The following is a 1,153,433-nucleotide window of genomic DNA, read 5'->3' as shown; positions in this document are numbered from 1 at the left end:
GCAAGATCTCCAGCCTGTATGATCGCCACCAAGGTGACAGGGAGCTCGATCCCCCACCGGGCAGCCCATCCAGCTCATTGGAGCGAGTGTCCTTTTCATAAGGTCCCTCCCAGCCTCATGAGCCTCTGGGAAAAATGATAGGCAAGGGAGAAGAAAGGAGAGTGGGATCTGGCAGAAGGGAAGAGGGGGAGACAGAGGAAAATGCCTGGGCTCAGGGGGGGAAGGCAGGTGGCACTAGGGCGAGAAGTGGCCAGCTCTGGCTCCCTCCCCCGTGCAGTCGCCCTGGGTTATTAAAGGGAAGAAGAATGAGCCTCTGTATCGCAGCGGAGCAGGGCAATAGTCATCGGCAGCCGTTATTAGTTATTAAAATCTTTTCCTCACCAGTGAAAGACACTTATCATTCTTCATCACCAACGCGCTCTCTTTCTGAAAAGGAAAATCAACTTAACAGGTGGGGACTGACCTTTCACTCCTCCTGTGAAAGAGTCCAAGGCTGCCCCCTGGCAGCTTCAAAACTGGTGCGGGGCTCACAGAGCACCCCCAGAATGGCAGGAGAGCGACTTTGGAGCTCAGTGTCTTGGTGCTGTGTTCACAAAGAGGACCTGTCCCCTGCTGCAGGGAACACAGTGTGGGTGGCAGTGGCGGCAGCACCTGGATGCTCTGGGTGCCAGGGATGACACACTGCTGCAGAGGGGCCCTGGATCCCTAAACAAGAAACTGTTTGGGAGGAGCCCCGCTGCATGGCCGCGGGGGCGGGGCGGATCCCAGCCGCAGCCGCCTCATGGGCGTCCTTGCCCCTGCTCTCACCCCCCTCCTCCAGTCCTCCACCCCACAGAGCCGTCTCCTGAGCACGTCACTCCCTTGCTGACAAATGTTCAGAAACAGCCCACTGTGGCAGGAATCCAGCTACACGTCTTAGCCCAGGCCCTTGGCTGAAGGCTCTTCCCAGACTGACCCCAAATGACCCTCCAGCCCTCTACCCATCTCCCCTGCTGGGCTGCAGGCTAGCTGCACTAGTCACTGCTCCCCAATCCCATGCTGCTTTTGCTGCTTCCTTGCTTTTTGCTCAAGGCGGCTGCTCTGCCTGTAGTGCCTTTCTCCTTCTCTGCTAGGTGATCCGCTTAACAACCCAGCTCAAACGTCCCCTCCTCTGGGAAGTCCTCCCTGACCTGTCCAGGCAGAACTAATGATTTCCTCCTCCAGGCTCCCGTAGCAGGCACGCTACTCTTTTAACAATGACCCCACTATATTCTAGTTGGTTGTAATCCTTTGTTTATATCTGTCTCTCCTCATTACGGGGAGCTCTAGTAAGAAGAGGAGGAGGGCTGTATCTTGCTCCTTTTTGTACCTCCCACGGAACTAGGCGTAGTTCTTAATGAAAACATGCACTAGCTAGCATGTACTGAGGGCTTATTCAGCACTCTGAAGGTCCTTCATGTACATTATTTCATGTGATCCTCCAAATTATTAAACCTGTTTCGCAGATGAAGAAACTGAGGCTTGGAGATGTGAAGTGACCTGTCCAAGGACACATGGCTAGCTTGTGGCAGAGCAGGAAGTAGAAACCAGGACGGCTTGAGCTCAGTAAATTTTGCTGACGGGCTGAATGACCCCCTCCCCCTGGCTTTGGTGCCAGCAGCCCCTTAGGTAGGCTGGCAGAGGGACCTGCGGTGGTGTCTAGCTCCTGAGCCAGATCCCATCCATCCATGCCCTTCCACATCTCTGTGAGCTCAGGCTTTCTCTGCCTCCAGGGCATCATACTACTTGCTCTGAAGTCTTTTATCCATTTCCCCCTGGACAAGGTAAGGCTCTGGAGAAAGTTCTCTGTCACCTCCCCAGAATGAGCCCCCATCACGCCACCCCTCTCACTCTCCCCAGTCAGCAGCCCCTCTGGCCATCCCTCTCTGTGCCCTCCCCATCCTCAGCTCCTTGAGCAGTATTTCAGCTTCTCTCTCCTGCATCCCACGCCCCAGTGCTCCTCCGGCTTCAGGCTAAGCCCTGGAAAACCTGCACAGGCTGGTGTTCTGGTTTCTGCCCCAGGTTTCAGGTAATTCTGGAGGGGACAGAGCCCAGCTGTCTCACAGCTTCTTCCTTTACTGGGGGATTCAGGAGGAATGCCTCTCTTCTTTAGCCCCAGTTTTCAAGACCAACTCTGATTTTACAACTTGTAAGCTTTCTGAGAACAGCAGCTGAGTTTCTTTCATCTCTGCAGGCACCACCATCCTTAGTCCAGAGCTGTGCATCCAGGTGATGCCCGGTAAATGGTGAATGAATGACTCCACGGAAAACCCCAAGAACACTCCATGAATATACTCTTCATCGTGAAATAGCCTATCCTTGCATCAATCTTCTTGTCACTCCCTCTGGTTCTAGAAAGGATGGTGTCTCCTCTCCTCTCCAGCTGAGCCCTTCCTCGTTATTGTCCCACTTCCTGGGGCAGCAACTCTCTAGCTGCTGCAGGGCAGGTCAGCAGCCCTGAGGACCTGCCCTCCCCGTGCTTCCGGGGCTCTAGCATACCGAATGGACCCCGCTCTAAAAGACCAACAGGATTCATCTCATTTCTGTGTTCATTTAACAAAAGGTAACTGAACACCAATCATAAACTAGGACCTGCAATCAAGAGGAAATGTGGGTCAGGGCTACCCTGTGGGGTGCAATCGCCAGTAGGGCAAATCTCATTGTTTTGTTCACTGCTGGTTCCCTACTGCCTAAAACAGTGCCTAGTACATAATTAGAGCGCAATAAATATTTGTTGGGTGGGTAAATGAATGAATGGCCATTGTGTTTCTTGTACTTTTCTGTTCATTCCAGACAAGTTTCTCTAATATCACCATCCTTCTACCTTGCTTACTCCAGGGACCTCTCTCCACCCGCCCCCCTCTGCAACCACACTCAGTTCTCACCTTCTCATCACCCCATGACCCCAAGTTCTGTGACACCCCTCTGAGGACCCCCAAAGCTCCCACTCATCCACTTCCATCAGCACGACTTTTCAGCCCCTGGGATCTTCAGTTTCTCCCCTCCTCCCAATTTCCTGAATAGCCCCATGTGTCCTGTCTTTGCTCGCGTCGCTACAAAGCCTGCCCCACAATGAACCATTTCAGCAAAGAACTTAGTCATCTCTTGGTGACCCCCTGCCTTCCTGACCCACCACTTTATCAGTCTTTGGCTCTGAATGCCCCCCACTTTCATTTTCCCTGCGAAAGGAGATTGCCTGAGAGCCCTGCAGATCAGCTTCACTGCAAAGGCATGCTGACTAGCTTCAGCTGCTCGGCACCTCTTTAAAAAATGTGTATTTAAACAATTTTCTAAAGGAGAAAAAAATCTCTTTGCCTCCTCACACCAACTGTTTATGTAATTCAGTGACCTTTTGTGAACCATCATTGTATAAGCATCATTTTCCAGGGTAGAAATCAACTTATCCATCCCATTTCATACTCTACCTTGTTCACCTAACATTTTTCTGTATACACTTTCTCATGTATTGAGAACTCATATTTATCATTTGAAATGGTTATATAATATTCTATCATATGAATGTCCCATAGTTTGCTTAACCATTCCCCAGTTGTGGAGCATTTGGGCAATTTCCAGGGTTTTCCAATAATGAACAGGGCAACAATAAACATCTTCTTGCAAATAGTGTCTATTTGCTTTTCAGTTATTTTCATGGTGTATATTCCTAGAAGGAGGATTATTGGTTCAAAGGCTAGGAACACTTTTATGACTTTTGTTGCAAGGTGCCAGGCTGCTCTCCAGAAAGACTGTACTAATTTGCAATTCTCCAGTCTTTTTATTCTTGTTTTGTAGCCTCCTATTGTATTCCTCTAAGGGTTGTTCCAAATCTTCTGGGCCTGCCTGGGGTGTTCAGCTACCCTCACCCTCCAGAGGTGGTTTTACTGAGAAAGTTATAGACATGTGTCCCCGAGTTTCCTCAGCTTCCTTCCAAGGCAACCTTTCTATTTTCACCCTAGCTCCCCTCCTGGGCTGATCTGCAAGGGAGAGGTGTCCAATTTCCTCTCCAAACAAACCTCCTTCCTGCATATCTGACCTCATTTCCTCCTGTCTCTTCAAAACCATGCTGCATTAGTTATTCTCCTCTTCTCACATCATCTAGCTCACCCTCTTCTCCTGCTCTTTCCCCACAGCCTGCAAATATCCTTTCCCTAAAAGCAATAAGCTTTCCTTTCTCCCCCTGAACTACCATCCATCTTGGTATGGTAGGCATGACCATCCCTAGTCCAGCGCTGTGGACTTTTCTTCCATCACCATCCATCTTGCTGAAAGAATAGTCTACATGTCACCTTCTCATCTTCCAGTTCCTTCTCAGCCCTTTGCTCTCTTTAGCTGATGCCCAACACGCAACCCAAGCGGCCAACTCAAGGCCACCAGTCATTTTCTTAATCACCCAAACAAATGACCTTTTATCAGTCATCATCCCCACCACCTTGTTGGCTATTGTGTCCTCGTTGAGACTTTCTCTGGTCTGGGGTTCCATGGCAGAGCAATTTCCTTAGAGCTCCTTCCATCCTACCAGTGTTGTACCTCCAGAGGAATCTGGTCTGGGACCTTTTAGTGAACTCTAAATTATCCCTACCTCCCATTGTACAGCTGCCAGGAGAACTGGATGGAATTGATTTCATTCCCAGCTCTCATGGTGAGCTTATGACTGATCTAAGCCCTTTAGTATAAACCCATTCCTCTTCCCGCAGTGATGGTTCAGGGAAAAGAAGACCAAAGCAATCAACATGTGACATTTACATGTGACCTATGGTGATTCAACTAGAACAAAGCTCAAGACTTTAGTTTTATAGTTGAGGAAAGCCAGTTCTTTCTCTCCTCTTGGTATAAATGATAAAGCATTAAATCTAATTGCTGCTGGCCACCAGCTTACAACCTTGAGAGAATCTAGTGTAAAGGTGAAGCCAAAACACGGAATAGAGAAGGGTTTAGAAAACTGAAGCATAATGGATCCAGATTCCTGATTGAACCATGCCTGAAGCCCACTTTACTGGATTTTTACAGTTACAGAAGTCAATAGATTCCTTGTATTATTTATTTATTTATAATTTATTATTATTATTATTATTATTTTGAGCAGAGAAAGGTTTATCACAGGGCCAAACAAGGAGAACAGGTGCCTTATGCTCAAAAAAACCGGAACTCCCTGATGGTTTTGGGGGAGAAGTTTTTAATAGGCAAAATTTAGGGTGAGGGCTACAGAGTGGGTTACTTTCTTCTGATTGGTTGGTGGTGAGGTAACAGGGCAGTGCTCCAGGGATCCTGTGCTCAGCCTGAAGTTCCTTGTATTATTTAAATCATAATGCATAGAACTTTCTGTTATTTGCAGTTGAAACATATAACCATTATAGCCCTCTTCACTATTCTCCCTTTATAATTTATATCTCATTGTTCTCACCCATTCCAGTAGCTTCCATGATCACATCTATGTGGATGATTCCTCTACACTCCTACCTAACACCTGTCTCCTCACCTCCAACTCCAGCACTACTAGCTTTTTGCTAGGTAGCTGTATGTGGTCTATGAAGCTTTAATCTTAACATGTTAACACCAAGATTTTCGCCACCACCACCCAAGCCAGATCAACCTCACTTCCCTATTTCCCTATATCTGATTATTCCTTTGACCAAGTTTGAAACTTTAGAGTCATCCATATCATTCTCTCTTTTATACCCCACAGCCAGCCGGCTGCCATGAGCTTGCACTTTCGCCTCTGGCTGCTTCTTGACCTTTAGTACCTCTCTCTCAAACTGACTCTCTTCCCAGTTGGCCTTCTTGCCTCCTGGATACCCTAGCTTCTGATCACCCTACACACCTTTATCAAAAACATCTTCCTAAAACTTCAAAGCAGTCAAATATTTTCAATGATTTCTCAATATGTTTCAGATTTAGTCCAGATTTTTCAAGCAAAATCTAATTCTTCCACGACAGGGTCTTTCCATTATCTTCCCCATCTTATAATCTCTTTACTCTCTCGTTGGTGCCCAAGTTACAGCCAAAATGGGCTGTTTTCTATTTCTTCCACATGTTGCTGCCAATGAGATGAATCCCAGCTGGACCACCTTCCCTTCATATTTCATCTATTGACATCCTACTCAGCCTTTAAGATTCCTTTCAAAAGAAATCTAGATAAAGTGTACTCTGATTTCTCTGAATAGATACTTCTTTTTTTGAACACACCTCCAACCTGTCTCTCTTGTGTCACACATAAGAACAGAAAAACTGACTTTTATTTTTGTTTTCCCAAAGCACAGGGCCTTGAAAATAGTAGGTGCTCAATAAATACTCATTAAATTAGCTTGAATCAAGGGCAACCTTATGGGAACGATATGCCACAAGAGGATGCTTGAAAAGATTCACTAGAATCTCTTTTTTCTTTTTTATATTCCAGCTAGGGATTTATCAAGTCAACAAATATATATTCAGTGCTTACTACGTGCAAGTTAACACTGGGATCTAGGAGAAGCTAGCTTTGAAATCTGGTACCCTGAGATGACTCAGAGCTGTGGTTCACAGAGTATGGTCCATATGGATGTTCCTGGCAACTGAGGTCTGATCTACCCTCCTACAGTATCAATATTTAGGGCAAATTCTGAGCTGGCGAGCAATTACGGCTAATGGGAAAAAAGCAATGGACTAAGAGTCCATAGACCTGATCTGGGCCTGGATCTTTCACTAATTAGATGTGTGACCTCGCACAAGTCTTTTAACCTCTTTGGGGCTCTATTACTTCTTTACCTGTGAAACAATAGGGTTAAACTGCAATGTTTCTCAAAATGTGGTCCTCAGAACACTTGCATCAGATTCACCTGAGTGGCTTCTAAAAATACAAATTCCCTGGACTCAAACCAGTGCTGTGGAAAACAAATCTTTGCGGATAGGGTCTAAGGGTCTGCATTAGAGCAGGCTGCCCAGGTGATTCTTGTTCCATTCAAGTTAAATACCTTTAGAATTTTGGAATTACAAGGTTCCTCCTGTTCTAAAATGTAAGGGTTACTGGATTAAGTAACAATTTGAGTTATTTTGCAGAGATCAGTAGAATGGCTGAGTGAGTAACTGAGAAGACATCTTGCCCTAACCGTGTCTATGAAAGGAAGCTTAGAGAACCCCTGTTCCGTGTCCTGCTACCCAGGCTACAGACCCAGGACTACGCTGCAGCTGATGCCTGTCTGCCCACTTGCCTCCTTTCTTATCCCTCCCTCCCTCTGTCCCTTTCTTTTTTCCTTTTTCATTCTTTTCTTTCTTCCCTGTCCTTCTCTCCTCGCTCCTCTATCTTCCCTCCCTCCATTCCTTCCTTCTTTCCTTCTTTTCTTTTCCAGTCCTTCCAAAATCCCATCAGCACTTGAGTATACACATCCTAAGCAATACATTTATTTGCACTTACCTAATGTACTTTTTTTTGATGAAGTCTTTCCGGCTCCCTCAATCAGGTATGAGCATTTCCTGCTCAGAACACTCACAGCACTTTGAACCAATCTTATGCCATTAATCATACTTTGCCATGCAATATTTCTAGGTCTACTCTATTGCATGCCCCTGAGGAAAAATGCTGTTTTATTCACAAACACACACACCCCTTCTATAGTGCCCAGCCTAGTGCCTTGCACATGTTGATGATATTTTACATTTATGTGGTGTACACTAGTTTAATAAGTATTGTCACAGACATTAGTGAATAGCAAACACTGGACGAGTATTTACTGAATGGACCAATGAACAAATTCCTCTGCTTTCCTTATCCTTTTCTTGAGATCGTCTTATCTCCTGTCCAAGTGGCAGGTTTGCACAGTGGCAAGGCCACTGACCTTGGAGTCAGAAGCTTGAGTTTGAAAACTTGTTCTACCTCTTTAATAACTGGGTAGTCTTGGGCAAATTGTTTACCCTCTCTGAACCATATTTTATCTGTAAAGTAGAATAATACCTTATTTTTAGGGTTGGTGATGATGAACCGCAATTATCTGTGAAATAAGTATGTACCACATTTATGGCACGTAGAAGATAATTTTAAAAAGCTAGTTAAATGAAATCCTTCCCTTCCCCCAACCCTTCATGTCCATTAGAATGTCCCTTAGGACAAACACTGGCTTTTCTAATTCTTTCTCTCTGGGTTTGTATGCTGTGTCTTGGTGCACTGCATACAAAGATGTGCAGAATACATTCTGTGGACTCTTAAAAATAGTCAATGTCATAAGGTGAAACACATATGGAAAACACTCAAACTGAAATGAAAGGGCTATATTTGTCAAGATTCCTTGTTGCAAGGTCCATAAACCCAATTCAAACAATCTTAAGGAAAAAAAAATTTTAATTGACTCCCATAATTGGGAAGTTCTGGAGGGCATCTGGCTTTAAGCACAGCTGCACCCAGGGGTTAAAATACTGAAGTCAGGATTCTGTCTCTTTTTCTCCAGCTTTGGGCCCTGCTTCAATGGCTTCATCCTCAGGCAGGATCTCTCCAGTTTGTGGGAAGGATGGCTACTGGCTTGCAAGCTGAAAGGAAGAGAGGCCCTTTTTATCTTCGTGTTGCATGCAAATCTCATGGAAGGATTCTCACTGACTCTGGTTGGGTCCTGTGCCCACATCAGGACCAGTCAGTGGGTCTAAAGGATGAAGTACGATAGTTGGCTCAGCCTGGGTCACATGCCCACTCCTGTGGCCCATGGAGAAGGACACAGTGGTTGACAGTCCTTCAGACCACAGGAATGAGGGAGAGGTAGTTCCTCCAAAAGAAGGGGTGTCAGCAGACAAGACCAACTTGTTCAGCACACAAGTAGAAAATACACCATTTCCCATAAGATGTCCTATGTTTAAGACTGCCTACTTTGTGTCATTTAAAGGGCGCAGCTTCATTTACTTATTAATTTATTCATTCACTGTTACTGGGGAAAATAAAATCATTTTGAGAGTGTCCTAAGCCCCAGGCCCAGTGCCAAGGGTTGGGGTAAAGCGGTGATGAAGACAAACATGGGTTTCCTCTGGTGGAGCTCAAAACCTCTCCCTGCATGAGCTGCCACAGTTCCTAAGGTCTCTCCACTAACTGTGACCCTTGGCTTCCAGTAATGATTTCCAGAAGAATCAATGTTACAGTGTTTTAACTGGGAGAAGCATCACTTTATCCCGTTATCACCCACTTAGCACAATCCGTTTGCTGGCTGAACTGGCAGAGATCAGAGAATCAGAGGCTGTGGGATGAAAGGACTTGTAAGGCCAGCTCCCTTAGAGCATGTGCTCGGTTCTGGAGAAGATCAGGCTTGTTTGTTTGTTTGTTTTGTTTCTGTTTGTTTTTGTAATTAAAAAATTTTTTAATGTGGTAAAATGCATAAACATAAAATTTATCCTTTTAGCTATTTTTAAGCATATAGTTCAGTTGTGTTAAGTACATTCACATTCTTGTGAAACCAATCTCTGGAACTTTTTTGTCTTGCAAAACTGAAAGTCTGTACCTATTAAACAACAACTCTCCATTCTCTCTTCCCCCAGCCCCTGGCAGCCACCATTCTACTTTGTCTTTATGAATTTAACTACTCTAGGTTCCTCATATAAGTGGAATCATACAGTTTTTGTCCTTCTGGCTTATTTCACTTAGCACTATGTCTTCAAGGTTCCCCCACGTTGTAGTGTGTGTCAGATTTTCCTTCCTTTTTAAGGCTGAATAATATTCCATTGTATGTCTATACCATGTTTGGTTTATCCCTTCATCCATAGAGGGACACTTGGATTGCTTCCACCTTTTGGCTACTGTGAATAACGCTGCTACAAACCTGGTAGGGAAGATCAGTTCTGATGGCAGGAACCCAAGTGTTCTGGAGCTTGGCAGAATTCACATGAGGTAGGGCCCAAGTAGAACCCTAAATGGACAAGCCCTGCATTTGAAGGGGCAGCATGAGCGTTCAGAGTGCCCTCTTCTGGGGTGGGCTGGGGTTAGTGGAAGGGATGGTTTCCTGGGCCTGAGGAAGTGTGTCCATGTTTGCAGGAGAGGGTCCAGAAGGAAGGGAAATGCCAGACTTTATCTTCCTCACAATTTGCCCAGCCCTGGCCCTGATTTCACACTTCGTTTATCAATCTTTAGAACTCTTGTCAGATCACTGGAGGTGACTTCCAAACTACAACAGTGTACTAAATGCTTTAGGAGGGATCTTTACTCATTCTTCAGGACTCACCGCCCTCCTCTGCTGAGTCTTCTCTCAAGGCACACCCAGCAAGCCCACGCCATGCCCCAGCAGAGCTCGGCTCCCCTCCTCTGCTTTCACCTAGCCCCAACTTCACTTTCCTTTGCCAGTATTGTCTATAGCAGACTTGGTAATTTGTCTGTTTTTCAGTTGTCTACACCGGACTGAGATTTGGAGCCAGCCTTATGCCAAGTGCCCAGCACTGTTCCTGGCACCTAAGAGGTAGGCGTTCAATGTGGCTTTGTTTGAAGGTCAAAAAGGAGGGTCATAAGTAAGCGGGGGCTGCTCAGTGATGCCCAGCATCAGTAGATTGTTAGCTGGAGGCTAAGCCAAATAGAAGTAGAGTGTCTAGGGGACTTTGAAATGGCCGCTGAAGACAAGGGAATTGCTTGTTGGAACTAGGCGACCCAAGAGCAGTTTTCACAGCCCAATAGATCAATACCGTTCCTTCTAAGGAAGCAAACAGGATCGATGCTGGCTGCCCCAGGTCACTGAGCAGATCTGAAAGCCACGGGGCCCATGGGTGGAGGCTCCATGTTGCTCTTGCAGAATACAACAACAGGTACCCATTTGGGAGACTGAACGACACGTTATTGAATTTCATACCTGCAATGTTACCCGAGCCACCAAGAGCCCAGTATACAAGGCTACAGCAACAGAGGAACACACATTTGAAACATTGAAAGTGTCTTTCAATGTCGGGGCTGGCATTCTTGCTGCTGTTCCCTACTCCTCTACCCACAGCAGACATTGCCCATTGGCATCCACACATTTGTTTGCCAAGCAGAGATGCAGCCTCAAAATGTTCTCACCAGGGTTTCAGGCAGCCACTGCCAAGCAGTGTTCATGGCTGAGACTTAATGTGAATGCTTTTTGCCTTTTCTGATCTAATCCAGTCTAACATCATTTCAGTAGGACTACTTTCCATGGCTTTCTAGAGGTCTGCTCTAGAAGCTTTGTGAGCCTATTTAGTTGTTGGACTCCAATCCAATTAAAACACGTTGTGTTCCTACCACAGGAAAGGCCTGGGGCTGGGTGTTGAGAGGGTGTTAAGCAGGACAGAAATCTGCCTCCTTTTAATTACATCCCTTTGGTCCTATACCTGCCTTCTGGATGACACACAGTAAGGCTCTCCCTATGTCCTATGACATTCCTTTCACTACTTGAAGAGGGCTGTCATGCCTTCCATCCCACCGCCCCCATTCCACCTTAGTCTTTCTTTTTTCTAGAGGAAATCGTCTAAGTGCTTCTAGCCATTTCTTATAGTATTTGGTTTTTCAGACCCCTCAGTCTCTGGTTAGTCTCCCATGGTCATGCCCCAATTTGTCTGCATTCCCCTTAAACTGTGGTGCCCAGAACACACACAGTACTTCATCTGTCATCTTACTAAATCAGAGCACAAGCCAACACAAAAGGACATTTAGTTGAGTCTTGATGGGTGAAAAGGAGTTGGCCAAGTTGACAAGACTCATCAAGGTGTCTCTAGGCAGGGAGAATGAGAACGTCTATGAAAGTGTGACCATGACTTGTTTGGGGTGGATCACGCAAACTCTCGTATGGACCAGACCATTTTATTTTTCATGACTTAACCAGTATTGTTAGAATTACAAAACCTCAGAGTTCCAAAGATCTTTAAAAGGCACGATCACCCACTGGAAGATGTAGTCGCCAGGCTACCACATTCCCTGCAAAAGATTGGAGGTCTTGAGTATCTTCTCTAATAGGGAACTTTGTTATTTTTGAAGGCAGAGCATTCCATTTTTTGACTTCTGTGTTCAAAAGTTCCTCCTTTTCAGTTGAAACCTGCCTGATTGTAATGTTAGTCATTTTGGGGGGTTATCGAGCATTTTATTCGCTCAGCACTGTCCTAGGCATTGTGTGTACATGGCCACATGTGTGCCGGGCAACATGAGCGCTCCACAGGGGTAACTGAGGTGGAAGGCAATACAAGGACAAATAAACTCATATTTTTTTTTTAAATTATTTATTTATTTATTTTGGCTGTGTTGGGTCTTCGTTTCTGTGCGAGGGCTTTCTCTAGTTGTGGCAAGCGGGGGCCACTCTTCATCACGGTGCGCGGGCCTCTCACTATCGCGTCCTCTCTTGTTGCGGAGCACAGGCTCCAGACGCGCAGGCTCAGCAATTGTGGCTCACGGGCCCAGTTGCTCCGCGGCATGTGGGATCTTCCCAGACCAGGGCTCGAACCCGTGTCCCCTGCATTGGCAGGCAGACTCTCAACCACTGCGCCACCAGGGAAGCCCTAAACTCATATTTTTGTCTCCCAGGAAATTACAGTCCAGCGGGGAGACACACAAAAGAGTAAAACAAATACTATCATCAAGACATGGGCTAAATGGTGTGCAAATACAGAGGAAAAGGTAGTTACTTCCAATGAAGAGAGTAGAGATGGTTTGTTCTTGTGTCTACACAGCAGCCAGAGTTCTCTCTTTAAAAACAAAATCACATCACATTACTTTCCTGCTCAAAACCCTCCAAGGTTCCCATCACACACAGAAATGGACCCGAGGTCTTTACTGTGGCCTGTAGGATCTTGTGTGGCCTGGCACTGGCCACCTCTCTTTGCCCACATGAACGTGCACTTTTCCACTCTGATCACACAGACCTTCTTTTTTTAAAATTAATTAATTTATTATTTATTTTTGGCTGTGTTTGGGTTTTCGTTGCTGCACATGGGCTTTCTCTAGTTGCAGAGAGCGGGGGCTACTCTTCGTTGCAGTGTGCAGACTTCTCATTGCGGTGGCTTCTCTTGTTGCGGAGCATGGGCTCTAGGCGCTCAGGCTTCAGTAGTTGTGGCTCGCGGGCTCAGTAGTTGTGGCACACGGGCTCAGTAGTTGTGGCTCGCGGGCTCTAGAGTGCAGGCTCAGTAGTTGTGGCTCATGGGCTTAGTTGCTCCGCGGCATGTGGGATCTTCCCGGACCAGGGCTCGAACCCGTGTCCCCTGCATTGGCAGGCGAATTCTTAACCACTGCACCACCAGGGAAGTCCCCACACAGACTTTCTTGCCTCGAACCCGCTAGTTGCTATCTTAGGACTTCTACACTGGGTGTTCCATCTCAGGAACCCCTTCCCTTGGTCCTCCCCATGGCTTGATCCGTCACTTCACCCAATCTCTGTCCCATTGCCACTGTGCAGAGAGATGTCATCATCCTCTTATCCTGCCTTATTTACTTAATGACATTTATAACTACCTGCAATTATCTTTATATTTATTAACTGACAGTCTCCTAGTAGAATGTAAGCTTACAAAAGCATGGATTTTATCTGTTTTGTTCCTGTTATACCCCCAGTGCCAAGAATAAGGCCTGACACATAACAGGTACCAAATAAATATTTGTGGAGTGAACAAATGAGTTAATCTCCTCGAAAACCTGTTCTAGTAGCCATTCCCAGTGCCATCCAGTGTTCTTGCCTACAGTTTCTCAGAATAAGTCCAATCTTTTTGAAAAGGAGCCCAAACAGTTTCTCATTTGAAATCCTGTGGCATTTCCTAATTTTTATGATTTCTCAGAGATTTTGATGGTGGCTCTGAGATCTGCAAATTCTTTCAGCTGTCTGGGAGATTTTCCTCCTAGGCTTAGGGACCTAGACAAATTGCAGGCACAAAGGTGCACATCTAGCATGAAGGTTACATTCTCAAGTCAGCATAGAAAGCTAAAAAGTGACATATTGGAATTTTCCTTGAATATCCTCAGCACCACAACAAATCACTGATTCTGTAGTTCTGCACCCAAGGAATTGGTTTGTTTGCATTAGGAACCCAGCAGTATGAAAAATATGGATCTCTGACTACCTGAATCACTCTCAGCCCCTTAGATGCTTTTCCTATAGGAAGTGTTTGGGAACCAAGTCTAGTGAGTGCTGGAGCCAGACTGTCTAATTTTGAATCCTGGTTCCACCACTTGCTATGTGACTATAGGCAAGTTACTCAACCACTCTACGCATCCATTTCTTCGTCTGTAAAGTGGGATAATAACAGTACATACCTGTCTCATAGGGTTATATTGAGGACCAAATTCATTAACGTCTATGAGGTCCTTAGACTAGCACCTGGCACATAGTATTTCAATTAATGTTAGCGATTATTTTATTATCTCCCATTTCATGTTCATACTGGGGCATATGCTCAGTGGGTGGAAAGGCAAGCAGAATGTGCTAGACTATTTAAATTGTACTTGCTTGCTCGCTCTCTCTTGCTCTCTTTGTCTGTCTTTCTCTCTTTCCCCAAATGCCAGTAGTTGAATTTGTATGATGTACCCTCACTGTAAATCGCTTAGGCGCTTTCCTCCTGCTGGAATTCTGTGCATTCTTATATTGATTACCATACCATTTCTAGTTTGAACACCTTTGTAAAGACTGGAGAAGGTGAGAAAAAACAAACATGGACTAGTTTGACCTCCTTGTCTCTGTCACCCACATAGTCCCACACTTTCTGCCAACAGTGGCTTAGCCTTTTCTTAATGTTCTCCTGCAAACATGGGTATTGAGTCCCTTTGACTGCTTTTTAGCTTTTCCTGGAGCACTGACTCCTTCTCTGGCTTTAGCTTTTTGGACAGTATTCTTACATATTCATGTTTCTCCCTTTCTTTTAGCACTGAGGAAGTAAAAACGTCAGGAAGAAAGGCAACACTGCAGAAAATTCATAAAAAATAGCCAGCCAGTTTTTTTTTTTTTTTCTTTTAATGTGAAGAGCAGGAAAGAGAGAGGAGGCCTGAGGAGCTGGCATGAGGAGAAAGGAGCATTTGCTGTTATATATGCAGAAGCTGCTGTTCTACAGCATGTGCTGAACTCCCTGGGGCCAGAGTTGCAGGAAGCATGCAGGGCGCTTGGGGGCACTCCCACCAGGTGTGCAAGCAAGTTTTGACCACATCTGGAAGGTTCAGTTATTACAGGTATTTGCTTTCCTTCCAAGCCCTGGGACAGGATCCCTTACTGGACTCGTTCATTCATTCAGCAAATACTTACTGAGTACTTATGTACTAGGCATGATGCAAAACATTGAGGGTAAAAAAGATGAAGTAGACACAGTCTCTTCCCTTAGGTTGCTTATGTCTGGTGAGAAAGAAAAGCACAAACAGATAATGTTCCTACAGCAGGGTAAGTACAGTGTGTTAAGTCGGGTGCCCCAGAAGCTGTCCCAGGTGGCAATCCGAGAAGGACCAGTAGGGGAGCTGAAGCTGAAATGGGGAAGTAAAGAAAACCAATACCGGGTGTGTTAATGAACATGTTACTGCTGAGGGCAAAGGGGGCTCAGTCCCACTGGGGTTGTCTCACAGCTAGTGTGGAAGCTATCTCAGTGTTGCCCCATCTGAGGCTGAGAATCTGGGGTATTTGCCCATTGACTCCCACCCTCTAGTCTGCCCTGACCTCTGGCTATGCACATGCATGGCCCTAAGCAATAGAAAGCCATGGGTGTGTAGAAATGATGGTGTCGATAGGATGTGAGCAGAGCACTGACAGTATCTGCTGCACGCACTTATAGGAACAATTACAGAGCACTACAGAAGCTGTAAAGAGGAGCTTTCCACTCAACCTGGTTAGATCTAAGAAGTCTTCCTGGAAGAGGTGACAGTTGAGCAGGGTCCTAAAGGATGCCTTACTCCAGAGTTGTTCAGCAATGTCTGGGGCAGAGTCTTTGCTCTCTGGTCACACTACAGATTTTGCACTGAGAGTTCTGGCTAAGATTAAAAAAAAATCTGTTTCTCACTCTACACGTGGGGTTTGGGAGGCTGAGAGCACGGCAAGAATTCACAGGGTTGACGTCCTCACAGTGCTGTCCCCTCCAGAATTGAGTCATGAAAGAGAGAACAGCAAGCAGTGAGCTTGTGTTTGCTCTTTGTAAAGAAAGCCTGAGGACATTTCTGGGTTTGCCCAAAACCTACCCTGGATTTCTGTCGATTTGTGGATTAGGTGCTTCCTCAGAACATCCTTCCTTCCAGAGCGGTCACCCTGCAGTGGAGCCCAGCCCCCAGATGCTCTCTGCATTCACTTCTTCATCAGTACCACCTCCCAGTTAGGCTGAGGATGTGGCAATCGGGCTGCCCAGAATTGCTCTCCCCACCTTCAGCTGCCCTGAGCAGAGTTCAGATTGCACATTTCCCGACACTCAGAGAGACCCATTAATATTTAGCATGTTACATTTCCAAAGCACTTTGCTAACACAGATTGATCTTTTCGGCACCCCCTTGTGAGGCAGTTCAGTACTGTTAGCCCTACTGGGGACATCAGGCTTTGGGAAGATAAGCCACTTAGGCAAGGGCCATGGCTGGGGAGTGATGGATCCAGATAAGAATCAAAGGTCGATGAGACCAGTTGTCTGAGCCTCCAGGTGGAACTCCAGAGTGGCCCCAGCGCCCCCTCTCTGCCCAGGATGTCTTGGAACAAATCCAGCCTTCTGAAGTTTTAAATAGAATGGGCTTGTCATGTCTAAGATTGGAGTGTTACAAACCAGCTATTGTTTAGGGAGTGCTTATTATGTGCCAAGAGCTGGGTGCTTTACATAGAATGTACCGTTTAGTTCTCACAACACTTGCCCACCTCTGTGATGTCACTACTATCATTATTTTATGCATCAGAAAACTGAGGCACAGAAAGATTAAGTAACTTGCTTAAAGTTGCCCAGTAATTGGTAGAGCCAGGATTTAAACCCAAGCTATTCTTCTTCAGAGACCTTTAACCAATATGAACCAGGCTAAGGGTGGGTAGAGGGACCGAGTAAAGTGGAATTACTCTTGCTGAAGTTCTGCCTACTCCCAGGCAATTCATCATATGCTTTGCAAGATTATTTCTGGAGGTAAAGGAATTAGGTGGGGGTGAGGGGCTGTCTGCGAAAGTGTTCTTGAGGAAGGAGAGTGTAAACGAAAGTTGCTGGTTGCTTGATCTCCTTTGATTTTACCCTTGGCTCCGCATTCCCAGCCCTGCCTAAAAGGACAGAGAGAGGACTAGTTCATCCAATAAGCAAGGGCGGGGCCCATGTGCCATGCATTGTACTTAGTTATGACACTCGCGCTGGTGGGGTAGAGACACACGTAAATCATCATGATTGGGTCGGGAGCACTACGACCAAGCAGTATGAGAGCTCATGGGACAGAGGAGGCAGAAGTGACTTGTTAGCCTAGGGAAGTTGGGGAAGTTTTGTGGCGGTGACACGAATTAGATCCTGGTGGAGATGGAGGAAGGAGAGAAACGGCATTCCAGGCACAGGGGAGAACATGTACAAAAGAAGGGAGATGTGAAATAGCATGGCAGTTTGGAGTGCAACAAGTTCTGTTTATGTGGAAATGGGCTTCTTGCTTTCTTGATTTGAGTAAGCCGATTTGGGGTCCCACTGCCTTAGATGAGGGGCCAGGTTACCAGCTCTAGGTTATCCCTGAGAATGTAACTCTTTGTGACTTGTCTAGCCAAATTCTTGGTGTTCTACTGCTGAGTAGAAAAGATGATTGTTTAGCTAATATTTAGCAAATTCTACTGTATGCAAGGCTCTGTGCTGGGTGTTGTGGATAAGGGATCACGACTCTGAGTGCCATGGGGCCGTGGGAAAGAGTCTGGGGCCGAGGGACTTTATGCCGGGAAGGAAATTTTGTAAAAGGGTCACTCTGCCCCTACTACTCTGCTAAGGGAAAAAAGAATTAGTGTTGCAATTTAAAAAATCTCTTTGTTCCCTACTCACCCCTGTCCCTTATGAGCAAAACTTTGTGTAATGTGTATGTCCCTTTTCCTTGTTGCCTCTCTAGAGTTTACCAAACCATTTCCCATCCATTATATGACTTAATCCTCATGATAACCCAGTGATGTAGGTGGCCTTGGTTGGTCTCCATTTTATAGATGAGGAAACTGAGGTTTAGTGACTATCCAAGGTTACATGCTTTATAGCAGTGGAAAGTTTCCCCATCCTGATCTCATGTTTGTTCTATTACACACACTGCCTTGCCTTCTAAGTCAGCAGTCAGCATAGCCTCTGTGCTGTGCATGCCAGGGGTTCCCAATGGCACCCTGGGGTGGGAGGTGTCTTGCTGTACATCCTGAGGTAGGTACTGAGAATGTTAAAATCAAGGCACAGATGGTGCTGTATTGGAACCTAAAGCCCAGCTGTAAATATCTGGCTCAGTTGGAGCTGAGCCAGGAAATTCTAAGTGGCAGAAGTTATTCGACTATTTTCTCAATTATAGCTCCAAGGAGTCAAGTTGCCCTCAGATCAGGATGAATATGGACATAATATCACCTAGCCCTTCCCTCCAAGTGACATTGTGGTTTTGGATAGTTTAGCCGGACAAGCCTTGAGGTCAAGAGGCGGGTAGAATAGGCTTGGTGCAGGAAAGCTAATTGTGTGTGCATGTGTGTGTTGTGTGTGTGTGTGTGTGTGTGTTGGAGGTACTGGCACAGCTTGCTGTTGGATTAGAGCATCAGATGTGTGACCTCACAGCCCAGACAGTCAACCAAAAAAAAAAAATAGTTGCTGCCATGCCCTTTTTTTTTATAAAGGTATTTATTTTTATTTATTTATTTTTGGCTGCGTTGGGTCTTCATTGCTGAGTGCAGGTTTTCTCTAGTTGCGGTGAGCGGGGGCTACTCTTCGTTGCGGTGTGCAGGCTTCTCATTGCGCTGGCTTCTCTTGTTGTGGAGCATGGGCTCTAGGCGCATGGGCTTCAGTAGTTGTGGCTCGTGGGCTTCAGTAGTTGTGGTGCACGGGCTCTAGAGTGCAGGCTCAGTAGTTGTGGCACACGGGCTTAATTGCTCCGCAGCATGAGGGATCTTCCCAGACCAGGGCTCGAACCCGTGTCGCCTACATTGGCAGGCAGATTCTTAACCACTGCCATACCCTTTTAAAGGTGGTTTCAATTAGAGTCGGGAGATTTTTCTGGGCTCCTAACTAAGGCTTGGGGTCTGAAGTCATTGTTGCTCATCAGAGTCCTCTATCATGTTTTCCTCATGAATTAAATGGGAGCTGTCTGGTTGATACTCTGCCCTCCTATTGTCCTAAAAAGTCTTATTTTTCCTCCAGTTGATACCCAACACTGATACAGTTCTAGATAGTAGCACTTACTGATGCTAGTCATGAGGGAAGGAATCAAGTACCCAAAAGCCCAATAAAATTTGGATCCTTCTGCATTTATTGGCTGCAGGTCACTAAAGGAAAGAATTCTCAAGTTAGGAGGGACCAATAGGGCTCACATTTCCAAGGGGCAGGCTCATTTAGTCCCTCTTTCCTAATAACAATTTCTCCTCCACCGTCCATGCCATCTGGGTAATTATGGAATTATATTAGGAGGATATTGAAACTCCAAGGAGACTGTGAAATGTCCCCAGCAGAGTTCTTCTCTCATATATGCCTTGTTCAAATTGTCCATTTTGAAGCTAGGCTGTAGATGACCAAGCCCTAATAATTGAACAGACAGGCAACATGGAATCTCCAAGAGTCCGAGGACCAGATATCCTCTATTAGTTCCTCAAGGACTCCGAAGGGTCACACTACTTAAAGAGGGGATCTGGCATCAGGAGAATATGAATGAGAGGTGATGTAATTTAGTGGTTGAGAGCTCAGACTCTAGAGCCAGATTGTCTTGGTTCAAATCTCAGTTTTGTCAGTTATTAGCTGCACAGTCTTGGCTCTCAGCTGCCTCCACTCTAAAATGATGGTAATAATAGATGCTACCTTGTAGGGTTGTGTGAGGATTGACTCAGATCAGGCATATAAAGGGCTTAGCACAGCTCCTGCACACATTAAGTGTTAAACGCTATTATTTATTAAAGGGAGAATTCTTTTCCTGCTCTAGGGTGTTTCTCTTCCTTATGTCCATAACCCCCCATCCCCCTAGTTTATATTTCTGAAGACAGCTGCTCCAATATCCCCTCCTCTTCTGGTCAGGGATGCAAAGAAAAAACAGCTTGCACGTGGGCATATTTTCTTCTGTATTGCTTACAGCATCACCTTAAACCAATATACCACAGTTCATTTTAATCCAAGAGCTAAGGGCCCTTTAAACCAGCCATTCCTTATTTATTCTGTTAAAAAAAAAATCAAGGTCCTTTTGTTTCACATTCCTTTATTGTATTTTGTAAGGCACCGAGCACATATTGGATGCTATGTAAATGTGAAATACTCTAACAATAGTAACTGAGACAGATGAGAAACTCAAGGAAGCAAAGTTACCATTTTGAGTTTAGCTCTTTATTGATGGGCTGAGTGATTTGGGAGAGACAGAGTGGCTCCAAAGCTAAAGAGCCCACAGGGATTAAGAGGGCAAAGGTTTGAATCTCAGTCACAGCAGCAGCTCTGGTGACCCCAGGCAGGCAGCTTCCTTTCCCTGGACCTCAAATTCTCCCCATGAATACTAGGATTAATTCCACAAAACCATCTCCCAGGGATGTTAAGCCAGGGCTGCCATATGTGGTTTTACAGACTATGCAGTGCACAAGGGTGCCAACTGAGGGGGTAAGTGGGGGCTGAAATGTAGCCCACACTCTGCTCATCAATCTGTGCACCCTGGTGATGGACAGGGTCCACCTGGAGAAAGGGACACTTTTTTCTAATTTGCATAAAGTAGTATATGGGCTTGTAGAGGCCCTGTGTGAAGCAAGGTGATAGTGATAGGGCACAGAGCTCAGCTCATAGAATGGATGCATTTATTCAACACCCAGTTTTTGAACACCTACTATGTGCCAGGCCCTAATCTAGGGGCTGAGGATATGGAGATGAATGTAAACAATTTCTGCCCTTGGGTCCTCTTTCCTTCACTAGACCATCCTCCCCTAACGTTCAATCATCAGCAAGTCTTGTAGACTCAAACTGCAAAATACATGTCAAGTCCACTCACCTTTTTTCTTTTTTTTAAAAGTCTTTTAAAAAACTTTTTTAAACTTAAAAAAAATTTTATTTATTTTTATTTTTTGGCTGCGTTGGGTCTTCGTTGCTGTGCGCAGGCTTTCTCTAGTTGCGGCAAGCGGGGGCTGCTCTTCGTTGTGGTGCGCAGGCTTCTCACTGTGGCGGCTTCTCTTGTTGCGGAGCACAGGCCCTAGAGCGCGCGGGTTTCAGTAGTTGCGGCATGTGGGCTCAGTAGCTGCAGCACGCAGGCCCTAAGGCCCGCGGGCTTCAGTAGTTGTGGCTCTCTGGCTCTAGAGCACAGGCTTGGTAGTTGTGGCACATGGGCTTAGTTGCTCCGCAGCATGTGGGATCTTCCCAGACCATGGATCGAACCCATGTCCCCTGCATTGGCAGGCGGATTCTTAGCCACTGTGCCACCAGGGAAGTCTACCACCCACCTTTTTTCACTGCCAGCACTTCATTCTATAATTTCTTACCTAGACTACTGCAGCAAATGGGCTTCTACTTCTACTCTGGTCCTCTGAACAAAAGCAAGAGTGACTGTATAAAAATGTCAATCAGATAACATTACCCCCTTGTTTAAACTTTTTGTTGGCTATAATTTAGTCCAGGGTCCTCATCATGTCCTCAAGGCTGTGCACATCTGGTCCTAATTACCTTGTCATGTCATCTGGATCACTCAACCCACACTCTTGCCATCTGTATGAGTCAGGGGTTCTTCACAGAAATAGGAACCAATAGGATATATATGTATCTCCTATATATGTGTATATAAATAGGATAAATATATATCTCCTATATAGCTGTATATATGTATGTGTGTGTATATATGCATATATAAAAGGAGATTTATTGTGAGGAATTGGCTCATGTGATCTTATTGAGGCTGAGAAGTCCCATAATTTGCTGTCTGCAAGTTGAAGACCCCGGAAAGCCAGTGGTGTAATTCCAGTCCAAGTCCGAAGGCCTGAGAACCAGGGGAGCCAATGGTGTAAATCCCAGTTTGAGGGCAGAAGAAGACCAACAGACTGATGTCCCAGCTCAAGCAGGCAGGCAAGAAGGGAAGGATTCCTCCCTTTCCCCATTTTTTATTCTATTCACACCCTCAGCAGATTGGGTGATGCCCACCCACATTAGGGAGGGCAAATAAGCTACTTATCTGAGTCCACCCACTCAAATGCTAATCTCATCTGGAAACATCCTCACAGACACACCCAGAAATAATGTTTGATCTGGTCACTCAGTGGCCCAGTCAAGTTGACACATAAAATTACCTTTCATACCATTCCACAAAACTGACCATACTGTCCTTCAAACAGCCTAGCTCATTCTTTGTGTGGTCTCATTCCTTTGGCTGGAACACTGATTCCCTGGTTCTCCCCTTGATCATCTCTTTCTCATCCTTCAGTGCTCACTGGAAATGTCACCTCCTCAGAGAAGCCTTCCTGGACCACCTTGTTAAAGTAGCATAGTATTCTATGTCAACCGCCACTCATTGCCAGTATGTTCTACAACAAAGCAGCCCAGCTCAATTTGTAAGCACACAGTTCTTTGTTTACATTCTGTCATATCTGCTAGATTGTAAGCTCCATAACTGTTTGTTCGTTCTTCGCTGTAAATCCCTTCAGCATTTTGCTAGTCTCAGGTGCACAGTGATAAATATCAATAAATATTTGCTAAATGAAGTCGTTACAAAGAATTTGTCTCTCATATCGGAGTAATCACTACAATACAGTGTAGAGATGCATTTTGAGACACAGGCAGTGATATGCTGGTAAACTGATGCTCAAAAACAAACAAACAAACAAAACCCCCCTGATTTGTCATTTGCTGATTTCCATGGTGGTGTAAATACTCCCATCACAGCTGATTTCAAGTTACCAATGGTTTAAAAACTGACATGTAATATTCCTGAATATTAAACAGTTAGCTTTTCAAAGCTGGAATGAGCTGGCTCTAGCCTATCACTGAAAGAGAGGTCAGCATGGGTGCAATGAGAACCCAGGAAAGAACAATTAGTTCATCCTGGGGGAGCTCAGCAAAGCCTTCCTGGAGGAGGTGACACTTGATTTGTGTTTTGAAGGTTGGGTATGTTGGCCGAGGCCCTTTGCCTCCAAAGCGGCTAACACAGCCCTGCTGCCAGTAGCCCATGTTCAACTGTGCCTGGCTCCTCTACTCAGCTAGCTCATCTCTGCTTGCCTGGGAGTTATCACCTGACGTAGTCCAATCCTCAGAAAATCCTTCCATGTGCCTGGTATTCTACTGGTTTGCTTCGAATGCAGCAGATTAAGACAGAAATTAGTCAAGGGAGAAAGGGAAGGGTTTTCCAAACAGAGGAACAATTTATGCAGTTCAGCATTTTGGTAAATCTAGAAGTATATAGGAGACAGTGGGAGGAGATTAGCTCCTGACAGACTTTGTTTGATAGGCTGAGGAGTGTATGCTGATTCACACCATAGGGTGGGTGGCAGAGGGAAAGGGAAAGGAATTGATTACTTTTCCTGCATAGTAATTCCTGCATAATTCACAGCTGGTAATTGTGGGGTTTTGTTTTTGTTGGTTTCATTTTTTTGGTATGGAATCATTTGATTAATATCTATCTCTTCCAAGAGACCATCAGCTCCACAAGGGCAGGGACTGTCTTGTTCACTATTATTTTCTCAGTACTCAGCACAAAGCCTGGTATATAGCAGTCAACCAAATACATCTTGTTGAATGACTGAATCATCTGGGGAATGTTTAAAACATGCCAATGTCCACCTACCCTGAAATAAGATCTGCTGTAAATCTCTCTTCTCTGAACCTCCGAACCACAACATGTGTAAGGATGGAGAGTAAGTAGTGGGGCTGGTGTCCATATTTTGTTAAAAACCACTTAGGAGATTCACGTCCATTTCTCTTCCCAAAGCCAATCAAGTGGATCCTTTAAATGCTTTAACCAAAAGTGTGATATGATTAAATTTTGCTGGCTGCATAAATAGGCCTGATGGCAGTAGGGAGGACTCAGAGGCGCTGAAGTGCTGGGACCAGTAAGGAAGCCCACGCTGTGATCAGGTAAGAAATGAGGCAGGTCTGATTTAAATCTCTGGCAGTGGTGTGAAGAGGGAGCAGATTCAAGAGATACTCAGGACATAGAATCTACACAATTTGGTGCCCATTTGGACATAAGTGGATGAAGAAGTGAGACAGAGGGAGGAATCTAGGTTGAAGGTTGGAGTGAATATTAGTGAATAGGGAGGAGGGAAGAGTCATTTTGAAATTGCTACATTTGAGATGCCTGTGGGACACGAAGGGACACTTAAATATTAGTGTTCTCCAAGAATTCTGGTGAACACTAATATTTAAGAAGCAGGTTAGAAAAAGAATTGTTGAAGGAGACTGAGAAGAATGACCGGAGAGGAAGAAGGAAAAGCTGAATAGTGTCATAAAATAAGTGATAATGTCCAACAGCGTCAAATGGTGCCTAAAGCTTAAGTTAGATGACATGAGTGATGGCAACAAGACCACTTTTTGTGGGGGCAGAAGCTGCCGGGTAGAGGACGAAGGAAGCGGAGACAGCGAGTTTAGACTAACTTTTTCAAGAAACTTGTCTGTGAAAAGAAGAGGAGGGATGGTATGATTGAGCTGTATGTGAGGAGATTTGAGCCCGTTTACAGCTAAGAGGCAGGAGACGGGTTGAGCAGACAAGAGCGCAAACATCTGCCCTCTCGCGCCATTTTGACTGCCGCCTCCTCCTCCCACGTGACCGGGAGGCGGCCCGCGGAGGCCGGCCTCGCGGAAACTACAGCCCCCAGAAGGCCCCGCGGCGCTGGGGGGGCGGAGCCGAGGCCTGGCGCGCGCCCCGACGGTGCGAGCGGAAGAGCTGGAACTTTGAGGAGGCGGCGGATGTGGAGAGTGACTCTGCCGCCGGTAATGATCCGCTCCGTGTCCTTGTCTATCCCTCTCTCTGCACCCCAGGCTGGGGCTCGTCGCTTCCACTTCTCTCTCCACACTTGGCACAAGCTTTCTTTCCCCTTTGTTTGTTACCGGTGTTTTTCTCACTTGAGGCGTGGGGCCGGCCCCCTCCTGGGGCGGAGGTTACTGGGAAGCTCCCGCCCTTCGACCCCTGCGGGCCCTGGGTTGCTGGTGACCCTCTCAAGGCCCTTTTTCCTTCCCAGGGCTGCGGGCTCGCTAGGGGCCCTCTCCCCAGTTACTGTCTGCGGAGGGGCCGTTCCTTTCCTGGTTTCAACAGGTACTGAGCGGGGACGTGGCGACCCCTTTCTCCCCCCAGGGGTACGGGGCTGTGGACGGCGGGGGCCGCCCGAGACGACCCCGGGGCTGCGGGCGATTTCTCTGGAGCGAGTCTGCCGCGCTGCCAGGGAGCCCCGGGCTGTCGGCTGGGAGTGAGCAGTCTAGTAGAGAGGGTGTACTTCCTGGTTTTCTTGGGCCGCCCTCGGAAAACTCCAGGTCCGATTTTTAAAGTTTTCTTTATCAATAAAGCCTCCTCTCAGGGTTGAGTAGGGAAGAAGCACGGGATTTGGAATCTGATGTCCTGGGAGGAGTTTCGGGTATGCCACTTGCTAGACCTGTGATCCTTTGTAGCACATTTACCGCAGCCTCGTTTTCCCAGTCCGAAAAATGGGGGTAATCGTCTTTGGCCTGCCTGCCTTCCGGTGTTATGGGGTTCAGCAGAAGTGACATGTGGAAGAAAGCACGTTTCAAATACAGCAAGCTCACTATCTTTCTGTCTACACACACTCTCTCTCGCTCCCCTCTTGCTCTGTTATAGCCGTCCTTTCTTCAGTGCTACACGGGTATGAGTATCCCAGAAAGCGCTTAATGTTCCTCACATGTGCTAAGCTGATGCCTGTCTCCAGCTGGTCTGGTGTCTCTTCCCCGTTTTCAGTTACTGCTAGTGCTAAACCTAGCTCTGATTCTAATACGGTACCACTATCCTGTGTATACTAGCTGAAACAAGAAATATTGGAGTTATTTTCACCTACCCTAGGTATATGTGTTAGGAGTCTGTGTTACCTTATAGTTAGAATTCAGAATATAAACAGCCAATATTCCAGTCTAGTTTTTATTCTGGCATTTCAGCTCTGAGACTCCAAACAGGTGGCTTTTTCTGTTATTTTTCCCCTTGTAGAGAGAGAGGATTTTACAGACAACTTTTTGTGGGTTTGGAGGTATAGTAATGAGGTAATCTTGTATTTATTCTGCAGTCATTGGTTGAAGAATACCTGAATGTGGTTCTAAAAACAAAGAGGATGGCAGTACAGTGACTTAGTTGAATGTACAAAGTTGAACAAATTTGAGTTCAAATCCCGGTGCTGTGACTTCTAGTTTATGACTCTTGGCAAATTATTTCTCCTCTCTAAGCCTATCTACTAATTTCTAAAATGGAGATGATAGCATTTACCTCACAAGGTGTCTATAAGGATTAAATGAGATGTGAACATAAAGTAGTGCTGGAGTGAGTACGTGCTCATTATTTTGTTGCTGTTGTAATTGATGACTATGATGATGGTAAAAAATGATGGTGATAATTTTAGGTAAAGTATTTTCTTGAGATTCCAGTTCTTTTTTGTTGTTTGTAAAATGAGGATAGTTATCCTTAACTCATAAACTTAAAAAAAAAAGCTGTAAATAGACGTGCTCAGATTGCAGGGTTTTTTTAAAAATTTTTTTAAGGAATTGCATTTTATCTAAAGATTATATTAGGCTATTTTTTACTTTTAGAGGTTTCCAAAATGCTCTTGTTGTTGGGGTGTGGTGTTGGACTGGTGCTTCGTTTATAACCCATAGTAAGAATGAAGTTTTCTTTCTGCACATTGGAGCTTCTGGCAGAACAATTATCTGTGTTTATGACTTAGATATTGACTATTTACTAGGACAGAGTTTTTTGGGTTATTTGACATGTTTATTGGAGTATAATTGCTTTACAATGTTGTGTTTCTGCTGTACAACAAAGTGAATCAGCTATATGTATACATATATCGCCATATCTCCTCCCTCTTGAGCCTCCCTCCCACCCTCCCTATCCCACCCCTCTAGGTGGTCACAAAGCACCGAGCTGATCTCCCTGTGCTATGCAGCTGCTTCCCACTAGCTATCTATTTTACATTTGGTAGTGTATATATGTCCATGCCACTCTCTCACTTCGTCCTAGCTCCCCCCCCCAACCCCGTCCTCAAGTCTGTTCTCTACATCTGCATCTTTTTTTTTTTTTTTTTAAGGATTTTCTTTTTAATTAATTAATTTATTTATTTTTGTCTGTATTGGGTCTTCGGTTCGTGCGAGGGCTTTCTCCAGTTGCGGCAAGCGGGGGCCACTCTTCATCGCGGTGCGGGGACCGCTCTTCATCGCGGTGCGCGGGCCTTTCTCCATCGCGGCCCCTCCCGTTGCGGGGCACAGGCTCCAGACGCGCAGGCTCAGCAATTGTGGCTCACGGGCCCAGCTGCTCCGCGGCATGTGGGATCTTCCCAGACCAGGGCTCGAACCCGTGTCCCCTGCATTAGCAGGCAGATTCTCAACCACTGCGCCACCAGGGAAGCCCCATCTGCATCTTTATTCCTGCCCTGCCCCTAGGTTCATCAGTACCGTTTTTTTAGATTCCATATATATGCGTTAGCATACGATATTTGTTTTTCTCTTTCTGACTTACTTCACTTTGTATGACAGACTCTAGGTCCATCCACCTCACTACAAATAACTCAGTTTTGTTTCTTTTTATGGCTGATTAATATTTCATTGTATATATGTGCCACACCTTCTTTATCCATTCCTCTGTTGATGGACACTTAAGTTGCTTCCATGCCCTGGCTATTGTAAATAGTGCTGCAATGAACATTGTGGTACATGTCTCTTTTTGAATTATGGTTTTCTCTGGGTATGTGCCCAGTAGTGGGATTGCTGGGTCATATGGTAGTTCTATTTTTAATTGTTTAAGGAACCTCCATACTGTTCTCCATAGTGGCTGTATCAATTTACATTCCCACCAACAGTGCAGGAGAGTTCCCTTTTCTCCACACCCTCTCCAGCATTTATTGTTTGTAGATTTTTTGATGATGGCCATTCTCACTGGTGTGAGGTGATACCTCATTGTAGTTTTGATTTGCATTTATCTAATGATTAGTGACGTTGAGCATCTTTTCATGTGTTTGCTAGCAACCTGTGTGTCTTTGGAGAAATGTCTATTTAGGTCTTCCGCCCATTTTTGGATTGGGTTGTTTGTTTTTTTGATATTGAGCTGCATGAGCTGCTTGTATATTTTGGAGATTAATCCTTTGTCAGTTGCTTCATTTGCAAATATTTTCTCCCATTCTGAGGGTTGTCTTTGTCTTGTTTATGGTTTCCTTTGCTGTGCAAAAGTTTCATTAGATCCCATTTGTTTATTTTTGTTTTTATTTCCATTACTCTAGGAGGTGGATCAAAAAGATCTTGCTGTGATTTATGTAGGACAGAGTTTTATAGAGCATTTTTTGTTGGTTCCGCAGCCTCCCCACCTTTCTTTTTTTTAAAGCCAGAGTATTTGACTGTAAAAGTTCAATCTAGTGGGTAGTGTCCAGAAGATTTGGTGACCCTCATTTTTGAAAGTGGAAACACTTAGTGACAGGTGCTGATGGTGGCACTGGTGTGCGTGTATCTGCAAGGAGTGAGAGTTCAGAGAAACCAAGGAGGAATGCCTAATAGAGAAAACTGATGTGTTGGTCAAAGCAAAGTCTAGAGTTAAGAATTGAAATGTTTACTTTTCATTCCTTCAGATGCTGTGTTGACTACAAGATGTCTGCAGATGCAAATGTTTCCTTTACTTTTTTGATGTGGTTTTCCCTGGCTCCACTTTGCCAGTTTCATCCTGACATATAATTAAGAATCAGCAAGATAACTATTTTGTTTTACTACAGACTTGTGTATAAACTATGACAGTAGAGAGTCATTTCCATTAAAATCTACTTTGTGTGCTATAATGTGTTATTTTTTCCTTTATGTTTCCTAAATGTTTTTTTTTTTTTTTTTAATTTTATAGCTACTTTATTTATTTATTTCTTTATTTTTGGCTGTGTTGGGTCTTCAGTTCGTGCGAGGGCTTTCTCTAGTTACGGCAAGTGGGGGCCACTCTTCATCACGGTGCAGGGACCGCTCTTCATCGCGGTGCGCGGGCCTCTCACTATCGCGGCCCCTCCCGTTGCGGGGCACAGGCTCCAGACGCGCAGGCTCAGTAGTTGTGGCTCACGGGCCCAGCTGCTCCGTGGCATGTGGGATCTTCCCAGACCAGGGCTCGAACCCGTGTCCCCTGCAGTAGCAGGCAGATTCTCAACCACTGCGCCACCAGGGAAGCCCTCCTAAATGTTTTAAACATTTTTGTTCTTGATTGGTTTTTACTTGAGTTTTTGGAAGGTAGACCCATTTTCAGGCTTAGTGAAAGATGGTATTATTATTATTACTATATTTAATTTTATTATTATATTTTTTCTTATAGTCATGAATTTTGGTGATACATATGTATTCATTCCCAAAATGCTTCACATGATCACTGTATTTTTTTGTTAGTCAAGGTTAAGTTTGTTGACTGTGACCATTGAACCCTGAAAAACAACAAAATTAATTGGCTAATATTTTTGAATCTGTGACCCTGTCCTCATTAGCTCCATAAGCTCAGTGTTCACAAAATATCTCACCAGAATGAATGGTAAGACTGGTATATTGTTGATTTGGCGCTTGTGCACTCATTAGACATAATAGAAGTAAATGAACTAGTGCCAGAAGTAAAAGTATAGATTTTTAATTATAAACCTGTAATACAAGACTAGCCCTCACACTGTGTATAAAACTGGTGACCTGTAGGATGATCTTTGACAATCACTAACCTGAACTATAATTTAGACGTTTCTTTTAGTTGTTGAATTGTATTAGTTGCAGGCTTCCCACCCACAGGAGAAGTGAGAAGAAATGGAACTAGGCTGTTCATGTCTTGAAAGAGAACCCTACTTCTACTATTGCCACCCACCAGAAAATGTGCTCTTACCTAGTGGGGAAAAAAAACATTTAGAGTTTTCTGTTAATGAGCCCAGTAGGATGGATGAAGCCCGGGTAACTCCTAAGAGCTTATTGAATTACAGAGAAATTCCAGTTGTCAGAGGTTTAGATAGGAGAGAAGTTATAGGGTATTGCTTTGCAGCGGTAAGCCTGCATTTGAAGAGGATTTTCTCCTCTCAGTAAAACATGGACCAGTTGCTCCCAGTTTGTGGTGTGTATTTTTCACGATCTCATGCTAGCCTTCTGTCTAGTTTTTCATTCTTCATATTTGCTCTTCAGTTTCATTACTATCTGTTGTCCCTCTTGTATTTTTTTTTTTTTTTAATGCCAAACATGGCTGGTTTTGGACTAGGGATAAAAACAGAGAAGCACTGTTGGAAACAGCAGGTTCTGGTGTCTAGTATTCTGAGGTTCCCAAATAACACGGGTTAACCTGTGCATATGATGATAATGGATTTCTGGAATGGGCAAGTGGCTGACAGTTCATGACTGTTAAACCTGGTGCAGAGGCAAAAATATGGGCAAATGGTGTGTGGTGCTCCTTAATATCAGGTTTGCCTCTTAGGAAAAAATATGTGTAGTGTTAATACTGGCTTGCTTCTATGCTGTTTCAAGTTCTTTGCCGTGGAATACCAGAAGAGCATTAAAGAAAGAAGGGAAGCACTTGGATTTAAATCTTCACCTCTCAAATTGATACCAATAATCCTGTTTGTTTTTTCTTATCATCTGTAAAATAGAGTTAATAATACCAAGCCTGCTTATTAGATTAGAGGGAAGAGTTAACAAGAATTTCTTGGAAATGGGGTAACTGTAGGGGAGAGACTTATAGAAAGGCAGTGTCTGAGAGGGGAAAACACACACACTGGGGTGGGTCACTTAGGGAGAGATAGAAAGAGGAATACACACACACCAAAGGCAGAGAGTGAGGGTCAGTCAGAGATAGAGAGGGGACATTGGAAACACTGAGAGGGACAGTCAGACTGAGACATTTAGAGTTAGAAAGAAGGGTAATCAGAGATGTAGAGAGAAGGGCTGACTTAGAAATGACTGGTGGATGCAGGGAGGGAGCTGGAGAAAGAGAGACTGTGAGGGGGAACAACCAGGAGAGCATGACCAAGAGATGGGAGCTTATTGAGTTACTTTTTGTCTGTTATTTGGGGAGATGTTGTAGACATTTGTAATTAGCCAGGAAAGGGAAGAAATGCAGATATTAATAGTAAATCAAGTAACATGTTTATGCAGTTTTTATTACACTAAAATTTTCCCTTAAACACTAACTTTATTTTGCATATTAAACACATAAACACCAAGCCAACTTTTGTTACAGGCTTGTTGACTACTTACTTGACCCCTTCATAGTATAGTTTAAACACATTTTAAAAAATGAAATAAAATGATATTTTCTTTTTCAGAAATATTTTTTCTTAAAAAAATCTAATATATGCTTACTGTAGAAAACTTGGGAGATACAGAAAAATTTAAAGAACAAAACTCATAATCTCGCAATCTAAGCAACACATAATGAGGCCTGCATTTTTCATGTTTTCTTAGTCTTTTTTTTTTAGGTATTTATTAAAGCTCTTCTTCTTTCCTAACAGAACCAAAAAGCTGTTTATAAGTCCAAAATCATTTTTTAAAAATTAATTAATTAATTAATTTTTGGCTTCGTTGGGTCTTCATTGCTGCATGTGGGCTTTCTCTAGTTGTGGCGAGCAGGGGCTACTCTTTGTTGCGGGCTCCTCATTGTGGTGGCTTCTCGTTACAGAGCACGGGCTCTAGGCGCACGGGCTTCAGTAGATGTGGCACACGGGCTCAGTAGTTGTGGCTGGCGGGCTCAGTAGTTGTGGCACACAGGCTTAGTTGCTCCGTGGCATGTGGTATCTTCCCGGACCAGGGCTTGAACCCGTGCTCCCTGCATTGGCAGGTGGATTCTTAACCACTGTGCCACCAGGGAAGTCCCCAAAATCATTTTTAAATTAACTATTTGTGGTGGAGTTAACTTTATATTCCTATTTTGGCACTTAGGTACTTCCATAAACTATAGTATTTGTGTACCTATTTTTATTTCCTACCTCCCTAGGTTAGATTAATAACTAGACTATCTGTTATTCTTATTTGTGTTTTAGACTAACAAAGTGTCTTACATATAGTAAGTACTCAGAATATATTTGAGATGAATTGTTAAGTTCTCTAATTAGAAACTTTCTTATTTAAATAGTCTGTCCAATTTCTCATCGGCAGACTGGTCTTCCTTAATGTTGAGAAAAGCTTGATTTTAGGCTGTGTGTGTGTGTGTGTGTGTGTGTGTTTAATATGAAGTTACTGAACTAGGAAAGGGGTGCTTTTTCTGGCTAGCTTTTGTCATGCAGCAAGCCACTCTGAAACTTAGTGAATGTATCAATAAAACAGCATTTTATTACACTATGGATTCTGCCAGAATTCAGACAGAGCAGTGTGGAGATGGCTTGAACCTTAGCTAGAAAGGCTTGAAAGCTGGTGGTAATTTTGTGGCTGGAAACTAGAATCTGGAGGCTTCTCCACTCATGTGCCTCATGACTGAAGTTGACTGTCCCCTGGAACACCTACATATGGTTTCTCCACATAGACTAATCGGGCTTCTTCACAGCATGGTGGTGGCTGTTTTCTAAGAGTAAGCATCCCAAGAGAACCAAGTGGAAGCTGTGTTGCCTTTTGTTACCTGGACTTGGAAGTCATGTAGTGACACAAGCTTGCCATATTCAAGGAGGCAGCAGTGGTTACACTGAACCCACTTCTCACAGGAGGAGTGTCAGAGTCAACCTTGTAAGAAAAACATTGGAGGTAATGGAAGTGGGGGATAGGTGCCAACTTTGGGAAAGACGGTTGGTCACAAGCAGTTACTGGACTGGGAAATAGTAAGTTAAAAAATGAGTTAATAAAACATCACTTTCTGAATGTTAGTGAGTAAGTATCCTGCTGCATATTAGTAATGTTAATTGTGTTTAGTTTAAAAACTTACACTAAACTTTTAAAGGCTTTTAAACTCAAAGCTATTTCAAGTTACTTCCTTGACTTTTAGACTCTGAACAAAATCTTCTTTCTTTCTTTAACCCAGCTTGCAAGTTGGTGAGTTTCTATACTTTGTTCTATCCCCTTTTAAAATGCAATGGAGTCTTATTTTGTAAATAATCAGTTACATGTAAATAATATGATACTGTAGAAAATTTGGAAAATCAGGAAAGAAACAAACTTATAATCTCACCTTTCAGATGTAATCAATTAGAAGTACATAATTTCTTATCCATGGTTCCTAAATTCAAACTGTTGTGAAGATGGAAAGTTTTTAAGGAGTTTGTAGCAACCTCAGTTGGCAGCAAAAGCCAGTCTGCACTGATATAAGGCTATTTGTAGTCTTTATTTATCATATGTAGTATAGTGATTTACACATTTTTCCACAAAAATTTCAACTTGTTTAATTACAGAGTGTTGCCCCAGACGCTGGTTAGAATATTTTGTAACACATAGAATATGTACCATGTTAACCTTTCTAAAAACCTGAAAAATTTTTCTGAATTCTGAAGCCTGTCTGACCCCCAGGAGTTTTGGATAGGGGATTTTTGGACTGGAATTAAAAACCTAGTGCTAGGAAAAGATAAATTTATTAACCTCCTTTAGTGGTTCTAAACTTTTTTATCATATGAATCTTCTCAGAACTTTTCTGCTTTCATTTCACATTTTTATTTTAGGAGAAGACCCAGAAGAAAAAGAAATAGTCTTGATTTGTTTATATGATCGGTAGTTCTCTGCATCCATCCCAGATAACTGTTTCAAACTCAGTGTGACCATCTTTCAATACATTCAGAATTTCCAGGCCTCTTGACTCTTCTGGTGTAAGAGCCAGTGATGTAGTAAATACTGGAGTTTGACGAGCCCAGGGAGCCATGTAGGTCTTGGTTTTTGCCACCAATGTTGTTAATGTGACATTGCTATTCTTTCCTTTTTTGCCATAGTGTTTTGTTTTGTTTTTTGTACTGTGCTTCTTGTTTGTTTCCTTGAGTAGTCTGAAACTTTTCTTTGCCTCTGACACTTGAGTTCAAGGTTGAGGAATTTATCTTTAACTCCATAATGTCAGATAGTTTTAATTTTTAAAGTATTTTCTTACTACTATTATCACAAGTTCAGTATGTGCTCATTATCAAGGATTTGGAAAATATAGCCATATTTTCACCACTTGGAAGTAACTGTTAACATTGAGGTTTATTTCCTTCCACTCTATTTTCTGTGTATGTATATTAATGTAACACACACACAGACATATTGGAATCTCTTGCTATTGTACATAAATTTTGTATTCTGCTTTTCAGAAAACATAACATGTTTATTAATAGTGTCTAGGTCTGTTTCTGGAGTGAGCATGAATTATATTACTGGACAGTGACCTTTAAATTTGTATTCATTTTGTGCAGGAACCTAGGCGACAGGTTCAAATTCTGGCATTGCCACTGCCACACTGAAAACTGGGGCAGGTTATAGGATATCTCTGGGCTTCCATTGTGTCAGCTGTCAAATGAACTTTTCAAGGTATTTGATGCAACAATCTGATGAAAGTTAACCCACTCCTTGGAAAATCACTCATACAGAAGAAGTCTTTGGTCAAATTTTTTTTAATTGCAGTATAATTGACTAACAATATTATGTTAGTTTCAGGTGTACAACATAGTGACTTGACAGTTTTATACATTACAAAATGATCATGATAATAAGTCTAGCTACAATCTGTTCATACAAAGTTATTACAGTATTATTGACTGTATGCCCTATGCTGTATATTACATCCATGTGACATTTATTTTATAATTAGAATTTTGTATCTTAATCCCCTTCACCTATTTGACCCGTCACTCCCCACCACTCTCCCTTTTGGCAACCACCATTTTGTTCTCTATATTTTTGAGCCTGTTTCTATTTTGTTATGTTTGTTCATTTGTTTTGTTTGTTCATTTGTTTTGTTTTTTAGATTCCACATATAAGTGAAATCATACAGTATTTGTCTTTCTCAGTCTGACTTATTTTACTTAGCATAATACTCTTTATGTCCATCCATGTTGTCACAAATGGCAAGATTTCATTCTTTTTTTAATGGCTGAATAATATTTAATTGTAAAAATGCCACAAGTTCTTTATCCATTCATCTATTGATGGACATTTAGGTTGTTTCCATGTCTTGGCTATTGTAAATAAGGTTGCAGTGAACATTGTAGTACATATACCTTTTTGAATTAGTATTTTTGTTTTCCTTGGATAAATACCCAGAAGTGGAATTACTGTATCATATGGTAGTTCTATTTTTAATTTTTTGTGGAACCTCCATAGTGGTTGTACCAATTTACATTCCCACCAACAGTGCACGAGGTTTCCCTTTTCTCCACATCCTCGCAACACTTGTTATTTCTTGTCTTTTTGATTATGGCTATTCTGACAGGTGTGAGGTAGTATCTCATTGTGGTTTTGATTTGCATTTCCCTGATGGTTAGTGGTGTTGAACATCTTTTCATGTGCCTGTTGGCCAACTGTATGTCTTTGGAAGAATGTCAGTTTAGGTCCTCTGCCCATTTTTAAATTTTTGACATTGAGTTGTATGTACGAGTTCTTCATATATTTTAGATATTAACTCCTTATCGAACATATCATTTGCAAATATCTTCTCCCATTCAATAGGTTGCCTTTTCATTTTGCTGATGCTTTGCAAAAGCTTTGCAAAAGCTTTTGAGTTTGATGTAGTCCCATTTGTTTATTTTTGGTTTTGTTGCCCTTGCCCAAGGAAACAGATCCAAAAAAATATTGCTAAGACTGATGTCAGAGAGCATGCTGCCTGTGTTTTCTTCTAGCAGTTTTATGGTTTCACGTCTTACATTTAAGACTTTAATCCATTTTGAGTTTATTTTTGTATTTGGTGTAAGAAAGAGGTCAGGTTATATTCTTTTGCATGTGGGTGTCCAGTTTTCCCAACATCGTTTATTGAAGAGACTATATTTTCCCCATTGTGTATTCTTGCCTCCGGTGTCATAGACTAATTGACCATATAAGTGTGGGTTTATTTCTGGGCTCTCTATTTTGTTACATAGTCCGGTCAATCTTTGCAATTCTTCCCATTCTACTAGATGAACTATATGTTGAGGAATGCAAAATATAGCAGTATCTATTTGAGGTTATCAGGGCTTCATGGAAGAGGAGGATCTTGAAGGAAGTGATAGAATGACAAATTGACTTTAGAGGGATAGAATGACAAATTGACTTGAGAGGACAGAAGAAAATTCCACATAGGGTGATGAGACGTTAGAAGCAAAAAGGTACAATATATGTGAACTGAATGAGACAAAAAGGGTATTTTAACAATATTGCACAAATGGAAGGTTTGATTTTACTGATGATGGTGAGTAGTAAAGAGATGTGATTTGTTAGGTTTACATGTCTATGGGGATAATGAAGAATTAATGGAAAGCTTTGAAGGCTAGGCTGAAAAACTTAGATTTGATCCTATAGATGATGGTATTTTTGTTGAAAGTCATATGATGAAAACAGTATTTGAGAAAGGTTGTCCTGGTAGCTTTGTGGGATAACCTCAAGTAGGGAGTGGCTCTAGGGTATCTCAATAGGACAATCATGGAATAATATGGAAATAGAAAACATGATAGCTCTTGTGGAGGAAGAGCAATAAGAACGGGGTTAGAAAAGCTGAAAGAGTCGGAATACCTCAAAGTTTTGAGCCTGACAAATCAAGTGTATTGTGGTGTCTTTTTTTTTTTAAGATTTTTTTGATGTGGACCATTTTTAAAGTCTTTATTGAATTCGTTACAGTATTGCTTCTGTTTTTTATTTTATTTTATTTATTTATTTATTTATTTATTTATTTATGGCTGTGTTGGGTCTCTGTTTCTGTGCGAGGGCTTTCTCTAGTTGCAGCAAGTGGGGGCCACTCTTCATCGCAGTGCGTGGGCCTCTCACTATCGCGGCCTCTCTTGTTGCGGAGCACAGGCTCCAGACGCGCAGGCTCAGTAACTGTGGCTCACGGGCCTAGTTGCTCCGCGGCATGTGGGATCTTCCCAGACCAGGTCTCGAACCCATGTCCCCTGCATTGGCAGGCAGATTCTCAACCACTGCGCCACCAGGGAAGCCCCGCTTCTGTTTTTTAATGTTTGGTTTTTTGGCCTCGAGGCATGCGGGATCCTAGCTCCCCAACCAGGGATTGAACATGCACCCCCTGCATTGGAAGGCGAAGTCCCAACCACTGGACCACCAGGGAAGTCCCTATTGTGGGGTCTTGATAATGACATTATCTGAGAAAGGATCTCAGACAGGTCTAGGGAGAAAGATAATGAGTTCAACTTCTAATACAAGTTTTAGGTATTAGATAATTTGAGTGGTAGTTGAAAAAATCTGGTGCTTTAAAAATAAAGAACTTAATAATATAAATGAATGCTGTCCCTTTGAAAGTAATCCATTTTTAAGACCATGCATTTATTCTAGCAAATAAATATTCTTTGGAATTTGTCTTTTGGAACTGCTTTCAGAACCAATAGAACCATATAAGAAAACTAGTCTCATTACTTTATGGTCATATCTTTTGTGCCCAAGAGTATTATCTTGCTTGATCACTCATCTTATTTACCATTTTTATTTCTAAGTGATATTTGACAGTTCCTAAAAGTTAATCTGCAGAGACATGAAATTTATTACCATGGTAGATATTTAAATAACTATCATCGTTGCTGAGGACAACCTTAAAAAGCTGTGATAGCATCCTTAGAAAAGGTGCTAGTGCACGCTGGTTAAGAGGGTGGGTTCTGGAAGCCTAGATTTGAATGATCTCTTTAGTACATTAGTCTTGTGTATTGAGTAAGTTACTTAACTTGTCTGGGTCTCAGTTTCCTCATTTTTAAAATGAGGATGGTGATAATATGCCCTACTTCATAGGATTATTGTGAGGGTTAGCTCTTAGAACAATGCCTGGCAAATATTAAAAGCTCAGTAAATATTAGCTGTTTATTACCATCACAACAACTACCACTACTGCTACCACCACCACTTTGGCTATTTATCTTTTTTGTTTTAAAAATCACTTGTGTTCCTGTTTAATTATGTCTTGTACAAATGGAATGATAGACAGCTGGAGATAAAAGTAGAGCTCAAGATAAATGATCAGACATATAATGATGAGGTTTTTTAGAATGTTTGATCTAGAACTTAGTGGGAGAAGAGCAGAAAAGACCAAGGATGGAATATTGGGGAATATTCATAGTAAGGGAGTGGGAGGCAGAAAACGAGCCAGCAGAAGGGCAGTGGAAGATTGTTTAGAGAACGAAAGAAAACAAGGAGTGTACATTAGTATAGAGGTTATATTAATTAGGATTAGATTTGGTTGCAACCAAATAACAGAGACTTAAGCATGATAGATTTCATTTCTCTCGATGTCACAAATTCCAGAAGTAGTCTAGGACTGTTGTGGTTTATCATGGTGTCATGTTGTTGCTCCGCTGTGCATGGATTCACTTGATGGTCTAAGATGGCTATTGGAGTTACAGCCTTTTCATTCACGTTCGAACCAGCAGAAAGGAGGAAGAGAAGAACATATCTCCCTCCCTTTAAGGATACTTCCTGAAAGTTATATGTACCACTTTTGCTCATATTCCATTGGTCACATAGCCACATCTTCCTGCAGGAGAGGTTGGGAAATGTAAGCTATTTTGAATGGTCAGTGCCTGGGAAGAAAAAACAGGAACAATAAGGATAATCCAAGGGTAGCTAGATGAGGATTATCGGGTAGATAACAGAGTTAATTGTCTTTAGGATAGTTTAATTCAATATTGGTAATCCTTGAAAAGAGTTACAGTACTTGGCAAAACTATGAGTATGAAACTACTCTTATCAAATTGCATCAACAGTACTTTGTTTTTAGGGTGTACTCCCTTCATGAATCCCTGCTTAATTAGGATTATCAGTCTCTTATAACGAAAAAGATTATGGGTATGTATATATATGTATGCACATGTGACATATACATATATATTATACGTATAATATAATATCTTCTCACTTAACATTAGTGTTTGCCAGAATTTCTTCATATGGCAACAGCATGCAGTAAAATTGATGATAATTAAGCCTCTGATATCTTTCTTTAGTTGTTTTAAGCTTCTAATTTTACCTAGCCTTCTCTCCACTCTCCAATTTGGTTGTTTTGGGCCACTGTTTTTAATCTGTCTCTGTCCTTTTGTATTACCACTCTCTCTCACTGCTGTTAATACTTCCCAAAATAGATAAATGAGCATATTTAATTAAATGTGTTATTTGCACTCTCCTGATCATTAATGAATTTGTAAGTAAGGTCAGACCTACAGTCTTCCTAGTATTACCATGACTGAATTCTCTCTATCCACTAAATTGGTAATTATTTGCTTTAGAGTTTTTTTTTTAGTTTTAAAGCTTCCATATTTTGTATGTTTATGTTCTTTTAGTGTTGGAAATATGAAGGTCTTCTAACAAAAAGGGGGATATGTTTTCCGTAGGATTTTTGTCCCTTTCAATTGAAAATGTTTTATTTATATATTTTTGAATGATGAACAATATATTTAAGATGAGAAGTTCATATGTTGCTATTTATATTTTGTCAACAGACATATAGTTTAAAATAGATGTAGTTTAAAAAGGGTTTATAACAAAATATAGTGAATAGTTACTGTGTCATTCCTGCCCACTCTCTCTAGTCCTCTCCCTAAAGGTAACCACTTTCAATTCCTTAAGCTGTTCCTTCTTGCATTTACATATCTCCATATTTTAAAATAATATGTGTGTAATGCTGTCTTTTGATTCACCAATTTATTCATTATATGTTATGTTTCTATTATGATAGAGAAAGTTTTATTGTTCTTATAAATTTATTTATTTATTTATTTATGGCTGCATTGGGTCTTTGTTGCTGCGTGCGGGCTTTCTTTAGTTGGAGCGAGCGGGGGTTACTCTTCGTTGCGGTGCGGTGACTTCTCTTGTTGCGGAGCATGGGCTCTAGGCGCGTGGGCTTCAGTAGTTGTGGCATGCAGGCTCAGTAGTTGTGGCTCACGGGCTCTAGAGCGCAGATAAAGGAGTTGTGACGCATGGGCTTAGTTCCTCTGTGACAGGTTGGGTTCTTCCCAGACCAGGGCTTGAGCCCGTGTCCCCTGCCTTGGCAGGCAGATTCTTAATCACTGTGCCACCAGGGAAGCCCAGTTTTATTGTTCTTAAACCACAATCACCACTGCTACTCCTCCCCTGGCCTCCCAGTTTCTGTTACAATATTTGGTTAAATCAAATAGTTAATGTTGTGTTTACATTATTATGTCTGTGCAAATTTTATTTGCTTATAGTGTCTTAAATAGTGGCCTCTAAGTGCAGTTTTCCACAAGGTCAGTGACAGTAATCTGTCATTTCAAATTTTCTTTCTTTTTTAAAAAAATTCTTGGAAATTTCTCTTCTGGAGACTTTCTTTGTCCTCCTGTCTGAGTCTACTATTTGGGCCTGCTGCACAGCTCTTTTCCTGGGATGATTTTCCTTTGTTGTCGTCCTTAGACTTTTCTCTGTTTTGGGTATGATTCCCAATATTGTTGGAACTCTTGTATCTTTTTCATTTACCCTCTTGCTTGAGTGGAGCACATCCTCTAGTAGTTGTGTTGTATTAAAAATATGGTATTATGTCAGAGAGCCTGGGGATGACTGCCTTCAACATGCCTGTCTCTGTCACAGAGCTTTCATCTGAAATGGTTGCGTTCTACTTCTAGCTCACAGTTAGCATCCTGGAATTCCCATTCACCAGTATTCCTTCACTTCTCTCTTGTGTTGGATATCCTGTTTTCCATATCCCGTGTCTTCTTTGTTTTGATTTATGTACTTGATTTATGTGCCAGGTACTGTGCTAACATCTTTTTTCTGTTTAATTTATGTTGACATTATTTCACACTACAGAAAATTACAAGAATGTACAAAAAATGTACCCAGATACCCCAAATGTTGACACTTGACTGTATTTCCTTTCTCCCTCTCTTTCCCCCAACCTGCAATATTTGTTTCTTGAACTGTTTGAGAGTAAGGTACAGACCTATTCCCCGGTATACTTAAATACTTCAGAGTGCATTTTCTAAAAACAAGGACATTCTTGTATGAATGCACAGTGCAGTTGTCAAAATCAGGAAATTAACATTGATTTAATATTATTATGTAGTCCACAGACTTTTTCACATTTCACTCATTGTCCCAATAATGTACTGTTTTATAGCAGAAGAAAATTCTGGCTCATGAAGTGTATTCAGTTGTCATGTCTCTTTAGTTTCCTTTAATCTGGAGCATTTCCTCGGTCTTTGTTTTTGCATGAGATTGACATTTTTGAAGAGTACAGGCCAGTTATTTTGTAAAATGCTTGTAATTTGGGTATATCTGCTGTTTTCTCATGACTGGATTCAGGTTATCCGTTTCTGGCAGGAGTACCACAGAAGTAATGTTATGCTTCTCAGGGCATCATGTCAGGAGGCACAGGATGTTGAAATATTAGTAATGTGATCTTGGATCACTTCATTAAGGTAGTACCTGCCAGGTTTTCCACTATTTTTCCTTTTATAATTTTTCTTGGTGGTAAAATATACATAACATAAAATTTTATCACTTTAACCATTTTTAAGTGTACAGTTCAGTGGGATTAAGTGCATTGACATTTTGTTTGTAATTTTGAGGCATCTTTGCAAAAATACTTCAAGATTTTATAAATATCCTGTTACTCCTTGAACTTTTGCTCACTAACTTTAGTATCCGGTGGTGATTTCTGCCTGAATCATTTTCATGATGGTTCCTAAATGGTGATTTTCTAATTCCATCATGTCTTCTACACTTATTTATAATACTTTATTTCATTATTTATTTTGACGCTGATTTGGTCAGTGGGAGCCCCATTCAAGCTGATTCCTGTCTCCTTTTGCCTTCCCCTTGTCATTCTTGGAGCACTTCCTCACTTTTTACCACAAGATGTTCTAGGCTTATCTTGCACTCTCCCAGCCTGAGTCCTATAATAAGTTATTTCCTCAAAGAGCTCTGGTTTGTTTTAGTAGAGAATGGCTCTATAAGCCAGGATCTGGACTCTAGATGTCCATTGGCAGTGCTGCTGGGTGTCAGTATCATTGCTTTTAGGCCCTTTCAGTAGGCATCTAGGAAATAGAAATATGTGATATGTGTGTGTGTCCACACACGCTCATATACATCTTTATCTGTCTCCTGAAAGCAATGAGTGTATATTGATACCTCTGATTCCAGTCCAACACTACAGGGTTTATTCATTCTGTATTTATAACTCCCTCTTCCAAAAGTGAGAAACCTGCCCCCATTATTCATGTTTTTACTTATTGGCCTAATCCTGGAATACTAGAAAATAGTTTAAGAATTGCTAACTCATACCACTACTTAAAAGACACCTAGTAAGTAGAGTTCAATATTTGTTCATAGTTTTTTCCTGTAGCCTATGGGCATATAGTCTAAATCTCCACTGGCCAATAAAGTAGCCACTAACCACATGAATTGAGATGTGTTGTGAGTGTGAACTGTACACAGTTTGTAAACTTAGTATGAAATAAGAAATGTGAAATACCTCATTAATATTTAAATAATATGGTTGTTATATGTTGAAATATTTTAGATAGGTAAAATAAATTAATAAAATTAATTTTACCTATTTTTATTTTAATGTGGCTACTAGAAAATATTAAATTTCATATGTGGCATCCATTGTCTTTCTATTGGACATCACTGAGCAAGAAACCATGTTCAGGGCTTTCCTGGTGGTGCAGTGGTTGAGCATCTGCCTGCCAATGCAGGGGACACGGGTTGGAGCCCTGGTCTGGGAAGATCTCACATGCCGCGGAGCGACTAGGCCCGTGAGCCACAGTTGCTGAGCCTGCGCGTCTGGAGCCTGTGCTCCGCAACAAGAGAGGCCGCGATGGTGAGAGGCCCGCGCACCGCGATGAAGAGTGGCCCCCGCTTGCGGCAACTGGAGAAAGCCCTCGCACAGAAACGAAGACCCAACACAGGCAGGCAGGCAGGCAGGCAGGCATGCATGCATGCAGGCAGGCATGCATAAATAAATAAATAAATAAATAAATAAATAAATAAATAAATCCATCCATCCATCCATCCATCCATCCATCCATCCCAGCTCCACAAAAAAAAAAAAAAAAGAAACCATGTTCAAAAGTTGCTTGGATTAGTTTTCTCTCCCCAACATTCTTCCTATAACGTGGTTATGTAGTTATTTGAAATACAGTTCATTTCTATTGTATTCTAAGTTTTTCTCCCTATCCTAAATGATCTTATTTATTTTTGAGCATGTGAAACATTAATATGGTTCCAAAAGTCAGAATTGTATTAAAAAAGTATATATATACTCAAAGCATTGTCACCCATTTCTTCTTCCTTTTCACCCTGTTTCCACCCACCCTCTATAGGTAACCAATCTTATCATTCTCTGAATTATCCTTCTTGTGTGTTTTTCCCCCAGGAATGAGGAGATACACGTTTATTTTCTTATTTCTTAACTTTTTACACAAAATTTAGCATACTATAGATAGTCTTTTGTACTTTGCTTTTTTAATTTAACATTTCACTTAAATATATTTTGGTATCCATTCCATATCAATTTGTAGAAAAATTTGTAGAGCTCGCCCTCCCTCCCTCCCTCCCTCCCTCCCTTTGTCTTTTCCTCCCTCCTGCGGTTGCATAGTACTCTATTGTGAGGATGTTAACCATTCTCTTATGGCCGTTTCCAGTATTTTGAATTTATAAACATTGCTGCAGTACTAACCTTGTTTATATATATTTTTGTACGTTGGAAATATATGTTTGGGTAAATCCCTAAAATAGGAGAGTTGGGTCAAAAGTTTAAAAGCAAATATAGTTTTCTTAAGTATTGCTAAATCCCTTTCTGTGGGGGTTGTACGAATTTGAATTCCCACCAGCAATGCATGAGTTTTCCCACAACCTCATCAGAGGTCAGAGTATGTTGGTATGCTTTTAAATTTTTGCTAACCTATTTATAGTTAGATAGTATCTCGATATAGTTTTAATATTCACTTAGTAGTAGTTAATGATCTTTTCATAGAATATATAAAGGCCATTTTAATATCTTTTTGTGTGAATTGTCTTGTATTTTTAAATTCATTTTTCTATCAGGTTTTTGATTTTTCTCCCTCAATTTTTAAGGGTCTTTTAAAAATATATATATAAATATATATATATATATATATATATATATTAGGTATATTAGCTGTTTATAGTGATATACGTTACACATATTTTCTCCCAGTTTGTCAGTTATCTTTTACTGTGTGTGTGTGTCTGTGTGTCTGTGTGTCTGTGCGTGTGTGCATGTGTTTGAGCTTTTATGTGGTCCAATTTTTCAGTCTTTTGTTGCATCTGAATTTTGGGTTATAATTAGAAAACCTTTCCCTTTACCCAGGGTAAAGAGGAATTCACACACGTTTTCTTATAGTACTTGTATGGTTTTAGTTGTTACATTTGGATCCCTGATTCATTTGGAATTACTTTAATGCATAATGTATGAGTTAATAATATTTTTCTAGATGCTAATTAGTTGTTTCAACATATTTTCTTTAAAAAGTACAATCTTGCCCAATATCTTGAGATGCCACCTTTATCCTATATTAAGTTTCCATTGAGTTTACTTCTGGACTTCTGTTCTTTTACACCAGTTTGTCTATTCCTGCATCATTATCACACTGTTTTAATTATAGAGGCTTGATAGTATATCAAGGGCTAACTTTAAAATTTTTTAATGTTTTATTGGCTATTCTTACAAGTTTATTTTTCTGTTGAATTTTAGTATCAGCTGTCTGTCTCTGTAAAAAAGCTTGTTCATATTGAGATTTTTATTGGGATTACATTAAATTTATAAATTAGGAAGAACTGACATCTTTATGATGTTGAGTTTTCCATCCAAGAATGAGGAATATCTTTCCATTTGTTCAAATCTACTTTTTGTCTTTCAGGAATGTTTTAAAGTTTTCTTTATATTGTTTTTGAACACTTCTTGTTAAATTCTCCATTTCTGGGCTTCCCTGGTGGCGCAGTGGTTGAGAATCTGCCTGCTAATGCAGGGGACACGGGTTCGAGCCCTGGTCTGGGAAGATCCCACATGCCACGGAGCAGCTGGGCCCGTGAGCCACAACTACTGAGCCTGCGCGTCTGGAGCCTGTGCCCCGCAACGGGAGGGGCCGCGATAGTGAAAGGCCCGCGCACCGCGATGAAGAGCGGTCCCCGCACCGCGATGAAGAGTGGCCCCCACTTGCCGTAACCAGAGAAAGCCCTCGCACGAACCGAAGACCCAACACAGCCATAAATAAATAAATAAATAAATAAAGTAGCTATAAAATTAAAAAAAAAAAAATTAAAAAAAAATTCTCCATTTCTTAAAAACTTATTAATATGGTTTGTAGATTTTTATGCCAATATTTGTAGAACTACATTATTCTTTTTTTTATAATAAATTTATTTTATTTTTGGCTGTGTTGGGTCTTCGTTGCTGCACGCAGGCTTTTCTCTGGTTGCGGTGAGTGGGGGCTACTCTTCATTGTGGTGCGCAGGCTTCTCATTGTGGTGGCTTCTCTTGTTGGGAGCACAGGCTCTAGGCGTGCGGGTTTCAATAGTTGTGGCACACGGGCTCAGTAGTTGTGGCACACAGGCTTAGTTGTTCTGCAGCGTGTGAGATCTTCCCGGACCATGGCTTGAACCCGTGTCTCCTGCATTGGCAGGCGGATTCTTAACCACTGCTTCACCAGGGAAGCCCCACATTATTCTTTTTAATGTCTGTATTGTTTTACATAGTATAAATGTACCATAATTTAACCTGGCCCATATAGATGGACATTAAAGTTATTTATAATTTTTCACTATTATAAATAGTTCTGGAATAAGTATCCTGTAGAAATCCAGTTATTTCCTTATGATAAATTCTTTGAAGGAGAATTGTCTGGTCCAAAGGTCTTTTGATATATAAAAGAGTTTGAAATATTGTTAAAATGCTTTCTACATTAATAAAATGTGTACCTCCATGAACAGTGTGGAGTCCTATTCAGTCTGTACTTACCAAAACAGGACCTTATTGCTCTTTTTTTCATCTTTGCCAGTTTGATGGGTAAAAAAATATATTTATTTTGGATTTCTTTGCTAACTGATGTGATTTATTTTTTCTTTGCTAACTGATAAGGTTTATTTTTTATTCATCCAGCCAGCCATCCTCTCAGCATATTCTTTTGAACATCCACCATGTGCCATCCTAAAAGTTAGAACTATAGTAATGACTAGAAGTTGAACATCTTTTTGTGTTTTGATCATTTGTATTATTTTCTTATCTCTCTCTCTCTTTTTTTTTGATGGCAGTTAGTAGATGTTTTGTCCCCCTCAGACTAGTTCTCAGAGGGCTGAGAATGAGAGAAGATGACATTTCCTTTTTCTGTTTTGTTGTTGAGCTTCTAAAAAGTGTGTGTGTTTATTTTCATTGCACATTCTATGGTAAATCATTGTGTTAAACTGTTAGTATTCCTGAAATGAGATCCTGAAAGTTCAATGCACAGACAGGTGTCAAAGAAGTGATAACTACATATTTTTATAAAAATAACTTTTATTACTATTATTTTCCAGGTGAGGCTGCTATCTGTCAGAAGGGAACTTTTTGTACCATTTGCCTCAGACACAGTCTATCTGCACGTTCTAGAGTTTTATTATTCAAAAGATAAATGTCACTTATTTGGTAAGTCAGTTAACTATACTTATGCATATTTTAGAAATATTGTTTATTTACTCTATTTGTTTGTTTTTTAAGTGTCATTTTATTTTGTAACTCTCATGTAAAACAAGTTTGAAAGTGGCAATATCCTAAAAGACGTTCAGGGTCTTTTGAAGATTTTCTTGTTTCTATTCACTGTCTTTCTTAAATTTTGGTTTTGTTGTAGAGAGAACAGGGGCTGGTTAAATATTGGAATTGGTTCTCAAAGTTGAATTACTATCTTTGCTCTTTTCAGTCTCTTTCTACTGTAAGAACTGGGAATTAACATCCATCCTGTCCAGCTGTAGCTTCCCTGTAGTTCAGATAGGGAGCAGCAAAGATGCAGTTTTATTGTAGGGGTTTGATGAACTGATTTGGGAAGACTAGATGGGCAATTAAATCCTCAGTAAAGCATAATAAAGCAGAATGAGTAATGCTATCAAAGAACTTAGAAATGAAAACTAATTAGATAACTAGTGAAACTGATTTTAATTTTTAAAATATTACTCTGTAGGTGTTTATTTTTAATTAATTCTTTTTTCTAAGAAGACTTAAGTTGATATGACCTGCTGTTTTGTGAGAGGTTTTTCTTCCCCACATCCTCTGATGATCTTTTCAGTCTGTTCCAGCTTCTGACTCTCATGTGTAGCCAGTGGCAACCGGGAAGCTGATATATAAGATGAAGGATTTTTCAGAGGGTCAGTCACAGCAACTGTCAGAAGATGACTGTACTTGTGTGCTGCTGAAGCACGTGGCAAAGAATTGGATGGAAACTATAATGAAACAATACTGGTGATTTCCAGAATTTCCTTTTAAATGGTTTTGCACAGCAAAACATAGTGAGAGGTAAATGTTGATATTGAGAGCTGAGCTTAAAACAAAGTACTGTCAAATAAAATTTAAGGATGAGGAGCCATAGGCACAGAAAAAAGGGGAAGGAAGATTCTCCTTTGATATGTTTTTTGGTAGCCTCTTTGCTTCTGTTAGCATCGGAAAGCTGACTTTAGATGTTCCTAGATGATGTGCGTGGCTCATGTGAGTAGAGGCATGGGATTTTATTGTACCTGACTCTGAAACGGCCCAGATCTCAGAGCAAACCAAGTGAGTTTTAATCTTGGTTATTTAAAATCTCCTTGTACCTGTCTTATTGGGAGTATTATTTTTTTTAAGAAGAACCTAATTTGCAACTGGCTATAAAGAGCGACATTGTGTCCGGGCAAATGCTGTCTTAACACACTGCGCTGTCCCACAGGGGTAATTCTCAAGTCCCCAAACACAGTACTGACAATCTGTAGCAGCCTGTGAATTGTTGGGCAGCAGTTGGGGAGGATGGACAGCAGAGTGAGGTGGTCGTGGGCAAGTTACAGAGGAGATGGGAAGGGGGAGAAATGAGAGAAGAGCAGAGCAACTCAGGTTCTGTGGGCAATTAGAATGTTAGCTATTCTCCTTGTTAGCTCTGCTGATACAACTGTGAAACGAACAGCTGGAGTTGGTTTTGGTGGGGTAGAAGTAGTGTGTTTCACTTTTCCTTTCAAGCTGTTACCGTTTCATTCTGTCTTCAAAACTGTAAGGTTAGATGTTCTATTGATGAGAGTAGGGATTGGATAGATTGAAAAGTTTTGAAGAGACTAGAAATATCACTTCATGCTAGAAAATGAAACTATAAAAATCAGGGTAATGGGGATGGGTCTTATCTTTTCTAGGAACTGTTGCAGTGGTAGTAAGGCCAGTTACCATATCTAGATCCAAAATGACTGGGCTTTTATCTCAGACAAATGTATATCCTGTTACTTATTTGTTTATTGGATTTTATATACATATACATATATCACCAGCTATTTGTTTCAGAAACACTTGGCCAACTATAGGGGTCTTCATCAGGTATCAAGGCATGAGTTTCTGGGTATTATTTGGATTGTGCAGTAGAATATAATGTGGGGCAAGCTTTGGTTCAATTCTTTCTCTGATTGTGAGAATGGTTATACAAAATAAGTGTATTTGATTGCTCCCCTAGATGTAATGTTTGTTACTGAGTATGGGATTAGACTTGGGGCACATTGTTTTGGAGCCCATCCCTCCTCTTGATCCTGTTTCTGGGTTTTGGTTAAATGTTACACTTGCTCATCGATACCATCGGGTTAAGCAAGCATAAGAGAGATGTCAGTGTTAACATTGTGTGCTATCTTACCGCCTTTACCTGATGGTACCTATTAAAAAAGATGACAGGGTAAATGAATGGGCAGATGGTGTAAGGGAAGGTATGGAGAACTAGAGACACAGTAATAGTATCATTTCTCAGGAATTGTCTGTAGGGTCTAGACTTGACTCTCCATTGCTTGGGGTATTGAAGGTCTAAACCTAGTGTTGAAGGCCCTCCAGGCTGAAAACAATCTTTCTGGCAGAATATTCCACAGTTTCCTATATTGAACCTTTGGCTCTAGTAGTTTCTATAGCTGTCTCCAAAATAATGCTTTTTCAAAATTTATGTATTTTATTTATTTATGTTTGGCTGTGTTGGGTCTTCGTTGCTGCACGTAGGCTTTCTCTAGTTGCCGCGAGCAGGGGCTACTCTTTGTTGTAGTGCGCGGGCTTCTCATTGCAGTGCCTTCTCTTGTTGTGGAGCATGGGCTCTAGGAGTGTGGGCTTCAGTAGTTGTGGCACACAGGCTCAGTAGTTGTGGCTTGCGGGCTCTAGAACGCAGGCTCAGTAGTTGTGGTGCATGGGCTTAGTTACTCCGCAGCATGTGGGATCTTCCCAGACCAGGGCTCGAACCCGTGTGCCCTGCATTGGCAGGTGGATTCTTAACCACTGCGCTACCAGGGAAGTCCCAAAATAATGCTTTTTAACTTACTGCCTCTTCAAATTGTTCAGGCTATTCCTTTTACTTGGAATATCTCCCTTCAATTCTCAGTCTACATACCAGCTTCCAGTTCCTCTTACCTTACGACATCTTCTTCAGCTATTCCAGGCCCTAAGTGATAGCTCTCTTTTTATCATTTACAACTTTTCTCTTTGTTTGGCAGTTATATACTACCTTAAAACAACTTTTTTTGTTTTTTTTAAATTTCTTATCTTCCCAATTAGGTAGAGATAACTTAAAGAGGAGGCTACATTATTCATGGGGTTCAAACCATGTTCTTACCTGTGGTCTAACTTTACAGTTTCCACTGTCCCAGCATAGGTCTCAGTACAGTATGTGCACTTAATAAATATTTGTTTGCTGCAAGAAAATACCATCACCTATTGTTAGCTTTTATCAACCTTTAACATTTATCTTGCTTTTTGTATCATAAAAATAATAGATTAGAATACGGTTTAGTACCCGAGCCATGTTTGTTCAGTAGATTATTCTACTTTGAAGGCCTTTTGTAGCACTCTGTACAGTCTTCCTGATCCTTAAAGGGGCAGTTCTCTGAAGATATCACTGTATTCTAAGATAATTGTTTGTTATTCTTGAAACTCTAATTAGTAAACTTTTAATCTGCGTATAAGAGAAGCTTTTATTAATTATCTGATGTTTTCTTTGCCTGCTTTAAAATGAAGCTTGCTTCTTTTGGTGTCTGTTTCTTAGCCACATTTGGCCTTCACACTTGGTACTGTAGCTACAAAGAGGAAGGAGACATAGAGTTGTTGTAACTATATCGCTAACATAAGTACTCCATCTCCTTTACAATTATTCTCTTTTGTTATTATTGCACTTTGGTATTTCTATTTTTTAAAACTATGCTATGCTTTGTTTTACCCCATTTTTTAGAAGGCATGTATTCTAGTCTACTGTAGTAGTTAAGTGCAGGGACTTCGAAATCCTAACCAACACTTGGAAGCTGTGTGATCTTAAGTAAGTTTCAGATTTCTCATCTGTAAAATTGAGAAAATAATAGCTACCTTAGTATGTACTTGGGGTCAAATGAGATAACATATATAAGACACTTAGCACAGATTAAGCCTAGTAGTCTCTACTTTCAAAATTTACTTAGTGGTTTATTAGCTTTAGTTTGTGAATCCTAAAGGGGAAAAAAATCAAGCTTAATGTATGTCAGGTTTGAGGCACAGCCCTGAAAGCCTTATTCGTTTCAACTCTTTTATTGTCAAGTATAGGATATCAATGCAACCCAGGATAGACCCAGGAGAGGAACTAATTTCAAATAAGTCTAGAAACACAGACCAACCTCCAGATGTATAGTGAGGAAAAGAAATTTTAGGAGGGAGTTTTCCTCTCTCCTCCCTACCACCAGGTATATATACAGAGCAGGTAGCAGACTTTTCTCTCTACCTTTCTGTTACATATTATATTGCTGTTGTTCAGTTATATTAAAGCTTTGATCTGACTACCTTTTGAGGTGGTCAATAGTAGGTGCAAACATTAAATTTGGAACAGTTAAGTTGGTGAACCATGGGGTTACCACATCAGTGGAGTGTGAAAGAGACTAAGCTGCGGACTGTTTCCCAGCCTGTAAAGCATGAAATCAGTTGGTGCCGATGCATGGTGACTGTGGCCAGTGGAGCATGAATTGTGTTATGTTGTAAGAAAAACCTTTTCATGCCATAGTTTGTTTACATATTTTGGGGCCCTCAAGATCCCATTGAAATTATCTATCCAGTGTCTTTCATTGTCTTGATACTCAGATTTTTTGTGAAATGTTTCTTCCAGTTATGCAAGCTATATTCTTTGTTCAACTGCATGCACAGAGGCGAAGGCTGTAAATGTCTGAAGCAGACTAATATTAAAATACTGTAACTTATATTCTGTTTAAGATGACATCTGAAAATACCTTCTGCAGCAGGTATTTTATGTACAAGTTTCTTTTCTCTTTAGATTCAGATTTGAAAGTGCACTCTATATTCTGCTTTGAAGGTTCCTGCAGTCTAGGAACTGTGTTATCAGTTTCACTGGTCATTGTTCCCGTGTTCCCATGTGCCTCTGGAGAAAGGGAAGCATGTAGAGAAGGGTAATGTTTTCAGATGGTCAGGGGAGTTGGCAGAAAGAAGTATAGAGATTATTCTTACGGGGAATAGAAGAGAGGGAGTTCCTCTCCTGACACCTGGTGAGTTTCTTCACCATATGGCTTTGAGGATGAGGCAAGGTGAATGAGGAAGTTTCAGAGATAGTAGTAGATTATTATTGTCAGCACTTTTAAGTCTGGAAGGTTATTGGGAATAGTCATGCCATGAAAGCATTAATCTTTCATTCTTATCCTAGTTGATTTTCCTGTTTTACTGCAGCAGTCTTTGAGCTCTCTTTGGCTGCTATGCCTTTATACAGATTCTAAGCAAATTGTTAATATTTATGAAATTAATAGATGATTGTAAGAGATCATCTTGCTGAATATCAGGCAGTCTAGTGTAGTAGTTAAATGCAGGGACTTTGAAATCCTAACCAACACTTAGAAGCTGTGTGATCTTGAGTTATTTAAGCTTCAGATTTCTCATTTGTAAAATTGAGGTAATAATATTTACCTCATAGTATTATAGTTGGAATCAAATGAGAAAGTAGATATATGAAATATGTAGCACGGTCCCTGTCCCATCTAAGTCCTCATTGAATGGTGGGTAGCTGTTTAATTTTTCTTTCTCTTCCTCTGCTACTACTATTGGTACTACTCTGCCACTACTTCACTTTCGCTTATAGAGCCTAAACCTTAATGGAACAGAAAACGTAATTAGATGTGATTCACAGCAGCAGATTTTGAAAAATATGTCACTGTTCTCTTGCTTAATCTATTGCTTAATAGATCTTTCTTAACCAAATAGAAACTCTATAAAAAGACTTTTTAGTGAAAGGAAAGGATCTTTGTGTTGGCTTGAGATAGCCTTGTAAAACAATTGATTATTCTAAAGTGTATTTGGTTAATGCAAATAAAACAGCTTTTCTATGAACTTAGGGAGTATATAGAAATAAAATAAGAGTTTAAAGAATTGTCATTCCTTATTATTCACCTAGCACCAGTTATTTTTTCTGAGGAGGTGCCTTTTTTTGAATTCCTAGGAGAAATGTTTTGTCTGGTCCTAAGAATAGTTGTAGTAGAGTTCTTGTCCAATGTTTGAGGACATTTTTGTGGGAATGGGAGGGGAAAGTCATCCTGATCATTTACATTAATGAAGGTGTGCATTAGTGTGGATAATATATTTGGTTTTGATGTGTATTATGTGATTATTTTTGCAGCACAATTGACTTCCTGATTAAACTTTGCTCAGCTAGTATATCCTGAGTATATATACTAGGTGGAAAACTGGTTAAGGCAGCTATGATGGTGATAAAACTACTTAGTTTAGTTGATGGGAGATCTGGATTCTGGTCTCACTTACCACTCAGATAGCTACAAGTCTTAAGTAAATTCCTCAAACAGTTTCCTCATCTTTAAAATGAGGAGGTTATACAACATGATTTTCCAAGGTCTTTTTCAGCTAGCTGTAAGGTATAAAGATCTGTATGGAGGTAGCTTGACAATCAGAAAATGCAGCAGTGACACATTTTGACCAACAGAGGGTGAAGTCCAATCAGTCAGCTTGTGCTCTGTATTTGACCAGTATGTGACATCCTTGGAAATGAAGAGGACACATTGCTCCTCTATCCATTTAATTTAAGTTATGGAGCCTCTTGCTGTTCTGATTCTACTTGAATTAGACATCTTTCTGCTTTTTTTCTTTTCAACCTTCTAGATAAAGAAGGGAGAAGAGAAAGGTAGCGGTTTCTAGTTGTCAGGGATTCATCTAATTTTGTTCTCTAAGGTAGAGAGTGACTCTCAGATGACCCACTGGCAACTTTGATGGGAAGCACAATAGTATGAGCGGCTAAATTTAAATTACTTGTGGACACCTTCCTCCCCACAAACACACAGGCACACATACAAATGACATTCAATCCTTATTACTCTCACTCCCTCTGAAATCCCAAGGATGAAAGTGGGATGTCTGAGAAATATAATAAAATAAGCACAATACTTTTAATTGAAATCTAGGTTCCAGTCTTGATTTGCTACTTAGTATCTATCTAACCATGCACATTACAAGCTCAGATCCTCAATTTCCTTATTTGAATTCTGACCTATACAATCTTTTTCAATAATGTAATTTAAGATTCTGTAAAAATTCTTTAATGTTTATGTGAAGGACAGTGCTATTCTTGATAAGACATTATAATTAAGCAATATCTTATAAAAATAGCACATGATTTTTTTTTCTTTTTCTTTTTGCTAGGAATAGAACTATAGGTGTTGTTAAGGCACAAATATTAAAGTATTAAAGTAAACTACCATTATGGCAAGAAGAACAACAATTGCCACTCCACTGAGACATTTTTCTAACCCCCAAAACAAATACAAACAAATTCTCTGAACATTGGCTCAGAGTGACAGCGAGTCAGTCAAGAAGGGCAGGACCAGGAGCCAAGCCAAGCTGATTTGGGGTATAGTTGGTAGTGAAGCATTTAGAGAAGTCATCTGGGGATGCGTGAGCTTAGAAAGAGAGGGCATGTGGGGTCTAGGAATCTATATCACAAAGCTGGATTCAGAGTCCATTTCTTTAACCACATGAATGGAAGTAACTTTGATATAGAGTCCAGTTGTATGAGTCTGAGGACACAGGATAACATGGAAGGAACAAAGAGGGCATGTAGTCCAAATAAACAAGCTAAGTGTCTAGAAGGTGACAGACAAGTGGATGCAGAAGTGTACTTGTGAAAACAGGCAAGGATTAGTACTTATGATTTGATATGTACACAAGAGAGTAGAAGCCAGCCAGGCGAACTAGATAGAAACAGCGTTTTAGGATTATGTGCAAAAGACAAAATTTTAATCTATCCTGGTTTTAATCACCCTCCTTGATGTTGGTAGTCATGCCTACTTGGTATATCCAGGGCGCCACACATTTGAGGCTAGTGATTATATATCACTGACAAACTCTGCATGGTTTGTATGCTTCTAATAGCTTCACACTCCACTGGATACGCATAGTCACAGATCCTGCTCGCTACAACTGCAGAATTCATTTCACAGAACTGGCTAGTAAAAAATTTGGCAGGCAAGTTAGCTTTTCAAGTGCTCCTATGAATGGAGCCCAGCTCTTCCCTTTGGGCCTTGAGCTGTTGGAATTCATTGGGTTAGCATCTAGAAAGAACGGACTGTAACATTTTCAGCCTAGTTCCTGACAGCAAAGCAGAGGTGTTAGAATTTCTGTTCTAAAGGTTTACACTGCAAGTAACTTAACCTGATTGCGTGTCTTAATATTACTGGGCTTCTGACCGTTGAAATACGGCTTGGATCGATGGTGGTTTGGAGAAAGTAGAAAGAGGGCTATCCATCATTCAGAGGCTCCGTAGAAGCTGCTTGATAATGCTGCTTTCACCAAGCAGCCATCTGTCCATCCATCCATCAGCAGGATGAAATGAGATTTAGTGGAACAGGCAGCTGTAACTCTGAGACACTTTCTAACCAACGCTTGCAGCCCTGGCCTTAGTCTGACCACAGAGCACTGCGCTGGGGTTTGGCGGGATGTGACAGCAAGTGCAGTCTCATTCCCACCACTGCCAGCCTAGAGTGTGTTCAATACGAGGCTGAAGCACAGCTGAATCTCCCACACAAAATTTGACTAAACTTTGGGTGACAAGCAAACAGTAATTCTCTTTCAGGTCTATTCTGTTTTACAAGTTGAGCAGACTCTTTTGATGGAGAATGTTTTGTTTGACTTGGAGAAGAAATAGAATTAAGAGCTGATTTAATTTCTCTGGAATCCTACCACACAGTTTAGCCTTTAACCCATGTCGTATATTGGCAGGCGGCTTTGTAAATGCTAATGAATCAGGACGACCACCTTTTTCTCAATTGTAAACACTATGGGTACTTCTGCTGGCAATTCCCAGTTCGTCATGGTAATGAGGGATGAGGCTAAATTAAATTCAAGGATAATTCAATGATTTTATTTTGTACAGATCCTTTTTCCTCTAAAATTGAAATTTTTACCTAGGTTGTTAGAGAGCAGAAATTGCTTATTTCTCTCTACTCTGTATTAGTGGTGCCAATATGAAAGAAAAGAAAATGTGGACAGGAAAAAGGGTAAAAGATTAGAAGCAAGAAGCTGGATTACCCCTAAAATGGATAATCAGGCTCTGAGTATTGAATGTTAACTGTTATCTTCCTGCTTTTCCAGTGCACTGAGACTTCTGAGAGCCTCTTGGTCAGTATAGCTCTGTGCCCTTGTTACCTGTCCTGGTGACTTCCCTAGCCATGGCCAGGTTCCTTGACTGTTTTCTTGCAGTGGTCACTTTAGACCTCAGCTCTTGCTCTTTGTTCTGAAGCCTTGCTTTTCATTTTAGATTGGGGGAGGGGTCGAGGGAGCCTAATGTACCGGAGATGCCTCGGAAATGAGAGCCTTGGATGAATTCCTGGGCCTATTGATCCACCGGCAGTTTATGCATCCTGACATTCATAATCTCAGTAGGCTGCTGATGTTCCTGATTAATGGGCCCAGGGGCTGTCCATCCGTCACTTCACATTAATTACCGAAGAGGTGTTTTTACAGTGATTTACCTGACAGCGGGCTGTGATAAATACCCCTAAGCAGAGTGGGCAGTGATTTATCACAGGGCCACCCCCACCCCCCCACCCCCACTTACGCTTCCGCCTAACCACAGGCCAGCATTGGGACCTGACCAAAGAGTGCCCCCTCTGCATAAGCTATCTATCTCCATAATTGCTTGTGGATGCATATTTATTGGGGCATGGGACCTGGCAGATAGCATTCTAGAATTTGTGCTAAAGATGATGAAAAATAAATCTTCCTAGTAAGAAGAGTAGTAACTGGTGTGTTTTTTCATGGGGCAGAGAAGTATATATAAGCTGCCTTTCTGTTACTTTTAAGAAATCTGATGGAAATATTGCCTGCCTACTGTGCATGTCCTGTGATAATTGCTCTGTGAGCTTTAAAGAGGGGAGAAAGCACGGTTCTGTCTTTTTGATGTTTGTAGTCTGTTCAGGGAGAATCTGAAGAAATATGAGAAATTAGAGAACATTTCAAAGCACTAATATAGTCTTGGGAGGATTGGGATAGAACTCCAGGGTTCCATTTCCTACTTTGTGGCCTTAGAAAGTGAAATTTAGTTAAATATTTAAATATTTGAGCGTTTTTCACGTGTCAGACATTGTATTCAACTCTGGAAATACGAAGATGAATGTGATATAGCAGCAGATCTCAGGGAGCAAAGTCTAGTGCCCCTAGCTTTAGTTTCTCAAGCTATAAAGTAAGCTTTTCCAGAACGTTGTGTAAGTATTTTAAATTAATTTAAAATTAATCTGAAATTAAAGGGATTTAAAATTAATTTATAATTAGCTTCCACATTAATTTTTTTCTCTAAATATTTGTTGAGTACCTTTTGTGTTCCTGAGGATACAGGAAGCATTTGAGAAACAGTATCTGCCCTCAAGAAACTGATAGAGTATGAGAATGACATTCATAAGTAAAACAGGAATATAAGGTTGTTTATAATGACAAATGAATACCATAGGTAATGAATGTACATGAATTCACAGAAGGGTAAAATCAATGTGTCTTCAAATAAAGATATAAGTCTTTTGAATGAATAGTAACTAGGAGTGTTTAAGCTGAGATAATTCACAGAGAATATTTCAGAATTTGGAATGAACAGATCATGAGGCCATTTGGTACAGAATGGAGGATTTGTGTCTGAGAGTGGTAGAAATATGATTGGAACAGCAGATTGACACCAAATCATGGAGAACCTTGAATGCCGGCTAAGTTTAGTGACTGTAGTGAGTCACTAAGGTTTTTGAGCAAGGAATTATGAAAAAAGGTGTTTTAGAAAAAATTATTATATATTCATGTGCCAATGTCATTTGGTTTGCCAGAGTATCTTAGAATACTCCTTTCTTTTCTAAGGTTGTTCAGAATCAGAATATCCAGATTTATATATCTCCCTGAATGCAATGCATAGAATTGTGTTTTGGTTATATATGGAGTAAATAATAGAGTTGACAGTCAAAGGAGACCAAGTTTTATAGTCTTTACTCATGCAAAGTTGAGAAGACAATGGAAGTTTTAAGTAATGAGTGCACAATTAAATTAGGAAAGACTATAGCCTGAAATTCTAAGAGAGAAATTGATCTTTAGTCATGCTAATATAACATCATTGAGGCTGCACTGCTTACTCACTGTATAAAATAGGTATATTTTAAAGGCAAGAATCAGAAATTAAAGAGTCAGTGGGGTCAGCTATGATTTGGTAGGAATTTCTAGAGAATGTGATTATTTTTCATTTAAAAATTAAGATATAATTTATATAAAGTTCACTTTTCTTAGAGTACAGTCTGTGAATTTTGACAAAAGCATAGTCATATAACTCCCACACAGTTAAGATACAGAACAGTTCATCGATCCAAAAAATTCCCTTGTGCCCCTTTGTAGTCAACCCCTTACTTGAACCTGAGCTTCTGGCAACTACAGATACATTTTCTGTCCTTAAAGTTTTGCCTTTTGCAGAAGTCATATAAATGGAATTGTATTTCCCTACTGATATATGATGTTGAGCATTTTTTGGTCTTTATATGTTCTTTGGTGAAGTATTGTTCAAATTGTTTGTTTTCGGATATCAGGTTTTAAGAGTTCAGTATGTATTCTGGATAAAAGTTCTTTATCGGATATGCAGTTTGCAAATATTTTCTCTCCATTTGTGGTTTGTCTTTTCATTCTCTTTTAACAGTGTCTTTGAAGAGCAGAAGGTCTTAATTTCGTTGAAGTCCAGTTTATTAATTAATTTTTTTAAATGTTATGAATCATGCTTGTTGTGTTGTATTTAAGAAATCTTTGCTGAACCCAGAGTCACAGAGATTTTTTCTCCTATATTTTCTTCTAGTAGTGTTGTAGTTTTAGGTTTTATATTTAGGTCTATAATTCATTTTGAGCTAGTTATTGTATATGGTGTGCCGTATGGATAAAATTTATCCTTTTGTTTTTGCTGCATATGAATTTGTAATTATCTCAGCACCATTTATTGGAAAGACTATCCTTTTTCCATTGAATTGCCTCTGTACCTTTGTTGAAAATCAATTGATCATATATGTTTGCGTCTATTTCTGGACTCTTCTCCTGCCCCCACCCATTCTATTGATCTATGTTTCTACCCTTTCTCCAGTACTACATTGGCTTGATTACTGTACTTCACAGTAGGTTTGAAACCAGGTAGTAGGAATTTTCTAGCCTTGTTCTTTTTTTCAAAATTGTTTTGGCTATTCTAATTCCGTTGCCTCTCTATATCCATTTTAGAATCAGCTTGTTAATTTATCTGATGAGTTCAGAAAAATATGCGATTTTGCACATTGTCCACGTTTTATTTTGTTTGTTTTAAGGGTGGGAAGGACATTCTCCAGCTTTCTACATCCTAGGCAGAATCCAGAAGTCCCACTTACTTACTTGAGGATGTGATTTTGATGATTTTGATATGGTATTTTTGTTGATAAGAATACCATTTAAATTTGTCCCTTTCAGTTTCTATCCCCAAATTATTTTTGTTCATGTGTTCATTCATTCATTCAGAAAAAAATGAGTCTATGCTATGTGCCCAGTGTTGGGTTACAGTGATAAGCATGAAGATACAATCCCTCCTCTAATGAGCATATAGTTCAGTGGGGGAAGACCAGATAATTAAAGAAGTAATTATAATTAAATATAAGAGCTGAAATAGAAGAAGTATATGGCAGAGGCACCCACTTTAATCTAGAGTGATTAGGTAACGCTCTCAAAGAAAGGGCTATGATGGAGACTTACAGGTTGTATTGAAATTAGTTAGGTGAAGGTGATTAGGAGGCTGTAAGGGAGTAGACTAGGCAGAGGAAAGAGACTCTGTAGGAGCTAAGATGAAAAAAAAATCCACAAAAGAAACAACATGGAGAATTCAAGAATCTGAGAGAAGTTTGATGTGATCTTATAGCATATAAGGACAAAAGTGACAAAAGATAAGAGAAATTGATTGGAGCTAGGTTAGAAAGAGTTGTGAAATTGGTTGGAGCTAGGTTAGAAAGAGTCTTGTTAGCCATGTTTAAAAAGTTGATTTTCTCATAAGAATAATGGGAAGGTAGTGAAAGGTTTTAGGGAGGGGGATGTCTGAGTGGCTAATTGTTTTAAAAGAGTCATTCTAGATGCAAGGTGAGGAATGAGCGGACAGGAAGCTAAACAGAGAGACCAGTTTTAATACTATCTAGGCATTTGTGTGTGTTGGTTTACCCTGGGGTAGCATTAGGATAGGGAAAACTAGACAGATTAAAGAGATAATCAGGTATGAAGATCAATGGAATTTGTCGATTGAATGTGGAGGGTGAGGGCAAGGGAAGACTTGAAGTGTATCCAGTAAGTCTTGATATGTTTCTGCAGAACCTCCAAATCTTCCTCTTTTGAGACGGAGAGTAGAAGAAAAAATCCTTGGTTTGCTTTAATAAATACCACCATTCATGGCCCATGCATGATTCCACATTCATTGAGATTTTGGGTGAAAGTAAGTCAGAAAAGGGGAAAAGGAAACAATATCTAAATAATATCTAAGTCATGACAAATAAAATTCTCTTCCCTGGTCGTTTTTGAGTGTTGAGAAAAACAGAAGCAGTTTGATACCTTCAGTTTTGATGCTTAGCCTGTTGGCATATAAACAAATAAAATCTGCAAACTGGCTTTCTTGTTCTTCTGGAACAAAAATAGCATACAATTGATCTTCTCGAAGAGCTGGTCCATGCAGAGAGAAACTTACTGTATTTAATCACATAATTTCCTTGTTTTTCCCAGACGTTTTTACTCAGCATTTATAGTGGTGGATATTTTAGAAACTGTGTTAGAGAGTTCAAGTCTTCTAAGACTCCAGAGTTATCTGAGGTAGTGACCAGCACCACTAATAGCTGTGGCAAGTTTTATACAGAACAGTGTGGTGGGTGCCAACAGTGTTTTCCTGGTATAGGAGGGGCAAAGTCTAATTTTCAGAGAAGGGAAAGTTAGTGATAAACAGCCCCCCTATGATTCAACATTTCACTGGTTAAGGTGGGATGGTATGTGTGGAGCTCATAAAGGTAAACAATTTTACTTCTCAAAGTGATGAAGTTAACAATAACCATGGTATGTTAGCACAGTGTTAAAGTTAGGCATCTATGATTCAGAAAATTCAGAGTTGTTCTGTTGAGGATACATTATGGGAGGCATACTTGTAAGCAGTCAAAACTTGGTTTCACTTATGGCTCCTACACTTATTAGCTAGTTGTGTGACCTAGAGGTTTAGTTACCTTATCTGTAAAATGATAATAATAACTATACATACCTCAAGGAGTTGTTATGCTGGTTAAATGAGATAATATATGAGCACTTGGCACAGTGCTTCCACTCATTGACTTCTTTAGTGCAGGACAAATACTCTGTAGTTTTTTAAATCCAATATACTATAAGATTTTTTATAATCTCAGAAATATTCATAGTCTTAGTGCTTTCCAGTATTTCTTGTGATTGGGATATGTCTCTGTATCTACCTGTAAAAATGGGTAATACTTAAAAATGTAGAGCATCATTTCTTTAATGGTGGCAGGACATTGTGGTTTTCAAGAATGAACCAGGTACAGGGGACAGACCTTTAATCTGGCTATAGTTTGATTTTGCTCTCACCATTAGTTTGCACATAAGGCCTCTTTCTGTAAATATATTTATATCATGTGTCACATATACAAGTTAAGAAGGGTCTATATTAGTAGGAAAATAGCTAATGGGTTGAAATAAAAAAAAATACACAACGGTAAAGAATTCTTAACTTTGATCAAGAATACACATACCTTTCATCTATTCACAGTCTCAAGTTAAGGAGAAATATCTGAGTTGATATTACTTTGTGTTAGGAACATTTGTTTTTATCCTCATTTTTTTACCAAACATTTATTGAATGACATCCATGTGCCAGGAATGGCGTTGTGCATTGAGGATTTAAAAATGATAAGGCATTTCTTACTTTCAAGGAGTTCAAGGTATAATTGGAGTCAGACAAGCTAACAGTTTGGTATGGCAGTAGGGAGTTGAAATTACCTAACCCATATTTTCTCAAAGAATATTTATTGAAATATACAACATGTAGCAGGCATTCAGAGATCATTTAGGGCTGTATCTCAAAAGGAACAGTCCAAAACCATCCTAGGCAAGTAGGTCTTCAAATGGCAATGGGCAGTATTGGGTTTGGATTCACTATAGGACAGGCACAGTGTAATCCTAGACAAGGTTAGACCCCTGAAAACTTTCTGATCAGTTTTGTTGACCCACTGGTGTTCCTCTGACTTTTCACTTCCATGGTTCCATTTTGTCTTTTGGGGCAGCTTTTGAGGAGAAAGGAGGGTGGTTAAGGTTTCTCATTTCTGAGACATCAACTAATTGATGCAGTTATCCTTAATATTTTTCTTTCCCAGAGCACTGTAAGATATTAAAGTGGAGGGCATTAAACACTGTTGTATTCATATTGCCGTAAGGCAGTTATGAGCACAAACGCTGGAGTTATATTATCTAGATTAGAATCAGGCACTTTCTAGGTCCTTGGCCTTTGACGTATATTTAACATCCTATGCCTCATTTTCTCATCTGTAGAATTGGACTGGTAATAATCTCACTTTGTAGGGTTGTTGGGAGGCTTCAGTGAGGGTGTTAACTATTTCGAATGTCATCAAGTAAGCTACATAAGATTTGGTAAGTGGCCAAAATAAGTATCATAAAGTTCATATATTAAAGTTCATAAACTTTGCTCAAATAAGAAGCATCTCAGATCCTTACTGAGAAGCCTTTTTATTCTTATTTTGTATATCATTTGAACACACTGGAATTTACAGTACCCGTTAGATTCAAAGAAATAAAAATGCTTAGAGTGGCAAGAAGTGACAGGTGGTGAAGAGACAGAGACAATAAAAATCCTGTACTCTGCTAAAAAATAGTAAACTGAGGTCGTAATATAGTTGTGTTGTCTGTGAGGTGAGAACACATTCTTTCACAATGAATAAGGCCTTGATGTGTCACTCAACAAGTGGCCAGTTTAGCAATTTGAATAGGGCTGTTTGACTCCTCATTTGCTTCCCATTAGTGAATCTGTTTACCTTTGAGTAAGGGCCTCTAAATGAATGTCTACCTGGTTTAAAACTTTTTTTCTCTTCAGTCCCAGATATGTTATTAAAGAGAAGGCCTCGATTCACTAATGTCACACATTATTGTCTTTATTCTGTTAATTTAAATCACAGCATATATTTTATAAACCTGGTTTAAATGGAAGTAAGAATAAACCTCCAAGTGGATGTAGAAATTATTTTGTGTTTTCAAGTGCGAAATATGTCATTGTATTAACTAGTGCAAGTGCATTTATGGAAGGATGCATTAAGAAAACTACAGCAGAATCAATTGTGGTTCATTTACAGATTTTATAGTTTTTAAAATATGAAACCATTTCTTTGCTGTCCAAGTATAATTTATCATGTTATTATATCACACACAAGTGTCTCTTTGTTGTGTTTGGATCAGGTTTTGTTTTTTGTATTTTAAGTGAAGCCCTTTTTCAAAGGGAGGACATTTCTTGGTTTCTTGTTTGTAGAAATGTGCTTGACACTGGGAGTGCAGGAACTTGAAAGTGTGGAAAGATTGGGTATATCCCTCATTTTATTATTTTACTAAAGACTTCTGGTCAGGTGATATAATCGGCTAATTTTTTACTCATGTTTTACTTTTTTTTTATCTTGCTCCACAACCAGAATTGCAAATCAGTTGAAATAGAGCATGTTTTCTATCCCTGCTGTGAAAATTTCTGACATTGAATATGCTGTTTTAGAATAGTTTTTCAATCAAGTGAAACAACTTAGTGAATAAATTGATTTTAAGTTATAAGAATCTAAATTTTTTTAAATTAAAAAAGTGAAATGGAATAGATTTTAAAAAATAAGAGCAGTGCGGGAACAGTCATCAACAGGAAGACACTGGAACTCACCAAAAAAGATACCCCACATGCAAAGACAAAGGAGAAGCCTCAGTGAGACGGTAGGAGGGGCACTATCACAATAAAATCAAATCCCATAACTGCTGGGTGGGTGACTTACAAACTGGAGAACACTTATACCACAGAAGTCCACCCACTGGAGTGAAGGTTCTGAGCCACACGTCAGGCTTCCTAAACTGGGGGTCTGGCAATGGGAGGAGGAATTCCTAGAGAATCAGACTTTGAAGGCTAGCGGGATTTGATTGCAGGACTTCAGCAGAACTAGGGGAAACAGACTCCACTCTTGGAGGGCACACACAAAGTAGTAGTCTCCTATTGGGACACAGGGGAAGGAGCAGTGACCCCATAGGAGACTGAACCAGACCTACTTGCTAGTGTTGGAGGGTCTCCTGCAGAGGCGGGGGGCAGCTGTTTCTCACCAAGGGACAAGGACACTAACAGCAGAAGTTCTGGGAAGTACTCCTTGGCGTGAGCCCTCCCAGAGTCTGCCATTAGCCCCACCAAAGAGCCCAGGTAGGCTCCAGTGTTGGGTCACCTCAGGCCAAATGACCAACAGGGAGGGAACCCAGCCCCACCCATCAGCAGACAAGCGGATTAAAGTTTTACTGAGCTCTGCCCACCAGAGCAACAGCCAGCTCTACCCACCACCAGTCCCTGCCATCAGGAAACTTGCACAAGCCTCTTAGATAGCCTCATCCACCAGAGGGCAGACAGCAGAAGCAAGAAGAACTACAATCCTGGAGCCTATGGAACAGAAACCACATTCACAGAAAGATAGACAAGATGAAAAGGTAGAGGGCTATGTACCAGATGAAGGAACAAGACAAAACCCCAGAAAAACAACTAAATATAATGGAGATAGGCAACCTTCCAGAAAAAGAATTCAGAATAATGATAGTGAAGATGATCCAGGACCTCGGAATAAGAATGGAGGCAAAGATCAAGAAGATGCAAGAAATGTTTAACAAAGACCTAGAAGAATTAAAGAACAAACAAACAGAGATGAACAATACAAGAACTGAAATGAAAACTACACTAGAAGGAATCAATAGCAGAATAACTGAGGCAGAAGAATGGATAAGTGACCTGGAAGACAGAATGGTGGAATTCACTGCTGTGGAACAGAATAAAGAAAAAAGAATGAAAAGAAATGAAGACAGCCTAAGAGACCTCTGGGACAACATTAAATGCAACAACATTCGCATTATAGGGGTCCCAGAAAGAGAAGAGAGAGAGAAAGGACCCAAGAAAATATTCGAAGAGATTATAGTCGAAAACTTCCCTAACATGGAAAAGGAAATAGCCACCCAAGTCCAGGAAGTGCAGAGAGTCCCATACAGGATAAACCCAAGGAGAAACATGCCAAGACACATAGTAGTCAAATTGGCAAAAATTAAGGACAAAGAAAAATTATTGAAAGCAGCAAGGGAAAAACGACAAATAACATACAAGGGAACTCCCATAAGGTTAACAGCTGATTTCTCAGCAGAAACTCTACAAGCCAGAACGGAGTGGCATGATATACTTAAAGTGATGAAAGGGAAGAACCTACAACCAAGATTACTCTACCCAGCAAGGATCTTATTCAGATTCGATGGAGAAATCAAAAGCTTTACAGACAAACAAAAGCTAAGAGAATTCAGCACCACCAAACCAGCTCTACAACAAATGCTTAAGGAACTTCTCTAAGTGGGAAACACAAGAGAAAAAAAGGACCTACAAAAACAAATGCAAAACAATTAAGAAAATGGTCATAGGAACATACATATTGATAATTACCTTAAACCTGAATGGATTAAATGCTCCAACCAAAAGACACAGGCTCACTGAATGGATACAAAAAGAAGACCCATATATATGCTGTCTACAAGAGACCCACTTCAGACCTAGGGACACATACAGACTGAAAGTGAGAGAATGGGAAAAGATATTCCATGCAAATGGAAATCAAAAGAAAGCTGGAGTAGCAATACTCATATCGATAAAATAGACTTTAAAATAAAGAATGTTACAAGAGACAAGGAAGGACACTATGTAATGATCAAGGGATAAATCCAAGAAGAAGGTATAGCAATTATAAATACATATACACCCAACATAGGAGCACCTCAATACATAAGGCAACTGCTAACAGCTCTAAAAGAGAAAATCGACAGTAACACAGTAATAGTGGGGGACTTTAACAGCTCACTTACACCAATGGACAGATCATCCAAACAGAAAATTAATAAGGAAATACAAGCTGTAAATGACACAATAGACCAGATAGATCTAACTGATATTTATAGGCCATTCCATCCAAAAACAGGAGATTACACTTTCTTCTCAAGTGTGCACAGAACATTCTCCAGGATGGATCACATCTTGGGTCACAAATCAAGCCTCAGTAAATTTAAGAAAATTGAAATCATATCAAGCATCTTTTCTGACCACAATGCTATGAGATTAGAAATGAATTACAGGGAAAAAAGCGTACAAAACACAAACACACGGAGGCTAAACAATACATTACTAAATAACCAAGAGATCACTGAAGAAATCAAAGAGGAAATCAAAAAATACCTAGAGACAAATGACAATGAAAGCACGATGACCCAAAACCTATGGGATGCAGCAAAAGCAGTTCTAAGAGGGAAGTTTATAGCTCTACAAGCCTACCTCAAGAAACAAGAAAAATCTCAAACAATCTAACCTTACACCTAAAGGAACTAGAGAAAGAAGAACAAACAAAACCCAAAGTTAGCAGAAGGAAAGAAATCATAAAGATCAGAGCAGGAAAATGAAATAGAAACAAAGAAACAGTAGCAAAGATTAATAAAACTAAAAGCTGGTTCTTTGAGAAGATAAACAAAATTGATAAACCATTAGCCAGACTCATCAAGAAAAAGAGGGAGAGGGCTCAAATCAATAAAATTAGAAATGAAAAAGGAGAAGTTACAACAGACACCGCAGAAATACAAAGCATCCTAAGAGACTACTACAGGCAACTCTGTGCCAATAAAATGGACAACCTGGAAGAAATGGACAAATTCTTAGAAAGGTATAACCTTCCAAGACTGAACCAGGAAGAAATAGAAAATATGAACAGACCAATCACAAGTAATGAAATTGAAACTGTGATTAAAAATATTCCAACAAACAAAAGTCCAGGACCAGATGGTTGACAGGTGAATTCTATCAAACATTTAGAGAAGAGGTAACACCCATCCTTCACAAACTCTTACAAAAAATTGCAGAGGAAGGAACACTCCCAAACTCATTCTACGAGGCCACCATCACCCTGATACCAAAACCAGACAAAGATACTACAAACAAAGAAAATTACAGACCAGTATCACTGATGAATGTAGATGCAAAAATCCTCAACAGAATACTAGCAAACAGAATCCAACAACACAGTAAAAGGATCATACACCACGATCAAGTGGGGTTCATCCCAGGAGTGCAAGGATTCTTCAATATACGCAAATCAATCAATGTGATACACCATATTAACAAATTGAAGAATGAAAACCATATGATCATCTCAGTAGGTGCAGAAAAAGCTTTTGGTAAAATTCAACACCCATTTATGATAAAAACTCTCCAGAAAGTGGGCATAGAGGGAACCTACCTCAACATAGTAAAGGCCATATACGACAAACCCACAGCAAACATCATTCTCAATGGTGAAAAACTGAAAGCATTTCCTCTGAGATCAGAAACAAGACAAGGATGTCCACTCTCACCACTAGTATTCAACATAGTTTTGGAAGTCCTAACCATGGCAATCAGGGAAGAAAAAGAAATAAAAGGAATACAAATTGGAAAAGAAGAAGTAAAACTGTCACTGTTTGCCCATGACATGATACTATACATAGAGAATCCTAAAGAGGCCACCAGAAAACTACTAGAGTCAATCAATTAATTTGGTTAACTTGCAGGATACAAAATTAATGCACAGAAATCTCTTGCATTCCTATACACTAATGATGAAAAATCTGAAAGAGAAATTAAGGAAACACTCCCATTTACCACTGCAACAAAAAGAATGAAATACCTAGGAATAAACCTACCTAGGGAGACAAAAGACCTGTATGCAGAAAAGTATAAGACACTGATGAAAGTAATTAAAGATGATACCAACAGATGGAGAGATATACCATGTTCTTGGATTGGAAGAATCAATATTGTGAAAATGACTCTACTACCCAAAGCAATCTACTGAATCAGTGCAATCCCTATCAAATTACCAATGCTATTTTTTACAGAACTAGAACAAAAAAATTTTTAAATTTGTATGGAGACACAAAAGACCCCGAATAGCCAAAGCAGTCTTGAGGGAAAAAAACGGAGCTGGAGGAATCAGACTCCCTGACTTCAGACTATACTACAAAGCTACAGTAATCAAGACAATATGGTACTGGCACAAAAACAGAAATATAGATCAATGGAACAGGATAGAAAGCCCAGAGATAAACCCACGCACCTATGGTCAACTAATATATGACAAAGGAGGCAAGGATATACAATGGAGAAAAGACAGTCTCTTCAATAAGTGGTGCTGGGAAAACTGGACAGCTACATGTAAAAGAATGAAATTAGAGCACTCCCTAATACCATACACAAAAATAAACTCAGAATGGATTAGAGACCTAAATGTAAGACTGGGCACTATAAAACTCTTAGAGAAAAACATAGGAAGGACACTCTTTGACATAAATCACAGCAAGATCTTTTTGATCCACCTCCTAGAGTAATGGAAATAAAAACAAAGATAAGCAAATGGGACCTAATAAAACTTCAAAGCTTTTGCACAGCAAAGGAAACCATAAACACGACGAAAAGACAACCCTCAGAATGGGAGAAAATATTTGCAAATGAAGCAACTGACAAAGGATTAATCTCCAAGATTTACAAGCAGCTCATGCAGCTCAAAAACAAAAAAACAAACAACCCAATCAAAAAATGGGCAGAAGACCTAAATAGACATTTCTCCAAAGAAGACATTTCTCCAATAAGGCATCCAGATGGCCAAGAAGCACATGAAAATCTGCTCAACATCACTAATAGAGAAATGCAAATCAAAACTACAATGAGGTATCACCTCACACCAGTTAGAATGGGCATCATCAGAAAATCTACAAACAACAAATGCTGGAGAGGGTGTGGAGGAAAGGGAACCCTCTTGCACTGTTGGTGGGAATGTAAATTGATACAGCCACTATGGAGAACAGTCTGGAGGTTCCTTAAAGAACTGAAAATAGAATTACCATATGACCCAGTAATCCCACTACTGGGCATATACCCAGAGAAAACAATAATTCAAAAGGACACATGCACCCCAATGTTCATTGCAGCACTGTTTACAATAGCCAGGTCATGGAAGCAACCTAAATGCCCATCAACAGATGAATGGCTAAAGAAGATGTGGTACATATATACAATGGAATATTACTCAGCCATAAAAAGGAACGAAATTGGGTCATTTGTAGAGACGTGGATGCGTCTAGAGAGTATCATACAGAGTGAAGTTAAGTCAGAAAGAGAAAAACAAATATCGTATATTAATGCATATATGTGGAACCTAGGAAATGGTACAGATGAACCGGTTTGCAGAGCAGAAATTGAGACACAGATGTAGAGAACAAACATATGGACACCCAGGGGGGAAAGCGGCAGGGGGTAGGGGTTGTGGTGTGCTGAATTGGGCGATTGGGATTGACATGTATACCCTGATGTGTATAAAATGGATGACTAATAAGAAAACAAATAAATAAACATTAAAAAAAAATAAGAGCAGTACGAATAGTAAGGGTAAATATGTATTTTATGAAACTTTTTTCAGTCACATATAAGTACGTGAATCTGTGTGTACTGTGTCATGATGTGAAATGTTTTTAACTGGAGTGCAGATAAAAGTTTTAAAAAACTGGCTTAGAAAGTCTTTCTATACAGGAATCTGTGCTCATAGCCGATCAGTTTCATTCACAAAGCTTTTTAAAAAATATAAAAAGATCCAGAAGCATATATAGCAAGATGTTTATAGTGCTTATCTCTGTAAAGTGAGAACACAGATTTTTAAAAATTTATTTTTAGGTTTATTGCATGATGCTTTTGTATTAAGGGAAAAAAATCACTTTTTTTGGTTAGCTTTACACTTCATTAAATTTTTTCTTAAAACTAGATTTCCCCTCTTTTATAGACCTTTGAGCCATCTATTATCCTTTAAGAAAGGGTGGCCTGTTTAAAGAAATGCCATTTTTTCCTACCTGGAGACTTCAGGCCATAGTGGCCAAGTAAAAGAACTTTGTAATCTAGTTTTGTCAGCAGAACACTGAACACTCTCTAAAAGTTTGTAAATGAATATTTACTGCTACATTCACAAGATTACCCATACTCCAAAAACGTATGTATGTGTATAGTGGCCATTGCTAAAGAAGCAGAATTCATTTGTTTGTGTTTCTTAGACTGAATTCAAATGACTGAAGGACTGATTTTCAATAGGCTTTAATAAATCCTGAAATTTGCTAAGGCAAAAATAACTTTAAAGAAAGATGTTGAGTGTGTAAGCTTAATTTATATATGAAATACTGAGGCTCAAGGTACCTTAACTGTCCTGAGGTGAATATTTGAGCAATTCAGAGTATCATATTCTATTTAATACTCCCCTTGTGTTTAAAAACTATTGTAAATATGCCTTTATTACAGTTAAACTCCCCATCTCCTATTTTCATCATCATTTTCTCCCTTCCTATTGGATCATTCTTCCTCACCTCATTCCAGTGAGGTATTTATCTCCCCAACTCCACTGAAACTATTCCAATGTCACCAACAACCTCTATCCTGTCAAATCCAGTAGAAAATTCTCAGTTCTTACTACTTGACTTTTCAACATTTAATGCAAATGATTACTCTTGCCTTTTAAAGAAATTTCCTTCATTTGGTCTCTGGGATACTACATGCTTCTGTTTTCTTCCTATTTTCTTCCTCCATCTCCTGTGCTTGGCTGCATCTCCTCTTCCTGACCTCTAGAGTTGTAGTTCCCCCATGACTCAGTTCCCCCGGCCTTTTCTCTCTCTGTCACTCCCTGGGTAGTTTTATTTCTGTTCTTGGTTTGAATCTTTATGGTGATGACTTCCAAATTTTTATCTCCAATTCTTACACCTCCCCTGAGCTTCAGATTTATATTTCCAGTTGCTTCCTTAACAACCGTACAATGTCCAACGGGCATTCAAATTTAAAGTGTCTAAATCACAACTCTTGATTCCTCTTTTCTTATTTCCTTCCCCAGTCTTCCCTATCTTAGTAAATTTAACCGTCATCACCCAGGTTGATCAGACCAAAACTCTCAAAGTGACTCCTCTCTTCCCGTTACATCCCATAGAACCATACCATCAAGTTTTTGTTAGCTTTGCCTTCAGAACATATCATTAATCCAACCTTTTCTTGTGACCTCCTCTGTTACTACTCTGGACTTGCTGCATGTCTATTGTTAGACTTCCAGATTTTCCTCCTCAGTTCTTATCTGTTATTGTCAATTCCTCACATTTTTGCTAGAATGATCTTTAGCAAAGTTTAAGTGAGATCATGTCATTCTCTTGGTGAAACCTTCCAGTGATTTCCCCACACATTCAAAATAAAATCCAAAGACCTTGTCTTGGCCTGCAGGTCCCTATTTGTTCTGGCCCTTAGCTGTCTTACCAACTTTGGTGCCCCTTTTTACTCTGTTACCACACTTGTTTCCTGTTATTCCTGGAACATTTCAAGCTTGGCCTGCCTCATAGCTTTTGTACTTGCTCTTCTTTTTTTCCTGGAATTCTCTTTTCCAGATAATTTCTGTGACTCACTGATTCAACTCAAGTATAAACTCAGGTATTAAATCCTCAGAGTGGTCTTCCCCACTTTTCCATATAGTCTTCCCTTCTAGAATAGCCACACACCCCATCACTCTGTATTCTTGTCCCTCCTTCATTTTACTCCATCACATTTACCACTGTCAAACATTATAATATATATTTAAATGTTTATTTTTTATCTCCACCATTACAGTGTAAGCTCCATGAGGCCAGACTTTATTTTGTTCATTGCTGTGTTCCCAGTGTCTAAGAGGGGACTTAGCACATACTAGGTATTCAATAAATGTTTGTGGAATGAATGGGACCCCAAATCTCAAGTGGGGTTGGGAGAGCATCACCTACTGAGAAGTCTCACTTGCCATGTATTAACAGATAGTATTTATTTAGTGCCAAATGCAGTGCTATGAGACAAAAAGACACTAACCCTACACTGAAGGAACTTACTGTTTAGAAGAGAGCCAGACATGCAAACACATACCTGTAAAACAATATGATAATTGTTTTAATGAAGGTATTTGTAATGATACGTAGTGGGAACTTATGGGTAGGACCGTAGTATATCAGGGAGTCAGTGATGAAATTAGAGGAGGTAACCTTTAAGGCGAGATTTGAAGGGCAGGTAGGAGAGTATCAGGCAGACATCTGACTGAGAAAATAACGTGTCTTAAATCACAGAGGTGTGAGAAGGCAGCTGGGCATGTTTCTAGTACTATCAGGGTTGGAATCGATGGACTCTAAAGTCTGATATTAGGAGCGGCTGGAGATGAGACTGGGCAGCTAGGCAGTTTTAGGGTGGCAATGGAGCTAGATCATGTAGGGCCAAATCTGCTATGTGAGATACTTTATGTACGTGATAAAGAGCCACTGAAGAGTTTTGAGCAAGGAAATGACCAAATCTGACTTGTATTTTAGAAAAGCACGGGAAGCAGTATAGAAGTAGAATGAACAGGGCTTGTTAATTGATTGAAATGTCATAGATAATGACTTCCAGGTTTCTGGCTTGAACTACTGGGTTGATAGTGATACCATTCACCAGACTATGAAATTAGGGGGGGAAGGACAGTGAATCTTTCTGAAGGGATGCCTGAAGTTAAAAGTGTATAATTATATTTTAGTGCTCAGAAATCTATTGGTTTACTTATGTCACTTAATATATTTTGTATATTACGTTTAATTATAAACGTACTAAATCTGCTTTTAGGATACTTTTATTCCTTTACAGATGCACATATACACTACTGAACTGAAGGATGTTGGCATTTCTTAGTTTTGCCCACTTCTAAGTAGACCAGTGAGAATAAGAATGCTCTTGATAGTCTAGTAAAACAAAGGCAGTTGTTAAATGATTCTAAATCTAAGGCCCTGCACAGTTTTAAACATATATGAAAAAATGCTCCTAAATTTGTTGAGGGTAGATTTCACCACATGGGAATGTCGTCCAATCAGTCTTATTTTCTGATTTATGAAGTATAAGTAGACTTTACTTCTTTTGATGCTTTATTTTTTGTATCATTATGAAATTTGGGAAAATTAAATTGTTTGTGCCGAGATAAGCTTATCTATGCATTCATGTTTTAGTTGATTCCTTGGTTTGGTACATTCCCTTTTTGCTGAAAGTGAAAAAATCTGAAACAGGCAAGACACAAGAGGAAAAGCCAGACTGTGTTCTTGTGGCATTAAGGACATGGCAAGATCTTAGACTAGTGCTGTTCCGTTAGAAATATAACACAGGCCACAAATATGAGCCACGTATGTAATTTTAAATTCTCTAGTAGCCATATTAAAAATATAAAAATAAACAGATGGAATTACTTTTAATGTGTTTTATTTAATCCATTATATCCAAAATAGTATTATTAAACATATAATCAATTTAAGAATATTAATGAGGCATTTTACTTTTTATTTTCTATACCAAGTCGTTGAAATCCAGACATATTTTACAAGCACAGCACATCTTAATTTAGACTGGCCACTTTTCAAGTGCTCAGTAACTGCATGTGGATAGTGGCTAGTGTATTGGACAATGTAGTTCTAGATTATTCTTAGACCAAAAAGTAGAGGTTGCTCGGCATTCTGCAACATTTGTGAGATTATCTTTCCAACGTCAAGTAATTTCTGTGCTGTTTGTTTTATTAGCCTATGAAGTATATTAAAGAGTTGCCCTTTTCTCCATTCATCATTTTCCTGCTTATAGTAATTTTGTCCAATAAAGATCTGTTTGTCAGTTTTCTTTGCCTTTGCTTTCTCCTACACCAATTTATGGTAATGGCCTCTTATACTAAAGCAATAACATATCTTTAAATTTTAGTGATTTTGTTTTTAATTACAAAAATAACTACATTTATTGTAACAAATTCAAACAAACTGAGGTAAATGTATAAAAAGATAGTAATTCTTAATTCTTTTCCCTCTCTCATTTTCTGCTCTCCCAGATGTAACCACTGTTAACAGTTTAGATGATAGCCTTTCTCCCCTTAGGAATATATATTTATGAGAAAACTTAGTTAAATGAGAAAATTGGTACTTCGAAAATATGTCTTAAAGTGGACCTATTTAAAATGGAGACTAAAGTTTCATAGTTATTAATGAAAAAAAACCTGTTAGAGACAATTTTCTGACATGAAAATGTTTATTTTACCACATATTTAATAAAATTTAGGTTGTAATTACAGTTGTGCTAATTCTTAGAATTAACAAAGAATGATATACGTACTTTCTTGGTATAATTTTTTTTCACTAAAATTGTGTGATAGTCTGATAGCATCCTTTACTTTGATTTTCTTAGTATTTATCATATAGATTAGACAAGAGCTTCAGTTTTACCAAAACTGTTGAGAGCTTTAACAGTTTCTCAAGAGATTTTTCTTTAGCGCTTGACATTTCCTTTCTTGATTCCTGTCCTGTCATCATCCTTGTTAGATTTTCCCTTCTTCAGTTGTTCACTGGTTTGATTCTGCCAGATCTTCATTCCCCAAGGGTTTTGCTCTGAGATGAGTACTTCCTTCAGTATTTTTATAGACTTCATGAAATCCTGCATTCTTTTCAATATTTGTATTTTCACTTTACAGTTGAATTGCATTGTGTTTACTTTGTATTATTGGATGCTTACAACATTAGACTATTAGTGAGAGACTGATGGGCAAAGCCAGGATACATAGTTGCAGTAGATGTTAGTGTCAAGTAGAAATGGATTTTATATGTGATCAAGGCACATTTTGAATATTATTGTATTATAAGGACTTTTGATTCCTTGTGTAAACTTGTAACTTAAGGAACTCAACTGCCTATTTAAATAATAGCTAACTTTTATTGAGACTTTTAACATGACTGGCAAGTTTCTATGTATGCATCGTTTAATTAATCTGTTCAATGTGTCTATGAAATAGGTCTCATTTTATACTTTGAGTAAACTAAGGCTTAAAGTGGTAACTTTTGCCACAATGAAATTAAGTAATTTGTCTGATATAAGGGCTAGTCAAACGTTGGGCTGGGAACCATAGCCTATACTTGATTGTACACTTCTGTGCAAAAAAAAACCAAACAAAAAAAATGAATTGGATTGCAATTTTCTTGTTTCAGTTAGTATTATGTTTTGGATATCAACCCATTATGTGGATGGGCTGTAATTTTAAGAAAGTTCCCCTATTTCGATTTTCTTTACAGTTTTTATTTATTTTTTATTTTACTAATGTTGACGTTCTTGGTAACTAAGTGGCTTGGATTTTAATAGCCCTGTGGGAAATAAGAGTGGAGGCATTGGGCCTGAGAGAGATGAGTTGGAACTGAGTTCACCACTTAAAGCCTTAAATCTCAAAGTGTTATACCCTCACTCAAAGAGTAGACTAGGGAAAAAAAAATTATTCAGAGTTACAGAAAGAAAATAAGGATGCTTGTCTGTTTTCACCTGGGTTCTGAGTGAGGGGGGAACGTTTCCTGAGATTGTATAGCTACTGTTTTACTCTCATCTGGGTTTGTGTTTCATATTTATATTTACTGCATCCTTCAGAAAACTTCAAACTTAAAAATTCACATTAATGAAGAATTACTGTATAGAGGAATACTTATAGTCTGGCTGTATGGAATTCCCACTGATAAAGGCGCACAGATGTTGAACTCACTACCCAAAGTTACAGCACCGCCACCACCAACAAAAGAAGACAGTGCTTTAAGTAAAAGTCAGAGACAAAAGAGACAGCAGAGTTAAATCCTCAGGAACTTCACAAAGTAGAACTATTGAATAATAAATATTTAATATTAAATAATTAAAACTAATTATAAAACTAATTTAAAAGTAAATGCCACATTTATAATAATGAACATTAAATAATAAAATAGAAATGTTAAACATGATTAAAGATAAAAGAAGAAAACAAATAGAAGAAGAATGACAAAACTGTTAAAAACATAAGGCCAGGGAGATCAGAAGCAGGGTGGAGGATAAATAGGACTTCTATAATAAAACTTCAGTCGCTATAATAAAACTTCAGTCGTTAAAATAAAAAAAAAACTGATTGGATAGGATAGAATGCAAAATAGACAAATGTGAAGAGAAAACTAGTGATTTAGAAGATGGATCTGAAGATACTGCCCTGAATAAATAGAACTGGTAAAATTCAAAAGCATAGTTATCCCAGTAGAAAAATAATACTAAACACAAACTAAAACACATAGTAGACACCTGAGAACACCAAACACAGAATATCTTGAGAATCATCAGAGAGGAAAGAGAGATCACTTACAAATCAGTGACAAACTGACAACAGATTTCTTAACAGTAACAGTAGAAGTCAAAATCCATTAAAGAATGGGAGCAATGTAAAGATATTTTCAGACAAAAACTAAGAGTATGTATGAAGGGATTGTAAAATAAAATCATTGTACAGTTGTCTAGGAGACAGATACAAATAATGATCAACTTGAGATATTTAGACAAGTACTCAAGTTAATTGATAAAATGATAAAGAACAGACTAGGAATATAGTATAGAGCTTTCTGAGCAGTAGAAGAAGAACTCCATCAACCTGGAAGAAAGCAGGAAAAGAAGAAAACTACAAAGAGTAGGATAAATGGAAAGGAAGCACAAAATAAAAAGGTAGAAATACTTCCAGATGTATCTATAATCACAATAATGTTAATTGACTAAATTTGACAGTTTGACATTGACAGAATGTCAAATTTGATTGACAATTTGGCAGACATTAAAGAACTCATAATTCGATTGTATACTGTTTGCAAGAGACACCTGAAACATGATGACACAGAAAGTCTGAAAGTAAAAGGATAAGAAGAGATACCTAACTAAGTAATATAGTTGCTATAGCTATATTACTTTCAGACAAAATAGACTTTTGGTTCGTCCCCCCCTTCCCCCACCAATAGAAGGGATCCCCTTTAGGGTCACCAGTAGAAGAGATCACTTCATAATGGCAAAAGTAACAATTTACCAGGAAGATAGAACAATCCTAAATATAAATATCTGATAACATTACTTTGACAAATTATATAGAAATTAATATACAAACTTAGAGAAATCAATAAATCCACAAACACAGTGGGTATTTTATCCATACTTCTCAGTGATTAAGCACAGATAGTAAGTAGTATGATTTGAACAATACTTTAATAAACTTGATTTTATGAATACACATACACAGAACCCCAAAATTTAGCTCTTATACATTATTTTTAGGCACAGATGAAACAGTTACCAAAATTGACCATTTACTAGACCATGAAACAAAATCAACACATTTTGAAGACTTGATCTCATTTATACCACAGTGTAATTAAGTTGGAAATCAATTTAAAAGTAATTTAAAAAAATATATATATACATTTGGCAGACACTTCTAAATAACTTATGAGATGAAAAAAGCATGGAAATATGTATTTTCATTATCATTTCATTGCAAAAATCAATGTGAGATTGACTATGAGATCTGAAAAGGCTTAGACACAGTGACTAACCAAGAAGCAGTGAATTCCTATAGTGCCCGTGTTAAAATACTATTTTTCACTAAAGTGAACTAGGGCTTCTTGAAAAAAGCGGCTGATTCCAGCTCTGGTCTAGTATGACAAGCTGTCATACTACAAAGCAAGGAACTATCAAGGATAACTTGGGCTTGTGTAAAAAGGACCTTGAAGGGGCTGCCATTGGCCAAAGATAGTTTGAGCTTCAAGAAGAATAATTATTGCACTGGATTGAAACAAAATAAGTGAAAATCTGTGAGGTTTTTTGTTTTGTTAAAATCAACAACAACAAAAAAATGTTGGTCATGGAACCAATTCATTCAGAAACTGGTAAATAAATAATCAAATATTCTGTCTTATCTATATAAAATGTGCCTCAGAATCACAGAATAGTTGATGAGGGAAAGTTCACTGTAAAAGAATTCCAGCTAACAAATGCACAATGAATGCCAGAATTAGAATGTCATCATTTTGCAAACCCTGATGAAATAGTATATCTTGGCAGTATTCCTCTAAAGCTACTAAAACCATTGGGTAAAAGACTGAGAGGGAACTTTATAGTGGACGGTTCAGGCTGATGGACAGTACCTGAACCCACTGATCAATGTGTATTATTACAAAAAGGAGATAATCAGACATTATTGCTATCTGATGTGATGCAGTAGGAAGTTCATAGCACCATATATGACATATTCTTGCTATAAAAAAATTAAACCCCAATTCTATCAAGACTCTAGATCAACCACTACTTTTTAGGAAGCACAGAGATTATATATAAAAACTTATTAATGCTAAAGAGTACAATGAGCAAACTCGAGAATGTGGGAAATTCTAAAGGACATATAACCCAGTTTCTTTAACAAATGAATGGCAGGATAGGAAAACAAAAACAAAGCCAGTGTGACAGGCACCTATGAAAGACCAATGCAGTGTGTAGATCTTTTTGGATACTGATTTTAACAAAACAGCCGGTGGTGGTGTATTGGAGCATCTTCTACTGGTGTAAGAGCTAACTGTTTAGGAATTTTTCAAACTGATTATTAAACATATCCATTATTAAAAATTAAATTATAGCTCATTATTAAATAAGTGACATTTATAAAAAGTTAATAAATATTTAAAATTCATCACTTCCTAATTATTTCATTTTACTGTGATCTGTGCTCTTGAAGTTATTTATGTATAGTGTACCTTTATGGTTGAAATACTGTGTCATGGTGGGCTACTGTGTGTCCTTTTCCCAACTCCAGGTTCATTGATAACACCACGTTGGTAGCTTGAAATTAGCCACGGTAGGAATATTTACATCACAGAGATCAGCAAATGCCATAAATCAGGGTTTGATTGATTGCTTATTGATTTTCTAGACTTAAAGTGATGGAGAAATGCTAATAATGCTGACTTACAAAAGTGCTATGTCTTTAGCTATTTATTGTGCATAGCTCAAAAAATTGAGAATATATTCTTTCATTCAAAAATGATTATCCACTTCCACAAAGAAGTCACATCACTCACATTGGTGACATCATTGATGTAAATGAAAATAATACTCCAAACTACACTTGGAAAGCCAGGTGCTAAACATTTACCAGCACAGTGCTGGACAGGGTATAATTGAATTCAGTACTTTGGTAAGAAATAGATAATATTATAAATTTATTATACTGTTATTCAGCTTTTGAAATAACCATGATGATGTGTAGACATTAACTAAAAAAAAAAGAAGGTTGAGTTTTAAAAGCCATTTGCTGTAGCACAAAGTAATTTTAAATTTGAAGCCTTTGATATATGTCTGTTGTGTATGACAAATAGAATCATAATTTAGAGTTTGAAGAACACTTAAAATTAATCCAGACCAATCTGCCTTACAGATAGGAATTCTTTCTCTAGTATTAGTCCATCGTCTAGATTGTATTTAAATTATTCTAGAGACAGAATACCTGATAATGGCGTTGGAGAACTCTAAAAGTAGAGTTCTTTTTTATATTGAGGTAAACTTTGTTTTCTTTTAATTTCTACCAGTTGGTTCTAGTAACTGACTTCTGAAGAAATATGGAAGCAACCAATCCTGTAGAGCAACCAATCTTCAGGTATAAAGGTAGCTGGGGGCTTCCCTGGTGGCACAGTGGTTGAGAGTCTGCCTGCCAATGCAGGGGACACAGGTTCGAGCCCTGGTCTGGGAAGATCCCACATACTGCAGAGCAACTGGGCCCGTGAGCCACAATTACTGAGCCTGTGTGTCTGGAGCCTGTGCTCCGCAACAAGAGAGGCCGCGATAGTGAGAGGCCTGCGCACTGCGATGAAGAGTGGCCCCCGCTTGCCACAACTAGAGAAGGCCCTTGCACAGAAACAAAGACCCAACACAGCCATAAATAAATAAATTAATTAATTAATTTTAAAAAAATGTTAAAAAAAAAAAAAGGTAGCTGGGATGTTTCCATTTAGACCTTTTTGGGCAAGGAGTATACCTTTAGTTCCTTTAACCATACCTTGTGTTGTATATTTTCTAGACTTTGTAATCTAAGACTGTTGCCTTTCTAAATATCCACATCACTATCTTTTGGCTTTTATTGACTTTGTAGATGAAGTAAAAGCCTTCAGATCTTTTTTTTTTTTTTCTGTGCAAATTATACATTTTATTCTGTGTTGCTTGATTCTTTTTTTTTTTTTATTAACCCAAAGCAGGTCTTTGTATTTATTCATTCTTAGTCTTCATATTGCTTTCAGCACAGCATTTCAGATTATAGAAATGATATTAAATTGTAATTTTATCATTTTTGTTGTTTATTAATCCTGTCGATTTTGTGTCGGTTCACATTTGATAAATACTCAGTGTTCATTGTTTGCATCCAAATTATTGTTTAAAATGTTGAATTTTAAAGGTCAATGGGGACATAGTTCTCCGTTACATAACGCTCTCTAAATTTGCTTCTACCCATTATCATTACTTTTTATTGTGAGTCCACCTACCAGTTCTTAGTAGCCCATATTTTACCATCTTAACAGTTCATCATGATATATTTTGTCAGATGTTTTGCTACCTGAGATCAAGATACACTGTGTCTATGGCATCCTCTCCAATGAAAAATATACTTTAGTACTTCTATTTTTGAAAAATAGATGTTTTAAAAAGATTTGGCGTGGCTAAATGTTGAAGTCATATTCTTCCACAAATGGAAAGATAGAAAATCCATGCAGAATGATGAGCTAGATAATAATTAAGACATCAAAAGAGAAAAGGGACAGGTGGGTCACTGGAGACACCTGATGATCAGGGCCATGGTATATCCCTGGGCTGAAAAGAAAATAGCCTGGCCATGAAAGTGGAGCTTCTTCACTGAGGAAGTATTCTGATCAGGTGAAATTTTAGGGATCTGTAATAGAGTGGACAGGATTTGTTAGCCTTTCCCTCTTACTGTCTTTTTCCTTTGAAAGGTATGTGGTGAAATATTAACAGTGGGTGCTTCTGAGTGTATATGGGTGTTTCTTTGCTATGTGTAGGACCTTCTTATTCTCTTTGCTCTGGGCAAACTAGTATATACTTCACAGTATTATTTTGAAGATGAAAAGAATAACTCAGTATGAAATTGTCTAGTACATTTCCTTGTATTTTATAGATAGTAAATAAAGTTTTATTTAACCTTTGTTAAATTTTTTCTCCTTGTGAAATTCCATCGACCAACCACGGTAGAGGTTGTCAGGGAGTCACCGGTGGGTTGTCCCCTCACATTCCTTGGCCTCCATCCTCCTTTATCCTACCCAGACCCATTTTATTGCTACTAGAAGGAAGAAAAATTTATAGTAGGTCACTTGATTAAATAGTGTTAATAGAATGATGACTTTCTCTTTCCCACTACCTGTTTCTTTCCTAAAAATCATAGTTCACAAGCAGCATCTTCTAGAAAGCAGTCCATGATTAGTTGTCTCATTTTCTAGCCCACATTCAAGTTACTCTCATTCATATGTTACTCTTAAAATCATATTTATGTATATATATTTATGTTGAACAAATGTGCTTTTAGGGGTTCTCCTTGAATGTATTCTTCAGTGTAAATTTTGAGCTCCTAAGATGGTTGTGTTTTATGAGTACCTGATAGCCTGTAATCACTTTTCTCATCTGTTTTAATTCAGCTGAAGACAAGGCTACTTGTTAAAAAAAAAAGTAGAGAGGACTTGGAAGGTAGAGGAAAGAGGCTATATGGATAAAATTCATGGGCTCATGAGTTATTTTGGAATTTACTCTCCTTAGTTGCTTACCTGATTGCATTAATTATTTTATGGCAGGCTTTACTTTTTTTTTAACTTGAGGGTTTCTATAGGATGGATTAGTAGGCCCTCTACCTAGTCTTTAAAAATCTCTCGGCTCCATACATTGTAATCAGGTTTTGGTAATTGAATCATTCTCTCTTTTTTCTTGCAGATTGGGGTGGTGCCATGCAGCAAGAAGCAGAGAGATGCAGAGCTCGAGTCAGGAGGCCTGACATGGCGCTTTATGTACCCAAAGCTCGAAGGGGTATAGTAGTGCACAGATCAGGTGATGAGGGAGAAAGCTGTGGTCCACCTAACTCCATGGTGAAAGAAGAACAAAAGGAAGATTCTTTCTCTCAAAAGGAGATCATTAGAGAGAAGCCTGAGGCTCAAAGACTAAGTATTAATCCTGATAAAAAGGAGCACAATCGTAGGGAAGGAAAGAAAGCTTCAACAAAATTTAATAAAGATGCGTGGCTTCAAGAAAGGAATAAAGATAATGTTTGTACTAAGAGGGCAACCACAGAATCCAAAAAAGTATTATCCCAAGGACATCAGCAAAGAGTCCCAAATCCTGGGATTATACCTATCCTACCTTTACAAAGACATTTTAAACCAAAGAAGATAGAGTGTTTGGAGGTTGAAACCAGAGATGTGACAGAACAGGATGGGTTGCTTCAATCTCAGTCTTGTTCAGAAATCAGTAAGGCTCAGGTTCCAAACAAACCATTCCAGAATGTGGAGTTCTGTGATTTCAATAGGCATGAACTAAATGGGGAAACATTTGAAGATAGAAATTTGGAAAGCAGAATGGAAACTGATGCCAGGGTTGCAGACATACTATCCCAATTTCCTGGAGATTTTAGTTCTGTGGTGAAACCTGAGAGTATGATTGCACCAGTAAAACCAAGCTCTGATTCTGGAATTGTACAGCAAGGCAAGCAGACATCGGGTGGAATGCTGAAGCGCAGCAACGGGGGCATCACCACTGATTCTGTTCCTGGAAGTCCAGTTGGTACCATTGATCAGACTTGCATAGACTTGGATGCTGAGAATGTTGGTGATACAGCGAACAGTACAGATTTCATCTTGGGTCAGAAAGGTGTAGATTCCATTCCTGAGACTATGGGTCACATCTCTCATCAGATGACTATAGTCAGCAAATTAGAGAGCACAAATGACATTTTTGATCCAACAATGATTAGAGAGTGTGAGGAGAATGACAGCACTGCTGATGAGTTATGTGTAAAGCGTGAATCTTCTGATACAGCTGTCCTTGCTCATGAAACATATACAAATAATGGGTCTAAGAATGTAGGTGACATTACCAATAAGACATGTATGATGGACATTACAGATACCATATCTGATCAGATAACTGTAGCTGCTGTTAGAGTAGCTCATGAGGCCTGTAGCAACACAAGTAGTTTCTCAGACTATTTAGAAATGACTGCAGATACAGCCCCTCTTCATGTAGCTAAAAGGGGGAATGACACTGAACATTTCAGCAACCTGACTGCTTGCTCAGATATTTATGCTGAGAGTATTTCATCTAGTTTCACAGAGTCAACAGGAAAGTTGATAGACAGCTTGTCAGATTGTGCTTCCTCCTTACCTATAAAGAAGATTGCTGGTAGTAATTGTAACACTTTTTTGGACTCTGAACTCAGTATGTTAAATGGGACAAAAGTATTTTCAGACGGTGCCTTGGGCAGTGATCAAGATTGTACTGGTGATATAACAGAAGCATTGCATGAACTTAAAACTGCTGAAGAGTTCAAAACAAAAGAAGATGGTTCAGAGACTATAGAATTTGGTGTAACCTTTCCTGATATAGAATCAGTATCTGTGGAAACATCCATGGAATTGAAAGCAAGTGATGCGTCTCACACAGAAGCGAGTGCTGCTACTGAGGAGACCTGGGAGTCTATGTTTAATGATGACGGTGACTGCCTGGACCCACGTCTTCTACAAGAGGTATGTTTTAGTGGAAATTGCTTGGCTCTTAGGTAGTTCATCAATTCATAGGACCTAGGATTTTGGGGGTAATTTTGATAGACATATTTGTACATTCACACATATTACATCCAATGTAACAGTTCTGCAACGAACTGTTGGGTTGGCCAAAAAGTTCGTTCGGGTCTTTCCATAACATCTTACGGAAAAACCTGAACGAACTTTTTGGCCAACCCAGTAATAGGATTGTAGATTGAGAAAAGAATATCTGCTAGATCTTTAAGAAACACAGCATACAGTGTTGAACTATATCTATTATAGCCAAATCCTGAGAGATCTTACTGAATAGGTTAAAGATGAATTTAATGGATTCTGGCTAACTGTTGAGAAAATACAGAGGGAAACTTCTTCCAAAGGGCTTTTCTGTGTTGACAAGATGTATTTTACACTGGCCTATTTGAGGGGAGAAGAATAATTTATTATTCATATTTATTTTATTTTTCCAGCAGATGTTGGAATGATGTTAGACACTATAGAGGGAAGGGAAGGGTGTAATAAAGGAAGGTATGATTGTTTTTTTAAGGAGTTTGTGCTGAGTTGAAGAGTAAATGATTGTTGAATATGCTGGCTAGGTAGAGTTCATAAATACAAAATGTTGGATTTGAAGGCATCTTAGAAATTATTTAGTTCAATTTTTTCATTTTCTTAGTTTAGACATTCCCTCCTCCAGCATTTAAATTCCTTACCATAAATAAGAATCATTGGTTTTGAATAGTAGAATCATTCCCCCTTTTATTCCTTATACCTTTGCCCAGAAGGGGAAAAAATGATTTTCCCTATAAAATCTCCAGTTTTGTAAATGGAGAAATTGAAGGTTAATGGTTGTATCTTTAAGAAAAGCAGAATCAGGATTTCAATCTACTTCTGTCTTAATCCAGTATTTATGTTCTTTCTACCAGACCACTTCCTCCCCTATAAAATAGTTTTGTTTGAGTGACTCCATAGAGCCTTTTAAATACTAAGTGATGAGTCTTTTGATTCTGAGAGTTGAACCAGAAGTACGGAAAAATGTTCACAAGCATGTATAAAAGAGACACGTGAGACTGAAGAGGGCAGCCCATTGGACAGAATTGACTTTCCAGTACCAAGCACTTCCTCCTTATTCTTAGGAGGTGTTTGCATGCTCATTTGTACCACAGTTAGTACTTCCTATGGTCAAGTCAGGAGACAGCAGGTCTTAAACATTTCTTAAAAGAATATAGAGCAGAAGGCACCTACAAATTAACGTTCATGAATCCTTTGAAATTGCATGCACACTTTTATATGTAAGTGCAGTCTTTCATAACTTTTATCAGATTCTCAAAGGTGATAGTTCCCCAAAGTATGGTCCCTGGACCAGCAGCGTAAGCAGCACCTGGGGACTTGTTGGAAATGCGGACTCTTCAGCCAAGCTGTCTTTATGTTTACGAGACTTTCAAGTGATTCTGATGCACATAAAGTGAGAATCACTGCTGAAAGACAACATACAAACTTATATTATATCAAGATGTGAGTGTGGTAACCAGAAGTGGCTGTCAGCTCATAATTAGAAAGCAAAACACTGTTCAGCAGAGGTTATAGACCCAAATCAGGCTAAGATGTACTAATAATATGGTAAGTTAGGTGAATATAGAGAAGTTATTAAGGATACGAGCATTGGGAGAAGGCCTTAGTCTGGGGGAGGAAGCAGTGTTCTTAGGAGTTGGCAAAGGGACTGCTTAAGGGGGTAGGAGAGCACAGGTGTACATGGGAGAGAAGAAACAGCTTCCTACAAAAGAAGGGCATGGGACACAGGGCCTTTTGTACATGGTAGACCTAGTAAATATTTACTGAATGGATGTAGGCAGTAGGGTAGAGTTGCTTTCTGCCTTTTTAGGTTAGCCTCCAGGAGCTTTCAAAACATCATTGCTGCTGGAACTTGGATTCTGTGTGGTAGCTTAGGGATATGGCTTCTGTATTGGCGGGAGGGAGGTTTAGGTGTGCAACTCTGTTGTTCAGCTCTTAACACTGTTTAGGTGCAAAAGAATTTAGGCAACTGAGTCTTTTGAGGAGCATAGTAATATAGCCAAAGAGGACACTAGCCTGACCTAAACCTGGGAATGGCAGGAAAACGGAGCAGGTAGTGTTTTAAGCTGAAGACAGCCAGTGCCTGGGTATTGCATTTGGATATCTTCTGAGGTGTTTGGTAGGGATTGGGGTCTGTGTTGAGGCATGAAGATAGATGAGAGCAAGAAAGAAGTTGGATTGAGAATGCAAGTAGTGGATCCAACTCCAAGCTATTGCCTCCTGTGCTCTGGGTTTTAGAAGATGTAATAATAATAATGTTATTAAAAGATGTCACAAATCCAAGAACATTAATAGCCCTTTGGTGACTATTACTCCTAATTTATTATTTATACTGTTCCAAATGTACATTATTAAAGGCTAAACCAGAGTGTCTGCCTACCTTGAAAACTTTCCAACCAAAGATTTTTGGCTCCTTTCCCAGCTGGCCTATTTCTTTGTTGACAATGGCTAGCCATAGAGGTATACCTAGTACTTCTAATAGGCAGAGAAGTATGCTCTAGAGCAGGGTGTGGTAGCCATTGGCATGTGAAGCAGTTTTCTATGACATTTGAACTTCTAAAACTGCCTGAAGGGGTTAGGTCATTGTTGAGCTCCCAGAACTGCAACTCTTGATGAGTCTCCAAAGATTACACATCTCCTAAAACCGTGGTATGGGATGCCCAGAAATTGAAGTTGATAACTGATAAAGAAAAGGATGTTGGCATGACTTCTTTTAACCCCTTGAGATCTTGGTACCAGCACACAGGAATTATTGTTGTCTAGATAAAACTTCCTCTGATGCCTCCTGTACTGATCAGCAAACCTATTGGTAGGAGGGTTAGTAAGATACCAGCAGCATAACATTGATGTTGATAGACACTGACATCTGGTCCCTTCATTGGCCATTTCTGGTCCTGATGTGTGTTTTTAGGTAGCGGTAAATATTTAGGTAGGAGTTTCCTTTTGTTATAGAAGGTTGCTAACAATGTATGACCATGGAAAAGAGAAAAAGGAACACCATTCATTCCCAAACCATCTTCCTTCTGTGTGTGCCTACTCACGTTCATACTTCATCAGTGGTATCTTTCCATCTAGTCTTCCCAGTCATGCTGGGAAGATGAGGAAATCCAGATATGTCTCCCCGGCTTTCTCAGTCTCCCTCTTGACTAAAATTTAATCGACTACAGTGTTTTCACTGTTTAGTCTGCATAGCATCTTCCCAAGAATGCCAGCATCAGTTTGCCATATTAACCTTTCTGTACTGTCTAAATAGGAGCCAGGTCCAAGTTGGTTCAGGATATTCACTTGGTCCCTGCCCATATATTCATGTACCATACGTTACTATTCATTAGAGGAAACTAGAGCTCTCAAATGTGTCCTCTGGCACTGGGGTCAGTAAGTGATCATCTGACATGCTTCATTATTGTAGCTTTCTTTTTTCTTATTTCCTTTTGTTTTCCTTTTCTGTATTCGTATTCACTTTTGCCCTTTCTTTTCTTTTACTATGCCTTAATCCAAAGCTATGGCCATGGATTTCTCTCACTGATGATAATCAGTGATATTGAGATGTTGCTGATACCTATTCTAGAGAAATCTTTTTTAAAGATTTATTTATTATTTATTTATTTAATTTATCTTTGGCTGCATCAGGTCTTAGTTACAGCACATGAGATATTCACTGAGGCATGTGGGATCTTTCCTTGTGGTGCGTGGGCTCTTTGTTGCAGGGCGTGGGCTTCTCTCTAGTTGTGGCATGTGGGTTTTCTCTTCTCTAGTTGTGGCACGCAGGCTCCAGGGTGCATGTGCTCTGTAGTTTGTGGCACGCAGATTCCAGAGCGAGTGGGCTGTGAACTTTGCAGCATGTGGGCTCTAGTTGAGGCGCGCGAGCTCAGTAGTTGTGGCACGCGGGCTTAGTAGTTGTGGCACGCGGGCTTAGTAGTTGTGGCACGCGGGCTTAGTTGCCCGGCAGCATGTGGGATCTTAGTTCCCTGACCAGGGATTGAATCCGCATTGAACCTGCATTATAAGGCAGATTCTTTACCACTGGACCACCAGGGAAGTCCCTAGAGAAATCTTTAGATGGCACCTTGAATGGCATTCTACTCATTCTGTGTTAATAAATTTTATGAAGTCAAAGTTTGCATTTCTGGCCTTGGTTTCTTGATAAGGTCAGTGGAGGCATAGCCTAGATATATTAGATAATTTCATTTGCAGATAGGGAACACCACTGAAGACATTATCTACTCTTATATTTAATATATAAAATGTTATGTAAAGCAACTATACTCCAATAAAAATTAATTTTAAAAAAAGTTAGAGTTTAAAAGTCTGAATTTATCCTTCTGCTGTTATAAAGGATTTATGCCCAAAGCAGTATAGAAAAGGGATGGAAGCCATAACTTATGCTGTATATTATACACTGTAGTTTTATTATCTTTTAAGGGAACTCTTTTTGGATGTGTTTGAACTTAGGTCATGAAAAATTTGAAAAGGCTTGAAATACTTTAAAAAAAAATAGTGTTATTTCCCTATTTGCCAAAGATAGGAAGTTAAATGGGTAAAACATTTTAATTCTAGCTTTTGATTTATTCACATTACCATGGACAAACATGAAAAATTTATTTTCTTCAGTATCTACTGAAGAGTAGAAACTGAGTTAGTAAGCAGTTAAGTAGCTACAGGGTAACAGTGGAAGAGAAAATAGAAACAAAAGGTTTGAATAACCTAACCTACATAATTGAGAATTAGCTATATGGGTTAATTCTGTAAGTAATTATGTAAATAGACATGGTGATATTTGAAGCAACCGCAGTAATGTTATACCATTAACTCCTGGTCAAGTCTCTTGTCCATGTCCCTGTAACCTCCTGATATCCCCAATATTTAAATTTGTTATAGCCACAACTATAGTTTAAAGTGGTTTATTACGTTTAATTTAAAGTACCTACGGGGCTTCCCTGGTGGCGCAGTGGTTAAGAATCCGCCTGCCAATGCAGGGGACACGGGTTCGAGCCCTGGTCTGGGAAGATCCCACATGCTGCGGAGCAACTAAGCCCGTGAGCCACAACTACTGAGCCTGCGCGTCTGGAGCCTGTGCTCCGCAATTAAGAGAGGCCGCGATAGTGAAGAGGCCCGCGCACCGCGATGAAGAGTGGCCCCCACTCGCCGCAACTAGAGAAAGCCCTCGCACAGAAATGAAGACCCAACACAGCCATAAATAAAAATTAAAAAAAAAAAAAAAAAAAAAGTACCTACGGAAGTATTCTTATTCCTGCCTTCCAAGATCAGAGGCAGGATTATAACACAGGCCTTGAACAATAAGGACTAGGACTTGGAACTTTAACCTAAGAGAGAAAACTGTACATCTTTTTTAAAAAAGTGGAATGTTAGCATTGAAAGGGACCTGTAACATAATGTTTTATGTTTACCTCTTGCCTTATAGATAAGGCAAATAAGGCCCAGAAAGGTTGTTACTGACCTAGCTAAGTGCCAGAGTTGGCACTAGAATCCCAGTCTCCTGGGATTCTAGGTTTCTAACCCTGGGCTCTTTCCATGACAGTAAGCCTTTGCCTCTACCTAAAGCTCTCAGCCAATCAACAGACATTGTACAGCTATACTGTGCCCAGATCTGATATTGGTGATATGAGGGATAAAAGAGAAGGATAAGAATGTTTAAGGAGTTTATAGTCTTGTGGAGCTGATGAAACTTATTCTCAGAAATGTCTAGAAAAAAATAAAGAAGTATTCTATCTCACTGAATTGAAAATGCTGTTGATTGTGAAATATATCATTATTTTATGTATCACTAAGAAAGAAATTAAACTTTTACACAATGCTTACCCTTTAGAATTTTTATTTTATACATACTGAAAGAGCTCTTAATTAGACATAAATTTTTTATCACATATCATTTCTTACATAAAGAAAATGTGAAAGAAATTGGTTCTCGTTTCCTAAAACTTTGTGTTTATAGTCCAACTCTTTCTAATGATTTCTTTTTTTCTTTTTGAATTAGAACCCAAGTGTTCCTTTTTTTTAAAATTTAATTTTATTTATTTGTTTTTTTGGCTGCGTCGGGTGTTAGTTGCAGCACGTGGGATCTCCATTTGAGGCATGTGGGATCTTTCATTGTGGAGCACAGGCTTCTCTTTAGTTGTGATGCGCAGGCTCCAGGGCACATGGGCTCTGTAGTTTGTGGCACCTGGGCTCTCTAGTTGAGGCATGCGAACTCAGTAGTTGTGGCGCGCGGGCTTAGCTGCCCCATGGCAGGTGGGAACCTAGTTCCCCGACCAGGGATCGAATCCGTGTCCCCTGCATTGGAAGGTGGATTCTTTACCACTGGAACACCAGGGAAGTCCTAATAATTTTTTGACTCAGTCATTGATACTGATGTCGTTCCATCCTGTTACCATCTTCTGTGCCATCAAGAACTTTGATGATACAGCATTTCTTAAAAGAATACATAAAAGAAGCAAAAATCATTGTTGCTCGATTCTTAAGCCATCTTTGCACTTATATAGGGCTATTCTTATATTCAGATTTTCTTCCACCCTGCTGACCACCCTTTCTGCAAATTTTAGTACTGGTGCTTGTGGTGCTCATTCATATGCAGACAAGCAGTGACAATATGCATGATTAAGATGCATACTGATGTTGGAGATGTTAAAATGTGCATCTTAGAATTGATGAAATACGGTATATATCCAACTGCCAAGGGTTATGATATGGTAGTATAGGGAATGGAGAAACCATCAAAATGGAGTCAATAGGGAACACTTCAAGAGGTGATAAAGATTGAAGCTGGGTCTTAAAAGAGAAGGATCAGGAGCAGACAAGGCATTCCAGGCTGTGAGAGCTTGTAAAAAATATGGAATATTCCCAGGTTTAGGTCCTGAATTTGTCACTATCAGAAGTTTAGATGATCTATTTTGAAATTTTGTTTTTGTTGTTGTTGTTTTCCTTTTATAATTTATTAAATTGGATTTTCTGCATGATTTATATAACCAGAACAATTAAAGTTTATTGGCAAAGGGAAATTAAAAAAGTGTCATTTTCCCCCCCAAATTTCAGAATGCCATCCAGAACCATTTAAAAAATATATGTTGCATAAATCAAATTCTTATTGATGGAGGCTCTATGTAGAATCAGTCTGGATAAGCATGCATTTGGACAAAGTAATTAACTTGGGGCCTGTGCATTTTATTCATTCCACAAGTATTTTTTGAATGCCTAGTTTGTGCAAGATAGTGTGTGCAGGGGGGGAATATAGGGATAAATATGACATGTCCCTTGTAGTTGAATTATAGAATCAGAATATTGATGAGGAGACTGAAACTCCAGCCTTTCTTTCCAGCCTTACTCCCTGTATTAGTTTGCTAAGGCTGCCAGAGCATAGTACCCTAGACTGACTATGGCAAAGTACCACATAAATTTGTTTTCTCACAATTCTGGAGGCTAGAAGTCCAAGATCAAGGTGGCAGCAAGGATTAGATTCTTTTGAGGTCTCTCTCCTTGGTTTGTAGATGGCCATCTTCTCCCTGTGTCTTTACATGGTCTTCCCTCTGTGTCTGTGTCCAAATTTCCTCTTTTTATAAAGATACCACTCAGATTAGGGTCTACCCTATTTTAACTTAATACCTGTTTAAAGGCATTATCTCTAAATACAGTCATATTCTAAGGTACTGGGGTTTATGGCTTTAACTCATGAATTTTGAGAGGACACAATTAAGCCCAAAGCACTCCCCCAAGCCCTCACATTATTTAGTGTAACCACACTGAACTCTTTAATGAATACCACACTCCTTGCATGCCTTTGCACACTTCTGCCTATGGTACTTTTCTCTGTATAATTTCTTTACTTGGGCAGTGAAGGAAACAAAGTTCATTCCCCTCTACCCACTGGTAATACCTTCTTCATTCTTATAACTTTATTACATATTAAAATTCTTTGTTCAAGTTCTTTCTCTAATGTTATGTTCAACATACATTAAATGTTTGTTGGTTAGGTGGTCAGGTTGAGGTTGGAGGAAGAGACAGGTCTTATTAATATAGGGTGTTATACAGTGAGTACTGTAAAAGTAGTGCAGATGAGGTCATTGCTGTAGAAGTCTAGAGGAAGAATCAGATTATACATGTGACCAAAAATAATGTGATCAAAGCAAAAGGCAGGAAGAAGCAAGATGTGTTTAGGCATAGTATTACTCTTTGGTTGGAATGTAGCATATTTTAAGGGATGACATGACATAAAGCTAGAAAGGTAGTATATATTTTAGTACACTGTTAATGAGGTAATAAACTACCACAAACTACTGTCTTAAAACAACACAAATTTATTGTCTTTTACAGTTCTGGAGGTCAGAAGTCCAAAAGGGGTCTCACTGGACTAAAATTAGGGTATTGGCAGGATTGTGATCCTTTCTGAAGACTGTAGGGGAGAACCCATTTTCTTACCTTTTTCAGCTTCTCTTACATGCTGCCCACATTCCTTGGCTCATGGCCCCCTTCCGTTTTCAAAGCCAGCAGTGGCCAGCCAAGTCTTTCTCATGTTGCCTCACTCTGACACACTGACTCTTCTGTCTCTGAAACAATTCTGCTTTTAAGGACCCTTGTGATTATATTGGACCCACCTAGATAATCTGGCATTATCTCTCTATTTTAAAGTCATCTGATTAGCATCTTTAATTCCACCTGCTACCTTAATTCTCCTTTGCCATGTATCATGTTCATAAGTTGAGGGAATTAGGACATGGACATCTTTGAGAGGCTGTCATTCTGCCAACCACAGGTAGGTTGTTGGGTCCAGGTTATGAGCTTTAAATACAGCCATTGAAGATTTTTAATCAAAGGAATGACATGATCAAAACAGTATTTTGGGAAGTGTAATCTATAAGCTATATGGTATCTCGAATATAGGACTGGAAAGAAATCAGCACCCCTGAGTTCTTTTCAGCTTTGCCATTGATCCTCCCTCCCTCCCTCTTTTCCTCCTAGAACTGCGTGTATCCATAAATCCTTAATCAGAGGGAATTAGTTGTCCTGAACATTGATATAGCCACCGTTTCTGATTCTGTTCACTGTAAGGCCATTTCATCATGTTACGGAAGGAATACTAGACTAGCGGTCAGGAGACCTGAGCTGTGATTCAAACTTTATCAGTAATTTGATTTGTAACCTTAGGGGTGTCCTTTAATCTCTCTGTGATGCAATTTTCCATCCTTATAATAGGGATAACAATAACAGCTGATCCAACATGCCCATCTGACAGATATAAATATAACTTTATCCCAAAATAATGTAGCATATATTTATTTTTTGTTTGCAGAGAGTAACTTGTGACTTAAGAACTTTTTGTTTTTCCTTTTGTATCTTGAAGAACCTAGGATCAAACAAAAAATAAAAAGCTCAGTGATCCATACCTAGTTGACCTTCTACTCTCTGCACCCTTTTTGTCCCCCTCTACAAATAGGAATCAGGCAATTATGTCATAGCAAGTCAGGTACTATTTTTTTTTAACATCTTTTTTGGAGTATAATTGCTTTACAATGGTGTGTTAGTTTCTGCTGTATCACAAAGTGAATCAGCTATACGTATACATATATCCCCATATCCCCTCCCTCTTGTGTCTCCCTCCCACCCTCCCTATCCCACCCCTCTAGGTGGTCACAAAGCACCGAGCTGATCTCCCTGTGCTATGCGGCTGCTTCCCACTAGCTATCTATTTTACATTTGGTAGTGTATATATGTCCATGCTACTCTCTCACTTCGTCTCAGCTTACCTTTCCCCCTCCCCATGTCCTCAAGTCCATTCCCTACGTCTGCATCTTTATTCCTCTACTGCCCCTAGGTTCATGAGAACCATTTGTTTTTTGGTTTTTTTTTTTTAGATTCCATATGTATGTGTTAGCATACGGTATTTGTTTTTCTCTTTCTGACTTACTTCACTCTGTATGACAGTCTCTAGGTCCATCCACCTCAGTACAAATAACTCAATTTTGTTTCTTTTTATGGCTGAGTAATATTCCATTGTATATATGTGCCACATCTTCTCTATCCATTCATCTGTCAATGGACACTTAGGTTGCTTCCATGTCCTGGCTATTGTAAATAGTGCTGCAATGAATGTTGTGGTACACGTATCTTTTTGAATTATGGTTTTCTCAGGGTATATATGCCCAGTAGTGGGATTGCTGGGTCATATGGTAGTTCTATTTTTAGTTTTTTAAAAGGAACCTCCATACTGTTCTCCATAGTGGCTGTATCAATTTACATTCCTACCAACAGTGCAGGAGGGTTCCCTTTTCTCCACACCCTCTCCAGCATTTATGGTTTGTAGATTTTTTGACGCTGGCCATTCTCACTGGTGTGAGGTGATACCTCATTGTGGTTTTGATGTGCATTTCTCTAATTCCTCCTGTGTGTGTTTGGAGAAATGTCTATTTAGGTCTTCCGCCCATTATTTGATTGGGTTGTTTGTTTTTTTGATATTGAGCTGCATGAGCTGCTTGTATATTTTGGAGATTAATCCTTTGTCAGTTGCTTCGTTTGCAAATATTTTCTCCCATTCTTTTTTTTGATAAATTTATTTATTTTATTTTATTTATTGCTGTGTTGGGTCTTCGTTGCTGCACGCGGGCTTTCTCTAGTTGCGGCGAGCAGGGGCTACTCTTCGTTGTGGTATGCAGGCTTCTCATTGTGGTGGCTTCTCTTGTTGAGAGCATGGGCTCTAGGCGCGCGGGCTTCAGTAGTTGTGGTGCAGGGGTTTAGTTGCTCCGCAGCATGTGGGATCTTCCCAGACCAAGGCTCGAACCCGTGCCCCCTGCATTAGCAGGTGGATTCTTAACCACTGCGCCACCAGGGAAGCCCCTTTTCTCCCATTCTGAGGGTTGTCTTTTCATCTTGTTTATGGTTTCCTTTGCTATGCAAAAGCTTTTAAGTTTCATTAGGTCCCATTTGTTTATTTTTGTTTTTATTTCCCTTTCTCTAGGAGGTGGGTCAAAAAAGATCTTGCTGTGATTTATGTCATAGAGTCTTCTATGTTTTCCTCTAAGAGTTTTATAGTGTCTGGCCTTACGTTTAGGTCTTTAATCCATTTTGAGTTTCTTTTTGTGTATGTTTTTAGGGAGTGTTCTAATTTCATTCTTTTACGTGTAGCTGTCCAGTTTTCCCAGCACCACTTATTGAAGAGACTCTCTTTTCTCCATTGTATATTCTTGCCTCCTTTATCAAAGGTAAGGTGACCGTATGAGTCTGGGTTTATCTCTGGGCTTTCTGTCCTGTTCCATTGATCTGTATTTCTGGTTTTGTGCCAGTACCATACTGTCTTGATTACTGTAGCTTTGTAGTATAGTCTGAAGTCAGGGAGCCTGATTCCTCCAGCTCTGTTTTTCTTTCTCAAGATTGCTTTGGCTATTCGGGGTCTTTTGTGTTTCCATACAAATTGTGAAATTTTTTGTTCTAGTTCTGTGAAAAATGCCAGTGGTGGTTTGATAGGGATTGCATTGAATCTGTAGATTGCTTTGGGTAGTATAGTCATTTTCACAACGTTGATTCTTCCAATCCAAGAACATGGTATATCTCTCCATCTGTTGGTATCATCTTTAATTTCTTTCATCAGTGTCTTATAGTTTTCTGCATACAGGTCTTTTGTCTCCTTAGGTAGGTTTATTCCTAGGTATTTTATTCTTTTTGTTGCAATGGTAAATGGGAGTGTTTCAGATTTTTCATCTATTCCTATTCATTAGTGTATAGGAATGCAAGAGATTTCTCTGCATTAATTTTGTATCCTGCTACTTTACCAAATTCATTGATTAGCTCTAGTAGTTTTCTGGTAGCATCTTTAGGATTCTCTATGTATAGTATCTTGTCATCTGAAAACAGTGACAGTTTTACTTCTTCTTTTCCGATTTGGATTCCTTTTATTTCTTTTTCTTCTGTGATTACAGTGGCTAAAACTTCCAAAACTATGTTGAATAATAGTGGTGAGAGTGGGCAACCTTGCCTTGTTCCCGATCTTACTGGAAATGGTTTCAGTTTTTCACCATTGAGAACGATGTTGGCTTTGGGTTTGTCATATGTGGCCTTTATTATGTTGAGGTAAGTTCCCTCTGTGCCTACTTTCTGGAGGGTTTTTGTCATAAATGGGTGTTGAATTTTTTTGAAAGCTTTTTCTGCATCTATTGAGATGATCATATGGTTTTTCTCCTTCAATTTGTTAATATGGTGTATCACATTGATTGATTTGCGTATATTGAAGAATCCTTGCACTCCTGGGATAAACCCCACTTGATCGTGGTGTATGATCCTTTTAATGTGCTGCTGGATTCTGTTTGCTAGTATTTTGTTGAGGATTTTTTGCATCTATGTTCATCAGTGATATTGGCCTGTAGTTTTCTTTTTTTGTGACATCTTTGTCTGCTTTTGGTATCAGGGTGGTGGTGGCCCTGCAGAATGAGTTTGGGAGTGTTCCTCTCTCTGCTATATTTTGGAAGAGCTTGAGAAGGATAGGTGTTAGCTCTTCTCTAAACATTTGATAGAATTTGCCTGTGAAGCCATCTGGTCCCGGGCTTTTGTTTGTTGGAAGATGTTTAATCACAGTTTCAATTTCAGTGCTTGTGATTGATCTGTTCATATTTTCTGTTTCTTTCTGGTTCAGTCTCGGAAGTTGTGCATTTCTAAGAATTTGTCCATTTCTTCCAGGTTGTCCATTTTATTGGCATAGAGTTGCTTGTAGTAGTCTCTCCTGACCCTTTGTATTTCTGCAGTGTCAGTTGTGACTTCTCCTTTTTCATTCTAATTCTGTTAATTTGAGTCTTCTCCCTTTTTTTCTTGATAAGTCTGGCTAATGGTTTATCAGTTTTGTTTATCTTCTCAAAGAACCAGCTTTTAGTTTTATTGATCTTTGCTATCGTTTCCTTCATTTCTTTTTCATTTATTTCTGATCTGATCTTTATGATTTCTTTCCTTCTGCTAACTTTGGGGGTTTTTTTGTTCTTCTTTCTCTAATTGTTTTAGGTGTAAGGTTAGGTTGTTTATTTGAGATTTTTCTTCCTTCTTGAGGTAGGATCGTATTGCTGTAAATTTCCCTCTTAGAACTGCTTTTGCTGCATCCCATAGGTTTTGGGTCATCGTGTTTTCATTGTCATTTGTTTCTAGGTATTTTTTGGTTTCCTCTGATTTCTGCAGTGATCTCTTGGTTATTTAGTAGCGTATTGTTTAGCCTCCATGTGTTTGTATTTTTTATAGTTTTTTTTCTGTAATTGATATCTAGTCTTATAGCGTTGTGGTCCGAAAAGATACTTGATACAATTTCAATTTTCTTAAATTTACCAAGGCTTGATTTGTGACCCAAGATATGATCTATCCTGAAGAATGTTCCATGAGCACTTGAGAAGAAAGTGTATTCTGTTGTTTTTGGATGGAATGTGCTATAAATATCAATTAAGTCCATCTTGTTTAATGTGTCATTTAAAGCTTGTGTTTCCTTTTTTATTTTCATTTTGGATGATCTGTCCATTGGTGAAAGTGGGGTGTTAAAGCCCCCTACTATGATTGTGTTACTGTCGATTTCCCCTTTTATGGCTGTTAGCATTTGCCTTACGTATTGAGGTGCTCCTGTGTTGGGTGCATAAATATTTACAATTGTTATATCTTCTTCTTGGATTGATCCCTTGATGATTAGGTAGTGTCCTTCTTTGTCTCCTGTAATAGTCTTTATTTTAAAGTCTATTTTGTCTGATATGAGAATTGCTACTCCAGCTTTCTTTGGATTTCCATTTTCATGGAATATCTTTTTCCATCCCCTCACTTTCAGTCTGTATGTGTTCCTAACTCTGAATAAGTACTATTTTTTAGACTTGTTTTCAAAAGCAGATTACGAGGCTTATAAGAGTCTTAAAACCCTCACTTTGGGAAGATAATTTAATTTAGTTGAATGGTTTTGTGGAAGCTGGTTCTACATATGAAGGAATACTCAGATTTCACTTATGCTTTATAAATAGCAAGACAGGCCACTGGTAAAAATCATAAAATATTTTTGATTCATAACTGAAAATTATTTGCTGAGTTGTTTGCAAACTTTCCTTTCCCGTGGACTGTAATAGATTAGAATGAATCAAATTGTAAACCTTTCCCCTCTATTGTTGCTCTATCAAACATTTATTAGCCATATGAAAGAAAAATATATGAAGGTTGGTCATAAAATATGAAGGTTTCACATTGACAGTTGTGACAAGTATTGCCTCAATACATGTGACTCTTAACAGTAAATGTTTCAGTTGTCTACAGTAAAAATATGATGCAAACTACAAATGTGAGCCATGTGTATAATTTAAAATTTCTATGAGCCACATTTAAAAAAGTAAAAATAAACAGGTAAAGTCAAGAACGTATTTTTAATATATCCAAAATATCATTTCAACATGTAATCAATATAAGAAATTATTAGTGAGATCTTTTATTTTTTGTATTAAGTCTTTGAAATTCGATGTGTATTTTATACATAAAACACATCTCAATTCAGACTAGCCATGTTTCTAGTACTCAGTAGCCACATGTGGCTGGCAGCTGCTGTGTTGGACAGTACAGGTCTACTGCAAAAAAGTCATTGCATCAAATCTTAGGGCCTTTCCTGAAATACATCTGTATTACTGTGTCTAACCCCTGTCTGATAGTGGTTTCTACCCTGCCCGCCCCCACTCCCCTCTCACAATCATGCTCTGATCCTCACTTTATACCATATTGTCTTCTCTTAGACATTTCCCCCTTCTGTGCCACATATTCCTTTCTCCTTTACCCTGTCAAGGCCCCCTTGAATGTTTTGTTGAAATTCTCAGGAGAAAACACCATTAATAGTATGGCCTGCTACCTATCAGCCTACCTCCCCCAAAAATGTGTTGCCAGTAGACATGTAAGCTGATTCTAACAATATCAGTACCATGGGAGTATGAAACAAAGTTCTTCTCCTCTTAAGAAAAGTTAGGAGTCCCTGGTAACAGTGGAGTCTTGAGTGTTATAGGAAAAACTAGTCAGGAGTATGTTACTTGTAGGCGTTATATCTATTTTCCCATGAAATGTAGAGTAGGAATTGTGTGTTTTGCTATTATTTACACTTTGCATTTAATCAGTGCCAGAAGCTGAAATGCTTAATAGTTACCTCAAAAATGGGGTGTAAGTATACAAGTTCAAATTTGCTGACCAGATTAGAGCAAAGGGCCATAATCAAATTTCCTTGCCAGACTATCCTGCCTCTCTTTTTTCTTCCTCGTTATAATCAGTTCTTATAGTTACAAGGTATTTGTAGTTAGGCGTTGTTTACCTCTCACAATGCATAATTTAGCCCCAAGTTATAAATGCATGGACATGCAGTGGTTTGTTTGGTTTGGTTTTTGCAAAGTAACTCAAAAAGTCCACGCCAGAAATTCAAAAATGAAATGAAGAAAATAGTTCCAGTGACAGTAGCATAAAAAAGTTAGAAATAAATTTAACAAAAGAAGTATAAAACTTGTACTCTGAAAACTACAAAACATTTTTGGAAGAAATTAAAGAAGACCTAAATAAACATCCCATGTTTATCTTCTTTAATATTGTTAAGATACTACCCAAAGTGATTAACACATCCAGCTCAATCCCAGCTGTCCTGTATTTTTTGCAGAAATTGACAAAATGATCCTCTAATTCATATGGAAATGCAAGGGACTCAGAATAGCCAAAATGATTTTGAAAAAGAAGAACATAATAGGAAGACTCAAACTTCCTGATTTCAAAACTTATAAAACAACAGTAATCAAGAAAGTGTGGCACTGGCATAAGGATGGACTTGCAAGTAATTGCAGATTACCCTCCTTTCTGGGGCTCTGAGTTATTCTAAACTGATACACCAGTCCACTCTAGGCTTTTAAGAATTTGTTAAACATTTAGCTGATATCTACTTGCCCACTCATGTGGTGGCCACTTCTTCCCATGATCTGCCAGAGGCAAAACAGTTTATATATTCTGTTTCTCTTTGGAGGGACACGTCATCCTGTGGATTTCAATTTCCTTGTGTACTCTGTGTTGCATACTCAGCTGTATGGTAAACTCAAGAAAAGTTATGATTTTATAGGTCAGTTGGTTTTTTCTCATTGTTACGGTGTGAGGAATATTCTCTTCCTGATTTCTACATCCTAAGCAGGGTGGAAATAACATGGTGCTTGGCCTATAATAGATTTAGCACCTAGTTAAAATATAATTAAATTGGGTTGAAATTGAATTCTTACTTAGGTGCCACGTAGTGTGCTAGCACTTACTGCATCATCTCATTTAATCTGCACACCTATCTATAAAGTGTTGGTACTGTTATTATTCCCATTTTTTAAGATGTAAAACTGAAGCTTAGTGGAGAAAAGGAACTAGAGACCCAGCAATAAATAAACATTTTTGTCGATTTTACCTAAATCGCCTTCCTCCCTCACTCCCTCCCAAATAAAATTCTTAAATCCATTTTTCACTTCTCCAAGGAAAGGAGATACATCCTTGACATTGCAAATTCTCATTTTCTCATTTGATGGGAAAAGAGGCACAGTATGAAAGAGAGAAAGTTTGAAGGGCTCTAGTTGGACTTTTGATTAACAGAGAGAACACACTTTTGAGTCTGAAGGCTCTGGGTGGTCAGTACTAGGCTCTAGGTGAATGACAAAATGACTGTCATGGCTTTGCTGCCACTTTCCATTTTTCCTTTTCCATTCTCCTGCATCTCGTGTGACATAGTTATTAGCCTTCAGTTTTTTCATAGAATAGTAGAATTTTAAGTATTCTTCATTACTATTAATTCCTGTATTAACCTGTTGTGTGGAAATTCCTTTAGGTAGCTCTAATGCTAGGGAACTTAAATATAATTACTTGTGCCACTTACATTTGTTATAACAAATTTCTTTGTAAGCTACTGTCAACGAAATGTAGACTAACAAAGTGTTTTTATTCTTAAAAATTTTGTTTTTGTTCACTTTCAGAAACGAAACTATGGGTCTGATCAATAAGCTCAAATAAAACAAATGTTATTAATTCATCTCTTCAGCTGTTTTCTGAAATTCATTTTCTAAGATGTGTTGTTTATAATTCACCACATTAATCAAAGTATTCCACATGTATAATATAAGCTGGGTGATAGAGCCCAGTCATTATTGTGTTCATGAACAGAGACAAATGATAAAGGTTAAGGAATAGTAACATGGAGACAAAGAGGATTGTTTATATATGGGAGGATATTTTACAATGCTCTGGCATGATGTAACAGTCACATATATGCTTCCTCCTCTCTAGTTATCAGGGAATATGAAGAATAGAGAAAGCATCCAAGAACCTATATTTGATTATTACAACCATGAAGTTCCTGATATTGACCTCAGTGATTGTGAATTCCCACATGTCATTGAAATTTATGACTTCCCCCAAGAATTTCGTACTGAAGATCTCCTACGGATTTTCTGCACTTATCAGTAAGTACTTGCAAATGATTGGGAATGTTAGGGAAGGTGGAATGAAGTTTTCTTAAAATGTCTTTTGAAAGATCATCTTTTTTGTTTTTCTATTCCCGTTTCTATTCGGCATTTACTTTAGCATCAAGTTTGTTTATTGTCTTTTCCAAGTCCATTAGAAATCCGTATCAAACCACTCTTCTTCTCGGTTCCTTTAAAAAATGCTAAATAATCTTTCTAGACCCCATTTTAGCATTTAAGAAGAATGTCATCAATAATGACTCTGGAATCTGTCTTCATGGTGCATTTAGTCCATTTATATTTATTGTAATTATTGATATATTTGGATGTATGCCTGCCATCTTTTTTTGTGTGTTTACTTGTCCCATCTTGTTCTCTTTTCTCTTGCCTTCTTTTGGATTGATGAGGCATTTTTTTCTCCTTCCATATTTTGGGGAAATGATCCTGTTTCTATTATTTGGTGGTTACTTTAGAAATTATAAAATGCCTGCTTAATTTATCAGTGGCTAAAGTTAATATTTTTACACTCTTTCCAAACATTCTAAGGGTTTTAAACTCCATTCCCCAATTCCATTCCAATGTCTCCCCAACCTCCAACTAATATGCTATTGTGATTTAGTATTTTGAATCTTTTTTTCTTTTTAAACTCCATTTGATGTTACATTATTGTTTTATATTATCAGCATTCAGATTCATCCACTTTCTGTATTCTTCATTTATACCTTCTTGCATCTTATATCTTTCATCTGAAATCTTTTTCCTCCTGCATGAAACATGTTCTTTAGCATTTAATTTAGTAACAGTCTGCTGGTAACACACTCAGTTGGGTTTTGTTGTCGTCGTCGTCGTTGTTGTTTCTTAATGGCTTTATTTCAACTTCATTCTTTTTTTTTTTTAACATCTTTATTGGAGTATAATTGCTTTACAATGGTGTGTTAGTTTCTGCTTTATAACAAAGTGAATCAGTTATACATATACATATGTTCCCATATCTCTTCTCTCTTGCATCTCCCTCCCTCCCACCCTCCCTATCCCACCCCCTAGGTGGTCACAAAGCACCGAGCTGATCTCCCTGTGCTGTGCAGCTGCTTCCCACTAGCTATCTATTTTACATTTGGTAGTGTATATATATCCATGCCACTCTCTCACCCTGTCACATCTCACCCCTCCCCCTCCCCATATCCTCAAGTCCATTCTTTAGTAGGTCTGTGTCTTTATTCCCGTCTTGCCCCTAGGTTCTTCATGACCTTTTTTTTCCCCTTAGATTTCATATATATGTGTTAGCATACGGTATTTGTTTTTCTCTTTCTGACTTACTTCACTCTGTATGACAGACTCTAACTCCATCCACCTCACTACAAATAACTCCATTTCGTTTCTTTTTATGGCTGAGTAATATTCCATTGTATGTATGTGCCACATCTTCTTTATCCATTCATCCGATGATGGACACTTAGGTTGCTTCCATGTCCTGGCTATTGTAAATAGAGCTGCAATGAACATTTTGGTACATGACTCTTTTTGGATTATGGTTTTCTCAGGGTATATGCCCAGTAGTGGGATTGCTGGGTCGTATGGTAGTTCTATTTGTAGTTTTTTAAGGAACCTCCATACTGTTCTCCATAGTGGCTGTATCAATTTACATTCCCACCAACAGTGCAAGAGTGTTCCCTTTTCTCCACACCCTCTCCAGCATTTATTGTTTCTAGATTTTTTGATGATGGCCATTTTGACCGGTGTGAGATGATATCTCATTGTAGTTTTGATTTGCATTTCTCTAATGATTAATGATGTTGAGCATTCTTTCATGTGTTTGTTGGCAATCTGTATATCTTCTTTGGAGAAATGTCTATTTAGGTCTTCTGCCCATTTTTGGATTGGGTTGTTTGTTTTTTTGTTATTGAGCTGCATGAGCTGCTTGTAAATCTTGGAGATTAATCCTTTGTCAGTTGCTTCATTTGCAAATATTTTCTCCCATTCTGAGGGTTGTCTTTTGGTCTTGTTTATGGTTTCCTTTGCTGTGCAAAAGCTTTTAAGTTTCATTAGGTCCCATTTGTTTATTTGTGTTTTTATTTCCATTTCTCTAGGAGCTGGGTCAAAAAGGATCTTGCTGTGATTTATGTCATAGAGTGTTCTGCCTATGTTTTCCTCTAAGAGTTTGATAGTGTCTGGCCTTACATTTAGGTCTTTAATCCATTTTGATCAACTTCATTCTTGAAAGACATTTTTGCTTGGTAGAGAATCCTAGGTTGGTAGTTGTTTTTCTCAGAAACTTGAAGATTTTATTCTGCTTTCTCCTGGCTTTCTTAGTGTAGGATGAGAAGCCAGCTGAAAGTCTTAACTATTGCTTCTGAGAGTAATCTCTCTTTTCTCTTTGGGTGCTCTTAATGTTTTCTCTTTGTCTTTGGTATTGTGCATTTTCAGTATGATGCGTCTTTGTGTTTCTTTTGTTATTATTATTATTGAGCTAGTATTTTTCACTGGTTTTGGAGAACACTAGACATTCTCTCTTCAAATATTGCCTCTGTACTAGTCTCTTTTATATTCTCTAAGATGCCAGTTAAAAGTAGATTAAACCTTCTCACTTAATCCTCATGTTATCTCTTTCATATTTTCCATTTCTTTGTCTTCATTACATGGTGAGTAATTTTTTTAGCTCTAATTTCCACTTTCTGATTTCTTCAGCTTTGTTTAATTTGCTGTTAAATCTGTCCATTGAATTTTTAAATTTCATTTTATGTTTCTCATTTTTCAGAGTTCTCTATTTTTCAAATCTGCATGGTCATTAGTTTCTTTTTTTTCTCCAAATATTTCCAAGAAGTATACTGAACATAGACCTTCTATAGTCTATGTCTGGTAATTTCTTTACCTGAAGTCCTTTTAATTCTCTTTCTGCAAATTCTCACTCATAGTGCCTTGCTTCTTTTTTGGAGGTTTAGTTACTTTTTTAAAAATCTGTACAGCTGACCATTGCCTTTGGAATTTTACTTATGGGAATTGAGGCTTACAGTAAAAGAAGAGGATATCTCCTGAGAGGATATGTGTTTTCTTCTGCCAGGCACCAAGGGCCCTAACAGTCCAAAAGAGCTGTAAATTAAATTATTGATTTGAGGTTATTCTGACCACCGAGATGGAAATAGTCAAGTAGAGAATGATAAAAAATGATTGTTATATGTCTCAACCAGTTTATTTTAACAGTACATATAAATGTCCATTTACTTGCCAGTCTTTGATGTGGCGCCAAGGCCTTTTTTTTTTTTAAGTAACTAGTATGTTGATGGCAGACTATCTTCTATTGAGTTCTTATATGTCACCCTGATATCACCTGTGACTTCCAGCAAGAACTTTAATGTCCCTTCAGAGTCACCTGAGTGCAAATTCCTTATAGGTTAAAATGTTTTCTCTCTCTCTCTCTCTTTTTAAAATTTTTGTTGGCTGCACCGCGTGGCTTCCAGGGTCTTAGTTCCCTGACCAGGGATTGAACCCAGGCCACAGCAGTGAAAGTGCCAAGTCCTAACCACTGGACCACCAGGGAATTCCCTCTCTCTCTCTCTCTCTCTTTTTTTTTTTTTAAGCTCTTTTGCCCAAACATAATTAATAATAGCTGTTTGGGTTTTTTTAGTGACTTTATCTTTCTCTAGTCTTCCAAACCATAGACACAACTTTTCTTTTTCACACTCATATTTCATCATTTTAATTTTATTTAATAAATTAAATTATGTAGTGAAAATATAAATTAAAACTGATATAAGTGCGTTTGAGAATAATTGCACTACCTCTTATATATATATATAATTCATACATATGTATGAGAAGGTAAAAGAGTCAGAAGTATACCTCTGTATCTTTAGCTTACAAGAAAAAATAAGCTTCAGGAATAAAGAAATAATCCTGAAAATAAGTTATTAAGAAAAAGATTTTCAGGGTCTGGAAGAAAGTCATTACCAAGAAGGGATTATACTTTAATGCTCCAATCCTGACATTAACAATGAACCAGGTCTAACAATGAACCAGGTCTATTGTCTGACATACAAATTTAAACTTAAAATTCAATTCATGTACATCTTGAATTAGGGTATAGCTCCCAACTTTTCCTTAAGGGTTAGATAGTAATTATTTTAGGCAGCTCTGCCATCGTTGCACAAAAGTAGCCATAGACAATAGGTGTGGCTACAGACAATGAGTGTGGCTGTATTCATTGAAACTTTATGTACAAAAACAAGCACCCTGTTTTTCTGTAAAGCTCTAGAACAGGCAAAACTAGCAGCCAGGTATCTCACTTAAATTTTGTTGGTTGAGGGGACAGGGGCAGCACTTATCAGTTAAGTAACTAAAAGAGAGGATGAGTGACTAGATCATGGAGGACAGTTAACACTCTCTGCCATAGATCTTACACTAAACATATACTGTAGATCAGTCAGTCTAATTCATTACAGTTATGTTAAGACCCGGTATCAGGGTCTGTTCCAGATAAAGTGCATAATAGATTTTAAAAAGCAGTCAATGAGATTAAATCCAAAATTAGAACTACCTTAGGTTGTCACTAATAATGATGATTTTTAAGACCAAGGATTGATTTTGTTAATGTCTGGAATTTCCTGTAGATCAGTTATTTCTTAAGAATTATTAACTTCCCTTGCTTTGTTTCTTCCTAATCTTACCTGCAGATCATTTTTCTATGAAACAGGAAAACATTCTCAAAAGGGGGAAGCATTTTAAAGGGTTATGAAATTCTGATGTCTAAAAGAGCCCATCTAAGTTTTTCTCTATCTTTTGTCAACTGTCTTATAATATAGACTTCCACTGTTGAACTTTCTCATAGTCTTCAACCCCTGTGGTCATTTTATGCCATGGTCAAACTGACCCTTACATTCAGGAAATTGTCTAACTAACCTTCAAAGCCTCTTTATTCCTTTTTCCTTCAAAGGAAATTTTTTCTTGACTAGTTCTTAAAGAGGGAAGATATTTTAGCAGTTGCCTTTTTTTTTTTTCTTTATAGTGCTTTATAAAAAAAAAGAAAAGGTCATGGTGCAAAAGCGTATAATAATAATGCCTATTGAGTCAAACACCAGAGTCAACTTCATATTTTAATCACATCTTCATCAATATTAATCATCTTCCTGATGAATATTGCTATTAATAATAAAAAATAATGGGCACCATTCATTTATTAGATGTCCACTAAGTGCTCAACACCGTGCCCTTTGCCTTGTCATGGATGATCTCACTTCCGTTTTCGCAGCAACTCTGTTATGAAGGAACTGTACCCATTTCTACAGATGAGCAGACCTAGCTTACAGAGAGATTAAACCTGCCCATGGTCTGAAGGTGGCAGATCCTGAGTTTCCCTTTCTTATTACTTCACTTCTACAACTGGAAAGAAAGAATAGGTCAGCCTCTCTGATTAGAGTTGTCCCTTTTCTCCCTTATTTGATTGATTGATTGATTTTGCTTTGAATGACCTGTCTCCCTCTTCCTCTCTGTCTCTTGTCTCTGTCCTTGAACCTACATTTGCATTAAATCCAGGTGACCTTCCCTGCCTACCTCCTCCTCTAATAATCTTCTGCCCCTCCCATGCTTCCTGGTTCCACCTCTTCTAGTTCCAGTCCCCTAAAAACATCCCTTGTAAAAAGTGTGATAAATACTTTACCTCCCCAGGGAACATGTGAGGATTAATTAGTTGATGTCTATAAACTGGCTGACAATGTAAAATGCTCCCAGGTAGTTCTTTATGATGGTATTATTGCTTTTAAAACTCAGTGGCTTCTTCTGTACCCCAAGCCGTTTTGTGTGTCATTATCCCCATTCCACCTGTGTGCTTGTTGAGTGTTTCTATCTCATCATGAAATGCTTTATGAGACTCTATTTGAAAGATGTTTTGGAAAAGTAAATTTTATTTTAAGGAATAAAATTCTGTTCTTTTGTTGCAGAAAGAAAGGATTTGATATTAAATGGGTGGATGATACACACGCCCTAGGAGTATTCTCCAGTCCGATTACAGGTATTCACCCAATGGATTTCAGTGTGCTTGTTGTCCGTTTCCTCCTACTACTTGTCCTTATTTGCTTTCTGTTCCAGCCACCTGACATTTTATTCAGTCAGTACAGATAATTGGCAGGTAGAGGTTTTTGAGGCGTGTTACTTTGGTACCCATTTGCTCCCCCTCTCCCTTTTTATCCTAATCCAGTGGTATTTGGAGAGATAGCTCCTTCCAAGGTTATTTGCTGCATAGCTGTCAGTTATGATAGTGCATAAACAGATTATAGGTAAAGATTTAAGAAGCCAGTATGACTAAATCTTAAAATATTTTTGATTCTACCCCCCTCCCCGACAAATGAATTTGCAGTAGCCCTTTAACCTGTCCAGTGAGCATTTGTAATACCTACTTTCTGAATATATGATTTGGCCTTTTCATTTATATCATTGGCCTCATGATAGATCTGATGCAGAGGCATTCAAAGAAATTAGAGATGTTGATTCCTGCCTGAATCACCTAAAATAGGGGTCTGCAAACTTATTCTGTAAAGAGCCAGATAGTAGATATTTTAGGGTATAAGGTTTCTGTCACTACTTAACTCTTGTGTTGTAGCCAGAAAGCATCCCTAGACAGTATGCAAATGAATGAGCATGGCTCTGTTTCAGTAAAATTTTACAGAAACAGGTGGTTGGCTGGATTTGGTCACAAAGCTATAGTTTACTGATCCCTGTTCCAAAATAATCACTGCCATTTTGTTCCTTACGGATTTTCTAGAGCTTACCATTTCTTTTGCTCATGATGAAAAATAAAGCATAACATCTAGGAAATACTTTCTAAGAACTAGCCTTAAATTTTTGCATCACTCTTCTTCATGTCTTCTGCTTCTTTATATTTATTCTCTTTACAGCTCGTGATGCTCTGGGTAGTAAACATACCATGGTGAAGATCCGGCCCTTGTCGCAGGCCACGAGAGCAGCCAAGGCCAAAGCTAGAGCTTATGCTGGTAAGCCTATATAATCTCAGGAGCTTTTTCTTGTTGATAGTGGTGATATTGTTTTTTCCAGCACTTGTATAGCATCCAGGGTTCTAAGGACATATCATTTTTATTTTTAGTGTTAAAGGAACTATTATTTTAAGGAAAAAAGAAAATAGAAAAGGCTGTGTTGGAAATATAGCACTGGAGTAGCCACTTGGAGAGTGGGAGATACTAACTGCAAGCAATGCAGCAACCATTTTCTGATGACATCCTTATCTAGTTTACCTCTTCTGTGTTTAGCTGTTTGATAGAGTCACTGTAAGAAATTGTGTTAATACAGATAATGAAGGCAGGGTTGTTTGTGCTTTGCCATGTTAATTTCCTCTGCTCTTCATCTATCAGGCTTGTATTAATTACTGCTGATGCAGCCCTTGTTAGTCTATTTGGTATGTTAATTACTGAGTTAAATCACTTGGAGCTAGAGTGCTTTCTCTTCCTTACTCCCTCCTACTCCCTCCCTTTCTCCCATTCAGAGTTTCTCCAGCCAGCAAAGGAGCGTCCTGAGACTTCAGCAGCCCTAGCCAGAAGGTTAGTCATCAGTGCCCTTGGGGTTCGAAGTAAGCAGAGCAAAACCGAACGGGAAGCAGAACTTAAGAAACTGCAAGAAGCCCGTGGTGAGTTGAAGTTGATGGTGTTCTTCTTTAGTCCCTTTAGAGCTCACTATAAGGCATGTGTTAAAAAAAAAAAAAAGAATGAAGCCCATTCCATTTTGGCATTTCCATTTCCTAGAAGCCTCCTACATATATTGAAATTGTTTTCATGCCTTATATTTAGGAGGAAGACATTTTAGAATTTGTCTGCCTGTTCCACACACCAAGGCATCCTAATCCGTGTTCCTACTGTTGTTTTCCAAGAGATAGGTTCAGTCCTTTAAGCTTATCCATGGCTAATTCTATAGTTCTTGCTCCCGACTCTCAGAAAAATATTCCTATGAAGACATAATAGTCTCCCAGGCAGAAAACATTATTTGCTGTGGTTTTACTGGGCCATGATTGCCATGATATTATCAAATGGTTTAGATCTTAGACAGAAGACAAATTAAGGAAAAGCCCGCGTCTGACATTGATGATAATAACTGTAGAAGGTAATTTTTTCTTTAAAGACAGTCCTGAGTGGCTCCATTAGAGCACATCTAGGTTAGCCTAATCTTCTGATTATGTTCCAGTACTTAAGAGTCCTCAGAATATTTCACCTGATCCACAAGCAGGGTTTTTCTTTCCCTGTAGTTTGTAGTTGAGGTTAAATGTCTCTCTCCCCTTTATAGGCTGTTGACTTGTACGTAAAGGCTTGGGACTCTGGTTAGCACTTAAGTGCTTTTTATCAACCTTCAGGCTTTAGACAGTCTGATTGCCTTAGCCCTCGATCTGTGGAATCTGTGAAGGCAATTTATTCTGAAAATTCCACTTACCGAAAAGTAACTTCATTTTTCCATTAAACGAATGGAAGTTTCAAACTCCTTGTTTATTGCCGGTCTAACAAGGCCATTAATACTTCCTGTCCACTCTGCTTTGGTGATAGCAGGCAGCTTGCAGACTCTCAGCTGCACTGGCCAGATAACCAGTGACAGAGTGTGTCATGGCAGGTGCTAGAGTTTCAGAGTTGAACCCAACTAATTTTTGAAACCTTAATGATTATAATGAGGCAGTTTTGATTTTTTCCATGCATTCTTGACTCAAAGGCTTCCTACAGACTATAGAAACAGGGGAGGATTCCTCTGGTTTTTATATATGGCACTGTCAGAGCTAGATTAAAGTAGAATGTGCAGTGTCCTTAACCCTTTATTAATTGGTTATCTCTGAGGAAGATGATTTCTCTGTGATAACCACAGTTATCTCAGAAAATCAATAGAGGGTAATAACAATGGTATCTATAAAAGGAGATGTGATTCTTTTTGCAATGTATCCTGCTTCCCTATGCGTGTAATATCACCCGTATTTCTACAGGTACTGCGATAATAGTTTTGTATGGCTGTCACCTGAGTATCCCCCTCTGTAGGCACATCAGCATACTGTTCCACTTGAATTTGTTTTAAATGCTCAGCTATACAAAGGACATTTCAGTGATGAAATTAAAATGAGGCTGTTGGCTAAGTGGGTACCCTGTTACTTACTTTTTTAAAGAAGGCGTTTAGTTGTGAATAGAGACCCACGGTGGTTAAGTTTCTCCTATCCATTGGTCCTGAATCTATACAGGTTATAGAGGACTCTTCCTTTATTATGTCTCAGAACTCTCCCATTCTTTATATCTGAGAAAATGCGTATGGAAAATTCCTGATATAGCTTTCTGGCTTCTTTATGCATTGAGCATATATATACTCTTGTAATTGCCTGCATGGAGCCCAAGACTTCTCACTTAAAGATTTTTTTCTGTGGAAATTAAAAGTACTGTTTAGGTATTAAACAGAACAGATACTTCTGTTCCAGTTCTTCTTCCACTGGAGGGAAAGGGGTCAGTACAGCATATGAAATAACATTATAAACTCTGGAATCAGACTGCCTGGGTCTACATCTAAGCTCTGCCATTTACTGGCTATGTCACCTTAAGCAAATTACTTACTCTCTGGAGGCCTCTGTTTCCTCATCCATAAAATGGAAATCAAGTGAGATAACCCACAAAAGATACTTAGTCATCTTTAAAACCCATGGGAGCACTCTCCCTCCTGTTTCTCTAGGCCTGTAGTGAGTGTGTGGTACATAGGAGCTGCTGCCGTTTTAGTAGTAGTAGCAGTATCATCTTATGGTGAGTCCAGCACAGATGCCAGTGCATACTTTTTTCTTGTCATTACTCTTTTTATTTTCAATTGCCTGTGATACACTATCAACTACATTTGGAATTCACTGTGTACCTACCCTGTGCAAGGCATTGTGCTCCCTAATTAGGAAAGTTAGAGAAATGGCAAGATGTTGTTCCTCTCCTTAAGACTTGCAGTCTGGTGGGGATATCTGCCTTGAGTAAGAAAGAAAATATGAACCTGATATTTTTTTTTTTTTTTAGAACAATGTGACTTTTAATTTTTATTTATTTATTTATTTATTTATGGCTGTGTTGGGTCTTCATTTCTGTGTGAGGGCTTTCTCTAGTTGCGGCAAGCGGGGCCGCTCTTCATCGCGGTGCGCAGGCCTCTCACTATCGCGGCCTCTCTTGTTGCGGAGCACAGGCTCCAGTCGCGCAGGCTCAGTAGTTGTGGCTCACGGGCCCAGTTGCTCCGCGGCATGTGGGATCTTCCCAGACCAGGGCTCGAACCCGTGTTCCCTGCATCAGCAGGCAGATCCTCAACCACTGCGCCACCAGGGAAGCCCCGAACCTGATATTTTAAGCAGTTGTTTCTCCTCTCTCTTCAGTTCTGAAGATTTTAAGATTAAAAGCCACATAAAGGTTTTTGCAATTAAAAGGATTGGAAGGAAATTCCTGGCAATATAACATGTTACGATAACTCTGGATGGGGATGGTATTATCTCCAGTTTAGAGCTGGCCCAGAGAGGTGAAGTAGCTGGCCTAAGGTCACCCAGCTGGTAAATTGAAAGGAGACATTTGAACCTAGGCCTCTCTAATTAAAACCCATGTTCCTTTTATAATACTGTAATCCCATTTGAAGGAGTTTTGGGGTAATTAACATTTTTTTCCAAAAGAAAAAAATTTTAAGGTCTTCAGAAAATAAAATATGACAGGCTTCTTTTTAGTTATCTGTTCCAATGGTTAGAGCTTTTACTGTCAGAAAATTCTTCCATAGGTCTAACTTAAATCTGTACAATAGTTTAAAACAGTTTCCTCTTCTTTTTTATTTAGTAGAAATCAGGAACATCTGGATACCGTTCTGTTCTAACAGCCTTTAACTGTAAAGATCAGGGCAGATCATTTAGGAGTGAGAGGATCTGGGCTATAATAGGGTTTTTGCCATTAACTAGCTATATGGCCATGGGCAAGTTTCTTATACCTCTCTGTGCCCCAGTTTCCAGCAAAGTGAAAGCAATGTCTGACTTACCTAACCATGGAGAATTTTTTGAGCAACATAAGTTAACATGTATAAAAATGTTTAGAAAGGTGCTTTATGTATTTAGAATACTATTATCTATGTGACTTTTGGGAAATTAGTATTCATTATAATAATATAAGCCAGTAATGACAAATGTGTACTATGTACTGTTGCTCCCCATTCATTATCCATGACAGACTGTGCTAATCAGTCATGACACTCTTTCTTGGTGAGTTTTGACTTGACCATAGCCAATAGATCAGAATTAGCATAGAAATAGAAATCAAAATCTTTGTGCCATCCTGATATAGCTGCTTTTATTAATAATACTATAGAATAATTTCCTAGCCTTTCTTTTTCCCACTTCAAGAGTTCTGCTGTCTGGCACAGTGCCTAGTTCATAAAGAGATACTCAGTGTGCATATTCATTGACTGAATACATGAATGACATTTGTTACTTTAATTTTTCTTCATAAGTCTTATTTCACTCATGATTCTACTCTGAACCCTTTCAAGTCCTCCATGATTTTCTTTATAAAATCCAGAGTTGAACATTGCATATGGAACCCTTCTAATTAATGAATTTGGAGTTTGGGATTTTGAGGTATAAATACTTTCCTGATAACTTCCTTTAGCCTACTTTGGTCTTCTTACCCTTTTATTGAGAAGTCTTTGTCTTAATCCTTAAAAAGGAGATTAAGAAACTAAAGTTACTCTGGGGAGAATCAAGAAAAAGGAAGTACTCAAACCATTTTAAGCAAATCATATTTTATATATCTGGATGATAAGAGCTTTAGTCACAAGTCTCTGAGTGTGAGGAACAGATAGATCTTTTAGTCTAGCAGAACGCATGACAGATTAGAACTATACTAAGAGTGGGAAATGAAAACATAGATCGTCCTTGAGTACTTTGTATTTGACTTAATCACGTTTTAAACCAAGGATTCACACTAAATGATAAAACCACATTTTAAAGACCAAACTCAGGAATACGTGTAAAATTTCCCCATGTTCCACTTATCAGAACATTTGATTCCCACCTAAAGTTGGAATCAAAGTTTTCAGAATAAGCTACTCTCATTATCAAAGCCTGCCATAATTTTATTTCATAACTTTGTTCCATTTTATTCTTGGGGGGTATATGATTAATTGGCTGGTTCTAAAAGGCCATCTTTTGGGTCATAGGCCTGAGAGGCAGAGTTAAGTAAACAATAATTTGATCCCTTAGTTTGATTAATGAAATCACTGAGAACTTAAAAGTAAAATCATCTCTATAGGATACTTAGTCAACTGTAATAAAAATTTAATCACAGTCAGCTGCCTTCTGAAATCCTTTTTAGGAATTCCATTATTCTGCCTTCAAGAACAGTGCTGCCAATCATAGTAGGGGACTTTAACACCCCACTTTCACCAATGGACAGATCATCCAAAATGAAAATAAATAAGGAAACACAAGCTTTAAATGATACATTAAACAAGATGGACTTAATTGATATTTATAGGACATTCCACCCAAAAACAACAGAATACACATTTTTCTCAAGTGCTCATGGAACATTCTCCAGGATAGATCATATCTTGGGTCACAAATCAAGCCTTGGTAAATTTAAGAAAATTGAAATCGTATCGAGTATCTTTTCTGACCACAACGCTATGAGACTAGATATCAATTACAGGAAAAGATCTGTAAAAAATACAAACACATGGAGGCTACACAATACACTACTTAATAACGAAGTGATCACTGAAGAAATCAAAGGGGAAATCAAAAAATACCTAGAAACAAATGACAATGGAGATACGACCACCCAAAACCTATGGGATGCAGCAAAAGCAGTGCTAAGAGGGAAGTTTATAGCAATACAAGCCTACATCAAGAAACAGGAAACAGCTCGAATAAACAACCTAACCTTGCACCTAAAGCAATTAGAGAAAGAAGAACAAAAAAACCCCAAAGCCAGCAGAAGGAAAGAAATTATAAAGATCAGGTCAGAAATAAATGAAAAAGAAATGAAGGAAACAATAGCAAAAATCAATGAAACTAAAAGCTGGTTCTTTGAGAAGATAAACAAAATTGATAAACCATTAGCCAGACTCATCAAGAGAAAAAGGGAGAAGACTCAAATCAATAGAATTAGAAATGAAAAAGGAGAAGTAACCACTGACACTGCAGAAATACAAAAGATCATGAGAGATTACTACAAGCAACTCTATGCCAATAAAATGGACAACCTGGAAGAAATGGACAGATTCTTAGAAATGCACAAACTGCCAAGACTGAACCAGGAAGAAATAGAAAATATGAACAGACCAATCACAAGCACTGAAATTGAAACTGTGATAAAAAATCTTCCAACAAACAAAAGCCCAGGACCAGATGGCTTCACAGGTGAATTCTATCAAACATTTAGAGAAGAACTAACACCTATCCTTCTCAAACTCTTCCAAAATATTGCAGAGGGAGGAACACTCCCAAACTCATTCTACGAGGCCACCATCACCCTGATACCAAAACCAGACAAAGATGTCACAAAGAAAGAAAACTACAGGCCAATATCACTGATGAACATAGATGCAAAAATCCTCAACAAAATACTAGCAAACAGAATCCAGTAGCACATTAAAAGGATCATACACCATGATCAAGTGGGGTTTATCCCAGGAGTGCAAGGATTCTTCAATATACGCAAATCAATCAATGTGATACACCATATTAACAAATTGAAGGAGAAAAACCATATGATCATCTCAATAGATGCAGAGAAAGCTTTCGACAAAATTCAACACCCATTTATGATAAAAGCCCTGCAGAAAGTAGGCATAGAGGGAACTTTCCTCAACATAATAAAGGCCATATATGACAAACCCACAGCCAACATTGTCCTCAATGGTGAAAAACTGAAACCATTTCCACTAAGATCAGGAACAAGACAAGGTTGCCCACTCTCACCACTATTATTCAACATAGTTTTGGAAGTGTTAACCACAGCAATCAGAGAAGACAAAGAAATAAAAGGAATCCAAATCGGAAAAGAAGAAGTAAAGCTGTCACTATTTGCAGATGACATGATACTATACATAGAGAATCCTAAAGATGCTACCAGAAAACTCCTAGAGCTAATCAATGAATTTGGTAAAGTAGCAGGATACAAAATTAATGCACAGAAATCTCTTGCATTTCTATACACTAATGACGAAAAATCTGAAAGTGAAATTAAGAAAACACTCCCGTTTACCATTGCAACAAAAAGAATAAAATATCTAGGAATAAACCTACCTAAGGAGACAAAAGACCTGTATGCAGAAAATTATAAGACACTGATGAAAGAAATTAAAGATGATACAAATAGATGGAGAGATATACCATGTTCCTGGATTGGAAGAATTAACATTGTGAAAATGACTCTACCACCCAAAGCAATCTACAGATTCAATGCAATCCCTATCAAACTACCACTGGCATTTTTCACAGAACTAGAACAAAAAATTTCACAATTTGTATGGAAACACAAAAGACCCCGAATAGCCAAAGCAATCTTGAGAACGAAAAATGGAGCTGGGGGAATCAGGCTCCCTGACTTCAGACTATATTACAAAGCTACAGTAATCAAGACAGTTTGGTACTGGCACAAAAACAGAAATATAGATCAATGGAACAGGATAGAAAGCCCAGAGATAAACCCACGCACATATGGTCACCTTATCTTTGATAAAGGAGGCAAGCATATACAGTGGAGAAAAGACAGCCTCTTCAATAAGTGGTGCTGGGAAAATTGGACAGATACATGTAAAAGTATGAAATTAGAACACTCCCTGACACCATGCACAAAAATAAACTCAAAATGGATTAAAGACCTAAGTGTAAGGCCAGACACTATCAAACTCTTAGAAGAAAACATAGGCAGAACACTCTATGACATACATCACAGCAAGATTCTTTTTGACCCAGCTCCCAGAGAAATGGAAATAAGAACACAAATAAACAAATGGGACCTAATGAGACTTAAAAGCTTTTGCACAGCAATGGAAACCATAAACAAGACCAAAAGACAACCCTCAGAATGGGAGAAGATATTTGCAAATGAAGCAACTGACAAAGGATTAATCTCCAAGATTTACAAGCAGCTCATGCAGCTCAATAACAAAAAAATGAACAACCCAATCCAAAAATGGGCAGAAGACCTAAATAGACATTTCTCCAAAGAAGATATACAGATTGCCAACAGACACATGAAAGAATGCTCAACATCATTAATCATTAGAGAAATGCAAATCAAAACTACAATGAGATATCATCTCACACTGGTCAGAATGGCCATCATCAAAAAATCTAGAAACAATAAATGCTGGAGAGGGTGTGGAGGAAAGGGAACACTCTTGCACTGTTGGTGGGAATGTAAATTGATACAGCCACTATGGAGAACAGTATGGAGGTTCCTTAAAAAACTACAAATAGAACTACCATACGACCCAGCAATCCCACTACTGGGCATATACCCTGAGAAAACCATAGTTCAAAAAGAGTCATGTACCAAAATGTTCATTGCAGCTCTATTTACAATAGCCAGGACATGGAAGCAACCTAAATGTCCATCGACAGATGAATGGATAAAGAAGATGTGGCACATATATACAATGGAATATTACTCAGCCATAAAAAGAAATGAAATGGAGGTATTTGTAATGAGGTGGATGGAGTTAGAGTCTGTCATACAGAGTGAAGTAAGTCAGAAAGAGAAAAACAAATACAGTATGCTAACACATATATACGGAATCTAAGGAAAAAAAAAAAAAGCCATGAAGAACCTAGTGGCAAGACGGGAATAAAGACACAGACCTACTAGAGAATGGACTTGAGGGTATGGGGAGGGGGTGGGGTGAGATGTGACAGGGTAAGAGAGTGTCATGGACATATATATATACACTACCTAATGTAAAATAGATAGCTAGTGGGAAGCAGCCACATAGCACAGGGAGATCAGCTCGGTGCTTTGTGACCACCTAGAGGGGTGGGATGGGGAGGGTGGGAGGGAGGGAGATGCAAGAGGGAAGAGATATGGGAACATATTGTATGTGTATAACTGATTCACTTTGTTATAAAGCAGAAGCTAACACACCATTGTAAGGCAATTATACTTCAATAAAGATGTTTAAAAAAAAAAAAAAAAAGAACAGTGCTGCGTTGCTGACTCATAATCTAGGTCTTACGGCATTTTCTTGGTGTCTTTTCTCCCTGGACGTGAAGTTCCCTTCGTTTCTAACCACATTTCCTTTCATTTTAATCTGACCTTTTTCTGTGGGTTGCAGTATTTATCCATATTTTTGGTGTCACCTGCTGTTTAGTAAACTTACATCTCTGGCCTAGATCAGAGATGAAAATGTTTATGGACTGACTGACCATTTCACCAATTATTGCTAAGTAAATAACACGTGTTATACTTAATACAGTGATAATCATTTCACCCTCTAGAGTTAAATGCTCCCTTAACACTTATGTGAGCTAGACTCTATTTTTTCCCAGTATATTAATGATTAATACATACTTGTTAAGCCTGAAATCTAAAACTTGCTAAAATGAAGAGGTTATTTATGTTACCTCTCCTTGATCTACCAGGTCTGTCAATCCATAAAAGAAGGCAATTAGATTAGTTTGACCAGACTTGTACTTCAAGTCTTCAGGTTGATTATTACTCTGTAGGTGGCTACAAGTGGATTTTGTGATGATTTTTCTTCATTATTTTCTTAGGTGTAGAAGTAAATTTTGAAGGTTTTAATTTCCATCCCTTTTCTTTATTTTTTTAAACATGACACCAAACTGGCCCCTTTTTCATCTTTAGCACTTTCTGTTCCCTCAGTGAGAAGTCAACTCATTTAATGTAATCATTTCTGCCAATTTATTTATTATACTGAGAAATAAAAGTCTTCAGGGCCAGCTTATGTTAGTGCTTTAGGTTAATCATTTCATGCTAACACTATATTCTTCTTTAGTTCCTTGCCCTCATGGCTGCTGTTGGGCTTTCTCTTAGTTTACTTTTTTTAATTGGTGGAGTTAAAGTTAATAGGAGCTTTTTTAATACAGTCTATCAGCTATTACCTACTTTCTTTTCTCTTTGATAAAGGGGCAACATGTTTATTCTTTATCTTTCGCAGAATACATTTTTTTTCCCCACATTTGTTCCTTTTCTGTGTAAATATTTTCAGATCCTCTCTTCAGAGGTCAGGACAGTAGAAAAGTATGCTGATTTAAGAATTAAGGACCTGGGTTCCAGCTTCAGGTTTTCACTGATTATGTAATCTTAGGCAAGTTACTTAACACCTCCAAGCTTCCATTTTTTTCTTTAAAATGAAGAAAATATTTTTAGGTCTCATCCTAACCTGTATTTCTGTATTCTGTTCATGTTCTATATTTATAAAGTTAAGCCTCACATTTTCACTATTTCTTTGTGCTTCTCAGTTTGTCTCCCTATTCTTGCTGACTTTATCATATGGTTTACCACCAGAATTTCCTCTTATATTTGGTAATACAGATCTACAGTCTTTCGTTGGAAAGCATTAGGGTAGGAGATGTTTCAGAATTCTAAACTTTTCCAATTTTAGAAAGATAATATGCTAATACATGTTTCGTAACACCAAAATCGAACACATTAGCATTAATATTTCTGTGGCCTTATGTCCTTTCAGGTTATATTTACCACCAAAGGAGCTTTGACCCCAGACTTTTTAAAAACCAAAAGACTTTTTTTTCAGTGCTACTTCGATTTTGAAATCATGGGTTATGGACCAGTCATTCTGTTTTTCTACTGCTCCTGGATTTCTTTTCCTAAAGCTTTCCAAATTGCCTTTCTGGTTTAAGTTTCTGAGTTTATTGAAAAATCTGAGTTCTAATAATTCACTTTTCTAGTTTCTTCACTTTTTCTTGGAACCCAGAACCACTTTTTGATTGTTTTCATCCAAGGTTGCCTTTGCCTTTAGATTCTCTCCTAACTTTTCTCTGTTTGTGAGAATCAGAACCACAGTCAGCCTTCCTAAGAAATCCCAGAATCCTTTAGACAAGCCAGTTATCCTTTGTGCTATCTCCCTGGAGAATCCCAACCCAATTTAAGCCTGCCTTAAAGCTGAGTCACATGACACTGAGCCTTCAGTTTGGAATTTACTGACCCCCATTTTTTGCCTCTTGTAACTTTGCTGCTATTTTCAGATAATGCCACAAGATGGTGCCCAAATAGCAGCAAATTTCTCTTTCTCACATTTCCAAGTGCCAGTTAGCTTCCTTATCAAGTTCTTTGCCCTTAAAGTTGAGTCAAATATAGTACAGGAATTTCATAAGGGATTCTGCTGATTTGGAAAGATATGTCAGAATAGCAAGAATTAACTCTAAACTCACCTTGATTTCTGTAATCCCCCTGGTTCATGACTTGCAAAATCTTTTAGTCTGAAATAATTGCCCTTGGAAAGAAGCACTTAGGCTTAATCATCTACATTTTATGGTGTCAAGATCAATGACTGACTAGCCATGAAATTAGAACTGGTATTGTGGCACCTAGTGAAGTACTTGGGTCACCAAACCGTGTATGGTCTTTATTGTCTCACGTATTGGTGAAAGTGTTAAATGGAAACTAAGCTTCTGTGTTAAAATTTGAAGATGGATTGCCCAGATTTGTGCATTTTTTGTTTTTAGAAATAGTGCTTAGTTTCCCTCCATTATATGTGGTCATTTTTCCATGTTGGAATTGGTATTCCAGAAGATTTCTGACTCCTGAGAGTGCTCTGAAAACATTGAAATTTGATTTTTCTGTGAAATTTTTTTTTGCTTTTTTTTTTTGTAGAATTGTAGTAGAGAGATATGACTAAAGCCCAGTGGCTACTATTTCCATTTGAGCACGAAAGTAGAAGAAAAATATTGAAACATATTCTTGATGCCTATTGAAATATTTATATAGATCAGTAGACTGGGAATAATGGGCAATTTTACTGAAGCACTAACACAGTTTAGAAAGAGAATTAAAATAAATATATTATCAGCAAGACAAAAATCTGGATCCTGCTCGGTTCTGACTTATTCCATATGCTTTTTATTTCTATTAGCCACAGATCTTTCTCTTTTTATTATATAGTAATAGAAACGTTCCCACTTACAAAACACTTGGAAAGTTAAAAATATTAACTCTTGGAATCAGGTAAGAGAAAACCAGGGAATTCACCTGTCTCATGATTAAAGTTTGCCTTGTAATTCAGATTAAGGGAAAGTCACTGGTTATGTGAAGTTATACTACCATCTTAACACTGACCTTATTTACAGAGAGAAAACAATTGGAAGCCAAGCAACGGGAAGACATCTGGGAAGGCAGAGACCAGTCTGCAGTTTGAACATCACTTGATGACAGGGATAATTCCAGGAATTGAGAAAATATTTCCAGTCTTCAGAGGATTTTTCCAGAGCTCTGTGTACATGCAGACGTGCATGTTAATGAAAGAAAGAGATAAGCAATCAAGACAAGGGCTGACTAGGTATAGGAGGAAGATAGACTCCTGTTTGTCTTCGCTCCTAAATGCAGTTCTTTGGAACTGCCTTAACTGTGTTGGACGTGGAAGGAAGCCATCAGCTAGGAAGAAACTTGGAAGATGTGACTTCCAAGAGTCCTCTGGACAGGGCAAGTCACACTTCCAAGATGTTTTAAGCAAATGCAAAACAGAGGATTCAAACCTGTGATGATGGGAGATTAAGGCACCGCAAAGGCAGGGTGTTCCTTAGTACCTCACAAAGCTGAGAACAGCAATATTGCAGGGAGCGGGTGAAGTGGGCGGTCAGAGGGGAGGGAGCTGTTAGTACAAGGAGCTGGAACGGTATCTGGTGTACTTGGTATTCACAGAATCTACACTGCTGGTTCCAGAACCCCAAAGTTGGTGAACTGCAGCAGGTGTAGGTATTGGGACTCCAGAGCTTGTACTAAGCTGAGTGCCCGGGGCTGCTCCAGCTGCATGGCAGCCAGGGGCGTGCCCGCTTCATTCCTTATAGGAAGCCGGTGTTGGGAGCTGTGTGCCAGTTCCAGTTTAAGCAGTACTATCATGTTGTAAGAGAAAGACATTAAAGCCCAGTTTATGACATACATCACTCTGCTGTTTGTCAGTTTTGTCATTCCCCTAAAGGAACTGGAGAGCAGTTCTCCCCGTATCTTCAACCCTGTAATGCTGTGCGTGGGTTCGGGGGATCTGCTGGTGTTATCGGATCCCGCTGAGTAGACTGCTGATCATCTCTGCGCCCCAGAGTATACTACAGAAATACTCTCCTGGGATTGGTGTGTGGTGGCTCCTCTCCCCTTCTTGTCCTCTTTGCACATCCCCACCCCACCCTCTTGCCTTTTGCCATTTTTGTCCAGTGTGACATCCTGCAGAAAGCATCTGGCACACAGCATGTTCTCGGTATGATCTTCTCTGCCTTTGCCAGAGGCATTTGGCAAGCCACACCAGATCGTCCATTATAGTGAAGAGCAGCCAGAGTCAAACACACACCTCTGGGCAGTAAGAGAATTCCTAAAAGACACGGACAAGTCAGAGCAGTCAGCTCAGGCTTTATCCTTCTCATATCTGCATTCTCAGTGTTTCTGAAGCAATCGTAGTGGTAGACCTCCAGATGCTGAGAGAGCAAGAAATGGTGTCTCATTGTGCTTTCAGTGAGGGCAGCAGCCTCATTTCTGTATGATTTAGTGCCCATGACAATGATGGATTATTAGCATTGCCTAGAAGATGGTGTAGTGGGGCTCCGTCCAAACGTTCCTCAAATGACACTGGCCTTGGGTGTTGATCCCTGCCGCTGTTCCGGTCTTAGAGCCCTCTTACAGTTCCTCAGCATTGTTTTTCTCATCCTTTGTCTGTTCTGAAACTGTCCCTTGTTCATGTTCAATACCTCCATTCCAAGTTTGGAGGGGTCATTAAGTCCTCTTGACCCTCTGCCCCAGTACTACTTAGGGCAGGGCCCCTCTCTTTGGCTCTGGCTGTACAGCTTGTGCTGTCATCATAGAACAGAGGGAAGTCTGTTTGAACAGTATGGCTGCACTTGAAAGGAAATGCAGGAAACTAGCCAGGTTTCATACTGAACAGTATACCTCTGAGGTAGACCTTTGCTCTGTTTTGATTCTTCAAGGCTGAGAATGGCCTTGGGCGGTAAAAAAAAAAAAGTGATTGTTCCTATCACTTGACTTTGAGGGTGCTTCCCTTTCTGGCAGCATTTTGGCTTCTAAGGGCATTGTTAATGGTAACATGTAGTCCCGTGTTTATTACCCAGTTTTCTTGTAGTACTCATAATTTCAAGAAGTTACTTTTGTCCTCATTCTAATGCTGTGTACTTGGTGGCTAGTAACTTACACTTTTTGTCGGATAACAGTCAGCCAGATTTATCCTTATAAGTAGATCCAGAGAAAGGATTTTTTTTAGCCAAAACTGAAAGCTATGGAGTGCTCCTGCTTCGGCCCTTAGTAGAGAATGTGCTTTTTAGTTGTATTTTTCCAGTAGCTGGAATTGATGTATACTGGCTGGAGGTAAGAAAGAGGACCTGCCCTGACCTAGCACGGACTACTTGAGCTTGTCCAGACGGGAACCAGATCCTTGGTCATATCTACACCGTGCCTTTGCACACTGAGCTGACTGGAGAGCACCCTGTAGCTGCCACTGGCTCCTTTGGTAGATACTTGAGAAGACAGCTAATGCACTCTGTGTGTTGTATGTTGCTTCCTGTATGTTGAACTTCTGAATCCCAGTATCACCTGGAATTTATAGTAAATACATTCCCCTTGAGTTCCAGTGTATTCCTCACGGAGTGGAAGTCTTTGTGGAATAGAAATGAATTAGGCATCTGAATGGTAAGCTGAGGTTCCTAGTACTTCAGTTTCTCTGAGGCAAGAATGCCAAGGTGAAAATCATCAGACATTTTTGGTTCTGTCTGGAATTTGGTGGTTGGTATTCTGTTAACATTCCTCATCTAGTTACAAGTCATGCCAGCCGCATCTTCCCATATCCTTCCCTTTCAAGTCAGAGGTGTAACAGCACAACCCTTGTATAGCTTTTTCCAAGAATTAGAACTGGCTGCACCTATCAAATGTGTGATGTGGGCAGCAAGACTGAGACCATAGCCGGTGGCTGGCTGCCTGGCCTGCTTTTTCTGGGCTTCTTGGAAACTTGGATCCAGCCAGAAGCTGTGGGTAACCTCCCTGCCTGAATCTAGTCATCAGTCACCACACGCTCCCCCGCCAGCTACACATTCTTTCACAGACCATTGGGTGCATGTGCGAGTATAATGTTGTTACTGTTTGGGAGATGTTTGCTGGATCCAACAGGAAATCAGTCCTTCCCTTGTTTACCTAAACTGCCATGCCAAAGTATAGTGCTCCCTCTGCCCTAATGAAGGAGGTGAGGGAGTTGAGAAGAGGGATGGTAGAGGAGAAGAAGGAAAAGCGCACTTCTTTGTATTCACAGAGGATATCCCAGAGCGGGTCCCTTTTTACTGGCAAAGGAAGGGCAGCTCTCATGTGTGAGGACGGGAGGACTATTGTAATTTTGCCCCATCTGCCACCATTCACTCTGGCCTTGCAGCCTCGGTTGTAAAAAGTTTACCATCTTTGGACTTTTCCTTCTTTCCTCCTACTTTTCATCCCTTAACCTTTCCAACCCACGTTTCACCACGGAGCCTAGGGAGGGAATTGTGAAGCAGACTGTAGGCTGATGTCAGAGAAGTGCAGTGGGGCTGTTGTGAGTAATATGTGGGCTCCACACATCTTAGTAACCAGGTCACCAGGAGTGAAAAGGGGTAGAACTGCCAAGAATCACAGCCAGTCTTGTCTTTGTAGCAGTCCATAGTGAGCAACCTTTATTGGCATTAGGGCATCAGACCTGTAAGGATCATCTCTCAAGTGTGTCTTAGTGGAGACAGGATTAAGAATCATGTCCGGGAAGACCATGGGATTTTATACCACCTGAGCAAGGGCATACCACAGCCACGTCAAGCAGGGATGGTGGCCTTTCCTAGGTTTAGCCCTTAACTAAATTAGATGTTCCCCCTTCTGACCTCTCCGTAGTCTCCTGTCCTCCACTGTACCAGACCTGTCTTCTTTTTCCTGCAGAGATGAGCGGCCTGTTTGACCCATGTTCTTTCCACTGCAAAACTTTATTCAATGCAAAATTCACTCCAGAAGCCTGGGGGACCCGACCTTTAGGCCATTCCTGAGGCGCACAGTGACCTTGCCTGCCGGGGTTAGGGCAAGTGTTCTTCCCTTGGCAGAGGGCCTGGCAGCAGCTGGGGTCCACAGCGCCCCGGGACTCTCTCTGTTCGGCCTCCTCTTGCTCCTCTGTGGGAAGGCCATATCTGGCCACTCCTGTGAATCTTGCCCTGTCTCAAGCACTCAGTAACTGGTGGTTTGGGCCCGTCAGGAGATAAGGGGATGCTTGAGGCCTAAGCTTCTAGGGATATTAGAAACACCCATATGTGCAGTAGGATAAAGGTAAGGGCACTAAAGAACAGACTCTTAAGAGAGTATGGTAGCTGAATTCTAAATGGGGACATATCAAGCAAGGGACTGAATTCACCAGCTTCTTTGCCAGTTGTGACTTTGATACAAGTTGTGTTGCACAGAGCTCCTAGCAGAGAGCTGACCTCTCCTCCTGTGTATTTTGGTCCTCCTCCAAGACATTGGCAAAGCACCATTTAGATGGGGGCTGGGCCATAGTCCATTCCTAAGGAACTGATAGCTCCTGAACCAGGAACTCTGGGGCAAGATCCGGAAAAGACTGGGTCTCCTATGGGAGAGGAGCTCAGCTGAACAAAGCCTGAAGGCCATAGTCCAGAGACCAAAGGCCCTCAGGGGACAGACCCAGAGCCATCCTGAGGGAGCAGTGCCGTCCTGGTTTGGTGAGCTTGCCATCAAGAGGCTTCCTGAGCAGGTTCTTGGTGCCCCTTGGCACTGGCCCCTTACCCTCTGAGTTAGGGCTCTGTGGAGGGCATGGCTCCAGTAAGCTGAGGTATCTGGTGTGTGGGCAGCAGCTGGGAGTGCGCAGGGGGGCTTCAGATGAGGTTGTTCCTGAGACGCTCCTGCTCCAGGGAGAGCTCTGTGTTAGCGCGGTATGAGTCCCCTGTGGACCAAAGGAGAACAGGTAAGTAGTCCACCCGACCAGAGTCTCATCCCCTCCCTGACAACTTCACAAACACCAAGACACCCTGCCCAGCTCAGCCTTTCCATCACGTTAGTCGTGGGCACAAACAATCCATTTTATGGAAATAGATGCCAACAGATGCGTAGTTGCAGGGACATCGGGAAGATAGGCTGTTGAGTGGATAGGTTGTGCTGGTTACTCTCCCTTGCCCCCTCCCCAGGTTCCTTCTCTACCCTTCTTGTTCTCTCATGCCCTGGAGACCTGACCCCTAGAGATTGTCTCACCCTGGCTCCCTCATCTTCTGATTTCTGACTGATGTAGGTCACTGGGAAGAAACGGCACGAGATTAGAGGATGGAAGGAGAGAGGCCGGGGCACTTCTTCCCCTGTTTGTGCAGTGATGGTCTCCCGCCTGTTGCTCCCTCCTCCTCAGTGCTAGCGCTCACCTGGCTCCAGGACACACTTTGCCCCTTCAGGCCCAAAGTGATAACAACATTCCACTCTTGCTTATCCCTGGATGCCTTAACACTCCTCATCTCCTTAGTCCTACTCACACCTCAGTATAGTCCTCTCGTTAAGTAACCTCCTAGTCTCACCTGAGTGTGCCGTGTGTTTCCTGCAAGGACCCTGGAGGGGTCAGAGCTGCGTAGTGTTCTTTCCTTCCTTGCTGCCCTGGACCCCTTGCAGCCTGCCAGCAGCATCACGGAGGCTGCGCCTCCACGCCGGCAGCCTTAGGTTCCAACGCCTGATCGCTCTCACGCTCCTGTCTCACTGAATGGCAGCAGAATCTACTCAGTCTCACGATTTTCAAATCCTTATTCCTCTTCTCACTGTCTTCCATCTGTTGCCAGAGTTATCTTTTGAAAACATAAATCTGATCTTCCTGCCTCCTTGGCTGAAATTTGCTAGTGGTTCCCAGAAGCCCACGGGATCAAGTCCATTCTCTCGGCAGGAACCACCGTAACCCTCCCTGCAAAGAGCTCTAGTGGGTGTGACTACGTAGCCCTATTTTACAAAAGAGAAGACGTCTGAGGAGGAGATCTCCTCACTGTCTTAAAGCCAGAAGGTGGTGGGACTGGATTTGGTGCCCAGTGAAGCCCTCTGAAGCCAAATCCTACGCTCCTTCTCCTCGTCCCCTCTCTGACTTGTGCCTCTCCTTTGCAACCAGCTCAGATGTCCCTTCCTCTGGGAAGCCTCGGCTGGCCTCCAGGTGGTTGCTCAGAGAGCGCTCTGCTTGCTCAGCAGTAGTTCACAGCGGGCTGGGGTACCCAGTAGGGTTGGGGTTATCCATTTGCATGTCTGCTTACCCTACCTGACGCTCAGCTCTGCATTTTACTCCTATTTATGTTCCTAGTGCCTGGCAGTGTTCAGCACAGAGGTAGGTCTTAATAAATGTTTGCTGACTAAACGAACAAGCCTGCTCCACCCTCTGTGTGCAAGGCGCGGGTGTGACTGCACACACCCCACAGCAAATACAAGCACTTTGAACTCTTTAGAGGAACTGCTACCTTTCTGTACAGGCAAGTGAGGCAATCGCCTCCTTACTCTGCTCCCCACTGGATTGTTGCTTCTTTGCCTGAAACTACCAATCCTGCAAGTGTCCTGAGCCCTGTTCTCCATGGTCCGCGTCCTGTAAGCAGTGATCAGGGCTGGCGGTAGCAACACGGATCTGGGGGACTTCTACGTTTGCCTGTGAGGCAGTCAGCCTGGGATGGAGGCAACTAAGAAAGACCCTATGAAAGGAAGGGGAAAAATAACAGACTGGAAAGGGGAAATCCTGACATGGCCTGAAGTAACAGAAAAGATTCCAGGACAGATGGGAGACTGAAATTACAATCCAAACAACCTTAAGGACAAAGAGGGATATAGAAATAGTTATTGGGTGGGGCTGATGCAGCTCGTTCCAGAAATCTATGCACTTCTATGAAGTTGTCAAAGGCAATTCATCTCTGTCCTCTCCCCAGCCTTGTACACACACACAGGGACACAGGGTCTTCCAGCTCCCCGAGCTCGTACGGCGCTGGTCTCACAGTGGCCCGCAGTCACCTGTGTGGCAGTCGTGCAGCCAGACCCGTTGCCCGTCATATTTGCAGCGGCACCGCATCACGTTGTTCGAGAAATCGGACTCTGCCACCTCGAGCTTGGGGTTCACGACCACCTGGAGTGAGAGATGGGCCAGCTGAAAACAGGTGACTTGGCTTCTGAGTTGACAGTGGCTGTGGTATCCTTTACATTTCATGTAGTCTTGCAAACTGTGTTCCTGTTCTTCATTAATCCTTACAGTCACCCCAGGAAGTAGGCATTAAGGTCCTTATTTTATAGATGGGGACTGAGTTGTGACAGTGCCCCTTGTTCACTGAATCAGGACTCAAACCTAGGTCCTGGATTCTGATCCCTTCCCCTATGGTGTAGCTCCTTCAACAGCCAGACCTGTCAGAGATCCTATTTATGAAGCTCTCTTTCTTCACTTGACCTCAGGGAGCTTTTGGAACATCTGGAAGAAATGGAGCTCCTGTGGGGAATCCCTAAGCCCACTTACCTGGAAGATATAATCCCCAGGGCCCACGTCTGTGATATCCACCCACTGGCAATCAATGTCATGTCGGTAGGTGTCCCAGCAGCCAACGGTCACGCCCTGTTCCCCAAAGTTGGCACATGCGTAGCGCCTCTGCATTCCTGTAATGGAGGGTGCTGACAGTTATTGAGGCCCTGAATCGGTGCTCGGCACCAAGCACCTGCTAGATCTTTCACATCCTTTACCATTTAATCCTCACACCAGCCTTGCCAATTAAATGCAATCAGACTAGGGGCCTGAGCTTCAGCTAAATATCTTGCCTGTCGGAGCCAGAGTTCCTACTACGCATGAATCCAGCACCATAGCAAAGCCCATCTGTGACAGAGATGATTTCTTTGGATGCACTAGTGGAAATTCCTGTTGGCCTAGGAAATGTGATTAGAAGATTCCAGCCCTACTCTGCTAATTCATTTGCCCATCCAACCGTGAGAAGAGCCAGTGTTTTACCATGCCATTTCTAAGGGCTAGGAACTGTGGGTGTGCGAATAGGAATCAGACAGTCCATGCTAAGTCCCAAAGGACTTAGCAGAAGTGAAACAGGTCTGCAACTATTATCCAAAAGAGAAAGCGTTAAGCATTTCAAAAGTGGTACACGGTATGTTGGGAATGCAGAGGAAGTATCGAGGGTAAGAAATTTCTCTTTTTGAATCGCCTTGAGTGCTGACTGTTGCCAGGCCAGAGTCTCCAGCTGCCTGAGGCTGTTACGCAGGGCAGAGGGGATCCTGAGCCCAAAGGGGCCGAGGACTATAACAGAGGAGGATATTCTGACAGGAAACCACATACCTTTAGGGCAATTTGTGTCCTCTAGACAGAAGCTGGCCTTGTGCCCCTCAGCCACCTTGGAGCCATTGAGAGTGAGTAGGTCATAGTGGGTGAAGACCTCAATGCTGTGGTAGTGCCTGCAGAAGGGGCAGAGCTGTCAGCCTGGCAGCAACAGGAGAGGGTCCTCACAGAGGAGCTGGTAGGGAAGACTGAGGCACTAGGCCCCATCATTACCCAGAGAGGAACGTTACAATAGCAGGGCAGTGCACCCAAGATGAGTGTGACCCATGCATGGCCTACTTTCCTGGCACCCCTGCCAGGCAGCAAGACATAGCTGCCCTCGTCACCTGGGGTCCCACCGGGTGAGGAGAGGTAAAAGCTCCAGGAGACTGCCTGGCCACAAGGCCTGAGGCCTGCAGGTGGAAAGAAGAGACATGTGCAAGGAGCAGCCCAGGAGCAGGGTTGCTGAGTGAGGAGGGAAGCTTCCTCTGCTCCCTGCCAGCCTGGGCCCAAATTGCTACCATTGTTTCCAATCCAGTTCTAATGACAGCTCTTCATGCTGCAGGGAGAGGTACTTATTATCTCAGCAAGGCCAAGTCCCAAAGTCACTGCCTGTTCCTCTCAGCTTTCCCCAGCCACGGCTGTGTCCTGAAGGAAAAAAACACCCTTCTCCGTTCTGCCTTTGTCACAGACATCATCTCTCCTTCTGTCTGGGCTGGAAGCTCCAGATAGGAAAGAACACTCATTGTCTCCTGGCAGCGCCAGCAGCTCTTCCTTGCGGGCCTCGCTTTGCTGCTGCAGAAACCAGCAAGCTTTTTCTGCACAGCCAGCATCCTGGATGGGATGGCTATTTTGGGTCTCCAGGTTTCTAGGAGTCCCCACTTCGCCTGGCTTTTAAAGACAAGGCCTCAGGGCCAACAGAAAAATTGTCCAATATCATTCTAACAGAGGCCAGCTCTGCTGGCAAGGACTGCTCTGTTGGACACTGGTGGAGATGGACATGTGGGTACCTTCTGGGCAGGCGAGGGAGTGATGGAGAGGGCAGGTTGATGCTCCTGGGATTCCTCACTGCCGCCCAGAGGCAAGGCCAGGGAGGCGTCGAGGAAGGAAGGCTCTTTCCCAGAGCGCACGCCCCTCCCAGGAAGGCTTGCCCGGAAGAGATCAGACCGGTTTGCTCCCTGGACCCTGGTTTTGTCCCCCTAGAGCCGAGGCCTGAGCAGGCACTAACCTGTGGCACTGGTGCCAAATCCAGCTGTGGCGTCCTGTCTTGGGACGGAAGTCGGCCCGGCCCAGGTTGTGGATCTGTGAGGAGAAGCGCAAGAGGCGCCGGTGTCCGTAGGGCCAGTCCATGCGGTCAGCTGACTGGGAGAGGCAGTTCTCTTCATGGGCACAGTACAGCTGGCTGAGCGGGCGGTCCTCCAGGTAGGCTGTCTCCTGCACTAGCTGGGCGTTCAGCACGAGGTCTGCAGCACCTGGGCGCGGTGGAGACCCAGAGGCTAGGAAGGCAGCCGGTTTGGCTCCCTGGCCTAAGGGGACAGCCTTGCCTCCAGACTAAGCTCTTTTGGAGGCGCCGGAAGAGTAGGGCAGTTCAGGAGTCAGGAAATGTGAGTTCTAATAACAGGAAAGATCTATCCCCTTAGCCTAAGCTTGCTGGCTTTGGGGCCAGACTGCCTGGGTTCCTCTCTTGGCTTGATTTTTAGTTACACCATTAACTAGCTCTGTGACTTGCTCAACCTTTCGTCTTTCATTTTCATCATCTGGATGATGGGGAGAAGAAGAAGACGAATATTAGTGTGATAGTACCTGTAACGTGCTTAGATCATGGTTGGCCCACGGTAAGCATGCGGTTGATGTAAGCTAGTATTTCTTTTGTAGGATGCGTCTCAGCCCATAAGTGCCTCTGTAGCCTAGCTCCTATAACCCCTCAGTAAGCTCTGCTGACCCCTAGCTTGTTAGCTCAGCTCACTCTTTCTCTGGGCCGCAGTTCCCACAATGCGAGGGGCAGAGGGAGAGGGCTGGAGAGCTGGAAGAGTTAAGCTCTGAGCCTGCCCCTGGGTTCTGCCGTTCTGGTGCATTCTGCTGCAGTTCCTAAGCCTGTGCTTCTTCCAAGGTTCCTGTTCTGCCCTGGTTGCTATCAGGGGTGTTCAGACCAGGGCGTCCTGTGCATTCTTCTCTGAGGCATCGTGGGCATTCTGGTGGGTGAGAATCCAACATGCTAGAGCCCGTGTCTCCATAAGCTGCTCAGCGCCTCTCCCGTTCCCTTCCTGTCACAGGGGCTCTTACCCTCCTCAGAAGCCAGCGTGTTGTCCCTCACTATGTCAGTACAGAAATGAGGAGATCCACAGCTTTTGCCATGTACCGTCAAGAGAGAAATTTGCCAATTCTCAATGTTTGTTCATGCAAAAACTGGGTTACACTTTAGATTTGGGGCAGAGCTATCATATGGGTGAGCCTTGCACTGACGATGGTGAGATGGGAACCCAGGTTTATTTCAGGGGACAGGTGTCGAGGGTGGGAGCTGGTTTGCTGGATGGTGTCTGTACTACCACTAAATGCTCTTGGAATTCCTGAGGCAAATTTTGGAGAGAGCTAAGGGTATGCCCACTGACAAACCCCAGAATTCCTGAGGGAAAAGAGTGCTTTCAGAGAGAAGAAGGGAGGGTAAAAGCAAGAAAGAAATGAGAAAAATTACAGAGGAGAAATGGGGATGACCACAGAGATGGCAGGTCGGCTGTCTGTGCTCAGCTGTTGTGAAGCATCAAATGCATTCAGGAGAAGAGCTGCCACTCCAGGCAGTAGAACAGAGGGGAACAGGTTCCTGGGAGGGGAGAGACGGGGAAGCAGGCCCCAGTGTGCTGGGAGCCTTGATTCTGGAGGCCCAATGGGAAGCCCCATCACCCTGCAGGGGAGGGTGTGCTGTAAGGGCTGGCACTCTTCCAGTTTGCGCTGGACAGAGAGGAAGCCCTAGAGCTCGCTGACAAGAGTTAAGGATGTCTTGGCATTGAAGCCTGGCTGGGAGGAAGGTCAAGTGGCCACTCAGGTTGGTGGCAGCCTGCAGCCTTTGGACTGGATACGGTAATCCTGGCCCAGACCCAGTTGGCAGATGTCAAACAGATACTTCTACCCCAAGAATCTGGGGGTGTGGGGCAGACCGTTGCCTCAAAATGGTCTTGACCTAAAGTCTTTTGGGTAAATCCCACAGCTCACCATAGGCCCCATGTGTCCTCACATTTCCATACCCTCTACAACAGTTTTCAAACTCTTTTCTTACTACAGACTGTAGTAAGAAATATATTTAATGTTGTGACACACATAAATAATTCCAAGAGAAAAATATTACCCTTACTAAATGTATCACATCATTGTTTTCTATCCCGTTTTTTTAAACTATTGGTCGTGACGCAAAAATTGGAAAACACTGTTGTGTATCCTTACATGTTCACGTATTCTCTGTTTTAATTCTCACAGTAACTCCATGAGATGGGCAGGGCAGGGTTTGTATCCCCGTGTGGCAGGTGATTTGGCCACACACGTGGTAAATGGCGGAGCTGGTGTTCTGCATCCAGCCCTCCTTCCACTCCCCAACCCTGTTGGCCTTGGAGCTGGGACCAGCACTCAGGGCCCTCCCTGAGGACAGGAGGTGTGGGCTTGCAAAATTCGGGGAGCCTGGGCCGGCCTGTCCCACCGGCCCCTCCCGTTACTCACTGTCTGTGCAGGAGACTCCAGCTGAGAAGTGCCCTGCACCGTGGGAGCAGTGCACCGGCCCGTGCCTCTGACACTGCTGCAAGGCCAGCTCTGTGCCTGAGCAGTGCACCCCGCTCATCACCACTTCTCCGGCCCCCGGCGTCCCCTGCCAGTACCAGGTGTCCTAAGAAAACAGCCAGCATCGCCCAGTCAGGGCTGAGACGTGCTCTTAGAGTCACCTGACTCCCATCTGAGGCTTGGACCCCATCAGACCACCCACACCGGCTGTGCCCAGCCTTGGCCTGAAATCTTTAGTGATGCTACTTTGGACCCCTCTGGTATTAGAAACGTCTTCCATGTATTGAGGCAAAAATCCACTGCTATGGCTTCCACCGCTGGCCCTGTTCCCATCACTCTCCCCAACCGCGGCCCTCAGCTGTTTGAAGAGGATGGTCCTGTTCCCTTCCTGTTCACTCAGGCCTGTCCCATGTCCCCAGCTGTTCTTCATACAACCCTAGATGGTCGGTTGTGCTCGGGGTTGAGCCCAGTTCTCCCGGGTGAAGTATGCTCAGTATTGCCTGGCGGGCCAGTGTGGGCGAAGTTGAAGAGGTTTCTCCATGGCAGCCATGCCCCCAGGCCTCTTGATTTTGTTTCCTTGATATCTTTTGAATCTATCCACTTGTTTCCCCCGGTCCAAGCCAGCACCATTCTCAGCTGGGCTACTGCAATAGTGTGTTTCTCTGTATTCATGTTAATCTCCACCCCAACTGTTTGCAGAACAGCAAGGAAGAAATCTTTTAAAAATCGGGCTTTGAATGGTCTGACCCGTCTCCTCCTTCACCCTCGCACATCACACCACTCCCTCTTGATAGCCGCACTCCACCCTGGCCCCTGATTTCCTCAACAGAGTCAGGCGTTCTCCGGCCACAAGGTCTTTGCGTGGGCTCTTTATTCCTCCCCCACCTCGTCTGGCTCACTTCTACTCATTTTTCCTACAGACACAATTATGTGCCTGTTGTGTGAACGTTTTATGAATGACTGCATCCCTCACTTGACTGTATGTGGCGATGGACTGCCCCGTTAGGCAGGAACTGTGTCCTGTTCACCACAGTATCCCAGCACCCAGCATTATATTGGCGCATAGTTTCACTCATAATTAACTGTTGAGTGAATGAATGAAGGGTCAGCAGCTTTAGCACAGGAAGTTTGGGAGCACAGCAAGGACCTACCTTGACGGCATGGTTGGCAAAGCCCAGGCCAAGCTGTCGGCAGGCCACCATGGCTTCGTTGAGGCCCCAGTGGTCGCTGCACACGGCCCCCCAGCGCTGGACCCCGTTCACGTCCACCTGCACCTCCACCACCCCTTCTTCGGGGCTGCGTCCGCCGGCCAAGCGCACCTGCAATGGTCAGGGGTGTGTGAGGGGCGGGGCCGCCTTAGGAGGGGAGAGCTGAGGGCTGCCGGCCTGGAAACCTGCGGCCCTGGACATGACACTCCCCTTCTCTGGCTTAGTCTGCTCTGTAAAGCGAGGCCATTTTATCAGATAGTCCCTAATGTCCCTGCCTGCTCGAGAAATCTGACTGAGTGCCTGCACCCGGGGCTCCCACTCTGGTACTTGCCCTCCTGCTACCTGAAATCCTACCACTGATGACAATGTGCCTATTGCCAAGGGCTTTCGTATCTATCGTCCTGTTCACAATGACCCTATGGGACAGCTGACCCCATTTTACAGAAGAGAACCAAGGTCTGAGGCGAGAGACTTGTCCACAGTCCATGTTAGCGTGACCCTTGAACTCTGACCACCCCGCTCAGCCTCCCAGTGCCCCACTCCCCGGTGCTGACATCCTGTGGCCCTCTGCCCTAGGCGCCTTCTCTCTCAACTTCACAGGGGACCTGAGAGGGTGGGCCGGGAGAGCCCATGCATCTGAAGATGCATGATATTCTGAAGATGCATGATATTCATGATATTCCCATTGATATTCTGACATCTCTGAAGGCTAGAACCTGGCCCTGAGGGGAAGTAGGCCAGGCCAAGGGAGACTCACAGAGGAGAGGGCCTTCCAGGCTGGCTCCAGGCAGGCTCTGGGGCCCAGAGCACTAGCTGCCTCTCATGAACCGCTCCCCACTGGCTCCAAGCAGTGTCCCAGGCTGGCTCGGGGCTCACCTGATCCTGGAAGCCCAAGTTAGGGATGTTGCATCTCACGGCAGCATCGTTGTCATGCTGGCAACCATTCTGGGAGCCTTCCAGGGAGGAGCAGTCACTGAGGGTGCGCTCATGTCCCCCGCAGCGCACCTCACTCAGGTGGATGGGCCCCAGCGCTGCAGAAGGGAGGGAGAGAGGCCATGGGAGGCTCCAGCTCTGCAGCCCCGCACCTGCAGCTCCCCCTCCACAGAAGGGGAGAACCGGCCTGGGCCCTGGCACCCCAGCACCACCAGGGGGCGGACCGGTGGCACATCCAGGCTCTCCCACCCCACCCCAGGCCTCCTCGCTCACCTTGGCCCAGCTGGGCCCCAAAGAGGGCCTCCCGAGCAGAGCCGAAGCCGAGCTGGCGACACACGACGCTGGCGGAGATGAGGTTCCACCCGTGGTCGCAGACCGTGCCCCACTGGCGGTTCATGAGCACCTCCACCCGGCCCTCGCCCACCTGGGCCCCCGAGCGGAGGCGCACCCTCGTCTCCTGCTGGGAGAAAACCCGGCCTCAGGGAGGGCCAGGGAGGCAGGGGTAGGGGCTACACCCCCGAGAGGGCCCCTTCAGGACAGGCAGAGCCAAGGCCTGGAGTTCTGACTTCTGTAACTGTTGCCCTGAATAAGCTGTCTTTCTCCACCTCCCCCTTCCTCGGTGACAAAGAGCGGCCACAGTAATCACAGGAATAACAAATTCCAGCCCTAACAACAGAGCCTTAGGAGTTGGGGTCCCTGGGCTTCACAACCTGCCCCCTGCTCACTGGGCAAGTCCCTTCCTCTTGCCCAGCCTCACTGCTGCTTTGTCCTTTGGGGCTGAATCCAGAGCAACACTTCCCCAGCAGATCTGTGATTTTAGAGACCCGTGGGGACGTGTGTCAATGAAACGCACAGTGGGCAAGTCATTTCCGTTTTAATGCCCTCCCGCCCACTCCGATTTCATCGAGGGGACCATCTCACGTGGTGCTGCCCTGCCCCAGTGCCTCACCAGCACTTGCTCATTGCTTTTTATAACGAAAGGCCAGGCTCGGGCTCCATACCTTCGGCCCTCAACGGGATGTAGCTACAATGTAATTACAGTTTTTATGGTTACCTTCTATTCGTGGCCAGTGATGTCAGCTTTCCATTTATGGTAGGGTTATAAATGTCCCTTTTAAGTAAATCCCAAAGTTCTACGTTCTGTGAGCTGCTCTCCTCCTCCTGGTCTGAACGATGCCCCCTTGATAGGGGTGGTTCGCCACTCCTCCCCTGCCTCCCCGTCAGTGCCTCCCCGTGGGACAGAGTCCTGTGAGTGGGGCCTGTGCCTCCAGGCCTGCACGGGACCCACCTCTGCCCAGGACTCCTTGTGCCCGGGCTTCGCCTTCAGAGGGCGGAAGCGGGGCCCTGCCACACAGCTGACCACAGCGTGCATGCCCCCTGGGCAGGCCGGCCGCAGCTTGCCCTGGGCTGGTGCCACCTGCACCTGGCAGTTGGCCATGTGGGGCTCTGTTCCCAGGCAGCTGACCCGGTGGATCCAGAAGGAATTCTTCTTTGTCAGGCTCTTCAGTCTGGAAGACAAGGGAGACTGAGGGCAGGGGAGGGGTTGAGGGTTGTGCTCAGGACTCAGGGAGGCCAAGGCACTGGGGAGGGGAGAGGGGACTGGAGGGGAGGAGAAGGGAGGGGGAAGCAGGCCCTTCATGCCACACCCCTTCGCATCCTCCCCTGAGGGGGCTGCTCCTTACCTAGACTTGGGATCCTTCATCTTCGAATTCCAGACTTTCCTGGATGGGAGCAAACAGGTGGGGAGTCGAGTGGGTGCAGAAGCCCTACCCGCTGTCACCCTGGCTCCTTATAGCTGTCCTTGAGTTTGTACTAGACTCACAGTTTGTAAACTTGTTCATTAACCTTATTTCAATGCTGAGCTTCACCACAGTCCTGAGAGGGTGGCCACCCCACAGATAACGATGATCTCCATTTTACAGGGAAGGAAAGCAGGGCGAGCAAGTTCCCTTGACTAAGCCCAAAGTGGGTGTCTCTTCTGCACCGGGCTGCCCTGGGGCGGGCAGCTCCAAGCTCGCCCTTCCCCCAGTCCAGAGGAAGAGCAGCCTTCAGGGAGCAACTGGAGAAAAGGGGCCCTGGGGAAAGTCCTCTGGGGACAGGTGGAAGTTGAAGGCCTTTCTGGTGGGGGCTGCCCCAGCAGAGATACTGAGGCTATAATCAGGGCTGCCCTCCTCAGGGGAGGTAGGCGAGCCAGCCAGGCCCAGATGTGCAATTACCGGGCAGCAGAGAGTCAGCGACCCAGATCCCAGTCATCCTCAAGGATGGGGCCACGTGGCTGGGCTTGGAAACCAGGGTCATCTAAGTCAGAGACACAGGACAGAACAACTAAAAGTGATTGGGGATGGGCAAGGGTAGATGACTCAGATGCTTTGTGGGAGGTTTATCCCTTGATGAGAAACATACGACGTTTTCACTGACAGAGCTGGTAGAACTATGACTCGTCATCATTTACGGGCTGATGCAATCTTGGGACAGTTCTGTCACGTTTCTGACAATATTTTTATGTTTCCTCTCCCAAATGCCACCCCACCCCACGCCTGGCTTGGACGCAACCCAGTCAGAGCCTGGCTTGGATCACAGTTGAGGAAATTCACTGAGACAAAGTTCAGACAGTTCCCTGCGGATTGGATAATTGAGGCCCAGATGCCCTACCAAGGCCCACAGCTCGTTGTTGGCAAAGCTGAGACCAGAACCCAGGCCATCTGGACTTGTGGGCAGCACTGTATCTTTACTTTACTAGTTAGGTCTAATTTTTTAATCAGGGACACAATTTTACATTTATTTACATTTCATTTGGGGAGTATTCTGTACTATAGTCAATTCTTTTTATCTGATTGGCCAGGACGATGTTTATTTTCTGATTGTTTCTAGAAATTTCTCGGGGTCTCCAAGTTCATCCTCACTCTTGTCTTAATTACTGAGGGATCCATAACCCAGGAAACCCAGGCACATTGCTCCACTGGGCCTGTTTCCCTCCCAATCCCAACACCCACTGAATGTCCTCCCACAGACACTACTCCTGCCAATCTCACTGCAGTCTGCAAGGTCCCACGTCACACACAGACACGTGCATGCGCACGCGCACACACACACTCAGCCGCTTCCACGACCCCGCCTTCCGCGCGGCCCTCCAGCCAGCCGTCCTCCTACCTGTAGTAGTGGCTGACGACAGGCGCCTCGCTGGGGAAGCCCAGCATCCCGCACACCACCCTGCTGTTGTTCCTGGTCCAGCCCTGGTCACACACCTGCCGCCAGTGGCCCTCGTACTTCACCTCCACAGCTCCCTCGGTCACCAGGCTCTGCCTCTTGGCGCTGGCAAGGATGGGCTTGAGCCGCACCTCCTCCAGCCGCCGGCCCTGTGGGATGCGTGGTCACCGTGGGCCCCAGGATTCCTGCCCCTGCTGAGCCCGCTGCAGGTCTTCACGTGGGAAAGCTGGGGCTCGGAGCACTTAGAGATCACCCCACCCAGCGCCCTCATTGGACGGGCCAGGAAACGGAGGCCACGTGGCTCCGTTCTTGGGGATGATGGGGAGGCATTTGCCGAAGGCCACACAGTGAGTAGGAGGCAGAAGCTCGGTTTGTTTAGGGTCCTTTTTCCTCAACTCCAGAGACAACCAAGCAGATCCACGCTCTCCTGGGATCAGGATGGGAGCCCTTGGAGTCTGGGAGGCTTCCACCAGGCACAAGGGGGCCTTCTTCACGCCACCCTGGGGAGGGCAGAGGATGGGCACAGACCAGCTGCCTGAGACCACCAGCAGGATCCTTTGGCCCATGAGACCCGCTCCCTAATCCTGGATGACTTAGACCAGTGCGAAGCCCCCTGTCATGGCCCGCCACATTCAGTGGGCCATGGCCAGCTGTCCTCAGGCTGAGGCTGTCTGGCAGCGGAGGGTAGAGTCAGAGACCTGCCCTGCCTGCTCCTGCTGTTTGGCTTGGGCTGTTTTTAGCTTGGAGCTGTCTCAGCCAGGAAGAGACAGCAACTGTGGCCGGGCCTTGTGGGTGAGGCAACCCCTGCCCGCTGCTGCCTCCCTCATGGGGAGCATCTTCAGTGATTCCCGGCAGGCCCAGCCTCTGATTCCCTGCCCACCCTTTCTCAAGCTGGGGCCCTCTACCCATGCACCTGCTCCAGGCCACAAGCAGGCCTCAGGGCCCCAGGGACGCTTCTCAGCCCGCGCTCTGCTCCCCTTCCCCTCCCTCCTCCTCCAGGCTCACCACCCAGAGGCCCTCTGTCCCCAACCCCCTCCTCAGCTCAGGCCAGGGCCTGAACGGCCTCCTCACCTGGGGCCCAAGGGCATTGGAGACCCTCTCAGAAAGGTAGCCACGCTGGCGCTGCGGGTGGCACACCACCCCGACGTCCTCCGAGTGGCTGCAGTCACTGACGCCCCAGCCATTAGACCTGCACTGGTCCAGGGAGCTCTCTGTGCCCACACAGTGAACGTTGTCCAGCCAGATGGGTCCTGTGTGGGAGGGGACGAGTGATGCTCAGGGACAGGCACAGAGAGGCAAGTCACGGGCTCTACCTCCTGGATAGGACCCCACCGTTATCAACTTTCCTCTTCCAAAGCCTGAGTAGAAAATGGGGGTGGAGAGAGGAGTTGGTTCTCCTGGGAGCTTGGTATCTACATCCCTGCCTAGTGTCTCCTCTTGGCCTCAGGTCCCATAGAATCTGCTTTTGGAAAATGCCAGGTAGGTCTGTTAATTAGGTCTACCTGTTCCCTCATTCATCCATCTAGTCATTCACTCAACAGCATTTGCTGAGCACCTATTGTGTGTGATTGCTATATTCAAGGAACTGAGAGTCGAGTGGTAGTGATGGTGGCGATGGTGGTGGCCTCACTGCAAGTGAGAATGGGAGGGTAGGACAGGTCATTTGCAGCTGGAGCACTCAGGAAATGCCTCACAGAGGTGGTCATTTGAGCTGGGTATTAAAGGACTGGTGGGAACGTGATAGGTTCTGTTGGAGCCTCAGGGAGCCCAGCCCCTGAGAGAAGCCTGCTACCATCTCCTCGTCATCCTGCAGGGCAGCACCAGTCACTCACCCTCCCCTGGGCCATACTTGGCGCTGTGGGCCCAGGTCAAGGCGGCTTCAAAGCCCAGCTGGCGGCAGGCCACTGTGGCCTCCTGAAGCGCAAAGTCGTCATCACACACGGTGCCCCACTGGCCCTGGTGCAGCACCTCCAGGCGGCCCTCCTCCGGCCTGCTCCCTGGGCCCACCAGCCGTAGCTTCATGGTGCTCAGTGACTGCGGCCTGCTGGGCGGGATCTGGCCCAGCATCAGGAGCAGCAGGGGCAGGGGGAAGGCAGCTGGTAGGGACCACATAGTGGTGACTTCAAGGGCTGCTGGGGTCAAGGCACCTGGAAACGAGTAAATGTGACAATGATCACCACGTGTACCCCTGACCTCAGGTCTCTTCTGCTAGCAGAGACAAAGAGTAGCACAGGTCCCCCCGAGTGTGTGTGTGTGTGTGTATGTGGTGGCATGGATTGAGTCTGGGCTCTGAGATTAGTCGATCTGGTTCAAACTCACCATTCCTTGGCCATATGACCTGGAGGAAGTTTAAGTTTAGCCTTCCTGAGTCTCAGTCTCCTCATCTGTAAAGTGGGGGTAGTAATCCTTATCTCCCAGTGTTGCTGTGAGTGTTGAATAAAGTATGGATGTAAAGTGTCTACGTAAAGTGCTTATCACGAGCCTACCACATGGTAAGTGCTCAATGAACAGCTGTTTTTGATGTCATCTTATATGTAGAAGGTGGGGGTGCCTACACTTTGAGTCCTGGGGAGCCCCCAGGGACTAGACGGTCTGAACTGGAGGAGACAGAGGATATTTGGATCAACTTCCTGACTCTAGAAATAAGGAATTGGGATCTAGAGAGTTTAAGAGATTTGCCCAAGCCACACAGCAAGCTCCACCTCTAGGTCCACCTCCATGCATAATTTGTACATTAAGTCAACAAACATTTTTGGAATATTTGCTTCAGGCCAACTATTAGGCCAGGTGCTGGGAGGGACACAGAAGTGAACACATCAGACACTACTCTCTGCCCTCATGAAGCTCAGAGATGAGGAATCAGAGAAGGGACACTTAACCAGGGCCTTGTTGGATGAATAAGAGTTCTCTTGGGTGGGAAAGGGGAATTCCAGGTAGACAGAACAGGATGAGGAAAGAAGGAAACAGGGAAAGAGGTGAGTTTGTGCAAGAGCAGGGAGTGCCCTTTCTTAACCCTGTACTGCAGTATTGGGTGCTTGGAGGGGACTGAGGTGGAGGGACAGGCTGGGGCCAGATAATCAAGGGCCTTGTGCACCATGCAGAGGGTTTGCCCTTCATCCTGTAGGAAGTAAAGGGCCCTGGAAGGGTTTTAGGCAGTGACCATACACAGGAGAGGGCTCCCATCTCCAGGAAGCTGTCGTCATATGCTCTCTGGGTCCTTACAGGGGACGAGTTGGGGGCTGGTCCTCTCCCCCTCATACATTAGCAGCCTTGCTCCTAGAAGCAGGGTTGGGAAGAGCACAGAGGACAGTCACCCCTGGTTAGAGCTGTTAGAGTATCTGCAGCCACCAGTGCTGAAGCTCCTCCACGCCAGCTCTACTGCTGATGGGAAGCTGAGGCTGGCCCGGAAGAGTGGATGGAGAAAGTTTGGGTCCTTGGCTTCCTCTTCGGTGCTTGAGTCTTAAAAGGGCTCATTCTGGGGAGACCCCCCTTTCTCCCATGGCCACTGCTATTCTTGGGGGGATTCCTTAGCTGGTCAGTCTCAGTAGGGAGCGTCTTACAGGGCCCCCTGCCATTCCCTTCCCCACAAGCTGGTTTCTGGCTGAGAATCGGTCCTTATTCCTGGCCGCACCCAGGCCCACCCACTTCAGCTACCAATCCGCCTGCTTTGGTGAGCCCAGGGCTGGGGGCAGCAGGCTCCTAGAAGTGCACATGATGAGCTCAGGAATGAAGCTCCACGGGAACAGGGACTTTGTATTATGCCCCCAGTGCCAGGCATGTAGGTGGCACCCCGTAAATATCTGCAGATGCGTGGATGCAAGGTGGCGTAGCACTGCACTTAAACGTACAGACTGGGGGTCAGGCTGCCTGAGTTCACATCCCACCTCCACCAATTGGTTTCTGGGTGGTCTTGGGCAAGTGATTTAGTTTCTCAATCTCAAGTGATTTCGTTTTCTCATAGAGTTTATCCCCTCTATAAAATGGGGGTAAGAGTCTCGTGAAGATCAAATGAATGAATACGCGTTAAGCCCTTAGAAGAGCAAGCTCTCATCTGACAGCTATTATTAACAGCAACTGAAACAGCTACTACGGAACCATTGGTCTAGGTTGGTCCCAGCCTCTCCTTGGATAAAGAAGGAATGGAGGCCACATTCCCAACTCAACATCAAGTCCCCATTACTGCCACCCTTCTTTTCCACACTTCCTTCTCAGACTTAAGCACTGTTTTCTTCATGTCCCTCCCCACTCAGGAGCCGGTGGGGGCTCCCTGCCGGCTGTCACCACACGCAGAGTGCTCTCTGCTGCTTGGGATGTCCCCATTCCCTCCTCCCCGCACCCCTAAGGCGGAGGTGGACAGCTAGGGACTGAGCCAACCCGAAGTCACTGTGGGTAGAGACCTCCCCCAGATGACAAGAGAGGATAGAAAGATTGGGCTCAGGGCCCACCAGCTGTTAGGACCCAGGGGTCACACTGGGTCTGGGCTGAGAGATGACCCCGCTCCCTGTCAGCAGGAGTCAGGATGCTCCTCATTCTGCCACCAAATTATGTGACATGATTCAGATGCTTTCTTCTGAGACCCAGGTGCAACACCTCTAAAATGAGGGGGTGGCACTGGAGGTCCCCCATCTATGATATGCTTTGATGGGCCAGGGGGTGGGCTGGGCAGGTCAGTTGTGTAGCTGTGGCTGACATCCCCAGAGCACTGTGGCGGTCTTATTAGAGGCTGTGGACACTCCTGGGCCTACAGGCTCCCTCCCCTCCAAGGGGCCTCCGTGGGGACAGGGGTGGCCTTCTGCTGAAGGATCCTGGTGCTAGATCAGCTCCCTTCTATGAATGCCGCCCAGGAGGTGGATGGGCGGTAGCAGGAACTGAGTCACATGTAGGGAGAGCCCTCTTCCCAGGCTTCCTGCCCACTGCACGTCCCTCTGCAGCTTTCGCTCACATCACACTTGTCTTCTCACGTTCCGCAAACACATCCTTCAGTTCCCAGCCTCCAAGCATTTGCTCTCACTGTTCCTTCTACTTGGGGTACCCCTTCCCTCAATCTCAGATTGTTAAATTCCTACACATCTTTCCACACCCAGCTCAAACGCCACCCCCTGCATTAAGTCCCCCGCCCAGACCCCCACCTTCCTAGCACTTGGTGTCTTTGCTTCCTGTCTCCACAACCCAGTGGAGTGTCTCCCATAACTGTTCCCCCAGAGCTGAGCGCAGAAAAGAGGACCAGGCTGAGAAGCCTCCCTCAGAGAAGGAAACAGCCTCAAAAGTGGATCTTTTCCAAAGTGAAGGAGAAAGGGATAGAGTGAGGCTGAGGAGGAGGGCAGGTTAATAATAAGTTTATTATACATTTAAAAATATTTATTGAATACTTATGTCCACTTTATAGTTGAGGAGACGAGGTCCAGAGAAGCTAAGTAACTTGCCCAGCCAGGATTCAAGCCCAGGCAGCCTGACTCCAGCGCCAGGCTCCCAGTCAGGAGAGAGATGGACATGGGAGGAGGGGAAGAAGGAAGGCAGGCAGGGAGATGAATGAAATTCCACCCTGTTGCTGGTTGATTTATGACCCAGCCGTGGTGTGAGGGCATTGGGCTGGATGCCAGCGCTGAGTGCAACCAAGTGACAGATCTAGGATCCTGCCAGCTTGGAGGAGAGAGGCACCTGATCCAGGTGCTGCCAGGGGACTCTGGCACCTGGCTTGACCTGGCCTTGCTAGAGAGGCTGGAAGTGCCCAAGGGTATTCAGGAGAGAGCGCTGGGGTGCTGTCCTGGTGGGAACCAGGCTCGGGAATCACTGGAAGCCTCTTCTCTCTAGCTCTTTGAGGAGGGGGTGGGGTTTCCCCTCTCAGCCCTGATCGCCTCCCTGGGACCACTGATTGTGGTGACCTGACATAGTGCCGGCAAATGTCCACCTGTCCGGGCACAAGACATGTAGAGTTTGAAGGCCTCTGCCCACCCTCCATCTCTGTTCCCAGTCTCCCCCCGGCCCCCAGCATACTCAGCTTTGGTCTGTTTTTTCAGAGAGCCCGGCTCCACCCTGCCTCTTTGTCCCCTGTCACAGGAATGACGCCTGAACCCACCTGCCCCTTCCCCTGCCTCCCCCTCCCCTCCCCCGGGAGAGGCCAGAGAAATGGCTACACTACACGCAGCGTGTCCACAAACAAGACACGCAGGCACCCCGAGGCCACGACGCACCACCCTGGGCGGGCATGGGGCCAAGCTCCCCAACTCGGTCACTTCCATTGGCAGCAGGTTGGTGAGCGACTAGGGGTCTAGGCTAACTGTTCATGGGACCCCCATCCCTGCCACTCCCGGCCTTCAGGAACCCTCAGAGACTTGCTGACCCCCAGAGAGACAGAAGTCGGACAGACAGGACAGCGAGAGACAGACCTGGCCAGGGGCCAGGCAGGGGCTCACCAGCTGGAGTGCGACGTTGCGGGGCTGGGGCCGGGGCTCCGCGGCCGGGCAGCGCTAACGGGCCTCCTGGGGCACCCTGGGGCCCTTTTATCCAGCTGCGGCCCGCGGGCGTCCGCACCCCGCCCCGCCCTCCGGCCACCGAGGAGGTCGGCAGGCCCCGCCCCCGGGCGGACCTGGACTCTGCGGGCGCCCCGCCCTGTCCGCCCCTCCGAGGGCCCGGCGCCCCCGTCCCCGGCACGCGGCCCGGGGCGGCCCGGCGCCCACCCGCAGCCCGCCGGCCCAGGAAGTCCCGGGGTCGCGGCAGCTGGTTTCCGTGGAAGAAACTGGCGCGCTGCAGCAGGAGGGACTGTGTGGGAGGATCGGCGTTCCCGGGAAAGGACGGCGGCTCGGCGCCAGCGGGCTGCGTTTGCCCGAGTGCCGCTGTGGCCTCGTGAGTCCCTGTCGGAGGCGCAGCTTCCTCTTCTGCAAAGCCAGGTGGTGTGGCCACCCCCAGAGTTGTCCTGGGGATTACATTCAGTGGGTCCCTAAGGTGCGCAGCGCCCTTCACGTGGTAGCGCCTCACTGTCCCACCGGCTTGGTTACTTCGGACAACGCAGGCTCCTTTCGGCGGGGGCGGGCAGGGGGGCTAGGGGGCTCTGTTCAGATGAGGTCGGGATGGTGGGGTGTAGGTGTGCTGTCTTTGGAGTAACAGGCGGTCCTCTCCATAGCCCTGGTCCCTCGAAGTTTATTGAGTACTGCGGGGGCATGAGGCCCCTTGTACAGTTGGGAATACTGAGCCCCAAGAGACACGACTTGCTCCCCAACGTAATAAACCGTAATGGAGCAAGCTGAAATCCTCCACTACAACCCCTTACAGAGCTGAATGAGGCAGCCCTGGCCCTTGACAGGCTTGTAGGCGGAGAGTGTATGCGGAGGGTGGGGTGCGGGGAGACGGTGGAATAAGACAAAAGTAGGAGGGGCTGACAGAGGGGAGTCCCATCAGTTTTGGGGGGCACCCAGACGCCTGAATCCCAGCCTGGTTCGTCCAGATTCTTTCCCCCAGTCCTGGTTCCTCCAGATTCTTTCCCCCAGTCCTGGTTCCTCCCAGTTCCTCAGTGCCCGGGTCTGTAAAATGGTCAGAGTTCTAGCCTCCCAGCTTCCTCCCTAGGCCCAGATCAGTGCAGTCTGATTCCCCCTCTTCCCCCCACCTTGCCTGACTGTCTTCCAAAGGCTCCTTCATTCAGCGCATCTTTGATTTTCTCCTACTTGCTGGACAGGGGGCGGATGGGAGGGGCTTCCCGGTTGGTCCCAGAGGCAGACGCACATAAGCAAACATCACTATAAGGCAGAATGTGATAAGGGCTAGGGTAGCACGGTAGACCTTTTTGATTCCTGGGTGACAGCCAGGTCACACTGACCTGGCCACTGGAGGACTTGTGTTCACCCCTGGCCGCCCATGTCCCAGATGTCCCCCCAGTGCCCTGCCCCACCCCAGCTGGGCCCAAAGAGGACCCTGTGATGAATCAACAGCAAAGAATGCTTCCAGCCTTGGTCAGTGGCAGCAGTAGTGGCCCAGCCCCTCTCCCAGGGACAATGAGCCAGCTGTGGGCTGGGGTGCCAGGTATGCCTCGGCCCCCTCCCCATGCCCAGCCACCTCTCATGCTGAGCCAGGAACAACACGGGAAGCTCGAAAAACATGGGCTCCATCTGCTGCCCATCACCAGCCCAGGCCTGGCCGCCCAGAACTAAAAATACCCTGGAGGCCAGGGGCTGGCCTGGGCTAGAGCCCAGGGAATGAACGGATGCTGCCCAGAAGTCCTTTAACCTACGCGTCTCTGGGCAGAGGCTGAGGCTGGGGAGCAGTGGAAGGAGGTACTTCCCAGGGGTCACTGTGAGCCCCCTGCTTCAGAAGTGAGGGGCTCGGGTCCCAGGCCCAGCTCCATCACTTACTAGCGGTGGGATTTTCTCAGCTGAGTGGCCATCTCCTCATCCTTAAATGCTGTTGCTCTGGGGGTCAAATGGGACAATTCAGTTCATCTCAATAAGCTTTGACTTGATGGAGACTGTCCGCTTCCTCCTTCGTGCCTGACTGTGCTCACAGCCTCAGCTGCCGCCGAGACCCTCTGCTGCACTCTTGATATACAGGTCTGTGTCCACCTCGACTCTGGGGCCCCCCTTGAGCTTCTTATTTATCTCTAAACGCAGTTTCTATCACAGGGCTTAGCACCCATAGCAAGTGTTCAATAAGTGCTGATGGATTGAATAAATGGGCTGCTTTGTGCTTTTTGAGCCAGACCTGGTGGAGAAGCAGACAAGCTGGATGTGAGATCCCTGTCCTCAAGGAATTTGCAGAGTGGTGAGGGAGACAGACCCACAGTCAACGAAACAGATGAGGCATCATCGTCATCATCATAACAGCTTGCAGGTGTGGAGCCGTTGTTCTATGTATCATCTTATTTAATCTTAAAATCCCTGTGGACAATACTTTCATTACCCTCCTTTTACGAATGATGAACTTGGGGCACAGAGAGGTTAAGTGAGTTGGCCAAAGTCACACAGCTCCTATTGGCAGAGGGTAGCAAGTGGTAGATTGGAGCCTAAGCACAGGGCTGTGAGGTTACAGAGGAGGGACGTCTGAGGATTGAAGGCTTCATGGAAGAAGAGCCTTGAAGGATGGATATGATTCACTAGCTAGAGAGGTGGGAAAGTGGGGTGGTCATGAATAAAGCTTTGGAAGTCATGGAGCACTTTACAGATGTCAGGAATTTCCCATGTCCCCTCACCCCTCACCCAGTCCCGCAGGGCCCCAGGTGTAAGCATTGCCATCTGCCCGCCCCTCTGAGTGAGGAGCTGAGAGATTAAACAGTAGCTAACACGAATCCCTTCCCCATGGGGTGTTCCTCACCCCTGCCCAAAGCAGAGCCTGGCCTTTCCTCCCAAGTGGGAAGGCCCGAATCTCCTGCACAAAGCTGTGACCTCGGACGTTGCCAGCAGCCCCCGGGGAGACCCTGGCTAGAGTACCCAGTGCCATGCCCGCTGGGCAAAACTTCCTCCTCAGCAGCCTTTGGGACTCAGCCCCACCTCCTTTGAGACTCAGTATGGAGGAAATTGTACATCTTGGGAATTGGGGACCTGAATTCTAGTTCTGACTGACTGAGCCATGTGGCGTCAGGCAAGCCATTTTGCTGAGGCCAGTGTACGGCCTCCAGCATCCATTGGTCCTGCCTTTGCACTCCTGCGCTCTGACATCCCAGGGCCAAACTGCTCTCCTCTCTTCCCTGCATCTCGGCTGACCCTGACTTCAGTAAATCCTGCACAGATGGACCTTCCTAACGTGTTGTCATGCCCTAGCTCAAGAATCTTCCGTGGCTCACTGTTGCCCACAGGGTACAGTGACTCCACTGTTGCTCCTCCTGTTCCCTCTCCTCCTTTCTCCCCCGACTTCATTTTCCACCTTCTACCTGTTCTTCAGGCCCAACTCCAATTCTAACTCCTTCACAAATTCGTCCATGAAACCTTGCATAAATGGTCTCAAAATATAAGGCGCTGGCCGAGTCACGGAGCTGAACCAGACACAGTCTCTGCCCACCGCCTAGTGGGAAAGATGATTCGAAGACACAGCAGTGGTGGAGAGCAGACCGTGATAACACAAAGCAGGACAGATGGAGGAGGAGAGACCATTTCAACAGAGGACAGGTTTTCCCTTTGCTGAGAGCTGTTTATTAGGCTTGTGTTTAGAGTGGGGTTTGGGGAGTGGGAGCTGAGGCGACCTTAAGAAATCTTGGGGATGGGGGAGTGAGGAGGTGGATCTAGCCAGGCTGGAAAGGCTCACCAAGGAGATGGGCCCTGGGGAGACAGGAGCGAGGGGTCAGCTGGGTAAGGGGAGGACATGTGAGGGAAGAGCTGGTTCAGTGGAAACGTTAGCAAGGTTTGCTTTGTGCTATGTAATGTCATATTCCTCCCTGTTCCTCAGAAAACTTCCGAAAAATCTGTTACTCAATAACATTTGCAGGGCTTGGGCATTAGTCAAAGGGGGTCTCATACCGTATGTCCACGTATCTAAGAGTTAAAAATCAAACTCACTCACTGTCAAATAAAACATGGTCTGTCCTCCTGCCTTGACAAATACACCTTTGGAAAGCCCTGGAAAGGCCAGGTGTGAATCCAGAACTTTCTACTTCTCGGAGTTCTGTGTCAAACATGTCATTTCAGGGAGTATCTACCCCTGGCCCCGAGCCCCGGCATGGCCCCCCTGCCTCTGCTCTCCCACCCTCTGCTCCATCCCACACAGCAAGGGTCCTTCTGCTGTGACAGAAACATGAGCACACCAGGCCCTGTCCAGACCTCTGCAGCAGTGGCCCTTTGGCCCCCTGAGCCTGGGTGCACAGCCTGGAGGTGCAGTCTACCCTCAGGAGGAAGGGCTGGGAGCTGGCTCGGGCCTCTTGGGCAAGAATTCCCCGAGCATGGGTTTAGAAATTGGGTGTGGGCTCCAGTGGGCACATCCCCTTGGCCCTGTGAGCGCCACGTCCTCTGGGGGGCCATGATCGGCCAAGGGCCACAGTGATGCCCCCTGGAGCAGGGAGTCGTGCCCAGTCTAAGGACAGTCTTGGCGTGGGGGAGGAGGTGCCATGAGGAGGCGGGGATGTGGCTTCGAGGTGGGCTCTGGGGCTGTGGATGGGGTGTCAAGTCACTCAAGTTCTGCTTAGAAAGCCTCGGGCCGGGCTTCCCTGGTGGCACAGTGGTTAAGAATCCGCCTGCCAATGCAGGGGACACGGGTTCGAGCCCTGGTCCAGGAAGATCCCACATGCCACGGAGCAGCTAAGCCTGTGCGCCACAACTACTGAGCCCGTGAGCCACAACTACTGAGCCCACGTGCCACAACTACTGAGCCTGCGCCTCTGGAGCCTGTGCTCCACAACAAGAGAGGCCGCGACAGTGAGAGGCCTGCGCACCACGATGAAGAGTGGTCCCCGCTCGCCGCAACTAGAGAAAGCCCTCGCACAGCAACGAAGACCCAACACAGCCATAAATAAATAAATAAATAACTAAATAACTAAAAAGAAAGCCTCGGGCCATCCAGCCCCAGAGCCAGGTGTGGGCCCCCGCAGGTATGGGGCCATGGAAGCTTTCCCAGGAGGGCTGGGGTGGGTTTGATTAGAACTGGGCCATAGGAACCTTAATCTTTCCGGTACTATCTTGAGCTGGTATAACTCTTCACGGATTTGTATCTTTTGGTGGGAGGGGGTAGGGCCTGGGAAAGGCGGGGAGCTGGGGCGAGGACAGGGGAGATCTTAGTAACCAGTAAGCTGCTAAAAGGCAGAGAGCCCGACTGAGACTCCCCCGTTCCCACCTCCACCTCTGCCTCCCCAGCACAAAGGCCCTAGTTCCCACAGATGTTTGGCTGTTTATTTGATTTGATACCAATAGCTTTCCCTCATCTTTGCCCCGTAGCCTTTTTTCTGCCACCTCCCTCCCCAGGAAGATACATGCTCTCAGCTCATTACCTCGTGTCTCAGGTTTAAGTCCTAGGCTGAGGAAGGTTGTCATCCTCGTCTTCCTCCTCCTCCCCACCCATCATCATTCCCTCCTTCTCCCTCTAGACCCCTCCCCACGCCCCACTCCCCCCTTTCCTTTTCTCTCCCTGTCTCTTCCCTTTCAGCCACACACCCCTCTCTAAACTCTCCCCCAGGGAATTCCCTGGCGGTCCAGTGGTTAGGACTCCACGCTCTCATCGCCAAGGGCCCGGGATGGGTCTTCTCCAGGCCCCTTAAGAATATGCCCCCCTCCCATTCTCCTTCTTACCCCCAGTTCCACCTGCAAACCCCAGGTTTCCCTGTCTCAGCAGCTAAACATGGGCACAGTGCCTGGACGTGCTTCTACTCAGGTAAATGAAAGTCATAAGTTCTGGGGGAAATGAGATACAATGAAGACTCAGTGCCACGGTCCCGAAGCCCCCGAGGTCCCTTCAGAATCTCACGCAAGTCTACTACGCTGACCTTCTCACCCGCCAGTAATTGAACCACTTTTTCCTCAAGTGACACCAGACAAGTTAAATTAAAAACCATTTCTTATTCCGTGCTGTTTTCCTGGATCTCTTAAAATGACTAATACACTAACCTCATTGCTTCGCCAGGTTTCCTGTGACAGATGAGGTCAGCTGGCCTTAGTGGGCTAGACCGGGAACCTCGCAGTTTGCACAACACTCCCTTACCCAGGGCCTTGCCTCTTCTTGGCCCCTTTGGGAAGATCGTTGACTACTTGGGGGCTGAGCCAAACTGAACACGAAAGTATTAGGAGCCACTCACAGCCCCAGATCAACCATTTGTGAATTATCTCTGGAATTAATTGAGGCCATCAGTGAGAAATATGAATGAGTTCTGGAACAGAGCTATTGATCAGAGAGAGGTACACGCAACCTAAACACGGTTTTGTATTCTCTTGCATTTGACTCTATTGATCTAGAGCTTTGCACACGTTTTTAAGGTTCTTTGTGAAGAATTGGTTTTATCTCCCGAGCTAGAATGTAAGATCAAGGCTGGGACTGACAGACTACGATGAAGGGTTAATTTTCCATGCAACCAGCCAATGTCCAGCTTCCAGGAGCCAGGAGGGGGCAGCAAGGAGCTGTCCGGTGGGGAATTTCCCTGACCAGGCCTGCCCCAGGGCAGAGGGTGGGACCTGCCATGATAGAGGTCAAGGGAAATCCCTGGATGAAGCAGGAGCTGAGCCAAGACCGGGCCGAGAGCCAGAGGTGACACGGGCAGTCAAAGGCCAAACCAGCAAGTCTGGGGGCCTAGGGTGAGAGACAAGCCGCACCAGAAGGCAGGGCTAATCTGACGGGCCTGTTCAGACAACACCAGACGGGGCAGGAAGCAGGCTGGCAATCTCAGCTCCAGCCCAGCTGTGCTCCGAGTGTGGTCCCAGACCAGCAGCATCAGCGCCACCTGGGTACCTGTTAGAAATGCCAGTTATCAGGCCCCACCCCAGACCCACTCCATGAGGAACTCCCTGGATGCGGCCCAACATCTGTGTTTTAACAAGTCCTTCAGATAATTCTAATGCCTGCTAATATTTGAGAACCACCTCTCTAGACCACACCCTCAGAAAATGTTTGCCTGATGGAGTCTGGAGCCCTGTGGATGCCATTTTCCTAAGAGTCTCAGACCTGTCTGGTGGGTCAGCCCTCTCAGCGGCCCTCCTGCATTATGAAGGACCCCCTCCTTGTACGATGGGCTGGTTTTTGAGGATCACAGTCTTCTATATCGCAGTTATTCCCGAAGGGATTTCAATCCCTTCATGGTAGGGTGGGAGGGCCATATCGTCTGTCCTATGTAGAGTTCTACCAGAACCCCCGTGTCCCTGAGGAGCATATCATTGGCGTGGTGGTGGTGGATTCCTCGTTATTGTCCTCAGGAGGCCCTACGTGTGCTGGGCCAGGGGTGGGAGGTCAGGCCAGCATCTAGATTCTGGCAGAATCTTCCTCCATGACAGGAAGTTCAACATCTCTCTAACCGCACAAAAATCTACGCCGTGGTGAACATAGACTGAATGTCTGGAGTTGGCCAACAGGTGTCATTGACACCCATCAGCTCTGGGCAGGCAGAGGGACCCGGAGCCCCGTCCAAATGCCCTCTCCTTCCCCTTGTAGGTCTTGGCTTTCATAATGCACAGTGAATCCTGAGTTGCAGGAACAATTCTTAGTCCTGGACCATTCTGGATACACCAGTGGCTAAAGAGGAGTTAAACAGTTACAAGGTTGTTGATTTGTTCACAAAGGAAACTGCCCAGAAAGTACAACAAAAGCTTCATTTCCTAGCCATTAACTGAAAACCACTCTTCTTAGGACAGCTTGACCCCTAAAATGTTGACTGAACTATCCAGAAAAAATGTAGATAAATGATGTCTCCTTTTAGCATTGAGTGCTAGTAAACAAGGTGGGAGAGAAGGAATTCCACCAAGATGATATCAGCAGAAACTTAACTTCTTAGGGGAAATAATTTCCTCTCCTCATTACCAATTAATGAGCATATGATTCTGCCCACCAGCCCTCTTTGAATTACTGTCACTGTGGTGAGGTGGTGTGACGGGAACTTGGTGTTAACGCCTTATGCTTTGGGCAAGGATCTGTAAACCAGAGCTAATCGGTGAATGTTTCATTCAGATGGGAGCGTTATCCTGTACGAAATATTAGGCATGGATCTGTCATATTTGCACAGAGAACACATTGCTAGGTACAGGCAAGGGGCAGACACAAAGGCATAAAGACCCAGTTCCTGCCCTCAGTATAAGTCATGAATTATATTTATATCCTTATGTGAGTTATGTGAATTGCATCAGCCAGTGCAATCTGTTTGTGTGGATGAGACGGTTCATTTACTTATTTGTTCAGTGATGTTTACTGAGCACCTATTATTTATGTAGCCACTTTGGGAAATCTAGAAAAGTAAACTTAACGCAATTTCCCAGGCTCCAGGGTACTACTGGGGTCACAGTAACAGTAAAGGCCATATTTTCCAGGTTCTTCTCTCTATTATTCCGGTAACACATTCAGCACCGCCGGCCCCCCCCCCCCAACCAATCTCACTTCAGTTTACATCTAGGAGTTTTCAATGTGTGGTCAACATGCGCTCATAAAGCAGGCTGTAAGCTATACTTAGGTTGCAGCATCTTCCATAATCTTCCACCCAGCTTTACACCCTGCCCACCACCACCACTGATGTCCATTACCTAAGAAGCTTCTAGAAAAACTTTTCACATATTTGTAGCTAGTGCTCATGGGCCAAAAATGCTGATCTCCAAGCCAGAGAGGCTACTTGTTGATGCTTCTAAAGCCGCCTCCTCTCAAGGCACAGAATGGTGCTGCCTGCCCTCAGAGTGAGGCAACGCCTCTCCCGGATGGGGCTGTGCTGTGTTCCCTGTACTCTATCCTGTTTCCCTGGCCTCTGGCCTATTTTTTCACCAATATCACACTGTGTTGTCATTGCTTTAGAGTAAGTCTTACAACAGATAGTGACTCTTCCAACTTTGTTCTTTCTCAAAATTGTTTTAGTTATTCTAATTCCTTAGCCCTTCCGTATACATTTTAGCATCAGCTTGTCAATTTCTACCAAAAAAAGCCTGCCAGAATTTTGACTGGGATTGTGCTGAATTTATAAGTCGGTAAGGAGAAGCGGTATTTTAAGAAAATTGGGCCTTCTATTCCATGAACACGGTATAGGTCTCCATTTATTTTTCTCCTTTTATTTATTTAATCAGTAATTTATAGTTTCTGGCATAAAGATCCCACATATAACATACATTTGTTAGATTTATGCCTAAGTATTCCACATTTTGGTACTATTGTAAATGGCACTTAAAATTTTTTAAATTTCCGCTTGATCCTTGCTGGCGTATAAAAATACAATCAATTTTTACATATTGACCTTGTATCCTGTGAAATTGGCCCCGAATAAGATATGTCCAAGTCCTAACTCCCTGAATCTATGAAAGTGACCTTATTTGGAAAAAGAACCTTTGCAGATGCAATTCAGTTAAAAACCTAGAGATGAGATCATCCTGGATGTAGGGTGGGCCCTAAATCCAATGACTGGTGTCTTTATAAGAGAAAGGAAAGGGAGATTTGAGACACACAGACAGGGAAGAAGGCCATGTGAAAATGAAACCAAAGATTGGAGTTAGGCTGCCACAAGTCAAGGAACCGGAGCTGCCAGAAGCTGGAAGAGCCAAGGACGGATTCCTGAGAATCCTTGAGAGGGAGTGTAGCCCTGCCGACACCTTGATTTCAGACCTCTGGCCTCTCTGACTGTGAGAGAATAAATTTCTGTTGTTATAACCACCTAGTTTGTAGTAATTTGTTACAGCAGCCACGGGAAGCTAGCACACCAGCCACGGACTGAAACTTTTGCTGTGAGACGACCAAGTACCCCAAAGATGTAGCAGCTACCCCATTGCTGTGTCACCTCTGGTTGCTGGGACGCGGCCACTCTGTAGTCTGCTGGCCTCATGGACCTCATCCCTGATGTGACTCAGCTGGCCATATCTGTGGTCTTTGTACCCACTCAATATGACCTTGACCTGCAAAAATGTTCCTATAAAAGGGTTTCATCTTCAAGGAATTCATGGAAAAGACTCTGACAAGTACAGGTTTCTGGTAACTGACTCTACTGCTGAACTGAATGAATAAGCATTTTCAGAACTCTAATGGAAAACTGATGAACTCATAAAAGTGCTAACAAAAGATCAAGATGAAAAAAAAATTAATTACATGGGACTGAGTGAACTGATGAGGATGATTATAATTTTTATGACTTTCTGTTTGAATAAAAAAAAAGAAAATTCCACAAGGACTCAGAGGCAATATGGCCCTGACCTGCATGGCAACCCCACTTTCGGTAACCCTGAAGTGGCTTAGTTGCCCAGGCCCTGCCCTGACAGAGACATGGGATACAGCTTCTGATCTGTCATCCTTCTGACCTTTCAGACTATAGACACCAACTTCCGCTAACTTAAACAAGAAAGGGACTTATTGGAAAGAAGCAGGAAAAGCTAAATAACGCAGGCTGGTAAAAGGCAGGCTAACAGCTTCAGGGGACCTGGTTATTAGCAGGAACTGAAGGGCAGTTGACTCCGGTTGCTGCCCGTGGAATGGCCTCAGGTCATCTCACTCAAGTGTAGATTCAGCCCGAGAAGGTCTGATTGGGGCTGATGCTGTTCTGTGCCAGAGCTTGCTCGGGGACAAGGTGGGGGGGGTGGGGTGGGAAGGGGGCACTTTGACAGTGCTACCAAGGCATCATGGGATGGAGGGGGAGGGTAGTTTCTCAAAGGGAAACTGGAGCGCTGATGCCACAAAGGGGAAAGGGCACTAGGCAGGCAGGAACCCCAGCTGCCCAGGCAAGGGGCAAGAGCCAGCTCCCTGTTCCTCTTCCCACCCTGATTCCCTCCCCCAATCTCTACTCCTTCCTGCTCCGTTCCTCAGAAGGAGTAAGGAGAAGCCACAGACTGTTTTTTATAGCTTCAGAGGATACCTCGAGTCAGCGATGAGCAACAATTAGACTGTGATCGGTCTATTTAAGCATTTCACTTAATCAATGACAATCGCCTATGCTGCCTCCAGGTATTGATTATAGAGTCCTGCCTTCTGGAAATCTTAGAGCGTCCTCCTGGGATGCTACCACAGACACTGGGGGTCTCATAGGCGTGTGAGCACCCTGTGCTGAAGCCAACATTTCCATGCGGTTGCTTGAGATACTTTTTCATCTTAATTGTTTCTGAAGACAGGACAAAATAGCAGCTCCTCTTGCTAATCTTAATCTAAGTGGGAAGGAGCGGCCCAGTTAATGGTGCCTACAGATGTTCCCAGGTGGGAAGGATGGGGTTGGCTGTTCCAGATGCCCTCGCAGAGAAGAGACAGGACGCAGCCTAGAGATTGGCCGTGAACCCTTGTGAGGATGACAATTGAGAAGAGGTGACCCTGGACAGACACCAGGTCACCCCATCCACCCATAATCATCATGGCAGCAATGGGGGCTCAGGCCTGTCCAGGCCTGGAGATGCCACAGGTACAGGCAGTGTAGAAAGGGGAGGCAGGGCTAGGTCGAAGCAAGGAGGCAAGTTGCAGCGTTTCAACCTGGCAGCACGTTAAAAAAGACCCATGCCTCAGTCTAGCCCAGACTCACTGTATCAGAATCTCTGCAGTGGTGGGGGCAGGGGGGCATTTCAGGGCATGTGTATTTTCTAACTTCCCAGGTGACATTTTATTGAGTACCGAAGGTTAAGAATCACTGAGTTAGCATGGTCCTCAACCTGAGATCTTTGGTGGGCCTTGGGGGTATCTCTGATGTCCCCTGATGCAAAATTATCTGTATATAAGCTTTTCTAGGGAGAGGAATTTATTGCTTTCATCAGATTCTCACAGTCTTGTGACCTTGCAAAGGACACAGAGCACTGAAATAAAGGGGATAGAGGGCCTGAGCCAGGGAAGAGGAGGGGGGATTCGAGCCATGGTGATTCTGATGCCAGGAGTCCCTTGAAGCCCTCCTATCATGACCCCACGAAACTGCCCTTCCGCCCTTAGCTCAGCAGCCAGGTAGCCTGGCCACCAGCCCTGCCGGGTAACTTCTCTATCAGCTGCTTGAAACCATCTGCAAAAAGAGAAGGACAAGATTTGGAGGCAGATGTGAAGTAACTAGGGATCTGCCTCAGGCTCCTCTGACCCAAAATTAGGGCAGCAGGAACCAGTTCCAAACCCTGAAAGGCAGTGGTTCTCAAAGTGTGGTCCTCAGATCAACAGCTTCAACATCACCTGAGCACTTAGTAGAAGTGCCAATTACCAGGCCCGACCCTAGGCCTCCCGAATCAGAAACTCTGGCGAGGTCCAGCCACCTGTGTCCTAACAAATCCCCTGGACGAGCCTCATGCACGCTACAGTGGAGAACCACTGCCACGGGAGTGATCACCTCGTCGTTTGTTGATGGATTTGCTCTGGGTGAGCTGAGTGCCCTGGCAAGGCTGATGCAGTAGGCTGAGAGCCTCCTCACTCCCACTGAGACAGGCTCAGCGGAGGCTGAGAATAAAAATACTCCAGAGGCCTGTGCTGTGCTGGGAGAGAAGAGGGTTGGGCGGCCATGCTCATTTGCTGCATCAGAGACCACGGAGGCTGGGGAGTGCAGCAGGTGCTGTATCCTGTTTCAGGCACACGGAGACCTCTGTATAGATAGTTCTAGCAGCCAGCTAAGGAGTGTCGTCTTTACTTTGGGAGATGCAGGGCCGGAGATGTACTTACTCGTCAGCAAGTAGGTTTAGGTCCTGCGGGGGAAGTGGGAAGGGGTGAAGGAGCTGAGTGCAGAATCCGAGTCCTTCAGAACCCGCTCTCCGGGGCCCAGAGCATCTGCACGGTGCTGAATTAGCCCTGATGTCTGCAGCACGGGGCAATCCTGCCCTTGAGGGGCTGAGTCCAGCTGGGAAGAGGAGACCTGCACGCAGGGAGCAGCCCTGTTTGGAGGGAAGAACTTCAGTGGAGGAGGGGACATGAGTGCCTGGGGAGTGTCTGGGAAGGATGGAGGGGAGTCTTGCACTACTAGCAATCCCAGAGAGGTTCCCATGCGGATACGAACTGGGCGGGCGGGCATCGCCACAGCCTCCCACACAGGCCTGAGGACACAGAGACTCCCGGCCTGTCTGGAGCATCAGATCAGTGCAGGGGACCAAAGGGAGGTAAGGCTAGAAAGGAGGGTCCAGTGCTGGGCTGAGGGAGCAGGACAGCCCGGGTGTGGATTCGGGCCCCTGCCCCCAGCTGCAGGCTTAGTGGGGATGCAACGATCAAGTGGTGGGTCAGGAAGAGCAGTTTGGCAGCACAGGCTGGAGACTCCTGAGTGGAGAAATAGCTGGGAGGTTACCCCAGGTATGAAGTGATGAGGACCTTCAGTTAAGGCGGGGGCAAGTCAGCGAGAGAAGCTAACATCTGAGCTAATGGCCTGGTGATTATGTAAAGGTTTTTCATTGACGTGTGGGGCATCAACAGTGCAGGCTGTTGCTCCCTCCTCCTGCCCTCGGCCCAGGGCCCAGGCCTGGGAAGTGACACATTGTGAATGAACCTAAGGACCTGTGCAGAGAAACATGGTAGTTTACCAGGAAAGGAAGGAGGGAAGATGAAATAACCCATGGCTCAGCCCTGGTGTGGAATATGATGCAAGAGAAAAAGAATGAGGCCGATCTCCACGCACTGATGCAGAGTGGTTTCCCTGCGCTTCGTAGAGTGAAAAAAAGCAAGTTCCATACCAATGCCTGTGGGACGATGCCATTGGTGTACATGGTAAGAACCTCTTGTCATATGTGAGTGTGCAGATACATTTTTAAAAAGTGGTCCAGAAAGATGCATAGCCAATGAGTGCTGGGGTTACCTCCAGGGAAGGGAGGGTAGCTGCAGCACGGTGTGAGGAGGGCCCTGACGCCCCGTTTTTTTTGTAGAGCTGGGGAACAGTGGTGGCCTGCAATGCATGGCTGGGAGGGGGTGAGATGAGAACGACCCCCGTTTCAGGGATTCTTAAACCCCGCTGTGCACCAGAGTTACCAAGGGTCTGGTTTAATGCAGGTTCCTTGGCCCCAGCACAGCCATACTGAGTAGGATGTTAGAGTGAGGCCTAGACATCTGCATTTTACCCATCTTCCCATGATTCTCATGCCAATGGTCCCTCGTAACACTCCCGGGGCAACTCTGTAAAACTGCCCTCCCTCCTGTAGCTCGGGCGCTTGGCCCCCAGCCTCGCTGGGGACCTGGGCAGGGTGGCTTCCCGTTCAGAGGTGGAGAGGCCAGGGGAGTATTGTGTGGGGCAACCCTTCCTTTGGCACATACCCTCCAGTGGGATAAACACCATTCTTTTTTTTTTTAATCAGTCATCAATTTTATACACATCACTGTATACATGTCAATCCCAATCGCCCAATTCAGCACACCACCATCCCCACCCCACCGCAGTTTTCCCCCCTTGGTGTCCATACGTTTGTTCTCTACATCTGTGTCTCAACTTCTGCCCTGCAACCCGGTTCATCTGTACCATTTTTCTAGGTTCCACATACATGTGTTAATATATGATATTTGTTTTTCTCTTTCTGACTTACTTCACTCTGTATGACAGTCTCTAGATCCATCCACGTCTCAACAAATGACTCAATTTCGTTCCTTTTTATGGCTGAGTAATATTCCATTGTATATATGTACCACACCTTCTTTATCCATTCGTCTGTTGATGGGCATTTAGGTTGCTTCCATGACCTGGCTATTGTAAACAGTGCTGCAATGAACATTGGGGTGCATGTGTCTTTTTGAATTACGGTTTTCTCTGGGTATATGCCCAGTAGTGGGATTGCTGGGTCGTATGGTAGTTCTATTTTTAGTTTTTTAAGGAACCTCCATATTGTTCTCCATAGTGGCTGTATCAATTTACATTCCCACAAAGAGTGCAAGAGGGTTCCCTTTTCTCCACACCCTCTCCAGCATTTGTTGTTTGTAGATTTTCTGATGATGCCCATTCTAACTGGTGTGAGGTGATACCTCATTGTAATTTTGATTTGCATTTCTCTAATAATTAGGGATGTTGAGCATCTTTTCATGTAAACACCATTCTTTTTTTTTTTTTTAAAGTTTAATTTTTATTTATTTATTTATTTATTTATGACTGTGTTGGGTCTTCGTTTCTGTGCGAGGGCTTTCTCTAGTTGTGGCAAGTGGGGGCCACTCTTCATCGCGGTGCGCAGGCCTCTCATTATCGCGGCCTCTCTTGTTGCAGAGCACAGGCTCCAGACGCGCAGGCTCAGTAATTGTGGCTCACGGGCGTAGTTGCTCCGTGGCATGTGGGATCTTCCCAGACCAGGGCTCGAACCCGTGTCCCCTGCATTGGCAGGCAGATTCTCAACCACTGCGCCACCAGGGAAGCCCCCGTAAACACCATTCTTAACGACCAAAGTCACTCAGCTCCGAGCCGATTGCCTTGAGCTGGATGCCGCTGCCGCCTCTGGGGCCTTCATATATATTGAGGGGCAAAGGTAACCACTCAAACTTCCCTGGGCAGTTTTTAAAAGAGATCTGAGCTACCGAAATCATCCTTCCCAAATTCATTTGGAATTCAAAGCAAGTGGGGGAAAACTGGCATTAACTAAATATTTAATTGATGCCCATTAAGGCTGGAATATTGGTTTTGTTCAATAATATTAGTTTAAATAATATTAGTTCAAATTTATGACATGGTTGTATTTTTTATAGCTACACATATATTGCATATAGACCATTGGTTCCTCTCATGTAATAAAGTGTTGGGTATATTTATGCCCATTTTATAGGACTTGGAGCATAACTGAAGTACTGCAGGTGATTATGGAGACATACAGTGTTTGCTTTTATGATGCTGGTGGTGGTATAAATTTGCTGCTAAGTCATCACTGATCAGACCAGTGACCACCAATTACAACCCTGGGCCTCTGGGAAAATGTGGGCTGCTTTACTACAATCCATTTTATTATGCAGTTTTCGGGTACCTGTTGAGACAAAACGGAGTCTGTTTGTATATTTACAAGGTCGGGGGTGGTTGAATGTCCCCTCACCTCATGTGGCCGGAACAACGTCCAGAAGCAAACTTCTGTGACTTAAAACATGAGTTTGGAGGGTCACTGAGGAACGGAGTGGGTTATGAGGGATAGATGCATGTGCGGATGGGGGATGGAGGCGATAGGAACACGCAGCTCCCCTCTTGCTCTTTCGTTCAGCCTCCAGAGGCCCCTGCCCTGGGCCCCTGACCTCTCCGCAGTGACTATTTCCACCTGCGAGGAGGAGGAGGAGCTGAGGAATTCCTGGTCTTCTACAGTCCACAAAACTGATGCTGTGTCAGTTTGGGTTCAGTGGTTAAAACGGGGCCAGAACTAGCCCTTCTTCTGGAGCAGCTCTTGTTTCCAGTAAATCAATTTTGCATAACTTTAAATTTCTAGAATGGCTGAAGTAGGACCCAGTCTGTTTTAATTAACATAAGAGCTGGGAGAGAGTTTAGAGATCTGAGGTCCAGCATCCATCTCTGAAGTTTAAAAAACAACAGTAACCAAAACCAGGCAACAAACAAAACTGACCTTGTCTCATTTGACCCTCAGAACAGCCCCACAATGGAGGCACAGTTACTACCCCACTTACAACCAAGGAAATTGAGGCCAGTGAAGGTGAGTGATTTATCCGTGGTCACCCAGCCAGAGAGGGGCTCAGCATTGAATGAGGTCCCCCTGGTGCCAAGCCCAAGCTCTCAGCCTTCTGTTGTTGAGTTGGGGAGGGGCTGGAGGCTTAGATTCTTGAGATCCAGACCTAGGGAGATGGGCAAGGGCAGAGGCGTGGCACGGTCCAGAGAGGAAGTCCAGACACAACCATAGATACACTCGCCACCTGTGCCAGAATGGGTCTCCATCCTTTGCATCACATCTGTCCCCCTTAGGGTTCCCTGTCCCCTAAGTCTGAGAACAGTTTCCACAGCACCAGAGACTTCTGAGCCGTGCAGCACAGTTTTTGTGTAGCTACAAAGCAACTTTTACTCAGTATTCCAGGAGGTGTTCTTTGCCTCAGCATGGTTTGGAGGTCAGCTACTTGCGGGGCCTAAGCCTTTATTTAGACCTTCTTCTGATGCTCAGCACAAAGCCTGGCCACTTCACAATCGAAGCACCCTTATCAAACCTACAAGAGTCGATCCAGGAAACTGAGGTTCAGGGAAGCCAAGAAGCCTGACGACAGGCACACAGCCGAGTCCAGGCTGAGACCCAGGGCTCCTGTGACCAAGCCCAGTCTCTCCCCATGATGCTCACATCCACCTGCACCCGCCTGAAGCCTCAACTTGAGGTGTTTTCAGCCTTAAGCATACCTGGAATTTAGTGGAAAGTCCCAGATGGTTCACAAGCACCCCGGACCACCACGTTACTCCTTCTTAGACTTCCTTTTCATTTCCGTTTATTGGGTTCCCCTCTCCCTACCTTGACCTTGGCAGGAAGTCATTGACAGGGGATATGGCAGGGAGAGTATGATTACAAAGGGCAGAACCAATTTGGGGGAACTGGAACTGTCCTGTATCCTGATAGCAGTGAGGGTATGTGAATCTATACATGTGCTAAAGCTCATAGAACTCTATACCCAAAACAAAACAAAATGAAAATAAAAAAGAAGATCCACCACTGCTGGAACACATCCAGCTCTGACAGCAACAGGACGGGGGACTTCACGTGGAGGAGGGTCGTTCTGGGGGCATCCTCGTGGAAGCTGCCTTTCTGCTCTCCAAACCAGCAGAACGGAACCCTGCTTCCGGCTCTGACTCTGCTTTGGGCTCTGACCTCTTGGGTGGCCCTCCCCTCAGCTCTCGGAGGAGTGTCCACCTCCTTCCCCCTCATGGAGTTGGGGCGGTGTGAGGGCAGCAGGCCCCGAGGCTTTCCCTGGACTGGCCAAGAAGCTCCAAGGCCCTTTTTCCTCTGGGTGCTGAGGAGCAGCTGGGTGGCTGTGGGGACTGAGGTGTGACTGACATACTGTTGTCCCTCTGAGCCCTGCTGGGGTCCTGGAGAAAGGAAGCCAACCCTCCACCCTACTGCCTACCCCCAAATCACACGCATACACAGGGCCACCAACTCCCAGTCACTCCACCCTACTAATGGGAAAAGCCTTCCAGAATCAATTTAGCCTGGATTGGCCAACCGAGCCAGGAGCCCGGAGCACGTGGGCACGGATGACCCGAGGATGCAGGACAGGGCCCCCAGGGTGGTGACACCGACGTTGGTAGTGCCCTCTGGCCCTGTCTGAGCTGGAGCTCTTGGGGTGACCCACATATCACAGGGCCGTACTGGAAGCACGAGGAGAAAAGGCCGAGGTGGTGCTTTTAACCAGCTGTGCTTCCAAGACGGGGGCTCCGTGCGAGGCAGCTCGTGTCATGAATGAAGGCAAGGCCTTGGCACAGAGTGGGGCAACCCCAGGCGGGCCTGGGCCGCCGGCCTCTCAGCTGCCAGTACTTTTCCTCGCTTACTCATCAGTCTCAAAAACAACCCCACCCGCTGGCGGTGAACGAGGCCCTGCATTTTTCACCTTTGGGCTACAATTCTGTGGCAGAAATATCAGCCTGGGAGGAAACTTTTGGCTAAGTTCAAAGGGAAAGCCTTGGGGGATAGAAAGTCCTTTGAAACCTCACTTGGATGGTGACTGCCTGACCCAGATTCTCCCTTTTCAAAAGTACACTCAGAGCTCAAAGCCCCGGGTGTCATGTAGATACGGGCACGACAGAGTCTTGGGGAAAACACAGCAATCAGGCACAGCTGCAGCCTTGCTCAGAGAAACTTCACGCCTGAGGGTCAGGCCAGACTCCAGAGGGCAGGCTGGCTGCGGAGGGTGAGGCTTCAGTCCACCACACTGTCCCCGGCTGGCTCCTCTCCTGGGGCTGGCTTCCGTCTGGACACGAGGCCCCTCTCCTTTTTTCCCATTTTCCAGTCTCTTCATTCCCGCAGACCTGGAGGTGGTCCCAGGAAACACTGCTGCCGGAGCAGGAAGGGGGCACAGCAGGGAGGACAGGATGACCGAGCGAGTTACTACCGTGGGCATCTGGGGTTGAATTCTGCTGGGAAACAGCACAGACCGGCCGCTCAGAGTTAGCCCCTCCGGGAGCAAGGGAACTGGGGCATTTATGCTCCATCAGGCATTGGTTAGGGCGATTCCGTGTTCCAGGGCAGAGCAGGCTGCGGTGCTGGCAGCCGTGGGGGCTGGGCTGCCTGCTCGGGGGCAGCGGAGGCTGAGGGGCAGCGGCCTGGCACAGTGTGGCAGCTCCGCTGGGCTGCATCTCTGCGCCTGGCCCATGCAGGCAGCCGCTTCCCAGACTGACACTGCTACAGTGCTGCAGCCGTGAAAATGGGCCGACGCCCCCGACACGCTGCTGGCCTCTCTGTGACAAGAAAGAGAGCTCCCGTCCTCCCTCCCTCCAGTGGGCCGAGAGGCTGAGGCCCAGCAAGGGCAGCAGCTGGTGGAGGCAGAGGCGGTGCCCCTTCCCCCGAGGGGACGCTGTTCAGGGGGAGACTTTGCTGGAGCGGGGCTCGCTCCTCTCTCCCTGCGTCCGCATCGAGGCGTCAGCTGCTTCAGTTTGCTCCTCTTCCTCCACAGGAAGGAAGGAGAGGTGCTGGAAGTGAAGGCCATGAGCCTGCAAGCCGGCCTCTCCTTGGTCTCCTATCTCCAGAGTGGGGTTGTCTGGCCCTGAATTCCAGGGGCGCCGGCTAGCAGCCCATGGCCACGCCGAGCTTGAGCCTCACCCCAAACCCAGCTACTGGGGGGCCCTTGCCGTCCCACGGGCCCCCGGCAGACTGTAGCTCCGTGTTCACACCGCACTCCGGGCCTTCTTAACTCTCCCCACCTGCCGCAGACCCCACGGCTGCCAAATGTTGGCTCTCAGCCCAACCTTCCTCTTCTAGATGGGGCTTTGGGGCGCCCAGGCTGGGACCCTGCACACCAGCGGGTCCCTGGTAGGTTCTGCTGATGGGGAGGCCCGGGGAAACAAGAGGCAGGAGGAGGAGGGAGCTGGGACTTGCTCCTCCGGGACTGGATTTGCTTCTTGTTCTGGTCACCCTCACCCTAACGGTGGTTCACATCCCGGCAGCAGAAGTCGGTTCCAGTTTCCAGCTTTTCTGGCTCACTTCTAGAATCAGCCTCCTTGTGCCCACTCAGATATGCCAGGCCAGCCGGGCAGCACCTCTCCTCAGAAGCCCGGGGCCCAGCTCCTCCCCCTGAGCCCCTCTTTTTAGCTTCAGTATCCCCACACCCCCAAATCTTCCTTGTTCCTGCCCTGGGGTGGCAGCTACTCTTGCACTTATTCACTCTGTTTTCTCAATGTGTCTCCCCTCCTTTTTGTCTCCTCCTTTTCAGTCATCCAATACCTGTTTAAGCAATTCTCTAGATCAAATTCTCTCTGTTAAAATAACTGCTGTGGTTTCTGTTTTCCGGACCAGACACTGACTGATACAGACCCCACGGCTGCCAACAGACTACACGAGGAAGTTGTAATTCACTGTCATTTTTCATCCATCAAAGGTGTAGGTGTCTGGCAGCTTACCCAGTTACCACGCTGCAATGAGGCCGTTCCAGCCCAAAGCGAAAAAACCCGATGCCTTGGTCAGCCTGTGTAACCTGATCGTGAGCAGAGTGTGTGTTCCCTTCTGTCTTTAGAAGTAGTGAGGCTTTTTTGCAGGGTCCCTTGAGATCCTTGGGGTGGGGGGTTGAGTGGTGGGGGAGGAAGACGCTGATGGGAACATCGATCTGGACTCAGGTCTCCTGATTCTTGCAGACCTCTCTTTTCCCCAGATGGCGGTGACACCCCTCCAGGCTTGAGACTCCCATGGCTCCCTCCCAGGTTGCCACCTTCCGTCCTCCTACTCAGTCATTACAGGTGGTCCCCTCGGTGTGGTGGAAGGGTCCTCACAGGGCCCAGACTGGGGCTGAGGGGGGAGATTCCAGCGCACACGGCAGCCAGGGATGAGTTTTTCCCAGCTTGGCGGCAACAGTATCCACAGTCTTGGAGCTGGAAGAGAACATAGGGACCAACCGCTCCCACCCTGCTGTTCTACTGATGGGGAAACCATGACCCAGAGAGGTTAGGCAGCTTGCCCAAGGTCACACAGCTTGTTAGAGACAAGCCCATGGCTAAGGCCAAATTCTCTGTCTATGTGGGGGAGTTCCAGGGTCTTTCCATGAGCTACACTGAAATTACTTAGCCTGCAAGTCTTTGCAGGCCAACTGAGCTTAGCTTGTTTCTGCGCAGTATCCTTCTCTCCTAGACTCCCTGAGAATTAGCATTTTCTATCTAGTTCTCTCCTTCCCCTGATTTAGCCCTGAGTTTCCTCTGAGCTTCCCCGTCCCTCTAGCTTCTTCTTATTCTCTGCTTCTGGTCCAGCTCTCCTGATTCTCTGATGGTCCTAACTGCCCTCTCCCACCCAGGCCCAGGCCTCTCTGTCCCTCTTAGGGGGGCTGGGAGCTCTCTCTTTCCCATTCCCAATGAACTCTTAGCAGTTAGTCTTGGCTGCTGGGTTATGTAAACAGTGGCTCAACGCAGAGTATAACCCTATAATCACAGCAAGTCCCTGCCCCGCTGCCCCATGGGCATTGATTTAGCTGTCTTTTCCTCAAATACTGTTTTTTTCTCAAATTGCAGGCTTGTGGGTACCATTCTTCTGAAGGTTCTTGGGAAGATGGGATGACACCCTTAAGAGTACAGATGCCATCATCTTGTGGATCAGCCTGGGGTGCTCCCCAAGGCATTGTTTTCTGGCGAGCTTGCCAGGGCAGAAAAAGGAAAGCCATCATTCCCTTTGAGGAGTGAAGCAGAGGCAGTTCTTAGGAATCACATCTAAAGCTTTTACACCCGGGCATAGCACAATAAAGCCTCAACTTAATGTTTGTGCCGTGAGACTGTTTACCCTAGTTCAGGGCTGTCAAGTCTGAAGTAAATCCAAATCACTGGAGAAGCTGTTTAAAAATAAGTTTCTGTCCCCCTACCCCCTGACCCGGCACCACTGAGCTTTCAAAACAGTCCCTGGGAAGGGGAGGGGTGGGTGGTCTTAGGATCTCTATATTTTAAAGACTCTCTAAATGATTCTGATGTCCAGCCGTTGAGAAGCACTGCCTAGACAAATAACAGAGGCTGCTGCAAGGCTGTTAGGACACGTTGGTAGGAAAAAAGGATGCAGAGAAGGGTTTGAAGAACCTGGAGGATGAGGCTGTGCAGTTAGGCCCTTTCGGGCTGAACGCTTCTCCTAGAACAGGCTGTATGGGGGCAGATGCTAGATTCAGGTCTCTCTAGGCCCTTCTTGGTCAGGAACGTCTCGTTTGGGGTCACGCTGCCTCTGGAGCACTGACAGAGGTCCAGTCACTCTGACGTCCTCCCTGCCAGGGACACAGGATGACTCTGGGGTCTTCTGTGAAAGTACAAGTTTGCAGTGTTTCCCACTGCAGCCCCTACACAGTGAAAGTTATCAGACGACATTGGTAAGTCCCGCTTTGACAAGACCATTAGCTTTTTATTTTGCATGTGTCTGATGACAAGAAAAACACAAGTAAAATATATGTGACTAAAGTACCTTTGTGTCTATCACTCCTAAAGCCCTGTCTATCTATCTATCTATCTATCTATCTATCTATCTATCTATCTATCATCTATCTATCATCATCATCTATTATCTATGTATCTATGGTACAACAATTTTTTTTTTATTAGTTTTTATTGGAGTATAGTTGATTTACAATGTTGTGTTAGTTTCAGGTGTACAGTAAAGTGAATCAGTTATACATATACATATGTCCACTCTTCTTTAGATTCTTTTCCCGTATACATCCTTACAGAGTATTGAGTAGAGTTCCTTGTGCTATACAGTAGGTCCTCACTAGTTATCTATTTTATATATAGTAGTGTGTATATGTCAATCCCAATCTCCCAGTTTATGCTCCTCCTTTCCCCCTTGGTAACCGTAAGTTCGTTTTCTACATCTGTGACTCTATTTCTGTTTTGTAAATAAGTTCATTTGTATGGTACAACAATTTAACAGCTTTAATGCATCAACCAGCATCTGAAAGTGGTTTGGATTGGAAATCCAAATGATGCTACTGGATGTGCATTCACCCTGTCTCCCCTGGGAATGGCTCTCCCTGCCCAGTAGGCATCTTCCTGTTGGGTGACCTGCCCCTAGTCTGGCTTGTTTGGATCAAGGATCATTCCAAACTGGTCCGATCCGGTTTTTTCCCCCCTCTAATTAACTGGAATTGGGACTGAGAGAATGGAGCCTGTCTGGCCCAGTCTCTACTCTGGACCTACAAAGTGAATACTCATAAACAATGGAGGGCATATTCTGCCAGGTGGATGGAATAACAGAGACAACCGCCTACAGATGGAATAAGGAGAGGAGCAGAGATGGGAGATGGTGGCGCGTCCTGGTGAGGTTGGTGCATCAGGCTCTTGGCTTCCATCGGACACTACCATGTCCTTGTAATGCAACCTCGATTTTTTTTTTTCTTACATAAGCCAATGCCCATTTTCTGTTCCTTGCCACCACTGAGTCCCAACTCATGAACAGGGAAAGGGGTCACCGGTCCAGGGATTGACAGGCTGCTAAAGCAGCCTAAGCACAGCATTGAAGCTAATTGGATAATAATGTTAGGCATTTGTTATTGAGCACCTGCTGTATGCCAGACACAAGATAAGTGTTTTATATTCACCAACTTTTAAAATATTTACAACGACCCTAAAAGACAAATGTTATTATCTCATTTTACAGTAAAGGGAGCCAAGGCTCAAGGAGAAGAGATAACATTCCCAACTCACACAATGAGTGGAGAACAGATTCAAACCCATGTCTGTCTGACTTGAAAATCTAGCCTCTTTCAACTACACCTCGCAGCTTTTTCATGTGGTATGAGATTAAGGAGGATGCAGACACTGGCAAGCTGTTCATATTCGGTGTAGCTGGTATCTGGAGGGCAAAGCCAGGAAGGCAGAGGTGGTGGACCCAGCTCAAGGCCTGAGGGTCCACTAGGTCACAAAGAGTTTTAGCAGAAGCTGTCCAGGACCCTGGAGAGCTCCCAAAGACCAACAAAGCCTAACCCCTTCTGCTCGGTAGCTCAGCCTCTGTCATGAACCTCTGGATGCTGAAGGCTGTTCACTGGCATACACAGGGAGGGTTTATTCCTCAGGACCCCAGGGATTATCCTGGGTCAGCCCATGCACTCCCATACCCACCGTAAGTGTTTCTCTGCATCAGCTTTTGGGAGAGAATGATGACTTAGGCTGCCCATGTCTCCATGTGTAAAGAGTTGAAAATAACTTAATCTCTTTCAAGCTAACCCACCTTTTCATAGATGAAGTGATTGGCAAATGTGATCTGTTAATCATGCCAAGCCTTCTTTGGCAGTGTAAAACCAAACTGGCTGCTTTGTATAATAAAATTATGAGCCGTACAGGAAACAAATAAAGCTTGATCATTCAGGCTCGAAATCTGTGACTGAGCATCCTTGCACTTGCCTTTCACATTTGCTCCATCGTCACATGTCTGCCCTCAGCTAAGGCTGTTTATTTTTAATCCACGTTTTCCCAAAATAGATATTAACAATTTTCCTGCAGCTTTCTGGCAGCACCATCTGCATCAACCAAGAGCAATAATATGTCTTTGACCCTATGCATTGGGAGTTTTCTTTGACACCATGAATGGATCCTTTGCTTGGTATTTAAATTGGCTTTTTGTGGGAAGCGTTGGCCAGTTCAAACTTCCTTAATAAGTTCTCCATGACTGCATCTGCCATGACGTTAATGAAATCATTCTGAATATCAATGGGCAGATAATGAACCCAGAGGCGGTGACCAGGGTGAGGGCCCAGATGGAGGGAAGGGGAGGCGTGGGGTGAATGAGAGGAAGTGGGAGCAAAGCTGTCTTTCTGGCTCCTAAAGCAAGGGGGAAATTAACTAACCACTGCACCCCCCACCCCCGCCCGAGTCTGACTTTTCTCTTCTTCCCCCAATTTGGAGAGATTTTGGTGGAGAGTATCCAACAGTTTAGGCTATTCTTCCCCAGCCTGTGTAGGAGGATGAGACCCAGGAGTCAGCTCTCCCAGCCCTCCCCTCTCATGTTCTCCCTCTGGAGGGGAAGTTAGCTAGAGTTTTCCTTTCCCAGCTTACAGAGAGACCCTGGAGGCAGGGTCTGGATGCTTTTTGGACGCATTTGGCTTTGTGCTTCTATTTCTTTCTCTCCCACGCTGTCTTGCCTCCCTATACCTATCACCCCCAACAGCATCCTCTATCTACACTGCCAGGGGCAGCACTCAGCCTCCTGCCCAGCTCTTCTGGTTCCAAGCAGATGTTGGCCTGGGCTCCTTTCTCTGCCCTGGGGCCTCTGGCCATTTCTTTGTGCTGGGGAGGGTGGAGGAGGCACTTAGGGCCCCATCAATAGACTGTCCGAATTTATGGGGCACTGCAGGCTGTCCATCCCAGGCTGAGCCAGCTGTTCAGGGAATGGAAGGAAACAATCAAAGGTCTTGACGGGGCCAGTTTGGGAGGATCTGAGATAAGAGGCAAAGCAGAGCTATCAGCCCAGGCCACCTCACACCGCCGCGCAGGTGATGCGTCGCACAACTGTGGAGGCCCCGTTCATATCATATACATTGCAGATTTGTAAATGAATTACGACAGTTTCCTGGCAATCAGGTGTCTTGTACTAACAAAATCAATATGTTACCACAATTCTCAACAGGTCGTGGAAGGGGAAATATTTTCTACTTTGCACAAGGATGCTGTGTAGGCTGGAGTATCCTCTATTTGGAAACCCCATAAATTTTGAGGGACTTGCTGCATCATGCATAGAGAAAATCTCACTCCACCAGTTGTGCCTGGCCCTGGGAACGTGGTACTAAACTGGTTTCCAAACCCTCAATTCAGTGTAGGAAGTATGGGAGCTGTAGACCGGGCTGCTCGCTTGACTGGGCAAAACTCAGTTGATCATCTACAGATTGTGGTGGCTGTAAAGCCCACTGACCTTAACCTCCCAGGGTCGTTGGGAGGCACAGGCATGAAAATGACACGCACGTGCTTTGGAACCTGGAGTTTGGCATTGTCTAAAAACTCTGACCCTATCATACACAGAGCTGAATCAGGGGCCAGATCACTCCCCACCGCTGCAAACAGCAGTTCCATTTCATCCTTCTAGACATTCCAGAGCTGCTGGAATAACAGTCAGCTTTTCAGAAGAGCCATTCAGTAGCTGTGGCCCTGCCTGGCCCCTCTGGCTCTTCCCGTCAGAAAACAAACAGGAAGGCGATGCTGACAGTAAACAGAGTGGGACCAGGGGCCAACCATATGGCTGCAAAGGGGCGCCGGTCAAGCCAAGTGTGGAGCTGTTACTCCAGGCAACAGATGACCCGGCTGAACAGCCCAGCCAGCGAGTCCCCAGGGAGGTCACTGTAAGGACAGGAGCTGTGGCTTTGCCTCACTGAGAACGCAGAGTGCCTTCCCCTTCTGGATGTTAGTTCCCCAGGTGGTCAATGGAAGGGTTGAAAGAGATGATCTCTGTTGTCCTTGCCAACTCTAATAGGTGTGGTTCTGGGCAGCTCTCTTCCTGACACGGCCTGTAGGTGCCAGGTAAGGGGATGGCTCACATGTGGGTTTGTGCCTGTCTTGGCCCTGTCCCTGGAGCTCTGTGGCCACCCTCAGGCAGTTGGGTTGGAAGAAAATGCACTCCCCTCCCATCCAGAGCCAGGCATGCCTCAGCCCAGCTCGGTGGCCCCCGCTCCTAGACAGCTGGTCCCCCAGCCGGAGCACACAGAGGTGCCAGGGCAGCAGAACCACTCAAGCAACTGATTTTAGAGAGAAGCTTGGAGGTTATGTGTTTTTTTTTTTCCCCCCTGGAGAAGCTGTTCTCTGCAGCCAAACATCTCAGCTCAGGGGACTACAGAATAGTCTGATAAAAAAAGACTTTAGCCAGAGCATCAGAAATGGGAGGAGGGAACAGGGGCTCAGACCCTCTCCTTCCTGAAAATTCATCACAGGGCATGCGCCCCAGCCAGGGCAAGGGGACATCTGTTTCCTGGAGCAATAGTTTCCTGCCATCTCCCATCTCCTGAACCAGATATGACAGTGCATGGACCAGCATCCTCACTCAGGGAGGGACAACAGGGGGAAGAAGCTCCTGTCAGGAGGAAGGCTCCTATCGCTATTTAAGAGAATGGTTGTCAAGCAGACTACCCCTGGCCGGCAATAATAATAGTAATCATGGTAATAGTAGCAATAGTAGCTAAAATTGAGTGAGTGCTGGCTATATGCTGGGAACTGTTAAATGTATTTTTCACTTAATCTTCATAGCAAAAGTATAAGCTGTTATTATTAGCTCCATTTCCCAGACAAGAAATGGAAGCTCAAAGAGAGTAACTGTCTGCAGCCACCCAGCTGGTCCGTAGTGATGCCAGGATTCCAAGTCCTGTCTGTGCAGCCATAAAGCCCACGTGCTTAGCCACCTGGTGGTGAGGGGAGCAGACTTGCCTGTGGGGCTTGTGGATCCCAAGCTGCAAAGAGGGAAAGTTGAGCAGCCAGGGGCCATGGAGAGGAGGACAGAGTGATGACAGGTGCTGGTGGCTCAGACAGATGTCCAGCACTCGGAGGGATGTCCTGCAGGAAATAACCAGGTTACGGGGCTGGCAGATGGCCTCAGCTATCTGGAGTCTGGAGAGGCAGGGGAACCCTGGGTAGGTCGTCCATGTTTGGACGTCTAGCAGGACAGCAAACAGGTGAGCCAGCAAGCAGAGGTCAGCCCTGGGGAGGGATGCCAGGAGGGGGACCCCCACCTCACACTTAGGGATTCTTCTAAAGCTTCAAAAGCTTCTATAAACTTAGAACCCCAGGCCTGTCCAATCAGCCTCTCTGGGGAGAGGGTTCTAGAGTTGGTTTTGCACAAGCTCCTTGGGTCATTCTGATTCAGATGCTTGGTGGTGGTGGTGGGGGATGGGGGTGGCAATACTTCTGGAAACTCCAGTCCAGGAGAAGTGATGAGAGCTGGGAAGGCCCGAATCTCAGAGAAAATGGGCTTTGGGTCAAGTAAAGGCTGGAGCTGGAGCACCGGGATGCCAGACAGAGGCCGGCCACCAGGACCGTGACACTGGGCCTCCAAGAGGTGCCTCCTGCCAGGTGAGCGAGGTCCTCAGATCCCGCCACATGGGGCTGATGGGGCAAAAGTTAGGATTGGGGCTGGAAGTGTCATCTCCCCACTTAAAACTTTGTAGGGGCTCCCTATACCTACAGAATAAACTAGTCACCTTCCATGACCGTCACGACGCTGCGTGATCGAGCCCTTGGCTGTCTCTTGGGCCTCATCCCCCTTCAGGCTCCTCATCCTTGTCCTGCTGTATCCATATTGCTCTTCTTTTAGTTCCCCCGCTATATGCTCCTCCCCACCTCCGAGCCACTGAACACGCTGGTCCTTTGCCCTGATGAGCCAGTGACAGTCTCCTTCTCTCTCTCCAGTCCTGAACGAAGCTTTGGACCACCTATCTGAGGTGACTGCCTGCACTCTCTACCCCACAGCCATTTTCCGTCTCTCTCCTCGTTGCTTTCTTTCATGGCTCTCACCAGTATTTGTGAGGTCTGCCCCCGCGCACTCCCAATGGACTGTCAGCTCCGTGAGGCTGGGGGGGTGAGTCAGTCAGTCTGTATATCCTTAGCACCTCCCACTTTGCTGGCACCTGATTAGTATCCGGGGAGGTGGGGGATGTGGGGAAGCTGTGAGGCTGAGGAAAAACCTCTCTGGGAACTTTTCTGAAACATTTTCTTTCACACGAATTCAATCTTCAGTCATGGGAAAGTAGGGAAAGTTCACATCGCCTTCTGGTTTTATTGTCCGGATCAGAAAGAGATGACGTGCGGGAAAAGAGGTATGCTCTTGCTGGTCCTTAAAAGGTAGAATAATAATACAACATCCATTGACAGGCTACTCTTCTTCGAGGCTTTGTTGGAAAAGCTACCTCTCTCAGGAAGCCCTCCTTGATCACCATCTACCTTAGCCAGTCAGACATGACTGCTCGTTCCCCTGTATCTTTTTCTCACCTTTGGTATGTCTCCTGTGGTGCTTACTACATTCTGCCTGGATTGTGCTACATTTGTGTGCACGTGTCTTATGTGTTATCTGTGCATCTCTGAATTCATCAGGATGCTTTTGATAGCAAACAACAGAAACTCAATGCAAACTAACATAACCCAAGTGGAATTTATTGACTCATGTAACTAGGAATAAAGAGGAGGCGCTAGCATTGGACTTGGCTGGATGGATACAGGGCAACTATGAGGGGAGCTCTTCTCTCTCTCTCTCCTGTCTCTCTGTCTCTCTCATTCTCCTCTCCTACATCTCTCTTTTCTTCTCCACCCCTCTCCTCATTACTCCATCTCTTGGCTCTTCTCTCTGTACAGGGACCTCATTCTTCTTCACTGAAGAGTTTTCTCTATGTGGTAGGGAATATGGGAATATGACCACTGTCACTGCCAGGCTTATTGCATCATCGGTCACTGTCCATGGAGGATGAACCTCTCTCCCATTGTCCTTATATCACATCCCCCAGAGTGTCCTAATTGGCCCTTCTTGGGTCACATGCCCAGCCCTTTGACCAGTCACTGTGAATGGGGGAGGGAATTGATGAGGCCTTGGTTACACGCACATCCTTTCAGCCAGGCACAGGCCACTGTTATTGGCAGCCTCACTAGAATCACATGATCAGCGAGGAGGAGGAGAAGTTTGCCAAAGAAAGGGACATGGAAAAGGGGTGCTGGGCAGATAAAAGAAGTTTACTAAAATATCTTATAATGGCTTCTATTTCTATAGTGTCTATGTGTTAGACTTGGTGCAAGACCTTTTCCACTTGCTATTTCTAATCTTTTAATAGCCAATCAAGGTGGGTATGGTGCACCTTATTTTTAAAGATGAGGAAACTAAGTTCAGAGAAGTTAAGTAACTTATCCAGCCACGTAGCTAGTAAGTAGTTAGTCCAGGACGCAGACATAGGTGTGTTTTCCCCCAAGGCCCAAGCTTGACCCATTGCCTTGTTATTCCTAGTGATAGAGATTATCTATCACTAGGAATAAGGTGATAGGTAACGTAACATATTCCCACGTGGGAATTGTATTAGTCAGGATTGGTTTGGTTAAGATACAGTAACAAACAAGCCCAAAAATCTCAGTGGCTTAAAAGAGTTTTCTTTCTTGCTGGGTCAGCATGTCCATTACGGGTCAACAGGATGTTATGCTCATCATTCTGGCTCAGGGAGCTGGGCTGAGGCAACAGCCACCAACTCAAATGTTGCCAGTCACCATGCCAGAGGGAAAGGAGCTTTGGAAGGTATAGAACCTTCCACTCAGTCCTCATTGGCCAGAAGTAAGCACACAACCTTATTCAACCATAGGGGCCGAAAAAAATGCAACTCTCCCATGGGAACCAGGAAGAGGAAAAACATAAAGATTTAGAGAAAACACTAACGAATATTTTAAAATCATTTTGTAATTTTTCTGTGATATATAAGAGAGTGATTTTTAAATGTAATAATGTAATTTTAGTTCAGTGTATTATTAAAGGTTGTATTGTAAAGTTTATTTTAATCACTCTTTAATTATATCCATTATGTTTAAAGCTTGGGTATGTTTGGGCATTTTCCCCATTGAACCAGTGATAAATGTTGTTTAATTTACTTTAATTATGTGAAAAGGTGATTTATTGACAAATTTTAATTTGATATATTATATGTTTCATTTGGGGACCAAATATATTTTAAAATGCAGGTTGTAAATATAGTTGCAGTATAAAAAACCATTCTTACGACCTCTTATTTGGAGTTACTGAAATTTTTGTGTTTTGAAAAATCAGCTAGTTTTTTAAATGTAAAGAGTTTTCTTCCATTGGATATTGAGATGAAAGAAAAAGTTTGAAAGTGCTATTTGTAAGCGCTTTTCAAAAACACATTATAGAAGTGGATCATCTTTTTTTTTTAATTAATTATTTGTTTATTTATTTTTGGCTGTGTTGGGTCTTTGTTTCTGTGTGAGGGCTTTCTCTAGTTGCGGCAAGCGGGGGCCACTGTTCATCACGGTGCGTGGGCCTCTCACTATCGTGGCCTCTTTTGTTGCGGAGCACAGGCTCCAGACGCTCAGGCTCAGTAGTTGTGGCTCATGGGCCTAGTTGCTCCGCGGCATGTGGGATCTTCCCAGACCAGGGCTCGAACCCGTGTCCCCTGCATTAGCAGGCAGATTCTCAACTACTGTGCCACCAGGGAAGCCCCATCTTTATTCTTAATAAATAAAAAACCAAATTGACTATAATTGCCACTGTGTGTTTTCCCTTTTTAGCACTGGTTTATGGAGTCCTAGGAAAATTTTGAGAATTATTCTGTTTTTTATGTTCCTCATTAACTTGATATTGTATTTCCATCTCAGAGTTCCATATGCTTCTTGTCTTAAACCAATGGTCCATACTGGGTGTAAATTAAACTGAGTATGACTAAACATAAAAATAATTTAATACTGCATGATAGTGAAAACCACCAGGATGGTTTTCGGCAATCGGCTGAGTGATGAGCCAATGGTCTGGAGACTGAGTCATGGGCAGACTTATCTGATCTCAGTGGACTCGAGGTGGGTGCCCTCTCATGGCATGCCTTCAGAGCACTCGCACCATCCCATTTTAAAAAGTAAATATTTTATTGATTTAGAAAAGAAAGGGGGAAACTATGGTCAACTAATCTATGACAAAGGAGGTAAGGATATACAATGGAGAAAAGACAGTCTCTTCAATAAGTGGTTCTGGGAAAACTGGACCTCTACATGTAAAAGAATGAAATTAGAACACTCTCTAACACCATACACAAAAATAAACTCAAAATGGATTAAAGACCTAAATGTAAGACCGGACACTATGAAACACTTAGACGAAAACATAGGAAGAACACTCTTTGATGTAAATCACAGCATGATCTTTTTTGACCCACCTCCTAGAGTAATGGAAATAAAAACAAAAATAAACAAATGGGACCTAATAAAACTTAAAAGCTTTTGCACAACAAAGGAAACTATAAACAAGACGAAAAGACAACCCTCAGAATGGGAGAAAATATTTTCAAATGAATCAATGGACAAAGGATTAATCTCCAAAATATATAAATAGCACATGCAGCTCAATATTAAAAAAACAAACAACCCAATCAAAAAATGGGCAGAAGACCTAAATAGACATTTCTCCAAAGAAGACTTACAGATGGCCAAGAGGCACATGAAAAGCTGCTCAACATCACTAATTATTAGAGAAAAGCAAATCAAAACTACAATGAGGTATCACCTCACACCAGTTAGAATGGGCATCATCAGAAAATCTACAAACAATAAATGCTGGAGAGTGTGTGGCGAAAAGGGAACCCTCTTGTTGGTGGGAATGTCAATTGATACAGCCACTATGGAGAACAGTATGGAGGTTCCTTAAAAAACTAAAAATAGAACTACCATATGACCCAGCAATCCCACTACTGGGCATATACCTTGAGAAAACCAAAATTCAAAAAGAGTCATGTACCACAATGTTCATTGCAGCTCTGTTTACAATAGCCAGGACATGGAAGCAACCTAAGTGTCCATCAACAGATGAATGGATAAAGAAGATGTGGTACATATATACAATGGAATATTAACTCAGTCATAAAAAGAAACAAAATTGAGTTATTTGTAGTGAGGTGGATGGACCTAGAATCTGTCATACAGAGTGAAGTAAGTCAGAAAGAGAAAAACAAATACCGTATGCTAACACATATATATGGAATCTAAAAAGAAAAAAAATGGTTATGAAGAACCTAGGGGCAGGACAGGAATAAAGACACAGACGTAGAGAATGGACTTGAGGACATGGGGAGGGGGAAGGATAAGCTGGAACGAAGTGAGAGAGTGGCATGGACTTACATATACTACCAAATGTAAAACAGATAGCTAGTAGGAAGCAGCCGCATAGCACAGGGAGATCAGCTCAGTGCTTTGTGACCGCCTAGAGGGGTGGGATAAGGACGGTGGGAGGGAGATGCAAGTGGGAGGAGATATGGGGATATATGTATATATATAGCTGATTCACTTCGTTATAAAGCAGAAACTAACACACCATTGTAAAGCAATTATACTCCAATAAAGATGTTAAAAAATAAAAAATAAAAATAAAATAAAAAGGAACGAAATTGGGGGTTCCCTGGTGGTGCAGTGGTTAAGAATCCGCCTGCCAATGCAGGGGACACGGGTTCAAGCCCTGGTCCGGGAAGATCCCACATGCCGCAGAGCAACTAAGCCCGTGCGCCACAACTACTGAGCCTGCGCTCTAGAGCCCGCGAGTCACAACTACTGAGCCTGCATGCCACAACTACTGAAGCCCATACGCCTAGAGCCCGTGTTCGGCAACAAGAGAAGCCACTGCAATGAGAAGCCCATGCACCGCAACAAAGAGTAGCCCCCGCTTGCGGCAACTATAGAAAGCCTGTGCACAGCAACGAAGACCCAACGCAGCCAAAAAGAAATAAATAAAATAAATTTACTGAAAAAAAAAAAAAGGCATGCAATTGGATCATTTGTAGAGATGTGGATGGACCTAGAGACTGTCATACAGAGGGAAGTAAGTCAGAAAGAGAAAAACAAATATCGTATATTAACTCATATATGTGGAATCTAGAAAAATGGTACAGATGAACCAGTTTGCAAGGCAGAAATAGAGACACAGATGTAGAGAACAAACATGGACACCAAGGGGGGAAACCGGGGGGTGGGGTGGTGGGATGAACTGGGAGATTGAGATTGACATATATACACTAATATGTATAAAATAGATAACTAATAAGAACCTGCTGTATAAAAAATAAATAAATAAAATAAAAGTCAAATTAAAAAAAAAAGAAAAGAAAGGGGAACATAGTATCATTGCCTTTAAGCTCGTGGATCCCTTGCACTATCTTCACGAGCCCCTGGGATCACAACCAACCATTGGGAAATGCTTTGCAGCAGCTTCCATCAGACTGCAGGGCCTGGAGCACATCCCAGAGCTCAATCATCTTTGCACGTTTCACCCTTTGTGTTGCCAGCCCAGTGCATTTGCTGTAGGCTTAGATGCTGGATAGCTGTGGATTGGAGCTAGCAAAGATAAAAAGGAGGGAGAGATCAATGACCCCTCTTTGAGTATATTCTGCTTCCCAGTTTGCAAGGGGGTTGACAGCATTGCCCAGGTCTGGAGCATGTCCACACCACCAGGGAATGAGAAGTGGCAGCTGGGGCAGAAAGATGCCGGCGGGGCTGGAAAGAGAGGCAGACATTCTCCAGCAACCAATATGTGAACTCCCAGGCCCTGCCCTCCCCCATCGTGAAGAGCCTAGATAATGAAGATAGAGCAAGATCAGAGAAGGGCAGCGGAAGCAATCCAGGAGACATGACTTACGGGAGGAGAGTTTAATTGGTTTAGCCTAAAAAGCCCATTACGCTCTCTGGTAGACACGGTAATGCTATAAATATCTGCAAGGTGACAACAAGGGAGAGAGGATGGAATCTGTCTCGCTGGGCACTAATGTGAAGACTGGAGGCTTGGAGGGAGTACAGAACCTGCTGAGGGCTTGAAGGCTTTTTCTCACAGTCGGAAAGAATCCTTTGTTTAAACAAAAGCATACAGGGAATTCTAGTCCGTGAACAGATCCACAGCCGAGCCTCCTGAGTGAAGTGGAGGAGGGGCACAGGGCCCCTTTCTGCCCCCACCCCTGCAGGCACCTTCCCAGGCTCCCAGGGCTTAGTTGGCAAACCTCTAGCCCATGCTCGGGAGTGACAGTGTGCAGGCAGGAGCTGGTGGGGGAGGGGGTACGCACAAAGACAGGGGGATGGGAAGCAGCTCAAAACAGGGCCACTGGATGGAGAGGGGTTTGGGATGAGATCCTGGCGGCTGTGAAACAGTCCCAGTCAAGCCACCTGAAGAACTGAGCTCATTATGTCGTGAGTTGCAGCTCAAGGACAGCGGCAGTCTTGCGGGCAGGAACCGGGGATGGCGTGCGGGACCTCGTGTGCGTGCCCGTGCCTGTGGTGTTCGCAGGGTCTGGAGAGGAGCACAGCTTTCAGGGAGCACCTCAGGGTGTCCAGGTGGTAGGCTAGTAGAAGGAAATTGTGGGCATCCTCTGGGCTTGGGGGCTGCCCAGAGTGGGCAGGGTGGCGAAGGTGAGAGTCCTGGACCCAGAGTGTGGACGTCTGAGCTGCAAATCCCAGATCTCTGTAAATCCACTGTGTGGCCCTGGAGGGGTTGGCTCTCAGTTTCCTTATCTGAAACACACGGTTGGATAAGGACAGGGAGTGAATGGAGGGATAAGCACTGGGATCCCAGATCCGACAGCCAGGCTGTGGGAGCCAGCGGGGTGTTCCAGCAAAACCCATTACCTCCTCCATGCCTTGGCTTCTTAATCCGTGAAGTGGGACAGCAGCCTCATACAGCTTTTGTTGAGGATTAAGTAGAATGCCCCCTTTAGGGAGTTCAGCACAATGCCTGGGGCATCTAGATGTTAGCTCTGGATATTTTTAGTACATCAGTTAATTGGATTCCAAGATTCTTTGCAGCTCAGTGCTGGGATAGGGGTTTTCTATAGGACAAGGAACGTGCCGCAGAGGAGAGCAGGGAAAGGGACAGGCAACTGCACTGTCCTTGAGCATTCCAGGGTGGAGAGTAGTCCTCCAAGGCCATGGCTTCTGTTCCGTGTATCTCTCTCACCCCATGTGTACATTTGTTCATGCATCATTCAGCACCCTCTTCAGGAACATCCATCGACCACAAGCCAGGTACTGCTGTGGGTTGAGGCTGCCACAGTATTGACTTGGTCCCTGACCTTGTGGAGCTTGTGACTGAGTGGGCTGATGGGTGACTAAAACCAGAGTGGCTGGTACTTTGGCAGGGGGACAGAGGAAGCAGAAGGGCACAGGGCAGAAGCTCCTAATTGAGCCCTGGGGAGAGAGGACAGGAGGGCTTCCCAGAGCATGTGAGGTTTACGTGGAGAGGTGATGGACACCTAGGAGCTGGCTGGAGAAGGTGGGGAGGAGACGAGGAAGAGCAGGAAGGCTGGGGACGAGCATGCTGGGAAGAACAGCAGCATGTGCAAAGGTCCAGGGCCCAGAGAGAGCAAGCACTCACGAGCCTCAAGGCCTTAGGGAATGTGGACTGATGAGGCCGGAGAGGTGGGACAGACTTCAGGGGCCGGGGGTAAGCTGTGTGATTTTTATTCTGAGGGTGATGGGGAGCCACTGAGGAGTGCTAAGTAAGGGACTGACCTGATCCTATTGGTGGTTTAGGGAGACCTTCTGATATTCTTTTGAGAATCAATTGGGGAGGCCAGGCTGTGGACAGGGGATGGTTGGAGTCATCCAGACAAGAGAATGAGAGAGAGCAGGACAGAATTAAGAGATATCTAAGGGGTAAAACAGGCACGTCTGTGATGGAGAGGCTACGGGGGGCTGGGGAGAAAAGAGCCCAAACTTCTAGCCTGGGTAGACTGTGGCATTCCTAGAGATAGAGAGCTCAAGGGATAGAGGGAATTGGGGACAAGGATATTGTCCTTCTTTTAATGTCCTAGATGAGAAGCTTGGACCTCTAACAATAGCTCTGCAAGGGTAAGGGCTATGCACCCCCCTCAGAGCCTAGAAGGGAGGCTGCCCCCAAAGAATACGCCATTGTGCTTCTGATCTGCACGTGAGCACATCTGCTCCTTAAACAACTTCATAAGGCTGCCACTGTGGTTATCTTCACCACCATTTTACAGATGAGGAAACTGAGGCCCACAGAGGCAAACTAAATTGCTTAGGGTTGCAGAGTCAGTTCTAGTCCTGATCTGATTCTCAGTGTGAGGGGAGCTATCCTAGGAGCTGGTGCAGGAAATCTTGCCCAGGAGGGCTCATGAGTGGCCTTTGCAGGGGCAGGAGGGTGGGGACATCCATTAAATTCTCTAAAAATGCATGTAGAAAAGAATGGTGGCTTTTTCTGGGAAGATGTTCTATTGCTTTCGCCAGATTCTCAAAGGGGTCCATGACCCGCTGATGGTAAGGATCTAGAGAGGACCCAGGGCTGGCTGCTTCTGTTTGCATGATCTGGGGTGAGGGCAGGGGAGGAGGCCTGAGCAGCTGGTGCATCTGTGTGAGACTCAGGGAAGCTAGTGGTCCCCAGTTGTCACAAGGTAATAGGAGCATAATCCAATGACCTCTGGCCCACAAATATATATCAAGTGTGAACTGAGAGATAGACCCTCTGCTAGGGGCTGGGAACCCAAAGGAGAGTGACACAGGGTGGTCCTCACCTCCATGCCCTGGGGAAGTCAGTGAAGGGGGATCCAGTGCCCATCTCCCTAACCCTGTAGTTTTTAAGGAGCAAAGTCCTGAAGGGACAAAGTGGGGAAGGGTAGGGGTAGAGGAAGATAAGATTGGGGTCTTGATTGTTTCAGGCAACTCCCTGGAGAGGCCTCTTTCTGGGGTCTGTGCTTGGAGACCCTGTGTGTATGTGTGTGTGTGTGTGTGTGTGTGCGTGCGCGCGTGCGTTCCGTGGACTCTGAACTTATTCTGCGGAAGTGACCCATGCAGGGTTCTTAGGTCACAGGTGGGGCCCTAAGGCTGGAAGGAACCCTGGAGGGGACCTCACACCTGGTAGCACATTCCGGCAGGTTGGAGGCTAGGTTCCTAGCAGTCAGGGGGTTGGGTGGGCAAGTTGTTTCCTGGTGTTGACTGGGAAAGTGATGGGGGTGGAGAGAGAGAAAGAGGGCGAGAGGAGTGTGGTCCAGCCGCAGAGAAAGACTCTGGGGAGGCTGCAGGTGCTGGCGAGCGGCCCCCAGGGGACTTTCTTCCAGTAAAGGCGAGAGAAACTCCAGCCCTGACCACACTCAACCCTCAAGTCTATGCACACGTATGTAGGACAACCACTGCCAGTACATTAGGATTAATACAGGCTGTCCCTTGCCTTCTTTCATGTGAACACCTCCGTAACTTTGCTATTAACATCTCCCAATTTGCCAAAGAGGAAATGAGGCACAGAGAAGTCAGTTAACTCATCCAATCTCACACAGCCAGGAAGCGGTTCAGCTGGGAATCCAGCCCAGGTCTGTCTGACGTTGTCCAGTTCTTGTCGTGGCCTTTGTCCCCAGAGGGCAGTGTTAGCCTTGCTCCTCCTCCCTTCTCCCTCTCCTGCCCACACCCCACCCATACCCGGACTCCAGGCCAGCACAGGTTCCCAGGGCCTCCAGCTGCAGGCCCGGCCAGCACACCAGCAGGGGCTGCCCGCCGGCCCATTACCAGCCCTCTCCTGCCCTCTTATGGCCACCTCTGAGCCAGTCTCTGCTACAGGGCTCCCCGGGGTTCACCAATGACCTTGGCAAGGATGTCCAGGGCCCTGGCTCCTAGGAGAGACAGAGGGCTCAAATCCACCCTCAGAGAGGGGAGCTGGGAGAGCTCCTTCTCCAAGGGACCACGCTGGGGACAACCCTTGGACCCTCTTTCCACCAGGGGACAGAGACAGCTCCACGTCCCCCCAGCCCCCAACACAGCCCTCTGCTACCTGGAAATCAAAGAAAAACACCAGTGATGGGGGAGCACTTCTACACTCCAGTTCCCTCCCTCTTATTCTCCCAATTTCCCTCCTCCTACTTTGTGCTCCATTAAACCCTCCAGACTCAGCAGTCCTCAGATCTCTGCTCAGTCCCTTTACTTGCAAATGCTGGTTCCTGCCCTGAAGCACCTCCAGTCCCACCTGGGAAATCCTACTTCCTACTTCCACTGCGTGCCCCAAACAGCGGGCGCGTGTCCCCACTGACAAGACACAATTAGTTACTGTTAAAATCAGCCTGAAACCCCACTACTCACACCTAGATGTGTAACCCCTCAGTAGGAGCCAAGGTGCACCTGGCATTCTGTTCTTGATTTTTCATCATTACAGGATCATTTTCTTTGGTTGTTACCTATTCCCTGTAACAATAATGTAAGGGCGCCATGATTTCTTGTCATATAGACTGGGAGTTCTCAATCTGGGTTTAGGGGTGTCCAAGGGGTGACATCCGACCTCTCATTCGACCCCAGGGACTCTGCTTTTATCTTTTTCACAGCCTCTTTGTCGTTCTTGTTGTCATTGTAATACATTGCTCTGGGACAGATTTTATTTGGAAAAAAATTTTGTGCTTTAAAACACTTAAAAATTACAGAGGTAAATTAATGACTATATATCTAACCGAACACGTCATTTCAAAGAATGATTTTGTGCATGTAGACTTTTCTTCTTTTAAAATTATTTCCCCGGCATTTTTCTTCTGCCTTGGCATTGTGGTCCTCTGGAGAATGCATGTGCCTTGTCTCTGCCTTTGGAACGGGGCTCCTGAGAGCCAGGGGCTGGGTCCTGGTCATCCCCAAGCCTGGCCAGGCGCCTTGCACACAGTAGGTGCTCGTGTAGCACTTGTGGAATTGAATGTGAAAGGGAAGGTTGCTCCACGTGCCCAGGTTGGATGGGCGAGAAGTTCCCTTTCAGAATCACTCAGCAGGCCAGGGAAAAGCAGAGGTTCTCCGAGCGAGTCTTTGTCAGCAGGGCAGGGCCAAGACCGCCTCGGCTGAACACTATGCAGTGTGTAAAATCCTTTCATTTTGCTCTAGTTCGTTTAATCTTTGTAATAACATTTTCAGGAGGTAGATATTAAGATTCTCATTTTATAGGTGAGGAAACTGAGGCTCAAAGACATTAGCTCGTCCCAAATCACAGAGCTACTCAGTGGCTGAGTAGGGACCCTGGGCCAGGTATGCCCCCCCGCACCATCACCCTCTGCTGGCTGTGAGCTGAGACTGCACAGCATAAGCGGAAGTGCCCTGAATGGGAAGCTGAGTTTGGTGATGGGGGTTATGAATTATTTGCTAAAACCTCAGGCTAAGTACTAGGCATTCTGTGGTTTTGACAAAGTGTAAACGCCTTCCCTTGAGTAGAGGGCTTTTGTAAGCTGGGCTTCCTTGGATGGGAATCCAGGTCTGAGTTGTGGGTTCTGAGACGTGCATAACTTTGCTGTTTGTGGAGTCGAAGTTCCTAAGCTCTTCCTTGGCATCGGTAATAATTGTCCGTTAAACGTTTGCATTTTCCCCTCCGCAAGGGCCCTCCCCGGCCTTTAGGCTAAACCTGTCTCTGTAACTCAGGCCTTTGGAAGTGTGACAGGGAAGGGAATTAATATTGAGGAAGGGACTGCCATGCACCAGGTATGTCACTTCCATTTTCTCATTAAATCCTCTGCGTGAGCCTGAGACATAATCAAGCCCAGGTTTCAGATGAGAAATGGAGACTTGCCCAGGGCCTTACACCACGGAAGGGAGGAGCTGGATCTTGAACTTGTGTGGGGCTGATTGCCTTTCTCCTGCCTCTAAGGGTAAGGGTCTGGTATCCCAGAGAGGAGTTCTCAGAAACCAGTAACAGCCTGGGCAGGAATCTAAGCTGTATTTAACTGAGGCAAAAGTAGAAACTGTTCCAAGAAATCAGGGACACTTGAGAACATTAAAATCTGTGTCAAGAATTCCAAGGACAGAGTCCTTCAAAAGCTGCTGACAAACAGCTTTAGAATTAAGGGGCTTTAGAATTCTATTCAATTCAACAAACTTTTATTACTGCTACTCCTGGCAGGGTGCTGGGCCTGGTGCTTTGGGGAAGCAAAGGTGAATAAGGCAGGTCTCTGATTTTGTGGAGTTCTCCGGAGGAGGAGGGGTGGGGGGCGATTCTGGCATCACTATATTGAATGGAGTCTTCAGGTGATGGTCTTCAAACATGTTTGGGGAGCATTGCGTTCTGGACCCTTCTCTTGTAGCTCATCCACATCAGCATTTCCAAAGGCTTGAGGAGGAAGGACATTGGTTTAACTTTCTTTAGTCCAGAGGTTCCCAAACTTATTTGGCAATGGAACCCCCTCCCCCAATGCTCTCTTGACGCCGGTAAATTATTTATTAACATCCTCAGAATATTCCATGGAGCACGTTTTGGGACACAGTGGGTGGCCTGGGGCAGCTCCATGTTGGGGCTGGGAGGCTGATGAACACATTCTCATCTTTTAAAATAAACTAGAAGGTTCTACCTTTTGGGGCTATTGGTCTTTCTCACTCTTTGCTCTCTTGGGGAGAAGATGTGTCTGCAGCTGCTTGAATTTGGACTTGGCTGCTTTCTTAAAAGTGTGTCTTTTGAAATTGAGGGATTACTCAGCCTTTCTGCCTTTTAGCTAAAGGGATCTCTTGGGTTGGAAACAAGTGTTTGGGGAACATGAGTACGGTCATGGCTTTCATAACGTATGCAAGAGCACAATTTCCAACAGGGGATTGACACAGCCTGCATTTTAATAAGGAGAACATACTGGAAAACAACCGAGGAGGGGCCCTCTGCCTCCAGCTTGGGGGAGTTGGTCAACAGGGCTCTGCTCTCATCTATACTGAGGTCACCTTGTCCCTGGCCAGAATCCAGGCATTTATTTGCAGGATGAAAATAGGTGGGCAACTGTTTCCAGCATGTCAACACCCTTGGCCTTGTAACAGTGGCCCCTTCTTGGGGGTGGCACGTAGCAGAGCTGTTTACCCAGCAGAGCCAGTGCATGCAAAGAAGTGACCTAGATGCCTAGGGCTGTAACAAAATTAAATGCCTTCATGGGTGTGGTGCCGTTTTTCCTTGGTGGGAAAATACCCTGGCGCCCGTGATTAAAAGGATGCTCTTCGGTGTTATGCAGGTTTGGCCCTGCCTTGGGACTGTCATGTGACCTTTCTGAGCCTGGGGTTCTCCTGTCAAACAGGGATAATTCCTGCCTTGGCATGTCTAGCGCTTGATGAATTTGAAGGCCCCCCCCCCCCACCCGCCCCGGGTCTGCCATTATGATTGGATTGTCAAGAAGAGAATGTATGTGAGAAAGTTTCATAAACTGTAAAGAGCTGTACAGTAGAAAGGGTTATAGCTAAACTTTGCTGAGTGCTCACTATTTGCCAAGGTCTGTTCTAATTGAGTTACATGTATTATCTCATTTAAGCCTCAAAACCCTATGCAATCTCCCTTAGGAGATCCTAAGATTCTCTCCATTTTACAGATGAGGAAACTGAGACCCAGAGAGGTTATGTCACTAGCTTAAGGTTACATGTAATGGAGCTGGGATTCCCACCCAGGTGTGTCTGTGCAGAGCCCCAGACCTCAGTTTCTGAATCTTTGTTGGGGCATCTCTTTGAGGGGGGGGACAGGGATCTGAACGTTCTAGGAGGGCACAGGGTTCTAAGGGCTTCATATTGTTTCCTGAGGTTTCTTGGTCAGGTGTCCCAAGGCGAGGAGTGGGGAGGGAGGAGGGTTCTTCTCACTCTGGCCCTGCAGGTGACAGTATTTCCGATCTCCTGGTGAGGAGGAGGTGGGGGGGGTCGTAATAAAGGCACTGCCGCTTACTCTGCTGGGAGGTTACTGGTTACAGGAACGCTGATTGACCCCTTTGTCTTGTTCAGTCCTCACAACAACTGTGAGGAAGGGCAACTGACTCCTTGTTTATACATAGCTGGGAACGCTGAGGTACAGAGGAAACCTGTGCCGTCACCCAGCTAGTGAGCTGCAGAGCTGAGACCCATGCCAGGACGCCCGCTCCAGGGCCTGTGCCTCTCACCACCACTCTGCAGAATGCTGCTGCTTCACACCCACTGAAGGGCCAAAGGGGAAACACAGCCAGTTCCTAACCAGGCTTGGAGAGAACCGGGTGGGCCCTTTATATACTGACATCTTATTAATCCGCAGGATTAACGTAGGTCTTACTGTCCTGCTTTTACAGATGAGGGAGTGTAGGGGCTTGTCCAAGGCCACCCAGTGAGGAGGGGGCGCCGGGCCTGGCTGGCTCCAAAGCCCACCTCGTCCCTCTACACCTTGGTCACCCTTAGGCGCCCTCTGCTCTCTGAGGCTCTGAGTCCACGAAAGATCCAGGGGCACCGTGTCCTTCGCAGTGGGACACTCGGGGGACCAGGGCTCGGCTCACACCTACTTTCCACCTCTTTCCTCGCAGCCCAGACCCAAGGGTAGATGGTTGGGAAAAAAAGCGTAACCATGAAAGGGAGAAAAGCCCTGGTGGGATGAACCAGATCATCTGCCTTCCACCCGTGATGCCACACCCACTAGAGTGTCAGCAGAGGATTTAGGTTTCTCTTTCCTGCATCCTCTGGGCATTTCATGGGGCAGAGTCATGACCAGCCCCTCTTCTCCGGAACCGCACGCTCCCACTGGTACCTCATAGCAATACAGAAGGCACCAAGCCCCAGGTCTTTGCAGCAGAGATCAGGGACGTGGTTGGAAGCACCAGGCTGCGGCGCCCCGCTGGGCAGAGCTGACGGGCAGGACCGGGCGGTGGGGGATGCTCGTACAGGGTGAGCCTGGGCCAAGCGGGACGCCAGGAGCAGGCATTCATTCATTCACCCACTCGCTCCTCTCACCACACTGTACGGAATGCCTGCTGTGTCGCAGACACCGTGGCCGGTGCCGGGGTTAAGAGACAGAGGCTCTGGAGCACGTTGGACTGAATTCAAATTCCAGCTCCGTCCCTGAGCCAGTCATTTAACCTCACTGCGTATCAGCTTCCTCCTCTCCAAATTGAGGACAGTGGCAACGCTCAGCTCACCAAGCCGCAATGGAGGATTAGATGAGATTAGGTACATTGAACTCTTAGAACAGTGCATGGCACATAGGTAAGAGCTGAATAAATGATGGCTATCAGTGCTATTATTATCTCTGTCCTTGGGAGTTCACAGTCTGGTGAGACACAGACATGAAAAGAAACAGATAATTTCCTAATGACTCGGGCCAGGAAGTGAGGCTGAGTTTCACCAAGTAGCTGGTGTCAGAACTTCCTGCTTCCCTGCTCTCTACGAAATGCCCTGAGGTCCTATTCTGTGCTTCGCTCCGGAGGTGTATCCGTCTGCAAACACTGCCGCCACCCTGAGCCCGTGGGGTGCGTGCGGGGGATCCAGGACAGGGAGCCTCGCCCCTTTACTCCTGTTCAGTTTCACCTTCTGAAAGGAGAGAAAAAACGCGTTGGGTTTGGAAACAGTTGCAGAGGATACTTTACAATTAATTCTGCACTGCAGACAAGAGACAATGAGATGGAAAATCCAAATGGCCAAAATGAATATATAATAGCAAGAAGTTTAACAGCCTGATGACAAGCAACACATGAAATGATAATCCTCTGGCAGATGATAAGCATTTCAGAAGTGATAAAGCAGAAAGGGATTAGTGGGGTAAAGTTGGGGACCCTCACTCCCCGGCCTAGAGGAATTCCTCTGGGGATGGGGGTTGGGTCAGCCGGCTGGGCTTGGTAGGGGGCTTGTCTTTCCATTTTGCTGCACCTGGAAGAATCACCCAGAGGTGTCACTCTGTTCTCAAGTATCACCTGCTTTATTATATTCATGATCTTAAGGACAATATTTCTCCAGGGGCAGAAGAGACAAGACTTTCCAGTGGCCCCCAGAAATTCTGAGCTTTAATTAAACTTGTGAGAATCTCACTCTCTGATCCTAATTGTAGAAAATAAACAATTCTAAATTTTTTCTTTCGTATTGTCAGCCTTATACCCAAAAGATCATCCTTAGGAGCTAGCTTTAAATTTTTAATTATTAAAAAATTATCATTTGGGGATAAATCACACTCTGTGGAAAAACTACTTCCTTTTAAGAGGTCAGGTGTGCTGGTCTTAGGATGAGATGGGAATGAAGGTAAATGTAACTCTTAGGTTTGCCTGCTGGCAGGACTGTTGGTTCCCTGAAGTGGCTACTGTCGTGTCCAGGCATGATCTAGATACGACAATATGGTTTAGCCGAGACCCTGTGGGCAAGAGGAGGATGAAGACGCAGATTGGAGGAAAGGGAATCCAGGAGGAATATTTAAGTGAACTAGCATCGTGCCTGGTTTGAGATTTTCCACTAGGGTGATCTTGTCTTGGGGGGGTGTGGGTTGAATGGGCCCACCCCCTCCAAGATATGTCCACGTCTTAATCCCCAGAACCTATGAATGTGACCTTATTTGGAAAAAGAGTCTTTGCAGATGTGGTCAAATTAAGGATCATCCTGGATTTTCTGGGGGGGTCCTAAATCCTTATAAGAGCCAGAAGGCCAGATATCACAATCATGTAACCTGATTACATGTGTTCTGGAGGAACACTGGGAACCACCAGAAGCTGGAAGAGGCAAGGATTCTCCCCTAGAGCCTTTGGAGGGAGTGCAGCCCTGCTGATACCTTGATTTTGACCCAGGGATACTGATTTTGGGATTCTGGTCTCCAGAACTGTGTGAGAATACATTTCTGTTGTTTTAAGACCCCAAGTGTGTGGTAATTTGTTATGGCAGCCCTAGGAAACTGATACAGTGGGTACAGAACGAAGTGGTGGAAACATTGGTTGAAGACTGGAACCCATGAAGATCACGGCTCTCAAATACGTAGGACCTTTAGAGGCAATGGGCCCAGGCAGGGTTGTCGAGGGAAAGAAGGGACTAGAGATCAAGAGCCTCTTATCCTCTTCTTCAGGCAGCACAAGCTTAGGCCAGGGGTGAGATATCCTGTATTAAATGGACAGGGCCTCTCCTGGGTGACATGGATGGTCAGGTGGTGACTTCCATTGATTCCTGCTTCTCCATCCTTTCAGTTGTGTCTACCTGGCTTGTCATGGTCACAAGGAAGAGATTTGCCCGGGTGACTTAAGGATGCTGAGAACGTAAAGTAGCAGCAATATCAACTCAGCAGCAGCCGACTCACCCTGGAATCTAGTGCTTCAACCAGATGTGTCAGCAGCTATAGGGCTTTGGGACAGTGCTGGGGGCTGCCCAAGTCCCTGGGACACTTCTGAGATCAGAGCCCCATGTCTGGGCATCTGGAAGGGGTTTTCTGACCTTCATGGCCCAGATTCCTGCTCACCCCTGCTCAGTATTCTCATCCCAATTCTTGCTTTTTTTCTTAAAACTTTGGTACCTACTGCTCCTTGACTGCTGGGCAGCCTCAGGGGACAACAGCATGAATGGACAAGCAGCAAACAAATATGAAAGGGAAATCGCGCACACAGCCAATCTCAGCTTGGCAGCTTTTTTTTTTTTCTTCTAGGACACGTGTGTTTGTGGTTACCTATTATACTGCACACATTAATATAGTCATATTTTCTGCTGGTAAAATTGCTGCTGGCTCATATAATGGGATTAAATATGTCAGTATTTCATGGTGTTCCGCAAAGAGCCCTGTAACTTCCAGGTGCTCAGCCACAGGGACAAGTCTGAGAACAACTGATCTATAATAAAGGGTAAAATCATTGAGCACACAGTAAGCAGGATGTTTGAAAGAAGCCATTTGTCACTAATCCATCAGCATTCTGGGAGGTGGAAACTGAATACGGGTACAGGCAAACTGACAAATGTAAGTTATTGAAATTTTTCAAAGAGTATTTGATTAGACTTCATGTCTGATAGAATTGATACGAAACCCTCTCAAAGACCTCTTTTGGCCTTCAGAGCTAAGCCGGGAAATCAGTCTCCTTATTTCATGAGCCAAACATAGCCTCATGACTTCCTGGCCACACTCTGATTTGTCCGTCCCAGCCAGTCCGTGCAGATAGAGGCTGTAGGTGTAGAATCCACATCACGGGCACTAGTCCCCGGCCTCACAGCCCACACACCCCACCTCTCATCCTTGATTTAGGAAGCACCCTCCAGAGAAGGCAATCTCCTGGGATTAGGGCCATTGTCTCCTTGACCTGTATTGTATTCTGCTGAGCTATCAGATAAAACCCAGAAAAGGGACCTGGAGGCCCAGCTGTTATTGTTAAGAAGACATTCTGTAAAGGCCAAGAAGCCTGGACATTGACTGAACTCTTGCCAGAAAGTATTGCTCTCCCTCTGAACCTAGAAGTAGACTAGCCACAGGGGAGTGTGGCATGAATCTTGGTCACTGGCCACGCCCACATCAGAGTCAGTTCAAACAGGAAGTTTCTGGAAGACCAACGGGGTAGTGATTTGGACTGCGAAGGACAGAAAAATCAACAGAACAATTAGACCATGCAAATAATAAAATTCTTGTTTTATTAATATTAGATGAGGATGAGAAAGAAGAAGATGGTTTAGAAAAAGCAAGTAAGCAAGTGATACACTTTTGACTTAGAAAGGGTGACTTGAAATCAAGCGGACAAAAAATATTCCTTTGTAACCTGGAGTAGATTACAAGAAAGCATACACAGAGAACATCTTAAAAAAAAAAAATTCAGGAAAATCCCTCTTCAATGGATTCACAATTGGCTCTTACAGAAAATTATGAGTTTAGGGCATGTTGTTCATTCAGTTATAATGTATTCAGTCCCTACCATGTGTCAGGTCCTGTGCTGGGCCCTGGGGAGACAGCCGTGCAGAAGGCAGACACTGTCTGCCCTTTAAGAAATGAACTCCCTGATGGGAATCCAGGAAGAAAGGTGGTAATTACAACATCAGGTGTAATGATGGGAAGGGTCATGATGGGAAACCCAGCATCTGAACAAAGGAGGGGCATCTCCCCTAGGCAGGGGGTGGATAGGCATAGGGGTGCATGTCTCCATGGTCACTGGTACAGATGGAATCCTGCCTTACATGGCCCTTGGTGGCATTTCTCACACTGGGCCACACCATGCCCCTCGCAGAGGAGCTACCAGAAGCACAAATGGTTTTGAAAGCATTTTAATGACTGGGCCCATTCATAATGCAGCTCCAGAAGCCCCAGAAGCTCAGACAATGGGTAGCATGATGGAGTCTACTCTATTATAAATATTTGATCTTCTAAAATGGTATTACCATAAATAATAGTTGCTGCCCTGAAAAGCTTCAAGCTCACAGTTTTTTTTTTCGCATCTTTATTGGAGTATAATTGCTTTACAATGGTGTGTTAGTTTCTGCTGTGTAACAAAGTGAATCACCTATACATATACATACATCCCCATATCTCCGCCCCAGCTCACAGTTTTAATTTCCTGCACGAGGCGTCTAATGAAGAGGATTTCAAGGTGCGCTCTCCGGGGACAGGGTTTCCTGGCAGGTCCAGTCTAGGCCTTGGGGGGGAGGTTAAATTCAGATCAGGAGGTGCCTGCTCTCGGCGAGGGAGATGGGCAGGCTGGGAGTGTGAAACTGCAGGTGTAGATGTAGAAGCCCATGCTGGGGGCCCGAGGAGACAGAGACCTGTCCTGGGGGTCCCGGGAAAGCGGAGGAGGCTGCATTTCATCCAGGCTCCCAGAGAGGAGGTAAAGCATTTCAGCAGAGCCAGAGCCGCTTCTGATTCGCTGGATGGCCTCAGGCAAAATACAAGGTCGCTTCGTGAGCACAATGCAGATAATCGCCACCCTACCTTCTAGGTGAACTTGCCGGGGAAGGTGTGCCCGTAGCACAGCGTCCTGCACAGAGTAAGCGCTCAGGAGGGCCTGGCAGACAGCACTGCTTCTCCCACCTGGTGAGCCCAAGTGAGATCCCACAGGAGCAGCTGCTGCGGCTGCTAATGGACACCTGTGACCTTCAGGTTAGACCCCAGCCCCCTTGGCCTGGCCCACAAGGCCCTCTGAGAGCTGGCCCTCTCCTCTCCCATCCTGACCTCCTTCCTCACTGCTGATAAGGTCCCAGCCAGACAGCTTGCAGTTGCCCATCATGGCCACATAGGCTACACTGTCACCTGCCCTACTGCTCGGACTGGGGGGACGCTTGCCTCCAGGCGTCTCTGGCCTGGCTGGCCTCTTTGGGTCATCATGTTGTAACTGCTCCTGCCTTCTCCGTGAAGCCTCCCTGACATGCAGGCGCACTTGCTACCTTTCCTTCGGCTCCTCTAGACCCTGTGCCTGTGTGGAGCTTGTCGACTGCCTGCTTCTCCACATGGCTGTGCGCGCCTGGCTAGGATGAGACTCACTCACCTTTCTCTCTCCAGGGCCTGGCAGAGTGCTTGGTTCATGGTGCTGAGTAAAAGTGTGTTGAACAAATGAATAAATTACACAGAGATTCACAATTGCTAAAGGATTTTCATCCCTGATGCACTATTTGTTCCACCAAAGCCCCTGGGAGCATTATGGTACCTCGTAGAGGCTCAGAGAGGTTAAATGACTTGTCCAGAGTTACCTGGCAAGTTAGCAGCATGAAGCGGCCCCAGGGCAATTCTGAGTGACTATAGAGTATTCCAGAGTCGGGGTCGTCTAAGTATGGAGCAGGGCATCTCTTCTGACTCTGGCTGATTAAGAGTTAAGACTCTGGCTCCTACAGAAACCTGTCCCAGGCCTCCGGTAGTTCCAAGTCATTGCAGGGTGAGCTGGGAGTGGAGGGGCTCTTCCTGGAACTGGTAGCCACCACGAGCCCCCAGAGTCACTGGATTCTATAACAGTGTGCTTGAACCTCGAGAGGCATTCTCTTTCAAGTGCTTACAGCCCCATTTACAGAAGAGGAAATTGAGGCAGAGAGAAGTTCTGTCACCTGCTAAAGGTCACACAGCTAGTAAGTGACTGAACTTGGCGAGGAACCCAAGATCTTCACCATTGCTCATTTCCCTCTGTCTCGGACACAGAGATCATGTCAGGACCTAAAACAAATCTAGCCCCCAGGGTGGCTGGTGCTGATGATTTAAAGGGCCCAGCAGTGCTTAATCTTCCTGCCGGACTCCATCATTTTAGTAAATGTTGAGATTTAAGGGCTCATAAAACTGAGCTATAACAGTGCCCTGCCAACAGCTCTGCACGGGGCTCTCTATCCTGGGCTGCACCTGACCCAGCAGTCCCAGCCTTGTCCCAAGTCACCCTGGGAGAGTTCTGTGGCCGATGAAAGCTGCCAGGCTTCTTGAGTCCTCCAGAGACCCATCAGGTTGTTTATGTCCTCACTGAGGCTGGATTGACATGTGGCGTGGCAGGGTGCAGTGACAGGCTGAATTCGTAAATTGTTCAGGATTCTGGCAGCAGCAGCAGCAATCCTGGGCAGGCATCTGGGTTCAGCCTGGTCACAAAAGCAAATGCACATGGACGAATCAGCTGCCCAAGGACCATCTTGTTGTGGCCACCACGAGACAGAGGTTACTCATACCTGTGAAAGCAGCTCTGTGGCTACCAGTAGCCCTCCTCCTAATCTGCCTCTGTGGTGGTTTTCTTCCAAAGTCTAGGGTTCATGTCACCAACCTATACATTCTCCAGCCACGCCTCCAACACCTGGCATGGTCCTATTGTGTAGTAGGTGGATGGATGGAGGGAGGGAGGGAAGAATAGACTGAAGCAGGGAAGGAAGTGAGGACGGGATAAACTGATGATTTAAATGTCCCCAATTCTTCATACTCTTCTGTAGCCACACCTTTCACAGTGTGACTTTCAGCTCCTCACAGGAAGAGGTGGAGGTTTTTCCTCCCCCATCCCTTAAATCTGGGCTGGCCTTGTGACTGGCTTTGGCCAATGGAATGCAGTGGAAGTGATAAGCCAAGACTTCAAGACATCTTGTGCCTTTCTGCTTTTTCTCTTGGAACTCTGTTAAGCGGCTGAGCGAATAAGCATGAGCTGGCTTTCCGGGTGATGAGAGACACATGGCTCAGTCACCCCATCACCTCAGCCTACAGCCAGCCAACCACCAGCATGTGTGTGAAGAGCCTCCAGCTGACCCACCAACTGATCGCAGATGCAAGACTGAGCCCAGTCAAGGTCAGCCAAGCCTGGTTTAGATCTGCCCAGCTGACCAGTGGTCTAGTGAGCAGTAATAAATGCTTGTTGCTTTAAGCCATTTAGCCATGGAGTGGCTAGTTGTGTAGGCATAGCTGATGCAGTGTAGACACGCAGGAAATGATGCCTTTTAGGTTCAGCATAGCCCCCACCTCCCATCTTTCTTTCCCCTTTTGTTCTGTGCCCTCACCTCCTGTCACACCCTAGCCAGAAACTTCTATCCCACGTTTGGACTTCTGTGTCTGAGATGCTGGGCAAGCTCCTTCAATTCAGTTCAACCAACGGCTTTCGTGGAGTGCCCACTGTATAAAAGACGTCCTTCCAGCTACCATGGAGATGGAGAAAAACAACCTATGACTCTTGCCTTCGATAAGCTTATAGCAGCCGTAAGAATAGCAATATTCAAATAACTGATATCTGCACAGTTCCTGAGGATATTCAAAGCGCCTTCACACGCAGCACATATGTGAGCTTACACTTTGTGGGGGTGACACTGCAGGCAAGATGCCAATTCAGCTATTACTGAGTGCCTACTGTGTACACAGCGCCATGAGAGATGCTGGTGCAAGAGAAACAAATGGCCCAAGATCACTGTAAAGATTCATATTTCTCGAAGTGTTTGGTGTGGTTGAGTCCACCCCCTTTTTTCATGCATCCGGGCTTGGTTGAGGAAACGGAGATGCTGAGCCAAAGATCACAAGGAACAAATGTAAAGCCCCACTTTTACATTAAAAAAAACTCAGTGTTGCAAGCACAGGTTAGGGGAGTCTTGGCTTATCATCAAGTCCCGGAGAGGAAGCTGTGAAGAGGCTTTAGTTGTCAAAGCTACAACGGAAAAGCCAATTCAAACGCTAGATTCCAGAAGCAATCTAAATTCATGCTGGTGGGGGACAGGGAGAGCTGCTGGGCTGCTCAGACCACAGGTAGAAGAAGGCATCCCAGGCTGGGCTCTGCATTCTAAGGAGCATATTAATACACCAGGGTGTGGTTCGAGGGAAATGACCGGGATGGAGAAGAGGCAGGAAACCACGCCTGGAATGTATGAGCGAATATGGGCTATTTAGCCTGGAGAAGAGAAGGCTAAGGAAAGATGGGAGGGCAGATTCAAATGGTTGAAAAGCCTGCTGTGTTTACAAGGTCTGGTCTTTTCCAATGTTGTCCAAGAGGTACAGGATGAGGAATGGTAAAGGGACACATTTCAGTTCAACTTGAAAAATAACTGTCTAACATCTTGACCTGCCCTCCCATCAACGGAGCAGGCTCTTCCTCTGTAGATCTGCAGTCTCCATTGACCAATGGTTGCTGGAAAAGCATTCCTAGGCATGGTAGGAGTTTGGATTCAATGACCACTAAGGTTCCTTCCACCTCTGAGTTTCCATGATGGTCTCTGCAAAAGTAGAGGCTTCTAAGCCCCCAAGGTCTGCAGCGCTCTTTTGTAAAGATAGCTAAGAGGAAGGTCAACGTGGAATGATGCTTCCATCAGTACATTGGCCACTGGTGGCTGCTGAGAAAGCCTGGGCCCCTCTTTTCATTATGATGAGTGGCTCGTCGTCTCTCCCAATCAAAGGGTGCAAGAAAATATAAAGCCACCGTGTTAACCAGAGGGAGCTGGAGAGGAAGACAGACAAGGGAGGGAACTAACAAGAAACACCAAGCCAAAGGTGTGGTCAGAATAACAGTGCTGCTGCCCGGAGACAGATCAGCCGGGCGAAGGGCTGCGGAGGGTGCAGTGTTCACTGGCTGCAGGCATGCTGCTCTGGGATGATGATGTGGATGATGATAATAGTAATAATAGTTAACATTTATTGAGCACTTACTTTTTGCCAGGAACTATGCTTTACAAATATCTCATTTAAACCTCACAACAATCCAATGTAGTAGGTGCGCTTGTTATTTCTATTTTATAGAAAAGCAATTAAAGCACAGAGAGCTTAAGGAAATTCTCCAAGGTCACACAGCCAGGAAGTGGCAGAGTTTGAATTTGAACCTAGATCTTCTGACTAGAGCCTGCACTCTTCACCTCTTCCCACTCACATCTTCTCTATCTGTCTTTGTAGCGCTAGAGGAGGGCCGTCTGTCTGTCTTTCAGTCACCTGCAGTCCCCAGGGTGTGATGGGGTGGTGTCAAGAAACATTTCAAGAGCGCTGAGCAGTCCCACTACCTCAATATATTGATTCCTCCTCCGGAATGAGACAGGCATGAAAGATGAGTTCTGCCAGGTGGCATAAATTAGCTCTGTGCCCTTGGGGTTTTGTCCGCTGTGCCGCCCCCTTGCTGTGCAGCCTCCTTGCCATGCAGGTGGGGGAACTGCCTGCAGCAGAGCCGTTGCTTTAGATCGATTCATGACTAGTACATGGCAAATGCCGGGACAAGAGCTTCCACGTCGCAAGCCTGGACGAATGGCAGAGCAGAGCCAAGCAGAGGGCAATGCAATTTACAAGGAATCTTAGCAACCAGGCAACGGGAAATAAACCAGAAAATCACCGAGGAAACTCAGTGGAGCATGAGCTGAAGGAATTGCAGGATTTGTGAACCAATTTACAGCCCCCAGAGGAGAGGTGAGAGAGGCACAGGGCAGCTCTGAAAGACAGAAGACCACGAGGCTGTCCGCCCCCCCAAGACCTGTCGAAAGGCAGTGAGAACACACGCCTCTGCCGAGAGACAGCTGGGTGGTGACCTCTGGGGACTTTCCTGGGTTGATCTCGGCCTCCCTCTCTGAGAGGGACCTGGGGTAGGTCATCAGTGTGGAGGGATGGATGGGAGTGCGGGGGGTAAAGATGTGAATGGAGGGACCTTCTCTTCTCCTTGCTCCCAGGAAATCGATAAAAGATAGATGAAGCGTTCTCAACCAGAAGTAGAGCCTACCTTTGGTCTCCATTGCAAGGAGTAAGTCTCTTAGGCAGCGAACACCCCCTCTCATGGGTCAGTGGGCACTGCCAAGAAGCCCCTCTCTCCATTCCACTGCATCAGTTGCCAAGTGGGCCGGCATGGAAGTGGCGTGGCTATCATCCTTGCCGGGAAATAACCTACTGTTATATTAGTAAGAGGCCGTGTTCAGAGAGGCTTACCAGGACTTTAGTTATATAGGAAAAGGACTAAGTGACACCAGCATATAGCAATTCATTCCTAAAAAAATCCCATTCTTCTCAGTCAGGCCTAATATCTTCAACTGCATCTTATAATAGCTCTCTGGGCACAGTTGCCTTGAAATACCAGGAAGGAACTCGGAATTAATGAAAGGAATTATTAATTACTAAGGTACCTATGACTTTAAAGACATGGCCTAGGGGTCAAGATGGTCATTTATTTATTTATGATTTGTGTTGCTGCTAACCTCCAAACAAATTTGAGATGATTGACACTTAAAAATAGAGGCCCCAGGACAGTGAAATTAAAGATGAAATCTCCAAAGTCATATGGATGAAGGGAGGAAATGATTAAACCAGAAACCCAGCAGAAGATAGTTACTACAATTGTGCATTAAATTGAGCTAAAGCGAATGGGGAAATGTGATGAGTTATTGGATAAAAGGAAGCATAGCCATTTGTCAGGAGAGGCAAACTTTTCCCTGACATTCAATGTAAGCACAAATTCATCATGAGAATCTCAATATAAGGACAGTGAGGCACATAATAGACACTTCCTCCGAAGACTTGTGCAGAAGAAGCAGAAACATCCTTCAGATGGTCGTTTATTATATCGACCCTGAATAAAAGCTGAGGTCTTAGGGATGAACCCTTCTGGATTTAATATAGCCCCAGCTAATGGCTTATGGATTGTTGTAGAGGCAGGTCCAGTTAGGAGTGCTTAAAAGTCTGGCGCCAGAGGTCAGATACTTGGAGAGATGTGTGGCTTTCCTCCTGCAGGCCAGACTGAGAATGCACTCCCCTTGCCTGGGACACCACCTTGTCTGGGACACCGCTTTGCCCGTTCCCCCAAAGGCATTAGAGATAAGCAAGGCGGGGGAAGGTCATGAAAGCCCTTGGACAAAAGAAGACAAACCAGACTACAAAATGGAATATATTATTCATTTACACAAACAAAACATATATGTAAAGAAAAAAGACTGACAGGAAATCTGCCAAAATGTTCGTAGTGCTAACCTTTGGGTTGTGGACATTTGGAGGATGTTTAATGATTTTCTTTACTTTTCAAATCTTCTAGATTGACCTTGTGTAACTTTTACAATAAGAACGACAAAAGAAAAGATTTATTTTCTAAATCCTGGTTTTTGAGGTCTCTAAGTGGTGGAGAGTTATCACCAGCAACAACCCATGTTTTCTTGAGCAGATGCTTAAAGCACTCTCTTCTTTCTTTTTCTGATTCTCCACAAGCTACTAAACCTAATCCATCTTTCCAAATTGTGTAAATAAATCACATGTGTTATTTTCACAATGGGATAAAGAAAATAATGGAAGAACTCGACAGCTGTGATCTCCTGAAAATAAGAATGTGTTATTTCCTTGGTACAAGTTCTCTGGCAGGAAAGCCGACAATACATGGCAAACGTCTCAAAAATGTGCATACTGTTGTTTACCTGTGGGTACTTATTCTAAGGAAATAATCATGGCTACCCGTGAAGACTGCACTGTAAAAATATCCCTGACAGCATTACCAAAATAGTAAAATGTGGGGAACAACCTAAATATTCACCATTAGAGATTTAGTTAAATAAACTGTGGTCCTAAGGAACACAATACAACCATCACAGAGAAGAGCTTGGAAGGTTTCTTAATGGCAAGGGATGATACTTTGTAGTTCTCTGTTAAATGAAAACTGCAGGGACCATTCTATTTTTGGAAGAAGGAAAAATGTATATATCAGAAGGATTATAGATGATTTTCCTTTTTTTCCCCTCCCCCTATTTTTGACCTATCTGTATTTGTTAAAATTTCTAGTACGACTATGTATTTCTTTGGTTAGAAGAAAAAAGGGGAAGAAAGCTTTTTTTTTCAAAGCAGTACTATTTCATAGTTCTGTTTTCTGGAGGAAAACTAGAGGAACATCTCTCGTGTTGTGACGCTCTGTAAGACGCATGTTTGGAACAGGCTTGCTGGCTTCAGGACAGGAAGTTGGAGCTGAATAGAATCAGAGCATCTCTAGGCCATTTATCTCCTCTGCTTTTTCCTCTTCGTCCTCCCTTGGCTTGAAGCAATTAATGTGAGAGCCTGAAAGCCCAGCGGGTCCATCCTTCTCTCTTCCCTTCCCATCCCAACAGACATGATGGTAAAGGATTAGGTAGGAGATGATTATGAGGCTTGTCCTGAAACAGCGGCTTCTGGGTGAAGCACCCTACTGCAGTGTGTGTGAGAAATGACAGGAGGAAAGACCAAGAACAATTGCTGACCCTGACATCAGGCTGGCTTTTAAAAGATGGCATGTTCTTCTCAGGATAAACCAGCTTCTCAGAGACAAGGACTCAAAAGCAGTGCCCCTGTGTCTTGTGTATACACTCCTTGAGATTTATTTGGCTTTTTGCTATTAAGTTCAGCCCTTGGAAAAATTCATCTCAGTCCAGTTTCTTACCGTGTTTCTCCTCTTTGCAGACAGGCTAAGACAGACAAACATTTTTCCACTTGCTTTCCCTAGCTTATAAGCCATGAGGAGCAAAGGGAAATGTCTTCAAGGGAAAGAATAAATTTGGCCATGTCAGAAGTGTTGTCTGGACTTGGGGTCATGAGATGAAAAGGATGTCTGGTCGAAATAAAGACAGGCAGGAAAAATGTCATTAGGGAGAAGGCAAGAAATCACAGACTACAGGAGTCCTGGGCTTGGCAAGACACAAATGAAGCTGGCCAAGTGCCTCATTGTCTGTTGAGATGGTTCTTAAAGTATGACCCAGGGATCTGGGTGGGCCGTGAAGGTTTCCCATGTGTTTCACAGAAAACAAGGAAACAGGTATTTATTGAGGGTCCCCCAAATGCAGGATGCTTTGCATATGATATCTCATCAAGCCTCACCACAACCAGAAGAAGGAGCTGTTGTTACCCACACCCAATAGGTGCAGAGATTAAGGTTCAGAAGGGTTGAGGAACTTGCCTGAAGACACACAGCTAGAAAGCAGAGGAGTCTGAATTTGAACCCACACGGGTCTGACTCTGCCATGCAATTTCCTTCAGTGTCAATATTTATAATATGACAAAAGTAGATGAGAATATTTAGGACAGTGCTCTTGTCTTGGCACCGGTCAGCTCCAACTATCTGCCAGAAGCACTTGTTTTTTTCCGTTTTGTTTTTTGTTTTTTTGGCTGCACCTCACAGCATGTGGGATTTTAGTTCCCTGACCAGGGATCGAACCCACGCCCCCTGCAGTGGAAGTGCGGAATCTTAGCCACTGGACCACCAGGGAAGTCCCAGAAGCACTTGTTTTGAAAACTTTAAAGGCTTTCTATTTCTGCCATGGATCAGTTGTTTGCTTTTGAGATTGTAAACAAAGGGTCACTTCAGAGTGTCTTCCCAAAGCAGGACCGGTTTCCTATTTACTCTCGTGAGAGATTTTTAAATTTATTTTATTTTGCTTTGGCATTTTGCACTGGTCAGCAGAAGAGGGGGCTGGACTTGCTTCACTGGAGAGGATAATGGCTGGACCTTTTTAAGAGGCTCTGCCCATCACAGTGAAGATCTCCCTTCCCTTTATCAGGGGTTTGGGGGCCATGGATAGCAATTTCAGGGCTTGGTTATTTAAGAAACAGATTTTTGTAATTGATTTTGAAGTACGTTCAAACGAACAAGGACATTGCAAGAAGAGTACCAAGAATTCCCATCACCCCCTCACCCTGATGCTCCATTTGTTAACACGTTACTTCACTTCCTCCATTCTTTTCTCTGTGTGTGTGTGTGTGTGTGTGTGTGTGTGTGTGTGTGTGTGTATCTACCCATTATCATTATTCTTTTTCTGAAGTATTTGGGAACAAGTTGCAGATGTGATCCCTCACACCCTTAAATACTTCAGTGTGTAACTTCCCCAAATCAATGACACTATCTTAGGTAACAACCACAAATCCTCCAAATCAGGAGATGACATTGCTACAATAGGACCATCCAATTCACAGATCTCACTCAGAATTTGCCAAGTGTCCCAACACTGTTTTTTTTCTTTTCTGGTTCAAGACCAGTCCAAGAGCTCATGTTGGTTTTGGCTGTCACGTTCCTTTATTTCCATTCAATATGGATCAGTTCCTCAGTCTTTCCCTATCTTTCTTGACCTTGGCAGTTTAAAAAGAGTACAGCTCTCTCACTGGGTTTTTCCAACGCTTCTTCACGTGTAGATTCAAGCCATGCATTTTGACAGGAAAACCACAGAAACGAGGCTGAGGTCTTCTCAGTGCATCTCATCAGAGGCTCACGATGTCAACCCTTCACCTCACTGGGATAGACCCTCTGTCATCTGGTCAAGGAGGTGTCTGCCAGACTTCTCTACTGTAAGCTCACCAGTTCCCCTTTGTGGTTGACAAGTATTTTGTAGGGAGATAGTCTAAGTCTATGCCATATCTTATTCCTCATCAAACCTCTACCCAGACTTAGCATCTGTACATGCCTGTACCAACGACCTCTAAGATGGTTGCCGAACAGTGAAAATTGATTTCCATCATTCCTTCTACATTTGTTTTTTGACATCTTGTGGTAAAGAAGAGTTACGTCTTCTGGTTTACTTGTCTGTCTATTTCTGTCTATCTAACTATCCATCCATCTATCTATCTATCTATCATCTATATCTATCTATCCATCTATCTAATCATCTATCATCTATCTATCTATCTATCTAGTCAGCTATCTGTCCATCTATCTGTCTATCATCTATATCTATCCATCTATCTAATCATCTATCATCTATCTATCTAGTCATCTATCTGTCCATCTATCTATCATCTATATCTATCTATCCATCTATCTAATCATCTATCATCTATCTATCTATCTATTTATCTATCTATCTATCTATCATCTATCTAACCACAAGTTTACATCAACACTTCCAGCTACAGTCTGTCACCTCAGGATTCTTTCTAATCTTTCCCTCTTCCATATTTGTAAATTTCTTTTCCCACAGTGAAAAACTTGGCTCCAATTAGCCTCAAAATACTTACTTCTTCACTCACTCCCTTTTCTGTACCCTGCAGAGTTTCCAACCCTGTCACCACCATCTCAGCCCACGGCAAATTCCTGGGTCCAGGGCCTTGCATCACCTCTTTGGCCCTGCTGCCTAGCAGCCCCCAGCCATACTGGTACCTCCAAGGGAATGAAAGAGAAAGGAAGATGAAGAAGACGAGGAGGAGGAATTTGTGAACTTGGTTATTTTCTTCAGGATCGTTCTGTCTTGCTTCCCTCTGTACTTATTCCAGTCTGGGGCCACATTCTTTGGGAATCACCCTCACTCCTAGGCTATGCTAAAGGGATGGACCTATTTTGATACTAAAGGACTCCCACTCTTCCAGGTGACTGGATGGGAGAGAGTCAAGGCATTGGTTGGCCAACAATCGGTGAGTTGGTTGAGTCCTTTCTATCAAGGACTTGAGCCGAAGCTGGTGGACTCTAGGCAACAAAGCTGGGGCTTGTGCTGAATGACGTGGCAGCTACTACACGCAGGTGAGTGGCCAGTCTGCAGAGAGAGCCGAGGAGCACAGGCATGGGTCCAGCTTGCGTGGAGCATGGTGCTCTTACAACTTGGGGGTCCGCTTTAAGAAAAAGATTATGAATACGAGTATATAAACTTGTAGGTTTTAGATATTTCTTGCTCTTTCCATTACTGTTTTAATTAAATTAGCCCAAATGGCTTTCTGATTCTTGTACCAAGAAGCCAGAACTCCGAGTATTAAAGCATTGACAATGAGCAGACACTAGCTATTTTTTTTCTTTCGATTTTGAAGGCCAACTCAGCTCAACGTTTTTGTCCCTGAAAAAATGTTCCTCTTAACTAGACCACTGAATTGCCAGATAAGGTTTGGGATTTTGCAGCAGTAAACAAAGAAGAATCAGAAGTTATAGTTTTGGCATCACTACCCCAGATTTTTAGTCTGGTTCACGAAAATGCCCTCTAAATCAAGTGTCTGAGTGTCCTTCAGGATTACTGTTGATTCAAGATTACTGGACATGCTTTAAATCCAATTCCAAATAACTTCAGAGTTCACATCAGAAAAAGTTTGCAGGCTCGCTGGCAGGAGATAACTTTTAGAAGTAAAAATTAACTCCCCTTACAGGAGGCAGTGGGCCCCAGGTGAGCAAAAGCAGACTGCTAATTAGGGAAGCTCCCCAGGGTTAGCTGACTTGCCAACAGGGGGCAGGGGAGCGGGGATGGGGGGGGAGGGGTCCCTCCAGCCCACTCTCCTCTTCCTCCCTCCCATTCCTCTCCCATACCATCCAAGAATTGTTAGTGATTTGGGGGACCGTTTAGGAAGGATACTGCAAAGTTAACATTGCTGATGTCAAAAAGAAGAAAAACCACCCAGTGCTAGAACAGGAGGAAGCTTTCTCACTATCTAGGCAACTCCTGGCTCAAGTTCTAACTGTACTCACTCACTAACTTTCCTGAACATTGGGGTCCCTCTTCTATAAAATGGGTGTAAAATCAACACCAAAAGCTCTTTGTAAATAGCAAAGTAAACAACAATCATTCAACCCCCACTAACAGTTATGTATTATGTATGTATCAGGCTCTGTTCTGAGCGCTTACATTATTTCATTTAATCTTTACAACAATCACATGTCTAACCATATGACATACAAGTATTATTATTCCCATTTTACAAATGAGGAAACTAAGGCACAGAGAGGTTAGATGATTTGCCCAAGGTCATTTAACTGATTAGTTGTTATTTTTATTACATTCAAAGACACTGGTTCAGAAAAGACTGAAGTGACTTGCTCAAGGTCACGGCATTAGTCTGATGAAAGGATAGCTTTTTAGTTTCAAGGGGAAATTAGCAGCAGGTTCTTTTCCCAATAAAGGGGGAAAGCTGAGACTTGGAGGACACTGGAGGCTTATGAGGGGTGGGCGAAATAAGCCCAAGATCCGATAAGAGAGGAAGAAAACTTTCAAATCCTTTCTCTGGCAGGTTGGAGCACGGGGGTGTGGAGAAGGGCTGAAGGGCTCTAAGATTCTGGTACTTTCTCCTCTGGTGAGGAGAGGAGCAGCCCTTCTGTCTGTGGAGCTCAGAAGGCCAGCATCAGCAGTGTCAACCCACGGATAGCCTGCTACCTCAGCTGCCCCAGAAGCGTGCCCCTCAGGGGCTCCCACTGAGTGGCTGGGCTGCCCAGGCACAGGTAATCACCACCCTTTAAAAGCATAGCGCTGCAAGTAACATGCACTTTTACATTTCAAGCATAGTGTCTTCTACATTCATATTGCCATGTTACAAGAAATGGCATCAGCTAGTTCTTTATGTAAGACCTATAAGCTTTGACTAATTTAGAGGACAATTTGGTGACCTCTCCCCAAAAGAAAATCTTATTATAAAGAAATATTGCTTGGAGGATGTTCAAGCCCCCAAAAGGATATTTGCTGGGGACCCTCTCAACTCAGTTCCATGGCTGTTCAGTGGCAGAGCCAGGAATAAATACTTCTTTGGACTTTGGAGCTTGGCCTGTGGGATTGTTTTGATGTGGGTCCAATCCCAGGTTTATCACTCACTCACTGAGGGAATTTGAGCAAACTACTCATTGTTGCTACACCTCCCTTTCCTCCTAGGTCTTTTATGAGGATTAAATGAGATAATGCCTGTGAAGGCTTAACGTGGGCCTGGTGTGGTGTTGCAGAAGAACTGTTATTGTAGTCTAATGTTCTTCCTATGGCTCATGAATAATACTTCCAATCTCATTCTTTTGAAGTCGTCTTTTGTTTTTCCTTCAATTTTTTTGAAGTATAACTGACATACAATAATCTGCACATACTTAAAGTGTACAGTTTGATGAGTTTTGACATGTGTACATGCCCATGAAACCATCACCACAATCCAGATAATGAACATATCCATTGCACTGCAAAGTTTCCTTGTGCTCTTTTATAATCCACCCTGCTGGGGACTTCCCTGGTGGTCCAGTGGTTAAGCCTTTGCCTTCCAATGCAGGGGGCGTGGGTTCGATCCCTGGTCAGGGAGCTAAGATCCCATATGCCTCGAGGCCAAAAAACCAAAAAAAAAAACAAAAACATATAATCCACCCCGCCTCCTCCCTCCTTGTCCCCCAGCAAACACTGATCTGCTTTCTGTCACTATAGATTAGCTTGCATTTTCTAGAATTCTTATAAATGAAATCCTACTGCACGCACTTGCTTTTTTGTTTGGCTTCTTTTGCTCAGCGTAATTATTTTGAGATTCATCTATCCTATTTACTATTGACTTGTTTGTTTTTTGGGGGGGGGGGTCGTCCTTTTCTCCCTCACATGATGGACAAAGTATTTCCAAGCGAGAGATGTGGACCAGTGGAGCTCCTCCTCAAGGTCCTGGCCGCGGTTTCTAGGCGTACGCGTGCCGCTGCCTGAGGTTTCTAACACTTGCATTCTGAGCACTCCGTTGCTCCCTGTGTCCCAATAGCAGGCAAGTGCACGTGGCTCAAATGCAGCAGGACTTCAAGGGCACAAACCAGGCAGCCTTCTCACCTGACACGTGCCCAGACCCCATCCCCAGGATTCATAGGTCTGAGGGGTGGTGTGGTTGAAGACCGCTGTTCTCAAGTAATGGCACGAATTTCCAAAAGTCACCTGGGCAGTAAACATTAAAGCAAAAGGGAGGGAATTAGGGCAGCACCTGGTGGTAAGAATCACATTTCACGGACAAACATGAGATGCTCTGTAGTGTCTGAAATACATTGTAAGACATCTGTGGGGCATCATGAATGTGGTATCTACAGGTTTTATGACCACACGTGAAAAGAAATCTGCTCCCTGGGCTTACTTCAGCATTCTAAACATATGTGACCAGAGTGTCGCCGAGTGTTGCGTGGACCAGGAAATCAACAAGGGTGGTGCTATCACCTGCCTCCACACGGGATTCCAGAAAACCACACTCGAGCGGGCACGGAAATCAGTGTCGAAAATGAGACACTCAAGTCACCACAAAGAGCTATTTTTGCTTATTCCAAATTGCTCTGTTACTCTAAGCAGCTATTTTCATGGCAAAGCCAGCCTCTTCCCTAGCTATGTATAGGGACGACTCAGCAACTTAAAAACAAGTGGGAAGAGAAAAGAAATCTGCAAATAGGCTCACATGCCAGGGATAACCCTGGGGGTAATTCAAAAGGTAGCGCAAGTTGGTTATTTTCCAAAATATCCGGCCTCTTAGAATTCCACCGTTGGGTTGGAAACCATCATGAGCTAAATATACATGCACGTTGGAGGGTCACTTTCTAGTAAGCGCTCAGTGTTTATAAAAATAGGGATTTAGAAGGAAAGGTCTCCTCCATGTCTAGCGGTGGCGGTTCCCTGCGCTGCTGTTTGCTCCACTCTCCAGGGATTGGGTTTTGATGACAGATGAGGGGAAGCGCGGGTCTATTTTTAAAGATCTCTGGTTTTCTGACTGTCGCCAGGGAGAAGGTGGACAAAAGAGGAGCACAGTAAAGGAAGGTCACCTCAAACATTGGTTCAGTGAGTCAGTTAACGATTATTTACTGGTTCTACTGCCCGAAATACATTGGATCTACCCACTTGGCTCCATCTCCTTTGCTGCCATATTTATTTGTCCAGGAGGCCATGATTTTTCACCTTGTCTAAGTGGACTTCCTGTTTTCACTGGGGGCTCCTCCAGGAGTCCATTCTCCATCCTGCAGCCAGAGAGAGTTTTTCATTCCTTTTTTTTTGTTTTTTTAATAGTTTTGCTTTTTATTTATTTATTTTAAACATTTGGAGTATAGTTGCTTAGTTTCTGCTGTACAGCAAGTGGATCAGCTATACGTATACATATGTCCCCTCTTTTTTGGCTTTTCTTCCCTTTAGGTCACCACAGAGCATTGAGTAGAGTTCCCTGAGCTACACAGTAGGTTCTCATTAGGTATTTATTTATTTATTTATTTTTAAATCATTAGAGAGTGCTTGGGTTTTTTGTTTTTTTTTTAAGATAGTCATCTTTTCTTTTTAAAATTTATTTATTTATTTATTTATTTTTGGCTGTGTTGGGTCTTCGTTTCTGTGCAAGGGCTTTCTCTAGTTGCGGCGAGCGGGGGCCACTCTTCATCGCGGTGCGCGGGCCTCTCACTATCGCGGCCTCTCTTGTTGAGGAGCACAGGCTCCAGACGCACAGGCTCAGTAGTTGTGGCTCACGGGCCCAGTTGCTTCGCGGCATGTGGGATCTTCCCAGACCAGGGCTCGAACCCGTGTCCCCTGCATTGGCAGGCGGAGACTCAACCACTGCACCACCAGGGAAGCCCTAGGTATCTATTTTATACATAGTATCAATAGTGTATATATGTCAATCCCAATCTCCCAATTCATCCCGCCCCCTCCACCTTTCCCCATTGGTATCCATACGTTTGTTCTCTACGTCTGTGTCTCTATTTCTGCTTTGTAAATAAGATTGTCTAGACGATCTTATTTACAGACAGAGCTTTTCAAAAGTGGAAATTGGACCAAATCACACCCTTGATTAATAGAAATGCATAGTAAAAGATCTGGAAGCATACCTATCCTACCAAACTCTTCATAGTGGGTGTCCCCAGGGAAGGGGTGCAGGAGGACCTGAATGTTTTTACTGTGTGGTTGGAATTTTCTACAGTGAGCTGTATTGCTTTCATGATTTTGAAAGGATCTCAAATGTTTAATTTGGTCCCTACGTGCTAGGAGCACTTAATCTTGCATTAGAGTCCTAGACACTGAAAATTCGAGGAATTATGCTTGTTTGTTATGGCCTCGCAGGGCAGAAGCTGTGATCACAGAGTGGAAGTGATAGGGGATGTGAGCTTTAAGAGGGAGCTTGCATAAGCAGAGCTGCCCGAAGATTCGCTGGTTGGCCAGCATGGGTGGTGACGGCCAGGACAGGTGTCTGGGCTGAGGCTGGGTGCCTTCTGCTGGAAATGGTGTCAGGGACTTGAGTGTCACATGCCCTCAGGGTTCCTGTAGTTCTGTGATTCCACGTGATGCCCCAGAAGGCAGATTTTTTTAGCCTGACTGCTAAGGGGATATTCTCCAGGGGCCTTAGTCACTGTCTGCTTTCTTTCTTTTCTACCTCCAATTTCTATCAGTCAAATGCATTTCTAGAAGCCTTGAATTAATCTCTTAGTTTCATGTGCCAAGAAGGTTATGGATGATGATCCTTCTGCGAGGAAAAATCACACATAAGATGTACATGGATCCAAATTGGGTACTAAAAGTGGAAAGAAGAAGGGATCCTGGGAAAGTAGCTAAGGAGAAGCAAACAGCACAACATTCCCTGCTAATCTCGCCTTCAACCCTAGAAGCCACTTCACTGTAACTCCATTCCCGGTGTGTGTGCCCCGCTGCCTCTGGCCACTCACTTTCTGACCCCAGCTGCTTCCCCAGGCACAGACCACTCCCTGATGTAGCTCCTTTTATGGCTTCTGGAACGGAAGTCATAGTGCCATCCAAATGGATGACATATCCTTCGAGATGCCATTATTCCTATTCTGGAATAAATAGAGAGATTAGTCTGATTGGACAAGCACTTTGTGGAGCCCCCCTTGTTCCCTGTACCGTCCCAGACATTTACAAGTTGGTTGAACCATGTTTTTATTTTTTCCACTACTCCAAGGCCATACCATTTTTCTTTTTAATATACAGACCGTGCTTTGCACAGAGTAAGTGCTCAATAAATATTTGTTGAATTGATTTTCCCGTTCAGAGACGTGGCAGAAAGACCCTTTTGCTTTATGCGTGTCACCAGGGTAAGCCCCGGGTTCTGAGCTGAGGAGTGTCTGGATCAACAATAACAAATGTACCCCAAGGACGGGAGTGGGGGGCAAGGACAGGAATATGAGCCGTAGGCAGGAGTCAAGGTAAGAATTTGAGAGTGTGTGAGACGAAGAACAGATGAAGGCATGTACAGCCAAGGAGGGTAGTGTGAGAGGTTCAAGGGCCAGACGTTGCCCAAGGGCGGCCGAGTCAGACTCCCTGGGCTCATGTGTGTCCTGTTCTGTGATGCACATCCCTTTGGGTAACTCAGTTAATCCCACCCAGTGAGCCCCATCCTCATCAGTGAAACGAGGCGGCCCCTAGTCAGTGTGAGGATTTAATGAGGGAGCTAATATATTTGAAAACACTGTGAAATGCGATGCAGAGAAAAGGCGAATTAGCAAGATTTGAACGCATCTAGTGACCTTGCAGAATTCTTTACAAGTATTCTTCTGCCTCCACCCCTCTCCTGCAGTTTTATTCCCAGGAACCCAGTATCTCTGAGATGGAGGATCTTGGAGTTCCTCTGGCCCGTTCCCGTCCTGTTCTAGACTAGGAAATGGGCTCAAGAGATTCAGTCACAAGCGGCTAATTAAAAAACAAATCAGGACTTCCCTGGCGGCACAGTGGTTAAGAATCTGCCTGCCAATGCAGGGGACACAGGTTGGAGCCCTGGTCTGGGAAGATCCCACATGCTGTGGAGCAACTACGCCCATGCACCACAACTACTGAGCCTGCACTCTAGAGCTTGCGAGCCACAACTACTGAGCCCGCATGCCACAACTTCTGAAGCCCGCGCTCCTAGAGCCCATGCTCCACAACAAGAGAAGCCACCACAATGAGAAGCCCGCGCACCTCAACAAAGAGTAGCCCCTGCTTGCTGCAACTAGAGAAAGCCCTCACGCAGCAATGAAGACCCAACGCAGCCAAAAAAGACAAAAAACAAAAAGCAACGAATCAGATGGTATCAAACTGATCAAAGGTTGTCAGCATCGGACTCTTCTAATTTAAAGGTTTGCTTTGTTCTTTACTCCCCTAGTTTACATTTTACTTTCATCCTACATGTCATTTTAAGGACATCCTGATCGCTATAGAAGAATGGGGTCTAACTATTGAGTGTGTGACAGAGAAGCTCACTCAGCAGCCCCCAGACCTCTTGTCTTCCTAGTAATGATAATTACCGCAGCTCAGACCCCTTGACTCTCTGCTGCTCTGACCAGGCTACTTTGGAAAGGATGACCGTCTGCAGGGTCTGCATCCCACTGGTCAAGGCAGGAGGAAAAAATAAAGAGCCTCTGCTGCCCCATGTCTGCAGCATCACCGAGCTCTCTCTTGCCCAAGGGCAAGTCTCCTTCGATTCTGTCTGGTTTCCTGCCTGGACCCTGCTTCCTGCCACCCTTCCATTTTACCTGATGTCTTGACAGAGCTCAGCCCCAATTCGATGGCAAATCCACCTGAGCTTCCCTGTTTGGGCGCTGGTTCGTCTAACCGAACGGTACCGCAAACACGAGGGATTGATATGTAGCCGTGGGCGTGTATGTCATAGAGAGGTTACATAGCGAATGATTACAGAGCCGATCCGAGAATGAATAAAACATGTCCTGTGTGGGGTTTTTTTTTTTTTAAACAAAAAGACTAAAAATGAGAAACCCGAAGAAAGATGGGCACATTCTGTTTTGGTTTGTCCTTTTTCGAGCGAGCAGAAGGAGGGAGGAAGTGCTGAGTCCCAGGAAGGCAGAGCGCTGGGCGGGGGAGGGCGGGCAGTGGAGCTGGAGCGCTTTGGGCCACCTCATTCAGCAGACTTCCAAGGCAGCCACCTCCTCAGCTGCTGGGAGACGTTTCATCCTGCTCATGCCCACGGCCCCAAAAACCTGCTGGCCCAGCTCGGCTGTCCCCCTGCAGCCGTGCACCGTGACGCACCTGCCCGGGGCACCCCAGCTGCCCCTGAGTCCTGGCTATTAAACGAGTGGCCGCGTGACCTCCCCAGATGTCTCACCCTGCACTTCTTGACTCGGAAACCAGCCTTCTTGCTCTGCGGTCTCTTGATACTGGCAAACCTCTTCCTGGCTCCCCACATCGGTCCCTCCCTACAAAGGCTGATTATGACAGTAAGATGCAAGACACATTTGCCAAACCACCAAAGGCATTGCATAAATATATGAATGCATACATTTGTTAAAAACTGGTACACAATACTGCTAGTGACTGAATCAGAGCTGGCTGGGGAAACACAGATAAGCTATTAGCAAACTCGTTAATTTGTGGCACCTGGACACCATGAAGAGAGTGCTGGTGTTGGAGGGCTGTGTGTTCTCACACACTCACTGGCTGTGTTGCTGCTGGAATAAGTCTCAGTTTCCTCTTCTGCAAAATGGGCTTAAGAGTCAAAAACAATGCCCATCCTATTTACTTTATGTGGTTCTTGTGAGGATCAAAGAGCGTAAAGTTCTATGAAGCCTATAAAAAAAACTATGCTTGCATACAAGATTATTAGTTCCATAATTAGCAAAGTGCCTTGCTTAAAATAAGCGCTCACTAGACTTTAGAACTGTAGTTTGATTGTGAAAGAAAATGTTATTATTTCATGGCACTTTGTACCTGACATTCTTATCTGTTTGCCTCTTTATTACCTGTCTCCTCCATTAGACTCAAAGCTCTATGAGAGCAGGAATTCTGACCATCTTAACTCAGAGCTGTAGTCCTTATGCCTTGGGTGGTTTTGGTACATTGATAATGTCATTAAGTAGTTTTGGAGTGGAGGAATGACAGCTTTCTGGCTCAGAGGGAAGCAATGGAGGGAGTAGTTAAAATGGGCTTAATTCTTGTGAATGCATGCTTATCTAACTAGAGCTTGCTGCTGGTGTAGAAACGAAAATATACCTTAGAAAGCGACCAGATCTCTTAGAGATGGAAATATGGATGGAAATACCGAGCATGAGGAACAGGTAAGAGAATTGTGAATTTTGAGTAGAGAGAAAACATTTGTTCTAAATGTCTCCTAAAGGGCTGACTCCTTCTGGGTTGCCCCAGAAGGTAGACGGGGACCTGCAGAGAGATGGAGTTTGTTTTAGTTAAAGGTATTTGAAAATAGGTTGGCCCAGGAGGCATGAGTTTCTTGTCAGAGGAGGTATTCAAGAAAAGGCTGGATGTATTTGTGGAACTAACGTTGTAGGTGGATGAGTTACTATGTTGCTAGATGAGATATAAGATGGCATCCATGGCCCTATTTAATCCTGCCTGTAAGGCTCTGGAGGCAAAGTCCAATATAAATAAATAATATAAAATAATAGGGAAAGAGAAAGAAAGGAAAGGGGAGCAGGGAAAGGAGGGGAAGACATGGGGACCTCTGCTATTTGCTTCCTTGAAAATCTTTTTCATCCGCAATCCCAGGTCCCCCTTGGGGAACCTCAGACACCACCCACACTCAACTCAGAACAACCCGTCGTTCACATGCTCCTTCTCCAGCCAGATCTACGCCGCTCGCTGGGTCACATGGCCTGAGTCTAGCCCTCAGCTCCAGTCACCTCAATCCTTAGTCACCCCTCCCATCAGACCGTCCTAGGGGCAGCTCTCCACCTGTTCGCCTTTAGTATAAGCAAGACAGCTATTTGCTTCATAAGAGGGGCTTTTCATGTATGACCTAAAAATACTCATACCGAGTGGGATTTGGTAGCCCTCATAGATTGCATGTTTGTGTCCCGCCAAAATTCATATGTTGAAACCCTAACCCTAAATTCATATGTGGCTATATTTGGAGATGGGGCCTCTAAAAAAAGTGGTTAAAGTTAAATGAGATCATAAGGGTGGAGCCTTGATCTAATAGTATTAGTGTCCTTATGAGAAGAGACACCAAAGTGATCACTTGTGCTCTCTCTCTCTCTCTCTCTCTCCCGTGTGAGGACACCGTGAGAAGGTAGGTGTCTGCAAGGCAGGAAGAGTCCTCACCAGAAACTGAATCAGCCAAGCACCTTGATCTTGCACTTCCCACCTTCTAGAACGCTGAGAAAATAAATTTCTGTTGTTTAAGCCATTATGATATATTGTTATAGCAGACCAAGAAGATGAATACACCCTCTTAGAGGTGAAGTAACTTCAAGAAAAACGCATGATTTGAACCTCAGTTCTGCCACTTACTACCAGGGGGGCCTTGGGTACATTGTTTTTTCTCTCTGAGCCGCAGTGTACTCGTTGGTAAAATGTGGATCTCAACATTTATCATAGAGAGCTACTGCGAGGATTAAGGGAGGAGTCTTATGTAGGGTATGTGGGACACAGTAAAACTTTTACCTTAGAAAATGTTAGATTTAAAGGAAGATACCCTTGTCTTGAGGCATGAGCATCTCTTGGTGTGATCCCTTGGAAGAAAAAAACAACAGCCATGACATAAACCACCTGCCCCCATCAAAGCTGCCTCCTCTGGACATTGAACTTGAAGTTCCCACTTGTTTATCAGTTACTCTTTGGGTTGGTGGAAGAGTGTGCATCGTCTACCAACACCAGCCTCTCCTAACATCCACATCCAAGAAGTCCTTCATGTGCTCCTCTCCGTAGAATTTTGGAATCACAGCTAAGTGAATCAACCAGTCTGCCGGAACATTTACGTTCTCCTGCCCTCCTGAGCCCTGCAGACATAGGTCATAATTCCATGTGCACAATTTCCAAGTAACGATCATGGCCCCGGGACTATAATTCATTCCCTGAATCCACCCCCTGAAGGACACCTGGAGGTCCCCCACTGAGGAGCCAACCTACTCACTCAGCCCATGAGCATTGGCAGCTTGTTAGATCAAATCAGAGGCAGGGAGAGATTTATAGTTTATCTCAAAACACCCTGGACAGCAATGTCAATTCCAGACAAACGGCAGGAGAGGGTACTTGGTGCCGAATTACAGGCCTCGCTTCTGAGGAGCAGCTGCCCTGAGTGCTTGCCTTGAACACTTCTCAGCGTGCTGTCTCATCAGAGTGTGCACATCTGGACTCCCAAGTAAGAGCAAGAGCTATACATTTTTCTTGCTGTTGAAGTATGGCTCCCCGGGGACCCAGCAGGTCCGGCCAACACAGACACTTCCTGCATCCTGAACTCAAACAAGCCCACATTCTCCAGGATAACAGAGGGAAAGCTTCCAAGTCCACAAGCTGCTGTCAACCAAGAATTCAGGCATCCTTACTTCGTGCTGAGAGGAAGCTCTTAAACAGATCACTGCCTTGGCTGAGCTTAGCGGAGAAGGAAGTAGAAAATGTGATTAACATGTAACTATAAAATGTTGCAGCCATAAAAAGAGAAGGGAAAGAAGTTATGCGTAAGTAATGGCTGTGTGAATGGCCACATCAAGCCACTTCCAAAAGCTGCATCTCACCAAAGAGCAGTCATCTTGTTTGCCAAGTGGAAACTGCCTTAAGGAATCTCAAAATTAGTACCATTCTGCCAGCAGCCACACTAACTGTACGGAGATTCTGAGCACAGTCAGTTTGCTAGAGTCTCCGATGTCCTTGCAGTTGACTTTAAAAACTATGATGCATCCTGCAGGAAAAATGATGGGGGTTGGTTGGTTGGTTCTCAAACTGCATTGTCATAATCGGGTGTGACATGTTACAACTCATTTGTTTCGAAAGTAAAGAATTCATGCTGGGAAGAAAAAGAGAGAAAACATACCTGAGATTTCTCTGTACTAAACATCATCATCTCACTTACATTTTGAACTGATTTCCTGGAGGGAGAGAGAAAGAAGTTATTAAAGGGGAAACAAAGACCACAACAGTGATCAACTAAATGAGAGAAAAACCGCTTGCCTCTTGAGGGAACTCACAAAAGGGAGGAAGTTCACCAAATGGGTCTAGGATGTCTAATAATAGCCTGGGGATTTCACGTTCTAGAAAAGGGAGTTTTTCTGTGATTATGCTAATTAAGGACGGAAGCTTATAGCTTGGGTAGGGTGGAATAAATCCATAAGTCCATATGTGTAAATCCATAAGTCCATATGTGTGAATCCATAAGTCCATATGTGTGAATCCATAAGTCCATATGTGTGAATCCATATCCATATTATGAACCCATGCGTGCATACTATGAAATATATGATGAATCCATAAGTCTGTATATGATGAGTTAAAACAAATCCCACTTTTCACTGCTCAGGAGAGTCTTCCTTTAGGTCCAGTAGCAGTTTTGTCTGGTTAGACCCAGTAGGGGTGAAACATGGCATCCAGTTTTGATACCTCCAAGGCAAATGATGCTGCAGGGGGAAAGTTCTTCTGTTACAGAATAGAGTCATTGAGGCAGAAGTTGGGGCAAGTACTCCAAGAGTCTGCTCTGAGCCGCATCACTGCTGTGGCGGTAGGAGAAACATTGAGATTTGCAGGACCTTGTGTATCGATGGCCCCTGCCTGAGCACGCATTGCAGGGGCTCCAGCTCTCCCCCCCCACCCCCAGAGACTTTTGGCAATGCCCTCCCAACCCCGATGCTACATGGCTCGCCTTTCTTCTGTGATAGCCTCTGGCTCACATCTCTTCTAATGCTTGCCCTTCCTTGCTGTCCTGGAGACAACATTCTTCTTGCTCAATTTTGTTCCCTTCCAAATTCGCTCTCTTGTTTAGAGTTGATATTCCAGACTTCTCCTTAAATTGTGTAGTTCTTCCATTGTCTGCCACAAACCACTTTCCTCACTAAAGGTTTGTTAACGTGAACCAGAAGGGGGTCAGTTTCTGGTGATGGAATCAGAAACGGCAGGTGCAAGGATGATGTTCTCCTTCGTCCCTGGGTTCAGAGTGTCCAGCTCAGCTTGACACCCAACTGACTTAGACTAAAGGGGCCTCCTGACCCATGCCCGGAGGCGATACCACATGGTTGGGTATGTGATGGGGACACAGAGACCCCACTCAAGCGAGTCCTCTCTCTCTGCTGCTTGCTTGCTGTGAGACCCTGGGTGAGGAACATGACCATCTTGAGCCTCAGTCTTCTGATGTGAGAAATGGAGATAATTATTGTTCCTGTCTGGTAGGATACTACAGGAAGTAAAGGAGATCATGCTTAGCATAGTAATTGGAACATCTTTAGGACCCAGTAAAAGGGGAAGCTATATTCCTTGTAGTGATGGGGTAGTTCTGTATTTTGATTGTGGTGGTGGTTACATAAATCTACACATGTGAGGAAAAGGCATAGAGCTATAGACGCACATTGTCCCAGTGTCAATTTCCTGGTTTTGATATTGTATTATAGTTGCATAACCACTGGGGGAAACTGGGTGATGTTTTGTACTATCTTTTGAAATGAAGACCTACAAAATGAAGCTTTATACATCTTTGTACTAAATTCGAAATTTCCTCTGAATCTATAGTTATTTCAAGATAAAACAAATGCCAGACCAGAAAGGGAAAAAAGAGGTGGGGTGGGAAAAGCTGTGAATACGGTGCTTATTATTTGGAGATTTAATTTCCTTAACTGCCCTACTTTGTAACTGCAAAACTCTGTTTGCTGACCCAGCTGCCTGCTCTCCTTTGCCCATCACCATGGTCCTCAGTTTAAGATATATTACTATCTCTCAGACACACAACTTCAGCCTTCATCTTGGCTCTGCTGGAGACTGTCTTAGAGCCACGTTCCCCTGGGCTACTTCCCTGGTGTGTCACTCCCACAGGAAGTTCCTCCAGTCCTGCCCTACCTGCAACAAGACACACACCTCATGTGCTCTGACTTCTCAGGCAAGCTCCAGGACAAGAGGAAAGGTTGTACTGGGAGAATCCTGTGTCAGGGAGGAATATCTCGCTGTGTGAGCAGGGCTCTCCCCAGGTCCTGAAGGCCCGACCCCGGAGGGTAGCCTCCTCCCACAGCAGTGCAACCTCCCATAGTCTCTGAAACTCAGTTTCGCCTTCTGTGAAACAGGCATGGGGTTACTAGGAATATTACCTGGGACAGCAAACAGGCTTTGAAAATTGTAACACACCTCTCCAATGGCAGGTGGCATTGTTATTATGACATGAAGAAGCAGAGGTTTTGGAGTTTGGGGCCATTTTCCTGGGAGAAGGAAGGGGTAAAGAGGCTAGGATGGTAGGTTCTGCTCCAGATGCTGGAGTTGCTGTATAGGAGTTAAAATCGCAACAAGGAAAATAACTGAAAATACACACAGGAAGAGCTCTGGACGGAACAGGTTCAGGAGACTCAGGAAGCGACCACGAAAGCCTTCAAAGAGCAAAGAAGAAAAATGGTAAGTATGCACGTCAGGCTACAGAGATCTATGATTAAAGAAGAAATGTGAAAATGAATAACGAGAATTAAAGTTCTGCAGACAAGAAAGGGAGGGGAGGAAACAACCCCAGCCCTCCCTGCACATACATCCTTCATTACATCCTTCTTCCGCCCTGGGAAGGAGGGAGGGGCAGTGCACAGCTTTGAAGGACAAAACGGGGCAAGTCGAAACCACATGGCTGATGAGACAATGAGAGGTTAATAAGAGCAATTTCCAGATCTGTCGGAGAATGTGGGCGTGACTAAGGCTGGAACACGATTTGGGGGTCCCTTCTAAGATGTTACTGACAGAAGGGGAAGCGGGGGATTTTAGGATCAGAAACCTTGCCCTGGAGGGGAAGGACCACTTCAGGAACAGATATCAAAGAACTTTCTCCTCACAATTCTCACCTCATTGTTCAGAGAGGAAGAGGGATGAAGAGAGCAAATCCTGACCAAACCTGCAGTGGTAGGCGTGACCCCACTCAGCTCCTGGGATCAGCTTCCCTGCCAGCTCCCCTTACAGCCTGAAAGGCCAGTTCCCGGTCCATACCCTGTAACATTTGCAATAATTTGTATTTAACGCCAGCTGATGTTTGAGCCACATTACTATTAATGGTGAGAGCTGAGGGAGTGATTCTCGAGGCATATAGAAAGTTCCCTGAAGAAGCTTGGAGTCTCATCGCAAGGACCACACGTGGAAAAGAATGGTGTGACAGGGCCTGGGCTTCTAAGCAAGTCAGACCTGGCTTCTGATCCTGGGGCCCCTACCTGCTAAACTTGTCTCCTTGGAAAGGGACTTAACTACTCAGTTTACTTGCTGAGATTCAGTTTTCTCAGCTATAAGACAGGAATGACATTACGTCCCCCAGAGGATGATCAAGTAGATGACCTAAGATAACAGGTGCAGTGCCCAGGGCTACACTGCAGTACTGTGTTCAAGAAAGCGGTTCCTTTCCAGGACATTCAGGGAAACCAAGGCAAATAGAATCTTAGTTTGCAGCTGCCCAGACTGCACCTAACATTGTCATTTAGCCATTGAGGCAAGCTCAGAGAAGTCACTGTATTCTCCTTTGTCCCACTCCCATCTTTTTCAAGCCCAGGGGTGCCTTTTAAAACTCAGGAAAGGCAAACTGTTTAAAAGAAATACCAAGTTCCAGGCAAATGTCGTGGTGGGCGGGTGAGGGTCTTAGCCCCTGGGATCCACCTCTGCCCTGTATTCGCTCCTCTGGGGCCTGGTGGCTTCTTTCCTAGTTTCAGCCACTCTGTCTGCCCTGGATTAAACCTTCCCCATCCCTCTGAACTCTTCTCTAACGTCTGCTTTTGTAGTCCCAGAAGCCTTGGGTCTCAGGCTGTCTCCTGAATGTGAAAAAGTCCTCCATTTCACCTCGGCCAAGTAGATTGCACTAATTCACACTGAGGGGCGAATGAGGCTGAACTCATGAATATATTTGCAGCTCAGGAGTACAGGCGGGGTGAGGGGTGAGGGCTGCAGGAGGGAGTGTGCAGGGGTGGGTGTGTGGTCACCAGGTTTGCAGGCCAGCACACACCTTCAGGAGCAGCATGACTGCCGCTGGCCCGAGAAGACCCCTCCTCACTCACAGACACATTCTCCCCAGGCTCGGGGGAGAGGACGAAGCACTGGATGTGGGGTTCGTGTTGGCCCCCAGTCTTTGGCGGCCTCAACGTTTTAGCTGAGATTAAGGGCGGAGGCCTGCCGGCCAGGGGACCTGGCTGAGCTGCCCACATCCGCCCCCACCGCCCTGGGGCACAGACTTCTCACCTGACAAATGTGGCCAAGACCCGCTCGCAGTGAGCTCAGCGTTTTATTTCCCTGCTGTGACATGTAGTATTTGAGCTGTGAGATCCCATTAGCTCTCCCGTGTCCCTGGGGCTTTACATTTTCCATTGAATTCATTTTAACCAACATTTATTGGCTGTGTGCAAAGCTCTGGGCTCAGCACAGAAAAGCTAATGGTGAATTGGCCCCAGGGGGGAGCTCCCAGTGTAACAGGAACAAACCTGCAAACCCAGGCTTCCAGTACCGGGCGGGGCGGGTCTGGGGAATGAGCAGCCCGCCTGAGGGCAGGGCGGAGGGAGAACTCCTTCCACAGGGACTAGTGGGCAGTATGTGGCTGCTGGTTAGAGAGAACTACAGAGAAGAGACTTGAAGTGGGCTTTCTTAGGAGGTCTTCAGATAGAAGAGGCACAGAGGAGCGGGTGCAGGCAGCCTGTGGCAGGTGGGGAGAGAAGCTGGACAGGGAGTTGGGACCAGACCACAAAGAGCACTGGTTAATACTCAAACCTGACGGCCAGGGAAGGGCATCAGGAGTCTGATCTCCCATACGGTACAGAAATATCTGAGCGTACATGCATTTTTTAAGGGGAGACTATACGTTTTATCAGGGACTCAGTGAGATACCTCACTGCTGATCTAGACCACAGGGGACCCATCAGAACTTTAAAAAAATTATTTATTATAGAGATTTTCCAAGTATACCAAAAGTAATGGACCCCATATAATGGACTCAAAATGCCCTACCTTCAGTGATGACCAACTCATGGCCAGTCTTCTTTCAGCTATTCCTCCACCTCTTCCCACACTCCCAAATTAATTTGACATGAATTCCAGACATCATATTGTTTCAATTGTAAACATTCAGTATGTATCCAAAAGATAAGGATTCTTAAAAAAAAACCGGGCTTCCCTGGTGGCGCAGTGGTTGAGAGTCTGCCTGCTAATGCAGGGGACACGGGTTCGAGCCCTGGCCTGGGAAGATCCCACATGCCGCGGAGCGGCTGGGCCCGTGAGCCACAACTGCTGAGCCTGCGCGTCTGGAGCCTGTGCTCCGCGGCGAGAGAGGCCGCGGCGGTGAGAGGCCCGCGCATCGCGATGAAGAGTGGCCCCCGCTTGCCACAACTGGAGAGAGCCCTCGCACAGAAACGAAGACCCAACACAGCCAAAATCAATCAATCAATCAATCAATCAAAAAAAAAAAACATACGCATCTGATTCAAGATCCTCATTAAAAAAAAAAAAAAAACCCACAAGCTTAAGTCATCTAAAATGTTTAACAATATTTCCTTAATATCATCAACTATCCAGTCAAGTGTTCACATTCCCTTATTTTTATTATCAGTTTGTTTATTTGATTCAGGATCCATAGAAAGCTTGTAAATTGGTCTTTAAAGTCTCTTTTAATTCATAGGCTCCCCTTTCATCTCTCTCTCTCTTTTTTTTCTTCCTCTTGCAATTTTTTGTTGAAGAAACCTGGTCATTTGTCCTGCAGAGCTTTTCACAGTCTGGATTTTGCAGGTGTGCCCAGGGTGTCATTTAACATGTGCCTCTATCTGTGTCTCCTGTAAATTGGGAGTTAGAGCTAGAGATGTCATCAGATTCAGGTTTGATTGTTTTTTTTTTCCCCCGAGACTACTTCAGGAGGGTCATAATGCCTGGTCGTCTCCCTTCCTGCCATCAGCATGATTTTATGCAGGAAGAGAAATGCTGGGCATTTCAGAAAAGGCTCTCTGTAGAGTGGAGTCTGGGCAGAGTTAGGGAGACTTGGAGGCAGGCCGGCCAGTTGGGAAGCTCCTGCAGTGATCTCAGCAAGCTGCTGCCTTCCAGCCTTGCAGATGATCTCTTGTAAACAAGGGCTGCCTTCGTGTCTGCATTTCAGAAGGCCCACTGGAGCTGCGGGCAACCCTCTGAAGCGACAAGATTGTTTTTGTGACCTGGAGGGACTTGAGAGCCACCTGAGGTGCACGAAGCAACTAAATACAGCAAAAGAAATGAGCCACTTTTATGGCTATGTTTGCTTTTTTTCTGAAGCTTTGCTAGGTGAATTATATCTCCAATGTGCCGCCCCTCCCCAGAAACATAAAATCCCCAGGGGTTAGGAGGTGGGATGGAGCCGAGAACCCCCGTCTGTGTGGTTTGCTGTGTGTGTTTTAAACGAGAAAAACAGCAGCTGTTTTTTTACTAGCAAATGCTTAAACAGTGAAAAAGCCCCAGATTGCAATATCTCATCCTACTAAAAAGGTATCAGGAACTTAATGTTTGAAAATGGTTTCCAATCTCTTTTGGGACCAGAAATAGTCTTGTTGTCTGTATGCCCATCAGTTGGTCTCTGACTCTCCTTGAAATGCAGGAAAGAGAGAGAAAGAGAGAGAGAGAAGCATAGCATACCTCTTACACATAAAAGTATCCAGTAATGTAATTTCTGAATGTGTAACTCGGCTTATTTTCCGATAGTCTTGAGTCATAAAATGAGACATTAATTTTAGGAAACACTTTGATTCCAGGATGTAATAAAATCATATTGGATGTTGCGAAACATTTTAAAGTGTGCTTTTAAAGGAAAATAATACACTTTGGATGACGATTAAGGAGTTCAGCTATTCAAAATAAACTATAAAATGCAAACAGAAATGTACCTGGACTCTGCATTTTGGCACCAATACCTTAGAGCTCTGCTGCGGCAACGAGAATGGCAGCTGAACTGAGCAGACGCCACGGGGCCGAGCATCCAGCATCACCGTGGCACCCACTCCCCACATCCTGCAGCTTGATCTAATGCAAACTAACGCTGAGGGCTCCTCAGTGTCCACGTCTGAGTGTTTTGAGGAGGCTGATTTTAAGAATGAGCGGGTTGATGTGGCATGGAGAGAGCAGAGAAGTAGGCCGGGCCCAGCCCTGATGTGAACACCCAGGAGCCTTTTGGACAGCAGCTGGCGAGGGGGTAAGGAAGGACTCTGAAGTCTTTTTTTTTTTTTTTAAACTTTGTTCTTTTTTTTTTTTTTAAACATTTGTTAGTCTTTTTTTTTTTTTTTTTAGATTTATTTTATTTATTTATTTTTTATTTTTGCCTGCATTGGGTCTTCGTTGCCGCGTGCAGGCTTTCTCTAGTTGCAGCGAGCGGGGGCTACTCTGTTGCAGTGCACGGGCTTCTCATTGCAGTGGCTTCTCTTGTTGTGGAGCACGGGCTCTGGGCGCACGGGCTCCAGTAGTTGTGGCACATGGGCTCAGTGGTTGTGGCTCATGGGCTCTAGAGCGCAGGCTCAGTAGTTGTGGTGCACGGGCTTAGTTGCTCTGCAGCATGTGGGATCTTCCCGGACCAGGGCTCGAACCCGTGTCCCCTGCACTGGCAGGCGGATTCTTAACCACGGCGCCACCAGGGAAGCCCACTCTGAAGTCTTGTAAGCCAAGGTTTTAGAACTAGACTACCACTTCCTGGCTGGGTGCCCTTGGACATGTCATTTAACATCTCCTCTGTTTCCTTTATCAATAAAGGGGTATAAAAATCCCTTGTTTCTAATACCCAGTAATAGGTGGGGACTAGAAATAATGGTTAGGAAAACTGGCTATGCCAAGAACCAAGTAGTTGCCCAAGAAATGATAAATGTTATTATTACCAGGACACATAAGAAAGTAAGTCAATAATAGAGGAAGAGGTTAGCTATCATTTATAGTTGAGGGAATATTTTGTAATCTCCTTTTTGTTATTCAGTAAGGGTAATATCAAGATATTTCTCTGATTTATGAATATTGAAAGTCTGTGGTATGGTAACCAGCTGCCAAGTTGATGCCCAGGGACTCCTGGTCTTCATGACTAGAGGGGGATGTGTAGTCTCTCCATATTACATAGGATTGGCCTGTGTGGTCAATAGAATATGGCAGAAACAATGGAAAGTCACTTCTGAGATTAGGTCATAAAATACATTGTATCTGTATGCAAATGATTGAGGTTGGATCCTTATCTCACACCATATGCAAACAATTTACTCAAAATGGGTCAAAGACCTGAATGTAAGAGCTAGAACTATATAAAACTCTTAGAAGAAACCTAGGGAAATCTTTATGACCTCGGATTAGGCAATGGTTTCTTAGATATGACACCAAAAGCACAAAAGAACAAAAGAAAAAATAGATAAACTGGACACCATCAAAATTAAAATTTTTTGTGCTTCAGGACCAAAGTCTTGATCAAGAAAGTGAAAACTTTTGCAAATTATATTTGATAAAGATCCTATATTTAGAATATATAAAGAACACTTATAACTCAATAATAAAAAGACAAATAAGTGGACAAAGGGTCTGAATAGACATTTCTCCAAAGGAGATATACACATGGCCAATAAGCGCATGAAAAGATGCTCAACATCACTGGCCATGAGGGAAATGCAAATCAAAATCACAATGAAATACCACTTTACACCCATTAGGATGGCTATAATGAAAAAGGTAGACAATAACAAGTGTTGGCATGGATGTGAAGAAATTCAACCCCTTATACAGTGCTGTATACATTGGGAACGTAATACAGTGCAGCTACTTTGAGAAACAGTCTGGCAGTTTCTCAAAATGTTAAACATAGAGTTACCATATAACTGAGCAATTCCATTCCTATGTACATACCCAAGAGAAGTAAAAACACAGGTTGACACAAAAACTTGTACATGAATATTCATAGCAGTATTATTCATAACAGCCAGAAAGTGGAAACAACCCAAATGTCTATCAATTGATACATGGATAAATAAAATGTGGTCTCTCCACATAATGGAATATTATTCAGCACTAAAAAGGAATGAAGTACTGATATATGCTACCAAAATGATGACCTTTGAAAACGTTATGCTAAGTGAAAGAAGCCGATCGTGAAAGACCACATTGTATGATTGCACTTACATGAAATATCCAGAATAGGTAACTCCCTACAGAGAGAAAGTGGATTACTTGCTGTCTAGGACTGGGGGGCTTAGGGAGAAATGGGGAGAAATGGTTATGGGGTTTCTTTTGGGGGTGATGAAAATACTCCAAAATTGCTCATGGTGATGGTTGCTCAACTCTGTGAATATCCTAAAAATATTCACATACTATACACCCAAGCACTTACCAGCCAGCTTAAAAATTAGAATATTACCAAGAACATTACTCACTCCAGTGGAATTCTTTTCCTTTTCCCAAAGGAAACTCTGAATTTTATGTTAATCCTTCCTTTACTTTTCTTTCGATCTATTGTTTTCTAAGGTTTCTGGTTGTTTGTTTGTTTGCCCATGGTGGCCAGCATGTTTGCAGTGGGGAGGATTCTAGACCAGACTAACCATTTTCAGGTTTCTGGGTGAAAAATCCAGACAAGAAAAGTCTAATACCCATCTTCCCTCTCCCATGACCACCCTAAGTAACGTAGACTCTGGGTGGCATGGCTGTGTCTTGAAACAAATGCCATTAGTCATGTACCATTAAAGATCAAAGGGACTTTAAATGTCATCTAGGCTGAAGATGGTAAATTGTCGTCAGAATGCTGCCATTCCTGTGCTCATGCAGACATCATTAATCCATCAGGATGTTCTTTCATACTGACCTGTTTTGATCCCAGGGAAGAGATGGTGGCTGTAACTACCATCAATCAACCACAGGAAAGAAACTAACATTTATTAGACACCTACTATATACCAGGGACTGTGCCAAATGCTTTAACCTTTATCTTATTTAAACACCACAATTCTCTAAGCACTAGTATCTCCATTTAGGGCTGAGGAAGCATCACTCAGAGATATTGAGTCACTTGCCCATGCAATTAGCAAATGTCAGAGCTGAGATTCAAACCTGTGCAGCTGGGGAGCTGAGTGGAACCTGACCCCCGAGAGAAATACAAATTAGTCACAGTGAAAAGATGCCACAAGCCCACACAGAAGTCCATCTCAATCAAACACGTGAATGAAGCTACCAAGTAGATCCAGCTCCTCACCTAAGAAGGCACAGCCTCTCTCTGGGCAGACATTAGCCAGCAGCAATGGTATCCATGTGTGCCCAGGATTCTCTAACCCTCATTACTGGAGGTGATGAGAAAAAAGAGGGAGAAGGGAAGCAAGGTGTCCTTTGGCACCAGTGTCCCAGCGCTGACACCCCTGCAGTGAGGGGACCTGAAGGAGACCTCTTCTCTCCTGCCCTGTCCAATGTCAGGCTTGGCTCTCTGAGGAATCACTGGTCACCAAAACCTTCAGACACAGGTTTTTAACAATTTTGAAAGTTCCGGGCTATAAACTCAACTCTAGATAGGCCACGCAGAGGGCCTAGTTCAGACAGCTCTCATCTGATAGAAAATCCCAGGAGGCCTATGGATGTGACCCACCCTGTAGAGCTCATTTGGGCACAGGCGTCTGAACAGGCACTCAAATCACCTGATGGACGAGGGATCTGAGCTGAATTCTGGCTCCAAACAAAGGTGGGGCCGGTCAGGGCACCCCACTGGAACTTCTGCCGTTCCCGCAGGAGAGGCTCCTGCGTCCGGGTCTGGTGGAAGCTGCGTGGAGCTAAGTCAATGCTTAATTATCATCTAAGACCAAAAAAAATTTTTTAAAACACCCCAAAAATGCTGCTTTCAAGTTTGACGGAAGGGGACTCCAGAGTGCTGAGCACAGAGCAGGAACTGCTCCAAGCAACCAGAACAGGCGGGGCTGAAGCAAAGCAGCCTTGGGCTTTGCCTTCACATTTCAAAAGCCTGACTCAACCCGTGATGTTTTAGCCGCCTGTTGACTTCCTGAAGCCTAATTACAGCCCCCTGGGGAGGGGGGGGGACACACACACACATCCCTCTGGGTAACGCAGGGAAGCCCAGGCACAGCCCCATGACCCCTCTTTGCACACGCAGTGTGAAGTGGGAGATGATGCACGACAGGAAAGGGTCGTCACACCTTCTGAGTCGGGGCCAGCCTGATGTCGCCGGAATTTCCGACTTCGCCCTCAGCGCGCTCACCAACTCAGTGCCCTCTTTATCCCAAGTGAAAAGGGACGGTTGTCTCACTTGGTGCCCAGGGTTCCCAGAATGTTTACTCTTCTTTGTGGAGAATATTTCTGGGCCCGTCCTCTTTTTTCCCACACTATCTAGGACAAAGCTCCCCTTACAGATGGAGGGAGGACCGTGGTTGCTGCTCCGGTTCCGTGCCTTCCCCCAGGATAAACGGCTTTACCCTCAGCTTTATGAATTCCTTCCTTATTCTTACTTATCTCAGAAGCTATTTTTAATTGACCCGATGTCTCATGATCTGTTGATAAAAGCACCTCTAAAAGTGTCCCGTGTGCATGTAAACCACTGTTAATTTGATGTTAAGTCGAGGCCTTGGCATAGATTAGATGCAAACTCAGATTTTTACTTTGATGCTATGGCTCTTCCCTTTATGCTATTGTTCTTCCCCTAAGAGGGAGACAGAGGAGAAGGAGGACGTAGGGAAGAGAAGGGAGGTGGTGTTTGTCTCTAGTTGCAAGCGACAGAAACTGACATCTAGCCGAGATGGGAAAGGATTTGCTTAGAGGGGCACCAGGTGGCTTTCAGAATCCAGTGGCGAGTCCAAGAACAGGGCTTCGAAAAGGACAGGAGCCAGAGTGTACTGGGGTCCCGGCAGGAGAAACGAATTAATTAATAGCTGCCTTGGGGCTCTGTCCCTGGAACAAATTTGCTCCCACGATTTCTGTCTCACTTGGAGCAATTGTCGAAGTCCCAGGAGAGAGCCTGATTGGTTGTACTAGGACTACTTGTGTACCTTAGGCCAGGAAAGAGAAGCACCCCAAGATGGCAGACAGTGCAGGGGAGACATCTAACTCTCTACACACTGTTAGCAAATCAAGGAGAAATGGATGCTGAGTGCCCAAACGACAAATGACTACTACACCAAAACTTTCTAGGTGTTGGGGACTAAGACTCTGGCCACCCCAAACTGGATTAGGGCTGGGGCAGGGCCCTGCAGGTTGAGTCTTATTCATGACATTGGGATGGCCGCCATCATTACCACCATCTCCTTCTATCTAGGAAAGATGGGCTGGGCCCCTACATCCTCCAAACCTGGCTGCTGGGGCGGTGGGGGAGCATTTCTTCTCTCAGGAAGTAGTCCTCATCCAAAAACATAAGATCCAGCTATAAGGTGGTAGACCAATCAGCGACTTACAATCAACTGTGTAGACACACTGTCTTACAAAGACCACTCATAATGCAGTGGTCTTTATGGTCAAATGACTTGAGTTGGACATCTAGCACTACTTACCAGTTATGAGACTCTGAGAAAATACCTATGTACTCTCTGAGCCTCAGTTTGTTCTGCTGTAAAATGGGGAGATAATAACATGTACTCTGCCTCCATCTACATGTCATTCTATCAAATGAAATAAAAATTGTCAGAGTTTGTAAGCTGTGAGCTATATACAGATACAAGGAAGCATGCTATAATTTTCATTATTATCAAGTGAGGCCAGGCTGCTTGAATAAGTGGACAGAGGCAGGAAATGCAGCTGGAAACCACAGTAACTGAGGGGAAGTTTGAGGAGTAGAGGATGGGAGCTTAGAGGGCAATCATCTAGGCTTTCCGATTCTTCTCAATGTCAAGCGCTATGAATAGGTGAGGCTCCACTAGATGCCGTCACACATCCCAAGGCCAAATGGCCTGAGGGTAGAGTTATAAATTCCACCAGTAATTTTAACAGCTCTGTTTTAAGCTCTGTCTCCTTTACTGAGACCCCAACTGTGAAAGCCTTCCTGGCAATTAAGCTTCTTGAGGCTGAGCATTAACAAAGCTGGGCTGCCTCCAGACTCCCTTCCTCGCCTCTCACAGGTTGGCATCATGCAAGGATGGAAGCTGATAAAACACTCCCTCTTCCATCGCCTGCCTGTATCTCGCTGGCCGTGTTTCCTGCAGCTGTGCTCCAAGATGAACATTTCAATTGTCTCTCCTTAATAGCCTCATCTCCCCCTACTCCAGGGGGACGTGAATTCCTCTCCTCGCTTACATGCCCCACTTCAAGCCATCTGCACGCACTACAGGACACTTGCCACCTGACATCTTGATGTTCAAAACCATCCAAATCCTCTGGAATCTCAGTGCTTGTGCTATTTATGCCCTCGGAACATGAAACAGAAAGCAGCCCTCTCATCTCTTTATTCTAAATGTTTCATACAGGTTCCGTGGACCTGGCCTGTCACAAGATGGGCTTGGTCTAACATAGTCTTTTTATTAATTTCTCATTGTCTTCCATATCCTTGTCCCTTAGTGACTATTCTGGACCCTCTCTTCTTTAAAATCTTATTCCCACTCACATTTTTATTGCTTATTTACTTCCCAGAGGCTTCCTGAGTTTATGGACTCTGTTTTATTTTTGTCTGTATCCCTAACACCCAGCACATGCCCACCCCATTGTAAGTGCTCAATAAATGCAGGCCATCATGCCTGCATGGATAAGCCCTCTGACGCTGCTATAACGTGTAGTACCCCTGGTTCGAAACTAAGCATCATTAAAGCAGCATTCTGGAAAGGGTCCTGTTAACCTCGTTGTCTCACTTTGGGAGTTGGAATCTTGTTTGGTCAGTCACCTGGGGGACCCTCCATTACAGATTTATAATTATAATGATATCCAATAACGTTTTTACTGTAGGACTTCTAAAGACAGCAAAAGAATTGTTTGAGACGGTCTGAATCTTCACTCTGGAATGAGAATCTTAGAGAGCTTACTGTAAAGTAAACAAGTATAATTATATACTGTGAAGTACAGATATACAGTGGGATTCTGATATTAATTTCCACTCGCTCCTTACCAAGGATTGGTGACAATCCTTAGCCAAGTGCGGTTAAGGAAATGTGCCTGTTTCACCTGGTTTGGGTTTATTGTCAGCGTGCCACTCACAGATCCTCTTCCGCCATCTTCCAGGCTGTTCCTGCTTCACACTGCACGGTCCTGGGAGGCTCTGCTCCCTGCACCAGGATTCCCCACGTAAAGACTTGTGTCACTGCAGAGACTTCTTGTGTTCTGATTGCAATCCTACACAATCCAGATTTTAAATTAAAAAGGTGAAAGTGGAAAGATTTGGATAGAGGTTCACAGAATATCATCATTGGAAGAGACACAAAACATCACTGAGTCCAAGGATCACACAGTTTTCTTCCTCAGGTGTCTTGCCAACCAGCGCTGTGTCCAGGCTTCGCCAGAAAAAATGTAGTGACCATTCAGTGATTTGGCCACAGGCACGGGATGAGGAGTGACATATGTCACATATCTGCCTCCTTGCAGAAAGGCAGGGGAGTCATATGGGTGAAGGAAGGGCAGGATTCAAGTTGAAAATAGCCCTGGGGTTTCAGGAAAGTGGAGGCATGGTGGCAGAAACAGTATTCTTTTACTCAATATCAACTGATATTCAAAATCACTTTCATTCCAACAAGACTAGTAGCAAAGTGCAAAACAGTGGCATGAATGCCACCCGGCTGGTATGGGGCAAAACAGGCCCAAACCCAAGCTTCCGTCAAACAACCAAAGCTGCAACTCGGCTGATTTCCAGATCATGAGTGTTGGGGGGAGCACAGGGCAGTGGCAGACCAGCAAAGCCCCACCTCCCTCGGACCAGGTGCAGCCGACTTCATGGACCAGACATGTTAGGAGAATCTCAGCTCTAAAGCAATTTCTGCAAACCCTCTTTCAGCTTCAGCAGAAGGGAAGTTGCCATCCCACAGGCGAGGGCAAATCAAAGTGTATCTTGGGACACAAAATGCTGGAGACGTTTAAAAAGTTGTAATTTAAAGAAAGGGGAATAACACTTTGATGAGACATAAATAAACACATGCATATGAGCCACAGAGAGTTACGGAGTAAATTACTGCTTATTAATAAAAATAAACCAAAGGGATTAAAAGACATAATACAACCTGTAAGTTCTCTGGCGCTCTGAATTTTTGATGTTAGAAGTGAAACACAAAATTCCTAATTTTAAAATTCCAAACCTAAAATTAAAATGTCCAATTATAGGGACTAAGTAAATGAAGGTTTATACACTTAGGGGACTATTATGCACCTATTAAATCTTATTATTATTAAGAATGAAGGGTTTAGAACAACATGGGGAGATGCTTGTGATGACTTCAAGTGAAACCACAGTTTTGTAAACACGGGATAATGTGTTTCCACCTAGGAAAAAAAGTGCTTCACTGGAAAAAGCTCTCTTTATTCCTTTACAGAGTAAGAAAGGGTTAACGTTACGTATTATGTGTACTTACATCATTATAGCTCTCTGCGTGTTTTCAGCTGTCCATCAGGCATCAAAATAATAACAGCATTTGTGCTCAGGAGCTGTAACTATGGGTGGTTTTCCTTTTGTTAGTTTTATTACAACTTTCCTTCCATTAGAGATTATTGTAGCAATATTAGAAAAGTGATAAAAGTAAAATAAAAACATTCCTAATTCTACCCTGGATAGATAGCATTTGGTGTTTCCTCTCCAGGTATTTTCATATACAGATACATATGTAAGTACATTTATTTTATAAAATTAGAATCATACTCTGTGTCTGGTGAATATTTATAACCATCGACCTTGCACTGGCTGGTACCATCCTGGCCCCGGGAAGCTTCCTCTCTCCTCTGGGTGGAAGTTCACAGGCCGTCAGATCACAGAGCAGTTTGTAACCCAACCAAGTCCGTATGTTGCTTTGTAAGATGTTAAACCTGAAATCAAAATAATGTGCAACTTCTTAGTTTCCACAGAGGTAGCCCCTCCCCCGGTGAGCCATTTGCTTTTGTCCTAGAAAAATACAGAAGGGCAGGATGGCTCATCGAATCCAGTGCCCTTGCCAAATGGCGTGTGGACAGGAAAATGTCAAGGGGTCCTCCTGGAAGCACTTGACCAAGAACAGCACCCTCAGTGAGCAAGGGAGCGTGCCTGCCAGGGCCCCCCACCCTCCTGCTGCCCAGACATCATCCACCCTCTCCACGCCTGCGCTGTGTGCCCACAGGGAGGGAGACTCCAAAGCACTCTGATGCTGCTAGCACAGAGACAGGAAACACACATGAAGACACTGGTGAGGAACTGCCCCTCCCTCTTTTGTTCCCCAGATACCCAGCCCCTGGGGGCTGAGAGCCACTTAGAGGTCTTGTATGAGTTTCCTGGAGCAGCTGCGACTAAGTACCACAAACCAAGTGGCTTCAAACAACAGAAATGTATTCCCTCACCGTCCTGGAGGCTAGAAGTTGGAAATCAAAGTGTGGGCAGGGCTGCACCCCCTTTGAAGCTTCTAGGGGAGGATCCTCCCTTGCCTCTTGCTTCTGGTAGCCCCGGGTGTTCCTTGGCTTGTGGCAGCATCACTCAGATCTCTGCCTCTGTCTTCACATGGCCGTCTTCCCTCTGTGTCTGTGTCTTCACGTGGTGTTCTCCTGTGTGTGTGTCTCATTCTCCCTCTTCCCATAAGGACACCTGTCATACTGGATTAGGACCTACCCTGATGACTGCGTCTTAACTGGATTACATCTGCACAGACCCTATTTCCCAACAAGGTCACATTCACAGATACTGGGGGTTAGAACCACAACATATCTTTTTGGGGACCAACTGAATCAATCCTCTTTCACTATTTAGATGTATCTGGAGGGAGTGACTAAATAGGACAGATTAAGTATCTGAAAATCCTACAACTCTGCTCTCCAATACACCTCTATAATACTCAGAAAATCTTTTTGGAGTCTCCATGACAATCATAGCTTTGAAAAGTCATTTAACTTCCCTGGGTCTTTTAGTTTTCTCATTTATTAAATGAGTTAATGCAGTGCCTTTGAAGGCGTTGGCCATGACACTGGTGGGAACTAAGTGTTGTTTTGATGACTATTAATGACCCAGGAATGCCAGTCTTTCTCCTGGTTCCTGCAGGCGACTCACACGCTTTCCTTCTCATGTACAATTAAAGGCTGCTTGACAGTAACCCTCAAGAATTTGGTATTCATAAGCTAAAATTAGTGTTCGCAGGGTTCACCAAGGACTCAAATTTGTTATTCCAGGCTATACACAGGCGGAATTTCTCCAGTTTTTGGAAGGATGCTTTTTGGTTAGTTGTTCAGCATTCATTTGAGTTGTTGTGGTTTCCAATAGCTGTTATTCATACTTTTTATGTATAAGTCACTATTGGTTTTGTGCCCTCATTATCCATTTTAGTCTGATGAGAGATTTTGGTTTGTCCTAGAGTGGGTATTTTGGTCCTATAAAATAGTCCACCATTCAGACGTGGATATAAATGAATTGTAGTTTAGTAAGTAATCCCTTATATATCCTAGTTGCTAAAGGGGATAGACACACAATCCCTTACAGTTTGCTTGTATGGTAGAGTGAACAGCCATCCCAGTCTGGTCAGGACTGAGGGTTTTGCCAGGATGTGGAATTTTCAGTGCTAAAACTGGGAAAATCTGGGCAACCTGGCACCATTGGCCACACTCTAGGCACACTTCCTTAGTGTCTTGCTTGCCTGTGGATTTATGCTATTCTAGTAACTTGCATCTCGCAATTTAGATTCGCGTAATAAACCTAAGTAGGGTTGTTTTTGAGACCAGAGACCATTCACTCACGATGTAAAATCCAGTGCATGTCAGGCTCTTCTCTTTTAATACAAATGGGAAGTGAGTCTGATGTCACATGTTCAAGAAGTTCAGTGCAACAAATTTATTGGATTCCTCTGCGATTCTCACCTCCTTCCCTTTAATCTCATTCCCCCAATTACCAAACTCAGGAGAGGCATGGAATAAACAGGTGGGATGTTGGTGTTCTCTGGAGCTGCCCAAGTGGGTATAGTCGAAAAAGTTTAGGAACTCCTGGTTAAAGGACTCAGAAGAATGTTCCTCCCCGCTGCCTCGGGTTGCAGATCCACCTTGATTTAGCTCAAGGTTCTAGGCAAAGGCAGAGTGAGAATCACAGCCTCGTGAAGTATCCCTGAGGTCCTGACTGAGAATTACCTCAAGGGAGGGTGATTGTCACCACCTTAGGAAGATTTTGATACCGAGACAGACTCCTTGGATAGTGTCCAGTACGGATCCTCTTATTTGGGTCCATTGTTTTATGGGAAGCAGGGGTGGGGGGAAGGGAGCTGCTATTAATTGATGTGTTCACCTTCAGCATGGCAGAGCTCGGGTTAGGGGCTTTTTGCTTCTAACTTAATTTACTTTAGTCCTCGCAGCAACTCTATGAAGTCTGACTAACCCGACTTTGCAGATGAGGAACCTAGCTGGCCTGACATACCTCAAACCCTGGTCTCCCCACTGTGCCCCGTAGTCCCCAGGGTCCCAAAGACCCCAGCACTCCACTCGCCTGAGCAGAGGTTGCTCTCAAACTGTGAAAGGAGCAGAAGCCTTAAGAAGCTCAAACAAACAAACAAGAGGCTGACAATTTAAAAATAAAACCAACACATACTGAGCCTGGAATGGAAGCTCCTGATGGGTCCGTCCTTAGAACTCACTGCCCCCGATTCACCCCAAGCCCTGGGCGGCCCCTCTGCCACTGTTTCGGTTGCATTTAGGGTTCCGTTGGCTCCTGGGGCATCATGGCCACCGTAAAAGGTGGCCGAACCATGGGTGGGAGGCTGCTTTCCCCCCACATACATCTCTTCCCAACTTGCAATGTCTTTTCAAACACAAACATTTCTCTGCCTTACATTTCCAGAGGTGTCCTTAAGCGCGGGTAGGCGACAGTGTTGTGACCGGATTCCTGCTCAGCCGTTAAGGTTTTTCTGTCTTCTGGCAAGGGACAGACACTCACCCTTCCAGGCAGGGTTAGCAGTGGGACTGCTATTTATTTAACTGCTAATACCACTTATGTGAAATTAATTTACTATTATAACTCCCCTTGCTTCCTGCCCTGAAGGGCTCCTATAATTTACACCTGACTGCTTCTCTGTGCCCTGCTTCCTGGGCTGAGGGTTGAGAGCTGGTCTTGGGGTGACTCATGTTAGGAGGTTGTTTACACCGAAGAGAGGTTTTCTCATTATAGACTGAGGAGAGTTACTATAAAAGCAGTGGTGGTGTTTTTTTTCCCCTAATAACCGGTTCCCCTTTAGGTCACCCCTTTCCAAGGAAGTTTGTTTACTATTATTAAACTTCTTCCCCACTCCAAGTGCGGGCTGCCCCAGCTTATACAGTGTGCAGATGACTTTCCACCTTCTCTAGCGCAAACCCAGCCCCTGGGTTCTCACCTGTCTCCATCCTTGATGAAACGCAGGTCAGCTGCACAGTCCCAAAGCAGGCGCTCACAGCCAAGGTGTCTGGGCTGCTCTTAGAATAAAGAGCTTGTGGGGGCCGTTACTTACCAGGTTTTACAAACATCTCTAAAAAGCAGGGTCTGCTCACTAACGCTTCTACAATAAAGGTCCCCTGGCCAGGGTCTTTCACCATTCTTGTGGTAGGGGTGAGCAAGGAACCGTTGGCATTGAGGCTGCTGGTGACAGGGCTCTTCTACTGAGAACAGAAGGATCCATGCTGGCCCCCTGGGGACCCCCCCCCCATATCGAGCTCCTGGCCTGAGCAGACAGTGGGGGTGATGGTCTGAAGATCTGGTTCTAGCCTTCTGGAGACACCGCCCCATTCCTAAGTCACTTCCATCTCTGAACAGCTCATTTGGGTGCCTAGGAGAAGCCAAGAGAAGGCAGCCGCAAAGCTTGCCTTGGAGGGGCGCTGCCGACACGTGAATGTGGTCACTTAAACAAGTGAAGGGACTGGTCACCTTCCAATTTGTATACAATCGCAGGTGTCTTCTCAGATAAACCTCGTGTTGGCTGTAGAATGAAATCAGCCTTCAGCCAGGCTTAAGCCTTCTGTCCTGCCTATTTCCCATCATTGCTTTTCACAAATCCTCTTCCCAAGCGTGCTCCTGAGCTCTCTGCCCATTGCTACCTCCTTGCCTTTGTCGCATGGCAACCTGGAGGACTAGAATGCCCTCCTCATCCTTTTCAACCATCAAGTCTGGAGTGACCTCACTCTAGCTCAGGTCCCCTCTGCTGGAAGAAATACTCCCTGACCTTACCTGTCCACAGGCAGCTCTCTCTCCATCAAATTCCACTAGTGTGCTCGGTACAGGTTCATATGGCACTGGAGATGTTAATAATCCTTACATGCATGTTCTCTGCCTTCCCCCAGTACCCTGTGGATACTGTGAGACTAGGGACTATTGCTTCACATTCATGCACAGTCCTTCACATAAGTAGGCCAACAATGAGTGAGACTTGATGATGACACAACCAGTTATCTACTAGTCGGATCCAGAGTGTAGCTTCTTGCTTAGAAAGTGCTTTTGGTGTCAGAAAGACCTCACTTCTAATCTTGACTGTGTCAACTCCCAGCTTTATGACCTTAGGCAAGCTATTTAACTTCATTGGGCTTGTTTCTCATCTGTGAAAACAGACACCCAGTGGAATTGGCTCTCGGGTTTGTTGTGGATTTAAACGAAGTAACACATGTGAAATGCATGATTGGTGCATTGGCTGGCACCGAATCAGGTCTCAATAAACAGCAACCGTTATTATTATCTGATTCTTTTTTGGGCTGGTGCCCAGGTATCTCTGCTACAGCAAGACTCAGCAAATAGCAAATTAACGGAGATGTTGGTTTTCGGGGAGGCATCCTAGTGAGAATGTTGAAGTGAGGCCTGGAGATCCAATAAGGAGAGAAATCAGGGGTTAACCCAATCCTATTTCTCCCAACTTTTCAACCACCTGCAGACAGACTAGCTCTTAGCTGATTCTCCAGATATTGCAGAGTTTTTCCAGAGGCAGGTGAAGAGTGACTATGTGTGACTCTGAAGACCTGTACTTGTCACCTGACCTTGAACATAACAAACAGCCCGTGAGGAAGGTAGCTCCAATTACAGTCATGGACTTGGAAGAGCTCTTTTAAGGCAGGTTGATTTATTGGACCAGAAATTCAGCTCAACAGCCCACGCACAGAATATGCCTTTGGCAAACTGCCCTGCCTGCTTCCTTCTCTCTTGCTCTGATATATTGATCTGTATGTGTGAGTTGGTGCAGTTTATTGTAGAGGTCTGTGTGTGTGTGCTGCTGTCCCAGGATGGAAGCTCCTGGCTTGGGGGCCCTCTGTCTGAGGGATCGCCAAACCTGAAACGAGAAGGTCTCTTGCTCCATTTCTTCATGTGGTAACTTTAATTTCATTCGTCTGCTTCAGGTGGGCCCAGAATGTTCCAGACTTCCTTTCACTCTGTCTGACCTTCTGTCTCTGAGTGCAGTAACATGTCATTTTGCAAGGAAGGAAGAAACCTAGTCTTCGTTGTGTGCCTTGTGCCAGGCAAAACATCACTATCCCCACCAGTCAAAAAAAGCTGAGACTCAGAGGTGTTAAGGAACTTTCCCAAGGTCAAATGGCAGGAGAGCCAAGATCCATGCCCAGGTGTGTCTGAGTGATGACCTCAGTGATGGCAGACTCCAAGCTTAGCCCTGCTGGGGGACAAATGGCCAGCCATTACAGGAGGGACATCTAGATCACAGGGTCACCTTAAATAGGAATACTTTGAAATGTAGGGTCACAATTTCCATTCATATCATCAGACATATTTTATACCCACCATGTGCATGGCTGTTTGCCCTCCCTTGTACTATCTATTGCTGTGTAACAAATTACCACAAACTTAGCAGCTTAATACACATTTATTATCCCATAGTTTCTGCCGGTCAGGACTCCAGGTAGGTTTAGCTGAATCCTCTGCTTAGGGTCTCATAATGCTGCAATCAAGATGTTGCCCAGGGCTGCACTGGAGGCTCTCCTCTGGAGGCTCGACTGGGGATGGATCCATTTCCCTGCTCACATGCCTGTTGGCAGCATTCAGTTCCTTGAGGTTGTAGGACTGAGAGCTTGTTTTTTGCTGGTTGTTGGTTGGAGGCTGCTCTCAGGTCCTAGAGGCTGCTTTCCATGTGGGGATTCCCAGTGTGGCCACCTGTTTCCTCACAGCCAGCCCAGGAGAGATTGATTCCTGCAAGATGGGCGCTACCATCTTTTGTGACATAATCACATACATCCTATCACCTTTGTCATAGTCTGTTGGTTAGAATCAAGTCACAGGTCCTGCCCACACTCAAGGGGAGAGAGTCACACAAGGGCATGGACACAAGGAAGCAGAGATCATGGGTTGGGGGCACCTTGGGGGTCTGCCCACCATATCCTTCTTGTCCTTTCCCTGTTCTTCTTTCTTTCTCTTTTTCTTCATTTCACCATCATCCCCATCTAGACTCAGACCTAGGGCTTTGCCAGTAAGTAAGAGCTTTACAGCAATGACGTTAACAAGTAATATGACTTTGCACCAAGCTAGTTTTCTTTTTAACTTTCTCTTAAAGTATAATATACACACAGAAATCTGCAACATCCAAAGTGGAGAGTTCGATGAATTTGTTTGAGACCGAACATACCCGTGTAACCATCCCACAGATCAAACAGCAGGATATTACCAGCACCCCAAGGCCCTCCGCAAGCTCCCTTCCAGTCCCTACACCCTCAAAGGTGAATCTCTAACAGCATAGATTATCTCTTCCTGTTTCTGTACATTTTGTAAATGGCGTCCTACAGCCTGTATTATTTTGTGTCTGGCTTTCTTGGCTCAACATAGTGCTGTGGCATGCGGTTCTAGGTTGTTCGTTCTCATGGCTGAACAGGATTCCCTTGTGTGAATATACCACAATTTGCTTATCTGTTCCACTGTTGACAGGCACTGAGTTGTCGCCAGTTTGGAGGTGTTATAAATGGTGCTGCTGTGAGCAGTGTATTATGTACCTTTTGGTGAACACCTGTAAGCACTTCTGTTGGAAGTCTCCGTGGGAGTGGCATTGCTGGGTCATAGGATGTGCATATTTCCATGGGCTATGTTTCTATATAGAATCCTCACATCCCCTCTGTGAGGAAGCCATCATCATCCCCATTATGCACGACAACATTTGAGCCAGACCCGCACTTCTTCCAGAGCTCCTGAAAGATTAGACTGGAGGAAAGGCACAGTGGAGAAATTGTAGGTCTGGCTCTAATGCTTTTTCACTATCGGCAACCCTCTTTATTACTTTTTTTTAAGAGACCCATCGTTTTGGAAGAGTTCTGCACATCAAGCTACCAAGCAAATGTCGTTTGTTCACTATCATTTAATTCATCTTCCAATTCTCTTATTATTCAAAGACATATCTAACCAGCTGCAGTGTGGCTGATCCAACAACATGTATAACAGAACTGATATAATTTCAGAAAAAGACAAAGGAAGTCCTGGTTTGGGTTCACCTCTGTAGCCTCCTTACAAGAACACAGGGTTTCTGCAGGGCTGTGGAAACACTGACAGTCTGCTGTCCTTCCCCTTGTGATGTGAGGGAACTCCAGGTGATGGAGATCCCCACCCCTCCACTAAGGAAATCTAAGACCCAGACCCTGTCTGAAATCCTCTGATTTATGATCAATAAATATACATTAATGCATAAGTAATTCACAAATCATTCAGACTAGACCTAGATCATCTTTTCAAACAAAATTTCAAAGCCCCAACCATTTATTATGGGCTTATTCTTAAACTAAGATAGGTTATAAGAAGATAGTAAGGAACACTTTCCAAACTGCCACCAAGTGGCCAGAAAGACTTCAGGCTATTGCTTACATGTGGGAGTACTAGGTTCTTTCCCCTTTGTCTGTTTCTGTTCTTCATCTCTGTCTCTCTTTCTCTGTCTCTCTCTGTATGTGTATGTATGATATATATACCATACAAATCTCTCTCATATACATATATCTCCCATATATATACATATGTAATATCTACATATATATTAGAGAGACAGAAAGACATCTATCTTTATATCTCTATCTCTAGCAACAAAATTGGGATCCCACGGTATCTTACTTTTTTATTAGCATTTTTCCATGCGATTAAAAAAGTAATTTTAAAAACATGATTTAAAAAATATTGCTGTTTGATATTCCATCACATGCAGTTACCATGATTAATTTGACGAATTCTCTATTTGGGGATGTTTAAGCTGTTTCTAATATTTTGCCATTGCTAAAAACACTACATGAATATGTCTGTACCTAAATCCTTGGGGACATCCCTGATATTTTCCTTAGGCTAAATGACAAGATGTTGAATAACCTACTAAATGGGTTGGCTTTTGGATGTTGACTTTTGAGTCTCATTATTAAATTTAAATGTATGCTGCTGCCAACAGTGTACTAGAGTGTCTTTTCTGCCCACCCTGGTAATTTTCTATTATAAATAATTTTTCTCAATTTTATAGGTAAAACACGATTGTTTGACTTTGATTCCTGGTGAGGTTAAATATTTTTTCAGACTTGCTGTCCATTTGCGTTTCTCTTTATTTTGCATTTTGTGTTCCTTTCTATGCCATGTGTTTTCCCACTCCTCCACAGAATGCCACCCTGTGCTCAGGCAAGCCTCTTTCCCTGCTGCATCCCTGCCTTTACCACGGGAGTCATATTAGTGTCCCACAGAACTCAGCATGGTCAAATGCTTTGCAAACAGAACATATGTCAGAAAAATGCACATTCACAAGGCCCGCAGGTGGCTTGGCCAGCCACATCTGTCATTCCTCCCATTAGGATCCCCGAATCCCTCCCAGAGCTGTAAACCTCACATCTCACCCAGACTCTGGACCTTCACCCAGGGACCGTCAGAGCAGGAGGGGCTGGCCACGGTGCCTAATGACTTAACCGGGTGAGGTTCACGTGTGCATGATTGTGCCTCAGAGGGAGTGTTCCCTACTGCTTTGGGGAAACAGGCAACTGTAAATCAGGTAACAATATGGCACTGACTTATTTATCCTTGTAAGAGTTTTACATTCTGAAGTCAGCAGGGGACCCATCGCCCGATCCACGGCCAATTTTCAGTCGTCACTTTGGGAAAGCTCAATCCCCTTGCTCAGCTGGGTGGCATGCAGGGGGCATGCAGGAGCCGAGGCACCCCGCTGGGCCAGACCCGATCCTGTATCTCAGTTGGAACCAAATGTTATCTTCCAGAGATGCGAGACAGAGACAGGAAGTCACCAAACAGCGGGAATTTCTCCCCCTCACTGCTAACACTGTTCTTTCACACCCCCAGCCTCCTGGAGCCAAGTTCCTCCTCCTTCAGAGGGAATGTTTGCCGGAACGCAGCTGCACCCTGGTAGGTGTGAGAGTGAGTCATTTGAGTTGGAGTGGACATGACAAAAGAGAGGCTTTCCAGCTTTCGGCTGGTGCTATTTAGCAATCAAGGCCAAGACTGCACTCAATGTCCCCAAATATTGGGCTGGCCAAAAAATTCGTTCGGGTTTTTGGTAGGCGCATACAGAAAACCTGAACGAACTTTTTGGTCAGCCCAGTAAGTCATGGTATAACCCTTACAAGAGAATATTAGGCAGCCACTAAAAAGAACGTTGTCAAAGAATTTTTATGAGACTGAAAAATGCTCATGACACGAAGTAAAATGAAGGAAAGAAAGGTGTAAAACCCACCCATAGAATATAAAATATGATTCCGATTATGTTAAGACTAGCTGGAAATATTGTAAAATGGTGACTGATGATCTCTTCAGGTAAGATTAGGTTTGAGTTTAATGTTCTTGATTATTATATTTAAAAATTTTCCTACACTAAGCATTTGTAACTTTTATTTACAAAAAAAAAGTATATTTTGAAAGACCAAGTCTGACGTGATCTGCCCCAGGCCCCTGGGATTTCACAAGTTCCTATTTGTTATTTAATTCTGCTCTCCTTAAGCGAGAGTTAGGGATGGATGTGCTTGCCCTCACCCCATAGCTTTCCTTCTTCCCTCCCTCCCTCCCACCCTTCCTTCCTTCTTTCTTTCTTCCTTACATTTTCCCCCTCTTGGGCCCTGGCAAGTCTTTTGAGAAAAGCAAATCTTAGAAACCAGACCAAAACCAAATTTTCAACAAGCTCAAAAATTTAGTTGTACCAATGCTGCATGAAGCAGGGGTAGGGGACAAGATTGACAGCCTTTATTGTGGGAAGAGCTTGGTGGACCCAAAGATTGCTCTGCTCTGCCCTGGTCACACTGCTTCTAGTGGGCTGGTTTCAATCTGGTGCCTTGTTAAAAAAAGGATGTCAAAAAGACTGTTTTCTGCAGAATCCAGAAATGACAATAATATCTCCACCAACAATATTAGCAGCAAGACCACCACCGTGTACCAAATGCTTATCTTGTGCCAGATAGTGGACTAAACCATGATCTATTGTCTTATCTGATCTTTAAAACAACTCTTTTACAGATGACAAATCTGGGTTTATCGAGGTTAAGTAATAAGGCAGGTATTTGTTAGTCTGTATAAATTTGCCCAGGAAAAGGAGGGAGGTGATGCCCCAGGGAACGCTGCACCTCCTCTGCTGATGGGGGCTCTGGACCACGGCCTTGGCTGCTGGGATGGAAGAAGCTGGATTACCACGGGGACATTTGTGTGACACTTTCTGATCAAGAGTGACAACACAACTCACTTCAGAATAACATAGGTTTATGTGGAAAGATTTTAGTGATGTGACAGGTATGGCTCGCTCATGGGAAGTAAGAGGTTGAATCTCCAGAACTGGGAATGTGGGTCCCCAGATGGCCCTCAGCTACACCCACCTCGCACTCACTCTGATTCTGGCGGTTTTGACGGCCTGAGAGGCATGCACTGCTCCGGCCAAGGCCCCTGTGGGTGACTTTGTAGGGCACTGGGGAATTGTGTCCTTTCTTATACAGTTTGCCAGAAATGTGACGGCAGTAGACTGGGCCTCCCCAGGGCAGTCCTTCAATCAGCTGGTAGAGGGGGCCTAACAGTGTGGAGAGGATGCTTGTTGATCAGACGGACTGTTTGGAGCTGATGTTGTGAGATTACTGAGTATCCCAGACAAGTTTATCCCATCCGGTTATTACATATTACCTATTGTACTAATACACAGAAAAATGCAAACTATCGATATAAAACAAAACCAGTTCATTCAAGAAGCCATAGATGCAAGGTTAACTAGGACCCAATGTAACTTGTACGTGTTCTCTAGAGTAGTGGCTTGAGCCTTGAGGACTTGCCTGCCTCAAGCCATATCCTGGGAAGCTGACCCAATGGAGACTTAACATCTCAAGGGTGAATTCATCTTCCTGGGTCAGAGTTGGTTTGGGGTCACATGCTCCTGAGGTCCCTAAAGACCACGTGAGCTGCATTGCGTCCAGCGGCTCCCATGACACCTCCTCCTGGAAGGGAGTCTCCCATGAAACAAAGCTGTGCTCACCCCCCTCCCACCCCTCTGCCCCCCCACGGGACTTGCTGACGCACCAGCCACAAAGCAGAGCAGGGACGCCTAAAGGGTGATGCTGGGGCCGTGGGTATCAGAACCACCTGGGATGATTATTAAGACAGATCCTGGACTCCCCTGCATCAGTGCAGGAAGGGCCAGGTGCCTGGTCCAAGCAAGTGGCCCCCTCCCTCCGCCCCCCAAGCCTGAGAGCCAATGGGCCAGATGGCGAGACTCCCAGCACGTGAAACTAGAATGAGGGATTAAGGATTCAAGAGGAAGTCATGGAAGTGTGGACCCTGTCTGGGAGGCCAGGGCCCACATAGCTCAGAGGAAGCATCTATATGAGATGAGCTTCCGTGGGGTCAGTAGGCCTGGGAGGGGAGCAGGGAAGAATTTTCAGATTGAGAAACTGAACTTTGCCGATCCTTACTGGTCTCAAATACGGATGGGGAATTTAGAGGTGTGGGTCTTACACAACCCACCGTGGGAACTTGGAGAGATGCCTCCACTGGGACGTATCCCCAGGCCTCGTGGGGAGGGGGCGAGCTAACCCGAGGGTTGTGGCCGGAGAATTCTCAACGTGGGTGATGGCTTGTTCTCCTGGGAGTTCCCTCCCTCTCACCTCCGCTCTTGTTTACCCTGCTCCCCTGTCTGCAAGCCTCTGCCAGCCCTTGACGCCCGCACAGGGTAGTGGGACCGAGGGTCACTCACCAGGATGGGCCCCACTTCCGCAGAGATACAGGCCCCGGACAGGGCAGCGGTAGCTGGAGTGCAGGGGCACAGGGCGGGCAAAGTACAGCTGGTCCAGGGCCATGGCGCAGTGGAATATATTCTGCAGGAGGCAGGGCCACAGTCGTTAACATAGGAGTGTTACAGTCTCCACCCGTTCCCCTCCCCTGTTCTCCAAGGAAGGTTCTTCTCCTTCCAGGATGTTTTCTCGGGATCTTGTGAAGCAGAATGAGGAGGGGAAGAGAGAGAATAGGCACAAGTCCTAGGGCTGCGGGTGAAGTTTCCTAGAGGCATTTTTCAAGAAGGAAGAAGGGTAGGGAGCATCTTCAGAGGATAAGGGGACTGAATGGGAAAGAAAACGGAAATTTTAAAGATGTTGCTGTGTACTATGAATCCCCCTCACTCTGTTTGAAAAACAGAGGAAGTTAATTTATTTTGACTGCTAGCACATGTTTCTTTGGCCAAGACACCCAGCTGAGCTTGTGCCCTGGGGTTCCAAGGTCACAGTAAATGGCAGATGGATACTGGGAGCTGAGCGCGGTTCCGCCCCACTGGCCTGGGTCAGACCAGCCAAGGAGGGAGGAGGTGTGGGGGAAGGGGAAGGGCACACCTGCGGGGCAGGTCTGGACAAGAAGACCAACATCTGCTGGACATCACCGTGGGGATGGCCTTCACCTGCCCCATCAACGTGTCCCAAACTGAGCTCGTCCTCTTCCCTCGAGTCGGCTCCTGTCCCGTCTTCCCTGCCTCCGTGGATGGCGTCACCTCCCCCTCCTTGGCCTTCAGGTGGACCCTTTACGTCCCCTCCACCCGTCCTCTGCATGCACATTTATCAAGACTTCTCAATCCACCTGCCCAAGCCTTCCGCCTCCGCCCTTTCCCTTCCCTTCCCACTGCCTGGCCTCCCTCCCTCTCTATCCGGCCCAGTGCTGTCCAGTAAATATATAACGGGAGCCTCACATGTAATTTTAGATTCTCCAGTAGCCACATTAACACTTAAAAGGAAACTGGTGAAATTAATGTTAATAATATATTTAATTTAGCCCAATTAAATGATATATTTAATTTAACCCAATAGATCTAAAATATTATCATTTCAACATGTGTTTGGTATTAAAATTATTGATGAGACATACTACATTTTTCTGTACTCGGTCTTTGCAATCTGGGGTGCACTTTATACTAGAAGCACATCTCATTTTGGCCTGGCCACATTTAAGGGCTCAATAGCCACACGAAGCAAGTCACTGCTGTATTTGATCTGGCCTCCTGCCCCATCCCCCTGCCTCCAGGCTCAGTGAGTTTTTGATAACAGAAGTGTGAGCACATGCCGCCTGGGGGAGGGGAGGTCCCTCTGAAGAGAGGCAGATGGGAGGGGCTGACATGGACATCCAGGCAGAAGGGCCGCAGTCCTGGTGACCTGCTCAGTCACTCCTCCCTCACTGCCTAAATCTGACCGTGTCTCTGTCCCCTCTCTGCTGTGGTCTCTGCCTCTGTCCTCTCTTCCTGCTGAAGGCTGGGTGTGGAGGGACAAGATAAAGCCGAGTGGGCATGCCAGGGACTCGGGGTACAGGGAGAGTGTGACGAGAGACCCCAGTCCTGTACTCACCCCCCCAGGAAGCCCAAAGACTCTCTCCAAGTCAGGGGGTGTGAGGATGTCTCTGCCCACCACGGAGCGCTTGAAGCCAGGGGCATAGGCCTCAATGCAATCACACACTGGGTGCCAAACACAGGGAAACGACATGGTGTTAGGAGAAAGAAGAGGCGTTACGATTATACAGTTCGGCATATTTACTAAATTCATTAAACTCTACACCTAAAATGGATATTTCTTCATATGCAAATTATACCTCAATAAGCAAAAAAACAAAAACAGTCCACAGGCAAATAAACAATTCATTACAGAGGCCTATGGGTGTCAGGCTAGTCGAGCCTCCCACTCTTTCCCACCTTTTTACTCCAACCCTAAACACTTGTCTCCCCTTGAACATGCAAAAATTTCTTCACCTCATTGCTCTGCTCAAGTTATTTCTTTTGCTTGGAATGTACTTTGCTGCCTGGTCGACTCCTATTCATCCTTTAAAACCCAGCTCAAATGTCCCTTCCTTTGGAAAGCTCTCCTGTCTGTCTGGCTCACAGCTTCCTCCTTTGGTTCCCACAGTCCGTTGTACTGTGAGATTGGTTTGTTAGTCTCCCCAGCTGGTCTGTGAGCAACCTGAGGGCAGGAACTGTGTCTCTTTGGCTTTCTTCGCCCAGGGACTGACCCCAGCAGTTACTCACTGTGTTGATTTAGGTTTCCCTGCGTACTCCTCTCTCCTTGGCACAGAACCTGCAGGTGTTAATCCTGAACGGGGCAGTCAGGAGGCGAGGAGGCCATTCGGGATGCTCGGCCAGCTGTCACTGTGGAACCAGGGCGGTCTAGCCCTCCTCACCTCTGTCTGCGTGAGCGTTTCTCTCCTGCTCGTCCCAGGCCTTGCCTGCAGCCAGTGTGTAGGGCGTGTACTGAGTGAAGAGGGAGATGACGTGGCAGCCGGGGGGAGCCAGCGTGGGGTCCAGCGAGGAAGGGATGCAGAGCTCAATCATAGGTCTGCGTGCGACACGGGGAGGAGAGAGGGTGGGGCCTGCAGAGCGGCACCTGCCCGAGGGAAGGGGCTGGGGAGCCACTCTGAGATGACGGGACAAAATGAAGGCCTGAGATGGGAGGATGCCGGGGCCGGGCCGATGATCTCTGTAAGGTCATGGTGGTGTTTGCCTGCACGGGCTCGGTGACCACCAGGACAGTCCAGACCACCCACGGGGAGCTCCCTCATCTCCAGGCCCCTGTCCCCGGCCAGACCTGCAGGCTCCGGGCTCTCTGGTCCCTCCCAGGCCAGGGCGGTGAATGAGCAGCGGTCCCTGCCGTCCCACCACACCTCCTGTGCTCTAACCAGGGGCTCAAGTGTCTCCAGGGCCCCCACCTGTGGGAAGGCAGGCCATCCATGGCGTCTTCAAAAGCCCGATGGAGAAGGAGGGTGTCCTCACAGTTGAGGTGGATGGAGCACTGGTGATGGGGCAGCGGCTGGCCCCTGGGAGCATTGGGGGCCGCCAGGAAGTCAGGCAGCCTGTCGACAGCCACTGAGGGACCAAAGAGGAGGGTCAGGGCCCAAAGGCCTGTGTCCTCAGCCCCCCAGGGTCCTCTATCTCTACCCATCACCTGCTCACCCACATGGTGGACTGGAAAGAAAAAGTATGAAAAAGTGTTTCACCTTCAAACTGGGGGGCAGGCTGTGGGGCAGGGGATAGAGATGATGATGCAGGTCAGTCTTTCCCAGACATGGAGATTTCTCACTCAGATAACCTCAAAAGAAACAGCTCTACAATCTGGTGTGCCTCTTACCATTGATCTTGGTAACTGGCGACTGGGTGTCCAGCTGGGAGATTCTCTCCACAAACTCCTCAGGAAGCCACTCCTGAAAGAAGAAGGTTCTACCCTGGGGGTGGCCAAGGCCCTAAGGGGGCTGCTTTCCTCCTTTGCTCAGACTGGTCCCTCAACCTCTACTGCTGGAGACCCTCTCCCTCCCTCAGAGCTCGGCCAAACCACTTCCTCTGTGAAGCCCTCCTGGACCCCTCCCGCTCAGCGCTAACCACTTCTTCCTTTGCAGTCTGCCAGCGTCCTGGCTGTAAACGGCCCACACCAGCTCCTGCTACGGATATGGCCCGTAGGCTGCAGCATCTTTCTCCTCTGGTCTGTAGCTCTTGGAAGTCTTGATGATCTCAAAATTGTCTCAAGATGCTTTTGAACTGATGTTTGCTGAATTTGATTACTGGAATCACTCAGAAAAAGTGGTGCCTTGCCCCCAAGAATAATCCCCAAATCGCTGGGAGCTCCATGCTCATACACATATTATCATTTCTTTGGGGGACAGGGAAGGTGTGATCAATTGCAAAAACTGCCCCAAGTCCCCAACCCTCCTTGTATGCACACCCCTTTTTATTGCCCTCCCACTGTGACTGAGCTTGGCCATGAGACAAAGCTAATGTTAGCAAATAGGATACAAACAGAAGCACTTGCGTGATTGAGTTTGCTCAATTTTGCCTTTCGCCAGATCTGGACTACCGTGCCGGGGGGTGAGAGACACATGGGGCAGAGCTGCGTCATCCTGGACATTCTGACAGAGACCGCTGGATTAGCCACAGCCATCAGCAGGGCCCACTAGTGACCCGCAGCTGCTGGAGGATTGCATGAGTTAGCCCAGATCACTTGAACTCAGCCAAGATCAACTGATTTCTCCCGCACTGTGTGCTAAATCCGTATTTCTTGTTATACGCCCAGAAGCTGTGTGGTTGTTATGCAACATTCATGTGGCAACAGATCACTGACACAAACAGTGGAATTAGAGCTGGTTAGAGGGGAGAAATCAGGATAGTAGGAAAGCTGTAGAAGTAACTCTGGGTTGAAAGTCAGACCTGAGTTCTAGCTCTGGCTCTGCCAATTGCCAACTGCCTGGCCTCGGTCACCTCACCTCCCCGGACCTTTCCCCTCACCTGTGAGGCTTCTTTGCTCTTTGCTCCCTGCCCGTTAGGTAAGGAGAGAAGACAGATTTCCCCACATGCAGAGAGACCTGGCACTCGCATCTCCCACCCTGATGCAGCCCTGGTCCCCTTGATCCCTCCACATTCCAACCCCAGGCAGACATCTCACCTCCACTCCCAGCCTCACCTGTGGCGTCAGCTTCAGGAAGGTGATCTGTGGCGACGCGTTGGACAGCACCACTTTGCTCCTCACCTCCGAGCCGTCTTGCAGCACGACTCCTTGAACGCGCCCTCCACTGCTCACCTGCACCTTAGCCACTGTCTAAAGCCACGGGAAGGAGCCCCCAGGATCCCCGGGCAGGGAAATGCAGGTTGAGTCGTGGAGGATTTCCGCTGTCCATGTTGCTCCTAGGCACTCACGCCTCCTCAACCCCGGCCCCGATTTTCTGCAGCTCCTGGTGAGGCGTTAGCCCACCCCTCCAACGCAAAGGCTCAGCCCAAATGTGGGATAGTGGCTGCGAATTCAAAGGGGGTAGGCAGAGGAACTGGGACCTGGCTGACGGCAGTACAGGCTGCAGAGCCCGAGCTCCTCGATTCTGAGCCCAGCCTTGTCCATCAGTAAAATGAGGGACCCTCCAACTCCGAGACTTTGTTCTATTCTAAGATCCTTGCCAAAAATTGGGGTGGGGTAGAGGGGCTGTTCACCTTTTCAGTGAAGACACTTGCTCCGTGTGCGGTGGCTGAGCTTGCGATGGCGTCGGAGAGGGCACCCATGCCACCCTGGACGTAGCCCCAGGCCCCCCGCATCCCCTCCAGACCCCCCATCACGTGATGGAGTAACACATACCTGAGGACAGATCATCAGAATCAGTGGCTGGAGGTGGGGTTTAATCTCCTCAGAGCTCTAGGTGCAGAGAGTCCTTCCCGTCCTGTATCTTCAGCCCCTCCCTGCCCCCATCCAGCCCTGTCCGCCTATCCTTTAAATGAGCTCGAGACTCTTGCAAGAGCCCTTCGCTTCCCATTCTGCATCCTCTCCCCCTGTGAACGTCTGGGGGCAGAGCTTTGGTTCCAACAATGTGGCAGCGATGTCCAAACCCGCCTCTCCAGCTCTCTCCTGAGTGCCAGCCTGTATGCCCAGCTACGCACAGATATCTCCACTGGCGTGGCTTTGGGCAGGCATCTTAAACCCATCCCCTTGTCCCCACTCCCCGACCTGTTTCTCCATCAGTCTTCTCCACCCCAGTGAATGGCACCTTCAGTTTCCAACGGAAAACTGGGTGTCAGTCTTGCCTCCTACTAGGCCCTCACCACCTACATCGTCGAGTGCCTCCCAAGGAACTTCCCAAGGCCCCACTCCCTGCTGCTTCCTCCCGGGTCCAGGCCACTCTCTTCTCTTTCTTAAGTTGCTGCAGTAACGTCCTCCTAATTGGACCACCTTCTCCCACTCGTTCTTCCCTGTAGACCTTTCTCCACGTAGAACCTGGAGCCCAGTCTCAAAACTCAGCTGTGCTCCTGTCACTCAGCTCTTTTCAAGCCTTCACTGGCTTGTCGGTGCTCTGAGGGCGATGGCCAGTCTCCAAAACTGGCCTTCAGGGCTCCTGCCTGCTCGTCAGCCTCGTCCCTCCCTACACTCCCCCCACACCCCGCACTCCTATTAAGCCAAACCTCTCAGTGCCTTGAATAGATCATATAATCCACTTGCAGCTCCTACATTTGCACATGCTGTTCCGGAATCTAGAAGCCCCTTCCTCCCTCTTCTTTTATTTGGCTAATTCCTCCTGTCCTTAGAGTCTCAGATGAAACATCTCTTCTTCATTGGGAGCTTCTCTGAGCCTGGACCACGTTGCCCCACCATCACAGTGCCCACATCTCTCCATTCCACTCCTTGCTCTGTGTCTACCTCCCCCATTAGGATTTCAACCCCATTCACTACCGTGTCCCCGGACCTAGTCCCCAGGGAAGTGCTCCATCGATATTTATTGAAAGAATTAATGAAAAAACAAATGACTTAAAGGCCCATTTCACAAACTGGGCAGTAGCTAAGCCTCCTGAACACCCACAGAGAAAAGGACCAGAGGCCCCAGCTGGAAAATCTAAATTGGCTGGTTGATCTTGGCCAAGATGTTGCAACTGCTGCCAACTCCCACTTTTCCATGGCCCTGGGGAATTTGGGGCTGGCTTAGTGTGTGCTGAAAAACCACTTCCAAAGTGTGCTCTTAGCCCTTGAGAGATAAGCCACACTGACAGCTTCTAGCTGCATCTTCTGGTGGTGCACTGGAAATGGCCCAAGACTCGGCAGCATCCTCTATCCCAACACACACACACACACACACAACACACACAACACATGCACAACACACACAACACACATACAAAACACACAAACACACAACACACACACAACACACACAACACACATACAAAACACACAAACACACAACACACACACAACACGCACACACAAAACACACACACAACACATGCACAACACACACAACACACACGCACATACAACACACACACAACACACACGCACACACAACACACACAAAACACACACACAACATACACACACACACACACCCCTCCATTCCTGCTCCTATAGGGGCTCATTAAATCATACCGCAACTACACACTTCACTGTGTCTGACTGCCCCCTCTCGGATGAGGCTGTCAGCACACCCCCCGCTCACAAGGAGAAAGGCAGCTTCCCATCCATGTGAAGGTATCTGTGTGTGTGCGAGTCCTGGAAGCCAGGGAAAGGGTCTGCGGGAGAGGGACAGGCAACGGGGCTTTGTGGGAAGGGAAGAGATGATAGGTAGATAGGTAGATAGATAGATAGATAGATAGGTAGGTAGATAGGTAGATAGATAGATAGGTAGGTAGATAGGTAGATAGATAGGTAGGTAGATAGGTAGATAGATAGATGATAGATAGATAGATGATAGGGAAGAAGATACTCATGTTGAGATATCACAGGAAGCAGGACAGAGGCGTTTCTACTGAAGCAGTAGGGGGTAGTGGCTAAGAAGAAAGACTCGGGCTGGGGTTGGGGGGAGGTCAGACAACTTGGGCTGGAAATCAGCTCTGCCACTTACTCGCTGTGTGACTTTGGGAGGGATACTTCCCTTCTCTGAACCACGGCTCTCAGATGTTGCTTTGAGGCTTAAATGAATCCTGTGTGAAGTGCTTGGCTCCTGCCTGGCTCACTGGGTGAGCTCAAGGAACGATAGTTATCACTCTCCTGGGGGAATCTGCTCCACTCCTGCTGCCCCACCTCACCTGCCACACTCACCCACTCCCCGGAATGTAGGGACTTGTCATGGCTCCAATCACAGCATCCGTTGCTAGAGTAGCTTTTAGAGGCTCAGACTCAAACCACTGATCCAGCACCTGGGACAGCAAGACAGCCAGGAGAAGGGCTTACCTCGGGAGCAGAGGCCCCCTCACTGCGAGGTCCAGCCTGAGGCTGGGGAGCCCCTCACCTTGACAGCTGGAGCTGTGAGGACCTGGTAATACTGGGGCAGCTGGGCTCCCAGGATGCGACCTAAAGGAGAAGATCCATAAAATGTAAACTGAGACAGGCAAGAAGGGAACACTCTTATCCATAATGTCTCTGCACCTGTTTCTTTACCTATAAAATGGGAGTACAAAACACTCTGTACCCCTAAGAGCTATTGGGAGGATTAAACGAGGTATGTAGAGCATTTCTAAAGCATTTCCATAGGCACTTAATACATTTTACCTGTTAGAATTATTTTTGGGCAATTTTTAATTTGTATCTTATTCCCCTACTTTGAGTTCTATAAGGCCGCACCCTGGGAAGCAGGAGCTTGGCTAATCCATTCCTCTGATACTGATTCAAACTATCTCCGAGAGTAACTGGGCACTAGGACCTTGAAGGCAGAGGTCATGAACCCTAGGCATTGTAGCCCCAGTGCCCAGCTTGGTGCCTGGCACATAGCAGATGCTCAATAAATATTTACTACATGAATGTTTATTGTATGACGCTCCTTGGACTGGTAATCTGGGAGGCGATGTCTACTTTTGGCATCTTTGGTAGATTCTACTGGCTCTGATCCTTCACCCCTCCCCGTGTCCACACACTTTGCCATGTAACTCTGCACTGCTTCCCTCCCTAGCTGAGTTGACCGCCCTGCCCCTTGATTCTGGGCTCAAATGATTTGCTTGGCCAGTGGAATGTTTACTGATGTGATGCAGTCAGAGGCTTGAAACTGGCCTGCACATTGGGACTTGCCCTCTGTGCTTCTGTCATTGACATAAGAAGGCCACGCCTGGACTAACCTGTGGCTTCCAAGAAGAGGATTAGAGGCACCTGGAACAGAGCTGCCCCAGCCACAGACACATGCATGAGACCAGACCAGATCAGCTCAGCCCAGCTGGGATCAGCTGAACCATGCAGACACTTGAGAAATAAATGTTTATTTTTATATGCCACTGGAATTTTGTAGTCTGTTATGCAGCAATTTTGTGACCACAGCTAAGTGATGCAGTATTTTTCTAGAATATAGAAGCTAAACTGGTTTTTGTACCCTAGAGGAGTGGTAGAAAATAATAGCAGGTTTGGTAAAACTTCCATTCTCATACCCACGGCAGACATCACTAATTCATCACAGATATTTTTCTTGCTGAGCCCAATAACCTAGCATCCTTCTTGTATGGGGGCATCTCTTCAAACTCTCTTGGCCCCATCTCTCATTCCAGCCATGCCTATGGTGACGAGCTCCGTGCAGGCTCTGGTCAGCTTCACACAGTGCAACCTGACAGCATCCCGCCTCAGACCTGAAGATGCACCTCTTCATTTCTTCCCTGGGGCTTCTCTGGCACCACGACAGGACACCCACGGGAACCCGCTTGGCACCCATGGATGCACAACCCAGAAGTTAATGCCTCATGTGGGAGTTAATACCCCAGGGGGCAACCTCTGACCACTGGGGGACAGAACCCAATGGGTAAATGTTTCCCCTTTCTTCCTTGGGCATGTCCTCATGTGCATTTCCTAAGGCTTCTCAGAGGGAAGGACCTCTGAGAAGGACCTCATCACCCACAGTGGTGGCCAGCTCAGTAATGCACCATGGTATCGACTCTCCCTCTTTCCCGTTTCTCCTCCTTTCCTTGGGATCCCATTTCAAAATGAACTACTTGCACATAAGCCTTTGGCTCAGGCTCTATTTTTAGAGCACGGCATCCTAAAACTATGTCACTTAAAGTGCTCCAGGTGGCCCCTATTAATCGATGGCAGTTGGCAGGCTGCCTTGGAGGTCCAGGCTTACGTCCAATTGTGGAGAAAATGGGCTCAGTCACATGAAGGTGCTCATCATGCCCAGATGCCTGCCCTTGGACTTACCCGCCTGCAACAGGGGCTTGAGGGTGGAGAGCGACTTGAGCCTCTGCAGCAGGGAGCCCCGCTGGAAGGCCTCCATGTCCACCGGGGCTGCGTCCAGCAGAGGGTCAATGGCTAACGCCAAGCGATTCATGAAGGCCTCATATTTGGGAAAGGCCTGGAACAGAGCTCCGAGTCAAGGCCCCATTGCCTAGAATCCCACAAAGACACTGTCCCCATGCTTGGCCCTCCAGCTGCCCCATGTGGCCTGCTGCCCCCCAGCTGAGCCTTGATTCCTCAAGCCTCACGCCCAGCGTGGCTCAGCCTGGCTGTGCTGGGTTACTCCCAGTTCTAGGTCTGTGCGCTGATGTCAACACTAGGGGAGGTCAGAGAGAGCCTGGGTAGTAGGAGGGCCACCATGTAGTGGCACGGACAAGGGGGTTGATGCGGGCCAAGACCAGTCATCAGCCACGGAAACCTCAAGTATCCTAGGAAGTGGTCTCTGTGATAAACCAAAAACCACTTAAAAGTTTCCCTTCTCTGTCCTGTCTTTCTATATCTTACTGATAAAAGTAAGCTCTCTCTGCCTGTATTCCAGCACGCTGACTGTTCCTTCCTGGGCTGCAAGTCTCCCGCATCCTCTTGTCATCAGCAGGGACAGAAACTTGCATCCCTTCACCCCACAACCTCCCGCAACAGAATCCATTTCGACAGCCTGGTTATGACCCCCACACCCTCTTCCCTGGATGGGCAACAGGAGCAAGGATGGACACCCGGGCTACCCAAGGCCCTATCTTAATTCTCAGCCGAGAGCTTTTAATTTTTGGTTCATCTAGACTCATGGATATACCCATGGAACTTCAACAACCGTTACATAAAGAAAAGCTCTGTGTTGAAGTACATTGGAGAATCTTGATTAAAATGAAGGTAAACAGCTTTCTCTGCAGCAGGTCTTTAATGTGACAACATGCAAAGACAAAACCAGAATTCAGCTCCTTACTTTCCACAGTGGGATGTGGCCTCTGACTCCTGCTCCTGTGGTCACCAGCACACAGGGCCACGGCCACACACGGCCAAGGCCACTGCGCTATAGGCCCAGGGACCTGGCCTTGTCCTGAATCCTCTCTAGTGCATCTGAGACAAGCAGGACTTGGAAGAGAGGGTGTAGGCAGTGGACCCCAACTCACTGCACAAAAGAATCACTCGAAAAGCACTTTTTTTTGGTTGACTTGATCGTCAGCCAGTGTTTGGAAACCACTGGCTGAAGAGAGATGCTGTGTCTGTGGTTTTCTCGGTTTTACCCAATACTAGAGTAACACAACGAAAAGCAACACACATGGATTGGTTAACCCAGGTTCTTCTTATAAAAATGTTTCCACCAAGATATGAGTTAATGCTATGCCTTCAGCTTGTATCTAGGCTTGGTACAAAAAATGGCCATTCAAAGAATCTTTTTATATCTGTAAAACCAATCGCACCGGGCCCATTACATTCAACGACTCATCTAGACGAAGCTACCCAGCAAATTCCTCACAGTGCAATCCTAGGAAAAGAAATGTGCCTTCTCCATCAGATGTGTGCACTCCCTTTCACCAGACCTGCTCGCCATCATGGACACATGCTTGCCTTGGGCTGCCAGGGGATGATGCCAAAATAAATGAATATTTATTACGATGCTCTTGTCCTAAATTCCTGATTCGGTGTGTTCTATCCTTAACTGTCTCTGATCTTCCCTTCTTCTTTTTGGCCTTCATGTCTTTAATATTGATGAGCACTTGTAATTCTGTCCGAAAGCAGGAGAGGTAGAAAGCACATAGAGCAAAAGGACATATCAGCGGACTCCCTTCTGAAGTTCAGGCGGAGGCCACCTGAACAGTGGCCTCAGGCTGAACACACACAGGTTTGAGGGTCTCCAGTGCTCACTGGTCTTAACCACTGTCCTCCACCCCTTCTCTTTGCAGTGCCCAAGATCAAAGGCTGGCACAGACTGGAGCCCTCCTAGGGCGGATGAGGTGGCCTGTCCACGCCCTTGTGGCCTTTGACAACCTGCTCTAGGACAACTCCAAACAAGCCCATTTTCTTTCAAGAGCAGCCACTGGGCTGAGATGGAGATCAGTCTCTGGTCACCTTCCCTACCTGGGCATCCTTCCGTGAGAACTGGGCGATCTGCTTCTGGTTTTCTGCCATGTCTGTGCCCAGCAGAAGGGACCTGGGCACTTTGCCCGCTGTGCCCTCTTCCAGCATAGGTGTGAATGAGTGGGGGTTTCGAAGATGAAGCCTCAGCCCGTGTTTCTGCAGAACACAGACAGCACAGGTAACATTTGAAGGGATCTGCCCATGACCCTTCTCTGATTGTGTTTGTGTGACCACTTAGGTACCTGCATGCAGGTTCCCAAGGCCTGTGGTCCTGGTTCCCATTTTGATACAAGTGTATAAAAAGCCCTCTTGCGCAGGCACCCTATGGCAGACCATACCACGCCACCCCACCCAGTGCCAGGGACTGTACTAGGGTTTACAATGGTTACATCAGAACAGCTCTGTAAGTATATCATCCTCATTGTACAAATGCAACAGCAGAGGCTCAGAGAAGTGACATAACTTGTCCAAGGTCACATGGGGAGGTGGATCCTGGTTTCGAAACCACACCCCTGTGACTCCAAAGCCCTGGCTCTCAGGGCTAGTCTTTAAATGCCCCCATTTCAGAAATAAATAATTAAAACTGAGAAAGACACAAGAAAGCCACCGTCATGTGAAAATCCGTATTTACAAGGTGGATAAATCATTCACATCAGAAACAACTTATTTACTTTGCAGACTCATTTACTCCAGGGTCACTTTAAATGGAAGTTCCCTTGATGCATTGAAAATATGACTTGATTTACAAATATTTGACTAGCACACAGAACTTTCCAAGAGTACATTTACTTCTTCAAAGAAGGTGGAGATAAAACAAAAAGGGCCTGTGCTACCTCCACAAATAAGACTTACTGCTCCCGCTAGAGACTTCTTTTTTCTTAAACCACTTTATTGAGGTATAATTGACATACAAAGAGCTGTATGTATTTAATGTGTGCAACTTGACGAATTTGGCGTTTAGAGACTTCTTTCCCCAGATACTTGGTCTGCTCCCTCACCTCTTTGAGGTCTTTGCTCAAATGTCACCTGAGTAGCAAGTTCCCCATCCCCATCCCCTGCCCCCGAAATGAGATCTGTGAGCAGAAGTTTTAGGAAAACATGAGGAAACCAAAAGAGATCTTTCCAATAATTACAGCAGAAGCTTCCCCAAACCACAGGTGTTCCAGATGGCAGGATCTCCATGGTTGAGCATTCTGTGGAGGTGAGTCTGAGCGTTGGTAGGGGCAGGCTGGGAGACCCGCAGGATCCTTTCTAACACTAAGATGGGGAATGCCTTTGATTCCAAACTGGAGGAACTTCCAGCTTGGTTCTTCTTGATACAGTGAACTCTTTACTACCCAGGTGGCGTTGTTAGTTCCTCTGTGTCTCTCACCCTTGGCATCCCATCCATCACCAAGTCTCACAGCTCAGCCTCCAGACCTGGTCCACATCTCCCCGCCCTGACTCAGCCTGAGCCACCACCTCGTGAGCCACCGCCCTGCGACCACGGCTGCTTCCACCACAATCCACACCATCCAGCAGGTGCTATAACCTTTCATAAAGTCATAAATCCCATCACTCCACTTCTCGATCTAACACCTCTGCTGTCTGCCCCCTGCGCTCAGGATAAAGCACAGGCCCTTCCTTACAGCGCGCGAGGCCCTGTCTCCTCTGGCCCCTGCCCCTCTCTCACACCATCTGCTGCCTCTCCGCCGGGCACTGTCTGCTCTGGCCACATGACCTTCCTTCCCCTTGGGCCTGTCCACCTTCACTTCCCTCTGACTGCAACGCTTTCTGCTCAGATGGCCACAGGGCTGGTGACTTCTTGGCATTCGAATGCTAGCTCAAACGTCACCCCTTCAGGGAGGTTTTCCTGGTCACCAGTCCAGGCTGGACCTCCAGTTCCTCACTGTCACATTGCTTTATTTTCCTTTCTTTAGGTGGCACTTACTTCTCCCTGAAGTCCTCTCACTAAGAGCAGAAGCCTTGCCCGCTTCCCTCACCACCGTCTCCCCACACGCCTCTCCCAGGGCCTGGCACAGGGCAGGTGCTCAGAAGCATTTGCTGAATGAATGAATCAATAACCTCCGTCCACCGAAAAAGGGACCCAAGAGGATCCCAAGGGTTGTTTCAAGTCTCAATAATTGAACAGGATTAATTTATTTATCTGATTCCAGGACTTTCTCTCATAAAGGGAGCCATTGTTATTCTTGATGGTTTTGATGATGTGGTGTCAGAATAAGAAGGGGCTGTTAAACCACCGTTAGATTATCCCCGTTAGATGTGCTCAGATCACGCGGTTTCCCTCTTGTAAAAAACAAAACGCTTCTGATTTACCCATGGGATTTCTCAGCATCTACAGCCATGCTGGCTGGAAATTGCTGGAAGGGACAAGCCGTGTATTAGGGACCAGAGAAATGGGAGATTTAAGGGGTGTGGGTCTCAGAGTTGTGCTCTGGGGTCCTCCTGCTTCAGAATCATTGGCTCCTGGGCCCACCACAGTCCCACAGAATCACCCTTAGTTCCTCTGAGCAAGAACCACTTTCCCACCAGTTGCCCAGATTGTTCTGAGGGACCTGAAAATTTGAGAGCCCTGCCTTAGAGAGATTTCCGAGGAAAGCAGGAGCAAAGGGATGGGGTCGGGAGCCAGAAGGTGAGTGCAGGGCGGGAGGGAGGACAAGGGGGTGCCACTTGAATGAGGTCAAGGCTGGTCCAGGGAGAGTTGGGGAAGGCAGCTGCTGGCTGATACAGGATGAAAGACACCCCCTCCCCTCCGCCACATACACCCAGGGCAAAAGCTCTGCCCTCCATGTCTGGATCCCACGACTCACTGTGGGGCCACTGTAAAAGCAAGCTTACTATCCAGGTGGATAGAACTGGGAGATGATCTCATCGACAGCTGGGGAAACTGAGACTTGGAAAACAGGCCCAGTGAGGCCCTAAGCAGGTTGGCGGAATCATCCTCTGGCTCAAGTAGAGCTCAGTCTAATCGGGTACAGACTCACAGTGGGAAGGTCTGATAGGAAGTAGCAGCCCACAGGTCCTTCTGGAGCCTCAGTTTTCTCAACTGACAAATGGGCGTAATATTGGGTTGGCCAAAAAGTCCGCTCGGATTTTTCCGTAACATCTTACGGAAAAATCGAATGAACTTTTTGGCCAACCCAGTAATACTAGCTGACAGTTGTCAAGCACTGACCATGCCCCGGGCACTGCACTAATGATTAGCAAACACCAACCACTACAACAGCCTTATGAGGCAGGTACTATTACATCTTCATCTTACAGATGAGGAAGATGAGGCACCACCAGGCTAAGTCATACAGCTGGTAACAGCAGAGCAGGGATTCAAAACCGACCAGTTAGGTTCCGGAGTCTGCAATCTCAGTCCCGTGCTGTACCGAGGCCGGAGCTGCTGGAAGAGCTTATGCCTGTGACCTGGTCCACTGTCATCGGCAAAGTGCCTGGAGGTGCACGAGGCTGAGCTGGGTGGCTATCAAGGTGCCCACGGCAGCGGCACCTCACAGAACAAGGAGGAGGAGTCAGTTAGACCTGGCTCAAGCTCTTGGTCACTTCCTAGTGTGTGAACTTAACCCCCCTGAATCTCGGTTCCCTCATCATTAAATGGGGACACTACCTGCTCTTGTCTCACAGACGAGGACCAAGTGACAGAGCATGAAAGCTCGTAGCCCAAGATGTGACACTGGTAAAATAAATGCTCTTTCTTATTGTTTTGGAAACAGAATATTCCTAGAAAGAGGAAGAGTTGCCCTCCTATAGGTATCTTCTGAGTTGTCAACGTCCTGTTAAAATAAGGTACCCCGCACTCCAGACGGGATTAGTTCTGTGCATCATGCAGCCGGACTGCTTCCCCCCTTGATCTGAGCACCGTTCTCCTATTAATGCAGCCCAAGATCAGAGGTCAAAGGATATACTCAATTCACTTGGGAGCTGCTAGTTAAAGGAACCCTATGAGAATACCATTTTCAAATGAGTAACTTTTTTAAAAAAATAAAGAGAATAATTATGTGAAAATTTCTGTTCTGTGATCCTCAGCTTTCATAAATTAGATTTTTCAAAAGGAGGGTCTACCCCCACCCCTCCCCTCACACTTGCCACTCTGCATAATTGGTGTGTCTGAAAATTGCCTTCAGCTATCGTCTGGTTTGGACTGAAGTCCACAGACCCATTCCCAGGCCTTGGCAGGGTTTCATCCAGTCCTGGCTGGTGACAGGTGTGTGCTCTCTCTCTGTGTCTCTCTTAGGGGCTCAAAGAATAATTTCTTTAATGGGTGGCAGTGGATTAATGTCTTATTAATTTAAAATTTAGGGCGAAGTTGGTGCTGAAGTGTCATCAGCGTCATATACAGATGGCACAGGGGACCTTTTCTCCAAGTGGTGGGTGACAGAGGCACCGAGCAGGTAAAGCTAAGTGGGCTCCCGGAATGCATGACCAAGTTTGTCAAAGAGGCAGTGAGGGGGTGAAGGAATCTGAAAGAGCGGGGGGGCAAGACTGTGGACCAAGGTGAGGCTAAGAGGAGTCGACAGAGGCAGACTGTGAGTTCTCAGGATGCCCTCAAAATGGCCCAGGAGCCCAGAGAGGTGAAAGTCCCCGAGGCCGACTTCCTGCTCAAGCTGCCGAGGACGGTGACAGACTCTCATGTGTAATGATGGCAGAAATCAGCTCAGGTCCTAAGGCAGCTTCGCAAACTCAGATGCCCAAGGGTCCTAGCAGGTTTCCTATGGGGGCCGGACAGACCCCGGGAAGTGATGTGACAAAGCAGAGCTGGGACCGAATCCATGTAAAGGGCCAGCTGGTACAGCATGTAGGAACATGGGCCTGATGTTGACAAAGCTTGTTCTTCGAGAGGTTTGATTTGTGTATGAAATTTCCTGATCTTTAAGACACTGGGTGGGCCAGACAAAGCCCATTTGTGGGCAGGCACTATGGAGACCATGGGAGATAGACACATCCTCGGAGGGAAGAATAGCAACTGCCCACTTCCCCAGCCCCCAAGCCATGGAGCAGGTGGACACACACACACACACACACACACACACACACACACACACACACCCCACACGCTCTACCTTCAGCTCCAGGTCGGCGTAAATCTGCGGTCGTAGCAGGCTGAGGAGGTAGGATGCTCGGGAGAACTTAAACCCTGAAAACGAATCGGATGAAGACAGTAACCGGGGGTCACCGGTGGTCCCCACGCCCCGCACCCACCTCCATGGCTCACCTGGGATTATTTCCTCTGTGACAGCTGCACCCCCGATCACGTGGCGTCGCTCGAAGACTGCCGTGTTCACCCCCAGTCTCTGCAGGTATGCCGCCTGGGGCGGGGCACACAGGGCCCTCCCTTTACCCCTGGGGGCTGACCCGCAGTCTCAGGGTCCTCCCCACAGGGCTGGCTCAAGCTGCACCTGCCTCTGAGATGCCCTTCCCCCTGCCACCCATAAATTTTTACCCCCCCCCCCCCGATGTTCTCTAAGACCTGACATGATTGTCCCTGCCCCTCCACTTCCCAGCCCGAGGTGACCTTCCCTCCTGCAAGGTCCGGTGCCTCTGAACTCTTGCCCATCTCCTGGGGAGGTGGGGTGGCAAGCCTCGCTCTCCTCACTGGCCTGAGGCAGGCAGCACAGTGAACTTGCCTTGTGAGTGCTAAGCCAGACCGCCCAGGTTCCACTCCCCTTTCTCTTTTCTGCTGGGGCGGCATCAGTACCTAATCCATCCAGCCTCAGTTTCCTCATGTGCAAAAATGGGGCTGATGATAATAACACCCACTTTGACTGCTTCATGGGGCCGCTGTGAGAATTCTCTGAGCTGGTCCCTAGAAGGGGCTTACACGGGGTCCCTGGCACATGGGACGTGTCCAATCAATGAAGCCATGATTATAGCACAGCCTTATTTTGGGGAACAAATGATGCGGGGGGGGGGGATTAATTTTTCTCTAGCACTTAGTGGAAAATCAATAAATATTTGTTGAACCGAACTAGTCCTGAGTCTACAGACCTAAAATGCTGGTCCTCACACCAAGACAGCTACCACCCCCAAGGTGACAACAGGGATGGTGTAGCGCTGAAGGCAGACTTTTTAAAAAGTTCGCTTGGCGACTACAATGTGCCAGACACCGTGCGAGCATCATGTCATATGATCCACCCTAGAGGTCGGCACCGTGGTTCTCCCCATTTCACGGAGGAGGAAACCGAGGCTCAGTGAGGCTAATAGCTCAGGATCACGGAACTGATGAGTAGAGGTGTCAGGAACTGAACCCGGGCGGTCTGGACCCAGGATCTACACTCCTGACACATCCTAACGAGAAAGGAGAAAAGAGCAGCCCAACATGACGTTCAGAAGGTGGCCTGGCCCTCAGAGGTAAGCCCTGTTTCTCCCATTAGACGTGAACAATCTCACAATGATGACCGCAGACAGGGATAATCTAGACCACGACAAAATGGGACAGAGCAAGTCCACTTCACAATTGTGTCTAAGCACAAAAGAGACAGGGTCTACTGGGCCACCACAAACTACCAAATGCCCCGTCTCGGCCAAGGTGAGTGACGCTACGTGTGCACCGTGACTGTTCTCCTCACTCTAGTCTCCCCTCCCCGCACACACGGTTACTGAGATGCCTGCTCACAGGGTTGCCCCCACTCTGACAGTATCCAATCTAGAGCCAACCCCTACTTCCTTAGGCTCTCCCCAAATCAGCCAACCGAAGTGCACGTCCTAGAGTAAGTTCTTCCTATACCTCTTATCCTGGGACGCCCCATGGTGTCCCCATGCTCACCATTTGTGTAAGGCTCTATGAGCACATCATCTATTCCCTTCACCTCAATTCGGTGAGGGTGGGCATTTTAATTCTCATTTTACCATGGCTCAGAGAGATAAACTGACTCGCCTTAACCTTCTCAAATGGAAAGTGGCAGAGCTGGGGACAAACCCACGTTGGTATTAATACAAGATCAATGTTTTAAATTACTGATCGGTTGAGTTAAATAATGTCCCCTGTGAAATGTTCAAGTAAAACTGCTATGTCAGGGAAAGTCTTAAGATTTAACACAGGTCTCCTGGCTCTCCATGTTGCTGAGCCCCCTGCATTGATATTCTAGAGCGGCCGCTGCTTCAGGAAGATGCTCCATGTTAGGCTTGTGGCCTGAACCCCTCCAGCACACACTGTGGCCTCCTAGGGGTACATGGACTCTGGTCTGAGAAGCACAGCCTTAGGGTAACCCTGGCCTGGCTCAGCTTGGGACCCAGAAGCCACCTGTGCTGGGGCAGGACCCTGCTTCCTCTGCTAGGCCGGCTTCCTCGCTGTCTCCAGGGCACACTTTGGACCGTGTATAGCTGCTGTGTTCCCCAGGTTGGTACCTGGCCTAAACCTAGCTGGGGAACATGGGGTCTGTACACAAGGACAGCCCACCATCTGGAGTCAAAGGCCCCCCAGCCCCAGTTACCTGACCCTCCAGGCTCCAACCTGCCTCCCAGGCTATGCCCATTACACACTTTCCCAGCTATTTATCACCTCGCTTTTGAAAGGTCATGGGGGAAACCTATGAGCATTAAGGAGAGGAGAACAAGGGAGCCCCTGATATCCTCCTTAGTAACTGCAGATGTCCTTTCGAGCCAGCCGCTGGTCAGCACCAGGGCGCGAGGACCAGCCGGCCTTTCCTTCTCCCCCTCGGCCTTCATCCTGCTGGCTTTCTTACACTCCTGCTGAGGGCCACACACCCAGGGACCAATGAAGCGGGGCAGAGTGGGAGGGACTCACAGCCACCAGCCCGTTGTGTCCTGCAACGAGACGGAGGAGGGGGGAGGAAAGCGACAGTGGTCAGTGGGCAGACAGACACATTCCTGGAGGAGTGTGGCCACCCACCCCGTCCCCATGCCCATGAAGATCCTGGAGAGGTAGCAGAAGTTGGGGGACCCCCTCACCTGTACCTCGATGTTGGAACAGCATCTAGCTCAATGCTGTAAGACACCAGTCTTTGGGGAGTCAGAAAACCCTGGTTCTTGCCCTGAACTGAAAAAAGTCCTGTCACCCTGGCTTGGCCAGTGGCTCATGCTGGAGTGTGGACAGGGAGAAATCCACAGTCATTGGATGAAAACTATCCCACGAAGCCTCGCATTGCTGGACTTCTGGCACTTGGGGATGAGCGGGTGACTGTCAGAGGGAGTGTGACAGTTGACTTGCTGGGAAGAGGGGGAGGCGAGGCTGTACGGTGATGCCAGACGTCCCTGGCTGGCATGGAATCACCAGCCGTCTGGGTGAGTGCCGGTCCTGTGGACAGCTGCCGCCAGGCACGGCTTGTTGTGCCCAAGTGTGACTCACAACAGCGCCCCAGAAGGGGCGTCTCTGTCAATTCCCAGCGTTCCCCAAATAAAACAGGAAAAGCTCAGAATGAATGAAACACATACGGCTTTGACGTGCGCTAGAGGAGCTCGGCGCGCTTCAGGGGTGCCAGCTGACTGGGCAGATTTGTCTATTATAAAGTTTCTCTCCAAAAATTTTAGGCAGGCTGCCCCTGGGGTAGGAGCCCTGAAACTTGGCTTGGGATCCCATGTTCCACACCAAGCCCACTGCCAGCAAGTCCCTCTCCAGCTCTGAGAAGCTTCAGGATCACAGGAGAACTCAGGTAAACACCGATTCCCCAACCCCTTCCCAGAATCTACTCAGCAGGTTGGGGGCATGGACCAGGACGCACTTCACAGAAGCTCCCTGGTCATTCTGATGCAGGTGGTCTCAGACCCACAGGCCGAGCACATGGGGCCCTGGGGTTGGGGCCTGCCCTTTCCTTAGTCTCAGAATAAAATGCAGCAGCTGGAGAAGTCCTCGATGGGCAGAGAACAGGCCCTGGTTGCTTTCAGGGAGGGGGGGCCAGGCCTCCCCCGGGACACATGGCACATGCTTCTCTTTGGTGGTAGGAAGTCACTCTGAGTCTTCAAAGATGCCAGAAGATAACTATGTTCTCTGAGCGCCCACCTGAACCCAGCGTTGACTCTAATAAAAGGCTCAGCCATTAAATTGACAAACATCCCCAAATAGGAGGCAGCAATGACCCACATGATGGATTTCTCATGGCTGAACTGGTTTTGTTTTACACTTTCCACATAGAGACCCCCAGAATTTTCGAGGTCATTGAGCCAATTTATCATCCATTAAAGGAATCTCTGAAACGGAGTTTTTTAAACCTCTTTGACCATGATCTGAGGAAGAAATGCATTTTACTCTGTGACCTGACACCACCCCCCTCCAAATAAATGTCTTTCACAGAAACAAAAGTTTCAGGAACTAATATTAAATCATGTGATAAGCATGTGATGATCTACTTGATTATATTTCATTTAAAAATGCTGATTGATATAGTACTATTTTTAATATGTTTTTGATAATTTTCTTAAGAAAGTTTAAAAAATATGACGAAAGGGAATCATGAATGCATGGATTGCAACCTGAAATTTGGAAAGCCCTGCTCTCAAATACATATGACAAATTAAAGGCAGACTGTCCTGGGCTCATCCTGGCTTCTGCTGTCTTCCTCACGTGTAAAAACAGAGGGCCTGCCGGACCTGCAGTGTTGAAGGGAGGATAAGCAGTAATGCATGTAAAGCACCTGTCCCTTAGCAGACAATAAAACGTAGCTGCCTTTTCATCAGTGCTGATCATAAATCTTGGAAAACTAATAAAGGCTTCCAGACAACAAGGTCCAGTTCAATCATCACATGTAAGCCCACAAATGCACAAACAGACCTCAAAGGGCAAAGGTCGAGGATCCAACAGCCCAAGTTCCTCTGCCCTCCCCCACTCCCCCACCCCCAGTCCTGGCTGAGCCTTCCTGCGGCTTCTGGTGACCTCTCCTTTCCCCTTGAAGGAGTCTTTTTTTTTTTTTTTTTTTTATTAATTAATTAATTTATTTTTGGCTGTGTTGGGTTTTCGTTTCTGTGCGCGGGCTTTCTCTAGTTGCGGCGAGCGGGGGCTAATCTTCATCGCGGTGCGCAGGCTTCTCATTGTCGTGGTTTCTCTTGTTACGGAGCATAGGCTCTAGATGCGCAGGCTCAGTAGTTGTGCCTCACGGGCTTAGTTGCTCCGCGGCATGTGGGATCTTCCCAGACCAGGGCTCGAACCCGTGTCCCCTGCATTGGCAGGCAGATTCTTAACCACTGCGTCACCAGGGAAGCCCCCCTGAAGGAGTCTTAAGGGGTGGGCTCGGGCTCAGCTTATCTCCAGGCCAGACTGCAGGGTTCCTTATGCAGCAGGCACGGGGGAGCTCTGGAGAGAAGCTGTCTGAACATGGGTTCTTGAATGTGTGGGCTGCAGACACCTCCATCAGATCCATTCCAAGTGTTGGTTAGATGTGCTGACTTCCTCAGAATCCTAATCAACAGGTAGGGGGCCCAGGAACTGCATTTTAACAAGTTCCTTGGGTCATTCTTAGGCAAATTTAGTCAAATGACTAAATCAGGGTCCTCTTTAAGGGGGCTCCCAGGTTACCAGTGTGACTTCACGGAGCAGAGATAATCTTTATCTCAGAAGATGCCACTGTGTTCCTCACTCAGGCTGGAAATGCCTTCAAACCAGCAATTAGAGAAGCAATGTCAAAGAAAAACTCAGGCCTGAGACTCACACACTTGTGGCAATTCACCCAAGTATCTGGGGACCTACGATCAACCCTCTCTGCCAAGAGACAGCAGGGCTGGGCTGTCACCAAGGGCAGGAAAGGTGGGAGGCACTTCCATTTCCTGAGCCCAGTCAGTGGGGGCTGGAGCAGGAGTCCCCCAGCCCTGGAAGTTGGTGAGATAGTTGCCAAACGCAGCCCCTGGTAAAAAATTAAATTACATCAACTTACAATGAAATAATTATATTAAAAACAAAGGTAATAAACACTCAAAGCTTGTCACTTCCTAATTGTTTTACTTTGCTTTAACGGTTAGCTATGCTTTCACGGTTATTCCCCTCTATAGACCCATACAGGGGCCATGCTACATGATGATCCTTGGCTGCATCTCTCTCCCAAATTCACCTTTGGTGACATCATATTGGTAACTTTGAAAAAGGCCACAGTGGGAGTATTCACACTATGGAAATCTGCAAACATTACACACCAGGGCTTGAGTTATGCTTTTGGTTGTCAGACTTAAGAAAGTGATGGAGAACCTGCTAATAATGTAGATTAAACTTAACGGCAGTTGTGTCTGTAGCTGTTACATGGTGAGATGGTGCAAAAAATCGAGGAACTGTTCTTCCAGTGTTCGAAAAACATTATCTGATTGAGCAAAGTCATTCCTATCGTTGAGGAAGGAGTGAAGTTCAGACATAAATCTTTGTTCCACTTTCTTTCTGCTGTTTAAAGTAAATACAAATATCAAACAACATTCCTTTCAGAACTATTTTCATTTGTCAAATTGCAACCATAGGTTGGTTACTGAGTTTGGCAAAAGTCACAGGTACTTGGTAAGAATGGATTGGCTACCTGGAATTTAGGGTATTGTATTTTTTATCTGCAAAACTGCGTGCTACACTTCTTTTACTTCCATATTTATAATAGACTTATGTATGGATATATATGCACACATTTTCCCTGGAGAGGTGACTGGTAAACATTTGCCAGCACACGGCTGCTCTTTGTAGGGGTAAAAATGAAGAAATGCCCCAACAGGGACGCAGCTTTAAAGCTGTGTGACGAGCATGTCCTTCCAGGCCTGTCATGGTTGCTCTGTATAAACCCAGTTGGAAATAATGTCAGAAGCTGAAATTGGGGGCTCTGTGTGAGTGTGAGTGGAAGGCCCCGAGGAAAGGCAGCCTGGTCCTGGCCCGCAGCCTCACACACTCGCGGTGGAATCAGGTGCCCTGCAGCCTGGGGCTCAGCAAAGCATAGCAGGGTCCCTGCAGCAGGTCTCCCACGTGCCCAGGCAGGCAAGGCAACAGGGGCTGTCACCCTCTGCGCATAGGCAGGAGGAGCTCTGGGACTCATTTCTATTTTTTCCTTTATGCTCCCCTTTATGGAGCAACTGCAGTGTCCTCGGGATGGGGCAGGAGTCTCAGTGGTCAGGTGGTGGTGACCAGAACTCAGGACACTTGGGGCAGCTGGATTTCACACGTCTGTTGTCCCAGGGCTCTTTCCTTCCAAACCTTACGTACCATATGCTTTCCAAGAATATGGTGGCAACTAGCTAATTTCACAGGAGATACATGGAAACCCCTTAATTCACCTAGTCCTCCCTGGTCATTCTAGATGGTAAGACCCAAGCCCGGAGAGGGCAAGAATCTGCCCCAGGCCGCACAGTGAGTCGACAGCAAAGCCAACCCCAGAACCCCCGGCATCTGCCCGCAGACAGGTGCGCTTTCCACACCAGCACCTGCCCTCATCCCAACTCCTGGCCAGCTTGTGCCAGAGTAGAGGGACGCGAGGGGCTTGGAAGGGGCCCCTCCAGGCTTCTGAGCGGGGCTGCCCTTCGGCCCCTCAGCTCCGGCCCAGCCCACTTTACCTGCTCCTATTACCACCGCATCGTACTCCGGTTTCAGACGTCCCCTGGCGTCGGAGTGAGCTCGTCTCCAAGCCGGGCGGGGAGAGGCGCCCACGGCCCTGCAGAGCCCTCGGCCACATGCAGCCATTTCTGCCCCGGGCTAGGCCAAGAATTTGCTTGCAAGCAGCTTTTCGTGCCTCTCCAGGCAGGGGGAGGAGCAGGGAGAAAGCAGGAAGAGAGGAGGAGCTGCAGCCCAGCTGCCGTACTTGGCCCTGGGCCATGACTAAACAGGGGACGCTGAGCTGCCCACAGCCCAACCTGGCCCCGTCCACACCGGGCCGAGTCGCGGGAGGTCACCTGTTAACCAGGCAGAAGTCCTGCGTCTCCAAGCCTCCGGAGAGTAATCACCGTGCTGCTAATTCTCTAGGGCTCCTGTGTGCCAGGCCCTGTGCTGACCACGGTTGTGCAGCCCCTCGTGTAAGCCCCAGACGAGGGGCACTGAGGCTCGGAGAACATGCGTGTGTGTGTGTGCGTGCAAATGAGTGTTCCAAAGGCCCGTCTCCTCCCCTGTGCTGTCCTGCTTCTGGTTAAGGAATTAAAGGTCCGGGATGAGCTGCGGGTGGGAATCCAAGTAAAGAGAGGAACTTGGGTCAGACTCTGCTCCAGCTTCCCGTCCCTCCAGCTTGTAGGGGGGTAATTGCTCTATGTCCACAGCAGGCTCAGGGACCCGCTGCCTGAAGGCCTCTGGGGCGGGCCCTCAGCACTGTCGACACCAGGGCCTCAGCAACACTGCGGTGGGGGGGGCATCTGCCCCTGGGGCCCCCAGAGAGCCACACGTCCTTGCCCAAATGCTTAAACGCCATCCACGTCACAGGCTGGCGCACAGCTGGAAAGGTCTGGGGGCCAGTTCAGTCCTCGTGATTTTGGGGGTTCGCCTGTTTCTTTTGAAGGCCTGACCATTTCTCTTCTGTGTTTTGGTACCTTTCCCATTTTCCAAGAATCCTCAAGGATTAAAGACCGCACCTGTAAATATCTTTGGTTTAGTGCTTACTATCCTTTGGCCTGTCCTGAATTAGGAGCCCCTTTTGCTCCCTGCCCATTGGTTAGGACACTCCTCTTATAGGAAAAAGCACCCTAGGGGTTGGGAGTTTCTGTACTGCTCTGACATCTAGAAACCCATTATTAGAAGTGCATCTCAAAATTAGGAGAGTATGTTGCTTCTAGGTACGAGGGACTTCTGGGGACACTTCTACTCTCCACTCAGACACCCCTCCACACGCCACATAAAGTTTACACCGTGTGTGTCTCTGCTAAAATCCGAGTCAGCATCTTCCCTCCAGTGTTATTTATAATACTGAAAAACGAGGGGGACTGGTTAAGCTAGACGTGTCACATCACGCAGCTGCTAAAAGCGAAGGGAAAACATTAGGTGACAGGAGTGAGGATCCTAAACAGCAGTGGGCTTGTACACTTAGTCTTCCCCTTCTGCTCCTCCGTACTTTCCACGATCATGCCATAATTCCTGTCCATAAAGTCATGATATTAAGGAGCAAGGCAGTCCCAGTCACCTCGTGACTCTGTCCCTCACTGCTACCTTCTGCGGACTTTAGCCCGCGGTGTTGTTCTAGCTCCTTCGGTACCTCCGACCCGGCAAGCTGTTCACTCAACAGGAAAGATCAGTCTGCTCTCATGAATTTCAGCTCGAGACTGAAGGCACGGAAGGCCTGGCCGCTGTCTGGCGTCACACGCGCACCCACCGCCTCGCTGACCCTGTGCCTCTGGCTCCTCACTTCCCTCTGTCCTAGCTGCGGCCTCTCGGCCCCAGAGCGGTGGACGCTCCCAAGTCCCTGGGCTCTGACGGCCTCTTGTCCTTGTGTCCGTTTGGGGGGGACTTTTAGGCTGAAGGAAGGGCTGTACCCCTGGGGCAGTGCTCTCAATCCAGGGCACACCAGGACCCCCAGAGAAGCTTTGAAAAACCTTAAAGCCTGGGATCCACTGGACCGAGTGACACGAATCTCTGGGGCGAGGCTGGGGCAAGAGTCAGGAACCAAGAAGGGCACAAAGAGGCCACCGAGAAGGGCCAGGGGCTTGAACAGTCACGATAACCATAACCAGCATTTATTGAGTGACTGCCGCACAGCCGGCAGCCCCACGACCACCCTGAGAGACGGGTGCCGCCTCGCTGAATGTGGGGAGACAGGCTGAGAGGTGGGGAAACCTGCCCAGAGCCGCAGAGGGGGCGTGGCAGAGCTGGAGTTCAACCCGGCCAGGAGAGCCCCTTTCACCTGGGGAGGGAAACGGCTTCCTGGGAAGCTTTCTCTATTCTGAGAACAGCAGACACCCACAGGCAGTGGGGACTTCCTCTGTCTCCTAGGGGTAAACCGAGAGGCAGCTCCGAAAGAGGGGCTGCCCTGGGTCTAAGCTCACAGCCACTGCTGTTCTAAAGAGACGAAAGAAACCCTCTGGCCCTCCTCTCCCTTCAGAGGGAAGGATTTGGGGGTTTGCTCGTTACCCGGAATGGAGGCTGGTCTAAGTGGAGTTTCTTTAAGAAGCTCTGGGGCCGCCCTGGGGACCGTGCCATCCTTGGGAGGCTGCCGTGCACAGCAGGAGGCTCTCACCATGGGGATGTCTGCAAGCCAGGTGGGCCTGGAGAACTGGGGTGCACGGGCAGATGCACGGGGGCAGCCCACCCTGGCCTAGAGCAGGGGGACACGGGAGGCCTCGCCCAGGCGCCGGGCCAGCTCGCCGGCCTGCTGCACCAGCACGTCCGTGGGGATGACCGACAGGTGGAGGGTCAGCAGCTCGTGGCACCTGACAGCCTCAGCCGGGTGGCTCTTGCTGTAGTAGCGCAGGAGCTTCCTGGGGGAGGGAGGGGGAAGGAGGACAGGATTCAGGAGGGAGCCAGGCCAGGGGCCTTCCCGGCACTGCACAGGTAGAAGGTCACCTCACCAGGCCCCGGCACCGGGCCAGAGAGGCCTTCCCTGCCCCTCGCTGACCCAACCTTACAAGGCTCAGCCCCAGGCCGCCACGGCCCAACCCTCTGGGTTCCTGATCCTGGAATGGGGTCCACTAGATGGCAGGGCCCCATCTATGGGGCACACAGAGCCGGCAGGGAAGGTCTTCAGGAGCCCAGAAGAGATGCCGCAAATGCTGCCTCGACGTGCCAGCAGGAAGAAGGGCAAGAACCCCAACGAGCGCCCCACTCTCTTCCGCTCACTGAATGCCTGGCTGTGAGCAGCTTCTAACAAGGAGGCACAGGCTCAGGGGGACGTTCCTGAAGGACGGGCTGCACCCTCTGTGGGGACTGGCACTGATCGCCCATCACCTGTTCCCCTCTGCGCCCAGGGCCCTCTGGATCGGCGTCACCTGTAGTAGTCTCCTCCCAGCATGCCGACGGGAGCCGAGTCATCAGACAGGACAGGCACCTCGATGATCTGGAGTTTGTACCCCTGGGGAAGGAGGCAGGGCGTCTTGAGTGGGGAGGCGGTGGGTGTGGGGGGAAGAGCGTGGGCTTGAGTCAGACACACTCGGTCTGAGGCCGGGCTCAGCCCTGCTTGGCGTGTGCGTGGTGCTGGGAAAATGCACTGGCCTCTTTTTACCTTGTCTTCTCACCTGTGAAGCGGGAATAAGAATAAACTCCCAAAGAACATTAGACATGGATATAAAGTTCCGAGCGTCGTGCCCAGCACCTGGTAGCGCTCATTCCCATCAACCAGTGGACCTGGGTCAGCGACAGGCACACGTGAGGGAGGACGACCCAGGGACGTGTCATGAAGAACAAAGCGTTACCAAAGGCCAAGTCTCTCTCTGAAAGCAACGGGTATTCCCAGGGTAGGACACAGCAGGGAAGGGACTCAAGCTCTGTTGGGCTCCCACTGTGTGCCAGGCGCCCTCACGGGGCTCCTGCGGCGCTGTGCTCACCGGGCTCGGGCTCGCGGGCCCGCCCTGCGGGGGAGGAGGAGGACTTGGTGGCGGCCCAGGTGCAGCCAGACTTCACACCCGGGTCTCCCCACACCACAGCCTACTGCCCTGTGGGGCTAACCACACACACACGGAGCCCTGTCCTTCCCTAGAAGCTAAGGTGATGGTCCCGCCCACATCCTGGGCACTTCTGAGGCGGGCACAGGGCAAAGATGGGAGCCTGCGGGTCAGGAGAGCTGAGCCTGGGTTCTGACATCATCACCTAGGACCTCGGTGGCCCTGGCCATGGTGTCTGATCTCAGGGCATCAGTGTCTCCATCTGCAAAATGGGGTCAGTGACACCCGCCCCGACCATCACACGGGCTGTGCGGATGTGAGGCTGTGAGAACACAGTGAGAGACCCTGATGGCTGCACTGCGCCGTGCAGGAAGGGGGGAAGGAGGGCTCGCTGACAGGGGCAGAGAGAGGGCAGGGCAGGAGCAGGGGAGAGGACAGGACGGGGGGCCAAGGGAATGTGGGACGGAGAAGCAATGGCCCTCAGAGAGCTGGAATGATGGCCAAGGGTGACAAGTGAGCAGGAAACAAAGAGAAAAAGGAAACAAAAGCAGAGGAAAGAGGGGAGACACAGAGCGAGACAATGAGACAGAGCAACAGCGAGAGGGGGTGGGAGGACATAGATAATAAACTCCCGTGACCTGCGCTCATACTGCAGCAACAGTGAGGTTTGGCCAACACGGCCGGACGCAAGAGATCTGAGCCTTCCTGCTAGCTTTGCCCTGGGCAGGTTGGTTAACTGCTCTGAGCTTTGGTTTATCAGCCTCTACAATGGGAACAGGGAGCCGGGCTCTGTAAGTGCAGCTGATGACACTGAAGCACCACTGAGGAAGCGCGGGCTGCGCAGCCTTGCTCACGCGGGGCGCACGTCTGTTCACATGTCACCGGGATGCTGCCTTGATCAGTGGCATGAGTTTTTCAGAGACTGGGGTGGAGGGGCCTGAGCACAAATGGGACCTGAGTTCTGGGTGCCAACCAGCTGGGCTTAGCTGTCAGCTCCACCAGGGACAAGGAGAGCTGGAGACACAGACTGAACAGAATCCAGAAGAAAGGGATCCAAGAGTCACAGGGAAAGAAAGCATTTCAGGACTGCCCTGCCCCGGGCTGGCCACACCCACCATCTCGTTCTCGAACCACAGGAAGTAGGAGCAGTAGAAGTCCCCCTCGCGGGACAGCAGCGTGGTGTAGCCCTTCTGCAGGTACCTGCGCGCCAGCTGGATCAGAGACCAGACCTGGGGAGAGGAGAGAGGGCTCATCTCTGCAGCCGGTGGGGCGGCCCTCTCCCCACGGCAGGGGCCGGGCTCAGGCTCTCAAATCCCGAGGGGAGAAAAGCACTCAGAGGAGGAGCTCCTGGAAGGCCAGGGGCCTCTCCTGCTCATCTTCTTCCTTAGTGTCCGGGCCCAGCCTTGGCTCAAAGCAGGAGCTTAATAATAAATGGATGAGGGATGGATGCATGGATGGACTACCCACCCCTCCAGTTACTGCGACGACAAAATATACGTATAAACACTTTATGTGCCTTGACTATACACACAAGCCATAAAGAGTAGATGCATCTTTCAGGCCAGAACAGAGCCAGGGACCTAAGCGAAGATGAGGGGGTGGCCACCTGGAACCCTCCTGCTGTCGAGGGCCAGCCACTCACCTGGGCCCCTCAGGACTGAGGATCTCTGGCACAGGCTCTAAGCCAGAAAGTTGCTGGAAAAGTGTTTGAATGCACAGAGTACCCTGGTCCAGGAACGTCCTCTGTTCCAGGGTGAAGTCTGAACGAGGGCTCACCAAGGGCACCGATGGGAACACAGTGACCGAGGGACAACGCGCCTCAGATCCCCTCTGCGATATTCTCCTGCCTAATTCAAAGACTTCTGACGCTGCCTGTGAACTGCCCTAGGGAAGCTGGCAGCAGGGGAGGCTCTGCTCCCCCACCTCCCGGGGCCTGGAAAGGCCTGCTGCACTCTCACCAAAGAGCTTAGAAAAAGCTTAGCGGCAGGCATACAGGAGCTACTTCAAACCTGACCACAATGCAATGTCTAATGAAATCTGCAAACAAATACATGGGTTTGCTCTGTTTTTCAGGAAAGAAATTCGACAACATATATCAATAACCTTAAAAACATTCCTTCCGTTTGACTTTGTTAAGTCCATTTCTGGGATTCCATACTGAGAAAATAATCAGAGATGAGGACAAGGATGTACGCCCAGAGGTATGTGCTGCAGAATTATTTACAACCGCAAGAGCCGGGGAACAATCTAAATGTTCAACATTGGAGAAACGGCTAAGTACATGATGTTACATTCACATGATGGACTACTGTGGAGCTGATGATAATCACGTTGATAAAGAATTAATGACATGAGGAAATGCACCAGATATAAAGTGAAGTGAAAATGTGGTAAACACACTGCTTACACAGAATGATCTCAACTATAACAAACTGCACAGAAAAACAATGAAAAGAAATGTACCAAGATAACCCCAATTATCTCCAGAAGAGATGAAGATGCCGGTATGGGTGGTACCAGGAAATGCTCAACCAGCTCCAGCTGCATTCTGTGCCACATGCTGTGTTGAGTATTTTGCATGCATCACCTCACACATTTGTAATCTCTGCAGCAATTCTATGATGTCACTAGTGTTACTATCCTCTTTTACAGAGGAGAAAACTGAAACTTAGACTTCGTAATACCCCAGGCCACACAGCTAGTGAGGGGCAGAGCTGGGTCTCCAACGGGCCTTTTTTCAGGATCTTGTTTTAACCATTATGATACACCTTATTTGGATACACAATGTACATAAAAATGTATAGTTTTTTAGAAAGTGGCAGAGGTCCTCCGTTCTCCCCACCAAAAATACTAGTTTGCTATGAAGATGAATCAAAGAAAAGGACCCCTGGAGACTGTTTTCTTCATAGAAACCACCTAGTTTTACATTCTGATACTCAAGCTGATTAACCCGTGTGTCTTCTTTCTGTTTTAGTGAACTCAACCAACACTTACCGGGCACTTATTTATGCCAGGCACTGAGTGAGGCCCTGGCCATTTCCTCCCCTGAACTCGCTGCCCAGACTCCGCTGCTCCAGGCACCCTGACACACCCGGGAAGGCGGCCCTGAGTGCCGACCGGCATCCTGTGGTGACGAAGGTGGGCACTATTCCTAGGAGCCTAAAGAGCTGGGTGCAGACACCAGGAGGAGTGCCGTAAAGGGTTCTGGCGGGGGTGCTCAGAGCCCCATGGGAGCCCGAGGGCGGGGCTAGTCCTCTGGGCAGGGGTCAGCACGCCCCGTCTGATGCGCGAGGGCCCGGGCCAGGCCAAGTTACCTTGGTTCTGACGAAGGTGGCCAGGGGCCCCCTGCCCAGCTCCGATGACGTCCTTTCAGTGCTGCTGAGGGAAGGGGCCACCATCTGGCCGGTGGTGCGGTCCACGTAGATGAAATGCACCAGGCCTGGGAAGTCTTCCAGGTAGGTGAGGGTCTGAGTTAAGGCGTTCGTTAAGCCAGAACCAGGGAGGGAGCTCCTCTGTCCTCAACCTAGGCCTCCAGCGAGGCCCGCCACCCGCCCCCAGGATCCCCCTCTTTCCCAGGTCTCTCTTTACCGTCGAACCCCCAACCCTGAGAAGGTCTAAGATGCAAGTACAATGGATCCTTGGCTCTGGCACATTTAATGCAGGGAGTTCTGGTCCCAACAGGAACACGGTATGTTCATGTTTTACCATTTTCATGTGGGATGAGTTTAAATGATCCACACACTGCGGCTGGTATGGGAGCAGAGCTATAGAGCTAAAGAGTGAGGCTAGCTGGCCGCCCACCCACACGCCTCGCCGTGATCCTGTTCACCTCTACGCTTCATCTCCAGAGGCTGGAAGGTTCCCACCTGAGAGGAAGGGCAGTGGCTGGAGGCTAGCAAGGCCTTCTCACCTGCGCACTAAAGACCGAAGTCTCCGGAGACAGGAGGCCTCACCCTTTAGAGATTTTAATACAGAAAAAGCTGTTTCATATAAAGTTCCAGGGAAAATCAGTATTTGGTAAAACTAGTTCTGTAATAAAAGGGTAAGTCTTGGAGGTGGCTTTTTAAATGGGGACAAATAAACACATTTACTGCAGGCCTTCTCAGAGCCTTCACGTGCCACTGTGTACTGTGACCTCTAAGAAGGAGGACGTGGCCCCTCAAACCTACCCAACCCCAGGCCCCTGCCGCTCGTGGGAGACCCACTGCCCCTTAGCTGGCTGGACAACACTGACATAAACGATCCCCAGGGCTCTCAGAAGTAACCGTGGGAGAGCAGGAATTTCTGAAATTCCAGCTGTGGAGCATTCCTACAGACAAGGCCCCTGGGACACTACCTCCTACCATTTTTCTTCAGAGAAAGGAAGCTGAGGTGGTGAAATATCTGCTCTTTCCCCCCAAAGCCGCAGTCCTTCAAGCGAGTGGGTGGAGGAGGCAAGTAGTCCCGAAGGGCCTTCCTGGGCCTGCTCAGGGCCAGGCACCAGGATATGACACCATGGTGACATTCCTCCGGCTCTTCACCAACAGGAAGTCCTTCCAGTCTGCCAGCTTTTCTCTGCCGAGGAAGCAGGGGGAACAGGGCTGGGGCCAGGTGCGCCCCAGCTCCTGCCCTGGCCACCGAGGGGCCACACCCACACTTACTGCATGAGCGTCTGGACCTGGTCCTGCAGGTGCTGGGGCAGGTAGGGGCCTCCCCGGCCCGGAGCCGTGGCCAGGAAGCTGAGCCGGTAGATGGCGCAAAGCTGCCTCTTCACCCTCCCGCACGCCTGGAGCAGCCTGCGCACAGAGCAGGGAGCTGTCACAGCCGGCAGGGCCCTAGGAGGGCACGCCCAGGACGGTAGCCCATCCCGTGACCACCCTCCTGCTGGACTGACGTACAGCACAGCTGGCGCCCCACACCCCGGCCCTCACGGAGCCAGGAGGCAGCTCCCCAGTTCCCCCCAGGAGGCAGCTCCCCAGTTCCCCCCAGGAGGCAGCTCCCCAGTTCCCCCCAGGAGGCAGCTCCCCAGTTCCCCCCAGGAGGCAGCTCCCCAGTTCCCCCCAGGAGGCAGCTCCCCAGTTTCCCCCCAACGTGTGCTCTGAGCACTTAGAATCTCATCCAACCTCATGGTTTATTTCATGGAGAAACGAGGGGCAGTGACTCGCCCGAGGTCACACACTGAGTCCGTGCTGAAGCCGGGCCTCTGCTGGTCGTGTCGGGTCCTCAGGCCCTGCTCCTCAACCTCTGTCCTCTCTGCTCCCAGCCTCCCCTCGGCATCCGCGGGCTGGACCCGCCCTCCCAGGACCCCCTCTGCCCTCAGAAGCGCCTTCCTGAGCAACCCCTCCCTCTGGGCCTGGAGGAAACTTGCTCCTCTGTCCAAACGACTCCCTCCCTTGACCTCAGAGCCCACCACTCACTCCCAGGACGATCCGGGCTCACTTCTGGAGAAGGCCTTGGTCTTGAACTCCAGCCAGGTGCTCTGTAAGGAGGACAGGTGACAGTCAGCTTCCTGACAACATTCCCACAGCGAGGTCCAGGGGACACCCTATATTGGGCTCTGAAAGGCTCCAAAAGGCCCCCTGCCACCATGGCTTATTTAGGCCCAGCACACACCTGCCATCCACAGCCAAGCTAGGTCTCTGGCAGGTCCCCCAGCACCCTGCACCCCGCTGTCCACCAGTCGACTCATTTAGCAGGCATTTATTTAAAGAGCAGTTTCTGTGTGCCAAATACCGGGCTCACTGCCTCGCTGGCAGACACCGTAAACCAATGCTGTCAGAGTGACAGGCAGGCGCCTCAAGGGAGGGGCGGATGCAGGCAAGATCTGGGGTGCTGACCCCCCTCAGGGGAGCTCTGCATCCTAACATGCGCTCACTGGAGTGCGCTGGGCACGGAGAGATGCTGAGCGCTGCGGACTGACGGGTAGTTTGCGTCTGGGCTTCAGTTGGCTGTTCTGCCTCTTCTAATCCCTCTGCTCGTTTTCAGACGAGTGCAAACTCCGTGCACAACGAATCTCAGTTCCTCGAGCCCTGCCAGCTACACGAGCGGCCTCAGATCTCAGCCCAGTGTTCTACCCTTGAGAGCTACCCCCCAGGCTCCGGCCTGGGCTGTGCCTCGTTTCCTGCTCTGCTCGAGCACTGCCCCAGGGTCTTGGCCTCATCTCCCAACCTGGGTTCTACGCCCCCTGCGGGTGCAGCGGCCTCCCTGTGTCCTGCACGTCTGAGACCAGCCAGGTGGTGAGGGGTGTGGCGGGCAGACCACTGGCCGTCACTGAGCCCTGGAGTTGGGCTCTGGCTCCACTGCTCACCACTCCAGTAACTTTGGCCAAATCACCATCTATCTGAGCCCGGGTTTCCTCATCTGAAAAATGGGAGCTATAACTCGTCACACAAGAACGTTTTGGAAATGTCAAGTGCCACTGCTGTAAGTTTCTGTTCCTGTTTCCTAATGGGGGAAACAAGGACCACAAGCCCACGGTGGGGTGGGGCAGGGCCCAGAGCCTGGGCCCCTCACCTGGTGTGGACAGAATGGGCCCTGCCCCCTCTCCCTAAGGTGGGGTGCCCAGGGCTTGCGTCTCACCTGAAGCTCTTGCCCACCTCGATTCTTGACAAACTTGTCCATCCTCTGGCGTAGGTCCCCCATGAGGGGGTGGGACCGCAGGGCACTCCCGGCCTCCTGCCCCTCCTTCAGCTTCTTCTCCAGTAGAGAAAACCCATCCAGCAGCTGGTACAGGGCCAGGGCCAGGGCCGTACTGGGGCTCTAAGGGAAGAAGAGCAGGGCAGGGCAGACAGGGGCAGCCGTGGGGTGGGCATCTAGGCTAGGGTGTTGCCAGGGCAGGCGGGAGTGCTCGCACCTTGGTCAGGAGTACCATGTTGATGCCTGGCCACAGGGGCAGGCAGTACATGGTGTGGGGCACCATGGGGCAGTAGCTCTCTTTCACGGTAGCATCCAGGAAAATCCTTCTGGGGCTGGAGGGTCCTGGGGAGCGAGGGACCAGTGTCTGGAGGGTGTCCTCAGCCATCTGCGGAGGAAGAGGAGCCGTCAGCGGGAAGGGGTGGGCAGCCGTCTGGCCTCCTCCCCACGTCGGGTCCACCCACGGCTGCCCACTTGCCATCCTCCCTGCGAACCACGAGGCGTAAACTTTTCTAGCCCCAAGAAATCCCAGTTCCTAAATCCCTGCGCTCTGCTGCAGTTGCCCTGGCAGCTCCCGTCCTGCTGCCCCTCTCTCTCTCAACATCTTTGGGGCCCTTCTGCCGGGAGTCAGGACTGGATGCCACACAGGGGTGGCGGGTGGTAAGAAGGGACAGGAAAGGTGGGAAAAGCAGCCGGGGTGGGGTGGCATGAAGGGGAGGAGGCTCCTCTACAGCTTTATGTACACGAAGCATTTAAAGCTGATTAACACCTGTCATTTCACCACCTTCAGGACATCCTGACAGTCATTCCAGGGGGGCAAGTGAGGCATAACAGGGCTAAACAAGCAAGACTCCAGCCTTATGAGGGCTCTGAGTTAGAAAGTCTTTACAGGCAAAAGCAGAGAATTAAGGAAATCAGTAGGGGTGCCACAGAAACTTCTCTATAAGGAAGTCACTGCAGTCTTACGATAACAGCAGGAGACTCCATACAACACACTGGTTGTTCCAGGAATTTGCTAAATAAGTAATAACATACGCATGCAATGCACCCTGAACAGTCTTGTTAAAAACCACACGGCCGAGGAGTGCCTAGTTAATGGGAAAATGCTCAAAAAAAGAAAAAAAAAAGAATAATGACGTACATACATCAGGATTCAAACTTGGTAAAAGAAAAAATATATATGTCGTGTGTGTATGTGTCAACACACATATAAAGTCACAGGAAAGACTAGAAGGAAACACTCCGAAAGCTTAATAGTAGCTAACATCTGGGGCTGGGATTTGAAAGTGATTTTTTCCTTTTCCATATTTTACTTTTGTGTTTCCCAATTTTTCCACAGTGAACATATTTACTTTCTCATTTTAGAAAACATTAACAATTAAGTTGGACTTTCACTCCCAAGAACAGTGAGGGTGGGGATTTCTCAGGAGTGGAGGCCAGGTGTCTGGGGGAGGGGGAGGAGGAAGAGGGAGGCGGTCACCCTCATCCACCACTCCCCCCGCCCCTGCACTGGCCAGCCAGCCGCGAGAGGGCACGAGGAAGGCCAGCGTGGCTGGAGAGTCACCCCAGGAGAAGCCCTCCGAGTCCCCAGTGCTCACTGCAGCATCTCAGATCAGCTGGTGCCCCAGCCAACCCCCCGAGCCCCCCAGGAGAGACTCACCTGGACATGGGGAGCATCAGTGGGAGGGGTACCCCCATCCAGCCAGACTGTGCTACCTGCAGGCCATAGGTAATAACAACATAAATAATGGCAAAATGTAAGTACTGGCCCAACAGCCTGTCAGCAGGGGAGGATGGAGCAGAGATGGCCCCATGCCAACAGCAGCTCACAGCATGTTAGTGTGAGCTGGAGAGACTTCCCCTTCTCATCCTATCCCCAGCTGGCGAGTGCAGGGCGAGCTCGGAGGTACCAGAGCTAGAGCAGCCTGGGCCGGGGAAGAGAGGCTCCCTGCCGCCCCAGTGGGCTGCGGGGGGAGCTCCTGCACGTGTACCTGGCAGTGGTGGGGGGGTGTCCCTGAACCCCCTCCTCGGTCCCCAATACCCTCCTTGTTTCTGCCCTCTCTAACCCTTCAGGCCCCTCCCTGGCTATAACAGTGCCTCTTCACTGGGAGGCAGCACACACTGTCTACAGTTCCCCATTTATTTAGTCAATCAGCAAACTTTAACTGAGTATCTACTATGTGCTGGGAACTGAACTAGATTTCCTTTCCTAGGTCAGCTCACAAAAACCAGCTGAACCGACCGCATATTTGAAATATTGTAGGCTTGTAATAGCGCTCTCTCATATATTTCATTACAAATAACTATCATTTATAATCATGTTTCTCTGGGGAAGCATGTGTCTGTGCTTCAAACATCTGACTTACGAATGGATGAATGCAACTCCACCCATTTGTAAGCAGTGAGTTCCGTGCACCGTGGAACAGGCATTATTTACAGCTTTGAGGCATGAACAAACAAACTACTGAGAGAAAGGGGCCAGGAGGAGGAATGAGGGAAGGGAGCAGTGAGAAGAAAATGGAACTTCAGCCATTACCCCAAAACAGTGCTTTCTGACGTGTTTTGGGCTCGTGGGGAGCTTAGAGAATCCAGGACAGTTATGACCCTGGCCGCAGAGAAATGGACAAGCAGGGATGAATTGGCACATGGTCTCAGGGGTCCCAGGCTCCTTTTTTGTTTTGTTAATAATATTTCCAATATTTTTCGTTTCTTTTTATTGTTTACCCACATACTTTGGAAAAACAGGTAAGCTATAAACCATATAGACTGAATATTTATATTTTAAATCACTGTACTAGAAATAAAATGATTATTACTTATTTGATTACTTATTAATTACAAAAAAGAAAGAGAAGGCAGAGAGCACATATATGAGAGATGAATTTTTAAATGAAATCAACTTGTCATAAAAAATTTTAGGGATCATTTGAGTGGCCTTAACAGTCCTTGAATTCCGGCTGGAGCCCGGAGGGTACACAAAGGGTTTGCTGCAGACAGTGTCCTGGGCTCTAGGAATTTGGGTGTCTGTGCCTGGGCCCTTACAGGGCGTCGGGATCCACTGAACCCTAAGATAGATTCTCCCGGGGCTGCCGCCTCCTCCCCATCCCTGTCCCGTGCCCCTCCTCCTCTCCAGGTCTCACCTGAACTCTGCTCCCCGGGGGAAGGAGCTGGTGTGAAATACTCCTCAGGGAGGGAGAGGCTGTCTGTCTCCTGGGAGGGAGAAGGGGCAGCTGGGCTGAGGGCTCAGAGAGGCTCTCCCAGGGTGCTCGACCCTGGTTCCTGCTCTCTGGGGAGAGGCCGACCCGCCCCTCCCCTCCCCTCCCCTCCCCGCCCACTTCTCTCCCTCCCCTCCCCGGAACACAGCACATACAGTCCCTGCAGAACTCCTGGTCGGGTCTGTAGTACAAGAGCTCCAGGCCTGCTGCACGGGGATGCTCTGGCTGTGGAGGGGCCTCCGTGGGGAAGGCTGCAACAGGCCCGGGGATGCTAGTTAGAGCTGCCTGCCTGGCTCCTCTGCCTCCTGCACTTCACAGCACAGCCCTGGGGGGGGGGCGGCCCACCAGCCCCTGCGCACACTCCACTGTGCAGCCCTGGGTGTGCGCCCTCACTTTCCAGGGATGTTTCAATTTTAGAAGTTCCAGAAAGTCCAACACATTGGCACCCAAACCACTGCCAGCACTTACTGAGAGTGTTTGCTACACCCCAGGCACTGCTGGGCTCTAGGTAAACTGTCTCCTTTATTCCTCATGACAACCCTGAGAAGTAGATGCCACCGTTGTCCCATTGCACAGATAAGGGAATCGAGGTTCAGATGGGGTAAGTACTTGCACAGTAAACAGCTAAGCGGAAAGTTGGGACTATTTTTGGGACTCCAAAAATCTGCACTTTTAACCCACTAAACTACATGCATTCTAGAATTCCTGTTACATCTGAAAGCAGCTGGAAAAAAATCATGCCCAACCGCACGCCCAGGACTGTGACTTGGAAACCACAGTCTCCCCAGCAGCCTGCCCAGCACTCTCCAGACTGGTTTTCCGAGTCGCCTTCCTGAAGGCCTCCTGCTGCCCAGAGAGCTGCCCCAAGACCTGGGTGTCGCTGTCCTCCGCCGTGCTCTTGCTGGGGTAGAGGTCCTGCACCAGAAGGATGAGGGCGAGGAGGTCGGCTGGGCGCAGGGAGCCGGCGCTGTGGCTGCGGAGAGAACAGGCAGCAGGTCAGCATGTGCCCACTGCCCCCAGCCCACAGGTGGCAGTGGACAGGGGCAAGTAAGTTAAGGGAGTCTGGAGCATGATCCCTGCCCTCAAGGAGCTTACAAATGTGCCAGCTGACTCCATCCTTTCTGGAGAAAGACAAGGTATGTACAAAATTAGTTAACTCATCCATTTTAAAAATAAAACTTGGTTGTGTTGAAAAATAAAAATTACCAGTGGAAAACCACCAGGGACGAGTAACAGCATATCAGGAAACCCTAAATGAAGATTCTGAGACAGTGTTCCAGGAAGAAATAATTCAGAGAAGGAAGTGAGCTGAGAGGGGGAGAAGAACTGAAGAATCTAAGAAGGCTCCCTGGAAGAGATGGGTCTGGAAGGTTTCCCTGGCCCAGGAGGTGGTGCTTTTCAGGTAGGGGGAATAAGAAAGGGTGAAGGTGAGGGGACCCAGGGCCTCCGGGCCACCCCATGCTGGGGCCCTTGGGCTTACCTGGAGTAGAAAGCCAGCAGCTTGGAGTGCACGAGCAGGAAGGCATGTAGGGCCTCCTCGCCGGCCCGCCCAGGGCTGGAGTTGACGGCCTGGACGACGTGCCGCTCCAGCACCTCGATGCACAGCTCACACAGCTGCGGGTGGATCAGCCGCTCCACAGCCTGGGCATGTGGGCAGCGAGAGGAAGTCACATCACCCCCACCCCTCCCGCTCCAGCCCCAGGCTGGCCACCACATTCACTCAGGCCACAGTGAGCACACACCACGTGCCAGATGCTTGGGAACAGGGAGGCTCGGACCAGCACAGAGCCTGCCCTTCTGGGGCTTAGTGTGGTCACTAGACTCTAGTGGATGAGACAGACAATATGCAAAGAAAGAGATAAAATAAGTGCTAACAACTGCTGTGTAGGAAATATACAGTATTGGACTAGAGAAGAAAAGCAGAGACCTAAGTGGGTAGGGTGTTCAAAGAAAATGTCCCTGAGGAGGTGACCTTTAAACTGATATCTAGAGAACAAGAAACCCCGTCAGAGAAGGAGGGAGGGGGCGAATGCCGCAAGCCCAGGAAAGAGCACGTGCAAAGGCCTTGAGGTGGAGACAGAGTTTGGAGCAGCGCTGCCTAATTGATTATGAAGGCAACCCCTACATGTAATTTAAAATTTTCTAGTAACTACATTAAAAAATAAAAAGAAATAAGTGAAATTAATAATTGATTTTACCTAATACATCTAAAATATTATCATTTCAACATAAGGTGTAAAAGCATTATTAATGAGATAATTAATCCTATTTGACTTTTTTTTTTTTTTGGTACCACCCTTTTTTTTTTTTTTTTTTTGCATTTGACATTCCTTTTTCGTCCTAAGTCATCAATATCCAGTGTATATTTTACAGGTATAGCATAACTCAATTTGGACTAACTATACTTCAAATATTCAACAGAGACATGTAGCTAATGACTACCACACTGGACAAAGTTAAACATAGAGTGCCCCTGAAATGGGAAGAAGTCCTGGGTGGCCAGTGCATGGTGAGTAAGGACAAGAGAGGCATGAGATGAGGCTGGGGTGAGACAGGCAGTGGTGGATCACACAGGGCCTGATAGGCTTGGTAAGGACTGTGGATTTTATCTTAACTGCACTAGGTCACCTCCTACAAAAAGCCTTTTGCTGATGCTTCAGAAGGAGTTGACCATGCCAACCTTTGTGCCATGATGGATTTTGAGAAACCCAACCTGGCAACACCCAGTATACTTTACTGTTTTTAGTACATATGAATGGCTGATTTCCCCTCAAGGGCAGAGACTTTATTCATCTCTGTATTCCCAGGGCCTGGCACACCTCTTAGCGTATGGGAGGTACTGTATGTTTACTGGAAGAGTGAATGAGTGGGGTGTGAAAATGAATTCCTTCAGATCTATTTTCCAGTTCACTAATTCTCTTTCTAGCTATGTCTCATCTATTATTTAACCCATCTCTTAAGGTTTTTATTTTAACAATTATGTTTTCACTTCTAAAACATCTATATGGGGTTTTCCCCTAGCTTTTATGTCTTCAAATATTTCCTGGTTATTTTATGTTCTGTACCTAAAAATTCTAGTATATCAAGCTCCTTGGGATCTACATCTGCTGGTGATTGATTTCCCTGACTCCTACTCATGGTGGCTTATTCTCTTGTGAAACCAACTGTTAACTGTGAGCTCATATTTGTTTGCTCTTAATCTGTCCTCAAAATCAATGGCTTTCAACATGTAGTTTCCAGACCAGCATCACCTGGGAACTAGTCAGAAATGCACATTGTAGAGCCTCCCACCCTTGACCCCCACAGTGAATGAGAAAAGTGAGGCCCAGAAACCTATATCTAACAAGTCCTCCAGATGATTCTGATGCACATAGAGTGTGAGGATCACCGATTTAGAGAGAATCTGTGTTTGTCTATACAAGGAGCAAGGGGTGCTGCTGACGACCGCCTTACTCCTCAGGTCTGGGCTTAAGGAGGAGTTGCAGGCTCAGCTCTCCTGTCGCTGTTGGCCTAAGGCTTAGTTTTCTGGTTGTAGTGTTGTACCATCATCTGTACTCAGGCAATCTTGCCTTTAGTCCTGCTTATTTTTTACTACTTTCCACTCTAGTTTCAGCTCAATATAATTTTGGGGGTGATCAGAGTTGAGGGGGCTATCTTCAGAGATTTCCATAATTTACTGAGAACCCAAAAACTGCATTAAAAAGTCCGTTTTATCCAAAATCTAGCTGTGTTAACATAGGGAGGCCCATCAGAGTGCCCAGCCCACCGTGTGGCCAGAAAGAGCAACCCTCTGAAATGCATGGGCTTGAGGGGCTGCCTGTGCCCTCACTCATGGAGGGGAGGGTGGCGTCAAAACATGGTCTTAAAGCTGCCTGGCCCCTCTGACCTGACGCCCCTGTGGCCCGAGGACTCCCACGCCCAGCAGTCACCTCCACAGCGAAACACTGCTCCTGCTCCCGCAGGCGGCCGTAGGTCCACAGCAGGCTCTGGAAGTGCTCCCACACCTGCACACGCTGCTCCAGGTCTGGGGGCCGCAGCCTGGGGGCAGAGCAGGGGAGACCCATAAAAAAGCCGGCTGTCCCCAGCTTCAACCAAAGGAGCAGCCTGACATCACCGTCAGAGCCAGGCAAGCTCACGTGACATGACCAAACCCCTGCGGGAGCCCACACAGCACAGAGGGGGCGTGTCGAGCTCTGCCCTCTCTATGGAGCCAAGTGGGATGGGCACGGAGCCAAGAGGTGGGCGCCTGAGCAAATCGCCTCACTTCTCAACCTCTCTCACACACACACAAACGACAACAGCCAGCTAGAGAGACACAGGAAGAGGCCAGGGGCAGAGTGTGACAGGCAGCTTCACTGAGGCTGGGCGCACACTGCCTGGCCTTGAGAGGGGCTCAGCACAGCACCCAGGGGACTCACTCCTTTCGGATGAGCTGGCTGTCCATGGTGACCAGCCCGAAGTGCACCTCGAAAAGGTACTTGAGCACGCACAGCTTCTGCCGCAGGTCCCCCTCGCCCTCTGTGTGGTCTCCATTGATGGCGATGAACAGGCATTCTCCGAACTGCAGGCACGGCGGTCAGTGGATGTCAGCCAGCCCCAGGGGACCCCCTCACCTCCCCGATCGCTGGGGACAGCGAGGGGGGCTCAGATCCCAGGGGATTTTGTTAAGATGCAGCTTCTGCCTTCTAAAAGAGCCTGTGGTTCAAGATGAGGAAGAGGCGTGTGGACTGCCCAAGGAGCCGAGGGAAGAGGAACACGGGCCCCAGGGCCGCACACTCACCAGGTGAAGGACGTACAGGTAGTTGTCATTTTCCGTCGAGAAGCAGGTGTATGTGTCTGAGAGCTTCTCCAGCATCGTCATAGAGGAGATAATGACTGGGGCCAGGAGGGTGCTGAGCTGGTCTTCCAGGGCGGGAAGCTGCAAGAGGGGATAGAGAATAATACTGCTTAGTGTGCCAGACCCTGGGACAAAGGGATGGACAAGACACAGGCCTTGCCATCAAGGGCTCCATAGTTTTAGACCCACCTGGGAGGCCATCACTGTCCTGACAGGGAGACACTTGGGGAGTAGTTAGGAAGGCTGGGAAGGGTCAGGCAGCTAATTGTGCTGCTCAGGCTCTGATTCTAGAAGGAAATGTTAAGGAATTAGGCCACATTTCCACAGAGGAATGCTTGGGGCATTTAATAGAGAGCTGGCCAACTCTAAGTAAGTTCAGTATGTGTACCAAAGTCCATGCCCTTTGTTGCAGTTAAGTTTCCTTTGGGGAATGTATCCTAAGGACGATAATCAGAGATGAGGCAGAGATACATGCACAAAAATGTTCCCTACAGTGTAATTTATAGCAGAATCAACTGGAAAGAATGTAAATGTCCAGTACCAGGGAAAGAGTTAAATAAACAACAGTACATCTGAATGATGGGAGAATATATAGCACTTAAAATATTAGAGTGTTTCAGTGACATGAAAAATTCCTATGATACAATGTAATGTTTAACAAAATGGTTGTGAATGCTCTGTATTTTCAAATGATAAAAAAAATAAAGTATTGAAAAACCATTGAGAAATTCAACACTATTAAAGTTATTGCTTCTGAAGAGAAGGATCAGGAATGATCTCTCCCCCCAGTTTTTACATCTTTCTGTACTTTCCCTATTTCAGTAACAAGCATGCCTTTACTTTTATAATCTCTTCACTCATCCATTCTCTCTGACCTCCAAATAAGAAACAGAACAAACAGACAAAACCAAAAAGAAACTGGACAAATTTGCTGAAGGTCTGGGAATAAAAATGGGATAAAGCCAGGGGAATGGTAATAACTCAAGTTCTCAACACTGGAATGTAAAGATAGGAAGAGACAGCTGACCTTCCCCACGCTGATCTCAGGAGCCTTGGCTGAAACAGGGAGAAAGCGGAGTCCTAATTTTAACTTGTACACAAGGAGCTGAGTAAGACCTTGCCTTGAGAAGAACAGGCAAGCAGCCAGGGGTACTGTGCGGCACTTAAAATATGAGGGGCTCCGCGTCACGAGGGGTGTCATTTCCTCCCACAGACTCAACGTTCAGGAGCCCAGCGCCGTGTCCACTGCTGCGGAGGCTGTCAGTCACCTGCGACAGATCCCCGCTCAGGCAGCTCCTCTCCTGACCACCCCCAGGCCACACCACCCCAGCCTGCCCATCCCACACCCCAGTGAAATAAACCCATGGTGTTTATTTGCCATCTGGCTCATCTTCTTTAGACTCTGAATCCCAGAAGTGCAGGGTCATGTTGCTATGTTCACTGTAAATAGTCCATTCTCGATTAGTATTCGTTGAATGAATATCCCTTCACATAGGCAAACGTTGGTTGAATTATTCATGTACGACAATTTTCTTGAACCATCACGAACCAATTATATTAATAGAAATGTCACTTAAAAACCTAGATGGTATATAGCAACTCACTTTAAAAGTAGTAGCTTTTTCTGTAGGGATATAGGTGTAGCAAGAATTCTTTTGGTTGAGGGGAAATTATAATCTTTGTGTAGCTAGAATGTAAAGAGAATTCTCGTATATTACTTGGTGCGATTATAAAGTGGTACAGTATCTTTGAATGGCTTTTGAATCGATGATTCTACTTTTAGGAATTTATCCTAAGGAAATAATGAGATGTGGGATAAAATTCAAGCACAAATGTTCCCTACAGCAATAGCTATAGCAAACTAAAAGCAATATACATGTCCAGTACTGGGGAAATGGTTAAATAAATGATGCTACATTTATTCATATACTGAATATAATGTTTCCATTAAGATTTATGCTTTTGAGAATATTTAACAAAATGGAATAATGCTTTTCCTATAATGGCAAGTGAAAAAAAAAAACAGGAATAAAACGTAAGTGTGGTATGATCCCAACTATTTATAAATGATAAAGAACCAAAGAAAATATATTGAAGAGCTAATAGCTCAGGGTAGTAGTATTATGGGTCATTTAAAAACTATTTCTCTGTTATTTCCCAAATTTTCTACAACTAGTTCACATTATCTATAGGATCAGGAAAAAAAAGTGTTGGATACTTGAAAAATAAAACTTTGAAGACTTTTTTTCTTTACCTTAGTCATTTAGGAACTGAAAAGTCAGGAGTTTGTTCCTTTATGAGGTTTTTAATAAAGAGGAAGAGAAACACTATCAAATAGTTTGCCTCTTAAATTGACCAAGTTGATATAGTGGTTTAAGAACTAAAATACTTTAAAATTCTTAATTTAAAAAATTATACATATTGACTGCTAAAAAGTAAAAGAGCTTAACAGATAGACCTGTTCTTAGCTTAAATAAAACCGCTTAAATGTCTATGATCTCTGATATGTTGTATCATTCCTAAAGAGTATCAGTGATGTCGAGGTGAACTGACTTGCTGATGTGGAGTTGGTCCAGGCTCACTGGAGCAGGAAGGGCACTGAGAGGCAACCAGTCTGTGTGGCTGCAGAAGTGCAAGGACTGTCTACTGCATCCCCAATAAAAAAGTTTTTAATCCAAAATTAATCTGGAAAAAATTTCAAAATAAATGACGCCTTTAGAATGTAGAACAGAAATTATCTAAGTGAAAATGACAACTGTCTCTGAGTTGTGATATTAAAGCGTTAAAATGGATATCCATATGCAAAAAAATAAACTTTATACTTTACACCACATACCAAAATTCAAAATGGATCATTAGACAGAATATAAAACCTAAAACTATAAAACAACCAGAAGAATATTTGGGGAAAACTCTTTGTGATCTTGGGTTGGGCAAAGATTTCTTAGATATGACACCAAAAGTGTGATCCATAAAAGCAAAAAATGAATAACATGGAGTTATCAAAATTAAAAACTTCTGCTTTTTGAAAGATACTGTGAAGTAGATGCGAAGACAAGACACAGACGAAAGAAAATATTTGCACAACATAGATCTACAAAAGGACATATCCATAATGTCTAGGAAACTCTCTAAACTCAGTAGGAATAATAAGGAACAATCAACCCAATGAAAACTAGGCAAAAGATCTGAACAGACATTTCATTAAAGAAGACAAAAAGATGGCAAATAAGCACATGAGAAGATGCTCAAAATCATTAGTCATGACGGAAATGAAAATTTCTTCATAGGGTGGGGGTGGGTCACTGCCCTGGAGAGCATCAAGGGCTGACCTCTAAGGATGCGCAGGTGTGAGGGGCGCCGGACCACCCACAATGCCTTGTTCATCCCTCTGGCTGGGCCAGGACGGGTGGACAGGCTCTCCTGCCTCCTGGTAGTTCTGTGCTGTTCCCTCCCATCCGTCCCTCCTATCCTGCACTCACCCCTTCTCCCTCATTCTCGGACTGCCCAAACTTCAGCCGCAGACTCTCTTGAAACTCCTCATCCGTCCAGTAGAAGAGAACGTCCGCACCCTCTGTGGCCACCAAGACGCACTTCATCTGCCAGGGAGAAGCAAGGTCAAGGTCACCTCCCAGTCCCACATCCATAGGCTCGGCCTGAGTAATGAACAGGATCATAATCCCGCAAACACCTACTGGCCTTTAGTGTGTGCCAGGCACCACGAGGGCCTTCCTGGTGTTACTCTGCGGCACCCTCACAGCAACTGGACAAAGCAGGAATCTTCAGTTACTCCTATTTTTAAGTGACAGAAGTGGGATCCAAACCCAGGCCTGTCTAATGCCAAGGCTGGGGCTCTTTCCTGTGTTATCCGGCCTCTCTAACACAGCATCAGACCCACCACCAGCCTACTGGGACCAAAGGCAAGGAAGGACCCAGCTCTTGATCTGAACACGGGGTCAACTGTACAAGGCGGACAGGCAGTCAGGGCCTGGTCTGGAATGGAGGAAGGCTGGTGCACCTCCCTCCAGGAAGTCCAGAAAAACTGTGCTTCTCCTCAAGTCACAAATAGCTCCAGAGGACGAGCTTCAAAGCCCACAGGCAGCGGGTTCAGTATTACAGGAGTTTCATTCACAAGTTCCTCCTGCTCTGGTGGACGCAGAGGCTATGTGACCTTGGCCACGGCTCATTCTCACTCCTGCTTAGCTGCTGCTTCCTCAGCCACCTCCACCAGTATCTCCTGCCCTTCCGGACCTCCTTCCCCAGCACCCACACATGCACCCTCTGTGCCACACATTATAATGCTTGACTATATACAATGTGTTTTCATATTCACCAACTGGTAGATTCTTAATCCAGAGCTTCCCATGCTGGGCCTTGGCCCTGTGAGGTGCAGCAAGACACTGATCTGCTCAGCACTCAGGGAAGCCTGACCATGCCTGGTGAAGCCAGAGCTGTCAGGCCAGCTGCTTGCTCCAGTCAGGGGCTTCAAACCTTCTCCTATACCTCAGCATGTCACACAGATATGAGCACGTTGCCCATGTGCTAGGACGTGATAATGATGAGGAAGTTCTGTTCTAACTCTTTCATGGTGGATGCCCAGTTTCCTCAACAGGATCATGGCATCTCGAGGTCTCAGACTCAGTAACATTCTTCAGGATCCCCTACGTGACCAGCTTAGTGGTACTTACCGAATTCCTCCCAAATCTCTAGTTGGTTTATCAACTTTAACTCAGAGAACCTAGCTTGATGGTGTTTCCAGCACAGTGAAAAACAAAGAATGTATCCTATTCCCATGGAATTGCTAAACACTAGGCAGAGACTGGGAGAGCAACGGAGTGTGAAGGAAAGGTTGCTGGACGAGGGCAGGTGGGCTTGACGGGAAGGGAGTGCATGGGCTGGAGAACAGTGGGCTGTAGAATGGAGGCTGTGAACAGCAGGGAGCCCCCATAGGCTGGTGAGGGTGTGGATCATGGATGGGTGGGGTCAAGGTTACGGAGGCTATTGTCTTGGTGTGGGGTAATGTGGGTCCACTCTTTGGTGGAGGCCAGGGGAGGAAGGGGCTGATTCAAGAGGTGTAGCTTAGAGACTTGGTAGGCCATGATGACCTCCTGGATGCAAGGAAGGAAGGACAGAACAGGCAAAGGTGACATCAGGATGCAGAGCTGGGCTAGCGGATAGAGACGAGATGACTGCACAGCCCGCGAGAGCTCAGTCTACTGCCTACCTCACCCTGTCCACCTCCCGGAGCCCGAGTAGCCCCAGGGTGGGTGCTGCCTGCCTCCATCTCAGGCAGGATCATCTACCTTGGCAAGGAGCACAGCGGAGCTTCCAGACAGCCAAAGATTCAGAAAGGGCTGCGGTAGACAGACTCGGTGACCAGTTCATGGAGAGCAGCATAGCATCCCAGGTCCTGCTTAAAACAGGGAGGTCATGAGGGCAAGCAGAGGCTCTCGTTCCAGCTGCTGCCTGTTCCCAGGAGTGGACAAGCTGGAGGAGGACAGAGTGGTCAAAGGTCTCTCTCTGGCTCTAAGGCCTTCTGCTCAGAACATACTCCCCTCAGCCAGGAGGTGTCCAAGTGCCCCACATTCTGCCCAACCCTGCCCTCCCACAATGGAGAACACGAACCCGGCAAGCACAGTCCACAGCAGGTGTCCACAAACATTAATTCTCACCTGCTGTTTCCCTCTGAGCACTCTCACTTCCCCGTGGGTCACTCTGAGCCATGGTGTGGTCAGCAAACCCACCCTGAGCAGCCCCGGGAAGCCTGCTATGAGTGACTATTGGGAAACAGCATAGCACATCCCAGGGAGACAGAAAAGCAGTCCTGGGGAAGGGAGGAGGTATCCTAGGGTAATGCAATGAATGGCAGTAGAGCAATACAACAGGCAGGGGAGACCCGGTTCCAGTTTTGTCTTTGCCAACACACTTAAACCTCTCTGAGCCTCAGCCTCTGGCTCCACCTCCCTCCAGGGTTCTAGTGCAGACACACCCCTAGCAAACTTTCTTACACAGAGGTGGGGGCTCGTTATTCTTACTTCCCAGCTTCCCCTCCTCAAATAACAGGTGAACTAAACTGGTTTCAGAATCACTCATATTTTGATGATAAAAAGCAGGAACAATATAAAGCTTTAGCTTAATTAGGAAACCAAACATTGTAAACAAACAAGAGACAAGAAAGGGCTGTTAGGGGCTCAGCATCTTGCCCAACTTGAGACTCACTACATCACCGGCATGATTGACCTTAACGCCATATTCCCAGAAAAATGGAAATGCTCTTTAGTGGACGTTAGGTTCTACTTTTATTCCACAAGGTTGGTGGAAAGAGAACCTCACCGGTGTTATTTTCTGATTTCCCTGTTCTCTCTATCCTGCTCTGAGGGAACGCAGGACTCACTGGAGCCCCAGATGGCGCTGGGGCAACGCCCCCACGCCCATATTCGCCATCCTCCCAGCAAACTGCCCCTATGGCCGCCGCCCCTGCCTGCCAGCAGCCCACTCCCTCAGAGCCTCGTCCTTGCCCCTGAAGGGCTGGAGGACGCAGGAGTGAGGACCTGCAGGGAGCGCCCGCCGAATGGCAGCCTTCCAGTTTGCCCTGCACTTTACAGTTTATGCAGCAGTTTCACCCCAAGTCCCCCGAACCTCACAGATACCCTGGGAAGAGGGCCCGGCTTGTGACTACTGCCCCACTTCGTAGCTGCAGTAACTTTGGCTCCGAGAGGTTAGGCGACGGGCCTACGGCCCCACGCCGGGTGGGTGAGGCTGGAGGTGGAGACGCCCCCACTTCCGGGAGGGCAGCGCCGGGGTCCCGAAGCAAGCCCCACCGACTACCGAGGCCCTCGGACAGTGCGGGACGCCCACGTACCGCGTAGTAGCCAGACACCGGCCAGCCTGCCAGGATCCCGCGGGCGCGCTTCCGGGTGTGGCCACGTGACCGCCCACGTGACCGCCCGGGGAGGGACTGCAAGCCCGCCCCGCCCCTGCCTGGCTTACGCCTCTGCCTGTCGTTCGGTTTGCTTCCGCTCGGCGGCCGGGCCCAGCGAGCCCTGGCTCCTGCGCCTTGACTCCTGACGGGCGGTGGCCACATTCCTCCCGTCAACAAGGGGGGCACCGAGGCCCACAGTGTGGGGGACTTCGCAGGCAGCCGTCAGAGGCACCTGCTGCGTCCGGCCCTGCAACCTGCCTTAGCTCAAGCCACTCCCCACCGAGGTACTAGGAAAGTCTCCATTTACAGAAGAGGAAACTGACGCCCAGAGAGAAGAAATAACTTGCTGAGGGGCCGAGTTAGGATCAGAACGCAGGTCTCCCGGCGCCCCGCTGGGCTCTTCCCCACCCTCTGGCTTTTCTTGCTGAGCTGCAGTTCTGGGTGGGAGCTGCCCTTCTGTGACCGGTTTCCCTGAGTTCCTTGGGAGGGGACGCAACCTGCAGAAGGACGCAGTTACCCCCAGAGTACCAACGCTGGACTTTCTTTATAAGGGTTCTCAATCCATTTTGGGGATGGGGGTGCACATCAGGGTGTTTGTTTTGAACCTGTGTCTGCTAGTCTCTTAAATTGTATGTGTTTTTGTAGTGGCTGAAGGTGGGGGGAGCTGATGAAGATAATGGAAGGGATAAAATTCCCATCCAAGCCACCCCTTAGTGCCCTGGTGCCACCTGCGAGCTTTGAGCACAGCCCAGCAGGGGATGAATTTCTAGGACTGGCTGGGGTACAGCAGTTTGAGCGCCACCTGGGGCAAGGCAGGGGCCAAGAATTAATGCCTCCACCACCTGCAGACAAAGCGAATATCACTTTCCACCCCCCCCCTTCACCGCCCACCCCTCCCAGCCCACCTTAAGCCCCAGACCTTCCAGCTCCCCATCTACAGCACACAGCCCCTCTGCAGGCATCTCTGCAGCCCACAGTTGAGGTCATTCTGGCTGTGCACTCTTTACCCTGCTATTTTCACTCACCATGTTTCTCTGTGTCAAACATTTCCTGAGCATGAATTTCAGTGGTTGAATAAATTCCATCAAATGGATATGCTGCTGTTTACGTACTCACTTCTGTTACTAGTAGTTTTCATTCCTGCCAGCAACATCAACGTCCTAGTTTCCCCACATCTTCACCAACACTTGTTATTGTCTATTATAATTTAGCCATCCTAGTGGGTGTGAAGTGATAGCTCATTATGATTTTGATTTGATACTGAGACTAATGATGTTCAACATCTTTTCATGTGATTTTTGACCATTTTCTTGGGGAAATGTTTATGCAGATTCTTTGCCTGTTTTAAAATTAATTGTCTTTTTATTATCGAGTCGTGTTTGTTATATATTATGCATACAAGTCCCTTTTTAGATATAAGATTTGCAAAAATGTCCTCCCGTTATGTGGTTTGTCTTTTCACTTTCTTAATGGTATCACTTGTAGCACAAAAGTTTTCAATTTTGATGTAATTCAGTTTATCTATTTGTAATTATGTCCAGGCTTTGATGTCAACATAAATTTTTATTTCACTTAGGTAAACACCTAGGAGTGGGGTGGCTGGGCTGTATGGTAAGTGTATGTTTAAGTTTATATTATACTGCTGAACTGTTTTCTAAAGTGCATGAACGATTTTACATTCCCTCTAGCAATACTAAGAGTTTTAGCTGCTCTGTAGCCTCCTTAGCACTGGATATTGTCCTTTTCTAACTTTAGCCATTCAAGTAGGTATATAGTGGCATCTCACTGTGGTTTTAATTTCCATTTTCCTGGAAAATGGAAAATGGACTAATGATGTTGAACTTTTCATGTGCTTATATGCCATCTGTATCTCTTCTCTGGTAAAGCATTCAAATCATTTGCCCGTTTTTAAATTGCATCGTTTTTCTTCTTCTGATTTATATGGTTTCTTTATGTATTTAGATACAATTTCTTTATCAGATATCTGTTTTGCTTTATTATTATTTTATTATTTTTGCCAATCTGTGGCTTTGTCTTTTCCTTCTCTTTATGCTGACTTTTGAAGAACAGAAATCTTTGTGCTTCTTTGTGTACTGTCTATTGATAAAAAGCCTTCACCTAAGCCAGGGTCACAAAGATTTTATCTTGTGTTTTCTTCCAGAAGTTTTATAGTTTTAAGATTTGCGTTTAGGTTGGTGATCCACTTTGAGTTGATTTTTGTAGGTGGTGTGAGAGAAGGGTTCAGATTTTTTTTTTTTTTTTTTTTTTTGTATATAGATGTGCGGTTTTTCTAACACCATTTGCTGAAAAAGTATCTCTTCATCACTGAATTACTTTGACACATTTGTCTCAAATCAATTGACCATATATGTGTGGATATATTTCTGGACTCTATTCTGTTCAATAAATTTAGAGGGATTCATGTCACACCAAGGATTTTACTGATTTTCTCAAAGAAACAGCTGTTGGTTTCAACAGTTTTCATTGGTTGCCTGGTTTTTATTTCACCAATTTCTGCACTGATATTTACTCTTTCTTTTCTTCTATTTACTTTGGTTTTAATTTGCTCTTTTTTTTTTTTATAGTTCCTTGAGGTAGAAACTGACCCATTGATTTGAGACTTATCTTTTCTAACAAAGGAGTTTACTGCTATAAATTTCCCCCAAGGTACTGCTTCTCAGCACCCACAACTTTTGATGTGTTGTCTTTTCATTTTTAATTAGTTCAAAATGCTTTCTAACTTTTGTTTTGTTTTGACCCATGAGTTATTTAGAAGTGTGTTATTAATTTCCAGACATTCAGAGGATTTCCATGTATCTTTCTGTTATTGGTTTCTATTTCAATTCCATTTGGTCAGAGAATATGCTTTGTGTGATTTGAATACTTTTACATTTATTGATGGTCTAGGATATGTTCTATCTTGGCGAATGTTCCATATGTACTTGAAAAGAATATGGATTCTTCTTTTGTTGGGTTGAGGGATCTATAAATGTCAATTAAGTTAAGTTGGTTGATGGCAGTATTCAAGTTTTCTATATCCTTAATGGTTTTCTGTGAAGTTATTATATCAAATATTGAGGGAGTGGTATTGAACTCTCTAATCATAATTGTGGATTTGTCTGTTTCTCCTTGTAGTTATGTCATCTTTTGCTTCATATTATTTTGAAGATCCTATTATTTTGAAGCATAAACATTTATTATTGTTATGTTCTCTCAGTGTATTAACCCCATACCATTATGAAATTATCTTTTAATCTTTGGCAATATTTATTGCACTAAATCTACTTTGTCTGAGAATAGTATAGCTACCACAGCTTTCTTCTGATTAGTGTTAACATGGCACGTGAAGGAGTTCAGGACACGCCACCCCAAAACATGCCACTTTGGTATATTGATTATTTTGAGCTAAAGGCACTTGAAAAAACAGCAGGTGCATGCAAGAAGGGTGCTCTGACCTTCCCTTTTCTTCCTGAAAGCAGGCGTGAAACTCCCACGTGAAAGATACCCTCCTTATACCAGGAGAAAAGAAACATTCTTATTACCAGAGATGAGGAGTCCAGGCAGAGAGAAATCTGTACAAATAGACTTCGTTAAAATAATTCTTATCTTTCTTTAGTCTCCCCCAAACAGTTTACGTTTCCACAATTGCCGCAATTTGTTGAACCTAGTATATACGCACTTAGGCCCTGCCACTTCTCTGGGTCTTCATTTTTCTCGTGGGAGCTCCCATGCACATGTGAAAAATTACTAAATAAAACTTGTATGCTTTTCTCTTATTAATCTGTTTTATGTCAGTCCTAGCCAGAAATCCTAAGAGGGTTGAGGAGAAATTTTACCTCCCTTACATATGTAATTTTCCATTCTTTTATATTTAACCTACTTCTGTCTTCATATTTATAGTGCAGTTTTTGGTAGGCAGCATGTAGTTGGATCTAATTTTTTATGCGGACTGACAATCTCTGTCAGATTGTATGTTAAGACAACTTACATATAATGTGATTATGGTTTGGTTTAAGTTTATCAGTCTATTATCTTGCTATTTGTTTTCTATTTGTCCTGTCTTTTCTTTGTTCCTTCTTTCATCTTTTTAATGCCTTTTCAAGAAATGTATTGAGTATTTTTATGATTCTGTTTTCTATCCTTTGTTGGCTTCAGGACTAGGACTGGGTGAGAATGAGATATTTACCTTGAATGCAAAATTTAAAGGGATGTCAAAAAACTTAGTAATCAAGATAAATACTATATGAATTAATGTTTTTAAAATCAAAATTCCTGTAAAAATCCATGATAAATAAAATATCAAAATTTTAAATATAAACATGATCATTATTTCTGATTTTTCCTTTTGCCTCAGGTTTCAGTATAACTCAGCATGACACTATTACTGATGGTGAGTCACATATTCCTGCTTCTTTGTGAGTCTATTAATTTTTATATTTTATACTGGACATTGTAAGTGATGCACTGAAAAGACTCTGGATTCTGTTGTCTTCCACTGAAGTGCTGAGTTTTGTTTTAGGTGGCAGTTGAATTAATGGCAGTTCATTTTGATTGTGGAGGCTTGATTTTTGGCTTTGTTAGAGTGGATGTATTTCGTTTTCTTCCTTAATCCTAAGAGGGTGTGATCCTTAGTGTTAAGGTGTGGCCTTTTTGGGGTTTCAGTGGGACGTCTGAAGTGTTTACCAAGCTCCCCTAACTTGGTAGGACCTGAACTCAAACTCTCTCCCACTAGGCAGCAATTTATATCTCTGCTGCTCTCTCAGCCTTCCGGCTCTTTCTTTCTACCAGGGTTTTTGGAGTCTCACTCTGTGCATACATAGTTCAGAGGTCAGCCAAATATTTGAGGGCACTTGGTACCGGCTTTGTTGGCTTCTCCCATTATTTCTTTTTCTACCCCCTTTCATTTTCAGCTGCTCTGTCATTCCTGAAAACCAGTCTCTTACTCCACAGTCCAATACACAGCTGCTTTCTGCTTGACCTCAATCCCCTTTTTGTTGTGAACTCGGGGAATTCCTTCAGGGGAAAAGCCAGATAAATGTGGTTCTTACCCTGTTTGATTCCTGTCATTCAAGGGTCATGTCTCCTGTAGTTTCTGCCTGCTTTTAGCTGTTCAGCTGTTTGCTATTGCCTTCAAAGAGCTGTGTGTGTGTGTGTGTGTGTGTGTGTGTGTGTGTGTGTGTGTGTGTGGTTTTTTGTTTTTTTGTATCTTGTCAGCAGTTTAGAATTGCTGTTGGCAAAAGGGTCAGTCTGATAAAATAATGTTAATTACCAGAAGTTGGGAGTTCTTGCAAATTTTGATATGTAGTGTTTTTCATTGAATTTGAAATATTTTCTACTTTTTATTGTGATTTCTGATTTTTTTTTTGATACATGGATTATTTACAGGTCTGTTTCTTAATTTCCAAGCATAGGTAGATATTCCAGTTGTCTTTTTAAAAATATTTCCACCTGTATTTCACTGTTGTCAGAGAAATACTTTATATGTTATCATTCTTTGAAGTTTTTTGAAACTTTTTTTATGTCACAGCATATAGTCAAGTTTTGTAAGCATTTCCACGTGCCCTTGAAAAAAATGCTCTGTATTCATTTGTTGGCTCTGCTGGTCTATATATATATTACTTAGGTGAAATTTGTTTATTGTATTTTCTGAGAGAAGTATGTTAAAAATCTCCTATTATAATTGTGAATTTGCCTATTTCTCCTTTTATTTCTGTGAGGTTTTGCTTTACATATAGGGTACTTTATAAGGTGCATGCAAATTTAGAATTTTTACTGTTAAATTTCCTTCTTTATGAAATATCCCTTTCTATTATTAACACTGCTTTTTGTTTTACAAAAGCATTTGCTGTTTCATATCAGTGTAGCTAATTACCTTTCGTTGCATGACATAGCTTTTCCTTAATCCTTTTTACCTTCTTATATTTTAGATGTTTTTTTGAAACAGCATTTAGTTGGACTTTGTTTCTTTTTATTTCATCTGAAAATCTTTTTCTTTTAATTGGAGCATTTGTTCTATTGACAATAACACTACAAATAAATTTGTGTTTAAATTCATCATCTTACTATTTGCTTTCTATTAGTCCCACCTGTTCTTTGTTGTCTTTCTCTTCTTTCTTGCTTTCTTTTAGATCAACTTTTTTTTATTATGATTCCACCCACCCCCCACCATTCAGTTAGAAGTAATGCACTCTTTTAATATCCTTTTAGTGGTTACCCTAGAGGTTAAAACATGCATCCTTGACTTATCAAAGTTTAATATAAATTGGTACTTTTACCTCTTCCTCAGAAATGGAAGGACGTTAGAATACTTTCCATTTACCTGCTTTCAATATGTATGCTATTGCTGTAATGCATTTTAAATTCTTTCTATATATTAAATCTCATGAGACATTATTATTATTATTTTATATTTATTTAGACTTTCCTACATGTTTACCCTTTATGTTGCTCTTTGTTCTTTCCTGCATCTCCCTTAGCATTTTTGTGATTATTCATTCTTTTGCTCCCCCCATCTTTCTTTTCATTGTCCCTCCAATTTCCCATCTCCTACTGCCTGCCTCCACCTGTAATTAGTTGAATTCCAGGACATTAGGTACACACATGATAAAATTCTACTATGCTACATCAGATGCTTTTGTAGTAATCCCATGTATGTGTCTTAAGGTTTGATTTAACTAATTTCTCAAAAGTGAGGTCAATCTGTTTCTTTCAAAAACTAATAACAAGGTGAGTGTACCTTGGGGCATGCTTCATCTACATTAAATTTGCACTAAATCACTGCTTGGAAGAACTTGGATGGAAGGAGTCACGTCATTAACTCAAAGAAAAATCATGACATTATCTCTAGAAAAAAAGAAACCACCATCAAAATGTGTTGTTCGTGTTGAATTTCACATGCATGCATCCTGAAAAGCACATTGTATTCATGTAGAAATAGCACCAAAAACTTTAAGGCTAACTTTGAAACCTCTCAAAAAGATATATCTGAGTTGATTATATCTATATCTATATCTATCTATCTATCTATCTATCTATCTATCTATCTATCTATATATAAAACATACATGTTATATATGAGGAAGAAATAGGAAGACAATAGCAATAGCACCTGGAACAGGGACCATCTAACATAGATGGACAATGGGTAGTTTTAGGTGACCCTAGAGTTCACTTAATCCAAAGTCCTCATTTTACAGATGGGGATGCTTAAGTCCAGAGAGGCTGAGTGACTTGTCTGACATCTCACCGTTAGTTGGTGGAGGGCTGGGACTGGAATCAAGGTCTCTTGGTCAGAGCAGTCTCCTTCAATTACCTGCTCTCCTCGGATGGATTCAATCAGTGGGATAGTGTTTTTGTGATCTGCAGGTATGGGAACTCACCCATTTGGTCAATAGCTGAGGCCTCTATGATTCTCCAGTGAACCATTAACCCACTTTGCTATTTGAGGCTTTAAATGATATTTTTGATGTGTCTAGTAGAGGGCACAGTGTTTAGTGCTAGGTACAGCCTAACTGGATAGCAGTGGAACAACACAGAAATTATTTTCTGCTAAAAATCAGCCAAGTACTAGGAGAGGTGGGACTTAAGGAATGGGAGAGATGGAGAAGAAAGCTCCTGTAGGTCATTATGAAGTATGCTAAAAAAAAAATATCCTTTGAATTTAGATATCACCACACATAGTGTGTAACACTCACTTGATGGCAAATCAACTGGAGGGACCCAATAGCATTGGCTCATTCTCTGGTCTCCTAGCTGTCCATCGAAGATTTGTGCTTTTTCATGAATGTCTTAGTCCATTCAGGCTGCTATAACAAAAATACCATAGACTGGGTGGCTTATAAACAACAGAAATTTATTCCTCACAGTTCTGGAGGCTGGGAAGTCCAAGGTCAAGGCTCGGGCAGATTCAGTGTCTGATGAGAACATGCTTTCTGGATCATAGGATATGTCCTTTTGGAAAAGTCCTCACATGGTGGAAGGGGCAGAGGAGCCCTCTGGGGTCTCTTTTATAATCCCATTCATGAGGGCTCCACCTTCATGACCTAATCACTTCCCAGAGGCCCTACCTCCAAGTACTATCATGTTGGGGATTAGGTTTCAGCATGTGAATTTTGGGGGGACGCAGACATTCAATCTATAGGAAGGAAATATAATTGTTGTTGGGAAGTGGCTGCCCAGCCAGGGACTTCATTTCCTAGATGCCCAGCATTTGATGGGACCATGTGACTGACTTAGGGCCTAAGGAATTGAAGGGAAGGAATTTATGCCAGGTTAGGCCCCTAAAATACTCCCATATGATCTGCATACTTGCTTTCCTTGTCTGGCAACTGCATGTTGATGCCATAGCAACCTTGGAGGCCAAGTGCTGAAGATGGCAGAGAGCCTACATCAGTCTGGATCCCAAAGGACTACATAGAAGAGAAGCACTGCCTACCTTATCCATTATCACCAACTGAACTTTACATGATCTGTTAGCAAGAAATAAACTTGGATTGTGTTTAGCCATTGAGATACTAGTGTTTACCTGGTATTGCAGCTGACGGTTACTTTAACATAGTGACATCTAATTTGAATAATAAAATTGAATTTCCACTTGGAGTACTTGAAGCAACACTTGTGGGGAAGAGAGTAGAGAGAGAGCATAGCACACCGTGAAATCAAAGATCCCTAGCGTATATTAGTTCATCAGGCAATCAGTCTTCAGGTCGAGGTGTCGTGTGGACAATAGCGGCCTCCCTCTCCCCACAGAACACCCTGAGAACAGAAAGTTAGAGTATCCACATTTTATTACTTACAGAACATTACCTCAAAATATGAACTACCTCAGGGACCCAAACTCTCTGCCATCACCAGGCTCATATAAACCTTAATATAATCCATTCCCTGGAAGAAAATATTAACACCTGTTAAAATCCCCTGCACAGAGAACATTTCCCTGGGAGGTGTTCCTGCACGCATTTTGCCAATTTCCAGATGAATAAAACTAAGGTTTCTTTTTGCTTCTTCCCAAAATATAATTTATTATGTAACATTTACAACTTGAAAAAGAATCCGAGACTATTTTCATGAATAATAATTAGAAGAGTAATGTGCCTGACGTGGGCTACAAAGAAGGGCCCCCCTTTTCGCTGCTGGGCGCACAGGACAATGGGGTTTACTCTCGAGCCAGTCAGGTGGAGCTTGGTCGGCTTCCCCAGATGCTCCCAGGGCCCCTGGGGTTGCTCTGCTGTTTAGAAGGAAATGGATGTGGAAGCAGTTTGCTGTATTGTGGCTTTCTTGCTTTACAGTGATACTTGCAAATACTACCCCTAGGGCAGTAGTTAATGGATTTGTTACTTAGTCTAGGAAGGTGAAGAGAAACTTCCAAAGCTCTGGGTGGTGGGGGAGGAGGAGCAGTGCTCAGAGGCAGTGCTTGTGTGGGTGCTGATCTCTGGGACTTTGAAATACCAAGAGTCATCACCTATGGTGGGTGGTAGCGGTAGGAGTGGCCCTTTAAATTGTTCTCCAGACAAACGTAGGAGAGGAGCAGACCCGGAGGGCCCCTGGTAGGCCAAGGTGAGCCTGGATTCAAAATTCTACAGCTAAGGCTGGTCACAGCCCGACTCACTGCTCGTCAGAGCTACTAGTCAGTTCCTCCAAACCCTGAGATCACCTCTCCTGGGCGAAGGCACCACTAGGGTTCTGTGTAGACACACCCAGGACCTCACGAAAGCTAGCTGTGGGCAGCAGAGGTGACAGGAAGTTGGCCACAGCCAGTCCAGCAAGAGTGAGCCCAGTGCAATGAGAACAGAATTTGGACTCTGACAGATCTGGGTTCAAGTTCTAGTTATGCCACTCTGGTTCTTCCAAACACCCCAACTAGTCACCACCACCAGGACAGGGCATAGGAAGGCAGTTACAGAAACTGTTGGTGGAACTCAGAGGCAGTGATTCTAATGCTCTTGGGCTTTATAATAACTGTTTCTCTTTGAGTCCTCCTTACTATCTTATTTGCAATTCTGGTACATCTTAAGAAAAAGATTGTGAACTATTCTACAATCAAAACTTAATTCCCTTTCAGTACAGTGGATTTCCCTGGGCTCTGGGTTGGGGAATAGAGTGGCTGGCAGAGGTGGGGCTGTGGAACTGGAGAGAAGGTGTGGAAAAGAGCAATGGGCAGTGTTCAGGCTGGGGCAGTGGTGTTGAGGTTGGGGAGAGGGGGAAGTGTTTATGCCCCCCTTCCCTTGCCTTCTCCAAGCCATATCTTTGTTACTTTTGTTTGCTCTATTGATATTTCAAAATTTTAAAGTCCTTCTTTGTCCCAGTGTTTTTATTGTCCGAGTGACCCACCTGGTTTGCCTTGGCTTTTGCAGAGATGCAACACTTCCTGTTTTGTTTTCAGTAGTAAAGCTCTCACTGCATTTTCACAGTGAATCCTGCAGCTTGCATCCATCCCAAACGCAGGGGCCTTGAGTGCAGGCAGCAGGGCCCACCTGCAGATGCTGGGCCTGGCCTGGACCACATGGTTGCCCAGCAGTTCAGTCCTGCTGGGTCCTCCCCACCGTTGAGGGTCTCTGGTGCTGAGAGTGGTGGGGGCGGCCTCTCAGGCAGAATCTGCCCACAACCTCTGCCCTGTTGGAGGGTACAGGGCTGGGACTCATCTGCCCAGGGACTGCCCAACAGCTGGGGAGGGGCAGGGACTACGGAGGGCAAGTGGGCCTTTGTGGTTCTGGGAGTCCCCAGCCTTAGGCTCAATGTAGCCCAGGTCTGGTGTTTTCAAGCTTGTCTCCAGCTGGGGATAATGCTAATATCCCACACTTGCAGCTTTTTCAGGGCACTGGAAGATTGAGACTTTCTCTTCAAATAACAATGAGCATTTGTTCTGAGCCTTTGCGATCAGAAAGGAGAAAGAAAATCATTCCTAGAGGCAGGGAGGGCAGAAAACCATCTCAACAAAAGGCACAAACTTCTCATTATACATTAGTATGCTTTCAAAGAAGCATTTGTGCAAGCACATTCTTTGGTTTAAAATAAAGTGGCTCTTAAGTCTTAAGACTATCTTGGCCATGTCTTGTTTTGGGAGGAAAAATCTGTTGGGGGGAAGCTGGCTGATGAGCTGTTTTGTCCTGGGGCCCAGCCTGGCAAACTGCTCCCCTGACGTGCAGCGTGATGCTGAGTTTGGCCACAAGCTGTCTTTTGGGGGGAGTGTGGTAGGACAGTCCCTTATAAGGGGGGATCCCTACTGACTTAGTAATTACCCCTCACCCCTAAATGAGAAAGCCAGGACAGATGCCCTGTACTAAAGTCCTTACAGAATGTGATGTTATAGTGAGTTTCTCGGTATCCTTTGAACAATGCAAATACTTCTTCCATGAGGCAGTTGCAAAGTTAGAATTGTAGGACTCCAAAGATAAATTTCATTGATTCCCTCCTCCCTTTTTATTAATTAAAAAAGAAAAAAAAAAACAACCCAAACCCAAACCCAAAACTTAAACCTCTTAGGAGCAGTATTTAAGATATAAAGACAAAAGAAGCAGGGACTGCCTATATTCTGCAAGTCTAGAGGCTTAGTGAAGAGTCAACACTTATTCAGAGAAAGTGTGTTTGAGTGGAGCTCCGGAGGTCCTGGCTGTACTGAATTAGCAGAACCTATGAAGAGGTAAAGAGGTGAGTCTGTGAACTGGGCAGCCACTGAGCTGGGCGGTTAAATGAACAGGCTCTGGACTATTCTGATCTCAGCAACCCATTCCCCTGGATGACCCTGAGCAAGTTACAGACCCTCTCCAGGCCTCATAGGAAAAATGGAGCTAAGAATAGTAACTCCCTGAGGGGCGGCTATGTACGTAAAGCAAACTAGCCCAGGGCCAGCCTGCGGGGACCTCTGGTTACCCCCGTTATTATGAGGGGCCTGCAGCCGTACCAGTATATAGAAGAGACTTTGCTATCTGCACAAAGATTTTTAAATTGGGGGAAACAACCTCTTTGTCTCTTGTTCCTCTTTTCCCTTCTCTTCTTCACTTTCCTCTGCTGCTTCTTCCCTGCCTTTCTACCCCCAGTCTTGGCCCTTCCCTGTCTCCCAGATCTGAGCGCAGTGGGAGAGGCCTGCTTCCGGAGACGAGGCCCCCTCTGGGCAGCCTTGCGGGGATGTGTCAGGGTCTGCTGCTCTCTCTGCAGCTGCTTCCAGGCTGAGCCGCCACTGAGCGAGGCCAGCCCGGTCCTCGGTCTCCCCCTTTCCCACTCCACACCTCCTGGTGCTGTTCCTCCTCGACCTAACAAGAAGCTTAGGTCAAAACTGACTCCACTCTCTTCCTGTCGTGTGAAATGAGCCTGTTGGTTTCCCTCTCCCAAATTCCCAGTTCTGCACGCTGAGTCCCTCCCTGCTCCCGTCTGATCTTCCTTATCACTCACTCTGCAGACCTGGCCCTGCCCCTTAACTCCTCCTTAGGCAGTCTCCCTGGCCTCTGGCCTCAGCCACCTTGCCCCTCTCCTCCATTTCTAACCTTTCACATCAGCAGAAGTTGTATCTCTCTCTACTGGAACCCTGTGACATTGTTTAATATCTCCTCCTTAAAAAAAAGCATCCTTTGTGCCATTTATCCTGCAAAAGAAAATCATATCCACAGAAAAGAAAGTCACTTCAGTTGCAGCTTGTTTGCAAAGACCCACACAAACCTCTTGAATCATGCAGAGGGTCCTCATCGTGAACTTTAAACCACTCCACTCCCCCCTGCCCAACTCGGGGGCCTCCCACCTCCCATTCCACAGTTTCCCCATCAGACCTCAGTCTCCAGATCCCCTTCCCCAACGTGGCGAACTGAAAGCTTAGTTCTATGCTCAGATAAGCTGGTCTGGGAGAGCACGGACCTGGTCCTCGTTCATGAGCACATTAGATTTCTGCCTAGTACAAGCCATTGAGAGCACTCAGATACTTGGGAAGAAGCAGAAAGGTTAGATTCAGTTGTGTCTTACAGTTGTGATGACCTTTGATTTATACCTTTTTTTAAAATGGTTTTGGTCAACCAAACCATTAAGGGCTTACCCTATCAAGCCCTTAATATTCTCTCAAAATTGAGGTAGGTCTAATTATTTGCTTTGTTCAGTCGAGGGACACGTGTGTGTGTGTGTGTGTGTGTGTGTGTGTGTGTCCATGTTTGGTGGTTGGGTGTGCTTTCTCTGTACTAAAGCTCCCTCCCTCGCAGCCACATGACAGATGATGACTGCTTCCTGTGCTGCCTAATACATTGCTGTCCACTCAGTGAACACTGTCACCTGACTTCCATTCCAACCCTGGGGGAAGCTGGATTCACAGAGGAATAGAACCTTCTTAGAAAATCTGGAGTATGACTGCAATTTTACTTTTGAAGCACCCGCTTCCCAGAGGAATAGCTAGTGATTGATGCCACTGTCAGAAACCCAGATGCACACACTCATACATCAGCCAGGAAATTACATTAACAGCTTGCCCAGCAGGCCGGCACTGACTCACCCACTTGCTCCCCTCTGGGAGGAGAGGTGATATGAAACCCAGGGCGACAGCAGGGAACAGACAAAGGAAAGGAGTTAGGGGGGGTTGGGCTCTCAAATGTCCACCGGGTTGTTTTCCTTCCTCATCGTCTGCCGAGGGCAGCAGCCACAGGCTAAGGTCTGTGGTTATTTTGCTATGTGACCAGGATTGTGGGGAGCTATTTCATTTGTCCTGGAAGTGCACTGTCAGCTTGTTCTCATGGGGCATGTACAAGGGTGCATACAGCTCTACACACATACCTTCGTGCTTATGAGGTCTACATTTTCCTTTGGGGTAGAAGTGACCTACCTAGGCTAAGCTCATGCTAGGGTATTTGTCTCTTTGGAGAGCAAGTTAGTGTTGATTCCAGCAGGATGGGGCGGCAGAGACTGGTTTGTTGCTCAGAAGATGCCTGAAAAATACTGATACCATTAGGGCAGGAGAGTGGAAAGCAGTCCAGCAGGCCTGCTGGTGACTTGTGAGTGTGAGGGGGTTTATCGGTAGCGGCAGGCCAAAGCGTTGACATTCTTGACCACATAAAAGCCCATGGTGACTGGAGGGATGACCAATGTCCGGCCGGCCCGCAGGGGGCGGGGCTTCAGTTCTGGGAGGGTCCCATCGTCCACCATCACTAAGGGCTGGCCGTTCAGCTGCACTGACCTACAGTGAGGAAAAACAGCATGGGACTCGTTATTGCATTGAAAGGAAGCCATCGCAGCAAAGCCTGGGCAGCCTCAGATTGCCCCCATCTGCTGACCGTGCCCGGCTGGCTATCACTGACTGATACTTACTCTGCCCAGGCTCTCAGCTGGGTGCTTCGATAACACACTCGAACATCCCAGCAATGCTCTTGAGGAAGAAACCATCCCTGTCCCATTCTACCTAGAGTGCTTAGATGACTTGCCCAAGGCTATACAGCTTGTAGTCCTGGGAGCCAGGATTTGAACACAGGTAGTCTAGTTCCAGAGACCCATCATTTACTTTGACAAGTTAAATGTCTCTGAGGCAGAAGCTGAAAAGTGTCTCATGTCTATTTTTTTTCTTTAAATCATAATAGCAGTTCAGTTTGAGTCTTCTACCTAAAGAATTTTCTTCTACCTAAAGTGTGGAATGATGCATAGGCTTAAGGTGACTTCAGAAATTCCTATTTAACTGGCATCTTTCATTAGTTTATTTGAGAGATGAGAGAACTGACACTGTGTCACTTGTCTAGGGCAGTTCTGGAGGAGGACAGAGACTTACGTAACAACCTTCCTTTCTCTAATCTGAGCATGAGTTTCCGTATCTAATATTTAATGAATGTTTACATCTTAGAGACACAAAGAAGTAGGTGATAAAGCAGGCATTTGTGATCTCAGTTCGCTTGCTTTTATCCTTCCTGTGTAGCAGTCATTTTCAGCCCTGAGAAGGACTTAGAGAGCAAAGGGGAATGGCTCATCACCCATCCTAGGCCTGCGGTGCAGAACCCAGACAGTCTCCCAGCTGTTTCTGACGGGGGAGTGACTCGGACAGCCAAGTACCCAGACTGAAGCTCAGTTTTATGGGTCAGTAGAAAAGGCCAGAACCAGGCCACTAGCTGGAAATAAGGCTGTAAGTCACTTTGGAAAATCAGCATTACAGTGATGACTATTTCTGGGCCTTGCCCAGCCTCCAATGTGATAACATTGCAGTGGTATCATCTGAGCTGTGAAGAGAATAAACTGTTAGAAATTGATATAGAGGTCTTGGTTTAGTGTTCCTTCTGTGCTATGAATGACAGGTTTAGAGAGAGATCATTAGACCCCTTGCTCAGTAGAGCCATGAACCCCCAGAGATAAGTGCAATGTAAATTGCTCCCAGGGGAGAGCTGGGCAGAGAGACAGCTCCAGGCCCGGCCCGACGTGGATCAGTTTGGGCCAGTCCAGATCTGACAGGCCAGGGGGAAGCCCCCCTCTCTTGTTGGTATGACTGAGGAATGAATGAACAAGCAGGGGGCTCCTGGGTAGAGAGCCAGGCCTGCCTCTGGAAGATGTGGAGGTGTGAGAATTGAGATCTAAAGGTCAGTGTTGACCTCACCAAACATGCAAGAACCTTCTGCGACCCTCTCTGGTGAATACAGCATACTCATTGGAGTGAAGGGCAGGGTGAGGAGAGGGGGTTCAGGTGCAAAAAAAGCCAGGACAGGTCTTCACAGTGTATTTTTATTATTTGGTTCTAGGTGGTGTGAATATCCAACAACCAGACATATGTACTATCAAATACTAGTTCAATAATACTAATTAATCTTTCCAAAGCATACTCAAATTGCCATCACTTGAAAACCTTCAGTGGTCCCTCCTATATATGGAGTTAGGTGCAAGCCCTCCCCCTGAGGAGTTAGGCAACACCCTCTTAGATTCAGATGATCCCAGAGTATTGCCATCTCTGGGTTCTAGGAAGTCAAAACAAAGTGTGAGAAGTAAGCCTTTTCATTTCCATACTAATAACGAGTGGTTATTCTGCAACAGGCTCCATTCTGATTTCCTTATTGGTTGGTTAAAAAGCTGACTCAGGTGTGGTTGGAACCAGGGAGCATGATCGAGATTGTGGACTGATCTCTAATTCCAGGAGCTGGCCACTAACTTCCTAGATGGCTCTGGCAACTCTCTTTACCTCACTTCCCTCAGTTTTGCATCTGTGAGAATATAGGCTATATAGGATGTAGTACGAACGAAATGAAATAAAAAATGTGAAAGTGCTTGGAAAGCATAGTGAGCCACGTAAGTGGGAGATGGTGTTTTTTGTTGTTACTCTTTTCATTGTCATTCTGGGTAGGTAAGCTTCTTGGTCCTTGTACTGCGGCACTGACGAGTTTCATGGCTCCTTTCCCAGAGCCCTCTCTTCCCTTGGCTCCTGTGGTAGCATTCTCTCTCTCTCTCTCTCTGTCTCTGTCTCTGTCTCTGTCTCTCTTTCCCTCCGTTTTCCTCCTTCATTTCTGCATGTTGTTTCCTTTTTGGGGGACTGTTCCCTTATACCTGCCTCTCAGATGCTGGGGCTGCTGGTGCTTGGTCCCGGGACCTCTTTGCTTCCCACACTACATACTCCAGCTGGGTGCTGTTACCAACACCCAGGACTTTAATTACTATCTGCATGTTGATGCTTCCCAAACCTGTATCTCAAGGCTGAATCCTTCTTCTAATTTATATATCTCCACTTGGCTGTTCCACAGGAACTTCATAGTCACGTGTCCAAAGTCAAGATCTCCGCAAACTCTGTCCTTTTCTCTGCCTTTTTATCTTTGGGCTGGTACCACCATCTATAAGATTACCTAAGCCAGAAAGCTGCGGTCATCTGGATCTTCTCCCCCAGGTCCCAGGTCTGGAGTCGCTAAATCCAACCAATTCTACCTTTAAATATTGTTCAGGTCTGCTTCTTTCTCTCCCTTCGCTGCTATTATTTTAGTTCAGAGTTTGCCCTGTGATCTATCTCCTTGGCCCTGGCCTTGCCTGCCTCTCCTGTGCTGGCCGCATTGCTGACAGAGCCATCTGCTGCTGTCCCTGTTTCAAACTCTCCAACAGCGCCATCCCTTCCACCTTAATCCGGATGATGAAGCCAAGCCCCGGCCACCTCCCCGTCTCAGATGCTGCCAGTGCCCCTTACTCCAGTGCTGCCTGTGGATCACAGACCTCTGGGGGTGGGCTTGGGCTGAGTATGCAGTCATTGTAAGGACATCATCAGAATATGCATGAACAGATTGTTCCCAATGAAAAACAGTTAAATTCTGCCCATAAATGAGGTAGATCTTTCTCAAATGAAAATGTCAGAAGATCCTGTTGGGAATAAAATACACCAGTTCATTTTTTTAAAAAAGTAAATATTTTTCAAATGTTAATGCCTGTAGACACTTGGGATTAATAAGACACAGTTCCTTTAAAACTGTTATAAAATTCCTAATAGAGTTTTTTGGGAGGAAGGGGGCATCATGTGCTTTTTTCGAGCAAGAGGTTTTTAAAGGGACAATTACTGCAGTGTGGGAGGGCTGTGACATTTGTTGCCATTACAAAGGAAGCTTGGAACCTGAGGGCACCTTTGCGCCAGCGTGACCAGAGTAAATGACTTGTAGCTCCACTTTGGGCTGTTGTGTGTGGTGCTCCCTCCACCTGGAGCACAGCCAGTCCTCCTCCTCTGCGGGACTAACTGCCCTGGGTCCCTGCAGAGCCTGCTCTCGTGTTGCCCCCTCTGGGGAACCTTCTTTGACCCCTGGGTTAGGAGCCCCAACTCTGGACTCTCTTGTACCCAAAGCTTACATATAGCCACCTCACTGAATTGTAGGGACTTACCCACTCTGCCCCTCACTGGGCTGTGAGCTTGGTGAGGAAAGGTATAGTGCCTTTCATCCCTAAATACTTGGTGCCTAACCGAGTGCCATAGAATTGGGATGGAATATTTTCTGAACAAGTGAATGGACTTTCGAGGCTCTTTCACATTATTTCTTGTATTCCTGGACTGAGTTTCTCCAGCTCTAAAGAGGCTCCCTGGAGGTTTGCTGAGTGTCTTTACAGATTTCATTAATGTACCAATTACTCTTGCTCTCAGTGGCCCTGGAGATGTTAGATAAGACCTGAATTATCGCTGATTCTCACAGTCACTCACTAGATACCTTATCCCAACTGGACACGTGGCCATTGATCATTGATAGTGTTTTTTCATCCTTAAAAAAGATCTATATGACCACCTCTTAGCTAAGCCAACATGAGTTAATTTTGTGAGAACTTAAGGCCTCATACATCCTTATCTACAAAGTTCCGTCACTGTAACGATGGACAGTGTGCTTTACCACCTCCATTCTATTTTTCCTGCTTACATTTTAATTTTAATATTTATCCTATTACCCAGTTAAGTCATATCACACTAAATATTACAATTATCTTCCACTCCTATGCACTGAACAACTTGTAAGTTTGCAAACATATCATGTTAATGATAAAAATCACTGATTACTGAGCACTGTCTATGCAAAAGGCAGGATGCTGTGATTTATTCTATCACATTTAGTCCTCACAACTACCAACTGAGGCAGGTGTTAGCATCCCTACAGATGAAGACATCAAAGTTTAGAGGGGTCTAAGAGTCACCTAAGTCACATAGCTGGTAAGTGGTAGAGCCGAGATTTGCCCTGCAGCCCCTCACCATAGTCCTATTTGGCCTCCCTTGTGACTGCTACGTACCCTGTGAGGTACATAGGCAAGTATTATTATTATTATTTTTGTAACTTCACTATTGAGATGAGGTCAGAGAGGTTAGGTGGCCTGGGCAAGGTCACATAGCTAATAGGTGGCTAAGCTCTGTCTTGGATTCAGGCCTCCTGATACCTGTTTCTACTATTTCATGTTGTTCCCCAATTCCAGATGGCACTCACTAGGATCATGTTTCTTTCTTTGAAAACCTTTCTTATCATATTTTCATCACATTCTGGGACCTCCTTCCTGGCCTGTGACTTTACAAACCAAATGCTAAATGATCCAGTCTATGTTGAGCTATTTCTCTTAATTCCCTAGCTGCTGAGGGCTTTTAAATTATCCAAATATTAGGACAACTGAGTTTTTATCACCATCTGTTTTTTCAAGGTCTGAATTGCTTTGTTCCTAAACTTGTTTTCTTTGCATGCTATTTGAAATGGGATTCAGCGTCTCAATTTGGAGTCAAGCCCTCTGCTTCCCAGGTCTCTGTGGGATCCCCTTGGCTGGGTCACCCTCCTTCCCCCACCACCCGTCTACAATCTCTGGTCTTCATGGCTTATTATGGTTCTTGCTAGCCATGGATACTGAAGCAAGCTTTCAGCTGTTCTGAGGTCTCAGGGAAGCAAGTCTAGTGAGCATGCTCTTTGCCAGTCTTGAAGATGCTTTGCTGGTCTCTGGCCCGGCCCTGGCTGGACTTTTGTGGGAGCAGAGGCAAGGGAAGCCCGCGTATTATCAGGAACAGCCTGGGGAGCTAGTATCTGGTTTCTGCTGGCATATTTAGGGCCTTGAATGGGACTTAGAGATAACTAGTTCTACCTCAGCCATTTTGAGAAAGTGATTTGCCTTCTGTGAGCTTGGGTTTCCCCATCTGTATGACAGACTAGATGAACCCTAAGGTTCTTTCTGGCTCCCACATTTTTCAGGTTGGCTGCCCACAACCTAATAGCTAGCCTGAAGCAGAGTTTAATGCCAAATTCAGAGTGATCCTGTGCAGATAGAAATCTGATCATGACATTCACCTGTCTAAATGCTCAGTAGCTTCCTGCTGATCTTAGAACATTCTCCAAAGTCCTTACAGGACCCCGTGAGCGAGGCCATTTACCTCCGTCTGCAGCCCGTAGAGGCCCCTGTAGCTGCTGCCCATTGCAGCTCCCCACCACCTCCCACCTCCTTGCGTTCTGTGTTGCGCTTTCTCCAGTCACAATCTCTCTGTTTTTGTACATGTTGTCACTCTCCCTGGAACCTTCTCCATACTCCATCCTTGCTTCCAGCCTCCTTTGCCCTGCTAACTTCTACCTGTCCTTCAGGTCAGGTGCCCACAAAGCACTCCCTGTCACCCAGTACTTCTCCTGTCTCTGCACTCGTCACAGCATTGGGATCGCTGACTGCTTGTCAGCCCCTCCCCGGGTCAGGAAGACCATGTGTCCGCCCTGCTCATCTCGCGCTCTCCTGTCCACTAACCCATATATAGCAGGTGCTCAGTAAAAGAAGGATGGGATATAAATACATGGGCAGACGAACTACAATCTGGAAGGCAAAGACACTGCGGTGGGAGGACAGAGACTTGAGTTAGAGCCCACATCTGAGCATGACGTGTGCAGGCCTAGAAATGTCACAGTTGGCTCTGGTCTGGGTTTCTGGATTGTTAAATGCGAGAGAGGGAGGGAGGGAGGGAGGGAAAGCAGGAGTGGGGAGGAGAAGAGAGGGAGGAAGGAGGAGAAAAGGGAGAAGGTATAATAATCTGAGTAGTGTGGGGCGGGGAGAGATCAGCTCCCTTTGCTGCTCAATAAATAACCCGCACCACCTCCTGGCTTCGACTCTGGTGCCAGCGTGCTTCCCCGCGCGCCACTAGAGGGCCCCCTTGCTCTTCACAACGGTGCTGAGAGCCCGCGCGCCGGCTCCCCAGAAGCGGAGCTCCTGCCTCTGCGCCGCCAGCTCTCCGGTCCCGGCAAGGCCCGGAGACGTGCGCGGCCCTTGGCCTCCTGGAGCAACAAACCGCAGGATCACTCCAGTCCCGACAGAAACTTCGTTGCGGTGCACTCGGCACCCCCGCGCCCCCGCCATGTGGCTAATATTAAGGAAGCGTGCGAGGCCGGGCTGCCATTCCTGCCGGGGGTGCGGCTTCCCGGCTGGCGTGCAGGGATGGGGGGCGCAGCTGCGGGCTGGCGGCGCCGCGCGACTCGGCGCCTGGCTCTCCTGCCTGGGTCCCGGCGCCCCGCCCTCCCGCCAGCCGCACCTGTGTGCGCTTTACGGGCCCCCGAGGCCCAGCTGCCCCTGGAGGCCCCCTCGCTGAGTTAGGACGCTGGTGTGTGCAGCTGCCCTGCCCTTCTCCAGCTCAGGGGCAGGTTAGAGCCGGGAGGGAGCCCGGCCGGGTTTGAGGACGGAGGGGCCTTGCTCCATTTCCCTGCTCCGGGAGAGGCTGTGCATCTGGAGTAGCTTAGAGAGGAGGTTCCTTTGAAATGGCCGTGAGTGACGCTACCCGCTGAGGAGGGCTGCTCAGAGGTGGCCGCAGCCGGCTCGTCCCCACTTGCCCAGCTGAAGCCAAAGCTGTAGGATGATCATGACCCTCTCAGGGGAGCTCCTACTCCTGAGGGGTCATTGGGAGGACTACTTCCTCCCAAGTGTGTCCTGAAGCTTTCTCCTATGTGTTAGGGGATTGTTCTCCTGCTAGGCTAATTGTTCTCATTTCTAAATTTTCAGTGGCACGTGGTTCAGTGCCTTCTTGAGCATGATAGTAGTTCAAATTAATGCTTGTCGGGTTCCACTCAGTCAGCCTCTCCAGGGGTTCTCATGTGGTTGGTTGGACACTCCAGTCCCTTACTCTGCTGTTGTTAAAGAGAGGAGACGAAGTGAAAAATGGAGGTGAACGCTTCCTTTTCCCCTTACCCCTTGAAAAGCCCACATTATATATGAAGTTCCTGGCCACTTAGACAATTTGAGGCTGATAAGATCATTTGCCCTATATCCTGTTCTTTGAGAGCATATTGAAATAATGAGTTTCAATCTAGCTTCTGTATCACTGAACTAGGACTCCTTTATGCAAGCAGAGCCGGGGATTTTTAGGCAAGTTGTTAGGGATGTAAGCTTTTCCTGTTTGCGGTTAGGTTTGGGGGTCATGATTTGATCTGTGTTCTATCCAAGTCTGTGTAATAATGGCTTATGCCATCATGGGATCCTACCATCCGCTTCTAGTGGTTTAAAATAACAGCACACTTGGCAAACAAGGTGAGAGCCCAGCTAAGGAACCTGGATTTACACTGATATTGTTAACTTCCAACAGATGAGGCAGTCATCTGGGGGCACTCTGGGAAGACAGTTTGATTCCGTGACCATCTCAAAGCTCCATGTCATAGGCATATCACACTCAAACCACAATAGGAACCAGCTATTAAAATCATGGAGACTTTACCATGTGGTTAACTCTGTTCCCTCCCATTGTAAAGACTTGGTGCCATGATCACCGACATCCACAAATCGTATGAAAGGGGCATAATTCACAGTCCTACTGTTCTTTGTGTTGTACAAATTCAATTATAACAGATGTAGTCCTTAGCCACTATGACAGAAAACACAGAAATATGCAAATGTGTGGTCAGAGGCACTATAATTAACACATTACACAAGGGGAGAGAGAAAGAAAATCAAACTTCATGGCCTGGATTTCAAGGCCTTCTGCATTCTGGCACTAATGTATTTTTACGACCTCTCCCCTCACCTCATAAAGCATCCTCTATTCCAGTCACGTGAGACGATATGCTATGGCCCCAAACAAAATGGCCCTTGAACTTTCGTACTTCTAAACCTTTAGTAAGCTCATTCCATTGCCTGGAATCGCCTTCCCTCCAGCATTTCCTAGATGTATGGCTCATCCTTACAGCTCCTGCTCAATGGTCCTCAGCCCTGAGGACTTCCCAGATTCCCAGGTTAGAATTCATCTCTCCCTTCCTTACGCATGCATTCTCCTACATTTACCCTCTGTGGTCGGTCTTGTCTTAAAGTATCCTGTGTGGGGAGGGACCAGGTTCCCCAGTCCTAATTGTGTGGAGCTGGAAGGGGCAGTAGAGGATCAGAGGCATTCTCTTTATTACAGGCAGACTGCAGGTGAGATCAAGAGTGTCAGGTAAAAGGGCAGGCGTGTGTGTGTACAGACAGGTTTTCCATATGTGAGGGTATGAAAGAGTCCATTAGTCATGTCCAAAATGAGTTCCATTACTGTAAGGTCACGGCTTCCTGGAAACCTATTCAAATACGTTAAACCAAAGGGATAAATAGCTCAGTTTGATCAGATTTTGACAGTGTTCCCTATAACATCAGGTGCACTGGTGTACCCTCAAAAGGGAAAAATAAGATGTCCCGGTGGCACAGGTTCTGCTCCAGGGTCCACAGATGTCAGAGTACAAAGAGTGTGGTGACTCTGAGTTGTTCTAGAGAAGGTGAGTGGGGAGGAGGATAGGCTGTCAAGTGATTGCTGGTGTTTGGCAGCTGGTCCACAGTTTGGTGCTCCAACCCCTTGTCTGAATGAACCACATCCTGTTGTGGGTTCCCGATGCTTGGCAGCCAAAGAAATACTGATTCAAGGCCCTGGCCCTGCTATAGGGATGAGGTGGATTAGGACTTTTCAGTTCCCTGAGGCTTATGTTTGTCCATCACCTAAACCACAGCCTCTGGAGGATGTGGAGAAAGGAGAAGACAAGGACCATTTCTTCTCTGCCCACCAGAACTGCCTATGTATTCTGCTTCCCTGCCCCTCAGTTTAGAATCAACTGCCCAGAAACATGTTAGCTTTACTCTAAAGTGCTCATTTACCAGGATTTCATCTGGGTCATCTGGAACAGAATGGAAATCTCTGCTTGCAATGAGGGTCCCCAAGTGAGTGGAGCTGGGGTGGAGACACCACAGTATTGATGGACAGCTATGCAGAGAGATTCCAGCTGCTGGGAGTGATCTGGAAGAAAATGTATTCTGGAGCTGAGAGCAAATGAAATCTCTCAGAAAATAACAGTGAAAATGCTGGATTCCTAAACATCTTGGTTTAAGATGTCAGGTCACTGTAAAATATAAAAGCATTTTATAGTCCTCTAATCTGCACAGAGATCTGTACATTACTAATGGAGTTAAAACAAAACAAACAATAAAACCTTTGGGAACCGTACACATCTTTCCACTTAGTCATAGAGAACTCCCAGGGGCTCCTGGCATGTTCGCACCTTTGGCAAAATGGCTTAGTGCCTGAATGAAGAATAGAATCTGGGTGAAATCAAAGATGCAAATCAGCTGGAATCTTGTTCCAGCATTTTCTAGAGGGACAGTAGTTCTCAACTTTGGCCACATATTTGAATCACCTGGGGAGCTTTAAAAAATACTGGTGTCTGGGTCCCAGCCCAGAGACTTTGATGTAATTGGTCTGGGGTGCGGCTTGGGCACTGGGGTTTTTAAAGATCCCCAGGTAACTCAAAGTGCAGCCATGGTTGGTCAGTAGGAGCTGATGACGAAAGAGTGGGGATATGTTGGTAGGTGGGGCGGGGGTGGGGGGAACCAAATAGCTTTCTAACCATTACGTTCTGAATTTATTTTGAATAAACAGGTCTTCCCTTACTCTTTTGGAGTACCATGTAAGAGGCCACGTTTTTTAAACTAAAAAAAAGATGTGAGCTTTTCAACGGCAAATTTTTTGTTGAATAGTGTAGAGTGAGCACTTCTGCTATTTCTGCAGAACTGCTGCATTTAATGTTTTCCCTGTAGTGAGTACTCTGGTGAGTTGGATGAGCTCCTCAATATGTACAAGGGAAGTGTGTGTGTGGCACTTTACAGCAGGAATTCAGAACCAAATCCAATGGAGCATTTGCACAGATAAAAAACTCTGTATTTCTTTAGCACTGAGAAGAAAAAGTGTGCTTTTCTTGAAAGGCAAGGTCGCTAAAGTCATTTAGATTCCTCTCAGGTCTTGGGCTGTGTCAACAGACACAGACAAAGAGCAGTTCAAGCTCTCTTCAGGCAGAAGGCACTAAGGGGGTTAAATATATCATTCAGTATCCTCACTATATTTGCCAGGTATGTATATAATTAGTTACTTAGATAATGCTGTATGCATTGCTTATAGCTACTATCTCTTTAGGAGCCACCCAAAACCCTCAAATGAGCACAAGGGTGAAAAGAATCCAAACTCCTCTAAGTCTTGCTGAGTAAGCGTACATTGAGTAAAAATTGGAAGGCTTATTTCTCTACACTTCTACTTCTCCTTATTTTTTCTACAGACTGACTCTGAGCCTTAAGTATAAGAATTCTTATAAATACATATAGTCATATATATTTATATTTATACTTTCACAGCATCTATTTCAGACTTTCTGAACTGGAACACTAACTTGAACTTTGCTGGTTAGAAGTACCACCTTCCTGTTCGCCTTCGACCATTTCGTAAATCTCCCCAATCCCAGGCATCTCTCTTGCCTCTCCTTGCTCCCAGCCTCTGCGGCTCCTCTGTTCCTCTGAGGGGCTCTGAGCGGCCTCTCAAAAGGCCTGCAGGTGATGTGGTCGCATGTGCACCAGCAGGGCCTTTTCCTCCAGGAAAAAGAGGTCTCCATCATCTTTTTTTCTGACATTTAAAAAATGGCACCTGAAGCCCTGCAGAGGTTAACAGGTTTCCTCACACACGCTCAGCTTAAAAAGCACTATTGATGTTCCTTACCTCTTACAGAACATCAAAGCAAATTCCAAACGCATTAAAGAAATGAATATAACAAATGAAACAAAAAAGAAACTAGGAGAAAATAAAGATATGTATTTATCTGATTTCAGGAATATAAGTAGACGACCATATAAATGAAAAGAAGGAACCACAAAGCAAAAGATAGATTTAACTGTATAAAAAGGGAACACTTCTGTATGTCAAGATAATACCCTAAAAATGAAATAGTTGGAAAAACAGCAAATAAAATGCTGAGGAAAATATTTCAACACATATGATAGGTAGCAAAGGGGAAATTGCCTTATATTAGAAAAAACTTACAAATCATTAATAAAGTGGATAACAGCCCAATAGAAAAATAAACAAAGGGGATGTAGAAAACTCACAAAAACAATAAAATGCTAATAGATGCAAAAATTTCAACCTCACTAATACTTAAAGAATACAACTTAACATAATAATACTGTTATTCATTATGAGGTTGGAAAAGATTTTAAAATATTACTGTTGTGTTGCTGAGGTAAATTGTAAGAACAAAATGTTCACATTTCCTAGTCCTTCTCAGACCTCCACAACTAAGCTTGTCTGAGGTAAGAAAATTGAACAGTTAATCATATGAGATAAGTTTATGTAACTCAATGGATTCCAAGGTGAACAGACAGTGAGTGATCAGGGAACCTGCTATTTGAGGAATGGCTGAAGAAGCTGAGAGTGTTTAGCTTGGAGACTAGAACTCTAAGGGAACACATATTGGAAAATTGTTACAAGGACGGTATAGATTTACTCTGCTTAATTTTTCTAAAGCAAGGATAGAAATGGGAAGAAAACACCCTTTGGCCACAAGTAAGGAGGATCTTTCCTACAATAAGACCTGTCTAGTCCTAAAGTGGGCCAACTCATGAGATGAAGAGTCTTATCAAACAGAAGCTGACGGGCTTTTTGTCAGGGACGTTATAGAAGAAACTTCTTGATCTCTAAGAGTACTTCCAAATTTTTCCTCTATAAAGTCATCTTTTAATAACTTTAGAACTTTTATAGAGTGGTTTATTTTAAGAAGAAACTAATTTAAATGATCCCAGACAAGTGAGGATAATGGAAACCTGCAGGGAGTACATCTGGTCGACCAGAGTTCAAAAACTCCAAGTACCAACTAACATCAGCAGTATAGAACTTGAACACTTAGATGTCTTGAATCTGCTGAGATATATGGAGTAATGGCCCCTTCAGTCCCAGAAGACAGGTCTTCAGGTTTTGTTTCTGAGTGAGAATTCTTGGTATAGAATTCTTAAGGTTAAGGCTTTTCCTAAAGCTCCTTTTACCAGATCTGTCCATGTCCCAAAATAAATGTGACGCTTCCCGATATCTGTGGTGGGTCAGGTGGTAGCCAGTTCAGCCCTCAGGACTTTTCATACTAGCCAAGCTCTGAATCTGGAGATGAAGTATCATAATGTGGTCTGTTCCAACAGGGACATGAAGATATTTTTAAAGTCTTAGCACCTGGGAGTTACTTCAGTATTTTCAGAACCTCTCTGTTTGGCTAACATCAAATGACACCTCTCTAAAGGCATGCAGTTAGATGCCAATGTTTTCCTTTGATATAGGATTTAATGAGGCTGAAATCAAAGCAAAAGTTATATCCCAGAGAGATGGAAAAAACAAGCAGTACGTAGAGAAAGAAGAAAAAGATGTTCATTTCTCCACAGAACAGGCAATAAGATTCTTGGTTTATAGGAGGCTTGAAGTTCTTTCAGCTAAAATCATGGCAGCTGAAGGAGAGGCTCATGCAGATATGAAATTTAAACATTTAATATGAAACCTATTAGCCCCAAAGCAGGAATATTCTGCACCTCTCTCATGGCACCACCCGCAGTCTGCTTCCTGTTTGTTTTTTTGCTTCTAATAATAGAGATGAACTTTTTGAGGGCAGAGACCTCAGAATCCCTTTCCCCTCCAAACATGCCTATTAAATAGCTCTTGAAGGTCAGGTGATGACGTGGCCTGGCATTAGGACAATCAAGAGACATTCTGATCTGAAACATCACATTACACTTTATGTTCAGACTTTTTTCCTAATTTGTCTACTTGGGTTTCCCGAGTTCTTATTAATTATGGGACCACGATTCATTAAGAATTTAGCCAGATTAATTGCCACTGAAAGTTAGAGTGCTGAAGAGGAAGAGTTATGTCTGGCACAAAGTAGGATCTCAATCAAGTTGATGAATGGATGAAGATACATACTCTCCAGTTTCCCTGGGAATCCTCCCATGACAGCATCTTTCCCGCTGAGGGTGGGCTCCATTAGGTTTAGGGGATCTGGCAGTGTCTGTGTGCATGGTGTCAGAATATAAAATGCTGAGATTGATTTTTAGAGACCTCAAGTTAAACCAACTTACAGGCACTCCTGGTATTTAATAATCCTTTTGTTTGAGAAGAGCATAGAAGAAACAGAAGGGAATTCCCTGATTTTGCTGAGAAAAAAAAATGGTTTTCCCTAAAATTCTGTGATTGGGAAATAGAATCTTAGAAGCAGCTCAAAGAAGAACTTTTACAGAGGATCTGAAATTAGGACTTGTGAAGAAAAGTTAATGGAAAAGGGATGAGTTAGCCTAAAGAAGAGAAAACTGGTGGGTCACCTAATACTTTTCAAATATATTCATAATGTATCATGAATACATAATACATTGTATTCTTAAGCCTAAGATGAAATGAACTCAGACAGTATCATGACAGAGCTCGGCTATACATAATGTATATTTTTCAATATCATTATAATTTTACATTACTGGACTCTTAGGGTAGCACAGTGTTGAAGAAAGTGCAGTGGACTCGGGGTCAGGAGAACTGGATGCTAGGTACTTTCTAGCTCTGTCACTTAATAGTTGTGTGACTCTTGAATGAGTCACTTAGTGCCCTAAAATTCAGTTTCTTCAACTCTAAAATGCTTCATGGTGCTGTTTATTATATATAAAGTCCCAGCCACAGGCACGGTCGGCCCCAGTGTTCCTATAAAATTAAATGTTCAGACAGGATTGAAACTGTGGGCACTCCTTCCCTAGAGGTCTTTAGATATAGAGCATCTTCTGGTCCAGATGTCCTAGCCACAGACTGTCTGAGGGCAGGGGAGTGAACCAGACCTCCTCGAAGCATTATTCCACCCCAGGATGCATCAGTGCATCAGAATAGAAGAGCCAGTGTGATGAAAGTTGTTTCCTTCTTTTCCAATTTTTGGATCGTTTCCCCTCCAAATGGAATTGAATATGACACATAGGGAAGAATGCTGGGATCTGATGAGACACCTGCTTCTGGTTTGACTTTGCCCTACAAAGTGAGTCTTCCCGTTTTTTGATGTAAATTGCCTTGTTTGACCCAACTTTATGTTGCTTCTCTGTTTGCTGAAAGACATTGGAGATATTTATGTCTTGGGTAGAGATGATTCCCTAAAGGACAATGTTCATTGATTTGTGATCACATGAGGCATTGGGCAGATTCTCTTGTAGACGGTAGAGCTGCCCCAAAGGTGCTCTTAGACTTACCTAGAAGGGGAAATATTACTGTCTTAGGCGTGAATCGTTAGTGTTTCCCCCAGAAAGGTGAGAAAGCAGTGAAAATGACAGGGGAGAAACCTACAGCTGGAGATTTTTTGGAAGAGAACTAGCCTGGTATAACTACCACTTTCTCTTGTAGCACCAGTTTCTTTGTGTGGCTTTTTGGTGGCTTGAAGAAGCTACTTTTCTGGTGACCATAGAGACAATAGGCTCCAAAAGTGAAGTGGGTTTGGGGGGAGGGAAATGGAAGAGAATAATAGAATTTTAGAGTTTGATGGGAAGCAGTAATCTTTCACCTCAACCTCCCACTGAGTAAGGAATCTTAGAGCACCTCTGAGGTGGCCATGGCCACTCATTCCTTGATTAATAGTCTACCTCCTGAGAAAGCCTGTCCTGTCCTCAGTTAAGCCTTTGGAAAATGAGCTCGTTTTGTGGTGAAATCTTTCTCTTTTAAATTGTAGTCCCCGGTGTTCTGTCATTTTAGAGGATCCTGGGCCAAATCTGTTTTCTTTCACTTAGCAGCCCTTTGAATATCTGAAGAAAGTCCTCACAACTTACCTTGTTTTTCTTGTCTAAATTAAATCTCCCCATTTTCTTCAGCCATCTTTGAAGAATATATATTCCAGACACAGAATACCCTTCTCTGGTACACACTGCAGTTTTCTAAAAGTTTCCCTTCTTCTGTCCCGTAGGGTATAGGGCACCCACCTTCTGTCTGGTTCCCAGAGTGAGAACTATCTCTTACATAAAGAGTTGAGACTTGAGTGGTGGGTCTTATGACTGGTTCACTCACTGATACCAGAAACAGGAACCTTCACTGTGGACCCGGATGTCTGGACTATGCCTGATGAGTGGCCTCAAAGGTGCTTCCTGTACAATACCTAACATCCCTGAGCCCCAAGTTCACGTGCAGCTACCCTTTCAGAGATCTGAACTATTTCCAACCCTGATGGCAATTCTAAGAGAAGGAGAATTACCCCATGTTCTCTACCCATCAAAAAAGTTTGCCGGTATCTCCCTAATCTTAAAACCCCAGGCCAAAAGGCCCAACTGGTGGCTTGAATGGCACACTGATCTGCTTTATAGCCTCTTCCTGGTCCCTAAAGACAGAAGCAGTTACAGGTTCCCAGAGCTTTCCATCCTCTTCTGAACTGACATGGCTTCAGGCTACAGCAAGGAATTAGCAGGCACAGAACACAGAATCTGGTCCCAGAGGTTTATACAAGAGAGAAGGAGACACCAAAGGCTGAAATCACTTCCTAGCACTTCCTTTCATCCTTTCCTGCAGATTCTGCTGCACCACAGCCACACTCTTCCTGTGAGAGCCCCATCCCAGAACCATGGAGGGCTCCTGCTCTTGCTAGCAGTTACTGAGCGGGAGAGTGGGATGTGCCACTGAGCGCGTGCACGGCAGCCCCTGTGCGGCAGCTTACGGTCAGAGATGGCTCAGCACGTTCTCTCTAGAACCAGAGAGGTGTGGAGTCAGCAGTAGTTCACAGGAAGAGGAACAGGCTTGGAGAAGTGAGTGAAGGGCCCAGAGTTCCACAGTGAAGTACTGGCAGGAATAGGGCTGGAATCCAGTTCTGTTGACTTCTAATCCAAAACTCTCTTTAATACAATATATGTAAAATCATATGTGTGTGTCTGTATTTATACTTCTATATGTATGTGTATGCATGGATGTGTGAAATTTTCATTTGTAGAAGGCTTCATTTCACCCATATGCTCTAATTTGATTCTCACAATAACCCCACTTGACAGGTAAGGGAGCTGAGGTCACACAGGTAAATGGTAGCAGCTGGATTCATATCCAGGCTTCCAGGTTCCAGCTCCCTCCTCTTCTAATTGCATCACATTGCTATATGATTTCAGTGGGTGTTACCAAATTCCTCTTCAGGACCCCTGTGGAATGAAATTCTCTTTTTCCCTGTCCTTCTCTGACGTTGTCAACAAAGCCAGAACATAGCTCCTCACCAAGATGGTGACAAGGTTAGATGCATGAGAGCATAATTGGAAATGCAGCATATCGGTAAGCCAGTGAGAGTCACTTCAGTCACTCTAAAGAACACGTATAAGCAGGACAGGGGCCAAGGTGTGGCCAGGTTCAAACATCAGAGCTGTGATCCTGGAGGCAGGGACATAGAGTTGGGTAAATAGGGTTAGAGGCCTGTGCCCTTGGTTGATGGAGAAACAAGCTCATAAAATGGTGCCACCCTGGACCATCATTTCCTCACATTTCATGGTTTTGCATTTATGCAGTTCTTATGTCTTCTTATCATAATCTTAACAAATGTCTTATCCACACATTATCTTAAAAGTCTGAGAAGATGCCACTTTTGAAGAACATTCTTAGAGCAGTTGTTCCCCTCTTCGTCCCCAACCAGCTAGAGTTCTGAGTTGAGGAAAAGGAAGGCAATGGGCATTTACTGAGCGTTTACTATGTGTCAGGAACTTTACGTAGATGACTTCATTTACATGGTACGTGGTCTTCCTGACATTGGGCAGGCTCAGCTCCTAATATCTTGGGTTCTAGAGGACCCTGAACTGTCACAATCACTGCTGAGGAGTCAGTCCCTTTGCCAGATGTGACTTTGTGAGTCATTACTGAATGGCAGTGGGAGACTTAAAACATACGGGCCTCAGAAGATCAGACCAGGATGAGAATTTTAGAGCCGGAAGGGACCTTACCAAATATATAGCAACTCCTGAATTTTGCAGATGAGGAAACTGAGGCCTAGGGATTAGGATTAAAGGATTTGCCCAGGTTATTTAGTGAACCAGAACCGAGTCTCCTGCCTAGAATGAAGACCAGGAACTCAGCACACCAGTCATGAACTACTGGGAAATGGAGAGAGGGGATAAAATGCTCACGGGAGTTCTGCTGGGATAGATAGGATTGAGGGGAAAGAAAAGTGGTAGCAATGTACTTATAGCCAGAAAAAAAAGCCAGTATGTGAAACAAGACTGAATACAGATCTAGCGTGGGCTAAAGAGGCTCACTAAGTGACTTCCCAGATTGTGTTTTGTTCCCATTGCATACAGTTGGAAACCAAATGCAAGCCACCAAGGTTGCAGTGAAACAGCAAACAATTATAGCGCAAATAGTTGTGGGCAGCTGTGGGAACACAAGCCACCTGCTCCAAGTTTATAGCTTTGTTAAACTTGGTAAACATTAAAAATGGAATGGGAGCGCTCCCAGTTTGTACAGCATCCCATACCCTTCCTGGGAGGTCTTCCTCCAGGATGGGGTGGCTGAGAGCTGCTTTCTGTGTTGCCAAAGTCTCTAGAAGAGACTGAGGGAGGTAGAGTATCACAGAATCATACACTTACAGAGTTTGAAGAGACTACAGAGCCCCCAGAATATAATTTCTCTCCTAATGTTCAGATAAGGAAACTGAGTTCCAGAGAGGTGATGTGCCCAAAGCTATAAAGTTAGGGGCAGAACTGACTCTTTTTTTATTCTTACAGTGATTTTATTTTATTTATTTCTCCAGGGTTTTATTTACATTTATTTTTTATTAAATTAAAAATTAATCCAAATTAACCCCAAATTAAATATTTTAATTAAATCCAAATTTTTAATTCATTAGAACTGACTCCTGATCTCTGAACTTCTGATCCTTTGTCCAGCGCTCCTTCCTTTAAGCCCCACAAGGTTTGTAGATGGAGACAAACAGGGAGTTACAGCATTACAGAATGTTACAGCTGGAATGGATGTGGTTCTTAACCACCACTGTTTTTGGTTGTCACATGACTGGGGGGCTGTTAGCATTTAATGGGTAGGGACCAAGGATGCTAAATAGCTTAAACTGTGATCATCCTGCATAATGAAGAATCCTGGGGTCCAGAATCCAAGAGTGCCCTTGTTGAGATATATTTTGTCCATCGTTTGACTTCATGGTTGGGGACTCTAAGCCTAGAGACAGGGAGGGGCTTGACCAGGGTCCTAAAGGGAGTAAGCAGTCCCTGAGTGAATTAGCAGCAGCTTTGGTGCCCTCAGCAAAGTGGCACTCCAGCTCCCTCCACACCCAGCTCCTGCTGCACTCGCTCCTAAGCTATTTCCGGCTCGGCACTTACTTGGACTTCAGGCCCTCCTGTCCATAGGGCTGCAGTAGGTACTGGTGCACAAGCTTGTCCCTGAGAGTCCCGGCCAGTTTAATTTTCTTTCTTGATCGGTGCAAGTTGATGATAAAAAGTGTAATGGACCCTCGAACATAGTTGTGGCTGATATCCAGAGAGAGAGAGAGAGAGAGAGAGGGAAAGATGGAAACACAGTGGTCTGTTAGATGCTTCTAGATCATTTATAGGCTGCACGAAACAGGACTACCCCAGGAAAGGGCACTTTTTTTATGGTTCTTGGCCATCCTAGCCCTTCAAAGACAGGAAGGCCTTGTTACTGTGGTGTCCTGCAAAGAAGATACCCACTTCCCACCACACCCCTTTTGTTTTTGTTTAAATGTATTGCATTAATTTTAGAAAACAAAATATCTTTTTCTGAATATGGAAGTAAAATATGCTGATTGGAAAAAAAAGGGAAAAATATAGAGAAACACAAAGAAGAAAAAGAAAAATCCCCCATAATCCAAGTGTCTTAAGATATGATAACATTTTGGTAGACACCCTTCCAGTATTTTTTAGTTTATTAATTCAACAAATATTTACTGAGTTCTTTGACACATACGTATATATTTCTCAGTTTTTACATAATTGGGATCACATTGTTCACCCGTTTTTTTTAGTTCGTGAACATCTTAAACATGCTGCCATGTTATTGTTATTATATATTCTTCACTTATAAAAGAATATTAAGTTCTTCAATCATAGAAATTTATTTAACTAGGCTCCTCCTTTGGGGACTTATGTTGTTTTTAATTTTTTGCCATTATAAATTATGTGATGCAAGACTTCATTTATATAAACTTTTTGCACTTCATGATTATTTCTGATGGATAAAGTGCTGGAAGTTGGAAACACTAGGTCAAAGGGAATGCAGTGTATGATTCCTCACCAGATCTTCTGGTTCATACCCAGTTGGTGCCGCTCTCTGTGGGAAGATTTTTTTGTCCCTGCTCTGTTGAACTAGATCACTAGAGTGATCACACGATTGGCTTTGGTCAATGCAGTGTGGGTGGACGTGTTAAAACCTCTGGGGCAGAGGCTTTAGTAAGCAGCCCATATTTTGCCATGTCTCTTTTCCCTCTGCCAGAAGACTGACAATGTTCTTGACAGAGGCTGCTCTATTGATCTGCGTCCTGGAATGAGGACGATGTGGAGCAGAGCTACAGCTGAGCCATGACAGACAAGTAGTGAAAGAGAAATACATTTTCTTATTGAAAGCCATGGAGATTTGGAGGTCCTTCGTTATCAGAGCATAACCTCGTCTATCCTGACTAATATACACATTTTGATAATATTGATGTTATCTAGAAAGCTTGTATCAGTTTGCTCTGATCACCTATGTATGAGAGCACCCATATCCTCATACCCCTAAGAACACTGGATATTAACCTTTTACAATATCTTTCTCAACCTGAGAGGTGATAATGGGATTTCAATGTCGTATTAATTTGTATTTTTTAAAAATTCACACTGAGGCACAGTATTTTTTTTCATTTGCCTCTTTGCCATTTCATTTCTTCTTTTGTAAACTGACTGTTCATGCCCTTTGCCCATTTTTCTATTGATGTATAAAAACTATTTACTTAAGATAGTGATCCTTTGTTTGCATGTATACTGCAAAATTTTTCCCAGTTTTCTTTGACTGATTCAGTTTGTTTGCATTGTATTCTGATGTATAAAAGTTCAAAACTTCTAGGCAGTCAAATTTATTGACCTTTTTGATTTCTACTTTTGCTGCTTTACCTACCCCATGATTATATAACTATTCACTGTTTTGGAATCCTTTTAAACCAGCACAGGACGTTCAGGAGCCTGAGAGAACTACATGCCTACATGCAAGAGCCTTTTAGCATGTATCAACAAGACTATAATGATTTCCTTCTCTCCTGTAGGAAAAAAGACTTTGTTTCTAAGGGGTCCCTTAGGGCCCCATCTGGATGGGTTAACAAGAGGAAACAGAAAAAATGACCCCGTCCTGCTTTCAAAGGAGAAGTTCAGAGCAACTCTAAGTCAACTGTGCTCACAGGAAAATATCATTCTCTGCAGAAACAGCCCACCTCAGCCTCTGGGTCACTCATCTATGCCTCTAAATGTGCTAATTAAGAGTTGAGTGACCAAGGGCCAGTCATTGTGATCACTTGGATTAAAAAAAAATACAGAATACAGTTTCCAGGTCTCATCCCTTTATTTAATCCATTTGTGATTGGGGTCTGGGAATCGATATTAAAAAAAAATCTTTCCAGGATATTTGGCAGATGAGTTTGGTTTGGGAACCACTTGCCTAGAGCAATCCATTAAGGTTATGAGAAGAATTCCCAGAGTATACCCTTTCGGCTGTGTGTCCGATGAGTTTTCTTGCATCTGTAGGAGGGTACATTATTGCATTCAAGGTTTTTTGGATACCTGAATTGATATTCTGATAAATTATTAAATGACTCTTCTATTTGGTCCCTCCTCCTCTGGTCCTTCTTCTCAATCCCCTGAAGCATGTGAACTAGCTTTTGGAGCCAATGAGTTAGGTCAGAAGAGAATGCCAATTTATTTGCGCAGACTTGTGTCATCAGAGATCTGAAGAAAGATGCTGCTAGCCGATGTTAGCATTTACCAACATTAAAGAACACCAACTATATTCCATAGGTGGGCTTTAAGCTTAGCTTAGCTGTGTGCAAAACTGAGGAAGACATCATTAACTACAGGCACTGCGGGCTTCAGCGTGTGAGCAAAAGCAGGCATGCGTGAGTACCAATTTTCACAGACTGTGGTAAAGCCTTCTGCTAACTCCCATCAAACGACCTTCTCAAAGGCTAGCAGCAGAGGCGGACAGAGCTGCGTGTTTGCATTTAGGAGTTTCTCCTCTGCAGAGCTGGGGCAGAATGAGCCCTTGGAGATCGCAGAGGAGAAGGAAGGGATGTGGGGAAGTGGTGGGTGGGAGGGAGACCTGAAATCACACCATTGCTTCAGGGAAAGCTATCTTTTCAAGCTGCTTGGCGGTGGTCTGATTTCCATTTACACAGTTCCACTGGGGGAGACAAGCCAGTACTGAAAGCCAGCCCAGACACCAACTTGTAGAGGCTCTCACAAAGCTCACGGAGCCTCCTCAGGTAGGAACTGGCATTGAAGACCCCCTCAGACATCCCTTTCCCTGCTTGGCTGATGGGCAAGGACATTAAGCAGAGGCCTTTGGCTGTGAAGACACATCCTTGGCTGGGGAGTGCAGCACCAACCTGAAAGTACTATGTTGAGAATCCAGATTCCTGAAGAATGTACATTCTCTGCCGACAGAAAAATAATCTTGGAGGACTATCTGTTCCCTAAGGAAATGGGGTCTTACTGAAGGTGTGGACTGGAGGCAAGTGCCGACCTTCTGATGTCGTCAAGTCCAGGGGGCTTTTGCTTCTCGTAGTTAATGCCCCTTCTGTCTGGTAGAACATCTGTCTTGTTCCATGTCTCCCTCATGGTAAGACTTTGTCACCAGCAGAGAATGCATGTATCTGGAGTTCATCTTTCTGCTGTTCTTTTGCTGCCTGCCATCCCTGTGTTGCCATGTGGGAGGGGGAGGAAGTGAGTCAGGAGCGTGGACGGGGACTGGAGTATCATGGATAGAAGAGGTGAGGGTGTCCTATGGGGAGGGGCATCTTGACTTACAGATGAAAAACACTCCCTGTTCTAGAAATGTCTCCGGTGAAGCTGGGAGACTAGGAAGGGGAAGGGAGGGCGATGCTTTGAAATCCGTGGCCATTTCCAGTGAAAGTCTATGTGTTTGAAAACTGTGTTGGTCCATTGTCTCCAAATCTAATTCAAAGTTCTTGGGTTCGGTAAAAGTCAGGCTATGTTTTGCCAAACATCTTTTTCCCTAATTTCAAAGCCCCTGCATATTTTAAGGGAAATTTAATCCACATGTTTCTGATTCATTTACACTTAACTCATCAAAATATTGTTTTGTAACAATATTTTGGCTTGGCTTCATGTCCAAGAAGCCTCAGGAACCTTTTTATGAGTCTTTAAAAAAACTTCTTCTGAGAAACAGCAAGTTGTGCTTTGCCAATAATAAACGAACTTGAACCCCAAAAGGCTCAATTTTGCTTCAGTATCCACCAGGCTCCAGTTGGTTCTGAACTTGGCTAAGGACCTCAGCTCCTCCCAGAAACATACATTGTGTTAGCAGAATGGTTTAGAAAAAGAAGGTTTCCTAGTCAAAACTTACTAGTTCTCTGAATAAGAAGACTTAGGGTGAGAACTGCTATGCTGCCAGTGTCCTAATTTGTTGGCTCTAGAACAGAAAGCAGAAAAACACCTGCTAGTGTTGGTATGAGTATCTAACTCTTTATCCTAAATCAGTCATAAAAGACAATGCTCTACTAGGTCAGAAATGATCCACAGTGTAAGAGATGCCATGAGAGGGAGTCGGTATTCAAGTAGAGGTTCATGACTGTCAGGGAGATTGTAAAGGGCATTTCTGTGTTATATAGGACACCAGGCCAAAGATCTCTAAGGGTTCTTTCCAAACGTAAAAATCTTTACATTATTAATGCTGCTACTTGCCTATACGTGTGATACCATAGAACCTTTGGAATTTCATACGATAATACAAATGCGAATATCTGGCAAGATGCTTGGCACGTAGCAAGTGTTCAATACAGACTGGAGTGCAGGAGTTATTTTAAAAGACCCCTTCTTTGGTTTATTCTACTGGTAAACTTATACTTTTTCACCCAGTTCCCTGTTCTGACCAAGGATATATATTTTCAGAGTATTGGTCAAGACTGGACAGCGTGAACCTAATATGACCACTCTGGGACATTTCTGTGACCTTGGCCTCTTTGGCCACAAATAAACTAAGTGAACCAGGAGTGCTTCCTCGTGACTGTTGTGGAGGATGAGGGGGCACAGACAGGGCAGGTGGCTTCCCACAGAGAAGGAGCAGAGACACTTCTATCTTTGTGCCCACCTATCTAAGGCACCAGACACCCACTGACATGGAGAAGATCTGCAAACTCAGCCAGCTCAGCGTATCCACTGTGGGCTTTCTTCTCTAATAGGCACAAAAAGACCTTCACTCCAGTAATCACTAAGGTCATCTGTGGAATAGATTAGTAAAATCATTTCTTTCTTTTATGTAACAGGGAGAAAGAGGGATGGAACTGACAGAAGCACAGTGGCACCGTTTCCCCAGAGAGGTTCTGGAGTGACTTCCCATAGAAAGCAGAGGAGACCTGGTGATGGAGAGAGAATATTGAATGCAATGAATGATTTGATGCTAGTGAATGGCAGAATTCTTAACCATTCCACCACACCCCTTCCTTCTGGCCAGTGTGGTAACAGCAAAGGGAAAGAGAGCTAGAACTGTAAATCATCAGTGATGTCTTGATGCCCTATTTCTGCATTCATTCACTCGCCCATTCATCAAACATTCACTGAGACCTTCCTCAGGCCAGTCACTCTATTGGACACCAAGAATACAAAAATGCATGAGGCACTGGCCCTGAGGGCATGGTATATTCAGAATATTAGTGACAACTTCCCACAAGAATGTCAAAGAACGTCAGGATGAACACTGGGATGAAACAATGTGAGGAGACCTCTGTGAAGACCCTCAAATTCTGCTAAGCCCGTGGCTTGGCTACTGACATTTTCCCCTGTGTCCTCAGACCTGTAGTATAAAGGGCACATACTGATGTGCTTCCCAAAAGAGACAAAAGGTGCCAAGAGTAATTTTTCTCTCTTGAAGCTGGGGGTCCACCTTTTGGGTGGTTACCTCAAGGCCAGGGTGGAGACAAGGAATACAATGTTTCCTTGTGTGGTGATCAGATAACTCCAGCCAAGGCCATAAAGCAGTCACTCTCTGTCAGGTATTGGACTGAGCTTCCTGTTGAGCAAAAGGGACGTTGAAAGCCTCTGGCCTCTGCCCAAACCAGCCTCCGCTCATCCACAATAGGCACTTGTATCTACAGACAAGACAACTGGCCCCTGACCCCGCTATGCTCAGAGTGATTCTTTGAAAAATCTTATCATGATAAATTAACTGGCTTGGCTCCTCTGTCATCAAGGAAGGGGAAGGAGCGTCTGTTGTAACCTGACCACTGGAGCTCTTTGTGCCTCCACTACCCGTGATCAGCTCCTGACAGGCTCACAGGAATGAAGATCTGGCTGGAGGCACTTGCTTCCTTCTCCCTCACTCCCACTCCACACAAGGTTTCTCTGCAGGAAGAGAAAAGTTCTTACTTCCAGAGCTGCCTACTCTGTTCCTTAAATAGAAAGTGATGTAAGAAAGTCATATTTGGTCTGATGGGTTTTGCTTTAGGCTCAGTTTTAAGTTTTTACCTTATGAACCTCACGTTTTAAAATATTTTATCTGCCAAACTTTATTTATTTACTAATTATTTTTCCTATTTTTTAAAAGACAACTCTGACAACCAGAGCTTCAGATGAAAAAGAAGATAATCATACCTGTTACCGTGCTGATTGTTTAAAGTCCGGCCCCCTAAAAAAAGGAAGCCTAGATTTTATTTAACCTTTAAAATAGCTGAAAAGGTTTTCCAAATACTGAAATAGCTCTAAAGCTGGCCTGACTACTTTTGGGCACTCTCAGCTTGGGATGCACTGGTATATGGTTAGGTTTCTAGTGGTATAGCTCTCGAAAATGCATCTTAGAGATGTAGACTTATTTCCTCAAGCTTGCCTGGTGTATCTTAGGAACAGATTTTATATCTCTAGCCTTGGTTCAGGCATAGGCATACAAATAAGCCTCCTGGACATTACATCAACTGGCTGAGAGAAAATGCTCAGTAAAAATTTGTTGGATGAAGAAGTAAATGAACAAATGGCATGTATTTTTATGAACATTTTATGAATAAATCCTCTAAGTGTGAGAAAGGGGGTTTACTTGGAGAAAAAGCTGTTTATCAGAAATCATTTGAAACCTGCAAAGAGCAGGTAAAGTGAATCCAGAAGTGGTTTTCAATAAGTCTTGAAGGGGTCCCATGTATGAAATTCTCAAAGGGGCCTAAAGCTCCCCAGGGGTGGCTTTCTGTGCCCTCTCTCTGCAGACTTACTTGTGGTGGTTTGTGCAGTGAGCATAAATCCTTAGTTTGTCCCGGATCACTCGGCCTGGCCGTGGCTTCCGCTGGAGTCCAGCCACATGCACAGCCAAGACTTTGGGGCCAATCAAGCGCTTGTAAAGGAGAGAGAGCCAGTAGTCCTGAGGAGAATAGAGAGGCAGAGAGTCAGAGATAGACACACATTCGGGTGTTCTGAGTAAACATACAAACACGCAGGCCAGAATCCACTTCTTACCAGGAGTATGGTGAATCAGGACCAGCGAGACCCTAACCCTGTAAGCGTGGTCACCCCAATGAAGCGCTCATCTTCGGTTCATAATGAAGTGGGCATTATCTAAAGTGGCCTTTGCAACTGGCCAAATGAGGAAATGTCAGTGGGGCAGACCCCGAGTGGCATACAAAGCAAATGAATCAGTTTTTCACATATAAAAGACCAACCAGCTGGGCCTTGAATTTTCAACTTTCTTTTCCTATGACTTTACTTTCATACTGGTTTATGACTTCTGTTTAGTTATAGAATGGAAGATTTCCAATCTTTAGGATTGCCACCAATGTGAGAATCCAACATATTATCCTCCAAATATTGTCACTCTTAATGTGGTGGGAGGAGGATGAAGTTCCTCCAGACAGGAGACCAGAGTCCTGATTCCAGAGGCGAAAATAGAAACAGAAGAATGTCTGCAAACCATGGTGCTAATTCTTGGTCATCCTCAATAATTCTAAACTAAAAACAATGTGGTGCTTTTAAACATTCCAGCGTCCATTTGTAACTGATTAATAAATACTCAATCTGTAATCCACACAGGTGTTTGAATTTACAAATGCCTATTTACCACCACCTTAATTTCTACTGTATTTGCTATTATCATGTTTTATTTTTATATTGGATACAAAACATATTTTGTATTTGCTCTTAAATCCTATTATGGGGTAATGACTTCAGTGTTTATAACTCACCATGTAAATAGGGCCTCCTAATTTGTTTAGGAGCTTCCCCCCTCCCCCCATTTCTGGAATTCAGTGAACATACTCTCCAGTGCAGGCATGCTATTCAAGATCTTAAAGACATCAATCATGTCTTCTCAGCCTTCATCTTTTAATAATCTTTTTTTTTTTTTCCCTTTTGTGGTCATCTATAACATCAGCTGCTTAAAAATGTCTGGTGCATTGAATAAATCAGAACAAAGTCCCAGAGCTCGTTTGTCGCCAGAATAGCTCCAAATCTGCCCTGAGCACTAAGCCTTGCCCATTTATCTTAATTAACTTTAAGTGGACTTAGGATGGCTGTTAAATATGGTTTCCTTATATTTAAAATGGCAAATATTTCATTATTGTCAATCATATAGATGAAAAAAAAATTCATTGCTCTTACTTGACTACAATTTCTGTGTCTTTGATTTGAAGTAATCTTTGTGAAGAGATTATCACAGTCACAGTATTTCCAATGGGATGTCCACCTTTTTCTCATTGATTTGTAACATATCTTTTAATATTAGTGGTAAGAATCCTTTGGAATATTTATGAAACAAATATTCTGTCCAAATTTGTAGTTTGCTTTTTATCACTTTTTATGATTTTTTTGACATGAAGAATTTCAAAAAATTTTATAGAAAAATATATCAATCTTTTTCTTTTGATTTCTTCCTTTTCTTTTATTCTTAGAAAGTCCTTCCTCACACAAGGGTAAGATCAATCTTCACTGATATTTTTTCTAGTTCTTTTTATATTATCATTTAAAAATTTAAACTTTTAATTCACTGAAAAATATTTTGATGTATGGTACTAACTTTACTATTGTCTAAATTATCTACTAGTTGTTGTAGCATCATATAGTGAATAACCTATCCCTAAACCCACCTTTATCACAAACTAAAATTTATACATATGAAATATAAATGTTTATATTATATAATATTATACATTATCATGTCTGTCATTATCTAATATATAATATACTGTATATACTATATTGTATTATAATGTATATTGTATATATTATACAATATATGATATGGTATAATGTGTATATATATTATAATACATATATACTATATATACATATACAGATACATAATACATACACACATATATACAATATAATATACATTGTGATATATAATATAAATGATATATAATAATATATAACATGTATATGTGTATTACATAACATATATTTAAAATCATGTTATATATAACACATATAAACATATATAAATATATGCATATGTCATATATAATAGTTTATGATATGTATATCATGATACATATACTGATAAGAAACGTTATATATAATTCTGTGTCTGGATTTTCTATTCTCTTCCACTGAACTCTCTATTTTAAAAAAATCAGTTTCACATCATTTTCATTATTATAGTTAGCATTTAATATCTAGAGATTCAAGTTCATTTCATTATAATTTTCCTTTCTTTGTTCAAATGTTCCTTAATTAGTCATATTCATTTATTTTTCCAAATAAATTCTGAAATTATTTTTTTGCAGCAGTTGTTGCAGAGAAGTTTGAAGCTCGCATGAATTCTTTTCTATGTTTGGTTAGCCTGTTTCTTTTCTATCTTTTGTGTCCTGCGAGGATGCTTATAGGAGTCATGTTTTATCCTTGATATTTGAATTTTTATGAGGACTGTGTCAATTTGAGTTTCTGCATTAATTTGCCTGTATTTGGGGACTACTTTTAATCAGAAAGACTAAGCCCTTCCTTCAACCCGTGAGAATTTTCTTTAAATATAGCTTCAAGTTCTTATGTGTATGTTTTCCATATACAGGAGAATATATGTAACTTAATGACAGTTCTGAAGCATATGAGAACCCACCATCCATCTTAAAAGCTACCATAATACCCACACTGTTGCATTTAGTTATGTGAGTCTTCCTTTTCTCATTTTTATGTTTTTCATTCCCTTCCTTCATAGTTTAGTTTTATCCATATATATATATTTGCTCCTAAGCAATATATTATTTAATTTGTTAGCTTTATAAAAGTGGTATCATGCTGTATGTAGTTTTCTTTGACTTACCTTTTTCACTTAACATTGTGCTTCAACGATTCATCCAGGTAGTTACACGTACTTACAGTTTATTCATTTTCAATATTGTATGATACTCCATTGTGTAAAAATACTACAATTTATTTATCCATTATTTGCTGATAGATATTTGAGTTGTGTCCAGATTTTTGCTATTATGAGCAATGTGTCTTTGAACATTCTTCTTCCTGTTTCCTAAGACCCAGGTGAAGAAATCCGGAGAAGCATTACTCCAATTTTGATTGGAAACCAGCAGTGCCTCATCACCTGGTGCTTCTTAGGAATGCAAATTCACGGACTTTATCCTAGATGTACTGAATCAGAATCTCCAGGGGTGAGGCCCCCAAATTGTGTGGCTCTCTAGGTGATTCGGATGCTTGTCAAAGTTAGAGAAGCACGGTTCTATAGTACAAACTGTAGTACTGGAATTGCTGGGTTACACGCAGGAATAAAAATATTCAGGTTTACAGGATAATACCAAACTGTTTTCCAAAGTGATTCCAATTATTCCAACTTACACTTCCTCCAGCAGTGTCTGTATGAGTCCACTGTGATCCACATCCTTGCTAACACCTGTTATTTTCAGACTTCTTAATTTTTCCCAATCTAGTGGGCATAAAATATCTATTTCTTTTTGTGTTGTTTAAGAAGTCCTTCCTCACGTCTAGTTCATAAAGATATTTTATGCTTTCTTTTAAAACTTTTAGAGTTTTTTCTTTCATAGTTAAGTCTTTAATCAGAGTAGAATGTAGATTCCCCTCAGGGGAATCTAGGATTTGGGTTGGTAAGTCAGTTGACGGTAGGTTAAAGCCAAAGTGAATGTGAAATTTGCACCTTTACTTAGCTCCGTGCACCACTTTCAGACTCCTCTCTCACCCTTATTCTTTTCTCAGTTCTCTATTTAGCCTACCTCTTTTTAAAGAAACTCCACTTTCCCTCTCTCACTGTCCTTATCTCTCCCTCATGTAAACCAGCAGAATCAAATTATATTTCCTTCCTCCCTCCCTTTCTCCTTTCTTTTATTTTGCTATGAATATGTGCCATTTATATAATCACAAATAAAATTAAACAAATGGAATAATTCCTGAATATCTCTTAAGGCAATGACATGAAAATGCAGAAAAATTATCTTTATGCATAGATGAGATAGGAAAAAAATAAAGAATGCACATATATATCTAACAACATCAACAACAACAAAAAGACAGTGCATGAAAGATGCAATAGAAAGAGAACTTTTCAAACAATAACAGTCATAAAGAAGGAAAGCAAATATAATAGCTTTTCATGTCAACAATAAAAAAATCCAAAGCAAGGAATGCATTGCAATTTTCAAGGGATAAAGAGAGACCCAAACAAACATTCTTTAAGTGTATCAGACATGAGAAGAGGTTGAAGAAAAATAGAGTCCATTTATTAGTTGGAGAGGGAAAACTAATAACAGATGACACTAAAAAGACAGAGGTTTTAAATCTTTTCTTTTTCTTTAGTATTTGTCAGAAAGTCAATTGTGGTCTGAAAGCTGGAAAACGCAGTATATAGAGTAAGTTCAACCAAAATAAATGGGAAAAAAGAAAGAAACTGACAGATGGTTGCAGAATTTACTGGATTAATCACTGAACCATGTGTTCCTCAAGGTCTAAGACTACTAACTCATTCCTAAAGCCCATGCCTAGTAGAGTGCCTGGCTTATAGGAGGTGCTAGAATTCAATTATGGAATGTGTACTATGTTTAAGGCTTCATGCTAGGCATTAGGAACATAGTGGTGAATAAGACAAATACAGTTCTTGCCATCATAAAGTTTATATTCTTATCAAGAATAATAGTCCTTAAGCCAATGAGTTATGCAATTAATTTCAATAGAACTAATGGTAATGGAGAAATCTATGAGACTGTATAGTATCATACATGTGACCCAGTCTGGGCGGGGTGTATGGTCAGGGAAGGAGTCTTGTTGCCAGAACCTGCGTGGACCTCAACCTGGAGTCTGGCTTCCTGGGAGTGGACTGTAGCTTCGGAGTGTGCACCACTAGGCTGGAAAGGTGGCAAGGGGCAGCTGCTGATGGAAATGTGATCAGGGCTTGGGCTTGCGGCCTGGATGGTCCACACTGCATGACCATGAGACCCTTGGTGCTACACTACAGAACTAGGAGTGGGAAGGGGTCCTGGGTTGTGGCCTTAGGCTCTGACCACCCATGTGAGGCCTGCGAATACATCTTCCATTCTACAAGCATTTTCTGAGCACATATTAGTGGCATGCAGATATTCTGCTCAGCCCAAGTGATACTAAGATGAACAGGACATCTTCCTGTCCTCAAGGAACCTAGGGGTCAAGATACATGTAAGCAATTCTCTGTAAAACGAGGCTGACTAAAGTAAACACCACATAAGCGGGAACCACTCGTAGAACTTAGGGAATTCAGAAGACAAAACAATTATTTATGACCAAGGGATTCCAGGAAGGCTTCACAGAGAAACAAAAGTGGAGAATTAATTTGCTTAGAGTTGAAAGATATATATTCAAATCCTGGAAAGTTATTTATTATCTCTAAATCTCAGTTTCCGTGGCTTCCCTGGTGGCGCAGTGGTTGAGAATCCGCCTGCCAATACAAGGGGCACGGGTTCGAGCCCTGGTCCGGGAAGATCCCACGTGATGTGGAGCAACTAAGCCCGTGTGCTACAGCTACTGAGCCTGTGCTCTAGAGCCCATGAGCCACAACTACTGAGCCCGTGTGCCACAACTACTGAAGCCCACGCACCGAGAGCCCGTGCTCCACAACGAGAGAAGCCTGCGCTGAGAAGCCACCGCAATGAGAACACTGCAACGAAGAGTAGCCCCCACTACAAATAACTCAATTTCGTTTCTTTTTATGGCTGAGTAATATTCCATTGTATATATGTGCCACATCTTCTTTATCCATTCATCTGTTGATGGACACTGAGGTTGCTTCCATGTCCTGGCTATTGTAAATAGAGCTGCAATGAGCATTGTGGTACATGACTATATATACTACCAAATGTAAAACTGATAGCTAGTGGGAAGCAGCCGCATAGCACAGGGAGATCAGCTCGGTGCTTTGTGACCACCTAGAGGGGTGGGATAGGGAGGGTGGGAGGGAGGGAGACGCAAGAGGGAAGAGATATGGGGATGTGTGTATATGTATAGCTGATTCACTTTGTTATAAAGCAGAAACTAACACACCATTGTAAAGCAATTATACTCCAATAAAGATGTTAAAAAAAAAAAAAAGAGTAGCCTCCGCTCGCCACAACTAGAGAAAGCCCGCACGCAGCAACAAAGACCCAATGCAGCCAAAAATAAATAAATAAACTAGATACAACGTTAAAGAAATAAAAAATGTTTAAAATAAAATAAAATAAAACTCAGTTTCCTCATAGGGATTTAATGAGATAATACACCTGGAAATATCTATTAGTGCCTGATATATCAAAATATTTAATAAACGTTGCTTCTTCTTCTCTTTATTCCTTGAAAGATGTTTTTTAGCCTCATGAAAATAGTTGTATTCTAGTATGTACACAATTATGCTCTAAGTTGCCCTGAAAACATAAATATAACTCGTGTGTGTACGTGTGTGTGTGCACGTGTGCATGTGTTGGGAAGGTTAAGGATGGTTGGAAGGAAACTCCTTGAGATCAGGGCTTACTTTTGCATATCTGGTGCCTGTGAACATAGATATTGGTACTCAGTAAATATTTGATTGAATGAATGATCAAATCAAGATTCACCTCCTGAAACTGATGGGAGGTCTTTCAGGGCTGAATGGTAGTGAAATGATAACTTCGCAAGGTTCAAAGGTCATGGTTTTCCTGAGCACTGATAGGCATTGCTGCAGGTGCCTAAACTTGTTTAATCTCAATATTCTCTGTTTCTGGGAAGTGTACATGCACTGAAGTGTGACAGCCAAATGACAAATATTTTTCCATCGTGGAGCCTCTTGCTTGACTTCCAAAGTCACAAAAACATAGCTCTAGTAGGCACGAGGCTACCCCAGTAGCCACTCTTTATCTAGATAGCTGACCTTAGAGAGCCAAGAACAAGTGAAGTGGAACATCCCCATGGAGTTTTGCTCTAGATGTGGCAGTGGGCCAGAGCTCACGTGTAAGGGAAAGAACCCCGCTGCTCCAACTTCCTCCACGGAGGGGGAGCTGCAGGGCAGATCTAGAAAGTTTCCATGTGACTGAAGCATCTTTGGAAATAATACTAAAAGCTACAATTTTACCTGCTGCCCTCTCTAGAGGGAATGAAATCCCCTCCAATCCATTTTTTGACCACCTTACTTAAAACTGCCAAATGACTCCCCATTGCTTGCGGGCTAGAGACAGTGGCTAAAACCAGTGGTTCTACCATGAATTGGTCCCTTACCACCTTTCTCTACTTGGCCTTTTATCCTCAAGGACATTGATTTTTTTTATCCCTTCCCCCATGGACAGGGCCTTCCTGTTTCTCTAATTATCTCCCATTCCTATCCCGCACACCCCTCCCCAACATGTGTGGGTGCACACACACACAAAATTTGTTAACTCTTAGCTCAGATGTTAACTCTAGGGTCACTTTTCCAGGGAAGTCTTCCTGGACCACATTTCTGTTATGTGTCCTCAGAAAACAATTTCTTTCCCTTAGGACACTTGATTCAGTTTATATTTACACATTTATTAGTAGGATTTTCTGATTCATGTGTGTCTTATTTTCTAGACTATGAATTCAATGATGATAGGACTGTGTTTTCTCACAGCTGCCTAATATAGCACCTAGAACCTGAACACCTATAAGGGTGCTCAATAAACAGTTGGAACTAGAAGGGCCTGAAGGTACCCATATCCCCCAGTCTGGTCCCCTGCCCCTTGCTTCTCTTAGCCAGTCTTATCTACAACTGGACTTCAGGTAATGTGTTCTGAAACAAATTACAGAGTTTTTCTGTACTCAGCCCCATCAATCCCAGACCTGAGCAAGGGTGGGAGGAAGCACTGGCTCAGCTGGGGTTCCGTGGTGCACAGTAGTAGTAGTGAGGAATTTCTAGCCCAATCCAGTGGGGATGATGCCCAAACCAGAGAACTGAGTGGAATGGAGAATCAGGAAGCCTCCAACCTAGAAATGCAGCCCAGAACGTCATCATACAAGGGGCACCAGAAGCACTGAATATAAAATCAGAATTCTAGCCATGCTGCAAGTGAAGGAAATCACAAGCTTGCACAAAGAATTATACAGACCTGCCTTCACCTGCTCATTGAGACAAGATAGGTGATGTTGTCTGGGTTCAAAATGGCTGGGGCAAAACTGATAAGTTTGCTATAAAAATGCCAAACTACATGCTTTTAATGAGAGTTACTTTTGGCAAAAAATGCAATTGAACTATTCTTGCTTATCTTGAATAGTCCAGTCATGAAGTTTAGCATATCAGTGAAACATTTCCCAGAGTTTAGTATCAAGAATGATTTGCCAAATGGTATAGCCTCCGTGGAAAACAGTTTGACAGTTCCTCAAAGAGTTAAGCATAGAATTACCCTAACACAGAAATTCCATTCCTAGGTATACAGGTACATACCCCAAAGAATTTCAAACAGGTACTCAAACAGAAACTTGTATGTGAATGTTCATTACAACATTATTCACAAAAGCCAAAAGGTGGAAACAACCCAAGTGTTCATCAACAGAAGAATGGATAAACAAAATGTGGTATATCCATATAATGGAATATTATTTAGTCATAGAAAGGAATGAAGTTCTGATGCATGCTGCAACATGGATGAACCTTGAAAACATGCTAAGTGAAGGACCAGACATAAAAGGACAAATATTGTATGGTTCCACTTATACGAAATATCTAGAATAGGTAAATTCATGATACAGAAAGCAGAATAGAGGCTACCAGAATCTGGGGGGAAGGTGAGAATGGAGAGTTATTGCTTAATGGGTTCAGAGTGATGAAAAATTTTGGGAATAGACATGGGAGATGGTTGCATGACATTGTGACTGTACTTAATGCCACTGAATTGTATACTTCAAAATGGTTAAATCAGCAAATTTTATGTTATATATATTTTACCACAATAAAAAAAAAGAAAAAGAAAGGATGAATTGCCAGGAGTAATCCTTCTTGAGAATAACCTGGTAATATGCATCAAAAGCCTCAAATTGCTGTATACCCTTTGACCTAACAATTCCACTTCTCGTAACTTATTCCAAAGAAATAATCATAGATATGTGCAAAGATTTATCAGTAAGATGGTTGTAGTAGTTGTTGGTTTTGTGCCTTAATATCAATTCTTCCTCCTTTTGATTACAGCATCTGGATTTTCTTTTAGGATATGGTTCAGCCATGATTGTATACTGTTTATCAAGTTTCCCTGATCTTCCTTGAGGAGAGTAACTGATCATATTAGGCCAGTTGGACTTTCTTTCCAGGGAATCTGGAAACTGAATGGGATGGCCAAGCATATTAAGAGCGGCTGGACTGGATTTACTCTATGGAGTGGCAACTTGAGGGGACTGAATGTTCCTTGGTGCTGCCACCTGGATTCTTCACTGCCCTGAATCCTATCCTTTCCAAGCTGGGTGCTTCAGCTTTTCAACAACCCCATTTCTTCTCTGCTTAAGTTCCCTAGATTCCTTCTCTCCCTTTTTTTCTTATGACCAAAGAATCTTAATTGGTTCCATGATCATCACAGCATTATTTTTACTGGGGAAAAAGCTTCAAAACAATTAAATGTTCAATAAATAAATTACTGGATAAGCAAATTGTGGTGGATCCAACTATGGATAGTTTTCAGTTACTAGAAATTCTATTTTAGAAGCATATTTAATGATGTCAAAAGATGTTCATTATAGTGTGTAGAAAAAGAATAGACTCTAAAATAGGGTGATCTTATTTTTGAGGGGAAATAAGTGTCTCTGTGCAATTAAACTTGAAGGATATACACCTAAATGAAAACCGTAGTTATCTCTGAGTACTACTCCTTTCCTTCTTCCAGTTCCTTGAAAGGCCTATTCTCCCACACCTCTGGGCCTTTAGCAATACCGTTCCCTTTGTCTAGGGTACTTCTTCCGCCCATGCCCTGCCTAGCCAACTCCTTCTCATTCTTTGGGTTTCGGCCTAAGTGAAATTTCCTCTTAGAAACCTCTCTGAAGCCCCATGTCCAGGTTAGGGTTTCTCTTGTATGTGATCCTGTGAACACTGAGGTAACCCCCTCAGCAGTTTTCACAGTGTTTGTTAATTGCCTATTTACTAGTGTATTCTCCCCTAGACACTTCAGTGAGATCAGGGTCCATGTTTCTTCCAACAATGTCAACAAACATTTCTTGAGTGCTTAATATGTGCTTCACATGTATTATCTCACTGAATTCACCAATAAATCCTATGAGGAAGCACTGTTATTTTTCTTTTTACAGGTGAGGATACTGAGGCATAGACATAGATATAAAGCAATGTACTGAGGTGACAGAATTATAGCCCCAGCACCAGTGCTTAATAAATGTTTGTTGAATTAATGAATGAAAATACTATAATTATGTAGATAAATTTCACTACTGTAGTTCTCTGAATCTATGATTCAAAAGTATTTCTAGAATTAAAACTACTGGCCTGATCAAATGGGTAAGATGTCAGTACGCAGCCAAACATCTTATCTCACTGATTAGAGAATTCAGTCTGAAGCTCCCTTAAAAATTCAGAGCTAGTGCTGCCTGGAGATAAAAATCAGCCCCATCCTCTCTCCTCCTCTGAATGTTCTAAATTAGTAAAATAGAGGCCACACGTCACTGGCTGAATTAGGTACAGGCAAGCACACTCCTTGCTGAACTACCCCCTAAGATGCCCTGTACCTCTCTTTGCTGCACTTTGAAGACCTGAGCAGAGCCCGAGCAGGCCCAGAATAGGCCTGAAATGTGAGGAACTAACCTGGGACAAATGTGATAATCAATTGAGCACTGCAGGGAAGAGAAAAGGATCAGGCTGCCAGAATCTCAATTTAAGTTGGGATTCAGCAAACAGAAAAGTAAGTGATAAGAAATCTGATTTCACTAGGATTGTCAAATTTCCTAAATTCATTGGGTTCTCCTTGATTGAGAGAGTCTCTGAAGTAATGTTATACATTATTATTATCTACCCTCAGTTCCTCAGTTCTTTGACCCTGGTTCCTGACACAGAGTTCCTAAACCCCTTGAATTTCCTGGGTGATAGGAGCATCTTTTGCTCTAATGTGGCTACTCTTATTGGGCTCCTGGATGGAGGCTGGTCACCAGAAAGACCAAGCATATTTAGAAGTTCGGAACATTCAGCCCCACTCCCCCATTCTCTGGAGAGGGGAGAGGAACTAGACATTGAGTTAATAATTGATAATATCTACATGATGTAGCCTTCATAAAATCCCCAAAATATGAGGTTTGGAGAGCTTCTGGGTTGGTAAACACATCCATGTGCTGGAGGGTGGTGCACCCCAACTCCATAGGGACAGAAGCTCCTATGCACAAAACTCTTCTGGACTTCATCCTATGTATCTCTTCAACTGGCTGTTCATCTGTATCTTTATCATATAATAAACTGATAAACTTAAGTAAGTGTTTCCCTGAGTTTTGTGAGCTGATCTAGCAAATTATCAAACCTGAGGAGGAAGTCACAGGAATGCTGATTTATACCAGGTTGTCGGTCAAAAGTACCAGGGACAACCTGAGACTTGTAATTGGCATCTGAAGTGGGGGCAGTCTTGTGAGACTGAGCCATTAAGTCGTGGGATCTGACGCTAACTCCAGGTAGACAGTGTCAGAACTACATTGAATTGTAGGACACCCAGCTGGTGTCAGATAATTGGTTGGTATGAGAAAAAAATCCACACATCCGGTGTCAGAATTGCTGTGAGTATGGCAGTAGTGTGAGAGTAAAGGAAAAAACAGTGAGTTTTTCCTAAACAGATTCCTGGTTCCAGGCACAGTTATTTTTTACCCAGGATGCAGGGGGGATATGCTAGGAATAAGCCCTTCTCTACAATGCCAGGAACCTGGGAGAAAGGGAACCATTTCCCTCGTCTTAAAATGTAGAGCAGGGTCTTTCAGCCTCAGCACTCTTGGTAGCTTGGGCTTGATGATTCTCTGTTGCGGCAGGTTGTCCTGTGCATTGCAAGATATTTAGCAGCACCCCTAGCCTACAATTACTAGATGCCAGTAGCACAGCCTTCCTCTAGTTGTGATAACCAAAAATTTGTTCAGACATTGCCAAATCTCCCCTGGGGCTCCTCGTTTGGCAAAACATTGACCTAGAGTGTGGAAAGTAGAAAATATTGGTGCATCTCCCTCCCACACTTCATAGGGTATCTCATAAATACACGTGTGGACACACCCATACTTGTTTATTTATGCGGAGTGGAAGTAAATAATATCCCATTAAACCTAACATTTTATGTTCGATGGTGATATGTAAGAACGTCTAAGATCTTGTTAAGAATCATTTAAGAACTTTCCTTCCATTCACTCCAGTCAACTATTTCCAAGCATGGAAAACTTATATTATGCTCTTTGCTTTTGCAGTTGTGTTGGCTTCCTGGACTACTCTGGGTTTCCAGACACTTGTGTATGATCCTAGCAGAGGCAGAAAAGCATGAGCTTTGGAGTCAGGCACCCTGGATTGGAATTCCAGTTAAATTTCATTTATCTGTGTTCATTGTAAGTCAGTCAACTGCTTTAAGCCACAAGTTCCTCAACCATGAAAACCTTTCTTGCTTGATCATGATGAACTTTAAATAAGACGAGGTCTGGGAAAGTGCCTGGCCCAGTCCTGGAAGGTAGAACCAGTTCCTACCCATGAATGTTTTCTTTCTTTTGGTGCTTATCACTCAGGAAGTAGAGTAAGGGAAAGCTTCCATCCCAGTGTCTAGTGCCCCAGAATATTCCTTCAGCTCTTCTCAAAACACAATGAGGGCAGGTGGCAAAGTCATGCTGGGGTAATCAAGGAAGGCTCTCGAGTGTGACTTACAGCTTTCACCTGGAGTTGGTCAGAAGTTGAGAGGCAGTGAGTGAAGACTGGGCTTGAGTGGCTAGGGCTTTGTCAAGGAGAATGTCCTCACAGAGTGAGGGGGCTACTGGTACAGAGGTTTGTTTTCACTCAGGAGACCTCACTGACATCATTTTTGTGACTTATAACGTGGGTGGCAGTAACTGAAGTCAGACTTGGGTTCTAGTTCAACTTCAGCACTTCCTGGGTGTGACTACCACCTTGGGCAAGTTACTCTCCCTCTAAGCCTCAGGATTGTCATCTGTAAAATGGGATAACACTTGTGCCTACCTCTGAAGATGTTGTGAGGATTAACATAATGAATGCAAAGGCCCAGTGCCTGGTGAGTAACAGACACAGAGAAATATCAGCTGATATTACTATTAATAATCATCTTCTATAAATGCCTGTGCTTGTATGTATGTTATCTGAATATATTCTAGAAAGGATGAATGATGGGGAAAGCATGGCCCAAGGTAGATAAGACATAATTCAAACAACTAGCCAATCAAAAGAGAACAAGCAGAGGATAAAGTATATATGGAGAAAAACTCAGAAACAAGATAGAAAGAAAGAGTGGGCAAAAAAGATAAAGGTTACAAGTGAACAGTGGCACTTTTATGAAAAAGATGGGGGCAATTACTTGCGTGTACCAAAGTCTTAGAGAATCAGGCCAGGGACAAGGTCCTGCCTTCACTAGAAATGAATGAATAGGTAGTAGATATGTGTTTTTTGTCTAGATATCATCATCATCATCATCATTATCATCAGTCTACATTTGCTGAGCACCTGTGATATACCGGACAAGTAGAAATAACTAAGACACAGTTTCACACCTTGAAGAGCTTAGCTTTTACTTGGCCAAAGCCAGTAAGGTCTCTGAGTAGATTTTGAGCAAACTCTGAGGTCCCATCTCTCTCTCCTTAACTGACTCATCCTTTGGGTGTTGGTAGGCAGAGGGGCACAAGCACCTGTGACCTGGAGCAGATCTTTTCTTTCCGCAAACTTGTCCTCTTTTACACCAAACTTTTCTGTCCCCAAAGTATTTGTACAAATCAGGAAAGTTAAGTGCATGTAAGGTACTTATAGCATAGAGGCTTCATAATAACAGGCTGCCTTCTGGGCAGGCTACAGTAGCTGAGCAAGTGGAGAGATTCCTGGAAGCATGTGGAGAGCAGCTGTCTCACTCTTTTGTCCAGGGTGGCAGAATGCTAGCACCTTTCTGGCTAACAAGGAGGGAATTAAAATCCGTGAAGTCAGCCACAGACTTAACCACAGCTCCAACAGGCCAACGGCAGGGTCAACCAGCTGCAGAGGAGACATTTTCTTGACAGACACTCTGACAAGCTCAGGGGATTCAGAACCACAAAGTGAAGGTGGTCTCCACCCAGACAGGTCTAGGAAAGCCTGTGGAACACTGCATTGTCCACAAGCTATTTTGAAGCTGCTTCAATTAAAGAATTAAACTGTATCTGACTAGCAGCAACATCCACCAGAGCCAAATTGGATTTCTCCTTGGCAAAACAAGCTACAGACCATATCTTTATTGTGCAGACACTCATTAGCAAATATGTAAAAAAAACACCAGTTGGAGAAAGATGTTTTCCTGCTTTGGAGACTTTTAAAAAAGCATTTAATTCAATCTGGCACACATGGCTGAACCTGAAATGGCTACAATGTGTAACTGGTGGGAAAGCATGACCAACGCAGTTCTGTCTATCAATCCACCCTCTGCAGAACAAATACACCCCACACTCAGCTGGGGTTAGCAGAAGGGGCTAGCTCCCTTTACTTTTTCTGAACACTGGAGAAGGGTTTTCTATGCTTCAGGAATTTCTAAGGTCAAGATCTTTCCTGAGGAAAAGAAATGCTGGCTGCAGATAACTAGATTAGTCTCTCTATCTCCCCTTGCTCTTGGGCAGAAGTTAAATTGCTATGAACAGCACAACTTATAGACCCTAGGATCACCTACAGAGAGATTTAAAAACTGATTTTCAGGAAATTGTCCCAAATAACCTCACATTTTACTGTTTTAAGTATAGAATACGCTGTCTGTGTTTGTATGGGGTCCGTTAAGGTTGTCTAGAGTCCAGACCCTGCTCTACAAGGCCCATCTCAAGTGGATCCAGGCCTCCCAGTAAAGTGGACTTAAAGGTGCAAGGTAAGATCCATCCTTTAAGGCGAAACTATATATCTAATGGCTTTTAGGATATTTTCATTGATATCAAACTTTATGTGATTTTAAAAGAATAGTTAACTTTGCAATCACCAAAGTATATTTACTACCCCAAAGCCAGGGCATGTGAAAAAGATAAAGAATCAAGCTGGGGAGGGACAGAGAATCTTTGTTCCCCTTCATTTCCTGTAATAGAAGCTGGTAGGTACTTTGCTCCCTTTTTATGAAAAGCAAAGAAGCGTGTGAGGTTTTGAGGCAGTTCTGGGATGGGAGTAAGTAGGTCTTGTGGAAGAAAGCCCACCTCCATCAGGCAATCTCGAGAGGAGGAGACAGAGGCAATAGAGAGAAAAGGCAGAAGACCTGCATCTATCCTGTGCCTTGAGTCTAGTTCTCATTATGGTGACCATTTTTGTCAACATCAAGTGAAGAGAAGATCTGGTAATTAACTAGCCAACCCATATTGCCAACCTGGATCATTCCCAACAGAAAATACACTAGAAACAAGATTAACCAAAGTGGTCATTCGTATAGCAAAATTTTTCTGGATTGGGGCTGAAATTTTTTTTTTTTTGATGGGTGCTGCCCTCTGACCAGGGACAACAAGCTGTCCTCCTGGTTGGACACAGCACAGAACCATTGGAAGAGGTTTTTATTTCCAGCCATTACCTCATCCTTACTATTCAGGGAGTGATTGAGAGTTAGTGACAGGAACACTTTGAGTAGGTACTTTGCCAACATATATTATCATTCTTAGCAAGTGCAAATGGGAAGCCACAGTACCTACTCAGTAATTACTTTTGATATTTCCTCACATGTTGGAAAGCAATCATTACAAACCCAAAGAGCTTCATTTACAGGGCTTTACAGACTTTGCACAGAGAAATATTAGTTGATGGAGAAGCTGGAAACAACAGCAATCTTGGCACAGAAACCCAGTATGAAATAGAATATGGACTCTTAGAAATGTGCACAATTTTCGAAGTTCAAAAGAAAGTCCAATTCCAGGAAACTGCCAGCTGGAAAACAGCTTATTGAACCCTGAATGAAGACATTATTATAAATCTCATTACATAATTTGATAATTCTGACATTTACAAAAGCACACTGACATAGTCTTGAATTGCACAAAATCAAATTCTCCACACAAAAGAAGCCGGATGGAAAATTTTATTCTAATTTTGCTCTGATAACCATTTCTTAGTTTTAAGTGACAACAGGTCTTTTAAAAGTATAAGTGGGACACTGAAAATGCATTTAAAATTTCCCTTATAATTAGGAATTAAAGTCTGTGTCATATAGGTTCAATACCTGGTCTCTCACTTTTACCTCAGAGAAGTTTCCTTCTCAACTGGAATGCAAAAATTGGCAGAGTTCCCTCCTATCTTCTCTACTTTCTCAGCCAAAGATATAAACAAAATTTTCAGATGTTCCTGACAGAAACTGGAGCATCAAGTCCAATAGGTTAGGGGATTTTCATAATAAGACATTTCCTTTGGCAAAGTCAAGGTTCTGTTCCACCTGCTCTCCCAACTACCCAATCTTATAACCCTCTGTCTGTCCCCATTCTCAGAAGGGCCCTCTGCTCAGAAAAGCCCTGCATTTGGCTTAATGCTCTACTGTTGCTGTCTTGAAATTCTTAATAATTTTGTCTTTCAACTCCTGTTTTGTAAATGAAGTCTAATGAGACAAGGGAGCATGCGTGTGAGCAGAGGAGATGTACCCAATATGTGTGTCTATAGTTCTTTGCTATCCAGTTAATATACAGTGTTTGTGATGTACCACAGCACAGAATTCTGGTGTATCCATGACACGTGGGATTGCAAAGTGAGTGTGTGTAAGTGGGGAGCAGAGGGGCTGACAGCCTCAAAAAGCCACACTTTCTGTTCACACTAGAACTCGTTTCAAACACAGGGAGAAGGCAATAGCATTCTATGAAACAGAAAAGAATCCTATCATATCCTTTCTTACTCATATCACTTCTCTGTATTAGCCAATCACTTTTGCTGAAAATGAAAGCAGAAGTAAAGGGAAAGATAGGGTAACTCACAGTTCCTTTTCCTTTCAGTCCTTTCTTATTTATCAATAATCTGAAGGTAGGGAATATTGGTAGAATGTCCACACATCACGAAGTGAACTAAAAAACAGTTGAGTTAATTTTGTGCAGTGTTTCCATTGTTCTGGTAAGAACAAAATACATATGTACGTACAACCTATGAAATACAAATTGTATAATTTTGATAATTCACACACAACCTAAATGCTCTTATATTAGCTTTTAAGTCTCATGTGCACAATATAAAGATGAAAGGCAAAATTCATGCTAATTATTTAAAACTTTATTTCTTTACTTAGAACAACATTAAATAGCAAATAAAAAATACCATAGTCAAGAGAGAGACTGGCAGAAAGGAAAAAAGCTTTGCATTCTAGTACCTTTAATAGCACTTTTTAAAAGTTGAGGTCCCACATTTTCATTTTGCATGGGGTCCTGCAAATTACGTAGGTGGGATGACCAGTCCTCACTTTTCTTAACAACGCTACAGCATTGTAATATCTCCTTCTTCTTGTATATTTCACAGGCACATACTATAAAATAGGGTGGGAGTCCAAAAACACAAGAGAGAATGATGGACTACTTTCTGGGAAGACAGGCCTAAGGGAGATCCAAAGTGGCTTTCTGACTATAAAAGGAAAAGCCATAGAAGGAGAAGAAAAGATAGCAGCTGCTAATTAAGGGAGATAGAAGGATCTTCCTCTGGTGAAAACTGGGTTTGATGGGTGAAGCCCACAAGTTTCAGAGAAAGCGAAGCAGGCCTGTGGGCTGCTGTAGTGACCTACACCTACCTCTGTGGCCTCCAGATCTCAGAAGAACAGGAAATGAAACATTAGGAGTAGGGTGGGCTGGGGAGCATGTGAGCTCAGAAGGGAAGGACTGGTAGAAAAATCCTTCAATATTTTACTTCCATAAAAGGATCTGGGAATTTGGCAGCATGAGAGAAGTAGCATTTGGCAGCTTTTGACATCCATTATGAATGTTTCAACTTAAAATTTTTGATGTAACTCTCCTGTAAGAATACCTACCCTGTAGGTTAGATGCTCCCACGATGGTAAGGCAAAATTACATGAAGAGTTGTCTAAGAATGCATTGTCTAAAATGGAATTTTGCAACATTACATACCCCTAAGTCATGCCACAGAACTGGGATATTATAATTGCCTCAGGCAAAAACTCCACAGCCACAGAAGCTAGAGTTTCTGCTCTGTCTATCCTTCTAGTATGGTTAGAGTAGAATCAGTTATGTGTGCTACTTAAGGACCGGAGTGTAGCAGGGAGGTATAGGATAGGACTGGGTGCAGCAAGGGAAACCTCAGCCCTGTGAGTACAATGATTAGAAGTAAGGAAATTGTCTTTTACTATGAGTTTGTGTTCACGTGGGTGATAGAGATAATAATCGACAATTCTTACAAGAAAACTACAGCTTTATAGCTTTGGTGTGACTGTGAAATAGAAACGTATGTAAGTCATTTACACAAACATCATTTCTCGTAGCAATAATAACAATCACATTATTAGATGTATCAGATCAACTCTGATGTAAGTTTTATTTTGGTTACAGCACTAACTCCAATATTAAATTAAACTCCATAGTATAAAGTTTAGCACTAGTCATGGGGAACCAGTCTCATTCCAAAATCACATTTCCTTGGTTCAGATTTCAGTGTCTGTGTTCGACCAACATGGGCATCTGCTCGTGACTTCAAAAATAAATACAGAGAACATTGTTTCTAAAGGACCTGGAGGCTAAAATACAGAACATGGTCATCATTAAGTTTACAGATGACACTAATGGGAAGAAGGGTGGGTTAGGAATTCAAGTAGGAATAAATGCAGGGTAGAGACCTGGAGAGAAAACCTCAACCATAAAAGTGAATGACGGTGAAGGACTGCCTTTGTGTGATCATGACTAGATTAGGGTGAGGGCTCTCTGGGGTTGGGGGAGATGAAGCTGGTATCAATTTCTGGGGCCTCCTACTCTGGAACAGGGACCAGTGTCCAACTGTGCTAATATCAATTCAAGTCCCTTGCAAAGATTTTCAGCCAGTCTACCCTTGCTTGGGGAGGGGTGGAAACATGTTTTCAGGAGAGTTCAAACCCATGTTGGGGTTTGTACAGCACTGTTGTGATTTAGGATAATACTAGCCGGGGGTTTGCATAAAAGGAGGTAGAATGTAAAAATGGTTCTTTTCTTATCCTTACTACTTCCCATCCAGTCCAGCCACATGACCTTTCATTTCTGCCTCCTACTCCCTCTCTCATCTGTCCCCTTCTGCCCTCTTCATTGCCATTACCCTAGTCTGAGTCATCACAGTTTCCATCTGGTCTGCAAAAGCCTTCTATCTAGACTTCTCTGCTTCCGCTCTTGACTGTTTACAATCCATTCTCCACGGAGCAGCTAAAGTCATCCTCCTCAGACTTAAATCGGATCATATCAGCTCCTTGTTAAATCCCGTCAGTGGCTGCTCACTGCTCTTAGACGAAAATCCAAGCTCTTCATGGTGATCTCCATGCTCTTTACCAGCTGCTCCCGCTTCGCTCTCCAGCCCCACATCCTGTCACTCTTCTCTGCCTCACTACATCTAGCTTCCTCTTCTGTTCTGTGAATCCTCTGGACCCGCTCCCTTCTAAGGCCCCAGCACAAAAGGGATTCCTCTAGCTCTTCTTGAAACCACCTCATTCCCATCCTTTAGGTCTCTGCTTAAGTGTCCCTCTTGAGGGACCTATGTTTATCACTTTATCCAAAATAGCCACTTCACCAGATTTCCCCAAACCTTTATTGCATTTCTCACAATCTGTAGTAGTTATTTTATTTATCTGGTTACTTATTTATTATGTCTCTTCCCTAGATAGACTCTGAGCTTTTTGAGAGCAAGAGATCATGTCTGTTTCCTTCAGAGCTATATTCCCAGAAACTAGCACAGTGTTAGCACAAGGCTGGTTGGTACTCAATAAGTATGTGTTGAATAACTAAACTCATCTCCTATCACATGGCCAGTGCAGTGCCCAGCATATTTTAAAAATGGACCTCTGAATCCTATGGTCCACAGCCACAGAGTGGATGAACGTACTTGGACAGTAAAATTAACCATATTTTTAAGCCCCCAAGTTGCTTATCTGAGGACCTTCATGTGTGGGACAGGTAGGTATCACGCATGGTTGGATGATCTCTGAACCTCTGAACCTTCTATTACAGTACTGGCAGCTTTGGAGAAAACATTTTTTTTCTTTTGTGTACTTTCCACCAACATTTTCTATGCCTTGGAGAATGCCTCTAAATTTAGTGTCACCTACATTCTCATTAAGGTGACTTTAACATCTGCCTTCTAGATTGTGAATGATGATGAGAGAGATAACAATTAAATGGTTGCTCATCCCTGACAGCCTCACAGCAGGCATCCCTCTGTTCAGCCCAGAGTCACTCATCACTCTCCTGTGTTTGTCTTCCCCCAGCCAGCTTTTAGTTCACTTGACTGGCTTCAATTCAACACACTTAAGTTTTGAAAGCTGAGCTTTATGAGATATAATTCTAGACGCTTACATTCTCTGAGTCATGTCATTTTATCAAAAAACATGTGATGCGAGTTTTAGAGGGCATTTCCAGAGGCAGAGCTGGAATTAAAAAAAAAAAGTTGGAGAGCAAGAGGATGGATGGTGCTTTGATCAACGCTCATTCCCTAGGCCACGTGGTGATTCCATCAGTGGAGCTAAGTGTGTGCAAATCAAACCCTGAGAGCCAGTGGAGGACAGACACTCAATTAGTTACAATAACCTCTGACTGGTAAGTGAAAGGAGAGACCTATGAAATTGTGGATACCCAGAAAGAATTTTGGGATCAAACCACTCTGAGTTTCCGGTCTGATGTGTCAGCCGGAAGCGTAGTCCCTCTGAGAACTGTGCTGTGCATTCATTAGAACATGGGGAGCCAAGTGATTGGGAAGCAACAGCTCCAAATGAGCTTTACAGTTACTGGGAATGAAAAAGGAAGGCCATATATTTTTAAGAGAAAAAGCCATATAAATCTGACAGCTCCACCCCACTCACAGCAAATCCTAATCATATCTAGCCAAACCACTCTATTTTCTTGACATAGACATGCACAGTGGGAAGGCACTGTGAAAAATCAGTGGTAGTAACCGCAAACCACTTACAGTACACTCTGGGCTCAATCATGATGTCTTTGGGTCTGTTCAGGGCAAGGTAGGTCACCTTCCATTTTCAAACACACACACACACACACACACACACACACACACACACATACACACACATACCCCAAACCCTTACTCAACCAACAAACATGCAGCAAAAAACTCATACAGGCAAGATGAATTATGCAAGTAAATTGTTTTTCTCCTTAAATTATATTAAACATTTTTGTTTTGAAACTTCTGAGTTATTGGTCTTCATAACACTATTATCCAGTTAGTGCTTTTGTTTTTGTTGTGTTGAAAGAGACAGAGATGAAAACAGTGTTTTTGTTTTGTTTTTTAAAATTCCAGGCTTCCCTGGTGGCACAGTGGTTAAGAATCCGCCTGCCAATTCAGGGGACACGAGTTTGAGCCCTGGTCCCCAAAGATCCCACATGCCATGGAGCAACTAAGCCCATGCACTACAACCACTGAACCTGTGCTCTAGAGCCCGCGAGCCACAACTGCTGAAACCCGTGCACCTAGAGTCCGTGCTCTGCAACAAGAGAAGCCACCGCAATGAGAGGCCCGTGCACCGCAACTAAGAGTAGCCCCCGTCGCCGCAACTAGAGAAAACCTGCGCACAGCGATGAAGACCCAATGCAGCCAAAAATAAATAAAATAAAATAAAAATTTAAAAATTCCAGTTAAATCTGCAAATATATCGATTGATAGTGATATCTATCAACATTCAAAATACACCTACCCTTATTAAGTAACTTTATTTCCAGGTATTTTTACTACAGACCTACAGCAATACACAGAGACATCCTTAACCACCTGTCTTCTTCATTTTTGTACCCAAGCAGCTGAATGTAGCTGGAGAAAAGCATACAATCAGGTAGACAGGTTTCACTTTAAATATGATTCCATACCTCAGATATGTTCTTGGTGCTACCAGTAATCCTATGATGTTTCTCTAGTTTCTTTATCAAGCTCGCTTTTCTAATCTCTGAGATGACTATTTTGTACATTTCCTCTCTGTTCAAATCCTCTTCTCTACTCACTTCCCTTCCTCTCAGTCCATGACCTTGCATTATGCTTTTAAGCAATATAAGAAATCATGATTTGGGAGCTCCTTTCTTCCCATCACCCAATCTATGCATGGTTGTCTCTGTACCCTACTCTTCCTGTACAAGTCAGAAGTGCTGCTTTTCCTAAAGAAGGTTAGTCTCTATCTCTCTTGTTCTTTCTCTTGTGCGTCGTCAATCCTCATACTTTCACCTGGCTTTATAAATACACTGACAAATTTATATCTTCAGTCCAAACATCTCCTTCGCGCTCCAGACTTGTGATTAATCTGCATACTCGATGCTACATTTGGATGTCTCCCAAGCATCTCAGACTTAACATGCTCAAAATAGACCCTCAATTCAGCCTTCCCCCCAAACTGATTCTCCCCTTATCTTCCCCATGCAGTGAATTGTCCGGGTTTCTCTTCTTCAATCCGCACATCCATTCCTGTTATTCGTGTCAATTCTGCCTTTTAAATATATTTTGAATATGTCTATCTCTATTGCCACTAGCCTGGCCCAAACCATCCATCACCATCTTGCCTATACTGCTAAAACAGGTTCCTTCCTGGCTTCACCCTTGTCCCATTACAATCTGTTCTCCACAGAGTATCTGAGTAGTTTTTTATACACCTATATCTATACTTATATCTGTATCTATATCTGATCACATTACTCCCCTGAATAAAATTCTCCATTGGCTTCTCTTAACTCTTCAGATAGAACCCAAACTTCTTACCATGGCTTACAAGATATTTTACGATTGGTCTCTCCCTACCTTTCCAATGTTATTTCATGCCACTCTCTCTCATCCATCATCTTTTAGCCACATTGGCCTGTTCTCAGTTCCTTGAAAATGCTAAGTTTCTTTCCATCTAGGGCTTTGCAAATGGTGTTCCTTATGCCTGGAATGCTCTACCATCTTTGGGTCCCAATTTAAATGTTAACTTCTCAAAAAGTCCTTCCCTGGTTCTGTGTTCAGGTAAGTGTTCCTAGCTAACTCTACATTAGCACACTTCATTTCTCTCATAGCACTTCTCATAATTTGTAATTATATATTTATATCTTCACTTAGTCTATATATTTCTGCTGCTAGATTGTAAGCTCTATAAGGCAAGGAATATTATTCAGATATGTATACCTAGTCCTTCCCACAGTATGTTACACATAAAGAGACCAATAACTATTGATGAATATTTGAGTAAATGAATTAATGAACACAAGAATGTTAGTTATAGCATTGTGATAACAGCAAAAATGTAAACAACTTAAATGTCTCTTAAAAAGTGAAAAGTTATATAAATGATGGCATATCTTTATAATACTAAGAGGTGGAACTATTTGCGGAGGTAGAAAGCTGTCCAAGATAAAGTAAGTGAAAAAAGCAAACTGCAGAACATGGTATTTAAAAAGGTTTATGATACACATAAATATATTACTGCATATGCATGCAAAGTTTCTGAAACCAACATGAGAAACTGTTAACAGCTGATACTTCTGTTTGTTTAAAGGAATCATTTATGTCCTCACATACAACTTGAATTTCCTACCATAATTATGTGTTACTTTTATAATTTGAAAAACTTCTTAAAATTAAAATATAAACATATATTAATTAACAAAAACTTAGCCATGTATTGTGCACCTGCTCCAAGGGGTACTAGTCCCCATTTGCTAGAAGCTACTGGGGTAAAGGACACAGGTGTAAGAAATCACTTGCATTCATGGAGACCTGCTCTGCCTTGTTCCAAAAAATTAACTCGAGGTGGCTACAAATAACTGTGTTCTATGTGACAGTTAGAAAAGGTGGATTTGTAGCCAGATCAGGGAGGACCCTGTATGCAGAGCAAGTGGCCTGCACTTAACTGGATGGGAACTAGAGGATCACAGAAGACTCTGAGCCTTAAAAAGTTCAATCTGGGCAGCCAGGAATACTACACTACCAGAGCAAATTTAACCTCTTTATAACATTTTATGATTTAAAACCCACAAACCAGGTAACACTCCCGTTGTTCCTCTGCTGACAGTAATAACACGGAGTTACCTTTAGTTGTAAATTGCTTAGACGATTAGAATCATCCCTGATGCCTCTGGCACAGATTTTCGCGATCCTCACCAATTGCCAGGGCTTTGTCTGATTTGAAAACTTGCAGACCACATTAGTGCATACTGGCTTCTTTTGGTTTCCTTCTGGCTGCTTCATTTGTATTTATAGACAGACATAATGGAGGGGTGTATGTAGGTGGGGATGGGGCAGGGTGAGGTATGTGGTCTCTTCCACTCAAAGGTACTAAGCCCAGCCAGCTTACTTCGGTTCACTTGTGTGTTCCATCCCCCAATTGGAGGGCTTTAAATCCTCTAGTGGTTCTCAAATTTTAGGGTGCATAAAGAATCACCTGGAGGGCTTGCTAAAACCCAGATTCCTGTGCCCCATCCCCAGAGATTCTGATTCAGTAGGACTGGGGTGGGCCCAAGAAATTGCATTTCCAATAAGCTCCCAGGTGATGCTGATGTTCTGGTCCCCACCCTCAAACAGTTTATACGCCAGTGGAGGAAACAGACATCTAAGTCGTTACCACGGAAGATCAAAAGCAGCAAGTGCTAAAATGCAAATCTGTAGCAGAACAAGGAGCGCAGAAGTAGGAACAATTGCTTCTAACTGGAGAAATAAGTAAGACTTCAGAAAGAGGTTGCCATTTCAGCTGGCCACAGGAGGAGTATGGGAAGAGCAAGGAGTCTGCTTTGGGGAACAGAAGATGGGAAACAGTGTATTTCCAAGGTTTTACTTGGTGCCAACAAAAGCATCAGATCTTTCCAACTGTAGCTCTGCCCTCCAGGGGTATTTGTAAGCTTCCTAAGTTTGTAGCTGCCCCAAGATCTGTTTTACTCTGGGCCTAGCAACTTTAGAGCATATGTAGGCTAAAAATGGGCAGAGAGCCTGTGACTAATATTCATAGTTTAAAACCTCAAAGGGGGTCTTCCTAGGGAAAGATGCCCAGTTTTCCAAATGTAGAACAGCAAGATCAGTCTTATACATCTCATTTTCAAATATGTACCTACATTTCAGACATGGCCTTACTAGACACGTGGGCTTTCTTTAGACTCTGTGACATAGGAAATGGAGTAGTTATTTTTCTGAATATTTAATTGAAAATGCAACACAGAAAGCCTTCTAGTGACTTTGAACTTCCACTCTATTATCTAATTCCCAATTATGTAACCCTTAGTAAGTTGCCTTATCGCTCTGTGCAGGTTTCCTCATCCATAAATGGATATCATAATAATACCTACACTCATAGGGATGTTGTAAGAATTAAATGAATTAATAAGTGTAAGCACTCAATAACTATTAGTTGTTTTTCTTTTCTTTTTCTATGGACACTTGAGCCAAGCAAATGTATTTTTAGGTGAATTGGCCCTTCTAGGGCCAATTTCCACTTTTTTTTTTCCATATCTTTAATTCAGAACGCTATCTGGATTTCATAAGGGCCCTTCCTAGACATGCTATGTGCAATGTTTGCCTTTTCAACATGGAAGGCACCTAATTAAGTTCTATGGCTGAGCAGTTCTTCAGATATATGAGAGCTTGGGGGAAGAAAACTCTCCTCTTTCTGATATGTTGTCAGTCTCTAGTATATCTTTAATACTTCTCCCAAACTTTTTATGAGGTAGAAAGTTAGAAAAAACAGAGAAGGTACATCAGGTCCTAAGGGACAATTTACAACACAATGATGAGCACAGAAATCTTGAACTGCCTCTTTCTCCAAAGGGAGTATGGAATGGCAAGTTTACTGAGTCTTGAGTCAGCATGGGTCTGGATCCTGCCTCTGCTTTGTGATCCTGGACATGTACCTTAACCTCTCCTTGCCCAACTTTACTTATCTGAAAAAATGGAGATGATAAATGTACCTACCCTCAAGAGGTTGTCAGGAAGATTTTATATTACCAAAATAACATTTTAGGTAAAGCTTGGCACATAACAAGCACTCAATAGTATTAGGTCTTGTAGCATAATGGAAAGATTATACTGGAAGTTGAAGTAATAGATTTTTAGTCCAGGTGCACCACTAATAATCTTTATGATATTAGGCAACCTCCTGGGGCCTTAGTTTCATTTTTTAAAAAAATAAAATAAAGATAAAATACAGGATCAGGAGAGGATGATTTCAAAAGATTCTTCCCAAGTCTAATCAGCTGATTTTAGCCTATCATCTTACCTTTCAGAGGGTGGAACAATATAGCCTTCTCTCTCTCTGGTATTTAGAGAACAGACTGCAGACCCTGGAAAAGTTTCCCTTTGTTTGTCTGTTTTGACATTTATTGCTTCTAACCTTATTGATTCTCAGGGACAAGGGCTAATCTGGTTCTTTCTCTTCATGGGTCTGAGTCTGTTTCCATTTTTTCAGACGCTCTAAACTTACTCTGATCCCTTGGTATCTTGATGTTCACTGAAGACCTAGGACCAGATATGCCCCTTCTTGGAGCCTCAGTATTCTCAGTTGAAGGGACTGGATGATCTCTAAACACTTCTAATTTCAGTGTTTTATGAGTCTGCAAACCTCAGCTGGTACCCTTTTCCAGTGGGTATTTGGTTGTGACTGCCACAAAGCTAGATGCGTTCAAAGGCAGAGTGGGCAACAAAGATTTCAGCCAATGGGCTAGACTGCAAACGAAGCTGCTGTGATGTCAAGAAGCATCACTATAATTTGCAGCTCAAACAGTGTAAAGTAGAATTTTATAGAATAAGGTAGATTTTGGGAGATATTTATGGGAGTCACAATGGGACATTCTGAAGATATAAAAACACCGTAATACAAAATTTCCTGGCTTTCTTTTGAATCACTGGAACACAGTGTTTATGTTTCTTAATGTTAATCACATGCAATTCTTCTAAATCTGGGATCTAATGAATGCAAAAATTGGTCCAAATGTCAATTTTAAACATATGTTTTTTATATTGAATAGACCTGAATGGTTCCAAGCACCAGTTAACTCTTTGATGAAGTTAGGGTCTGATTTTTCAGTGGTGGTTCTGATTGGTATTCAAGATGGGGAGAACTCCTCAGATAACTCCAGCAACAGGGTCAGCAAAGGAATTGCAAAGGTACCTCCTGAAGCAAAGTATGAAGGTCTGGGATAGCTCAGTGAATATTGCTCACTCTGAGGAATGGAGGGAGTTACAAAGCTGTCCGGCAGACTTTGGTAGGTTCTGGAAATTTCAAAATTGGACAGAACAATGAAAACCAATGTGTAAACCCTTTCATGGGGACTTTAACTGCAGATGGAGAACATACTGATTCTGTTGGTCATTAATAGTCATTCTGAATTTCAAAATGACCATTTTCATTTTTTTCTAATGATGTGAAACAGTTTTACTCAGTCCTCAGAGAGCAATTAACCAGACTTTTCGTTGGTGTCCAACGACTGTGCTTGTTGTTTTGTCTAAAGAAAAGGAGGCTGTGAGATGACTTAGCTTTTCAGGACAAGAAGAAATTTATAGTTTAAAAAGTAACAGAAATAAGGGTCAGACATAAAGCTTTAAATTACAGGATATCACAATTAGAAGAACTGACAAAAACCATCATACTGAGGGATGGGTGGCATCTGCTCTGAAGATCTGAAAACTACCACCTGTTTTGTCCTACCAAGAGATTGGGGACAATCTGATTCTTACAGTTGGACACCAACTTGGTCACTTGGTGCTTCAAATAACACTGCCATGACTCACAACCATGTGGATACTTAAATTCTTTTCAGCCAGTAAAAGTCATGGAAGAAATCCACTTCATAATCATAACCTGGGAATTTTTTCACTGCAAGTGAAATTTCTCAGCTAAATTATCCACTCTAGTCATTAGTCTTGGCTCCAAATAACATTTAGCTATTTCAAAAAATCCAGCCCACCACTACAGGATAAAGATTATCCATGGATAGATACAAAAGAATGTGCTATAAACCCAGGAAGCGATTCGTAAAGAGATGTTTCAGAGATACTTTGAGCAACGGCAATATCAGTAAAAGAACTGCAGAGCCTTCTGAAGTGATCCCTTTTGAAGAGAACTCCATTTGGCTATATTAGTTCTGGCATGTTTGATAAAAAGTTAGCATACTATCTACTAAGCTTACTTCATATGCCCCTTTTCCCACCCTATTAGACATTAAGAGTACAAGCGTAATGGTTTATTGAAAGGGCTCAACTTGGTGGAATACCCACAGCAAACACCTTTATGCTTTTTTTTAACCACTGCCTTTCAAAGCCAGTTTCCTAATCCTGAATCTCATCTCAAAGCTTATTTCTTAGCTTTTGGATATTAATAAATAATTTCATTTTTCAGGTATTAAAAATACCCACCTAATCTTATATCAAAACTTTAGTTTTTCATCTAATTTGATTCACATCTTGACCAGTGTAGGCTTGACATAAATCAGAAACTATAGTGGAGGAAGGGGATACATGTTTTTGTTTGTTTGTTTGTTTTTTATTTAATCCTCTTCTCCAGTAATTCCTGAAGGAGTAGAGGTAAAGAAGAAAGGTAAAATGGGGGCAAAAATGCTTTATTGACTAGTGTTATAGTAATCTGGCTTTGGTGCACTCTCGGAGGGAGATGCCCAAGTAATGGATCCTTCCCTTTTGGGACATTTTTGTGGGTTCTTCCAATGCTTTCCTGCTGGGACCCTCCATGTTATACTGTTTTCTTATACAGGCAATAGGCTTTATGACTAACCCCTTAAAACTCCTCTAAGCTTCTACCCTGATGATATATCTCTCACAACCTCTTTCTGCTGGGGTGTGATTCTTTAAAGACAGCTGAAGCTTGGTTGCTTTCTGTGGTGTCCACTGTAGTCCAAGCTCTCTCACCTCATTCAATTGTCAAGGACATCTCCAGCCAGCCTCTTCATTAGACCTTTCCAGGGGAGGACCAGGCTCTGGACTCTGTGCCTGCCAAACTTCAGAGAACACATGTCAAGTCCTCCTAAGAATTCTCCTTTTAGTTCTTCTAGGACACATCTGGGGCCGAAGAGCCCTCTCACTTGGCTTGGGGTAGAGAGGAAGAACCTTCTTCCTGTCCCTACTTCCGAGCTGATAAAACTCTCTTCATACACAGAAATAATCTTCTCTCTCATCAACCTCCTAGCCTCTTCTTACATGTAGACAGGATATGGACAATGGATCCCTTTTGGTTTGGGTCCAGAACTCGTTTGGGGCTATCCTGTAGGAGGTCCTACATGGATGGTCTAAATAACTCTAATCTCTCTTTAAGATGTGTGGCACTTTATACCCATTGACCTCAGCTTTGGGGTCTCAGCTGAAATGGACAACAGAAAAGTCCCATTTGTTACACAAGAAGAGGCACAATGAGAATCAGAGCCAAGGCAGAATGAAAGGATATTTTCAGTTTATGAAAAGGAAAATCATTTCAGACATAACTATCTCTTTATTGCTTTATTTTGGTTTAGTAGAGAACCCAAACAAAACTGCTAAAGAAGCAGTTCTGGTAGGAAACTTTGAGGTGGTCCTAGAAAGAGAGAGTGCTTCTGATGTGAACAGCGAATATTAATGTCCTTCCTACTGAACTATTAAGGCAGAATTAAGCAGAGATGGACCTGGTTATCAGAGAGGGGGAAGAAAGGGAAAGGTCAGGGTTGGTGGTAAAACATCAAGAAGTGAGGTCAGTAGGATAAGAGGCCAGAGTCAGGTTTGCTAAACCGAGGCTAAGAAAAACAGAGATCAGGATCAGGTAGGGTAAGAGGAGCATTATTCTTCTGAATCAATAGATTAGTGCTAGTGAATTAGCCCATTATCAGAGAGGAGAACATTCTAAGGCTTTGAGTGCCTGAAAACATATTCAGTCTCTCATGCACACATACACACAAGCCACAATTGCTCCTTGGGTGCTTACTTTGTACCAGGTACTGTGGGAGGCACTGGGATTGCAGCAATGAACATGATAGAGTTTACCCAGAGATGAGAAATACAACATTCAAGGAACTAAAGGAAATTCAATTTGGCTGGAGCACAGAGGGCAAGAAAAATAATGGCAGTTGATGGGAATAGAGGTATGAGTAGAGACTACATCATGTGGGTCCCTGGGCACCATTTTAATGAATCTGAATTTTATTCCTGAGGCAATGAGTTAAAGGGTTTTAAAGAAAGTTTTAACAGACATTGTGTTTTAGATAATAGCTTTGATTGCACTATAGAAAATAGATTGAAGAGAGGCACAGCAGAAAGACAAACAAATTAAGAAGACTTGGGGAGTGAGATGAAGGGCGAAGTCAAGATTTCTAGCTCATTTCTAGCAATTGGGTGGGTGTTGGTGCCATTCCTTTAGACGTGGCACAGGAGGACATTCAAACTCACAGCACGGGAGTGGAGAGGTAGGGGAGCTGAGATGTTGAGTTTACATTTAGACATGCCTGTGAAGCATCCAATCAGATATATCCAGTAGGAAGCTCAAAGTTAGGAGAGAGAAATGGGCTAGACATATGCATTTATGAATGAGCAATGAATGGATGATAATTGGAGCTATGTAAGTGGATGAGCTTACATAGGGTATGTGTAGAATAAGAAAAGAAGTAAGAGAAGGAAAGAACCCTAAAGAATATTGATGTTTATAGGATGAATAGAGGAAGAAGAGCTTGCAAAGGGAAACGAAATATTGCCAGAGAGGTAGGCAAGAATCTAGGAAAGAATGGTGTCTCAAAGTGAAGCATCTACCATCAGCCTTCTCCTTCATGGGGCTTTCATCATCTTCCCGTGGGTCCTGACAGTCATGAAGTTTCCTGAAACTTGATTTGCCTAATATTACTAGTAGATTTGGGAATGTATTTATTACAATTTTACGTTTGCTTCTTGGGGCAGCTGGGAGCGAACAAGGCAGATTGTTTATTCTCTAGGTCTCTGTAATGTCCCCCAGTATATCTCATTAAGAAGGCCCAGGTTCTGAACCTTGGCTGTACACTAGAATCATCTGGGGAGTTAAAATAATACTGATAGGGCTTCCCTGGTGGCGCAGTGGTTGAGAATCTGCCTGCCAATGCAGGGGACACGGGTTCGAGCCCTGGTCTGGGAAGATCCCGCATGCCACGGAGCAGCTGGGCCCGTGAGCCACGGTTGCTGAGCCTGCGTGTCTGGAGCCTGTGCTCCGCAGCAGGAGAGGCCGCGATGGTGAGGGGCCCGCGCACCGCGATGAAGAGCGGTCCCCGCTTGCCGCAACTGGAGAAAGCCCTCGCACAGAAACGAAGACTCAACACAGTCATAAATAAATAAATAAATAAATAAAAGAACGTGGGGCTTCCCTGGTGGCGCAGTGGTTGAGAATCTGCCTGCTAATGCAGGAGACACGGGTTCGAGCCCTGGTCTGGGAAGATCCCACATGCCACGGAGCAGCTGGGCCCGTGAGCCACAGCTGCTGAGCCTGCGCGTCTGGAGCCTGTGCCCCGCAACGGGAGGGGCCGCGATAGTGAAAGGCCCGCGCACCGCGATGAAGAGCGGTCCCCGCACCGCGATGAAGAGTGGCCCCCACTTGCCGCAACTAGAGAAAGCCCTCGCACGAACCGAAGACCCAGCACAGCCAAAAATAAATAAATAAATAAATAAATAAATAAAATTAAAAAAAAAAAAAAAAAAAAGAACGTGAATTTCTTTAAAAAAAAAATACTGAGAAATGGGTCTTACTCGTTGCTCTCTGATTTAATTGGTCTAGAATGTTGCCTAGGAATCGGAATTTTTAAAAACTCCCCAGGTGATCCTAAATGTGTAGTCAAGACTGAGAACAATTGACCTTAATTAAGATGGCTTCTGATCTTGCATCAGTGTTTCCCAATAAAGGACATGCATTAATCTCTAGAGGACTGCTTGGTGTAGCTTAATGGAAGAAGTGAAAAGTTTGGACAGGCTTTTCAGGAATGCAAGTGAATGGAGTGAGCATACCCATTTCTGGGGATAGCGAAGACATTGGTGGGACCACAGCAGATGGTTTCTTATGAAATGCCAAGTATTTTGACATATCTTGTCTAAATTGTCCATTGTTGGGAAGCGACCTAGAGTGGCTCTCTAGTAGCAGCACCAAACAGAGAACTAGAATATTGCTCTCTAGAATTACTGACTCATTACATAGGGAAAGCAATAAGTGATTGCTTAATATTAGGCTCAGGAAATTGATGGCCCTCTCTTGTCCCACCCTTTTATCAACAAATCAACTCCACAATATTTAACAGTCTGCTAAGTGCACGGCATGGTGCTTACCCATCCTTAAAAGGCATGTTAAGAAAGATGTGTGATCCTACTTTTAACAATTTACTCATATTATTAGAAGAGTGTAGGTGGCATTCTACTTCAGCAGCGTTTCCACCTCCCTTTTTCTTGTCACCACTCTCTTTCTTTCTTTGATCCCGGCTCTGTCTGTTCCATACCTCCCTTCTTTACTCTTTCCCTCCACTTCCTTCTCTTTTCTTCTCTGTCTCCCACACATCTGCTTCTTTCAGTTTCTTGGCACTTTGCCCTAAGCTCTTTGCCTCTTCTCTCTCTTTTAACCTCCATATTCATTCCTGGTTTTACCCACTGTTAAGCACATATTTTTTAGCTCTGTCTTCCATAATTCTCCCTGGACCCTTGAAGTCTCACTACATCTTTAAGAGGAGGCTTTATGGCAGCAAAGACCTTGAGTGGAGGAGTATAAAACCTGGATTTCATCCTCCACCCTGACAGTTGTATTAACTGGAATAAGCCACTTAAACACTGATAAGCCTCAGTTTCCTCATCTGTTCTTAACCCTGACTGCATAGGGTAGAATCATCTGGAAAGCTTTTTAACAAATTCCAATGTCAGTGTCACATTCCAGATCAGTGAAATCAAAATTTGTGCTGATGAAACCATTGCCAGGTTCACTTTCCTCTGCCTAAAGAGTTATAAGGAGATTGCTCTCAGAACCTCCAAAATTCCGTCCCATCTTTTTTGCCTATATCAGTTCTGGCTCTGCTTTGGAGAAGCTTTCCAATTTCATAGTTCCAAGGTTCTAGGTTTTCAAGGCTGAGTGAGAACAAATGGGGATGAGCAAATAGCACTAAGGATGCAATTAAAAAGGAGTCTGAAAGGATCAGCTGGAAGGCACATTTACTTTAACCACATCAGTAATGACTTGTATGAAGCAAATGTCACACAGTAAAGGAGCATAGAAAAGGAGTAAGATATGCGCAGGGAAAACTTCAATGAGAAGGTAAAGCACTAATCTAAGTGCCAATCAGAAATGTTAACATGAATAAAAAGTTTAAAATGTTGAAAAAAAATCAAGAATTTCAATTTTATAGAACTACTGATACAGAGACACTAGAAGAACGGTTAGGGATCATCTAATTCAACAGATTTCAAAGGATGGTCTGCAAACCCCAAGGGATCCAAGACCCTTTCATGGGGTCTGTGAAGTCAAAACTATTTCTGCAATACTAAGACATTACTTGCCTCATTCACTATGTTGCATTTGGATTGATGGTGGAAAAGCAACAGAGGGTAGAACTACTAGAGCCTTGGCACAAATCAAGGCAGTGCCACCAAACTGTACCAGCAGTCGTATTCTTCACCACCACACACTCGCAGTGAACAACAATAACAGCAAAATCAGTTTCACTTAAGGATGTTCTTGAAGAAGCAGTAAAAAAAATTAATTCTTGACCCTTAAATGCATGTCTTTTTAAAATATCCCATGTGACAAAATAAGTACGCATAAAGTATTTCCACTGTGTACCAAAGCACAAGGAGAAGAGCTCAAGGAGAAGAGTTAATGTGATTGACTCCTAGCTAAACTAACTGCTTTTTTCATGGAACATAAATTTTCCTTGAATGAATGATTAAGAGACAAACTATGATTATTCAGACTTGGGTATTTTAACAGACATTTTCTCCAAAATGAATGAAGTGAGTCTGTCACTTCAAGGAAAATGACTGACAGCCCTTGTTGCCAAAAATAAAAATCTGAGCTTTCAAGTGAAAATCAGAATTGTAGAAAAGTTCAATCTACCTTTGTGAGTGTGACAGCTTCCCACTAATTAAAGAGTTTCCTGATGAGATTGGTAGAGATATCAACAAAATGATTTTTGGATATTGTATAATTCAATAATAAAATATTTGGACGATCCATATAGCTCAGTGAACCAATATTTTCCAAATGACCAATGAATGATGTTACAAAATCATGTATGAGTAAACGATCCATTCGAATTACAAGACAGACTAATGGATTTTAATGCAACAGAGTATTAAAAAGTTAATTGGTGAGGTGTGGATTCCACATTGCAATTAACCTTTGAAAAATCACTGCTAATTGATATAGTATCAAACAGGAATATCTGAATTACCTGAAAAGCCTATTAAATAACCCTCCCTTTTCCAACTACATGTCTGTGTAAGTACAGATTTTCTTCATATGGTTCAACCAAAACAACATATGGCAAAAAAACTGGATGCAGAAGCAGATGAAAATTCAGCTATCTTCTCTTAAACCAGACAGGAAGAGATAGGCAAAAATGTAAAACAATGCCACTCCTCTCATTAATTACTTTTTTGTTTTGGAAAATAGAGCTATTTTTCGTAAGATGTGTTATTTATATTAACATATAATGGGATTTATTATTATTATTTTTTAAATTTATATATTTTTATTTATTTATTTTTGGCTGTGTTGGGTCTTCGTTGCTGCACGCGGGCTTTTTCTAGTTGCAGCGAGCGGGGGCTACTCTTCATTGCGGTGCACAGGCTTCTCATCGCCGTGGCTCCTCTTGTTGCGGAGCACGGGCTGTACGTACACGGGCTTCAGTAGTTGTGGCACGCGGGCTCAGTAGTTGTGGCTTGCGGGCTCTAGAGCGCAGGCTCAGTAATTGTTGCGCACGGGCTTAGCTGCTCCGCGGCATGTCGGATCTTCCCGGACGAGGGCTCGAACCCGTGTCCCCTGCATTGGCAGGCGGATCCTTAACCACTGCGCCACCAGGGAAGCCCTATTATTATCTTTGAATGAATTAATACATAAATACTTAAATTTTTTTCTCAGTTTTAATTTCTGCAAGGTAAATATTGATAGATTTAACCCACATAACTTTAGGTTCTTCAATTACTTTTAAGAGTGTACAGGGAACCCGAGATCAAAAAGGTTGACACCTGTTGTCTAATACGACAAGCTACTGGAGGACAGGAAATATATCTGTTTAACTTCATGCATCACACTCAGCCTTATGGGCCTAGTACAGCATTATGTATGAGCTTTATGATAGAGTAGGAAAAAAAACAACACTGATAAACCAATCAGGCAACTCATTGGTTCTTTAATTCAATGAAATGTTTACTGTTCTAAGTACTAGGAATGTAGTAGTGAAGAAAACAGATCAAAATCCCTTTTCTGTGGAGCTTTCCTTCTGGGGGTTTGGGTTTTAGTCCTAATCCTGTCCCTAACTCATTGCATAACTTGGGTAAATAACTGGATCTTCCTAGGGCTTAGTTTCCCCATGCATGAAATAAAGAATTTGGAGAGAGTGATATCTAAGGGCCCCCTGAATTCTATGATTCTATAATTTTGACTGGGCTTTTCAAGGTGACCCTACTGATTTACCTGGAATGTTGCCCTTCTTATCACCTAGCTAACCCCTCATCCACTAGGTTTCTTTTTCAATGCCACTTCTTCAAATGGATTTCCTCTGACCCTCAGGTTGGCATCCCTTATAATAACTAGCTGTACTCTCCCCTTTTAGGACACTGATCAGACTGTAATTTCTTGTTCAATATCTGTCATACCTACTGGACTGTTAGCTCCCTGAAGGCAGGAACTGTGCCTGCCTCTTCACCAAATGCATGGAACAGAGCAGGTGTCCAAAAGATATTCGCAGATTTACCTTTCTCACTAGCACTTTCTAACCATCTTACTTACTTTCTTTAGAAATCATGTTACATGCCATATATCTTACTTAGTTATCATGTTTATTAAATACGGTGGGAGGGGGCTATAAAAATTCCATGAGGACTCGAATAGTCCCTTTTGTTCCCTGTGTATCTCCAGTAGCTAAAAGAGTACATGGAAATATAGAAAGAAGTTAATAATTTTTTGTTGAATAAATGAATAAATTTTTTGCTTGAATAGGCCATCAATGGTAGAGCACATAATTGAACCATTTTTTAAGCAGTGGGTTGGATTTGGATTTATTCATACATATGTTTTCCCCTAGTTTCTCTTCTGCCTAAAAATACACATTTGTGTGAATTTTGAACAAGGTCATGAGCAAGGGCTCTGAGCTGTAAATGGTGCGATATAAACTGGCCCATGTGGTAAAGGGCTTGTGACCTTGACCATCACTGGACCATGACGAAGACGGAGTGGGCCAAATGCAATTATGGTTGGCTTGACCATTCTCTAAAACCATTTACAAGTGTGCCTTAAACACATTTTTGAGGAAATCAAGAGCATATGAAGAAAGCAAAAGAATCTTTTTAGACTACATGAATAGAGAACAGAGTCCAAAGGATCTTGGAGCAATAAAACAATGATATAAAACATAAATTCCTTCAAAAGCACATAAATAACTTAAATAGATAATGTTTTCTCTCTGAAAATATAGTTTGCAAGATGGAACAAAAGTTAGACGGCAAGAAAATTAAGTAAACAAAAGCAACTAAAGCATAGCTCATTAAGACTTATAATCCAGTTAGGAAACAGCAAGTTTGAAATGCACAGCCATTTCAAACGCATCCACCATGATATAATTGGATTCTAGATGTAAAAAGGAAATATCAGGATAATTAAATTTAAGGTTGTATAGACTTAAGGACTGTAACATAAACTGAATCAAATTATAAAGGAGAAGCAAGAACAATGTGAAGAAGAGGAATAGCTATTCTTTTAGAAATAATCCTTATTTAGTATCAGATGACTACTTAGAGAACTTTTTATTAATTCCCTTCATATAATTTAAAAAAGTGTTTCAATGTAATAATTTAGTGTGGTATAAATGTTTAGAGTCATTACAGTTGGAAAATAGTTTTCCACTTTTCATAATTTAAAAGGCTTTAACATTAGAATATCCTTATACTGCTACAGCAGGGTTTAATTGCTAAAATTTAATTTTTCGAAGTTGAACTTTACTCCCCTGAAATATGCTGCATGTGTCAAATTCTGAACCATACAGAAGCATTATATTTACTGAAACATTGCAACTGTCTCTGCAGATTACTTAAATAATAACTAAAGTGAGGATATTGAAACTGACATGTCCATGTCCAAGAATTCATTTAAGTTCAGAATTATTTGAACCAGACATAATTTCCAAGAAGTAGGGCAAGAGGTCTTTCTCCCTTACAGTAATTCAATTTAAAGACTTATTATGCACTTATGAGAATCTAGGCACTGGAAATACAGATATGGACAACACATAGTCCCTGCCTTCCAAAGCTGATGGTCTCATAGGGGGACAAAAAATTCCCACAAAAAAGTATAATGTAATGAAAGTTATACATTCTATAAGACAAAGCATTAAGGCCACAGAGAAGAAGGATATATTACTCACATCTAATAGCTCTTATAAAACTTTTGCCATCATCTTGATTCTCTGACTTAGTGAACAGTGTCAACAAAAAATATATTGTTGACAATGGGTGGACAAATCCCTTTCCCCTCTATCTTCCTGTAGAAATTCAGAGATTCAGAGATGGATACTTACTATTTTTAACCTTCAGTTAAGGGGGTGCAAGAGCTCCTTTGCACACTGATACAGGCCTACCACTGTCAGAATCTTGTTTAGCACACTGTGAAGCTGAGACATTAGGCCCATTCCCCCACCCTTAATTCTACAATCAAGTACTTTAGCATCTGGATACATCTTGGAAGGGTCAAGAAAAATAAACACATTAATTGTCCTGTGATAATCACTTCTCTCACTATGGCAGGTAAGAAGGATATGAATCTTGTTATTCGTCTCTTGATAGCTCTCTGTTGAATTCCTTACAGTAGATTCCCAAGTTATCTCTGTTCCCACAGAGGCCCCCAACCTTACCTTCTTTCGCCCAACTGCAGCAGATGGCCTCAAGTTCTATTTTACTACATAGTTTTAGGCCATCTGACACAAGTATCCTAAACTTCCATTCTAGCAACCACAAAATCTTTATTATCTTACAGTGTGCTGGTTTAGGCTGGAGATTCTGGAATCAAGTTACTTGGAATTAAATCTTGCATATACCACTTACTGGCTTTGAGACCTCAGAAAAGTTGTTTAAAACTCTAAGCCTCAAATTTTTCATTTGTAAAATGAGGAAAATAATAGTGCTTACCTCACAGAATTTTAGATAAGATTAAACACTTATAAACTTCTTAGAATAATTCTTGATACTTAGCTGAAGTTCAAAATAATAATACTGTTATTATTATTACTCCTCCATTGCAGAGAATGAAGTGTCCTCCTTGTTAAGGATCTCCCTTTCCTCTGGCCTCCTTCAGAAGTCAACTCCTCTAATTATGTGCATCTTATATCTTGACTTATTTCCATTAAGTCAATTCCCCCACTACATCAAAATTTCATTTTAAAAACATGTTTCCTCACTCCTGCTATAGGACTGTGACTCTTCCTCACAGCATGGACAAACTTCTTGAAAAAATATCTGCAACTCCTGCTTCCTTTTAAAATCACCTACCCACTAGTTTCCATCTAATCCATCTGAAGCCAGGGCTCTTTCTCATCACCAGTGAGATTCTCATTACCTAATGTGAGGGTTTCACTTAGTCATTCTTCTCCACCTCTGCATTTAACACCGTCAGTTTAACATTGACCAACAACCTCCTCCTTCTTGAAACTCTCTTCTTTGCCTTCTGAGACCTTCTACGGTTTCAGTACTCTTCCTACCTCAGACTGAGCCTTCTCTTCTATCTCTCTTAGATGTGGAGTTTTCTCAAGTTGTCCTTAGCTTGTTTCTACCAGCAATATCATCTACTCCCACACTCCCAAATCAATACCCCTGGCCCAATATCTGCCAAAATCTACACACTAGTGTTTCCAACTGAGTAGAGGATATTTGCACCTACATTTCTTGTAGCACTTAAGAACTCAACTTGTCCAGTTTAAATATTTTCCTTCCAAGGGAAATTTTCTTATTTGACCTCCTTATCCCTGTTGATAATTGTTATGAACTGAATGTTTATGTCCCCCTCAGATTAATATGTTGAAGCTCTAAGCCCCCAATGTGATGGTATTTGGAGATGGGGCCATTGGGAGGTAATTAGATTTAGATGAAAGTCATGAGAGTGGGGCCCCATGATGGGATTAGTGTCCTTAAAAGAAGAGGAAGAGAGACCAGAGCTCTTTCTCTCTCCACCAATGTGAGGACACAGTGAGAGGGCAGCCATCTACAAGCCAAGAAGAGGGCTCTCGCCAGGAACTGATTCTGCTGGCATCTTGATATTGGACTTCTCAGGCTCCGGAACTGTGAGAAACAAATTTCTGTTGTTTAAGCCACCTAGTCTGTGGCATTTTGTTATAGCAGCCTGAACTATGACAGTGATTTTTCCTGTTATCCCCTTTTAAAACCTTCCTTCTCTCTCAGCTTCCATCCCCACTCAGCTGACAAGTATTGTAGATTTAAATCCTATGGATTTGCAATGTCTCTCATGTCCATTTTTTCTATTTCTGCCACTTACTAGCTGTATGACTTTGGGCAAGCTACTTAACTTCTATAATGGGGATAATAATAATAATTCTTATTCATAGAGTTTTTATGACACAGTATAAATGTGAATGCTGCTTGGCACATGATAGATACTACTACATGAGTGTTAAATAAATGAATGAAATAAAGTTGGATATAAGGATCTGCATTTAAGGGGAGAAATTCTGGCAGGAGATGAATATTTGTGAGTTATGATCCTATAGGGAGTGATTGAAGTCATGTGAATGATCAAAGAAAGTATGTAATATAAAAAAACAGAAGAACCCCTGCTTGGTGGGCTTTTTCTCTTATTTCAACCTGTCAGAATTCTTCAATGACCACATTTCATCAATTCTAAAGTGATTTAACATCTCCTGAAAAGGAATGCCTCTTAAAATCAATGACATGTCATAATTTAATTAATTTAATTATCAGAATTCTTTTTTTCTTAGTGGGGCATAAAATAGTGGTGTGTCTCTCAATTGACAGCATCCAGATTTGATGAGATATAAGGAGTATGATCTCTCTTCTTTGAACCTTCAAGACATACTAGATGAGCTTCCCCTATAACGTTTATTTTAGCTTTCCTATATTAGAGATGTCTGTTGACTACTAGACTGTGAGGTCCCCAAGGATCAAGAAAACCCTGATTCTCCTTTTAGTTTCTCTAAGGACACCCTAAACAGTTCTGCCTGCAGGACAACAATAAAAATACTTGAATTAAACTGGATTACAAAGCAGGATATCAATATTTTTAGAATTTCTGATATTTTGCAATTAGCCTCATCACTGTTCCCATCCCTTAATTTGACATGCATAAACGCACTTATTTGCAGATTACTAACATTGCACCTGATTCAAAGCATCTGTCACATGAATTCCACAGGTAGCTGATTATATGAACTATTTCAAGAAAACATATTCTTGTCATTCCTAGGAATTTAAAAGATAGGACCAGAAATCTTACCACAAAGTTATATTGAGAACAGAGTACAATGTTCACACAGATATTAATGATTAATTATGTAATTGTAGTAGATGCTTATTCTTTCTGAGTGACCTCAATTTGCATTGTCTGTTCTTTCTGTTAATGAAGCTTTATTCCTTTCCTTTTTGAGATGTGGGACTTTGGATGGCCCTTACCTGTGTGTTCAGTCTCCCAGGATCCCCAGGGGTCAATTACATGCTCAGACATGCATCCTTAAGTGAAGTAAAGGGCTCACCTCTCCCCCAAACCTACCCGTTGCACAGAGCAAACTTCAAGCTTTGGCAATGGCTGGGTAAATTCTCTTGGTCTGTTCCAGCTGATCTTTCTACCAGCCTTCTCTCTACCACTCCTAGCCCTGCCATCCCATTGCTCAAGCCTTGATTTCACCTCTTACCTTCTGGATCCTCAGACAGCATGAATCATTAGCCTTCCTTCTTTCCCAAGGCCTTAGGTTGCTGAAGCCTCTCTAGCGTCACAACAGAACAGAGGAACTTACTTGTCCTCACGGTGATTGCTATTTTGTTTCTCTCTGTGGCTCTTCCTGTGCTAGTTGAGGAGTTGCTTTTCAGTCCCACTGAAACTCCTTTTGTCCAGGTGGACAGCCAACTGTGTCTCTGTCTAGTCGGTCCTCTAGCCCCTGTTTCTTTTTATAGTACAATTGGGCATCATGACCTTGTTCATTAGTGCTCTGTCCTCCTCAGAACTCACCAAAGATTCAGGTACTTCAGGTACTCTTAGTGTTAAGCAAATGGGGATATAGGCATGTAATGGTCACTATGAGAATATGTGACTCCTCAGTCCCATTTACCTTGTCTCATCATCTACAGAGTAGAATTCAAATTTCTTGGCACCGCAACCAATGCCCACCAAGACTCAGACTCATCCTGTGCTTCAAGCCTTACCTCTCAGAACGTCCTACACACTGACTCCTCTACATAGGCCTCCCAAACTCACCATGTACTCAGGCATCTTGCAGACATTGTTCCTGCTCTTTACTTAAGCCTGGGATTTTCTTACTTCCTTCTTTTTTTTTCTCCAATTCTTTTCTTATTGTGGTAACATACATAGAACATAAAATTTACTATCTTAACCGTTTTCAAATGTATAATTCTGTGGTACTATGTACAATTCAAATTGTGCAATCATCACCACCATCCATCTGTAGAACACTTTGTATTCTGTAAAATGGAAACGTTATACCCATTAAACAATAACTCCCCATTTGCCTCTTCCCCCAGCCCCTGGCAACCACCATCTACTTTCTGTCTCTATGATTTTGACTTCTCAAAGTACTTCCTCATATGAGTGGATTCATACAATATTTGTCCTTTCGTGACTGGCTTATTTCACTTAGCATAATGTCCTCAATATCCATGTTGTAGCATGTGTCAGAATTTCCTTCCTTTTAAAGGCTGAATAATAGTCCATATATGCATATACCACATTTTGTTTATCCACTCATTTGTCAATGCACATTTGGGTCACCTCCACATTTTAGCTATTGTGAATAATACTGCTATGAACATGGATGGATGTACAAACATCTATTTGAGATCCTCTCCCTCCTTTTTGCCCATTGAAATCCATTCATCATGCCAAGCCTAACTTAAGTAGCACCTACTTCATGAAGTCTCTCAGTTTCCACCTGGAAGTAACTGCCTCTTCCTCTGTTCTTCTACAACTCTTTTCTTGTATTGCTGTATCTACACTTATTCTATTGTATCTTGAATAATTATTTTTACTTAACCATCTAATTCCCCATAAAATTACATTCTTTGTGGTCAGGAACCCCATCTTCCTATCTCAGTATTTCTTATATTACTCCCCGCAATGCTTTGTAATGTTTATTCAATCAATGACTACATAAAGACAGAGAGTTTGTTTATAGTTAAACAAGTATCATAAGGGTAAATAGTAGGCAGAAGGGTAAGTTGAATACTTAGCAACTCTTCCAATTTTGAATTATCTTAAATTAACTAGGAAATCTTGTCAGTTGCAAAAGAAGGCACACTGGTCTGGGAATTAAGAAACTTGAGTGTTTGTCTTGGTTCTGCCTTGTCTCTTCTCTGGCTTAGTTTCCTCACAGTTGAGATGAGGGGGTTGCTCTAGCTCAGTATTTCCCAGACCATCTTGATTTTTGCAATATCTGCACAATACCTGTGCTTTATTTGTTTATTAGTTATCTTTAAATCAACCCAGGCCTAACATTACTACCAACTTTAGCCTTATCCTAAATAAGGATATCTGTGAAATTGTGGTTTCATTGTATTAGCTATACTTTGTTTCTAACACAAATTAAAATAAATATAACTATAAAAATAAAAAAAACTGTGTACCATTAAAATAATTTCTTATGCCAGTAGTGGCACATGGACCACGCTTTACAAGGTATTGGCCTAAACTCTCCCTGAGGTCCCTCCCAGCTCTGTCTTCTCTGGGGATGTCATGCCCCTCTTGAGCCATTTAGCAAAATGCATTAAATGAATCTTTAGGAAGGATTCAGCATTAGCCCCAGGGAATGGAATGTAACTTAATAAGACTTCCAGCACCTCTAACGCCTGGGATTCCACCCTTTATGTCTCCCCTCTGAGCGATGCTGTTTGCACATTCTACCTTTTCTGCAGCTTCCCCTTTCCTGCAGGGCCTTGTCTGTGTTTGCCTGCCCAGATCTCTCCTCCGAGGGCTGTTTATGTTTGCACACCCGGCTTGTCCTGTGGACTTGTCTAACTAAACTCCCCTTTGAGGGCTGTATATTTTGGCACAGTCTAGCTCTCTAAGGGATTCTTTTGTCCATTAACACCTCTTGTCTTGCAGTTATACCAGTCTTTGCTGCTCTCGCCTCAGGCAAATAAGTCCTTATTATTCTGTTCTTAATGATTCTTCTGTGCATTTCCATTTATTTTCTATACTTTCTACAATGAGCTTCTATAAAGTTTATAATAAAAAACTATAAATTTTAGTTTTTAAAAATGTGAAGAGGGAAAAGTGAAGGGGACATCTGGTTGCAGATGATGTAATAAAGGCATTTTAACTTCATTACCCTCCTTCAAAACCCACCAACAAAAACAGAGTGAAAAGCAGCATTAAGAAAAAGGCCCGGGCTTCCCTGGTGGCGCAGTGGTTGAGAATCTGCCTGCCAATGCAGAGGACACGGGTTCGAGCCCTGGTCTGGGAAGATCCCACATGCCATGGAGCAACTAGGCCCGTGAGCCACAGCTGCTGAGCCTGCGCGTCTGGAGCCTGTGCTCCGCAACAAGAGAGGCCGTGACAGTGAGAGGCCCGCGCACCGCGATGAAGAGTGGCCCCCGCTTGCCGCAACTAGAGAAAGCCCTCGCACAGAAACGAAGACCCAACACAGCCAAAAATAAATAAATTAAAAAAAAATAAATTAAAGTAACTTTCATCTTTAAACAAAAAAAAAAAAAAAGAAAGAAAAAGGCCCATAATCAACGAAACAAGGAAACAACCACAATAATTCATCATTAGTACCATACACCATAATTAGCATCCTTACAAACGTTAGGCTGGTTTGCTTGAGGTAGAATAAAGTCACAGTCTTGCAAGTACATTCTTGTGAGCACTAAGAAATCTAAGGGCACACAGGTGGGCCACCAGAGAAGTGGAGACTGTTCCTACTAGGGACTTAGCTCCCTAACCAGAAAAGACTGAGTGAATAATAAACCATACTGACTTCTCACTTTTATTGTTTACCACATGTGCTTCTAGCCAAAAGAGACTGGTGATGATAATGGGAAGGGTGAGTTTACCAGATATTAACAGAGTCTAGATCTAAAGGAATTTACTGTGAGCTACACTGACGCCTGGGATGCAGAGAACAGAGGAAGGAGCATACTTCCAGAGCAAAGGAACTATGAACTTGGCAGAAGGAGGTATGAACAACGAATCCCAATAGGAATGGTAGATCACCCCCATAAACATACTTCTTCAGGAAAGAGATGGCCCCAATCAAAGATGAGTAACAATCAGAATAGGAGAAATAAAACTGTCATTATTTGCTGATAATATTATCGTGTATGTAGAAAATCCAAAAGAATCTACAAACTATTAGAATTAAGTGAATTTAGCAAGATCACTAGATATAAGGTCAACATACAAAAATCAATTTGATTGCTATATACTAGCAACAACTACATAGAAAAAACTTTATAAAAGATATAACTTAAACAAGTATCAAATATCTAGGAATATATCTAATGAAATATTAGGCCTCTACCCTGAAAACTGAAATTATTGAGAGGAACTAAGAAATCTAAATAAATGAAAAGATATACCATAGTAATGGAATGCAAGACACACCATTGAAAAGATGTTAATTCTCCCCAAATTAAACTACAGATATAATGCAACTTCTATCAAAACTTCAGCAGGTATAACTGAATCACTTTGCTGAGCACCTGAAACTAACACAACATTGTTAATCAACTATGGTTCAATATAAAATAAAAATTTTTAAAAATTATTGATTTTATTAAATTTCAACCCTTGCATAGATGTTATTTTAAAAAAAACCAAAAACCAAAAAAACAAAAAAAATCTTCAGGAGGTTCTTTTTGCAGAAATTAACAAGCTGGCTTTAAACTTCACATGAAAAAGACCAAATGCAAGGGGCCAAAAATATCTAAAGTAACCTTGAAGAAGAAAAACAAACCTGAAAGAGACTTACACCATTAGATATGAAGGCTTATTACAAAGCTATAGTAATTAAGACACTGAGGTTTTGGTGCAAGAATAGACAAAGTAACAAATCAAATGTAATACAGAATCCAGAAACAGACCCTCACATATATGATAACCTGATTAATGACAAAGGCAACATTGTAGAGCATTGGGAAAAGGATGATCTTTCTTAGTAAATGGTGTTGAGACAATTGGATATCCATCTGGAAAAATATTTACTGACCCTACTTTATATCATACAATAAAACAATTCCAGATGGATTGCAGAGTTAAATATGAAAGGTAAAACAATAAAGCTTTTAGAGGAAACATAGGATAACATCTTTGTGACAGTGAAGTCTGCAAATATTTCTTAAACGAGACACAAACAATTCTGAACATAAAGAGAAAATTGATAAATTGGATGATGTTAAAGTTAAGAACTTGTGTTTATCAAAAGACACTCAGGAGTGAAAAGGCAGGTGACTGAGTGGGAGAAGATACTCCGAGTACATTTGTCTCTCAAAGGATTCACATCCAGAATATAGAAAGAAAAGGATAGATAACTCAATAGAAAAATGAGAAAATAACTTGAACAGTCACCTCATAAAATAGGTTATCTAAATGGCCAGTGAACATAGGAAAAGGTTTTCAACTTCAATATTCATCAGGGTGATATAAATAAAAACCACAATGCAATACCACTACACATGCATGAGAATGGTTAAAATGAAAAAAAAATCACGGTTGACAAGGTTGTGGAGAAACTGGAACTTTCATACATTGCTGGTGAGAATGTAAATCTATACAAACACTCTGGAAGTATCTACTAAAGCTGAACATATATCTATTTTATGACTGTTACACTTCATTCCTAGGTATATACTCAGTAGAAATGTGCACATATGTTTACCAAAAGACATCTACTAGATGTTCCTAGTAGCATTGTGTGTAGTAGTTAAAACACTGAAACTAAATGTCCTTCAGCAGTAGAACAGACGTATAAGTTGTGGCACACTCACACGGTGGGATATTATACAGCTGAGAATGAGCAATCTACAACTACACCCTCAAGCATAATGTTGAATGAAAGACCTAGCCACACAAAAAATGAACTACTTCATGATTCCATTTATATAGCATATAAAACTGGCAAAATTATTCTGTGATATTGGAAGTCAAGAGACAGTAAGGATTGGAAGGGAGCATCTGAGGCATGTTTCTGATAATATTCTGATACTTGATCAGGGTACTGGTTACATGGATGTGTTTGGTTTGTGAAAATTCACTTAGGATATGTGTACATTTCTGTATCTACATATATATATATATATATATATATATATATATATATATATATATATATATATATATATATATATATATATATTATGTTCCAGTAAAAAGTTTTAAGAACTCTAATTAGTTTCTAATATTTCACAAACGGGAGATTTTACCAAAAATACGTATTTCTGGCTTCTCTTGAAAACGTTTCAAGATCTATCCATGGTGGCTCACCTGCAAGAACCCACTGTGGCTGAGCAGAGGCTGTGCCCATCACAGAAGGTTCGCATTGCTCCCCACTCGCCTCACTCACCCATGCTCCCTGTCCAGCCTCTGTAGGCATCTGAGTTTATCCCTGAGATTAAAAGCCATTCTGTCAGTTGGTTCTTTAGCTCAAGTCTGAGTCCTAGGATAGAGCTCCCTCTTTGCCCTGAATACTCCCTTCTCCTCTGCCCACTTGTGCTCTCCACCGCCAATCTCCACTCCCAGCTGACTATACCTTAGCATACCTCTTATCGTCTCACCTGAAGCCTCCTCTCCTGGTCTGCACTGGCACTTATCTGATTATGTCCAGCTTCCCATCCCCCAACTCCTTTCTTGCTCCCCTTATCCACATCTCTATTTCATTGTCATCCACCCACTGATTCAACAAACATTTATTGAATACCTATTACATGCCAGACCCTATATCAGGGACAGGTGAATTAAGAGACAGTCTTTGCCCCTGACAGGCCTACCCTCTGATGAGAAATAAAGACAACCTGTTAGTGTCATTATGCAGGAAAAGCATTATATGTATCCTGGAAAGTTTGAGATTAATTCTGTCTGGGAAGGAGGGTGTGGAGATTTTGGAGAGTACTTGTGGAAAAGATAGTTTGTGAGCTGAGCTTTGAAGAACTGGCAGTTATTTGGCTACACAGAGACTAAAGGAGATAATTCCAGACAAAGGCTAGATTCTGGTTTTATCTGGGAGAGAGTAAGTACCCTAGAGGTACTGAAGGGGAGCAATGGGAAGTAAGGTTGGAAAATAAAGCTGGGGTCAGACCTTGAAGGGTCATGGATGTCTCACTAAAGACTTCATTTTATAGGTAGTTCAGACTATTGAAAGGTTTTGAAAAATGGAATGCAGAGCTGGGGTTATAAAGAATCTGTTTCATCCATGCTCACTTCTCTCGTTTTCTCTAAATCCCTTGGCCACAGCTGAAGCTCTACCTATCATTACTCCCAATTGCATCCCTAAATCTCCTTGAAGGTCTCCTCCCCCAACCACCACAGCAGTCCTAGGTACTGGGAATGATGGTCACAACTTGCTTCTTTCTCCCTATTCCTTTGCTAGTGAGACTGCAGTCTCCTAAAGAATGAGGTCATGTGCTACCTTCTTCTCCCAGCCAGTTTTTATTGGGATAAAGAGCAGGCAGAGGAAGGGACGAAGCCACACAGGACTTGTCTCTGCCCTGAGATGCACCTCACAGGTGGTCCTGGGACCTGCCCCTTTCTTTGGGGCCTCCTGATAAGCCCTGAGCAGCCTGAGACAAAAGCCTAGTCCTGTCCCCATGTAGGGTCCACCTTCCTCTTTGCCTCTCAGGCCTTTTCTTCTCTACTGAGTGCATTTTCTTGGTCCACCTCAGGAGAACTTCACCTCCCTGAGAACACTCCAACTACAACTCCTTCACAACTGAACAGCCATTTACAGTATACTAAGCACCTGATCCCATTGGAGCCTCACAGACACCTTTCAAGAGAGCTTGGAAAGGCAGTGAGTAGATCTTTTAACTTCAAATCCATTGGTCTTTTCTTGTATATAATAGATACACACACAAAAAATTGTAATATAAACAAATTATTCAATGTATATTTCAATCTCTCTTGAGGATGAGTTTCGTATTTTTTATTCTATTTTTCTCTTTGTTATTTGATTTTATAAGAGGCTTGACATGGAACAACTAATTTTAAGATAATCTTCTGTGCTCCAACTATCATATAAGTGGTTCCGGGGGTCCTGGCTTTTTAAAAAATTAAAAGGATACATGTGTTCCTCAAAAGTTTACACATAGAGTTACCATATGACCCAGCAATTCCACTCCTACGTATATGCCTAAGAGAAACATGAAAACATATGTGCACACAAAAAACTTGTACAAAAACATTCATAATAGACAAAAAATTGGACACAAACATTCATCAACTGTTGGGTGCATAAGTAAAATGTGATACATCCATATAATGGAATATTATTTGGCAATAAAAAGAAATAAGGTACAAATACATGTTACAAATTTATGAACCTTGAAAACACTATGCTAAGTGAAAGAAGCAATTAACAAAAGGCCATATATTGTATGATCAAATCTAAATGAAATGTCCATAATAGGTACTTGTCCATAATAGGTTCCTGAGTCAGAATCTTGCTTCTGCCTCTAACTTGCTATGAGGCCTGGGCAAACTCCTTATCCTCCCTAAGCCCTAACTTTCCTTAACTGTGAAATGTAAATGTGATACCTACTTTCCATGGATGTCATGAGGATTAAACGTCAGGAGGATTAAGTACAATTTTTCTTCATTTATTCCTCAGCGAAGACCAGTCTGTTTCCCTCAGTACTATTGTCCCCACTTCATTTAAACGGAAGCGTTCTATCTGTCCGGGAAGTTTGCAGTACAGTGGTGAAGAGCATAGGCTCTGGATCCAAACTGCCTGGGACAAATTGTGACTCTGCCGTTAACTTGAGCAAGTTCCTTATCTCTCTGTGACTCAGTTTTCTTATCTGTAACTATGCTTAATAGTAGTACTAAATTCATGGGGTTTTTTGAGGATAAAATGTGTTAATATCTGTACAGTACCTGGCATGTTGTTAATTATTACAATATTCTTACCCAAGTAGTAGTCTGCGTTCTTATTTCAAATGTTTAGTTGTCCAAGAATTTGTTAATTTCCAAACCTACAGTATCTCTTTTTCCACAATCTGAGGCAGAGTGTCACTGGCTCTAAACTCATAATGGTTGCTCATTCACATCCACTAGCCCATAGCACAGAGAAATTTTTGTTTGGCAAATTGAGTAGTTAAGAATGTTGTTTACATTAATTTTACTACCTACGTACCTCCTGGGGGCAGGGCAAGGCAGTTTAGTTAAACCAAACCAAACAAAGCATTTTAGGGGTTTATAAATGAGTACTTATTTGCAGTTATTCTAAATCATCCCAGCCAGGAATGTTTTAAATATTTCCAAGGAAGAGATTTCACAAGCTCTCTTAGTAACCTGTCTTAATGCTTCTAACCTACATTGAATGTCTTTTGAAAATCTAATGTTTGGGGAGACTCAACAATTATCATCCAAACTGGGACATTTTTAAGGGTATTAATAATTACAACAGGAAAAAGTGGGGCAATTCTGGGCAAACTGCTGGGCATTCCAGTCACCCCACTAATGGCAATCCCTCCTGTTATGAGTGCTGCCCACATCATTTTACTTGATATTCAGTGGAGCAGAACAACTGGTTCTCATGGTCTACGTAACAGCCTTATATTCATAAGCCTTGCCTTTTTTGTCAATCTGTGGAATGGAAAAATAGGAAGCAGAAAACCTAAGTAGGAAAACTGGAAGAATTTTTTTCCTTGTTGTCTTCCCACTCGATGATGATGATGATAATGATACTTATAGAGCACTTTATACCAGACACTCTTGTGAGAGCTTTACATGTATTATTTTATTTAACCTTCACGAAACTTATAATATCATCATCATCATCATCATCCTTGTTTTTGCAGGTGAAGAAATGGGCCACAGAGAGAGGGAACGTCTTACCCAAGGGCATGCATCCAGGATCTGCCCCTAACAGGAGTCTAGAGGCTGGGCTTTTAACAAAGACACTCAGCTCCAGGCCTCTGCAAGACCCCGGAAGGTCAAAGATTTTTGCTTCAGTGCCCTACCCTGACTGGCTATACCAGTCCAGTGAGTGGATTCAGTTCTCTCCTTCTTGAGCCGGGACTCAGAAGGGTCTAAGCTAGAGGCTCTCCCATGGAAGCGAGGTGACTTAGTCCCTGTGGCTCCAGAGGGAAGAGGAAAACTGGGAAGAAAAGTGGGTGAGAATTATAGGAGGTCAAATTCAGCCCAATGAAAGAGATCTTTCCCCTCATTACAATTATCTTAGACTAAACTCAGCTGCCCAAGGAAGTAGTGAATTCTATTGTACATGACAAAATGCATGAAAGTGCATAGTGAATTCTATTGTACATAAAACAGGGGTAGATGGTCTGCTTCTTGTGGCCATTTCCCCATAAAGATGATTCCCAGGAATCTGCATTTTTAACAAGTTTCCTTGCTGACTCTGACACAGGTAGCCAAGCAACACTGCTGTAAAGGGGTTCCTGTCTGGAGTGTGAGAGGAGATGAGGTGGAAGGCAGGGGTGAGGGGAGAGAGTAGGGCTGATACACATCCATTCTGAGCTGAACCATATGGTTTGGGTGAACTTTACTCTTTTAGTCTCTCTAATATTAATCTTCTTTTTGGATGTTTATTCCTTGGTTTCCTGACAGAGAATGCTTGAGTGACATATGAGGTGAGAGATCTGGGGTGTAATAATACCATGTCATGGAAACACTCATAAAGCCATGACCCCATGGCACATGAATTCTCTGTGGGGTTCGCACAGGTATTAAATGTTCTGTGGTTGGCTTTTGGAAGGCTGCTCTATCCTGACACCAGGATTTCTAAGCTGGCCTGGGGGGAGGCAGGCCTGCAGCTTCCTGGTGTTTGGAGCAGATGGGGAAAGAGTCTGAAATATTCCTTGTCATCACCTCCAGCTGACAGACCACAGGCAAAGGAGGCAACAGGGAGAAGTCAGACCAGTTGATCTGGGAGAAAAGAGAAATCAGCAGTGATGCCTTGTGAATGTTTCCTTCTTTGTGTTCCTCTCCAAATGGATGGGGTGTGAGTGTGAGTGTGAGTGTGTGTGTGTATACAAGCATGCACACGTGTGTACAAAATTGTGTAGCACTTGCGTCTGGTTGGAGACAGTAATAAATCAGGGGCTACAAAAGCACCACTAGCCACCTCCTGCAGGCCCTGTCAAAGAAACAGGCCTTCACGAGCACAGCTGAACAGGCAGGATCCCCAGTACTATGGCCTCACCACATGGGATGAAAATCACACATCTGGGATCTAGCATGCCAGATGTGCAAAGGGCTAACACAGAAAAGACACGGCTGGGAAGATCACATCGCTCTCAAAAACATGAGTGAGGGGTTCAAAGATGTTTCTAACCTTAGTCACCACAGTGCTTTTATCAGTCTTGGGTAGTAGACTTTTTCTTATACCTTGGTTCTCTGTCCTGGGGAGTCAAGAGCGTTTCATAAGGACGTTGATCCCACTGAGGCAGTGACAGTAAAGACCTAGAAGCTAAATGAGTCCTGGTTGGAGTCCTGGGTTTGAAATACACTCTGGCACCTGTCAGGTATACGATTCTAAGCAAGTTACTTTAACTCTATGAGCTGCAGTTTGTTAATCTCTCAAAAAGAGGGACAGCCATCTCAATTTCATAGAACCGTTGTGAGGATTAATTACCTCTGGGAGATAACTCAGAGACGGTCCCCAGTTCAGGCCTGGCACTTAGCAGCACCAGGGCAGAAAGGTGGAGATGAGCACGCTCAAAGGCTCCAGGGAGGGGGCACAGCAACAGGGAAATAACTTCCTGTTCAGGTGAGCCCTGGAAGGTCTACGGGGCAAGAGCAGTTGCACGATTGTCCTATCAGATTCTTGTATTACCAGGGCTGCTGGGAAGTGCTGCCTTGCTCTCTGCTCCACAACCTTAACCCAAGTTGGCTTCTCCTTCCCTCGGGGCCCAACAGCTCCCTTTCTCTCCCCGGGTTCTCTTACCTGTCCCTCCTTTCTGGGCTCCAGTGCTCCAGGCCCTTTCCTCTTCATCCCTGCAGCCTGGTCACATCAGGATGTTTTTCCCTAGAGCAGCCGTGACATGGGACTCAAAGATTAATGAGAGTCATTCGAGGTATCTATCCAGCTAAGAAAGAGAGAATTCCTGGCAATCAGAACCTCCATTCTCATTGTGTTCGTGAGTTTTAAATTAAAATAGGTCCGTCTACTGCTCATGGGTATGGGGTTTCTTTTTAGGGTAATGAAAATGTTCTAAAATTAGAGAGTGGTGATGGTTGTATAACTCTGTGGATATACTAAAACCACTGAATTGTACACTTTAAAGTGAACTTTCTGTTATGTGAGTTATATCTTAATAAAGCTGTTATAAATAAAATAGTCCAGACTATCTAGCTTTCCATTCTTCTCTCTCTAGTTTTAATTGAAATATAAATTATAATCTAATTATAAAATTAAATTACAAATTTAAGTTATAAAATACGAATTTAATTAAATTATAAAGAGCCATAACATACCATGTAGCATTTTGAACCAAGATTAAAATACTACCTCTACTCTTGCAAGTATATATTCCTTCTCATTCTCTCTCTCTCCTCTTCATCAAGTACCATGTACCTGTCAAAATTCAATTCATCTTTCCAAATTTATCCCAGAAAGCCTTTCCTGGTCTCCACCAGCAAGTCTCCTCTCTCTAATCAAGTATAAAACCTGTGCGTGGTCACTCCTGTCTGGTCTGCATGGAACCAGGCTCTGGGGCGTAGAGATGAGGAGGTGAAGGAGGATATTAACAGGATCACTCTTGGAGACTCCTCCACCCAGAAGTCTCTCCCGTTCACTTCTTCCAGGAGAGCTCCAATCTCTGACTCAGACCCAGGCTGATGCCCAGAAGACTTTCCTGCTTCCTGGACTCTCCTACTCCACTGACTCCCAAAGAGCTGCTGCAAAAGAAGCTTTCTCAACCACCGCTTCCATTGACTTTCCTCTCTGAATTGAGAGCCCAACATGGTCCCAATTGCTAATTGTGTCCATCTAAGTGCTAGGAGACCTTCTCTGGACCAGCTGTTTTATATCTCACTGGTATCTACTGCCACTTCCCAATATACCCCCTTGTTGTCTCAAAGGGTTTTTCCTGGCAGGTGGAATCCTTTCTCCAAGCTGCCCCTTCTTTGACCCTCACCTCTTTCCAAAGCCAGGTCTGAACATTCCTTCTCCTTGAAGGAAGTCCTCCCCTAAGGAGCCTTATTCCACACTTACCTGATCTTTCTTTGTTCAGCTTATGGTCCATTATTTTGCCCTAGCTGCTAATGTCTATGTGGCATGGCTTCTATCACTCCAATGCCCTCACCACACAGTAAGATACACTGTCCCCAGTAGGTATTTGAATGAATGTTTGCTGACTTTTCTTCTTTAAGAAATATGTCCTGGCTGCTTCAGAGCTCTCCCTCTGGACTATGAGAAAGTTTGTTTTGCTTTTTAAAATAAACTGTTAATTAATAATTAGCTCTTAATTGTCCATGTGCTAAGAACAGGAATCCAGCAGTTAGTGGTCACCTGGTAGTTGGTTTCATTGTTTTGTCTGCTCAGCCCCCATCTACAAATTCCCTTAATTTTTTTATTAAAACAGAGCCATCTGATGGTTACTATAGAAGCAGCCCTTTGTACAATGTGACCCTGTGGTCAGAGATGAGGGGTCCAGGGGTAGACAACTAACCAGCATTGGTCAACTGGATCTTGACCAAACTGTACCTTGGATCTTCTGACTAGAAGTTTGAGGCTTGAAATAATCTATCCTGCATAATTTAATAAATACTATTCCTTCCCAGATTCTGTTTTCAGTTGTATAGTGTTAATTACTGTATGTTTAAAGTTCTTGGTACTGTATAGTATAAAATCTCAAGCGTATAAATCTAATGAAATATGCTTATTGTGGCCTCATTGAGGGCAGCAGGAATATACAACTCTCTTTTAAAAATATAATTCAGGCAAATAAAGGCATTAAGTTATCCTAGTGCAATGGAAGATTTATTATCTAAACTTGGAAAACTCAGGAAATACCAGAGGCGGACTCCAGGAGAAATATTTCTAGAAAAGAAAGTAGAAGAGACCTAATGCATGTCACTGCTTTGTCCATTTGCTGCCTGATACAATAATCCTATGGATTAAGCATGGGATCATGTTCCAGAGACTCTAGCCCTGTACCTTGCACAAAGGAGACCAATATTTAATGAATGATTGTTGAACGGGTTTCAAAGGAGTAAAATAATTTTACATTTTTAAAAGCATTTATCTTGAGGTCACTGACCAATAAAACTACATTATCTCTGTTACAAAAGGAGACATTGAGGAACAATTGAGGAGCTGACTCATGTCTCCTAACATGTCCATAGTAGACCTAGGAGTGAATTAAAGATTTACTTACTCCAGAGACCCGACTCCAGTTTTGAAGCTAAAATGTTCATGGACCGCTGACTTATTTCATGAGATGAAGAGATTACAAGCAGAATAGAGGGCATTCAAAAGTCCCTCTAAAACAAAGTTATATAAAATATCTCACACAAAATAATTGGTATGCAAGAAAGGGTCCTCAAGTCCAGCCTGATTCATTTCTGGCACTGGCAGTTAGGCCAGTCTTATTTTCAAAGCTGTCTGTCTCACAAGGACTTTTATCTATCTATTCTGAGCTCCTGAAGTTCTAATCCGGAGGAAGAAGATTCCTTTAATCCTTTTCTGTTCTTATCTGGCCTTACATCTAATTTCAAAACAAAACTACTTTCCAAATACAGTAGTATCTCCCTTCCATTGAGGCAAGACACTCTAGTGGATGATTTTTCTTTTTGTCTTGAGATAGCATCTGCGTGTTCCAGAGGTCAGTTTTATTTGTTTCTATGAACATGTAACCATATCTCAATGTGCATCATTCTCAATGTGCATCATTCTGCTTTGGCCATCCTCTAATTTTCTCTCCTTCCTTATCTGACCCACACATGCTCATGTGCATTAGGGAGGACTGGGGTTGGGCTTCTTCCTTCTGAAGGTACTGTGTTAACTCCTGTACCTATCATTTGCATCCTGCCAACTGCATCCTCCCTATCTCTCCACTTTTCTGCTTTCTTGAGAGTGAATTTACCTTCCATGACTAATGCAATCCGTAGGCAGCCTTCATGCTGATTCCACAGATTTTAATTTCCTAAGATTTCCCTTTAGACTCTTCTTAGCATCCTCTTTTTTAAAAAAAAATCCCCTTCTCAGAGTCAGTCAGAGGCTCCACCTGGCCTCCTGTGTGAACCTGATAGGGAGCTCATGCCTCAGGTAGTACATGGCCATGCTCAGACAAGGCCTGCACAGACGATGTAAGGCAGAAGGTACTAAGAGTACATTTCCACTGACATGTACCAGGAACCAACAGTGTGTGGAGCAGCCTGCGAGAGGTGGTGAATGAGACAGGGATTAATCGAGTAAGCCCTCCGACCTCGTGTTCTCAGGTCCTTAGCATGATATTCAAGGCTAAAATACACGGAAGACAGCATAATGTAGTAGAAGGGGCATAGGCTTTGGGGCAATAGATCTGCATGACTTCAGGCTAGCTACTTAACCTTATCTTCCCCAATTGTGAAAGGAGATAATACCTTTGTCATACGGTTTCTTGTGAGAATTTACTAGTGCGAGTGGTATATACTAGGCATTCAACATGTGGTGATTGATTATTTAATGTTTTCTAATATAATAGCAGTGTTTACTATTAGTGCCCAGAGTCAGCAATACAAAATATGAAACCCACTTCTATTGTAGAAAAACCTTCACAGAGAGGCCTTTAGTACAGAGGAGACAGAAATTGCTCCAGCTTCTTTGGTAAGCCTGACTGTTGAGCCTGGCATATAGAACATCTTTGTACTACTAAGGAAAGGGCCCATTTTTACCAGGAGGTATTGAAGAGCTCTTTGGGGAGCCCACTCTGGGAGGTATTGTCTATTGCTCAGGCTCACAAGGATGATGAGGAGGACATTGAGTTTGCTGCCTTCCATTTTAGACTCACAAGTGATATGGGGTGAGAGCAAGCTTCCCGCTTGACTCCTGCTCTTAGGATAGATGACGGAAAGCGCCAGGAGCTCTGCACCGCTCAGCCCCTGTCTACCCCCTCCTCACTTCTCCACAAAGGTCATAGGTCACATAGGTCGTGGCTCAAACCTAAAACACTTTAACTGCTAAAGAGACTAGGCTTATCACAGAACATGCTACCTGTATAGATGAGGAGCTGAGGTTAAAAACCAGCAGCACCAGTAGGCAGTCCTTGGAGACGGCCTCTGATTCAATCAGGCCTGAAGAAGCATGTCTAATGAGATTATTAATATATTTCTTTTTCTTTTATATAGCTTTATTGAGATATAATGCATATACCATATAATTCATCAATTAATGTGTACAATTCAATGGCTTTTAGTATATTCATAGAGTTGTGTGTCCATCAACACAATCAATTTTAGAACATTTTCATTACCCTGAAAAGAAAGCCTGTAGCCCCCAGCCATCACTTCCCAACATTGCTCTCCCTCCCACCCCCAGCCAGGAAACCACTAATCTACTTTCTGCCTCTATAGATTTGCCTATTCTGGATATTTCATATAAACAGATTCCTACAATATGTGGTCCTTTGTGACTGGTTTCTTTCATTTAGCACTAATTTATTTCTTGAAGGCAGGAGTAACGTCAAAGTTTGTCAGAAGGGAAATTGCTAAATAAAGCAGAGTGCAGCCATACTGTGGATTACTGTAGCACTTTAAAACATTAGGTAGATCTACATATATTAATAAAGGTCTCCAGTATATGCACATACATATTAAATCTGGAAGAATACACATCAAAATGATAAAAGTGGAAACCTCCAAGGAGAAAGAGATGGGAATAAGACTGGGGATGGAATACAAAGAAGGCTCTTCTTATTTGGAATATATTAATTTTTTTCAAGGATAGTTTATTCATGCATTACTTTTATAATTAAGAATTAATTAAAAAGAGAACATTAGATTTCTAGTTTCCAGTTCTACATGTAAGGAGCTTGGAAGTCGCCATCCCATCCTAACTATGAGTAAAAAGCTGAACAGGCTGAGAAATCAACAACTCTTCTTGGATCTATAAGAGAGGGGAGGACACAGTGCACACTACTGCTCCCAAGATTGGAGAGTCAGACAGGCAAATACAGGTCATTACCGCTAACTGGAGTAGAGACCTGGGAATGGAAACCATCTTGGGAACCAGTACCTGGGCAGGGAAACCTGAACTGTGATTGACTCTGAGAGTTTAAAACTCTAGGGGGTAGCACTGACATATATACACTACCAAATGTAAAACAGATAGCTAGTGGGAAGCAGCCGCATAGCACAGGAAGATCAGCTCGGTGTTTTGTGACCACCTAGAGGGGTGGGATAGGGAGGGTGGGAGCGAGGGAGACGCAAGAGGGAAGAGATATGGGGATATATGTATACATATAGCTGATTCACTTTCATATACAGCAGAAACTAACACAACATTGTGAAGCAACTATACTCCAATAAAGATGTAAAAACAAAAACAAAACTCCAGGGGGGCCCAGTCACGGCTCCCCCCTCCCCACCCCCAATATTGTGAGATTTACCACCAGGAGCTCGACCAGGTTTCCACAGTAAATAATGGAGAAAAATCTCTCATGCTTCCAGCAGGAGGAGAAAAGGAACCATACTGAAATAGAGCAGAGTACACTGTTGTTCTTTTTTTTTTTTATAGTGAATACAGAGAGATGTCAGAGGAGCTAGTTAGAGTAGCAAGTATTAAATTTATTTATTTATTTATTTATGGCTGTGTTGGGTCTTCGTTTCTGTGCGAGGGCTTTCTCTAGTTGTGGCAAGCGGGGGCCACTCTTCATCGCGGTGCGTGGGCCTCTCACTATCATGGCCTCTCTTGTTGTGGAGCACAGGCTCCAGACGCGAAGGCTCAGTAATTGTGGCTCACGGGCCCAGTTGCTCCGCGGCACGTGGGATCCTCTCAGACCAGGGCTCAAACCCGTGTCCCCTGCATTGGCAGGCAGACTCTCAACCACTGCGCCACCAGGGAAGCCCCTACACTGTTGTTCTTAACAAGGTCTACCCTCAGGGGAAACTAGTTAACCAGTGCCTATTCTACTGGGGTATTATCAGAGCCGAAATGACCTGGGGAAGGGAAATACCCAACTCCAACCCACTCTGGGCATCCTGTCCCACCTAAGGGGAGGAGAAAAAAAAATTGAGAAACATTGTGAAGTTCACAGTCCAGAAGCACACGCTCACTAAAAGACTTGAGACCTAATCGTGGCACTATAGAATTTTTCCCCTCCACCCATACCTCAACACCACATTGCTCAAGTCCTATATACAGCAGTTCCTTTTACTCAGTACATCATGTCCAGCTATCAATAAAAAATTACAAGGAGTACCAAAAAGCAAAAAACACCAGAGACTGAGTAAGCATCAGAATCAGACACAGCAGGGATGTTGGAAATTATTAGGCCAGGAATTTCAAACAACTATGATTAATGTACTGAGGGCTCTAACGGATAAAGTAGACAGCATGCAAGAATAGATAGCAATGTAAGTAGAGAGATGGAAATCCCAAAAAAGAACCAAAAAGAAATGCTAGGGATCAAAAACACTGTGACAAGAAATGAAGAATTCCGTTGATGGGCTTGCTAGTAGACTGGACCTAGCTGAGGAAAGAATCTCTGAGCTAGAGGGTATCTCAACAGAATCCTCAAAAACTGAAAAGCAAAGAGAACAAAAACTGGAAAAGAGAATGTTAGGAATGAGAGAGAGAGAAGTGGGAGCTTTCCTTGGAAAGACTCAGAATCTGGACAGGAAGTCATAGGTGCGCTGATGCATCCTGAAGAACTTGGAACCATTCTGACGTCATAGACCCATTCAATTGCCCCAATGTGCAGACAACTCCTAGGATAACATTCAGACCCAGAGCAAAGCCCAGAATGAGATGCTCCCCTTTTAGCATGGGCGTCAGGAACAAGGTCTACTTCAACCTCAGGACAATCCCAAGTTGTCCTCAGTTTTCTACTAATTTAAAGGGAAGTGGGAGACTGGGGACTGTGAGCATTGAGAGAAACCACCAAGATCCAGGAAATACAAGGGGGGCAGGAACTCAGTTCCCAGGACAATTACACAGAAACCAGGATCCAATTGCTAGAACCTTGGGAACTACCTCAACCTTAGCAGTCTCCACAGAGATTAGTGGAATAGCTCTTAAAACAAAAAGAGGAAGGGAACGTTTTTCTTTTCTTTTCTTTTCTTTTTAACTGTTTTCTGGGATAGCAGGAAAGAAAGAAGCTGGGCAGGTTAGTTCTGCAGCTAGTAATAGGGGAAAACAGGCTGAGCAGCCTTGACAAGGAAAAGACCACAGATAGGATCCTGGGTTTCAGCAGCTAATTATGTATGGATCATGAAAAGAATTTAGGTTTGTTGTCAACAGACTCTGATGTTGCTTAAGACCTAAGCATAACTGAATTTGCTTATGTAATAACCTTAGAAGGGATGTCTGCTATCTCCCTACCTGTGGACAGAATACAGGTCACCACATGATGGGTGGTCTTAGGCAGAAGAGAGCCGAATTGGAGTGTCACATAAAAACAGAGATAAGAGAACTCATCTATTGTAACAGACACACCCAGATAGGTAAAATCATTTGCCTGAAGCGAAATGGTGAATTTGTAGCAGCAGCAGTCATAGTAACATTGATGATAGATTATTAATTATATTCATAGAACACAATTTTAATATTTAAATAAAATATTAAAATATATTAAATATAATATATAATCAGTTGACCCCTGAACAATGCAGGGGTTAGGGGTGTCAACCCTCCATGCAGTCAAAAATCCATGTGTAACTCATAGCTGGCCCTCTTTATATGCACTTTGTCCATATCTGTGGTTCTGCATCCGCAGATTCAACCAACTGCGTATCGTGCGTGTACAACTGTCGTACTTACTATTGAAAAACCATGTAAAAGTGGATCCATTCAGTTCCAACCCATGTTGTTCAAAGGTCACCATATACATAAATATATAATATAAATATTATATATAATAAATTATAAATATTATACATATATAATAATACATAAGTTAATATTTATTATGTACTTACTATGTGCCAAGCACTATGCCAAGCATTTCATATTCATTATTTCAATTAATCCTCACAATAGCTCTATGATGTAGATGGTATCATTATCCCCATTTCACGGATAAAGAAATAGATTCTCAGAGCGATTAAGTAGTTTGCTAGCCAGTAAGGTCACACAGCTCGTAAGAGGCTAGACGTACACCTCATGTCTTCCAACTCCAGTCCAGGACCCCTGCTGCACCATGATGCCAATTCTTGACTTTCTTGCCCTAGGCCTCCTACAACCACTGAAATCTTTAATTCCTTAGAAGTTTTCAAATTGAATACAGGTTACTTAATCTTTTCTCATCATTTCTAACTGTATATTTGAGCTAAATTTATCTGATAAAGACAAAAGGTTATTTTAGTAAATAATTAACAGCTGGAATTTTGCTCATCCTGTGTAAACCTCCAGTTAGGATTTTCATATGCTGACACTTAAAATCTAAGTGTTTATTATCACTATTTAACTAAAACTTGAAATTGACTCCTGAGTTTCTAAGTGGAATGAAACCCCTGCTTCACTTTTTTACTGGGAAAATATATGCAAAGGTCAAAAGTAAGTTTAGAAATAATTTGAATATTATATACTAAACTACAAAGTGACCAACTTATGACCTCATAGATAAAACCTAGAGTAGGTTAAAATAATGAAAAGTGTCATAGAAGAGCACAAATCACCAGGGAAACAATAAACATTCTGGCATATGAGAAGGCAGATTACATTCACCAAAGGGAATAGTGTAGGCTGAGGGGTGGGGGAGGGGCAAGGCTTTGAAGAATAGTCACCCACAGAAGGAAGTCAACTGAAGACCACAGAGAAATAAAAAGCAACTCAATTTAGTTTGATTTTTTTTTCTCGTGAGAAACAGAAAATGTTTAACTCATCTGCTTTTTCAATTATGAACAGGAAACATAAAACTATAGTCAATAAATACACCAAAAATTGTAATAAAAACTATTCCAGGCCCATGTTACAGCCGGTGAAAGAGGAAAAGGAGAAGCAAAGAGGGAGGGAGTGCAGGGGACAGAAAAGAGGACCCTCAGCTGGGTCCCAGCCACCTTTGCATCTGTCACAAGCAGACCTCCTTCCCTCTCTGAGTGCCCTCCTCCTGACTCTCCCATTTCTTTGTTTCCTTGCTGCCTAAACTTCTCAAGCACTCCCTTTGCTTCTACTTTCTTCCCCTCCCCCATGCTCTCCCTAACACTCCCCCCTCACCACTCTGAGCAAATTTGGAGAAGATATTCAATGACCCCTTGTCTAACCAAAGCCCTTATTCTCTAGTCTTTCTACTGAACAATCAATTGCTAATTAGCCTTTCCTTCATTATTATTATTTTTTAATTACCAGAGTAATATATATTCACATAGTTAAAAAGAACAAAAGGTTCATAATGAAGAGTACTGCCTCTCCCACCAAATATACTACCATTTCTTAATTATCAATTTTGGAAATTATCCCGGATTTCCTTGTATGAAAGATAAGGGGTTTAGCTCTTTATAAATTTATTTATTTATTTAATTTTTGGCTGTGTTGGGTCTTTGTTGCTGTGAGCGGGCTTTCTCTAGTTGTGGTGAGCGGGGGCTACTCTCTGTTGCAGTGTGCGGGCTTCTCATTGCGGTGGCTTCTCTTTTTCTGGGGCATGAACTCTAGGTGCATGGCCTTCAGTAGTTGCGGCACAAGGGCTCAACAGTTATGGCTTGCGGGCTCTAGAGCGCAGGCTCAGTAGTTGTGGCGCATGGGCTTAGTTGCTCCGTGGCATGTGTGATCTTCCCGGACCAGGGCTTGAACCCGTGTCCCCTGCATTGGCAGGCGGATTCTTAACCACTGCGCCACCAGGGAAGCCCAAGGGTTTAGGTCTTTAAAAGCACCCCCACCACCATTCCTTCCTTCCTCCTATCAATAGGATTAAATTATATTTTTGCTTCCTCTTCTGTTCACCTCTGTAATTTCCAACAACACATTTAAGCGGATAATTCTTTTGTTAGCAACCACACACAGTTATCTGTTGATACCTCACTGACAAAGGAAACCAACTACTGTCTTCATCAACATGACTTTACTACTCCAGGAAGCTCTTGCCCAGGCAGATACAACTTGAAAAAAGTTTGTTTTTTCAGTAACTTTATGAAAACCCATTTAAAGGAACATCAGACTGCTCAAATTTTCAATAGTTAGTATCAAATGATTGTTAACTCTCCAAGACACTATGAAACCCTCACCTCAAAACCCTTGCTTTGCTGTATCCACCAATCCTAAACTATTATGTCATGATACCCAAACCTCAGCAAGCTCACACATCGAAAGACCTACTTTAAACCAGACTTCAAAATCTTCATAAACTTCCTGACTTTGTCCTTGCTCTTCTGAGAAGCTGCTAGACTTTGTAAAGGTATTTTCTCTCTTATCACGATAACCAATAAACTCAGTTTTGCCTTACCAACAGGTCAATTTGGTGGTATTTTGGAGTCAGCATTCAATAATTTTGACACTCCCACTGAAATCCAATTGAGGCTTCTTCATCATCAGGACCCAAGGCTCTCAATTCAAAAACAGTGTTTCCCAGACCCCCTCAGCCTCCTGCTGTGGTCTCTTTGATATTAACACTGAAGTTTATAAGTCTTGCATTTGGACTGACTCTGACTTCTTTTTATTTCATTTGTTTGAGCTCCTCAAATGTTGAGTTTATTTTGTATCCCAGGATTAAGAAATCCATTTTAAGAATCCTTTGATTACCTGATCAGATTGGCAAAACTTTTATACTTCGTGGAAATCTGCCTTATTAGTAAAAACACTACTATTTGTTTCTGAGTGTCCTTCCCATTTTTTTTTGAATTTTATTTTATTTATTTTTTTATACAGCAGGTTCTCATTAGTTATCCATTTTATACATATTAGTGTATACATGTCAATCCCAATCTCCCAATTCCTCACACCACCACCCCCGCCTTCCCCCCCACTTTCCCCACTTGGTGCCCATACATTTGTTCTCTACATCTGTGTCTCAATTTCTGTCCTGCAAACCAGTTCATCTGTACCATTTTTCTAGGTTCCACATATATGTGTTAATATACGATATCTGTTTTTCTCTTTCTGACTTACTTCACTCTGTATGACAGTCTCTAGGTCCATCCATGTCTCTACAAGTGACCCAGTTTCGCTCCTTTTTATGGCTGAGTAATATTCCATTGTATAGATGTACCACATCTTCTTTATCCATTCGTCTGTTGATGGGCATTTAGGTTGCTTCCATGTCCTGGCTATTGTAAATAGTGCTGCAATGAACACTGAGGTGCATGTGTCTTTTTAAATTATGGTTTTCTCTGAGTATATGCACAGTAGTGGGATTGCTGGGTCATATGGTAATTCTATTTTTACTTTTTTAAGGAACCTCCATACTGTTCTCCATAGTGGCTGTATCAATTTACATTCCCACCAACAGTGCAAGAGGGTTCCCTTTTCTCCACACCCTCTCCAGCATTTGTTGTTTGTAGATTTTCTGATGATGCCTGCTCTAACTGGTGTGAGGTGATACCTCATTGTAGTTTTGATTTGCATTTCTCTAATAATTAGTGATGTTGAGCAGCTTTTGATGTGTTTCTTGGCCATCTGTATATCTTCTTTGGAGAAATGTCTATTTAGGTCTTCTGCCCATTTTTGGATTGGGTTGTTTGTTTCTTTAATATTGACTGCATGAGCTGTTTATATATTTTGGAGATTAATCCTTTGTTGATTCATTTGCAAATATCTTCTCCCATTCTGAGGGTTGTCTTTTCGTCTTGTTTGTAGTGTCCTTTGCTGTGCAAAAGCTTTTAAGTTTCATTAGGTCCCATTTTTATTTTTGTTTTTATTTCCATTACTCTAGGAGGTGGATCAAAAAAGATCTTGCTGTGATTTAGGTCAAAGAGTGTTCTTCCTATGTTTTCCTCTAAGAGTTTTATAGTGTCTGGTCTTACATTTAGGTCTCTAATCTATTTTGAGTTTATTTTTGTGTATGGTGTTAGGGAGTGTTCTAATTTCATTCTTTTACATGTAGCTGTCCAGTTTTCCCAGCACCACTTATTGAAGAGACTCTCTTTTCTCCATTGTATATCCCTGCCTCCATTGTCATAGATTAGTTGACCATAGGTGGGTGGGTTTATCTCTGGACTTTCTATCCTGTTCCATTGATCTATATTTCTATTTTTGTGCCAGTACCATATTGTCTTGATTACTGTAGCTTTGTAATATAGTCTGAAGTCAGGGAGTCTGATTCCTCCAGCTCCGTTTTTTTCCCTCAAGACCGCTTTGGCTATTCGGGGTCTTTTGTGTCTCCATACAAATTTTAAGATTTTTTGTTCTAGTTCTCTAAAAAATGCCACTGGTAATTTGATAGGGATTTCATTGAATCTGTAGATTGCTTTGGGTAGTATAGTCATTTTCACAATATTGATTCTTCCAATCCAAGAACATGGTATATCTCTCCATCTGTTGGTATCATCTTTAATTTCTTTCATCAGTGTCTTATAATTTTCTGCATACAGCTCTTTTGTCTCCTTAGATAGGTTTATTCCTAGGTATTTTATTCTTTTTGTTGCAATGGTAAATGGGAGTGTTTCCTTAATTTCTCTTTCAGATTTTTCATCATTAGTGTATAGGAATGCAAGAGATTTCTGTCATTAATTTTGTATCCTGCAACTTTACCAAATTCATTGATTAGCTCTAGTAGTTTTCTGGTGGCATCTTTAGGATTCTCTATGTATAGTATCATGTCATCTGCAAACAGTGACAGTTTTACTTCTTCTTTTCCAATTTGTATTCCTTTTATTTCTTTTTCTTCTCTGATTGCCATGGCTAGGACCTCCAAAACGATGTTGAATAATAGTGGTGAGAGTGGACATCCTTGTCTCATTCCTGATCTTAGAGGAAATGTATTCAGTTTTTTACCATTGAGAATGATGTTTGCTGTGGGTTTGTCATATATGGCCTTTATTATGTTGAGGTAGGTTCCCTCTGTGCCCACTTTCTGGAGAGTTTTTTTATCATAAATGGGTGTTGAATTTTGTCAAAAGCTTTTTCTGCATCTATTGAGATGATCATATGATTTTTCTTCTTCAGTTTGTTAATACGGTGTATCACATTGATTGATTTGCATATATTGAAGAATCCTTGTACCCCTGGGATAAAGCCCACTTGATCATGGTGTATGATCCTTTTAAAGTGTTGTTGGATTCTGTTTGCTAGTATTTAGTTGAGGATTTTTGCATCTATATTCATCAGTGATATTGGTCTGTAACTTTCTTTTTTTGTAGTATCTTTGTCTGGTTTTGGTATCAGGGTGAAGGTGGCCTCATAGAATGAGTTTGGGAGTGTTCCTTCCTCTGCAATTTTTTGGAAGAGTTTGAGAAGGATGGGTGTTAGCTCTTCTCTAAATGTGTGATAGAATTCACCTGTGAAGCCATCTGGTCCTGGACTTTTGTTTGTTGGAAGATTTTTAATCACAGTTTCAATGTCATTACTTGTGATTGGTCTGTTCATATTTTCTATTTCTTCCTGGTTCAGTCTTGGAAGGTTATACCTTTCTAAGAATTTGTCCATTTCTTCCAGGTTGTCCATTTTATTGGCATAGAGTTGCTTGTAGTAGTCTCTTAGGATGCTTTGTATTTCTGCAGTGTCTGTTGTAACGTCTCCTTTTTTATTTCTAATTTTATTGATTTAAGTCCTCTCCCTCTTTTTCTTCATGAGTCTGGCTAATGGTTTATCAATTTTGTTTATCTTCTTCAAGAACCAGCTTTTAGTTTTATTGATCTTTGCTATTGTTTTCTTTGTTTCTATTTCATTTATTTCTGCTCTGATCTTTATGATTTCTTTCCTTCTACTAACTTTCGGTTTTGTTTGTTCTTCTTTCTCTAGTTCCTTTAGGTGTAATGTTAGACTGTTTATTTGAGATGTTTGCTGTTTCTTGAGGTACGATTGTATTGCTATAAACTTCCCTCTTAGAACTGCTTTTGCTGCATCCCATAGGTTTTGGGCCATTGTGTTTTCATTGTCATTTGTCTCTAGGTATTTTTTGATTTCCTCTTTGATTTCTTCAGTGAACTCTTGGTTATTTAGTAACATATTGTTTAGCCTTCATGTGTTTGTGTTTTACGTTTTTTTCCCTGTAATTGATTTCTAATCTCATAGCACTGTGGTCAGAAAAGATGCTTTATATGATTTCAATTTTCTTAAATTTACTGAGGCTTGATTTGTGACCCAAGATGTGATCTATCCTGGAGAATGTTCCATGCGCACTTGAGGAGAAAGTGTAATCTGCTGTTTTTGGATGGAATGTCCTAGAAATATCAATTAAATCTATCTGGTCTATTGTGTCATTTAAAGCTTCTGTTTCCTTATTAATATTCTGTTTGGATGATCTGTCCATTGGTGTAAGTGAGGTGTTAAAGTCCTCCACTATTACGGTGTTACTGTTGATTTCCTCTTATATAGGTGTTAGCAGGTGCCTTATGTATTGAGGTGCTCCTATGTTGGGTGCATATATATTTATAATTGTTATATCTTCTTCTTGGATTGACCCCTTGATCATTATGTAGTGTCCTTCTTTGTCTCTTGTAACATTCTTTAAAGTCTATTTTTATCTGATATGACTATTGCTACTCCAGCTTTCTTTTGATTTCCATTTGCATGGAATATTTTTTTCCATCCCCTCACTTTCAGTCTGTATGTGTCCCTAGGTCTGAAGTGGGTCTCTTGTAGACAGCATATATATGGGTCTTCTTTTTGTATCCATTCAGCAAGCTTGTGTCTTTTGGTTGGAGCATTTAATCCATTCATGCTTAAGGTAATTATTGATATGTATGTTCCTATTACCATTTTCTTAATTGTTTTGGGCTTGTTTTTATAGGTCCTTTTCTTCTCTTGTGTTTCCCAGTTAGAGAAGTTCCTTTAGCATTTGTCGTAGAGGTGGTTTGGTGGTGCTGAATTCTCGTAGCTTTTGCTTGTCTGTAAAGCTTTTGATTTCTCCATCGAATCTGAATGAGATCCTTGCCGGGTAGAGTAATCTTGGTTGTGGTTCTTCTCTTTCATCACTTTAAGTATATCGTGCCACTCCCTTCTGGCTTGTAGAGTTTCTGCTGAGAAATCAGCTGTTAACCTTATGGGAGTTCCCTTGTATGTTATTTGTGGTTTTTCCCTTGTTACTTTCAATAATTTTTATTTGTCTTTAATTTTTGTCAGTTTGATTACTATGTGTCTCGGCATGTTTCTCCATGGGTTTATCCTGCCTGGGACTCTCTGTGCTTCCTGGACTTGGGTGCTGTGCTTCCTTTCCCATGTTAAGGAAGTTTTCAACTATAATCTCTTCAAATATTTCCTCTGGTCCTTTCTCTCTCTCTTCTCTTTCTGGGACCCCTATAATGCGAATTTTGTTGCATTTAATGTTGTCCCAGAGGTCTCTTAGGCTGTCTTCATTTCTTTTCATTCTTTTTTCTTAATTCTGTTCCTCGACAGTGAATTCCACCATTCTGTCTTCCAGGTCACTTATCCGTTCTTCTGCCATAGTTTTTCTGCTATTGATTCCTTCTAGCATATTTTTCATTTCAGTTATTGTATTGTTCATCTCTGTTGGTTTGTTCTTTAATTCTTCTAGGTGTTTGTTAAACATTTCTTGCATCTTCTCGATCTTTGCCTCCATTCTTTTTCTGAGGCCCTGGATCATCTTCACTATCATTAATCTGAATTCTTTTTCTGGAAGTTTGCCTATCTCCACTTCATTTAGTTGTTTTTCTGGGGTTTTATCTTGTTCCTTCATCTGGTACATAGCCCTCTGCCTTTTCATCTCGTCTATCTTTCTGTGAATGTGGTTTTAGTTCCACAGGCTGCAGGACTGTAGTTCTTCTTGCTTCTGCTGTCTGCCTTCTGGTGGATGAGGCTATCTAAGAGGCTTGTGCAAGTTTCCTGATGGGAGGGACTGGTGGTGGGTAGAGCTGACTGTTGTTCTGGTGGGCAGAGCTCAGTAAAACTTTAATCTGCTTGTCTGCTGATGGGTGGGGCTGGGTTTCCTCCCTGTGGTTGTTTGGCCTGAGGCGGCCCAACACTGGAGCCTACCCTGGCTGTTTGGTGGGGCTAATGGCGGGCTCTGAGAGGTCTCACATCAAGGAGTACTTCCCAGAACTTCTGCTGCCAGTGTCCTTGCCCTCACGGTGAGACACAGCCACCCCCCGCCTCTGTAGGAGACCCTCCAACACTAGCTGGTAGGTCTGGTTCAGTCTTCCCTGGGGTCCCTGCTCCTTCCCCTTGGTCCTGATGCACACACTACTTTGTGTGTGCCCTCAAGAGTGGAGTCTCTGTTTCCCCCGGTCCTGTTGAAGTCCTGCAATCAAATGCTGCTAGCCTTCAAAGTCTGATTCTCTAGGCATTCCTCCTCCCGTTTCCAGACCCCCAGGTTGGGAAGCCTGACGTGGGGCTCAGAACCTTCACTCCAGTGGGTGGACTTCTGTGGTATAAGTGTTCTCCAGTTTGTGAGTCACCCACCCAGCAGTTATGGGATTTGATTTTATTGTGATTGTGCCCCTCCTACTGTCTCATTGTGGCTTCTCCTTTGTCTTTGGATGTGGGGTATCTTTTTTGGTGAGTTCCAGTGTCTTCCTGTCGATGATTTTTCAGCAGTTAGTTCTGGCCTTCCCATTTTTTATTGGGCATCTTTAAGATGAAAGTTCAGAGGGGACAGGACAAAGACTCAGAGTCTGTTCCTGAAGCTGGCCCCAAGAACTAAGAAGTTCAGGAGGTTTTGTTAGGGAGGAAAAAGTTTTCCTCAACCCTCTTAGGGTCCCTGGTTGGGTCTAAAAGTTAAATTGACAAATACAGATTAACAGGAAAAAAGCAAATGAATATATTAATGTAAGTTTTTACATGACACATGGGCCTTCATAAAGAAATGAAGACCCATGGAAACATTAAAACCTGAGTATTTTTATGTTGGGTTTGATGAAGAGTGGATAGTCATGGAGAAATGTGATCGGTCGAAGAGTATAAGTGTAGTAAAGTGGGGAAATTTAGCAAGTCCTCTTTGTTGAATTCTTCTTGGCTTCCCTGCTCCAGGAAAGAAGGAGAGAGGGAGAAAGGTCAGAGTGACCTTTATGCTTCTGTTGTGGTCTTCAACTCCTTCAGTTTAAAATATTCAACATGCCAAGGTGCCGTATTTCGAGGTAATGTGTCCTGAACCCCAGCAGTTTCTTCTTGACCACCATCCTTTGGGTAAACTATGCTTCAGGTAAGTTTTCATAACCTTATAAGAAATTTTCTCACTCTTGCTATTTTGTCTGTGAGACTCTGATTCTGGGAGAGATCTTCTCTTCAAACTTTCTGTTTGGGAACTGGAAATCCATCAAATTTTCCAATGGCAATGGCCCAGCTGCTTAGATGGGGACCTAGGTCATGAGGAGCACAGTGACACTTATAACCAACTGTTTCTAGCCTCTCATGTGTTTGTCTCAGTCTAAATCTAATGATTCAACCTTCCAGGCTATACTCCTGCTTCTTACATGTACTTATACAAAGTCCAAATTCATGAACTTACTTTGTAAATGTCATAATTTCACCATAGTTTCTTCCATTTACCTCTGTTTCTATCTCTTCTTCACCCACTCTACTTCTCTCCTTGCTGGCCAGAAACGCTCAAATCTCCTTAAAGTTAAACCCTTTTCAGAACAGGGAAAATCCCCAGCTTTTAGTTCCTGATCTCAACCTGAGGTGACAGCCATTGTAAAAAGACTTTCCAAAGTCTAGACAAGATATAGTGAAATTTGCAGAGGAATTTAGAGTAGTTTTGGTTGTGCATAATCTAGGGTTCCCAAATCCACACCCAATATTTAATTTGTTAGTGGGGACCGCAGCTGCAAACAAACAGATGGAGAAGGCAGAATGGGAAGACTCTGAGGATGACCTAAAAGATCTAGAACTGAAAAAAGGGAAAAGTAAATAACAATAAAGTGGATTTAAATTAAAAAAAAAAAAGATCTAGAACTGCATTGGAAGCTCTGATTCAGTCCTATAAGTAAAGAAAGAATGAGTCTATCTGAAACTTCAAGGATAAGCTTTTTAGCACCTTTAGACAGCATTCAGGAGTAGATCCTGAAGCAGAGGTGACTCTATCTCTCTCCTCACTTTTTGTGAATAGCCTTAAGCCAGAAAAAGGGGATTTAATACACAGCCAAAATCTAGAATGGGAAAGAGTCCTGTTGCCAGACCATCAATACCTCACTGTATATTAAAAAAGAGTTTGAGAACAAAAACAGAATAAGATTTGCTAAGGTAGTGTTCTCCATTTTCTCCATTACTGCAGTAAGCAATATACTCATCTTTGCCACATCAACAGGTCATTTGGGTGGTATCTGCAGGACACTCAACTCCACTTTGTAAGAGAATGTCATTAGTTCTCTCATCTTTCCCTCCATCTCTCCTCTCACTTTCCACTTTCCAACTTCTATCAGCCAGGCCTTTGTTTTTTACATTTTTCCAAGACCAACAATATTTACGGTCTTTTCTATAACCATGATTGTCTTTTATTATTTGTCTATTGGTGTATTCTAAACACTGAATATCAACTGCTGAAGGTCATATCAACTCGTAGTTTGCTCGTATTTGAATCATGACTTTCTCATTTGGTTCGCTCCTTTCTCCTCACTTTTCCTCTCCACCTCAGAGTTTCTAAAAGACCTTTCTTCAGTTTTTGCTAAAATCTCCAACATTCTGCCTGTTTCATCAATTTGCCATTTTCTCCCCTGAAACCATCCTCTTGGAGTCCTCCATCTTCCAATGGCTCTAATCTGGACCATCTGTTCTGTAAATTTGCTACACAGCTGGTGCTTTTTGGACTTTCATGTCTGAAAAAGCTTTTGACAAAATTCAACACCCATTTATAATAAAAACTCTCAACAAAGTGGGTATAAAAAGAACATACCTCAACATAATATAGGTCATATATGACAAACCCACTGCTAACAATACTCAACAGTGAAAAGCTGAAAGCTTTTCCTCTAAGATCAGGAACAAGACAAGGATGCCCACTCTCACCACTTCTATTCAACATAGTACTGAAAGTCCTAGCCACAGCAAGCAGACAAGAGAAAGAAATAAAAGGCATCCACATCAGATGAGAAAAAGTAAAAGTATCACTATTTCCAGATGATATGATACTATATACAGAAAGTCCTAAAGATACCACCAAAAAACTATTAGAACTAACAAGTGAATTCAATAAAGTTGCAGGATACAAAATTAATCTACAGAAATCTGTTGCATTTCTATATACTAATAAACTGTCAGAAAGAGAAATGAAGAAAATAATCACATTTACAACTGCATCAAAAAGAATAAAATACCTAGGAATAAATTTAACCAAGGAAGCAAAAGACCGATACTGGGAAAACTGTAAGACACTGATGAAAGAACATGAAAATGACACAAATAAATGCTCATGAATTGGAAAAATTAATATTGTCAAAATGTCCATACTACCCAAAGCAATCTACCGATGCAGTGCAATCCCTATTGAAATACCCATGGCATTTTCACAGAAGTAGAACAAATAATCCTAAAATTTATATGAAGTTATATACATTTTGGATTAGCAATTTGTGTTCTTTTTTCAGTAGTATAAATACTGAGACTACAAAAATGATGGGCAAATGCACTTTGACCTGCCATTTTGCAGAAAGAAACTCCCAAATATTTTGAGATCTTCTATTTTCTAAGCCCTAAATCTCCAAATATATCTAGTATAGGTTTTAAAAAAAGATCTTGAGTTCAATCTTAGTACTCAAATAGATAATTCATGTTCCTTTGGTTCTGTGACGTTTCCACTCATATAAATAAGGAATTAATTTTACAGAGCTACAAATGGCCATTTTATAAAATGACACACTATCTAGTAAATTCAAATGGTTAAAACTTTCAACTGAATAAACCATGAGAAGTTTACCTAATATAGCATTTGTGAAATAAGAACAGAAGCCTTAAGCTTCTGATCCTTAGAGCTAAGCTGGCTCTACTAAAACCTGAATGAAAGAGCACTGGAATTGGAATCAAAAGACCCAGTTCCAGAATCATCTTAGCCATGTGGCTTTAGGAAACTCGAAACCTTTCTGAGACTCAGTTTCTTCATTTGTAAAATGGGGTGGGGATAAAGATCAAATGCTTGTATGTCCGAAAGGATTTTTAAGAGAGTGAGACAAAAACTCAGTTAAAATAATTTATTTTGAAATTATTAGAGATTCTTAGGAAGCTGCAAAGATAGTACAGATTGGTCTCATGTACCCTTCACCAAGTTTTCCTTAATGGGTACATCTTAATGTAATGCTAATACAATATCAAAACAAGGAATTTGACATAAGTATTATGTGTATAGCTATATGTCATTCTATCCCATGTGTACACTAGTGCAACCACCACCACAATCAAGAGATAGAACTGTTCCACCACAAAGATCTCCCTCATGCTACCTCTGCATAGTCACACCCACCTCACAACCTCCCAGCATCTCTAGTCCCTGGCAGCCATGAATCTGTTCTCCATCTCTATAATTTTGCTATTTCAAGAATGTTATATAAATAGAATCATATATTATTTGACCTCTTGATACTGGCTTTTCTCACTCAGCATATCGCCCTTGAAATCCATTCAAGTTGTTGGATGCATCAATAGTTCATTATTTATTTATTTATTTTTATTGATGAGTAGTATTCCATTGTATGGCTGTCTCACAGTTTAACCATTCACCTATTGAGAGACATTTTGGTTGTTAACAGGTTGTTAACTATTACTAATGAAGCTGCTATGAACAACAGTATGTAAATTTTAAGTTTTCATTTCTCTGGGATAAACGCTTAAGAGTATGATTGCTGGGTTGCATGGGAAGTGTGTATTTAGTTTTCAAGAAATTGCCAAATTTTTTTCCAGAGTGGCTGTACCATTTCACAGCAAGGTGTGAGAGATCCAGTTTCTCTGCATCCTCAGCAGCAATATAAAGCAATTGAAACTGTAAAAGGTAGACAAATCTGAGGTAGGTTGTTAATATTCACAGAACTGCAGAAATGCCAATTTTCTCTCTCTTCTAAGCTTCTGAAACTTCTATGTATTGGGCCATTCTCTTAGGCTGACCAACAGGAAAAACAGAATGATAGGAGACTGTGTGGTTATGTTGAAACCGGGTGGATAATGGGACAACATATCCTGTTGAGTAGAGCCAGGAAGTGGGAGGTAGAGAAGAGTGCAATTCAAATCCTGGGCTGATAGTATGACAGGCAGGGTGACCTTAAATCATTCACATTAGATTCCATTTGCAGCTCTCAGACTCCCAGCCATGATGAAAACATTATAATCTCAGGTGGGGGCAGAATAGCTAGACTAGCTTTTTGTTTTTGTTTTTGTTTTTGTTTTTCCCCTCAGATGTGAACAGGGAAGGCATGAAGAAAATAATTTAGGTGACATTTCCCATTATAGTGTGTCCTACTTAAATTAACCCAACACAAACGTACAAGTATGTTTGTCATGGTAGATTCATACACTAGGCTATTTTAGCATACTAGGTCAAATGGATTTATAGGTTATTGGTATCAGGTTAATTTAGAAAATAAAATGTTAACAAAATAATTACAGGTACTTAGGCTGGGGACTAGAGCTATCTGGAGGCATTTTTAGTCACTTATCTGTTGACTGAGTTGGCTGTTGGCTGGGACCTCAGATGGGCCAGTGGTTGGAGCACTTCCATGTGGCTTCTCCACGTGGTTTCTCTGTTTAGGCTAGCTTGCGCTTCCTCACAGCCTGGAGTCTGGGATACAAGAGTAAGTGTTCTAAGAAGTAATCAGAGTGCCTCGTATTTTAGTGATCTAGTCTTGTTAGTCACGTGGTGTATCTTCCACTGTACTCCATCAGTGGAGGCAGTCACAGCGGTGTGCCCAGATTAAAAGAGGGAACACAGTGCCCTCTACTTTACAGGTGGAATGTCAAGGTCACAGTATAAGAAGAACATGTGGGATGGATGAAATTGTGGTAGTTTAGAAAATAGTAAGGCTCAAGCATACATCTAGGGTTTTAGTTGAGTGAATTTTCATTGACCTAAATCCATATGGGAGAAGCTCTATTTCTGAGTAGAAGCAGCTTTTTCTCGACTGTCTGATTTTGCTGTGGTTGGGAACTTCAGGGGCTGGAGAAAGTAGCCCTTAGATGGGCCTGATGGCACTTCTTCTAATAAGGCTGAGCAGGCCTCTCACCCTAAAACAGCTTTCTGAGGAAAGGAATTCTCAGGGCGAGGTGTAATGGCTTCCCTAACCCTGTTCTCAAGGGAATCAACCAGTGTAAGCAGGTTTTGTTATGGACTATTAGAATTAATAGGACCTCTTAAACCTGAAAAATGGAGATGGGGAAAAATTATAAAGTATTGCTTATCCCAAACTCACTCTTGTGTATAGAGCTGAGCAGAAAGAAAAGATTTTAGAGTAAAAATTCAAATTTGTGAAGGTCTTATTTAAGTGAGCTTGACAACCTGTTCTACAAAGTCAGTTAATGTCTTGTAAGCTGTCAATAATCCAGGAATTTCCCATTAATTGAATGTTGCCCATATGAGGTGCTCAGTAAAACACTGAGGATAAATTAGTTTTAAAACTACTTCAATATAAAATTGAGGAACATGAGAAGAAAGCAAAACAAGTCTTGAACGCTCACCGTAGAATGCCTTCCCTCTGCTCCACCACCACCTCCCACCACACATGTGTACACCACCTGGAGAACTCTTGAAGCCCTTAACACTCAGTTTGATGTCACCTCTTATAGAGTTTCTCTATGCCCATATAGGGCTAGTTAACCCTTCCTTGATGCTCCTGCAGCTCTCTGTACATTCTTATATTGCAGCACTAACCATACTGAATGATAATAAGTTGTTTGTCTGTCTGTCTTTGCCACCAGACTGAGAGAGTTTTGAGGGCAGAAATGATAACATTCATCTTTGTGATTCATGACTTAGCATAGTGCCTGGAATATAAGAGGAACTGAATGAATGAAGAATTAAAAAAATGGAAAGTAAAAAGGGCAGAAAGGCAGACAGGTAAGAAAAAGAATAGATGGATAGGTTGATGGGATATTTTAGTTCTCTAAACAAACTTTAGATCTCTAATATATGAGTAAATTATATAAGAAGTCTCTAGAAGTCTTAATGATTCAGGGTATAGGGTCAACTTGTTTTGTTTTCCGTGTATATATTTATCTTATATTTCATACACCTTTCCGTTGAAAAAGAGGTAAATACAGACAATATGTCATTACTATGTTAAATGCTCTTATACAGCATTGTTATAATTGTTTGCTTATTATTTTCTTCTTTTCATGTTCTAGCTATTTTTTATATTAAAATATTTTCAACATTTAAAAACAAAATGGGTGTCGGGTGCCCCAGTATCTCAACAGTAGTTTGTAAAAGTCAGTCTTTTCTTATACTGATGGCCAGTAGGCACATGAAAAGATGCTCAACATCACTAATTATTAGAGAAATGCAAATCAAAACTACAGTGAGGTGCCACCTCACACTGGTCAGAATGGCCATCATTAACAAGTCTACAAATAAGAAATGCTGGAGAGGGTGTGGAGAAAAGGGAACCCTCATGCACTGTTGGTGGGAATGTAAGTTTGTACAGCCACTATGGAAAACAGTATGGAGGTTCCTTAGAAAACTAAAAATAGAATTACCATATGATCCAGCAATCCCACTTCTGGGAATATACCTGGACAAAACTATAATTCAAAAAGATACACGCACCCATATGTTCATAGCAGCACTGTTCACAATAGCCAAAACATGGAAACAACCTAAATGTCCATTGACAGATGAATGGATAAAGAAGATGTACATATGTACAATGGAATACTACTCAGCCATAAAAAAGAATGAAATAATGCCATTTGCAGCAACATGGATGCAACTAGAGGTTATCATACTAAGTGAAATAAGTCAGGAAGAGAAAGACAAATACCACATGATATCACTTATATGTGGAATCTAAAATATGGCACAAATGAACCTATCTATGAAACAGAAACAGACTCACAGACATAGAGAACAGACTTGTGATTGCCAAGGGGGAGGGGGGTGGGGGAGGGAAGGACTGGGAGTTTGGGATTAGCAGATATAGGCTATTATATATAGGAGGGATAAACAACAAGGTCCTACTGTATAGCACAGGGAACTATATTCAATATCCTGTGATAAATCATAATAGAAAAGAATATTTTTAAAATGTCTATATGTGTATAACTGAGTCACTTTGCTGTGCAGCAGAGATTGGCACAGCATTGTAAATCAACTATACTTCAATAAAAAAATAAAATTAAAAAAGTCAGTCTTTTCTTCTTAATGAACAAAACCAATTTTTACCTTGGGAAATCCATTTTAACTTATTACAACTTGGTGTGGGCTTTAGAACCTCCGTGAGCTCAGAGGTTTGCTAAAAGTTAACCGTTTAATTCCAGTGCTAGGCTTATATAACAGTCTTACAGCAAATTTAGATTTAAAGGATACAATTTTTTACTCTTAGGTTTACATATTTTATTTACAGTAACTATAGTTGTTAGAATACATAAGCCATCACTAACCATGGATACAGTTACATCTACTCAGACTTACGCAAAAACATCAGTGGTGGGCTTCCCTAGTGGCGCAGTGGTTAAGAACCTGCCTGCCAATGCAGGGGACATGGGTTCGAACCCTGGTCCGGAAAGGTCCCACATGCCACGGAGCAACTAAGCCCGTTCGCCACAACTACTGAGCCTGCGCTCTAGAGCCCGTGAGCCACAACTACTGAGCCTGTGAGCCACAACTACTGAGCCCACATGCTGCAACTACTGAAGCCTGTGTGCCTAGAGCCCGTGCTCCGCAACAAGAGAAGCCACCGCAATGAGAAGCCTGTGCATCGCAACGAAGAGTAGCCCCCGCTCACCACAACTAAAGAAAGCCTGCGCACAGCAATAAAGACCCAACACACCCAAAAATAAATAAATAAATAAAATAAATTAAAAAAAAAAAAAACATCAGTGGTGTTCCAGTGTAGGATAGTGGGGGCAGTCTGCTCTGGTACAGGCATCCAGGGGCGTGCATTATTTATAGAGATTTCAAAAACAGTGATAAAACCAACTAAAAGTCAGTCTGCTTTTTATTATCACCATGTGCCAACAGTTCTAAACATTGCCATTGATAAAGTACTCTTCCCTGAAAAAGTCTTCTGTTGGCCTAACTTTGAGACAACCACAATGGTTACTGATGAATTTTAATAATGTATGTGTAAGCTTCAAATTATCACATTTTAATAATTTAACTGTCAGTAAACATTGTATTCTACATGGAAGTTATTCTGAGAGCCCTCAGTTATTCAGTGGGTTCCCTACACACATGGAGTTGGCAACACATGTTCCTTTTGAGAATCAGTTCAGAACAGTGGGAGCTGTTCGGAATTGTGCAAACTCTTTTTCAGCCAGAACTTCACATCTCCAACTCCTGTGGTACTACATATTCCTACATTTAAACTAGAGATGCTAAATAAACAGCGACTGCATGGTGATCTTAAAGATGAAAAAAACATAACTAGAGTTATTTCAATGCTGTTATTTTATGTGACCACTTGGAGATTTTTGTTTAAAATTTAAACAGTAAAACAGAATAGAAGCTGTAAGGTGTACTATTCCTGTTTGATAAATGCAAATTTTAATTTATACTAAAATCTTTTCTGAATTTGAAAAATCTTTTTAAATAGAAATATCTTTAAAATAGAAATATATTCACTCTTTTACATTGTCAACTTTTTAATACTAAAAAAAGAATCAAGAAAATAATGCTATTATTGATTATCACTACTAATAACTGTCATATTGAGGAATGAGGATTTTAAAAAATGATCCTCCTCTGAGCGCCAAAGCACATGGAGCACGCTGCTGTGTGACTTGGCTGGCCGCTCGGGCAGGTCCAGGCGGTGTTTGAACCAAGAGAGGTTGGTGGTGCCAGTTCATTAGCTCCACAGGCATTTCCTCTTTCAGGCCCTGTTCCTTCCCAGTCCCCAGCCCATTTTTCACCAAATCCAAGATTCCTTTTCTGAAATTTCACTCTCAGCACTCATGCTCTATTCTTTTACAGCATGAGTCTCTCTAAAGAATACTTACATTTTATGGGAACATTTTTTAAAAACAGCTTTATTAAAAGGTAATTCACATATTACAAAATTCACCCATTTAAAATGTACCATCCTATTCTTACTATGTTCACAGAGTTGCACAACCATCACCACAATTTTAGAACATTTTCATCACCCCAAATAGGAAACCCCATGACTATCAGTAGTCAGTCTTCATTCCTCCCAGCTCATCTTCTCCCTCCCACCTGCCAGCCCCAGGCAACCACTACTCTACTTTCTGTGTCTATAAATTTACCTATTCTGAACATTTTATATAAATGCAATAATACAATATGTGGTCTTTTGTGACTGGCTTCTTTTATTGAGCATAATGTTTTCAAGTTTCATCCATGTTGTAGCATATATAATAATTTATTCCTTTTATTGCCAAAAAATACTCCATTGCATGGACATATAACACTTTATTTATCCATTCAAATGCTGATGGGCATTTGAGTTGTTTCCACTTTTTAGCTATTGTGAATAACACTGTTATGAACATCCGTGCACAAGCTTTTGCACAGACACATGTTTTTAATTCTCTTGGATAGATTCCTAGCAGTAGATTTGTTGGGTTGTACTGTAAGTTTATGTTTATCTTTTAAAGAAACTGCAAAATGTTTTCCAAAGTCGCTGCACCATTTTTCATTTCCACGAGAAATATATGAGCATTCCAGTTGGTCCACATCTTAACAGAAGCCTTTGGAAGCAGGAAGAGGAAAGGAAGGGGGAAGGAAAGGAACATTTGCTGAGCACTGGGCTATACAAAATACATTAACTCCTAATCCTGGGCAATTTTCAGTGTGCTACCCTGATGACCAAAAAGCCTCAATGAATCTTCAGCAGTGTAAGGGCCGAAATAAGGAATTGGTAGTTGGGTGGTAAGAATTGAAACTATACCTACACAGCTTACTGTCCACAGTAACCTGACTTTACCAGTTATCAGTATAACTTTACTACACCAGGAAATTCTTGCCCAAGAATGAATGATAGAAGTTGGATATAATTTAATTGTGCATTCCAGGAACTTCCTGGAAGACCCATCAATCCTTCAACAGAAAGTAGCAAACAACAATTTATTCCCCAAGACTCCTTTGAACTCCTCACCTCAAAATCTTCACAGTCTGTCCACCAATACTGAACTATTATATCATGATTCTTACCCAGTCTTAACCAAGCTCCCACACTGAAAGACCCACCGTAAGCCAGACTTCTAAAGTCTCACACATATCCCGACTTTGCCCTTCCCACTATGACATGCTACCAAGACTCTGCTTAGGTAATGTTGTCCTTACTAGTATACCAAGATTCAGTTTAGGTAGTGTTTTCCTTACCAGCTAAAACAAACTCAGTTTTGTCTTATCAATGGGATACTTTGGAGATATTCTGGAAAGCTAGCATTCAACAGTGGATATTTGTGAAAGGAAGCCAGCAACCCTAAGTACGTATGTAGACAGTGTCTTGTCTTCCTACCTGAAAGGCCAGACCTGCCTAGGAATGAGTAGTAAAAGCCTCCTGTATTAATAAGAAGAATATTTAAAAAGTCACAAAATACTGTGACAGTAAAAAAACTGTGGTAGTAAAACGAGAAAAGCAAACACAGAAAACAAAATTTAAATCTAATACAAGTTCTGTTAGAGAGTTCCAATAATTTAATGACTTAATCACTCAAAAAACCCCCTGCAGTTTGGTCTGTTACTATACACGTGGTGGTAGTGTGACAAAGCCATGACTAGAATGCCTTAAGTAATACAGTTTGCCCTGAATCTTGGGTTAGTCGTTACATGGAACGTTATCATCAGTAAAAAAATGGTGCCAAATTATACCATAAGCATTTCTTTGCTTTAAAAGTTTCTCTTAAGTGGTGTCTTTTAAAAGGAATGATTGCCTGATGTTAATCTGAGGCTTAATGTTTTATATTAAAGAGGTATATTTTTGGTAAGCGACAATGATTAAATGAGGAGGGCAAAAGCTGCCACAACCCTGGGATAAAGACATACCTCCACCTTAAGCTTTACTTGTCCTTTTTGTCCTCACCTTCAAGGCCAGCTCAGTAATACAACACATAGGGATATTGTCATTTATGGCTTTTCTGTATTTCTCTATTCACCTCACCTAAGCCTCAATTCTCTTTCCTACCTCCCCTCTCTCAAAGATTCTCCTTCTTTTCTGTACAAGTCACAGATGAGAGAAGAAACAAAGAGAAAGAGGGAAGTTTGCTTCAGGGAGCATAATGGTCTCTCAGGCTTTGCTTTTGACATAAGAGGGTTTAACTGTAACCAAACTCCTTTTGTTTTTTTTGTCTTTCTCAGAAATTATTCAACTTATTTAGTTGGAAATGAGTATAATCTTACTTTGTGTATAAATTACCACATATTTCTTTCACTATTATTTTACTTGAAATAACTGGAGGCAGAGGATTGGAAAATGTCATGAATTTTCCTAAAGTACATTTCTTTCAAGGAGATAGGCATACCTCACTATGGGGGCATATTTTTCAAACTAAAAACAGCCTAATTCTTCCCCCACACTCCTTTCTGAGAAATTTGTGATAGGGTTTATTTGCTTAAAAGGCCTTTGTAGGGGAGAAAAAAACTTTTTCTCTACTGTCTTAGGTTCAGCATTTGGGGCCTGTGAATTAGACTGACAAACAATAGATTAACAGGAGAGAAGTCATACAAATTTTATTTAATGTTAATATTTTAATTTTTACGTGCATGGAGGTCTTCATAGAAAAGAAGTGAAAACCCAAAGAAGCAGTTAGTCTCAGAGGTTATATACCATTTTAGCAGAAAGTGAAAGATTTATGGGGAAGGAGTAAGACTAAGGAAAAGGATATTGGGCTTCTAGGAGTGGTAAACTGTGGGAGGGTAAATATATAGGGGAAACTATATGTAACAGAAGATAAGGGTTATTTTAGTAAAGGTTTGTTTGTGCTGATGTTCTGTTTTCAGTGATAATCATTGTTTTTCTTCCTCCTGGTATGGGAGATGGGACGGGGGTAGACCTTCATAATGGAAAATTTATGTCCTGCTTTTAGGCCAATAGAGGGAGGCAGATAGTTCTTTCTGCAATTTCTCTTTCTGAACTGCCTTTAGCCCAAAACAATCCTTATGCTAAAGTGGCGTATTTTGGGGTGGCATATTCTGATTCCTTTCATCTTCATCTATTACCTGCTTATATAGAATGAAGCTTTTCAAATTTTTAATCAAGGTTATGGCACCTTCTTACAAAAGAGGAAAGGAGAGTTCACAACAGACAACAAGAAAGACAAGAATGGTATTTAATATCAGTCACATCTCTACTGTGAAATTATAAAGTAAACGATTCATATGTAACAATAACATTGCCAGTTTCATGCCTCAATCTCTACCATAACATATTCTAGTTTCCCAAACTGTTCACTATTTCCAAATACATCATATTTTGATATACTCCTCATTGTATGAGTCATTAACTCTTCTTGGAGGGCTATTTTCCCTTTACCACTAGCAGCTATTTCCCACAATCATTGTTTATCTAGTGAAATCTCATTCAGTAAGATACAGTGCCTTAGTGTCCCAAATGTCACTCTGTGTGAGCGACAGGCCACTATCACATTTTCACCATCCATCTCCACTAGCACTTTCCCAATATTTTAAAAATTACTTACTTCTTAACTAAGTGTATAAAATGGAAACTTCATATCAAATTACGTAAATTTTTAAAAAGCAACATTTTCCATAATTAGAAGTTAACCATAAAAATAAGCACTATGAAAAAATGCATTATTAAATTCTAGATAGAAAGTTACCAAATGCTCTAAGCCTGAGGCTCTTTGTAAAATGAGAGGTTGGCAAGATTAAAGAGCTGGAGAGAGACCTTCAACATGGCAGAGGAGTAAGACGTGGAGATCAACTTCTTTCCCACAAATACATCAGAAATACATCTACATGTGGAACAACTCCTACAGAACATCTACTGAACACTGGCAGAAGACCTCAGACTTCCCAAAAGGCAAGAAACTGCACACGTACCTGGGTAGGGCAAAGGAAAAAAGAAAAAACAGAGACAAAAGAATAGGGATGGGACCTGCACCTCTGGGAGGGAGCTGTGAAGGAGGAAAGGTTTCCACACACTAGGAAACCCCTTCGCGGGTGGAGACTGAGGGTGGTGGAGGGGGGAAGCTTCGGAGCCATGGAGGAGAGCGCAGCAACAGGGGTGCAGAGGGCAAAGCGGAGAGATTCCCGCACAGAGGATTGGTGCCAGCCAGCACTCACCAGCTGGAGAGGCTTGTCTGCTCACCCGCTGGGGCGGGCGGGGGCTGGGAGCTGAGGCTCGGGCTTCGGTCGGATCCCAGGGAGAAGACTGGGGTTGGCTGCGTGAACACAGCCTGAAGGGGGCTAGTGCACCACGGCTAGCTGGGAGGGAGTCCGGGAAAAAGTCTGGACCTGCCTAAGAGGCAAGAGACCATTGTTTCGCGGTGCGCAAGGAGAGGGGATTCAGAGCACCGCCTAAACAAGCTCCAGAGACGGTGCGAGCCACGGCTATCAGCGCGGACACCAGAGACGGGCATGAAACGCTAAGCTGCTGCTGCAGCCACCAAGAAGCCTGTGTGCAAGCACAGGTCACTATCCACACCACCCCTCCCAGGAGCCTGTGCAGCCCGCCACTGCCAGAGTCCTGTGATCCAGGGACAACTTCCCCGGGAGAACGCATGGCGCGCCTCAGGCTGCTGCAACGTCACGCCGGCCTCTGCCGCTGCATGCTCGCCCCGCAATCCGTACCCCTCCCTCCCCCCAGCCTGAGTGAGCCAGAGCCCCCTAATCAGCTGCTCCTTTAACCCCCTCCTGTCTGGGCGAAGGACAGACATCAGAGGGCAACCTACATGCAGAGGCAGGGCCAAATCCAAAGCTGAACCCCAGGAGCTGTGCAAACAAAGAAGACAAAGGGAAATTTCTCCCAGTAGCCTCAGGAGCAGCAGATTAAATCTCCACAATCAACTTGATGTACCCTGCATCTCTGGAATACCTGAATAGACAGCAAATCATCCCAAAATTGACGCGGTAAACTTTAGGAGCAAAAGTAGACTTGGGGTATACATATTTTTTCCCTTTTCTCTTTTTGTGAGTGTGTATGTGTATGCTTCTTTGTGTGATTTTCTCTGTGTAGCTTTGCTTTTACCACTTGTCCTAGGGTTCTGTCTGTCTGTTTTTCTTTTTTTTTTAGTATAGTTTTTAGCACTTGTTATCATTGGTGGATTTGTTTTTTGGTTTGGTTGCTCTCTTCTTTCTTTCTTTTTTCTTTTCAGTACTTTTTAATTTTTTAATTTTAATAATTAAAAAAATTATTTTAATAACTATTTTAATTAATTAATTAATTATATTTTTCCTCCCTTTTCTTCAAAACCGTGTGGCTGACAGGGTCATGCTGCTCTTGCTGGGTGTCAGGCCTCAGTCTCTGAGGTGGGAGAGCCGAGTTCAGGACACTGGGCCACCAGAGACCTCCTGGCTCCACGTAATATCAAACGGCAAAAGCTCTCCCAGAGATCTCAGTCTCAACACTAAGACCCAACTCCACTCAACAACCAGCAGGCTACAGTGCTGGACACCCTATGCCAAACAACTAGCAGACATGAACACAACCCCACCCATTAGCAGAGAGGCTGCCTGAAATCATAACAAGGTCACAGACACCCCAAAACACACCACCAGATGCGGTCCTGCCCACCACAAAGACAAGATCCAGCCTCATCCACCAGACACAGGCACCAGTCCCCTCCACTGGGAGGCCTACACAATCCACCGAACCAATCCTTCCAAAGGGGGCAGACACCAAAAACAATGGGAACTACGAACCTGCAGCCTGCAAAAAGGAGACCCCAAACACAGCAAGTTCAGCAAAATGAGAAGACAGAGAAACACACAGCACGTGAAGGAGCAAGGTAAAAACCCACCAGACCAAACAAATGAAGAGGAAATAGGCAGTCTACGTGAAAAAGAATTCAGAGTAATGATAGTAAAGATGATTCAAAATCTTGGAAATAGAATGGAGAAAATACAAGAAACGCTTAACAAGGACCTAGAAGAACTAAAGAGCAAACAAACAATGATGAACAACACAAGAAATGAAATTTAAAATTCTCTAGAAGGAATCAGTAGCAGAATAATTGAGGCAGAAAAACGGATAAGTGACCTGGAAGATAAAATAGTGGAAATAGCTACCGCAGAGCAGAATAAAGAAAAAAGAATGAAAAGAATTGAGGACAGTCTCAGAGACCTCTGGGACAACATTAAACACACCAACATTCGAATTATATGGGTCCCAGAACAAGAAGAGAAAAAGAAAGGGACTGAGAAAATATCTGAAGAGATTATAGTTGAAAACTTCCCTAACGTGGGAAAAGCAATAGTCAATCAAGTGCAAAAGTGCAGAGAGTCCCATACAGGATAAATCCAAGGAGAAACATGCCAAGACACATATTAATCAAATTATCAAAAATTAAATACAAAGAAAAAATATTAAAAGCAACAAGGGAAAAACAACAAATAATATACAAGGGAATCCTAATAAGGTTAACAGCTGGTCTTTCAGCAGAAACTCTGCAAGCCAGGAGGGAGTGTCAGGACATATTTAACGTGATGAAAGGGAAAAACCTACAACCAAGATTATTCTACCCAGCAAGGATCTCATTCCGATTCGATGGAGAAATTAAAACCTTTACAGACAAGCAAAAGCTAAGAGAATTCAGCACCACCAAACCAGCTTTACAACAAATGTTAAAGGAACTTCTCTACGCAGGAAACACAAGAGAAGGAAAAGACCTACAATAACAAAACCAAAACAATTAAGAAAATGGTAATAGGAACATACATATCGATAACCACCTTAAATTTAAATGGATTAAATGCTCCAACCAGAAGACATAGACTGGCTGAATGGATACAAAAACAAGACCCATATATATGCTGTCTACAAGAGACCCACTTTACACCTAGGGACACATACAGACTGAAAGTGAGGGGATGGAAAAAGATATTCCATGCAGATGCAAATCAAAAGAAAGCTGGAGTAGCAATTCTCATATCAGACAAAATAGACTTTAAAATAAAGACTATTACAAGAGACAAAGAAGGACACTACATAATGATCAAGGGATCAATCCAAGAAGAAGTTATAACAATTGTAAATATTTATGCATCCAACATAGGAGCACCACAATACATAAGGCAAATGCTAACAGCCATAAAAGGGGAAATTGACAGTAACACAATCATAGTAGGGGACTTTAACACCCCACTTTCCCCAATGGACAGATCATCCAAAATGAAAATAAAAAAGGAAACACAAGCTTTAAATGACACATTAAACAAGATGGACTTAATTGATATTTATAGGACATTCCATCCAAAAACAACAGAATACACTTTCTTCTCAAGTGCTCATGGAACATTCTCCAGGATAGATCATGTCTTGGGTCACAAATCAAGCTTCGGTAAATTTAAGAAAATTGAAATCATATCAAGTATCTTTTCCGACCACAACACTATAGGACTAGATATCAGTTACAGGAACAAAACTGTAAAAAATACAAACACGTGGAGGCTAAACAATACACTACTAAATACCCAAGAGATCACTGAGGAAATCAAAAAATACCTAGAAACAAATGACAATGAAAACACGATGGTCCAAAACCTATGGGATGCAGCAAAAGCAGTTCTAAGAGGGAAGTTTATAGCAATACAATCCTACCTCAAGAAACAAGAAACATCTCAAATAAACAACCTAACCTTACACCTAAAGCAGTTAGAGAAGGAAGAACAAAAACACCCCCAAAGTTAGCAGAAGGAAAGAAATCATAAAGATCAGATCAGAAATAAATGAAAACAAAATGAAGGAAATGATAGCAAAGCTCAATAAAAGTAAAAGCTGGTTCTCTGAGAAGATAAACAAAATTGATAAATCATTAGGCAGACTCAACAGGAATAAAAGGGAGAAGACTCAAATCAACAGAATTAGAAATGAAAACAGAGAAGTAAAAACTGACGCTGCAGAAATACAAAGGATCATGAGAGATTACTACAAGCAACTATATGCCAATAAAATGGACAACCTGGAAGAAATGGACAAATTCTTAGAAAAGCACAACCTTCTGAGACTGAACCAGGAAGAAATAGCAAATATAAACAGACCAGTCACAAGCACTGAAATTGAAACTGTGATTAAAAATCTTCCAACAAACAAAAGCCCAGGACCAGATGGATTCACAGGTGAATTCTATCAAACATTTAGAGAAGAGCTAACACCTATCCTTCTCAAACTCTTCCAAAATATAGCAGAGGGAGGAACACTCCCAAACTCCTTCTGCGAGGCCACCATCACCCTGATACCAAAACCAAAGATGTCAAAAAAAAAGAAAACTACAGGCAAACATCACTGATGAACATAGATGCAAAAATCCTCAACAAAATACTAGCAAACAGAATCCAGTAGCACATTAAAAGGATCATACTCCATGATCAAGTGGGGTTTATCCCAGGAATGCAAGGATTCTTCAATATACGCAAATCAATCAATGTGGTACACCATATTAACACACTGAAGGAGCAAAACCATATGATCATCTCAATAGATGCAGAAAAAGCTTTTGACAAAATTCAACACCCATTTATGCTATAAACCCTCCAGAAAGTAGGCGTAGAGGGAACTTACCTCAACATAATAAAGGCCATATATGACAAACCCACAGCCAACATCATTCTCAATGGTGAAAAACTGAAACAGTTTCCTCTAAGATCAGGAACAAGACAAGGTTGTCCACTCTCACCACTATTATTCAACATAGTTTTGGAAGTTTTAGCCAGAGCAATCAGAGAAGAAAAAGAAATAAAAGGAATTGAAATTGGAAAAGAGGAAGTAAAGCTGTCACTGTTTACACATGACAGATACTATACATAGAGAATCCTAAAGATGCTACCAGAAAACTACTAGAGCCAATCAATGCATTTGGTAAAGTAGCAGGATACAAAATTAATGCACAGAAATCTCTTGCATTCATATACACTAATGATGAAAAATCTGAAAGAGAAGTTAAGGAAACTCTCCCATTTACCACTGCAACAAAAAGAACAAAATACCTAGGAATACACCTAAGGAGACAAAAGACCTGTATGCAGAAAACTATAAGACACTGATGAAAGAAATTAAACATGATACCAACAGATGGAGAGATATACCATGTTCTTGGATTGGAAGAATCAATATTGTGAAAATGATTATACTACCCAAAGAAATCTACAGATTCAATGCAATCCCTATCAAATTACCAATGGCATTTTTCACAGAACTAGAACAAAAAATTTCACAATTTGTATGGAAACACAAAAGACCCCAAATAGCCAAAGCAATCTTGAGAAAGAAAAACAGAGCTGGAGGAATCAGGCTCCCTGACTTCAGACTATACTACAAAGCTACAGTAATCAAGACAGTATGGTACTGGCAAAAAAAACAGAAATATAGATCAATGGAACAGAATAGAAAGCCCAGAGATAAACCCACACACATTTGGTCACCTTATCTTTGATAAAGGAGGCAAGAATATACAATGGAGAAAAGACGGTTTCTTCAATAAGTGGTGCTGGGAAAACTGGACAGCTACACGTAAAAGAATGAAATTAGAACACTCCCTAACACCATACACTAAAATAAACTCAGAATGGATTAAAGACCTAAACGTAAGGCCAGACACTATAAAACTCTTAGAGGAAAACATAGACAGTACACTCTATGACATAAATCACAGCAAGATACTTTTTGACCCATGTCCTAGAGAAATGGAAATAAAAATAAAAATAAAAAATGGGACCTAATGAAACTTAAAAGCTTTTGCACAGCAAAGGAAACCATAAACAAGACAAAAAGACAACCCTCAGAATGGGAGAAAATATTTGCAAATGAAGCAACTGACAAGGATTAATCTCCAAAATTTACAAGCAGCTCATGCAGCTCAATATCAAAAAAACAACCCAATCCAAAAATAGGCAGAAGACCTAAAAAGACATTTCTCCAAAGAAGATACACAGATTGCCAACAAACACATGAAAGGATGCTCAACTTCACTAATTATCAGAGGATTGCAAATCAAAATCAAAACTACAATGAGGTATCACCTCACACTGGTCAGAATGGCCATCATCAAAAAGTCTCCAAACAATCAATGCTACAGAGGGTGTGGAGAAAAGGGAACCCTCTTGCATAATTGGTGGGAATGTAAACTGATACAGGCACTAAGGAGAACAGTATGGAGGTTCCTTAAAAAACTAAAAATAGAACTACCATATGACCCAGCAATCCCACTACTGGGCATATACCCTGAGAAAACCATAATTCAAAAAGAGTTATGTAGCACAATGTTCATTGCAGCTCTATTTACAATAGCCAGGACATGGAAGTAACCTAAGTGTGCATCGACAGATGAATGGATAAAGAAGATGTGGTACATATACACAATGGAATATTACTCAACCATAAAAAGAAACAAAACTGAGTTATTTGTAATGAGGTGGATGAACCTAGAGTCTGTCATACAGAGTGAAGTAAGTCAGAAAGAGAAAAACAAATACCGTATGCTAACACATATATATGGAATCTAAAAAAAAAAAAAAAAGGTTCTGAAGAACCTAGAGGCAGGACAGGAATAAAGACGCAGACATAGAGAATGGACTTAAGGACAAGGGGAGGGGGAAGGGTAAGCTGGGATGAAGTTAGAGAGTGGCATGGACTTATAAATACTACCAAATGTAAAATAGATAGCTAATGGGAAGCAGCCGCATAGCACAGGGAGATCAGCTTGGTGCTTTGTGACCACCTAGAGGGGTGGGAAAGGTAGGGTGGAAGGGCGACGGAAGAGGGAGGAGATATGGGGATATATGTATAGGTATAGCTGATTCACTTTGTTTTAGAGCAAAAAGTAGCACACCATTGTAAAGCAATTATACTCCAATAAAGATGTTAAAAAAAAAAAAGATTAAAGAGCTGTAAGGACATATTCCATCAAATTGAAACTTCCTCCCAGACTTTAACAGAACAATGAAATGGGAATAATTCCCCCACTATGGGATTCAATGTTTTGTAATACTATGCGTTGTTTCTCCTATGCCTTGTTTCTCCTTGTTTTACAGCACACCTAGATTTATCTCCCTCATCACCACTGATGCTTGTTCCCCACTTTGGGAACATTGGTGCATTGAGAACAATGGTTGGCTTTAGGGGTAGATTGTTCTGGGTTTGAGTCTGAGCTCTGCCATTAGTAAATTTGGCTTTAGACAAGTCACTAAACCTCTGTGAGCTTACTTTCTACTTCTTATTAAGTACTGCATATAAGATCTATCTCAGTGGGTGCTACAAACTGAATGTGTCCCCCCCAGCAAAATTCATGTGTTGAAATCCTAATTCCAAAACGTGATGGTATTTGGAGGTGGGGCCTTTGGGAGGTTCCACCCTCATGAATGAATCAGGGTCCTTATAAAAGAGACCCCAGAGACATCCCTCGCCCCTTCCTCTATGGGATGACACAGAGAAAAGGCAGCCGTCTATGAACCAGAAAGCAGGCCTCATCAGATGTGGAATCTGCTGGTACCTTGATCTTGGACTTCTGACCCTCCAGAACTGTGAAAAATTAATTTATGTTGTTTGTAAGCTAGCCAATTTATGGGATTTTTGTTATAGCAGCCAAAATGAATGAAGAGAGTGGAATATTTTGAAGATTTGAGATAACGTATATATAGAGTGACTAGCACATGATTGGTCTAAATGAACAGTAGTTTACATTAATATTATTATCTTTATCATCATTATCACTACCATCCTTCAAGGTGTAAATCAAATGTCATTCGCTTGGCAAAAATGCCACTTTCTTCCTTGAAATCACAATACTCTGAATATTCTTTCATTTTGATAGAATAATTTGTTTACATCTGTCTCACTTGTTGTTTGGTGAGTTCTTGAAATGCAGGGCCTCTTTTCAGCCCAGCAAAGCAGACATTGATTGAAAGCCTACTGTGTTCAAAGCTTTTGAACCATAGCATTATCTGGAGAAATTTTGCAAATTTGGTTACTGAAAGACAGAGTACTCAGGGTGGGTTATGGTCACATCATTAGAACAGTTGCTCAGCAAACAGCCTTTTACATGCTGAAAAGAGCAACTGGTATATTTTTCCATTTTGCAAATTAAGAGACACTTAAGTCCAGAGAATTTTCCACTATGACCCTAGTGTGTCCTTGTCTCCCACAGCTGTTCCTCTCTACTCTTAATAAATTCAAATTGCCCAAGCAATGGCTGCTAACTCACAAGTGCAATTCCTCCCTCTTCTGAGAACTCTCTTGATCCAACTATTCCTGAAATTAGCTGAACTTCGGCTAGCCCCTCTTGCTAAAGCCCTGTGGAAAACTTCTGCCCTTCTTCCCTAAGTTAGCTCCTGTGGAACATTTTCTGGCCTGGCATTTTTGAAAAAAGACTTATGCTAACAGGTTGTTGGGTTGATTTTCTTTACTATAGAAGGCAGTAAAGTATAATGAGAATGATATTTTAAGATTAAACCAATGTATTTAAATTTTTTATTATAAAATATTTCTTGAAACAGAGGATACATAAAATAACCAATTTAGTTTTCATTCTTTATAACCAATTTTAGCTTTCATTCCCTATAAATCTTTATATATTGATTCAGCTCTTTATATATTGAATCAAGGATATTCAAGTTTCTTTAGAAAGTCAGAAACCACTTAAAACAACAGGGTCAGTGCTCAGCTTTGAGTTTCAAATTAGCGTAAGAAAGCTTCATGAGGCAAAGTCTTGGAAAACAGATTTTGTTAATTTCTTCCCCCCCACCTAAGTTCTTAAAGCTAGTCTTGACATAGCAAAGGTCAGAGGTCTGAACATAAAAGTTTCACCGGAGCTCTTACTGTAGAGAGGATTGAGAATATGACATATGGAAATTTTGGAGGTAAAGAGACCAGGGTTAGGAAGTTGCCTAGATCACAGAAAAGAGACCCTGTGTTCGTCCCCTAGTTCTCAGGCCAGGAAAGAGAAACTGAAAGAAGACGGTAGTGCGTTCCGCTTTTCATATGGAACTCTGGAGGGAGGCTTCACATACCAACATGGGCAGCTACAGTGGCACAGAAACAGTGGCTTAGTGAGACTCTGCAAAAAGAGAGGCTGAGTCAGTGCTTCCTGTCTGCCTTGGCTTCCATTTGGCTGCAGGAGACCCACAAGTTCCCCTGTGCTCTGCTAGGTCATGGAGAACTGCTGAGGCGACTGGTGTCTGGAAGAATCTTGGTGACAGTACAAGGAAGTCCCAAAGTATGGGGAACTTAGCATGGAGCAATGGTAATGCCCATGCTCAATGGCAAGTGCCAACATGAAGCCAATGGCAGCACCCCCTACACCTCAGTAAATACCAGGGTAGCGCGTCATGTTATCGGGGGGATGACTGGGTAACCAGATGACAGCACATGAACCATGCTGCCCCTCCCCATTACCAGAACAAAATGCCAGCATCCCTTTGTACTCTGATGGCATCTAGGAGGAAGAAAGGAAGGAGGAGTAAGAGATAGAAACTCTGAAAAGGCTGCAAAATTACCAGGAAGAAAAGACTGAGCTACCTTTAACTGGCAAGTTGATTTTTGGTTGTTGTTCTATTACTCCCAAGCAGCGGCTCAGAAGGATCAGTTAGTAAAATAAAGTTTGATTTTTAAAAATATCTGAGTTGTAGAGTATAAATTCAAGCCCTGCTGTTAAAATAATATAGTGGTTAACATAGTGGTACATGTATACAACAGAACATTACTCAGCCATAAAAAAGAATGAAATAATGCCATTTGCAGCAACATGGATGGACCTAGAGATTATTGTACTAAGTGAAGTAAGTCAGAGAAAGACAAATATATGATATCACTTATATGTGGAATCTTAAAAAATGATACAAATGAACTTATTTACAAAATAGAAACACAGACTTCAAAAACAAACTTATGATTACCAAAGGGGAAAGGCTGGGGGGAGGGATAAATTAGGAATTTGGGATTAACAAATACATACTACTGTATATAAAATAGATAATCAACAAGGACCTACTGTATAGTACAGGGAACTCTACTCAGTATTCTATAATAACCTTTATGGGAAAAGAATCTGAAAAAGAATGGATATATGTATATGTATAACTAAATCACTTTCCTGTATATCTGAAGCTAACACAACATTGTAAATAAACTATACTCCAATATAAAATAAAAATTAAATTAAAAAAAAAGATGAAGTGCTCTGGGGTCAGACTTGGGCTTCAAATCCTGGCTCATCACTTCTGGCAGGAGCTGAAATCCTTCTCTTTTTAGTTTCCACCCAGGGGTGCAGTCCTGTGCATTACAGGAAATCTATGCCTTATAGAAGAAATCTAAACTCTCTTACATGACAGCCTTTCAGATGTTGGAAGACAACCGTCACATCACCTGTGAGTTTGCCCTTCTTTCACCTTCTTTCTCCAGGACTTTCAACCCATACTCATATTATATGACTTGGAGTCCCTTCAGCATCCAGATGTCTCTGCCTAGAAGCCTTTGCAAGTCGTCTATATTCCCTTCACACTCATTCCACACTGCTGCATGTCACTGTTTGATAACACTACACTTTTAACCTCAGCCTTGATTGGAATGGTTCTTTTCATTCCCTTTGAATCCTCATCTGTGACTTAAACCTCTTATGGAATTACTGCAGAATTTATTCAGCCTGTTAGGAAAAGGCCTTCTGTCAGCTGTGAGTCAACTATCCAGATGTTCACGATTTTCCCTGCCTTGTCTCCATTAAGCTGGTAGATTTAAACAAAGAGGAGCTGAATTAGAAGGTCAGCTATTGGGTCCAAGTCCCCTGGTCACCACTTCTCTACAGAGCAAGAATAGAAAAATACGAGAGTAAGGCAAGGGGTATCTGCATGTCCCAACATCAAATCCCAAAAGCCTATTCCCCTTTCTCCTAATCAAAAAAAGAGAACTACATTCTCTCCATTCCCCATTAAGAAGGAAGAAGCAACCATCCTGCCAATGGGAATCTCTGATTATACTTCCAGGGTCATATCATTTAAATATTGTACAATTTAAATATGACTCCTTATTCTTTTTTTTTTTTAACATCTTTATTGGAGTATGATTGCTTTACAATGGTGTACTACTTTCTGCTCTTTAACAAGTGAATCAGCTATACTATACATATATCCCCATATCTCCTCCCTCTTGCCTCTCCCTCCCACACTCCCTTTCCCACCCCTGCAGGTGGTCACAAAGCACCAAGCTGAGCTCCCTGTGCTATGCGGCTGCTTCCCATTAGCTATCTATTTTACATTTGGTAGTATTTATAAGTCCATGCCACTCTCTCACTTTGTCCCAGCTTACCCTCCCCCCTCCCCTTGTCCTCAAGTCCATTCTCTATGCCTGCGTCTTTATTCCTGTCCTGCCCCTAGGTTCTTCAGAAGCTTTTTTTTTTTTTTTAGATTCCATATATATGTGTTAGCATATGGTATTTGTTTTTCTCTTTCTGACTTACTTCACTTAGTATGACAGACTCTAGGTCCATCCACCTCACTACAAATAACTCACTTTTGTTTCTTTTTATGGCTCAGTAATATTCCATTATATATAGGTACCACATCTTCTTTATCCATTCATCTGTCGATGGACACTTAGGTTGCTTCCATGTCCTGTCTATTGTAAATAGAGCTTCAGTGAACATTGTGGTACATGATTCTTTTTGAATTATGGTCTTCTCAGGGTATATGCACAGTAGTGGGATTGCTGGGTCATATGGTAGTTCTATTTTTAGTTTTTTAAGGAACCTCCATACTGTTCTCCTTAGTGGCTGTATCAGTTTACATTCGCACCAACAGTGCAAGAGGGTTCCCTTTTCTCCACACCCTCTGTAGCATTGATTTTTTGTAGACGTTTTCATGATGGCCATTCTGACCAGTGTGAGGTGATACCTCATTGTAGTTTTGATTTGCATTTCTCTAATAATTAGTGAAGTTGAGCATCCTTTCATGTGTTTGTTGGCAATCTGTGTATCTTCTTTGGAGAAATGTCTTTTTAGGTCTTCTGCCCATTTTTGGATTGGGTTGTTTGTTTTTTTCATATTGAGCTGCATGAGCTGCTTGTAAATTTTGGAGATTAATCCTTTGTTGCTTCATTTGCAAATATTTTCTCTCATTCTGAGGGTTGTCTTTTTGTCTTGTTTATGGTTTCCTTTGCTGTGCAAAAGCTTTTAAGTTTCATTAGGTCCCATTTTTTATTTTTGTTTTTATTTCCATTTCTCTAGGACGTGGGTCAAAAAGTATCTTGCTGTGATTTATGTCATAGAGTGTACTGTCTATGTTTTCCTCTAAGAGTTTTATAGTGTCCGGCCTTACGTTTAGGTCTTTAATCCATTTTGAGTTTATTTTAGTGTATGGTGTTAGGGAGTGTTCTAATTTCATTCTTTTACATGTAGCTGTCCAGTTTTCCCAGCACCACTTATTGAAGAGACTGTCTTTTCTCCATCGTATATTCTTGCCTCCTTTATCAAAGATAAGGTGACCATATGTGCATGGGTTTATCTCTGGGCTTTCTATTCTGTTCCATTGATTTATATTTCTGTTTTTGTGCCAGTACCATACTGTCTTGATTACTGTGGCTTTGTAGTATAGTCTGAAGTCAGGGAGTCTGATTCCTCCAGCTCTGTTTCTTTCTCAAGTTTGCTTTGGCTATTTGGGGTCTTTAGTGTTTCCACTCAAATTGTGAAATTCTTTGTTCTAATTCTGTGAAAAATGCCATTGGTAGTTTGATAGGGATTGCAATGAAACTGTAGATTGCTTTGGGTAGTAGAGTCAATTTCACAATGTTGATTCTTCCAATCCAAGAACATGGTATATCTCTCCATCTGTTTGTATCATCTTTAATTTCTTTCATCAGTGTCTTATAGTTTTCTGCATACAGGTCTTTTGTCTCCTTAGGTAGGTTTATTCCTGGGTATTTTATTCTTTTTGTTGCAATGGTAAATGGGAATGTTTCCTTAATTTCTCTTTCAGATTTTTCATCATTAGTGTACAGGAATGCAAGAGATTTCTGTGCATTAATTTTGTATCCTGCTGCTTTACCAAATTCATTGATTAGCTCTAGTAGTTTTCTGGTAGCATCTTTAGGATTCTCTATGTATAGTATCATGTCATGTGCAAACAGTGACAGTTTTACTTCTTCTTTTCCGATTTGGATTCCGTTTATTTCTTCTTCTTCTCTGATTGCTCTGGCTAAAACTTCCAAAACTATGTTGAATAATAGTGGTGAGAGTGGGCAACCTTGTCTTGTTCCTGATCTTAGTGGAAACTGTTGCAGTTTTTCACCACTGAGAATGATGTTGGCTATGGGTTTGTCATATATGGCCTTTATTATGTTGAGGTAAGTTCCCTCTATGCCTACTTTCTGGAGGGTTTTTATCATAAATGGGTGTTGAATTTTGTTGAAAGCTTTTTCTGTATCTATTGAGATGATCATATGGTTTTTCTCCTTCAATTTGTTAATATGGTGTATTGATTGATATGCATATATTGAAGAATCCTTGCATTCCTGGGATAAACCCCACTTGATCATGGTGTATGATCCTTTTAATGTGCTACTGGATTCTGTTTGCTAGTATTTTGTTGAGAATTTTTGCATCTATATTCATCAGTGATGTTTGCCTGTAGTTTTCTTTTTTTTTGACATCTTTGGTTTTGGTATCAGGGTGATGGTGGCCTCGCAGAAGGAGTTTGGGAGTGTTCCTCCCTCTGCTATATTTTGGAAGAGTTTGAGAAGGATAGGTGTTAGCTCTTCTCTAAATGTTTGATAGAATTCACCTGTGAATCCCTCTGGTCCTGGGCTTTTGTTTGTTGGAAGATTTTTAATCACAGTTTCAATTTCAGTGCTTGTGACTGGTCTGTTTATATTTGCTATTTCTTCCTGGTTCAGTCTCAGAAGGTTGTGCTTTTCTAAGAATTTGTCCATTTCTTCCAGGTTGTCCATTTTATTGGCATATAGTTGCTTGTAGTAATCTCTCATGATCCTTTGTATTTCTGCAGCGTCAGTTTTTACTTCTCCGTTTTCATTTCTAATTCTGTTGATTTGAGTCTTCTCCCTTTTATTCCTGATGAGTCTGCCTAATGGTTTATCAATTTTCTTTATCTTCTCAGAGAACCAGCTTTTACTTTTATTGATCTTTGCTATCATTTCCTTCATTTTGTTTTCATTTATTTCTGATCTGATCTTTATGATTTCTTTCCTTCTGCTAACTTTGGGGGTGTTTTTGTTCTTCCTTCTCTAACTGCTTTTGGTGTAAGGTTAGGTTGTTTATTTGAGATGTTTCTTGTTTCTTGAGGTAGGATTGTATTGCTATAAACTTCCCTCTTAGAACTGCTTTTGCTGCATCCCATAGGTTTTGGGCCGTCGTGTTTTCATTGTCATTTGTTTCTAGGTATTTTTTTGATTTCCTCTTTGATTTCTTCAGTTATCTCTTGGATATTTTGTAGTGTATTGTTTAGCCTCCATGTGTTTGTATTTTTTACAGTTTTGTTCCTGTAACTGATATCTCATCCTGCAGTGTTGTGGTCAGAAAAGATACTTGATATGACTTCAATTTTCTTAAATTTACCGAAGCTTGATTTGTGACCCAAGACATGATCTATCCTGGAGAATGTTCCATGAGCACTTGAGAAGAAAGTGTATCCTGTTGCTTTTGGATGGAATGTCCTATAAATATCAATTAAGTCCATCTTGTTTAATGTGTCATTTAAAGCTTGTGTTTCCTTTTCATTTTCATTTTGGATGATCTGTCCATTGGGGAAAGTGGGGTGTTAAAGTCCCCTACTATGATTGTGTTACTGTCGATTTCCCCTTTTATGGCTGTTAGTGTTTGCCTTATGTATTGTGGTGCTCCTATGTTGGATGCATAAATATTTACAATTGTTATAACTTCTTCTTGGATTGATCCCTTGATCATTATGTAGTGTCCTTCTTTGTCTCTTGTAATAGTCTTTATTTTAAAGTCTATTTTGTCTGATATGAGAATTGCTACTCCAGCTTTCTTTTGATTTGCATCTGCATGGAATATCTTTTTCCATCCCCTCACTTTCAGTCTGTATGTGTCCCTAGGTGTAAAGTGGGTCTCTTGTAGACAGCATATATATGGGTCTTGTTTTTGTATCCATTCAGCCAGTCTATGTCTTCTGGTTGGAGCATTTAATCCATTTAAATTTAAGGTGGTTATCGATATGTATGTTCCTATTACCATTTTCTCAGTTGTTTGGGGTTTCTTATTGTAGGTCTTTTCCTTTTCTTGTATTTTCTGCCTAGAGAAGTTCCTTTAGCATTTTTTGTAAAGCTTGTTTAGTGGTGCTGAATTCTCTTAGCTTTTGCTTGTCTGTACAGTTTTTAATTTCTCTGTCGAATCTGAATGAGATCCTTGCTGGGTAATCTTGGTTGTAGGTTTTTCCCTTTCATCACGTTAAATATGTCCTGCCACTCCCTTCTGGCTTGCAGAGTTTCTGCTGAGCGATCAGCTGCTAACCTTATGGGGATTCCCTTGTATGTTATTTGTTGCCTTTCCCTTGTTGCTTTTAATATTTTTCTTTGTATTTAATTTTTGATAGTTTGATTAATATGTGTCTTGGCGTGTTTCTCCTTGGATTTATCCTCTATGGGACTCTCTGCGCTTCCTGGACTTGATTGAATATTTCCTTTCCCACAGTAGGGAAGTTTTCAACTATAATCTCTTCAAATATTTTCTCAGTCCCTTTCTTTTTCTCTTCTTCTTCTGGGACCCCTATAATTCGAATGTTGGTGCATTTAATGTTGTCCCAGAGGTCTCTGAGACTGACCTCAATTCTTTTCATTCTTTTTTCTTTATTCTGCTCTGCCATAGTTATTTCCACTGTTTTATCTTCCACGTCACTTATCCATTCTTCTGCCTCAGTTATTCTGCTATTGATTCCTACCACAGAGTTTTTAATTTCATTTATTGTGTTGTTCATCATTGTTCATTTGCTCTCTATTTCCTCTAGGTCCATGTTAAACGTTTCTTCTATTTTCTCCATTCTATTTCCAAGATTTGGATCATGTTTACTCTCATTACTCTGAATTCTTTTTCAGGTAGACTGCCTATTTCCTCTTTATCTGTTTGGTCTGGTGGGTTTTTACCTTGCTCCTTCATCTGCTGTGTATTTCTCTGTCTTCTCATTTTGCTTAACTTACTGTGTTTGGGGTCTCCTTTTCAGAGGCTGCAGGTTCGTAGTTCCCCTTGTTTTTGGTGTCTGCCCCCAGTGGGTAAGTTGGTTCAGTGGGTTGTGTAGGCTTCCTGGTGGAGGGGACTGGTGCCTGTGTTCTGATGGATGAGGCTGGATCTTATCTTTCTGGTGGGCAGGATGAGGTCTGGTGGTGTGTTTTGTGGTGTCTATGAACTTATTATGATTTTAGGCATCCTCTCTGCTGATTGGTGTGGTTGTGTTCCTGTCTTGCTAGTTGTTTGGCAGGGGTGTCCAGCACTGGAGCTTGCTGGTCGTTGAGTGGAGCTGGGTCTTAGCGTTGAGAGGGAGATCTCTGGGAAAGCTCTTGCAGATTGATATTACAAGGGGCTAGGAGGTCTCTGGTGGACCAATGTCCTGAACTCGGCTCTCTCACTTCTGAGGCTCAGGCCTGACACCCTGCCAGAGCACCAAGACCAGTTTAGAATTGCCTGGTCCTCGATAAATTCTGCTGGCTGATTGATATAGAACAATTTCTGCTGAAATCGAGGAGTGCAGTCCAAATCTTCTGCAGATGTTAGCAGCAGCACCTGCTAGTGTTGGAGGGTCTCACGCAGAGATGGGGGTTGGCTGTGGCTCACCGTGGTTTCCAAACCAGTTCAGATCCTCTGGGACTTATTGTCTCAGGGACCTTTGGCTATTGCTTTGTCTCTGCCTGTTCTCTCAATGGGTTCGCACAGACACTCACTCCTTATTCTTACACTTTGGAATTCTCTTTCCACCCAGGATTTAGCAGTCACAATAGTGGCTGAGACTAGAGCTACATGTCTAGGTTGGAGTCACAGTGTGTCATCTGCTGATAGGCATGTCACATTAGCTTTTCTGCAGTACAGAACCATGCAGTTAATTGAAATCTGTACTTCAGGATTAGATACACCCAGAATAAGATGCCAACTTCTTTTTGTTATGGATTTCCCCTCACCAGGAAAAATGATATTTATGATAAAGTAGCTTCTAAATTCAGCAAAATGTAGTAAAGAGTAAGTCCTTGAGCCAGACTGCCTGGATTTGAATTCCAGCCCCTCCACTTACTAACCAGTGGGCAAGTTAATCCCTCTTTACCTGTTTCTCTATCTTTAAAATGAGGGTAATAATAAGGTCTACCTCACAGTATTGCTGTGAATATTAAATGAGTTAGTATAGTAAAATGCTTAGACCATCCAATCAATTCAATCAACAAGAGATATGAACTATGTAAAGAAACTTTCAACAAGCTATAGTAATCTTCTCTATAGAGTTATACCAATAAGCTATAAAATTATCTAGATACAGAAAGAATACTGAATTAGGACTCAGAAGAACCAGTCTTTAGTCCCTGACACTGCCACTAGCTAGCAAATTGTCATTTCTGTGCTTCAGTTTCTTACCTGTAAAAATGAAATAGTAATATTGTCTGGTGGTTACTGAGAAGATTATGGGACAATGAGTAAGAAGCACCAGGTAAATGGCAACACATTGTACAAATGTAAAAGATTATAATTATTATTGATCATTATTATTTTTCTCATACTTGATTGGGCATCCAGAGATTTTTATAAGATCAAGATATCCTGCCTCCTAGAAAGCAATAGATTATTTTCTTCAACACTCTTTTCTAGACTTGAGGAAAACATCTTTGTATTTCCTTGTCATTAGAGCATTTGGTCTTCACTTCGGTGTACCTGTATAACACTGCATGGCCCAGTTTCCAAGGTCAGAACTTGCCTATCATGACTGGACTTTAGTTTGGCCTACTCAGATGTCTGATCTCTTCAAAAAGTGTTTTCAGATTATAAGGATGGATAAACACCTCTAGGAAGGTCTCCTGTTGATGGTCCGTAATGTGTTCATGGCTTCAGACAAAGATTGTGTCCTTTCCTAGCAAAGGTATCTCATTTGAACTTGAACTTCAGTTTTCTCTTGCTTTGGATCTCAGACTCCATCTTGTCTCTGGACTCTATGCTCAGAGTACAGTTTTGACTTTGTTCATTTACTTCCTTAAGTTATCTGGAAGAGTTAGTCCAATTTTAGCAAAACCTTTCTTCTGCCAGGTAAAAAGCACAATGGCCATGCCAACTAGAAATTACCCTGAATGTCTTGTAGTCTCCATAACTTTATTGGGTTCTCCCTCAAACAAAATCTCTCTGTTTCTGATTATTTTGCCCCAGATGTACCTGGAGCATACTTTCAAGCTGAATCTCATTTTCTTATTTCCTGTCCATATTTCTACCTTCCCCAGACCCCCTGGATAATTTATCTATTGCACTAATATTCATAGTTAAAGAAGTATAGACCTGCTCTCTCTTCGTTTTTGGGCTCAGGAAATATCTCCAACCATTTTTCAATTATTTGTGGTCCACAGAGAGCCAAAACATGCCTTTTCTGTGGATATTTAATCCATGTGTTTATGATTAATTTATTCGTAAGTCATTAAATTGGTGTTTCTAAGACATTTCATTTGGCAAGCTACCTCTCTCTCACCCTTCAAATCCCCTCTCAAGTCTTATTTGAGTTGGTATGGAACCACTGCACCCAGGTTCTTTTCAGAGCTAGCAAAACACTTAGAAAAGTTGTCCTAAATGTATCTGAGATCCATTCTGTCCATATTGTAGTTGATACACAACTGCCTAAATGGTTGGCATCTTACAGTATAGAGAGCGATTTAAGAATTTATAATCAGTGTCCCTTTAGGCCACAGCTGTAATTGTTCCTCAAAATGTGGTATGGCTTCTAATGGCTTATTCACCCCAAATTCAAGCTCATTTCAATTTAATTCAGCCAATTTAATAATCTTTCCTTATGCACCTATTATGGGCTAGGCACAGTAAGTCATAATATTCTCTGCCTTAAATTTGTTCATTGTCTAAAAGGAGAGACTCACCTGTGTATTTACAACTATGATAGACAGTATTGGAGAACCAGGTGCAACATAATTAAAGTGCTACTAGAGAACCAGAGTGAGGGATTCCTATTGCGGATATTAATCTGGGAGTAACTGGTTCAAAATAGGACTAGGAAGTGAGGGCAAGTCCAGGTTACAAAAATCATTGAATGCCATGCTTAGGAGTTAAGAGCAATGGGAATCTAACAAAGGTTTTTGAAGAAGGTGAGTGACATGACTATGTCTCTGTCTAATACTGTGGAAGACATATTGGAAGTAGAAGAAACTACAGGCAGGGGAACCATGAGAAGCCCCCTGTGATGACCCAGACAAGAGCTAAAGAGGGACTAAACAATGACAGAGAGACTGGAGTAATGACAGTGGATGTCTTGACTTTGAGAAATATTGCTGAGATGGACTTCAAAGAGCTTAGATATGAGCAGGATATGAAGATTAGGTAGGCTGTGAGTGATCTCTGGGTAAATTACCTAAAGTCCTTAGGCCTCCGTTTCCTCAATAGTAGATTAAAGATAGTATTTCCAGTTCTTTGGTGGTGAGTACACTGTGTGGTACACAGAAGTAGAAATACAATAGGGTACACATGAAACTTACACAATGTTATAAACCAATGTTACCTTGATAAAAAATAAATCTAAAATTAAGAAGTAACAATTAAAGAAAAATTCCAGTTATTTTAAAGATTAAAAAACATGGTATGAAATGACCTAGTTCCTGGCATATAGCAGGCTCTCATTTCATGGTAGCTCAGAAGATGAAGATGATAATGAGATATATGAAGAAGGATTTCTAGAAAAATTCACCACCCATTCTATTGGGTCTCTGAACCTTTTGTGTATTCTCTTCACAGGTCTTTCACATGTATGGTCTCCATAAACATCTAGTTACTGGCTCATTTTAAAGGCAACCAGTCATTACAGAGATGTGTGGTAGTTAAAGTGATCATTAGCAAAAGGGCCATGTTTCCTAAAGGGAAACTGAACTGCTAACTAATAATCAGAAACACCTTTAAGACCAGATGTGGATAATTAACACATTTGTGCCACTGATTCCCGACTCTGGTTTGAGACAGCCCAAGTCAGCAGACAATTTTTGACTGTTTATTAGGTACCAACTGTGTACTAGGTGCTGGAGGAGATGCAAGAATCAGTATACCAAGTCTCTACTCTCAAGGAACTTATACTCTAGGGAGGGAAATATGACAAGTTTGCAAAAGACTATGAATATTTATAGACAACATCATACCTACTAAATGCATAAAGGGATACAGATAAAATGTTAACGAAATTTAGAAGCAGGAGAGAAAACGTTCACTTAGAAGAATTCAAGAAAAGCTCTGAATAAGAGTTGATCAGTGATATGAAGCTTGAAAGATAGCTAGACATTTTTGCTGGACGGAGATGTTAGGGAAGCCAACCATAGGCAATAGAAGAACTCCAATCATGTACTCACACACTCAGTCCCTCTCATTCAACAAACCTTCATTGAGTGCCTACTATATTTGAGGAACAGAGAGATTACTAAAATAGAGTCTCTGTACCCAAAGTTTCACAATCTCTTTCAACTCAAATGTTTCTCCTCTCCTGGGAAAGAAGAAGAAAGAAAGATGAACAGGTGAATTGTAATACAATACGGTCAGTATTTTATAAAGGTCCTTCTGATAGTAACTTTAATTAAATGCTATATGTATTAGAGTTCTCTAGAGAAACAGAACCAATAACCAATAGGATGTTATGTGTGTATATCTCTCTCTATCTATCTATATCTATCTATCTATCTATCTATCTATCTATCTATCTATCTATCTATCTACCTATCTACCTACCTACCTGAGAGATTGATTTTAAGTAATTGGCTCACATGATTGTGGAAGCTGGCAAGTCTAAAATCTGTAGGGTAGGCCAGCAGATTGAAGACCTAGGGAAGAGTTATGTTGCAATTAGAGTCGGAATTCCTTGGCAGAATTCCTTCTTGCTCAGGGGAGGTCAGTTTTGTTTCTATTAAGACCTTCAACTGATTGGATGAGGCCCACCCACATTATGGAGGACAATCTGCTTTACTTGAAGTCTACTGATTTAAATGTTAATCTCATCTTAAAAAATACCTTAACTCAAATATCTAGAATGTTTGACTAAATATTTGGGTACCATGGCCTAGCCAACTTGACACATAAAATTAACCATCATACTGTATAAGAAAAATTGAACAAATTTGGTCCCAGACTTCTGTCAGTCAGATTAACCAGAGTGACTGACAGACTGTCACACTTAGATGTAAATTTGAGCTCAGCCAAGAACATATAGGGCCAAGGGGTGGAATTTTGGGAGAGGCCACCAACCTGGTGGCCACCAGCCCTGATTGTCATGCATGTTCTTGGTGAGTGTGCCAGTCTACAAGGTTTATCTGTATTCTGATAAAGAGCAGTTTATGTAGCTACTCACATAGGCAATAAAATGGGTCAGTGACCACAGTATATAACTACCATGCATGCTTCTGGGGGGAGGAACATTGGTTTGTGTACTGCTTGCTACAATGTTTGCTGCTTGCTCAAAAAGCGCTGGGTCCTTGGTCCTGAATTCCTCAGCTGCAACTCAAACCACTGCATGGGGAGCATACACATGGGCCCACTGCACTGCCCCTGTGGGACCTGGTGGCCAGAAGAACCAGTGCCAATACGCTAATGTTCATGATGCTTGCTGTGCATGAGTACATAGTCTTTTGTTGCTGACCCAGGAGTCTTGTGTCTTCTGCCTACATCTATGAAGCAGCAAAGGCAAACATACTAGTTTGCAAGTAGGGTAAAATCTCAGGCCCTTCACAGTTCTTGACAGCTATAGTGATGAGGATGGGATGCTGACAGTGGCATGATATTATGGAAGAGGAAGGACAAGGGCTTTGCAGGCCAGGTTTAGGGACATATGAAGCCTTCCCAGAATCTGGTGGTGAACGCTTTCACCCAAATGGTGGGTGAGGTTGGGGAGTAAAGGTCCCCCAGTGTCCTGCTTATTAATGAACAAAAGTTGAATTAATATTTAGAGGCTGAGCAGTGAGAGGTAGGATTGAAACAAGCCACCAAAATTGTACCATGACTATTGTTCACTCTCCCCAGGTGGGTGAGGGAAAGGATATTATCATGACAATGGGGCAGTGAGTCCTGTAACCCCAACCTAAAGTCAATGTGGCTGAGGTTACTGAGCCAAGGGGTTCCTAAAGCTGAAATAGGTGATGTCAGTAATGATGACCTTGCCACCCAATATGGGTCTTTGGGTGGACTGAACATTGGAAGCTCATTTGGTTGAGCTATGAGCAGCTGACACAATGCTCAAAACTGAAAGTAGTTGCTAAGACAATTTTGTAACTGAAGAACATTTTCTTTATGGGACTCATACTCAATTTCAAAATTTACTACAAAGTTGCAGTAATCAAGACAGTGTGGTACTGGCATAAAGGCAGACATTTAGATTAATAGAATAGAATTAAAAGTACAGAAAAAAGCCCTTCCATTTATGGTCAATTGATTTTCAACAAGGATGCCAAGACAATTTAATGAGGAAAAAAAATAGTCTTTTCAACAGATGGTGCTGGAACAACTGTATCCACATGCAAAAGGATGAAACTGAATCCCTATCTCACATCATATACAAAAATTAACTCAAAATGGATCAGAGATCTACATGTAAGAGCCAACTATAAAACTCTTAGAAGAAAACATAGGAGTAAAATCTTCGTGGCCTTGGATTAGACACCAAAAGCACAAGTGACAAAAAGAAAAATATATAAGTTGGATTTTATCAGAATTAGAAACTTTTGTGCTTAAAAGACACTATCAAGAGAATGAAAAGACAACATACAGAATTGGAAATTTGTTTGCAAATCACATATCCAATAAAGCATTTGTATTATTAAGAACTCTTACAATCCAACAATAAAAGACAAATAGACCCTCACTTAAAGAATGGCAAAGAATTTGAATAGACATTTATCCAAAGAAGATTCATAAATGGCCAATAAGCACATGAAAAGATGCTCAACATCATTAGTCATTAGGGAAGAGCAAATCAAAACCATAATGAGATATAAGTCACACTCACTAGGATGGTTATAATCAAAAGACAGACAATAACAAGTGTTGGTGAGGAAGTGGAAAAATTAGAACCTTCATACATGGCTGGTGGGAATAAAAAATGGTGAAGTCACGTTGAAAAACTGTTTGGCAGCTCCTCAAAAAGCTAAACACACGACCTAGCAATTTCACTCCAAGGTATATACCAAAGCGAAATGAAAACATATGCCACATAAAAACTTGTACACTTATGTTTAATAGCAGGATTTTTCATAATAGCCAAAATGTAGAAATAGTTCTAATGTCTATCAACTGACGAGTAGGTAAATAGAATGTGGTATAGCCATACAACAGAATACTATTCAGCAATAGAAGGGAATGAAGTATCGATACATATTACAATACAGATGAGCCTTGAAAACATTATGCTAAGTGAAAAAAGCCAGTCACAAAGGGTCACATACTGTATGATCATATTTATATGAAATATCTAGAATAGGCAAATCTACAGAGATAGAAAGTGGATTAGTGGTTGCCAGAGGCTGGGGGAAAAGGAGAATGGGGAGTAATTGCTAATAGGCATGGGGTTTCCTTTCTGGGTGATATTCTAAAATAGATTGTGGTGATGGTTGCACAACTCTATGAATATATTAATACTAAAACAATTGAACTGTACACTTTTAGAGGGTGAATGTTCTGGTAGGTGAATTTTTACCTCAAAAAGCTGTTATTTTTAAGATGCCTAAATTAATGTAAATGCAAAGCCTTGCTTACTGGTGTGGGGCTGCTTTCTTCCTCAGCATCCCTGATCCTTCCCTTCCCCTCTATCCCGGTTCTAACTGTTTTAAGGAGGAAGATGACTAGAGGTAGAATTGAGGTCTCCCTTTCTCCATGAGGACCAAAGACCATATGCATCCATTCAAGTAAGCTGGGAAACTTCAGGGAGGAAGGAACTCAAACTCTTATGGTTCTTTTAGATACAGGTGCCCAAGTCACCATTCTACCCATTTTGTTGGGGAGGAGGCTCCTGAATTCAACTAATAAGGTTCGGGCAGGGTTTCCAGTAGGAAAAATAAATCTAAAGTGATCTTGTGGGTGAGGCCCTTTGGACCAATTCAATGTCTTGTTTTTGTGGCTTCCAATGTATATTCCCTATAGAATGTGTATTGGCACTGATGTTTTACGTGTTTGTGCTGTGAATGCTCATAATATCCAGAGGGGATTCGCCTGATCTAGAAGAGTCACATGTAGAGAAGTAATGAGACATGTATTAGGATGTTTACATGCAGTGGGAATATTCACATCTAGTGGGACATGTTAATCACTTCCCAGCCCACCTCCCTATTCTATCTCCAGGTGGTCCCAGGAGGAGAAAGGGAAATCACAGTCTTGATTAAGGTCTAAAAGGTAGCAGGGATACTAAGAGATGTAATATCTCAATACTATAGCTCTGTAGGTCCAGAGGAACAGGAACTGGAGACTTATGGTAGATTATCACCAACTGAATTAAGTTGTTACTCCTGCAGCCCCCGCTATTCCAGACATTGTAGCTGCAGCTGAATCCACTGCACAGACTGATGGCACTTGGTATGCTGTCCTGGACATTGACAACACCTTTCCTTTACTTGCCCACAAGGGCAAGGGTCCAGACCAGTTTGCATTCATGGCAAATCTTCAAATATATGTTTGCAGTACTTCTCAGGAGGTAAGGTTAATGAAGGGACATTAATTATCTTTTGTCTTTCAGAGCCACCTTGGAACTTTCCTTAGGAAAATGCCCTGCTGTGGCTCTCCCAAACAATTTAATTGACTTCTGGAACTGGATCTGCCATCCATCATCAGACGGCTAAACATCAGGGGATGGCTCAGCTCTTGCATTGGTGGAAAGGTTTTAAAGTAGCCCCACTTTCAAGGAGGTAGACATATACATAAATAATAATGAGGAAAATGATAGCTGCCGTAAGACAGGTAAACTCTTTATCTCTATAATATAGTCACTATAAGCAGTGAAACTAACCTGCTGCTGCATGAAATTGAAAATTTGTTCCTTTCTTCCTTTGTTCTTTCATTATTCAGTAAAAATGTAAATCTATAAGTCAGTCACTTAAATCCCAGGTTTTATCTCCTGAATCATTTTATTTTACTCTGAAGCCAGCTTTTTTTTTTTGCGTCCTCATTGCCATTTCTACCTGCCTTGGCCGGTAGCGGATATGGTTAACCTGAATTCTTAACTTGACAAAGCTGTGGCAGAACCAACCAGAGGGAGGAGATGAAGTAGTAATGAAGAATCACAGAACTCAGAACAACTGGCTCAGTCTTGCTGTGTCCCCTTGAATAAGTTGCTGGACCTCTCTGAGCCTCAGTTTTCTTCTCTGCCAAACAGGATGAATTTATCTGTGCTATCTACCTGCCCTATCAGGGAGCTTGAAAAGACAGATGATTTAGTGGGTGGAAATAAACTGTGGAACTTATGGTAGAACATAAAGAATAAATTCAAAGAAGCCAAAGAAGAAAGTTATTATACAAGATACTGAATATAGTTGCCTGTGCTATACACTTAGTCCTTGTTATTTATTTATTTTATATATAGTGGTGTGTATCTGTTAATCCTATACTCCTAATTTATCCCTCCCCCTCCCTTTTCCCTTTTGGTAACCATAAATTGGTTTTTTATGTCTGTGAATCTGTTTCTGTTTTGTAATATGTTGATTTGTTTTATTTTTTTTTTGATTCCACATATAAGTGATATAATGTTTGTCTTTGTCTGACTTACTTCACTTAGTATGATAATCTCTAGGTCCATCCATGTTGCTGCAAATGACAATATTTCATTCTTTTTAATGGCTGAGTAATATTCCATTGTATACATATACCACATCTTATCCATTCATCTGTTGATGGACACTTAGGTTGCTTCCATATCTTGGCTATTGTGAATAGTGCTGCTATGAACATTGGTGTGCATGTATCTTTTCAAATTAGTTTTCATCTTTTCCAGATATATGCCCAGGAATGGGATTACTGGATCATATGGTAGCTCTATTTTTAGTTTTTTAAGGAACCTCCATACTGTTTTCCATAGTGGCTGCACCAATTTACATTCCCACTAACAGTGTAGGAGGGTTCGCTTTTCTCCACAACCTGTCCAGCATTTATTATTTGTAGACTTTTTGATGATGGCCATTCTGACCAGTGTGAGGTGATATCTCATTGTTCTTTAAAAAAATATTTAAATATTTATTTATTTATTTTGGCTGCACTGGGTCTTAGTTGCGACAGGTGGGATCTTCACTGTAGCATGTGGGGTCTTTAGTTGCGGCATGTGGACTCTTGGTTGCAGCATGTGGACTCTTGGTTGCAGCATGTGGGCTTCTTAGTTGCAGCATGTGGACTTCTTAGTTGTGGCGTGTGGACTTCTTAGTTGTGGCGTGTGGACTTCTTAGTTGTGACATGTGGGCTTCTTAGTTGCAGCATGCATGTGGGATCTAGTTCCCTGACCAGGGATTGAACCCAGGCCCCCTACACTGGGAGCATGGAGTCTTACCCACTGGACCAGCAGGGAAGTCCCACCTCATTGTAGTTTTGATTTGCATTTCTCTAATAATTAGAGATGGGGAGCATCTTTTCATGTGCCTACTGGCCATCTGTATGTCTTCTTTGGAGAAATGTCTATTTAGGCCTTCTGCCCATTTTTTGATTGGGTTGTTTGCTTTTTTTTTTGATATTGAGCTGTATGAGGTATCTGTATATTTTGGAAATTAAGCCCTTGTCAGTAGCATCATTTGCAACTATTTTCTCCCAGTCCATAGGTTGTCTTTCTGTTTTGCTTATGGTTTCCTTTGCAAAAGCTTATAAGTTTTATTGGGTCCCATTTATTTATTTTTGCTTTTATTTCTTTTGCCTTGGGAGACTGACCTAAGAAAATATTACTACAATTTATGTCCAAAGAATAATTTTCATATATTTAGAATAACAGTCACATTATTATATACTTAGTGTCAGGCACTTTCTTAAGCATTCACAAGGACCCTGTGATGTACAAACTATAGGCATCCTCATTATACAGATGATGGAAGATGAGAAAATCTGCCAAATGTGACACAGCAAGTACACAGTTGAGATGAATTCATATCCGGATCTGACTCCAGAGCCCAGTCTCTTAAGGACCAAGCTAACTATCTTCTTTTACACAGTGTGCATGCAACACCTGACAATAAACACCTGCCTTCCATATTTCCGTTACTAAGTAGTGCACTGCAGCCCCCAGATTCCCAGTCACTGAGCATCTTTAGAATTCAGTAAGGACTGACTATGATCAGGGCACTGTGAGAGATATAAAGACATGAGAGATGGCTTGTGTTTTCAAGGAGCTTACCGCCAGAGAGAGGAAATCAGATGTACCCAAACAACTCTAATAACGAAAGTGATAGCTGCTGTAACAGGGTTACAAGAGCCTTGAGAAAAGAGGACTTACTCCCTGTGTGATTTAAAAGTAAAAGTGTGGTTTAGTTTTATTTTTAAAAGTTTTATTAGTGTCAGTTCAGCTGGGAGGTATGTCTGAAGATACTGGTATAGAAATCTTGACAATGAATAAGAAAACATCAGAGCTGAAGGGGACCTCAAATGGTCGAGTTCAACACCCACATCTGAGGTGAACCCAGAGTACCCAGTGCCCCGGGATGAGTGAGCTGGTGGCAAAAACTGGGATCAGACACAGAACTCCTGGTCTTCCTTCCATGCTAAGGCCCTCCTTCCTTCCCACTGTCTCAGCAGAGAGTGCCCTGGGGCAAGGAGATTTCTCAGGAACAGGTATTCTTTGGGTAACTAATCTTACAAGTGTCCACTAATGACATCTTGTTGTACAAGCCTTCCCTGATTCTCCCCTCTAGCGCTTTCTTTCCAGCCAACAGTAATATCTCCTACTCGGAGGTCTGGCTTTGGAGATACTGAGTGAACAAGACAGACCTTAGGGCATCATCTATTAGCGCTCTCTCAAAGGCTCTATGTTTTGTCAACCCGAAGAGATTGTGAACATGAAGAGAAGGAATTTGACTTTTATTTTTTATGTCCCAGAACAACCAAAACAGTGCTTCGCTTTATTGTATGTCACAACACACTAGCGTGAAGACATTTTAAAAAATCACTGAAATTTTTAAACATACACAAAAACAGAATTGTATGACAAACTCCAAAATGTTCATCACCAGCTTCCACAAGTATTGTTATTCTGCCATTCTTGTTTCAAAGCCTGCTGAGAGGTGACAGAGGGTGCACATGGAAATGGCCAGGTCGGTGACAGGGAAACGCAGTAGGCATCAGGCTTGGTCAAGGACCCCAGACGTAGGGACAGGCAGTAGGATACCATCATTCACACGAAGAGACAGGAAGCAAAGCAGTTTGCCAAGTGCGGGTGACACAGGTAGGGTCGGAAGTCAGGTGTGGGAGCCTGAGATAAATTGTACCCAGCAGTTGGCTGGCGCCTCTGTGCCTGGTGCATGTTCAGGGTAGTCTTAGAGACGCCGCGCAGCCTCCGATGTGTGACGGAGCCTCTCCCCACCGCAGCCTTTGCAGATGCTGCTGCCTCTGCTCGGACGCTCTGCTCTTCCACCAGCTTCTCCAGTGGCTGCTTTCTCAGTGAAGACTTCCTCGGCCACACTTTCTAAAGAGGTATCCTCTCCTCATTATTCTTCGGCTTCCTACACACCATTCTGAATTTTGTAATTAATTATGTTAGTGTTAGTTTACTTGTTTAGTTTTAGTCTCCCCTGCTAGACTGTAATCTCCAATGAGGGCAGGGATCTTGTCTTCCTCCTTTACCTCTATCTCCTCAGAAACTAGAAAAGTGTCTGACACATAATAGATACTCAATAAATATTTGGCAAATGAATTAACGATAGACGGTTTTAAATTTTTGTTACTATCTTGATTGTTGAAGCACAAGTTGGGTACAAAAGAGTACAGGAAGACGAAAGGGTAATTTCTAGCTGAATCAGGGTAAATGGCACCCTCTATCTAAGTGGTTCTCAATTCTGGCTGCACATTAGAATCACTCCAGGAGTTTTAAAAAATACAGACACCTGCCCTCCTCTATAGACAAACTGAATCAGAATCCCTGGGGGGGGGTTCCTAAGCATAGGTATTTTTGTAAAGCCCTCTAGGTGACTATAATGTGCATAGACTTGAGAATCACTGCTCTAATGAAGAAACACTACAAGGATTTTGACATTAAGATGAGGGCAGTGAACTTGGAGCAGAAGGCAGGTCTGCTCAAGTCAGGTTTAGAGTGAGTCAAAATGACGAGTTCCATTCAACCCTTTCAATGCTTAAAACCAAATCAGAGATGAAATAAACAGAGATTGATAATAGTTGAAAGTTAGTGAGTGAAGTACCTAATGACTGATAGATTTTTAAAACTTTATAGTGTAGTGCATTTAAATAAGAATTAAAAACAATATTCTATTTCTATTTTTAAAGACTTCTGCTTTTATTTAAACAAACAAAAAAATCAAAATTGAGTTAGAAAAGACAATGTATTATGTTTGGCTCTCATGGTCACTTCTATCAGAGGCCTATTTCTTGGTTCCTAAATGTCATAACCAGACATCATTGTGCCCTAATGTTTGCAAATATAATGTTTAAGGTAAAATAACTTCAAGTTTGTCATATTGTGGCACTCGCAAAAGATCTTTCCAACCTACCAAAGGGCATTCCACTTTTCCCCTCCTTTCTTTCTTTTTCTTCCTCCCTCCCTCCCTTCCTCTCTTTCTAGTCAGATTATTTTTAGATAATAGTCTAGTGTTTTAGGTGAACCGACGGAGTTAGGTAAGGTGCAGCTTTTCTCATTTCCAGGGCTGGCCTTGCTCCTCCATCACCTGAAGGTTGCTTCGAGGACGGCACACTATGCTCCTAAGCTCAAGCACAGTGAGGCTGCAATTGCTTCTTCTCCCTCTCCCTGATTTATTTAGGTTGCTGCACAATTTACTGTAACTGTAATCCCTCAGTATTGCAATCTGGGAGCAATATAAATGGTTGACGGTAGAGTGAGATTTTCAATTGTTGCTTCTCAGTGATTCATATAATGTGCTGTCATTAGCACTTTTTATGTGACATATCATGGTTTCCAGGGCTTACTGGGCCATTTATAAATACCTCATGAAGGTATTAGAGCTCGTGTTGCAGTGTGGTTACTGTCTTAATTGCCTTCAGTGGGAAAGGTTGGCAGCATCTTCTCTGGAGGAAAATAAAATGTAATTTTTAGTTTGTCTTTAACCATTTGCAGTCAATTCCTTTCAAGTGCAGGAATCACAGCTTTCCTCTTTTGTTCTTCTAAGTCTCCAGTCACTTAATTTTTGCAAAAAAATTTACTTTTCATACTTTAGTTATCATTACTTGGTTGATTTCCAGGTATCTGTATGAATATTCAAATGTATATTATCTTGCCACAGTTATATTCGTTATTAATGATAATTACTGATATTACTGACTTACAGAATTTTGCAAAGTGACTTTATAAAATAATAATAGCTGCTGACATTTGTTGAGTGCTTACTATGTGGTAAAAGATACATATGCATTGGTTCATTCAATCCTTTCCAACAATGCTCTAAGATAGACACCATTATTGTCTCCATTTCACGAAGGGAAATGGATGATTGTTGAGGTTTAGTAATCCGCCCAGGGACACAGTAGTAAATGACAGAGCTGGGTCTGAAACTCAGGTCAGTCTGATTCCAGTGCCAACCAATACTTCTAAGCACTACATTCAGATACTCCCCACTCCCTGATCCCAGCACAGTTAGCCCCATTTTACAACGCAGGAAATGCAAACTCAAGCAACTGGAACACTGTGGTGTTGCCCTGGAGCCTACATCTTCTGATTCCAGGTGCAGAGCTCTTTCTACTTCCCGAGACAGCTCCCACCAGGGCGAGCTGTTCAACTGCGGACATGTGTCACTGACATCCCATGCGCACCACTCAGGTTGATAAATAAGCAACAGAGGAAGACTGGTAATTACAAATCAGAGGCGCTTCTCTTTAAAGCATCAGGAGCAAAAGAGCTGCGCGCCTGGTCACATGGTGCAGGTGCAGGCTCTGATCTGAGAGGCCAGGGTTCAGAGGCACAGAGGAGGAAAGAAGCAAGTCATGCCCACTGGGCATGCAGCCCAGGCACTTCAGCCACTGACATGGAGCCGGCCTGAGTCCCAGTGATTGATCCTGCAGCTGAGGATGTCCTTCTCTCAGCAGCCGCAGGTTCCCACAAAGGAAGGTTGCACATGGAGAAGTCTTTGTCAGGGACTCTAATAAGAGGATTGGGTTTCACATCACAGCTACCCCTAAACAGGTACTCTCTGCTTCTTTCATCTTCCTGATGGCTCCCACGGGAAAGAAAAGAAAGAGAAAGGAAGCTACGCCAAGAAACAGGTCACAGGCTAATTTGGCCAGGTTTTGTACCATCCCTGCCCCACCACCTCCAGGTTTGTAACTTTGAGATTCCTTAGTTTTTACACAGCCTGTGTGGCCAACAGAGAGCGATGGGAAAAGCTTTCCTAAGTAATTTTTCATAATCCATCCACCATGACTCTCTGGAAAATTAAAGGCTCTGACCCTTTGTACACGCTATTGCCTCTGTTTGGAAGATTCTCCCCAGGCCTCAAACTCTTCTTCCTGTGGCTAACTTGCCCTTCTCCTTCAAGATCCAGCTCAGGCACTGTCTCCTCCAGAAAGCTTTCCTTGATGCCCCATGCCTGCCCTCTACCCAGGCTGGCATCTGTTCCTCTTCTGTCCTGCTAAAGCACTTCTACCACCGTCCCTGCTGACTGATCCATCTCCTATCCACCCTGTAAGCTCCTTGAGGGCAGGGACACTGTCTCCAGGGTCCAGCACAGTATCGAGCACAAAGCACAAGTGTAATAAAGCACTTAATTCTTTCTAAACACTCTATTTTTTCTTTTAAAAATAGCCTTTTTTTTCAGATTATGAAAGCAATAATGCCGATTGCAGCAATTTTTCATACAAAATCCACAAAGAAGAAAATAAAAACTATCTGTAATCCCACCACCCAAAGAAAACCACTTTTAACATTTAGATGTAGTCCCTTCCAGTAATTTTCTATGTGTACATGTACATATGAAATCAGAATCCTACTGTCATATCTAGTTTTCTCAAGGATTATAACAGTATCTTTTGGAGGCAGATAGAGGAGACATTTCTATCACAATTTGAGTGATGAGAAAACTGGATCCCAAAGATACACATCAATGGATGGCAGAGCTAGGACTAGAATCAGTGAATCTTGTCACAGTACCAGGCTCCTGCCGCTCCCCTGAGGCTTCCTCATTAGGTGGTGTTCTTCTTGCAAGAAGAGAGTGTGCAACATCCAGCATCTATGGGACATGGGTTTGCAACTGGATGTTCTTCCTCAGGAAAGGGACAGATTTAAGCTGATCCTGTTTCCACATCATTGTTGTATAGTGCATAAAGAGTCTAATGTTTCAAAGGGAAACAAGGATGGAGCACCTAGGATCTGATCCCTGTGATAGGCTAAGAAGTGGAGCTACGCAGATATCATTAAGATGCAGAGTTTCTTTCCAATAGCCAAATGACATCTGAACAGTGATGGCTTGGCTCAGAGCATGTTGCTATGGGAACCACAGCTATAGGTTCAATCCCATCATAGACTAGTGAGTTTTCTATGACCACTGACTGTATTCCAGAACAACGTACACAGCAAGCCTTCAATAAGTGTGCATTGGGCTGAACTGAATGTTTATAGTTATTCATAAGGGGCAGTCAGCAAAAAAGAATGTTGCCAGCAAATATAAATAACCCTACCACCACGCCCAGTATAGAAAAGGCTATCCAATGTGAACTAGCTTTCTATTTTATTCTAAGCAAAGGACTAAATTGTAATCCCTCAAACATACACCAGATTGTTAGCTCTACAGATGAGGGAACCAAATCTTATTTATCTTCAGGTCCCCAGAATACCTAGCCTAGAGCCAGACACATTTGAAGTATCAATGTTTTTTGAATTGAATTATATTTGCTAGGCCGGTGTGGGAGTTAAGAAGATGTTGACTAGTAATTCACTATTCCTTTCCTTGAAAGCTCTGTAAATCAAGCTCTTTAAAAAAGCAGCAAGCTAAATTCCAAAACCCTCTCTTAGGAGAAATGCCCACGGCTGGTGGGGTCTGGACTATGTCCACTGAATGTGCAGATCTCTTCTGCACAAACATCCCTTACTCCCAAGAGAGCCCATGACTAGCCGACAGGCTGTGGAGTCTCACATGTTCCCTCTTTCCCAATGGCGAGCGGGTCAGGGGAAAGGGGTGGGAGTCGAGTGATGAAGCACTGCTGGACTAAATGTTCTCCTCTTCCCAGGAGAAGGAAAATCTCACAACAGGAGGAGAGTTGGCACTTTTCTAGAGGAACAGCCAGAAAGAACATGGGCTGTAGTTGAAAATGATCTTTTCTCAAGACAAATTTTTCTTTTTGAAAGGACTACCTTCAATATTCTCTCTTATCTTAGATTGGAATGGCCTTGCCAGAGCTGGACTGGAATCCTACAAACGCGAATCAAAAGCTGACTGGGTAGGTGGAGGGGTAATATGGGATACGGGCTGAGGTGCCATTAGGCTAAGGCCCGATAACGACAACAACAGGAAAAAAATAGTATCTGCTAATAGGATCTTTTCCTGAAATGCACTGAGCTGAATTTGAAGGGACTGTAATGGAAAATACTGATTTTTCTGGGAGGCAACTAAAACATAACTCACTAATGCCCTAATCTCTTAACACTCTTGAAGATTTAATCACAGTGTAAAACCCACAAGTTTTTATTGGCAGTGTTTGGATATCAACTGTACAACTCTGTGAAGTGGCAACAGTATGATCCTAGGTCTGTGACCATTGCACATCTCAGGGGCCTGCTGGCAAGGTCTGTCAGATTGGTGCCCAGGTCTAGCCTAGAAAATTCTTTCCGGGATACTTAGGACACACTCTCCCAGCTGCAAAGTTCTCTGCTTATAAGGTACAGAATTTATTAGCCCAAAGAAAGAGAAAAAGAAAGCCTGCTACCTTTTAAAGTGCTTTTACATACAGTTTCTTTACTAGAGCTTGGCATTTCCAGAAATACAGCTGTGCAGAACATTTGAGCCTTTGTACTAAATCAATAGGACTTGTTTTAGCTTCCAATGAACCTCTGTGCTGCTGCTACCTATCAACCAAGGTGTCTCATGGTAAGCTTTTAAAGAAAGTCACCTGTATTATCGCTCATTTGGGGAGAACAAAGCCATGAGAACTTGCATCTTTAACCTAACACATGGCCATGCGAAGGTACATAGAGAGTTGACATGCAATCCAGGTTTGTCCAGCTCTGGAAATCACACCTGGCTAGTCACCCACAGACCATAGGTTTTCTTCTAGCCTAGGTTTTCTTCTCTCCAGTTCCTCAAGATGCCTGCTCCCACCTCCAGACCCAATTCTGAGACAAACAGTGGCCTCAGACCACAGCACAGACACCAAAGAGAGTACTGCAAGAAGTAGTGTGGCACAGTGAAAAGAAAATAGCATTTAGAACTGAAAAACTCTGAGTTCCAGCTCTTACTACTTGTCTGACCTTGGATCAGTCACTTAACAACTTCAAAGAACCCTAGTTGCTCTTCAGCAAAATAAGTATAAATAGTCATACTCATCTCACCAAGCTCTCTTCAGAGCAATTATGACAAATTTTTTTATCTTATTTATGTGTTTATATACTTTCCATTTCTCAGTTCACTTCACTAGACTATAAGCTCCAGGAGTTCAAGGACCTTGTCTTTTTGGTTCATCACAGTGGCTGTTGGCCAGGAATAGTGATCAGCATATAGTACATGATCAAGAGGAGTGAAAGAGATTTGAATGTGTGAAGGAAGGAATAAAGGAAAGACAGGAAAAAGGAAGGACAGAGTGTTTGGAGTTTTACTGATGTGTGGTATATGAAAGTGGTCTGTAAATTGTTAAGTATTATACACATACTAAAATATAAATAATATTTGGTGCATTAATTATACATGGGTGATCTTTTAAAAATGTAAGTTAGATCATGTTACTGCCCTGTAGAAAACCCTCCAATGGCTTTTCATACTACTTACAATAAAAGTCAAACTCCTTTTAGCTTTCAAAGCCCTTCATGATCTGACCCGGGCTGGCCTCATGTCCAGTCTCCCCCTTCCCTGCCAGGCCCCCAGCACTCTGGTGTTCTTATGTTTCCTCACACATGCCAACTCTGTTCCTACCTCGGAGTCTTTGTGCCAGCCCGCTCCCTGGCCTGAAAGCTCTTCTGCAAAAATCTGCATGTCTGGCTCCTTCTTGTCACTGGGCTCTTGGCTTAAATGTCACCTTCTCAGAGAGGCCTTCCTTGTATATACTCTAAAGGAGCCCTCACTGACCCCCTCTTATAGTAATCCACTATCTACTTATTCAGGTATCTACTACCAGTCTCCTCCTCAGTGCCTGATGGTCAATAAATATTTACATTTGTGTGACATTATATTTGTTCAGTGCTTACATTTCATAGATGCTTTTCTAATTATTATTGATTTTATCACCACAAGTTTAAGAGCTCAAAACAAACAACAAACAAATGAAACCCCCTATGGTTACAAACTGAAAATTCCCACTCACCCCTCCATACCCCAGCCCCACATACACTGAGAGAGAGGTATCCTGGCCCTGTGAATAAAAGCAACTGTGCCAGTCAGCTTTAATATTTGTGACTTAATTGGAGTCATGTACAATCAGGGACACAATAACTACTTAGTACTCTAACTAGAGGGACTCTTTTGAGACATGGAAGTGGTGCTGTTGGGTGCCAAGATGTTCTCTGTTCTGGGCTTGGAGGCCTGGGTAGTGAGAAGAATAGGGGGGTGGAAATGGGCAGAGGGAGGCAAATGGCAGGAACACTCACTGGTTCCAGTTGGGTTTGTTTACTGTGGACCCCAGGGCAGCAGTAATTCTGTGGAAGATTACTGGACCAGGGCACAGGAGCAGGTTCTGGGGCTGGCTCTACATGCCCCTCCCCCCCACCCCAGGCTATCATTCCCTCTGTTATATGAGGTGGAACTGGATCATCTCGAAGGGGAATGCCAGCTCTGACATTCTATGGGTTAATGAGAGGACTTTGACCCTTTATCATGACTAAGATGATCCTCCTGTGAGAAGGATAACTCACGTAATATTTTTGATAAGCACAGCTTTTCTGGACTAAGTGGGATTTCTTTGATTGGTCAATAAAGTCACTGGACAAACCCAGATCTCTGCTTTTGCCATTCTTCTTTAGCCTTCCCTTTCCTTTGCTTTCCTAGAGAAGGTGATACCCTGGGCAAATCCCCTCATTGTCACATAGGGATCAGCACCTAGTGTAAGTGCACTTCAGCCACTCTCCAAGGGATGGGTTCCTACTGTATCTGATCTTGGCCGGCACTCTCCCATCTGCTTTCAACATGTTGCATCTGACATTCACTAATGTCTCCTATTAGCATTAAAAGAAAACAATCTGGAAAAATTCACTCTCAAGCAGAGTTCAAACAGGCCACAAGTAGATTTGGAATCTCAACTGCACAAGGTTTGTTAAAATAATAGTGGTAAGTATATAAATATATATAAATGTATATATGTGTATATGCATAAACCCATATGTACATACGTGTGTGTATATATTGGGGTATGTGTGGGAGGTGAAGCCAAGAGTCTGTAAAATGGGTCAAGAATTCTTCTGTTCAATTTATGAAATTAACTGGTAACAGAAGGAGGAGAAAAATTCTACCAGTGTGGAACAAAGCATGATCAAAAGAACTGAAGGACATGGAAAAGGAGTTGGGAACCTTTATCTTACACTTACTGGTAATGGGTTAAAATTCTGGTCCACGAGGTGATTGTATCCATGGTCAAAAAATGAGTGCCGAATCACAACATCAATGCCCTGATTGGCCAGCATTCCCAAAGTGTTCAACCATCTGAAAAGCAGGGGAAAAAAGCTACATCAATACATTTAATTTAATTTATTTATTTATTTATTTTTTTAAAGATTTATTGATTGATTGATTGATTGATTGATTGCTATGTTGGGTCTTCGTTTCTGTGCTAGGGCTTTCTCTAGTTGCGGCAAGCAGGGGCCACTCTTCATTGCGGTGCGCGGGCCTCTCACTATCGTGGCCTCTCTTGTTGCGGAGCACAGGCTCCAGACGCGCAGGCTCAGTAGTTGTGGCTCACGGGCCTAGTTGCTCCGCGGCATGTGGGATCTTCCCAGACCAGGGCTCGAACCTGTGTCCCCTGCATTAGCAGGCAGCCTCTCAACCACTGCGCCACCAGGGAAGCCCCATCAATACATTTTAAAAATAGCATATAACAAGCTCTATAAAAATTGGCCAACATACACACATACACACCACCACCCACACCCATCAAATTTACCTAGTACTTTAGAGGAAACTATTTTAAGCATTAAATACATAGATGGAAGAGATCTTTAGAGATTATCAAATCTAACCTCTTCATTTTATAAGAAAATAAAGAGGTCCAGGGGAGTAAAATGAATTGCCCTTGGTCATAAAATAGCTTGCTGCTAATGACTTATCTCTTATTCCTATAAAACTAACAAATAAAATGAACACCCTAGCCACTTGTAAGCCTAAAGTCATCCCCCTGACCACAAGACACACAATCACAGAAGCACACACACTATATTTTCCATCACTCAAACTCCCCTGCTTGCCCCTATTCACTGTGCATGTACTTTACATGTGACGCTGACCCACATACTCCTGTGACCTATGGTCCAGTCATTTGCATCCCTCATATATCACTGTCAGTAGGCAATGCAGTAATAATTTCCCTTGGCACTATAACTAACTATACAGGGATTGGAGTATGCTACCATCACACACATGTTGCAGTGGAGGACCTGCATTGCTCACACACTTATTACATACCCCATCATGCCAAATACCCACTCAGGGCATGCTATCCTTCAAAAATACTGCCCTCATGGTTTTTCCAACACCTACTGCTAACTCTGCCTTCATCATTTACACATTTAACTCATTCATTCATGTGAATTGATTTCATTTTCTTTCTTTGTATTCTGAAATGCAAGGAAACTTCCAATTGTAATAATGTATGTGTGTAAGAAAGGTGACTTAGAGCTTCAGTCTTCTCAGTGTAAAAGATAAGGCACTTCACAATCTTTCCTAAGAATATATTGTCTGGCTTCACCTATCACCTCTTCTCTCACCCTAAACTTTATTCCCCAGGCTCTAAGCCACATAAAACTACTTTTGGCTGCTCTCACATACTTACCTGAGCCTTTATATGTTTTAACTTCTCCTTAGAATTTCCTTCCTCTCTTCCACTAACCCACCTCACCTGGCAAATTTCTTCTCATCTGTTAATCTCCAAGTCAAGTGTCATTTCCTTCTAAATCTGCTGCCCCAGCCAATAGTAGTACCTTTCTCCTCTGTACTTCCCCAGAACTCTTATTCATACCCTCTGCTGGCCCACTGAATAATAATTACTTACTTCTCTGTCTTCTCCCAGCTGGTATGAGCTCGTCAAAAATAGACATATTTTAGCTTTGTACCCAAAACAACCATCACAGTTCCTGGCACGCTATAGGTGCTCAATACTCTAAGTTGAAATTGATCTGGATAAAATTAGATTCTAGGACTTTGAGAATCACCATTCAGCATACTAGGGACAAATAATGCATAGTTATGATTTCCCAAATCTGAGACCGTATGGAGTTCCAAACCAGTGACCTTACTGACATGAAGACCATTGCTAATTAATGGCTATGGCCAGAGCCCTTGTTTCCCCATGGCTTCTCAGAATAGATGGTTAGTTCTGGAGTTGTCTTCATCTTCCTCCTGTAATAATATATTTCCTGAGTAGGGGAAATAAATGATGTTCCAGGTCTCCCTTTTATGTTCAAGTAGAGAAAAGTGGCAAGATTACTGGTATATCTCACCAAGGATGCTTCTGCAGCCATTATCTTTCATCCACAAAACTTTATTGAATATCTACTACGTGGCAGACATTACTAGGTGCTGCAGACACAGCAGTATGCCAAGGGTAGGGCATCAAAGAATCTCAAAGCGCTGATTGGGAAAACTACCCTTGAATACTGGGCAGCAGAGAATTCTAATTTGTGCATGCATTTGTATATGCCCTGGTAAGCTTATAGTTATGCCATATATTGAAAAAGGGCTGTAAGATGCCTTCTTTCCAACTCCTTGCTAGCTTTCTGGAGCTTCCTAGAATGCTTTACATTTTTTTTCCCAGGAAGCAATTTATGCGCCTTGGAGAACTGGACTCAAAGGGCATATATCTAGGTACTGCCAGTGGGGTTGAGAGGAAATGGGTGATAAAGAGGTAAGAGAGAAGACCAGGGGCAGAATGAGCTGGTTGTCATTTGATCTGTCAACAAAGCATTGGACATCTGAACTACAACCAAAATCTAAACAACAATGTTAATCCGTGTTTGCAAAGCGACGCAGAGATCTATGGATATTTGGCTGATGCTTATGAAAAGGCAGGTCTCTCTCTAGCTCTCTTCATGAAGGTTTGTGGTATTTCTCATTTCACATCACTCTCTAAAGGGAAGAATGTTCACGAAAACAGTACAAGAGGGCTGCTTGCTGGGCCCTGCAGAGGAGTCCTTCTGCGAAGGCTGAGCAAAGGCCATTCTTCTTCTGATTCCAGAGGCCTCCTGCAGTACGGACTGTCAACCTGTCTCTCACAGTGAAACCCCGTGAGGAGAGTATTTTTGAAAGAAGACCCTCAGCAACACTGTAGCAAATGCTGATTCACTCCATTTCCTTCACTGAACCATGCTCACTGAACAACCTCTCTGTGCCTCTCATGTGAGGACACAGGGCTGGAAGACCCCAGCCACCATCATGAAGACATTGACTCATTATCTTCATCTGCATCTGCCAGGATGCCATCTTAAAGACAATCTACTTGACCAGCCTGATTTGTCCTTCACAACTGTATTGAAGAAGCTGCCTTAATGGAGAAGATCTACAGCTGTATAATTAGGAGCAGCTGTTAGTAGTGAAATGCATAGTTGAGGGCAGAGCTGCAGTTCTTAGGAGAACCTTGCTCAGACAAAAAACCAGGACCACAGACTAGACTGGACCAGGAACAGGTCACTTGGTTAATCTGTGGTCCATGACAATGGCAGGCCAGCCAGAGGCCCTCATGATTCTGGCTTAAGTTGTTCTCCAGACGATTGCAGTAGCCTTCAAGTTCATTTCCCTACCTCTTGCCTAGCCAAACTCTTGTGCATACTACTATCAAAGCCAACGTTTTAAATACAGGTCAGATGGGTCTCTCTCTTCCTCCAAAATCATCAATGGCTTGCCACTGAGTGTAGAACAAGGCCTCATTTCCCCTGCCTGGTTTCCAAGGTCTCCCATGATTTGGTGGTAAAACTCTGTCCTTAATCACAGCCCTCACTACACCCCTGCAGATACTGAGGCTTTCTCACACTAATCGTTTCCCCTCATAATGTTCCTTCAGCCTCTATACTCCCCACTACCATCAGCAACAATCTTCACCTATAGAAATTAGAGAAATCTATGTTCCACTCAAATGCCTCTTCCTCCGCAAAGCCCTTCTTGATCCTCCCACTCAGAAATTCTTGATTCTTTTGCATGTCTACCCCTTTTGTGGATAGCCCACGTAAGGCAGAAAGAGAGATGGCATACTGTAGTGGCAAAAAGGCTGGACTCTGGAGCAGACTGCCTTGGCTTGAGTCCAAGCTCTGCCACTAACCAATAATCACATTTATCTCACTGGGTTCTTATAAGGGTATAAGGGTATAATAAGGGTATCTAATACACTGGTTGTTAAATTATTAAATACATAAAAAGCACATCAGATAGTCCTTAGCACATGGTAAGCACTATGCAGTTAAAATTTATTATTATGACACTTGTCTCCTACAGCTTTTCTTATTCCCCATCTCCATTCCTCCAATCGTAAGTTTCTAAAGGGCAAAACCCCTGTCTTACTCTTACCTATCTCCCAGGACTCAGGTGAAAATTAGAAGAGAAAATGTATGTTGTCTGTACTGTATTTTGCACTGAAGACATAAAATAAAGCTCTTATTACTATCATGATTACTACTACTATTATTACTTTTGCTCTAATGCTTGTACCTGAGATCTTAGTAACTACACAAGTCCCTAATCGCTGTTTGTCGAGTGATTAAACACATTTACAAAGAAATGGATGAAGAATTTTCAGTGGGAAACGAACCCCCACCCCCTCCAATGGGCAGAATAATGAGCAATTTCACTGTCCTTTCCTCAAAGCCCTTGGGAGTGAAATTGCAAGTGTTACTCACAAGAATCCTGCAGCATAGGAATCTGACAGATTGTTTGTGCCTCCAGCTGAGGTGGTCACCACACCTTCAAGCCAAATCTTCTTTCCTGGGGTGTATGTGTTAACCACCTGTTCACACAACAAAAGCAGAAGGAGATGATGAGATTTTTAAAAGCTGTTCCCAAATGAGAAGGAACATACATTCCCTTAAAGAAGTTCCTCCCATCCCCTGCTCCCAGGTGGTCATGACCTGTGCTTTTTTCATGGTGATGCACCCCATACAGATAGCTGGCACACACACACAAAAGAATTAATATTGATACATGTCCACTCAAAGAAATGATCATTTTTTTCCCCTAAGAAAACCCAAGTGACAATGTGACAGAAGAACAATGCATCCTTATCTAGGACGTAAGTTGACTGCAACACCCTTCACTGGAAGATACAGGTGGTATGACGTTGCCATATTAACAAGTATTGAGAAGCAAATTTTCTTAATACTCTGTTAAGGCACATCCATGAATGAGTGTACTGTCCGTGCATCAGCAGTTGTGAATCATGAGCGAGGGCAGAGATCAATGTTTGGGAGAGGTATATTATCATTACCAAGGCGTGTATGTATATTACAACCACATTTTGAAAATAACTGCAGTAAGTGTAAAAAGAAAAATCACTGACTCACACGTGAAAGATCCTACACAGGGAGCTGCCTTCTAAGCATACACAAAGCCTCTTGTCAAAAGGTGGCCCTCTGAAATTTTGAAATGTCCTCGTCTCTGATCCACAAGCTGGAGACTGGCCAGACTATCTAGATCTGGTCTCAGAGTCTCTGGAGAGCAATCTGGCAGTACTTAGGGATAATGTTGTACGCTGGTTAATCTCTGAGAGCAGAGTCTAAGACAAAGGTTTGTCTATACGTAGTTCATTTGGGAAGAAATAACAGGGAGCAGGAATGAGGAACCAGGGACTGTGAAAAGGAAGAAGGAAAAAACAGTACAAGAATGAGTTTTCAAGTTGGTAACTACTGGCAACTTATACTCAATTCTACAGGGATCTTGGTAAAAGGCTTAAGAACTGTGTCTCAGAACTGTCCCCCAAGGGGCGGGGGGACCAGGGGAAGCATTCATCATTTGGTTCCTATTCTCCAAAGGTCAAGAGCAGCCTTGTGACTGTTATCACCCCATTTCACTGTGCAGGCATGAGTGCTGAGCAGGTTCCCACCATTCCACACTCTGCCTTAGAGAAGTCCCAGAGCAGAAAATGAGAGGTCCTCCCACACCGCACCAGCACCAAGCTGGTTGCAGCCTGTGCAGCTGCCTAGCTCTGGTCTCTGCAGGGATGGCTAGAGTAGGAGGTAGGACCGAGAGGATGCGGGTTGTGCACAAGAGGGGCTGGATAAAGACAGTAGTGTATTTAGGTCCTACGGCCCACCAATTCCTCTCCTAGACATATAGAACAAAGCAATTCTGCCTCAGGTCTCTAAGGGGACAAGTATGAAGATGTTTACTATGTCACTGTTTGTGTCAGGTGTCCATTGCTAGAGGAATGAAAAAGTAAAATACATACATGAAATATTATGCAGCAGTTAGAGCAATACATTCAATGTAAATCCAGCAACATGAACAGGCTTTAAAGATTTAGTGAGCTTTTAAAAAATAGAAACAGAATGAGGTTTATGGCACAATATTATTTATGTAATTACTCATTCATACCCAATAACACTAAAAGTATATAAAGATACATCTCTGTTAAGGACATATATCAAAGACATAAGGAAGGCACGTATAAAAGGGAGGTGAATGTAAGTGGGGATTAGAGATGAAGGTGAAAATTAAAACAAAAGGAGGGCTTTGCATGAACTGATGATAATAGTTTGCTGTAGTTGAGGAGGGTAATTAATTCTCTGCACCTCAGGTCCAAAAAAAAAAAAATATGTATGTTGTAACATATATGCCAGAACTTTCCTTTTCCCAGACCCGTGGGCAGACATTAGCAAGCAATCACATTCCTCTTTTCATCTCTCCTTATGTATAGCTCACTGCCCTCTGCTCTCTCCCCTGCATATACTAGAGAATATGCATTATTTGAGACCTATTTTAAAATCAGGGTTGGTAAAGTACTTGACACTTTCAGGGTTAAAGTTGTAAATATATTTCAAAAATTTGAGATGTAAGTAAGGATTATGATCAAGAATAGAAGAAAAAATTAATAGTGGAGGTCAAACTAGAAACTGTTAAAGATTAAATAAGAATTTCCCCTTGCACCCAGAGTCATTGAGGACACCACAAGGTGGTCCTCTCCCCCTTCTTGACACTGCTCAGAGAGCCCAACCCAAGGGCAGCTGGAAATAGTATAAATAAGAAAGCGAGAAAAACACCTTAAATGATCAGAAGACAGAGTCATATGGTGAAATTAAAGGCCTCCAGTGATGATTCCCCTTAAAACATCCATGCTTTTGATAAACTTTGTGCTTCCTTTATGACTAACTGGAACTATAGGAACAGTTCCACGTGTAGATGTATTTCTGATGTATCCGTGGGGAGGAAGGTAATCTCTGCATCTTACTCTTCCGCCATCTTCTCCCTTGATCATGGTGATGGTTTCATGAGTGTTTGCATATGTCCAAATTCATCAAATTGTATACAGGCAGACCTCGAAGATATTGCTGGTTCGGTTCCAGGCCACTTTTTTTCTTTTCTTTTCTTTTGCACTTAGTCTAGTTTCACTGGCTCATAGGGTGCGGCAGGCAGAGGCCTCAAACCCAGCACTTTCAGACCAGAGTTTCTAGCGCAAAGCGGCTGCACAACTTCCCAACTCAAGATGGAGGCAGCGACGGCAGGCCGTGTGCAGAGAGGCTGCGCCCGGACGGGATCTGGAGCTGTGACTAACTGGAACTGAGTAACATATTTGTGTTTTTCTTTTTTGCCTTTGGCTTCCAGGATAGTCAAAGATTAATTTTTGCTCAAAGATACTGAAATGATTGAGGCAGTTAGAGAAAGGTGGTTTGGTTAAACAAAACAAAACAAAATAAAAAGGTAACTAGTATAAGATGATGAACCTTGAAATCATTGCGCTAAGTGAAAGAAGCCAGACACAAAAGGCCACATATTATATTCGTTCATTTATATGAAATGTCCAGAATAGTCAAATCCATAGAGACAGAAAGTAGATTAATGGTTTTCTAGGGTTGGAAAAAGGGAGGGAGAATGAGGGGGGAGGATGGGGAGTGACTACAAATAGGTATGGGGTTTCTCTGGAGGGTAATGAACATGTTTTAAAATTAACTAGTGGTGATGGTTTCACAATTCTGTGAATATACTAAAAACCACTGAATTTCACACTTTTAAAGGGTGAATTTTACGGTATGTGAATTATACCTCAATAAAGCCGTGTGTGTGTGTGTGTGTGTGTGTGTGTGTGTGTATGTATCATTAGCAAAAGGAGAGGTAGACTCTAATTGGCAGATAACTGATGTGGAAAGAGGAATACGTCCTGGAAATCTGGGGTTCTACCACAAAGCAGCTGTGAGACTTTTGGCTCATCATTATCTTGGACTTCAATTTCTTCACCAACATGTAAAGCCACAAATTTGAAGTAGATGAAATCTAAGTCCTTTCCAAATTCAAAATTTTAAAATGTATTAGTATTTTGTAATGCTTATGCAGGTCCCCTTGGCTCCTATCCCTCAAAGGTCAAGAGTAAATTTGATTATGGAAATTAAAATTAGATAAACAACAAATATGGGGGACAAAAAAAAAAAAAAAAGCCAGAGCTGGTCAGAGCTGGTCATCCCAAAAACAAAGATCTGAAGATCTGGGCCAGAGGTAAATATTGAGAGTGGTGGAAAAAGCCACAGGAGTAGGTGAAATTACCTAAGGGGAATATTTAAAATTAGACTAAAAAAGGGCTAAGGATGTCCATCCAAAAACATTAAGGCATTATCAAATGCATTTATTCATTCACTCAACAAATACTTACTGAGCACTTGCTATATGCCAAGCAGAGTTCTAGGGGCAGACAGTGAATGAAACAGAAGTCTCTGCTCTCATTGGCTTATATTTTAGTCAAGGGGAGGAGACTGACAATAAACACACAAACATAAATTTAGAAATAATAAGCACTAGAAGGAAAATGGAACAGAGTAATCTGACAGAAAGTGCCTTGGCAGGAGGGGAGGGTTGATATTTTAGACAATGGTCAGGAAAGATTCCTCTAGCTCCTTATATAAGGACTTTAAAGTCTAGTTCCTTTAAATGAGGACTTGATTCTAGAAAATGGTTGGATTTATAAATTACTGTGTACACAGGACTCAGCAAGGACACAGACTCTGTGTAAATAAAGTTCATCTGAATTGTCTTCTGACTTGCAGGAAGATTTGGAAGGAAACAATCTAAAACTTCTTGTAATTGGTGAGGCAGAATTGATTAGTGGTTAGGGGCATGGACTCTACACACATTGCCTGTGTTTGAATCCTGGTTTTATCATTGACTCACTGTTGACCTCACTGTGCCTTAATTTCCTCAGCTGTAAAATTAGAAAAAGAGAGCATTTTCTGATATTTAAGTGACCTAATATTTGTAAAGCACTTGGAAAGGTGTCTGTCATATGGTAAGCTCTTTTTTTTTTTTTAACATCTTTATTGGAGTATAATTGCTTTACAATGGTGTGTTAGTTTCTGCTTTATAACAAAGTGAATCAGCTATGCATATACATATATCCCCATATCTCCTCCCTCTTGCGCTTAAAGTAAAGCAAATGTTACCTAGACCATTCTCTTTGTCCAAAGCACATGAAATTGTGTTTGGATCAATCTAACATTACAGTTGGTTGCTTTTCTTTTGGATACGTTTGTGGTGGTAGGTAATAGACCAGATGTAAGCTAAGTAGCAGGGAAAGGCCTATTTCGAATTTAAAATGCACATGTATAATTCACATTAATGTAATTAGCATTCAGAGTATCCGTTTATCCACTCAGCACAGGAGCGATTCTTGTCGTTTTTCTGGAGAAGCCACGTGAACAAAAAACACAGGGAGGTAGTACTTTGATACAAAACCAAACCAGTTATATGAAATGTTATGTGGGGTAGAGATTCCTAGAAAGTATCAATGATAAAAGTTCTGGGAGTAGTTGGTATGAATCAAAAAGGATTTTCTGAGCATTGACTGTTTGGGACATGGTGAGAGGCTTAATGAACTGTGTGTCTACTATGAGCAGAGAAGACCACCATAGTAACGTGTAGGGGAGGTACTGAGGCTGGGTGCTGGTTGGGACTGTAGAGGAAATTAGCATGGGCAGAAGAGAACAGAAAAAAATCAGGACAAACAGATGGAACCAGCTGCAAAATTCCCTTAGAAAGCGAAACTCTAAGAAGCTGAGGGCTATAGTTCAGCACTGTGGTTTTCTGAGTAAATATGATTCCCCCTGTGCTGGAAGAGAGAAAACTGGAGGACTGGAAAGAACAAGGGTACAGTTCCTGGCGAGAAATGATGTGCCAAAGAAGGCTATTTTAAGGAACACATTGTCTGGGGAGGGAGAAGAAGTACAAATGCTGAGATTACTGAAGTGAAGGGAGAGGGGAGTTGAGTGGTTGGCTCCCTTTTAGCAGTTCTTTTGTCCCCAGTAGACTTCAGCCCTTGGGCCCATGTGGACAAGGGAGCTTTGAGGCATCCACAGAACAGCTTAGCAAGTTGCCAGTGGCTGCTCAGAATCCTTGCGCCAGCTGGGGGCAGGGTGGTAGGAAGGGAAACCCTCAAACTCCCTTCCCTCTCATTTCAGGGGTTGAGGACATCAGGACTGCTTCGTGTGGCTATACTGAGAGAGGAGGGGTGAGAGGGAAAAACAGTATTGATTTTTTTTTTTAAGTTTTATTTTCCCTACCACTTTGAATATTTTTTAAAAAAGAAAACAGTAAAAATAGGAAAATAACCATTTTTGTGGCATATTTTCAAACCTGGGCTTCCTTTTCCTGTTTCTCTCAATTTGTGATCTGTTTAAAAAAGAATCCTGAGAGCCTGGTTTCAGTGCACAAGCGATGGTAGCCTTGTAGCAGCAGACATGTTGTTTATGGTTATCCAAACCCAGCACCTTCCTTAATGAGAAAGGAAGCAATAAAACAGGAATAGTGGATAGGCCAGCGGGGCTAATCAGCCCTGGCAAGAGGCCCACCCTCCAAAAGACGCTGGAGTCCATTAATTCCAGCATCTCATATAGTTGGAAATCAACTTCTCCCAGGACTTCAGGAAGAGCAGTAGCTCTTTAAGCAGCCAGAACTGGTCCCCTATGTCACTGGTTAAAAGGAGCTGAATAGCTTTAGGGAGCTTCTTAAACCTTACCCATGCACATAGCTCTTCTTGGGGGTGCCCCTGCCTCTTTGTTCCTTATTGTATTTATAAGAGGTCCAGGTGAGAGCTCAGTAATGTTCCAATTTTTCTTTCCATCCTTCTTGTGTGTTTTTGACTCTAAACTACCTACTATATTAGAAGAGGACAGGATCATTCCATTCTGCCCTCTCCTTTCTCACTCACTGTCCCTTCCTGAGTTCCGGATCTTATCATTTCTCCCTTGGTCTTCCTGAAAGTGTATCCTTCTCAAGACTATCCTCTACAGTGCTGCTGTCTGTTAACTTGACAAGTTTCTCCCTAGCTTCAGAACCTTTGTGCCTTTCCATTACCAGCAGCAGAACTCAATCATGTGCTCACAGAGTGGTCTGTGCGACTAGCTGGCAGATGTGCTATGAGTGACTTGTTTCAGATAATATTGAAAGCAGTGATTTGGGAAATGATTTACTTAAAAATAAAAGAAAGTAGATTCAATGTTATCACAATAACATTCTTTTCATTCACCAGAATTATGAAATGTTTCCTTAACATGGAAAAAAAAAGCAAAGGAGCCAGTAAACTACACACAGCCCCATAGTCTATTTTATCCACTTGTCCATGGGAGCATGTTAAACATGGTGAAATCGTGGTGATAAACACTGATCCATGGGATATGATACCGACTCCTTTACTTGGTATCTAAGACCTTTCATAACTACCCCTTGGCTACCTTTTCTCCTCTCCGTCCCCACAAGATCTGAGGTTCACCACACAAAATGGACTCACCATTTTTCAACTACATGATTTTCTTTTAGGTTTTTGCTGATCACTTTCTCCCTTACTCACTCCTCATCCATGTTGTCTGATTTTTTTTTCTTTTTCAAGGCTTATTTTAAATGTTACCTCCTCTGTGAAACTTTTCTCAAAACTTCAGAAAATTAATTCTCTCCTCTGGCCTCCAAAGTTCTTGGAACCTATCGCTATCCTTGACCTTATTATACTGAGTTGTAATTTTCTGTTTGCCTAACCCTCCTACACCATAAGCAGCTTGAGAAAGCCGCATTTTTTCCCATTTTGCATGCCCTATAAAATGCTTGTCAGCCACTTTGTTTATTAAAAACTTGTTAAATAATGAGACAATGAAGTAGTTTAGTTGTTAATAAGTGAGAGAGGTAATATTTTGCCAATGGAAATGCTGAGTAGATATCAGAGAAGATAACTAATTCCCTCAAAACCATAAGAGCAAACATCAAATCCTCACAGTTCCATTTTGGGACTCTGTTCACTTTCTAATTGAATTTTCCTGTTTGAGGAGACCTAGAAGCTTCTGGTTCACTAAACTGCCTCCATATTTAATATGTCCTTCTCAGGTTAGACAAGCCAAGCTATTCTGAGCTCAGCCATTCCAATATCTCATCACATTCTTCCTGATTTATTTCTTCTGTCTAATGTACTTCCTGTCAGTTTCATTAATTTTTTCTGTATAATTTCTTTTTATCATCTTCCTGTTCCGGAGTGCCATATTTGCCCATTTTCTTTTGGTATCAGATCAATTTTTAATTTGTGGCTTCTGTTTCTGTGTCATTTTTAGGATTTAAAATTGTATTCTCTGCTCTTGTTATCTCAAACTGCAGAAAAGCAATCGAGTGTAACTGCAACTAAACATAAAATTAAAATAAGAAAATACACAAAAAAGAAAGTCACTGGGGAGGCAAGGAAATTATGACCATATGCAAGAAAATGAGGAAGAAGGTTTCACAGTCCCAAAGCAATGACTATGTTCAAGGATAAGTGCTGGTGGAGGGAAAGACTGGACAGCAGCTACCTGCACAGAAAACACTCTTCTTCCCTTCTCCAGTCCTCTTCTATGACTAACCAACCCCTCAGGCTTACTGTCTACCTACTGATGAGTCATAGGCTCCACGAGCCTCAGAGGCAATTTCCTCTCACTCAAGACAAACCCTGTAATCTCCCCACTTCCATGTGGAAATATTAGAAGGTCACCCCAAGCTGCCTTTTCCTCCTGAAGAAGATTTTTGCCCCAAGTAGCAGTTTGTTCTCAGGGCCCTTCCCCCAATATGTCCTTCATATGGTCATTGCCTTCCACACAGCAGGACCTCACTATACATGTGCACATGAAACGTACGAATGGAGTCCAATGAATGAATGCAAATCACTCCCTGAAAATCCTTGTCCGCTTCCACAATCTAATATTGTGATAATATTAGATATCACCTAAGATTGTGGCACCCAACTTTCATTCAGCTTTCACTTCTAGGACACCCACCCCAGATTATATCAACTGGCCAAGAGGTCAATTTGATATTCTTTCACCAGGAACATTCAGTGTTCTTCTTTTTAAAAAAGTTTCCTAATCCTGGATGGTCAGGAATATAAATATTCCATGGGCTACAAAATTAATGGTTAACAAGCATGGGAGATTCAGAACGGTGTATTGGATAGCATGTGGGCCCTGGAGTTAGGAGTTCTAATTTTACTACTTAGCAAGTGTGGCCTTGAAAAAAATTACTGGTTTCTTCAATGGGTTAGTAATATATGATGCACTCAATAGATGGCATTTGTAGCCTAAAAGGTGATACAATTACTATATTTCTGTCAGTTAATGATGCATTTTCCACATTTTAATGGTTTTGAAATCAGAATGTTTTTCATCAAAAGAAACTTGCCAGCTGTTTACTCTCTCCCCTCAGCTATTATTAAATTGATGCTACATTTTATAATTGTTTGTGTTTAAGAATCAAGGAAATGTGGTTCTTGGAATGACACTGACCAAAACTTTGGAGCTCTTTTGTGGTAAACATACCTTTCCAGCTAGATTCCCCTATTTATCATCAGCGTCTTATATTTGAAAGAGAAGAGCCAAAGTTTCCCTTGGGACATATTCCCCCATTTTCAGATAGCCAAGTTGAGTCACAGAGGCTAATTTACTGGGAAGCTCATCAACTTCCAGCTCCCCATTTTCACAGGCGTCTACTAATGTCCTGGGAAGGGCCCTGATAATGTGTTAATATGGTCAGATATATTTCTAAAACATGCAAATTTGTTTTCTTTTCTTTTTCTTAAAGAGGTCCCCATTGTATAAGCTTCCAGCCCCATAAAACTTAGACTCACACCTGGATGTCACCTAAGGTATTACTGTGGCACAGTTTGTGTTTAGGGTCCTCTGACTCTCTTAAGCATTTCTTTGCCCTGTGTTTATCTTCCCCTCCATCAAAACCTGGTCTTGGAAAGGACAAATACCATATGATATCACTTATATGTGGAATCTAAAATATGACACAAATGAACCTATCTATGAAACAGAAGCAGAAACATGGACATAGAGAATAGACTGGTGGTTGTCAAGGGGGAGGCGGGTGGGAGAGGGTTGGGTTGGGAATTTGGGATTAGCAGATGCAAACTGGTATATATAGAATGGATAAACAACAAGGTCCTACTGTATAGCACAGGGAACTATATTCAATATCCTGTGATAAACCATAATAGAAAAGAATATGAAAAAGAATGCACAAATATGTATAACTGAGTCACTTTGCTGTACAGCAGTAATTAACACAACATGGTAATTCAATTATACTTCAATTAAAGAAAAATTTTTTAAGTAAACTAAAATTATTGCAAAGAAAAAAAGCCTGCTCTTGGGAAAGGATTATTTGATATTAACACCTTAGTGTGACTTTAAATCAGTGTAGTTTGCCTCTTCTCAAGTTATTTACATTCTGCATCCTCCCCCTAATGTAGAATAAAAAATTATTTTTCTAAAATGAAATATCTGGCATTAGCAAACTGACTGAAATGTTACTTTGAGCCACAAAGAGAACTTTCTTTCACCCTTAAGCATATACCCAGAAGATACTCTCTTACTGTGCCTACATATAGGCATAGCCATCTTTGGTTGCCTAAATCAATATCTATCTATTCAACAGTATGTTACAAAGTTAGTAGCAGACTAGATTCTTTTGCATGTGAACAGCCGAGATAGCAGATCCAAATGCGATTGAGACATAGACATTACTTTGCTTCTTTTACATTTCTCCCACTATTTTACTCTGCTCATTCACCTTCCACTCCCTAACTGCCTCCCTCCAATATTAATTGAGCACCTGCCAAGTGACAGGCACCATGGTAGGCACTGGCACATTGAAATAAGCCATCAACATTATTGAATGAATGAATGAATGAGTGAATGAATGAATCAATCAATGAAACAGTGATTTTTTTCCAGTAGTGATACTACTGTTCTTACCCTACTAATGTATTTTCATTTTCCAGTTTTCTTCATTAGAGAAGGTTAACATTGTCATTGTCCTCATTTTCCTTTAGTTGTGCATCCAGTTATTCTATGATCCTCAAGAATAACTGTTATTCTTTTACCCTCTTCCCCTTTGATATACTTTGATATAATAAGTAGGTAAACCAGCAGCTGGCTGAGAAAAAAGTTTCCCTTTTAATCTATTTGTTACTTCCAAAGGATTAAATATTCCTCTGCCTTACCTACTTCCATGATACTGCAACTAGGATATATTGGAAAAAGGGGTATAATGTTACTGCATTTATTGAGATTTCAAAAGAATTAATCTTTATTAAGTATTATAAGCAATCATAAGCAATGATGATATTAACAAAAGAATGATCATGATCATATTACAAATCATGTAAACCATTCCCTCCACCATATACATCTACCACCAGGAGTCCTCTGATCACACCCTAAGAAGAACTGTATAAATTAGAAGGTGTCTATCCTTTCAGAATTAGCCTAAATGTCACTTCCTCTGGGAAGACTTGCCCAATTTCCCTTCCTTTACAAACTAAGGTAGATACATCTCACCACGGGCTCCTGTAGCACCCTAAACGTCCCCTGTTATAGGAATCATTGCATCTTACTATCATTGCTTGCTTCATTAACTATTTTCCCATTAGACCATAAGGTCTTTGAGGATAACCACCACATCAGTCTTGCTTTTCATTTTATCCTCAGGAGTCTGGAAGATACAAGAATGTTATAAACAGTTGATAAATGAAAGAAGGAAGGGAAGAAAGAAGGAAGGGAGGAAGGAAGGAAATTTTCAAATATTAGGAAAGCCAACTGTTCAGTTTAGTTAGTATTCAAAATGCAATCATAAGGACAGTACTTTTGGAAATACTTCCCTTATGACTGGGATTTCACCAACTCCTTCCTGTGCCTATTGAATTGCTGAAAATAATATCAAAAAGTGTTATTTCCTCCTCTGATTCCTCTAGGAGATGAAGACACAAATCATAGAGTCCAAGTGACTTAAGCCGAAGTGGTTCATCTTGGTTCTTATGTTATTGCTTTGGAGTCAGCCCAGCTATCCACGCTCTACCATCTGCACTGTATCCTGAACATCTCTCACTTTCCCATCTGACTCTTACCTGCATTGAGAGATTCTCAACTCTTTCCCTTGACTCATCTCCCAAAGTACAGATGATTATCCTCATTCTAATGGAAGGGAGAGAGTGTGTGGATCATCCAAAGGAGTGGGTTGTCCAAACATTGTCTCTGTTAGGCTTTCAAATGCATCATGTAGATTCTCACATAACCAGAATTCACCCACTGCTCAGAAAACTGAAAATTCTTAAGTGGCAGTCCAAATTTGGAAACCACAACTGTTTTTAGCACTGCCTTTCAGGTGCCAAAAATATCACCTATCATATTCTCCAGGGTTCAAAGAAAGAGGAAAGAGGAAAAAAGCAAAGAACAAGTTGAGGATAAAGGTAACATGAAGCTTCTCCTGTTACATAAATTATTATTAAAAATAACCACAATAACTGAAACAACAATAATAATAGCAATAAGAACTAGCATTCACTAGCAATTAACAAAACATGTGACCTGGGCCTCATGTGACCTTCCTAATCTCCCTAAGAGGGAAGGAGGATAGTACAGTGGTCCCTATCTGTCGAGTACTAGTTCCAGGAACAATTGTGGATATCAAAATCTGCAGTTGCTCAAGTCCCATATATAAAATGGTATGGTGTTTGTATTATAACCAATGCACATCCTTCCATGTACTTTAAATCATCTCTAGATTACTTATACTACCTAATACAATGTAAGTGCTATGTAAACAGTTGCCAGTACGTGGCAAATTCAAGTTTTGCCTTTTGGAACCTTCTGAAAATTTTTTTCTTGAATATTTTCAATCTGTGGTTGGTTGAATCCACAGATGCAGAACACATGGATACAGATACAGAGGGCTGACTGTATTCTTAGCATCCTCATTTTACAGGTGAAGAAACAAAATCAGAGAAGTTACGTGAATGGCCCAAGGTCATACAACTCAAGCCACTAGACTTCAAATCCTGTATCCTATCTCTTCTTCAAATAGCCTCACCACTGGTTTATCTAACCAATCTCACATGAATCTGTTCTGGTGGGAAATTTGCCCTTTTTTCCATTACTGTGGACCTAAGGAGAGGCCATTAGGACTTCTCTGAACTTCTCAAAATAGAAAAGAAACAAAGATTCCATTTCTAGTTTTTGGATGAGAGTTCCAGGTATATACATATTAAAATCTTACTTGGTCCATCTCCAAACTGGTTTTGGGGGCTCGAAAGAAAGAAGTTTGATCACTCTGCCCCAGTTTGTACCCTGGAATCTAATTCCCCAAACCCCCACCCATCCACAGGGGACTTCAGGAACAGCCAAAGTAACTTTTCAACTGGAAAATCTTGGTGACCCTTCTCTGGTCTCCCAGCCCTCATCTCCCCAAGTCAGGCCAGTACCTGGCATATCCTGGGCTGTGGTAGAGACTCTCATCCTCGAGGCCCTAACAACTGGGTCCAGGCTGCTGTAGCCAATAGAAGGTCTATCCCATGAATCAAACCTCAAGGAATCTATGATCTAGCAACACCCCTAGCAGATACCCATTTAAGGCAATATCTGGCAAGAGCTTTGCAAAAGAGAATTGGAAAAAGAAAACCAGTCAGAGAAATAACTGAATGAGCTACTAAATGAAACAAGGAGCATGGAACTTTGGCAGACAGTATTCTCCAAAAATGACTGAAAAAATATTTCTGGTCTTATATGCCCTTCCAGAACCTTGCCACTCCCCGATCCAGAGAAGTTTATTTCCTCTTGTCTTAAATCCCTATGGGTCTTGGTGACTGTCTCAATGTATAGACTGTGGTTGAAGTGATGCCCTATGACTTCTGAGGGTAGATAGAAAAGGTGATAGAGCTTCCACCTGGCTCTCTCTCTTGGGCATCTGACTTTAAAACCTTGGGGGGAGGGCTTCCCTGGTGGCACAGTTGTTGAGAATCCACCTGCCAATGCAGGGGACACGGGTTCGAGCCCTGGTCTGGGAAGATCCCACATGCCACGGAGCAACTAGGCCCGTGAGCCACAATTACTGAGCCTGCGCATCTGGAGCCTGTGCTCTGCAACAAGAGAGGCCACGATAGTGAGAGACCCGCGCACCGCGATGAAGAGTGGCCCCCGCTTGCCACAACTAGAGAAAGCCCTCACACAGAAACGAAGACCCAACACAGCCATAAATAAATAAATAAATAAATAAATAAATATTTAAAAAAAAAAAACCTTGGGGGGAAGCCCAGGCTACACAAAGAGGCATTCCGGTTATCAGCCCCACAGAGGTACTAGCTGACAACTGACATCAACTAACTGCCAGGCACATGAGTGAACGAGCCTTCTGATGATTCCAGTCGCCAGCCTTTGAATTACCCCAGTCTTTGAGTTTTCCAGCTGAAGCTAATGGAGCAAAGACAAGTTATCCTTATGGCAATTCCTGACCCACAGAATTCATTGTCATAATAGATGATTGTTTAAAGCCACTAAGTTTTGGGGTAATTTGTTGCACAGCAAGACATAACCGGAACAGGAACATAAGCCTGAGGGGACCTCTGAGCATGTTGTATTTGCAACAGCCAAAAGGTGACTCCAGGTCCTACTGCTAATTCTAGCCGTCCCCTGCCAGGTGCCTTCTGGATACAGGTTATTTCTCTTGGGGACTCCACTGCTCCTCCCTGCAACCGCACTTAGCTCTCCACTTCCAAGTCCATCAAACATGTTTTTAAAGGTCTGAATTTCAAATGAGCACAGGGTTTGAGCCCTTTTCTCTAAGTTTCTTTGGCCTTGCCTGGCCAATTCAGGAGGTGAGTTTAGCCACTTATTTCAGTCTCTGAACATTCTGTGATGGTGAAGGTGTATGCAGTGGTGGAGAGTACTGGGTAGTGGGGAGAAAGGGAAGAACCTAACTCCTAATCCACTTGTCTTGGCTTTGACCTAGAGCTACCTATTCTACTTAAAGAATTACATGAACACAGAACCTTCACTCACAGTGCCATGATACCACTGAATCATTTTACTTCCAATGACAATCCTTTGATCAGATCATTAGGCTCAAAACTGGAAAAGTCAAAAATATAAGGACTTGTTGTCTTGTACACTGTTGTAATACAGAAACTTAGTATAGTGCCTGGAACACAGTAAACACTCAATAAATATCTACTGAATGAAAGAATGAATGAATGAAAGAAATTTCCTCCCCTCTTTTTAGAGACCAATAACTAATATTGGATTAGCATAATGTGCTTAGAAAACTGTAGTGTTCAACAGGCTGACATTCTACTCCATTAGGTAATATGTTTTTCAACCTGCTCGAAGTAAGTATTAAACCTTAAAACTGTGAGTTCCTTGAGGGCAGAGACCATGTCTTATTACATTTTGTATCCTCAGCACCTGGCACTTTGCCTGGTACTTGCTAAAAGCTCAGTAAATATTAAATATTTAAATATTAAAAACTAAGTGAATGTCAAAGGGACTGACAGAGATATTTCAAATCATTTAGTTCTCCTAGACTTTGCCTAGTAGGAGACAGTGACAGATAAGGGTGCTGGTCAGTGCACCTGATCCCCAGAGGGATCAGACTGGAATGTAGAAATTCAGAAGTCCTGAGGCCTCCCAGCCTCTAAAGACTCAAAAAGCTATTTTGTAATCTGAGTATGGCATTGGTATGAATACAGAAAAGTGTACAGACCTCCCCTTTAGCAATCAAAAGTGCTTTTCTATCATTGCTCCAAATAGTATTTTTTTCACAACTAATTTTATAATGAGCCATTCATTTATTTGCCCATTCATTTATTCATTCATCCCATATATATTTTGTGTTTTTGGCCGCACCTCACGGCTTGCAGGATCTTAGTTCCCGGACCGGGGATTGAACCCATGCCCTTGGCAGTGAAAGCATGCAGTCCTAACCACTGGACCACCGGGGAACTCCCCTCATTCATCCCGTATTAATGGGGGCCTACCTGTTGCTATTTTTCTGCAAAGATGTGTTTAATTTGCTCAAAAGAAAGCTGAATGTTCAAAAGGTCCTCATTCCCTGGAAAAGGACCTGACTAGGAAACTGAAGATGAGATATCACCATTTTGTAGAGGCAGATGGAAATTGTAGACATAATATCCTCACAGTTCAGAATTAACTAGTGTATTTCAAAACGTGATCTGCATTGGGTGGAATCACTTGACAGATAACTATTAAAAATAGAGATGTCTGGGATCCATTCCAGACATACTAAATCAGAACATCAGAAGTGAGACTGGAAACTTCACAAGCAACCTCTGGTGATTTTGATTGTATTCAAGTTTGAGGACTACTAATAACCACAGGTGTCGTGCCAGTAGGACCTACATGCAATTGCTTAATTTAATCTTATCTTCCCCAACATCTCTACAAAAGTAAAATGTTACCTGGCTGATTCTAAGACACCTAGGAATAGTGTAAATGTGGCTCAGAATTGCCAATACCCCAGACCACAATTCCACTGAATGAATGTAATCATTCTCTCCTTAAACTAACCCAAAATAAACTCCTGTGAAAAGAAAGTAAACCTATTCTTCCCTTAAGAAACTCACAATTTAGAAGCCAACTGTTACAAAATGTTTGTTATTAAAATAGAGAAGCTTTTAAACTTGGATATGGTACATTCAAACCCTTCTTAATCTGAAAAGCAATAAACGGCAATCATCAGCTGTGAGAGGTACCTCTTGGCCATGCAAATCCAGACTGCACTATTTTTCTACCCACAGTGCTAACATCCAGCTGGAACCCTGTGACATTTTCCTCGCCTTACCCCCAAACTCACTCCTCTTCTTCCCCAGAGATTTTTACTCACTTTCTGAATTTTCCTAATCTGGTCAGAGAGGGTGTCTAACAGACGAGTTTTCAGGAAGTCCATCACCTTGACCACCCGGCCATCAATGTAGCAACTGGAATAAAAATAAATAAGAATCAGAGAAAATCTCGAGCAGACTACAAATATATTTCTCTAGCCAGAGGTCTCTGTTGCCTGAGGAAAGAGCCCAGCGTTCACTTGGGCTCTTACATTCTAAGAAGTTTTGATCCTGGGTACTTTTCAAACAAATAATATACTTTTTATCCTCTTTATTTTCACCTCCATTTGTGGGCTAATATTGTGATTTTTTTCAGCCTTTGTCCATTGAAACTGCATTTATTGCTCTATAGGAACTGACAGGAATCTGTAACACAATTGGGTAATGGGGAAAAGCTTAGTTGTTTTCCCCCCTAGGGAAAGTAATTTAACACCCCTCCCAAACCATCCCTACACCCACCTTAAAGTAATAAAGGTATGTGAGAGGTTTGAAAGACTACTCAAACATTTTGAAAGGTTTCTACACCTTTAAATAAGAAAACACCAACCACAAAAATCTGATTTAGTGCAGTGAGCAGGTCTCAAAGAGTTCATCTCCAGTTCACTTCCCTGGGCAAAATACCTTGTATTCAACCTCCTTCCACCTCCAGAATAAATGAACGGATAAATGAATAAACAAATAAATAAGTCAGACAGATTAAAGTCCAGGTGCCCTTTCCTAAAATAGCAACAAGTTTGGCACACATCAGTGTGGTGGTGTCTCCGGTTTTGTTAGGTAGCTTAAGTGAAACATCAAGTTGTGCCGATACTACATTGTTAACATTTAACCAAAACAGGTCCATCTGGCTCTGTGGGGACTCTCTGTGTGAATCTTTACTCTGAAGGCTAAGCCCAGGATTAGGTGACCTTCATTAACTCAAACCTCCCAACACTCATCTTTGCAAAATTCCAAATTAAATTGATTTAATTTAAATCAATGCTTATGACTCCTGGGTGCCTTTTCCAATCCACTTAGGTCTCCTTGGGTGATGGATAATGATAGATTATGTCATTTTTAGTAAGACACCAACCTATCAGTACGCGTTATAGAACTATAATTCTAATTCTAGTACTAAAAATTCCTTTTAATGTTAAATTCCCATACTAATATGTAATGTAGAGGAATGGTTAAAATTCTTTTGTAATTGCACTTTCAACCAGGTGCTCTGGTTGAAGTGAGGGTGGGAGATGAGTTCCTCCCACTCAGCCTTCCCCTTGGCCTCCCTCACCACCTCACACATTTCCACAGAATCCAACATTTAATAAATCATTTGTATATTGGAAAGAGTATGGGTTTTGGAGCCAGAGATATCTGAGATCAAATTCCAAGTCAGGTATTTACTACCTATGTGATCTTGGGCAAGATGCTTGGCCTTGATGGGCCTCAGTTTTCTTATTCTTAAGAGAGAGGTAACATATCTACTACTCAGGATTGTTTGAAGATCAAGCAGATAAACCTAAAGTGTCTGGCATATAGTAGGCACTCAACAACTCTTAGTTCTTTCCTGATTTCTCTAATTTTCAACTCACAAAGATGGGGTCATAAACAATAGGGGCCTGACTGTGTGTATAGAATTCTAAAAGTGAGATGATTGTATCAAAGGGTACATGCTTTTGAAAATCTGGGTGGTTACTTATATTAGGGAATAAAACAAACCAATGACATGACCTTTCACCTCATTCCTGGTACAGATGCTAGACTTAGATCCAATAAACATTTATTATGTGCAACACACAGAGCTGGTAATGTCCATGTCCATTACCTCACAAACCTCTTTCTATTAGTGCTCCACTGTCAGCACCTCCAATTTTTTTAAAGTTGTGATTAGATAGTATACTACCTGAAAGCTAGGCATATTAAAACACTGTAGTGTTCAAATTAAAAATAATTCATGAAATGTTAATGTAACACACATTGAAGGACATGAACATTTGTACTATATTACATGATGATTACGCATATGATAAAAATGTACTGTAATTAGTGTTCTTTTATGTTCTAGTCAAATATATTATAGTTTCCTCTTTTTTCTTTGTTAGCTCCCAGTAACTATTTTAAACAGCAGAGTTTATAAGTTTTGCTGGCAACACATATAGTTTAATGCTCATTGAGATAAAAGTGCCAGATGTACTTTTTCAATATGTAGGATTCCCCGTGAACATGCTTCCTATCCCACAAAATCCACGGCCCAGGGTTGAGGGACCTTCACTCCTCCCCTCCTTCCTTTGGTCTCTTTTCTCAAGTACACGAAACTTGGAGTTAGAAAACCTTGGTTCAGTCCCAGCTTTGCCACATACTACCTATATGATACTGGGTTTCCCCTTCTTTAAAATCAGTTTAAAAAGAGCCCCAACCCTACAGTATTTTCACAGGGTTACTGTACCGATAAAAATGAGAAGAAATTCTGGGCACAGAACCCGGCACATAAAAGGTATTCAATAACCAAAACTACCCTCCAGGTTACTTACGTACCCAAGGTGGCAGCAACCTAGACTGAAAAGCCATGGGATGGGGTGAGCAGGGGAACATCTGTCTGGAGAAAGACAGTATGTTCACCCACTGTAGGATTTGGAATTAGGGAATTATGGAGGAGCAAAAATGGACTCTGGATTTCCAGTAGGTGGGAGGCAGAGAGAGACAGAGAGAGAAAGAGAGAGATGGAGAGGGCTGTGATTATGTTGCAAAAATCTGGAGTTTGAAAAGACCTCAGTGGTCATGTGGTCTGAAGTAGGTAAGCCTGTGACAACATCCCTGAGAAGTGATTATCTAGCACAGGGAACCCACTCTCATACACTACTAGTACTGTTCCACTGTACCACAGGTCGGATCCAGGGAAGGCTCTTCTACCACGGGTCTAAAATTGGCTCCCTCTTACTGTTCACTCAATGGCTGTTTTCTTGGACCCGGGAATAGTCCAATTCCTCCTTCATGTGACATGTGGGGGAGGAATTCCAGTAAAAACTTTGGTTTAAGTTTTTTAGAGCCTATTCTTGGCCCCAATTTTAACCTAACAAGCTGGATTCAATCATTCTCAGTTGGTCTCAGGCTATTCCTGTGGGCTATGAATTAGACTGGAGCAGGGAGAGCTCCAGGCAGGAAACCAGTGTGACAAGGTTATCTTATCTCAACAGTGCAGGCAAGAAGAAATCTGTGTCTAAGTAAGGGAGATCATGGAAAAAGTAACAGTGAGAGCCTGTGAAGAAAAAACTAATAAAATAAAGCTTCTGTAGAGCATAAGAGAGACAGGAAGGGAGTCAATGATGACCACGAGCTAATGAGAGAGAATGTCTTCGAGAACATTGGTGCCAAGGACACGTAGGCTAGTCACACTCGGTTTTAGGTTTGTCAAAGGAGGTAAATTATTCTGTTTGAGATACCAAAGACCCAGAGAATATCAAAGAGAAAATATGCAACAGGTACTTGGAGATGTGAGAAGTCAGCACAGAGAAAAATTGAGACAGAAAATGTTCACCCAGTTGTTTTCTTCAGTTTGTAAGTAATGAGTGGAGCCACGGCCGTAGATGAACTCTCTAAGAGAATCAGAGAAGTTAACATACACGGCAGAGACCCTCTAAAATTCTCAAATATGGCCCTGGACATTGCCTCTATCTTTGGCTCAAATAAGAGTCCCTTCCTTCCCCAGCCTGACCATCACAGTGTCTTTTTAATAATTTCACTCTGAGTCAGATTCACACTTGGATGCCAAGGGAATTCCCATATTATAATGTGAAGTTTCAGCAACTTTATTTGCAAACATAAACCCACATTTATATTGCACTATGGAAATAAGAACTTTGGTCTTCCAGAGAGGGGATAATTTAACCATAGGTATGAGTTGATAAATACCTGAGTCTTTTTCATGGGTAACCCTGTACAATTAGCTTGCTGCACTTACCCTTCGTAAATGTGAAGCTTCTAAGAAAACATTCAATGTCAACAGTCTGTGGTTATTTGAAAAACTCCTGCCTGTTACAGAGCTTTGATTCTCTGATAGTGGCTGCCTGTTATAAAGGGCTCAATACATCACTTAGATTTGGACATGATAGCCTGTGATGACACTTGGTAGGAATAAACTGTTAAAAATGGTAAAGATGGTGATTTCTAACCAAGACTGGGTAAGAGGAAGTAGGACTGGATTCCACCAGACTGTCCAGTGACCTGGGGGCAAGTCTCTCTGCTTTCCTCTGTCTTCTTCACTGGGAAGATAAAGATGATTCTGAGCTACCAACTGGTCTCTCTTGAAGAGTTAACTAGTTTAGTAATGGATACAAAGGCATCAGAAGACCAAACAAATCAGAGAGGAAAGGAAGGATTGAGGGAAGGAAAGAGAGAGGAAGGAAATTTGCCAATTAGAGGTGCTTTGGCATCTTCCACATAAACCCTGGCAGAATGGTTGGCTCTAGAAACACTTAGACTGATAATTTTAGGTAAATCATAGTCCTCCTCTAAGCTCTCTTGAAATTTCAGCATCTCCTAGGATCACTCCACAAGTGGCTGAGCTGTTCAACTAAAAGCTGAAGCCAGGAGAGGCTGTGCAGAAATAACCTCTCTGTGAACTATTACTACCAATGCAATGAGCTTGAAACCTCTGTGTGTGGACAAACAGCCTGTGCTCAGTACTGGCAACCGTCATTCCTTCCTCGGCTGGCCTCTAGATTGGCAGGTCATATCAAGCACATACCTGGGGAGGTGGCAAAGATGGCAGAGTATACAAGGTAAACAGAACTACTTACCAATTCATTCACCAACTCTCTTGCTCTTCTTAGTTTTAAATTTTATTTCTAGTTTAATACCTTTCATCTTACAGTAAATCCCCTACATATGAACCTTCAAGTTGCGAACTTTCAAAGATGTGACTGTGCATTCGCCTGTCCAATCACGTAAGTTAGTTCACGTGAAATTGCAGGTTGCCCTCCGTCTTCTATTGCTGACAATCCTTCAGCTCTACCATCTCCCACCTCCTCTCCCTCCTCCAGTCAGTAACTCTTCTTGCCTGTTCACTCGATGCCAGCTCCTGTATGCCCGCTGTTGTACTGTACTACTGTACTTTTCAAGGTATTGTATGTAAGATTAAAAATGTTTTCTTTATTTTTTGTATTTGTTTATTTTTTATGTATTATTTGTGTGAAAAGTATTATAAACCTTAGAGTACAGGTATAGAGTACAGTACTCTATACCCGATTGTGTTAGTTGGGTTAGTTGGGTACCTAGTCTAACTTTGTTGGACTTACGAACAAATTGGACTTATGAACATGCTCTTGGAATGGAACTCTTTTGTATGGTGGGGACTTACTGTATTTAAAATTTTGCCCTTTATCTGTTGATTATAAAAGAAACAAGTGCTCATTATAGACAAATTAGAAAATGCACATAAACAAAATTAAAATATGAAAATGAAAAATCATTGATAAACCCAACACGTAGAGAAACTTTGTTAACAGTTTGCCTTGTACCCTTGCAGACTTTCCATAGTAAATACACATAAAATTTCCCATAATTAGTTATTTTAAAAACTTACTCCAGATCCTATTCCACTAGCGTATAAACTTAAAACTGTCCCAGCTGAGATTCCCAAGCCCATATCGCAGAGAGACTGCCAGAAATATTAGAGACTCCAGGTGAAATCATCTCGCTCGTATTTTAATTCCATTCTGGCCAGTTAGGGATCTTCTGCCAGGGGCAGGTCTCATCTCCTTTCTTCTCTGCCAGCCAGGTTTTAACCCTGATTCCCCTCCCCCTTTTCTCTAGGCCCCTAGATTTAGTCTTCAGGATTGTACTCCAATTAGCCACTTATGCCCATTAGCCTCTTAAAACATTTAATGAGGAGAGTTTGTTGTCCAGGGGCAGCTGGTTTTGTTTACCGGGCTCTTTACTTTAAAAGGAAAAACCTTTGCCCCTTATTATCTGACCTCTTCTTTTATTTCAGGTAATTGCATTAGTGCTGGCTTCCCAATGCTCAGGAATTTCCGGACCTATTTTGCTGCCTGCTGCTTTCAGGGAGGAGGGACTGTCTGCTCAGAATTCTTACACCCAACCTCCTGCCTGGGCAGGTAATTCCATAAAACTGGGGCCTTCCCCACTGGATGAGGAGAAGCTTGGATAATCATTAGAACAACGCTGTTGACCTATAAAAGCTATTCTGACACCTTGAAATCAGTCAGACTACAGGCTGACTCTAGTCTCTCTAAAGCTTTATAAATTGTATCTGCCCCTCCTCCAAAGCCCTCACTCTGGGTTCCTACTGAGCACGTTCTTCTCACACATGCCTGTAGGTTTTCTTTCTGAGGCTACACTATTCTTCATCTTCTTTGCTATGGGTCAGTCTTCCCATCTTGTGTTCAGAACTACTTTGAGCAGGTAGAGCTTGAATGAAATGAATACTGTTAGAAAAAAAAAAAATCCTACAAAATACAGATATTTCTTTGGCTTTCTTCAACCAATTCCTATATAATCCATACAGGAGCCACCCAGCTGACTAAAGGGTTGTGGTTCAGGAATTTCAAAGAGTTTGTACCCTGGAAAAATATCATTGAAAAATTATACAAGTAAAGGTCAGGGTGGTGGGCAATCCCTCAGGCACATAATGGGTACTCAAAAAATATATTTAATGAAAGCATGAGTATCTGTATAATCTAACCCTCAATGAGCCAAAAGGGTGGCCCTGAGGCTCAAGTACTGTCCCAAGGGCCCCATTTTCTTGAACTTTTCTCTCTCCTAATTCCTTGCACACTTTGGGTCCTGAGCTTTGGGCCCTAATCATTCTCCCCAGTGAACACAGTGCATGTGGAGAGACACTTTGTCTTGGCAGGGGCTCAAGCAGCTGGCCCTTGATCCTAGCAGTGATGAGGAGGGCTCTAGGGGAGCAGGGAAGGAGAGGGATAGGAAAGCCATCTGCAGCTCCAGCTATCGGAGTGGGCTCTGAGCAGGGCACCTCTGGGAATTTTCAGGGTAGCAGCACGTGATGGCACCAAAAGTGTGAGCAGGAGTGGATCCGTGTGTTTCAAGTCTGAAATGTAAACAATTTGTGGGACCCTCTTTAAGAAAAGGAAATCAAAAGTACAAAACACAAAATTAGGTACAAAAGTAAATATTTATTTAGAATGACAAAATAAATCACAACAAATTCCCAGAAAATTTTTTTCAAGTCCCTTTTTTCTCAGAGCTCTTTAGGCAATTTACCAGAAATGTCTACATAGCAATGCTTCCCCCTCACCACCTAGAACATTCTGCAATTCTCAACTCCCAGCACTCCTAGGAACCAATGCAAGTGAAGGGCTTGAAGCTTAAGTCATTAGCTTCATGGTCAGTCTAATTGTGGGTCATCAATAATAGGAATGGCAGGGTCTAAGTCACTGGAATCTAACCATCTATGTGCAGTATTTATTTTAATTCAGGGTTTGTAAATTGGGAGCTTATACAGTTACCACATCCTTTCCCTGACCTCTTTTCATATAATTGTCATTGTAGCTGAATAGCACAACTAACTTAACTATAATTAGGTTAGTGCATTACTAACTAGGAGAACACAGAAAGGAGAATGAGGAAGGGGAGGAGCCGTATATGTATTAAGTTCCTTCTTATTTGCTAGCTATTTTACATATAGTGTCTCATTTAACCTCGTGAACACTCTCTGTTTGCAGATTATAAACTGTGGCTCCTACAGTAACTAGGAAACCAGAGACCAAGTAGGCACTAGGTAACAGACACCAAAAACTTTCCTTTGTGTTCTGCCAAGTGGGAGAGCTATGCAGACTACTGCGCTTAGTTCATTTGTCCTGTAATCAAGTACAGGTGCTTTTCAACTTCCTTTAGTCTTGTCTACTTCAACTATCTCGACCACTTAAACAATACTGAGCTAAACTCAAATTTCTCAAGAAAACAAAACAATTACAACAAATAAAAACAAAAGCAAAACAATAACAAAAGCAAAAACCTGGGGAGATAAGTAAAGGAATGGAGGTGGTATAACTTTACTCTTTTCCTTGCAAAAATGTCTTTCAAAGTATTTTATTAGTAATTGTTACATGAAGAAAAGGGGCTCCATGGTCAAATAAGTTTAAGAAATGCTAGGTTAAAACCAAGTTAAGTAGTACTTCCTGTTCTAGCCATCATGGAATAGATCAGAATTACCCTCCTGTCATAGACAACCTGAAATCCAACACAAAATATATAAAACAAATGTTTGAAGGAATCAGACAGCAGCCAACTCAAGCTGTGATCCTTGAGAGGGGAGAGGTACATGAGGTAAGCCCCGCATTCACTTGGGCTTGCTCCTCTGGATAGGGTGGAGACAATTTATTGACCACCAAAATTTTGTGCCCCCCTTCCACATTGCAGAGCTGTTGCCAAGAAGCAGTTGCCTAGCCAGAACCTACTATACCTCTGCCTCCATCACAAGAGGGGTGCCCATAAGACTAAACAGGTCAAAGCATTGTGAGCAGAAGTAATGTGTCACGTTAGGCTGAAGTAGTTGGAGATGTGTATCACTTCTGAACAGAAATTAAGAAGCCATGTCCTTCCTTATAGCCTCTTTTCTCCATTGCCAGATGAATGGAAGAGTCTCCAAGGAGAAGCCACAAGACAGAAAAAACCTGGGTCCTGGAATATCACATAAAAGGCCATCCACCAGGTACCTCAGCATTGATTGTGACATTAGTGAGAAACAAACTTCTATTGTTAAGCCACTGAGATTTGGGGGTTTATTTATAAAAGCAATTAGTGTTAGATTTCCTAGTGCATAGGTATTCATTATAACAAAACTCCATTCAACCAACTGATCTGTTTGACCAACAGTGCATAATAAAAAGGTTTTCCTTTGAGAGGAAATGGTCCCTGGTATGAAAATAAAAAGATTAACCCAGAGAACTCTAGTTAATTCTAGTTTGAATTGACTGGGTAACTGTCAACAGTGGGCTGAATTCTAATATCATGCAAGGACAGCTGAGGAGGGGAGAGATCATTCTTATTCTTCTATATCTAGGCAAACTGAGTCCAGGATGAAAACAATGACTAAGGTGATTACTAATGACCAGAGAGGACAATGAAATCTAGAATATTGGAAGGGAGGTCAATCAATGGAAGTCACATATCAGTGGGTGGCAGCCTTTTAACTCTATATCCAGTATTCTCCACCAGGCCTCTTGTGTAAACTTGAGTATTAACTCTGAGGGATAGCCATAGTTTGAGGTAGATTCATTTAGGCATCATCATTGTCAATGAAATCATATGTCCTAACTTGCATGTATCAGACAAGCAGGAAAACCAGAGGTTCAATTCTCCCCTGCATGATGTTGCTTACTTCTAGGCACCTAGCACTCATAACTGTGCATGTGTGCATACACACACACACACACACACACACACCCCAAACTGCTTCTCTAGCTACATTCACCAATACTCTGTATATTTTCGTTCCTGCATCTAACTTTTATTCCCAGCAAACTCAATGTCATAGAGCTACACCTCCTTGAAGTATACTCACGGTGTAGAATATTTCACCTGGAGAAAAACCTTACATCAATATAATTCTTTTCACAACAATTGCCATGTCTTCGTTTTAAAAGAAAGGCTAGCTCTCACCATATAAAGCATTAAAAGGAACTATTTATCAATATCATGAATATATGTGTACGTACACACATGCATGTGTGTGTATGTGTGTATATACGTGTTAACAGAGACAGATAGAGACTGAGACGGAGAGAGGTATCCATCTACTAGTTAGATTTCAAGATCGGGGTAAATATAACGTTGCTTCTTGTGTTGTATGGTACGTGAATTGAGCCCCCAAAGAAACCATTTCTGGTACGATATTTTAAATTTCAGTATTTGCATTTTTGTGTAATTTAATTTGAGTATCATTAATATTTTACAGTTTTCCTTTAAACAGATTATTTTTAATTGCTATATTCTTTTGATTCATAATTTTTAAATGCAATAAAAATAATTCTGTTACAAAAATACATACTCATTTTAAAACTTAAACATGATAACAAATAGTACAAAGAATTTAGTAACTAAACCAAATCTCAATGCACCACCTTTATCAACATTCAGAGAAAATCATGCCATTCAGCTCTGTATGTCTGTATACATATATCTCTATATATATACATACACATGTATACATACATATATGCATAATAAAGTACTGCTATCAATAATTTTAGAGCAACATTATCTGATATATCAGATACTAGTTCCTTAAAATGTTTTTTATAAAAAATTTTAAAAGATGGAGTCATTATGCTTTTGCTTTAACTATGTTCAACTTTAGACAGTATATATCAACTGCCTCTGTGAAAGATAAGGGTATTACTCCTATTTTTCTACAACATTGACAGCCACATCAGCCAGTGTGATAATTTTTGCTTCAACCATCAATCATAATTTAGAAAACTCAAGAGGAGAAAGAAAGTCTATTGCCTTTTTTTGCCTTTTGCCTTTTTGTTTGTTTTTCCTCCTAAATGATGTTCCAAGTTTCCATCTTTTATCATTTCCTTTCTTTTTAGAAAGCTTACTTTACCCATTCTTTTAGGTAGGTCTTTGTCAACAAATTCTTAGTTTTCCATCATCTGAAAATGTCTTGATTCCCCTTTCATTCCCAAAAGATATTTTTGCTGGATATAGAATGCTAGGTAGACAATTCTTTCCTTCAGCCCTTAAAAAATTGTTGTGCCACTTTCTTCTGGCCTCATGATTTCTGATGAAAAAAATCTGCTGTCATTTGAATTGCTTTTTACCTATAATTAAGCTGCCATTTCTCTTACTGGTTTCAAGATTTTACAGAGCTTTCAGCAGTTTGAGTATGGTGTATCTTGGTATGGATTTCTTTGAGTTTATTTGTTTGAGGTTTACTCAGTTTGTTGAATTTATAGGTTTATGTCTTTTGCCAAATATGGGAAGTTTGCAGCCATTATTTCTTTAGGTATTTTTTTAGTCTCACCTGCTTTCATTCTGGGGCTCCAACAACATAAATGTTGATCTTTTGTTTTGGTCCTGCAGATCCCTGAGGCTCTGTTCATTCTTTTTTTTTTTTTTTTTTTAATCCAGTCTATGTTTTTCTCTGTTGCTAAGATTGGGTAATTTCTGTTATTGTATCTTCAAGTTCACTGATTTTTTTTCATCTGTCTCCTCCATTCTGCTGTTGAGCCTATCCAATGAATTTTTTATTTCATTTTTTGTACTTTCAATTCTAAAATTTCAATTTGGTTCTTCTTTATATCATTTATTTCTTTGTTGAGACTTCCTATTTCTTTGCTATCTTTCTATTTTTTTCAATTGTTTCAAGAGTATTTGTAATTGCTCATTGAAATATTTTTATGACAGCTGCTTTAACATCCTCATAATTTGAACATCTCTGTTATCTCAATGTTGGCATCTATTGATTACCTTTTCTCATTGAAGTTGATATTTCTCTGGTTCTTGGTATGACAAGTGATTTTCACATGACATCTGGTTATTTGGGATATTGCATTATAAGACTCTAGATCTTAAATCTTATGTTTTGGTTGGCCTCCTATGACACCACTCTGGCAGGGTAAGGAAGGAATACTGCCTCATTACTGCCTGGTTTGACAGGCCTGGTTTACTTGGCCTCCGTTGACACTCATGGATTAGGGAACCTCCTTACTGCTGTATGGGTGTAGGAGTTTCAGCTCCCCACTAGGCCTCCATTGATATACTAACCTGACTTCAAGGGTAGGAGTACCTTGTTACTTCTCCCCATGTGACCTCCACTCACGTGGGTGGGGAGTAACCTCATTACTTCTGGGTGGTGGTAAAAGTCCTGAGTCTCCACGAGGTATCCTCTGACAGCATCCCAGGGGGAGGGGAAGAGGCACGGCATTTCTAACAGCTGGGGGTGGGAATCCCAGCTCTCCATTTGGTCTCCACCAACAATGAGTGGGGATGGTGGGGAGGGTCTTTGTTATAACCTAGCAGGAATGAAAGTCCTGGCACTCCTCACTAGGTCTTCACAAATGGGGGCACTGAGATACCTTATTATAGCCTGGCCAGGGGGACAGTCTCAGCTCCCTGCTTGGCTTTTGCTGGCAGGTGTAGGGGTGGGGATGGTACCACAGTTTTTTTTTCAGTGGTTGTGTGACTGGAATAGAATGGTTATTGTATAAAAGTTTTCTGTTTTGCTAGGTTGTTCCTTTTCTGGTCCTCCGGCTATAGAGAACTGGCTTTTGTTGGGGCATTTTTTGTTTGTATCTGTTGGTGCTTCTGGGTTGCCAGCTTTTCTAGAACCAACTCTGGGATATGTGAGGCAAAAAAAACCCCAAATCAGGAAGCTCTCCACTGTACTGTTTGTTCCCTGGTTCCCAGTCTACCTTATTCTCTCCACCTTTCAGAATTTTTTCATGTTTGTTTTATAAATAATGGCTAGGGCTTTTAGTTGTACTTAATCAGAGGAATAAGGAAAAGTATGTGTACTCCATCATTCTTGAAGTGAAAGTTTTTATGTTCATCTTTAACTGTAATTCCAACAATTTGAATTGCAATTTTTAATCTTAATATTTAAATATAGAAAATTCATTTGATACTTACAACCAATCCTTTTATCATAATTTCTCCATCATGACTCCTTTTTTTGTTTGGCTGCTTCATCTTCAAGTAGACTTTTCTACAAAGCCTCATGCATAACTAAATTTTCCCTAAGTTTCTGCGTGCTTGAAAACTGCTATCTGCTCCCTTTGACAAATCAGGTGCATAGAATTGGATGATATAAGAGTCTTCCATAATAAATGAGGGAGCTTAAATATCAGATTTTCAATTTTAAGTATCTCTGACTACATTAAAGATTATAACCAGAAGACAGCTAGTTATGATTGCTTAGGAGAAATACTTAGATATCACTCTCCTAGAAACAATAAAATTCCCTCCACCATTTTAACAGAATGTCCCCCTTCAAACAGAGAAATTAATGATAAGGATGATGATGATAGTATAAAACTAACAGCTACTGAATGCTTAGTATGTGTCATGCATCGCATACATTATATAATCTTCACATAGTATTATGAGATAATTATTTATCCAGTAAACACTTATGGAGTGCATACTATATGCTAGCTATACTCTAGATTCTAGGTAGAGTTCTATTAGTGTTCATGTTTTACATACAGAGAAACTGAGTCTCGGAGAAGTTAAATACCTTGCTAGTAAAATGGCACCAGCCAGTATTTGAAGTGAGATCTGTACGATGTTTAATCACAACATACACTTACTTTACAGCTGAGTAGATATGATAAATACATCAGTACCATGAAATAAAATTCAAATTCCTTGGACTAGAGCTCAGAATGTATAATTATATTATTTGTAACTGACAGAGGGTTTGATTAGACTTATTTAGCTAATAGAAATTTTAATGTCATAATTTCAAGGTAAAATTTCACATATCTCTCCAAAAAGGAATGTTTTCTTACCATCTTTCCCTTTAAAAAATTTCAAAGAATTGAAATTTTCATAGTACCCTAAAATATCCTATTTTTTCCCTGGAATCTCCTACAAATTCAGTTTGATTATTGACCTCAAAAGGGCCTGAGAACGAGGGTAAACATCAGCATGTTGTCTTCCCTGTGGTTAAGAACATGTGTTTGAACATGAAGAATAAGCAAAGTGACTGCTATCATTGCAAAGATTTTTAGAAGAACAGCCCCCTTTTAAAGAATTATTTACATTTTAAAGAGTTAATCAATCATGAGTTAAACAAGACAGAAATAAAAAGCAAATAAGTTCTGTTTCTTTTTTTTCTTGAGAGACTCAATGATAGTTGGCGTTCTAAATTAAGAATGAAAATGGTAAATTTTCATTTAATATATTCTGTTTACATATTTGGATAATTAGAGTAGAAGGAAGTATACAGTCATCCCTTGGTATCTGGGGGGGACTGGTTCCAGAACCCTCCTCCTTACCCCTGCCCCTGAGGGGTACCAAAATCTGTGGATGCCCAAGTCCCTTATATAAAAGGGTGCAGTATTTACACATAACCACGTACATTCTCCCTTATACTTTAAATCATCTCTAGATTACTTATAATACCTAATACAATGTAAATGCTGTGTAAATAGTTGCCAGTCAATGACAATTCAAGTTTTGCTTTTTGGAACTTTCTGGAATTTTTTTTTCAAATATTTTCAATCTACAGTGGGTTGAATCCACAGATACAGAACCAATGGATATGAAGAGCCAAGTGTATAAAGAAAATAAGAACAGGAAAATAGGGGGAAAGAATGAGCAAGAGCTGGATCTCCCTGTCAGGGATCTTTTGGTTTCCCCAAAACTCAACTCACCCTCCTTCTCTGTTCTTTATCTCTGCACAGCTTACCAAGCCTCACCACTCAACAACTAGCCCCACATACACACTTCTAGACACCTGCTTCTTCCTATTATTAGTTCCTAAACCCACCTCTCCTGCTCCTTTGACTCTAACCATCACCTGTCCAATTCCACCTCTATCAATGAACCACAACAGTGCAGTTTTTAGTAACCACCCCCCACCTCCTTCCCCAGTCTCCTGCTATCTAGTCCCTACTCCTAACTTCCTGAATTATCTATCACTTGGACCGGCAAACCAAGCTTCAACCTCTGATTTTTTCCCTATCTTGTGCAACCATTCTTGACAAAACTGCAATGTTTACCTACACAATTGGTCTTTGGAGGCCTTTACCTGATCAGCCTTCTCCACACAAAGCCCAGGCTTAACTGAATGGTGTCTTGGGCTAATGTGTCACCTGGACTCTATCCCTTATCCCAGTGGTTCTTAATCCTGTCTACATTTGTATTAACTAAGTGAAGATAATAGCTCCTCAAACAAAATTTTCACTTATTAGATAGTGATCTGGACAAGGAACTAGGAGACCCCTGTTCTGCCAATCATTAGTCTTGTGACCGTAAGCAAGTCACTTAACCTCTTTTATCATCTTATCTATCAAGGTAGTTGGTTGGCCTAAATCAAGGATAGCTAACAGTACTTTGTCAGTTTTTGCCTCATGTATTTTGATGCTCTGATATTAGGTACATACACATTTAGAATTGTTATAACTCGGAGAATTGACCCCTTTATTATTATGTATTGCCCCTCCTCATTCCTAATAATTTTCCTTGTTCTAAAGTTGGCTTTGACTGAAAGTAATATAGTTGTTCAAGCTTTCTTTTTTTTTTTTTTTTATAAATTTATTTATTTATTTATTTTTGGCTGTGTTGGGTCTTCGTTTCTGTGCGAGGGCTTTCTCTAGTTGCGGCGAGCAGGGGCCACTCTTCATCGCGGTGCGCGGACCTCTCGCTATCGCGGCCTCTCTTGTTGCGGAGCACAGGCTCCAGACGCGCAGGCTCAGTAGTTGTGGCTCACGGGCCTTGTTGCTCCGCGGCATGTGGGATCCTCCCAGACCAGGGCTCGAACCCGTGTCCCCTGCATTGGCAGGCAGATTCTCAACCACTGCACCACCAGGGAAGCCCCAAGCTTTCTTTTGATTCATGTTAGCATGGTATATCTTTCTCCATCTCTTTACTTTTAACCTATCTGAGTCTTTATATTTGAATTGGGTTTCTTATAGACAATATATAGTTGGGTTTTGTTTTTGTATCCTCTCTGCCAGTCTCTTTTTTTTTTTTAAGGAATTCCTTTATTTTTATTTTTTATTTGTTTATTTTTGGCTGTGTTGGGTCTTTGTTTCTGTGCGAGGGCTTTCTCTAGTTGTGGCAAGCGGGGGCCACTCTTCGTCGTGGTGCGCGGGCCTCTCACTGTCGCGGCCTCTCTTGTTGCAGAGCACAAGCTCCAGACGCGCAGGCTCAGTAGTTGTGGCTCATGGGCCTAGTTGCTCCGCGGCATGTGGGATCTTCCCAAACCAGGGCTCGAACCCGTGTCCCCTGCATTGGCAGGCAGATTCTCAACCACTGCGCCACCAGGGAAGCCCCAGTGTCTGTCTTTTAATTGGTGTATTTAAACCATTCACATTTAAAGTGATGATGGATATAGTTGGGATTAATATTTGCTGTGTAAGTATTTTCTATTTCATGCATCTGTTCTTTTCTCTTTTGTCTCCTTTTCTGTTTCTCTGGTTTTAACTAAACATTGTACATAATTACATTTTATCTCCTTTCTTAGCAAGCAATTAAACTTCTTTCTAAAAAATTTTAAGTAGTTGTCCTAGAGTTTCCAATATATGTTTTAAACTACTCTAACACTATACCCCTTCACATGCAGTACAAGTACATTATAAAATATTATCCTCAATTCCTCACTCACATCTCTTACAATATTGCTGTCATTCATTTCCTTTATCCATATGCTATGATCACCCACTACATTGTTGTTATTATTACTTTAAACAAACAGCTGTCTTTTAGATCAATTAAAAATAAGAAAAATAAAAGATATTGTTTTACCTTCATTTATTCCTTCCCTGACACTCTTGCTTTCTTTATGCAGATTTGAATTTCTGGTCTATATCCTGTTCCTTCTCTCTAAAACACTTCTTTCAATCTTTCTTGCAGAGCAAGTCTGCTGGTGATGAATTCCCTCAGTTTTTGTCTGAGAAAGTCTTTATTTCCCCTTCACATTTCAAGGATAATTTTGCTGTATATAAAACTCTACTTCGGTGAGTTTTTTTCTTTCAACTTTATTCCACTCAATTCTCTTCATGCTTGCATGGTTTCTTATCTTTGTTTATATTGCTTCATATCACTGTACTTCATATCCTTGTTCCCTATAAGCAGTGCTGTTTTCCCCTGGCTTCTTTCAAGGTTTTCTCTTTCTCTTTGGTTTTCTGTAGTTTGAATAAGATAGTATTCCTAGGTGTAGTTTTCTTGGTATTTATCCTGCTTGGTATTCTCTGAGATTCCTGGACCTGTAGTTTTTGTGTATATCATTAGTCTTGGAGTGCTTTTTAGCCAATATGACTTCAATACTTGAATTAGTTCATGCCATTATTATTTCATTACTCTTCTGCTCTATTCCCTCTTTCTTCTCCTTCAGGTATTCCAATTACGTGTATGTTATACACTTTGAAACTGTCTTACAGTTCTTGCATATTCTGTTTTTTTCATTCTTCATTTCCATTTGGGAAATTTGTATTGACCTATCCTCAAGCTCACTGATTCCTTAGATGCGTCTGGTCTACTGATGAGTGCACCAAAGGCATTCTTCATTTCTGTTATAGTATTTTTCATTTCTAGTATTTCCTTTTGATTCTTTTGTAGAGTATCCATCTCTATGATTACATTACCCATCTATTCTTGCATGTTGTGTACTTTTTACATTAGAGCCCTTAACATATTAATTATAGTTATTTTAAAATCCCTGTCTAATAATCCCAACATCTGTGTCATATCTAAATCTAGCTTTTATGCTTGCTTTGTTTTTTTCAGACTGTGTTTTTTTTCTTGCCTTTCAGTAAACTTTGTAATTTTTTCTTGAAAACCAATATGCTGAATCAGGTAATGAAACTGAGATAAATATACCACTAGTGTGAACATTTGGGCTAGAAGTTGGGGTATGTTTCATGTTTGTTAAAGCTTTAAGTACCAGAGACTTCAAATTTTTCTAATGTCTTTATGTTTCCTCTCTTAACGTTAGGCTTCCTTAGTTACTCTTCCTCAGAGAGAGGGTCTGTGTCTTGCATCTCTTTCAGCTGTAATTCACTGTTATTATATTAGAACCCTGTAGGTGTAGTCGTTGGTTATAGAGGAAGAGAAGTGTTCCATAACTTTATAACTGAATTTCAGTCTTTTAGTGGGTCTATATCTCTGGGTTATAAGCTTCACAATTTTTTCCCAGTGGTATAGCTTTTACCCCCCTAGGTGAGATAGAAAGTCTGGAGGGGGTTAGAGTGGGAGGAATGCCTTTCCCCAGATGGGATAAGGCTCTGGTTGTGTCTTTTCCCTTGGAGAGTTGGCCTTTGTTACAGAGAATGCTTAGGTCATATTTTACAATGATTACCCTAAGCCTTTCCCTGCAAGGGCTGCTAGGGGATTTTTCTTGGATTCTACAAAAGCATGTGTAGGGAGGGCCTAAGACTGCAGCCTCCAGGAGTTTCTCCCTCTCAAGCTAGTCCACACTAAGTCTCTAGTAATTCATCAAAATTACCACTTAAATGTTCCTATCAGTTTATGGCTTCAATATTTTCTGTTCCAGGTATGCAAATTTTGGTGGTGACTCTCTGGATTCACCTGTCTTTCCAGATTTCTTGGTGATGGTTTGCCCTGCAATCTTAATTCTCTGACGGGTCTAAGAAAATTCATTCATTATCAAATTGTTCAGCTTTTTCTAGTTGAATGAATGAGAGTAACAACTTCCAAGCTCTTTACATGTTGGGACTAAAACCAGAAATCCATTAAAAGCATTCTTATTGGGCATGCCAGCACTGATCTTTTGGTAGTACTTGTATTAAGGGTTGTGTTGAGAAATAGCCTTATCTCCACTTCGTATTATCCATCCGTGTATTAATGTAATCAATTAGTAATGGCTGCCATGGTAATGACAGTAAGGAATGTAGGCACATATGCCACACATTTGCCATATTTGACCAAGATGATTTCTAAGGCCCTTTCCAGATCCAAGGCTCAAGGTCTCCTCTTTGACACAAAGTGAAATGATACCACTGGGTGTCCCCTCAATATGTGTGAAACTACTACATTTCAGATGGTATTAATGAAATTGTATTTGCGTATTACGTCGTCCAACAGATGCACACAGGAGTAAATCCAACATATAAGGAAAGTAAAACAAAATGACTTGCCCAAAGGTCTCACGTAAGTTTCCTATTTGAGTTTAATTTTCCACACTGTCATTTATTTATGAGATCTAGAAATCACTGCTATTTTGCACTCAGACCCTATACCATGCCTTTTCCTTAATGTGCGTTTTGTTTCCATACTTTTGAAAGAATAGGATAGACAAAAAGTGTCTGTATTACACGTGTGTGCGTGTGTGTGTGTAAAAGAGCATCCATGTCATCATATAGTAAGACTTTTTATGAGGACCTACCAGAAACGTTTATCTCAAGATTTAGTAACAGGAAAATAATGTTTCTCATGAAAAATTAGTTTGGTTTTTGACTCATGGACACTAAATTTTATTTTCCACTTTGCTTTGGCTACTTGAAGCAAAGAATCAAATTTGTAGCCTATCTCTAACAAGAGAATAAAACCAGCTGATATACATTAGAGTGTTAATCTTTCCCACTGCTTTATTATTCTTCTAACCCCGTTTTCCATTTACTCTTACTTCCTCATTTATTTATTTTTATCATTTTGCTATTGGACAGAAAAGTGACCAGAAAGAAGGTTGAGAGAAGCTGTGAAAAAAAAAGGCACTCAGTAATTCACAGACTATATATCTGCCCCTCTATATACACAAAGAAAAGAAAAGCTCCTTAGTTTTTGTTTTTGTTTTTTTTTTTTGCTCCTTAGTTTTAATTCCTGCTTTATTTTCTTTTCTCCAAAATTTATCTTTTATCTTATCAAACATTTGGGAAAGCTTCAGGAAGCCCTATTCTCTTATCAAGTTTAAAAACATTCTTTTCTTTGTTATATCAAATGATTTGTTTGATACAATGCAGTTTGAGGTTGAATAATGAATCCATTAACCTTTAGCTTGTTGTAAATGGATTTCCCCTTTTAAGACTTTTTAGACATTTTTTATGTTTTCCTGGGGCTAGAATTGGCCCTTCTAAGTGGCACCAAGAATTACTAAGGGTTGAATTAATATATTGAGAGTTACTGATATTTCCAGAACAGATTTCCCAAAGATCACAGAATACTTCAAAGGTAATCTTAAAGAATCTTTCTGAATGAGAACAGGGCAGTTTTGCTTTCTTCTTTCACAATGAAAAAGACAGTCCGGGGCTTCACTGCTGGACATTCAGTCAGGGTGTGTGTGTGTGTGTGAATGTATGTGTGTGTATGTGTGTGTGTGGGAGTGGTTACCAGGGGAGGTACAGAAGTGGAGGCAGCCTTGGGGTTATGAGGAGATTAACAGGCCTGCACAGTATGGTGAAAGCCTACAGCCTTGCCTAGGGGCTGCAAACTTTTTCTTCAAAGAGACAGATAATAAGTAATTTAGGCCTTGGGGGCTATATCGTCTCTGCTGCAACGTCTCAACTCTGCTATCGTAATGCAAAAGCAGCCATAGACAATTCATAAATGATAAGCACAGCTGTGTTCTAATAAAACATTATTTATGGACACTAAAAGTTAAATTTCATAGAATTTTCACATGTCACAAAGTATTTTTCTTCTTTTGATTCTTTCCAACCATTTACAAATGCAAATAGCATTCTGTAAAATTTGGTGGCCAAACAAAAACCCACGATGGGCTGGATTTGGCCTACAGGCTATAGATTGCCAGTCCCTGATGCTCTAAACAATTAAAATTCTCCAAAGCTAGAAAACTACCACTTATTCTCTTGGATTAAAGCATTATCTTCCAGATTTCCCACAGTTGATATACAACCACTACTCAAAGTGTTAATTAACATACATATCTCTAGTACCTATCTGTAATGATTTTCACACTTGAATATATGAATCACCACCATAGAAAGCATGTTAAATGTAGATTCCCTGGCTCTGGGTGGAGCTCTTGAATCTACCTTTTTAATCAGCATCCCAGGTGATATGAGTTGTGAATAGATCCCAATCCTTGAGAATCACTGGATCACTGTAAATTATTAGATACTTTGCTTGTATAAAACACACAAACAAAACCCCACCAGGTCCCTAGTGATAAAGAGCAAGCGCTCAAAATAAGGTCAACCAGAAAAGAAAGTGCTAAAAGTACACTGGCTTGCCAACATTTGTTTCCAATGGTTGTATAAACCTCCAGATCCCTCTGTTTCTCTCTTCCTACTCTAAATAGCTTCCTGCTCTGTGAACTCTTTTAACTTACTGTGCCCGCAATGACTTATAGTAATATAGTCATGAATCCAGAAACAATCCAGGCTATATCACCCACTCTAATTTAAACTGACTTCATGAAAATGGAATTTGGACTTCTAAGTAAACACCCATGACTGAGTGGATGCTAGGAATCCCGCCTCCAATCTTAAAGATGTAGAAATGCTGCACAAATAAAACAAAGAATATCAGCTAAACTTTTCTGAAATGAAGAAAAATCTCTAAATAGTAGAAATAAATAGAGATTCAAAATCAGAATGGTAACTGAGTAGAACCAAGAGAAACTGGATCAAGCATAGGCCTCAAGAATGGGGACTGGGAGCTACAACTTATACCAGAAATCTCAGAGGGCTCTTCCATACACAAAACAGGACATTTTGTGAAGTGCCTGTTTGTGTCTTTTGCCCTTATTAAGATCAAATCCCCTGTTTTTTCTTATTGACTAGCAGTAATATTTTATATATCCTGGATGCAAAACTTTTGTTGTATATATATGGCCAATATCTTCTCTCAGTTTGTGACTTGCCTTTCCACTTGTGTATGGTGTCTTTTTAAAAATTTAATGAATAGAGATTGTTCATTGACAAGAAGTTCAATTAATCAATCTTTTTCTCAGAGTTACTGATTTTTATGTCTTATTTAAGAAATCTTTGCCTACTTCAAGGTCATGAGAATATGCTGTTTTCTTCTGAAGCTTTGTTTTATCTTTCTGTGATCTATTTAAAATTTTTGTTTATGGTGTGAGATATGAATCAAGCAAAAATCTTAAAAGCAGCCAAAAAAAAAAGACTTTACCTTCAAAAGAGTGATCATATTACTTACATTTGACTTATCAATACAAACTATAGAAGCTAGAAGATAATGAAATTTTTTTTTCAACAGCTAGTTTTGTTTTCTCGCAGTATGACTAGATTTATGTAGGTGTGGTTTTCTTTGTATGTATCCTTATTACAATTTGCTGAGATTCTTCTATAAATGTTTTTCAATTGTGTAACATAAAATTAACCATTTTAAAATTTACAATAGCGGCATTTAGTACAGTCATAATGCTGTGCAACCATCATCACTATCTAGTTCCAAAACATTTTCACCTGAAAAGGAAACCCCATATCCATTAAGCAGTCAATCCCCATCCTCCTGTTCCCCAGCCCCTAGAAACCACTAATCTTTCTGTCCCTATGAATATACCTCTTCTGGGCATTCCATATAAATGGAACCATTTGATACATGGTCCTTTGTGACTGGCTTCTTTCACTTAGAATAATGTTTTCAAAATTTATCCATGTCATGCCATGTCATGTATCAGTACTTATTCCAGATATACCACATTTTGTTTATACATTCAAAAGGTGGACTTCTTCCACCTTTTAGCTGCTTTTGTAAATAGTGCTGTTATGAATATTCATGGAAAAGTATTTCCATGGAAATACTTGGAAAAGTATTCATGGAAAAGAATACCTGTTTGCAATTTTAAAAAATACCTGTTTTCAGTTCTTTGGGGTATATAACTCTAAGCAGAATTGCTGAGTCATATGCTAATTCTAAGTTTAACTTTTTAAAAATGTGAGCTTCTTCAATTTGTGGCATTTTCTTGGTCATTCTGTCTTCAAAAATTGCTTCTGTTGCATTTTCTGTTCTTCTGGTACCCCAATTCTCAGTAAAAGTTGACTCCCACATATTCCATATACTAATTTTTACCATTTTTTAATTTTTTCCTGTGCTTCATTTTGGATATTTGTGATTAACCTGTCTACAAGTTAATTAATCCTTTTTTTTTTTTTTTGCTATGTCTTGTTTGTTTTGTTAAACACATCCAGAGAGTTCTTAATTTCAGATATTTTTGCACTAGTCCATTTGATTTTTGTAAAATAGGTTCCAATTCTCTGTTAAAACCCTCTATCTTTCACCTTTCATTCATATTTTCCTCTACTTTCCTGAATATATTGATCAGAGTTATTTAAAGTTCCTTGTCTGATAACCCAAATGCCAGAATCATGCAAGTGTACACACGCACACGTGTGTGTGTTTCTCCTCTCTTAGCTTCTGACAACTTAGTTCTATTTTTTGGCATGCTTCACAACTTTCAAGTGGATCTTGGACATTGTGAATTAAAAATTGTAAAGGCTATGGACGATTTGCCATTCTCCAAAGACAGTTATTGCTCTTCCTGGAAAGAACAGAGAATACCAGCAGATCACCTAGATCTTATTAAAGTTTGGTTTAAGGTTTTGGTAGGTTTGGTCTTTTTCAGATTTGCCTTTACTGCTAAGACACTGTCCTTATTTCCAGGGCATTGTCATTACTCCTAGGGTATAAGCCTTGCAGAGTCTCAGCTGAAAATCAGGGGCATTTATTAAAGCCCCCACCCACTGACAGAACTTGAACTCTAATCTGTTTCTCTATCATTATGTGGTTGCTGAAATCTTTGTGCAGTACTCTAGCTGTTGTTTTTTGCTTCATTTCTAGGGGTCTCACCACTTGTACATGCAGCTGAGGAGTTGGCCAATCACTTGTGGGGAATTTGCATTATATTTTTGGGCTCCTTCTCTATGCTTTGCTTTTCTCTGGGATTTTCCCTTTAATACGCCACTTTGGCAGCCCCAAAATCTAACTCTGTCTCCCCAGCACAAAAAGAATGCTGTTTCTGTTTAAACTCTATTCCTCTAAGAGATAATCTGGAAAATGCCCTTAGGGAAAAATCTAGAGATGGTGGTGATATGTGGTTTACTTCATAGATTTCCCTTCTTTCAAGGATCCTAGCCCCTCCAGTCTCCCTGTGTTGATTATACTCCAGTACCTTTGAAAGGTTATTTTATTATTTGACCACCTTTTAGAGTTGTTTTTGGTGGGAGGGTCAGTCCAATATAAAGTATTCCATCATGGCCAGACCAGAAGCTCTCTACAACCGGTTTAACAAAACCCTTAAAGAACAAATAATCCCTATATTAAATACATTGTTGCAAAGAATAGGTAAAGAATAGAAAGAACAAAAGCTACTCAAATCATTTTATGATAGTAGAACCTTGGTTCTAAAAGCATTAAAGAATAGTATAAGAAAACAAAATTATAGGAGGACCTTCAAGATGGTCTGGCAGAAGACCTCAGACTTCCCAAAAGGCAAGAAACTCCCCACGTACCTGGGTAGGGCAAAAGAAAAAAGAAAAAACAGAGACAAAAGAATAGGGACAGGACCTGCACCTCTGGGAGGGAGCTGTGAAGGAGGAAAGGTTTCCACACACTAGGAAGCCCCTTCACTGGTGGAGACGGTGGGTGGCGGGGGGGGGGAAGCTTAGGAGCCGCGGAGGAGAGCGCAGCCACAGGGGTGCGGAGGGCAAAGCGGAGAGATTCCCTCACAGAGGATCGGTGCTGACCAGCACTCACCAGCCTGAGAAGCTTGTCCGCTCACCCACCGGGATGGGCGGGGGCTGGGAGCTGAGGCTCGGGCTTCGGAGGTCAGACCCCAGGGAGAGGACTGGGGTTGGCTGCGTGAACACAGCTTGAAGGGGGCTAGTGCGCCACAGCTAGCCGGGAGGTAGTCCGGGAAAAAGTCTGGACCTGCCTAAGAGGCAAGAGACCATTGTTTCCGGGTGCGTGAGGAGAGGGGATTCAGAGCACCGCCTAAACGAGCTCCAGCGACGGGCGCGAGCCACAGCTATCAGCGCAGACACCAGAGACGGGCATGAGACGCTAAGATGCTGCTGCAGCAGCCACCAAAAAGCCTGTGTGGGAGCACAGGTCACTCTCCACACCACCCCTCCCAGGAGCCTGTGCAGCCTGCCACTGCCAGGCTCCCGTGATCCAGGGACAGCTTCCCCGGGAGAACAGACGGCGCGCCTCAGGCTGGTGCAATGTCACGCTGGCCTCTGCCGCCGCAGGCTCGCCCCGCATTCCGTACCCCTCCCTCCCCCCGGCCTGAGTGAGCCAGAGCCCCCTAATCCGCTGCTCCTTTAACCCCCTCCTGTCTGGGCGAAGGACAGACGTCAGGGGGCAACCTACATGCAGAGGCAGGGCCAAATCCAAAGCTGAATCCCAGGAGCTGTGCGAACAAAGAAGAGAAAGGGAAATTTCTCTGTGCAGCCTCAGGAGCAGTAGATTAAATCTCCACAATCAAGTTGATGTACCTTGCATCTGTGGAATAACTGAATAGACAACGAATCATCCCAAAATTGAGGCAGTGGACTTTGGAAGCAACTAGAGACTTGGGGTTTTCTGTATGCTACTGACTAGTTTCTGATTTATAAGTTTACTGTAGTTTAATTTTTAGCACTTGCTGTCATTGGTGGATTTGTTTACTGGTTTGGTTGCTCTCTTCTTTTTTTAAATTACTTTTTAAATTTTTTATTTTAATACTTTAAAAAAGTTTTTTATTTTAATAACTGTATTTTGTTTTATGTTTTCTTTCTTTCTTTTTTTTCCCCCTTTTCTTCTGAGCCGTGTGGCTGACAGGGTCTTGGTGCTCTGGCCTGGGGTCAGGTCTGAGCCTCAGAGATGGGAGAGCCGAGTTCAGGACATTGGACCACCAGAGACCTCCCAGCACCATGTAATATCAATTGGCAAGAGCTCTCCCAGAGATCCCCGTCTCAATGCTAAGACCCAGCTCCAATCAACAACCAGCAAGCTCCAATGCTGGAAACCCCATGTCAAACAACTAGCAAGACAGGAACACAACCCCACCCATTAGCAGAGAGGCTGCCTAAAATCATAAAAAGTTCACAGACACCCCAAAACACACCACCGGATTTGGTCCTGCCCACCACAAAGACAAGATCCAGCCTCATCCACCAGACACAGGCACCAGTCCCCTCCGCCAGGAAGCCTACACAACCCACTGAACCAAACCCTACCCACTGGGGTCAGACACCAAAAACAAGGGGAACTACGAACCTGCAGCCTGTGAAAAGGAGATGCCAAAGTTAAGCAAAATGAGAATACAGAGAAATACGCAGCAGATTAAGGAGGAAGGTACAAAACCACCAGACTAAACAAATGAAGAGGAAATAGGCAGTCTACCTGAAAACGAATTCAGAGTAATGACAGTAAACATGATCGAAAATCTTGGAAATAGAACGGAGAAAATAAAAGAAACGTTTAACAAGGATCTAGAAGAACTGAAGAGCAAACAAACAATGATGAACAACACAATAAATAAAATTAAAAATTCTCTAGAAGGAATCAATAGCAGAATAACTGAGGCAGAAGAACGGATAAGTGACCTGGAAGATAAAATAGTGGAAATAAAAATTACAGAGCAGAATAAAGAAAAAAGAATGAAAAGAATTGAGGACAGTCTCAGAGACCTCTGGGACAACATTAAACGCACCAACATTCGAATTATAGGGGTCCCAGAAGAAGAAGAGGAAAAGAAAGGGACTGAGAAAATATCTGAAGAGATGATAGTTGAAAACTTCCCTAATGTGGAAAAAGCAATAGTCAATCAAGTCCAAAAGTGCAGAGAGTCCCATACAGGATAAATCCAAGGAAAAACATGCCAAGACACATATTAATCAAACTATCAAAAATTAAATACAAAGAAAAAATATTAAAAGCAGCAAGGAAAAAGCAACAAATAACATACAAGGAAATCCCCATAATGTTAACAGCTGATCTTTCAGCAGAAACTCTGCAAGCCAGAAGGGAGTGGCAGGACATATTTAAAGTGATGAAAGGGAAAAACCTACAACCAAGATTACTTTACCCAGCAGGGATTTCATTCAGATTCGATGGAGAAATTAAAACCTTTACAGACAAGCAAAAGCTAAGAGAATTCAGCATCACTAAACAAGCTTTACAAAAAATGCTAAAGGAATTTATCTAGGCAGGAAACACAAGAGGAGGAAAAGACCTACAATAACAAACTGAAAACAATTAAGAAAATGGTAATAGGAACATACATATAGATAATTACCCTAAATGTAAATGGATTAAATGCTCCAACCAAAAGACATAGACTGGCTGAATGGATACAAAAACAAGACACATATATATGCTGTCTACAAGAGACCCACTTCAGACCTAGGGACACATACAGACTGAAAGTGAGGGGATGGAAAAAATATTCCATGCAAATGCAAATCAAAAGAAAGCTGGAGTAGCAATTCTCATATCAGACAAAATAGACTTTAAAATAAAGACTATTACAAGAGACAAAGAAGGACACTACATAATGATTAAGGGATCAATCCAAGAAGAAGATATAACAATTGTAAATATTTATGCACCCAACATAGGAGCACCTCAATACATAAGGCAAATGCTAACAGCCATAAAAGGGGAAATTGACAGTAACACAATCATAGTAGGGGACTTTAACACCCCACTTTCACCAATGGACAGATATCCAAAATGAAAATAAAAAAGGAAACACAAGCTTTAAATGACACATTAAACAAGAAGGACTTAATTGATATTTATAGGACCTTCCATCCAAAAACAACAGAATACACTTTCTTCTCGAGTGCTCATGGAACATTCTCCAGGATAGATCATATCTTGGGTCACAAATCAAGCCTTGGTAAATTTAAGAAAATTGAAGTCGTATCAAGTATCTTTTTGACCACAACACTATGAGACTAGATATATTACAGGAAAAAAACAGTAAAAAATATAAACACATGGAAGCTAAACAATACAGTACTAAATAACCAAGGGATCACTGAAGAAATCAAAGAGGAAATCAAAAAGTACTTGGAAACAAATGACAATGAAAACACGACGGCCCATAACCTATGGGATGCAGCAAAAGCCGTTCCAAGAGGGAAGTGTATAGCATTACAATCCTACCTAGAGAAACAAGAAACACCTCAAATAAACAACCTAACCTTACACCTAAAGCAATTAGAGAAAGAAAAACAAAAAACCCCCAAAGTTAGCAGAAGGAAAGAAATCATAAAGATCATATCAGAAATACATGAAAAAGAAATGAAGGAAACAATAGCAAAGATCAATAAAACTAAAAGCTGGTCTTTGAGAAGATAAACAAAATTGATAAACCATTAGCCAGACTCATCAAGAAAAAAAGGGAGAAGACTCAAATCAACAGAATTAGAATGAAAAAGGAGAAGTCACAACTGACACTGCAGAAATACAATGGAGCATGAGAAATTACTACAAGCAACTATATACCAAAAAAATGGAGAACCTGGAAAAAATGGACAAATTCTTAGAAAAGCACAACCTTCTGAGACTGAACCAGGAAGAAATAGAAAACATAAACAGACCAATCACAAGCACTGAAATTGAAACTGTGATTAAAAATCTTCCAGCAAAGAAAAGCTCAGGAGCAGATGGATTCACAGGCATAGTCTTTCAAACATTTAGAGAAGAGCTAACACCTATCCTCAAACTCTTCCAAAATATAGCAGAGGGAGGAACACTCCGAAACTCATTCTATGAGGCCACCATCACCCTGATATCAAACCGAGACAAAGACGTCACAAAGAAAGAAAACTACAGGCCAATATTACTGGTGAACATAGATGCAAAAATCCTCAACACAATACTAGCAAACAGAATCCAGCAGCACATTTAAAGGATCATACACCATGATCAAGTGGGGTTTATCCCAGGAATGCAAGGATTCTTTGATATACTCAAATCAATCAATGTGATACACCTTACCAACAAATTGAAGGAGAAAAACCATATGATCATCTCAATAGATGCAGAAGAAGCTTTCAACAAAATTCAACACCCCTTTATGATAAAAACCCTCCAGGAAGTAGGCATAGAGGGAACTTACCTCAACATAATAAAGGCCATATATGACAAACCCACAGCCAACATCATTCTCAATGGTGAAAAACTGAAACCATTTCCACTAAGATCAGGAACAAGACAAGGTTGCTCACTCTCACTGCTATTATTCAACATAGTTTTGGAAGTTTTAGCCAGAGCAATCAGAGAAGAAAAAGAAATAAAAGGAATCCAAATCAGAAAAGAAAAAGTAAAACTGTCACTGTTTGCAATGACTTAATACTATACATAGAGAATCCTAAACATGCTACCAGAAAACTACTAGAGCTAATCAATGAACCTGGTAAAGTAGCAGGATACAAAATTAATGCACAGAAATCTCTTGCATTCCTGTACACTAATGGTGAGAAATCTGAAAGAGAAATTAAGGACATACTCCCATTTACCACTGCAACAAAAAGAATAAAATACCTAGGAATAAACCTACCTAAGGAGACAAAAGACCTGTATGCAGAAAACTATAGAACACTGATGAAAGAAATTAAAGATGATACAAACAGATGGAGATATATACCATGTAGTTGGATTGGAAGCATCAACATTGTGAAAATGACTATACTACCCAAAGCAATCTACAGATTCAATGCAATCCCTATCAAACTACAAATGGCATTTTTCACAGAACTAGAACAAAACATTCTACAATTTATATGGAAGCACAAAAGACCCCAAATAGCCAAAGCAATCTTGAGAAAGAAAAAGGAAGCTGTAGGAATCAGGCTCCCGGGCTTCAGACTATACTACAAAGCTACAGTAATAAAGACAGTATGGTACTGGCACAAAAACAGAAATATAGATCAATGGAACAGGATAGAAAGCCCAGAGATAAACCCACGCACATATGGTCACCTTATCTTTGATAAACGAGGCAAGAATATACAATGGAGAAAGACAGTCTCTTCAATAAGTGGTTCTGGGAAAACTGGACAGCTACATGTAAAAGAATGAAATTAGAACACTCCCTAACACCATACACAAAAATAAACTCAAAATGTTTAAAGTCCTAAATGTAAGGCCAGACACTATAACACTCTTAGAGGAAAACATAGGCAGAAGATTCTATAACATAAATCACTGCAAGATCCTTTTTGACCTACCTCCTAGAGAAAGGGAAATAAAAACAAAAATAAACAAATGGGACCTAATGAAACCTAAAAGCTTTTGCGCAGCAAAGGAAACCATAAACGAGATGAAAAGACAACCCTCAGAATGGAGAAAATATTTGCAAATGAAGCAACTGAGAAAGGATTAATCTCCAAAACATACAAGCAGCTCATGCAGCTCAATATCAAAAAAACAAACAACCCAATCCAAAAATGGGCAGAGGACCTAAATAGACATTTCTTGAAAGAAGATGTATGGATTGCCAACAAACACATGAAAGGATGCTCAACATCACTAATTATTAGAGAAATGCAAATCAAAACTACAATAAGGTATCACCTCACACTGGTCAGAATGGCCATCATCAAAAAGTCTACAAACAATAAACGCTGGAGAGGGTGTGGAGAAAAGTGCAACCCTCTTGCACTGTTGGTGGGAATGTAAATTGATACATCCACTATGGGGAACAGTATGGAGGTTCCTTAAAAAACTAAAAATAGAACTACCATATGACCCAGCAATCCCATTGCTGGGCATATACCCTGAGAAAACCATAATTCAAAAAGAGTCATGTACCACAGTGTTCATTGGAGCTCTATTTACAATAGCCAGGATATGGAAGCAACCTAAGTGTCCATCAACATGTGAATGAAATAAAGAAGATGTGGCACATATATACAGTGGAATATTACTCAGCCATAAAAAGAAACGAAATTGAGTTATTTGTAGTGAGGTGGATGGACCTAGAGTCTGTCATATAGAGTGAAGTAAATAGAAAGAGAAAAAAAATACCGTATGCTAACACATATATATGGAATGTGTAAAAAAAAAAAAGCTTTTGAAGAACCTAGGGCCATGACAGGAATAAAGACGCAGATGTACAGAATGGACTTGAGGACATGGGGAGAGGGAAGGGTACGCTGGGAGGAAGTGAGAGAGTGGCATTTACATATATACACTACCAAATGTAAAATAAATAGCTAATGGGGAGCAGTGGCATAGCACAGGGAGATCAGCTTGGTGCTTTGTGACCACCTAGGGGGTGGGATAGGGAGGGTGGGAGGGAGACACAAGAGGGAGGGGATATAGTGATATATGTATACGTATAGCTGATTCACTTTGTTAGACAGCAGAAAGAAACACAACAATGTAAAGCAATTATACTTCAATAAAGATGTTAAAAAAAAAGAAAACAAAATTATAGAATGATTTCCGTTATGAATATGTAAACAAAAATCTTAAAATAAAGTATTAGGAAATAGAATGCCACAATGTATTAAAGATATTCCAGTGTAGATAGCGTTTTCTATAAATAGAAACATAGTTCAATGCCAAAACCTCTGTCCATGTAATATACTATCTTAACAGGTTAAAGGAGAAAAATCACATGATCATCTCAATAGATACAGAAAAGAAGTTGGATAAAATTTGACACTTTGTTACTTAAAAAATAATAATATTCAATAATAATAAACTATGCGCCAATAAAAATTAAAAAAAAAAGAAAAACACAGCTCAAGAGGAATACTATAGCAAGCTTAAAAGACCAAAAAGAAAGAATATTCCATACACAGGCTAAATTACTGGTGACTTTTTATACATACAGTTCATTAAAGAAATATGTTTACATAAAAGGAAAAATATTTAAAATAAACAAAATAATGCTAATTTACTTATATGAAAACCTAGTTTGAGTTTTAGAATTATAAGTTTTGACTAAATGAGAATGCTGAAATGATACTGCACCAAAAACAAGTGGATTCAAAACAGTTTATCAAATGGCATTTCCTCATCATTTAAAAATAAATATCTTCAATATTCCTGTTTTTAGTAGAAAGCTTTGTCATTTCAACCATTTCCAAATGAATCCCTCAAAAGATAATCACTCATTATCCTTTGACTATACCAAAGGTTTTTTAAATCTTGATCATTTATTCAAAGACATTAAACTCTATTCCTTGATAGGCCAAAAAAATAAAGTAAAAATAATTTAAAAAGTAATAAAACAACTCTTTAACAGAGAAGATCTTCTTAAACTGATAAAAGCTATCTACCAAAGCAGAGAAAATATCATACTGTATGGTGAAAACTGTCATTCCTATTCACGTCAAGAACAAACAAGGATGTCTTCCATCACCCTTACTATTTAACAGTATACTGAAGATCCTAACTAGTTCAAAAATCAAAAAAAAAAAAAAAAAAGCACATAGCTATCAGAAAGAAACAAATCTATCATTATTTGCAAGCAATATGATGGTCTATAGAAAAGCTAAAAGAAACTATAGAAAATACTTGAAAACTAGAGAGAAAATTTATCATGGTAGTAACTTAAAAGATGAACATATGAAATCTATAGCATTCCCAAATACTAAAAACAACTAATTAAAAAACATATTGAAAATATGACATTCACAACAGTGGCAAACCTGTAAGGTCCTTGGGAATAAATTTATCCAAATGTGCAGGAACTATATGAAGAAAATTACAAAATCAGATTTTTAATTTATATCCAAAAATAAAAATATATTCCAGACGGAATTAGGCCTAAGTATTAAAAAAAAATCTTTAAAACTCTAAGGAAAGAAAACAGAATATCTTTATGATCTTATAATAGGAAATGTTTTTTATTATACTGTATAGGAGAGAAAATAAATGAAATAAATTTATATTTAACAATATACATAGATCTTAAAAACATGTTAAGCAAAGAAAGCAATCTACAGAATATGTAGAGTGTTATCACTCTATATTTATGTAATTTTATATAATTTTCAATTACCTAATTTATGTAAATGTTTAAAGCATACAAAGCAATACAAAAGATAAAGATTCTCACGGCTTTAGTAAAACTATAAAAAAATATAGACTGGAAGCATGCAATCTAAAGTTACATAAGTATCTCGGGGAAGTAATGGGACAAGGCAGGACAAGTAGACTTCAATTTTATATCTATGATATTTTGTTTTATATAAAAATATCATAACCAAAACCTAAAAAATATTAAAACATTAATTACGAGTGTGGATACATGAATGTTTTTATATAATTCTTTCTGCGGCCATTTTTGACTTCTCATAAAACAAGTCAGAAAGAAGGTTCTATGGATGGTTCTTTTGAAATCACCCTCTTACCTCAGGAAAAGAGTCAATAAAGAGTTTCCTCTGAAAAAATTTCCACACAAAAAATTTAAAAGATAAAGAAAACAAACAAAACCCAGGCCAAAGAGAAATTGAAACTCTGCAGGGAAATGGGTTCATTTCTAGAGGTGGAAAGGAGAACTGACAATAGATGTCAATAGTGTTAGCATTTTCCTCCCTGGGAGCTAGGTGTGGCCAACTTCACTGAGTGCTTGTGAGGCTTTAATGGGCTAAAAACAGGAAAGTTATGAGTCTTTGCTCAATTAAAATTTGGTTGCAGCATCGTTAAAACTAAGCTGTTCCACCTGCTACTAATTTCATTCTTGGCTACTAGGCTGGTTATTTATTTGTTTGTCTGAATGAAAAGAGGGAGTGATGCTGGTAAGGCAGATCAAATTGAACTACACGTGAGAGGAAAAGAATGCTCATGTGTTAAAGAACTAGGGAACTGATCCTGGAGCGGTTCTTAGCACAGTCGTCTCACTGCAAATTTATTTTCTAAATTTGATGACTGTTTGAGCACAGAACTGCACAAATGCCTGGGATTTCTGTTTTCCTTCTTCCAGTTGTGCTGGGTAGTTTTCTTACTTTAGAATTGGAAGGGTCTACATGGTCCTAAGGACCTTCTCATTTACAGACTTGGAAACTGAGACCCAGAAATCATTGGTCCGAGATCATACAACTCATTACTGGGTCTCCTTCCAATGCCTCTGAAAATAATTCCATGTTCTACTTCTAAAATTATTCCATCCCTATTAAAAAGGCAGCTTTTAAAGGCACCCTTGACACACCATAGCCTCTCTTGGACACAGGAAAGACCTTGGCAAAGGACTGGCAAGGGAGCCCAGTTGAACAGGGGAGGTAATGCCTGCCATCAGCTGGGTCTCTGGACTTCAGCTTCCCCATAATGTCCCTTATATACTCAGGGTGAGGTTCCAGAGACTGAAGAAAATATGGCTGCTTTCTGCTGCCTTTATGAGGGATGGCGGTGCAGCACCAGGAACAATACTGCTTTATTGTCATGTGAGTGGATGCACCTGGAGCAATTTACTCTCCACAACAAATCCACCTCTTCCATATATATGGAATCCATTATGTTTGTCAAATACATTTTCATCTATAATTTCATTTGAGCCTCAAAACCCCCCTGACACAAGTAAGTCAGACCTTGTTATTCCAATTTTCCAGAGGAGAAAGTTGAAATGCAAAAAGGCAGTACGCTAAATTGGCACCACAGGCCAGGGCTCATAGCAGCCCACCTTGAATCTGGGCCCCTCCTTGCCCTGACAGCGCATTCCTCCCAGGTTGTATTAAGCCTGGCCGATACAGAATAACCAGCACTGGTGCTCCCCTGAGAATCACAAGCCTGCCTGAGGGCTGGGAAGTTGGGGATGCAGGAGAAGGGAGGGGGCATGATTATCTTTTTCAAAAAGAATGCATAAGGAAAGTCACCAGAAGTAGCATGATTGGACTAATGAAGTCTCAAAGGATTCTGATATAGGAGGACAACATATGGTCCAGTGGCTTCCAAATCCCTGCTTCATTAGCATCCCCTGAGATTACTTTTTATTTATTTAATTTTGTTTTTGAATAAGTAATAGATTCTCAAGTTTCAAAAAATCAAAAGGAAAAAAGAGTATATGGGTACATAATGAAAAGTCTCCTTTTCACCTCTATGTCTTAGTGACCCTATTCTCCTTGGAGGCAAAAAATGTTATTGATAACTTTAAGCATGTATAACTAAAGCATATATTTCCCACACACACATGCCATACACACATTTTTACACAAAAGATAATATTCTATATACATCGTTCTTGACTTTCCCTTTTTCAGCTAGATAATATATTTTAGAGATTGTATCATATTAGTGCACAAAGAGCTTCCTCTTTCTTTTTAAGCTGCATAGTATTCTTTTATGCACATATAACATGATTTTTATTTAACCAATTCCCTCTTAATAAAGCATTATGTTGTTTGCAATCTTTTGCTATTACAAAGTTGCAATAAATAATCCTGTGCAGTGGATGTCTAAGAGAACTGAGTTTTAGTGTAAACTCTAATACTACGCAGCCTTGTGGCCTTGGGCAATTCAAGGATTTTGACCTTCTAGAAATGAAAAGGATCTTGAGCATTTGCTCTAGCATATTCCCAAAGCATGTGCATGCAACACTAGTCCCAAAGGGTGCACACCTTGGAAATTAGTAGTACACCTTAGAGTCTGAGAAGACCACAGCAATCAAACATTAATTAATCCAGGCTTTCACAAATTTATGTCATAATGGGGTCATTTTTTTTCAGAGTCTGTGATGGTTAATTTTATGTGTCCACTTGGAGAGTAATTCTGAATGCAATTAACATTTAAATCAGTGAACTTTGAGTAAGCAAATTGACCTCCATAACATGGGTGGGCCTCATCCAATCAGTCGAAGACCCAATAGAACAAAAAGACTGGCTTCGCTGAGTGAGAGAGAGCAAGAGGCAGTCCAGCAGATGCCTTTTGGACTTCATCCGGACCATCAGCTCTCCTGGGTATTGAACCTGCCAGCCCATACTGCATATTTAGACTTGCCAGTCTCCATAATCACATGAGCCAATTCCTTATAATAAATCTTTTTGTATCTATACACATCCTGTTGGTTCTGATTAATATAAGGACCAACCAACTGTTAACATGCTGTGGAATTAATGTTCCTTAAAATACACTTTGAGAAAAGAGAGCCTAGTCCAACCTCCTCTTATTTTACAGCTATGGAATCAGAGAGGTTCAAGGTTGTATGTTCAGCATCTAACACATGCTTGATCAGTATAGCTCAACAAATATTATTTGATTTGTTTTACACAGTGATCTGGATAGGAAGATAATACAGACTTGTAAAATAAATTTTAAAAGATTTAAAGAAAGTAAAGAAGAACTTGAAGTGACTAAGATAGTGTATGATGAATTGTCAAAAAATTGTCCCATGTTGAATATGAGAGTTTAGAGATCACCTAACATTTATAGAGGGTCACTTAACATTTATAGAGAAAGTGAGATTTAATATGGGTCACAAAGAATGAACAGATTCAATGGCAGAGGTGTGAGGGTTAGACATTCCAAGAGTCAAGAAAACAGAAGGCATGGTCTGGGCATAATGGAAACCAGTTTGATTAGGCCTCCAATCTTCACCAAGATTCCTTTAGTTCTCTCATTCAACAATTCATTATGGGGGATCTACTATGTACCAAACACCATTCTAGGTACTGGGGATACAGCAGTAAATAAGACAGACAATGTCTCTGCTCTCATGGAACTTGCATTCTAGAAGAGGGAGAAAAAAATAAAAATAAACTAATAAATGTATCAGACTGGGAATAAATGCTACGAAGAAAAAATAAAGCAGGAAAAAGGGGATACAAGAAGTATTGGGCTGGGGGAAATTGCCCTTTTACAAAAGGTGGCCAGAGAAGGCCACTTTCGTTAGGCGACATTGGAGCAGAATCCTGAAATGAGAGAGTCATGCAGATTTCTGTAGGAAGAGGATTCTAGGCAAAGGGAAAAGCAAATGAAAAGACCAAAGATAGGAGAAGGAATATTAAGCAGGTGGGAGTAGAGTTGACAGTGAGTAGGAGGACAGCAGCAGGAGATGAATTCAGGGACCCAGTTAATGTAGGTCCTTATAGGCCAACTTACAGGCTTTGGTTCTTTTTCTAAGCCAGATGAAGAGATATTGATGGATTCTGAGCAAAGGAATGATAGTATCATTCTAGTTGCTTGTTGCAATAGGCTATAGGTGGGAGCAAAGAGATCAGTTAGAAGGCTATTGCAATAGTCTGGTTAAGAAATGAAAATTGTTTTGAATTTTGATGGTAGTAGTCAAAATGGTTAGAAGTGTTTGAAATCTGGATACATTTTCAAGGTAGAACTAACAGAATTTGTTGATGAATTGTCTGATGGTAGTGTCCAAGAGATCTGCACAAGGAGGGAAAAATCCTGGGTTCTGGTCTCTCTTGCTACTATTTGGTCATGTGACTTTGAGCAAGCTACATACCCCTTTGGTTCTTACTTACCCCACTGTAAAATTAAGTTCATTAAGTTATTGCTTGGAGTTACAGGGCCAAGTCAAATGATCTCATGAATTGCCTTCAGTTGTAAACTCTATAAATTTGGTTAATCTGTGCCTCAAAATTAGCATGTAATTATCTACTCATACTATTCACTTAGTTTGATGTAAAGAACTATATTGTAAATTTCTTGGAGGCTGAGACCTTGTCTAATATTCCTACATATCATCCAGTGTTTATCAACTGATTGAAAATAACCAATCCTCAGATAATAAACCTATGTGAATTGTACCCTGCATTCAGTTTACTAATGAATTTTGTAATTCTTTATCCTCCACTACTTCTTTTACTTTTCTTGTGAATCTTTAAGTTTAGTGATTAAGAACAAGCCTCAGTTTCAAAGATCAAGAAAGGAAGGGCAAAGAAGAAGGAAATTCCAATTCAATGGTTGCTATTTTGAGGTAGGTAGATTACTTAAGAAAAACTTAGAAGTTGCAAGTTTGACATGGGAGCTCAACTCTAAAGGACAGGTAAGATTTTGTAAGACAGAGAAGGGAAAGAAAGGCATTCCAGGGGAAGAAATAGCACTGACATGAAAGAGCATACTGTGGAAAAAGAACCATTATCTCAATTGGAACACAGCATGTCCAGGAGTGATGGAGGTAGAAGAATGGAGAAGGATAAAACTGGAACAATAAGTGACATCAGGATTATGATAAACCCAGCATGTTGTTCTACAGTGTTGATATTACCAAGGAGAAAATGGGAAGTTATCCTTAGAAGGTAATCACCATGACAGCAAGTCCTATGCCTATCTTGTTTTCCTTTGTATTCCTAGGGGCCATTACATGCCTGGCACATAGGAGTTCAATAAATAGCTACTAAATGAATCACTATTTTTAAACAGGAGAATGATATAATTAGATGTGTATTTTGGAAAAATAACTGGTGATAGTGATGAGAAGGGACTGGGAAGTGAAACAGACAAGAGACAGGGAGACCAGTTAGTTAGCTGATTATTGACAGTCTAGGTGAGACAAAATAGGCCAGGTATACAATGGTCTTTATTATAATCAAGAGGAACTTTGTTGAATAGAATTTAAATAATTGAGTACTAATAACAACTGTATTTTGTTTAAAAATATTAGCATGCAGGGGTGTTCAGTAAATATTTGTAAAATTAATGTAGAAAAGGCATTAATTAATTCTACAGTATCTAATCTGCTTTGTTTGCTGAGAGAGCAATCAATATGCAAAGATAACGATACCAAAATTGCTGTAACTGATTAGTTTACTTTGGAAAAGAATATTTTCTGTGATGTATGCAAAAATAGTTATTGCTTTCCTACAGTGATGCCTGGTTTACATAATTTTTATTTACAAGATGATATCAAAAAGTCATAAAATTGCAAAAGGCAAGAAGGCAAAGGGGTTGTTTGTGAAAAGGTTAGAGATGAGTAGGAATTTCTTTACAATGAAAGAGAATTTGCATTAAGATTAGAGAACCAGAGAGAAAGGGGAGTCTAGGTCTAGAAGGAGAAAGAACCAAGGGAAAAAAGGAATGAGAATATGGGAGAAGTCAGGAGATGACACAAAGGAAATGAAAGGGGTCAGGATTGAGAGAGATTTAGAAAGGACTCAAAAGGAACTAAACATTGGTCTTACATAAAAAAGGATCTTTGTGTAACTAGGTAATAGATGCTGGTGGTGCAAACAACCAACCAACCAAAAATCAGACAGACCTAGCTTTAAATCTTGAGCAAATTAGTGAAGCCCTCTGAGCTCTGCCTTCCTCCTCAATATACCTCATGGTATAATACTACCAACCTTCCATGGGTTTTACGAGGGATTAAATGAGATGATACATATAAAGTACAAAGCACATAATAAGTATGTGACACACATAGCTATTAATTCAATCAGGGAGAAGGCAAAGGGCTAGTTCTGTAGTAAAAAGGACTTGGGAAAGGTTAACCTGAGGTAATAGTCAGAAAGGGGAATTTTAGTATTTGACATTTTGGAAGCACAGCAGAATCACGCTGAATCACGCTATTCATTTCTTAATTTTCATGCCCCTTACTGCATCAGGTTACATAGATTATTTGATGATCTTCCCAACAAAGTTAAGCATTTTCATGAAAATTTTAAAACAGGGCAAAAAAAGCCTTAAAGTGATTATAAGGAATCAGGACTGGCTCCATAATTTGTAGGGACCAGTGCAAAATGAAAACGTTAAGACCCTTTGTTAAAAAATAATTAAGAATCTCAAGACAATGACGACAGAGCATTAATCCGAGTGCAAGGCCTTTCTGAGCATGGAACCCTATGTGAAACTGCACAGGTCACACAGTCATGTAGCCAGCCCTGCAAGGCATAAACCATGTTGGCATTCAAGTGGTAAAATTCACGTATTAAGGCTCTTAAAAGTACAAGCATGGGGTGTTGGCAATGAGCATTCTAGGAACATGTCAATTAACTGTGAAGGTTCTCGGGTCTTGAGATACATAGCATAGAGGAGCTAGTCACAGTGCCAACTGGCCCTGAAAGGCTAGTTGATGGCTAATTGACATTAGAAGGGTTGGCACTAGCTGTTTTTCTGCCTCCTTGATTTTTCACATTTTAGTTAATTAAATTACCACTTGAAGACAGAAAGTAACCCACTGATTTCATTTTTTAATATCCTTCTAGGACATGTAAAACTTTTATTCTGGACCACCTGAGGTGGGTACATTTCCAACTAATTTGAGGTCGCAATTTCTCCCCAAATCCAACATCTCCTAATGTGCATACTAAAGGCAGGCCCAGCCCTGAGAAAACTGGTCACTTTTATGGGATAAGTCTGTGTTCAGCACTCCCAGCTTTCATTTTCCTTTAACTGTCCTCCTAGTGAGTGTTGAAAAAAAAGAAAAGCATCTTCTAAAAGAAAAAGCATCATAAATGGTCAGTTTTCTATCTTTGTTCCTGTTCCTCTGCACCTTTATCTTCTTCCATTTTACCTCCTTATATATTAATATCCAATGTAAATATAATACCTGATTACAAAGTGCCACATTGTGTCACCACAACATGGATTTGACAGTGGACCAATTTTGTTTCCAGTCTATTTACAGATGCTTAATTCACCTCTTTGGCAATGTATAAAAAAGCAGCACCAGCATCATTATTACATAAATATTTGACAATTATTTGCCTTGTTTCAATTAAGAATAGAATTGTATCTAGAACTAAAATGGAACCTGGAGATGACTCCACTTAAGCACCTAATTTTATAAATTAGAAACAACTTCAGAGAGATAGACCTGCCCAGGGTGAATTCAGGGGCAGGTGGAGAGCAGGATTGGCAGTTCCAACCAATAAACCACACCACAGGACTAAAAAGGAGCACAGATCCTGTCACATAGAAGGTACTCAATATGTGCCAGTTGAGTAAAGAAAGGAAGACATGAAATTCTAGAAATCTAGGTTCTAGTAAAGGTTTTGCTATTAACTAAATATACTAATTGATTAATTATCATATTATAATAAAGATAAATTGATTAAATTTAATTTTTTTCAACCTCTTTTCATCATGTACAAAATTGAATAATAATATTGTTTTGACCAAAACCATAGTTCCAGGAATGATACTCTTAGTACATGTGCTGTAACATAATTTTTATTAATTAAATAACAATATAACTTTGGCAAGACCGTTGAAAAGTTTAGAAGTACTGTATTTAAGGTTATTCTTTTCCAAAGGGTCTGAAAACCCTCCTGTTACCTAACACTGTGGCCCTGAAACTTTTGTATTTTATCCTCAGGGGAAAGTTGTGATATAGAATAGACCTGAATTGTCTTCCCATAGCATTGTTAAGGGTGTTCTTCAGGAATCTTCACATGTGTTTTTTGGTATGATCAGGGAAGATAACTGAAAAGCAATCATTGTTCCATTTCCCCCAATTGAATCATTGTTCCATTTCCCCCAATTGAATCATTGTTCCATTTCCCCCAATTGTAATCATTGTTCCATTTCCCCCAATTGAAACAGATTCAGATTCAACACTTATTGACTATTTCCCATTTACAATGGTCTGTGCTCGATATTAGTTGAACCACATGAAATTGCCTTTCTTGTGGGCCAATAATAGTTGAATATTGGCAATTTCATATGGTTCAACTCTATACTTTAACGTATGTTAACTCCCTTTTCTTGTACAATTATTCTGTGAGGTAGATGGTATTACCCTCATTTTATGTATGAAGAAATCAAGGCTCAGAAAATTAAATTGACTTGCCTAAGGCCCTACAACTGGTCAATAGCAGATTACAGATAGAAGCCTAAGATCTCCGTGTTCCAAGAAGAATGGCATATCTTCCATACTACAAAACAATACATAAATTAAAAAGACAGTGTTTAGTAATAAAAGTGGGCAGGTGCGTTGGGAAGACTGAGTGAGTTGAGAAGCCCTAAGAGGCTCCAAAAAAGTTGAGAAGTAGGGAAGTGAAATAAAATGGCAGTTACCGACAAAAATGTATCAGTTCCCTTCCACCTGGAGACACTAGAATTGTAGCTTCAATTATGTATGTGCCCTGGGCAGAGAGCATGGAGGCCAGCGACAGCTGCCACGTGACTTGAGGGTTCCCAGGAGGCAGTAAGTGATCATAATCTGAGTAATGGAGGTAGATAGAGCACTGAGTGGAGAGGAGAGACAGCAATGAGACTGGGGTAGAGTCAAGAGGACTTTCCTGTCTATCCGCCAAATTCAAAAGCCAAAGCTGAATCACAGAAGCAAGAGAGCAGAAAGCAATTGTTAATTATAGATCATGCAAAATGATGTTGTGCCAGAATAATCAGCAGCTTTTTGCAATCTGCCCACTAAATGTCTGTTATATATGGGTTGTGCATTATTTTCTGTTAATTAAAATTCTTAGTACAATTGTAGTAAAAATGCTTGTCTTTACGGATGTCCCCAGAAGTTCTGGGTAGGAATATATGCCAACCAGCAATGTTCCATGAATCTATAAGGGAGGAATTCATAGAAAATGTTTGTATCATGAGATTATACAAACATTTCACTGCCTCGTTTTCTCTCACACCCAAACTCTGACAAATGTAAGTCCAGGAAAAATAAAATAAGATCAAAATAAAATGTCTTCAGACATTCACGTGTCTTCTTCTGTGTGTCATCTCCATGTCTCTGTACAGTGATTTAATGAACGCTAGTCATATACAAAACATCGGGTGAAGTAATGGAGGGAAGACTAAGAAAGATTTCTTTCTTCTGGTACCCACAACCCCTTTCTCCTCTTGTTATACAGTAATAAATTAATTTATATTAAGATTGTTGGGTCTTTATGTTTTCTACTTCAAAGGCATTTTAAAAGAGGACTTGGGGGCATGGGAGTTAGTAGTATGGTGTGAAGGCAGGAGGAAGGCTGCCCAAACCTACTTCTTAACGCAGGGTCTTTGGATTCCTTTAGGTTCATGGATGGGCTTCAGGGGATCCATAAAAACCTTGAAATCACAGGTAAAATTGTGCGTGTGTGGATGTATTTTTGCATATACACACGCATTTTTCTAAGAAAATCAATAGTCTTCACCAGAATTGTAAAAGGATTGACTACCTTAAAAGTGCCTTAAGCACAAAGAAATAGCACTGTAGGTTTGGCTTCTGTGGTAAGTGGATAAGGATCTAGGAAATCTCTTAAGACCTGGAGATCTTTCCTGTAATTTTGAGTCCCACCAGTCCATGGTCTGCCCACTCACTAGGTTGGTTTTCTCACGCACTGAAAGACTGCGGCTGTTGATGACACTACTAATACTGCCCTGTCTGGAACAGAGGCTTTTTATGCTCTCCTTATGGCAAAACTTGGCTCTTCATGAAGTAAAAAGTCCCCCATGCCACAGGGAAATCACCATCCCTTCACATAGAGCATGCCAAATATTCAATAAGGAAGGGCATTTTCCAAACCCAGCTGGCCAACTTCCTCTTTGCCCCCTCCCAGTCTGTTAGGCTAACCCCAAATTTACAAAATTACCCACACAAAACAGGAAATGCAAATGTTAAAGTGCTCATAATACTTGGCCACATTTTTCATGTGACTCACATTAAAGCATCTTATGTAAAAGTTGAACAAGCATTGAAAAAACTATATTAATTACACACAATGTAAATGAATTTTTTCAAATGATAGAAAATTTGAATTCCTTGAATTTTATAGGCCAAGTTTAGAACTTCAACAGAAGCATTTGTTGGTGCTGCTTCCTTTGTTACTCTTAACTTCGTTTCCTTTTACTTACACGAAATGAAGTGGAAGAGAGAAAAAAGGGGGGCCGGGGTTGGGGGGAAATATAGGAAACAGCTATCCACCTCCGCACTAAAATACCAGCAGGAAACCACAGTTATGCTGCCATCTAACAACAATATATTCTGTTTAGGAAACTCCCTGATTCCAGAAACAGCCATGTAAATCTAGACAATAATGAAATTACATCCTGCACATGCTCAAAACCATCCTCCCTAGCTTCTAACAACGTAATGTTTTTTTTTCTCTTTGCTTTCTTGAACTCTGAGGAGATTTTGTTCCTTAGATAGAAGCCTAACTATGACTTTCAGAGAATGTTGTGATGGTGGGCACCCGCCTGGTAATATAAGTTTATCAGGACCTTCAGTTTCAGCTGCCATAAATTTGGGAGCTTGGATCATTTATTATCAGAAAGGAGAAAACAGCCAATTTTCTTAAGGAGAACAAATGTCTGTCAGGGTAAATGATTCAAGCAGAGCGCTCAGCCCTTTCTTGGTGACAGTAGCTGGGCTCACTTTCAATCTATCAAGAGACCAGTCATTTCTAAACTTCTTAGGAGGAAAGATTTAAGCAGCTATTGAAATCACACAAGTGCATTCAATTTTACTTTGCAAACCTCCAAATGGTGACTGTCTTGCTTAATTTTTCCAAGAAAAAGATAAATACTAAATAATGGTAATAACCATAACTTTTGTGCTGAGATCAAGTTTGCAGAGTGTTGCTCACAAAGATCATCTGAGAGGAGAAAGTGGAATATATTACCAGAAATTGAAATTTGGATATTTGTATAATTTTCTCGGATGCCATCAGGTATGGTTTACCCCTGGAAATCAGAGTTCTGATGGTGGTAAATATAACAGTGGTTCTATGAGATCCTCAGATCCAGTCACCTATGAGGTTGCCATGTTCTGCAATCCTAGAATCCAAACTCCCAAATGAATATAATCAACACTCCATGTAATCTGAGGAACACAATCAAGCAGACGTACTCACTGCACAAAGTAAGCCTGAAAGTCAAACATCCACACTGAGGTAATAACAGCACTCAAAGGGATCAAATGACATCAGAGACTAATGTATCACGTTGTTGTGGCAACTGATCCAAAGTGTGGTCCAGCTGTTCCCGGTCTGTTTTCCCAACATCAGAGGCGATTCACTCAAGGCAAACCATATAAATACCTCCTTGCTCATAAAATAAGACATTCCCTGACTCGTACACCAGATTGTTCATCTCCTCAGGCCATGGTCTGCCTTTCTCCATTTGCTCTTGTCTCTGCTCATCAGAATAGGATTTGGGGAGAATCCTGCCAACAATTACACGTGGGTTCCCTAATTCAACAAAAAGGCAGGTAACCTCTGAAGAGCCAGGGGGCATGTGACTCATCTACCCACAGCCACACACAAACTCCGTTATCATCTTCTAGGCCTGCTTCTTTGGACCAGTTGTTTACACTCAGACTGTCTGGGCAAATGCTTTCAAAGTAGGCTCAAATAGAAGCTAACATATTTTTTTCTCTATAACATAGGCTATGAAAAATACCTATTAAAAAGAACTTGTGAGGGAAATAATGTAGTGGAAAGAGTTTGGACTCTGCAAACAGACCTCGGTTAAATCCTGGATTACCATTTACTTGCGGTACTTAGACAAGGTACCTGCTCTCTCTGAAGCTTACTCTTCTCATCTGAGAAAGATGGTGCTAGTGATATTTGTCTTGTCAGGGCAGTGCTTCTCAGACTTTAATGTGCATGTGAAACACCTGGGGTTCTTATTAGAATGCAGATTCTGACTCAATAACTGGTCTGGGGTGAGGCCCAAGAGTCTGCATTTCTAGCAACTCCCAGACAGTGCTGATGCTGCTGGTCTGAACCACAGTTTGAATTGCAAAGTAGTCAGGTTTTTCAAGGATTTAATTTTATATAAAGCAGCTACAACGATATCTGGCAGATGGAAGGCGTTCAGTTAGTGCTCTTCCCTTTTACTTTCATCATCCTTACCCCACACAATATATTACATAAAACACTATGTAAACAGAGCACTGATTCCTCTGAGGATGTGCAGTTTGAGACAGCCAAACTAGAATTCTAATAACATAAAATCTCCCATTCTTTTCTTCTAAAAAGAAAAGAGACACGGAAAGAAAAAATGGTTAGACTGGCTGGGAATATTGGAAAGTCCTCCCTAGTAAATGGTTGTGCTTTTGACCATAGCAACCTTTCAGACAGTAACCACTGAGAGACTAATAAAGCAAGTGAATACATGGAAACAGTGGTCACAGCTCCCATTTAGCTTCAAAAAAAATTTAATATAACACAGTTTACACCTTTTTCATGACTCTTGCCAAGGAAGGAAATTATTCAGAGACAATAAATATATTTTTTATCTCAAAGTAATACGTATAGAAGTCAAGAATATGTAGGGAGGAAAACAGCAATTGCAAAGAGGCACCATTCCATTCATGTGCTATGTGGATCATTCTGAAAGATTTTACAACATATTGAATATTTAGAAATGTGACTTCCATAAAAATGATAAATAATAATCATAACCAAACTTACACTTACACTCAACTTACACTCGTGATTGTAAGTACTAAGCTAAAGGCTTTACATGCATCATTTCATTTATCCTCACAATAACCCTATGTGGTGGGAATGAATATGACACCTAAGACCCACTCCCATCTTGGAGCCTTTGATCTAGCTCCTCCTTTGCCTGGAACACACTTCCTCAGGGTATCAGCTTTGCTAATTCCCTCAACTCTTTTACATCTTTACTCAAAGCTCACCTTCTCAAAGATCACTCTATTTAATACTGCAGTCTGCCTCCTCCCTATAGTACTTCCTTTATTCCAACTCTTTTTTTAATAAATGTATTTATTTTATTTATTTATTTTTGTTTGTGCTGGGTCTTCGTTGCTGCACACGGACTTTAGTTGCAGCGAGTGGGGGCTACTCTTTATTGCGGTGTGTGGGCTTCTCATTGCGGTGGCTTCTCTTGTTGCGGAGCTCCGGCTCTAGGTGCACGGGCTTCAGAAGTTGTGGCACGTGGGCTCAGTAGTTGTGGCTCGTGGGCTCTAGAGCGCAGGCTCAGTAGTTGTGGCGCACGGGCTTAGTTGCTCCGCGGCATGTGGGATCTTCCCGGACCAGGGCTCGAACCCATGTCCCCTGCATTGGCATGCAGATTCTTAACCACTGTGCCACCAGGGAAGCCCCTATTCCAACTTTTGACCTTTTAACACACTATCTAATTTGCTTGTTATACTCATTGTTTATTGTCTTTCTACCTACCCATCTCCTTCCCACCAACCCCCACTTCCCTGCCAGAATCTAAGCTCCATAATGGCAGGGATTTTTGTCTGTTTTGTTTACTGATCTATCCCAAGAACCTGAAACAGTGCTTGGAAGAAAGTAAATTGTTTTTGAATGAGTACTTATTTCACAGATGCAAAACCTGAGACAGTGCAGTTAAATGACTTGTACAAGACAAGTAAGCATTAGAGCCAGAATTCAAAACCAGCAGTCTGACTCCAGACTAGTGCAACACTTGCTTAACAGAAGAGTAAAGAAAGTGAGGGTCAGGAATTTCTAAGTCTAAGCTGGTACCCAGACCCTTTGATTTCCCATGCAGCTACAGGATGGATAGTTAGAACCAACCAGCACCTCTCCAGGGTGAGCTTCAGGGTGACTGAGACAAGGACAATTGGGACCTGGCACAAAGATAGAGGGGGTGATCTTAGAATTTCAAGCCTAGTAAGTCCCTAAATGCAGCCCATTTAACATCCATACGTGTAGCAGATACCCTTGATATAATGTATATCATGCTTGGGTAGCTTTAATGAATGGCAGATGTTATTAGCTATGTGCAAGGCCCTAGATCATCATTTCTCAAACTCTCCCTCCTTAGGCAGAGGAAACCCCCTAGGGAACCTGGAGATAATGCCAGATCTAGCCTTCTCTGGGTTTTTCTGTATATGTGTATGCTCTGAAATGGGAAGGGTGTAGCCCACTCTCTATTGCCCAAATCAACAGTAGACACTTGAGACAGCTTTCCTGGTAGTGACTGAGGTAACAGGGAGCCACTAATGGAGACTACGCAGCCTTCAGAATTAGGCTGAGCAGAAAGCTATAAGCACACCCCTTGGGCCAATGATAAGGTGCCTACCCCCTGGGTCACAGGTATTATTGTGCCTACTTTCCAAAAGAAGGCATTGAGGCTCAACGAGGTGCTGAGCAACTTGCCCAAGGTCACACAGACAGTAGGCGCTAAGGACCTGAACTCTGTTAGACAGCAAACCCATGCTCTGAATCACTTCTGTAACAAACTTATTAGCACAGAGCTTGACACCAGAAGGTGCTCAATTAAATAAAATACACTCTTATAGATGTGTGTGTATAATCTTCACTTTTTTTTTTCTCGGTCGCGCTGCACATCTTGTGGGATCCCCGGGCAGGGATTGAACCCCAGACCAGCAGTGAAAGCACGGAGTCCTAACCACTGGACTGCTGGGGAATTCCCAATCTTCGTCTTCCTAAAATAAAGAGCACTTTGATTCTTCAACTGTCTTTTAGAAAGTTCTTTTTTTCTCTCTTTCTTTTTCTCTAATTCTTTTGTAGCCAAGCTCCACATCATTTGTGACTCCCTTCCCTCCTTATCCTTTCCTTTTAAAATCATCTGCAGCAGATATTTGTCTAGGCATAGCTCTCTCTGGGGCCCACAGAGATCGTCTTCCTATTGTCATCTTTATTTCTTCCACCAGGAGTACCTTTCCCTTTCTACCTTCTCTTCCAGATGAAGAGTAGGCATGACTTATAGAAGTGATCACTATAGGGATAAACTCTTTGCTAATCAGAAGCCCACTAAGCTCCCCACAGGGATGGCTCTTGTCTCTTTTTTCCCCCTAGTCTATCTTTAACATCTAGCGCAGTGCCTAATATAATAGGTGCTCAATAAATATCTCTTGAATGAATATAAAACATAAGAGGGTGACCCCACAGAACCACCCGGTTTCTTCCTTTGGCTGAAAAGACCATAAGCAAAAGACCTGAAGCATCTACACGGTACTATAAAAATGCTCAGTAATAAAATATGTGCTAAACATCTGTATATTCCATAGCAAGACACTCAAACAGAGAGATTGGGAGGGATCACAGAAAGACAGAAAGGGAAGGAAAAAGGGAACTCACATTTTGTGAGGGCTCAATATATTGTGTGTACTGTACAAAGTGCTTTTCATGCATTACCTCATTTAGTTTTAACAATAGTTTTGTGAAGCAGGCACTAACCCTACTTTATAGATGTGAAAACTGAGCTCTGAAAGATTTACTTTCTTCCCAAGGCCACAAACCTACTGAGGGTCAGAGGGATTCTGTCCAGGCCTGTTTGACTTCAAAGCCCTTGTTCTTTCTACCAAACCATAAGGTGCAGCTCTATAGGTTCTTCCCTTCCAAAATAGTATTTTAAATAAGTTTTAGCACTCTTGTGAATCACATTAAGTCTTTTTTTTCCAAATAAAGTCCACATTTCGTCAGCACTCTTTTCTCTAAAACTGATTATCTATGTGACGGATTCCTTCGGCTTTTTCTTTTAAGCAGAATTTTTGCTTAACAAGTCATTCTAATGACTGGTCACCCCTGGAAACATTCATGAATTTCCAATAGATGCTATTCTCAGAGTCATTTTGCTCACATTTAATTATATTGTGGGCAAACCCATAGTTGCCCTTACAATGACTTCTTAAAAATGTTCATTTTTATGCTTTTAAATATAGCTAAAAATCTAAATTATAAAATTGATCTCTTAAAATTGATCTATTTAAGCCTACAGCTGTAGTATACATACCGTATTTTGTTTTTCTGCAACAGCAGAAGTGAGGAATGAGGTATATAAGTGCAGACTAAGACCAAAGAGAGAAAAGCGCTGACTTTTATATAAGAGAAAAACTTACTGAAAATTAGATGACTTGAAGCTCTGACTCTGACTACAAGGGGCAGGAATTCTCTCTCTCTTTTTTTTTTTTTTAATTTTTTGTGTGCATTGGGTCTTCATTGCTGTGCAAGGGCTTTCTCTAGTTGTGGCGAGTGGGAGCTATTCTTCATTGCGGTGCACGGGCTTCTCATTGTGGTGGCTTCTCTTGTTGCGGAGCACGGGCTCTAGGTGTGCAGGCTTCAGTAGTTGTGTCACGCAGGCTCAGTAGTTTGTGGCTCACGGGCTTAGTTGCTCCGCGGCATGTGGGATCTTCCCTGGCCAGGGATCGGACCCATGTCCCCTGCATTGGCAGGCAGATTCTTAACCACTGTGCCAAGCTAATTCCCAGGGCAATTTTTCTTACATCTTTTCTCCCATTGACATGTCAGAAGAGAAGCTACTGAAAAAAGTTTTATGCCAAAAAATTCAGTGATGAATGTATTCTTAGAAAAAAGGCAGTCATCTTCTATGGCTGTGGTTCTCAAGTGTAGAGCACATCAGAATCACCTGGAGGGAGTGTCAGACCACAGATTGCTGGGTCCTGATTCAGTGGGTCTGGAATGGGACTTGAGAATGTGCGTTTCTCACAAGCTCCCAGGTGATGCTGTTGCTGCTGCTGGTGGTCTAGAAGCTGTATGCTTAGTGTGCTTTCTGGAGTTTAAGTACCGAGGGGCTATTGATGCTCAGTCAGAAGGCTCCAGGGCAGTAGTTCTCAATCCTCACTAAATGTCAGAATCACATAATGAACTTCTTCAAAATACTGATGTCTGGGCTACACAGCTATAGTTTTTTTTTCTGTTTGTCTCTGGTGAGGCCCAGGCATTGAGAACACCTGGGTTTGCCTAAATTGATAAATATGAACATTAATTTCATATTTTAAAATTAATTTTTAAATTTTGTCTTATTAAAAATAATCCTAGAAGAACAAAAGAGCAGACAGCAGGATTTCAGGTTAAATATGGTGGTTAAAAAACAGGCATTTACTAAGCTCGCTCCCCAAACCCCACTAAAACAATGGTAATGGGACAAAAAAAAAAAAAAAAAAAAGAGAAAAGAAAAAAGAAAAAAGGCATTAACCCAGAAGGTCTAAGAGAATAGGATAGGAAAACACCACAATAAAAATGTTGATATTAGAAAATAGAAGAGTGATAACTGCCTTAGCTGACCAGAGGAGGCTGAATTCTACACCCATGAATCCTTTTAGGGAAACCTAAAAGGAGTTTGCCTCTTGCTGTGGAACCCCAGAAAGTCTCAGGAGCTGGAAGCACCAGGTACCTTTGTGAATGGGGGAGAAAGGGGGGCTGAAACAAGATAACTGAGAAACAACTAGACCCTCAGATCCCTACCCTCACTCTATATCAGTGGTTATTAGAGTGTGGTCCAGGGACTCCTGGGATACCCAAGACCCTTTCAGGAGTCCGTAAGATCAAAGCTATTTTCATAATAATACTATGACAATTATTTGCCATTTTCACTCTCATTTTCTTACAAGTGTACAGTTGGGTTTCCCAGTGTCTATATAACATGTGACAATGTCATTGCTCTGACAGCTAATGGAATGTATGCTTGTATATTCTTGTTTTCTAGACTTTTCTAAGGTATGATTTTTTTGGGGTATAAATATGTATGTTTTCAAAGGTTAACTCAGTTTGTTCTCAATACTTCTACTGTGTTCTTACAAGCTATTTTTATTATACCTACTATGATCTGTATAACCTTAAAATCATCCAATAAGTTATTGTGAAATTCTAATGATTTTCTTATGCCTATATGAAAGTAAGAACATTTTGTTGCCTTATTTTGCAAGTAACATTTTAAAACTATTCTGAAGGCTTTTCTAAATTTAAAATCTAGAAAACTATTCTGAAGGCTTTTCTAAATTTAAAATTTAAGGCTTTTCTAAATTCAAAATAAGTTTAAATTTAGAAAAGCATCTTATAGAGTAGCTTATCATACTGTATTGGCTAGAAAGGTACACAAGGTAGCTAAAAGAACGATAGAGGCTTCTACAGTTGACATTGCTGAATGTCTGCTGGATGAAAAGTCAGTAAAAGTTACTAAAAGAAATCACCCCAGGACCATTTCCCAAAAATACATTAACTTGTTAAAGATTTAGCTGCAAACATGAAGACAAAGTTAATATTTCAGGATATTAATATCTTGATAAATCTACAGACATAGCTTTTTTTTGTATCCATCCAACATAAACACCAACTAACCACTGATAAAGATCTTTTATGTGAATAGCAGTAAAATACACTTGGTGTATTGGTACTAAACACAAATGCTTGGCACTAAATACAAATGGTGATGAAATACATAAAGTGTTAAATAATTTATTTGACTCTCATGGTTTGTTTTGGAAAAACTATTTGACATTTGGACTGATGGTACCAAAGCAACAGTGGGCAAAAGAGCTTAACACAAATAAAGGCAGGAACGTCAAACTGTGCTGGTGGTCATGTCACATACTTGCAATAAAATAAAAATGTCAGTTTTACTTAATAATTCCCTTGATAAAGTAATAAAAATTATAAATTTTATTAAATTTTAACCCCTGAGTACACATTTTAAAAATATTCTACATGACTAAATGAGAAATATACATAAAAGACGTCACTTCCACAGCAAAGTACGATGATGGTTGTCTCGAGAATAAACACTTACATGATTGTTTGAGTTGCAAACTGAATTGGTCATTTTTTTCATGAGCAAAATTTTTACTTGAAAGAATGACCGACAGACAAATTATGGTTATTCAGACTTGGGTATTTGGAAGACATTTTTCTCAAAAATGAACAAAATAAGCCTGTCACTTCAAGGATAACAACTGATAGAACTTGTTGCTGATTATAAATTTTGAACTGTTAAGTGAAAATTAGAATTTTAGAATATTTGTATCTGCCACCATGAGGTTGTCAGCTTCCCAAAACTTAAAGACTTTTTCTGATTAGGTCAGGGGTGATATTAATAAATGTGCTTTTTTGATGTTTCATAATAAAATGTATCAACATTTGGAAGATCTGCATAACTCACAACTCAATAAAACAATATTTTCCAAATGATCAATGCATGATGTTAAAATCATGCATGGGTAAAAGATACATTCAAAATGCAAAACCAAAAAATTTAATGCATCAGAGTATGAAAAGTTCATAGATATGGCTTCATAGTCCATATTGCAACTAACCTTTAGGAAGCTATCACTTGTTGAATTTTGGTGTAGTATCTGAGAAGAATAGCCACAATAAACTGAAAAAGACTATTTAAATACTCCTCCCTTCTTAAGCTACATATCTCCGTGAGGGCAAATCGTCTTCATATTTTTAAACCAAAACAATATGTTGCCACAAAACATAGAAGATATAAGAATCCACATATCTTCAATTAAGCTAGGTGTTAAAGAGATTTTCAAGAATATAAAATAATGCCACTCTTCTCACTAACCTTTTTTTGGAAAATATAGTTATTTTATAAAAATACATTATTTGTGGTAAAATGTAATGAATTTATTATTTTAAAATAAACGTTTTTTAAATTTCTGTTTCAATTCTAATACAGTAGGTATCTATAAATATGATCCAGTACCCTACATAGTTGAGAAACTGTCCTATTTCCAAGAGAGCAGAGCATTGGAGGTTGAGCTAGAGTCAGGGCCACCAAACATAGTTGAGGTGGGGGCAACCACACTGAAAACAACAGGATTAAGTGAAAGGCTACATACTAAACAATGAGATATCCAGCTCCTTTCTTAGATATGAGGATGCTAGCAGATTTATACTTCCAAGTTGGCAGAAGAGAGAATTCTTCTCTGGAAAAACTAAACTGCACATAAGAAAAGACCAACAGATATGGACAGTTAGGAATCCCCTAATGTAATAACCCAGGCAGATCACCCTACATAGACCCTCAACTAGTTGAGAAGAAATGTCCATGAGGAAAAAAACATCCAATCAGTTTTTCATGCCTCTCTCTTAAATAGGAATAGAGATCTAAGGATCATTTGACATTTGAGGAAAATCTTTAATATGAAAGACAAAGAAAAGAAAGAAAGAAAGAAATGGGGGGAGGAGGGAAGAACATAGAGGGAAAAAAGTTTAATGAAGAAATCATAAGAAAAGTATTGGAGAAGAAAGAAAGGAAAGGAAAGGAAGGGAGGAAGGAAGAGGGAGGAAGGAAAATGGAGGGAGAGAAAGAGGGAGGGAAGAGAAAATAAGAAAAGAAACAAAATAAACAAACACAACTAAAATTGATATCTTCAGAGAGAAAAATGATATTGCATCCAGAAACAAGAAAAGAAGCCATAAAAAGGAAGCTTTGAAAAATAGTTTTTGGAAATTAGAAATATGATAACAGAAATGAAAATTTCAACAGAAAACTTAGATGGTTAAGGAGATTTAGCAGAAAACAGAAGAAAAAACAAGGGAGAGAAAAATATATAAAAATTAGACTACTGTTTGAGGAGTTCTGATATCTGACTAATGGAAGTTCCAGAGAGAGAGAAAGCACACAAAAGAAGGAGAAGAAAATCATCAAAGAAAAAAATTCAGAAAAATTTCCCTAAACTGAAGGGTATGAGTTTCAGATTGAGAGGGTCCACCACATACCTAGAAAACAGAATAAAAAGAGAGTCACACAAAGGATCACTGAGGACAAAAAGAAGATTTTAAAAGTACCAACAGAGAAAAAACAGGGCAAATAAAAGGAATGGAAATTTAAAAGGATCAGATTTCTCAATAGTTACAAGAAAAGCTAGAATAAAATGGAGCCAAAGCATCAAAATCCAAGGGAAATCTGTATGCATCCAAAATATAAATCAAATTCTAATACAAGGTCTCAACAAGTTTACCTCTCATTTATCTTTTCTCAGGAAATTCTTGGAAAAAAAATGTTCCACCAAAATGAGGGAGTAAACTTCATAAAAAGGCATGGATCCAACAAATAAGAGAGCCAAAAGGAATCCCTAGGATGATGGCGAAGGGAGATCCCAGGGACAACAGCTGTGCAGGAAGCACGGAGATCAATTAGTCCAGATGGGACCAGAGGAGAGACTGCTCCAGGAGAACATCTCCAAGGACAAGATGAAACTGATGGCTACCTGGAGTGTTTGCACAAAGAGAGAGATCTACTCCTCTGGTACAGAATTTAAGCATGACTTAGGGAAAGACTAATAAGGAATTAGGCAAATGAAAAAGTTATTAACTGCAGGGAAAACAAAAAGCTGTGGAAGAAAGAAAATGGAATCATTGCACACACATTCTCTTCTGTGAGTCATATTTACATAGGAATAAAAATATGAGCACTGAATTCTGATCTAACCAATACTTAAGATATAAAATATTGAAGGATGGGGAAATGTAAGTATGTTTCAGTGTGTGATGAGTTAGGGAGGTATGAGAGCTAAATTCTTATCTTCCATAGTAGGAAATTAATAGATAATATTTAAATTGGAAAAATATTTAAAATACCATCAGATTGTTATTTAGAAATATGGAAACAAATATAAGAAGTGGCTAATATTGTGATGATTGCTTCTGGGGAGGGGGAATTGGAGTTGGGAAGGGTGGAGCTGGGTATTGATGATTTCTATTATAAACAAAAATAAGGATGTAATAAGGATGCAATAAATACATCCTTATTACAGAAAAATTGGAAACTATAGAAAAGTAAAGATGCCCATAAAAGCATGCCTATACTCCTTACATCTAAAGGTTAATACTATTAACCTATTAGTGACTTTTCTTTGAGTTTCTGTGCATTTTTATATTATTGAGGTATGAATTGTATATTTTATATTTTATTTGATTCACTTAAAAGCATTTTCTTATTTATTTTTCATAACTATTTTCACAACAATATATTATTTAATATTATATAATATATTTAGGTGTAACAATTTAGGCTTTTTTCCTATATCTTATTATGAAAAATTTCAAACAGAAGCAGATGGAAAGAATTGTATAGTGAAAAAAATATATCCACCACCTAGGTTCTACCATTAACATTTTGCTACATTTGCTTCATCACACATTTATCAATCTATCTATCCCTCTATCCATCCATTGATCCATTTTATGTTTTGAGGCATTTCAAATAAGTTGCAGACTTTAGTATACTTCATCCTAAACACTTCATCAATCATACTATTAACTAGAGTTCTTTAATAGAGTTCTCTAATATCTGTTATGGTTCTTTTTCTTAAGTAAATCTTACATATAATGATCCGCACAAAACTTAAGTGTATCATTTGATGAATTTTGACAAAAGCATACATAATCCTGTGTAACCCAAATCCTTATCAAAGTGTAGAACATTACAATTACCCCAGAAAATTCTCTCTTGTGACTTTCGCTCTCGATCCATGTCTCTACCCCCTACACCTACAGAGGCAATTTTCTAACGTTCACCATCTATTCCAGAACTTCATATAATTGGAAAAACACAAATATGCTGTTTTATATAAGGCTTTTTTTCCACTTAGCATAACGATTTTGAGATTCATTTATGTTGTGAAGTGTATCATTACTTTGTTTTTTGATCTTGCTGAGTATCATTCCTTTATACGACTATACAACAATTTGTTTAATCCATTCTCTTGCTGATGGACACCTGGGCTGTTTCTAGTTTTTACCTATCATTAATAAAACTGCTATGAACATTCTTATAAAAGTGTTTGTGTGGCATGTTTTTATTTCCTTTGGGTAAATACCTCGTGAGGGAATTGCTCTGTCATAGGATAGGTATATTTTATTTATATAAGAAATTGCCAGATATTCCAAAATGAACCAGATATACTATAATGATATCAAGAATTTTTAATGTGTCATTTTGATGTTATATTTTCAAGGAATTTGTCCATTTCAATTGTCAAATTTGTTGGCATAAAGTTGTTCATTATGTTCCCTTATTATACTTTTAATATCTATGTGATCTATAGTGAGAATCTCTTTCTTATTCCTGATACTGGCAATTTCTGTTTTTTCTTTCCCATTCTCTCTTTCTCTCTCTCCCTCTATCTCTCAATCTCTCTCTCTAAGTTTTCAAATTTGTTTACCTATTCAAAGAAATACTTCCGGCTTTGTAAATTTTCTTTACTGCTTGTCTATTCTATGTTTTATTGCTTTCTGCTTTTACCTTTGTAATTTTCTTTATTTTACTTGGTTTGAGTTTAGTTTGTTCTTTTTCTAGTTTCTTAAGATAGAAACTAAGGTCATTGATACCAATGTTTCTTCTTTTCTAATATAAGCATATTAGAATATAGATTTCCCTCTAAGCTCTGTTTTTGCTGAATTCCACAAATTTTGATAAAATATATCATCATACTCATTTCAAAATATTTCTTACTTTCCCTCATGATTTCTTCTTTGATCCATAGATTATTTCAAAGTGTGTTACTTAATTTCAAAATATTTAGGTATTTTATAGATATTTTTCTTACTGATATCTAACTTAATTTCTTTGTCATCAAAACAGACACATGAAAAGATGCTCAACATCGCTAATTATTAGAGAAATGCAAATTAAAACTACAATGAGGTATTACCTCACACCGGTCAGAATGGCCATCATCAAAAAGTCTATAAACAATAAATGCTGGAGAGGGTGTGGAGAAAAGGGAACCCTCCTACACTGTTGGTGGGAATGTAAATTGGTGCAACCACTATGGAAAACAGTATGGAAGTTCCTTAAAACACTAAGAATAGAGCTACCATATGACCCAGCAATCCCACTCCTGGGCATATATCCAGAAAAGACGAACACTCTAATTTGAAAAGATACATGCACCCCAATGTTCATAGCAGCAACTATTTACAATAGCCAAGACATGGAAGCAACCTAAATGTCCATCAACAGATGAATGATAAAGCAGATGTGGTATATATATAGATACACAATGGACTATTACTCAACCATAAAAAGAATGAAATATTGTCATTTGCAGCAACATGGGTGGACCTAGAGATTATCATACTGAGTAAAGTAAGCCAGACAAAGACAAATATTATATGCTATCACTTATATGTGGAATCTAAAAAATAATACAAATGAATTTATTTACAAAACAGAAACAGTCTCACAGACATAGGAAACAAACTTATGGTTACCAAAGGGGAAAGGGGGAGGGATAAATTAGAAGTATGGGATTAACAGATATACACCACTGTATATAAAATAGATAAGCAACAAAGATTTACTGTATAGCACAGGGAACTATATTCAACATCTTGTAGTAACCTGTAATGGAAAATAATCTGAAAAAAAAATATATATATATATAACTGAATCACTTTGCTGTACACCTGAAACTAACACAATATTGCAAATCAACTATATTTCAATTAAAAAATTCTGTATGATTTCAATCATTTCAAATTTATTGAGACATGTTTTATAGCTGAGCACATATGACCTATCTTGATGAATGTTCCATGGGTACTGGAAAAGAATGTATATTCACTCAGCCTACAACTGTCAATTAGGTCAAGCTGATTGATAGTGTTATTCAAATCTTCTATATCCTTTCTGTTTTTAATCTAGTTGTCCTATTAATTACTGAAAGAGACACTTTTAAATCTCCAACTACGAAAGTAGATTTATCTATTTTTCCACCTTTTGTTCTTTTAGTTTTTTCTTTGGGTATGTTTTCTTTGGGTATTTCGAATCTCTGTTATTATGTATTGTTTCTATAGTTTTCTATTGCTGCTCTAAAAAATTATCACAAACAGTGGCTTAAAACAATTCAAATTTATTATCTTATAGTTCTGTATGTTAGAAATTAACATGGATCTCACTGGGTTAAAATCAAAGTATTAGGAGGGCTGTATTCCTTCTGGAAGTGCTAGAGAGGAATCCATGTCCTTGAAGTTTCCAGCTTCTAGAGGCTGCCCTTATTCCTTCACTCATGACCCCCTTCTTCCACCTTCAAATCCAACAATAGTGGGTCAAATCCTTCTCACATCACATCACTCTGACTTCCTCTTCTGTGGTTAAATCTTCCCATGCCTCCTCTTTTCTGACTCCCTCTTCCACTCTGATGGTTACGTTGGGTCCATCTGGATAATCCAGGATAACCTCCCTACTTTAGGTCAGCAACCTTAGTTCTATCCGCAACCTTAATTCTAGGAATACAATTTCACAGTCTTCTTAGAGTAAATATTGTATTACTTCACATTAAAAAAACTTGGATCAGTATAACTCCATTTACAGCCTCTTCCCTTCATCATCCTTTGTAGTATTATTGCCATATATTTTTACAACTCTATATGTTATAAACCCCATAATACAATGTTATATTTTTGTATTAGAGTCAGGTTTTTTAAAAGAAATTAAGAGAAAAAATATATCTATAAATTTACACTTTCCAAAGCATTTCATTACTTTCTGAGATCCAACTTTCCTTCTGATGTTACTTCTGTCTGAAGAACTTCCTTTAGTATTTCTTGTAGCACAGGTCTGCCGGCTTTCACTTACCAAAAACACCTTTATTTCTCTTTCATTTTAAAAGAACATTTTTCTAGACAGAGAATTCTGGTTTGACTTTTTCTTCTTTAGCACTTTAAAGATGCAGTTCCATTGTCTTCTGTTCTCCATTTTTTCTGATGTCAAGTTAGCCATCATTTGTGTCTCTGCTCTCTATGTAAAGTGTCATTTGTATCTGAATGCTTTGAAGATTTTTCTCCATCCTTTTGTTCTCAACAGTTTAAATATTATGTCCAGGTATGATTTTCCTTGTATTTATCCTTCTTAGGGCTTGCCTAGCTTCTTGGTTCAATAAGTTAATGTTTTTCACCAAATTTGAGAGAAGTTCAGCTTTGGTTTCTTTTTTAAAAAAAATATTTATTTATTAATGTATTAATTAATTAATTAATTAATTTTGGCTGTGCCAGGTCTTAGTTGTGGCATGCGGGATCTTTAGTTGCGGCATGTGGTCTCCTTAGCTGCAGCATATGGACATCTTAGTTGCGGCATGCAGACTCTTAGTTGCATCATGCAAACTCTTTGTTGTGGCATGCATGCGGGATCTAGTTCCCCAACCAGTAATCGAACCTGGGTCCCCTGCATTGGGAGTGCAGAGCCTTAGCCATTGGACCACCAGGGAAGTCCCCAGCTTTGGTTTCTTAAAAAAAGTTTTCTGCCTCATTCTCTCTCTCTTGTCCTCTGGATTCTAATTGCACAGATGTTACTTAATATTGGCAATGAGATTGCTGAAACTTTGACAATTTTCTTCCCAATATTTGTTCTCTGTTCTTTAATTGTATAATTTCAAATGATCTGTATGCAAGTTCACTAACCCTTTCTTCTGTACTTTCCAATCTCTTAGTAAGCCTATCCAGTGAGTCTTTCATTTCAGTTATTTACTTAGTTATTTATTTTGGTCGCACCACATGGCTTGTGGGATCTTAGTTCCCCAACCAGAGATCGAACCTGTGCCCCTTGCATTGGAAGCATGGAGTCCTAACCACTGGACCACCAGGGAATTCCCATCATTTCAGTTTTCTATTTTTTCTTTAATAATTTCATTTGGTTCTGTTTTATATATATATATATTTATATATTTATATATTTATATATTTATATATTTTTATATATTTTTATATATTTATATATATATAGTTTCCATGTCACTGCTGATATTTCCCTATGTATTCACTCAATATGGACATTTTCCCTTAACTATTTTAATATATGTGCAATAGCTTCTTTTAAATCCTTGTCAGCTAATCCTATTATCTGGATCATCTCAGGGTTTCAAGTTATAGATCATTCTCTTGGCCATAGGCCACATTTTTCTGCTTCTTTGCATGTCTAGTAATTTTTAAATTGTATACTGGAAAGTGTGGTTGATATGTTGTAGAGACAGAAGAGTGTTGGTTTGGGATCTAGCAGGCAGTTGGATGAACGTCTGGTCATCTTGTTCTTGTGGCAGCTGCAGTTCAGACTTCATTAGGGTGAGTTTGTTGTGGTTACACATTAGACTTAAGGCAAATCCTTAGTCCTGGGACACAGACTTTACTCCTGAGGCATGTCTTTTAGTTTTCACTGGAAAGCACAAGGTGTTTATCAAGCCCCTCAATTTGTGAGATTCAAATTCCAATCTCTGTTCCTCATGTGACAGACAGCAGCTGAAATTTCTGTTCAAATTTTTCAGGCTTCCAGCTGTTGTTTTCTGCCAGGCTCCTTGAAGTCTCCCTTAAATATGCACAGTTCAGGAATCAGGCAAAGATTTGAAAGGAAGTTTATATGCATATTTGGTGTTTTGCCCCATAGCTCCATCCTTCTGAGATTTCCACCTTCTGACTTTTTTTTCTGACACCTCAAATCAATATGACCATGTATTTCTTTTGAGTTTAAAGCCACCTCATACTGTATGGATTCTTAAGTAACCACAGATCTCACCAGTGCCATTCACTTCTTTCAGGAATTGAATAACTTCCTCTAGCTTTTGCTGCCTTTTGATCACTCTTGTGTGTGTGTGTGTGTGTGTGTGTGTGTGTGTGTGTATTTAATTATTGTCCAGATTTATCACTGATATCTGATACAAGCTATTCCACCATTCCTGTAATTGGAACTTCATCTCACTAACTCTTTCTGGGTTTTCTGCATGGGTTGGTGGGCAGGACCAATCATCAAGTCATGTATCTTGGTCCTGAAAATCCAAGAGCATGAAAGTCCAAATCAAAATAGTCTAACTATATAGATTTATTTATTTATGACTTCAGACTCAGAGTTCTGGCTGTTCAAGCTCCAAGCTCAATATCCTAGTATTGAATTGATTCTTTTGGCTAGATGTATACCGACAAATTCTAGTCTCCTTTTTTTTTCCTGACAGTGATTCTTGATTTCCTTTACATTATTAAGAAATTTTCACCTCAGCATTTCTCAGGGTTAGAGAAACATGGCATTTGGCTTTAATTTTCACTGAGTCCTCCTGGCCAAGATTTCTTGGAATTGTTCCATGACTATTCCAAGTCTGGCCTGAACATTAAGGCTGTAAGGAATAAGTGCTAGCGCCCAGGTGCTACTTGTTGTCCCCAAATGAGTGCTGATCCTGCAGCCAAAAGAAACACAACCCCATGCCTGCTGTGGGCGTATTTTTAGAGTAGTTACAAACACATGATATTTATCTTGAGAGATGGCCAATATTTTTTTAAATAGCTAATAAACAAACTGTATTTACAAAAATGTATTTCTCCTTTATAAAAAAAAATACTGTGCTCACTTCACTGCATTTGTACTATGGAGAGTACTTGAGTAGGGGAAAAACACTTTCTCTGATCCCTCCCTGTCAGCCATGATAATTGAGCAATGCTTACATTCTTACCCACTAATTTTTGTACACTGATCTCATTACTTCTCTTTATAAACACTATAAATTCTCCGGTCTTTTGTCTTTATGCTACATTATCCAGATAGCTTTTGGTAAGGACACTGAAGAGGATTTGAATTCCACCAGTAGAATGTAATATTTCCAGTATAGGATCATTGTCTTGTTACCAAAGCAGTAACAGTTAAGAGAAGCCCATGGAGTGAGACAGACCGAACTTCAAGTCCAAAATCTGCCACTTTCTGTGTAATCTTTGGATTTTATACACCTTCCTCTAAGTTGTAGAAAAATATAGATAAAAACAGTCCTGACCTCATTTGGTTGTTCTGAGGATCAGATATGGTAAGACACATAAAGGTTCCTGCCACATTGTTATTATTATCATTGTCATTATTTCCCCCCCCAGTAAATGCCCAATTAACAGTTGCCTAAATAAGCACTTGTTGAACTGAATAAGTGCTATTCTGGTAAAAGAGAAAACACACAAATTACAAAAACAAGTATAAAAAATAGTAATTGTAAGTTATGGTAAGCGCTATGGAAAAACGAGCTAAGAAAGAGAATTAAATAGGGGGTCTACTTTAGATAGGATCATCAGGGAAGGCCTCTTGAAGGAGGTGACATGTAAGCTGAATCTTAAGAAATGAGAAGGAGTAAGCTACACAAAATATAAAGATAACAGCATTCCAGGCAGAGGGAATGACACATACAAAGTTCTTGAGGCAGACATGCATGTGAACCCTCTACAAACTGAAAGTCCTCACCAGTGTGTTGGGACAGAATGAGTAAGGGCAGGGGGGCATCAGACGAGAGCGGACGCCAAACACAAAGAGCCTTATAGGCCAGAGTAGAGAGTCTGGCTTGTGGTCTACATGCAAAGGGAAGGCACTGAGGGGTTTTAAGCAAGGGAATGACAAGATCCTCAGACCCACTCAATCCATGACTCACAATGACAAACTGAAGGAGGATAAGAATTTCTGGAAATATTTGGAACTTGTTGTTTATAGAATCTAAGAGTATAAATTCAGAATAAAACATTTTTCATTATGATTAAAGTTATTGATTGCCAACAACTAATTTTGGAGTTAGTTTTAACTTTTTTCTTGGAGCACGAAAGACAGTTTATTAAATTTCAGTTATAACTTCATGACAACTACTTATCTTTCATTTCACAGCATCTGATAATAAGTAAGAGCAAAAATGGTGAATACCTACTGTTGCCAGGTAACTGCATCCACTGTGTTTCCTGCCACCTTCATGAATCTGTAGGAAACAGAAAGAACAAAGATATTGCAACTTAAAGTAAACCATATCCCCAGGGTTAAAATAAAATAAGCTGAGACAGAGATCAGGCCAATCCTTGGGCAACTATGCTTTCTGAGAGGGCCCACAGCCATGGCCGATCCATAGGTATTGGAAGTTAAAAGGTACAGAAGGTGAAAGTAATCACACTTTCAGCTCTCCACACATCCTTTATCATCTGGAAATCAAGACCCCAAGACAGCATTATACCTACGTCTGTCTTTCCAATCCCATGCCTGATGGTTCCCACATCGCCTTCCCTGTGATCAAAACTTATCTGTCACATTTCCTATTCTCTAAGGATTCTGAGATCTACTAGGAGACAAACGATAACATTTTCCAAGGATGACAACACAACATATGCCTTTGAAAAACCTCAGGCCTCTCCTTCTATAGAGAGCATGGGAAAACCCAATTTATTTATATAAGTATATAAGTATGAAGCACTAACAAATATGCCCTAGTGATGGGCTGCCACACCTGTCTAAGTGTAGAAACCTGAGCACCACATAGAGAAATTTAACCATTTCTGGAGCAGCTAAATAGAGGACTGAGTATCTCGACCAGGATGCTCAGCTCAAAACGGAAACCAGACTTGTTTCCCTACAAAGCACTCAGCAAAGTCTTGCTAGCAATTTGCCACCCTCCTGTGCCCCTTGGGGTTCCACCAGAAACATAGTGACAGGAGAAAGCATCCAAGGCCACACAGATTCCATAGGGTATCATAAACTGCAAGTCTGTGAATAACTCAATTATCTACCTGCCTCCTTTTAGCCATCCACATGTTCTGAGGCCATGTGCTGTCATGGCTCATGTTACTATTTGAGAGAGTTACCACTCAGACACAGGAAATCAAAAGGAACATCTCAGTTCTTTCAGATCTTACTTTCAATTCTCTTTCCTGAGACCCTGGAAGGGAACTTCTCCTCAGACAGAAACGATCTTCCATCAGTACTTCATAAACAAAGAATTTGTCCACTGAGAAGGGAGAAGGACGGTACTTTGTCAAGAATGCCCTACCCCTGCCCTACTCCAGCCTAACCTTGCCAGGAGGACACATGGCCAAAGGGCGTGCTTGCGCTGCCCAGACAGAGGCTCTGTTTTGCCCTGATGGTGGAAGAGGAGTGAGTCTCTGCGGGACTGGGTGAGAGAAGAAGGGATACCAGGACTACTGTTTAGTAGCAGAGTGATGTTCATAAAAGAAGATGAAGAGGACGGAGAGTAGGGAGACAATGAGGACGGGAAGGAGAAGGGGGAGGGAGAGGGGAAGGAGAAGGGGGAGGGAGAGGGGAAGGGAAAAGAACAGGAGGGGGAGGCAGCTTGGCTCTTGCCTGTATGGTTTTGCCTCTTTTTGTCTAGTACCACTCAGCAGTCCAGGAGCAAGAACGTGGGAAATGGAGCATAGGGTTGACTGAGGAATGAAAGTGGTTTGCTGAGCAGGACCAAAACATAAATGGGGATTGGAGGGAATATAACATTTACTGAATACCTATTTAGTACCAGGTATTCACATGTATTTCCTTCAAATAATTCTCAAAATTGCTTTGCTTGGTGAGGTGGATATTATTAATCACATTATACAGGTTACTAACTTCCCTACTGGCTAGAGAAGTAGTATTTCCAGACACCCTAACCAGCTCATTTTTATGGGATCATGCCACCCCTCCTAGCAGTACTTCTTAGGAAGCAGGACATAGGAACCCTCTGCTTTTGGAGCGCACGGACTTCTCTTTCTCTTCTCCTCTCCTTTCTCCAGCCCAGAAAAATCTCTTGACTATGGGAGGGTAGATCCACTCTCCTCACCATTTCTAGCCCTATGCCCAGGATTCTTCCTTTAAAATTCAAAAGCTGGAAAAGCTGTGCATTCTCTTCTCCATCCTGTCATGTGCCACCCCTGAGTCAATAAGCACACAACCAGCTATCTGCTTGAATAGACAGGAGAAAAATGGAAAAGTCCAGGGAGAAGGAAAACAGATTAGGATCCAAAATACTATACCTGCCACATAAGCACTCTAAGCTGGAAACCTGATGGTAATCTTAGAAGTAGGATAACCCAAAAATTAAGAGGGGGAAATGAAATTTTGTACCCCCTCCCCAGGATATTTTAAAAATTAGAAAACCTAGGCAAACTTAGATACAAGTGTCATTAAAAAAAAATATATATATATATATATAAATATATTTACATGGGTTTACTCCTCCAAAATTATTTCTAAAATCTCTGTAAAGTAAAACTGCCTCCATTTACATATAAAAATAACCATAATAAAAATTACACTGACATTTAGAGTGCTTTCTCATTAAAATTTTTTTTCAGCTTCTTATGTATATAATTTCACATAACTCTCAAAACAGCCCTGGTAGGCAGATATTTCTAATTTATAGTGGAGGTTGGTAAGTCTCATAGAGGTTATGTGACTTGTTCAGATTCATAGAGTAGTGCAGACTAAACTCAGGTTTTCTGATTCCAAACCCTATGTTGCCTTCAAGCTGTTTTCACTGAGACCAAGAATTATTAAGATGCAAAAAATAAGTTGAATTTTTGCCTTGAGAAAACACTACCCTATTTTTTAGAAAAAGAATAAAAGGCCTCAGCACCTTCTTTGCTTGTGGCTTCCTCTCACAGACTTGAGCATTTCAGTATTATTTGTAAGACTAGGTGCTGGAGCAGGTGTCGAAAGGTGACTGACTCAGGGCCTCTGCTATAAGACAATCACAGTAAACCCAAGAAGACAGACACTGAGACAAATTAGTCTCTTTGTGTTGCATTACCGGTACAAACTAACTGCTGTGGGAGAGCAGTCAAGGGAGTAGGTAGCTCTACCTTCTGTGGTGTTAGAAGAGGGATAAGCATTGAGTAAAGCTTCACATCTCACAAGAGGTTGAATCTGGCATTGAAAGAAGGGTAGGATTTTGCCATGAAGAGCAAGCCAGGCATAGAGCAGCTTGAGCAAAGCATGATAGAGTCAAGGTGAGTGTTTTCTCAGGAGTCCAGGATATCTGGATATCAGGGGACAGGTAAGGGAGTGGTAGGAAGTCAGCCTGGTCAGATAACTAGTTGCTAGCCTATGATGCTAACACATCTGGCCTTTATTCCTTAACATCTCGGTACAACTCGAGGTCTTATTTATCTTTGTATGATTAGCACCCAACACAATATTGTAAAATACAGCTAGCTCCTCCTGCATGTTGGATTTATCCTGTGCTTAAGCAAGTGAGGGTGTGTCAGGATCAGACTTGAGTTTTAGGAAGATCACTCTGGCTATGGTAAAGGTGAAAGGTAGTGTGGTGTGGACAAGCTGGAGGGAGATGACCGCAGAGTGATGGGAGGCTTTGAAATGTGGGAACGAAAAAAGACACAGTTGAAAAAAACACTGTTGGAGCACTCAAGAGGACTCGGCAGGTGAGTTTAAGTGAGGAAGCGGTGTAAGAGAGAACCCCAAAGTTTTAACTGTGGTAATGCCATTGCCTAAGATGGGCAATCCAGGAATAGACTTTAATGCTGGTGTTGGTGAATGTACTCCAATCCTTCTGAAAATGCCTCAAAGAACTTGAAGTAAATAGTCATTGATGATAACAGTTACACATTCACAAGAAAATTAGGAGGAAAAAATAATCATCAATGCCCTGCCTGGCTAAAAGGCTCTGGACAGGCAATTAAGAACACATCTAATTTGGTGTCTTAGAAGCTGGAAACTTGTTATGTATGACATTATAATCTGGAGATCCTCATATGCATTGAATAGTTTGTTCTGCTACAGGTTGATAAGTCTTTAAATAACCTTCCATTATCAAAAGTTACATTATAAAAAGAATGGGAAAACTAGAGTTAGGAACATTTAAAGTAATGCTAATGTTTTCTCCCCACACCCCTCCCCCACCCGCAAAGAAAATCTATAATATCTATAATTAAATATGAAATATACTGGACCCATATGTAGAATATTATATAGTTTACAGAGAAATATTTTTAAATTGAATATACGAAAAGACCTACCATGATCCTGGATAGGAAAATCAATTATTCTTCCTAACCTAATTTATGGGTTTAATGAAATTGTAATAAAAAAAATCCCATCAGATATTTTTGAAACTTTGCAAAATCATTCTATTTTTGAAACTTTGCAAAATCATTCTAACATTCATCTGGAAGAAGCCAAGAATGGTCTGAAAAAACTATAATACTGAAAAGACATTTATTTGATCTACCATATATTAAAATACACCATAAAACCTGCAATTATTAAAACATTCCTAGGCATTAGTGAGGAGATCTTAGTAAAGAGATCAGGAATTAGTAAGGATATCTATGGAACAGAAGAGATTGTTTACAAAAATTTATATATAAAAATTTATTACATGGAAAAGAATTTAGTATGTGAAAAACTGAAGCATGTTTTTAATAGTGCTATGTGATTTGTAGCTATTTGGGAAAACAGTAAAGTCAGATCCTTACCTAAAGCCTTATTTTGTAAAAGAAATCAAAATAGTAAAATATACTTTCATTTCATTTTAATATTTTAAAAAATTTGTCAATCACTATTTAATATGTTTAGACCAATGATATTATTATCTTAACTTTAGTAGCATATTTAAGCAGTAGAAAAGTTGTTTTAGCTAACTTTATGGGAAAAAATTATTAAATATATGTTCATATGAAAACTGTTGTAAACTACATTCTTCCTGTTTCCCTCTTGGCAAAATGATGAGAACAACTTCAAACATATGGAAGCATTTCTACACTTATTCTGACGAGGAAGAATCTAATTCAGGAATAATGTCAAACAAAATATGCATTTCCAAATACTACCAGGATGACTAAACATACCTTTGTTTTTTTGAGAAGTGTATAAAACTCATCTAAAATGGAGCAAATGTTCTGTTTTCAGAAGTCTTTGAATGATTGAAAAAAAAAAAACTAGAAAAACAAAAACAAATGACAGAAATAACACATAAAGGAAACTGATTAGACAAAACTCCATGGAATAGATATTATAGCCAGTGAATCTGGTGAATTCTCCCCAGCCTCATGTTCCCTCTCTGAACACTAGGGCTCTCTGTATCTACCGTGTATCTATATCATTTCCATACTCTGTTTTGTTTTGGTTTTTAAAAATTATTTATTTATTTATTTATTTATTTATGGCTGTGTTGGGTCTTCGTTTCTGTGCGAAGGCTTTCTCTAGTTGCAGCAAGTGGGGAGCACTCTTCATCGTGGTGCGCGGGCCTCTCACTATCGCGGCCTCTCTTGTTGCGGAGCACAGGCTCCAGACGCTCGGGCTCAGTAATTGTCGCTCACGGGCCCAGTTGCTCCGCGGCATGTGGGATCTTCCCAGATCAGGGCTCGAACCTGTGTCCCCTGCATTGGCAGGCAGATTCTCAACCACTGCGCCACCAGGGAAACCCCCATACTCTGTTTTTATATCTATATTGGCACTGAGGAGGACAACAAGTCCAAAAAGATTATAATTTTCTTTGTTCAAATCTAACATTGATGGATTCTTCTGCTCCTTAGTTTTGCCTGTTTCTCAGAAACTGGCCCAAACCACATAAATGAATAACTTCCACACAGCTGCAGAATGCTCAGCAACAGTAATATTAGAGGTGGAATAACATGCACACAGACTAGGGCTGTCAGGAGTGAAACACCATTGGGAAAGTGAAATTCTGTTTAGGGTCCAGTATTATCCAAGTGTTTTCAACCATCCACCTCCATTCTAATCCCTAGATTTAGGTCTATGAATGAACAAGTAAAAGATGACCCAGGATGTGAATAATGACAGAAAGGAAAGATCTTGGTTTTCCAAGGTTGGATGTCTCCATACCTGAATTATGAAGACAGAAATCTTGGATGATTATTTCAGAGAACAGAAGATGTCTGTCCTCATGCTGACATCCAGTCATTCAAAAAAGGATAAGAGAGGGAAGGGGCAAGGACCTGTACCTAAGGAAATTGGCCAGTGCCAGGCAGACCTTTCAGTACTGGGGAATCTTTCCCACTGGAGCAAATATGCTGCTACGGAAAAGAACAAAATATTCCCTTTCGTTGTGAGTTCCTTTCCTCCCCCAAGGGACCCCAAATCTGGGAGAATTTCTTTCCTTTGTTATCCACCTGCACATACGACGTATCTGAAATGTTGTGGAGCCTTCTCTCCCAGTGCGTATCACAGCTCTCTCTTATAATAAGGCACATCTTTATTCATGGTCTTTGGGGTTTGATTTCTGCTTCTGGACCACAGAGTGCAACCCTGAAAACTGGTTTCTGAATTTTGCTCCCAGGAAAGAGGATAAACCCTTCATGGGGAACTGCATGTCCAAATGACTACAAACTTCAGTAAGAGCGTGGCAGCCTGATCCTTTTCCTTGTCCACAAGGAGGATCTTTGGTTATGTAACTAACATGAATAAGATGTGACAGCCATTCTACACAAAAGCTAGGAAAAACTTGTGAGGAAATCATTCATTTTGAGTTACAGCAAACCAGGCAACTTCTGTTTGGTCCAAAGTCACTTACATTTCCATGGCTAATTATATATTAAGCTATACTAGGTTAACTATATATTAAGCTCTAGAAGAAATAAAATATTGATCTCTTTCTTCCCCACCCTCTCTCTCTCTCTTTTTACTCTCTCCGTTTCTCTTTCTCCTTCCATTCCTCCCTTCAAGCCTCCCTTCCCTTCTCCCTCCCTCCCTCCCTTCCTTTTTCTCTCCCCACCCCTATTTATATATACTATTACACTTGCAGTAGGCTGATAAATAGCATGGCTATATGTTCATTGACTTTAATAGCTAGTGCAGCTCTCTATTTAGGCTTCTCTTCTAGCTTATAATTCCCTTAATTTGATAGATTTATAGAGTTTTTAACATACAGGGACTTGAGAGGGGTGAGACTCTCCATAGAATCTCTCTTGCCAATAAAAGTTACATCCATGAGGCTTAATTTAAGAAGGATCTTAATGAAGAAAGGAAAAAATAAGTTAGCTACCACTTACTGATTGACAGGCACTTGGTAAGCAGTTTACATAGTGTACAATCTTATAAGATAGGTATTATTACTTTCATTTTATAGATGAAGAAACTGTGCTCAAGATCACCCAACTAATAAGTTGCAGTGCTAAGAATCAAATCCATTTCTGACTTTAAATCCCTTGCTTTAACCATGCAGAGATGGCAAATTTATGATATGTGCTCCCTTTTTCTGAACCCATGGTAGACCTTGGTAATAGATCTCAATACTCTTTCCCTAATCTCAGAATTGGCCTAAGAATCCTTCTCAAGATAGGGTGCCAGGCACTATTACCTGGAACTGGCCCCCAAGATGAAGGCTATTTCATGCTGCTAATGGGGACTTGGGAGGAGGGAGGCTATAGAACAATGTCTGGAATAAAATGGAGGCAGATGTGAGACAATAATACAGAAAGGACAAAATAGGTTTGCTTGATTAGAATGAAGACAAATAGCAGGGGGATGAGGGATGGTGAAAGAAGATGTTGAAACAGATCTGGAAGGCTATGGCTGGAGCTGGAAGGTGCTGGTTAGGGGAATATTATGACAGACATGTCTCGACAGTCTAAAATGCTGCCGGATTCAGGCAAAGAAGGCTATAACTGACCTGATATGATTTGTCCTGGCTGTGGAGCCAGGTGGGAAGGAGGAAAAATGCATCAAGATATCGTGAAGAATTTCACACAGAAAAGCAGACTTTCCAAAAGGTCAAGTCCCAGTATGAAGCTGAGTCTATGAGAGTGAAAACTATGGAACTAAGGTGAAGAGTATTATATATTTTTTCCAGTATGCTAGACCATGTGGCTTCACTCAAAGATGAAAATTCAGGAAAACAGCACCACAGTGTAGAAAGAGCATGGGCCTAGGAGTCAGATAGATACTTGATTTAAGACCTGGCTCCACAACGTATTAGCCATGTGACCCTGGGTAAGTTGTTTAACCTCCCTGAATGTTTTCAAATGGAGAGAGCCTACTTCCCAAAGGCATTGTGAAGATGAACAGGATAACATACATGAAGAAACAAGGGTACTGCCAGGCACACTGCTGGCACTCAATAAATGTGAGATTGGTAAATAATTTAGCATTTGTGTACCTCCATTCCTTAATCTGTAAAATAAGATAGTAAGACCTGCTCTGTCTATATTATAGGGCAGTAGTTCTCATACTTTGGGGTGCAAAGAATCCCTGAAGTCCCTGTTCAAATGCCAATGTCTATGTCCCATCCCCACACATTCTGGTTGGGTAGGTCTGGGCTGGAGCCTAAGAATCATGCTGCATTTTGTTTTACAGAGATATTTATAGCAGCTTTATTCATAATAAACAGCAACAGGACCAGATGTCCTTCAGTGAGAGAATGGTTAAACAAAATGTAGTCTACCCACACCATGGAACACTACCAGTAATGAAAAGGAGCAAACTATAGACACATGCAGCAACCTGGTTGAATCTCCAGGGCATTATGCTGAGTGGACAATCGAACCCTAAAAGGTTGCGTATTATATTATTCCATTTATGTAACATTTTTGAAATGACAAAATTATAGAAATAGAGAACAGATTAGTGGTTGGCCGGAGTTTTAAGTAAAGAGCGAGAATGAGAAGGATGAAAGAGTGACATGAGATATCCCTGTGGTGACAGAAATGGTCTGTATCTCCACTGTATCAATGCCAATGTCCTAGTGGTGATATTGCCCTATAGTGTCACAAGATGTCACTGTTGGGAGAAACTGGATAAAGGGGACTTGGGACCGCTCTGTACTATATCTCATGCTGCATTTTAAAGAAGCTCTCCAGGTACTTCCATTGAGGGAGGACCATGGGCCACACCTTTTACAGATTGTGATCTTAGCAGCACCTGTTAGGGTAGGTCATTCTTGGAGGAAAAGTAGGGTTCTTAGGGAAAGTAGAATGGGGAAGGGAGGAAAGGAGTGGAAAAAAAGAAAGTGAGGAAGACATTTCCCAAGACCGTATGTGTCAAACCTAAATCTATGTCCCAGGACACCAGTCTCCTTCTCCAATGTTCTTTCTAACCCCCATCTGACTTCTCTGACAACAGAAGAAGAGAGAAACATCCTTCATCATAATAGCCATAACTGATATCCTTGGGCTTGGGTCAGGAATTAGGCTGTCTCTCTAATCAAGAAAGAAGTCCTGTCCAGGAAAAAAATAAATAAAAAGAAAAAAAAGCAAGTTTAGAAGTAAGCAGTCATTAGCATAATTCTCAGCTAGGGAGCAGACCTTTACAGCAGCCAGTGCTTCCTTGTTAATTAGCACTGAACAGCTGCTGGGAGGCCCTGCCTCTCTCTACAGGCGGAGAAGGAAACTCTCTTCTTATAAACTAAGAGGAATAAATTGTTCTCGCCTCCTGTAGTTTAAGTCATATACTCTTTCACAGGTGAAATAAAACATAACAATTATTAGGAAAAACACTGTGATGATTCCTCTGTGCACCAAATTGTTCCCGGCTGTGCAATTTCCCACTCCAAACAAGAACGTGCTGTAAGTAGGTTTGTAGGCAGGAGCTGTGATCACCCTCATTATAATGCAATGTTACTGTAGCTAATCTTTCTAGTTCTCAATCTCATTCAGTTCTCTGAACTGCTTAGAAGGCTACATTGAGTCATAGGCAAAAAGTCAGAAAAAAACCCTGCCTTTTCAATTTGAAATTCACTTGTCCTTAACAATTGTAGCTGACATCTCTTTAGGTGTGGACTGTGCCAGGAACTACACTAAGCACTTTCAATTCATTATCTCATTTAACTTCACAACAAGCCTAAGAAATAGATAATTTCAGTAGCCTCATTTTACCAATGAGGAGACCGAGGTTTTAGAGAGGTTAAATAATTCAAGGTGACCTAGCTAGAAGCTGATCTGGGTCTCATCTAGTTCTAAAGTGTATGCTCTTCACATTCCTGCTATTTCCACCCTTGCCCCCAATCCTGCTATATTGACTTACTACAGTAGAACACAGAAGGCTGTTGATTTAATATGTCTTTATGGAGGAAGGGACCCATGAGGTCAAGAATGCCCAGGGCCCACAAAAGTCATAATGAGAGCCTGTGTATAGGAACATAGTGAACTTTCCATCCTTACCCACCCATACCACTTTCACTGCTGTCTATGCTTTGAGTACCAGTGGAGTCTATACATCAGCATTAGGCACTTAGTAGAAGTTCTGGTAATTAGACAGAACTAAAGATAGAAATTCTGGATATAAAAAGGCAATTTTTCTGTTTCTGTTTTGTAGATCATTGAGCACACAGCATACAAAATGTGGTCTGCTGTGATGGAAAAGACCATTATTTCCTTCCTAATTCTCCTGCTTTTATCCTCTTTGCCCAAATTGGAATGCTTTCCATAGCTCTCTGGGCCACCATGGGTGTTAAAGGTCCTGTCTAGCTTTCTGTTCTAACCTAGGTTCAGGTTAGAATATGCCACTAGCAACTCTCTAAAATATTAGTATAACTTCCATTCTTCATTCAACAAATTGGAGCACCCACCGTGTGCTAGGCTTTTTGCCAGCACTGAATATATATTAGTAAATACAACAGACAACTTCCTGCTCTCATGGAGTTTATGATCTATAAGCAAAAAATAAACAGTAAATATGCAGTTATAACTTGTGATAAATGCCATAAAGAGAACTAACAGAGTGCGCTGATAGAGAATCACTTAGCTAGGCTATTCAAGAAAGAACTCTGATGGGTGAGGAGAAACCAGCCATGCGGCAAGCTGAGAGGACACTCTAGGTAGAAAGAAAAGCATGTGTTGTGCAACCCCCGCCCCCCACCAAAAAAAAAAAAAAAAAGAGAGAGAGAGAAACTTAGCACATATCAGGCCAGTGAGGCCCGAGTGAAGTAAGGAAAGGGAAATCTGGAGAAGATAAGAATGAAGAGCTGGGCAGCAGCCAGACTGCTCATTGCAGAGCCTTGTTGGATGTGGTAAGGAGATTAAATTTTATTCTAAGAGCAATGAAAAGTCATTAAAGAGTCTTTAGCAAATGACTGACATCATGTGAATTATGTTTGTAAAAGATTTTCTGGCAGCTGAGTGGTGAACAGACTGGAGAGGACAAGAATGGAAGCAAATAGACCAGTAATGGGGCTATTGCAATGGTCCAAGTCCTGAGTTCTCCAAATTGTAATTCTTTTGCTATTGTTTGCTCTATGGCCATATCTCACCTGAAGCAGAGCTCATATTCCAAGTCAGTGATGTCCAAACATGTTAGTGGAACACTAGTCCCTCAAGATAGTCTCGGAAAATAAGACTACGGTCAAATAAATTTTTTAAATTCTGCGTGCTAAATCCCCTTCTTGGAGATTCAGAATGTAAGCTAATGTAATAAAGATGCTGGAAAGTGTTTCAGTACATTTGTATATCCCAGTATTTCTCAAACTTACTTGACTATGGAACCTTTTACTTTTTTCCCCCTCCACATAATGTTCTTATCCTGCAGAATTGATATTTTCCAGAGCACATTTAAGGAAATGCTGCCATAATTCATTCTAACCAAGGGTTAACTCCATGTGCGTGGTTTACTGGGCCTCCTCTTCTCCACATCTCAATTTATTATTTCAATGGCTTAGACAATATTTTCCAACTCCATACATATTATAAGAGGATATCAGCCGTGTGGGTCATATTTCTTCTCTCCATTTTTACCGCCTATTTTCTGTCAACTGTCCCCTTAATTTTCCATTGTAAAGGTTGATAAGGTTTTCAATCTTTTCTGTAACCATAATTTTCTTCCTTGTTTCTGGATCTGGATATCCTGTGAGACAGCTGTTGGGGATCCTGAACTGATCTTTTATAACAGTAAGATTTCATCCCCAATTTTTTGTCTCTGTCCAACCTCTGTGTATGGAAGATTTCCTTGATTTTATCTTATAATTCTTTTATTGGACTCTTAACTGCTTTTCAGAGATAAAATTTAATACCATATAATCCCCTCATTAACTGTACAGTTCTATAGTTTTTATTATATTTACAAATTGTGCAACTATCAACATAATCTAATTTTAGAATATTTAATTTCAAAAAGAAACCCCATTCCCATGAGCAGTCACTCTCCATTTCCCTGAAACCTGCACCAGTCTAGGCAACCCAATCTACTTTTTGTCTCTATAGATTTGCCTATTCTGGACATTTCATATAAAGGAAACCACACACTGTGTGGGCTTTTGTGACTGGCTTCTTTCAGTTAGCATGATGATTTCAAGGTTCATCTCTGACAACAAGTGTTGGTACTTCAGTTCTCTTTATTTTCAAGTAATATTCCATTGTATGGATTTACTGAATTTTATTTATCCATTCATTGGTTGATGGACATTTGGGTTGTTTCTACTTTTTGGCTATTATGAATGATGCCACAATAAATAAGTTTACAAGTTTTTGTGTGGACATATGTTTTCATTTCTCTTGGGTATATACCTAGAAATGGAATTGCTAAGTCATATGGTAACTCTATGTTTAACCTTTCAAGTAATTGCCAGTCTGTTTTCCAAAATAGTTGTACCATATTATATGCCCACCAGCAGTGTATGAGGGTTCCAATTTCTCCACGTCCTCTCCAACATTTGCTTTTGTATGTCTGTTTGATTGTAGCCATCCTAGTGGATGTAAAGTGGTATCTCACTGTGGTTTTGATTTGCACATTCCTAGTGACTAATGATGTGGAACATCTATTCATGTACTTAGTGGCCATTTGTATGTCTTCTTTGGAGAAATGCCTATTCAAATCCCTTTTGGTCATTTTTAAACAGGTTGTCATATTACTGTTGAGTTGAAAGAATTGATATGTGTGTGTGTGTATATATATATATTCTGGATATAAATTCCTTATCAGCTGTATGACTTGCAAATATTTTCTCCTATTATGTGTGTCTGTTCACCTTCTTGATGGTATCATTTGATGCACAAAACTTCTTAATTTTTATGAGATCCAGCTAATCAGTGTTTTCTTTGATCACTTATGCTTTCAGTGTTATATCTAAGAAATCATTACCTTACATTTATTGGGCTTAATTTCAGCAATTATATATTTAGTTTAAAAAAATATTTTTTTGCTCTGTATACAAAATACAGTATATATAAATACAGTATCTTACTATATCTTTATAAGGATACTAACTATAGCTTTTTACTTTTCTAGTTCTGATCTTGAATTATAATTCTTCTTGGGTCAATTTTTTAAATGTATTTGTCTTGTTTTTTCTCTTTTATGTTACTTGATTCCTTCTTACATCTTGTGATCTTTGCCTATCTATTTATTTTTTAAAATTGGGGACTAAATAGATTCTTCTAGGTAGTAGGTGCAGATTTTTCTAAGCTGTTGAATATAAGGGGTTTTTTTTGATAAGTCTCTCCTTTCCTTGGGATCTCTATTTTGTGGTCACAGCTTGTTGACCAACACACTTCCCTTTAGAGAGGGGGGAGGGAGGACACAGATAGCCTTTGGGCTAGGGTATCCCACAGTGCTCTACTCAGCATTTTACTATGCAGAAGCAACTCCACCTTAGCAATACTAGCTCATCCCCAGGTGTTCCGGCAGTATTTTTTTGGTGAAGGTTCCTAACTATTGGTTTGGCATTTGCTAGTAGATGATAGACAGAGCTGTCTTTGCTCTGTAGGCAGGGTAGGGGACTTAAAATGATGGAGGAGAGAGTTGAGTTGTGGGTGTAGTCCCTCTGAAGATGGACTTTCATATTAACTCCTTGGCTTGGTCCCCCTTTCCCACCTCACCCTCTCTGGCTTCTAAGCCTATCTGCAAGACAGATTCTCTATCTTTTCTCAGAGCCCATGTTCTCTGGGTTGCCACTTCCTCACTCTGATTACTCTGTCAACAGGCTTCCATCTGTTTACTGTCTTATAGAAATCTTTCAGAAGTCTCTCATCTGCTAATGATCCCTCTTTCGTGTGCTGTTATTACAGAATTGTTCTTTATCAGTTTTTAATAGGAGTTGGGATGATGTTCCAGAAGGAAATGGAGCTTGTGCTCAGATCACTATCCTGAACTTGAAGCACACCCAATGTAGTTTATTTATTTTTATTTTATTTATTTATTTTTGGCTGTGTTGGGTCGTCGTTACTGCATACGGGCTTTCTCTACTTGCAGCAAGCAGGGGCTACTCTTCCTTGTGGTGCGCGGGCTTCTCTTGTTGCGGAGCACGGTGCGTGGGCTTCAGTAGTTGTGGCACACAGGCTTGGTTGCTCCACGGCATGTGGGATCTTCCTGGACCAGGGATCGAACCCGTGTCCCCTGCATTGGCAGGCAGATTCTTATCCATTGTGCTACCAGGGAAGCCCACCAATGTAGTTTAAAGTCATCTTTTGTTGCTCCAGAGATACTGTTTCCTGAGTATGAATATGTGTTCATTTTGGTGTAACTTCCTTTTGAAAACCTCCCTTTTCTGCATGTGATGGCTCTTGAAAGAGAGATGCTAACGTTCAAAAGGTGGAAGTCATCCTTTATTAATTCCTCCTATTCTCTCACCCCCACCTTGCTGGGATATCCATCAACAAAGCAAGTCTACCTTAACTTCTCTCCATCTCTTCTGCCATTACCTTAACCCAATCATACACACACCTCATAGTGAAAACCCTCCTTACTGAACTCTTTTGATTTCTTACTTTTGCACCTTAAAATCTATTTGGCACACAAAACAGAGTAGACTCTGGTACATGTTGCTGCCCTTATAAAAACTCTGTAATAGCTTTCCATTGCTCAGAGAATAAAATACACAACCTCTTTTCCATGGTATACATGGTTCAGTAATGATCTGGTTCTTGCCTGTCTATGCATTCTCATCTCCTACTGCTCTCCTTTTGCTCACTATAATTCTCATCTTTCTATTGCTCAAATGCCTTAACCTTGTTTCTGATTCAGGACATTGACAAACACGACCTACCACCTCTATCTAAAACTTTTTTCACTCTGATCTTTGAACAATTGGCCTCTTCTTATTCTTTCGTTCTTGGCTTAAATAAATTGTTCCTCAGATAAGTCTTCTCTGATCACCTTGTCCAAATAAATCCTCCAACTCCAGGTATCCTGATCATTTCCTTCACAGAATTATATACAATTTGGGATAATTTGTTTTCTTATTTACTGTGGCTCTGTCTTGCTAAGCTCCAAGAGGATAAGAGTTACTTTGGTTTTATTCATCAATATAAACCCAACACTTAAGCAAGGATCAAACATGAAATAGCTGTTCAATAAATGTTTATTGAGAGATAATTTAGTATTCATTTCCCTATGATTTGAAAGCCCCCAAAAAAGCCTCAGTAAACATGCTTTCAATGAATACCTGCTTTTCTTGACACTGTCACATCACCAAAAAATAGATTAGGTCCTTACTCTATAGTACATACAGCAATAAACTCCAAATAAGTTAAAGAGCCTAACATTGAAAATTAAAACATTTTTAAAAGGCTATGTGAAAATGAAATAGTAACTTTATCCTAACTGTGTAAGGAAAGAAACAGAAAAGACAACCAACAAGAAAATGGATAAGAACAACTATAATAAAAAGTTAACTTTTGAAGCAATAAAAACATATTTCAAAGTAATAAGAAAAGCAATACATTAAGATAAAATTGTCATAACATAGATGATGCATAAAAGTTTACAAAAGAAAAGCAGAGGAAAATAATAAAACCCTAAAGAACCCTACTAATGCCTTTAGATAAAAATCAATAACTGGGAAAAGCCAGTTCCTGAATGAGGAAATGGAAATAATATAACAAGCATTTTATTAAGTACTTCCCATATTCCAGGCAACATGGTAGTATCTGAAGACATAAACATGAAGATTCTATCTCTGTTTGTTCATATCCTAACTGGGAAGATAGTCCTATATAGTCCAGTAAATACCTAAGTAGTTTTAAGCTTTTTTAAGCTTAAAAATTAGTTTGGCTCTATAAAACTAAAGCTATTCCTAGATTCTGAAGGCTACAGAATCAATAAAACATAGACCGAGTCTTGACCTTAGTCTACAGTCTGTTAGGGGAGGCAGATAGGTAAATAAGTAAGTTATCATCAATTTGATAAGTGCTATAGCAGAAAAATAAAGTACCATATAAGGACAGAGGAGGTGATAAGAAATCCTGCCTGAAGATGTCAGAGAAGATCTATTGGAAAGAAGAAAAATAAGGGAAGAGAGTGGTATTCCAAAGAAAACGACACAAAATAAAAAGGTGCAAAGGTAAAAAAGTGTGGCATCTTCTAAGATGGACATATACTTTGATGTACTAAGTGCAGGTTGTGCAAGGGTGTGTAGCTACTGACTAGCTGCAAAGAAGGCAGGTACTGGACCCTAAAGGCCAGGGGTACATGTGAAAGGGTTTGGATTTCAAGCAAGAGTGACTTGACCACATGTTGCATTTTTTAAAAATTACTCAGAAATCTGTAAGGAGAAATTAGAGTCTGAGACTAGATATGGAGAAATTGTTTAGGAGGAAAAACGATAAGGTTTAAAATAAAAATGAAAGGAAGATGGGATATGAGTGATACTAAGAAGTCAGAAATAACAAAACTTAATAACTAACTAATGGAGACTGAACAAAGGAGAGGAATGAATCTAAAATGACCTCCTGGTCTGTGTCTCAGGCAAAATGGTTATTGTGTCATTAGTCAAATGTGGAATAAGGGGAAAGGAGACAACACAAAGTTTTGGAAAATGTTTGGTTCTTTTCACAGTTAACAGGATTCAAATTTAAACGACCATGAGGTACAATCTTGCATTAATTAAAATAGAGTAAATTAATAAAAATAATACTCGTTGTAGAGTATTGGGAAAAAGATACACTAATACATTGCTGCCCTTCAACCTGGTGAAACTGTTCTGAAAAGAAATTTGGCAACAAATACAAAAGCCATAAAAATTATTATATACAGTACTTTGACCCAGAAACCCAGCTTTTTGGAATATAGCCCAAGGTTGTAATTCAAAAGAAATTTTAAAAAAACCTATTTGTATTAAGATGTTTACAGCTGTGCTATATATTACAGACAAAAACTGGAAACAGCCCAAATGCCCAGCAGTGAGGGAATGCTTAGGCAGAATTCAGTACATTAATGCAAGGGAATATTTTACTGGTATTAAGAATGACAAATATGAGAACTATGTAGAAATAAGGAAGGGGCAATATAAAGCAATGAGCAAAAAATGCAGAATTCAAAATGATGCATATACAATGATCACAACTATGTAAAATTATATCTGTATAACCAGGAGGATTGGAAAAACTACAGAGCTGGTAATTTAGAGTGCTGACATTTTTGTTATTGTTGGTTGAGTCACTGGGAATGTTTATGTGTGTAAAGTTATATTTCACTGTATATTTAGTACATATACATTAAGAAAGGTAAATACCCATTTTTTCTGGCACATAAAAGAAAAAAAATGTTCATCAGTACCTTTCCTTCTTGCCATATGTAATTTTTTCTAGCCTCTTGAGTGCTATTAGTTTTCGGATCTATGGGGAAGTAGGCCTCACCACTTGTCACCACACCACCCAGTCACATGATGATTTCTTTCATCTGTTGCCAACTACTGTGTCCAAGTTCTTGACTTATTCACAACAAACTAGCATCTATGTGCCCAAAATTACACCATGTACACAAACTGGGATGCCTTAACTATACCTTATATACTGGGTAGAAGTGTCTCCTCAGTATGACTTTTTAATCTCTGACATAGAAAAATATTTGTTTCTTACTTTCTGTTACCCTGGTATAATTGTCCCTCCATTTAATGAAGGCCAATTCCTCTGGATTCCATTTCTTCTAGCCTTAAAGAACTTCTCATTTTGGTTATATCCTTGATCTCTTGTATCATCTAGCTCTTCTTCTCTCCTGGATAAGTCTCAAAATACAAACCTGTTCTGCTGTCTCCCACATTAAATTAAAGGGGAAAAAATGCCATTATCTTCCTTGACCCCAAATCTCTTTTCATTTTTCTACTTTCCTTCACAGTAAAAATTCTCCTAAGAGTTGTCCACATTATTGTTTCCAATATCTCACCCTCCATTCACTCTTCAAACTATTGTGATCTGACTTCTGTTCCACCACTCCGCTGAACTATATTTCTCAAGGTCACCAACAACCTGCATGTTGCCAAGTTCAATGGCACTTTTCTGTCTTCCTATTACTTGACCTCCTGGACTTCTAGCAGCACTCCCTCCTTATTAAAAACTCTCTTTTCTTGGTTCCTACACCTCAATCTCTCCCTTTCTTCTTACCTCTAAGGCTATCCCTCTTTTCTCACATCTCTAAATGTGATAGTTCCTCTGGGCACTCTCCTAAGCCTCTGTCTCTTTTCTTTCCATATTCTAACAGATCTCTTATATTCCCATGGATGGCCTTAAATCCCATTTGCATGCTAATGACCACCAAAATCAATATCTCTAGCAGAGACCTTGATCCCTTGACTCATATTCAAGGATATAGTTGACATCTCCATTTAGATTGAAGCACAATAAACATAACATGAAACCTAAAGTCATGATTTTTTTCCCCCAGAACCAGTTATTCCCCCAATCTTCCCATCTTCGTAAATGATAATAACATCCACCCAGTTACTTACACATCCCTGTGTCGCATCACCATACACTTATCCAATATATCCAAGTCCTGTGGTTTCTACCTCCAACAATATATTCCACTGCCACAACCCAATTCAGGTTCCCGTCATTATGTGCACTCCTACAACAGCCTTCTCACCGATTTCCCTGCCTCCTCTCCAATCCATTTTCCATAGAGGAGACACAGCATTCTTTTTGTATAATAAATCAAATTATTTCTCTCCCCAGCTTAAAAACATTCAATATTTGTCTCACTGCACTTAGAAGAAATTCTAAGCCCTTCACTATGCCTGTAAGTCCCTATATAATATGACTCCTAATTACTTCTCTAGCTATACCTTTCTTTAGCCAATCTGGCCCTTTTTTCATCCTTAGGGCCTTTGCACATGCTTATCTTTCTTCCAAGAACACTGATACTGTTTACTTCTCATTTTGTCTAGTTAACACCTTACTCATTCTTCAGATTACACTTTACTTATTTTTAATGAATTTTTAAAAATTGAAGTATAGTTGATTTAGAATATTACATTATTGCTGGTGTACAGCATAGTGATTCAATACTTTTATAGATTATACTTCATTTAAAGTTACTGTAGGACTTCCCTGGTGGTGCAGTGGTTAACAATCTACCTGCCAATGCATGGGACACAGGTTCAAGCCCTGGGCTGGGAAGATCCCACATGCTGCGGAGCAACTGAGCCCGTGGGCCACAACTACTGAACCTGCGCTCAAGAGCTCACGAGCCACAACTTCTGAGCCCGCGTGCCACAACTACTGAAGCCCGGGCACCTAGAGCCCATGCTCTGCAACAAGAGAAGCCACCACAATGAGAAGCCAGAGCACCGCAACGAAGATTAGCCCCCGCTCGCTGCAACTAGAGAAAGCCCGCGTGCAGCAACGAAGACCCAACACAGCCAAAAATAAATAATAAATACATTAATTAATTTTAAAAAATACAACCCTAGACTGTCAAAACTGAAAAAGTTTTTTAAAAAGTTATTGTAAAATATTGACTATATTTCTCATGCTGTATAATATATCCTTGTAGCTTTTTTATTTTATACATAGTAGTTTGTTTGTACCTCCTAATCTCCTACCCTTATCTTGCCCCTTCCCCCTTCTTTCTCCCTGACTGGTAACAACTAGTTTGTTCTCTGTACCTGTGACTCTGTTTTTTTATATTCATTCTTTTTTTATTTTTTAGTTTCCACATATAAGTAATAACGTACTGTATTTGTCTCTCTCTGTTTGGCTTATTTCACTAATCATAATACCCCTCGGGTCTATCCGTGTTGTTGTGAATGGCAAAATTCATTCTTTTTTATGGATGAGTAATATTCCATTCCACATTTTTATCCATTCATCTGTTGATGGACACTTAGGTTTCTTCCACATCTTGGCTATTGTAAATAATGTTGCTATGAATATTGGAGTGCATGTATCTTTTTGAATTAGTATTTTCATTTTCTTCAGATATATACCCACAAGTGGGATTGCTGGATCATATGGTAGCTCTATTTTTAGCTTTTTGAGGAACCTCCATACTGTTTTCCAAAGTGGCTGCACCAATTTACATTCCCACCAACAGTCTACTAGGGTTCCCTTTTCTCTACATCCTCACCAACATTAATTATTTGTGGTCTTTTTGATGATAGCCATTCTGACAGGTGTGAGGTGATATCTCATTGTGGTTTTGACTTGCATTTCTCTGATGATTAGGAATGTTGAGCATCTTTTCATGTGCTTGTTCCTCTTAAGTGTGACTCCTTTAGGGAACCCTTCCAACCACCTAACTTAGTCAAATCCCAGCACTTACAGTCATTCATAGTACCATGTACCTCTCCTTGGTACTGTTTTAGTCTTAAGATAAGTTGATTATTGTCTATGTCTCCCCTACCATATTATATACTCCATGAGGGCAGAGAAAGTATCTATTTTTGTTTATTTTTACATTCTCAGTTCCTAACATAGTACCTGGAACATAGCAATTATTCAACAAGTATTTGCAGAATGAATGAATGATTGATACAGGGTCATGCTACTGAGAAGACTGTCAGTCCCATGAAAATATATTAATCAAATCATTAAAGAAAAGGTATAATCTAAAAGAATAACTATGTGGACTTAAGTGATAGTTACTGGCTTTGCTTGACTGTGTATTATGAACTATGAAAATGTTCTACACATGTGATTCTTATCCCCTAATTAAAACATGTAAAATAAAACCAACCTCTCCATCACCATCCCATACACACACACACACACACACACACACACACACACAGAGTAATTTCAAAGTTCAGCAAAAGTATGCAAAGGGAAGCCCAGTGCTGCATTTGTAGGTAGGAGTCAAGGTCAGAAAATTGTTCTGCAAGAAAAAATGGAAGTTCTTACTGAGAGAGAAGGAGAGAAAAAAGAAGGATGGGGAAAGGATAGGAATTAAAATAAGGGCTTGGGGATTCTTTCTGAAGACGAAAATGCCTAAAACTAAACTTCAGGCTGTTAATGTTGTTACAGTGTAAATCATTCCAGCTTCCCAAGCCTTCAATAATGTCTGCTATGTTAATTAGCTTAGATTAAGACTAAGCTACCACAAAAGGGAAGAGAGAGAGTCATAAGAGCCATCAAGCCACAAGGGCCATTCAGGAGGTTGGCCAGAAGTTTCTTTCTACTGGAACGTATCTGTCTATACCTGTACAGCATTTATCTAACCTCACTTGGGCTGTACACTTCACTGGAAAACATCTTACTTGTCTTTGAATTTGTAGGAATAACCATACCTGTCCCAGAATATGACAGGATGCTGCACAAAAGGTGTGCCTTGGTGCATACTCTGTATGCCACATGAACTCCTGCCTCTCCCAACTTCCTTGTTCCTACCCTCTCTGTTGTAGTTACATATCCTCTTTGAGTCTTTGATTCAACATATATCTTCAGTCTTCCTCATGCTATTCCCTCAGACATCCACTCCAACCCTGCATAACTGGACCCAACATGCATGTATGTTCCACTTATTTAATCTGGGCCTGGCCCACCAGCAGGACTGGGGAAGAGAGCATTTAACATAGTGCTGCATCCATAACCACTGCTTAAAAAATGATTGTTAGATTCAGTAAAAATTAAATAAATCACATGATAGCAGTTCTCTAGAATACCTAATAAATCTATCTGTTAAGCTGTGCTTTAATGTACAAGCATTTGTAGTGTTTCTCAACTTTTTAACCCAGATCCACTGTCCAGGATTTTGTCAAGTTTTACCTCCTGTAAGAGGTCCCAAGAATACAGTAGATAATATTTTGCCTTTTAAAAAATATTAAGTGATGTTATGCAATGCTGTAATATTAAATGTGCTTTTTAAAACAACACATCCTTTCCAACCTGTTCTGGATGTTGTGATATCCTTCCCAATCCCACCCTCTTCTGCTGACTGTGGAAGGCCTGGAGAGATAAGTTCTTCCACTGTTTGGTAGAGAATCCCTGATTTATGGTGGGAGATGTCACTATGAAAAAGTCTCTCTGCCCTTCTTAAGACCAGAAATAACCAGGAAAAATACAAATACATTAATTCATTACATTTAATGAACAATGTTTTAAAAACTGCTAAATAATCTGACCTACCCATCTAGGAGGGTGATGACGTTCTTCCTGGGCCGCCCAATATTAGGGCCATACAAGCTGGCTCTGGAGTAAATCCGGATGGGTTGTAACAGGCTCTTCAGCTGGATGTAATCCTTTCCCAACTGGCTGCCATTTACTGCCCGGCCATGCATGGTTCGATAGTTATTTGGCTCTAGATTAAAAGCAGACATGCAAGTCAGAGTTGAGAAGAGTGAGGTTCTGCCAACCCTTTCCTGTCCACAGATCTCTCTGCCTTTTTCTTAACAATGTAAACAAAATAACCAAAAAGAGGGTGCAAGCTAGCTTAACTTGAGAAACTATCCCAACTAAAAAGTGCCATTTTACCATTCTATTTATTTTCAAACTAATCTTCGCAAAAGATCACCTAATCCACAACAGAGAACCATACTGATTTTCAAATGATACTTTATAATAAATGGTGTACTGAGTTGAAGAGTGTCCCTCAAAATTCATGTCAACCCAAAACTTTAGAATGTGACCTTATTTGGAAATAGGATCTTTGAAGAAGTAATTACTTAAGTAATTATTTATGATGAGGTCATATGGAATCAGGATGTGTTCTAAATCCAATGACTGGTGTCTTTATAGAGAAAGGAGAGGGAGATTCAGGTACACAGACACACAGGGAGGAAGGCCATGTATCGATGGAGGCAAAGATTGAAGGGATACTGCAATGCCAAGGCTTGTTGGCAGCTATTAGAAGCTAGAGAGAGGCATGGAATAGATTCTCTCTTAGAGATTCCAGAAGGAATTAAACCTGGCAATGCTTTGATTTCAGACTTCCTGAACTGTGATTGAAAAATATTTGTTGTTTTATACCACTGAGCTTGTCACGATAGGCTTAGGAAACTAATACAAATGGTAAGAAAGGAAAGCTTCATAAAGATGGTCCTTGTATCAAAAAGTTAGAAAAACCTTAATGTTCAATAATAGCAAAGTGGCTGAGTGAAATAACTTAGAGCAAAATCCCCTCCCCCAGTTTCTATTAACTTGGTAGTTCTAAATAGACAAGTAAAGTCCTAAAAACCAGCAGCTCCACTGCTGGAGGGGGCTAACTTGATTCGTAATGAAGCACATACCCCAGGCAAGGCCAACATTTTGGCTAGCTTCAGGTTTTGACACTGGTAGGGGCAAGAAATAGACCAGCAGAGTTGCAAGAAATGTAACAGGGAGATTTGGGGAATAAGAAAGCCATTGAGGATTTTGATAAGCCCACAAATACCCCCTGTAGTCTGGAAGGCTGTGCATGCTCAGGAGGGACTGGAGAGGGCACTAGCTATCCATGCATTCCCAGATGAATGTGAAACCTAGTACACTCATAAAGGAGACATGAGAAGGCATGTCAAAAAGTAAAAACCAATCAGACTTGTAAACTGCCTAAATTTTGAAAGTGTTCCCAAACTCACACACAGATCTACTGGCAAAGGGTGAAAGCCTTATTAGCTCAAGGTAAACACAACCTCTGATCAATCATCATCTCACTATTAAGCTATGCTGACTCAGGGCCAACCCCTAGGAAGCTGGCCTTAAAAATAAAAAAAAAAATTTAAAAATAAAAAACTTAAGAGATACTAGCAGCTACATGACGCAAGGGAGACAGACTCTATGGAACTAGTCCAGGAAGTGACTAAACAAACAAATGAACAGAAAAGAAAAAACAAAAATAACCTCTGGAATGGAGGATTTGGAATTCAGATTTGCTCCAACATATTATCTAAAATGTATAGTTTTCAACAACAACAAAATTACAACATGCAAATAAACAGGAAAGTGTGACCCATAAACAAGAAAAAAAGAAAGAAAGAAAGAAACTTTCTCTTAGGGGACCCAAATGTTTGACTTAGCAGACAAGGACTTCAAAACTGCTAGTATAAATATGTTTAAAGAACTAAAGGGAAGAATAAAACATTAAGGGAAAGTATGATTTTACTGACTAATCAAATATAAATAAAGAGATAGAAATTATAAAAAATTATCAATTGGAAACTTTGGAACTGAAATGATTCTTCACATACAGAAGAACACAATGAAATTAGTAGCTGAATTTTTACCAGAAATAATGGGGGCCAGAAGAAGACAGTGGGAGGACATATTCAAAATGCTGAAAAAAATGTCAACCAAGAATTCTACATGCAGCAATCTATCCTTCAAAACTGAAAGCAAAATTTAGACCTTCCCAGAAGAACAAAGGACAGAATTCGTTGTGAGAAAATCTGCCTTACAAGAAATAAGAAAGAACGTCTTTTAGGGTGAAAGGAAATGTCAGCAGATGGTGATTCAAAAGCGCACAAAGAAATAAAGAACACCAGTAAAGATAGTTACACAGATCAATATAAAAGACAGTTGAAAATATTCATTACTCAGCTCTTAACTAATTTAAATGACAGTTGCATAAAACAAAACTATGAAACTGTATTGTTGGGCTTATAACATATAAAGATGTAATACTTAGAATAATAATAGCACAAAGGAGGGGGAAATGGAGTCTTATTGGAGCAGTTTCTACAGTTAACTGGAATTAAGTTAGTGTTACCCTAAAGTAGATTGTAATGAGTTAAGATGTATTATAATAAGAAACTACTAAGAAAATAACTAAAACAAAACAAAAAGAAATTAAAATGGTACCTTAGACAATATCCCTTTTGAATGAAAAGGCAGTAAAGGAGAAACAGAGGAATAAAAAAAAATGAAATATATAGAAAATTGCAAGATGGCAGATGTAAGTTCAACCATATCAACAATTACATTAAATGTAAATGGATTAAAAACTCCAATTAAAAGCAGAAATTATCAGGCTAAATAAAAAAATAAGATCCAACTAGAGAGACACATTTTAAAGTCAAAGACACAGAAGGGTGAAAGTTAAAAGGATTAAAAAAGATATGCCATGCAAATGGTAAACAAAAGGGAGCTGGGATGACTATACTAATACAGGCAAAATAGACTTTAAGACAAAAATGTTACTAGAGACAATGTGGGTCATTTTATAATGATAAAAGGGCCAATTTATCAGGAAGATATAACAATTACAAACATATACCTACCAACAACAGAACACCAAAATAAATGAAACAAAACTGAAAATAAAAATAGAAAATTCAACAATAACAGAAAGAGACTTCAATACCACATTCTCAATAATGAATAGAATGACTAGAAAGAAAATCAGTAAGGATATAGAAAACTTGAGTAACATCATCAGCTAACTTGACCTGATTGAATTACCTATAGAACACTGCACCCAACACATTCTTTTTTAATGCATATAGAATATGCTTCAGGATAGACCATCTATGCTAGGCTATAAAACAAGTCTTGTATATTGAAAAGGATTAACTCATATAATGTATGTGCCCTGACCACAACAAAATTAAATGGGAATTCAACAACAGAAAGTAATTTGAGAAATCTATAAGTATTTGGAAATCAAACAAATAATCCATGAATCAAAGAATAAATCACAAGGGGAATTAGAAAATATTTTCAATGAAATGAAAATGAAACTATAATATATAAAAATGTATGGGATGACACTAAAGTCACAATCCATGAGAGAAATAATTAAGAAACTGGATTTCATTAAAATTAAAAACTTCTGCTTTGCAAAAGACAATGTCAAGAGAATAGAAGACAAGTTATAGACTGGGAGAAAATACTTGCAAAATATATATCTAATAAAGGACTGCTATCCAAAATATACAAAGAACTTAAAACTTAATAAGAAAACAAACAACCTGATTAAAAAATGGGCTAAAGAACTTAACAGATACCTCACCAAAGAAGATATACAGATGACAAACAAGTATATGAAAAGATGCTCTACTTTATATGTCATCAGGGAAATGCAAATTAAAACAACAACGAAATACCACTCTATACTTATTAGAATGGCTAAAATTTGTAACACTAACAACACCAAATACAAGCTAGAATGTGAAGGAACATAACTCTCATTTATTGCTGATGGGAATGCAAAATGATATGGTTACCTTGGAAGTTTGGTGGTTTCTTACAAAACAAAACATACTCTTACCATACAATCTAGCAATCATGCTCCTTGTTTTTACCCAAAGGAGATGAAAACTTATGTCCTCACTTTGTCTGCACATGGATTTATGTCATCTGTATTCACAAGTCCTAAAACTTGGAAGCAAGCAAGATATTCTTCAGTAAGTGAATGGATAAACAAACTCTAGTACATCCACACAATGGAATAATTTTCAGCACTAAAAAGAGATGAGCCATCAAGCTATGAAAAGACATGGAGGAAACTTAAATGTCTTTCACTAAGTGAAAGAAGTCAATCTTAAAAGGCTATTGTGATTCCAACTATATGATATTCTGGAAAAGGAAAAAACTGTGGAGATTGTAAAAAGATCAGTGGTTGCCAAGGGTTAGGGAGACGAGGGAGGAATGAATAGGTGGAGCACAGAGGATTTTTAGGGCAGTAAATACTCTACGTGATACTATAATGATGGATACCTGTCATTATACATTTGTCCAAACCCATAGTATGTGCTCACCAAAAGTGAACCATAATGTGAACCATAAATTCTGGGTGATTATGATGTATAATGTAGGTTCATCAGTTGTAACAAATGTACCACTCTATGAGGGGTGTTGATAGTGGGGGAGGCTGTGCACATGTGGCAGGGGATATATGAGAAATCTCTATACCTTCTCAATTTTGCTGTGAACCTAAAACCGCTCTTTAAAAAAGTCTTTAAAAAAGTTAATTTGAGCACAAAGAGACCTAGGCATGCACACACAGAGGGAAGGCCATGTGAGGACACAGTGAGCCAAGAAGCCAAGAAGAGAGACCTCAGGAAAAAAAAAAAGATCTGCTGATAACTATATGTTAGACTTCTAGCTTTTTTTTGTTGTTTAGGAAAAAAACCCCAATGCTTACAGGGAAATTTACAGCCTTAGACTCCTATATTAGAAAAGAAGATCTCAAATCAATAATCTAAGCTTCTATCTTAAGAAAGGAGAAAAAGAAGAGGGAGCTAAACCCAAAGCAAGAAGAAAAAATGAAATAATAATAATTAGAGAAGAAACCAATGATATAAAAAATGGAGAAAAACTAATTAAGGTTGGTTCTTTGAAAAGATCAACAAAATTGATATAACCTTTGGCTAGACTGACCAAATAAGAAAAAAAAAAAAAGAGAGAGAAGACACAGATGACCAAAGTTAGGAATGAAAAGAAACATCATTAAGGATCTCACAGTAATTAAAAGGATAAGGGACTACAACTTTATGCCAATGAACAACTTTATGCCAATAAGTTACACAACGTATATGAAATGAAAAAATTTTCAAGAAAGACACAAATTACTAAAACCAACTCAAAAAAAAAATCTGAATAGGCCTATAACAACAAAAAACATTTAATTAGCCATTATAATTATTTCCACAAAGGAAGCCCAGACTCAGATGGATTAATTGGTGAATTCTACCAAGTTTTTAAGGAAGAAATAATGCACAATTCTTCATAAACTCTTCCAGAAAATTGAGGAAGAGGGAACAATTCCCAACTTATTTTATGAGGTCAATATTCCCCTGATACCAAAGTCAGACAAAGACATCACAAGAGAACTACAGATGAATATTTCTCATAAATATAGATTCAAAAATACCCAACAAAACATTTACTAACTGAAACCAGCAATATATAAAAAGTATTATAATATCATGACCAATTGGGATTTACACCAGGAATGCAAGGTTGATTTAATACCAAAACCCAACTAATGTAAAACACCGTATTAATAGAATAAAAGACCAAAACCACATTATCATCGCAACAGATGCAAAAAAATCAAACCAAAACAAAACAAAAAACCATTTGACAAAATCCAACTCCCATTCCTGATAAATACTCTCAACTAACTATGAATAGAAGGGAAATTCCTCAATCTGATAAACGGTATCTAAGAAAAATCTATATACTTACCAGTGAAATACTGAATGCTTAATGGCAAAATATTATACTTAATTGAAATACTGAATTTTTCCCCCCTAAGACTGGGAACAAGGCAAGGATGTGTGCTCTCACCATTTATATTCAACATTTGTATTAAAGGTTCTAGTCAGTGCAATCAGGCAAGGAAAATAATTTAGCCATCTAAATTAGAAAGGAAGAAGTAAAACTGTCTTTATTCTTAGACAACATATCCTGTATACGGAAAATCCTAAAGAATTCACACAGGTATGGGAAAATAAACAAGATCTAAAAATCAAGTTCAGCAAGATAAAAGATCAATATATAAAATCAGTTCTAAATACTAGCAAGGTACAATACAAAAATGAAATTAAAATAATTCCATTCACAATTGCATCGAAAAGAATAAAATACTTAGAATAAAGTTAATAAAAGAAGTGCTAAACTTGTACAATGAAGACTACAGAACATTGCTGAGAGAAATTAAAAATTAAATAAATGGGACGTAATATATGCTCATGGATAGGAACAGTCAATATTATTGGGATGGCAATTTTCCCTAACTGATCTACAGATTCAATGTTCTCTGTTAAAATTCCAGCAGGCTTTATTGAGGAAATTTAACAAACTGACCCTAAAATTTACATGGAATGCAAACACCTAGGAGAGCCAAAACAATTTTGAAAAGGAAGAATGGAGTTGGAGGACTTACACTTCCCAATTGCAAAACTCATTATAAAACTTGTAATCGGGCTTCCCTGGTGGCGCAGTGGTTGAGAATCTGCCTGCCAATGCAGGGGACACGGGTTTGAGCCCTGGTCTGGGAAGATCCCACATGCCGCGGAGCGACTAGGCCCGTGAGCCACAATTGCTGAGCCTGCGCGTCTGGAGCCTGTGCTCCGCAGCAAGAGAGGCCGCGACAGTGAGAGGCCCGCGCACTGCGATGAAGAGTGGCCCCCGCATGCCGCAACTAGAGAAAGCCCTCGCACAGAAACGAAGACCCAACACAGCCATAAATAAATACATACATAAATAAATAAGTAAATAAATAAATAAATAAAATTAAAAAAAAAAAAAAAAAAAAAAAAACTTGTAATCAAGACAATGTAAAAAAAAACCATAGAGAATAGATAGGTGGTTACCAGAGGCAGGTGTGAGGGTGGCAAAATGGGTGAGGATGATCAAAAGGTACAAACTTACCTTATAAAATAAATGTCACGGGAGGTAATGTACATCATGGTGATTATAGTTAACGATACTGTATTGTACATTTGAAAGTTGCTAACAGAGTAGATCTTAAAAGTTCTCATCACAAGATAAAAGTATTTGTAACTATGTGAGGTGATGGATATTAACTGAACTTATCATGGTGATCATTTTGCAATAAATACATATATCAAAAATAAAAGACAATGTAGTCCCAGTATAGTAGTCCAAGAACAGACATACAGATCAGTGGAAGAGACTTGAGTCCAGAAATAAACCCATTTGTGGTCAACTGATTTTTGACAAAAGTGTCAAGAGAATTCAGTAAGGAAAGGATAATCTTTTAAACAAACAATGCTGGGACAATTTGGTAGCCATATGCAAAAAGATGAATTTAGATTCTTACTTCTCACCATACTCAAAAATTACCTCCTAATGGATCTTATGCCCAAATGTAAGAGCAAAAACTACAAAACTTTTAAAAGAAAAAACAGGAAAAAAACTTTGTGATCCTGGGTTAGGCAAAGATATGGTACCAAAAGCACAAGGAGTAGAATAAAAAATTGACAAGTTGAACTTTATCAAAATTCAAAACATCTGAACTTCAAAAGATGCCATAAAGAAAATGATAAAATAAGCTATAGACTGGGAGAAAATATTTGCAAGTCATATGTTTGATAAAGATCTTGTATCCAGAATATATTTAAACCTCTTACAACTGAATAATATGATAACCCAATTAAAAAGACAAAAGATTTGAGTAGACATTTCACCAAAGAAGATGTAAGAATGGCTGATAAGCACATGAAAAGATGCTCAATATCACTTGTCATTAGGGAAGTGCTAATTAAAGCCATATTAATATACTACTTCAAAACCACTAAAATGGCTATAATCAAAAAAATAGACATTAACAAGTGTTTCCAAAGATGTAGAAAAACTGTAATCCTCATTCATTGCTGGGGAAAATGTAAAATGGTACAGCTACTTTGAAAAGTAGTGCGGTAGTTTGTTTAAAAATAAACTTAAATTTACCATAGAAACTAGCGACTCCACTCCTCTCCCAGGTATCTTCCTAAGAGAAATGAAAGTATATATCCACACACAGACTTGTATATGAATATTTACAGCAGCATTACTTATCACAGTCAAAAAGTAGAAACAATCCAAATGTCTGTCATCTGGTGAATAGAAAAGCAAAATACGAGATATATATGTATATATATAGATAGATATAGATATAGATATAGATATATCTCTATGTAGATATATATAGAGATATATACACACATATATATGAATATATAGATTCATACATTGGAATACTATTCAGCAATTAAAAGGAATGAACTACTTTTACATGCTACAAAATGGATACACCTCAAAAACATGCTAAGTGAAGGAAGTCAGATGCAAAAGACTACATATCATATGATTCCAGTTATATGAAATGTCCACAAAAGACAAATCTATAAAGACAAAAAGCAGATTAGTGTCTCCTGGGACTGGTAATGGTTACAGAGACTGACTGAAAACTGGCATGAGGGATCTTTTTGGAGTTATGGAAATGTTCTAAAATTGGACTGTGGAGATGGTTGTACAAGTCTATAAACTTACTAAATAGCATGAGAGTATTATGTAGATGGGAGTACGTGGAGAAAGAATAGAGAAGATAAATGTGATGAAGGTGAGAAGCAGGCACGGAGAGGGAAAGGAGAAAAGTAAGCAGGTAAAGAAACTATATATGTTTTCTCATCTTCTCTTCTCTTCCTCTTTCCCCCTCTTCTCCTTCCCTAAGCACCAAACTCTCTCCAACAAAAATACAGTTCTCTAAAGCTATGGGCTATGATCTAGCCTCATAAACAGTTGGAAGTGTGTCTGAACACGGTGGCTCAACCCTGTGTTTGGCCTTCACAAGACTATACCTGTTATATACACACAGATATACATAATAAAACTGTATAAATGGCTATACATAAATACATCATACATTTATCCACACAAACACAGACTAAAAGCTTAATAAATATTGAGTTAATGAATGAATTAATAAAGCTGGGCTGCCAGAATCATCATCTCTAAGGGGCTAAGTTTTATAAGGTCATAATTTTGATTTTATGAAATTGCTCAGCAGACATCAGGTTCCAGGGAACTGATTCATATATCTAAAATCAAACAAGAATAATTGGTGAATGTATAGGTCAGGCATAGGTATAAATATATGACACTGATTCAGTAATTAATAACAGTGGCTTTTATTTGTTCTCAGAAGTGGGCAGATCAATTTGGGGAACACACCTAATTTGGGAAGCAATTCATAATGTAGTGTTCAATTAGAGATGCTGCATTATCTTCAGAAAATTTTTGTTAAGGATAGCCCTCTATAGAACAAACACCATCTCTCCGGAGCAGAACTGGATTAAATTTCTTATTCTACACTTCCAAGACTTGAGTCTCGGCTTCAAAATTCCCCCCTGCTCTTCCTTACTTTAGATTCACCAATGATTAATAGAAATGCAAATAATTACAATCATCACCTAGCATTAATCAAATATAGAGTTTACAATTTATGACATTTAAGGAAACATTTATATCTACAAAACATAGTTGTTAAAAATCTTGTATCAAGAAAGTCATTCTTTGACTTTGACACCCTAAACTTTCTTAATCTTCACCTCTTGATACTGGGTATATTTTGCTTTCATGGTCTGTAGCCCACACTATTCACTGATTTTAAAGGAGAAAAAAGTTTAGATACTTTAAACTTTAAAAAAGTTTAGTCACTTTAAGTTTAGATACTCCAGGAGAAACAACCAAAGAAATATCTACTTTAGTTTTTCCAATGCCAGATTTGCTCTAGAGATAAAGTACTTGTTAACAGGATGTGGGTATATGGGAGGATGAGAGAACTGACCAGTTCTATTGTCCCTCCCTAAATGTGGATATGATAGTTAAACTATTATGTCTGTCCAAAAAGATATGGTTACCAAAAAGAAAATGGATAAAAGATTGGAGAGACAAGTCCAAGCCAGGAGGATGATCAGATAGTTTTTGAGGGGCAAGGGCCTAAATATACAACACAGAATCATTGTGAACAGAATACAATGGATATCTTAAGGGATATGATGCTAGCACAAGAAAAACTATCAGTAGTTGTAAAATGAATTAGAAGAATCAGCAAAATAAATCTTCAAACCCTAAAAGGTGTGTTTATTTGGGCAAACTACTTATTTGTCATATCAAAAAATAGAAATGCAATTTTTAAAATAAAAGCAAGGGGGTGAGGAAACAGACCAACTCTAGTCTTCTTGACTAGAGACTCAAAAACCATCTATATCTACCTTGATAGAAATGCTCACAGGAACATTAGCAGATAATTTCTACCTTATTGAATTTTTAAATTCATGAATTTGGTTATTTTTCTATCTATTGCTATCTATATCCCTATCTATTTTCTTATCTATGACTGTGCCTTTTCTCCTCCTCAAAAATGATTCTTTGTTTTTGTTAATCCTTGAAGATGGATTGATGATGATGGGAATCAAGTGTTGTGTGGCTAAGGTGACCAAAAAACATTTTAAAAATGTAATTAGCTCCGTCTCTAAACTGTTTAGCATAATTTGGGGGAAGGATGGAAAGGGGCAGACTCTCAGTTATCTGGAACAGACATATATACAGAAAGATGCCTATACTCTCCCCACCTCCACCAAATCACGTCAGTTATACCAATTAAAGATTTATTTAATTTAATAAGCTCCCAAATTCAGAGATGCCACAAACCCTGAAGGAATTATTCCCATCAGTCATTTGTAAGTAAGTTTTAATTGCTTTGGGCTTATCTACAACCAGCTGAGATTCTTTTACAAACCAATTTTATTTAGAAATATTTTAGAAAGAAAACAAACGCTTTAGGCACAGCATGTATTCTCTAGCTCATCAGAGGCCCTACCACTCCTTACTGTTTTACACTCACCCGTTTTAAACATTACACCTAATTGGTCCCTCATGACAGGTATAATGCCCTGTTTGGGGAAAGCATCGTTTGAATTATATTTTGCTGTGTTTGGAGAAAAGAGCTAAGCTGGGTGGAGTCTGACACTGGAGCAGGGTAAGGCTAGGTGGGGTAGTCATGAGTAGACAACATAAAATACCAAAGAATGCCAAGGAGCATGAAATAGAAGATACGACGGGGAGGGATCAGTAAATGGCTTTGTCTACTATGTAATAATTTTGCCTCGTTCTAAGCTGATCACATCACTCTTGCTCTTGTCCTAGAATGTATGATACCTAGACTGGTTGGGAAGATGAAAAATCTCAGGCTACCCTAGTTATGCCCCCTGTAACCAAATTATCTTCAGTTCAGCTCAAGTCTCCATTTGGTAGCTAACTCTCCCCCAATTTCCCCCACTCCAGGGAAGGAAGACAGAGCTACATTCCAGTTAATGGCAAGTGATAGGAAAAAAGACACTTGTTCTTATAAGATCCTCATCACTTGCTACCTTATGAGAACTTCAAATTCTAGAGTGGAGTGCATAAATACACACATGTGCTTGTGTATGTGTACACTGCCCCCCCCCCGCACATACACGGTGCTCCAAACAAACATGGGTTAGCTACAGATATACGTGGCCATGGACAAAAATATTATTATCAATTTGTAACAGTAATTGTAAGAGAATTCTTGGTTTTTTTGTTCTAAGGTTTAGCAAAATGTCTTTTTATTAGGAATCAGAATATTTTCAAATTTATACTATCCATAATTTTAACTATAACCCATAGTAGTTGACTCAATAATATTAGAGACTCATGGAATCTACAGAATATCATATGTATCATACATACATGTATATCACTAGGAAAAATAGTGTGATTTAGGAACATTGTGTGTTCCATGGAACATTGTTCCATGAGATGATAATAGGTCTCTCTCTCTCTCTCTCTCCCACACACACACTCCCACACACACACACCCACACACACACAGTGCAATGATTAAACAGGACTGGCTACATAATTTGCAGGGCCCCATGCAAAATGAAAACATGGATCCCTTTATTTAAAAATTAAGATGGCGATAGCAGAGCATTAAACCAAGCATGGGTCTCTTCTAAGCATGAGCTCCTATGTGACTGCACAGGTTGCATGCCCCTGAGACCAACCCTGGTTAAATGATTTAAGAAATGCTGGGTTAAAAAAATGTTATACAGATTTTATTGCAACAGGACTTCTCAAGCCTTTTACATGCTAATGTGCATTGTGAACCTTCAAGAAGTACATATACTGTAGACCAGTTCCCAAATATACTTGACCAAACTCTTTTGAATTATTATAAGGGTCATCTTGTAGGACCAGTGTTCTATGGAAGATTGTAAATTTCAGCTTAGGCTGAGCAGATAGGTTGTATCTGGTTTAATATCAATTTGTTAATCATAAGTCACATTTGGCATTTCCCCTCTATTTGGGATAAGGTAACTAGGGATAACTATAGATGCAAATGGTGGGCTTCACTAAATCTACTCTCCAACTGTTTGGTCTTTTACTATTTGGAAGGTCAACTCAGTGGTCAAACAACCCAAGTGTTTTCTGGGCCACTGTACTAGAGATGGTCTGAGCCACCTTATTTTTTACCCTTTATCTTGTCAATTCAGAGGAAACAACATCCTTACTTACCATTACCCAGCTCCCAAGAAATGTTGTACTTTTTACTGGCGCTGTACTTCAACAGACTCAGGGCACTAGAACTGTTCCAGGAGTTATTGGGATTACGACGCAGTGCATTTAGAGCAAATATCAGGTGGAGTCCAGAGCAATCAGCAAAGTTATAAAGTTTGTCTAGAGACCTGGCTGGGAAGAAGCAGAGAAAGGCTTGTAACTTTCAAATCAACATCCCAACAAAAGGAAAATATTAGCTACTACAAAAAGCCTTTCTATGAGCTTCCTGCTAATAGGAATTACACAGAGGCTTCCAAAAGGGACTATTACCTTTTGGTTCAGGGTACATTTCAAGGTGATTTTCAAAAGCAGCACACACAACTCCAGATAAAGTTTGCAAACTGACAACCAAATCTAGTCTATAGTATATTTTATCTGTTAACAAAAAATTGAATTGCTAACATTTAGAAATGGGAAGATATCACAAACTAGCTAGATTTATAGTTTTTCTCAAAAAATCAGAAAATCTGGCACTGCTGGATCTGTACTCCTTTATGAAATGATAGGAATAGTGTCAGGAGACAAGGCCAGGAAACAATGACTGGCTGGGGAGTCAGAAAATAGCTCAACCTAGCAGCACTTCCAAAACAAATCTCACTCAATTTCACATTTCTAATATTTCTGAGAATGGACATACCACAACTACTAATAGAAATATGTTCATTGTTAGGTTGATCCCAGATACCATGAATGCTATTTACCATATGTCCCATATCCATCCCATTCCTTCACTCCTATTGCCACCATTCTGGTTCTGGCTCTCATTTCCATTTGCATGAATTATTACAAGAATGTACTTGGCTGTCTGCCTCTAGATTCTTCCCAGATTGCCAGATTCATCTTTTCCCAATCAATTTCATTAGTTTCACTTATTCCTCAAAACCTTAGTGGATTTGCAAGACCTTTGTTTTCTTTAGTTCAAGGCCCCTACAACTCAACTATAATTTTTCCCCAACTTCAGGTCACTCTATTACTGTCAAAGAATTCTTTGCAGGTGTTATCCAGTTCTATTTATTATAGAATCCCCTGCCCCACTGGCCTTTGTTCTGATTATTCTCATTCGTCACGCCTTTTCTTTCTCTTTTAAACATATCCAGATTTTACTTGTCCTTTTATACAGTGTTTCACAAAATATGGATGACATGATTTTAAGTGGTATACAGATTGAAAAAAATTTTTAGGTTAATAATTATGTACAGGAGTTCACATTATCTTAGTACTCATTATCCAAGTCCCTAGAGCAAGGTTTCTCAAATGGGATTCTGTGGAACACCATGTGGGGCTCTATAAATATCATTAGGGGGTTCTGCAAAAGATGACACAGAGTGACCAAGGTGTCTCATAGCAGCAGTTATAGGTCTTTTAGTCCTACAAAGCAGGACCATGATCATTTGGTTGAATCCATTATCAGTTTTTGAAGTGGGATACAGGGTTGCTGCCATTTTTATCTCCATACATGTACAAGAAAGTGTTTTTTTAAGAAGTATCAAGAAAAAGGATGGAAGTTGTCTCATTTTAGTTGAAAATAAAATCCATGGGAACTTATCTCACATTAAACCCAGAATCAAGTAACTAAGCAACAACAAACAGCATAGTTCCACATTAAAGAAATAAACTTAATTATTAAAAGAAAAGGAAATAAACTTAATTATTTATTTTTATTTCCAAAATAGCAATTAAAATTAAAATGCATTTTTAGGCCTATTAAAATGATCATGAAACCAACACATGTGTATACTGATCTTATAATTATCTACATAATCTGACCATGCCACTCAGTAAGAAAATGGTTTCTTCCAAAGTCTCATAGAAGATGTTTTCTTAGGCTATAATTTTATTCATATTGCTTTGACATATAGTTTTAGTAACTTTACTATTCAATACTGTAAATTTATTTTCATATTGAAAACCACATTAACATAAATTCATAAACCTTATTTAAATAACCTAACAAGCCTATCTTTAGAAAAATTATATCCCGTTTTGGCTTAAACCAGTTACTTAACAAAAACATACTATGTTTGCCTTATAATTTTTCAAATTCATAAAAAGGAAAAAAGGGATTAATTTCAAGAATGAAAGTTAATTACTTTTTCTTTTCTAGAAAGGTTGTCTAAAAGGTCATTTTCGGTTTTAAATAGGAAGGAAAAAAAACTAAGCTTACAGCTTACCATATATCATGTACCATACCTCAACAGCATTTATATGATAGAAATTTGTGATAATGTTTTAGCCTTACTTGCGTAAGGCACCAAAAAATCAAGTAGAACATTTTAAAAAGAAAAATTGAAGTTTATTCTATCCATACCACTGACCTTTTTGGGGGAACCTACAAAAGAATAGGCTAAAATGTCAGCCAAACTAAACAGATTCTCAGGAAAATATCACTCTATTTAAAAGAGCATTGGCAATTATTATTGGATTATAATAGCTACAACTAAATGATTACACTGGCATACCATGAGCTTTATATATAATTTTTATCCAGAAGTTCCCTGAGACTTGAGAATATTTCAAGTGTTTCTCTGATATAAAGTTTGAGAAGGCTGTCCTAGAGTTAAAGGATGCATAGGAAAATAAAAGTAATCCTAACACTAAAATATTCACTGTTGAGCTGAGAACTGACTTAAACATTCCTTCCACTTGGCAATATCCTCACTAATCAAAGCAATGATGTTTTCAGTTTCTCCAATATAAAGCAAACTCAGTACAAATCTGTTGGAAAGCCAAGTTGCAAATGTGAGAAAAAGACACAGGGTTTCATGAGATCAGTGAAAATAATGTTTGATAACTGCTTAAATCACATGCAAATCCACTAATAAGTAAGGATCTAGAAGAATTTTATCAGTTAACTGAACAAGAGAAACCTCACAAGAGTGATAATAAAACAGGTTGCTCAAAAAATAATTTTATTAAAAGATCATATGAGGTCTACTTTGATGTTTTTTAATACTTATGACTGTGCCACAAAAGTTAAATTATTTTATCAGAAAAATACTCAATATTCAATTAAATATCATTTAGTTCATTCAAATTGTTCATAGCTGCAATAACAGCTTATAATTTAAGTATAAAATGAAATACACTCATTTTCATAATTTTTAGTTTTATTTATAAACTAAAACCCTAATCAGACTTTTGCATCAAAATTTCATATGAATGATATTCTTTTTAGGTAGATTAATCCCCTTTAAGTGGCCTTTTTCTAGACCTAATTGTCTCCATATGATGAGGATTATCTCTGTTTGTTTCATATGTAATAGAAAAACATACATCAAACACAAAAGCACATCAAACCTGTGATTTTATGGATTTGATGGTTTAAGACAAGGAAAATGGTATTTACCAAAAAAGTGTCAGTATAAAGAAAAATGCAGAAAAATAACAATATAGACAGTTTGTTAATATGGCAAAAATTGAGAACTAGAGAGCTAGAAGTTTGGGAAATACTTTGTGAAGGATAAGTTTAAGTCCCGCCTCCTCCATGAAGTCATTCCTCAGTGAACCCACCAATCCACCTACAGTGACCTCAGCCTTCTTTAAACTCAGGGTTTACACCATTTGTTGGCATCTGAGCGCCTGTGACATTGTCTTACCTTGGGATTACCTCTTGATTTAGTCACTTCTCCAGAGTGAATGGCATGTTTACCCGGTTAAACTGTCAAGTTCCTTAAGGCTGGTACTGTATCTCATTATATCCTTCACAGCATCTATCAGAGAACAATTTCCTGCCTTAAAATCATGCTTAGGAGTTCACACAGCCCAAATCCTGTTTGTTGCATAAAAATGGTCTAGTAAGAAACTGAAAGTTCCCAGTGAAAGATATGTATAATAATTATTATTGCTAGTTCAAGAAATATACCCTGAAGTTTATTTTTAAATGACATATATTTGAATATAGAGCATTCAGTAGATGCTCAACAAATGTAATCTTCCTTGTAACATCTCCTGTCAGGTTCCATCCAAGCAAGCAGATACTTAAAGATGACTTCTACTCTCTCCACCAGAGGGTGCCAATGCCTTTATATCCTATAGTCAGGTTGTCTTGGCATCTCATAGGAACAGAATTTTAAGGAGTCTTGTCTAGCAGGCAATTAAAGATGAGGAGCTGGAGTCTTAGAGAGATGGAAAAGAGAGGCTTGGGAGTCATCTATATAGTGCTGAGAAAGTTGATGCTGTGAAACTTCTTGAGAGTTTTGAAGGACAAAATGGTAGGACAAAACCTTAAGAAGTGTCCACATATAAAGGTCAGGAAGAAGGAAAAAAAGGGGGGGACAGAGAATAAGGAGGAGAACCAGAAATGTAGAATTAAGGGACCCAAAAGAAGACAGTTTCAAGGAGGTGCTGGTCAATTACAGTAGATGTTGGTGAGAAATTGAGGAGAAAAAGGAGAAAGAAGAAGTAAACTTATTATGGTTAATCAAAAAATGAGATTAGACTCTAGATTTAGGTTGGGGTGTGAACTTAAAGAATGAATGGTAGAGAAAAAAGAATAGACTCTGGTACACTGAACTTACTTCTTGAAGTTCTGTGGCAACAAAAGGAAGAAAAGAAACAAAATAATGACTAGAGTAGTACCAGAGATAGGTTAAAGTAAAAAAAATCAAGAACCAAGACTGCAATCTGTCAAAAACCATTTTTTCAATGAGGCTAATCTCAGCTCTATATTACAAATGGATAAGATCAATGAAGTCACACTAAGATATAAATGATGGTCATTTTTCTCAGTTTCCTCAGCACTTGGCACTTTACAAACAAAATAGACAAACAACAATCCAAAGAACAAAAAATAGGGCTCCCATTAATCTAAGCAACGAGATGGCTGGAATTTCAAGTAGGATTCATTCATTTATTCAACAAATATTTACTGAGTACCTACTATATGCCAGGAAATATTATAGTCTCCAGGGTTATAGCCATGAACAAAACAGAAAATAGGTCCTTGCGCCACGGAGTTTACCTCTAATGTGGCTGTAGTGGGGGTTGATGGAGTCTGTAAAGCAGGGTAGGGGATAGTAGAACCACTGGGGGTGGTATGTTATTTTAAATAAGCCTCATTGATAAGATTGACATTTGAGCAGAGACCCAACGGAGGTTAGGGAGCAGGTCAAGGGGATAACTATGTAAAGAATTCCAGGCAGAGGGTATAGTAAAGGCAAAGGCCTGAGACAGGTAAGAGACTGATGATTGTGAAGAAGAGCAATGGGGCCAGTATGGCTGCCCCAGAATGAACATGAGGGAGAGAAATAGGAGATGAGGTCAGAGTGGCAGCAGGGTCAGATTGTGTAGGGCCTTACTGGCCATTGTAAGGACCTTGGCTCTCATCTTAAATGACACAGAAAACCACTGGATGGTTTTGAACATGACCAGATTCACATTTCAAAAGCATCACCCTGGCTGCTGAGCCAAAAAGAGACTACAGGGTGAATAGAGGGCAAAGGTGAGAGCGAGGAAAGTAGCTGGGCATCTATAGTGATAATTCAGGCTAGAGATCATAGTGGCTTGGACCTGGGTGGTAGCAGCAGAGTGGTGGAAGTGGTTGGATTCCTGGGATGTTTTAAAGGTAGAAGATTCACTGAAGATTGGATATGGGGTCTGAGGGGAAAAAAATAGTCAAGGAAAACTCAAGCTTTTGACTTGAGCAACAGAAAGATGAAACTGACATTTAAGAAAGAAGTGTAGAAGATTGGGAGATGGAAGGAGAGGAAGGCAAAGATCAGAATTTTGGTTTTGGCTACATTAAGTTTGAGATGCCTAACTGACACATAAGTAAAGAATTTGAGTGATCAGAATATACAAATCCAGAGTTAAGGGGAGAAGTTTTGACTGAAGATATAAATCCGGTTAAGCAAAACATTTTGAAAGGTTGGGAGACACACAGAGCTACAAAGGAGGGAGAGTGGAACTGTCATAGGGATTTTCTGATTTCCAGATAACCACTGTCCTCAAAGCAGCGTATCCCAGCCCCTGTTAATTTTACAGGAACAATTAACAGTTTCTTAATCTTATGTAAAGTGCTGTCTGAACAAATCTTATAGAGGTGGCCTCATCCCTCACCTTCCTAACTGATAGCCACCTCTAAACTCCTCTTCTATAGAAATTACGGAGGCACAAATGTCACCTGGGAATTAAATAGTGACTTGCTAAGTGATTTTGGCTTCCAATGTGTGCTTCCCCAGAATTCTGTCAAGATGAGGCATTAAAGTCTCTTCAGAACTCAATACCTAGGAAAGCATCCCAAGTATTAACTCTACCCCAAACAGGCCCCTTTCCATTAAGTGCTTTTTTTCTTTGGAGGGGTTGGGTGGGGCAGGAGGCAGCTGCCTCAGAGGATGTCAAAGTATCACCTGAGCTCTGCTCAAGTATGTCCCATTTCTACATTTTGTTTTTCATGAGATTTGATAATCTGTTCATATTTTCATGTGCTCACAATTAGAATAAGCTGACAGTACACTGTTGAACTCAGCACCCATCTCCCCTTTTGAAGTTCAGTACTGTCCTCTAAGAGCTAAGAGTAAGAAACACATGTGTAAATCCTTAGCCACACAGAAAAAGCACTCTCCCTTCACATGAAGTTTTCAAAAGAACAAATAGTTACCAAGGGGTATTTTTGTCCCTTTTGCCAATTTAGAAATGAATAAGATTGGACTGAGTCCTTAAAACAAGTAAACTATTTTTTCTGCCTGATACTTGCTTAGACTTGGCCAAAACGTTTCTCAAACACTAGTGTGATGAACTTTGGGTCATGTTAGAACTCCTCACCATTCCTTGACAAACCAAATTATTCCATGGCTATTGTTGCTCTAAGCTTTTTATCTCTGCCTGGAATATCCTTTCTCCTCTTTTCTTCATTCTTCATAGTTTAGGCCTATGGCCTTCTCTGTGAGGTTTTCCCTGATTCTCCAAGGTAGAGACATTGGCGCTCCCTCCTCTCATCTCTCCCAGCTCTTTATTGGCTCCTGCTACAGCAATAGACAACCATGCTATCATTGTTCAGCTCTGCGTCCCTCTCTAAAGGCAGACTGGAGCATTTGCCAAAGAGAAGGTACCATGTCTGCTTTTTTAGCATCCATTTCAATATCCAATACACAATAAGCCTTAATAAATGTCTGACTCCTACGGGTGTTATTTAGGCCCATTCAATACCACTTGCAATCTGTCTGCACCCTATATATAACCCAACCTGAATTACCATTATTCATTGTAGCAAATTCCCTTGAGATTATGTCTATTACTACATGCTGTTAAATGCATTCAAATACTCTACTTATTGCCTTAAGTGTTCATTTTGGAATGAATAATATTGGGGAGTCATATGTGACTATTCAATAGAAACTGGAAGAACAGAGGAATTTCTAGTGGAAGCTAGGCAGACAGATCCTGAAGGAAATGACAGCTGGAGGCTGTTGTCTGCTGACTTTACTCCCCACCACTGGGCAGCAAGTATTTCTTTGAAGGGAAATCTGAGCAATACATCTCCGTATCTATCACAAATAAGGAAAGAACAGAAAGCTAATGGCTAGGATTGCCAGATTTAGCAAATACAAATACAAATAATGCTACTGCATTAATACAAGTATGACCCATAATATTTGGGACATACTTATGCTAAAAATTATTCATTGTTTATTTGAAATTCAAATTTAATTGGAGGTCCTGTATTTTATCTGACAACTCTACTAAGGGCTGAGTCTTAGAGTAGAGCCACAGTTGTCAGGAGAGAAGTAAGTGGAATTGTCAAGAAGAGATAAGAGAAAGTCATAGAATGATCCAAGAATCAAGATGAAAGAATAGCAATGAGATCCAACGAAGAAGGTGATTTTCAAAATAATAAGGTAATATAATATCGAATCTTGAAAAGTAGAGAAGATACATAAAGGAAGATAAAGACTGAGAATTACTGCAGTGACTCCCAGACCAGAGATTTAAAAAGCTTCAAAAAGGAATGGACCCCAGTATCAAATGACACAGACATGCAGAGCACAGCTAAAATATTTGGGGGGAAGAGGGGCGAGTGAGACATGTCTAATTAGCTGTGGTACGGCATGCCTTGCCACAAGATGTCACTCATAGTTCCTCTTTTTCTGAGCTTCTATCAATAAACATTTTGCAAAATTTTTATTGTCATAGAACAAAGAGAATATCTTATGTTTCAAAACTTACATATAACCTTCTGTTTCATGTTCTATCATTTTTCCACAGCTTATCATTGTTTTTCCCTTTAGAATATGAAGACATAATAAATGCTAGAATTGAGTGGGGGTGGGGGAGGCATTAGAACCTGGAGGAAGGAACAAATGTCATGCTATAGCAGATACTCAGTACAAAGCCTTAACAAAAGGACTGGCCATCAAACGAAGACTGATGAGCTTCAAGAAAACTAATACAGATAGAAATGGAAGCCAGATTGCTTAGTGTTGAGGACCGATAACGTGCTGAGAAAGTAGAGACTATGTGTTTAGCACATCTGCTGGGAAACATAGGATGGAAGACAGGTGGACTTTTCCTTATAGGTAATTACTTCCCAAATCAGAGTTTGTTTGCCTTATTCATAAGTTTCAAATACTTGACCGAAATATCTATTAAATAGCAGTTGACCTCATATAATAATATCTCTACAAAAAAATGCATTTGTGTTGCAGAGATACATCTACTTAACTAAATAACCCCTCTGGGCCCCCAATATTATAGCACTTATTTCTTTTCAAAATAACTTCATATCTATTTGTCATATTATATTGCCCACAGAGTGAATGTTTGAATGGAGGCCTAGAGAGATCACAAGATTTGACTAACATTGCACAGAAACAGAACCATGGGCCAGTTTTCCGATGCCTAATTCTGTACCCCTTCTATTGAATTATTCTTCCTGTCACTCAATTTCTATTTCAAGTTTTCCACTTATCTAATTTTATTTTTCTGGCATGCATAAAATGAAAATGGCTCTTTGAAATTACCCTGTTTTGAATATTTCCCATGCTATACCAGATATGTAACAGTTAAAAATTACCTATCTTCAGAATAGTATGGGAAAATATGTTCATTATCATCTCTGATTTTTTACAAAACTGAGTATAACCTTGAGCTGAACTTTAAAGAAGAACTTATAAATTAATGTACCATTGAAGAGGTAAAATCCTGTGCCTGTTGGTTCAGGTGTATACTTTTGCTAGAATACAGTCCTACCAAACAATCCAAAACAGTTTTCCTTTCAGCCAATAAACCAATCATTAGCTATTTGTTTTTATCTTTTTCTGATCATCAAAGTGAAAACATTATTTGTATCTAAATCTGTTTGAACCCTTTAGACATAAAGAAGAGTGAAATGAAGACAACTTTAGCTTTGTTTCTACCATTCACCTCCCCCACCTCAAACATAAAAAAGGGTGGAGGGGCTTCTATAGCTAGTTCACCAATAATTCCATATAAGCCAAACAAAAGAAAACTTCAAACTTGCTTTGTGGCTAGGTCTCCATGGAGGAACAGCCTTCTTATTGAGTTGGAAAGAATAAAGGGTATTTTTGAATTCACAAGTGTCTGAAAACATCATGTCTGCAAAGTGTGGTTGGCATTTTTATGCATTTAAAAGAGTCCAATGAAGCCCAGCTCCTTACAAATTCCTACAAATAATGAAGAATGGGAAATGGTTTCTGCCACTCGGGGGTCAGAGTGGTGGTATTGCTCCAACCAACTGTACAAAGGAGACCTGTCATTTATAGATAGCTCCAAACTCTTGCATTAGCAAGAACACCATGAAGACTGGCTCTTACCCAAAGAGTTTACTCAGAGAGACATTTAATATGGAGTAAATACAGCCTCAAAGAGAACAGCTTTGAAGAAGGGCTTTGCAAAGGTCGGAAGAAGATGAAATGAGGAATGTTGTTACTTAGTGCCTGTATTAAACAAATGCTTGCCTTAGCTCTTCTCCAGCACATCTCAAAATGTGGCAAAGTAATAATGACATGCTCACTTCACAGACAAAAAAATAACTTGGAATGGGAAATTTTTCGTTAGGATGGGCCCTCAAGCCACTGGGTTGTTCTCAAAGTGTGTGAATGTTCTATTTCCATCAGCCTGGAGACTCTTCCTCTCTCAGGGGCATATCTACTGCTCCACGAACAGCCCAGGATAGTTTGGAAGTCAGATGTTCTCCCCAGTTAAGTTTGGTAACCCTATTTTCCCTAATCCTTATACCATGTCCTATCTCCTCAGGCCTTTGCTTTAGGAAGAAAGTAACCCATCACTGCTACCATTATAGCAGACAGCACTCTAGGTGTTAACTATTTTGGAGTCACAGGCACTTTCTATTATAAAATCAACTGGCTAGGGGTATTCAATAAAATTTTTAGTTATCCATAACATCACTCCCTACAACCGATTTTTTTCCTGCTGCTATTCATCTCTAGTCTTTGTACATATAAATGCATTCATCCATTTGACAAATATTGCTGAGTACCTGTTATGTGCCAGATATTGTTCTAGACAATGGGTTTATAGCAATCATTAAGACAGACAAGGTCCCTGCTTTCAGGGACCTATACTCTAAATAAGTAGGAAAGGAAGAGTGGGAGTGAGGAGGTGATAGGCAATAATAAACAAGATAAATTCGGATGGTGGTAAGTCCTATGAAGAAAAGAAATCAGGTTAATGTAATGGAGACTGGGTGAAAAACTATTTTATTTGAGTAGTCAGAGACTGCTGCCCTGAGGTGAGGTGCTGAAGTGTCACACTGCTAAATCATGAAAAGTTATATGTGAGAGACCTCAAGAATTGTAAAGTTTTTTTTAACTCCTAAGTATTTTTGTGTGTTTTTCCTAAGATCAAGGACAATTATGAAGGTATAATTATCAAAATCAGGAAATTTTCACTAAAATAACCAATAATAATCAAAATCAGAAAATAACATTAACAAAAATTAGATAACAACATTATTATCCAATTTATAGACCTAAATTTTGCTAATGACCCCCCAAAAATGTCCCTTATAGAAATTTTATTGATCCAGCCCAGGATCACAGATTTCATTTAATTTTCACATCTCTTTAGTTTCCTTTAATCTGGAACTGTTCCCCATCTTTTCTTTGTCTTTCACAACACTGACATTTTTAAAACTACTGGCCATTTGTTTTGTAGTATTTAAGTTGGGTTTATCTGATGTTTCCTTGAGATTAGATTCATGTAATACAGGTTATAAAAAGTTTGTCCTTTCAATGTAGAATATCAGTTGTTTCGTTGCTAATATGCAAGGCGGATGGGATGAAAAAATGTATCTTTTGCTAGGGAGAGATCAATGTATGTTCATCCTTCAGATGGCAGCAAAAATGTCAATTCTAAAAATAGAAGTATAATGTGGACAAATCCTATGAATTAGATGCAAATGCAGGAAGGCTTTCCTTACTTGTTCAAAATCCTGAATACAGAGCTTTAGGAAAATCTCAAGAGTCACCAAAAAATTAAGGAAGAATGAGATGGAAAACAGAATGTGAGTTATTAATAAGAACAAAGATACGTTTACAAACTTCAAACAAATAAAAATAACTGTGACTGAATATAAATCTATACAGTTTAAATAAAATAGACTAAATACTTAGGTAAATAAATAAGTGCTTTTACACAGGTAATGTGAAAAGGAATTGTTAAGCATTTATGAAACTGAAATTTGTGTAGACCACCCAGTGGCAATCGCAAAGTCTCCGCTGTAGTGTAGCTTTCCTTCAACTGTAGTGTAGTATAGTTTATTTTGCCACAAATACTAACTAAAAGCAAACAAACAAGAAAGGTGCGGTGGGGTAGTTTGTCACTAGAAATGATGGAGAAGGAAAAGACTGGAAAATCCAAAGTCTGTATAGAAAATATAAGGAATGAGAGTGGTAGAGACTGAGCAAGAAGTACTGTCACATGAATTGAGCTATTAGACCGCTGCATCATAAGGGCCTTGAGGGCATCGACTAGGATTGTTCTCTGGTTATAGTTCTCTTTATCAATGCCTATCTTAAAATATGGTATCCAGAAATTAAATTAGAACTCTGTATATGACCTAGCACATACAACAGGACTGCTGCTTCCCTTTTTATTTCTACACCTCTATTCTATTAGTGCCTAAATTACCATCGAACCTAATCTGTGAAATTTTAGAGATGAAGCAGAACCAAGACTGTCATTTAGTTCAGTTTTCTCACTTTTCAGATGAGAAGAATGAAGTGATTAAAGTTAACTGACTTGCCCAAAATTATCCAACAGTAATACTACTAGTGAGCAAACAGTTCAGGTTTGGAACCCCAGAAGACATAATGAAGAAGCCACTACCAAAATAACACCACCCAGGGAGCACAGGGAACAAAGCACTGGACTTGGAGTCAGAAAACTTGTATTTGAATCCTTGCCTCCTACTTTCTATGAGACCATGGGCAATCACTACAACTATCTGTAAAACTGGAATGATAAGACCTGCCACATAAAAATGTCACATATACTCAATGCAAAAAAAGGTTTGTAAAAACCATTAAATATTAAAGCTATTGGGATGTATTATTATAATGATGATCTCATAGTCACAATTTGGTTAAAAAGATGTAATGTTTTTCAAGTAAGTAGGTGGTTATGGGGATATCCCTAATCCCCATGCTTCAGGAAAGATGTTGCATACATTTAAATCTGACTTTAAAGAATCCTAATTTTTAAACTTCTGATCATGGAAAATTTCAAACATATACAAAGTGAATAGAATATAACAAATCCCCATGTATCTTTCACACAGCATCAATATCTTTAAAATTCTGCCATTCTTTTTTTTTTTTTTTACTGTGGTAATATACACAAGACATAAAATTTACCATTTTAACCATTTTTAAGTGAACAGTTCAGTGGCAATAAGTACATTCACATGTTGTGTCTGCCATTCTTATGTCACCTAAACCTGCACCTACTCCCCACCTATTCACTCCATGATATGAGAATCTCACGTTTTAAATCAGACATCTAACACTTCAATTTCCGTCCAAATTCACATGCAATTTTTTTGCTCTAATCCTCAGTTCCCCTTCATAAGTATCATAACACCTCTCTCTCAAAGTTGCTGTGAAGTTTAAAGGACGCACTGTACTATTACATAGCAGGCACTCAATAACTTAGTTCACTTGCCCACACCATTCATACGGTATGACTGATCCTAGCGATGCTGTACTGCTAACACAATGGATCCCATTTCACATATGTGATAACTCTCAAGTTTTATTTGGAATATTTTCTTGATATTTCTTCATTGTTCCCTTGTACCCTGTCTAGGTGGGATATATAAACCTAATTGAGTTTCCAATATGATAACTGTCTCTGTAGAAAAGTGATGAAGAAGTTCTTTATATCTTGGTGATAGTATTTAATTATAAGAGTAATAAAATAAGCTCCAGTAGCCTAAATGAGGAGTTTCTCAACTCAGTGCAGTAACTTATTCAAGTGTATTGATGAGAAAATCAAAAACACCTTTGCTTTCCCTTTAATGACTGAGTCACTGTGGAAGACACAGGAAAGCGTTGACTCCCATTTTCTGGGTCACAGCTGTGACTAGGCTCTCTCATCTCTGACAGGTTCTTCTCAGCCTCACTTTATCTTTCTGCATACTAAATGGGGAGATATTCTAAGAACTAATTCTCAGCCTTGAGTTCTTTTACAAGCTCCAACAGATGACTCATTTACATGGCTTCATTCTACAGCTCTATATGAGCCGCTCTAAAATGAACATCCCTGGCCCACAATTCTCTGACTCCAAGAATCTTCTGAACTCATCATCATCCCCCACCCCCCAAACTCTTTTTTCCCTCCCAGAAATCCTGTTTCTGTCAATGGTACCATCACTCTCCTGGTCATCCTGTCTTAAACAAAAGCCTCATCCTTCCATTTTTTAGTTGCTCTTGATCAATGCCTATCTTAAAATATGGTATCCAGAAATTAAATTAAAACTCTGTATATGACCTAGCACTAAATTAAAACTCTGTATATGACCTATCTTTTAGTTGCTCCACACTTTTCTCAACTCCACTAATTGGAAACATTACAACTTCACAACCTAATTAATGCAATAGCTCATGTGGTCAATCATATATGATTTCTAGCATATAATGCTTAATCAAGAAATCAGAATTCTGAACTCTTCTAGAAATCAATCATGCTTCAGCAACCCTTCAACTAACACTTAGGAGAGTTTAAAAAGACATAAATCCTTTTTCTGAGCCAGATAAAACAAAGTTCTCTTTATTGGTAAAGCATGTTATTTTATAACTAGGTCTGAATAATGCAAACATCTGATAATCTTCAGAGAAATCACACTAACAAAATCTGAGTGCAATCTGGGCGCTCTTAAATACAGCTCACATTTCCCTAATTTTACAGTCTCTACATAAAAACCTATATTCCCATTATTACATTTAGAGAGCCCTTCAAAGGTGCCATAAAGTTCCAGTCTTGATAATCTCCAATTAGCGTCCTAGTTACATAGCTCTGAAGTTCCAGTTTACTAGCTTAACATGTAAGCTAGAGCTTATCTTAAGTGAAAGCATTTATCTCTAATGACTGGTTTCCATTCCAAGCCCCCAGCTATACAAAACAGCTAACTTCCAGATTTTAGTTTTCTACTTAGTTTTTCTCAGGCAGTTTAGTACAGTCCAAACACCCACCTTCCCAGGTTGCTCTTCTATCAGAGAATACCCCAATTGACATTCACTCACTGGTACTCTGGGGCTCAAAGTTTTTATAATATGCATGCACAGATACAATTACAAATACACATTATAGTCCCATTTGTTTAGTAAAGTCTTAGACATAACCTTAGTGTCTATTCATAAGTGGGTAGGACAGTGGGTGAGTATATAGATGTAACAAAATTACCATGAGTTGTTACTTGTTGAAATTGAGTGATGGTTTCATTATACAAGTCTCTCTGCTTTTTTGCATATGTTTAAATTCTTTCCACAAAAATTTTTTAAATTAAGGTATAAACCTACTATGAATATAATGTAACATGAAACAATTAATTGGTTGATCTGTACTCACAGAAATAGAGCTATGATACACTGTTAAGTGAAAAAGAACAAGTTAATAAACAATAAGTATACTATGGCTCCTTTTTAGGATTTTGAAAGCTCTCTGTATGTTTATGAGTATATATATTTGCATATCCACAGATAAAGGTCTGAAAAGAGACCCACCAAACTAACAGATAACCCTGAGAATTAGGAGGGATAAGAGTGGATGATCATGTCTTACTCTATATACTGCAATAAGGTTTGAATTTTTACCAGCATCTGTAAATTTGAAAAATAAAGAAAATAATAATAGTAATAATAATATTAACAACTAAAATCTTTAGTGCTACAGGGACCTACAGGCTTATATTCTTGGGAGTATTAAATACTGAGGAATACTAGAGGTATATGTCTATACTTCAAAGCATGCAACATATTGAAGGTAAAATCCAATCCGTTTGTCTGACCTACTCTCTCAAGGCACTGACTTTAATTAAATGCTTTCCCTACCAACCTTATCTGGGACTGCCTTCTGTTACTTCCTGGCAAGGTTTTACTTACTTCTTTGATCTTCCCTTGTTATAGGCAGAACAGATGGAGGAAAGCCATAAAAGAGTTTTTTGCTCTTTAGTCTGGTCCAAATTCATAATTTTCTTCAAAATCATGATCGGAGTCGATTTCCATGGCAACCAGTAGCTACTAACTTTGTGCTTGGCCTTCAGGTCCTAGTTTCCCTGCCTTCCACCATCTCTCCACCCATGTCTGGGTCTAGTGCTTTCCTCTATCAAAGTACTTGTCATATTATACTAAAATTGTTTATTTAACTGCTTCCCCTGTAAGACTGTAAGAGAGCTGTAACCAGGGGTAGATCCAGGTTTCGTGGATTCTGAAACTAATGCAACTTAGGGAGCCTTCTTTAAGAGAAGGATATAAATTATAAATACAAAATATACAAAATTATGTATAAATATGTATATTATTTAGAATGAGAAAAGAAATCACAACAGATTATTGAGGCTTTAGAGCTTAAGATCCCTCTCTTCTGAGACTTCTTTAGGCAATTTACTAGAAATGCTTACTTAGAAATGCATCCTGATTGCAACCTGGCTTTCCTTTCCCATTACTGGTACTCACACAGTAACAGGTGATGGATCTTAAAGTGTAAGCTTCAGTAACTTCACCATAAATTTATGTCTGGGGTCTTCACTGCTGAATTCTCAGCAATCTGCTTAGTGTCCTATACATATTAGGTCTTCAAAAATAAAACTGTGATGCATGAAAGCAGGATGGATGTATTAATCCTTCTTTTACCAAATACCTTTTACAAACCCTTCTACTACTTTTAAGAGAAAAGCCTACTGTAAAATCTAGCCCTTGCCTTCCTCTCCAATAGCTTCTTGAACACCTCTCTTCTTTATTTTATATGTCTAGCCACTCTGGCTTTCTCTCATCACCTCAGGACCTGTCTGTGGTGGTCCCCTCTGTCTAGATCCTTCTTCTTATTCTCCTATCTCAGTTCAGATGTTACTTCCAGTCTAGGTTAAATCTCCCAGTCATCTCATTCATAATATTCCCTACTTCTTCAAAACACTTTTCACAGTTTAATTGAAGAGTTGTGTAAAAAGTAGTTTAATATCTATTTTGCCCCTGGAATGAAAACTTCATGAAGGTAGCAGTCATAGTTTGCCTATTTATTCATTGTTTCCCCAGCTTACCACAATGCTGTGTACAGAGTAGGTGCTCAGTAAATATTTGTAGAATGAAAGAAAAAAATGAATGAATGACAATGAATGCCCAAAAGAATACAACTCTCAGTATATATTGAAGAAAATGTGGTGTTTAAGATCAAAGACATCCACTGGCCAAAAGGAGCAATGAAATGACTGTAACATATACACACATATATATATAATAGATAAATAACAAGGACCTACTGTATAGCATAGGGAATTATTTTAATAACTAGTAATAACCTATAATAGAAAAGAATCTGAAAAAGAATATATATATATATACACATATACACATATATATACACATAGATATGTGTGTAACTTAATCACTTTGTTATACACCCTAAACTAACACAATATTGTAAATTAACTATACTTCAATTTAAAATGGTTAAAAAGATTGAGTAATAATAGTTAACATTTCTTGCTTTCTGTATGCTAGGCTTTGTAGTAAACTCTTTATATGTAGTTATTTCATTTGATCCTCAGAACAACCTTATAAAGAAGTAAATTTTAGAATCAGCTTGTTAATTTCTATAAAAGATCCCACTGGATTTTGATTGGGATTGCATTCTACAGATCACTCTAAAGATTAGATTGCCATCTTAACAATAATGAGTATTGCAAACCATGAACACAAAAAATATCTCCATTTATTCAGGTATTTTAAAATGTACTTTAGCAGTTTTGTATTTTCAGCATGCAAATCTTACACACGCTTCCATGGCGTGGCTATGTAAACACGTATTTTGCTAGAGTTGTACCTAATAGTTACATGGTTTGGGGTGCTACTGTAAGTGACATTATTTTTAAAATTTCAATTTCCAATTGTTCATTGTTAGAATATAGAAATAACAAATTTTTTATATCAGCCTTGTATCTTGCTACCTTGCTAAACATACTTATCAGTTCCAGTGATGTCTTTGTAGATTATTTGAAAGTTTCTATGCAATCATGTTGTCTGTGAATAGAGATAATTTTACTTAACCTTTCCAAACTGGATTCCTTTCTTTTTTTAAATTTTTATTTTATATTGGAATATAGTTGATTAACAATGTTTTGTTAGTTTCAGATATACAGCAGAGTGATTCAGTTATGCATATACATGTATCTATTCTTTTTCAAATTCTTTTCCCGTTTACGTTATGACAAAATACTTAGCAGAGTTCCCTGTGCTATATGGTAGGTCCTTGTTGGTTATCTATTTAAAAAAATAGCAGTGTGTACATGTGAATCCCAAAGTCCCAATCTATCCCACCCCCCACCCTTCCCCCCATAACCATAACTTCATTCTCTGAGTCTGTCAGTCTGTTTCTGTTTTGTAAATAAGTTTGTTTGCATCATTTTTTTTAGATTCCATATATAAGCAATATCATAAGATATTTGTCTTTCTCTGTCTGACTTACTTCACTTAGTGTGATAATCTCCAGGTCCATTCATGTTGCTGCAAATGGCATTATTTCATTCTTTTTAATGGCTGAGTAATATTCCATTGTATATATACACATCTTCTTTATCCATTCATCTTTCAATGGACATTTAGGTTCCTTCCATGTCTTGGCTATTGTAAACAGCGGTGCAATGAACACTGGGGTGCATGTATCCTTTCAAACTCTGTTTTTCTCCAGATATATGCCCAGGAGTGGGATTGCTGGATCATATGGTAGCTATATTTTTAGTTTCTTAAGAAATCTCCATACTGTACTCCATAGTGGCTGTACCAATTTACATTCCCACCCACAGTATAGGAGGGTTCCCTTTTCTCCACACCCTCTCCAGCATTTATTGTTTGTAGACTTTTAGATGATGGCCATCCTGACTGGTATGAGGTGATATCTCATAGTTTTGATTTGCATATCTCTAATAATTAGCAATGTTGAGCATTTTTTCATGTGCCTCTTGGCCATCTGTATGTCTTCTTTGGAGAAAGGTCTATTTAGGTCTTCGTCCATTTTTTGATTTTTTTTTTTTTTATATTGAGCCACATGAGCTGTTTTTAAATTTAGGAGACTAATTCCTTGTTGGTCACATTGTTTGCAAATATTTTCTCCCATTCTGTGTGTTGTCTTTTCATTTTGTTTATGGTTTCCTTTGTTGTGCAAAACCTTTTGAGTTTATTTAGGTCCCACTTGTTTATTTTTCTTTTTATTCCCATTACTCTAGGAGGTGGATCCAAAAAGATATTTCTCCATTTTATGTCAAAGAGTGTTCTGCCTATATTTTCCTCTAAGAGTTTTATAGTATCCAGTCTTACGTTTAGGTCTTTAATCCTTTTTGAGTTTATTTTTGTGTATGGTGTTAAAGAATGTTCTAATTTCATTTTTTGACATGTAGCTGTCCAGTTTTCCCAGCACAATTTATTGAAGAGACTTTGTTGTACATTAATTGACCATAGGTGCATGTGTTTCTTTCTGGGCTTTCTATCCTGTACCATTGATCCGTATTTCTGTTTTTGTGCAAGTACCATACTGTTTTGATTACTGTTGCTTTGTAGTATAGTCTGGAGTCAGCGAGCCTGATTCCTCCCACTCCAGCTTTCTTTCTCAAGATGGCTTTGTTTATTTGAGGTCTTTTGTGTCTCCATACAAATTTTAAGGTGTTCTGTTCTAGTTCTGTGAAAAAGGCCATTGGTAATTTGACAGGGATTGCTTTGAATCTGTAGATTGCCTTGTATAATATAGTCATTTTGACAATACTGATCCTTCCAGCCCAAGAACATGGTATATCTTTCCATCTGCTTGTGTCATCTTCAATTTCTTTCATCAGTGTCTTATAGCTTTTGGAGTACAGGTCTTCTGCATCCTTAGGCAGATTTATTCCTAGGTATTTTATTCTTTTTGATGCGATGGTAAATGGGATTGTTTCCTTAATCTCTCTTCCTGATCTTTTGTTGTTTTTGTATGGAAATGTAACACATCTCTGTGTATTTATTTTATATCCTGCATTTTACCAAATCCATTGATGAGCTCTAGCTGTTTTCTGGTAGCATCTTTAGGATTTTCAATGTATAGTATCATGTCATCTGCAAACAGTGACAGTTTTACTTCTTTTCCAGTTTGGATTCCTTTTATTTCTTTTTCTTCTCTGACTGTCATGGCTAGGACTTCCAAAACTATGTTGAATAAAAGTGACGAGAGTGGACATCCTTGTCTTGTTCCTGATCTTAGAGGAAATGCTTTCAGCTTTTCACTGTTGAGTATGATGTTAGCTGTAGATTTGTCATATATGGCCTTTATTATGTTGAGGTGCATTCCCTCTATGCCCACTTTCTGGAGAGTTTTTATTGTAAATGATGTTGAATTTTGTCAGAAGCTTTTTCTGCATCTATTGAGATGACCATATGGTTTTTATTCTTCAATTTGTTGATTTGGTATATCACACTGATTGATTTGCAGACATTGAGAAATCCTTGCATCCCTGCAATAAATCCCACTTGATCAAAGTGTATGATCCTTTTAATGTACTGTTGGATTCATTTTGCTAGTAATTTGTTGAGAATTTTTATGTATATGTTCATCAGTGATATTGGCTTATAAGTTCCTTTTTTCTGGTATTTTTGTCTGGTTTTGCTATCAGGGTGATGGTGGCCTCATAGAATGAATTTGGGAATGTTCCTTTCTCTGCAATTTTTTGGAATAGTTTCTGAAGGATAGGTATTAACCCTTCTCTAAACGTTTGATAGAATTGGCCTGTGAAGCCATCTGGTCCTGGACTTTTGTTTGTTGAGAGTTTTAAAAATCACAGTTTCAATTTCAGAACTTGTGATTGGTCTGTTCATATTATCTATTTTTTCCTAGTTCAGACTTGGGCGATTGTATCTTTCTAAGAATTTGTCCATTTCTTCTGGGTTGTCCATTTTATTGGCATATAGTTGCTTGTAGTAGTATCTTATGATCCTTTGTATTTCTGTGGTGTCCGTTGGAACTTCTCCTTTTTCATTTTGATTTTATTGATTTGAGCCCTCTTCCTTCTTTTCATGGTGAGTCTGGCTAATGGTTTATCAATTTTGTTTACCTTTTCAAAGAACCAGCTTTTAGTTTCATTAATCTTTTCTATTGTTTTTTTAATCTCTATTTCATTTATTTCTGCTCTGATCTTTATGATTTCATTCCATCTACTAACTTCGGGTTTTGTTTGTTCTTCTTTCTCTTGTTGTTTAAGGTATAAGGTTAGGTTGTTTATTTGAGATTTTTCTTGTTTCCTGAGGTAAGATTGTATTGCTATAAACTTCCCTCTTACAACTGCTTTTGTGGCATCCCATAGGTTTTGGATCATTGTTTTTTTCATTTTCATATGTCTCTAGGTATTTTTTGAATTCCTCTTCGATTTCTTCAGGATCCATTGGTTGCTTAGTAGCATATTGTTTAGCCTCTATGTGTTTGTGTTTTTTACAGGTTTTTTTCTTGTAGTTGATTTCTAATATCATAGTGTTCTGGTTGGAAAAGATGCTTGATATGATTTCACTTTTCTTAAATTTACTGAGACTTCTGTTGTGGCCCACCATGTGATCAATCCTGGAGAATGTTCCATGTGCATTTGAGAAGAATGCATATTCTGGGGCTTTTGGATGGAATGCTTTATAAATATCAATTAAGTCCATCTCGTCTAATGTGTCATTTAAGGCCTGTGTTTCCTTACTGATTTTCTATTGGGATGATCTGTCCATTGATGAAAGTGGGTGTGTTAAAGTCCCCCACTATTATTGTGTTACTGTCAATTTCTCCTTTTATGGCTTTTAGCATTCATCTTATATATGAGGTGCTCCTATGGTGTGTCCATATATATTCACAATTGTTACATCTTCTTCTTGGATTGATCCCTTGATCATTATGTAGTGTCCTTCTTTGTCTCTTGTAACAGTCTTAATTTTAAAGTCTATTTTGTCTGATATGAGTATTGCTACTCCAGCTTGCTTTTGATTTCCATTTACATGGAATACATTTTTCTATCTCCTCCTTTTCAGTCTGTATGTGTCCCTAGATCTGAAGTGGGTCTCATAGACAGCATATATACAGGTCTTGTTTTTGTTTCCATTCAGCCAGTCTATGTCTTTTGGTTGGAGAATTTAATCCATTTATGTTTAAGGTTATTATCAATATGTTCGTTCTTATTGCCAGTTTGTTAATTGTTTTGGCTTTGTTTTTTCTTCCCTTCTTCTTTTGTTCTCTTCTCTTGTGATTCAATGACTACCTTCAGTGTTGTGTTTGGACTCCTTTTTCTTTTTTGTGTGTATATCCATTTTATATTTTTGGTTTGTGGTTACCATGAGGTTTTGATATAGCAATCTATATGTAAACAAGATTGTTTTAAGTAGTTTTTCTTTTAATTTCAAATGCATTTCCAATATCCTGCATTTATGCTCTCCTCTTCCCACAATTGCTGGCTTTTATACCATATTATTGTGTAGATAATTTCCTACCTTTACTGTATGTTTGCCTTTACCAGTGAGCTTTCCCATTTTTAAGTTTCTTTTTTTTTTTTTAACATCTTTATTGGAGTATAATTGCTTTACAGTGGTGTGTTAGTTTCTGCTTTGGAACAAAGTGAATCAGTTATACATATACATATGTTCCCATATCTCTTCCCTCTTGCATCTCCCTCCCTTCCACCCTCCCTATCCCACCCCTCTAGGGGGTCACAAAGCACTGAGCTGATCTCCCTCTGCTATGCGGCTGCTTCCCACTAGCTATCTATTTTACATTTGGTAGGGTATATATGTCCATGCCACTCTCTCACTTTGTCACAGCTTACCCTTCCCCCTCCCCAATATCCTCAAGTCCATTTTCTAGTAGGTCTGTGTCTTTATTCCCATCTTGCCCCTAGGTTCTTCATGACCTTTTTTTTTTTTTTCTTAGATTCCATATATATGTGTTAGCATATGGTATTTGCCTTTCTCTTTCTGACTTACTTCACTCTGTATGACAGACTCTAGGTCCATCCATCTCACTACAAATAACTCAATTTCATTTCTTTTTATGGTTGAGTAATATTCCATTGTATATATGTGCCACATCTTCTTTATCCATTCTTCTGTTGATGGACACTTAGGCTGCTTCCATGTCCTGGCTATTGTAAATAGAGCTGCAATGAACATTGTGGTACATGACTCTTTTTGAATTATGATTTTCTCAGGGTGTATGCTCAGTAGTGGGATTGCTGGGTCGTATGGTAGTTCTATTTTTAGTTTTTTAAGGAACCTCCATACTGTTCTGCATAGTGGCTGCATCAATTTACATTCCCACCAACAGTGCAAGAGGGTTCCCTTTTCTCCACACCCTCTCCAGCATTTATTGTTTCTAGATTTTTTGATGATGGCCATTCTGACCGGTGTGAGATGATATCTCATTGTAGTTTTGATTTGCATTTCTCTAATGATTAACGATGTTGAGCATTCTTTCATGTGTTTGTTGGCAATCTGTATATCTTCTTTGGAGAAATGTCTATTTAGGTCTTCTGCCCATTTTTGGATTGGGTTGTTTGTTTTTTTGATATCGAGCTGCATGAGCTGCTTGTAAATTTTGGAGATTAATCCTTTGCCAGCTGCTTCATTTGCAAATATTTTCTCCCATTCTGAGGTTTGTCTTTTTGTCTTGTTTATGGTTTGCTTTGCTGTTCAAAAGCTTTTAAGTTTCATTAGGCCCCACTGGTTTATTTTTGTTGTTATTTCCATTTCTCTAGGAGCTGGGTCAAAAAGGATCTTGCAGTGATTTATGTCATAGAGTGTTCTGCCTATGTTTTCCTCTAAGAGTTTGATAGTGTCTGGCCTTACATTTAGGTCTTTAATCCATTCCTGTTTCTGGTTACGGCCTTTTCTTTTCTACCTAGAGAAGTTCCTTAAGCATTTGTTGCCAAGCTTGTCTGGTGGTGCTGAATTCTCTTAACTTTTGTTTGTCTGTTAAGCTTTTTATTTCTCTGTGAAATCTGAATGAGAGCCTTGCTGAGTAGAGTATTCTTGGTTGTAGGTTCTTTCCTTTCATCACTTTAAGTATATCGTGCCACTCCCTTCTGGCCTGCAGAGTTTCTGCTGAAAAACCAGCTGATAACGTTATGGGAGTTGCCTTGTATGTAATTTGTTGCTTTTCCCTTCCTTGTTGCTTTTAATATTTTTTCTTTGTCTTTAGTTTTTGTCAGTTTGATTACTATGTGTCTCAGTGTGTTCCTCCTTGGGTTTGTCCTGTATGGTACTCTCTGTGCTTTCTGGATTTGGGTGACTATTTTCTTTCCCATGTTAGGGAAGTTTTCAACTAGTATCTCTTCAAATATTTTTTCAGGTCTTTTCTCTCTCTCTCCCCCTGCTGGGACCCCTATAATGTGAATGTTGGTGCATTTAATGTTGTCCCAGAGGTCTCTTAGATGGTCCTAATTTCTTTCATTCTTTTTTCTTTATTCTGTTCTGTGGCAGTGATTTCTATCACTCTGTATTCCAGCTCACTTATCCATTCTTCTGCCTCAGATATCCTGCTATTGATTCCTTTTAGTGTATTTTTCATTTCAGTTACTGTATTTTTCATCTCTGTTTGTTTGTTCTTTAGTTCTTCTAGGTCTTTGTTAAACATTTCTTGTATCTTCTTGGTCTGTGCCTCCATTCTTTTTCCGAGATCTTGGACCATCTTTACTATCACTACTCTGAATTCTTTTTCAGGTAGATTGCCTATCTCCACTTCACTTAGTTGCTCTTCTGGGGTTTTATCTTGTTCCTTCATCTGGGACATATTCCTCTATCATGTCATTTTGTCTAACTTTCTGTGATTGCAGTTTCCATTCCACAGGCTGCAGGGTTGTAGTTCTTCTTGTTTCTGCTGTCAGCCCCCTGGTGCTTGAGGCTGTCTAAGAGGCCTGTTCAGGCTTCCTGGTGGGAGGGACTGGTATCTGCCCAGTAGTGGGTGGAGATGGGAATTGTCCCTCTGGTGGATAGGGCTGTGTCAGGGGTGTGTTTATCAGGCACCTGTTTACTCAGGAAGACTTTAAGCAGCCTGTCTGCTGATGAGTGGTGCTGTGTTCCTGCCCTGTTGGTTGTTTGGCCTGAGGCATCCTAGGACTGGAGCCTATAGGCTGTTGGGTGGGGCCAGGTCTTGGTGAGAAAATGGCGGCCTCCAAGAAGGCTCATGTTAATGAGTACTCCCCAGAACTGCTGCCACCAGTATCCCTGTCCCCACAGTGAGCCACAGCTGCCTCCTGCCTCCACAGGAGAACTTCCAATACCTGCAGGTAAGTCTGGCCCAGTCTCCTATGAGATCATAAGAGACCTCATAAGAGAGGTCTTTTTTACCTGGGTCCTGGTGCACACAAGACCCTGTGTGCACCCTCCAAGAATGGAATTTGTTTCCCCCAGTCCTATGGAATTCCTGAGATCAAACCCTGCTGACCTTCAAAGCCAGATTCTCTGGGGGCTCCTCCTCCCATTGCCAGACCCCCATGCTGGGGAGCCTGACATGGGGCTCAGAACTTTCACTCCTGTGGGAGAACTTCTGTGGTATAATTATTTTCAGTTTGTGAGTCACCCACCTGGTGTGTATGGAATTTGATTTTATCACGATTGCACCCCTCCTACTGTCTCATTGTGGCTTCTTTTTGTCTTTGGATGTAGGGTACCTTTTTTTGTAGGTTCCAGCATTTTTTTGTCAGTGGTTGTTCAGCTATTAGTTGTGATTTTGGTGTTTCCGTAAGAAGGGGTAAACTCACATCCTTCTACTCTATATCATCTTGTCTCCTCCTCTGGATGCCTTTCATTTCTTTTTCTTGCCTATTGTCCTGCTGAATAGGAGTGGTCAAAGTGGATATCCTTGCTTTGTTCTTTATTCAAAGGAAAATCATTTAGTCTTTCACCATTAACCATTAATAACAGTGGCTTCTGCAGATGCTCTTTATCAGGGTAAGGAAATTTATTTGTATTGCTAGTTTGCTGAGTGTTTTCATAATTAATGGATGTTGAACTTTGTCAAATGTTTTTACTACATCTATTGATGCATCTGTTGGTTTTTCTTATTTAGTCTGAAGAACATTGATTTTTGAATGTAGAACCAGCCTCATTTCAGGATAAATGCCACTTGATCCTTTTGACATATTGTTGGATTCAATTTACTAATATTTTGTTTAGGATTTCTGAGTCTATGTTCATGCAGGACACTAGTCTGTAGTTCTCTTTTAATAACTTTGTCTGATTTGGGTATCAGGGTAATATTAGTCTCATAAAACAAGTTGGGAAGTATTTCCTCCTTTTCTATTTTCTTGAAGTTTTGGTATATAATCAGTATTATCTTTTTCTTATATGTTTGGTAGAATTTGCCAATGAAACAATAAGGGCCAGAGTTTTTTTGTTGAAAGATTTTAAACTATCAATTGAATTTCTTTCTTTAATAAATACAGTACTGTTCAGGTTACCTATTTCTTCTTGAGTGAATTTGTTAGTTCAGGTCTTCCAAGGAATTTGTCTATTTCATCTAAGTTCTCAAATTTGGGGGCATGTAATTTGTGTCTAATCTCTTTTTTTTCCCTTGGTCAGTCTGGCTAGTGGTTTGTCAATTTTACTGATTTCAAAGAACTGGCTTTTGTTTCATTGATTTCCTCTATTGTTTTTCTGCTTTCAGTTTCACTGATATTTGTTCTTATCATCACTATTGTCACTATTTCCTTCTTTCTCATACTTTAGGCTTAAATTTTTCTTCTTTAAATTTATCTAGCACTAGCCAAGGAAAATGCTACATTAATATCAGACAGGTTTCAATCACAGGACAATCTTCTTAGGGGTAACTCTTGCTTCAACCTCAACCCACAAGGAATATTGTTCACAGAGGATTATGAATGGATCAAGAGTTACCCAATAGGAGATTATACAGTAGTAATCCCTAATTGATATGAATTGTTCTGACTTTTATGATTTGGAAATGAGAAAAACAGAAATGAAGGACTTCTCCAGGAATTTCTGAGGCCCACCCTCAGAGATTCCTGCACTAGTACCCAGGACTGTGCCATTTTAACAAGCCACCTTAGGTGAGTCTGATGCAGGTGGTCCATGAGCCATACTTGAGAATCACTATTCTGTGCTCTCTAAAGCAGTACTGTCCAGAAAAACAAATATCATACATGACACATATGTTCATTTAAAATTTTTTCGTAGGCCAGTTAAAAACAAAAAAAACATATGAAATTAATTGTAATAATGCATTTTATTCAGCCCAATATATTCAAAATATTATTATTTTGACATGTGGTACTGGCCACATTTCAAGCACTCAATAGCCACACATGGTTAGTGGCAACTGTGTAGAACAGTACAGATTTAAAGCACTGTTTCTCAACTTCTTTGATGATGACAGTCACCTTGCATTTTCTCTTTCTTTTTTTTCTTTGAATGCTTATTACATATATAAATTAATAAACTTATCCCCTGAAAATTCTACTTCAGTAGGTTTGTGTGGGTAACCCCAAGAATTTGTGCCACTTCAGGTGATTCTTATTTTCAGGGGTGTTTGGGACCCAATGGCATCAGAGCATGGACCACAGCTCACATGCACTCTCAGGCAAATATTCTCTATGGGCTAGATGGGGCCAAACACATGATAAAGAGATCCCAGAACATTAAAGAATTGGTGGTCAGTCCTGGCTTTCTCCAGCCTCCCAATTCTGTTTACTTCCCCTTACCTCAAGGGTATTTCTGTTACCCCAATGAAAACTTGGGGTTTCTTCCTCCAAGGAAAATTGCTTTCTCATCTATCATTCCTATCGAGACAAATAATAATGTCACTCAGCATGAGACCTGAGCCACCTAAGCACAAACATGGATCAAACTCATGAACAGAACTTTAAATATTCTCTTCCTACAAGTCATGAAAAGGCCCAGAAATTCCAGCATTTTTGGTCTCTAAATTATATCATCCCCTAGATAAAAGCAGGATGTCTCTTTTTTAGGCAGTGTCCCAGTCATTAGCTTAAATATGGTCACCTTAACAAGAAGCTTCAATTCATTAGCTCCAAAGCATTGTGAAGTTGAAGAGGGGGAATTGTTGATCTTAGAATCCTTAAGTTCACTTCCTTCTTCATCTAGGTATAAAAGTGGCTCTGCCCCTGCAAGAGTCTAATAGAACCAGATCAATTAAAGGAATGCTAAGCAAGAGTAAAATATAATGTTTAAAGACACAGATTCTAGAATCAATCAGCATGGGACTAGGTCCCAACTCCACTGCTGAGCAGCTTATAACCTAGGCTAATTTCTTTATTTCTCTAAACCTCATTTTTATCAACTGAAAAATGCTTTGCAGGATTGTTGAGAGGTAAATTTTATATATATATATATATATATATATATATATATATATATATATATATATTTATATATAAATTCATCACATATGTATTTTATATAAATGTATCACATGTATTTTACATAAATATATTACTTATATATTATATAGAACCTATATATTACATAATTACATAAATATATTATGTATATTTGTATATAAATATATAGAAAATATCATATACATTACATGTCATATACATATTATTATATATTATTAATTATAAAATGTTTATATGTATCAAATATAAAAATATATTTATTTAAATAATTTGTAACATATAAAACATATTTATATAATTATATATAGTATATACTGAAACAAATTATATAAAGAGGATTACTTATTGATTTAATCATTTATAAGATTTAGTTAATTATTTATATATTTATAGAAATTACATAAATATACATATGTAAATAAAATATATAACTATAGCTACTGTGTTTTGAGGTTCTCACATAGTCACCAGTCTAAAAGAAGCCAGATGATCTATTGGATGTAATGACCTACTGCAAGCTATCTTATATCTGGTCCTGTCTTCATGCTGCAATTCACAATCAGCTTTCCTAGAAATCAATTGTTAACTAAAAATATTTTAGGTAATTTGGGACATAATGCTATAATAATATGCTTTGGGCCTGACAGAGTTAAAGTTTATAAAAAGCTATTATTTCTCTAAAGGAGTAATAGATACCCCTAAGATAATTAAGTCCACTTTATTAGATATTGCTATTAAAATAGAAAATGCTTTACTTTATCTTATGGGTTCCAAATTACTATCATCTCTCCATAAATAACCTTCTTTGTCACTATCAGTATTTATAAGGCAGTATTTTCCATATGACAATTCCCTGGCCTTTGTTTTGAGAACTAATTGATATACAAATCGTCGTATTCATTATATTTTCTAATGGTATTCTTTCTTTCCATGTGTTTTTGTTTTAATAAATCAACCAGTATCTGAAAAAGTTAAGATAGCCAATTTGGCCATATTTGAGGTAAAACATTTTAAATTCAGAAGTAGAGCATGGTCCCTATATTATTATGCAGAGAAGAGAGAAATCACTAACATTTACTAAGCACCTGCTATGTGCCATATATGTTGACTCATTTCAACCCCCTGAGGTAATTTTTACTATCCTAATTTCACAAAAGGGAAAACCGAAGTCTAGAGAGGTTAAACACGTGCCTAATATTACCCTGCTAGTAATTGGTTAAGAGGCAGGGTTTGGATTTGTTTAACCCAAAAAGCTCGTACAAGTTAATGAAAATGGTTTATGTAAATTTTCACAGATCTAATTTATCAAATTTGTTACTATGTATATTTTCTTTTGATGCTATTGAAAATGGTATTTTTTAAATTTTATTTTCCAGTTGTCTGTGCCTAGTATGTAAAACTATAATTGATTTTTGTATTCTCACCATATAGCCTACAATCCGGCTAAATTCACTCATTAGGCCTGCCAGTATTTTTGTAGATTATACAGATCCAATTCATATAAACTTAATTGTCTGTTTATTTCTGTCAAGTAAAAATGACCTTATGGGTTTTTACCAAATTTGGAGGCCATGACTTGGACTAGACTAATAATCTATCCAAAAACGACCAAAGGGAAAGGCCAAGCTTATTAAAATACCAGGGACAGAGAAAACAACCAATTAAGGAGCACATTAAGGGCAGACATACTAAACTGCAATTTATGACCTGCTTTTCATTTGGGCAACTCTATGTATTATAATGATCCATAGTGAGAAGCAGCAGAGATTTATTTATTTCACTATTGTAAACAATTATCTTTAGCAATAGGGAAGTCAGCCAGTAAAATAACCATTATATATTGTTTCTTAATGCTATCTCTGCCTCTTCTTGTTTATCACCCAATATAACGTATTACATTATACCCTTGGGGCCAATAAATTTAAAAATAACTCCAAGACTTCCATTCTTGATTATGAAGAGTCATGCTATATCAGACTACCCTTCCTGTTGCTAGAAAAACTGGATTTAAAAAATCAGTTTGGGGCTTCCCTGGTGGCGCAGTGGTTGAGAATCTGCCTGCTAATGCAGGGGACACGGGTTCGAGCCCTGGTCTGGGAAGATCCCACATGCCACGGAGCAGCTGGGCCCGTGAGCCACAATTGCTGAGCCTGCGCGTCTGGAGCCTGTGCCCCGCGACGGGAGGGGCCGCGATGGAGAGAGGCCCGCGCACCGCGATGAAGAGCGGTCCCCGCACCGCGATGAAGAGTGGCCCCCGCTTGCCGCAACTGGAGAAAGCCCTCGCACGAACCGAAGACCCAACACAGCCAAAAATAAATAAATAAATAAATAAATAAATAAAATCAAGTAAAACTTTAAAAAAAAAAAAAAATCAGTTTGAAGGCATTGGAGAGTTATCAAGAAAAGTCAGGACCTGAGACGTAGATCTATGAAAGAAGAGCGTCTTATTGAGGCTAGCTGAATATTCCTTCATGGCCTTCCTCTCAAAGCATTTGCTGATTCACATGAGTGCAGAGATAAGAAGTTGCAGAGTCAAGGAGAAAGCAGCAGCTAAACGGCTGAGACCCTGAGCACAGTCTCACCGTGCTGGGATGTAACACTTATCCGGAGCTTTCTGTTGGGACCCTGAAAGGACGCATCCTAGTTGTAAGAATTAACAAGAAATAGAAGTCCTCACAAAGATTGAAACAAGTTTCAAGTCAGCTCAGTCCCAAAATGAATTAAGGTAATTGGCTCCTACTCTGCCTGACAGCAACAAAAGTAAATAGTTTCTGGAGGAAAATGACAATCTGAGTGTGATGTTTGTTTTGTGCTAACTTGGTTAAGTTGGCAACATTTTCCCAAATCTCCTCCTCCATATAGTTCTGGGTTAGAGTTGGCCAAAAAGGAATTAATGGAAGATTTGAAAGGCAGAAGGTAAGCAACAGCCATTACACGCTAAAGGATTTTTTTCATGGTGAAAAGTGGTTATTGACAGATATAAAGGTGCCCAGTGTGTTCCAACTTATGCTTACTCCTTTCTGGGAGTGTGGGGCTCAAAACACACAAAGTAGTAAAGCACATGACAACAACAGCACAAAAGATGAACTATTTGAATGCATTTAAAGTATTTTGCAGTCCTTGCAGTGCCCACTAAATTATGGAAGTACTAATTTATATCATAAGTCAAGAATGCATGCTACAATTACAGAGATAATCACTAAAGAGTTGTAAAATAATGTTTATAAAACTAGCCAGCAGGGGGAAATGAAATAATAAAAGTTGTGAATTTTAAAATGTAAGAAAGAAAAAAGGAACATAGAAGAGACAAGATGATTAGAAAATAAACAATAAGGTACAGATGTAAACCCAAATATATAAATAAAAACATATAAAGGAAATGGATTAAGAACTCCAATTAAAAGACAAACACTGTTAGCTGAAATGAAAAACAAAACCCACTGTATATAACTAAAGAGAGACAAGCTTTAAATATAAGGACAGGGAAAGGATAAAAGAGATAGGTGAGGCTTCCCTGGTGGCGCAGTGGTTGAGAATCTGCCTGCTAATGCAGGGGACACGGGTTCGAGCCCTGGCCTGGGAAGATCCCACATGCCGCAGAGCGGCTGGGCCTGTGAGCCACAACTGCTGAGCCTGCGCGTCTGGAGCCTGTGCTCCGCAACGAGAGAGGCCCGCGCATCGCGATGAAGAGTGGCCCCCGCTTGCCACAACTGGAGAAAGCCCTCGCACAGAAACGAAGACCCAACACAGCCAAAATCAATCAATCAATCAATCAATCAAACATACGCATCTGATTCAAGATCCTCATTAAAAAAAAAAAAAAAAAAAAAAAAAATGGTCCACATCAAAAAAAAAAAATCTTTAAAAAAAAAAAAGAGATAGGTGAAAAAGGTATATCTTGAAAATGCTAACTAAAAGAAAGAAAAGGGGCAAAATAGGTGAAGGGGATTAAGAGATAAAAACCTCCAGTTATATAATAAATAAGTCATGGAGATGTAATATACAGCATAAGGAATATGGTTAATAATATTGTAATAACTTTGTATGGGAACAGATGGTTACTAGACTTATTATGGTGATCATTTCATAATGTATGCAAATATCAAATCACTATGTAGTACACCTGAAACTAACATTATATTGCATATCAACTATATTTCCAAAATAAAGGAATTAAGAAACGAAAATTATATGTACCTATGTATTTCTGTCAGACAATGAAAACTTAAAAATGATGTGGTAGGATGAATAATGGCTCCTCCTGCCAAGATGTCCACATCCAATCCCAGGAATGAATGTTAGTTTATATGGCAAAAGGGATTCTGAAGACATGATCAAGTTGTGGATCCTGACATGGGGAGATATCCTGGATTGTCCAGATTTAATCACAGGACTCCTTGTAATAGGGATGCAATAGCAGTCAAACAGTAGCCAATGTGACAGTAGCAACAGAGTGACAGATAGAAAGAGATTTGAATATGCTATGTTGCTGGCTTTGAAGATAGAAGTGAACCACAAGGCAAAGGATATAGGCAGACTCTGGAACCTGGAGAGGGCAGGGAAACAGATTCCCCCTGGAGCTTCTAGAAATAACACAGCCTGGGGGCACCCATTTTAGACTTCAAATCTCCAGAACTGCAAGATAATAAATTTATGTTGTTTAAAGACATTAAACTTGTGGTAATTTGTTACAGCAGCAATAGACACTAATACAGATGGATTACTATAGACAAAGAGAAATAATGATTAAGGGGAAATCCACCAAGAAATATAATAGTTCTAAATTTTCATGACTATAAAAACATAGCTTCAATGTATAAGGCAAAAGTTAACAGACCTAACAGCATACATAATCAAGTCCACAATCACAGTGGGAGATTTTAATATATCTCTAATAGTAACCTTCAGAAGCAGGTAAAAACTATCAACAAGGATATACAATATTTAAAGAGCACAATCAACAGACTTTACATAATAAATATTTATAGAACCCCAAACAGAAAAACACATGCTTTTCAATGAACATTTACCAAAATAAAACATATGTTAGGTCACAAGGTAACTCTTAATAAATTCCAAAGGATTTTAAGAATGTGTCCTGTAAAATAAAATAATACCTTAAAAGATAACTAGAAATTAAGCAACATTCTTCTAAATAATCCACGAGTCAAGAAATAGGTCAAAAGAGAAGTCAGAAAATATTTTGAATTAAGAGATAATAAAAATAAAATATAAAAAATCCTCAAGGGATGTAGCTAAAGCAGTATACAGAAGGACTGGAAAGTTTTTAGTCTTAAATACACTTATGTATTAGAAAAGACAGTCTAAAAGAAATCAGATAAGCTTCCATCTTAAGAAGTTACAAAAAGAATAGTAAATTAGACCCAAGTAGTACAATGAAGGAGAAAAATGTAAAAGCAGAAATCAATGAATATAAAACAGAAAAAGAAAAAAGAAAAAAATCAACAAGGCCAAAAGTTAGTTCTTTGAGAACATTAATAACATTGATGAACTCTCGGTAGCTCTGAACAATAAAAAAGAGAGAACACACAAATAACAATATGGAATTTAAACTGGCCCATCACTCTGGATACTGCACACATTAGTAACATATGAGGATAGAATGATAGTCAGCTTCTCCCAATGGATTTGAAACTATAGATGAAATGGACAAATTCCAATAAAAATCAATTTATCAGAATTAACGTAAAAATAAATAGAATCAATGGAACAGAATAGAGAGCCTAGAAATAAATCCACACATATATGGTCAATTAATATATGACAAAGGAGCCAAGAATATACAATGGAGAAAAAGAAGTTTCTTCAATAAACGGTGTTGGGATAAAGACTTGAACAAAAGACCTGAAACTATAAAACTCCTAGAAGAAAACACAGGTTGACATAGGTCTTGACACCTCCTTGACATAGGTCTTGGTGATGATTTTCTGAATCTGACACCAAAAGCAGAAGCAACAAAAGCAAAAATAAACCAGTAGGACTACATCAAATTAAAAAGATTCTGCACAGCAAAGGAAACCACCAACAGGTGGTTTTCATCAACAGAATGAAAAGACAACTACCAAATGGGAGAAAATATTTGCAAATCATATATCTGATAAAGGAGGTGATTCCAAAATATATAAAGAACTCATACAACTCAATAGCAAAAAAAATGAACAATCTAATTAAAAAACAAGTAGAAGATCTAAATAGACATTTTCCAAAGAAGACATACAGATGGCCAACAGGTACATGAAAAGATGCTCAACATCACTAATCACCAGGGAAATGCAAATCAAACCACAATGAGATATCACCTCACACCTGTCAGAATGGCTATTATCAAAAAGACAAGAAATAACAAGTGTGGGTGATGATGTGGAGAAAAGGAACCCTTGTGCACTGTTGGTGGGAATGTAAATTGGTGCAGCCACTGTGGAAAACAGTATGGAGTTTCTCAAAAAATTAAAAATAGAACTATCAGCAATTCCACTTCTGGGTGTTTATCTGAAGAAAACAAAAACCCTAACTCAAAAAGGTTTATGCACCCCATGTTCAGTGCAGCCTTATTTACAATAGCCAATATATGGAAAACGACCTAATTATTCATCAATGGATGAATGGATAAAGAAGATGTGGTGTGTATATATTAATATACATATATATACATATATCTCTGTGTATATATATATTCTATATAAAATAGAATATTATTCATCCATAAAAATGATGAAATCTTGCCATTTGTGACAACATGGATGGGCCTCAATGGCATTATGCTAAGCGAAATATCAGACAAATACCATATAATCTCACTTATATGTGATAAAAACAAAACAAATAAACAAAAAATAAGCTCACAGATACAGAGAACACATTGGTGGCTGCCAGAGATGGAGTGAGGGGGATGAGAGAAATTAGTGAAGGGGATCAAAATGTACAAATTTTCAGTTCTAAAATATATATCATGAGAATATAATGTACAGCATGGTGACTATGGTTAATAATACTGTACTGCATATTTGAAAGTTGCTAAGAGAGTACTAAAAGTTCTCATTACAAGAAAAAAAAATTTTTGTAACTATGTAAGGTGACAAATGCTAACTAGACTTACTGTGATTATCATTTCACAATGTATACAAATATCAAATCATTATGTTGTATACCTGAAAGTAATATAGTCTTATATGTCAATCATACCTCAATTTAAAAAAGAAAAAAAGAAATAGAATTATGAGTAGACTAATATTTATCAAAATTTTTAATCTTTAATCTTAAATATTCCCACAAAAAAATCTCTATAGCTAAATGACTTCACTGGTAAATTCTCCCATTGATTTAAGGAAGAAATAAGCCTTACACAAAGTCTTTGAGAGAATTAAAATAAAGAGGGAGCACTTCCCAATCCATTTTATTTGATAAAGCATAACCTTGATATTCTTAAATCCAGCATACCTTGAGTCAAAAACCTAACAAAGACATTACAAGAAACAAAAAGAAATACAGGTCAGGCATTCCCATGAATATAAATGTAAAAATCCTAAATAAAATCTTAGCCAACAAAATCTAGCAATATATTAAAAGGATAGTACATAAAAATCAAACTGAGTTTATCCCAGTAATGTAAAGTTAGTTTAATATTCAAAAATCAATGTGATTCACCATATAAGAGAATAATTATGTGAAGATCTCAATAGACACAGCAAAAGCATTAGATAAAATTCCACACTCAGTTACAATAAAAATTTTGAACAAATTAGAATTGAAAGAAATATCCTTAATATGATAGAGTATCTACAGACATCTTCAACAAACCTCATACTAATGATAGAAAAGTGAAAGGTTTCTCCTCAACACTGGTAATGAAATAAGTATGCCCATTAGGACCATTTCTTATCATCATTGTGCTGGAGGTCCTAATCATCTAATAAGCCAAGAATTAAAAATAAATGTATAAGAAATGGAAAGGAAGTAACAAAACTGTCATTATTCATAGATGACATGATTGTATACATGAAAAATCAAAAAAATCTGCAGATAAAATTTTTGAATGAATATGTAAATTAAGCAGGGTAACGATATATGTCAACATATAAAAAATCAATTGTATTTCTATATTCTGTCAACAAATAATGAGAAAATGAAATTCAAAAAAACATGAGACTATTTCCAATAGCATAATGCATATGAAACCAGATTGCTTTGAATAAATTTGAATAAACTTAAACGTGTATAAGACAGCTACACAGAAAACCATGAAATACTGCTGAAAATAACAGATAAATAAATGAATGGATACATCATGTTCATGGGCTGAAAAATTCAGTGTTAATTCTCCTTAACTGATTTACAGATTGAATGCATTTGCAATCAAATCATGAGCAAGCTTTTTGCAGAAACTGATTAGCAAACGCTAAAATTCATATAGTATTGTGAAGGCCAAGAACTGCCAAGGCAACTATGAAGAAGAACAAAGTTGGAGAATTTATTCTACCAGATATCATGACTTATAATCTATAGTAACTAGGAGTATGTGATATTGGCATAAGGATAGGCAAATAGGCCAATGGAACAGAACAGAGAATCAAGAAGAATATCTGGACACTTGCTTTATGATAAAGGCTACTCTGAAGACAAGCAGGGAACAGATGATCTTTTCAAAAATGGTGTTTGGTCAACTGGATATGCAAATAGAAAAAGTTTTAATGTAGTCCCCTATTCCCACATCATATATAAAATAATCAACTCAATGGATATTGTAGCTCTAAGTGTAAAGGGTAAAACAGTAAAGTTTCTCAAAAATAAAACAGGAGAATACTATTTATTACATGGGATAGGCAATAATTTCTTGAACAGAAAAGCACTACCAGGAAAAGAAAAGATTGATAAATTGAACTACAATAAAATTTAAAACTTTTTTTCATCAAAAGACACCACTAAGCCAGTGAACAGAAGAGTGAACAGAGTGGGTAAAGATATTTGTAATACACATAATCCACAAAGGGAGTGTATTCAGAATATATAAAGACAGAACACCTCTTCAATAAGAAAAAGACAGGTAATAGAAACTGGGTGTACTTGAAAAGGCACTTCAGAGAGGAGGATAACCAATGGTTATTAAATATTTGAAAAGGTGCTTAACTTCATTAGTCATCAGGAAAATGCAATGAGATAACACTATGCACCCACCGGAATGGCTAAATGAAAAAGACTGTTAATACCAAGTGTTGATGAGAATGTAGAAAAACTGGAACAGCCAATGGATATATAAATTGGATAATCATTTTGGGAAACTGTTGTGCAATATTTATTCTATGACCTACCATTTTCACTCCTAAGCATGTCTCTAGACATGCTTAGGAGTGAAAATGTCTCCAGACATTCTTATACAGAAGTGTTATTTTTAATAGCCCCAAACTGGAAAATCCAAATGTTTATTAACAATATACAGATTAAATAAATTTGGTATATTCAAATAATAGAATACTATAGAGCAATGACAGTGAACGAACTATAGCTATATGGAACATGAATCTCACAAAAATAATTGTGAGTGAAAGAAGCCAAACATAAAAGAGTATTTACTCTGATATACTCTGTTTCCATATATATAGAGTTCAAAACTAGGCAAGACTAATTTATGGTGTTTAAAAGTCAGAACAGTGGTTATCTTCAAAAAGAAGATTGAGATTAGTGAGAGAGTGGTCATGGTGAGACCTTCTCAGTGGTAGTAATGACCTACTTCCTCACCTGGGTAATTGTTATACAGTTATGCTCACTGTAAAAATGCATCCAGCTATTCACTAATACTGTGTGTACTTTTCTGCATTTAAGTTTTAATTCAATAAAATTTTATTAAAAATCACTCAGAATATATTCCTTCCTTTTTACTTCCTGTGGTATTTAAAGATTTTGCATGTGTCCTAATGCCTCTTATCATTATAGAGAACTAACAAGGTTAACAGAATGTAGCTTCATTTACCTTAACTTTAAAATGAAGGAGTTAGTCTTTAGATTACATCAGATGTCCATCTCATTTCTAATCTTTTATGATTCTCTAAACTAGGGGAAAGATTTAGTCACATTCTGATTCTCATACTAAAATTACTTTATTCCCTCAAGCTATTCAGTTGGGCCATTTTGAAGACAGAATTAAGTGATGGGAATTGCCTAGAATATAAAAACCACTTAATGAATCAGCTTTGTTTTCAATCAGGCAGAGTCAGTTGTTGCTGGCTCTTAAAACCCTTTCTAATATCTTACTTCTACTATAAGCTTTCAGCAGGCCACATTAAAATTGTTTATTTCTCTATTTTCCTTAGTAGTCTGTATGTTTCTTAAGGGTAGGGGTTCCCTCCCTCCCTTTTATTCACTCAAGAACATTATGATACACCTAGTATGTGTCAGGCTTTGTGCTAGGCATTAGGGATATGATAAAAAGGAAAAATGGAAATAGTGTCTGTGTTCTTGAAGCCAAAGGCATAGTAGGAGTAGCACATGTTACTCAAGTAATTGTACTCAAAAAGCTCCACTGTAATAATTACAACAAAAGAGAGATACATGTGTCTTACAAAAGATACATGGTTCTTTAGAGTTTATTAATCCAAGAAGATTTGATCTGGTGTTTGGATGTATGTGAGGTGGAGAGGCAAAAAAGGTTTTACTGAAGAAATAATACTTGAGCTGAGCTTACCTGAAAGAAAAATAGATACTACTATTATGAAAGAAAGGAGAAAGCATACAGCCACAAGGAATGTCATAGCAAAGGCTGGAATGAATATGTGGATAACTATTTGAGAAGAGACTGGAAAACTAAGTAAGATGCCAATAGTTCCTTAAGTGTTTCCTTTTCCTCTAGCAAGGATGACTCCTTCCTGTCGTTCAGATTTCAGCTTAAATGTTACCCATTCAAGAAAGGTCTTTCCTAACCTCCCAATTTAAAATTTAGTCACTGAAGTTAAAGCCAGCCCTAACTTTATTCCTTTTCTCTTGAGCAGACTGGTGCTTGAGGGGAGACAAACACCATCCCCAGGGATGAATCTTATGGTCTAAGTCAGGTATAGTGGTCTCAGTCCATCACTATGATTGGTTTAAATTTGGGCACGTAACACAATCCCAGCCAATGAGACATGAAGGAAACCTAACTCTGGGAAAATTTCCCTCACTTATGCAAAAGGAAAAGAAAGAAGATGTGCATGCACATCCGTTCCTTCTAACTCTGTTATCAGACATAGTCATGAATGTGATGCTAGAACAGCTGCAGCCATTTTATGACTATGGGAAGGGAAAGAGGGAAAACACCTGGTTCTTGATGATGTCTCTGACCACTAAATTAACCAGACAGAACTACCCTACTTCCAGACTCCTCATTATTTAAATTACTCTTAACAAATTACAAGCTGTTACTTGCAGCTGAACGCTTTCATTTCCAGTCATTTTACCACATTATTGTAGTTTAATTCTCTGAATAGTATCTATCATTATTTGATTTTCATGTGGTTTCCCCACTAAAATACATGATCCAAAGAATGCAAAGACCTTGTCTATCTTGTTCACCATTGTATTTAAAGTGTTTAGAATAGTGCCAAGTACATAGTAGATGTTCAGTAAATATCAATATCTGTTGAATGAATACATGAGAAAACTCTGAAGGATTTTAAGTGTCCACATTGTGTAGGAGCAACTAAAACAAACTGACTCTATTTCTAATGTTTTTTACACTAATTTTACTACATTAAACATTTTTTTTTAATTTAAAATAGCAACACTGAAAAGAGGGTGGAGACAAGACCCAACTGTGAGTTTTATGGAAGTACCTTTGTGGCAGGTTTAAAACATGACCACAAGTTTTTTGACACTCCTCTCTTTGACAAGTGGGATCTATGTCTCCAGTCACTGGATCTAGACTCTGCAACTACCTGACCAATGGAATACTCCAGAGGTTACAATGTACCAATTTTTAAGGTTAGGCCTCTTCAGAAACTGGCAGCTTCCACTTCATATCTCTTGTAATGTTCACTCTTGGTACCCAGTCATCATTTCATGCATGGAGAGATCATGTGGAGAGGAACGAGGCCCCCAGCCCTCAGCCCCAGCAGGCATTTGTGCCAGCTCCAACTTACTGGCCATGTGAGTCAGCCACACTGGAAGTGGATCCACCAGCCCCCAGGTCAATCTGTCCAGTTGGCTGATACCAACTGGAGCAGAGATGAGCCTTCCCTGCCAAGCACTGAACAAATTGAAAACCTGTGAGTTAAATGATTATTGCTGTAAACCACTAGGTTTGGGAGTGGTTTGCTATGCAGCAATAGATAACTGTAACAGCCTTCAACAGAAAAGGGCAGAAAGATGCTTAGAGAAGAGCAGCTTAAATTTGGTTACAAAGGGGAAACAATGGTAGTTATAAGTATGGTAGTGAAGGACTGAGAAATGAAAGGGTGAATGAATTATATATTTTATCATGTGCTGAAAGTTAATAGTTAAAAGCTGCTTTGAGATTGTTGGGGCAGTGGTGCCACCAAGGAATATATCTGCCCACTATATCACCATGTGGCGTTTAACTTTGTGTGTCAAATTTGCTGGGCTATGGTACCCAGATATTAAGTCAAACATTATTCTAGATGCTTCTGTAAAGATATTTCTTTTACATGAAATTGACATTTAATCAGTAGACTTTGAGTAAAACAGCTTACCCTCTATAATGTGGGTGAGCCTCATCTAATCAGTCGAAGGCCTTAATAGGAAAAAAGACTGACCTCCTTCGAGCAAAAGGGATTCTGTCAGTAGACTGCCTTTGGATTTTTTTTTTACTTTATTTATTTATTTATTTATTTATTTATTTTTGGCTGTGTTGGGTCTTCGTTTCTGTGCGAGGGCATGTGGGATCTTCCCAGACCAGGGCTCGAACCCGTGTCCCCTGCATTGGCAGGCAGATTCTTAACCATGGCGCCACCAGGGAAGCCCCCTTTGGATTTAAATTGCAACTCTTCCCTGGATCTCCAGCCTGCCAGCCCCTCCCCTGCAGATTTTGGACTTGCCAGCCTCTACATTGTGAGAGCGAATTACTTTAAATAAGCCAATCTCTCTCAACCTCTCTCTCTTTCTTATCATTCACACACACACACACACACACACACACACACACACACACCCTATTGGTTCTGTTTTTCTGGAAACCCCTTACTAATATAAATTGCTTCTTCTTTGCATAAAGCTTTGTAGTTTTCAAAGACTATTCATATGTATTTTCTTATTGGATGTCCACAATCTTGAAAGGTAGCAGAAGGAAAATTTCAAGTTAAAGAATTCTTCCAATGTCACAAGGCTGCTAAGTGGTAGAGCCTGGGCTAGAACTCATAATCATCTGATTCTTGGTACAGATTATTGGTGCTGTATCATCCTGCCTTCTATATGAACTTTGACACATTCTCATTCAATCTAGGCCCATATTCTGATGAATGGATAAACTTTGAGGACATTATGCTAAGTGAAATAAGCCAGTCACAAAGGACAAATACTGCTTAATTACACTCATATGAGGTACTTAAAGTAGTCAAATTCATGGAGACAGAAAGTAGACTGGTGGTTGCCAGGGGCTAGAAGGAGTAGGAAATGGGGTATTATTATTTAACAGCTACAGAGTTTCAGTTTTGCAAGATGAAAATTGTTCTGCAGATGGATGGTGGTAATGGTTGCACAACAATGTGAATATCTTAATGCAATTGTTTTGTCTTCCCCACTAGAATATAATCTTCGTTAGGACAGGGACTGCATTAAGGGACTGTGCACTTAAAAATGATTAAAATGATAAATTTTATGTTATATATATTTACCACAATTAAAAATAAATTTTTTAAAAATGCATACCAAAAACCCTCAAAACAAACAAACAAGCAAACAAACAAGAAAATCCCATCCAGCATTTATTATAAGGCCTTAGATTGCATTTTCAAAGTTATTTTTTAACATCACCTTGATTTAGGAAATTTTTACCTCTCACTACTCTCCAATACCACTGGGAATTTTTAAAGTAACTTGTTTCTTTTCTGCATGTTCTCATTCATTCATTTATTTAATCAGGTAGTCTTTCAATCAATAAATATTATTGTCTATTCTGTGCCAGGCACTGAGGAAACTGCAGTGAATGAGGCAGATGCAGCTCCTGTCTAAATGGAAATTACATTCTCCACTAAGAAGACAGAAAACAATAATCAGACAGAAATCAGATAATAATAAGTGTAATGGAGAAGTAAGGGGAGGAAGAGAAGAAGGGGAATGAAGAGGAGGCGTGGAAGATGAAGGAAAAAAGAAAGCAGGATAAGGAATAGGACTTAATGGAGAGGAAGGGACTATTTTAGATTAGCGTCATGCCTTCCTCTATTTCATGGGCAAAAGACACCTACAATTCAGAAATGAAAGGCTTCAGTCTGAAAATAGTAGGTTCAGTGACAGAACCCTGAGTCGCAGGGGTAATACCTTCCTGGGAAGAAGGAGAAGAATTTACAAGAATTATGCTTGACTCTTGCTGAATCTAATTCTATGGTAAAAGTGTTCGTGTAGACACAAGAAAGGCTTATTAACAAAATTTCAAGCATTATGAGAATTTTGCTTCACTTTAACAAAGAAGCTTAAAAAAATAAACACCCATCTTGTGTATGGGAAAAAGACTTGATGCTTTAAAATAGTCTTTAACTTAACATCCCTTGGTTAAAAGCAAACACACACATGTCAGCCCTAGAGAGCATGATTCTCCCCTCAGAATCAATGGGAAAGCAAGGCCATGCATTTTCAATAGTGGACATGAAATTCAATTTGATTCACAATAGTCCAGGCAGATTTTTCCCAAGTTATTTTTATATTAAGGCATGCTTGAAAAATTTCAACCCAGATTTAGGTTTAAGTTTCCCAGACTTAGTAAGTAATTGCTACAGTAATGAGTTCTTATGTCTTAATTTGGTCTGCTCCAGATGTTAACATCTAGATTTGTTTGTTTTTCATTCTCCACTCCTCTGCATTTCCTTACAAAACAGTACATTTGTAAATGTTCCGGTTTTTTTTTTTTTTTTAATTGGGGAGTGCAAGAAAGAGGGAAGAAGTAGTGTGGGCAAGAACTAGGGTCTCACCTGCTGTGCCAATTTGACCATCTTGTCTGCTGGAATGAAGCTGGGGGAGGACCAGTTTTTACCTTCACAGAAGTTATACTGGCCTTTCTATATTTGCAGGATAGTGTGGTCCTAAGGAAATGCATTCAGGGCTGCTGGTATGCTTCCCCCAAGGCAGGATACTGTATTGGTGGTCCTCTTTGAGTGGGAAATAAACTCCCTGTGGCAGAGTTGGCTGTGCTGTCCACAACTCAGCTTACTCCCCTGCCCCCATATTTATTGAACCAGGGGAATAAGTCCTATCCTATAAAACCAGCACAACTGAATAATGGTTAGGAAAAACTTGGCTTATACATCCAAGTTAATAAAGTAATATACTGATGGAGTATATTAATGAGAACCTGCATTTTAGACCCAGCTGGTGAGCAGCTGGATGGCAGCTGGGAGATCTGAGATTGTTCTCCAACAGATAAAGGAGACCTTACTGAAGGGCAATGGTTCTCAAATTTTAGTATGCATGGAATCAGCTGGAGTGCTTGCTAAAAATGCAGATTCCATGGTCACGGGTCTAAGAATTCTGAGCCAGAAGAACTTGGAGAGGACCCAGAAATCTGCCTTTTAATAAGCAGCCTCAGGTGATTCTGATGCAGCTGGTGGTAAACCACATTTTGAGAAGTACTGCTCCTCAGAGTTACTAATACCATCATTCAAAATCTTTAGCAGCTGAAAAAGATAAATAGGCTTTCAACCAATCTTTCTGCTTGGTTTTTGATAGCCGAGTCCAATCCACAGCTGGTAAAGAGGTTGGATAATGACCACAGATAGGTTTTATCCCTTAAGATAGAATGCTTAATATGGTTTGGGGACTTCCATTTCTCCCCCATCAATAAGGGGGCTGGAAGGCAGCCATAGATGGGGCTTGAAATCCAGCTGGCACAAAAGTTGGAAGACAATCTTCAATGAGGTCTGGGTTCAATATCTAACTGCTAAAGAGCTTGGCTGTCCGCCTTCTGTTATGCGTCAATCTCCAATTGATACAATGCTTTGAAAACATATGAGCAACATGGGTTAAATCCAGAAACTGTAAAGAACTTAGATAAAACTTCTAAGACCTAAAGCTTGGTCCCCAAATGGTGTGGAGTTTGGACAATATTTGAGAATGAATTTAATCCTCAAATGGTAAGAGTTTTGGATGTCAGGAGTGAGGTCTGGGTTCAATCTCTTGTCATTAAAAAGCTTGGAAGACTAGCTTGGGGGTCTGGTTTCAATCGTAAGATGGTAAAGAGTTCAAATGACAACAATGGTTTCTAGGTTCAAGTGAAAGCTGACAAACAGCTTGAAATAAACTGCAAGATCTGGGTTCAATCTCAAAATGTTAAGGGTTTAGATAATTGTCATGAGAAATGAGTTCAGCTTAGAGGATTCTAAAGTCTAGGTGAGGTAGCTAAGAATCTGCACCAGATGATTAGAGACAACTCGTGGTCATGATCCACATGGGGAAAGGATTTAGATAGTGGCTACTCTTTTCTGATTATGAGAGAGAGACAGAGAAGGTGCCCATATACCACTGACTTAGGGCTACATATTTAGCTAATGTAGAAAGAAGCTTGAATTCCAACCATGGGGTTAGAAAATGTATATACAAGTACTAGGTCACGGACTACTTTCGCAAAAGAATATTTTTTTAAACATCTTTTTTGGAGTATAATTGCTTTATAATGGTGTGTTAGTTTCTGCTGTATCACAAAGTGAATCAGCTATACATATACATATATCCCCATACCCCCTCCCTCTTGCATCTCCCTCCCACCCTCCCTATCCCACCCCTCTAGGTGGTCACAAAGCACCAAGCTGAGCTCCCTGTGCTATGCAGCTGCTTCCCACTAGCTATCTATTTTACATTTGATAGTGTATATATGTCCATGCCACTCTCTCACTTTGTCCCAGCTTACCTTTCCCCCTCCCCGTGTCCTCAAGTCCATTCTCTACATCTGCATCTTTATTCCTGTTCTGCCCCTAGGTTCTTCAGAACAATTTTTATTTTTTTAGATTCCATATATATGTGTTAGCATATGGTATTTGTTTTTCTCTTTCTGACTTACTTCACTTTGTATGACAGACTCTAGGTCCATCCACCTCACTACAAATAACTCAATTTCGTTTCTTTTTATGGCTAATATTCCATTGTATATATGTGCCACATCTTCTTTATCCATTCATCTGTCGATGGACACTTAGGTTGCTTCCATGTCCTGGTTATTGTAAATAGTGCTGCAATGAACATTGTGGTACATGACTCTTTTTGAATTATGGTTTTCTTAGGGGATATGCCTAGTAGTGGGATCGCTGGGTCATCTGGTAGTTCTATTTTTAGTTTTTTAAGGAACCTCCATACTGTTCTCCATAGTGGCTGTATCGCAAAAGAATATTATGGGACTTCTCCAGATCCATATCCATGGAGACACAGGCACCCAGCCTGGAAATGTGATTCCTGAAATAATGGAGCTCTTGTGCCAGGACTTTGCTGACAGAATGCCTGTTTTATATGGCTAAGAAAGCAGATGTCTGAAAAGCACTGAAATCTATGATGTGTATTCCTAAGTGGGATGACAGCTGGCACCACTGCATAAAATCTTGTTCTTACTTTTACAGTTTCACTAATACTCCTCTTTCTGATTATTCCAATTTATCAACAAACAGCAGTTTCTGGAAACTTTTTAAAGCATACTGAAATAGTCAAGAGGCAGACAGCTCTCCAAACACCTAACAATCCATGAGGCTCTTAGAGAGACAAAAATAGAACAAGATCCCTTAGGGAAGAAGCAAAAATCAAGCCATGACTACCAACTAGTCTTCTTCCTAGAGATCTTTATTCTTTGACCTGACAATTCAAGGTGAATTCAAAAAAGATGGCTTCATTAGGGGACAAGTTTAGAGCATGGATATATCTGCCAAAACCTTCTGTGCTTCTTAAATCTGAACATGTTCTGAAGAATACCTTTTAAGGAATAACCATGCTCAGACTTCTGGAATATAGCAGGCATTTAAGACATTGCTATTGAAATAATATTGTTATTAATATGTAATATTTACTGAGCACTTATTATATGTCTGGTACAAAATGAAATATTTTATGTAGTAACTTATTCAATCCTTAACATAACCCTGTAAAGTAAGTCTTGTTATTGTCCTCATTTTATACATAAGAAAACTGAGACATAGATGTTAAGCAAGTTACCTAATGTTACAGAGGCATTGCTGTATTCAACATACCACTTTTTCCTAGGCACAATGGAAGACTACATTTCCCAGCATCCCTCACAATTAAGTTGCAATCAGGTGATTAAATTCAGCCAATGAGGAATGTGGGTAGAAGTGATATATACTACTTTGGGGCCTAGACTTTTAAAGCATCTGGTACAATCCTCAAATTTTTTATAATCCTGTCACAGTAAACTTACTCAGTCCAGTGCATCAGATGATATAACAAGATGGACATGCCCTGCTTAACATGCCTCAATCAGACTTTAAGCAAAAAACAAACTTAATTGTGTTGAAGTATTTCAACAAATCTAAGATGATACTGACTGTATTATCCACAATTATTTTATATATCACAGAAAGAAAAAATAATGTTTCCAAATAAACAATGACACCCAACTAATTGTAAGATACACACTTATTTCAGAAATGCTGGTTGTGAAAAAATGACAGGACTCACTACCAGGACTCAGGAAGCAATTTCAAGAGGCTCCAACTAGTTAAGATAGAGCAATATAAGCTTCAAAAAGGATAATAATTGCAATTTATTGGAACACATGAAATATATTTAAGTCCATTAATCCATAGCAATATTTTAAAAACCAACTGATCAACTTTGGGGGATAATAGAGACCAATTAATTATCTTGAAAATTGGTAAATAAGGGAAAAGAATCATTTATTCTATCTTTTCTGTATTAACTGTACCACTAAGTACACAGTAGATATGGGAAACAGATTTTTATAAAAGTATCCCAATTAATAAATTTAAAATAAATGATAGAATATCACCAGTTTGCAGCCTTCAATGATTTAATGCATTTGGGCACTGAGCATCAATAGCTGCTGTCACCATAAAAAAGATGGGCATCATGTCCCTCTTGATGAAAAAAATCTCAAAACCACCTATAGACTTGCCCAGAGATTCTCTAAAGACCCTGATACCCTTTCAGGGGATCTGTGAGGTCCTAACATTTCCAACAATATCTGTGTTGGAAATATCAGGTTTTCTTCATACACTTCAAATAAAACAACATAATGCAACAGATTGAATGCAAAAGCAGATATGATAATCCAGCTGCCTTCTATTAAGCCACACATTAAAGGGATTTGCAATAAGACAATGTCATTCTTCTCACCATTTTTTTATTTGGTAAAATATAGTTATTTATGATTTTTAAATGCTATTTATCTATATGTTAACGTGTAATTATTATTATTTTTAAATGGAATATTACATAAATATTTTTAAATTTCTCAGTTTTAATTTCGAATATAGCAAATATTGATAAATATGACTCACACAAACAAAAGCTTTTGAGGGGCTCTTCTCTTCAAAATTTTTAAGAAATAAAGCAATCCTGAAATTAAAATGTTTGAGAACTGTTGGTCTTACCAAAGAGATCAAACCTGAGTCTGATCAAGCCTTTGGATCCAGTTATCAATTTTCAGGCAATACAGAGGAGAGAGGAACATGTTGAACAGCAACATAAGTATGTAATCAGCACAAATCAGACTATGGGAAATTCTACAAGTCAAATACCCTGGATTCTTCCACAGACAAACTGTAAGGAATAGAAAAGGATGAAGAGAGGACTTATTAAAAGACACTTCAAAAACACGAATTTTCTTTTAATGGGGCAAGGCTAAACTACAGTATTTAGGGATACACACTTGGATGACAAAAATATAAAAAAATACAAGAAGTGATTGCTATAGTGGTTACTTTGGAGGGAGGGAAGGGGGTTAATTGTGGTGGGACACACTGAAGAGATTCAGCATGACTAAAAAGTTTTATTTCTTGACCTCCGTGGTGGTTTTATAAGGGTGTTCACCATATAATAACTCATCAAACCCTAAAGAGCCCATCTTAGAATCAATAAGGTATGGCAGGTTCCTGCACCACCCAATCCTCTCCAGTGCAGGAATGAGTACAAAGCTTGTCGGCTTAACCATTACGCTATACTGATGGATGTGTTAACGTGAAAAGACCACTCTTCAACTACATATTTAAAAGAAAATGGAATGCTAACTATATGCCTCTCGAGTTCTTCTGCCTGTAACTCTCTAATCATGGGTTCCCACACCTTTTCTTTGGAACCTAAACCACCTTTGAAAGTGAAATAATGTTTCACATGTTTAGTCAGCCTCCTTGAGACCCCTGAAGTATCCCATGCAAATCTCTGGCACAGACCCTGGCATACTTTGCTATCTTTATCCATTATCTGCCTCCTTGCAGTGGACTGGCACAAAGCAGGTTCTCCGGAAACCAATTACACAATGATCTGACAAATTTTAAAGCAGCTTCTGATAAGAATTCACAGATTTCTGAGCCAGATGCAAGGAAATTCATGCCATTCATTCTGTTCCTCCAACCTAGAGCCTATCTATTCTTTCTTCATGCACTTTTCTTAAAAACTTGCTTCTCTGGTTTATAAGCTTATAGTATGTTAGACCTGACAAATTAGAAACAGAGAGGGACGGCTATAGGCTGTCAACTCAGCAAATGTGTATTGTGTACCTGTTATGTGCAATACACTTTAATGATGGAAGATAAGAATAACAGCCTCAAAGAGAGAGAGAGGAGATAGAGAAACAAACCAAAATAAATTTTGAATGATTGAATAATAATAACATACCTAATATTTAAAAAGAAAGGGAAGGGGCTTCCCTGGTGGCACAGTGGTTAAGAATGTGTCTGCCAATGCAGGGCACACGGGTTCAAGCCCTGGTCCGGGAAGATCCCACATGCTGTGGAGCAACTAAGCCCGTGTGCCACAACTACTGAGCCTGCGCTCTAGAGCCCGCGAGCCACAACTACTGAGCCCATGTGCCACAACTACTGAAGCCCACGTGCCTAGAGCCTGTGCTCCGCAACAAGAGAAGCCATTGCAATGAGAAGCCCGTGCACCAAACGAAGAGTAGCCCTTTATCACCACAACTAGAGAAAGCCTGTGTGCAGCAATGAAAACCCAATGCAGCCAAAAATAAATAAATAAAAATGGATAAATTTATTAAAATAAAAAAGAAAGGGAAGGAGGAAGGTGAGAAGGAAGGGAAGAAGGAAGAGAGGGACAGAGAGAGAGGAGAGGGAAGAAGAAAGAAAGGGCAAAGAAAGAAAAAAATAGATGCCCTAGCAGAATTTTTTCAATATAGTTTATGTATCAGTCAGAATTCAACCAGAGAAGCAGAACCAGTAGGAGAGAGAGAGAAACAGAGAGACAGACACAGAGACAGAGACAACAGTATAAAAGAATGTGGCAAAGTGTCCATTCCCCTATTTTATCCATGCTACTGGCCTCCTAACCACTCAGCTGACCTCCTTTTAGGCAGAGCTCTCCTGACAATGCACATAGGGGCACATATACAGTCTTCAACTGGCTACAGGAATTTAGAAATTTAGGATCTAGTCTATATTTAAAATTCATAAACCATCTAGAGAAGTTAATATAAAACTGTAATAGATAAGTTCTGGAAATAGACCAGTGAAAAATATGTGACTCAAATTTTACTACACTGTCTTTACTAATGTAGGTAATGAGCCATATAAAGAACATTCACTTCATTCATCTAGACATAATTAAAATACAGAAACTGTATAGATTAAATGGCCAAAACCAAAGCCATGCAACATTAAGCCTAAAAATTTGAATGCATAACTTAGGAGAGGTAATTTTCTCCTGTTACTGACATCTAGTAACTCAACTCACATAGCTGTTGCATTTGATAATAGTTATGAGGCTCTAAACTCTTATCAGATTCAAACCTTTCCCAAACCTCACTGGTATTCTGTTCTTGAAAGATATGATGGAGATTAAAAAAAGGAAACATTATAAAAAGGTGAATAATACTTTTGTAACCATAAATTAAAATTCATCATTCATCTATTAAGTATAATAGAATATTCAGAATGTTCAAGACAGCATACTAAGTTCTAGGAGGTAGAAAAAAAGATGAAATATGATTTGGAACCCAGTCTTCCAGATCCTTACAATTTATTAGGAGAGATAAGACATAAACATACATCTTTATAATGAAAGGTATGCTGGTTAAGTCACCCAAGTAAAGTATAGTGAAAAAGCTACTGGAGTTCAAAAAAGACAGGACTTACTTTCAGTTGGAGGAAGAGGTGATGATGGTAAAAGAAAATTTCCAAGAGAGGCATTCAAGATCATCTTTGAGAAGCAGAAATGGGAGGAACTAATTACATTTTAAAACATTTTACAAAGCATTTTAAAAATATACATTTGCATTTAAAAATATATTCTTATTTAAACCTTATGACAATCTTCAGTTGGATTTCATTTTTTTGCAGATAAGGACATTGAGGCTTGGAGAAATTCAGTGACTTGTTCAAGATCCTACAGCTGGTGAACTTAATCTCAAGTTGTCTTATTTCATGCTCATTGTTCATTCCAGTAGACAAATTATCCTTTAATTAAGAAAATCTCCTATCAGGATGGGGCAGGAAATCATTTACAAGGAAAAGTGAGTTAATAGTTCAGCTGTATTATATAATGGGTAAAAGGAGGAGAGTAGAAAATATGGTTGAAAATAGGCAGGGGTAGACTGCAGGTCTGGAAGAGCAAACTATTGAGTCTGGACTTTATCCTTAAATGTTAAACAGTTCTGAGCAGAGGTGTGCCATGAAGTCTGAAAGTATAAAGGGAGAATAAGTCTGAAAGCACCATGAAAATGGATGGGAGAGGTGATAGGCTAGAGGCAGAGACAGCAGTTGGGAGCTATTTCAGTATTGTAAGAGAGATAATAAGAGCTTGGGTGAGGATGATGACAGTGGGAATAGAGAAGATGGGGCCAGAGAAGACTGTACAGGGCTTGAAAACTGACTGGATTTGGGAGGAGACAAAAGAAAAATAGGCTCCAGAGATGACTCCAAATTTTCAAGACTGAGTGGCTCAGAGGAGGATAGTGTCATTGACCTAAACAAGAAATGCAGAAGAAAAAAAATGTTTGGGAAGATGATAAGTCGACTTTTAGTCATACTGAGACAAGTGAGAGTGGTTAAAGAAATTAGCACATCTAGCCTGGAACTAAGAAAATGAGAGGAAGTCAAGATAGCCATGTTTATTTAAAGGTCTGTCACTTAACTTTAAGAGAGAAAAAATGTTTTAATCTACTGTACACAGTATTGAATTAATCATAATTCTTGGTTCATGACACACTCTAATTATTATTTAGTCAACTAATTAACACTTAAGAACTCAAAACTCAACACAAGAAGTGTAATAATGATAACATACATTTACCTATACGCTCCTTCCCTATCCCTTCCTTCTGCCTTTCTGATAGTATCTCTGAGTAGTTACTCTGAGGTAACTACTACCCCAATCTTTACTACCCCAATCTTCTGTTTATGATTCCCTTAGCCTTTTTAAAAATGAAGGTTGAGGGACTTCCCTGGGGGTCCAGTGATTAAACTCCACACTCCCAATGCAGGGGGCCCAGGTTCGATCCCTGGTCAGGGAACTAGATCCAGCGTGCCGCAACTAAGATCCTGTATGTGGGAACGAAGATCCTGAGTGCTGCAACTAAGACCCGGCGCAGCTAAATAAATAAATATTTTTTTAAAATGTAGGTTGATAATACATATATTCTTAAAAAGTATATTTCTGGGCTTCCCTGGTGGAGCAGTGGTTGAGAATCTGCCTGCCCATGCAGGGGACACGGGTTCGAGCCCTGGTCTGGGAAGATCCCACATGCCGCGGAGCAACTAGACCCGTGAGCCACAACTACCGAGCCCATGCGCCTGGAGCCTGTGCCCCGCAACAAGAGAGGCCACGACAGTGAAAGGCCCGTGCACCGCGATGAAGAGTGGCCCCCACTTGCCGCAACTAGAGAAAGCCCTCGCATAGAAACAAAGACCCAACACAGCCAAAAATAAATATAAATAAATAAATTTATATTTTTTTAAAAAAGTATATTTCTTAGTTCTGGTTGTAATTTAGCATCATTTAAAAAGATATCATGACTTTTTATGCTCATACTTTAAGTAATCTTCTGGAACTTACTTTTTTCACTCATGTTGCTAATATTTATCCTCACTTCTATGTAGCTATAATGCGTCCGTGAAATCCTATTTAGTCTTGTCCCCAGAATTGTAGCTGTGAGTGAAATAGGGGCAGCAATTGCTCCCCTGATCATTTTCTTTTTCAATAATTCTCATGTAATATGCTAACCTAAGAGTTGTTAAGGATATGACAAAAAATACATCGTCTTCCTCCAGTAGAATGTGAATTCCATGATTTTTGGCAAGGATTAGTCTTCCTTATTCCATGCTGTATCTCCTTGCCTGGTTCATGACAGATAGTCAAGAAACATCTACTTACATATGCTGATGCAATGGGAACTAGTATACAGAAACATTAGTGATCTAAAGACAGAGTAGGTCATCAGAAGATACTCTCTTTTTATGTGCTTACCTAGGAGCAACAACCCTGTGCAGACTCCAAATTCCTCATGGCTAAGGTCTCTGCCTTCACAAGTCCACTTTTATAAGGGACAGTGTCCAGTTGCATGAACTGGTTCTAGCTGAGCTTGCCAAAAATTTGCCTCATTATTTTAGTGATGTCAGTGATGTGAAGTTGGATTCATTGAGATTTAAATCCCATCTAATTTAAAATTCTACATTGTGATATAAAGGAAATGGTTGATAACACAAAGAAGAACCCAATACAGAATACAATACATTCTCAATTATGACAAAACTGGAATGATATAGCTAATTCAAAAGTTACTTGTATTTGGCTTGTTTGAATATGGCAAGGTTATGGAACTATATCAAATTTCAATAATTAAATTAAACCATAACATAAAGACCAGTAGAAAAAGAAGAGAAAAGTTCTTCAAATTCCCTGAACTTTTTCCTGCTAACAGCTATTCCCATCCCCATTCTCACTGTTGAAAGTAAACATAACATCACCTCTCATGAAAAAATTGCATTCTACACAAATCTACAAATAAAAAATCTTCCGTTCTCTCTAAATATTTATATTTAGTACGTTACTCCTTCCCCAGGTTGGGGAAAGAGTATTCAAATGTTTTGGTTCTAAAGCCTCCAAGTGATGAGTTTACTATCTGGTGAGCAAAGGTAAATAAAATCCTGAGTCTTCTGGCTTAATTTTAGATATATATATATTTCTTATATTTTTAGAAAATGTTATTATCTCGATTGTAATTCTGGCTAAAGGATTCTCTTTCATTCCTAGGATGATAGTTTCATTGGAAGACAGGAATTCCTCGGTGTTTCTAAGGAGTTATCAGTGGCAAGTGCTCATTTAAATTAGGCATTAATTGATTTGGTTCTATTTCTAAGTTATGTGACTTTAGACAAGTCACTTTCCCTCTCTGGGCCTAAGTTCCCTCACCTGTAAACTGAGGAAGTAGGCTAGATGATTTCTGAGGTCTTTTCCAGCTCTGATATTCTCTGAGTTTAAAAGGGAGAAGAGCTTCCTCAGAAGGCATCTCCATGGTTAAAGCTTTCAGTAAGAACAATTCAGTGTGTATGGAATGGTCAGTCTCTCGACTTCATTTAGAACTGCTTACATTTTGGGGTTGTGGGCTATGCTTGAGTGTATGATATTAAGCTATTCATATTCTTATGTGCTTTTGATAATTATTTAAATGATAGCCATATGTCTAAAAATAATTTCCTTAGAACGAGACAGTAGATTGAAGAATTTAGACATTTGTCTATTTTTGACCTGTGCTTCAGAGACAAAGACAGATAAACATTAGTGAAATGAAAAAGTCAGTACCTAGATTAGCAGTAATCAGAGGTACAACACACTTGAATCCAAGTCCATACCAGGATACCAATCAGTCAGGTGACCTTGGGAAATTCAGCCGCTGAGAACTTAGCATTTACTTTTAATAATAGCTACCACATATTAAATATATACTATGTTCTAGGCATTATGTAGGTTTACATTACATATATATTCCTAGTACTTAATCTTTACAACAAATCTGAAAAGTCAGTATTACTATTCCCATGAGGAATCTGAAACTCAGAGTGGTGACATTACTTGAGAATACCAAGATTCTAACTCTCACCTTCTGACTAATAACCCCAACCTCCTTCTATTAACAAATTACATCAAATCAAGAATATTTATTTCTATTATGTGCAAGGTAAGGCAGTTGTTAAATTCCATTAAGATTTTTAATTTACTGGCTGAACGCGTTGCCAAGTGTGACCCAAATGAAATGGATGTAACTCCTAAAGTTGTAACTGGGAAGGGAAAGGTGGTAAGGGATGGCTAGTAACGAGGAAGTTTCCTCAGAGCTAGTCAGGGCTGAGGAAGACTTAGAGAAAGGGAAATAAAAAGTAATTTGCCAAAGTAAGTTAGGAGCGTGGGGTTGGGGCAGGAGGGCTCAGTACTTTAGTCCTCTCAAATGAATGTTTCAGTGATGAAGACTGGGTGAATAGCCTAAAGATGACTTTCAACATCAGTTTCTCATCTCCTTTTGTTGTTTCTAACAGGTAGTTTGTGGCAATGATGGCATCTCTGGTGGTGTATATCTCCTGTGTAGACCTCTTTTCTGAGCACCAAATCTATATAGCAAATCACAAAGTTTTTTGTTAAAAGACTGACATGTGAGTATTAAAGAAATGGACACATTTTCTTGAGAAGATCATAATCTCTAAAGGCCATTCTCAAGGAGACATTCTAAAAGTGCTATGTGCAATGGCAGCATTTCATGTTTTCCATGGTGACCACTTTGAGAAACAATCCTCAATTGAATGCATAAATCCTGTTCTTGGTCCAGTTGTCTCATTACTTTCCAGTCACACCTGGTGTGTATCTCTGATGTGGCTGCTAGCAGCCTGGACAAGGGACTTCCCGTCTGCTCTCCAGTGTGTCCTGGCCAGTGCACAGGCGTGTCATGGACTAACATCATGTCGGGAACTGGGTCATTTTCAGGCTAAAGGCAGCTGGAGTCTTTAGAGCACAAGCTTCTGCTGATTGCCTTGGGACTGTTCAGTAAAGGAATCAGAATTTTTAATTACCAGTAGTGGTTTTTCCCAACCAATAGGAATTCTTTTCCATCCCAAGTATTTCCCTCTTGAACAGATGCAGAATAAGGGGCCTTAGGTCTGGCATGTGGTGTGGGATTTCTGTTTCCTATCAAGCAAGATAATTTTGCAGATTTTCTTTTACAGCTAGAGTTTATTCACCATCAGATGGGAGTTTGTCATAGCTGATTCTGCAGAGAAATATATTATTATAAACTTACTGATAGAAAATTTTCATTTTGTTTTTATACAGAAAATAAACCAGGCTAAAAAGCCTGTACCAGCTTTTGAGAGTTTTAAAAAAGAAGCAAGTCAAAGTTGAAGTTTTTGATAGCTGTATAATGCCCTGCCTGCTTACCTCCTGGGATCACTATACAGATCTATTCATCTGAAAGTGCTTTGAAAAGCAAAATGATCTGTTTAGATCCAACATACAATTACCTGACTATGAAGAAAATTAAATCTAATGACTTTATTGACCAAGGTGATATATGAATTATTTTCTCTTTTGATAGTTATATTAAGAAGTATTAAGTGAAGACTTTTCACCCCTTTCAAGTAGAACATTCTTTAACATTAGTTAGAAATTTAAAAGCATAACTGCTATCTTATGTTCGGATTTCATGTTTTGGATTTTTGAAATAGAAAACATAGAGCACTATTTTAAGGGATGCTTTTGGAAAAAAACTTTGAAATGGCAGTTGTTACATTATCTAGAAATGATCACTTAAAATTAATAAGAAATAATTTAAAAAATTTTAAGAGTTCAAGGAGCAGAGACTGGAAAGTAAGGATAGAAGGGTATTACTGTTCAATTAACTAGCTCCTAAACGCGAGAAATTTTGTTTTATTCACATTTGAACACACCAACTCTAACAGATTCTGGCATCTCTAACATGGCAAATAAATGTAGAATGGGTCAGAGATAACTGCAAAATTTGGTTTCTTAATTTTTTTCTAACACATGTCCTACCAACCAAGAAGAGCTTTTTGAGTTTTAGTTTCTGTTTCTTTATGGGAATGATATATTTTTTGTTTTTCAATTATAACATTACAATACTGAATATACCTTTTCAGACTACTCATATGACATGGCATTCTAAAATGCCCCAGAGGCTCCCTCAAGCCACCAAGAATCAATACTGTGGACCTACATGTTCATATAGGAGACAAAGATAATAAGGTCCAGGGTGATTAAGTGATTTAAGCAAGATAGGTCAGACAACTAGTTAGTACCAGATCTGGGACTAGAATCCAAGGCTCCTGGATCTTTTAGTTATGCTATGCTACTTCCTACACTTGGTTATATTTCTTCTTTTTCATGACCTGGGTTTTGAAGTTTATTATTAGATTAAAAAAAAGAACCTGAAAATACAGCACAAATCTATATGAGAGTATGCCGAGCATGGAGACATGCCTTGCTACACATCTCCTGTGTATATTTTTTCCTTGTTGTCTAGGAAACCCTGGGACTAGGGTAGCATCTGTTGGCGATATCTCTGGAATAACTGATGTACAATTTACACATCTTAATCCTCAAGGAAAAAAACTTAATAAAATCTGGAAAATCAAAAAGTTACTGAAACTCAAGCCAAGCAAAGAAACAGATTAAAATAAACAAATAAGTGAGCAAATGTAAAATAAACAAATAAATGAGCTGCCTTTAAGGCAGCTGCAAACTGCTGTAATGGCACATTATTTTCAATGACAGGGTTCACACTGATGAGTGCAAGAGATGAATTCCACAGTATCCTGGGCAAGTCAGTGACTGTGTATCTGCAGATAAAAAACAACCTCAGAGAAGTTCCAAGCAAGTATAAGATACAGAATAAGAATACTAATGGCCGAAGTTAGCCCAAGCATATCCTTGACAGTCTGACACATTCATCTCTTCAATTCACCATCCACCTTCAGATTCAATGAAAACAGTTGACAGGAAACATAAACTCCAAATTATTAAAAGGTTTCCCAGAGCTATGTAGATGCTGTATTAAGAGTGTAATCTATGTCCCCTTGCCTTTCAGTCAGGGATGGGTCATACTGCCTCCCAAAATGCATTTAGTAACTCTTAATTCTAATCATAATAGCAGCTACCACTTACTGAACACTTGTTATGTGTCAAGTATTTGTTGAGTGCTTCATATTATATCATTTAATAATTATAAAACCCTACGAGGCACTTATTATTATCCCCATTTAATAGCTAAGGGGATTAAGGCTAAGAGAGGTTACACAGCTAATAAGTGATTGGGCTGGGACTGAATCCAGATTTGCCTAAACACTAAAGCCAGTGGTTTTAACCACTACTCCAGGCATGGCTATTGAATTTCACTTTATATGCTAATTTTCTTGGATTAGGAATACATTCCTGGATTCTTAAGCAAAGTGTAACCTCAGTGGGGAAAAAATTGTGATCATTTATTGATGTCTGCTATGAGTAAGAGGTGAAAAGTGGTAGCAGCGCCAGGCATATCAGGTATTTGCCAACTCTGCCCTACGTAATGCTTCCTCTATGAAGTATTAATCACTCTACATATGATATGTGATCTACTCTGTAGACCAACTTGTGTCATGTCTGTGTGAACATATTTTGCCAGACTAATAAGAGAACACTTTGTCTGTCAGCTTGACAGAATTTCTTTAATTAGTACTTTATTAGAATATCCAGGCTGTATGATCACTGTACTATTTGTGGGAAACAAGGACTGGCCTTGAGTTTTTCATAAGAATTTGGTGGCTCAATTGGGTGGGAGAATAATAAGAACCAGCATATTAATTTTTTTTGCATATTAATTTTTTAAACGTTAACAAATCTTTATGCACTAGCTAGATGTTTTCTGTGCTTATCACTCATAAAATAATTCAGGTGAAAAAAAATAGTCTTAAAAAGATTAAGACTAAGATGAAGCAGACTTGTCCACAGCCAAGAGAGTTAATTCAGGATTTGAGAATGTAAAAGAAAATAGACTTAGCAGGAGGAGCGTAAAGGTATTAAAAACTAAGAAAGGCCAAAAAGCAGCAAGGTTAGAGAAAAAAAGAATCAGATCAAAGCTTGAAACTCATAAAAGCCATGACTTACTCTAAAGAAAGAATTATTTACTTACTCCTTATCTGGTAATTTTTATCCCTGCACCGAAACAGATGAATCAAAGTTAGTCTTGTGGATGCAGCGAATAGAATGTACATTTCAGAGGCCATGGAAATGGGTGAGAGTGCCCAGATCCTGAGACAATGGCAGGGAAGTCGGGTTGTTAGTATTCCTTTAGCTCCAACACACTCCTATAGCTGCAACACAGTCTCACCTGCTAAACTCAACCAAAATAAGAAAATACAAAATGCACTGAAGATTTTTCCTTCATCCTCTCCCTTTCCTCATAATTCTGTGTTCCCTTCTGTCCTTCCTTTTGCTTCCTTTCCCTCCCCTCTTTACTCTCTCCTTTCCTTCCTCTCACAAGACATTGCAGAGGGCCTGCTACATTTCAAGTACTTTGGGGTTACACGAGTGCATCAGATTCACTCTCTGCCATTCCAAGGCTCACAGTCCAGTGGGGAAGAAAAAAAATTCATTGTAACTACACAGCACTTTACAAAACACTTTCTCACACAGGGCAGGGAATTACTATCTCCCTTTTACAAACAAAGAAACTGATGCCCAAAGAGGTTAAGTGAGTTGTCTAATATCGATCCTCTAGTATAGAATATGGGTGCTGGAGAAAAGACAGGGAAGGAAATAATGAGTGAAAAGAAAGTGAAGGATACCTTCTTCCCCTCCCAGTTTATTAAGTTTCACCATAGCCACATAATTAATATACACCCACTTTGCATATGTGTATAAAACACATACACATACACATATGCACACACGTGTGTAAAAGACAACACTAGATATATGTGAAAGTACTCGCAAAAATATGTCAGCACTATTATTACACAGAATCAGAGTAAATAAACAAAAAAAAATCTAAGATTTGAAATATCTGGCAACCATTCTTACGCTTGCAAAAGGCAGTACATTTCAAGGCTCAGGATCAACCATTCAAGAAACCGAGTCAGGCTGAAGCAGTCTAAAAAAAAAAATCAAATAAATAAATAAGTCTACCTATGTAGAAAAGTAGTGGATTCATCACCAGGAAGTTATGGAACAGATTCTCTAAAGGCTTTAGAAGTGAAAGTCAAGAGTTTAATACAGCCATAAGATCTTCTAAAGGGAGAGGAAAGATGAGAACTAGAAAACTGGAAAGACTCATTCTTCTTTCTCAATATATAGATAAATATAAAGAAGTGATAATTAGCAATGTTAGCCTTATTTTAAAAGTAAAAATAAGGAAATACAAATTTACAAGTACTTGTTCTTATTTAATATATGAAGAAGTGAACTCAAATATACCAATGACATCACTTTTGTATGAAGGGCTAGTTTTATACAAGCTAATGATGATAGAAGTTTCCTGATAGAAAAGGCCTCTCTGTACCACACAAATCATCCCATATAGAGTGGACGGCACATTCCATGTCTATTTGACATTGTTCAACAGATGACCCAAACCCTTATATAAATGAGAAATACAGCTTAGAAGTCATGAGGAAATGATTAATAAAAATAGCTTCTATCAACTTTAGAGGAAGTAACCATCTGGAACAAATTGGTAGACTCCTTACTTACAGGGAACTAGGAATTATGCTAAATGGGTTAGAATTATTACTTTAATCCTCCCAACAAGCCTGCAAAGTGGATGATACTACTGTCATTTTATAGGTGAGAAATTTCAGAGAGGTTGAATAACTGTCCTAGACAAAACCTGGTAGATACTGCTTTTTCCTTATTTGTCTTCCAAGAGAGCTGGGAGAAACAGATGTTTAATTAGCAGGTGAACCAGAAAGGGAGACTAGAAATGACTCTAAAACGTAGGATTTATTGTGAATCTATGTCAAACTCAGTTGGAAATGTAACTAAAACTAAGTACCTGAAACTAACATAGTCTGTATTTTGAGATTGTTCTACATGGTAATAACATGACTTAATCAGCCAACCATATATGTTGAGTAGAGGTAAATTTGGAAGAGAAGAGGTATCTCAGGAGAGATATTCATGTGATCTGGACCTTATAAAATCTTTGAAAGTGAAATCCCAAAAAGTCTTGATGACAGAGGCAGGATGTTACCTGAAGCTTACAGAGCCTGGCTGAACAGAGGAAGCCTTGAAATTTAGTGATGCGGTGGTTGCAGCTATTTTTCTGGAATGCCTCAATTCCCCCCACCCCATTCCCATTTGTCCTTAAACTCAATGTTACATAGGTTTTTACAAAGTGAAAAGGCTTTATATTTTTGTTTGACACAAAGCCAGGAAGGTCTTCCTCAAGAAAATATGTTCCATAACTAACTCACGCCTTTCATGTAGCCTCTTCCCAGATCCTTTTTCTCTTCCTCTTTCTGAAAAGAACAACTGTCTCTCATACAGAACAACACTTTCTCTATAGTTTCTCCCTGGCATTTCAGCACTTTGGTCTTATTTCCCAGATTCCTTCATATTTTGAGTTCTTTCTTTAAAAATTTCTCTAATCGTGCACTCATCCTCCTTAAAACCTTGGAGAATGCTGGCTACTTGAGGTCATTAAGAGTAAACTAGTTTTTATTTTAGTTGGGCTGCAAATAAGCTCAGTTCTACCTCCAAGGAAGCTTCTATATGGGATCTAACCAGCTATTTCTGGAGTCCTTTTCTCTACAATCAAGTGTCCTAAGAAACCAGGATCACCTAAAATTACCTCGACAAAGCCAGATTGGTAATCCTTCTCCCTTACATTGCCTCCTAAGAGAGTCAGGAGAAAAAGATGCTATACTTGAGAGGTAAACCAGAAAGAGAGACTAAAAATGACTCCAAAAATGTAGGGTTTATCATGAATTCCCCAGGTCAGCAAGACTGCCCAGCTATGGTAGCCCCCGCTTACATTCAAAAAACTAATTCGCTTTATTTTTTTTTTATTGGCGTATAATTGCTTTACAAAGTTGTGTTAGTTTCTGCCGCACAGCGAAGTGAATCAGCCATAGGCATACACACATCCCCTCCCTCTTGGATCTCCCTCCCCAACCCCATCCCACCCATCTAGGTCATTACAGAGCACCGAGCTGAGCTCCCTGTGCTATACAGCAGGTTCCCACTAGCTATCTATTTTACACATGGTAGTGTATTTATGTCAAACCTAATCTCCTAATTCATTTTACAAACCTTATAACCCTGCATCTTTTCTAACAACCTACAAACTCAAGGAAGAAATGGAAGAAATCGGGAAAAGCTAGATGAGCTTTTCTACACACCTGCAACTAGAGAGCTGCCGACTTCCTTGAACAAGAGCTGAAAAGTTTCCTATATGCATATAACATTCATTGGATTACTTATTTATTTGTTTATACAGCTTCAAAACTCTCTGCAGGGCTATATGTTGTCTGGATGAGCTCCAACACAAAAGTTTTAGAATGTAAATTAAATACAAATGGCAAAAGCCACATATCTGAATAGTTACAAATGAAAGTCACAGAGACATTTTCATAAATATCCTTGTCATTAATCTTCTTTGAAAAATTCTTATGAAATAGGCAATTTATGGAAGGCTGAACCATTTTATTCTCAGAGCTAAATGAGGAGGAACAGAAAAACTTCCCCTAAAAGTTCTGAGAATTTGTGAAGGGCTTGTAAAGAAAACACAGACAAAGGGAGATGCTTTCCCTCTTATGTTTGTCACAAAGCCAAATGAGGTATTGGGGCAATTTGTTCCATTCCTCTCCTGAGAAGCAAGGTGCTTCAGCAAAAATGGCTCCCCAGGATTTGAGCTCTAATCTAAGTTCTCCCAGGCAGTGCTACTGCCTTTGACACTGACAGTAGACAGAAAAAAAAATTGAGCTTCCTATCTTTATCTTTTTCTCATTCTCTTTTTTTTTTTTTTTGTCTCATCTCCATATCACCTCTCCTTTCTATTCATCTCCTCTCCTTTCCACATATATCATTAGGAAAAATGTTTTGGCATAGTGAGGTAACACGGTTTATAGTAAAATGGCCAAGAAAAACTAAAAGTGCTATCTCTGCTATGAACCTGACCTATGCACAGTAATCTCTTCCTTAGCACCAACTATTCAATTGGTGAACTTTAATACAGATATAAAAGAATCCTAACAAAAAACAGAGAAGTTAGAAAGAAGTAATTTCTTATGCTAAGCCAGAGGAGATGGTCCAATTCTACTGCATACTGCATGACTTTGGGCCACTCATATATCTGCTCTGAGCTTCAGTTGCTTTATCTGTAAAATAGAACTAAAGGCCCTGCCTCACACATGAGGTATGTGAAATTGTTTTGTAGACCGTAAAGTGCTAAACAAGTGAAAGGGAATATTATTATCTTCTTCATCTTCTAAGTACGCTCATCAGAAAAGTCAAAACAATAAGCAAGACTTGTGTGTCTCAATAATTTTAAATTATATTAAGAAAAGCAATCTAGAATAATATAACAAATTGCCTCCTTTCCTTTACTCTGGGAACTGAAGATGTTAAAGGCAAGAATGAGAATTTAAAAGTGAAGTTTTCTTGAATGTCCTCAATTCTTTCTCTTAATTTCCTCTACACTGCTTTCCTTATATTGCACATTTCATGCAGGCTTTGCATCATAATGACTAATTTATGAGTTGATGGTTCTTTTATGAGAAATGGTTTACTGTGTAATCAAGCAGAGAGGGAACTGTCTTGAGGTTCACTTACAAGAAATTCAATTATGAATTGCTAAATGTACTACTCACACAGAGAAGACTGAAACTCGTCTTTTTGTTTTTTTAATGTCAGCATATCTTTGCTTGTCAAGGCCAACTCATGACATTTCAACTTTCCATTTGGGAACGAAATGTCTCTAAAGACCCAGTAGTCTAGTGATCTATAATTGAGGGCAAATTTTTAAAATTGGAATATAGCAAACACATATGAACCTACTGCTATACATAGGCAGCATGCTAGGGGGAGGTGGGGAAGGATAAAAGTAAATATAACTGCTGCCCTCAAGAAGCAGAAATTCTAGTAGGGAGAAGAAGGAAGGATATACAACATATAAGGTGCATACTGAGAAATATATGAAAACAAGGATCCATGGGCACTAAAGAGGGAGAGACACTTGCTACTAGTGAGGGGCAAGAAAACCAAGCTTTCTGTACTTGTAGGTTTAGTTTTATGGTTTTTTTGTTTTTTTGGCCATGCCATGTAGCATGCAGGATCTTAGTTCCCCAACCAGGGGTCAATCCCATGCCCCCTGCAGTGGAAGCATAGAATCTTAACAACTGGACTGCCAGGGAAATCCCTGAGGTTTAGTTTTATAAAGAGTTATTCTAAAACACTAAGGTTCCTTATATATAACGTTCACCTATAATAATCAATGAAGCTAACAAAAGGAGAGAAATTAATCTATTCCACATCTTTAAACGTTCTTGTGTCAACTCACTGGGCTTTTGATAACTTCTTAAAATACAGGAAGCTTCATTCCCACACTAACAACAAGAAAAAGCCAGATAATCTACAAAATTATTTCTTGCACCAATCAGAGACAGTTAAAAAAATCTCAGGTAACCAACTATCCTAAATTCTAAGGAAAGACAGGCACTTCCAAGGAGAGATGGGATGCCTGCACTTGCTTACCTGGGGCAGAACATGAGAGCAGGAGATGCCAGACACCATACAAGCTGGTAAGAAGAACTCAGTTAAAAAGTTAAACAAACTGCAAAATGCAGAATGTGGGCTAGCAGGAGAGTGTACAATCCCTGGGGGTCTGAGATACACAGGGAGTTTTGCAACCACTTTCAGGGTCTTCTGGATCTCACTGGGTAAGCATGAAAATGATTAGGTGGGGTGGCAGGGAGGGCAAGACAGGAGAACAGGGGGAGCTTTCCTCAGTGGTTCAGGCCTGGAAAGGGTGAGAGGAGGTGAAGAGAATAACAGTCATTCTGGGAAAGGCACAAAGCCCTGTCTAGGTCCTTCTCCCCTATCACCTCTAAGGTAGGAAAGGTCTAAGCTGCTAGGGGATTGGAAGCACACCCTACTGCTCTTAGAGCACAGTTGAAAACCCACTGCAATTGAGGAACAGGAACAGAAATAATCCACCACCCCTGTGGGTGGGGCAGGAAACAGTCCTGAGCTCAGACCATTATAGATTCTCTATCACCCAGGATGAGGCAGAATCACTGATAAGAAAGTCCCACCTCTAAGACCCAGGAAAACAGTGCCTATCTAAGTGTAAGGCTGAACCAGGACAACAGAGAATGAACCTTCTGTCCCTTGCCTTTCCTGACTAAGCTACCAAGCATACAGTCATCCCAATGTAGCTGTCTATTGTCTCCAGGAAAAATCAGAAACATTGTAATAGGTACAATGTCTCCTGTTATTCCCACAGGAGAACCCTTGCTACTCAAGGAAGCCCATGATCAGCTGCAGTCTGGCTAAGACTCAGTGACCCAGTGAGTAGTCTAGCTTTTCCACAATGTAGGTAACGCTTCCTTCTCCTCTCTGTCACTTCTTCAAACTCAGTTTCTCCTCAGCTGACTCTTATCTCTAGATCCATGTCTTGATCATAAAATCTTATAATTAGTAGAGTCCATCTCTCAGGAGATATCAGACCAAATATGTGCGGTCAGCTCCCTTTTTGGAATCGGGCTAATTCATCCTCTTCCTCTTGGACTTTCTTTTCTTTTCTTGGACCTTCTAATTATGTTCATCAGTCCTTCCTATTTATTCCAGGATGATCTGTTGTACTTACAGTTCCCATTGAGTACCTTACTTACACAAGTAGAGAGGATTTCATGTCTGTATTTTGTAGCCAGACATATATATAATAAAAGAAATAAAACATGTTCATATGTCTATATAAGCTAGAAAAATAGCTCATTCAATGTGAGGGCAATTCAGCTCTGCAATTGCTAGTTGGAGTAGGAACAGTATGATCTTTTTGGAGCAAAAAATACCTCTTTATTGGTTGAGAACACTGAACACCATAAATTTTTAGATCATTCCCCAAAGTATATTAATACAAGTACAATATTTGCCACTCTTGTAGTATAGTCTGAAGTCAGGGAGTCCGATTCCTCCAGCTCCGTTTTTTCCCCTCAAGACTGCTTTGGCTATTCGGGGTCTTTGTGTCTCCATACAAATTTTAAGATGATCTGTTCTATTTCCATAAAAAATGCCATTGGTAATTTGATAGGGATTGCATTGAATCTGTAGATTGCTTTGGGTAGTATAGTCATTTTCACAATATTGATTCTTCCAATCCAAGAACATGGTATATCTCTGCATCTGTTGGTATCATCTTTAATTTCTTTCATCAGTGTCTTATAGTTTTCTGCATACAGGTCTTTTGTCTCCCTAGGTAGGTTTATTCCTAGGTATTTTATTCTTTTTGTTGCATTGGTAAATGGGAGTGTTTCCTTAATTTCTCTTTCAGATTTTTCATTATTAGTGTATAAGAATGCAAGAGATTTCTGCACATTAATTTTGTATCCTGCAACTTTACCAAATTCATTGATTAGCTCTAGTAGTTTTCTGGTGGCATTTTTAGGATTCTCTGTGTATAGTTATCATGTCATCTGCAAACAGTGACAGTTTTATTTCTTCTTTTCCAATTTGTATTCCTTTTATTTCTTTTTCTTCTCTGATTGCCGTGGCTAGGACTTCCAAAACTATGTTGAATAACAATGGTGAGAGTGGACATCCTTGTCTCATTTCGATCTTAGAGGAAATGCTTTCAGTTTTTCACCACTGAGAATGATGTTTGCTGTGGGTTTGTCGTATACAGCCTTTATTATGTTGAGGTAGGTTCCCTCTATGCCTACTTTCTGGAGAGTTTTTATCATAAATGGGTGTCGAATTTTGTCAAAAGCTTTTTCTGCATCTATTGAGATGATCATATGGTTTTTATGCTTCAATTTGTTAATATGGTGTATCATATTGATTGATTTGCGTATATTGAAGAATCCTTGCATCCCTGGGATAAATCCCACTTGATCGTGGTGTATGATCCTTTTAATGTGTTGTTAGATTCTGTTTGCTTGTATTTTGTTGAGGATTTTTGCATCTATATTCATCAGTGATATTGGTCTGTAATTTTCTTTTTTTGTAGTATCTATGTCTGGTTTTGGTATCAGGGTGATGGTGGTCTCATAGAATGAGTTTGGGAGTGTTCCTTCCTCTGCAATTTTTTGGAAGAGTTTGAGAAAGATGGGTGTTAGCTCTTCTCTAAATGTTTGATAGAATTCACCTGTGAAGCCATCTGGTCCTGGACTTCTGTTTGTTGGAAGATTTTTAATCACAGTTTCAATTTCATTACTTGTGATTGGTCTGTTCATATTTTCTGTTTCTTCCTGGTTCAGTCTTGGAAGGTTATACCTTTCTAAGAATTTGTCCATTTCTTCCAGGTTGTCCATTTTATTGGCATAGAGTTCCTTGGTTATATATTTTATATAAAATAGTGTGTATACGTTAATCCCAAGCTCCTAATTTATCCCTCCCCCTGCCTTTCCCCTTTACTAACCATAAATTTGTTTGCTATGTCTGTGGGTCTATTTCTGTTTCATATATAAGGTCATTTGTATCATTTTTTAAACCCGAAAGCAATCACTGAAGTAATAAAACAGAGTTAAAGCTAAGAAGCCAACGAAGACAAAAAAATGGAATCATAAATCAATTAATCCAAAAGAAGACAGGGAAAGAGGGTAAAGGAATCAAAGGTGTGACACACAGAAAAAAAATACCATGACAGACTGAAACTTAAACGTACCAATAATCAATATAAATTCTCTAAATACCCTTAATACAAAGCAAAGATTGTCAGACTGGATAAAAAAGCAAGACCAACCATATACTACCTACCAGAATTGTACTTTAAACATAAAGAAACAAATAGGTTAAAAACAAAAGGATGGGCAAAGTTTTACCATGTTAACACTAGTCAAAGAAAGTTAGAGTGGTTATATTTATATCACACAAAGTAGACTTCGAAGCAAAGAATATTAACAGGGATAAACAAGGTGATTTCATAATGATAAGGAGGTCACTAAAGGGAAATAATAATCCTAAACATTTTTGTGCCTAATAACAGAGTTTCAAAATACATGAAGCAAAAACTGACAGAATGTCAATGAGAAATAGACAAACCCACAATTATAGTCAGAGATTTCAATACCACTCTCTCAATAATTTATAGACAAGTAGGCAAAAAATTAGCAAGGATAGAATAGACTTGAACAATACTATCAAATAATTTGACCTGATTGACATTTATAGAACATTCTATCCAACAGCATAATACTCATTCTTCTCAAGTACACACAAAACATTTACCAAAATAGACCATATTCTGAACCATAAAACAACAAATTCAAAAAAATTCAAGTAATTACAAAGTATGTTCTCTGACCACAAGGGAATTAAATTAGAGATCAATAACAGAAAGACCCTTAGAAAAACCTTAAACATTTGGAAACCCAAGTAAGCATTTCTTAATAACATACAATCCAGCAATTGCACTCCGTGATATTTACCCAAATGAACTGAAAACTTAGTTCCACACAAAAACTGCACGTGGATGTTTATAGCAGCTTTACTAATAATTGCCTAAATTTGGATGCAATCAAGATGTCCTTCAATAGGTGAATGGATAAATAACTGTGGTACATCCAGACAATGGAATACTATTTGGCACAAAAAAGAAATGAGCTATCAAGCCGCTAAATACATGGAGGAAACTTAAATACATATTAGTAAATGAAAGGAGACAATCTGAAAATATCATATACTGTATTATTCCAACTATATGATTGACACTCTGGAAAAGGCAAAACTATGGAGACAGTAAAAAAAAATCAGTGGTTGACAGGGGTTGGTGGGCGGCAGGGTGATGAATAGGTAGAACACAGCAGATTTTTAGGGCAGTGAAATGATTCTGTATGATACTATAATGGTGGATACATGCCATTATACATTTGTCAAAACACACAGAACTACAATATTAAGAGTGAACCCTAATGTAAACTATTGACTTTGGTTTGATAATGATGTGTCAGTGTTGATTTATTATAACAAATGTACCACTCTGGTGAGGGACTTTGATGATGGGGGTAACCTGTGCCTGTTGGGGGAGGGAGGTATATGGGAACTCTGTATTTTCCACTCAATTTTGCTGTGAACCTAAAACTGCTCTAAAAAATAAAGCATATATGTGTGTGTGTGTGTGTGTGTGTGTGTGTGTGTGTGTGTATCTCGGGAGAGAGAGAGTGAGATTAGAAAGCATATTTAAACAGAATGAAAATAAAAACATAAAATATATCAGAATTTATGGAATACCACTAAAGCGGTACTTAGGAAGAAATTTATAGCATTAAATACCTACATTAGATCTCATCTTCTCCCTTAAGAAACTAGAAAAAGCACAGCAAGTTAAAGACAAAGTAACTAGTAGAAAGGGAATAATAAAGATCAAAGCAAAAATCAATGAAACACAAAAATAACAAAAAAAATCAGTGAAACTAAACACTGGTTCTTTGAGAAGATCAATAAAACTGATAAATCACAAGCCGGGCTAATCAGAAGAAAAAGAGAGAAAGACACAAATTGCTAGTAATAGGAATGAGAGAAATGTCACTGCAAATTCTACAGATAAAAGAAGTAGATAACCTAAATAGCCTTATATCTATTAAAGTAATTTAAACTAGTTAAAAAAACCTTCCCCCTAGAAAACTGGTCCAGATGGTTTCATTAGCAATTCTACCCATATTTAAAGAAAAATAGTGCCAAATTATTCAAGAAAATAGAAAGGAGAGAGTACTTCCCAACTCTTCTATGAGGCCAGCATTACCCTGATATCAAAATAAAGACATTACAAGAAAGGTACAGACTGTTATCCCTCATGAACATCACACAAAAATTCTAAACAAATTTTTAGCAAATTGAATTCAACAATATATTACATGGATAATACACCATGACCAGTAGGGTTTATCCTAGGAATGCAGAGCTGGTTTAACATTCGAAGATCAATCAGTAAAATTTATTATATTAACAAACTAAAAAAGAACATAGATATTGTCTCAATAGACATAGAAAAAGAATTTAACAAAAATCCAACGTTTATTCCAGATAAAAACTCTCAACAAACTAGATATAGAAGGCAACTGCCTCAACCTGATAAAGGGCAACTCTGAATAAACTAGATAACAATATACTTAATGGTGAAGGAAGGAAGGAATCCATACTGACAGTGAACAATTGGAAACTGAAATTTTAAAAATAATATTTAAAATATTATCAAAATACAAAATATTTAGGTACACATATTAGTCTGCTTGGGCTGCCATAACATAATACCATAGACTGGGTGGCTTAAACAACAGAAATTTATTTATTTCTCATAGTTCAGGAGGCTGGAACGCCAAGATCAAGGTGCCAACAGTGTTGGTTTTTGGTGAGACCTCTTCCTGGCTTGCAGACAGCCACTTTTTCACTATGTCCTCCCATGACCTTTCCTCTGTGCACGCACACACCTGGTGTCTCTTCCTCTTCTTACTAAGGACAGAAGTCCCATTGGAGTAGGGCCCCACTCTTATGACCTCATTTAACTTTAATTACCACCTTAAATGCCCTATCTCCAAATACAGTCACATTGAGGGTTAGAACTTCAACATACGAAATTTGGGAGGGACACAATTCAGTCCATAACAAGATAAATCTGACAAAATCTATAAATTATCTGTGCACTGGAAACTACAATATATTACTGAGAGAAATTAAGGAAGACTTAAATAAATGGAGAGATATTTATTGAGCCAGAAAACTCAATATTGTTAGGCCATCAAGACTCCACAAATTAATCTATATACTCAACGCAATCCCAATCAAATTTACAACAAGCTTATTGGGGAAATAGATAAACTGATTCTAAAATTCATATGGAAATGCAAAGGACCAAAATTAGCCAAAACAGCTCTGGAAGAGAAGTACAAAGCTGGAGGGCTAACACCATCTGATTTCTTTTAGGGGTGATGAATATACTGACTATCTTGACTGTGGTGATGATTTTATAGGTACATGCATATGTTAAAAGTTATCAAATCAGATACTTAAGATATGTACAGTCTACTGCATGTCAATTATACCTCAATAAAGGTATTTCTTTAAAAGATGTGAATAAACAGCACTTAATCTGGGTAAGAAGAATACATAAACAATTTAAGAAGCAAATAAACCATTTACTAATAGGAGTAGTAATGTAGTTTAGTATTTCTTATCTTAGGAAGGCTTGCTCACTTTGAGATTACTAGATATTTGTTAAATAGCAATGTTTTGTTTTGTATGTGTTTTTCTAATGAAAGCAATCAAAGGAAATTTGAAAAACAAAACAGAAAACAGTTTAATAATGTTTAAATGGGAAACTGCCTTAAGTCTTTAGAACAAAAAGTGTGGCATCCAATAAATTTCTTTTCTATAAATTTGTAGATACTGAGGGCCACTGATCCTTCAAGATGAGATTTGTTTTTTCCTCTAAAAATTTAGATTTCACATAGAGAATTGTCATTGACAGGAAAGTTTTTGTTTGCTTGTTTTTATTTTTCTAACTGGCTTGTATTCTAGAAAATGGGCCCCAAAAGGAGTCATTTCTAGGCGGTATTTCAGAAGGCTAAAGGATTTGGCAGACCTTACCCTGTTTTAATTGGAATTCTATAAAAATTAAATTTTGTATATTAAAGTTTAACCAACTGGAATTTTAATTTGAAAAGCACCAAAAGAATAAATGCAGAACACATTGTTTATTATATTTGTTATTTGTGCCACATTGTAATATTTTGTTAAAAAGCAGGTCAAAGTTTTATAAAAATAATTACATAAAGGAGAAGTATGTTCTTTCTAAGTAGCTAAAGTGACACTGCAGAACATTCTTAGTGAACAGCCATAGGGTCACCGCTAAGATCCATAAGTCCATGGTTTCCAACAGGAAATCAGTACTATAAGTTAGATGCCAATAAATAGAATATGGGTACCTAGTGGGTGTTTATTGAGAATTAACTATTTGACTAATAACAATAGTAGCTGACATATTTGAGGATTTATTATAAATTGGGCCCCATGATCAACATTTTGCACCTATTTTATCATTTAATCTGTCATTGAGGCCATGAAGTAATATTATTATCCTCCTCATTTTACTGATAAGCTATCTGAAGATTAGAGCAGTTAAAGAACTTGGCCAATATCATGGAACTAGCAAGTGGCAGAGCTAGGATATTAAACCGAAGAACACTTTTAGTTCTGTTGATTGAGAAACTGTACAATAATAAAAAGCCTCTCAGAATTCAGAATGCTCACAGCAATACATACATTCAAAACATAATTCTCACATTTATATGAGAAGAATACTGCTTATTTAGTGCACAGACAATACTTAATGGTAATATGGATTTGAGGATTCTTTGCAATGGGGGACTGAGGTCTCAAATGAATCTAAAAGCATCCTTATAAAATTATTTATTTTGCTTATGTTAATATTGATAATTGTGCACATATGCTTTCCATTTACCATCCAACTGGAGGGGAAGATAACTAGTCTAAAAGGCAGGAGTTTTTGTGAGGGAGTCTATAAAAGCGTATAGTAAAATGGAATTGGAGTGAGGTATATCCAGTTCCCAGTTTAAAGCATGGAATTTGGACCCAAAGCTTCCTTGGTCAATGTTTCTCTGCCTCTCCTTCTCCAGGTTAGGACTACTTCTAGATCTCTATTATCCTGTTTTCCTTATCAGTTGTATTAGTTTCCTATTGTTGTTGAAACAAGTTATCACAAACAGTGGCTTAAAACAATGCAGACTTATTCTTCTACAGTCTGTAGACCAGAAGTCCAAAATCAGTTTCACTGGGCTACAAGCAAGGTGTCAGCAGGGCTGGTTCTTCTAGAGGCCCTAAGGAGAAACTGTTTTGCTGTCTTCTAGCTTCTGGAGGTCGCCTCCCTTCCTTGGTTTATGATCTCTTCCTCAAGACACTCAAACCTCATGGTTCCATTGTCACATCTTCTACTTTCTCTTCTGTATTAAATCTCCCTCTGTCTCTCCTTTATTAAGGACACTTGTGATCACATTTAGCGCCTGTCTGCTTAATTTAATCACATTTGCAAATTCCCTTTTGCCATATAAAGTAACGGGTTCTGAAGACTAAGGTGTGGATATCTTTGGGGCCACTATTAAACTACCATATCACTGGAGAGGGCCAAGTGGTTATTATATACATTCCTTCATATCTTAGAATGTTTTGCCTTCACGTTTCTCTTAGTTCACTGTTTCCTAAGATGTATTTATTAATATATTAATTTTGTAGAATGTTAAAGGTATTGTGTTAAAAAAAAAGGTCTGTGGTCAAAAAGTATTGAAAGAAACAGAGTAAAGAAAATGTTAGTCTCTTACTATAGCACTTCTCAGAGCCTTTAATACATGAACAAACATTGAGAATTTCCAAGAGGAGAATGTAATTTGTAGCCAGTCTCATGTTTAGTTGGCCAAAGAACCTCTTTCTGTAGAGAATCTCATAGGGTTACTGTTCCACTGCACACATTTTTGGAGACTCTGACTTAATTGATATGTAGGATTTACGTAATTTTGCTGTACTTTTTATTTTTATATGTGGCATCCTTGGTGCCAAGGAAATACCAGACCTAATGAGACAATTATATTCCTATAGGTGAGTACACATAACACAAGATCCTAAGGCCTCACAAGAAGATAAGATTAACTAGGTAGACACTACACTACAAAGTCAAAATTTTCCAAACTGATAGGGTAGGTGATGAGAGTGAGTTTTCTTCTCCCATTTTATCCTAATAATGCTGTTACCACTTGTGGTAAGTGAGTTGATATGATGGTAGAATATGGCTGACATTGGAGGGGATTATTAATACCCATTTCATGGGGATGCTGAGAAACTTGAATGAGCAATGTATGAGAAGTGGGCTTTGCAAAGTGAAAAACTCTATGCAAATATAAGAGCTCACCACTAATAACACACGAATTGCAAAATTCCCTATTAAAGTCTATTGTGTCCCTAGGAAACAAGATTAAGGAAGTAAATGGATAAAACCAATAACCAGTAAGAGAAAAGAGGTACTTAATGAATGCACTTAAGAAAGGAAATAGACTAAATCTAGAAAGAGATGTTGAATATTAAGAGTTGATGAGCAACGGTGACAATATATTAGGTTGGTACAATAACACAAGAATGGATATAAAGAAGAGTTTGTGAGAAGAATATTGTATAGAGCATGATGGATTCTCTGCTGTGAAACTGAGTCTGTAAATGTATTCTAGAAGATAAATATGGAAGCATGGGAAAGAACAATATAATGTAAAATGCGAAATAGTTATCAACAAATTGTAGATAAGATGAAAAATACTTGGTAAACTCAGATTTTTTATTAAACATTTTTTAATAAATTTATTTATTTATTTTTTATTTTTGGCTGTGTTGGGTCTTCATTGCTGCATGTGGGCTTTCTCTAGCTGCAGTGAGCGGGGGTTACTCTTGGTAGCGGTGCGCGGGCTTCTCATTGTAGTGGCTTCTCCTGTTGCAGAGCACAGGCTCTAGATGCGTGGGCTTCAGTAGTTGTGGCATGCGGGCTCAGTAGTTGTGGCTCAAGGGCTCTAGAGCACAGGTTCAGTAGTTGTGGCGCACGGGCTTAGTTGCTCCGTGGCATGTGGGATCTTCCTGGTCCAGGGCTTGAACCCGTGTCCCCTGCATTGGCAGGAGGATTCTTAACCACTGTGCCACCAGGGAAGTCCCAATTAACCATTTTTTAATTGAAGTTAATTTACGATGTTGTGTTAGTTTCAGGTGTACAGCAAAGTGATTATATATATATATTCTTTTTCAGATTCTTTTCCATTATAGGTTACTACAAGACACTGAATACAGTCCCCTGTGCTATACAGCAGGTCTTTGTTGTTTATCTATTTTATATATACTAGTGTGTATATGTTAATTCCAAACTCCTGAGTTATCTCCCCCACCCCACCCTGCCCCACTATCCACTTTGGTAACAATAAGTTTGTTTTCTATGTCTGTGAGTCTGTTTCTATTTTATAAATAAGTTCATTTGTATAATGTTTTTAGATTCCACACATAAGTTGATATGATATGATATTTGTCTTTCTCTGTCTGACTTACTTCACTTAATATAAATCTCTAGGTCCATCCGTGTTGCTGCAAATGACATTATTTCATTCTTTTTAATGGCTAATATTCCATTGTATATATGTATCACATCTTCTTTATCCATTCCTCTGTCGATGGACATTTAGGTTGCTTCCATGTCTTGGCTATTGTAAGAAGTGCTGCTATGAAAGTTAGGGTGCATGTATCATTTCAAATTAGAGTTTTCTCCAGATATATGCTCAGCAGTGGGATTGAAGGATCATATGGTAACTCTATTTTTAGTTTTTTAAGGACATTCCAGACTGTTCTCCATAGTGGCTGCACCAATTTACATACCTACCAACAGTGTAGGAGGGTTCCTTTTTCTCCATACCCTTTCTAGTATTTATTATTTGTAGACTTTCTTTCTTTTTTTTTTGGCTGCGTTGGGTCTTCGTTGCTGCATGCAGGCTTTCTCTAGTTGCAGCGAGTGGGGCTACTCTTTGTTGCAGTGCATGGGCTTCTCATTGTGGTGGCTTCTCTTGTGGAGCACAGGCTCTAAGCATGCTGGCTTCAGTAGTTGCAGCATGCAGGCTCAGTAGTTGCAGCACGCAGGCCCTAGAGTGTGCGGGATTCAGTAGTTGTGGCACGTGGGCTCAGTAGTTGCAGTGGGTGGGCTCTAGGGTGTGCGGGCTTCAGTAGTTGTGGCGCGTGGGCTCAGTAGTTGTGGTTTGCGGGCTCTAGAGTGCAGGCTCAGTAGTTGTGTGGCACAAGGACTTAGTTGTTCCATGGCATGTGGGATCTTCCTGGACCAGGGATTGAACCTGTGTCCCCTGCATTGACAGGTGGATTCTTAGCCACTGCACCATCAGAGATGTCCCTGTAGACTTTTTAATGATGACCATTCTGACTGGTGTGAGGCAAGACCTCATTGTAGTGTTGATTTGCATTTCTCTAATAATTAGTGATGTTAAGCATCTTTTCGTGTGCCTTTTGGCCACCTGTATGTCTTCTTTGGAGAGATGTCTATTTAGGTCTTCTGCCCATTTTTTTATTGGGTTGTTTGTGTTTTTTATATTAAGCTGTATGAGCTGTTTGTATATTTTGGAAATTAATCCCTTGTCAGTAGCATTGTTTGCAAATATTTTTCTCCCAGTCAGTAGGTTGTCTTTTCATTTTGTTTATAGTTTCCTTTGTTGTGCAAAAGCTTTTAAATTTAATTAGGTCCCATTTGTTTATTTTTCTTTATTTCCATTATACTAGGAGATGGATCCAAAAAAATATTGCTCAGATTTATGTCAAAGAGTGTTCTGCCTATATTTTCTTCTAGTAGTTTTATAGTATCTGGCCTTACATTTAGGTCTTTAATCCATTTTGAGTTTATTTTTGTATATGGTATTAGAGAATGTTCTAGCTTCATTCTTTTACATGTAGTTGTCCAGTTTTCCCAGCACCACTTATTGAAGAGACTGTCTTTTCTCCATTGTAGATTCTTGCTTCCTTTGTTATATAGATTAATTGACCATAAGTGTGTGGGTTTATGTCTGGGCTTTCTATCCTGTTCCATTGATCAGGATGTCTGTTTTGTTACTGCTTTGATTACTGTAGCTTTGTAGTATAGTCTGAAGTCAGGGAGCATGGATTCCTCCAGCTCAATCTCAGATATTTTTGTTTTGAGAAATGACAGAGAACTGATAGAAGGTCCTATTTGTTATACTGTTCTTAGTACACAATATTTAAAAGAAAAGGCTATCACAAATGAGTTATTTATTTATTAAGAGAATGCAGTATTGAGTGACTTCAAAATCCTGCTGTACCCTCTAAGATCAATAAATAAATGGAGTACAACTGCCTTTTTAGGGTTAAAGAAGGAGGATGACAGAACAAGGTTATAGATACTATATACACAAGAGCTACAAAATAATAGTAATAATATGTGTCAGGCACTCTGGTGGGTGCTTTATAAACATTCCTTCATTTAAACTCTACCTCTGAGTTTAAATTCCATGAAAGCAGGGACTTTACCTATTTTGTCCACGTCTCTTTCCCCAGTACATAAGAGGTTCTCATAAGATCTTTTTAGAATGAATGAGAGTTATGTGTGGAAGATGTAAAGCAAGTGATTTCTCCTCTTTAAATCTCAGTCTCCTCATCTAGTAAATGACAGGGTGAATTAGCTGATCTCTGAGATCCCTTTCAGCTCCCACATTCTGTGATGATGTTTATATATGTTGGGCTCCACTACAATAAATTCCACAAGCTAGTTAAAAGTCTTCTTTGGATTCTTTTGTTTCCTATTAAATCAAGAAAAAATTTCTTAAGGTAGCATTCAAGACCCTCTACATTATAGACCCCAATAACTGTACAGTGTTCTTAATGGCATTGTCCTTTAGGAAAGTGTATCATAAGTCTCTGCCCAGCATCCAATCACTGAACAAGATCTGTATTTTCCCACTTCCATCTTTTGGTTTGTGGCATTCCCTCCAAACCAATCCCCCCAATCTGTCCAAATCTTATGGTACACTTGTCAGAGATCATCTCAAATATCACCTCTTTCAAATGTCACATTCTTAAGTGTTCCCATCTCAAATATTAGTTCTTTATGTGATCTTTTCATATGCCCACTAATTATATGGTATCTCTCTTTCAAATCTTGCATGATGTTTTGTACAAGATGAGAAGTATGACATAATGAATAAAACGTGAAGCTCTTAAATTCAACTGTCTGGATCGAAATCCTGGCTCTACACTAGCTGTGTAACACTGAAAAAATAATTTAAACCTCTTTTCTTGGGAACTCCCTGGCGGTCCAGTGGTTAGGACTCTGCACTTCCACTGCTGGGGGCCTAGGCTCAATCCCTGGTTGGGGAACTAAGATCCCGCAAGCTGCACAGCGTGGCCAAAAAAAACAAAAAACAAACAAAAAAACACCTCTTCCCTTTAATTCCTCCTCTGTAAAATGGGAATATCTGTCCCAGGGAATTTTTATAACAATTAAAAAAATAAGCTAGCATAAAATGCTTAACCAAGTGCCTGGTATATAGTGTGCATCCAATAAGTGGAATAGATTATTGTTTCTCTTGTAGCACTTAAAGAGAAAAGAGATTAAGAACTAGTATGCTTTCTCCCTCCTAACAGATTATATACTTCTTGTGGGTAGAACCTGAGGCTCATTCATCTTTGAGTCTTCAGTCATGGTATAGTGCCATGTATACAATAAGGGTACCATTTTTAAGTTATCTACTTAAATATTTCCATTTTTTTTAAGTGTCTGAGAAAAAAATTATGTAACTCTAAGATGTAAATTAGTATATAACAGGACAACTGAGGAAGTGTTTGGGCCTAAACTACAGCATTCATCTCAGTCCAAGGAATAGCTCCTCCCCACAATTTCTTTCTCATCTCTTTGCCACCCGTGCCATCCTTACAAACATCCCCTACAAACATCCAAGTGACATGGGCTAGACAGCTATATAATTGATGGTTCCAGTGCCCTTTCTCTCTCGATTCAATGTCCTCCTTGAAATGGAACGTCTTTGTTTCCTTTGAAAGTACAGAAAACTCTCAGTCATTACAAATATTTCTTCAGCCCTGTTTTCCCCCTCTTCTCAGTCCAAATTTAATTATACACATGTTAGACTGTTTGATATATCCCACAGCTCTCAGAGGCTCTGCTCTATTTTTATTAACATTTTTTTCTCTTTGTGTTTCAGTCTGGGTAATTTCTATTGACATATCTTCAAGTTCACTGATTCTTTCCTTGGCAGTGTGGAGTCTACTGACCAATCCATCAAAGGCATTCTTCACCGCTGTTACCACGGTTATTTTTTTTTTTTAATTTCTAGAATTTTTTTAAAGTTTCTAGAATTTCCATTTAACTCTTTGTTATAGTTTCCATTTCTGCTAAAATTCCCCCATCTGTTTTTGCACACTATCCACCATTTCCAACCAAGACTTAGACACATTAATTATAGTTATTTTAAATTTCCTGTCTGATAGTTGAAACATCTGAATCATCTCTGCATCTGGTTCTGCTGATTGATTTGTCTTTTCACAGAGAGCTATTTGGTCCTCGCTGTGTGTGTGTCTCTCATAATGTTTGACTAAGTTCCAGGCGTATGTAGAACTGTAGAGACTGAGATAAACAGCATTTATGCTTAGAGATGAGCATGCCATTCTTTGCTAGGAGAGTGGTGAGGGGTGAGGTGAGTCAATCTAATAGGGAACTGAGTTGAGTTGGGATTTTGTTGTTGTGGTGGTGGTTACCATCAGGGTGACACCAGTTTCAAATCACTCCAGCTTTACCTTGTGCTTAAGGTGGGGCTGATCTGCTGGAAAATTTTTCTCAATGTTCCTGCTCCACCCATGGCTTTAGGCCTTCTTTGTGCTCCTATGGCTCAGAAAGAATCTCTGGAAAGTCTCTAAATTCAGCTTTAGAGAGGTCCATCCCTACCCCTAGGAGTATATTGATACTGTTTTATTACTCAGTAATAAGAACAGGGACAGTGATGTAAAAAATGGAACTGACCCAAAACGCCTGCCCCAAAGTGTAGGAAATGTAGCGAACAACAACAACAACACAGTGATGAGAGGATGGGAATAGGTTTCTCTGCTGTCCTTGTCCAGCTTCGGTCTTAGGCAAGCCCTGTGTTCCTAGGTCTTAGAGGCAAAGAATTCTCAGTGATCTTGCCCTTCCCCTAATGGTAGAAGACCTCTAGAAGTCTGCACCCAACATAGTTTCTATCCCTACACCAAAAAGTAAAAATCTTTTTTCCTCTTGTTATTTGTCAGGTATGATTAGCCTGTGCCCTGTGGTAACAAAGTTTGCTGCCCTTTCCCCTTAAGGCTCCTGTTCCTTAGGGCAAAAGGGTCCAACTGGGAATTTTTACCTTTCTTGCAGTTGTCTGCCTCTCCCTTCCTTCAGTCTCCACTTCACCACACTCCCAAACTTTCTTGTGAGCACTCACTAAAGGTCCATGGAGAAGAGGCAGCAAGCGAGTCTGAACTCTCCTTGTGTCCGAAGCTCCCAGAGATTCTACACTCTCATCCTAGCCCACATTCAACACTTAACCATTTGTTAAGAATTTTACCTGAATTCATCTTACCCACTTGATGATGGCCCCCTCTTCTGCGTGTAGGTCAGTTCTCTCAGATTTAAAACTAGATGGTTTCCTTGCAACCTAAGCTCACAAGTGGGTTCAAGAAAAGCTATGGCTTTTTATATTATTTGGCCTTTTCTTATTAGGGTAGAAGTGACCCTCTTTCCAGCTTTCTACATCATTGGTGGAAGACGCCCATATCACTGCCTCCAGACCTTCATTTGCAAAATGGTGTCCATCAGTATTTCATTTCATTTCAACAAGAAGTTATCAGTATGTGCATTTGTATAAGCTGTCATTTATACAACCAGGATGATCAATTAAATCCACTTATTGGTTATAAGAATGCAATTTCTGTGCTATTCTCTCTGCAAGTATAAATGGGCTTACCTTCTACCTTAGACTGGAGCCCATCATGTGAAACATAAGGTGGGAAAGCTCTGTGACCCTGAAGCTCCCACAGAACCTCAAATCCCTTTTTTGTCTCTTAAGAAGATCTTCCAGCAAAGAATCCCAACCTGACTACTGGATACATCCATTTATGAGCATCATGTAGGTACAGTGCCATTGCATTTCGAATTATTTAAATCTGAAAATGTTTGATATAAAAATAGAAATAAAGTCTCAGTTGATGTGTAAACTTTGAAAAAAATGGTCAAGAAACACAATTTCTAAGCTGTCAGACCAAGTGAATTATAAACAGTTGATAATTTGCTACCTAGTGATGCAATTTAAGCTGGTAAACAGACCAGCCAATGATATCAGTAAGGTGAGAACTACAGTGTTAATGTGCATTAAAACTTGGGTAAGATGTTTTGGTAACTATTGTGTAGTTATTTTAACAGTGGCCATCTTTGCAATTTAAAATAATTTTCACTTATAACAAGTTTATCCCATCACTTAGTAGTGGAACTCATGTTTAAAAGTATATTCAAGAAAATTAGATCTGATAAAATGCTTTGAAGAATGTTAGACAACTACCACAGTATGTCATGCTGCTAATTTAGGAGAGTGTAGTTTCTCCTGAGTTACTTTTATTATGTAGAGATAAGGTTAGGAGAACACAAAGCACCATTAAAGCCAAAATTTTTCTACAATAGTTACAAAGTTTCACATTTATTTCTATGGGAAATTATATAATTAACTATGTAATTTTAAATATATAGAGAATTCAGGAAGCTATCCCGCTAATAATTTGCTGTAATAAGTAATTTCTGTGACGGACAATGCCACTTAAGCATAGCAAGTCACATCTGTTAAAAGAAATTGATATCTCTACTCTAAACAACACACTCAGCAGAAAGAGAAGGTTCAAATATCATTACACAGGCTGGTCCCTTGACCTCTCTCCTGAAAAATATACAGTGTAGGGCAGTGGCTTTTGTTGCCACAAAGCACTTTATTTTTTTTTGTCTTGGGACATCCTCTGACTTTCATCTGACAGCCCCTGTTTACATGCATATGCAATAGTCATGTGGCCTCAACCCAGGAGGACATTAGCATTGTGACCTGTCAACAAATTACAGTTTATCACATCACAGAACATACAGCTGGGCAAGAATTCCATGAGAATTTGGAATTTGCTATCAGATACATATTCTAGCATATTTTCCTGTTTAAAAATAGTCTTTAAAACTTGAAGCAGTTAGTAACAACTTTAAATGCTATCTTTATTATGAGTTTTTAGTTTTAATTATCAATTTTAAACTTAAAAGTTTGTCACAAATCCAATGGAGAAGAGGAATGAGCAGGAGAAGAGAAAAATGGAGAAAAGATAGATTCTGTGTATTACCTAGAAAGACACAGAATCAAACTTTGTTTTGCACAGTTGTTCTAGATTCCTGAGTATAAATGGGGTTATTTAAAAAAAAAAAAAGAACAATAGTGTAAATTTTGGATGCATCAAATTACTTTTATTTTTAAAATAAGCAAATAATAAATCCTTAAATTCTTCATATTTAATATATAGAATCACTGACTATCAGAGACAAGTTTAAAGTCTTTAGAGAGTATCTAGCCTAACACCACCTATTTTATATAAGAGGAAACTGAGCTCCAGCGAGGGACAAGGAGGTTAGTTAGTGACTTCAGTGAACTGCCTTTATACCTCACAGTTATAAATAACCCATGCCTAAGTTATCTGTTGCACACATCTGGAATATAATAGAATGGGGCATAGCTGACTTAAACCATGACATAAGATTCTTTTTGTTTTTAAATATCATTATTGGAGTATAATTGCTTTACAATGTTGTGTTAGTTTCTGCTGTACAACAAAGTGAATCAACTATATGTATACATATATCCCCATATCCCCTCCCTCTTGAGCCTCCCTCCCAATCCCACCCCTCTAGGTCATCACAAAGCATCGAGCTGATCTCACTGTGCTATGAAGCAGCTTCCCACTAGCTATCCATTTTACATTTGGTGGTGTATATATGTCAGTGCTACTCTCTCACTTTGTCCCAGCTTCCCCCCCCCACCCCCCGTATCCTAAAGTCTGTTCTCTAGGTCTGCATCTTTATTCCTGCCCTGCCACTAGGTTCATCAGTACTGTTTTTTTAGATTCCAGATATGTGCGTTAGCATACGGTATTTGTTTTGTTTTTGTTTTTACTTAAAATAGCTATTTATCTATTTATTTTTAACATCTTTGCATACGGTATTTGTTTTTCTCCTTCTAACTTACTTCACTCTGTATGACAGACTCTAGGTCCATCCACCTCATTACAAATAACTCAATTTCATTTCTTTTTATGGCTGAGTAATATTCCATTGTATATATGTGCCACATCTTCTTTATCTATTCATCTGTTGATGGACATTTAGGTTGCTTCCATGTCCAGGCTATTGTAAATAGTGCTGCAATGAATATTGTGGTACATGTATCTTTTTGAATTATGGTCTTAGCGTATATGCCCAGTAGTGGGATTGCTGGGTCATATGGTAGTTCTATTTTTAGTTTCTGAAGGAACCTTCATACTGTTCTCCATAGTGACTGTATCAATTTACATTCCCACCAACAGTGCAGGAAGGTTCCTTTTTCTCCACACCCTCTCCAGCACTTATTGTTTGTAGATTTTTTGATGATGGCCATTCTGAGTGCCGTGAGGTGATACCTCATTGTGGTTTTGATTTGCATTTCTCTGATGATTAGTGAAGTTGAGCATCTTTTCATATGTTTAAAAGGCAATCTGTATGTCTACTTTGGAGAAATGTCTTTTGAGGTCTTCCACCCATTTTTGGATTGGGTTGTTTGCTTTTTGGATATTTAGCTGCATAAGCTGCTCGTATATTTTGGAGATTAATCTTTTGTCAGTTGCTTCACTTGCAAATATTATATCCCATTCTGAGGGTTGTCTTTTTGTCTTGTTTATGGTTTCCTTTGCTGTGCAAAAGCTTCTTAATTATGGAGACAAAAAAGATCCCAAATAGCCAAAGCAATCCTGAAGAAGAAAAACGGAGCTGGAGGAATCTGGTTCCCTGACTTCAGACTATACTACAAATATACAGTAATCAAAACAGTATGGCACTGGCAGAAAAACAGAAATATAGATCAATGGAATAGGACAGAAAGACCAGAAATAAACCCAAACACTTTTGGTCAATTAATCTATGACAAAGGGGGCAAGACTATACAATGGAGGAAAGACAGCCTCTTCAATAAATGATGCTGGGAAAACTGGAGAGCTACATGTAAAAAAAATGGCATTAGAATACTCTTTAACACCATACACAAAAATAAACTCAAAGCGGATTAAAGACCTAAATATAAGACTGGATACTATAAAACTCTTAGAGGAAAACATAGGCAGAACATTCTTTGACATAAATCTCAGCAATATCTTTTCTGAGCCATCTCCTAGAGTAATGGAAATAAAAAGAAAAATAAGAAAATGGGACCAAGGGGGAGGGGTGAGATGTGACAGGGTGAGAGAGTGTCATGGACATATATACACTACCAAATGTAAAATAGATAGCTAGTGGGAAGCAGCCGCATAGCACAGAGAGATCAGATCAGTGCTTTGTGACCGCCTGGGGGGGTAGGATGGGGAGGGTGGGAGGGAGGGAGATGCAGGAGGGAGGAGATATGGGAACGTGTGTATATGTGTAGCTGATTCACTTTGTTATAAAGCAGAAACTAACACACCATTGTGAAGCAATTATACTTCAATAAAGATGTTTAAAAATAAAAAAAGAAAAGAAAATGGGACCTAATTAAACTCAAAAGCTTTTGCACAGCAAAGGAAACCATAAACAAAATGAAAAGACAACCCACAGAATTGGAGAAAATATTTGCAAATGATGCAATCGACAAGGAATTAGTCTCCAAAATTTACAAACAGCTCATACAGCTTAATATAAAAAACACAAACAACCCAATCAAAAATGGGCAGAAGACCTAAATAGACATTTCTCCAAAGAAGACAGACAGATGGCCAATAGGCACATAAAAAGATGTTCAACATCGCTATATATTAGAGAAATGCAAATCAAGACTACAGTGAAGTCTTGCCTCACACCAGTCAGAATGGCCATCATCAGAAAATCTACAAACAATAAATGCTAGACAGGATGTGGAGAAGAGGGAACCCTCCTACACTGTTGGTGGGAATGTAAATTGGTTCATCCACTATGGAGAACAGTATGAAGGTTTCTTAAGAAACTGAAAATAGAGCTACAATATGATCCAGCAATCCCACTCCTGGGGATATATCTGGAGAAAAACATGGTTCAAAAGGATACACACACCCCAATGTTCACTGCAGTGCTGTTTACAATAGCCAAGACATGGAAGCAATCTAAATGTCCATCGACAGATAAATGAATAAAGAAGATGTGGTACATATATACAATGGAATATTACTCAGCCATTAAAAAGAGTGAAATAATGCCACTGGCAGCAACATGGATGGACCTGGAGATTATCATACCAAGTGAAGTAAGTCAGACAGAGAAAGATAAATATCATACGATATTGCTTATATGTGGAATCTAAAAAAATTATACAATTGAACTTATTTACAAAACAGAAACAGACTCACAGACTCAAAGAATGAACTTATGGTTACCAGGAGGGAAGGGTGTGCAGGGGTAGGGATAGAATGGGAGTTTGGGATTGACATGTACACACTGCTATATTTAAAACAGATAACCAAGAAGGACCTACTGTATAGCACAGGGAATGCTGCTAAATATTCTGTAATAACCTAAATGGGAAAAGAATTTGAAAAAGAATAGATACATGTATATGTATAACTGAATCACTCTGCTGTACACCTGAACTAACACAACATGATTAATCAACTATGCTTCAATATAAAATTTAAAAAGTTTTTAAATTTCTAGCCATTTTAAACATTGGCAAATTCTGCTTTATTACTACTGCTTTATTACATTTTCAGTTTTTATTAACTGTGAATGAATATCTACTTTTAGAACAATTTACATTTTAATAGAATTACAGAATTTTTTGGCTAGAAGGATCCTGAAGTTTCAATCCTCTCTCAAGTTAACCTGATCCTCCATATGATCCTGGAATCTTCTCTACAACATCCATATCTAGTAGTCACCTAGGTATCTGCTTGGATACATTTCATCTTTGAGAAGTTCTCATTGTTTAAAAGGTTTTCTTTAATTGTGCCAAAATTTATACCCCTTTGATCCCTCTACCCACTACCCCTACCAAGGGCACTACATTTTGAAGATACATGAAAGGTATCTTATCTCTCTCTTCCATATGATAGCCATTCAGAGCTAGGAGGATGGTGAACACATGGCTTCCCCTCACCAAGCAAAGCAGCTCTGATTCCTTTACACATTGCTCATATGACAGGTTTGGGAAGAGGTGAATCATAGTGGTGAAGAGTACAGTCTTTGGCATCACACTCCAAAGGCTCAAATCCCATAACAACAACCTATTGATTGTGTGATATTTGGATACTTAATATCCTCTCTGTATCTCAGTTTGCCCAACCTGTAAAAGAGAAATAGTAATGGTATTGATTCCATACTACTGTTGTAAATATTAAAATAAATTATGCGCAGAGTACTGGGGCAGATTGGACAATCACTTTTCCCAACTTTTCATACCCTCTCTGTGTTAGAAGTATACATTCATCTTCTTTGCCATGTATGCAGGGCCTATACTGTGGGTGAAGCATACTTACCTATACCAGTGATGTTGGGTTTAGCAAAATGACTTGCTTTAGCCAATGTAATGTTAGCAGAAGTTACTTAATCAGAGACTTTAAACATGCTTGCATGGTTTGCTTGCTCTCTTGTGCTGTGATGCTCTTCCATAAGAATATGGCACCAGGGAGTCGCTAATACAAGGAAAGTAAGAAAACACACAAAGCAGACTTGAACCCAACCTTCACTATGAAGCCAAACCTACCCTATCTCAGCCAAATCCAGTAGAACCACAATTGATTCACAGACTTTTGAGAAAAAAAGTTTTTTGTTGTAATCCATTGAGACTTTGAGGTTGTCTGTTACAATACTGATCAGCTATTGCCACAATAATGCTGCATAACAAATCACCCCAAAACTCAATAGCATACAACAATAAGCAATTATTTCTAGCTTTCTTATCTACAGGTTGACTCAGGTTCAGCTGATCTACACTAGTCTTAGCTGGGATTTTCTCCAAAAGCTGCTGATTGCGTCTTGGTCTGCTCCAAATATGTCCTGTCCTTCTCAGACCAGCAGCTACCCAAGGCATGTTCATGTCACGGTGAAAAGCAGGAGTGTAAGTGGGGAAACCAAACTAAGAAAACACACACAAAAAGCTGGGCTTCTGCCTACCACATCTACTAGCTTACCATTGGTCAAAGAAAGTCATGTGCCCAAGTCCAAAGTCAAAAGGAAAGGAAGTAAACTCTACAGACCATGAGTCCAAAGCAAGTCACATAGCCATGCTCAAAATCAGTGGGGTGGGAAAGTTTACTCTCCTAATGGATTTGGGGAGAGGGAGGAGTGAATATTTACTAAACAATAATCTTATCTACCACAGTTACACAAGAAAAACTAATACAAGCTCTTAAAAGAACGTTTGGTACATAGCAACTGGTAAACAAATGCTAGCTATCATAATAAACATCATCACAATGATTCAGGTTCTTCTCCATTTTTGTTACTCTCCTATAAATGCAGTTTGTTACTATGCCCCTCAAAAATAAGATGTTGCTACAGAAAGTAACAGTTTATTTATGATCTGACAGGATGGGATTATTATAGAGTTCTCATTCTAGGTATTCTTATTTTAAAAGAGCCTGGGCATTAACACTTTTGGTAGCCCATCACTTTCACCTAAAATCCTAGTTCTCTTTCATACAGACTGATGCTCAAACATCTCTTCCCAGTAAGTGATAGATCATTTGGCTATATGTATATTTAAGTCCATCTTGCTGCATTTAGTTTAGTTGCAGCCTACTCAGATATTTTTGGATCCTGATTTTATCACCGTCATGTCATACATGTACTTTATCTTCATCCAAGTCAGGGAGAGAAATGTTATACTGACAACATAGGATGGAAGGACTCAACTAGACCATATCTATCCAGGGAAGCTGTGGAATCCCTACCCATAAAAAAGGAGCTGACAGCTTTCTGCAAGAGTAGACCTCCTGAAAACACTGACAATTCCATGAGTTCATCATTCTTTCTGCGTTCTTCCTGAGCAGCTGCTTGCAGCCTGTGCTGAGGCCATGAGACTGTGGGGAGAAAAAGGTGGAGGCTCAAATCTGGAAGCAAACAAAGCAATGCTTCTGGGCAAGAACTAGTGGGTCCTACAAGCTGTCCTCTAATAAAGTAGCAACACTATGAGATAGAGCAGCAACAGCAGCAGGTACAAATCCTTTGCTGGCATGGCAGACTTTCCATTGAAAGCAAAGAGGATTGACCACTTAGGACGGGGAGGGTAATCTTAGGAATATCTGAAAAGACAGATTAAAAGAATAGAAAATAATTCTCACAATTCACAAGATAGAAGCTTGTATTCATATTGATTTTGCTTTGCTGTTTTTTAAAAGGTAATACTTGAACATGGAAAAAAATTTAATGGTACAAAAAGATACGCATATAGTGAAAAATAAGTCTCCCTCTTGCCTCTGGCCAACCCCTGGAGGCAACACTTGTTACTCAGATTCTGTAATAGCTCTGCAGAGTTATTTCAATGTAATTATAAGAGTATTTAGATAGATAGATGGATAGATGATAGATAGGTGATAGATGATAGATAGATAGATAGATAGATAGATAGATAGATGATAGATAGATGGATTTAAAAACCAAAAGGAAGCTGAGCATATAGAGTTATTTAATTTTGAGTATTCATTTTGCAGCTGGTAAGAGCAGAACATCTAGGTTACACATATGAAGCTCCTGAGGTTTACAAAGGCTAACTGACTTGTCAAGGTCATAAACTTATAAGAGGAAAAGTATCAGATCTGAAAAGCCAGACCTGGAGTAAGACCTAAGCCTAACAGGCATGAGTTTACATAAAGGAGCACCCAACATATTATTTAGGGAAGATTTTCCAAATCTGCCAAGAGCTTGTAGTCATTTAAAGGGGAAAAAAGAGTTACTTAGTCGTGACCATGACCCAAACCCATACCTTATTACCTTAGCTACACCATGGCAGCTTAAAGGAGGGACTGATGACATTTTTTTTGCACTTTGTGTGTTGGGGATCTAGTATTTCTCAAAACAGTAAAATATTCTAACTAAAAACTGTCCTAAGAAAAAGGAAATGTTTCAATTTGAAATCCTTAATTAAAACCGCATTCATAATTCTAAGTATTTAAAGAGAAAGTTAAAGAAGAATTTACTTCTGCACATCACAGAGATTATAATAAACACAGAACCTTGCCAAAAGACATGCCTCCAGCTGCACTGAAGAAACATCAGAGTAGACCAGCACTGAAGCTTCAGCAGGAGAAAGACTGAAGGCAAAGTCATGTACAGAAAGGCAAACAACCGTAATGTAAAACTCATGTTCCTTGCTGGAAGAGAATTCTGCAGAAATGCATCTTACACACACACACAAGCAAACACACACACACACACACACACAGAGCCACAGTTGTTCCCCAGTATTAACTCAAAATTTTTCAGCTTTAAGTCTATTTTCTTGAGGTCCACCAAGGCCAAAGATGCTTGCTCCATAAAATCATTGCCAATTTGGGAACAAGCTCAAACAATGTGCCTGAAAATGATTCACATGGGTCTCCCCACTGCAGAGTTCATTACTTCAGGGATTTCCCAGAGCTCTACATTCCTGGCTTCCTGATCCAATAAGGGAATGCATATTTGTTTTGCTAGGATACACATCATGGTAGAAGAAAAAAAATTCTTCAAAATTCCTGTAATTCCTAAGATACCTATTGCCTCCAATGTGGAATGATATACCTGTTAGAGAGAAAAGTGGATCCTTGCCAGTCACCAGTTGGCACAGGAATAGTTCTTCCTGGTTTCTCTATCAAAAGTGTTTATGGTGCATGCACTATGTATAGAAGTTTATACAAGAAGCTAGGAAGAAGTAGGAAGTACTCTAAAGGAAATAAAAAACTAAGAGCATCTCTCACAGAATACAGATGTGGGTGGAATACCTTAAAACAACCACTAAGCATACAGAGAAGTAAAAACAAAACAAAACCATAGATGCTTACGCATGTTGTTGGGGACAGAGCTACTTTTACCAACACCCATGACTTCTATTACTGTCTACATGCTGAAGTCTCCCATATCTTGCTGGCACTCTCATCTAGAGTGTAGATGAGACTACACTTGAGTGTAGTCTCTAGATGAGTCTACACATCTAGACTTGTGTATTCATTACCTTGACAACTCCACGTGGATATTTCCTAGGCATCTCAAATGCAGTATGTAAAAGCTGAACTTATTCTCCCCCAAATATACTTTCTTCAGAGTTGTCGTTTCAGAAATAAATAAGTAAATAAATAAAAGCCATCGTTCTCCCAGTTGCTAAAGACAGAAACAGGGATGTAATCCCTCACATCCCTCTCTCCCTTTCATCCCTCCCCAGACAGTTGATCTAGCACCCAACCTGTCTGACTCATTTACTTCCTTCCATCCCGCTGTCATACTGTAATCCAGTCTCTATAGCTACTCACTGGGGCATCTGCATTAACCTGCTAACTGATCTCCCTGCCTCTTGCCCATTCCAATTCATTCTTGACTTGGAGCCAGAGTGATCATTTTTTTTTTATTCTGTTTTTTTAAAATAGATCTTTATTGGAGTATAATTGTTTCACAATACTGTGTTAATTTCTATTGCACAACAAAGCAAATCAGCCATATGCATACACATGTCCCCATATCCCCTCCCTCTTGAGCCTCCCTCCCATCCTCCATATCCCACCCCTCTACGTCATCAGAGAAGAAAAAGAAATAAAAGGAATACAAACTGGAAAAAAAGAAGTAAAATTGTCACTGTTTGCCAATGACATGATACTATACACAGAAAATCCTAAAGATGCTACCAGAAAACTACTAAAACTAATCAATGAATTTGGTAAGGTTGCAGGATACAAAATTAATGCACAGAAATCTCTTGCATTCCTATACACTAAAGATGAAAAATCTGAAAGAGAAACTAAGGAAACACTCCCATTTACCATTGCAACAAAAAGAAAAAATACCTAGGAATAAACCTGCCTAAGGACGTGAAAGACTTGTACTCAGAAAACTATAAAACACTGATGAAAGAAACCAAAGATGACATAAACAGATGGAGAAATATACCATGTTCTTGGATTAGAAGAATCAATATTGTGAAAATGACTATACTACCCAAAGCAATCTACAGACTCAGTGCAATCCCTATCAAACTACCAATGGCATTCTTAACAGAATTAGAACAAAAATCTTACAATTCATACAGAGTGATTTTTAAATAATATATAATTGATTCAATCTCTTCTTTGCTTCAAGAAGGTTTCCTATCAGAGGTTTCCTATTACCACTGGGATAAAGCATCATATTCTCAGCATGGCCTACAACCCTCTTCACGCTCTGACCCCTGCATCAAGACAAGCTGCATCAATCTCCAGTTTCGTCATAGCTCTTCACCTGTCCTCTATTTCCATTCTAATCAAACTAAATGTTTAACTGCTTGGATATACTCAGATCTCTCTCACTTCTAGGTCATTGAAGCTTCTCTTTCTTTAGTCTAAAATGTTAGATGGTTATGTCACCCCTAAGCTCTTATTCATCACCAAGAAATAAGTCCATGAGAGCAAGTTACCTACCTTGTCCATCTTGTTCAGCTCTGCCACCCTAGCACCTAGAACAATTCATGAACATGACAGATGCTCAATAAATATGTGTTGAATGAATAAATGAATCTTTTAGATCTCAGCATAAATATCATTTCCTCAAGGAAGCCTTCTATGACTCCCAAGAAAAAAATTATATCCCTTTATTATACATTCCTATAGCATTGTATACACGGCTGTGACCTAGAAACTACTTGCAGGCAATGAGTTGGAGACATTTGTTTCCCTTTTCTCAGTGATAGTCCTGTACTACCTGTTGTCCAAAATCTGAAACCTATCTATATTTTGTCCAGCTTTTTAGTTGTTTAAATCAAGAGCATAATTCTGGTTCCTATTATTCCATCTTGGCTGGAAGCAGACGTTCCAGGTTAGTTTTAAAGACTAGAACTCACATACTTTCCTTTGCAATTACTACATATTAGCATTCTCTGTGGTTTAGATTCTATTTCCCCCCAAAGCTATCCTTCTTCCCTTGATATGCTCTTAAACCTAATGCTAACTTCCATTGGGCTAAGATTTTATTTTTTTCATTTCTGAATCCCCAGAGCCCAGAGCAACATGTGGAACATGGTAGACATTGAATAAATTAAAAGTTGCCCAAAATATTCTTACTCATTTCATATCTGCTACCCAACCTAAAGTAGGACACAAGCCTTGGCAAATCACAATCCTACAAATAATTCATACATTGGTTTTAAAAGTGAAAAAACTGCACAGTTGACTTTCAACTATTTAAATTCTTTATTGGTTTACTCTTCACCATGATTAAATCCTACTTACTATTTAATTTACACATTTATTACTTTTGAAAAACAGCTAGCATTTATTTTCAGTTATGATTTGCCAGGCACCATACTAAGCATTAACTGATTTAATCCTCTCAACAAACTTATGAGATGGTGTCTATTATTATTCCCATTCAATTGATGAGAAACTGAGACAGACTGCTTAAGTAAAATGTCAAGGTAACACAGCTGGGACACAATGGAGCCAGAATCTGGACACAGATAGTTTGAGCATGTGCACTTTATCACTACCTAAACTGCTTCTTAGTACTTCCTACTTGCAAACAGAATTGTGGATGGTTTACAGTAAAAGACATCTACAAAATATCTAATTAAAATAGAAATTTAAAATAAAATTAATAATGATAGGAAGCATATATTTCCTTTAAAATCTAGGCTAATGTATGTAACTATAAAAGAACATTAATTTTAGTTCCAAACTTCCTATCACTTAGGAGTAAAAGGGAAACTCAATGAGTCCACCAAATAAATTTTATTTTATAATAAAATGAAGGATGCTAACTCATCTTCTGAAAGAAATTCATACAGTATGTTCTTATAAATATTTCACAACAAAATAAACAATGTTTTTGAGGATGGTTTTATAAAATATTCAATAGCATTCTTTTTAATACAGTCATGTCCACTAAAGTCCAGAGGTATAACATATAAATTCAATGAAAGCATATATACAGGATAATAAAAAATAAGATTCAGATAAATCTTCATCTGTTGGTTTTATCTGGTCTGAGAATAGAACTTAAAATTCATAGAAAGGTAGAGAGAGCATATTCTTTAGCCCATCTTCTTCAACTCTTAATGATCTCAGCTAAGTTATGTGGCAACAGTTGTGTAAGTGACATTTCAGGACAAAGCTCTCTAGTGAGAGCCTGCAGTGAAGATATTCTATTGCTGCTGCTTGCAAGAAAATCCATATGCTTTGACTATTAATGTACAGCTGGCAAATTTGCCATTTTATTATGAAAATAACTGAAAAAAAACCCACTCTAAGTTTGCTTAGAGATGGGTTACAGATTAACTGAAAATAGGCTCAACATATTCCTCAAAAAGTAAAACAGAAAAGATGACTTTTAGCCAAGGAGATTCTATTAGTCTATGTACCAATTATCTGCACTCATTCATTACTCAGCAAATATTTATAGAGTTCTTGCTTGCTATGTGCCAGGCTATGTGCTAAATCCACTGGTCACAGTAAACTTAGGAGTAGTTCCATGGAACATTTAATTTGGGAGGCACTACCTCTTGATGGCTCTACCAGAACTGGTTAATTCACTTGTAATTAATAATCTAGCATACTACTTTCCAAAGTTTAGTCATCTACCCTCATGATTTTAGCTACAGCTTCCTACTACCTATATTAGTATTTACTTAGTATTTTTCTCTACATTGACGCTTTTTAAATATTATTTTAACATAAATTTAATTTCCTACTCTAATGGAAAACTATTACCACTTGCCAGAAATATTGATAAATACAACAGTTAACAGTGACTATTTTGCTAGTACTTGGTACTATTTTAAGTGCTTTACATGTATTAGCTCTTTTGATCTTCCCATGAACCCCACGAAGGGGGGTGACTGTTAGATCCATATAGAATTGAGAGCACAGAGACACAGACAAGTTAAGTAATCCACCTAGACCTGACAGCAAATAGGTAGCACACTCTGATATTTTCGGTCCAGGCTGAGTAACTTCAAAGCCTGTCTGCCTAACCACCATAATATACTTATATATACATAAGATACAAAGGGGAAAACAATGCTCTTAAATCTAGTTATATATTGTTGCCTGACTTTTGAAGTATTTATATTCAGCTTCTTAGCAAAACTAAGAAGCTGTACTTGATGTAAACAGAACTGAAGGAGGCTTGAAACTAGAATAACTTCCTCACTATGTGATTCAAATGTTATTTTTTTTTACTGCCAGAAAGAAGTTTTTTTTTTTTAATTTTTATTGGAGTATAGTTGATTTACAATGTTGTGTTAGTTTCAGGTGCACAGCAAAGTGAACCAGTTATACATATACATATATCCACTCTTTTTAGATTCTTTTCTCATATAGGTCATTACAGAGTGTTGAGCAGAGTTCCCTGTGCTATAGTAGGTCCTCATTAGTTATCTATTTTATATATAGTAGTGTGTATATGTCAATCTTAATTTCCCAATTTATCCCTCCCCCTCTTTCCCCCCCTGGTATCCAGATAGATTTTCTACACCTGTGACTCTATTTCTGTTTTGTAAATAAGTTCATTTTACCATTTTTTAGAGTCCACATATAAGTGATATCATATGATATTTGTCTTTTTCTATCTGACTTACTTCAATCAGTATGACAATCTCTTAATGTCACGTACATGAACCATGTGAAATCTATTCACATAAAACCTAAAATTATATGTCCTATACTTTGGGAAACAAAACTCCAGCATTCAGTGAGGTCAAATAGGGACCCTTTTGACTATGATGGCACCAAGAAAACTGGGGTCGAGTTCGACCTTTCTGGTTAATCTACATGAAACAAGCAGATGCTACCTAGTATCCTTTCAATGGAAGCCACACTCTAAAAATTTCTGGGTAAAAGAATAAGAAAGAATTTCGGTCTTCAATTATTCATAAGTTCATTCATAAGATTTTTATTGAAAATCTATCACATTCCAGAAACAGTTCTAGGTACTAAGTGACAGTGATAAACAAGAGAGCTTCATATTCTGACATGGCAAGAAATAATATCTAGAATTTGCTGTAGTTTTCTGGGCGCATTTCAGGTATCATTTTCTGAGATATTCCAGTCAGCAATGTCAGTGGGTGACTTGAAATAACCACTGCTCAAAATGTTGGATGTATTCGACTGGTGGCTCATGAGATGATTCTGGGTGATAAATAGGCAAACTTTTAAATTTTACTGTGAATTTTAAAATATAACTAGCATATCAAACCTGAGATTTTTAGATATAAGTGAGGTAAATATAAGTACTTAAGTAAAAAATGTAAGTTGCTTTAAATAAAAATATTAAGTCAACGAATAAAGAGATATTGAGTAGATATGGCAAAAATCATGAAGATGGTATAAATGACCGAAGTTTGGGAAACTCTGGCTCAGGCTAATGCTGGGATTATATAGCTCATGTTGACCACCAGAATTTAGCCTAGTAATCTCTCCATCACAGGAACGAAACGAGGACATTCATTCTATCCACAGAGATGCAGACAGAGTGGAGCAGATGCCCTTTTATTTCAGTACATTTAGAGGCATTTGATTGTATTCCATTTTTTAGTGGGGGAAAAATAGTTCTTCCTTGTCATCCAGGCTGAATACTTTTTTCCTAACTAGTCTTTAATTCTAGCCCATACTAAGAAATCTAAACAAAATGCCTAAATAGTTGATATAATGGTAGATAGAAGAGAAAAGATTCGTCCTAGATTTTTTTAATTTTTCTCTCCTGAATAGAGGTAGGGAAATAAACAAAGAGAGAGAAGCAGATTCATAGATTTTTATTGCTTGGGCCTTAAACATCTTTACATTTTTGTATTTATTATTTTATATCTTCAATGAGTTCCCATCTTTTTCAGGTTTTCAACTTGAAGAGCTAAGACTATTTTCAAAATAGAAATTGTCTCGATTTTACTAATAAGGCACAGTGGATTACTGTTCACAGTGTTGTCAACTGTACCAAAGATAGGCAACATTTTACCTGCTTGTCTACAGTAGCCAGTTTCCTGGAATCCTCTGCTCAGGCTGTTTTTCTGCTTGGAATGACCTGCCCTGATAAATTTGCATGTCTAAATCCTTCCTTCAAGGTACCAATTAAACGCTACAGTATCATGTTTTCAGCATGAATTTAATAAATATCTGTTTAAGCAAGGAATAAATGAGCTTAAATACAATTATGTAACATAATTATCTTAACTTTAAAATATTTGCTAAATTATAAATAACATTATAAACTATTAAGTTATTCCAACATGCCTAAGAATCTAAGTTATTTTAGCTAAAAAGTACACAGGATTTTTTTTTTTTCTTTTTAAAGACCAAGACCCAGGAATACCAACACTTCTGTGAAGGTAGGAAAGAAAAGTACCTGGCTCCGTCTAGCCCTGCTGTGAGAGGATAAGGCCCTCATTTGCATGCAGCTTCTAACTGTGCTTTCCATATCAACTATGCTAGGATGTAGCCAAGAGGGTTATGTTTTACCCGTCCTTAACCGCTTGTGGGGGTGTATAGGTCAGAATTACATTTCCATGAACCCTAAAGAATAAACCAGGTACATAATCAAAATCCCATTTATTGAGCCTCTATGCTCTGCATACACTTTCTCATGACAACACCACTGCAAAGTAGGTAGAATTATTTCCATCATGCAGATATGGAAGGTGAGGTTGAAAAAAGTGAGATCATTTTCCTGAAGTCACTGAACTATAAATGGCAGGGCCAGGATGTAAACCTAGATCATATCAGACTCTAAAGCCTGTACTTTTTCCGCTACTCTACCCTGTTTCTAAGAGATTCTCAAGGACACTGTGGCTTCAGCTCTGGCTGCAGCTAAACTGGTATCCTGAAAGCCAGCTCCTATCTTCATGGCTATGCACCCTTCTGACCATGAGGCCATCTCAGCTGCCTTGGTTGCCAATTAAATTATATATTCATGAATTTGGGTTCTGATTACTGAAAAGCAATGTAACAAAAAAGGACAGCATTGGATTCCTGGGTTCTACTTGAGTTTCAAATTCACAATTAACCATTTTTCACTGGATAGTTCATTCCTTCCTGATAGCCTTTTGCGTAACACAATACCTATTCTTAGCTATATAATTTAGACTTGCCTCTCCTAATAAAATGGCTGTTGCAAGAACTATTTTTCCAAATCCAAAAAGTTAAAATTTAAATTATAGCATTAAAAAACAATCAAGAGTATAGAATAAAGTCATACTCCTGATAAACATTCATCTCTTCCCTGTCTTGAAGCTCTAACTCAAGTTGCCTCAGGTTATACTTTTATATACTATCGATTTCCTACTGTGATCATTAAATGATAGAGTTTGACAGTACCCCACACAATAGACTAAAGAAGGAAACTGAGGCCCAGAGGGAAAGAGAAATGACTTGTCCAAGATCACACAAGTATTTAAGAAATGTATATTTACTACAAATTTGCTACCATTGGTTCTCCTTGGACATTGCCTTCTGAGCCTGAGGCATATTGTTTTAAACAGTCTCACTGGTGATAAATCAAAAGCAAGTTGGAGCCAAGTTAGTAAAGCAAGTTTGTGACTAAATGACCTAATTACATTTGGAGTAAAAAGAAAAGAACAATTCTTAATTACATTATAGTGAAATTGATTTTCTTCTGATGAAGGCTTCACAAAACTGCCTGAAGCTAATTCCCCTGGACAAAAATGTTTAGCATGATAACAATATCGTTGTAGTATGTGTCTGACCTCTAATAAGAGCTACTTTAAAGAGATTAAAACTCATTTAGACATTAGTGTTCTAATATTTTTAAATTAAAAAAAATTTTAGGGCTTCCCTGGTGGCGCAGTGGTTGAGAATCTGCCTGCTAATGCAGGGGACACGGGTTCGAGCCCTGGCCTGGGAAGATCCCACATGCCGCAGAGCGGCTGGGCCCGTGAGCCACAACTGCTGAGCCTGCGCGTCTGGAGCCTGTGCTCCGCAACGAGAGAGGCCCGCGCATCGCGATGAAGAGTGGCCCCCGCTTGCCACAACTGGAGAAAGCCCTCGCACAGAAACGATGACCCAACACAGCCAAAATCAATCAATCAATCAATCAATCAAAACATACGCATCTGATTCAAGATCCTCATTAAAAAAAAAAAAAAAAAAAAAAAAAAAGTTGCTCCATTTAAAAAAAAAAAAAAAAAAAAATTTTATTGTAGTAAAGTATATAACATAAAATTTTCCATTTTATCCATTTTTAAGTGTACAAATCAGTGGCATTAATTGCATTCACAATGTTATGCAACCAATCATCACTATTTCCAAAATTTTTTCATCACCCCCAAATTTTTCCATCATACCTGAGTCCTGTTTTAAATTTTTTTTTTTTTTAAAGATTGTTGCATATCATAGTTTGGTATCTAATAAAATTTACAACAACAGGGACTTCCTTGGCAGTCCAGTGGTTAAGACTCTGTGCTTCCAATGCAGGTGGTGTGGGATTGACCCCTGGTCGGGGAAATAAGATCCCACACGCCACACTTCGCGGCCAAAAGATTTTTAAAAATTAAATTAAATTAAAAAAATAAAATGTTAAAAAAATTAAAATAAAATTTACAAAACAAAATAATAAACAAGAATAATAAATAAGAATAACCAGACACTGCACTTAATAACATGTTGTCTTATCTAACACTCGCAAAAGGAATTCCTTCACAACAGCTAATACTTTGGACAAAATTCTAGTATTGGCAGATTTTTGCATATCTTTCCTTTTCCAATGAATATATTCCAAAATATGTTAATGTTAACCTCCTCCTATTAGAGATATTAGGTGTAATAACAATAAAGAGAATTGTTTATTCTCTTAGCAAATGATAAAACAGCTTCTTTTGGGGAGAGCACGGAACCTAATTGAAAGAAATATTTTATATGCTTAGAGTTTGGAGCAAGAACCCGTCAAGAATTAAAAGAAGATCATGCCTTGTAAGCAACATAGATCCTACTACTAAAGGTACTTCGGTATTTTTTTTTGAGCACTGTGATGGATTTAGATATGTAAATTGGCAGACAGGAGCTAGAACTGACCTCAATAATTTTGCATAATAAAGTGATGAGGAGCTGAGAATTCTCATGGAAATTCTGGTAGAGAAAGGAGACAAGAAAACTAAGTAATGTATGGAGAAAAAATAAGGGAAGAAAATCCTTGATGGTAACAAGGCTAAGGAGAGATTTTAAAGATTAGAAATATCTAATAGGGATTTTGAAGGTGTTGGCAGTGTAATGAGTGATAAAAACTCTCTCCTCTACTCCTTCAGGAAATCAACAAAGTCTACATTGTTCACTGGTGCTTTAGACCAAGTGAATTTAAGAGCAGTGGTGGGGAGGTTCCATAACCACTGAAAGATATGCAAATAATGAACAGCTGAGTTGAGAGGTACTCGAGAAAAAGAAGGATGGTGTTGGGAACGAAAAAGATAGTTAAAATGGTGGCAAAGCAGGAGTAGAAATGTTTGCCATGATGCTTTGAAGTACGTAAAGCAAACTATAGAAAATAAATCCAGGACTTAGAAACACAGGTTTAATTTGTTAGAAGAAAAGAAGTTAAAATATGTAGACTAGAGGCTGAAAATATATACTATAACATTGACAGAGCTAAGGTCTGAGAGAATTGGGAACTGCCTACTCAGTTCTGCAGAGTATATTAATATATAAATATATATATGATATATTTGTAGTTTTTTCTTTTTGGTTTTGTCTTTCTATTCAAACTATCCAAATTATTTTCACATCTGGGCCCATGGTGATAGCCCAGAGACAGAACAAACACCCTGAAAGCTGTTGAAAGTTTAGATGAAAGACCAGCTACAGAACAATAAACTTCCCCTTAATATCCACATAATCTGCAAAAAAGCAGAACCAATTTATGAGTATCCTGTTAAAACTTTAGAATGAAAAGAATCTGAAAATTTTCTTTTGAGGTATTAATATCAAAATACACTAACCATTTTGCACTAGAGACTTTGGTCTGAAGGTGTTGGGTTTGAGGCCTCTGTACGCAGCACCCTATGAGCCAGTGAAACAAGACAAAGCACAAAGGAAAAGAAAAAACAGTGGTCTGGTACCAAACCTGCAATGTCTTCGAGGTCTGGTTGTATACAATTCAATGAGTTTGGACACATGCAAACATTTGTGAAACCATCACCACAATCAAGGTTATACTCCCCTGGCTGGAGACAAGATGATGAAGTAGAAGGACTTGAGCTTAACTCCTCTCACAAAAACACCAAAATCACAATTAACTGCTGAACAACCATCGACAAAAAAGACTGGAAGCTACCAAAAAGATATTCTACACCCAAAGACAGAGAAGAAGACACAGCAAGATGGTAGGAGAGGCACGTTTGAGATAAAATCATATCCCATACCTGCCAAGCGGGCAACCACAAACTGGAAAATAATTATATCACAGAGGTTCTCTGACAGGAGTGAGAGTTCTGAGTCCCACATCAGGCTCCCCAGCCAGGGGGTCTTCCACTGGGAGGAAGAGCCACCAGAGCATTTGGCTTTGAAGGCCAAGGGGCTTGATCGCAGGAACTCCACCAGACTGGGGGAAACAGAAAGACCACCCCTGGGGGGTACACGCAAGGTCTCTTGCACACCAGGTCCCAGGGAAAAAGCAGTGACTTCATAGGAACCTGGGCCAGACCTAACTGCTAGTCTTTGAGGGTCTCCTGGCTATCTCTTGGAACATAAAAGTTGGTGGCGAACATATCTGGGAGTATTCATCTAAAGACTGACATCTGGCTTGGGATAGTAGCACCAAGACCTGGCCCCATGCAACAGACTGATGCTCCAGTGCTGGGACACCTCAGGCCAAACAACCAACAGGGCATGAACACAGCCCCACCCATCAGCAGACAGGCTGTTTAAAGCTTTCCTGAGCCCACAGCCACTTCTAAACATACCCCCTGACACACCCTGCCCACCAGAGGGACAAAATCCAGCTCCACCCACCAGGGGCAGGCATGGGTCCCTCCCACCAGGAAGCCTGGACAAGCCTCTTAGACCAGCCTCACTCACTATGGGGCAGACACCAGAAGCTAGAGGAACTATAACCCTGCAGCCTATGGAACAGAAACTGCAATCACAGAAAGTTAGACATAATGAGACAACAAAGGAATGAATATGTTCCAGACAAAGGAACAAGATAAAACCCCAGAAGAACAACTAAGTAAAGTGGAGATGGGCAATCTACCTGAAAAAGAATTCAGAGAAATGATAGTAAAGGTGATCCAAGAACTCAGAAAAAGAATGGAGGCAAAGACCCAGAAGACATAAGAAATGTTTAACAAAGAGCTGAAAGATATAAAGAACAGAGTTGAATAATACAATAACTGAAATGAAAAAATACACTAGAAAAAAATCAATAGCAGAATAAATAAGGCAGAAAAATGGATAAGTGAGCTGGAAGACAGAATGGTGGAAATCAGTGCCATGAAACAGAAAAGAGAATGAAAAGAAATGAGGACAGTTTAAGAGACCTCTGGGATAACATTAAACACACCAACATTCGCATTATAGGGGTCCAAGGAGAAGAGAAAGAGAAAGGACCTGAGAAAATATTTTAAGAGATAATAGCTTCCCTAACATGGAAAAGGAAGCAGTCACCCAAGTGAGGAAGCACAGAGTCCCATACTGGATAAACCCAAGGAGGAACACACCAAGACACATGTTAATCAAATCGACAAAAATTAAAGACAAAGAGAAAACAATAAAAGTAACAAGCAAAAAGCAACAAATAGCATACAAGGGAATCCGTATAAGGTTATCAGCTGATTTTTCAGCAGGAACTCTGCAGGCCAGAATGGAGAGGCATGGTATATTTAAAGTGATGAAAGGGGAAAACCTACAGCCAAGAATACTCTACCCAGCAAGGGTCTCATTTAGACTCAAGGGAGAAATCAAAAGCTTTACTGACAAGCAAAAGCTAAGAGAATTCAACACCACCAAACAAGCTTTACAACAAATGCTAAAGAAACTTCTCTAGGTGGAAAAGAAAAGGCCACAACTAGAAACAAGAATATTACAAATGGGAAAGCTCACCAGTAAAGGTAATCATACAGTAAAGATAAGAAATCATCCACACACAAATAGGATATCAAAACCAGCAATTGTGAGAAGAGCAGAGTACAAACACAGGATATTGGAAATGCATTTGAAGTTAAGACACCAGCAACTTAAAACTATCTTGTGTGTATATATATAGATGGCTATATCAAAACATCATGGTAACCACATTCTGAAAATCTACAATAGATACACATACACAAAAGAAAAAGGAATCCAAGCACAACACTAAAGTTAGTTATCAAATCACAAGAGTAGGGAACAAAAGAGGAAGGGGGAAGAAAAAGACCTACAAAAACAAATCCAAAAAAAATAACAAAATGGCAATAAGAACATATATATCAATAGTAGCTTAAATGTAAACAGATTAAATGCTCCAACCAAAAGACACAGACTGGCTGAATGGATATAAAAACAAGACCATATATATGCTGTCTACAAGAGACCCACTTCAGACCTAGGGACACATACAGACTGAAAGTGAGGGGATGGGAAAACGTATTCCATGCAAATGGAAAGCAAAAGAAAGCTAGAGTATCAATACTCATATCAGACAAAATAGACTTTAAAATAAAGGCTGTTAGAAGAGACAAAGAAGGACACTACATAATGATCAAGGGATCAACCCAAGAAGATATAACAATTGTAAATATATATGGACCAAACATAGGAGCACCTCAATATATAAGACAAATGCTAACAGCCATGAATGGAGAAATCAACAGTGACATGATAATAGTGGGGGACTTTAACACCCCACTGACATCAGTGGACAGATCATCCAGACAGAAAATCAAAAAGGAAACACAGGTCTTAAATGACACATTAGACCACATGGACTTAATTGATATTTATAGAGCATTCCACCCAAAAGCAGCAGAATACACATTCTTCTCAAGTGCAAATGAAATATTCTTCAGGATAGATCACATGCTGGGCCACAAAACAAGACTCGGTAAATTTAAGAAAACTGAGATCATATCAAGCACCTTTTCCAACCACAACGCTATGAGATTAGAAATCAACTACAAGAAAAAAACTGTAAAAACCAAAAACACGTGGAGGCTAAACAATATGCTAATAAACAACCAATGGATCACTGAAGAAATCAAAGAGGAAATCAAAAAATACCTAGAGACAAATGAAAACAAAGACACAATGATTTAAAACCTGTGGGACGCAGGAAAAGCAATTCTAAAATACAACTGTAGCTCAAGAAACAAGAAAAATCTCAAAAAAAAACCAAGCTAAATTACACCTAAAGCAACAGAAAAAGAAAAACAAACAAAACCCAGAGTTAGTAGAGGAGAAAATCATAAAGATCAGAACTGAAATAAATGAAACAGAGATGAAGAATACAATAGGAAAGATCAATGAAACTCAAAGCTGGTTCCTTGAAACTATAAACAAAATTGATAAACCTTTAGCCAGACTCATCAAGAAAAAAAGGGAGAGGGCTCAAATCAATACAATTAGAAAGGAGAAAGGAGAAGTTACAATGGACACCACAGAAATACAAAGGATCATAAGAGACAACTACAATCAACTATATGCCAATAAAATGAATAACCTAGAAGAAACGGACAAATTCTTAGAAAGGTACAACCTCCCAAGACTGAACCAGGAAGCAATAGAAAATATGAACAGATCAATCACAAGTACTGAAATTGAAACTGTGATTTAAAAACTCCCAACAAACAAAAGTCCAGGACCAGATGGCTTCACAGGCAAATTCTATCAAACATTTAGAGACAAGTTAACACCTAAACTTCTGAAACTATTCCAAAAAAAATTCCAGAGGAAGGAACACTCCCAAACTCATTGTATGAGGCCACCATTCCGCTGATACCAAACTAGACAGAGACACCACAAAAAAAGAAAATTACAGGCCAATATCACTGATGAAGATAGATGCAAAAATCCTCAACAAAATACTAGCAAACCAAATCCAATAATACATTAAAAGGATCATACACCATGATCAAGTGGGATTTATCCCAGGGATGCAAAGATTTTTCAATATCTACAAATCAACTAGTGTGATACATCACATTAACAAATTGAAGAATAAAAAACATATGATCATCTCAATAGTTGCAGAAAAAGCTTTTGACAAAATTCAACACCTATTTCTGATTAAAAAAACTCTCCAGAAAGTGGGCATAGAGGGAACATACCTAACATAATAAAGGCCATACATGACAAGCCCATAGCTAACATCATACTCAAGGGTGAAAAGCTGAAAGCATTTCCTCTAAGATCAGGAACAAGACAAGGATGTCCATTCTTACTGCTTTTATTCAACATAGTTTTGGAAGTCCTAGCCATGGCAATCACTGTAGAAAAAGAAATAAAAGGAATCCAAATTGGAAAAGGAGAAGTAAAACTGTCACTGTTTGCAGATGATATGATACTATACATAAAAAATCCTAAAGATGCTACCAGAAAACTACTAAGAGCTCAGCAATAAATTTGGCAAAGTTGCAGGATACAAAATTAATACCTAGTAATCTGTTGCATTTCTATACACTAACAATGAAAGATCAGAAAGAGAAATTAAGGAAACAATCTCATTTACCTTTGCATCAAAAAGAATAAAATACCTAGAAATAAAAGTACCTATAGAGGCAAAAGGCCTGTACTCTGAAAACTGTAAGATGCTGATGAAAGAAACTTAGGATGACACAAACAGATGGAAAGATATACCATGTTCTTGGATAGGAAGAATCAATAGTGTCAAAATGACTATACTACCCAAGGCAATCTACAGATTCAATGCAATCCCTATCAAATTACCAACGGCCTTTTTCACAGAACTAGAATAAAAAAATTTTTAAGTTGTATGGAAACACAAAAGACCCTGAATAGCCAAAGCAATCTGGAGAAAGAAAAATGGAGCTGGAGGAATCAGGCTCCCTGACTTCACACTATACTACAAAGATACAGTCATCAAAAGAGTATGGTACTAGCACAAAAACAGAAATACAGCTCAATGGAACAGAATAGAAAGAAATAAACCCATGCATCTATGGTCAATTAATCTTTGACAGAGGAGACAAGAATATACAATGGAGAAAAGACAGTCTCTTCAATAAGTCGTACTGGGGAACACTGGACAGCTACATGTAAAAGAATGAAATTAAAACATTCTCTAACACCATGCACAACAATAAACTCAAAATGGATTAAAGACCTAAATTTAAGACTGGATACTATAAAACTCTTAGAGGAAAACATAGGCAGAACACACTTTGACATAAATAACAGCTATATCGTTTTAGATCCACCTTCTAGAGTTGACAATACAAACAAAAATAAATAAATGGGACCTAATTAAACTTAAAAGCCTTGCACAGCAAAGCAAACCAAAAACAAAACAAAAAGACAACCCACAAAATGGGAGAAAATATTTGCAAACAATGCGACTGACAAGGGATTCATCTCCAAAATATACAAACAGCTCATGCAGCTCAATATCAAAAAAAAACAAACAACCCAATCAAAAAAAAAAAAACTGGGCAGAAGATCTAAACAGACATTTCTCCAAAGAAGACCTACAGATGTCAAAAAGCACTGAAAAGATGCTTAAGATCACTAATTTTAGAGAAATGCAAATTAAAACTACAATGAGGTGTCACCTCACACTGGTGAGAATGGCCATCAACAAAATGTCTACAAACAATAAATGCTGGAGAGGGTGTGGAGAAAAGGAAACCCTCCTGCACTGTTGGGGGGAATGTAAATTGGTACAGCCACTATGGAGAACAGTATGGAGATTCCTTAAGAAACTGAAAATAGAGCTACCATATGATCCAGCAATCCCATTCCTGGGCATATATCCAGAAAAAAACATACCTCGAAAAGATACATGCACCCCAATCTTCACTGCAGCACTATTTACAATGCCAAGACATGAAAGCAACCTAAACGTCCATCGACAGAGGAATGGATAAAGAAGATGTGCTACATATATACAATGAAATATTACTCAGCCATAAAAAAGAATGAAATAATGCCCCTTGCAACAACATGGATGGACCTAGAGATTATCATACTAAGTGAAGTAGGTCAGATGGACAAAGACATATATCATATGATGTCACTTATATGTGGAATCTTAGAAAATGATACAAATGAACTTATTTCAAAACAGGAACAGATTCACACACTTAGAAAACAAACATATGGTTACCAGAGGGGAAAGGTGGGGGGGGGCATAAATTAGGAGTTAGGGATTAACATTTACACAGTACTATATATAAAATGGATAATCAACGTGGATGTGCTGTATAGCACAGGGACCTCTCTATTCAATATTCTGTAATAACCTAAATGGGAAAAGAATCTGAAAATCAATAGATATATGTATAACTGAATCACTTTGCTGTACACCTGAAACTAATACAACATTGTAAATCAACCATACTCCAATATAAAATTTAAAAAAAATTTTTAAAGGTTATACTCCAGTTATAGTTATTATTGTACAACATGAGGAATATAGGAAATATTTTATAATAATTATAAATGAAGTATCAGATTTTAAAGACTACTTTTGTATATTCAGATATTATCATTTTAAGAAATGGGATAGGATGAAAAGGCATATTCTATTACTCTGAGTAAAAGTTCTCAAAGGGTTTCCTTTGATTGTTCATTGGCTTGAATGTTAGATCAATTTAGGTTTTAATCCATCACCTTGTACAAATTATTTAATCTCTGATACTTACTTTTCTCATCTGTAAAGTGGGCATAGTGAACTATATACATAGATACATCCAAAACGTATAAGGTAAAACCACATTTGCTTTGACTAAATAAAAGGCATGCCAATCTAATTTAGTAGAAAATATTTAAAAGATCTAATATTTTCACAAAAGCCCAACTCCACATAAATCTATAGAGCATCTATTAAGTATAATGCCTTAACAAGGAGTTAAAGGTCTACAAGGGGACAGAAGAGATGCATGTTAATGAATCAAACACAAAGACTACAAAGAGGGATAAAAGGAGAGGGATAAAAGGATTCATTAGAAGGGATAGTGAGGTTCATCCATACACAGAAGAGAGAGTTGAATGAACATGACTTCTTAACATGTTCCAGGATTACTACTAAATACTGGAATGGCCTGATGAGTAAACTTATCAATATTGAGATTAGGGAAGAGAAGAGGTTTGAGAGGATCAGAAAAGCATAAGAAAAGATTGATATATTTAATGTAGAGCCAGCCAGGTATGGCTCCTGGAGTACTTCCTTAATTCAGCAGTGCATGGGAAGCCAGAATGGTATTTTTAAGGAGGCAAGTGATAGGATGAATCATGAATTTGGAAGGTATAATAGTATAACTAACTGTCTAAAAATTGTTTCCAATTTCAATGGGTCTCATTTGCAATTATTCATATTTATATAAAGACAAAAAATATGGTCAGATCCTTCTCAATCTTCTGCTTTCTAAAGAAGGCAAAGCAGAATTAACGGTTTTGGTTCCTTTGTAAATTAATAGAGATAGCACAAAGGAATGCCTCAGTGCTAATTGCTTAAAAAGTCACAAATTTCAAATGATTAAGATACTAAACAATGAGTTTTCCTGTATCACAAAATCTATATCACCTCTGATTCATGCTCTATAGAACATAATCATACAGTATGGTTTTTTTTTTTCCAAGTCAAAGCTAGGACTCATAATTTTAGCTTTAATACTGCATGAATTCCAGGGTTGGATCTCAATTTACCTCATTTTCTTCAAGTCACTAGCCCTCTCTGTTTCTGCTGTGGGAAAAAAATTGAGGCTATACACCCACTCTGTTGTTGTGTAAAAGAACTAAATAGCATTGGTAAAGAGGTCTAAGACATGGAAAGAGCTAAATTTAATTATTTATTATTAGCATCTCCTCCCCTTGCAGATGTTTCTGGTTTAAAAGATGTGAACCATGTGGGACAACACAGGATCAGTGAGTCTAGTAAATGGGGAGCAAGAAGGTTAAACAGAGAGGCACTGTGAAGCCATGTGGTCAGGAAAGAAAGGGCATCTGAGGTGTGGTGGGAGTTTAAAAGTAAAATAGGATTAATCCAAGAAATATTCACGGGGATGGGCTTTGAAGAAAAACAATTCAGCAACCAGAAACTAACAGAAAAAGCAAAAAGGGAGGAGGGTCAGAAATGATGCAGTCTTGAAGATGTAAAGGGAGAACCTACAGAGGGTAAAGTAAGAGAAGCAGCATGGGGGAGAGATGAAAAACATGCATTTGCCAAACTTGGCGCAAATGTATCCTTTAGAAAACAGGAAACGTAAGCCTTGGTGAAAACAATCTGACAAAGGGAAATACAAGGAAAGTAATTTTAAAATGAAAGTTCAACCACACAAAAAGACCAGTTGCAGAAGTTAAAGAATAGAGACAGACCTTTAAACGTTCATGCGCGCGCATGCGTACGCGCACACACACATATCTGGGTAAAGAAAGCCCAGCAGTATACGGTAATTAGCCCTGAAGGAAATTTAGCAAATAGATTTTTCTTTCCATTATCTCTACATTTATTTTCCATTGAAATCTGTTAATGGATTCTCATCACTTACATTTGCATATTTAAGGAAATTGCTTCAGCATAACTCTTAGAATCATTGTCCAGAAATCACCTTTCTGAAGTCAGAAAAGGATAAATATTTTTGTCTACTTATTATAAATGATAATTATAATTGACTATCCCCATTTTTGTACTAGGAAATTAAGGCAAAAATGTCAGTGAGTGTCAATGAGAAGAAACCATAGGGAAATCAGATAGATATCATCTCACCTCTTAATTATCTGTTGTGACCCTAAGTCAGTTAACTTTTCTGAGCTTCAGTTTTCCCATCTGTAAAATGGGAATGATAATATCCTCTGTTTAAGGATTATGTAAGTAAAGGTATGTTAAACACAAATCTGGCACATATTAAGTTCTCAATTACCCTCTCCTTTACTCCTCCTCACACCGAGTGGCATAAACACTCTGAAACACACATAATTCATTCGTATAGCAAAAGGTGTTTCTCTATAATCCATAAGGCCTTAGTAAATCTCTTGTTAACTAAAAACAAGGAACTGTGGGAAGCCAATTAAATTTGATATGCCTTTCAATCTGGAATTGCTTAAAAGATATGTGAAAATTAGTCATTTGGAGCCACATCCTCAGAATTAGTAATCTCACCAGTGATACCAGTGCCATATCTAGTCATATCTATCACTTTCTTTTCTAAAACAACATGGATTTTTGTTTTAGATTTTTTCTCATGGCCCTTCTCCAATAAAAATGAACTGGAAATGAGATTCAGTCATACAGACTGGATTTGTTTTGGTTTTTACACTTCTATTCTTGGGCTTACTCTGCAACATTTATAGCTGGTATCTGTGGGCATGGACCAGGTGAGAACAAGAAACAGAACACAGAAGGAAGACATGAACAGCTGGATGGCAGCAAAGTACACTGCCCGTGGCACTAGCCCAGGGAATCAAGGATCCCAAGTTGGACTTGGACAAGTTACTTCACTCTGAACTTCAAATTATTTATCAGTAAGATTATATTCCAGGAGTTCTCTTCCAGCTCTAATATTATAGATTAACTATGGGGTATCTTTTGCTTTTAATAAATTAACAAGACTGAGTAGAGAGTGGGACAGAGGGGAGGGGAATGCATAAAGTTTTCTAAGGTTCACAGTTTGGGTGGACAGGACAGGGTGGAGAACTACTACAAATTAATATAACTCTTAAGAAGAGCAATTGGGTAAAATACATCCAGAACATGAGACTCAAATAGTGGTTACAAGTTGCAGTTTTGTTGTTTTCAAAGTGGCAGGATTTCGATGCCTATTAAGTTAACATAGTTATAATATCTGTAAATTAAAGATAATAATATAGCTATCTGAAGGGGGTTACTGTGAAGATTAAATTCAGGTAGAGGCCTGCTCCACTGACAAACCAGCACATGGAAAGTGCCGAAGACATATGTCATTATTTTTTATTACGTTTTGGTCCAATAACCTCACTCCTGGGGATTTATCCTTGAGAAATAATTATAAAGAAGCAACAAGGTATTTGATGAGATAATTTGTGGTAATTCTGACTGTAGTATGGAAAAAAACTGCAAAATATCTAAATGTTCAATAAATGAAAAGTGGTTAAAAACCTGATAGAGGATTAAGCCACTGAAATTATTATCATAAGGGTTAGATGATATCATGGGAAAATGCGTATGACATAATGCTAAGCTAAGAAAGCATGATCCAAGTGCTTGTACATTATGATTTCAACTATATAATAATGTGCATACATGTATATAAGGACTAGAAAAGAACACAGAAAAATAAAATGAGTTGATAAATATATTTGCATAAATCGAGTTATCCTGTTTTTTTCTTTTTAAAAACTTTTTTCAATATTAGCGTGGTATTGTTATATAATGCACTTTACAAATTAATTCAGTAGATAAAAACATATGAATAAAACAAAACAAAAGGAAAAAACCTTCCAGGTAAAGGATAACATTAATAAATGACAGTTTGGACTCATTTGGGGTTGTAAAAGGGGCATCAAGCCCAGGACATCCTAATAGCCTACACATTTCTACACTGTGTGCACAGGGTAATTAGAAGGTATGCTTTTGTCATGGCTATTTTACTGACAGAGCTAGATTTTAAACTCTTCTGGTCACTCCATTTGCTCCAATAGCAACTGAATATCCACTGAACTTAGAAACAACAAAAAAAGAGAATCATATCCAAATTAGCAACAATAGCCCACAAAAAAATTTGACAAGCAGGTCATCAAAATTTCAAAGTCATCCCATAAGCATAGAAGGGTTAAAAATAAACTGAATAAATAATTCAAACCATACAGAATCAGTACAGCTGAAAGCCCATAGATGTAGAACATTCATTTCTAACTGATTCATGGAATGTAAGTAATGGAATTAACAGTTGTTACATTCTTAAATGGGGAGTGTGAGAGAATTATTTATACTTCTAGCGTTTCGCCACAAATCTTTCAGACACAAAACTAGGGATGGGGAACCTAAAACAAGATAAGCAAAAAGTTGAAAAATATTCTTTTCAAAATTAAGTGAAAAGAAAAAAGAAAAACTTAAGTAAAGTAAATGCTAGAGAAAATAACAGGGCGCTTGGGATTAGGCGTACTATATCCCTGTTGCATTATCCAAATCCTCAATTGTCCAAGGTCACAACCTAATATGACAAACAACCTAATATAGCCCCATCACAATCCCAAGGATCCTAAATGAGCTTTGGAATAAAAATTCTTCAATATATCCTTACACCACCTAGTCAGTCTTCTACTTAATTCAACAAATATTTATCGAGGGCTTATCATGTGCAAGGCATGGGAGTAAGTATAGGAAACCTATCAGAAATGAGCAAATATGAACTTTTATCTCCTGATTTCCCAATTTATGAACTCTCAGGCCTTTCTTGAGTAGAAGAACCCTCCACTCTCCTTTAGAGATAAATTTAGGAAAAAGCAAGATATTCACAACTGGGCCAGTGCCTTCTCTGCTGAGTTCAGTTTCAGTCCCAACTTCTAAAAACCACAAACTAATTCATCAATGGGTTAATTGTCTGACATTGAACATAAATTGCCTTATGATAAGTCTCATTTCCCCTGAATGATTTTAATTATCTCTGTAGCCAAGAATGGTGACTAACTTCTGTAACAGAAGTAAGAAGTACAGTGTTGAAAAAGCCATTAACACTTTTATTTTTGGGTGTTAAACCTTTGTAGAGCCACCCCCTCTCCTGGAGCAGGGAGGAGGGGTTTAGCTGACTTGAGTACTTATCAAATGCCATAACTGGTCCAAGTGTTTTATGTACATTATCTCATATAATTCCTGCAAACAATACTATGAAGTAGGTATCATTATCACCCTCATTTTTAGGATGAGGCTGGTGGGACTGTAAGATGGTACAACCACCTTCAAAAACAGTTTGGCAGTTTCTTACATTTACCATACAACCCATGAATTCCACTCTTAGCTATTTACTGAAGAGAAATGGAAACAAATTTCCATACAAAAATGGGTGCATAAATCTTCATAGTAGTTTTATTCACAGTAGCCAAAAACTGGAAATAAATCAACAGAGGAATGAATTAAGAAACTGTGGTATACCCATGCAAAAGAATACTACTTAGCAATAAAAAGGAATGAGCCACTGATACATGCAACATGAATGAATCTCAGAAATATTATGCTGAGTGAGAAAAGCCAAACCCAACATACACTATGATTCTGTTCATAATGAAACTCTAGAAAAGACCAATCTAACCTATGGTAAGAGAAGCATATTAGTGTTTGCTTGAGGCTGGGAATGGAGGGGGCATTCACTGGGGAGGAGCACAAGGGCACTTTGAAGACTTGTTGAAATGTTTTATGTCTTGATTATGGTGGTGGTTACATGATTGTATAAATTTGTCCAAAATGTACAATTAAAACAGGTACATTTATTGTATGTTAATCTTACCTCAATAAAGTTGGTTTGAAAAAAAATTTCCTCCAAGTGATTCCAGTACTGGGGAAGAAATCTCTGAACAAATCCAATCTCCAACTGTATGCAAATATTCTCTCTACAACAGTCACCTACCTCTGCCTGAATAGTTTTCATGTCTGAAGCTTGCAGCTACACAGGCTACTTCGTCCACTTCTTGACAGCTCTGTCAGAAAAACTTCCCAAGCTGAGTCTAAATATACTTCCCTCTAATGGCCATATTTGGTCCAAGTTCTACCCTCAGCAGTTGCCCTAATATAAGATTATTGACAGCCTTAGACTATTCAAAGATACCTGTCTTGGAGTATAGCAGAGCTGTCTTAACATTGGCTCTGGGATCTGACAGGTCTGGAATTTAATTCTGGCCATATCATTTAATAGTGAACTTGAGCAAGTTGCTTAACCTTGCCAGGCCTCGGTTTCCTCAGCTGTAAAATATTCATAATAATAGCTCTAAGAGGGTTATGGGAATTAAGGAGATAATGCACGTAAAGCTCTTCACATAATGCCTGGCATATGGCACACCCTCAGTTATTATTACCAGCTCTCCTTACCTTTCTTAACCAGGCTAATCAACACAGGTACCTCAATTGTTAAGACTTAATTACAGAGCACATGACATCTAGGTTGCTTGAAAATGCTATACTGTTAATGTAATCACAATCTACACAGTCATCCATTTTTTTCTTTCAGCATTAAATATGCCTTAGGATCTCAATTCACAATCATTAAATGCTGACTTAAGAGGTATTCATTATCTGATACAAACAATAAGTGTAAAAGGATTAGAAAAGAGATTTGGAATAAAGTTTTAGCAGAAGTAGTACTTGAATATGATTTTGCAGACTAGGAAGTACATAAATAAAGGTGTATTTGATTAGAGAAAGAAGTGAGAATTTAATTTGTGATCTTGGTTAGACTTCACAGAGTCTTAACTTATTTTCTTTTCATGAAGTGCTCAGAAAAGAAACTTTACTACTTGACATATAAAGCCCTGCTTCATTTAAGCCTATGTACGATAAGCATGAGATTAAAGTCTAAGAGTACGATCATGTTAGGGGGCTGAGTATGGATCATAGCAACCTCAATACCTAAGGTCTGGATGACAACGTGAGTCAAAGCATGATAAGCTGGGATGCTCTATTCCTCCCTTGATTTTGACCAAGTTATTTCCCTTCTCTGGACATCAGTTTTCCTATATGTAAAATGGGAGGAGGGAGTCTAATGATCTCCAAGGTCTTTTCTAACTTAAAACCCTATAACCTGGGTTACACATGTATATGCATTTGTTAAAACTCAGTCAATATATCCTTATTATTTGTGTATTTCTAGATGCAAATTTTGTGTGACATTAAAGAAAACTCTATATACAAATAATAAACTTTAGTTAATGATATGCATGCTAAAACATTTAGGAATGAAATATACTGACTTCTGCAATTTATTTTAAAATGCACCCAAAATAAGACGGATAAATGGATGGATGCAAGGATAGAAAGGTGATAAAGCAAGTATATAAAAATGTTAATGGTACAATCTATGTGGTGAGTATATGAGAGTTCACTGTAAAATTCTGTCAACCTGGCTCTAGGTTTGAAATATTCATAATACAATGTTGAAAAAACCAGCAGTTAAGTAATCTTTTAAATATCAGAAAAAATAGTCTATGATGTTGATTTCTTCTTACATATTCAAATAACATTGGTAATCCTATATATCCCTGTCTCATGGCGATGTTCTCTTCCTTAATCTTTTCAGCACAGTTCCTTAGTCCTTTGTATTAAAAAAATCAAGGCTAATAAAAAGATGACAATAACAAATATTGGCAAGGATATGAAGAAATTGGGACTCTCATGCACTGCTGGTGGAAATGTAAAATAGTGCAGCTACTTTGGAAAACAGTCTCACAATTCCTCAAATGGTTAAACACAGAGTAACTATGTGATCTGACAATTCTACTCTTAGATATATACCCAAGAGAAACAAAATCATATGCTCATATAAAAACTTGAACACAATGTTCATAATAGCATTATTTATAATAGCCAAAAGGTAGAAACAACCTAAATGTTCATCAACTGATGAATGGATAGACAAATATGGTATATCCATATAACAGAATATTATTCAGCCATAAAAAGGAATGAAGTATGGACACATACTACAAAATGGACGAAACTTGAATGCATTATGCTAAGTGAACAAAGACAATCATAAAAGACCATTTATTGTATAATTCCATTTATATGAAATGTCCAGAATAAGTAAACCTATAGAGACAGAAAGTTAGTTATTCCCTAAGGCTAGATGAGATGAGTGTTTGAGGGGTGATGGCTAATGAGTGCAGGTTTTGGGGGGGGAATAGTAAAAATGTTCTAAAATTGATGGTGGTGATAGATGAATACCTTTGCAATTTTTCTAAAAGTCACTGAATTGTACAGTTTCAATAAGTGAATTATATGGTATATAAAGTATACCTCAAAAAAGCTGTTAAAAAAATTAGAAACCATGTCAAAAATTATCCAGTCTCTCTGGTCTCTTCTCCACTCTATGCTTCATTAGCTCTGTGGTCAAGAAGTGTCTCACCAACTCTTTCTCTTGCCTTTTTGTTTAGAGGCACTTAAGTTTTCTTATATATTCCTGGAAAACTACTCCTCAGATTTCTTTTGGGGTTTTATTTCACCTTTGTTCTTGAGCTACATTAATTTGTGAGGCTTTCCTGATTCCGTTCATTCATTTGACAAATTTATAGAGCAGTTATGTCATGTCAGACACTCTATTAAGCACCTAAAGTATAAAGTCAAATAAGACGTCCCAGTGCCTGCCCTCAAAATGTTTGCAGTCTATTAAGGGAGGCAGATATGTAAACACATAATTAAGATATAAATCAACATGTACCATAATTGAAGCAGGTAAAAGTGCTAAGGGAGAACAGACTGCTGTTAGACTTAAAGCCAGAAAACTTGGGTTAAAGGAAGTAGCTTAATAGCTTTGTGATCTTAAACAAGTCACTTAATTACCCTGAGGCCCAGTAAAATGGAGAAAATGCCACCCACCTCACCAGATTATTGTGATAATTAAATGAAAACATAATATGACAATATTTTGTAAACTATATATTCTAGTACACCATGAATAACAATATTTTAGAAATAACTGTTGCTTCATCTACTTTCTTTGTAAATTAGTAAGGATAAAGTTAGTAATGTGCTCTAAGATCTGAGAAAAAATAAATACAATATTTTTCTTGTAACTGAAAGTAAAAGATGGAATTTTAATAGTTTCTGGAAGAAAAGGAAACATCTTGAAATGTAATGATTTCAAGACTGACTGAGAAGATGGAGAATAACATGGACAAAGCGTTAGATCATGGCTGGAAGAGACAAAGGCCAACTGGACAGCAAGCTTGAACTGAACATAGGTATGGTAGAAAACATGGTATTGAAGGCAGGACTTTGAAAGTGAGGAGGAATTTTAGTGAGAGTTATAAGCTTGCCATACTCTTATCTGTTACATGCATTTTCTTTTAAACAGGTAAAAATGAATTTATCTCAGTGAGGATAATGTCCTCTCCCAGAATAATTTAAGCACAAAGTTCTACTGTACTTCAAGTCTCCCACAAACGAAGAACTAAGCAGCTACATGCACAGGCATAAGAACAGTATGTTCTCTGGTTGATTTAATCTTTGCTTATCTATACAATGGTGGCTTCTGGTAAAAACTGTGAATTCTCTGAATATTTTCTACCCCTCCCTTATCTTTAAAAATATACCGAATAAATTATAAGCTAAAGAACAAGTTAACCAATAAATCCATATAAAGTCAAAAATAAAAAAAAATAATAATGGTAAAAGTAAGTTGGCTCTACAGATTGTCTGTATTAAAGATAGGCAAATAATCATCAAAAAATCTACAAACAATAAATGCTGGAGAGGGTGTGGAGAAAAGGGAACCCTCTTGCACTGTTGGTGGGAATGTAAATTGATACAGCCACTATGGAGAACAGTATGGAGGTTCCTTAAAAAACTAAAAATAGAACTACCAAACAACACAGCAATCCCTCTACTGGGCATATACCCTGAGAAAATCATAATTCAAAAAGAGTCATGTACCAAAATGTTCATTGCAGCTCTATTTACAATAGCCAGGACGTGGAAGCAACCTAAGTGTCCATCAAAAGATGAATGGATAAAGAAGATGTGGCACATATATACAATGGAATATTACTCAGCCATAAAAAGGAACGAAACTGAGTTATTTGTAGTGAGGTGGATGGACCTAGAGACTGTCATACAGAGTGAAGTAAGTCAGAAAGAGAAAAACAAATACCGTATGCTAACACATATATATGGAATCTAATTAAAAAAAAAGAAAAAGAAAAAAGAAAATGGTCAGGAGAACCCAGGGGCAAGACGGGAATAAAGATGCAGACCTACTAGAGAATGGATTTGAGGTTACGGGGATGGGGAAGGGTAAGCTGGGACAAAGTGAGAGAGTGGCATGGACATATATATACTACTAAACGTAAAATAGATAGCTAGTGGGAAGCAGCCGCATAGCACAGGGAGATCAGCTCAGTGCTTTGTGACCACCTAGAGGGGTGGGATAGGGAGGGTGGGAGGGAGGGAGATGCAAGAGGGAAGAGATATGGGGACATATGTATATGTATAACTGATTCACTTTGTTATAAAGCAGAAACTGACACACCATTGTAAAGCAATTATACTCTAATAAAGATGTTAAAAAAATTAGCAATTCCACTTCAATTAATTTATCTTAAGAAAATAAAGATGTGAGCAAAGATTAATGTACAAGGATATTCATAACAGTATTGGTTTTATAGGAAAAATTGAGAACAATTTTAATGCTCAATAACAGAACACTAACTACACAGTAAGTGCCAATGTGCGTTCCCATGTCCAATCACGTAAGTTAGTTCACGTGTCTGGTGTACATTGTCACGTGCGTGCATCCTCTACAAGTGGTTGTGCTTTTGTGTACTTTACTGTACAGTATTGTATAGAGTACAGTATCTTTATCTCAAGCCCAGGATGTCTGGAGGCAAGCGTAAAAGCAGCGGTGATGTAGCTGGTACTACTGTACTTTTCAAGGTATACTGTATTGTAAGATTAAAAATGTTTTCTTTTAAAAAAAATAAATAAAAAATAATAAAGATAGGCAAGTAACTTAAATTATAATCTCAAACAATAGAGTAATATAACATAGTTAATAGTACTATTTGACATGTAATATTTCAATGTCCCAACTCTTATGTATTGAGATATATATATATTTCAATCTTAATGACATACAAATGTAAGATATTTCAAAAAAAGTCTTTAACATTTAATTCATTATTGCAAGTTCTCACTTAGCTGGATAAAATAAGAGACAGGAATATTTAGAGACCACAAATAACATCAATCACATATATGGGCTAAATGTTTGCATTTATTCCTATATAATACTTAGCATGGTTACTAACAGGTACTTCTGACTGGAGCCCAGCAACTGATAGATGAAAGGGGAGAAAAAAAAAAAACAACAAAATTAAACTTAGGAAAAGGGAGGCATTTCATTTATACAACCTAGACGTTATGTAAATGTTCAGGCCCCAATGATTCCTATCTATCTAGCCTATAGGTATGGCGGTAGCTACTATCACCCATGGCATTTTGGTGGCCCTCCCTCTTAGATTAGCATTAGAAAACTGGTTATAAAGATTTTTTCAATTAGTTGCTATAAATAGTGCCAACATGGTACTATTCAATAAAGGCTGGAAAGGAGTAGGTTGAGAGTCACTGCCCTAGATTTTTAGCCCTTTGTTGTGTTCAGATGCACTGCAGAGTTTCTGAGCCAAGACCAGAAGGACACAGCTGAAGACAGAATTGGAAACTAAAAAAAAATGACATTTGATAGAGACAATGGAAGACAATGCCCTTCAGGGTTATGAGAAACAACTGAACAAAACAAGATGTAATGGATGCTGTGTTGCACCTACTAGATCCCCCTTCAGGACTGAAGGACTTATTTCCCTGACTGCTGGGAGTGCTGCCAGCTAACAACCCTCAGCTGACTGCTCTCTCCAGGAATTGTCCTTGGTTGAAAAGAGCTGCTTCTTCCAAGGTCAGACAGCCTGCATCCAATGATTGGTTGATGTTAGGGTCTGAAGGTCTGACTCCCTCACCTCAATTCTGAAAGACCATCCCAGCTTCAGAGCTTTGGTCTAGTTTGCTGAGCCTTTGTTTGGAATGTTATCACAGACCAACCTCTCCCTCTGCCCAATTCTGACTCCTTTCCTTCCCCACAAAGTGTTGATACTGAGAGCACTTCTCAGAGAACTCTGTCCATGTTAATCTCTATCTCAGAATCTGCTTTCTAGGAAACCCAACCAGCAAGCCAAGGAGATACTGAACCACTGCCATGCAGTTTCACTGTGAATAAATTATGATATTAGGAACATCATAGGTCTCTAGGTAGTCCAGTACACTAAGCAGTTTATCAAACTCTTGCTCATTTACAGTCTTCAACTCAGTACTTGACAACTGAATATCAAGCTATGGAAAACCTGGAGAGTCAGAGGTGCCAAAGGAACATTTAGAGTAAAAGTGATAGGAATTGGAATTATTTATTTCAAGACAACTGAAAGGGAGAAAACCAACATTATAAGCATAGAAAGTAAAATTTTAGTGTAGAGGATATAGATTAGACATAAATAGATTTTGCCAATAATTAAAAGTGCTAGAATATTAGAACTTGGTAATGAAGTTAGATTACTCATATAATACTATTTATAATAACAATAATTTGAATTCACTCTATGTTAAGAGCTATGCTGATCATGTCATATAGCGTATTTAAGTATTTAATCTTCACAACAGTGCTATGAGGAAGTACTATTATTATGCCCATTTTATAGATAAAGAAATTCTCAAGGCTTACAAAGATAAAGTAACTTGTCTAAAGTTACACAGCTAGAAAATGAAGAAGTAAGGATCCAAACCCAGGTCTTTCTGACTCTAAAACTCATGCTCAGGACTTCCCTGGCAGTCCAGTGGTTGACTTTGCCTTTCAATGCAGGGGGTGCGGGTTCAATCCCTGGTTGGGGAGCTAAGATCCCACATGCCTTGCGGCCAAAAAACCAAAACGTAAAACAGAAGCAGTATGGTAACAAACTCAATAAAGACTTTTAAAATGTTCCACAACAAAAAAAAATCTAAATAAAACACTCATCTTAAAAAAAAAAACAAAACTCATGCTCTAAGTTACTGCCTCTGTGTACGTATATGTATTGTGTGCTGTGTTAGAAACTGAGAAGATATAGGACCTGCTTAATTTTCTCTAATCCAGAGGGAAGAATGGCTAGTTTACATAGATTTTGACAAATCATAGAATCTTTTGGAGGCTCTGTTGCTATTTGTGTCAAATAGAGATAATGATGCCATTTTTTGCCTAAAAGCATTCAGAAAAACAAATCATTGTTCGATGTCCCTAGTCAATAAAATCTAGGATTTTATAATTTTTTGTTGAATAGTATAAAAATTTTCAGAATGTTATATGCCTTTAATAAACTAAACAGTATTATTCACTTAGAGGAAGCTGTTCTGAGTAAGTAATTTGGGAAAAACTGGGGGCAGAAATAACATCCTTATATGCAATCCCTTTAAAAGGCAAGTCTTATACTTCTGTACGACAGAGGAGATAAAAAGAGTAGGAATTCTGTAAACAGAGTAAATTAGGATTAAGCAATGGGATGTGAAATTTTCCAGAAAGAAAGAGATAAAGATGAAGAGCTGGTAGGATCAGGATAGATGTGAGGTAATATGGCAGGTCATTTAAGCAAGACAGAATAACGTGAACAAGGATCAAGAACGAGCATGGCATGTTTGAGGAAGACAAGACTTTGAAAAGAAAGAATAACTCTCATCCATATGGATTCACTTAACACCATCTTTTTATTAAGGCTGGGGAATAACCCAAATCAGTGCTTTGCAAAGTTTTTCGTTTCAAGGCACAAGTGCAAGATTTCCGTTTGCCATGGCACACACCTGGAGGGTTAATAGGCCACAGTACTGCCATTTTTAGAAATGAAATATTTTATGCACTGACAAGTTAGGATATCCACAATGTATTTCTCAGTTGGAAAGAAATTGTAGATATATATTTATATGTGTATGTACACATATGTGTGCAAAAGGCTTGAAAAGTTTCATCTAGATTTTTAAAAATACACACACATATATACATATATATTCTATACTACATTAAACATTTCTCACACAAATTACTAATATAATTTTAAAAATTAAAAAACACCAATGTTAGAATGTTAAAACAAAAAGAACTTAAAGATCATATTATTCCACTTCCCTTTCTAAATGAGGAAACAAAACAGAGGAAGGTTAGCCTGGGACTGGAAGCCAAGACTCCGTAGTCCAGGGCTATTGTTCATCCCATTATGTCATATACCTAATTGTCTCTGTGAGGGGTTTTTCCATAGATTGATCTGCCAGAAATCATCTAGATCAAGGGTCAGCAAACTTTTTTTCTGTTAAAGGCCAGATAGTAGATATCTTTGGCTGTCAGGATCTGCCACATCTTCTTTTTTTTCCCAACACTTTAAAAACATAAAAACTATTTGTAGCTCTCAGGACAGTGCAAAAACAGGCCACAGACCAGATTTGGTCCACAGACTGATCTAGATTAAGCAGAAGGAAAAAAGACCAGAGGCAAGGAGACCTGTCATAGGGTTATCACAGCAGTCCATTAGTAAGGTTAAGAGACACACCTAGGGTGGTAGGAGTATAACTGAGAGGAGAAAGAAGCTTAAATGATAATTGTGCTCAAACTTCCCCAAGTTTCTGTATCAATCCAGACTGAGTTTTAAATGGACAGCAAGGTAAGTAATTAACACAGAAAATTTTGAAGGGTAGTTGGATTTGTGTTTTTGTATGCATTCATAATTGGGGTCTCAGGGCAATGTGGCCAATACACCCAGAGTAAGGAGGTAGAATGTTATACATTATTTTTAACACTAGTACTTTTGTTGAATGTTTGTAAACTAAAGTTAAGAGCTCTTTCTGGTTCTCAATTGAAAATTTTTGAAGAAAAAAAAAAAGATGATGGAGAAGTAAAGAAGCAGCTCTCAGCCTTAAAGAACTCTCACTTCAGTCTGCTTTTCTGGGTGATTAACAATAGTCATTGGACTTGCTCTGACACTGCCTTGCCTAAACACTGTACATTATTCCACAGTAACATATCACAAGTGCAACAGGCATCCTGGTAGAAATAGGAGGCATCCGGGAATAGTAGAGAGACTTTGACGGGAGACAGATCCAGTTTAAGTTTTGATCCTACTACTTGCTAGCATTTGTCATCTTGAATTAATTAGCTGAACCCCACTTTCCTTATCTAATCAGTCTGGATAATAATACCTGCTTTACAGAGTTGTTGGGAGGATTACATGAGATATGGTATAAAAGTATAAAACAGTGCCTGACATATAGTAGGTGTTCAACAAACTATAATTCCCTTTCCCTTCCTGTATCCCCAACAACCGCCGAGTATTTATTGAAGATCTCTTTCACCACTGTAGCTAAGCTTATATGATAGAGATCACCCTATTTTGTGAATAAAAATTACTTAAAAAGTGCTTAGAAAACTCAGTATCAAACACATAGGGGTGCAAAACATACCTAAGATACTAAAGTAAAAGCCTAAGACTGATAGTTGACTTGGGGAGTTCAAGCCTCTTCATACATAGTAATAGATAATATTTACTGATGACAGGCCCAGAAGAAGAGTAATCACTCAATGTCAGTGTATTGCTTTGTAGCTTGCAAAGTGCTTCTACATTACATACCACATTTAAGACTCAGAATGACCCAGAACAGAGACCTTAAACCCAGGTCAGCTGATCATCCAGTGATGTTTCCAATAGACCAAATTCAATGCAAAATACATTGGTTACTTTGTTAAAAGTCTTAAGGCATGGGACTTCCCTGGGGGTCCAGTGGTTAAGACTTCACCTTCCAACGTAGGGGGTGCGGGTTCTATCCCTGGTCAGGGAGCCAAGATCCCACATGCCCCCCAGCCAAAAAACATAAAACAGAAGCAATATTGTAACAAGTTCAATAAAGACTTTAAAAAATGGTCCACATCACAAATCTTTAAAAATAAAAAAGTCTTAAGGCATGAGCATTGAGTCTTCCTTTATGACCTTGCTTAACTGAAAGGTATTAAGTTTTTGCCCACTCAGCTTCATGTGACCACCCTCCAGGAAGATAAATGTCCCAATTGATAGTAAACTGTGTGGGATTAAGAAATTTATAGTGTTTTTTGTACTGTTTTGTCTCTTACTTTTGTTGAAGAAATAGAACCAGGTCTCTGATTTTCACCTACTAAAATTTCATTTCCCTCAATGATTATATGAGAAAGAGAAAAATATTTATTAGCTGTTTATTCATCTCAATTTTTGTGGATTTAAATTTCCATCAGACATTTCTTCATTCTGAAGAAATTTCTATCTCCACAAGAAAATATTTTTCTAGTCTTTGTTATGCAGAAGATGAAGAATCAGAAATGGAAGAGAGAATTAAACCAGAAGAAAAGCAAGAAAAGCTTAGCCAAGAAAGAAGAGAGGGACAGAGGGGAAAGTATCAGAAACAATGAGAAACAAGTCTATTGGGTATAGAAGAAGTGGCTTGGAGAGGAAAAAGGACCTCACCAAATGTTGCTCTAGACTTGGATTGTATTTCTTTGACCAAGACATAATGTAGTTCCCAGCTTTCTAGGGGCAGCACATTAATTGGTGCTCATTGCCAAACTGTTTGCTAGGAGCTACAGGAGATAGTACAAAGATTAAGATTTGGCCTCTCCTCTTAAGGGGTAAGAGACACACAAACAATTAAGGCTCTTTAGTTAGTGCACAGTAGAGGCAAAGGAGGACCCAACAATACTTGGACAAAGAATTGCCCTCAGAGAAGACTGAACTATTTCTGGCTTTTGGTTTCCTTCTGAAATATCATAAAATGTCACCCTAAAGACACTTGATTTGTGAGAAAAACTAGTCTGAAACTTTCCCAAATGAATAACCCAAATGCCACTGACAAAGCCCAGGGATGTGGACAACCGACTGCCCACCATGGCTTGGAAATGCCTGAATCAGAGCAAATAAAATGAAATTAAAGCTCTCACTGGTGGAATCTGAGATGGATCTTCAAAATTTTTAAAAAGATTTCTTGAAAGAGAAGTATTTAAGAACTTAAAAAGAAGGGGATGATTTCTTAATAAAAGCCAGCAAAGTACCATACTGAATGACTGGTGGAGCCTCAAATCCACAAATAATTGAGGAGAATAAAGTAAACATCTAATATTTTTTTCCTCTTTCTCAAAAAGATCAGTTAAGGAAATGAAATTTTAGTAGGTGAAAATGGAGGACTTCAGTATTGTGAGACCTAGTGCTATTTCTTCAAGAAAAATAAGAGAAAAAACACTATGATTTCCTCAAACCCACACAATTTAGTATCAGTTGGGGCATTTATCTTCCTGGAAGGAACCATAAAATAAAAATTAAGATTGCTCCAATATGTTGCCTAAAGGCCAAATAGCAAACATTTCTTAATCCAGGGCAGCCACACTTAGTAACTTCCTGTAACATCAGATGTTATGTCTGAGCTAGTATCTTTTTACATACAGAATGAATGCTTAATAAGAAAAGTTGCCCAGGTCCTATGAAAAAGCACCCTAGCGGAAGCTGAGAAATGTGAACTGTGGCAGCACTAAGGTACCTGCCCTCTACACTCAAGGGCGAAGGAAGAAGAGCTTAGAAGATGGACATCCATCTGCTGCCAAACTGAAGTCAATTTTATCACATTCCAGATGTCCTGCTAGATAAGCATTCAGAAAATAATAGAAGGGAGGTTGTGGCAGACTTCACCCCAAGGCCAGGCCCCTTCATCAAAGATCAATTAAAACTATTATAAAACTTTCCAAAGTTAAAGCAATATCAAAAAGTATATACACAGTATAATCTCAACAGCATAGAAAGTATTATACACTAAAAAACAAACAAAAAACCAAAAACAGTGGAAGGAAATATGACAAAACATTCATTGTTTTCATCTTTAATGGTAAGATTATTATTTTTCTTCTATACACTTCTATATACTTCAATAAAATTTGATAAAATTTTATACTTTTCTGAATTTTCCATTTTTTCTACAATGAGCAAGCATTAGTTTCACAGTAAAAACAAAAAAATGTTAAAAGGAAAAAAGAAAAATGAGAGGGACGGGAAAAACTTAGTTCTAAGGGGATAATTTTAGAATCTTCTTTAGAATGTCGTCATCAACTCTGGAAGTTAGCATCACCAAAAGTCTGTGATTATGCTTTAAAAACATAACCAACAGCCTAAAATTTCGCATGCTCCAGTCACTGGTCTTTCTGTGTTTGCTTTTTCTCTGTGCAAACTTGATGAAATGCTAACAAAAATCTCATTCCATGAAAAGTGTGTGAGTGAGAAGAGAAAGAAAGGGAGAAATTTGCCCTTAAGGAGAGGAAGAGTGTTTGGAAAGGGTGTGAAGAAGGAGTGACAAACTTTTGGAGATATATGAATGGGTAAAAGTGCAAATAAAACTCCAAATAAGATAAAATTGAGGCGGGCCTTACCAACAGGGAGGAGAGTATAGAAAGATTATAATGGACAGGAGAGAGCAGAGTATAAAAGAAAGCACAGCAGGAAACATACAAACTTCGTGTGTGTGTGTGTGTGTGTGTGTGTCACATAGGATTCACAACATTCCTCAGAAAATTCAATTTAGTTGCCCTGTTCTAGCTTGCTAACCAGAACCAATTTAATTTTAAATCTACACACAGAGCCAAGGGGGACGAAATATTTTGCAATTACTTTTAGCTCCCTTTTGGAAGGCAGAATAAGATTTAACCAGTTCTGCTCCAGCTACAGTAACCATCCAGGTTTGTCAGAGGCCTAGATGGTGTCCTTCGGTTGAAGAGTAGAAAATAGAAAACTCTGTACTGCAATTACTTGCTTTGTTTAACAACTTAATGGGAGTGAATTTTTGAGAATGTGACAAATTGCTTTTGATTTATCTGCACAGGGCATGAAATACTGGTGCAAGAGAGCAATTTGTTTCAAAGACAGTGTCTACCCCTTGCTATAAAACTGTCCACTGTCACATTCTATTTGACAACCAGTTAGGTGATTTTTGAAAAACTAGTTTATTACTGCATTTAACAAAGAGCAGAAAAATGATATATGACTCTCTCGTTACTTCTCAGCTACCAGGAACACATTTCTCAGATATCAGTCTATACAAGCATTTAGGTTTTATACTCTATTGTGACAGATAGGTAAACAATCTGATAAAATCAAGTGCATTCAAAAAGGAAAGGTTATCATATTCATGTATTCCCCTGGCTTGTCACAAAACTTCAAACAGTTTCTGGTTCTGCTTACCATCTGCACAGATTTATTCCAAATAACATAACAAAGTTTGTTTCTTGATTTCTTTCAACATAAATAGAACAATTACGTTTTGGGAGTGTTTATATTCTGGGAGATCATCAGATCATCTATTCTGATTAGCCTTAACACATAGGCCTGGCCCCTGCCTCTACAGAGAGCTCCGCCCCTGCTCCCCTCCTCAGTCAGCACTTTCCACATTAGCATTGCTATATCTCTGGAGCATCTATCCTCAGAAACATTCCTTGCTATGCCTCCTACTGGGAAGAAATAAGGCTGCCATAGGTCTGACTCAAGTTCCCCTTGGGGTATACTGTGGTCTATCTTTATTAAAAGCAAAATAAGCGCCTCACTTGGGGACTTGGCAACTATTCCAGACTGTGCCAGGTTTTTCGGTTCTTGCTTTTTTGGTGGGGGAAGTAGGGAAGAAGGAAGCCATTTATAAATGTTATACACATACAGACCCACACAAGACTATTCTATCATTGTCAGTTTAAATGCAGACACCATCCCCACCACCCCAATTTACCATTAGCTGGTTGAAAACTGGGAAAAGTTGAGGAAGAGTCACTAGCATTTTTAAGAGAAACAATTCTTGTTGGTAAAATAAGAGCTAAATTACAAATGTTCTAACTATATATATATTAGCTGTCCAATAAATATGATTATGATTCAGGATTTAATTTTGTATGCCATTATCTAATTTAGAAGTTGGTATCATCAGATTCCTGGATTGAGTGGGAAAAAAACCTCAGCAATATAAATAATATAAACAATCTTCAGATGAGTAGGTGGAAATGATTCTGAAATCAATCATGGAATAGGGCTATTTCAAGGCACTAACCCTTGCCTTCAAATCCTACCTCCACCACTTAACTTCTCTGAGCGTCCAATTCTTCATCTTTAAAATGAAAATAATATTTTCTACCTCATAAAGCTGTTCTGAGGATTAAGTCACCTAGTTTTTACCTGAATGAGCACTCAGTAACTGGCGTCTAGTCTTATTATTACTATTATTTTTCTGGTGGATTGTTTTTACTTACCACTGTAAGGCTGAAATATGAATGAATAAATGAATGAAGGAAATGAATGAAGGAAGGAGCAAATAAACATACTGTAACAATTGAAAAGGACAGACTCTAGTAGGCACCTAGCAAGGAAGTTTCATTTCTTTTTTTCAGTCTTTCTGATGGCAATGCCCACAGGAATTTTAATGAAGAGCAGTCACACATCATTAGTGACATTTTTCTGCAGATACAACCTAATATTAAGGTACAGATTATATGAAAATGAAAATGATATCATGTCAGGGCCATGCTTGCCAGATAACTAAGGCAACTAATTCTTGCCTATTGCATCACCATATTTATATATACACATGTGACACATATATGAATGGTGTTGATCCCTTAGCAAGGCAAGTAAGGCAACTGCTTTCAAATAATGAAAATGATAAGATTTAAACATCATCAACAATAAATCCAGTTAATGAATATTGAAATTGAGGTTTCTAATGGTTCCTTAAGTACATTTTCATCTTATTCATTTACATCCCATAATACAAATATTTGTTCAAGGAGACTGTATGGTAGACACTGTGAGCAATACTAAGAATGTAACTCAATTTTGGTTCAGTTCACCAATATTTAATGAGCACCTCTCATGGGCCAAGCACTGTGCTAGGTACAAGAGTTGTAAAGAAAAATAAGACACAACCTGGGCCCTTGAGGAAAGGGTACAAATAATTATAATACAAAACATGGAGACTGGTAGGAGATTCAGTAGGAATACAAAAGATGAAGTGATCAATTCTGGAAAGAAATCAGGAAAAGCTTCAAAGAAAATGTGATACCTGGCCAGATTTTTAGTAGCAGTATGCCAAATGGACACAAAAGAGTACAGTCTAGACAAAGAAAAGAGAATTACACAGGCATGCAGTGCGCAGAACTACAAATGTTTCAGTAGCACTGGAATAGAAAGCACATGGGGGAGAAGAGAAAGTGATAAGGTTAGCAAGGTGAGGAGGGTTGAGTTATAAACTGCCTCTCTCACTTGTCATGCTAGGTGGCTTGGAATTTTTTCCTCTTAATGCTAGTAAGCCATTCAAGTTTTCTACAAGGGTCAGATTTGTGTTTTGTACCTATAGAGAAGGTGAACGAAACAGCAACAAGACAGGGGCAGAGAGAACAGATAAAAAGCTACTAAAATGATCCGAGGAAGTGAGGAGGAGGGATCTGAGCTAATCTAATAGCACAGGGAATGGAGAGAAAGAACAATTTTTAAAAATATTCAAGAGACAAAATTATCATTCTAGATTAATCAGTATTTATGGAAAAGTGAAAGCGAAAAGTATATACAAGAGTATTCTTTCTACTCATACCAGAACAGAAATTTGAAGCACTTAGAAAAATTATTAGATACCAAAATGGCATAGCTTTAATAGATTTCAGAAACTAAAAAGTCAGATAGTTGGATATGGTGTCTAGAAAGGAAGAGATGAAGGGATTTTTATGAACAATGTACTTTGATACCAGAGGATTTACAAGTAAGGGAAAATATCACTGAAATGGAAAGTCTGCTTGTTGGTTCACTTGACAGCAGCAGTAAATTTTGGGGAAGTACCCCAGTTTGGCAACACAATATGTAACTGTGGCAGACATGAAGATGCCCCACTCAGCTCTCCCTTCAAGAGAACCTACTGCTAGAAGCCTAGCGATTTGACAGCCTCCAGCTGCCGCACCTTTAAATCCACGACAGCATTCACTCTGAGGCCATGCTCCCAACCCATCCCCCACCTTCTGCTCCCAAGCAATGACTAAGCACAGAAGATGCAGCAGAGCTAGGCCATCTCCCCAACGCTGTTATCTCAAACATGGAACGTTTGCCTAAAGACTCCCATCAGCCTGGTCAAGACTTTCTCAGAACTGCATAGCAGTCTGAGTTCTTCCTGACCAATTTTCTTCCCTTCTCCTGATCCTTTCACAGGTGTCAGACCTGCATCACTGTCTGAAGGCTCTCCCTGCCTACTCCTGCTCCTTTGCCCTTACTCTTCATGGGTGTTTCTCCAAATAAACCTCATACATATCTAATTCCTCTCTTGTTATCTGCTTCTCAGAGGACCTGAACTGAGACAATTGTTTACGTAATTTTATTAAGAATAAGAATTATACCTGGAACTAACACAGTGTAGGTCAATCATACTTCAATTTTTTTTTTAATTAGGAAACATGAGCCATGCCAATATATGTGAAAACAGATGAAATGAACAATTTTCAAGAAAAATTTAAGTTACCAAAATTTACTCAAGAAGGATTATAAATTCCCCAAATCAGTTACCTTTAAAGAAATTGAACTACTAATGAAATATCTACCCCCAGGAAAGACACCAGACTCAAATGTTTTACAGAAAGTCAAACCCTATGAAATGGTTTCAGAGCTTAGAAAGACAGAGAAAATAACCCAACTCATTTTATAAGGTTAGAATTAGAATATCTTTGATATAGAAAACAAATAAAGACACTATAAGAACAAAGAATATGAATCACAAGAAAACATGAGGCCCTACCACAGAGAATCTCACACCTAAACCATCTCCAGGAGACAGAAATGTAGCTAGTGCTCAGGATTTTCCAGAGATGATACAATGGCCCAGTGCTGAACAGCCCTCACAGACAAACACTTTATTCCTAATGACTAATCCACCTCCCTTAGGTCATATGTTCCATTCTAACTTCCAGAACATCTTTTACTAACATTTCATATAATTTAATTAAATTAGATTAAACTTCCCATAAAAACCAGATTGAACTAAAAATAGTGAAAACTCTATCCATAAGAATTTCATTTTAAACCAAGTGAATTCTCAACTTAAATAATCATAGCCTCCTCTTTGAGCCCCAGGAGCACAAGCAATTCAGCAGACAACATAGTCTTCCCTTGAGTACAACATTCATCCATTTCTCCGGAGAATTTGCCTTTCCTGCTACAAGAAGCTTCATCCAGCTGCCAGGAGAATATCTGGATGACAATGCCTCACAGTCAGCGCACAAGAATTCTAGTCAAGGGGAGTAGACTGGCATGATAGTTAAGTGTACAGGCTCTGTACTCCTACACGCTTGAGTCTAAATCCTGGCTTCACTAGGTGCACAAACTGGGTGACCTTAGGCAAGAATTTTTTCCTCTCTGATCCTCAGTTCTCTCAATTGTAAACTGATTACAATAATGGTACCTATCTTGTGCACTTGTTGTGAGGATTAAATGAGCCAAGGCAGATAGAGCATTTAGCACAGTTGCTGGCACATACTGAATAATCAGTAACTGGAAGTTACTATTATTTATGTCATTCTTGTCAGGGGGAAAACCTGCTCTGGGAATGGACCGAGTTGCTCTCCACATCTGCGAAGCCAGTGACCATATAAAGTGATCTGGCCTCTTTTTTGACTAGAAAGCTAAGAAGCTATGTAAGTGGCCACACATTAAGACCCAGCCTTCACTCATGACAGCAAAAGGGAAGCTGGCCTCTCTCTGAATAAGGGGCAGCCAGCTGGAGAGGGCCAGAAGAGGGATTACCAAAAGATTATGATGGTCTGGGGAAAGCTGAAATAACCATTTTAACAGACTTTGTGCTCCAATTACCATCTAAATGTTCATGGTAAATAAGGATCCATAAAAACACATCTGTAAAACCCCAACTTTAGTGACTAGGGCTTTACATGGTTCATTAGCACATACTCCTTTGCCCAACTGTGACATCACTTATCAGCACAGACCTTCTCTTTTCAAAGTCTATTCTCTAGTAGTTGGAGCCAGTGTCCTGTGAGGAAATTTTCTGAAATCAGTGCAGAGACCTCCTCCCATGGGTGCAAAAGAACCTTAAGGAAATACTTTCGATGATGTTCTGTCACCTACGCTCATGCTCTTCTTTTAAGGTAAGGGTTGGTCACTATAAATTAGTAAGGTGAATATTTGTGAGGAAAGATTTATGTGCTAAGTGCAAGTGATCAGCTGTAAGAAAAGGGCTAAATCTAGGACCTTTCCAGCATTCCCAGAGATTCTGTGAGCTACCTAATATCCTTTAATAAATTCCCCTGATGCTTAAACTAGTTAGAGTGACTTCTATAGTTTCAACTATGAATCCAACTTGACAAAAAAATCTGGAGATGTCCTATCCGGATTTTGATTATGGAGACAAGAGTTCAAGTCCCAGCTCTGCCATTTACTTGCCCTATTACCCTGAACAAGCCACTCAGTCTCTCTGGATCTCCATTTCCTCATCAGTATATGCAGGAACCATAACAGTATGTTCCTTGTAAGGCAGTTGAGGATTACTAGAGATAATGTGTGTCATGTTCTTAGCACAGTGCTTGGTACATTGTTCCTGCTCATATAAAGTACATCCAACCATTATGATTATCAAAAATGACAGGATAGTGTACTCTATCCACTTCTTTGTAACCCCTCCTCACTTCTTAGTAGAAGGTAGGGTGTCTCAGAGCCTAACAAATTGAAATTAAGCTACAAAAGGCCATCAGGCTAAGCAAAACAAGTAAGTTTGCCTTTGCCTTGGAGATGTCCCACTCTGAAACACAGGATGAATGGACACACAGGGAGAGGATTCTCACAATCGTTGAGCACAAACGTGGCAGCAACATGAAACAGACACCCACGAGAAGGAGTCAGGAAGAAAAGAGGGGAAGGAGGAAAACAAATGAAATAATTCTGGGCACCTATCTGAATCATATTCTATGAAATGGCAGGAAAACTAAAGGGAACAAAAATGATTTGCCCCCTCCTCGGGGCTCTTAGTGCATCTATGATTGGCAAACAGTAAGATTATTTGTTTCTGGTAATGAAATATGCCTGCACAACAACAAAGTTACATCGTAACGCTCCTTGTTATATTATAAATAAAATTCTAGGGATAATAGTGGGAGAGTTTCATTATATATAATGAAAAATAAAGTTAAGTTTAAGAACAAAATTAAGGTATTTACTCTATGGCTATGTGCCAGGTTAGGCACTGGAAATATAGACGCAAATAAGACATAGACTTAGTCTTCAGGAAACACAGATTCTAGGGGCAGACAATATATAAGTAGTTTATTATAAATCCTACAATCAAGCTACTGCTTACACTGGCTTTTCCTTCCATCTGAATGGTTTTTCTCCTAGATAGGCACATGATTAACTCCCCAACCTGTTTAAATCTTTGCTCCAATGTCATTGTCTCAATTAAGCATAATCTGACCACTCTAAAATCATACTTTCTCCCTGCAAATCTAGAATTATCACTGCCCCTTACCCTGCCCTACTTTGTTTTTCTATAGCATTAATTAATCATTTTTTCATCCAGGCTTATTGAGATATAACTGACATACATACATATATTTAAGGTGTACAGCATAATGATTTTACTTACATACATCATGAAATGCTTACCACAAGCTTAGTGAAAATCTATCATCGTCTATAGATACAAAATTAAACAGAAAAAATATTCTTTCCTTGTGATGAGAACTCTTACAATTCACTCTCTCAACTTTCATATATAACATAGAGCAGTGTTAATCATATCTATCATGTTGTACATTACATCCCTACTACTTATTTATCTTATAACTGGAAGTTTGTACCTTTTGACTGCTTCCATCCAATTCCCCCTCCCCCCATCCCTACTTCTGGTAACCATAAATATAATCTCTTTTTTATGAGTTTCATTGTTTATTGTTTTTGAGAAATAAACCTACAACACTATGTTACTTCCTGTTACACAACACAGTGATTTGATATTTCTATACATTTCAAAATAATCACCATAATAATTCTAGTTACAATCTATCACCATACAATTGGATTCATTTATTTGTTTTTCTTCTCTGATTGCTGTGGCTAGGACTTCCAAAACTATATTGAATAAAATGGTGAGAGTGGGTATCGGTTGTCTTGTTCCTGATCCTAGAGGCAATACTTTCAGCTTTTCACCATTGAGTATGATGTTAGCTGTGGGTCTGTCATACATGGCCTTCATTATATTGAGGTATGTTCCCTCTTTGCCCACTTTCTGAAGAGTTTTTATCATAAATGGGTGTTGAATTTTATCAAAAGATTTTTCTGCATCTATTAAGATGATCATACAGTTTTTATTCTTCAATTTGTTAATGTGGTATATCACATTGACTGATTTGCAGGAATTGAAAAATCCTTGCATCCCTGGGATAAATTCCACTTGATCCTTTTAATGTACTGTTGGATTCAGTTGGCTAGTATTTTGTAGAGGATTTTTGCATCTATGTTCATCATGGATATTGGCCTGTAATTTTCCTTTTATGTGATATCTTTATCTGGTTTTGGTATATGGGTGATGGTGGCCTCACAGAATGAGTTCAGAAGAGTTCCTTCCTCTGCAATTTTTTGGAATAGTTTATTGTTAACTCTTCTCTAAATGTTTTGTAAAATTCTCCTGTGAAGCCATCTGCTCCTGGACTTTTGCTCGTTGGGAGTTTTTTAAATTACTGATTCAATTTCAGTGCTGGTAATTGGTCTGTTCATATTTCCTATTTCCTCCTGGTTCTGTCATGGGAGACTGTACCTTTCTAAGAATCTGCCCATTTCTTCTAGCTTGTCCATTTTATTGGTATATAGTTGTTTGTAGTAGTCTCTTACAATCCTTTGTATTTTTGTGGTGTTGGTTGTAACTTCTCCTTTTTCATTTCTGATTTTATTGATTTGGGCTCTCTTTTTTTCTTGTTGAGTTTGGCTAAAGGTTTATCAATTTTGTTTATCTTTTCAATGAACTGGCTCTTAGTTTCATTGATCTTTTCTATTGGCTTTTTGGGGTTTTGTTGTTGTTGTTGTTTCTATTTCATTTATTTCTGCTCTGATTATTTTGATTTCCTTCCTTCTATTAACTTTGGGTTTTGTTTGTTCTTCTTTCTCTAGTTGCTTTAGGCATAAGGTTAGGTTGTTTGAGATTTTTCTTGTTTCCTGAGGTAAGCTTGTATTACTATAAACTTCCCTCTTAGAACTGCTTTTGCTGTGTCCCATAGGTTTTGGATCATTGTGTTTTTGTTTTCATTTGTCTCTAGGTATTTTTTGATTTCCTCTTTGATTTCTTCAGTGGTTGGTTGTTTAGTAGCATATTGTTTAGCCTCCAGTGTTTCTGTGTTTTGCAGGTTTTTTTCTCATAGTTAATTTCTAGCCTCATAATGTTGTGGTTGGGAAAGATCCTTGACATGATTTCAGTTTTCTTCAACTTACTGAGACTTGCTTTGTGGCCCAGCATGTGATCCATCCTGGAGAATGTTCCATGGGCACCTGTATTCTGCTGCTTTCAGATCCAATGCTCTATAAATATCCATTAAGTCCATCTGGTCTAATGTGTCACTTAAGTCCTGTGTTTCCTTATAGATTTTCTGCCTGGATGATATGTCCATAGATGTAAGTGGGGTGTTAAAGTCCCCCATTGTTATTGTGTTACTGTCAATTTCTCCTTATATGTCTGTTAACATTTGCCTCATATATTATGGTGCTCCTATGTTGAATGCATATATATTTACGATTGTTATATCTTCTTCTTGGATTGATCTTTTGATCATTATGCAGTATCCTTCTTTGTCTCTTCTACCAGTCTTCTTTTAAAGTCTATTTCGTCTTCCTTTTGATTTCCATTTGCATGGAACACCGTTTTCCATCTCCTAACTTTCAGTGTGTATGTGTCTCTAGATCTGAAGTGAGTCTCTTATAGGCAGCATATATACAGGTCCTGTTTTTATATCCATTCAGCCAATCTATGTCTTTTGGTTGGAGCACTTAGTCCATTTACATTTAAGGTAATTATTGATATGTATGTTCCTATTGTCATTTTGTTAATTGTTTTGGATTTGTTTTTCTAGATCATTTTTCTTCCTTTCTTTTGTTCTCTTCTCTTGTGATTTGATGATTATCTTTCATGTTATGTTTGGATTCTTTTTTCTTTTTGTGTGCTTATCTATTATAGATTTTTGGTCTGCAGTTACCATGAGGTTTTTGTATAGCAGTCTATATACGTGCTTCTTTTAAGTTGCTGATCTCTTAATTTCAAATGCATTTTAGATACCCTGCATTTGTACACTCTCCCCTCATGATTACTGTTTATAATATTATATTTTAATCTAATCGTTTCGTGTATCCCTAACAGCTTATTGTGGATACAAATGACTTTACTAGTTTGGCTTTTAACCTCCCTATTAGCTTTGTGTGCAGATGATTTCCTACCTTACTGCATGTTCCCCTTTAGCAGTTAGCTTTTCCATTTGATAATTTTCCTGTTTCTAGTTGTAGTCTTTTCTGCCTAGAGTAGTTCTTTTAGCATTTGTTGTAAAGCTGGTTTCATGGTGCTGAATTGTTTTAGCTTTTGCTTGTCTGTAAAGCTTTTGATTTCTCTGTCAAATCTGAACACGAGTCTTGCTGGGTAGAGTATTCTTGGTTGTAGGTTTTTTCCCTATTATCACTTTAAGTTTATCATGCCACTCCTTTCTGGCCTGCAGAGTTTCTGCTGAAAAATCAGCTGATAGCCTTATGGGACTTCCCTTGTATATTATTTGTTGCTTTTCACTTGTTGCTTTTAATATTCTCTCTTTATCTTTAATTTTTTTCATTTTAATTACAAGGTGTCTTGGCTCTGTATGGGACTCTGTGCTTCCTGGACTTGGGTGACTGTTTCCTTCCCCAGGTTAAGGAAGTTTTCAGCTCTTATCTCTTCAAATATTTTCTAAGGCCCTTTCTCTCTTTCTTCTCCTTCTGGGACCCATATAATGAGAATACTAGCTCACTTGATATGGTCCCAGAGGTCTCTTCAACCGTCCTCATTTCTTTTAATTCATTTTTCTTTTTTCTGCTTGGCAGCAGTGATTTCCACTAGCCTGTCTTCCAGCTCACTGATCCATTATTCTGCCTCATTTAGTCTACTATTGATTCCTTTTAGTGTATTTTTCATTTCAATTATGTATTCTTCATCTCTTTTTGGTTATTCTTTATATTTTCTAATTCCTTTTTTATAACTTCTAATTTCTTGCTTTGTGCATCCATTCTACTTCTGAGTTCTTTGATCACCCTACGACACTTACTTGAACTCTTTCTCAGGTAGATTGCCTATCTCCATGTCACTTAGTTCTTCTTATGGAGTTTTATCTTGTTCCTTTGTCTGAAACATATTCCTCTGTTGCTTCATTGTGTCTAAATTGCTATTTGTATTTTTATGTTGTGGCAGGTCAGTTACATTTCTCGACCTTGGAGAGGTGAATCTGTAGGAGACAATACATGCGTCCCAACAGTACACTCGTCTCATCACCCAAGGGCCAGGGGCCAGCTGATCCCAGGGTGGTGTCTGGCCTGTGTTTGCAGGACTGTAGTTTTCTTGCTTCTGGTGTATGCCCCCAGTGAGTGAAGTTAGTCTAGAGGCTTGTGCAGGCTTCCTGGTGGGAGGAACTTGGTCTTGGCCCTTTGGTGGTCTGTGTTGTGTCTAGGGGAGTGTCTAGAGGTGGCTATGGGCTCAGGAAGTCTTTAGGCAGCCTGTCTGCTGATGGATGGGCATGTGTCTTCACCCAGCTAGTTGTCTGGCCTGAGGCGTCCAAGCACTGGAGCCTACAGCTAGTGGGTGGGGCCAGGTCTTGGTGCTAATAACCCAAGCAAGATGTCAGCCTCCAGAAGAGTTCACGCAGATGAATACTTCCCAGTATGTCTAACACCAGTGTCTATGGTTCCAGGGTAAGCCATAGCCACTCTCTGTCCCCCCCAGGAGACCTTCCAAGACCAGTAGGTAGGTCTGGCCCAGACTCCTATCAAATTTACTGCTTTTGCCCTTGGTCCTGATGCACATAAGATTTGGTGTGAGCCCTTTAAGAGTGAAGTCTATATTTCCTCCAATTCTGTGTAGCTCCTGCAATCAAGCTTTGCTGTCCTTCAAAGCCAAATCCTCTGGGGACTCCTCTTCCCTGTGCCAGACCTCTGGTCTGGGGAGCCTGACATGGGGCTCAGAATGCTCACTCCTGTGGGAGAACCTCTGTAATATAATTATTCTCCAGTTTGCGGATTGCCTACCCAGGGGGTATGGGATTCAAACATATCGTGAGTCTGCCCCTCCTACTGGTCTCACTGTGGTTCCTTATGTTTTTAGTTGTAGATCTTTTCTGGTATATTTCAGTCCTTCTCAATGCTGGTTCTTCTGCAGATTTTTGTGACTCGGGTTTGCTCATGAGAGGAGGTGAGCTCAGGGTCCTTCTCCACCATCTTGGCTGCTCTTGCCAATGGTATTTTGATAGGGATTGCACTAAATCTGTAGATTGCCTTGGATAATATGGTCATTTTAGCAATATTAATTCTTCCAATTCAGGCACACTGTATATCTTTCCATCTGTTTATGCCGTTTTCAATTTCTTTCGTCGGTGTCTTATAGTTTTCCAAGTACAAGTCTTTAACCTCCTTAGAGTTATTCCCAGGTATTTTATTCTTTTTGATGTGATTGTTAATAGGATTATTTTCTTAATTTCTCTTTCTGATAGTTTGTTACTAAGCGTATAAAAATGCAACAGATATCTGTATATTGATTTTGTATCCTACAACTTTACCAAATTCATTGATGAGCTCTATTAGTTTTTAGATTTAGATTTAGTAGTTTTTAGTTTTTAGACGCTCTAGTGGCATCTTTAGGATTTTCTATGTATAGTGTCATGTCATCTGTAACAGTGTCAGTTTTACTACTTTCCCAATTTGGATTCCTTTTATTTCTTTTTCTTGTCTGACTGCTGTGGCTAGGACTTCCAATACTGTGTTGAATACAAGTGGTGAGAGTGGTCATCCTTGTCTTGTTCCTGATCTTAAAGGAAATGTTTTCAGCTTTTCACCACTGAGTATGATGTTAGCTGTGGGTTTGTCATATATGGCCTTTATTATGTTGAGGTATGTTCCCTCTATAACCACACTGTAAAGAGTTTTTATGATAAGTGGATGTTGAACGTTGTCAAAAGCTTTTTCCAATGTATTGAGATGACCATATCATTTTTATTCTTCAATTTGTTAATATGGTATATCACATTGGTTGATTTGTGGGTGCTGAACCATCCTTTCATCCCTGGGATAAATCCCACTTGATCATGGTATATGATCCTTTTAAGGTATTATTGAATGAAGTTTGCTAATATTTTGTTGAGGATTTTTTGCATCTATGTAAAATTCACCAGTAATATTGGTCTGTAATTTTCTTTTTTTGTGATATCTTTATCTGGTTTTGGTATCAGGGTGATGCTGGCCTCATAGAATGGGTTCAAAAGTGTTCCTTCCTCTGCAATTTTTTGGAATAGTTTCAGAAGGATAGGTGTTAAATTTTCTCTAAATGTTTTGTAGCATTCACCTGTGAAGCCATCTGCTCCTGGACTTTTACCTGTTGTGAGTTTTTTAAATTACTGATTCAATTTCAGTGCTGGTAATCGGTCTGTTCATATTTTCTATTTCTTCCTGGTTCAGTCTTCGGAGATTGTACCTTTCTAAGAATCTGCCCATTTCTTCTAGCTTGTCCATTTTATTGGTGTATAGTTGTTTGTAGTAGTCTCTTCTGATCCTTTGTATTTCTGTGGTGTCAGTTGTTACTTCTTTTTCATTTCTGATTTTATTGATTTGGGCCCTCTCTCTGGATCTGGCTAAAGGTTCATCAATTTTGTTTATCTTTTCAAAGAACCAGCTCTTAGTTTCATTGATCTTTTCTACTGTTTTTTTCAGTCTCTATTTCATTTGTTTCTGCTCTGATCACTATGATTTCTTTCCTTGTGCTAATTGTGGGTTTTGTTTCTTCTTCTTTTTCTGGTTCCTTTAAGTGTAAGGTTAGGTTCTTTATTTGAGATTTTTCTTGTTTCTTGAGATAGGCCTGTATTGCTATAAATTTCCCTCTTAGAACTGTTTTTGCTATGTCCCATAGATTTTTGGATCATTGTGTTCTCATTTTGATGAGAATATACTTTGATTTCTTGTTTGACTTCTTCAGTGATCCATTGTTTCTTTTAAATTATTGGAGTATAATTGCTTTACAATGTTATGTTAGTTTCTGCTGTACAACGAAGTGAATCAGCTATTTGTATATGTATATCCCCTCCCTCTTGGACCTCCCTTCCACCCCCCCATCCCACCCATCTAGTTCATCACAGAGCACCAAGCTGAGCTCCCTGTATAGTCAAGATACAGAACTTTTCCATCATCACAAGGATCCTTCATATTCTCCTTCTACAGCCATACCCATTTCCCTTCTATGCCAACCCCCTTCCCAACTTAACTCCTGACAACCACTAATATGCTCTCCTTTCTATAGTTTTGTAACTTCAAGAATGTTACACAAATGGAATCATTCAATATGTAATCTTTGAGGATTCACTTTTTTTCATTCAGCATAATTTTCTGGAGATTCATCCAAGTTGTTGTGTGTACCAGTTATCTGCTCATTTCCATGCTGAGTAGTATTCTATGCTACTTTGGATGCATCATTGAAGGACATCTAGGAAGTTTTGTTTCGCATTTTGGGCTATTACAAATAAGCTACTATCAACAATCATGTACACGTTTTTGTGTAAACATGTTTTCATATTTCTTGGATAACATCCAGTCGTACAACTGTTGGGTTGAGTGGTGATTGCATGTTTAGTATTTTTAAGAAACTGCCAAAATGTTTTCCAGAATGGCTGTGCCATTTTACATTACCACCAGCAATGTATGTTTCTTCACATTGTTACCAACATTTGTTGTTGCTATTTTTAATTTTAGCCAATCTGATGAGTGTGCAGTGCTTTCAATTTGCATTTCCCTACTGGCTAATGGTACTGAACACCTTTTCGTTTGCTTACTTGCCATCCATACACCCTCTTCAAGTGAAGTATTTGTCATGTCTTCTGTTAGTTTTCTAACTGCATTGCTTGGTTTTTTAATGTTTAATTTTGAGAATTCCTTATATATTCTATTTTGTCAGATATGTGATTTGCAAATATTTTCTCCCAGTGTGTAGCTTGTCTTTTTATCCCTTTAGGAGGAACTTTTACAGAGCAAACTTTTGACTTTGATGAACTGCGATGTAATAATTTTTTTAATGGATCATGCTTTTGGTGCCAAGTCTAAGAATAGTTGGCCTAGCCCTAGATCCTGAAGATTTTTCCTTATTTTTTTTTCTGGAAAGTTTATTTTTATGTTTTGTATTTTGTCTATAATCCATTTCAAGTTATATTTGTATAAAATGTGAGATAGACCAAGGCCCATTTTTTTGCCTATGATGTCCGATTGCTCCAGCACCATTTTTTGAAAAGGCTCTTTCCTCCTTTGAATTGCTTCTGCACCTTTGTCAAAAATCAATTGGGCATATTTGTGTGGGGCTACTTACAGAGTCTCTATTCTCTTCCACTGATCTGTGTCTATCCATCTGCTATTACTACACATTCTTGATTATTACAGCTACCTAATAAGTCTTGAAATTGGTAAGCTGATTCTTCACACTTTGCTTTTCTTTTTCAAAATTACTTCAGCTATTCTACTTCCTTTGTTTTTTCATTTAACTTTTAAAATAACCTTGCTGTATCTACAAAAAATCCTTGCTGGAATTTTGATAGGAATTATGTTAAATCTGTATATTAATTTGGGGAGAACTGACATTTTATTATGTTGTCTTCCAATCAACAAACATGGCATGTCTCTCCATTTATTTAGACCTTTTCTTGTTTCTTTCATGTGTATTTTATAGTTTTCAGCATACAAGTCCTGTACATGTTTTGGTAAATTGATACCTAAGCATTTCACTTTTTTGAGTAATTATAAATGGTATTGTATTTTTCATTTCAATGTTCACATGTCCATTGTTATTATAAAGAAATAAAATAGATTTTATATGTTGATCTTACATTCTACTACCTTGCAGAATTCACTTTTCAATTCTAGTTTTTTGCTGGTTTTTTTTTTTTTTTGTAAACTCCTTAATATTTTCTACAGAGGTAAGCATGTCATCTGCAAACAGAGATAGTTTTATTTTTCCTTTCTCTCCTGTATAGCTTTTATTTCCTTCTCTTGCCTTATTGCAGTGGCTAGAACTTTCAGCATTATCTTGATTAAGAAGTGCTAACAGCAGACATCCTTGCCTTGTTCCCAGTCTTGGGGAGAAAGCATTTAGTTTTCACCTTTAAGTATAATGTTAGCTGTGTCTTTTATGTAGATGCTCTTTACAAGTTGAGGAAGTTCCCCTCTATTCCTATTTTTCTGAGTTTTTGCCTTGAAAAAAGTGTTGAATTTTTACAAATGCTTTTTCTGTATCAATTGATATATCATATTTCTTCTTTAGTACCTTAATGTGGTGGATTACACTGATTGCTTTTTGAATACTGAATCAGCCTTACATGCCTGGAATAAATCCCACTTGATCACAGTGTATATTTCTTTTTATAAATTGCTGAATTTTATTTGCTAATATTTTAAGAATTTTTGCAACTGTATTAATGAGGGATGTTGGTCTGTAGTTTTAGTTGTACTTTGTTTTTCTAGTTTTGATATCAGGGCATATTGGCTTCATAAAATGAATTGAGAAATGGTCCCTTCTCTTTTATTTTCTGGAGAAATTGCAAAGAAGTCCTGTAGAATTCTCCAGTGAAACCATTTGAGGCTGGAAATTTCTTTACATGGAGTCTTTAAATTATGAATTTAATTATATTTATAGTTACACAACTATTTAAATTAGCTATTTCATATTGGGTGAGTAGTGGTAGTTTATGTTTTTTGAGGAATTGGTCCATTTAATTTATGTTGTCAAGTTTATGTGTATAGAGTTATTAGTATTATTCCTTTGTACTTTTGGTGTCTGCAGGGACTGTAGTGATAGCCTATTTCATTCCTCATATTGGTAATTTATGTTTCTCTTTTTCTTTTTCTGTTCTACTAGCCTATCAATCTTATTGCTCTTTTCAAATAATCAGCTTTTTGTTTTGTTGATTTTTTCTTTTGTTTTTCTGTTTTTGATTTAATTGATTTCTGCTCCTTATTTCTTTCCTTCCTCTTACTTTGGGTTTATTTTGCTCTTCTTCTATGTCTTAAGATGGGAACTTACAGTATTGAATGAAGACTTTTCTCCTTTTCTAATGTATGAATTTTGTGCTGTAAGTTTCCCTCCCAGAACTGCTTTAGTTGTGTGCTACACATTTTGATATGTTGTGGTTTTTTTCCATTTTCATTCAGTTCAATGTATTTTTTAAATTTCCCTTGAGACTTCCTTTTTAAAATTTTTTCTAAATTTTTTATACAATTTTAAAGGTAACTTTCCATTTATTTATTACGAAGTATTGGCTATATTCCCTGTGTTGTACAGTAAATCCTTGAGCCTATCTTACACCCAATAGTTTGTACCTCCCACTCGTCCACCCCTAGATTGCCCCTCCTTCCATCCCCACTGTTAACCACTAGTTTGTTCTCTGTATCTGTGAGTCTGATTCTTTTTTGTTATATTAAATAGTTTGTTGTATTTTTTATTCCACATATAAGTGATATCATACAGTATTTGTCTTCCTCTGTCTGACTTATTTCACTTAGCATTATGCCCTCCAAATCCATCCATGTTGCTGCAAATGGCAAAATTTTGTTCTTTTTTATGGCTGAGTAGTATTCCTCTGTGTGTGTGTGTGTGTGTGTGTGTGTGTGTGTGTGTGTAATCTTCTTTATCCATTTATCTGTTGATGGACACAAGTTATTTCCATATCCTGGCAATTGTAAGTAATGCTGCTATGAACACTGGGGTACTTGTATCTTTTCGAACTAATGTTTTTGTTTTTTGGATATATACCCAAGAGTGGAATTGCTGGGTAATGTGACAGCTCTATTTTTAGTTTATTTGAGAAACCTCCAAACTGTTTTCCATAGTGGCTACACCAGTTTACATTCCCATGAACAGTGTACAAGGGTTCCCTTTTCTCCACATCCTCGCCAACATTTGTTATTTGTATTCTTTTTGATGATAGCCATTCTGACACGTGTGAGGTGATATCTCATTGTGGTTTTAATTTGCATTTCCTTATGATTCATGATGTTGAGCATCTTGAAATTTCCTTTTTGACCCATGAATTATTTCCTGTGTGGTTTATTGTTTAGTTTCCAAATATTTGGAGATTTTTCTCCTATCTTTCTGTTATTGATTTCTAGTTTGTTTCCGTTGTGGTTGGATAACACACTCTGTATGATTTCAATTCTTTTAAATTTGTTAAGTTTGCTTTATGACCCAGGATGTGATCCACCGTGGTATATGTTCTGCGGGCATTTGAATGTGTGTTCTGCTGTTGGTGGAATGTTCTATAAATGCAGATTAGATCCTCTTGGGTGATGGTATTAGTGAGTTCTTCTATACCCTGCTAATTTTCTGTGTAGTTGTTAAGTGTTGCTTTTCTCTGGTTGTTTTCAAGATCTTTGTTTTTAGTTTTCAGAAGTGCAATTACAATGTGTCTTGATGTGCATTTCTTTAGGCTAGACCTGTTTGGGGTTCACATAGCTTCTTGAATCTCTAGGTTTATACCTTTTGCCAAGTTTTCAGCCATTATATCTTTGGAGTACTTTATCAGCCTCACCCTCTTTATCCTCCCTTTTCAAAACCCTAATCACAGGAATATTAGCTCATTTGTTATCATCCTTCAGGTCCCCAAGGCTCTGGGGTTTTTTTTTTTAGTTATTTTCTCCATTTGTTCAGATTGAGTATTTTCTATTGCTTTTTTCCAGTTCATTGATTCTTCCCTCTGTTGTTTCTATTCTGCTCTTGAGCACATACACTGTGCCCTTTTATTTTGGTTATTGCACTTTTCAGTTTTAAATTTTCCATTTGGTTGTTTTTTTTTTTTTTTTGGCCACGCCACACAGTTTGCAGGATTTTATTTCCCCAACCAGGGATCGAACCTGGGCCCCCTGAAGTGGAAGTTCAGTGTCCTAACCACTGGACTGCCAGGGAATTCCTCATTAGGTTCTTTTTTATACTGTCAATATCTTTGCAGAGACTTTCTATTTTTCATTTTTTTCAAGTATGTTCCTAATTGCTCACTGAAGCATTTCTATCATGGTTACTTTAAAATCTTTGTCAGATAATTCTAACAGTTCCTCTATCTCAGTGTTGGCATCTGCAACGGACTAAATGTTTGTGTTTCCCCAAAATATATATGTTGAAATCCTAACCCCCAATGTGATGATATCAGGAGATGGGGCTTTCCAAAGGTAATTAGATCATGAGGGTGGAGCCCTCATGAATGTGATTAGTGTCCTTATAAAAAACTAAGACACTTCCTACTGATTATCTTTTCTCATTCAAGATCTGGTACTTGGTATGACAAGTAATTTTCCATTGAAACCTGGACACTTTCATATTTTGTTATGAGACTCTGACTCTTCTTTAAAATTTCTGTTTTAACTAGCTGTTTTTCATTTTCTTTGACACCATTTTGGTAGGGGAAATGAGGGTACTGCTTCATTACTGTCAGGTGGAAGTAAAAGTCCAGGTTACGCATTTAGCCTCTACTGACATCTTAGCAGAGCTCTTTGTTGCTGCTGGGTGGGGATGCAAGTTCTAGTTTCCCACAGTCTCCACTGACACCACAGTGGAGGAGGAGAGGAGTGCCTCATTACCAGTCAGTAGGGATGAAAGTCCAAGTTCCCTACTTGGACTTGACATCACTCTGGCAAGGGGTTTGGGGAATAGTATTAGAGCTTCACAAGGATGAAAGTATAGGCTCCCCAATCAGCATTTGATAACATGGTGGGGAAGGGAAGGCACAATTATTCCGTGGTGTTTGGGTGGAGTAGAGCAGTTAATATCTAAAAGTTTTCTGTCTGGCTAGGTTTTTTCTTTACTGGTCCTTTGGCTAGAGAAAACTGGCTGGGTCTTTTTGGACTGCCTTCACTGGCATTTTCAAGGTTCCTAGCTTCTTCAACTCCAAGTCTGGGATGGATGAGGCAAAAGAAAACAGGGAACTCACCACTATGTCATTCCTTGGGTCCTTGTCTGCCTTCTTCTCGCCACCTTACAGAATCTTCTTATAGGGTTTTTAGTTGTACTTAACAAGAGAAATAGGGAAAAATATATCTACCTTATCTTCCTGGAAGTGGAAGTAGGCTACATTACCTTTTAAAATACTATATTTATTCAGCAATAATGTTTATTATTTATTTTCCATCTTCCCCTGCTAGAAAACAGGGCTCAAAAGAGCAAGCTTTTTGCATGGTAGTTGTAGCTTGTTGAATGAATTTATGAAGCCATAAAATGACTGCTCTCAGAAAAGAAATAATAAAAGAACTCTAATTTTTTTAATGGTTCTTAGCCAGTGGGAGGAGGTTTAAAAGTTGATAGGATGAGTCAAGAAAAGATCTAAATAAGAATTAAAGGTAGGAAACAAAATTAAAATAATATATGACCAGAGAACAGTGTAACACATAAAGTACACAGAGCTGAACTAAGGGAAGGCGATGGTGTAATACAGCTAGGATTACACACTTATGGAGACAGATCCTGATTTAGTGTACCCCATGGTAAGCAAGCACTGTGTGAAGCATGAAAAAAGGAGGCATGCTTCATATTAGCTCTTTAGGTAGTGGAAAAAGTTTGGCCCATTTAAATCATCACCAACCTATTTGTCTAAATACCTTCTCATTGCCTTCCCTCCTAATCACCCAATGTTCCCACCATTGACAGCAATGGTCATGACAACAATATATCAAAATGTCTTCAAGGCACCACTAAATCTGAGGTATGCTCTTTCCACCAAGCCCACAAGGTGAAAAAATGGCAGCTATTAAGACACATTAAGTGAAAGTTATAATACATCTTCACCCTTACTCATCCTTATTCTTTCCATGACATTGAAAGCCTGGCCCCAAATTAAATTTTTTTAAAAAGCCAACCAGACATACAAACAAGCTTTTATTTATCCAGTTACCACTAAATACCGTATTTCTACCACAAACCCACCCCCCTCCTTTGAGTCCTGCCTTCTAGCAGCCATAAACATCCTTCCACATTCTCATTAATACCCAGGGTACATTGAACGTGCTCTTGTAAACACACATAGCAGACACAAAGTTCCAGAAACACACAACACTGTCATTATGCCAACAGAACAGAGCAACTGAAACCTTCAATGACAGTGGACACTGCATATTCTATAATCTTCCATTTTCCCACTGCTTATGACCTATAACAAAGTAAGGCTTTCCTTGACCAGGGTTGTAGTACTAGCTCTTACCTTGAAGAGAATAAAAGTTTTAAAACTCTAGACTTCAGATGCCTTGCCTATAAAATGGATAAAGGATTAGGAAGGTTGACAAGATAATATCCAAGGTCTCCTCTGGCCCTATTGATCCAAGATACATGCTAAAAGTTTCCTCATTCTGAACAAGGGGAGGAGAGGCCCAGCTTTGTGAAGAAGTATACATGCTGAAAGGCTGTTGAAGACCTAGGGTAGTTGCCAGAAGAATTTCCAACAACCAAAATTTGAGAGACTACAGATAGGGGGCTTGCTCTGGAGTGACCCAGAATTGTTTAATGTCCCTAAAGGAGAAAAAATAAAACTACATATTCATATTTGCTTGTATTTGCATAAAGAAAATCTAGAACAGAGGTTGGCAAACTAATGCTAGTAGGCAAAATCAGCCTGCTTTAATACAACCCACAGCTAAGCTTTTTTTTTTCATTTTTCATGACTAAAAAAATCAAAAGAATAATATTTTATGATACAGAAAAAATTTTTTAAATTCAAATTTCAGTGTCCATAAAGTTTTATTGGCACCCAGACATGATCTCTTCCATACTATTGTCTTTGGGTACGTTCATCCTACAACAAAAGAATTAAAGTAGTTGCAACAGAAACTGTATGGTCCATAAAGCCTAAAATATTTACTATCTGACCCTTTATAAAAATCTTTTTCCAACCTCTGCTCTAAATTAATATATAAGAAACTTTTTTAAATGGTTATCCATGAGAAGGGGAAGGACGAGGGCAAGAATAGGAGACTTGTATTGAATATTTTTTATATTATTTTGATTTTTGTACTACATGAGTGTATTCTCCCATAAAATAGCTTTAATTTTAATTGCTTTTGGACCTCATTGCCAAAGAGCACTCCTGTACTCTTGTGGTAGCCAGCCTCCAAGATGGACCCCAATGATCCCCACCTCCTGGTATTCATACCCTTGTGTAGTCTTCTCCTTCCTCGCTGTACCAGGAAGGTCTGTGTGACAAATAACATGTAGCAGATGGTATGTCACTTCCAAGATTGGATTATAAAAAACAGTGGCTTTTTTTTTCCCTCTCTCTGTTTCTCTTTCTCTCTCTCTCTCTCAGTTCACTACCTCTGGGAGAAACCAGCTGCCATGTCATGAGAATACTCAGGCAACTTATGGAAAGGTCCACGTGGTGTGGAACTGAAGCCCCTGACCAACAGCCAGTGAGGAATTAAGGCCTGTCAACACCATGTGAATGAGTTTGTAAATGGATTCTCTCCATGTCGAGCCTTCAGATGAGACTACGGCCCCAGTGAATATCTTGACTGAAACCTCATGAGAGACCTTAAACCAGACCCACGTAGCTATGCATCTCCAAGAGTCCTTTCCCACAGAAACTGAGATGATAAATGTTTGTAGTTTAAGGCACTTAATTTGCAGGTAGTCTGTTACACAGCAATACATAACTAATAAAACAATTATCTTTGTCTTTCTAAGAGAAAAAGAATTAGGATAGTGTTGAGGACTAAAATCCAAGACTGGGAGCAGTGAGGGGTACAGGAAAGGCCTCTCAGCAGGCCACTACTAAGAGGCAAAATATGCACAAGAATAAGCATGAAAATCAGTTTAGCAGGCAAAGAGTGGAGGTAGGGAATGAGCTCAGGAGTGATAGACAGGAATCCATTTACATCAAGTGCTCAAGTGGAAAATGTATTAGAAGACTTGCCTATGAAGCAGCTGAGGCAGAGATCAGCAGGGCAGGAAAGAGGCAGGGAAAGCTTTGTTGGACTAGGATCAAGAGATAAGCATTTCCTAAACCAACTGTGTTTCTAATTAGGTATGAGATCTTGGACAAGCCTCTTAGTCTCTTTGGGGATTTGGTTTCCCTATCTAAAAAGGAGAGTTGGTTAAGACGTCTATAAACTCTACCATTGGAGTATTCTCTTTGCACAATGCCAGAGGCAGTAGCACTGCCTTGGGCAAATTATAATTTACACTGTTTCAGTGGTCTTGAGAGATGGGGGTATTGGTAGGGCATGTTCTCAGCTGGAAGTCAACCCTGTTCATGTATTTGCATTTATCATATATTCAGTAATTGTTTACTATTTCCTCTGTTCCAGGCATAATGTGCTAGGTTCTAGGGTTGAGAATGGATTTCAAAGGTCAATGAGATACAATAGCATTCCTTAGGAAACCCATAATACACTCACACTGCCTGGTCTGACACTATCACAATACCTGCCTTTTGGCTTAAGTAGCCTTCATCCATCTTGCCTTCATCCATCTCTAAAATCCTAAATTAGCTTTCAGTTTCTTCATCCCTGACCTTTTTAAGCTTGCACATCTATTCTTTTATCTTCTCCACAGTGCTGTCTTTAGAAGGAAAGAGCACCTGGAGAGGCAAGGACCTTCCTGAGCACTGTTAATTTTAATAATCAGGGGGACAATTATTTCCCTTTTTATGGACATTACACGTCTATTAATGGAGCATAACATTGCTTAAATTGTTTTGCTGTCATACTACAATGGTTGCTCAATCGACTGCAAACTCACTTAGGTACAAATTCATCATTTTAGCTACAAGATGTATGACATGGAAGCCTTTGTAAACTGATTTTCTGAAACCAATATACCTTTTGTGTACGAGATTTTCCAATATATCAAGCCACTAACCCCACCCAATAAGGACCCAAATTTACTTTGGCAGGGTTTCTTCTTAACACAAGTTGGCTCTTACTGATCACCAGTTTTTCTTCTAAATGTTCACAAAGTACAAGCTTTATAATTCTCTACATTGTTTTTACATATATTGGAACATATAAATCACTCTATTGTTTCCAGAATTCATTCCTTTCCCTTAAAAATGACATTTTGCTCACACTTGATCTTCTGATAGCTTTACCTACTTATCACATTTGTGAATGACACAGAAAGATTCTTTCATTGCTTTCTTTCTTTACTCTCTTAGACATAAAACAGTCAATCAAACATGCAACGGATTCATAAGATATCCTGTCTTTGGCAGACACTAGCTTCCAGCAGCCATCAAGATAGTTAAATTGCTCACAATTACTATAGTTTGCTCTTTGTAATCTGTTTTAGGAAAGCATTATTGATAAACTCTCTTTGGTCAGACTGCCTATACACTCTAAACATCAAGCAGTCAAATATTTTTTTATTTTAAAGTAACTTTAAATATCCTCTAGAAACTGAGGCTCAGGAGAGTAAAGTGTTTGTCCAAGGTCACAGATCAGGCAGATACAGAAGTCAATGTTCTTGACAGAGAAAGCATCTTAATTGCAACACATCTCTCCCTCACCACAATTCTCAAGTGTACATAACTTTCCCTCTCCTTTTAACCTCAGCCAAATGTTCTTTACATGTTAAAGTCTACTTACTTCCATGAATCCATTTTTTGACACATTCACTCATGCAACAAGTATTTATTAAACACTTAGCCAGTATTGTAATTGCCTATTTGTGAATAATATTATGCTCATACAACCTATTTTAATACAGTACACTAAGAATGTAAAGTGACATTATCTATAACAGCCAAAATTAAATTAAATTAAATTAAATTGTACACTCCAACCAATAAATAGGAAGTACAGTGTAAATTATGATTCCATCAACATAATGGAATAGCATATAGCCATTACATTATCATTCTGATTGCTACCTAGAAAGATGGGAAATATTTATTACATAATATTAAAAGCAGGATAGAAAGTATAGGTAAATACAGTTATAACTCTGTGGATGTTTGGGGGATGTGGAAGAGACCTGGAAGGGAATATGCAAAAATACTTTAAGTAAATGGGATTGTGGGTAATTATTTTCCCTCCTCAGTTTTTCTTTAATCTTATATTGAATGTTTTCAATGTCAAAACACTTTTTAGAGGACATTCAATAGTACCTAAGGAGAGACAATTAGATAACCCTAAACTCTTGTTTTACATTTACCACTGACATTGTAATATTTCATTCTGCCTAATTCTCAAAATTGGCTGGTGATGAATCTAGAGCACGTACTACAGTCTCTATTTTACACATATACAGATGAGACTATTCTTTTCACACTCATAGAAAAATAACAACAATAATGTAAGCAAGGTACGACAGAAGAATTTTTATTTGTAACTCATAATAATCCTTCAAAAAATGGTATAATGCCCCCTTCACACATTATAACCAGGTAATTTCCTTGAGAGTTACCAAATATAGGCTTCTGCCTTTTCCCACAACCAGTGTAACCCAAGGTGAGCCAATCAGCCTTTCCTTGACAGGTATTAAATTGGATCTTGGAAAAGAAATTCAGTCCCTTTCTGGTGGCAAAGCTGGGTCAGAGATATAAGAAGTAGGAGCTGCTGGCAACCAAGTTTCCAGCCTTGTGAAAGAAGTCAGTCTGAGAAAATGAAACTGACCAGAAAATAGTAGAGTTTATAGATGAAAAGGGACAGTTCTTATGACACTGCAGTCCCAGATGTCAGTAATCCCTGAACTTCAACTGCACCCCTTCTGAAATTACCTAAACGATAAATTTTTAAATTTCTACTTTTATTGTTTACCTAAGGTAGTCTGAGTTGGGTTTCTGTCACTTGAACTAAAAAGGTCCTGCCTAATATATCAGATATTATTATTCCCATTTTGCACATAGGAAACCTAAGGTTCAGAAAAATTAAGTAAGATTACAAAGTCAATAAGCTTTGGCCTCAAAGCACATATCTTTTCTTTAAAGACAAGTTACATGCCATGGAACAAAAACAAACAGCTAAGTAAAAGTCATAAAAAGTGAAAACATAAAACAGAAAGGCAGAGAAGTATGGCAAATGGAGAAATATGTTGTAAAAATACTAGATATATATATATATACATACATATATGTATATATATGTGTATGTGTGTGTGTATATATATATATATATAATCCAGGAGCAGCTTAACTGGGTCTTCTGCCTCAGAGTCTCTGAACTTCAGGGTCTCTGAAGTGGGCCTCTCCATAGAGCATATCACAACATGACAGCTTGCTTTACCAGAACAAACAAGCACAAAGACAAAGGAGAATGCCAGAAATAGAGAGAGTCTTAGCAAGATTAAAGTCATGATCTTTTGTAACCTAGTCATGAAGTTACATCCCATTTGTTTTCTCTCTGTTCTTTAGAAGCAAGTCCTTAGGTCCAGCCCACACTCAAGGATTACCCAAGGGCATTTATATTAGGAGGTGGGGATCATTGAGAGCCACCTCAGAGGTTATTTGCCAATCTAGTGGCACCTGAAATGATAATGCATCTTATAATGGATAAAGTCTCAGATTCATTGGGAGAAACTCAGTAAATACTTGTTGAATGATTAAAAAGAATTAAGAAAAAATGATACTAAAATGATAATGTCTTTTTTCAAAGAATCAGTTACAATTTTCCTGCATATGTTAATCAATATTTCCAAATGTTTCTCACTATCTCTGTGGCTGTACTGACTTCCCTAAAACTGATTTTCTAAAAGTTACAAAATCCCAGAAACAACATAATCAAACTGGCATTTTGTTATGATAGTGTATGACGGCAGAATGTACCATCACCTTTTTTTTTCAGTGCAATATTGGCATGTGCTCACTCAATAAACGAATCAAACTTTCCATCTCAAATAACTCACTCAAGAGGATAAGCAATTCAATAAGTCATGAAATAACTCATTCAAGAGGATAAGCAATTCAAATAAGTCATGAGCATGCTTTCATCCCTCTTCCAAACACCACATAGTATCATTGTGATTTTTAGCCCATTAAGAAGTGGGTTAGACTTTTTCCCCCTTTAGTTGTTCTAAATACTGGCATCACTGTTTACACATGCACCGACCTCTGTCTAGCTTTCCGTGCCACGTTAAATTAGAGACTGAAATGAAAGAAAGTTCACATAAAGGCTATCTAAACCAGGCCTTTAAGTATACAAGTGACAAGAAGTGGTGGTGAGCCCCTTTCGCATACTACTAGTTTAAATACAGAAGGAAGAGGGATGCAAAGTGAGCTAGAAGGTGAAAGAGACATTTTATATGCATGAGGAGATAAGCACTGGCTCCTTTTCTTTTTCAAACCAAAAGCACACTGCAATAACCCTGTCTGGACAACAGTAGTATGACTACAGAAATACTGCAGCCTTAGCTTTAACACAGAAGAGAAGAAAAGTATTTCTATCCTAACTGGTACCATTAAGATACTCTGATCATTCCTACAGAGATGTTTTGTTTTGTTTGTTTGTTTGTTTCGAAATAACATACTACCTTTGTGAACAACTAAGTCAGCATATGTGATACGTGGAGGCTTTGGACTAGATGTTCTTCCAAGGAAGTCTCCCTCCTTTGCATGCAAGGAAAGGGTCGGCTTTGGAGAAGCACCAAGGAAGTGACAAAATCAATAATACATGAGGTATAATATTTGGCCACATTGTACACAGGGCTAGGAGTAAAGATGCAAAAAAGCCTAGTGTAACTGACATCAAAAGGCTTAAGAAGACAGATAAACTGAGTGTGCAGAAAAGCATGACAGTAGCTTTTCTGGAAAACAGGAATTTTGAAGATGTTTTAAAAGGCTTGGTGTCTATGAGAGTCCCTTAATCACACAGGAATCCTGCATGCTGTTATTCATATTTGTAAGCTCCCCGCAGGCAGGAACAGAGCATTATTTTTCTGTGTATTTCCAAGTGTCCTTTACAGGACGTGCTTAGTAAATAATAATAAAGCTAACATTTATTGACTACTTAGATAACCAGATTCTCTGCTACAAGCTTAATATAGATTATCCAACTAAATCCCCACATCCCTTCGAAGAGTTATCATAAACTCCATGTTATATAGATGAGGCAATGAAGGCTTGGAGAGGTAAAGTCTTACCCAAGTTCACATAGCTATAATCTGTGGAGCCAAGATTCAAGCCCGAGTAGCTGATTCCAAAGCCTAACCACTCTTAACCCTATACCAAATAATTGCTGACTTGAATTGCTGTTCTTCGTTATAGAGGGGGATGACAAGTGACCTCTTCCTGATTATGTTTTACCAGATTTTGTTTTTTATATGTCATGGACAGAAAAGAACAATCTACTGTCAGAGGTGAACTCTCTTTCACAAGTGAGATGCTAAGCAGATCACCTCTTTTTCCCATGTCCCACCACCTCCATGTGTGTGAAAAGAGGGTGGTCAAGAAAGTTAAGGACACTGAGGAAGGATTCTTTGCTCAAAAGGATGTGTGTGTGTGTGTGTGTGTGTGTGTGTGTAGCTGGACAAAATGAGCCAGGATTGGGGGTAGAGGGTGCAGAAGGAGTGAGAGAGGGACTGCAACAAATCTCACTTTAAAATGACAAATACCTCCTCCCTCAGGTTAAACTTGTCAGTCATTCACAACTCAATGTGAATTACCTTGATCAGTTTGCTTTTCTTTTTTTTAAATTAATTAATTAGTTTATTTATTTTTGGCTGCGTTGGGCCTTCGTTGCTGCACACGGGCTTTCTCTAGTTGCGGCGCGCAGGCTTCTCATTGCAGTGGCTTCTCTTGTTGCGGAGCATGGGCTCTACGCGTGTGGGCTTCAGTAGTTGTGGTGTGTGGGCTCAGTAGTTGTGGCTCATGGGCTCTAGAGCACAGGGTCAGTAGTTGTGGTACACGGGCTTAGTTGCTCTGCGGCATGTGGGATCTTCCCGGACCAGGGCTCGAACCCGTGTCCCCTGCATTGGTAGGTGGACTCAACCACTGTGCCACCAGGGAAGTCCCCAGTTTGCTTTTCTTTTAAGAACTGAAAGAATTCCTGCTGCTCTGGCCAAAGAAAATAATCAGACACTGAGGACAAAGGCTGTGATGATAAAGTAGTTGAATCATCAGCTCAGGCTGCCATAACAAAATACCATAGACTGGGTGGCTTACATAACAGAAATTTATTTTCTGCAGTTCTGGAGGCTGGAAGCCCAAGATGAGGGTGCCATCATGGTTGGGTTCTGGTGAGAGCTCTCTTCCTGGCTTGCAGACAGTCTCCTTCTCTCCTGGTCCTCACATGGCCTTTCCTCGGTGGGTGTGCATGGAGAGAGAGAGAGAGAGAGACATCTCTCTCCCTCTTCTAAATTCACATGGTTTTTGCCAGGATTAAACAGGTAATGCAAGCAGAGTGCTGAGTATAATGTCAAATCTATAATAAGCACTCAATAAACAGTCGTTATTATCATTAAGAAAAGACTTGGTGTGGGAAGAAAAGAGCACTAAGAGTTTGGAAAGGGCTACAGGCAGCAAAGTGAGAAGGCCCCCAAATCTTCATTCCCTTTTCCCTTCTATTGGAAGCCCTAGTGTCACCAAATATGTAACTAAAAATTTTGTTGATTAAACATGATAGCAAGATACCAAGGTTTCCTAAAAAATGACAACATTAACTTGTTAGGAAGAACATAATAAGCTTTAAGCTTTAGAAGTCATCAACTGGTTGAAATTACTTTCCAACATTTCTGAAGTTTCTTAATTTCCTATGCTTTTACTTTTCTGTAATAGAAAAGTAATTTACAGATTGATTTTAATATAGATATTTTAATATGGCTATTGTAACTTTGGTGTAGAAAGCCTATTTATTCATATGAAGGAATATAATGAATGAGACTGTTTCTTTCATCTTGAAATGTGAGATAAGGTGTAACGTTGATGGTGCCCACACAGAGGAGACAGGTTACAATTTTTCTATTCAATTCACCACTTGCTGAACACCCCTAAGTGGCAGCCCTGCATGAATGCTGAGGGCACTGAAATGAAGGAGTATTTCGCGGGGAGAGCTGTGCTCTCCAGGTCAGTACCTGAAGTAATAAATATCCTCTTCCATTTTCTCTGCCTTTCCTTCTATTCTCATAATCCTCCTTGACAACCCTTTCTCTCAAACAAAACTGTGAAATCTCTTATCTTTCACAATCTACCCTTACTGTAATGTGTACAGAGGTCTCATTCTGGATCCTATAAGGTGAGTATAGGGCATCGTATTTTATCATCTCTCCTCAGAGACTATGTATACATGTTAATACCATTGGTCCTAGGTACTTGCTCGTTTTCCTCCTCTGGTGCCAAAAGGAACATTTCATTGTAATTTTTTTTATTAAATATAGGCAATAGAAAAAAAAACATTAAAAATATTTCAAAGTTAAGAAGTGTCCCTTGATTTCCCACTACTTGCAAAGTATTCTAAACATTTTCTCATCTCACCAGTTTGTTGCCTTTGACTCATTTTTAGGGAGGTCTGTGTTTTTCTGCATAGGGTCAAAAGAGATGGCAAGCTGAACACAAGTCAGCAACATGTAGTTGCTGAGATCCTGGGAGCACAGCTCTAGACAAAGTACCAACTTTGTCCCATTTAGCACATTAGTGAGAAATAAAGGAAATAAAAACCTTTCATTCTATTTGAGGCAACAGTTATAAACATGAAGTGAATACAACATAAACACAGCATTTTCCACCCTGTTTCTTTCTAATGTATGTAGTTTAGGTTACATAGTAGTGAAACTAAAAATAATTCAAATTTGATCTTTTAAAGTACTTAGAGATTAAAATAGATGCCCCCCAAAAAATTAGAAATAAAGGTTAAATTGAGTATCACATACTCAGTGGATCAAATCATCAGTGATAAACTACCTGGGAGACATTGTGGGTTTGGTTACAATAAAGTGAATTTTTTTTTAATAAATTTATTTATTTATTTGTTTTTATTTTTGGCTGTGTTGGGTCTTTGTTGCTGTGCGCAGGCTTTCTCTACTAGTGGCGAGCGGGGGCTACTCTTCGTTGCAGTGCGCAGGCTTCTCACTGTCGTGGCTTCTCTTGTTGGGAAGCATAGGCGCTAGGCACGCAGGCTTCAGTAGTTGTGGCACACAGTCTCAGTAGTTGTGGCTCACGGGCTCTAGAGTGCAGGCTCAGTAGTCGTGGCGCCCGGGCTTAGTTGCTCCACGGCATGTGGGATCTTCCCTGGCCAGGAATCGAACCCATGTGCCCTGCATTGGCAGGCGGATTCTTAACCACTGTGCCACCAGGGAAGCCCTAAAGTGAATTTTTGAAATAAAGCAAGTCACACAAATTTTTGGTTTCCCAGTGCATATAAAAGTTATGTTTACACTATCCTGTAGTCTATTTACTGCATAATAGCATTATGTCTAAAAAAAGAACATACATTAATTTTAAAATATTTTACTGCTAAAAAATGCTAACCATCATCTAACAATGCAGAGTTGCCACAAATATTCAATTCGTAAAAACACAATACCTGTAAAGCGCAGTAAAGTGAAGGACAATAAAATGAGGTATGCCAAGTCTAGAAAGAGTTATGCAATACATTACTATATCCAAAGAAAGAAGGTATGATTCACAGGAAGACTGGTCAACCATAGAAACAGAATTACAGAGACAACTGCAGATCTGAGTAGGAGTTTTAGCTGACAGATTTCATTCACTCAGTAATTTTTTTATGGAGTACCTACTAGACATTTTTAAAATTTATTGTATTGAAGTATAGTTGATTTACAACTTTGTGTTAATTTCTGTGATATAGCAAAGTGAGTTAGTTATACATTTATATACATTCTTTTTCATATTCTTTTCCATTATGGTTTATCACAGGATATTGAATATAGTTCCCTGTGCTATACAGTAGGACCTTATTGTTTATCCATTCTACACATAATGGTTTGCTTCTGCTAACCCCAAACTCCCAATTCATCCCTCCCCCACGCCCCCTCACCCTTGGCAACCACAAGTCTGTTCTCTATGTCTGTGTGTCCTACTAGACATTTTTTAGTTCTGAGGACACCATAGTTAACAAAGAAGATAAGGTCCCTCCTGCACAGACCTTACATTCTAGATGGGAGGTACAAACAATAAAGAAGGAAAGAAATGAGAATTTCCAATTGTTAAAAAGTGCCATGAAGAAGACAGTCCACACCCCAGTGTTCATTGACATGAAAGCTACCAAAATGTCCATCGATAGAGGAATGGATAAAGAAAATGTGGTATATATACAATTGAATATTACTTAGTCATAAAAGAGAATAAAATAATGCCACTTGCAGCAACATGGATGGACCTAGAGATTATCATACTAATAAGGCAAAGTCAGTCAGACAGACAAAGACAAATATCATATGATCTCTCTCATATGTGGAATCTAATTTTAAAAATGATACAATTGGGACTTCCCTGGTGGTGCAGTGGTTAAGAATCTGCCTGAAAATTCAGGGGACTTGGGTTCAAGCCCTGGTCCGGGAAGATCCCACATGCCGCAGAGCAACTAAGCCCGTGCACCACAACTACTGAGTCTGCGCTCTAGAGCCTATGTGTCACAACTACTGAAGCCCGTGCGCTACAGCCCATGCTCCGCAACAAGAGAAGCCACCACAATGAGAAGCCGCTGCACCGCAACAAAGAGTAGCCCCCGCTCGCCGAAACTAGACAAAGCCCGCACACAGCAACGAAGACCCAATGCAGCCAAAAATAAATAAATAAATAAATAATTTTTTTAAAAATGATACAAATAAACTTATTTACCAAACAGAAACAGACTTTCAGATATCAAAAACAAACTTATGATTACCAAAAGGGAAATGTGGGGGGAGGGATAAATCAGGAGCTTGGGATGAACATACACACAGTAGTATACATAAGATAGATAACAAACAAGGACCTACTGTATAGCACAGGGAACTCTACTCAATATTCTGTGATAACCTATATGAGAAAAGAATCTAAAAAAGAATGAATATATGTATATGTATAACTGAATCACTTTGCTGTATACCTGAAACTAACACAACATTGTAAATCAATTACACTCCAATAAAATTAAATAAATAAAGAAATAAAAATTTAAAGAAATAAAAAGAAGACAGGCCAGAGAGTAATGGTTGATAAATCAGGGTGTGTGCAGGCAGGAGAGTGATACTTTAAATTGGTTTTATGCAGGTTTTTTTTTTTAATTGAAGTACAGTTGATTTACAATGTTGTGTTAGTTTCAGGTGTACAGCAAAGTGATTCAGTTATATACATATATAATACACATACACATATAATACATATATAGTATATATAGTTATACACACAGAATATATATATATATATATATATTTTTCTTTTTAAGAGTCTTTTCCCTCATACGTTATTACAAAACATTGAGTATAGTTCCCTGTGCTCTATAATAGGTCACTGTTGGTTATCTATTTTATATATAGTAGTGTGTATATGTTAATCCCAAACTCCTAATTTATTCCTCTCCGACCTTTCCCCTTTGGTAACCATAAGTTTATTTTCTATGTCTGTGGTTCTATTTCTGTTTTGTGTATAAGTTCATTTGTATCATTTTTTTTTTAGATTCCACATATAAGTGATATCATATGATATTTGCCTTTCTCTCTCTGGCTTACTTCACTTAGTATGATAATCTCTAGGTCCATCCATGTTGCTGCAAATGGCATTACTTCATTCTTTTTTATGGCTGAGTAATATTCCAGTGTGTGTGTGTGTGTGTGTGTGTGTGTGTGTGTGTGTGTATTTAACATCTTCTTTATCCATTCATCTGTCAGTGGACATTTAGGTTGCTTCCATGTCTTCGCTATTGTAAATAGTATGCAAAAATCCTCAACCAAATACTAGCAAACCGAACACAACAGTACATTAAAAGGATCATATGCCATGATCAAGTGGGATTTATCCCAGGGATGCAAGGATTTTTCAGTATCCACAAATCAACCAGTGTGATACACCACATTAACAAATCAAAGAATAAAAACCATATGATCATCTCAGTAGATGCAGAAAAAGCTTTTGATAAAATTCAACATCAATTTATGATAAAAACTCTTCAGAAAGTGGGCATAGAAGGAACCTACCTCAACATCATAAAGGCCATGTATGACAAACCCACAGCTAACATCATACTCAATGGTGAAAAGCTGAAAGCATTTCCTCTAAGATCAGGAACAAGACAAGGATGTCCACTCTCACCACTTTTATTCAACATAGTTTTGGAAGTTCTAGCCACAGCAATCAGAGAAGAAAAAGAAAGAAAAAGAATCCATACTGGAAAAGAAGTAAAACTGTCACTGTTTGCAGATGACATGATACTATACATAGAAAATCCTGAAGACTTTACCAGGAAACTACTAGAGCTCATCAATGAATTTGGTAAAGCTGCAGGATACAAAATTAATACACAGAAATCTGTTGCATTTCTATATACTAACAATAAAAGATCAGAAAGAGAAATTAAGGAAAAAATCCCATTTACTATCACATCAAAAAGAATAAAATACCTAGAAATAAACCTACCTAAGGAAGCAAATGACCTGTACTCTGAGAACTACAAGACACTGATGAAAGAAATTGAAGATGACACAAACTGATGGAAAGATATATTGTGTTCTTAGATTGGAAGAATCAGTATTGTCAAAATGACCATACTACCCAAGGCAATCTACAATTTTGTGTAGGTTTGACTGAATATACAAAGAACCAAAAATAGCAGTGGCTTAAATGAGATAAAGTTTATTTCTCTCTTATTTAAAAGAATCCTGGAAGTAGACAACTCATGACTACTTTAGAGACTCACAAATTCTTCAGGCACTCAGGCTTTCCAGATCTCTGCTCCAACATACCTAGTGAATGTCCTTTTCTCCATGATTGAAGATGGCTGCTAGAGCCCAGTCACCACACTTGCTGTTCCAGGGAACAGGACTGAGATGGGGAGAAAGAAGGATGAACTTTCTTCCTTTTAGGGATTGTTTTCAAAGGACCACATTATACTTTGGCTTACATTTCTTTCGTCAGAACAGAGCAATATCTAGCTGCAAGGGAGCCTGGGTAATATAGTTGTTTGGCTGTATGCCAGTGTGCTTAACAAGGGGAGAAAGGGAAAAGGAATATTGGGAAGCAAATAGCATTCTTGTCAAAGGTGGTCAGGGAAGGCTTCTCTGAGCAGCTAACACATGGCTTGAAGCCTCAGTGATGAGAAGAAGGCAGCCATGAAAAGATTTCGAAGTAGACATTTCAATAAGAGGGAAGGTCAAGCTCAAAATCCCTAAAGTGGGAATGAACTCTGTGTATCTTTGAAATCAAAAGAAAACTAGGGCATTGGCGAAAACTGAATGAGAGAAAGGGTGCTACAGAATGAAGTCAGGAGATTGGCATATTAGACCTTATAATAGTCCAGAGTAATAAGTTTAGACTGGAGTATTTTCAGTCCTCTTGAAAGGGCCATCCTCATTGTGATAAGGATGGACAAGGTCATCCTTAGATCTGAGACCATCAAACATCTGATTTATCTTAGTTCCCTTGTCATGAGTAGTCTTCTGATTCTACATGCTCCATCAGTAAAGTGACTTCTGAATCTTGAGTCTCATTCCTGTTCCCCCTACTTCCTTAGCAGATTTTCCCAACTGTTGCATTGGAGTGCTTGGGTTAAAGAAGATCATGTACGCGTGTCATGAACAGAGATACAATTCAAGGTAGTTTAATCTTAATTCCCTCAAAATAAACATATTGGTGGAGTAATATAAGATTTCATTCTTGGCTCCCAAGAAAAATATTCAGAAAAGACTATCTTAACCTTTGTTTGCAATAAAATAAACAGCTCAACAATTTCTCTTCTGCTTCTCCCACATTTCATACAGAGGTTTGTGGGAAGTGTTCACATATGCAAAGAGGGGAAAGGGAACAGCTGGAGGGGCTGTCTCTTCTTCCAGCATTTGCTCTCTGTAAGCTTTGACAATTTGAGTCACAGACTTTCCAGAAAGCTTAGCTGTTTAAAGATGGATCTGGATTTCCAAGAGAAGATCAGTAGGGCTGTTAACAAAATAATGCCCTATAAGGTTAGTGTCTCAAAGGCCTTTCATTTTCTCTCTATATGTCACTCACTTACATACTCAAACACACACACACACATTTGTATATATTTATATACATATACAATAGCTAAACCAGGCCAAGTAATTGGCATATGACATATTTTAACACATTTGTAGAACCTGGCTGGGCATTGTAGAGAACAAGTTTAAGTCAAGGATTAGTCAACCAGATAATGGAGTTTAAAAAAATATACACAGAAAAGGAGATCACTCAAAGAACTATGGAACAAAAGAGAAGCACAAGAGGAAAAGTCAAACTTTGATTAAATAAATTAATAACGATAATGATTATTATTCATGCAATTATTGAACATTTACTACATGTTAGGCAATGTGCTAATAAGCATTTAAATTACCTTATCTCATTTAATAATAACAACCTCAAGAGAGAGGCACTATTATTACACCTGATTTATAGTTAAAGAAACTGAGTACTGGAAAGATTAAATCTCTTGCCAAGTCTGAGAACTAGTAAGTGATGGAGCTGGACTCAAACCAGATCTGTCTCACTCTAAACCCTGTGCTCTAACAACTTCTTATGCTTGCATGATGCTAATATGCCAGAGGGGGTAGAAAGGAGGAGAGAGAAAAATGTAAACTTAATTTAAAATGTAAATTTTAAATTTAATTTAAAATGTAAACTTATATTAATATTGAAAGTTTATAATATCTCTACTGGATTATATTCTTATCACACCTCACCTGTAGTATCATGTCAAATTTAGGAGCCAAATTTAATGATACAGACTTGTAAAATCAGGAGGTACTGACTCCCAGCATTCTTAGCTATATGATCTTGGCCAGTTCCATAGGAACCTCAATTTCTCCATCTAAAGTGGGAGAAGAATCTACTTTACAAAGTTGATGTGAAGATTAAAGATAATGTGTGTGAAGTGAAAAACACAGTGTCTGGAATAGACTAAGCAGAAAAGGCACTAAAAATATGGCAGCCAATAAATTTATTATTATTATTCTGAGAGGAGGGTGACTAGGATATTGATCATGTTTTCTGAACATTAGCATGAGTTGTGAATGCATACTTTCTAAGGAAGTCGTTTCATTATTACTTTGCATTCTGCTAATTATAATTCTTACCAAGCTCAAAGTTGGGCTCTTCTGCGGCAAACAAGATAAATCTTATAAATCTAGTAATTTCATATTCCCCAGGGAACTGAGAGGGATTCTTTCCAGTCTCTTGTCAAAATTATCTCTGGAAAAAAATGGCTAGTGGAAAGGAGTTCCAGTGGCTGCTGATGTGCTGCCAAGTTTCAACACCCGTATCTCTTCAAAGGTCTAGCCCATAAAGAAATATCATTTTCTATCTTGACTGACAGCATTTATCTTGGATTTCAAAGCATCAAAGGACTGTTGGTCCCCAGAATGTTTTGTGAAATGATACTAATGTGTTCAATGATCTACATTTGAGAGGTTGTATTTCTGAAGCTGATAAACTCCAGCAAACCCCACTAGTGAAGTCCATTTTCAGTATATAAATATCATCTGCATTTGAAAAGGCACCCATTATTCACACCTGTAAATGCATTTATAGTCCAAAGCAGACTCATGATTGGGGGTGGAAGCCTTCATCTAGATGGAGACACCTAAAAAGAAGGGATTAGAAATGAGCTCATCTCATTAGAAATGAGAAATGGCATTCAGTTCATCCTAACTTCCAGACCCAGAATGAGTTCTAGGGGCAGAAAAATAAGACTGTAAAATAGAAGCAAGTCTTCCTCCTCCTCTTTCTATTGCCACCATAGAAACCAGTATGCTTCTGTGCAGTTTGTCCATGGGAATATCCTTGCCTTAGATTCTGACAACCAAAAGCCTCAAACACGAGGCTTCTTCCATGAAATCTGCCTCTCTTCTACTGGGATCATATCCACCAGACCTAAAACCTGGACTGTTGCTTCACCAAAGAACTTCTAAAAAAAGTGAGACTGGTACCAAGAATGGTAAGAGAAATCATTAGCATTGAATCACATAGAAAGCCATTCTATAATATTTTCAATTCTTTTTCTGATTTTCTGATTTGTTAAGAAACAAGTCTCAGTGCCATGCTAATATGTCATTAGCATCTCTCCAACACTTGCTAAGCTTTTTTTTTATAAGGACTTAGACTCAGAGCCAAGGAACAGGCAACATTACCTAGATAGAATTTAATAACATTATTTTGTTTATACCATTTTTATTTTTAGTTACTGTCTTTTTATGGCGAGTGAACTGGTTTTCCATGTATAGTACTAAGATAAAGTTTACTTTCTTAATTCATTTATTTGAATTATTAAAGTTAAAAAGATGGATCAACTGTAAAAATGGTATACAGATAAAAAGGAAATTATGAAGGTGGGTTGAAAATGATGAAATAAGAGATACTAGTTATTATATAATCTGAAAACAGAACATTTAAAAATATATCCCTCTACTACCCTAAGCCAGAGCTAATATCTTCCTCATCTATAGTTCTACTGCCCTGTTTGTGTCTCTAATACATCCTGAATTCATCCTCTTTGAATTGTAGTCATGTACATTTCTCATTTTCCCTAAATAGAGTTAGCTCCTGGAAGTCTTGCTCATATTTGTAGATCACCTCTATGTTATACAGAGTACATTTCTCTGTGAATGTTTGTTGAATGGGGAACCTGATTCACCTTGATCCCACCTGCAGAATACTGGTAGTCACTTTAAGGATCCTCAGGGCACAAATAGCATAAGGTTTTCTCTATACCACATGGTCTTCATTACTTTATTTAAATATCAGTCAATAAACAGTAAAGATAGACTTATTAAACTTCTATCATGGGAGAGTAACATCACCAAGATGGAGACATAGATTGTTCCTGACATTGCTTACCCTCACAAGAAGAAGAACTAATAACTATTCAAGAACAAGACACTACTGAGAGAATCCTAGAACATGGGGGTGAGACTAAAGCACCCCCCTGAACCACAGAGACCAAGACAGACTGTATTGGAAGGGTAAAAGAAGTGGCTACATGTTGACTGCATTGTCCCTCCTCCAGACCAGTGCAGCACCACTAAGCCCCCAGTTCCTCCAGTGGGAAAAGAGAACCCAGGGGTACAAACAGCACTGCCTCCAGCATTGTGGGTCACTTTATGGGAGTCCCTACTCTGATCTTGTACCACAGGGATTGCAGTGGAATCTGTGGGGCTCAACAACTGGGAATCTGACTGTGATGGAGAAGAGGGGAGGGGCTTGCAACAACCAGCACACGGTCTTGGCAGACCAAGTTCATACCTGCAGTGCCCAAGTAGTAATCCCAACCAGTGGCTTTGCTCATCTGCAGAACCAAGTCAGGGGTGCACTCTGACCTGGGAACTCAGTGGGGTGCAGATTTGCCTAATTTGGATCCTCAAATGAGGAGTTTTGCCAGCCCTAGAGCTCAGTTTACATATGCCCAGACAAGGAGCTGAATCACAGTTCCATCCACTTCCACTCCATCTGGCCAAAAGGGGTGGAGACAACTCCTGGAAGCAGTGTGGCCCAGTGGCACTCAAGCCAAGAGGTGGGCGAGCAGAGCTGATCGTTCCCTAGAGCAAAGCTGCTCTGGGGCATGGAGTGTTTCCATGTTATGCTCAGGCAGGGGGATTAATTCATAGCCAAGGCTAAGAGTAGCTCCCAGCCCCTCCCAACCAGACAGCCTGTTTGGTAAATTGAGAGAAGCCTGAAATAGCCCCTCCCCCTCCCACCCAGGCAAGGGAGCTGACACATAGCCCCAACCACTATTGAGAGTGTGGAGACATAGCCCCATCTGACCAAAAGGGCTGGAGACAGCTCCTGAAAGCTGTACAGCCCAGTAGCACTCATGCTGAGAGGCAAGCAGGCAGCACTGATAGTTTGCAGAGCAAAGTGAGTGGCCCTGTTTGGTCAGGAAACTTGGGCTGCAGGTCAGTTTGAGTTAAGACAACAAGCAAAGAGCTTTACTGGCTTTAGAGCTGCTTCTCCCACTTCACCCAGGCAGGAAATCTAATTTGTAGCCCCACTCATTGCTGAACACAGCCTTCAGCTTGTCTGACCAGAGGACCTAACCAGAGCACACAGAGAACTGCACAGCCCATTCAACAGTCAGAGGAGCAAAAAGAAAAAGAATGAAAAAGAGTGAAAAAAAGCCTACAGGAATTATAGAAAAAATGAAAAGTAACATTTGCATTATAGGAATTTCAGAGAGAGAAAGGGACAGAAAGTATATTTAAAGCAATAATGACTGAAAACTTGAACCTGGGGAAAGAAATGGATATCCAGATCCATGTGCCCAAAGGATACCAAATAGGTTGAACACAATCAAGGCTACACCAAGACACATTATAAATAAACTGTCTAAAACTAAAGACAAAAAAAAAAAGAGTTTTAAGAGCAGTAAGAAAAAAGAAGTTACATACAAAGGAACAGCATAATACTATCAGCAGATTTTTCAACAAAAAATTTCATGCCAGGAAACAGTGGGATGACATATTCAAAACATAGAAAGAAAATAACTATCAACCAAGAATTCTATTCCTAGCAAAGCTGTCCTTCAGAAACAAAGGAGGGATAAAGACTTTCCTGAACAAACAAAAGTTGAGGGAGTTCATTACCACCAGACCTACCTTACAAGAAATTCTAAAGGGAGTTCTTTGAGGGGCAGTAAAACAACACTAATTAACATCATAAAAATATAAAAAGGTAGTGTAAATCTCATTGGTAATGATAAATATATAGTCATAGTTAGATTCTGCAATATGCTAGTAGTGGTATATAATTCACTTACAACTCTTATTTTAAAGTGTTTTTTAAAAAGTAGTAAAAAAACCATAAATATTCAATATAATAATCTGTTATTAGTTTTACAATTTTTTAAAAAACATGTAAATTGTAACAGCAAAAACCTAAAATGTGAGGGGGAGAAGAAGAAAAAGTGTAAAGTTTATAAATTCTATTGAAGTTAAGTTGTCACCAGGTTAAAATAGGGTGTTATAAATTTAATATATTTTATGTAAGCCTCATGGTAATCACAAGGGAAAATCCTGTCATAATTACGCAAAAGAAAACAATAAAGAAGTCAAAGAATACTGATACCAAAAGACATCAAAACAAAAAAAGAGCAGAATAAGAAATAGGAACAAGGAATCTACAAAACAACCAGAAAACAATTAACAAAATGGCAATAGTAAGTTCCTACCTGCAATAATTACTTTAATGTAAACAGATTAAGTCCTCCAATTAAAAGACATAGAATGGCTGAATGGATTTAAAAAAGAAAAACAAGATCCAACAATATGCTGCCTACAGGAGACTCACTTTAGCCTTAAAGAAACACATAAACTGAGAGTGAAGGGGTGGAAAAAGACATTTCAAGCAAATGGTAACAAACAAACAAACAAAAAGTAGTTCTACTTGTATCAGACAAAGTAGACTGTAAACTAAAAGTGATAAAGGAGATCCGGGCACTGTGCTCTCACCTGTGCCCACAGCTACATCTGTAGCTCTGCATCTACACACAGCGAACTTTGACTCCTGTCACTGGTCTCCATGGCCATGCACAAGCCCATGGCTAGCCAGCCAGCCCCAGGAGTGCACACCATAGCCAAGGCCTCTCAGCTGCTCCTGGGCCTGGTCCAGTCTCTACTCACAGTTAGTTCACAAACTGGAGCCTGGACATGGAGCATAAGGAGTGACTGAGGAAAGAGGCAGCCCATTCCAAACTGTACTTCCAAATGCCTGCTATCTATTTGTGATCCATTGGAAAACTGCCTTTTCCATCACCGGGTTTATACAGCAAGAGCAGAGCTTGAGGAAATGAAAGGCAGCTGGTGCTTTGGTCAAGTTTCAGGAACTCTGTCTACAAATTACAAGGGAGAGGAACTCCACCTTTGCTGGGCCTCCGTGTAGCTGGCAGGGTCTTGGTGCTCTGGCCAGGTGTCAGGCCTGAGCCTCTGAGGTGGGAGAGCCGAGTTCAAGACACTGGACCACCAGAGACCTCGCGGCCCCAGTTAATATCAATTGGCAAGAGCTCTCCCAGAGATCTCCGCCTCACCGCTAAGACCCAGCTCCACTCAATGACCAGCAAGCTCCAGTGCTGGACACCCCATGCCAGACAACTAGCAAGATAGGAACAAAAACCCACCCAATAGCAGAGAGGCTGCATAAAATCATAATAAGTTCACAGACACCACAAAACACACCACCAGACGTGGTCCTGCCCACCACAAAGACAAGATCCAGCCTCATCCACCAGAACACAGGCACCAGTCCCCTCCACCAGGAAACCTACACAATGCACTGAACCAACCTTACCCAGTAGGGGCAGACACCAAAAACAAGGGGAACTACAAACCTGCAGCCTGCAAAAAGGAGACCCAAACACAGTAAGTTAAGCAAAATGAGAGGACAGAGAAATAGGCAGCAGATGAAGGAGCAACGTAAAAACCCACCACACCAAACAAATGAAGAGGAAATAGGCAGTCTACCTGAAAAAGAATTCACAGTAATGGTAGTAAAGATGATCCAAAATCTTGGAAATAAAATGGAGAAAATACAAGAAACGTTTAACAAGGACCTAGAAGAACTAAAGAGCAAACAAACAATGATGAACAACACAAGAAATGAAATTTAAAATTCTCTAGAAGGAATCAATAGCAGACTAACTGAGGCAGAAAAACGGATAAGTGACCTGGAAGATAAAACAGTGGAAATAACTACCACAGAGCAGAATAAAAAAAAAGAATGAAAAGAATTGAGGTCAGTCTCAGAGACCTCTGGGACAACATTAAATGCACCAACATTCTAACAACAGGGGTCCCAGAAGAAGAAGAGAAAAAGAAAGGGACTGAGAAAATATTTGAAGAGATTATAGTTGAAAACTTCCCTAATATAGGAAACGAAATAGTTAATCAAGTCCTGGAAGCACAGAGAGTCCCATACAGGATAAACTTCCTTAATATGGGAAAGGAAATACTCAATCAAGTCCAGGAAGTGCAGGGAGTCTCATACAGGATAAGTCCAAGGAGAAACATTCCAAGACACATATTAATCAAACTATCAAAAATTCAATACAAAGAAAAAATATTCAAAGCAGCTAGGGAAAAGCAACAAATAACATACAAGGGAATCCCCATAAGGTTAACAGCTGATCTTTCAGCAGAAACTCTGTAAGCCAGAAGGGAGTGGCAGGACATATTTAAAGTGATGAAAGGGAAAAACCTACAACCAAGATTACTCTACCCAGCAAGGATCTCATTCAGATTTGATGGAGAAATTGAAACCTTTACCAACAAGCAAAAGCTAAGACAATTCAGCACTACTCTACCCAGCAAGAATCTCATTCAGATTCGATGGAGAAATTAAAACCTTTACAGACAAGCAAAAGCTAAAAGAATTCAGCACCACCAAACCAGTTTTATAACAAACGCTAAAGGAATTTCTCTAGGCAGGAAACACAAGAGAAGGAAAAGACCTACAACAACAAACCGAAAACAATTAAGAAAATGGTAATAGGAACATACATTTTCATAATTACCTTAAATGTAAATGGATTAAATGCTCCAAACAAAAGACACAGACTGGTTGAATGGATACAAAAACAAGACCCATATATATGCTGTCTACAAGAGACCCACTTCAGACCTAGGGACACATACAGACTGAAAATGAGGGGATGGAAAAACATATTCCATGCAAATGGAAATCAAAAGAAAGCTGGAGTAGCAATTCTCATATCAGACAAAGTAGACTTTAAAATAAAGGCTGTTACAAGAGACAAATAAGGACACTACATAATGATCAAGGGATTAATCCAAGAAGAAGATATAATGATTGTAAATATTTATGCACCCAACATAGGAGCACCACAATACATAAGGCAAATGCTAACAGCCAAAAAAGGGGAAATCAACAGTACCACAGTCATAGCAAGGAACTTTAACACCGCACTTTCAACAATGGACAGACCATCCAACATGAAAATAAATATGGAAACACAAGCTTTAAATGACACACTAAACAAGATGGACTTAATTGATATTTATAGGACATTCCATCCAAAAACAACAGAACACAGTTTCTTCTCAACTGCTCATGGAACATTCTCCAGGATAGATCTTATCTTGGGTCACAAATCAAGCCTTGGTAAATTTAAGAAAATTGAAATCGTATCAAGTATCTTTGCCAACCACAACACTATGAGACTAGATATCAACTACAGGAAAAAAATCTGTAAAACCTACAAATACATGGAGGCTAAACAACACATTACTAAATAACCAAGAGATTACTGAAGAACTCAAAGAGGAAATCAAAAAATACCTAGAAACAACTGACAATGAAAACACGATGACCCAAAACCTATGGGATGCAGCAAAAGCATTTCTAAGAGGGAAGTTTATAGCAATACAATCCTACCTAAAGAAACAAGAAAAATCTCAAATAAACAACCTAACCTTACACCTAAAGCAATTAGAGAAAGAAGAACAAAAAAAACCCAAAGTTAGCAGAAGGAAAGAAATCATAAAGATCAGATCAGAAATACATGAAAAAGACATGAAGGAAACAATAGCAAAGATCAGTAAAACTAAAAGCTGGTTCTTTGAGAAGATAAATAAAATTGATAAACTATTAGACAGACTCATCAAGAAAAAAAGGGAAAAATACTCAAATCAACAGAATTAGAAATGCAAAGGAGAAGTAACAACTGACACTGCAGAAATACAAAGGATCATGAGAGATTGCTACAGGCAACTATATGGCAAGAAAATGGACAACCTGGAAGAAATGGACAAATTCTTTGAAAAGCACAAGCTTCTGAGACTGAACCAGGAAGAAATAGAAAATATAAACAGACCAATCACAAGCACTGAAATTGAAACTGTGATTACAAATCTTCCGGCAAACAAAACTCCAGGACCAGAGGGATTCACAGGCAAATTCTATCAAATATTTAGAGAAGAGCTAACATCTATCCTTCTCGAACTCTTCGAAATTATAGCAGAGGTAGGAACACTCCCAAACTCCTTCTACGAGGCCACCATCACCCTGATACCAAAACCAGACAAAGATGTCACAAAGAAAGACAACTACAGGCCAATATCACTGATGAACATAGATGCAAAAATCCTCATCAAAATACTAGCAAACAGAATCCAACAGCACATTAAAAGGATCATACACCATGATCAAGTAGGGTTTATCCCAAGAATGAAAGGATTCTTCAATATACGCAAATCAATCAATGTGATACACCATATTAACAAATTGAAGGAAAATACCATATGATCATCTCAATAGATGCAGAAAAGGCTTTTGACAAAACTCAACACCCATTTATGACAAAAACCCTGCAGAAAGTAGGCACAGAGGAACTTACCTCAACATAATAAAGTCCATATATGACAAACCCACAGCCAACATCATTCTCAATGGTGAAAAACTGAAACCATTTCCACTAAGATCAGGAACAAGACAAAGTTGCCCACTCACACCACTATTATTCAACATAGTTTTGGAAGTTTTAGCCACAGCAATCAGAGAAGAAAAAGAAATAAAAGGAATCCAAATCGGAAAAGAAGAAGTAAAGCTGTCACTGTTTGCAGATGACATGATACTATACATAGAGAATCCTAAAGATGCTACCAGAAAACTACTAGAGCTAATCAATGAATTTGGTAAAGTAGCAGGATACAAAATTAATGCACAGAAATCTCTTGCATTCCTATACACTAATGATGAAAAATCTGAAAGAGAAATTAAGGAAACACTCCCATTTACCAATGCAACAAAAAGAATAAAATACCTAGGAATAAACCTACCTAAAGAGACAAAAGACCTGTGTGCAGAAAACTATAAGACACTGATGAAAGACATTAAAGATGATACAAACAAATGGAGAGATATACCATGTTCTTGGATTGGAAGAATCAATATTGTGAAAATGACTATATTACCCAAAGCAATCTACAGAGTCAATGCAATCCCTATCAATCTACCAATGGCATTTTTCACAGAACTAGAACAAAAAATTTCACAATCTGTATGGAAAGACAAAAGACCCCGAATAGCCAAAGCAATCTTGAGAAAGAAAAACAGAGCTGGAAGAATCAGGCTCCCTGACTTCAGACTATACTACAAAGCCACAGTAATCAAGACAGTATGGTACTGGCACAAAAACAGAAATATAGATCAATGGAACAGGATAGAAAGCTCAGAGATAAACCCATGCACATATGGTCACCTTATTTTTGATAAAGGAGGCAAGAATATACAATGGAGAAAAGACAGCCTCTTCAATAAGTGGTGCTGGGAAAACTGGACAGCTACATGTAAAAGAATGAAATTAGAACACTCCCTAACACCATACACAAAAATAAACTCAAAATGGATTAAAGACCTAAATGTAAGACTGGACACTATAAAACTCTTAGAGGAAAACATAGGCAGAACACTCTATGACATAAATCACAGCAAGATTCTTTTTGATCCACCTCCTAGAGAAATGGAAATAAAAACAAAAATAAACAAATGGGACCTAATGGAACTTAAAAGCTTTTGCACAGCAAAGGAAACCATAAACAAGACCAAAAGACAACCCTCAGAATGGGAGAAAATATTTGCAAACGAAGCAACAGAGAAAGGATTAATCTCCAAAATTTACAAACAGCTCATGCAGCTCAATATCAAAAAAGCAAACAACCCAATCCAAAAATGGGCAGAAGACCTAAATAGACATTCCTCCAAAGAAGATATACAGATTGCCAACAAACACATGAAAAGATGCTCAACATCACTAATCATTAGAGAAATGCAAATCAAAACTACCATGAGATATCACCTCACACCAGTCAGAATGGCCATCATCAAAAAATCCACAAACAATAAATGCTAGAGAGGGTGTGGAGAAAAGGGAACCCTCTTGCACTGTTGGTGGGAATGTAAATTGATACAGCCACTATGGAGAACAGTATGGAGGTTCCTTAAAAAACTAAAACTAGAACTACCATAGGACCCAGCAATCCCACTACTGGGCATATACCCAGAGAAAACCATAATTCAAAAAGAGTCATGTACCAAAATGTTCACTGCAGCTCTATTTACAATAGCCAGGACATGGAAGCAACCTAAGTGTCCATCGACAGATGAATGGATAAAGAAGATGTGGCACATATATACAATGGAATATTACTCAGCCATAAAAAGAAACAAAAGTGAGTTATTTGTAGTGAGGTGGATGGACCTAGAGTCTGTCATACAGAGTGAAGTAAGTCAGAAAGAGATAAACAAATACAGTATGCTACCACATGTATATGGAATCTAAAAAAAAAAAAATTGTCATTAAGAACCTAAGGGCAGAACGGGAATAAAGACACAGACCTACTAGAGAATGGACTTGAGGACATGGGGATGGGGAAGGGTAGGCTGGTACAAAGTGAGAGAATGGCATGGACATATATACACTACCAAATGTAAAATAGCTAGCTAGTGGGAAGCAGCCGCATAGCACAGGGAGATCAGCTGGGTGTTTTGTGTCCAACTAGAGGGGTGGGATACGGAGAATGGGAGGGAGACACAAAAGGGAGAAGATATGGGGATATATGTATACATATAGCTGATTCACTTTGTTATACAGCAGGAACTAACGCACCATCGTAAAGCAATTATACTCCAATAAAGATGTTAAAAAAAAATGTCAGATAAAGACAAATACTGTATGGTCTCACTTATAAGTGGAATCTAAAAACAAATCAAAACAAACAAACAAACGGAAAGCAAACTCATAGGAAAAGAGATAAGACTTGTTGTTACCAGAGGCAGAAGGGGAGGTGGGAGTTGAAGGAATGTAGTCAAAAGGTACATGCTTCCAGTTATAAGATAAATAAGAACGGGGGATGTGATGAACAACATGATGACTGTAGCTAATACAGCTATATGATATATAAGAAAGTTGTTAAAAGAGTAAATGCTGGAGCTTCCCTGGTGGCGCAGTGGCTGAGAATCTGCCTGCCAATGCAGGGGACACGGGTTCGGGCCCTGGTCTGGGAAGATCCCACATGCCGCGGAGCGACTGGGCCCGTGAGCCACAACTGCTGAGCCTGCGCGTCTGGAGCCTGTGCCCCGCGACGGGAGGGGCCGCGATAGTGAAAGGCCCGCGCACCGCGATGAAGAGCGGCCCCCGCACCGCGATGAAGAGTGGCCCCCACTTGCCGCAGCTAGAGAAAGCCCTCACACGAAAACTAAGAGACCCAACACAGTCATAAATAAATAAATAAAATAAATAAAGTATTAAAAAAAAGAAATGTTAAAATGGTTAATTTAAAAAAAAAAAAAGAGTAAATGCTAAGAGTTCTCATCACAAGGAGAAATTTTTTGTCTTTTTCCTTTCTTTTACTTTTATTGTAGCTATATGATAAGATGGATGTTAGCTCAACTTATAATCATTTCACAGTATATGTAAATTGAACCATCATGTTATATGCCTTAAACTTACACAGTGATGTGTGTCAATTATTTCTCAGTAAAATTTGGGAAAAAAACCTTCCATCTTGCAAGCCCTTTAGGATATGTACAAACAACTAACAAGACACTTTTGTGATTATAAAAGTTAAAATATGATAATTGCAGAAAATATAGACAATACATAAAGCAAAGGCAAAAAAAGGTATAAAATATAAAAATAGGGCTTCCCTGGTGGCGCAGTGGTTGGGAGTCTGCCTGCCAATGCAGGGGACACGGGTTCGAGCCCTGGTCTGGGAAGATCCCAAATGCTGCGGAGCAACTGGTCCTGTGAGCCACAATTACTGAGCCTGCGCGTCTGGAGCCTGTGCTCCGCAGCAGGAGAGGCCACAATATTGAGAGGCCCACGCACCGCGATGAAGAGTGGCCCCCGCTTGCCACAACTGGAGAAAGCCCTCGCATAGAAACGAAGACCCAACACAGCCATAAATAAAAACAAAAAAAAATCTGAAAATATAAAAATAAATAAACCATAATTCCCACACCAGCAGATAACTACTATTAATATTTTAGAGTGTTTTCTTCCAGTCTCTTTTCTTTGTTTGTTTTCAGCATTGAAAATGCATTTGTGTATGAAATTGTGTTCCTGCCTTTAATCTCACTAATCCTTACATTCACTCTTGTGCCACCTTGTCTTGTACTTGGTTTCTATGTACCAGTCACATGAATGACTAGAAAGGCAGAAACATCAAGAAATACATAAGTATGGGTACAAATGCCCTCTTATAGCCTTTTGCCTAGTAGGGGATTCCATGACTTAAAAAGATACATTAAGGGGTTTCAAAAAAGATGTGTCAAATGTCTCTTTAGATGAAGAACATCAATGGTGGCAGTTTCCAATTAAGAATTAGTCAAAGAACCACAGACTGTGGGGGCTAGAAAAAGGCTTCAGAAATGCTTTTATAGACTGGGGACCATAGGTCAAGATAAAGTTAATGACTTAGCAAAGAATACTCATTAGGAACAGCAGGGTCTATTATCTAGATTCAAAGCCAGATGGAGATTAAATATTTCACATTATAATGTAAGTCAATGGGAAACACAGGTGAATATTCACACAATTTGAGAAAAGCATGTTATTACTAAATGAGGAACACTTGCATAGCTCAAAATGAATCCACATGAAAGTTTTTCCCCATCCCAGTGCCCATCCAGGGACTTGTGATCATCATCTTCCTGAATTTTGATTTTGCTCTTCTCTCAGCCACCAAGTCTTTTCTAATTTTGTGTGTTTTATTCTATATTTCAGTTATTTTCTATTTCCCTTCTTGTGAATGTGTAATATAAGCAATCCCTATTTCAAAATTTCTGAGCAGAGACCTAAGCTCTTCGGAATAAAATAGCTGCTATACATTATCAATAAATGAGTTTATTGAAAGTGGAATTAGATTGAGGTACTTGATATTCCTTGGCATTACTTTAATTTTGGCCTTTTTCCTAGCTAATAACTTGATTATTGTTTTAATAATAACTTAGAAACCATATCATCTGCAAGTATCAGCATCTGACACTGCCATATTGCTAATTACACTTGATTTCTTAAAGCACCTTCCACTGTATTCCTCTCGTCTGGTTTTCCCACCCTCTAATCACTCTACTACTACTTCAGGTACTGCCCCGCACTTTTTCCCTCTAGATCTTAGTATTCCCCAAGGATTTGTTCCCAGTCCTCTGTTCTTCTCTATTATGTGTGTGTATGTGGTGGGGGGGGGAACCTTCCTCTTCTTCCCTTCTAGGTTCTTTGGCTGGTCTAATAATTAAATTGACATAAAACAGATTAACAAGAGAAAAACAAACTTAATTTTGTACATATGGAAGCCCATAAAAATATGAACAAAGAAGTGACCAAAGTAGCCAGCTTTTATACATTTCAGACAAGAAAACAAATTTGTGGAGGACTGATGAGAACAAAGGAGTTTGGGTTTGGGGTAGCAAACTAATGAAAAAGTAACAAAGTTCATTTATATAGCTTTCTCGACCCTAAATTCCCTATGTTTGGTGGTAAGGGATGCTTTTTACCCTCCTGGTACAGGAAGGGTACCTTTCATATGGAAGATTTATTTCCTGCTTTCAGAGGGACAAAGGAAGTTCAGGTGTCCTTCTTGCACCAGCCGTTTCTTAAGTAACTTTAATCCAAAATAATCAATAAGCTAAAGTGGCATATTTTACTCCCCTTCACTATCCAATCTTTTCTACTAGAGAATTCTTCTGCATTCATGACATTTGCTACCTATTTATTAGTCAATTACTAATTAAATCTCTCAAGCTCTGACTTCTCTCCCAAATTCCAGTCACATCTTCTTAAGCTGCCCGCAGTACATGTCCAATTATATGTCTTGCTAGCATCATATAAATAATCCAATTTCATGACACTTTCCCCAAAATCAATATCAATCCCTGGTTTCTTTTTCTTTTTTAATAGAGGTAAACCATTCACCTATAGATGACTCAAAATCTTGGAATCACCCATGGCTTCTCTTTCCAGCTCATTATATTTAATCCTCACCAAGTACTGTTGATTCTTCCTTGCTTCTCTTCCTAATATTCGTAACTTGCTTCCCCTGTTTCCAGTTTCCAGAAAGGGCCACACATTATTTCAACTCTTCCATTTCTCACCTACACTGCACATGCCTACTAGAATAATCTTGCTAAAATATTACTTTCATCATGAAATTCCCATGATCAAAAAAAATCACTAAAGATTTTTTAAGATACTGTTGCCTAAAAAAATAAAGTTCAGATTCCACACTCAGGTCCTCTACAATCTATTTCTAACCCAAGATTATTATTTTGGGACTGTCTGTAAGAAGTAGCATGGGGAAGTAGAAAGAGAACTAGAATCTAAGTAAGAGTTAAAATTCCAGTTTCTGGTACTTGCTAGTTGTGTGATCTTGGGCAAGTCACTTAACCTCTATGAATCTCAATTTCCTTATCTAGAATATAAAGATAAGTAATAGTATTTTCATACAGCTGGGGTAAATACAAATTAGGTAAACAAATATTAATATGCTTGATACACGGTAGGCATTCAAAGCCATTTGAATCTGAATATAAGGTCTTTTCTATCTCTAAAGTTCAATGATTCTCTTCCCCAATCAGTCTCTCCACTCCAGTCCAACTCCCATATTCACCTCTCCCAAATAGGAATTCTTCCATTTTCTTGTGCCCCTCTTCAACACCTACACCAATATTAGCAACCTTCAAATTCTTTTCAAAACCTACCTGTTCTGTAAAGTCCATAACAAAAACCTCAGCTAAAAACAGTCACTGCCTCTTTTAAGCACTCAGGTCTCTTAATTTATTAGCTGTTTTGTATCATAAGCTTTTCATGTACTCAGAATGTATCATCCTGGCAATATTACATGCTCCTTGAGGGCCACTACTCTGCATTGTTCCTCTTTGTATCTCTCAGCATTTATTCAATCATTTATGGAAAGTCCTCTTTGATGAGGACTGGACTATACTGAGTTCTAAAGGATGAGTAGATGTTGACGAGGCAAAGAGAGGGAGGGAAAGCTTCAGGCAGAAGGAATAGCTTGTGTGAAGGTCCTGAGGCAGAAACAGTTTGACCATTAAAGTAACAGAAAAAAGAGATGAGGTAGAGAAACAGAAAGAGACCGGACTGAAACACAGTAATGTGGGAGAGAAGGGGAAGCAGTTGCTTCCCCTCAGCATATTCTACCAAAGTGCCATTTTTTAAGGTACTAATAATACATTAAATTACAGCTGTTAATACTACAATGAAAAGACTTCAAAGATAGCAATATGAAAGCTGCTAGGGTGACAAAAAGAGTAGTTAAATGGTGCTTTTTTGAAGTGTAGCTTTTCTATCAACCAATGGCCAGCCTCCCTTGGTCCACTTCCTCCCTAATCCTGTCCCCATCTCAGCTGACATTTAAATCCTTCCGGGCTGGGATTCAGATCAAGCTGAGCTCTCCCAGACTATGAGAAACAAGTTAGAGTTTTATGCAAGGGAGTGTATGATCTTGCTTGCATTCTAATAAGATCATCCTCTGCCATGTGAATCATGCTTTATAGGAGAGAGCAGTTAGAAGAAAGTGGGAGACTCCAAACTGTTTTCTTCTGAGTTTTAGCCAAGAGTTCCATGGAGACTTAAGCTCAAAAAGATGATATGGATACTAGAGCTAATTGTAAACCAAAAGGCAAGAGAATATCCCAGAAACAGCTTAGCACATATTACCATATTAGGCCCACCCCAGCCATGTCCCAAATGTGGTTCTGTATTGGAGTTTATGACATTGTAGAGCGCTATAACACAGACACAAAGAAGTGATATTTTCTTCTCTCCACTTAAGTCACTGGAAGTCTTCCTTCCATAGGTTTCCTCTTATCTAACCCTTCAGCTATTGCAATGTGAACTGTCTCCAAACCATCTGAGGTTGTAACTTCCCTATGCTCTGTCTCAGGACAAATACAGTCCTTTCTGGGAAAGTCTGAGGAAAGCTCATGAGATATTTGTACATTTTATTTAGTTTTTCAAGTGGAAAAAACAATAGACATTTCCCTGTTTAAAAAGAAAAAAAAACAAATCTGTTGACTCTTACACACAAATAATTCAAACCAGCTGACCTTCAAAATGTCAAACTTCACATGTGGTCAAGCCTCAGACAGACTCTAAGCTAAGTTTGGAAAAAAAAATAATTTAAATAATGAACTGGTAAAGCAAATAAAGTAAAATATTTGGATGATGATTCAGTTGAGTAACCACTAGTGACCCCAAACCGCCACTTGTTATGGATAGATGCCTTGTTAAGATTTTTAACTTGGGAGAGTTCAGAAACAACCCAGTTATGGTGGGTGTCTTTCCAAATTGACCAGAGGCTAGAAGCAAGATGAGAAGGAGTACCTGATCCACTCAAGATTGAAATTCTGAGGTCTTTGGGAATACTAGAAACAAGTCTATCACACACTCAATTCATTTACTCCTGGCTTGAATAATCATTTTTTCAGATTAGGGACTAAAACCTTTGTAGGACTGAAAAATTATGGACTCCCCCCTCCCTATACATCTTCCACCATGTGATTCAAAATAAAACCAACGCCAACCTGTAAAGGAAAAAAAAAGTGTAAGAAAGCTGAACAGATTTCTGATTTCCCCCATGGTGGCCACTTTTATACTTTCAAAAAATATATTATTAGTTTTTAAAACCTGGTGCACCTATTTTCACTAGCACCCTAAGCATATGTTTAGTTTGCCTTTGGGGTAATCAGCACTGTCTGGATCCCCACAGCTACACTATTTGGGCTTCTTATCATTAAAACTCCCTGACTTTTATGAAGTAACTATTGTGGAAACTCTTTTTTTTTTTTTTTTTGCATAAATCAAAGTCACTTTACATTACTAGACAATTGACTATCTGCAATTAAAAGAGGAGAGAGAGAGAGAATATGACTTCTCAGTGAGACTCCTGTTGGGTCTTTTCATCCCTCACACAACAAACTACTCAAGGGTAAGCATGACATATATGTTTATGCACCATGAAAAATTTATCTTGGCTTATGGAAAACTGTAAAGCCAAGTTTACATAAGTCAAGTCTTAGTAACCCGAGGACTTTCTGCACTAACCTTTCATTTTTCCACCTGCTCTTCAGTATCAGAAAAAAAAAAATCCACTGTTCATTTGTAGTTCAGATAGTTAATGGTTGCATTGGTCTGATGCCCAGTGCCAACTATGTTTTTGCCCACTTCCCCCATCCATAGGAAAGGAAAAATCCCATAAGCCTCAAGGTGGCAAATGGACAAGTCTGCACTTTAACCTTCTTTATGTTCCTGTCTTTATCTTTCCAGGTAAGTGTTTATGTTTTGTCCTTATTTGAGGTTAATTAAGAAGCAGCGTGATGTGGTTTCTAGAAAGTACCGTTGATTGAAGACAGAATACATTATGACATTCTGAAGACAGAATAATGTCCCCCTATTGCCTTCAGCCCCTGACAAGTGATATGAGGGTTTGCATTAGAGTGACCTCAAAGGCCCCTTGCAACTCTGACATTTCATTATTACAGGATGTTCTCTGGCTCAATGAAGTCAAGGATAGGGTTAGATGAGTGTAAAATTAATGATTTGGTAACCCTGCACAAAGTGGGCTAATACTAAAAAGCATGCTGATTTAAGCAATGTACTCTTTTCTCTTATCATTGCATCTCTTGAATCCAGGACAGTGCTTAACATAAATAACTGGCTTGAAACAGACTTTTTTGATTGTCACCAGTATCTGAAACCACCTTGTAAATTTCTTGGGTTGTTCAGAATGTGTAGAGGCAAATGGTCACAAAACATGTCACATTTGTGAAATGAAATAAATTCCTGATGGCATGGAGCTCAGGGTGCTTGAGGAAAGGGATGAGGCAAAAAGATATAGTCAGAAGAAATCATGTGCATGTTAAGTTTTAAAATGTCATTTTCCCCCTAAAAGCTTAAATGGAGCCAATAAAGCATTTAGTCATCGAAGTAATCAAATTTGTATTTTACAAAGCCTCTGATTTAATTAAAACAGTTTGTGATATGATGTGCAGAGCCACCAAAATGGAGAGGCTATATTTATTTCCCTGATTCAGAGCAGTTTAAAACATGGAGATAACTGTAAGGAACATAAGATCACTGAAAAATAATTAGTTGTATTCATTCATCCATCCATTCTACTCATTTAACTAACAAAAATTTACCTACTGCTTACGACTATGTGCCAGGCACCAGAGTTACAAAGACTAACAACAACAACAAAATTCATTCTTTCAAACAATATATAATTTGTAGGGGAATTTTGGACGATTTTATTTTTTATTTTTAATTTCTGTTATTGTTTTTGTTGTTTATTTTACTTGTGATCTCAAGTTCAGAGGGTAGAATTAATTATACTCAGTTCATGACACATTACCATCAAGGATCTTTGCAAAGCCCCTCTCTTATTGCATTTATTTTTTTATTTCTCTTTATACCCATACTACATTAAAGTCCCCCTATCCTGAACACAGACAACCACTTAAATTTGTTTTATATATTTTTCTTTGCACATGCTTTTATAAATGTGTACTATCCTGTGAGCATGTATCTTTAATTCACATAAATGGTATTGTTATATCACTATTTCTTTCACAATGTTTTTATGATCCATCCATGTTGCTATGTATAACGACAAACTGGTTGCTTTTAATTGTTGCATAATACTCTTTGTACTCATTTTACCTATGCACCCTTCCAGTAATGAACACCCAAATCACTCCACCTTTCTCCACCACAAAAACAGCTGCAGTGAATACCCTAGCACATGCCCCTTTATGGATCCACATGAGAATTTCAATGGGAGTAAAACACACGAGTGGAATTTCAAAATAAGAGAGGAAGAATACTTTTCATTTGCTCTCCATAACATCTATCCCAGTCTACAGTCCCACTAGCACTGCACGAGGGTTCCTGTATCCCTCACGTGCCAACACTTGGCTTTGTTAAACTTTCTAACTTTGCCAGTCTAGTATGTAGAAAGTAATAGCTCATTGTTTTTACAATGTGTGTCTTCAAAATTACTAATGATTTTGAGCACATGTTTATTAGCTTTTAGGTTTTTCTCCTAAGTAGATTTTCTGTACCTTCACTTATTTTCCTCTTCTTGTTGATTCCAGGAGTATACCCAAAATATTGATCTTTTGTTGATTATAGACTTTGCCAGTATATTTTCTCCTTCTTTTATCTTTCAATTTTGGCCCTGGAGGGTTCATTGCACAAAAATCCTTAATTTTAATTTATCAGTGTTTCCTTTATGGGTTATGTTTAAAATTTGTTAAGAAGTCATTTATTGAGCCCTTAGATCACACAGATATTCACTTAAACTTTCTTCTATTAATCTAATGACTTATCTTTCACATATAGGCCCATAGATTTGTGGTGCCACCTTATCACATATAAGTAACACATACACACGGGTCTTTCCTTGAGATCTCTATTCTGCTCCATTGAGCTGTTTATATGACACTGCATCATTATTTATGCAATAAATAAAACAACTTTGCTACTGTCTTTCCTTCTTTCTCTCTTCTGTTAGTTAGCTCAAAGGACTCCCTAAACCCCTATCCCAAAAAGCTTAATATTTCCAACAGAAGGAAGACAACCATCCTAGTTCTATTTAATCAAGTCCTACCCCTAATCAGCAACACAGAAAATATTTTAGTTCCCAGAAATATAGTCCCATTTAATGCAGTTATCTCTTAATGTATTTATTAGATACATATTTTGGGGGACAACCCCATGTGGGCACGTTCTTTGTTTAGATATCAAAAACATTTTTGATACAAATGATCATTTTTTAAGATAATAAATTTATATATTAATTCCTAAGTCATTTGATAGTAACACCAGTGTGTTGAATTGTGTATATATTCTAGATTTCACTAAGCAACCAAAAACAAAAATCTGTGAATTTTTTTTCTTACGAAGCTTCCAGTGACTTCCACTGTACAATATAATTTTGTAATAATTTGTACAAATCAAGTGAGAATGATAATAAACTACATTAATAAACTATAAACTTAAGGCTTATTGTGCTTTCCATCAATCAGTAGCTATAGTAATAACCCTTGCCAAGAAAGCCCTCAACAAAGTAGTAACACAAAATTGACAGTGTTTGTAATTTTCTACATTTTGAGCTATATAACCATGATTACATGTCAAAATTACCTTAATTGATAAGCAATCTTCCATCTAGATCAACTGCAAGTCACAACTTTGATACAAAGAAAGAAATATCTTTCAGAAGAAAGCTGCCATCCAAACTCATACACTAATTTCAGAATATCCCTCCCATGTATCACCATCTGATAATGTTCAAAGAATTTCCTGCTCACAAATGCCTTTGTTTCTGAAGGTAAATTCTTATGTATAGTAAAGATACTGCCTCCAAAGTAAAATACCCAGGCCTACAAAACTTTAAAAAGCATCTGCTGTATAAATAGTACTTCTGAACTAGATGGTCTTGATCACATCTTAGTAATAACAAAAGGTAAACTTCAAATTTGCCTTACCAAATGTGAACAAGTTCTAAAATGAATGTAGCATTTTGCCAAGAGTAAAAATAAGGGCCTTGTGTTTTTCATTGGAATTTTTCAGAAGGATATTTGGGTAATGTCTTTAACCTTCCTTTCTATGTTTCTGTATTTTGCAAATTTCCTCTAATGAGCAAAATAAACAAAAAATGAAATAATTTCTTTAAAAAAAACTGTATTCATCCTGATCATCTTCCGTATCCCCACCACCAACACTACCAAACATATACATAGTGACAAAAGAGATGTTCAAAGTCTATAGGAGCTTGAGTGAGCAAAGAGAATGATTTGAAATCTCAAATAAAATATCTTTAATGTGACATTTTGAAAGCCTGAAGCAACTTTATAGACAAAAAATTACCTAGTGATCACAGAAAGAGATCATGAAAAATTCCAAATTATATTAAGCCCAGTAATCCAACTTTAGGCACCAGTATACTCATTATAAAGTAAATAAAAATCTTATTGCCTTGTTCCCTTTTACTGTTAATAAATATCTCTCCAGCTACAAACACTAACTTAAGATTGACTACAGATGTACTATTTTGGAGGCAGGGAACTGATGCTAAATAAAGATAACATCAAACCTTTATTAATGGGAAAATTTAATACTATTAGTTTTGTTATTCTGGTGTTCATTATAGCAGATGAAGTATTAGATTTATCTTCTTTGACTGCACAACAACTATATGAAGGCTGAACTATGAAAATAAAGTTCTAATTTTAATTTTATCCTCGACTTTATTTCCTAAATTGATTTCTTTTTCACTTTGTTTGGGTGATTGCTTTTCATGAAATTTTATTATATTTAACAGAGAAACTACAACAGTTGCTGATATAATGTTCATCTATCTGGCTGAATAAGTATGTATTTTGCTGCATAATTACAAAGTAGAAAACTACTGTAAGATCACACTAACTGCTCAAAGAAAAGAAACAACAGCCACCTCTTTCATACGGTCTTTGCTCTTCTTTATTCTTGACTATTTCTCTGTATTTCTATCAGAAAAAGGGATTGGAAAGAGCAGTATTTATAGAAAAACGTATGCATATATAATTTATTCAGTTAGTCCTCTCTCATATAGAGGGATTTGAGACCCAGTTCATGTGTTTCAAGAGCTACAGGAGTGCGAGTGAGTAGGTATATGGGTAGATTATTCAACAGAGAATAGTTCAGACAACAGTAGAGGTTGGAACTATGTTGGGCTTCTGGCACTTGGTTCACCTAAACAAATTGTTGGATCTGGTGGATTTCTTAAAAAATCAGAAGAGTTCAGATTCAGAAAACTTGAGATCTGAAAGGAATCTTATAATTAATTCACCTTAGAAAAAAAGGCTAATCAATACTGGTTTTAGAAATAGAGTGGAACTAAGAAAGATTGTTTTTCCCCCATAACAAGGTAAAATTAAGTTGCCAAGTCTTAGTCCGCGTTTTCATTAAAACTCTTCATTTATCCCACCCTTCTACTCCAATACCTACCACAGCACCAGTTCAGGCATCCTTATCTCACATGAGATTTACCATAACAATCTCTAGTATAGACTCCTTAATTTTGGTCTCTCATCCTACAACTAGAACCCAGCTATGTTAGTCCTGTATTTTCCACATCATTTTAGAGACCTCAAGGAAAATGACCATGTCTTACATTTCTCCTGTATCCCCAACAAAGGCAAGTACAATAGCTAATAATAGTTAATATATATTAACTAATTAAGCGTTCACTCTGTGCCAGGCACTATACTAAATGCTTTACACATATTAACTCATTTAATCCTTATGACAACCCAATGAGGTTACTATTATAATTCCCACTTCACAGGCAAGACTTACAAAAGGTCACATGGCTAGTAAATGATGGGGGTAAGGCCAGGGATTTATAGCCAAGCTATCTGATACCAGAGCCTGTATTCCACTATCTTTCCTGGGGGCTGTGGGGGGCTTGTGAGGAGGAGAACTGCGTATTAAATTTCTCAATAAGAACTTAGCATGGGTAGCTAGGAATATATTCAAAACTTAATATACTTTAAAAAGACAACTTTTAAGCGTGGCTGAGCTGGGTTTTGTACATACTGCCATCTCCCTGTTTGTAGTTGGCAACATAATCATTTCTCACACCTGAAGTAAGAAACTGTTTGTACCCCCATAAAAACAAAGTTGACAGCTGCTGCTAGCTGTGAAAGGCTAAAAATAGCCCCTTAAAATATCCACATCAAATCCCTGGAATCTATGAATGTCACCTTATTTGAAAAAAGGGTTTTTGCAGATGTAACTTACGATTTGAAATGAGATCATCTTGGAGTATCAGGGTGGGCCCTAAGTCCAGTGAGAAGTGAACAAGAGAAACACAGAGAACAGACCGAAGAGGAGGAGGCAATGTTACCATAGAGGCAAAGATTGGAGAGATGCAGCCACAAACCAAGGAACACCTAGAGCCACCAGAAGCTGGAAGAGGCAAGGGACAGAACATCCCCTAGGGCTTTAAAATGGAGCCAGTCCTGCCACCACCTTGATTTTGGACTTCTGGGCTCCAGTATTGTGAGGGAATAAATTTCTATTGTCGGGGCTTCCCTGGTGGCGCAGTGGTTGAGAATCTGCCTGCTAATGCAGGGGACACGGGTTCGAGCCCTGGTCTGGGAAGATCCCACATGCCGCCGAGCAGCTGGGCCCGTGAGCCACAATTGCTGAGCCTGCGCGTCTGGAGCCTGTGCCCCGCGACGGGAGGGGCCGCGATAGAGAAAGGCCCGCGCACCGCGATGAAGAGTGGCCCCCGCTTGCCGCAACTGGAGAAAGCCCTCGCACGAACCGAAGACCCAACACAGCCAAAAATAAATAAATAAATAAATAAATAAATAAATAAATAAATAAATAAGAAAGAAAATCCTTTAAAAAAAAAAATTTCTATTGTCTTATGCCACTTCCTTTGTCGTATTATATTACTGCAGTCACAGGAAGCTAATACACTATCCATCTGCTATCTGCAACAGAATGCAAGCTCCTTGAACAGGAACTGTGTTTTGCGTATCTTTATAGTCTTTACTTTTTCAGTCTAGTGTAGTGACTAAGAAGCATGGGTGCAATGGCAATAATTTTGGGAAGTAATAGTGGAAATAGAAAATAGCAGGCAGATTTACGACATAAAAATTGTGACCTTGGCATTTAATCTATTCATTCAGTAACCATACACTGGGGACCTACTATGTGCCAGACAATGAATTGGGCAATCAGGCAGTCAACTATGAAGACATGAACATAATCCTTGCCCACATTTCATTTTGAGTGACTTATCATATTATCCTGTAATTAATACTCTAACAGTGGAAGAACAGTATTCACTATATATTTACAGAAGGGACAGCTCCATGATGGTGGAGTCTGGGAAGCACGTCACTTAACTTCTTTGAGACTTCATTATAAAACAAATAATAAATAACAGAGGTGATACAAACACTTCCTGCTTTAGAGAACTGTTGTGTTCTCATTTAAAATAGGTTCTTTGTAATAATAATATTGTACATACTTCTTATAAAATGTTTATGTGTACCTAGCGTTGTACTGTGCATTGTATACAAATTATCTTATTTAACTCTTACAACCTAATGATTATTTATATATATATTATATATTAATTACTATATATAAAAATATATTATTATTATTTCACCAATTTTACAAATGGAGAAACAGATTTAGGGATGATAAATATTATGCCCAAATCCACATAGCTAGTGAAAGGCAGAACCAGCATTTGAACCAGGCTTAATCCCATAGCCTGAAGTTTTAACCACTACATCATACTTGTTACAAATGTTAAAAACTGCAAATATTGTTGGATAAAGCCTTCAATGAGAACTTGCTCAATAAACATGTACCCTTGAGCAGGCATAAGAAATAAAGGAAAAAAGGCTATAGTCTCAAAGAAATGATTTTTCCATCAGCAAGATCTCAAAAAAAAAAAAAAAAAAAAAAAAACAGAGATGTAGGGTAGTACCAACAGAAGTGGGCAAAAAAAACACCCTGCCAGTCTGGTGCTGTTTTGCCACAGTTACTTTTTGACTAACCAGTGGATTGTTCTGTGATTTTAAAATAATCACCTAATTTATTTCAGCTTCTGATTGTCTAATAGTAATCTGATAATAAATTCAAAATTTTTTCTTTACAGGGATACTCTGAGAAATACACAGTAGTAAAGAATGTGGTAACTTTAAGATGTTACCTAATTCATTCAAAGCAGCATAAAAGTCCTGAAAATTGCAATGCACAAAAATTGGTTTGTGATAAATCCAGTTACAGTTTTGATGCTATTTTTGCTGATTCTGTATTTGCACATTTGTCTATTTGCTAAAATTTATTTGTAATCCCAAAGTCAATACTCAGGGTGCTCCTGTGTTCATTTGCGGACATGTGCATAATGGCAAAAAATTAGACGTCCCACTGGCACGTTCCCAACTGAGGTCAAAGAAGGTGATGGTCTGCCTCCTTGTTTCAGCTCTCAAACTGTAAACAAGTATGCTTTTCTCAGTCTACTTTGTGCCATTTTTTTCTCATTCTTGTGCTTTTTGTTGGTGATACCATTATTTAACATGGCCCCCAAGCATGGCGCTAAAGTGCTCTCCGGTGTACCTAAGTGCAAGAAAGCTGTGATGTTCCTTGCAGAGGAACGACATGTAGCAGATAAGCTTCCATCAGGCAGTGAGTTCTGGTTCTGTTGGTCTTGAGTTCAATGTTAATAAATCAGTAATACAGTACCTCAAGAGAAAGGCCACTCTGGACAGTGCTAAAATATATCAATATTGTGTGATGAAGCTCTGGAAAAGATGGAAAAGTGAGTATATTTGTGGATTCATGAGATGACAACCAATTTTTAAAAAGTGTAGTGGTGAGGCTGAAAGCCAAAGAAATTTATAGTCACGTTACCCAGGGTCAGGAAAATGTTACAACCTTCTCAGCTAGTGTTTTATTATAAAGAAATACTCGATACAATTGAAATTGAGCAGGATCCTGTAAGGCCTTCCTGGGTGCAAAAGCCCCTCCATGTCCCCTGTTTCTTGTTTGAAGAAAAAAAGTTTTACTCTCCTAGGCCTTCCACAAGTTCTAAAGAGCAGACACAAGAAGTTAACAATTAGAGAAGTGAGGGAATGCAGAAACAAAGAAAAAGTCAATCAAGGAAAGTAATGATGGCTTAAACAATAGTTCAGCAATAAAACAGAGTCCTAGTTCTTCCTCAAGGGATCTACATAACAATCTGATGCATATCTTTGAGTTGTTCTACACAAACTAAGCCCCCCACCCAGGTGGAGGATGGTGACTACATGCTGACCACAAGTATCAATACACAGACCCCAGACTGGCTGGAACCAGAAGGCTGATGATTAAGATTCCCAAAACATCACCCTGTTACTGCAACACCAACCAATCAGAAGAAAGCCCATGAGTTCATCACACACCCTACAACCCTCATCCTAATGTTTTCTTTAAAAACCCTTCCCTAAAAGCCATGAGGGAGTTTGAGTCTTTTGAGCATTAGCTGCCCATTCTTCTTGCTTGGTGCCCTGCAATAAATGCTGTACTTTCCTTCACCACAACCACGTGTCAGTAGATTGGCTTTGCTGTGCATGGGGAAGTAGACTTGAGTTCAGTTTGGCAACACAATTATTTGTAGGAAGTACATATTAAATATGTACTTTCTTTAAACAGAAACACATATAAAACAAGGCTATGTGTTGACTGGTTGATGAAAATGTGACCAGAAGCTCACAGGAGCTTTTATTTCCCCCAGGAGCAATGGCTCAGTGTTCCCTAATTCAATGTTTCTGGCAACTTTATAAAACAGCTACTACAGGGGCTTCCCTGGTGGCGCAGTGGTGAGAATCTGCCTGCTAATGCAGGGGACACGGGTTTGAGCCCTGGTCTGGGAAGATCCCACATGCCACAGAGCAGCTAGGCCCGTGAGCCACAACTACTGAGCCTGCGCATCTGGAGCCTGTGCTCCTCAACAAGAGAGGCCGCGATAGTGAGAGGCCCGTGCACCATGATGAAGAGTGGCCCCCGCTTGCCACAACTAGAGAAAGCCCTCGCACAGAAACAAAGACCCAACACAGCCAAAAATAAAAAATAAAAAAACAGCTACTACAGTAGCTTATTTGAAAAGAAATAATGAAAAGAAAGAAATCCTTTCTTACTGATATACTCTTTCAGACATCCTCCCTATTTTCCAATAGGATTATATTTAAGCAACAAAAGCAAAAAATGTCTAGAGAAGGAGTTTGCAAGGCAAAGAAAAAGGGAAAACCACATTAGATTGGTCTCAGAATAAAGAAAGTTATTATAAACTTGAAGCCACATTAGGAAGGTACCTGCAGCTAGAGAGGCAAGATATCCATTTCTGCATGGCTTAATTAAAATGTAAATAACACATTCCATGTGAGAAGAATACCACAGACAGGTAATTATTACTACAAGTGTCTTCATTTTCATAGTTCTCCATAGGGAATCAATGTAGTATACTGAAAGGCAGGGCATTTACAGTCAGAGAGACCTCAATCACAATATGAACTCTGCTACCATCCAACCTACTAAATCACAAAGATTTAGTAATGTCATTAAATTATTGCTTTTATTATTTTGTTATTCTTGTTAAGAATGGTGGAATATTGGCAATTTCATGTGGCTGAGCCTAATATTGCGCAGCTCAACTTTTAACATTAAATAAACAGTTAAGGCAATATTATTATCTAGTAGCTATATATTCTGGCTGACAAATCAAAATGTTCTTCCTCTATGGCTCAATCTCTGCTGCAATTTGGCTGCTAATTTGGAGTGTGATGGGATATTATAATTAGAAACTTTCCAAATTCTGACAATTTCAGTAGCTATCCCTCATGGATTCTTATTTTTATTTAAAAAAATTTTTTTAATTGAAGTATATTTGATTTACAATGTTGTGTTAGTTTCTGGTGTACAGCAAAGTGATTCAGTTATACATAAATATATATGTGTATATATACACACACATATATATATATTCTTTTTCATATTCTTTTCCATTATGGTTTACTACAGGATATTGAATATAGTTCCCTGCGCTATACAGTAGGACCTTGTTATCTATTTTATATATAGTAGTTTGTACCTGCTAATCCCAAACTCCTGATTTATCCCTCCCCTACCCTCTTTCCCATTTGGTAACCATAAATTTGTTTTCTATGTCTGTGAGTCTGTTTCTGTTTTGTAAATAAGTTCATTTGTGTCATATTTTAGACTCCACATATAAGTGATATCATATGGTATTTGTCTTTCTCTTTCTGCCTTACTTCACTTAGCATTATAATCTCCAGGTCCATCCATGTTGCTGCAAATGGCATTATTTCATTCTTTTCTATGGCTGAGTAATATTCCATTGTATACATATACCACATCTTCTTTATCCACTCATCTGTTGATAGACATTTAGGTTTCTTCCATGTCTTGGGTATTGTAAATAATGCTGCTATGAACATTGGGGTGCATGTATCTTTTTGAATTAGAGTTTGCTCTGTATATATGCCCAGGAGTGGGATTGCTGGATCATATTGCAAGTCTATTTTTAGTATTTTAAGGTACCTCCATACTGTTTTCCATAGTGGCTGCACAAATTTACATTCCCACCAACAGTGTAGGAGGTTTCCTTTTTCTCCACACCGTCTCCAGCATTTGTTATTTGTAGACTTTTTAATGATGGCCATTCTGACCAGTGTGAGGTGACATCTCATTACAGTTTTGATCTCTCTACTAATTTTCTAATAATTAGTGACATTGAGCATCTTTTCATGCGCCTATTGGCCATCTGTATGTCTTCTTTGGAGAAATGCCTATTTAGGTCTTCCACCCATTTTTTGATTGGGTTGTTTGTTTTTTTGATATTGAGTTGTATGAGCTGTTTGTATATTTTGGAAATTAAGTCCTTGTCAGTCACATCATTTGCATATATTTTCTCACAGCCCGTAAGTCATCTTTCCATTTTGTTTATGGTTTTTTTTGCTGTGCAAAAGCTTGCAAGTTTGATTAGGTCCCATTTGTTTATTTTTGCTTTAATTTCTATTTCCTTGGGAGACTGAACTAAGAAAACACTGATGCAATTTATGTCAGAGAATGTTTAGACTTCCCTCATGGAATCTTCAGCCAAAGATGGGAATATGTTTATGTTAGGTGGCAACATAAAATATTGAAATATTGAGGAAAAAACTCAACCATACCAGCCACCAGACAACTGAAAAAAGATCTCAAGTAGAATCAATTTCACATTTATATATCCTGGTTTTGAATAAAATATTACTAGTGAAACAATCAGATTCTCACACTGCCCAAGCAACACCCCGTTTTCTTTCTTAGACATCTCTTTCATGCTCTCCATCTACCCTTCTAAAACCCAAATTACTATCCTTGTGTATTTCTTAATCTCTATCCCCAAAGTTGCTTTCCAGTTCTCCCATTCCTAGGCGTCAGATCAGTGTGATATAAATAGGAAAAGTGTGGACTTCGGAAACAAAATACTGAGTTTAACCCTGGCTCCACCACGTGCTAGTAAGACCCTTAACATCCTCATCTGGAAAATGAGGCTCCTACCCTCACAGAATTAGTGTAAGAGTCATTGAAATAACAGTTATGAAAGGTTAGTATAGTAACCAGTTTACTGATGGGCTCAAAAAATGTTCAGTCCTCCTGTTCCTTCTCACTATGGCTCCACCAGGAGATCCAAACAGTCTTTCGGTAAAAGAACACTAGAATACTGAAAGTTCAAAACTCTATTTTCAATATTAACATCTCTTCTAATTTCCTGTCCAATATTGTCATCTACCTGGTGGCTATTTCTACCTCTATGCCCATCTCTTCTTCCCCCACAATATATCTAAAACCAGTTTGCCCTAAGTACCTTATGTCTACCACTATTTTTATTTCTCCCTTACTACTCCTCAAAAAAAAACTCAATCCTATTCTTACATTCATACAGTCTTTCCTATTTCTCTAAAATGTCCTTAACACTAATACATGAGTCCTGGATTATACAATGCCCTCCTTACTGGCCTCCTTCCCTCGAACTGTTCACTTGACTGGTCACTAACTCCATGCTCATCTTAAATAACTGTTTTCAAATTACTAACATTAGAAAATACCTCTTCTATCCCTTTTTTTCCTCAAAAATTAGGTTTTCTTTCATCTTGACCAATACATGTTTCAAAATATCTTTTAGAGAAAAAAGGCTTAGCCCCCATCAGAAATTCTGGTAAAGAGATAAAAGGTCATAAAAAATGAAAATGTATGCTGATCTGAATAGTGTCATGTAAATCTCTCTTTCAACTGCTACAGAATGTACCCACAGAGAAACAGAGACACTGTCTTGTAAGGAATCTGGGGCAGGGAGAAGAGAGATGGATGTAAAGTTGCCAAGTTATAAGATGTTTAAATTAACCACACACAAAAAAACAATAAAAAAAGATGAAAGAGCTAGGTGCAAGGGGGAAGCTCTATGGAGTAAGTTTTCTCTATGAACTCAATAGATTTCCTAACACAAGACAAACGGATTTCATAGAGACAAACAGATTCCTGGCTCAGTTTTTAGGGTAAAGTCACTGAATGTCTGTTATCTTAAAGCAAAGGAAATAGACTGCATTTTTTCTTGATAAGAAGGAATAAAAGAAAGTCAAGAATCAGAAGAAAAGAGTTTTTAAGCACCTAGAAACAGATGTGGCATTCTAATGTCAATGTTGCCAGTAACTAACCAAGCAGAGGCCAAGATAAAAGTTATGGTATATAAAATTCACTATGCATTCTAGATACGTTTATAATCCTAACAAGCAATCAACTAGGGAAAAGTAACTTGTGCTTACAGTTCTATTCCATTCCATTTTAATCCAAAGTATATTTCATTTAGTTATTTACCTCAAATAAAACAAATACTGTTGTATTTTTTTTATGCACATACTTTTATAATTCTTTATTTATTTATTTTATTTTTGGCTGTGTTGGGTCTTTGTTTCTGTACGAGGGCTTTCTCCAGTTGTGGCAAGTGGGGGCCACTCTTCATCACGGTGCACGGGCCTCTCACTATCGCGGCCTCTCCTGTTGCGGAGCACAGGCTCCAGACGCGCAGGCTCAGTAGTTGTGGCTCACGGACCCAGTTGCTCCACGGCATGTGGGATCTTCCCAGACCAGGGCTCGAACCCGTGTCCCCTGCATTGGCAGGCAGATTCTCAACAACTGCGCCACCAGGGAAGCCCCCTGTTGTATTTTTAATAGTTAATCATTTAAGGGGGAAAAAAATCTAAGTCTAGAGTCTGGATTATGTGGTTAATCTCTTGAATTACTTGCTGTAAAGAAACCATGAAGAACAGTTGCCAAATGACTAGAGTTGGGAATTACTCTGTCAGGTAACCTTAAGGTAAATCACTCAAATTCTCTGGGACTTGTTTCCACTCAACAAATAGTTTGTATACAATATTTACTGGCTCCTACTAAACACTAGACAATGTGCTAAACAATGGTTCTTGCCACAAAAGTACTTACAGCATCATGTATTAGTTTGAACAGTATGTCAAATTTATCTTCCAGCTCAAAACTGAAAATTAATTAAAATCTGTTCATCTATATTCCAAAATAAGGCAAGCTTCTGGAGCTCTGGCAATAGGGACACTGGACAGATTGTTAAGCTTCCATGGGGTGTGCCTAAAATGGATTCTGTCCCTGTGGCAGGAAAAACACACTCCATTCTTCTAAAACCTGACATCACTTCACATACAAATAAAAATCTTAGTTTGTTTTTCAGAACTTTTCACAATGAACACCAGCATAACTTTCTAAATTTTGTACTACCATTTCCCAACTCAAGCCCAATGCCTCAGTCATACTGGTCTACTCACTGTCTCTACAATTGATCATGCATATTCCCACCTCTACTTTTTCCTCATACCATTTCTCTAACATGAAATGACTTTCCTAGCCTTCACCTATCAAATGTCTACCCATTTTTCAACTGCCTACTAGCTCATTCATTCATTCATTCATTCAAAATTTAGTGTGTTCAACATGTAGGCTCTGAGAATATAACACAAAATAAAACCAAGTCCCTTACATTTAAAGGGGAGGTGACAGACACTAAATCACTAAATGGATAAACAAGTGTGTGTGTGTGTGTGTGTGTGTGTGTGTGTGTGTGTGTGTATATATATATATATATATTTAGAGAGAGAGAGAGAGGAAGAGAGAGAGAGAGAGACATAAAGCAGTAAGGGAGCTGGAGAGTGCTGTAGCGAGAGTGGGGATTGGGACTCTATATAGGTGGCCAGGAGAAATCTCTTTAACATTTGAACATAGGCCTGAAAACACTGAGAGACAAGCCACACAGGCATCTGAGAGAAGAAATTTCTAAGGAAAAGAATAGCTAATGAAACAGCCCTTACATAAGAGCATGTTCTGTATTTTCAAGCAAAAGCAAGGAGGCCAGTGAAGGTAACAAATGGGAGAACAGTAAGAGAAAGGTCATATGGTGACCAGGCAGAAGGGGGTGGGGTGGAGGGTGGATGTCAGACCCCAGAGCCTGGTAGGCCACTCTACGAACTGTGACATTACTCTCAGAGACAGGGGAAGCCACTGGGAGATTTTGAGCAGAAGAATAACATGGTCTGACTTAGGTTTAAAGGATCCATGTTTGTATGAAACATGGCCAATGAAAGTAAAAGATAAAGGGAGAAAAAGAAGTGTTGTTGGTTTGAGGAGAGAAGAGAAAGTGAGAATAGGAGAGTGAATGGACAAGAAAAACAGTAAGATTGCTGGGCATCAACAAAACCTATTTCAGCTTAATAATCAAGATATTAAAGTGAAACTAGTTACCAATGTGGTGAGTTTTTCTCCAGCCACATAAAGCTGCTTGGGAGCAGTTTTGAAGCAGGCTGCACCCAGACAACTCCACTCTCTACAAAACCCTCCCTGACCATTCCAGGTTTCAACCACCTCTTCCATTTCATCAGTTCCACAGATATTTCTCTAAAGACACACAGATTGCTTTCCACTCATGTAGAAAAAAGTAAATTGCGCGTGCCACAACTATTGAGCTCATGCACCTCAAGGAGAGAGCCTGCATACCGCAAACTACAGAGCCCATGCACTCTGGAGCTGGTGTGCCACAACTGGAGAAGAGAAAACCCACACACCACACTAGAGAGAAGCCTGGGAGCAGCAACTGGAAAGAAGCCTGAGCGCTGCAACGAAGAGACCGTGCACCACAATGAAAGATCCCGCCTGCCTCCAAGAAGATTCCACGTGCCGCAACTAAGACCCAAAACAGCCAAAAAAATTAAGAAAATAAATAAATAAAATACATATTAAATAAAGTAAATTGCATCTTTCATCAATTGCATCTTTTAACTTTATCTTGTGCTCCCAATCAGATTTTAATTTCTTCAAAAAACAGAACAATATGTTACCACATATTCTTAAATACAGGATAAACTCATATGTAAGGCAAGGCTATTTTTTAAAAATGAATGTTAAAAGTGACAAAAATAAAATTTACTGTATAAAATATTTTATTGTTCCCTTGGGCTTCAGGGGACTAGAATAGCCCCTTTCCCTTTAACTTTCTGCCTTCTTTAGAACCAATTCTATAATTTAAACAGCTGTTTTTTCATGGTAACTGTTTTGTAATAGAACTTCTTTAGCAATAATTCTCTAAAAGAGCCAAAATAAGACATATTAAAATAGAAAATGTTAATGTATTCCAGAACACGGGCAGGAGATTATGTTGCTGCCAATCATTTACTGGAGAAATCTATAAGGAAGCTGAGGCCAATGAGAGTTTTATTTCTAAGCCACAGCCCAGCCTCTGTGTTGGATCACTGGAACACAGAAAGATTTAATTCAATTTGATAAATTTTTCATTGAGCACCTATTATGTGCAAGGCTGTGCTACATCTACAGAGTAAATAATGAAGATAAGAAAAGTCTTACACTCAAGGGCCTTATTAAACAAGAAAGTATATATAAGAAAGAGTAGAATGATGCCTGTTAAGGAGGCACAAAGGACTTAAAGGAAAGGAGTAACATCCTTCTTCCCTACAAGTATTCTCCATGATAGCCAGGTATGGAGTAAATTAAAATGCGATACAGGAGTCAAAACGTCTTCATATTGTACTAATTAAAAGCATGGGGTTTGAAGTTAGACAGCAAAGAGTTACAATCCTGGCTATACTTCTTTGCAGCTGTTTGACCTTGGATAAATTATTTAAATTCTCTGAGCCTTAGTTCACAATAGGGATAATAGTTGTGGTGGGAATCACTATAGTTAACCAATATTCAGTTTTCTAGTTCTGGATACATAGGACGATTATACCTTTTTGTCCCCATTTTGATCTCTTTGACCTCAAGATTTGCCATCCAACAAGTCACCAGTAAAAATTTAGGCTGTAAGATTGCCTAAGCACTGTAATTGGTGCTAAAATAGAGAAAATTACAAGAAGCACTGAGTAGGGAGTGGGACTTCCCTGGTGGTGCAGTGGTTAAGACTCCATGCTTCCAATGTTGGGGGCCTAGGTTCGATCCCTCGTCAGGGAACTAAGATCCCACATGCCATGTGGTGCAGCCAAAAAAAAAGAAGAAGAAGCACTGTGTAGGGAGGAACTGACTTCCCGGAAAAGTTGGGCAAGGCTTCACAGAAGAGGTGCTTTTAAAGCTGAGTCTTAAAGGATGAAGAGGGCTAGGGCATCTGAGCCATACACCAAAATACAGTGTCATATTCTTGTCTTCAAAAGACAAGTTGTTCAGGCATACAGAATGTCCTAAAGTTTTACACTGAGATTTGTTAAAAGCGAACATAGTTGTCCTCTTGGACATCAGCGTCAAAGCCCTGTCCCTTCTCTGTCACAGCCTGGTTCCCCTAAATAATCCATGGAACTGTCATTCATTGAACCTTTCAATCTTTCCTCTGAACGTATTTTCACCCTTTGCTACCCCTTCAGTTAACAAGTTCCATAAGTTGTATAAAAGCACTCTTCCTTTTATTTTACTTGAGATTCCATTCATGGAAGAAGCTTCAATGATAGTCTTCTTATGCTACAGTCCTGGGATTCAATGACTAAGACCATGCTCATTTTGTTGATACTCTGGATGCTTTTATATATTGGTTATATTCCCTCTCCACCTCATATATCAGTTCCAATCTACATAATTTGGCCTTGAACATCTCCATCACTACATTCTCCTCCTCTCTCTATTATTTTAGTCGATCTTTCTGATTCCATCATTTTGAAGTTTGGTATCCAAAACAATTACACATGGTGCTCTAGGTAGAAGGGCATCATCTATTTTACCCAAGAATAAAATAGTGTTTTCCAGAAAATTATCAATATACACCTTTTGCCACAGCAGTGATATCAGGAAGCAGTATTACTTGGCTTCTATGACCATAGCCACACACACTGAAGTTCACAGATTTTCTTTCTTTCTGTCTGGATAGTATAGAAACTAAGCCTGCAGACTCTGGAGTCAGACTACCTGAATTCACCATTTTCTAACTGTAATTTGAACAAATTATTTGACTTCTTTAAGCCTTGGTTTCCTTGCCTTTAAATGCAGATAATCACAGGATTGTTGTTAGAATAAAATGAAATAATGCCTATAAAGCAATAAGCAAAGGGTCTGCTACATAGTAAGCACCCAACAAGTACTAGCAATTACTATTGCTATTATTATTATTAGGCCCATTCCTAAAATATCCCCCTTCAGGTTTATATCTCAATGTCAGACAAACTTAGTTCAACCTATATCTTTGAAGAAGTCACTGTATGTTCTTCTCTCCAGATTAATTTTTAAAATATTAAATCTGAGTCTTTTTTCTGATCCATAGAAACTCTAACATACTTCCCTCTTAAGATAAATATTCACTTCTACTCATCAAGAGACACCATTAAGAAAATAAATAGACAAGCCACAGACTGGAAAAAATATTCACAACATGTATATCTGACAACAGACCCATATTCAGAACAAATAAAGAGTTCTTAAAAAAATCCATGATAGGGACTTCCCTGGTGGCACAGTGGTTAAGACTCTGAGCTTCCAATGCAGGGGGCCCAGGTTCAATCCCTGGTCAGGGAACTAGATCCTACATGTATGCTGCAACTAAGAGTTCGCATGCCATAACTAAGGAGCTGGTGAGCCGCAACTAAGGAGCACACGTGCCACAACTAAGGAGTACATGTACCGCAACTAAGGAGCCCGCCAGCTGCAACCAAGGAGCCCGCCAGCCACAGCTAAAGATCACACGTACTGTAACTAAGGAGGTGAGCCGCAACTAAGGAGCAGGCGAGGTGCAACTAAGGAGCCCACAAGCCACAACTAAGGAGACCACCTGCTGCAACTAAGACCTGGTGCAACCAAATAAATAAAATATTTTTTTAAAAAAATCCATGATAAAAAGGCAAATAATCCCCCCTCAAAAAAGACAAGACACCTGGACACTTTACAAAAGAAAATCTACAAATGGCCAATAAACACATCAAGAAAACGATCATCATTAGTCACCAGAAAAGTTTAAATCGAAACCATGATGAGATTAAATGCAATATGGTATCCTGGATTGGATCCTAGAACAACAACAACAACAAAATGACAATAGTGGAAAAACTGAGGAAATTCAAATAAAATCTATAGATCAATTAATAGTACTGTAACAGTGTAATCTCTTAATTTTTTTATTGAAGTATAATTGACATAACATTATATTTTAATCTCTTAGTTTTGATCAAGGTACCAGGGAGATGTAAGATGTTAACATTAAGGGATGCTAAGTGAAGGGTTTATAGGACCTTTCGAAGCCAAACTTACGGAAGTTTTGAAACTTCTATAAATCCAAACTTATTTGAAAATAAAAAGTTTTAAAAAACGAGGTACCACTCCACATCGACTAGAACTGATAAAATGAGAAAGAATTAATGTTGGAGCAAACGTGGAACAACCAGAAATCTTGTACATTATTGGTGGGAGTATAAAATGGTAGAAACTCTTTGGAAAATGGTTCAACGGTTTCTTAAATGAAACATACATTTATCTACCATTTGACTCAAGAATTCCACCCCTAGATAGTTATATGAGAAAAATGAAAATATATGTCTAAAATAAGCCTTCCAGAAGAATGTTCGTGGAAACTTTATTCATAGTAGCCAAAGACTGGAAATAATCCAGATAGCCGTCAACAGGATAATGGATAAACAAACTGTAGTATATTCGTATAATGAAGTATCAGCAGTAAAAGAAAGAGACAAATCACTGATACAAACAACAACATGGATGAATCTCAAAAACGTTATGCTGAGTGAAAGGAGCCAGATGCAGAAAAGTACATGCTGCATAAGTCTATTTATATGGAGTCCTAAAAGAGTCAAACTCAATCTATGGCGAGAGAAATCAGACCAGAGGTTGTTTGAGGGTGGGACAATATGACCAGTGACTGGCGAAGGGTATAAGGAAACTTGGGGTGATGGAAATTGCTGGGTGCTGATACGGATGGGGTTACTTAAGGGTATGCATTTGTGAAAACTGATCAAACTTGCTCTCTTAAGATCTTTGTCCTTCACTCTGTGCAAATTATACCTCAATAAAACAATTTTTTAAATAACATAAGTATGCATTATTCCTTCCTTTTGTTTCCTTTTCCTAAATAAAGTCCCTTCTTCAGTCTAAACAGACCCTTCTCACTCCAAATACCATGCAATGACTATATTTTAAAGGTCTTTGATTAGAATCCTTGCTATAGATTTTTGAAAGTCTTAATTGGATTATAACCTACTTGTTCCCCTCAAAATAGCTGTCAGCTTATCTTCACAATCAAGAGACTGAGGGACTACAGTATTTCCACCCTTTGTATTTTATACTTTGGCATATTTTTCACGGACAATTTAATAATATACAAATAGCCTTATCTGAAGTGATCCTAAGTGTTTTACAAACCTTCAAAACAGATTTTTAAACTATCTAATATTTCATAGGAGGAACACTTCAGGCACACTAAAGTGCAGCGACATCTGGTCTGCAACATGGCAGCTGTTTAACAGCCATGACACCTCACAAAAGTTTAGGACAGGAAGTGAAGAATTCTACAGCCAACTGAGGAGAAGACAAGGAAGGCTGCAGAAGCAGAAGGCTGCAATGGCGTGGGCTGGAGCACAGCCAGCACGATGTGGTTAACACCTCTGTCGTAATGAAAAGCACAAGTGTCGTTGGTGGTCAGAGCCTCATCTCACAGAAGGCACATCCCACAGCACAGTGACCTTTCCCTTCCATCAGGAGCACTGGTTTATTTCTAATACAACAAGAAAAATGCTCCCACTATCCATGTTCAAATCATTCCTTCCTGAGGTCTATTCCTTCCTGCAGGTACTAAACTGCACAAGAGCTTAACTCTGCTGAAATATAACAAGGTCTTTATCCTGATGTCAGAAGGTCAAGCCAGCACTTAGTTGGATATATTTCACCACAGGCCAGAAGAACAGAGAAAGCTGTAATTTGGGTTAAGGGAGTACAGACAAACACATTGCCATCCAAAGACTCTCCTTTTAGGTACTTCATGAAATTTTTGGATTTATTTCTTTAGTTTTGCTAAATTAAATGAGAAAATTTTGACTGCTTTTTCCCCCCTGTGATAGCCTTCAAATATCTTCCTGATGGAAAGCTCATCTAGTTTTTGTTGAACCTAGAGGAAAATTCTAGATGTAGAAGACATGAAAGAAGACCACAGATTTCTTCATGTGCTTTTGGCCAGTGCTATCTGCCTATGAAAGCTTCTTGTAAGAAGGGCATGAACATGACTGTAAATAACCATCATACCTTGGTCTCACATCTATGGAAACATAGATTCTCCTTTGTTTAGCTCCAAACTGTTCTGAATGCTAGACCTCAAATCATTTTTCCCATACCCAACAATTGAACCAGATCACTCAGCCTTCCAGAAATTCCCCATCACTTCTCAGGAGTACATAAGGATTTGTACCTTGAATTTCAATGCTTCCCCCTTGATAGTCATGCATGCAGTATTTGAAAGGCCAGATAAAGATACCTAGTATCCAGACTACCCTACTACAATAGGAGGTCCACTCATGCAAAAGATGCGTTCTACCCTTTCACAGTGCATATAAGGCTGTAGTAACACCTCCTGGACACCAGAAGATACTAAAGAGACTCCAACCTTGTAAACTCATTAATCATTATCAAAGGACAAGTTCTTTCTTTCCTTCCATTCTGCCCAAAGGGCATAGCAGGTCAAAGATACACTGAACTTAAGACAACTCAAGACACCACATGAAAATGTTTGATGGAGATGATCACCCAGGAAAAAATCAAGCTGGAGATTTAGATTTGACCACCATCTGCCATGAGCCAAGTAGGGAACAAAATCAGCAACAAAAATTGCATAGAGTGACAAAAGCTAATGTCTAAGAACTAAACTTTACAAACAAAACAAACAAAAAAACCCCACACACATATTCAGAGGGGCAAAACATTCTCAAATTTGCATGCAAATCAAGGAAACTAAGGCTGGAAAAAAACAATTGTAATTGGCAATTAAGAGGTCATAGTGATCTTCAAGTGTTATGGTTCAGGCAAGTGATCAGAGAAAAAGGCAGATTTCAGAGAACTAATGAGAGTGTGGATTGAAAGTGGAGGCTATGGGACAGACTACATATTTGAAAAGATTGGCAGTGAAAGGAAAAAGAAATAGGACTTTATATTACGTGCTAAGTTTAATGTACCTGGGAGAATTTTAACTTTCTCAGTCCATTATTTTTATTTTTATAGTAAAATTCTATTATAAAGCACCACTATGCTATAATCTGAATCAGGCTATATTGTGGGTCAAATCCTATCCCCTGTGTGCATGGTGTTATATAGGATATCAGTCTCAATACACCAGAGAAAGCATGTGAGTATTATCCTCGTCCACTCCACTCCTATCTGTGTTATTACACGGTTGAACTGAAATTTGAATTTATAACACTAATGTTGCTTCATTGGGACTTTAATATACTTATTATTTGAAATAAATCACCCCATTTCTCTAATCACCCTCTATTGACAACTTTACTAATTTGGTGAGATGATGATATTGGAGTGTGAAAACCATATTGAAATAAGATTTATGTCTAAATCCAGATGTTGAGACATATGACACCACTATGGAGCCTGATGATTTATTTTCTCTCACTATAGGTCAGAACATATGGCTTAGAGAACACTTAAGAGAAGTGAGCTAGTGTACTCATATTTCACTACTGAAACCTTTGGTTCCAATTTGAGTAAATTTACCAATGAAATAAGCTTGATGAACTTGTATGAAACTCAACATTCTTCACTTCACATCAAATTCTCTACCTATCTGCTTCCATGGGGGCAGACCTAGTGCTATCATCAAGGAATTTCTCAAAGACATAGCTATTTAAATAACTCAGACCTTGGTTATATGAATTCTTTTAGTCCACGTTAGTAAAAGGAATAAAGACACAATAGACTCGGTATTTAAATTTTTCCTTTCAACGAAAAAATTGCTGACAGAAAAGGCACCTTGCAACTAGTCAAGTACCCTGGTAAGGAAACAGTCATAGACAAAGGAACATAGCTACCCAAACCCATGAGTGTTTAGTGAAGCCTTGTTGATGATACCATTAGTGATTATACTTCAGGGTCAAGATCATGTCTGAGTAAAAAAACATAACACAAAGTTAAATCTGAAAATGCTGGAAATTATACTCCATCAAGTTACAGCTATAAGGCATCACTGGAAAACATAGAGAATGGTTTAAATCAAGAGTCAGAAAACTTTTCTGTAAAGGGTCAGATAGTAACTATTTTAGGTTTTGCAAGCCATAGAGTCTCTATTGCACTGACATAGCTCTGCCTTTGTCATGCAAAAGCAGCCACAGAGAATCTGTCAGAGAAGAGTGTGGCTGTGTTACATTAAAATTTTATTTACAAAAACAGGTGGCAAAAGGAAGTTTTCAACAACAACAGTAATAGCAACACAAACTCAACCACGGAATATGTCAAAGGGATATGCGAGCCAACTGAAAGAGCTCGCAATGGCCAAAGCTGGAACAATTTGAGCAATGAAATAAAGTAACATTGAATTATAATCAAAAGAATAAAATAAATATCCATGAGTCCATACTGATATTAATAAATGACTAAATGAATAAATAAATGAGGGAGAAGAGATGAATCTCTCATGTAGAAGAATACAAATAATTTATGTAGATATTCCATCTTCAAGAAGGTGGATTAAAACTCCCCACTCAGGTGTGGGCTGCACATAAGGACTTCCTTCCAAAAAGTATATTATGGAAAGAGGAGGAAAAAGAGTAACTTTACAGAGGAGAAATCTGACAAACGCTACTTCAGCCAGGTGATCAAGGTCCACATCAACAGTGATAAGTCATGTTGACAGTGTGTAGTCTTCATATGCTGCAATGAGAATATGGCACTTTTATCTCTGTGGTTTTCTTTCCCAAACTGGTAGCCTAAATCTAGTCATGAGAAAGACATGAGACAAATCCCAATAAAGAGACATTCTATAAAATAGGACAGTTCTCCTTAAAACTGTCAAGGTTACCAAAAACAAAGAGAAGTCTGAGAAACTGTCACAATCAAGAGGAGCCTAAAAAGGCATGATAACTAAATGTAATACGGTATCCTGTGTGAGACCCTGAACAGAAAAAGAACATATGTAAAAACTAAGGAAATCTGAATAAAGTATGGACTTTTTTAGTTAATTTTAAAAAATAATAATAATAGATGGCAGGCCAGATTTGGCCTGGGCCAGCCTAGGTTAATTGCTATATTCAGTGTAGGTCATGGTGGTCACCCAAAGCACAAAACAAAACATAGAAATAGATGACAGAATGAGAGCAGGGCCTTTAGGGACTATCCAATCTAGCCCCTTATTTTACAGATGAGAAAACAGGAGCAGAGAGGTTAAGTGTCTTACCCAAGTCCAACCAGCCTTTAAGTAGTGAACCTAAAGCTAGGATTTGAGGGTTTAACTTCCTGGCTAATGCCCTTTATGCTACACTATGTTGCTGCCTTCTCCCCTTTCCCTATATACATAATTCCGAGTCACTACAGAAATAAGGGAGCACTTTGGCAACTCGTCTGACTTATGCTCTCCAAAAAAGAAAATCCTACTATGCCTTCCTATTTTCTTCCCAGATAAGATTTTTTCCCTAAATTTCCTATAATTGAAAGCTAGAACCCACAAAGCACCAGAGCCCAGAAAGAGTGACTCCTCACTGCTTTCCAACTCCTGATCTTGTTTACATGTGTTTGTCTGCAAAAGTTTTAATTAAATAAGAGAAAATGAGTGCTTTAATTTCCCAATAAAATCTGTGCTGCAGTATGAGTCATTGTTTTCTTTTTTTACATTAGCCAGGGTAAAGCCTTCTGGTTTTAATAATACTGCTGAGTTCAATAAAAAGCACTTAATTTAATTTAATCCAAATCTTGATCAATGCCAGTTTCCCCTGGAATTTTATCTTTGTTTTAATTTGAGTCTCTATGGTCAGAAAAATGAGAGGCCAAGAGGAAAGGAACAGAAGTCAATTAGCTTGTAGGCTTGTTTCTAGGCAAATGACATGAAAATATAAGATTGACAGGTAAATTCCAAGACGCTAATATTTCTGCCCTGCTGGACAAACTTTTTCTGGCAAAATTAATGTTTTCTTTAGTCCTGAATAAAGAAACTGAACAATTCACAGACCCATTTGGAAAATATTTTTCAAATAAAATATCCCAAAGCCAATTAGTATCACATTTCTAAGCTAGAAGTATATTGCCTTTAATGTGTTAATAATCGAGAGATATGCTACTGTAAAATTAGATACAGAAAGCCTCTTGAGTCAGTGTGCTTGAACACTAAAGCAGCCAGACTCAGTGCTTGGGGGGACTGGAATGGATATAAAGACTGAAATGCAAATAGAATGAAGCAATTCTGAGGACAGTTTGATAAGCTTTTCTTAAATGGTCCTTTCATTACTGCAATAGAATTCAGTTCTATATCTGAAAACATACATCTTTTTAGAAAAATTGCTCCTTACTATTAACTGACACCATTTCCTTAACTTATACCTGTTAAATTCCTTACTGCCCTGTCAAATGTGAACTAAAAACTTTTCAAGGTTGGGGAGGGGGGAGGTTATTAAAATCTACATTTTAGTTCAATTATGTAGTTTTTCAGAGCTTTTCTGAGGATCTTAAAAGAGACCAGAGCATCAGGGCCAGCTTTTTATCTCCCCCCAGAGCAGGGTTACTGGCAGCCACATGTCCTTGCCACCATCCTGAAGTACTGATTCAACAGTGGACCACAGAGACAAAGGCAGCCAGTCTCTTGTAGAATTCCAAACTTCAGTTGCTGTAGCACCTGGGTTCTCCATAGGGGTTTCGTGTCCAAACCTGATCCAACTACAATTCACAGACTATAGAGTGTTAACCCTGGGAGGAAACTTGGAGAGCATCTGAGCCAGTGATTCACATACTTACAGATTTCATGGGCCAGTAACGTTTCAAAAAAAATAAATATTGAGGGCACCAAAATAGGATTGCTCATTTATTCGTAGTCATTTGCTTTAACAAAATAAAGTCATTTAAAATAGCTACTACCACTAATTATCAGCACCATTTCATAATGTTATAGATATTTTAATACCAAAAATGTGGGAAGGACATAAACTTGGAACTTAAAAATTAAATAAATTTAGCCTCATTAAAAACTCACTACATTTTTCTTTTTTCTCATTTCATCCTCAATTGCTGAAAACTTCATCACACACTGACTGACGTTCATCTATAGACCACTGTTTGGGAAACAACCAGCTAGTCCAACCCTTTTACTTTACTGATGAGAACATTGACTTCCTGAGAGATGAAGACTTGCTCACAGATATCAAATTGACTGATGGCAGAGACTGGACCAGAACCCAGATCTCTAAATTCTGAGTATTTTGCTTTTCCATTGACAGCAGATTATGTCATTTGCTCAACAAACTCCCTGATCCCTGACTACATGCTTATGGAAAAATTTAAAAAGAGAGCTCTCCTTAAAAATTTATGGTCAGGGTGGAATAGGGAGGTAAATGGAGGTTTGGAGAACAGATAAGTAACAACTCTAATTTAGAGAAGAATGTAATATGCAGGGAGATGCAAATTGCATTGCTATGAAAGTTTTAGAAAAAGGAACCACTTATAGTTGGGGACTTCCTGATGTCTTTATAGAACAGGCCACATTTGAACTGGGTCTTAAGAAAAAAAAGGCAGTAAGGACATACATAACTGAGTGAATGGTGTGAGCAAAAATTGGTAGAAAAGTAAGTTAAGGATCTATGAAGGAATATCAAGTATTTGGATTTGGGCAAACCTTAGGAGTAGATAATAAGGAAAGAGCAAGAAAGGTTGTTTGTGCATTTCAGTAGATGTTGAATGTCAGTCTAAGAAGCTTACACCAATGCATCTCAAATTTTAGTGTGCATTAAGGATCCCCTGAAAAGTTATCAGAGTACAGATTTGGGAGACCAGAGATTCTGATCCAGTAGGTCTGGGTGAGGCCTGGGAATTCATTTCTAATAAGCTCCTAGGTAATGCTGATGATGCCCATTTGTGGATCACACTGTGAGTAACACTACGTTCAGTAACATGTAGACATAAATGGAAGACATTCACAACTAACTGAATCTTTTTAAGCAGAGAAGTGATACACTCTATCCTTGTCTACTTATTCACTTATTTTGGACTGAAAAGTGGAATTATCCAAAGACCAGTTATTAAATTTAGACCTTTAGAATTTTCTCTGTTGTGACCACAGTTGTTCTCCCATAAAGAAATAATCCAAAACTCAGTTTTGGGTGGGGTTTGAATTTGGGGGAATAAGATTTTGAAAAGTCAAAAGACTAGGAAGGAAACTAGATGTGTTTATTAACTACTACTTTGAAAATCTTTAAGCACAAAATATTATAAAAGGTAAATAAAACATACTTGGGAAGAAAAATTACCATCAAATCAGCCTAACTAGGAATCTTCATCTTCCCTTAGAAGCAGGAATAATGTTAACAATACATCCTCCAAGTTTGGAAAACAACAGACTCGTGAATTGCAGTCTTGTGGAAGAGGAATCTCTTATCCTGATTGCAGAGATCAGAACTACCATCAATGGGTAGAAATTTTAAGGGATTAATAATATTGCTAAAGATAAGAACTTATTTTTAAAGGCATAACTTTCTAATAAGTCTGTTCAAAGATGGCTGGATCACCTCATGATATGAGGAGCCACCCTATCTTGGAAGTGCTTTAAGCAAAACCTGGTTAACAATTTGGCAGGTTTACTGCAAAGAGAAATCAAGCAAGCTTTCGATAACTGTTTGGCCTAGATGACCTCTAAGAAGTCATCTAGTGCTAAGAATCTAGATTCCTTTCTCATCTCAACCCCTACCAAGAATCAGCAAAAGATTAGTCAGATACTTCAGAATAGACACAAAACCCACATGAGGATGAATGTTAATTACACAATTTCAGAATATTGACAACTCAGCAATCATCAGTCATGCTTGGATAAGCTATTATTAGGGTTGGGAATCTGGACTCAATTAAAATGTTCTTTCTTCAATAGAATGTTACTTTTCATTACATTAAAATCTTTAAAACCATTTTTTAAAATAAATTTATTTATTTATTTATTTATTTTTGGCTGCATTGGGTCTTCGTTGCTGCGCGCGGGCTTTCTCTAGTTGTGGCGAGCAGGGGTTACTCTTCATTGTGGTGCACAGGCTTCTCATTGTGGTGGCTTCTCTTGTTGCGGAGCACGGGCTCTAGGCGCACAAGCTTCAGTAGTTGTGGCACGCGGGCTTCAGTTGTGGCTCGCGGGCTCTAGAGCACAGGCTCAGTAGTTGTGGCACACGGGCTTAGTTGCTCCGCGGCATGTGGGATCTTCCCGGCCCAGAACTCCAACCCGTGTCCCCTGCATTGGCAGGTGGATTCTTAACCACTGTGCCACCAGGGAAACCCGAACCATTTTGATATATGCTTTCAGTACACATTTTTAGCACCTACTTCATGCCAGGCACTGTGCTTAAGTGTTTTCCTGAAATATGCATACCCAGGTATTATGTGGAATGAAGCTTCTTTAATTTTAAAGAGTCTTACTCCCTAGCAGTGGAGGAGTTAGTACCAATAAAGAGGAACAATAGAAGAAATAGGCATCTACTTGAAGAGCTTCCCTGTCCAGGAATAGCTCCCCACCATCTGACAGTTTATGAAACTCCATTAATAAAAATCCTTTCCCTTGGTTCTTAAAGAATTTGTATTACGCAACTTCCACTGAAAAGCAAATACCTCCTAAGAGAAATAACTTAAGACTCCAGCAGCTTAATAACTTCCCCTCTTTGGACTTCAGTTTCTCTACTTGTAAAATAAATGGTTTTGACCAGATGATCTCGGTGGTATCCTCCAGCTATGAAAATCTAGGACTTATTCGGCCTACAGGCCAGAGAATGGGAACAACTTGTGGCTGGGTTTTAAAGGCTGCCTAGAAACAAAGGTTAGAATCATAAGCAGCCCAAAGTACTTACAATGCTCAAACCCCTCCTCAACTTGAAGTTATAAGGAAAGATTTAAACACGCCTCCAAGCTTCATGGGTAATACACTCCCTTACAGCTGCTGGACAACCTTTGGCTAATAAAGATTAAACAAATAAATATAAAATATGATCCTAGGGGAGACCTTCAAGATGGTGGAAGAGTAAGACGTGGAGATCACCTTCCTCCCCACAAATACATCAGAAATACATCTACATGTGGAACAATTCCTACAGAACACTTACTGAACACTGGCAGAAGACCTCAGACTTCCCAAAAGGCAAGAAACTCTCCACGTACCTGGGTAGGGAAAAAGAAAAAGAAAAAACAGAGACAAAAGAATAGGGATGGGACCTGCACCTCTGGGAGGGAGCTGTGAAGGAGGAAAAGTTTCCACACACTAGGAAGCCCCTTCGCGGGTGGAGACTGCGGGTGGCGGAGGGGAGAAGCTTCGGAGCCACGGAGGAAAGCGCAGAAACGGGTGCAGAGGGCAAAGCGGAGAGATTCCCTCACAGAGGATCGGTGCCGACCAGCACTCACCAGCCTAAGAGGCTTGTCTGCTCACCCACCAGGACGGGCGGGGGCTGGGAGCTGAGGCTCGGGCTTCAGAGGTCAGACCCCAGGGTTGGCTGCGTGAACACAGCGTGAAGGGGGCTAGTGCACCACAGCTAGTCGGAGGGAGTCCGGGAAAAAGTCTGGAACTGCCAAAGAGGCAAGAGACCATTGTTTCGGGGTGTGCGAGGAGAGGGGATTCAGAGCACTGCCTCAACGAGCTCCAGAGACAGGCACAAGCCACAGCTATCAGCGCAGACACCAGAGACGGGCATGAGACGCTAAGGCTGCTGCTGCAGCCACCAAGAAGCCTGTTTGCAAGCACAGGTCACTATCCACACCTCCCCTCCCTGGAGCCTGTGCAGCCCGCCACTGCCAGGGTCCGGTGATCCAGGGACAACTTCCCTGGGAGGATGCACTGCACACCTCAGGCTGGTGCAATGTCACGCTGGCCTCTGCCACTGCAGGCTCGCCTCGCATCCCGTACCCCTCCCTCCCCCCGCCTGAGTGAGCCAGAGCCCCCAATCAGCTGCTAATTTAACCCCATCCTGTCTGGGTGGGGAACAGACGCTCTCAGGCGACCTACATGCACAGGCAGGGCTAAATCCAAAGGTGAACCCCAGGAGCTGTGCAAACAAAGAAGAGAAAGGGAAGTTTCTCCCAGCAACCTCAGGGGCAGCAGATTAAATCTCCACAATCAACTTGATGTACCTTGCATCTGTGGAATACCTGAATAGACAGCGAATCACCCCAAAATTGAGGCAGTGGACTTTGGGAGCAACTGTAGACTTGGGGTTTGCTGTATGCAACTGACTGATTTCTGGTTTTATATTTATCTTAGTTTAGTATTTAGAGTTTATTATCATTGGTAGCTGTGTTTATTAATTTGGTTGCTCTCTTCATCTTTTTTAAAATATATATTTATTTTTTCATTTTTCTCTTTTTGTGAGTGTGTATGTGTATGCTTCTTTGTGTGATTTTGTCTGTATAGCTTTGCTTTTACCATTTGTCCTAGGGTTCTGTCTGTCTTTTTTGTTTGTTTGTTGTTAGTATAGTTCTTAGCTCTTGTTATCATTGGTGGATTGGTTTTTTGGTCTGGTTGATCTTTTCTTTCTTTCTTTTTTATTACTTTTTAATTATTTTATTTTAATAACTTGTTTTTTTATTTTTCCTTCCTTCCTTCCTTCCTTCCTTCCTTCCTTCCTTCCCCCCTTCCTCCTTCCCTCCCTCCCTTCCTTCCTTTCTTTCTTTCTTTCTCCCTTTTCTTCTGAGCCATGTGGTTGACAGGGTCTTGATGCTCTGGCCAGGTGTCAGGCCTGTGCCTCTGAAGTGGGAGAGCACAGTTCAGAACACTGGTCCACCAGAGACCTCCTGGCTCCACGTAATATCAAATGGCAAAAGCTCTCCCAGAGATCTCCATCTCAATGCTAAGACCCAGCTCCATTAAAAAACCAGCAAGCTACAGTGCTGGACAACCTATGCCAAACAACTAGCAACACAGGAACAATTGCACCCATTAGCAGAGAGGCTGCCTAAAATCATAATAAGGTCACAGACACCACAAAACACACCACCAGACATGGTTCTGCCCACCACAAAGACAAGATCCAGCCTTATCCACCAAAACACAGGCACCAGTCCCCTCTACCAGGAAGCCTACAAAACCCACTGAACCAGCCTTACCCACTGGGGGCAGACACCAGAAACAATGGGAACTACGAACCTGCAGCCTGCGAATAGGATCCCCGAACACAGTAAGTTCAGCAAAATGAGAACACAGAGAAACACACAACAGATGAAGGAGCAAGGTAAAAACCCACCAGACCAAACAAATGAAGAGGAAATAGGCAGTCTACCTGAAAAAGAATTCAGAGTAATGATACTAAAGATGATCCAAAATCTTGGAAATAGGATGGAGAAAATACAAGAAACGCTTAACAAGAACCTAGAAGAACTAAAGAGCAAACAAACAAATGATGAACAACACAATAAATGAAATTTAAAATTCTCTAGAAGGAATCAATAGCAGAATAACTGAGGCAGAAGAACGGATAAGTGACGTGGAAGATAAAATAGTGGAAATAACTACTGCAGAGCAGAATAAAGAAAAAAGAATGAAAAGAATTGAAGACAGTCTTAGAGACATCTAGGACAACATTAAATGCACCAACATTAGAATTATAGGGGTCCCTGAAGAAGAAGACAAAAAGAAGGGGACTGAGAAAATATCTGAAGAGATTACAGTTGAAAACTTCCCTAATATGGGAAAGGAAAGAGTCAATCAAGTCCAGAAAGCACAAAGAGTCCCATTCAGGATAAATCCAAAGTGAAACATGCCAAGACACATATTAATCAAACTATCAAAAATTAAATACAAAGAAAAAATATTAAAAGAAGCAAGGGGAAAACAACAAATAACATACGAGGGAATCCCCATAAGGTTAACAGCTGATCTTTCAGCAGAAACTCTGCAAGCCAGAAAGGAGTGGCAAGACATTTAAAATGATAAAAGGGAAAAACCTACAACCATGACTACTCTAACCAACAAGGATCTCACTCATATTTGATGGAGAAATTAAAACCTTAACAGATAAGCAAAAGCTAAGAGAATTCAGTACCAACAAACCAGCTCTAAAACAAATGCTAAACGAACTTCTCTAGGCAGGAGACACAAGAGAAGGAAAAGACCTACAATAACAAACCCAAAACAATTAAGAAAATGGTAATAGGAACATAAATATTGATAATTACCTTAAATGTAAATGGGTTAAATGCTCCCACCAAAAGACATGGACTGGCTGAATGGATACAAAAACAAGATCCATATATATGCTGTCTACAAGAGACCCACTTCAGACCTAGGGACACATACAGACTGAAAGTGAGGGGATGGAAAAAGATATTCCATTCATATGGAAATCAAAAAAAGCTGGAGTAGCAATTCTCATATCAGACAGAATAGACTTTAAAATAAAGACTATTCCAAGAGACAAAGAAGGACACTACATAATGATCAAGGGATCAATCCAAGAAGAAGTTATAACAATTGTAAATATTTATGCACCCAACATAGGAGCACCTCAATACATAAGGCAAATGCTAACAGCCATAAAAGGGGATATAGACGGTAACACAATCAGAGTAGGGGACTTAAACACCCCATTTTCACCAATAAACAGATCATCCAAAATGAAAATAAATAAGGAAACACAAGCTTTAAATGATACATTAAACAAGATGGACTTAATTGATATTTATAGGACATTCCATCCAAAAACAATAGAATACAATTTCTTCTCAAGTGTTCATGGAACATTCTCCAGGATAGATCATATCTGGGTCACAAATCAAGCCTTGGTAAATTTAAGAAAATTGAAATCATATCAAGTATCTTTTCTGACTACAATGCTATCACACTAGGTATCAATTACAAGAAAAAATCTGTAAAAAAATACAAACACGTGGAGGCTAAACAAGACACTACTTAACAACCAAGAGATCACTGAAGAAATCAAAGAGGAAATCAAAAAACACCTAGAAACAAATGACAGTGAAAACATGACGGCCCAAAACCTATGGGATGCAGCAAAAGCAGTTCTGAGAGGGAAGTTTATAGCAATACAATCCTACCTAAAGAAACAAGAAACATCTCAAATAAACAACCTAACCTTACACCTAAAGCAATTAGAGAAAGAAGAACAAAAAAAAACCCAAGTTAGTAGAAGGAAAGAAATCATAAAGATCAGATCAGAAATACATGAAAAAGAAATGAAGGAAATGATAGCAAAGATCAGTCAAACTAAAAGCTGGTTCTTCGAGAATATAAACAAAATTGATAAACCATTAGCCAGACTCATCAAGAAAAAAAGGGAAAAGACTCAAATCAATAGAATGAGGAAGGAAAAAGGAGAAGTAACAACTGACACTGTAGAAATACAAAGGATCATGAGAGATTACTACAAGCAACTACATGGCAAGAAAATGGACAGCCTGGAAGAAATGGACAAATACTTAAAAAAGCACAACCTTCCGACACCGAACCAGGAAGAAATAGAAAATATAAACAGACCAATCACAAGCACTGAAATTCAGACTGTGATTAAAAATCTTCCAACAAACAAGTCTAGGACCAGAGGGATTCACAGGTGAATTCTATCAAACATTTAGAGAAGAGCTAACACCTTTCCTTCTCAAACTCTTCCAAAATATACCAGAGGGAGGAACACTCCAAAACTCCTTCTACGAGGCCACCATCACCCTGATACCAAAACCAGACAAAGATGTCACAAAGAAAGACAACTACAGGCCAATATCACTGATGAACATAGATGCAAAAATCCTCATCAAAATACTAGCAAACAGAATCCAACAGCACACTAAAAGGATCATACACCATGATCAAGTGGGGTTTATCCCAGGAATTCAAGGTTTCTTTAAAATACGCAAATCAATAAAAGTGATAAATCATATTAACAAATTGAAGGAGAAAACCCATATGATCATCTCAATAGATGCAGAAAAAGCTTTTGACAAAATTCAACACCCATTTATGATAAAAACCCTCCAGAAAGTAGGCATAGAGGGAATTTACCTCAACATAATAAAGGCCATATATGACAAACCCATAGCCAACATCGTTCTCAATGGTGAAAAATGGAAACCATTTCCTCTAAGATCAGGAACAAGACAAGGGTGTCCACTCTTACCAGTATTATTCAACATAGTTTTGGAAGTTTTAGCCACAGCAATCAAAGAAAAAGAAATGAAAGGAATCCAAATCGGAAAAGAAGAAGTAAAGCTGTCACTGTTTTCAGATGACATGATACTATACATAGAGAATCCTAAAGATGCTACCAGAAAACTACTAGAGCTAATCAATGAATTTGGTAAAGTAGCAGGATACAAAATTAATGCACAGAAATCTCTTGCATTCCTATACACTAATGATGAAAAATCTGAAAGAGAAATTAAGGAAACACTCCCATTTACCACTGCAACAAAAAGAATAAAATACCTAGGAATAAAACTGCCTAAGGAGACAGAAGACCTGTATGCAGAAAACTATAAGACACTAATGAAAGAAATTAAAGATGATACAAACAGATGGAGAGATATACCATGTTCTTGGATTGGAAGAATCAATATTGTGAAAATGACTATACTACCCAAAGCAATCTACAAATTCAATGCAATCCCTATCAATCTACCAATGGCATTTTTCACAGAACTAGAACAAAATATTTCACAATTTGTATGGAAAGACAAAAGACCCCGAATAGCCAAAGCAATCTTGAGAAAGAAAAACGGAGCTGGAAGAATCAGGCTCCCTGACTTCAGACTATACTACAAAGCCACAGTAATCAAGACCGTATGGTACAGGCACAAAAACAGAAATATAGATCAATGGAACAGGATAGAAAGCCCAGAGATAAACCCACGCTCATATGGTCACCTTATTTTTGATAAAGGAGGCAAGAACATACAATGGAGAAAAGACAGCCTCTTCAATAAGTGGTGCTGGGAAAACTGGACAGCTACATGTAAAAGAATGAAATTAGAACTAACACCACACACAAAAATAAACTCAAAATGGATTAAAGACCTAAATGTAAGGCCAGACACTATAAAACTCTTAGAGGAAAACATAGGCAGAATACTCTATGACATAAATCACAGCAAGATTCTTTTTGATCCACCTCCTAGAGAAATGGAAATAAAAACAAAAATAAACAAATGGGACCTAATGAAACTTAAAAGCTTTTGCACAGCAGAGGAAACCATAAACAAGACCAAAAGACAACTCAGAATGGGAGAAAATATTTGCAAATGAAGCAACTGACAAAGGATTAATCTCCAAAATTTACAAGCAGCTCATGCAGCTCAATATCAAAAAAACAAACAACCCAACCCAAAAATGGGTAGAAGACCTAAATAGACATTTCTCCAAAGAAGACATACAGATGGCCAAGAAGCACATGAAAAGCTGCTCAACATCACTAATTATTAGAGAAATGCAAATCAAAACTACAATGATATCATCTCACACCTGTCAGAATGGGAATCATCAAAAAATCTACAAACAATAAATGCCAGAGAGGGTATGGAGAAAAGGGAACCCTCTTGCACTGTTGGTGCGAATGTAAATTGATACAGCCACTATGGAGAACAGTATGGAGGTTCCTTAAAAAACTAAGAATAGAACTACCATATGACCCAGCAATCCCACTACTGGGCACATACCCTGAGAAAACCATAATTCAAAAAGAGTCATGTACCACAATGTTCATTGCAGCTCTATTTACAATAGTCAGGATATGGAAGCAACCTAAGTGTCCATCAACAGATGAATGAAATAAAGAAGATGTGGCACATATATACAACGGAATATTACTCAGCTATACAAAGAAATGAAATTGAGTTATTTGTAGTGAGGTGGATGGACCTAGAGTCTCTCATACAGAGTGAAGTAAATAGAAAGAGAAAAACAAATACCATATGCTAACACATATATATGGAATATTAAAAAAAAATTGTTCTGAAGAACCTAGGGGCAGGACAGGAATAAAGACACAGACGTAGAGAATGGACTTGACATGGGGAGGGGGAAGGGTAAGCTGGGACAAATTGAGAGAGTGGCATGGACATATATACACTACCAAATGTAAAATAGGTAGCTAGTGGGAAGCAGCCACGTAGCACAGGGAGATCAGCTTGGTGCTTTGTGACCACCTAGAGGGGTGGGATAGGGTGGGTGGGAGGGAGATGCAACAGTAAGGAGATATGGGGATATAGGTAGATGTATAGCTGATTCACTTTGTTATAAAGCAGAAACTAACACACCATTGTAAAGCAATTATACTCCAATAAAGATATTTTTTTAAAAAAATGATTCTATCCAGAATCCTGGAGGCCAATTTGCTGTTAATGGTGGTGTTCAGGCCCTAAAAGGGTATTAACTTACAGAGTAGTTAAGTATCCAAACACAGACCAGAGCTTTAAAAGATGTACAGGTGCCAAAATTAAGGGCCAAATTACCAATCTGTTTTAAATGATGGTCTGGGAATGCTCAGTATGACAAGGAAAATGTATGACAAATAATACCTCCAATACAAAGAAAAAACTGCTTGAATTTATTAGAGGAAATGTGCTGCCTCTTGGGACTTCTTTTTTGCCCATTCCCCAAAGAGGTGATTTTTCAAAATCGACTTCAAGACACAGCTAATGCAAAATGACTCTTTAAGCACAAAATAAGGCTCATTTTAAACTAAAACAGTTTCCATGTCAGCATTTGCCAAAACCTTTGAGAACTTAGAAATCTGAAGGAAATGCACATTCCATTAGTATCAAAACTAGGTGCTTCCATGATATGCTAAATGCTATGTTACTCAACATGTGCAAAAGCTTTAGACCAGAGTAAAGCCGGCTGCCTCTCTACTCACCGACAAATTTAAACAATTGCACTGGCAGCCCTGCTGGATGACAGCAGAATGACTTCCTGTCAAGTAACCTCCATCCTCCAAGGTGACAGGAAATGGGTTTAAACACTGGTAATATCACTAATCAATCTGAGGGAGCATATGTTTCCAGCCTGCAATTGTTAAGTTTGGCTGCAGTGTGTTAGCTGCTTGCTAGGCCATGTGATTCAGCAAAATGACAGATGAAAGGAAAGGTCAGATCTACTAAGTGTTGAAGAAGTGTCATCAGTGTTGTATATTACTTCAAGATGTCCTCTGCATCAGAGGCATCTCACATATAGGGGTCGATATCTTCTACAGAATTCTTCAGTTTCCCAATTACTCTTATAGAAGCTCCCAAATTTATTTCAACACATAGGGAATTGGACTTTCTCTTATTTCTGATTGATACCAGATAGTCCAAGGTAATGGTCTTACTTTTACATGATCCTACCTTGGTCTTTAAGATAAGTGCATGCATGCATATACTTTCTAGCCCTGCCAAGTTCACTCTTGTCAAGTTAAAATAGCCAGATTTTCCTCAAAAGTTCTTTCAAATGCCCCAGTTATCTTGATGCTTCAGGGACCGAGATGGTTCCCCCCTCAAATACACTGGCACTTATATTCTTTCTCAAAGAAGCATTATTCAGTTTTACACTAAGGAGGGCATGAGGAAATATAATTTTCCCTTTATTTATAGAACAAAAGGGACTTTAGGGATCCTCTTCCAGAGCCTATTCTACTATAGATTCATTTCTTCAGTCATAATTATTTTTTGACCACTTATTCTGAGTCAGGAATTGTGCTAACAGTTACAATAATGAGTAGAACCAGACATGGTCCCTGATCTCTTGCAGGCACTTAATTAAATAATAAAACATTAACTAAGTAATTATTCAAATGAATGTATAATTCATAAATTAAATATTCATACTTATTAAATAAGTTACTTCAGTTAATGTATAGGTATTAACTGAGGATGAGTAAATAGACGTTGAAAGGTAGAGTGACTTCCTAAAGTCCCACAGTAAGTCTTTTATAGAATAACGGGTCTCCTGGCTCCCAGCCCAGTTCTCTTTCGGGCCATACCCCAGTGCATTTCACAGTTCTTCCCCTGGACTGAAAGATGATCTGACATTCTATTTCTGAGGCAGTCTCACAGCAGCTTCTCTAGAGCAGGGTTTTCCAAGCTTTTTACCTTCTACTACAACTATAAAATGCTTTGCTCTTTGCTAAGGCATACCTGGGGGAAGGGCAAGGAGGGTGTATGTTTGTGTGTTGGGAGGCATGGTTGAGGGCAGGGTACCTAGAGGCGACATCATCATGGAGGTCTCCTAAGTTGTTATGAAGAACACCCAAGACCACACTAGTGAAAGTAGAAGACAGCAGTGCCTACATAGCGCTTCTTGGGGGACCAGGATAACCTGCCCCAAAGGAAAAAGAGATATACCTGGGGATAGGTGAAGGGAGGCAATCTAAGTGATTTTCTAGAAGAACTACAAGCTTCTTTCTCAAATACTGGCTGAAAATGGTGACTCAGCTCAGCTTAAAGGGCCAGGGAACACAGAGGCCATGAACATAACTTGGCAAACCAGAACAACCAACTATGGCACAGGACAATGCTTCTTGGCTAGGAGAGCAGAGTCAGGACCCTCTGAAGCATTACCTCAAAAGTCAAGGTAGCAGGATCAGGTAGTCCAATTCCTCCTTCTCAGAGGAGAAGGAAAGGACATGGAAGTAAAGAACTCTCAGCTATCCAATCCCTCCATTAAGAGCTTTACAATTTCCTGTAAACTCTAAAACTTTCTCCAATAAATATAACTCCTCTCACAGCTTAGATTTTTGTCTCCACAGGTGAGAAGCAAGCTGTCCTTGTGTGGACAGTGGCATCAATCTGCATTTGCAAACGTTAGTAAATAAGAAAAATTTACTGAGCACTTATAGCTTGTAACAGATACTATTTTAAGACTTGGAATGCATTAATTTACATAATCCTAATAACCCTATAAAATAGCTAATATTATTATTCCCATTTCACAGATAAGAAAACAAAGGAAGCTTAGAGAGGTTAGATTACTTACCCAAGGTTCTTCAGCTAATAAAAGGCAAAATCCAGGATTTAAACCTAGGTCTAATATACTCAAAGCTCATGCTCCTGATCACCATATTTATTGCCTCCTTGAGGGTCAGGGTAAGGCAAGATGTAGAGTACCTCACTACAGGGTCCTACTTTCAATTAATTAGGTCACATTCAGCAGCAAACAACAAGAACAAAGTAGTGTAACACTACGTAAATGTAGTATCTCACATAAAAAGAGGAATCTTAAAGTAAGGTGTTTTTAGGGTTGATTAATTCCGTGGCTCAGTGATATTTTCTATGATGTAAATCATTTCCAATTCTTGCTCGGCTGTCCTTAGAGTGTTGGCTTTTGTCTTCAGGCATATCCCTAAATGGTAGCAAGATGGCTGCAGCAGCTACTGTGTGAGCTCTGTGTGAGCAGCAGCACTCCTCACACAGTGGTGTCTGGAGGCAGAAAAAGGACGGTTTTCCTCAGTGCATTTCTTTTAAAAGTGAAGAAACCTTTCTCAGAAACCCCCCAGTAGATTTCCATTTTTACCTCATTGGCCATTCCCAAATCAATCACTGGTAAAGAGATTAGAATTACCAGGATTGACTTAAAGTAATTAAGATCCACCTGCCTAAGGTTGAGAAGGAATTGGCTTCCCCTGAAGCATACAGCTGCCTGTTCCTAAACAAAAGTGAGGTTCTTTTAGACAAGAAGAAGGGCAGGAATGGCTGTTGGGTAGAAAACTAATAGTAACTGCCACATACCCAAACCAATCCTAAGTGAAACTAGAATTATATCAACTGAGGTATTTTCTAACCACTGCCAAATACTAGTTGACAAATGCTTTCAAATCTAGTTATGTTCAAAGGCAAAATAATAATCAGTTCTAAACTTCTAGGCTTTTAGAATGAGAGGAAACTGTAGAAGCAACCAAAATAATGTTTCCACCTATCTGATGTCAAAGAAAGAAAAACATGGTTTCTCTCTAAGTCTAGAGTCCAGACGCCAGACAAAGAGAAGGAAAGATGTAGAAGCCATTCTTCCAATCTCTCTGTCCTTGATCAGAAGACAAAGGACTACTTGCTGCATCAAGGGCCCAAGATGGCTCCTGAGTATGTAACTACCCGTGCTTCAGAATTTCTTCTGTATTAAATCAGGTGGAAACCATTCCTGTCAATTCATCCCTAGAGATTGTTAACCTGGGACTGCCATTTCATGTCTCTGATCCTTAATTTAGGAATGATAATCTCTTCTTATATTAATAAGCAGTTCTGAAATAACACATGTGAAAGTTCTCTGTAAATTTTAATTTGGTATGCAAATAGAAAGTTCTGTTCAAAGTTCCAATTTTAGCCAGGGGCATAACTTACATCATGGAAATCAATGTAATGGGCCCCAAACTATTTGGGTTTTTGAAGAGCCTTTGCCAGTGTTCTCAGAGCTTATGGTTGACAGATTAGATAACTGTTCAGAAATTTTCACTCACTGTCCTCTACTTCCATGAGTCAATCCTAGGTTTGGTTGGCCATGTGACTTTCTATGGCCAACAGAATTAGGCTGATATGACAGTGACCTATATCTGAATCTAGGCCTTAAGAGGTCTTGCATGTTTCCGTCTGCTCTCTTGTATTCTACCATCACCATACGAATATACTCAGGTTATTTCTCTGGTCCAAAGAGCAGAAGTGATTAAACCAAGCCAAGTCTAGGATCAGCTAATCCCCAGGCAGCTCACCTTCAGACTTATGAATAATAATAAGTATTTGTTGTTTAAAGACACTGAATTTTGGAGTAATTTGTTATATAACAGCAAACCAATATAGTGCTCAAAGTGTAGCTATATCCAACATAGAAAGCATATGAATAAACAAATTGGGCAGTCCCCCAAAACAAAGACTCCAAGCACTTTGTCCTAATTGATTTCTATTACCAGTAACACTCAAAAGTGATTTCAGGTATTTTTTCTTCTTTAGACCATGCTGCTGGAAGAACTTCTTTCCCTGTCAATTCTCGCAGTACTCCTTATCCAAAACTGATCACCTGCATTGCATACTCATCTGCTCATTTAAGCAAGGGCCTGAAGAGCATGGGCTTTGTCTTATACTGAACATATCAAGATTAACAAAGTTACACAAGAAATTGCCTTACAAGTAAGAAGTGCTCGATAAACGTCTGTTTATTTAAATTCTGATTCTATTTAATTACAGTGGTGTCTGATGATCTAGAATAAATGATTTTCAAGTACAGAATCTCACTACCTAAATCAGCCCAGCAAAGATGAATGCACTGATAAGATGTTTGTTGTTTGTTGCTTCCTTCCCTAATTCCACCCTTGCTTCAAGTCCCATTCCCAAGCCCAGGGAATACTCTACCTCATTGCTTTCATGATTGCTTAGGAGTAGAGATCTTTTCTCCCTTATTCTTCCAAGACCTTTTAGTTGAGATCAGGCTGCACTGCTGGTGGTCCTTATGTCCATTCATGGAGATTTCCCTGGGTGAGTCTCTCTTTCCTCCAAGTCCTTTTTGTCTATCTAAAGGTGTTCTTTATGACAGTCTTCCTTCCATTTCCAAGTGTCCTCTAAAAGATTTCCTACTACTCAAGTATGTAATCTTTGTCTTCATCATGAAAATTTATTAATATTAATAGCTAATAAGTGTCGATTGCTTACCCCACATCAGGTCTGATATTAAATGATTTGTACACATGATATTTTTTCATCCTCCAGAGAAGCCCTTTGAGGTAGGCACTATTATTAACTCTATTTTATAGATGAGAAAACATCAACTTAGAATAATATATCCAAGGCTTACACAGAGAGTGAAGATTACTATCAAACCATCCATATCAACAAGTTCACATTTCCCAACAGCATTTTGTCTCTAAATCTCTATACCTGACATAGTACACATCATAATGGATACACACAATTGCCTGTCCATGAATTCTATACATCCTATCCTGAAGACCTCTCTCACTGAGCCACAAGGTGTCTGGTTCAGCATTACTTTCTCCCTGCAAGTATTTGTAGTCTTCAAATCAATACTGACTATCCAATTGCTTCTTCATCCCAACGGATGAAAGGGGTTAGGGACAAGTGTTTGCCTTGAACTGCAAAAGCTCTAGGAAGGGACCTTACCCTTCAAAGAACGGAAAAAATTTAGGAGGAAAAGGATCATCTCTTGTTGATGGTAGCATTAAGTGATTTTTAACCCAGCAAAAAATACGTTAGGTAAGCCTTAAGTGCACTAAAATGTAAGTAGTTTTCTCCTTCGTGAAATAAGTATTATGCCACTTACATCACTGAGATATTATAAGAACCAGTGAGATTATATATGGTAAAATGCTTTTCAAATTTCAGAATATTCATATAAGTGTTAATTAGTTATTAATATTCTATGCTATACAAGTTACTCTTCCAATTAATTATAATCTTCTGAAATGAAGACTTTTTCCTTTCCAGGACTCTTCTAGAGTCCTAATACTGGTCTGGGCCCTCTGTTTTGCATTACTCCCTAATTTACAATGTCCTAAAGACAGCACTTATTTACAAAGTCCTTCTACAATCATTTAATGAGCACAAATACAAGCACATATGACACAAACTCAAACTACAGATCATATCCCAGAGATAGCACATCACACATTCAGACCATAAGCATACAATTTACCAGCACTGTATGAAAATTCCAATTTCTTCACATCCTTGCCAACAATTATTTTCCATTTTAAAAAATTATTATTACTATGCCCACTTTAGTGAATGTGAAGTATATTTCATTGGGGTTTTTATTTTTATTTCCCTACTGACTAATGATATTGAGCATCTTTTAATATGCTTGTATTTTTGTTTTTGTGGGTTTTTTTTTTTTTTTTGGTTCCTTCTAGTAGACCAAGCTTATAAATAACTGGGCAGTTTTGTGACTTCAAGATCCAAGATCTTAAAACAAAAAAAAATTTTTTTCAATCTGTCCTTCCCATACCCTCTCCCCTTAGATTAGGTTCTCTTTTCTCAGCTGGAATGGTAAGGTCAGACATTCCAGAACTTCCTTCAGTCCCTTGACTTTCTTTGATGTATGCCCAGAAAGGGGCTATCCTAAGAAGCAAAGAAGGAACTTGAAGTGGTCAAGATACCAGAGATCCAAAAAAGATAAACAGAAGATTTGGTAGGGAAGAAGAGTAGGAATAGGGAGAAATATAGAGCCTGTGAACTAGGCAAATGTGGAAGATTGGAGCTGTTCCAGTCTATCTCTTTTAAGTTTCTGTATAGCTTTATTGAGGCATAATCAATATACAATAAACAACATATATTTAAAGTATACAATTTGATAAATTTTAAAATAAGTATATATACAAGAAACCATTACTACAGTCAAGATAATGAACATATTCATCATCCCTGAAAGTTTCCTTGTGCCCCTTGGTAATCCTACTCTCTTGTACCCAGGCAACCATTGATCTAATTTCTGTTGCTGTCAATTAGTCTACATTTTGTACAATTTTCCATAAATAGAATCATGTTTAATGTAACTTATCTAAATAATAAATTTATCCTAGTAATTTCTTGCTCCATGTATTTTGAAGCTCTGTTATTAGGTACATACAAACTTAGGATGGTTATATTTTCTTGGTAAATTGATCCTTTTATCGCTATGTAATATCCTTCTTTATCCCTGGTAATTTTCTTTTCTCTTAAATCTACTTTGTCTGATATTAATGTGCCTCTGCAAATTTCCTTTTATTAGTGTTTTCACAATACACAGTCAGCCTTCCATATCCATGAGTTTTGCGCCCACAGATTCAACCAACTGCATATTGAAAATACTACACAATCTGCAGTTGGTTGAATCTACAGAATACAGAACCTGCAGATTTAGAGGTCTGACTGTAAGGGACTTGAACAACCTTGCATTTTGGTATCCATGTGCAGGCGGTCCTGGAACCACTCAGATACTGGGAATGACTGTAATTTTTTCCATCCTTTTAGGGCTTTTTTTGTGGTAAAATATGCATAACAAAATTATCATTTCTATTGCTTTTCCTCCATTTCTGATCTTCTAAGTTTCCTTCTGGTACCATTTCCCTTCTGTCTGAAGAACTCACTGTAGCAGTTTTTTAAGACGTTTCCAAGAAATGAATTATTTTCATTAGTTTGAGAATGTCTTTATTTCACCTTTTTTCTGAAGGATATTTTCACCTGATACAGTTTGGAGTTGAGAGTTCTTTTCTTTCAGCACTTTAAAAATGTTGTTCCACTTTTTTCTGGCCATCATGGTTTCCGATAAGAAACCTGCAATTATTTGAATTGTAGTTCTCCTGTAAATAATATATCATTTTTCCCTGGCTGCTTTGAAGATTTTTTCTTTCTTTCAGTTTTCAGCAGATTGATTATGATGTAGACAGTATAGATTTCTTTATGTTTATACTGTTTGGAGTTCTCTGAACTTCTTGAATCTGCAGGATTATGTCTTCCCTCAAATGCGATAAGTTTCAGACATTATTTCTTTAAATATTTTTTCTGCACTACACTTCTCTTGCTCTCCCTCTGAGACTCTGATGACACAAATGTTAAACACTTTGGGATCCTCAGATCCTTGAGGATCTGTTAAATTATTATTCAATCTTTTTTATCTCTTTTGTTCAGATTGGATAGTTTCTCTTGATCTATTTTCACATTCACTGATACTTTCATCTGTCATCTCCACTCTGCTATTAAGCCTCTGCAGTTAGTTTTTTATTTCAGTCAGTATATTTTTCAATTCTAACATTTCCATTTCCTTCTACTTTATATTTTCTATTTCTTCACTGAGACAGTCCATATTTCCATTTATTTTAAGAGTGTCCACCTTTACTTGTTGGAGAATTATTAGAATAGCTACCTTAGAGTTTTTGTCAGATAATTCCAACATCTGTGTCATCCTGTCATTTGCATCTGTTGATGCAAGTTGAGATTTTCCTGGTTATTTGTATGCCGCATAATTTTGGATATATCCTGGACATTTTGAATAATATGATATAAGACTCTGGGTCTTGTTCAGTTCTATGGAAAATACTGATATTTTTGTTTTAGTAGTCAATCAACACAGATGAGTTCAGGCCAGAGTCCAAACCAGTCCTCCATAGGTTATGGTTTCAATGAGAGTTCTGTTTTCAAAGCCTTTACAGTGCTATTTAATATATTCTGCATGTGTGCCTCCCCAGCCCCTCTGACAAGCACAGTACTGCATCAGTGGTATAGTTCTCAGTTCAGTTCCGATAGTTTTTAATATGGTGTTTAGGATCACATTCATGAATACCCAGATCAGCGATGAGCCTTTGAGCACATAAATAACTCAGTTACTCTCCTGAGCCCCTCCCTTTGAACCAGTTTGATTCTTTTGATGCCTGCTTTTTAGTTTTGTTGAGCAGGACCAGAGCAACCTTTGATCCAATACTGATTTTACCCCACCAATGAGGGAATACCCTTATGAGTAATTTATCCAGTGTCCCATTAATTATGACACTTTTAACTATGGCTGGTGAGAATACTAACTATTGCCAGATTTGTGTAAACCCCACATATTATTCCTTCTGCTTCTTTTGGGTAGATATTCCTGGCTTCTGACAGTTTCAGCACATACATGTGCTGGTCAGTAATCAGCTGAAAACTCAGTGGGGACACTCTGAATATCTTTGAAGCTATCTCTGTGTACAGATGTAAACTCTAGCCACCTTAGCCTTCCTGGACTCCCAGTTCAATCTCCTCATCTCAGGGAAACCAAAGAGGGAGGTTTCCTGCTCCTTCTATTGAAGACTGGAAACTCTACAAGCAGTAAGCTGGTGCAATTATAGAGCTTATCTCTTTTGTTTTCTTTTGTCAGAGATCACTGTCCTGAGCTACCTGATGTGCTATGTCTTCATAACTTTTTTTTCATGTATTTTGCCTGGTACGGTAGATATTTCAGGTGAGGAGATAAATCCAGTCCCTATTACTCCCTCTTGGTCAAAAGCAGAAGTCCCCAATCTCTTTTGATAGCAAGCTCCATGTTCTGACCATGAAGAACAGTGACGAAGAATGAAGATTAAGAATGACAGCGAATTGAGGCCAGAGTGTTGGGAATCTAGATAACATGGGTTCTAAAGTGCAGTATAATGGCAAAAATAAGGTCAATTATAACAAAGGAAGGTAGAATTAAGTCCAGTATGGTAGCTGAAGTCAGCAAAGATTTGGAAAGCATAGGAAGATAAGAGAGCATGGACTTTCAATGAGAAAATGTTCTAGAAAAGGTCCCCACAACATGATTGGTCTGTGAGGGCAAGGACTTTGTCTTAGTCACTGGTATATGGGCTAGACACTGTTCTAGGTTCTCGATAAACATTTATGTTGAATGAATATTTGTTGAATTAGTATAGTTGAGGCTAACCCTCCATTCTTTCCCCTTGAATATATAGAAGTGGGGTAATGAGAGTTATGTGTAGAAGATATATCTGGTTTCACTTGAAAGCTAGTTTTTGGTTAATTAGAGAAGCTGAAGGAAGAAATAAGAATATGTTTAACAAGAATGAATTTGCCCATAATAGGACAAGAACGCTTGGAAGAATTTTCATCTTTTACCCCTCTTAGCCGTCCAAGGCTTAAGAGAGAATAATAATTTCTTGGGCATTCTTCAATTATAAGATGAGTTCAGATGTAGCATAGTCATAGTCCCCTTCTTTGTTCTAAATTAACATCACCAAGGAAACTAATATACTATTTTTTCTTAAATAGTCTAGTTCTTTGAACTCTGCATGTCAAAAACATGAAACCAGTGTGTTAGGAGTAAAAATACATTAATGCAAAATAAAAGGCACACATATAAACACGGAAAATAAGATGCCAAAAGCTGGTTTTCAAATGTGAAGAACTATCCATGTGGGTGGACCAAGTCAGTTGTCCTAGTTTTCCTACTCCAACAGTTATTTCATATAACCTTATGCAATATCTCCTGAGAACCTAAAGTTTATACTAGGTCCTAAAGAAATTAGAAAAATAATTCAGAAAGTCCCTATCATAAGGAGTTTATAAATACTCAAATTTCCATAATACATGACACGGTATTTTAACCTCTCTGTGACAAATTCCTTCCAAGAATAAGAAGAGGACACTTCATGTAAGGAGACAGAATTTCAGCTGGGACTTGAAAAATGCTTAAAACTTCTGTAGGCTAAGATGGAGGAAGGATGGGAGGGAATTCTAAGTAGAGGTAGGTATAGAAAGGAAAAGGTATGGACCAGGTGTATGGACCAGAAAACAACCAGTTTTGATAATACTTGGATTATTTATAGGGTACTACTGGGAGGCAAAACATGGAAGGCTGTGAAAGTCCCGGAATCCAAGGTTAAACAATTTGTAGTTAAGTCACTAGGTCCATTCTCTAAGGTAAATGTGACATATTGGCAATGAAATAGGAATAGGCTCAGCATTTTTTAGGCTTATGTAGAGAATGCCAGAAGTTCAAATATGGCAAGGTATTGGTGATTTTTGTTCCTGGGATTTCCAGTACCTTATTAAGTATGAGAGCAATCACAACATTCACAAAATATGCACGAGTCAACCTAGGCTTTTAGCCTTAGTTTGAGTATCTTCATCAGTCACACCACATATATCTGGCTGAAGTATAAGCACAATAATCTTAATCTCCACTTGCCACATCATAAATAAGACATTTTAAAGGTGTTTTTCATAGATACTGCTGAAAGTTTGGAGCACATCATAAGAAAGTGAGAAACAGCTGTTATATCTAGATTCAGCAGACACACATTTGCACATAGGGCAATGTTTAGAAAATGTCTTCAACCTGTTCCATTACTTCTTGAGAGCATGAGGTCCCCATTCTGTTCACCCACTGCTTGAAAAATAAGACAGAGAGAAAAAATACATCAGCACATAAGAAACTTTGGGTTTACAAAAGCAGAAAACACACCACTCTCTAATCATTAAAAATCAACCTTCAAAGTGAATACCATGGAACCTTAAGAATTTCCTTTAAGTACCTCAGTATCCCCACATACTCTCTCTCCCATTTACTTCAAATTCATGTTTACCGGGGTTCCCTGGTGGCGCAGTGGTTGGGAGTCTGCCTGCCGGTGCAGGGGACACGGCTTCGAGCCCTGGTCTGGGGGGATCCCACGTGCCGCGGAGCGGCTGGGCCCGTGAGCCACAACTACTGAGCCTGCGCGTCTGGAGCCTGTGCTCCGCAACAAAAGAGGCCGCGATAGTGAGAGGCCCACGCACCGCAATGAAGAGTGGCCCCCGCTCTCTGCAACTAGAGAAAGCCCTCGCACAGAAACGAAGACCCAACACAGCCATAAATAAATAAATAAACTAAAAAAAAAAAAAAACAAATTCATGTTTACCTATTTTAACATATATTTATGTCTCTGCTTTTTAAAAGTTTTTAAAAATTCTATAGTGGGATGAACACTTTTTGATGTAGAAGAATTATCTTGCCACTTACATCCTTTTTCTATTTCAGCTGTAACAAACTACTGCACATTAAGTGGCTTAAACAATACAAATTTATTACCTTATATTACTAGCAATAAGAAATATGAAATGGGTCTCGCTGGACTAAAATTAAGGTGTTAACAGGGCTGCATTCCTTTCTGGAAGCTCTACAGGAGAATCCACTTCCTTGTTTTTTCCAGCTTCTAGAGGCCACTCACATTCCTTGGCTCATAAACTCCTTCCTCCATCTTTAAAACAAACAACAGTAGGTCACATCTAATCTCTCTGACTTACACCTGCACTTTGGTCTTCCTTTTTTAAGGATCCTTATGATTACACTGAGTCCACCCAGACAATTCAGAACAACTACCTTATCTTAAGATCAACTGATTAGCAACCTTAATTCCATCTGCAACTTAAATTCTCCCTTGCCATACAAGATGACATATTCACAGTTCCAAGGGAACTCAACAATAAAATAAACAAACAATCCAATTTCAAAAATGAACAAAAGACATGAAAGATATATAGATGGCAAACATGAAACACATGAAAAAATATTCACTATCACCAGCCATTAGAGAAATGCAAATTAAGACCATGATGATATCACTACATACTTATTAGAGCAGCTAAAATAAAAATAGTAACATTACTATAAGCTGGCAGGAATGCAAAGAAACATTGCCATTAAGAGTATAAAATGGTACAGTCACTCTGAAAAATAGTTCAGTAGTTTCTTAAAAAATTAAATGTACACTCACCATATCACCCCACAACTGCATTCCTGGACATTTATCCCAGAATGAAAACTATGTCCACACAAAAAATCTGTACATAATTGTTCACAGATTAGCTGCAATAGCCAAAAACTGGAAATGACCAAAATGTCCTATAATAGATGAATGATTAACCGAACCATAGTACATCCATGGTGGCACAATGGAGTAGGTGTGACTATAAAGGGGTAACACAAAGAGATCTTTGTGGTGATAGAACGGTTATGTACCTTGATTGTGGTGGCAGTGACACAAATCTACCCATGTGATAAAATGACACTGAACTATGCACACACTTCACACCAATGTCCATTTCCTGCCTTTGATATTGTACTATAGTTATGTAATATGTAGCTAGTGGGGAAACTAGATGAAAGGTACCCAGGACCTCTCTGTACTACCTTTGCAACTTCGTATATATCATTAATCACTAAAATTTTCTCAAACAAAAGGTTTTTAAAAATCAAATCATATCATAAATTCAATACCCTCTACCAACTGCTCCCCATCTTTCATTCAATCACTTTTCTATGCTACAAGATGATACTAGACTTGAAAAGAAATCAACAAATCTAGGAGTTATAAACTGGAAGCCCATGGGCTGGATTTGGTCAACAGACTTGCTTTAATTTAACAGTATTAATTTTTTTTTTTTATTTCAAAGTCTTTGGAGGGAGCATATGAGCTCTAGTTCACCAGTTTCTACTCCTTTATAATCTTATGCCCTGTGCTCCATTCATTTAAATGCTTGTCTAATCCTTAAAGACATTTGAGTTTGCCACTCTCACTAATCTTTTAAAATAGTGTGAAGCAGAGATCTGAAGTGTTAAAACGAAATGTTCAAAGCCATAGGTTTCTGATTCCAGCCAGTGCTCTACCTACTCTTCAGAGTTATTTCACCTCCTGTGTTAGTCATTCTCTCATTCTAACAGAGTAAATATCTAGATCTATGTTTCACTCCCTTACTTGCTGTCTCAAGTAACACATCAACCATGTCTAGCCTCTATTAAAATGGGAATACTTACCTTTCCCAATTCACAGAACTATTGGAATAATCAAGCAAGACAGTGCATGTAAAATCTATACAACTGAAAGACAGTGAATACATATATTTCCCATTTCCTCTCTGAAGTGGCAGTACTCTGGGCCATGATTCTGTGTTTGGCCTTTCCAAGTAGAAAGATAGCTTTAGCAAGCTTTAGCTTTAGCAAGATCATCTTATTGCTATGGGTTATAGCTTTAGCAAGATCATCATATTGCTATGGGTTATAGCAGGTCCAAGCTAGGGACAGCAGCACAGAAAAAAGGAGCAAGTTCAATGGAAGTGGGCTCTGGGAGTCCTGGAATTAAACAGTAGAAAAGGAAAGTTAATGCTAAGAGTGGAAGGAATAAAAGAAAAGGAAGAAAGTTGGCTCTTTGAACCAGCTGTCTTATTTCTCACCTGGCCAAACTAAAAAACTAAAGAGTCAGGGTTGTACTTTTTACACTTTAATTATATCTTAAATATATTTACTTATCCTTAATTATTCTTCAAAATGATTTTCAAGTGTAAATGTCTACCTCCATCCCTTAAAAACCACATACTAGATTCAACTGTTGTTAACTGTAAAATATGTATTCTTCCACAATATTTTCCTGAGTAATATATATATGCATATATATATACATATATATTCACATATATATTTTTCTTTTTGTAAAAATTAGATCATGCTTTACAGATGTTCTTCAAATTGCATTTTTCATTTAAATATATATCACAGGCATCTTGCTGTACCAACACATATAGTTCTACTGCATTCCTTTTAATAGCTGTATGTATTTCAACTGAATAGATGTACCAAATTTATCTAATCATTCTATTGATGTGCATATACTAGTAATTTGCTATTTTAAACTATGGTACAAAGAAAATATATATTAAAATACTCATGGGGCTTCCCTGGTGGCGCAGTGGTTGAGAATCTGCCTGCCAATGCAGGGGACACGGGTTCGAGCCCTGGTCTGGGAAGATCCCACATGCCGCAGAGCGACTGGGCCCGTGAGCCACAACTACTGAGCCTGCGCGTCTGGAGCCTGTGCTCCGCAACAAGAGAGGCCGCGATAGTGAGAGGCCCGCGCACCGCAATGAAGAGTGGCCCCCGCTTGCCACAACTAGAGAAAGCCCTCGCACAGAAATGAAGACCCAACACAGCCATAAATAAATAAACAAATAAATAAATAAAAATTTTAAAAAAAATACTCATGGAATTATTTCTTTAAGATAGGGTCCTGGATTTAGGATTGCTAAGAATGTGCCTCTTAAGTTTTATATCAATTTATATTCCTACCAGCAGTGTCCATCTTCACACATGTTTATCAACTTTTTGCCTTTTTTATTTCACATCCATTTTCTTCAATCTATTGTTCATCTTTTAACTTTATATAGTATTTTGTAAGACAAAAGTATTCTGATGTAGTGAAATCTGCCAATCATTTCCTTTATTAGCATTAAGTTCTATGAGTTGTAGATATATACCCAAAATTGTAAAAATATTCTTCCACATTTTTGTAACATTTCTATAGCTACAAAAGGAGCTATATTAAATTTTCATTTCATCTAGAATTTAGTTTTGTACATTATATGAAGTATAAAATTAACTCTAAATTTATTTTCTTCAAGTTGCATACTCTGGTATTCAGTACAATTTATTAACTCCATCATTCTTCATTGAATTGAAATGTCACAACCTTTTCAATATATTAAATTTCCATATACAATTACTTGTTTTTTTAGACTCTTCTTCTAGGCCATTGATCTTCTTCACCTATCTGGTATTTTAAAATTCTTACCATTATAAATTTCTCAGATACTCTCATACACTTATTATAAATAAGCTTTAAAATCAACATGCCAAATTTCATCCCCCAAAACCCTCTTGGGATTCAGATTTATAATTGTCATACTAATGGTGGGGCATACATATCATTATGTGTCACCTAATATGGTGAAAGGTGAAATACATGGCATTTGGGAAGAAATAACATTTAGTTTTCCTCTCCAAAAATATGGTATGCTTATATTTTATTCAAATCTAGTTTTATGAACTTCAGTAAAACTTTATTGTTCTTTAAATTTAGATTTCATGTCTGATTAAATTTATTTCAATTTTAGACGAAATTAACTTTAAAATGCTTATACCTAGATGTATTCTAGCTTGAAATTAAAACAATAAGGGGACTTCTTTGGTGGTCCAGTGGTTAAGACTCCATGCTTCCACTGCAGGGGGCGCAGGTTCAATCCCTGGTTGAGGAACTAAGGTCCCACATGCCATGTGGCATGGCCTAAATAAATAAACAAACAAACAAACAAACAAACAATAAAGAAAAATCCTTAAAATCATTCAAGCAATAACAAATTATACAAAGGAACAAAAGTCATATTTCTTCTCTACAACACCAAATGCAAGACAGCCACATATTACAAAATTTAAGGAGAAATGACTGGGATCACAAATTTTTATACCAAGTCAACTTGTCATTCATATGTAAATAAAACCGGAAGATATTCATGGACTAATATAATAATTCACTCAACTATAACCTTTAAAATATCTTGCAGACATAAACCTACAGACTGAAAGAAGAATGGAATAAATTCAGTAATATGGATAAGGATCTTAAAACATCAAGACAAGTAATGCTTCCAGCTATGGTGGGAAAAGAGATCAGCAAACACTCTCCCCCAAAAGCAATGTCAGTTGATGCAAGTGACAGACTAGCCAGAAACTGAGCAAGGTTAGCCTGGAAATGAAAGAGACACTGAAGAGCTACATAAACTCATCACATATCCCTGGCCAACAGGCATGTACAGATGATAGTTCAAAGTAACAATTATAAATATATTCGAAGGATTTTTGAAAAGTTTATTCAAGAAGTTCAAGAGAAATATGAGGATAATTATTCAACAAACAGAAATTATCAAGAGAGAAATAGAAAATATTAAAAATAGCTATATGGAAATTCTAAAGTTGAAAAGTATAATAACTATAATGAAAAATTCATTAAATGGGCTCAACAGCAAACTTGAGATAGCAAGAGAATGAACCAGTGAACTAGCAGATAGAGCACTAGAAACTATCCAATATGAAGGAGAGAGAAAAAAAAAAGATTGAAGACAGGTGAGGAAAGTCTCAGAGACCTGTAAGACAACCTCAATCATATCAATAGACTGTAAAGAAAACCTCAGAGGAGAGTAAAGAGGAAAGGGACAGAAAAATAAGAGCTGAAAAGGGCCCCCAAATGATGAAATACATTAATATAAATATCAAAAAAGCACAAGGACACCAAAGTAAGATAAACACATAAATCTAGACACACCATAGTCAAATATTGAAACCCAAAGGCAAAGAGAAAATTTTCAAAGTATCAAGAGAAAAACTATCCATCATATAAAGAACAAATTACCATTAAAGGTGACCCAAATCAGAAACAGTAGAGGACAGAGGGAAGTGTAATGACATAAAATGCTGGGAAGAAAAAAACTACCAACCAAAGTTTCCATCTCCACCAAAACTATACTATAAATGTGAAGGTGAAATAAAGATATACTCAGATAAACACGTTAAAAGAAAAAAAATTAACAGGATTTCATCGTAAAAACTTTTGCTCTTCAAAAGACACGTTTAAGAATGAAATTAGAACACTCCCTAACACCAGACACAAAAATAAACTCAAAATGGATTAAAGACCTAAAAGTAAGGCCACACACTATAAAACTCTTAGAGGAAAACACAGGCAGAAGAGTCTCTGACGTAAATCGCACCCAGATCTTTTTGACCCACCTCCTACAGTAATGAAAATAAAAACAAAAATAAACAAATGAGACCCAATTAAACTTAAAAGCTTTTGCACAGCAACGGAAACCATAAACAAGATGAAAAGACAACCCTCAGAATGGGAGAAAATATTTGCAAACGAGGCAACTGACAAAGGATTAATCTCCAACATATACAAACAGCTCATGCAGCTCAACATCAAAAAAACAAACAACCCAATCAAAAAATGGGCAGAAGACCTAAAGAGACTTTTCTCCAAAGAAGACATACAGATGGCCAACAAACACATGAAAATATGCTCAACATCACTAATTATTAGAGAAATATAAATCAAAACTACAATGAGGTCTCGTCTCACATGGGTCAGAATGGCCATCATCAAAAAATCTACAAACAGACAACTAACTGCTGAACAACCTTCAACAGGAAGACACAGGAACACAACAAAAAAGATACCCCACCATCCAAAGACAAAGGAGAAGCCACAAAGGAGGGGCACAATCACAAAAAATCAAATCCCATAACCGCTGGGTGGGTGACTCACAAACTGGAGAACAATTTTACCACAGAAGTACACCCACTAGAGTGAAGGTTCTGAGCCCCACATCAGGCTTCCCAACCTGGGGGTCTGGCAATGGAAGGACAAATTCCCAGAGAAACAGACTTTGAAGGCTAGCAGGATTTGATTGCAGGACTTCAACAGGACTGGAGGAAAGAGAGACTCCACTCTTGGAGGGCACACACAAAGTAGTGTGTGCATCAGGACCCAGGGGGAAGGAGCAGTGACCCCATAGGAGACTGAACCACACCTACCTGCTAGTGTTGAAGGCTCTCCAGCAGAGGTGGCGGACAGCTGTGGCTCACCACAGGGATAAGGACACTGGCAACAAAAGTTCTGGGAAGTACTCCTTGGTGTGAGCCCTCCCAGAGTCCACCATTAGCCCCACCAAAGAGCCTCTAGGCTCCAGTGCTGGGTCGCCTCAAGCCCAACAACCAACAGGAAGGGAACTTAGCCCCACCCATCAGCAGACAAGCGGATTAAAGTCTACTGAGCTTGGCCCACTGGAGCAACACCCAACTCTACCCACCACCAGTCCCTCCCATCAGGAAGCTTGCACAAGCCCCTCAGATATCCTCGTCCATAAGAGGGCAGAAAGCAGAAGCAAGAAGAACTACAATCCTGCAGCTGGTGGAACATAAACCACATTCACAGAAAGAAAGACAAAACGAAAAAGCAGAGTACTATGTACCAGGTAAAGGGACAAGCTAAAAACCTCAGAAAAACAACTAAATGAAATGGAGATAGGCAACTTTCCAGAAAAAGAATTCAGAATAATGATAGTGAAGATGATCCAGGATCTTGGAACAAGAATGGCAGCAAAGAATGAGAAGATGCAAGAAATGTTTAACAAAGACCTAGAAGAATTAAAGAACAAACACCTAGAAGGATTAAAGAAAAAAGAGAGATGAACAATACAATAACTGAAATGAAAAATACACTAGAAGGAACCAACATCACAATAACTGAGGCAGAAGAACGGATAAGTGACCTGGAAGACAGAATGGTGGAATTCACAGCCACAGAGCAGAATAAAGAAAATAGAAGGAAAAGAAATGAAGACAGCCTGAGGGACCTCTGGGACAACATTAAACGCACCAACATTCGCATTATATGGGTCCAAGAAGGAGAAGAGAGAAAGAAAGGACCTGATAAAATATTTGAAGAGATTATAGTTGAAAACTTCCCTAATATGGGAAAAGAAATAGCCTCCCAAATCCAGGAGCACACAGAGTCCCAGGCAGGTTAAACCCAAGGAGAAACACGCCGAGACACACAGTAATCAACTTGACAAAAATTAAAGACAAAGAAAAATTATTTAAAGCAACAAGGGAAAAATGACAAATAACATACAAGGGAATCCCCATAAGGTTAAAAGCTGATTTCTCAGCAGAAACTCTACAAGCCAGAAGGGAGTGGCACAATATATTTAAAATGATGAAAGGGAAGAAACTACAACCAAGATTACTCTACCTGGCAAGGATCCCATTCAGATTCAACGCAGAAATCAAAAGCTTTACAGACAAGCAAAAGCCAAGAGAATTCAGCACCACCAAACCAGCTCTACAACAAATGCTAAAGGAACTTCTCTAGGCAGGAAACAAAAGAGGAGGAAAAGACCTACAATAACAAACCCAAAACAATTAAGAAAATGGTCATAGGAACATACATATCAATAATTACCTTAAATGTGAATGGATTAAATGCTCCAACCAAAGACAAAGGCTTGCTGAATGGATACAAAAACAAGACCCATATATATGCTGTCTACAAGAGACCCACTTCAGATCTAGGGATGCATACAAACTGAAAGTGAGGGGATGGAAAAAGATATTCCATGCAAATGGAAATCAAAAGAAAGCTGGAGTAGCAATACTCATATCAGATGAAATAGACTTTAAAATAAAGAATGTTACAAGAGACAAGGAAGGACACTACATAATGATCAAGGGATCAATCCAAGAAGGAGATATAAAACTATAAATATATATGCACCCAACATAGAAGCACCTCAATACATAAGGCAAATGCTAACAGCTATAAAAGAGGAAATCGACAGCAGCACAGTAATAGTGGGGGACTTTAACACCTCACTTATACCAATGGACAGATCATCCAGACGGAAAATTAATAAGGAAACACAAGCTTTAAATGACACAAGAGACAAGACAGATTTAATTGATATTTATAGGACATCCCATCCAAAAAGAGATTACACTTTCTTCTCAAGTGCACACAGAACATTCTCCAGGATAGAGTACATCTTGGGTCACAAATCAAGCCTCGGTAAATTTAAGAAAATTGAAATCATATCAAGCACCTTTTAAGCCACAACCCTATGAGATTAGAAATCAATTACAGGGAAAAAAACATAAAAAACACAAACACATGGAGGCTAAACAATACATTACTAAATAACCAAGAGATCAACAAAAACACGATGATCCAAAACCTCTGGGATGCAGCAAAAGCAGTCTAAGAGGGAAGTTTATGGCAATATAATCTGACCTCAAGAAACAAGAAAAATCTTAAATAAACAATCTAACCTTACACCTAAAGGAACTAAAGAACAACCAAAACCCAAAGTTAGTAGAAGGAAACAAATCATAAAGGTCAGAGCAGAAATAAATGAAACAGAAACTAAGAAAACAACAATAACGATCAATAAAACTAAAAGCGGGTTTGTTGAGAAGATAAACAAAATTGATAAACCTTTAGCCAGACTCATCAAGAAAAAGAGGGAGAAGACTCAAATCAATAAAGTTAGAAATGAAAATGGAGAAGTTACCACGGACACCGCAGAAATACAAAGCATCATAAGAGACTACTACAAGCAACTCTAGGCCAATAAAATGGACAACCTGGAAGAAATGAACAAATTCTTAGAAAGGTATAACCTTCCAAGACTGAACCAGGAAGAAATAGAAAATATGAACAGATAAATCACAAGTAATGAAATTGAAACTGTGATTAAAAATCTTCCAACAAACAAAAGTCCAGGACCAGATGGCTTCATAGGTGAACTGTATCAAACATTCAGAGAAGAGCTAACACCCATCCTTCTCAAACTCTTCCAAAAAATTGTAGAGGAAGGAACACTCCCAAACTCATTCTACAAGGCCACCATCACCCTGATACCAAAACCAGACAAAGATACTACAAGAAAAAGAAAATTACAGACCAATACCACTGACAAATACAGATGCAAAAATCCTCAACAAAATACTAGCAAACAGAATCCAACAACACATTAAAAGGATCATACACGATGATCAAGTGGGATTTATCCCAGGGATGCAAGGATTCTTCAATATACGCAAATTAATCAATGTGATACACCATATTAACAAATTGAAGAATAAAAACCATATGATCATCTCAATACATGCAGGAAAAGCTTTTGACAAAATTCAACACCCATTTATGATAAAAACTCTCCAGAAAGTGGGCATGAGGGAACCTACCTCAACATAATAAAGGACATATATGAAACCCACAGCAAACATCATTCTCAATGTTGAAAAACTGAAAGCATTTCCTCTAAGATCAGGAATAAGACAAGAATGTCCACTCTCGCCACTATTAATCAACATAGTTTTGGAAGTCCTAGCCATAGGACTGATTGCAGAGAAGAAAAAGAAATAAGAGGAATACAAATTGGAAAAGAAGAAGTAAAACTGTCACTGTTTGCAGATGACATGATACTATACATAGAAAATCCTAAAGACTTTACCAGAAAACTACTAGAGCTAATCAATGAGTTTGGTAAAGTTGCAGGATACAAAATTAATGCACAGAAATCTCTTGCATCCCTATACACTAACAACAAAAGATCAGAAAGAGAAATTAAGGAAACAATCCCATTCACCATTGCAACAAAAAGAATAAAACACCTAGGAATAAACCTACCTAAGGAGGTAAATACCTGTACTCAGAAAACTATAAGACACCGATGAAAGAAATCTAAGATGACACAAACAGATGGGGAGATATACCATGGTCTTGGATTGGAAGATTCAACATTGTGAAAATGAGTATACTACCCAAAGCAATCTACAGATTCAATGTAATCCCTATCAAATTGGCAGTGGCATTTTTCACAGAATTAGAGCAAAAAATTTTACAATTTGTAAGGAAATACAAAAGACCATGAATAGCCAAAGCAATCTTGAGGGAAAAAAACTGAGCTGGAGGAATCAGACTCCCTGACTTCAGACTATACTACAAAGCTACAGTAATCAAGACAATATGGTACTGGAACAAAAACAGAAATATAGATCAATGGAACAGGATAGAAAGCCCAGAGATAAACCCATGTGCCTATGTTCTACTAACCTATGACAAAGGAGGCAAGGATATACAATGGAGAAAAGACAGTCTCTTCAATAAGTGGTGCTGGGAAAACTGGACAGCTACATGTAAAAGAATGAAATTAGAACATTTCCTAACACCATACACAAAAATAAACTCAAAATGGATTAAAGACCTAAATGTAAGACTGGACACTATAAAACTCTTAGAGGAAAACATAGGAAGAACACTCTTTGACATAAATCACAGCAGTCAAGTACTTTAAAGCTGCTATTATAAATACGATCAAGGACTAAAGGAAAAGGTGATCATATTGGATGAAAAGATGGAACATTTAAGCAGAAAAATATAAACTATAAAAGAGAACCAAATGAAAACTCTAGAAATGTACAATATCTGAAATTAAAAAACTCAAAAGATGTGCCTACCAAAAGATTGGAGGCATCCCCAGAAAGATCACAAACTTGAAAAACAGGGCAATAAAAAGTATTAACTCTGAAGAACACAGAGAATAAAAGATCAGACAAAATTAATGAGTTTCAGGTATCTACATAGAAAAATATCAAATAGTTGAACATATGTGTAATAAGAATCTCAGAAGCATGAAATTCTGGCGAAATTTTTTTTAAATATAGTGGATGAAAAATTCCCAAATTTGATGAAAAACACTGACTTTTAGATCCAAGAAGCTCACCTAACCCAAGTCAGGAAAAACATAAAAGAGAGCCATATTAGGCACATCTGAGTAAAAGAGCAGAAAAACAAAGGTAATAAAAAAATCTTGAGAGCAGCCACAGCAAAATGAAACATTATATATAAAGGAAGAATAATACAAATGAAAGCTTACTTTTCAACAGAAAGAATGATGGCCAGAAGAAAGTAAAACAATATTTTTTAAAACCAAAAAAACAAAAACAAAAAATTAAAAAATTGAAAACTATCAACCTGGAATTCTATAGCTTGGTAAAGTATCCTTCAAAAACGAAGGATAATTAAAAATCTTTTCATATGAACAAAATTTGAGGATTTGTCTTCAAAAGGGCACACACTTCATGCTAATAGAAATTCTCTGGCAGAAGAAAAATTACATCAGATGGAAATTTATACATACAAGGAGAAATAAAAAGGACTGGAAATGGTAAATATGTGGATAATTTTAACAGATGATATTTTCCATCTTCTATTAATTTCTGGAAAAAACAACTGATTATATACATAACACTACTGAACTATACACTTAAAAATAGTTAAGATGATAAATTTTATATGTGCTTTTTACCACAATAAAGAGAAAAAACTGACTACCTAATGAAAAAATTATAATTTTGTATTATGGGGATTATAATATATGTAGATGTAAAAATATATAACAACTATATCACAAAAGGGTAGGGCTGTACATGGAATTGTAGTATTACAAACTTTTACATTTTATTGCAAATTGTACTATATTAACTCTAAGATGGGATAAGTTAAAGATCCATATTGTAATCTCTAGTAAAGTCATTTAAAAATAATACAAAGTTATAGCTAAAAAGTCATTAGAAGAATTAAAATGAAACATTTAAACTTTGATTAATCCAAAAGAAAACAGGAAAGGAGATAAAAGGGAGAAGGGGAAAAAGGCAGGACAAATAGAAAACAAACAGCAAAATTGTGGGCCTAGAATTCCACTTCCAACTATGTTGGAGTAACTGGTAGTAAATCAGCCCTCCCGACATAAACAGCTATAAAATTGAACAAACTATTTGAGGCAACATTTTTAAGGCAGTGGACAAAAGACAGCACATGACTGAGACCCTTGAGAGAAAGGAAATTCATTAGGTGAGCCCCATGATCACCCAGCTCTCTAACTGTATATAATTTCCCAACTGCAGTGCAGAGAACTGGAGGCTGAACAGGTCAAGTTGATTGATTCCACTGACCTGAGGAGGCAGAAATCAGAGTTCAGGTTGGTTGAGGTAGCTGTAATCTATGAGGCACGGTAACAGAGGAAAGGATAGCTGTGCAGAGGAGACCTCAGGAGTCCATCTGGGAGGTCCTGTGTAAATCTCTGACCCAGGGTGAGACTGTTCATGTTCAGAGTGAGACTATACAAGATTTACCAGATAGCAATTACTATGGAGTTAAGAGGGAACTAGGGATATTAGAGGACAAGAAACGCTGGAGGAAAAGCAGAGTTCCTGGCTGCTTCAGAGTGGAGAGATCCTGTTAATACTTTGATAATATCCCTGGCATTCAGTTGAGACACCAGAAGGCCACACCACAGGAGTAAAAACGAAGCTTTAGTGTAAGACCTACTCTAGACCCACACTAACAAAGCCTGAAACCAAGTCCTGATGAGATCCACAAGGGAGAGAGAGTTTGAAAGTCAAGTCCTCCCAAGGTAGAGGGTCTTGAGAAACATCCTGGACTTTCCACAGATCTGAAAATAGCTAAAACAAAATCTACAAAAGTTTAAGGTGACCAGCAAGTAATTGAATTGTCTGTTAAAATAAGAATCAATACTATTCAGAAAAAGATAACAGAATCCAGACACTACAATATTTTTATTCACAGTATCAGTATTCAGTTAAAAATCACCAGGTACATAAAAAAAAAAGAAAATGTCATCCATAGTCAAAAATAAATAAACAACAAAAATTAATCAATAGAAAGCAGATCAGAAATGGCCAGATGTTGAACTTAGCAGACAAGGACTTTAAATCACCTATTATAAATATGTAAAGAGTTAAAAGAAAATATAGTTTTAATGAGTTAATGGATAAGGAACCTCAGTAGAGAAATGGAAACTGCAAAAAATAATAATAAATAAATAAGAAGCAAATAGAAATTTTAGAATTGAAATGAAAAATTCACTAGATGGGCTAAGGAGCAGATTATAGAAGAAAGAGCAGTGAACCTAAAGACAGAGCAATAAAAATAATCCAATTTGTTGTCTTTTCACTGTCTGTGTTTTGTTAACATGAAATTAAATTGTAGTTATAAGCAAACGTTGGTTGCCTAGGGAACAATAATTGTATATTCAGTTTGACAGAAATAAAAGAGTATTTGTCCTAAAATGCAAAAAAAAAAAAAAATATATATATATATATATATATATATATATATATATACTCAGTCCAATCCAAAGGAGGAAAGAAATTTTTGAGAAAATTTAATAGAGCCTCATGGATCTTTGGGACAATATGAAATTATCTAACATACATATAATTGAGTCCTGGAGACTGGGGCAGAGAAAATATTTGAAGAAATAATGGCCCAAAACTTGACAATTTTAATGAAAAACACCAACTGTAAATCTAAAAGATTGAAAATTTATGCAGTGTGTTCTCCAACAAAAAAAATTAAATTAAGTTAGAAATCAATAATAATGAGATATCTAGAAAATCTCTTAGTAGTTAGACTTTAAATAACACATTTTTAAATAACCCATTGGTCAAGGAAGAAATTACTAGAGAAATTAAAAAATAGTTCAAACTGAAAAATAATGACACATCAAAATTTGTGGAATGCAGGCAAACAATGCTTGAAGGAGAAATTTATAGTTTTAAATTCATAAATTAGAGAAAAGAGAAAGATTTAATATTAATTATAAGTTTCCACCTTAAGAAGCCAGTGAAAGAAGAGCAAGTTAAATCCAGAGTAAGTCATGAGAAAGAAATAATACAGATCAGAGCAAAAATCAGCAAACGATAGAGAAAACTAGCAAAGCTAGAAGTTTTTTCTTTTAAGGGATTAATAAAGCTAATAAACACCTAGCAAGAATAACTAAGAAAAAAAGAGAAAAAAAAAACCCCACAAATTAACAATATCAGGAAGGAAAGAGAAGCATCACTACAGATCCTACAGACATTAATATGGTAATATTATGAAAAAATTTATGCCAATAAATTCAACAACTTAAATAAAATTTTTAAAAAATTCTTTAAAACACACAACAAAAATGACTGAAGAAATAAAAAAACTGAATAGGCCTATATGTATTAAAGAAACTAAATTTATAATAAAAATTTCATATAAAGAAAACTCCAGGCCAAGCTGGGTTCACTGGTAAAGTCTATCAATAATCAAGGAAGACTTAATATCAATATTACACAAACTCAAGAAATAGCAAAGAATGCTTCCACCTTATTTTATAAGCCAGCTTAACTCTGATAACAAAATCTGACAAGGTCATTGCAAAAATAAAAATTTACAGACCAACAACCCAACTCTTCAAATGTATAATCAAGTGGGGAAAGGACAGTGTTTTCAACAAACGCTAATGAAATAACTGGATAAACATAAGGAAAAATGAACATTAACCTCTCCCTGACACAATTAATTAATGTGAAATGGATCCTAGACCTCAGTGTAAAAGCTAAAACTATAAAATGTCTGGAAGAAAACATGGAATAAAATTTTCGTGGCCTTACGAGTAGACAAAAGGTTTCTTAAATGGCACACAGAGAACATTAATCATATAAGAAAATTTTGATAAGTTGAACTTACCAAATTAAAACTTTCTGCTTTATAATACTGAAAACAAGTTAAAAGTTCATTAGCAGGAGAAAGCATAAATTGTGGGATATTCATACAATGGAAAATAACGCAGAAAAATTTTTAAATGAACTGCTGATACACACAACATGGATGAGTATTGGAAACATTATGTTAAGCCTAAAAAGCTAGACACAAGAGTACATATGAAGTTCAAGAACAAGCAAAATAATCCATGGTGATAGAAATCAGAACAGTGGTTGCCTTTGGGAGATGGGGATTGACAGGAAAGGGACAATAGGGGACTTTCTGGATGATGGAAAAGTTTCAGATCTTGTTTAAGGTGGTGGTTACACATTCACATACTTTTATCAGAACCAATCAAATTGTACACTTAAGACCTTTGCATTTTATGATATATAAATTTTACTTCAATTTTTTAAGTGATAATAGGGAAAAAGGAATTTCAGTTCCTGCCAATTTATGTAATCTTCCACCTAGATTTGAAGAGGTACCAAGTAAAATAAAACTCAAGTGACCCATGCACCTTACCTGAACCCAGTTATCAACTATAACATAGGTATAATGAAAGGTTCCAAAATCTACCCATCTAATATTCTACAGATTAGGAAAGGCATATTCACTATAGAAGGACACAACAAAGAGAGCAGGCAGCCAAATACATGGAGTTTCATCTGCTATCTGCTTCTTCCCTTCGTCTCTCCACAGGGTCCAACTTCCAAGGAAAGCCCACCTGAACCCTCTGGAGCCCAAAAGATGCCCATAAGCTTTCAGGCCTTGCTACCATAAGCTAGGAATAACTCCAGACAAAGCTTATCATCAAGACAATGTCCAGGACCAATCCACAAGCACTCACTTCTTTGGTAGCCCCATCAAGGTCATTCAAGTCAGTGAGACTGACCTTTCTCAACATTAACCCAGGATTCTAATCAAGCTGACAAGGAGATTAACTTACTTTGCCCAGCTGGCTACAAAAACATGTGCATGAATTCTTTCTTGCTCACCCTCATGCTAGCCTTTCCCTCTGCTCTTCCTGTTTCTTTTCTTTTTCACACATGCACAAACAGTCACGTCGTCATATGAGACAAGTGAACACTGAATCTTATGGGTAAAAAACAGATGTTTTCCAATTTTCCTTCACAAAACCATATTTTATATCAGGTTCTTCTATGGATTTATAGCCAATGAAGAGATGTTACTACATTAGCTCATGGAGGGGGATGATAAAAACTGGAAAGGAAGAATCAGACAAGGCAAAGAGAAGCTATCCAGAAGGCTGCAATTGGAGAAGCATGACAAATGGGCAGCACAGTTTTAGAGGGTTCCGGCAGAAAGGCAGATTGCCTGACTGGGAGAGATTCTCCACAGCTGGAGCATTGCACACACCATCTGGAATTTTTTAAATCTGCTTTCCCCAGGTGATCTGATTCTCAGAGTGCCAGTGGAGATGAGAAAAGGAGTAATTGTATAGCTCAGAACAGCTCTAAATTCTCCCCAAATTAGTTAATGAAACCTTGTTTGAATCAGTTTCAACTTCTCCTCCAAACTGAGCCCCTAGTTTTGCATTGTTGTTTCCCCACAAAGAATTGAATGTAGGAGTTTAACCCCAAAGGTTTTCTGTGCAGTGGAACAAAACAGGATTCCCAGCACGATGGTCAAAAATGGTGCTCCAACTGTAGGATCTGGTCCAAATTTCTCAATACAGGCCAACAAAGCTTCATTTTCATTTTCACTCCTCTTGACTAGTCTTAGCACTACTTTCAGCTGTTGCCAAATGGAGAGCCTACATACTGAGGTCCCCAGTTTTCTTTCCCAGATGGTCCAAACTCCAGATGTAAAACAGTAAAGGAAAATATAATTTAAAAAATTAAGAGCAACTGCAAACCCTCAAAATAATGAAAGGCTTTGGTTTTCTTTCTTTCACATGTATGTTTGTGAAAACAGAAGTGGGGTGCATGGGAGAAGGGAGGGTGAAAGAAAGAGATAGAGCTTGTTGGGGAACTGGAAGGGCAAAGGAAGGAATAAAAGGTAGAGGAAAGGGATTATGCCTCCATCTTCTATCCTCATTTCTGCCCCAACCAACTTTTTTTTTAGTCTCCTATTCTATCTTGCTTTAAACCAGGAGTATAAAAGCAAACTTTTCCTGTAAAAAGCCAGATAGAAATTATTTCAGGCTTTGTGGGTCATGCAGGTGCTATCACAACTGCTCAACTCTGTCACTGTAAAATAAAAACAACCATGGACAATATGTAAATGAATGAGTATGGCTTTGTTTCAATTTATGGATTCCAAAATTTGGATTTCATATACTTTTAACATACCACAAAATATTATTCTTTTGATATTTTTTTCAACCATTTAAAAATATAAAAACCATTCTTAGCTTGCAAACCATACAAAAACAGTCAGTGGGCCAAATTTGGCCCATAGGCCATAGTGTGCCAATCCCTGTTTAATACCAATAAAGACCATTATTCCAGGTTCAGTTCCAGAACTGCGCAATGGTTACAGCAAGAATCTCACATGATTCCTTACTCAGAGTAGATTTTTTAAAAATTGAAGTGTTACAGCCTACCATGAGTAGCTGTGGTAAACTTTTCATTCTCAGGTATAGCATGCCAGAGGTCTAAATAAATGTATATCTAAAATAAATTCCTTCTCCACTTTTAAACTTTCAAGAATTTTCTACTCTGCCTATTCTTATGCATCTTCTTTCATTCTTGTTGGCATCAAGAAAGGGTAGTTTCTTAACAATCTCAAACATTTTTAAGTATCTACTAGTGCTTTACTTTGATGATAATAAAGGTTAATATAGGTATCAGTACATTTCTTTTCTCGTCTCTCTCTCTTTTTAATGAAAACACTAACATGTCCACCCAAATAAATTAGCATCTCTACTACTGTAGACTTATTTGCTGAGAATAACAAATTCATTTTCAAAGAGGAAAAATTTCTGGGTACAAATAAAAATAGGCAAGAACAGTTTATCATTTATAACTATAAGTTTTGGTATAGCACTTTTCACAGAGTTTTCACTGAAGGGACCATTCCAAGATAAAGGTATCAGGTCAGGATCTGATACTAAGGATATGGTCCTGCCCTCAAAAACTTACAATCTAGTTGTAGAGGCATAAGAGACACACAAAACAGTAATATAATAACCACATCACTCCACATAATTCAGTATATATGAAAATGTATAGCAATATGGAGTCCCACAAGATATAATAAAGTGAAAGCTTGAGAAATTATATGAGGAAAAACCCCACCCTCAAAATATATTTAAAAAATACTTCCTGTCTAACAAGAACAAAATTAGAAAAATGCCAGAAAAGGCAATAATGAAATGTAAAAAACGCCCTACCCACCCACCCCACCCCCCAAAAAAACTATGGATAAAAAAATAAGGACCATCCCCAAAGAAAAAGAGAACACATTACAAATATAGTAAAATATAAGAAATAAATGACAAAAGACATAATAAAATAATAATATGCACATAAATGAGTGTCCTAGCAGCATACATTGGGGGACATACTTTTATGTTGAAAGTCAAATGTGAATTTAAAAGTTTGAGCTTGTAGTGTTTAAAATTCTAGAGAAAATGCAAACATGGGTAATAATAAATAATTCAAGGTAACTAAGTATCTGGTAAGAGGTACAGATGATAAATAATCCAGGAATTCAGAGAAGGCTGAGGACTAGGGTAATGGTTTACAGAAGAAAGTAGCCCTATACATAAAGCCCAGCACAAATGAAACCCAAATGTTCAGAGGAAGGGTGGTGTACCAGAGACAGGGTGATGGAGGAAGGGAGCTTGGATAGGAAGGAAATCTGCCTGCCCATGGCAAAGGGAGTCCATCAGTTGGAAAATAACCCCCAAAGGACCCAGACAGTATAATGTCCAAATGGAGAGCCAAGCAAAACCAAACTGTAAGATAGCCAAATATCTCCTCTTTATAATCAATGTGTGGTAATAATCAATGAATATTAGATCCTTTGAGATTATCTAATCCTATGCATTAATTTCATATATAAGTCTTCAAACCAGAGAGGTAAATTAACTTACACAAATTCACATAATGAGTTGGTGGCAGGCCTAAGTTTCCAACCCTAGTATCCTATCTCCCAGATGGTCCAGTATGCTGTGCATTGCACCACACTGCCTCCACACCAAGTCCTTAAGTGATGTGTGTCCATTCTTGTTACTCTCTCAGAAATTTCTGAAAGTTGCCTTTCAGTATAAGTTCAATACTTAGAAGACTAAATGCAGCTAGGTTTTATGTTTTGCTTTTTATCAGTATAAAGAACTGCTAATATTATAGGTCCTAGCATCACACAGATCTACGCTTCAATTCTATCATTGACATTACTGATCGTATGGCCTTGAGCAAGTTACTTTACCTCTCTAACCTCAGGTTTTACATCTATAAAACAGATATCATAATAATGCCTCCACAAAGGACTGTTGTGAAGATAAGTAACATTTTACATGTAAAGTATATAGTACATGTCCTGAAATACAATAAACACTCAATAAATGTTAGCTATAATAAATGGTAGCTATTGTTAAAGAAAACATTCACCCTTTCCCATATTTTCACCCATTAAAGGCAGCACAGCCTAGCAGTTAAGATGGTAAAGAGGGCAGACTCTAGAGCCCCCTGCTCTGCCACTTACTAGGTGTGAGCTTGGGCAAATTACTTAAACTCTGTGTGTCACACTCTTTATCTGTAAATAGGGTTGTTGTAAGGATTAAATGAGACATTGTATGCAAACAATACCTAAACAAATAGAAATGTTTGTTAACGAAATTAACTTACATGATAGAAACTTCCATCTGCTGGGAAGTATTAGGGTGAAAATTTTGCCTTTTCCCCATTGATGGGTATGAGAGAGAGTGATTGTATATGCTTATAGTAAGCTCATGGCGGTAATGGGATGGGGAGGGGAAATGGGCAGAAATTGCTCCAGGACTTCTATCAATCTGTCACCAAAATACCTATCAAGAGGTTTTCTGCCTCAGTTAGCCAGAGTTGGATTTTACTGCTTATGTGTTAGAATCCTAACTGATATTAATATTCTAAGGTAGCATTTCATTTTATAGCAATAGGATTATACTATGCACAATGTTCCATAGTTTGCTTTCTATTTGACAATAACTTACTTTACTTTCTAAATTTCAGATTGGCTAGGAGGTGCATGCCAGTTTCTTTTAGTCCCCCTGTTCCTCTCAAACACCAGGTGACAGAATGATTAAGGAGAATTTATATGACTTCAATCCATGCTGAGAGAGTAAACTGCCTATAATGAGCTCTCTCCAGTCAGAAAGAAGAATGAAATGTACCACACTTCCAACCTACCCCCACTTCTTCACTAATATTTGGTATCTGGTAGTTGAATTTCCTCATTAAACATTTTGAGGGCATTTTGAAATAAAGTATTTTCTGTTGCATTTTCCCCAATGCAACTCTCCATCTCTCTGTCATTCACTAATATAAAGATCTAAGAGCCCAGTATCACCACCATGGCCTGGAACTAGGGGCAAAATCCTAGATCTGGAACCAGGGGATCCACTGAGATTGCAGCCAGTAATCTGTCCATAGGCACAGCCAATGGTCAGAGCCAGAAGTTACGAAGTAAGCAAAGTTAATGTCCAAAACCTGAGCCAAGAGCCATAAAACAAAGTTGGCAAGGAGAGTCGAGGAAGGGAAATGGGTGTCAAATCTAAGCCAAAGGAATTAAAAACACCTCGTACCATCATAACCAACTAGAGGCCATTGCAAAACTATTACTGCTGCTTTAGGCATAGCCCTCTTAAAGATTGCTGCTCAAATGGCTGGGCCCTGAAGAGCAGTCAGTTTGTTCTGTGGCTACTTCTTTGTTCAGTGGCTTCTTAGCCTATTCACCTATCGTCTACAGTTTCCCTTGTGGTGTGCATTTTTAGCAGTACGGGCTTAAATGTAATCCCTTCCTCCTTGGGCCAGTCACTTAAGCTCTACGAATCTTAGCTAGCTCATGTGTACAATGATGATAGTGCTTCTTACCTTTATAGATTTGTTTTAAGGATTGTATGAGAATACATATGAAAATCTTGAATATTTGACTAAATTTAAATGAATTATTTGTAAGACACTATGAACAAAGTTAAAAGATTAATGTTGAACTGAGACAAAATATTCATTACAAATATTTAACAAAAATGTTAATATCCCAATAATTTAAAACTTCTACAAATCAATATGAAAATTACAAATGACCCACACATAGAAAAAAATTGCAAGGCATTCACAGACAATTCACAAAAGAAATACAAGATGTTCAACTTCGTTAGGCATCAGGAAATTGCAAACTAAACAAGGAGATACCACTTTTCCACTTGAAAAAAAAGGTAAAAAGATCGATAATACCCATGTTGGCAAGGGTGTGGGGAAAGGGTACTCTCATACAGCTGGAGACAGTATATACCTTGTAGGTAGACAATTTGCCTGTAATATTTAAAATGTGAATAACCTTTACTCTGGCAATCATACTGCTAGTAAGCTATCAATAACAAACACTGTCATAAGTTCTTAAAAATATATGTCCAGGATGTCCATTAAAATAACTAAATTAATTGTGAATAAATGTGCACATATATATATATGTTTTACATTTATTCCTTTGCTATATATGTTATATACACATATGTAAATATGTATAAATAGTGACTAGAAAAAGATTTAGAAGTTTACACACTATTGATGGTATCCATTCCAAGGAAGTGACATTGGAGAACATAGAGAAAAGACTTTATATATACTTATATATAATATATATACTTTATATATATTTATATATAATAAATATATGAACAGTATATCCTATAATTTTCTCCAACCAAATAAACTTCTTTCATAATTTTTAAAGACAAAAAAAGAAAATGTTTTGCAGATTAGAAAGCAACCTATAGATGTTATGATTCTTAAGTTATACTTTATCAACCAAAAAGAATTTAAGGTGATATACAAACATGTAGTGTTATTATTTCTTACCCAAATTTCTTACTTAAAATTATTTTCAAGTCAAGAAAACAAAAGTTGTCAAGCATTCCATATGCTTAAAAATGTGGTAACTCTAGGTTTAAAGTATAGAATTATAGTTCTCTTTAAAAAGGGTATAATCAGAGAAAAATGTCCTTGTAAATTTTAGCAATTCTTATATTTTTTACTATTATTCTCATGCTTAAAGCATATTACAGACATTAATATTATTCCTAGAACATGATGCCATCTCTGACCTACTTGTCTTCTAAAGTAATTACCCCAAACTGAAATTCTCTTCTTTTAATATCTTCCCTCTTCTCAGTTTGTCAGATCATTTTAAATTTGAATATATTTATCTGATGTACAACAAGATCACCAGCTCAGTTTTGTTAGATAAGCAAACACACGCACCTTCCATTTCATCATTGAAGGTAATATAAAAATGTTGCAAATTTATCAAAAAACAAGAATTCCAATAAACCATGTTAAGCTCAGAGGCAAATGGAACCTTTAGTGTGCCCTTTACCCCTTTCTGTGCCCAGTTCTCCTGTGGTGCTGCTTCCCAAGGCACCCCAAGCTCCCTCCCAGCAAAGCCTGCTTTCAGGAAAGGATCTGAAAAACAAATTTACATTGATGAGTGAAAAACATACAAAGAAATAAAGCTGTAATTGCTAAATTTCAGAAACTGATTTTTAAAGTTTGACTTGAGTAGCCAGTATTGCCAGGTACTGTATACAGTGTGAACCAAATTGATGGGCCCTGTCCTCAGAAAACATGGAGAACAAATAAACAAGCAGCTACACTGAAGTGTGGTCAATGCTATGATAGATTTAAGACATGGTGTTGTAAGATGGGAGGTCTCACCAAGTGCAAAGGGTGGGGAAATTCTAGAAGAAATATCTAAGCCAAGGATTTAAGAGTAAGGGGGCATCAACCAGACAAAAATGGGTGGGAAGAAGGAATGAATGTATGAAGAATGCCTTCTTGACACCTCTGAAATCACATCACCCCATCCATCCAAAATAAATGTCTGACCCTGGTGACTAGTGAAGTTGGGAACAAAATTCAAGTCTTCTAACTTCCAGTTCCTTTCATCATTTGGAACACTATATCCCTCACTTCCTCTCCTCTCTTCAGCTTCAAATTATCATGGCAAACAACTGAACTAGTAAAATGAGAAGTTACAGAAAATCACAAATGTAGGGCAGTAAGTGAATAGGTATAGGAAGACAGCTGGAGAAATGGCTTTGAAGACTTTCTCTGGAGGACAAATGTTTGGGGCAAAACAGAATTCCCAGCAACAGTGTATATGCCCCTAAAGATTGTGGCTTTTGCAGAGCAATAAATATTCAACCCCAATGTCCAAACAGAACAAATATCAGGATAGTCTCTGCCAAACCAAGATTAAAAACGGCTACTATATCTTCTGAAGTAAAAAATAGCCAGCAATGAATTTGTCCATTTTCAGCTAAGCAATACTTAGGAATTTATAACTTCAAATGCCTCTGCTAGAAAAAAGATCTCAAATCAATAACTTAAGCTTCTACGTTAAGAACCTAGAAAATGAAGAGTAAACTCAACCCCAAAGCAAAGAAAGGAAATAATAAAATTTAGACTGCAAATCAACTAAACAGAAAATAGAAAAGCAACAGAGAAAATAAATAAAACCAAAAAAAACCCCAAAATATGCTCCTCATAAAAGGTAAACAACTATCAAACTTCTAGCAAGACCCACTAAGAAAAAAAATGAGAAGACAGATCACCAGAATAAGGAATGAAAAAGAACACATCACCACTGATCCTACAGAAATCAAAAGAATTATAAGGGAGTATTATGAACAATTTTATGTCAACAAATTAGACAACTTAGATGAAATGAACAAATTCCTAGAAATACACAAATGACCAAAATTGACTTGAGAAGAAATAGAAAATCTGAACAGACTTATAAATGAGTAAAGACACTAAATTAGTAATTAAAATTTTTTTACTCACAGAAAAGACCAGATCCAAATGATTTACTGGTGAATTCTTTTAAAGATTTAGGAATAAATAATACCAATCCTTCACAAACTCTTCCAGAAAATGGAGGAGAAGGGAATAATTCCCAACTGATTGTATGAGGCTAGTGTTCCCCTGAGAGTACTCTCTAAACCTCGTCTGAAGAGAACCCAGGATCACAGACCTCAGTTAGTTCTGATACCTCTGGGTTTTAGATGGATTCTTAAGGCCATCTGAGAAGCTAGAAATGTCATCCAAGAACATCTTAAGAAAGCTCTAGAACCAGCCTGGATCTCAAAAGTCCTTTAAATATTTAAGGCTATCTCATGGGGAAATTGAGAATAGCTACCTAAAAAGGCCAAAAGAAAACTTTTTTTCCTGTCTCTGCCCTGAAAAGTTAGTAACTGAAATATTCTGGCTTACAGGGCAATATTGGGATCAAGTCACCAGAGCTGGACCTCTCAGTTCTCAATCACTTTATAGATTTTGGACATTCTTATTGGTTTAGGTGACATCTCATATGTAAGGTTACTAAATCTATGGAAAATAAGTGATTTTCCAATTTAAAAAAAAAACTTATATTTCAGAGTATGTTCCAAAAAAAGAACTTTTTCTTTCCTTCCTTCTTATGTGTACATTTATTATATGTACACCATAGTTATAGGTATATAGTACCAATACTCAACTTCACAGTTGTGATACTGAAAAGTCTTTAGCTAAATTAGCATAAAATGGCAATGATAATGATAGCCTTATCAAGCATTCACTTAGTACTCAGCGCTGTCATGTATCTTCTCATATAATGCTCACATTCTCCATGTTTGTTCTCACCTAAAGAGGGTTAGGTAGACACTGCAACTACTGTAACTGTAGAAGCTTTTTATTTGGTAAACTGGAAAAAAATCTCTGCTTACTTGGACAAATAAGATTGGGACATTTTGTCCATAATAAAGACAGGGCAAGTGGGGTAGAGGTAAAGAAACAAAAGAATCTGCATATCAAGGTATTGAGGCAATTTGGGGAAAGTACAGAGCAAGGTTTTTCAGTACTTTTGTCCAGAGCAATTTAGAGAGAGACGTCTAAAGACTTTTTTTAAAGTTTTTCTGTGCATTGAGAATGTAGCAAACACCAAAATCATGGCCCATGAAAGGAAAAAAATGATAAACTGGACTTCATCAAAATCAAGAACTTTTGCTCTTTGGAGGACACTCTCCAGAGAATATAAAGAAAGCAACAGACTGAGACAAAATATTTGCAAATCACGTATCTGATAGGACTTTTACCTAAAATATGTATAAAAACCCTCAAATCTCAATAATAAATAAACAACCCAATTTTTTAAGTGGGCAAAATATTTGAACATATACTTCTCCAAAAACGATATGCTGGTGGCAAATAATCATATGTTCAACACCATTTTTCATTAGGAAAATGCAAATTAAAACCACAGTGAGATACCACTACCTATCTATTAGAATGCCTAATATTACAAAGACTGACCAGACCAAGTATTGATGAGGATGTGGAGCAATTAGAATTTCCATACAATAATACTAGTGGAAGGTAACATGGATGAATCTCAAAACAATATACTGAATGAAAGAAGCCAACAAAAAAACAGTACATCCTGTATGATTCCATTTATATAAAATTTTTAAAACTGCAGTCTGATGTATAATGACAGAAAACAGGTCAGTGGTTGCCTAGGTATGGGCGAGCCAGGGTGGGGCGAAAGGAAGGTATTACAAAGGAGCATGAGGAAACTTTGGGGGAACATAGATGTATTCATTATCTTGATTGTGGTGATGACTTCATGGGTGTATATAAATGTTAAAATTTATTAACTTTTATGCTTTAAATATGTGCAGTTTATTGTATATCAATTGTTTACTTATATCAATAAACCATTAAATTTTTTATTTTGTATTTTAAAGACTAAATATCTTAATTACTTTTGGTTACAATTTTCTGCTAAATTGCTATTTCTTTGAATAGAATACTACACAGAGACTAGGCATGTGGAATTAGAGTTATATTTGGGTGTCAGTTGTCATCTTCATTTTATAGATAAACAAACTGAGGACCAAAGTGGATAAACAACTTGACTATACCCATAGAGATTGTACATGATAGAGCCAAGATTTGAATCCATATCTGTCTGGCTCCAAAGCTAACGTTCTTTCTCACTGTTATAATCCATGGGAAAAGTGAAATACAAAATGGTAAGGACATGATACTGTAATTATCTAAATACAGCAAAAATGAAAATACTTGTCTAAGGTTGCTGAGATAAAAGATAATTTCTAATTGGAAAAAAATTTCATTGGGATTTTAAGTTGTTAGCCTAATGTACCTTATGGAACACAACTTTAATGTACCTAGTTTGAACTATCTTGGCCAAAAAAAACAATAATCCAAGATGAAATGCTTTTGTTGCTTCTTAATTACCTAGTAAACAATAAAAACTGGGCCTATCGCATGTGGAAAATAATAGCTTTTGGGACAAACACCATGATACATTTTCTTCTTACAGCCATAGATTCTGTCAGAGAGAGGGTATCTTTGGCATTGATTCTGGAGAGCCTGGAACCAAGTACTCTTAGGTATGTGAGAAAATAATGTTTAGAGTTCATCACATTGTTTTACTTGGCATTATCCTGATACTGCTCAATCGTTTCATAAATCTGAGTGATGCCAAGACTACATGTTTCTGATTTAGTTCCATTTAGCAAATCAAAGTGCTGTTTTATGAGTGCTGTTTGAGATTTAAGGCAATACTCAAGTGGTATCCTTTGAAATAAGGAGACTGAGTCAGAAGCCATCATTCAAGTGGCAGATGGGTTAAAGATGCTTTATACAAACCAGCTCTATCAGTTTCCACTGAAGTCCATGTTCTTGCCAAATGCATTCTTTTAGAATACACAATGAGATTTTTTTCACATTTATAGGCCAAAATTCCTCTTGTAGCCACATCTTGCTTCAGTTTACTTAGAATAAGTTTCTATCTCTTTTATATAATGCTAGTTATAGAATATTTGAAGCCATGTTGCTTGAATTCTAGAAGAGTCAAGAAATGTAATTAGACTTGAGAGAGAAGTGAAGTGCAGAGAACACAAGACCTGGGATAGCAGAAGTACTTATATTCAAAGGCAAAAAGATGAGAAATAAATGGTAAGAAATGGAAATGTGTGTAACCACCAACCTTTCTTGAAATGAAGGTGGGACTGAGATGAAGTGAAGGGAAATAACCTACGTGTCTGGAATTTTAAAATACTGCTGGAAATTCACATAGCTAAATGGAGAGAGAAGTGCTAATCCCACTTCCTCGCTTCTTCTTAGTTTCTCACCCACTTTCATGATTCTCTCCAACTCTCTGATTGTTTTCTCCTATTCAACGATAAGAGAAAGTGTGGTGCAATGAGAGTAAATAAAAGAAGGAGGAGGAGAGGTGAAGAAAGAGAAAGACCTAGATGGGAAGAAATGGGAACAGAGAGGAGAGAAAAAAGGAGAGTATTAAAACACCTGAGCGCCTGATAATTTTAAGCACTGAAGCAGTTTTAAAACATGATCCCAGGGCTTCCCTGGTGGCCCAGTGGTTGAGAGTCTGCCTGCCAGTGCGGGGGACACGGGTTCGAGCCCTGGTCTGGGAAGATCCCACATGCCGTGGAGCAACTGGGCCCGTGAGCCACAATTACTGAGCCTGCGCGTCTGGAGCCTGTGCTCCGCAACAAGGGAGACTGCGATGGTGAGAGGCCCGCGCACCGCGATGAAGAGTGGCCTCCGCTTGCCACAGCTAGAGAAAGCCCTCGCACAGAAACGAAGACCCAACACAGCCAAAAACAAAAAATTAAAAAAAAAAAAAAAACATGATCCCAAATTTGTTGACACTCTTCCCATCAATAAGTGGACTCTATGTCCCTTACCCTGAATCAGAGGAGTCTTTTGACTGCTTCTACCAATAGAGTAGGGCAGAAGTGGTATGTGATACCCAAGATGAGGTCAGTAAAGGCCAAAAAGTTTTCACCTGGTTCTTTTGGAATATTTGTCCTCTGAGAGGTCCCTCTAAGGACTCTACCACTTGGTACCCAACAGCCATGTTGGGAGAAACCTAATTCACATTGAGAAGCCACATGTACGTGCTTTCAGTCAACAGGCCCCATTGAGTTCAACCTTTGAGTCATCTCATCCCAGGAATCATAAATGCGAGTGAAGAATCCGGGACTAGCTTCACAGGCATGCAACCTAAACAGTCACAAAGGGCCCATACTCAGAGGGCCTTATGGTTGGTTTAACCTCTACACTTACCAATTCTTAATAATTTTATCTTTGAACTTGTGTTTTATAAGTGAAGTCCATGGGACAATGCAGTATGTGCACGAGTAGAGCACAATATGTGTAACCCACACACACCACCCCTAACTCTCGCCATCCCTTGCCACCCCACATATAGCCTTCATGCTGTTCTACAAGTACAGAACCCAGATGGACCCACAATATGTGGGAGTTCAGGAAGACTCAAAGTGAGTCCAGAGTAAGCATGTTACATCTACGATAGAGTTAAGTGGAGGCACTAACAACCTTGAGAAGTCATACTTTTCATTCAAACCAGAACCTGCTTTGAATGCAAGAAGAAGGAGGTGGCATTCCAAGAAACTCTAACAAAGGAAGCTTATTTTATCCTTTCTTTCTCATGTTCCTTCCCTGTATTAACATACAACCACTTACAATGAAAATGATGACGTGGAAAGAAAGGGAAAGATAGGACAGCCTACAGTTCTTTTTCCTTTTAGTTCTTCCTTATTCATCAGTAAGCCAAAGGTAGAGAATGTTAGTAGAATGTGTGCATTATCAGAAAGTGAAGGAAAAACTGTAGAGATGGACTGCACAGAATTTCCATTGTTGCAGTAAGATCAAAATACATATACATATACGAGCTATGAAATACAAATCATATACTATCTGTGGTTCTGCTTACAAGTTAAATGCTCTTATACTTGCATTTAAAACTCATATTGTACAATATAAATATGAATAGTGGTCTACCTCCTCCCATGTACTGCTTCAATCTCCCTACAACATCACCATCAGCCATGTAGCCTAGATGCAGAATGGGGAAATCACAAAATCTGTAAGTCTCATGTTCCTCACTGTAAAATAGGGATAATGATACTTCACAGGATGGTTTGAAGATTTAAAAGAATGCCTTTAAAGCTCTTAGTACACTACCTGGACATATCAGTCATTCAATAAGTAGCTACGAGAGTACTATTCTACTTAAAAAAATAATGATGATGATGATGATGATGGTGCTGGTAATGACGATGATACAATCTCTCAAAGCTACCCATTCATTTTCAGACAGCTTTATTACAAAGCCCTTCCATATAGTGAACTAAAGCATGTCTCCTTTTAAATTGTATCAATCATATTTCTAAGACCCTAGACCCTAAAGGCCATGGTTAATCCTTCTCCCACAGCCCTTCAGAAGACTAGAAACAATAACAGGGCCTATCATTCTGCAAACTAAAGAATTACTGCACAGCCTATTTTATGTCTTTGCTAAGGCTGAACACTCCAGTTAAGCTCCTGAATATTGGGCAATCAGTTGAACTGACATTGCTTCCTTAGCTATTCTGTGTTATATTCTGTATTATAGCCGAGCAGGTGACTTGCTATCACCCACGTTACATATCCAGTCTCAGCTATATTCTTAGCCCATACAAATTTCAACTGAAAAAGTTGGGGGGTGAGAAATTATTGACTAGAATGTTGGTTCCAGGAAGGCAGAGATATTTTCCATCTTTGTCTATTGCTAAATTTCTAGTGCCTGGCACACACTAAATACACATTATTTGTTGAATGAATTTAAAAAATGAATTCACAGGAGTGTAAATACTATTAGTTATATCATTACTTCCACCCTATTTCCTAGGAACCTCAAAGTTCATATTTTAGATCCTAAGGCCTTAACATGAAAAATAGAAAAATATCTGAATGTCAGAAACTACATTATATCAGTTGGTAGCAAAATATATATATATTAAAAATATATATATATATATATATGATTGTTATACATAGAAACACACATGAAAGAACAGCAAAGAAATAAATTAATCTTCCAGCGCTCATCATGACTTTAATTAGAGATCTCTACTTTGGGGCTCTGCAATTAAAATAAGATTTGGGAGACTGAGAACATGTTTGGAAGAATAAAGTTTTGGAAACAGCCACTATATCGAAAATCTAAAAGAAAATAGATATACTTCATCCAGAGAAGCTGAGTCTTCTAGAATGTAAAAGAATATTACATTAATAATGGTGAGTGGTTGTCTTGTTTCCACTGTAATGGGACAAAAGAAACAGCCTTCAGTTTAGAGCAGAAGGTCCTCAGACTGAAGATAAGAATTCATATCTCAAGGGATGTGAAGCACTGGCAAAAGCTGCCAAAAGAGATATGGATTCTTCTACTCTACAGGCTTTGATGAAAAGAGGATCCATCTTTCTAAGATTACTTAAGTGGATTTCTGGCCAAAGGAAAGTGTGAACTAGATAACTTCAAGGTCGCTATTAGAATTTCTGAATAAAAAGCAACTGTGAAAAATAGGGCATTTCCAAGTACTTAAAGTAAATCACACAATATGTCTAGGAGATTTTTTTCAAACCCTCCATTAAATTTTTAATAAGATCTTACATTTAAATAGCATTTCACAATTTACAGCAAACTTTCATTTATTTCACCTCTTTATTTTTATTATGACATGGTACCCCAGGTTTCCTGCCTAAGCTTGAAGGATAAAGAGGGTGAAGGGAAGAGAGAAGAAGTCTTGGTTTTAAATATGCCTAGATTCAGGAACTCAAAAAGGCCTCATACATGGGGGACAATGTAGTTTCACAGAGTATGAGAAGAACAAAGACTGCAAAGATACATAGACCAGGGCACAGAGAACACTAAAAAGCAGTAAAGATCTTTTCTTCCTCAATCCAGACAACACTATTCCTGGGTGCACTATGGGCAATGCAGAAGGCAGTGAAAAGCCCTCCATCCCTTCTCAACCATCTTGTCATTCATTTCTCTTGGAAAGAGGTGTTTGTTGAGAGGGACCCTGAGTTTCTTTTTCTCCAAAAAATACGCTTTGGGGGTCAATAATGAAAAAAAATTTTTTCTTTTTCTGGAAAGAAAAATAACAAATGACAAAGACAATGAGAACATTTGTGAAAGGCTGAAAAACGCCTGTGATCCAGAAGGCATTGTTCATCTGCAAGTCTGAACGAAAAACCTGCAAAGCTGTATGGGAATGTGCAAAAGGTTTTTTTTTTAAATAATTGCTCAAGGTTTTCTCCCAACAGTCATTTCAGGTCTGGTCACCCTATCTTCAATCTGAAACATAAGGTACAGCTATTGGGAAAAGGCTGCCATTCACAGCCAGGTCAGAAGTCTGAGATTTGTTTGGCTTATGCCCTTTGCAGAGAGGACCATAAAACTCGATTCCTCCTCATCCTGAAATAAATACTAAGCAGAGTAATGTTTCTAGAATGTCAACAGAATGCCACAGAGAAGCATTTGCTTTTCTTGGTAACCCATGCTTTTATGAGCACTGAAGTCCATATTTTTAATTCCAAAGAACTAAGGACAATGACAATGATTTCAGGCTTTTTTCACCATATGGAAAATGCTGGAGGAAATTAAGATATAAAGTGGCCTTTTTTCTATGCAAATATGTATTGGCCCCTTTCATTAACAAACCACTTGGTGCCCATTAGTTCCCAGGTAGGTCAAAGGTCCTCACAGAAGAAGGATCCAAATGTTCACAGGGCATGGGTTTTCCCTTTTACTCAGGGGGTTATTTTTAAAGTTAGTTATTTCTGCAAACAAGCCAAAACTAAGCCTCCCTGGGGAACCACTTTTGCTGGGCAGGTTGGCCCCACTGGTTAGAAACTGATCTGAATGAGGCCAACCATTTGAATTTTATCTCTCAAGGACCAAAATACTAAAAACGGAAACAAAAACAAAAACAAAAAACTGGTAACCCCAGAGATAGCACCTCTTATAAATGCATGCCTTTGGTTGCCAGCAGATTATATACAAAGAAGTTGAGAGTAGAATCTGCAAAAACAAGCCAGTGGACAAACTGTCCCCCACCACCAGCCCCTGTCAATATTGCCTGACACACAGAAGGTACATTAAAAAGGAACATACTCAGCAGTGAGAAAGATCAGAACTATTTCGTCTCTCTCTACCAGTCTATATCCTTCACACCTCCAGCTCAAAGTACACCTTGACTACCAATTTTCCTCTCTATGTCTAGTACATCATCTCTCTATGATGTCTCATTCCCATCTCCTCCACCACCCTTCCTGGCCTGTAGGTATGAGACAAGGGGAGGGAGCAGAGCAGGCCAGAGGCAGGGATCTGTGAGTGCATCCAGAGTGAAATGCTAATGTGCCTCAGCACTGCCCACAGCAGCAAAGAAAAATCCAAGAAGGGGTTCTCTCTTGCTAGGTGCAGCCTTGACTGCTCAGTATTTTTTTTTTTAATTTTTATTGGAGTATAGTTGATTTACAATGTGGTGTTAGTTTCAGGTGTACAGCAAAGTGAATCAGTTATACATAAACATATATCCACTCTTTTTTTAGATTCTTTTCCCACACAGGCCGTCACAGTGTATGGACTAGAGTTCCCTGTGCTATACAGTAGGCCTTTATTAGGTATCTATTTTACATATAGTAGTGTATACGTGTGAATTCCGACCTCCCAATTTATCCCTCCTTCCCCCTTTTCCCCCCTGGTAAACATAAGTTTGTTTTTGACATCTGATACTCTATTTCTCTTTTGTAAATAAGTCCATTTGTATCATTTTTTTTAGATTCCACATATAAGTGATATCATATGATATTTTTCTTTCTCTGCCTGACTTACTTCATTCAGTATGACAATCTCTAGGTCCATCCGTGTTGCTGCAAAGGGCATTATTTCATTCTTTTTATGGCTGGGTAATATTCCATTGAATATATGTACCACATCTTCTTTATCCATTCATCTGTCAATGGACATTTAGGTTGCTTCCATGTCCTGGCTATTGTAAATAGTGCTGCAATGAACACTGGGGCGCATGTATCTTTTCAAATTATGGTTTCCTCCAGATATATACCCAGGAGTGGAATTGCTGGATCATATGGTAGCTCCATTTTTAGTTTGTTAGGGAAACTCCATACTGTTCTCCATAGTGGCTGTACCAATTTACATTCCCACCAACAGTGTAGGAGGGCAGGCTCTGCTCACCACAATACCAGTCAAACCCCCTATCAAGGGGATAAAGGCCAGCATACACTGAGGTAAGAGGTGACAGTCATCCATACTAAAAACTGCCCTCACACCAAATTAAAAAAATAATTAAACCCACGCAGGCTACACAGGGATGTTCTCACATAAAAGTAGCCCTCCAAGACAGTCTGAGGGTCTGGCATTGGGAAGAAGAACCCTAGAGCATTTAGCTTTGAAGGCTAGTGGGGCTTGAGTGCAGGAGCTTCACAGGGCTGGGGAAAACAGAGACTCCACTCTTAGAGAGGGCACACAAGGTCTCACATGCACTGGAAGCCAGCAAAAACCAGTACTTCCATAGGAACCTGGGCTAGACCTATCTAGGGGTCTTGGAGGGTCTCCTGGGGAGGCAGGGGTTGGCTGTAGCTCACTGTGGGGGCAAGGACACTGGTAGTGGAGGGCCCATGAATATTAATCAGCATGAGCTCTCCCAGGGGTCCCCATTTCAGCACCAAGACCCAGCCCCACCCAACAGCCTGCAGGACCCATGGCTGGAATGCCTCAGGCCAAACAACAGGAACAGCAGCAAGACAGTAACACAGCAGACAGGCTGCCTAAAGTCATATTAAGCTCACAGCCATCCCAAAACAAACCCCTTGACGTGGCCCTGCCCACCAGAGGGACAAGACTCAGCTCCACCCACTAGAGGGCAGGCACCAGTCCCTCCCACCAGGAAGCCTGCACAAGCCCCTGGACCAACCTCACCCACCAGGGGACAGACACCAGAAGCAAGAGGAACTACGATCCTGCAGCCTGCAAGACTGCAAACACCATAGGTTAGACAAAATGAGACGACAGAGAAATATGTTGCAGATTAAGGAGCAAGATAAAAACCTACAAGAACAACTAAATGAAGAGGAGATAGGCAATCTACCTGAAAAAGAATTCAGAATAATGATAGTAAAGATGATCCAAAATCTCGGAAAAAGAATGGAGGCACAGACCGAGAACATACAAGAAATGTTTAACAAAGAGACAGAAGAGTTAAAGAACAAAGATGAACAACACAATAACTGCAATGAAAAATACACTAGAAGGAATCAATAGCAGAATAACTGAGGCAGAAGAACGAATAAGTGAGCTAGAAGACAGAGTGGTGGAAATCACTGCCACATAACAGAATAAAGAAAAAAGAATGAAAAGAAATGGGGACAGTCTCAGAGACCTCTGGGACAGCATTAAGTGCACCAAAATTCACATTATAGGGGTCCCAGAAGAAGAAGAAGAGAAAGAGAAAGGCTCTGAGAAAATATTTGAAGAGATTATAGTCAAAACCTTCCCTAACATGGGAAAGGAAATAGTCACCCAAGTCCAGAAAGCACAGAGTCCCAAACAGGATAAACCCAAGGAGGAACACGCCAAAACACATATTAATGAAATTAACAAAAATTAAATACAAGGAAAAAATATTAAAAACAACAAGGGAAAAGCAACAAATAACATACAAGGGATCCCCATAAGGTTATCAGTTGATTTTTCAGCAGAAACTCTGCAGGCCAGAAGGGAGTGGCATGGTATATTTCAAGTGATGAAATGGAAAAACCTACAACAAAGAATACTCTACCCAGCAAGGCTCTCATTCAGATTTGACAGAGAATCAAAGCTTTACAGACAAGCAAAAGCTAAGAGAATTCAGCACCACCACACCAGCTTTGAATTAAATGCTAAAGGAACTTCTCTAGGTGGGGGTCAAAAAGAGAGAGAGAGGGAGAACACAACTAGAAACAAGAAAATCACAAATGGGAAAGCTCACCAGTAAAGGTAAACATACAGTAAAAGTAGGAAATCATCCACACACAAATATGATTCAAAACCAGCAACCGTGAGGAGAGTACAAATGCAGGAAATGGGAACTGCATTTGAAATTAAGAGACCAGCAACTTAAAACAACCATTATATATATACACACAGACTGCTACATGACTGTTCAGTATTGAATCATGGCAGAGAAAGGGATCCTGGAGAATATTTAGACCAACTCCTCATTTTCAAAATAAGGAACATGAAGCCCAGAGAAGTGGAGTAATTTGTCCAAGTGTGTGCACTGGGGCTAACACAGAGGCCCAAGATTATTTCCCAGCACCACAGTATGCCAGGCTGGAGCTTAGTCGCATGCCTGTGCTAGTAATCTACATCATCTCTAAAATGAGAAGATAAGAGCTGAAATCTGTTTCTACTTGCATCATGCATCTCTTTTTCTCACCCAGAGATTTTCACATCACTGTTTTCACCTTGAATCCCTTCTATGATATCCATCATCCTGGTTCATAAGCCTGTTTATTCAATATTAAAACTTTCCTGAATGGGTAGAGAATCACATTTATTAAAAGTATTAAAAGAAAAAGAGAAAATATAAACTGGATTGAGTAGAAGAGGCTTAAAGATAACATCTGAAGTATTTTTATTAAGAGAAATGACTAGAATTTTATCCTGATATGGACTGAGATTGGGAAAAAACACTAAGAAATGTGAAGTGCTTTCATAGCAAAATCCAAATTCCTCAGCTTGGCATTCAGGGGCCAAAGGTTGGCCCCAACTACTTCATCTCTACTATAACTACTCAATACACCCTGTGTTCTAACCACACAAGATGCCTCACTGTTCCCCGATACTCATATCAAGCACTCATATAATTCCTTTTTCAGGCTTATCACTCCACCTGGAACACTGTTCTCATTATCATATCCACACCTCTGTCATCAGTGAAAACCACACTTACTTTCAAAGTGCATCACAGATAATCAGAGTTACTTGAGGCCCTTCCAAAATAGCAGGCAAACTGAACTTTTCCCCTCCCACTTAATTCTGTCCTGGAATTTTGTTTATATGTCTATTATAGAACTTACCACATTTGTCTTCTGTGCATAGTGTATTGTGTCTGCCCCATCAACAGATGCTAAGTACCTGGATAGCTGGAACTGGATTTTCAGCCCAGAGTACCAGCCCTGCGACTGGCCTAAAGGAGTCACACAAAAAATGTTTCTTTAACTGAATTGAAGATTTGGGGAAAAGGAAGTATTATTAATCAGCATTAAACAGCTTAAATATGGTAATATACAAGAGTACTTTCATCTGAAGAGTTTAAATGGTGACCTCTGTACATATTTGAATTGAATTTCTTACAGAAAACAAATTATCCTAATCTAATTCTTCAGTCAAAGAACAAATGTGTTTTCCACATTTTGTATCTGTATCACAAAATGAAAACTCCCTTCTATTTACTACTATGTAAAAAAAAGGACAATTTCTCTCCTTCTGAGTACTGACAAGAGCTCAGTCTCCAACCAACCTGCAAATCAGAACATCATGCAGAGTACCAGTTTCCCATTTTCCATGCAGAGTACCATTTTCCCATTTTGTTCCCAGAGTCCAAAAGATCCCTAGCAATTCTCGAACTCCAGACATCTTCATTGTAGAAAATACATCTAACAAGAGATGAAATGTAGCACTAGTTTGGAGAATGGTTAGTTTTCTTTCTCTGTATTATTCCAATTCAATTATAAAATGAGAATGATTTTGGAATGTTTGGGTTTAGAATTTTAATTTCATTGTATTTAAAAGCATACAACAGGCAAAGGATCAAAACTTCACTAGAGCCATCTCCTGCATGTTTGAAAACTCATGCATACTCTTGAAAACACATTTACAGATCATAAATATTTGTAAACTTAAACAGTAATGAGCCAGGCCCATATTTTGCATCCCTGGGCCATCTTAATCCATCAATGTTGACTTTACCACAGAAAAAGTTCCCTTTCATGGTTTGTAGCTTGTCCCTCTCCGCAGATCTATGATACTTTCTGGCATCCCACACAGGGAATTATTTAATTTAATTTCTAAGGGCCAGATCCTGCCCTTGGATACGTGTGAGCTATAAGTACTGACGTCAATGGAAATTCTGGGTATGCATCTGAGGGCAGACGACAGTCCTCTGCATACTCCGAATGTGACTGCTGAAATTCTCTTTGTTAAGACTGGTTTGATTTTGGCTCTCTTTCTCTTCAATGTGCACACAACACCAGAAATGATGCATGAAGGCTGTGATCAAATGAAGAGCTTCAGAGCCGGGTGGGTTCCTGTGTAGCCTTTTGACCCAAGGAAAGAACTAGATTTTAAGTCCTCTACGTTCCCTGGTGTACTATTACCCTGAAGACCAGCCCAAAGGAAGATTTGTTTCCAGACCCATGTCCTAGTTAAAGAGAAAAAAACTAAGATTACAATTAATGCTGATAATTTTAAAAACAGTTTTTAGGAGTTTTAGGATGAAAGCTGCACTCAATTCCAAAACGTGATCGTCTTTAGCTACTAAGTTGTTATAGTCTTCCTGTTTTTTATTTATTTTTCACTGAATTGAACTGTAAATGCTAATAATTCCAGGACATTTATGAAACTGCATACAAATGGAGACAAACTGGTAAAGTGGCAAACTGGAACTACCTGGAAACCCAAGACTCATCCTATACTCCTTACTCTTCCTAGCCTGATCTCCAACCACATTCCCCCCCATGCACACACACAAACACATATGCATTCAGTCACCAAGACATCTCAATTCTATCTCCTTAACTCTTGAGTCTCTCCCTTCTTCTTCAGCTCCACTATCTTTAGCCCTGTTCATTTGTTTCCTAAACAATTGCAATAGTCTCATTGTTCTGGCCTCCTGTCCCCCTGTCTTGAATACTATCCATTCTTCACACAGGTGGCAGAATGATACTTTTAAATTCTAAATCTAATAATGATACTCTCATGAATATAATCCAATGGCTTTCCATTGGCTTCAGGCAATATCTAACAGTCCATTATTTGAACTGTCTCAAACTGCAAAATCAATAAAGTTACATAGGTCCTTCTACTAACCCATTCATCAAGTTCAATAAGATTTAGAAACTCAAAATTAAGCTCTGATTTCTTTACAATTTTTTAAGTTCCAGACTTAAAAAAAAAAACAAACCGGAGTGATCATAAACATGCTATTTGGTAGAATGGGTGCAATACATAATTTAAAAACTAAAATAAACACAATGTTTAAAAAATTACTAAGGAGGCTTCCCTGGTGGCGCAGTGGTTGAGAATCTGCCTGCCAATGCAGGGGACACGGGTTCGAGCCCTGGTCTGGGAAGATCCCACATGCCACGGAGCAACTAGGTCCGTGAGCCACAATTGCTGAGCCTGCGCGTCTGGAGCCTGTGCTCCGCAACAAGAGAGGCCGCGATAGTGAGAGGCCCACGCACCGCGATGAAGAGTGGTCCCCACTTGCCTCAACTAGAGAAAGCCCTCGCACAGAAACAAAGACCCAACACAGCCATAAATAAATAAATAAATAAATAAATAAATAAATTCGCTTTAAAAAAAAAAATTACTAAGGGAAAGACATATCTTTTACCCAAAAGGAATGTTTTTGTGGTTGTGCAGGCCTTGAATTAACTCATCTGAGGACCAGGAGTTCACATCAAGAATTGGTTATCAAAACTTGACGAACTTTGGCATTTATTATCAAAATCAACTTGTGAATAATTTCTTCTAAAAAGTCATGTGGAGATCTCAATCCCAAACTGCATTTCTGACAATCCATTTCAGAAATTCAGCTCAACAAAATATTTATTAAATGCTTACTTTGCAGGCACTAGATTTTCAAAGAGGAATAAGACATTTTATGTGCCCTTGAAAATTATTTTATTGCAGTAACGATCTTGTGTGGCAAACCAGATTATTAAAACCCACTCAGAATGATGCAATGCTTTCTGATTATTTTAGGATCACTATTTTAACTTGAAAAATTCCCAAGACCATAAATTAACTGTCCCCTCCCATCCTTTAATTCCCTAACCTCCATTCTCATTAATTCTCTGAACATATCCCACTACTACTACATTCCCCTTGCTCACACCTCTCCAGCCACACTGGGTTCCTGGCTGTCCCTGGAACATAGGAAACATGCTCATGGCTCAGGGTCTTTGCCCATGATGCTCCATCAGCCTGGAACACTCTTCCCCTGTTACCTGTATGACTTGCTTCCCAACTACTTTAGGTCTTCCTCAAATGTCACTTTCTCAGTGAGTTCTTCTCTCAACACCCTGCTTAAAATGGCATACCTATCTCAGCACTCCTAGCTCCCTTCTGCTTTTATTTTTCTCCATAGCGCTTATCACCATCTAACAGAGTATATATTTTATTCATTTAGCTTATTTTCTCTTCCTTTCTAATATGGTCATTGTTATATTCTGCAATAATTAAAACAGTGCCCGGCACATACTGAATCCCTAATAAATATGTTCTGAATAAACGAGGGAACTTGCTCAAGAACCTGGAGCCTTTGGGAAATTCTATTGCAACGAGACTTCCCCAAAGCAATAAATCATTACCAGAATAATCTCCCTTCATAAGCATAAATTTAAATATCTATAAATGCTACACAAAATTTAAGTATACATGTTTCAATGAGAAATACATAAATCAATAAATAGATGAGTAGCATAAGAAAACTATTTCAAAGAATTTAACATGGTGATCAAATATGTAAAAATATTAATAAATTTTCTAAAAACCATCCTTTCACTTGTACATCATTATTGTATCTTATTTCACCATTATTATGACAGTTTTATACAGGCTATAGCTCAGTTTTTTCAAAGTGTGATCAAAGATCTATCTGCATAAAAAGACATCTGAGGTGTTTATTGGTAAAAATGGAATTTCCCGCCTCCACTCAAGAGCTCTGGGGCTCTGGTCTATAAATCTGTACTTTTCTAACAAGTTCCCCAGTAGATTCTTATGGTTACTTAAGTTTGAGAACTACTGCTTTAATCCATCAGTCATCAAAACCCACTGCAGCCATCTGTCTCAGCCTCCCTCCCAGAGCACTCTCCCTAAATCAAGATGATCTTTTATTTCAAACACCTGGATTTTACTTTAACTAGGGATTAAAAAATCAAAACTATATTTTCTTCTTTTGATGGTAATAATCCTTCAGAGATGTTATCTACTGACCAACATTTCTATCAGTGACAAAACTGTTCCGTTTAAACTATTAGTCCTTAGCAGCTTCTTGTAATATCCCATAAAATTAGAAAATGAAATAGAAGTTTTAAAATACCCTAACCTACTTTTATGTACTCAAGGAGACACAGAGCTACAATTAAATTTAATAAGCTCCTACTATGTAGCACAGAGAATCACATTCACTACTTCACTGACCCTGAACCTTGTGAAATAAGGGTAAATAACATTATGTTATTTGTCCAGAATCACTTCGCTGGTACCTGCAGAGCAAAAACTAAACCCCCGACTCCATGATTATTTTATCGATCAATAAATAACAAAATTCTTTAAAGTCGCAACAACTACTTGCTTATAATTTTGGCCCAATTCTCTGTTTCCTTATAAAGTGGAGTTGCTCTAATTTAAAATTTAAAAAGGAGGGGCACAAAGTCTCCTACACATGTTCCATTTGGTATTCTGTGCTCCATTCCCTATTGTGATGTTTCCTGATAGTTCTGCCAGTATATTCCTCTGCCCCAGATGTTTTTAATTTACCTTTTTATGGGGGCGTGAATGTCATTACTATGTCCCCTAATTCAAATGTTCTTGATGTCACAGTTCTGCCATATCAACTTTTTTTTTCTGGTCCTTTTATCATATTCACTTTCAATAAAGGAAATGTTACTTTGTTCATTAACTTAAAACAAAATTCACTACGGGTTTTTAATTCTCTATGAGCTTTCCTTTTAGAGGCTCTTTAATTTAACTCAAAAGTTACTCTCATCTTTGTTACTTGCATGCGCTTCAAATGCTAAGAATCCTGAAGTTTCCAAACAAATACTTTTAGATGGTATTTTTGAAAGTACATTCTTCAGATCATCCAAGTCTCAAGACATGTAGAGGAAGTGGGAAGGAAGAGGGTAGAGAAAGGGTTACTGGTTAAATAAGTTTAGGGAAAACCATAATCAATATCCCCTCATTGAAATTCATATGCATATAAGCACATTGAAGGCTCTGGTAAGTCCTCCAGTGGAAAATGGTTTTAACTCAGTATTTCCCAAACCAGCTTAACCATGCAACCTTTTCCCCCTGACTCAACACCTAAAACATCCCAGAGAATTTACTACATGGTAAACATTAGAAGTTCCAATCTGTACTGCGGCACACAGGCTTCAGTAGTTGTGGCACACGGGCTTAGATGCTCCACAGCATGTGGGATCTTCCCAGACCAGGGATCGAACCTGCATCCCCTGCATTGGCAGGCAGATTCCTATCCACTGTGCCACCAGGTTAAGTCCCAAAAAGGATGTTTCTTTAAAAGTACAGCCCTTTCCACCTCTCAAGAATTCCTCTCTCAGATCTATTAACTAGCTATTCATCATAGTTGTCTTGTTAGAGTTTTTACATGAAAATATTTTCCTGAAAAAAAAAAAGACTAATAACACAAACTTTTAAAATTTCCTTAAACTTTTGAATAAATTATGCATTCACATAGTTTAAGACACAAAACATCATAAATGACATATAAAGTTTCCCTCTCAATCTTTTATTCATCCCATGCCCCTGCCTGTGTCCAACTCTAATCACTTTTGTTTCTTATGTTTTGTTTTTTAATTTCTTTATGCAAATACATACTATTATTAATGTGTATAGATATATTTTTCTTTTCTTGAATTTTTTGAGTTAAGTATTTAGTACATTGATTTTCATTCTTTCTTTACTGAGATAATTAAGGTTCCAAATTTTCCTACAAGCACGGCTTTAGCTATATCCCATAGTTTCTGACATCTAGTATTTTCATTACCATTGTTTTCTGGAAATCTTATAATTTTAGCTTGGTCGCATTTTCTGTTTGATTGAGAAATTGTTTAAAAGAGATTTCTTGGGTTTTGTTTTGTTTTTTTTTTAATTTCCACATTGGGGCAGGGTTTTGTTGTTGTTCTTGTTAATTTCTAGTTTTATTGCATTATATACTATTTATTCTTTAGGGACTATTCTGAGATTTTCTTTGTGAACTTTTTATAATCAAGTTCAGAGAATGTTCATTGGGGCACTTCAAAAGATGATATATTCTCTATTTCAAAGTAAAAGTGTATGTGTATACATATACATACACATTTCTATATCCACACATATTTTTGGTGTCTATGTGATCTATGTTGAACTGAAAGGTGGTCATGAATGCTAATGTTCTGATTATTTTCCTTTTATCTCTTAAATCTCTTGTCTTTTAAATTTCTGCTTTAGGAAAACTGTTTTGGGTTATTTGGTACATAGACATTCACAACTGTCACTGCATTTTGTATCTATTAGAATGATAACGTTTGTTTTGTCTCATTTAATAAATTTTAGCCTAACATTCCTTTTTCCTGGTACTTCTGTTGTGTCTCCTAATTTTTTCTTGTTATTTTCCTAGTATTAAGCAGCTTTATTGAGATATAATTCACATACCATAAAATTCACCCATTTAAATTATACAGTTCAATGGTTTTCTAGTTTATTGACAGAATTATGCAATCATCACCACATTCGAATTTAGAACATTTTCTTCACCCCAAAAAGTACCACTCTGTACTCATGAGCAGTTACTCCCCATTTTCTCCAAAGCCTCCAGCCCTAGGTAGCCACTGATCTACTTTTTAATCTCTGTTGATTTGTCTATTCTGGACGTTTCCTATATAGGGACTCAGACAATAATGTGGCCATTTGTTACTTGCTTAGCATGATGTTTTCAAAGTTCATGATACATTTTTTTAATTGTCAAATAATATTACATTGTATGGATATCTATTTTATCTATTCCTCACGTGATGGACATTTTGGTTTCTACTTTTTAACTATTATGACTACTGAATATTTGTGTACAAGTTTTTCTGTGGACATCCTAGTATACTTTTTGCATGCTATTATTTTCAATCTTTCTGAATCACATTTTAAAATACTTTTCTTGTATACAACATAATGTGGTTTTCCCTTATGGCGCAATATTTTCTTAATGGATGAGTAAAGTCCATAAGCAAAAACATAAAGAAGAAATTTAAAATCACCCATAATGTACGACTCAGACATACCCAGTATTTTTTATTTATCCTCTTGAAATCTTCACAAAATTATATACATTCCTTTTTGAAGCAAAGTTGAGATCATTCAACAGTTGGTTTTGTATATGGTGCTTTTTTTCTTAGTATCATACCATAAGTATTTTTTCTTTTCATAAAAAACAAGCCCATGAATTTAACAGCTGTAAAACACTCCACTGAATAATTATACAAATAGTATGTAATTTTAAAATTTGATTGTTCTTTTATCCAGCACACTACTATATTATTTTAGTATGAAAATAATACTAAATTTGAATAATACTAAAATTTATTGAGTACTTAATATGTGTCAGGCACTTTTCTAAGTGTTTTACTTATTTACTCTTCACAACAATCCTGTGGAGTAGGTAATATTTTGTTGCCTATTTTACAAATGAAAAAATAAGGTCCAGCGTTGCTAAATAACTTTCTTGTTAAAACTAAGAATGCCCTTAATATGTGGCTCCCTTCTACTTTGTTAATTCATCCTTCTATATAGTCTAGATTTTACACACTTCTTAGTGTATCACTTCTGGGCTAACTGATCAAACTTTTGCCTTCAGGGACAATCCATACTGGGGACACTGAAATATTTTCCAGTACTTGTGTTTTTTCATAAATTGTAGAAACTTGAATAAAATGTTTTTCTTTCCCATAGGAAAGAAAGTCATCCTTCTTTGATTAAAGAACTTATACAGCACCTGAATCCCTACAGAGCAAACAAAGCCTATATTACCTTTTAAGAGGCATTTGGTTATTATGGCAATATTAGAAAAATTCAGAGCACACAGCACCGCCAGTCTACCCACCTGCCCTCTCCCCTTGGCACGGCAGTGGGCAGGCGAGAAACAGTTACTATTATATGTTGTAAAGTGGATGTCTTCTAAAAATTTCCTGAGAAGATGGCAGAGTAGAAGGACGTGCACTCACTCCCTCTTGCGAGAGCACCAGAGTCACAACTAACTGCTGAACAATCATCGACAGGAAGACACTGGAACTCACGAAAAAAGATACCCCACATCCAAAGACAAAGGAGAAGCTGCAATCAGACGGTAGGAGGGGCGCAATCACAGTAAAATAAAATCCCATAACTGCCGGGTGGGTGACTCATAAACAGGAGAACACTTATACCACAAAAGTCCACCCACTGGAGTGAAGGTTCTGAGCCCCACGTCAGGCTTCCCAACCTGGGAGTCTGTCAACGAAAGGACAAATTCCCAGAGAAACAGACTTTGAAGGCTAGCAGAATTTGATTGCAGGACTTCAACAGGACTGGAGGAAAGAGAGACTCCCCTCTTGGAGGGCACACACAAAGTAGTGTGTGAATCAGGACCCAAGGGAAGGAGCAGTGACCCCATAGGAGACTGAACCAGACCTACCTACTAGTGTTGGAGGGTCTCCTGCAGAGGTGGGGGATGGCTGTGGCTCACCATGGGGACAAGGACACTGGCAGCAAAAGTTCTGTGAAGTACTCCTTGGCATGAGCCTTTACAGAGTCCACCATTAGTCCCACTAAAGAGCCTCTAGGCTCCAGGACTGGGTCACCTCAGGCCAAACAACCAACAGAGAGGGAACTCAGCCCCACCCATCAGCAGACAAGAGGGTTAAACTTCTACTGAGCTCTACCCACCACAGCAACACCCAGCTCTACCCACCACCAGTCCCTCCCATCAGGAACCTTGAACAAGCCTCTTAGGATAGCCTCATCCATGAGAGGGCAGACAGCAGAAGCAAAAAGAACTACAGTCCTGCAGCCTGTGGAACATAAACCACATACACAGAAAGACAGACAAAATCAAAAGGCAGAGGACTATATACCAGATGAAGGAACAAGATAAAACCCTAGAAAAACAAGTAAATGAAGCAGAGATACACAACCTTCCAGAAAAAGAATTCAGAATAATGGTAGTGAAGATGATCCTGGACCTCGGACAAAGAATGGATGCAAAGATCGAGAAGACGCAAGAAATGTTTAACAAAGACCTAGAAGAATTAAAGAACAAACACCTAGAAGAATTACAGCACAAACAAACAGAGATGAACAATACAATAACTGAAATGAAAAATACACTACAAGGAACCAACAGCACAATAACTGAGGCAGAAGAATGGATAAGTGACCTGGAAGACAGAATGGTGGAATTCACTGCCGCAGAACAGAATAAAGAAAAAAGAATGAAAAGAAATGAAGACAACTTAAGAGACCTCTGGGACAACATTAAACTCATCAATATTAGAATTATAGGGGTCCCAGAAGGAGAAGAGAGAGGGAAAGGACCCGAGAAAATATTTGAACAGATTATAGTTGAAAACTTCCCAAACATGGGAAAAGAAATAGGAAGCACAAAGAATCCCAGGCAGGAGAAACCCAAGAAGACACCCAACGAGACACATAGTAATCAAATGGACAAAAATTAAAGACAAAGAAAAATTATTAAAAGCAACAAGGGAAAAATGACAAATAACATACACAGGAACTCCCGTAATGTTAACAGCTGATTTCTCAGCAGAAAGTCTACAAGCCAGAAAGGAGTGGCAAAATATATTTAAAGGAATGAAAGGGAAGAACTTACAACTAAGATTACTCTACCTGGCAAAGATCTCATTCAGATTTGACAGAGAAATCAAAAGCTTTACAGAAAAGCAAAAGTTAAGAGAATTCAGCACCAGCAAACCAGCTCTACAACAAATACTAAAGGAACTTCTCTAAGTGGCAAACACAAAAGAAGAAAAGGACCTACAAAAACAAACCCAAAATAATTAAGAAAATGGTAATAGGAACATACATATAAATAATTACCTTAAATGTGAATGGATTAAATGCTCCAGCCCAAAGACACAGGATTGCTGAATACATACAAAAACAAGACCCATATATATGCTGTCTACAGGAGACCCACTTCAGACCTAGGGACGCATACAGACTGAAAGTGAGGGGATGAAAAAGATATTCCATGCAAATGGAAATCAAAAGAAAGCTGGAGTAGCAATACTCATTTTAGATAAAATACACTTTAAAAAAAAGAATGTTAAAAGAGACAAAGAAGGACACTACATAATGATCATGGGATCAATCCAAGAAGAAGATATAACAATTATAAATATATATACACCCAACATAGGAGCACCTCAATACATAAGGCAAATGATAACAGCTATAAAAGAGGGAATCAACAGTAACACAATAATAGTGGGGGACTTTAACACCTCACTTACACCAATGGACAGATCATACAGACAGAAAATTAATAAGGAAACACAAGCTTTAAATGACACAATAGACCAGACAGATTTAACTGATATTTACAGGACATTTCATCCAAAAACAGCAGATTACACTTTCTTCACAAGTGCCCACAGAACATTCTCCAGCATAGATCACATCTTGGGTCACAAATCAAGCCACAGTAAATTTAAGAAAATTGAAATCAAGCATCTTTTCCAACCACAATGCTATGAGATTAGAAATAAATTACAGAGAAAAAAACGTAAAAACCATAAACACATGGAGGCTAAACAATACATTACTAAATAACCAAGAGATCACTGAAGAAATCAAAAAGGAAATCAAAAAATACCTAGAGACAAATGACAACAAAAACACGACGATCCAAAACCTCTGGGATGCAGCAAAGGCAGTTCTAAGAGGGAAGTATATGGCAATGTAATCCTACCTCAAGAAACAAGAAAAATCTCAAATAAACAATCTAACCTTACACCTAAATGAACTAGAGATAGAAGAACAAACAAAACCCAAAGTTAGTAGAAGGAAAGAAATCATAAAGATCAGACCAGAAATAAAAGAAATAGAAACAAAGAAAACAATAGCAAAGATAAATAAAACTAAAAGCTGGTTCTTTGAGAAGATAAACAAAATTGATAAACCTTTAGCCAGACTCATCAAGAAAAAGAGGGAGAGGACTCAAATCAGTAAAATTAGAAATGAAAAAGGAGAAGTTACCATGGACACTGCAGAAATACAATGCATCATAAGAGACTACCACAAGCAATTCTATGCCAATAAAATGGACAACCTGGAAGAAATGGACAAATTCTTAGAAAGGTATAACCTTCCAAGACTGAACCAGGAAGAAACAGAAAACATGAACAGACCAATCACAAGTAACGAAACTGAAACTATGAATAAAAATCTTCCAACAAACGAAGGTCCAGGAACAGATGGCTTCACAGGTGAATTCTATCAAACATTTAGGGACGAGCTAACACCTATCCTTCTCAAACTCTTCCAAAAAACTGCAGAGGAAGGAACACTCCCAAACTCACTCTATGAGGCTACCACCACCCCGATACCAAAACCAAAGATACTACAAAAAAAGAAAATTACAGATGAATATCACTGATTACTATAGATGCAAAATCCTCAACAAAATACTAGCAAACAGAATCCAACAACACTTTAAAAGGATCATACACCATGATCAAGTGGGCTTTATCCCAGGGGTACAAGGATTCGTCAATATACGCAAATCAATCAATGTGATACACCGTATTAACAAACTGAAGAATAAAAACTATATGGTCATCTCAATACATGCAGAAAAAGATTTTGACAAAATTCAACACCCATTTATGATAAAAACTCTCCAGAAAGTGGGCATAGAGGGACACTACCTCAACATAGTAAAGTCCATATATGACAAACCCACAGCAAACATCATTCTCAGTGGTGAAAAACTGAAAGCATTTCCTCTAAGATCACGAACAACACAAGGATGTCCACTCTCACCACTATTATTCAACATAGTTTTGGAAGTCCTAGCCATGGCAATCAGAGAGGAAAAAGAAATAAAAGGAATCCAAATTGGAAAAAAAGAAGTAAAACTGTCACTGTTTGCAGATGACATGATACTATACATAGATAATCCAAAAGATGCCACCAGAAAGCTACTAAAGCTAATCAATGAATTTGGTGAGGTTGCAGGACACAAAATTAATGCAAAGAAATCCCTTGCATTCCTATACACTAACAACAAAAGATCAGAAAGGGAAATTAAGGAAACAATCCCATTCACTACTGCAACAAAAAGAATAAAATACCTAGGAATAAACCTACCTAAGGAGGTAAAAACCTGTACTCAGAAAACTATAAGACACTGATGAAAGAAATCAAAGATTACAGAAACAGGCGAAGAGATATACCATGTACTTGGACTGGAAGAATCAATATTGTGAAAATGACTACACTACCCAAAGTACACTACAGATTCAATGCAAGCCCTATCAAATACCAGTGGCATTTTTTACAGAACTAGAACAAAAAATCTTAAAACTTGTATGGAGACATAAAAGACCCCGAATAGCCAAAGCAATCTTGAGGGGAAAAAACAGAGCTGAAGGAATCAGACTCCTGGACTTCAGATTATACTACAAAGCTACAGTAATCAAGACAACATGGTACTGGCACATAAACAGAAATATAGATCAATGGAACTGGATAGAAAGCCCAAAGATAAACCCAGAACTGGATAGAAAGCCCAAAGATAAACCCATGCACCTATGGTCAACTAATCTATGACAAAGGAGGCAAGGATATACAATGGAGAAAAGGCGGTCTCTTTAGTAAGTGATGCTGGGAAAACTGGACAGCTACATGTAAAAGAATGAAATTAGAACACTCCCTAACACCATACATAAAAATAAACTCAAAATAGATTAAAGACCTAAATGTAAGACCGGACACTATAAAAACTCTTAGAGGAAAACATAGGAAGAACACTCTTTGACATAAATCACAGCAAGATCTTTTTTGACACACCTCCTAGAGTAATGGAAATAAAAACAAAAATAAACAAATGGGACCTAATGAAACTTAAGAGCTTTTGCACAGCAAAGGAAACTATAAGCAAGACGAAAAGACAACCTTCAGAATGGGAGAAAATATTTGCAAACAAATCAACGGACAAAGGAATAATCTCCAAAATATATAAACAACTCATGCAGCTCAATATTAAAGAAACAAACAACCCAATCAAAAAATGGGCAGAAGACCTAAATAGACATTTCTCCAAAGAAGACATGGAGTTTGTCAACAGGCACATGAAAAGCTGCTCAACATCACTAATTATTAGAGAAATGCAAATCAAAACTACAATGAGGTATCACCTCACACTGGTTAGAATGGGCATCATCAGAAAATCTACAAACAACAAATGCTGGAGACGGTATAGAGAAAAGGGAACCCTCTTGCACTGTTGGTAGGAATGTAAATTGATACAGCCACTATGGAGAACTGTATGGAGGTTCCTTAAATAACTAAAAATAGAATTACCATATGACCCAGCAATCCCACTACTGGGCATATACCCAGAGAAAACCATAATTCAAAAAGACACATGCACCCCAATGTTCACTGCAGCACTATTTACAATAGCCAGGTCATGGAAGCAACCTAAATGTCCATCAACAGAGGAATGGATAAAGAAGATGTGGTACATATAAACAATGGAATATTCCTCAGCCATAAAAAGGAACAAAAGTGGGTCATTTGTAGAGACGTGGATGGACCTAGAAACTGTCATACAGAATGAAGTAAGTCAGAAAGAGAAAAACAAGTATCATATATTAATGCATATATGTGGAATCTGAAAAAATTAGAGACGATCTTATTTACAAAGCAGAAATAGAGACACAGACGTGGAAAACAAACGTATGGATACCAAGGGGTAAGTGGGGGGTGGGATGAATTGGGAGATTGGGATTGACATATATACACTATTGATACTATGTATAAAATAGATAACTAATGAGAACCTACTATATAGCACAGGGAACTCTACTCAGTGCTCTGTGGTGACCTAAATGGGAAGGAAATCCAAAAAAGAGGGGATATATGTATACACATTGCTGATTCACTTTGCTGTACAGAAGAAACTAACACAGTATTGTAAAGCAACTATACTCCAATAAGGATTTTTTTTAATTGAAAAAGAAAAAGAAAATTGAAAAAAAAAGAATTCAGAGTATTTCTGAAGCAACATAGTCATTCTCTTAACAGTGTCTTTCAAAGGGCAGAAGCTTTCAATTTTAATGAAGTACAACTTTTCAATTTTTTATTTCATGGATCATGCTTTTGATGTTATATCTGAAAACTCATCACCAAACCCAAGGTCACCTAGATTTTCTTCTATGTTATCTTCTAGAAGTTTCATAGTTTAGCATTTTACATTTAAGTCTATGATTCATTGAGTTAACTTTTGTGAAAGGTGAAGGGTCCAGTTGTCCCAGCACAATATGTTGAAAAGACCAACCATTCTCCATTGAATTACCTTTCCTCGTTTCTCAACAATTGACATTTGTATGGGTCTATTTCTGTGCTCTCTATTCTAGCCCATTACCTAATTTGTCAATTCTTTCACCAACACTACATTATCTTGATTACTGTAGCTGTGTAGCAAGTCTTGAAGCTAGGTGGTATCTGTCCTCCAACTTTGTTCTTACTCAGTATTGTGTTGGTTATTCTGGGTCTCTTGCCTTTCCATATAAATTTTTGTGTGTAATTTTGAGTTTATAATGTTGTATCCTTTGTCTTAAAGCGGGGGGCAAATAAAATTCTATAACCTACAGAGCCCACAAAATCAGGACCCACCTCTACTGACAGTTCAAACCATAAGGGTGGATAAAAACTTGAAGGGAGAAAGCAGAGGGTGAGGCCCTGATGTATATCCTCACACAAGCAAAAGAAAGAGATAAAGAAAGAGAACAAGAATGAAGAAAGATTGAGATCCTCCAAGTTGCTCAACAATTTTAATTCTAAATGATATCTGCAGGTACCTACATGTAATATCTCTAAACTTAGTGTACAGAAACAAAATTATATTACCTATAAATTACTTAATTCTTTAATTTTTGTTTTATATTGGACTATAGTTGATTTACAATGTTATGTTAGTTTCAGTTGTACAGCAAAGTGATTCAGCTATACATATACATATACCTATTCTTTCTCAAATTCTTTTCCCATTTAGGTTATTACAGAATATTGAGCAGAGTTCCCTGTGCTGTACATTAGGCCCTTGTTGGTTATCTATTTTAAATATAGTAGTGTGTATATGTCAATCCCAAATTCCCAATTTATACCCCCTCCCACCTTTCCCCTTTGGTAACCATAAGTTTGTTTTCTATGTCTGTGAGTCTGTTTCTGTTCGGTAAATAAGTTCATTTGTATCATTTTTCTTTTAGATTCTGCATATAAATGATATATGATATTTGTCTTTCTCTCTCTGACTTACTTCACTTAGTATGATAATCTCCAGGTCCATCCATGTTACTGCAAATGGCATTTCATTCTGGCTGAGTAATATTCCATTGTATATATGTACCACACCTTCTTTAACCATTCATCTGTCGATGGACATTTAGATTGCTTCCATGTCTTGGCTATTGCAAACAGCACTGCAATGAATATTGAGGTGCATGTATCCTTTAGAACCATGGTTTTCTCCAGATATATGCCCAGGAGTAGGATTGCCGGATCATATGGTAGCTCTATTTTTAATTTTTTAAGGAACCTCCATACTGTTTTCCATAGTGGCTGTACCAGTTTACATTCCCACCAACAGTGTAGGAGGGCTGCCTTTTCTCCACACCCTCTCCAGTATTTATTGTTTGAAGACTTTGATGATGGCCGTTCTGACTGGTGTGAGGTGATACCTTATTGCAGTGTTGATTTGCATTTCTCTAATAATTAGTGATGATGAGCATCTTTTCATGTGCCTGTTGACCATCTCCATGTCTTCTTTGGAGAAATGTCTATTTAGATCTTCTGCCCATTTTTTGATTGGGTTGTTTGTTTTTTTTTATATTGAGCTGCATGAGCTGTTTGTAAGTTTTGGAGATTAATCCCTTATCAGTCGCATCGTTTGCAAATATTTTCTCCCATTCTGTGGGTCATCTTTTCATTTTGTTTATGGTTTCCTTTGCTGTCTGAAAGCTTTTAAGTTTAATTAGGTCCCATTTGTTTATTTGTGTTTTTATTTCCATTACTCTAGGAGATCGATCATAAAAGGTATTGCTGCAATTTATGTCAAAGAGTGTTCTGCCTATGTTTTCCTCTAAGAGTTTTATAGCATCCGGTCTTACATTTAGGTCTTTCAAATTACCAATGGCATTTTTCACAGAACTAGAAAAAAGTTTTTAATTTTTTAAATTTGTGTGGGGACATAAAAGACCCCGAATAGCCAAAGCAATCTTGAGAAAGAAAAACAGAGCTGGGGGAATCAGGCTCCCTGACTTCAGACTATACTGATAAGCGACAGTAATCAAAACAGTATGGTACTGGAACAAAAACAGAAATATGGATCAATGGAACAGGATAGAAAACCCAGAAATAAACCCATGCACCTATGGTCAACTAATCTATGACAAAGGAGGCAAGACTATACAATGGAGAAGAGACAGTCTCTTCAATAAATGGTGCTGGGAAAACTGGACAGCTACATGCAAAAGAATGAAATTAGAACATTCTCTAACATCATACACAAAAATAAACTCAAAATGGATTAAATCATTTTTCTGAAGGCATCAAAGGCTACCAACAAATTTGAAGAAAACTTCTCCTGTGCCTATGCCTTTTAGTTTGCCAAAGGGTCCTTAATTTCTGAAACACATGCTAACCAGAATTTTAATGTAAGAGTAGGAAACAGAGATCACTAGCACCATTTCCTTCATAAAGGCCCCTCTGATTCCTCTAGGTCAACTCACACTCCTATTCCTCTAATATAGCCCAAATCACAGTGAGCTATAATTGTTTGCATGTTTATCTCCTTATTGGACTATACTTCCAGGGAGGGTAGGTATCAGATCAAGTCTTATCATCTACATATCCCTAGTGGTTAGCATGGTGCTAGCAAATGATAGGTGTTCAGATATTAGTTGAAAGAATACTGACAAAAGGCAGATACTGTGATTCCAAACTTATGAATGAGAAAGATGAAGCTTACCCTGGATACACGTGAAGCAAATGGTAAACCTGAAATCCAGATCTCTCAACTCTGAAATTTTCTCCCTAATACATCAACCATCAATCACTGTAATAGCAATATATTTTACAATATAAGCCACAGGACAATCAAATGTCTATTCGAATGAATAAACTGTTATTTTTCCCTGCTGCATAGTACAATTTATCACTTACTACTCCCACCATACTTCCACACTTACCCAGATAATGCATGAAGTTTTACCTGCAAATCTGCAACTTTTCTTCATACGAAGAAAAGGAACAGGTAATCTACAAGGGCTGAAGCCATTACATTCAAAGGAAATGGTCCAAAGACTAAAGAAATTGTAGAATGGTTGCATTTCTCCTCTTCAGAACCCTGACAGAGACAAGAGCTGCTCTGGGGAAGAAGTGTGGCAAGTGGGCAAGTGTGTTTGTGTGCTCTTGCCCCTATATCTCTGCAATAAACTCTCTACTTGCTTCAAAATCTAGACCCTTACACACACACACACACACACACACATGCAAAACAGATGCATGGAAAACTTTACTTCTGACAATAATCATGAAATTAAGGACTTACCTCTTTTTGGAATCTACTTAGTTCTTTCTCACTTTGCATTGTGATAGTACCTGAGACATGAGCTTTTTTTTTTTTTTTAATTAATTAATTTTTGTGTGTGTGGCTGTGTTGGGTCTTCGTTTCTGTGCGAGGGCTTTCTCTAGTTGTGGCAAGCGGGGGCCACTCTTCATTGCGGTGCACGGGCCTCTCACTGTCGCGGCCTCTCTTGTTGCGGAGCACAGGCTCCAGACGCGCAGGCTCAGTAGTTGTGGCTCACGGGCCTAGTTGCTCCGCGGCATGTGGGATCTTCCCAGACCAGGGCTCGAATCCATGTCCCCTGCATTGGCAGGCAGATTCTCAACCACTGCGCCACCAGGGAAGCCCGACATGAGCTTATTTATGGAAGGTTGCCGAAAGGACAATCTCTTTATTAATAATAATAATTAAAATAATAACAACAAAAATAGCTAACATTCATTGAGTGTATGGCTTTCTATTAAGCCCTTCATAACATTAGTTAATCTAGTCCTCACAAACCATGTAAGATAATATTTTCTCTATTTTACAAATGGGAATGGAATTAAGTAGTTTGCCCAAGTTCACACAACCAGTACATGGTAAGTGTAGGATCAAAACCTCGGTCTGTTGAACCCTAAAGTTCCTGCTCATATCTACTCTCCTACGCTGCTGTGAGGAACCAAGGACTTCATAGGTTTCTGGTCCCTAAATTTTTTTATTGCATATTGGTAAAATATTTTTATCATAAATCATATGTATAATAACATAAAATTACATATATGTAATACATACATATATTACATATGCACCTACTGCAGTAATATTTTAGTTACATTATAAAACAGAGGTCAAAATAGAAATTTTAAATTACTCAGCAATATTTTTATTTTTATTTTTTATTTTTTTATTTTTAAACATCTTTATTGAAGTATAATTGCCTTACAATGGTGTGTTAGCTTCTGCTTTATAACAAAGTGAATCAGTTATACACATACAATATGTTCCCATATCTCTTCCCTCTTGCATCTCCCTCCCTCCCACCCTCCCCATCCCACCCCTCTAGGTGGTCACAAAGCACCGAGCTGATCTCCCTGTGCTATGTGGCTGCTTCCCACTAGCTATCTATTTTACATTTGGTAGTGTATATATGTCCATGACACTCTCTTACCCTGTCACATCTCACCCCACCCCCTCCCCATATCCTCAAGTCCATTCTCTAGTAGGTCTGTGTCTTTATTCCCGTCTTGCCACTAGGTTCTTCATGGCCTTTTTTTTTTTTTTCCTTAGATTCTGTATATATGTGTTAGCATACTGTATTTGTTTTTCTCTTTCTGACTTACTTCACTCTGTATGACAGACTCTAACTCCATCCACCTCATTACAAATACCTCCATTTCATTTCTTTTTATGGCTGAGTAATATTCCATTGTATATATGTGCCACATCTTCTTTATCCATTCATCTGTTGATGGACATTTAGGTTGCTTCCATGTCCTGGCTATTGTAAATAGAGCTGCAATGAACATTTTGGTACATGACTCTTTTTGAACTATGGTTTTCTCAGGGTATATGCCCAGTAGTGGGATTGCTGGGTCGTATGGTAGTTCTATTTTTAGTTTTTTAAGGAACCTCCATACCGTTCTCCATAGTGGCTGTATCAATTTACATTCCCACCAACAGTGCAAGAGTGTTCCCTTTCCTCCACACCCTCTCCAGCATTTATTGTTTCTAGATTTTTTAATGATGGCCATTCTGACCGGTGTGAGATGATATCTCATTGTAGTTTTGATTTGCATTTCTCTAATGATTAATGATGTTGAGCATTCTTTCATGTGTCTGTTGGCAATCTGTATATCTTCTTTGGAGAAATGTCTATTTAGGTCTTCTGCCCATTTTTGGATTGGGTTGTTCGTTTTTTTGTTATTGAGCTGCATGAGCTGCTTGTAAATCTTGGAGATTAATCCTTTGTCAGTTGCTTCATTTGCAAATACTTTCTCCCATTCTGAGGGTTGTCTTTTGGTCTTGTTTATGGTTTCCTTTGCTGTGCAAAAGCTTTTAAGTTTCATTAGGTCCCATTTGTTTATTTGTGTTCTTACTTCCATTTCTCTGGGAGCTGGGTCAAAAAGAATCTTGCTGTGATGTATGTCATAGAGTGTTCTGCCTATGTTTTCCTCTAAGAGTTTGATAGTGTCTGGCCTTACACTTAGGTCTTTAATCCATTTTGAGTTTATTTTTGTGCATGGTGTCAGGGAGTGTTCTAATTTCATACTTTTACATGTATCTGTCCAATTTTCCCAGCACCACTTATTGAAGAGGCTGTCTTTTCTCCAGTGTATATGCTTGCCTCCTTTATCAAAGATAAGGTGACCATATGTGTGTGGGTTTATCTCTGGGCTTTCTATCCTGTTCCATTGATCTATATTTCTGTTTTTGTGCCAGTACCAAACTGTCTTGATTACTGTAGCTTTGTAATATAGTCTGAAGTCAGGGAGCCTGATTCCCCCAGCTCCATTTTTCGTTCTCAAGATTGCTTTGGCTATTCGGGGTCTTTTGTGTTTCCATACAAATTGTGAAATTTTTTGTTCTAGTTCTGTGAAAAATGCCAGTGGTAGTTTGATAGGGATTGCATTGAATCTGTAGATTGCTTTGGGTAGTAGAGTCATTTTCACAATGTTGATTCTTCCAATCCAGGAACATGGTATATCTCTCCATCTATTTGTATCATCTTTAATTTCTTTCATCAGTGTCTTATAATTTTCTGCATACAGGTCTTTTGTCTCCTTGGGTAGGTTTATTTCTAGATATTTTATTCTTTTTGTTGCAATGGTAAACGGGAGTGTTTCTTAATTTCACTTTCAGATTTTTCATCATTAGTGTATAGGAATACAAGAGATTTCTGTGCATTAATTTTGTATCCTGCTACTTTACCAAATTCATTGATTAGCTCTAGGAGTTTTCTGGTAGCATCTTTAGGATTCTCTATGTATAGTATCATGTCATCTGCAAATAGTGACAGCTTTACTTCTTCTTTTCCGATTTGGATTCCTTTTATTTCTTTGTCTTCTCTGATTGCTGTGGCTAACACTTCCAAAACTATGTTGAATAATAGTGGTGAGAGTGGGCAACCTTGTCTTGTTCCTGATCTTAGTGGAAATGGTTTCAGTTTTTCACCATTGAGGACAATGTTGGCTGTGGGTTTGTCATATATGGCCTTTATTATGTTGAGGAAAGTTCCCTCTATGCCTATTTTCAGCAATATTTTTAAATTGTGTTTATTGTTTATAATGGTTCAAAACCTTTTGGCTCCTATTTTTAAAATAGTATTAATAATAATGTCTGGGCATTATATAAACTTTCAATAAGATACATTGTTAAAAATAACATGCAACTTCAATTTTCAAATAGTCTTCTTGATAATTCAGGCATTTTTTTGGACATCTTGTAAGATTATTTTTACTGCATTATGTGGCTGACAGAGATTTCTTACTAAAAGATAAACTGTCGGTTTTTCAATTTTCTTGTTGTTCCTTTGTGCTGGCATTATTAGAATTATATTTAATCCAGTTTCTTTTCAAAACTCCCTCTAAGTCCACTTGTCTGTGCACATGTGAACTGCAATATGTTTAAATACACTGAAAATAAATTAACAGATGATGGTACATTGTCAGTTCTTCCCAATTAGGAAAATTCTCACCCTATTCTCAGAATAAATAAAAAATGTACAAAACTAATAATCTTCTGACAAGATGACTGTCTAATTAATAATCAGCAAAACTCCTCCTCTCAATGGATTTCCTTGCACATCTCCTGGAGTGCCTATACATCCTCTCCCACACCCACATGGACCTTAAATATCACTTAGCTAAATACTCTAAAATCCACTGTTGGATTCAACCAGACTTGCAGAGAGTTGTCTGCACTTAATTCACTGTCCAAAAAATTGCTTTTATTCGATTATGTTTTGATATGATGTCATCAACCTAACTGAAGGAACTTATGAGAAACTGCTTCTCATAGTGGAAAATAGGAGAGCTAAAGTATAAATAAATTCAAAGGACTCCTTCCAATGTCATCTTCTGCAGAGTATGGGTGAAAAGCAAGAAGTAATCATCATCTCCCCAAGTCTCCTAACACAAAGACTCCTGAAAACAAGGAAGTTCATTCTGTGATTCATAAAGACAAAGATTCCGTCAACTTGAAACAAATCAATCAATGCTCCCAAGTTTAATTTTGAGAGAAGCAGATCATGACCACTATTTTTAAAAAACTATATTCTTTAGTGATTCTCTATACTATTGCCAATACAATGATTTTAATGTACAAAATGAAGTTTTTGCAATTATATCCTTTTCTCCCATGTTATCTTTTTTCTGATCATGTTTACTGAAATGTAATTTTATGTCTGTTGAATATAATAATAAGAACTGAGTTTGAAGAAAACTTCACTTATGTGATGGTTCATAAGAGGACTTACAAGTAACAGAGTAAATATCTTCGTACTTAAAACCAAAAGTTGGAGAAAAGGGGAACTGCTAGTCATGTGCTATATAACCTCATGACTATGCATTTGTGTATGGCCACTGACTTTTATGCAGACGTTTCACGTTTTGCTAAAACATTGGGCTCGTTCTAAATATGTAAAGTATCATCTAATTTACGTGCTGCTCAGCCTCAGATCTTCATTTTAGGGTATTCAGGAATCATTCTAACACCAACTAATATTCATCTAGTTTAATATCATGCCTTCAAGGAACTCAAAATGCTTGACCAAAAAATTTTGAACAATGCGTCCCACACATGACACATTTTCAGACCATTATTTTCCAGGGGACTTAGTGACTCATGCTTTATTTTACTAATTCTTACACACATCCTAGATAACTACGAAATCTAAGGTTCAGAGTGGTTGGGAGATTTATCATGAAACTACCACAAGCTAACAGCAGAGTTCAAAATTAGCACAGGGAGATCAGCTCGGTGCTTGTGACCACCTAGAGGGGTGGGATAGGGAGGGTGAGAGGGAGGGAGACGCAAGAGGAAAGAGATATGGGGATATATGTATATGTATAGCTGATTCACTTTGTTATAAAGCAGAAACTAACACACCATTGTAAAGCAATTATAGTCCAATAAAAATATTAAAAAAATTTTTTTAATTATTTCTGATTGGTTTTATCTTACCACACTGTGTCAGTTGAGGTCTTAAAGCAGAGAGATTTCAGTACCAGAAAAGCAACTAAGCTACCCAAGAGTAACATTTGCATTTGAAAGCATAGTAAGATTAATCACAATAATAAAATCTAACATATATTGAATACTTACTGTGTTTCAGGCACTGTGCTAAGGAATTATGTACAAAACCTCATTTAACTCTCAGACAATTCTCTGAAGTATGTAAGATACAATCGCCTGAGGAAATTAAAGCTAAAGAGAGGATAAAAAAAATTTCCCGAGGTAAGGGAGCTGATAAGTGGCTGTTCTAGAATCAAACTCAGACTGTCTGATTCCAAAACTCACATGTTGAATCAATACAGTAGGTGGAATTAAAAGCTGCCTAACCACTTGCACATTTCTGCACCAAGGGACCACCATGTTCCAAACCTGCCAACCTCATCACTGTCACAGTAGCAGCCAGTAGTTTTAACTACTTACAGAGAATGCAGATAAAAAGGTGCCCTGGGAGAGATGGAGGACTAAAGCCAGATTCACTAAATGGGGGGGAAAAAAAAAAAAAGGCACTGCTGGCCTAGGGCCAGAGGCAACAGTTGATAGGAAGTAGCAGAGAGAAGGAGTCAGAGGGATTACAGGACACCTAGGACTCAGGCAGGCCTTGTGGCCCAGGAACTAGATGTACAACATCCCAAATACCATCACAGAGCAGAATCAAACACCACTATAATACCTGGTTCTAGAATAGTAACACCAAGGGCAGGACAGAGACAATCTCCAAACTGCTAGCCTGGCAGGATAAGCACAGAGGGAGGGAGAGAGAAAAAAGAAAAACAAAATGGAAAAACAACTAAACTATTTTTTTTTTTTGATTTTTAGGAATTTCATGTAATGTCTGAAACATTAATATTAACATATTTCCATACAAATAACCCAAAGAAAGTTTAGTATTAGTGGTTTTTTTCTGAATTTTATTTTATTTATTTTTTTATACAGCAGGTTCTTATTAGTCATCAGTTTTATACACATCAGTGTATACATGTCAATCCCAATCGCCCAATTCATCACACCACTATCCCCACCCACCCCCGTGGCTTTTTCCCCTTGGTGTCCATACATTTGTTCTCTACATCTGTGTCTCAACTTCTGCCCTGCAAACCGGTTCATCTGTACCATTTTTCTAGGTTCCACATACATGCGTTAATATACGATATTTAACAACTAAACTATTAATACAACAAAGACAAATTTTAAAAGCCCAAGAATACATTTTTGGCAATATACATGACAAAAGATTACTATCCCTAATATATAAAATGATCTTATTATTGAATAAGAGAGAGACCAATAACGCAATAAAAAAAAGGCTAAAGAAATGTACAATTCACAGAAGAAATTAAAATGGCAAAGAATGTAAAAAGATCATTAACCTCACTAGTAAGCAATGAAATGTAATTTAAAACAACGCCGTATCAATCACTGTCTATTACAATAACACAGATAAAAGAATGGAAATAATCAGCATGAGCAAATGGCAAGTCAGTTCTCTCATACGCTGTATAAACTGGCATGACCTTTCTGAAAGTCCATTTACTAAATGCATCAAAATTTTAAATGTGTATTCCTTTCACACAGCGCTCATACTTACAGGAATTGCACAAAGATATGCAATGTTGTTCATCACAACATTATTTATAATCATTAAAAATTAGGGACAACCCTGATGTCTATCAATAGAAGATCAGTTAAACAATTACAAAATATTCATACAATAATGCAATTCTAATGTAGCCATTAAAAAGAATATGAACCTATGTTCTTTGATATAGAAAGACATCTACAAAATATTGTTAAGAAAAAGGATGTTACCAAAAAAAAAAAAGAAAGAAAAAGGATGTTACAAAATAACAAGCATGTATATTGTATAAATCTGGTTTGTATAAAATTATATGTGTGTTTCCTATACATTTATGGCTTATGTATATGTGTGTGTATGGATAGAGAGATGCCTAGAAGAATGTTAATCAAAATATCTTTCCTCTATCATAATGATAAATAATAATAAAGTCATTCTCATTTTGAAAAAAATATATTTTGACTTTCAAGGGATTGGTTTTAGTGGATAAATATTCAGATGCTTATACACATGAAATAGTGAAGTCATTTTCATTAAAATCATGTGAAAAGCAGCTATCACCACTATTTTTCAATATTTTGGGGAGGTTTTTAGAAAATAAAAGGAAAACAGTAGGTAAAAATTTAGAAAATGGAAAAAATCTACTTTTGTCTTTGATCAATAGTTTCTCTTTATACTGGAAATAAGTTATAAAGAGAAAGAAATTCACTTTCAACATCAACAAAAGTATAAAATATTAAAGAATATATTTAACAAGAAAGGTACAGAAAAATTATAAAATATTATCAAACAACATAAAACAAGAACTGAACAAGTGAAAAGATATATCATCATAAGTGGAAGACTTAACATCAGAAAAACATCAATCCTTCCCAAATTAGGATACAGATTGAATATAATTCCAATCAAAATCCAGCAATGAATTTTCTTTAACTAGAGAAAATGAAAGTTCATTTCAAAAAGTAATTATATGAGAATAGCTGTAAAAACCTTAGAAAAGAAAAACAAAGGTTAATAAGCCTTACCAGACATGAAAACAGTATAACACTGGCACAGAAATAAAGAATAAAAAAATAACATAACATAGAGTTCAGAAATAGGTACAAATATACGTGGGAGTATAATATACAACATATATGATGTTCCAACTCAGGGGTAAAAGAATGTTTTATTTTAAAAAAACCAGTGTATGCAAAGCTGGCTAGCTACTTGGAAGAAAACAATGTTACATGCTTACATCACACTATATATAAACATAAATTCCAGTCATAGTAAAAGATTAAAGCTCTAAACTAAAAAGAGTTGAAAAATAAATGACATTCAGGGAAGAAAATGGTTTGCAATACACAGGACAAAGGATTAACATTCCTAACTCACAGAGAGCACTTATAAACTGATAAGAAACAGATTAACACCCAATTTTTTTAAAAGGCAAAGATATGAATAGGTAATTCACAAAACAGAAAATATAAATCACCAATAAATATGTGAAAATATACTCGCCCTGGCTATGGCCAGAAAATTGCAACAATGAGATAATACTTTTCACCTGTTAAAGTGGAAAAGATTGAAAAGAGCACTAATACCCAGCGCTAATGAGAATGCTAGGAAATAACTGCTCTCATACACGGCTAGTGGGAATGGGAATTGCTACAATCTTTTCTGAAAATTATCTGGCAGAATGCATTAAAATTTTAAATGCAAACCATAAAAGCAAAACTGGACTTCATCAAATTTAAAAGTTTCTGCTCTTTGAAAAAAGCTGTTAAAAAATAAAAGGACAAGTCACAGAGGAAAAAAGTATTTGCAAATTGCATGTCAGATAAAGGACTTGTAGCCCAAAATATATACAGAACTCTCAAAACTCAATAGTAAGAAAACAAGTCATTATTTTATTTATTTTTTTAATGATATTCTTGTCTGCTTACATTCTTTTTATGTATGTATGTATGTATGTATGTATGTATGTATGTATGGCTGTGTTGGGTCTTCGTTTCTGTGCGAGGGCTTTCTCTAGTTGTGGCAAGCGGGGGCCACTCTTCATCGCGGTGCGTGGGCCTCTCACTATCGCGGCCTCTCGTTGCCGCGCACAGGCTCCAGACGCGCAGGCTCAGTAATTGTGGCTCACGGGCCGAGTCGCTCCGCGGCATGTGGGATCTTCCCAGACCAGGGCTCGAACCCGCGTTCTCTGCATTGGCAGGCAGATTCTCAACCACTGCGCCACCAGGGAAGCCCCATTATTTTTTTTAAATGGGCAAAAGGTTTGAACAGACACTTCACCAAAGAAGACATATAGATAGCAAATAAGCAAAGAAGAGATACTCAATATCATTAGTCATAAGGTAAATTGCAAATTAAAACCAAAAGACACTACTACTACATACTCACTAGAATAGCTAAAATTTAAAAGACAGACAATGCTAATTATTGGCAAGGATATGGAGTATCTAGAACTCATACACACTGTTGGTGGAATGCCAGATAGTACAGCCACTTTGGAAAACAGTCTGACAGTTTCTTATAAACAGGCACCATAAAATCAAGCAATCCCACTCCTAGGTACCTACCTAAGAGAAATGAAAACATACGTCAACACAAAGATCTGAGAGTAAATGTCTACATTGGCTTTATTCATAATCACCAAAAGCTAGAAATAAACCAAATGTCCATCAACAGATGCATGGATAAATAAATTGTAGGATATTCTTAACATGAAATATTACTCAGCAACAAAAAGAAATGAACTGCTAATATATGCAAAAAGATGACTGAATCTCAAAAAAATCATGCTAAGTGAAAACAATCAAACACACACAACTAATTTATTTTTCCATTGATATGACACTTAGGGACAAATATCAGATCAGACACAGCTAAGGACTGGAGGTTGAGAAAGGAGAGTGACTGCCAAGGGAGACAAAAGAATTTTTAGGGTGATGGAAATGTTCTATATCTTGATGGTGATGACAGTTATATGACTCTATAATATATTAACCTGTCCAAATTTATTTATACTATAATGTAAATTACACCTCAATAAACCTGAATTCATAAAATTTAAAAATATGTATCTTTTGACCCAGACATCCACTTTCAGATATCTATTCTACAGAAATAAATGTGTAAATATGTATAGAAATTAATATACATTAATAGGGAAATGGTAAAATAAAGTATGTTACATTCAATACTATGGAATATAATGCAAATAATTAAACAGACCTGGATATAGTCCTTTGAGAACTGAGAGAACACTTATTTGAGCCCTTTGCTCGACTGAAGTTAGAAAGATTGGCCACAACAGGGAAGTATGAGCCTCTTTTGCTCAATTCATTTACCACAGTAATACAATAAAATAAAGCTAACCACAGGAATCTCAGTATATTTTGGAATCTAATGACTGAAAGAAGAGGTACAAAACCATAAGTAGCAGACAATAACATAACAAGAGTCCTCATAAAGGAATTTTGGAAAGCATCTTGAGTAATGCCATCCATTTATAATGGCTATACGGTTCAGGCTACCTGGAAACAAGAGTTGACTAGATGACTTCACAACACAAATTTTTTAAAAGTTGACTTCATTACAGGATCATACACTATGTTCTACTTACTATGAAGAATGCAACACAAATATAATATTCCTTGCCTTCTGGGAGTTTATGTTCTAAAGAAAATCCTAGAAAGTGTATTACCCCTTAAGGCTGGCTTTTAACTTTTTATTTTCTGTTTTTCATTTGATTTAGTATAGGCATCCGCCACAAAAGTTCAATTTATACCTCAAAAGAGGGGTGTTCGCCAGGGGAGGGGAGACAAATAACTAAATTCATACCTATAAACAATTATTTAATAGATGTCCAAATTAACCCTTAAAAAGTAGTCTTTGAGTGAACTTACAATGTGTACACAGCAGAACATTTTCAACAAACTTATAGAGCATTATCACATTAAGAATCATGAGAGCACAAAGATACAGAAGACATGATCACTGTTCTTTCTTAAAGTCACCTACCAAACTCTCCCTTTCATTTATCATCCCTTGAGTAACATGCACAGTGACATTTAATACTCTCAGATTCAAGAAGCTACAGGACAAGATTACATGCATGTGTTGGTGAGTCAGTGTGAAAAACTGCAGCATATTTAAAACAGTTCTATCACTGATGTTCTCCTGGAATTCCTCTATCACCTTCACATAACCTTAGAGTTTACTTCAAAAACCTTCCAGATTAGGTGAGGCTAACGTTATTTCCAATACCATGTAAATCATTCACATGAAGATATTAAGACATGTTTAATATCATGCAAAAATACAATCCATTTTTTAAAAAATATTGTATAATGAGGACCACTTGTTTCCATTAACTGGGTTGTCACTAGAACTGTAGAGTTGTTTTCCTTTTATTAAATATTCAGAAGATCCTCAAAGCTAGAATATCATTTGCCCTCATCTGAAGGATGGCTGTTTAAGAGAGATCATAAGCTAGAATGCAGAATATGAAGGCATACCTCTCACCTCAATGCTGACAGTCAGATCAGCTAAAGATGGAACACCTAAGAATGAGGGCTTGCTTGTGAGGTGAAGGGCAAGAGCCATCATTTTTAATTAGCTTTTAAGCAGCTGCCATTTCAATCACTTTATTAATTTTTTTCCTCTACTGTTAACTTAGTTGTCCAATTTAAAAATAAAGACTATACCACTAACTGACCACTAACAGGAAACAATCATGATACACTGCTATATATATACATGAAATTCTGTAAATAATTGGGGAGAGGGGTTGAAGGGAGAGCAGAGACATTAAAAAGTGATCTCTTTCTGAGATTTTGGAGGCCTAGTTTCCTCATCCTGTTCCCACATACTTTCATGGCAGACATTTCAAACATTATGCCAGAGTTATACAAAATAAGTAAAACATCACCAAGCAGAAATCCTAGGGTAGGTGTTCTGAACATGTTGGTAAAGAAAGTCACTTCATTTGAGAGGTCTCTGCCCCTTCAACCTCACCCTCCTTACCAATATACATTCATCACCAAAAAGGGAAATATTTACAGAAGTTAGTTTAGTTATGTTTAAATATTATGTTTAGCTGTCTGGAGACCATGTTCTCAAAATTTATACAAGAAATCAAGGATTAAACTTCATAACAATTAGAAAACTACACTGTGTAAAATCAAAGACTTAGTTAAAGGATATTAAAATAGTTTTACCATTGGTGCTAAAATGAAATGACTCCATCTCTTCTCAACACCTGGCACCAAAACCTTTTGAACTTTCACGTAAACAACCCAGGGCACACCAAATGCTCTGTCTGCAGCAAGGTACCACCTCTGCAACAGGCATTTGGGTGAAAAATGTGGAAAATGCCTGAGGGCTCTTTGAAGCAGCTTGGGAGAAGTGAGAGCAGGAAAGAGGCTCTTCTCTAGGGTAAGTTTGTTTAGTAGAAAGTAAGCAAGTTGTCAGGGTAAAAGTTGACAATGTTGACTCCAACAGTTTGAACTGAGAATAAACATCCAAAGGGATTATGTTACTGAGAATTAGAAAAAATTCCATTGAACTCAATAGAGCACTTGTGTTTTCAAAGATAATATGCCTTCAAGCCACACTCTGGATGCACAGTTTAGGATCAGAATTACCCTAAGCTCTTTCTATGCCACATTAAAGAACACAGGGTCTGACATCTCTAATGTATGCCTAAAAATATTAGAATAAGGATAGCTTAAAATACTGCATTTCCAATAACTGAATTGGAAAATACTATATACATGTACTATTTGTACATTTGAGGTAGACTGAAGAAATTTGGAGAAAAACATGTTCTTCGCAAACATCTAAACTTAAACACAGTTTCACTAACCAATTTAGGATTTATTAGCCATAAATCACTTTTAAGTTTTCCTTCCTTAATGACCTATCAAAGAACAAAATATAGGGCCTATACTTATGAAATCTATAATCCTCTTCTCTGCTCTCCAAAGCCACATTTAAATCTGGCTTTCATCTCATGCTGCTGAGTTTTCCACCAGGTACAGATATAGAGTCAGAAGAGACTTGTGCTTTTTCAAAAGCAAAACAACCTGGTTGCTGGAAGCAACCTGGTGAAATGCCAGGAAGCCCGTAAAAAAATTTTAAATTTTCCTAACTTGGAGTTTACAAAAATAAGTGTGAGATGTTCACAGCCTGTCAGGCATTCCATCTTTTTATTTTTTTAATATTCATACACAAGGGAAAACACACACTTTGGTTTATTAAAATTTATTTGAATCAATATAATGCAGATCTGCCTTGCATTCCCTTAAGAAAATGGAGGTAACTCAGACTGCTCTTCTTAGTTCATCCAAGTCCTACATGATTCTCACATTAGAGTGTGCTATTAGAATTTTTTTCCAAAGCTTGACAAAGGCATGCAACTCACATGCTCTTTACCAGCAAAGTCTGCAGCAGCCCTGCAAAAAGTTGTTTCTCCTTTGAGCTCTCACATATATTCACTTCCCTCCTAGAACCAAGGATGTAAAGGAGTATGGCTCAGTCTCACAGCCTCTTTGTTCTTAAAAAGAAAATCAAATTCCCTAGATATTTTCAAACTCCACCAAGAATAGAACATTCTCAGCTCTGCCTGTGGATCATTATCTCTTTTACATTTCATCTTTATATTCACTGGGTTCACAGAAAGGGCATACACAGAAAGAGGAAAATAGCTGCTTCTTAGACACCAAATTTAGTAATTTTCTCAAATCTATTGGCACACATCTAAAAAGTCATATTTTTACAAGGCTTCATTAGGTTTTCATTGGTTCTCTCTTTTGAGAACACACATGCTGAACCGCCCATAACCTCAAGCCAAAATACATCTGCAAAATGTAATAAATATTTTTATATGAATATAAGAGTCATCACAATTTTAAAAGGGATAAGTGGGAAAAGACAGACAGATGCAGCTCATCTGAATCCCACTTTAGTGTCTCCCAAGCATCAAGTTGCTAACTGATGGAGACCATCAATCTACAGTGCTCTAAGATTCCAGCCGACGCCAATAACCTTACCTGTTAATATGAGATTACTGTAAGTATTGGAGAATTGCTCCTTTAGAAGAACCAGGTGCATCTGAGCTGCTTTCTCCCGTTGGAGCTCCAGCATAACATCAGGGTGCTGGGCAATCTTGCAGCCTTTCTGTTTATCCAAGGCAACATCACTTCGAACAATGTCTAAAAAAAGAAAGAAAGAAGACAGGCAGCAAAAAACAAAACAAAACAAAAGCCATATATACATCAAAGTCCTGTTGCACCCAATGTGACAGAATTTATAAACTACCAGCATTTTCATCAAAGTGAAGAGATTCAGAAATAATAAACCTGAAGGGTCTCCTACTTCATGATGCATCCTACAAGTTTCTCTGGTCATTTCCAAATTCTCTGGAGATTTCTGTTTCTTAGCTTTCTCTGACCTCATTTAAGATTCTCACTCCTCCATTCCCCTTCTCAGCTCACATCCAGGACTTATGTGCCTCCTGGTCCCTTTTCTTAACATCTTTTACCATGGGGAAAAATAATACGACTTTGCCTGAATACTAGTGACTATGAAGGTCATTCCCTCTACTTCAGGCTGTAGGACTGGGTGATAGCACCAGCATGTGTATTCAGGATACTTGGCCTGTTTTCAAATTTATCCCCCAGCCAGCCCATTCAGCTCAAATGAAAGCTGCCATTCTGTGGTATGACTGCTTAGGACTTCTACTGCTATTTTTCATGTACCTCTGAGTATACTCAGACTCATTAATTGCCCTTTAAATATATAAAGTATATAAAAGTATTTTGTGGGTCACTGAAGAAAGCAAGAGTAGGGCTAGAGTCACTTTGGAGAACTGCCTCTTTCCCAATTATTTTCTTATTCGTGACAGGCTGCCTTTCACACTTCAGTATGATTTTCACTCAAAGCATATGTATTCTCCAGAAAACAGCCCTTCTCAAAAACAAACATTCATCTAGAATGCTGCCCAAAAATCAGGGACCTTTTATGTCCTGAAGTAACTTGTTTATTTTTACAAATTAAAAGATAACTCAGCTGATTATCATAGGGACAAATGATATTATCAGCAGCAATCGGAATGACAACTCTAGAAACTTTCAAGTTTTACATAACAAACTGAAGGATTTTAGGGAAAAAAAGTGCTAAAAATAAAAAAACTGCTCTGCCACTACTGACACCAACGGCTTTGGAAAAGAAAAACTAACGCCCATGTCAATGGTACCTATAGGAAAGATTTGGCTCTTTAAGCAATATCAATGACACCTAAGAGAAAATAGGGCATGTGACATGAAGGGTTGATCATCATTCTGTGCAAAAGATTTTCAAACACATCAAAAGAGCCCTAAAAGAGAAGATCAGATATAAAAACAAACCCATGACAACTTCTACCTTCTGAGCACTAGGATGTGTGGTTGACAAAGATTAGCCAGATGTAAGAATGGTCCTCACTCACTCTTAGATAAAAATAGAGGAGCTGGTTGGAAATAATGCAATATTTATGCCTAAACATATTTATACCAATTTCTAGCATGTAGGCAATAAGGTGCACTCATTTAACAATCAAGAAAGTAATAATCTCATAGATTTTCTGAGCCTTGAATACAAAATTAGAATAAATTTAAGAATACACTCTAGTTTATAAGATCATCAATAGAAGGTTAAGAGGAATAATGAATACAGTATACATCTATTTAAATTACACTCTGTAAAATTTTTTAAATATAGTGTATCATTGAATCCTTCCAACCATCGATGAAAGCAGACATTGTTGACTAGCTGAGCCAAATCCTAAACACAATCCCTTCTCCTTTGCCTTCCTCTACTACAGAGACTGAAGAGCTAAAATATACAATTCTCCAGCTTTCCTTGAAGCAAAGAGTGGCCATGTAACATGCTTCCGGCCAATGAGCTGCAGGCACACATCCCTAGTAGGACTTCCCTGGCCAAATTAAAAGACAGAACTTCACTAAGACCAGTTTTTTTTCCTTCAGCCCTTTAGTCCTTCCTATTCTTTATGCCTAAAACACAAACAAAGTTATAGTAGCCATTTTGTGGCAATGAATCAAGAAGCAAGAGGGCAAAGGTCTTACGCACCAAGGGTGGTGAACAGGAAGATGGGAAGAGCTTAAGTCCCCTAACGTCATTATTGAGCTACCATACTTGTGCTAGACTGCTTATCTTTTGTTTCTTGTTATGTAACATAAAGGCACTATTTGTATAAACCATTAATAGTCAGTCATCTATTTTTGAAATCCTAATCTGTTTTGTAATCCTAAATGATAATGAGTAATATTATTATCCCTAATTTATATATGGAAAAACTGAGGTCCACAAAGCATAAGTGACTTGCTCAAGTTCACATATCATGGTCAGTCCCCAAATCCAGAAATTTTCAAAGCCAAATCCACTGATCTTTCCAGAAGTTACTCCTATATAGAAACTCAAGAACTTAATAGTAAAGTATGGTAAACAGTAAAACTGAGGAAATAGAAAACCTTTTTATACTATACAGTAGCATGCCACAGCTGATCTATCCAGAAAAGAAATACGGATGATACTTTCCCAAAAAACATTACAAAACTTGTACCAAAATATACTACAAAGAGGAAAAAGAAGTTTCAATTATCCTGATATCTTCTAATAGAAGTCTAATTCAAAGGGTAGAATATCTACTAAACTCTCTATTTCCTATGTAACAAATGTATTGTGCAGAAGGTAGAAGAAGCATAATTACAACTGATATCCTCAACGTCATTTAAGCCAGAACCTTGAAATAAAGTGAACAAATTACCTAATATTAAGAATAGTAAGGAAAGAAAACAATGGGCATGGCCTAACAAACATCCTAGACTTAAAAAGTACATTTCAACAATGTTTGGGGAAAACATAGATTTGCAATATAGAATCTTTTTTTATTGAGGTATAGTTGATTTACAATACTATATTAATTTCAGGTCTACAAAATCATGATTCAATATTTTTATAGATTATACTCCATTTAAAGTTATTATAAAATATTGGCTATATTCCCTGTACTGTACAATATATCCTTGTGGCTTATTTATTTTATATATGGTAGTTTGTAACTCTTAATCCCCTATCCCTATTTTGCCCCTCCCCGCCTTCCCTCTACCTACTGGTAACTACTAATTTGTTCTCTATATCTGTGTCTTTTTGTTTTGTTATATTCATTCTTTCGTTTATTAGATTATTCTACATATAAGTGATAACATATAGTATTTGTCTTTCTCTGACTTATTTCACTAAGCATAATACCCTCCAGGTCCATCCATGTTGTTGCAAATGGCAAGATTTCATCTTTTTATGGCTGAGTAATATTCCACTGTTCTATCAACAGATGAATGGATAAAGATGTGATGTGATATACACACACACACACACACACACACACACACATATATATAATCTCACATGTGACTGACCCCGTCGGTCATATGATTTATAAATATTTTTTTCCCATTCAGTAGATTGTCTTTTCATTTTCGCAATGGTTTCCTCTGCTGTGCAAAAGCTTTCTAAGTCCATTTGTTTAGTTTTGCTTTTTTTTCCCTTTATCTTAGGAGATAGATCCAAAAAATATTGCCATGATTAATATCAAAGAGTGTTCTGCCTATGTTTTCTTCTAGGAGTTTTATGGTTTTCAATCTTACATTTAGGTCTTTAATCCATTTTGAATTTATTTTTGTATATGGTGTGAGAAAGTAGTCCAGTTTGATTCTTTTGCATGTAGCTGTCCAGTTTTCCCAGCACCACTTATTGAAGAGAGTGCTTTTCCCCATTGTATATTCTTGCTTTTTTTGTCATAGATTAATTGACCATAAATGTGTGGGTTTATTTCTGGGCTCTCTCTTCTGTTCCATTGATCTGTGCATCTGTTTTTGTGTAGGTACCATTCTGTTTTGATTACTGTAGCTTTGTAGTACAGTCTGAAGTCAGGGCATAATACCTCTGGATCTGTTCATCTTTCTCAACATTGCTTTAGCTGTTCAGGGTCTTTTGTGTTTCCACACAAATTTTAAAATTGTGTTCTAGTTCTGTGAAAAAAATGCCATTGATATTTTGATAGGGATTGCATTGAATATATAGATTGCCTGGGGTAGTATGGTCATTTTAACAATAATGATTCTTCCAATCCATGAACACGTAATTATCTTTTCATCTGTTTGTGTTATCTTCAATTTCTTACACCAGTGTCTTATAGTTTTCTGAGTACAGGTCTTAGGTAGGTTTCTTCCTAGGTATTTTATTCTTTTTGATGTGATTGTAAATGGGATTGCTTCCTTAGTTTCTGTTTCTGATAGTTCATTGTTATATAGAAATGCAAAGATATCTGTATATTAATTTTGTATCCTGCAACTTTACCAAATTCATTGATGAGCTCTAGTAGTTTTCTGGTGGTGTCTTTAGGATTTTCTATGTACAGTATCATGTCATCTGCAAACAGTGACAGTTTTACTTCTTCTTTTCCAATTTGGATTCCTTTTACTTCTCTTCCTTCTCTGACTGCTGTGGCTAGGACTTCCAAAACTATGTTGAATAGAAGTGGTGAGAGTATCTAGGCACGCTTCTGGCCCATACAAGTCAATATATAGAATTAATCATCACAGTGACATTCTGGAAAAGGCAAACCTATTGTGCAGGAATCAGATCAGTGATTGCAAGAGGAACGGAGATTATTGAACACAAAGGGATATGAGGGAAGTTTGCGGGAGGTGATGGAATGTGCCATATTTTTATGTGGTGGTAGTTACATGACCATATAGGTCTGTCAGAACTCATTGAATTGTACACATAAAATGGGTGAATTTCCTTATATGTAATTATACCTCAATAAACATGAATTTTTTTTTAAAAAAAGTGGTGAGAGTAAACATCCTGTCTTGTTCCTCATCTTAGAGGAAATGTGTTCAGCTTTTCACCACTGAACATGATGTTAGCTATGAGTTTGTCATAAATGGCCTTTACTGTGTTGAGGTATGCTCCCTCTATGCTCACTTTCTAGAGATTTTTTATCATAAATGGATGTTGAACTTTATCAAAGCATTTTGTGCATCTATTGAGATGACCATATGGCTTTTATTCTTCAATTTGTTAATGTAATGTATCACATTGATTGATTTGCAAGTACTGAAAAATCCTTGCATCCCTGGGATAAATCCCACTTGATTATGGTGTATGATCCTTTAATATAATGTTGGATTCAGTTAGCTAATATTTTGTTGAGGACTTTTGCATCTATGTTCATACAGTTAACTATTGTAATTTTCTTTTTTTGTGGTATCTTTGTCCAGTTTTGGTATCAGGGTGATGCTGGCCTTATAGAATAAGTTTGGAAGTGTTCCTCTCTCTGCAATTTTTTGGAATAGTTTCGGAAGGATGGGTTTTAACTCTTATTTAAATGTTTGGTAGAATTCACCTATGAAGCCAACTGGTCTTGAACTTTTTATTACAATTCAATTTCATTACTGGTAATTGGTCTGTTTCACATTTGCTATTTCTTCCTGATTCAGTTGGGAGATTGTACATTTCTAGAAATTTGTCCATTTCTTCTAGGTTGCCCATTTTATCAGTGTATAATTGTTCATAGCAATCTCTTATGATCCTCTCTATTTCTGTGGTGTCAGTTGTAAACTTCTTTTTCATTTCTGGTTTTACTGATTTGGGCCCTCTCTCTTTTTTTCTTGATGAGTCTAGCTGAAAGCTCATCAATTTTGTTTAGCTTTTCAAAGAACCAGCTCTTAGTTCCATTGAGCTTCTCTATTTTTTGTTGGTCTCTATTTCATTTATTCCTGCTCTGATCTTTATGATTTCTCTCCTTCAACTAAATTTGGGTTTTGTTTGTTCTTCTTTTTCTCGTTCCTTTAGGTGTAAGGTTAGTTTGTTTCTTTGAGATTTTTCTTCTTTCCTGAGGTAAAGCTTGAATCACTATAAACTTCCCTCTTAGAACTGCTTTTGCTATATCCCATTAATTTTGAATCATTGTGTTTTCATTTTCACTTGTCTCCAGATTTTTTTTTATTTCTTCTTTGATTTCTTCAGTGATACATTGCTTGTCTAGTAGCATACTGTTTACCTTCCACATGTTTGTGTTTTTCCCTTAACTACTTATAGTGGATATAGATGATTTTACTATTTTTGTCTTTTAATCTTCCCACTTGCTTTGTATGTCATTGACTTACTACACTTACTATATATTTGCCTTTACCAGTGAACTTTTTCTTTTCATAATTTTCATGTTTCTAGTTATGACCTTTTCTTTTTCACTTAAAAAGTCCTTTTAACAGTTTTGTAAAGTTGATTTTGTGGTGCTGAACCCTTTTAGCTTCTGCTTGTCTGTAAAACTTTTGATCTCTCTAAATCTGAATGAAACCCTTGACAGATAGAGTATTCTTGGTTGCAGGTTTTTCCCTTTCATAATTTTAAATGTATCATGCCATGCCCTTCTGGCCTACAGAGTTTCTGCTGAAAATTCAGCTGACAGCCTTATGGGAGTTCCCTTGTATGTAACTTGTTGCTTTTCCCTTTCTGCTTTTAATAGTCTTTATTTATCTTTAATTTTTGCCATTCTAATTACAATGTGACTTGGTGTTGTCCTTTTGGGTTGATCCTGTTTGGGTCTCTCTGTGCTTCCTGGACCTCGATGTCTGTTTCCATTCCCAGGTTAGGGAAGTTTTCAGCTGTTAAGTTTTCAAATGTGTTCTCTGCCCTTTTCTCTCTCTCTTCTCCTTCTGGGACCCTACAATGCGAACGTTAATACACTTGATGTTGTCTCAGAGGTCTCTTACACTGTCTTCATTTCTTTCTTTTTTTTTTCTTTTCTGTTCAGCTTCAATAATTTCCACTACCCTGTCTTCCAACTCATTAATCTGTTCCTCTGTATCATTTAAACTACTGTTGATCCCTTCTAGTGTATTTTTTACCTCAGTTACCATATTCTTCATCTCTGTTTGGTTTGTCTTTATATTTTCTAACTCTTTGTTTAAAACTTCAAACTTCTCATACTATTGATCCATTCTTCTCCCGAGTTCTTTGACCATCTTTATAATCATTACCTTGAACTCTTTATTGGGTAGATTGCCTATCTCCACTTTACTTATTTCTTCTTCTGAAGTCTTATTTTGTTCTTTCATTTGGAACTTGTTCCTGTTGCCTCATCTTGCCTAATTTGCTGTTTTTATTTCTATATATCTGGTAGGTTGGTTACATTTCCCAGCCTTGGAGAAGTGGCCTTTTGTAGGAGACATCCTATGCATCCCAGCAGCATACTCCCCTCTGGTCACCAGAACCGTATGCTCTAGGCATGCCCCCTATGTGGGCCGCATGGGTCCTTCTGTTGTGGAGGGCTGACTGCTGTGGGCAGTCTTGTAGACATGGCTATCCACAGTTCAGTTGGTTGCCAGGCCCTGCCTTATGTGGAGGTTGCTAGCTGCTGGTGGAGGAGCTGGGTCACAAGATGGCTGTCTGTGGAACCCTGGGGGGTCCTGGGGTTACTGCTGGTTCACTGGTGGGCAGAGCCAGGTTCTGGAGTTGGTAGCTGTGAGACCTGGGTTCCTGGATCTAGTGTGTCCTGCCAGTGGGTGGGGCTGGTTCCTGACACAACTGGCTGCAGGTTCTAGGGTGTCCCAAAGCTGGTGTTGGCCTGCTGATGAGTGGAGCTGGATAATGAAGTGGCTGGCTGAGGAGTCTAAGGTATCTCAGAGCTGCTGTTGGCCTGCTAGTTGGTGGGGCTGGGGCCCAGAGGATCCCAGGGCTGGTATCAGCCTGCTGGTTGATGGGGTCAGGGCCCAGGGGGTCCAGAGGTGACTACTGGCTTACTGATGGGCAGAGCCGACTCCTAGGATCTCTGGCTGCAGGGCCCTGGCATTGGTGCTGGCCCACTGGCAGGCAGCCAGCTCCTGATGCAGCTGGCTAAGTCCAGGGTGTCCCAAAGCTTGTGGCCTGCTTGTGAGTGGGGCCAGATCCCAGGACAGCTGGCTGAGGGGCCTCAGGTGTCTCAGAGCTGGGGTTGGCTGCCTGGTGGGTAGGCTGGGTCCTGGTACAGCAGGCTGCAAGGCTATGGTGGTCCTGGGACTCGTGTCCACCTGCTGATGGGTGGAGTTGGGGCCCAGGGGATCCTGGAGCTGGTGCTCACCCATCGGTGGGTGAAGCTGGGTCCTGGGGCTAAAGCCAGCCAACTGACAGGCAGAGCTGAGTTCTGGGGTCGCTGGCTGAAGGGCCCAGGTGTCCTATAGCTGGTGTCAGCCCACTGATGGGTGGGGCCAAGGCCTTGGGAGTTTTGGGGCTAATGTTGGCTCACTGGTAGATGGAGCCATGTCCAAGATACCTGGAAGCAGGGCTCTGGAGGTCCTGGAGTTGGTGAGTGGGGCTGGTTGCAGGGTCCAGGGTGTCCCAAAGCTTATTCCAGCCTGCTGGTGGGTGGGCTGGGTCTTGCCACGCAGGCTGCAGGGCTGCAGTGGCCCTGGGGCTGCTGTTGGCCCACTGATGGACAGAGCTTGGTCCCGGGGTCTCTGGCTGCAGGTGTTCCAAGGTTAATGCTTGCAACAGGGGTGTGTCAGGCCCAGTTCTCAGCCCTCTGGTGGACATGGCCTTCTCCCAGGGTGGCTGTGGGCTTAGGGGATCTTAAGGCAGCCTGCCTGCTGGTGGGTGGGGCTGTGTCCCTGCCCAGCTAGTTGCTTGGCCTGAGGCATTCCAGTACTGGTACCAATAGGTTGGGAGTGGGGCCAGGTCCCAGTGCTAATAAGCTAGAGGGAGAATTCCAAATTGGCATTTGCCAGCACCAGTGTCCACATGGTATAACGAGCTCCCCAAAATGGCTTCTGCCAGTGTCTATGTCCCCAGGGTGAGCTCCAGTTGCCTCCTGCCTCTCCAAGAGGCTCTCCAAGATGAGGAGGCGGGTCTGACCCAGGCTCCTTTCAAATTACTGTTTCTGCCCTAGGTCCTGGAAAGTGTGGGATATTGTGTGTGCCCTTTAAGAGTGGGGTTTCTATCTCCCACAGCCCTCTCGTTCTCCTGAAAGTAAGCCCTGCGGGCCTTCAAAGCCAAACATTCTGGGGGTTCATCTTCCCAGTACAGGACCCTCAGGCAAGGGCTCAGACCCATGGCTCCTTCAGAAGAACCTCTGCTATTTTATTTATCCTCCCCCTTATAGGTCACTCACCCAGGGGTATGGGTCTTGACCATACCACAACTCCACCCCTCCTGTCCATCTTATTGTGGTTCTTTCTTTATATCTTTAGTTGCAGAAGATCTTTTCAGTTAGATTCTGGTCTTTCTCATCAATAGTTGCTCTGTAAATAGTTGTGATTTTGGTGTGTCCATGAGAGGAGGTGAGCTCAGGGTCTTCCACCATCTTGGTCAAACTCCCTATAGACTCTTTATTCAACCCTAATCTGTTTGAAATTGTATTAAAGACTAGATAAGCACAAAGCAAGGACACTTATCAACGATGTACAAGGCCACAGGTCCAGGAAAAGAGTTAATATCATAGATAGTAGACTCAAAATTCAAAATTATCTTGGGACCCTAGAAACTAAGAGTGAAATCTCCAAAATGTAGGGTGAAGACATGAACACAAAGTACTGCATTTATACTGAAAGTTAATTACATAGATGGGAAGACCAAATCAGACAGAAGTTTGAATATTTAAGATCTTATTAAGATCTGTAGGTTTTAGTTGAATATAAGCTTAATACAAGTCAGTGATATGCTACCAAATACGATATTACTGTAATCAGGATTAGTGCAATCAGACTAAATTAATAGAACTAGAATATCCAGAATATAGGAGGTAACATGGCCACACTGCATTCTATGCCAGCCAAGGGCAGCATAGTGAAGAGTTGGAGTTAAACAAACCTAGGCTCAAATTCTGGCATAAAGGTCACTTGTTAGTTGCAAAAGTGACAGACAAAAGCACCTCTGTAAGCCTCAATTTCTTCATCTACTGTTATTGTAGAGATGTAGAAGACTTAGCACTATGCATGCAACATAATAAGAGCTCTATAAAGGGTAGGTATTATTATTGTTATTAGTATGCTACTTGTGGTATTATTCACTTCCAGCTGTAATAGTCTCAGCAGTATACTAATCATTTGGAGTGCATCCAAAGAAAAGCACCAAGAGAGGAAATAATTTTATTTTTCAAATAGCTGGAAAAAAAACTAAGAGTGTTGACCTTGGCAAAGAAAAAACTAAAGAAGACCTGCTTTCATACATAAGAGACTTATTCTGTATAAATCCAGAAAGCCAAACATTATAGGAATAACCAAAAGACATACTATTCAATTACACATAAGAAAACTGTAGCAACAGAAGCTGTCCTATAAGGAAAAGAGCTAGTTGAGGATGGAGTTTCCTCATAAAACCTCCATACAGTTTTCCACAGTGGTTGCACCCATTTACATTCCCACCAAAGTGCAGAGGTTCCCTTTTCTCCACACCCTCACCAACAGTGTTATTTCTTGTTTTTTTTTAATTATAGCCATTCTAACAGATATGAGGTGATATCTCATTGTGGTTTTGATTTGCATTTCCCTAATGATTAGTGATGTTAAGCATTTTTTCATGTACCTGCTGGCCACCTGTATGTCTTCTTTGGAAAAATGTCTCTTCAGATCTTCTGTCCATTTTTTGATCAGATTTTTGGGGGTTTTTTTGTTTGTTTGTTTGTTATAGAGTTATAAGAGTTCTTTATATATTTGGGATATTGACCCCTTATCAGATATATTTGCAAATATTTTGTCCCATTCAGTAAGTTGTCTTTTCATTTTGTTGATGCTTTCCTTTGCTGTGCAAGACAAAATTATTTTTAAGACAAGAAATATTACTGGAGACACACAGAGACAGATCATAGTGATAAAAGAGTCAATATATTAGGAAGATATAACAACCATAAATGTATATACACATAACAAGTGAATTCCAAAATACATGAAGCAAAATCTGACTAAATTGTAAGGGGAATTTAACAATTATAGTTGGAGATTTCACTACTCCGCTCAGTATTTGATGGAACTAGACAGAAAAACAGTAAGAGTATCAAAGGTATGAAAAATACTATCTACCAATTTGACCTACTGACATTTATAGAATACACCAAACAAAAGCAGAATACACATACTTTCTAAGCACACATGAAACAATCAGGATATTCCTATGCCAGGCCATAAAGTAATCTCATAAATTTAAAAGGACTGAAGTCATACAAAGTATGTTCTCTGACAGCATTGGAATTAAATTAGGAATCCATAACAGAAAATCTCTAGAAAATCCCCAAATACTAAGAAACTAAACAACACACTTCTAAATAATGTATGGGTCAAAAAATCACAAGGGAAATTAGAAAATATTTTGAACTGAATGAAAGTGGAGGCACAAAATATCAAAATTTATGGAACAGCGCCTAAATGCTTAGAGAGAAAATTATAGCTTTACACACCTATATTAGAAAGGAAGAAGAATCTCAAGTCAATAATGTAAGTTCCCACTTAGAAGCTAGAAAAATTAAAAATTAAACAAAAGCAAGCAGAAAGAAGAAAATAATAAATATTTCTATTGATTTCTTTTCTGACAGAAATTTATGAAATAGAAAACAGAGAAACAACAGAGAAAAATCAATAAAACAAAGGACTTCCCTGCTGGCTCAGTGGTTAAGAATCAGCCTGCCAATGCAGGAGACATGGGTTGGGGCCCTGGTCCGGGAAGATCCCACATGCTGCGGAGCAACTAAGCTCATGTGCCACAACTACTGAGCCTGCGCTCTAGAGCCCGCAAGCCACAACCACTGAAGCCGGCGTACTTAGAGCCCATGCTCCACAACAAGAGAAGTCACTACAATGAGAAGCCCGTGCACCGCAACAAAGAGTAGCCCCTGCTCACCGCAACTAGAGAAAGCCCACGTGCAGCAACGAAGACCCAACGCAGCCAAAAATAAAAAATAAATAGGGGATTCCCTGGTGGCGCAGTGGTTGAGAATCTGCCTGCCGATGCAGGAGACACGGGTTTGAGCCCTGGTCCGGGAAGATCCCACATGCCGCGGAGCAACTAAGCCCGTGAGCCACAATTACTGAGCCTGCGCGTCTGGAGCCTGTGCTCCGCAACGGGAGAGGCCGCGACAGTGAGAGGCCCGCGCACCGCGATGAAGAGTGGCCCCCGCTTGCCACAACTAGAGAAAGCCCTCGCATAGAACCGAAGACCCAACACAGCCAAAAAATAAATAAATAAATAAATAAATTTATTTAAAAAATAAATAAATAAAATAAATTTATTTACAAAAAAAATCAATGAAACAAAATACTGCTTCTCTGAAATAAACAAAATTGGAAAACCTTAAGCTAGACTGACAAAGTAAAAAGACACAAATTATCAAAACCAGGGGAGGAAGGGCAATTTCAAAAGGTTATATACTGTATAATTCCATTCATACAACATTTTCAAAATGACAAAATTATAGTAATCGAGAATAGATTATAAACAAGTAGCATGAGGTTGTTGCTTTCATGTGGTGCAAATTGTTCTGTATTCTGATTGTTATATTGGTTACAGAAATTCATGTATGTAATAAAATTTCATAAAACTACACACACACACGAAATGAATACGTGTAAAAACTGGTGAAATACAAATAAAGTCTGTAGTTTAGTTAACTTACTGTGCTATTTTTACAAATTTTTATGAGTCTACCATTATTTCAAAATAAAGTTTTAAAAGAACTTAGTCTCTTTAACCTCATACCACATACAAAAATTTAATTCAAAATGGACATATGTCTAAATATAAGAACTAAAGCTATTGATTTTCTAGAAAATGTACAAGAAAGTCTGTTTCCTTAGGTTAGGTAAAGATTTCTTAGTTATAACACCAAAAGTACAATTCACAGTGAAAAAAAAATAATGGATTGAACTTCATCAAAAGGAAAAGATTTTAATCTTTAAGACATCATTAAGAAAATGAAAAGACAGAAATAAATAATTGGGGCCTAATTAAACTTAAAAGCTTTTGCACAGCAAAGGAAACCATCGCTAAATCGAAAACACAACGTACTGAATGGAAAAAATATTTGTAAATGATATGACCGATAAGGGGTTAATATCCAAAATACATAAGTAGTTTATACAACTCAGTATTAATAATTAATAGTGCAACAACATGGATGGACCTGGAGGGTTTTATGCTAAGTGAAATAAGTCAGACAGAGAAAGACAAATACTACAAATATCACTTATATATGGAATAATCTAAAAAATGAAACAAAAGAATGAATATAACAAAACAGAAAAAGACTCACAGAGAACAAACTAGTGGTTACCAGTGGGTAGAGGGAAAGAGGGAGAGGCAAAATAAGGATAGGGGATTAAGAGGTACAAACTACCATGTATAAAATAAATAAGCTACAAAGATATATTGTACAGCACAGGGAATACAGCCAATATTTTATAATAACTTTAAATGGTGTATAATCTATAAAAATACTGAATCACTATCTGTAGACCTGAAATTAATATAATATTGTAAATCAATTATACTTCAATTTAAAAAATTTTTAAGAAAATGAAAAGACACAGCTGAGAGAAAATATTTGAAAATCATATATACAATAAAATATATTATACTACTTAATAAAAAAATTAACAACCCAATTTAAAATGGTCAAAATATCTGAATAGACATTCCACCAAAGAAGATATACAAATTTCTAATAAGTATATGAAAAGCTATACATCAGTAGTCATTAGGAAAATGCAAACTAAAACCACAACAAGGTGCTACCCCTGTGATCCAAAAGACTGACAATACCAAGTGTTAACAAGTATGTAGAGAAACAGATCCTTCATATGCTGCTGGTGAGAATGTAAAATGCCATGGCTACTTTGGAAAACACTTTAGCAGTTTCTTAAAAAGATAAATTTAAACCTACTGTACAACCCAACAAAACCACCCCTAGCATGTTCACAGCAGCATTATTCACAATAGCCAAAAGGTAAAAGTAGCTCAAGTGTCCAGTGACAGATAAGTAAACAAAACGTGGTATATATACAATGGAATATTATTCAGGCTTAAAAGGAAGGAAATTCTGACACATGCTACAACATGGATGAACCTAGAATATATTATGCTAAGTGAAATAATCCAGTCACAAAAAGACAAATACTCTTATGATTCCATTTGTATGAGGTACATAGGGTGGTCAAATGTATAGAGACAGAAAGTAGAATTGGTGGTTGCCAGGGGACTGGGAGGAGGGGAGAACAAGAAGTTATTTTTTAATGGGTACAGAGTTTCAGTTTTACAAGATGTAAAGAGTTCTGAAGATGGATGGTGGTGATGGTTGCACAACAATGTGAATGTACTTAACACCATTTAATTGTACATTTAAACATGGTTAAGATGGTAAATTTTATTATGTGTATTTTACTACAATTAGAAATTTTTAAGTAATAAAAATAACCAGAATCATAGGGTTTTTCAAAAATTAAAACAAAACATGAGTCACCTTAAAACCTTGGGACTGCAAAGCTATTGTTATATAGTCCATGTTCAGTTTTCTCTGTAGATTATATGAGTTTAGGTATCACAGCTTTGATAGAATTTTGTATGCTGCTATTGCAGTGCCAGATCCCGAAGAGTAAGGTGCAGGCCTGAAGAACAGCAGCCTAGCTTTGTCACAATCCAGTCCCTCAAGCATATCCAGCCCAGGACATAGCCAACAGAAGACCACAAACAGAATGGACAGGATAAGGACTCTTCCATAACAAGACTATGAAGCCACTTCCAAACCAAGACCGGAGGGAGGGAAGTGGGCGGGGGGGACGATGAGTGTATTTCCTGTGCCCTGCCTGTGGCTCTGGCCTTTCTTCTTCTTTTTTTAGTTGACCAATTTTTAGTTTGGAAGAAAAAGAAAAAGGCAAAAGAATGTGAGTTTGAGATTTACAGAAAATACCAAAAAAAAAAAAAAAAAAAAAAATGGGGGCTGTTCTCACACAAACTGACCAAGGGTAAGACTAGAGACACTCCCTCCCCTCCTAGCTTCAATCCAGCCACTATAAACAGCAGCAGGAAAAGAAAGAACCTAACTATTCTGAAGATCCTAACTATTCCCTTGAAAAGATTCACAGATGCTAGAAGAGCCTCTGTGCTGAGACTGGAGCCCCAAGCCAAAGTATTCATTACCTCCCTCATATCCCCCCCACTGGCTTGTCCTTTAATTTCCCTGACTTAGTCAACCATATATTTTCCTAATATTCTAGTCTCTGATCCCCACTCACTTTGTATTCCTCTCTCTCTCCCTTTCCCTTCAAGTCCTCCCATCATTTTTTTTAAAGCACTTCCTTACTTTCTAACACTGCAAGTGTTCCAGGATCACCTTGTATTTTCCCTGCTCCAGTTCTGGAATCATACACTTCTCCAAGGAGCCCTGGTTCCTTTTGAGAATAGTATTTAAAAATCAAGATCTGGGCACAACATGTGCTTGCTGCTATCAGGGTATCACTACTTCTAGGTCCTCTCAGTAGACACAGATAGGAGGTGTATATGTACATACTAACTGATATATGCCCACATGTCTATATTTATTTCTGTATCTATCTGTATAACCATTAAAAGGAGGAAAAAACAGAATACGTTAGTTCATACTGACGTCTCCAAATCCAATCCAGTACCAAAGGGTTCATTCTAGAATTCCCATTTGCTTGTCATTTCTTTCTGTAATAGTGAGAAACCTGCTTGTCATCAATTATATTTACTTACTTGTTCAACAGCAGTAAAAAAAAATGCAGTTTCAGAATTGCTATTCCATACTCCTATGAAAAACAAATTTATCAACTACAGTACAGTGTTTCTGTTCAGTACTTTTTTCATTAGCCTTGCAGAATCCAAAGTAAAGCTTCTTATTTAAAATCCTTTCTTCTCCGAGCATTTAGTGTGGTTGTGTCATTCATTGTAACAGAATTAAGATTCACTTGTAGGGGCTTCCCTGGTGGCACAGTGGTTGAGAATCTGCCTGCCAATGCAGGGGACACGGGTTCGAGCCCTGGTCTGGGAGGATCCCACGTGCCGCGGAGCAGCTGGGCCCGTGAGCCACAATTGCTGAGCCTGCGCTTCTGGAGCCTGTGCTCCACAACAAGAGAGGCCGCGGCAGTGAGAGGCCCGCGCACGGCGATGAAGAGTGGCCCCCGCTTGCCACAACTAGAGAAAGCCCTCGCACAGAAACGAAGACCCAACACAGCCATAAATAAATAAATAAACAAATACTTTAAAAAAAAAAAAAAAAAGATTCACTTGTAAATCCACATTCCATCTTTAGTTTCCCAACATCCTGGTTGATTATTTTAAATTTGAGGACAGTAAAATTCACTCTTTGTGGTATAAAATTTCTATGAGTTTTGACAATTGCATAGAATCAAGTATCCATTAGCACATCACCACACAGAACAGTCTGATTACCCAAGAAGCTCCCTCATGCCACCCCTTCATTATCAATCCCTTTCTCCACTCTCACCCCTAGCAAACTGATCTGTTGTTTTTTGGTTTTGGGTTTGTGTCCCAAAACCAAAATAGTTTCATTTTTTTCAGAATGTCGTATCAATGGAATCATGCAATATTTAGCCTTTGGGATATGTCTCCATCCACTTAGCAAAATGCATTTAGGATTCATCCATGTTGCTGTGAATCAACAGTTCATTCTTCTTTAATGCTGAACAGTATTCCACCAAATGGATGTACCACTCTTTGTTTACCCATTCATCCACATACGGCTTTTTCTGTGAACATAAGTTTTCAATTGACTTGGGTAAATTTCTAAGAGCAAGACTAGAGGGTCATATGATAAGTGTATGTTTAGCTTTATAGGAAATTGCCAAACTCTTTTCCAGGGTGGGTATACTAATTTGCATTCTCACCAGCAATGTATGAGAGTTCTTATTGTTCCACATCCTCAACAGCAGTCAGTATTGTCAGCTTTGTTTGTTTGTTAGATATTCTAATAGATTTGTAGCAGTATCTCATTGTGGTTTTAACTTCCATTCCCTGATGATAATGATGTTGAACATATTTTCATATACTTACTTTCCATCCAAATATCTTCTCTGGTGAAGTATCTTTTCATAACTTTTGTCCATTTTTTAATTCAGTCTCTAATTTTTTTAATTTTAAGAGTTCTTTATAAGTTCTGGATGTAACTCTTTTATCAAATGTGTGATTTTTAAAAATATTTTCTTCCAGTCTGTGGCTTCACTTTTTCATTCTCTTTACAGGGTATTTCACAGAGCAAGTTTTTGATTTTGATAAAGTCTAATTTATCAACTTTTTTCTGTTATGGCTCATACTTTTGATATTGTTATTTTAAAACTTTTCACTAATTCCAAAGCCACACAGATTTCTCCTACTTTTTCTTCTAGAAATTGTAAAGTTTTGTGTTTTATATTTAAGTATAGGATCAATTTTGAGTTAACTTTTGTATAAAGTGCAAGATATATATCAAGGTTCATCTTTCGCAGAACTTCCAACTGTTCCAGTGCCATTTATTGAAAAGACTTCCTTTCTCTTGAATTGCCTTTGCATCTCTGTCAAAAATAAGTTGACAACATTTGTGTGCATCTATTTCTAAGCTCTCTATTCTGTTCCACTGATCTGTGTGTTTCCTTTACCAATACCATACTCCCTTGATTACTATAGCTTTATAATAAATCTTGAAATCAGGTAATGTGAATCTTTCAACTTTTTCTTTTTCAGAATTTTTTTGCCTATTCTAATTCCTGTGTGTATTAGAATATATATGTACATATATTATATATGTGTGTGTGTGTATATATATATATATAAAAAGATGGAATGTAGATTTACAAATGAATCTATTACAATGAATGACACAACCACACTAAAGGCTTGGAAAAGAAAGCAGCTAATCTAAGTAGCTTTATTTTGACAAGAGATTATTATATGTGTGTGTGTGTGTGTGTGTGTGTGTGTGTGTGTATATATATATATATACATTCACACATACACCTATAGAAGAGTTTTCTTTGGTTTTCTATACTGAGTTGAATATATTGATCACATATTAGGGAGAATTGATGTCTTAACATTGAATCCTCTAATCCATGAACATGTTATCACTCTCTTCATTTATTTGACTTCTTTCACCTCTGTTTTATAGTTTTCAGTATAAATATTCTGCATATATTTTGTCAGATTTATACTTTTGGTGCTATTATAAATGGTATTTTTGGAAATTTCAGATTCCAATGTTCATTCTACTACAGAAACGTGATTCACTTCTGTACATTAACATGCTATCCTGCAGCCTTGTAAACTCATTGTTAGTTCTAGAAATTTTTTATCGATTCTTTGGGTTTTTCTAATGTAGATTATCATGTTATCTGCAAATAGAGACAGTTTTATGTCTACCTTTCCAAACAGCATGCCTTTTATTTCTTTGTCTTGCCTTATTGCACTATGTGCAAGTATGATGTTGAATAGGACTGGTGAGAGTGAACATCCTGCCTCCTTCTCAATCTCAGATGGATAATATTCCAGTCTTTCATTATTAAGAATGATGTTACTGTAGCATTTTTATAGATGCTTTTTATCAGGTTAGGGAAGTTCTTTACTCTTCCTAGTTTACCAAGAGTCTATATCATGAATGAATGTTAAATTTTATCAAATGCTTTCTCTACATATATTAAGATGATCAACCTGTTAAGTAAGTTAGACACCACACACACACACACACACAGTTTGTAGGAGTTTAAACTGCATTAAATTTATAAATTAATTTCGAGACAATTTCAAGATATTTAGTCTTCCTACCCATGACATTTTGCATCTCCATGTAAACCTTCTCTTATGTTTTTCAATAAAGCTTTACAATATCCTCTATTTAAATTTGGTGCAACATTTCTTAAATATGTTCAAAGGTACTATGGCTTTTAATTTTATAAAGAGTACCATTTTTATCATATATTCTAATTTTTGTACCTAGTTTATAAAAATGCAAATGGTTTTGCTATATAGAGCTTGAATCCAGCAATCTTGATGAACTCTCTTATTATTTCTAGACATCTGTGACTTGAAGTTTATGAATTCACTAGGTAAACAATTACACATCTGCTAATAAAAACAAGGTTGCATCTTCCTTTTTAATTCGTATATATTTTATTTATTTACTTTTCTTATTTGCTGGAAGACACAGAACTCTTGCATTTCTGCTTACCTTACAATCAGAGACACTGGCTGCCTTTTTTCCAGGTTATTTTTTCAAAGATGTTTGTATATTAAACAGTCTTAGAAGATAGAGATAGGGCCTCCCTTCAGAGCCAAGAGGAGGCATGCTTAATGTCCAATATAATAAAGATAATATTTCCCTGCAGAATAAAGGGCAGGCCTGTTACTTCTCACTATAAACGATTCAGGTTTCCTAATTTCAGGGTTACCCTCCTGTTATATAACCCACTGCATGTTCAAGTATCACCTAGCAGTCTTCCTGTTGTCCTATGGGAAATGGGACTCAAGAAAGCAATGCAAAAGATTTGCTGATACTCTGGCCACTGCTATTGCTGTAAAAAATAAACCCCTTTGTGTCTGACACAGGAGTTTCATATCTTTTGCCAGCATCCATGAAACTGGCAGGCTACCTTGTTAGCTTGCAAGTAGGTTAAAACTTCAGAACCTTCAAAGTTCTTGACATTATTCTGCTGGCTAGAACCTCCAGCACAATGGTGGCCTGCGGGCATTGTTGTCTTCTTCCTGATTTCAAAGAAAATGCTTCTAACACTTTACCATTAAGCATAACAATTGATTTAGATTCTTGGTGGATACTCTTTTTCATGTTATGAGAAGTGGTTTAAAAAAATTCCTAACCCACTTAACTTGGGAAACTGCTGCCTTAGTGGCCTAAAAAGAGTTGAGACACAGCTTTCAAAAGTGGCTCTCCTTAGAATCAAAAATAGGAAAGAAATCCCTAGGAGGGAGCTACTGAGATTTCATGTAAGACAGTTCTTTATGTCCTGCCCTGCAGGACATTTGACATTCTTGGCCTCAACCAACAAGATACCAGTAGCATCCCTAGTCTCAGTGATTGAACCCCCTCTTCCCCCAACAATTTTTTCAAATGTGCTCTAGAGCCAGGGTTGGCAGTCTTTTTCTATAAAGAGCCAGACAGCAAATATTTAGGTTTTGTGGACCATACAGCCTCTGTTGCAACTACTCAAGTCTGCTATTGTAATGCAAAAGCAGCCATAGACAATACATAAATAAATGGTCATGGCTGTGTTCCAATAAAACTTGACAAAAACAAGTGGTAGCAAGATTTGGCCTTCAGGCTGTACTTTGCTGACTCCTGCTCTAGAGGAATGGGTAGATCCCATCCCTCAAATTTCACAGATAAGGAAAATGGGGTCAGGGATGAAGTGATTTCTCCAGCATTTTGATTTCACAGCACTTTATACCAAGCAAAGATTAGAACCCAGGCCTCCTAACTGCTGGTGCTCTTCCTACTAGGTCACCCAACAGAATAAATGACACCGTGGCAGAATCTGCCTCAGCAAGTATTTTTATCCATTTCTACTAAACGTATGCAAATATATATCGATACTTGGCAGATGTCCATGAATATTTAAGTCTCTGCTCCAGCTGTCTCCCTCCTCTGTGGTGTGCAGTGTTTCTCTAGTTTTACATCATTCCCAGATGAAAACACCATTGTTCCATTCCAAGAATGTTCATGAAAACATGCAATATAATTGGGTTGAAGGTTGAACCCAGAAGCAGAGACTTTCCACAATAACTCAGCATAAATCATTCATCTGCTAGCTATTTCTAAGTCTATCCTCACAGCATTGACCACAGCCCTGATTTTTCATCTGCACAACAGGGCTCATACCCAATCAACCTGAAGTCTATTTTCAAGTGGGAGTCCCTGCAGAACTGGATCTAATATTGATCTATACAAAGTATAAGAATATATAACATCTACTTTTCATTCATCTGCAATTGCTAAGATTACATCCACAAAGATATTTTGTTTGGCCTGACTGATTCGTCACAAAAGTGCTAAATAAATTGCCTCATGGAAGAACTATGTAATAATAAGTAGCTGTTAGCAGTGATACACACAGCTTGAAGTAAAGCAGTTGTTCTCAGAAAAGGACTTGGGCTTAGACAAGAAGAGCAACATAATCAGCCTTGGCCAAAACCAAGACATTTGCTGGTTTACTCAATGTATCTGGGGCCATTTTTACCCTCACTTGGTATGACTCACATGTTGGGTAGAAGACTGGACTACATGAACTAAAGTTCTTCCAACTCTAAGATTTAGTTAGTCTAAATTCAGAAAAAGAAAAAAAAGAGAGAATGTTACATCCTGGAGAAACCCTCATAGAAGATGAACTCAGGCATGAAGAACAGACAGAAGTTAGATGTAGAAACAGAAGGGAGAGGTGCATGAAGAGATCAATGTAGCCCTGTACAAATGGGCTCCTCTCGTCCTCCTCATATCCAAACAGTAAAACCCACTCAGAAGCTCTAAGGTTATCCCAATAACAAGAAGCGCCTGAAGAGATAACCTTCTAAGAAATGATTTAGAATTTACTGCACCAAAGCAGCAGTAATGATGCCAGTAAGAGCCAATGGTCTGGCATATTTGGTCACTGAGCAGTAATAATCGTAGATGGCAATTTCTGTTGGAATCTGATATATTCAAATCTTTTGAGCTAAATAAATGACAGGCAAGGACAGATGCCAACAATTACACTTAATGCCTGCTTTCTGATGAAGAGAAGAAATATTTAGGCACTAGAATAGAGTCAGTAGCACTTGCCTTCATTCTGTGCCTGGAAAAACTAACTTAGCTTCTTTGAAAGTTGACTTCCCCCATGGTATGGGTAGACTAACCAGGACTAGAATGTTTATATCCTTGGCTTACAACATTTAGGTTTAAGTTCTCCAAAGGGTAATGTGTAATCCAAAGCTGCTAAATGTCAAAGTCAACCAAAAAACAAAACAGAATTCTAAAGAAATCAAAACAAAGGTTTAGACATCCGAACTTTTGATAAGGATTTGTCAAGCATCATCAGTTCCTTGCCTAACTTGGAAGCAAACCAAATTTCCTCATGTGGATGGCTTTGGAGCCGCCTAGTGGCAGCCACAGGGGACCTACAGAACTCGAGTCCTGGAAAAGACCAGGCTTTCAAGAAAGAGTGTTCGTTATGTGTGTTGGTGATCAATTCACACAAACGTATCAGCTCCTACAAAGTGCTCAACACACTATATTAAACACCAGGAATGCAAAGATGAATAAATGTTGGTCCCTACCCTCATGGAACTCACAGCCTACTACGCAAACAAGTAAGAATAGAAATAACTCTGAAACAATGTAGTAAGCACTTATAATCTGCATAAACAGGGAAAGAGGATGAAGTCAGGAGTGTGTAATAAAGGGGAATGATTTCTTAGCCAAGTCTTGACTAAAGGATAAGTAGAAGTCTATCTGCTAGAGAATCCAAGTACATATATATTTTCATGCCTTTGCTAATTCCACTTCCTGCTTGGAATATTCCCCCTTTTCCACATATCATACTTAGAATACTAAGACTAGAGTACAGTAGGGTGGAAAGAAATCTGGAAAAACAGGGTGGGACCAAACTTATAAGTGCCTTTAAAGTTCTAGCTTTATCTTCCAGAGTCTGAAGAGATGTCAGAGGCTCTGAATCAGAGAAGTGACCTACTGAAGGTTATTCATGAGAATAACTCTGATAGCAGTATGAAAAATGTATTAGTAGAGCTGGGGAGCAGAGAGACCATTAATATGTCATAATATTCCAAGGGAAAGGTAAGGGCTGGCAGCACAGCAGTAGCAAGAAAGAGGATTCCAGAGTTAAAGACTACTATACCTATGTTAAAGACCTAAGTTAAAGACTACTATACCTGATGGCCAAGTGAATATGGGAGATTAGACTCAGAAAAGAACAAAAAATAGTACAAAGTTTCCCTTAAGAGACAAGGTAGAGAATGATGCCTTTAACCAAGGTATGGAACACAGAAGTCAAGAGGATGAGTAATAATGAGGAACTTTAGTAAATTTTATTTGGGGTACAAATTAGATCTAATATCTGTTTAAGAAACACTAGGAAGTGTCTGCAAAACTCCTAACCCTGAAAAAATTATAACCATCTCAAAATAATCGAGTTATAACCACTATTAAAATGTTAATTGTTGTTATCCCTTAGTGATATAGGAAAAAGAACAATCACTTCCATTTTCATAAATAACATCCTGAAATTGATCCAGTCTCAGAAGATTAAACTCTCTCTAAACAATGAAAATTTTCTAGCAAAGGTGAACATCTTATTCCCCTTACTTTTGTCCCCTTTGACTTATCCAAAAATATCCATCTTTCAAGGAACAACCTGAGTTCCACCTTTGCCACAAAGCCTTATCTTACTCCTTCAGACCTTACACATTAACCTTTTAGGTTAACATATCTGAACTCTCATAGCACTTAGCATAGATAATGTTCTACTACATTGTCCTTTACGATTTGCTGGAGTTTTAAGGTAATTTAGTTGTATTTCTCCAACTATATTTAAGTTCCTTAAGGAGTAAGGCACTGGCCTACTTCTGCTCTCAGCCAGAGGCCAACTAATCCTTATTCCAACTAATCACCTAATCCACCTCCCTTATATTTTACAAATGATAAAACTGGGCCCAGACAAGTTAAATAAGTTGGCCAGTGTTCACAAGTAGTTTATGGTAGATCTCAGACTGAGGTCAGGTACCCAGAGTTCTATTTCCATAACATTTCTATGCTTTCAGATGCCCCATAAATATTTAGTGAGCTACTTGTGCTGTTATGCTTCCTTTTCTATGGGACATGTTTGTATCTTAATAGAATATTGAAATACCTAAAGATCCAAATTAATGATTAGTTAACAGTGGAATTATAAGCCTCCTGAAAGGCAGCAAGGAAGATATTTGGGGACAGGGAGACATTCTGGGAAACTCAGAATCATATCACAAATTTCAGTATCCAGCCATGTTAGAATGACAGAAGCCGGATTAACCCTTCTACCTTAAATAACTTTACAAAAGGACCAAGATACATGAAACAATGGTTTCAGACATAAAAACATAAAGCACAGGACAGTGATTCCTGAAGAAGGAAAAACAAACAAGGTGAGTCCTATCGTGCCTGATCTCACAACCTGGAGAGAGCTTTCAGGCTGTAGTACAGAAGGGGGAACCCAAACAGAACTCAGCAGTCTTCCTGAGTTGTTGAGACAGAGTTCAGAGCTAGGAGAGGCCAAGGCAACTAAAATTTACAGAACAGAGTACCGGAGAGGAAGGAGCTACACAAAGAACATGAGCTCCAGAGATCTGCAGTGGAGTCTCCTGCCATCCTTGCATATGTGAGAAAACTACCAAGGCAAGGAAAAGAGCCACCAGGAAGGAGTAAGTAAAACAATCACCACAGTACACACAGGGCCAGGAATAATTCATGTTCTGGGCAGCCAGACTGAAAAGACCTCATAACACACAAGGCATTGAGTAAGAAGGGTATAGATATAGAAAGTACTGCCTCAGAAAGGTATTGCCACAATAGAGAAGCCAAATTAGCCATAGACTACCCTAACAAAACTTAAAAGAAAGCCTTGAAAAAAAAATCAAACTGATCCCAAGGATCTTAACTTCATCTCTCAAAAAGACAAATAATATTTAAAGGAATGTCAAAATATCCAGCATCCAACAATGTAAAATTTAAAATGTCTGACATCCAGTTTAAAACTACTATCATACAAAGAAACAAGAAAATATAACCCATAAACAGGAGAAAAATCAATAAATATAAACAGACACAGAAATGAGAAAGATGATTAAGGTGGTAGCCAAAGATATGAAAAAACTATTTAAAAGTATATTTAATATGTTTAAGAAGATAAAAGAAAGCACAGGAGTGAAAATGAGGGATATAAAAGATATACAAAGAAACATTTAATTTCTAGAAATAAAAAATATAGTAACTGAAATGAAAAGCATATGAATTAGATTATCAGTAACTTAGACACTGCAAAAAATTAATGGCATAAAATGACATACATAAGGAGAAAAAAGACTGAAGAAATTTTAATGGAGCATCACAGAGCTATCAGACAATATTAAGCAGCCTAACCTCTGAGTAACTGGTGCCAAAACAGGATGGGAGAAGAAAAGGAAAGAATACTTGAAAAAATAATGGTCAAAACTTCTAAATTACATGAAAACTATAAATCCAGACAACCCTGAAAAGAAGAAACAGGAAGAATACACCAAAGTGCATCACAATCAAATTGCTGAAAAACGGAGATTAAAAGAAAATCTTAAAGGTAGAGCAAAAAGACACATTAGGTACAGCAGACTTTTTGTCAGAAACAATGCAAGCCAGCAAGAGAGGACAAGTCAAATACAGATTACCAAAATTAAATGCAAAGAGAAAAAAAAAAAGAACAATAACAACAAAAAAAAAACCAGAGAACCCAAGAGCAGAAGAACAATATCAAATGGTATATTATATGCATAACTGGAATCCTAGAAGGCAAAAAAAGGAACAACAGGGCTGAAGAATAATGGCTAAGAATTTTCCAAAATTAGTGACAGACAACAAGCCAAGGCCTGGATCCAAGAAACTCAGATAACACTAAACAGGATAAATAACAATAACCAAACACACACACACACACACACACACACACACACACACACACACCCCCGTAGGCATATCAAAGTCAAAATGCTAAAAACCAAAGACAAAGAGAAAATCTCAAAAGCAGTTAGAAAAAAAAGATACAATGCTTACAGAGGAATAAGAATAAGAATTATGGGGACTTCCCAGGCAGTCCAGTGGTTAAAGACTCCACGCTTCCGCTGCAGGGGGCGCGGCTTTGATCCCTGGTCAGAGAACTAAGATACCGAATGCTGTGCAGCACGGTCAAAAAAAAAATAAGAACAAGAATTACATCAAACTTCTCATCACAAACCATGGAAGAAAATGTATTGAAATCTTTAAAGTGTTAAAAGAAAAAAAGAAAAGGTCAACCCAGAACCCAGAATTCTATACTATGCAAAAATATCCTTCAAAGGTAAAGGAGAAATACTTTCTCAAACTCATTGTCAGCATACCTACTCTTAAAGAAATGTTAAAGAAAGTACTTGGGCAGAAGGAAAAAAAGCAAAGTGGATGTAAAAAAACAGTTGATGAGTGTCAGAAAAGGAATAAATATTTTTAGTTACTCTAAGAGATACCTGAATGATTCAAGGAAAAATAGGAACAACAGATTTTGTGCATGGCATATATTAAAATGAAATTATGATATCGATGGCATGAGGGAGAGGAAGGAGAATATGGTACTTGCACCATGCATGTAACTGTGTAATATTAATTGAAAGTAGATTCTGACCACTTAAAATGCATTTTGTAAACCCTAGAACACAAAAAGCACAAATTAGCTTTTAAATAAGTTGGACTTCATCAAATTAAAAACTTCTTTTTTAATGCTTAGCACACTGCCTATCATGTAGTAAGCACTCAATAAATGTTACTACTATTACCAGATGCAGTACCAGGTATGCTGAAAATACATACAAAAACACAATCAGCACTTGCCCTCACAAAGCACATGGATCATCCCAGAAAATTAAGGAAAGGATGGCTTAGTATGATTTAGCAGTGAATCTGGCTCTGAGCTTCCTTTTGTCCTCAAGGCAAAAGTGGAACCTTGTGATGTGTACCTGAATTCAACTAATTGAAGGATGCACGGCTTTTTTTTTTACTGTTATTATTTTTTAAATTTTTTTATTTATTTATTTTTATCTTTTGACCCCCCCGCCCCTTTACACTTTTACTCTTCAAAAGACACATTTTAAGAAAATGAAGAGGCAAACTAGATATGGGGGAAAATATTTACAAAACAAATATCTGACAAAGGATTTGTATCCAGAATATATTAAAACTCTTACAACTTAATAAGAAAAACAACCCATTTAAAGACAAAAGACTTGAACAGAAATTTCACCAAAGAAAATATATAAGGTGAATAAGTATATATAAAACAATGTTCAATATCATTAGTCATTAGGGAAATGCAAATGAAAACACAATGAGTTACCACTGTACATTCACTAGAATATCTCACATTAAAAAAACTGACCACATAAATTTTAAAAAAAGACTGAAAAGGAACAAACTACTGAAAAATGGAACAGCATTGATGAATCTCCAAAAAGGGGGATAGAGAGGAGGTGCAGGTAGAAGACATTTTTTACAAAATCATTTGCAAAGGCTGTCACTTTTTCTACCCACTCACAAGGTAATTCCTCACCTAAATCTAATTGAGAAACCTACTAAATACACTTGAAACACCAGCAAATAGTACAATACATTGGAAAAGAGCAATGGTTATTATCTCCTACTGCTTCAGAACTTCAGACAAGAGAAGGCTTAACAAAGCCACTGCAGTAAGAGAAAATTTAGGAGTAAAGGTAGGATTCAAATAGGACTTGGAAGGCTGAGTAAATCTGGGTAGAAAAAGAGCCTTCGAACAAGTGAAATAATTTGTTTAAATATTTTTGGAATATCAAAATGGAAGTTCATTTGCAGAGATGAGGAACTATCCTTGGAAAAAGCCCCTGAATTTCTTACAGATGAATATGGACTAGTCTTCCCTCATAGCATCCCAATCCTGAGGAGAACTGAAAACTCCACACTCCCTTCTCTCTTCAAGAGTCCTGTTCCCCCACATGACTTTTCCTCCTTTTAACGCAACAAGAGCCATCTAACTAACTTTTCTGACACATGCAGCTGGCACCAAAGCAAACCAAGCTGTGGGGTGGCTGACCCAGAATTACTGACGAATGTTCAAAGTAAACACGTTTTCAGCCAATCTGGAATGGTATATTTCTAAGAGGACAGAGAGCTCTTAAAATTAACTCATCTAGACAAACTGTCCATCCAATGGAAGTTTTTCAGTAATGAATATCAGACCACAGATCTTCCTGCAGCTGAGCTTGTTTATCATTCAAGGGGGCTGCTTCTTCATGTCCCATGGATAGCTTCATGACTTTTATTTTCACTAGCTTCTGGCTTCTTACATTTGTATAAACAGGCCAAGAAAGCAAAACACACATGAGAGCAAGTTTAAATGGTAGATTCTCCATTTCCCCAAAAGGCAGAGACACCTACCTTTCCTTTTCTACGTATCAGATAGACAATTGAGGAAGAAAAGATCCATGTTTGGGAGGAGAGGAGAGGCCCTTGTTAAAAAAACATTGTGCGAAGATTCTAATAAAATGTTCTCTGCTGCAATGTCTGATGATTGCCTAGTGAGGCCTATACACAAAATGACATCAAGCCCACATGAATAGTGCAGCTTAAACCTAAGTTAGTATCTGGAAAGAACTGACTTGACTGATGGTACAGGTAACCAATTCCATGTCAGGCATGATTTTTTCTGTTGTTTTGTTTGCCTGTTTATTTTGTTAATATTGAAAATATTCTTCTGAATGAGCTCTGACTATGGCTCTAAAGGGAGTAGCATGTGGGTCTTTTTTGAGATAGAGGGAAACCCTTGAAATATCCTAGGAATGTCTTGCCTTCCTCTGAATTAACTGACCACACTGCCTGATGGGGAGTTCTTACTGTTCTCTTAGTCACAGAAGGCTCAAGAGATGCTCTGGCCAGCTTAGGAAGCAAAGAGAGTACCTCCAACCCTCTGAGAACTAGCCTAGGTAGATGTTTCTGTTACCCCTTATTTCCCCCAATGCTTGCCTCCCTATGGACTTTTTTCTAACTTCATTCAGTACAGTGTCCTTCCTGCCACAGATCCCTTAATGGGGCAATCATGTAATGACACATGTAAAAGAAGAGAGTAACTACCATTTGTTACACGTATCTACTGTGCATTGGGCACCATGCTAATACTTTACATATCATCCCATTTAATGTTATGACATAATATCATGTCATACACAATAACACAACGTGGCAGTATAGAGTAATAATTAAGATCACAGGATCTAGAGTCAGACTATGTGACCTAGATTTTTTAACTTCACCATTTATAAGCTGAGTAACCTTGGAGAAGTTACATAATCTCTTTGTTCCTTAGTTTCTACATCTATAAAGTAGAGATAATGAGAGAATCTATTTCACAGAATTTCTTTGAAGATTAAATGAAGTGCTCAGTAAATGTTAGCTATTTATTATTTCTGTTTTACAGATACACAAACTAAGACCTAGTAAGATTAAATGACTTTTTCAAGATCATACAGCTAGAGTTCAGTTATGGGTCTGACTCAAAGTCAATATCCTTAACTGCTATACCACATTTACTCCAAAGTTTCTCAAAGCATGTTCTGTGGAACACTAGCCTCATGAAATACATATTGTTTCCCTCTCTCCGAGATTTACACTGCACACTAGTATATTAAAAGCTCTTTTAAAATACCTATTTAACTTGCTTTAACCTGCTGTTTGACAAAGATATTTGACAATTAAACTTTATTTCATAGATATTCAGGATCATGGGAACATCCTTTGCTAAAAAACCCAAGGAATTAACCCATCACAAATAAAATGTGGGTACTGTTGGCAAGAATTATGTTCAAATGTCTTGACTTCTACAAATAGTAAGTACCCCAGTTATTACCTACAATCCTAGACCAACTCTATGGTAAGAAAGAGCAAAGTTATAACCTGTTTACAGAAAAAAACAGTTTATGACATTCAAGTTTTAAGAATAAATAGAGGCCCAGAAATAATAAATTACTTGGCTGAGGCAAAAGAGCCAGGAATAAAACCCAGTCTTCTGAATCGTAGTTAAACACTCTGTCTTCTACACCAAAATCTCCATAATGGATTATGTGTGCACCGGGAATGTGAGGATAAAATAAAGTGACATCTATTTATTCATTTTAATTGGTTTTAATTTCTGTTTTTGTTGATATGATACATTAGCATAGCATATAATTAATACAATGATACAAATATATAATTTACAAATAAATAAACACACAAACAAAATTTTTGGGTGTGTTCAAAAGTTTTTACTATCAGAAGTACACTGTCAAAAAAGCTGGGAGTCCACTATTTTAATCTCTAGACCCAGAGAGTAGCATGCTGCTGTGACAGAGGACAGAACGTCAGAATATCTATGACGTTTCCTGGTAGTGTCTTTCAGATATATCTCTCCTTTTAAAGACAAAGAGGGAGAAAAGAAACGCTCATGGACCACTCTCTAAGTTAAATTATTTTCATCATCATGTTTTTAAACATCTAAAAACATAAAAATCAGCTTCTGCCTATAGTTCTTAACGACTACAAAAAACAAATTTATAAGTTAAATAGAAAGAAACCCCCTCCACCAAAATCCATAAAATTTAAACTACCATCATCAATTTAATGTGATGGTGTCATTTTATTGAAATACCAAATCACCACTCATGACCTGACTATAGCTGATTTATGGTACAAGTTAAGCCTCAGTTTCCTTACACAGAAAATAAGGAAATAAAAGTGCTTAGCTCATAGAGTTATGATAAGTTAATGAGCAAATACTTGTAAAGTACACAGGACCTGGTACATAGTAAGCACCCAAAAATGTTAACTGTCACCACAATCAGTACCGTCATCCTTGTTGCTGTCATTATCAACATCATCATCTTGAATTTTATAAATAATTAAATGACACAAACTATACTAAACATTTAGCACACTGTCTAGTACACAGTAAATGTTTGAAAATATCAGTTTCCATTAGTTTGAATGTCTTTACCTTCCTCATATTTAATAAATCTAGCCATTAACCAAAATATTAACTATCTACTGTATAGTCCTCTACCATTTTAAAAGCATGGGGTATGGAAGAAAAAAAAGACATAGACTCCACTTTCATAGATCTTACAATTGAGTAAGGATGCCAAGATAGTCACAGAGAACACTTTAAAACCCTAATGTATTCATATAATAAATTTTAGGGTTTTGTAATATTTTTAAGATGGAAATATTTTTATGAGATTGACTCTCTTAAAATTTTAAGTGTAATGTCCTCAAGATTCATACATGTTGTTGCATATCACAGGATTTCTTTCCTTTTTAAGGCTGAATAATATTCCATTGTATGTATATACCACATTTTCTTTACCCATTCATGCATCAGTAGACATTTAGGTTGCTTCCATATCTAGACTATTGTGCTACAATGAACATGGGAGTGAAAATATCTTTGAGATCTTGATTTCAATTCTTTTGGTTAAATACCCAGAAATGGAATTGCTGGAAGGTCTGATAGTTCTATTTTTAATTTTTTAGGAACCTCTATACTATTTTCCAGCTGCAGCATTTTACATTCCCACCAACAGTGCACGAGGGTTCCAGTTTCTCTATATCCTCATCAACACTTGTCATCTTTTGTTTCTTTGATAATAACCATCCTAACAGCTGTGAGATGATATCTCACTGTGGTTTTGATGTGCATTTCCCTGATAATTAGTAATGTTGAGCATCTTTTCATATATCTGCTGGCCATCTGTATATCTTCTGTGGAGAAATGTCTTTTCAAGTCCTTTGCCCAGTTTTAAATTGGGTTGTTTGGTTTTTGCTATTGAGTGAGGACTTTTTTAATATATTTTGGATATTAACCCCTTATCAGATATATGGTTTGCAAATATTTTGTCCTGTTCTGTAGGTTGCCTCTTTATCCTGTTGTTTCTTTTGCTTTGCAGAAACTTTTTAGTTTGATGTAGTCCCACTTGTCTTTTCTTTTTGCTTTTGTCATCTGTACTTTTGGTGTTATACCCACAAAATCACTGCCAAGACCAATTTCATGAAGCTTTTCCCCTATGTTTTCTTCCAGAAGTTTTACAGTTTCCGGTCTTACTTAGAAGTTTCTAACCCATTTTGAGTTTATTTTGTTCACAGTATAGGGGTCCAACTTTGTTCTTTTGCATATGGATAGAAGATATCCAGTTTTCTCAACACCATTTGTTGAAGAGACTATCCTTTCCCCATTGTGTATTCTTGGCACCCTTCTTGAAGATTAGTTGACTGTACATGCATGGATTTATTCCTAGGCTCTCTACTGTGTTCCATTGGTCTAAACGTCTGTCTTTATGCCAGTACCATACTGTTTTAATTACTGCAATATATTTTGAAATCAGGACCTGTGATGCTTCCACCTTTGCTTTTCTTTCTCAAAATAGTTTTGGCTGTTCAGGGTCTCTTGTTGTTCCAAATGACTCTTAGGGCAGTTTTTTCTATTTCTATATAGAAATAGATGCCAAAATGCCATTGGGATTTTATAGGGATTACATTCAATCTACAGATCACTTTGGGTAGTACCGACATTTTAATAATATTAAGTCTTCTGATCCATAAACACAGGATGCGTTTCCGTTTATTTGTGTCTTTGATTTCTTTCATCAATGTTTTGTAGTTTTCAGTGAAACATCTTTCACCTCTCTAGTTAAGTTTATTCCTAAGCATTTTATTCTCTTTGATGCTACTGTAAATAAGATTGTTTTCTTAATTTCCTTTTTGGATACTTCAGTGTTAGTGTATAGAAATGCAACTGATTTTTGTATGTTGATTTTGTATTCTTCAACTTTACTAAATTCAAATATATTAGCTCTAAGATGGTAAATTGTATGTTATATGCTTTTTACCATTTTTTTTTAAATCCTACCTGGGCAGATAGTAACTCATTACTATTAGTCACTGACTTATTGAAATCGGTTCACTATATAGCAAAATGATAGGCACCCAGAAAAATGATGTCAAACAGTTTGTAAATAATTCCTTGCTCCTATAACCAGATTTCTCTTTAGGAGATATAATAATATTATGCTGTTGATTTTTAGCTCTAAAACTGATGATCCCCACATGTCTGCTGGAGATGCACTTGGAAATGTTTTGGCATGTATAATAGAGATTTGGAGTTAAAGTGATCTCTTTTTCCTGTCCTTGCTCTGCCACTTACTAGCTGTGTGATCTTGAACAAGTTATTTAACAACTCTGAGCCTGAGTTTCCTCATCTGTGCCCATAATAAAAATGTGCCTACCTCATAAGATGGTTATAAGAATTAAATAAAATAGTAGTTATAATGTGGGTACAACGTCTGACTCACATGAAATGTTTAATACAAGTCATTAGTAATAAAAATAACTATATGATGATAACAACAATGACGATGATGATGATGACAATTAACTGAGCTATCCACTCACTCACCTAGTCCCTATTTATAAGCAAGAATATATAACTGTAGGACAAAGGGGCAGGTTTAAGAGCGCAGATTACCTACAGGAAAGATTTTCCCCCTATACGTTAACTAGATTCATAACTGTCACACAGATACATCACAAATACCTGGGGAAGGCTGAAAAATACAAAAGTGCTTTCTGTTTATGTACAAATACTTAGAAAACATTTTTAACCCCATCCTCAACTATCCAACTGTCTGGCTTTATTTGACTTTTGAAAGAAAAGTCAGGCAAAAAAAAAAAAAAGAAGAAGAAGAAGTGAAAAGGGGAATTGTTTCCAGTTGAACTGACAACCAAAAGCCTGCTTTGCATTGACTAAATTTTTTAAAATTAAGTTTGGCCCATGCCAGCGCTATTAATCCCTCAGTTTATAAGCACTGTTTGATCCCAATGAATCTCTTTTCTTAAAAAAAAAAAAAGTCTCCCTTTCATGTTAGAACTACAGCACAAAGTAATTGCAAAGGATACTATCCATATCAAATCAATTACCACGTCCTGTCAGTTTTTCCTTTGTAATGACTCCCTAACTATTCCTTTTCTTTCCCACTGCTGCTTCACTAATGTAATCTGTCCACATCTCACTCCTGGATATCTTCACTAGCCTCTCCTTGGTCCCTCTGCAGCTAGGAATCTACCACTGTTGTGTTCTGTAAGGAGATATGAAATAAATCTTCCTAAAATATCACATATAATTTTGTTAATCACAATCTTTCCTTGATTCTCTGTTATCTAAAGGATAAAACCCAAACTCCTTGACTTAACTCTCAAGTTAACTCTCAGATTGTCTTCGACGATCAAATCCCAAATCCCAGTCCAATTTCATCTCTCAAGGAATGCCTTTTACAACTGGTTCCCAAATGGCCTTGGTATACTGGAAATGGTATTGGCCCAATGGCACATAATCATTACTTTTAGTTCATCAATTCCCAAGTATTAAGCAGTTACAAACAAAGAAACAAAAGATAAAAGAATAGCATTCCTTCATCTCCAAATACTCCTGACCATGACTAAAAACCCCAGAAAAGGGATCAACGGTTAATATTCATAAAACAAAAACCCACCCTATATTCCTTCATTCTCAAGAAAATTTCACTTTTCAAACTATGCTCACAGGTATTTCCAGAGCCCTTCCAACTTCCAAAAAACTAAGACTGCCAAAGGATGAGCATGACACTGGTCTCTATGGTGGTAACTCATCAGCCTACCAATGTCATCAAGGTTTCACAATGCTCACTCCATGCCCCCACCACAGCCCTCTCCTATACTAGTAAAGCAAATGAGACTACTGGGGGAGTAAGCCAGGGGCTGGGAGCAGCCAAGTAAATCAGCTGCCAGGCTGGGAACAGAATCCAGGATATGATCCCATTACTAAGAGTTGTCCATTTAGCTTTTGTCTGTTTTAGTTTCTCCCTGTATTTTTTTTTTCCTTCTGAGTAAACAAGCTTGCTCTAAGACAGCAAGACTCTCAAGATGTGAGGGCTCCTTCTTCACATGCAAGCTGTAACTCCTCAAGATCTCTATTTTCTGCATGTGAATATTTTATTACATTAGATTCATAGATTCTCTGTAGTCTCTGGGGTGATTGCAAACACAGATCCAGAAACAACCACTGGAAGGACAACTACCCTCAAGGTATGTGAATTAAAGACCTTCGTTTTCAATTTTGATGGATTCAAGACCATTACAACCTAACTCATTCATTATTCTTTCAACAAATATTTATCGAGCACCTACTATGTGCCAGGCCTGTGCTTGGCACAGGGTATATAGTGATTTTAAAAAACACCACCACACACTGAAGGGCAGAGATACCAGGGACAGAGGTCTACTCTAAGATGAAGTGTGGAGTGAGTCCTTAGGCATCATAATTTTATAGTAAGAGGATCATTAGTCCTTCTCTGGCTTTTAAATGCTGTAAGGATGTGTTAAAACAGGAATTCAATACAAGTAAGCAAGCATTTTTGACCACCCACTATGTACGCATCACCGAACTAGATATGATAAAATTCTAAAATGTACTGGAAGCAACCACGTATTGTTGAAAAAACATAGATTTTAGAATCATAAACTCTGACTCTGTCAAGTCCTAGTTGTAAAGCTGGGACAAGTTACTTAACCTCCCTGAACTTCAGCTTCCTCAACTTGAAGTGATGAGAAAACCTGCCTGGTAAGGATTAAATGAGATATAATATAAAGTGCCTTGCAGAGGGTAGGTGCTCAAGAACTGTTTATTGTCTTTCTTTCAAAGAAATTAGGGCCACTGACACCAATTAAGAGATTGCCAATGAGAGGGAAGTCCAAAAGGGAGGGGATATCTGTATGTGTATGGCTGATTCATTTTGTTGTGCAGTGGAGGCTAACACAACATTGTAAAGCAACCATACTCCAGTAAAATTTAATAATAAAAAAAAGAGATTGCCATTTTAGTAGATGGTCTAGACTAGGACAGCAACAATAAGACCAAAGGAAAAGTAAGAAATACCAAAGGGAGTCAAACAGGCAGGAAGGACATTTAGCATTGCATCAAAAAGGTTTCATTTTTGGATTGGGTTGTTTGTTTTTTTGTTATTGAGCTGCATGAGCTGCTTGTAAATTTTGGAGATTAATCCTTTGTCAGTTGCTTCATTTGCAAATATTTTCTCCCATTCTGAGGGTTGTCTTTTGGTCTTGTTTATGGTTTCCTTTGCTGTGCAAAAGCTTTTAAGTTTCATTAGGTCCCATTTGTTTATTTTTGTTTTTATTTCCATTTCTCTAGGAGCTGGGTCAAAAAGGATCTTGCTGTGATTTATGTCATAGAGTGTTCTGCCTATGTTTTCCTCTAAGAGTTTGATAGTGTCTGGCCTGACATTTAGGTCTTTAATCCATTTTGAGTTTATTTTTGTGTATGGTGTTAGGGAGTGTTCTAATTTCATACTTTTACATGTACCTGTCCAGTTTTCCCAGCACCACTTACTGAAGACCTAAATAGACATTTCTCCAAAGAAGATATACAGATTGCCAACAAACACATGAAAGAATGCTCAACATAATTAATCATTAGAGAAATGCAAATCAAAACTACAATGAGATATCATCTCACACCGGTCAGAATGGCCATCATCAAAAAATCTAGAAACAATAAATGCTGGAGAGGGTGTGGAGAAAAGGGAACACTCTTGCACTGTTGGTGGGAATGTCAATTGATACAGCCACTATGGAGAACAGTATGGAGGTTCCTTAAAAAACTAAAAATAGAACTACCAAACAACACAGCAATCCCTCTACTGGGCATATACCCTGAGAAAACCATAATTCAGAAAGAGTCATGTACCAAAATATTCATTGCAGCTCTATTTACCATAGCCAGGACATGGAAGCAACCTAAGTGTCCATCATCGGATGAATGGATAAAGAAGATGTGGCACATATATACAATGGAATATTACTCAGCCATAAAAAGAAACGAAATTGAGTTATTTGTAGTGAGGTGGATGGACCTAGAGTCTGTCATACAGAGTGAAGTAAGTCAGAAAGAGAAAAACAAATACAGTATGCTAACACATATATATGGAATCTAAGGGAAAAAAAAAAAAAAGGTCATGAAGAACCTAGTGGTAAGATGGGAATAAAGACACAGACCTACTAGAGAATGGAGTTGAGGATATGGGGAGGGGGAAGGGTAAGCTGTGACAAAATGAGAGAGTGGCATGGACATATATACACTACCAAACGTAAAATAGATAGCTAGTGGGAAGCAGCCACATAGCACAGGGAGATCAGCTCGGTGCTTTGTGACCACCTAGAAGGGTGGGATAGGGAGGGTGGGAGGGAGACGCCTATGGAGGAGATATGGGGATATATGTTTATGTATAGCTGATTCACTTTGTTATACAGCAGAAACTAACACACCACTGTAAAGCAATTATACTCCAATAAAGATGTTAAAAAGAAAAAAAAAGGTTTCATTATACTCACGAACTAAAAGAAACATTCTTTTAGGGATAACCAAAATATGGTATATCTATACAGTGTAATATTGTTCAGAAATAAAAAGAAATGAAGTACTGATATATGTACAACAAGGATGAACCTTTAAAACATTATGCTAAGTTAAAGAAATTATTCCCAAAGAACCACCTATTGTGTAATTTCATTTATATGAAATACCCGGAATAGGCAAACCCACAGGGACAGAGGTATATTAGCGGTTGCCTCCATCTGGGGGATGGGGGAGATTGGGGGATAACTAAAGGATGTGAGGTTTCCTTTTGTAGTGATGAAAATGTGATTGTGATGGTTGCACAACTCTGTGAATATACTAAAAGCCATTGAAGTGTATACTTTAAGTGGTATGTGAATTGTATTGAATGTGAATTATATAACAATAAAGCTATTTTAAAAAGATTAAATAAGACAATGCTTATAGCACCTTGGAAGTGCTCAATAAAGGTAGGCTGATGATGTTACTAATATTGTTGTTTCCAGAAGAAAATACATTTAATGTCAATTTTTTCATGCATGTAATTGATGAGAATCATCTACACCCTTAATCTCAAAATTATAAAACCATTATGTAATACAGAGGAAACGTTAAGAAATCTCAGCAATGGTCAAATAACCTAAACTCCTATAAATATTTAAAACAATCAGAAATAATAACATTTATAACAATCAGAAATAATAATGGTGATACCAATGAAGTCTTCCTCAACTACTTCAGGTGAAGTTTACTGCTTCTTCCTCTGTAATTTATCTATTTGTATTTCCATCACATCATTATCTATTGTATATGACATTTTTCCCACTAAAGTGTGAGTTCTATCAGAGCAAGGACTATGTCCATTCGTTTTTGTATCCTTTGGGAGAGCATATTGCAATGCTGGTACACAGTAAGTGCTTAATAAATGTTTATTGAATGAGCATTTAACTGAAAATTCGTGGATTTTTTGCCTGAACTCCTGTTTCGGCCTCCCTAAAAAAAGAGGAGGAGAGGGTTTTGAAAGGTGACCAATTGAACAGTTACAACCCACATCTCTACATGACTAACAAATGAAAACACCTCAACAAGTGATGTTTTACTAGTTTTGCCACAGTCTTAAACTTCCAAGGATCTCAGGAACAGGGAAATAACCTGAAACAGGTTATTTAGCCCTAGGAAAACCCTGAAAAGTTTACATAATCAACCTATGATCCCTGCCATCACTACTAAAGTAAAATGGATGAGAAGCCCCTCCCAGCTCCCGATCTTGCTGCTGCCTTTCAGTGAACATTTCCCCCTTCTGGCTACCATAAGTATTAATATTAGTAACCAGTAGGAAAGCCTTGTTCCTCCAAATGTGGTCCCCAGACCAGCAGCATGGCAAGACTGGGAGTTTGTTAGAAAAGCAGAATCTCATTTTTAACTACTAGATCCCCAGGCGATTCACATGCACATTAAAGTTTAGGCTTTACTTCCGTAGAGTTGCTATACCTGGTCTCTAGATTCAGACTGTCTAGACTTGAACTCCACAACAAACGCGCTGAAGTACCTTAGGCAAATCACTTCACCCAGAGGTTCTTAACATGGTGTACACTTTAGAACCATCTGGGGTGATTTTTAAAAATCACAATGCCTTGGCTCCACCAGAGATTGATTTAATTAGCCTAGGACCCAACATTTTTTTAAAGCTCCCCTAGCTAGGGGAATGCAGCCAGAATCACTAACTTCTCTAAGCTTCTATCAAATGGGACAGTTTATACCTGCTTTAAGGGGTTGTGAGGAAAAAATCTGATCACCTTTGAAGAGCTTTTGGCCCAGTACTTGGGATGTATAAGTGCTCGATAATTGGTAGTTATTATTATCAGACCTGGAAAACTGGAAATGAATTGTCCTATAGCAGGAATAAAAAAGAACAGACTCAAAATACTAGTCTGGCCCCATCCTACAGGTAGGTACCTGCCAAACTCATGAGGTACAAAAGAAAGGACACAACCAAAGAACTCATTATCCCCAGGATGAGCTCTCTTAGCAACCAACTGTTGATTGAAGCTTCAAGGAAACTACAGTGTGTCAGGTAAGGGGCACCATCTCTGCAAGGTGTCAGAAAAGGCCAGCACCTTAATTTGGAATGTATTGATGGAGGGTGGGGGAGCACTATTTCAGCAGTTCTGTAACACAGGAAATCCCCCTTACCACACCTTCCTGATTTACACTGATTCTTGATACACACCACATGTGTCCTCAAACCTCTTTTCCCCTCCCCCCAAATTTTCAATTGTTCTGTTCCACATTTAGGTGATGAAAACTTAAAACCTGTGGTTATAACTTCTATGAGAAATTTCATTTTGAAAGCTTTCTAAATTTCAACTTTATTGCCATGAGGGAAACAGAAGAAACAAAAGACCTCAGTCATCCACTAACACAAAAACCCCTAGTGAAGACATTTAATAAGTGTAAGTTTTCTGCTGCAAGCTGTTGAAAATCCTGACCTTTGGACTGGGGTATCATTCATTTGCTTCTACAATTGTTCTATGAAACAACAGCATTTATTTTTCTAATGGTTTCAAGTTATGTTTAGTTTCACCTATGGGTTTTAACTTGGCTAAGCCTGGACTACAGTTTCTTTTGAATCTACAGCTCAGTGAATTTAACCTGAGTCTACTCCTCCAAGAGGATTCATAATGGCCAGGGAAATAAGTCCACAGTCTGGTTTTTTTTTTTTTTTCAACAATTGCAAAGAAATAAACACCCAGATGAAAAGAGTGTACCTATTAGGGCACTGAGAGATACACAAAGATTCACCTCAATGGTGATTACAAACATTTTTTAAAGTGTGCATGGTTTAGTGACTATCACCAAAAGCTCATGTTCTATTTCCAGCTCCTCTGCTTAACTCAGTACGGGCCTCCTCTGTGGTAAATGAAACCCTCTCACTGGATGCACCGTGATAGCTAATGAATGTCTGAACTTAAAAGGCTTTTAAATTCTTTGTTGGAAGTCTCCTCAGTGATACTGGCATCCACAGAGTACTCTCAAAAGTCCCCTCTGTGCCATTCTCTGGACTAGTTCTAACCTGACCCTGGGTTTGGATTCCAGTCTCAAAGGAGTCTGAGTTTCAGGTGTCAAATCTACAAAAATGGCATCCTGCAGCCTGTCCAGAAGTTTGTCAATAAGGAACAGTTCAAAAAGAATCTGGGACTAAACTAGAGCCTAGCACACCTACAAGCAAACACAGCCTCTCACAAAGAAACAACAGGCCCATTCTAGCCTTCCTATTTCAGATTGGCCCAAACACTGCAGAACACAAGTACCCACCTGGTTCACTGAAGTAGAGTGGAGGGATTATCATTAGCTGTGTATACCTCATTTAAGAGTATCAGGCTTGAAGACAGAGGTACTGAGTTCTAATCCCAGTTCTGCCACTTAAAAGCTGTATTACTCTGAGCAACTTCCTTGAGTCTGTTTTCTCATTTATAATATAGAAATGCCAAAATTTAAAATAAACTTACTATACACAGCTCCTGTGAGGATCAGAGGAGTTTTTATAATTCTATAGTTCTATTATTCTTTAGTTCTATAGTTCTTTAAATTTTAAAGAACATTACAAATGTAAAGTGTGATTATTTTTCTCCTGCAAACTGATTCGGGAGCTATTCAAAAATGGCTACTTCTGCCTTCTTTAGTCTGTTTCTCACAAAACATTATGTGAGGTCTTTATAAATGTCTCTTCTTTGGCTGAGTAGTATTCAAATTCACAGAGTAGCTTTAACAAGATGAGTGACAGCTAGGATTTCTTTCAAATCACACAGTGATATACTATTTGAACAAAAAAGTCAAAATATTTTTAGTGTCACTTTCTATCTGTATCCAAAACTTTTAAAATCACTTGTTTTACAAAAGAAAACTGTACTTTGATGCATAGGGTTAGTTTTGCTGTGACTGTTTCCTTGACATTTGCTCAAAGAATGCATTATAGCTAAAAGGATTAAAATGGATAAGGTGGTTAAAAAGACATTGGGAAAAATAAATAATTTAGATCAAGTTCCAATATAAAAAAGATATGATTCTACAGCACTGCTTTGTTAGAAACTACAGACAAATAGCAAACAGAGAAGTTCTTGCAAAAAAGTACCAATGAATTAGAAAGAATGGTTAAATTACAACTCATCCACATATGGATTATTCTTTAGCCACTGAAAAACAGCCCATAATTTCTGACTAAAAGGTTATCTAGATAAGCAAGTTGTACAAAAATACAATTCCACTTACACATTTAAATTTTTATATACATATGTATGCACAGAAAAAGGTCTAAAAAGGTACATGCCAGACTGTTAAAAGTGGTTCTATGATATATGTATTATTACATTTATATTAATGAGCATGCATTTCATTGGTATTAATAAAATAAATAAAAAGCCTAAAACTTTAAAAGTAAAAATATGAATAAGGAAGTTAAGCATTAACCAGAAATAGACTATGAATTTTTTAAAAAGCAGAAACAATGAATGGAAGAGCTATTATTCCTTTTAGTGTATTAAGCTACCCAATAAATGGTAAATAATCAGTCAACAAGTATACACTGAAGAACTACTAGGCAAAAGACAGCTACTAGATGTTGTAGCAACAACAAAAATGATAAAATCACTGCTGTCACAGTGACATATAATCTAGGGGTTGAGCCAAGTCTACATGAACATACACAAAAAGACACCTGAGAACATTGAGGCAGCATATGAAAATAGCCAAAAGAGTGATTTTTATACAACAAATACCTTGGAAATTCAGGCTCAATAAACACTTCATGAATGAATAAATGAGATCGTGAAGAATTCATAGAGAAGGAGGACAAATTTGAGCAGGGTTCTGAAACGCAGGAAGAATTTAGAAGTGGGTAAAAAGTGGGCAGACAGATGATGGAGTGAGAAATCCAGAGGGTTAGAAATTAAGAGAATGGCAGAGTGAGTAGGAGCTCTGTGACAGGAAGCTACACCATCTGCTTGTGAATAAACTCAGGTTCCTGTGGGGAAGAGGAGAGAAGAAGCTGGCCAAGGAAGGTGGGCTGACTCTAGAAGGCCTTGGAAAACTGGAGGAGAATGAGGAGGATTTAAGTTAGACAAGGGATAACCCTGAAGGTTTCTAGCTAGGCAGTGACAGGAGAACATGGAGCTTCAGAAAGATTAATGAGGCAGGAGGATGAAGAGAGGCTGGAGAAAGGGAACCCATTTTCCTTAGAGAGATGACAGAATAGATGGGAGACAAAGACTGCCCAAACCAGATGGAAAGAGCCATGAGGTAAACAATCGTAATTTTCATTTAGCCCCATTCTCAAACTTTCAAATCAGACTCAAGTTAATATAAACCCATAGAGGAAAGGCCTTTGAAGCTGTCTTGGTAGAAGAATGAGGAATATTGTGCTGTTATGCTATAATGGGGGTGGTGAAAATCACCAACTTCAGAGTGAGACTGTCCTGGATCCAGCCACAGCTCTGCCACTTACCAGCACAGTTACTTACTTTGTGTAGAATATATAACCTCTTTGCTGCATAGTTTCTTCATTTTAAATGGCTATAAGGGCTTCCCTGGTGGCGCAGTGGTTGAGAATCTGCCTGCTAATGCAGGGGACACGGGTTCGAGCCCTGGTCTGGGAAGATCCCACATGCCACGGAGCAGCTGGGCCCGTGAGCCACAACTGCTGAGCCTGCGCGTCTGGAGCCTGTGCCCCGCAACGGGAGGGGCCGCGATAGTGAAAGGCCCGCGCACCGCGATGAAGAGCGGTCCCTGCACCGCGATGAAGAGTGGCCCCCACTTGCCGTAACCAGAGAAAGCCCTCGCACGAACCGAAGACCCAACACAGCCAAAAATAAAAAATAAATAAATAAATAAAGTAGCTATAAATGGCTATAAAAGTGATCTCTACTTGAGTTTAACAAACTCTCACTTCAAAGAGAAAGATAAGGAAGAGAGGTATGAAGGAAGGGTTTTCTTGAAACTTCACCCTTATCAGTCCCCTTTATCCTTCACAAGGTTTCTCTGGCCTCAGAACTTGAAAGAAGAAAAATGCAGAGTATGGTTCTAGTATATAAATAAAAACAAAGTAACTCTAAAATTGCCCAATAATTTAATGGTAACTTTCCAACAACTTTTTCAAATATTCTTATTTTTCTGCTTTTTTTCCTGCCATTTCCCTTACATCAATGACACTGTTGATCCATTTCTAGTATTCTTTTCAATTCATCTGCTTCCAAAATAGTTCTATCCCATTGGATAGAACTAATAAGTTCTATTCCATTGGATCAGTTTCTGTCCTATTCCTTCAAATGTCATAAAGTGTGACAATCATCTCTTTCAATTGTTCATGTGTCTCCCTGTGATTATTCTTTTGCTGTTTTCCCTAACAACTATTTTGTGTCCTAACCCACTAGACCTTTGAGGGAGGGTCTATGGCACACATTTTTTTTACTGCTCCACGATACTTAGTATAGGGCTTTTGAGTGCCTGATAGATGAATAGATGAATAAATGAAATAGTGAATGAACCAAAGACTGGATCCCTCTTATCTAAGCACAGTGAAGAGAGAATAGGACTGGGTTCTAATCCTGGTTGTACTAACTACTGATCATATGACCTTAAGCAAGTCACATGTCTCTTCTGAGTCCCTATTTCTTCATATACACACACATACACACGTGCATGCTCACACGTTTGTCAACAGATTGATTTAAGAATTAAATGAGATACCATATGTAAACACAGTAAGAACTCAACAAACAGTAGCTGTTATTAGCATTATTATTATTTACCCTTAAGGCCAGGTCAAGCTCCCTCCTCCTAGGCACCTGTCCTGACTACTCCAGCTCTCACTTAATCTCCTTCTCTGAACTTCTATAACCCTTACAGCTTGTTCTACATTCTTTAACGTTTGAATATATCCTATCTTGTTCCCATTGCTATTATTTCCTACATGCCTTGTATGTCTGAGATCTTTGACTCACAGAATCTCAGAATTAGATGCTACAAACAGACAATGTGGTCCATTTTCTTCATTTTGTGGATAAGGAAGGCTTCAGGAAGGTTAACAACTTGCACAATGACACATTTAGTTAGTAGAAAAACAAGTTCATTAACACAGGCTCCGCTTAAGCCTTCAGGTTTAATGGGTGATGTCATTGAGTCCCTGCTCCCCAACTCTTTACCTAGGTGGCCTTGGGCAAGTTATTTAACCACTCTGTGCCTCAGTTTCCCCATCTGTCAAATGGGAAAATATTACTTTCCTCATAGGGTTGATAAGAGGATTAAATGTTAATCTATGTAAATTCCTTAAAATAGTACTTGACACATAAGAAGCACCCAACAATGTTAGGTAATATTATTATACTATTACTATTATTAAGCTGCTGGGGGAACATCCATTCTTCCATAGTATTTCAAAGATAATGACCCAAATCTGAGCAATTTAACTTTTGCATTCTCATCTTCCATCTTCCAAGGTGTTTTTGCCTTTCCAGAGCATGTAAAAAATAAGGTACTGGTTTAATCCCCAACTCCCTCAATACAAACATGTAGATACAGATATGTACCCCATCTTTTCTAAATATGCAGCTTATAGTTTTCACTCTTCATTCTTCACCACACAAAAAGCAAAACACATGCATTAAGGTTTGTAAATAACATAAATTTTTGTTTGACTTAATGTGTCTGTTCCATGCAATGTGATGATGGTTATCTATATGGATTTTTATGTGTATGTCAATCCCAGTGTGTTTTGATTGTAAATTCCTAGAGACAAAAATGATGTCTGCTTAAGTCAATCAAACATAAATTCTGGGGCACTTGGACTAAATTAGATCAAGTATTCAGAGCAGAATTTCAGAAAAATTTAGAGAATGAGAGAGGATTAATGAGGATTGGCTCAGCAGAAGGCTTAATGAAACAGGGGACTTGGGCAGAGCTTTGAAGGACAAGTAAAAATTTTAATTCAAGACAGAAAATGAGTGTTCAAGGGTATAGGCTCATAGAGGGTATACTATGAGCAAAGTGGAAAGACTTAGCAAAGATTAGTCTGACTAAAGTAGAGTGATGATACTCAAGACCATTGAGAAATTCTATTGAATATGTAAGACCAGAGCACTTTGAGAGTACAGTTCATGTTCTATTCCTCTTGGGTAGCCCCAGTATCTAGACTAAACTTGGCATTTGGTTTATAATTTAAAAAACATGTATTGAATTAAGCAAAATTACACTGCTTTTCACTGTACTAAAGTGAAGAAAACTGATCATGAAACCAAAAGACAAAGGAGTTCAACAAGGTATCTATATGTTCTATAGTATTAGCCACTAGTCTACAAATTGTATTTACTTTGCCTACATCACCACCATGGACAAGTGTGAAAAATAAAACACACCAAATTCTTTCATACTCATATATTCATATGCTCTATCTCTGTCTCTGTCTCTCTCTCTCTCTGTCTCATACACACACACACTGTTCAGAGTTCCAATCCATTGCCTCATAGACCTAGATAGCTGAAAACTTAAGGTACTAAGAAGCACAGAAGTTAAGAGTCTTAACATTTAATCCATTTTGATGAAGGATTCTCAGAAGAGGCTCCTGACTACGAGCCCAGACCATGTGACTGGCAGGCTAAACAGGCCCAGGGAATTTTGAAAGAAACTTCTTTTCTTCCATGACGTACCCATCCCACCAGGAGGCCTTGGGAGAACAGGAGAGAGAATATAAATAAATATGGCAAGATAAACAGTGATATTTGGTATTGGCAACAGTAGCACAATTTGTGTTGTACAGGAACACATAACTGTTTGTGGATTACCTTTAGCCCCAATGATCAGGTGATAAATTATACAAATGTGGTTGTGATTGAAAGGCCTATTTACTAGACTTTCTGATTCACTGAAATTAGTTAAGCCACCTCTACAAGCAGTAGACCAGACTTTCCAGATCTCCTCTCTACCACTTCCAGCACTATATAGATCCACAATGACTAAACTGTGACTAAATGGCATGATAACTATATCTTTAGATACCACATTCAAATTCACAGGGGTACAGGGAGCTGCAACTAGCACTCAGGACCTGGTACCAAATTTCAAACATTACAGAAAATGCACCCACTTTGTTTCCAAAAGGCAGAATAAAACATATATAAAACTTCAGGTGATTTCTGACACCCTTTAATACAATATTAAATTGTGTCAAATCCTTCTAAAGTTGCTGGCAGACAAATCATGAAATGCCAAATAGTGGCCTTGGAATGGAGGCTTTTCTTGGCCTAAAAATCTCTAGAAACTGCTTTTGACTGATGCTGCTGAAGTGATAAGAAGTCAGGAGTATGTAATTTGACAACCATAGCTGGGCCTCCCAGCCTCAGCATCAAACGGGCCTGGAGCTAGCTGCCTGCTCAATGAGTAAACTCATGAATGAATAAATATTACAAAGTAGTAGCCTGTTTTTACTCTGTAAAAGAAGGAAGGGTAACAAAAATTATCAAGCAAATTCTAAAACCTTTATTTTATATACCCTATAAGAAACAAATTAATAATTTAGTTTTAAATTCTCTGTCCTTCAAACATGCTTCATAACTCAAACCTCATCAAGTTCAGTTATAAGACACTTTAGCTAGAGTATATGAATGTGTGCAATGATTTGGAAAAGAAGAATGGGAGAGGGTAAGGTCATTATCCATGTTGAAAACATGTCCTTCCCCTCTCCAGTGGAGTAAAAGAACTTAGCCTCTATTTTCCTATAGGGCCAATTCCATTTTACTATGCTTAAAATTCAACATTCTCATCATCTGATCTGGATTTACCCAACCAACCTTTACTCTCACACATGTACTTTCTTCTTTTTTAATTACATATTTTGGAGCTAACAAAAATACATTAGCACTTCTTAAAATTCAAATTAGACATAATTCTAGAAATATGAGCTTTTCTTAGAATAATTTCTAATATGTGCTTTTCATAATTTTAAAATTATAAACATTACTGAATTAACAAAAAATATGCAAATAGGCTTCTATAAAAAAGAATCTGTTATGCTTCTAGCAACATGAACTAATATAATTTCTAACATGTACCTTCTATTTAGGCAGGTGGTCTCCTTATTGCCCAAACACATATTTAGGCTTTGCCTCATGCTCTTTCCCTTGAATGAAATGTCCTCTCTCATCTCTACTTCTCCAAAGTCTAGGTATCTTTCACAAGGCCCAACCTAACTCCCACCTAAGTCTGGCCAGTATTCATCTCTACTTTTCCTGTCACATCCTGGCAAACTATTTTGTTCCACTCAGCACTTCATTCTATATTGTCTTTGTGTTACTCTTCAGTTTTATCATTATAAATGTTATCTCACTAACAAGCTATTAGATCATTGATAGCAGAGACAGTGTCTTTTGAAGGGGAAAAGTCAAGTATTTTGTAGAGTATCCTTCAATTTGACTAGTGTTTTCTCATATTTACAGAGAGTTATGGATTTGGGGAAAGAATATCACAAAGGTGAAGTGCCCTTCTCATCACATGATATCAGGGAATACATGATATCAACATGACCTATCTGCTGATGTTAACCTTGATCACTTTGTTGAAATGGTATCTGACAGCTTCTCCACTGTAAAGTTACTATTTTCTGCTTTATAGACTCTCTTCTTTAGAAACAAGTTGTTAAATCCAGCCCACACTCAAGGGGAAAACAGAAGTTCCACATCCTAAAAGTATCAAAGAATTGGTGGTCATATGCTAAAACCACCACAATAATTAATTAATTAATTAACATTATGAGAGAGATGCTTTGAGGCTATGCAAATATGCTGCTTTGCCTTAAACTTCGCCTACTTATTTTAACACTGATTAGTGGATCTTGCCTACAGCAATGATTACTCTTGTGCTCTAATGTTGATATAGGACTGTATCTTTTATTTATTTGATAATCTGCATTTTGTCCAGCATGAAACTAAACACAGAGCAGGTAATCAATAAACACTTGTTAAATGTAATTGGATTTCAAGAAACATTTATGTAAAATAAAGTGAGATAATGAAAGGTGGATAAGTTCAAGGCAAATATGTATTTTGGCAGTTGTGCTGTTCTTATGTCATATGTCTTGATTGATGGAATGGGAATAGAAAGATAAAGAATTAACTACCTCACCTCTACTAAAACTAGGAAAACTTCCTGGAGAAAGGAAAACAATAATAATAGTTGTATAGTGCCTTAAAGTTTACAAAGTGTACTCCACATTCATTATTTAGGATTTCGGAAGCTCTCAGAAGAGAAAATTTTCAGGAGACGAAGATTGAAAAAACATTTAAATTTGTGAAAAGGTACTATTAATTTGGGAACTGGAAAATTAGGTGTAGAAACTACGTAAGGCTAACCAAGAAAAGCAAAAGTAAAGGCAAAGAAGAAACAGACACAATAAAAAATAGTGTGGGTCCAGTGCAAGGCTTTAAATCAGGTGGTAAAGTTGATTTAATGCACAGTATGAAACCAAGACACTTAGACTACCAAAGATAAAGAGTACATAGTTAAAATAATGAAGTATGTTATTAAAATAAATATTAAGAATGGACTTCGTGGGAAAATGCATTGAAGGTGAAAAATGAATAGAATCTTTACGTATGTGTTTACTCATTTCTTCATTGGTAACCTCCATTTTTCCAGTGCCTTTAACAGGCTCTTAACCTAGTATGCAGCCAAAAATATTTGCGGAAGTTCTACTATGTGTCATACATAATGCTAGACATTTTAGGATATACAACAATTAGATATGGTCCCTTCCTATAAAGAATTTGCATTCTAATTGAAAAGGTAAAACAAAAATACATATATACATGTTTAACTTCATATATATATATATATATATATATATATATATATATATATATATATATATATGTAAAGTTAAAAAGCAAAACAAGGCAGAAGGGGCCAAAAGAACAACATAATGAGAAAGAACGGCAATAGTCCAGAGAAAGAAGAGATAACTATGAAATGACCTGTTCAGGAAAGGCTTGTGAAAATACGGAGCATTTGCAATGGGTCTTCAAGAATTGGGTGGAGTGGGTGGTGAGATTTTAACAGAGCCAAGAAAAAGGCATTTAAAGCAGAGATAGAATGGCTGAACAAAGGGGGTTGAGATAAAGGTGTTTTAAGGAAACAGTGAAAATCAAGCTGGGCTGTAATAAAAGTTATATGAAAACATAGGGTACAAAAGGTAAGCTGAGATTTAAAAAGGCTTTGAATGCCAAGGTGAGGAGTTTGAACATTTTCTGTAAGCAATCCAAAAATGATCAAAGTTTTCCAGCAAAAAAGTGACATGATGAATATGATATTTTAGAAATATTAAGCTGGCTTTTGATGTGCATAATAAATGGTGTATATCTTGATTAAAGATATGGTTATGGCAGTAAAGAGACAGGCATACAAATAAAGCACACTGAATGTACAACAAAGAGAGGCAGACTGTAGCAAAATAAACTTGAGAACAAAAGATTAACCCAAGATTTCTTTGTTAGGAGCAAGAAAAGCATAACATCCCATAGAGATGCAAAGGGTAAGACTCCAAAATATGAAGAACAATCCTATTTTTTATTTCCTCCATCATCATCATGTTTATATGAAGTTCAAGTTGCCTACGCTAAGAGTGGAATAGGTAACTGTATTAAAGGACTAACTAGAGAAGTTCCCAAAGCTTATGCAAACAGTGACTTTAGAAAGAGAAAATGCAGCTGCATTAATATGCTTTAAAAGTTTTTGGAAAATATAAGCCACATGACTTGTTAATTGCCGTATTAATTCAGGGGAAAACAACAACAAAAAATCACATTGAGGTAGCAATATGAATGAATTAACCAGGAAAGTGTACGTTACCCAAGCTGGAACTATCAGTTCATTTTAATGTTAGTATATAACAAAACTAAAGATTAGTCTCGTCTTTCATTACCACACAAAAAAAATAGCCACCCTATGTTCTTCACCTCCATCCCCTAAAGACAATTCTCCCTAAAAATTCTCCCTACATTCTCTTAATCCTCTCAAACAATTCCCTAATTCTATCTCCTTTCTTCTATATAAACTTTGGTCTACCGCATCTTATTCACTCCTTAAACCCACTTTAAAATATTAAACATATATGTTATAAATTTCCTGAAGCTGCCTTTAATAAAAGTAGGAATACTTAGCCTTCATAGTGCTTTGCGGTTGACAAAATATTTTATACAGATACCTCTCAGAACCCTCCAGAAGCAATGCAGAGCAGGTATTATCACATCCATATATTACAGAGAAGCAGCAAGCCCAGGGCCACATATTCATAAGTGATAGAGCCAGGCCTGAAATACAGGCTTTCTGAGTCCAAATTCCACATTCTATTCCCTATGTCACTCAATTTCATAATGTGCCAGTAGCTGTATCTAATTATTCAAAATGTATGTTATTATTCTATATTATGTTTAAGCCAATACATCCCTTTTTTAAAAAATAAGGTACTTATGCCAAAATGCCTATTACAGGGCTGTCTACTGAGAAGACCTAATTATTTTAAGAGGCTCATTATGATGACAGTTATCACTGGATTAAAAGTGACAACTGAAGTATAACATTTGCAAAATTGCTGAGGCTATACAAAAACCATTTTTGCCTTTAATTCTGCAATGCAACATGCAACAACAAAGACACTATGGGTGATTTAAGGATATGTGAGCATCAAAGGGCAGAAACAGGGCATTCTTACTCTCTTTAACTGTGCTAAGGCCTCAAATACTGATATAGTTCAGAGCATCTTATTACCAAGGAGACATAAATCAAAAGGAGTTCAGCTAGGAGCAATAAAACAGATTAGTGTCTGGAAGGACTGACTTTAAAGAAAGTTTTAAAAGAATTAAATCCAGGTAGTCTAGATAAAGAACAGCTATGAGGAAACCTTTTTTTGAAGCTGACACAACAAAGAAATTATTTTGAAGGTAAATGTCTAAAAAAATGCAAAGAGGAGTAATCAAATATTTAGAGAATATAAAGGGAAAATTCAGGAAAAATTTACCGGTGAAAACCTATGGGACAAAAAAACTCTCTCCCACAGGAGTGGTGAAAACTACACTCCTAGAGATATTTAATACCATGTTGGACAAAACAAGAAAAGGATTCCATATGGAATGATCCTGTACTGAATCCTGAAGTGGTGGGAGGACTGAAGATGACCTCTTAGATCTTTTCCATTTCTGGTTTTTTCCTAATTCTATGAAGTTTTATGGGGCACGGCCTTCTGCCAATATCCTTTCTCCCCATGATGCCCACTTTCTCCTTGTACAAAGGGAAACAAATTGTATCCTTCATTTTAAGCATATCTCCCACTCTCAATGAATAGGTAATACAATCCTAGGTACAAGTTTGGGAGAAAAAGGCTAATTTCTAAACTTATAATAGTCTTTTTTTTTCCCACAGTGGTCCCTGGGGCTCTTACAAGTTTTTTCACAAACTAAAGAGGAAGTAGTTCAAATGGACTCAAAGAAGAGCTGTTTCATCAGGAAAACCATTAATATTCTCCCTTCTTGTATCCGAACACAGAGCTGACAGTGACCCTGGGAGCTATAAAGCCCCAGGTCAAATTACCATCAGAGCTGCTGTTCAGGATTATCTTTTACCTTTCAGCATTTTATGATGAGTGACAGTAAAATCTACTGGCAACCCACATATTTATAGCAATGATATTTACCTTTGAAAAGATGTAGCCTTAAACACCTACACTCTTAGCCAATGTTGTAAAAGAGTAAGTCTAATTCAGGATTCAAACTCAAGAAGCCTCAGCCTTGCCCTCTTTCTCCAGTCTGGCACTTTAAAAAAAAGGTTTCTCAGCCAACCTTGAAATAGATCCAAACTCTCCAGAATTCCCGTTCATTGAAAGCCCCAGAAAATACAAGGACTTTTCCTCGTTTTGCTGATTTATAAGGACAAGATGTAACAAAATCCAGGAAGCTCTGAGAACATGTCCCTGAGCCCTTTAAAAATAAAACTGTAGCTCATTTATGAGAAGGGACAACAGGGCAGAGATAGCTCTCCAGGAATGGACACTAATGCCTCTTCTACCCAATCTAAACAACCTCAGTGGGTGAAGACCCATCAATTGCCATCTTGCCCATTTTAAAGAAACTCTGTTCCTCTACCCACACAGAAAGTGCATAGTTATTAACACCAAACCCTCTAAACAATTTTCTTAAATACCACTTTCATTTTTCCCTAGTAAAAATGAGACTGTTCAAATGTAAAAAGATTGGCCTCTCACACTGGAATAGGATCTGGCATTTTCAAAAGCCCTTCCAACACTTAACTCATCTGATCCTGGCAGGAAAGGCTGGCATTTATAATCCCATTTTGAAACTGAGAAAAAAAAAAGTGCGACTATGAGATTAGGCAGTCTAAAGAAGAACCCACTGTGAAAAGTTTCAAACCTTCCCAACAATGGACCAATCTAAAAAGGATTATTCCAGAAAACTTTAGAGTGGGATTCAAAAAAGGCTGAAGCCCTCCGTAGCCTCATCTCAGGAAAGCAAAGAATAAGAAAAACAAAAAGGCACTTCCTTTAATTTTAGAAAGGAAACGTGACCCTGCCCCTTTATGAGCTTGACTGGATTTTCTCAAGAAACCCACTGCACCTTCTCCCTATAGGACTAGCCAGTCATAAGTTTTGGCTACTAGTTCTTGGCCTCTGAGACCCAGCCGCCCAAGAAAGGCCGGCAGCCTGGACAAGGACAACCTGATGAGCCCCCTCCGTGTAATCACGTCAGGAATCCCGCACTCCAGTTTCCCCTCGCCTACAGCTACCAGTTTTTCAGGTGAGCTTCAACCTGGCGCTCCGCCAAATCTGCACCCCACACGCACACCTATCGATTGCTCGCTCCCACTCCCCAAACTTCCCCCACCCCACAAGAGTGAGGAGCAAGTTTCTCACCATCCTCATAGTTTTTGAGATAGTAATCCGGGCCGGGACCCCCACGGCTTTTTGCCGGGTTCCTCAGATTCTGGAACTGCAGGAAGTCGGTCCTTTTGCCCCCGAAGCGCAGAAAGGCGGGCGAAAGTCCCCGGGCCAGGGTCACCAGACGCTTGGAGCTGCAGGGATAGAGAAGGAGAATGGAAAGGATCCGGGGGACAAGCGAGAGGGCGCGGGGCACCAACAAGGCCCTCTTCCCACTCTCTGTGGAGTTGTGCCTGGCGCCCCAGCCCGCCCAGTCTTGGGCCGTGGGGCTCCGGTAGCTACGCCTCCGGCGCCCAGCTGGTCGTGGCCCCTCCCTCAGGCACCCCGACGATGCTCACCAAAGGTAGTATTTACAAAGAGTTAGATTGTTTGTGTTTGTTAACAGTGTGTGCATAAGGTGGGGGGTACCCTTCTGCTGACAACACGGGACTAAGGCGCAGTTGCGGGGCTTCTGCCCCTGTCCGAAAAGCTCTCCTGGAGGAGACGCGCAAGGCACGGACCCCGGGCTCCGATTTTTGCCAAACTTCTGGGCTGAAAGACGGGATATGCCTCCTCTGCCCCAGGGGCATCGCAACCTCCATGGAGAAGGTGAAACGCACCTTCTTTCTCTCAGAGCAGGCACCTGAGGTCAAGTTGATTTTTTTTAATGCCAAAGCTGACTTTCCTTTTCCACTACCTTATAACAACTGTATGCATCTCCCAAATCCCTGAGCAAGAGAAATGCCCGGGGTAAATCCTTGCCTTTCTGAGAACACTCCCCAGCCCCGCCTTGCACAGTAAAAGCAATGCCTCTTTGGCCCCTGAAATAATTCAGCCCGATCTCAGGAAAGGTAACGTTCTCCTCTCCACCCCCCGGGTTGGGCTCCATCTTTTCTCCTTCCCACTTGGGGCCATTTAGAAGCTCTGAGGAAAATGAAGTTTGCCGAAATGTGGAACCTGCGCGTAGTAGGAGACTCGAGGGGCATCAGAATACCATTTACACCTATTTAGGTTCAGGATTTCCATAAATAGGTTTTTCAAAAGCCAAACTCTGCTAATTCGGGAAAGGGTAGAGAAGGAGCAATCAGATGCTAAGGGCATCAGCTATTAAGTTCCGGGTCTCTACGTTATTTTTAACGCTTTGCTGCTTCAGGTTCTGAATATCCAATCCAAATGGTACTAAAGAGTATCTTAAAGGCGGTGGATAGGAGAAAACAAAGAAAAAAACAGAGACTCCAATTTTAGAGTTTCTAACAAAAGTCGTGGCCGCCCGGAGAAGTCCAGTAGCCGGAAGGATCGCTTGGCCGAGGACTCCGGCACTGCGTTACCCAGCAGGCGCAATCGGGCGTCGTGTGGGCCCACAGCGGGCGAGGAGACATCCGCGCGAGTCCGGCCCCGCAGAAACGGCGTTTCCAACAACCTTCCAGCCGGAAGCCTGCACAGCCAATGCAAATGCGCCCCGCCAAGGCTTCTTCCCCGAAAAGCCGCCTTCCACAATCTTTTCTGCGACAAGCATTCTGCGAGAACATGAAAGTTTGTTGTTGTTCTTTTTAAGGTGAGAAGCAGAAGAACCCCGAAGGAGTCCGCGTAGCTAGAGAAGCGCGATGCAAGTGGGGCGTGTAGTCGCCCCCCACCTCCCGGACGAGCTCACAGACGCGCGCTGCTGCACGGAAGAGCTTCCGAGGAGGAATCCGGCCGCGCAGAGCTGTTCCCGCCCTCCCAGCGGAGGCGCGGGCAGGAACCGAAACGGCCTCGGCGGCGGCCACAGCAACCACTCAGTCCTCCCGCAACGCTCGCTCCACGTGGAAGAAGCGCCCCACACAGCGCCTCCCGCTACCTGCCGCGTCCTCTGACCTGGCTGAGGCCAGGGGAGACCTGGAGAGCTGAGGGGCGGGCGCACGCGAGAAGCAAACTCGAATTTCGCAGAGTGAAAGATATTCAGGAAAGGCGCCGCGGACGCGGCCTCAGGACAGAAAAGTGAGACTGAGAGCGCTCGGAGCTCTTCGAGGGAGCCCACAGCTGAGGCTCTAATTTGGAGGGAATTTTTTTAAGCTCAACACTTGGATTCGACATTGTAGCCTTTTTTTTTTTTTTTTTTTTACACTGCAACTCTGTCCCTGTTGGGAAGGGATCGTGGTTGCCTTACTGCTGAACAGTAACAACTGGGGAGAGAGTGAGCCCAATTAGAGTCCAAGCCCTAGAGTAATGCAGGGTCCATGATCACAAAACTCCCGGCTTCCTAATCCACCAGTGCTGGATTCAGATCTCCGAAACATCCCAGGAGTATTTCTAGGACACTTTCCGCTCTTCTTATATACGCTATGACCGGAGCGAGGACTTTTTTTCTTTTTTCTTTAAAGAAAAACTAAACTATGCAGTTATCGCAGGAGATTTAAGGAGAAGGGACTGGGGGGACCATTCGGTCTATAAAAAGTATCTTAAAAAGTCCTAAAGTCTGGAAAGGACAGAGGAGGATATAAAATTAAAAATCCAAACCAACTTGCTCACCACTCCAGCCTCTGCTTAGATTCATTTTCTGTCTGGGAGTGGGAGAGAACTGACGAAACGATCTTCCGTGGAAAATTCCACTTTCGTGCGATCCCCGCTTAAACACTCACAGACACACGCAGACAGGCACTCTCTCACACACACACACACACACCCCCATCCCTCTCGGGTCTTTGTTGTTCGAGACCTTTTTCTTCGCTTTTGTAACTGCCCTGAACCTCTTGTTTCTTTTCGGAAGTAGACGGGGAGGCTAATTGTGGATATATGTAAGCACAACATTTTTTCAGTCATAACTGGTAAGTTTCTGAAATGCCTTCTGCATTGCAAACATGTGCATCTTAATAGAAAACACTGCTTTTCTCAATCACCAGTTACAGCCTCACAGCAAATATTCCAGGAGGAGGAAAACCTTTCTTCTCTTTGAGAGATCTGCTTGGCTTATTTTCTTCTTCTTCCCCCTTTGGAATGGGGGGATAGTAAGGGGTGGGGGTTGCTACTGTTTTAAAAAATGATCCATTGAAGCCCCTGCCTTACCTTAAGAAATCGAGCCAGCCATCATGAATGATGGACGGATCCAGCTGCAGAGAGAGGAAGTTCTCATTGACTGTCCTGACTGGGTTCTTGGTGCTCACATCAAGTAGAATCAGGGTCTTTTCCTTCAAACCTGGAGCTCTGTCTACAGGCAAGGGTCTCCTGTCTCCAGCTTGGGAGGAAAGGGAGAGATGGAGCAACAGAGCCAAGAAGAGAGCCACCGGGGCTAGGCACGCAGGGGGGCGGGAGTTGCTGGAGGGCATGGCTTCAGGAAAGGCACAGAGCACCCTCATTAAATCCCTCTGATTTAAACCTCTCTTCCTACAGGGCCTCACTGGTGACTAATTGTCCTTATCTAAAGTGTATGTCTGTCTGCCTTTTTCCCCCCTTTTTTTCCCTTCCTTTTTCCCCCCTCTCTCTCGCTCTTTTTTTTTTTTTTTTTTTTCTTCAGTGTTTTGGTGCTGGTGGAGCGAACTCACGCCCCTAGCCAGCCTTCTCAGAGACTCGTGCCAAGAGTACTCGTTCACCAGCACCGCCCCTTTAAGAGATTTCAACTGCAGACATTTTTTAACTTTTTAAAGGTAAGGTGAGGCGGGGCGGGGGAAGGGGGAGTAGGAGGAAGGGGTGGCGTTGTACCCTCCTGATTTAACCCTCTAGGGTCGGGAAGCGGAGGGAGGGATCGAAACTGTACAGTTGTAACATATGGGGTACCGGGCGGGACGTCTTGTTTTTACTTCCCTCCCGGCAAGGCTCTGGGGAGAGCAGTTCTAGCTGCGACCCCGACGCAAAAGCCTCTGCGCCAGTCCTGGGCGTGCTGGAGTAGGGTCTGCACCAGTCGCGCGCCTGTTTGTCCTGACAGCGTCAAGGAATGTCGTCCGCTCCAGGCCCTTCCCTTTGCGTTGAAGCAGCGAGAGCAAGGCTGGTTAAGTTGCAGAGGGGTCCTGCGGTGGCGACTGTGATTCCTGCCAAAGCACCGAGGGCAGACGGAGACTCCATGGACACAAGTATGGACATCTGCGACACGCTGGGCAGCAACACAGAAGCCGCCTCTGACCTGATAGGTCCCAGAAGGAATACACAGAGTGACCAGGTCAAAGGGTTTATCCGCCCGTAGGGGCAAAGGGCCCAGGCTGCGCGTGGCTCCGTTCTGCCTGCAGCTGAGGCGAAAGTGTCTTGGGGGTTCTATACACGCTGACTTAGGCCAAGTCAAAGCAACCCTGTCTGTGCTTGGCTAGTCTGGGCGGCGCTGCGCCCATCCGAGCCACTGCTTGCCCACTCTACTCCACTGCAACAGCAGAGCTACCCCTCCAGACCCTCCTCTAGGTCACCCTGGGCTTATCCCTCCCGGGGGGAACTGCGCCTTTCTGGTGCTGGAGAAGAACAGAGTGACCGGGTTTTCAAACTCGGCCCGGAGCCGAAGCCAGAATCTGACCCGCACGTAGCTCCTGGATGCTGGAGAACAGCCAGGAGCCGCGCGATGTACCACCCGCCCTAGCTCATGGATCCCCGACCCACAGCACCTCTCAGATCGAGCCCTGGGTCCCCAATTAAAGCGTGGGAAAGAGGCCAGGCCTGGTTTGCTGCAGTCACACCGTCAGGCTCCACTTTCAGCTTATTTCTGGAACAAAATGGGGCTTCTACTTGGCAGATGAAGAGAACTACTTTACGCAGTGTGGGTACGCAGGAGCCTCCCAGGGCCTCCTGATATCAAACAGGCAAAACTCTTAAAATGCAGAGCCAAGGTTTCCCCCAAGGGTTCCTGAGCCAAGGGCAGTATCACAGCCACAGAAAAACACTGAAATGGCAACCTGCCTCTCCTTCCCTCCTCTCAGATAGGATTAAGGAATCTGAAAAGGACTGGAGTAGATGACTTTCAACTGAAGTTCCTGGAGGAGCTTCTACCAAACTAAGCAACCAGGAAATACAGAGCTTAGGTTGGGTTAGACTGGGAAGCACCATGAAGACCTTCTAGAAGGTCTCCATAAAATGAGGCCAAAGGAGAAAGAAAACCCAAAGCATATTATTTAATGATTTTTAAAACCAAGATGTTAATATACTGAAGAATTAGATGTGGGCTCTGGCCCTAAGGCCTGCTTCCTTCAATTTCTGAAAATTTCTAACATACCTAGATCCTCTAAAATAGTGTGCGTTTCTGTGTAGGGGTGTGTGGTATGGTGTGAGTTTCAATAGAAATTATTGTATTTTTTAAATGTGCACTGAGCACCGCCTAGAGATGGTGACAGCCTGGTGAACAAAGGTTTTTATTTATCTTTGTATCGCCAGAACCAGGCACTTAGTAGGCATTCAATAAATGCCAGTGAGCTAAATTAATGGTAAATCAAATCATGCTCAACACACTAAAATCATATACTGCTCTCAAGAAGAATGTGACAATAAATACATACTTTTATTTGTCACAGTAAACTGTTAGGTTTGTTCAGTAAGTTGTTTTCCCAGTTATTAGCATTTTCCTGGTTATCTCCTTTAAGGAAATACTTATCTTGCAAATTCAGAAGCCATTAGTTCATTGCTTATATTCAAAATTAAAACTAATTACAAAGTTTTAACAAGGAGCCAGATTTTCCAAGGGCCTAAACACCCTCTGGATTACAACTGAATGTATTTTTAGAAGCCACATTAATTGCGACCAGAGGAAGACCACCTGAATGAAATAAAGACATCACTCACCCACTAGATGTCTATAATTAATGTGCCTTTCAAAAATACCTACTCTTGTGACTAAGAATGAACTTGGGTATAATGAGAATCTGCTTAATTATGAATTTTATCCACAGTTTTTGCTACTAACTTAACCATTCAGTAATTTTTTGGTGGCCTAGTTAAGTTACTTTAACCAGTATTTAACGTCTTCACCACAACCTGTATGTAGTATAAAAATCAAACCCAATAAAACAGTGCTTTTTTCCTAATTCCTGATGAAAACCATCTCTCTAGTCTGGCCACTGAAATTCTAGAGGCATGTCCAGCCTCGGGACATCGAGGCAAATAGAGTGATTCAGTAACATTTAAGGAGTTCCAGATAGCCCTGGTTGACTCTGAGATGACCTGATTGTTTTGTCCTTTAGTCTGGTTTGGGTATAGTTCTCCACTGGGCTACTCTTTATAAATAGGACCTCCCTCCCCATATCATGATTTTTGTCTTCCTCTCATCTAACCCTAAATTATATTCTGTTAGTAGCTTATTATTGTGTATATTAGATTGATGTTTCTATCCTATCTTCTGTGTGCCAGGTGACAGCAATCTGTACCTCTGTTCTGCCTTAGATTGTAATTTCCTAGGGGACAAGAATCAGGCCTCTGTATAAAATGTGAATTATTTGGAACTAGATGCACTGAAGTCTCCTTGGAAATGTTCTGCCTGGTGTTACTGAATGGTCCTTATAGATAAATTCTTTTAATATCTAGGAGTCTAAGTTCCCAGATTTGTAAGAAATCTTGAAGATTAACTGGTCCAGTGATTTCTAGACAATAGGATTTCAAAATAAGTATCAGTGTGGAAGAACTGACAAATATTTGCCAAATTTTTATTTTGTCTAGTAAGGACCTTAAATCTGTCAACTACTTATTACTATTTTTTACCAAAAGAAAAGAATGTTTTAACATCCAAAAAAAAAAAAAAGCTGAAATATGTCAAAATAAAGAGCAAGTGTGTAAACTGAATAAATTTAGCTTCATGAAAAATCACTATGATGTTTTACCATTTCATCTCAGAGCAGTGGAAATATGCCAGTGACCAACATGGGTACTAGGACTGGTGGCTGGGACTAATGATATATCCTGTTTTTATGGCCAAATTCTACTTTGTAGCATACAGTGTACATACTTTTTAATGATGGTCATCTTGACTACAATAATTTCTTTCCACTCTCCTATGCTTTTTTCTCATTTTTAGCTTCTCACAAACTCATTGACTCCCTTTCCTTCTATTAAACATTCAAAGCCATGGTTATATCTATGCCCGCTTTCCCCTTCTGAGAGAACTATACCTAAATGTCTAATAGCTAGAAAAAAATTCCTTCCACCATAACTGGGACTGGGAAGCATGAAGCTATAGCAGCCAGTCCACTGTGTCACTGCTGCCTGTGTATTTGTCCATGATGACTACTATTTATTGAGATCTTATGGTCCAGGCATGGTGCTCAGGACCATTATCTTACTGATCTTCTTGAATAACTCTGAGAGGTAGATATAATTCATTATTACCATCTAGTTTACATATAAGAAAATGGAGACTCAAACTTGTTAAGCAACTTTCTCATGGTACACAGCTAATAAGTGGCAGCAAGGATTGAAACCCAGGGCTGTCTGACTCCAAAGATTATGTCTGTCTTAACCACCACACTCTACTGTTAGGCTAAAATACTGCATTCCCTCTAACAACTTGTCAGCTTGTTCCAACTTTTCATGGGAAAACCTTGGAATAGGAGTTGGAAGACCTGAGTTTAAGTCCTATCTTTGCAGATTCTAGCTTTGTTACCTTAGGTAATTTTTTTTAACTGTTCTAAGTCATAGCTGCCTACCCTGTAAAATTAATATCTTAGAGTAAGAATCAAATACGGTTATGCATAGAGAAAGTGCTTTATAAATCCTAAAATATTATACAGTTGTGCTATTTGTTTCTTGTTATTTCTTATTCCTTCTCCCACACTTGCCACAGATATATTCCCTTAATTGACAACTGGAGCAAGAATTAAGCTATATATAAATAACTTAGTGATAAACTTGAAACAAAAGGTCAACTCTACCTAATATGTCAATAAATGCAGTAATAAAATGAGTATGTACCACATATTTTAACCCTGCAGGCTCTTCTGCCTGTGTTTAGCATATGACAAAGGAAGAAAAGTTAAGTAGGTTTTATGTGCCTCCTTCAATTTTCCACTGGGAGAGGGGAGACAGGAGTGGAAAAAGGACAGTACTGGGAAATGAGAAAGACTGTGTTCTCTGTCCTGCTTAGAGGAACAAGGGATAGCAACACTTTCTCCATATGGAAAGTTGAAGGGGAAGAGGATTTATAACTCTATGATTGTTCTACCTTATTATATAAGAAACTCGAGCTGGATGATTTTTGTTCCCACTGTTACCATCAAGCAGTAAACTTATGTGGGGAAGATCATAACCATAATAGATGTAGTTGACTCATTAATGATTTCAGTTTGAAATCCCTTAACATTTTTGGAGGTAGGGATGACAGATATTTGAGAAACTGCTATAGGTAAAAAACTAAGTAACAGAAAAATACATTAAAATTATTCATGTCCTTAGTCACACTCACTGAAGAGATGTCCTGTCTGCCTTTTGTACATTCAGCTAAGTCCTGAAAAGCATCATGTGATACTGGAAATTGTACCAGCTCTGGAGTCCAAACAACTTTGATTAAAACCCAGTTCACAACTTACTGTCTGCTCATGTGAACCTTTGGTGAATAAGTCATTTATTCTTGCTGAGCCCCAATTTCCCCATCTATAAAATATGCATAAATACACTTCCCTCCATATGTGCTGTGAGAATTAAATGAGGTATTAATTCCTGACACACAATTACTACTCAACTATCAATGTCACTAATTGGGTTTCACCGTGGAAATAAATATAATTTTCATGGATAAGGTAGGAAGAAATTTATACACCTACACCTGAAATCTAAGGTTTCAAAATAGTATAATAACTTATTTACATACTATCCCATTTTATGCTCATAGCATAGAAGGACAAGCTGTATCCTCATAATTCAGGTAAGGAAACTGAGAGTCAAAAAACTCAAAATGCCATTTCTTGAAGAACCTGAGACTAAGCCAGCTCTACTAACTGAAAACTACACTTTTGGTACGTCTGTTATTGAAAATACCTGAGAACTTTCACAGATAATGTCCCAGGACAAAAATTCAAATTGCCTTTCAAATGTTTTATAGCTTCATTAATTATAAGTTGTTTATACATACCTTCAAATAACTATAAGGGTTTTTTAAACATCTTTATTGGAGTATAATTGCTTTACAATGGTGTGTTAGTTTCTGCTGTATAACAAAGTGAATCAGCTATACATATACATATAACCCCATATCTCCTGCCACTTGCTTCTCCCTCCCACCCTCCCTATCCTACCCCTCTAGGTGGACACAAAGCACCAAGCTGATCTCCCTGTGCTATGTGGCTGCTTCCCACTAGCTATCTATTTTACATTTGGTAGTGTATATATGTCCATGCCACTCTCTGACTTTGTCCCAGCTTACCCTTCCCCCTCCCCGTGTCCTCAAGTCCATTCTCTACATCTGCATCTTTATTCCTGTCCTGCCCCAGGTTCTTCAGAACCTTTTTCCTTTTTTTTTTTAGATTCCATATATATGTGTTAGCATACTGTATTTGTTTTTCTCTTTCTGACTTACTTCACTCTGTATGACAGTCTCTAGGTCCATCCACCTCACTACAAGTAACTCAATTTCGTTTCTTTTTATGGCTGAGAAATATAGTTTCCACTATACCACTTTCTTAGTGAGACAGTCCTAAGAATTAATGCTAAAGATAATTTCTAAGGAAGTGAAATACATAAATCATATATATTTATCTCAATATACCTCCTATTTTAGTCTCAACATTGAGAAGTTGAGCCTGTAATAAAACATTTGCCTGGAACACAACTGTGTCACATAAGTAAATAGCTATGATTATATTTTCTTTTGTCCCTAGGCTAACGGCACACTTTGACCTTTTTAAATACCCTAATGTGCTTAGCTCATAATAATGGGAGTTAAACAAATAATGACAATAGAAAGCCTACCACAGGTTCAGTTCACTCCTCAATAATCAAAATCAGCTGATACACTCTATCTATACATACTTACTCAGCTGAGTATTTTGCCTCTGCCTGAACTAACATCTAGATCCCTAATTCTTTGGAGTAGTTTTGTCCCCACATAAGCAGATCCAAGTCCTTCCTCATTGAATGCCAGTTATGCTAAACCTTACCCACCTAAACAGTCAACAAATTTCCCAATTCTTCTACTCCTTTTGGTCACCTAGAGACATTGACATCACGTGATGTTTAGAAAGTATGTTTCATTTTCATCAGACACTTAAATTTTAACTTTCTCTTTTGACCTTCTTAAGCCTAGCCATCATAATACTATGTTTAAAAACTTAAAAATGTTTTTCCCTTTCAGAAAGATATAAAATCAATTTGAGGGTTTAGGTCAGTGATTCTCAGCCTCAGCCGCACATTAAAATCACCTGAGGAGCTTTTTAAAAATACTCATGCCTGGGCCTACCCCCAGATATTCTGGTAATTGATTTGGAGTGGGGCCTCAGCATATTCTGGATACCTTGTTATACAACTTTATTTGGTTTCTAGTTTCGGGGAGTAAATTTAGTTGATAAGGCATACCACATTATTTGAATCTATTTGATTTCTAGGTTTCAGATAATGAGGAGCAAGAGTTCAAATACTAAGGAATAATTCAAAAAAACTTTTTTGAATCTATTCTGTTCCTAGTTTAGACAATGCAAGTTCAGATATGGAGGGTCCATCCTCAAAGGGGGAAAATTATGCAAGTAAATACCATATATCCTAGTAGCTTTAGTGGATTCTCAACTGATTATTCCTTCATTAAAGAAATTTTTTCACTTTACAGCATCTGATTGGCAAAATGTGAATATTGGATAACTAATTGTGGATGTGGGGAGATGGGAAACTTCTTGCAAGCTGATGGGAGTATAAACTGGTTGAGCCATTCTGGAGAGTGATATGGCAATATTTAGTGAAATTACATATGTGTATTCCCTACAACCTGGCAATCCCACTCTGGGCATAAATTCCCAAACAACTCATAAAAGGCTCATAAAAGGACTTGAATGAGAATGGTCAGTAAAGCACTGATTTTAATATTAAGGAATTTCAGGCACCTAGATGTCCAGCACAAGGGAAATGGACAGGTAAAATGAGGAAGGCAGCAGTTAGAAGCGACAAACTAAATGTACATACAACAAAATGGATGGGCTTTAAACAGAATGATACATGAGAAACAAACAAAAAAAAATCCCAGAAGGATAGTTATAGCATTATAACATTAGTGCAAATTAAACACACACACATGAAACAATATATTTTACAAGCATACAAAAATATCAAAGGACATACATCAAACACATTAGAGTTGATGCCTATAAGGTAATCACTGAAAGAGGAAAATAAAACAAAAGGCTTTGCATGGACCAATGTTCACAAACCTTCTCCTGCATTCAAGGCCATTCTTAACCTATTTTCTGGAGAGTGAAAGGGAGAAATATTTACTGAGTGCTGACTATAGGCTAGGTAGTATTGTCGGCCTCCCCACCTTGGGATCCAAAGAATATCTCTGCCCTTGGAAACCTCACAGGCCAGTTGGGAAAATGAACAAGTTAACAAAAATCCATTTGGTAAGTCCTATAGCGTTTGGTGAAAAGTGCCGTGGAGTACTATAAGAGGTTATGACTTAACATTAATTTGTGTTTATATAGGGGTCTATTACTTAATGTATATGTAATTTTCCATCATAATAATAACTGAAATATATCATACTTTAATGAGTTGGGGTTTTGGGGGTTTTTTTTTTCCTCTTTCCTCTTTACCTGTTCCTAGTATTGTGTAGTTTCTACTTTGAGAATAGCTAAGGCTTGCCTGCTGTAGAAATGTTGGAGTGCCATCTGCTGGTGGAAATGTTTTATAGTCCCCCATCTATCTTACAATACATTTTAAAAAACAAAAATGTCACACATATCATATGATATCTGGGCTTGAAGGAATCTTAGAGATCATCTATTTCAGGTCCTTGATTTAGAGATTAGAAAATATCTCCTTACAAGATTATTTCATTTAAGGTAAATGTGTGTGTGTGCATTTTCACATACCTCTTTCATCACCTCTGTGAGCTTCATAGAACTTTGTAAAGACTCACAAAGCTAAACTATCTTAATTTTCCCAAAGAGATAAACATATAAACTCCTTTAGAGGGGTCCGTAAGACATGTTTAAACATTTATATAAAGCGCATTTCCCAGGAAAACAATCTTAGGAAGGCAGCTTACTACAGTGCCAAACAAATGAGCTTCAAGGTCAGACTTACATTCATCTCAGCTTTACAATTTACTAAGAAGCCTTAAGTTCAACTTCCCTGAATCTCAATTTCTTTATATGTGAAAAAAAACAGTAATCTAATTTACACAGATATTACAGTAATTTGTAGAGTACATGTAACAATAAAATGCTTAGTAATGTCAGAAAAATGTTTAACAGCTAAACTAAACCCCTAATACTAATTTAAATGTTTCTTAATCCATCCTTAATGAAGCTAAAAAGTGTAAATGGATCTTACTGTCATTTATATTTTATATTTATATTTAATATAAATAATCAGCTGCCTCTAAGATATTTCATACAATTAATTCCCATAAAAATGTAAATGGAAGGCAAAACTTGCTTTAATAGCTCAGTGGGTATCTAGGAAGATCATACTTCTGCTTTAAGGCCTTGCTATTCATAGTGTGGTTCACAGATCCAGCAGCATTAGCATCTGGGAGCAATTAGAAATGTAGAATCTCGGGCTCCACCCAGACTTACCAAATTAGAATCTACATTTTAACAGGTTCCCCAAGTGATTAAAATTCACATTTGAAGTCTGAGAAGCATTACTTTACAGGACAGCAAATAGAACCTGAGCTCCATTATTTTAGGAGAGGTTGCCAGAACTAGCCCTGCTCTGTTCCTCTTGGCTAAATTTATCTATGTTTTAATGTTTAAGTATTGAAACTTCTTCAGTTCTTTAAAATTTTAGTAAAACTCATCTATGCATAACACAGAGCACTTAACATAGCCCATGGAAAGAAGGGAGAAAGGAAAATATGATACTACTGTCATTAATAAAATGAAGTTCCAAAGCCAAAGAACATAGAAATTGAGTAAACACTACAAGCAATACGGAGTTACAGAGTTTCTGTTACTGATGGTGAATAAGCAATTGTAAAATATGGAATAGACCAATCAGAAATATCATGAAAATTAATCCATACGGATATGTCTACGCATCTTTGTGAGAGTAATGATAGATGAAGCAGCAATTTCAAACCTAGCAACAGCCAGCACCAGCTTCAGAAAAACTCCCAGTTGCTGAGAAGTCTGAATGTCCAGGTGGTAAAAATCAGGAGATTCATGAAAACAAAATTAGGCATGGTCCACCTGAGCTTTAACCAGGTAATCAAAAAACAAGTAATGTGCTACTCATACTCTATGAAGACAAAAAAAAGTTATCAAATATTTACCTAGTACCCACTGTGTACAAGCCATGATAGAATCAAAACAAAGTCATACAATTAAAGAGGAAGAGTAAGCACACAAAACCATGTAGGCTGAGAAACAGGCAAAAACTGCTCTTGCCAGAGGAAGACTCAATATGAAAATAAAGTTGAAAACTGAAAGCATTTCCTCTAAGATCAGGAACGAGACAGAGATGTCCACTCTTGCCACTATTATTCAACATAGTTTTGGAAGTCCTAGCCATGGCACTCAGAGAAGAAAAAGAAATAAAAGGAATTCAAATTGGAAAAGAAGAAGTAAAACTGTCACTGCAGATGACATGATACTATATATAGAAAATCCTAAAGATGCCACCTGAAAACTACTAGAGCTCATCAATGAATTTGGTAAAGTTGCAGGACACAAAATTCATACACAGAAATCTCTTGCATTCTGTACACTAAAAATAAAAGAGAAATCAAGGAAATAATCCCATTCACCACTGCATTAAAAAGAATAAAATACCTAGGAATAAACCTACCTAAGGAGGCAAAAGACCTGTATGCAGAAAACTATAAGACACTGATGAAAGAAATAAAAGATGGAGAGACACAAACAGATGGAGAAATATATCATGTTCTTGGATTGGAAGAATCAATATTGTGAAAATGACTATACTACCCAAAGCAATCTACAGATTCAATGTAATCCCTATCAAATTGGCAGTGGCATTTTTCACAGAATTAGAACAAAAAATTTTACAATTTGTAAGGAAATACAAAAGACCATGAATAGCCAAAGCAATCTTGAGAAAGAAAAATGGAGCTGGAGGAATCAGGCTCCCTGACTTCAGACTATACTACAAAGCTACAGAAATCAAGACAATATGGTACTGGAACAAAAACAGAAATATAGATCAATGGAACAGGATAGAAGGCCCAGAGATAAACCCACGCACATATGGTCACCTTATCTTTGACAAAAGAGGCAAGAATATACAATGGAGAAAAGACAGCCTCTTCAGTAAGTGGTGCTGGGAAAACTGGACAGCTACATGTAAAAGAATGAAATTAGAACATTTCCTAACACTATATACAAAAATAAACTCAAAATGGATTAAAAACCTAAATGTAAGGCCAGACACTATAAAACTCTTAGAGAAAAACATAGGCAGAACACTCTATGACATAAATCACAGCAAGAGCCTTTTTGACCCACCTCCTAGAGCACAGCAAAGGAAACCATAAACAAGATGAAAAGACAACCCTCAGAATGGAAGAAAATATTTGCAAAAGAAGCAACTGACAAAGGATTAATCTCCAAAATATACAAGCAGCTCATGTAGCTCAATATCAAAAAAATAGACAACCCAATCCAAAAATGGGCAGAAGACCTAAATAGACATTTCTCCAAAGAAGACATACAGATTTCCAAAAAACACATGAAAAGATCCTCAATATCACTTATCATTAGAGAAATGCAAGTCAAAACCACAATAAGGTATCACCTCACACCAGTGAGAATGGCCATCATCAAAAAATCTACAAACAATAAATGCTGGAGAGGGTGTGAAGAAAAGGGAACCCTCCTCCACTGTTGGTGGGAATGTAAATTGATACAGCTGGTATGGAGAACAGTATGGAGGTTCCTTAAAAAGTTAAAAATAGAACTACCATATGACCCAGCAATCCCACTACTGGGCATATACCCTGAGAAAACCATAATTCAAAAAGATATATGTACCACAATGTTCACTGCAGTGCTATTAACAATAGCCAGGACATGGCAGCAACCTAAATGTCCACTGACAGATGAATGGATAAAGAAGATGTGGCACATATGTACAATGGCATATTAGTCATAAAAAGGAACAAAATTGAGTTATTTGTAGTGAGGTGAATGGACCTAGAGTCTGTCATACAGAGTGAAGCAAGTCAGAAAGAGAAAAACAAATACCGTATGACAACGCACATATATGGAATCTTAAAAAATGGTACTGATGAACCTAGTGGCAGTGCAGGAATAAAGATGCAGACATAGAGAATGGACCTGAGGACACGGCGGGGGGAGGGGAAGCTGGGACAAAGTGAGAGAGTAGCACTGACATATATACACTACCAAATGTAAAATGGATGGCTAGTGGGAAGCTGCTGCATAGCACAGGGAGATCAGCTCGATGCTTTGTGATGACCTAGAGGGATGGGATACGGAGGGTGGGATGGAGGTTCAAGAGGGAGGGAATACGGGGATATATGTATACATATAGCTGATTCACTTTGTTGTACAGCAGAAACTAACACAACATTGTAAAGCAATTATACTCCAATAAAGATATTTTTTAAAAAAAGAATTTTACTTTTCACAAAGCTAAAAGAGTTCACAACACTAAACCAGCTTTACAAGAAATGTTAAAGGGACTTCTCTAAGTGGAAAACAAAAGACCAAAAGTAGATATGAAAATTATGAAAGGAAAACTCTCATTGTAAAGCAAACATGCAGTAAAGGTAGGAGATCAACTACTTATAACACTAGAGGAAGGTTAAAACATAAAAGTAGTAAAATAATCTATATCCACTATAAGAAGGTAAGGAATACACAAAACAAAAAGATGTAAAATATGAGACCAAAAACACTAAATGGGAGTGAGGGGGGAGAAGTAAAAATGCAGGGTTGTTAGAATGCATTCAAACTTAAGAAATCATCAACTAAATACAAATATAAACACAAGTATATATCTAACTCATGGTAACCAGAAACCAGAAAACTATAATAGATACACACCAAAAAGAGAAAGGAATCCAAATCTTTAGTGTTACTAAAGATAGTCATGAAATCTCACAAGAGAGCAAAAGAAAGGAACAAAAAATTGCAAAAACAACCAGAAAACAATGAACAAAATGGCAGTAAGTACATACCTATCAGTTATTGCTTTAAATGTCAAAAGACTAAATGCTCCAATTAAAAGACAAAGAGTGGCTGAATGGAAACAAAAACAAAACCCATATCTATGATGCCTATAGGAGATTCATTCCAGATCTAAAGACAAATACAGACTGAAAGTAAGGGGATAGAAAAGAGTATTTCATGTAAATTGAAACAAAAAGAAAACTGGGGTAGCAATATTTATATCAGATGAAATATTGATATCAACACAAAGACTGTAACAAGAGATAAAGAAGGACATTACATAATGATCAAGGGATCAATCCAACAAGAAGACATAACAATTGTAAATATATATGCACCCAAATACATAAAGCAAATATTAACAAACATGAAGGAAGAAATTCAAATTAACACAGTAATAGTAGGAAGCTTTAACACCCCACTTACATCAGTGGACAAATCATCCAGACAGAAATCAGTAAGGAAACTCTGGCCTTAAATGACACATTAAACCAAGTGGACTTAACAGATAAATATAAAACATTCCATCCAAAAGCAACAGAAAACACATTCTTTTCAAGTGCTCATGGAACTTTCTTCAGGATAGATCATGTGCTCAGCCACAAAACAAGCCTCAGTAAATTTAGGAACACTGAAATCATATCAAGCATCTTTCTGACTATAACACTATGAAACTAGACATCAATTACAAGGAAAAAACTATAAGAAACACAAACGTGGAGGAAAAACAATATGCTACTAAACAACCAATGAATCACTGAAAACACAAAGGAGAAATCAAAAATTACTTAGAGACAAATGAAAATAAAAACACGGCAATCCAAAATCTATGGAATATAGCCAAAGCAGTTCTAAGAGGGAAGTTTATAGTGATATAAACCTACCTCAAGAAAGAAGAAATATCTCAAATAAAGAACCAAACCTTACACCTAAAAGAATTAGAAAACTAAGAACAAACAAAACCCAAATTTACTAGAAGGAAAAAAATCATTAAAATCAGGGCAGAAATAAATGAAATAGAGACTAAAATAATATAGAACAGATCAATGAAACTAAGACCTGGTTCTCTGAAAAGATAAATAAAATTGATAAACCTTTAGTTAGACTCATCAATAAAAAAAGAGAGAGGGCCCTAATCAGTAAAATCAGAAATGAGAAAAGTTACAAATGACACCACAGAAATACAAAGGATCATAAGAGATTACTATGAACAACTTTACACCAATAAAATGGACAACCTGGAAGAAATGTATAAATTCCTAGAAACATACAATCTATTTACAGATTCTATTTCACTTCTAGTGATTGGTCTATTCAAATTATCTTATTTCTTCTTGATTCAATTTTGGTGGGCTGTATGTTTCTAGAAAGTTGTCCATTTCTTCTAGGTTGTCGAGTTTGTTGGCATATAATTGTTCATAATACTCTCATTGTTTTTTGTATTTCTGCAGTATCAGTTTGTATGTCTTTTTCATTTCTTATTTTGTTTGTGTTCTCTCTCTTTTCTTCTTGGTGAGCCTGGCCAAAGGGTGTCAATTTTGTTTACCCTTTCAAAGAAGCAGCTCTTGGTTTTACTGATTTTGTTTTATTGGTTTTTTAATCTCTATTTTATTTATTTCCTCTCTAATCTTTATTTTTTCCTTCCTCCTGCTGACTTTAGGTTTTGTTTATTCTTCTTTTTCTAATTCTTCTAGGTGGTAGGTTAGCTTGCTTATTTGAGATTTTTCTTGTTTTCTGAGGAAGGCCTGTATCGCTATGAACTTCCCTCTAAGAACTGCTTTTGCTGCATCCCATAGATTTTGTATGGTTGTGTTCGCATTGTCATTTGTCTCAAGGTATCTTTTAATTTCCTTTTTGATTTCCTCGTTGACCTATTGGTTTTTTAGTAGCATTTTTTTTGAGAGAGAGAGAGTTAAATCTTTGTTTCAAATCAGTACTTCAAATTCCAAAGAGACACAAGTCACTTCTTCAAAATATGGAAATGCATTGTAAATAACATATATATATCACCAAACCATTAACAAGCCTAATTTGAAAAATGGAAGTAGGTGGATAGTTGATGATTAGTACCCTCACGCACAAAACATTACAAGAAAACCTAAAGTATATGCCCATTCCTAGGCTCCAAATAAAGGAGACACATGATGAGTGTGTTATACTATCCATTTTACCTCCACTGATGTTTTCAGTTGTTTGTTTGTTTTGCCAAATTGGTAAATATTATCTATGCCTTTCCTGGTGTAAAATCAATATGAGCTGTACAATATTTGTATCAGAAAAGCAAGTATTGGATATTGGGTTACAGAGTGAGAAATGCAAGAAAAAATAACTTTAAAAACAGAAAGTTATTATCTCCTGATTTAAAAGAGGGGGTCAAGAGAAGAGGTAATTTGCTTGTAGAAATTTGAACTCTTTTAATGGTTTTTATTACAGTTTGTTGAATATTTCACTCAGGGATTTGAAATGTTAATTAGGAATGCTGTTTTTTCATCTCATCCATCAGAGCACACAGGCAGGAGTTTGTTTCCGCTAGCTGGTTCAACAGCTTAATGTCAGTTACATTAAGACTCATTTAAACCAACTAAATGGGAGTAAATGTTCCTGAAAATAAAATGAAGCTTTCAGCAAATAATCAACTCATCAAGCAGCTATTGAATGCCTACTTTGTGCAGTTGTGGTTAACTTAGTGTCTCCCAGTTTCTACTCTATCTACCACTTCTTTCTCAGGTCATTTCCTTTTGTTCCACCTTTTTTTTTTCAGATTACATGCTTCCTGTTGGGGAGCAGGTTGGGACTCATTTTGCCAGTGGACACCTGTGCCCATGAATGCCCTATACACAAGTGGCATTCATGTGGAGCGGCAGCAAGCTAGAAGTTCAATTCCCCTCCATATAGATCATTTGATGTATATATTATGTCTCATGTCTTTTTTTTATTTTTTTATTTTTCTTATTAATTTTTACTGGAGTATAGATGCTTTACAATGTTTTACTAGTTTCTGCTGTGCAGCAAAGTTAATCAGTTATACGTATACATATAGCCACTATTTTTTATATTTCCTTCCCATTTAGGTCACCACACAGCACTGAGTGGAGTTCCCTGTGCTATACAGTAGGTTCTAATTACTTATCTATTTTATACATAGTAGTGTATATATGTCAATCCCAATCTCCCAATTCATCCCATCCCCCTTTCCCCCCTTGGTAGCCATAAGTTTGTCCTCTACATCTGTGACTCTATTTCTGCTTTGCAAATAAGTTTATCTGTACCATTTTTCTATATTCCACATATAAGCAATATTATATGATATTTGTTTTGCACTTTCTGACTTACTTCACTCTGTATGACAATCTCTAGGTCCATCCACATCACTGCAAATGGCACTATTTCGTTCCTTTTTATGGCTGAGCAATATTCCATTGTATATATGTACCACATCTTCTTTATCCATTCCTCTGCAGAGACATTTTGGTTGCTTCCATGTCCTGGCTATTGTAAACAGTGCTGCAATGAACATTGGGGTGCATGTATCTTTTTGAATTATGCTTTTCTCTGGATATATGCCCAGGAGTGGGATTGCTGGGTCACATGGCAGCTTTATTTTTAATTTTTTGAGAAACCTCCATACTGTTCTCCATAGTGAGTTGTAACATTTGTTTAATCTCCATGTAATTGTTTTTTTCTCATTTCTTTTCCTGTGGTTGATTCTAGTTTCATGCTGTGGTGGTCAGAAAAGATGCTTGAAATAATTTCTATACTCTTAAATTTGTTGAAGTTTGTTTTGTGCCCTAGTATGTGGTCAGTCCTAGAGAATGTTCCATGTACACTGGAAAAAAATGTGTATTCTGGGTTTTTTTGGATGTAATGTCCTGACAATATCAATTAAGTCTAACAGTTCTATTGTATCATTTAGGATCTCTGTTGCTATTGATCTTCCGTCTGGAAGATCTATTGATGTGAGTTGGGTGTTAAAGTCTCCTACTATTATTGTATTCCCATCAATTTCTCCCTTTATGTCTGTTAGTATTTGTTTTATGTATTTGGGTTCTCCTATATTAGGTGCATATATGTTGACAAGTGTAAAATCCTCCTCTTGTATTGATCCTTTCATCAGTATATAGTTTCCTTCTTTATATTTCTTTATGGCCTTTGTTTTAAAGTCTATTTTGTCTGATATAAGTATTGCAACCCCCGCTTTCTTGTCATTTCCTTTTGCATGAAATATCTTTTTCCACCCCCTCACTTTCAGTCTATGTGTGTCCTTCGCCCTAAAGTGGGTCTCTTATAGGCAGCACATGATAGGCTCTCATTTTTTAACCAGTCTGCCACTCTATGTCTTTTGATTGGAGCAATTAGTCCTTTGACATTGAAGGCAATTTTTGATTAATATGTATTCATTGTCATTTTAAACCTTGTTTTCCAGTTGATTGTTTCTTCTTTGTTTCTTTCTTTTTCTTTTTGTGGCTTGATGATTTCCTTTTATTTTATGATTGTGCCCTCTTCTTTTTGATTTTTGTTAATCTATTGTATGTTTTTGATTTGTGGTTACCCTGTTTCTCAAGTATGTTAACCCCTTTCTATATCTGCTTGCTTTAGACTGATAGTCATATAGGCTCAAACACATTATTAAAAAAAAAAAGAAGAATCTACATTTTATTACTCTCCTCCCCACATTTTATGATTTTGATGTCCTCTTTTACATCTTCACGTTTATCCTTTTGCTGTTCCTTGTGTTTATCATCACTTTCACAAATACTTTTTTTTTTCTTTTTGATCTGTATACTGACTTATTTAAGTGATTTACTTTCCAATTGTGATTTCCCCTTTCCTGTATCTTCTTGCTTCCTTTCTATTTAGAGAAGATCTTTCAATATTTCTTTTAGGATAGGTTTAGTATTGCTGTATTCTTTTAGTTTTTGCTTGTCTGAGAAAGTAGGATAGCTTTAGTATTGCTGTATTCTTTTAGTTTTTGCTTGTCTGAGAAATTCTTTATCTCTCCTTCTAGTCTAAATTATAATCTTGCTGGGTAGAGTATTCTAGGTTCAGATTTTTCCCTTTCAAGCCTCTGAATGTATTTTGCCACTCCCTTCTGGCCTGCAACATTTCTGTAGAGAAATCAGCTAATAGCCTTATTGGAGTTGCCTTGTAATTAACTCTTTTTCTCTTGCTGCCTTTAGCATCCTCTCTTTAATTTTTGCCACCTTGATTATAATATGTCTTGAGGTAGGTCTGTTTGGGACCCTCTGTGCTTCCTGAATCTGGATATCTGTTTCCTTCTTTAGGTTTGGGAAGTTTTTAGCCATAATTTCTTTAAATACATTTTTAATCCCCTTTTCTCTTTCTTCTCCTTCTGGAATCTCTATTATGCATAGATTAGCATGCTTTATATTATCCCATAGGTCTCTTATATTGCTTTCATTTTTTTAATTTGGCTTTCTGTCTGCTGTTTTGATTGGGTAATTTCCACTAGTCTATCTTCCAGGTCACTTATTCTTTCTTCTGCATTATTCATTCTGCTATTCATTGCCTTGAGCTCAGCTTTTGTCTTGGCAAATGGATTTTCTCATTTTTCTTGGCTCTTCCTTATAGTTTCTAGTTCCTTTTACAGTAATCTGCATTTCTGTTGACAGCCTTTCTTAATTCCTTCAGTATTTTCATTACCTCCTTTTTGAACCCAGTGTCTATTAGACTGAAGAGGTCTGTTTCATTTTTTGTTCCTTCAGGGGAATTCTCTTGGTCTTTTAAGTGGGAGTGGTTCCTCTGCTTTTTCATTTTACTTATATTTCTCTTATTCTGTGAGTTTAGGAGAAACAATTATCTACTGTAGTCTTGGAAGGCTATTTATATGCAGGGGCATCCTGGCATAGCTTGTGTGGGTTTAACATTTTTGGCACAAGGGCTGTTTTTAGTTTGGATGCTTTCCACCCCTTTCCTCACCATGTGGTGGCTGTTATCCCCTTGATAGGGGGTGTGCAGATGCAGCAGCCTCCGTGTGCTCCTGGGGCCTGCGCCAGTTAGGGCAGCAATTGGCACTCGCTCCTGCTTTTCTCAGCAATGGTGGGAGCCTGCACCCGCTTCTGGGGCTCGTGATAGCAGCAGCAGCTCATGCCTGCCCCTGGAGCTCATGTAGGCAGTATCCTCTTGCTTGAGCGCATGTGCTTAGGTGAAGAAGCTCTATGGCGGTCCTGTCCCTCCCCTCATGTGTCCCCAACAATGTCAACTTGCCTCTCTGATGGGCCCAGGCTTCTTCCACGTACACCCTCTGTTGTGGCTGCACCACACTCCAGCCCCTTCAGGCTGTCTCCACACAACTAGCCCTAGTCCTCTCTCAGGGTCTGATGTCCAAAGCTGAGCTTCAGCACCCAGCCCCCGCCTGCACCAGCAGACAAGCATCTCAGGCTGGAGAGCGCAGGGCACCAGTACCAACTGTCTGTGCACGTTTCTCTCCATTTTGCCTTCTGCAAACCAGTTGCTGCACTCTTCTCCAAGGCTCCAAAGCTCCCCCTCCATCCCGACTGATCTCCCCACCAGTGAGGGGATTTCCCAGGGTGTGGACACATTTCTTCTTTCACAGCTCCCTCCCAGGGGCTCAGGTCCCATCATGGTTCCTTTCTCTCTTTTTAACTTTTCTTCCTTCTTTTGTCCTACCCAGTTACATGGAGATTTTCTTGCCCTTTCAGAAGTCTGAGGTCTTCTGCCAGCGTTCAGTAGATGTTCTGTGAGAAGTGTTCCACATGTAGATGTATTTTTGATGTATTTGTGGGAGGAGGTGAGCTCCACATCCTACTCCTCCACCATCTTGATCGCTCTCTCTTAACTTTTTTATTAGCTTGTTTTACTGATTTGACTTAGAACCATGTAAATAATTTATCTAATTATAAAAGAAAAAATTTAAGCAACCATTAAAAACTGAAAATAAAATGAAACAAAGCAACCTAAAAGGTATCCACATAGGGATATAACTACACACAGAGGAACTATTTCAAGTGACTTTAAAGCCCAGTAATTTATACATCTATAGTAGTCATAATCATTGGCAGTAGTGTTGGTATTATTATTCTTAGACTGTTATGTGTGTAATGTGGGATAAAGCAAATTAACTTTCATGTAATATTCTATTTTATTCTATCAAATCCAGCATTCATGAGAACCAGAGATCTCAGCAAAGAAGGAAAAAGAATTAGAATATCATGTAACATTAAAAGACAAACAAAAGATGAGGTTAAGTAAAAAATCCTATAGTATGGAATTTGAACTAGAAGTATTACTAAGAATTCAGGATGTATTTTATCTTTTTTTAAAAAATCGTATTTCCTAGTTCTATCCACTGAACTAGCCTAGAAACAATGACCAACCCAGTAGGAATGAGCACCCTTAATGCAAAGATTTCCCTACCAAGAGGAATCGTGGATCCTTGGGAAAATATCACTACAAGAAGAAAGACAGTCAGATATGATGCGCCACCTGGTAGAAGAACACAGCGTTATCTATGAAGAAGTCTTGAGGGAACAAAAAAAGAACCTGGATCTCCAAACTCAATTACCAGTTCCCAGGAAAATACAGAGGGCAAAGGAATCCACTAAACGTCAAGGAAATGCAAACAGGAAAATCCAGACTCAGTTTCCTTTCTACAGGACAAATGATCTAGTTTCTTCTAAACACACACACACACACACACACACACACACACACAACTGTAAAGGGGGAGGCACTTTAGATTAAAGGAGACAAAAAATACGCCATCCAATGGACCTGAAGGGTATTATGCTTAGTGAAGTAAGTCAGACAAAGACAAATACTATATATTTTCATTTATACGTGGAATTTTAAAAATAAATAAAACATGTATTTATATGTGGAATTTTAAAAATAAAACAAGTGAACTAAATTAACAAAACAGGCTCATAGATAAAGAAAACAAACTAGTGGTTACCAGTGGGGAGATGGGGGGGGCCAGATAGGAGAAGGAAATTAAGAGGTAAAACTACTAAGTATAAAATAAATAAGATACAAGGATGTAATGTACAGCACAGGGAGTATAACTAATATTTTATAATAATTTTAAGTGGAGTATAATATATAAAAATATTGAATCACTATGTTGTACACCTGAAATTAATGTAACATTAGTTTACAACTATAAATCAACTATACTTCAATTACAGACACACATATATATAAATATACATAAATAAACCAATCACAACATGATTCAAATAAAATGAAAAAAATCCAGAGTATTTATGAGATAACTGGAAAACTGGTTATTTGCTGATACTAATGGCTTACTGTTAATTCTTTCATGTGATATCGTTCTATAGGTGATGTAACTATATAATTATAGCTTTTTTTTAAGACCTTATCTTTTAGAGGTACATAATGGAATATGTATTAAAATATAATCAAGCCCTGGACCTGTGTTGAGAAGCCCTAGAAAAGCATCTGCTTACAAGTGAGATTAAATAATAACTGTAACATGGTGATATCAGGTAACCAGTTAGGGTTTGAATCATCTGATCACCTGTATCTAATTTTAAAAGACAGATTTAAATTCCCTTTAACAACAACTCTGACCTTCGCTGCTACTCTCTCATGCCCCCACATATACACTCCAACTTCCCCTTCATTCCTTCTTTAAACTCTTCCCATTATGAAAGTTCCCTTTAAGCAAAAACTAGAACATCAAAGATGGAACAAAACTCAGGCTGTCATAGTAATGTTTAAAAAATGAAAAAAATCCTCAGATTTAATGATGCATCCTGAAGTATTTATAAGTAAAATTTCATGTTGGGACTTGCTTTAAAATACTCCAGAAGAAACAAGAGAGAGGGAAGATAGCTGAAAATATTCTCGAAATGTTGTAATTATTGAATCTAGGTGATAGATACATAGGGTTCATTATATAATTCTATTCTGGGAATCTTTTGGAAACTCTCCATTAAAAGGTTTCTTAAAAAGAAAAAAATTAAAATATTAAAATATGCAATGATGGACTTCCCTGGTGGCACAATGATTAAGAATCCTCCTGCCAATGCAGGGGACATGGGTTCAACCCCTGGTCCAAGAAGATCCCACATGCCGCAGAGCAACTAAGCCCGTGAGCTACAACTACTGAGTCTGCATGCCACAACTACTGAAGCCGCGTGCTCCAGAGCCCACGTGCCGCAACTACTGAGCCCGTGTGCTGCAACTACTGAAGTCCACATGCCTAGAGCCCGTGCTCCACAACAAGAGAAGCCACTGCAATGAGAAGCCCGTGCACGGCAACGAAGAGTAGCCCCCGCTCAACACAACTAGAGAAAGCCCGCGCGCAGCAACAATAACCCAACGCAGCCAAATAATAATAATAAAATAAAATTTTAAAAATATCTAATGACCATAAAGCAGGTTAAAGGTAAATGCTTAACAAATTATAGACAAAGAAAACAGAATCCAAGAAAATAGGGTTCAAATCTAGGCACTAAAACCTGGGAGAATCAGGTCCAATAGTTTCCAAGAGAAACAAAGGACGTAAGTTTTCTCTCCTGGAGTTACTTGACACAGATCTTTAGGCAGGGCACATATAAAATGGGCAAATGAACGGGTAGCCAGTGGATGGATAGATGGATGGATGGAGTGTCAGATAAATGATCCAGTAACTGACCCTCTAAAAAATGAATGCTACAGGGCTTCCCTGGTGGCGCAGTGGTTAAGAATCTGCCTGCCAATGCAGGGGACACGGGTTCGAGCCCTGGTCTGGGAAGATCCCACATGCCGCGGAGCAACTAAGCCCGTGAGCCACAACTGCTGAGCCTGCGCGTCTGGAGCCTGTGCTCCGCAACAAGAGAGGCCACGATAGTGAGAGGCCCGCACACCGCAATGAAGAGTGGCCCCCGCTTGCCGCAACTAGAGAAAGCCCTCGCACAGAAACGAAGACCCAACACAGCCGAAAATAAATTTAAAAAAAAAAAAATCTTTCAGGGAGAAAAAAAAAAAAAAAAAATGAATGCTACAGAGAGAGGGAGTAACCATTAATGGCAGGGACAAAAAGGAAGCCATGATGCTCTGGCCAGTGAGGATATGTGCACTATATCTGATGCCAGGGACATGACTTCTAAGATCCAGTCTGAAGCAAGCCCTTATAGAAAATAAAGGCAAACAGATCATTAACCAATCTGGGGTCATATAACTTCTCTGACACCGTTTGTATAAAGTATAGCTAAATGCCTTTTAATAGTATGAGGCAAGAAGTTCAAGGAGACAGGAACAGAAACGAAGCTTGGAGCTCCTGAGCTGAAATCTATCAATCAATGGACATGGAAACAGAAAGGGGGCTTTCACCTCCTTCATCAGAACTGCCTTGGCAAGAGATAACATCTCTGGGAGCAGCCATATGTTTTCAGAGCTTCCCTTCTGTCTGAGATCACTTCTTAGGAGGCTAAATGCAGGTAATGAAATTCTCTAGCAAGGATGGCACTGTTTGAAAAACAATTTTTTTCCTCAATTTCCACAAAGCAAACTGAAGCAAGTCTTCATATAGTATAAAGTCAAACACTCAGCTGGGGAATATACTTCACCAACAGCTGACTTAGTGATATCACTTACATGGATATAACTTTTTTAACTAGAACAAAATTCTGCAAGGGGACTATTTTCCAGTTCACTTTTCATGAAAAAATAATCATTTAATATCAGAAATGCAAGGGACCTAAGAAATTCTTTAATTCACTCCTTCATTTTACAGATGTGGAAACATAGGCTTTTGCAGGGCCAAAGAGGAAAAGTCATATAGCAAGTTACTGACTTAGATCTAGAATTCAGTTCCTCCAAAATCCAGTATTATGGTTCTTGAAGAATTGGAGCACTTTTGAATTCAATTAATTTTTCCTATTGAGATGAGGACAAGTTGAAGTTAAATGTTTAAAGTTTACCTTATTGACTGCAGTTAACTTTTTGTTATCATTTCCCCCAGTATGTCTCTGTTCTCTCTGTAGGTGGTCCTGTAGATGGCATGAGCCATAAGAAATTTCTTGACACCTACACCTTAGCATCCTAAAGTCAGGATGACCATATAGTTTATCACCCAACTTGGGACACTTAGAGCTAAGGGAATGCTATTAATAAGTACACAAGGACCAAGGTATAAACTGGACTCCTCCGGACAAACTGTAATGTATTATGGTCACCCTACTAATAATTACCTGCTTAGGTTTTCTGGGCCAGAAAGGATCCCAGGGACAGCCCTCTTCCTTCCTTTCTTCCTTTTTTATTTAATCCTGACCCATCTTAATGACCCCTCCTCTCCATCTTCCCCATCCTCATCTCCCACCTCTTGCTCCTAGGGTCCATCCCAGGGATACGTAAAGCCCATTCACTTTGAATACTGCCTTTTTCAAAAACAAAAAAAAAAGGTTCTGAAGAACCTAGGGGCAGGACAGGAATAAAGACGCAGATGTAGAGAATGGACTTGAGGACATGGGGAAGGAGAAGGGTAAGCTGGGACGAAGTGAGAGAGTGGCATGGACATATACACACTACCAAATGTAAAATAGATAGCTAGTGGGAAGCAGCCACATAGCACAGGGAGATCAGCTTGGTGCTTTGTGTCCACCTAGAGGGGAGGGATAGGGAGGGTGGGAGGGAGACGCAAGAGGGAGGAGATATGGGGATATATGTTTATGTATAGCTGATTCACTTTGTTATACAGCAGAAACTAACACACCATTATAAAACAATTATACTGCAATAAAGATGTTAAAAAAAAAATACTGCCTTTTTCCAGCTGAGCAGCATCCTTCCTGGGTGTTCATCCTCTCTCCCCCAGTGAAATGACTGTAGTGTTGCCCCTAGAACAACCAACCTCATCCCAGGTACCAGCCCAAATAGGCTCCATCAGACCAGAATATCTCTCAGGACATGAGACTATAAGAGAACCCTTTTACTGGAAGTGAAGGGAATAGATTGTTATAGGATGGAAGGTGTGTGTCTATGTGCATAATGTTAATGACTGAATACTAGTTCATGGTATCATGAACACAGATATTTTAAAAAAACAGCAAAAAAAGACACTAAAAATTTGTTTTATTAAGTAATTTTTAGTAACAGTAGCTTGTATGTCCAAAATAAAGTATCTTATTCATCTTATTATCACATGTAGTACTTTGCCTACAATAAATGTCTAATAAATATTTGTTGAAAATGAATAAAACTAATTTTTGAACTATTTTATCACATATATGTAACAATATTACTACTTAGAACAATAATCATAAAAGGTCCATTTACTAACACCTACAATGACCCAGACACCATGCTCAGTGCTTCATAGTAATGCCTATTTACCTACAAACCAAGAACTAGTCTATGTATCACTAAATGCCTTTATTTCATTGGCATACAAAACCCCAAAAAAGTGTTAAAATTTCATAATTGGGCACTTGTGTAGCACAATTTCTAGTCATACCTTTGAAAGGAATTTTGCTTCCAGTCCAGGTTTTTTCACTACACACTAATTCCTTTAACATATGTATGTCTTAACCTGTTAGCTCCTTCTGTTCCCCTCTACTCTCACCTGAGCATTTATAGCTTCATCCAAATTATATTTATAATGCTCATTTATGCATTCCAGAGTTTTTTTAAAATCTGTGGGGGTTTTTGATCTGTATTTAGAGTCTTAAAAATTCCGTAACTGGCAAATAGGGTAACTGCTGTTAGTAAAGGAAGAAAAGAAACAATATTGAGTTCTATTCTCTACAGGGGTTATTAAACCAGTGACAGTGATATATGTACTAACACCTGCCAAAACTGACGACTACAACCATTTACAATGATTGTAAGATTATGTGCTAGGAATAGAAATATTAAATTATGGTACTATATTACCCAGAATCATAACCTTTAAGTCACCAAGTCAGTTCTGAAAGACTAAGACAAAGAGGGAGAAATGGATAGTGACTATCATCTGGTAAGTTTTTATCTAATTACAGGGAAAATATTTAAAGCAAACATGTTGGGAAACTGCTGGAAGTTAATTTATCCCCCATTCAAACCAAGATATGCCCCAAGAGGTGGGAGGAGAAATAGCATAAAAACAATCATCTCTATCATTTTATGGCATTTAAAGTACACACACACACACACACACACACACACACACACAACATACACGTACCCAAAGCTTACACAGCAACTCGAATAATTTTTTTAAAAAAAGAAGAAGAAGGTGGTATTGTGACAAAGGGAAAAACAATTTTGCTAGGTAGGATCCTGGAAGAAAGTAAACCCCGACTTTACAGCAGTAAAATGTTCCTGCACTTCTCTTCAGATAATCTGCACTTTAAAATCATGGGTAAACTGATTCAAACCTGCAAATATTAGGCTTCTTCTTCCTTATTCCTACAGAGACAAAATCTACTTCTATGAGATGCCTTAATTAATACTCTTTCACTTATTTGTTGTTAGCCCAAAAATTAAATCAAGGAAAAAAGGTATTTAGCAAATAGTGAATAATGTTCAGAACAAATAATTTTCAGAACAGAGAATACAGCCAATACTTTATAATAATTTATATGGAGTATAATCTATAAAAATTTTGAATCACTTTGTTGTACACCTGAAACTAATATAATATTGTAAATCAACTATACGTCAATAAAATTAAAAGTCACAATGGGATAGAAAAGAAACATGGGTTATGAATATAAAAATGTTTTATATCACATAGTGATTTGCAATTGTCCTATGGCAAACATGTTTAATGTTGTCAAACTTTAAAAATTAAGCAATTTTTGAAAAGTATTATAAAAAAGAAAAAAAACAAGTGTTCCAGTTTCGTGATAATTTCTGTAATTAAAAAAAGCCATCAGTATTCTGCTATGGCTTTTATTAAAAGCCATATTAAATGTGTGTGTGTTGCATATATTAAAACACACAAACACATAGCTGATATTCAGATGCACACACACACACACACACACACACACACATGCACGCATACCACCTTCAAGGTAAGGTTGACATCTTAACAAATGGGATCTTAACTGCTTTCTGGAAAGAAACTCATGCTATGTAAATAGACTTCTGGAAACTGGTGTTTGAAAATATTTTTCTAATTGTATCACTTAGCTCCCATGAACACTACAGCAAGTTAGCTATAATAATCTCATAACTTAAAATGTTCAATTTTGGAAAAAAACTGTCTAATGCAATAAATACTTTAAATTTTTTTAGAATGACGTACAGAAGAGACAGAACTTGGTGCAATATAAATTCATTACAGAAACAATTAGAACACTTAAGAATCAAAGAAGTTAAAAATAAAACAACAATGAATTTCATTTTGTCCATTTAATTAGAAAATAGTAAAATAAAATATTAATGCCAAGGAAATAACTAATTTTTGCCAAGACTATAATAACTGGATACTCTCATATATTTCTAGTGAAAGAATAAAGTGATTTAATCTTCCTGGGGAGCAATTTGACAATATATATCAAATGCCTAAAACAGTTATTTATTAATAGAATGATTCCAATTAGGAAGCTATCCTAAGGAAATAATCAGAATGATACATAAGAATTCAAGTACAAATATGAGCACAGAGTATTATTCATAAGTTGGAAAGAACATAAATGTCTAGCAATAGAAGGACAGTTAAATAATTCATGTAATGAATAATGTAATATTAGAGTCTATCCTCACAAAATGTTGTTCTACCAGAGTAGGCCACATCTGGAGGATACTGATAAGCTATAGACCTTCTGGGGAGAGAAACCAGGTGGTAGAAGTCTAAAATCAGCATCTTAGGAAGGTCAGTTGAAGAAAGGCCCCAGGAGACTTAACTGGAAAAAGGACTATAAAAGAGAGACTTCTGAGATTGGAAGGATAGAAGAGTGGTCTCTAAACTTTCTGACCATATTTTAACAGATCAATATACATTATTAATTTATGAATTATATACATATATTCCTGTACCAAAGAATGTACATTAAAAGCATACAAAAACATAAATAAAAAGGTAGATCATCTCATTCTCCTGAGATGCTTGCACCCCACTTTGAGAAAAATCAGAGAGAAGCTGAAGTACTTCTTTTTGCTGTGGAGAGCAGAGCTAGGACCATCGGGTATAAAACAAAGGAGAGTAAGGTTTGGGCCCAGTTTAAAGAAACTCTACCGAGCAAAGTTGTTCATCAAAAATGAAATGGATGCCTTCTGAGGTAGTGAGCTCAGTCTCACTGGATGAAACCATGAAAAGACAGGATAATGGAAGGGGGTTGGTTCCCCACTAGGTGAGAGTCCCTACAAGCCCTTCCACTTCTGAGGGTACTTTAGATACCACCCCCATTCGCCATGTTCTAAGACATTTAATAATAGAAATACCACTTGGGAATCCTGGTAGTTTTTGGAACAATTAGCTAACTCTTAATAGTGTAAATGCCATATGCACAATACAATGAAATATAAATTCTCAAATTCCTAAGAAGAGGATGAATCATCAAGAAGTCTATCATATAATACAATTTAATATGTGTGCATCTCACTTTAAGAAAAACTGATATATAAAACTCCGAACTTAATAAACTAGGAACAGCAAGACTCTTCACAATACTTTGACAATGAATATGTGTAAAACAATACATATATCAGAATAAAAAACTGTGAAAGGTAGACGTGGCTATTTCTGGGTTTACAAGGGGTTTTTATGTTATTCTTTTTATTTTCTATATTTCCAAAACATCCTATAATAAACACATATTACTTACATAATCAGAAAAAATAATCGTTTAAGAAATAAAACTTAGGGACTTCCCTGGTGGTCCAGTGGTTAAGAATCCACCTTCCAATGCAGGGGACACAGGTTCAATCCCTGGTCAGGGAACTAAGATACCACATGCCACGGGGCAACTAAGCCCATGCGCCACAACTAAAGAGCCCGCACACCACAACTACTGAGGCTGCGTGCTCTGGAGCTCACGCACCACAACTAGAGACAAGCCCATGCACCACAAAGAAGAGCCCATGTGCCACAATGAAAGATCCCACGTGCCACAACTAAGACCCAATGCAGCCAATAAATAAATAAATATATATATATTTTTTAAAGAAATAAAATTTAAATTATAAGGTCAAAGAAGGATAATTAGGAACTTCCAAACTGCAGATTTTATTTTGAGTATTATCATTATTACTGTATATAAGTTCAATTAAAGGGTTCTGGCAGAAATAATGCTGTTAATGCCATAATAACTGATGTTTAATAAATAATGGCATTATTATATTCTTATATTTATTACATAACTTGCTTCAGTGTATCAAAATCTGTAAGGAAAAAGATCAAAGGGCATTTCATTTAAAAAGAGAGAGATCTTATGAAGGACTACACCATGAGATCACTTTAAATGCTTAAGAATACAGCTTCTGGAATTTGACAGATTTTAATCCAAGCCCCAGTTTTGCCATAAACTAGTTGTTGGAGAGTGTGCAAGTTACTTAAACTTTCAAATCTCTAGTTTCTTCACTTGTAAACGGTAATGGTAGTGATGATGATGATGATGATGATACCCATATTCACTGGATTGTTTTAAGAACTAATGCAAGTAATTGTCACATAGTAGTATATCAAGCCCAAAAAATTTTAAAGGAATTGCCCCTCTGTCCTGGTGTATTTAATATGATTTAATTTACAAAACTTTGATTGCCCTACTGTTTACCATAAATACATCTGTTGCATAAATCAAGGCATATCTGTAAACATACTTCACAAATTCACTTTCCGTTAAGAATTTCTTGTGACCATAAGGCAACCAGTGTTTCTCAAACTTTAATAGGCATACAAATGGGGATCTTCTTAAACTACAGACTCTGATTCAATAGGTCCATGCCTGAGATGCTGCAGTTCTTACAAACTCCCAGGTGATGCCAGTGCTCTAGTCCACCCACTACACTTTGAATAGTAAGACACTGGACTGTACTGAACTTAAAAAGTTAGTCACTCAGCTATTCAAAAAATGGCAGGCAGACCAGCCATACTGGTCTAGTGTACTAAATGTAGAATGGTTCTTGAAGTCTGTCTTAATTAGGAAACTACATTCAGCTGCTTGCTACACAGATCTGACAAATGGGTTTCTTTCCCTCTCTCTCTCTCATTAACATAGCCTGAAGGTAGGCAGTCCAGAGCTGTTATGGTAGCACCACATTGTCATCAGAGTCTCAGACTCCTCTGTTTTTCCACTTCTTAGCACTGGCAAGTAGCTTCCATTTTCAAGGTTCCCTCATGTTCATGCTAGAATTTCAGCCATCACATCTAATTTCTAGACAGGAAAGATGAGAAGAGTGAAAAGACAACTGTCAGCTGAGTCATTCCTGGAAGTCCCATCCAACAATTTCCACTTATATCTCATGGCCACTCCTAGCTGAAAAGGAGGCTGAAAAATACAGTCTTTTGCCACTTCATATAAAGTTGGGGTTCTGTTTATACGAAAGAGGAGAGGATGAATACCAAATAGGCAATTAGCATTCACCGCCACAGAAATCAACAAATCTGGGTTTAAACCCCAGTTCTATCACATTATGTGAACTTAGGCAAATTACTTGGGCTTTCTAACTGTCTATTTCTTCATCAGTAAAAATCAGTACAAAAATAACCACTTCATAAAGTTGTTGAGGAGATTAAATGAGTTAAAGTATGTAAAAGTGGCTCTCACACAGTAGTGTTCAATATATGAAAGGTTCAGATAATTCCTTTACTGAAGTACCAAGTAGGTATTCTGCAAAAGGGGAAGAGAGTAATAGTGTAATGTTTAAAAGAGACTATGTTCTAGGCACTTATTTCCCTTTTTAAAAAAAAAAGAAAGAAAGAAAAGAAATGCCTGTTTAGATTCCAGACTTCAAAATACCAAAGATAACTGATTAAGTCATCAAAATCACAATTTATAAAAACCATTATTTCTCTCCTGGTCACTGAACTCATATAAATTCCCTGGATCTTCGTTTATCATCAGAAAAAAGTCTCATTTCAGAACAACAGAGTTGCAATTGTTGTTCTTTTTGATAAATGACAGAACCAATTAGAAATGAGGAAGAAATGGTTTCTTTTCATGAAAAGGTTGCATTGTTCTCTACCACAGAAAGTGATAGCACGTAAATGAGCTCTGTTAGAGAAATGCTGCAAGCAACTTACAGAAAGGTAGGATGATGCTGGACTTTTGGACCAAGAACATCCATTCTGAAAAAGAATATACTGGTACTGGAAAAACAGAGGTAAAAATATTCATAATTCTCAATAAGAATCAAGGCTTTTATTCTTTACCCAAGGGAGTACACTTCGCTAAGAAAGATTCCTAAATTGCAAATAAAACCCAGGTTCCAATTGCTTACACTGTAACTAGAAGGCAAACTTTCCTTTGTCAAACACTGTGGTTCATCAGAATACCCAAGAAACCAATTTTTGAGTGGTAGATTTTGGCAAGTTCTAAATTTAATACATAGAGGAACTTCATAAGTAAATATGAACGCACAATGTACATAAGACAGAAGCATTTAATAATCTCCAGCTTCATCCCATATGGGGCTACCCAGGGCTCTTTTCATTATGGGAAATCAGGCTATGACAAACAAAACCCATGGGAAACATGAAATGTGTTCCTCCCGCTCAGCGACTGGCAAGTCACCAGAGGAGGCAGACTAAATAAATTCTATATTTGCATACTGCTGTCAGGGACTACACTGAGTAAATAAAACAGACGTGACTTTCTTGAAAAATCCCATACTCTGTATATGAAAATCACACTGGCACATATTTTGAAGTTGATGTCAGAGGAGACCCAGAGGCCCTCTCAGCATATTCTTTAGAGACTGCTCCTAGCAACCCAGAAGTGAGGCAGAGTGGAGCTGTGCACAGAGCCTGTGACTGCAAGTTCAGGAGAACTGGGTTCTTGACTAGCCTTGCCATTAACTGTTGTGTAACCCTGGATGGACAAGTCTCTTCAGCTTTCTGGATCACAATTTCTTCAAAGTCCCTTCCAGCTCCAAGATGGTGAGTTTGTGAATATTCCAGATTTATCACAAGAGAGATTATAGTCTCCATTAAGCAAGAGCTCTGGGAAGGGAAAATGAAAGCTCTATTAGAAGGGCAGTGAATGAACCAGATCATCTGAAGAGGGGTAACAATGGAAGAAATGGACAAAAAGGGAAGTTTGGCAAAATCGCCAAGGGTACTGAATGCCACCACATCTTTTAAAACACACCTGTATTTATTTAACATCTGCAGTAGAGCCTCAAATGTCCCCTGTTATATAGAAAAGAAACAAAATGGATATTTGAGATTCATTTCCAAAATCTCAACTATCTAATAATTACTTCAACCTCTCTTTCACATCTTTCATCAGCAGTTAAACAATGACAAAATTTCCCTTTAACCATTCCCAGACTCTGGGGAACAGTGAAACAGCCACAATTTGAAGCATAAAAGCAAAGAACCTCTGCCCAAATTAAGGAACCATTCCCTACCATCACTACCTACCCTGCATATGTAATACATCCCTCTCTCCTTGTGTTATGGTTAACTGTGAGCATACCACTCTCATGTTGCAAGCTAGGCAGTTGTTAAAATTGCAGCTCTGGATTCAAAATCCAAACTCCTACACTTAATAGCTCTGAGAACTTGAACAAGGCACTTAAAATTCCCTAAGCCTCAATTTCTTTATCTGTTAAATGAGATTCCATTCACTCACTCAACAAGTATTTGTTACAATTCTATTCTGCCCTTTTCTGTACCAACAGTTTTACGATTTTCAGGTCTGAGTTATCTGATTCTTCTCTCTCAGTTCTAATGGAATTCCAGTGCTTAGCCTTGAAGCTATGGTCCCTCAAAACTACTTGAGAAGGAAGTCTCAAAAAGTCAATAAAGAAAAGTGTTCTCTCTTACCTTACAGCCACAAGAAGGCTCTAAACTATTACAAAATCTATATAGTTAAACTTTCTTTTATTTTTTTTAAATTGGGGTATAGTTGTTTCACAATGTTTTGTTAGTTTCTACTGTACAGCGTGATGAAGTAGAGTTCCCTGTGCTACCTCAGTTTATCCTCTGTAAAATGATAAAAAAAATTTTAAACACATTAAAAAAAAACCTACCTCATGAGTTGTTGGAAGGATTAAGAGTTAATAAATATAAAGAAGTTAGAATAGTGCCCAGCACATAACCTAAGTTACTTATCACTGTTGTTATTTTTGTAATTACTATATTTAACAAGGTGTTATATTGAGAACACTCACAAAAATATCCAACTTAGGGTTTCCCTGGTGGCTCAGTGGTTAAGAATCCACCTGCCAATGCAGGGGACATGGGTTCGAGCCCTGGTCCGGGAAGATCCCACATGCCACGGAGCAACTAAACCCGTGTGCCACAACTACTGAGCCTGTGCTCTAGAGCCCACAAGCCACATCTACTGAAGCCTGCGCGCCTAGAGCCCATGCTCCCCAACGAGAAGCCAGCACAATGAGAAGCCCGCGCACCGCAATGAAGAGTAGCCCCCGCTCGCCGCAACTAGAGAAAGCCCGCGTGCAGCAACGAAGACCCAACACAGTTAAAAATAAATAAATTAAATAAATAAATTTTAAAATATATATATCCAACTTACTCTGCTATCTACTGTGAGACTTTGAAAATATATAGTATCATCTGTTTTCTGTTATTATAAAAGTATCACTCATGAAAACATAAGAAATCAGTTAATTGGTCCCTTGTCCTGTGAATGTAACCTATAAGTTCTAAAATTCTCCATTTCTGATTGTTTCATTTAATAATTCATTGCCCTTGTAATAATATTTGAATTGTTATCTGTTTTCTGAAAAGTATAGTACTTGGGGAGTTCTTTTTTAAGTAAGAACAAGAGCTTTGGAATTTCCTTTTTTTTTTCCTTTATCATTAAAGGAAATCATTAAAGTAATAAATCTTTTGACTCTGTTTGATTCCCTATTTAAAAAGTCTGTCTCATTTAAATTAAGATTGATAGCAAGGAACAGACTGTATAAGACCCTGTAGATCATGGTAAAGAGTTTGGACTTTATTCTACATGTACCAGAAAGTCATTGAAGGGTTTTAAGCAGAAGAATGACATAACCTTATAGAAACTTACTGGGAGTTCATGATGACTGCTATGTGGCGAGAGAATCATAGCAAGGAGATAAGAATGCAAGTAGGGAGATCAGCAGGTCACATGAGAAATTATTGAGCTTGGACTACAGTAGTAGCAGTAAAGATGCCAAGAAGTAGACTGAAATGGGATATATTTTGGAAGTGTAGAGCCAAGAAGACTGGTTGATGTAGTGAGGGAACAAGAGAATAATAACACTACTTTACGCCAAAAGATAATTTTAAGGATCAAATAAACTCACATTTTAAATGGCTTAACGTTGTGCTTGTCTTTGGTAAACAAATGGAGGCTGCCAATATTATTTTATTTTATATCTCTACAGAGCCAAGCACTGTATTTTGTAAATATTAAGTGTCTAATAAATTGTTGTTTTAAAATGAACTCTTAAATAACGTCATCTTTTTCAAGAATGTTCCACTTCCCTTAAAGACTACTTAACATTTGATAACTAGTCTCTCTCACCTTGGTACTGAATCATATAATGTGTATACATTCCAAAAGTACTTTGATGTATTAAAACCATGATACTTTCATTTCCTCCACAATATGAGGTATGTGGAAAAATCAGGGAATGAAAAGCACATACAACACATAAAAAACAAATAGCTAAATGGCAAAATTAGGCTCTTCCTTATCAGTAATTACTTTAAAGGCAAATGGATTAAACTCTTCAATTAAATGGCAGAAATTGGCAGAATGGATTTAAAAAATACATGATCCATCTATATATTGTCTATAGAAGACTCACTATAGACACAAAGACACAAAAGGTTTAAAGTAAAAGGATGGAAAAACGTACTCCATACAAATAGTAACCAAAAGAGTTCAAGAGTAGCTACACTAATATCAGACAAAATAGACTTTATGTCAAAAAGGTTACAAGAGAAAAAGGATATTATATGTTAATAAAAGGTTCAATTCAGCAAGAAGATATAACAATTATAAACAGTTATACACCTAATGACAGACCATCAAAATATGAGAAGTAAAAACCGACAATTTCAATACCCCACTCACAATAGATTGAACAAACAAACAAAAGTAAGGAAAACAGAGAATTTAAGTAACACAATAAACCAACCAGATCTAACAGACAAATACAGAATACTCTACTCAACAACAGCAACATACACATTCTTCTCAAGTATACATGAGACATTTTCCAGGATAAACCATATATTAGGCCACAAATTAAGTCTCAATAGATTTAAAAATATAAATGTCATAAAAAGTTTCTTCTCTGACCAAAACAGGATGAAGTTAGGAATCAATAACATAAAGAAAACTGGAAAATTCACAAAATTTTGAAATTAAACATCACACTTTTAAAAGACCAATGGATCAAAGAAGAAATCACAAGGAAAAATAGAAAATACTTAGGCTTGAATGAAAATGAAAACACAACATATCAAAACTTACCAAGGGGAGAAAGTGGGGGGATGGGATGAATTGGGAGTTTGGGATTGACATATATACACTAATATGTATAAAATAGATAACTAATAAGAACCTGCTCTATAAAGATAAATAAATAAAGAAAATAAAGAAAAAACAAGGGATTTCCCTGGTAGCGCAGTGGTTAAGAATCCACCTGCCAATGCAGGGGACACAGGTTCAATCCCTGGTCCAGGAAGATCCCACATGCTGTGGAGCAACTAAGCCCGTGTGCCACAACTACTGAGCCTGTGCTCTAGAGCCCAAGAGCCACAACTACTGATCCCACTTGCCACAATTACTGAAGCCCACACGCCTACAGCCCATGCTCCACAACAAGAGAAGCCACTGCAGTGAGAAGCCCATGCAACGCAATGAAGAGTAGCTCCCACTCAACGCAACTAGAGAAAGCCCATGCACAGTGACGAAGACCCACCGCAGCCAAAAATAAATAAATAAATAAATAAATAACAAGAAAGGTCGCAAACCAAAACTTAGCTTTACAACTTGAAGGAACTACAAAAAAGAAGAAAAAACTAAACCCAAAGATAGCAGAAGGAAAGAAATTATAAAGATTAGAGTAGATATAAATGAGATCATGAACAGAAAAACAATAGAGAAAATCAATGAAACAAAAAGTTGATACTTTGAAAATTTCAATAAAATTGATAAATCTTTAGCTAGATTGACTAAAAAAAAAAAGAGAGAAAAGACTCTACTAAAATCAGGAAGTGGTCACATTAGTACCAATTCTACAGAAATAAAAAGGATTATAAGAGAGTACTATGAGCAACTGTATGCCAAAAAATTGGATAACCTGGATGAAACGGAAAAATCCCTGAAACACAAAACCTACCAAGACTAAGTTATGAAGAAATAGACCATCTGAATAGACCTATACCTCGTAAGGAGACTGAATCAGTAATCAAAAATCTCCCAGCAAAGGAAAGCCCTAGACCTGATGGCAGCACTAGTGAATTCTACCAAACATTTAAAGAAAAACTAATACCAATCATTCTCAAACTTTTCCAAAAAAATTAAAAGGAGAGAACACTTCCTACCTCATTCTTTGTGACCCGTGTAACTCTGATATAAAAGCGAGACAAAAACACTACAAGAAAAGAAAACTACAGATCAATACCCCTTATGAACAATGATGTAAAAATCCTCAACAAAACTAGCAAACACAATTCAGCAGCATACTAAAAGGATTATACACCATGACAAAGTGGGATTAATTCCTGGTGTGCAAGGGTAGTTCAATATATAAAAATTAATCAATGTAATAATACATCATATCAACAAAATGAAAGGAAAAAAAACATGATCATCTCAATTGATGCAGAAAAAACATTTGACAAAATTCAACACCTTTTCGTGATAAAAACACTACATGGGACTTCCCTGGTGGCACAGTGGTTAAGAATCTGCCTGCCAATGCAGGGGACATGGGTTCGAGCCCTGGTGCAGGAAGATCCCACATGCCGTGGAGCAACTAAGCCCGTGCGCCACAACTACTGAGCCTGCACTCTAGAGCCTGCGAGCCACAACTACTGAGTTCGCGTGCCACAACTACTAAAGCCTGCGCACCTAGAGCCTGTGCTCCACAACAAGAGAAGCCACTGCAATGAGAAGCCCACGCCCCACAATGAAGAGTAGCCCCCACTTGCTGCAACTAGAGAAAGCCCGCACACAGCAACAAAGACCCAAAGCAGCCAAAAATAAATTAATTTTTAAAAACTACATAAAATAGAAATAGAAGGAAACCATCTCCACACAATAAAAGCCATATATGAAAAACCCACAGCAAACATAATACTCAATGGTAAAAGACTGAAAGTTTTCCCTCTAAGATCAGGAATAAAGAAAAAAAATACCCACTTCCACCACTTCTAGTCAACATAGTGCTGGAAGCTCTAGTTAAAGCAATTAGGCAAGAAAAATGGGGGGAAAGCATCCAAATTGGAATGGAAGCAGTAAAATTATCTCTATTTGCTGTTAATATGATCTTATACATAGAAAATCCTAAAGACGCCACAATAAAGCTGTTAGAATAAATAAATTCAGCAAAATAGCAAGATACAAAGTCAACAAACAAAAATCAGTTACATCTCCATACACAAACAATGAACAATCTGAAAAAGAAATAACAAAAACAACTCCATTTACAATAGCATCAAAAAGAATAAAATGCCTAAGAATTAGCTTAACCAAGGAGGTGAAAGACTAGTACAATGTTTAACTACAATGGTTTGTAGTTAAAACATTGCTAAAAGAAATTAAAGAAAACATAAATAAATGGAAACACATCCCATGTTCATGGATTGGAAGAATGAATACTGTTAAAATGTCAATATTACCCAAACCAATCTACAGATTCAGTGCAATCCCTATTAAAATCCCAATGACAAAAAAAAAAAAAAATCCCAATGACATTTCTGCAGAATTTTTTTGCAGAAAATTCACATGGAACTTCAAGGGACCAGAAATAGGCAAAACAATATTGAAAAAGAAGAACAAACCTGGAGGACTCACACTTCCTGATTTCAAGACCTACTACAAAACCACAGTAATCAAAAAAGTGTGCTATTGGAATAAAGACCATATAGACCAATAGAATAGAATAGAAAGCCCAGAAATAAACCCTCACATATACGGTCAAATGATTTTTTACAAGGGTGCCAAATCCATTCAATGGGAAAAGGACAGTCTTATCAACAAACGGTTTTGGGAAAACTGAACATCCACATCCAAAGGAATGAAATTGGACCCTTACCTAACACCATATACAAAAATTAACTCAAAATGGATAAATGGATCAAAGACCTAAATGTAAGACCTAAAACAATGCAACTCTTAGAAGAAAGCACAGGATGAAAGCTTCACAACACCGGATTTAGCAATGATTTCTTGGATATGACACCAAAGGTACAGTCAACCAATGAAAACAGAGACAAACTGCACTTCATGAAAATCTTTATATTTTGTATATTAAGAGATACTACCCACAGAGTAAAAAAGCAAACCACAGCATAGGAGAAAATATTTGCAAATCATGTATCTGAGAAGGGATTAATATCCAAAATATTTAGAGAACTCCTAAAGCTCAGCAATGAAAAAACAATCTGATTCAAAAATGGGCAAAGGGGGGCTTCCCTGGTGGCGCAGTGGTTGAGAGTCTGCCTGCCAATGCAGGGGACACGGGTTCGAGCCCCTGTCTGGGAAGATCCCATATGCCACAGAGCAACTAGGCCCGTGAGCCGCAATTACTGAGCCTGCGCGTCTGGAGCCTGTGCTCCGCAACCAGAGAGGCCGCGATAATGAGAGGCCCGCGCACCGCGATGAGAAGTGGCCCCCACTTGCCGCAACTAGAGAAAGCCCTCGCACAGAAACGAAGACCCAACACACCCATAAATAATAAAGTAAATAAATTTAAAAAAAAAAAAGAGGAATTTAAACAAAAACTCCTAAAGAAACTCAACATTAAAAAAAAAAAAAACAATGGGCAAAGGACTTGAATAGACATTTCTCCAAAGAAGACATACAAATGGCCAATAATCACATGAAAAGATGCTCAACATCACTAATCATCAGGGAAATACAAATCAAAACTGCAGTGAGATACCACTTCACACCCATCAGAATGGCTAATATTAAAAAAATATATAGAAAACAACAAGTGTTGCTGAGGATGTAGAGAAACTGGAACCCTTGTTCACTGTAGGTGGGAATGTAACATGGTACAACCACTGTAGAAAATATGATGGGGGCTTCTCAAAAAATTAAAAATAAAATTACCATATGACCCCCAATTCCACTTCTGGGTATATACCCAAAAGAATTGAAAGCAGGGTCTCAAAGAGATATTTGTACATCTATATCCATGTTCACAGCAATACTATTATTCACAATAGCTAAAACATGGAAGCAATCCAAGAGTCCATCAACAAATGAATGGATAAACAAAATGTGGTTTATAAAATGAAAATTATTCAGTCTTAAAAAAGGAAGGAAATTCTGCAATATGCTTCAACATGGATGAAACTTGAGGACAGTATACTAAGTGAAATAAGCCCGTCACAAAAAAGAAATATACTGTATGATTCCATTTATATGAGGTACTTAGAGTAGTCAAAATCATTAAGACAGAAAGTATCATGGTGGTTTCCAGGGGCTGGGGGGAGGGGAGTATGGGGAGTTACTGTTTAATAGGTATAGAGTTTCAGATTTACAAGATGAAAAGAGTTATGGGGATGGATGGTGGTGATGGCTGCACAACCATGTGATTGTATTTAATACCACTGAACTATACATTTTAAAATGGTTAATATGGTTTAAAAAAAAGGATGTTATGTATATTTTAACATAATTTTTTTAAAAAGAGGAAAAAAAGCAATTGTTGAACAACCATAAGTAATTAGAGCTAAAGTGAACCCTGGAGGAGCCCCCTTCTTATAGATATTCTGTTTCCAGAAGTAATACTAGGGAGGAAAGAATAACAAGTAGGATTAAAGAGTAAGAGAACTTACAACATGGATGTTAGAATAATATAGCACACAAAGTCACAAAAGGTGGGTCAACCAATGGAGTTCCCATCCTGAATTCACAATGGTCTGATCTTCATTTGTTTCTCTTTCTGCCCTCTCTGGTTAGTGGTTAGAGAATCACTGAGTGTTAGTGCCAGAAGGGAACACAGAAATCACCCTATCCCCTTAATTTTTTCTAATGAAGATCTGAGACTCAGAGATCTCCCCAAAATTACATGCCTAGTAAGGACTAGGGCTGGCACCACCACCCAGATCTTCAGACTATCTGTGTGTTTGTGTGCATTTTCTTCCTTGGCTCACATTCTCTCTTTTTCTCTCTCTTGTTCTCAGTCCCATTTAGTTATTTACTTATAAAAGATAATGGCCTGTAGAGGGTTCCAAGCTGCCAAGTAAATCACACTGTAGTGAGCTCCACTGAGAAAGGCCTGTGCAGGTGTCTGGGCAGAGAGAGAGGAAAGCTAGATCCTCCTCTCAGCCCTTGGCAAGATCCAGTGAACTTTAATTGAAATTTGCAAGGAGGAACAAAATCTAGAAACAGGAGGGGGCTGACTAAATGGCTTTAGAAGGAATAAATAAAAGGTTGTCAGGACCTACATACCATGTTGGTTGGAAGATGTCCAAAAAAAGAAGAGTTTATAGGGACAGGGAGAGGGGAAAGGAGAAGAAAGGGGAAAGGAGAGGAAAGGAAAGGGGCAAGTAGCCAGACATATCACATTGGAAATTTTTGAAAACCAGCTGGGAACCAACTAATACCAGAGGAAGTGAACATTTGGGAAGTTTCCATCAGAAAGCGTTATTTTATTCATTCATCTAATAATAAATATGTTCTGAATACCTACTATGTGTATAACACTCTACTAAGCCTATGGGGAGGTATTCAAAACATTAAAATTCAATCCTGAGTTGTCAGAAGCTTGTAATCTAGTTGGAGGGAAAGACATATGATTAAGCAAGCATTCAGGGAGTGCTCACCATGTGCTTGGCACTGTGCTAGGTGCTAGGTATTACAGAGATGAATGAGACAGCCCCTGTACTCACAGAATTTGCATTCTAGAGCAGTACTGCCCAATAGAAATGTAATGAGAACCACAAATATGAGTCACATATATAATTTTAAATTCTCCAGCAGTCACATTTTAAAAAAAGGTAAAAAGAAATAGTTAAAATTACTTTTAATAATACAATTATCCCAATGCATCTAAAATATTATCACTTCAACATGCAATTAATATAAAAATTATTGATATTTTATATCTGACATTCTTTTTTTCATACTATCTGAAATCCAGTGTTTATTTTACACTTATAGTACACCTCAATTCATTCTAGCCACATTTCAAGTGCATTTCAAGTGCTCAAAAGCCACATGTGGTTGGTTAGTAGCTACCTTATTGGAGAGTAGAGTTCTAAAGTGATACTTCTCAAATTTCTTTCGATAAACCTAAATATCTCACATACCTCTGAAGTTTCTGATATGTATCTTCCCTGTTCCCACTTCCCCCCTACCCTTGTTCAAGGAGGAATTTCCTCTCCATTTTCACTTTTCCCTGTCTATCCCCACTCATTTGGTAATCTCTACTTTACTTGCTAAAGCAGGAGGCCAGAAGTTCTATGTTTTTCCAAGATGTGACCCTCTTCTGAAAAGCAGCTACCATCCACCACCACTACCAACACACACAGATACAACACCTATCTGAGAGCCACCATTAAATCTAAAGGGCCACAAATATAAAATAAAATAGTGCTACTATTGTAGGATGTAAATAGCAAAAAAACCGCAAACTATGTAAACCATTTCACAAAGCAGTGCATGATTATACAGCAAATGTTGAGCTGGGATTGAGAAATATTGGATAGGCCAGAGCAGTCAGGCAAGGCTTTATTGAGGGAATGGGACTTGAACTGTGTCTTGAAAGATGAATAATGCACATAGAAATAAAATTTAAAATACTTTGCCTTTGTCATACAAAAATAGGAATTTGAAAACTTGAGCAAGCCATGACTTAAAAGGTATTTTTAAAAAATCTGAGGAGACTGTGTACCCAGTCCTAAAGTATGTTTCGGGGAAGGGGATAAGAACATTTTGTTCCTCCTATAAAAAGAGGGGTAAGGGAGGCGGGGAGTCAATTAAGGGTCATGCTCAAGTGAAAAACAACTTTTTTTTTTTAACAGCTTCCAATTTTAAAAGAAAACACAGATACTGGAAAAGTATTTTTTAATCTTTAAACAATGTAAAACCGTATATAGCCACAGAAGAATAATTGAAAAACTGATCAAGAAAACAGAAAATTAGATTTTAACTAACAATATAACAGTTACAATCTTTTAAACCTCAGCCCCAGATTATGGCCAATTACAGGAGATGGAAAGGAGAGGGAAATATGATCAGAGAAACGTAACAATGTCTTACTCTCTCAGTCCAAACCCTGATTATCCCTGTGATTTTCCAAGTCCACCAGCCAAAACGTTTGCCAATATGACTGGACAAATACTTGTCCAGGCCCACTGCTGATGGGCAAGGCTAACACCTTAAACTCCAAATGAGGTTCCAGGTTTCCTTCTTAGTCTTCACCTCCTGGCAAAATTTTTTAGAGCAAGAATACCCCTAGGGATATTTCTCTCAGGTGAATGCAACAGTACTGTCTGATCAGTGGATTATGTTTTTTAAATTATATCAAATGAGAGTAACTAACAATTTTCTTAACTAACAATTTTCAATACTCAAAATAGGGTAGTGGTAAAGAATACAGATATGGGCATTACACTTGCAGGGAAAGTTACTCAGCCTGTCAGAGCTTCAGTTACACATGTGTAAAACAGTGGTAATAATATTACCTCATAAATTGTTGTAGGCCTGTGGAATTAACTAAAGAAATGTCAGCTAGGGCTTCCCTGGTGGTGCAGTGGTTGAGAATCCGCCTGCCAATGCAGGGGACACGGGTTCGAGCCCTGGTCTGGGAGGATCCCACATGCCGCGGAGCAACTAGGCCCGTGAGCCACAACTACTGAGCCTGCGCGTCTGGAGCCTGTGCTCCGCAACAAGAGAGGCCGCAATAGTGAGAGGCCCGCGCACCGCAATGAAGAGTGGCCCCCGCTTGCTGCAACTAGAGAAAGCCCTCGCACAGAAACGAAGACCCAACACAGCCATAAATAAATAATAAATAAATTTAAAAAAAAAAAAAAAAAAAAAAAGAAATGTCAGCTAAAAATTGGAGTCAGAACTGGCCTGCAGGGGGAGCTCTCATGCCCCTCATCAACTACTCCAAACAGGAAGAGAGGTATACTTACATCTCTGACAGGAAGGTGTTGCCTACTTTACTATCAAGCAGGAAGAAGAAAACTACTCTCCACCAGAGGGCAGTCCAGCCAGAGATTGTAGCAGCCTAACCAATGAGAAGCCTCTCCATACTTTGGACTCCTAGCTTCTTCTAATGGACTCTTTGGCTATTACAGCCCCTCCCAACTCCCCCCTTTTCCTATAAAAGCAAGTTCCCCTTCCTTGTTCTCTGGATTTGCCAATGGTCCCCATAGTTCTCATATCCCGAAATGTAATTCTTCTGGCTATTTCCAAATAGACTCACTTTTGGTGGTAAAATAACTAGCTATTATATTATTAAAGTTGACAGCCTCAAATAACACAATAGGTATAAATTACTTATCATATATAAAGGGCCTGCACCCAGTAAGCACTCAATGTGATTTTATTATCATTATTTTTCCACTGACATGATGATCTCCATTGTGGAGATAGATATATCAGGCAATATCAGCCTAGTGACATAAAACATTTGTTTTGTCCATCAACTCCCTTTCTTCTGGGTCTATGCTCAGAAAACATGGCTTCTACATTAGTCTATCTACAAGAGAATGGCTTTTCATATACATATGATAGTTCCTGGGGCTATATTTCTAATTGAAGATAAATCTAATTAAAAGTGTGTGTGTGTGTGTGTGTGTGTCAAGGAAAAGTTGTGCTATGTTTATTACATTTTACCAACAGCACTCACAGGACAGAGCTACAACCATTCTAACACTGCAAGTGGGAGGGTTAATTGTAAATTAGCAACACACTTGGAAAGCAATTTGATGAGATGTCTCAAGAGCTTTAAAAAATACACTCCGGGGACTTCCCTGGTGGCCCAGTGGTAAAGAATCCGCCTTACAAAGCAGGGGACACGGGTTCAATCCCTGGTTAGGGAACTAAGATCCCACGTGCTATGGGACAACTAAGCCCTTGTGCCACAACTACTGAGCTCGTGCGCCTCAACTGGAGAGCCTGCGTGCAGCAAACTACAGAGCCCACCTGCTCTGGAACCTGCGCACCACAACTACAGAGCCCATGCGCCCTGGAGCCTGCACACCACAGTGAAAGATCCCGCATGCCTCAATGAAGATCCCGAGTGCCGCAACTAAGACCCAACACAGCCAAAAATAAATAAAATAAATAAATAAATAAACAACAAAACTACCAAAACTTTAATATATATACTCTAACTTGATAATTCCAATCCAATCTATTTTAAGTAATCAAAGTCCCACAAAAATCTATAAGAACAGATGTTTGTAACAGCATTATTTATCAGATGAGAAACTGAAATAAGCTAAATATTTATCAGCAGAAAATTAATGATAATAATATCCCTTATTTAAATAGCATTTACTTTGTATTAGGCAATATTTGAAGGGTTTTTCATGTGTTGACTTATTTAATCCTCTAACAGGTGGATACTATGTTCTAAATTTTAAAATGGAAAATTTTTAAATTTTATTTAAGTATAGTTGATTTACAATGTTGTGTTTAATTTCTGCTGTACAGCAAAGTGACTCAGTTATTCATATATACATTCTTTTTCATATTCTTTCCCATTATGGTCTATCACAGGATACTGAATAGAGTTCCCTATGCTATACAGTAGGACCTTGTTGTTTATCCATCCTATATATAATAGTTTGCATCTGCTAATCCCAAACACCCAATCCTTCCCTCCCCCACCCCCCTTGACAACCACAAGTCTGTTCTCTATATTTGTGAGTCTGTTTTTGCTTCATAGAGATGTTCATTTGTGTCGTATTTTAGATTCCACATATAAGTGCTATCATATGGTATTTGACTTTCTCTTCCTGACTTACTTTGCTTATGATAATCTCTAGGTCCATCCATGTTGCTGCAAATGGCATTATTTCATTCTTTTTAATGAAATAAAAGTATATTCCATTACTCCATTAGATATTCTTTATCTAATATGGAGAAGTTGATGTACCTAAATTAAATTGTCCAGGGTCATACAGACAGCTAAAAGGTGGTAGAACCAGGATTACAACACAAGTAATCCATATTCTGTGTTCTTAACCATTATACATACTGTCCCTCAGCAAAATGGAATTATGGTACATCCACACAATGGACTACCAAATAGCCATTAAAATTAGGTTATGAATGGTTTATTAAAACTTTGAAAATGTTTATGTTGTAATGTTAAGTGGAAAAAGCAAGAATAAAATTATACATAAACACAGTTATTATTTGAACTATGTAAAAAAGGCAAGAAAAAAAGATTAAAGATGGGTTTTTAACCTTTTCTTCTTTTCTATATTTTCCAAATTATAATACTGTATTTAAGTTTTTATTTGAAACAAGGGACAACTGTAAAGTACACCCATACTTCTACTTAAAACAGATCCCAATGAGGGGGCTTCCCTGGTGCCGCAGTGGTTAAGAATCCACCTGCCAATGCAGGGGACATGGCTTCAAGCCCTGGTCCGGGAAGATCCCACATGCCACGGAGCAACTAAGCCCGTGCGCCACAACTACTGAGCCTGCGCTCTGGAGCCCGTGAGCCACAACTACTGAGCCCATATGCCACAACTACTGAAGCCCGCACACCTAGAGCCTGTGCTCCGCAATAAGAGAAGCCACCACGATGAGAAGCCTGCACACCGCAATGAAGAGTAGACCCCGCTCACCACGACTAGAAAAACCCCAAATGCAGCAACAAAGACCCAACGCAGCCATAAATAAATAAATAAATTTATTTTAAAAAAGAGAGATCCCAATGATATACTTTATTTTCAAAATTCTATTTATAAAAAAAAATAACAATAATAAGGCAGCAAGGTAGAGCAGATAAAGATTATGGCTTTGGAATTGAAAGACTTGGGCTGGAAAACCTGAAACATTTCACTTAACTCCTTCAAGGCAGAGCAGTCTCATCTGTAGAATGGGAATATAAACAAATCCTACAATTACAGTTGACCCTTGAACAACTGGGGATTAGAAGTGCCAACTCCCGGGGCTTCCCTGGTGGTGCAGTGGTTGAGAATCTGCCTGCCAATGCAGGGGACACGGGTTCGAGCCCTGGTCTGGGATGATCCCACATGCCGCGGAGCAACTAGGCCCGTGAGCCACAATTACTGAGGCTGCGCGTCTGGAGCCTGTGCTGCGATAGTGAGAGGCCCGCGCACCGCGATGAAGAGTGGCCCCCGCTCGCCGCAACTAGAGAAAGCCCTCGCACAGAAACTAAGACCCAACACAGCCATAAGTAAGTAAGTAAGTAAGTAAGTAAGTAAGTAAATAAATAAATAAATAAATAAATAAATAAGCAAGCCAGCCAACTCCCCCTAAGCCAACTCCCCCTTACCCCAGTCGAAAATCTGCCTATAACTTTACAGTCAGCCCTCTGTTCTGTATCTGCAGTTCCACATCTGCAGACTGAACCAACCACAAATCATGTAGTACATATTTACTGAAAAAAATCTGCGCATAAGTGGACCCACACAGTGAACCCATGTTGTTCAAGGGTCAACTGTACTGTGAAGGTCAAGTAAGATAATTCAGGTGAAAATAAACTGGAAAGAATTTTGGTATTATTTACTAGCCTTGATCAAGGTACTTCTTCCTCCTCTCCAAGAAAGCTGAGCTGCAAATCTCTCTCCTCCTTCCCTATGTGAACCCATTTTTTACTTCTCTAGTTCAGTGGTCTCAAAGCCCAAGAGATCTCTCTCCCATATCCAGATAATCCCCACCATGCCAACCCTGAAAAGTGATCTGCACATCAGCCAAACTGAGGTTTTATCTGTGTATCAAACAGTACCTCTACTTCCTCCTTCTCAACCCTAACCACTAGCAACATGGTATTACGAGGATCATAATTCCCCTAGCCTTCTCTGCATCCAGGCTGACTTAGACAAAAGGTGTTATATCCCCATTAGAAATCAAGATATTTACCAAAAACAAACCAAAAAAAAAACGTTAATTATGATCACTTTAAAATTTACAAATAAACTGTATTCATTGGTTTGTTTTAAAGTCAAATACATTCTCGTACAGAAACGTAAATGGGCAGTTAACTCCTAGTCGATCCACATTGATAAAATTGCGTATGACTGCAATAAAAACACCAACAAATATAAAACAGTTTAAAATCTACAGAAGGTCTTCTCACCAAGTAATTTCTGGGAACAGATCTCTAATAGTCCCTGCTGAGCCAGCATATTCAAATTCATAAATGACTGATAGCAGATCAAACTTTGGTTTAAAGCAGTAGGAGATGCATTAAGAACACTGGGCTGTGGAATGGCAGAACAAGAGAAACTACAATGAAAGTAAATCTTCCAAATGGGGTCTAAAATATTCTGGACTCCACCAGACCACTTTGGGCCTACTAAGCACACAGAGAAAAGCCCATCATTGTCTCTTAAGCAGTCCCTTACTTTCTCTGAGCTGTTTTGCACTAGAAAAATGCCAGACTTACAAGATGATTATAAAGAAAGTATACATGAAAATGCTTTAAAAGTGTTGGTGGGCTACCTAGTTGTAAAGACAGCTATTGTTCCTTTCTTTGATCTCTATGGTGAAAGAGTAAAACTAAGAAGAGAAAGGAATTTAGAAGGAAGGTCTTTGGCATCGAAGTTACTAATGACTTAACAGCTTTACCTATGGCCATCCCAGTTAACTTGTAAGGACGGAAAGATGAACACAGGTATCTGAACATACAGAAAAAGCCGATTTACAAACAAACCTTCCCAGGTACCATATTCAACTTCACAGCCTCAAGGACTATGAAAACACCTTTCACTCTCTCTGACTTCTGAAAGAAGCTGCATCCTCTCTGACACAGCAAAGGTCAGGTAAGGGACCTTAGCAAACCTTTCCTCTCCTTATTCCAGTGTCCTACAAAACTCAACTACTCCACTGGGAAGTAAAGTTCCTTTGAAATAATGCTATCCTAGGCTCACGGAATTAGAACCCAAAGTTGAATCCGTTGGCAGATCCAATTTAAAATGCACTGTTTCCAAGAATTTATGTCTAAATTTATGTCAGATAATAAGGATTTTAGGAAAGGTGGGTCAACTGTGAAGAGCAGACAGGAAGTGTGATATGGGTACATCCAGACCTCAGAACACTGGAAAGCATGGTATACAGTTTCCAAGTGCTAAGGACTAACTATCCAGAAAGTCTGAGGTATTGGCCAGATGCAGTCTGTTAGCTAAGGTAAGAGATCCCAAAAAATTTTCAAAAAATCTACCCTCAACTATGTCTGACTAACTCCTGCTTAATACTTAGGTTATCATCTTAGACAACACTGCCTCCAGAAAGTGTCCTCTGACCCCCCAAATCTAGTTCCTTTAACCTTGGCTTAGGTAGCACTTACTCCCTTAAACAAGCCACAATACTTACCACACTACACTATTATCTATTTAATCACTTTCTAGTTTAGTGGTCTTCCAAAGTTTGCTCCATAGCCCTCCAAAAGACTTTTTTTTTTAAATATGGGCCTCTGAACACTTATGTTTCCATGTAGGATGAAGTAGTCTGAGTCAGGTAAATATTACCGGTTAACAACAACTAAAATTTGGATAAATTACAAAAATCATATATTTAAAGGCATCAAAGAGCTGCAAAGGTGGGACTTCCCTGGCGGTCCAGTGGTTAGGACTCCGAGCTTCCACTGCAGGGGGCACGGGTTCAATCTCTGGTCAGGGAACTAAGATCTTGCATGCCCTGCAGTGCGGCCAAAAAAAAAAAGAGCTGCAAAGACAATAAGGAATATCAGGGACAAAATTTCAGAGGGCAGAGAACCATTCAGAGGTAATCTTAGGATCTACGGTGTTTGGGGGGCATCTGTCACTTCTGGGCACAAGCTAGTGGCTGAGATCTGGAATTGGGGCAAGCACAGGAATGTTACTATAGGGCAGAGAAATGAGCCAAATCTCTGACAATTGCTTGGGATGGAGTGACGAAAGTGAAGATTTGAAAAGTCTCAAACACAAGGCCAGTTTCTTCCTCAAGGTATTTGCTGAATTCTGAAGATAAGCCAAAACTTCCAGAAAGCAGAGTAGAATTTTCTAGTGTCTGTGGATACTTAGGAGACAAAGGGCCTTGAATATAGCCAGTGAGAGGTAAAAGCCCTGGAGGGAATGATAGATTAATGCTGCCATCTACTATCACTTTTTTCCTCATCTCATTTTCCAACATGGACACAGCTAGAGGCTAAGAATTCAGGCTTCAGAAAGCTGCTCCTAGAAAATAGAAAAACCAGTAGTCTTGGCAGCTGTGGGGGACCAGAGCACCAAAACTGGAGACTTGAGAGACCTCAAGCCCACAGCCAGTCTCTTCCTCAAAAATGTGAGATATTTTGAAGCTTCATGGGGTGGAAAGCTAATCCAAATACCTCTGGAAAGTAGAGTGAAAACTTCTTCAGCGTCTTGGTTCTAAACAGAGGACTCCCCCCTTCCCCTCATGCTCTCAGTGAAAAACCATGAAGGACCATGTCCTAGGAATAAGGAAAACAAAGGTGGACTAGATCTGACGAAAACTGCAAACCAGTCTTGACCTAAATAAGTTTACAACAGGATTAAGGTAACCCCCATTCCACCATCTTAGAATCTTACTTCTCTGGTAAAAGATTCCATTATCTGAAGCTTCTAAAGTTGTTACTGGTGTGTGTGTGTGTGTGTGTGTGTTTAATATAAAACATCTGACGTTCAAACAAAAATTACTAGGTATATGAAAACATAACCACTTTACTGGTAACCAATAAAAGCAGAGCTATAGGTGATCTAGATATTGGAGTTAGCAGACAAGGACTTTAAATGATTCATATATTAAATAAAAGAAAGGAAAAGATGGACAAAGAGGTGAAAGACACAAAATTTCAACAAAGTGAAATTTACATAAAGAATCAAACAGATATTCTAATACCAAAAATAAAATATATGAAAGTAAGAACTCAATGGATGTGTCTAAAAGTAAATTTACCTAGCCAAACTCAGGAAGTAAACTCAAAGAGAAATCAATAGAAAATATCTAAACTAAAGCACAAAAAGAAAAAAGACTGCTGGGGGTAGTAGAGAAGAGAAAGAGAACATGAAGGGAAAGAGAAAGAATAAACAGAACATGGAGATGTGGAACACAGTCAAAAGATCTAACACACATGTAATTACAGCTCCAGAAAAACAAGAGAGATAAAACGGGGCAGAAGCAATATTTGAAGAGATAATGATGGAGGATGTTCTAAAACTGATCAAAGATCCACTGGAATAAAAAGTCTGACTCCGTTTTTGGCAGCTTTCAAGCCTTACTGCTCCTGTTTACCTTCGTGCCTCACAAAAAGTCAAGCCAGCAAGAGAGCCTGCATGCTCCCCGCTTTGGCACTGGCAAGAAGTTCCAAACCACAGAAGCCCTGGCCCATGGGTAACTACTATCACCCCATCCACACACTATTTCCACAATAAAAGCTAAAGCTAGGAAGCATAGCCACCCAGAAGCAGTGGTCTGGGAGGGGTGCAGGCAGCTGCACTGGGGGGAGGGGGTCTTCCGAGGGGAGGCCGGCTGGGGCCAGGCACGCACATCTGAGACACAGCTGGGCTGGTGACTCGGCTTTGGGTGGCGCCCCGGAGACCGGGGAGGCGGCGCGGGACGCAGGACGCTCTCCAAGGTTGCCCCCAGGCAGAGCCGAGAGGCTGACTGGGTCTTGGTGCTCCAGCCGGGTGTCAGGCCTGAGCCTCGGAGGTGGGAGAGCCAAGTTCAGGACATTGGTCCACCAGAGACCTCCCGGCCCCACGTAATATCAAACGTCGAAAGCTCTCCCAGAGATCTCCATCTCAATGCTAAGACCCAGCTCCACTCAACAACCAGCCAAGTACAGTGCTGGACACCCTATGCCAAACAACTAGCAAGACAGGAACACAACCCCACCCATTAGCAGAGAGGCTAATTGAGATCCCTCACTCCAGTCCAACCCCTTAATCAAAATAAAAGACAATCACCTCTCCTTGTTCTCTCAAGTTATTTTTGGACCTGTTGGGAGCCTGCCCTGCTCCCCCTAGAAAGCCCCCTAGAAAGTAATAATTATTTTCATACCCTCTTGATCATGTATGCCACCACCAGTCTCAACATCTGTGTTGAGGGTCCCCAAGACCACTCCCAAGTTCAAAGATTTGCATGAAGGGCTCACAGGACTCAACTTATAGTCATATTCATGGCTATAATTTATTACAGCAGAAGTATTCAAAGCAAAATAAAGAGAAATGGTATATGAGGCAACGTCCAGAGGAAACCAGGTGCAAGCTCCCAAGAGTACCTTCTCCATGGAGTCACAAAAGACACACCTAATTCTTCCAGCAACAAGTTGTGCCAACACATACGAAGTGTTATTTACCAGAGGTTCGAGCATTAGAAAAAGGATAAAAGCAATAAGTTTAATTAGACTATATAAAGTCAATAATGTATGCTGTAATCTCTAGAATTGAAATGGGAAAAGAATACATAATTAACAGATTACTATAAGAGAAAATGAAATAAAAATATTTGATTACAGGGCTTCCCTGGTGGCACAGTGGTTAAGAATCCGCCTGCCAATGCAGGGGACACGGGTTCGAGCCCTGGTCCCGGAAGATCCTACATGCCGCAGAACAACTAAGCCCGTGCGCCACAACTACGGAGCCTGCACTCTAGAGCTTGGAGCCACAACTACTGAGCCCACACGCCTAGAGCCCATGCTCCACAACGAGAAGCCACCACAATGAGAAGCCTGTGCACCACAGCTAAGAGTAGCCCCCGCTCACCACAACTAGAGAAAACCCACGCACAGCAACAAAGACCCAATGCAGCCAAAAATAAATAAAATAAAATAAATAAATTAAAAATATATATATATATATTTGATTACAGAGTATTCGTTTTTTAGGAAAATTGTTTATTTTATCCAGCTTTTCAGACTAATTGGAATCAAGTTGTTCATAGTATCTTTCAATTTTCTTTTTAATGTCTATAGGATCCCAAAAATTAAACACAGAATTATCATATGAACTGGCAATTCTACTCCTACGTATATATCCAAGATAAATGAAAATATATTTCCACAAAGAAACATGTACATGAGTGTTTTTAGCAGCATTATTCATAATAGCCAAAAAGTAAAACCCAAATGTCCATCGATGGATGAAAGGATAAACAAAATGTGATACAGCCATACAATGAAATAATTATTCAGCTATAAAAAGGAAAAAAGTACTTGTACATGCTACAACTTGGATGAACCTCCAAAACATACTAAGTGAAAGAGGCCAAACACAAAGGTCATATATTGTATGATTACTTTTATATGACATATCCAAAATAGGCAAATCCATAGAGACAGAAAGCAGATTAGAGTTAACAGGGGTTGGGAGGAGAGGAGAATGGAGAGTGATTATTTAATGTCTACAGGGTGTTTTTATGGGGTCATGAAAAGGTTTTAAAACTGGGGAGAGCCGGTGGTTACACAACACTGTGAATACACTAAGTGTTACTGAATTGTACACTTTAAAATGGTTAATTGTGTGCTGTGTGAACTTCACCTCAATAAAACATAGATAAAAACAGAAGCAAATAAGAAGCAAGGTAATTCACCACATTAATAGAATAAAAGAATAAAGTAAAATCATATGATTATCTTGATAGTTGAAGAAAAATAATTTGATAAAATTTAATACACAGTCATAAATAAATCTGTTAGAAAACTACTAATAGAAAATAATTTCCTTAATCTGATAAGAATAATAATCCAAAAAATTCACTGTAATCATAGCCGATAGGAGCATGGAGAAACATTCCCTCCTGAGATCAGGAATGAATAAGCATGCCAGCTAAAAATATTCAACAGTGTCAATGCAATAAACTAAATTAGTTAGTTAATCAAATAGTTTTAAAAAGCAAAAGGATTGAAAGCAAAAGCATTGAAATGATAAAGTTGTAATATTCACCAAACGATTGTGATGTATAAAATCTAAAGGAATTTTCAGGTAAACTATTAGAATTAAGAAGTGAATTTAGGGCTTCCCTCGTGGCTCAGTGGTTAAGAATCCGCCTGCCAATGCAGGGGACACGGGTTCAAGCCCTGGTCTGGGAAGATCCCCCATGCCGCGGAGCAACTAAGCCCGTGTGCCACAACTACTGAGCCTGCGCTCTAGAGTCCGCGAGCCACAACTACTGAGCCCGTGTGCCACAATTACTGAAGCCCGCGTGCCTAGAGCCCGTGCTCCACAACAAGAGAAGCCACTGCAATGAGAAGCCAGTGCACCGCAACCAAGAGTAGCTCCCACTCGCTGAAACTAGGGAAAGCCCACGTGCAGCAACGAAGACGCAACGCGGCCAAAAATAAATAAAATAAATAAATAAATTTATTAAAAAAAAAAAAAAAGAAGTGAATTTAGGGAATTCCCTGGCGATCCAGTGTTAGGCGCCACACTTTCACTGCCAAGGGCCCAGGTTCAATCCCTGGTCAGGGAACTAAGATCCCGCAAGCCATGCATCACGGCCCCCAAAAAAAAAAAAAAAGTGAATTTAGCAAGGTAGCTGGATACAAAGTCACTATCTTAAAAATCAATTGTACACTAATGAGAACCTGCTGTATAAAAAAATAAATAAAATTAAATTTTAAAAAAATCAATTGTATCTCCATATGCCAGCAACAAACAAATAAAATTTGAAATTTTAAGAAAAGGTGTTGTTTATAACAGCATCAAAAATGTCAAATGCCTAGTAATAAGTTTTTTTAAAGACATGCGAGATTCTTACACACTAAAATGGAGACATATACCATATTCATGAGTTGGAATTGTTAAAATGTTAAACTGTCAGTTCTCCCCAGCCAGATCTATAAATTTAATGCAATCCCAGTTAAAATCTGGCCAGTTTTTGTTGTTGTTGTTTGTTCGGAGTTTTTTGTTTGTTTGTATAATAGACAAGCTGATTCTAAAATGTGTAGGAAAATACAAAGGACCAACAATAGTAAAGTAATCTTGAAAAAGAATAAAATTAGAGAACTACCAGATAACAAGGCCTGTTATAAAACTCCAGGAATTAAGACAGTGTAATATTTGTACAAGTATAAATAAAAACTAATGTAATGATACATGCTACAATGCAGATAAAAGTAGAAAACACTGTGCTAAGTGAGAGAAGCCAGACACAAAAAGTAACACTTTCTATAATTCAATTATATGAAGTATCTGGAATGGATCCATAAAGTGAATCCACAGGGATAGAAAGCATATTGATAGTTTTCAAGTGAAGAGGGTAAAAGAAAAATGGGGAGTATCTGCTTAATGGGTATGGGGTTTTATTTTGGAGTGATAAAAATGTTTTGGAACTAGACAGGGGTAGTGGTTACATAACACCTGCATTAAATGCCACTGAATCATTCACTTTTAAATGGTTAATTTTATATTATGTAAATTTCACCTTAACTTTTAAAATTATGACAAATAATTTTAAACTAGAAAGAGTAGCCATGAAATAATACAGAGGTGAACTGAATGCATAAAGAATTAAAAAACATTTTTTTTCATTACTATTGGAACAGAACAGAGAGCCCAGAAACATACCCACGTATATGTGGCCACCAAATTCATGAAAAAAAGATGACAGTCCAGTAAGGAAAAAATCAATTGAATGTCCATACGGAAATAAAAGTAACCTTGTCCTCTAACACCTAAAAATCAATTCCAGATGGATCACAGATCTAAATGTGAAAAGTAAAACAAAGCTTTCAGAAAAAGAAAAAAAAAAAACATAGGAAAACATCTTCATAATCTTGAAGTAGACAAAGAGTTCTCAAATAAGACACAAAAAGTGTTAACAATAAAGAAAAAAGGTAAACTGGATTATATTAAAATAAGAACTTTTGCTCATTAAAGTACATCATCATTAAGAGTGCTATAACACCAAGAGAAGATATAAAGAACTCCTATAAATAAAAACAACAGCAGAAAAAATCCACAAACTCAATTTTAAAATGAGCAAAAAGCAACATATAAAAAATATTATAAACATATGCAAATCAATGAAATAAACTATATATATAGAATAAAGGACAATAACCATATGACCATCTTAGTTGAAAACGTCTGACAAATTCCAACATCCTTTCATAATAAAAGCACTCAATAAACTAGGTATAGAAGGGAACTTCCTCAGCATGATAAAGAACATCTAATAAAACCCAGAGCTAACATAATATTTAATGGTGATAGTCTGAAAACTTTCCCCCTAATAATCAGAAACAAGACAAATATGTCTGCTCTCACCACTCCTATTCACCATTTTACTGGAGGTTCTAACCTAACCAGGACAATTTGGCAAGAAAAAGAATTTAAAAGCATCCATATTTGAAAGGAAGAAGTAAACTTATCTCTATTCACAGATGACAATCTTATATAAATAAGAAATTCTAAGAAAATGCTAAGAAATCCAATAAAAAACGATTAGAACTAATAAACAAGTTCAGCAATGTTGCAGGATACAAGATCAACACACAAAAATAGATTGTATTTCTATACACTTGCAATAAACACCTAAAAATGAAAATAAAACAATTCCATCCACAATCGCATTAACAAGAATAAAATACTTGGGAGTAAATTTAACAAAAGAAGTGCAAGAGTTGTACTTTGAAAACTACAAAATATTGTTAAAGGACATTGTAAAATCCCTAAATAAGTGGAAGGACATCCCCTGTTCTGATATTCATGGATTGAAAAACTTCATATTGTTAAGTTGGCAATACTCTCCAAACTGATCTACAGATTCAATTGAATCCCTATTAAAATCCCAGCTGTCTTTTTTGCATTACCTGACAAGCAAGGGACCAAAACAACCTTGAAAAAGAACAAAGTTAGAGGTCTGACACTTCCAGACATCAAAACTTACTACAAAGCCACTGTATTCAAGAGAGTGTGGTACTGGCGTAAGGACAGACATGCAGACCAATGAAACAGGATTGAGAATTCAAACATAAACCCATACATGTATAGTCAACTGATTTTCAACAGTGGTGCCAAGACCATTCAATGGGGGAAAGAACAGTCTTTTCAACAAATGTTGGGACAACTAAATACCCACATTCAAGAGAGTCAAGTTGGGCCCTTCCTTGACACCATACATATAAAAATAACAAAATGGGTCAAACAGCTAAATGTACAAGCTGAAATTATAAAACTCTTAGAAGACAATATAGATGGGAATCTTTGTAACCTTGGATTAGTCAATGGTTTCTTATATACTGGGTTGACCAAAAGGTTTGTTCGTTTTTTCCGTAAGATGGCTCTAGTAGCACTTAGTTGTCTTTAACTTCATTTGAAACAATTTTGTTAGATTGTATAGGACAGCTGTCATTTCAGTGTACATTTAAAAAAAAGACATCAAAACTGATGACTTTTTGTGAAGCCATTTTAATATTGAAGATGGAAGAAAAAAAGCAACATTTTTGGCATATTATGCTTTATTTCAAGAAAGGTAAAAACACAACTGAAACACAAAAAAACATTTGTGCAATGTATGGAGAAGGTGCTGTGACTGATCAAACATGTCAAAAGTGGTTTGCGAAGTTTCATGCTGGAGATTTCTCACTGGACAATGCTCCATGGTCGGGTAGACCAAATGAAGTTGATAGAGATCAAATCAAGACATCGACTGAGAACAGTCAATGTTATACCACATGGGAGACAGCCAACATACTCAAAATATCCAAATCAAGCACTGAAAATCATTTGCACCAGCTTGGTTATGTTAATTGCTTTGATGTTTGGGTTCCACATTAGTTAAGCGAAAAAAACCTTCTTGACCTTATTTCCACGTGTGATTCTCTACTGAAATGTAATGAAAACATTTCATTTTTGAAACAATTGTGATGGGTGATGAAAAGTGGATACTGTACAACAATGTGGAACTGAAAAGATCATGGGGCAAGAGAAATGAACCACCACCAACCACACCAAAGGCAGGTCTTCATCCAAAGAAGGTGACATTGTGTATATGGTGGGATTGGAAGGGAGTCTTCTATTATGAGCTCATTCCAGAAAACCAAACAATAAATTCTAACAAGTACTGCTCCCAATTAGACCAACTGAAAGCTGCACTCGACGAAAAGCGTCCAGAATTAGTCAACAGAAAACGTGTAATCTTCCATCAAGATAACGCAAGACCACATGTTTCTTTGATGACCATGCAAAAACTGTTACAGCTTGGCTGGGAAGTTCTGATTCATTTGCGATATTCACCAGACGTCGCATCTTCAGATTTCCATTTATTTTGGTCTTTACAAAATTCTCTTAATGGAAATTGAAACCCTCAGGCATTGCTGGTGGAATTGTAAAACGATTCACCTGCTTTGGAAAACAGTTTGCCAGTTCCTCAAATGTTAAACAAAAAGTTACAATATGATCCAGCAATTCCACTCCTAGGTATATACTCCAGAGAATTAAAAACATATGTCCACACAAAAATGCGTACATGAATGTTCACAGGAGCTTTATTCAAAATAGCCAAAAGTGCAAACAATCCAAATGTCCACCAACTGATGAATGGATAAACAAAATGTGGTGTATCCAAAACAATGGAATATGATCTGGCCATAAAAAGGAATGAAGGGGATTCTGCCAGCAACCTTCATTTGGGGTGCAACTCTTCCCAGAGCCTCCGGCCTACTAGCCTACTACATCAGATTTTGGATTCACCAAGCCTCCACAATCATATTAAGAAAGCGAGGAAGAAAGAAGTGAAATAAGTCATCCAAGATCATATATCCACCGTATGGCTGACAGGGTCTTGGTTCTCCACGCGGGTGTCAGGCCTGAGCCTCGGAGGTGGGAGAAGCAAGTTCAGGACACAGGACCACGAGAGACTTCCCAGCCCCACGTAATATCAATCAGCGAGAGCTCTCCCAGAGATCTCCATCTCAATGGAGACCCAGCTCCACTCAACAACCAGCAAGCTCCAGTACTGGACAGCCTATGCCAAACAACTAGCAAGACAGGAACACAACCGCACCCATTAGCAGAGAGGCTGCCTAAAATCATAATAAGGTCACAGACACCCCAAAACATAACACCGGACGTGGTACTGTCCACCAGAAAAACAGGATCCAGCCTCATCCACCAGAACACAGGCACCAGTCCCCTCAACCAGGAAGCCTATACAACCCACTGAACCAACCTTACCCACTGGGGGCAGACACCAAAAACAATGGGAACTACGAACCTGCAGCCTGCGAAAAAGAGACCCCAAACACAGTAAGTTAAGCAAAATAAGAAGACAGAGAAATACACAGCAGATGAAGGAGCAAGGTAAAAACCCACCACACCAAACAAATGAAGAGGAAATAGGCAGTCTACCTAAAAAAAAATTCAGAGTAATGATAGTAGAGATGATCCAAAAATCTTGGAAATAGAATGGAGAAAATACAAGAAACGTTTAACAAGGACCTAGAAGAAATAGAGAGCAAATGAACAATGATAAACAACAAAATAAATGAAATTAAAAACTCTCTAGAAGGAATCAATAGCAGAAAAACAGAGGCAAAAGAACGGATAAGTGACCTGGAAGATAAAATAGTGGAAATAACTACCTCAGAGCAGAATAAAGATAAAAGAATGAAAAGAACTGAGGACAGTCTCAGAGACCTCTGGAACAACATTAAATGCACCAACATTCGAATTATAGGGGTCCCAGAAGAAGAAGAGAAAAAAAAAGAGACTGAGAAAATATTTGAAGAGATTATAGCTGAAATTTATCCAATATGGGAAAGGAAATAGTCAATCAAGTCCAGGAAGCGCAGAGAGTCCCATACAGGATAAATCCAAGGAGAAACACGCCAAGAGACATATTAATCAAACTATCAAAAATTAAATACCAAGAAAAAATATTAAAAGCAACAAGGGAAAAACAACAAATAACATACAAGGGAATCCCCATAAGGTTAACAGCTGATCTTTCAGCAGAAACTCTGCAAGCCAGAAGGGAATGGCAGGACATATTTAAAATGATGAAAGGGAAAAACCTACAACCAAGATTACTCTACCAAGCACGGATCTCATTCAGATTCGATGGAGAAAATAAAACCTTTACACACAAGCAAAAGTTACAACAAATGCTAAAGGAACTTCTCTAGGCAGGAAACACAAGAGAAGGAAAAGACCTACAATAACAAACCCAAAACAATTAAGAAAATGGGAATAGGAACATACATATCGATAAATGCCTTAAATGTAAATGGATTAAATGCTCCAACCAAAAGACACAGACTGGCTGAATGGATACAAAAACAAGACCCATATATATGCTGTCTACAAGAGATCCACTTCAGACCTAGGGACACATACAGACTGAAAGTGAGGGGATGGAAAAAGATATTCCATGCAAATGGAAATCAAAAGAAAGCTAGAATAGCAATTCTCATATCAGACAGAAGAGACTTTAAAACAAAGACTATTCCAAGAGACAAAGAAGGACACTACATAATGATCAAGGGATCAATCCAAGAAGAAGATATAACAATTGTAAATATTTATGCACCCAACACAGGACCACCTCAATACATAAGGCAAATGCTATCAGCCATAAAAGGGGAAATCGACAGTAACACAATCATAGTAGGGGACTTTAACACCCCACTTTCACCAATGGACAAATCATCCAAAATGAAAATAAATAAGGAAACACAAGCTTTAAATGATACATTAAACAAGATGGACTTAATTGATATTTATAGGACATTCCATCCAAAAGCAACAGAATACACTTTCTTCTCAAGTGCTCATGGAACACTCTCCAGGATAGATCATATCTTAGGTCACATATCAAGCCTTGGTAAATTTAAGAAAATTGTAATTGTATCAAGTATCTTTTCCGACCACAACGCTATGAGACTAGATATCAATTACAGGGAAAAAACTGTAAAAATACAAACACATGAAGGCTAAACAATATGCTACTAAATAACGGAGAGACCACTGAAGTAATCAAAAAGGAAATCAAAAAATACCTAGAAACAAATGACAATGAAAACACCACGGCCCAAAACCTATGGGATGCAGCAAAAGCAGTTCTGAGAAGGAAGTTTATAGCAATACAATCCTACCTAAAGAAACAAGAAACATTTTAAATAAACAACCTAACCTTACAACTAAAGCAATTAGAGAAAGAAGAACAAAAAAAACCCAAAGTTAGCAGAAGGAAAGAAATCATAAAGATCAGAGCAGAAATAAATGAAAAAGAATGAAGGAAACAATAGCAAAGATCAATAAAACTAAAAGCTGGTTCTTTGAGAAGATAAACAAAATTGATAAACCATTAGCCAGACTCACCAAGAAGAAAAGGGAGAAGACTCAAATCAACAGAATCAGAAATTAAAAAAGGAGAAGTAACAACTGACACTTCAGAAATACATAGGATCATGAGAGATTATTACAAGCAACTATATGCCAATAAAATGGGCAATCCAGAGTGGACAAAGTCTTAGAAAAGCACAACCTTCCGAGACTGAACCAGGAAGAAACAGAACATACAAACAGACCAATCACAAGCACTGAAATTGAAACTGTGATTAAAAATCTTCCAACAAACAAAACTCCAGGACCAGATGGATTCACAGGTGAATTCTATCAAACATTTAGAGAAGAGCTAACACCTATCCTTCTCAAACTCTTCCATAATATAGCAGAGGGAGGAACACTCCCAAACTCCTTCTACGAGGCCACCATCACCCTGATACCAAAACCAGACAAAGATGTCACAAAAAAAGAAATCTACAGGCCAATATCCCTGATGAACATACATGTGAAAATCCTCAACAAAATACGATCAAACAGAATCCAGCAGCACATTAAAAGGATCATACACCATGATCAAGTGGGGTTTATCCCAGGAATGCAAGGATTCTTCAATATACAAAATCAATCAAAGTGATACACCATATTAACAAATTGGAGGATAAAAACCATATGATAATCTCAATAGATGCAGAAAAAGCTTTTGACAAAATTCAACACCCATTTATGATAAAAACTCTCCAGAAAGTAGGCAAAGAGGGAACTTACCTCAACATAATAAAGGCCATATATGACAAACCCACAGCCAACACTGTTCTCAATGGTAAAAAACTGAAACCATTTCCACTAAGATCAGGAACGAGACAAGGCTGCCCACTCTCACCAGTATTATTCAACATAGTTTTGGAAGTTTTAGCCACAGCAATCAGAGACAAAAAAAGAAATGAAAGGAATCCAAATCGGAAAAGAGGAAGTAAAACTGTCACTGTTTGCAGATGACATGATACTATACATAGAGAATCCTAAAGATGCTACCAGAAAACTACTAGAGCTAATCAACGAATTTGGAAAAGTAGCAGGATACAAAATTAATGCACAGAAATCTCTTGCATTCCTATACACTAATGATGAAAAACCTGAAAGAGAAATTAAGGAAACACTCCCATTTACCACTACAACAAAAAGAATAAAATACCTAGGAATAAACCTACCTAGGGCGACAAAAGACCTATATGCAGAAATCTATAAGACACTGATGAAAGAAATCAAAGATACAAACAGATGGAGAGATGTACCATGTTCTTGGATTGGAAGAATCAACACTGTGATAATGACTATACTCGCCAAAGCAATCTACAGATTCAATGCAATCCCTATCAAACTACCAATGGCATTTTTCACAGAACTAGAACAAAATATTTCACAATTTGTATGGAAACACAAAAAAAAACCCGAATAGCCAAAGCAAACTTGAGAAAGAAAAACGGAGCTGGAGGAATCAGGCTCCCTGACTTCAGACTATACTACAAAGCTACAGTAATCAAGACAGTATGGTACTGGCACAAAAACAGAAACAAAGACCATTGGAACAAGATAGAAAGCACAGAGATAAACCCACGCACATATGGTCACCTTATCTTTGATAAAGGAGGCAAGAATATACAATGGAGAAAAGACAGCCTCTTCAATAAGTAGTGCTCTGAAAACTGGACAGCTACATGTAAAAGAATGAAATTAGAACACTCCCTAACACCATACACAAAAATAAACTCAAAATGGATTAATGACCTAAATGTAAGGCCAGACACTATCAAACTCTTAGAGGAAAACAGAGGCAGAACACTCTATGACATAAATCACAGCAAGACCCTTTTTGACCCAGCTCCTAGAGAAATGGAAATAAAAACACAAATAAACAAATGGGACCTAATGAAACTTAAAAGCTTTTGCACAGCAAAGGAAACCATAAACAAGACCAAAAGACAACTCTCAGAATGGGAGAAAATATTTGCAAATGAAGCAACTGACAAAGGATTAATCTCCAAGATTTACAAGCAGCTCATGCAGCTCAATATCAAAAAAACAAACAACCCAATCCAAAAATGGGCAGAAGACCTAAATAGTCATTTCTCCAAAGAAGATATACAGATTGCCAACAAACACATGAAAGGATGCTCAACTTCACCAATTATTAGAGCAATGCAAATCAAAACTACAATGAGATATCATCTCACACCGGTCAGAATGGCCATCATCAAAAAATCTAGAAACAATAAATGCTGGAGAGGGTGTGGAGAAAAGGGAACACTCTTGCACTGTTCGTGGGAATGTAAATTGATACAGCCACTATGGAGAACAGTATGGAGGCTCCTTAAAAAACTAAAAATAGAACTACCATACAACCCAGCAATCCCACTACTGGGCATATACCCTGAGAAAACCATAATTCAAAAAGAGTCATGTACCAAAATGTTCATTGCAGCTCTATTTACAATAGCCAGGACATGGAAGCAACCTAAATGTCCATCATCGGATGAATGGATAAAGAAGATGTGGCACATATATACAATGGAATATTACTCAGCCATAAAAAGAAACGAAATGGAGTTATTTGTAGTGAGGTGGATGGACCTAGAGTCTGTCATACAGAGTGAAGTAAGTCAGAAAGAGAAAAACAAATACAGTATGCTAACACATATATATGGAATCTAAGGGAAAAAAAAAAGGTCATGAAGAACCTAGTGGCAAGACGGGAATAAAGACACAGACCTACTAGAGAATGGACTTGAGGATATGGGGAGGGGGAAGGGTAAGATGTGACAAAGTGAAAGAGTGGCATGGACATATATACCCTACCAAACGTAAAATAGATAGCTAGTGGGAAGCAACCACATAGCACAGGGAGATCAGCTCTGTGCTTTGTGACCATCTAGAGGGGTGGGATAGGGAGGGTGGGAGGGAGGGAGATGCAAGAGGGAAGAGATATGGAACATATGTATATGTATAACTCATTAACTTTGTTATAAAGCAGAAACTAACACACCATTGTAAAGCAATTATACTCCAATAAAGATGTTAAAAAATAAAAATAAATAAAAATAAAATAAACTCAAACTGGATTAAAGACCTAAATGTAAGGCCAGACACTATAAAACTCTTAAAGGAAAACACAGGCAGAACACTCTATGACATAAATCACAGCAAGATCCTTTTTGACCCAGCTCCTAGAGAAATGGAAATAAAAACACAAATAAACAAATGGGACCTAATGAAACTTAAAAGCTTTTGCACAGCAAAGGAAACCATAAATAAGACCAAAAGACAACCCTCAGACTGGGAGAAAATATTTGCAAACGAAGCAACTGGCAAAGCATTAATCTCCAAAATACAGAAGCAGCTCATGCAGCTCAATATCAAAAAAACAAACAACCCAACCCAAAAATGGGTAGAAGACCTAAATAGACATTTCTTCAAAGAAGACATACAGATTGCCAACCAACAAATGAAGGATGCTCAACATCACTAATCATTAGAGAAATGCAAATCAAAACTACAATGAGGCATCACCTCACACCGGTCAGAATGGACATCATCAAAAGGTCTACAAACAATAAATGCTGGAGAGGATGTGGAGAAAAGGGAACACTCTTGCACTGTTGGTGGGAATGTAAACTGACACAGCCACTATGCAGAACAGTATGGAGGTTCCTTAAAAAACTAAAAATAGAACTACCATACAACCCAGCAATCCCACTACTGGGCATATACCCAGAGAAAACCATAATTCAGAAAGAGTCATGTACCAAAATGTTCATTGCAGCTCTATTTACAATAGCCAGGACATGGAAGCAACCTAAATGTCCATCATCGGATGAATGGATAAAGAAGATGTGGCACATATATACAATGGAATATTACTCAGCCATAAAAAGAAACGAAATTTAGATATTTGTAGTGAGGTGGATGGACCTAGAGTCTGTCATACAGAGTGAAGTAAGTCAGAAAGAGAAAAACAAATACCATATGCTAACACATATATATGGAATCTAAAAAAATAAAAATTGTTCTGAAGAACCTAGGGGCAGAACAGGAATAAAGATGCAGACATAGAGAATGGACTTGAGGACATGGGGAGGGGGAAGGATAAGCTGGAATGAAGTGAGAGAGTGACATGGACTTATATATACTACCAAATGTAAAATAGCTAGCTAGTGGGAAGAAGCCGCATAGCACAGGGAGATCAGCTCGGTGCTTTGTGAGCACCTAGAGGGGAGGGATAGGGAGGGTGGGAGGGAAACGCAAAGGGGAGGGGATATGGGGATATATGTATACGTATAGCTGATTCACTTTGTTACACAGTAGAAACTAACACAACAATGTAAAGCAATTATACTCCAATGAAATTGTTAAACAAAGAAAAAAAGGAATGAAGTACTAATCATGTTACAACATGGATGAACTTTGAAAACATTATGCTAAGTGAAAGAAGCCAGACACAAAAGATCATATATTCTATGATTCCACTTATATGAAATGTCCAGGATAAGCAAATTCATAGAGACAGAAAGTAGACTAGTGGTTTCCAGGTGCTAGGAGTAGAAGGAATGGAGAGTAATTGTTAATGGTCATGGGGTTTTCTTTTGTGGGGGGGTGATGAATATGCTGTGAAATTAGGTAGTGGTGATGGTAACACAACTCTGTGAATATACTTATGACCACTGACTTGTATAGTTTTAAAGGACAAATTTGATAGTATGTGGATTACATCTCATACCAGTACAGTAAGTTCCCTACATACAAACAACCTCCGTTCTGAGAGCGCATTCGTAAGTCCAATTTAAGTCCAACAAAGTTAGCCTAGGTACCCAAATAACACAATCGGCTATATAGTACTGTACTGTAATAGGTTTATAATACTTTTCACACAAATAATTCGTCCATAAAACCAAGCAAACACAAAAAATAAAACACTTTTAATCTTACAGTACAGTACCTTGAAAAGTACAATAGTGCAGTACAACAGCTGGCATACAGGGGCTGGCAGGCACGTTCACATCTTTAGAAGTTCGCATCTTGAAGGTTCACATGTAGGGGACTTACTGTATTTTAAAAATTAGCAAAACACTTGAACAGATCCTTCACAAAAGAGTATATCTAAGTGGTCAACACCTGAAAAGATGCTCAACCTCATTAGTCATCAGAGATGTGTGATTTAAAACCATAATGAGATACCACTACACACTACAAGAATGGCTAAAATGAAAAGGACAGCAATTACAGTGCTGGTGAAGACACAGAGCAAGAGTCAGCAAAATAAGACCCACCACCACCTTATTTGTAAATAAAGTTTCATAGGAATGCAGCCCCTCTCATTCATTTACGCACTGTCTATGGCTTCTTTCATGCTACCATAGCAGAGCTGAGTAACTGCCACACGTCCATACGGCCTACAAAGCCTAAAATACTATCTGGTTCTTCAATATCTAACCCCCAACCCTTGATGTAGAGGGACCAGAACTTTCAAAAACTGCTACTGGAAGTGTAAATTGGTACAACCACTCTGGAAAACTATTTGGCAGTATCTACTAAAACTGAACAAGTGCATACACTATAAACCCTATTATTAATTTCATCTGGCTGCTGTAACAAATTACCATAGCTTTGTTGGCTTAAAACAAAATAAACTTATCCTCTCATAGTCCTGGAGGCTCAGACTATTAAAAAATTTCTTCTTAATTGCACTGTCATTATAATTAGTATTAGCACCCAATTGGGCAAAACAGCGTAAACATAATAAAATTTATATAAATATTAAACATAATAAAAACTGTATTCACATCATATCTCTTAGTGAGAGGAATGTGTCTTTTATTTTATGGATCCATGCTTTTACTGACAGTAAATGTACAAAATCAATCCCTTTCCTATATTTATTTATTTTTAAATATAAATTCTGAGAAAGCTTGTTTACATAAGTAAGTAATTAGGAATAATTATTTTGCTATGGTAACAGCACATAATTCTTTGATCTCCAGAGTTATGTGCCAAAAATCCTACACTGACCTATTACTAAAAATTACTTTTAATTATCTATCAGTTAACAACTACATGAGGTCTTCCTTCTATTTTGTTGAAAGAAAGAACTGGAAACCACCTAAATTGGAAAAAGATTTGTGGCCCAGTGATTTGGGTCATTCACTTTCTCAAGATCAGCACCAGTTTTCCTTCTATGCACCATAGCAAAATCAGGAATGGATAAGAAGTATGCAAAGAAAATGAATTATATTGTACTAAGTTGTCAAAATATTTTTTTAAGTTAATGATATAGTATACTTCAGTGTTAATGCACTGAATAAAACATCAGGTGGCAATCAAATAACATAATTTTATAGCAATGAGCAAAAATATTTCTACATACCACAATGTGAATGATATCTGTGATTTCTCTGATGGCAAAGGTACAGGTACTGTCAAAACCACTTTATTTTCAACCACTCATCTATTGATGAGTCATGAGTACTGCTAATATTCCTGTGGTTTACGATCACTTTCATAATTGATGAAGACGCAAATTTTTATTTAGATGTTAAACAAATATGATTTTCTTTCCATTGTGGTTCGCGGACCACCATAATTCTAAGGTTAAGAACTCCTGGTTTGATGGCAGGAAGGAGGTAGTGATAAGGAGACGAAGCAAGGGGAGGAGTGAAAAGAGGAAGGGAAGAAGGGAAGGGGGACAGAATAGAATGAGGGCGAGCAAGAAATAAATACAGCTACATCTCTGGACTCAGACTAAGCAAATAAGCTTGGAGATTCGCAACCAGTGCTGGAGTTATTTCTATGGTGATTTTATATTTACATTTTATAACAAGTAGTTTCTTCAGCTGAGTCCCACCCGCTCAGTCCCATAAAGGGTCACCCGATTGCATCATGTCTAAGTCCAAATACAACCAGTATTTTCCATGGTCTTCCCGTACGGTGAGCATAAATCTGATCCCCTCAGGGCCATACCCCAAATATTGTGCTCTCAGTTACCCCTTCATTAGCAGGAAGTCCGTATTTTCTCGGGATACCCCCTCCTACGTTAGCTCCTCCAGGAGTCCTCAAAAGGGGTGCTGCTCACCTGCCTTCTGAGCCGCCGCCTGCTGCTCTCCGACCTCAGCCCAGGGTTCCGCAGCCCAGGGTCGTGTGTCGACTCGGTGGCCTCCTCTGTCCATCGACCCTGGGACTCTTCCCCACTGCTGACCGAGAAAAATATTCCCCTCCTGCGTCCCTCTTTTTTCGCTCCCCAACACCGGCTTTCCGTTTTCTCCTCCGCCTGTCAGAGGGCACAGGCCCGCATCGGGCCTGGGGTGGCCACTCCCGGCAACGCCCGCTAGGCCCTGCCGGCTCTTCCTCACTCGCGGAGGTTCTTCCCCTCAGGGGGCTCCAGTCAGGCGACCACCATTCTTCCGCAGGCTTCGTCGGTTCCAGTCCCGTGTTCCAGGCCCCACAGAAAGTCAAGCAGAGACGGAACATGTGTTGGGAGGTCACTGCACATTCGACGACCTACGGAAAGTTCCTGAACTTTCAATGACCCAGCGCGGAAGCCTTCGGGGCTATGAGGCGGCTGCGCGCCGCTCTCGCGATTGATGAAGCACCGCGAGATGTTCCCGGCTGTGAGGAAGCACCTGGCCCCACCCAGCCAAAATAGGTTTGATAGGCGTTTGATAACACCTGCAAAGAAGGGCCCTGGAGAGGAAAACAATAGAAGCAAAGCAGCACCAGGTTCCACTCATCCCAGGTCCCTCTTTTTCTATCTCTCCTGAGCATCTCCGCTGCCTTTGAGTTCTTTTTAGGTTGTGCTTTGAATCGCCCCCGCAAGAGATCCAAACAGGAAGATGACTATAGTATTCTCTTCCCAACCCCCAGTATTAAGTTCTAAAACTTGCAGAATGGAATCTTCTGTTCGTTTATACAACAAATATGTTACTAGTGCCTACTGTATGCACTGGGGATATAATGATGTATAAAATAATCACAGTCCTTGAAATCACAGAATTCAAATTCTTGTCAAAGAGGTAAGTAAATAAACTGGCAATTATAATACAACAAATAAGTTATATGTCGGGGAAGAAAAAGAATTTATAGGACTATAGGGCAGGGGCTTCTGACTCAGACTTGGGGAATCACGTAAAGCTTCTTAAAGAAACTTCAAAGCTAAGATCTGAAAGATAAATATGGAGGGGTTTTCCAAGCCAAGAGAGTGGACAGAGGAAAGTCCAGGCATAAGCTACAGCATGTAGCAAAGCCTAAAGACATGAAAAAGCATAGTTCATGGGAGATGATGAAGGACATTCAATATGGCTGACTGCTGGGACAATGCAAGCAAGCAGTTAAGAATATTGGCTCTGAAAGTCAATTACATGAGTTCAAATCCCAGCTCTGCCACTTACCACCCTTGAGAAGCAGGGTGATGAAGCAGAGAGAAGGATTTTGATAAGCCATGTCATAAGCAATAGAGAGCCATTGGAAGCAGAGGATTGATACAATCAGATTTCTGTTATATACATATGGATCTCTTCCCAGACAAACAAAAGCTAAGGGAATTGATCACCACTGACCTTCCTTGCAAGAATTGCTGAAGTGGTTTCTTTAAGCTGAAATGAAAGGACACTTAATTAAAGGAACTTAATTAAAGTTTAGCAAAATTCATCTCCAAAGTCCCTCGCAGCTCCAACAATCAGTGGTTCTATGCTGAAGTTGAAATGAAGAGACTTTTGATTTCTTTGATTTCTCAGCAACACAATTTAAATGCGGAGTTTCATTTTTCCTCTTTCGCTCTGTGCTGTTGTTTGAATGGGTGAATCGTGTCAAATGTATGCTTTTAATTGTTTCTTGTTTCTTGCCTCCGAATTCCCAAATGCTAATCAACAATTTTCCACTAATGAAGTGTCCAAAACCAAAAACAGCATCCCAGGTGCTATCTTACTAGGGCCAAACAGAAAGAGCCATTATCTCCGTGCTTTGTGACAAAAGGTCACTGCTATATTTTTCTCACAATATTATACAACAGACATGTATCTAATTTGCCATTTAGCATCACCCTTGGGCCTCTTACAGACATTACTATTTTCCAGGTGTTGCCCTCCCCATGAAAAATTTTCTTTCCAATTACTTTTCCCCAGATGCCTCAACTTGAAATTTTTCCAAGTTGAGTGTCATTCCCTTTGCCATATTGCTAATGTTTTATGTAATTTCTTTGGCTTTCCTGGTGTTTGGAGCGTATCCTCTTTTGGGGTCATCTGCAAATTTCATTAGCATATTTGTGGACAGGATGTAGCTGGAAGGGAATTGTTGAGGAATCCATCTTCTGTTCCTTTATTAATTAGGAACTGGTTCTAGAAATGGAGAAGGAACCCTGTCATCAAAAGTAGTAATTGCCTGTGCTCTTTTCTTACACACATGCACCCACACACACATGCACACACGCATTCACCCACTTAAAAATCTTCTCAATTCTGTGAATTTCTCTCTCTTTAAAAAAAAAGCAAACAAACTCCTTGCCATTATATAGAACAAAATCTCTATATCAGGGGCCCCTAACATAAGGATCATGGATGGGCACGATGCCACTGGATGGCATGAATGCCTGCAATTGTATTCACAACATATTCACATTATTGTGTCCTTGAGTACATGTGCAGTTTTCTAGGGAGAGGCCCGTAGCTTTCATTAGAAATTCATAGGGGTGTGTAAATCCAAAAAAGTTTGAAAACCACTCTTTTATATCATTGTTTCTCAAAAAGTGAACCAATAGTCAGCTGTATTGGAACCACATGAGATGCTTGTTAAAATGCAGATTCTTGGGTCCTATTCCAGATCCACAGAATCAAAATAGAGATAGGAATGTGCATTTTAAAATTAAATGTAAATTGTTTTTGAATAGGAAATGTATGTTAATGGTACAAAATTTAAAAGATCAAAAGGGAAAAGTCTCGGACTTCCCTGGTGGCGCAGTGGTTGGGCATCCGCCTGCCAATGCAGGGGACACGGGTTCGTGCCCCGGTCCGGGAAGATCCCACATGCCGCGGAGCGGCTAGGCCCGTGAGCCACAACTACTGAGCCTGCGCATCTGGAGCCTGTGCTCCACAACAAGAGAGGCCACAATAGTGAGAGGCCCGCCCACTGCGACGAAGAGCGGCCCCCGCTTGCCACAGCTAGAGAAAGCCCTCGCACAGAAAACGAAGACCCAACACAGCCAAAAATAAATAAATAAATACATAAATTTATTTTTTTTAAAAAAGGGAAAAGTCTCTCTTCTATCCCTGTTGCCCAACTACCAGTTTCTCTTCAGAGAGGCAACCACTGTTAGCAGTTTCCTGTGTATCCTTCTAGAATCTGTTAAAAAAAAACTCCCAAGTGATTTTTATGCATAAAAAATTTGAGAATCATTGATCTACAAAGAAAAAAATTAACGTTTGCCTGAATTAAAGACTGTCTTAATAAGCCTGACTTTCTCTCCTGCCCATCTGAGAACCAAATTATCCCGGAAAACAATACGCAAGCCAATTACATATTAATAGCCTTCAATTCCCACCCCCTCTCAGTAAAGAAAACATCTTCAGTGGGGTTTTTTTTTCTGTTTGACTGGAGGTTATTGCCCCCGCTTTCAACTCTTTGTGACCCAGGCTGGTACCCCCCACTGGATTTCTTGATTCAGGTGTTGAATGAACTGATTAGTTCGTGACCAAAGTGGGACCAAGCTTCTGACTGCCCAGATGCTAGAGAGTAATCATTCCCCTAAAAAGCTCTTGACCTTTTTTGGGGAAAAAAACTCTCCCTGCCCTGGGCAGGAGCTTCTCTTATTAACTGATAGAAATGCCTATGTCTGAGAAATGCTGTGCACACAATTAACTGTTTTGTGTAGGCTTTTTTAATATAATTTTTTTTAATTTATTTATATTTGGCTGCGTTGAGTCTTCATTGCTGTGCGCGGGCTTTCTCTAGTTGCGGTGAGCAGGGGCTACTCTTCATTGTGGCACGCGGGCTTCTCATTGTGGTGGCTTCTCTTGTTGCGGAGCACGAGCTATAGGCACGTGGGCTTCAGTAGTTGTGGCACGCGGGCTCAGTAGTTGTGGCTTGCGGGCTCTAGAGCACAGGCTTGGTAGTTGTGGCGCACGGGCTTAGTTGCTCCACGGCATGTGGGATCTTCCCGGACCAGGGCTCAAACCCATGTCCCCTGCATTGGCAAGTGGATTCTTAACCACTGCACCACCAGGGAGGTCCCCACAATTAACTGTTTATTGTAGACATTAACAAGTCCAGGCTGTTTTTCCCTTGCTCTATCAGGAAGCTCCATCTCCATGCTTCTGTCTGAGTTGGTCCAGGGCTTCAAGGTGAGTAAAGCATGTGTTAACGTTTTCAGATATGAAGCACTGTTGAATATATGTCCTATAAAAGAGCAGATGTACTTTTAATGCCAGCTCCAAACTTTAGCCCTTTCCATTCAACTTCACACCCGAAAGGCTAACAAATATATAAAGACATGCTCAAAGTTGTTAGAAATCAGAGACATTCCAATTTTTTAAATGAGATAGCACTTCATGCCCATTAGCTTGGCCAAATTTGGAAAGTGAATAATACTAAGTGTAGGCTAAGATGTAGGAAAACAGGAAACTTCAGGCACTATTGGTGGAGAGTAATCTGGCTGTACTGAGTGAAATTAAGTATATGTATACACTGTGACCCAACAGTCCCACAGTGGGTACATCCCAGAGGAATCCCCCACTGGTCCAGTAGGGAATGGTAAGGATGTCACTGTGGCTTTGTTGGTGGTAGTGGGAAGTTGATGGCAATCTAAGTGTCCATCTCTAAGGGAATGGATGAAATTAATGTTATGGCTATCCACTGTGGAAGACCACCCAGCATTTAGAAACATCAAACCAGGCGTACATTCAGCAACATGGACAGATTTTACAAGCATAGTGTTGAGTGAAAATGTGATAAACAGAAAAAGTGAAAATTAAAAGCAGAGACAAAGTAGATCAGTGGTTGCTAAAGGCTGGGTCAGGGGAAGAGAAGCATGCTAATGGGTAAGGGTCTCTTTTGGGGGTGCCTGAAAATATTCTAGAATTAGGAAGTGATGACGGCTGCACAACTTTATGAATATACTAAAAACCACTGAAATGTGTAGCTTAAAAGGGTGAATTTTATGGTATGTGAGTCATATTGCAATAAAAGAAAAAATATACACAAACCAATATTGTATACTTGTTTTAAGGACATATCAAAAAGTTGGAATGGCTGCCTGAAAGGGGAGGGGATGGGATTGGGATTAGGATGGAGTGGAGGAGGCCTTTTCAAAGCCCATGAACTGAGGAAGATGATTAACTCAATCCTTTGTGCCTGTGATAAAACCAACAAATAAACAACAAGAACAACAGAGTATGGGGGTGGGGAGAAAAAAAGGAAAAACATGTTCACAAATAGTTTTAATGAGGGAAACCATGCTATAATGATGAATGAAAAGAAATAGAATACTACAGTTTTAGGAATATTATGTGTGCAACTATGTAAGATGATGTATGTAAATGGGCAAAAATATGACAGGTAGCTATAGTACAGTATCATGTAAAATTGTGTGGTATAGTGGCAGTGCTTCTGCCACTGGTTGCATAATCTTGGCCACCATGGTACTTAATCTCTCTGTAGCTTAGCTTTCTCGTATAAAGTGAAAATAATAATAACACCTACTTCCAAAAGTTCTTATGTGAATTAAATGAGTTGACTTATGCCTAATACATAGTAAACCTTATGTAAGTGTTAGCTGGCATTATTTTCTTAACTTTTTAAACTATAGTTTCTGGATTCAGACGGTGTATCCAACAGGGCTCCACTACCCACCAGCAACATGACTTTCACAAAGTTACCCATTCTGAGCCTCAGTTTTCTCATCTATTGTGAGGATTAAAAGGGATAATATACTTGGCACATGGTAAGCACTTGATAAATGTCAACAGGTTATATTATTAGGGATATTATTAATACATTGTCATAGGTTTAAAAGTATTACAAAAAAGAATAGAAGGTACAAAATATATTTTTCATGTTCTTCCTAATGTATAAATTCTTCCATTTTCATTTCATTTCATTTTGGGTATAGTCTGCCCAGACCTTCCTCTTTGTCCTCAGATTATATACTTGCATGGCACTTTGACACCTCTTTCATGGGAGTAATTAATTAATTAGATAGGTAGGCAGTTTCTGGTTCACGTCTGTCGTCCTCAGTGGAATCTAAACTCAGTGATGGCAAGGATGGTATCTGTCTATGTACAACATCTAGCACAGGGCCTGGCCCTTTGTTGACTAACAAGTATTTATTGATGAATGAACAGGTAATGAAATAAACAAAAGCATTTAAATACATACATTCTGAAATAGCAGAGTCATGAGATTAAAGGCAAGTGTCATTTCCTTCATCTCTCTGGGAAGTGAGGAGTTGCTCATTTTGTAAGCTAGGAAGATAGTCAACATTCAGATTCTGGGGAGCTGTTTTTGGCAGCTCTTCCTTACTAGAATCACACTGCCTGAACCTGTCCCCAGGAATCCTTTCAGCTACAGTAGAGCTTTGGAAACCCAGTACTTTTCCAGAACCTCCTGTTCAGAAAAGGAAAAGTACTCAGTCTCTCTAGATTATCTTCACCTGTGTACATTAGTCCTTACTCATTGACTCATGAAAGGGTAGGGACCTTAAAACTGTCTTTCATTTCACAGATAAGGAAGTGGGTCCAGAAAAGTGAGTTGGAAGCCTAACATTGTTAATAATAGAGCTGGTGTAACTAGAAATGATATCATTCTTACAGTTCTCTCTCTGTCAATATAATATATCCAATAAAGTAACAGCATCAATCATTAAAAATTATGTTTATGAAAGAACTGTTATTACATTAGGGAAAATGTTCTTGATATGTTAAGTGACAGAAGCAGACTAAACTTGTATGCATAATATGTATTCACTTATATATGTGTGTGTGTGTGTGTGTGTGTTTCTCGGTTATCTAGGTAGAAGATAAAAAAGGAAATGTGTCAAAATATTAACAGTGTTTATCTCTGGTTGGTGGGGTTATAGTTTATTTTTATGTAAGCTTTTCTGCATTAAAACTTCATTTTCAATGGGAATGTAACACTTTATATCAGAAATTTAGGTTTTTAAATTCCTAATTGAATATTTTTGAAAGCTGCTGTTTTGGTACAGGTCAACCCCGTGGAGTGAGGGAGCATCAACCTAGAGTCCAAAGAAGTTTTACCAGTCATTTCACCTGATCTGTAAAATGGTTATTATTATATCTGCTTCACAGGGCTCTGTGTGTGTGTATGAAGCAATAGATATGAAATCCCTTTGTAACTCTAAAGCTTGATAAAGGTGTTAGGTTGATAAAGATCCTTTATCATCCTTGATAAAGGATGATTAAGTCCTGTGACCAAAAAGAGGTGGGAGAACCCTTAGGATAACAGGTACCTTTGTACTGAGGAGCTAAGGCTAGGAGAGGAGAGACATCTAAGTGTCAGGACAAAGTGAGAATATTTTTTTGCCAATACTTAACAGAAACAATCACATGCCTGACATCTCTTCACTCTTTCCCCTACATTTCCGATAAATGCCTCAATGTTTCCTCTAGATTAAACCTTCCTTCTGTCTCTTAAGCAGCCCATGCAAGAGGCAGCTTGTAGTGCACAAGATCTGGTGTATTTTAAGGCAGTAGCAGGTTTGTTTCACACTCCCATCAGAAAGTGTGAAAGGCAGCCTATGTGAGCAGCAACCCACTAAGGCCTGTTTAGTCTCAAACTAGGAAGGGGCTATTTCCACTCTGGATGATAAGAGTTTGTTATGAAAAGAAGGTAACTTTTAGCTGGGACCATTTGTATTGAGCTTTATCCTTTGCAAGTCTTTCTCAGTCAATATCTTTGGAGTTCTATGAAAAATAAGATTTCACATATGATTTTTTTAAAAATTAGTCAGAAATGTCAAAGGTAGTATGCTTAATTATTGTTATTTTTATATTTTAAAAAGTAATACAGGGGAGATAGGGCAAGATGGCAGAAGAGTAAGACGCGGAGATCACCTTCCTTCCCACAGATACATTAGAAATACATCTACACGTGGAACTGCTCCTACAGAACACCCACTGAACGCTGGCAGAAGACGTCAGACCTCCCAAAAGGCAAGAAACCCCCCACGTACTTGGGTAGGGCAAAAGAAAAAAGAAATAACAGAGACAAAAGAATAGGGATGGGACCTGCACCAGTGGGAGGGAGCCGTGAAGGAGGAAAGGTTTCCACACACTAGGAAGCCCCTTCGCGGGTGGAGACTGCGGGTGGCAGAGGGGGGAAGCTTCAGAGCCACGGAGGAGAGCGCAGCAACAGGGGTGCAGAGGGCAAGCGGAGAGATTCCCGCACGGAGGATCGGTGCTGAGCAGCACTCACCAGCCCGAGAGGCTTGTCTGCTCACCCGCCGGGGAAGGCGGGGCTGGGAGCTGAGGCTTGGGCTTTGGTCGGATCGCAGGGAGAGGACTGGGGTTGGCGGCATGAACACAGCCTGAAGGGGTTAGCGCACCACAGCTAGCCGGGAGGGAGTCCGGGAAAAAGTCTGCAGCTGCAGAAGAGGCAAGAGACTTTTTCTTGCCTCTTTGTTTCGCGGTGCACAAGGAGAGGGGATTCAGAGCGCCGCCTAAAGGAACTCCAGAGACGGGCGCGAGCCGCGGCTATCAGTGCAGATCCCAGAGGCGGGCATGAGATGCTAAGGCTGCTGCTGCCGCCACCAAGAAGCCTGTGTGTGAGCACAGGTCACTCTCCACACCGCCCCTCCCGGGAGCCGGTGCAGCCCGCCACGGCCAGGCTCCCATGATCCAGGGACAACTTCCCCGGGAGAAGGCACTGCGCACCTCAGGCTGCTGCAACGTCACGTCAGCCTCTGCCACCGCAGGCTCGCCCCGCATCCGTACCCCTCCCTCCCCCCTGCCCGAGTGAGCCACAGCCCCCGAAGCAGCTGCTCCTTTAACCCCGTCCTGTCTGGGCAGGGAACAGACGCCCTAAGGCGACCTACACGCAGAGGCGGGTCCAAATCCAAAGCTGAACCCCGGGAGCTGTACGAACAAAGAAGAGAAAGGGAAATCTCTCCCAGCAGCCTCAGAAGCAGCGTATTAAAACTCCACAAACAACTTGATGTGGCTGCATCTGTTGAATACCTGAATAGACAACGAATAGTCCCAAATTCAGGAGGTGGACTTTGGGAGCAGGATATATTAATTTTTCCCCTTTTCCTTTTTTTGTGAGTGTATATGTGTATGCTTCTGGGTGAGATTTTGTCTGTATAGCTTTGCTTTATAATAGATTTATTTTATTTCATTTTATTTTATCATCTTTCTTTCTTTCTTTCTATTTTTTCTCCCTTTTACTCTGAGCAGTGTGGATGAAAGGCTCTTGGTGCTCCAGCCAGGCATCAGGGCTGTGCCTCTGAGGTGGGAGAGCCAACTTCAGGACACTAGTCCACAAGAGACCTCCCAGCTCCACATAATACCAAACGGCGAAAATCTTTCAGAGATCTCCATCTCAACATCAAGACCCAGCTTCACTCAACGACCAGCAAGCTACAGTGCTGGACACCCTATGCCAAACAACTAGCAAGACAGGAACACAGCCCCATCCATTAGCAGAGAGGCTGCCTAAAATCATAATAAGGCCACAGACACCCCAAAACACACCACCAGACGTGGACATGCCCACCAGAAAGACAAGATCCAGCCTCATCCACCAGAACACAGGCACCAGTCCCCTCCACCAGGAAGCCTACACAACCCACTGAACCAACCTTAGCCACTGGGGGAAGACACCAAAAACAACGGGAACTACGAACCTGCAGCCTGTGAAAAGGCGACCCCAAACACAGTAAGATAAGCAAAATGAGAAGACAGAAAAACACACAGCAGATGAAGGAGCAGGGTCAAAACACACCAGACCTAACAAATGAAGAGGAAATATGTAGTCTACCTGAAAAAGAATTCAGAATAATGATAGTAAGGATAATCCAATATCTTGGAAATAGAATAGACAAAATGCAAGAAACATTTAACAAGGACCTAGAAGAACTAAAGAGGAACCAAGCAATGATGAAAAACACAATAAATGAAATTAAAAATACTCTAGATGGGATCAATAGCAGAATAACTGAGGCAGAAGAATGGATAAGTGACCTGGAAGATAAAATGGTGGAAATAACTACTGCAGAGCAGAATAAAGAAAAAAGAATGAAAAGAACTGAGGACAGTCTCAGAGACCTCTGGGACAACATTAAATGCACCAACATTCGAATTATAGGGGTCCCAGAAGAAGAAGAGAAAAAGAAAGGGACTGAGAAAATATTTGAAGAGATTATAGTTGAAAACTTCCCTAATATAGGAAACGAAATAGTTAATCAAGTCCTGGAAGCACAGAGAGTCCCATACAGGATAAATCCAAGGAGAAACACGCCAAGACGCATATTAATCAAACTATCCAAAATTAAATATAAAGAAAACATATTAAAAGCAGCAAGGGAAAAACAACAAATAACACACAAGGGAATCCCCATAAGGTTAACAGCTGATCTTTCAGCAGAAACTCTGCAAGCCAGAAGGGAGTGGCAGGATATACTTAAAGTGATGAAGGAGAAAAACCTACAACCAAGATTACTCTACCCAGCAAGGATCTCATTCAGATTTGATGGAGAAATTAAAACCTTTACAGACAAGCAAAAGCTGTGAGAATTCAGCACCACCAAACCAGCTTTACAACAAATGCTGAAGGAACTTCTCTAGGCAAGAAACACAAGAGAAGGAAAACACCTACAATAACAAACCCAAAACATTTAAGAAAATGGGAATAGGAACATACATATCGATAATTACCTTAAATGTAAATGGATTAAATGCTCCCACCAAAAGACACAAACTGGCTGAATGGATACAAAAACAAGACACATATATATGCTGTCTACAAGAGACCCACTTCAGACCTAGAGACACATACAGACTGAAAGTGAGGGGATGGAAAAAGATATTCCATGCAAATGGAAATCAAAAGAAAGCTGGAGTAGCAATTCTCATATCAGACAAAATAGACTTTAAAATAAAGACTATTACAAGAGACAAAGAAGGACACTATATAATGATCAAGGGATTGATCCAAGAGGAAGGTATAACAATTGTAAATATTTATGCACCCAACATAGGAGCACCTCAATACATAAGGCAAATACTAACAGCCATAAAAGGGGAAATCAACAGCAACACAATCATAGTAGGGGACTTTAACACCCCACTTTCACCAATGGACAGATCATCCAAAATGAAAATAAATAAGGAAACACAAGCTTTAAATGATACATTAAACAAGATGGACTTAATTGATATTTATAGGACATTCCACCCAAAAACAACAGAATACACATTTTTCTCAAGTGCTCATGGAACATTCTCCATGATAGATCATATCTTGGGTCACAAATCAAGCCTTGGTAAATTCAAGAAAATTGAAATCATATCAAGTATCTTTTCTGACCACAACACTGTAGGACGAGATATCAGTTACAGGAACAAAACTGTAAAAAATACAAACACATGGAGGCTACACAATACACTACTTAATAACGAAGTGATCACTGAAGAAATCAAAGGGGAAATCAAAAAATACCTAGAAACAAATGACAATGGAGACACGACCCAAAACCTATGGGATGCAGCAAAAGCATTTCTAAGAGGGAAGTTTATAGCAATACAAGCCTACATCAAGAAACAGGAAACATCTCGAATAAACAACCTAACCTTGCACCTAAAGCAATTAGAGAAAGAAGAACAAAAAAACCCCAAAGCTAGCAGAAGGAAAGAAATCATAAAGATCAGATCAGAAATAAATGAATAAGAAATGAAGGAAACAATAGCAAAAATCAATGAAACTAAAAGCTGGTTCTTTGAGAAGATAAACAAAATTGATAAACCATTAGCCAGACTCATCAAGAGAAAAAGGGAGAAGACTCAAATCAATAGAATTAGAAATGAAAAAGGAGAAGTAACCACTGACACTGCAGAAATACAAACGATCATGAGAGATTACTACAAGCAACTCTATGCCAATAAAATGGACAACCTGGAAGAAATGGACAGATTCTTAGAAATGCACAACCTGTTGAGACTGAACCAGGAAGAAATAGAAAATATGAACAGACCAATCACAAGCACTGAAATTGAAACTGTGATTAAAAATCTTCCAACAAACAAAAGACCAGGACCAGATGGCTTCACAGGCGAGTTCTAAACATTTAGAGAAGAGCTAACACCTATCCTTCTCAAACTCTTCCAAAATATTGCAGAGGGAGGAACACTCCCCAAGTCATTCTACGAGGCCACCATCACCCTGATACCAAAACCAGACAAAGATGCCACAAAGAAAGAAAACTACAGGCCAATATCACTGATGAACATAGATGCAAAAATCCTCAACAAAATACTAGCAAACAGAATCCAACAGCACATTAAAAGGATCATACACCATGATCAAGTGGGGTTTATTCCAGGAATGCAAGGATTCTTCAATATATGCAAATCAATCAACGTGATACATCATATTAACAAATTGAAGGAGAAAAACCATATGATCATCTCAATAGATGCAGAGAAAGCTTTCGACAAAATTCAACACCCATTTATGATAAAAGCCCTGCAGAAAGTAGGCATAGAGGGAACTTTCCTCAACATAATAAAGGCCATATATGACAAACCCACAGCCAACATTGTCCTCAATGGTGAAAAACTGAAACCATTTCCACTAAGATCAGGAACAAGATAAGGTTGCCCACTCTCACCACTATTATTCAACATAGTTTTGGAAGTGTTAGCCACAGCAATCAGAGAAGAAAAAGAAATAAAAGGAATCCAAGTTGGAAAAGAAGAAGTAAATCTGTCACTGTTTGCAGATGACATGATACTATACATAGAGAATCCTAAAGATGCTACCAGAAAACTCCTAGAGCTAATCAATGAATTTGGTAAAGTAGCAGGATACAAAATTAATGCACAGAAATCTCTTGTATTCCTATACACTAATGATGAAAAATCTGAAAGTGAAATTAAGAAAACACTCCCGTTTACCATTGCAACAAAAAGAATAAAATATCTAGGAATAAACCTACCCAAGGAGACAAAAGACCTGTATGCAGAAAATTATAGGACACTGATGAAAAAAATTAAAGATGATACAAATAGATGGAGAGATATACCATGTTCCTGGATTGGAAGAATCAACACTGTGAAAATGACTATACTCGCCAAAGCAATCTACAGATTCAATGCAATCCCTATCAAACTACCACTGGCATTTTTCACAGAACTAGAACAAAAAATTTCACAATTTGTATGGAAACACAAAAGACCCCGAATAGCCAGAACAATCTTGAGAACGAAAAATGGAGCTGGGGGAATCAGGCTCCCTGTCTTCAGACTATATTACAAAGCTACAGTAATCAAGACAGTTTGGTACTGGCACAAAAACAGAAATATAGATCAATGGAACAGGATAGAAAGCCCAGAGATAAACCCACACACATATGGTCACCTTATCTTTGATAAAGGAGGCAAGAATATACAGTGGAGAAAAGACAGCCTCTTCAATAAGTGGTGCTGGGAAAATTGGACAGGTACATGTAAAAGTATGAAATTAGAGCACTCCCTGACACCATACACAAAAATAAACTCAAAATGGATTAAAGACCTAAGTGTAAGGCCAGACACTATCAAACTCTTAGAGGAAAACAGAGGCAGAACACTCTATGACATAAATCACAGCAAGATCCTTTTTGACCCACCTCCTAGAGAAATGGAAATAAAAACACAAATAAACAAATGGGACCTAATGAAACTTAAAAGCTTTTGCACAGCAAAGGAAACCATAAACAAGACCAAAAGACAACCCTCAGAATGGGAGAAAATATTTGCAAATGAAGCAACTGACAAAGGATTAATCTCCAAGATTTACAAGCAGCTCATGCAGCTCAATAAGAAAAAAAGAAACAACCCAATCCAAAACTGGGCAGAAGACCTAAATAGACATTTCTCCAAAGAAAAATACAGATTGCCAACAGACACATGAAAGAATGCTCAACGTCATTAATCATTAGAGAAATGCAAATCAAAACTACAATGAGGTATCATCTCACACCGGTCAGAATGGCCATCATCAAAAAATGTAGAAACAATAAATGCTGGAGAGGGTGTGGAGAAAAGGGAACACTCTTGCACTGTTGGTGGGGATGTAAATTGATACAGCCACTATGGAGAACAGTATGGAGGGTCCTTAAAAAACTAAAAATAGAACTACCATATGACCCAGCAATCCCACTACTGGGCATATACCCTGAGAAAACCATAATTCAAAAAGAGTCATGGACCAAAATGTTCATTGCAGCTCTATTTACAATAGCCAGGACATGGAAGCAACCTAAGTGTCCATCAACAGATGAATGGATAAAGAAGATGTGGCACATATATACAATGGAATATTACTCAGCCATAAAAAGAAATGAAATGGAGGTATTTGTAATGAGGTGGATGGAGTTAGAGTTTGTCATACAGAGTGAAGTAAGTCAGAAAGAGAAAAACAAATACAGTATGCTAACACATATATATGGAATCTAAGGAAAAAAAAAAAAAAGGTCATGAAGAACCTAGTGGCAAGACGGGAATAAAGACACAGACCTACTAGAGAATGGACTTGAGGATATGGGGAGGGGGAGGGGTGAGATGTGACAGGGTGAGAGAGTGTCATGGACATATATACACTACCAAATGTAAAATAGATAGCTAGTGGGAAGCAGCCGCATAGCACAGGGAGATCAGCTCGGAGCTTTGTGACCACCTAGAGGGGTGGGATAGGGAGGGTGTAGGGAGGGTGGGAGGGAGGGAGATGCAAGAGGGAAGAGATATGCGAACATATGTATATGTATAACTGATTCACTTTGTTATAAAGCAGAAACTAACACACCATTGTAAAGCAATTATACTCCAATAAAGATGTTTAAAAAAAAAAAAAAAAGTAATACAGGGACTTCCCTGGCGGTCCAGTGGTTAAGACTCTGCGCTTCCAAGGCAGGCAGCGCAGGTTCCATCCCTGGTCGGGGAACTAAGATCCCACGTGCCACATACCACATGCGGCGCGGGCAAAAAATAAACATAAATAAATAAATAAATAAAATTATTTTAAAAAGTAATACAGACCTGTGGTAAGTTTACCCAAGAGAAATGAAAATATATGTTCACACAAAAACCTGCACACAAACATTTATAGCAGCTTTATTCATAATTTCCAAAAACTGGAAATAACGCAAAAATTCTTTAACTGGTAAATGGATAAACTGTGATATATCCATGTAGTAGAATACTACCCAGCCATAAAAAGGAATGAACTATTGATAAATACAACATGGATGACTCTCAAATGCATATTGCTAACTAAGTAAGGGAAGCTAGAGCCAAAAGGTTGCGTATTGTATTATTCCATTAATACGACATTCTGGAAAAGGAAAACTGTAGGAGAGAACAAATCAATAGCTGCCAGAGGATGAAATGGGGGGAACGCTGACCACAAAGAGACAGCAAGAGGGAATATTGGAGAATGATGGCACTATTTTGGATTGTGATAGTTACATGAATATTTGTCAAAACTCATAGAACAGTACACCAGGAAGCGAATTTTACTATATAAATTTCTTAAATAAATGCATAAAAGTAAAAATAAAGTAACAGGCCCATGGTAAGTTCAAATAATGCAAGGAATTCAGTAAAATGTCTCCCTCCTAGCTCTTTATGGTGATAGAATAGTTCTGCATTTTGATTGCAGCAATGATTATATAAATCTATACATGTGGTAAAATGAGACAAAACTATACACACACATTATACCAATGCCAGTTTCCTGCTTTTGGCATTGTACAATAGGCCTGCTCCCCAGAGGTGAACACTATTACAAATTTCTTGTGTATCCTCTGCATATTAAATCTAGTATTTATATATGTATATATGTACATATACATTTATACTTACATACTTTTAATACAAACAGTAGCATATTATACACACTGTTCTGCACCTTTATATTTTGCAGCTATTACTTTGGAGATATTTCCATATCACAAACACATGGATCCACATCATTATTTTTTTCTGCTGCATAGTATTCCATCACACAGTGGTATCATAACTTAATTCAACAGTTTCTCATTAATGGATATTTGGATCTTAACAAGGAATTTAACCTAAGTAATTTGTAAATTTTTAAAACATGAAAGGTCAGCTGGAGTTGAGACCAAGCACAGATTTAGGACTCGTCTCCAGAATATCTTTTGACCAGAAGGGGGAACGCAAGAGGCAGGAGGAGAGGCGAAATGCTGGGAAATTTCCCTGGCCAATGGTGAAGTGGCAGGACCAGAGGGAAATTCTGCCTGGTAGGAGTTCGCCGAGGGGCGCCCTACTGCTGGAATAGGAGGCCATGCTTCAAGACAAGCCTGCCTGAGGCTGCAACTCTGCTGTACCCACGTGCGTCGGGGTCACGCACCGTGCACTGATGCGTGACCATCTCCAGCCTTCCGCCGGGACCCACTGCCCGGGCAGGGTCTGAACCCCCACCGCCTCCAGCTCACGCGCGCAGGGGTGCGTACACGTGGTGACCTGCCTGGGGCCGGGTTCCTGGCTTCGGCTCCTCCTCCCTCCGGCTCTCGTTCGGCTTTCTGCAGTATCACGTGCAGCCGCGCCGGGTGCAGGATGGCGGCTGCGGCAGCAGCGGTGGGTGTCAGGCTCCGAGACTGCTGCAGCAGGGGCGCTGTGCTCCTGCTCTTCTTTTCCCTGTCCCCTCGGCCCCCGGCCGCCGCCGCCTGGCTGCTGGGCCTGCGGCCCGAGGACACCGCTGGAGGCCGCGTGTCCCTGGAGGGGGGCACCCTGCGCGCCGCCGAAGGCACCAGCTTCCTCCTGCGCGTCTATTTCCAGCCCGGGCCCGCGGCGCCCGTGGAGCCGGTGCCCACACCCACCCTTTCCCCAGGGGAGAACGGCACCGGCGACTGGGCTCCACGGCTCGTGTTTATCGAGGAGCCTCCGGGCGGGAGCGGCGCGGCGCCCAGCGCTGTCCCCACGCGCCCCCCGGGGTCGCAGCGCTGCCGCGAGCAGAGCGACTGGGCATCAGACGTGGAGGTCCTGGGGCCCCTGCGCCCCGGAGGCGTGGCGGGCTCAGCTCTAGTCCAGGTGCGGGTGCGGGAACTGCGTAAGGGCGAGGCAGAGCGAGGCGGCACGAGCGGTGGCGGGAAGCTCTTCTCTCTGTGCGCCTGGGACGGGCGCGCCTGGCACCACCACGGCGCCGCCGGCGGCTTCCTGCTGCGCGTACGCCCGCGGCTCTATGGCCCGGGCGGGGACCTGCTGCCCCCCGCGTGGCTGCGGGCGCTCGGAGCGCTCCTGCTGCTCGCCCTGTCTGCCCTGTTTAGCGGCCTGCGCCTGAGCCTGCTCTCGCTGGACCCGGTGGAGTTACGGGTGCTGCGGAACAGCGGCTCGGCCGCCGAGCAGGAGCAGGCGCGCCGAGTGCAGGCCGTGCGCGGGAGGGGGACCCATCTGCTCTGCACCCTGCTCCTGGGCCAAGCCGGAGCCAACGCGGCCCTGGCGGGCTGGCTGTACGCCTCGCTGCCGCCGGGCGTCGGGGACACCGGGGAAGACTACGGCGACGCGGGGACTCACTTCCCCTGGCTGCCGGCGCTCGTGTGCACCGGCGCCGTGTTCCTGGGCGCAGAGATCTGCCCCTACTCGGTGTGTTCGCGGCACGGGCTGGCCATCGCCTCCCACAGCGTGTGCCTGACCCGGCTCCTGATGGCGGCCGCTTTCCCCGTGTGCTACCCGCTGAGCCGCCTGCTGGACTGGGCGCTGCGCCAGGAGATCAGCACCTTCTACACGCGGGAGAAGCTGCTGGAGACGCTGCGGGCCGCGGATCCTTACAGCGACCTGGTGAAAGAGGAGCTCAACATTATCCAGGGCGCCCTGGAGCTGCGCACCAAGGTGGTGGAAGAGGTGCTGACCCCTCTTGGGGACTGCTTCATGCTGCGCTCCGACGCTGTGCTGGATTTCGCCACTGTCTCCGAGATCCTGCGCAGCGGCTACACTCGCATCCCCGTGTACGAGGGCGACCAGCGGCACAACATTGTGGACATTCTGTTTGTCAAGGACTTGGCCTTCGTGGACCCCGACGACTGCACGCCGCTTCTCACGGTCACCCGCTTCTATAACCGGCCCCTGCACTGCGTCTTCAATGATACCCGGCTGGACGCGGTGTTGGAGGAGTTTAAGAAGGGTGAGCATGTGGTCTAATCTCCTCCCTCAACTCCTACCCCCTTAAAAAGTATTACCCTCTCATAAACACGTGAGGCTTCAGGTACCCAAAGCAGCTTCTCTCCTATGGTACCAAAAACTCAAGGAAGGCCCTACCTCATGGCTCCCTGGGTCTTTTCATTTCACTTCTCCCTACCTTCCTTGAGGCTGATTGAGTCCCTGCCTCTTCCCCTTTACTTGGCTCACAGGATGCACCGCATTCCTCATTCATTGCATTCCAGTATTTTTTCAGGGCCTACCAGTTGCCGGGTATTGTGCGGATAGGACTCAGGAGATAGCCCTTGGAGGGCACTGCATAGCTCCCCATTGCAGGAGGTACCTCTCAGGGTTCCCATAACAAGCAGTCTTTGCTTCCTCTCTGGGTGGGAAGCTCACCATTTCCAATTCCAGGGCAAACTCCATTGCTGGACAGCTCCAGCTGCTGAAAATGTATTTCCTACAAGGAGCAGAAATTTATGTCTCCAGAGCTTCTCTGTGGGTCCTAGTTCTTCCCTTTGAATTACATAGAGTAAGCCCCAGACACCTTAGCCATTCTTCCCCCATATTCATCTTTCCGTCAACTATGCCTTGGACACACATCAAGTACCCAGGTTGGAGATTAAAAGTTGACTAAGGCAGTGAGGTCCTTGTACTTCTGGGAGCTCTGGTCCCATGAAGTAAGGTAGATCTAGACCTGAGGAAATATTCTGGTAAAGGGAATCACTAAAAAACCTGCATATCCAAATGAATGGGGCTTCCTTCAGAGCGGTCACATCCCCTGCCCTTGACGTCATGCCTATAACATGTTTACTCCATTTCTGGGGTTTGCCTTTGGAAACTGTCTTCTGAGGTTGAGAACAATTCACTCCAGAAAAATCAGCCTTAACACTTTAGGGTTGATCCTCTTGACATTACACAGTTTCACTGGTCCCCCTAGTAACCAGAGTTGACCCAGAAGGACCCTTGGTTGTTTTTGAAAATCAAATCTACCTTCCAGAGTCACAGTTGAGAGCGTTCAGAAAACTATTTCACAGACCCTGAAAGCAATTCCAGAAATGATTTGAGAACAGTGACATGGTTAGAATAAGTGTAGAACCTCCCAGAATAACTATTTTGAAAGAGGCATTCATCTGTACTTATGAGTTGGCATGTTTATTGAAAACAAAACAAAGCAAAAAATTAATCCCCTGACTTTAGAATCAGGTTTCAAATGTAGCTTCCCTGTGGCTAGCAGGAATCTCATTTGACTATGTGTTTTTGATACATTTTTTTGTTTGTCAAAAATTCAATCTCATTATCAGCACAGGTACTCTTCGTATATAAAGACTTTGCATACAGAGAGAAATCTGGGGTCTTCCTCCTGCCACAATATTTTTAGACAAGTGAAATTGTGTTAAATATCAAAAAGTAACCTGAGAAAGGGGAAAAAGTCAAAAAGCTACTTTAAGTCTCAGATTTGGAGAGAGAACAGCCCTATGCTTTGTGTTGATGTCATGAGAAGGGGAAGGAAATGTATATATACTGCAGCTGTTTTAGCCCAGTCTGGGCTACTGTCTCACCCTCTTCTGTCTGTCTCCCCCCAGTCCTTCCACGACTCATTGCCATTGCATTCAGAGGTTCATCCATACACTTTTAGCATTTTTCTTACATTTTGTGTACCCTACAGAAGGGAATATTGGTTCTGGGCATAAAAGCTGTGAAAATCTATATTAGTTTGCTAGGGTTGCCATAACAAAATACCATAGACTGAGTGGCTTAAACAACAGAAATTTATTTTCTCACAGTTCTGGAGGCTGAAAGTCCAAGATCAAGGTGTTGGTCGGTTTGGTTTCTTCTGAAGCCACTCTCCTTGGCTTGCAAATGGCTCTGCCTTCTTGCTGTGTCCTTACATGGTTGCCCCTCAGTGTGTGTGTGCTCAGCCCTGGAGTCTCTCTGTATTTGAATCTCTTCTTATAAGGACACCAGTCAGATTGGATTAAGGCTCACCCTATCAGCCCCTTTTTAATTTAACCACCTCTTACACGTGATAGCTAAGATAGAGTTCACTGTCACGCGCTGCCAGACAAGATTTTTTTTTATTGAGGTATAGTCGATGTACAATATTATATAAGTTTTAGGTGTACAACCTAGTGATTCACAATTTTTAAGGGTTACATTCCATTTACAGTTATTGTAAAATATTGGCTATATTTCTTGTGTTGTACTATATATCCTTGTAGCTTATTTTATACATAGTAGTTTGTACCTCTTAGTCCCCTACCCCTATTGGGCACCCTCCCCCTTCCCTCTCCCCACTGGTAACCACCAGTTTGTTCTCCATATCTGTGGGTCTGTTTCATTTTGTTATATTCACTAGTTTGTTTTATTTTTTTTGATTCCACATATAAGTGATATACAGCACTTGTTTTTCTCTGCCAGACAACATTTTTAATGAAATTCCTGGGAACTCATTCATTCATTCATTTAGTACTTACTGGCATCTATATAGTGCTAAGCAACAGGGGAAACAATAAGACTGCCCTGAGAAAATTAACAGTCTACAAGGGTGGACAGTATTAGAATAAAGGCAGTCTTCTGAAGCAGAAATTGTGTCTTACTAACCTCTGTATCTCCAGCACCTTGCACTGTGCCTCGCATGTAGTAGGCTGCTGGAAAAAGTCACTATTGATCAGAAATGAGTCCTGTTGCAGAATTTCTAAATCTGGTCTAAAAGAAGGCACGGTCATGTTCTGTCAGTAAGTGGTTAGTTTGCAATTAGGTAGATCCCTAAAGAGAAGCAGGCCGTCACACCACACCAAGAGATTTCCATGCCCCTGTAGAGCCTTGCTCTTTCCTCAAAGTGTGGTCCGTGAACCAGCAGCATGGGCCTCACTTGGGACCTTTTTAGAAATGCAGATTTTCATGCCTCACTCTAAATCCACTGAATAAAAATCTGCATTTTAGCAAGGCCTCAAGTGACTCATGTGTACATTAAATTTTGAGAAGCATTGTCTTCAGAGACCCTTATTAACAATGATTGGTAGATTAACTTAGAATAGAATAAATACAAGGTATAATTATCAAGGTAGGTGTTCTCTGGCTCAAAGCCATATAATACAGTGGTCATTTTCTATAAGAGTTATGTTTGCATCATAGGTTAGGAGAGGAAAGCTAGTTGAATTACTTTTCTTTACCTTTAAAAATAACTTTTTAAGCAAGTCGTAATAGCCCTTCCATTTCCCTCATTTCCTTGCACTTCAAGTAACTTAACCACCTAAACAAACCCCTTAGGAGGTAGGAGAGGAAAATGATAATTTTAATAGGAACAACGGTTACCATTAATTGAGCAACAGCCCTGCCAGGCACAACGCCAAGCCCTTTACATACTCAGAACAACCCTCCTGGGGAGGTATTATTACCTCCATTTTACAGATGAAGAAACTAAAGCTCAGATTGATTACATGACTTGCTCAACTTTCCATAGCTAATAACTGACTGAATTGTGATTTGAACCAGATCACAGGACCCCAAAGCCTGTTCTTTTTTCCACCACACCAGTCTTATTCCATCTCCCATCCCAAAACTCCTGCCACCCAAACGGTTCAAAGCTGTCCTTTCACCTCTGACTTGCTGCCCATGACTTGCTACCCTTCAGTTTCTGCAGGTTGGAAATATAGCTTTTTATAATTATAATAATTGCTAACATGCATATTGCATTTTACAAAACATTCCTACCTACCTCTCTTATTCTTAAAACAACTCTGCAGGTATAGGTGAGGACCATAAGAGCCAGAAGCGTTACTTGTACTAAGAACATCACTCACCTGGTATATTCCAAGGCCCAGATTCAAGTCCCAGTCTTGTGATTCCAAAGCTCTTATCCATATGGGATTTTATATATATATATATATATTTCTTATGAGCTCCAGGTCTTTAGAAGTAGGGGAAAAGGAAAGCAAGCATGCTAGCTTTACAAAAAGGAACAGTATTTCTCCCCACCTGACTGTGAGTTCCTTGAGGGCAGAGAATGAATCTTACTTACTTTGTATACTCAGGACAAACACAGTGACCTTGACGGCTAGAGGATGAATAAATATTTATTGAACAAGTGATCTTAAATAGCTAATTTCAATTGTATTTCTATGTTTGAGTGAGGTGAACCTTAAGTACAGGATAATTAGTGTTGTTCCACTGACCATAATCAATCTTCCTCTTCCCAGTTTATCTACCCCAATTAGTGGCACACCTGCACCCCCCAGTCGACCAACGGAGAAACCTCTCCTTCACCCCCCACCCTCATCCTACTAATCACTGTCTTAGTCTTTTCCGGCTGCCACAACAAAATATCAGTCTGAATGGCTTAAACAACAGAAATTTATTTTCTCACTGTTCTGGAGGCTAGAAGTCCAAGATCAAGATTCCAGCTGATTTGGTTTCTGATGAGAGCTCTCTTACTGGCTTGCAGACAGCTAGCTACCTTCTCACTGTGTCCTCACGTGGCCTTTCCTTAGTGCACAAGCACAGAGAGAGAAACAGCTCCGGTCTCTCTTCTTCTTATAAAACTACCAATCCTTTTGGATTAGGGCCCCACCCTTGTTATCTCATTTAATCTTAGAGGCCCACTGGGGGTTAGGGCTTCAACATATCAATTTGGAGAGGGGAAGGGACACAAATATTCAGTCCGTAATAATCTCCAAAGTCGGCCAAATATTTGGAACAAAGTCTGCAAAAAATTTGCCAATATTGCATATTTCTTGTACCGATACATAACTTAGTCTGCTATTTCTTCCACTTAGATTATTCATTAATTTTATTCAGCAAATAGTTACTATACAACTATTGTGTAGGCACAGTGGAGAACACCACCAATAGGGCCCCTGTCTGAATGGAGCTTTCATTCTAATACAGGAGACAGAAATTAAACAAATGAGATAGAAATTAAGAGCATAAGCTTTGGTACCAGACTGCTCTGGTTGCATCCTGGCCTTGGGCAAGTTATTTAACTCTTTGCTTCATTAGCTGTAAAATACGGGTAATAATAGTATTTACTCATAGGGTTGTTTGAAATATTAAGACAATATTGCATAATACTGCTTATTTAGTAACTGTCATATAATAAATGCTAAATAAATGTTAGCTTTCATTATTAAATATGAACACAAATCTGTTACATACTCATTTGTGCAAATGCCTCCTGAGAAGTTCTACTTCCTTCAGTTTTTTTCACCCTCAAATGCATCCTCTCCAGTGCCAATAAATAATCCCTGGTGTCATCATCCCTGCTTCAAACACTTCTGCCTGCAGGATAAAGTCTAAGCTGTGCGGTCATGACCTGCTCCCCACCCTCCCCTGCAGATTCATCACTCATCACTACCGCAGCTTTATGCTCCAGCAGCGCCGAACTCCATAGCCACACTGTGTTATTTCTTGCCTTTGTCCCTTTACTCATGCTGTCCTCTTTGTCAGGAATATACATTACCTGACTAATCCCTAGTCTAGCCCCTCCTTTAACATCAGCACAGGGGCCACCTCCTCTGAGAAACTTCTCCTATAAACCCCAGTTTTGGCCAACTCAATTGTTCAATATCTCTATTATTGAACTAACAGGCTGTATTATTAGTATGTGTTGGAAAGTGCTGCCCATCCGTATAATGAGCACCTGGAGGACAGAGGCTGTCTTACCTACCTTTGTAGCTGTAGCCCGTAACACAGTAAGTTTTCGATAAATCTTTACTGAATGACTGAATGAATGACTGGAAAGGGTTAAACTTTAATATAATGGAAGGGATCTGCAGAGCTCTAGTAAATGAATCATTCATTATCTCCAGACCAATCATTTTGGACCATGCAGAAAGACAAAGTCAAATTTTAAATGTTAGAAGAAAAGTGTTAAGTATTATCTTTCTTTACTTCTTTAGGAAACAATTATTTAGCCCTTTTCAAAACACTGTGCTAAGAGTTGGGTGTATGAGACACAATCCCTGCTCCCAAAGAGCCTTCAGCCTAATGGGAGAATAGCTTTCCCCTTTATAAAACTAGAAGGGAGGCTGGACTCACCTTTCCCCCCAACTTCCAACAATGTTACATTTCACAAGTCATAGCTCAGCATATAAGAATGTGGATAAGACAGACTGGTACATAAATCATTAAAGCAAACATGCAATAATAGAAATACTAACATGCAATGAGAACATGGAGAAGAGAGAAATTATGATAGGATTATTTTGCTTTTATAAAATTTATAGTACAGTTTATAAATTTCTACATTTATTCATTATAGAAAATTGAAAAATATAGAACAAAATATGAAAATCACCTGAAGGTAATCATCCCACTGTCCTGAAATAATAACTTTTAATACTCTGTCATGTTAAAAATATATTGCATGCAATAACAACCTTAATCAAATTCTTAAACAGAAAAAAAAAAAAAAAGAGAAACCCTATGGTCTTGCCTTCTTCCACAAATCAAATATCCCATTCTAATCCTCAGAGGGAATTTTTTTTTTTAAAGAGTTTTTGATGTGGACCACTTTTTCAGTCAGTGTTTTGCTTTATCACTCCAAATGCTGGTGTGAGCTATTTTAGCAGAAAGTCTTCCCACTGCTTAATTCTATAAAAAGCTGCCAAAACATTAGTGCTCCATTCTTTGCCTTCTACAAAAGAAAATAAAAAGTTATTTCACTCAAAGTTATATTTCACTGGTATAATTAGATGTAATATGCTTTAAAATGTGTTAAACATTGCTAAATAATAATTAGTAAAATTTGGAATGAGATGTTTACCTTCTAAACAATAATTAGAATAAACAGTAAGCAAAGCATAGTCCATCATGCTCCCCTACAGGGAGGAAGAACAAAAGGAAACAAGGAAAAGTGAAAAACAATAAATTATACAAGGTTCTAACATTGCTGGTTTATATTTCTTTCTTTACAATTTTTTATTATGATTGTTGTAATATTGTTATGCAATATTTGTTTTTTTCTTAGCCTGGCAATAGAAATACCAGGTAACAAGAGAATCTGAGCTGGAAGGGGCACTGAAAAACCTAAGAGAGAATCTAATTCACACTTTTTTTTTTTTTAGATTTAGTTATCCTTTCCAGGGCATAACAGCCTTTGATATCAGACTCTCTTTTTATGTAATCTAAATCCCACAGACTGCAGTCAAATTCCATTTCCTCTTTTTATCATGCTTTGTGAGTCCTCTTTTATTTGGAGAATATAGTAGCTCACCTCAATTCCATTTTTTAACAACCAAATACATTTGGTTGTGTTTCTGGCTCCCTTAAAGCATTTGGTGTCTCAGGACAGGGGGCCTGTGGATTTTCCTAGTACTCTCTTAAATTGGTTTACCTCTAGGCCCACGTTTAGCCACCCCTGGACCTTCAATAACAACTCTCAATCCTCTATTTTCTGTTGTCTATTCCTTTCCAAACTGAGATTCTTCTCAATTCCTCCTTCCCTCCTTCCCTCCCTCCTTTCCTTCCTTCCATGTGACATTATCCTGTGTGAGGCCTCCAGCCCTCCTGGTGCTTACAGTCAAGTAGAGAGATATACACGAATCAATAAATAATTACAAATGAAGACAAGTGATTTGAATAAAAAGTATAGGGAGCTATGAGAGCTTATAATAGGGGGGCCTGACCTGGTATTATAGGTTAGGATAAACTCCCCCCTCTCCAAGTGATATTTGTGCTGAATCCTAAAGTGTGGAAAGGAGTTCGCCAGAGCTTTCCGGGAGAAGGAACAGACATCCAAAGGCTCTGAGAAAAGAGGGCCGTGTGCGTACCATGCAGGGTTCCTAGGCCATTTAACACCCATTAGGGAAAGTGCCACCAACCTTCCCTCTGCCGACGTTATCTGAGTGCTGGGCTACCAGGGCTCTGGGAGATGGACACGGATATAAATATCCAGGAGCTGAAAAGAGGGATGAAAATGATACAAAGCAGCCTGGGGTACAGGGAAGGGCATCCAGACAACATCTATGGGCGAGGGGGCAAGGGAGAAATAATTCCCTGGAAGGACCTGGGAAAACTTCTCTGAGGAAGTAACTGAAGAGGGGCTCTGATAAGCAGTTAGGAAGGGAAAGGGCATTCTAGCTGAGGCGGGAGCTTGAGCTAGAAAAGTAAAGGCAGAAAGGGAACCGAGGCAACATTCAAAAGCTGGTAAAACCGTGATTATAATGTTGCTTTTCTTCCAGCTAAATGGGGAGCTAGGCAGATTGAGGCGTTTGTCAAACATAATTTACATTCCCTCCAAGTGCCGAAACTGTATATTTTAACCATTTTTGGTGATGATATTTCTAAAATGTTTTATACCCATTCCTGCCTTCCTTAACAAAGGATCCTAAATATAACCATCTTTTCTTGATGACGCATGATCATGGTCATGAGAGTGTAGTTATTTTATGCTGTATTATAAAGCAGTTCTCCGTCTACTTTTACATTTTTCTCTGTCCTCTGGCTGTCAGCTGCTAGTTCTCTTTGAGTCGGCCTCAAGCAAATCCCTGCCCTCACCTCACTCATCACAAAACCACTCCGTGTCAATTCTATTTAACTGATAAACCAAGTAAATACATATGTTGGGAATTGTGTGCCTGGTGTACAATAGGCTTCAATAAATATTTGTTGAATAAATTATTAATTAGGCTTTGACTGGGAGCCTCAGGTATGGGGTTGATATATAGACCTGGGATAGTTCCTTCTGGGACCAGATTCAAGACCATGCAAAGTCAGACCTCCAGATAATGGGTCGTTACTCTGCTATTTTTGCAGTGTTGCTTAGCAAGCCAAACTGCCAACCAGCTTAGAGTCTAGTGACTAACAACTATTTTTTCATGCCCTGGAGATGCTGGTTACCATGGTGTTCTGGGTGACGTGCCTGGCTTTTTTTATAATTGCCTTTTAGTGGCTTGAGAAATTTTTGGTGATAAAGGCATTGATTACTCTATTTCTGATGAAGTAGAGCAGGATTGCTACAAAGTACAGCCTTTTTTTTAAACTAGAGAAAGGAACTGTTTTGTTTTTCCAAATTAAGGTGATTGCTGCAGGACTGGTAGGATAACGTTTTTTGTGTTTCTCTTCCTGATTTCATAGAAAGTGATTTGATTTGATTGGATAAATTTTTTTTAAAGTCTAGCATGTGTCAAGGTAGTTTTTCTCATTTTATTCTTAAAATTAAAATACAATCATTAGGAGTTCAAGCTCCTTTGTAAACTCAAGAGGCTGTAACTATTGGCACTGTTAAAATTCTGGTATGTCATACATCATCACAAAGAAACGTCCTTTTCAGCCAAACTGTTTTTGTAGCCCGGGACTGTTTAGCCTTATAAAAGCATAGAATTTTAGAGCCAGAAAAAAGCACGCTGGAGATCACCTGATCCCATCCTTTAATTTTAAGGTGGAGAAAACTGAGGCCCAGAAAAGACAAATTATAAAATAGCGATGATAATCCCTTATAGTTGCAAAGCATTTACCTTTGCAAAGATCTTTCCAAACACTAACTCATTTTGTGCTCACCATGCATGTGAAGTCAGTAGAATTTATCCCCATTTTGTATGAGGCACATGGAATCTGGAGACACAAGTGTCCTGCTCAGTGTTAGTGACTGAGGCAGAACAGGAAGCCACATCTGTGACTTGCTGTCTCAGAGATAGTCTGGGCCCAGTTCATCTGTTTACTAGCTGTGTGACTGGGGCAGGTCACTCTACCACTCTGAATGAGGCTTACCTTCCTTCTTCTTAAAATGGCAATATTGATCCTACATTGTAAGCTTAACGCAAAGGCTAAAGATAATGCTTGTACAACATTTAAGACATTCCACCATTTGCCTCTCACCTCACTGATCTAGTTAAATGAATTCTGTCTAGCTAGTTGTTTTGTATGACAAGTGCTTTCTCTGATTCAGCCCATGTAGAAGTCATTGTATATAATAAGAAAATAAAAGTGAGAGCTGTTTACTTTGGATAGGGCCCAGGAGACCAAAATTGATTGTGGAAATTTCCTTACATTTCTTTTATCCTGTCATCAGTTCAGTTTCCTCCTGCATCACTCTGCCCTTCCTCAGACATCCCAGGCAAATAAAAAAAAACCTAACCTACAAACAAATATCACAGCCAGATCAATGAAACCCCTTAAAGCTGCAAGCAGTCCACAAAATGAAATATCAGGCAGGACATGGGAAGGGTTGAGCCGGAAGGCAGACGTATTGTGCCGGGGAGTGGGGGGACAGTGATTCCTCCTTTCCCCTTCACAGTCTAAAGCCCTCCTCTGCCTTTGTGAGGTGCTGGGCATTAGTTCTGCATACTTTCAGCCATTTACAAAATAAGTTCCCATTTCTCTTAACACATTTGGGACAGGAAACCTGAGATCTGGCCTGAAATGTGGAGTCAGCAAGGTGTACTGGGAGAAGCACAGGCTATGGAGGCAGACGGACCTGAGTTGTTTCCTGGCTTTATGGCGTACTAATTCTAGGCCTTGAGCAAGTCACTTATTTTTCTGAGTGTCATTTTCCTCATCTTCATATTAGTAATAACAATCCCCATTTTGCAGAGAGACGGTGAAGACCAGAGGTGCATATGACCCCAGTTTACAGTAGGTATGGTAATCACCACCATGGCAAAAACTGGAAAATCGGGTGGATGTTGACCTGTGCTCTCAGGAGTCAGCTTGGTTTAGATCAGAAACAGTCTGGAGAACGTTGGAGTAGCTGTAGGCGTCTTCACCTGGAATGAGAACCTTCAAAATAGCGGGTTTTCAGGCCACCTCAGGTGTCTGGCTTCCTTCACATAGGGCCCCCAGAGCCACGTCTCTCTCTTTTCCCAGAGACTAGCCAAGTTTGGCCATAGCCCCTGGGCTGGCTCAGAACTAATAGATCTGCTGGACAACAAAGGCCTTTCCATGTATCCTCTTCGTATCTGAGATTGCTTTGTGGCCTGAGAATGACACCATCTGCCAAAGCTTAGCCAATGGTGATTGTTAAGCAGGGGATCCTGGTTATGTTTAGCCTGAACCTGGAGAGAGTCAAACCGGCCCCACGGGCAGCCTCCTAGGCCAGTTCTGTGCCTAAAAGGCCTGAGGTTAAAATATCCAGTCTTGTTTAGTTTGTCTCAGAGCTTTCCACAAATGCCAGCTGGGTAGGTCCTCTTCAGTTCCCTGAGTTCACATTTTGACTCCACCATTTATTGGCTGAGTATCCTTGGACCAGTTATTTTCTGAATGGGGAAAAAACATTCAGAAATATTTTCAAAAGCATTCAAAATACTCTATATTTTGATAGAGTAGTGGGAAAGAAGGCAAGGTATATATCCTAAACCATGGAGGCCTCTAATGGCAGGAAAAAGAGTTCAGAAATGATCCTCTGTGGTTATTGGCAAGGTATATACCCTAAACCATGGAGGCCTCTAATGGCAGGAAAAAGAGTTCAGAAATGATCCTCCGTGGTTATTGGTCCATGTTATTGAGATGGGGAATAACTTCATAAGTGCAGTGTTTGGGAGCAGTCAATCTGGTTTTAGTGGATAGTATGCCTTAGAACAGAAAAAAAACAGAAGGAGGACTGGTTAGGATATTAGTGCAGTCATCCAGGATACAATGAGGGCATGGAAATTAAGAACTATACACCCAAAATTGGAAGGAGGGAAATATGAGACTTCATTACCTTCTGGAACTCCTTCTCAGTCTCCTTTACTGTTACTCCTGCGTCATACTCACTGATATATCATCAGCACTTGGAACAGGACCTACCCATATCAGACGCTCAAATATTTGTTGCATGAATGTTGCATTTCTATAACCTCTAAATGTTGCATGTGCCCAGGGCTGAGAAATGAATCTCTTTGTGTATTCACTCCCTTGTTTATTTCATTCATTCTCCCAAAGATCACCAACCTGAACTCCAAACTTATATTTCCACCTGCCATTTGACATTTCCACTTGGAGGTGTAAGAGGCATCTCAAACTTAAAACTATCCAAAATTGAACTTCTGCTCTCTTGGCTAAACCTACACCTTGCACAGTATTCCCAAACTCCCTAAATTGCTGTTCCATTCTTCTAGTTGTTCAGGCCAAAACTTCTCTTTCTCTCTTGCCCCACATCCAGTCCCTCATGTGGGCTCTGCTTTCAAAATATATGTAGAGAATCTGTCTACATCTCACTACCTCCACCACATCCTGGTCCAGGCCACCAGCCATCTCTCACTGGGATGAGTGCCAGAGCTTTCCGTGAGGTCTCTCTGCTTCTACCTCTGCCCACTTTGTGGCCGCTCTTAACACGGCAGCTAGAGAGATCCTTTTAAAACATAAGTTAGTTGTTATAAAGCAGAAACTAACACACCATTGTAAAGCAATTATACTCCAATAAAGATGTTAAAAAAAAAAAACACACATAAGTTAGATCATATCACTTTTTTGCCAAAACCAAACACACACACACAAACACAAAACTCTACAATGGCTTTACCTCACTCAAAGTAGGCACCAAAGTCCTGACAAATGCCTTCCAGGCTCCATCAAAGTGACACACACCCCACGCCGTACCTCCCTGCCCTTGGCCCCTACTACTGTCCTCTCTCACACTCTGCAGCCACCACATTGCCTCCTTGCCTTTCCTCTCAAGCACGTCAGTTACACTTCCAACTCAGGGCCTTTGCATCTTGTTCTACACGGGGCTCCCTACCTCACTGCCTTCCCATCTTTATTCAAACACCACCTTCTCAGGGAGTTCATCCCTGGCTTCCCCTGCCTAAAACTGTACTACCTGGTCACTCACTCCACACACTCCCTCACCAATCTTCCCTGCTTTGCTTTTCCCATAGCATGGAGCTATAGATTTTACATATTTATCTGCCTTATTATGCCTCACCCCATGTACTAGAATGTAAGCTACAGGACGAAAGTGATTTTGTCCATCGTGTTCACTGCTGCATGCGCATTGCCTAGAAGAGTGCTTGGCAATAGTAGATATTCAATAAATACCTGTTGAAAGAATGAAGGGAAAAAAGAAGAATTGGAAGAATGTGGGGATCTTTTTTCTAAATAGGAGCAAAGGAAAAGAAGGTAAAAACTGACTCCTGGGTTATGACTCTGGGTACCTAGAGCTGATGGTGCCATTTACTGAGCTGGAGAGGGAGGCACAGTGGGGATAGTGGGTCTTGGAGATCATGTGTTCCTATTTGGATAGGTGATGTTGACAAGACGAGGGGACAGCTCAAGCACAGTGTCTAAAACAGGATGAGAGTTCGAAATAGACACTGATGTTAAGATATAAATTTAGTTCTCAGGAAAAAGGTGATGCGATGTTTAAAGTGATGGGCTCTGCTGGGATCTTTAATCGACAGGCGAGAGAAGAGCAGAGGATCAAGGACTGGAGCGGAGGTTCTTTGTTTTTTGTTTTTTTTTTTTAATTTAATTTTATTTATTTATTTATTTATGGCTGTGTTGGGTCTTCGTTTCTGTGCGAGGGCTTTCTCTAGTTGTGGCAAGCATGCGCCACTCTTCATCGCGGTGCGCGGGCCTCTCACTGCCGTGGCCTCTCTTGTTTCGGAGCACAGGCTCCAGACGCGCAGGCTCAGTAGTTGTGGCTCACGGTCCCAGTTGCTCCGCGGCATGTGGGATCTTCCCAGACCAGGGCTCGAACCCGTGTCCCCTGCATTGGCAGGCGGATTCTCAACCACTGCGCCACCAGGGAAGCCCTGGAGCGGAGGTTCTTAACTGCAACTGCCCACTTTAGAGTCACCTGAAGAAGTTTGGAACATCCCAGTGCCGGAACCACACCCCAGGCCAATTAGGTCAGAACTTTTGTGGGTGGGACACAGGTATCAATAGGTCTTAAAGCTCCCCAGGTGATTCCCACAGGCAGCCAGGGTTGAGAATCACTGAGCTAGATTCTTTAAGATATATTTACCGTTAGGTGAGGATAAAGTAAAGGAATCCACAATGGAAACAGAAAAATATCAGTCATACTGGTGGAAAGAAAAACAGGGTAGTCTTGGCCAGGTCTTCTCATACTCACCTGTGCATAAGAATCACCTGGAGATCTTGAGGAGGTACAGATCCTGACTCAAACTGCTGGGATGGGGGCCAAACTTCTGCATCTCTCACAAGCTCCCAGGTGATCCTGTGATGCCTGGTCCAAGGGCCAGACTGCATAGCAAGTGTCAAGATCAGTGCTTCTCAAACTCTAGTGTACATAAGAACCACCTGGGATATCATTAAAGCAGCTGTCTGGCCCTCACCCACCAAGATCCTGATTCTGTAAGTCAGGAGTAGGACCCAAGAACCTGCATTTTGAACGAGGTGATGTGCAATGCTGCTGGTCCAAGGGACACACTTCAAGTGGTAGAGAGTCACCAAGACCAAGGTAAGAAAGAAGAGGCACTCAATACTGTCTACCAAATGAATAAGAGATGCTGTAGGGATACCAGGGAGAATAAGAATGTAGCAAAAGCCACTACATTTTACAAGGTGAAGGTCATAAGTGAGGCAGAAACCATAAAACCATAAAATGATTTCTGCTTTCCTTGGTTCTCTACTTCCAAAGCAATAAGCTTTCCTCCTAGCTTCTATATTTTATCTTGGGAACAATTACCTTACCAAAGTGCTGTAGCTATTTTTGAAAGAGAGAGAAAGCAGATCAATTATTTGCTTTTTTTTTCAAGGCATGGGAGGTATGCTAACAGGGTCCTCGGGAGCTCTTCTCTGTGGATGTGCCTAAACCATCTAGAAGCTATAGTTATTAAAGACCTTTGGAAGATATTTCAACTTCTTCAAATACCAAAGTACAGTTGTAATGTTGCTGCCACTTCTAACTTTCTGTCTCTTTAAAGCAAGATTTCCAACCTCAGCACTATTGACATTCCTTATTGTGGGTCTGTCATATAGGATGTTTAACTGCATCCCTGACCTCTTCTTACTAGGCACCAATAGCGTCTCCTGCCCCAAGTTGTGAAAACACAAACTGTCTCCAGACATTGCCAAATGTTCCCTGGGAGGCAAAAATCAGCCCCAGTTGAGAACAACTGCTTCAAAAGCAATGTCTGAAAACCTAGTCACCCTTCTAAGAAATCTGACTTGTAGTTTGGGTATGTTGATGCCAGGTTGTGATAAGATAGAGCACTACCAGTAACCAGTACTAGGACCACCCTGTGGATTCTTGGGGCAACAGAAAAGACTAGTTTGACTTTCAGTAGTGGGAAATTTTATTGACCTCAGATATACCAAGAGCCTAATAGATAGTGTGGTACTTCAAACTTGTCTCAGAGGTGATTGGTACAAAAGTTACAAGAAACCTGTTTCCAAGCTCAGCACTAAACAGTCAACTACTATTCTCTGCCCTATAACAAAATACCATAACTACAACATCATATGAGAGAAAGTATTCATCAGCTTACCATACAACTACCCTTTGTTCCAGGAGGTTCTTTCCTATCTTTTCATGAGTACTTAGCATCTTGTGACTTAAACCAGGTGCACCAAAAGGATGAGGATTTTATTAGAAATCTCAGTGCTTGTTCCTCTTCCTCAGTATAGGCCATCAGACAAATAACCAGAGTGCTATAGAGCCTATGCACAAACCAGTGGTTTTCAAACTTTAGCCTGCATCATAACCAGGTATAAAGCTTATTAAACCACTGGACTGTACCCCCTGAGATTCTGATTTACTAGGACTGGGGAAGAGAATTTGCATTTCCAACTAGGTACTCAAGTGATGCTGATGCTGATGGTCCAGGGACCACACTTTGAGAACCATTACTATAAACCAAAGAATAGTTCTCAGCCTTGGCTGAACATTGGTATTACCTGGGGAACGTTTTTAACTACTGATGCCATGGCCCCATCCCAAACCAATGAAATCAGAATCTCTGGGCATGGGATCCAGTCTTTAGAGTAGATTTAGTTTCTCAGATGATTCTTATGTACAGCCAGCGTTGAGAGTCATTGAACTAGGTGAAATGTATTCCAAAGCATTGGGGTGGAGGGTCTCACCAGGTGGCCCTACCTATTTAATGGAGGGGTGTAATATGACTTAATCCCATAATCTGACCCCTTATGCTTCATTGAGGATTACTTCTCCAGTTCCAACCAAAATCATGCTAACACTGTGGTCCAAACAAGGCTCAAGCCATAGGTGCGTATTCTTCACTTTGTGTCTCATCAGGCTGTAGACAGCATTGGAGCTGGAGACTGTAAATCAGAGGCTGAGAGGAAGTAGGCTACAGGGAAGCAAACCAAGGCTTAAGGAGTCTACAGCTGCTAGAAGCCAGGAAAGGCTTGTCAACAGGCCAAGCCATCAGGACAGGGCTGGGGCTTCCGCTGAGGCTGGATACCAGGAACATGGCAGGGATTCAAGCCAGAGGTCAAAGAGTCAGTAATTACCAGTTCAGAAGTAGAATACCAGTGAACCCAGAATAAAATATACTCTTACAACAGAGACAGATGTCGCCTTAATTTTTAGAAAGTGCATTGCCATAAAAGCCACTGTTTCTTTATCTTTCATCTCAGCCCAGAGATTTTCCATCTGTTGGTGTTCAGTACCACAGCAGGATGATCAAGGAACATGTAAAAATACCTCATAAAGTAGTAGCATTCACGACTTTCCTATTTTAAAAATTACCTTTTGCCTCATTATATCTTAATAAGATCCAATAGGCCCTTGGAATTAGCAAGCTTAAAGTTTATCACTTTGATTTTTTTAGCAAATGGAAGCGTGATTTTTCCAGGGCCCCAGTTGCTTTGGACTTACCTATGGGCTGAGAGAGTGCAGAGCAAAGCACTTAGCAGCTCCTCGACATCAGCGGTTCAACGCAGCTTTGCTGTTCCCCGCCTTCCATCTTGTCTACAGTGATGTTCCTAAAGAAATAGTCTTTTTTAATTCTTCAGGGAAAGTGGGCACCAAATGAGAGAGCACCCTTCAGTGGAAGTTGAAAAAGAGGCTACCTTGCTTAAGAATATGCATAAGAAACATGCATAAGACAGTAGTTCTTATTGTCTCTCAGTAGATTCTGGAGAAAGCTGGGGACCTGGCCAGACATTTCTAATTCACAAAATGAGAGTTTCTCACAATTCTCAGGAGCATCTCCTCACAATCTCTATGACTCTCCTATACCCTGTGTGGAACCTCTTAACAAATTGTTAAGTTCTATATAAATGTTAATGATCATCATTGTCAGCCTAAATTATTTCACAGACATCCCGCTTTTCTAGTAAGTTGGAAGGAAACTGAAATCAATAGACTCGTCATCGTGAGAAGGAACTTGAAAAATTCTGCTGGTCTGTAGAGGGACAGCTCAGCAGAAAAGGCCACAGTTCCCATTCACAGAACCTCATGGAAGGGCAGAAGAGGGGATTAGCCAAGATTTAAGCCACTCCCTCAAGTACGCCATTAGGAAGTAAATGCAACACTCATCCGTGGGAGGAGAAATAATGCATATTAGAAACCAGCTTTTGCCCAGAAAAAGGTGAAAACACTTGGGAAATTTGAGCCCCCACTGCCCCAGTTTTAAATACTCGTAAGTCATCCCTCTGGGTTGATAAGATCTCTGATAAAGCCGTGAACCTACTATGCCCCAGGCCCGCAGCTCCCCAACAGTTCTGGGGCCCAGGAACAGAAGGAGTACCAGGAGGTAGGTCTCTTAAAGGCCAGCCTTTTTGAGGGAAGGACCTCGGGTATGTGTGTCATGGGAACAGCTGGTTTTCTTGTCCCGGTGTCAGCTCAGAACAGGGTTATGTGATTGCTGATTCCTGTTCCAGTCTGTCCCCAAGAAACAATGACTTCCTTCATTTGTTTGTAGATCTCTACAGGCATTTGAGGGAATCATAAAGGCTGATTGTGAATTTAAAATGTTTCTAAATAGATTAATAAGTACATTGTCTTGAATACTACAATTAGGACTTAAAATCTCTACTGCCTGGTGATCACATAGCTTGTCCTCAAATTGACCTTATGTAGACAAATGGTGGATTTTTCACATGGAAGTTATGGCACTCTTTGTGAAACAACATAAGATGTTAATTTATTTAATCCCATTATATGAACTAATCTCTTACTGGCAGGAAGTATGGCTATATTATGTATATTCTGGGCTCCACATAACAAAAATTATCCAATTATAGAAAATAATTTTGGATGAAATGGGAGATTGGGATTGACATATATACACTAATATGTATAAAATAGATAACTAATGAGAACCTGCTGTACAGCACAGGGAACTCCACTTGGTTGTACAGTAGAAACTAACACAACATTGTAAAACAACAATACCCCAATAAGAAAAAAAGAAAATAATTTTAAGAAATCACTTTTCCAGTTTTTTCCGTTATGGTAGTCATTTGTTTTGTCATCTGCTAGCACATGTTAGCAGAAAAGTGAGAACAGGTGCCAGAAGTTTAAGAACATGTGTTGAAAAAAACAACTTTAAATTGAGCACATCCTAACAGTTAACATAATCTAATTTAAGCTACAAAACACTTCAGTCCAACTGGGCAGGATGTAGTTGTTTCAAAGGATAATTTTAGAACCACTGATGCATTTTAAATGTTAATTTAAACACATCGTATTTTATTTTTAAAAAAGGTTTTAGTGTCTGGTTTTAATACCATCTATTACATCAACTATGGATTTTTATTCAGTCTTAGTTCAGTTCCTCAGGCACTTATTGGCTGCCTGTTATATGGAGAGAACCCTGTCTAAGTGTATGAGCCTTTGTCCTGAAGAAGCTTATGATCTGAGGAGGAAACGTGGTCCAGTAGAGGACACACACATTGCAAGATGCGAGAAGCGGCAAATTGTGATAAATGCGCTAATGGAGTTATCAAGGCCTTAGAAACACAGGCAAGGAATGGAGTTATCAAGGCCTTAGAAACACAGGCAAGGAGAGGTTGATTCAGATACAAAATGGGGCAAACCTGGGAGAGCTTTCTTGAGGAGCTGGCACCTGAGCTGGAACTCGAAGGGCCAGTGGAGACAGAGTAGGAGAAGGAAACAGTGTGAGTGAGGACTTGGAGAGTGGACGTGGAGGAAGTTGAGGAGCTGGAGGTAACCTGGTGCACCTGGAGTCCAGGATGATTAGAGGATGCAGCAGGGCACGCAGTCAGAAAGACGGGGAAGAGTTACATTTTACAGTCTTGATAATACCGAACTAAGGAGCCTAGATTTGATTTTGTGCACACTAGGGAGCCTTGTCGGGTGTTTGAGCAGGGCAGTGGCCTGATCAGATCAGTTTGGGAGTAAGTTGAAAGATGGGTTGAAGATAGAGAGGAAATTAGAGACCATTCTTGAGTGATATGGATACTATCTTTCCCATTAAAAATCCCACTAAGTAGCTATCTTGTGATTTGAGGTATTTGATACAGAAATTCATTTGTTTAAATGTTAATGGTTAATTATGCCTCTGGCAAACTGACTACTCCTCTTATCTGATATTTTTAGCAATGGCCAAGCAAAAGTTTATAAAGGGTAGATGATAAGGCATGAACTTCCTTTTTTTTTTTTTTTTTTGGCAAGAATAACATCTGAGTCAGTACCCTAGATATTCTCCTAATTTAAGGAGATGTTCTCTTAGCCAAGGAAAAGAACCACCCAGATTGACATTTTAGAAACAGATCCAGGAAATGCATCTATCAGCAGATGAAAACAAATCAAGGTGAAGCAGGACTGTTAGGTAAGACTCAGTCACTAGGTTAGGACCGAACCCGGTTACCTGGGTTCACAACCCAGCTCTGCCACTTACAGGCTGTGTAACTTTAGGCTTATTACTTAACCAATCTGTGCCTTAGTTCTTTCACTTGTAAAATAGGGATAATAATGGTACTTGTCTCAGGGGTTGTTAAGAGAATTAAATGAACTGATACACGTAAAGTGCTCCAAATAGTACCTGGCACGTAGTTAGAGCTCAATAAATGTTAACTATTATTCAGTGGTTGGGCAGTCAGTTAACTGCCTATGACACATGATAGTTTACACAGCGTTTTCACACATCCACTAGGTCATTTGAGTTCCACAATTACCTTATGGATATTGGTTGTCCTAGTTACCGCTGCTGCTAACAAGCCATCCCAAAACTTGGAAGCATAAAACAACAACCATTTTATTATGCTCACAGATTCCTGAGTCAGGAATTCAGACAAGGTACAGTGGGAGTTGCTTATCTCTGCTTCTCTGTGACTGTGCCCCCAGCTGGAGACGTCTTGGATGGCTGGGGAGGACACCAGCGGTGGGGCTGGATCCACTGCCGAGATGGCTTCTTCTCTAACCTGTCTGGCACTTTGGTAGGATGGCGGAAAGGCCAGGCTCAGCTGGGACTGTCACCTGAGCACCTACATGTGACCTCTGCACCATGGTGGCCTCACGATAGTTGTCAGACTTCTTAGAGTGTTTCTACAGCAGAAGATACATGCCTTTTATGACTCACCCTCAGAAGCCTCATAGCAGACACTTCCCTGTTCTCTGTTGGTTGAAGCAGTCACAAGCCTGCCCAGACTCAAGGGAAGGGATTAGACCACACCCCCTCAGTGGGAGGCATATCAAAGAATTTGGGGGCTGTGGTTGAAAATCACCATACTGGTATTATCCCCTAATTCTAGATGAGAAGATTGAGGCTCAGTACAGGTTTAATGATTTATCCGGGATCAGTTGCACAGATAGTCACTGGGATAGTAAGGGGTGGGGGCAGGGAAGTTTGCTAGAGGAAAAAGGCTTCTAACCTAATTCTTCTGACTCCAAATTCTTGTTCTCTCAGTTAGATTATTTATCGTCCTTCAGCTTAGATATACTTGGTAACATAGGAAAGTTACAGAAAAAAACATTTAAATGACATTGTGTGTATTAGGTAACTTTCTTAAGAAGAGACAGTGATGTAAAAGTATAAAGTTTGCATTTATAAGAACTTGTACACAAACTTCATGTTTTAAAGAGGTCCTGGGATGGGTTGAGTCCCAAGACTGGTCAGAGGTCAACTTAGTATAATTTTCTCACAAGGAAAGTTCTCTGAAATGTCCCAGATGCTTAACTGTGACTTCCTTCATCTCTAGGAAAGTCTCACCTGGCCATTGTCCAGCGGGTGAATAATGAGGGAGAAGGGGACCCCTTCTATGAGGTGATGGGCATTGTCACACTGGAGGACATCATAGAGGAGATCATCAAGTCGGAGATCCTGGATGAAACTGACCTCTACAGTAAGTGCACAGCCTTGGCTCTTGTCCAAGGCCATCATATTTTTCTCTGAGATTCTCAGAGCTGGCTTAGTTTGGTGAACAGTGTAAAAGGGGGTCAGGACAAACCCCAGGCATTGCTGTGTGTCAGCCCCCTCCTGCCAGGAGCTGGCACGGCAAGATGCCCTGACTTGAACCATCCCTGAGTCACTGAGAGTGTGCTAGCTAAATGTTTATCCAGAGGGAACCTTCAGGAATACAGCCAAGACTATGAAAAGGAGACCTCCTGGCCTTTGGATGGAAAAGGAACCAAAGGAAATAAAGTGCACCTCGGATGACCCCTCTGCCCTTGTTTCTGTCCCCTGTGCTGTTCCTGGTTTGTCTCTTCGTCCACCTAGACACAGGCCTCAGCACCCCCTGGGGTTCCACTCAGGATCCACTCATTCAAAACATCCGAGTGCCGTAGAGACTCATGAGATTGCCCACCGCAACTTAAGCTAAACCTGAAGTCGTCCTTTTGGTCGCTCTTGTCCCTTGTGCGTTTTCAGCCCTGCCGCCTGGTTTCTCTCTCTCCCCCTTTCCCACCCCTGGCTCTGGTCCCTGCTCCCTCCTTTCTGGCCTCCTCCCCCTCCTCCCCACTCCCCCTCAGGAACAACAGGGACTCCTTCTTGCAGATAGTGACTGCTTTCGGTTGCTGAGCCTTATCACAGCTTTGCTTGCAAACATTACAAAGGCCTGCTTTCCTCAGGGGTGGGAGTGTTATCTAAATCCCTGGGAGTCCCTAGGCCAGGAACTGTTTCCTTCTCCCGAATGAATATCATCACCTGGGACAGCAGTCCCTTTTCCTCCCCTCAGATAACCGATTCCAGACCCCTATCCTTAGTTTGCTAGAGGCAGCTGTTCAGAGACTAGCTCCCTGTAGAAAAGGTTTTGAGACTCTAAAGCAGTGAGTGGTGCAGAAAGAGTGCTTCGCTTTGGGGTGAGAGGAGATCAGACCTAAAAGGTGGGTCAGGCCTTAACGAAACATAGCAGGAGTGTCCCAGTGTCTGCTATTGCTGTGGAGCCCTGGCCCGGCTCATCTTCTTGAGTTAGGGGTTAATTTCTCCCTCCCCCATTCCTTTCTCCCTTCTCCACCTCTGCCCATGGCTCCTGATTTAGAATTCCCAAGTGTCTCAATAGATATAGTGGTGAAAACATTCACACTAAAGTGTTAGTGGCTGAGAGTAGTGACAGGGGTCTAAATGAGTAAGCTCTTCCTAGGGCCTTTGTTTGAACGACCTAATACTCCGAATGCTCACTAATAAAATAGAAGGAATGAAGAGGGAGATCAGAAGACTGATTCTCCAATGATGAACTGTTCGGTGGCATTCTGATGGAGGAGGGAGAGGGGATATTTAGACAAACGTGTCATGCAAATCGGAAGGTTACTCACTAGTAACACAAAAGAACTGGTCTGATACATATATTTGTTGCTGTCTTGCCTAACCATCCTCTCTCTAAAGGAGAGGGTTTTCCCACTCTTATAAATAAGCTTCTGGCATGAATCCTTAAGAGCTTTGAGAGGGCCAAGGAGCCAGGAATACTGTGTTGCTTCTGCCCGGACCCTGACCCCCAGGGCAGCTGGGCCTGGATCTCACCACTGTGGCAGCCAGACACAAGGAGTGTTAAAGCCAGGGCCCAGAGTCCAAGGCAGGCCCACAAGAGAGCAGTGTGGTAGAAGGCACTTTCTCCCTTCTAGAAGGGAACCCAGTCGTGTGGTGGAGTGAGCTCCAAAGGGAGGGGGAGAGTCCAAAGGAACGCCTGTCCCTGGAGTTCATTCCCTTTCATTTCCACTGTGTCCTCTCAGCCTGCACTGAAAGTTCCCTGCAGCCCTGTTTTTCTCTAGACCAACTTTGGAGAAAACCCAAATCTGTTTCTCTGCTCCCCTTAGCACAGGTTAAGATAGGCTAAAGTTTCAAAATTTTACTCAATACTAAGGGAAAGCAAAAGAGACATGACCAAAGAAAACATTCCCCTTACCCCCTAAACATGTTTTTTGAGACAAGCTTTTAAAAAGCAGGAAGAAAAATTAAACTGGAAAAAGCAGAGATTTTCTCAATCAATAATCACAATAGTCCTGCCTGAGGCCACCACCCAGACACCACACCTTTGTGGATTACAGAGCTATTTCCATTTTTTCTCCTTCTTTCCTTTATTTCCCCCAATTCTCTCCCCATGGAGGGGCCAGGGTTGAAGCAAGAGAATTGTGAGTGGGAAGAGGGGGTGACTGCCCTCCTCCCTTGGGTGGCATGCCGCAGGTACCACTCAGAGTGTGGTTTAAATCAGCAGGAAGAGACCAGGTGAGCTCAGCTCTGGGGACAGGAGAAAGGCAGAGGCAGAAACCCCCTGGGCCCTGCCAAAATCCTTGATGCTAAGAGTGCAAGTTCCTCGTGTTTGAACGCCTTTTTTTTTTTTTTTTTTTTTTTTTTTTTTAATTGAGGATCTTGAATCAGATGCGTATGTTTGATTGATTGATTGATTGATTGATTTTGACTGTGTTGGGTCTTCGTTTCTGTGCGAGGGCTTTCTCCAGTTGTGGCAAGCGGGGGCCACTCTTCATCGCGATGCGCGGGCCTCTCACCGTCGCGGCCTCTCTCGTTGCGGAGCACAGGCTCCAGACGCGCAGGCTCAGCAGTTGTGGCTCACGGGCCCAGCCGCTCTGCGGCATGTGGGATCTTCCCAGGCCAGGGCTCGAACCCGTGTCCCCTGCATTAGCAGGCAGATTCTCAACCACTGCGCCACCTGGGAAGCCCTGAACGCCTTTTTGTAAGCATTTTTGTAAGCATTTCACAATAGGTTCTGATCGGAGTCTCATAATAAGAGACTCCTGAGATGAGCAGAAAAACTGTGATTAATCACTAACCTTATTATATAGATTAAAACACACAAACACTCTGATGCTTAGGTTGCACAGCTCGTAAGCAGGGGGGCCAGCCCTAGAAGCCTGAACTTGGGACCCCCAGGCTGGCCTTTCCCCTTTTCCACTGTTCACCACTTCAGTGCAAGTAACACTGAGACATGGCAGCGGCTCCCACCTTCTATCCCTTATCCACATCCTTCCAGTCTCTGGGAAAGAGATGTTGCGATGTCACCTACAGTTGACACTTTCCAGAAATCCCCCATGGTCCCAAAGGAACTATCTGTCTCAGGTGACTATGGTGAAACCTCCAAAAACCATTAGCGATTCTGAGATAGCTGCAATCTGTCCCCTGTCCCGACAGCCGACAATCGGAAAAAGCAGAGAGTCCCACACAGGGAGAGGAAGCGGCACGACTTCTCCTTGTTTAAGCTTTCTGACTCGGAGATGAGGGTGAAGATCTCTCCACAGCTTCTGCTGGCCACGCACCGCTTCATGGCCACAGGTATGATGACTCTGCCCGCCCGCATCTCCACCCCAGGCAGGCAAGGCAGCTCTGGAGGGTGGGACCCAGGCACCAATCACTTTTAATACCTTACGACCTAATTCCAATTCTGGGACTGAGAACCACTGTTCCAGGAGAGGAGGTCATCTTAGGTGGGGCGACAGGACTCCACATACTGTCATTTCCAGCCTCAGGCCTGATCTTCTAGGTGGGGAAGTGAGCATAATGCAACTCTGCTTTTCTCTCTTCTACTCAAGAAAAGGGCTGAGGAATTCACCGCTGCACTTTCCCTTCCTCCACCCGCTTCAAGGCAGGAGTTGGTGGGCCCCAGAGGGTTCATCAGGGAGGGACAGGCGATGTCCTGTGCAGCCACAAAGGCCCTGGGACCCAGACCCTCCAGGGGCCATGTAGGCCTGTGAGCTACGAGTTCTTCAAATACAGATGTGGATTGTGAATACTGGAATCTTTAGGAAGAAAAAAAAGAGAGGATCCAAAGATAAACTTCTTCTTGTGAAGAAAGTAAAGTTTGTCTTTGAACCGTCTAACCTTCTCATCCATGCCTAATTAATGTGCTGACCTAGGATGATCGCACACATTACTAAGTTCAATATTTAATTAATCTAACATGTATTTATTGAGTATATAATGAGTGCTAGTACTGTTCCAGTTACTAAAAAGTAGAAAATTTTAAATTGGAGCTTGTTAGAGAGTTACAGATGTAGAAAATAAACTTATGATTACCAGGGGGTAAGAGTGGGGAGGGATAAATTGGAAGATTAGGATTGACACATACACACTACTATATATGAAATAGATAACTAATAAGGACCTACTGAATAGCACAGGGAACTCTACTCAATACTCTGTAATGGCCTATATGGGAAAAGAATCCAAAAAAGGGTGGATATATGTATATGTATAACAGATTCGCTTTGCTGTACTGCAGAAACTAACACAACATTGTAAATCAATATAGTCCAATAAAAATTTTTTAAAAAGTTCAGGTCATAAAGAAAATAAATAAATAAATAAACAAATAAACAAATACATCAATAAATTGGAGCTTCTTTAGGGTTTTCAACATGTTATCTAGTTCTAAATACAGATTTCTTTTAATTACTGGCTGATTTCCTAGAACGAAACAGCTGTATCTGTTAATATAATGATATGCCATAATAGTATAGTATAACATAACAATATAAATAATAATACCTATTAATATGTAAATATGATAGTGATGCTTCTCATTATTGAGAACTTCCCACTTAAATAATTAACTGTTCCTGTTAACTTGAAATTTCATTTCATTCAACAGATATACATCATACAAATAAGTCAGATTAAATTCTCTGTATTTCATTTGATTGTAGCATTAAAACTTTTTTAGCCATGTTTACATGGCTTACTTATCCATGTCCAAGTCAGTAGTTGTGGCCCATGGGCTCAGTAGTTGTGGCACACGGGCTTAGTTGCTCACGGCATGTGGTATCTTCCCAGACCAGGGCTCGAACCCGTGTCCCCTGCATTGGCAGGCGGATTCTAAGCCACTGCGCCACCAGGGAAGTCACTCTTGTTGCTTTTTGAACAACTTTATTGAGGTATAATTGACATACAAAAAAAAACGGTACATATTTAATGTATACAACTTGATGAGCTTAGAGATAAGCATACACCCATGAAACCATCATCGTAATCTATGCCATAAACATATCCATCACTTCCAAGAGTTTCCTCCCACCCTCTTTATTTGTTATTATTAGTTTTGCATGTGTGTGTTAACATAAGATCTACCGTATTAGCAAATTTTTAACTATACAGGATAGTATTGCTTTTAGGCCCTATAGGCTGTGCAGTAGATCTCTGTCATTTATTCATCTGGCATAACTGGAACTCTGTACCCTTTGACTAATACCTCCCCATTACCTCCTTCCCCCAGCCCATTCTACTCTCTGCTTCTATGAATTTTACTATTTTAGATTCATCATATAAATGGTATCGTGCAGTATTTGTCCTCTGTGCCTGGCTTATGTCACTTAGCATAACATCCTCCAGGTTCCTCCATGTTGTCACAAATGGCAGGATTTTCTTCTTTTTTAAGTGTATGTGCAGCTTTAAATAAAATCAAGGAGAAAAATAATAACAAAACTGACATTGCCAAAATGGTGACCTGTTTCTCCTGAGGTGCCAGTGTAGGGACACACATCCCCAGAGGGCCTGAGACACACACGTGGGCTTAAGACCCCCACCCACCCAAGGGAATTGCAGGAATCCTGCTGGCTTGGTGCCCGGGAGCATGAATGGCCCTGGCTGTGCCCACCCTGACTCCTCCCAGCTGCCAATTCCTCCTGCCTCCCGGTCTCCCCTAGAAGTGGAGCCGTTTAAGTCTCTGTACCTCTCGGAGAAGATCCTGCTCCGGCTCCTGAAACATCCCAACGTGATCCAGGAGCTGAAGTGTGATGAGAAGAACAAGAAGGCCCCGGAACACTACCTGTACCAGCGCAACCGCCCTGTGGACTACTTTGTGCTACTTCTGCAGGTGAGTGGGAAAGCCACGGACCCCCCCAAGGGCAAGACAGGACCTCTCTAGACTGGAGAGGAATGGCCATGCCTCCTCTGTGCCAGGTTCCAAGGCTCGGTTGGCTGCCCTGGGAGCAAGGCCAGTTGGTGTGGGTGTTTGTCCGCGACGCTCAGAGGGGACAGGTGTGGACTGGCTGGCATCCTGGAGTGGTGGGATCTTGATGGCATTTAATCTGACATCAGCGATGTTTGTGGTGGGATGCAGTGGGTACCTCCCAGCAGAGGGCTTCTGCCGCTGAACTTCCAAACCTGCTGCCCTGCAGAATCCCTAACACCTCCTTGTCTCTGCTTGGCCATGCCCGGGAATGCAACTGTGCACCGCCTCCCAAACTTCAAACACTTCTTGTTTCAGGCCCTTCTCTCTGTTGAGCTGAAATCTCACCATCTCTGATTTCCACCCACTGGTCCTTGCTCTGCTCTCTGGAAGCGCACAGAACACATCTGCTCTCTCTACCACACTTCAGCCTTTGCAGTCCCTTAACCTTCTCCTCCTTAAGAAGACTGGGAAGGGAATAAACGAGCAAATGAAAGAGGGGCAGCATCTTCCCGGTACTCACAGGAGTACAGTCACGCTTTGCCCTGGGTGCCTGGAAAGGCCTGTAAGTGTCAGGCATGGTTCCAGCACTAGGTGGTGCTGGTGTCCCGGCTTGGCGCCACCATTAGCTCCGTCCCTATTCCCTGTCTCTTTCCAACAGAATCTGGTGAACCCTAAATACAGCGATTGTCTTAAAATCTTCATTAAACTCACATTGACTTAGAAAGGGCCTCTCTGTTACAGTCCCGCTGCAGCCTGTCTGCTCGGACTCGGTAGTGTGCCTCACGCCCATCCTTCCAGATAGCCTCAATAAAATGCCCTCTCTTCTCCAGAAATGGAGTTGCATTCTTTACTGTTGGAAATGGAGAAGCATCCTGTTACATCGTTTATATAACTCAAGGAACACATAGAGTCTTATGCCTAGTATAAACTTAACCATTTTCAAATAAATCTTGGAGGCGTAAAATGTAGTGGCAAGAGTATAGGTTCAGAAATTGGAAAGATCTAGCTTTAAAGTCTAACTAACCTTGCCCAAGTTATTTAACCTCTCTGAGCCTCAGAATTGATTCATCTATAAACCGGGGATAAAAATAGTACAGGCCTCATAGGGTGTGGGCGGATCCATGCAGTGGATTTCAAGCCCATAGGCGCACACTATATGCACAAGCTTCTCACAGAATCAGGCTTTATCTCAGCCAGATTTAGAGGTGGTCTAGTCTCAGACTACACCAGTGGGGCAGTTTACGGGGTTCTGGGCTAGCTGGTGCCTGGACCCGCCTCATGGAAGAGCCATTACAGTCAGCAAGGAAAGCTTGGATGTACATGACAGGATGCTGCTTTATGAACTAAGCAAGTAATTTACCGCCAAGGCCTTCTGAAGTTGGAGTTGCTGTTTCTGAAACATATCCAGACAGAATTCACATTTCCCTGTGATAAGATTTTAAGTCCACTTATTATCCAAGCAGAAGTGCTTAGGGTCGTAGTCACTAGTAGATCTGGAAGTGCTTGTCCACACCCTTAGTACACTTCCTTCTTTCTCCAGGGTAAAGTGGAGGTGGAGGTTGGTAAGGAAGGCCTTCGCTTCGAGAATGGAGCCTTCACCTACTATGGTGTCCCAGCCATCATGACCACTGCTTGCTCAGGTATTCCAGTTTCCAAGCCATAGTTTATTGGGGAAGCAGTGGGACAGTGGAGAAAATGCATCTGGGTTCAAGTTGTGACTCCCGTTATGGACCCTGGACAAGACCTTTTACCTTCCCAGGCTTTAGATGTGGAAGTACATGGTAGACTGTAACATTACCCAGTGTTAGGGATGGATAGTGGTAATTTTCAATATGAAAAGACAAGTTTATTTTACTTTTTACACTTCCACCTGATTGCCCTGTTTTTACAGGGTTGATTGGTGCTGTGGGTGGGGTGGAAGAGGGAGAATTCCTTTAAGAAGGTGTGTTTTCTGAATTGCCTCTGAAACACACTGCATCCTTCTGTCCTTAGATAACGATGTGCGGAAGGTTGGAAGTCTGGCTGGATCCTCTGTCCTTCGTATGTATCTCTCAAACCCCTCCCTCATCCTCCCTGCTGTGGTCCTGCCTCAGCCCACTCTGGGGACCTGGACCGAGCACTCTCAGCCTGGGCTAGGGCTAACACAAATGCTGGCAGCCTCTTTGTATGCTCTGCCAGGAACACTGCTTTCTGCCAGGTACCCACGGACCACAGGGGGCTTAGTTTCTGCGTGTCTGGAATGTTTTCTGCTGCTTCTCTGCTCACATGCAAATGACGAATGACGGGGGAGGGAGGTTGTGAGGGGAGGCACCATTTATTGTCACCTGCCAGGGAATGCAGGCAGGTGGTTTGTGTGCTCTGGTGGAGGTTCAGCCTTTCCTTTGCTGCTGTGATAATTCACCCACTGTCCTTTACTTGCAAACCCTAATACGCTATTATTGTGTCTGTGGCAGTTAGTAAGAAGTGACTGCAAGATCTTAGGATGTAAGTCCCAGGCTGGTGCGTATGTTGCTTACCTGCTTCTCTTTCCTCGTTTACCACCTCTCAGCTGGTGCAGAAGTGTCTGCAGCTGGCCGTGCATGCTGGTGGGGGCTGGCACGGGGCTGCTGGCGGCTGTCCTCTGCGCCTTCTGTGCTCTACCTTCTCTCTGTTTCCTGCAAGTTATTGCACTTGTGCTTAGAGGGCATGGCATTTATTGTGATATAAGTGTGATCCAGAAAGCATTATTTCTCTAGATTTCTCTTTGATTCACGGGTCTGAATTTTGCATTGCTTTCAGCTCTTAGTGTTTATGGTGGCCATTTTAATGCCAAAGGGGTGTTTTTTCTCATCATAAAAAAGATTTTACATAGTGCTTTATATTGGGATTTATCAGAGGGACCCAAAGCTTGGTATCACAATCCCTGGCACATGAAAAGTAGATACTATTTTAACACAGAGAAACTAAAGAAATGACTTGCTCCAAATCACCCAGCAGGTTGGTGATTTACCTAGATGCATTCCGGTGTCCTGACTAGTTCACACAGCACAATGAAATAGAGATTTGAGATCCATCATGTTCCAGAATGTAATTTCTATGTGGAAATATTGGAACAATTTGCAGTGTAACTTCACATCCTAGCCCAGCAGATGTCTGAAATGAAATTGAAGTAGCTGCCCACACCCAAGGGGTGGTCCAACATGAGTTGAAGGAGAGCTGTAAAATAAAAACTCCTGGTACATTATTATACTTATATAAACCAACAAATCTCAATTAAGGTTGATGAAGGAAGCGTCAGTTCTCAGAACAAGAAGTCTAGATGGGAGAGGGATGGTCTACAGGACCCGGTAAACCTTGGTTCTCTAAAGGAGATTTCCACCATCCATCCCATTGGGGATTGCTCATGGTAGAGTAACTCCTGGGATATGAAATGTTACCTAGACATGTTGGCCCTATTCTGGCTCTTCCACAAGACCAAAAGAGGTGGGAACTCTAGGGGAAAAGAGCTACCTAAAGCTCCCAAGCCCATCTGATTTAGATGACTTTCTTTCTTTTAAAAAAAGTATTTTAAGTAGTAGGAAGATGTTATCTGGTTTCCTCCTTTCCTTCCTTCCTGCCTCTAGTTCTTTCTATCAAAATCCTTCCATTTTATACGTGAGACACAGTACACTTGCAACACTAATCTCTCCTTCAAAACTGGTTAACTAAAAAGAAATATTAACCTCTCTTTCCCTCCCCACATTTCTGAGCATCTTTATCAATCTTCAGGAGGAAAAAGAAATTAAATTAGCCTGTAGGGGTATGGAGACATTTTCCATCTTCCCCCACAAGCCCTCCTTACCTAATACAGCGAAGTGTGAAGAACTCCAAAGACCACCACCACCCCCTGCCCCCCCTTGTTCCAGGTCCACTCTCAGCCCAGGTCCAGCCACCCAGCATCTTTCACTGGCCAAGGACCTCACCTGTAGGTTGAGGAAGAGCTTAAGCTGAGACACAAGGCAGTAAACTCTTGTAGGGTCTCAGTCTACCAAACTACCCCTGTCCTTGATGCCAGCCTAGAGCTTTGTCAGCCTTGAGGGTAATAAAGGAGACAATGAGTTTGCCAGAACACTGGCCCTGTGACCAATGCCTCAAAGTTGAACTCGAGGTTACAAGTAAGTCCCTCTGGTTTTCCTGTGCAGGGCAAAGGGAACACAGTCAGCACTGTCTCCTTTGTCTTGGTTCTGATTGCCAGGGAACCCAGGAGGACCGTGGTGAGCCTGGCACTCTGGAGGAATGGGGCCTGAGCTCAGCGTGACCAGAACAGATGCCCACAGGGGTGTGCAATTGGAGAGAGAACAAGTCTCCTATCTGCTTGGCTGGGTATACATTTAATTTGTGGCCCAGAAGTGCTAGGATTCTTCTTGAGACAATGGGGTTTCTTATTCCAGTGTGTCTTGTGACACTAGGGGCCTGTTAAAATATTCTTTGACAAAGAATATGATGATTTGACAAAGCAAATGATTATCAGGTAGGTATAAGGCTTTCCCCTCCCCACTCCTTTGTACTATTGGATAATTTCAGACAAGTCCTCGGGCTCAGCAGCTTAGACTGTGGAAGCCACCTCTTTCAGTGTGCTGTCACCTGCACTCTGACTTCATTTAGCTCCTTGGAAGGGACTCTGGGTATGACCAGATAAGAGAGATGAAAACAGATTCCCATGCAGAGACACTCCTTGATCAGGGTCAAGATTGGGAAAGGACTGGAGTATTGCTACACACTCCACCCCACCCAGGCCCCAGTGATAGCCCGCACCGTTTCAGACTCTGTGGGGAAAGAGAGAGAAGGAACAGGGGATAGGAAGAGAGGTTCTTTGGAGCACTTGTACTTGCAAAGAAATGACTGATTTAGTGTATCAAGTTGATTTACATTAAGATTGCTAGAAATGCTGCCCTTCCTGTGTCCCAAGGCTCTAGCCACACACAGTTCCTCCCCAGCACTATGACCACAGAGGGAGCTCCTAGGAGTCCGAGGCAGGAGACAGCTTCCTCGAGGATGCCCCTAGCAGGAGCAGGCGCTTGCTTTCAGCCCTCCCACAGGTGAGCTGGAGACCTGAGGCAGCTGGGAGAGCCCGGCGGGAATGCAGTGCTGAGTTCCCAGCACATTTGCTGGCTCCAAAAGGCGCCTCAGACAGAACACTGCCCACACACACTCCCTGCTGGGGCACTGCCTGTTCTTGTCATTGGCGGGTCTGATCCCCTCAGAAATTATTGTGCATCTTTTTGGAAGACCTTCAGCAAAGTCTATTTTATTTTCTTCTTTCTGGAGAGTGACTTTGTGAGAAGATGCAATTTCCATGTTTCCAGAGGCAAGATTCACTTTGGCAGAGAAATGTGATGTTGTGAAGATCCGGGAACAGACTGTCTCACACGCTTTGCTCTTTGTCTCTCTCCTTTTATGTTTATCTTCCCTTACGCAACTCACAAATCCTTGACTCTTTAGTGCCCGTCTCTGTGTCTCGTACCTTCGCCTTCAGCAGAGGGGACTCTCTGGCAGGCTCCCCAGGTAAACATGCATGGGGTCTCGGTCTCCATAGATCCATGGGGTTTGCAAGAGGCCTTTGGTCTCTGTCACTGTCCCACATGAAAACTAGTCTCTCCCAGGCTAAGGCATAGCACGTTGCACGGCTAACACTCACTTGTACTCACTGACCAGGCATTGCTGGTTCAATGGTGTCACTTGTGAACTTGGCCCCGAAGGATACATCTGTGTACATAGATGGAGAAATGGTGGGGTGAGGGATGGTGTGAATTTTTCCTTATCATTTGTCTGACTGCAGAATGGAGGGATAAGGGGTGCAGCAGAAGAAAAATAGGAAGAAACAATGAAAGACTATGCTTTATTCCTATTTTTCCTCCATCTTTTCTTCTATGTGGTCTCTGCCTTTAGCTAACCCACTAACCCCTCATCTTTCTAGTAATGTTACTGTGTAGTGACCATATTCTCTCTAGCTCTGCTCATACAAAGGATGCTATATGTAAAAATTTCAAAACAACTTTTCATCAGGCTTAACTTCTCTTGTTAATTAAAGTTACTGGATTTTTTTTTAATCAGGTAAAGTAGCTCCTCACAGAGCCACACAGTAACTCAAGGATTGAGTAGAATGTAATAAATCTGAACAATCAGTTAAGTGTTTATATTGTTTTCATCCCTAGACGTTGATCTCTTAGGGTCATGGAGCAAGTAATGACCAAACTAAGAATTTGTTTGTTAAGTTACCTTGAAGTTGAAGCACAGCCCAGTTTCCCATACCCTCTACATCTGTCTCCCTTATCCCAATGCTTTGGCGATAATTCTGAGGCCCCACCATAGCCTCAGGCATCAAGAATCCAGTTATGTTTCACTGTCTGTATAGTAGACCCTCAACATTCAAAAGGCTCTGTTCTGAGACCTCAAACCCCCAAATCTGCAACTTCAGAACTACTTATGTTGATTTCTACTTTCTCACAAATCACATTTTTCCATCAAAAACCATCTGGTTCCCATGTTTATCTGTACGAGACGACTTAATCACCTTCTCAAATTTCACCAAAGTTTTCTCTCTTACTTAGTGGAGATTTTCCACCAAGAAATAAATTGTTTTCTTGCTTTGTGAGAGCTCATGCCTTCATGATGACTACAGGAGTACTGTCAATGGGAGATGCCAGTCTGGTACCCTCCCCAGCTAAGTGGTCACCCCCACATGCCCGTAAAATTAGAAATGACCACATCGTGGACCTTCAAGATCCTTACCATGTGAGGAATCTTGGTGAATGAAGAACGTGCTATGAAGTTTCAGCAGAAAGGAAAGATGTACATTTTTAAAAGACTTTCAACGAAAAGGATCAAAGCATTAAAAAAAAAAAAGAATGAAAGCATGAGAGCAGGAGTATATTTTTTTTTAATTAACCCTCAGTTAACCAGACAACCTAGTTAATTATAACCTCCTACTTAGAAGAAGGTTAGTTCTAGTTCATCACTATTTATTATGAAAATGAAGGTGACTCATTTCTGCTGCGCAGTCCCCCAGGCGGTACTGAGTCTTCCAATCCAACTCTGGCTGGTGACATGTGCGCCTGGGAGCTCCTTTAACCTTCCCCCCCTTTTCCATGCCTGTGTGTGTTCATCCCAATAGGAGGCAGGGGAGAGCAAGGCCAGCTGATTCCCACCCTTGGTTTAACTCTGCAGAGTGGAGCAGTGATGGGCACAGCAGGAGAAGATGAGAGTTGGGAACGTTCTGCTTCTCCTTCGGCTCTTTTCTTCCCACCTTCCATCTCATCTCTTTCTGTAGCCAACTGCCAAGCTTTCCTAGCGACCGGGTGACATCCCCAGGACCTATAATTTGGTATTTCCGAGTCGCTCTTGCTTCTGTTCCATATCAGCAGAAGAAGCCTCCGTCATTGGATTTTTATGGAAAGCAGTTCTGGGCACACTCTGGTCCCATACTTGATTTATGATCCAGATACATTAAATTACGTATATTATGTCTTACCCCCATCTTAGATAAACCCTGGAAGTTAGGAATTATTGCTGGGCAACAATAGGTAAGGAAACAGCTCTGAGAAATTAAGCCGTTGGGTCACTGTCAAAGGTGTAGTAAGAAGGTAGAGGGATGAGGACTGGCTTCCAAGTCTCTTAGGTCCTGTTCTAGGCCGGGACCTTGCTGCGCTTCTGAACGTGGGCGTGTTGTGCCCTCTAGAGGGCTGTGACTTGTTTGCATTTTGAAAACAGCTGTGCTAATGAACTAAGGTGCTCCCTCTGGGTTGAGGCCGCTGGTCCCTACACCAAATATTGCCACCATTACCCATAGGCAGTTTCCTTCTATTTGAGCCTTATTTGAAATAAGGAGAGCAGAGTGGTGTGTGGATTACCTCCAGAGTGTGGAGTAATTAGCCGGATTTGCAGGTGCTTTCATTTAAAAACGAAACTGCTGAGAGTACACGGCCCCACTGCAGATCTCCCCATATTCATCCCTTTTTTCTTCTCCCAGTGGTGGAGATGATTCCAAGTTCCCCATGACAGTCCTTCCACAAAAGCACAAAGGCAGGAGAGAGGTTGCAGGCAAGGGTCCTTTTTCAATGCCTGGTTGTCCATCTGTAATGTACTTTGAGATCAGTGAGGTTAGTTTTTTCCCAGAACATAAAGGGAGTACCTAAAAATAATCTTTTTACTTTGTGAAATGTGGTAAGTGGAAATATTCCTTTGGGTCGGCTCTTGCATAGTAAACATTTGGGAACCATTAAAGCTCCATGTAACGTGAGTCAGTTCATCTGGACTCCTAACTTGGGCTGATTTGCAGAGTTCACATTGTAGCTTTGACAGAGAGCTTTTGGCATTTGGTTGTCTGATGTTGAATATTACCCCAGAACGATGAATTTTAATAATCCTAGTTTGTAATCCTATAAGCCTATGTAATTAAATTCCCCCATCCAGTTTAGAGAACACAGATGCCCCGTGGCACAGTGACAATGACCGAAGTGAGCTGTTCCTCCCCATCCCTCACCGATGCTTTGAAAGATGTAAGCGAGCAGCTGCTGAGCCCTACCTCCTCTCAAATCCCCAGACTGAAAAGGGGAGTGGGATGTTCTTCTGTATCATGGGTCCTGCTCCTGTGATAGAGTTGCGAACGCTCTCCAGACACAGGTGTCATGAGTAAAGCGGAGCTGTGCATAGGTTTTCAGGGCCCTTGCCTATCAGTACACAATGAGGGGAGATTCCATCCAGTCCTAATTGCATTGTAAAACCCTCTTCCTCCCCTTCTCCCACCCCGACCCAATTTTACCCCAGTGTCTTCTCCACCCAACCTCAGTAACTCCAACTTGCCATCCAGGACAGATATCTCTTGCAGACTGACCATGTGAAGTCTGCAGGAATGAGGTCTGCCACACTTCTCCACAGCACTTGGGGGTCTACAGCAGGAAACCCTGCCCTCCCCCAGGGTTGCCCTCCTGCCAGTCTCTCCAGGGCCAGCTTGAAGGTATGATGTAAGAGCAAGAGTGGGCAAGGGATATGTCGGAAGCTTGGCCTGGGCCCTGTTGAGGGGTCCTGTGGTCAGTTTCACGCTGATCTGTCGGCTCTTAGAGCTCTTTGCACTGTGCTTGGGATTCTCCTTCTCTCTTCACTCCCCCAAGCTGTGCCTCTGTGCTCTTAGGAAATGCCAGGGAGAATTATACAACTTGAACTAGTTTGCCATGCTGCTGGGACACTCGTCTGTTACTGATTTCTTCTCTTTTTTTTATGAAGAGCATTTCCACTTCCCTTGCTCAGGAACCTCTGAGTGTATGTGCACAATTACCAAAATGCCGAGTCATCAGCATCCTACCTGTTGAGGAATGCAAGGCTCTGGGACACAAAAACATTGATCTTGCACAACACTCAGATGAGCTGGGACTTTCTTTGTCATGAAATGAGGATTTCTTTCTCATTTAAAAATTGCTTTTATATACCCGACCTTTGTAAGACAGTTGTATCTTCTGGTGTTGGGAATCCTTTGGGATTTTATGAATAAAGCTTCAATAGCATTGTTTTTACTTTAAAAGAAAAAAAAAAAAGACATGTTTTTCCTCCCAGCACAACAGTGATGTCGCTTGTGTTTGACATGTGGGTCCTTGTGCGTGACAGCAGGGTGACACGCTTGTGCTGGGTGCCAGTGAAGATGAGCGCCTTGGGGAGATCAGGGATGAAGCTGTTTCCAACAGGGAGTAGAGGTGATTCAGGCAGAAGTTGTTTAGTAGATACAATAGGGTTGTGGTTCCCTATCAGCCTCCCTGACCCTATCTTGAATTATGACATAGGGATGAGGATGTAGAACAGCAGATGTGGGGTATGTGAAGCACATGTCCCACCAGGCAAGGTGGAGGATTATCAAGGAGCAATGGTCATTCCTTAGGGTAACTGAAACCACAAACACCTGCTCACACTCTCTTTGTTCCAAAATGAGTTGAGGATAAAACCCACCGGATCAAGGTGTGATTTCCAGACTCTGGTCACATCAAAGAAGCTGCACTCCTGCAGGACTGCCTGCCCCCCTTTTCCACAACAAACAGCCCTGAGGAAACACCACCGACTTACTTAGTCAGTCACCACCTCAGAACAGCCACAGTGGGCCTAGGCAAGCCAGACCTCATCGGTTTGTTTTCAAAGGATCAGGACCAGACGTGAAATGGGTATTTTTCTGCCCAATGTTACTGCTATTTACAGTCACCTTGGTGCTTCACTCTGTTCTCCACGGCACCATCACTGTCCCTCTCGGTCCCTGGTCACTCTGGTGTCACCCAGCAGATAAGTAGGAGACCTGACTCCAGGACCCCCCGTTTCACATGCTCTTATTAAACAGACAGACAGACAGACAGAAGGTCTTGATGCCCCGTGCGGCCTCTCCCTCAAGTTATGGGGCCAAGGCCTGAGGCTTCTTCGTGCCCTTGGATTCTCACTGCACACTATTTAACGCTCCAGTGCATTTCTGGAGTGTTCTTCTACCCACCCCTCACTTCAAGAAGTCAGCTTCCCTAAAATGACTTAGGTTGCAGGGGGAAAGCCTTCTGATTCCAGGGTGATTGAGAGCCCTGAAACCTTTTTAAAACAAAATTTAGATTCTAAATAAAAACTCCTTCAGGGATTCTTAGGTGCTGATTTGTTCATTCTGTACTTTTTTATTGAGTGCCTACTCTGGGCCAGGCACTGTGCTAGGTACCAGATGTACAACAATGACCAGAAAAGACAAGGTCTTTGCCCTCATAGAATTTATCATTGAACTGAGTAGACATTACGAATAAATGCAAACATGTAATTAATTAAAACTTGTGAAAAGTGCTTTAAAGGGATGAACAGGGGACAGTGATAGAGGAAAATAGGGGTAATCTTCTTAGGGTGGCCAGACCAGGTCTTCAGAGAAGGCAGTTTCAGCTGAGACCTAATGACTGCGAAGTGAGAGCAGGGGTGGGGATGGTGCTAAAATGGGGGGAGAGGAGCAGGGGAAATGGCATCTACTGAGGTGGGTATGCTTACATGGTTGAGGATCCCCAAGGTGGCCAGTGAGCTAGAGCAGAACAAGCAGGCGAGGAGAGGGAGCCCCAAGATGAGATCAGAAAGGAAAGCAGGGCTCAAGTCATAGGGGGTTTAGGGGTCACAGCAAGGAGTATGGATTTTATTGAGATTCAGCAGGAGGCTGATTTGTGTTTTTAAAATGTGCTTTTGACAGCTGAGGTGAGAACAGATTATGAGATTATAACTGGGGAGACCAGACTGTGGTCCAGGCGAGGGTGATGGTAACTGGGACTTGAGTGGAGACAGAGGTAGAGGCAGATGAGTTTATTATGTCGGGGAAGTGGAGACTTGATGTGGGGCTGACAGATTGGCAGGAGTCACGGGAGACTCCCAGGTTTCTGGTTTAAGTAACAGCATGTATGTGAATGACACTTACTGAGAAGGGGAAGACCGGAGGTGGAACCCTTAATTCTATAATCCGATCAAGGCAGTGATTATTCTGGCTCTAATGAGAAAATGATTCAACCTACTGTCATTTTAGTCTTTCCACTGCTACATGGTTTGCCAGACAACAATAACAGCCTGGCAGCTAAACAGATAGACAGACCTCCAGAAGTCACTCCAAATAGATGCTAATCATTTTGATGGATGGCAGCATTATCTTAAGAGACAGAATTAAATTCCCAAGGTTCTTCCCTGAAAGAACCAAGGAGCAGAATCTCTGAGGAATCACTCTTCATTGGAGCCCCTGAACTGAATCTGTGTTAGGAGAGGCTGACAGCCTCCCATTTCTCTTTTTTTGGGAAGAAATGAAGAGTGGCGTCAGCTGGGAAGCAGAGGGGTGGGAGGGGCTTTGCGGTCTCTCATTCAGGGTTATTCTGTGGTGGAGATAATGCTAGGGTCACCTTAAGAACCTCTCTTCTCTTCTGTTGATCCTGGGAGGGTAGTTCACACGGTCCATTTTGAAACCAAGTGATGTGGTCTTAATTGAACTTTCCCAAGAAGTGGTTCTTGAAAATGGAAAAAGAAGCCGGCTCTGAACATTTAAGAGGCCTTTGACAGAAGGCCTGGAGGGTTATTCCAGCCTCCGGCCTTTGAGCCTAGAAAGAGCCCTGCCCTAGACCCACCCTTTAGGGGGCCCCACTTTGGCCCTCCTCAGCTCCACGCCTCTCTGTGGGGTGAGTAGTTCACAAAGCCAAAGGGATGTACCACCCAGAGCTGTGTTCTTCCTTCTAGACCATGTTTCAGGTATGGGAATCCTGAATTCCCCACCCAAACAGCTCTGGGAGACCGGGCCAGGAAGCCCTAGGGCAGAGCTGGTTCTCCCCCTACAGCCCATTTTCCAGCACAAAACTCTTCAGGAGCCTGATCCGGCCTGCTAGGTTTTTAAGAAGTTATATTTGTCAAAGACAAGGATAGAACATATTTTAACAGTTTATTGATGTGATTTAAATATCTATCCACATGGTTTATGGGCCTCCGCTTGTCCCCGGCCCTGCCAGTGTTGGGGCCTGCGTCATCCCCTCTGAAATGCCTCACCACGGTGAGGGCTGCTTACCTGTGCTGTGACAGGTGGTTTTTAGGGCAAACCTAAGGCCTCAGCCTTTCTAAAGGAAGGTTTGTGAATGGAGTTTATATAAAAGAACTCACCCCAGTAGAGGGTCTCATGGTCTGGGGTAGCAACCCGCACTCACAGAAGGGTCCTCATCTCCTGCACATACCCCAGAACCGAGAAGGGCAGCGGTCCACCCAGCTTCTCGCTGGTGGAGGTCGTGGGGAGCAGGAGGAGCCTGGGCTGAGTGGAGCCGTGAGGCCTTCGGTATTTGCTCCTCGTGAGTGGGACCGCCAGGCGTTTTCCTGGGCTCTGATGGGAGGGGAGAGGGCCCGGTCCGCCGCCCGGTGTTGCCATCACCTGAACGTACTGCGAGACCTCGGTAAACGACACCCCTTTCTCTCTCTCCCTCTTTCTGTGCCCCTCTCCTTCCTCCCCACCCCTCCCTCCTTGCCTTTTTCTCCCTCTCCTCTGTCTCACCCTCTGCAGTAAACCGCTCCCCTTCCCGCTGCAGCGGGTTGAACCGCTCTGAATCTCCAAGCCGTGAGCGCAGCGACTTTGGGGGAAGCAACACCCAGCTGTGCAGTAGCAGCAACAACCTCTACACACCCGACTACTCAGTCCACATCCTCAGCGACGTGCAGTTTGTGAAGGTAGCTCCGCAGGGAGGGCTGTCCCCTCACTCCCAGCCAGCAGCATCCTGTTGCCCCTGTTCCAAGAGAATGCTGCATGGCACTTGCTCCCTGGCTTTCTAAAGGCCCTGGTTTCGGTTAGCTTTATTCTGTTCATTATTTGTCACCGTTATTGTTCCTTTGTTCGTTTGAACCATGATTGTTCGTTAAGATCTCCTGATCCCCATTTTTCATTGTGGAGAAACTGAGGCACGAAGCGATAGGGAATTAGCTTGCCCGAGACAAGCTGCCGGCAGAACTGTTTCCTTTGGATGCCCCGCCATTGGCACCAGGTTGATTTTGTTTATTCAAGATAAATTTGCAGGTGATTAATAAACCAAGGGTATAGAAGAAACCATGCTATGATTTTACATGTGGATAAGATTTTACGTATTAATATTTAAAGTCTAAAACACAATTCAGCCAGTATGTTAGCTGAAAATATTTTGTCGTTGAAAATATTATTATACCCCCTTGCTGTCACTGAGCTATTTGAAGAGAGCCGCTTTGCAAGTGCAGTAGAGAGAGGCAGCAGTGCTTGTCGCCTTGTAATTAAGGAGGAGAGCTGTTTCTTCATACCCCTCATTGAGATTGGTAGTGGACAGAAACATTCTAAGATTCCCTCCTTTCTCTTGCTTTGATAGGTTTTATTTTGTTTGTTTTGTTTGCTAGCATTCCACAAACCATTACACACTTGGCCTGAGATCAGAAGGGAACCCATTTACCCGAGTCCAACTAAACACCCAACGCACTCACTTGGTAACAGTCATCCCAGTTGCAGGCCGGGTGAGAGGTGTATGGAAATCACAAAGGTGGGAGGAGGTCCTTTCCTTCTGTTCAGAACACTGACCCTGATTATTTGAGGGTGGTGTGTGCTGGCTGGCTTTCTATGTTCCAGAACTCTGCAAACACCCTGAACTAAAACTCAAGAGCGCTGAGAAAAGTAACCGTGGAGAAGAGGGGTCACTCCTGGGGGGTGGGCTGGGACAGTGACTGTTGGTGGGGTGCTGTGTGCCATGCACTTTAAGTCCTTGAACGAATTTCCCACTGAGTCCTACAGCCACCTTAACAGGTAGGTACTGTGTCATCCCCACTTTACAGACGACGTGGGAGCTTGAGGAGTATAAGGTCACGTGGCTGGGACGTGGCAGAGCCAAACTTCAGATTGAGTCTCTGTCTCCAGAGTCCAAGCCTTCGAGTCCTTGGGCTTTGGGGAGAGTTTAGTGAAATCGGAGCTGACAGAGCCCGGGAGAAGTGCTTTAGGCACTAACCCAACAACACGCACGGTGTGTATGACTGTGGACACTTAACTAGTCTATCGTGACAGTGAGAATGAACCTCAGAAAACCGCAGCCCACGATTCTCCTCCCTCTTGCTTCCAGCCCTGAAGCCCTCTCATTGCAGACCTTCCTCAGAAGTGGAGGTAGGAAAAAATGGGAGAAGAGAAATTCTGCTATACTAACTCTTAGTGGTTTGTAGTACTGGGCACATGGTTTGTGGGAAAAGAAACTGAATGTCGCTATATAAGTCAGTGGTTCAACAGATATTTACTGACTACCTGCTCGTGCTTGGCACTGTATAGGCATCAGCGAGATACCATGGTGAACAAGACGGCAAGCTCCTACCTTTCTAGAGCTTCCATGCTCATAGGGGGAGAAAGATGATAAACAAGTAACTACATAAATAACCTAGGTAATTTAGGGGAGTGATGAAGGCTATGAAGGAAATAAACTGGATCATGGGATAAACAGTGATTGGGCAGAGTTGGCAAGGAGGCTGCTTTAGAAATGGTTATCAGAGCAGGCTGAGAGAGCAAGTCTCTTTTGTTGAGACCTGGAAGGGGATGTGGAGAGAATGTTCAAGATAGAAACAACAGAGGCAGGAAAGAGCTTGGTGGTCCGAGGAGGATCTTTGTTCTGGCGCATTATGCGCAGAGACGAGGCCGATGTGAGTTGGGAATGGAGCGCTGGCAGCAGTGTTGCCTGGAATCTTCAGGCCAGAGTATGGTGTCTGGATTCTGTTTTAAGTGCATTGGGAATTTTTGTTAAGTTTGTTTCTCAGGTCTTTCCATTTGTCTTAGTCTATTTGGGCTGCTATAACAATTACCATCAACTGGGTGGCTTAAACCACAAACATTTATTTCTCACAGTTCTGGAGTCTGGATCTCCAAGTTCAAGGTGCTGGCAGATCCAGGTGGTGTCTGGTCTAGTGAGAGCCCACTTCTTGGTTTGAAAATGGCTGTCTTCTCTTTGTATCCTCATATGGTGGGGAGGAGAGAGAGAGGAAGAAGGCTCTCTTCTTATAAGGACACTAATCCCATTCGTGAAGTCTCCCCCTCCTCATGACCTAATTACCCCACCTCCTAATGCTATCACCTTGGGGGTTAGCATTTCAGCATATGAATTTTGGAGGGGACACAAACATTCAGTCCATAACACCATTTATATCGTAAGTTGAGAAAATCCATATGAGGCTTTGGGGAGAAAAGTGAATGAGATTTTGAGGAGTGGTGTTTAATGAGCAACTGTGATGAGCCCAGGGTTTTTTGAAACATCTCTGGGAGTGCATAGATTGGAGAGCACTTTCAGGAGATGGATCTGGCAACTCCTCAAAGAGGAATGTGTTAATACCTAACACTAAGATTGTAAGGATTTTCCTAAAACTTACAGTTGATCTCATATATCCACCCCTAAAACATAAGGAAAGGGAACATTCTATAAATAACAAGGAGCATAAAAGGCAAGTCTCTTTCCTGACATGAGCCAGTGAGGTGTTGAGAACTCCCAATCTGAGGTCAATTCTCAGGTGCACATGTCGTCCTTTTTCTCAGGCCAGAGGACCTTGCTGTGACTAGGGCAGCCGAGCATCACAGCACATGGTCCGTTTTTCTACCTAGATATTTTGAAATTGAGAAAACTACATGTCAAAAGTAGAGGTTGAGGGGAGGACAGAAACAGTTAAAGCATAATTCAGAAACCTCTTTCAACTTTCAACTGGCTCTAGTCTCTTAAAAACTTCAGTTGCAATGGGTTGTTCTACAGAAGGGGACGTTGTGAGTTCAAGCTCTTGTTTAACACAAGGGTTTGATTTTCTCTTTTGTTTTTTAATGTAAGTTATCAATAAGATGATAGAGTCAACTGACGCTGAGATTTTTTTCCTCCTGACTGAATGGACTTTTAGGGCCATGTTCAGGCTGCTCCTTTACTCACCTCCTCAAACCCACCTTTTTTTAACATGAAGAGAGTTTTTGAGGAAGCTCAAGGGGTGATTTCACTGGCCAAAGCCCCTGTGACTGTCTGCAAGGGCTTTTCCTGTCCAACAGACTAAGTTCTAGAACTGTTCATTAAGTCCAGGAGTAATTTGAGTTCAAGATAAAATTAGAAAGAAAGGTGTATCCAGCGAGTATCTGGGAAAGGTATTAAAGCCATGATTAATAGTAGTTAATAAGTTATGAAGGTACCAAAGAATCCTTATGAATTTTTAAAATATATTCTGTAAGTATCATTTTTAAATTAAGAATATTTGGCAGATGTCATATAGACTGAATTGTGTAACCGTGGCCAAGATGCCCCATCACCACCTGGTGGCAGAATCTCTAAATTGCAGAATCGTGTTTTGAGGGATGAATAAACCACCTGAAAGTTGAAAATGTAAACAGAACATCATAAAATGATTGGAAACATCACAGTGGCTGAAAGGTTAACTTCTGGACACATTGACTGCTAAGTCAAAATGTCCCAAAGGGTACCCTTAACTCCTGTTAGTTTCAAGATAAACAGGTCTCCATTTCCTATGTCATTTAGAGGATGCTTGAGTTCTTAACTGGCCAGAGTATAAGGCAACTTTAACTCAAGCTATTGTTAAGAAATGGTTGTAGCTACAGTAATGAAAAAAGAGTGAGAACATATTGTCTTTTGAACAGTGGTTAGATTCCCTCAATGCCAATCAGTAAGTATTTGTTGAGCATTAAGGCTGGTTCTAGGCACCATGACCAATACTCAAGAAATACAGTTGGGGAGAAGAAACGTAAGTCAGATGACAGTAAGCAATGCAGGGTAGTATCTAATTGATTACAAAATCGTATGGCACTTTATTTTAAGCACTAATTTGGCTGGAGAATGTACTGGACCTTTAAGAATTAGGAAAGAATAAGAGGAGAGTGAAGGCCATGCCAAGAGCGAGGAGCAGGGAACACTGATAAATGGGGGTATGGAAGGCAAGTGAACATGGCGCATTCAAGGAATGTGAAAGAGGAGCTGAGCTGGACCAGTGGTTCTGACTGGCAAGCAGTGGGACACTATGGCCACGCAAGGCTGTTATTATCAAAACTGGGCAGAGCTGTTTAGTTGATCTGCTGGACCGTCACTGACTGATACAGTAGCCAGTTGCCACATGTGACTGTTGAGCGCACGAAATGTGGCTCATCCAAATTGATGTTTGGTAAAATGTAAAATAATGGTTTGGCCAAAAAGTTCATTCGTTTAGTGAAAACGTTGTTCAATAAAGTTCTTCGTGATAATGAAAAATGTGTCTTTTAGTCGCACTTAAAACCAAACAAACTTTTTGGCCAACCCAATACATATTGAATTCCAAAGACTTGGTACAAAGATGAATGTAAGATTCCTTATTAATTATTTTATATTGGTGACATGTTGAAGTGAAGTTATCTTGGATACATTGGGTCAAATGAAATATATGTATTATTAAAATTAATTTCACATGTTTGTTTTTACCTTTTAAAAATGTGACAACTAGAGAATTTTAATTTACCTATGTGACTCACATTATTTTTCTCTTGGACAGTACTGTAGTACGTAGAAAAGGCTTCATAGGTGAACAAGGGGAGGGAACTGACAAAAAGTGATGCTTGAATCTAGAAGTGCAGCTGGGGAGATTCCCTGAATACATTTCCAGAGAGGTCCCTTCTCAAATTTCTTTTAAGGTGACACATTGACATGGTATTTGTGATATTTTTTTTAGCTTAAAAAGAGGAAGCAGTGTGAAAGCAAGGCTGTGAGATGCCTAGAGCAGGTAACCAATGGGCAGTGCCTTTATCTTGAATAGGCAGTGTGTTTCACACCATATTTTCTAGGCGAAGGGTTTTCTTTAACTAAACTGGAAGCCAAATCTAAACTAACTAGTTAAAAGAACCCAAACAATAATATCAAGTGCTTTGTTGGGCTTATGAAGTGTCATTTAGGAAATTTTCCTGTTCAAGCCAGGAGAACCTGCAAGACTCCAAAGAAAGCTTCACCTTTAGAAACCCGTGGGCACATTAGAAAATTGAGTTTTGATTATAACCTTGGCTCAGACCATATGCCAGCTTCTCTTCAGTCATCTGATGCCTATGGACCCCCCAAAAACACAGCAGTTTTGGGGGGACCTCCCCTAAAGTTTTGTGAAAGGCAGCCTCCATGGGCATGTGAAAGGCAGCCTAATGCAGCCAGGTGTGTTTGCAGTGTACAGAGCTGAGCTCAGATGATTTCCCCGGGAGAGCAAGAGTAAAGGCCCTTTAAAGTGAAATGCCCAGATTGCAAGGGGCGCCATTATCAGACCCTGGAGTTTCCCCTCTGAGAACTTGGAGTTCCACATTCCCACTTCATCTTCCATCTCCCTGGCCCCAAAGAATGAATAGCACTTTCCCAGGCAGAACACACATCACATGGCTGGGACTCTGAAGGCTTGCTAACTGTCAAACCTTGGGCAAGTCCCCCATCTTTCTGGACCTCATTTTCTTATTTGTAAAATGGGCATCACGAGACCTCTCATGCCTACCCCATGCAGTCATGTGACCAAAGGAGATAACACATTCCTAAGTGCTCTGTGAGCCATAATGCACTGTATCCTCATATCCCAACATCTGTCTGCAAAAGCAAGCTCTCCTCGGTAACATTAGCACTAGAGCTTTCACCAGCGTCTGAAAATCTAATCATCAGTTCCATCTCTTTTGGATATTTGTAGAACTTTCAGTAATATATAGGGTTTCCAAAAATAAAGAAATAGCCCAATGATGTTTTAAATAAAAAATTGAAAAGAAATTGCAAACCAATTTCATGAAAACGCTATCAGGAATGAGTTTGTTACTGCAAGTAAATAAATTTATTTGTGAGCTTCCTGGTCATAAAAGGAAAAAGGAGAAACCTAGTGGATATTTGAGTTCTCATCCAATATAAGAAAGTATATAATTCATCTAGAGAAAGGGGCTTATTCCTGGCACTAATTTCATGAAGGATTTATCAGATGGATTCCTATATGACTATGGAAGGCATCAGAAAAAAATAATAGTAATAAATTGGCTTCATCGGTGGTTTTGCCAGAGTTTATGTTCTTCATTTGGAGGTTTCTTATTTCAGCCCTTGACACAAGCTGGGGGTCTTGCTCTTGCCGAGTCCCCACTGACTGCCCTTTAGGAAGAGGGTCCTTGGCAACAGTATAAGCCTGTGTTTTAAACCTCTCAGTGGGCAACCACCCTGCTAACTGAAGATGCCCTCCATCCTCTCCTGGGTCTCGGGAGAAGGCTTGGCTCCGCCAGGTGCAGGAGTCCAGAGCCAATAAAAATGAACAGAGGGAACTCCGGTGGCAAACAAGCAAAAGGGTCCCCTAATTGTCCCTTAACTGCTGGGCTGCTACAACTTGGGTAAGGCCCCCAGATCATGGATCCCGGGCCACCAAGGCCGGGGGTTCCCAAGCACCTTAGTGGGGCTGCGTCTGAGCTCAGGGAGGCAGACTACATCCAGGGAGGGCTCTGCCCAGCTCCTCCGGAGCTTTCGCCCCTTCCTTCCAGATCACGCGGCAGCAGTACCAGAATGCGCTCACGGCCTGCCACATGGACAGCACACCCCAGTCCCCCGACATGGAAGCCTTCACTGACGGGTACTGCACCAAGGCCCCCGTGACCCGGGGCACACCCCAGACCCCCAAGGATGACCCTGCCGTCACCCTCCTGAGCAACAGGAACAGCCTGCCGTGTAAGTCAGTTGGGAGGCTGCTGGGCCGGGCTACCGTGGGGTAGGGACGGCCCTGCCTTCCTCCTCAGCCCTGCCCGGAGCTGCCATCTTGTCCTCATGGGGCCCCAGGTCTTCTACAAAGCAGGGAGGTGACGCACGCACTGTCCTCCCCAGGCAGCCGTTCAGATGGGCTGAGAAGCCCCGGTGAGGTCGTGTACCTGAGGATGGAGGAGATGGCCTTCACCCAGGAGGAGATGACAGACTTCGAGGAGCAGAGCACACAGCAACTCTCACTGTCTCCTGCAGCTGTTCCCATGAGAGCAGGTCAGGGAGGGAAACTGGGCCCTGGGCCCTGCAGGAACAAGTGGGGGTGGGTGTCAAGGCCACCAGGGATGGCCCAGGGTGAGCCATGTGAGGGAAGTCTGGGACCCCTGTCCCCATGTAAAACTTCCCACCTCCTTATCCCACCAGAGATAGGAAAACTAAGGCTTACTGTGCACCTACCATGCGTCAGACCCATCTTAATCCATTCTCCTAGGAAAACAGTGTGTAGGACACTGTTAGCTAGGTTTCCACCTGGATTCAGATCCTGGCTTCTCCACTTAGGAGCTCTGCAAGTTTAGGCAAGTTACTTTAACCTAAGACTAGGTTTCCTTATCTTAATAGATATATTTCCTTATATCAGCAGATATAAATCACAGTGGCTAGCTCATGAAGTAGCTTTGAGCACAAATGAGATAACGTTTACAGGAGGGCACATCATAGTACTTGGTACCATGCTCCCTAAATGTTAGGTATCAATAGTTATTATTAGGCCTAATTTACAGATTAGGAAACTGAGGTCAGCCATCACTCTTACTGACAAGGCTCGTCCCTTCCTTTGGGCCCCAGAGACTAGCTAGTAAGCTGGTTTTGAACTTTCACTTGCTGAGGAACATCAACCAAAACACCCTACCTGGATCCCTGGGTGTGTAGGTGGAAAAGCCTGTGTTCTTTCTTCTTTCCTTTCTCTCAGCATCAGATAGTGAATGTTGTCATATCAACCTGGACACAGAGACCAGCCGCTGCAGCAGCAGCTTTGAGGAAACCATGGGCCAGAAGTTGCTGAGAACCTTGAGTGAGTAGCTCTTCACCCAGATGAAAACGGCCCACCAGCTGGTTAGTACAAAAAACATGTTACGATCTTATTCCTGGAGGAGGAACCATTGACTCCTGTTGGGAACCCTAATGAGGTACAATTGTGGAAACCCATAATAGGGCTCAGGCGGTACTGCACCTTTGATACTTTGGGGAACTGTCCCACTCAGTTGGTGGTCGTCTAGGACAGGAGTCTGCAAACCATGGCCACAGATCAAATCCTGACCTCCCTCCCCTGCCCATTCCTGTAAAAAATAAAGACTTACTGAATCATAGAACCCCCTTGTTATTGATGGCCACAATGGCAGAGTTGAGTAGTTGCAACAGGGACCAAATGGCCTGCAAAACCTAAAATATTTACAATCTGGTCCTTTAAGGAAAGAATTGGTGTTTGGGACACTCAGTAAAAAGGAAAGCAATATCCTCCATGGAAGGAAGTCCATGGCAGAGAGAACAAGGTGAAAAATACTCCTTCCTAAAAACAATGGAGCTGGGAACAGAGTGCCCTTCCATCCTTGAGGGCAGTTATATAATTACCCCTACGTACCCCAGTGCAGAAGGGAGGTTGCCTCTGATCTAGAGAATGTAGGTCCCCGGGGGGGCGGGGGGGGGGGGGGGGGGGTGGGGGGTGCTCCCAACTACACCCACCACCCCTGGCTCAGGGACATCAAAGTCTGTGAGACCAGTCCTCTCTCAGAGAGTGTCTGGCAGTCATTTGAGCTGGGGATGGGGAGGCGTGATCCTGAGGCATTATGTGGGCTTCGCTCAGTCTCCTCCAGGAAATCTCCATTCCATTGGCACTAGCCTGGGTGTGCGGCTTTTTGGAGATGTCATCTCAGGTGGAAGGTGCATCCTAATCCTTCAAGATGTAAATATGCTGATGTCAGCACCAGGAGACAATGCAGGTTACTTCTGACAAACTATCAAGGGCTTTGTCTCCATTCCTGCTTCTATTTTGAAGAAAGCTTAGACCACCGAGAGGGTATCAGTGTCCTCCCAGTCTTGAAGATTGATCCTTACAAGCTGTGTTTTTCAGGTGGTCGAAAAAGGAAGAGGTCACCAGATGGAGAGAGAACCTCTGAGGAGAACTCCAACTTAACCCCTCTCATCACATGACAGGGCAGTCAGCGTTCGCTGGGTGCGTGAGATTCCAGAGCTTTGGGGAGAACCCGTCCTCCCATCATCTGCTTCTCCCCAAGGCCTCCCACAGGTGACAGAGCGTTCCGCTTTCCTTACCACCTCTTCACCCCTAGCTGTCAGTTTGGCAGATTTTCCCTCGTTCCTCCAGTTTGACTCAGAGCCTTGCGGTGGCCATAACGGAAGGAGGTGCCTCAGTGGAACATGCTAGAAATGGTCTTATCCACAGCACAGTCTGGGACTGGAGAAGAAATGACCCCAGGCTGACAGTGCCACTCGAGGATCCCTGATGCCCTTTTTTGTTCTTTGGTGTCCCCTGGCACCATATTTCATACTTAGCTTAGGTCAAAAGGTGCCACTGGCAGACGGGCACAAAGGAGGCTGGAGCAGCAGATAGGAAGATTAGTTCAGGAGATGCACCAAGAATTCCTCCAGAACTTTAGAGCAGCGGGACAGTCACGTTGGCATGTGAAGTTACAGGACAGAAAACTGTCAGTGACCAGTTTCCTGTTAGATAAGGGTTCCAGCAGCCTGGGAGGTGTGTCTCAGCTGGAATGGAAAGAATGTGAGATGGAACCTCAAGTCACTGTATTTCCCAGGGACACATCTGTTTTGGCTCCTGATCAGTACTCATCAATCCAACAATAAATCTGCTCTGGAAGAGGAGGAGCAGGGAGCAGAGAACCCCATTTGGGAGCCAGAGATGGAACTTCAGGTTTTAAGTTCAAAAAATATATATATGTGGAAAGTTTTTAGCCATGACAAACCAAAGAGTGCCCAGGTCGGCCAAGAAGGATGCAAGCTCTCATGGAACTTCAGTGTATATTACACTGGAACACTGAAGAATCACTCTTCTTTTTTCATCCATTCCCCCCACCCCCACCCATTACTCCACTCCAGCAAGTCAGCTGAGTGTACTTTATTCTAAGAACGTACTGATCTTAGATCTCTGGTTTTTCACCTGATGTTGGGGCAGGTGCAATTCCAAGCATCACCACCAGATGGCAGGATGACTGCACAGACCTACTTGAAGAATAAACTCGTTCTGATCCGGAACCACAGAGCCAGCCTTAGGGAAAATGTGGAAGTAAGTGAAGGTTGTCTTTGGGACACCTGCCCCCCTTTCTGATGTATATCCCACCCCTAGATCAGGGATCCAGTGATCCAGTGCTACCTGCTGATCTCCAAACCATTCCCTAACTTTTCTCTGGGGTATACCATTCAGGCTTCCCTTCCCTTCCTCCAAAACCATTACCCTCACCTCCCCCCACCCATTCAATCAATAATCACATGGGGAGCGGGGAGGCTGATAATTCCTCTGGGTCATTTGCATCTCAAAAGAAAATACTTACCCAGAGGAACCTTTAACTCAGGGGGTCCTTAACTTGGGGTCCATTGCTCCAGGGGGTCCATTGTTGGACTTCAGAGGGTCTATGAAACCCCTGACTCTATTAGAATTTAGTGTCTGTGTTCTTATGTGTGTTTTCCAGAGGGCTAAAGCTTTCATACGATTTTCAAAGGTCTCAGACCCACAAAGTGTTAAAACCCACTATTTTAACTAGTGGAACTTTCAGCCCAGAGTTTCTGCAGTGCAGAGTGAAGTGAATACTCGGTAGTTTGAGACAGATTTTTAGTTGTAAATGGTCTTCTCAAGTGTCCATCAAATCGATAGGGAAAGCTGGCACCCACCACGTGGAAGTCGTCAGAAACCCTTGACACACCCTGTGGTACTGTACAGCCTACACCCCACATAACTTGGTCCCCCTGCCCCACCAAACCAGAGCAGGTGTTGCCAACAGGAGGGGCACAGCATGTGGAAGCAGACTTTCCAGCTGGAGATGCCTTTTTCAGCAATGTATTATTGACTTCACATCCCTTGCCGGGCTCTGCCTGAGGCTCAGCAGTGCATGACTTCTTGTAGATAATTCACAGCTACCACCCACCCCCAACACCTACTCTTGCCTGGTAGAAATAGGCAAAGTGTCAGCCCTTGGTGCTGGGTGCTCCGACCCAAACCAGTAAACGGTGAGTTTCAAACAAGGACTGCCATCATGCAGTCGTCTTGCCCAGCTGGCCACTGGCCCGAGGGGGCCTGCCTGGCTAGTCTTCCTTTCATTACCCCTTACGCCACTGCTGTTGCATTAATCCATCCCTTTGCAAAATCCCTAAGGAGCCTGTCACCACTCCCCTCCCTATTCCCCACCCCAACCCAAGATTTTCTTCAGATTTAAAAAAAAAAAAAAGAGGATTTTAAAATAAAGCATTTGTGAAGGCTCAATAAACTGTAAATAATTTTTAAATAAAATAAAAATGCTTTTCCTGGAATGTGGCTGTTTCCCTTGCCCCGGCATCTCAGTGTTCTGACATGGTTTCATTTGAGGTGCAGGGTGGGTGGTGCACACATATAATTATCTTACCTGAGGCCCATCTGCCTAAAGAGGCACCCCTCTTGAGACCAGGTGTGAGGTTGCAGGTTACAGAAAAGCCCTTGCGCTCTGCTTTGGGATATCAGATGGGTAAGATGTTGCAGGAATGAATGCCAGAAATGGAAAGTAAAAGCCAAATGAGAAGCCAGAGTGTGACTTCTGGACAAGGAAGAAGCACAAGGATGATAATGAGAAGGGCTGGCATTTGCCAGAGCCCCATGATGTGCAAGGCACTGGGCTGGGCGCCTTCTAAGTTCAAGGTCTTGGGGGCCAAACCCAGTCTAGCACTTGAGACAATGTGCTGGTCACACTGGCTCACTTCTGTAGGCCCTTTGGAGAGGAGCAAAAGTGGCCTAATTTCAGCACTTTCCAACCAAAGGCTGGGAAAAGGAACGAGGGAGCGGGCAGGGCTTACTGATTACTTTTAAACCAAGGCAGGAGCGAGGGGACAGCCAGACCGGTGGGCACAGGTGTCGGGGTTTTTAAGGTCTTTGCAGAGGGTTGGAATCTGACACCTACTACCAAAGTCTCCAACCACCACACAGGACAATTAGCAAGTGACCTGCACCAGTACGACCCATGATTCTTCCCAGGAGCCTCCATAGGCTGTTAAGTTCATTAACAGTAAATAAATGATACAGCTATTTTGCTGAGGGTTTTATGTGCCAGGTCTTGTGCTAAGCAGGTGTGCACTGTGAACCTCAGAGGTAGGACTGGTCCACGCTTGCGAGGAAGCACTCACACCCCTAGGCTCCACAACTTCCTGGCCATGGAAACTTGAGCAATTCACCTAACTGTTCCCAGCCTATTTCATAGACTGTAAAACAGGGACAGGCTGTGGACCTTCCTTCCCAAGGTGGTTCTGAGAAAGAAATGAGCGTGCCTGCATGTGAGAGGTGCCGAGAAGCCCTGCAGTAAAGAAACCTGTGTAACTCACTAAGCCTGGCTTTTCCCAGATTTGCTCAGAGCCCCCGCTCCTGGGGAAAAAGAACACGCTGTTGGGAATATATGTAAGAAGAGAATGAAGAAAGGCAGATTCCCATTGAGACTGGGGCTTTTATTTATTTATTTATTTTTGGCTTAGTCGGGTCTTAGTTGTGGCACATGGGCTTCTCTCTAGTTGTGGTGGGTGGGCTTAGTTGCCCCATGGCATGTGGGATCTTAGTTCCCCAACCAGGGATCAAACCCACATCCCCTGCATTGGAAGGCGGATTCTTAACCACTGGACCACCAGGGAACTCCTGAGATTGGGGCTTTTTTAAATACTAAAAACATTTGAGAACTTTGGTAGGTATACTTTGATTTAAAGAAGTGTTTTCAACTGGTTTTTCATTACCAATCCCCCTAAAGACAAAAATTAAGTTCAAATTCTCCCCAACAGGAGAAATTAAATACCCAGAAATAAGATTTTGTCAAGTAAGATTGTGCTTTGCAGGACTACAAAACCACTTTAATATCTCGGACTTTCTTTGTCCCCATGAACCAATTTTTGCCCCCTCTCTAAGGGGTACTATCACCCTTGTTGAGAATTCATGGTTTAAAGCTGTGTTTCGGAAGAATGACAGAAGACTGACAAAATGTAGAATCATTCGACTCCAGTTTCGCTTGTCTTCCCTTATGAAGGGCAAGCATCTTTAAATAGGAAGAACAAATATTGACAGAAAGAAAAATAGAATGAAAGTAATGAAGAGATGAGTGCAAGGTCATCTGTTCCCATCCGCCAGACCCAATCATGCACCTGCACATGTTCTCTGAAGGACTTCTGGGGAGCCAGCCGGGTGGTGAAGGATCTGGAAACCATAATCTGGGCTCAAACACTGCAGAATCTTGGAAGGAGGAGTTGCACATGGAGAAGCAAAAACAAGGGATAACAACCGCTATTCTCAAATATTTGAAAGGTCATCAATTAGAAGTGCCAGTAGACTTAGTGTCTGTGGTTTAAAGGAAGAGAAGAGGGGGACTGCGTGAGTAGGACAGATGGAGATCAAATTCTGGATCAAGGTAAAATATCTTTGTAATGAAAGTGCTCCATCAGCAGAATGGGATGTTTCACCAAGCATTGAAAGAACCCAACCCACAGAGGGCAGACAGCAGAAGCAAGAAGAACTACAATTCTGCAGCCTGTGGAAGGAAAACCACATTCACAGAAAGACAGACAAAATGAAAAGGCAGAGGACTTTGTACCAGATGGAGGAACAATATAAAAGCCGAAAAAAACAATTAATTGAAGTGGAGATAGGCAACCTCCCAGGAAAAGAATTCAGAATAATGACAGTGAAGATGATCCAGGACCTCGGAAAAAGAATGGAGGCAAAGATCGAGAAGACGCAAGAAATGTTTAACAAAGACTTAGAAGAATTAAAAAACAAACACCTAGAAGAATTAAAGAAAAAACAAACAGAGATGAACAATACAATAACTGAAATGAAAAATACACTAGAAGGAATCAATAGCAGAATAACTGAAGCAGAAGAATGGGTAAGTGACCTGGAAGACAGAATGGTGGAATTCACTGCTGCAGAACAGAATAAAGAAAAAAGAATGAAAAGAAATGAAGACAGCCTAAGAGACCTTTGGGACAACATTAAACACAACAACATTCGCATTATAGGGGTCCCAGAAGGAGAAGAGAGAGAGAAAGGACCCGAGAAAATATTTGAAGAGATTATAGTTGAAAACTTCTCTAACATGGGAAAGGAAATAGCCACCCAAGTCCAGGAAGCACAGAGAGTCCCAGGCAGGATAAACCCAAGTAGAAACACACCAAGACACATAGTAATCAAATTGACAAATATTAAAGACAAAGAAAAATTATTGAAAAATGACAAATAACATACAAGGGAACTCCCATAAGGTTAACAGCTGATTTCTCAGCAGAAACTCTACAAGCCAGAAGGGAGTGGCACGATATATTTAAAGTAATGAAAGGGAAGAACCTACAACCAAGATTACTCTACCCAGCAAGGATGTCATTCAGATTCAATGGAGAAATCAAAAGCTTTACAAACAAGCAACAGCCAAGAGAATTCAGCACCACCAAACCAGCTCTACAGCAAATGCCAAAGGAACTTCTCTAAGTGGGAAACACAAGAGAATAAAAGGACCTACAAAAACAAACCCATAACAATTAAGAAAATGGTAATAGGAACATACATATCGATAATTACCTTAAATGTGAATGGATTAAATTCTCCAACCAAAAGACACAGGCTTCTGAATGGATACAAAAACAAGACCTATACATATGCTGTCTACAAGAGATCCACTTCAGACCTAGCGACACATACAGACTGAAAGTGAGGGGATGGAAAAAGATATTCCATGCAAATGGAAATCAAAAGAAAGCTGGAGTAGCAATACTCATATCAGATAAAATAGACTTTAAAATAAAGAATGTTACAAGAGACAAGGAAGGACACTACATAATGATCAAGAGATCAATCCAAGAAGAAGATATAACAATTATAAATATATATACACCCAACACAGGAGCACCTCAATACATAAGGCAACTGCTAACAGCTATAAAAGATGAAATAGACAGTAACACAATCATAGTGGGGGACTTTAACAGCTCACCTACACCAATGGACAGATCATCCAGACAGAAAATTAATACGGAAACACAAGCTTTAAATGACACAATAGACCAGATAGATTGAAGTGATATTTATAGGACATTCCATCCCAAAACAGCAGATTACACTTTCTTCTCAAGTGCACATGGAACATTCTCCAGGATAGATCACATCTTGGGTCACAAATCAAGCCTCGGTAAATTTAAGAAAATTGAAATCACATCAAGCATCTTTTCTGACCACAATGCTATGAGATTAGAAATCAATTACAGGGGGAAAAAAAACGTAAAAAACACAAACACATGGAGGCTAAAAAATATGTTACTAAATAACCAAGAGATCACTGAAGATATCAAAGAGGAAATCAAAAAATACCTAGAGACAAATTACAATGAAAACACGATGATCCAAAACCTATGGGATGCAGCAAAAGCAGTTCTAAGAGGGAAGTTTATAGCAATACAAGCCTACCTCAAGAAACAAGAATAATCTCAAATAAACAGTCTAACCTTACACCTAAAGGAACTAGAGAAAGAAGAACAAACAAAACCCAAAGTTAATAGAAGGAAAGAAATCATAAAGATCAGAGCAGAAATAAATGAAATAAAAACAAAGAAAACAATAGCAAAGATCAATAAAACTAAAAGCTGGTTCTCTGAGAAGATAAACAAAATTGATAAACCCTTAGCCAGACTCATCAAGAAAAAGAGGGAGAGGACTCAAATCAATAAAATTAGAAATGAAAAACAAGTTACAACAGACACTGCAGAAATAGAAAGCATCATAAGAGACTACAACAAGCAACTCTATGCCAATAAAATGGACAACCTGGAAAAAATGGACAAATTCTTAGAAAGGTATAACCTCCCAAGACTGAACCAGGAAGAAATAGAAAATATGAACACACCAATCACAAGTAATGAAATTGAAACTGTGATTAAAAATCTTCCAACAAACAAAAGTCCAGGACCAGATGGCTTCACAGGTGAATTCTATCAAACATTTAGAGAAGAGCTAACACCGAGCCTTCTCAAACTCTTCTGAAAAATTGCAGAGGAGGAACACTCCCAAACTCATTCTACGAGGCCACCATCACCCTGATACCAAAACCAGACAAAGATACTACAAAAAAACCAAATTACAGACCAATATCACTGATGAATATAGATGCAAAAATCCTCAACTAAATACTAGCAAACAGAATCCAACAACACATTAAAAGGATCATACACCATGATCAAGTGGGATTTATTCCAGGGATGCAAGGATTCTTCAATATACGCAAATCAATCAATGTGATACACCATATTAACAAACTGAAGAAGAAAAACCATATGATCTTCTCAATACATGCAGAAAAAGCTTTCAACAAAATTCAACACCCATTTATGATAAAAACTCTCCAGAAAGTGGGCAGAGAGGGAACCTACCTCAACATAATAAAGGCCATATACGACAAACCCACAGCAAACATCATTCTCAATGGTGAAAAACTGAAAGCATTTCCTCTAAGATCAGGAAAAAGACAAGGATGTCCACTCTCGCCACTATTATTCAACGTAGTTTTGGAAGTCCTAGCCACAGCAATCAGAGAAGAAAAAGAAATAAAAGGAATACAAATTGGAAAAGAAGAAGTAAAACTGTCACTATTTGCAGATGACATGATAATATACAAAGAGAAACCTAAAGATGCCACCAGAAAACTACTAGAGCTAATCAATGAATTTGGTAAAGTTGCAGGATACAAAATTAATGCACAGAAATCTCTTACATTCCTATACACTAACAACAAAAGATCAGAAAGAGAAATTAAGGAAACACTCCCATTCACCACTGCAACAAAAAGAATAAAATACCTAGGAATAAACCTACCTAAGGAGACAAAAGACCTGTATGCAGAAAACTATTAAGACACTGATGAAAGAAATCAAAGATGACACAAACAGATGGAGAGATATATCATGTTCTTGGATTGGAAGAATCAACACTGTGAAGATGACTATATTACCCAAAGCAATCTACAGATTCAATGCAATCCCTATCAAATTACCAATGGCATTTTTTACGGAACTAGTACAAAAAATCTTAAAATTTGTATGGAGACACAAAAGACCCCAAATAGCCAAAGCAGTCTTGAGGGAAAAAAACGGAGCTGGAGGAATCAGACTCCCTGACTTCAGACCATACTACAAAGCTACAGTAATCAAGACAATAAGGTACTGGCACATAAACAGAAATATAGATCAATGGAACAGGATAGAAAGCCCAGAGATAAACCCACACACCTATGGTCAACTAATCTATGACAAAGGAGGCAAAGATATACAATGGAGAAAAGACAGTCTCTTCAATAAGTGGTGCTGGGAAAACTGGACAGCTACATGTAAAAGAATGAAATTAGAACACTCCCTAACACCATACACAAAAATAAACTCAAAATGGATTAAAGATCTAAATGTAAGACTGGACACTATAAAACTCTTAGAGGAAAACATAGGAAGAACACTCTTTGACATAAATCATAGCAAGATCTTTTTTGATCCACCTTCTAGAGTAATGGAAATAAAAACAAAAATAAACAAATGGAACCTAATGAAACTTAAAAGCTTTTGCAAAGCAAACTACCAACAAGACGAAAAGACAACCCTCAGAATGGGAGAAAATATTTGCAAACGAATCAACGGACAAAGGATTAATCTCCAAAATATATAAACAGCTCATGCAGCTCAATATTAAAAAAACAAACAACCCAATCAAAAAATAGGCAGAAGACCTAAACAGACATTTCTCCAAAGAAGACATACAGGTGGCCAAGAAGCACATGAAATGATGCTCAACACCACTAATTATTAGAGAAATGCAAGTCAAAAATACGAGGTATCACCTCACACCAGTTAGAATGGGCATCATCAGAAAATCTACAAACAACAAATGCTGGAGAGGGTGTGGAGAAAAGGGAACCCTCTTGCACTGTTGGTGGGAATGTAAATTGATACGGCCACTATGGAGAACAGTATGGAGGTTCCTCAAAAAACTAAAAATAGAATTACCATATGACCCAGCAATCCCACTACTGGGCATATAACCAGAGAAAACCATAATTCAAAAAGATACATGCACCCCAATGTTCATTGCAGCACTATTTACAATAGCCAGGTCATGGAAGCAAGCTAAATGCCCATCGACAGACGAATGGATAAAGAAGATGTGGTACATATATACAATGGAATATTACTCAGCCATAAAAAGTAGCGAAATTGGGTCATTTGTGGAGACATGGATGGATCTAGAGACTGTCATACAGAGTGAAGTAAGTCAGAAAGAGAAAAACAAATATCATATATTAACACATATATGTGGAATCTAGAAAAATGGTACAGATGAACTGGTTTGCAGGGCAGAAATAGAGACACAGATGTAGAGAACAAACGTATGGACACCAAGGGGGAAAGTGGTGGGGGGGTGGGGATGGTGGTGGGATGAATTGGGAGATTGGGATTGACATATATACACTAATATGTATAAAATAGATAACTAATAAGAACCTGCTGTATAAAAAATAAATAAAATTCAAAACAATAAATAAATGAACATATAATTTAATGTCAGCATGTAAAAGGTGCTGTGGGAAAAAAAAAAAAGAACCCAATCCCCCAACCCACCCCAGTTAAAAGTGATGAGTCAGGGACAACATAGAAGAGACTCTTGCACTGGGAGAAAGGCTGGAGTTAATGATTTCTAAGACCCCGATCATCCTTCAAGACTGTAGGATTTTATTTCTTCGGTCTTGAGGCTGGGTAAATACAGGGCTTGCAGGCCTGTGGTGTGCAGCCCAACACACTGAGTGTTCCTGATTTGCTGACTTAACAAGATTTACAGGATAGTGCCATGTACCTACACTCTAGGGGGTCCAGTTTCTAAGCCTCAGAGTGGTCCCCATGCTGAGGGGTTGGGTGCCCCCACCCCCAGCCCAGAAGCCTCCCACTTTAAGATGGCCCCATGACTCGTACTCATTTAGCTACTTTGAGCCTCAGCCTCATGTACGGACTGGGTGTGAAGTCCCTCTGGGTTATTTGTGGTACTTGTGAGGATTAACTAAGATAATGCCTATGAGTTCTCAGTAAACATTAGATTCCCAGATTCCAATTACTTTCCACTGCCCTCTGTTCCTTCCAGAATCCTCCATTGTGACATGAGATCTGTCCAAACAAGGCTTCCAGCCACTGTTCGTCGGATATGAGGAATGGAGAGCTCTTACCTTGCCACTAAGGAAACTTTGTTTCTAGTATAACTGGATTCTTGGGGAAAGGTTTGTGGTTCTACCCTTGAAAGGCAAAGGAGCTGTTGTGCCATTTGCCAACTCAGGAACCATGAGGAGATACATGGTGTCCCATTCCTGGCAGATCCTGAAGAAGGAGTTGGTGAGGAGTGTCTTCCCTCTTCCTGAGAGGGAGGAGTGGAAGACTGAACAGACAGGTATTTTGAGGAAGGGAGAGGCAGGTGTAGGAGGCGGCCGCGGATGAACGTGGCCACCCTGTACCTTTTGGAGTCACCAAGAGTTCCAGGTTAGGCTTCAGAAAGACTGAATTGTGACAGAGAAGGCCATGTAGGCTACTCTGCCCTTGATGCTCAGCGAATCACAGGCTGCACTCTGAGCCCCTGAGAACTGCTCCGTACTCACCCTTCCTGCTTTAGGAGATTCAGAGAGAATAAGGCACAGCAACAGGGTAGAGTAATAGCTTAAACTTATGGACTCTGGACCCAGACTTCTTGGGTTCAAATCCTAGCACCTATTAGTCATGTGACTAATATTAATATTAGGCAAGTTACTTGATTTACTATGCCTGTTTTCTCCTCTGCAAAGGGTGATGATAACATTAGTACCTACCACACTGATTTATCGTTGAGGATTAAGTGAACTGATACATACAAGGGCTTACAATAGTGCCTGACAATGGCAAATTGTATTCAGTAAATGTTAATTTTATAAATAAGGCCTCTCCTCATATTTCCTTTAGATACATAATTGTTAAAGAAAATACCACAGTTACAGGTTAAGCGCCTCACCGTCTCACTCCCTTTCTCCTCACTGGTAACCACTTTGCAGAGATTGATGTGTACCTTTCCTACCTATATTTAAAATTTTTATTACATATGTATGTATTCAGAAGCAACTACAATATGCAGCACATTTTAAGAAACGGTATCATAAATGGCATCTCATTTCACCTTTCATCCACTCAGAAGTATGTGTGAGCTTTACCCTCATTGACACACACAGCTCTGGTGCCATGTCCAGCCCTGTGACTGTACTGGATGTGGGGTGTTGATGTATCCCCTACTGATGCACACTTGTGTTTTCATCTCTTCACTGTTACACGGTGCTCTGTTCACTCCCATGGCTCTCTCCAGGTGCACGTGAGTTTCTCTAACGTGCATACATAAAGTGCACACGATTCCTTGATTGTAAAGTACACACATCCTCAGCTTTTCAAAATGTTGCCGAATTGCTCTCCAACATATTTGTACCATATTTCCCATTTCCCCAATCTAAGTGTAAAATAGTATCCTGTTACTTTCATTACATTTCCATTTTTTCTAGCAATGTTCAGAACATTTTCATTGTTTATAGTTGATTTGAGTTTTCCCTCTGAATTACCTGTTCATATCCTTTGTTCATTTTTCTACTGGGTTATCTGTATTTTTCTTTTAATTTGTAGGATTTTTAAAATTAAAATAAAAAATCCCAGATAGTAATCCTGTATAACAGTATTTCTTTATAATTCTGAATAGTAATCCTTTGTCAATTATATGCATGGCAAATATATTCTTCCAGTCTGGAAAAAAAAAAAAAAAAGAAGACTGTAGGATTTTATAATAACTCAAAGGCATCCTAAAAAGGGGCAGATCCTGTTAACATAACAAGAATTATTTTTCAGTATTTTAAGACACCAATTAGTAGCCCTCTTGTTTTAAGTAAGACTCAAATTCTACTAAATCAAAATTTGGAGAGTCCTTTGGACTCCCTGGAAAATGTGATCTATGTTTAAGTGGCTCTAATCGTTTCAACAGACTAAGAGGTACTCCAACTACAGTGGGAGGGACTGGGTTCTAGAATCACCCTGAGTGATGTCAACCCTTCTATGAATCCATGAAGTTCAGTTTCTTAAGTAACATATGAAGATGGCTGGCCTCTGAAGGACAAAACTGACAAAGGGCTGTGTTATGGTGAGTTCACTAAAGGGAGGCAGATTGCAGGAATACATTTTAGTTTTTTCTTTGGCAGCTGGTAAATCCCACTCTAGCATTCACTTTTTTTTTTAACATCTTTATTGGAGTATAATTGCTTTACAATGGTGTGTTAAGTTTCTGCTGTATAACAAAGTGAATCAGCTATATGTATACATATATCCCCATATCCCCTCCCTCTTGCGTCTCCCTCCCACTCTCCCTATCCCACCCCTCTAGGTGGTCGCAAAGCACCGAGCTGATCTCCCTGTGCTATGTGGCTGCATCCCACTAGCTATCGATTTTACATTTGGTAGTGTATATATGTCCATGCCACTCTCTCACTTCGTTCCAGCTTATCCTTCCCCCTCCCCATGTCAAGTCCATTCTCTATGTCCCAGCATTCACTTTAAATCGTGGGTTACAACCCATTAGCGGATGACAAAATCAAGTCCATGGGCCTCAATCAGCACTTTCACTTTATTACTTTAGTGAAATAGAATAGAATAGAAAGAATACAATAGAATAGAATAGAAAATATCAGAATGCATTACACATAGCAAGGGTAAATATTGTTTTGTGAAACTTTCATGTCAGTTAAATGTGTGGGTGAGATATAAATATATTTCTTACCTTGGTCACTCTAAAGAACTCAAGCCTAGGGACAGGGACACAACCATGCAGAAAGAGCAGGGAGACAGACACTCTGGATCGAGATGACGAGTTTTAATGACACAGCTGACACCCACAATCACACTTGGCTCTTCAGACAACTTGATCTTTGGGACTCGACTTTGTACAGAGTAAAGCAACACACAGGAGCACATGAGTGACACGGGCAATACTCCTGCTTCCAGCGAGGGGGCAAGACATCTACATTTCATCATCAAAGTACCTTTTTATTCTTCTCAAATAAAAGCCTTAATTTGCTCTGGCCTCCAAAAGGGCTCTAATCCCAGATCCCCATTTCCTTTCAAGAGATGTTCTCTTCCCATGGGGCCAGTTTAAACAGAAGCCACCTCACCAGAGCAGCCTTTTCTGTCCCTCAGTAGTCTCTAATCTAGTTGTGATGTATACAACCAGGTTTGTGCAGGCAGGGAATACACGAGACAGAGGACCGCTTTGGTGGTGCTGGTTTGGGTGGTATTTCTTCACTGGATTTTGGTGACTGCTTCATGGATGGAGCTGGCCACATAATCTAGGTTTTTGGTGGTTAAGCCACACATGTTGATCCGACCACTTGGCAGCAGATAGATGTGCTTTTCATTGACCAGATACTCAACCTGCTTGGCTGTTGAAAACCAAAAGAGATACATAATCAGAGCAGTAGGAATCCTTTAAGTAATGGAGGTCCAGAGAGTCCATTACAATGACAATTTCCTTTCTTCCCCCTAACACAGAGAAGCAAAACAGTAGGAGTTATTTTGTCCACCTGACACAGTGAGAAATACGCTCAACAGATTCTGGAAACTACTCTTATGAGCTAACTTCCTAATCCCCAGAAAGTTTAACATGGTTCTTCCTGATGGGAATGTTAATCTGGGACTACCTCCCAACCAAACCTTGGAGGTTACGTTCACCGGGACACCCTATCCACTCAACCAAACCCATAGACTTAAGAACAATCCATTGATATGAAAAACTGGTTAAGAAGTGCTTCGTTTATCTCTTCCTTCACCTGTATTTGCTTAACCCTGAGCACCCAGAGCAACTTCCCTTTGACATTTCATTTTCACAGTACATTGGACAAGGCCCTGAGATGAGCGTTGCCGGATAAATGCTGTGTGTGTGAACCCGCAGGCTGAACACTGCAGAGACCTCTCGGGCCTGGCGCATCTCAGCTCTCATTCACACACATACACACAGGAGGGTTTTCCCGTGAGTTTGCAGAAACGCTGCTGTATGAAATGGGAAGGGACTGCCTGTACTTCCCTTCTGCCACAATCTCTAGAGCTTTTTTTGCTTTATTGCAAAGCCATGAGAGAATTTTAGCTGATTTTTTTCCCCTAAGTAATTAGCACCCTTAAGGCACCATCAATTTGAGGGATCAGGATAATAATAATTGTCATGGACTGAATGTTTGTGTCCCTCCAAAATTCATACTTTGAAACCCTAAGCCCCATTGCGATGGTGTTAGGAGGTGGAGCCTTTGGCTGGTAATTATGTTTGGATGAGGTCATGAGGGTAAGCATGCATGATGGGAGTAGTGACCTTATAAGAGGAGACCAGAGAGCTTGCTCATGCACGAGCTCTCTCTCTCTCTCTCTCTCCCCCTCACCTCCTCCCTTCATGTGAGGATACAGCAAGAAGACAGCCACTTGCAAGCTAGGAAGAGAACCCCGACCAGAACCTGTTGATGCTGGCACCCTGATCTCAGACTTCGCAGCCTCCAGAACTGTGAGGAATAAATTTCTGTTGTTTAAGCCACCCAGTCTATGGCATTTTGTTATAGCAGCCCAAGCAGACTAAGACAGTAATAAAATCATAATCATCAGAGGAGCAAACATTAGGTGCCAGGCAATGTTCTAAGCACTTTATATTAGCTCAGTTAATCTTGATAATAACCTTATCGCCCCCATTTTACAGATGGCACTGATGTAAGTTAAATGACCTTCCCAAGGTCACACAGCTAGTCAGTTGTGAATCTGGAATTTTAAGGTAGGCAGTATAACTCCCGGCTCTGAGCTCTTAGCCAGGATACTACACTGCCTCTGTATGGAAGTGAAAATCCTAGACCCTGTACTCAGTGCTACCTTTGGGCCCCTCCAAACAAAGCCACCTTCACAGTAGCCCTGACCAGCTTTAACTATGTGAATTACAACCATCCAAGGAGATAGCTCCTAACCTCACACACCAACAGAGCCACGGGCACAGCACCTTGTAAAGCCTATGCCCCACAGGTAGATGCTGCGGATACAGGGCTCCCGCCCCGTTTTTTAAAATAGAAATGAAACTTCTTTACTTTTATGGGGAAAGGGAGTATCACAGTTGAGAAGCTAGTAAAAGTTAGGGACTCTTTCCCTAGAAAAAGGCCAATATACGCATAGCCAATTTTAAAAATATTTCAGGATGAAAGCCCCTGTTTTGATAGATAATATGTAGAAAAGGAAGTACCGCAACATGAGAATTGTAGAAACTAGGTGGCAGGCACATGGGGTTCAATTCCTCTAAATTTTCTGTATGTTTAAAATCTTTCCTAATAAAATGCTGGGAGGAAAAAAAACAAACCCTGTTTTTAAAAAGGGTAAATGATGCCAAGTGCTAAAAATATAACTTTATGTTATAAATCCAGGTCTATTCTCACCATTTTTCAATTCATAATAAAACTAATTTCCTACTCTGGAGAGTGGGACAATATGGATACTTCATGGGAAGACATCCCCACCTTGTGAGCTTTTAGAATATTACTACTCACATGCACCCCAGTGTTCATTGCAGCACTCTTTACAATAGCCAGGTCGGAAGCAACCTAAATGCCCATCGACAGACAAATGGATAAAGATGTGGTACATATATACAATGGAATATTACTCAGCCATAAAAAGGAATGAAATTGGGTCATTTGTAGAGATGTGGGTGGACCTAGAGACTATCATACAGAGTGAAGTAAGTCAGAAAGAGAAAAACAAATATTGTATATTAACACATATATGTGGAATCTAGAAAAATGGTACAGATGAACCAGTTTGCAAGGCAGAAATAGAGACACAAATGTAGAGAACAAACGTATGGACACCAAGGGGGGAAAGCGGCGGGGTGGTGGTGGTGGGATGAATTGGTAGATTAGGATTGACATGTATACACTAATATGTATAAAATAGACAACTAATAAGAACCTGCTGCATAAAAAAATAAATTAAAAAAAAAAAAGAGGGCTTCCCTGGTGGCACAGTAGTTAAGAATCCACCTGCCAATGCAGGGGACATGGGTTCGAGCCCTGGTCCGGGAAGATCCCACATGCCCCAGAGCAGCTAAGCCCGTGTGCCACAACTACTGAGGCTGCGCTCTACAGCCTGTGGGCCACAACTGCTGAAACCCACGTGCCTAGAGCCCGTGCTCTGCAATAAGAGAAGCCACCGCAACGAGAAGCCCGCGCACCACAACAAACAGTAGCCCCTGCTCTCAGCAACTAGAGAAAACCCGCGTGCAGCAGGGAAGACCCAATGCAGCCAAAAATTAAATAAATGAATAAATAAATAAATTTATTAAAAAAAAAAAAGAAATGTGGCTAGGAAAAAAAGAAAAGAATATTACTACTGAACACCATTTCCATTACACTTAATATCTTAAAAATTGTATAAGGATGATTTTCCTTAATTAAGTGAACTAATTCCCCATTCCAGAACTGTGAGGACACCACAGGCTAACTGAGCTATCCGCTTACTTTCTTGGTTAGCCTCATTTTACCCCAAAGTGTTTCAGTGAGTCTGCAATATACAATCTTTACCACCTTTCTTTTGGCTTTTTCTGAGCCCATTTCAAACAGGCACTCCGATGGCCCTGGTTTATAGTACCTCCCAGTACCTCTGAGGTTCTACTGACTACCCAAAGGCACACATCTGTCCCCTGAGCCACTCGGACACAAGCTCCACACAGAGGTCATATCTGCACCACGCAACCAGTGGCTTGGCTTGAGGTGCTCGGGAATTACTTATTAAATGAATGAGTCCTCTATCATCAGACGGGATGGCCAATCGCTGATACACCCTACTGACGGCTAACCAAGATCGTGCATGGCTGCCTTCTAGACTTTCAACTGACTTTTAATTCCAACTACCGATCTAAATTCTTATTTATGAAGTGAAAAGAGAATGTTGTAACCTAGGCAATGCTTGGAGACTACGAAAGACCTGTTAAGAAATTAAGTCCTTCGATAATCATATGTAATATTTATACTTAAGATTAAGGAAAAGCCAAAAGGTGCCTAAGCATTTATAAAAGATGTTTCATAAATCAAACCTCCAAGGTACAAATCCTGTTACTTCCCAGCTCGCTCTGAGCCACTTCCCAAGCCCATAAAAATGAAAATATCTGAGTTATGTTCTGGAGGATAGACTACAACAATGCTCTTCTGAGACCCGAGGGGTGGGACACACTGAGAAAATCTAACTTGTTCTGGTCCAAAGTAATAGCTGACCAAACGGGCAACAGCTAAGGGAGCCAAGCCCAAGAACACTGACTGTGAGGAGTGCTGTGTCCAACAGTGAGCATTCGAGGTGGTGGGGCCACTTACGGTTCAACCCGGTGAAACTGAACATTCCAATCTGCTCCGTGATGTGGTCCCAGGTTCCAGGGGTCTTGAGGGCTTCTAATCGTGCCCGGAGCTCAGATCTCATGGTCAGAATGCGGTCAGCCATTGTCTTCACATTACCTGTCCTGAGTGGACATCAATATGAATACCAATCCAGACAGGAGAGATGGTACACGAAAACATAAAAATTTTTTAAATGTAATTTAATCTGTAAGCTGAAAACATGATCACAACCTGCCTATTATGGTATGTGGATGCCTGGATGGGTGGATAAGGAGACCAGAGAGATAGACTTACTAGGCAGAAGGAAAGGACTTTATTTACTGATGGAGTTTATGGCTAGTCTTAGGTATACTGGCTGTAATACCACTTATGTTTTAACTCAGACTTCAGCTAGGTGCTGCTTGAGATAGGATAATATATTTTCTTCAGCTAGGTGCTGCTTGAGACAGGATAATATATTTTATCAGGTGTAATTAAGTAGAGATTGCAGATTTAGCTACTACAAAAAAATTACTGTTTCAAAATAAGACAAACTATATATAAATTAGATAAGAATGAAGAGCCCCAAAATTGTTGCACTAACTTGAAGTTAGATATTCTATTCTATCAGAAATTCCTCCCTGTATTTCCCAACTTTAAGGGGAGGAAGTCTGGGTGGTGGGAGAGTGGGGGAAACTCCCATTCACTGAGGGCCTCCTTCCTATGTTCCCAGTGCTGTGTTACACACGTGTGTAAGTGCCAGCCCTATTTTACAGAAATAATAACTGACTCTCAAAAGAGGTTCAAGTATTTTTGTCCTGCCTCTGCCAACATAAAAGGAAGAGACAGTTAAATGTAATGGGACAATCGCTGTTCTGCATCCCCACGCTTCGCCCATCCGGCGTTGAGCCCCTTACCATTCATTAAAAAGCTCAGGGTCAGAGAGGGTATGGGCCACGATTCGTGCTCCCTGAGCAGGGGGATTGGACCACGTAATTCGCACGATCTTCTCCATCTGGGAAAGGACCCGGAGGATGCTATCAGGTTCTTTCGCAACCACGGTCAGATTCCCCACTCGCTCATCTAAAAAGAAGGAGGAGAATCAGCCTTGGGGCTCTGGGGGCGGTGAGGCTGGGGCAGCTGGGCTGTAACACAGGAGAGCACTCACTGTAGAGCCCGAAGTTCTTGGAGAAGGACTGGGCACAGAAGAGCTCGAACCCTTCAGACACAAAATAGCGAACGGCCCAGGCGTCTTTCTCCAGGTTGCCAGATGCGAAGCCCTGATAGGCTGAGTCAAAGAAGGGGAACAGAAACCGGCGCTGCGAGGAAGCAAAGTGAGTCAGGGCAGGAAATCCTCCTGGAACCAACCTCAGACACCGGCCTTCCTTCCCCAACTGGCGCCTGGAAGGAATGTCTCACCCTGTCCGTTTCTCCTACCTCTTTCCTCTCTGCATCCAACTCCACTTTACATCTGTTTCTCTCTTCACCTAAATACCAACTAACAAATCTAACAACTTCGGTAAACCTTATTTTTTTAAGTATATTGTCCTAGAGTGTCACGATGCTGCTTTGCCAACAGGGCACATCTGATCATGTCACTCCATGACATCAAAGATTTCCAGGGGGGACTTCCCTGGTGGCGCAGTGGTTGAGAATCCTCCTGCCAACGCAGGGGACACGGGTTCGAGCCCTGGTCTGGGAAGATCCCACATGCCGCGGAGCAACTAGGCCCGTGAGCCACAACTACTGAGCCTGCGCATCTGGAGCCTGTGCTCCGCAACAAGAGAGGCCGCAATAGTGAGAGGCCCGCGCACCGCGACGAAGAGTGGCCCCCACTTACCGCAACTAGAGAAAGCCCTCGCACAGAAACGAACACCCACGCAGCCAAAAATAAAAATAAATAATAAATAAATTAATTAAAAAAAAAAAAAAAAGATTTCCAGGGGCTCCCCACTGCCCTCAGAATAAAGTCTGAGGCTTCAGCACAGGACCTGGCCCCCATTTACTTCTCTAGCCTCATCACTCACTCGCCCCCTTCCCTGGAACTCCAGCCCATACCAAGAATTACTTTTACTTCCTCATACGGACCATGAACTCTGCCTTGGGCTTTTGATGGTGCTCTTCCCTCTGCAGGAAACATTCCTTCCCCGCCAGCCCCGACCCATTCTCATCCTTCAAGTCTAAACACGGAAACCACTTCTTCCAGGAAGGCTTCCTCTGCTACCACCAGCCCTCCCAAAATGCATGCACTCCCCAGAGTCGGGGCTATGTGCCTCCGTAGGACCCCATCAACGCAGCTGTCTCCCAGTACGTGGCTGTCTCCCCAGACAGGCTGTATGCTCTGAGGGCGGGACCACCTCTGCTTTGTTCACTATTGTCCCCCTATGGCACCTGGTACATAATAGTTTATCAAGAAGTATTCTTTAAACACGTTAATGAAGAATATATACACCTTGAGCTAGAAATTCCAGTGTAGAAAGTTATCCCAAAGAAATAATAAAAAGGAGGTTTATTACATATATTGTTCACAAGAGTAAGAAACCTGGGCACGAAATGGCCATCGACTGATTTAATCAATCTGTAATGTGACATATCCATGCATGTCATGTATAACTACACTAAAAAAAAAAATTAAAAAAGAAAAGAGCCTGACATTCTGTATATCAAAATGTTAACAGTGGCTTTCTTTGGGTAGTAGAATTTATAGTTAGTATTTATTTTTTTCTTTGGGCTTTTCTCCATTTTTCCAAATTCTTCCGTAAATAGGTACTGCTGTTGAATACATCAAACATTAATACACACTATTTTAAGAGATGCTCTGAAAAGACAGTTACCTTCATGACAGAGGCAATCTGCTTCCACTGCTCCGGAGTTGGGTCAGTCCCAGTCGGGTTGTGTGCACAGGCGTGGAGGACAAAGATGGAGAACTCGGGAGCTTTCTGGGGAGAAGGAAGCTATGTAAGTTCTGACAGCAGCAGGGACATGGCGGGCAGAGTCAGGGCCACACAGGGCAGGTACTCCCTCCTTACGTGCCATTTCAGAAACCACCATCTGGCTTGAGTAGGGTGTCTCAGACTCTCTCACTTATCAACTGATCCAAAGACTTTTCCCTGCTCTTCTTGACGCCATAGCATTCTGTCTACTTTTTCTTCTAATAACCCACCTCAAGATCATTCAGAAAACCCTGAAGGTCTAGTCCTCTCTTCGCTGCATCCCAATAGTGATAAGACCGAATTTCTTTAAATCCAGCGGCAATAAAGACACCATTATGATTCTCTGCAAGCAAAGGGGTAAAACGTTAAATGTTTTACAAACACAAGGAGGCATGAACAGAAAGGGCTCAAGACAGCTTCCAGGGCCCTCACAGGCTCAACATCCACTGGGTGACATAGAGGTGAGGGGTTAAGATTGAGAAGAATGACTGTGACCAAGAACAAGTTTGACCAGTCTAGTCATGATGACTTACATCCTAATATACTGGGACCTCCCTCCTCTGGGAAGGCTCAATATACACTAAAACACAAGTTCACCAAGAGTCTTGGGATAAAGTAGTCCCAATCTGAATTTAAGCATCATGTTACCCATGTACTGCCATAATCCACTACTCAAGCCATTCTCATGTTAGTTGATCCAGGGCTGGGTTACATTTTCAGTGTAAGCAGTGAGACTCATGAGGATAATTCCTTCCCTGCCAGCCCCGACCTATCCTCATCCTTCAAGTCTAAACACGGAAACCACTTCTTCCAGGAAGGCTTCCTCTGCTACCACCAGCCCTCCCAAAACACACGCACTCCCCAGAGTCTGGGCTATGTGCCTCCATAGGACCCCATCAACACAGCTGTCTCACAGTATATGAGAATTCCTCTGGCTTCTCTGTTTCTGCTCTCGCTACAGCTACAGGACTCACCCCAGGTTGGTGAGGATACATAGACAGGCGTGTCCTTGTTGTTTGTTCCATTGTACCATCGCGCTAAGAACTCAGCTCCAATTCGAAGTGCACCTGTTCCCCCCAAACACTGCACACCTCCTACCTGAAAGACAAGAAGCAGGGTGACTGGTTATTTAATGGTGAGGTCAGATAATATTAGGGAAAATATGGTAGTGATGAGCACTTCCTTAAATGTGTTATCTCTATAAAATGTCATAACTACATGAAAAAGTATTATTTGCCCATATTTACAAATGAGGAAACTAAGGCTAAGAAGTGAAGCGCCTTGCTCAAAGTTACCAGCTACTCAGCAGAAAGGTCAGGTCTTCACCCAGGAAGTCTGGAAGTCTGACCCCCAAAGGAGTGTCCCTCTGAACACAGAGGTAGAGGACATACCTAGGCCCTAGGACATACCTCGGGCACATTAGAGTGTGCCCTGCAAGGCAAACCCATCCCTTTGCACCCCTCCCAAGATCAAAATTACCCTCCAACGGAAGCCGGTAAAATAATGTTCCGAGCTTGCTATCAACACCAGTCTGTAATGTCCTTTCTCATCGCTATAACAAAGGCTTATTAATCCTTAGAAACGTTCTCAGAGAACAAAGGTGATATGCAAATACTACTCTCCTCTCCTGAAGCTTCCTCTCCTCTTTTTTTTTTTTTTTAACATCTTTATTGGAGTATAATTGCTTTACAATGGTGTGTTAGTTTCTGCTTTATAACAAAGTGAATCAGTTATACATATACATATGTTCCCATATCTCTTCCCTCTTGCGTCTCCCTCCCTCCCACCCTCCCTATCCCACCCCTCTAGGTGGTCACAAAGCACCGAGCTGATCTCCCTGTGCTATGCGACTGCTTCCCCTCTCATCTTAAAATGGCCTCACCTGGGCAATAATAAAATTCCTACGTTTTACCGTTTACAAAATACCTTCACACACATTCTTGTTTGACCCTCACACAGCCCTGTAAAGTAAGTTCTAGATCCCCAATTTATACATGAGGAAATTGATTCAGAGAAGTGGTTCGCCAAGGGATTCGCAGCTGGTGAGCGGCACAGCTGGGCATAAATCCAGGCCTTCTCACTCTACATCTAGTCACTAGGCCCTACTTCTGTTGTTCTGCCTAAACATCTTTGCTTTTGTCCCTTCACACTTCTAATTAGGTTTTAGCATAACTCTTTCAGTAGAGAAATGTCATTAATTACGTGTTGCTTAATATGTCTAAAGGAGAAAGAAAGAGAAAGATCACATAAGAAAGTCTATCGAAAAGGAAGGACACACACCAATATAATAACAGCAGCAACCTCTCGGGAGGGGCCTAGGATGTGGGAATAGTGGTCAAAGGGACTTTGGCTTAATCTACAAGTTGTTTTTTGAATAATAAGGAGAATGGGGCTTCCCTGGTGGACCAGTGGTTAAGAATCCGCCTGCCAATGCAGGGTACACGGGTTCGAGCCCTGATCCGGGAAGATCCCACATGCCGCGGAGCAACTAAGCCCATGCGCCACAACTACAGAGCCTGCACTCTAGAGCCCGCACGCCACAACTACTGAAGCCCACGCACCTAGAGCCTGTGCTCCACAACAAGAGAAACCACTGCAACGAGAAGCCCGCGCACTGCAACGAAGAGTAGCCCCCACTCGCCGTAACTAGAGAAAGCTCGCACGCAGCAACGAAGACCCAACACAGCCAAAGATAATAAATAAATAAAATAAATTTATTTAAAAAAAAATAATAAGGAGAATGTATTCATGTATTATTTGGAAATTTTTTTAATAATTTAAAAAATATATTGGATGTCTGTAATTTGCTATAAAATAATTCAGTTTTGGCAGGGAGGGTGGGGGAATATACAAGACTGACCAAATACAGATCATTGTTGAAGCTAGCTGATGGATCCATGGGGGTTTGTTCATTACAGTTTTAACTACTTTTGTATATATTTGAAATTTCCCACAATAAAAAAGTTAAAAAAAAAATCTTCCTAGATAAAGAAGAAAAACTTCCAAAATCTTTTTTAAAAAAACTAACGTTAACACCAATGCTAAAAGATGACAAAGGGAAAAAAAGGATAGAAAAAAAAGAGACCTCTTTCATGAATATTGATACTAACTTCCTAAATATTAATGAACAGTATGAATCCAATAGTGCATTTAAAAATACTCCCTTGGTCAAGTTAGTCATCCCATGAATGCATGATTATTAACAAATATAGGAGTGAGTCAGTTTTCCTGGACCTCTCCCATGTATATGTGTTATTAAACTTTGATTTTCTCCTGTTTTAAAAAAAAGAGAAAAGAAATATAAAATTTGTCATGCTGCTAGATAGAGAAAATGATCACCCAAATGATCATCATAACAGGAGAAAAAAGTATAGCTATTTCTGATATAAATGCTTGGTTAAAAACAGAAGCAATGGAGACTTCCTAAAAATAACTAAAAAGAAAAAAAAAAAGATCCAGCCATGATGAGTAAGTCAGCTTCATGATGAACACTGAATCACGAGCAGAAGTCCCCTTTAAGCTAGGAACAAAGCAATGATACCAATTATCACTATTATTCCCCACTGCTCTATTTATATTCAGAGATCTGAGCATCTCTGAAAGAACATCGTCTGAAACGTGAAACAGAAGCAAAGTTGACGTTCAGGGAAATGAGGAACTGAGCACGGCATCCACTGCAGAGAGAAGCAAAGGCAGTGGACTGGGATGGAAAAGGTCGGTGTGCATCAGATGTGGTTCTTCAAAGTGGTCCCCCCTGAGCACTGGTCCCTTCCCATTACTTTATTTTTTTTTTTTTATTTTAAAAACTATACATATATATATATATTTTTTCTTACAGTAGGTCCTTGTTGGTTATCTATTTTAAATATAGTAGTGTGTACCTGTTGCTTCCCATTACTTTAAAGGTTTGAGCTTCACATTGTGATCTACCTGGATTCCTTATGCAAATCTCAACCAAGGTGATGTAACCCAAATGTAGATTTATTTTTTATGGATTTGTCATCAGCTAAGCTGAATATCAACTTTATTCATTATTTCACATTTCAAATACCTCAGCACTTTGTATATGAATGTTGATACTTCCTATACAAACGAGCAAGGTCTCCCTTAAAGCAGGGTTTTAAGTTATCATGGATATGTGACAGGTGCATGTGGATATCAGTAAAGACATTCCCAAGAATAGTTTTTTTATTTCCTGTGCTCAGCTTTTTTTTGTTGTTTTTTTTGGGGGGGGGGGATTTTTGTTTTAATTAATTTATTCTTTTTTCTTATTAGTCATCCATTTTATACACATCAGTGTATACATATCAATCCCAATCTCCCAATTCATCCCACCACCACCACCACCCCCCCACCGCTTTTCCCGCTTGGTGTCCATACGTTTTTTCTCTGCTTCTGTTTCTCAATTTCTGTTCTGCAAACCGGTTCATCTGTACCATTTTCTGGGTTCCACATATATGCATTAATACACGATATATGTTTTTCTCTTTCTGACTTACTTCACTCTGTATGACAGTCTCTAGATGCATCCACATCTCTACAAATAACACAATTTCGTTCCTTTTTATGTCTGAGTAATATTCCATTGTATATATGTACCACAACTTCTTTATCCATTCGTCCGTTGACGGTCATTTAGGTTGTTTCCATGGCCTGGCTATTGTAAATAGTGCTGCAATGAACATTGGGGTGCATGTGTCTTTTTTTTTTTTTTTAAACCCCACATTTGTTTATTTATTTTTGGCTGTGTTGGGTCATCGTTTCTGTGCAAGGGCTTTCTCTAGTTGTGGCAAGCGGGGGCCACTCTTCATCGCGGTGCGCGGGCTCTCACTATCGTGGCCTCTCTCGTTGCAGGGCACAGGGTCCAGACGCACAGGCTCAGTAGTTGTGGCTCACAGGTCTAGTTGCTCCACGGCACGTGGGATCTTCCCAGACCAGGCTCGAACCCATGTCCCCTGCATTAGCAGGCAGATTCTCAACCACTGCATCACCAGGGAAGCCCCATGTGTCTTTTTGAATTATGGTTTTCTCTGGTTATATGCCCAGTAGTGGGATTGCTGGGTCATATGGTAATTCTATTTTTAGTTCTTTAAGGAACCTCCATACTGTTCTCCACAGTGGCTGTATCAATTTACATTCCCACCAACAGTGCAACAGGGTTCCCTTTTCTCCACACCCTCTCCAGCATTTGCTGTTTGTAGATTTTCTGATGATGCCCATTCAAATTGGTGTGAGGTGATACCTCATTGTAGTTTTGATTTGCATTTCTCTAATAATGAGTGACGTTGAGCAGCTTTTCATGTGCCTCTTGGCCACCTGTACGTCTTCTTTGGAGAAATGTCTATTTAGGCCTTCAGCCCATTTTGGGATTGGGTTGTTTGTTTTTTTAATTTTGAGCTGCATGAGCTGTTTATATATTTTGGAGATTAATCCTCTGTCCGATGATTCATTTGCAAATATTTTCTCCCATTCTGAGGGTTGTCTTTTCGTCTTGTTTATGGTTTCCTTTGCTGTGCAAAAGCTTTGAAGTTTCATTAGGTCCCCTTTGTTTATTTTTGTTTTTATTTCCATTACGCTAGGAGGTGGATCAAGAAAGATCTTACGGGCTTCCCTGGTGGCGCAGTGGTTGAGAGTCTGCCTGCCGGTGCGGGGGACACGGGTTCGAGCCCTGGTCTGGGAGGATCCCACATGCCGCGGAGCGGCTGGGCCCGTGAGCCACAACTACTGAGCCTGCGCGTCTGGAGCCTGTGCCCCGCAACGGGAGGGGCCGCGATGGTGAAAGGCCCGCGCACCGCGATGAAGAGCGGTCCCTGCACCGCAATGAAGAGTGGCCCCCACTTGCCGCAACTGGAGAAAGCCCTCGCACGAACCGAAGACCCAACACAGCCAAAAATAAATAAATAAATAAATAAATAAAGTAGCTATGAAAAAAAAATTTAAAAAAAAAAAAAAAGAAAGATCTTACTGTGATTTATGTCAAAGAGTGTTCTTCCTATGTTCTCCTCTAAGAGTTTTATAGTGTCCAGTCTTACAATTAGGTCTCTAATCCATTTTGAGTTTACTTTTGTGTGTGGTGTTAGGGAGTGTTCTAATTTCATTCTTTTACATGTACCTGTCCAGTTTTCCCAGCATCACTTACTGAAGAGGCTGTCTTTTCTCCATTGTATATCCTTGCCTCCTTTGTCATAGATTAGTAGACCATAGGTGCGTGGGTTTATTGTTGGGCTTTCTATCCTGTTCCATTGATCTATATTTCTATTTTTGTGCCAGTACCATATTCTCTTGATTACTGTAGCTTTGTAGTATAGTCAGAAGTCAAGGAGTCTGATTCCTCCAGCTCCGTTTTTTTTCCCTCAAGACTGCTTTGGCTATTCAGGGTCTTTTGTGTCTCCATACAAATTTTAAGATTTTTTTGTTCTAGTTCTGTAAAAAATGCCACTGGTAATTTGATAGGGATTGCATTGAATCTCTAGATTGCTTTGGGTAGTACAGTCATTTTCACAATATTGATTCTTCCAATCCAAGAACATGGTATATCTCTCCATCTGTTGGTATCATCTTAATTTCTTTCATCAGTGTCTTACAGTTTTCTGCATACAGGTCTTTTGTCTCCTTAGGTAGGTTTATTCCTAGGTATTTTATTCTTTTTGTTGCAATGGTAAATGGGAGTGTTTCCCTTATTTCTCTTTCAGATTTTTCATCATTACTGTATAGGAATGCAAGAGATTTCTGTGCATTAATTTTGTATCCTGCAACTTTACCAAATTCATTGATTAGCTCTAGTAGTTTTCTGGTGGCATCTTTAGGATTCTCTATGTATAGTATCATGTCATCTGCAAACAGTGACAGTTTTACTTCTTTTCCAATCTGTATTCCTTTTATTTCTTTTTCTTCTCTGATTGCTGTGGCTAGGACTTCCAAAACTATGTTGAATAATAGTGGCGGGAATGGACATCCTTGTCTTGTTCCTGATCTTAGAGGAAATGCTTTCAGTTTTTCACCATTGAGAATGACGTTTGCTGTGGGTTTGTCGTATATGGCCTTTATTATGTTGAGGTAGGTTCCCTCTATGCCCACTTTCTGGAGAGTTTTTATCATAAATGGGTGTTGAATTTTGTCAAAAGCTTTTTCTGCATCTATTGAGATGATCATATGGTTTTTCTTCTTCAATTTGTTAATATGGTGTATCACATTCATTGATTTGCATATACTGAAGAATCCTTGCATCCCTGGGATAAATCCCACTTGGTCATGGTGTATGATTCTTTTAATGTGTTGTTGGACTCCGTTTGCTAGTATTTAGTTGAGGATTTTTGCATCTATATTCATCAGTGATATTGGTCTGTAGTTTGGTTTTTTTGTAGTATCTTTGTCTGGTTTTGGTATCAGGGTGACGGTGGCCTCATAGAATGAGTTTGGGAGTGTTCCTTCCTCTGCAATTTTTTGGAAGAGTTTGAGAAGGCTGGGTGTTAGCTCTTCTCTAAATGTTTGATAGAATTCACCTGTGAAGCCATCTGGTCCTGGACTTTTGTTTGTTGGAAGATTTTTAATCACAGTTTCAATTTCATTACTTGTGATTGGTCTGTTCATATTATCTATTTCTTCCTGGTTCAGTCTTGGGAGGTTATACCTTTCTAAGAATTTGTCCATTTCTTCCAGGTTGTCCATTTTATTGGCATAGAGTTGCTTGTAGTAGTCTTAGGCTGCTTTGTATTTCTGCGGTGTCTGTTTTAACTTCTCCTCTTTCATTTCTAATTTTATTGATTTGAGTCCTCTCCCTCTTTTTCTTGATGAGTCTGGCTAATGGTTTATCAACTTTATCTTCTGAAAGAACGAGCTTTTAGTTTTATTGATCTTTGCGATTGTTTTGTTTCTATTTCATTTATTTCTGCTCTGATCTTTATGATTTCTTTCCTTCTGCTAACTTTGGGTTTTGTTTGTTCTTCTTTCTCTAGTTCCTTTAGTTGTAAGGTTAGACTGTTTATTTGAGATTTTTCTTGTTTCTTGAGGTAGGCTTGTATAGCTATGAACTTCCTTCTTAGAACTGCTTTTGCTGCATCCCATAGGTTTTGGATCTTCGTGTTTTCATTGTCATTTGTCTCTAGGTGTTTTTGATTTCCTCTTTGATTTCTTCAGTAATCTCTTGGTTATTTAGTAACGTATTGTTTAGCCTCCATGTGTTTGTGTTTTTTATGTTTTTTCCCCTGTAATTCATTTCTATTCTCATAGCGTGTGGTCAGAAAAGATGCTTGATATGATTTCAATTTTCTTAAATTTACTGAGGCTTCATTTGTGACCCAAGATGTGATCTATCCTGGAGAATGTTCCGTGCGCACTTGAGAAGAAAGTGTAGTCTGCTGTTTTTGGATGGAATGTCCTATAAATATCAATTAAATCTATCTGGTCTATTGCGTCATTTAAAGCTTCTGTTTCCTTATTTATTTTCATTTTGGATGATCTGTCCATTGGTGTAAGTGAGGTGTTAAAGTCCCCCACTATTATTTTGTTACTGTCGATTTCCTCTTTTATACCTGCTGGCAGTTGCCTTATGTATTGAGGTGCTCCTATGTTGGGTACATATATATTTATAATTGTTATATCTTCTTCTTGGATTGATACCCTGATCATTATGTAGTGTCCTTCCTTGTCTCTTGTAACATTCTTTATTTTAAAGTCTATTTTATCTGATATTGAGTATTGCTACTCCAGCTTTCTTTTGATTTCCATTTGCATGGAATATCTTTTTCCATCCCCTCACTTTCAGTCTGTATGTTTCCCTAGGTCTGAAGTGGGTCTCCTGTAGACAGCATATATATGAGTCGTGTTTTTGTATCCATTCAGCAAGCCTGTGTCTTTTGGTTGGAGCATTTAATCCATTCACGTTTAAGGTAATTATCGATATGTATGTTCCTATGACCATTTTCTTAATTGTTTTGGGATTGTTTTTGTAGGTCCTTTTCTTTTCTTGTGTTTCCCACTTAAAGAAGTTCCTTTAGCATTTGTTGTAGAGCTGGTTTGGTGGTGCTGAATTCTCTTAGCTTTTGCTTGTCTGTAAAGCTTTTGATTTCTCCGTCGAATCTGAATGAGATCCTTGCTGGGTAGAGTAATCTTGGTTGTAGGTTCTTCCCTTTCATCACTTTAAGTATATCATGCCACTCCCTCCTGGCTTGTAGAGTTTCTGCTGAGAAATCAGCTGTTCACCTTACGGGAGTTCCCTTGTATGTTATTTGTCATTTTTCCCTTGCTGCTTTTAATAATTTTTCTTTGTCTTTAATTTTTGCCAATTTGATTACTATGTGTCTTGGCGTGTTTCTCCTTGGGTTTATCCTGTATGGGACTCTCTCCGCTTCCTGGACTTGTGTGGCTATTTCCTTTCCTATGTTATGGAAGTTTTCAACTGTAATCTGTTCAAGTATTTCCTCTGGTCCTTTCTCTCTCTCTTCTCCTTCTGGGACCCCTATAATGCGAATGTTGTTGCATTTAATGTTGTCCCAGAGGTCTCTTAGGCTGTCTTCATTTCTTTTCATTCTTTTTTCTTTATTTTGTTCCACAGCAGTGAATTCCACCATTCTGTCTTCCAGGTCACTTAACCGTTCTTCTGCCTCAGTTATTCTGCTATTGATTCCTTCTAGTGTAGTTTTCATTTCAGTTATTGTATTGTTCATCTCTGTTTGTTTGTTCTTTAACTCTTCTAGGTGTTTGTTCTTTAATTCTTCTAGATCACTGTTAAACATTTCTTGCATCTTCTTGATCTTTTGCCTCCATTCTTTTTCCGAGGTCCTGGATCATCTTCACTATCATTATTCTGAATTCTTTTTCTGGAAGAGTGCCTATCTCCATTTCATTTAGTTGTTTTTCTGGGGTTTTATCTTGTGCCTTCATCTGGTACATAGCCCTCTGCCTTTTCATCTTGTCTATCTTTCTGTTAATGTGGTTTTTGTTCCACAGGGTGCAGGATTGTAGTTCTTCTTGCTTCTGTTGTCTGCCCTCTCCTGTGCTCAGCTTTTAACTCCACCCTTTCTCTTCCACTCCAAAAAGCAAATTCATTAACTAAAAGAAGTCACAAAGTCAGTAGACTAGATTGAAAATGTGTTTGGAAGAGATAAACCCAGTTCACTAACATTAACTAATTCTTGAATTCATGATGTATATGACACTTGACATATTATATTCCCAAGAAATTATCATTTCCTCTAAAAATATATTGTACACTAGATGCCTTCAGTGAAACACAAGTGGCTCTAAACTATATCAGCAACTAGCGGAAACGAATTTTTGGTGAATCAATAATGTGTCAATTTGGTCATTCTCTGAACTGATTTTTGGCACATAGCTCTAAAGCTCAAGAAAGTCCTATATTTGGGATGAAGGGAAAAAATCATAATAGCAAAGGAAATAAATACAAACTTCAAAAGGAACCAGGCAGGGCTTCCCTGGTGGTGCAGTGGTTGAGAATCCGCCTGCCAATGCAGGGGACACGGGTTCGGGCCCTGGTCTGGGAAGATCCCACATGCCACGGAGCAACTGGGCCCGTGAGCCACAACTACTGAGTCTGCGCGTCTGGAGCCTGTGCTCCGCAACGGGAGAGGCCGCGATAGTGAGAGGCCCGCGCACCGCGATGAAGAGTGGCCCCCGCTCACCACAACTAGAGAAAGCCCTCGCACAGAAACGAAGACCCAACACAACCAAAAATAAATAAATAAATAAATTTATTAAAAAAAAAAAAAAAAAAGGAACCAGGCAGCTGGACCTGGGTGGCTAAACAGGAGTATACAGAACAAGAGAAATCCAGTAAGACTTGGCAGACAGCTATGCCAGCAATCTGTATTCCCAATTTAGCCATGAATTGCCTGAAGGAATCCCTGCTGGGCTCTAGAACGCTTGTCCGAGATCACAATTTGCTGATGCAATGACTTCCCTGTGAGGAGCAGGAGAGCTGTTTAGGAGCTGCTTGTGGCCAAGGCTATGATGCATTGATCTGGGTGCTCCTAGCAATTCATGTGGTATCTGGCATGTGGCACTAAATAAACATGGGCTGAACTAGATGAAGAAGACAGTGTTGACAAGGTGAGAGCCACAGAGAAAGCCCCAAGTCTCCCAGAGGCAATGGTCCAAGCAGGAAACTGGGACGCCATCTCATGCCCCACAAGCCCTCCTACCTGCAGTGGCTCAGTAATTTCAGAAGCTGAAATGTTACCAGGCAGGAGATGACAATTGGACATTTGGTCTGGATTCTAAGATCTGAAGATGGAAAAGCAGAAGGTAGCAGTGACGAGTCTAGAAAACAGGTCTCCTCAAAATGGTTGATGGACCTGGTAATTTAAAATCTTGAGAAGAAAAATCTAAGAGAGGACATGATTACTGTTTGTTTTCTGGTTCATTCTTTCATTCATGCCTCACCTCCTTCAAGTTTTGGCTCAAATGTCATTTCTGTTTCTACCATGACCACCCTAGTTAAAACTGTATCCACTCTCACTCCCACCCTCAGCACTCCCAATATGCTTTCCTCTGCTCTATTTTTGTAGCATTTATCATCTTTCAATACACTATACAATGTTCCTATTTATTATGTTTACTGTCGGTTTCTCCCCGCAAAACTGTAAGCCAGGCAGTGGTTTTGGTCACCACTGTGCTCCACTATCTAGAACAGTGCCTAGTGGTGAGTACACATCTGTTCACTGAACGAATGAGTGAATTAAAACATCTGAGATCTCTGAGGTGCCAAGCTAGGAGCTAAATGCTGAAGATTCATGAGGTAGATAAGTAAGCCATTGGGACTTCTCTGGTGGCACAGTGGATAGGACCCCATGCTCCCGGTACAGGGGGCCCAGGTTCGATCCCTGGTCAGGGAACTAGATCTCGCATGCCGCAGCTAAGAGTTTGCATGCCACAACTAAGGAGCCTGTGGGCTGCAACTAAGACCCAGCACAGCCAAATAAATAAATAAATAAAAGAACCATACTTCACACCATACACACACACTAAAAAAATTTTTTAAAAAGTAAGTAAATAAGCCATCATCCCTGCCCTGGAGGAACCTAGGGTGTTGTGGGAGGGACAGGCTTACAAAATTGTACATTAAACACAGTAAGTGCTGCTTTTCCCAAGCAATGCACAGTCCTGTGATGACTCAGAGCACTCCAACAACTAGCTCTGCCTGAGAGAGCTCAGGATTCAGCATGGAAGTGACCCTTGGTCAGGCCTTGAAGGACTTGGAGGTGGGGACTGGGGAGTCAGAGAAGTGAAGGGGGAACAGCTTCACTGTTCCTAGTGGAAGGAACAGCTGAGGCAAAGGTGCCAAGTCATGGCAGGGCTCGGCAGGTCTAGAAAACAGCAGGCTCTTAGGATGGCAGGACCCTGAGAGGATGGGAGCAAGAGTAACTGCAAGAACAGGAAGACGCCTGGCTACAAAACATGCTGCATGCCCAGGTCAGAGTCTGCATTTTACCCTGTAGATAATGGAGGAGCTACTGTGTGTGTGTGAGAGGGGAAGCAGGTGACACGATTAGCTCTTTTTTTTTTTTTTTTTTTTGCTGAGGAAGATCATTCTAGCTGCACTGTGCAGAAGGTACTAGAATGGGGAAGAGACTAGAGGCAAGAGGCTATTATAAGAATCCAAATGAGATGACGGTGGGCTGAGCTAAGATAGTCACCTGGGGATGGTCCAGGGAAAGAGCAAGTGCTCAGAGCTCAGTATCAACTGGTACCTAGGGTGTTGTAGATGCCAAGAGGGTATCCTAAACCATTACACACACACACAAAAAAAGTAAAAAGTAAAAGTCTTCAAATATTTACAGACTGCCATTTAAATTTGTTCTATGATCAAAAACATAACACAGGATGAACTAGACTAAGAGGAAGGGCTCTATGCCACAAGCAATAGCCCCAAGCCTCAGTATTAAGCGATCAAAATGGGGAACAGAGCATTTTGTTCCTGGGCAGAGGAACAAGCATCTATCTGCCAACATAGTTAATAAGCATCATATAAGAAATGTATAGTCTTAGAGGAAGAAGCTCCCCAACACAGAACCTCTGTTTTCATTTGTCAACAATGGAATTCCAACTAATTTATCAACAACGTCTCAGAAGATTACCCCCAGTCACCAAAGTTCCCCATTTTCAAACTTCATCAGGACTCTCTCTCTCCCTCAGTGGAAACCCTAGATTTTCAGAGCAACTTCCCAATGCCACCCATAATCTCTAAAGTCTACCATTTCTACCCGTATTCCTTCAGTTCTTAGAGGCAAGTCAGTTACAGTCTCTTATACCAATCCAGGCAAAACCCTCATCAAGTTAATTACTTACCTAACCATTGATCTGAGTTCCAAGACCTTCACCCAGAGCCTCCCGGTCTCCTTATATACATAAGAATGTGCCTGTGTACAGCCTTCATTTTACCCTGCCGTTCTGCTTATCAGGGCATCTGGGTAACAGCATGGAAATAAATCAGTGACTCCAAGATGTGGTCTCTTTCATGCATGAAGGCTGTACCTGCATGAAGGCTGCTCAGCGGGGCTGACACTGCCTAGCAGAGCAATAAGGGCAGTTGGTTTAAATTGCACAATACCTAATCGGACTATTGCAAAAACCTGAGCTCTTCCCTTTCCTACTCATCCAGCCAGGTTTATCTTCTTCAAACACTCTTATTGGGTAACTTCTCTGCGCAAACCTTCAAGGGGCTTCCCCTGCCCTGCCTGCCAAAATCAGCCTGCCTGATCTACCCAGCATGTTCCCAGCCCTAATCAGGTAGGTCTCTTTACAACCTGGACCTGCTCACCTCCAACCTCTGTCCCTGGACTCCTATTGCTCCAGACAAATACCCCTCCTTTTTCTTCCTCTGTACTTTGTGGTTCTCAACCTTGGCTGTACTTTGCAGTCACACGGGGAGCTCTTAAAAAATACCCATGAAGGGAAGGGAATTGTAGGGAAAGGTAATAAAAGGGCAGAGAAAGGTGATACCCTCCAAGATTCTGATTTAACAGGTCTGGTATGGGATCCAGCCATCAGAATGTTTTTAAAACCTCCCAGGTGATACAGTCACAGTTGAGAACCAGTGTCCTGGCCTCATTCTCCAAGGTTCAGCTCAAGTCCCATTTCCAGCCTTTGCCAGTCTCTCTGAATTCCTACAACACTGATAAGCTCTATCACACCACTTTCTGCCACATACAGACTCTCCCCAAATGCATTCCTCTTCCATGTATCTCTAGTTATACATAGACTACATACCAGGAAGCACTTAAATGAAGAGAAGCTGAGATCAAGGCTAGAAGAATCAAATATTAGAACTGGCAGGATCTTCAGAGAGCATCTAGACTAGTGGCTCTTGGACTTTCGGGGGCCATAGGTTCCTTCAGAAAATCTGATAAAAGTTATGAACTTTCTCTCCAGAAATACACATACACACAGAATTCTGCATAAAATTTCAGGGAGTTCAGAGGCCCCTTGAATGATCCCTTATGCAAATGCTCCTTATGGGACCATGAACCATAAACTAGTCTTTTCCTAACATGTAGATGAGACATAGGGGCTGGAGGAGCAAATGACTTGCCTTTGGTCAAAAGTAGTGGCAGAGCTGGGTCCAGACCCTAATCTCTTGATCATTCCATTAAATTCCCTTGGCTTGGCATTTCCACTGACTGCTTCAAACCCAGCAGCTGAAATCTGATCATCTCTTGGGCAAAAGTGAACAACTGAAGAAGCTGTGCTTTATACAAAAGCATGTTATTCGCGGTATCAGGTTCCTGAGGTCACACTATTTAAACCCTTAGTCACTGACAGTTCAATAGACATAACACTTAATTTTTAACCACTTTTTACCCTCACAGTTTCCAGAAAAAAACAGATCCTCACCCAAAACTCACCCGCTTCTCCTGCAGAGCTGGGCTGTCATCCCCAAGGGCCAGGCGGGAAGCACGGGTCCGGAACTCTGCCAGGCCCAGGATAGGCAGGTACTCGTGGTTTAGGCTGCTGTCATTAGCAATCCTCTGCTCCACCTTCCTCACGACTGGCAAAACCCAGGGCTGGCTATCATCTGTGCGATAAGCTGGGACACGGGAAAGAGACATACAACGGAGGAGTCTTAGGCTTCGTCCAAGGAAGAGTTCGGAGCTGTGAACAGGGAGAGTTCTACCACCTTCCAATCAAAACAGAACTGTGAGGGAAATTAAAGTTCATTCACTTACTGACCGCCTGCTTTGGGCCAGGCACCAGGCTAGGTGCTGGGAAGGCAGAAGGACAGTTTCCTATCCTTATGGAAATTATAGTTCTTAAATATGTGACCTCCAAAAAGTAGAATGCTGAAATAAAACTGGGACATCAAAGAGCCTGATCGAGTGAGAGAGTGCAAGCAAAAGCACTCCGCAAATTAAAAATACCTTACAAATGCTATGTCAGTATCACTAGGGCACTGAGGTCTCTACGACCACTGGCCCGGTAATCGCCTTCCTTCTGCATCTCCCCAAGAAAAGGGTTCGGCGCTACTTCACATGAACGCTGCACCTTCAAACAAAAACATGGAGAGAGAGGAGGGTGGAGGGAGGCCCACCTCCTCCTCTTGTCCTGTAATAACAGAAATGAGACAAATGGCGAGGAAACACCTGTGACTGAAGATTCCAACCACTGGTTACACAATCATCGAACAAGTTTAAACACATCTTTGTCCTCTTGCTGTTTTTTGACATTAGCCAGTGTTTACCATTTTGACTGTTCCTACCACTCACTTCCTCTGCTTCACACTTTTATGGATCTAAGTTTACCTGTTACATAATTTTTAATCTTGATTACAGCAAATTTCTAAGCATTTCTTCTACACTAAAAGTATTTTTAGTCTACTTTGAGTTATCCTATCACTGATTTTTTTTCCTATACTACCCTATAATCATTTTGAGATTATAGCTTGAGAGGGCAGCTGCTTTGGCTTGCATCCAAGCCAATGACTTCTCTGAGCAGGATTCCTGACAGGGATTTGCTTCTGCTGGAATGTTTAGGTCTCCAATAAGCCTATACTTTGGCAAGTGACTGTGAAACAAATTTTTTAAGTAATTCTTCTTTATCTTGTTGATTTTTGCTCAACATTAATCCCTGACTTTTTTTTTTAAATCACTTTTTTAGGGTGGTTGATATTGTTTACTAAACACATGTTGATTGTAGAAAATTTAGAAAAGCCCAAAAAGAAAATAATAAACATTATGATTAACATGTAATTCCAGCACTCAGAGATAAGGAGTATGAAAATTTTGGTGTACAGCCTTTTAAACTTTATTTTACATGAGTATATTCTTTTATAAATTGTGTCACTTTTTATATAGAACTTTCAACATGCTTTTTTCCACTTATTAAATATATATTATGAATATCTTTCATCATCATTAACTATTTAAGTCTGTGCACACAGACTGTTCTTCTTAGAGCTGCATAACTGATAAATGTACTATAATTTGTTTTGCGAGTCTCCTGTTGCTGGACATTTGAGTTGTTTCTAACCTTTGGCTATTAGAAAATAATACTTCAGTGAACCTTGTACATATGTCATCTTACATGTATGTAAATATAGCTGTAAGAGGCAGGGTTGAAAATGGAAGAGTAGGTTGAGAAGTACGTGTATGTGTAATTTTGTTGTTGTTTTTGAGGGTATACATTAGTTTACTACTTTCAACTGATTTTCATTTTACAACACATGGTTGTATGACAAATATGGTTAAAACAACTGATTGGAAGAATACTGGTGGCAATCAATGAAAAGTTTAAAGAATGTGTTCCCTTTAAATGCAAATATATTACTTTTAAGCATACTTTGTGTATTTGTAGTTTTGATAGATATATCCACATTGGCTTTTTTATAGGGGTGTTATCAGTGTACATCGCTGCCATAGGGCAGGGGTGTTATCAGTGTACATCTGTGCCATAGGGCAGGGGTGTTATCAGTGTACATCACTGCCATCAATGTACAAGAGTGTCTGCTTCCCCACAGCCACAGCCACTGAGTGAATTTTTGCCAATTTAAGAGTGCAAATGCTATCTCAGGGTGGTTTAAATTTGCATTTCTCCTATCGTGGATGCAACTGGGCATTTTTCATATATATGAGCCATTTACAACACAATTTTAGTGGCTAGACAATATTCCTTTCTATGTATAATTTATTAACTATTTGTGTTGCTTTTGACTATTTGCTAATATAAACATTGTAATTAATGTTCTTATACTTTACACATATTCATGAGTGCTTCCTTAGGAAAACTTTTTCTAGATGTAAAATTACTAGATCAAAAGTCAGACAACAAATAAGACTTTATAAGGTATTTTGATTTTGCATCTGTCTTCTACTCTATCAACTAACCCTACCTTCCAGGAATGTGTCATCTGCAAATTTGAAAAGCATATCAAGCTAGTAATAAAAATGTGGACAGAGTTCCAGACTGACACAGCCACTAACCAACAACCAGTCTCTGGGTAGGTGAATCTGACTCACAATACTGTCATATCACTCACATTAGACCCCTTGGCCCACCAAACTCCCTCCCTCTCAACAAGTTCAAAAAGCCTACTTTATCAGTCGAGATTTGGTCTGGTTTTTCAAAGAGATACCAAAATAATGACTCCCAAGTAATTGTTTTCCCTGAAGTAGATCACCCCATCTATGATCACAATGCTACCATTGTTCAAAATATTCTTGGAATTCTTCTCTTGGAATTGTTTTTAGAGGAGACATCTCATTATTTTGAATATCCTCGATGATGCCAAATCTTTGTCCTTTGAAAGTAAATTTAATTTTTGAAAATGGTACTTGTATTATGTCCAGCAAAGTAGGTGGGTGAATGGACTCAATAATATTAATGGAGAACAGCTATAAAAATATGGCCTCCTACGTGGGTCTAACATGCTTTGAAGGCCATTCCAAAAGAGGGTTTTCGGAAAACTTTGAGCAATAGCAGTATATATGGACTACACTACACAGAGGGGATACTGTTCAGATGTACAAGAATATGGGTGTTTGTAGAAAAACTAGTTCTATTATGTTTCCCATCTGTGTTTGGATGGTTAATATATAATTATGCTACATATATTTACGATATGTCATTTGTAAATCATGTATTATAAATAAATAAAATATGAAAGATAAAGCCATAGTACCGCTGTTCTTACCAGTAATGTATACCCTGTGCAACTCTAAAAAATCCTGTGATAGGACTGGAGGCAGGGAGGCATTGTGTCCATATTGTGACAAAAAGAAACCGGCCAATTCACACCTATGCTTCCTTCTTCACTGCCCAGTTTCCCCCAGATTCAGTTCTAGATTTATTCCCAATGCCTTGTCTCACTGCCCTACTGAAGCAGAACTGCAGTTACTCTTGGGCGTTTGGAGCAATGAGGTTAAGCATTACCAACAACCACTATTCCTGCTCTCCCAGAGGGGTTTTATTCCCGTTTTGTTGGACCCATGAGTTTCTCATTCATTCTTTCATTCTCTCACTCATTTGATGGCTACTTATTGAATCCACCATGAACCAGGTATTGGCTAGAAGTAGCTACACAGAGATGGGTAAGATAAAACAAGATACTGTCTTGGCCTCCCTCCAGGAAACATAGAGCATAGAGTCCTTAGTTCTCCTGTAAGTGATCAGGGAAGATGAAGTATGAAAGATGAATAAGAGTTTAAAAGACAGGAAAAAGGACTTTCCAGACAGAGGGAACACCTGTGCAAGGCCCCAGAGGCTTGGAGAGATGAGGGTTTTGAGGATCTGCATTTTCATGGCTCAGATGTAAGATCCATGGAGAAACAGCACGGAATGGCTCAGGGAGTCTTGGGGTCTCTTCTAAGGAACTTTGTCTCAATGGGGAAACCACTGAAAGCATTTAAGCAAGACAGTGACATGGACAGCTGTACATTTTAACAGAATCATTTGAGTGACATGATGGAAAATAAACTGGAAGGAGGACAGAAGCAGACAGTGAAGTCAGGAGGCTGCTGCAATAATCCACGAAGGAAATAATGAAGTCTTGAATCACGGCAGCGGCAGCGGGGATAAACAAAAGGGGAGACATTCAAAATAAATTTATGAGGTAAAAAAGACAGACCCTAATGACCAAATAAATATACATGGGACTGATGAAAGGGTCACCGACAACCTCCAAAGTCTCTCTCTAGTCTGGATAAAGACTAGTGGGGGTGGGGCGGGGGAGGGGGCAACCAAGATACAGAGCAAAGCAGAAGAAAAAAAGAAAAGATTGAGGGCAGGGTGGAATCCATGCATTGTTTTAAACACGATGAATTTGAGGTGGTTGTACAACGTGTCCAGCAAACTGTAGCGAATATGGGTCTGGCATCCAGGGAAGAAGTCCAGGATGGAAAGAAAGATTTTATAATTATAGACAGGGACGGTGGCTGAAGCCATAGTAAAAACAAGGAGTTACTGAATACTTACTACATACAGGGCACTGTGCTAAATACTTCACATTTTTTTTACTTTCATTTAATTCTTATAACAACTCACAAAATAGATATTATGATCTCTATTTTCGGGATCTGCAAACTGAGGCCAGAAAAGTTTGCCCAAGATCACAAGAACTGTAAGAGCTAGGCTGTCATACTATTAAGTTCATGGATCCCTGTGCTTTTTCTAAAGAGCAAGAGATGTCTAGGGAAAGCCTGAAGCCAGCAGGCCCCAGAGGACTGACTGTGCAAGGGGCCTTTCTACCTACCAGCATGCCCCTCAGCTCCACACACCACCCCCTTCTCCCTGAGGACCAGCTCTTTTAGAGGAGTCACACAGGTTGCAGGTGAGTCTCGATTTCCAGAAGAACACAGAGAATTAGATGATCAAACCATCACCCTCCTCCTCCTCCTAAGATCTCCACTTCCCCCATCCATCCCTACCCCACAGCCCATGCATATATGCCTCTTTAAGGCCCTTCTCCAACTAGGGTCCTGCGGAAAGGACCAGGGGTACTCAGAAACACCTGATACAGCACGTCTCTCCCACAACTTTATTTGAAAATGCTAAGAACCCACATTAAAAACAACAACAAATATGAAAGCAAGCACAGTCTACCTGGAACAAAAGAAAGCTAAGTTTACGTGATGAACGGACTGGAGTCTATGTAGAAATGTCTTGCTTCAGGGTGCATCAGGCTGAACTCATATCTCCCCTGCCCCTAAAGTCATTTGTCTGAAACTTTAAGAAGTGCTAAAACAGTCAACTCAAAGAGCATCATATTTAACAGTGAAAAATGTGATGCTCTGCTCTGTTTAACTATATGGAAATTATGCAAATAGTCACAGCAAGAAGAAAATCTCTGGGGAAACTATCTGCAAGTAGGAATGAGCTAATGAGATTATAGTCGCAGTTTGTTCTAAATGTCCAACATCATTAGAACTTGAGTTGGTTAACTTCCATTAGGCTTTATCTTAACTTCGAAAAAAAAAAAGCGCATCTTCACCAAAGTCAGAGATTAATTATCAATACATTTCCTTCACAAAGGATATACTTCGGGATGTGTATAAATAGAGCTAGGACATATGAAAGCCGTAAAGAGACTTCTTATTCTACTACACTTTAATGAGACCTTTACCTGAGCACCTGCCATCCACAAAAAAGACGGGTCACAGTGATCATCAAAAATAACATTTATACAATACTTTTCATTTATGTGTCACATTTCACACACATAATTATTCATTTAATTCTCAGTCATCTGATGAAGCCAGTAACATTATTATTCTATACTACAGTCATGTAACATGCTAGTGAATCTTAGAGTATAATTTTAGAGAGAGGTCATTCCGTCTGGCTCCTCATTTAACAGACTGGGTCCGGGGATGTTAAATAACACTCCGAAGGTCACATCACTGGACCGCAGGCCTGGCCCTGTACCCAGGTCTCCTGGCTGTTCCACTACCGTACACTGGTTCCCTGTGGACCACCTGAAGGTGCCCAATAGAGAAGGGGGCAGAGACCAAGGGACCTGAGAAATGTGGCCTGGAATCCCAGCTCCACCACCTACAGCCATGTGACCTCGACCAAAATGCTTCATCAATCTGGGCTTCAGCTTTCTTACCTCTAAAACAGTAATAGTAATAAACAATCCTCCAGAGTCATCCTAAGCACTAAATGCGATTAACTGCATAAATCATTTGCTTGTAGTAAAGAGAAAGAATTCCTCGGTTCCAGGAAAACATGACAAAGGCACTTTCACAGTTGAATTGACCACCATCTGGGCTGCAGAATATGTTTCTGAGCCAATCACTTCTGGCCTCGGCTGGCAGGGTGCTTTTTCTATGCATGAGCAATTTATATCTGAACCAATGTCAGAAATTATTTCATTTTGCAGTTCTTGAGCTGAAAATTTTTATTCAATATCTTTTATGCAAAGAAATGCCAAAACAACTACAGTAACAACTAATACTTAACATAACTCCTACTTATGTGCCAGAGACTGTTCTAAGAACTTTAAATGCATTTAATCCTCACCAAAATCCTGTAAGATAGTTCAAAGGTAATTGAGCCAATGAAACCTAAGGTTTTAAAAACATGTATTTGGATTAATATCAATACTAGTTCTTCACGATATATATCCAGCCCTAAAGAAATACTTGGAGGTTTTGGATTGGTATTAAATTAAGAGCTTGAATAGTGCTCATTCCAATTCAATTCAAGGAAATCTTTCAGTATTACTTCCACTTTGCTGCCTGCTAAAAACATCACTTTCCCTCTGTGGGTGAAACTATGTATTCTGAATTGACTTTTTTATGCTTTACTATGGAAAATTTCAAACATACACAAAAGTTGTGAGAATAATATAACGGATGCCCATGTACCCATTACCCAGGTTCAACAAACCATCACTTTTTAATGGCTTTTTCCTCACCCCTCCTCCATATTCCTTGGTGAAGACTTTAACAGGTCCTATGTACAGACACAGTCACTGTGGGACACCTGATTCTGCACCTCCTTCTCGCCACTGCTTCTCTGCTACAAAACAGTTCAATTTTCTCTTTCAGAAATTTCTAGTCCTTCTGTTCTAAGTCTGTTCCCTAGCACAGAACATTGTCCTATTCATTCTCTTCTCCCTGGCTCATCTTTCTATGTGGTTGAGTAAGTGTTGGTGTGGCTTCAAACATCCAAATGACAGTGGCAGAAATAACAAATTCACCAGAGACGATTAAGATAAGAGTTAAAGGAATTTCAGAGGCATTTCAGTCCAAATCTTTTTCTTGGCAGTAGGAAAAACTGAGGCCCATGCTCTGAGCTGTCCAAGAAATACAAGCAAGAAATGATGACAAGGATGTGTGGAAAGTGAGCTTCTACTGTCCACACTCTTTCCTCTCTTTTCCACCATCTCTACCCATTCCCACCACATCTGTGAGAGCCAGAACATTCTTCCCAGATCCCCAGGGAGCATTAACCTGTCTCAGAAGCATTTTAGATCTCTATTACATCACTTAACACCTGCTGATTTTAATCTCCTTGGGGCCAAAACCAAGACTCAGTCTTCCCCGCACAAGGCTTCGTAAAGTACCTGATTGATACCTGGTAGTTACTCAAACATTTACCGACCCAGACCAGAGCTCCCTAGGGCTAAGAGTTCTCCTTTTTCCATTCCCCAGCAGCCAGGACTCCAAGCCTATAAGGCTTCCTATTTTTATCCCTCTCCTTTCAATCCCTGGCCGCCCCATTTCTTAAGGGGCGAAAGGATGCAGTATAACGAACACACAATGCGGAATCGGAAAAACTGAGTTTGTACCCTGACTGCTACACCTTTTCTGTGTGTCCACTGATACATCTCCCTTTTCCAGGGACTCCATATGCCCATCTGTAAAATGGGCAGGTAGAACTAAGCCTCGTGGATCTTGCCTCCTCTCCGACGGAGCTAAACTGGGCCTGGGCATCTCCTACGGTCTCCACAGCCAGGGTTAGGCCCGCTCCACTCCCAGGCTGCTCACACTCTTGGGCACTGCATCCTTACCTCCCACTCCCAGGTTGACCTTGCGGGGGTCCGGATCCTCCCGGAAGTCAGCAGTGAGCTTAAAGACAAGGACCGGCTGGGCCTGAGGAACCTCGGCAAAGACTGATGGAGGCGCCATAGCTAGAAAGCTGGAGTCGGCCGAAAGCTTCCACTCTGCGTTTGAAGCCGCTCGGTCCAGTCCAACCGCGGCGACTGGAGGAGACTCTCACCTTCACCTAGCCGGCAGGGGCGGGCCCGCGGCCTCCAATGGTCAAGCCGCGTCCGGAACTTGGCAACGCGGTTAACCAATCGCGAGCTTCTGACGCAAAAGGGGCAGGATGGTATTAGCCAATCCAAGAAGAGAATCTTATCGGAGGCCGGTAATGATGCAACCAATGCAACGTACGCCGGCTGGAACGGGGCGGGGATAGAGTTGATTGGCAGAGCATGCTCCTATCGCTGAAGCCGTTGATCCTTGGGTCGCTGAGGGGAGGAGCCGAGCGGCGTTCGCGGGAGGCAGCTTCCTCGACCTTCAGGCGCCCGGAGACAAGCGGGAGGTAGCTGGTGGGAGGTAGCTGGCGGGAGGTGGCTGGAGGACCGGCCTTCCGGTACCCGCGGAGCTGGTGTTCTCCCTGCCAGGCCTGGGAGTGCGCACGTTCCTGACCCAGTCTGGCCCGGCTCGGGCTGGCAGCCAAATCCGACTCTGCGCACGGGTCGTGAGTCCTCGGCCAGGACGTGCGGCTCCGGAGCCCGCGCGGACGACCTTGACCATCTCGGCCGGCTGTTTCTCCCTGAGAGAAATGTGGGTGGGCCACCTGCCTTGGTTTCAGACAGGGGGCCATCCTACTAAAAGAGGAAGTGTCCAGGAATTCCTTTCTGCCGCTCTTACAGTTTGAAGCTTTTGCTCCCCTTTCCTTACCGAGAGAGCTTGGTCCTCACGGACCTTACGGATCTGGGCGCGACCTCCCCCTCCAGCTTTTCTCCCACGCAGGCACTCAGCCAGATCTTGCTGTCGTCAGCTGGCTGGTATTCAGACTGTCTCTTCTTTTAGTCAGGCTGTTCCTTCCTCCCCAGACCCTCTCTCCATCTGTTGACCTTCAAGATCCAGAGCAAATGCCTCCTCCCTAAAGCTTTGCCTTTACCCTCACTCTGGTTAAAATCCCTCTCTCTTTCCTGTGCTTCTGTCCCTTGTTGGCAATATTACAATTGTAGAAAATGCCCAAAATGCCCAGTTAAGAACTTAGTTCTGGAGCCAGACTACCTAGATTTAGACTCTAGTGCTACCACTTACTAACTTGGTCAGGTCTAGGCAAGTTACTTAACCTCTCTGTTCCTGCTTCATAAAGTGGAGATAATAATACTTTTCTTAGGGTCGTGGGGATTCTGTGAGTTAATACATATGAAGTGTTTAGTTGCATGTAGTAAGCACTCCCTAAATGTTAGCTATTGTCATCATTGCACATCTGCACACCCCTTGTAGATGGTAAATTTCTTTGGGCTAGAGATCTTAACCCTGTATTAGTCTCCCTTAGTTTCCTGCTCTTAGTAAGTATTCAATAAATGGTGGCAGGAGGAGTCAGTTCTGTTGGTTCAGAAAAAAGCATTACCTTACCCTCTATTCATTGGATAATATGACAAATCTCAAAATGAATCTTTCATTCAAAGTAACAAACATAAGCCAAAAGTCCTTTGTGCAACACCTACCAACCTTTGTATCATTTGCTTCTTTTCAGAAAATTAGCCTCTGGTTTTAAAGATAACTGTCAACGGTGTTTCATTAACAACACTTTCCTCTAAGATTGTGAGTTCAACACTGAAGGTGAAATGACAATGAACTTTCGGTGCTTCCATAAGCAGAGGCAAAGGGCAACTGCTGAGTGAGATGTTGTATAGCCCAGCCTTACCAAAGTTTGATTTAAAGTATGATCTTCACAGCGTTAGCCGACAATGTCATGGTCACTCCTTACGTCATTCCCTGGGGGAAAAACAACCCTAAATTACCTAAACATTATCAACTTAGCTAAGTCCAAATAAATATTTATTGGCAACCTAAGCAGCCCCATAACCAAGTCAGTGCTGATAGGGGCAAAGAAAGTACCATATGCAGTTTTTCTTCATGTCCCCATAATTATCTGTTCTGAATTTTATTTATTTATTTTTGGCTCTGTTGGGTCTTCGTTTCTGTGTGAGGGCTTTCTCTAGTTGTGGCAAGCGGGGGCCACTCTTCATCATGGTGCGCGGGCCTCTCACTGTCGCGGCCTCTCTTGTTGCGGAGCACAGGCTCCAGACACGCAGGCTCAGTAATTGTGGCTCACGGGCCTAGTTGCTCCGCGGCATGTGGGATCTTCCCAGACCAGGGCTCGAACCCGTGTCTCCTGCATTAGCAGGCAGATTCTCAACCACTGCGCCACCAGGGAAGCCCCTGTTCTGAATTTTAGAAAGGGGCAAACAGTTACTGGGTGTTGGGGGAAGGGATTGCATATTATGTGGGATGCAAGTCTCAAACCTTTTTCCTCGGGAATATGTTTCTTGGAGATTACTTTAAGTTCAGTACCCTTCTATCTTGAGCCCTGCAGCCTGCCCCTCTAAGCAAAATGCCTGTATTGAAGTAAACAAAATGCTTTCCAGGCCATCACTAATTTTAACACTTTGACTTAGAATGGATGCAAGACAGCCTCCCTGCTGAATGGATAATTCAAGCAAAAGATTCTTGAGAGGCAAACATTGCCCAGACTAGTAGGCAGCCAGGTAAAGTGAGTGTCCAGGGAAAGGGCAGTAAGGATCAGAAGGAAAAGGGGCAGGTATTCCCCTGGCTCCTGACTTCATTACAACTATCTGTCCCTACCATCTCCCTTCTGCCTTTTTTTTTTTTTTTTTTTTTTTCCAAAAGAATTGGAAGGGAGGAAGTAAGAACCACATAGCAACAGCTTGATCGGGAATGAATTCCTTTAGAATATACTCGCTTGGAAATCTGAAGCCTTTGGGGCTAGGCAGCCCTGCCGCATAGCATAAGAGGCAGGCCAGGGCAGTAGGGGGCACTGCATGGACCTCTAAGCAAATCCACACCTGCTTACTGTACTTAATCTTGCTGCTGATACCCAGAAGGTCTACGCTTAGCCACAAGGCAGGGAGGAGTTTATCACACTTTGCACTTAAGCACTAAGCGCTTTGGAATGGTTATATTTGGGTATATGCTGTCACTCACTAAGGGTAGGATATTATTTAGAAGCTGAGTTGTGCACTGAACAAAAGTTTCTTTAAAAACCAAAGCTGTCACTTTGCTGTACAACTGAAAGTAACACAACATTGTAAATCAACTATACTCCAATAAAAATTTTTAAAAAACAAAGCTGTTAGAGGAGATCTGTTTGATAGTCACCGTGTGACCAAATCGTGGGCAAGAAAGTAAGTGTAGAGCCCCTAAGCTGGTGCTGGCTTCTGACTGTATTGAGTTTACTCTTGCTAAGGAAAGTGATCGCTTATCAACCACTCCCTTCAGCTTAACTGGCTTGTTTCCTGGCTGTGCCTTGGTGGAACCATCTCCCCTTGCATCTCTTCCCTCAGTTCTCTCCTCCCTCCCTTATGTATGACTTGTCTCCCCACCTGCACACATGGATTGGACCAAGTGAAGGTCTCTTGCTGATTCCTGTTTCATAGAAGGGCATGTCTAGTGAGGCCTGTGGTGGACAAGGTCTAATCTTAGTTCTAAACTAGGCACCTACATGGGCAGAACTTTTTTTAAAGCTGCTGAGGCCTTTGTATAACAGAGATATCAACAGGACTGACAACTATGGATGGGTTTTATCTACTTATTAATGTAACTAAGTTCCAGGGCACCATTTAGAAATTGTTGTGCTATATAATTTTTGTACTTTACTTAAGAAGCAGTGTAGCATAATGGTTAAAAGCGTGGCCTCTGGGACTAGATTTCCTTTGTATACTTCAGTTTCATTACTTATAATGTGGAGATAATATTTCTACCTCATGGGGTTGCTGTGAGGATTAAATGATTTAATGTTATCAAATGATTGACTCTAAAATGCTTTGAATTGTACTGGACGCTTAGTAAGTACTCAGTATGTTAACTATCATCGTTGTCATCATCACAGATGTTGTCTACGAGCATGTGCCTTTGAGATTTGTTTAGTTTGTTCATTGATCAGCTGCATAGTAGAACAATGCATAGGCTTTCAATCAAATTCTGAAATCAAATTCTAGTTTTGCCTCTTACTAGTTTTGAAAGTTTGAGTAAATTAATATGTCTGAGTTTTAGTATTCTTATCTGTAAATTGGGGGAAAAAAGATTTTTTTCTTGGTGTTGATACACACACACACACACATGCATTTAACGCAGTTGTAGAAATTATTATCATGAAGATTACAGTTTAGTCGCTGGGTAGCTATAGGGTAATGGTTAGACTATCTTTAAAGTCTGTCTGCCGTGGCCTCTTGAGGGCATGTACTCTGAAATTTTTTTTTTTTTCCTGTAATGTCTGAAACATTTATATTAACATATTTCCATACATATTTCCATACAAATACAAATATAAGATTTTTAGAAATTTCATGTAATGTCTGAAACGTTTATATTAACATATTTCCATACATATTTCCATACAAATACAAATATAAGATTTTTAGAAATTTCATGTAATGTCTGAAACATTTATATTAACATATTTCCATACAAATAACCCAATGAAAGTTTAGTATTAGTTGTTTTGTTTGTTTTTTTATACTGCAGGTTCTTATTAGGCATCAGTTTTATGCACATCAGTGTATACATGTCAATCCCAATCGCCCAATTCAGCACACCACCATCCCCACCTCACCGCCGTTTTCCCCCCTTGGTGTCCATATGTCCGTTCTCTACATCTGTGTCTCAACTTCTGCCCTGCAAACTGGCTCATCTGTACCATTTTTCTAGATTCCACATACATGCATTAATATACGATATTTGTTTTTCTCTTTCTGACTTACTTCACTCTGTATGACAGTCTCTAGATCCATCCACGTCTCAACAAATGACTCAATTTCGTTCCTTTTTATGGCTGAGTAATATTCCATTGTATATATGTACCACATCTTCTTTATCCATTCGTCTGTTGATGGGCATTTAGGTTGCTTCCATGACCTGGCTATTGTAAATAGTGCTGCAATGAACATTCGGGTGCATGTGTCTTTTTGAATTACGGTTTTCTCTGGGTATATGCCCAGTAGTGGGATTGCTGGGTCATATGGTAATTCTATTTTTAGTTTTTTAAGGAACCTCCATATTGTTCTCCATAGTGGCTGTATCAATTTACATTCCCACCAACAGTGCAAGAGGGTTCCCTTTTCTCCACACCCTCTCCAGCATTTGTTGTTTGTAGATTTTCTGATGATGGCCATTCTAACAGGAGTGAGGTGATACCTCATTGTAGTTTTGATTTGCATTTCTCTAATAATTAGTGATGTTGAGCATCTTTTCATGTGCTTCGTGGCCGTCTGTATGTCTTCTTTGGAGAAATGTCTATTTAGGTCTTCTGCCCATTTTTGGATTGGGGTGTTTGTTTCTTTGATATTGAGCTGAATGAGCTGTTTATATATTTTGGAGATTAATCCTTTGTCCGTTGATTCATTTGCAAATATTTTCTCCCATTCTGAGGGTTGTCTTTTCGTCTTGTTTATGGTTTCCTTTGCTGTGCAAAAGCTTTGAAGTTTCATTAGGTCCCACTTGTTTATTTTTGTTTTTATTTCCATTACTCTAGGAGGTGGATCAAAAAAGATCTTGCTGTGATTTATGTCAAAGAGTGTTCTTCCTATGTTTTCCTCTAAAGTTTTATAGTGTCCAGTCTTATATTTAGGTCTCTAATCCATTTTGAGTTTATTTTTGTGTATGGTGTTAGGGAGTATTCTAATTTCATTCTTTTACATGTGGCTGTCCAGTTTTCCCAGCACCACTTATTGAAGAGACTGTCTTTTCTCCATTGTATATCTTTGCCTCCTTTGTCATAGATTAGTTGACCATAGGTGCGTGGGTTAATCTCTGGGCTTTCTATCTTGTTCCATTGATCTATGTTTCTGTTTTTGTGCCAGTACCATATTGTCTTGATTACTGTAGCTTTGTAGTATAGTCTGAAGTCAGGGAGCCTGATTCCTCCAGCTCCATTTTTTTGCCTCAAGACTGCTTTGGCTATTCGGGGTCTTTTGTGTCTCCATGCAAATTTTAAGATGATTTGTTCTAGCTCCGTAAAAAATGCCATTGGTAGTTTGATAGGGATTGCATTGAATCTGTAGATTGCTTTGGGTAGTATAGTCATTTTCACAATGTTGATTCTTCCAATCCAAGAACATGGTATATCTCTCCATCTGTTGGTATCATCTTTAATTTCTTTCATCAGTGTCTTATAGTTTTCTGCATACAGGTCTTTTGTCTCCCTAGGTAGGTTTATTCCTAGGTATTTTATTCTTTTTGTTGCAATGGTAAATGGGAGTGTTTCCATAATTTCTCTTTCAGATTTTTCATCATTAGTGTATAGGAATGCAAGAGATTTCTGTGCATTAATTTTGTAACCTGCAACTTTACCATATTCATTAATTAGCTCTAGCAGTTTTCTGGTGGCAGTTTTAGGATTCTCTATGTATAGTATCATGTCATCCACAAACAGTGACAGTTTTACTTCTTCTTTTCCAATTTGTATTCCTTTTATTTCTTTTTCTTCTCTGAATGCCGTGGCTAGGACTTCCGGAACTATGTTGAATAATAGTGGTGAGAGTGGACATCCTTGTCTCGTTCCTGATCTTAGAGGAAATGCTTTCAGTTTTTCACCATTGAGAATGATGTTTGCTGTGGGTTTGTCATATATGGCCTTTATTATGTTGAGGTAGGTTCCCTCTATGCCCACTTTCTGGAGAGTTTTTATCAGAAATGGGTGTTGAATTTTGTCAAAAGCTTTTTCTGCATCTATTGAGATGATCATATGGTTTTTCTCCTTCAATTTGTTAATATGGTGTATCACATTGACTGATTTGCTTATATTGAAGAATCCTTGCATCCCTGGGATAAATCCCACTTGATCGTGGTGTATGATCCTTTTAATGTGTTGTTGGATTCTGTTTGCTAGTATTTTGTTGAGGATTTTTGCATCTATATTCATCAGTGATATTGGTCTGTAATTTTCTTTTTTTGTAGTGTCTTTGTCTGGTTTTGGTATCAGGGTGATGGTGGCCTCATAGAATGAGTTTGGGAGTGTTCCTTCCTCTGCAATTTTTTGGAAGAGTTTGAGAAGGATGGGTGTTAGCTCTTCTCTAAATGTTTGATAGAATTCACCTGTGAAGCCATCTGGTCCTGGACTTTTGTTTGTTGGAAGATTTTTAATCACAGTTTCAATTTCATTACTTGTGATTGGTCTGTTCATATTTTCTGTTTCTTCCTGATTCAGTCTTGGGAGGTTATACCTTTCTAAGAATTTGTCCATTTCTTCCAGGTTGTCCATTTTATTGGCATAAAGTTGCTTGTAGTAGTCTCTTAGGATGTTTTGTATTTCTGCGGTGTCTGTTGTAACTTCTCCTTTTTCGTTTCTGATTTTATTGATTTGAGTCCTCTCCCTCTTTTTCTTGATGAGTCTGGCTAATGGCTTATCAATTTTGTTTATCTTCTCAAAGAACCAACTTTTAATTTTATTGATCTTTGCTATTGTTTTCTTTGTTTCTATTTCATTTATTTCTGCTCTGATCTTTATGATTTCTTTCCTTCTGCTAACTTTGGGTTTTGTTTGTTCTTCTTTCTCTAGTTTCTTTAGGTGTAAGGTTAGATTGTTTACTTGAGATTTTTCTTGTTTCTTTAGGTAGGCTTGTATAGCTATAAACTTCCCTCTTAGAACCGCTTTTGCTGCATCCCATAGGTTTTGGGTCGTCGTGTTTTCATTGTCATTTGTCTCTAGGTATTTTTTTATTTCCTGTTTGATTTCTTCAGTGATCTCTTGGTTATTTAGTAACGTATTGTTTAGCCTCCATGTGTTTGTCTTTTTTACGTTTTTTTCCCTGTAATTCATTTCTAATCTCATAGCATTGTGGTCAGAAAAGATGCTTGATATGATTTCAATTTTCTTAAATTTACTGAGGCTTGATTTGTGACCCAAGATGTGATCTATCCTGGAGAATGTTCCATGCGCACTTGAGAAGAACGTGTAATCTGCTGTTTTTGGATGGAATGTCCTATATATATCTATTAAATCTATCTGGTCTATTGTGTCATTTAAAGCTTCTGTTTCCTTATTTATTTTCATTTTGGATGATCTGTCCAGTGGTGTAAGTGAGGTGTTAAAGTCCCCCACTATTATTGTGTTACTGTCGATTTCCTCTTTTATAGCTGTTAGCAGTTGCCTTATGTATTGAGGTGTTCCGATGTTGGGTGCATATATATTTATAATTGTTATATCTTCTTCTTGGATTGATCCCTGGATCATTATGTAGTGTCCTTCCTTGTCTCTTGTAACATTCTTTATTTTAAAGTCTATTTTATCGGATATGAGTATAGCTACTCCAGCTTTCTTTTGATTTCCATTTGCATGGAATATCTTTTTCCATCCCCTCACTTTCAGTCTGTATGTGTCCCTAGGTCTGAAGTGGGTCTCTTGTAGACAGCATATATATGGGTCTTGTTTTTGTATCCATTCAGCCAGTCTATGTCTTTTGGTTGGGGCATTTAATCCATTCACGTTTAAGGTAATTATCGATATGTATGTTCCTATGACCATTTTCTGAATTGTTTTGGGTTTGTTTTTGTAGGTCCTTTTCTTCTCTTGTGTTTCCCACTTAGAGAAGTTCCTTTAGCATTTGTTGTAGACCTGGTTTGGTGGTGCTGAATTCTCTTAGCTTTTGCTTGTCTGTAAAGCTTTTGATTTCTCCATCAAATCTAAATGAGATCCTTGCTGGGTAGAGTAATCTTGGCTGTAGGTTCTTCCCTTTCATCACTTTAAGTATATCATGCCACTCCCTTCTGGCTTGCAGAGTTTCTGCTGAGAAATCAGCTGTTAACCTTATGGGAGTTCCCTTGTATGTTATTTGTCGTTTTTCCCTTGCTGCTTTCAGTAATTTTTCTTTGTCTTTAATTTTTGCCACTTTGATTACTATGTGTCTCGGCGTGTTTCTCCTTGGGTTTATTCTGTATGGGACTCTCTGCGCTTCCTGGACTTGGGTGGCTATTTCCTTTCCCATGTTAGGGAAGTTTTCGACTATAATCTCTTCAAATATTTTCTCTGGTCCTTTCTCTCTCTCTTCTCCTTCTGGGACCCCTATAATGCGAATGTTGTTGCGTTTAATGTTGTCCCAGAGGTCTCTTAGGCTGTCTTCATTTCTTTTCATTCTTTTTTCTTTAGTCTGTTCCGCAGCAGTGAATTCCACCATTCTGTCTTCCAGGTCACTTATCCATTCTTCTGCCTCAGTTATTCTGCTATTGATTCCTTCTAGTGTAGTTTTCATTTCAGTTATTATATTGGTCATCTCTGTTTGTTTGTCCTTTAATTCTTCTAGGTCTTTGTTAATCATTTCTTGCATCTTCTCAATCTTTGCCTCCATTCTTATTCCGAGGTCCTGGATCATCTTCACTATCATTATTCTGAATTCTTTTTCTGGAAGGTTGCCTATCTCCACTTCATTTAGTTGTTTTTCTGGGTTTTTTTCTTGTTCCTTCATCTGGTACATAGCCCTCTGCCTTTTCATCTTCTCTGTCTTTCTGTAACTGTCTGAAATTTTTTTTAATGGAAAGGAAAACAGAGAACATAATTCTTAATATCTTCAACCCTTCAAGAAGTCTTTGTAGAGATCTGTAAAATCTCAAAGCAATTTAAAGGTAACACGACATTTAATAATTAATTAAAATGTAGCTATATTAATAATAGCCCTTTGTTTTTTTAAAATATTTATTTATTTATTTTTGGCTGCGTTGGGTCTTCATTGCTACGCGAGGGCTTTTCTCTAGTTGTGGCCAGCGGGGGCTACTCTTCGTTGCAGTGCGTAGGCTTCTCATTGCGGTGGCTTCTCTTGTTGCAGAGCACAGGCTCTAGGCACGTGGGCTTCAGTAGTTGTGGCTCACGGGCTCAGTAGTTGTGGCTCACGGGCTCTAGAGTGCAGGCTCAGTAGTTGTGGCGTGCGGGCTTAGTTGCTCCGCAGCATGTGGGATCTTCCCGGACCAGGGCTCGAACCCGTGTCCCCTGCATTGGCAGGCGGATCCTTAACCACTGCGCTGCCAGGGAAGCCCTGTATTTCTATATTATATATTTCTGAAGAGTAGAGAGTGTTTTAGAAACCCTATTCCACTACTCTCTTAACATGCCCAGGTGACTGTCATCTCCAGTCAAAGAAACAGAGAGAAGGAAATAGATCACCCTAGCTAAAAGCTAATGAGAACGCTCCAAATGACAGAAGACCAGAAGGCTACAGACCTTAAAGTCAGGAGGAAGTTTCCTCCCCTTGCCCCGTTTCTCCCTAAATGCATCAAAACACAGCCTCTTACCTCTAGAGCAATGTCTTAAACTTTCTTCCCCCCAAGTTGTAATATCCTTTTTTTTGTTGTTAGGTCATGTCCTAAAAGTCCTATGCTTTGATACAAGAGGAAGGTAGATGAAGAGATAATGAAGGAAACAAATTCAATGTATTTTCCAAGAACACATTTCTTTTAAACAACTCCTAAAGGGGTAGTGTAAAACCTTGTAATAGATTGTCTTCCTCTACCCGACACGGCTGGGGTGGGGTGCGGGGTGGTGCGTGGATGTAGAAGTGTATTGTGAACATTCCAACATCCTGCAGCAGAGGGCAGCACTGCCCTTCTTTTGCAAAATGTTGAGCACTCGCGAGAAGGAAAATGAAAAGCAAAGCTCTTGACCACTGTGTCTGTGCATTTACTTTTACCTAATACTTAAAAAATAAAAAATTAGAGTATTTTTCTTGTTTAGGTGATTATGTAGAAAGAACGTCAGAGCCTGTATTGCCCTGAAGTAATTGGTGAAAAACGCAGGTTTTAGGATATGGGCTCTGTTCAGGATATGGGTTGTGTCTGGCAGAGATAAACAGTAGCTTGACCCTGGGCAATCAGACAGGGTTATTGTATGAACAGACCTAATGCTCCTCTGCACTTTCTGGGGAGAAGTCAGTCCACTGAACTAGCAGGATGTGGTTTTAAAAATGTGTGTAAGTCATATGGTCTTAGCCCTGATAACTGCTTTTAAATTTGAATTCACTGACTTTATTCTGCTGTCTGTGTTAGTTTTCCTTTCTGTCACACCTGGGTCAGATCAGACCTGTCTTAACTGTACCATATGTATTATGACTTTAAAGAATGATGTCAGACATGATGGGTAAGGAATGTCTGTCATGGGACTGCAGTTGGCTAAATGGCTGTGTGTATATAGCGGTGAAATTAAAGTCTTGCATGTTAATCCTCATTCGACTGCAGTTTGACTTGAGTTTCTCTATGCAGTAACTAGCAAGAAAATAATAATCCCTTATTTTGTATTAAAAGTTACTTGATGCTCTTTGGCAGGATGACAGCGAGGAGAGAATAATCATAATTCTAGCAAATACATAACCATAGTGTCCCTGGCACATTTGGATTCTGCTGTAACCCTCAAAACTTTCCAGCAGCAAATCTTCAGTGCCAACTTAAATAAATCCCACTAGGAGTAAGAACTGGAAGACACTGAGTCTAGTTCCCAGTTCTGCCGTGTGAACTTGGAAAAATTACAACCTCTGAGCCTTTGTTTCCTCATCTGTTAAACGGAGATAATGTCTCCTAGATCTGGTAAAAGGGTCAATTTGGAAAATATATGTTAAAGTGCTTTGAAAGCCCTTTAAGTACCTAACAAATATTTCTATCACTGTAGTCAGATTCCTGCTTTTTCTAAACTCCTATAAGAATTTGTGTCTCTTCTCCTCATTTGGTATCATTACATTGCCTGAGATTGTACATTTTCATGCATACTTAACTTTTTTCTCCAACTTGATAGCTTCTTAGTTCCTTGAGAACTGAAACCACCAATTATATTTCCCGGTATCCTGCACCGCAACAAGATATTTGGTACATAATAGATACTCAAATATTTGTTGATTGATTAAAAACATACACTCTAATGCAGAATTAACTCTTTTTATTTAATTATGGTAAAAATCATATAACATAAAATTTACCATCTTAACCATTTTAAAGTGTATAGTACAGTAGATTTAGCTACATGCACATTGTATACAACAAATTTCTATGACTTTTTCATCCAGAATTAATTCTTAGTAACTATCTTCCAAATCACCTGCTTTCCAAAGCACATCTTTGTTGATTGGGCAAAAACAGGAAAAAAATATAGGACTTTCACTCTGTGGATAAGGATGTGTAGAACAAGGTAATCGAAAGACTTCTACTCTGTTTTAAATTCTCACTCCCCTCAGAGAGGTTCTGTCCTGGTCTCTCTCTAACCATTTTCTCGCCATTTTCTATAAACATGGGAATGTATGCCAGAAAAGAGAGGCGCCTCTATAAAATGCTTTCACAGGTCATTTATGTCTAGCATATAATTAAACATTTATGTGAAGAAAACTATCACATTAAAAGAAACTCTATTATTATTTGATTTCCAGAATATGTGACTTCTGTTAATTACTGAAAATTAAGTACTATTTTTAATCATTATTGCTATCACTGTAGCAATTTTTTGAAATTTAAATATTTAAACTGCAAACAAAATAGGGAAGATAGTAGAGATTTTTGAAACAGCACTAGGGTGGAATAGACTTTCCCAATCACGACACAATCTCAGAAGCCGTAAAGAAAAGCATTGACGATAGACACCATAAATTAAAATATGATGACTTGCAAAAAATATTTGCAGCCTGCTTATCAGTCACATCTATTAGATACTCAGCGCTTCATTGTATTGATATAAAAATGAATTAACGATATAGAGAAATCAATCAGGAAAGAATAAATACAAATGGCCAATAAATGGACCAAAAATCATACTCATTATAAAATTGAAACCACACCAATTAATCCATTTTTGCCCATCAGACTGACAAAAATATTTATAAATATGGATAAAATAGTGTCGTTGAGAGTGCAGGGTGGGGTAGGCACTTTCGTGCACTATTGGTGAGAGTGTCAATCGATAAACCCTTTTCTTAGAATGCATTTTGGCAATATCAGTCAAAATTAAAATGCCTATACCATTTCACCAAGCAATTTCTCCTCTTAGGAATCTATCCTAAAGACATTTATACAAGTTTACAAAGAGAGACAGTCATATACAACTATGCATTGCAGCATTGCTTTAATAGAAAAATAAACAATGACATACTTTCCAACAAAGGTGTTATTTTATAACCTAAAAAATCAAGTTTTTATTGAAAAAATAACAGATTTGAAGGAGACTTCACAAGAATACAAAATTAAGATAGTCTCTAACACTGATAATTAAGTAGAACAGACGGAGGAAAATAGTTCTACAAAGCTCTAGAAATGTAGTAATTTAAAACTTCAGAAGTTATGAGGATATGTTTTAATAAAGATTAATGTGACACACTACAGTTTTGAGCTGATCTGGAAATCGAGGGAGCTATTGAAAATCACTTGTTAGTAAAATAGTAATTTTTTAAAACATAAATCCCAAGACATTGTGTCTCAGGACCAAAAACAGCTCCTGACATCTAGTGAACACTCAACAAATATTGGCTGAAGGAATGAAGGAGGATGATATCTCCAGCAGAGTTGTCATAAAAATTGATACAAAACTGCCTACAGATTAGTGCTTGATACATAGCAAGTGTTCAGTAGATACTAGCTCACTAATTTCCTGAAAGCCTGTTGGTGCTTTGTACCTGCTTGGCACATTACAGGAGTTTGTTTATTTAAAACCATGTACATAGTGCTCACTATATGGCAGGTACTGTTCTAAGTGCTCAATAAAAACTAACTCAAATTACAATAACAATGGAAGTAGGTTGTCTTATTATTCCATTTAACAGATGAGGCAATTGAGGCAGAAAGCACTGGAACAATTTGCCCAAAATGGCACAACCATAAAATGGCGAGGATATGAATTTAGACAGCCTGTCTTCAGGGTCCCTGCTCCGCTGTGCTATATGGCCTCTGGTGTCATAAAAGTTTATTGAGTGAAAGAATGAATGAGATGTTCTGGTTTTAGATATTATATTGTGCTTTTATTCCAGGGACCTCAGAATATTTTATATTAATGCATACCAAAATTTAATCCCACAACTTCTCCTTAAGGTAGAACATATTTTAAAAAACATTTAAAATGTATTACTGGTTCATTACTTGAGTTTAAAAAGACCACAGGAGGTCCTTGTTCTGTGATGAAATCACTGTATTTGCTTTCTGACATCATATTAATTTCCACACAAGAGTTCCAAGTTCCGAACAGAGAAACATCCTGCTCTAGAAATGGAAGAGGCATAGGGCTTACAAAGAAAAATGACCTAACAATGTCAAAATTATTTAAAGGGATAAGGTGTGAGTTTTAATTTTCCGCATGACTAAAGCAATGGGTCTCCAACTTTTCCAATCAGGAATCCTTCTTCCGTAGCTAAGCTTTGTCGACTGAAAAAATATTCACAACCTAAAAGTTGAGAGTTATGTTTTATTTGGTGGGAATTTTTAGGACTTCAAGCCCAGGAGGCAGCATCTCACGTAACCCTGAGAGAACTGCTCTGAGGAGGTGAGGGGGGAGCTAGGATATATAGGAGTTTTGCGACAAAGGGCAGGTAGTAGGAACAAATGATTACTGTTAATTAAAGAAAACTAGAAATCTCAAGGAATTTATTGCTTTTCTATGTATGGGAAGATGCAAGAGTCTGGGCTCACTGAAATCATTCCTTTGATATGTACTTCAGCTAACTGGGGCCAGTATCCTGTGTTTTCTCATCCTGAGTTTCCTCAGGGCTCACCATAGGGAGTAGCTGCAGTCTGATGGCTGCTAGATGGCAGGTACACTTTTCCTTCCTGAGTTTCCTCAGGGCTCACCAGCTCACCACTGGCTGTGGCTGCAATTGCTGATGACTGTGACATCTTTTGTTTACTGATATGGCAGGCAATATTCCATTTATCAGCTTTGTAGTCTTGAGAGCCTTTTATTTTTTAGTTTTAATTATAGTTTTAACCTTAGTTACATTAAAACTCCATCTCGTAACGTAACACCACTGTTTCTTTTTCTTCATGATTTTCTTCATGATTTTTTCCATTCACTTCATTCATTTTATCAATATTTATTGACCATCTACTTGTGTCAGGCATTGCACTGGGTGCTAAAGATAACATGGTGAGGGACTTCCCTGGTGGTCCAGTGGTTAGGACTCGGCACTTTCACTGACATGGCCTGGGTTCAATCCCTGGTCGGGGAACTAAGATCCACAGCCGCACGGTGTGGCCAAAAAAAAAAAGATAACATGGTGAACAAAAAGACAAAGTCCCTGTCCTCACGAATTCTCTAATCTAATGGGGGAGACAGACAATAAAACCAATGCACAAATATAATTACTAAAATTACAGCCATGGTAAGTGCTGTTTGTCCTTTCATGGAAAGGAACGTGAAAGCATATTAATAAGGGGAATTCATCTAGTTGAGGCCAGTTCTTTCCCCTCAGAATGTTCCTTCCAGCGTGGATAGCATTCCCCTTCTAATTCCCACCCCAGCAGCACCTCTTAGACCCTACAGCTTGCACATATTAATCTTAAATTTCTGGAATCTGTTTTGGCAGCCAATGTTTTCAAGAGAAAATGGCCCATTAAAATAATACCTTTATTATCTTATTAGTGCTTCTAGCTCTTTTGTTCCAAATGATAAAGACACAAAAACAGCATTTAAAAAAATCTAGTTTCTATTAGTAAGATACAAGTATCTTTATCTTTGTGATTCAGTTGAGAAATGTAAAGCAAGTAAAAAATTTATTCTGAATCACATAGATCTTTATTAATTAAATAAAAACAGATATCAAGAGAAGGGAGAATCAGAAACGTGTACTTATATGTTTATTATTCTTATCCTACACAGGACAGGAATCTCTAAAGAGTGAGAGGAAAACTGATGGCAGGCACTGCCCAAAGAAGATGGAACTGTCATAGTTGGTGAGTGGATATCGCCAAGAGACTTATGGTGTCTCCTCCATGTCTGACGGAGATAACAGCCAGCGCTGGGCTGCAAAGTCTCCTCTGGAAGACCACTGAACCAAGAGAGTAAATGGTGCGTGGAGACAAGTCAGGTTCAGAATTGGAGCCTCTGGTTCCCCCAGGAAGGAGTGGGTTGTAAACAAGGTGAAAGGCAGTGGGATGAGCACTACAGGACCCATGGGCTACCATCAGGATCCCCCAGAAGGGAAAGTTACAGAGACAAGAAATAGTATTGGGCAAGCTCCAGGATTACAGATGGTATGACAGCCAATAGGCTTGGAATGCTTTTAGTGCCATATTCAGGATGTGGCCCTGTTTAGGGCATGGGATTCCAAGATGAAAGGCATCCTTGTTTAGCTGATGTAGAGGAAGAGCTTCTTTGCCGTCCATCCTTCTCCACCCTATATTCCCTTCTCCTTTCACTCCTTTCTTCGTCATGCTAAGTGTCCATCATTTCAGTGACACCCAGTTTCTTCTATTGAATTGAGTTCTCCATTGTATTTAGCTCACTACCCTTAATCCAGGTGCTTACTAATGAGTGTGGTCCTCAGATCAACAGCATGAGAGTCACCTTCATGCTTGTTAGAAATACAAAATCTCAGGCCCCACCCCTGACCTACTAAGTTGGAATCTGCATTTTAAGAAGATTCCCAGATTTTTCCTAAGCATATTAAAATTGAGAAGCATCATTTTACCCCCATCAGCTTCCAGGACTGTAAAATAGACAGGGTCATTCCTGGCCCACCTTGCTCACAGCTTTGAATTGAAGATGCTGAGATTTAAAAAGGAAAGCATTTCCAAAGATAAAAATGCCAGGCAGCTATTAAATATCATATTTTTTTTCACTTGGATAACTTGATTTACTCAAGGTGTTTTCAGAGTAAATGATTAAAAATTAATCAGTGACTATTTGACTGTCTCTGATTGCTTCATAATAATTGATTGTACTATCTTAAAATGCTCTAGAGTTCTGTTTTATTTTGTTTAATGTGTAGATCATGATTCTCAATCCTTGCCTCACATTAGAATTTTCCAGTTTTTTTTCTGAAAAAATCCAAAGCCTAAGCCCTACTCGCAAATATTCTGAATCAGTGGGTCTGAAGTGCAGCATGGGTATACATCATTTTTAAAAGCTAGTAATAGCAAACATATTGGAAACAATTTTAATGTCCACCAGTTAGTGAGTGATTCCCTAAGTAGGGCACATCCCTATAATGCAGTACTGTGCTAATGTGAAAATGAATGAGGAAGACTCATACGTACTGCTATGAAAATATCTCCAAGATATATATACTATTCAGGTTTTTTTAAAGTTACATAGCAATATATATGATCTCATTTATGCGAAAAGATGAGTGTGCATATATACATACATGTGTATGTAAATGTTCAGAAAGATGACTGAAGTATACTTACTGAACTGTTGACAGTGGTTACCTCTGGGAAGAGGAATGGGAGGGAAAGGGACTTTTTGCTGTGTAAACTTCTAAATATTTTACAAGAATGTATCCATGCACTACTCGTGTAACTATTCTAAGTGCATTCCAGGGCTATTGGTTGTCATACCATCTGTAATCCTGGATTACAGACTATTTAAGCTAATTATTATTTTAATATTATAATCTTGAATGATGCATAATTTTATAATAAATAGCAGAGTGGCTGACAAAACATAAATCTGTAATTCCTATGCCAAACAAAAACTGCTAGGGCACCAAGGTTTTTGTTATTAAACCTGTCGCTTTTCGATTCTGGGATTACTGGAATTGTGTTACTCTGACTTTTCCAGATACATTCCCCCCACACCCCCGATGTTACACTGGGCGTTGTCTCTAACAACCTCTCTGGTTCCTTGGATATCTCATCCGTGCGAGCAGATCCCACTTCTGGAAAGATCTCTACGTTAGCACTTTGTAAATTCTCCCTTGTCCCAGGCCTAAAAATCACTAGGGACAAAAGGTCTCCTACAGGGGCTTCCCTGGTGGCGCAGTGGTTGAGAATCTGCCTGCTAATGCAGGGGACACGGGTTCGAGCCCTGGTCTGGGAAGATCCCACATGCCACGGAGCAGCTGGGCCCGTGAGCCACAACTGCTGAGCCTGCGCGTCTGGAGCCTGTGCCCGGCAACGGGAGGGGCCGCGATAGTGAAAGGCCCGCGCACCGCGATGAAGAGTGGCCCCCACTTGCCGTAACCAGAGAAAGCCCTCGCACGAACCGAAGACCCAACACAGCCAAAAAATATATAAATAAATAAATAAAGTAGCTATAAAATTAAAAAAAAAAAAAAAAAAAAAGGTCTCCTACAGCTCAGCCATGCTGAGAGCCAGGTCTCCCCCATTTTAAGCAGCTGAGAAAAGCACACTGATTAAGCTACAGTATGAGGGCTGTGCATCCTGTCTAGGGCTAAATTCTCAAAGTCTGCTCTGATAGCTCTTCCTCTTTGAAATGGTGATTAAGAACTGGAAGTGTATAATGAGGGAAATTGCTTATGAATCTGTGCCTCTCAGCCCCAGGCCACTTCTCTTTGTCTGAGAGAAACTCAAGGATTTTTACCGTAATAGCATTGGAACAAAGTCAGGGCTGAGGCAGGCTGGTGGGACCCTGCTGACAGCTCGTTAGAAACTGTCCCTCTCCCGCTCCCTCTTTCATTCCTTCAAGTTACAAAGCCTGACAGAGTTTGATGGGAAAACCAAGGCAGTAACATCCCCCGCGGCAACCAAGTCCCTGCTCATCTATCTTTGACAGATAAGGAGAATAGATGTCACCTTCAAAACACCTCACTCACTGGAGCCAAGTGTACCAGGACATCCCTGTCTCCCTCGCAGGACCCTACAGGAGGAATCCAGACAAGGCCCATCTACCACAATTGAGATTTCTCTCGAAAGAAAATCATTTTAACCAGACAGTTCCTGAAAACCAAATGCCCACTCTAGTTGTCCTCAGAAAAGGGCATAACATCTAATAACTCAAAGAAAGTTATGCTTTGATTTACAAAAGTCTTTTCCGGGTTACACCCTCCCTGGTCTTTGAGGGCTGGTGACCATCTAAGATCTGAGAAGTCAGTCTAGGTTCCGTGCCGACTGCTGGGAAGGGGAGTATGACAAAACCAAACAAAAACACCTCTCCAGCTGGCAGAGGCTGCGACGCACTGGGATCAGCCCAAGCTTCTGTCAGTGGTTCTCTGACTTTAACATGCCTCAGACAAATCTGTGCAGCTTGTTTAAAATGCATATCCCAATTCAGTAGGTCTGCAATAGGACCAAGGAATCTGCATTTTAACAAACCCTCTAGGTGATTCTCACTGCTGCTACAGGGTAGCGCCTCCAGCAAGGGCTTCGAATGGTGCTTCCAGCACACCTCTTGGCGGAGCTCCTCTTCGCCTCCCCCAGCAAGCCCAGAGTGGGTCCTCAGCAGCTGTTCCTGTTGGAGGTGAAGCCTTTTGTCCTTAGGATTCTCCTGGCCGTAACAATAGCCCCTCGCAGCAGAGGCATCTCCCAGACACCAACCTCTCAGAGCCCTTTCCAGAAGGCAACTCCAACAAAGTCCTGCTGAGCCCGATGCTGCCACCTGGACATAGTGGTTGTTGGTTTTAACCAATTGCTTTTTATCGGCTCACAGGTTCTTAAACCTCATTTTGCGTCAGAATCACCAGGGGATCTTGGTAAAAGTCCACGGACCCAGGCCCCATCCCAGAACCACCTAGAAATAGAGGCAGTTGATCGGTAGTTTAACAAGCTATCAGATGATGCTGATGCACACCCAAGTTTGAGAACTGCCATGGGAAGAAAAGCAACAATCATAGAAACATTAAAGTCCAATCACTGTTTTGCAACAACTGAAATCTAAAACACTATTAACACTAAACACAGTTGGTTCTCCTTCCTTGCTCTCTTACTGTCCCTAATAACTTTCCACTCAAGTATTCAAATACTTTCCTAGAGGGGAAAAGCTACTAGACTACCTGACTTACTAAGCACAAATATGCTGTGGTTTAAGAAAATCTATACACAGAAATCTAAACTTTTAAAACTAATTAGAGATTATTTTTATCATTACAAAAATTTATAGTGATAATAATAACTAATATTTATTATGTTCTTACTATGTGCCAGGTACTGTTCTAAGCATTTTCTAAGCGTTAAATTATCTGATATTTATTGAGCACTTGCTTTGTAATGAAAACAATTATTTCATTTAGTGCTTCATTTCCTCGAAGCATTTTAATAGATGGGGTAACAGATGAGGAAACTGAGGAACAGATAAGTTAATTACTTGCCAAAAGTTGCATAGCTGTTAAGCAGTAGACCTAAAGTTTGAACGCAGAGCCCAATTCTTAATGATTATATCACCTCGCTCATGTTATAATGATAGGGCTTTATTTAACAAATGTCTATAATTAGATTGTCAAGTGCCAGTACTGGGGGTTATGTTCTAAGTATACAGTGACAAACAAGACAAATACCCCGGCTTGCTAGGGCTTATGATCTGGTGGGTGATCCAAATGTGTAAACAAGTCATTCAATGCAGTGTGAGGAGTGCAATACTGGGAAACCGCCGGGGTGGGTGCTAGACACGTAGGCTAGAGCAGGAGGACCAAAAAGTTGTAAAAGCCCAGAGTTTAAGGAACACAGAGCACGGTTAGTGGAAGAAATGAAAAATGGCTTGGTCTGATTGGAGCAGAGAGGGAAGAGGGAATGTGTGAGCAATGAGATTAGAAAGGTAACCTAGCCCCAGATTTTGAAGGACCATGTAAAGCATGGTAAAGGGTTTTAGCATGCAGGAAATGGGGTTCCGTTAGAAGGTATCAGGCAGAGCATGGAGCTAAGGAGAGAGATTTGGCCTGATCCGTTGACTTGTATGTCACAGGCACGCAGTGGCCACTAAAGCCACAGGAAGATAATATCACCCAAGGAAAGGAGAAGAGGGCCTTGGACAGCAGCTTTAGGAACACCAGCATTTCAGGGCTGGAAAGAGAAGGAGGAGACCCCCCCAAAAAGATTCACAGGAAGGAGGAGGAAAACAATGAGAGGTGATATAATTTGCCTATGATCACAAAGCTAGTAAGTGGCAAACTTAAAATTCAAAATGTCTCTATCATCCCAAAGCCACATTCTTGAACTCAACATGTCTTAAATATTGTTTTCCCTTACTGCCTGGTGATGTAAAAGTGTTATTTATACGCTTTTCCAGGGGTTCATTTATATAACAACAACAACAAATTTGTCAAGGAATTTGTTCAGTGCATCCTTGAGTTGCGTTAAGGAAGCAAACTCATGAAACATGCTTGTAGCGGCCTCCTCATGGCTCTCCTTGTGTGCCCTGCCAAATCTTTGGCTGGGACATGCTCTCTTTCTACCTAAGAAGGCCCCCTAGGACATAGCCATGCACAGTTCATTGGCAGATGCTTAGGATTTCTCTTCAGAAGTCCTTCCATGTGGCACAAGGGGCACGTACAAATCCAGGAACCACTCTGGGTATCCATAATTAAGTGCAGGATATACAACAGTTCAGAAGTTATAAAGTAAAAATAAATTATTAAATTCCCCTGTCTCCCCAACCCCACTGCCTATAACCCATTCCCAGAAATACCATTGTTAACAATTTAGTATATATCCTTAAATGCATTTTCTACACATATATAAGTAAGTTTTTTAATGAAAGGGATCATATCATCTGTACTGTTCTGAGACTTTCTGTTTAAACTACAAAGTGGCCATCTCTTCACATCAGTGTATGTAGATTTACCTACTTCATTCTTGCCACGTACCAGTCCACATTGTGAAGGTGCCATTATTGCTTTAATCAAATCCTCTATTGATGGCCATTTGTATTGTTTCTAGGTTTGTTTTGTTTTGTTTTCAGGATGCTTTTCTTCTGCAGAGTGTGAGGGCCCCAAAAAAATGTTGTTTGGGCTCAATTTTGGACCGAACATTTTTCTGAATTTGCCATTGTTTGTCCTTAACTTTCTTCCCTTTTTGAGCTTGTTGGCTGTTTCCCTCCTGCTGTTCCCTCTAATCTCACTAATACTCAGTTCAAGGTATGTTTGTTGCTTTAAAGATCTCCTTACAAAATCTAGGACTCTTTGGAGGAGGTATGTTCAGCAAATAAACAAACTACCATCCTGACTTTACATTCTTATTCTAGAGGATTTCGGAGGCACTGGAAGAAGTTCTCTTGTTATCTGGGAATCAGCTTAAAAGCCTCAAGTTATGTTTAAACTGTGCTTCTCATTTCCTTTTTAACAGTATCATAGATAAAGATTGACTGAATATGTTTAAACTGAAGGCATAGCCTATAACTTCAAAGAGTTTACTGGCTCCTACAGTCTACTGGGAGGCAAAATTAGTGTAAGGGAAACAATTGGAGAGCAGTTGAGTATTAATTATGTGTTACAAGCCCTTGGGCACCAAAAGTTCAGGGAGGAGAAAGCTAGAGGAGTTCTCTGCCCCTCCAAGGGAAAGGTGGAACTTCAGCTGAGTTAGGAAGCAGGAGGTAACTTTCGGAGAATTTTAGGCAGAAGTTGGAAGGCTTTTCAAGTACAGGGTAAATTTTCATACCTTTTTATTATCTGAAATTTTCTTAGTTTTTGTTTAGGATCTGCTTACCCCCCTGAGAACATAAGCTTGATGAAGGCAAGGACCGTTTCTATCACTGTTGAATCCCAGTTCCTGGTACAGTGCCTGGCACATAGTGGATGGTCAATGGATTTATGAATGAATGAACAAATTAACAAACAACCATGGGGTGTGTGAAGAGCAGTAAAAAGACTGGACTATTTGGAAAGAAGTGTCTTTCCTTGAGGAGTAGAGGAATCTCTGATTCTCCAACAGACTGGCAGAGGAACAAGTAAATGGGCCTGCATGGGATTCAAAACACAGGGGCAAGTGGAACCAGCTGAACAAGGTATGATGATTGCCAAGGTGGACCCTGTGTAGATTGCAATAGGGCTCTTGAATCTGAAATTAAATTAAAGCACAAGCAAAGGAAAATTGATCTGCATAGCCTCCTGGACTCTGCTTGGTCAGCTGACAGTTAGACTTAAAAAAAAAAAAAAAAAAAAAAAGATTTGTTCAGTTCTACCCTTCCCTTGCTAAGAATACAGTAAAATGTTAATGTGATCACAATACTTTTATTAACACCTACCATGATTGTATTCACTCTTTAAGCAGATAGGTTCATTTTTATCTCATATTGAACCAGTTGTTGACCAAAAAAATGGTTTGTTTCATTTTGTTTCTACATAAACTGTTGTTTTGTAGGTCTTTCCGTCCTGTGCTCGTGAATTGATTATTGGACCTAAATGCAGTGCTTCACATTCCTGGCACATCCTCTCTTATTGATTTTAGACCATCTTTCACCGTATGGAATCCATTTTAAACCTTGATCCTATCATCAATCATAGTAGTTGCTCCTCTTAGCTTGGGGTAATCCATATATATGATCTGCAAATCCCCAAGGATTTGGATGCCTAGAGATCCTTTGGAGAGTTTTAAGGGGCAAGGAGTGTTTACCAGCTGATATACCACCAGCCATGTGCAAAAAAGAAATGACATTTGGCTCTAGGATGACATTAGGCTCATGGGTACGTGGGGCAAAACTTGAGGGTAATTGGAAAGGAGAAACTGTTGGAATTCCAAGTTAAAGCAAGCCAAGGTCAGAATCTCCAGTTTAAGCAACCCAGAAAGTTTTCTTCTAGGAAGCAGCATTTTGGATGCAGAAAGGGGAAAAGTAGCTTGACAAGTTTTGAGGCAGACAGCAAGGGGGAAAGGGCATGTTGCTCAGTTTATTTATTTATTTATTTATTTATATTTATTTTTGGCTGTGTTGGGCCTTCGTTGCTGCACGCGGGCTTTCTCTAGTTGCTGTGAGCGGAGTCTACTCTTCGTTGCGGTGTGCGGGCTTCTCATTGCGGTGGCTTCTCTTGTCGCGGAGCACGGGCTCTAGGCTCGTGAGCTTGAGTAGTTGTGGCACGTGGGCTCTAGAGCACAGGCTCAGTAGTTGTGGCACACGGGCTTAGTTGCTCTACGCCATGTGGGATCTTCCCTGACCAGGGCTCAAACCCATGTCCCTTGCATTGGCAGGAGGATTCTTAACCACTGCGCCACCAGGGAAGTCCCATGCTGCTCAGTTTAGAAACAAAACTAGGGGTGAGAGAAGGATGACCAGCCAAGTTAGATTGTGAGCCTCACCGCCTGGCAGGCAGATATTAAAATTCACTTAGAATCATGGACTACTTGGAATAATCTTCCCTTCCAGCTCTCAGGAATAAGTACTACTTTGGGGGTTTAAGATGTTTCTCCTCCTCTAGCCACAGTCCAGGTTTTTCACTGGAATTCTGCCTCATTGAGACTCCTCTGTACCTCTCCTCTCAGTCTGCCTCTGTTGTAAAATCAATTACAATTGGCTTACATCTCCAGTTCTGGGTACATTTTCCATCTGCTCCAAACATGCACACCCTCCGACTGTACCATTCCCCACTCCTCCCACCTCCCCCACCCCCTTCCTTCTCCCCATTAACTTTATCTTCTTAAGCAGCTCAGGAACACAGATGTTTTCACCCTGTAGCTCCCGCACAAGGGTATTTTCCCAGTGTCTCTCTGTGTGTATGCTCCAGGCACAGTCTCTCTGGGGAGGGAGAGAGTAAATGTTTTCATTCCAAACCCTCAGGGTCAGGTCTTGTTTGTCTAAACTGTGTTTGTTGCCATAATTATCAGATTAGCTGATCTCTGGCAGCAAGTTGGGGGGCAGGGGAGGGGGGAGGATTAACCCTTTGTAGGGTGGTTGCTGTGCTTTGTCACGGGAATACTTCTGGGAAGAGCTAACCTGGAGGATTTGGCTAGAGTTCTTTTCACCAACGCTAACAGGCCTCAGTAATAGTTTGCTCTGAGTCAATCCAGCCACCCAATGGGCTCCACTGCTGGGATCCAAAAGGCATTTAGTAGAGATGGAGGTTGAAAGGGCATCTCTCCAGGGATCTGCTGGGGAAAGAAAGAGACAGAGCTTAAAGAGAATCTAGATAAGTAACTCAACAAGGGGTATCAGCGTCTCTCAGGCTGAATAAGGAAACCAGGAGTATGCACTGGACGTCTTCAGCCTGCCCACCCACGCCCTCCCCCTTAGCATAAAGGCTGTGAGACTACCAGGCCCCATTTAGGTTTGTTTGGGGATTTTCTGTTGTTAGAAAGAGTACCACGATCATTTTCACCACTGCAGTTTTAACAAAACCAGTGGTCTCCCTTTGTAAGAATATTCCTAGCCTTTGTCATCAGACTCAAATGGCTGGGCATTTCAAGATTTTCTCGTCTTCCCTTGTCTCCCATAGCACGACTGAATTTCTGTCTGGCCTCCAAAGATACCATAAATACAGAGGTTGCTTTCTCCTCTCAACTCCAAGAGTAGCAACTCCTTTGCATTTTAATTATCTCTTTTACAAATGAATAAATCTTGTCTCCTCAAAAGTGTTGTAGGCTCTTTGAGGACAAGACTATCCTTGAGTCCCATACATTGGAGGACCTAAACATATAAATAGGAAGTTCTTAGTAAATATTTACTGTTGATAGTGTTTTTCTAAACTTCTTTTTTCCATTTCTCACCTCTGTTCCTTTCTGTTTTGTGTTTGATTTTTTTGTGTGTTTGTTTGTTTGATTGTATACTGATCTTTATTTCTGGACCAGTCGTCCAATTCATACTCATCAAATTTTCCTCCTCTTTTCACCAAACACACACACACACAGAGTGAGAGAAGGAAACTAACATTTACTGAGTGTCTATATACCTAACATTATGCAAACTTATTCCATGTGCTTTTCAAATACCTTGTTTGAAACCCACAATGGCTTCTGAGATAAGTGCTATCAGTCACATAGAAGGAAGTGGAGACTCACAGAGTTAAGTCACATACACAAGCTCCCACAATTTTAAGTGGGAATGAAGACTGAGCCCCATATGTGCGTGGCCCTAAAATCCATACAAATCCCATCTTTCTAGTTATGGAAGAGGAGAAAAGTTCAGACAATTAGGGAAAACACACTTTTACCAGAACCCTGACTAAAAATCAACCAGTCTCTCTTTGGTATTTTTTCCCCAATGAATATAACTATAATAAAATCTGTATTAAAAATAAAAGAAGCTCAAACCCAATACACAAATTCTGAACAATATTTTATATAATAAAGTAGTTTTGGAATTGCCTTAGCTTTAGTTATAACTGAATTAGACTCATCTGTTCATGTCCATTCTGTTTATAAAGCTGTCATTGCTTGAAAGCAAATATGATTTTAAAATATTCTATGCAACCCACACACTGATGCACCCAACATTGAAAAGAATGGCTGCTGACGTAGACTATTCCCGTGTTCTGAGAGGACAAAAGTCTTTACTCTCTACTGATATTGCCAGACCTGGTTGCAAATGTAAATAGGGCATAGACAGAGGTTCTTGGGAAGAAATGTACACAACCAGATTTGGGCAGGAGTTTTCAGTTCTGTCCCAGGAGCAGAATTCAGGTGAACGTCCATGGAAGCAAATAGCCAGGGATCCAGCTCCCTTCTCTGCTGCCAGAGAGGTGCTCTGTTCAACATGCAGCCAGCTAAGATGCCACACATCTCCATGTTCTACCCAGGGTTCTTCCCTCCTGACACCTGCTCACCCTTCACCATAAGCCACATAGGAGAAAGATCCGACAGATCTTGAATACGTCAACTGAACTGTGTTTGTCAGTTGTTCTGATGGGAGAGTTAATGGCAGACAGGTTGAAATGATTTTGTTCCTGATCCAGAAATTTCACTGACGTGGAAAGAAATTCACTTGGCTATATTAGAAAAGTTTTTAAAAACACTGGGAAATGGAAGGAGAGATGATACAAGTGCCTTAAAGGAAATTCAAAGAAGGACTTACTGGGGCTTCCCTGGTGGCGCAGTGGTTGAGAATCTGCCTGCCAATGGAGGGGACACGGGTTCGAGCCCTGGTCTGGGAAGATCCCACATGCTGCGGAGCAACTAGGCCCGTGAGCCACAACTACTGAGCCTGTGCTCCGCAACAAGAGAGGCCGCGAGAGTGAGAGGCCCGCGCACCGCAATGAAGAGTGGCCCCCACTTGCCACAACTAGAGAAAGCCCTCGCACAGAAACGAAAACCCAACACAGCCAAAAATAAATAAATAAATTAATTAATTAAAATATATATATATATTAAGAAGTACTTAAAAAGAAAAAAAAGGACTTACTTTAAAAGATAACAAGGTAGGAAAGGTGATTTTGGCACCTTGCGGCAGAGTGTTAGCCATATGTAGAAAAAAACAAGGCAGATTCTTATGAAAGAGAATCTCAGGTTCCTACAATACCATTCTTGATCCTGGCTATGAACAGTGAGCTTGTTGTTATTAAGATGCTTGAGATCCCACTCTACCACTAATAGCTGTGTGACCTAAGGTAAGGCACACACCCTCTCTGGGACTTGTGGGGAAAGTTGAGGATTGGACTAGATGACATCTAGATTCCTTCTTTTGTGGATATGCCATCAAATTCTGGGCCCCTGTAGGGAAGCAAATAGGAAAAGTTGCCTAGAGAAATTACATTTACTCAATTTAATGTATACAAAATGCTAAGAAAATGCCTGGCACACAGTAATTCTATAGAAGTATTAGTGATTATTATTATACTAGATGATGAGGCTGATGAGGATGGATCCATGCACTACAAACACATTTTTACCTCCACATCTGTAATTCAAAAAGACACATAATCCAGTATTTTGATAACTTTAAAGCCCTCTGTCTTGCAAAAACTTTGATAGGAGTTCAATGACCTATGGCTATTGAAAGTTACGAATAACTATAATTCATGGAAGGAGAATTTGCAAAGCAAACAACCACCATGACAAAATATACGAATGTTTTCTTTGAAAATCTAGCTTTCTTATTTGGTCGTGGAATGGATTAGGCTGACTTGGGAAGTAGTGAGTTTCCCTTCGCTGGATTCAGGGACGTAGATGTCAGGTGGCCAGATGGACTGCACTGACTTTGAAGAAACTTTCTGCCAAAATCTCTATAATTCCAAAGTGAATCCCAGAATCACAAAGTGTCTCAATGCCTGTGGGCAGTAGAGGGTGGCAGAGGCTGGACTTCAGCCAGATTACTTAGTCCTGTAATAAGAGCATAATATCAGTGCCATAATATCAGCCTGGAACATCTTGCACCTTAAATAGTGAAGCTGTGCCTTCTAAGCCTTTAGTTGAAAGGTGATTAGTAGAGTGCATTACTGAGTAGTATCCTGGGTCATTCTCTCTTTTCAGTGCTGAGACTAAGAATTAAAAGAAGTAAGGAATAACAGAGCCACACAATAAGAGAAGGGTCAGAACCAGAGCTCTGGGTTTTTTCTAGATTTGCCTCCCTGTGAAGAGATGGTATTCTCTTGGGCTGAAGATGTAGACCTGAATATGAGTAGAGGCTCATATGCAGCGTTAGAGCAAGATAAATGGCAAGTAAAACAGAAAACGAAATAAATAATCAGAAAGAACAGAAGGGCAAAGGGCAGGAGATAGAGAGTTGGAGAGGCAGAGGGAGAGAAAATAAGGAAACGAAGGGACTTTTCTAAAAACAAAAGTTTATACTTTGAATGAAAGAGAGAAGTAGAGAAACAACATTTAAAAAGAAAAGGGATGGCAAAGAAAGAAAGTGGTAACATATTGTACATGAGTACTACAAAAGCTAGGTAGAAAAGAGTAATTAGGGTTGAAAAAAAGTCTATTATAATTTAACCTAGTTATCTGATGAGAATATCTACAGGTGCCTCTTTGCAAAAGAGCGTCTCAGCCAGCGGACTCAGGATCTGGGAAGAGACCTCCTGTCAACTCCCCAGGAATTTCAGCCTGTCTAACATAGCATAGATCAGTTGTTAACACTGGAATTAGAAGCAAAGCTTCTGTTGAACCCCCTTAGAACCTGTAACCTACCTTTCCTTGGAGGGCTCCCTTCCTTCCTCCCGTCACTTCTCTCTGTCCCCTTCTTGGCTTCACTGTTACTTAATTGACTGTGGGGTGCTTGGTCTGGAGAACCTTCAGAAATGCCTTCCAACCCTCCAGGCAGACAGTTCTCTACTTCTGCTTTCATATTCCTTTCTTCTTTCTTTCTATGATGGCTCTTTTACTGGGATCTGAGGTTTGGGGAATAATCTAAGGATATGCAATGGGAGCAGGGATGACTCACATGACAGCTCAACTGTGTTGCTATGGCTCAGCTGTCTCTTTTTCTGGTGGGAAAAAAAACCTGGAAAAATTGGTTCTAGGTCCACAGAGAGGTTGCTTGGTATCAGGTATTAGTCATCATTGGAAGCAGAAGCCATGTTACAAAATGGCTGAATGTTATTTTATAAACAGTCGTGATAGTGAACTAAATAATTTAATGAGTACTAAAGATAAAACCATAGATCCCGCCCTTGAGGGGCTAACAAACCAAAAGTGGTAGCCCTAGACCCCTGCAGTTCAATAATCATCATCACTGCCTGATACTGAGCACCGAGGTGCTTAGGTGCTGGGTACAATGCTGAGCATGTGACAGTCATCAAGTTATTTAATCCTCATAACATCCCAGGAGGCAGGTACTGTTGTTGTCATCCCCACTTTACAGATGAGGAAATGGAAGCCTACAGGTTAAATAATTTGCCAAGATCACTCAGCCTGAGACAGACTGGGATTCAAACATGCTTGGAGGCACCTTATTAGACTGCCTTCACCCATCCCCTTTCTACATCAGCCAGAATCCATTTAATGACTCAAGACTGACTGCAAGAGGAGTGAAGTCCCCAGATTCATCTCATTCCCATTTCAACACTCATTTTGAGGATTCATGCTTGAGAGCCGCTCCCGTGAGCCCTTCCTCACTGTGTCACCTGTGATCCAACCTGCTTTAACCTGTCTGTTCTTCTACCTGCCTGAACCTGCAGATGCCCACACTGAGGAATCCTTGGCCCTGGGTTCTTCCTTCTCTTGCCCCCTTTCCACCAATTCATCCAGAACCCTAACCACATCAAGCCTTCCCAGCAATGGTGGTGTTACCCCCAACTAACTGCACATACCTGGGACCTTTGGGGTTCCTACATGTGCTGATTGTCTCCTTCCTAAATCAAGTGAATGACTGAGTGAAGAAACATAAACCTCCTTCAAGACATGAAGTCCTGCTCTCTGGAAGGCTCTCTGCACCTCCTATCCAAGGTGTGGTGTCTTCTTTTCAAGTACTTTCTGCCCATAGCAACAGTCCAATAAAAACCTTCACTTGGACTCTGTGCTAATTTGGAATTTAAAGTGACTAGTTTTGAGAGATTATGCAAAGTATGCATGCAACCAGGATTTTGGAATAGAACAGGACAGGAATGTTTTCACGTAATGGTTACTAATATAGTTATTAAAAATCGTATTATCAGTTTTCACTGTCTCTAATAATACTTTTTAACCCAGTTTGAGGTTTCCAATTATCTGAAAATAATAATGTTAAAATTTATAATTCAGACTTTTTTTAGATCAACTTTCCCATTCCTCCAGTCCCACCACCCTGCCTTCCCCAATCCCTCCAGGCATCCAAAATGGTACAATCTATATGAATAGGGCCAGGTATCTTATGAATACTCGGTAAATATTAACTAACTGACTGTCTAAATGAATTAATCTGTTAGCCTCTGGTACAAGTGCTTTTTCTGTCTCTCAAATTCAGATAATTTCCTCTCCTTTTACTAACATGGGCATTCATGCATTCAGTTCAAACAGTTGTTTACTTAGGGCTGTTCTGGCCTCCACAGATGCACAGTGTGGTAATGGTGCAAGACAGTATGAGAACAAGTGCTCACATGAGGGTCACAGCAATGGGGAGATGGAAAGAACCTGGGCCTTGACCACAGCAGACCTGGGTTCAAAGGCTGCCTTATCTGTGAAACTGGAGTATCCACACCCAGCTCATAGTGTCATTGATAACAGAACATTTTGGGAGGGGTTGTTGAATGCTGTGTGCATTTACCTCTTCAATCTTCCCTGAAACCCTACATAGGAGGGAAATGGGACTTCGTGGGGTGGAAAGATTTGCCCAGCCTGAGGTCTCCCAGCTAGTTAGTGATGGGCATTGCTGGAATTTGAACACATTCTTAACTCTGAAACCACACAACACAGATGGGATTCGAACCCAGCCAAAATTCAGATTGGGACTTGAACCCATGAACTGGGACTTGAACCCACTCACTGTCTTTTAATCGAAATTGAACACCTGGTCTCAGGACTTACTGAAGCTCAGGTTCTTTATGTCTCAGCGCAGAAGGAATTCAGCAAGAGGCAAAGTGATAGGTAGATTTATTGTGAGAGGTGCGTGGCACGCTCCATAGACAGAATTTGGTCCGTCTCAAAAGGCTTGAGAGTGGCCCCAAAATTTGGGGTGGTTAGTTTTTATGGACTGGGTAATTTCATAGGCTAATGAGTGAGAAGATTATTCCAACTATTTTGGAGAGGGGTTGGGGATTTCCAGGAATTGGGTCACTGCCCCCTTTTGGCCTTTTGTGGTCAGCCTCGGAACTGTCACGGAGCCTGTGGGCATGTCATTTATCATATGCTAATGTATTACAATTTATCTTACATTTGTAGTAAATGTTCCTTTACTTTTGAAAAGTGCTATCCTTGTTTCTGCTCAAAAAAGGGAAGCAGGGGATTTGCCTTTACCCAGGTTGGCTCAAGGAGAGGATCGCTGTGCCCTTTGGGTTAGGTGTGGTGATGGCTGCTGGAGAAGTGGGGGAACTGGGAGGAACTGGGCAGATGGAAAGGGAGACAGTGGGAGGCAAGTCAGAAAGCTGTGATGACTCATCTCTCACTGCAGGGATTCCACCACCAGTTCTTCCCAGCTGGCTTTTTCAATCCCCATTTCAGGTGTGGAAATATCCTAATGCCTGGAGTAGAGGGAAAAGACTGGGGGGAAGCATTGTAGTATAGAAAGAACGACAGTACAAAGCTTAGAGCCAAGGACACTAACTATGAGCTTTGAACAAGTTACTTAACATCTCTGGGTGTCCCTGTGTATAATGGTGGTGATATACAGACCTCAGGGAAGCTGGGACAACCCAGTGAAATCTTGTTCATAAAGGACCGGGCAGAGGAGGTGACTGTTGAGCACCTGGGGAAAGATGCGACACTCAGACTGCAGCCCCAGTTAGTGACAGAATTTGGCTTTTGCTGAATCCTACCCAAAACACAACTGGGCTATGGTCATCCTCCCAAGAAAATGTGTGATGATGGTAACTCTAATGGCCACTAAAGTTAACTAAAGTTACTCCATTTGGGAGAGGAAAAAGGAGCTGCAAAAGAACTCCATTATCGGAAGGGTAAAAATGAAAAGCAACATTTTAAAGAAAGGTTTTTTTTAATAGATTTATTTATTTTTATTTATTTATCTTTGACTGCGTTGGGTCTTTGTTGCTGCTCGCAGGTTTTCTTTAGCTACAGCAAGCGGAGGCTACTCTTCATTGTGGTGTGGGGGCTTCTCATTGCAGTGGCTTCTCTTGTTGTGGAGCACGGGCTCTAGGCACGCGGGCTTCAGTAGTTGTGGCACGCAGGCTCAGTAGATGTGGCTCTCGGGCTCTAGAGCGCAGGCTCAGTAGTTGTGGTGCATGGGCTTAGTAGCTCCGCAGCATGTGGGATCTTCCCAGACCAGGGCTCGAACCCATGTCCCCTGCATTGGCAGGCGGATTCTTAACCACTGCACCACCAGGGAAGTCCTGGGAACATTTTAGATGAAAAAAAATACAAACATTGTGAATCTAGAAAAAAATCTAGAGTAGCTCAATAGAAGGTCTAAATTTAACTGTAAAAAAAAGAAAAGTCCAGGTGCCTGAGGTGGGGGGAAAAAAATTTTGCTGACTATTCAAGTAAGATGTTTATAATAAAAATACAAATTAAAAAAAATTATGCTGAAAGTAAGGTTAAAAAAAGGAAATCCCACAAATGATTCTCAACGTTTTTTTTAATTGTAGTAAAATACACATAAACCACTGCAATCATTTTTAAATATACAGTTCAGTCCTATTAAGTACACTGACATTGTTATGCAACCATCACCACCATCCATCTCCAGAACTCTTCATCTTGCAAAACTGAAACTCTGTACCCATTAAACAGTACTCCCCATTTGCCCCACCTCCAGCCCTGGCAACCACTGTTGTACTTTCTGTCTCTATGAATTTGACTACTTTAGTTACCTCATATAAGTGTAATTACACCATATATTTCCTCTTGTGACTGACTTATTTCACTTAGCATAATGGACTCTCAACTTTTAAACTATATATATTCCAAAGTCATTTGCAAAGTGATTTAAATTTCCATATGGAAGAAGAATGAAGATGGCTCTTCCCAGACCTGGAGGAGGGAGTGGATGCAGGTAGAATGTGGACCCAGTGGAACCCCAATGCAGTTTTGTGGATTAGGGACTTCTGTTCCTTTCTTTTTTTTTTTTTTTTTTTATGAATTTATTTATTTGGCTGTGCTGGGTCTTCGTTGTGGTGCGCGGGCTTCTCACTGCAGTGGCTTCTCTTGTTTCAGAGCACGGGCTCTAGGCATGCGGGCTTCAGTAGTTGTGGCACGCGGGCTCAGTAGTTGTGGTTCGCAGGCTCTAGAGCGCAAGCTCAGTAGTTGTGGCACACGGGCTTAGTTGCTCCGCAGCATGTGGAATCTTCTCGGACCAGGGCTCGAACCCATGTCCCCTGCACTGGCAGGTGGATTCTTAACCACTGCGCCACCAGGGAAGTCCATCTGTCCCTTTCTTGAATACTTTTGTGTTGCCGCAACATAAGAGTTCAGAGGGGTGTTGGTCTTAGTATTCACAGCATTTCCCTTTGTGTTTTCCGTAGGGTCCATTCCATTATTACCCTCTCCCACGGTGTTCACTATAGCTCATAATAAACAGGCAGATGGTCAGCTAGACAGTTCATTTTACTTACAACTTTCCATGTAGCAGACACAGTCGATAGTTTAAAGTGGATAGTTTTAAAGAGGAAATTGTAGTGGGCAACATAGTCACATCCCATCATCTCTACTCCTTTCTTTCCCAGATTATGAAGCAGCTGTGGAATTTGGATGGGTTGACCCTTCAGCTCTTGAAATGAACTTTGATTGGTTTGAGTGAATCAGTAAAGCCCATCACACTGACCATCGTGATTGGTTTGGGAATGGGTCCATGACATAATTCCAACTAACGAGACATGTTCACTGGAGGTGAACTAGGAAGCACAAAGTCTCAGACATACTATATCAGTCTCAGTATGAAGGCAGTGCTAGGGACATCAGAGTCCTTGATGACAGGGTTCAGGCTCTGGATCAACCCATCCAGAGAGGTCATGAGGATGGAGCACCATGATGGGATTAGTGCCCTTATAAGAAAAGATGGCAGAAAGCCTCTCTTGCTCTCTCTGCCATGTGAGGACATATGTGATAAGGCAGCTGTTTGTAAGCCAGGAAGAGAGCCTCACCAGAACCTAACCATGGCAGCTCCATGCCTCTGAAATGATTCACAGGCAAGCTGCCTTTGGGGGGCTCTGAGGGTGGCATCGTCACCTAAATAAATGAAGATTACAAAGAAGAACAAGGAGGAGAAGGGGAAGGAAAGAAAAGGTGAGAGGCAACACGGTGAAGAGCAGTACTCACTCATTTCCACCAGAACAGCAGAGAACAATGAAAGCACACCATCCAAAGGCCTGGGGGCATGGCCAGAAAAAGTGTGCCAATATCTTTGAAATCTTATATTTTATTGTAAAAAATCATGCAAATTCTGCATTCTACTTCATAATGTGCCTTTACTCTTTTATATAAAAATGTTTTCCTAAAAGTGCCATTTTATACCAATTTTTTTTTTTTTTTGGCCATGCCGCGAGGCTTGCGGGATCTTAGTTCCCCAACCAGGGATCGAACCCTTGCCTGCAGTGGAAGCACGGAGTAGCCACTGGACCGCCAGGGAATTCCCTATAGCAAGTCTTTGAAATGATCTCTTGGCCCTGCCCTACCTATCCTGGCACGCTTACACCCCAATGTGAGTAGCACAAGTGCATCAGAAAAAGCGCTGGATTCAGTTTTAAAATCTGAGTTCCTTTTCCGATTCCATCCCTTCACAGCCATATGACCTTGCAAAATCACTCACCTTCTTTAAGCTTCTCTTTCCTCATGAGTAAAAGGGAAGACGACATCTCTTTGGCCTTTCTCACAGGGCTGTCAAGCTCCAAGGAGATAATGTGAGAGAGAGAGACTTGGGAGACCAGGAAACTCTGACCCTATCGCCCTGTAGGGTGGTATCAGTATTATTTCAGGACCATTTTGGAAGTTTCTCCAGCCCAGACTAATCCATTCTTGGACAAACCTTTCTGATACCTTTTTGTCCGATCCTTGCACTTGTGCTAGGAAGAGGAATACAGGAAGGCAAAAAGGATGAGGAGGGGTTATTTATAATCAGCTGTCAAGGGGATGGGGGAGAAGTCGGATCTTATTTTCATGTGACTCTACATCTCTTGGTTCCCCTCATTTCTACATCTTCCATCTTTAATATGGAATCTCAAGCTTTCCTACTCAGAGGAATACTGAGCCTGTATCCCCTATCCTTGCCTTATGAACAAATCACCTAAGATTCAGGGTAGAGCAGGAAAGACAAGCTGGTTTCATCTTCAGCACCAGCTCTGACCCATTGGTTGCTTGGAACACTGTATTAAGAAAACCACTCAGCGGGAATGGTTGCAGAGGTCAATTAGAGATGTCTGCCACAGGCACAGAAAATGAGAACAGCAGCACATGTGCCATCACTGGCCACCCCTGGTTTAGAGGCTTAAGATGAGTCAACTCTAAAAAATGCAGCAAATATTAAAAGCTGGAAGGTTTTCAGAAAAATCTCAAATGTGAGGATTTTCATCCTCTGGGACATTTACAAAGTCAGTAATATTGGCTTATGTCTTATTTTTAATAATATAAAGGGCCAGCTCCTTATCTGTGATAGGATTAAATAGGTTAACTAAATGTCAAGTTTCCTTTTGGATAGAATAGTATCAACTCCATTCTCTAACCCAGGGTGTATTATGCTAGTCACTACATTTGTTGAAATCACAGAAAATTTGGGGATGTTATTGGTCAACCTGACAGTCCAGCATTGAACCCATGAGCAATTGTGGACATAAATACAGACTGAAAACCGAGATAAGTGACTGACTGCAGGGAATAATACTAAAAAAAACCCCAAAACAAAAAACAGAGTCATGGTGATTAAGGGTGTCGGGAATCACTGTTCTAATGAAATCTGGTGTCAATCTTAAGGCAACTGCTTCAAATCCTACCCCATATTTCTGAGAACTCTAGGGGTTTCAGATTTGGATGAACACTCCATGAGTTTATTTCAAAATACTATTTCTATTTTAGCATGTGTTACTTGAGACTTTTAAAAAATAACAAACAGCTTCCATTAAGTAAAGTATCTTTTTTGTTGTAGAATTCTAAGGGGTTTAGCACTGTGTACATGCACAGCATTTAAGCTTTTAGGAATTTATTTTACCACTTTGGTGCTTTCAGTTTGCTTGAAAGCAGGCCCTTTTGGGCAAAAGGCCCTGTTGGGCTTTAAAAGCTGTCAATTTGCCTTTATCTGCTCTTTAGGCAACTAGACTTCCTGGCTGAGTAGAGACTGTTTGGTTAGTTTTGGTCATGTCTTATACTGCAAGAAGCTACACATAATAATAAGAGATGCAGTAATTAAATATTTTTGGAATTTCTTATTTTATTTTTCTGGGTTACTTTGGGGCCCACTGTTTTGAGCTTCCTTTGCAAATGAATTCTTGCATTTTAAGTAATAAGCCATTGAGGAAGGGACTGTGAGATGGGTCACACTTCAGAGAAAACCAGGCGTGGAGAGTGACATGCTGGCGTTGGGTGTCTGTAGGGGAGATGAGCACAGAGAAGACACAGGCTCTCCTGCGTCTCTCCTCAAAGCAATGGGGAGGTGGTTTTAGTAAGAAGGGATCTTTCTGGTGGCACTTTCCTGCTCCGCACTTCCTTATCCTCATTCTCTTAAATGTTTCCTCCCTCTCTTTGCCTCCCTTTCTCCTTTCCTTTCCCCTTTATGTTTCTTTACTATCCCCCTTTTTTTCTAATTTCCTTCCATTCTCCTGCTTTTTCTCATCTCCTTCTTTCTCTCTTCCCCATCCCTTCATTTTTGTCCTAACTGCCATCCTCTGCTTTTTCTGTGAAGACCATTTTCCACTGTGGCATCAGACTGCATTTCCTAAAGTGTATTCCACCAAGCTCCAGGTCCATGAGATGCTTTGTGGAAAATAAAAAAAGATGAGGTGGGGAGTGGGAGGTGAAGCTGGATCTGTGGTTACATTGCATACCATGTCTCCCCCTTGGAGCTTCAGCACCCCCATTAGCATTTTATACGTTCTGAGAAATCCTGCTGTGAAGAAACTGGTCTAACCTGGCTTATCCCACTGCTCCCCAAACCTCCTTGACCTCAGTGTCTTTTCCCTTCAAATAAATGAATCTCATTGAGAATACATTTGGGGAACCCCTGTGGGAGAGCCTTTCCTCTTGGCTCACCTTGGAGCTTCAGAGCATTGACTTCCTCCAGTTGTACCTGATGTCAAGGCATCTTCTCGCTTGTCTGAGGCTTTCTGAAGGCCATCACAGCCAGGGCTCCTCTTCTGTCTCTTCCCTTCACTGCCCAACCTGGCAAAAGACATGCTGCCAAAAAGATTCAGACATGCAAAACTTCTATATTGCTCACTTCTCATGTTAAATGTTTAAGGTTGGTTGGTGGTTCTTTTTTCTTTTCTTTTTTTTCTTTCTTTTATTTGCCTAACAAATTGTCAAAGATTGTTTTTGAAGAATAATATGCAGCATGGCAGAGGTTCAAGTAAGGGAACATTTTGATTCCCTGCTGGTGGCAATGTAAATTGGTATAATCATTCTAGAGGGCTATTTGACAATATGTAGCCAAAGTCTTAGAATTCTACTTTTGGGACTTTATCCTAAGAAAATAATTAAGGATGTATGCAAAGATTTAGCTACAAGGATTTTTTTTTTCCCCCTGGAGTGTTGTTTATAATAGAAAAAACTTGGAAACAACCTTAATATCCAACAATGGGAGGCTGGTTGAGCGTACTGTGGCATGTTCATGTGATGGGGTATTATGTAGTCCTTACAAGTAGAGTTTTAGGAGAGTATTTACTGACATAAAGTAGATGCCCAAGATCAATTCTGTGTAAAAAAAATACATACGTACAATGTACATTTTTGTAAAATCAACATTCATTGAGTGTTATACATACATATAAATAAAATTTAGCAGTAATTGTCTCTTACTGGGTAGTAGGATTTCAGCAGCTTCTTGTTCATCTCTGCTTTCTGACTTTTATATACAGAGCATGTGCCTTTTGTATAGTGAAAGGAATAGATAAGTTAGAAAAATTAGCAAGAGTGGTTGATGATCCCATACAAGTTTTGTTAGCATTTGAACTCCCAGCTTACTCCAAATAGGGTCCTGTCAACACCAACTGGGACTTTTCTGTCTCCTGGGGGTAAGTACTCCATGAGGAAGGTCAAAGAGAATGTCAACCTTCCTTCTGCTATCTGAGGAAATCTGGATACAAGAGCCAGTTTCTAATGTTGTGATGCTGCAATTTACTGCGGGAAAAAAAAAAAAAGATCAACACACCCCACCATCTATTTATTTAATATTAAAAATAATATTTCACTGAGTTTGGCTGGCGTCAACTCGAGCAGTTACTCATACAGGAATTCAAACAAAAGCAGCACTGGCCCTGGGCCAGTGGGCTGGTGCTGGGTGGTCCATGTCCATCCTTAGCTCAGAGTAGCTCCTAGGCTGCTTTCAGACCTGCTTCGGGTTGACAAGATGATGTATTCATTTATTTATTAGAAATGTTTTAACAGGAAATGCTAATAGTTTGCATTTAGGGAGAACTGCCCTGGAGACAGCTGGAAGAACCCAGCAGACGTGGCTAGGGAGGAGATTGCTCCTCTCATCCTTGGAGTCAGATCAGGGCCTGTTGTAAAAGTCTACACTGGGGCCCCATGCACCAAGTTAGCCCAAAAGATGCTGGTTGCTTTGCTTCAGGACAGAAGCAGAAGGAGCAGCGCCGTTTTTTCAGCTGCCCTGGTTCCCTTCTCTATTGCCATTTGTTTCTTAGGAACCTGAAGGTGTGTTTTCAATGTGGCCATGAACACAGATGTTGGCTCTGCTAGGAACGAATAGGTCCTGTGTACACACACGTTCAGGTGGGAGTGTGTGAGCCGAGGTGTAAGCAAGCACATGTGTAACTCGAACCCACTTTTAGTGTGACTGTGGGCTGGTGGAGTTATGTGTGAGTTCAGGGGTTACATGTGCACATCTTTTCAGTGTATCAGGATGAGTGAAAGACAAGTGTTTGCAGGGGATTTCAGGCGTGTCCTCAAGCTCCAGAGTGCATTCCAATGTTGGATCATATTCATGGGTATGGGCTTGTGGAGCCCAGAGAAAAAATGAAAGACAGGGGTAGTACAAATCAAGCCCGAATGTTTATGTATGAGAGGAACATAAGCAGGTTTGTGTATCTTTAAAAATCCTCTTCCAGCTGTTTTGGAAGACTGTAGGACTTCATTCGTTGGGGGAGGGCGTGATTACAGTGCCGTGGGGAATGGGGTCCAATGTCTAACCCAGTCTGGCACGACAACAGGGCTGTTCCTGTGTTTCCAGATAACAATAGAGGTGAAGCCTAACCCTGGAAACCAGTCAAGATTTCCAAAGATAAACCCTCGGGCAGCAAGAACACTGTCAATGAAAAGAAACTGACCTTTCGCCTTCTGGAGTCACAGAATTCCCACAAATGCTGTGTCCTCATCAGCTCTGGCAGCCTCGCCACCACAGCCCAGACTTCGACGCCAATTCATAAACAGCACGGAGGGGGCTGTGCTAGAAGTCAGAGCTTCTCCACCTCCAGCACCTCAAAATACAGGCTCCCTGCCACCCCATTTTCTTCTAGAGGTTAACCTTCTCCCCAGGCTCACAAAGTTATGAGAGCCTTTAAGGGGTTTTCCTCTGACAGTGTGGTCTAGTCTGCTGCTGCTGAAGAGACCTCAGGTGAGACTTTAGCCTTTCAGAAATGTGTTCTAAAATCTGAATGGAGAGCCTTTGGAAGGACTGAACAGCCTTGGGAGTCTCAGGGCAAGGGTAATGGAGGACTTGGGCTGGGGTGGGGAGGAGTGGGTGAGAGAGGACGAGGGAGAGGCGTCCGTGTCTAAGACGGTGAGAGGTAAGTACAAGGTTGGAAATTCATTAAATTTCTCGTTTAAGGTCACACAATTAATGAATCTCTTTGAGCCCCAGGTTCCTCAGCAAAATGAGAATGTTAGAGTTTCTGGTTTTTAAATCCAATAAACTAGGACTTTATTCCTTAACAACTGCTTTCCCCCACCACCCTAAAAACCATTAAGTATCATCACATAAACCACTAGAACAATGGTTTTCAACCTTGGTTGCACATGGAATTGCTGGAGAAGGTGTCGACAGTGTTAATGCATGAATTCCACCTCCAGAGATTCTGATGGAATTCATCTGGGTAAGGCCTGGACACCAGGACCACTCTCTCCTTTCTTGAATCCTCTTGTCAACTCTTATCCTGAAATGTAGGTATTTTCTAAAGTTCTGTCCTTAATTCTCATCTTTCTCTATATTTTCTCTGTATTTCTCTTCTTATTCATTCCCACATCTTCAACTATCATTTCTTCGAGGATCATGTCCAAATCCATGTAATTCCTTATCTATTTATCCAGCTTTCTTTTGCCTACCTACTTCTGGAATGATGCTGTGTCTCCAACACATGCTGTGTTCCAAACTCAACATCTTGAGTTCTGTTCTTTGGTTTCCCTATTTCTGTAATGATACATTCCCCCATTAGCCTATCACCAAGACTTGAAGTGTTAGTGTTATCTTTGTTGATTTAAAAAATGTATTAACATGAGTATTGGTACATAACCTCTCTGCCACAACATAAACTTCTCTACCACCCACCATGAAGAGAATATTGTCTTTGATAGCTTTGCTAAGCCTGCCCTCTAAGTAGAGTTCTGCCTTTTCCAGGATGGTCCCTAGGCTTTGTGATTCAAAATAAGGAGACCGGATAAACAGAGACAAGACTGAAGAGGCAGAAGGAAAGGAGGAGATGAACAAAAGACAGAACAGAAGAAATGGAAAGTGAGGGGTTAAGACAGTGAGGAGCTCCAGAGCTGATGAAATGTAAGAATCAGGTGAGGAAAGTGAAGTTTAAGAATTGTTCCTAAAATGTATGCTTTTTAATGTTCTTAGAAAATGGCAAGAAAAATTTGAATTTGTTTTAAAATAGTTCTGGTTGCTAGATTATTTTTCAGTTCAGCATTGCTTTGAGACTGAGCCTTGTGATGTCCAGCTTATATTTGGGTTATACATGACACCTCCTTCCTCATTTGCCACATCTAAACAGTTGCCAAACCCTGTAATTTTTTTCCCTGCCAGCCTTATCACTACTGCCCAACAACACCATACATGCCAGCTCGACTTCCTCACACCTCCAACTTTTTTCTTTCTTTGAACTGTGGCTCATTCTGTTTCCTACACCCAGAATCACTGCCTATATCCATCATAAGTTCTTTCTATACTTCAAAAACCAGCTCAGATTCCACCTTCTCAAGGAGACCTTCCCTGTTGGCGCTTTACACATTCTACATTCCTTCCTGCCCTTGCACTTGCAATTTTCCAAAACAACAGTAATAATAATGATGGGAGTTCCCTGGTGGCCTAGTGGTTAGGATTAGGTGCTGTCACTGGCATGGCCCAGGTTCAATCCCTGGTCAGGGAACTGAGATCTCACAAGCTGCATGGTGGCCAAAATATGAAAAAAAAAAAAAAAATGATGATGGTGGTACCAAGGACTAATATTTATATTGAGCTCATTGTGTCCAGGCACTATTATAAGTGCTTTGCACATATTATTTCATTTAATTCTTGCAACAGCCCTGTAAGGTAGTACTGTGGGAACTAAGAAAGGGTAAAGCGACTTCCCTAAGGTTACATGGCTATAATTGTCACCAACAGGATTTGAATCCAGGCCTCAGAATCTGTATTATTTCTAGAGTGTACTTACATTTTAATACTTCAATACATGACTGAATATATTCCTGTCATTCCTCTATGTCTACAGGCAGTTTTCATTTGCTACTGCTTCACATTTTGCACCTCCCCCTATTCAACACTCTCAAATAAATGCTTGTGCTTCACTCTCGTCACTTACATAGTCACTTAGCAATTCCCACTGCTATCCAAATAGAAGACATCAGCATGCACACGATCAGGATTTTGACTTACAGAGGTTCACTTTAGGTTGAAGTCTTCAGGGACACTTAATCTAAGAGCAGGGAGCATATGTTTATAAATGTTACCTTTGAGTTTCATCTTCTTCCTCATAATGTCTTTGACATGTCAGCTGTAAAGCAAACCACAGAATGTCCATACTTGAGTGAGGCGAAGATTTAATGCTGCTGCTCTAGTTCAAGTGGCTGTACCTAGAACTACAGTTGTGTTTTGCCAGTCATTGTGAAATACACACACAGTGATTTAATACAGCTTGGTTTATAATCAGATGCAGCTCTGTTCTAACATCTTGGAGTGAGCAGTGAGGTTGCTTTTAAAGCAAAGGGCAATTCACTTGGTCAGGAACAGTTTTCAGGTGAAGAAAACTATAGTTTTAGTTGAGAAATACATAAGCCAATTATTTTTAATTCTATAAAATATAAAAATACTTTTCAGGATAAAAGCATGCTTTAAATTTTAAATGCAAACTATTGGCCATGATTAAGGACTGATTTACTCTCCCACATGAAACAACCCCCAAAATTGACAGAATATCTGAAACAGTGGTTTGAAAGGCACTGAATATTGGGCAAAGGAAGATAGTGATCCCTGAGAGATGTGAAAGAAATGAAGTAAGCACTATAATTGCCCCAGATTACTGCCTTGAGAGAGTTTCCAGGCCATAGCACAGAGAGGGTACCCAGGCAGAGCCAGGCAAACTCAATGAGTTGAGAAAACAAAGCTGAGAGTCTGAGGAGACTAAGGCTGCTGGAGTTCTTAGGAGAGAACTGCACAGAAAGAGGAAGTTATAGAGGTTTGCAGAAGGTTCTCACTTGAGTATTCAGCTGAGGACTGATCAGCACATACATATAAAGAAACTACCTGAGGCCAGAGAATCATCTAAAAAGGTTAGAGGTAATGGATTGGCACTCACATAGGGCTAAGAAGAGTGTCCGTTCTCACCAAACAGACTTGAAAACTTCAAGATTCATGGGTGGGGGGATAAGAGTACACAGAAGGGTACTGCTCTGTAGTAGAGACTAATTAGTCCTAGGCTGAACACTGCCCCAGTCCTACCTAACACATCTTAAAAACAAGACCCAAAAGCATTAAGCTCTTCCCAAGTGAGTTAACCAAATCCTAGAACAAAGCTCCAGAATATTTATAGAAATATGGAAAGGACAATGTGGTCTGGACTACTACGACTAATGAGTTTAGCAAGATTGCATGATACCAGATCAATACGTAAAAATTAATGCTATTTCCACATGCTGGCAATGGGCAATCAGAAATTAAAATTTAAATAAACAATACTATTTACAAGAGTATTAAAAGATATAAAATGCTTAGGTATAAATCTGACAACAGGTATGAAAGAACTATACTCTGCAAACTACAAAGCGATGTTGAGAGATATTAAAGACATAGATTGTGTTTTCAACAAATGATGATGAAAAAATTGGAGATCTGTATACGAAAAATGGACCATAGGTTTAAATGTAAGACCTAAAACTATAAAATTTATAGAAGAAAACATAGGAGAAAGCCTTTGTGACCCTGGGTTAGGTAAAGATTTCTTAGATACAACCCCAAAAGCACATTCTATAAAAAACCAAATTGGTAAATTGGACTTTATCAAAATTTAAAACTTCTGCTCTTTGAAAGACACTACTAAGAGAATGAAAACACAATGATAATTGAAAGGAAATATTTGCAAATCATGTATATAATAAAAGTCTTATATCCAGAATAAAGAACTCTCAAAACTTAGTAATAAGAAAAAACCCCAAAATAAACAATTAACCCATCCAACAAGAAAATGGCAAAAGATTTGAACAGACACTTCACCACAAGGACACGTAGATGACAAATAAGCACATGAAAAGATGCTCAACTTCATTAGACATTAAGGAAATGCAAATTAAAACCACAATGAAATACTACCATGTATCTATTAGGATAGTTAAAATTGAAACACAGATGATACCAAGGGTTGGTGAAAATGTGGAGGAACTAGAACTTTTGTCCACTGTTGGTGGGAATGTAAAATGGTCCAACCACTTTGGAAAATAGTTTGGTAATTTCTTTAACATTAAAACATAACTCTCGCATGATCCAGCAATTTTGCTCCTAGATATTTATCCCAAATAAATGAAAGCATATGTCCATACAAAGACTTGTACATGAATGGTCATAGCAGGCTTATTTGTAATAACCAAAGGTGTGGTCCCCAGACCAGCACTATCAACATCACCTGGTATGATGTTGATTGTTAGAAATGCAAATTCTCATACCCCACCCCAGACCTACTGAATGAGGTGGTTTGTGGGTTTACCATTTTCCATTTGGACTGGAAATTGTCCCAGCAATATGAGCTTATCAAACCCTTTAGGTCATTCTGATGCAAACTAAAGCATGATAACCACAAGCCCCCCGACTCCACCCCATCCCTTACCCCAGATGATGCTGGTACCCCAACCACACTTTGGGAACAACTACTTCAGAACAATGCTTCTTAAACTTCAGTGTGCATATAAATCCCCTGGAGATCTTGTGCAAATAGCAATTCTGATTTGTAGGTCTGGGAGGGTGGGGTCTAGAGAATCTGCATTTCTAATAAGCTCCCAGGTAATACTGATTCTGCTGGCCCTGGGAATTCTGGTAAAGATTATCCTTGGAAATGCCCTAATTTCTTAAAAGCAGAGCTCATTTGGCTACCTCAGTTCTTCTCCTATAGAGAACCCATTGAGTGTTAGGATAGAATCTAGCCTTCTTTATTCTCTTCTGCTCTAGTACCTACCCAGTTTTGGAAGAGAACTAAAACCCTTCCCTTTCCAGCAGAAAGGGGCTCTCTTCTGGAATGTTCTCTTGGCTGCCTTAGATTCTGACATTCCCTTAGAGCCTAGACCAGAGGTTCCCAATATTAATTCACCTATGAAGCTTTTGAAAAATACCGATGCCTGGACCCAGGAGATTCTGTTTGGATTGGTCTGGTGTGGAGCCTAGGCAGCAGTATTTTTAATGCTCCCCTGGTGATCTCACTGTGAGCCAGAACTTAGAATCACTAACTAGCTGACTAGCTTACATGTACCCCCAGACTGCCCCCTTTTATATTCATTCAACAAGTATTGATAAACCATCCTCTATTTCCCTCCCAGGCTCTGAGCTACTGTGCTGGGATACCAAGATGAGTAGGCCATGGTCCCTGCCTTCAGGAAGTTAAAGTCTGGTGAGAGAGACAGAGAAGTCTACACAATTTTCATACCTATGTTAACTGCTACAACAGAGATATCTCATTCGGTAGATATTTATTAACAATTTACAAGTTTTAGGCACTAGGAATGTTACAGTGAGCTAGACAGACACAAGCTCTACCTTAATGGAGCTCATGTCCAATGGGAGGCCCAAGTTACAAGGGACACAGAAGAGGGGGCCCGAATTCAAACTGAGAATCATCAGTAAAGGACTCCCGAAGGTTCTGAAGCTTCCACTGAATCATTTTGTTTTGTTTTGTTTTGTTTTTTAAATTTTTGTCTGTGTTGGGTCTTCGTTGCTGTGCACGGGCTTTCTCTAGTTGCGGTGAGTGGGGGGCTACTCTTTGTTGCAGTGCGCGGGGCTCCTCATTGTCGTGGCTTCTCATCACGGAGCACGGGCTCTAGGCGCGCAGGCTTCAGTAGTTGTGGCACACGGGCTCAGTAGTTGTGGCTTGTGGGCTCTAGAGTGCACGCTCAGTAGTTGTGGCGCACGGGCTTAGTTGCTCCGCGGCATGTGGGATCTTCCCGGGCCAGGGCTCGAACCCGTGTCCCCTGCATTGGCAGGCAGATTCTTAACCACTGCGCCACCAGGGAAGCCCCTCCACTGCACCTTAAAACCTCATATCATCCAGGCCCAAGAAGAGGTGAGAGTACTCCTGGCAGAAAAGACAGCATGGGCAAAGGCCCGAAGGTATGAAAGAGCGTGGCACATTCAGAGAACTGGCAATACCACAGCCAAGGGGGCTTCCCAAGAGCCCAACTCTTGGGATTTGTCTAATGGCTTCTCCCCTTCCTCCATCCTCATGCTTAAGGCCGCCTTTCCCCTTCCACTTAATAACACTCTTCAGGGTTCAGACATGCACAGTTGTCTTCCAGCTCATTCTATAAACCCAGAGCGCCACTATTCTGACACCATTTATACGGCAGTTTCAGGCGAAAACCTTCTTCTTCCTCTCTTCAGACTGAGACTGCTTCCCAGACGCACCCCGTTTCCTCTTTTCTGCTCCCACCACCAGAAAAGGTCTCCAGGTGGCGCCCTTTCACTCAGTTCTGCTATTGTCGGGCACACCCATTTTCCCACCTAATTTCCTCTCCACTGAATTTCCTCCCCGCAAACTCCAGGGCTGGAACCTTAATTTGAGGAAGAGGATCACAGGAAGCATATTGAATACACAAGCCAGTTAAGCTGTTCAGTTTGCGCCTCTCCCTTTAGTTCAAGCCGCGGGGTTCATTCTTAGCTCTCTCCTCGCTTCAGTTTCCGTTGCAGCACACTGTGCTCCTACCCAAGACTTCCCCAACTCCACCCACCGTAAGCTGGATGGTCCCCACTCCTCGGTGAAGTTTTTCTGTTCACACAGACAATGCGTGCTCAAAGAATTGTTCCCCGGATGATTTGACATCTGGGCACGGATGAGGGTACATTTTTAAGGGGGAAAAAAAAAGAATCGAGATCCAACATGCCCATCCCTATCCCCTGCTCTTCGCCTAAGAGAGAACCGGAAGGATGTTTCCCCCCCCATAGACGCTGCTGTCAAGAAGCAAGCTGCTGAGAATTCCCTGGCGGTCCAGTGGTTAGGACTCCGCGCTTTCACTGCTGAGGGCCCGGGTTCGGGGAACTAAGGTCACGCAAGCCATGTGGCGCAGCCGAAGAAAACAGCAAGCTGCTGATCTCCTCATGGAGTAACCTGTTTTAACGATCACAACAACCGTGGCAATTGCTTCGCCTGACCGGTTCCCCTCCCCACCGTTTTTCTAGCCATGCTTACTAACACTGAGGCAGGAAAATAAGACCCCAACAGAAAGGTAGTGAGGAATTGTTATCAACGTTCCTGAGAGCAAAAGCCAGGCGTAAATAATCTTGGTAACCCACATAGTACCTAGCACAGTGCCTTATCTAGTCCAGGAGGATTACTCTGTAACAGACACAAATAGAGCAAAAAATACGTGATGGATTCCAGCCTATTTGGAGAATGGAAGCTGCAGCAGTACAAGGCCAATTCCAGGGTTTACCCTAAAGTCCACAGAGATAGTCACTACTTCCCTATTTATTTCCACTTGCTATGTATGGGTTGAGAAGGTGTTTCGATTGCTCTATCAGACAACATTTATTGAGCATATGCTGCCTACTGGTGCTGTGACCCTGTGACTGGATGAGAATTCTCATAGGGCCAATCAGACATAAGGACTTACCCTACTAATGACGTAAACAACGCTTCTAATGAGCTCTTCCTTAGCATGCTTGTCTACTCGAGAATAACCAAACTGCAGGGCAGTTATGGATTAAAGATAGCTGTCAATTTTTTGCTGCTTCTCCCATTGTTATGTGGAGTCTGAGTCCTCTTTCCTTGAATCTGGCTGGCCTGAGTGACTTGCTTGACCAATAGAGTGTGATGGAAGTGAAGTTCTGGGACTTTCAAGACTACATTATAAGAAGCCTTGCAGCTTCCACCCACACCTCCTGGAACAACTGCTCTGGAGTAAACCAGCCACTATACAAGAAATCTGATTACCCCGACACCACCCTGCTGTTAGGAAGCTGGAGCTGGGAAAGGGCATATGGAGAGAGATACTTTACCAGCCCAGCTTTACGTGAGTGAAGAAACCTTCAGATGACTCTAGACTCAGCTGTCATCTGATAGTCACTGAATGAAGGACCCTACGTGAGAACCACCCAACTGAGCTTATCAACCCCTAGAAACATCATAGATAATGATAAAGTATTTGTTCTTATATACTACATCAAAAACAAACAACTCTGGCTAGGTAAGTTATTATCATTGGGGGAAGCTGGGTAAAGTGTACATAGGAAATCTCTGTAGCATTTTGCCACTACTTACGAATCCTAAATTACTTTTTAAGTTATTAAAACATAAAATACTAGTGCCTTGATCTGGAGAAAATCTATTTTGAAAGAACTAAAGACAGCTGGAGATTTTCCCTGAGCCGTGTTGCAGATGCTGACAGTGCCAGCACTGGCTGCAGCCGACAGGTGTGTGTAACTACAGCCCTAAGTACATTTGCCAGCTTTGAAAGCTCTGGGGAAGGCTCTGATCCCCCCCGCCCCAATGCCAGTGACTCAGCCTCAATCCTAATGTTTCAGTCACCACATTCGTGTCTCCTACTGGGGAGACACCCAGCTCTTCCTTCTGTCTAGTGAGGAAAGAGACTGCGTTAGTGCTTCGTTTTTCAAAGTCTGACATAACAATATGAACAGGCATGAAATGTCACCCAGCCAAAGGAGAGAGATTTTCTCTGCTAGCGTTTTTTTTTTTTTTAAATACCTCTTTTCTTTGGTTCAAAAAAAAAAATCTCATAACAAACAAGTGAATTCATGTCTTCATTCTGCAGTGCTTTAGTGATATCCCCCCTTCTCTAGCTCTCAGGGAGACCATGCCCCTCACAGAGTCTAGTTTTTCTCCACTCTGAACTAGGCTTTGTTGGCATATGGAAGTGTGAGA

At 40.5% G+C, this 1,153,433-nt stretch overlaps 7 protein-coding genes and 2 long non-coding RNA genes across 23 annotated transcripts; 4 read left to right on the top strand and 5 right to left on the bottom strand.

The window, feature by feature from the left end:
* Positions 1–24,851: 24,851 nt before the first annotated feature.
* On the top strand, positions 24,852–121,518 carry R3HCC1L (R3H domain and coiled-coil containing 1 like). 2 transcript variants are annotated; one of them, XM_007187394.3, is made up of 8 exons: positions 24,852–24,939; positions 46,753–46,861; positions 82,098–83,902; positions 101,261–101,436; positions 107,367–107,437; positions 108,321–108,416; positions 108,923–109,063; positions 120,722–121,518. In XM_007187394.3, the coding sequence occupies exons 1-8, from the start codon at positions 24,916–24,918 to the stop codon at positions 120,787–120,789; spliced, it is 2,490 nt and encodes an 829-aa protein (XP_007187456.2). In that variant the 5' UTR covers positions 24,852–24,915; the 3' UTR covers positions 120,790–121,518. The 2 variants fall into 2 exon arrangements, with proteins under 2 accessions (XP_007187456.2, XP_057387492.1); XM_057531509.1 differs by lacking the exon at positions 24,852–24,939 and adding an exon at positions 25,242–25,261.
* Positions 121,519–124,260: 2,742 nt separating this feature from the next.
* Positions 124,261–144,856, bottom strand: LOXL4 (lysyl oxidase like 4). Of its 3 annotated transcripts, none has more exons than XM_057531429.1 (15): positions 144,395–144,856; positions 139,841–140,155; positions 139,080–139,258; positions 137,952–138,157; positions 136,484–136,522; positions 136,090–136,309; positions 135,075–135,261; positions 134,745–134,899; positions 133,812–133,979; positions 132,604–132,766; positions 130,127–130,370; positions 128,920–129,035; positions 128,101–128,237; positions 127,608–127,719; positions 124,261–125,541 (listed from the first exon to the last, which is right to left on the bottom strand). In XM_057531429.1, exons 2-15 carry the CDS (start codon positions 140,118–140,120, stop codon positions 125,474–125,476), a joined length of 2,274 nt encoding a protein of 757 aa, XP_057387412.1. In that variant the 5' UTR covers positions 140,121–140,155; positions 144,395–144,856; the 3' UTR covers positions 124,261–125,473. The 3 variants fall into 3 exon arrangements, with proteins under 3 accessions (XP_057387412.1, XP_057387411.1, XP_007187455.2); XM_057531428.1 differs by having other exon boundaries at positions 144,422–144,856; XM_007187393.2 differs by having other exon boundaries at positions 135,075–135,258; positions 144,422–144,586.
* A 97,597-nt stretch (positions 144,857–242,453) lies between these two features.
* PYROXD2 (pyridine nucleotide-disulphide oxidoreductase domain 2) lies at positions 242,454–268,623 on the bottom strand. Its single transcript, XM_007187392.2, has 16 exons — positions 268,420–268,623; positions 263,705–263,724; positions 261,173–261,266; positions 261,021–261,094; positions 255,955–256,110; positions 253,843–253,996; positions 251,960–252,021; positions 251,770–251,867; positions 249,180–249,321; positions 248,662–248,796; positions 247,339–247,411; positions 246,920–247,076; positions 246,395–246,549; positions 245,572–245,678; positions 243,945–244,065; positions 242,454–243,189 (listed from the first exon to the last, which is right to left on the bottom strand). The coding sequence occupies exons 1-16, from the start codon at positions 268,544–268,546 to the stop codon at positions 243,119–243,121; spliced, it is 1,746 nt and encodes a 581-aa protein (XP_007187454.1). The 5' UTR covers positions 268,547–268,623; the 3' UTR covers positions 242,454–243,118.
* Positions 268,624–270,486: 1,863 nt separating this feature from the next.
* Positions 270,487–293,984, bottom strand: HPS1 (HPS1 biogenesis of lysosomal organelles complex 3 subunit 1). Of its 5 annotated transcripts, none has more exons than XM_057531216.1 (20): positions 293,903–293,984; positions 292,344–292,450; positions 290,523–290,639; positions 286,984–287,121; positions 286,622–286,764; positions 286,133–286,241; positions 283,684–283,844; positions 283,074–283,176; positions 282,359–282,454; positions 282,129–282,198; positions 280,649–280,704; positions 279,209–279,376; positions 278,935–279,114; positions 277,773–277,834; positions 277,017–277,151; positions 276,866–276,930; positions 275,691–275,836; positions 273,492–273,605; positions 271,765–271,847; positions 270,487–271,257 (listed from the first exon to the last, which is right to left on the bottom strand). In XM_057531216.1, the coding sequence occupies exons 3-20, from the start codon at positions 290,637–290,639 to the stop codon at positions 271,095–271,097; spliced, it is 2,109 nt and encodes a 702-aa protein (XP_057387199.1). In that variant the 5' UTR covers positions 292,344–292,450; positions 293,903–293,984; the 3' UTR covers positions 270,487–271,094. The 5 variants fall into 5 exon arrangements, with proteins under 5 accessions (XP_057387199.1, XP_057387201.1, XP_057387200.1 ...); XM_057531218.1 differs by having other exon boundaries at positions 292,344–292,527; positions 293,903–293,934; XM_057531217.1 differs by lacking the exon at positions 293,903–293,984 and adding an exon at positions 293,691–293,881.
* An 87-nt stretch (positions 293,985–294,071) lies between these two features.
* Positions 294,072–356,071, top strand: LOC102998920 (uncharacterized). Of its 2 annotated transcripts, none has more exons than XR_451449.2 (4): positions 294,072–294,246; positions 295,539–295,573; positions 298,317–298,352; positions 355,833–356,071. It is a non-coding gene; the product is annotated as an uncharacterized LOC102998920 (long non-coding RNA). The 2 variants fall into 2 exon arrangements; XR_009005579.1 differs by lacking the exon at positions 355,833–356,071 and adding an exon at positions 328,888–329,047.
* Positions 307,940–925,285, bottom strand: HPSE2 (heparanase 2 (inactive)). 3 transcript variants are annotated; one of them, XM_007187387.3, is made up of 12 exons: positions 924,996–925,285; positions 921,951–922,108; positions 868,751–868,912; positions 573,448–573,621; positions 560,608–560,779; positions 538,317–538,364; positions 475,549–475,642; positions 459,069–459,175; positions 454,560–454,674; positions 334,048–334,193; positions 326,954–327,100; positions 307,940–308,105 (listed from the first exon to the last, which is right to left on the bottom strand). In XM_007187387.3, the coding sequence occupies exons 1-12, from the start codon at positions 925,283–925,285 to the stop codon at positions 307,940–307,942; spliced, it is 1,779 nt and encodes a 592-aa protein (XP_007187449.1). The 3 variants fall into 3 exon arrangements, with proteins under 3 accessions (XP_007187449.1, XP_007187450.1, XP_007187451.1); XM_007187388.3 differs by lacking the exon at positions 573,448–573,621; XM_007187389.3 differs by lacking the exons at positions 573,448–573,621; positions 868,751–868,912.
* Positions 925,286–1,009,414: 84,129 nt separating this feature from the next.
* On the top strand, positions 1,009,415–1,061,942 carry CNNM1 (cyclin and CBS domain divalent metal cation transport mediator 1). Of its 3 annotated transcripts, XR_009005730.1 has the most exons (13): positions 1,009,415–1,011,272; positions 1,032,299–1,032,442; positions 1,035,679–1,035,819; positions 1,038,186–1,038,355; positions 1,039,974–1,040,073; positions 1,040,426–1,040,473; positions 1,043,894–1,043,956; positions 1,051,458–1,051,621; positions 1,058,424–1,058,607; positions 1,058,761–1,058,910; positions 1,059,602–1,059,703; positions 1,060,760–1,060,933; positions 1,061,837–1,061,942. XR_009005730.1 is itself a non-coding variant. In XM_057531514.1 (12 exons), exons 1-12 carry the CDS (start codon positions 1,009,709–1,009,711, stop codon positions 1,060,837–1,060,839), a joined length of 2,910 nt encoding a protein of 969 aa, XP_057387497.1. In that variant the 5' UTR covers positions 1,009,415–1,009,708; the 3' UTR covers positions 1,060,840–1,061,409. The 3 variants fall into 3 exon arrangements, 2 of the variants coding, with proteins under 2 accessions (XP_057387497.1, XP_057387498.1); XM_057531514.1 differs by lacking the exon at positions 1,061,837–1,061,942 and having other exon boundaries at positions 1,060,760–1,061,409; XM_057531515.1 differs by lacking the exons at positions 1,043,894–1,043,956; positions 1,061,837–1,061,942 and having other exon boundaries at positions 1,060,760–1,061,409.
* An 11,861-nt stretch (positions 1,061,943–1,073,803) lies between these two features.
* GOT1 (glutamic-oxaloacetic transaminase 1) lies at positions 1,073,804–1,104,446 on the bottom strand. The gene is made up of 9 exons (XM_007187386.3): positions 1,104,222–1,104,446; positions 1,096,120–1,096,301; positions 1,082,233–1,082,356; positions 1,081,489–1,081,601; positions 1,081,160–1,081,264; positions 1,079,494–1,079,644; positions 1,079,243–1,079,408; positions 1,078,326–1,078,468; positions 1,073,804–1,074,383 (listed from the first exon to the last, which is right to left on the bottom strand). The coding sequence occupies exons 1-9, from the start codon at positions 1,104,337–1,104,339 to the stop codon at positions 1,074,244–1,074,246; spliced, it is 1,242 nt and encodes a 413-aa protein (XP_007187448.2). The 5' UTR covers positions 1,104,340–1,104,446; the 3' UTR covers positions 1,073,804–1,074,243.
* Positions 1,104,447–1,104,685: 239 nt separating this feature from the next.
* Positions 1,104,686–1,150,412, top strand: LOC102997825 (uncharacterized). 3 transcript variants are annotated; one of them, XR_451448.2, is made up of 6 exons: positions 1,104,686–1,104,757; positions 1,120,241–1,120,314; positions 1,126,938–1,127,257; positions 1,144,094–1,144,477; positions 1,145,477–1,145,643; positions 1,149,880–1,150,412. It is a non-coding gene; the product is annotated as an uncharacterized LOC102997825 (long non-coding RNA). The 3 variants fall into 3 exon arrangements; XR_009005683.1 differs by lacking the exon at positions 1,126,938–1,127,257 and having other exon boundaries at positions 1,145,477–1,145,632; XR_009005682.1 differs by lacking the exon at positions 1,126,938–1,127,257.
* The last annotated feature ends 3,021 nt before the right edge of the window (positions 1,150,413–1,153,433 follow it).

Source organism: Balaenoptera acutorostrata, chromosome 16 (genome assembly GCF_949987535.1).
Source record: "Balaenoptera acutorostrata chromosome 16, mBalAcu1.1, whole genome shotgun sequence".
Taxonomy (NCBI): domain Eukaryota; kingdom Metazoa; phylum Chordata; class Mammalia; order Artiodactyla; family Balaenopteridae; genus Balaenoptera; species Balaenoptera acutorostrata.
The sequence above is the reverse complement of the archived record's forward strand: the minus strand, read 5'-3'. Positions and strand labels throughout refer to the sequence as shown.

Coding starts and splice junctions, on each gene's coding strand:
- R3HCC1L (XM_007187394.3), top strand. CDS start 24,916: ATGTGGAGAGTGACTCTGCCGCCG. Junction 46,862..82,097: donor AGATAAATGTCACTTATTTG/GTAAGTCAGTTA, acceptor TTTTTCTTGCAG/ATTGGGGTGGTGCCATGCAG. Junction 108,417..108,922: donor CAAAGCTAGAGCTTATGCTG/GTAAGCCTATAT, acceptor TCTCCCATTCAG/AGTTTCTCCAGCCAGCAAAG.
- LOXL4 (XM_057531429.1), bottom strand. CDS start 140,120: ATGTGGTCCCTACCAGCTGCCTTCCCCCTGCCCCTGCTGCTCCTGATG. Junction 136,523..137,951: donor GTCGTCAGCCACTACTACAG/GTAGGAGGACGG, acceptor GCTCCCATCCAG/GAAAGTCTGGAATTCGAAGA. Junction 135,262..136,089: donor ACAAGGAGTCCTGGGCAGAG/GTGGGTCCCGTG, acceptor GTTTTCTCCCAG/CAGGAGACGAGGGTGCGCCT.
- PYROXD2 (XM_007187392.2), bottom strand. CDS start 268,546: ATGGCTGCATGTGGCCGAGGGCTCTGCAGGGCCGTGGGCGCCTCTCCC. Junction 247,077..247,338: donor GCCAGTTACCAAGATCAATG/GTAAGAGGCACA, acceptor TTGGTCCCTCAG/TGGCTGTCGACAGGCTGCCT. Junction 246,550..246,919: donor GATGGCCTGCCTTCCCACAG/GTGGGGGCCCTG, acceptor TGTCGCACGCAG/ACCTATGATTGAGCTCTGCA.
- HPS1 (XM_057531216.1), bottom strand. CDS start 290,639: ATGAAGTGCGTCTTGGTGGCCACAGAGGGTGCGGACGTTCTCTTCTAC. Junction 279,377..280,648: donor CTGATGCTCCCCATGTCCAG/GTGAGTCTCTCC, acceptor CTTCCTCCGCAG/ATGGCTGAGGACACCCTCCA. Junction 277,152..277,772: donor GAGCCCGGATCGTCCTGGGA/GTGAGTGGTGGG, acceptor CTCTGTGCGCAG/GCTGCTCCAGGCGTGCGGGA.
- HPSE2 (XM_007187387.3), bottom strand. CDS start 925,285: ATGAGGGTGCTCTGTGCCTTTCCTGAAGCCATGCCCTCCAGCAACTCC. Junction 573,622..868,750: donor CAGTAATCTCATATTAACAG/GTAAGGTTATTG, acceptor GCTTCTTCCCAG/CCAGGTCTCTAGACAAACTT. Junction 334,194..454,559: donor AGAATTTTAACCCATTACCA/GTAAGTGTAAGA, acceptor TATTCTCCTCAG/GACTACTGGCTCTCTCTCCT.
- CNNM1 (XM_057531514.1), top strand. CDS start 1,009,709: ATGGCGGCTGCGGCAGCAGCGGTGGGTGTCAGGCTCCGAGACTGCTGC. Junction 1,035,820..1,038,185: donor GCACCGCTTCATGGCCACAG/GTATGATGACTC, acceptor GGTCTCCCCTAG/AAGTGGAGCCGTTTAAGTCT. Junction 1,038,356..1,039,973: donor ACTTTGTGCTACTTCTGCAG/GTGAGTGGGAAA, acceptor TTCTTTCTCCAG/GGTAAAGTGGAGGTGGAGGT.
- GOT1 (XM_007187386.3), bottom strand. CDS start 1,104,339: ATGGCGCCTCCATCAGTCTTTGCCGAGGTTCCTCAGGCCCAGCCGGTC. Junction 1,096,302..1,104,221: donor GGTCAACCTGGGAGTGGGAG/GTAAGGATGCAG, acceptor CCCGTGTCCCAG/CTTATCGCACAGATGATAGC. Junction 1,081,602..1,082,232: donor TGTATCCTCACCAACCTGGG/GTGAGTCCTGTA, acceptor CTTTGCTTGCAG/AGAATCATAATGGTGTCTTT.